The 1033427-nt window shown below is 44.6% G+C and overlaps 10 protein-coding genes, 3 long non-coding RNA genes, 1 other non-coding gene and 1 pseudogene across 52 annotated transcripts; 8 read left to right on the plus strand and 7 right to left on the minus strand.

Moving 5' to 3' along the window:
- The first annotated feature begins 21330 nt into the window (after positions 1-21330).
- On the plus strand, positions 21331-43305 carry BATF (basic leucine zipper ATF-like transcription factor). Its single transcript, XM_061429502.1, has 3 exons — positions 21331-21651; positions 23954-24058; positions 42750-43305. The coding sequence occupies exons 1-3, from the start codon at positions 21589-21591 to the stop codon at positions 42957-42959; spliced, it is 378 nt and encodes a 125-aa protein (XP_061285486.1). The 5' UTR covers positions 21331-21588; the 3' UTR covers positions 42960-43305.
- Positions 43306-70688: 27383 nt separating this feature from the next.
- LOC133254991 (heme transporter FLVCR2) lies at positions 70689-127161 on the plus strand. Of its 4 annotated transcripts, none has more exons than XM_061429500.1 (10): positions 70689-70831; positions 99418-99559; positions 101995-102135; positions 112328-112395; positions 113627-113730; positions 119387-119497; positions 120280-120385; positions 120534-120645; positions 121306-121361; positions 125295-127161. In XM_061429500.1, exons 1-10 carry the CDS (start codon positions 70781-70783, stop codon positions 125370-125372), a joined length of 969 nt encoding a protein of 322 aa, XP_061285484.1. In that variant the 5' UTR covers positions 70689-70780; the 3' UTR covers positions 125373-127161. The 4 variants fall into 4 exon arrangements, with proteins under 4 accessions (XP_061285484.1, XP_061285481.1, XP_061285482.1 ...); XM_061429497.1 differs by lacking the exon at positions 70689-70831 and adding an exon at positions 71369-72511; XM_061429498.1 differs by lacking the exon at positions 70689-70831 and adding an exon at positions 71389-72511 and having other exon boundaries at positions 99418-99523.
- Positions 127162-183770: 56609 nt separating this feature from the next.
- On the minus strand, positions 183771-184820 carry LOC133255446 (tRNA wybutosine-synthesizing protein 5-like; annotated as a pseudogene).
- A 10368-nt stretch (positions 184821-195188) lies between these two features.
- On the minus strand, positions 195189-245023 carry LOC133254993 (heme transporter FLVCR2-like). Its single transcript, XM_061429503.1, has 10 exons — positions 244446-245023; positions 222834-222975; positions 220258-220398; positions 209975-210042; positions 208644-208747; positions 202873-202983; positions 201985-202090; positions 201725-201836; positions 200989-201044; positions 195189-197056 (listed from the first exon to the last, which is right to left on the minus strand). The coding sequence occupies exons 1-10, from the start codon at positions 244998-245000 to the stop codon at positions 196979-196981; spliced, it is 1473 nt and encodes a 490-aa protein (XP_061285487.1). The 5' UTR covers positions 245001-245023; the 3' UTR covers positions 195189-196978.
- Positions 245024-272995: 27972 nt separating this feature from the next.
- On the plus strand, positions 272996-282601 carry LOC133255251 (ergosterol biosynthetic protein 28 homolog). The gene is made up of 5 exons (XM_061429771.1): positions 272996-273230; positions 275928-276092; positions 278413-278545; positions 282083-282201; positions 282327-282601. Exons 1-5 carry the CDS (start codon positions 272996-272998, stop codon positions 282404-282406), a joined length of 732 nt encoding a protein of 243 aa, XP_061285755.1. The 3' UTR covers positions 282407-282601.
- An 18132-nt stretch (positions 282602-300733) lies between these two features.
- Positions 300734-326039, plus strand: LOC133254998 (heme transporter FLVCR2-like). 2 transcript variants are annotated; one of them, XM_061429531.1, is made up of 11 exons: positions 300734-301347; positions 304452-304593; positions 307230-307370; positions 314278-314345; positions 315531-315634; positions 318829-318939; positions 320001-320106; positions 320256-320367; positions 320941-320983; positions 323802-323814; positions 324493-326039. In XM_061429531.1, exons 1-11 carry the CDS (start codon positions 300763-300765, stop codon positions 324568-324570), a joined length of 1503 nt encoding a protein of 500 aa, XP_061285515.1. In that variant the 5' UTR covers positions 300734-300762; the 3' UTR covers positions 324571-326039. The 2 variants fall into 2 exon arrangements, with proteins under 2 accessions (XP_061285515.1, XP_061285513.1); XM_061429529.1 differs by lacking the exon at positions 323802-323814 and adding an exon at positions 322712-322765 and having other exon boundaries at positions 300735-301347.
- A 2629-nt stretch (positions 326040-328668) lies between these two features.
- On the minus strand, positions 328669-339011 carry LOC133255001 (ergosterol biosynthetic protein 28 homolog). The gene is made up of 5 exons (XM_061429536.1): positions 338928-339011; positions 336460-336623; positions 333779-333869; positions 330754-330872; positions 328669-330627 (listed from the first exon to the last, which is right to left on the minus strand). The coding sequence occupies exons 2-5, from the start codon at positions 336590-336592 to the stop codon at positions 330548-330550; spliced, it is 423 nt and encodes a 140-aa protein (XP_061285520.1). The 5' UTR covers positions 336593-336623; positions 338928-339011; the 3' UTR covers positions 328669-330547.
- A 125-nt stretch (positions 339012-339136) lies between these two features.
- TTLL5 (tubulin tyrosine ligase like 5) lies at positions 339137-657968 on the plus strand. 24 transcript variants are annotated; one of them, XM_061429505.1, is made up of 35 exons: positions 339137-339225; positions 341159-341327; positions 347240-347346; positions 360570-360652; positions 361933-362039; positions 365476-365606; positions 370672-370754; positions 378146-378215; positions 378641-378725; positions 390087-390188; positions 391965-392056; positions 392742-392849; positions 404489-404570; positions 406119-406180; positions 407646-407740; positions 410237-410278; positions 419723-419836; positions 420091-420182; positions 434610-434672; positions 439701-439739; positions 445330-445487; positions 446422-446728; positions 451875-451995; positions 454590-454736; positions 455835-455938; positions 458493-458620; positions 461856-461939; positions 462515-462910; positions 469923-470110; positions 492943-493097; positions 554749-554944; positions 576258-576475; positions 602906-602988; positions 647302-647387; positions 657314-657968. In XM_061429505.1, exons 2-35 carry the CDS (start codon positions 341254-341256, stop codon positions 657482-657484), a joined length of 4173 nt encoding a protein of 1390 aa, XP_061285489.1. In that variant the 5' UTR covers positions 339137-339225; positions 341159-341253; the 3' UTR covers positions 657485-657968. The 24 variants fall into 24 exon arrangements, with proteins under 24 accessions (XP_061285489.1, XP_061285505.1, XP_061285490.1 ...); XM_061429506.1 differs by lacking the exon at positions 339137-339225 and adding an exon at positions 339300-339387; XM_061429504.1 differs by lacking the exon at positions 339137-339225 and adding an exon at positions 339452-339541.
- On the minus strand, positions 356964-384277 carry LOC133255002 (uncharacterized). 2 transcript variants are annotated; one of them, XR_009738827.1, is made up of 3 exons: positions 383675-384277; positions 378937-379027; positions 356964-358540 (listed from the first exon to the last, which is right to left on the minus strand). It is a non-coding gene; the product is annotated as an uncharacterized LOC133255002 (long non-coding RNA). The 2 variants fall into 2 exon arrangements; XR_009738826.1 differs by lacking the exon at positions 356964-358540 and adding an exon at positions 376604-377737.
- A 3146-nt stretch (positions 657969-661114) lies between the features above and the next one.
- TGFB3 (transforming growth factor beta 3) lies at positions 661115-694043 on the minus strand. Of its 2 annotated transcripts, none has more exons than XM_061429532.1 (8): positions 693953-694043; positions 684536-685748; positions 675453-675616; positions 674828-674957; positions 669039-669146; positions 666274-666439; positions 663544-663697; positions 661115-662368 (listed from the first exon to the last, which is right to left on the minus strand). In XM_061429532.1, exons 2-8 carry the CDS (start codon positions 685011-685013, stop codon positions 662210-662212), a joined length of 1359 nt encoding a protein of 452 aa, XP_061285516.1. In that variant the 5' UTR covers positions 685014-685748; positions 693953-694043; the 3' UTR covers positions 661115-662209. The 2 variants fall into 2 exon arrangements, with proteins under 2 accessions (XP_061285516.1, XP_061285517.1); XM_061429533.1 differs by having other exon boundaries at positions 684536-685365; positions 693953-694030.
- Positions 691048-848222, plus strand: IFT43 (intraflagellar transport 43). Of its 2 annotated transcripts, none has more exons than XM_061429535.1 (9): positions 691048-691152; positions 694026-694118; positions 735720-735784; positions 766070-766102; positions 766738-766784; positions 793350-793422; positions 793664-793739; positions 794218-794280; positions 848118-848222. In XM_061429535.1, the coding sequence occupies exons 1-9, from the start codon at positions 691099-691101 to the stop codon at positions 848205-848207; spliced, it is 594 nt and encodes a 197-aa protein (XP_061285519.1). In that variant the 5' UTR covers positions 691048-691098; the 3' UTR covers positions 848208-848222. The 2 variants fall into 2 exon arrangements, with proteins under 2 accessions (XP_061285519.1, XP_061285518.1); XM_061429534.1 differs by lacking the exon at positions 848118-848222 and adding an exon at positions 794410-794672.
- Positions 831291-840407, minus strand: LOC133254994 (uncharacterized). Of its 2 annotated transcripts, none has more exons than XR_009738825.1 (3): positions 839962-840407; positions 839767-839817; positions 831291-833875 (listed from the first exon to the last, which is right to left on the minus strand). It is a non-coding gene; the product is annotated as an uncharacterized LOC133254994 (long non-coding RNA). The 2 variants fall into 2 exon arrangements; XR_009738824.1 differs by lacking the exon at positions 831291-833875 and adding an exon at positions 834145-834488.
- Positions 840525-843606, plus strand: LOC133255447 (uncharacterized). Its single transcript, XR_009738944.1, has 3 exons — positions 840525-840855; positions 842229-842317; positions 843536-843606. It is a non-coding gene; the product is annotated as an uncharacterized LOC133255447 (long non-coding RNA).
- TRNAW-CCA (transfer RNA tryptophan (anticodon CCA)) lies at positions 842007-842079 on the minus strand. Its single transcript has one exon. It is a non-coding gene; the product is annotated as a tRNA-Trp (tRNA).
- A 34282-nt stretch (positions 848223-882504) lies between the features above and the next one.
- On the plus strand, positions 882505-943808 carry GPATCH2L (G-patch domain containing 2 like). Of its 8 annotated transcripts, XM_061429538.1 has the most exons (10): positions 882505-882611; positions 884770-885445; positions 900435-900499; positions 907247-907423; positions 909347-909426; positions 912119-912186; positions 913270-913309; positions 915294-915379; positions 932045-932139; positions 938396-943808. In XM_061429538.1, the coding sequence occupies exons 2-10, from the start codon at positions 884784-884786 to the stop codon at positions 938554-938556; spliced, it is 1434 nt and encodes a 477-aa protein (XP_061285522.1). In that variant the 5' UTR covers positions 882505-882611; positions 884770-884783; the 3' UTR covers positions 938557-943808. The 8 variants fall into 8 exon arrangements, 6 of the variants coding, with proteins under 6 accessions (XP_061285522.1, XP_061285525.1, XP_061285521.1 ...); XM_061429541.1 differs by lacking the exon at positions 932045-932139; XM_061429537.1 differs by lacking the exon at positions 913270-913309.
- Positions 943809-1033427: the final 89619 nt, after the last annotated feature.

Genomic DNA, 1033427 nt, shown 5'->3' on the forward strand with positions numbered 1-1033427 from the left:
GAAACTTGGTGTCTATAATTGCGTGAGTCAGTTTCCTAATAATAATTCTCTCTCCCAGATATATATATATATATAGGTTCTGTTCTGTTTCTTTGACTAATACATTGTCCTCTTCCTTAAAAAAGAAATACAGACTGGAAAAGTGGAGGTACTGGTACTAATCACAAGAAATGTAAATCTAACTTACAGTAACTGAGATTAAAAAGTGAAAATCACTGAGCATGCTGAGAGCAGCAAGTCTTTACCCAGTTAATGTAAATCAGTCCAGTGGATATTCCGTTATAAAGGGGGAAATACAAATAATTGAAGAATAGGATTGGAATGCTAGACATATAATGTTGAAGATATGCATAACAATCCAAAATTCTGTCAAGAATCAATGGATAAATAAATTAATGATATACATTCATTGGAATAGCAACATCAGTTAGAAGGATCAAACTACAACTACACTCAACAGACAAATAAACAGAGAAAATGAACAAAGAATAGAGAAAATCAATAAAGTTAAAAGATTATTCTTTTAAAAGACCAAATAGATCAACAAATAGGGACATCTATAGAGAAAGTAGACTAGCAGTTGCCTGGGCTTGAAGTGATGGAGGCATATGAGAGATTTGGGGAGTGATGGCTAAAGGGTACAAGGTTTCTTTTTGGAGTAAGGAAAATATTCTAAAATTTACTATGGTGGTGGATGCACAGCTCTGTGAGTACGGTAAACATAATTTACTGTGCATTTTAAATGGGTCGATTGTAGGTATGTAAAGTGAAACTGAAACTGGCTCAGTCATGTCTAACTCATTTCGACCCCATGGATTATACAGTCCATGGAATTTACCAGGCCAGAATACTGGAGTGGGTAGCCTTTCCCTTTTCCAGGGGATCTTCCCAATCCAGGGATCAAACCCAGGTCTCCCACATTGCAGGTGGATTCTTTACCAGTTGAGCCTCAAGGGGAGTCCAAGAATTCTGGAGTGGATAGCCTAGTCCTTCTCCATGGAATCTTCCTGACCCAGGAATTGAAACAGGGTGTCCTGCATTGCAGGCAGATTCTTTACCTACTAAGCTATCAGGGAATGTAAACTACATCTCAGTAAAGCAGTTAAAATATAATGGCAAAATTAAGAGAGTCACAGAAAAACAAACACTGACACAACTTATTATCGGCAGACCTAACCTATAGGAAATGCTAAAGTGAGTCCTTCAGGCTGAACTGAAAGGATGCGAGAGAGAGTGCCTGGAATCCACGTGAAGAAAACAAAGAACACTGGTAATGGTAACTACATAGGTTAAAAGAAAAAGGAAATTAAAATGGTATGTTAGAAAATATCTATTTAACCCCAAAGCAGGAAATAATAAAGGAATAGAGGCACAAAAAAGACAGAAGAACATAGGATATGTAGAAAACAAATAGCAAAATAGTAGACATAAATTCTGCTTTATTGGCAATTCCATTAAATGCAAATGGATTAAACACTGCGGTCAAAAGGTAGCAATCGGCAGAATTCATTTTTTTAAATGTGATCCAACTGCATGTGGTTTCTTAGAAATTCACTTTAGATTCAAAGAAATAAATAGATTGTATGTAAAAAGATGGGCAAACGCATGCCATGTAAACAATACCAAAAGAAAGCCAAAATCGTTGTGCTAATATCAGAAGGAAAAAAAAAAAAAAAAGAAGAACTTAAGACAAATATTAGCACAGGGGCAAACAAAGAAGGATATTTTACAATAATAATAGGATCAATCCCTCGAGAAGACAAGACAATTATAAACATATATGCACTAACAGCATGCTCCTTAAAATACATGAAGCAAAACTGACAGAATTGAAGGGAGAAATAGACAATTCAACAATAATAGTTGAAGACTTTAACACCCCACTTTCATTAATAGATAGACCAACTGGACATAAGATTAGCAAGGAAATAGAAAATCTGAATAACATTCTTTTTTTTTTTTTGAATAACATTCTAAACCAAGTAAACCAGACACTGACAGAAAATTCCACTCAAAAGCAGACGCACATTCTCTCAAGTATGTTCTCCAGGATAGATAATTTATTAGGCCATAAAACAAGTCTCCGTAAAGCTATAAGGACTGAAATCATACAAAGTATGTTCTCCAACCACAATGGATGAAATTAGAAATATGTAAAAGAAAAAAGGAAAATTCACATTCATGTTGATACTAAATAACACACTCCTAGAAGTGTTCAGATCAAAGAAGAAATCACAAGGGAAACTAAAGCTAATTTAAGATGAATGAGGGAGAAGGCGATGGCACCCACTCCAGTACTGTTGCCCGGAAATCCCATGGACGGAGGAGCCTGGTAGGCTGCAGTCCATGGCGTCGCTAAGAGTCAGACACGACTGAGCGACTTCACTTTCACTTTCCACTTTCATGCATTGGAGAAGGAAATGGCAACCCACTCCAGTGTTCTTGCCTGGAGAATCCCATGGATGGAGAAGCCTGGTGGGCTGCAGTCCATGGGGTCGCACAGAGTCGGACACGACTGGAGCGACGCAGCAGCAGCAGCCAGATGAATGAAAACAAAAACACAACATACCAAAACTTACTGGATGCAGCTAAATCATTACTTAGAGGGAATTTTCTAGCTGGATAATGTCTATATTGGGCTTCCCTGGTAGCTAGTCAAGAATCTATCCATCCCAGTATTCTTGGGCTTCCCTGGTGGCTCAGATGGTAAAGAATCTGCTTGCAATGCGGGAGACCTTGGTTCAATCCCTGGGCTAGGAAGATCCCCTGGAGGAGGGCATGGCAACCTACTTCAGTATTCTTGCCTGAAGAATCCCCATGGACAGAGAAGCCTGGCAGGCTACAGTCCATGGGTCACAAAGAGTCAGATAAAACTGAGCAATTAAGCACACGCAGTACAGAGTAGGAGGTCTCCAAAATGCTGCTGGAGAAGAGCAGAGAAATAGCTCCAGAAGGAATGAAGAGACTAAGCCAAAGTGGAAACAATGCCCAGTTGTGGATGTGACTGGTGGTGAAAGTAAAGTCCAATGCTGTAAAGAACCATATTGCATAGAAACCTGGAATATTAGGTCCATGAATCAAGGTAAATTGGGAGTGGTCAAACAGGAGATGGCAAGAGTGAACATTGATATTTTAGGAATCAGTGAACTAAAAATGGACAAGAATGGGCAAATATAATTCAGATGACCGTTGTATCTGCTACTGTGGGCAAGTAACAGTAGCTGGTAAGAACTAGACATGGAACAACAGACTGGTTCCAAATAGAAAAAGGAGTATGTCAAGGCTGTATATTGTCACCCTGCTTATTTAACTTATATGCAGAGTACATCATGTGAAATACCAGGCTGGATGAAGCACAAGCTGGAATCAAGATTGCTGGGAGAAATATCAGTAACCTCAGATATACAGATGACACCATCCTCATGACAGAAAGTGAAGAACTAAAGAGCCTCTTGATGAAAGTGAAAGAGGAGAGTGAAAAAGTTGGCTTAAGGTTCAACATTCAGAAAACGAAGATCATGGCATCTGATTCCATTGCTTCATGGCAAATAGATGGGGAAACAATGGAAACAGTGAGAGACTTTATTTTGGGGGGGGGGGCTCCAAAATCACTGCAGATGGTGACTGCAACCATGAAATTAAAAGACGCTTGCTCCTTGGAAGAAAAGCTATGACCAACCTAGACAGCATATTAAAAAGCAGAGACATTGCTTTGCTGACAAAGATCTGTCTCATCAAAGCTATGGTATTTCCAGTAGTCATGTACAGATGTGAGAGCTGGACACTAAAAAAGGTTGAGTGCCGAAGAATTGATGCCTTTGAACTGTGGTATTGGAGAAAACTCTTGAGAGCCCCTTGGACAGCAAGGATATCAAACCAGTCAATTGTAAAGGAAGTCAGTCCTGAATGTTCATTGGAAGGACTGATGCTGAAGCTGAAGTTCCAATACTTTGTCCACCTGATGCAAAGAGCCAACTCATTGGAAAAGACCCTGATGCTGGGAAAGATTGAAGGCAGGAGGAAATGGGGATGACAGAGGATGATATGGTTAGATGGCATCACCGACTCAATGGACATGAGTTTGAGTGGACTCTGGGAGGTGGTGAAGAACAGGGAAGCCTGGTGTGCTGCAGTCCATGGGGTTGCAAAGAGTCAGACATGACTGAGTGACTGAATAACCACAATAGAGCAGAAGTAAACTATACAGAGAATAGAAAATAATAGAAAAATTCAAGAAAGCAAAAGTTGGTCCTTTGAAAAGATCAGCATAGTTGCATAACTTTTAACTGGTCTGACCAAGAAAAAAGAGAGAGAAGACTCAAATTACTAAAATCAGAAGTGAAAGGGGCTTTACTATTGATCTTCAGTTCAGTTCTGTTCAGTTCAGCTGCTCAATCAGGTCCAGCTCTTTGCAACCCCATGGACTATAGCACGCCAGGCTTCCCTGTTCATCACCAACTCCCAGAGCTTGGTCAAACTCATGTTCATTGAGTTGGTGATGCCATCCAACTATCCAACTATTGATCTTACAAAAATAAAAAGGTTTAAAGAGAATACTAAAATACTTTTTATAAAAACAAATTGGATAATCTAGATAAAAAAGAAAATTCCTAGAAAGATACAAACTACTGAAACTTAATCAAGAAGAAATTTAAAAATCTGAATAGAAAGAAAGCAAATAGAGAGATTGAATTAGTAGTCAAGAACTTGCCACCAAGAAAAGCCTAGGAGTTAGGTTTCACTGGTGAATACAATACAATCAAATGTTTAAAGGGAATTAATATCAATCCTTTTCAAAACCTTCCAAAAATAGAACAACATATGAAAAGGATTATACACCATGACCAAGTGGAATTTAGTTCAGGAATGCAAGACTTGTTCAGCTTATAAAAATTAATCAATGTAACACATCATATTAGAATGTGGGCTTCCCTGGTGACTCAGTGGTAAAGAATGCCTACCAGTACAGGAGACGGGGGTTCAATCCCCAGATCGGGAAGATCCCTGGAGAAGGAAATGACACCCCACTCCAGTATTCTTGCCTGGGAATCCCGTAGACAAACGAACTTGGCTACGGTCTATGGGGTCGCTAAGTTGGATGCAACTTAGCAAACAGCACCAGCATGGTTATTAGAATAAAGAACAAAACCCAGAAGATCATCTCAGTAGATGCAGAGAAAGCATTTGAAGAAATCCAACAGCTTTCTATGATAAACTCAACAAGCTAAGAGTAGAACTTTCCCAACATGATAAAAGATATCTATTAAAAACCCATAGCTAATATTATGCTTAATAGTGAAAGACTGATGGAAGGCTTTCCCACTAAGATCAGGAACAAGAAAAAGACATCTACTCTCACCATTACTATTCAACATTGGAATTTCTAGCAGTCAAATTAGGCTCAAAAGAGAAATAAAGGATATCCAGATTGGAAGGAAAAACAAATGATATCTACAAAAGACATGATCATGTATATAGAAAATTCTAAGGCATTCACATACAGATACAAAATTGTTAGAGCTAATAAGTGAGTTCAGCAAGGCTGCAGGATACAAAATCAATTTATAAAAATCAGTTATATTGTTACACATCAGCAATGAATGATACAAAAATAAAATTAAGAAAATTCTACCTTTAGTTGCATCAAAGAGACATGTAAAAATTAACTCAAAATGGATCACAGACTTGAATGTAAGATCTACAACTATAAAACTCTTATAAGAAAATGTACGTGTAAATCTTTTTGACCTTGGTTTAGGCAATAGTTTCTTAGATATGACACCAAAAGCACAAGCAACTAAAAGGCAAAAAAAGGCAGGACTTGGACTTCATTAAAATTTTTGTTCTTAAAAAGACCCTATCAAGAAAGTAAAAGACATTAATTCAATAGAAAAGTAAGTCATCATCCAGGTTCAGCTTTAATGTCAACAAAAACGCAGTAGTAGTTATAATTAAATTTGGAAGACAAGTTCAATTTATCTTTCTACAGATATGTGAACAAAACCACTCATTCCAAATTATTCCATAATCTTGTCCCAGCTAACATAAAAGGATTATGTCCTATTCAAGAACTCCCCAAACCGCACTAAAAATCCAGTCTAGAGTAAAGAACATTAACTGGGCAGGTCTTCTATACCCAAATTTGTAAGAATATAACATGTAACATAAATTAAAAGAAGAAAATGAAAGACAACTCACAAAAATATTTGCAAATCACATACCTAAGAAAGATCTAGTACCTGGAATATATAAAGAAGTTTCACTTGTAAATATTTTTTTAATCCATTCCTTAAATGAGTAAAGGATTGGAATGGGCACTTCTCCAAAGAAAATATGTAAATATTCAGTAAGTATATGAAAAGAAGGTTGACATCATTAGTCACGGGCAAATACAAATCAAAACCACATTGAGACACCACTTCATACCCACTAGGATGACTATAATAAAGAAGATGATTAAACGAGTGTTGATGAAAATGTAGAGAAACTGAAGCCTTCATATGAGGCTGGAGAATGTAAAATGGGGAGCCGTTGTGGAAAACAGTATAACAGTTTCTCAAAAGTTAAAAGTAGCATATGGCTCAGCAATCCCCTTCCAAGAGACTTGAATATATATGTCCACACAAAAACGTGTACACAGATGTTCCTAGCCACATTGTTTATAAAAGCCAAAATACAGAAAAAATCCACTTGTCCATCAACATGAATGATGGACAAACAGCATGTAGCTTATCTACACAATGGGATTTTATTGGGTCGTAGAAAGGAATGGAATAGCAATACATGCTGCGACATGGATGAACCTTGAAGAGATTATGCCAAGTGAAAGAAGCCAGTCATAAAGGCTGCATATTGTACAACTCCATCTATATAAAATGTCCAGTGCAGGCAAATCCACAGAGATAGAAAGTGTATTAGTGATTGCCAGAAAACGGGGGGAGGAGGGAATGGACAGTGACTACTAACAGGTACAGAGTTTCTTTTTGAGGTGAGGAAAATGTTCTGCAATTAGATAGTGGTAATAGTTGCACGACTCTATGAATACAATGAATTTTGCACTTTAAAAGGGTAAATTTCATGCTGTGTGAATTATATCTCAATTTTAAAAAATGCTAAGGAAATTCCCTGGCAGTCCAGTGCTTAAGACTCTACCCTCCAATGCAGGAGGTGCAAGTTCAATCCCTGGTCAGGGAACTAAGATCCCACATGCACAGGGTGTGGTCAAAAAGTTAAAATAAATAAATAGATATGCTAAGAAGTATGAGCAAATAAAGTATATCCCAGGAATGCAAGGTTGGCTTAACATTCAAAAAATCAATTAATATAAATATTATAAAATGAAATAATGGGGACAGATCATGGAATTATATCAATAGATTAAGAAAAAGCAAAATTCAAGAAACAAAAATTCAAGATGAAGGCTCTCAACAGGCTAGAAATAGAAGAGAATTTCCTCAACCTGATAGAAGAAAATCTATAAAATATAAAACCCTATAGCTTACTTGATGATAATAGATGTTTATCTCTTCAGATTAGAAACAAGGCAAGGATGTCAACTCTCAGTACTTTTATTTTACACAAAAACACTTGCATAAGGCAAAACAAAAAAAAAAGCAAATGGGTTGGAAAGGAAAATGTAAAACTATATTCACAAAAATCATAATCATCAAAGAAAAGCCTAAGAAATCTACATAAAATCTACTTGAATGAATAAGTGACTATAGCAAGGTTTCAGATATCCTCATCTATGTAGTCACCCAAGAAAAATGAAAGTATACACCCACCATTCATATGTGTATTAATATGCAGAAACAGTTTACTCAATAGTCAAAACTTGAGGACAGCTCAAATGTCCAACAGCAGGTGAATAAATAACAAACTGCCCGTGGAGGAGATATCTTTGTTCAGGGGCCAGTGGCTACTGAACCTTTGCCCTATGGATCCAGGAGAGAGTGGAGAGGAAGACGACGGGGCAAAAAGGTAAGTGATTCTGACCTGGCCTGGAGATACCTAGTCCAGGATCAAAGAACACTTGGTTGGGAGGTAGAGAGGAGAGTTGCTTAGCAAGAGAAGAGTGAAGGTCACAGAAAGCATGTGAGATTTGAGTAGAAACCTCAGAAAAGAAAGGTGAGCCTGGCACAGTAGCTTTGAGGAGGGTGACTTTGGGGAGAAACTGTGTCAAGAAGACTTCAGAAAGCTGACCCGTGATGTGCTTCCCTCTTCTTAATGCTTCTTCTGGATGAGACTGTTCCAAAATAAGACCAGATCTACTGGGGGCTATATAAAATGAGTATAACAACAGTACTAGCACAAAAGGCTTACTAGGCACAATCACTGTGCCAAGTTATTTAAATATGTTCACTATTATGTGAAAGTCATTCATTCAGTCATGTCCAGCTCTTTATAGTCCATGGAATTCTCTGGGCCAGAATACTGGAGTGGGTAGCTATTTCCTTCTCCAGGGGTGTGCCCTTCTCCAGGGGATCTTCCCAACCCAGGAATCGAGCTCTGGTCTCCTGCATTGCAGGCAGATTCTTTACTATCTGAGCCACCAGGGAAGCCCATTAAGAGGCAGGTACTGTAATTCCCATTACGTAGATGAGGAAACCGAGGCACAGAGTTTTAAGTGCTCTGCCCAAGATCACATGGTTACTAAGCAACAGAGTCAGAGCATTTGATTGTGTATTCAAATTCAAAGCTAAGTAGCGTTTCCCTTTTCTCATCTTCTTCCAAGGAACTCTCTCCACATCCTTTCAGGATTCGGTGGATGAGGCGGGTGGTGCTGAAAAATGATTTGATAGGTCTCTCGTTCTCAAAGCACCTTATGTCCAAGTGAACTCGTATATCCAGACAGAAAGACTCAGCCAGGCCAGAGAACAAGGGATCCACCCATTGTTGAAGTTACTTTCCACTGTCTGTCGGTACCACCTCCAGGGAGCCATGAACCAATAGTGTATAAACTCCATAATTATCTGATTTTAGTGCAAACATGCTGCTTTAAAAATACAGCATTATTGGGACTTCCCTGGTGGTTAAGAGTCTGCCTTGCAGTGCATTGGGTGCAGGTTTGATCCCTGCTCAGGGAACTATGCGCTTCCCTGGCGGCTCAGACAGTAAAGCGTCTGAGCAACGTGGGGGACCTGGGTTCGATCCCTGGGTTGGGAAGATCCCCTGGAAAAGGAAATGGCAACTCACTCCAGTACTCTTGTCTGGAAAATCCCATGGACGGAGGAGCCTAGCAGGCTACAGTCCATGGGGTCGCAAAGAGTCGGACACAACTGAGCGACTTCATTTTCTTTCTTTCTTTCAGGGAACTAAGATCCCACATGCCACAGAGCAACTAAGTTTGTGCACTTTGGAGTCCACGTGCCACAACTGGAGAGTCCGTGGGTCACACTGAAAGATTTTGCAGCCAAACAAAATTTTTTTTTTTTAAGCAACACCGTATTTGTTATCTTATCCTGATATAGCTGCATTTTTAAATATAGTCACCAACTAAAAACTGGAGTGGCCTCTCTCTTGACCTTGAGAGGCCATGCTCCTTTTTCACTGGTCTGCAAGGGGCAGGAAAGAAGGGAGCCTACCTGGAGCAGCTCTGATGCTCAGCTGCTCAAGGCTCTGAAGTCAGTACAGCTACACCCACTGGCTGAAGGAGGTCCAAAACCTGGGGACTGAGAAGTCGAATGGAATAGAGCAGATCTGTCTAGAGGTTTCCTGAACTTTGAAGGGTTTTTAAGGAAGTCTTCAGGTCCAGACTGATGGGGGGATCATTGCCACGTGAAGGTGCACGGTCTTTAATTCAGTGGTTCTTATCAGTGGGGCAATTTTGATCCTCCTCCCAGGGGACATCTGGCAAGGTCTAGAAACTTTAAAAAATTTTTTATTTTATTGAGGGAATTCCCTGGCACTCTAGAGATTAGGATTCTGAACTCTCACGCCCAGGTTTAATCCCTGTTGGGGAACTAAAAATCCCATAAGTTAATTAGCAAGGACAAAAAACATTGTTTTAAAATTTTATTTTATTGAAGTATAGTTGATTTACAATGTGTTAATTTCTGCTGTATAGCAAAGTGATTCAGTTATACATTTATGTACATACTTTTTCATAGTCTTTTCTGTTGTGGTTTTCACAGAAAATTGAATATAGTTCCCTATGCTATTCAGTAAGACCTTGTTATATATCCATTCTGTATATGCTGTTAATAAGCTAGTGGATGCAATGGAATTCCAGTAGAGCTATTCAAAACCCTAAAGGATGATGTTATCAAAGTGTTGCACTCAATAGATCAGCAAATCTGGAAGACCCCAGCAGTGGCCACAGGACTAGAAAAGGTCAATCCTCATCCCAATTCCCAAGAATGGTAGTACTACAGAATGTTCTAACCACTGGACAATTGCACTCATCTCCCATGCTAGTAAGATCATGCTTAAAATCTTGTATGATAGGTTTCAGCATTATGCAAACGAAGAACTTCCAGAAATCCAAGCTGGGTTTAGAAAGGGCAGAGGAACCAGAGATCAAATTGCCAACATTTGTTGGATCATAGAGAAGGCAAGGGAATTCCAAAAAAAATCTATCTCTGTTTCATCGACTACACTAAAGCCTTTGACTGTGTGGATCATAACAAACTGTGGAAAGCTCTTAAAGAGTTAGGAATACCAGACCATCTTACCTGTCCCCTGAGAAACCTGTAGGCGGGCCAACAAGCAACAGTTAGAATAAGAACAGTTAGAACAGTATGAAACAACTGATTGGTTCAGGACTGAGAAAGGAGTATGACAGAGCTGTCTGCTGTCACCCTGTTTATTTAGCCTATACGCTGAGCACATCATGAGAAATACAGGACTGGATGAGTTACAAGCTGGAATCAAGATAGGCAGGAGAAACATCAACAATCTCAGATATGCGGATGTGAAGTGAAGTGAAAGTTGCTCAGTCATGCCAGTACTCTTTTCGATCCCATGAACTGTATATAGTCCATGGAATTCTCCAGGCCAGAATATTGGAGTGGGTAGCCTCTCCCTTCTCCAGGGGATCTTTCCAACCCAGGGATCGAACCCAGGTCCCCTTTATTGCAGGCGGATTCTTTACCAGCTGAGCCACAAGGGAAGCCCCAGATATGCGAATGATACCACTCTAATGGCAGAAAGTGAAGAGGAACTAAAGAGTCTCTTGATGAGGGTGAAGGAGGAGAGTGAAAGAGCCAGCTTAAAACTAAATATTAAAAAATCTAAGATCATGGCATCCAGTCCCATTACTTCATGACAAATAAAAGGAGAAAAGGTGGAAGTAGTGACAGATTTCCTCTTCTTGGGCTCTGAAATCACTGCAGATGATGACTACAGTGAAATGAGAAGATTATTGCTTCTTGGCAGGAAAGTTGTAACAAACCTAGACAAATGTGTTGAAAAGCAAAGACATTACTCTGCCAACAAAGGTCCATATAGTCCAGGCTATGGTCTTCCCAGTGGTCACATACGGTTGTGAGAGCTGGACCATAAAGAAGGCAGAGCGCCAAAAAACTGATGCCTTCGAACTGTGCTGGAGAGGACTCCTGAGAGTCCCTTGGCTAGCAAGGAGCTCAAACAAGTCAATCTTAAGGGAAATCAACCCTGAACACTCATTGGAATGACTGATGCTGAAGCTCCAGTATTTTGGTTACCTGATGCAAACAGCTGACTCATTGGAAAAGTCCCTGATGCTGGGAAAGGTAGAGGGCAGAAGGAGAAGAGGGTGTCAAAGGATGAGATGGCTGGATGGAATCACCGATGCAATGGACATGAACCTGGGCAAACTTCAGGAGATGGTGAGGGACAGGGAGGCCTCGCATGCTGCAGTCCATGGGGTCGAAAAGAGTCAGAAAGGACTGGGCGACTGAACATATAATAGTTTACATCTGCTTAGCAAGATCTGCCAGCAAATTTGGAAAACTCAGCAGTAGCCACAGGACTGGAAAAGGTCAGTTTTCATTCCAATTCCAAAGAAAGGTAATGTCAAAGAATGCTCAAACTACTGCACAATTGTACTCATCTCACACGCTCGTAAAGTAATGCTCAAAATTCTCCAAGCCAGGCTTCAGTAATATGTGAACCGTGAACTTCCAGATGTTCAAGCTAGTTTTAGAAAAGGCAGAAGAACCAGAGGTCAAATTGCCAACATCTGCTGGATCATCGAAAAAGCAAGAGAGTTCCAAAAAAACATCTATTTTTGATTTATTGACTATGCCAAAGCCTTTGTGTGGATCACAATAAACTGTGGAAAATTCTGAAAGAGATGGGAATACCAGACCACCTGACTTGCCTCTTGAGAAACCTGTATGCAGGTCAGGAAGAAACAGTTAGAACTGGACATGGAGCAATAGACTGGTTCCAAATAGGAAAAGGAGTACATCAAAGCTGTATATTGTCACCCTGCTTATTTAACTTATATGCAGAGTACATCATGAGAAACCCTGGGCTGGAAGAAGCACAAGCTGGAATCAAGATGGCCAGGAGAAATATCAATAACCTCAGATATACAGATGACACCACCCTTATGGCAGAAAGTGAAGAAGAACTAAAGAGCCTCTTGATGAAAGTGAAAGTGGAGAGTGAAAAAGTTGGCTTAAAACTCAACATTCAGAAAACGAAGATCATGGCATCCGGTCCCATCACTTAATGGGAAATAGATGGGGAAACAGTGGAAACAGTGTCAGACTTTATTTTTGGGCTCCAAAATCACTGCAGATGGTGATTGCAGTCATGAAATTAAAAGGCACTTACTCCTTGGAAGGAAAGTTATGACCAACTTAGATAGCATATTCAAAAGCAGAGACATTACTTTGCCAACAAAGGTCCATCTAGTCAAGGCTATGGTTTTTCCAGTAGTCATGTATGGATGTGAGAGTTGGACTATAAAGAAAATTGAGCACTGAAGAATTGATGCTTTTGAACTGTGGTGTTGGAAAAGACTTGAGAGTCCCTTGGACTGCAAGGAGATCCAACCAGTCCATCGTGAAGGAGATCAGTTCTGGGTGTTCATTGGACGGATTGATGTTGAAGGTGAAACTCCAATACTTTGGCCACCTGATGTGGAGAGCTGACTCATTTGAAAAGACCCTGATGCTGGGAAAGATTGAGGGCAGGAGAAGGGGATGACAGAAGATGAGATGGTTGGATGGCATCACCTACACAATGGACATGGGTTTGGGTGGAGTCCAGGAGTTGGTGATGGACAGGGAGGCCTGGCGTGCTGTGGTTCATGGGGTCGCAAAGAGTTGGACACAACTGAGCGACTGAACTGAACTGAACTGAACTGAAGCAAGATCTGGAAACATTTTCAGTTTTCATAACTGGGGAATTTTACTGGCATCTAATGCATAGGGATCAGAGATACAGCTATACAGCCTACAATAGCCCCCCACAGAAAAGATTAATCTGTCCAAATGGCAAAATGTGAGTTAAGAAATCTGATTTAACCCTTTGGGGCCGACATATTCAGGGCGGCCACTGCCTCCTAAGAGGCTTCCTACAAAACCTATCTCGGCTTAAAGCTTAAAGCCCAGATAAGAAGAGGGTTGGACTACAGGCCCTGCCCATGCCTTCAGGGGGAATTTCCCTACCATCACCTGGCCACCCACTCTGGCCCCTTTGTTGGAGTGCTCTGCCTTCAGGTAAATATTTTCCCTGCTTGTTTGGGAAACTTTGAGAAAAATCCCCTTTAGCCATCTTGTAAGCATTGAAGATGTGCCATACTGTGCTTTGTGCCTTACCACCAAAAAAAATTTTTTTTTTAATAAGGCAGCTAGGGGATTTTTATTATTTTTACTCAAATAGCTAACAAGCAGCAGTCAGCTCTTAAGATTTCAAAGGTGGTACATCCAGCAAAGTGCTCAGAGAGAGCTCGGAAAAAAGAGTGGGTTTTTGGTGTCAGTGTGTTCCTGGTCTAGATGGGAGGGGTGACAACCCAGGAATTCTGACCTGGGTGGGGGTGGCCTGCAAGGGTGGGCAGCAGCTGACGAGAAGGCCTCCCGCCTAATCGCCACCAGTGAGGAGCCCTTGGGGGCCTGGGGGACATTTGCCTGCACTTGCAGAAGAGTCTTCTCTCCTCTTCCTGGGTTTCGTCTTTACTAACTAGACAGGGGGCTATCAGGGAACGTGAGGCAGAGAGCTCTAGGAACGTGAAAAGGAAAAGGCCTTTCCTTTTCTCAGAGGAAAAGGCTCAGGGGCCTGAAAGTGCAGCCAGTGGTCCCAGCTGCTCGATGATGCCCCTCGAGTGCCTGCTAGGGGAGGGAGCTCCCCTAACCATCCCTGACTCTCATCCCCGTCCAGGGCCCACGACGCCCGCCGCCCCGCCCCCAACCCTTCTGCCTAATCTGCTTCGTGGACTGGACCCTGGGGCTCACACATACAGGCCCTGAGTCAGCTCAAATCAGGTGAGGAAAGTGGATTTGGAGCCGGTTAACCCCAGGGCGTGGAGGCCTTTGTGTCCAGGGCCGGTGAGAGAGGATGAATAGAGATGAAAGAACTGGGCGGAGAAGCTTAACTGGACTCTGAGGCCATGATGGAACCCCTCCTGGAGAAATGGGCTCCACAATTTCCCCTCCATCCAATGGCTTCATGTTAGAACCACGTGGGGAGCTTTTTAAAAAATACCCGAGCTGAGACCGGTTATATCAGAATAACTGAGGGGGGGGTCCCAAGCAAGTATTTCCTTCCTTTTTTTCGACTTTGGGAGATTTTGTACCTCCTCCCAGGTAGGGAAGCTTGATTTCTGAAATGACTATCCTGAAGGAAAAGTACCTAGTTGTTTGTTCAGCCCCCGACTCCCACCCCCAACCCCTGGGGGCACACCACTGACAATCAGGAAGGTTCTGCTTTGCTAGGTTCCACAGTTTCAACCCATTTTCTCAACAATTTGGTCAGAGCATCTCAGCTTTTGTAAAACAGGGGTCTTGGAAATGAACTGATTCAGTAGGAGTTGGGCTGAAGTCTATATTCTTGCTGGCACTGGAAACAGCAAAGGAATAGGAGAACTAGACTGGTGTGAATATAGCAAGCTTATGGTACTTAAAAAATATCTATTTTCAATTACCATAAGAAGCCCATTTGCTTACAACATATCCTGCTAATTTTAAACAAGGCTCATCCGATAGGCACATGTGTTATGATTCTAGTTATTTACACACTGAAATAAATACATATTGGCAAATGGCTGCTGCCCTAAATTCTCAGAGTTGCCTTTCTTTCCGCTTCTCCCATCCTCTCCCTCAGCACCACCCCCTCTCCCACCTCTGTGATCCCACTACTCAAAAGTTATTTGCTTTCAAAAATTACACTACTTTATAGTATCCAGTACTCTTGCCTGGAAAATCCCATGGACGGAGGAGCCTGGTGGGCTGCAGTCCATGGGGTCGCTAAGAGTCGGACACGACTGAGCGACTTCACTTTCACTTTTCACTTTCACGCATTGGAGAAGGAAATGGCAACCCACTCCAGTGTTCTTGCCTGGAGAATCCCAGGGACGGGGGAGCCTGGTGGGCTGCTGTCTATGGGGTGGCACAGAGTCGGACACGACTGAAGTGACTTAGCAGCAGCAGCATAGTATGCCTCTCTCTCTGAAGTAACTGGAGAAGTGGCCAATCAGCCTATCAACATAGGTTTAAAAAAGTAACAGTGTTTCTCATACTGCATTATAAATATGACTGTAATACAGTATACCTTAAAAATTTTGTAACAGTTCACTCACTCATTAGAGTATAAGCTGCTGCTGCTGCTGCTGCTGCTAAGTCGCTTCAGTCGTGTCCGACTCTGTGCGGCCCCATAGACAGCAGCCCACCAGGCCCTGCCGTCCCTGGGATTCTCCAGGCAAGAACACTGGAGTGGGTTGCCACTTTCTCCTCCAATGCATGAAAGTGAAAAGTGAAAGTGAAGTCGCTCAGTCGTGTCCGACTCTTAGCAACCCCATGGACTGCAGCCTACCAGGCTCCTCCGTCCATGGGATTTTCCAGGCAAGAGTACTGGAGTGGGGTGCCATTGCCTTCTCCCAGAGTATAAGCTAGGTTACCATAAAACAGTCATATTGCTTGCTTGTTCGTTATCTGTACATGAATCATTATACCTGTAATAAATATGAATTTTTCACATGGTCTTTCCATTTTTGATGTCCAGTATTAGTTACATGTATAACATCTTTGTATCACATAAAGCAATATTGAGGTAGGTACTGACAGACGATTCATCTTATAAACATATGATGTAAACTTACAGTATTGATAAATGAAATACAGTCCTGTAAATACATTTTCTCTTCCTTATGATTTTCTTAATAACATTTTCTTTCTTCTAGCTTACTTTATTATAAGAATACAGTATATAACACATATTACATACAAAATATGTGTTAATCATCTGTTTAGGTTATCAGTAAGTTTTCCAGTCAACAGTAGGCTATTAAGTCAAAGATTTTGGAGAGCTGAAAGTTATATGCGGCACCCCTAACCCCTGAGTTGTTCAAAGGTCAACTCTACTTAGCTTCTGTGTCTGTTGTGAGGATTAAATGAGTCATTTTATGTGCCTAACACATAGGAAGTGAGACACGGCAAGGTACTGGACTGTTTACTGCACAAGAGCCCTGACGGTAAGTCAGATAGGGGTTCACCAGTCCATGCCTTTTGGCCTGGGATTGCCTACCAAGAGGTGGCACTGTTTTCTAATTTGTACCAGGACCATGAAAGAACCAGCAAATGTTCTGACTGACAGATGTTAGTTGTCAACATAAGGGATTTAAGTGTCTTGCAAATGCTTTGTTGTTGTTCAGTCACTAAGTCATGTCCAACTCTTTTGTGACCCCATGGACTGTAGCCTACCAGGCCTCTCTGTCCATAGGATTTCTCAGGCAAAATACTGGAGTGGGTTGCCATTTCCTTCTTCAGTGGATCATCCCAACCCAGGGATTGAACCTGCGTCTCCTGCATTGCAGGCAGATTCTTTACCACTGAGCCAGCAAGAAAGCTACCTTTTAGCATTATCCTTAGGCTGGGCTGATGTTGACTGAGCTGTTTTACATCAGTCACTTGGTGGCTTTGTAGTGTTCTCCAGAATAACCTCCGTGGGAATGCCAGTATTCCAAGTCTTGCCGTGACCATTCAGATACTGTGCAGAATAACCTCAGTGGGAATGCCAATATTCCAAGTCTTGCTGTGACCATTCAGATACTGTGTAATAAAAACTAGAAATTAAATGTAAAAATATTGACAATGTAAGAAGTTAAAAATAATGCATGGCAGCACCATGTATTACTTAGGTATACATACAGATATGGTTCAAATAAAGAGAAACATGTAAGAATGATAAGAACAACATTCTGAATAACCATTATCTGGGTGGAGAGGGAACAGGATTAGGGAAGAATTTATAGGGGCCTTCAGTTCTATTCATCTTATTTATTATTAAGCTTAATGGTAGATATCAAGTGTTTATTATTCTTTCATCTTAAATATTTAAAAATAATTGATAATCATTACTATTGAAGGAGACCATCTTTCTTAATGAGAGCTAATTTTTCATTTCTGTCATCATTAGTCTCTGTTGAATATTAAAGCAGTATATTGATTTGGAACCACAGAATAAAGCAGTCATTCACATAACAAGTGTTTAAAACACTGTTGAATGGTAGAAAGTTTAAAGAGTTAAGAACTTTACCTGAACATTATTACAATTATTACATTATTATTATACTTCTGATAGCCTTTCTGGTTATTGGACTTCTTTCCCTTCTTACTATGGGGCTGGGGGGTCTCTGCCTTACTCAGACTTCCAATTTCTGCCATATGATAGGCATTGCGTGTGTGCTAGTCACTCAGTCATGTCTGACTCTGCGACCCCATGGACTGTAGTCCACCAGGCTGCTCTATCAGTGGGGATTCTCCATGCAAGAATACTGGAGTGGGTTGCTGTGCCTTCTTCCAGGGGATCTTCTAAACCCAGGGATAGAACCCTGGTCTCCTGCACTGCAGGCGGAGTCTACCATCTGAGTCACCAGGGAAGCCCCACAAGCAGCATTAATCATTGTTAAATTAAACTGAGTGAAACACAAACATGCCAGCTTTTATCCTTACAGAGCTTTCAGTACACTAACAGTGAGAAAAGATACAGGACAAGGTGGTCATGATAAGAGCCATAAGTTATAGGCAAAGTTCTTTGGGAATTTATTCAGACATTAATTTCATTGACAGCTATTTCTTAGGCATCTACTACGCCCTGGGTGTGGGCTTCCCAGTTGGCGCAGTGGTAAAGAATCCATTTGCCAATGCAGGAGACGCGGGTTCAATCCCTGAGTCGGGAAGATCCCCTGGAGAAGGAAATGGCAACCCACTCCTGTATTCTTGCTGGGAAATCCCATGGACAGAGGAGCCTGGTGGGCTACAGTCCACGGGGTCACGAAAGAGTTGGACAAGACTGATTGACCCAGTAACACCCTGGGTATATAATTGTAAATAAGAGAGACACAGTCCTCCGTTATCACATGGCCCACTTCTCACCACCTTCATCACTACTTCACTGGTCACTGTCACCAATATTTTTTATTTGGATTCTTGCACTAATCCAATGCTGGAATCCTACCTGGCCTCCCTACTTCCGTCTGTTCCTCTACACTACACTAAATCTCAACTGCTTCCAGAGAAATCCTGTTAAAACTCAAATTAGGGACTTTCCTGGTGGTTCAGTGGTTAAGAATCCATCTGCTAATGCAGGGGTCACAGGTTCAATCCCTGGTCTGGGACGATCCCACAGGCCTCGGGGCAACTAATCCCGTGTCCCACATCTACTAAGCCTGCACTCTACAGCCCATGAGCTACAACTAGAGGAAGCCTGTGCATAGCAATGAAGACCCAGTGCAGCCAAAACTAAATAAATAGATTAAAAAAAAACTAAAAACCCTAAATTAGAGCTCATCACTCCTGCTCTAAAACCTCATCTGTGGGAGACCACAGACATGGCCACAATTCTTTAAATTCTTCCCATCAAGAGATGAAGTCTCTTTCTCAACCCAGAGCATCTGACCTGGCCTTGTAACGGTCTTTGTCCAATAGAATGTGGCAGAAGGACCGTGGTGGGAAATCTGGGCCCCAGGAGGCTTTGAATGCTTCTAGCTTTCCTCTTGGAATCTGAATGGCTATGTTAACAAGCCTGGGAGAGCCTGTTGAGGGATGAGAAGCCATGTGAAGCAGAACTGTCCTGGACAAGTTTGTCCTAGACCAGCCGATGATCAGCCAACCTACTGGGTATATGAGGGCACAGGACGTGGAACTGTCCTGGGCAAGATGGTCCTAGACCAGCCGATGATCAACCAACCTACAGGTATATGAGGACACATGATGAGGTCCTGCTGAGACCCCCCAGCTCCCGGGGGGAATATTCCAGATGATCCTCTCACTGAAAGCTGACTAAATGGCTGTTGTTTTAAGCCACTGAGATTTCTTTCTTTCTTTCTTTTTTTTTTTTTGTGGTTTGTCATGCAGCAAAACAAACGGATTCACCTCTCATTCAGAGAAACAGTCAAAATACTAACTATATCCTTACTTAGAACTGGGGACAGCGTAGGTGCTCAATAAACACTTGTTGAATGAAACTCACAAATGGCGCTCACCTTCCAAAGAGGGAACACCCGGAGAAAACAAAGTAAATCATTACTAAGTCAGATGAGGGCTGGGAACAGACAGTGGCTGAGGTAGAGAATCACAGCGTCCAAGTGGGAGGGCAGGTCCTCTGGGAGCTCCCCATCTCTTTCAGAACAAAAGCCAAAATCCTAACAGTGGCCTCCGAGGCCGATGTAAATGCTTGCTACGTCACTGACTTCACCTCCTACCACTCACAGCTCTTCACTCCAGCTCCCCTGGCCTTCCTGCTGTTCCTCTCCCACCTCAGGTCCTTGCTGGAATGTTCTTCCCCTAGACACCCACACCATTCACTCCCTCCTTCCCTTCAGGGCTCTGCTCACTTGTCTCCCTTTCAGGAAGGCCTTTTCCAACCACCCTGCAGAAACAGCAACCCACTGACCCCCCTGAATTCCCCACCCCATACCTGCTTTATTTTCTTCCATGCCCCTTGTCACCTTCTGCTGTGCTAAATGTTAACTGCTCTGTTTACAGTCTGCTTCCCCCACTCAAATACAACTTCCATGGGGGAAGGGATTTTGTTTTGCTCAATTTACCTCTAGGACAGTTTTGTCTTAGGGCAGAAATTCAGCCAGTGGACACAGCATCCCTCAGGGGCCATACTTCCTTTCAGTGAGGACTAAGCAAGGCAAATACTTAGCTTAGAGCCGTATGGAGAATAAGACAAGACATTTTTTGAAAGCTCGAATGCCTAGGTGGGGGATTCGGGGGGGATTGCTTATTGAGAACTTATCAAACATGTATGTAACAGGTCAAGTGGCGCTTCAACCAATTGTCTTCATGGCATAGTTTACAGTCTGCTGGGGCTTTGTAATCCATTTTTATTTGCTTCTTGAAACAGCCCTGAGAGGTAGGCAGAGAAGATTTTATCACCCTTCATTTACAGATAAATGAGTAAGCTATCCAAGGCCACAGACATACTAAGGGATAGAGGGAGATTTCAAATCCTGATTATTTCAACTCCAAGTACAGTGCTCATTTCTGTGGCTGTGTGTGTGTTCAGCTGTTCCTACACTCTGGGCTCTGACCTTGGGACCTTCATGAATCACTAAGATTCCAGGCTGACCCGGATCCCCTGAAAGACCTTCAACACAGGAAGCATCTTTCCTCTAGAGAGAGCACCTGCCAAGAGGCATAGGCGATGAATAAATGCTTAGAACATCGATTCCAGGCTAGCCCCTGTGGCTTTCAGACCTACCACCACCGCTTCTGTCTGTCTGGAAAGGTCTGAGCCCTTGGGTCCCTTCACCCCAGCCCACCCCAAGGCAGGAGAGACAGAGAAGGCCCCCCCGCAAGACAGGACAGGCAGCCACTTTGCTGAAAAACCAGAAAGAAATCCCAGCCCGTTGCTTTCATTTCAGTTTAAAAATCAAGTCGGGTGACAGTGGAAACTCTTTCCTTGCTGTCCTCTCCTTTCTGCCCATGTTGACAGAAGACGGACTTGCTAATTCTGGCTGGGGTTTTTCCCTCCCTGGGCTGTTTTTCTCTTTTTATCTTCATCAATTGAAGTGAGCTGTTCTGCCTTTCAAACTGTCGGAAGGCATCTGGGGTTTTGTGTATCTTTTTTTTTTTTTTGTCTTTTCTTTCTTTCAAATAATTCTGTGGGTCTTTTCCCAGATATGTATTTTCTCTCAATTTAACTTCTAACTTAAGTTTCCGCCCATGTGACTTTCAGCGCGTTACCAGAAACCACAAGAGAGAGGGCGCGAGCCCCAGGGCAAGCGACATGTCCCTGTGGGGAGCAGAGCCTCTGCACCCCGGAGCGAGGAGGACGCAGGGGTCAGGGGCAGCGGCAAGGCGGGCAGAGGAGGGCCCTGCGGAGGGGGGTGGGCTGCTGGCCTGGGGGGAGCAGTCAGGAAGGGAGGCCAGCTGGTGACAGGAGAGCCCCGAGGCGCCTGGGGCTGTGTGGAGAGCCCGGAAGACTGCGGCCATGCCTCACAGCTCCGACAGCAGCGACTCCAGCTTCAGCCGCTCTCCACCCCCCGGCAAACAGGTAGAGTCCTGCCTTTCCCTCCTCCTCCCTCCTGATTCTCCGGGGCAGCAGGAAGAGGGCCAGGCTTCCTGGGCCTCTGCCCAGGGACGCTGAGGGGCCAGGAGATGGTCGGAGCATCCTGTTAGACTCAAGGGCTGCAGGGAAGCCGTGCGTCTCAGGCGGAGACCCTCATCCTTCCGCCCCTCCTGCCAGAGGATGCTCTCCGTGTCCCCTAATGGTACCCATCGCCTTCACCTCACCTGGGGTCCCATCCCAGGAAGCTTTCTAGGAAGCCGAGGGGAATGGGCACCAAAGAACTCTGGTCTCTCAGAAGAGAGAGTCTACCTCTCTCCAAGGCTGTAGCAGAGTGAGTGGGGTGGAGCGCTGATGCGGGCTGAGGGCACGCACACCCTGAAAGCTAGATGGTTGCCCAGGAGACAGCCAGCAGAAGAGGAGAGGAAAGGGATGGGGTTGGGGGAGGCAAGTTAGGAGGAGGACCCCAGGCCAGCTCGGAAGGATCTATCTTACCTCCTAGCACAGAACCTGTTGCTGGCACAGGAGGGGGGAAGGGGGGCTGGAGGAGGAAAGAAATGAATCAGGAGATGGTTCTGGGCACTTGAAATTATTCCCTTGCAGCTCAGCTCTGGGGAAACTAGAGAGGTGAGGGTGGAGATTCTGGGTGTCTAAGATTGTAACTTCCAACTCAAAAATTTTCAACTTGAGGGTTGCTCAAAGAAAAGAAAAAAAAACAAAACACCACGAGCATACTGGCTGCTTCGCATCTCCCGGGGCTTTCTCCTCATCACATTCCTTGACAGCCCTCTCCCCAGGAAGCCCTCTCCCTGATCATCCAGTACAACGGTGGAGGACAATGTCTTCTCCAATTCGGGGTTTAAAAACTGCCTTCTTTCCTTCGCACGGGTGTCCGAGAGGGCCTTGAAAATGCTGCAGCCCGAATAAAAGTATACAAACTTATACCACAGCTTCTGTCATCAGTACTTGACAGAAGAGAGGCAGGTAGGAAGGAGCCCTCGTGGAGACCTCTAGAGGACAGACAAGCCAGTCCTCGGCTCGAGACCGAATCGAGCTGTTCAGACCGCCTGGAAGTCTGTGCTCTTCTTAGGAAGGAAATTACTCACGGCTTTCATGGTAACCCGGCTCCCCAAACCCCTGAGAGGAAGCGCACTTCCTTCCTATCTAACCCACTGCCCTCTGACTGCAATGGCCTGGAAGTACTGGGCCCGTTGGTGAGACATATGCTTGGGAGGGCAGACTCTTGTCCTGGGAACTGTGTCCTGCTAGCCTGCAGGGATGTGAGATGGCACAGAACTGGGGGTGCAGGAGGGCTTCGGTCAAACTTCTACACTTACCCTGTAGCGTCTGGGCAAAGCTAGAGCTAACCTTTCTGCCCAAGTAGAGCACACGCCCATCTGTGGGAGGCACTCAGATGACACCAAAGGTCCCGGGTCCTTCTAAGCACCCGTCTCCTACCTGCCAGGGCCAGGTCATCTCCATCATTAAAACTGTTCCTGGTCTCCAATTTGTACTAGGGCTTGTGCTCAGGGCACCCTGGGGGATGTCAGGGACACTGAGTGTAAGGAAGGGAATGCAGGGGACAAAGAGGCAGATCTGGGATGGGGACCTCATACTGGGGCGGGGGTGGGGGTGTAGGAAACAGAAGCCCCAAGGGGTCACACCAGGGAAGAAGTAGTTGGTAGTGGGTGAGGGAGTGGCTTGGAGAGGCATCAGACTCAGCACTCGAGGATGCAACTTGCCAGAGTACTGTGAGCTCCTGGGCAAGCTCTTTGAGCCTTCGCTCCCCCATGTAAGATGCAAATACTCACATCAACTTCACCAAATCAGGGGGTTCAACAAGAGCACCTCAGGGAAAAACACTTGCACAGAAGCAAGCACATAGTGAGTGCTCAACAACATTTTAGAAAAAAAAAACAAAAACAAAAACAAGAGGGTTCTAGGCCAGAAGTAACAGAGTAAGGGTGGAGCAGCCCTGAACAGGAGAGGTGATGAAACATACTTCATCGCCTTAACCATCTTTTTCCAAATACAGCCCTCCTGAGGCCTCAAGCTCTTTTGCCCTCTTCCTGTATCTTCTGGCCAAAGCTACAGAGACACAAGAGAGTTTCACAGAGTGTGGGGAAGAGTTCCCTTTTGGGTTCAGCGTTTTGGTCACCAGGGTGTGGACAGGCAAATAACGATGAAGAAATGGAAGGGTGGACGGCAGGATACCAAACACCATGAGAGGTGGCTTCAGCTCAGAAGAGAGGTGTGGACTCCCCTAATTTTCATCATCTCTGCTCCCCAGGACTCATCTGATGATGTGAGAAAGGTTCAGAGAAGGGAGAAAAATCGCATCGCCGCCCAGAAGAGCCGGCAGAGGCAGACACAGAAAGCCGACACCCTCCACCTGGTGAGTGTTCAGACCTCTTTTCATCCTCTCGGGCTGTAGGCTTTGCTCCCCACCAACCTGGGGACACTGGGACGGAGCCTTGAGTCTGCCTGTGTGGAGATGTACATGTGGGGTGTCAGTGGAGGGGTGAGGGATGCAGGTGGAGTGATTCTGTCGCAGGAAATGGGCCAGGAGGCTGAAACAGAAATGAGCCCCAGGATGGCATGTGGAGGAAAGGGGCTGAGTGTGGCAGCCCAGAGGCTGGTGGAAGGCAGATCCACCTGCTCAGGGATGGGACACCCTCAGAGAGCTCCATTCTGCGTGGACCCAGGCAGCAGAAGTCACGACTGCTTTGGGGAGCAGTTCAGAAGGTGTTATGTGCTTTGGGAGGGTCTGTCATCTCACAGTGCTAGGAACACATGTATATAGTCCCATCCCCTGGGAGGCCAGCGGGGTGGCCACTCCGGGCCCTGCATTTGGGACAATGAGGTCCACAGGGTGCTGCACCCCACAACTTCTTTTCTGAACATTATTAAGGTTTGATTTCAAAATTTCTGTTTTGCTGGTATCCCAAGATGTCCTGTGAATGATAACAGTTGCAAGTGCACGTATCTGGCACAGTTACCATCCTGATTGAGTTGCCTGCAGTCTTGCACTTTCTAGGGAAGCCCTGACCCCTGGCTTGAGCAGGGGACTTGGGTGATCAGAACTGCATTTCTTTCAGCAGCACAAGATTCTGGTCAGTGTTTACAAATCGTGGCTGTGTGCTTCTTACAGAAAAGTCTTCTCCTCATCTCCCTCACCTTACCACCTTGCCTCTCTTCACCCTGCCCTTTAATTTGCTCCTTTTCAATCAACCCTTATTCCACTAGCTCCTTTCTCTTCTATCCCGTCAGCCCTTCCTCTAGCAACACTGTCCTTTCTCATCCTTCCCCGTGCTTCCGCTGACCCCACACCATTCCCAGACCCCTAGCATCCTGGGAATTCATTCCAATGATAAAAAGGGGAATTGGCATCAAAAATGAATATGCTTATGTTTACTTGAAAGATTAGCCTGGTAACTGGTCAGTTAAAGAATAACTGTGTTAATCCCATCAAGGAAAAGTAAGGTGCAGTTTTAGGTTAAAAGACACCCTTTTTAACTTTGTAAGGAAGCAGAGAGCAGGTAGTGTGAAGATCTCTGATTGGTTGCTCGTGTTTTATTTGAAACGTATTCAACATGTCTTCCAATGCATACTAACGTAGTTTTATACTCATGAATAATTGTTGAAAGAAAGAATGAATGAACACTAAGCCTGTTCTCTTTGGTAATTGTGATCAGTAGTCTAAATGTTAAGCTGGTGGTGGCCCTGCTGCTGATATGTTCTCCATGATTTCACCATGGCTTAGGGGCTCATGACACTCCAATTTACTCTTTTAGGCTTGAAAAATCTATGATTGCTCACTTTGCCTCCATCAGCATCTGATTCTTATTCAGTATTCTTTAGAACAAGCAAATGAACAAATAAATAAAATTAGTAAGGATAAAGTCTATCTTTTGGTATAAGTAGACAATGTTCTGAAACTGGAAATCTGCTATAGGCTTTATAAGTTTGAAATATTTTTTAAAAAGGAAATTATGTATTGCTCAGCAGTGCCGCCGTCATAAGGACATGGTGTGAGTCCCAGTTCTGCCATTCACTGTCTGTATGACCCACCTTAGACTGCAGAGATGTCCTTTACTTCCCTTAGTTGCGGTTCCCTTATCAGGAAAATGGGACAATGACTACCTCATAGATGGAGTGCATATAATATAACAGCTCAAGCTCAGTCCTCCTAGGCATATCATAACTATTCAAAAATTTTAAGTATAATAAGAGTAATATTAATGATAGTTATCATTATAAGAAATAAGATGACTACAGCTAAAGTTTTATGCATCTGAACTTATATTTATATATAAACCACAGGATCTCAGGGCTGAAAGATTTCTTAAAGGCTGGAAAGTTCAGACATACTTTTGATGCTCAAGAATCTCTACAACACCCTCTGGACATGATCCCCAAAGTATGCCTGTCACGCCTAGTGATGGAGAGCCCTCTACCTCCCGATAGGAGCAGAGGAGTCTTCCCTAACTCGAGCTGTGCCACTGTCTCCCTGGGAACTCAACCCCCTGGTCTTTTTTCAACTCGTTGGGGACATATCAGTGAGGGTGATATGCATGCTTCCTTGCTATGGCAAGGTTTTCAACACTGACTCTGCTGCCTCTCTTTTCAAGAAAAGAGTTTGAGCCAGAAGATATATAGCCCATCTGATTATACTAGTCAAGACTATACCAAGATACGCTCTGGGGTTTGGGGGTCCATGGAGACCCAAGTCATGTAGTCACCATGTCCACACTCAAAACCCTGGCCTCAGTCTCTAGAATGTTCTCATCTTTGCCATACCTGGACACAGACTCCTCCCCACTCCTTTCTTCTGAGCACCATGGCATTCACCTTCACTTTTTGACCAGTGAGTAGAACACCTCAGAGTTTATACAGCAAGCCTGAGTGTTGCAACCAGTGTGACTTATGTTTCTTGACTTTGGGCAGAAACTTTTGGTAGCAACATATAAATCTGCCACCATCAAGCAGAGGGTTTGGCTGTGATCTGAAATTTGGCAGCAACATACAAATCTGCCACCGTCAAACAGAGAGCTTGATTGTGATCTGAAATGTTCATTTCCTCTCAGACAATAATCACCCATCTTCTGCATCCATTATCCTCTTAATCATGTTTGTGATTCAGGTAGAAAGCCTTCTATTTATCACCAGCATTCTTAGGGTTGGGTGGGTGGTTTGTCCTTGATTCCTTTCCATGCTTGTCTCCACATGTTGAGGCTCTGGAACCATTCTCTGGCCGGAAGACACAGCCATAGGACTCACCTAACAAGATGTAAAAGACCAGGGTTTAGAAAGTACTGTGGTCTTAAATAAGGACCGCCTTTGTATTAGTATGCTAGCCTTTTAGATGCTGGGGTAACAACTGATTTCTTGGTTTCAACTTTGTCACTATTATTTCTCTTAAAATAGCAAAAAAATTATTCTGTTTCTCCAGTGAGAGAGAGGAATACCTATTATTTAGCATTTTCAGTATCTATCCTATAAGTGGTTCGCATCAACACTCTGTGTGTAGATTGCTTTTAAAATAGCGGAGTAGGGAAGCTGATGCTTTCAACAAGCGGTTTAACCTCATGCCAATGTGATAACATCTCTGGCCTTGACTACCACTCACATAAGCCAGATCAGGAGGAGCTCCTTTTCATAAGCGTAATATCAACAGTATCCGCGTTCTGTCTTTTTGTTTGTTTTGCTGCATCTCGTGGCGTGTGGGATTCTAGTTCCCTGACCAGGGATTGAACCTGTGCCCCCTGCAGTGGAAGCTCAGAGTTCTAACCCCTGGACCACCAAGGAATTCCCCCACATTCTGTTTTAATTCTCATTTGGTTGGTGTCTCACACAGCACTCCGCACACTCAGTTCATTTTCTCCTGTGGTCAAGTATAGAGTCCGTTAGGCATAGAATAGGTATTGATTAAAAAGGAGAAAGTCATATCTTGAGCCATTCACTTTCAAAAGTAATAAGTGAATCTAAGATAATCAGCTAAAAACTATTAAAAATAACAAGAACCCAGTCAGCTTTCAAAGTTAACACAAAAAGTAATAACTTTTCTTATGCAAATTAGATTAAAAAATTTAATAGAAAGAAAGATTCTATTTACAATACCAAGAACAGCAAATGGAAAGAAGGAATAAATTTAACAAAAAAATTTGAAGCTTAATTTTTTTAAGCTTCAAAATTATTCTAGGTGATTTTTAAAATTTCAAATAATTGAAAAAATATGTCTTATATAAAGATAGCAATTTTCCTTAAGTTAATTTAGAAATTTATCTAATTTAATGTGATCTCAATAAAATAGGATTTTCTGAGTATTTGAGGATATTAAATTAGATATTGTAAATACCTTGTGAAAAATAACCATGTGAGAATTTCTAGGAAAATTCTAAAAAAAGAGGGTAATTAGAGACAATTAGCTGAATAAAATATTAAAGTGAATTATAAATATAGAAATCAAAACAATGTGGAAAAGATAGAATATTGGACAGAATAGAACATAGAAGTAGACCTCCAAACAAACTCAAATTTGAGACCCAAATACAAATAGACTCAAAGACAAATAGACTCAAATTTGTGTTAGTTCCTAAGACACAAGTAAAAATGCAAAATGTCTAAGATGGCACTTGAAACAAGAGAAAAATGAAGTACTCAATAAATTGTGTTGGGAAAACTGGTTGGTCATCTGAGAAAAAAAAAAAAAGCTAGAGTCTTCACTTCTTTTACAATGCATATAGATTAAATATAGAAAAAGTTAAAGAAATTTGAAGAATTAGCATTAAAAACATTTATCTTGGAATTAAGTCTTCCAGGTAAAATGAAAAACCCTGAAGCCATAAAGGGAAAGATTGATACACATTTATCAATAAAAAGCGTATTTTATACATAAGTGAAAATGTCTATACAGTTCAAAGTACCTAATATGCAAAATCAAAAGCAAGTGAAGACTGAGAAAAATACCTGCAACACATATGACCAAAAAAGGGCATATTTGCTTAATATACGAGAGCCCTTATGAATAAGAAAATGATCTACAAACAAAAGAAAAAATGAATAATAAGAAGAATAGGCAATTTATAGAAAGAGAAAAATAAATGGCAAATAAATACGGAAAAGCTGCTAGACCTCAGTTAGGAAAACAACAGTTAAAGCAACAGTTACATTCTCTGCCAGACTGACAAAGACAGAAAATGTTGCTAAAAGACCATGTTGCCAAGATGATGGTGAAGCAGGTATTGGAAGCATAAGTTGGTGCAACTCCATTAGGGAGCAATTTGACCATGTCCAAAGTTACTAGTGTGCACACACGGTAACTTGGCGATTTTACATCTAGGAATCTGTTTACAAACATATTCACGGATTACACAATTATGTACATGTAGATATAATCCTCGCTGCATTGCTTGTCATAGCAAAGACAGGAAACAAGCTAAATGGTCAGTAAGAGACTCATTCAATAGACTAGAGTTGGTTTATTCGGTGGAATACCACGAAGGTATTAAAATAACAAGTTAAATCTGAATGTGCTACTCTGAAAAGATTATCAAGCTTCTATACTCTTAAGTGAATAAGTATGAGTCTGGAGTATAGTTTTCTTCTATGCATATTTTTAACGAAAATAAAAACATATATGTGCATATGCGTATAAGCTTAAAATTTTTCAAGTAGGTTTTCCCCCAAAATTGCTAATGATACATATTTCTGAAAGTAGGACAAAAGGTCTAAAGCAGAAGAGAGATACTTTGTGTTTTTCTACTTTTTTATATAGTTTGGATGTTTTTATTATGTGCTTTTATTTATATAATATAGATATTAAATTCCCAATATAGATCATTATTACATGTGCATTAGAATGATTTCTTTTCTAATTTGATCTCAAACATTGAATAGTCTTCCACTGTGATGTTTTATCCCTGAACATTGTGCATAAATATCTCAGTTCTTCGGGACAACAGTCAATTGGGATTTCTAATGAGTAATCTTAAGGTCTCTAGCACTAAACAAGCCACTGTAAGGGACAGCGAATCAGTTTCATTTGTGTGGTTATCTTGGTAATTGTCGGATACTCTGGCCTTGTAGCAGGAAGGATTTTGAGTCTGTGTCCCAGGTCAGTGGGAAAGAGAATTGAGATCAGTTGAGAAGCTGTGTTCATGAAAAGGCTCAAAGTAGAGGAGGCGATGGAGAGGCAGTAGTATTAGCCCAGAGCTATGATGTTGACAAGTCAGATCTGGCCTTGAGGATGGAAATGGAAGCAAAGCAGAGTTACAGGGTCAGATCTGGAAGCTGGAACTTCAGATACTTAGATTGGAGGAGGGATAGGTGTTTGCCTGGGGCAGCCTCTAGTGTGGAAGATCTCATACTAGTTTAAAAAAAAGAGAGAAAGATTTACAGGCCCAGGGTAGATCTTTAATGTCACATATAGCAAATATCAGGAGGGTAAATTATGTCTGAAATTAAGCTGATGCTGTGAGAAATAAAGTTTTTATAATTGGAGGAAAATTAAGTAATGGAAGAAGCAAAGCTCAGCAAAGATGCTCACTTCCCAGGCCTCCTTAGGAGGAGAGTGTTGTTCTTGGTCTTCTGGTAAGGGCCATGCAAGAAGGCTGTTTATGGTTCTTTTTCATTCTATCAGTTTTTTTTTCCTCCCTCTAGGAGATTATACCATAAGTTTTATTGGTATAGAGAAGTCATAGGTTAAAAAAAAAATAAAGCAAAATGAAAACCACAGAAAGAATGTTCTTGCTGGTTCCAGCCTAAAGAAGTTCAGTGTAAAATCAGTGAACTATCCATGGAAAGGACATTTCTCTTATGCCTTTACTGCTCTGAACTTCTTTTTATTAAAAACATATTAATTGAACACACAACTATATACCAGGCACTGTGCATTATGTGCTCTACCTGCAGTTGTCTCGTTTAATCTGCACAAAAACCTTATTTTGTCATTCCTATATTAGGTTAAGTAACTTGTCCAAGGTCGCACATTTTGTAACTAGGTCTGTCTGACTTCAGAACCCATCTTCCTAACCACTAGGCAACACAGCCTCTTCCTTTGGACTCTTGTGAAGACTGATCCTCCTTGAACCCCTTCCTGAATTTTATTCTTTTGTTCTTTAAGCAGCATCCTCCAAAGTTGACACTTTTTCTCCTCCACCATTAGGCCTAGCTGAGAAAGTAAGCACTAGATCAGAGCCATTGAGACCGTTTTTAAAGAAAGCGGTGTAGCAATAAATATTAACATCCTGCTCTTTGGTGGAGCAATTCCACTTACAGGAGTTTGAAGAAACAATGATGCACAAAGATGGCCAATTCATCATTATTTGTGAACAGTATACACTTTATCACCCACTCCAGTGTTCTTGCCTGGAGAATCCCAGGGACGGGGGAGCCTGGTGGGCTGCCGTCTCTGGGGTCGCACAGAGTCAGACACGACTGGAGAGACTTAGCAGCAGCAGCAGCATACACTTTATCAATACTCTAAAATTGGACATATGCCCAGCTATGGAGATAAGTATATTATGACCATTCATACACTAGAATTCTATGCTAGCACTCAAAGTGACTAAGTGAATCTGTATTTATCAACACAGAAAGATGTTAATGACATGGCATTGAGTGACAAAGCAAGTGACAAAGAATATGCAGAGTATAATCCTCTTGATGTAAAAGTTGTGGTTTGGGGGCACGTTTGCATGCATAAAGAGATGTCTGGAAGAACAGTCTTCAAAATGCTAACCGTGGATTCTTCTATGTGGTTGAGATTTGAATAAGTCACCTTACTCCTGGTACTTTTCTGTAGTTCTTTTTATTATAATAAATGTGTACTGTTTTAAAAATCTGTAATAAAAATTTGACGATTCTCATTTGGGAAGGAAAAACACACAGAGGAACTCACACCCCGCTAACTTCTTGTCCTACTAATAAGCGGTCAGTGTGGTTATGGTCAGCAGGCGTATTCGGCAGTATAAGGAATTTCTGTCTGAAAGCGATTACATGTCCCGGTCAGAAATTGGTGGCACCCACTCAGCTGAAGTCTTCATGAAGCTGTTTTCAGTGGCTACCAAACTACTTTCTCTTGGAAAGGATGAGGGAGTCTCACCAAACCCCAAGCTGCTCTGGGGTTTTCTCCATTTCCTCTGTAGGACTCAGTCAGGCCCCCTGAGTCCTAGAGGGATTCCATAGATTGGTTCCACAAGACAAAGTCCCCTTCAGAATGCGGAGTACCTGTAGGGGACCCTGCCATGGGTCCATACGGGAATTCGTAGAGGGACTAACCATAACTGTGGTCATGCCCCCTTCTTGATGGAATCGCAGAATTAAAAAGGAACTCAGAGTTGCTCCAGGTCACCCTGCTGTATGTATTACTGTTGAGGACGCTGCTGTCTTCCTCAAGGACACCCAAGAAACGAAACCTCTTGCCTTCCCCCCACTTGCTTTTGTTTTTGTGCCACTTTGCTGAGCAGGACTTTGCTCTGCAGATGGTGTTGCTCTCACACGTCCTTTTGCAAAGGGTGAGTTAAGAAGTAGGCCATTAACCGGGACATGTGAACAGTCCAGACACTGTTCAGCAACAGAGCCCAACCACATAGTAAGAGACCAGAAAGGCAGAGAGTCCCAGGTTAAAAGGGGCTAAATTGAAAAGTTCCCTTATTTTATTTATGTATTTGGCTGTGCTGGGTCTGAGGGATCTAGTTCCCTGACCAGGGGACTGGACACGGGTCTCCTGCATTGGGAGCTCAGAGTCTTAGCCACTCGACCACAAGGGAAGTCAAAGTTCATTTATTTTAAAAAAGATCTTAAAGGTGTAATCCGAAATCAAAAGGACAATGACATACTAGGGGAATATTTCTGTCAAATTAAATAAATTCAGATTTAATACTTACAGTATAGAAAGAACAGCCTTTTTAAGAAAAACCTCAAGATGCCAGTAGGTAAGTGGGTAAAGGCTATGAACAGAAAGCTTACGTAATGCTTTTTCCTACTGAAATGAACATAGCCCAATTTTCTATTCTGATTGTGAAAACAATACACACCATGGGTTTCCCAGCCTCGGCAATATTGACGTTTTGAGTTGGACAATTCTTTGTTGTGTGTGTGGGAGGGGGTTGGTCTCCAGCACTGTAAAATCTAAAACCTACCCACTAGATGCCAGTAGCACCACCTCATCCCTCTGGTTATGAAAATCAGAAATATTTCTAAATCTTCCCAAATGTTCCCTGGGGGGACAAAATTTTCCTTGGTTGAGAATGCTATACTAGGGAATACATATATAGAAATTTATTTCTTCTTAGTAATCAATAACTTGTAACATTATAATGAAATTAAGAAACTTTCCAAAAGTTTGTTAGCAAAATAAATTATTTAAAATTACAACACTTGGGACTTTCTCGGTAGTCCAGTGGTTAAGACTCTGAACTTTCACTGCAGGGGGCATGGGTTTGATCCCTGATTGGGGAACTAAGGTCCCCAGTGCCACGCAGAAAGGCCAAAAAAAAAAAAAAAATCACCTAAAATTACAACACCTAAATCCTGACAATGTCGTTGTAATAATTAATATATACATTCAAGGCCGATGACACTGTATATCTTACACAACCTTTTATAAAAATACTAACCAAGGACTGCAAGATGTTCACTACACCATTATTTACAACAGCAACCAAAATCTCCAGCATTAGAAAACCACATAAGGTAAACTGTGGACCATCTGTTTGTTGATGTAGCCATTAAAATAATAATTATGGTGATTTTGTAAGTATACTCTAAGTATATATACAAATTTGTCTTTTCTTTTCTGTCATAATAATTTTGTCACACTTACAAAAATGCTGGACATTTTGGCTGCTATTATTTGTTAAAAAGGACAAGATGGCACCATGTACAAATGAAAAGGGTTGTGTTTAGAGGACTAGAATCATGGGTGGGTATACTTTTTAAAAATATATCTTTAATATATTTATATTGTATGTTTTTTATTAAAAAACATAAGAAAATGATCAAATAGACCCTGAGTGAATTCTGGTGGACAGAGGATGAGAACAGTGAGGGTATCCCTGAGTTAGAATTTAGGAGAAAGCCTTTGGCAGAAGATCTCATAATTTATCTTCCAAACAGGGACATTTTTGAGAGTGAAAAGAGCCACTAGTGAAAAATTACACGAGGACAATACTATGAACTGGGAGTGTCCCAGTAAACATCTGGTCACACTAGATTGAGGGGAACCAAGGAGGAGACCTAAGGCGCTTAGGAAATTCACGAGTAAAGATTAAGTTCAGAGCCAACTAGAGGGGGCTAGATTCCTGGTGCTAGAAGGCAATTTCCTGCACGAGATGACCCTGTTACTAAAATATTTTCCAGTTACTCAGCTGACACAAAAATATGCCTATTGCTAAGAGGGTGCAGTAGTCCAGAAAATGACAAAAACAAAGGCCATATTCCTAGTACTGGAGCTCATGTTGACAGAAATGATTCTTTCTGCTGTATAAGTATATATGAAATGCCTCCTATGGGCATTTTTTTTTTTTTTTTCCTAGGTGATGAGAGTTCAGCAGGGACAAGACAAAGTCCCTGATTTCAGGGACCTTACATTCAATCAGAAGTCACACTGGAAAATCAACTGACCAATTGTTATTTACTATCTCACTAATCACACAAAGTGAGGAGGGCTTCAAAGGAAAGCAAATGGTGCAGTGTTAACAGTGACTTAAGGACAGGGCTGGGAATGGTGTCAAGGAAGGTCCTTCTGAGGGCCTGACATCTGAAATCAAATATGAGTCATGGGAAGGAGCCTGGGAAGATCTCAGGAGAGAGTGCTATCTGCAGAGCCTTCAGGCCAAACTCTGTGGGGCCTGTCAAGGGTCAGAAAGATGCCTTGTGGGGCCCAGGACTGTGAGCTCAAGAAGAGGAACTCAGGAAAAAAGGCCATTGTGCCCCAGGAAGCAGGAACCAGATGGGGTGGGGGTGGGGTCCTCAGTAAAATGACTTCAAATCCAGTAGGGACAGGGAGAGGGCAGATATATCTGAACCTAATTTCTAATCCACAAAATGTAAAGCAATTACATCTCACTGGGCTGTTTGAGAAATAATGTGAGAGCAAATGTTAAAAGAAAGCAATAGCGCATTTGTCAGTTTTGCATTGGAGAGAAGATTTTATTTGTTTAATGCAGAGAGGCCAGTATTTTCCTATAAATCAATCACATGAAGATATCAGAAGTAGATCATATATGAAAACATATGCCCTTCTTTCCAGTTGGTTATACAAACTTTAAGAATGCTGTTTCCTTGGCTGGCTTTTTCACTACAGTTGGTCAGGTCTCCTTTGCTTCGTTTAGTTGGGACAGGTCAAGTTGAGGCCAGGGAAATTGCAGGCAGGGTTCTGACAGTGCTGTAATTCAGCTGCCTCCACTCCACAGCTTCAGTCTGGGGAACAACAATGTTGCTAAGCAGGCCTTAAAAAAAAAAAAAAGAATCTGCTTCCCTGATGGCTCAGTTGATAAAGAATCCACCTGCAATGCAGGATACCAGAGTTCGATCCCTGGGTTGGGAAGATTCCCTGGAGAAGGAAACAGCAATCCACTCCAGCATTCTTGCCTGGGAAATCCAATGGACAGAGGAGCCTGGCGGGCTACAGTCCATGGGGTCACAGGAGTCAGAAATAACTTACCGGTTAAACCACCACCCAACACTCATTTGTAACTCTTCTAGAGTTAAATGCAGAAGCAATAAAAGTACTTAAATGCTTGGTTAAACACTCCCTGGGAAATTTCATGGATATCACAAATTTAGCAGACTCTTCAAATGCAGGTTTCAGATTTTGGTAAATTCTTACAGACTCCAAGTTGGCAATCAAGAAACATGATTTTACTGATCACTTCACTGTGTGCCAGGCACAGTCCCAGGACAAAACACTGTCTTTCACTCCAGACCGTGTTTTGTCCTTCACTGAGGATAAAACAGTGAAGACAAGGATGGCTCCTGTCCTCACCGAGCTTAACAATCCATAGGACAAATAATTTGATGAAGTTATCATTAATGAGATTCCAATAAGTCCTCTACCTCTTGCCTTTCTATAAGAGTGAACTATTCTGGGCCACTTGAAATTTTCACCAACTATAAGACTCTTCGCCTTAAATAGCCATTTACTTTTAGAAAAAATTTTGACTTAGAAATATCCTCTTCCTTCTTTAAAGTTCTTTATATTATTTATACTATGTTACACAATAAATACATTTAATAAAACAAAATATAAGTAAATATATAAATATGATATCATAAATTTAACAACATAAACTGTATATATTTATATTGTTTTATTATTTTCAAGAAGAATCTACTATGAACGTACGTCTCAAGCTGGTTGTTCATTAAGCTCACCTGGCAAGTACTTCTTTAATCTTGACGCCTGAACCCAGTCTGGAACAACTAAATTAGAACCTCTCAGTGGTAAAATCCAGGAATCAAGATTTTTTTTAAAAAAAAAAAAAGCTCTCCAGGAAACTGCAGTGTGCAGCCAGGGCTGAGAATCAGGGAGTGGTGACATTTAGAAGCCTGTCTGATGCATGTGGTAGAATGTGTGGAGTGAATCTGGGGCAATTTGTGAGTAGATACCCAGACACTCTGTCCCAGAGACCTGGAGCTTAAAACAAAACCAAAGAAAACAGTTCAGACCTTGATGTTCATGGAAATTATTAGTTTGTTTTTCAAAACTGGACGATATCCTTTCTAACTTGAGGTATCAGTCAGGAGTTACAGAAAAACTATCCAGCAGAGGCATCAACAAGTCATTTGTATTTTAGATTTTTCTCAAATAAGAAGTTCAGAAGTAGACAGACCAGGGATAGTACAAGAATGTCATCAAAGAACCAACCTCCTTCTCTCTCTTGGGCAGTCATTCTCAGGATGGGGGGGTCTCATCCTCAAGGCTGCAAGATGGCTCCTGAATCTCCAGGCATCAATCTGTGTCCAGAGAGGTTAGCGTTTTTCTGGTGAGGCTTTCCCTTTTATCCCCGGGGAAGCGAAGCTTCATCCTCTCCCTCCCTGTATTTCTGCTTATGTCTCATTGGTCAGAATCTGTCACATGGTCCTATCTAGCTGCAGGGGAAGCTGGGTAATTGAGGAATTCTTTTCCTAGCCTCTCTAGAGGAAAGCAGGGGTAAGGAGTTTGGATAGACGTTGAGTGAGCCATCTTACAGTGTTTCTCATATATGAGATCAATGAAGTCATGGTCCTGAAAGCCAAGGAACAGAAGAGAGGGCAGGGCCCTGAGGGGCGTGGCTGATGTGGTTAAGTATCAGTGGATGACCAGGTGCTGACAGTCCTAGAGCTTCAACTTTAAGGCTCAAAAGTATAGATTTCTCCAGAATTCAGTGCAAAGACCTGTGGTTTAGTGATTCTTCTCTCCTCCTCAGGTGAGGAACAGGAGTGGGGCTATTTCCCCAGGATTGGTGGGAGACATAGCACAGATCCCACTATGGCTTGGGACGTGCCCTATCTCTCCGTTCATGGACTTCTCCAGGAATGGTGGGCTCCAGCCTAGTTCTGCCTGGGAGGGCGGGGGGGTTGCAGACTGCTGGGGATTGAACCAAGAGCTGGGTGTGAGCTTCACACACCACTCTCGTATTGAAGTGTGGGTGGGAGCTGAAAGGTCACCCTACCAATAACTGTAGGTTCTGTTGAGGAGAAAAACACAGGGACTATTTTCACCCTTCTGGAAAGTGTGATTAGAAAACTCAAGGAGAAGGTCAAGGCACTAAACCAGACCTGGCAGGAAGACGCTCCAAGCCCTGCAAAGGAGGCCTGGAGAGTCCCCGCTAGAGCCTTGGGTTAGAGTTAGTCCTTAGCCTCAGTCCCAACTGGCTTCCCTGTGGGGAAGGGACCTGCCTGGGGATTCCCCATCATTGATGCACTCTACAGTGACCCCCTGCTTGGCCCCTCCACTAGGGAATTTCCCAGAATGTTCCCACACCCCCAAGAAGCCTCCTCCTTAGCCACCCCCAAACTGCTTGTGGTTCATGGTAAGGGCGGCACCAAGTAACCTCACAGGTGAGGGTGAATTGTGAACATTAGCATCTCAATTTGCATGAGGCGGGAAGAGAGGGAAGATGAAATAGGAAAGTCAACCAGGCTGAGGCCTCACAGGAGATAATTACCAGATATCATAAGATTTAAACAGACTTCAAAGGCAACAGGGGATGGTGGGCACAGGCTCTGAAGGCAGACAGTCTCAGTTCAAGTACTGGTGCTATAGCTGACAAGCTGTGTGACCTTGAACAAGTTACTAAACTTCTCTCTACCTTAGATTTCCCTCTTCTGTGCAATGTGGCTAGTAACATTATCTACCACATAGGGTTGTTGCAAAGATTAAATGTAATGGTAACTGTAATGTACTTGGCACATGGTATCGCCCAAAAAATGTTAGTCATTATTAATTCAAACTGGATTAGTCTTTAAAATTTTTGGTTTCTACTACCTATCTCATATACATTGAGCCTACATACCTCTGGTTCCAACACACAACTACTCTTTCCAAACAGTTAGAGGCTCTAGTTGGCTAATACACAGGTAGTCAATTTAAAATCTGAAATATTTGAAAGTTAGAGAGGGCTTGGGCTTCTAATCCTGTGGTTTTCAACATTCACTGCACATTAGACTCCCCTGGGGAGCCCTTAACAACTCAATGCCCAGGTGCACCCCAGCCTGATTAAATCAGAATCAGGCATCAGTAAAACTTTCCAGGGATCCCACTGATCCTAGTGTGTGACCAAGATTGAGAATCACTGTGTTGGCCCAGTCTTCCTAGTTTAAAGTGAGGCAACTGCGGCTCAGAGAGGAAAGGATGTCACCGAGAGTCACCCAGCCAGAGCCAGGACCAAGACCCCTGTCCACTGTTACCTGATGGAGCCCCCCCACCCCCCGACCCCCGTTGCCATGTATTCCAGACCATGCTGTGGTCTGGGGATGGTCTGGCCCCAAGTCAACCCTCTCATAGAGTAGCCGCACATTAGACTCCATCCCAGCTCAGGGCAGGAGGTGATGATCAGCTCTGTGTTTGGAAGAGTATGACCGACTCAGGGTTCTTGTGTTGTCTTGAAGGATCACCAAACCAAGACCCAGTTTTCTCTTAGAAGGCTAGTGATCTTAGTGACTCCAGAGATCCTGAGTCGTCAAGTCTCTCAGGAGAAGCAGTGGGTGGGCTAAAAGGAGCACAGGACTGAAGATGGAGAAGCCGAGAGCCCAGCCCTGCTCTGTATCTGCCTGGTTCTGGGCCTTTGGATCAGTCACCCACTCAAACTTTCTGGACCTCCAAGAAAAATATGTCTTTTTATTTTTATTTTTTTACTTTTTATTTTGTATTGGACTAGAGCTGATAAATAATGTTTAGTTGATAGTTTCAGGTGGACAGCAAAGGGACTCAGCCATACATATACTTGTGTATATACTTGTATCCATTCTCCCCCAAACTCCCCTCCCATCCAGGCTGCCTCATAACACTGAGCAGAGTTCCTTGTGCTATATGGTAGGGCCTTGTTGGTTATCCATTTTAAATATAGCAGTGTGTACATGTCGATTATACGAATGAATTTATTTACAAAACATAAACGGATTCACAGACTTAGAGAACGAATTTATGGGGGTCGGGGGTCGGGGGTGGGGTGGGGGAAGGGATAGTTAGAAAATAAGTGTCTCTAGGTGAATCTATAGCTCTTTGTTTCAGCAGCTGCTGCCACCAGCCTGTACTCCTTTAGGGATGGGAGTAGGGGGTTTGCGCAATAGGTTTCTCCCAGAGTCTCAGTTGGCGTCATCTGTAAAATGGAGACAATGATAAGGGCTGGCCTTACAAAGCTACCTCAAAGGGTTATTGCAAGGAGCCTAAAGGATCTAAATGTATTCCCAAAAGTAAAAAGCAGGTTATGTGGAAGCCCAAGGGCAGCCCTGCCCCCCCACATTAGGAGAAGACACACACATTAGAAACTAAAATTTACTTTCTAAATGTTACTTTCCTTTTTCCCTTGCTGAGTTCTCGGTTTCCAGGCCCTGTTGGGAATTCAGGGGGAAGTTAGGGGGGCTGTGATCATGGTACTTCTGGGTGGAGAGCTGCTCCCAGGTGTCCCTCAGCCAGTGTCCCTGTGTGAACCCTTTGCAGGGCATGCTGGGACCCAGGGAGGGTCAAAGTGGACCTAGGCCGGGCAGGGGTAGGTGGGGATGAGAGCCCTAGATCAGCCGCTTGCTTCTGCGAGGGAAGCCAGGCTCTTCCTCTGAGAAGTGTCTGGCTGGCTGCAGGGCCCCTGGGCTGGCAGTGCAGGTTTCTCTGGGGCCCTGGCAGGAAACAGTCTTGCTTCCCAAGGTAAAGACGAGTTTCTTGTCGCAGCTGGTTGTTTTCTAGTTAGAGGCGATGGTGGTTTTGAACACTCCCCTAGAGCTCCGGGATCTCCCAGGGGACAGGGAGAAGGAAAGGACAAAGCTGGAGCTCAGCAGGGCTGGCTTAGGGAGGAAGAGCCCGCTGTCACTTCCCGAAAGCCGGCCGGCCTCTGGGCGGAGAGCAGGTCAGAGCGGTTGGTCCCTGCGGCCCGCCTACCCCGCCCCTCCCTTCTGCCTCGGGGTTTGCCCAGGCTCTTCGGAGCACAGAACTTACAGTAAATGTTGTCACCAGTGGAAACTCTCAGAGGGGGCGAGGAAAAGGGCTAGAGGAAGGGGCCAGGACTCCCGGCCCCCAGTTCCCGTCTTGCCAACGCCCCCCAGTCTCATGTGTTGCTTTATCTTACCTTTTGGTAAAGAGAGGGGATGCCCTCTCTCTGGGATGTGCCCGGAAATAACCAAATGGTGAGATGAATGAGCCGGTCACACCTTGCAGAAGCAGCAGCCAGTGCCCCTGTCTCTACCATCGTGGCTCTTGGTATCCCATCTCCCCACCCTGTTTTAGAGATGGGGTTTTCCTTTGTATCAACCTGGACACATTTTCTAGCCCCGGGCCACACACAGGAAATGCCAGGCTGAGGTTGAGCACGCTAGCGTCTGTCCTGTACAAACCGCCGGAAGCTGCCTTGATGGATAAGGCCACGTTCTCCTTACCACTTCAAAAGAACTCCCATTTGCAGGGCTTAGGGCAGTCGGCAGAGTAACTAACTCTCTCATTAACCTGAAGCTGGTTTTCTAAAGCAAATTTTAAATGTCAAGTTATCACACATCTGCTCACTGCCTACTGTAATTCTGAGTCAACTTCTGATCCATCGGTCGATGTCATCAGGCGGCCAATCTATAAGCACTTGAGTTCATACTCCATGCCAGGCACTTAATAAGTGCTTGGATAGTTAGAACACATTTATTATCACATTTAACATTACTAGCTATTGTTTTCAAACTTGTTTGGTGATTAGAATAATCTGGGGCATTTGTTAAAAATTCAGATTCCCAGAATTCAAACCCCAAATCCCAAACTCACTGAGTTCAAACCTCTAGATTTCAGGAAGTGCTTGGCACTATATTTTTATCAGGCCCTCAGATTAGTTCTAATGTCATGGCAAGCTTGGAAAACAAGCTAAGTGAAACAGAACAAGAAAAATAAGACCTAGAATCCAAATATTAGGTCACTTTTTGAACAGAAATGTAATTTATTTGCATCTCCAGTGCCATTTTTTCTTCCTCTGTGGGTACCAATGATTAGCAAAGACGATCTATCTGAGTCAAAGAATGTGAACATTAAAATCACATTGGAAATGCAATTCCCCTGGTTTTCTGAAGGTGGGATTGTTTTCCAGTAAATGCTAATTACCAGGGTGTAATTGTTGATTAATTAATGATGTGATCAGTAGTCAGAGCTCTTTACCCTGAGTCTTTCTTTTTAAAATTTCTGTGGCTGCGCTGAGTCTTTGTTTTGGCATATGTGGGCTTCTCTCTAGTTGCAGCGCACAGGCTTCTCTAGTTGCGGCATGCAGACTTAGGGGTTCTGCAGCATCTTAGTTTTCCAACCAGGGACTGAATTCACATTCCCTGTATTGGAGGGCGGATTCTTAACCACTGGACCACCAGGGTGTCCTGAGGTTTTCTGATTAGCATGTATCTGATGGTTCCCTGAAGCAAGGGGTAAAGATGTTTCTGGAAACAAAGCACAGGTGCTGGGTCACACCCAGAGTTCCACAGGACAAGCTGCCGGAGAGAGAACTCTGCTGGAGATTGACCATTTATCATTTAGAAGACCCCAAACGTTCTAGAATCTGGGTGAAGTAGACAGTTAACCAAGGACTCCATTCATAAGACTAAATGCAAATGCTGGGAACCTTAGGCAAACACACCAGTGTAACAGAGCAGAAAAGAGTGAAATTGGTATAAGTCAGTCTCACAAACTGTTTTCCATTTTTTCTAGCTCTAGCTGGTCATGCACTGGCCTGGACATGCACTTGCCACTCTCAACTCTCATATACACTTATGGAGACCTATGCATGTACCTGCACGCAAAGGAGCACACTAATGCAATTCACACATGCCTTCACACACACACACACACACACACACACACACACACACATATCTCTGTTAGTTGGGACCGAATGCAACTGCCATTTTCCGAGGTCAAAATAAATATCAGCAATTTCATATGGTTTGATCTAAACAGCTATGCATATACATGTACAAATATACATGTATTTATGCAGATGCATGGGCTTCCCTGGTGGCTCAGATGGTAAAGAATCTGCCTGCAACGCCGGAGACCTGGGTTCGATCCCTGGGTTGGGAAGATCCCCTGGAGCAGGGCATGGTAACCCACTCCAGTATTCTCTCCTGGAGAATCTCCATGGACAGAGGAGCCTGAGGGGCTGCAGTCCATGGGTCGCCAAGAGTCGGGTGCGACTGAGCACAGCACAGGACTAAGCACAGCACACAGCACCGCACCCATCCACACACATGACACGTGCAAATACACACGCACGCGTGCACACACTCGCATGTGCAGAAAAAGTCACCGATGCCCTGCCTGGCCGTACTAGTGGAAATCTAATGCGGAACTCCCATTGCCTCCTCCACGCCCCCCAATCTTCCCCTGCGCCCTGAGAGTAACCTGCAATGTCCATCCTTTCTGCTCACAGGAGAGTGAAGACTTGGAGAAGCAGAACGCGGCGCTGCGGAAGGAGATCAAGCAGCTCACGGAAGAGATGAAGTACTTCACGTCGGTGCTGAGCAGCCACGAGCCCCTGTGCTCTGTGCTGGCCCCCGGCGCGCCCTCGCCCCCCGAGGTGGTGTACAGCACCCACGCCTTCCACCAGCCTCACGTCAGCTCCCCGCGCTTCCAGCCCTGAGCTCCCCCAAGGGAGGGCGAGCAGAGAGCAGAGCCTGCGTCTCCAGCTGCTCCCGGGGTCTCGTGAGGAGCACACAGACAGCTGTCCTCCGTCAGCGCCCTCTCGCCGCCCAGAAAGCCAGAGGCCGAGGCCGGACCCCAGGATTGAGAGCCCGGGGACGGGAACGCGCGGCAACTGGATGTGTGTGCAGCGCCTGCAGCATGGCCACACGCCGCCAGGGGCCTGGACCTTCAACTGGCTGGGAGGCCCGACCCAGTGATGGGTCAAGCATGACGCCCAAGTCTCGTGATCCAGAGGGAGCAGGGTAGGGCAGGGTTATTTTTCTAAATAAATGTCTTAAAAGAAACCAATCTGGCAAGAGCTTGAAACCTAAAGTTCTGTCATTTTTTTGGTTCTTGGGCTCAGGAGCCCTTAAAGGTCTGGAGACTCTGCTCATTCGGCTCTTTCCCACGGCTTGTTCATCTACTTGGGAAGCTGGGTTTTCTCAAAGCATCTTCAATTTCCCCTCTAGGCATCTCCATCATTTCCCTCCCCAAATCGCCTCTATGTGATCTCCCACTTTCCATGCCTCATTGTATGATGCTTTCTAGATTGTCAGTTCTAAACGGTTCTAGGGTCATTTTCTGCAGGAGAGAAGGGCTGGTGCGGTGGAGTGGGATGGTCATTCAGGCTGGTACTCACCTCTCACAGGACTGCGCAGACTCAGCCCTGTCCATACAGCCAGCCCTGGGGACTGCTGCATGCCTGGCCCCACGCCAGGAGCACTAGTAACTCAAGGAGCACCTCACAGGAAGGCAAGGCTTTCCTCTCTGAGGGGCAACCCGTGGTTCAGAGACACAGGCACCAGTGTCCTGCTGAGGACTCCACCTCCCCTGGGAAGCTGGGATAGCGCACACACAGCTTTGCTGTCTCCTCAAGGCTCCACGGTTTGAGGGCAGCAGCGGCTCAGATTAGTTCAGTCACTCAGTCGTGTCTAACTCTTTGCGGCCCCATGGACTGCAGCACGCCAGGCCTCCCTGTCCATCACCAACTCCCAGAACTCACTCAAACTCATGTCCATCAAGTCGGTGGTGCCATCCAACCACCTCATCCTCTGTCATCCCCTTCTCCTCCTGCCTTCAATCTTTCCCAGCACTGGGGTCTTTTCCAATGAGTCGGTTGTTTGTATCAGTTGGCCAAAGTATTGGAGCTTCAGCTTCAGCATCAGTCCTGTTATGTGGCTCAGATAACATAGGATTATCTTCAGGGCTACGAACTCACAAATTTTGGCAGAGCTGAAACCAGTGTGCTCTGGTTTTCCTGCTCGGATGTCCACTTGCTCCTCAGAAATCCCCAGGCCAAGTGCCCTCTGGCCTTACCCATACCACTGCCCAAGAGCCATGGCAGGACCTGTCTCTACCGCCGCACCCCCCCCCCAACCCAGACACACACACATGGCCCCTGATGAGCCAGCTGGGGCCCAAAATGACAGGGACTGGCATGGAAGGTGTCAGATGCAGCCCCTTAGCAGCCTCCACAGCCCACCCCGTGGTCCTTCAGAGCCGCTGCCTGTGGCCTCCCTGCTGGTAGCTGTCTTGGGATGCAGCGAGCATGGGGGGAAGGGAGGAATAAGCTTGCTCCCCTGTGCCAGCATCTCGTGGGCCTGCCCGCTGACAGCTCTGGTTGACTTGAGGCAAGGTTTCAGGGACCTTCCCTGCCCGTCTTTCCTACCCTCTGGGATTATGCTAGTGTTGTACTAGTGTGACTACTAAACTCTGCAGAGGCCTGGAAGTGCTGCGTCCTAGCACATGGCCACTTGACCTCCCTGTGGCCTAACTATGGGAGACGTGCAGCCCAAGGGCCTCTGAAAGCGCATTGCCACCATTCAGCTCTCATCCCTGAAGTCGATTCCCCATGGAGGCCCGGCATGCGGGAAGGGGGCTTGGAGCTTGTTGGAGACAGGCCGGAAGACCTCTCCCAAGGATTAGCATTGCTTGCAGAATCCTGCATTCTAACCTTTGGTGTCCCAGCAGAACTTGGTAAATGAGCCTCCCCTTCCAGTGCACGAACTTGGTGTAGCCTGGGATGAGGGGCTATGGCAAGAAGGAACTCTCCTCCATTTCCTTCAGGGCTTGGTTTCTGGTAGCTCTGATGCTTTGGGTAGCTCCTTCCCACACCTGTGTTAACAGGCAAAGCAAAGCCGCCAATGGCCCCTTGAGATATGGCCTGCATTGACTAGAATTTGATTTTTCTCTCTCAGTCTCAGGAAGCAGAACTTTCCAGCTAGCCCTTCCTGGACCAGATCTCTCTTGGGCCTCCCTCCAATCAGAGATGTTGTCCCCACCCCTGCTCTAGCTCTGTGATTTCCCCCCAGAAACCCCCCGCAGGAGGCACATGACCAGTGCTGGGCACCTTCCGAATGACACTCAGAGCCATAACCAGAAATGCAGGGCTCACGTGTGCCGCTCCTGTCTCTCGGCAAGGACTTCTCTTCCCCTTTCATTCGCTACTTTCTAATGAGCCTGGGAAGTTCCACTTCTCCTTTCTGATCAGTCTGACAGAGACCACAGAAGGCTAGGGTGAGTGTCAAAGCTGACTTCATTGCCACACAGGGAAATTGGAGGGGCAGCTACAGAGAGGTCTCAACTTCCAGTGCCCTGACTTCGGATGTCCCACCATCCAGGCTCTGTCTCAGCCTCCTACCCATGACAGAGATAGTCCCTCAGGTGGGTGGACCAGTCACATATAAATCCCTCCAGGGCCCAGGGAGGCACTGTAAGTACATGAAACTCACTGGACGCAGGACAACTGGGAGTGGCTGGGAATGTGGCAGGCTGAACAATGAGCACTTACCTGCTGAAAGCAAACAGCTGCAAACAGCAAACCATTCCATGCTGCCCTGGAATTCAGGGCCAGTGTGGCCAGAGCTTCCAATTCTCCAAGAAAAGCCCCAAATCAGAATTTCTACATGAATTCCTCCAGTTTTTAAAACCCTCTGCCGATCAAACAAAATGTGTGTGTGGAGGAGGTTTGCCTCTCATATTTGCAGGGCTTGTAGCAAAAGTACAGAGGCCACGTACCCTATGGCTAAAGATTTACTGGTATCAAACTTATAAAATATGTTAACTGTGTTAGACAAAATACGCTCTTTTCTCTTGCCTTGATAAATGGACCTTCCTCACAACCTGGAAGATAGGGTTTGAATATAAAGGCCTGCGATGCTGCAGAACTTCGTATTAGCGCAAGGCAGCACAGGGAGAAACAGCCCTGAGGCTGCAACCAGTTCTCTTCTCATCCCTCCTCCGGCTCCTCCACAGAGGCCTCATGTGGATGGCGGTGGACATAACCAGCCTACGAGACCGGTCCACCCACACCCCTCCTCCATAGAAGCCATCCGTGGGCCACTCCCTCAGGTCCAGGGGGGCACCTACCAGGGTCTGATCTACTCTGGTGAAGAGTTATCCGGGGAAGAAGGTTACAGCTGCTGGAAGACAGCTAGGGACACTGACAGAGGATTCCAACGTGCTGAGAATATGGAGCATGGTCTAAAGGGACAGAGGGCTCTGGGTAGGCACATCCCTTCAGTCCTCAGGACTCAGGGCCCCATGAGAAGGGGTATAGCAGGAGGAGGGGAGTTCCCATAATGGGGCGAGTCCAGAGCAGGGACCTCTTTTGCCCAGGTCTGAGGGTGGCCCTGCAGAGGCCTGCCAATGTGTCAGTCTGATCTGGGTTAACCATGTCTCCGTGGAATGCCCCGGCGAGGTGAATGCCCTATGCAGCAAGAAATGGGCACATCGTCGTCTGTCGGTTTGACAGAGGGTTCCTGTTGTCCTCAGTGTTCGTCTCTTGCTTGCAGCGCTCTTCCCTGAGATCGTGTCAAAACAAATTACAGGAAAGCCAGAATTTTGGTCTTCGGGCTGAGAAGCGTGGGTGGGGAGAGAGAGGGAGGTAAAGTCAGCTCAGAGGTCACGGGGTTGCCATCTGCTGGACCCAAACTTCCCAGCAGTGTTTATTCATACCTCCAGTCAGTGTCCCAGCTGCAGCTGCAGCTTCGCATGCAGTTTCCCCAGCCGGCTGGGGACTCCATTTCTCTCTGGGACAGACAGGCCGGCTCTCTGTGCTGCCCTGGCCTCCTTCTGCCTCACGGGAGTCAGTGCTCCCAAGCGGCCCAGGAATTCTAAGGGGGAAAACGAAGGCTACGTGAACTAAGACCAACGCTAAGGTGGGACAGACGAAGTCATCTTTACCTCTGTCTCAGGGGATTAGCATTTTAAGAGGTATCCAAGGTTCCTAGGCTGAGGGAACGATGCCCAGTGGTGCATTTTAGACTTGGTAGCCAGTATGTATGTAATGGAATCCTCACCATGTGGATGACTGGCTACTATTGTGCATACCAGAGGACTGGAAAGGAATAGAGACATATTCCTCTTGAAAATCTTTTTTTAAAAACATTTTTTGATGTGGACTATTTTTAAAGTCTTTATTGAATTTGTTACTATATTGCTTCCGTTTTGTGTTTTGTTTTTTTGGCTGCAAGGCTTGTGGGATCTTAGCCCCTTGACCAGGGATTGAACCCTCACCCTCTGCGTTGGAAGGCAAAGTCTTAACCAATGGACTGCCAGAGAAGTCCCTTCCTCCTGAAAATGTTGTTTCTCAACTGCTTGATATGTGATTTGAGTTAATCTACTTCGAGGAAATGGAATAAAAAGTTGATTCTGGTTTAAAGAATCTACCAGCAGGCAGAGCTAAAGAGCCGCCTCTTAAGAGGAGAAATTTACAGAGACAAATTTCACTGATGCTTAGGAGGTTTGTCTGCTTCTTCTGGAGGATTCCTGATGAAAGACCAAGGTTAGGAACAGTGGCAGAGACTGATGATTGACCTCTCAAGGCCATTCTCCCCTCTCACCTAACTGCAGAACCCTCGCTTTGTCCAGGACGGCCTACTAACCCACCCTGACACTCCTGTCCACCTCTCGTCTCTTGGAAGCAAACCCTGTGGATCGGCCAGGCTGTTCACAGTCCTCGTTCATGTCCTTGTCCACATCTCAAACTTCCCTTTCATCAAGCCTTTGCTCATCTAGCTATTATCTCTTCAGTAAGTCTGGAAGTGGCACCCAGGAATCCTCATTTTTAATAAGATTCCCTATCCTTTCTGATTTAAGTAGCATGAGGTGAATCTGATCTAAGTGGCATAGATGCCTCACTTTATTATGCCACCTTAGCTTTTTAAAATTCTATCCATTTTTCAAAGTTCCACTCAATCGCCACAGTGCCTGCTTAGAATGCAGGATGATTTAGATGATACTCAAGTAAAACTTATTTAGTCAGTGTATATTTATTTCAATAAATTTAGTGGTTTTCCACTTTTTATGATGATATACATCTTCCTTTACAAAGTAATATACTTTCATAAAAAGTGAAATGATCTAAAGAAATATGCTAAAAACTACAGTCAATTAAGAAACACGACTCATTAATGTACATGTTGTGAAGTCGCTCAGTGGTGCCCGACTCTCTGTGACCCCATGGACTGTAGCCCACTAGGTTCCTCTGTCCATGGGATTTTCCAGGCAAAAGTACTGGAGTGGGTTGCCATTCCCTTCTCCAGGGGATCTTCCCAACCCAAGGATTGAACCCAGGTCTCCTGCACTGCAGGCAGACGCTTTATATCTGAGCCACCAGGAGGATAGTTAGGGTGTATTGTTATGTACGTGTTATGTATTAATAAATATTTGCTCTGTTTTCTATGTCGTTACTTTTTAATATGCATTGAACACAAGAATAAAGGGGTAAGAGAGAGATGAATAAAACTTCTGTGCTGGCCAAAACTGAATATATATATATTTATATAAAATCAATAGATTTAAAATTTCAAAACCAGCAAATATGTAGTATAAATACCAAAGTTTAGAAGCCCAGTAGCATCTCTGAAATTTTCCCTTTCTACTTTCTCTAGAGACGCATCCAATTCTGAAAAGTGAAAAGCAACATATCTCATTTCCCCATCTCGAGGCATTTTAAGATACTGACGCTAAACTTTCGGAACCATCTTGCTATGTGCAGTCAGTGATCAACTTTGGAGATCGGCTGTTCATAGCTGTGCTGTTGGAACAGTGAAATTAGGTTGTCTCATCAGCAGCAGGTCCTGCCCATCCCTATTGGTGCATCTTCTCTGAGTGAAGTCAGTATTATTCACATCAATTGCTTATCAACTGCCCGCTGGCACAGGGCATGATTAGAGGGTCAAAGTTATTCCAGATGACTATTAAAGTGAAGACTCAAATCTTTGATGGGATCCTGGACACCTTACATCCTCTACCCCTCAGCTCACACAGTGCCTGCCTTTTAGGACTGTATAATCCAAAACATTGAAGGTAGAAGGAGAAGGGGACGACAGAGGATGAGATGGTTGGATGGCATCACCAACTCGATGGACATGAGTTTGAGTAAGCTCCAGGAGTTGGTGATGGACAGGGAGGCCTAGTGTGTTGCAGTCCATGGGGTCACAAAGAGTTGGACACAACTGAGTGACTGCACTGTACTGAATCCAAGACAATTCTTATTCTGACAATAGAATGCAAGCAACAAAATTCCATTCAACTAACATATGGAGAGTGAGCACAAGTCAGATCTTTAAAGAAAAGGAATCAAGAGAAGGGACTCATTCCTGTAGAGTCGGTAGAAACTGGGGACAGGAGCCCCAGATGGGGCCACAGGAAGCATAGGTGAGCTCTGTCTCTTGAGGCACACCGCCGTCTAGCTCTCTGTCTTGTATTTAGATGTCATCCATCAGACAGAGCCAAAGACCAGGATCAAAGCAAAAGCAAGCTGGCCTCCTGAGCAGGACTCTCCAAAAGGACATTTGCCCTGTCAACCCTCCTCGGTTTCTGTTTTGCTCCTCAAAGTCCATGATAATATACAGGGGAAGTCGGCCTGCCTCCCTGCTCAGCTGGCTCTCCATCCCCTCATCCCTTACACAGACACACACAGACACACAGACACACATAGACACACACAGACAGACACACACACAGACACACACACACAGACACACACACACACACAGACACATACACACAGACACACACACAGACTTACACACACACAGACACACACACAGACACAGACACATACACACACACACACAGACACACACACAGACACACACACACAGACACACACACAGACACATACACACACAGACACACACACACAGACACACACACAGACACACACACAGACTTACACACACACAGACACACACACACACACACACACACAGACACACACACAGACACACAGATACACACACAGACACACACACACAGACACACTCACACATATACCCCCTCTCTATAAACCAGTCCTCTGACAGAAAGAAAGAGGACACATCCCCAGGCAGCATCTTCCACTGGAGGCTCAAACATGATAGCCACGTTGGTGTCTCCTGAGAGATAATGATGAAGACAAGTCCATATCATGGACAAAGCCACCAGTGGTGACTAATGGTGGACAGGCGAATGGCTGTCTACATAGGCCATTCAGAGCCCATAAGCAAAAGTAGAGACTGTCTCTATCTTAGTTTCTTCCATGTCCCTAGTACCCAGCACAGGAGACCCTTATTATTTGTTTGACAAATGAAGGAAGGGAAAAAGGAAGGAGGGAGGGAAGGAAGGAGTTCTGATAGTCTTAAAGTTTGTCTACTTCAGGTAAAAATTCCTTATGGCCCCCTCAGATGTTGGCCTATTGTTTATCCCCAGGGAGGTAGGAAGAACAAGGCTGTAGGAACCCAGGCTGACTGGCTTGATCTGGTGGCCTCTAGAAGTTTGAAGTACCATTAGTATGGGGATCTAGTTCTGCCTGGATCTAACCCCTGGGAGCTGAAGACAGGGTGTCACTTGAACTGTGACATAGGATTGAGAGGCAGGTGATTAGCAGGGTCATTTTTCACCACCCAGAATCCATGCCTCCTTCCTTTGGTAAATTACCCTAATTTCCTCTTAAAGCATTGCTTCTTTCCCACGTGTAGAGCTATCAATCAGGCGCCTTGCCTTATTTGGCCAGGTGCAATGGTGTGACCCAGGCTGGACCAATCAGACTGTGTCCTGGGAATGACTTTTGAGTAGAACAAAGGAAGACCCAAAAGACAGTGAGTGCTTAGCTCTCCACTTCCACTGTGAACCCTGACTAGAGAGTTCTGTGTTGGAGAACTGACCTGAATCCTGCCTTATTCTGAGTCTTTTCTTCAGCCTTCCTTTGGATTTTATGAGCCACACAATCTCCTTTCAACAAATTCACTTTCTCCTAAAAATCAACTAGTGCATGCATGCTAAGTCGCTTCAGTTGTGCCTGACTCTTTTGTGACCCTATGGACCGTGGCCCACCAGGCTCCTCTGTCTATGGGATTCTCCAGGCAAGAATACAGGAGTGGGTAGCCATAGCCTCCTCTAGGGAGTCTTTCCCACCTAGGAATCAAATGCGGGTCTCCTGAATTGCAGGTGAATTCTTTATCATCCAAGCCCCTAAATCAGCTAAAGTCAGCTTCTATTAAGGAACCGTAAACTCAGGAATGATGTCTCATACCTGGGTTTCCCAGGAAGGCAGCAAGTACTGGATCTTAATTCTCAGGGGCCAGTAGGAATAGATCATTTTCTGAGAGGGTTCTGGGATGCCCCGTGCTCCATGAGAAATGGGCGTTCAGCCAGCACTGCACCAGCTTCTGGTGTGCCTGACCTGAATTCAGACCCATCACTGCTTCTGGTGAGAACCCCAGTCTCTGATTTTAAAACTATGACCGGGATGGGACTTGGCAGCTCAGCCTCCAGGCTGCATTCTCCATCCTCCGTAGTTCATTCTGTGTGGAGTCCAACCAACCTGCTTAGGGGCAATATTCAAAATTCAGGCCAGGCACCGGCCAATCAGCATGGACATTGGTGCTGGAGCACAGTGGAGCCTTCTCTGCTCTGCAGCAAGGAACGGCACTAGGGCAGGGATTACTGACTTGCAACGATGTAAATATTTTAATAATTAGTTCAGCTGCGCTGGGTGCCCACCACTTAGGGATTGGTTCAGTGTCTACAGGACTGGGAACACTTCTGAAGGAGGACTCTGTCTTCAGTGTATATAATTCTGTTCCCATCCGGGACTTCCCTGGCGATCCAGTGGCTAGGACTCCATGCTTCCAAGGCAGCGGGATGTGGGTTTGATCCCCAGTCAGGGAACTAAGATCCTGCATGCTTTGAGAAGTAGTAAAAAAAAAAAAAATTGTCCTCTCTGCTCCCTTTGCACACCCCACCCCTACTGGTCCCAGCTAGCCCAGGGCTTTACAGTTGCCCAGAGCAAGCGGTTAACATACATTTGTAAAAATGTAAAATATAAAAATCCCAAGGTAGAAGAAAGATAATGAAGAGAAAGGGTAGAGGGAAGGAAGGGGGAAAGCTGAGTCTGTTCTAGGAAAGTCACAGTGGACCTTCCCCTGCCTTCCCCCAGCCCAGTGTTTACCTACATGCTCATTTGAAATAAGCATCAGGGGTGCTCTTGAAAGAGGGGGGAAAAGGCACAAAATAAGAGTGATAAAAGAATAAGGGAACTATGCTGTTTAATCTTCTCACCGAGGGCAGGGACATCAGTGTCTGCCACTTATCAAGCATTTACCTTATTGTAGGGACTATTATTATGGGTAAAGAAACAGACTCAAAAGAGCTTAAATGGTTTGCTCAAGGTCACACAGCTAAGGGCAGATATGGGACTCAAACCCGCCCTTGTTGCCTCCAAAGCTGGAGCTGTTTACCAAGCTTGAGTGCCCATGATGGAATTTCTCAAGTCCCAGGTTACAGGATCTGGACAGCAGTCCTGTGTTGGTGCTGCCACCTAGTGACAAGACGGAGAACTGTGGTGACAACCCCCCCCTTCCCCCCCACCCCCCTCCTCCGCCCCAGCCACCCGCCCCGCCTCCTTCCTTCCCTTTCCTGGATCCATCCCCACTTCCCAGCTTAGGACAGACCCAGACAGTTTGCATTCTACCTCTGGCAGCCAACCATTTCTGTGTTCCCAGGATATGCAGAAGTGACTTCTAGATGCAAGCCGGTGCCTCATTGGGCTTCAGCATAGCTCTGTGGAAACATCTGTAGAATAAATGGTTAGGGATGCAAATCTCTACAGATCAGGGGACCAACCTGGTTTCCATAAGACAAGCTATGAAGACACTTTCCTGTGAGGAACCAGGAGGATCATAGCCTGGTCTAAGGCCAAGACTTCTGCCTCAGTTTGAGTCCTGCACAATCCATCTCACTGAGCACCTTCCACTTCCTGGGAAGTTCATGCACCATGTCTTGCATTATCTAATTGCATCCGACAGCCAAGAGATCAACGTGGCAGGCCCACCCAAGATCACAGGGCAGGGGCTGGAGTCCAGGTCCTTGGACTCCAGGGGCAGTGCTTTCCTCTCCGCCACTCTGCCCTACCGCCCTGCTTCCCACCAATTCTACTCAGCCCCTGAAACCTTGTTTTTGTCAGCCTAGTCATCCAGACGTGATGACTCAAGAGCTGTGGGGTAGACTGCCAGGGAGAGGAGGCCTCTGTCAGCACAGCGGCTGTCCTGACCTTTAAGGTAGCGGGGAGTTACCTCAATTTGAAACGTGTGGCTGCTAAGCGATTTCGGTCTTAACCGTAGTAGGACATCTTAGCTGGCCAGGTAAGCAGGAGCAGTTCCCACTTTCTGCACTTCCCATGGCTCTTTCTGGGTCTTCTCCCAAACTCAAAGTCACCTGAAACATGGAAGCCAGAATCCACATTCTCCTTTTAGACCTGGTTCTTGGAATCTTGGTGCAAAGTAGAGCGGGAATAAAAGGGTCACCTTCCAGAAGGCAGGGATGGCTTCACAAAACACGTGCTTCTCTCTGCCCAGAATTAACCTAGCTTAGTCCTTCTCTGTTTAGTCCTCAAAGGTTACCTCCAAAGTGCATCATTTGTGTTAAGAAATTCACTTAATATTTGGGCTACATGATCCAGTTGCCCATAGCGACGAAAAAAACCTAACAGAAGGATGAGGCCCAAACACGGTGTATCTAGTGAGGGCAGATATTAGGTGGCATACTCAAAAGTTGACTGTTTTTGTTTTTTACCTGAAATATCTGAGTACCCATCTAAACTGATGATTTTGATCTCAGAGAGACAGCGGTGAACGGTCCTAAAGAGAGATCTTAGTTCCCTGCCCAGGAATTGAATCTGGGTCAGTCAGTTAGTTCAGTCACTCAGTCGTACCCGACTGTTTGCAACCCCATGGACTGCAGCACATCAGGCTTCCCTGTCCTTCACCAACTCCTGGAGCTTGCTCAAACTCATGTCCATCAAGTCGGTGTTATCCAACCATCTCATCCTGGACGATGGGAATGGCAAACCACTTCAGAATTCTTGCTTTGAGAACCCATGAACAGTATGAATCTGGGTAGCTTGGGTGAAAATCAGAAATCCTAGCTACTAGACCAGCAGGGGCTAGAATCTAGAAGCAAAGTTCCCATGACCCTTACCCCCACTGAAAGCAAGAATGTTTCAAGGAGGCAAACACTGTAAAAACAGATACAAAGTTTACTGTTAGAGATCCAGCATAACAGGTGGGAGAGCACACAGAGAAGCGGTTTGTTTATTTAAGACAGAAGCAAAGCAGAAATACACACCCTGAGAGCAAGGGTGTCCTCTCTAACAAGGAGGTGGGTAATAAAGAGGTGATTTAAATCACTTGTATAGGGCAGCTCTTCTGGGGCTTCATTTACCTTCGGCTAGTTATCTTATTTCTTTTTTCACTCCCGACTGTTCCTCGGGCCCTCCCCAAGATGCGTGTTCAACTTTTTGCCAAGATGGATCCCACCATTGAGGCCTGTGAGGGTGTGTCTGCACTTATTATGCCTTGGCACCCCTCCCTTTTTGACCCCCAAGGAGCCTTCTTGCACATGTGCAGACAGGGAAGTCTTCCTTGACCTCAGGAGTGGGCCCCTTACCTCTTTACTTCAACAGAGCTCAGCTTCTGCCACAAGCTTTGTCCTTGGAGTGTCTGGATGAGAACAAAGCTTCAGTTTTACTGCACTTGACAAACACCAGCTGTCCAGCCCACGGGCCCATCTGTCTCCTAATTTCTCACATTTGGTGGCCGTTGGATTTCTTTGCTCCCCTTTGTATTTATGTACTCACCAAATCTAGATTATATGATTTCTGGGGTTCACTGACTCTTGAAACCCATTTGTAGACCCTCTCCAAGGTAAAAACAGCTCATCAGTTGACATAGCAAGTACCCAAGCCTCAAGAAACGGCTGCTGGTAGACAGGGTGGTCAAGGGCAAGGAGCGCCCCACTGGCAGTCACAAGCTCTCATCAGTCATCACCATGTCGTGAGCCAGAACAGCCTCATCCTTGCAAGTCAACCAACTTGAAGTAAAGCAGAACGTTTGACTCAAGGGCCATTTTGACCTGGCAAGTCTGACACAGTGGATCATAAATGGACTGAAGGAAAGAATGGGGGATGAGGATGGGATGAGGTTCAAGGATGGATTGAAGATGCACATTGAGTTTGTAACTTGAGAATTTTAAAAGTTAGAAGCTTAATGGGTTTTAAAGTAATATATAAAAAAATATCCTTTTGGAAAAAAAAATATCCCTTTGACAAAATGCTCTTGTGCTTAAACAGTCAAGGATCTTCCAACTACGGTGAATGAAAGATTAGGACAACTTTTGTGAGACAGGTGGCTGTTGATAGAATATAATCACAAAGGCAGAAGAACACTAGACTTTGTTCTTGTGGCTTAAGGCATTTATTACATCCAAAGTACAAATGTTCCCAGTATGAGCAATACTTTGTCTTATCAGTCATTTACACTGTAGACAGAATTTTTGCCTCTTCCTTCTCTGAAGGTCTTTTTTGATTGACAAGAGGGTAGGGAGGGATAAGAATACTAGAGATTGGAGGACGGCAGGTCCTGCTGCTGCTGCTGCTGCTGCTGCTAAGTTGCTTCAGTCGTGTCCGACTCTGCGAAACCCCATAGATGGCAGCCCACCAGGCTCCCCCGTCCCTGGGATTCTCCAGGCAAGAACACTGGAGTGGGTTGCCATTTCCTTCTCCAATGCATGAAAGTGAAAGGAAAGTGAAGTCGCTCAGTCGTGTCCAACTCTTTGCGACCCCATGGACTGTAGCCTATCAGGCCCCTCTGTCATGGGATTTTCCAGGCAAGAGTGCTGGAGTGGATTGCCATTTCCTTCTCCAAGGGATCTTCCCGACCCAGGAATTGAACCCGGGTCTCCCGCATTGCAGGCAGACGCTTTACCATCTGAGCCACCAGGGAAGCCTAATGCATGAAAGTGAAAAGTAAAAGTAAAGTCACTCAGTCGTTTCTGACTCTCAGCGACCCCATGGACTGCAGCCTACCAGGCTCCTCCGCCCATGGTATTTTCCAGGCAAGAGTACTGGAGTGGGGTGCCATTGCCTTCTCCCATGGCAGGTGCTAGAGGTGTTGAAACTAAATTGAACATGCCATGCTACCTATCAGGATTGATTCTGGTTTCAACCGTTGCTCTGAAGATTGAGTTGATTGACTCATTTGCCTCAAGAGCAAACTGTGGCCATCTAAATATTAGTCTCTGTTTTTGCTTCAATTTGAGTAAATGTCCTGAGTGGAGATTTTATATTATCAATGTATCTTTAGGCTTCATAGCGAGAGACTCTGCTGTTACTGCTGTGTGTATGTGTGTGTGTCTATATGTTTGTGTGTGTATATATCTGCGTGTGTATATGTGTGTGTGTGGGGCTTGAGACACCCAAATAGCTGAAGACATGACTCTTCTGTGCTGAGTTACATTTTCACAGAGGGATCCCCCATTTTGACAGTTGGTGCCATGATCCACCCAGCCCGCCATCAATACCTCTTACCCCAGAGCATATATATCTACTTGCCTCATTTATCCCTTGCTAGCATTCTCCAGCTGCTCCCTTGCTTCTACGTTTGGTCCCCTGACTACTCAACACTGCAGCCAGAATGATCCTTTTACAGTGCAAGTCAACCACATCACTCCTTCACTTAAAACCCTCTCTAGCTTCTTACCTCAACCAAAGCCCAAGTCCTCACCAGAGCCCACAAGACTCCATGCAAAGCAGCCCCTGCCTACACAAACATCTGTCCCCGACTCCTCTTTCCTCTCTCTGCTTCAGCCACACGACCTCCTTGCTGTGCCTTGAATGTACCAACCAAGTTCCCACCACAGGGCCTTTGCACCTGACAATTCCTGTGTCTGAGTTTGCCTGATACACATATCGAGCTTGTGGCTTGTTTCCTCACTTCTGCTGAGACTTCCCCTCCGCAGCCAGGCCTTCCCTACCTGCTGCCTCACTCTGTCTTGCTGTCTTCCATGGTGTTATGCTCATTGTTTACTCACTGAGTGTCTTCCCCACAGGACTGTGAGCCTCAGCAGCTTGAAGACCTTGTCAGTGAGTTCACCATCTCTTCCTCAGTGCTTGGACCAGTGGCTCATAGTCAGGGTTCTAAATGCACTTGTTGAAGGAAGAAATGAGTGAGTGGATATCACCAGCCCCAGACCACCCTCCATCCCTGCCTCCTCCCACTTCTCACTGACTTTCATGAAGGAGAGGAAAAGATTGCTGGATCTCTAGACCCCACAGAGTCCTTGTGATGTCTCAAACTTTCCCAGGACCCTGGCTGGGTGCTGGGTTTTGATGACTGCGGAGATGCTGGGGACGTGTCAGATTCCAAGGGAGTGAGTGTCTGGGAGACAGAGGGCAGCAAGCTCTGTGACGGGGCTTGGGGCCAGGCTCTGCAGGGACGCTGAGTCCTGGCTCATGTACCATGAGGGCTGTGGGGATGGAAGCAGGGTGTGTCAGTCATTTCACGTGTGGTTACTGATTCACAGAGAGGAGGTGTGCCAACTCGGAAATGACACGGCATTGTCACTGTGTGCGTCCCCTGGATGCTTGCCATCTGAGTCTGTGCCCATTCCTCTCCCTCGGTATTCCCCACACTGCAGTCATCCAGGCACCACCACCGCCATGTCTGTAGCGTCCATGAGCTAGCTACTGGGAGGCGCTGGCAGTAAAGAACCTGCCTGCCAACGCGGGAGACAACATAAGAGATGCAGGTTCGATCCCTGGGTTAGGAAGGTCCTCTGGAGGAGGGCAAGGCAACCCACTCCAGTAGTCCTGCCTGGAGAATCCCATGGACAGAGGAGACTGGAAGGCTACAGTCCATAGTTCAGTTGGGTACAACTGAAACTACTTAGCATAGTTGATTTACAATGTTGTATTACTTTCTGCTGTACAGCAAACTGATTCAGTTTTGTGCGTGTATATATATATATATATATATGTATGTATATATATGTTCGTCTAAATAATTTTTCATTATGGTTTGTCACAGGATACTGGATATAGTTCTCGGTGCTGTGCAATAGGACCTTGCTGTTTATCTATTCTCTATATAATGCCTTACATCCGCTAGCCCCCGCCTCCCACTCCAGCCCTCCCCCAAACACCTCTCCTTCGGCAACCACAGGTCTATTCCCTATGAGACTCTTTCTGTTTCATAGATAGGTTTATTTGTATCATATTTTAGATTCCACATATAAGAGATACAATACGGTATTTGTCTTTTTCTGACTTACTTTACTCAGTATGATAATCTCTAGTTGCATCCACTAGATGCAACATTGCTGCAAATGGCATTGTTTCATTCATTCCATCACTGAGTGGTACTCCATTGCATGTGTGCACCGCGTCTTCTCTGTCCACTCTTCTGTTGATGGGCATTTAGGTGGTTCCCATGTCTTGGCTTCTGTGAATAGTGCTGCTCTGAACAGCACGGACCGCAAGGAGATCCAACCAGTCCATTCTGAAGGAGATCAGCCCTGGGGTTTCTTCGGAAAGAATGATGCTAAAGGTGAAACTCCAGTACTTTGGCCACCTCATGCGAAGAGTTGACTCATTGGAAAAGACTCTGATGCTGGGAGGGATTGGGGGCAGGAGGAGAAGGGGACGACAGAGGATGAGATGGCTGGATGGCATCACTGACTCGATGGACGTGAGTCTGAGTGAACTCCGGGAGTTGGTGATGGACAGGGAGGCCTGGCGTGCTGCGATTCATGGGGTCGCAAAGAGTCGGACACGAGTGAGCGACTGAACTGAACTGAACTGAACTGACTGAACAGCATGGATCTTTCTGAATTAGAGTGTAGTCTGGTTATATGCCCAGGGTAGAATTGCTGGGTCATATAGTAGTGGTTCTATTTGTAGTTTTCTGAGGAACCTCCATATTGCTTTCTGTAGCAGCTGCACTGATTTACACTCCCACCAACAGTGTTAAGAGAGTTCCTTTTTTTCCACATCGTCTTCAGCATTTGTTATTTGCAGACTTTTATGATCGCCATTCTGGTGTGAGGTGGTACCTTATTGCAGTTTTGATTTGCGTTTTTCTAATAATTAAGGATGTTGAGCATCTTTTCATGTACCTTTGTATTTCTTCTTTGGAGAAATGTTTAATTAGGTCTTCTGCTCATTTTTCAACTGGGTTGTCTGTTTTGTGTTGTTGTTGAGTCGTATAAGCTATTTGTATGTTTTGGAAATTGAGCCCATGTCTGTTAGACCGTTTGCAAATATTTTCTCCCATTCTGTAGGTTGTCTTTCCATTTTGGTCTATGATTTCCTTTATTGTGCAAAAGCTTGTATGTTTAATTGGGTCCCATTTGTTTATTTTTGTTTTAATTTCAATTGCCTTTGGAGACTCAGCTAAAAAAAAAAAAGTATGATTTATGTCATGGGAATTCCCAGGTTGCTCAATGGTAAAGAATTTGCCTGCCAATGAAGGAGATGTAGGAAATGCGGGTCTGATCCCTGGGGGGGTGGGGGGGGTGGCAGGGGAGACCCCCTTGAGGAGGAACTGGCAATGCACTCCAGTATTCTTGCCTGGAAAATTCCATGGACAGAAGAACCTGGTGGGCTCTTTATTGGTTTACATGCAGGTGTCCAGCTATCCCAAGACCACTTCCCGAAGAGACGGTGTGACTTCATTTTTAAAAACCCACTCGCTTTTCTTGAATCCATGGATCTGAAAAGGAAACTCACAGACAAGGGAGGCCAAACAGGAAAGGTGGGAGCAGCCTGCCGGCAGGAGGAGCTGTCTGCCCAGTGGAGGCAGAGGGGCCTAGTCAGGGCAGGCAGGGAGGGGCTGGGGGTGGGGGGCAGGTCCCAGGGGCTGATCAGAGCGGGGAGGAGGTGGAAGGGGAGGGGAGCCGGGGAGGGGCCCTGGACCCTGGGAGGAGGGGCAGGAGAGGGGGTGGCCTGGGACTGGGAGCTGGGCTGGGGAGGCCGCCGGGGAAGCTGAGGGACAGGGAGGTGGGGGCTGACATTGAGGTGCTGTGCTTGTGGGGTTGGGGGGTGAGATGTGAGTGAGAGACAGGGTGGAGGCTGCGGGGCGGGGGGGGGGGGGGCCTGGGCAGGGTGTTGGGGTGGGGGAGCCAGTGGGGGAGGCTGAGACAAGAGCAGGCAGAGGAAGGAGCAGTGGGGAGGGGGCACAGTGAGGGCGGCCCTAAGAGTTAAGGAAGGAACGCAGAGGAGCAAGCTGCCTATAAGAGATCCCGGTGGGGCGGGCCTGAAAAGGGGCTGGAGGAAAGGCAGTGATGGGGAGAAACGGGGCTGGGTGCCCCCTTCCTGATGGGCCTGGCTGTCCTCCTGGGACTGGACAGGGAGCGTGCTGGCCTCGACTGGGCAGCTGCCCTTGTGTTGCTCGTGTCTGAAATGAGCTCACTCACCCCTGGTACATGGCTCCTACTTGTCCCTTCCCTGGTGGCTCAGATGGTAAAGAATCTGCCTGCAATGTGGGACCTGGGTTCAATCCCTGGGTTGGGAAGATCCCCTGGAGAAGGAAATGGCAACACACTCCAGTAGTCTTGCCTGGAAAACCCCATGGACAGAGGAGCCTGGCAGGATACAGTCCACTGGGTTGCAAAGAGTCGGACACGACTGAGTGACTCTGCTTTTACTTGCATTCTAAAGGAGATCAGTCAGCGAGTTTGTGGGCCAGAAAGCCATTTGTGCTCTTCCTGCTGGGCAGGTTAAGGAGATTTTTCGTGCACTGGGGACTAAGAAGCACGTCAAGGAGTGAGAAAGGGGAGGGGGAGGGACCAGGAAGGTGAGTTGTCATGGGGACATCCGTAACAGCAGAGACTCGGGGCTGTACTTGGACTCTGGAGGCGTCTGCAGTATCCACAAGGTGTCGTGCATGAGAAATTGACACAGGCAGCCTGCAACGTGGGTGTGGTCCCAGTCATTACTCTGGAGTTTGTATTTAGTCAGAAGATCAGGGCAGCCTTTCTCAGGCAGCTGAAGAGGTTAAGGGGTGAAACAGCACAATGCAGAAAACTAGTCTTCAAGAAGAGAGACAGAGAAAGCCGACGTGCAGGATGCTGTGAACTTTGTGTCTCCCAAACGTACATGCTGAAACCTAAACCAGAATGTGATGGTGTTGGGGGCTGGGCCCTTTAGCGGGTAACTGTGACATGAGGGTGGCACCCCCAGTAATGGGATTAGTGCCCTTATTTGCAAAAAAAAAAAAAAAAAAAGACCCCAGAGACACAGCAAGAGAAGCCTTCTAGGAACAGGAATTAGGCCTCACCAGACATCGATTCTTCTGGCACCTAGAACCTGGGACCTCCCAGCCTGTAGAACTAACTGTGAGAAATAAGTTTCTGCCACGTGTAAGGTATTTAGGTTACAGCAGCTCAGAGGGACTGAGACATGGAGACGGAGAGAAGGAAAGAGTCCTGAGTGTGGTCCAGCTCTGGCTGGGGCAGTTCCCAGGGCATCAGCAGGTCTGACCTTTCTGCCACTTGCCTGGTCACCTCCTTCTTGAAGTCTGTGATCTCCCCTACTGCAGCTGAAACACATTCTCCCTGGGCCTAAACTGGTTCAAGTTGGGTGTTTGTCACGTGCAGTCAATGTAACAGTAAGAGAAAAAGGTGATTGGAAAAAGTGAGGTGCAGTCAGCATTCTTGGTCTCTGCGCTTGAAACACTGGGAGGCACTTTCAAGGCTGCTCGGAGCTCAGGTCAGCTGATGGCATCAACTGCAGGTACCTCACCCAGCTGTCGACTTGGGAGAACTGCGGGAATCCGTAAATCCCTGGGTTTCATCTTGGACTTGATTGTTTCTTTCTAATTATTCATTTACTCACAGAATTAAAGTGAACCTGAGCCAAGCGTCCCACCCTGAAGCCTTGAGGGCGTGTGACACTAAAGAGTGAAAAAGGAGAGGATTTACTTTCCATAAAATTTGATTATTGGCTTTTCATGGGGATTATACTCTGAACTTAGAGCAGCTGCAGAAAGGGGTGGGAGGCCCAGCAGGGAAGCAGGAGAAACAGGAGGCGGGCGGTATAATGCAGGCGCTTTAACTGTACAACTTGTCTCTGCAAGATTTCCAGGAGGAGGCCATTCCCCTGTCTCCAAGGGCATCATCCTGAGTCCTCCCTGTGCCTCCCCTTCCCCATCCAATCCCGTCCAGCCCTTGCTTTCACTGCCCACTGCTCCCCACCCTCCTGCCATTGCCTGTGCTCAGTTCACAAACTCCATTCTCACCTGGGTGACACAGCGGCCTCATGAGAGCTCTCTCTGTCTCTTTGCTCACCACCCTCCTCTCCAACTGGCTTCTCCAGGAAGCAGCCAGAGAAGCCTGTCCCAATGACAAATCTGACCCTCCTCTGCTTGAATCCTCTCGGTGGCTCCCCTCTGCTCTCAGGGTAAAATGAAAAGCCTGTGATGGCTCCTGCACCAGGAGCTGCTGCCTCTCTCTCCAGTCTTATCTTCACCCTCTCTCTGCTCCAGACACACAGACTTCGTGTAACTCCTTGAAAGGCCCTGCTCCTTCCTGCCTCAGGGCCTCTGCATGTACTGTTCCCTCTGCCTGGAATGCCTTTCCTCTCTCTCTTTCTCTTACTTAGTCCCCACTCTTTCTTAAGACCTGCTTTAAGATCTAGCTCATCCATTCTTTATAAATTCTTACAAATAACCCTCATAGTACTTATCCTAGTTTTACTTATAGGTGTGACTGTTTGACTGGTGGCTGTGCTCCCAACTAGACCGTCAACTCTGTGCAGGGAGGGAGGGAACACATGTGTTTTGCTCAGCACTGAACCCCAACTCTGCTACAGAGTCTGGCCAAGTCCTACCTGCCCCTCGAGATTCTGTTGGAACGTCTCTCCGAGAAGCCCCCTTCTGGCTCCCTGCTTTGTCAACTGTGAACCACACGTTCACTGCATTGCCCTGCAATGATGGGTTCACAGACGAGTCTCGCGAATCTGTGGATTCCCCAAGGGTAAGTACCACAGTCTTTTTGTTGTTGTTCATTTGTTTTGTTTTCGTTAAAGACTTTTTGTTGTTGTTGAGAACCATTTTTAAAGTCCTGTCCAACTCTTTGCAACCCCATGGACTGTATAGTCCATGGAGTTCTCCAGGCCAGAATACTGGAGGGGGTAGATCTCTCCCTTCTCCAGCAGACCTCCCCAACCCTGGAGAAGGGATAGGCTACCCACTCCAGTATTCTTGGGCTTCCCTTGTGGCTCAGCTGGTAAAGAATCCATCTGCAATGCAGGAGACCTGGGTTTGATCCCTGGGTTGGGAAGATCCCCTGGAGAAGGGAAAAGGCTATCCACGCTGGTATTCTGGCCTGGAGGGTCGCAAAGAGTCAGACACGACTGAGTGACGTAATCATCACTTTTAAAGTCTTTATTGAATTTATTACCGTATTGCTTCTGTTTTATGTTTTAGTTTCTTGGCTGCTAGGCATATGGGATCTTCAATCCCTGACCAGGGATTGAACCCGCACCATCTGCATTGGGAGGCGAAGTCTTAACCACTGGGCCCCCTGGAAAGTCCCCTAGAACCATGGTCTTTGTTGTGTCTGTTTCCCAGACACCCAGCACAGCACTGGGTCTGTGGTGATGACTGTGAAAATGAATGAATGACTGTGAAGACAGCTCCACAAGCCAGAGAGGATCTTTATACAGCACGGGGCTGGACCAGATGATTCTATCTCTTGTCTACACTGCGGTTCCAACATCACATAACCCTGCCGGGTCAGCACCCCTCTGCTTTGTCACCCATGGGCTGTTAACTGTTGCCCAGGCAGCAACAACTCTCACTGCTAATGCAGTTCCTCTATTTCAATATGCAAAGAAAGCCTCACACCTCTGGGCTTTCTATAGATTATGCAAAAAAAAAAAGCCATTTTAATATCTCCTTCCTCTTTGACTCGTGTTTTTTTTAGTTAGGGCTTTCCATGTTTATGGACTAACTTTTTTTTTATTTTCTAATTATTAAGAAGCACTCAAGACATAAAGAGGTATGAAGAACAACAGAGTGGATACCCATGGACACAACCCATTTGGTACAGCTGAAAATAAAATGGGCACAAGGGCCTTCCCTTAAAGAAGGGCTGGAACCATTTCCAGCCCCTCTAGTTGCAGTCTTGTGTTTCCAAGGAACTGAAAAATCGATTTCGAACCTTGAGCCCAGGGCAGAGCCTGGTATCTCCACATCCAAACACAAAGCTCTCATGCCACCCTCTTCTAAGGAGAAGGCATCTCCCTCCTGCCTTGGGCCTTGGCAGGCTCTGCCACACCCCCTTCGAGGACAGACTTGGAGACTCTCTGAAAGGAAGGAAGAGGGGAAGGAATTCAGGTTCCCCATCAGCGTAGGCGTGCCCCCTGATCATCCTGACCATGGGCTCCATGAGATTTTGGGTGAGGGGCGCAGGATGGAAAACACCCATGGGGGAAGTGCCTTAGGAAAGAAATGAGCAAATGAAGCGAACAAAGATGGGACGATTCAGAAACCACCTGGACCTGCTTTCATTCATGCCAAGGCCTCTGGAGGGGGATTTGTCAGGAATTGCCTGTCAGAAGTCACTTCAGTTATGTCGTCATGTCCCTTCTAGGTCAGGACAGCAAGCCAGAGGTTGCGGTTTGAACATGAATAGGCAAGATTCCTACTGAGGGATTTGAGGGACTCAAGTAAGTGGATGACTTACTGAAGAAAATAAACATTCATGCTACAGTAAGACAGGAGCTATCATAAAGGGGAACATATAGGATGTAAGGGAAGCCTCTGAATCACACTTGGGCGCTGAGGAAGGCTTCCTGGAGGAGGTGATGTTTGTCCTGCAGTGTGGCAAGTCACATGCTAGGCATGATGAGTTCATAATGCTCGCTGGGAGCTACAAGTGGGCCCACCCTCCCGGAGCGAAAGGTGGGAGTGGGCGGTGTTGGGGGAGGTGGCTAGAGTGATATCACAAAGACCTGTGCGCTAAGCCAAGGAGTGGGAACCTTCTGCAATCTAGCGGCAGCCACCAGAGTACTCAAGGCAGACCTGAGGCAGGGAAGAGTCCTGGAGAGAAGTGGAGAGCCCTGTGGAGCTGCGGGATGGGGACTGGGAGGCATAAGAACAATGAGGAGGGCATCACAGGACCGAGGTGAGAAGCCACGAGGATCTGAAGTAAGAAGGTGAGGAGGTCTGCACCCCGTGGACACAGTGATGGTGCCTCTCAGGGCTTGGGTTTGGCTGACTGTGAGCTGGCAGAGCTACTCACTGACACAAGAATTCAGGGGAGAAGCAGACCTGGGCTTGGCCTTTGGATGCTGGGGCAGCAGGTGAGTCACAAATATTATAGAAGGCATCAGACCCCCAGAGAGGCTACAAGCCTGAAAGCCACTAGAAGCAGACGGAAGGCCAGAGAAGGGTGAAGACTTGAGTGCAGGTAACAGGGCCTCTGAACGCACACCTGCTTTTCTGAGGAGACACCCTGCACAGGCTTCCCTGAGTCTCCAAGGCTGTAGCCTAGGTATTCATTTTAGCTCCAACATTGTAAAGCCCAGGATGGAACTGACATCACCCCTGGACACACCTGTGGGCCTCAGTGAAGCAGCTCAATCTCTATTTAATTTGGTTCTATTTTAAAATTCTGTAGTTTTTTAAAATATATATATATACATGGTTTAAAAATCAGTTATGTATCAAAAATATCACTGCTTACCCTGCTTTCCTGGTCCTCTGAGTCAACTATTTTCAGCCATTAGCAGATGATTTTTTTTGTTTGGTATTTACCTTCCTAGCTCTAAACAACATGGGTGTATAGATACTTGCTGGTTTTGTCCACATTAGGCATTATCCATTGACTTTCCAATACAGTGCACAGGGATTCAGCTCTGCTCACCCCACCCTCACCTCCACCACATACGTGTGCCCTCTTCCCGTTCCTCCATCCTCCCAATACAGTTGTCATATTTGGTTATATCAATTTTCAGTCTTTACATATTATGGTTGTGTTCATGCTGTTCACAACTGAGTCACTTCAAGTAACCATGATTTTATTCCCCTTTCCTCCATAGCTTTTTATATTCCACCAGAGTTCAAAATTGTGGCACTTAATTTGTGCTTATCACTACTCCAATCCCCCAGTTCTCTCCCAATTATGTAAACCATTCTCAGTATTTTCAGACACAGTCTTATCAATGTCATCTTTTGGACCAATCTTTCCTGGAGTCTTTGATCAGCTTCCATCAGAACAGGCCGTTTCTCTGACTGGCTCATAGCTGTCTACCCGGGATGTTCCTTTACCACGATCTTGGTGGATTCCATCACTTGCTGTCATGTCCCAGTTTCCTGGATCTTATGTCTTACTCTCTAGGTTTCCTCCCTTGTTTTGGTGGAGCACTTCCTTTAGCAGCTTCCTGAGAAAGAGGATATGAAACTACTTTTTAAAAAACTATTCATGTGTGAAAATGTTTGATTCTTTTCCAATACTTCTTTTTTGATAGTTTTGAGTATAGGATTCTAGGCAGGAAATGATTCTCCAGAAGGCATTGTTCTACTGACCTCTAGTTTTCCAGGCTTGAGAATAACCTGATGACATTCTATACCTGTTTTCTTTAAAATGTTTTAAGAAGCCTGTTCTTGCTCTGAAAACTCCTTGGATCTCCTCTTTGTCCCAGTTTTCTGCAATTCTGTGGTGATGTGGAATTGAGTTGAATTCCACACATAGATATCAAGACAGTCCTGTGCAGTGGAACTTCCCTCACTCAGGGTTTCAGGCTGAACAGAGACGTGCCCAAGATTTTAGAGCTGGAATATACGGGAACTGAGAGAGGGGTGTGGGTGAGTGTGCTGTGTTACACACGTACATTACTCATACAAGATGTGTAAGGGCAACATTTTTACAAATTCTATCTGTCAGTACTTTTTAAGGGAGACTCATCCAGGGTCGACTTTGCCCTTGTGGCACAGTGGTAAAAAATCTGCCTGCATGCAGGAGGCCTGGGTTCGATCCCTGGTTCAGGAAGATCACCTGGAAAAGGGCATGGCAACCCACTCTAGTATTCTTGTCTGTAGAATTCCATGGACACAGGAGCCTGGCAAACTACAGTCCATCGGGTTGCAGAGTAGGACATGACTGAGCTACTAACTTTCCCTTTCATCCAGGATCACAGCCGGATTCATTAGCCATTTAGTTTTCTCATGCCCTCTGCATGCTCCACGTTCCCACATCTACAGCTCCAGTGGAGATGCTGGTAAGCTATCAGAAAAGATGCCACAGCTTGACTTCAAGTCCAGGAGGAGCTGCTGGCCTCCACGGAGCAGGCTCCCCAGGTGGTGCTGGAGGTAAAGCACGTGTCTGCCAAAGACAAAGAGTTGCAGGTTTGATCCCTGGGTTGGAAGATCCCCTGGAGAAGGGCGTGGCAACCCACTCCACTATTCTTGCCTGGAGAATCCCATGGACACAGGATCCTGGTGGGCTACAGTCCATGGGGTTGCAAAGAGTTGGATATGACATGCAAAGAGCATGCACGCAGAGGGATCAGACATTGCTAATTTTCTGTAGAGAGCCAGGAAGGCTTGAGTTCCAGGTCAGTGGGTCCCAAAGCTCCCAGGGGTGACAGCTGAAATAGAACCAGGAACCAGGCCCCTTTTCAGGAAGTAATGCCTAAAATGTACTCACCCTGAAGGTGTACCTATTGATACTGATAGGTAGATATACTGATAACTAGATAGAATGTATGGTAAGCTGCTCAGTAAATGTCTCCCCAATGGATACACACAGAACAGTTCAATGTAAAATCTACCTGACATTTGTATACCTGTCCCCTCCCTGGTGGGAATCAGCCAAGAGACAGCACTACTCTGGAGGCTGCCATAATATCATTACTGAAAACTGTTGATACACTATCTTAATTAAATTTCATAACAACCTTATGAGGCAAGTAGTTTTAATCCTCATTTTACACATTCAGACACTTAAGGCTAAAGAGGTAAAATAACTTGCCCAGGATCCCAAAGCTCATTGTTGTTGTCATTCAGTCACTCAGTCGTGTCCAATTCTTTGTGACCCCAAAAGCTGTGGCACGACAGGCTTCCCTGTCCTTCACCATCTCCCAGAACTTGTTCAAATTCATGTCCATTGAGTTGGTGATGCTATCTAGCCATCTCGTGCTCTTGCTGTCCCCAGCTCCTCCTGCCTTCAGTCTTTCCCAGCATCAGGATCTTTTCTAATGAGTTGGCTCTTTGCATGTTTCGCTTCAGCATCAGTCCTTCCAATGAGTATTCAGGGTTGATTTCATTTTGGATTGACTGGTTTGATCTCCTTGCAGTCCAAGGGACTCTCAAGAGTAACTTGATAATAACAACTCTCAAGTTGTTACTCTCTAACACCACAGTTCAAAAGCATCGATTCTTCGATTCTTCGGCACTCAGACTTCTTTATGATCCAACACTCACATCCATGTGACTATTGGAAATAACATAGATTTGACTATACAGACCTTTATTGAAAAGTAATGTCTCTTGTTTTTAATATGTTGTCTAGGTTGGTTATAGCTTTTCTTCCAAGGAGCAAGCATCTTTTAAAGCTCATATGCAGAATAAAACTTGAGTACACTGAATCCAGAGCTCACAGTAGATCTGACTTCTTCCACACAAAAAGCAACCCCAAATATCACTTGAATCACAGGTGAGAGCCCCTGGGAATTCTCAGCAAACTGAAGCATTGCCCCAAGGAGCATGTGGGAGAGACATGTGGAAATGAACACAGGAAACCTATCTCATTATTACTGGTTCTGATGCTAATCAGCTGTGGGACTGTGACAACACTTTCTGACTCTGGGCTTCAGTTTCCAGATCTGTTAAATGAAGTCAAGAATGTATCTGTGGAGTTTGGGGAGAGGACCATGATAACCTAGGGCAAGGAACAGAGATGTCAGAAGGGTTTCTAAGAGAACAGAAGTTCTGTGTTCCCTGGAGAAAGATGGGAAACACTATTGGAAAACTGAGAATAGTGAAAGTGAATTTAATGTATTAATACAACTTCTTTAAATGGGTATGAGTTCTCCTTTCAAATACTCCATTGTAATCCAAGACTCCATGATTTCTACCCCCCAAATTGGGTGCCTCCAATGAGAACCAGTGGTTCTAAAGCCACAACAGTGCTCGAACTTGGCTGCACATTGAGATCACCTGGGCATCTTCAATCATATGGATGCTTAGGTTCCCTCTCACAGATCCTATGGAGAAAGAAATGGCAACCCACTCCAGTATTCTTGCCTAGAGAATCCCATGGACAGAGGAGCCTGGTGGCCTGCTGTCTGTAGGGTCGCACAGAGTCGGACATGACTGAAGCGACTTAGCATGCATGCATGCACTGGAGAAGGAAATGGCAACCCTCTCCAGTGTGCTTGCTTGCCTGGAGAATCCCAGGGATGGGGAGCCTGGTGGGCTGCTGTCTATGGAGCCACACAAAGTCGGACTGAAGTGAGTTAGAAGCAGCAGCAGCACAGATCCTAATCTGAGATATGGTTCAGGCTTTGGGAATGTGGAGAGTTCCCCATGGGATTTTAATGTGCAGACCAAGCTGAGAATCTCAGCCCCAGAGCTTTGAATTCTTCATTTTGGGGGTGAAGATTAAAAGAGAAAACAAGGAAGCACAGGCACCCAATGGCTTTTTAATGAGCAAACAAATCACCTAGATGTCTCTTAAAATGCAGCCTCTAGTTCAGTAGGTCCAGGGTGAGCCTGGGCTTTCAACAGGCTCCAGGGCTTGCCCACACACTGTCCCCAGACTCTGCCTGAGGAGCCAGGCTGCAGCTTGGATGAATATGAGATGAGACTTGTGGCTCTTTAGGTCAGCTGAGACTTTTCTTCTTTGAGGTCAGTTTTCTGATCTATAAAACGCAGACAAGCAGTAGCACTTACACCACAGAATTCTTGGATGCTTAAATGAGGTAACAGAGTATACATTTCTAGCACAATAGAAATGTTCAGTTTTTAATTGTTAGGATATCCGACACTCTGGGAAGGCTTATCATCTGCCAGGAATGTTTCAAGAGCTTTCAAGCCTTAATTTATCCAAGCCTCAAAACAACTCTGTGAGGTAGGTACTATTATTTCATCATCCCTGTTTTACTGATTTTCCAAGCTACTGAGGCACAGAGAGGTTGGGGTATCTTAGTTTACTAAGCAGGCCTGGGAGCAGCTAAATCGGTGTTTGAACCCAGGGAAGATCTGGGCCCTTATTCCTCCCTAGGGCTGCAATCACCGCAGGCCTGACCTTCCAGAGGCCCTGACTTGAGGGCTTCTCTGCAGAATGGGCTGTACACCAGCAGGGGGCAGCATAGGGCTGCATGCGTGCAGAGGCCACTTATCGCGCGCTGTGCTGGGCACCTCACCACAAAACCTGCGCTGGGTCTTCAGCGTCTTAGAACTCCCCTCTCTTTTCCGCCCTCAAGTTGTCGCCTAGGAGGCCGCCCGGGGATCCATGAAAAAAGAAGAGTCCTACTCAACAGGTTCAAATCTGAAGTTCCCCAATGTAAGACCAAGTTCGCAGGGAAAGCAAAGAGGGAAAGTGAGTTTGCGCTTCTCGCCTTTACCCCAGGAGCGCAACCAGCCCGGGAAATCTACAAATCTGTCTTTATTCCGAAAGTCCAACAAGGGCTGAGGAGCTCAGCCAAGTGGGCAAAAGTCGAGAATCCCTCTTGGATACCACAGAGCCGTTTGGAGGCGCCGGGCATCCGTGTGGGCGCGCAGGGAATGCGGACTGACAGGGAGGAGACTCTCTTTAGAGGATTACCTTCGCAAAAGCGAAGGGCATTTTCTTGCAGAGTGCCCCGGGAGGGGGCAAATGAATTTGAGAAAGCAGTGCCAGGGTGAGGGGGTTAACCGGGCGGTTTCCATGGTGCCTGGGGCGTGGGGGGGAGGAATGCACCCGCAAGCGGTGGCGAAACAACTGTACTGTCCGGCCAGCGGCTAGAGAAGGCTGGAGGCTGTGGGGGCGGGGTGGGGTGGGGTGGGGTGGGAGTGGGGGTGGGGGGTTCGTAGGGGGGTGGAAGCCGCGCACGGCGGGGGCGGGGCGGTCACGTGTGCGGAGGGGGCGAGGCCGCAAGCCGCCCGAGGAGCAATCCGAGTCGCAGCCGAGTGGCTGCGCCGCCGGGAGAAAACTGACCAGGACCGAGGGGCTGAAGGTGGCAGGACGCCTCCGAGGCACTCAAGGCACCAGCGGCCAGGACCTGGCTCAGGCCGGTGTGCAGCCGGTCTGGGGGACAGCTGTCAGGGACTGAGGACGCCAAGGGAAAGTGAGAGCCGAAGCTTGGGGCTGAGCGGAAGAGCCCCACTCGCTGGCTTTTACGCAGGCTGGGGACTCAGTTTATTCCTCCGGAGCAGGCTGGGCAAGTGCCACGTAAGCTCTAGCTGACCAGGCGACACCACTGTCCTTTAAGTCGACTCGAGTTGTCAGCACCTGCTTAGGGTGCCAGGAGAGGCTGCGGTCATGGTGAATGAAGACCCTAACCAACAGGACCACGATGGCACCCCTTCGCAAACTTCGGCGCTCCAGGAGCACCCCAATTTCTCAGTCCACCCCAGCGTCTCGATGCACCCCAGCGTCTCGGCCCACCCCAGCGTCTCGATCCACCCCAGCGTCTCGGCCCACCCCAGCGTCTCGATCCACCCCAGTGTCTCTGTATATCCTAGTATTTCGGCCCACCCAAGTACCTTGGCTCAACCCAGTGGCTTGATCCAACCCAGTAGCTCGGGCCCTGAAGATCTTAGCGTGATCAAGGTGAGCAAGCGCCGGTGGGCGGTGGTCCTGGTGTTCAGCTGCTACTCCATGTGCAACGCCTTCCAGTGGATCCAGTACGGCTCCATCAATAACATCTTCATGAACTTCTACGGGGTCAGTGCCTTTGCCATCGACTGGCTGTCCATGTGCTACATGCTGACCTACATCCCTCTGCTCCTGCCGGTGGCCTGGCTCTTAGAGAAATTTGGCCTGCGGACCATCGCCCTCACTGGCTCCGCTCTCAACTGCCTGGGAGCCTGGGTGAAGCTGGGCAGCTTGAAGCCGCATCTCTTCCCAGTCACGGTGCTGGGCCAGGTCATCTGCTCCGTGGCCCAGGTCTTCATCCTGGGTATGCCCTCCCGCATTGCTTCCGTCTGGTTCGGGGCTAATGAGGTGTCAACCGCCTGCTCCATAGCTGTCTTTGGCAATCAGGTGGGTAGAGGAGTGGGTGGCGTTCACTGCAGGACTGAGGGTGTTCATTGTACCAAACTGCTTCACTGTGTGAAGACTAGCTTTCCGACTTCAGCAGTGTTTGTGACTCTGGCTGACTGTGGCTGGGTGTGGCTGAGTGAGTGGATGATTGTGACCGAGCGAGTATGTAAGAGAAGTGGGGAAACGAAAGGAAGGGCCTTTGCTGTCACCGCAGTTTCTCTTCCTCCAGCAGAAACCGTGCTTCTGGAACACATGTTGTCTTTATGATCTCATTCCTGAACTTACTTCACCAGCTTGAACAGGATAGCTCTTCTTTCTCAGGAAATAGCCCCTGGCTGTCAGACTATTCTGTGTCATCGGAGGTTGGCCGGTGTTTTTTGCCTGTCCAACCAGCTTTCCCAGAGTGCAGCATCTCCTACACCGCGTGAAAAGGCAAGAGCAACGCTGGCGCTGCGCTCACCTTCTTTATACACAGCTGGAGCCAGGACAGTGGGAGCAGTGCTTGATGTCAAATGCCTACCCTGAGAGTTAGAGTCAAGTCCAGGAGGATGGAATCAAATTCTTGCTCTGAATTTCTAAGGCCTAGAAGCCATGGGAAGGCCTGGAAAGTTCATATCTTAATCCTTTGTCTTTCCTCCTTAGGGGAAGGAGAATATTAAATCCAGAAAGGTGGGCTTGTTGTGAGTCTGATCCCTGTGTCCGAAAGGCTGAGGCAGCTATTTACGGGGTCCTTCTTTATCTGGACCACTGCCTTGGTGGGGGGGGTGGGTCTCACTTCTTCCAAAGCGCATGCAGTTTTGGTGACACATCTAACAAATGACCAGGAACCCTTAGTTCTTGAAGGCTTGTTTTCTCTTCCTTGTTTATTACGTTTAGAACAGGGGTCTCAACTTTTGGGCCATGGACAGGTACCTCCTGTCGGATCAGCGGTGGCATTAGATGAGAAATGAAGTGTGCAGTAAATGTGATGAGCTTGAATCATCCCCAAACCATCCACCCTTCCCAGCCTGTGCCAAAATTGTCTTTCACGAAACCTGTCCTTGGTGCCAAAAGGTTGGGAACTGCTGATTTAGAACGATTAAGCTTTCATTTAGAAAGTTCTTCTTTGGGTCAGAAACTTCCAAACTTCTCTAAAGGTTAATTGTCATTCTGTTCATCTTTACCACCAGAAAGGTAACTTGAGCTAAATTTTTTCAGGCCAGTAAGTCCTGCCACTTGGGTAATAGTGTAAGCAGTCAGTGAAAGCAACAGACAGGCCTTCTCAGCACAAGCAGGCAACAGAAAAGCCTCTACCCAGTTTTCTTTAACCTGTGGGTTTGACCGTTCAGAAGATTGAATGGATTTAAGGGCTGGGGAAGAAACCAGTTGGATGTTTTTGTTCAGGACAATTAAAAAATAGGTACTGAGGGTGACATTTACAACACCCTATACTCGAAGGTCAGAGAAGGCAATGGCACCCCACTCCAGTACTCTTGCCTGGAAAATCCCATGGACGGGGAGCCTGGTAGGCTGCAGTTCATGGGGTCACTAAGAGTCGGGCACGACAGAGCGACTTCACTTTGACTTTTCACTTTCATGCATTGGAGAAGGAAATGGCAACCCACTCCAGTATTCTTGCCTGGAGAATCCCAGGGATGGGGGAGCCTGGTGGGCTGCCGTCTGTGGGGTCACACAGAGTCAGGCATAGCATAGCATACTCAAAGGTGGTGTGACCACAGATTTGAACATCTCCATTACAGCATTGTTGGTGGGGTTGACGTTACTGGATGTTTTCTTTATCCGAGGGTGAAGCTGAGGAGTCGGGGGGCAGGATCTTTCATGTCTCCAGAGGGTTAAAGCTGTCTATTTGTAGCCCCAACAGGATTCAGATAAGGTCACTGCAGTCCCAAACCCATTGTTTGGGCAGGGCAGGAGAGAGATGCACCCTCAGGTGGCCTGGTGAGATCAGAGAACCCAACGCTTTTTTTTTGTTAACCATGGAGCAAAAGCTAATTGCTTTTCAGACTTCTCCACACACACCTGTGAGGGAAGAGTTTAAGTGTTAGTCACTCAGTCGTGTCTGACTCTGTGCAACCCCATGGACTGTATCCCACCAGGCTCCTCTGTCCATGGGATTCTCTAGGCAAGAATACTGGAGTGGGTAGCCATTCCCTTCTCCAGGAGATCATCCAGACCCAGGGATCAAACCCAGGTCTCCTGCATTGCAGGCAGATTCTTTACCATCTGAGCCACCAGGGAAGCCCTAACTTAAAGCCAAATATATCTTTAAAATTTAGTATGAATAGTTAGCCATTTCCTATCCCTACTCCCCACCAAGGTCAGAAAATGCTAAGAATTTCACATTGAAAGACACCCTAATAGCATATATTCTTGTCATGGAGCCATCAATTTAGTGCGTTCTTTTAGGCTTAACCCACCGGGCTAAAAAATTATGAAAAGCTGAACTGCTTATGCTTCCTCATGTAGAGGTGACTTTGTTTGGCTCTTGGCATGTGTTTTAACCTTTTTTCCTAAGTAAAGCATGATGGAATGGTGGAGAAATATTAATAGACCACCTTGAGCTCTTTTTTTAGGGAAAAAAAAAAAAGATTCCATGAAGCTGTCTAAACAGACTATAAGCGTCTTTTCAGAGAGTTACTCTTCGTGGCCGCAGACTTCACACTGATCAGCCAAACTCCTGTTCCCTGGTAATTCTGACCTCATTCATTCCTTGACTCAATAGGCATTTACCCAGAACCTGCAGTGGCTCAGTTGGTAAAGAATTTGCCTGCAATGCACGAGACCTGCATTTGATCCCTGGGTGGGAAAGATCCCCTGGAGGAGGAAATGGCAACCCACTCCAGTATTCTTGCCTAGGAAATCCCATGGACAGAGGAGCCTGGTGGGCTACAGTCCCTGGGGTTGCAAGAGTTGGAAACGACTTAGCGACTAAACCACTACCACCACGGCTGGTGTATTAGAATGGAAATAGATGCCTTGGCCAGGTGCTGTGCTGGGGCTACACAGAGAATCCCTTGCCTTCAGAGATCTCCTCCCAGGCTTTTAAATTGTACCAGGCACCAACATCCAGATTTTTAAAAAAACACACAAGAAGCAACAAGATGAGAGTATAGAGGATTTGTTTTCAGTTCTTTGCAAGGTTTTTACTGTCTTCTTGTCATTGCTAAGGGAAGATTGAAGGAGAAAGAAGCTAATTTCTATCAAACACCTATGATAATACAAGGCACTTTTTTATCCATATGCTTTTTTTTTTTAGCCTCTGAGGTGGGTGGGATTGTCTCTGTTGTTACAGGTGAGAAACTTCAGATGCAGATAAATGGAGCAACCTTTTCCAGGGTCCTACAGGCCCTGAGTGATAAAAAGGAGGTTTGAAGCCAGTTCCACTTCCACAGGCCCTGTCAGTGGGCCATTATTGGGTCTTCATGGGGACAAAGCATATATTTAAAAATAAAAATGGCAAGATTCCGAGTTTCAAGTTTTGGCCCTCTGTCTCGAGGTTTGTTAGTGGTGACACAGTGTCTAGCAGTTTGTCTAGAATTTGTGAGCCAGCCCCTGCCTTCTGTTCTGACTTTCCAGGCATTAGCATTGCCTCCTCACCTGATGGATTTCCCAGGTGGCTCAGTGTAAAAGAAGCCGCCTGCCCATGCAGGAGACACAGGAGATGTGGGTTCAATCCCTGGGTTGGGAAGATCCCCTGGAAGAGGAAATGGCAACCCACTCCAGTATTCTTGCTTGGGAGATTGCATGGACAGAGGAGCCCAGCGGGCTGCAGTCTGTGGGGTCGAAGAGAGCTGGGCGTGACTAGCAGGCACACTTCACCTGCTGCCTGCAGAGGGGCTGTTCCTACCTCCCTGAGCCTGAGGAAGGTGGGGCCCAGGCTCCGGGGCGAAGAACCCAGTGGATCTGAGCTGGGGTGAGAGTGGACAGGGAGTCCTGTGACCCTCGCACAGGTGGTGGCAGTTCCGCAGTGTTGGCAACACTGGTTCCATTGTTTCCAGGGAGAACCATCTGTGTGGGGTTTGGAGGGATGTGGACACATTGTTATTGAGCCAGGCAGGGAGGAAAGCCTTGTGTGAGATCTGGTGACCCCTTGGTGGCATGGGAGTGAGGGAGATGTGGGAGCAGGATTAGATCTTCAAGGCAGCCCCAGCCCCAATGAGGAGCCTCCAGTGCTAAGACCAGAAGGGATTTCCTCCAGGGCCCCAGGGCAGCTCCCAGCATAGCGCCACCCAGAAAAAGACTAGAGAGAACCAGTTTGCTTTTCAACGTGAAGAAAATACAGTTACCTTAGAGTTCTACAGCAGCCTTGGCTGTGGCCTTTGGAGAACATTATATTCCAATAGAAATATAATGAAAGCCACAAACACAAGCCACATACATGACCAAATTTTCTAGGAGCCACATGAAAAACAGGTAAAATGTAAATTTGTTTACAAAAGTAAACAGAACAATGAAATTAGGTTTAGAACTATATTTTATTTAACTCGGTATATCCAACATAGTATTTTGACATGAAATCAATGTAATAAAATTACCGAGAGGCTGTTTTACATTCTTTTTCCATGGTGAGTCTTTAGAAGTTGGCATATATTTTATGCCTACTGACTAGCAACATTTTCCACTATGTCTGGAATGATGATGCTAATTGTAGTGGAGGAAAAAGTTTTCCTTGACTGTCTTAGAGTCCCCAGCTAAAAATTAAATGGACAAAGTCAGATTAATAAAAGCAAATTATACATAATTATTTACTATAAATATTAGGTGATACGGGAGTGTTTGTGAGGAAATGAAGCAATAGTTGGACCTATGCACTTCAAAAAAAAAAGATTTTATTTATTTTTGGTTGTGCTGGGTCTTCGTTGTTGCATGGACTTTTCTCTAGTTGCAGTAAGCAGGGGCTACTCTAGTTGTGTGCGGGCTTCTCATTGCAGAGGTTTCTCTTATTGCAGAGCACGTGCTCTAGGGTGGGTGGGCTTCAGCAGTTGTGGCTCCCAGGCTCTAGAGCACAGGCTCAGCAGTTGTGGTGCACAGGCTTGGTTGCTCTGCCGTATGTGGGATCTTCCTGCATCAGGGATTGAACTCGTGTCTCCTGCACTGGCAGGCTAATTCTTTACCACTGAGTCACCAGGAAGTCCAGACTTGTGCACTTCTGTGCCAGGTTTGATAAGAGTGAACACTCAGAGGATAGGTCTGAGATCATTGTAGATCGGGAGCACTGTCAAGGCCTATATGTCAGGATTCTTTTCTGCAGTGTCCTTTTATCTTCAGAGACAAGGATGCTCCCTTCCTCTGGGTGCCAGGAGGGTACCTCCCACAGGAGGGTTTTAAGGCTCGTTTTGGGGAAGAATGGGGAGGCGGGGGGAGGAGGTCAGAGTGACCTTTCTGCTTTGCAGTTCTCAAACTCCTTCAGCTTAAAATATTCACTATGCCAAGGTCCCATATTCGGGGGCATTGGGTCCTGAATCTCATCATATTTCAAGCATTTGGAAATCAGGCTCTCGTGGATAAATGCGGGCTCTAGGAAAGTGAGTCCCATCTTGAGGAGGTGGTGTTCACTGGGCTGGCTGGTCGTCTGTTGCCCAGGGAGACTGGGTGTTCCTGAGGCTGACTCAGGAATCAAGGTCAGGAGAGGTGGCTGGCCAGCCTCGTCTTGTTCCAGACTCCCAAGCACATGGGTGGGTCAAAGTTCAGACTGATCAATCTGGCTGTTGCCATGTCAGAGAAACTCTCAAGGTCTGAGTGATGTCTGGGGGTAGGAGAAGGCCAGCGCCTGTGTGCTTGTGTTTGTGGTCACTGTCAGGGCACGAAGCACCTGCCCCCATGGCTGGCTACTTGCTGACCTCCCCTTCTGGTTGGGAGAGAGGACCAGGCAGGGACTGGGAGGGCCAGGGCAAGGCTGGTGGAGACTGGCATGAGAAGGGGTGGGGCCAGGACCAACCCTCTAATGCTCATGGGGGCAGCCAGGTCGTGCAAGGAAAAGTGACACAGGAGGAGGGTCACGGCATCGTGAGAACACGCGTCCCAGCTGAACTGGCAGCTGCTTCAGCCTCCGCCAACCGTTCGTATACACAGCACGACCGTCTCATGTTATCAGACCATCTCATTTGTTGTTGCCTTTAAAGAAGCCAGAAACCAGATTTTTACTTAAAATTTTTTAATTGTGCTAAAATTATAACTTATTCATAATTTTAACCATTCATAAGTATACAGTTCAATGGCATTGAGTAGTTTCACAATGTTGTTTAAGAATTACCAGTATCTATACCCAAATATTTATTTTTATCATTCCCAACAACTCTGTACTCATTAAACAGGAACTCCTCTATAATCTCTATTCTATCGCTACTCTATTCTACTTTTTTTCTCCATTAATTTGCCTATTCTAGGTACTGCATAGAACCAAAATCATGCAATATTTTGTCTTTGGAGTCTGGCTTATGAAATCTGTTTTTGTTTTTTGTTAATTCTGATAAAACTCAAAAATTATGCTGTTGTTGTTACTGTCCATGTTTTGAGATTGTGGGTCATATAAGACTTCTTGGGTGAGACTTCTAGGGAAAGTAAAGGGGAACTGAATGCCAGTTCTGGTTTCTCCTTCATGCAAAGCCCTCACCAGAGATACAGGCAGGTGGGTGAGCTCAGAGGCTGGCCACTGGGGAAGGAAACTAGACCAGTGCTCCCTCAAATGGTGCCCATTTACCTCACCTGTGGGTCCAGGACAGACTACAGACTCCTGGGCCCTCACCTGGACTTCTAATCAGATCCTCCAGGGAAGAGGCCAGGCGCCTGTGTTTCCACCTGGCTTCCCAGGCGAGGTTTGTGATCAGATGTGAAATCATCAGGAGAGAGGAGCTCCGTGCCCTGGGAAGGCGCCCTCCTGCCTGGAGCCGGGTTCCTGTCAGGGCTGGCGTGTCTGTGCTGCTGTAGGAAGGGTCCAGTTCTCAGGGGGAGGAGCTGGGAGCTCAGTCACTCTCCAGATTGAGACGGGAGGGTGGGCTTGGGGCAGCACTTATAATTCTGATTCACTTGAGGTTCTGAAAATAAACAGAGCCCTGGGAGTTTGGGGGGGTTTGGTGGGGTGGGGAGGCCCTGCAGGCCTGTGAGGTGGAACCACAGCAGAAGCTCCTAACCCTGCTTCTTTGACCTTCAGCTCAGTGCTCTGCATGGGAGGAGGCTCTGTAGCCTGGCCTGGCTCCCGACTTGGCCGTGTTGCCTTGGCAGGCAGTCTTGAGGGCCTGATGATTCCGTGGAATCAAGGCTACGTCTTCTGTTTAGCATCCAGGGCCCCTCCTTCCTTGCCTTTCCCAGCCAGCCTGTCTCTTGTTCCCTCCCAGTGTTTCCCCTGCTCTGACCAGTCTGGCTTCTTACTTCTGTCCTTGAAGATACATTGCTTAGAGATTAAGCCTAGAGCCTTGGAGAGTGACATCGGTAGATGGTGGACCAGGAAGCTCCACACACTTCTTCTCCCACGGAAACATTAAATAAATGAGAAACTGGCTAAAATAACCTTCCCTATGGCATTTCTGTACATCAAAGATCTACAGCAAACAAGGAAACACCCAACTGAAGAGTCACATTCAAAATGGTAGAAAGTTTCATGGCCATTTTGCTCAAGTTTGCCCCTCCCCTCTCCCTTCTCCTGTGCCTCCCTGCAAACCTGAGAGCACAAAGCAGACCAAACTTGCAACATTTTACATGGATTGTTTCTATAATAACAATGAACAATCCCCAAAGGAAAGTAAGAAAACAACTCCAATTACAGTATCATTGAAGAAAACACTTGAGTCATTTAACCAGCAAAGTGAAAGACTTGTGCACTGAAACTGTAAAATGTTGCTGAAAAAAATTAAAGAAGTCATAAATAATTGTAAAAACATCCTGTGTTCATGGATTGGAAGACCTTAACATTGTTTAAGAGGAAAAGGACAGCCTTTTTTTTTTTTTTTAATAGACTGTTTTCTAGAGCAGTTCTAGGGTCACAGCAGAATCAAGAGGAAGGTAGAGATTTCCCATAGATTCCCCGAACCTGCTTCTTGTGTAGCCTCTCACATTGTCAGCAGCCCCCACTAGAGTGGTGCATGGGTTACAACCGATGAACCTACAAGGACACATGATGATCACCAGTCTTTTCAACAAATGGTATTGTGAGAAGCTATAAAACTCTTAGAAGAAAACGTAGGGGGAAATCTTCATGATACTGGATTTATAATGATGGCAGTGATTTCTTGGATGTGACACTAAAAACGTCTATAACAACAATAGCATAAACTGGACTACATCAAAATGGAAAACTTTCATGTAAAAAGGACTCTCAACAGAATGAAAAGGCAAGCTGTGGAATGGAAGAAACTATCTGCAAATCATATATCTGATATGAAGTTCATAGGCAGCATACATAAAGAACTCCTGCAGTTGAACAACATCGAACACACAACCCAATTTAAAAATGAGCCAAAGACTTGAATAGAAATTTCTCTCCCCCAAAAATGCGTGGATGGTCAATAAGTATATGAAAAAAGGCTCAACATTAGGGAAATACAAACCAAAACTGCAGTGAGATGCCACTTCATTACCCCTTACAATGACTGTCCAAAAGGAAGAAGTAATACATGTAGGAAAAAATGTGGAGAAATTGGAACCCTTGTGCATCGCTGATGGAAATGTAAAGTGGTGCAGTCACATGGAAGACAGTATGGCACTTCCTCAAAAAACTAAAAATAGAATTACCATAGCATTTAGCAATTCTACTTCCGGGTATATACCCAAAAGAATTCAGAGCAGGAACTTGAACACATATTTGTACCCATGTTTATGGCATGATTCGTCACAATCGCTAAAAGGTGGGAGCAACCCAAGTGTTCATCTATGGCTGATTGTTAAAATATGAAATATACACATGCTGGAATATTATTCATTCTTAAAGGAAATTCTGACATGCTACACATGGATGGACCTTAAAGACACTGTGGCTGAGTTGAATATGGTAGTCACAAAAATAGATATTCTGGAATTCTACTTATGTGACGTATTGAGCTGTCTTTTTTTCTGACACCAACCAATTCTGACTTTCTGTGATACCAACTGGGTGTTCCGCAATTCAGTTCAACTCGGACACTAACTACCTGGAGATAGTGCAGACCCCAGAAGTCAAGGGCTTGGACCCACAAGACTGTCTCCATTTGCAAGTCCTGCTGCTGCTGCTGCTAAGTCACTTCAGTCGTGTCCGACTCTGTGCGACCCCATAGATGGCAGCCCACCAGGCTCCCCCGTCCCTGGGATTCTCCAGGCAAGAACACTGAAGTGGGTTGCCATTTCCTTCTCCAATGCATGAAAGTGAAAAGTGAAAGTGAAGTCGCTCAGTCGTGTACGACTCTTAGCGACCCCATGGACTGCAGCCCACCAGGCTCCTCCGTCCATGGGATTTTCCAGGCAAGAGTACTGGAGTGGGGTGCCATTGCTTTCTCCGTTGCAAGTCCTAGGGACCTCCTATATTTCTGACTGACTAGCTATAAGGTGGGGTTGCTATGAGCCTTGCTCAGGATCTGTAATTTGCTAGAATGGTTCAGGGAACTCAGATAAACAGTTGACTTAACTGTTTTTCCCGGTTTATTATAAAGGGTACAAGTCAGGAAAAGCCAAGTGGAGGAGATTTCAGAGCCTCTGTGGGGTGCCGCCCTCTTAGCACTTTGATGTCACGTGTTTACCAGCCTCACGGAACTTTCCTGGTTCAAGAGTTTTTGTAGAGCTCAATTCCCAGCTGCCCTCCTATTCTCAAGGAGGGGGAGGGGGGTTTGCTGCTGCTGCTGCTACCACTGCTAAGTCACATCAGTCGTGTCCGACTCTGTGTGACCCTATAGACGGGGGCTCACCAGGCTCCCCCTTCCCTGGGATTCTCCAGGCAAGAATACTGGAGTGGTTTGTCATTTCCTTCTCGAGCGAGGAAAGTGAAAAGTGAAAGTGAAGTCACTCAGTCGTGGACTACAGCCTACCAGGTTCCTCCATCCATGGGATTTCCCAGGCAAGGGTACTGGAGTGGGCTGCCATTGCCTTCTCTGGGGGTTTGCTGAAAGTTCCCAAACTCTAATCACTTGAGCTTCTGGAGACCAGCTCCATCCCAGGGCTCTAGCAGGGCCCCAGTCTGAGTCACCTCATGGGATAAGTTCTGGTGTGATGGAAACAGGATCCTTATGAATCACAAAGGATACTCCTATCACTCAGAAAAGCCCAGGGTTTAGAGCTCTGTACCAGGAACCAGAGTAAAGACTAAATAAATTTTTATTATACCACAGATAATGAGAGTAATCAAATTCATAGAGGCAAAATGTAGAATGGTGGTTTTGAGGGGCTGGGGCAGGAGGGTGGCAGGAGCTCGTGTTTAATGGATACAGAGATTCAGTTTGGAAAGCGGAAAAGTATTGGCGATGGATGGAGGCGATGGTTGCACAGTAATATGAATGCACTTAATGCCACTGAACTGTACAGTTAGAAACAATGAAAATAGTAAAGGTTAGGCCACGTGTGTGTGTGTGTGTGTGTGTGTGTGTATTCTACTACCAAAGAAACAAGATACACACTACTTGGGAGGTGTTTCTTGTGGTTGAGTACCTGATACCTGCTCACCCTGCCATCACCTCGTCAGTCTCTGTGCCGGCAGAAGGTGGTCCTTGCCCTTCTGTGTAACTGCTGAGTTTCCATGGATACCGGCCTTTGTTTTCCCATGGTTCGTGTTTCCCTGCTTCCTTAACTTTTCTCTTGTCCTCTTCCCCTGTTCCCCCATCTCCTCTAAATGGGAAACTTGCCAAAGGACTGGAACCTTGACTAGTACATCTCTCCCATGTCTCAGGCCTCTGGGCATAACAGGCACTTATGAATGGTCAGACTTATTAGTAAACAAGTATTCCTTTCCTAAGGGGAAGTAAGGTGACCACTCAGGTAGCTGAGAGCTCAGGTGGTTGTCGAAAGGGACTGTCATGCCTGGATTGTCTTCCTGACATGACTCAATCTTACTCCTTCAGTGGAAAAATCTATTCAGTCCTTACAGGGCACCTTGAACTCTGCTGGGCCAACGATGGTTAGAACACCATCTTTAGCCCTGCTGTGTACTCTTGGACAAGGCCTTAACTTTTCTAACTTTTGGCATCTTCTTTTGTAAGATGGAGATAATATTGAAAGAAAACATTAGTTACTCAGTTGTATCCGACTCTTTGTTACTCCATGGACTGTAGCCCACCAAGCTCTGTCCATGGAATTCTCCAGGCAAGAATACAGGAGTGGGTTGCCATTCTCTTCTCTGGGGATCTCCCTGACCCAGGGGTCGAACCCAGGTCTCCTACATTGCAGGCAGGCTCTTTACCATCTGAGCCATCTGGGAGCCCACAGGAGATAATATTAGCTAATGGACATGAACTTGGGAAAACTTGGGGAGGTGGTAGGAACAGGGGAGGCCTGGAGTGCTGTAGTTCGTGGGGTCACAAAGAGTCAGACAGGACTGGGCAGCTGAACAGCAACTGCAAAAGGCGGCTGAGGGGAGGAATGAGTGCATTTAGTGAGCAGAGTTTATCTGCTGAATGAAGAACAGGTGCTGTCACTACTGTATCCTCAACACGGATAATTGGCTGCTGATCTGGAAAGAGACCAACACGAAATGCTCATTATAGCACTGTGTGGCAGGCTTAAGGGTCCGTGTGCACAGGACATTTAGGGCTCACTCTGTGGGAGGACATGCTCCAGAGTGAATGTCCGGGGACCCAGCTGGACAGCATCCCCAAGGGGGTGATGGTTATGAGCCAATTCTCCATGAATGAAGTGACCAGGAATTGGGTCAACAGGGAAGAGCGGGCCTTTCTAGAAGTTTCCAGGCAGTATCCTGATGGGGACTTGTTCCTCTTGAGAACTACTCAGACTAAAAGCTGTCTGGTGCTGGTTGATGGAACCTGGCATCTGTGTTGAAGATTTTAGGGTCTCGGGGATGATACAGGTACTGGGCCAGCTCTACACATCAGACCTCAGGCTTACAAACCTAAGACCCTACTGAAGGAGGGATGGCACCCAGGCTTATCAGGTGGACACAGCCCTTTTCCACTGCCTGATTCTTGATGTTTATCCAACAAAGCTGTTAACAGGATGTCCTTCCCTTGCCTTCACCTCCCCCCATCCCCCCACCTCCTCACCTCGCCCCCGACATCAAAGGGCCCTGTGTGAATTGGTTGGATCCCTATCAGAGATCCCTATCAGGGCTTTTTCCCCAGTGGCTCAGACAGTATCTGCCTGCAAAGCAGGAGACCCGGGTTCAATCTCTGGGTTGAGAAGACGCACCTGGAGAAGGAAATGAAAACCCACTCCAGTATTCTTGCCTGGAGAATTCCACAGAGAGAGGAGCCTGGTGGGCTATACAGTCCAGGGGGTTGCCAAGAGTCGGACACAACTCGGTGGCTAACACTATCAGAGATGATAAAGAGCTACAGGGTTAGGGTGTAAGTGGGGTTTGCTCTTCTTTCTTTCTTCTCTCTCTCTTGACTTCTGTCTAGCACCATCCCAAACTTAACCCAAGGGAGCATCTCCCTTCTCTTGGTTCTTCAGGACTATGGGCCTTTGTCTTTGCTGAGTTATTCAGGGGTGGGAGGTATCCTGCAGGTTCTGGAGGCCCATCCGGACTCCTCTGCCTCTTCCCCCTTTTGCAAGCATCTCTCCTTTTCTCTGCTGGTGAAATCTGTAGCTTGGCCTCTGAGCCCCACACGGTTGGAGATGAGGCCTTGCCCCAGCGTGAGGACAGAGAGGAGGGTATTGGGAGGTAGGGCTGGCTTTCCCTTGCTCATCAACTTCTCGGGATTAGACAGAGTGTCCCCGAACCACGAGTGGAGTGGTATTTGCTGTGGCTCCTGTCCGACTCTTTCTTTAGAGAGGAGGTGAACACAAATCCCTTTTGGTACCAGATCAGTCTTGATGGGACAACTCTGCTGACTCCAGGAAGGAAGGGGACAGGAGCTGGAGCAAGGTTGGGGGTTATTTTTCTTCCTCTTCCTCTCCCCTGGACATTCCTGATCTCTACCCCTACGTTGCTGTGTTGGCATGGCTGCGGCTGCCCAGCTGGCTCTGGACGCAGCTGTCTCTGCTCAGGGCCATTTGCTGTGTCCACCAACTCAGAAATGTAGGAAGTGGGGTGCCATGAGTTGTGGCCTTAAAGCAGGGTCCATTGCAACCAGCTGTTTGGGGTGGTGACTCCCCTTGAGCAGTCCTCGCCTCCTCAGACCTTTGACCTGGGCTTCCTGTTTGTGGAGCCCCTCAATGAACTCAGAGGCCCGTTTCTTCTCTGTCAAGGAGCTAGGCAGGAGCACGCCGGGGTCCCACCATCCACCCCTTCCTGGGACTCCAAGGGAGACAGCAGCTGAGAATTAGCTCTTGATTTCTGTCCTTGGGGGATGCTAAGTCACTTCAGTCATGTCCGACTCTGCAACCCTATGGGCCGTAGCCCATCAAGCTCCTCTGTCCATGGGATTTCCCAGGCAAGAATACAGGAGCGGGTTGCCATGCCCTTCTCCAGGAGATCTTCCTGACCCAAGGATCGAACCCTCGTCTCCTATGTCTCCTGTATTGGCAGGCAGGTTCTTTACCACTAGCACCACCTGGGGAGTCCTCGGGGCAGTGAAGGGCCATTGTTTCTAAGTGAGCTCCAGGAATCTCCAGCTTCAGCACCACCTGGGCAGGGGATGGGGAAAGGGGGAGTGTTGTTGTTAGATATGCAGATTGCCAGGCCTAGGGGGCCAGATCCAAGGAATTACCCTCTCCAGGGTGGGACTTTAGAATCTGTGGTTTTGATTCTCCACCAGGAACTGTGATACTGAAATTTGAGAAGTCCTGGTACGGGAGCCGTGGGACCCTGACCCGGCTCTGCCAGCCCCCGTCTTTGGGGCCTCCTGTTGGACACCTGCCCTCTTGGGGCATCAGCTTCCTTATCTGTAACAAGGAAGCCAGCCTCACAGGTGGACATCCATGTTAAACGATGTGTGAAAGCTCCTGAGCCCGGAGGAGCCTCCATAGACATTCACTGAGTGCACATCCGTCTTCTCCCTCCCACCAGACTCAGGTTCGCAGCACTCCTTCAGGTGCCTCTGGATCTAGGCCTTTCTTTCACCTCAGCTGCTGTCCCAGGAACACCACTCACTGACCCTCCTCCCTGACATCATAGGTCAGGAAGGAACTTAAGCAGACCTGCCTGTCCACTCCCTCCACCGATGCGTTAGGTTGGTGCTGGCATCGCCACCCTTCTAGAAATAGGTCACCCCCCATAAGACCTTGTTTATAGAAAACAGGCCAGAAGAGGCCCTGGTGGGCACATGGTGGGGACTAAGAAAGTGCTGATGGAAAGATGGACGACTGCTGTTCTGGTTTTACCCTTTATCTTTGGGGCATTATCTTCTCATTGCTGAAGGGAGATTCCAGAGCATATATTTGCCATGGAATGACATGTCACCCAGGGCCTCAGGAGCATGGGAGTGGTGGGTGGAGGAAAAATGCAGCTTGGCCCAGCCCTCCTACTAATCTTTTCCACTTTTTATGTGTCAGTGGGCCTCCTGAGAAAATCCCCTCCACCTGCTTCCTCAGCAGCCTTGGAAGCTGGTCCTGGGAAGAGTGGCAGGTGGGGAAGCTCCTCCTCCTTTGAGACTGGCTGACTTGAGGGGTGAGACCTGGGAAGACCTGGCTGCCAAGAGACATTCTCAGCCTCTAGCCTTGGGACAGGCATCTCGATAATGCCTTGCTTTATTTGTGGAGTAAAGACAGTCCTAGGGCTTCCCTGGTGTCTCAGTGGTAAAGAATCTGCTTGTCAAGCAGGAGATGCGGGTTTGATCCCTGGGTCAGGAAGATCCCCTGGAGCAGGGAATGGCAACCCATTCCAGTATTCTTGCCCAGAGAATTCCAGGGACAGAGGGGCCTGGCGGGTTACAGTCTATGGGATCGCAAAAGAGGCAGCCACTATACAACGATAATGACAGTCCTCCTTGGAAATGTTCGGTTCTCTCAAGGCTACTGTGAGGGAAGGAAGTTGTGTTTGCAGGGATCAGACCACCACTGTAATTTTGTTGAGAGACACCCAGAGATATTGACATTTTCTCCAGTTACTGTACTGCCTCTGACTCACTGTCCAGAAAGAACTTTAAGAAGAAAGTTATTTATTTACTTGGCTGTTTCGGGTCTTAGTTGGGGCATGTGGGATCTAGTTCCCTGACCAGGGATCGAACCCAGGCCCCCCTACATTGGAAACATGGGCTCTTAGCCACTGGACCACCAGGGACGCCCCTAGAAGGAACTTTGATAATAGGTCCAGAGTAATTGTTAGCCATTCTATAATGACCCAAACACATTCCTTAGTTATGTAGCAAACCCCATTGCAAAGGACCCCATTGGTCCCTGGCTCATCTTGGGTCTCAGACCACGTGTTCCTGGGCTGCTTGAAGCCTGGCTCAGTGAGGCTCTGTGGGAAGAGAGCAGGGCTGGGAGTGGACCCACAGAAGTCCTGATGTTACCTCACTACCGATCAGCTCTGTGACTTTAGCGAGTTGAGCCAACTCAGTTATGAAATGGAGAGAAGGACGGGCCCTCCCAGGGCTCTGTGTCTCATCTGTGCCATGGGCTTCCTGCTGTTCACCTCACTGGATGGTTTTGATGCTGTTTGCAAGCTGGATGTGCAGGTGCCTTGAAAACTGAAATTCTGTGCAAAAGGGCTTTTGAAAGTGAAAATGATAGTCGCTCAGTCGTGCCCAACTCTTTGTGATCCCAGGACTTATACAGTCCATGGAATTCTCCAGGCCAGAATACTGGAGGAGGTAGCCTTTCCCTTCTTGAGGGGATCTTCCCAACCTAGGGATCAAAACCAGGTCTCCCACATTGTAGGCGGGTTCTTTACCAATGGAGCCACAAGGGAAGCCCAGGAATACTGGAGTGGGTAGCCTACCCCTTCTCCAGGGATTGTTCCTGACCCAGGGATTGAACCGGCATCCCCTGTATTGTAGGTGGATTCTTTACCAACTGAGCTATCAGGGAAGCCCCTTACGTGCCCTGAAAAAAGTATCTGTAGACTTGCCCATGACACTCAGAAAGTAAAAGGCTTCCTGTATATAGATCAGGTCCTGGCCACCTGGTAAAGAGCCACCTTGGATTAGGGGCCACAGCCTTGGTTTACAGGGCTCACCATTCTTAATTTTAGAATCAGTTGCTGATTTTAGAAAAAGTTCTAGTTGTTCTGGTTGTTGGGGCCTCTCCCAGAGCTGCTGGGTTCCAGAGCATCCCTGCTGATTTGATCTTTTTGACTTGAGCCATGATGCAGCTCCTGAGGTCCTATGGACCATTCTAACTCCTTTTTGATTCCAAGAAGGGCCTTTTGCAAGGGGATGGCACAAAGCAGCTTTTCAATCTCTGTATGCCCTGGATGGCTCCTGTCTTCAATGTAGGCAGTAGCCTTGGTGTCAGAACACAGAACTGACTTAGTCCTCACTGTCAGGAGATGGGTCCCAGGAGTAAGAAGTCTTTCCTCAGGGCCTAGTAGTCCTGGTGTTACCACATTTTCTCCCAGGCCCCTTACAGTTGGGCTTTCCTGGTGGCTCAGTCGGTAAAGAATCTGCCTACAATGCAGGAGACCCGAGTTTGATCCCTGGGTCAGGAGGATCCCCTGGAAAAGAAAATGGCAACCTACTCTGGTATTCTTGCCCCGGAAATCCCATGGACAGAGCAGCCTGGTGGACTACAGTCCATGGGGTCGCAAAGAGTCGGACACGACTGAGCTACTAAACCAGCACCCCCAACCACCTAAGGGTGATGCTGACCCACGGTGACAAGCGGGGCTGGCGGGGCTCAGACCATCCACGTGAGTGTGATCACTGACTTTTCTCTCTCCAGAGTTCTTCTGTCTCTCCTTGGGGAAGAGAGGACCCCATTATCTGCCCCAGGAGTGCTTGCCTTGTATTCTCATGCTGCTCCACAAAAATCCGCATCCTTTACCAGGGTGTCCCCACTGCGGGCCGGATCTCTGTCCCTTGCAAGTACCCGACACAGGCCCCTGGCCATCAGTCTGTGTTTCTCTTTGAATTCTATTGATACTGGATTGCAACCATTCCAGCCAGCCTCTGGGTGTTTCCCCAGTTGACAGACCACTCGTAATGTGACAAATGAGAGCAGTAAATGAAGGCTCTAACCCCCTTGGCTGTCTATCTCATGTGGTAGAACCTTGGATTAAGGGTTTCGATGGCTGGTTGGTTTGTCGTTATGTCTGACTCTTTGTGACCCTATGGACTGTAGCGTGCCAGGCACCTCCATCCATGGAATTTCCCAAGCAGGAATACTAGAATGGGTTGCCGTTTCCTTCTCCAGGAAGTCTTCCCAACCCAGGGATTGGATCCAGCTTGGCAGGTGGCTTCTTTGCCCCTGAGCCACCTGGGAAGCCGTTAAGGCCTATGTGTATATGTGCTAAGTCCCTTCCGTGGAGTCTGACTCTTTGCAACCCTATGGATTGTAGCCCACCAGGCTCCTCTGTCTATGGGATTTCCAGGCAAGAACACTGGAGTGAACTACCATGCCTTCCTCCAGGGGATCTTCCTGACCCAGGGATTGAACCCACATCTTTTACATCTCCTGCATTAGCAGGCGGCTTACTTACCACTAGTGTAAACCCATTAAGGGCTATACTCTCCATTTATAGGGCCAAGCACTCTGACCTTTATGTCAGTTCTTGGGAGCTATGGTTTCTTTGAGACAATGCACCATAGCCATTATTTACTGACTGAACAAATATTTCTTGAATATCTACTCTGTGCCAACCCACATTCTGAGCTCTTAGGAAAGAGTTGTTTGGTCACTCAGTCATGTCCGACTCTTTGAGACCCCATGGACTTTAGCAATAGAAAAGAAAAGTTCCTGAATTCACATCTAAGAGAAGAGGGATTAGACTCTAAGGCTGATGGAGTGACTAGTGGTGGAAGTGTCGGGCCAGGTAGGAGGGGAGCTGACCTCAGGTAAGTAGGTCCTGGGTAACTCTCTAAATCCCAGGCCAGAGTTCATGGTATTACTCTCCGGGGATGGTGGTAGATATGGCTAATTAAAAGTTTTTCTGGTGCAAGGTTTATATTTTTTTTCCTTTCCAGATCTCTCTGGGACCATGAGGCAGGGCTAGTTACCTTATGAAGTTGGCATCTTAGGGAAAAACTACCTAAGGCCCCGCCTGTCTCTTTTTGGAGGCTCACCCTGAAGTGGGAGGAGCTGGGTCTGGCTCGTGGCAGCCTGTTAAGAAACCACTCTTCCAGGGCCTGCCTGTGAGTAAGCCCTCTGGTCTGAGTTTCACCTCTGAAAGTCAGAAGTGGGGGTCTTTCAACCAAGGAAGCCCAATCAGACTCAGATGAAAACTTGGGAGTATTAGAAGTGTGTATGGTCACATAAGGGGCTTCCTGATAGCTCAGCTGGTAAAGAATCTGTCTGCAATGCAGGGTTCAATCCCTGGGTTGGGAAGATCCCCTGGAGGAGGGCATGGCAACCCACTCCAGTATTCTTGCCAGGAGAATTCCATAGACAGAGGAGCCTGGCGGGCTAATGGGGTCACAGAGTCAGACACGACTGGCGACTAAGCGTGCACTCATGGTCACATGAACTGCTTTCAGGAATGACAGCATATGACATATCAGACAAAGGAAACAGTTCTTCTGCTTTGGGCTATTTCACCATCTGTCACCAGGCAGGGAGTGGTGAGGTTGAGCATGGGAACAGTACCCGAGATGTGTGAGTTCAACTGTTGGCTGCCGTGGGCTGGCATCTGATTGGGGGTTGGTGGAAGTGCCAAAGCTCCATCTCAATGGAGCTTTTTATTTTTTCCAAGAGTTGGAGAAAGTGAGGTCTGCATCTGCCCCTTTCCTGGCCTGGTGGTTAGAAAGATGTCCCTTTTCTTTCCTCTTCCCCGACTGAATCACTGGGGAAGTTCTAGGAGCCTGTGGCCACTGGCTGTCCGCTCTGTCATGCGAGGGACCTTTGGCCATGAGTCGGGCACTTGGGGAAAGGGGAGCAGAGGCTGGAAAGGGGGGTAAAGGCTGCTCTCACCTAGACCAGGACTGAGCCTTTGCTGATGTCACCACAAGCACAATTTCAGGAGCAACAGCTACCCTTAACAGGAGGCATGTGTGCATCAGGAGCCTCCTGAGGTGATGACTGAAAGCAGCACAAATATGAAGCTGAACTAAAAGAAAAAAAAAGCCCTTTGTCAAAAAAATTAATCAAAATTTCCCAGTAGAACTCAGGCCCCTTCCCTAAACTTAGCACCTTCTCTGTTTAGAGCCCAGGGTACCTCTGCTATCTGCACCCTCTCAATAATGAGGAGGAAACCCATCCCCAAGGCTGTAGGTCAAGTTCAAGGCGTGTTGGCTGCTTGGAAGCTTGGTAATGCCCTTTGTCTTGCATTTATCTCCTCCCCTACCTTTTAGTGTGGAGCTTCCTATCAGTGGGTGTTCAGTAAATCTTAAGTGTAGGTTTGAGGGTGGGTGGTTGATCAGCCTACATTCCAGTGACCCCCGTGTCTGATTTTGGGGAGCTCCAAATTGGGGGTCTTCCCTGCGTTATTCCACCTTGCATCTGCTTTCTTTTGGTGGTCAACTCTTGCAGTTCAGCAAATTGCTACTCTGCCCAGCTTCTTTGCTGTAGCAGAGACTGGCAATACTTGATTTAGGTTTGAGCTGTGGAGTTCTAAAAGTCTTCTCTGTTCAGAAGGTATTTCCTGAGCCTCATCTCTGTTCTTGGCAGAGTACTGGTGTGGCATGGGGAGGGGTCACACAAGGTAAGATTTATCAATGTCCCTCTCCTAAAGTCTAGCTGGAGAGATGACAAATAGCCTACATGGAAGACAATCAGAAGTCAAGCATGTAAGAACAGGAAAACCCATAGGGGTTGACTAAGTGGTCATCAGTCAGACTATAGCTGGAACCACATCTGCTGATTGCTTCCTCCAGTAGCTAGACTCATGGGAGGCGCTTGAATGATAGCATTGCACCTGTAAGCCTGGAGATGTTATCAGGTCTCTGAGGCAGTTACTTCCATGAAATATGCCCAGTTTGTCAAGGGACTTGGAATCTGTTTGCCAAGGGCTCGCGTCTCAGTTCTGCCATTAGAAGCTGGGTGACCTTGGGCAAAGTTATAGTTTTCTCTTCTGTAAAAACCAAACCAGAGATAATCTTGATGACTTCAGGGAGTTGTTGTGAGGAATTTAATGAAATAGCATGAAAAATCATTTAGCAACTGCCTAGCACACAGTGGGTGCTCATTATGTATTCATGTCCTTCCTTCTGCTTTGAATAACAGCTAGGACTGGAATGTTCAGCCAAATGGTTAAGGCTACGGACTCTAGTACCCATGGCCTGAACTTGAAGCCTAGCATAGAACACTTGCTGTTCTGTGACCTTGGACAAGCTACTTAAATGACTAGTTTTCTCAATTTTAAAATAGAGATTTGGGAACTTCCTTGGTGGTCGAGTGGTTAAGAATCCGCCTTCCAATGCAAGGAACACGTTCGACCCCTGGTCAGGGAACTAGGATCCCACATGCCATGGGGCAACCAAGCCTACACACCACAGTGAAAACCCAGCACCGCCAAAACAGCATAGAAAGCAAAACAACAACAAAAAATAGGGATTAAAGGAGGGTGTGTGTGCACGTAGGTACAGCATTTAGAAGCAGAGCCTGGTGGGCTGCCGTCTCTGGGGTCACACAGAGTTGGGCACAACTGAAGCGACTTAGCAGCACCAGCAGCAGCAGGCCGGCAGCTGTGGCGTGCGAGCACAGTGAGTCAGCCTTGATGGAGCTTCTGACCTTCCCTGGGAGGCAAGTCTTACAGGCCGTCCCGGTGTCCCTGGTGCTCCTCCTGCCTCCACCTCACCTCTTTCCTCAAGCGCCTGCTAAGTTGCTTCAGTCGTGTCTGACTCTTGGCCTGCTAGGCTCCTCTGTCCATGGGATTCTCCAGACTAGAATACTGGAGTAGGTTACTGTGCCCTCCTCCAGCGGATCTTCCTGACCCAGATATCAAACCCATATCTCTTTCGTGTCCTGCATTGGCAGGCGGGTTCTTTATCACTAGCGCCACCTGAAGGACTGAGGAAATCCAAGAGTGTCAAGGTTATGTAAGCCACCAGCGCAATCACAGATTTGAGGACAAACCCTGTGATTAGGGGAGGGGATCCTAAGGGACTCTAGAGTCTGACCAGCTGTGACACGGCTTCTCAAGTTCTTAGGGACCTAAGCTTAGCGTTTTAAATCCAAAAACCTCTTTCATGGGCGATTTGTCCCCAAATCAGAGATTGTTTTTGTTCCTGAAGGTCTGCTCCATCCTTAATCCTGAGTTGGCTTTTTCAGAAGAAGCCAGGGGCTTGGATTTGGGAATTTAACAAATACAGTCATGTGAGCAGGCTCTGCCTGCACATTATTGCTGACTGTGATGTGTTCCTAGGAGCTGCCAGGTGGTCCTGGGTGGCCCCTCCTCATGAGTAAACTGTTGATCGAGTTCAGTGTTGCTGTGCCCAGCAGCTGCCTCGCTCCTTTCTGGGGCATCCAAGACTCAGTCCCAGGACCGCCCTCTGAGCCTGGGCTTTCCTGCAGCGTGCCACGCCGCCCTGGGGGCCCAGAGGCTTTTCTGTGCGTCGTTTTGCCCAGATTAGTTATGCCTTGATCACTGAGGTGTGGCGTGTTCACTGAGGTGTAAGCAGTGGTCTGAGTGGCCCTGGCCAAGCGGGGAGAGCAGCGTAATAGGTGCGGAATTTTGTGTTGAGGTGCCCACTTGCCTCCGCAGCACCGCTTTGTGGTGTTCAAATGCACACAGCAGTGTGTAGGGATGGACCTTGAGTGCTGAAGTCACTTCTGGGTTTGTCCACAGGGTGTGGTGGCAGCCTCCCTGCGGGTGGCCCTGCTGTCCACGTCTGAGGGACCAGAGTCCAGACGTGAGCCCAGTAGTGGGTGGGTTTGTGTGTATGGGATGGAAAGTTGACATACTGCTTTTTGTAACACCTTTTGGTGCTTCCCTGGTGGCTCAGATGGTAAAGAATCTGCCTGCAGTGTGGGAGGCCCGGGTTCAATCCTTGGGTGAGGAACATTCCCTGGAGAAGGAAATGGCAGCCCATTCCAGTATTCTTGCCCAGAAAATTCCATGGAGAAAAGGAGCAGAGAAGGATGAGGAGGAGAACCAGGGTAGGTGGCTGAGCGGATGCATCGGTCAAACGAGCACGTCTTGTTTGTCCAGGTGGCCTGTCCTCCCAGGGTTGTCGCCCATGCTGTGGGAGGGCGTGGTGGGTGGGAAGGGAGTGAACCCTCCTGACATAGAGCATCCTGCTGTGAAGTCCATTCCGATGGGCCCACTAGTCCTCAGAGCAACCCCCTGAGCGGCAGTACAGTACCTTCCTGTGGGCTAGGAAACAGGCGAAATGAAGGGAAATAACATGTCAACGTCAGCCTTCTAGTGACTGGCAGCTGGCCTGTGAACTCAGACCTTTCTAACTGCGGAGCCTAAGCCCTTAACTACTGTATAGAGTGATGACAAGTCAGAGGGACACTGGGGTACAAAGGAGGAAGGGGGAGAGGTTTGCTTTGAAATGAACAATGTTCACTCTTAAAATGAACCTCATGGGTGTGAGCTCCTTGAGGAGCAAGGTGATTCCCAGTGAAGACATAAGGAGACCAAGTTGGAAGGGAGCCTTCAACCCCGGGGCTTCTGCTGCAGGGAAACTGCTGACTCACTAAGGGGACATTTCTGATCCTTGGTCCCAGGGAGCTAGCTCTTGGGAGCCCTGAAATCCAAGAGATATGTTATCCTGATCTGGTGACAATGGCCAAAGGGGAGGAGTGAGGCAGTGGGGGCCTAGCCGTGGGGCTGTGGGCCCGGCTTTCTCTGATCAGCCGGTCTGCCTGGGGGAGGAAAGGGCCGAGGAGGAATGAGATTCGGTGGGTGAGAACCTGCTTGCTGATATGGTTGCTTCCTATCAAGAGGAGCAGCAACCTCCTGGCCAATACCTGGGTCTGGAGGATGAGGTGCCTGCGACCCTGGCAGAGGGCTCAGATGGGGACCAGTGGTCTGTCCTGGTTCCGGTAGGACTGAGCCCTCACCATGGTGTTGACACAGAGCTCCCTGCCTTTTGCGAAAGCCCCAGGGTCTTCCTTAGATAGTCTGGGCGTGTTCATGATCAGGCAGCTTTGGGGAGACCCTGGATGGTCTGGGCATGTTCATGACCAGGCAGCTTTGGGGAGCAGCTTTGTGCCTGGGTTCTGATTCTGTCTGACTTGGGGCTTTTCTGGGTGACCCATGTGGATGGTGATGGGGACAGTGGTTCTGTGGGTCTCAGAGCAAATAAAACACATGTTGTGATGTGCTGTGTAGTGGTTAAGTGTGGACGTCTTACCCCAGATGCAGCCTCGTGATTTCTGGATTAATTTTTGCTCTGCCAAGTTCGTGAGCGAGAATGACAAGTGATGCATGACGCGAGTATGGCTTCCTCCTGTCACCCGAAGCCCTCAGGCTGCATAGGCGTGTTTTTAACTGGGACATTTGCTCTGCAAGTGCTCATGATCGCAGCTCTTGCAACAGGGTTTAGATGTCATCCTTGCGTTTGCAGAAAGGGTGAAATCAAATCAAAGATAAAAATAGAGTGTCTTCCCAGTCTGCATCTCCATCCTTCATTCACCCCGTTTGGATTAAACGTCTTCTTTAGGGGCAAAGTGCACCATTGTAATTAGGCTCCTAGGCTCTGAAGGCTGGAGACTGTGACTGGGTTTGTCTGTGAGTTGTGTACTTTGCCCATGACTATTTGAGGAGGATAAAACTAGAACAAATGCTGGGGCAAAGGGCAAGCCAGAACCAGTTAGCAGTGATTTTTTTTTTTTTAAGCAGTGATTTTTAAGCCTTTACATTCATGGTGTGGGTCCTTGCTTTTTTTGTGAGCATGGAAAAGATGAGGATCCTACCCTTGGGAGCAGCATTCTCTCAATTCTTCACATTTTTCTTGGCCTCACTTGGGCTGCAGGTCTCTGGTTTTCACCCTGGTGGGTGTCCTCTCAAGTGTGTGACAGAACTCAAAGGAGTGAAAATATAGGCTTCTAGGTTGACTGATATCACACCAGCACCGTTTCCTGGGAGGCAGGAGATGAGCTGGGGCCCAGAGTCAGACAGAACTGGTTTGGGAACCCAACTCTTATGCTACCAGCCAGTGTGATGCTGGCTGCGTACTGACCAGTTTTTCTCATTTTTGTCTTTGTTGTAAGAGTTCATGGACTAAGTGAAAAAGATAAGCTGTATTACATGCCCAGTGCCTAGCAGATGCTCAAAAGCTAGTCAGGATCCTACCCTCTTCCCACCCACAGCCCCACACTGATTTTCTTCCCTTACGACTGGAAATACAGCATGGTTTGTAGAAAGAACATGGTCATTAGTGGGCAGACCTGTGTGATTCTACCAGCTTTGTGTAGATAAGACCTTCTACCAATATCCATCTGTCCATCCACCCAGCCAGCCAACATGGCTGAGTTCCTGCTAAGGCACAGACTCGGGATCTAGGAGCTGGGTATAGGGCTCTGCACACTCACTGAGCATGGCTTTCAAGAAGCAGGAGAAATATATGCTCTGGAAAACAGAAGAGGCAGCAGCTGGCAGTGCAATCCCTGTGTTTGAATGTTCACACTGGGTATGAAAGTACTGCCAAAGCTGGCATCCTCCTGGAGAAAGGTCCCTGTGGGACAGCCTTGCCACCTGGCCAGGGCTGCCTCAGGCCCTTAAGCTGATTGCCCCATCCTGAGGCTGCAAAAGTACTCATTCAGGCTTAGAGTGTGGACGGAGTGTGGACAGAGGATGGAGGGGGGCCTCTGAGGGCTCAGGTGTGCAGCGTGGACCCAGCTGGGAGGACCTCCCTCTGAGGCAGAAGATCACTGGACATTAGGTCCCCCTCCATCAAGGTCCTTTTGAGAATGAGAGAATCCCAGGACCTTCAGTGAAGTCCCGTATCTTCCCTCATTCTTGCCAAAGGGACCCTCTGGCATCCTGTTTGACGCTAGATCTGCAACTTCAAAGCGCTTAGGAAACCAGAGAGGGCGTGCAGTGGCCCAGCTTCCCAGCTGTGAAGACTACATTTGCCCCTCTATCTTTGGCTGGTTTTTACCCTCAACATCTTGGAGACCAGCAGTTAAGAAGCGGGACTCAACTCTGATAGATTAATGTAAGTGAGGATCAGATAAAGCTCTAAGGACACGAAATACCTTCTCTCATGGAGGAGCCTGCTCGCTTGGACTTTTCTCATGACTTTAGCCCTGAAGAGCAATCTAGGCCCCATGAAGGAGGCACGTCTTCGAGATGCCAGGAGATCTGGTTTCTCAACTCTGTGTGACCCTGAACAAGTCACTAAACCTCTATTTGGCCCTCTAATAATGGGTGTATAACAGAGGATGATAAAGGAACTCTGGAACTATTGTTCAATCATTTCAACCCACAAGTACCTCCATTTGTGTTACCTTTTGTATCTTTCTTTTAATTCTCCCTGCCCCCACTAGATTATAAAGCTCCTTGAAGCAGTACTCTGCCATATATGTCTCTGTACTCCCTCAGAAATCTAGCAGAATACATTTCAAAAAGCAGGTGCTTAGAAGATCAGTTTGACTTGTTGATTGTATACAGTACGCACTGGAAGAATGCTACTCTGAACCTGTTGATGATGACTTTTGAGACTATTTCAGAGCTAAGAATCACTAGTGAGTACCTTGAGTGGCTATAATTGACAGGCTAGAAAACCGACTGGGACGATGAGTGCATTGGCAGTTAATGATGTTGTAATCGGCCTGAAAGCAAATAGCTTATCTCCCTGCAGTTGCTTTCAAATTCAATAAAGGAGAAGTGGTACCTTAACACAAAAGAGTTAGCGTCTCTCAATTCTAGAATTTGAATCTTGCATGAGTTTTCAGGCTGTGTTCCAATTTCCACCTTGGTATTTCATGTGGCAGAAGGGTTTGGGGCCTTGTATCTCAGCTGGTCACTCCTGAATCACGGTGTTTCTGCTGTCAGAAATACTCAACTGTTAGGTCCCTGAAGTTAGAACTGCAGTGCTGATATGAGATGTTTCAGTTTGTTGGGGTATGTGAGTATGTGTGTGTGTGTTTATAGCCAGTTTGCATGTTCCTATGTCCTGTGTATATAAATTTATGCAGTTCTGTGAATTCACACCACAGATGCTTTCTAAATGACAAGTTACAGAGTGAACTGAAACATTTACGTTTGTCAGTGTGGTCACAATGTTTGGCTTCCGTCTCTCACTGGATGCAAGTTCTTGGGGTTATAGTGTATAGAATTTATCCCTCAGGTGGTCTCTCAGCTACAGTTTAACAGATTCAGTGAAATCAAGAATTTAACTGGAATCAAAAGCAAAACTAGCGTTGTTTTACTTTACCACAGAGATGGGAGTATAAAAACTGTTCTTCATTAATTTGTTGTTAGAAAAAAAAATCGCCTGCAATGAGAACCCCAACTACAATCTTTTTCAGTGGTTCCCTCGTAGCTCAGTCAGTAAAGAATCTGCCTGCAAGGCAGGAGACCTGGGATCGATTCCTGGGTCGGAAGATCCCTTGGAGAAGGAAAAGGCAACCCACTCCAGTATTCTTGCCTGGAGAATCTCATGGACAGAGGAGCCTGGCAGGCTACAGTCCTAAACTGTACACTAAACCACCATTGATAGTGATGGTGGTCAAGAGGGTGTGTGGGTTGAGCTGTCAATCAAAAGAAAGATCTCTGGTGTCTTGAGTGGGAAACAACCCCTGTCTGGGTTTTAAGGACTGGAAGTTGAGGATTGTTTCTTATTAGGAGTCTCTTAAATGTGTGCCTCTTGGCTATTGATACTATAATTGATTGTCTCTGTCTTCTATAGCTTGGAATTGCCATTGGGTTCTTGGTCCCTCCCGTCTTGGTACCCAACATCAAAGACCAGGACAAGCTTGCCTACCACATCAGCATCATGTTCTACATAATAGCAGGTGTGGCCACTCTGCTTTTCATCCTTGTCATCATAGGTAAGGTCACTGATAGACCCATGGGGGGCGGGGAGACAAGGATGTCCTGCTGACCTGGGTGAGGACCTTGTGAATATGGCCCTAGAATACCATTCTGGGTATCATGTATTTTATAAAACATGTCTATAGAAACTGGAAGCCAAGCTTCCAATGGTCTTCAAATGTTTTAGCCAGAGTAGTTGCTTCCAATACAATATTAACTGGTCCTGTGTGCTTTGTTAGATGCTCAGTCAAGATTAGTTCTAATGACCAGTTCCTCCGTATGACCTTATTAGAATTAATGGGCAGCCTTGATCCCCTTGATGCAACTCTGCTGAGTACTTGTGACACCACAGGCCCTGTGCTGAGTGTACCTGTTCTCATTGACCCCTATGGGGCGGGGAGGGGGGCGGTCCTCGTATCAGTGTCTCTTAACCGAGAGAAAACCGTGACTTAAGAGGAGATAAGGAAATTATTCAAGATTAGATAGTAAGTGGCAGAGATTGAATTCTAGCCTAAGCTGCTGACTCCATAATCTACATTTCTGAAACAAAACAAGATTGACCCACAAACACTAAAGCTCTCATATAATCACCCGAGAATGCCTGGGGCCCACATTTTTTAAATACTTTGAAAAAATGTGTATAGGATAATGCTCATTATGAAAAAATCTAGAAGATACAAAAAAGCATACACAAAACAATGACCATTAACTTAGCCTAGAATTAGTTAATCCCAAACTCCAGCCCCAGAGAACTACTGTTACTCCATGTATACAGATTTAATCATTGAGATGTTTGGTTAGTATAATTTATATCATCTTTTATTATCTGAGTAATATCAGATGGGCTGTGATAAAGAGTGTAGAAGAAGTTTTCATTTTCAGTGAGTCAGTTTCTTTAAAGGTTAACGAGCTTTCATTTAATATTTGAAACTTCACCATACACGTTAAAGATTTCCTTCCTGCCTGCCGGCCTCACCTCCAGAGTCAAACATTATTATGATCATGGACTTCCGCTAGCTGATCTCACTGTGTCATTCCCTCCCTGGGGTCCACACTCAGAGGAAGGGCTTTTCAGAGTTTACAGAATCTCCTGGACGGAGAACCTGGAGTTCCTGGAAAGGTGAGAAAGGTGTTCCTTTGAAGCTGTGGTTGAGAACAGGAAAGAACATCCTCAGACAGCCTTGAAGTTTCGAATTGTAATGTGCTCAGCTCCAGATTCTTGTGTTGGTAGCAGGTGAGGGCCTGGTCCTTTGCAGAGATCCTGGAGTTGGGACCTTTCTTTGCTTTACATTATACTAACAAGCACTGACCACTGCTCACTGAGTAAGGAACTGAAAAATCTTATCCAAATTGTGGTTTGTGGTTGCCCAATCCTTGAGCAAACAGCTATTGTTGCCAAGATTAAAAAAAAAAAGTCTCTCGCCTTGATTTCTTTCCCCTGATAGAAGGGGAGGTGAACAGGTCAGACAATGATTGAGAGGTTCCCAGCGGGTGGGGGAAGTTGGCCAGGACTATTTCCGGAAAGGAAGAAGCAAGACTCTGAAGTCCGGACTGGAGATTTATCTGGGTGGAACGGGAAGACCTTTGATGTTCAAGAAAGTAAACCTCATTTCCAAAGCTTCCTCTAACTGGAAACCATCTCCTGACCTTTCAGGAGCATTCTCATGGAGGCTGGGGGTGAAGATGGTGCTTCAGCTGGGGGACCAGTTTAGGCAGACAGCTGGTTAAACTGATCTGGCCCCCAGAGAACTGGACAGCAGTCAGTGCAGTGAAATGGACTGTACCGGCTGTACTGAAACTAGAACCTACGGAGAATGGTTTTCCCCCTGTCCCTCCCAGGTCCTTCCTATCAGAGCCCCAGTCCTGCAGGAGCGTGTGTTAGTCCTCTGGTTTCCCAGGAGGCAGATGTCCGATTCACACTCTGAGAAACTAGGGAGGGACTCGAGGTCTCTGCAATAGGAGCAGCTCCTTCCCTCACTCAGGGAGTGTTTATTGGCAGCCGGTGCCAGGCTCTGTGCTCTCATGGGCAGCCCAGCCCTTTCCCCGGGAGGAGCTCTGGGGCTGAGTCCCTATCTGGGCCCACGAATCCCAGAGCCTCAGCTCTCACTTCCTTTCTGTCCACTGGTTACTATGGGATTCTTCAGTGCTCTGCCATTTGGTATTTGCCATTTATTACAGGACTCCTTTATCCTTGAGCACTGCCTGGAAAGTCCAATGATCGCAGCTGTCCAAAGGTCATTAAGAAAAAGAAGTCAAAGGACCAGCCCCTCAGCCACAGACAGCGAGATGCAGCTTCAAGAGAGGAGGCTCGAGAGGATTTAATCAAAGAATTAATATTTCCTTTTGGAGTCTGAGCCCCTTCTCAGATGAGGGAGCCAGCTCTTATCCGTGTGTCAGCTGTGCAGGAGTAGGACCAGGGGACTTGCAATGACCTCTGTTTGTTTCCTTTCAGTGTTCAAAGAGAAGCCTAAACATCCTCCAAGCAGGGCCCAGTCCCTGAGCTATGCCTTGGCGTCTACTGATGCTTCGTATTTAAGTTCCATCATCCGACTCTTCAAAAACCTCAACTTTGTGCTGCTAGTCATCACCTATGGTATGATACACGTGTGTCTGGGGTGTACTGGAGCTGGGCATGTGAGACAAGAGACCTGATGTTTCTGTGCGTCTTACAGTTTCCAGATCCCAAATGTATATGTAAAGTCGTCATTTAGGGTTAAGCAGAAGAGCCAGCTGTGCCTCAGAGTCTTCCCTGTTCCTTTAAGTTTAACCATCCCTTCCCCTGTCAAGTCACCCGGCAACATGCCTGCTGATCCTCCAAGTCTCATCCCAGTATGTCTGCTGTGAAGCAGTATTAGAAAGAAAGTGAAGTCGCTCAGTCATGTCCTACCAGGCTTAGCCTCAGTCATAGCCTAACAGGCTTCTCTGTCCATGGGATTTTCCAGGCAAGAGTGCTGGAGAGGGTTGCCATTTCCTTCTCCAGGGGATCTTCCCGACCCAGGGATCGAACCCGGGTCTCCTGCATTGCAGGCAGATGCTTTACCCTCTGAGCCACCAGGGAAGGCCTAAAGCAGTATTAGGTGACCGTTTATTGTGTTGTTCTTAGTACATCTTTTAGTAAGTGTTAGTTGCTCAGTTGTGCCCGACTCTTTGAGACCCCATGGACTGCAGCTCACCAGGCTTCTCTGTCCATGAGATTTTTCCAGGCAATGATACTGGAGTGGGTTGCCATTTCCTTCTCTAGGGGATCTTCCCAACCCAGAGATTGAACCCAGGTCTCCTGCACTGCAGGCAGATTCTTTACTGACTGAGCTACAAGGGAAGCTTGTAGCTTTTTTAGGGCTTCTCTGGTGGCTCAGAGGGTAAAGCATCTGCCTGCAATGTGGGAGACCCAGGTTCGATCTCTGGGTTGGGAAGGTCTCCTGGAGAAGGCAATGGCAACTCACTCCAGTACTCTTGCCTGGAGAATCCCATGGACAAAGGAGCCTAGTAGGCTACAGCCCATAGGGTCGCAAAGAGTAGGACATGACTGAGCGACTTCACCATACATCTTTAGAGAAGGAAATGGCAACTCACTCCAGTACTCTTGCCTGGAAAATCCCATGGTCGGAGGAGCCTGGTGGGCTATAGTCCATGGGGTCGCAAAGAGTCAGACAGGACAAGTCATTTCCAGATCTCTTTCCCCACACACTAGGAACTCCCTGAGAGTAGAGATTTATGTCTTTTTACCTGTATAGTTCATCAGCAGTAGGAGGACTTGTAGCCTGGAGCAGGTACTCCAGCAGTTGTTAGATGGGTGATTGAATGAATGTGTGGTTGGATGTTTACATGAGTCTCACTATGTGAATCACTCCCCAACCAATCCTTCATCTTCTAACTTGGCCTCTTTTCTACCTGAATGGAAGACAACATCCAAATTTCATGTAATTTTCTTGGCTTTGGTAAGATACATGTCAGTCTTTCTGCTGGCATATTGGCTTACCTTTCCAGCAAGGTGTTTGCAGCATCTTCTTTCTAATGATTAATGGTAATGTTGTCCTAGACCTGGGCAAGGACACAACCTCAGGGCATTCCATTAAAGGTGTCTTTACAGATCCACGCAAATCTACTGCTCTCCACTCTGCCCATTTACCCCTCCAGTTTGGTGTGATTACAATCCTGGAAGTATATCATGCTCAATAACCAGAAGAAAAAAGATGTGAGACTGGTTTGACATGACTTATTCTTAGTGAAATCCCAGTTGGCTATTGTTCAGTCGCTCAGTCGTGTCCAACTCTTTGCAACCCCATGGACTGCAGCATGCCAGCCTTCTCTGTCCTTCACTGTCTCCTGGAGCCTGCTCAAACTCATGTCCATCGAGTCAGTGATGCCATCCAACCATTTCATCCTCTGTCATCCCCTCCTCCTCCTCTTTCCCAGCATCAGGGTCTTTTACAATGACTTGGCTATACCCTTAGGTTTTCTCTAGGCTCCAAAACCATGTGTAATAACATTTGCTATGTGCCAAGATTTTTTATTTAACTCCCACCACACCAATGTGCGGTAAGTGGTATCATTTTCCCATTTTAACAGATGAGGAAACAAACTCAGAGAGATTAAGTAATACCTCAAGAATACACAGCTTTTAAAGGGCAGAGCCAAGATTCAAACACAGATTTGTCAGACTCCAAAGCCTGATCCATGATTGCCTGTGCTCCTTCCTTGAATTTTGGCAGGGAACGGCAACCCACTCCAGTACTCTTGCCTGGAAAATCCCATGGACAAAGGAGCCTGGTAGGCTGCAGTCCATGGGGTCTCAAAGAGTCAGGCAGGATTGAGCGACTTCACTTTCACTTTTCACTCTCGTGCATTGGAGAAGGAAATGGCAACCCACTCCAGTATTCTTGCCTGGAGAATCCCAGGGACAGAGGAGCCTGGTGGGCTGCTGTCTATGGGGTCGCACAAGGTCGGACACGACTGAAGCAATTTAGCAGTAGCAACTTAGCATTTTAAGCTTATCAATGCCCTTTACCTGAATTAAAGTGTTTGCCTGCTGAGGTGTTAGCTAAGAGGTGGTATCATCAGTAGAGAGGCACCCCTGGTTTTCAGGCATATGAATCGGTTAGGTGAATAGCACCAGGTATCCATGTCAGTCTTCAAGGTCTGTGGTCTCCAATCCTCCTCTGTCCACCTTCTCGGTTCTGAGTGTGTCTCTGCATTCATTCACAAAACAAAGTTTCTAATTCTCAGGGTGGCCAACTAAAGATAAAAATGGTGATAAAGTGGAGTTGCTCACCACTGAGAGATATTCAAGTGTAGGTGGAACCAGCCTACACTTTAGTGGGGATATTGTGGGGAATATCAGCCTATAGATGGATGGTGAATCATGATAGTGAAACTTTGGCCACCTGATGTGAAGAACTGCCTCATTAGAAAAGACCCTGATGCTGGGGGAGATTGAAGGCGGGAGGAGAAGGGGACGACAGAGGATGAGATGGCTGGATGGCGTCACGGATTCAATGGACATGGGTTTGGGTGAACTCTGGGAGTTGGTGATGGACAGGGAGGCCTGGCGTGCTGCAATTCATGGGGTCGCAAAGAGTCGGACACGACTGAGAGACTGAACTGAATTGAACTGAACTGAAATGTGATCTTTTGGTTCCTTTCCAGATTCAGGATTCCATGCTTCTAAGAACTTTCCCTTTTCCCTAGAATTAAACGTCTTGAGTGCATCAGCCCTTAACCGCTATAAACCTTATTGTGTCTGACAACAGGGCATTTGAGACCTACCATGGAATTCTAGGAGAAGGCAATGGCACCCCACTCCAGTACTCTTGCCTGGAAAATCCCATGGATGGAGGAGCCTGGTAGGCTGCAGTCCATGGGGTTGCTAAGAGTCGGACACGACTGAGCGACTTCACTTTCACTTTTCACTTTCATGCATTGGAGGAGGAAATGGCAACCCAGTCCAGTGTTCTTGCCTGGAGAATCCCAGGGACGGCAGGGCCTGGTGGTCTGCTGTCTATGGGGTCGCACAGAGTCGGACACGACTGAAGTGACTCAGCAGCAGCAGCAGCAGCAGTGGAATTCTAGGGCAGATAACTGCTTAATAAATATCTTCTGTGAGTGAGAATAGTGATGGTGGTATTAACCAGGCAGTGGCCTCATTCCGGAGGTTTCAGTCTTCAGTGCTAGAGGCTGTTGATGGCAGGGTCAGGTCACTGACCCATGAAAGTAAGAAATACCAAAATGTACGAGGAGCAGCACTGTTTGATATGGGCTGGGCTCTGGGTTCTGGATACTCTTCCTTATCTATCTGATTAAGTGATAACAGAGAATAAATGCGTAACACTTCTGGGATGGTGGAGTGAGGACAGTAGATCTTCTGATCCTCCATGAAAACAAAAACACTGGCAGACATTATCAGCATCAGTTATTTCAGGGTTCTTGACTAAAGGCTTAACCCAACGAGCATCTGTTCAAGGCAAATGGCTAAATAATGGTAAAGTAGCAAGCTTTGTGTCTTAACTTGTCCTATTCCAATCCTCCCCTCCAGACTCTGTGGTAGCCTTGAAAACTAGCTTCCCAGACATGATAGCTGTGAAAACTAGCAACCTCACAGCCACTGGAGGGGCCCAGACAATTTTGAACACCCCCCTGCCCCCCTCCCCAACAAAGTCCCATCCCTAGCTCACTGTTTATTTGACTTCCGTTTCCCTGGAAAGGCTCCATTCAGAGGATTTGCCTATATTTGACCTGACTCAGAGTTTTCTCAGTGGGAAAGCGCTATGTCCAGGGTATTTATTGAAAGCAGTCACTGTTTAACATCACAACTGTCTGAGGTTACAATACCAGTTGGGGTCATCAAGAGGCTGGCCAAAGATCTTGAAAGGAAAATCTGGAGAATGAGACAACCAGGGGGCTTTGGAAACCTCTGACATATTCTTAGCAGTCTAGAAATCTGCATGTCCAGAGCTGTGCACATGCCCAGGACAGACCCAGGGAAGTGCTAAAGTCTCACACTGGCTGAACGTGAAGCTCTGTGTAAGCGGAAAGTGAAGGCTAGGGCAGAGGTGGCACCACCCTGCTGAAGCATCACAGGCGAATCCCAGTGCATACATAGAGGTCCTCAGCAAAGTGGGAGACTTATGGGCTTACGGTATTTAAGGAAATCTCTGTCTAATCGTTAGCCCTAAACTAAGTTAGTAGCGCAGAAACCAGTGGCTGCACGTGACACAGGACACAGGTGTTACGAAATGAGTCCAAACTGCGGCAGCAAGGGTGGGGGAATGAGGAGAATCTCGTTTGTAGGGATGACATTATATTAAAAGTGTCCAGTTTCAAAAAAAAATAGAATTTCTTAACATTTTTCTCAAAAGCCTGGGGCAATCCCAGTGAGAAAGTGTTGAACTAATCTGGTTGTTTGCACACATTTCATTATGGTCAGAAAAACACAAGGCTTATTTTCTTGAGAGAGGGTTGGACTTGGTGACAGGGTCTTTGCCAACTAGGAAATGATTCTTAGGCTTGATCACAGATTTGGGAAAAAATGTTATCAAGCCGTTACTGTGTGTCAGGCGCTGTGTAAAGTGCTTTATATGCATTATCTCATTTAATCTTCTAAAGAAATCCATGACCTAGGTGCTTAACTGCTCCATTTCATACCTAAGGAAACTGAGGCTCTGATTTAATTCCTTGCCTGTGATTAAACAGTAGTAAGCAAGAGAGCTTAGTATAAACTGTCTGTCTGAGAACAAAGCCTGTCTTCCTAACCACACCACTTTGTCTCCCCATGCTGAAGGGAGCCTCTTGGAGACAGAACGGGGGTCTGTTTTCAGCCTCAGTTGCCTGAGTGGCCTCTGGATCTGTCTGGCAGGGGTGACAGTGATGGATTGTCCTTCCTCAGATTCAGTCCTCAGACCCTTTCCCTGGGGCTTGCTTTCCTTGAAGATGAGGCTCTGGAGTTCTGGGGGTTAGAAGCAGGACCTGCCTTCACTGACCAGCCGTCTTTGGGACATGGGCATGATGAGGTTTCAATCTTAATGTGTCTTTCTGAGGGTTACAGGTCCTGTAAAGGCACTGTTTGACACTCAATCTGCCTAAGAATCCCTGCTTTCTTCTCCTACAATCTTTGCTCCAAATTGAAAAGGCACACACAACCAAAAAAAAAAGGACCCTCTACAAATTCGACTAAATGCTGTGAGACCTCCCAGAATCCTGCAGGTTAAGCTTTGAAAAGGAACATGGTTCATACTTTAATTATATGTGTGTATAACCATTTCGTGTAGGGCTTCCCAGGTAGCTCAGTGGTGAAGAATCTGCCTGCCACTGTAGGAGATGCAGGAAACTCGGATTTGATCCCAGCGTCGGGAAGATCCCCTGGAGTACCCTGGGGTAAGAAATGGCAATGTACTCCAGTATTTTTGTCCAGAAAATTCCATGGACAGAGGAGCCTGGTGGGCTACAGTCCACGGGGTCGTAAAGAGTCGACACGACTGAGCGACGAGGACACACGTAACCGTATGATACACAATGTTTGTATTTTCCTCTGAATTATGAACTCCTAGGACCATGTCGTTGGGAATCAAGCAGTTGATAGAGTTTCATGGACAAATGTGCTGGATCTGGGTGCACATGTCTTGGAGTAATAGCTTTGATTGATGGGCCAGTGAATGCAGAGTTGGTACGTAAGGAACATAAGGTCTGAGTTTTTGGTCTCAGCTCTGCTAATGACTGAGTGTTCCACCTTCACCCATCCTGGGCTCCTCCTTTGTCTCTCTAAGAACCGGCCCCTCAGAAAAGAATAACAACCTTTGCTTCCCATTTGAGTTCCCTGGAACTCAAGCTATGCTTGTGAAGAATCTGCAGGGTTGGGCATCTGAACTCACAGCCTCAACCTGAGTCCGAGGACACCTGTCCTTGGGGCTCCCAAGGCCTTTACACCACCCTACATGGGCCTCGGAGGAGCTGTGTGACCCCTCAAGATGCTGTCAAGATGCAGGGTGTAGCACATCCTTCTGGGAGTCTCTGGAGCTTTGCTGAGGTCAGGCTGGCTCTTTAAACCAACAGTTTACTCCAGGTTCAGGAGGACAAAAGGGAAATGAGCACAGAGTTCCCAGAACCCAGACATGAGATCTGGGATCAGAGTTTCCCACTCTGGCCTGATAGTAGAGTCCCCTGGGTTGTGGGTGGTGTGTGCCTGGATTCCCTGCCTCTCTTCTGGAAAGTCAGATTCAGAGAGTCTGCGAGGGCCTGGGAATCTGCCTTTGCAAGCATTCCAGGAGATTCTAGCATGCAGCAGAGTTGAGAACCTCTAATGTGGGTGTGTAATGGGTGATTCTTGAAGCCCCTTCCCCTCCCAGCTGCTTCCATGGGAACCCTGGCCTCTCACAGCCTGGGCCTGCTGTGTGATCTTCTTGTGCCCAAGGCCATTTAGTCACCTTTTCAGTGAGTTTAAGAGATGCCCGGGGAGGGGGAGGGGAGGGGGGGTTTATTGTTGTTAAAATGCAGATTCCTAGCTTCATTCCAGGAGAATCAAATTAAGTAAGTCCTGGTAGAGCTCAGAAATCTGCATTTGAAAAATCTGAGGCCTTCTAATGCCAGTGATCTCTAGGCTGCCATTTGTATAATTTAGTCTTGACACAAGACAGAAACTCAGAGTCCCTTCTGCCTTTCTAAAGTCCACCCTCTCAGGGACCCAGACCTCTCCCACAGGTGGCTGATACAGGCATGACCTGGCCTTTCAGGGGCGATCACATTTCACTGACCTGGCAGGCTTACATTGTTGAGGGACAATCACACTCAAATATAACACAGTCACCTGCATTCCTGTGAGAGGTAGTCATGCACAGGACAGAGCATGAGTTTCATTCCTGCCCTTCAGTGTGGACGCCGGACCCCTTGGTTCGGTCAGTGGAGTGGAAAGAAAGTGAAGTTGCTCAGTCGTGTCCGACTCTTTGTGACCCCATGGATTGTAGCCTACCAGGCTTCTCCATCCATGGGATTTTCCAGGCAAGAGTACTGGAGTGGGTTGCCATTTCCTTCTCCAGGAGATCTTCCCGACCCAGGATCGAGCCCAGGGCCCCCGCATTGCAGGCAGAAGCTTTTACTGTCTGAGCCAGCAGGGAAGTCAGTGGAGTAGACTCTCGCCATTTAACTGTATCTGGCAACCTTTGGCAATATGGGGAGGGCCATCTTATTCAAAAGGGATTCGAAATTTCTAATTCCTTTAGGGTTGGAATGTAGAAAGAATTGAAAAGAATGGCAGCCTTCCAGGGGGAACCCCTGCCCCACTCCACACCCTCCCTGCCTTAGCCCTGACTCCATCTCCTGTCTGGCTGGGAGCCAGGGATGGTTACTGGTAGATAACACTAGTCTAGCCGAACCAGTGGGTCTCAAGCTTTATCAGGATTACCTCGAGGACTTGATAGCACAGACAAAAGCCCCACTCCCAGTTTCTACAGCAGGAGGTCTGGGTGGGGTCACGATTTGCATCTCTAACGAGCTCCCAGGGGTTGTTGATCTGGAAGAGATTTTCCTAAACCTTTGAGCCTCACAGAGCTGCTCGCCGTCCCTGATCAGCCCTCTCTGCACTGTTTCTTTCTCTGTTTTGGGGTCACAAAAGTGCTGGTGTTTAGAGTTTTTGCTCCCAGTTCTCTTGGATAATTTCTCAGTTACCTGGGGATTCTGCCCTCCTTGTTCAGCCCAGGTGGGCCCAAGCTGAACTTGACCTGGTGTGTGCTCTGCCCCCTGGCCTTGTTAAACTGAGGGGCAGGAAGGGGGCTGGTTTCATCCTCCTTGCACCGCCCCCCCCCCATTTCAGGAATGTGTCTCCTTGTGGGTTCTCTTGACCTGGGCATGGAATTTCCAAGTGGCTGGGAGTGGTAAGTGGTAAGAAGGTGAGGTGTAGCTATGCTTGTTATCTAAGAGGTTGCCGAGAGCCTGAGTGTGGCAGCTGTAGTGATATTTGATGGCACGTCTGGGGCACTGAGCTCAGCCTTGCTGCATCCCTGAGGTGACCTGCTCGGAGAGTCTGGGCATGAAACTACCAGTGAGCTGAGCTGGGGGAATCTTTGAGAATCAGTTCGTGAGGATATAAAATCGAGTGTTTAAGATGGAGGACCTGGCATCCTACAGTCTGGGTTCGATGCAGCCCTGCCTCTTACCACGCATGTGATGGTGTGGAGGGCAAACCAGACCCCCCACTTTGCAGGAGAATTTGACCTTGGCTTAATTTTGTATCTCATTCCTCTGGGAACCTGATCAAGAATGGAAGTCAACTGCGGTTAGACTTTACTTCTCACGAAAATAACTGCAGTGGGCTGGGCGATCTACTCACCCCTGTTGGGAAGCCATTCTTTGTGTTTCTCTGAGCACAGCGACTCTCTCCACGGGCCTGTCCTTTATGGGGATCCTGGCAACTAAGCCTGTGCTTGAGTTACAAACAATAGTGGCTCCTGGGAGGGGCTGAGGCAGGGTGGGGGCCACGCCCACATTTCCCTGCGCTGAGCCATCCGCTTGGGGGCGAAAGAGGATGGCTTCTGAGTGGCTCTGTGGCCTGGGGTCCTGTGGACTGGCTCCAGTGAAGAGGGGCGCCCGAGGCTGCCGTCCCTGGGCACCGTGTCCTGTCTTACGTCCTTCTAAGTGGACCTAATGCCAGGTGTGCCAGTGGCAGTCACGTGAGCCTCAAAATTAGCTGAAATTAAAAAGACCCCTGGTGGGCCTTCCAGAATGACCTCTGTATTTGTTTTTTAAATGTGTGTGCCTTTTCTTATCTATAAAATGGGAATGAGGATATGTTAGCTACTTTCTGGGATTGTTATGAGGACGGTAAGTTGTTTAGAAAAGCGCCTAGCACAGAAGAGCGTGCTCTTGCCATCACTACCACCACCATCACCATCAGCCATCACCACCGGTTCCTGAGGCTGCCCTGCCCGGGCACCGCATCCCGTCCACGTCCTCTCCAGTGGACCCAATGCCCGGTGTGTGTCGTGTGGGCCTCAGCACCATCAGCACCCCTGCCATCTCACCGTCGTCACCGCGTCCATCACCCTCACCGCGCTCCCAGCGTCTCACTGTCGTCATCACGACATCACCACCGTCACCACCACCATCGTCACCGTCATTGTTGTCGTGAAAGGAGGGCAGGAGGTCCGTCTCCTTTGGATTCATTTTTAGTCTCACATTAGCTACAAAGTCGCTGTATGGTTTGAACAAAATGACTTGGTCCTCTGAGGAAATTGATTCTTACAGAATGTTCTAAGTATTCCATTTATTGGTTGGATAAATTGACGAATTAGGAGAGTCATCTAAATGTTCTTCAGGGTCCTTTCTGGTTTCAAATATAAGACCTGTGTGGTGTTGAATCTGAGAAGAAAAGTTGGAGAGATGTGAAAACAGGTGAGAATGGGAGTGTTGTCAAGGGTCAGGGGTCAGAGGTCTGGAGCATTCTGGAGGGGGCATAGGTCATCAGGAGGAGGTGGAAAGGTGTCCAGTAGTTTCACTGAGCCCTTAGGCCAGGCCAGTGCTTAAGAGGGATGTAGATGGATCTGACCTAGGAGTAATGCGTACTTCCTGGAGCCTGTGTTTTTACGACAGGATAAAGGGATGAGAGGGCAATGGCATGTGGCTAAAAAAAGGTTACGATGGTTACCTTGGGTTGTTCTGGAGTATTTCTTCTTCTCTGAGGTCACCACCTTCAGTGACAACAAGCATGAGAATCTCCTTCCTCTCTCACCACTGGAGGGAGAGCCAGCAATGGCCCCACCAGGACAGGGACCCTAATGCTGTGTTTCCCCTCCTTCCTTCAGGTCTGAATGCTGGTGCTTTTTATGCCTTGTCCACTCTGCTGACTCGCATGGTGATCTTCCACTACCCGGTAAGGGCGTCCCCTAAGCTGACCAGTCCCAGAGAGAAGGAGATTTCTAGTGTCTGGGCAGGCGCTGGGGAGGCGGTGTGGTATGGTGTGTGCTCCAGGATTTGGAGGGAGGTGGCCCTGGGTCTCAGACCCAGGTCTGGTGGTTCTCAGTGGTGTGAGAGCTGGTTAGCATCGCTGAGCTCTCATTCTCTTTTCTGCAAAAGAAGTCTAGTTATTTATTGAAGGATTAATTTAATTTTATATTTTTAAAAGACTAATTTAGGATGAGTAAATTATAAGATTTATACGTGTAAAGTACACAGCAAGGTGCCTGACAACTTAGTAGGGAAACGTATATACACATAGAATCACCTATAAAGTCAATTACGTTGTGAAATGTGAGCAGGATTTAAAGTCTTAGCTGCTCAACAGAAAGCAGGTTGCAAATGTCTCCAGAACTAGCGAGGGTTAAATACTGGGAACTCGACACTGAGTATCCTGGAGTTGGGATGTCAGGCCCAACCCTCTTTCGGAAGGTCAAGGGTCTCAGCTTGGGAACTGTGGGCCACCATGGGGGAGTGAGTGTTCCAGTGTGGGAGGTTGACAGGTCTGAGTTCAAATCCTGCCTCTGCACTTAATAAAGGCCTCATGACCTTCAGCTAGTAGGCTAATTTCAGTGTGCCTTGATGTCTTCATCTGTAAAATGGGGAGTATTGATTCTTAACCTCCTGGTGGGCAGGCAGGAGAATTAAATGAGATGATGATATAAAATCCTCAGCATGGTATCTGGCTCTTAATAAACACACAAACATATGTAATGTCTTCCTACCTCAAACAGTGATAACTGGGGAAAAAAAAAGCCTAAGTATGAAATGTTTGGGTATACATATTTCAGTTTTTCATCTGTGAAATGAGAATAATGATAGAGGATTCCTGTGAGGATTATATTTTTGAAAAATCTACCTAAAACTGGTTTCTAAGGATAGAATTTGTTTTCCCCAGCATCCAGTATCATGCACCCACACCCAGGGTTATATTATATTATATTATATTGGGAGGAGCAATTATTCTAGGATTTCCTCCCCTAGAATTACTGGCAGCTTTTTACAGCTTGTCTTGTTCTGCTACTTCCTGAGAATTGGCTGCAGTGGCACCCCACTTACTTGCCTTACCCCTTTGCCTCCTGGTGAGTGAGCCCCATCAGATGTCTCGTTCCATCCTTGAGTGATCCTTGGAGCTATGGTTTCCCCAGGGGGAAGAAGTGAATGCTGGAAGAATCGGCCTGACCATCGTCCTTGCGGGAATGCTTGGGGCTGTGATCTCAGGCATCTGGCTGGATAGGACCAAAACCTACAAGTAAGTGACTCTTCCGCTTGGACTGAATTGGAGACCGTGTTTTGAAATGACATGTTCATTAGGAACATGGCTGCAAGGGTGTGATTGCCGCAGCTGGGGTCTGAGTGGTCAAGGAGGCAGTTCAGATGTGTCTTCTCTGGGATGAGGAGGTTCATTGCCAAATTCCCATGGCTTGCTCGTGGACCTCCTGGGGTTAACCAGGGTGCTCTGTGCTTCCACCAGTTTTCAGTGTATTACCTTGCAGTTGCTTCCACGTCATTGGTAAATACTGTAACGTGGTTTAGTCCTGAACACCCCGTGCATTTCTAAGAGCCAGTAAGGTTTTAGTGGATTGCAGGCTAATCCAGGATGCTTACTACAAATACAGACCCCTGGGCCCCACTCCTCATGGATGTCAACTCAGTAGGGGAGTCTGCATTTAGAAATCAACCCAGATGCCTTGATTCAGTAGCCAGCCTTGGAGAAAGTGCTCTGGAAACAGAGGCTCAACTTGTGTCTGTCCCGTGCTCCACATCCACTGGGTGCTCAGTTAATGCTGCTCAGTGGGGCAGCTGCCTGGGCTGTCCTGTGCTGGGCAGGGCAGTATTCTGGGCTGCTTTGTCAAGGCTTCCAAAGTTCCCAGTGTCTGGAGGCGACAGACAGCGGCAGACCTGTTCTCTGCACACAAACCCGCTTCTGTGAGGCTCTGGTCAGACCAGGGCTCCCTCTGGCTGCCCTCATCAAAGGCCAGTTGAGGCCCTCCCTGGGGATGTGGCTGCCTGGCTGGACACAAGGAGGAGCCCGGCTGGACCTAATTACTGCTGGTGGAGCTGGGCTACTGCCTCCTTTCTGCCATATGCCAATTGCTTGCTTCAGGTAGTGAGGACTGACCACCCTTGAACAAGGAATAGCAGCATTTCTCTTCCAGGCTTGCTCTGTGGCAACAAAAAGCAGGGATTGGAATGTTGGTGGGGCCGGGATGTGGGCAACCAGATGATTCAGATGAACCAGAAAAGACAGTGAAAAGACAGTGAAAGGCTGGGAGGACACTGCAGAGTCTAGCTGACACGGTTCCTAGTGGCATTTGATGTCTGCATCCTGCAATCAGCATGGACATTCTTCTTTCCGCTCCACTACCTGGGCAGAGAAAGGGTGGGGGAGCTCTGTCATCTGGGCATTTTGGTGCCTGTTCCTTCTCCCTGAGGCTCCCAGGTGTGTCCCCTTTGGTTTAGAGACGGAAATTGGATGGTCAGGTCCATTTATGTCTGGCTGAGGCTACGGATGGTTTTGCAGACAGGCTAGTGGTTTGAGAAGAAGCCGTGTGTAAAGAAATATGGCAAAAAGGTGAGCTTGTGTGGTCAGCAAGGGAGATGGGTGTCCATGGGGCTGGGTTGTGAGCGGGAGGGCCTGGATGCGGGGAGCAGGGCGAGAAGAGATGAAGGCCCTCTGACCTCAGCAGCTGCTCAAGACCCAGGAGGGAGGGGTGTCCTTCAGAGGCTGTTGCTCATTTCCGAGGATGTAGCCCCATCGTGTGTTAGTATTCCTGTGTGTGGGAGCGGAGAGCATGGGTTTCTAATCCTGCATTTACCTACTGGGTGACTTTGGACAAGTAACTTGGCTGGTCTGAGCTCAGTTTCCACATTTGTCGTATTGGAGATAGTCATATGCTTCTTTTTTCCTACCAGTTTTATTGAGATATAATGGACTTAAACTATCTATATACAGCACATGATTTAATTTACATACATCGTGAAATTGACATTGCAAATAGTTTAGTGAACCTCCATCATCATGTATGGATACAAAATTTAAAAAATAGAAAAAGTTTCATGATGAGGACCTTTAGGACTTATTTTCTTAACAACTTGTACACATAACATATACCATGTTGATCATATTTATCATGTTGTACATTACATACTTGTGTGTGTGTGCTGGTCGCTCAGCTGTGTCCGACTCTTTTGCGACTGGATGGTCTGTCCATGGAATTCCCCAGGCAAGAATACTGGAGTGGGTAGCCGTTCCCTTCTCCAGGGGATCTTCTTGACCCAGGGATGGAACCCTGGTCTACCCGGGTAGAATGTAGGGTAGCAGTGTAGGCTGGAACCCAGTCTACATTGCTGGCAGATTTTTTACTATCTGAGCTACCAGGGAAGCCCACATTACATACTTAGTCCTTACTTATTTTACACCTGGAAGTTTTTAACCTTATGATTGCCTTCTTCCTATTTTCCCTTCCCCTATCCCATCCTTACCTTTGGTACCCACGAATCTGATCTCTTTTTCTATGAGTTTGCATGCTTGTTTGGTTTTTGACATTATTGACCTACTACACTAGTAGCTTAGTTCCTTAACACAACTTAATGATTCAATATTTCTAGGAATTTCAGAATGAGCCCTAAGTTAAGTCTGGCTGTGGTCTGTTCCCATACCAGGATATTACTAGTCATGGAGTGTATTCCCCGCCCTGTGCATTTCAGCCCTTTGATTTATCTGTTTTCCAACTGTAAGTTTGTACCTCTAATCTCTCTCACCTGTTCCTTTCCTCTCCCCCCACCCTCTCCCTTCTGGCAGCCATCTGTGTGTTCTCTGTATCTATGAGTCTGTTTCTCACTTAACGTCTGTTCATTTGTTTTGTGTTTTAGACTCTACATAGCAATGAAATCATATAGTATTTGTATTTCTCTAACTTATTTCACTTAGCACAAGAGCATTTGGGTCCATACATGTCACTGGAAATGGCAAGAGTTCATTCCTTTTTATGGCTGAAATACGTATGTGTGCATGCCACATCTTTTTAATCCGTTTATCTATCGGTGGGCACTTAGATTGCCTCTGTATCTTGGCTTTTGTATGTAATGTTACAATGAACATAGGGGTACATTATAGTTTTGAATTAGTGTTTTCGTTTTCTTGGGATGAATGCTCAGGAGTGGAGTTGCTGGGTCATCCGAGTGTTCTGGTTTGTCATGTATATGCGTATGGTTTCATTTATTTCGGCTGAGCTGGATCTTTGTTGTTTTGCAGTCTGTTCTCTAGTGTGCATGGGCTTCTCACTGCCGTGGTTTCTCCTGTGGTGGAGCACAGTCTCTAGAGTGCCTGGGCTTCAGTGGTTGCTGGTCTAGAGTTCCATTGGTGTGGTGCACAGGCCTTCTTTCTCTGCCCCATGTGGGATATTCCCAGACCAGGGATCAACCCATGTCTCCTGCATTCGCACGTAGATTCTTTACCACTGGGCCAGCAGGGAAGCCCCTGGGTGTTCTATTTGGAACCTTTTTTTTAGAAATCTCCGTACTGTTTTCTATAGTGGCTGCACCAATTTGCAGCGCCCACCAGCAGTTCACAGGGCCCCTTTCCGCATGCTTCTCGGCCGTCTGTGTGTCTTCTGTGGAAGAATGTCCGCACGGATCCTATGCCCACTTTTCCCTTGGGTTTTTTTTTTCTTTTGATGTCGAGTTGTATTAAATCTCTGTATAGCTTGGATATTGACTCCTTACAGATACACCTTCTCCATGCAGTAGATGGCCTTTTGCCTTTGTTGGTAATCTCCTTTCCTGTGCTAAAGCTCTCCAGTTTGATGTAGTCCTGTTTGTTTGATTTCGCTTTTGGCTCCCTTGCCCGAGGAGACATTTCCCGCCCCGCACCCCCCGCCCTCGAAATTACTAAGACTGATGTCAGTGTACTGCCTATAAATTTATTCTAGAATTTTTGTGGTTTCAATCTTACATTTAAGTCTTTAATCCATTTTGAGTTTGTTTTTCTGCATAGCGTGAGAGAGCAGTTGATTTGATTCTTTTGTATATAGCTGTCCAATTTTCCAACAGCATCTGTTGAAGTCTGTCTTTCCCCACTGTATGTTCTTGCCTCTTTCATCATGGGCTCATGGTTCACATACATGTGGGTTCACTTCTGAGTCCCTATTCGGATCCATGGATCCAGGTGTCTGTTTATACCAGTACCATTCAGGCTGGATTACAGTAGCTTTGGAGGACAGTGTGAAATCTGGAAGAACTGATGCCTGTAGTTTTATACTTTCTCAAGACTGCTTTGGCTATATGGGGCCTTTTGTATTTCCATACAAATATTAGAATCATTTGTTCTAATTCTGCCAAGTTGCCATCACTGTTCTGACAGCAATTGCTTTGAATATGCCGACCGCCTTGGATCACACTGTTTAAAGATTTTCCTTGTGTCCTGAGACTCGCTTGTGTCACTAAAAATTTGCCTCTTGGAACTGCTTTTCCTGTACCCCGCAGAGTTTGTGTTGTGTTTTTTGTTAATTTGTTTCCAGATGTTCTTTTTTTTAAATTTCTACTTTGATTTCTTCAGTGACCTAGTGGTTGCTTGGGAGATAATTGTTTAGCCTCCATGTTTTTGTGTTTTTTGTAGTTTTTTTCTCATTGTTCATTTTTAAAAATATTTTAAAGTTCCTTTTTACATTAAAAAATTTGCTTGTTTTTTAATTGAAGGATAATTGCTTTACAGAATTTTGTTGTTTTCTTTCAAACATCAACATGAATCAGCCATTCTCATAGTTAATTTCTAACCTCAGTTTTGTGATTAGAAAAGATGCTTGATATGATTTCAGTTTTCTTAAATCAGTCATACTTTTCCTGCAGGGCCTTTGTAAGGGTTAAATGAAATACTAAATATATGTAAAGTGCATAAGAGAATCTCTGGTGTCCAATAAGTGCAGTATTAGTTTCACGTAAGCACAGTATGCACCTGCCAGCCCCACCATGTTTCTGGCTTCAGCAGAGATGAGGGAAGGCTCTGAGCTTCCGTGGTCTGAGTCCTGATGCTCGTGCAGAGTGCACAAGGAGCTGCCTTGTGAGTCCCTGACCTCAGTCAGGAGGACAGGGAGAGGGGGCCTGTCCCAGTGCAGGACTCAGGGCCACAGCGGTCCTGGGGGGCAAGCTGGCGGAGAGGTGCATGGAGGGGCTCAGGCAGGGTGAGCCTGAAACGGAAGCCAGCACAGAAGGGCCTTCTGAGGGACCAGCAGAGGGACACGCACCCAGGAGGGGGCGCAGCTTTCTCCCTTGGGCTTTGGAATCAGGGGCTAGTTCAGGGCTGGAGACTGTTCTCTCAGCTGCACTGTCAGGAGTGGAGGAGTTCAGATTCAGTGGGAAAAGCTGTGCTGCACGTGTGCAGGTGGCAAGAGGAAGGACTCAGAGACGACAGAGACTCTCACAGTCAGGTCCCTGCCCGGCACTGTCCGGGGGTCGGGGGGCGATGCAGACAAGCAGAATGGGCTTCTGGGTCCTGTGACCACTGCCACCTGACCACAGCTGGTGTGAGCCCCATGTTTTTTTTTCTGGTGGAAGGAGAAAAGGAAAGGGCTGTGTCGTGCCTGTGGATAGGAGGTGGCCAGTCCAGGTGCAGTGTTTACTCGCTGAGAGGTTTCTGCAGGAGAACACACGTGCTACAAGATGGCTTCGCACTGTCCTGGTCTGACCCTTTGTAGCTCTGAGCACAGTGTGACCATTGGTCTGGTGTCCATCAACCTCACGGACAGAAAATTCTATGAGAGTAAATAGCACACAGACGTGGGCTTGCTCAGCGCTCAGCAGTTGCCCAGAAGATAAGAAGTGGGGTGGAGGAAAAGAGGAAGGAAGAAGGGAAAATATCCTGTTAAAGTCTGCAGTTTATGACTCAACTTCATTGCCTCTACTTGTAGGGAGACCACTTTGGTGGTCTATGTCATGACTCTGGTGGGCATGGTGGTTTACACAAACACCTTGAACCTGGGACACCTGTGGGTAGTATTCATCACGGCTGGTGCAATGGGGTAAGTTGTACTTCGAACCTGCTTAACTGGAAAGCACCATCCATGGTTCTGAGACCTACTGACATCCTACGATGCGATAGAGATCTGCCGCCTCTCATGACTTCTGCACACGTGGAAATGGCCAGAGGTCATGTTCACTCATAAGACTTCAAAAGGCTGCCTCGGGCATCCAGGCCGTCCATGCTGTTGGAACGGACTATGTCCTTCATAAATCTCTGGGAGGCTAGGAAATGTTTAGCGTCTTTATGAGCTCTGCCTGGGACAACATGGGGTCACAGAAAGTACACAGGCCTGGGGATCAGAAAGGTGGGTCCTGAGCTCACTGTTGCCGACTGTTTGTTAGATCATAGGCACCTCCCTACTCACTCTGAGGCTCAGTATCTTCATCCGTAATTGCAGATGAGTGGCCTCCCTTGTGGAGTTGTTGGAAAGAAGGAGAGGATTAACAGACGTGAAAGCACCAGGAAGTGTGGTGCAGTTGTAAGGGACCAGAGCTGGAATTTTCTAGACCTCTTGTATGACAAAGTATAGGAAATGGCGCCTCTTCCACAGGGATCTCTGCTCAGCTTCACCTCTTGCTTATTTTCCTATGGACGATACACGTGACGGTGTGTGAGCGTGCGTGTGTATAATGACCACCTAGAGGGTGGCCTGATTTTCAAGGGCCTGGCATGTCTTGATGGGAAGAAACAGAAAAGGGAGTTGTAGGGCAGGAGCTGGGCACCCTTTTTTCCTTGCTCCGGAATTTCTCCATCACCTCGTTTCTGTGATCTGGCCTTCAGATTCTTTATGACTGGCTACCTCCCACTGGGGTTTGAGTTTGCCGTGGAGCTGACATACCCGGAATCAGAAGGCATGTCGTCTGGCCTCCTCAACGTGTCTGCCCAGGTAGGCCTCTCGTTGGGTGGTAGCACCGGAGCCGTGGGCCTGTGTTCCCTGCCGGGCTCAGCGGGTGCAGGCGATGCATAAGGCAGCTCAGCTCCCCATGGGCTGCGTGGCTGGGCCCCTGTCTCCCGTCTTCTCCGTGTCTTTGCAGGTATTCGGGATCATCTTCACCATCTCCCAGGGCCAGATTATCGACAACTATGGAACCATGCCTGGGAACATCTTCCTGTGTGTCTTCCTGACCCTTGGAGCGGTGCTCACTGGTGAGTCAGGGCCTCAGGACAAAGTGATGCTCTGACTGTGCCTGAGTTTATGCTGTTGGCAGTGTGGCACCCAATGTCTTCACTGATCATACAGCTAAGGGGCTCACGTGCAGCAGGGCAGACGAGAGGGTTCATGAGGAAGTATCTTTGGCAGGCAGTAGCATATTTTGTTGGAATGAGCTTCAGTTTTGGAAGCTTCAGTTTTTTGGAATGAGCTTCAGTTTTTTTGGAATGAAACTAATGAGCTTCAGTTTTTTGGAATGACTTTCCAAAAGACCCTTGTCGGAACCCTGCACTGTGACACTGACCTCCATAGCCCTTGACCTTGGGCAAGTGGACCATCCTCTGGGAGCCCCACTTTCCTAATCTGTAGAATGGAGATGGCTGTGAGGCTTGGAGCACTGTGTGCAAACTCCCTGCAAATATCAGGGGTCTATGCATGGAGGCCAGTGTTGTCACTGGCTTCTTCCTGTCTGGCACAGCAGTGGTTCCCAGGCTCTGTCAAGCTGGCTGGTGGAACCTCCAGATCCCTGGAAGGTCTGAAGGAGATGGGATACCCGTGATCCTTAGGGGAGTACGGGCTCCCTCTTGTGGTTAAACTTGACCATTGCTCTGCTTGATATGTTTCTGTTGCCCTTCTTCTGTGTCCTTGAACCTCAGCATTCATCAAGGCAGATCTCCGGAGGCAGGATGCAAACAAAGAAATTCCTGAGACTGTGAGTATGTGGGAGCTGCTGGGCTGAGATGTGGGCTCAGACTTTGCTGAGGCTGTGGCATTGGGGTGAATCAGGGGGTGGGGGTAGCACCAGGGGGACTGGTGGCTGTGAGAGCCACGCAGCGTCACACACATGGAGATAAAGGGTTTCCTCCGTGGGGCTCAGCCCCGCTTTTCTGCTGCCCTCTCCGGGTTTTTCTGCCACTTCCTTCTCTGCTCCTGGCCTCCCTGCTCTGGTCCCCAGAGCTGGTCCCTGTGTCACAGTCTGCTGAGCAACACCCACCCCGGGGTCCTGAGACAAGTCCTGACGCCCTGGCTCCTCTCCTTTCAGCCTGGGGTTCATGAACAGAGAGGAAATGTGGGGGGCTGGCTCCTTCATCCTGTCATAGCGGTGGTGGCCCCGAGGCAGTGGCTCTCCTGGCATGTGGCAGGGCCTCAGGAGGTGCCAGGGAGGGACCAGAGCCAATGGGTTGCCAGCAGGGCTCTAAAAGTACAAGTCAGGAAGCAGGAGTGGATCATGGTGGAAGGGGAGAGGACCAGGAAGTAGATCGAGAACAGAAGAGTATTTCCCATCTTTTCTAATTGGGAAAGATGGGAACTCTCTTAACCCTTGTGCTGTGCTGTGCTTAGTCACAGTGTCCGACTTTGTGACCAAGCACTTTGTGACTAAGTCACTTCAAAGTGTCTGACTCTTTATAACCCTATGGACTGTAGCCTGCCAGGCTCCTCTGTCCATGGGGATTCTCCAGGCAAGGATACTGGAGTGGGTTACCATGCCCTCCTCCAGGGGATCTTCCCAACGAAGGGATCGAACCCAGGTCTCCCGCATTGTGGGAGGATTCTTTACCATCTGAGCCACCAGGGAAGCCCAAGAATACTGGAGTGTGTAGCCTATCCCTTCTCCAGGGGATCTTCCTGACCCAGGAATCGAACTGGGGTCTCCTGCATTGCAGGTGGAGCTACCAGGGAATCCTTTAACCAATGTGTTAGATATCAAATCTGAATCAGGATGAAGGGAATTTCAGCTCTCAGGAGTCAGTGGGATATTGCTTAAAAAAAAAACAAAACACCCAAAACCTGTTACGGAGGTAATACACATACTTTGTGGAAAAAATTTAAAATATGGCAAAGTGTACAAATTTTTTAATCTTTTGTCTGTTTTAAAGTGTACAAAATTTGAAAGGCATCGTGTAATAGCATCACCTAGAGATGAGGTCCTGTATTTTTGCATTTACTCACACGTCTGTGTACACATATATATGTGTAGATATATGTATGTATTTTTTAAACCAAAGTAGAATCTCGCGCTTTTGTGGTTCTGCAAGCTTTCCTGTTCCACGTGCTTTCGTACTTTCTGCAAGCGCTTCGTCAGGTCATTAGTCTTTTACAACGTACTTGACATCACAGTGTTCTAATAACTGCACATGGATAGACATGATTTGATTGACAACTTTCCTGTCCAGGAACACTAAGAGTGTCTCTGGTTGTTGTTAGAAATGATATTGTGTTTACTGTTCTGGAGCGGACTCTTTGGGCATGTTCTTAAGCACTGTATTTTCTTGAGAAATGGATCAGTGGTTGTGCCTGTAGTTAAGACTTTGACATGTGTTACCAGACTGTCCTGTAGGAAGAAGGTACTATCAATACTACTAATGTACATTGCTCTAGCAGTGTATGGGGCCAACCCTGAGTATTTCTCATTTTGAAAATCTTTGCCAATTATCGAAGGCAAAAATGGTATCTGAGAGAGGTACGTTTAGTGCTTTAAGGCTGTGCGCTGAGAGACGTTTGTCCTCTGATCTCACGCCCTGGAGTTGGCAGGTGGCAGCAAGGAGCAGGTGAAGGGGGAGGCGCCTGGGACAGGACGTTCAGTGGGGCACAGGGAACGCCTGAGACAGGAGCGATCTTCTCAGGAGCCTGTGAGAAGCGCAGCAGCAGCCCCGCGGAGATGGGCTTGTCCCTGTGCCATAGACGAGGACACGTGATCTGGGACACTTGGGTGACTATAGTGTGAGCCTATGAAAAGGTGCCTATGATAACAGGATGGATTACTCATGAAAAGCTTTCAATTTGAAATGTGATGCATTGTGTCAAGCGATATGAGACTCTGCTGTATTTACTCTGTAATCAGTGTTTCCCTGGGCAAAAGCAAACAGAGGAAAGTAAAGGCTGCCCGTAGGCCTAGTGCCCAGAGATACCCTAGTGACACTTTAGTCATTTCCCAGTGTCTTCTGTGGATGCAGAAATGTGCTTGTGCACGCTGGATTTTCTACTCTGCTTGTTTCCTTAGGAGAGTCTGACAACCTTTCTACACCGCTGCCCCCAACCCCACGTCTCCATGTACACGTGTCCTTTTCCTCCTGTTTCCTACTTAGGTCGTCCCACATTTCCCTGTCTCACAGGCAGATCCTTGTCCCCGTGGGCCAGGTTTATTATCCAGCAGGCGGTGAGGGCTCAGTCCCGTGCGTGTGGACCGTGGGAAGCAGCGCGAGTCGGGCCAGGAGGCCAGTGGGTGCAGGCTCACGGTGCTGTCCTGGATACACCTGGGGGGCCTGGTGGGACGGGGGTCAGAGGCACGTGGGGCTGGTCCCAGGGAAGTCAGGGCTGTCAGAGGGCGTCGTGAAGGAGCCGTCATTTTCCCACCGAGGTGGCAGGTGTGGCAGGGACCTGCAGACCGTCCTAGGACTTCAGTCTCAGCGCCCGGGGACGACAGGGCAGGGAGCGCATCGGGCCAGAGCTGCACTTTCTGATCAGTGAGGTGGGTCACTGGCAGAAAGAGCCAGAACTTCCAGTGGGTCAGGAGTGACGCTGATGATGACACTCTGTGTTTGGGTTTCCATTTGTCTTCCAGTTGGTAGTTCTTGGCCCCAGAGACACTAAGCCCTATTTATCTGTGACTTCAAGGTGATGGTGCTGAAGGAGGCGGGTGTGTGTGCATGAGTGTGTCAGAGACAGGAGGTGGCATGAGTGGTTGAAGGCGGCTCCTGGCTCTTGAGTGAGGGCTTCTCAGAGATGAGGCCAAGCTGGTGCCGACAAGTTAGCAAGATGGAGAACCGGACGCTGGATCTCTGCTTTGCCTCCTCCACGGGCTGCCCTGGGCGTCGTGGCGGGTGAAGTGCCGTTTGTCCAGCTGATGTGGCCTGCATGTGCTCCGCCAGCCTCGATGGTCAGAGCTGTGTGGGGCTCGGCCTGTGCTCGAGGCCTTGTTGGGAGCAAGATGAGCCCCTGAGGGAAGAAGCAAAGTGTTCCTAAAATAGCAGACAAACGCCCAAGTTGGCAGTTAGTACTTAGGGGCCTCAGAGCATAATCTTCAGGGCATATTTAAATCCCACCCAGCTAATAAGCGTGACCCTGAATACCTCCTAATTCTGTGCCATCGTCCCCAAGAAATCTGATGACAAACAGCCAAAGTCTCTTCTTCTCTGTGGACGCTATATTAATATATACATACTTTGAGCCATACTGCATCCTGTCTTGGTAACAGTTCACTGTGCGTCTGTTCCACACACATGGTAACCGTGCTCCTCGCCTGGGGGCTGCCACTGACTGGGGGTAGTCAGCACTCCTGAGGAGGGGACAGACCTGGCCCATCCACAGCCACGTGGGGGTCCATCCAGGTGGGGCGAGGCTGTCAGAAGGGGAGGAGGGTGACCGGAGCTCAGTGGCACTCACAGTGAGGTGGTCCCTGGAGGCTGTGGTGTCCCGGAAGGCTGACCTTTTCGCTCCTCCTTTGCTCCTGTCGTGATGGTGTGTGTGTCTGGGGAGCACTGTGCGTGAACGGAGCCCCTGTCCTCGTCCTTGTTCAGTCGGGGATGATGAGTGCCTGGGACTCTGGTCTTCCCCCTGGATTCCAGACTTATGGGCAGGAAGATGCTCCAGCAGGGAGGAGTCCCTGCCTCTTCCCTCAATGGCTGTCCATTTGTCTGTCTTGTAGAAACCCCAGGAGGGGGAGGAGGAGGAGGACAGCAAGAGCAGCAAAGTCCCCACCACTGTGCAGGAGGAGCATTTCTGAGAGAGGGCAGAGGAGCGACTTGGGGGACTCGGACCGTCCCCACCTCTCCAGCCAGCACAGCTCTACCTGCCAGCCCCACGGCCTCCACCGAGCAGCTTCTGGGGGAACTGGGAGGAACATCTGTGTCTTGTAGGATAGTGCCTCTGCCTCCTGGAACCCACTCCAGAGCTTGCCCTGTCTCCGTGGGGGAGATGCCCTTTCCACCACACAGGTTGGGGCCCCACCCTCCCCTTGCAGGTTCTGGGAGCTGGGGAGGCAGAGAGAATCCTGGAGTCAGTCCTGGCTGCTGCCTCACCTTCCTGCTCCAGTCCATCCCTTGGGACAAAGCCTGCACATTATCCTGAAAGAAAGCTTATTCAGGAGATTAACGTTTTCTAGTGTCTGAAGACCCTTAGGAGCCCAGTTCTAAGGAGCAGCAGCTGCTCTGGATGAGGATCATTCTTGGGCCCCCAGACTGACCACTGACATTCTGTGGGAGAGCAAACACCCTCAGGACAAACCCTTCAGGACTCCGGGACCAGGTTCTTCTGGCTCATGTTGCGAATGTCTGCAAACCTCTCTCCTCAGAGCTGATCCAACCAAACATCAATAAACTTGATAAAAACATTGCTGTGACCTAGAAGACTAAGCCGATTTCAGACAGTTGACCTCCTCAGGATGTGATGGTGCTAAGAATCTGGGGGGTCTGGTAGCCTGATTCAGGAACAGAAAGGCTCTTTTCTGCAGAAGACGTCCCAGCCCAGGGCCTTGTGTGCGTCACTGCCACCTCCGTGCCTTCCTCCAGACGCCACTCAGGGGCTCGTGTTCTCCTGCCTGTGACCCTCACTGCAAACTCAGCTGGGTCCTCCCCGCCTGAGAACTCCAAAGGTCTCCTGAGAGATGAGGGGAAGGGGCAGAAGGACAGGCGGCCCGTGAATGGGACTCGGGTCTGCTGGGTTAGGTAAGCGCGTCCACCTCTGGTGGGGACAGTGTTTGCAGCCCCAGCCCCTCTCGCCACCCCCTTCTATAATAGTAATAATTCTTTCTCAGATATTCTGAATTTAAAGGGACTCCCTTTCGATCAGGGGCTTCTCAGGTATCGCCAGTGGTAAAGAATCTGCCTGCCAATGCAGGAGACTCAAGAGACACAGGTCCTATCGCTGGGTCAAGAAGATCTCCTGGAGCAGGAAATGGCATCTCACTCCAGTATTCTTGCCTGGGGAATCCCATGGACAGAGGAGCCTGGCAGGCTGTAGGCTATGGAGTCACAGAGTCAGACATGAGTGAGCGCACACACACACACATGTCCTTTCAACCAGCCCAAGCTGCCCTCTCCTGCCTCACCTGCTGTCTGGCTCTAATCACGGGCTTGGGGAGAATCTCCTCAAAATAAGACATTTTGGTTGTTTCTCACGTGCCTTGCGCTCTGTGATCACAACCTCTGTGCTGTTTTGTTGTGGCCACTGCCCCAGGCTCAGCATACTGGAGCTGCCTGCGTGGGAGCGGTGCTGGGTGCTTGGGCCACTGCCCGAGGGCAGCTGTTGTGTGTGTGTGTGTGTGTGTGTGTGTGTGTGTGTATACAGCACTCTGTACATAAAAGAAGAAGTACACACTTCTGGTGCAAGGACTGAGTTAAGGGTGGAAAGGAGGTGGAAAATGAAGGTGCCTTACTTTTTCATAAGGAGAAAGTGTTTACTCTTGAGTCTCTTAATTTTATAAACAAAATGTTTACTGAAACCATCGTTTTATTTGAAATCATAATTAGTATTTTCTATTTGTAAAACCAGATGTATTAAAGCAATAAAATATCCTCCATGTGGTCTGCCTTGTCACTGGTTGGGACAGAGATGGCTTTGGTGGTGGGAACAGGCTGGAGGGGTGGGGGCTCGGGGTAGAGGAGGCGGTCCTCCACACTGTGGAAGGTGGTCCTCTGTAGACAACGATGTTACCATGCCAGTGGGTTAGTTTTTAAAGACGAGGCTGCAGACGTTACTGTCTGTCCACGTGGAGACTGCAACTCAAGGCCGGATCAGTGGCTCCAGCAACTTTCAGTTCCAAGTGATCCTTTCACAGTGCATATCAACCACATCAGTCGACTTCAGACCCTCTCCTAGCTTCTTACCTCAACCACAGCCCAGACCTCACCAGAGCCCACAAGACCCCATGCACTGTGGCCCCCACCTTCCTATCTGACCGTCTGTCCTCCACGGTTCTGTTCAGTCTCTCTGCTCCAGCCACACGACCTCCCTGCCGTGCCTTGAATGTGCCAAGCATGTTCCCAGCGCAGGGCCATAGCACCTGCCAGTCCCTGTGTCTGGGGTGCACTGGCTGCAGATGTCCGTATGACTTGTTTCCTCACTTCAGCTCAAACATCCCCTCTCCAGAGAGGCCTCCCCTGCCTGCCACCTCACTCTGTCTTGCTGCCTTACACGATGTTGTGATTGTTGTTTATCCACCGACTGTCTTCCCCACAGGACTGTAAACTTCACTTTGGGGACCTTGTCACTGTGTTCACTGTTCCTTCCTCTGTGCTTGGACCAGTGCCAGGCATGTAGTCAGGGCTCTGGATGCACTGTTGAAGGAAGACCTGGAAGAGTGGGTACCATGCCCCTGAGACCGTCTCCACCCCTGCCTCCCCCTGCTTCTCAGTGACCTTCGCAGAAGGGAGGAAGGGATTGCACACTATGAACGAGAGCAGTTTCCGTGGACTCTGGACTTTGCCGTGGCCGAGGCAGCTGCAGGAAAGGGTGGGAGGCCCAGTAGGGAAGCAGGAGAGAGAACCAGGAGGCAGGGAGATAATTCAGGCACTTTTCCTGCACACCTTATCTCTGCAAGATTTCCAGGAGGAGGCTGAATTTTAAAAATAGATACACAAAAAGCAGCAAAGGTTAACTGTATAGCGGTGGGAACTACAGTCAATATCTTGTGATAACCTATAATGGGAGATAATCTGAAAATAATATTTGTACTATCTGTGTATGTGTATATGTAATTGAATCACCTTGCTGTGTGCCTGAAACACTGCAAGTCAATGATACGTCAATAAAATACATATATAAAGAAAAAAATTCCACGGACAGACGAACCTGGTGGGTTAACGTCCATAGCATCACAAAGAAGTGGACAAAACTGAGTGACTGAGCTTCATCATCACCCTACAAAGGACCATCCAGTGATCTCTCAAAATTGCTTGATTTGTACTAAAAATAACCCAAAGACTGCTATCAGATCTCCCCAGACAGGGACCCAACACAGGAGCCTGTGCCGAGGACTGACAAATAGACTTGACTTCAGTGCCTTGAGCCACAGGAAATTTCAGATTCCTGCTAGTACTGGTGGTCTTTTTCAGGACTGGTGGAGGCACCAGGACTGAAAAAGCCTCCAAAGTGGTGAAAGCCACGTTTAAGGAAAATTTCCCCCAATTTGGATAGTCTGCTGCTGCTGCTGCTGAATCGCTTCAGTCGTGTCTGACTCTGTGTGACCCCATAGACGGCAGCCCACCAGGCTCTGCTGTCCCTGGAATTCTCCAGGCAAGAACACCGGAGTGGGTTGCCATTTCCTTCTCCAATGCATGAAAGTGAAAAGTGAAAGTGAAGTCGCTCAGTCATGTCCGACTCTTCGAGACCCCATGGACTGCAGCCCACCAGGCTCCCCCATCCATGGGATTTTCCAGGTAAGAGTGCTAGAGTGGGTGCCATCGCCTTCTCCACTGGATAGTCTAGCACCCTTCAAAGTGATAATGGGCCTGCTGTTTTCTCTAGCATAACCCAATAGATGTCCAAACCACTGCAAATTAACGGAAAGCTATATTCATTCTGGAGTGCACATTCAATAGGAATAACAGAGAAAATGAATTCTACATTAAATAGCATTGCAAATATATGTTGAGTCTAATTTAACTTGGGGTTAGGGCTTGACAGTTGCCCCACTATGGATCAGAGTGGCTTCCAGAAGCAGGCTTAAAATTAGCCTCTTTTTATTGTATGGTAGGCCATTCCATGTGTCTGCCCATGAGGGACACTGTATAAATACTCCGGAAGATATAGCAGTTACCAATTATTCAAACTCTAGGCACAATACAAACCTCTGTTCATGAATTTGCTTCTAGCAAATCTTCCTTACATCCTTTCCAGCCTGGACGTTGCATCCTCTTAAAACGTGTGGAGGACAAGGGCCTGAGCACCAGCTGACTGCAAAGTGGACAGAACCACCTGTGGTATTACTCATCACACACTCATCTGTCAGGTTAGCTGGAGTAACTGGAGTAAAGCCACGGATACATCACAGTCAGGTCAAAGCAGCCTCACCGTCATCAGAAAATGACCCAACTCCTGAGTCCTAGAGAGCAGTGTGTTCGTGAACCCTTAGAAGACTTAAGGTTGCTCTTCAGAAAGGATAAGTATGGAGAATAAAATTTCCTTGCAGAAGGAATTTCATCAGGTTCAAATAGTCGCAGAGAATTGTTTTACTTACTAAAATTATTAAGGAGTATTCCTGACCCAAAGCTGATCAATTCCATTTCATGATCACCCCCTCATTGCCTCTGTTCAGCAGGAAGTAGCCAGAACAATCATCACCCCTTATTCCCACAAGATTGTGGAATGGACATTGATAGATAGGAATTGCAATAGGGTCGGGGCAAGCACATGGCTTTTAGTGAGTGGCAGTTAGAGGTCCCACTCAGCCATTGGTTAGAGTCAGAATGGCCCCCTACTTCCTCTGTTTAAAAGGAGCTGAATTCAGACTGAGGGAAGTTGGGTTTTGTTTTTTTTTTAATGAAACAAAGATAAATTTTTAATGATAAAAGGTACAATTCACTAAGAAGATAGACATCATAAACAAACAAAAAGCAAAAATCAGAAGAAATAGAAAAGAAAAAATATATAATCATAGTGAGACATATAAACATTTCTCTGAGAATATTTTATCAAGTGCAATGGCACCCCACTCCAGTACTCTTGCCTGGAAAATCCCATGGACAGAGGAGCCTGGTAGGCTGCAGTCCATGGGATCTCGAAGAGTCGGACATGACTCTTCTTCACTTTTCATTTTCATGCATTGGAGAAGGAAATGGCAACCCACTCCAGTGTTCTTGCCTGGAGAATCCCAGGCATGGGGAGCCTGGTGGGCTGCCGTCTGTGGGGTCGCACAGAGTTGGACACGACTGAAGCGACTTAGCAGCAGCATAAAAAATAAGAATAGGAGCATCTTGAAGGATGTCATTAATAATTTAAATATAGTAGATCTGTTTATATTAATTTATATTAACCTTATATACTACACAAATATACTTAAAATTTTATATCTCATAAGTTATTAGATGTCCACAGGGCATTTAGAAAAACTGACAAAAGATAAATATTATTGAATTTCAGAAAGTAGAATTCTTTTTTTGGTGATTCAGTTATACAAATAGATACGTTATTTTTGAAATTATTTTCCATCGTATGTTATTACAAGATATTGACTATCATTCTGTATGCTATACAGTAAACCTTTGTTGCTGTTGCATGTCTAATTTTTTAATTAGAAATCTATCATTCTATTCATGCTAAGAAACAAGTAGAATCAAAATGTCATAATTTTTTTCAGTTAGGCAAAAATTCATAAGGTTTCTAAAATGTATATATTATACATATTAATTATATATGTATAAAAGAGCTTTTCTACTACACTTGATAAAGAACATCAAAAAGAGAAAAAAAAGGAAGAGATGGAGAAACCAGAAAACATAAACCAAATGAAATGGGAACACTGAATATGAAATGGAAAAAGTGAAACAAACTAAATAAAAGTAAAAGATCATCATCCTGCTGCTGCTGCCAAGTCACTTCAGTCGTGTCCGACTCTGTGCGACCCCATAGATGGCAGCCCATCAGGCTCCCCCATCCCTGGGATTCTCCCGGCAAGAACACTGGAGTGGGTTGCCATTTCCTTCTCCAATGCATGAAAGTGAAAAGTGAAAGTAAAGTTGCTCAGTAGTGTCTGACTCTTCGAGACTCCATGGACTGCATCCCACCAGGCTCCTCCATCCGTGGGATTTTCCAGGCAAGAGTACTGGAGTGGGGTGCCATTGCCTTCTCCGAAAAGATCATCATAGAGTCCAGTTATTTTTAAACAGGGCTGCTCATTAGAAACATATCTGGAGCTCTGGTGGAAAAAAAGCAATACCTGGGCATTTGTATTTTTCAAAAAGCTCCAAGATAATTCTGATATGCATCTGGATTTAAAAAGTGATTACAGGTTTTTCTATTAAACGATAACATAGAATTCTGTTATTTTTTTGAAAACCAGTCATGATAAAATGGTATTAAGTGAGTAATAGTTTTATAATTGAAAGGTTGCAGCTGCAAGTCATGTGCTATGCTGGGATTCATGACCTCCAGCAGAGAGGATTTTGATCCAGGGACATTTTGTGTAGCAAAAAGTTTTGTTGTAGAAAGGGGGGAGCGGCCCTCCAGGGCCTCGAGAGAGGTCTCTTGTCTAACACTCATAAAAGAATAGTCTGAGGAGACACGTGCTGACAAAGCAAGAGATTGTATTGGGAAAGGAGCACCCGGGCGGAGAGCAGTAGGGTAAGGGAACCCAGGAGCACTGCTCTGCCGCGTGGCCCGCAGTCTCGGGTTTTACCAGATGAGATTAGTTTCGGGTGGTCTTTGGCCAATCATTCTGACTCAGAGTCCTTCCTGGTGGTGCACGCACCACTCAGCCAATATGGATGCCAGCGAGAGAGATTCTGGGAAGTGGGCGGACACGCGGTGTCCCCTTTTGACCTTTCCCAAACTCTTCCGGTTGATGGTGGCTTATTAGTTCCATATTCCTTATCAGGACCTCCTGTCCTAAAACAACTCATGCAAATGGTTACTAGAGAGCCTGGCCAGGGTGGGCGGTTTCAGTGAATGTGTTTCCCCTAACAGTTTTCTTCAAGTATAAAAGGGATAAAGAAAGCTTCTGACATAAACATCAGAAGGGGACAGAAAGAGTGCCCCCTTGCTAGAGTTTAGCAAGATGTTATATATCTGTTAGCAAGTTGCTAATCAGATAAAAGAAGCACATCAAAACTGAGAGAGTTGCACCAGGCCCCTCTCCTACCACGTGCATTTTTGATAGCACCAGCACAAGGTGAGTCATCCCAAGCCGTAAAACAATTGACATGAATCTTGAAAGAAGGCAGATTTCCAAGCAAATACATAGTTTCATTAGCATAGCTTAAGAAAACATTTCCATGAGTAAGATGTACTGGTTTGTTGAGCCATTATCAGTTCAAGCTTTGAGAAAAAGCTTAGTCTTAGGCAGAACCGATTTGAAGAAAGGCAGATTCCAAGTCAAATACATAGTTTCATTAACATAGCTTAAAAAGATTTCCATAAGAAAAACGCATTGGTTAGCTTAAGGTTTGAGAAAAGTTAAGTTCAGGCAGAACCAAGTGTCGTCATGACAACACAGGATTAGAAAAGAAAAAAAACATCTGCCACCTGCAGTTAATTTCCTCCTGCCTCTTGGGGACCCCTAGCCTTCCTACCTGTTACCCTTTCATAATCACAATAGTGAAAGATGTTTATCGATTTTCACAACCAATAGCCAGACAAAAAATAAAAGATAATGACAATTGCAAGCCCTAATGGGAACGTGATAACCTAATCCAGAGCAACGTTGGGCTGGTTAACAGCTGGATATGCTTTCATGTTGACACCTCTGGAGGGGGATACATTGGGAATTGCCTCTCTTCAATCACACTTTCCTGTCCCTTCTGGGGCCAGTCAGCAAGCTGAGAGGTCGGGGGTTTAATATGAAAGAAACGATTCATAACCTTGAAGAAACCACGGTGAATGGAGGACTTAAGCAAATAAACACTCATGCTACAGTGAGACAGAAGCTACCAGAAAGGTGGACAGGCAGGAAGTGAGGGGAGCCCCTGAATCACACTTGGGCTGTAAGGAAGGCTTCCTGGAGGAGGTGATGCTTGTCCTGCAGTGAGACAGGACACTAGGCATGATGTGCTCACAGTGCTGGCTGGGAGCCGCAGGTGGGTCCAGTAGGTGGAGGGAAAGCTGGGAGTGGGCGGTGATGGGAGAGGCAGCCAGAGCAGCATCACGACCTCCTGTGGGCTAAGCCAGGGAGTGAGAACCTTCTGGAAGGTAGGGGCAGGACAGAGGCCCGGACAGAAGCGAAGAGCCCTGTGGAGGGTGTGATGGGGAATAAGAGGCCTAAGAACAATGAAGGCGGCGTTGCGTGATCAAGGTAAGGAGCCATGAGAATCTGAACGAGAGTGGTGCCCATGGGGAAGGTGGTGAGGAGGTCTGCACCCAGTGGACACAGTGATGGTGCCTCTCAGGGCTTGGGTTTGGCTGACTGTGAGCTGGCAGAGCTACTCACTGACACAAGGATTCGGGGGAGAAGCAGAACTGGGCTTGGCCTTTGGATGCTGGGGCAGCAGATGAGCCACAAATAGAAAAGTTTAAACCTCCACAGAGTCTACAAGCCTGAAAGTCACTAGAAGCAGGTGGAAGGTCAGAAAGGGTGAAGACAGAGGTAACAGAGCCTCTGACCACATACCTGCTTTTCTGAGGAGACACCCAGCACGGCTTTGGAGGACACAGCTCAACTGAAGAAGCTTCCCGCGGCACCAGGGTTGGAGGTTTGGTGTTCAGTTTAGCTCCAACATTATAAAGTCCAGGATGGAATTGACCTCATCCCTGGACATCACCTGTGGGCCTCAGAGAAGCAGCACAATCTTCATTCAACTTGTTCCATTTTAAAATTTTACAGTTTTTTTTTTAAACCAAAGCTTTATATAGTTTAAAAAATCAAATAGTCATGTATCAAAAATGTCATTGCTTACCCTGCTTTCCTGGTCCTCTGAGGTAACTACTTTCAGTTACTAGTAGGTGATTTTTTGGTATTTATCTCCATAGCTCTAAATAACATGGGTATATAGATACTTCCATGCTTCCCTTGTGGCTCAGGTGGTAAAGAATCCGCCTGCAATGCAGCAGATCCTGGTTCAATTCCTGGGTTGGAAGATCCACTGGAGAAGGGATAGGCTACCCAGTCCAGTATTCTGGCCTGGAGAATTCCATGGACAGTTCATGGGGTCACAAAGTCATGGGGACATGACTGAGCAACTTTCACTTTCTCTATAGATACTTCCTGATTTTGTCCACATTAGGCATTGTCTGTTGATTTTCCAATATGGTAGACAAGGATTTAGCTCTGCTCACCCTACCCTCATCTCTACCTCATACATGTGCCCATTTTCCATTCCCGCATCCTCCCAATATAGTTATGCCATATTGGATTATATCAACTTTGTTTTCACAGTATTATGGTTGTGTTCACATTGTTCACAACTGAAGTCACTTAAAGTCACCATGGCTTTGTTCCCCTTTCCTCCATAGCTTTTTATATTCCACTGAAGTTTTAAATTGATGCCCTTCCCCATTTACTTGGTTATATTTGTGGTTTTTATCACAAGTCCAGCCCCTAATTCTCTCCAAGTTCTGTTTACCCCACTCTATATTTTCAAATACAACGCCCTCAGTGTCATCTTATTGATAGAATCTTTCCTGGAGTCTTTGATCAGCGTCCATCCGAACAGGCTGTTTTCCTGCCCGACTCATAGCTGTCCACCTGGGAATTTCCTTTTCCACAGTCTCAGTGATTCCCATCCCTGCCCTCATAACCCAGTTTCCTGAATCTCATCTCTCACTCTCTCTAGGTTGCCTCCCTTGTTTTGGTGGAGCATATCCTTTAGCAGCTTCTGGACATAGAGGGAGACAGTTCATTTTCAGTTTGGAAGTGTGAAGTTTGGAAGTGTGAAGACGTGTGACTCGCACTTTTCTTCGGTAGTTTGAGTGCAGGACTCTAGGCAGTTAAGGGTTCTCCTTCAGACGGCGCTGTTGTACTCAGCTCCAGCTTCCCAGCTTGAAGACAGCCTGCTGACATTCTGTGCCTGTTTTCTTCAAAGTGTTTTATGAACCTGTTCTTATCTCTCTGAAAACTCATTGGATCTCCTCTTTGTCCCAGTTTTCTGAAATTTCGTGGTGATGTGGAGTTCAACTCAACTCTATGGACAGGTATCCAGATAGACATGTGCAGTGAAACTTCTCTCGTTCAGGATTCCAGGCTGTACAGAGATGTTCACAAGAACTTGGAGCTAAAATATTAGGGAAATGAAGGAGGTGAAGCAGACAGGGTGTGGGCAAGTGTGCAGTATTACACATGTAAATGACAAATACAAGATGTCCAAGGGCACCATTTTTACAAATTCCAAGTGTCAATACTTCCTAAGAGGGACTCATACAGGGTCTCAACCTGGTGTGTTAGCCATTTAGCCTTCCCATTCCCTCCTCACTTCCACTGTATAATCATAAGGGATTTGATTTAGGTCATACCTGAATGGTCTAGTGGTTTTCCCTGCTTTCTTCAATTTCAGTCTGAATTTGGCAATAAAGAGTTCATGATCTGAGCCACAGTCAGCTCCCGGTCTTGTTTTTGTTGACTGTATAGAGCGTCTCCATCTTTGGCTGCAAAGAATATAATAAATCTGATTTCGGTGTTGACCATCTGGTGATGTCCATGTGTAGAGTCTTCTCTTGTGTTGTTGGAAGAGGGTGTTTGTTATGACCAGTGCATTTTCTTGGCAAAACTCTATTAGTCTTTGCCCTGCTTCATTCTGTATTCCAAGGCCAAATTTGCCTGTTACTCCAGGTGTTTCTTGATTTCCTACTTTAGCATTCCAGTCCCCAATAATGAAAAGGACATCTTTTTTGGGTGTTAGTTCTAAAAGGTCTTGTAGGTCTTCATAGAACCATTGAACTTCAGCTTCTTCAGCATTGCTGGTTGGGGCATAGACTTGGATTACCGTGATATTGAATGGTTTGCCTTGGAAACGAACAGAGATCATTCTGTTGTTTTTGAGACAGACTGGTTCCAAATAGGAAAAGGAGTACGTCAAGGCTGTATATTGTCACCCTGCTTATTTAACTTCTATGCAGAGTACATCATGAGAAACGCTGGGCTGGAAGAAACACAAGCTGGAATCAAGATTGCTGGGAGAAATATCAATAACCTCAGATATGCAGATGACACCACCCTTATGGCAGAAAGTGAAGAGGAACTAAAAAGCCTCTTGATGAAAGTGAAAGTGGAGAGTGAAGAAGTTGGCTTAAAGCTCAACATTCAGAAAATGAAGATCATGGCATCCGGTCCCATCACTTCATGGGAAATAGATGGGGAAACAGTGGACACAGTGTCAGACTTTACTTTTTTGGGCTCCAAAATCACTGCAGATGGTGACTGCAGCCATGAAATTAAAAGACGCTTACTCCTTGGAAGGAAAGTTATGACCAATCTAGATAGCATATCCAAAGGCAGAGACATTACTTTGCCAACAAAGGTCCATCTAGTCAAGGCTATGGTTTTTCCTGTGGTCATGTATGGATGTGAGAGTTGGACTGTGAAGAAGGCTGAGTGCTGAAGAATTGATGCTTTTGAACTGTGGTGTTGGAGAAGACTCTTGAGAGTCCCTTGGACTGCAGGGAGATCCAACCAGTCCATTCTGAAGGAGATCAGCCCTGGGATTTCTTTGGAAGGAATGATGCTAAAGCTGAAACTCCAGTACTTGGCCACCTCATGCGAAGAGTTGACTCATTGGAAAAGACTCTGATGCTGGAAGGAGTGGGGGCAGGAGGAGAAGGGGATGACAGAGGATGAGATGGCTGGATGGCCTCACTGACTCGATGGACGTGAGTCTGGGTGAACTCTGGGAGTTGGTGATGGACAGGGAGGCCTGGCATGCTGCAATTCATGAGTCGGACATGACTGAGCGACTGAACTGAGCTGATTCCCTCCTCAGGCTCCATGCTTCCACATCTACAGCCCCGGTGGAGGTGATGGTAAACCAGTGCATGACATTTGAACTTCAAGTTTAATTCCTATTGCCTTGAGTAGTTGTTGGCCTCTAGGGGGCAGACTGTGCTAGCTTTCTGTAGAAAACCAGGAGCTGGTTCTCTCCACAGGGATGCTCAAACCTGGCTGCAAGTTGACATCACCAGGGGAGTTTAAACATGCAGATTATGGGGCTACTCTCAGAGATCTTGACCCAATGTGGTTCAGGTTTTGGGAATGTGAAGAGTTCCCCAATGGGATTTTAATGTGCAGCTCAAGTTTAGAACCATAGCCCCAGAGCTTTGAATTCTTTATTTTGGGGGTGAAGATTAAAAAAGAAAGAAAGCAAGGAAGCACAGGCACCCAATGACTGTTTAATGTGCAAACCAACAAATCACCTAGATATGTTTTTAAATGCAGCCTCTAGTTCAGTAGGTCCAGGGTGAGCCTAGGCTTTTAATAGGCTCCAGGGCTTGCCTGTCCCCAGACTCTGCCTGAGGAGCCAGGCTGCAGCTTGGATGAATATGAGATGAGACTTGTGGCTCTTTAGCAGCTGAGACTTTATCTTAACGTCAATCTTGTTCACACTTGGAGGAACAGGCTTACATTTTTAAAGTTTTGGATGTTCGAAGGTCTTAAATCACCTAGGATATTGACTTGGTCCCAAGATGTCTCTCCATGGACATCTGCTAGATCTGCTCAGATCCCCAGGCTGTATTAAAGTATTCATGCTTTGCAATCCTAGTTTTGCATGACATTCTTTGCAATAGTAAATGTAAAAGGGCTCTTTTTCTATATTTTGGTGGGGATCCCAAATTATAAATTTATACCTATAGATGTGGAAGCCTGCACTTGGTATATAGGTTCTTTAGTCCTTACAAAGTATTTAATTCTGATTGTAAAAGCTGGATTTATATCCATTAAAAAGATCATCAACAAATGATTATACAGTGAGTGCTACAGTTCAGAGAAATACAACTCTGTGGGGTGCAGGAGCTGGGGAAGGCTCTAGGGAGGTGGTGAGATGAGCTGGACTATAGAGAGTGGGATTAGGTGAACAGAGAAAGTGGGGAAGGCATTTCCAGCACAGACATTGGGATGAATGAGGCTTAGAGGCTTTGAGTTATGTAGGCTGGATCCCAAGAGTGAATAATATCTATTCCTCATGAAACAACTGTTTAAAAACCAAAATGTTCTTAGGCTTTCAATAAAGTAAGCCATAAAACTAGTCTACTTTGGTTACTAATTTAACTTTTTTGTTCTTTCATGTCTGTAAAAGTGTAATTTCTTAATAAGTCCTGGTTTCTGGTGTAAATGAAAATTTAAAGTCCCAATTTTCAGTTTCCTAATCATTTTGATTAGCAGTGGCCACAGGACTGGAAAAGGTCAGTTTTGATTCCAATCCCAAAGAAAGGCAATGCCAAAGAATGCTCAAACTGTTGTAGCCAGGCGTTCCGGGAAACAAACTCACTCAGAAGGACAATGCAGATAGTGGAGTGCAGTTTATTACACCGGCGGGCCCAAGGCAGAGTCGCCTCTTAGCCAAGGACCCCGACCAGCATTTGTGAAAATCTTTTATACCCCGATGTGTACGTGTCTGAACCCACCACTCCAAATTCCTTGAGACTTACATCAACCAAGGAAAATACAATCCCAATAACCCCATCATTCACGTGCTATGTGCTCATGTGCTCAAACAGTCAAACAGTTAGCCAATAATCAATAAACCCGAGGTTACACTCCAATAGATACAGAAACATTTATGGCCTGTCTGGAGGAAGGGGTGATTAGTAAATGTTTTCTCTTAGGCAGTGAGTAACCTAGATACGATCTTCAAGGTTCCCCTGTCTGCAGGGGGTCTTATCCTTCTGTTGTTGTTTTCATAGGCACTAAACAGAGAGTTCAGAGTCCATTGGAAAGGTGGCCAAGCATGATCAGCATGAACAGGCCTAAGATGGAGTTCAGGCCCTATGAATTCCTTCTTCATTCCCCCCTCTTGATGCTCTTAAGTCATATTATGAGCATCATTCATAGGGATATATTGCACCCTGGCTCTCCAACTGCCAATTTGGGAGAATGACTACAACCTTCGGGTTACAAAGTTTATAATACATTGTAAAATTCAGGGTCCACAAAGCAGAAGTATCAAGGCAACTATAACAGTGGTAAATATAGTTTTCCACCAATCGCCCTTCACCCAAGATAGGACCGAAGTCCAGAAACGAATGTTTTCATTTGACATTGCTTTTACCTGGTTTTTCATGTCATCTAAAGCAGTCGATACATTACCAGATAAGTCAGGAATGTATACGCAACATTCAACCTTAATTATAGCACAGGTCCCTCCTTGAGCAGCTGTGAGTATGTCCAAAGCCATTCTATTATGAATTACTGCTTTTCTCATTTGGATTTGCTCTTCATTTAAGGCTTGGATGGCTTTTGTTCTATCTAGGAGGGCCTGTTTTGTGAAATTAGTAAGGTCTCTACTTTAATCATGATATCTGTTGTCCCTATAGAGGATACGAATAAGGCAGCAATATACTCATACCATTGAAACACGGATCTTGTCCACCTAGCACGTAAATAAGGTAGATTTACTGGGGCTACCGGGGTAGATTTACAACAAGTAGGTTAGGCTTTTGTTACACGGGCATTTATATCAAATGTAATCCCACGACCCGAGTCTACTGACTGTAGGTCTTACACCAAGAAAGCAAGGAGAGGTTATGATTGACAAGAGAGGAAAGTCTCTTTTTGTAATCCCAGCAAAGAGCAGAATGGTTTAAAATCTCCTTGGCAGAGCAGTGATACCTACCAAGGAAGTCCATCCATCACTGACAGAGGCATAGCCCCACATATCCAGCAGCTGGAGGTGTTTTGGAAGTCTGCATAGAAATGTGCCCATGAGATGAAAACATTGTCCTGAGTTGAAATGGAAGTTAAATTCAAAATCACGTTGATGAGGCCAAGCAGCAGGAGTTGATTGTGCGGCTTCATCCTGAAGGGGCTCATCCAGGATCTTTTTTCCTTCTTCTTAAGGATGGTCTTAGTCTCTCGAGGGTCAGCGGGGTCCCTCTGTGCAGCCCACTCAGCGTTTTTTGGGTCTGCGTGGTATGTTCTCGTCACCCTCGTATGATGGATCCAAGGGGCAATACCTGCAACTTTAACTGCAGTAGGGGTAGTTAGAATAACATAAGGGCCTTTCACCAAGGGGCTAGCAAATCATGTTTCCAATCTTTGACCCATACTTGGTCACCAAGTATAAACTCATGAATCTGTTCCCCAAGGGGGAACAGCACCCTTTCTTGTACAAACTTAGTTACCTGATTTATTACCATACCCAGTTCCATCTGCTGTGAAATCGTATTCCCCCTTACTGAGGCAAATTTCTTGACACCTGTTTTATTATGGGAGGGAGCCTCCCATTCACAATTTCGTATGGAGAATAGCCTTGGAACTGTGGGGTCATCCTGAGTCTGAGCAGAGCCGTCAGAAGCAAGTCCACCCAGGAGCAGTCAGTCTCTATGATCCACTTTATGATCTTTAATGTCCGGTTGGTTCATTCCACCATCTCAGAACTCTGGGCCTATATGCAGTGTGCAGTTTCCATTTGATGTTTAAAGTTTTGCTTACTTGTTGTACTAAATCAGCTACAAAAGCTGGGTCATTGTCTGAACCAATGCTGGTAGAAAGTCCAGATCTGGGAACTATTTCCCAAAGCAGGCACTGGGCTACTTCTGATGCTCTTTCAGTCCAGGTAGGAAAAGCTTCTACCCATCCCGAGAACGTACATACCATGACCAGCAGGTAACGGTAGTGTCGGTGAGGTTTCATTTCGGTGAAGTCCACTCCCAGGTGTTCAAAGGGCAGCGTGCCTTTCCGCTGAATACCCGGAGGTTTCTGTCTGATACCCAAGAGGCAGCATTAACCTGTGGGCAGGCAGCATGGCCTAGGTGGGTCGCTTGGTGTGTTTGGCTTACCAGATGGTGTGCCAGCTCCTCCGGTACCAATAATTTGCCAGTTGGCAATTCCCACCATCCCTTTTCAGTCTTGATGGCCCCTTCCACTTTGGCTAACCTGACAGCCGTTGTCCTTGTTTTATGAGGCTAGTGCCATCAGTATATAGGACCCAACTAGGGTCTGGACCCTTGTGTCCTTCTTTAAAACAAACCCCGGATACCTGACCTCCTCCTTGCAGATCTGGGCCTTCTTCTTCAACACCCGGTAACCTGCTTCCATCAGCAGCTGGAGCAGTGCTTTTGTTCCTTTCCAGCATTTTTCCTTGGTTTCGGCAGCCAGCAGCAGGTCATCCCCGTATTGTAGGAGCCAACATCCATACTCTTCCTGATGGAATGAGTTCGGGTCAGAAGCCACGGCTTCCCCAAAGATGGCTGGGGAGTTCTTAAACCCTTGTGGGGGAGTCCAGATGAGCTGTTGCTTGGTGCCCCTGACTGGATCTTCCCATTCGAAGGCAAAGATGGGCTGTGACGCTGGGGTGAGGCATACGCAGGAGAAGGCGTCCTTGAGGTCTAGGCGAGTATAAACTTCAGTCTTCAGCGGGAGGAGGCTAAGTAAAGTATAGGGCTTTGGAACAGTGGGGTGTAAAGTCACAGTAGCCTGGTTGACTAGCCTGAGATCCTGTACAGGCCTATAGTCCTGCCCTCCTTCCGTTTTGACTGGCAGGATCGGCATATTCCAAGCTGACTGGCACTCTACTAGAATGCCTGCTTGTTTCAATCTATTGATGTGGGGTGGTATGTCGGCCCAGGCCTCTGTCGGTAGTGGGTACTGGAGCTTTCTAACTGGGATGGTGCCTGGTTTGACTTCTGTTATCACTGGGGCTTGATGTTTAGCCAGCCTGGGGGGAGGAGGGGTGGTTGTCTTCCGCCCAGACCTCAAGGGATAATTGAGTTAGCTCACTCTCATGCTCTTCCAGCTCACCGGTTCTTCCTTTGGAGGCTCATGCAACCTCCATTCATCTTGGGGTGGTGTTGAGAGAAAGAGAGCAAATAAGTCATAGTGTCCATCCGGAAGGTGGGCCTCTCCTCAGGGGAGAAAGTCACTTGTACTCCTAGTTTGGAGAGCAAGTCTCTTCCCAACAGGGGTACTGGGCACTCAGGACTTGGTGCCCCCATCTGACATCTTCTGGGCTGGCAAAATGATTTAATCATCTCTTCTCCCGATACCCCAGTTACAGCGGTAGTCTTTTTGGACAGTGGTGCCACAGGTTTTGTTACTACCGAACTACAGGTTCTGCTCCAGTATCCACCATTAAGTCACTGTTTTGGTCCCCCACTTTTAAGGTTACCATGGGCTCTCGGGGACCTGATATCTCTGAGCCCCAGCAGCCCTATTTACTTTCCAAGTCGGCAAGCCCCACAACTGCAGGAGCTTCCTCTTCCTTCCTTGCCTTAGGGCATTCATTCTTCCAGTGGCCCAAATCTCGGCACCAGGCACACTGGTTTGGCTGTAACCGGGCCGGGGCCTCCGTGGGGACCGGTTGAAGGACTGTCCTGTCACTGGGGCAGAGGAGGTTTTCAGGAGGGCCCGAGATGGACTTTCCCAGAGCAGCAGCTAGCATTGCAAATCTCTTGTCTGTTCTCTTTCGTCCCCTCCAACTCTCTGGCAGAGCACAGTCTCTGCTTAATTCCAACGTCTCCCTCCCCTTCTTGACAGTACTCACCGGGAGAGGCGGGTATAGCTTGGGCAGTTCGGCTGGAGCCAGATCCTGGAAGTGTTGGCCAGAGGCTTCTGTCACTGGGATCGGAGCCTGCTGAAGTGGTGGCTCTACGATCTCAGGGAAAGCTGGCGGAGGAGCAGCGACTGCTGCAGGACTTCACCTGGCCCTGGATTGGGCATTAAGGTGGCCTCTGGTCATGGTGGAGCACTGGGAGGCAGGCATGTCATTATCCAGTATGGGGGAGGGGTCAGGTCGTCCCTGTCCAAATCCTGTAGAATTTCCTATTTTATCATCAGTCAATTTTTGTGCCATTAATATTTCCCCCTTTCCCTTCTGGATACAGAACCTTGTCCAAGTAGGAGGGTCTTGAGCTAACCCTAGCCATGAGTCAATATGTGGACATTGATCCAGGTGTCCTGGCTGTCCTGTGACTACTGTATAGCCTGCTTCCACTATTTTTAAGTTCATGGTGTTCTCTGGTGGCCATCCTACTCCCACAGGGGGCCATTCGACCTCACAGAGTATATGGAGGTGGTTAGGCTTCATCTTCACCCCAGAGTCTCCTCTTAATCCCTTCTTAAAAATTTTAATCACGCACTCCAATATGGTTGCCTTAGATTCACTTCCCCCCATCCTGCTTACCTTCTCGGACCTTCTTCTATTTTTCCTTTTCGTTCTGTCTATGAAGTTCTCAGTAGCCTATGTACTTCTGATATTTCCACTCAATGACACTTAAATTGCCATTCTGCCTCCTTCCTAATTGGGGTGAGAAGAGTCTTACCTGACAGATCCCAGAGGGAGAAGGGGGATCGGCGTGCCTTCACCTGCCGGTCAGCACAGCCGAACCAGAACACCACGTGGTCCAAGACTGTTTCTTCCTTAAAGTCCGTTCTGCTTTGGTGGGCTTGATCAGGTGCAGATGAAAACACAGATGGGTTAAATATCCCATGTCCTAGGCCATCTCTGGAAAAGCCAATTTGTACTCACTTATGTATTCCCCTCCTTCTAGCCTGACAATTCCAAGGGGGTCAAGAATTTCACAGCAGATGGGACACCTCCTGGGGGAGGGTAGAATATGAGCACACAAGGACCAAGTTTCTTCTCCTAAAAATCCCCTGGTGGTTGCTTGGTAATAATTTTCCCCAAGACGGCGTGGACACCACCTCCTAAATGACCTTCACAAATTTCTTTCCTAAGCCCTAACATGCTCGTTGACCTGTGTATCAAGCAATTGTCACCTGCCTATTCCAGGCTCCTGTGGGCCCCCGCTCCTTCTAGTCCCTCCCAGGGGGGTGATCAGGCCCCCTCTTCCACCCTGCCAGGTGGGTTCCTCCTCACCTGAGCGCTCAGTTCCCTTGCTGCCGTTCACTACCTGCCAAAGCAAAGAAACCGGGTGTTGAAAGGCTGAATTCTTCCAGAGGAGCGAGGTGCCTTCCTCCTCTAGGAGATTCAAGCCAAAAAGCCTCGGGGTGGCCTCAAATGAGACCTGTCTCCTCAAAGTGAGGAGGTTCCTGGCCAATGCACCAAATGTTGTAGCCAGGCATTCCGGGAAACAAACTCACTCAGAAGATAGTGCAGTGCAGTTTATTACACCGGCGGGCCCAAGGCAGAGTCGCCTCTTAGCCAAGGACCCCGACCAGCATTTGTGAAAATCTTTTATACCCCATGTGTACGTGTCTGAACCCACCACTCCAAATTCCTTGAGACTTACATCAACCAAAGAAAATACAATCCCAATAACCCCATCATTCACGTGCTATGTGCTCATGTGCTCAAACAGTCAAACAGCCAATAATCAATAAACCCGAGGTTACACTCCAATAGATATAGAAAAATATATGGCCTGTCTGGAGGAAGGGGTGATTAGTGAATGTTTTCTCTTAGGCGGTGAGTAACCTAGATACGATCTTCAAGGTTCCCCTGTCTGGAGGGGGTCTTATCCTTCTGTTGTTGTTTTCATAGGCACTAAACAGAGAGTTCAGAGTCCATTGGAAAGGTGGCCAAGCATGATCAGCATGAACAGGCCTAAGATGGAGTTCAGGCCCTTCCGTCTTCAAAACTACCGAGCAATTGCACTCATCTCACATACTAGTAAAGTAATGCTAAAATTCTCCACGCCAGGCTTCAGCAATACGTGAACTGTGAACTTCCAAATGTTCAAGCTGATTTTAGAAAAGGCAGAGGAACAAATTGCCAACATCCGCTGGATCATGGAAAAAGCAAGACAGTTCCAGAAAAACATCCTTTTCTTCTTTATTGACTATGCCAAAGCCTTTGACTGTGTGGATCACAATAAACTGTGGAAAATTCTGAAAGAGATGGGAATACCAGACCACCTGACCTGCCTCTTGAGAAACCTGTTTGCAGGTCAGGAAGCAACAGTTAGAACTGGACATGGAACCACAGACTAGTTCCAAATAGGAGAAGGAATACGTCAAGGCTGTATGTTGTCACCCTGCTTATTTAACTTCTATGCAGAGTACATCATGAGAATCGCTGGACTGGAAGAAGCACAAGGTGGAATCAAGATTGCTGGGAGAAATATCAATAACCTCAGATATGCAGATGACACCACCCTTATGGCAGAAAGTGAAGAGAAACTTAAAAAGCCTCTTGATGAAAGCAAAAGTGGAGACTGAAGAAGTTGGCTTAAAGCTCAACATTCAGAAAATGAAGATCATGGCATCCGGTCCCACCACTTCATGGGAAATAGATGGGGAAACAGTGGACACAGTGTCAGACTTTATTTTTCTGGGCTCCAAAATCACTGCAGATGGTGATTGCAGTCATGAAATTAAAAGACACTCCTTGGAAGGAAAGTTATGACCAACCTAGACAGTATATTAAAAAGCAGAGACATTACTTTGTCAACAATAGTCTGTCTAGTCAAGGCTACGGTTTTTCCAGGGGTCCTGTATGGATGTGAGAGTTGGACTATAAAGAAAGCTGAGCGATGAAGAATTGATGCTTTTGAACTGTGGTGTTGGAGAAGACTCTTGAGAGTCCCTTAGACAGCAAGGAGATCCAACCAATCCATCCTGAAGATGATCAGTCCTGGGTGTTCATTGGTGGGACTGATGTTGAAGCTGAAACTCCAATACTTTGGCCACCTGATGCGGAGAGCTGACTCATTTGAAAAGACCCTGATGCTGGGAAACATTAAGGGCAGGGAGAGAAGGTGATGACAGAGGATGAGATGGATGGATGGTGTCACCGACTCAATGGAGATGAGTTTGAGTAAACTCATCATGAGTTTGAGTAAGCTCCGGGAGTTGGTGATGGACAGGGAGGCCTGGTGTGCTGCAGTCTATAGGGTCGTTCAACTGAGCAAGTGAAGTGAAACTGAACTAAAATTTTATCAGCTTTGAGGATGATTTTAAAGAGTTAACTTTTTATTTTGCTTATTTTTGCTAGTGTTTTTCTATCTTGATATTTGTTGTTTAGTCACTAAGTCATGTCCAATTCCTTGCTACCCCATGGACTATAACATGCCAGCCTCCCCTGTCCTTCATTGTCTCCTAAGTTTGCTCAGATTGGTGTTTTTGAGTCATTGAGTTGGTCATGCTATTCAGCTGTCTTACCCTCTGCCACCCCCTTCTCTTTTCTGTTCAATCTTTCCCAACTTCAGGGTCTTTTTCTATCAATTGGCTCTTTCTATCAGATGGCCAAAGTATTGGAGCCTCAGTGTCAACATCAGTCCTTCCAATTAATATTCAGGGTTGATTTCCCTTATGATTGACTGGTTTGAATTTCTTGTAATCTGAGGGACTCTCAAAAGAGTCTTCTGCAGCACCACAATTCTAAAGCGTCAATTCTTTGACACTCAACCTTCTTTATGGTCCAAATCTCACATCCATACATGACTACTGGAAAAACTATAGCTTTGACTAGACGGACATTTGTTTGTAAAGTAATGTCTCTGCTTTTTAATATGCTGTCTAGGTTGGTCACAGCTTTTCATCCAAGGAACAAGCATCTTTTAATTTCATGGCTGCAGTCACCATCTACAGTGATTTTGGCTGCTGCTGCTGCTAAGTCATTTCAGTCATGTCCGACTCTATGGGACCCCAGAGACGGCAGCCTACCAGGCTTCTCTGTCCCTGGGATTCTCCAGGCAGGAACACTGGAGTGGGTTGCCATTTCCTTCTCCAATGCATCAGAGTGAAAAGTCAAAGTGAACTCGCTCAGTTGTGTTCAACTCTTCGAGATCCCATGGACTGTAGCCCACCAGGCTCCTCCATCCATGGGATATTCCAGGCAAGAGTACTGGAGTGGGGTGCCATTGCCTTCTCCGAAAGTGATTTTGGAGCCCCCCAGAATAAAGTCTCTCACTGTTTCCATTGTTTCCCCATCTATTTGCCATGAAGTGATGGACCAGATGCCATGGTCTTATTCTGCTGAGTCAAGGTTATAAATAGCTGGGGAGAGGGGAACCTTCCCTCCAAAGGCTCTCAAAAATTATTCTCCCTTGTTGAAAATCACAAACTATGATCCGAATATCAAATTGACATTAAAATTAGCCTATTGCTAATTAAAATACTTTAATAAAGAAACGGTACATTTCATTGTGTTTGAGGATGGACTAGAAATAATAGATAAGAAAATGTTTGAATGACCATAATTCTATTACTCAAAGATGAGCATTTGATCTTTCCAAATCTTATTTTTCTATGCATTAACATATGTGATAACGTAAATAGGGGGCGAAGAAAGGCAATTCCGACAAGGATCCCTACACATGTTCAGCGAAATGGGCAGTATGGAACAATCTCAAGGTTTTCTTCCGAGTATCCCCAACAGGATTTCTCAGAATTTCCCCCAAATGTTGGGAAGTCCCTTAAATTAATAAAAAGCAAACTAAACCTCCAAGCGAGGAAGGGATGCCAACCTGTGCTAGGCCGCGAGCTGGGCAGGAAGAAACACGGCGATCGGAAGATTGAGGACACTCGCCCGAGGAATGTCCTCACCCTAAGAGATCAGGCTCTCAGTGCCACCCATGGCTCACCCCCATCCCAGGGAGGTCCTCAGATGCTCCCCACGGAAAGGACGCGGGGAGCCGCAGCCGCTGAGATTCAGCTCAGCGCGCCCGCAAGCCAACAGCTGTTCCAAGACAAGGAGAGGCAAGTGCAGCGGCCGGCGCCCGCCGGGACTCGGGGCGCGCCTCTCCCGGGGAGGAGGGCTCGGGTGCAGGCGTTTACCTGTTTCATCTTCCCATCGCTCGGGGCGAGCAGGCGGGGATAGCGCTCTCCACCTCCGTCCCTCCTCCTTCACCGGCAGGTCTTCACAGGAGTCTTGAATTCTTTTATCCGCTCTTTTCCCCGCCGTCCCAAATACACTGACTCTGAACACGGAGTTGTTCTGCTGCACTCAACAGGAGTGTTCACTGCAAGGGCTGAGTACTGGGGTGGAGGCTTGGACAGCTGCAACCGCTGATTAGCAGTAAAGGGGTCCAAGACCCATGGCTTCCAGCAGAACGAAAACAGCCAATCAGAACGAGGACAGATAGGCTCCCAATCTGGGAGCCAGGCTAAGAGTGGGGGCGGGAACAAGGGCTCAGGTAGACTCAGGTCTGCAGCTGTGCTGGGGCAGTTTCTTTGCTGCTGCTGCCGCTGTGCTGAGAGTACTCTCAACAGGTAGGGTGTATGTAGAGGGGAGAAGCGGAGAAGGCAATGGCACCCCACTCCAGTACTCTTGCCTGGAAAATCCCATGGATGGAGGAGCCTGGTAGGCTGCAGTCCATGGGGTCGCTAAGAGTCGGACACGACTGAGCGACTTCACTTTCATGCATTGGAAAAGGAAATGGCAACCCACTCCAGTATTCTTGCTTGGAGAATCCCAGGGACGGTGGAGCCTGTTGGGCTGCCGTCTATGGGGTCGCACAGAGTCGGACACGACTGAAGCGACTTAGCAGCAGCAGCGAGGGGTGGGGGGGGGGGGTGGAGCGGGGAGTTGGGGGGAGAGGTGGGTATCTGTGTGGCTTCTAATGGAAAGGATCCGCACAGCCTGGAAAAATGGAGATGGGATAGAAGGAAGATACCCGGGAGGCAACCTTGTAGGGAGAAAAAGAGATTTCAGAGACGAAGAGAGGAGGGAGCTGGGAAAACGAAGAAAGCTTGGTAGGTACAGAACGAGTGAATCGATGAACGAATGAATGGCCCCTCTGAGCCTGGCACAATGCGAGGAAGTTTTACTTTCTAAAGTAATTCTTATAATAACCCTTGGAATAGGTAATTTTAATCTCCTTTTTGCAGGTAAGGAAACCTAAGCTGTAAAGTGTGAATTACTTGCCCATGGTCACACAGCTACTGAATAGTGAGACCAGGAAAGGAACCACTCACTCCCGACTCTACTAAACACCACACCTTTCCTGGCCTGGGTCAGGGCAAAATTGGGGAATACAGGTTTGATTCTCTCAGAGGCCCTCAAAAGCGTTGAGGAAGCTGTGCTGAGGGACTGGCAGAGCAATTTGGAAGAGTGCTCAGGCTCTGCCTTCACCAGCTATCTTCTGGGGTTTCTGAGAGCTTCTGTGAAACGGGCATAAGGAGGCCATCCATGCAGCTTTTCTGACCTTGAGAGCTTAAGTGTCCTACTGAGGGAGGGAGAGAAAACAAGGAGGAGGGGAGGGGAGTGTGTGTGTCTTGGCCCATGCTGGCACTGCTTGTGATTCCATTAGAGCTTCATTCTCTCTGGACTTTGACAGAGTCCGCTCCTGTGACCCATTTGCACTGAGCCTTTCATCCACTGACCCTTCTTCCTCTGGAACTTTATTTGTTTTTTGGTGTGTCCCACTGTTTTGAGCCATTACTGATGTTAGTATTTGTTTCAGCTGAGTAATGTGGGACTATAACACAAGGCCTACTGTCAAAGTGACAAAGGAAGATTGATAATTTATCGCCACTTCAGGCCAAAGAAATTAACCAGATGCTAGATAAACCATGGGTCACATACCAAAGATGGGAAGAATCAATTCCATGATTAGATTTCTATTACATGGTTTTTATTTAAACCAAGAGAATTTGAATTGGTGCTCAGCAAGGGTTGATCTAACATTTTGTTCTGTTTTTTAAATAAAAAGTATATACCCCGATGGTATTTTCTATACACTTGAAGACAGGTGGCTATGGTTTGCTTGACTCTCTCAAAAATGGAAACTGCACCAAAATATGCTCAGTGAGACCATCTTAGAGACCAATGGACCATGCTCTGTATCTCAACTCTTTCATCTCTTGCCTGTGTAACCTCAAGCAAGTCACTTAACACCTCTGTGCCAGCCCTCATCTGTAAAGTGGAAATATTAATGGTGTCTCCCGACCTTGTTTAAGTATTCAGTGAGATAATAGATAGGTTTTTGGCAAAGCACGTGGTGTATACAATCAATAACTGTAATTTCTTCTGCAGCCCAACACCAACATAGCTGTTTCCTTCTCCATCTAATTTTCTCACTGTTTCTCAAGTCACCACAATTTATTTATTTTTAACTTTTATATTGTTTTCCTAATTTATGGATCATGGAATCCCTGTGAACCAAAGTAGAGAAAACTTAAGGCATGTAAATATTTCCCTCAAACCATAGATGCCACTCAGACATGCAAGACTTCTCTGTGCTTGGAAGGATCGATCACCAGTAGACAGGAAGGTATCTGTTAGTAGATTTATAATTACCTTTGAGGTACTTGCAGTACAAAAGAATGATATGAAGCATCAGGTTAGATATAAAGATCCCAAGGCTCTGATTTCAGCCAAGAGAAGAGAGTTCTGATTTAGGCTAATATTTTGGAGAAATTCCTTAGCCGAAAATAAGCATGGTGCTACTTATTGCACAGTATGCTGTTGACTCACCACTGTTAGTATGATGAAATATTGAGACCAACTTCCATAAATCTTTCATTAGAGTCCATTTTATTTCTTTGTAGTGATGTTTGAACACCTCCCTCTCCTCTGTTCCTTTCTCCCCACTTTTTGCACAGGGTCTGTCATTTCCAGCCACTGCATTATTTAGCCCTTTTTTTATTACTCTTGTCAGCACACTTTGAGTGAAGGTAGGTATTCAAAGGCAAAGTGCCAACCCTATGAAGGGTGCCTGGGGATAGACGAGCCTCTGGTGCTTGGGAGAGGAGTTTATGAAATGACTGACGAAGTAAGATTAGTACAGCTCTCATGAATGGGACACAGGTTAACTGCAGAGCTTATGGTTGAAGCACATTAACCATCTGTTGTCTCCTGCCCTTTGCTTTTGTTTCCAGGACAAAAAGCCCTCTCAGGTTGGAGGGGAGCCATGAGCAGATTCCTCAACATGTTATGCAGCTGGCTGATGATGATATCCATCATAGCTGTGGGTCACTCGCTGCAGAGCTTCCAAGACCACACCTTTCTCTATGAAAATATCTACACCGGCAAACCAGACCTGGGTGAGAAAGCAAAGACCTGCATGCTTTGTGTAGGTGACTCTGATGCCTGATGAGGAAACCATGAAGAAGGTTTTCCTGTTGCTTCTTTCAGAAATCAGGTCATGGGCCATATGGTTTATACCCTACATTGCATATGGAGAATTACTCATCCAAGGTCTTCTCAAACCATGACACAGACCCTGAAAAGATATCCAAAATCCCTCCAGGTTGGTTTCCCACATGAACGTCTGCAGGCCCGCCATGGCTTTCCCGTGTCCTGAGCCTCTCTGCTGGAGAGTGGCTGCACATTTCTGCTTGTGCTTCCCTGCTTTGATACGTGGGGTGGCTTGAGCGGCAGCACCGTTTCATAGTAGCGACAATTCTATGTCACATTTATAGGTAACCTAGATTCAGGCTCTGACTTAGCTCACATTTTTGCAGCATCTGAGTATAAAATGAAAGTAAGAAGGCTAAGGCTCACTTTGAACAAAGCTTAGAGAACCTGGAAAAGTGGGTGGAACAATTCCACTTTTCACCCTCCAGTGCTGTCCTCCGATGGTCCAGGAACTCTGTATAGATTCACAGGTTTTTGAGGTCATCTGTCCTAGCCCTTTGAATTTAAAATGGAGACAGAAAAGTCCAGAGGTTATCTGATTTGTCGAAGGGCAATAGGTGAGCAGAACTGTGTGTGTGCGCCTGTGCAGGCCTGCATGCACACAGAGCTCGGAAATAGGTCCCTCATGACCTCCTGGTGCTTTGCTGGTGATAGCAGGACCCTGGAGCATCCAGTAGAAGAATTGTACCTGATGCCTACTCTGGTTAGCGTTACTGAAATATTCCATTTTTAGTTCTCACTCATAAAGAGATGTATAGAAATAGAAAAGAGAAATTTCCTGTCGTTTCATCAGAAGCACTATCAAAATGCTTTATAAAGAATGAAAAAAGAAAAAAAAAAGAATATAGCTCTCCAGAACTAACCGCTATATTTTAGTTTGGGATATGGGATTTCTTTCTCAAGATGACTTCCATCTAAAGATCTTTGGGGTTGTGAATTTAGTGTTGCTGTCTGGTTTTCCAAAGGCTGGAAAATCCTTAAAGGAGAATCCTGAAAATCACAAATTTCGGTTGTGAGTGTTGTCCCCTAAAATTTCTCTTGCTCAGGAGACCAGCAAAGGAAGTATCCTTGCTTTTCCCTATAGATCAATACCAGTACATTAAAATCAACAAGGCAAAAAAAAAAAACAAGGCAAGGCTTTCAAAAATACCAGGGATCTCCTGGGCCCACTTGCATGCTGCTGCTGCTGCTAAGTCGCTTTAGTCGTAACCGGCTCAGTGTGACTCCATAGACAGCAGCCCTCCAGGCTCCCCGTCCCTGGGATTCTCCAGGCAAGAACACTGGAGTGGGTTGCCATTTCCTTCTCCAATGCATGAAACTGAAAAGTGAAAGTGAAGTTGCTCAGTTGTGTCCGACTCTTAGCGACCCCATGGACTGCAGCCCACCAGGCTCCTCCATCCACGGGATTTTCCAGGCGAGAGTACTGGAGTGGGTCGCCATTGCCTTCTCCGGCCCACCTCCGTAGTATATGATTTAACTGATCTGGTATCCAGGTCTTGGTAATTTTATAAAATTTTGTCAGTTGAGTCTAATAAATGCCCAGGGTCAAGAAGCACTGTTATGATAGACTATGATTTAAACACTCTGGACAAGATATTTAGCACAGCAGTGCCAGAATGAAGCTGGCAAGAGCGGAGTGGTCCCAGCTAACACCGGAGCTTTGTTCCCTTCCCGCACACACAGGAAACCAGCCTCGTTAGGGCTTCATTCGCGTGATACAGATCTGAATTCAGGAGATCCAGGGACCTGGGTCTCTTAAAGACCAGGTGTGGGTGCAGGGCTCAGTATTTCTGTGTTCTATCCTGCATCAGCCTCACTGAAAGTCTGCTGACCTCCTAGGCATCTTGCATTGACAGACCGCTCTCCACCGTGTTCCTCCACACTTATCCTGATTCAGACTCACTGGGCTTCACCAAAACCAGAGCAGATTCCAGGGAGACCCATAAACCACTACCCCAAGAGTTACTGCCAAAGTAGGCTGTTTGTTGGGTTTCTACTCTTGGAACTCGCCCACCCAACTATAGGCATTTGAAGAGGTGCTGAACCAACTTTCCTTCTGGAATTCTTTCCATTCCTTCTAGTTCCCATGTGCAGCATCAGAGCCTGTACTTTGCCCAGCCAAGGGGATCTCAGGCTCAGCTCTCTGACTCCTCTAGTGAAGCTGGAGGAGTTTGGAGGGAACCCTGACGCACCCTTCTCAACACTCCTGCTTGTTTCTGCTGCACAGTGAATGGCCTCCAAGCTCGGACCTTTGGAGTCTGGACGCTGCTCTCATCACTGGTTCACTGCCTCTGCGCCATCGACATTCACAACAAAACTTATGTAAAGGAGGGAACAGCACCAGTCTCCCTGTGTTGGCAATGGGTGCTAAGCAGAGCCATTGTGTTCCTCCCTCAAGACTTGTTTATCATTAAAATTAACAAGGCAAGGCTTTAGAAAATACTAGGGGGGTCCTGGGTCCACCTCCAGAGGGTACGATTTAATTGTTCTGATATCCAGGTCTTGGTAATTTGGTAAAATTTCTTCAGTTGATTCTAATAAATGCCCAGAGTCAAGAAACACTTATATGATGGATTATGATTCCATCATATGGCCTATGATTTGATTCAGTAACCTAGGATGTGAACATTAAAGATTAGTTCAGTTCAGTCACTCAGTCATGTCCAACTCTTTGCGACCCTGTGATTTGCAGCACGCCAGGCCTCCCTGTCCATCACCAACTCCCAGAGTTCACTCAGACTCATGTCCATCGAGTCGGTGATGCCATCCAGCCATCTCATCCTCTATCATCCCCTTTTCCTCCTGCCCCCAATCACTCCCAGCATCAGAGTCTTTTCCAATGAGTCAACTCTTCTCATGAGGTGGCCAAAGTACTAGAGTTTCAGCTTTAGCATCAGTCCTTCCAAAGAACACCCAGGACTCCTTTAGAATGGACTGGTTGGATCTCCTTGCAGTCCAAGGGACTCTCAAGAGTCTTCTCCAACACCACAGTTCAAAAGCATCAATTCTTCGGCGTTCGGCTCTCTTCACAGTCCAACTCTCACATCCATACCTGACTACTGGAAAAACCATAGCCATGGCTAGATGGACCTTTGTTGACAAAGTAATGTTTCTGCTTTTTAATATGCTGTCTAGGTTGGTCATAACTTTCCTTCCAAGGAGTAAGCATCTTTTAATTTCATGGCTGCATCATCATCTTCAGTGATTTTGGAGCCAAATAAATAAAGTCTGACACTGTTTCCACTCTTTCCCCATCTACTTGCCATGAAGTGATGGGACCAGATGCCATGATCTTAGTTTTCTGAATGGTGAGCTTTAAACAGTTTTTTTACTCTCCTCTAACTTTCATCAAGAGGCTTTTTAGTTCCTCTTCACTTTCTGCCATAAGGGTGGTGTCATCTGCATATCTGAGGTTATTGATATTTCTCCCGGCAATCTTGATTCCAGCTTGTGCTTCTTCCAGCCCAGCTTTTCTCATGACGTACTCTGCATAGAAGTCAAATAAGCAGGGTGACAATATACAGCCTTGACGTACTCCTTTTCCTATTTGGAACCAGTCTGTTGTTCCAGGTCCAATTCTAACTGTTGCTTCCTGACCCGCATATAGGATTCTCAAGAGGCAGGTCAGGTGGTCTGGTATTCCCATCTCTTTCAGAATTTTCCACAGTTTATTGTGATCTACACAGTCAAAGGCTTTGGCATAGTCAATAAAGGAAATATGGATGTTTTTCTGGAACTGTCTTGCTTTTTCCATGATCCAGCAGATGTTGGCAATTTGATCCCTGGTTCCTCTGCCTTTTCTAAAACCAGCTTGAACATCTGGAAGTTCACGGTTCACGTATTGCTGAAGCCTGGCTTGGAGAATTTTGAGCATTACTTTACTAGCATGTGAGATGAGTGCAATTGTTCGGTAGTTTGAGCATTCTTTGGCATTGCCTTTCTTTGGAATTGGAATGAAGACTCACATTTTCCAGTCGTGTGGCCACTGCTGAGTTTTCCAAATTTGCTGGCATATTGAGTGTAGCACTTTCACAGCATCATCTTTCAGGATTTGAAATAGCTCAACTGGAATTCCATCACCTCCACTAGCTTTGTTCATAGTGATGCTTTCTAAGGCCCACTTGACTTCACATTCCAGGATGCCTGATCTAGGGGAGTGACCACACCATCGTGATTATCTTGGTTGTGAAGATCTTTTTGTACAGTTCTTCTGTGTGTTCTTGCCACCTCTTCTTAATGTCTTCTGCTTCTGTTAGGTCCATACCATTTCTGTCCTTTATCGAGCCCATCTTTGCATGACATGTTCCCTTGGTGTCTCTAATTTTCTTGAAGAGATCTCTAGTCTTTCTCATTCTGTTTTTTTCCTCTATTTCTTTGCATTGATTGCTGAGGAAGGCTCTCTTCTCTCTCCTTGCTATTCTTTAGAACTCTGCATTCAGATGCTTATATCTTTCCTTTTCTCCTTTGTTTTTCACTTCTCTTCTTTTCACAGCTATTTGTAAGGCCTCCCCAGACAGCCATTTTGCTTTTTTGCATTTCTTTTCCATGGGATGGTCTTGATCCCTGTCTCCTGTACAATGTCATGAACCTCATTCCATCAGGCACTCTATCTATCAGATCTAGTCCCTTAAATCTATTTCTCACTTCCACTGTATAATCATAAGGGATTTGATTTAGGTAATACCTGAATGGTCTAGTGATTTTCCCTACTTTCTTCAATTTAAGTCTGAATTTGGCAGTGAGGAGTTCATGATCTGAGCCACAGTCAGCTCCCGGTCTTGTTTTTGCTTCTCCATCTTTGGCTGCAAAGAATATAATCAGCCTGATCTCGGTGTTGACCATCTGGTGATGTCCATGTGTAGAGTCTTCTCTTGTGTTGTTGGAAGAGGGTGTTTTCTATGACCAGTGCATTTTCTTGGCAAAACTCTATTGGCCTTTGCCCTGCTTCATTCCGTACTCCAAGGCCAAAATAGCCTATTACTCCATGGGGTTTCTTGACTTCCTACTTTTGCATTCCAGCCCCCTAGAATGAAAAGGACATTTTTGGGGGGTGTTAGTTCTAAACGGTCTTGTAGGTCTTCATAGAACCGTTCAACTTTAGCTTCTTCAGTGTTACTTGTTGGGGCATAGACTTGGATTACTGTGATATTGAATGGTTTGCCTTGGAAAAGAACAGAGATCATTCTGTTGAGCAGTTACTAATTAGGAAAGTGGGGGAATGCAGAAACAAAGGGAAAGCAGTCAGAAACAGTGGCTGAGTCCTAGTTCCTTCCCAAGTTCCTCTCTTACAGGAATGTTGGTGATGTGTTATATGCAGACATGATTATCCCCAACAAGGTAAACCTGCCAGGCCAGGGCCATATTCCTGTGAGAAAATGTGATTACCCCTCAGAGGCTGCCCATTAGGTCATTCCTGGTATCAGCCATGTGGAAGAAGTGCAGGTGACTAAGGGGGTGGGCTTTAAAAAGGCAGAAGGGTCTTGTCATCACCTTTCTCTCCTGGTGAAAACCAGTTTCTTTAAACTGTGATCCAGAGACCACTGGCATTAAGAGGTCTTAGAGTCTACAACTGCATATTCTGAAGCTCTACCTTGGACCTGCTAAATCTGATTCTTCTGAAACAAGGCCAAGAATTCACATTTTAACAACAACCACCACACACACACACACACACACACACCCTTTGCATTTCTTAATACTTGGAATGAATGGCCATAGAAATACGGAGATCACTGAGCAAGCCCAGGCTCTGAGAGGCCAGGGTTAATGTGGAGGAAACTGAGATAGGAAAGGGCTTCAGGACCCTGAGAATCACCTACAACCCACCCGCATTAGAAGTTCTCAACTTTGCTGCAAGCTAGAATCTCCCAGAATGATTATGAAAGCAGATTCCCAGGCCCTTGCAGACTATCTGTATCTGACTTTCCAGAAGAGAGGCAGGGAATCCAGGCACACACCACCCACAACCCAGGGGACTCTACCATGAGGCCAGTGTGGGAAACTGGTCTCAGATCTCATCTCTGGGTTCTGGGTACTCTGTGCTATTTCACTTTTGTCCTTCCTGACCCAGGAGTAAACTCTTGATTTAAAAGGCCAGTCTGACCTCAGAAAACCTCCAGGGAATCCCAGAAGGATTTGCTGACCACCCTGAAGCCAGCATTTTGGGGGGACACAACCCCTCCAAGGCCTATATAGGGTGGTGTAAAGTCCTTATTGCCAAATTCAGACTTATATTGAAAAAAAGTAGGGAAAATGACTAGACCATTCAGGTATGACCTAAATGAAATCCCTTATGATTATACAGTGGAAGTGAGAAATAGATTTAAGGGCCTAGATCCGATAGAGTGGCTGATGAGCTATGGAATGAGGTTTGTGACATTGTACAGGAGACAGGGATCAAGACCATCCCCATGGAAAAGAAACGCAAAAAAAGCAAAATGGCTGTCTGGGGAGGCCTTACAAATAGCTGTGAAAAGAAGAGAAGCTAAAAGCAAAGGAGAAAAGGAAAGATATAAGCATCTGAATGCAGAGTTCCAAAGAATAGCAAGGAGAGATAAGAAAGCCTTCCTCAGTGATCAATGCAAAGAGATACAAGAAAACAACAGAATGGGAAAGACTAGAGATCTCTTCAAGAAAATTAGAGACACCAGTGGAACATTGCATGCAAAGATGGGCTCAATAAAGGACAGAAATGGTATGGACCTAACAGAAGCAGAAGATATTAAGAAGAGGTGGCAAGAATACACAGAAGAACTGTACAAAAAAGATCTTCACGACCCAGATAATCATGATGGTGTGATCACTGACCTAGAGCCAGACATCCTGGAATGTGAAGTCAAGTGGGCCTTAGAAAGGGTCACTAAGAACAAAGCTAGTGGAGGTGATGGAATTCCAGTGGAGCTATTTCAAATCCTGAAAGATGATGCTGTGAATTGCTGCACTCAGTATGCCAGCAAATCTGGAGAACTCAGCAGTGGCCACAGGACTGGAAAAGGTCAGTTTGCATTCTAATCCCAAAGAAAGGCAATGCCAAAGAATGCTCAAACTACCACACAAGTGCACTCATCTCACATGCTAGTAAAGTAATGCTCAAAATTCTCCAAGCCAGGCTTGAGCAATATGTGAACCATGAACTTCCTGATGTTCAAGCTGGTTTTAGAAAAGGCAGAGGAACCAGAGACCAAATTGCCAACATCTGCTGGATCATGGAAAAAGCAAGACAGTTCCAGAAAAACGTCTATTTCTTCTTTATTGACTATGCCAAAGCCTTTGACTGTGTAGATCACAATAAACTGTGGAGAATTCTGAAAGAGATGGGAATACCAGACCACCTGACCTGCCTCTTGAGAAATCTGTATGCAGGTCAGGAAGCAACAGTTAGAACTGGACATGGAACAACAGACTGGTTCCAAATAGGAAAAGGAGTACGTCAAGGCTGTATATTGTCACCCTGCTTATTTAACTCCTATGCAGAGTACATCATGAGAAACGCTGGGCTGGAGGAAGCACAAGCTGGAATCAAGACTGCTGGGAGAAACATCAATAACCTCAGATATGCAGATGACACCACCCTTATGGCAGAAAGTGAAGAGGAACTCAAAAGCCTCTTGATGAAAGTGAAAGTGGAGAGTGAAAAAGTTGGCTTAAGGCTCAACATTCAGAAAACGAAGATCGTGGCATCCAGTCCCACCACTTCATGGGAAATAGATGGGGAAACAGTGGACACAGTGTCAGACTTTATTTTTCTGGGCTCCAAAATCACTGCAGATGGTGACTGCAGCCATGAAATTAAAAGACACGTACTCCTTAGAAGGAAAGTTATGACCAACCTAGATAGCATATTCAAAAGCAGAGACACTACTTTGCCAACAAAGGTTCGTCTAGTCAAGGCTATGGTTTTTCTGTGGTCATGTATGGATGTGAGAGTTGGACTGTGAAGAAGGCTGAGTGCCAAAGAATTGATGCTTTTGAACTGTGGTGTTGGAGAAGACTCTTGAGAGTCCCTTGGACTGCAGGGAGATCCAACCAGTCCATTCTGAAGGAGATCAGCCCTGGGATTTCTTTGGAAGGAATGATGCTAAAGCTGGAACTCCAGTACTTTGGCCACCTCATGCGAAGAGTTGACTCATTGGAAAAGACTCTGATGCTGGGAGGGATTGGGGGCAGGAGGAGAAGGGGACGACAGAGGGTGAGATGGCTGGATGGCATCACTGACTCGATGGATGTGAGTCTGGGTGAACTCTGGGAGTTGGTGATAGACAGGGAGGCCTGGCATACTGGGATCCGTGGGGTCGCAAAGAGTCGGACACGACTTTCCCTACTTTCCTCAATTTCAGTCTGAATTTGGCAATAAGGAGTTCATGATCTGAGCCACCGTCAGCTCCCGGTCTTGTTTTTGTTGACTCTATAGAACTTCTCCATCTTTGGCTGCAAAGAATATAATGAATCTGATTTCGGTGTTGACCATCTGGTGATGTCCATGTGTAGAGTCTTCTCTTGTGTTGTTGGAAGAGGGTGTTTGTTATGACCAGTGCATTTTCTTGGCAAAACTCTATTAGTCTTTGCCCTGCTTCATTCTGTACTCCAAGGCCAAATTTGCCTGTTACTCCAGGTGTTTCTTGACGTCCTACTTTTGCATTCCAGTCCCCTATAATTAAAAGGACATCTTTTTTGGGTGTTAGTTCTAAAAGATCTTGTAGGTCTTCATAGAACCGTTGAACTTCAGCTTCTTCAGTGTTACTGGTTGGGGCATAGACTTGAATTACTGTGATTTTGAATGGTTTGCCTTGGAAACGAACAGAGATCATTCTGTCGTTTTTGAGATTGCATCCAAGTCTGCATTTCAGACTCTTTTGTTGACCATGATGGCTACTCCATTTCTTCTAAGGGATTCCTGCCCACAGTAGTAGATATAATGGTCATCTGAGTTAAATTCACCCATTTCAGTTCATTTGAGTTCACTGATTCCTAGAATGTTGACATTTACTCTTGCCATCTCATTTGACCACTTCCAATTTGACTTGATTCATGGACCTGACATTCCAGGTTCCTATGCAATATTGCTCTTCACAGCATCAGACTTTGCTTCTATCACCAGTCACATCCACAGCTGGGTACTGTTTTTGCCTTGGCTCCATCCCTTCATTCTTTCTGGAGTTATTTCTCCACTGATCTCCAGTAGCATATTGAGCACCTACTGAGCTGGGGAGTTCCTCTTTCAGTATTCTATCGTTTTGCCTTTTCATACTGTTCATGGGGTTCTCAAGGCAAGAATACAGAAGTGGTTTGCCATTCCCTTCTCCAGTGGACCACATTCTGTCAGATCTCTCCACCATGACCCGCCCGTCTTGGGTTACCCCACGGGCGTGGCTTAGTTTCATTGAGTTAGACAAGGCTGTGGTCCTAGTGTGATTAGAATGACTACTTTTCTGTGAGTATGGTTTCTGTGTGTGTGCCCTCTGATGCCCTCTTGCAACACCTACCGTCTTACTTGGGTTTCTCTTACCTTGGGCGTGGGGTGTCTCTTCACGGCTACTCCAGCAAAGCACAGCCAGTGCTACTTACCTTGGACGAGGGGTATCTCCTCACCACCGCCCTTCCTGACCTTCAACGTGGGATAGCTCCTCTAGGCCCTCCTGTGCCCGCGCAGCCAGGGCTCCTTGGACGTGGGGTTGGTCCTCCCGGCCGCCGCTCCTGGCCTCAGGCGTGGGGTTGCTCCTCCTGGCTGCCGCCCCTGACCTGGGACGCGGGGTAACTCCTCTCGTCACCGCCCCTGACCTCGGACGTGGGGTAGCTCCTCTCGGCGGTTCCTGCGCTATCGCAGTCTGGCACTCTAGGCCACTGCCCCTGACCACGGGCATGGGGTAACTCCTCTTGGCCGCCGCTCTTTGGGCATGGGGTCCTCCTGGCTTCTGCCCCTGACCTCAGATGTGGGGTAGCTCCCCTAGGACGCGCTTAGTGCACCGGTCACAGCTGCAATTCATGGGGTCGCAAAGAGTTGAACACGACTGAGCGACTGAAGTTAACTGAACTGAAGCTAACGCCAGATAATTAAGAGTCTTGGATGACAGTGAACACAGATTGTATTTGCAGATAAAGTAGGAGCAATGGCTGCTTTTGAGGAGCTGAAATTATTGTTTGAAGAAGATAAATCTGAGAGCAGAATAATTCATAATTGGCTGTGATAGAAATAACGTTGCATTGTTAGAGAGATTTCCTTGGTTATAATTTTCATTTTAGCACTCACTCACTATATAATGTTTAGATAGTTCACTTAACTTTTCTGGGCTTCAACAGAATCATCATCCATAAGATCTGTATAAAATTAGGTGGGAGGGTCTTTATTAAATAATTTTTTTCAGGTTTGCTTCCAGCTTAGCCTAACTGCTGCTGCTACTGCTAAGTCTCTTCAGTCATGGCTGACTCCAGTGAGTGAAAGTGAAGTCGCTCAGTCGTGTCCAACTCTAGGGACCCCATGGATTGTAGCCTATCAGGCTCCTCCATCCAGGCTCCTCCATCCAGGCAAGAATACTGGAGTGGGGTGCCATTGCCTTCTCCGTTAACCTAACTGCTGCTGCTCCTGCTAAGTCGCTTCAGTCGTGTCTGACTCCGTGCAACCCCATAGATGGCAGCCCACCAGGCTCCCCCATCCCTGGGATTCTCCAGGCAAGAACACTGGAGTGGGTTGCCATTTCCTTCTCCAGTGCGTGAAAGTGAAAAGTGAAAGTGAAGTCGCTTAGTCGTGTCCGACTCTTAGGAACCCCATGGACTGTAGCCTATCAGGTTCCTCCATCCATGGGATTTTCCAGGCAAGAACACTGGAGTAGGGTGCCACTGCCTTCTCCGTTAACCTAGCTAGGAAGACCAAATATAAAATTTACTCCTTATCCAAGTGTGAGGTAATAATAAGCCAGGGAAGTAAAAGGATATATAGGGAAAAGGAGGTATACGGGTCAGAGAAGGCTCTTTCGAATTGGTTGATTCTTAACAACAATGGTGTTATGTGTTAAGTTATGTTATGGTGTGAAAATGATTAGGAGAAATCCCTAACTCATACGTTGACTGTGATGTGACCTTAGGACAGCCAATTCTATCTGACCTAACGTGAAAGAGTAAATAGTTTTTATTAAGACCTTAAACAATGGGCTTCCCTGGTGGCTCAGATGGTAAAGTGTCTTCCTGCAATGTGGGAGACGTGGGTTTGATCCCTGGCTTAGGAAGATCCCCTGGAGGAGGAAATGGCAACCCACTCCAGTATTCTTGCCTAGAGATTTCCATGGATAGAGGAGCCTGGTAGGCTAAAGTGCATGGTGTTGCAAACAGTTGGATACGACTGAGCTACTTCACTTGACTTCATTTCACTTAAACAACTGAATTCCTTAAGTTATATTCTTTCCTATTCACTCCACTTTCCCTCACCCTAATAGCTAATCTTTTACCTAATTTTTTGTCTATCCTAGGTAAACACCTGTGTTCATCTAGTTCTCTCCACCCCTCTAGTTATCTGGATTACTGCTGCAACATTTGTGATTAATTGGCAAGGAAACTGAAGGATTAATTGGCAAGGAAACTGAAGGATTATAGAAACTGAAGTTAAGAAAATTAAGCTAGTTTAAGTCAAACTGTTTTCATAATATTTCAACAATTTAATATTCAAAATTACTTATGGAAACGGGAGAATAAGAGAATGATCCAGGCCATTGAGCATATTTAATGAATTAAAGAGGAGATACCATGTCCTAGATACTCTCACAGTTCTTTTCCACATATAATTTCATCAATAATAATATAAAAATTTGGTGATAAAAATGATAACTGCCATTTTCAGAATAAGAAACCTAGATTTAGAGAGAAATTAACGCACTAGCCCGGGTTGCACAGTTGACATAGTGCAGACGTGGGATCTGAATCTTGTTATTTCAGATTCCAACATCCACACACTTGTCAACACTTGAAACTACTACAGAAAGCAGCTGAAGATGGGAGACTGAATCTCAAATGAATGTTTGGGGTCTTAGTTGTATATTGAGGACTCTTTAGGTTAAGGTTGATAAATGATGATTTAAAACAGAGCTACTTCATTATGGAAAGAAGAATAGAGAGATTGCAGGAGAGGGCTGAGCAGTGTACCCCAACAGTTTCCACTGAACCAGGGGACTCTGAATTCTTAGTCTATTACATATAGTTACAATTCCTTGAACTATGCCTTTCATTTCCCATAAAACTTTCCAGAACGGCACACTTTTTCACAAGATCCTGTCACTTTTAAATTATGGTCAAGATAAACTCCAAATGAGCATCTTCTCTACTATTGCTGGTACTTCTGAGTGGCAATTTTCTTCTAGCATTAACAAGTCAAAATAACCACAGTTTCTATGTTTAGAAGAATATAATTCTAATCTCTATATTCTAGGTTCTTCTGTAAACTTATTCCATTCCCTTTCATGGAGATAGTATATTTGCTTCCTTGGAGGGGTGGTTTTAAAAACTGTAGGTGGATCTTCAAGTTTCTTGTCTGTCTTTCATAAACTCTTGTTTTACATTATTTTGCATTGCTGTTCATAAACCACTTTCATCATGTTCTAAATTTAGACTTTATGTATTGACTTTTGCCTGGAGATATCTGCACCCCAGGTACCACTGATGGGGTCTTTATTGCCATGCAAGTGATGGGTGAGCCACCTTCCAGATCGCTTAGTGTTTGCTGTTATGAAACATATCTGGCATAAACTGTCACAGGCTGGATTCCCTGGGAAGCAGACTCTGGTGAATTCTCTGGAGATGGACTTTCTCCTGCAGCCAACTTTGGTTGGCTGATTCCATCAGCTGCTGTTAGAGGTCTACTGACCATGAATCTGAGTTGTTCAATGACAGTCAGTTTGCTGTTCATCCCTGGAGCTACCCGTGATGGAAAGATCCAGGATGGAAATCTCAGCCAGCCAGCCAAGCGTTACTGGAAGTCCAAGTGTCTCAGATGAACACGATTATTTTAATGCACCTGTATGTGACATTTACTCCTCTTTACTCCTAGTGATCCATTGTCAGAGCACCGAGTCTACTTTACCTAGAGCTAAAAAGCAAAAAACAAGAAAACCTGCATCCTCTTCCCCCCACCAAGTCACAAGTGTTTATTGCAGAAATTTGAAAAAAAAAAAAAAGAAGAAATTTGGCTAAGGTTCTAGTTCCATGCCCCTGGCTGGAGGTTGACTCGGGCTGATCATGCCCGTTTCTAACACTTTCATGTGTATTGCCAGATTGGCCTGTAGAAAGGTACTGTCAATACTACCAATGGACATTGCTTCAGCAATGTATGAGGCCAATGCTGAGTATATATAATTTTGAAAATCCTTGACAATTTCCCCAAGCAAAAATGGTGTCTAAAAGAGGTATATTAAGGATATGTGCTGGCTCATGGGTGCTAATCTTTAGTTCCTTGTTTGTCCTCTGATCTTATGCTCTGGAGTTGGCAGGGAGCAGGTGGGGGGAGGCGCCTGGGACAGGACGTTCAGTGGGGACACAGGGAAAGCCTGAGACAGGAGCGGTCTTCTCAGGAGTCTGTGAGAACCCTGCCATCACCCCTGTGGAGATGGGCTTGTCTCTGAGCCACTGACGAGGAAACATGATTTGGGAACTTTGGTGACTATAGCCTGAACCTGGGATAAAGGTACTTGTGAAAAATCAGGATAGATTTCTCTTGAAAATATTTCAATTTGCAATGTGATGCATTGTGTCAAGTGATAACATTTTCCTATGTTTCATTTATAATCTGTGTTTTCCTGGGCAGATACAGGCAAAGAGACAAAAGTAAAGGTTGCCTATAGTCCTACTGCCCAGAGATAACCTAGTAACATTTTAGTCATTTCCCAGTGTTTTCTATGGATGTGCTTATGCCATTGAGTTTTTTATCTTTTTGGCCATACCACCCAGCATGCAAACTTCCCTGACTGGGGATAGAACCATGCCCCCTGCAGTGGAAGCACAGAATCTTAACCATTGAACTGCCCGGGCAGCCCTCTCTTGGGGCTTTCTACCCTGATTGTTTCCATAGGAGAGTCTGACAGCCTTTCCACACCACTGCGCCCCAACCCCACATCTCCATTTCCTCCTGTTTGCTGCTTAGGTCGTCCCACATTTCCCTGTCTCACAGGCAGATCCTTGTCCCCATGGGCCAGGTTTGTTATCCAGCAGGCGGTGAGGGCTCAGTCCCGTGCGTGTGGACCGTGGGAAGAAGCGCGAGTCGGGCCAGGAGGCCAGTGGGTTCAGGCTCACAGTGCTGTCCTGGATACACCTGGGGGGCCTGTTGGGACGGGGGTCAGAGTCACGGGGGGCTGGTTCCAGGGGAGTAGGGCTGTCAGAGGGCGTCCTGAAGGAGCCGTCTTTTCCCCACCAAGGTGGTGGGTGTGAGTGGGACCTGCAGACTGTCCCAGGACTTCAGTCTCGGCACCAGGGGATGACAGGGCAGGGAGCTCATCGGGCCAGAGCTGCGCTTTCTGATCAGTGTGGTGGGTCATTGGCAGAAAGCCAGAACTTCTGGCTGGGGGCTCATGAGTCACCTTTAGGAAGACAATCTGCATCTTCTTCCAGTTGGTAGTTCTCCGCCATAAGAGACATAAGCCTTGTTTGGTTGTGATTTCAAGGTGATGGCACTGGAGGAGGCAGGTGTGTGTGCATGAGTGTGTCAAAAAGAGGAGATGGACTGAACAGTTGAAATCGGTTGCTGGCTCCTGAACAAGGGCGTCTTGGGGTTCGGGCTGAGATTCTCAGCCCAAAAGGTAGCAAGACAGACAATTGGAAGCTGGATCTACTGCTGTAGCTTCTGGAGGGGCTGCCCTTAGAATGTTCTGGGAAAGAAAGTTTTTCCTTCAGCTGAAGTGGCCTGCATGTGCTCCACCAGCCTCGATGGTCATAGCTGTGTGGGGCTCGGCCTGTGCTCGAGGCCTTGTTGGGAGTGAGATGAGCCCCTGAGGGAAGAAGCAAAGTGTTCCTAAAACAGCAGACAAACGCCCAAGTTGGCAGTTAGTACTTAGGGGCCTCAGAGCATAATCTTCAGGGCATATTAATCCCACCCAGCTAACAAGTGTGACCCTGAAGAACTTCTAATTCTGAGCCATTGTCCCGCAAGAAATCTGATGACAAACAGACCCAAATCTCTTCTTCTATGGGGATGCTATACTAATATATACATACTTTGAGCCATACTGCATCCTGTCTTTATTTAATTTAATTTAATTTTTTAACTTTACAATATTGTATTCGTTTTGCCATATATCAAAATGAATCCGCCACAGGTATACATGTGTTCCCCATCCTGAACCCTCCTCCCACCTCCCTCCCCATACCATCCCTCTGGTTAATCCCAGTGCACCAGCCCCAAGCATCCAGTATCGTGCATCGGACCTGGACTGGCGACTCATTTCATATATGATATTATACATGTTTCAATGTCATTCTCCAAAATCATCCCACCCTCTTCCTCTCCCACAGAGTCCAAAAGACTGTTCTATACATCAGTGTCTCTTTTGCTGTCTCGTATACAGGGTTATTGTTACCATCTTTCTAAATTCCATATATATGTTAGTATACTGTATTGGTGTTTTTCTTTCTGGCTTACTTCACTCTGTATAATAGGCTCCAGTTTCATCCACCTCATTAGAGCATCCTGTCTTTATAACAGTTCACTGTGCGTCTGTTACACACACATGGTAACTGTATTCCTCACCTGGGGGCTGCCCCTGACCAGGGGTAGTCAGCACTCCTGAGGAGGGGGCAGACCTGGCCCTTCCACAGGCACATGGGGGTCCATCCAGGTGGGGCGAGGCCGTCAGAAGGGGAGGAGGGTGACCGGAGCTCAGTGGCACTCACAGTGAGGTGGTCCCTGGAGGCTGTGGTGTCCCGGAAGGCTGACCTTTTCGCTCCTCCTTTGCTCCTGTCATGATGGTGTGTGTGTCTGGGGAGCACTGTGCGTGACCAGAGTCCCTGTCCTCGTCCTTGTTCAGTCGGGGATGCTGAGTGCCTGGGAGTCTGGTCTTCTCCCCGGAGTCCAGATGTACGGGCAGGCAGATACTCAGCAGCGTGGAGTCCCTACCTCCTCACCCCAAGGGCTGTCCCCTTGTCTGTCTTGTAGAAACCCCAGGAGGGGGAGGTGGAGGAGGACAGCAAGAGCAGCAAAGCCCCCACCGCTGTCCAGGAGGAGCATTTCTGAGAGAGGGCAGAGGAGCGACTCGGGGGACTCAGACCGCCCCCACCTCTCCAGCCAGCACAGCTCTGCCTCCCAGCCCCACGGCCTTCACCGAGCAGCTTCTGGGGGAACTGGGAGGAACACCTGTGTCTTGGGGGACAGCGCTCTGCCTCCTGGAAGCTACTCCAGAGCTTGCCCTGTCTCTGTGGGGGAGATGCCCTTTCCACCACCCAGGTTGGGGTCCCGCCCTTCCCCTGCAGGTTCTGAGAGCTGGGGGGAGGGGGGCAGAGAGAATCCTGGAGTCAGTCCTGGCTGCTGCCTCACCTTCCTGCTCCAGCCCCTCTCTAGGGAGATGTTCTCCAGAGGAAGGGTGAGCCCAGCCCACTGTCTGTGCCCTTCATCACAAACTCACCTGGATCATTGCCCCCGAGAACTCCAAGGGTCTCCCGAGAGATGAAAGGGCAGAAGGAGAGGTGGCCCTTGAATGGGCCTTGGGTCTGCTGGCTTAGATGACCTCATCCATCTCTGGTGGGGACCGTGTTTGCAGCCCCAAACCCTCTCCCCACCCCTTCTCCAGCAACAATCCTTTCTCAGACACCCTGTATTTAAAGGGACTCCTTTCAACCAGCCCAAGCTGACCTCTCCTGCCTTGCCTGCATCTGGCTCTACTCAAGGCCTGGGGAGAATCGCCTCAAAATAAGACGTTTCTGCCAGTTCTCCTGTGCCCTGGGCTCTGTAATCAAGATGCCTGTGCTGTTCTGTTGTGCCCACTGCCTTGGCCGCAGCACCTTGGAGTGGCCTGCGTGGCAGCGGTGCTTGGGCCAGGACCCGAGGTGAGCCCGCGGTGTCTGTGTCTGTGTGCACAGATACTCTGTACAGAAGAGAAGCCAGACTTCTGGCAGGAGGACCGAGTTAGGGGTGGGAGGGAAGTGGACAGTGATGGTTTTCTACTTTTTGATGAGGCCCAAGTGTTTACTCTTCAGTCCCTTACAATGCATAAACAAAATGCTTACTGAAGCCATTTTTTAATTTTACAAACATAATTAGTTATTTTCTAGTTGTTAATATCAAATGTTTCAAGGCAGCAATAGATTCTCCTTATGGTCTGCCCTGTCATTTGTTGGAGCAGAGATGGCTTTGGGGGTGGGAATGGGAAGGAGGGGTGGGGGCTCCACAGCATGAGAGGTGGTCCCCTGCTGCATAGACGTTGCCATCGACTGGGTTATTTTTAAGATGAGGCTGCAGGGGTTACACCTGGCCTATTTGGGCACTGCAACTCAGTGCCTAACACGGGACTGGGACTGCTTTCCACACAGCGTCCACATGAGGACAGTGTGCCTGCTGCCAAGCGTGGACAGCGTCACCCGAGTGTGCCTGCTGCCAAGAGCCCACTGTGGTTTCTGGCTGTAACTCCCAGGGTGGCTGGCATGTCTGTTCTCCAAGCACAGCAGTCGTGCAGCAGACTGCTGGGCCGGAATCCAGTTTTGTTTTCTGCAGTTCTGGATTGTTCCCCTTCTGTCCCTCTTCCCTTCGTAATGCATTCACCTTATGTGCGTTACAGGAATGGGCTGCAGTCATCACTTTCCTGGACATTTCTTCTCTAGCGAGCTGACTGCGTCTGGGGCACTCTGGCTCCCTCTCTGTCAGCAATCCTTAGGCAGACAAACAACGTTAGGATTCCACTTTAAATCACCTGGGAAGGGAGCCAAGCCTGGGCTGTTTGAGAACCCTAATAGCCAGAGTAGCTGCCAAATACTCTATCATTTCTGTAGATCCTCTGGGATCTTGCCTTTATTTACTTGGAATCACATTTCCTTGAGGCACGCCTAGAAGACCCATATCGTCTTGTGCTTTCATTCATTCCTTTCTAAGCTGGGCTCCCTGCAGGCCTCCATCCGAACATTAACTCTCTGTAAGATCACTGCTTTTCTTACTGCCTCCTACAATAGCTGGTAAGGGAAAGATAGTTTGTACCACGGAGCTCTCTTTCTAGGTGGGGACACGAGGCCTGGAATTGCTACAACCCCTTTTGGTACCATGAACGAAGCCAGCCTGGGGATGAAGCCAACACAGGAGGGCAGAGTCAAAAGAACTCCAGAGAAATGCAACTGAGTCCTGATCAAACCATTCCTGAAGCCTATAATCCTCTTTCCAGTTTTGTCAGCCAATGTTATCTTTATCGCTTCAGCTAGTTTAAGGAAGATTTTGTTCCTTTCGCCTGAAGAGCCTTAACTGGTTGGGAATGCCCTTCACAAGCCCCCTGCTCCCTTTCCAGCTTCTACCTTTCACTTAGGAACGTCACCATTCTGTAGTTTAGTGACCTTAGTCCTTGAACAGACTAAGTGCTGCTAGGTCTGCCCTAGATACTGCCTCACATATGAAGACATATGACCTCTGTGATTCAACTCAGATCCCACCTCCTCAGAGAGGTTTTTCCCAGTGATGTCAGTTCTGTACCTCCCTCCTCGTCTGAATCACGGTACCTGGTTTCTAGAGTCTTAGCACTGTCTGGGGTTTTCTTTCAGGTGTGGGCTTGTTGACAGTCTGTTTCTTGACCCCAGGGACATTGCCTGGGTCATTCATTTTCCCTTCCCAAGTGTCTGGCATGGAGTAAGTGTTCAATAAACACTCGCTGAAGTGGCGAATGGGTTCTCACATCTATACACAGTGTGTGAGCGTCCAGCCACTGTGGAGGTGCTCAGGGCTGTGTTTGGACGGCAGCCGTCTGCTCCAGTGCCTTGTCTTTGGGCTCCAGTGCTCTTTTCATGCTCATACAGCTGTTTGCTGTATGTTGTCTGATTCTGCTTTCTCAGGAACCTGTTTCTTCTTTGTGAAGAAAACAAGAGGGTGTAATGGCTGTTCAGTTGTGTGCTCAGAATTCGGAAAGTGGGGATAGAGATGACGAAGATGACATCTTGAGAAATGAACAAGAGACTAAAGGCAGCCAGGTTTGCCTGGGTCTTGTGCTGTCCTACTCATTATGGTGTATTTGATCCACAGAAAGCTGAGATCTTCCTCTGCTGGGCCTCAGAGGAGGGCAGGGGCACTCTGGGCTTAGGGGAGGCCAAAGTACCAGGACAGATCAGAGCAGAAGGCTTCTCTATTTATTACAAATATCATTACACAAATACAGCTGACTGGAGAGTCTAAAAATAGCCCAGACCTTTCCACCCTGAGCCACCCATAGACTCAAGGACAGGGGCCAAGCTCACTGGCCGGGGAGACCTTCTTAGAACAACTTTTTGTCCCGTGGATGGTTCTGAGTCTTGGGTCCTGCAGCAGAGAGAAGCCCACCCTGGATGGACAACCCCTCATAGCAGCCCTTGGTGGCAATGCTCTGGGCAAGGCAGCAGCTTTACGTTTCACAGTTTGTGTCTTCCCACCACACAAGTCAAGTGGACAGTTAAAAATAAAAGGAAAAAGCAGAAGGCTGGAAAAGTGCTCCTGGAAGAGGCTGTGGGTTGAGGAAGGGTGCACAGTGGCCTTCGTATATACTGCCGGTTCCTCGATTTGGATGGAGGTACAGAGCACTCATTCTAAAATGATTCTTTACATACATTTAAATGGTACTGACTTTCTGTATGCATGTTATATCTTAAATTTTAAATTAAAGGAAAAAAAAAAAAACCCCAATGTGAAAGGCTGTAAGTGGGTGATGGAGCAGAAATGAAACTGAAGAGCATAGAGACAGAAGAGGCGAGCAAAGGCGGGAGACAACGTCTTGGACATGGGGATGTTGGCCTCAGTTTCTCTTCTTCTGTCTGGATCCTGGTTCTGCTTCTAGGTGCCGGAGCCCCACTAGCATGCCCAGGATTGAGATACCTTAAATACAGACAGACTAGGTTAGTGGCTGACATAAGCACCGTGCTTGCTTAGATTACTTGTATAAGGCTTGTCCTTAGGGCTGGGACGGCTCCTGTGGGAGTTCCAGGGTCACTCGATGCTTACTTGCCACCGTGAGGATTGCCAGGATGAAAATCATGGGAGCCACGGTCCCAAAAACAAACAACTCAAAGAGCAAGTGCCCCATGCCAATGAAGAAGGTCCAGAGCGTGATGTAGTAGAGCCTACAGGGGAACAGACAGAAATGGGACTGAAGGTTCAGCTTTTTCAGTGCAGAGGAAGTAGTCAGACTTGAAACACACAAATCAAAACCCAGGAAATGACTATGGCTAAAGAAAAAGGAGACTTGGTCCTGCAAAAGACCTGGCTGCTTGATCACATCAATTTTCCTCATGTCTAGGGCAAAACTGAAGCTTTCAACTGCTAAATCGAGAGGAGAATGACCCAGCAGAGTGCCTTTGCAAGTCTTAGCAAGGTGGTGAAACCAGTAACAGCAAAGCAGAGTCTGGGGTATGGCAATCCTACGTAGTGTAGATGATTTTGGACCAATCACATTTCCATATTCTACTTGCTCAAATTGTCTTTACTCTAGTCCAAGCCCGCTTTGCACCTGTCTCAGTGTTCTTGCCTGGAGAATCCCAGGGACTGGGGAGCCTGGTGGGCTGCCGTCTGTGGGATCGCACAGAGTCAAACACGGCTGAAGCGACTTAGCAGCAGCGGCAGCAACAGCCAGGGGCTGGTCAGTGCTCATCTGATGGATGCCACGGAATGAAGGACTTGAATGAGGAATGGGTAGCAAGGGACTTTCTGGGGCTTTTAGATGCTTTTGCAATATGGGCTTCATCTTAAGATATTTTGCATCTTAACCTAGCAAAATGGCCAGAGGGAGGACACAGTGATAACCTCACGGGAAGAGAATTTGTTCCTCAGTTTTGACAAGAAGATGGAGAAGACAGAAGTTATAGGAAGATGGACCACTTTGATACCTGGTGTCTTTCTTCTTTCTGAAATTTACAAATTATGAAATATTTCAAAAATACAAAAAATCATACATCATAGAATTTACCCCTATGCAACCAATACCCTACTCCATCAAATCTCATTTTCTTGACATTTTTGCTTCAGACACTTTTCCTAAGAAATAAAAATTACAGATTTCAGTTAAACCTTCCTGTGGATCCTTTTCCACCCTGATCCCATTCTCCTGCCTCCTTTCTCCCCAGAAGGAACTAACATCTTAAGATTGACTTTGATCATTCCTATGCATATTTTTACACACTTAGTAAACATGTATGTATTTTGATACATACATGATGTATGTATGTATCATTGGGTTGATGTCTTTTTTTTTTTAAGTGAAAGTAGGTTTCTTTAGAGAAATACACATTAAATGGGCAGAATGCAGACTGTCTCAGAAAGTAAGAACAGCTGGGAATTGATTTCAAGTTTCTGGTTAGGGAGGGGATAGAGTCAGAGAGCATATCAGAAGTACACGGACCAAACTCCCAGGCTCTTAAAAAAAGGTTGGAAATAGAAGTCAGCATTTCTGGCTGTCCTGTGTTGGGTGAAGGGGTAATGAATGGGTAAGAGAGGTAAAGATAAGTCTCAGCTGTCTCGGCTCATCCCCAAAGCACAACAAACAAAAGATACATCCCTTCTACTTGTCAGTAATTCTTCATCATGGTAAAGGTCGTTAAAATGATTATGCAGTCCTTACTCCCTCCCAGTCACCCTGAGAGGAAAAACAGATCCACGAGTCTCATTTTATATATGAAAGGACTGAGATGCAAAGAAGGTCTAATAAACTTGCTGCTTCAAAGCTAGTTACCAATAGAAATGAGACCAGAGCCTATTTTCCAGTTTTCATTCTTGGGCCTCACAGTGTTTTCACTAAACCATGCTACTTCCAAAAGTATATGTCAGTGTGGAACAAGTAAACCATAGTTTCAGGTTCAAAAAAAACGAAAAAATAAAGATGAATAGATCACAGTGCTAACAGCCCTCAAATCCCACTTGTCCTGGTCTTCCTCAGTTTAAATGAATCGAGTCTCTAATATGCAAATCTACAAAATCAGCAACAAAAATCACTGCTTCTCAGGGCTACTAGGAGGAGACTTCATCAATGTCATTGGAAGCACGTGGTATAATAAGAGGCTCAATAAATATCACCACCTCCTCTCTTGTCCAGGTGCCGAGAGTCCAGCTAACACAAAAAAATTTTAGTGTGAAGCTCTTTTGGTGGCCTCACTTGGGGACCTGACCAAAGTTTCCACCTTGATTGCGGTGATAATTGGTGTTGGGAAGAAAGCTCGAGCCCCCTCCAGGGGCCAGTTTAGATTACAACACGATCCAGCCCAGGGGCTGCGACAGCCAGCATTGTTCCACACTAGTCTGTATGAGGGCTTCCCAGATGGCAAAGAGATAAAGAATCTGCCTGCCAATGCAGGAACTCAAGAGATGCAGGTTTGATCCATCCCTGGGTCAGGAAGTTCCCCTGGAGTAGGAAATGGCAACCTGCTCCAGTGTTCTTGCCTGGAAAATACCATGGACAGAGGATCCTGGTGGGCTACAGTCCATGGGGTCGCAAAGAGTGGGACTTGAGTGTGCACGCACACATGCACGCAGTCTGTGTGAGTCCTCTGAAGAGGCAGAATACAGAGGTGTGCTCAGCTCTCTGTGACCCTCCCTTCACGACTCTGTGTAAACACACAACCATTCACTGGTGGGATCATGACATCATGGATCCTGATTTCCGTTCATCCCTGCCACTCAAGGAGGAATGTGAGGATAAGGTATGTCATGGCCTCTCTAAAAAGAGCAGGCATACTACCTCTTTAGTAGAAGAAAGGCTGACCCGTTAGTAAAGTAGAGGAATATGATGCAGGCCACTGGATCACACATAACCAGTTTGCTGTGTTTGTTTCAAAGACTTTTCAGCTTTAAAGACCTTGAGGCCTGTGATGTTTTCTGTCCCTGGAAGGAATGGTACCTAGGTGCGCTGGCTGCGTGGGCGCAGGAGGGCTGAGAGAAGCTACTCCATGTTCAAGTTCAGGTGGGGCGGCCATGAGGTGACACCCCTTGTCCAAGGTAAGGAGCAGCGGCTGCGCTTTACTGGAGCAGACATGAAGAGATACCCCACGTCCGAGGTAAGAGAAACCCAAGTAAGATGGTAGGTGTTGCAAGAGGGCATCAGAGGGCACACACACTGCAACCATAATCACAGAAAGCTCTCCGATCTAATCACATGGACCACAGCCTTGTCTAACTCAATGAAATTAAGCCATGCCGTGTGGGGCCACCCAGGACGGGAGGGTCATGGTGGAGAGGTCTGACTGAATGTGGTCCACTGGAGAAGGGAACGGCAAACCACTTCAATATTCTTGCCTTGAGAACCCCATGAACAGTATGAAAAGGCAAAATGATAGGATACTGAAAGAGGAACTCCCCAGGTCGGTAGGTGCCCAATATGCTACTGGAGATCAGTGGAGAAATAACTTCAGAAAGAAAGAAGGGATGGAGCCAAAGCAAAAACAATACCCAGTTGTGGATGTGACTGGTAATAGAAGCAAGGTCCGATGCTGTAAAGAGCAATATTGCATAGGAACCTGGAATGTTAGGTCCATGAATCAAGGCAAATTGGAAGTGGTCAAACAGGAGATGGCAAGAGTGAACGTCAACGTTCTAGGAATCAGCGAACTAAAATGGGCTGGAATGGGTGAATTTAACTCAGATGACCATTATATCTACTACCGTGGGCAGGACCCTTTAGAAGAAATGGAGTAGCCATCATGGTCAACAAGAGTCCAAAATGCAGTACTTGGATGCAGTCTCAAAAACGACAGAATGATCTCTGTTCGTTTCCAAGGCAAACCATTCAATATCACAGTAATCCAAGTCTATGCCCCAACCAGTAACACTGAAGAAGCTAAAGTTGAACGGTTCTATGAAGACCTACAAGACCGTTTAGAACTAACACCCCCCAAAAATGTCCTTTTCATTCTAGGGGGCTGGAATGCAAAAGTAGGAAGTCAAGAAACCCCATGGAGTAATAGGCTATTTTGGCCTTGGAGTACAGAATGAAGCAGGGCAAAGGCCAATAGAGTTTTGCCAAGAAAATGCACTGGTCATAGCAAACACCCTCTTCTAACAACACAAGAGAAGACTCTACACATGGACATCACCAGATGGTCAACACCGAAGTCAGATTGATTATATTCTTTGCAGGCAAAGATAGAGAAGCTCTATACAGTCAGCAAAAACAAGACCGGGAGCTGACTGTGGCTTATATCATGAACTCCTCATTGCCAAATTCAGACTTAAATTGAAGAAAGTAGGGAAAATCACTAGACCATTCAGGTATGACCTAAATATAATCCCTTAATTATACAGTGGAAGTGAGAAATAGATTTAAGGGCCTAGATCTGATAGATTGAGTGCCTGATGAACTATGGACGGGGGTTCATGACATTGTACAGGAGACAGGGATCAAGACCATCCCATGGAAAAGAAATGCCAAAAAGCAAAATGGCTGTCTGGGGAGGCCTTACAAATAGCTGTTAAAAGAAGAGAAGTGAAAAAACAAAGGAGAAAAGGAAAGATATAAGCATCTGAACGCAGAGTTCCAAAGAACAGCAAGGAGAGAGAAGAAAGCCTTCCTCAGCAATCAATGCAAAGAAATAGAGGAAAACAACAGAATGAGAAAAACTAGAGATCTCGTTAAGAAAATTAGAGACACCAAGGGAACATGTCATGCAAAGATGGGCTCGATAAAGGACAGAAATGGTATGGACCTAACAGAAGCAGAAGACATTAAGAAGAGGTGGCAAGAACACACAGAAGAACTGTACAAAAAGATCTTCACAACCAAGATAATCACGATGGTGTGGTCACTCCCCTAGATCAGGCATCCTGGAATGTGAAGTCAAGTGGGCCTTAGAAAGCATCACTACGAACAAAGCTAGTGGAGGTGATGGAATTCCAGTGGAGCTATTTCAAATCCTGAAAGATGACGCTGTGAAAGTGCTACACTCAATATACCAGCAAATTTGGAAAACTCAGCAGTGGCCACACGACTGGAAAATGTGAGTCTTCATTCCAATTCCAAAGAAAGGCAATGCCAAGGAATGCTCAAACTACCGAACAATTGCACTCATCTCACATGCTAGTAAAGTAATGCTCAAAATTCTCCAAGCCAGGCTTCAGCAATACGTGAACCATGAACTTCCAGATGTTCAAGCTGGTTTTAGACAGGGCAGAGGAACCAGAGATCAAATTCTCAACATCTGCTGGATCATGGAAAACGCAAAAGAGTTCCTGTAAAACATCTATTTCTGCTTTATTGACTATGCCAAAGCCTTTGACTGTCTGGATCACAATAAACTGTGGAAAATTCTGCAAGAGACGGGAGTACCAGACCACCAGATCTGCCTCTTGAGAATCCTATATGCGGGTCAGGAAGCAACAGTTAGAATTGGACCTGGAACAACAGACTGGTTCCAAATAGGAAAAGGAGTACGTCAAGGCTGTATATTGTCACCCTGCTTATTTGACTTCTATGCAGAGTACATCATGAGAAACACTGGGCTGGAAGAAGCACAAGCTGGAATCAAGATTGATGGGAGAAATATCAATAACCTCAGATATGCAGATGACACCACCCTTATGGCAGAAAGTGAAGAGGAACTAAAAAGCCTCTTGATGAAAGTTAGAGGAGAGTAAAAAAAAAACTGTTTAAAGCTCACCATTCAGAAAACTAAGATCATGGCATCTGGTCCCATCACTTCATGGCAAGTAGACGGGGAAAGAGTGGAAACAGTGTCAGACTTTATTTATTTGGCTCCAAAATCACTGAAGATGATGATGCAGTCATGAAATTAAAAGATGCTTACTCCTTGGAAGGAAAGTTATGACCAACCTAGACAGCATATTAAAAAGCAGAAACATTACTTTGTCAACAAAGGTCCATCTAGTCATGGCTATGGTTTTTCCAGTAGTCAGGTATGGATGTGAGAGTTGGACTGTGAAGAAAGCTGAGCGCCAAAGAATTGATGCTTTTGAACTGTGGTGTTGGAGAAGACTCTTGAGAGTCCCTTGGACTGCAAGGAGATCCAACCAGTCCATTCTAAAGGAGTCCCGGGTGTTCTTTGGAAGGACTGATGCTAAAGCTGAAACTCTAGTACTTTGGCCACTTCATGAGAAGAGCTGACTCATTGGAAAAAACTCTGATGCTGGGAGTGATTGGGGGCAGGAGGAAAAGGGGATGATAGAGGATGAGATGGCTGGATGGCATCACCGACTCGATGGACATGAGTTTGAGTGAACTCTGGGAGTTGGTGATGGACAGGGAGGCCTGGTGTGCTGCAAATCATGGGATCGCAAAGAGTTGGACACGACTGAGTGACTGAACTGAACTAATCTTTAATGTTCACATCCTAGGTTACTGAATCAAATCATAGGCCATATGATGGAATTATAGTCCATCATAATAGTGCTTCTTGACTCTGAGCACTTATTAGAATCAACTGAAGAAATTTTATCAAATTATCAAGACCTGGATATCAGAACAGTTAAATCACATACTATGGAGGTGGACCCAGGACACCCCTGGTATTTTCTAATCCTTGCCTTGTTGATTTTAATGATAAACAGGTCTCCGAGGGAGGACCACAATGGCTCTGCTCAGCACCCATTGCCAACAAGGGAGTCTGGTGCTGTTCCCTCCCTTACATACATTTTGTTGTGAATGTTGATGGTGCAGAGGCAGCGAACCACTGGTGAGAGCAGCGTCCAGACTCCAAAGGTCCGAGCTTGGAGGCCATTCACTGTGGAGCAGAAACAAGCAGGAGTGTTGAGAAGGGTGCGTCAGGGTTCCCTCCAAACTCCTCCAGCTTCACTAAAGGAGTCAGAGAGCTGAGCCTGTGATCCCCTTGGCTGGGCTCTGCCAGAGAGCCAGAGGGAATGAAAGAGAATAGACAAGAGATTTACAATGCTAGCTGCTGCTCTGGGAAAGTCTATCTCGGGCCCTCCTGAAAACCTCCTCTGCACCAGTGACAGGACAGTCCTTCAACCGGTCCCCACGGAGGCCCCGGCCCGGTTACAGCCAAACCAGTGTGCCTGGTGCCGAGATTTGGGCCACTGGAAGAATGAATGCCCTAAGGCAAGGAAGGAAGAGGAAGCTCCTGCAGTTGTGGGGCTTGCCGACTTGGAAAGTAAATAGGGCTGCTGGGGCTCAGAGATATCAGGTCCCCGAGAGCCCATGGTAACCTTAAAAGTGGGGGACCAAAACAGTGACTTCATGGTGGATACTGGAGCAGAACTGTAGTTCGGTAGTAACAAAACCTGTGGCACCACTGTCCAAAAAGACTACCGCTGTAACTGGGGTATCGGGAGAAGAGATGATTAAATCATTTTGCCAGCCCAGAAGATGTCAGATGGGGGCACCAAGTCCTGAGTGCCCAGTACCCCTGTTGGGAAGAGACTTGCTCTCCAAACTAGGAGCACAAGTGACTTTCTCCCCTGAGGAGAGGCCCACCTTCCGGATGGACACTATGACGTATTTGCTCTCTCTCTCAATACGACCCCAATATGAGTGGAGGTTGCATGAGCCTCCGAAGGAAGAACGGGTGAGCTGGAAGAGCATGAGAGCGAGCTAACTCAATTATCCCCTGAGGTCTGGGCGGAAGACAACCACCCCTCCTCCCCCCAGGCTGGCTAAACATCAAGCCCCAGTGATAACAGAAGTCAAACCAGGCACCATCCCAGTTAGAAAGCTCCAGTACCCACTACCGACAGAGGCCTGGGCCGACATACCACCCCATATCAATAGATTGAAACAAGCGGGCATTGTAGTAGAGTGCCAGTCGGCTTGGAATATGCCGATCCTGCCAGTCAAAACGGAAGGAGGGCAGGACTATAGGCCTGTACAGGATCTCAGGCTAGTCGACCAGGCTACTGTGACTTTACACCCCACTGTTCCAAAGCCCTATACCTTACTTAGCCTCCTCCTGCTGAAGACTAAAGTTTATACTCGCCTAGATCTCAAGGACGCCTTCTCCTGCGTATGCCTCACCCCAGCATCACAGCCCATCTTTGCCTTTGAATGGGAAAATCCAGTCAGGGGCACCAAGCAACAGCTCATCAGGACTCCCCCACAAGGGTTTAAGAACTCCCCAGCCATCTTTGGGGAAGCCGTGGCTTCTGACCTGAACTCATTCCATCAGGAAGAGTATGGATGTTGGCTCCTACAATACGGGGATGACCTGCTGCTGGCTGCCGAGACCAGGGGAAAATGCTGGAAAGGAACAAAAGGACTGCTCCAGCTGCTGATGGAAGCAGGTTACCGGGTGTTGAAGAAGAAGGCACAGATCTGCAAGGAGGAGGTAAGGTATCCGGGGTTTGTTTTAAAGAAGGACGCAAGGGTCCAGACCCTAGTTGGGTCCTATAAACTGATGGCACTAGCCTCATAAAACAAGGACAATGGCTGTCAGGTTAGCCAAAGCGGAAGGGGCCATCAAGACTGAAAAGGGATGGTGGGAATTGCCAAGTGGCAAATTATTGGTACCAGAGGAGCTGGCACACAATCTGGTAAGCCAAACACACCAAGTGACCCACCTAGGCATGCTGCCTGCCCACAGGTTAATGCTGCCTCTCGGGTATTCAGACAAAAACCTCCGGGTATTCAGCTGAAAGGCATGCTGCCCTTTGAACACCTGGGAGTGGACTTCACCGAAATGAAACCTCACCGACACTACCGTTACCTGCTGGTCATGGTATGTACGTTCTCAGGATGGGTAGAAGCTTTTCCTACCTGGACTGAAAGAGCATCAGAAGTAGCCCGGTGCCTGCTTAGGGATATAGTTCTCAGATTTGAACTTCCTACCAGCATTGGTTCAGACAATGACCCGGCTTTTGTAGCTGATTTAGTACAACAAGTAAGCAAAACTTTAAACATCAAATGGAAACTGCACACTGCATATAGGCCCAGCGTTCTGAGATGGTGGAATGAACCAACCGGACATTAAAGAGACTCTCCAAGTGGATCATAGAGACTGACTGCTCCTGGGTGGACTTGCTTCTGACGGCTCTGCTCAGACTCAGGATGACCCCACAGTTCCAAGGCTATTCTCCATACGAAATTGTGAATGGGAGGCTCCCTCCCATAATAAAACAGGTGTCAAGAAATTTGCCTCAGTAAGGGGGAATACGATTTCACAGCAGATGGAACTGGGTATGGTAATAAATCAGGTAACTAAGTTTGTACAAGAAAAGGTGCTGTTCCCCCTTGGGGAACAGATTCATGAGTTTATACTTGGTGACCAAGTATGGGTCAAAGATTGGAAACATGATTTGCTAGCCCCTTGGTGAAAGGCCCTTATGTTATTCTAACTACCCCTACTGCAGTTAAAGTTGCAGGTATTGCCCCTTGGATCCATCATATGAGGGTGATGAGAACATACCACGCAGACCCAAAAAACGCTGAGTGGGCTGCACAGAGGGACCCCGCTGACCCTCGAGAGACTAAGACCATCCTTAAGAAGAAGGAAAAAAGATCCTGGATGAGCCCCTTCAGGATGAGGCCGCACAATCAACTCCTGCTGCTTGGCCTCATCAACGCGATTTTGAATTTAACTTCCATTTCAACTCAGGACAATGTTTTCATCTCATGGGCACATTTCTATGCAGACTTCCAAAACACCTCCAGCTGCTGGATATGTGGGGCTATGCCCCTGTCAGTGATGGATGGACTTCCTTGGTAGGTATCACTGCTCTGCCAAGGAGATTTTAAACCACTCTGCTCTTTGCTGGGATGACAGAAAGAGACTTTCCTCTCTTGTCAATCACAACCTCTCCTTGCTCTCTTGGTCTAAGACCTACAGTCAGTAGACTCGGGTCGTGGGATTACATTTGATATAAATGCCCGTGTAACAAAAGCCTAACCTACTTGTTGTAAATCTACCCCGGTAGCCCCAGTAAATCTACCTTATTTACGTGCTAGGTGGACAAGATCCGTGTTTCAATGGTATGAGTATATTGCTGCCTTATTCGTATCCTCTATAGGGACAACAGATATCCTGATTAAAGTAGAGACCTTGACTGATTTCACAAAACAGGCCCTCCTAGATAGAACAAAAGCCATCCAAGCCTTAAATGAAGAGCAAATCCAAATGAGAAAAGCGATAATTCATAATAGAATGGCTTTGGACATACTCACAGCTGCTCAAGGAGGGACCTGTGCTATAATTAAGGTTGAATGTTGCATATACATTCCTGACTTATCTGGTAATGTATCAACTGCTTTAGACGACATGAAAAACCAGGTAAAAGCAATGTCAAATGAAAACATTCGTTTCTGGACTTCGGTCCTATCTTGGGTGAAGGGCGATTGGTGGAAAACTATATTTACCACTGTTATAGTTGCCTTGATAGTTCTGCTTTGTGGACCCTGAATTTTACAATGTATTATAAACTTTGTAACCCGAAGGTTGTAGTCATTCTCCCAAATTGGCAGTTGGAGAGCCAGGGTGCAATATATCCCTATGAATGATGCTCATAATATGAGTTAAGAGCATCAAGAGGGGGGAATGAAGAAGGAATTCATAGGGCCTGAACTCCATCTTAGGCCTGTTCATGCTGATCATGCTTGGCCACCTTTCCAATGGACTCTGAACTCTCTGTTTAGTGCCTATGAAAACAACAACAGAAGGATAAGACCCCCTGCAGACAGGGGAACCTTGAAGATCGTATCTAGGTTACTCACTGCCTAAGAGAAAACATTTACTAATCACCCCTTCCTCCAGACAGGCCATAAATGTTTCTGTATCTATTGGAGTGTAACCTCGGGTTTATTGATTATTGGCTAACTGTTTGACTGTTTGAGCACATGAGCACATAGCACGTGAATGATGGGGTTATTGGGATTGTATTTTCCTTGGTTGATGTAAGTCTCAAGGAATTTGGAGTGGTGGGTTCAGACACGTACACATGGGGTATAAAAGATTTTCACAAATGCTGGTCGGGGTCCTTGGCTAAGAGGCGACTCTGCCTTGGGCCCGCCGGTGTAGTAAACTGCACTCCACTATCTGCATTGTCCTTCTGAGTGAGTTTGTTTCCCGGAACGCCTGGCTACAACAGTTTGAGCATTCTTTGGCATTGCCTTTCTTTGGGATTGGAATCAAAACTGACCTTTTCCAGTCCTGTGGCTACTACTAATCAAAATGATTAGGAAACTGAAAATGGGACTTTAAATTTTCATTTACACCAGAAACCAGGACTTATTAAGAAATTACACTTTTACAGACATGAAAGAACAAAAAAGTTAGATTAGTAACCAAAGTAGACTAGTTTTATGGTTTACTTTATTGAAAACTTAAGAACATTTTGGCTTTTAAACAGTTGTTTCATGAGGAATAGATATTATTCACTCTTGGGATCCAGCCTACATAACTCAAAGCCTCTAAGCCTCATTCATCCCAATGTCTGTGCTGGAAATGCCTTCCCCACTTTCTCTGTTCACCTAATCCCACTCTCTATAGTCCAGCTCATCTCACCACCTCCCTGGAGCCTTCCTCAGCTCCTGCAGCCCACAGAGTTGTATTTCTCTGAACTGTAGCACTCGCTGTATAATCATTTGTTGATGATCTTTTTAATGGATATAAATCCAGCTTTTACAATCAGAATTAAATACTTTGTAAGGACTAAAGAACCTATATACCAAGTGCAGGCTTCCACATCTATATGTATAAATTTATAATTTGGGATCCCCACCAAAATATAGAAAAAGAGCCCTTTTACATTTACTATTGCAAAGAATGTCGTGCAAAACTAGGATTGCAAAGCATGAATACTTTAATACAGCCTGGGGATCTGAGCAGATCTAGCAGATGTCCATGGAGAGACATCTTGGGACCAAGTCAATATCCTAGGTGATTTAAGACCTTTGAACGTCCAAAACTTTAAAAATGTAAGCCTGTTCCTCCAAGTGTGAACAAGATTGATGTTAAGATAAAGTCTCAGCTGCTAAAGAGCCACAAGTCTCATCTCATATTCATCCAAGCTGCAGACTGGCTCCTCAGGCAGAGTCTGGGGACAGGCAAGCCCTGGAGCCTATTAAAAGCCTAGGCTCACCCTGGACCTACTGAACTAGAGGCTGCATTTAAAAACATATCTAGGTGATTTGTTGGTTTGCACATTAAACAGTCATTGGGTGCCTGTGCTTCCTTGCTTTCTTTCTTTTTTAATCTTCACCCCCAAAATGAAGAATTCAAAGCTCTGGGGCTATGGTTCTAAACTTGAGCTGCACATTATTATTATTATTTTTTTTTAATCTGTAAATCCGAGATTGATTTATCTTTCCTATTGTAACAAAGATTAAATCTTTAAAAAACTAATTTACATCTTGTTACACTTTTCCAATATTTGGGCTGAACTGTATTTAAAAGTTTATGCTCACTGCATTCATTTCATTATTCATTCAAAGTTTTTGCTATAGGCTTTGTCTTGAATGTGCAAGACCATTCACCGTGCATAGAAGTCCCTGTATTCCTCTGGTAATTCACCTAGTGTTTTTAAGGCTCTGTCCAAAATTTGTACAGCTCTTGATGCTGCTGTCAGATCTTTGTTTCCATAGGTATCCGTTTTATCATAGCATTCAGATGGAAGGTGCTTCCAAAAGACATTCACTCCCACTCCAAACTCTTCAGAAATTACATTATGGAACCATAAAGCAGGAATGAATAACACATCTCCAGCTTTAAGGGAACATTCATACCTTCTAGCCTTGGAAAACAGTGGATATTTCGCTAAGTCTGGGTTATCTATGTTCAGTACTTCTGATTTAGAACCTGATAAATATAAATATTGGGCATCTCGAGGACTGAACAGAACAACACGCTTTTTTCCTGTCACTTGTATTAAGACGTTATCCATTACATCATAGTGTGTCCAAAGTTGTAACCCTGGTGAGCTGATTCGAAAAACACTGGAAAAGAACTGCTCTTCTTTGAAGAATTTTGGAAACTTAATATCTCCTTCCAATAAAGGAAACTGCTTTCTGATATCTGCAACATCCTTTCTAGGGTCTTCTCCAAGTGATCAGAGGTAGTACTTCTCATCCTCTGAAATAAAGAATTCTGTATGCTTTTCTTCAGCTGCCCTTAGTACCAACTTGTCAAAAGGTAAAGTTCTCTTTCCTCCCTCCGACGTGGCTGAGGTAATCCACTGTCCATTTGCTTGTACATGCTCCCAAATCAATTCCTTCTAGCACTAGAGGTTTTCTCTGCGGATACAGGTGCTCTATGAACTGCTCCTGCGAAACACCCTCGAATCGGGGTACCGGGAAGCGGTGCCCGGCCATGGTTGTTCACGCCAATCCTCTTCCAAGTCCCGGGACCCTCTCTGAGCTGCACATTAAAATCCCATGGGGGAACTCTTCACATTCCCAAAACCTGAACCACATTTCAGGTCAAGATCTCTGAGAGTAGCCCCATAATCTGCATGTTTAAACTCCCCTGGTGATGTCAACTTGCAGCCAGGTTTGAGCATCCCTGTGGAGAGAAGCAGCTCCTGGTTTTCTACAGAAAGCTAGCACAGTCTGCCCCCTAGAGGCCAACAACTGCTCAAGGCAATAGGAATTAAACTTGAAGTCCAAATGTCATGCACTGGTTTACCATCACCTCCACCAGGGCTGTAGATGTGGAAGCATGGAGCCTGAGGAGGGAATCAGCTCAGTTCAGTCGTTCAGTCGTGTCTGACTCATGAATTGCAGCACGCCAGGCCTCCCTGTCCATCACCAACTCCCAGAGTTCACCCAGACTCACGTCCATTGAGTCAGTGATGCCATCCAGCCATCTCATCCTCTGTCGTCCCCTTCTCCTCCTGCCCCCAATCCTTCCAGCATCAGAGTCTTTTCCAATGAGTCAACTCTTCGCATGAGGTGGCCAAGTACTGGAATTTCAGCTTTAGCATCATTCCTTCCAAAGAAATCCCAGGGCTGATCTCCTTCAGAATGGACTGGTTGGATCTCCTTGCAGTCCAAGGGACTTTCAAGAGTCTTCTCCAACACCACAGTTCAAAAGCATCAATTCTTCGGTGCTCAGCCTTCTTCACAGTCCAACTCTCACATCCATACATGACTACAGGAAAAACCATAGCCTTGACTAGACGGACCTTTGTTGGCAAAGTAATGTCTCTGCTTTTGGATATGCTATCTAGGTTGGTCATAACTTTCCTTCCAAGGAGTAAGCGTCTTTTAATTTCATGGCTGCAGTCACCATCTGCAGTGATTTTGGAGCCCAAAAAAGTAAAGTCTGACACTGTGTCCACTGTTTCCCCATCTATTTCCCATGAAGTGATGGGACCGGATGCCATGATCTTCATTTTCTGAATGTTGAGCTTTAACCCAACTTCTTCACTCTCCACTTTCACTTTCATCAAGAGGCTTTTTAGTTCCTCTTCACTTTCTGCCATAAGGGTGGTGTCATCTGCATATCTGAGGTTATTGATATTTCTCCCGGCAATCTTGATTCCAGCTTGTGCTTCTTCCAGCCCAGCGTTTCTCATGATGTACTCTGCATAGAAGTTAAATAAGCAGGGTGACAATATACAGCCTTGACGTACTCCTTTTCCTATTTGGAACCAGTCTGTCTCAAAAACGACAGAATGATCTCTGTTCGTTTCCAAGGCAAACCATTCAATATCACGGTAATCCAAGTCTATGCCCCAACCAGCAATGCTGAAGAAGCTGAAGTTCAATGGTTCTATGAAGACCTACAAGACCTTTTAGAACTAACACCCAAAAAAGATGTCCTTTTCATTATTGGGGACTGGAATGCTAAAGTAGGAAATCAAGAAACACCTGGAGTAACAGGCAAATTTGGCCTTGGAATACGGAATGAAGCAGGGCAAAGACTAATAGAGTTTTGCCAAGAAAATGCACCGGTCATAACAAACACCCTCTTCCAACAACACAAGAGAAGACTCTACACATCGACATCACCAGATGGTCAACACCAAAATCAGATTGATTATATTCTTTGCAGCCAAAGATGGAGACGCTGTATACTGTCAACAAAAACAAGACTGGGAGCTGACTGTGGCTCAGATCATGAACTCCTTATTGCCAAATTCAGACTGAAATTGAAGAAAGTAGGGAAAACCACTAGACCATTCAGGTATGACCTAAATCAAATCCCTTATGATTATACAGTGGAAGTGAGGAGGGAATGGGAAGGCTAAATGGCTAACACATCAGGTTGAGACCCTGTATGAGTCCCTCTTAGGAAGTATTGACACTTGGAATTTGTAAAAATGGTGCCCTTGGACATCTTGTATTTGTCATTTACATGTGTAATACTGCACACTTGCCCACACCCTGTCTGCTTCACCTCCTTCATTTCCCTAATATTTTAGCTCCAAGTTCTTGTGAACATCTCTGTACAGCCTGGAATCCTGAACGAGAGAAGTTTCACTGCACATGTCTATCTGGATACCTGTCCATAGAGTTGAGTTGAACTCCACATCACCACGAAATTTCAGAAAACTGGGACAAAGAGGAGATCCAATGAGTTTTCAGAGAGATAAGAACAGGTTCATAAAACACTTTGAAGAAAACAGGCACAGAATGTCAGCAGGCTGTCTTCAAGCTGGGAAGCTGGAGCTGAGTACAACAGCGCCGTCTGAAGGAGAACCCTTAACTGCCTAGAGTCCTACACTCAAACTACCGAAGAAAAGTGCGAGTCACACGTCTTCACACTTCCAAACTTCACACTTCCAAACTGAAAATGAACTGTCTCCCTCTATGTCCAGAAGCTGCTAAAGGATGTGCTCCACCAAAACAAGGGAAGCAAGCTAGAGAGAGTGAGAGATGAGATTCAGGAAACTGGGTTATGAGGGCAGGGATGGGAATCACTGAGACTGTGGAAAAGCAAATTCCCAGGTGGACAGCTATGAGTCGGGCAGGAAAACAGCCTGTCCGGATGGACGCTGATCAAAGACTCCAGGAAAGATTCTATCAATAAGATGACACTGAGGGCGTTGTATTTGAAAATATAGAGTGGGGTAAACAGAACTTGGAGAGAATTAGGGGCTGGACTTGTGATAAAAAACCACAAATATAACCAAGTAAATGGGGAAGGGCGTCAATTTAAAACTTCAGTGGAATATAAAAAGCTATGGAAAAGGGGAACAAAGCCATGGTGACTTTAAGTGACTTCAGTTGTGAACAATGTGAACACAACCATAATACTGTGAAAACAAAGTTGATATAATCCAATATGGCATAACTATATTGGGAGGATGCGGGAATGGAAAGTGGGCACATGTATGAGGTAGAGATGAGGGTAGGGTGAGCAGAGCTAAATCCTTGTCTACCATATTGGAAAATCAACAGACAATGCCTAATGTGGACAAAATCAGGAAGTATCTATAGAGAAAGTGAAAGTTGCTCAGTCATGTCCCCATGACTTTGTGACCCCATGAACTGTCCATGGAATTCTCCAGGCCAGAATACTGGACTGGGTAGCCTATCCCTTCTCCAGTGGATCTTCCAACCCAGGAATTGAACCAGGATCTGCTGCATTGCAGGCGGATTCTTTACCACCTGAGCCACAAGGGAAGCATGGAAGTATCTATATACCCATGTTGTTTAGAGCTATGGAGATAAATACCAAAAAATCACCTACTAGTAACTGAAAGTAGTTACCTCAGAGGACCAGGAAAGCAGGGTAAGCAATGACATTTTTGATACATGACTATTTGATTTTTTAAACTATGTAAAGCTTTGGTTTAAAAAAAAAAACTGTAAAATTTTAAAATGGAACAAGTTGAATGAAGATTGTGCTGCTTCTCTGAGGCCCACAGGTGATGTCCAGGGATGAGGTCAATTCCATCCTGGACTTTATAATGTTGGAGCTAAACTGAACACCAAACCTCCAACCCTGGTGCCGCGGGAAGCTTCTTCAGTTGAGCTGTGTCCTCCAAAGCCGTGCTGGGTGTCTCCTCAGAAAAGCAGGTATGTGGTCAGAGGCTCTGTTACCTCTGTCTTCACCCTTTCTGACCTTCCACCTGCTTCTAGTGACTCTCAGGCTTGTAGACTCTGTGGAGGTTTAAACTTTTCTATTTGTGGCTCATCTGCTGCCCCAGCATCCAAAGGCCAAGCCCAGTTCTGCTTCTCCCCCGAATCCTTGTGTCAGTGAGTAGCTCTGCCAGCTCACAGTCAGCCAAACCCAAGCCCTGAGAGGCACCATCACTGTGTCCACTGGGTGCAGACCTCCTCACCACCTTCCCCATGGGCACCACTCTCGTTCAGATTCTCATGGCTCCTTACCTTGATCACGCAACGCCGCCTTCATTTTTCTTAGGCCTCTTATTCCCCATCACACCCTCCACAGGGCTCTTCGCTTCTGTCCGGGCCTCTGTCCTGCCCCTACCTTCCAGAAGGTTCTCACTCCCTGGCTTAGCCCACAGGAGGTCGTGATGCTGCTCTGGCTGCCTCTCCCATCACCGCCCACTCCCAGCTTTCCCTCCACCTACTGGACCCACCTGCGGCTCCCAGCCAGCACTGTGAGCACATCATGCCTAGTGTCCTGTCTCACTGCAGGACAAGCATCACCTCCTCCAGGAAGCCTTCCTTAGAGCCCAAGTGTGATTCAGGGGCTCCCCTCACTTCCTGCCTGTCCACCTTTCTGGTAGCTTCTGTCTCACTGTAGCATGAGTGTTTATTTGCTTAAGTCCTCCATTCACCGTGGTTTCTTCAAGGTTATGAATCATTTCTTTCATATTAAACCCCCGACCTCTCAGCTTGCTGACTGGCCCCAGAAGGGACAGGAAAGTGTGATTGAAGAGAGGCAATTCCCAATGTATCCCCCTCCAGAGGTGTCAACATGAAAGCATATCCGGCTGTTAACCAGCCCAACGTTGCTCTGGATTAGGTTATCATGTTCCCATTAGGGCTTGCAATTGTCATTATCTTTTATTTTTTGTCTGGCTATTGGTTGTGAAAATCGATAAACATCTTTCACTATTGTGATTATGAAAGGGTAACAGGTAGGAAGGCTAGGGGTCCCCAAGAGGCAGGAGGAAATTAACTGCAGGTGGCAGATGTTTTTTTTCTTTTCTAATCCTGTGTTGTCATGAGGACACTTGGTTCTGCCTGAACTTAACTTTTCTCAAACCTTAAGCTAACCAATGCGTTTTTCTTATGGAAATCTTTTTAAGCTATGTTAATGAAACTATGTATTTGACTTGGAATCTGCCTTTCTTCAAATCGGTTCTGCCTAAGACTAAGCTTTTTCTCAAAGCTTGAACTGATAATGGCTCAACAAACCAGTACATCTTACTCATGGAAATGTTTTCTTAAGCTATGCTAATGAAACTATGTATTTGCTTGGAAATCTGCCTTCTTTCAAGATTCATGTCAATTGTTTTATGGCTTGGGATGACTCACCTTGTGCCAGTGCTATCAAAAATGCACGTGGTAGGAGAGGGGCCTGGTGCAACTCTCTGTTTTGATGTGCTTCTTTTATCTGATTAGCAACTTGCTAACAGATATATAACATCTTGCTAAACACTAGCAAGGGGGCACTCTTTCTGTCCCCTTCTGATGTTTATGTCAGAAGCTTTCTTTATCCCTTTTATACTTGAAGAAAACTGTTAGGGGAAACACATTCACTGAAACCGCCCACCCTGGCCAGGCTCTCTAGTAACCATTTGCATGAGTTGTTTTAGGACAGGAGGTCCTGATAAGGAATATGGAACTAATAAGCCACCCCCAACCGGAAGAGTTTGGGAAAGGTCAAAAGGGGACACCGAGTGTCCGCCCACTTCCCAGAATCTCTCTCATTGTCATCCATATTGGCTGAGCAGTGCGTGCACCACCAGGAAGGACTCTGAGTCAGAATGATTGGCCAAAGACCACCCGAAACTAATCTCATCCCGTAAAACCCGAGACTTCGGGCCACTCGGCAGAGCAGTGCTCCTGGGTTCCCTTACCCTACTGCTCTCCGCCCGGGTGCTCCTTTCCCAATAAAATCTCTTGCTTTGTCAGCATGTGTCTCCTCAGACTATTCTTTTCTGAGTGTTAGACAAGAGACCTCTCTCGGGCCCTGGAGGGGGCACCCGCTTCCTACAACAAAACTTTTTGCTACACAAAATGTCCCTGGATCAAAATCCTCTCTGCTGGAGGTCATGAATCCCAGCATAGCACATGGCTTGCAGCTGCAATCTTTCAATTATAAAACTATTACTCACTTAATGTCATTTTATCATGATCGGTTTTCAGAAAAATAACAGAATTCTATGTTATCGTTTAATAGAAAAACCTGTAATCACTTTTTAAATCCAGATGCATATCAGAATTATCTTGGAGCTTTTTGAAAAATACAAATGCCCAGGTATTGCTTTTTTTTCACCAGAGCTCCAGATATGTTTCTAATGAGCAGCCCTGTTTAAAAATAACTGGACTCTATGATGATCTTTTCGGAGAAGGCAATGGCACCCCACTCCAGTACTCTTGCCTGGAAAATCCCATGGATGGAGGAGCCTGGTGGGATGCAGTCCACGGAGTCTCGAAGAGTCAGACACTACTGAGCAACTTTACTTTCACTTTTCACTTTCATGCATTGGAGAAGGAAATGGCAACCCACTCCAGTATTCTTGCCTGGAGAATCCCAGGGATGGGGGAGCCTGATGGGCTGCCATCTATGGGGTCGCACAGAGTCGGACATGACTGAAGTGACTTGGCAGCAGCAGCAGGATGATGATCTTTTACTTTTATTTAGTTTGTTTCACTTTTTCTATTTCATATTCAGTGCTCCCATTTCATTTGGTTTATGTTTTCTGGTTTCTCCATCACTTCTTTTTCTCTTTTTGATGTTCTTTATCAAGTGTAGTAGAAAAGCTCTTCTATACATATATAATTAATATGTATAATATATACATTTTAGAAACCTTATGAATTTTTGCCTAACTGAAAAAAATTATGACATTTTGATTCTACTTGTTTCTTAGCATGAATAGAATGATAGATTTCTAATTAAAAAATTAGACATGCAACAGCAACAAAGGTTTACTGTATAGCATACAGAATGATAGTCGATATCTTGTAATAACATACGATGGAAAATAATTTCAAAAATAACGTATCTATTTGTATAACTGAATCACCAAAAAAAGAATTCTACTTTCTGAAATTCAATAATATTTATCTTTTGTCAGTTTTTCTAAATGCCCTGTGGACATCTAATAACTTATGAGATATAAAATTTTAAGTATATTTGTGTAGTATATAAGGTTAATATAAATTAATATAAACAGATCTACTATATTTAAATTATTAATGACATCCTTCAAGATGCTCCTATTCTTATTTTTTATGCTGCTGCTAAGTGGCTTCAGTCGTGTCCAACTCTGTGCGACCCCACAGACGGCAGCCCACCAGGCTCCCCCATGCCTGGGATTCTCCAGGCAAGAACACTGGAGTGGGTTGCCATTTCCTTCTCCAATGCATGAAAATGAAAAGTGAAGAAGAGTCATGTCCGACTCTTCGAGATCCCATGGACTGCAGCCTACCAGGCTCCTCTGTCCATGGGATTTTCCAGGCAAGAGTACTGGAGTGGGGTGCCATTGCACTTGATAAAATATTCTCAGAGAAATGTTTATATGTCTCACTATGATTATGTATTTTTTCTTTTCTCTTATATTTCTTCTGATTTTTGCTTTTTGTTTGTTTATGATGTCTATCTTCTTAGTGAATTGTACCTTTTATCATTAAAAATTTATCTTTGTTTCATTAAAAAAAAACAAAACCCAACTTCCCTCAGTCTGAATTCAGCTCCTTTTAAACAGAGGAAGTAGGGGGCCATTCTGACTCTAACCAATGGCTGAGTGGGACCTCTAACTGCCACTCACTAAAAGCCATGTGCTTGCCCCGACCCTATTGCAATTCCTATCTATCAATGTCCATTCCACAATCTTGTGGGAATAAGGGGTGATGATTGTTCTGGCTACTTCCTGCTGAACAGAGGCAATGAGGGGGTGATCATGAAATGGAATTGATCAGCTTTGGGTCAGGAATACTCCTTAATAATTTTAGTAAGTAAAACAATTCTCTGCGACTATTTGAACCTGATGAAATTCCTTCTGCAAGGAAATTTTATTCTCCATACTTATCCTTTCTGAAGAGCAACCTTAAGTCTTCTAAGGGTTCACGAACACACTGCTCTCTAGGACTCAGGAGTTGGGTCATTTTCTGATGACGGTGAGGCTGCTTTGACCTGACTGTGATGTATCCGTGGCTTTACTCCAGTTACTCCAGCTAACCTGACAGATGAGTGTGTGATGAGTAATACCACAGGTGGTTCTGTCCACTTTGCAGTCAGCTGGTGCTCAGGCCCTTGTCCTCCACACGTTTTAAGAGGATGCAACGTCCAGGCTGGAAAGGATGTAAGGAAGATTTGCTAGAAGCAAATTCATGAACAGAGGTTTGTATTGTGCCTAGAGTTTGAATAATTGGTAACTGCTATATCTTCCGGAGTATTTATACAGTGTCCCTCATGGGCAGACACATGGAATGGCCTACCATACAATAAAAAGAGGCTAATTTTAAGCCTGATTCTGGAAGCCACTCTGATCCATAGTGGGGCAACTGTCAAGCCCTAACCCCAAGTTAAATTAGACTCAACATATATTTGCAATGCTATTTAATGTAGAATTCATTTTCTCTGTTATTCCTATTGAATGTGCACTCCAGAATGAATATAGCTTTCCGTTAATTTGCAGTGGTTTGGACATCTATTGGGTTATGCTAGAGAAAACAGCAGGCCCATTATCACTTTGAAGGGTGCTAGACTATCCAGTGGAGAAGGCGATGGCACCCACTCTAGCACTCTTACCTGGAAAATCCCATGGATGGGGGAGCCTGGTGGGCTGCAGTCCATGGGGTCTCGAAGAGTCGGACATGACTGAGCGACTTCACTTTCACTTTTCACTTTCATGCATTGGAGAAGGAAATGGCAACCCACTCCAGTGTTCTTGCCTGGAGAATTCCAGGGACAGCAGAGCCTGGTGGGCTGCCGTCTATGGGGTCGCACAGAGTCAGACACGACTGAAGCGATTCAGCAGCAGCAGCAGCAGACTATCCAAATTGGGGGAAATTTTCCTTAAACGTGGCTTTCACCACTTTGGAGGCTTTTTCAGTCCTGGTGCCTCCACCCGTCCTGAAAAAGACCACCAGTACTAGCAGGAATCTGAAATTTCCTGTGGCTCAAGGCACTGAAGTCAAGTCTATTTGTCAGTCCTCGGCACAGGCTCCTGTGTTGGGTCCTGTCTGGGGAGATCTGATAGCAGTCTTTGGGTTATTTTTAGTACAAATCAAGCAATTTTGAGAGATCACTGGATGGTCCTTTGTAGGGTGATGATGAAGCTCAGTCACTCAGTTTTGTCCACTTCTTTGTGATGCTATGGACGTTAACCCACCAGGTTCGTCTGTCCGTGGAATTTTTTTCTTTATATATGTATTTTATTGACGTATCATTGACTTGCAGTGTTTCAGGCACACAGCAAGGTGATTCAATTACATATACACATACACAGATAGTACAAATATTATTTTCAGATTATCTCCCATTATAGGTTATCACAAGATATTGACTGTAGTTCCCACCGCTATACAGTTAACCTTTGCTGCTTTTTGTGTATCTATTTTTAAAATTCAGCCTCCTCCTGGAAATCTTGCAGAGATAAGGTGTGCAGGAAAAGTGCCTGAATTATCTCCCTGCCTCCTGGTTCTCTCTCCTGCTTCCCTACTGGGCCTCCCACCCTTTCCTGCAGCTGCCTCGGCCACGGCAAAGTCCAGAGTCCACGGAAACTGCTCTCGTTCATAGTGTGCAATCCCTTCCTCCCTTCTGCGAAGGTCACTGAGAAGCAGGGGGAGGCAGGGGTGGAGACGGTCTCAGGGGCATGGTACCCACTCTTCCAGGTCTTCCTTCAACAGTGCATCCAGAGCCCTGACTACATGCCTGGCACTGGTCCAAGCACAGAGGAAGGAACAGTGAACACAGTGACAAGGTCCCCAAAGTGAAGTTTACAGTCCTGTGGGGAAGACAGTCGGTGGATAAACAACAATCACAACATCGTGTAAGGCAGCAAGACAGAGTGAGGTGGCAGGCAGGGGAGGCCTCTCTGGAGAGGGGATGTTTGAGCTGAAGTGAGGAAACAAGTCATACGGACATCTGCAGCCAGTGCACCCCAGACACAGGGACTGGCAGGTGCTATGGCCCTGCGCTGGGAACATGCTTGGCACATTCAAGGCACGGCAGGGAGGTCGTGTGGCTGGAGCAGAGAGACTGAACAGAACCGTGGAGGACAGATGGTCAGATAGGAAGGTGGGGGCCACAGTGCATGGGGTCTTGTGGGCTCTGGTGAGGTCTGGGCTGTGGTTGAGGTAAGAAGCTAGGAGAGGGTCTGAAGTCGACTGATGTGGTTGACATGCACTGTGAAAGGATCACTTGGAACTGAAAGTTGCTGGAGCCACTGATCCGGCCTTGAGTTGCAGTCTCCACGTGGACAGACAGTAACGTCTGCAGCCTCGTCTTTAAAAACTAACCCACTGGCATGGTAACATCGATGTCTACAGAGGACCACCTTCCACAGTGTGGAGGACCGCCTCCTCTACCCCGAGCCCCCACCCCTCCAGCCTGTTCCCACCACCAAAGCCATCTCTGTCCCAACCAGTGACAAGGCAGACCACATGGAGGATATTTTATTGCTTTAATACATCTGGTTTTACAAATAGAAAATACTAATTATGATTTCAAATAAAACGATGGTTTCAGTAAACATTTTGTTTATAAAATTAAGAGACTCAAGAGTAAACACTTTCTCCTTATGAAAAAGTAAGGCACCTTCATTTTCCACCTCCTTTCCACCCTTAACTCAGTCCTTGCACCAGAAGTGTGTACTTCTTCTTTTATGTACAGAGTGCTGTATACACACACACACACACACACACACACACACACACACAACAGCTGCCCTCGGGCAGTGGCCCAAGCACCCAGCACCGCTCCCACGCAGGCAGCTCCAGTATGCTGAGCCTGGGGCAGTGGCCACAACAAAACAGCACAGAGGTTGTGATCACAGAGCGCAAGGCACGTGAGAAACAACCAAAATGTCTTATTTTGAGGAGATTCTCCCCAAGCCCGTGATTAGAGCCAGACAGCAGGTGAGGCAGGAGAGGGCAGCTTGGGCTGGTTGAAAGGACATGTGTGTGTGTGTGCGCTCACTCATGTCTGACTCTGTGACTCCATAGCCTACAGCCTGCCAGGCTCCTCTGTCCATGGGATTCCCCAGGCAAGAATACTGGAGTGAGATGCCATTTCCTGCTCCAGGAGATCTTCCCGACCCAGAGATAGGACCTGTGTCTCTTGAGTCTCCTGCATTGGCAGGCAGATTCTTTACCACTGGCGATACCTGAGAAGCCCCTGATCGAAAGGGAGTCCCTTTAAATTCAGAATATCTGAGAAAGAATTATTACTATTATAGAAGGGGGTGGCGAGAGGGGCTGGGGCTGCAAACACTGTCCCCACCAGAGGTGGACCCGCTTACCTAACCCAGCAGACCCGAGTCCCATTCACGGGCCGCCTGTCCTTCTGCCCCTTCCCCTCATCTCTCAGGAGACCTTTGGAGTTCTCAGGCGGGGAGGACCCAGCTGAGTTTGCAGTGAGGGTCACAGGCAGGAGAACACGAGCCCCTGAGTGGCGTCTGGAGGAAGGCACGGAGGTGGCAGTGACGCACACAAGGCCCTGGGCTGGGACGTCTTCTGCAGAAAAGAGCCTTTCTGTTCCTGAATCAGGCTACCAGACCCCCCAGATTCTTAGCACCATCACATCCTGAGGAGGTCAACTGTCTGAAATCGGCTTAGTCTTCTAGGTCACAGCAATGTTTTTATCAAGTTTATTGATGTTTGGTTGGATCAGCTCTGAGGAGAGAGGTTTGCAGACATTCGCAACATGAGCCAGAAGAACCTGGTCCCGGGTCCTGAAGGGTTTGTCCTGAGGGTGTTTGCTCTCCCACAGAATGTCAGTGGTCAGTCTGGGGGCCCAAGAATGACCCTCATCCAGAGCAGCTGCTGCTCCTTAGAACTGGGCTCCTAAGGGTCTTCAGACACTAGAAAACGTTAATCTCCTGAATAAGCTTTCTTTCAGGATAATGTGCAGGCTTTGTCCCAAGGGATGGACTGGAGCAGGAAGGTGAGGCAGCAGCCAGGACTGACTCCAGGATTCTCTCTGCCTCCCCAGCTCCCAGAACCTGCAAGGGGAGGGTGGGGCCCCAACCTGTGTGGTGGAAAGGGCATCTCCCCCACGGAGACAGGGCAAGCTCTGGAGTGGGTTCCAGGAGGCAGAGGCACTATCCTACAAGACACAGATGTTCCTCCCAGTTCCCCCAGAAGCTGCTCGGTGGAGGCCGTGGGGCTGGCAGGTAGAGCTGTGCTGGCTGGAGAGGTGGGGACGGTCCGAGTCCCCCAAGTCGCTCCTCTGCCCTCTCTCAGAAATGCTCCTCCTGCACAGTGGTGGGGACTTTGCTGCTCTTGCTGTCCTCCTCCTCCTCCCCCTCCTGGGGTTTCTACAAGACAGACAAATGGACAGCCATTGAGGGAAGAGGCAGGGACTCCTCCCTGCTGGAGCATCTTCCTGCCCATAAGTCTGGAATCCAGGGGGAAGACCAGAGTCCCAGGCACTCATCATCCCCGACTGAACAAGGACGAGGACAGGGGCTCCGTTCACGCACAGTGCTCCCCAGACACACACACCATCACGACAGGAGCAAAGGAGGAGCGAAAAGGTCAGCCTTCCGGGACACCACAGCCTCCAGGGACCACCTCACTGTGAGTGCCACTGAGCTCCGGTCACCCTCCTCCCCTTCTGACAGCCTCGCCCCACCTGGATGGACCCCCACGTGGCTGTGGATGGGCCAGGTCTGTCCCCTCCTCAGGAGTGCTGACTACCCCCAGTCAGGGGCAGCCCCCAGGCGAGGAGCACGGTTACCATGTGTGTGGAACAGACGCACAGTGAACTGTTACCAAGACAGGATGCAGTATGGCTCAAAGTATGTATATATTAATATAGCGTCCACAGAGAAGAAGAGACTTTGGCTGTTTGTCATCAGATTTCTTGGGGACGATGGCACAGAATTAGGAGGTATTCAGGGTCACGCTTATTAGCTGGGTGGGATTTAAATATGCCCTGAAGATTATGCTCTGAGGCCCCTAAGTACTAACTGCCAACTTGGGCGTTTGTCTGCTATTTTAGGAACACTTTGCTTCTTCCCTCAGGGGCTCATCTTGCTCCCAACAAGGCCTCGAGCACAGGCCGAGCCCCACACAGCTCTGACCATCGAGGCTGGCGGAGCACATGCAGGCCACATCAGCTGGACAAACGGCACTTCACCCGCCACGACGCCCAGGGCAGCCCGTGGCGGAGGCAAAGCAGAGATCCAGCGTCCGGTTCTCCATCTTGCTAACTTGTCGGCACCAGCTTGGCCTCATCTCTGAGAAGCCCTCACTCAAGAGCCAGGAGCCGCCTTCAACCACTCATGCCACCTCCTGTCTCTGACACACTCATGCACACACACCCGCCTCCTTCAGCACCATCACCTTGAAGTCACAGATAAACAGGGCTTAGTGTCTCTGGGGCCAAGAACTACCAACTGGAAGACAAATGGAAACCCAAACACAGAGTGTCATCATCAGCGTCACTCCTGACCCACTGGAAGTTCTGGCTCTTTCTGCCAGTGACCCACCTCACTGATCAGAAAGCGCAGCTCTGGCCCGATGCGCTCCCTGCCCTGTCGTCCCCGGGCGCTGAGACTGAAGTCCTAGGACGGTCTGCAGGTCCCTGCCACACCTGCCACCTCGGTGGGAAAATGACGGCTCCTTCACGACGCCCTCTGACAGCCCTGACTTCCCTGGGACCAGCCCCACGTGCCTCTGACCCCCGTCCCACCAGGCCCCCCAGGTGTATCCAGGACAGCACCGTGAGCCTGCACCCACTGGCCTCCTGGCCCGACTCGCGCTGCTTCCCACGGTCCACACGCACGGGACTGAGCCCTCACCGCCTGCTGGATAATAAACCTGGCCCACGGGGACAAGGATCTGCCTGTGAGACAGGGAAATGTGGGACGACCTAAGTAGGAAACAGGAGGAAACGGACACGTGTACATGGAGACGTGGGGTTGGGGGCAGCGGTGTAGAAAGGTTGTCAGACTCTCCTAAGGAAACAAGCAGAGTAGAAAATCCAGCGTGCACAAGCACATTTCTGCATCCACGGAAGACGCTGGGAAATGACTAAAGTGTCACTAGGGTATCTCTGGGCACTAGGCCTACGGGCAGCCTTTACTTTCCTCTGTTTGCTTTTGCCCAGGGAAACACTGATTACAGAGTAAATACAGCAGAGTCTCATATCGCTTGACACAATGCATCACATTTCAAATTGAAAGCTTTTCATGAGTAATCCATCCTGTTATCATAGGCACCTTTTCATAGGCTCACACTATAGTCACCCAAGTGTCCCAGATCACGTGTCCTCGTCTATGGCACAGGGACAAGCCCATCTCCGCGGGGCTGCTGCTGCGCTTCTCACAGGCTCCTGAGAAGACCGCTCCTGTCTCAGGCGTTCCCTGTGCCCCACTGAACGTCCTGTCCCAGGCGCCTCCCCCTTCACCTGCTCCTTGCTGCCACCTGCCAACTCCAGGGCGTGAGATCAGAGGACAAACGTCTCTCAGCGCACAGCCTTAAAGCACTAAACGTACCTCTCTCAGATACCATTTTTGCCTTCGATAATTGGCAAAGATTTTCAAAATGAGAAATACTCAGGGTTGGCCCCATACACTGCTAGAGCAATGTACATTAGTAGTATTGATAGTACCTTCTTCCTACAGGACAGTCTGGTAACACATGTCAAAGTCTTAACTACAGGCACAACCACTGATCCATTTCTCAAGAAAATACAGTGCTTAAGAACATGCCCAAAGAGTCCGCTCCAGAACAGTAAACACAATATAATTTCTAACAACAACCAGAGACACTCTTAGTGTTCCTGGACAGGAAAGTTGTCAATCAAATCATGTCTATCCATGTGCAGTTATTAGAACACTGTGATGTCAAGTACGTTGTAAAAGACTAATGACCTGACGAAGCGCTTGCAGAAAGTACGAAAGCACGTGGGACAGGAAAGCTTGCAGAACCACAAAAGCGCGAGATTCTACTTTGGTTTAAAAAATACATACATATATCTACACATATATATGTGTACACAGACGTGTGAGTAAATGCAAAAATACAGGACCTCATCTCTAGGTGATGCTATTACACGATGCCTTTCAAATTTTGTACACTTTAAAACAGACAAAAGATTAAAAAATTTGTACACTTTGCCATATTTTAAATTTTTTCCACAAAGTATGTGTATTACCTCCGTAACAGGTTTTGGGTGATTTGTTTTTTTTTAAGCAATATCCCACTGACTCCTGAGAGCTGAAATTCCCTTCATCCTGATTCAGATTTGATATCTAACACATTGGTTAAAGGATTCCCTGGTAGCTCCACCTGCAAAGCAGGAGACCCCAGTTCGATTCCTGGGTCAGGAAGATCCCCTGGAGAAGGGATAGGCTACACACTCCAGTATTCTTGGGCTTCCCTGGTGGCTCAGATGGTAAAGAATCCTCCCACAATGCGGGAGACCTGGGTTCGATCCCTTCGTTGGGAAGATCCCCTGGAGGAGGGCATGGTAACCCACTCCAGTATCCTTGCCTGGAGAATCCCCATGGACAGAGGAGCCTGGCAGGCTACAGTCCATAGGGTTATAAAGAGTCAGACACTTTGAAGTGACTTAGTCACAAAGTGCTTGGTCACAAAGTCGGACACTGTGACTAAGCACAGCACAGCACGAGGGTTAAGAGAGTTCCCATCTTTCCCAATTAGAAAAGATGGGAAATACTCTTCTGTTCTCGATCTACTTCCTGGTCCTCTCCCCTTCCACCATGATCCACTCCTGCTTCCTGACTTGTACTTTTAGAGCCCTGCTGGCAACCCATTGGCTCTGGTCCCTCCCTGGCACCTCCTGAGGCCCTGCCACATGCCAGGAGAGCCACTGCCTCGGGGCCACCACCGCTATGACAGGATGAAGGAGCCAGCCCCCCACATTTCCTCTCTGTTCATGAACCCCAGGCTGAAAGGAGAGGAGCCAGGGCGTCAGGACTTGTCTCAGGACCCCGGGGTGGGTGTTGCTCAGCAGACTGTGACACAGGGACCAGCTCTGGAGACCAGAGCAGGGAGGCCAGGAGCAGAGAAGGAAGTGGCAGAAAAACCCGGAGAGGGCAGCAGAAAAGCGGGGCTGAGCCCCACGGAGGAAACCCTTTATCTCCATGTGTGTGACGCTGCGTGGCTCTCACAGCCACCAGTCCCCCTGGTGCTACCCCCACCCCCTGATTCACCCCAATGCCACAGCCTCAGCAAAGTCTGAGCCCACATCTCAGCCCAGCAGCTCCCACATACTCACAGTCTCAGGAATTTCTTTGTTTGCATCCTGCCTCCGGAGATCTGCCTTGATGAATGCTGAGGTTCAAGGACACAGAAGAAGGGCAACAGAAACATATCAAGCAGAGCAATGGTCAAGTTTAACCACAAGAGGGAGCCCGTACTCCCCTAAGGATCACGGGTATCCCATCTCCTTCAGACCCTCCAGGGATCTGGAGGTTCCACCAGCCAGCTTGACAGAGCCTGGGAACCACTGCTGTGCCAGACAGGAAGAAGCCAGTGACAACACTGGCCTCCATGCATAGACCCCTGATATTTGCAGGGAGTTTGCACACAGTGCTCCAAGCCTCACAGCCATCTCCATTCTACAGATTAGGAAAGTGGGGCTCCCAGAGGATGGTCCACTTGCCCAAGGTCAAGGGCTATGGAGGTCAGTGTCACAGTGCAGGGTTCCGACAAGGGTCTTTTGGAAAGTCATTCCAAAAAACTGAAGCTCATTAGTTTCATTCCAAAAAAACTGAAGCTCATTCCAAAAAATTGAAGCTCATTCCAAAAAACTGAAGCTTCCAAAACTGAAGCTCATTCCAACAAAATATGCTACTGCCTGCCAAAGATACTTCCTCATGAACCCTCTCGTCTGCCCTGCTGCACGTGAGCCCCTTAGCTGTATGATCAGTGAAGACATTGGGTGCCACACTGCCAACAGCATAAACTCAGGCACAGTCAGAGCATCACTTTGTCCTGAGGCCCTGACTCACCAGTGAGCACCGCTCCAAGGGTCAGGAAGACACACAGGAAGATGTTCCCAGGCATGGTTCCATAGTTGTCGATAATCTGGCCCTGGGAGATGGTGAAGATGATCCCGAATACCTGCAAAGACACGGAGAAGACGGGAGACAGGGGCCCAGCCACGCAGCCCATGGGGAGCTGAGCTGCCTTATGCATCGCCTGCACCCGCTGAGCCCGGCAGGGAACACAGGCCCACGGCTCCGGTGCTACCACCCAACGAGAGGCCTACCTGGGCAGACACGTTGAGGAGGCCAGACGACATGCCTTCTGATTCCGGGTATGTCAGCTCCACGGCAAACTCAAACCCCAGTGGGAGGTAGCCAGTCATAAAGAATCTGAAGGCCAGATCACAGAAACGAGGTGATGGAGAAATTCCGGAGCAAGGAAAAAAGGGTGCCCAGCTCCTGCCCTACAACTCCCTTTTCTGTTTCTTCCCATCAAGACATGCCAGGCCCTTGAAAATCAGGCCACCCTCTAGGTGGTCATTATACACACGCACGCTCACACACCGTCACGTGTATCGTCCATAGGAAAATAAGCAAGAGGTGAAGCTGAGCAGAGATCCCTGTGGAAGAGGCGCCATTTCCTATACTTTGTCATACAAGAGGTCTAGAAAATTCCAGCTCTGGTCCCTTACAACTGCACCACACTTCCTGGTGCTTTCACGTCTGTTAATCCTCTCCTTCTTTCCAACAACTCCACAAGGGAGGCCACTCATCTGCAATTACGGATGAAGATACTGAGCCTCAGAGTGAGTAGGGAGGTGCCTATGATCTAACAAACAGTCGGCAACAGTGAGCTCAGGACCCACCTTTCTGATCCCCAGGCCTGTGTACTTTCTGTGACCCCATGTTGTCCCAGGCAGAGCTCATAAAGACGCTAAACATTTCCTAGCCTCCCAGAGATTTATGAAGGACATAGTCCGTTCCAACAGCATGGACGGCCTGGATGCCCGAGGCAGCCTTTTGAAGTCTTATGAGTGAACATGACCTCTGGCCATTTACACGTGTGCAGAAGTCATGAGAGGCGGCAGATCTCTATCGCATCGTAGGATGTCAGTAGGTCTCAGAACCATGGATGGTGCTTTCCAGTTAAGCAGGTTCGAAGTACAACTTACCCCATTGCGCCAGCCGTGATGAATACTACCCACAGGTGTCCCAGGTTCAAGGTGTTTGTGTAAACCACCATGCCCACCAGAGTCATGACATAGACCACCAAAGTGGTCTCCCTACAAGTAGAGGCAATGAAGTTGAGTCATAAACTGCAGACTTTAACAGGATATTTTCCCTTCTTCCTTCCTCTTTTCCTCCACCCCACTTCTTATCTTCTGGGCAACTGCTGAGCGCTGAGCAAGCCCACGTCTGTGTGCTATTTACTCTCATAGAATTTTCTGTCCGTGAGGTTGATGGACACCAGACCAATGGTCACACTGTGCTCAGAGCTACAAAGGGTCAGACCAGGACAGTGCGAAGCCATCTTGTAGCACGTGTGTTCTCCTGCAGAAACCTCTCAGCGAGTAAACACTGCACCTGGACTGGCCACCTCCTATCCACAGGCACGACACAGCCCTTTCCTTTTCTCCTTCCACCAGGGAAAAAAAAAAAACAGGGGCTCACACCAGCTGTGGTCAGGTGGCAGTGGTCACAGGACCCAGAAGCCCATTCTGCTTGTCTGCATCGCCCCCCGACCCCCGGACAGTGCCGGGCAGGGACCTGACTGTGAGAGTCTCTGTCGTCTCCACGTCCTTCCTCTTGCCACCTGCACACGTGCAGCACAGCTTTTCCTGCTGAATCTGAACTCCTCCACTCCTGACAGTGCAGCTGAGAGAACAGTCTCCAGCCCTGAACTAGCCCCTGATTCCAAAGCCCAAGGGAGAAAGCTGCGCCCCCTCCTGGGTGCGTGTCCCTCTGCTGGTCCCTCAGAAGGCCCTTCTGTGCTGGCTTCCGTTTCAGGCTCACCCTGCCTGAGCCCCTCCATGCACCTCTCCGCCAGCTTGCCCCCCAGGACCGCTGTGGCCCTGAGTCCTGCACTGGGACAGGCCCCCTCTCCCTGTCCTCCTGACTGAGGTCAGGGACTCACAAGGCAGCTCCTTGTGCACTCTGCACGAGCATCAGGACTCAGACCACGGAAGCTCAGAGCCTTCCCTCATCTCTGCTGAAGCCAGAAACATGGTGGGGCTGGCAGGTGCATACTGTGCTTACGTGAAACTAATACTGCACTTATTGGACACCAGAGATTCTCTTATGCACTTTACATATATTTAGTATTTCATTTAACCCTTACAAAGGCCCTGCAGGAAAAGTATGACTGATTTAAGAAAACTGAAATCATATCAAGCATCTTTTCTAATCACAAAACTGAGGTTAGAAATTAACTATGAGAATGGCTGATTCATGTTGATGTTTGAAAGAAAACAACAAAATTCTGTAAAGCAATTATCCTTCAATTAAAAAACAAGCAAATTTTTTAATGTAAAAAGGAACTTTAAAATATTTTTAAAAATGAACAATGAGAAAAAAACTACAAAAAACACAAAAACATGGAGGCTAAACAATTATCTCCCAAGCAACCACTAGGTCACTGAAGAAATCAAAGTAGAAATTTAAAAAAAAGAACATCTGGAAACAAATTAACAAAAAACACAACACAAACTCTGCGGGGTACAGGAAAAGCAGTTCCAAGAGGCAAATTTTTAGTGACACAAGCGAGTCTCAGGACACAAGGAAAATCTTTAAACAGTGTGATCCAAGGCGGTCGGCATATTCAAAGCAATTGCTGTCAGAACAGTGATGGCAACTTGGCAGAATTAGAACAAATGATTCTAATATTTGTATGGAAATACAAAAGGCCCCATATAGCCAAAGCAGTCTTGAGAAAGTATAAAACTACAGGCATCAGTTCTTCCAGATTTCACACTGTCCTCCAAAGCTACTGTAATCCAGCCTGAATGGTACTGGTATAAACAGACACCTGGATCCATGGATCCGAATAGGGACTCAGAAGTGAACCCACATGTATGTGAACCATGAGCCCATGATGAAAGAGGCAAGAACATACAGTGGGGAAAGACAGACTTCAACAGATGCTGTTGGAAAATTGGACAGCTATATACAAAAGAATCAAATCAACTGCTCTCTCACGCTATGCAGAAAAACAAACTCAAAATGGATTAAAGACTTAAATGTAAGATTGAAACCACAAAAATTCTAGAATAAATTTATAGGCAGTACACTGACATCAGTCTTAGTAATTTCGAGGGCGGGGGGTGCGGGGCGGGAAATGTCTCCTCGGGCAAGGGAGCCAAAAGCGAAATCAAACAAACAGGACTACATCAAACTGGAGAGCTTTAGCACAGGAAAGGAGACTACCAACAAAGGCAAAAGGCCATCTACTGCATGGAGAAGGTGTATCTGTAAGGAGTCAATATCCAAGCTATACAGAGATTTAATACAACTCTACATCAAAAGAAAAAAAAAACCCAAGGGAAAAGTGGGCATAGGATCCGTGCGGACATTCTTCCACAGAAGACACACAGACGGCCGAGAAGCATGCGGAAAGGGGCCCTGTGAACTGCTGGTGGGCGCTGCAAATTGGTGCAGCCACTATAGAAAACAGTACGGAGATTTCTAAAAAAAAGGTTCCAAATAGAACACCCAGGGGCTTCCCTGCTGGCCCAGTGGTAAAGAATCTACGTGCGAATGCAGGAGACATGGGTTGATCCCTGGTCTGGGAATATCCCACGTGGGGCAGAGAAAGAAGGCCTGTGCACCACACCAATGGAACTCTAGACCAGCAACCACTGAAGCCCAGGCACTCTAGAGACTGTGCTCCACCACAGGAGAAACCACGGCAGTGAGAAGCCCATGCACACTAGAGAACAGACTGCAAAACAACAAAGATCCAGCTCAGCCGAAATAAATGAAACCATACGCATATACATGACAAACCAGAACACTCGGATGACCCAGCAACTCCACTCCTGAGCATTCATCCCAAGAAAACGAAAACACTAATTCAAAACTATAATGTACCCCTATGTTCATTGTAACATTACATACAGAAGCCAAGATACAGAGGCAATCTAAGTGCCCACCGATAGATAAACGGATTAAAAAGATGTGGCATGCACACATACGTATTTCAGCCATAAAAAGGAATGAACTCTTGCCATTTCCAGTGACATGTATGGACCCAAATGCTCTTGTGCTAAGTGAAATAAGTTAGAGAAATACAAATACTATATGATTTCATTGCTATGTAGAGTCTAAAACACAAAACAAATGAACAGACGTTAAGTGAGAAACAGACTCATAGATACAGAGAACACACAGATGGCTGCCAGAAGGGAGAGGGTGGGGGGAGAGGAAAGGAACAGGTGAGAGAGATTAGAGGTACAAACTTACAGTTGGAAAACAGATAAATCAAAGGGCTGAAATGCACAGGGCGGGGAATACACTCCATGACTAGTAATATCCTGGTATGGGAACAGACCACAGCCAGACTTAACTTAGGGCTCATTCTGAAATTCCTAGAAATATTGAATCATTAAGTTGTGTTAAGGAACTAAGCTACTAGTGTAGTAGGTCAATAATGTCAAAAACCAAACAAGCATGCAAACTCATAGAAAAAGAGATCAGATTCGTGGGTACCAAAGGTAAGGATGGGATAGGGGAAGGGAAAATAGGAAGAAGGCAATCATAAGGTTAAAAACTTCCAGGTGTAAAATAAGTAAGGACTAAGTATGTAATGTGGGCTTCCCTGGTAGCTCAGATAGTAAAAAATCTGCCGGCAATGTAGACTGGGTTCCAGCCTACACTGCTACCCTACATTCTACCCGGGTAGACCAGGGTTCCATCCCTGGGTCAAGAAGATCCCCTGGAGAAGGGAACGGCTACCCACTCCAGTATTCTTGCCTGGGGAATTCCATGGACAGACCATCCGGTCGCAAAAGAGTCGGACACAGCTGAGCGACCAGCACACACACCCAAGTATGTAATGTACAACATGATAAATATGATCAACATGGTGTATGTTATGTGTACAAGTTGTTAAGAAAATAAGTCCTAAAGGTCCTCATCATGAAACTTTTTCTATTTTTTAAATTTTGTATCCATACATGATGATGGAGGTTCACTAAACTATTTGCAATGTCAATTTCACGATGTATGTAAATTAAATCATGTGCTGTATATAGATAGTTTAAGTCCATTATATCTCAATAAAACTGGTAGGAAAAAAGAAGCATATGACTATCTCCAATACGACAAATGTGGAAACTGAGCTCAGACCAGCCAAGTTACTTGTCCAAAGTCACCCAGTAGGTAAATGCAGGATTAGAAACCCATGCTCTCCGCTCCCACACACAGGAATACTAACACACGATGGGGCTACATCCTCGGAAATGAGCAACAGCCTCTGAAGGACACCCCTCCCTCCTGGGTCTTGAGCAGCTGCTGAGGTCAGAGGGCCTTCATCTCTTCTCGCCCTGCTCCCCGCATCCAGGCCCTCCCGCTGCAGAACCCAATTCCATGGACACCCATCTCCCTTGCTGACCACACAAGCTCACCTTTTTGCCATATTTCTTTACACACGGCTTCTTCTCAAACCACTAGCCTGTCTGCAAAACCATCCGTAGCCTCAGCCAGACATAAATGGACCTGACCATCCAATTTCCGTCTCTAAACCAAAGGGGACACACCTGGGAGCCTCAGGGAGAAGGAACAGGCACCAAAATGCCCATATGACAGAGCTCCCCACCCTTTCTCTGCCCAGGTAGTGGAGCGGAAAGAAGAATGTCCATGCTGATTGCAGGATGCAGACATCAAATGCCACTAGGAACCGTGTCAGCTAGACTCTGCAGTGTCCTCCCAGCCTTTCACTGTCTTTTCACTGTCTTTTCTGGTTCATCTGAATCATCTGGTTGCCCACATCCCGGCCCCACCAACATTCCAATCCCTGCTTTTTGTTGCCACAGAGCAAGCCTGGAAGAGAAATGCTGCTATTCCTTGTTCAAGGGTGGTCAGTCCTCACTACCTGAAGCAAGCAATTGGCATATGGCAGAAAGGAGGCAGTAGCCCAGCTCCACCAGCAGTAATTAGGTCCAGCCGGGCTCCTCCTTGTGTCCAGCCAGGCAGCCACATCCCCAGGGAGGGCCTCAACTGGCCTTTGATGAGGGCAGCCAGAGGGAGCCCTGGTCTGACCAGAGCCTCACAGAAGCGGGTTTGTGTGCAGAGAACAGGTCTGCCGCTGTCTGTCGCCTCCAGACACTGGGAACTTTGGAAGCCTTGACAAAGCAGCCCAGAATACTGCCCTGCCCAGCACAGGACAGCCCAGGCAGCTGCCCCACTGAGCAGCATTAACTGAGCACCCAGTGGATGTGGAGCACGGGACAGACACAAGTTGAGCCTCTGTTTCCAGAGCACTTTCTCCAAGGCTGGCTACTGAATCAAGGCATCTGGGTTGATTTCTAAATGCAGACTCCCCTACTGAGTTGACATCCATGAGGAGTGGGGCCCAGGGGTCTGTATTTGTAGTAAGCATCCTGGATTAGCCTGCAATCCACTAAAACCTTACTGGCTCTTAGAAATGCACGGGGTGTTCAGGACTAAACCACGTTACAGTATTTACCAATGACGTGGAAGCAACTGCAAGGTAATACACTGAAAACTGGTGGAAGCACAGAGCACCCTGGTTAACCCCAGGAGGTCCACGAGCAAGCCATGGGAATTTGGCAATGAACCTCCTCATCCCAGAGAAGACACATCTGAACTGCCTCCTTGACCACTCAGACCCCAGCTGCGGCAATCACACCCTTGCAGCCGTGTTCCTAATGAACACGTCATTTCAAAACACGGTCTCCAATTCAGTCCAAGCGGAAGAGTCACTTACTTGTAGGTTTTGGTCCTATCCAGCCAGATGCCTGAGATCACAGCCCCAAGCATTCCCGCAAGGACGATGGTCAGGCCGATTCTTCCAGCATTCACTTCTTCCCCCTGGGGAAACCATAGCCCCAAGGATTACTCAAGGATGGAACAAGACATCTGATGGGGCTCACTCACCAGGAGGCAAAGGGGTAAGGCAAGTAAGTGGGGTGCCACTGCAGCCAATTCTCAGGAAGTAGCAGAACAAGACAAGCTGTAAAAAGCTGCCAGTAATTCTAGGGGAGGAAATCCTAGAATAATTGCTCCTCCCAATATAATATAATATAACCCTGGGTGTGGGTGCATGATACTGGATGCTGGGGGAAAACAAATTCTATCCTTAGAAACCAGTTTTAGGTAGATTTTTCAAAAATATAATCCTCACAGGAATCCTCTATCATTATTCTCATTTCACAGATGAAAAACTGAAATATGTATACCCAAACATTTCATACTTAGGCTTTTTTTTTCCCCAGTTATCACTGTTTGAGGTAGGAAGACATTACATATGTTTGTGTGTTTATTAAGAGCCAGATACCATGCTGAGGATTTTATATCATCATCTCATTTAATTCTCCTGCCTGCCCACCAGGAGGTTAAGAATCAATACTCCCCATTTTACAGATGAAGACATCAAGGCACACTGAAATTAGCCTACTAGCTGAAGGTCATGAGGCCTTTATTAAGTGCAGAGGCAGGATTTGAACTCAGACCTGTCAACCTCCCACACTGGAACACTCACTCCCCCATGGTGGCCCACAGTTCCCAAGCTGAGACCCTTGACCTTCCGAAAGAGGGTTGGGCCTGACATCCCAACTCCAGGATACTCAGTGTCGAGTTCCCAGTATTTAACCCTCGCTAGTTCTGGAGACATTTGCAACCTGCTTTCTGTTGAGCAGCTAAGACTTTAAATCCTGCTCACATTTCACAACGTAATTGACTTTATAGGTGATTCTATGTGTATATACGTTTCCCTACTAAGTTGTCAGGCACCTTGCTGTGTACTTTACACGTATAAATCTTATAATTTACTCATCCTAAATTAGTCTTTTAAAAATATAAAATTAAATTAATCCTTCAATAAAGAACTAGACTTCTTTTGCAGAAAAGAGAATGAGAGCTCAGCAATGCTAACCAGCTCTCACACCACTGAGAACCACCAGACCTGGGTCTGAGACCCAGGGCCACCTCCCTCCAAATCCTGGAGCACACACCATACCACACCGCCTCCCCAGCGCCTGCCCAGACACTAGAAATCTCCTTCTCTCTGGGACTGGTCAGCTTAGGGGACGCCCTTACCGGGTAGTGGAAGATCACCATGCGAGTCAGCAGAGTGGACAAGGCATAAAAAGCACCAGCATTCAGACCTGAAGGAAGGAGGGAAAACACAGCATTAGGGTCCCTGTCCTGGTGGGGCCATTGCTGGCTCTCCCTCCAGTGGTGAGAGAGGAAGGAGATTCTCATGCTTGTTGTCACTGAAGGTGGTGACCTCAGAGAAGAAGAAATACTCCAGAACAACCCAAGGTAACCATCGTAACCTTTTTTTAGCCACATGCCATTGCCCTCTCATCCCTTTATCCTGTCGTAAAAACACAGGCTCCAGGAAGTACGCATTACTCCTAGGTCAGATCCATCTACATCCCTCTTAAGCACTGGCCTGGCCTAAGGGCTCAGTGAAACTACTGGACACCTTTCCACCTCCTCCTGATGACCTATGCCCCCTCCAGAATGCTCCAGACCTCTGACCCCTGACCCTTGACAACACTCCCATTCTCACCTGTTTTCACATCTCTCCAACTTTTCTTCTCAGATTCAACACCACACAGGTCTTATATTTGAAACCAGAAAGGACCCTGAAGAACATTTAGATGACTCTCCTAATTCGTCAATTTATCCAACCAATAAATGGAATACTTAGAACATTCTGTAAGAATCAATTTCCTCAGAGGACCAAGTCATTTTGTTCAAACCATACAGCGACTTTGTAGCTAATGTGAGACTAAAAATGAATCCAAAGGAGACGGACCTCCTGCCCTCCTTTCACGACAACAATGACGGTGACGATGGTGGTGGTGACGGTGGTGATGTCGTGATGACGACAGTGAGACGCTGGGAGCGCGGTGAGGGTGATGGACGCGGTGACGACGGTGAGATGGCAGGGGTGCTGATGGTGCTGAGGCTCACATGACACACACCGGGCATTGGGTCCACTGGAAAGGACTAAGACGGGACACGGTGCCCGGGCAGGGCAGCCTCAGGAACCGGTGGTGATGGCTGATGGTGATGGTGGTGGTAGTGATGGCAAGAGCACGCTCTTCTGTGCTAGGCGCTTTTCTAAACAACTTACCGTCCTCATAACAATCCCAGAAAGTAGCTAACATATCCTCATTCCCATTTTATAGATAAGAAAAGGCACACACATTTAAAAAACAAATACAGAGGTCATTCTGGAAGGCCCACCAGGGGTCTTTTTAATTTCAGCTAATTTTGAGGCTCACGTGACTGCCACTGGCACACCTGGCATTAGGTCCACTTAGAAGGACGTAAGACAGGACACGGTGCCCAGGGACGGCAGCCTCGGGCGCCCCTCTTCACTGGAGCCAGTCCACAGGACCCCAGGCCACAGAGCCACTCAGAAGCCATCCTCTTTCGCCCCCAAGCAGATGGCTCAGCGCAGGGAAATGTGGGCGTGGCCCCCACCCTGCCTCAGCCCCCACCCTGCCTCAGCCCCTCCCAGGAGCCACTATTGTTTGTAACTCAAGCACAGGCTTAGTTGCCAGGATCCCCATAAAGGACAGGCCCGTGGAGAGAGTCGCTGTGCTCAGAGAAACACAAAGAATGGCTTCCCAACAGGGGTGAGTAGATCGCCCAGCCCACTGCAGTTATTTTCGTGAGAAGTAAAGTCTAACCGCAGTTGACTTCCATTCTTGATCAGGTTCCCAGAGGAATGAGATACAAAATTAAGCCAAGGTCAAATTCTCCTGCAAAGTGGGGGGTCTGGTTTGCCCTCCACACCATCACATGCGTGGTAAGAGGCAGGGCTGCATCGAACCCAGACTGTAGGATGCCAGGTCCTCCATCTTAAACACTCGATTTTATATCCTCACGAACTGATTCTCAAAGATTCCCCCAGCTCAGCTCACTGGTAGTTTCATGCCCAGACTCTCCGAGCAGGTCACCTCAGGGATGCAGCAAGGCTGAGCTCAGTGCCCCAGACGTGCCATCAAATATCACTACAGCTGCCACACTCAGGCTCTCGGCAACCTCTTAGATAACAAGCATAGCTACACCTCACCTTCTTACCACTTACCACTCCCAGCCACTTGGAAATTCCATGCCCAGGTCAAGAGAACCCACAAGGAGACACATTCCTGAAATGGGGGGGGGGGGGCGGTGCAAGGAGGATGAAACCAGCCCCCTTCCTGCCCCTCAGTTTAACAAGGCCAGGGGGCAGAGCACACACCAGGTCAAGTTCAGCTTGGGCCCACCTGGGCTGAACAAGGAGGGCAGAATCCCCAGGTAACTGAGAAATTATCCAAGAGAACTGGGAGCAAAAACTCTAAACACCAGCACTTTCGTGACCCCAAAACAGAGAAAGAAACAGTGCAGAGAGGGCTGATCAGGGACGGCGAGCAGCTCTGTGAGGCTCAAAGGTTTAGGAAAATCTCTTCCAGATCAACAACCCCTGGGAGCTCGTTAGAGATGCAAATCGTGACCCCACCCAGACCTCCTGCTGTAGAAACTGGGAGTGGGGCTTTTGTCTGTGCTATCAAGTCCTCGAGGTAATCCTGATAAAGCTTGAGACCCACTGGTTCGGCTAGACTAGTGTTATCTACCAGTAACCATCCCTGGCTCCCAGCCAGACAGGAGATGGAGTCAGGGCTAAGGCAGGGAGGGTGTGGAGTGGGGCAGGGGTTCCCCCTGGAAGGCTGCCATTCTTTTCAATTCTTTCTACATTCCAACCCTAAAGGAATTAGAAATTTCGAATCCCTTTTGAATAAGATGGCCCTCCCCATATTGCCAAAGGTTGCCAGATACAGTTAAATGGCGAGAGTCTACTCCACTGACTTCCCTGCTGGCTCAGACAGTAAAAGCTTCTGCCTGCAATGCGGGGGCCCTGGGCTCGATCCTGGGTCGGGAAGATCTCCTGGAGAAGGAAATGGCAACCCACTCCAGTACTCTTGCCTGGAAAATCCCATGGATGGAGAAGCCTGGTAGGCTACAATCCATGGGGTCACAAAGAGTCGGACACGACTGAGCAACTTCACTTTCTTTCCACTCCACTGACCGAACCAAGGGGTCCGGCGTCCACACTGAAGGGCAGGAATGAAACTCATGCTCTGTCCTGTGCATGACTACCTCTCACAGGAATGCAGGTGACTGTGTTATATTTGAGTGTGATTGTCCCTCAACAATGTAAGCCTGCCAGGTCAGTGAAATGTGATCGCCCCTGAAAGGCCAGGTCATGCCTGTATCAGCCACCTGTGGGAGAGGTCTGGGTCCCTGAGAGGGTGGACTTTAGAAAGGCAGAAGGGACTCTGAGTTTCTGTCTTGTGTCAAGACTAAATTATACAAATGGCAGCCTAGATATCACTGGCATTAGAAGGCCTCAGATTTTTTAAATGCAGATTTCTGAGCTCTACCAGGACTTACTTAATTTGATTCTCCTGGAATGAAGCTAGGAATCTGCATTTTAACAACAATAAACCCCCCCTCCCCTCCCCCTCCCCGGGCATCTCTTAAACTCACTGAAAAGGTGACTAAATGGCCTTGGGCACAAGAAGATCACAGAGCAGGCCCAGGCTGTGAGAGGCCGGGGTTCCCATGGAAGCAGCTGGGAGGGGAAGGGGCTTCAAGAATCACCCATTACACACCCACATTAGAGGTTCTCAACTCTGCTGCATGCTAGAATCTCCTGGAATGCTTGCAAAGGCAGATTCCCAGGCCCTCTCAGACTCTCTGAATCTGACTTTCCAGAAGAGAGGCAGGGAATCCAGGCACACACCACCCACAACCCAGGGGACTCTACTATCAGGCCAGAGTGGGAAACTCTGATCCCAGATCTCATGTCTGGGTTCTGGGAACTCTGTGCTCATTTCCCTTTTGTCCTCCTGAACCTGGAGTAAACTGTTGGTTTAAAGGGCCAGCCTGACCTCAGCAAAGCTCCAGGGACTCCCAGAACGATTTGCTACACCCCGCATCTTGCCAGCATCTTGAGGGGTCACACAGCTCCTCCGAGGCCCATGTAGGGTGGTGTAAAGGCCTTGGGAGCCCCAAGGACAGGTGTCCTCGGACTCAGGTTGAGGCTGTGAGTTCAGATGCCCAACGCTGCAGATTCTTCACAAGCATAGCTTGAGTTCCAGGGAACTCAAATGGGAAGCAAAGGTTGTTATTCTTTTCTGAGGGGCCGGTTCTTAGAGAGACAAAGGAGGAGCCCAGGATGGGTGAAGGTGGAACACTCAGTCATTAGCAGAGCTGAGACCAAAAACTCAGACCTTATGTTCCTTACGTACCAACTCTGCATTCACTGGCCCATCAATCAAGGCTATTACTCCAAGACATGTGCACCCAGATCCAGTACATTTGTCCATGAAACTCTATCAACTGCTTGATTCCCAACGACATGGTCCTAGGAGTTCATAATTCAGAGGAAAATACAAACATTGTGTATCATACGGTTACGTGTGTCCTCGTCGCTCAGTCGTGTCGACTCTTTACGACCCCATGGACTATAGCCCACCAGGCTCCTCTGTCCACGGAATTTTCTGGACAAAAATACTGGAGTACATTGCCATTTCTTACCCCAGGGTACTCCAGGGGATCTTCCCGACGCTGGGATCAAATCCGAGTTTCCTGCATCTCCTACAGTGGCAGGCAGATTCTTCACCACTGAGCTACCTGGGAAGCCCTACACGAAATGGTTATACACACATATAATTAAAGTATGAACCATGTTCCTTTTCAAAGCTTAACCTGCAGGATTCTGGGAGGTCTCACAGCATTTAGTCAAATTTGTAGAGGGTCTTTTTTTTTGGTTGTGTGTGCCTTTTCAATTTGGAGCAAAGATTGTAGGAGAAGAAAGCAGGGATTCTCAGGCAGATTGAGTGTCAAACAGTGCCTTTACAGGACCTGTAATCCTCAGAAAGACACATTAAGATTGAAACCTCATCATGCCCATGTCCCAAAGACGGCTGGTCAGTGAAGGCAGGTCCTGCTTCTAACCCCCAGAACTCCAGAGCCTCATCTTCAAGGAAAGCAAGCCCCAGGGAAAGGGTCTGAGGACTGAATCTGAGGAAGGACAATCCATCACTACCACCCCTGCCAGACAGATCCAGAGGCCACTCAGGCAACTGAGGCTGAAAACAGACCCCCGTTCTGTCTCCAAGAGGCTCCCTTCAGCATGGGGAGACAAAGTGGTGTGGTTAGGAAGACAGGCTTTGGTCTCAGACAGACAGTCTATACTAAGCTCTCTTGCTTACTACTGTTTAATCACAGGCAAGGAATTAAATCAGAGCCTCAGTTTCCTTAATATGAAATGGAGCAGTTAAGCACCTAGGTCATGGATTTCTTTAGAAGATTAAATGAGATAATGCATATAAAGCACTTTACACAGCGCCTGACACACAGTAACGGCTTGATAACATTTTTTCCCAAATCTGTGATCAAGCCCAAGAATCATTTCCTAGTTGGCAAAGACCCTGTCACCAAGTCCAACCCTCTCTCAAGAAAATAAGGCTTGTGTTTTTCTGACTATAATGAAATGTGTGCAAACAACCAGATTAGTTCAACACTTTCTCACTGGGATTGCCCCAGGCTTTTGAGAAAAATGTTAAGAAATTCTATTTTTTTTTTTTGAAACTGGACACTTTTAATATAATGTCATCCCTACAAACGAGATTCTCCTCATTCCCCCACCCTTGTTGCCACCGCAGTTTGGACTCATTTCGTAACACCTGTGTCCTGTGTCACGTGCAGCCACTGGTTTCTGCGCTACTAACTTAGTTTAGGGCTAACGATTAGACAGAGATTTCCTTAAATACCGTAAGCCCATAAGTCTCCCACTTTGCTGAGGACCTCTATGTATGCACTGGGATTCGCCTGTGATGCTTCAGCAGGGTGGTGCCACCTCTGCCCTAGCCTTCACTTTCCGCTTACACAGAGCTTCACGTTCAGCCAGTGTGAGACTTTAGCACTTCCCTGGGTCTGTCCTGGGCATGTGCACAGCTCTGGACATGCAGATTTCTAGACTGCTAAGAATATGTCAGAGGTTTCCCAAGCCCCCTGGTTGTCTCATTCTCCAGATTTTCCTTTCAAGATCTTTGGCCAGCCTCTTGATGACCCCAACTGGTATTGTAACCTCAGACAGTTGTGATGTTAAACAGTGACTGCTTTCAATAAATATCTGGACATAGCGCTTTCCCACTGAGAAAACTCTGAGTCAGGTCAAATATAGGCAAATCCTCTGAATGGAGCCTTTCCAGGGAAAGGAAGTCAGGGGGTGTCCAAAATTGTCTGGGCCCCTGCAGTGGCTGTGAGGTTGCTAGTTTTCACAGCTATCACGTCTGGGAAGCTAGTTTTCAAGGCTACCACAGAGTCTGGAGGGGAGGATTGGAATAGGACAAGTTAAGACACAAAGCTTGCTACTTTACCATTATTTAGCCATTTGCCTTGAACAGATGCTCGTTGGGTTAAGCCTTTAGTCAAGAACCCTGAAATAACTGATGCTGATAATGTCTGCCAGTGTTTTTGTTTTCATGGAGGATCAGAAGATCTACTGTCCTCACTCCACCATCCCAGAAGTGTTACGCATTTATTCTCTGTGTTATCACTTAACCAGATAGATAAGGAAGAGTATCCAGAACCCAGAGCCCAGCCCATATCAAACAGTGCTGCTCCTCGTACATTTTGGTATTTCTTACTTTCATGGGTCAGTGACCTGACCCTGCCATCAACAGCCTCTAGCACTGAAGACTGAAACCTCCGGAATGAGGCCACTGCCTGGTTAATACCACCATCACCATTCTCACTCACAGAAGATATTTATTAAGCAGTTATCTGCCCTAGAATTCCACTGCTGCTGCTGCTGCTGCTGAGTCACTTCAGTCGTGTCCGACTCTGTGCGACCCCATAGACGGCAAAAAGACCCCATAGACGGCAGACCACCAGGCCCTGCCGTCCCTGGGATTCTCCAGGCACTGGAGTGGGTTGCCATTTCCTCCTCCAATGCATGAAAGTGAAAAGTGAAAGTGAAGTCGCTCAGTCGTGTCCAACTCTTAGCGACCCCATGGACTGCAGCCTACCAGGCTCCTCCGTCCATGGGATTTTCCAGGCAAGAGTACTGGAGTGGGGTGCCATTGCCTTCTCCTAGAATTCCATGGTAGGTCTCAAATGCCCTGTTGTCAGACACAATAAGGTCTATAGCGGTCAAGGGCTGATGCACTCAAGACGTTTAATTCTAGGGAAAAGGGAAAGTTCTTAGAAGCATGGAATCCTTAGTCTGGAAGGGAACCAAAAGATCACATTTCAGTTCAGTTCAGTTCAGTTCAGTTCAGTCTCTCAGTCGTGTCCGACTCTTTGCGACCCCATGAATTGCAGCATGCCAGGCCTCCCTGTCTATCACCAACTCCCAGAGTTCACCCAAACCCATGTCCATTGAATCGGTGACGCCATCCAGCCATCTCATCCTCTGTCGTCCCTTTCTCCTCCCGCCTTCAATCTCCCCCAGCATCAGGGTCTTTTCTAATGAGGCAGTTCTTCACATCAGGTGGCCAAAGTTTCACAATCATGATTCACCATCCATCTATAGGCTGATATTCCCCACAATATCCCCACTAAAGTGTAGGCTGGTTCCACCTACACTTGAATATCTCTCAGTGGTGAGCAACTCCACTTTATCACCATTTTTATCACTTTATCGCCATTTTTATCTTTAGTTGGCCACCCTGAGAATTAGAAACTTTGTTTTGTGAATGAATGCAGAGACACACTCAGAACCGAGAAGGTCGAGAGAGGAGGACTGGAGACCACAGACCTTGAAGACTGACATGGATACCTGGTGCTATTCACCTAACCGATTGATACGCCTGAAAACCAGGGGTGCCTCTCTACTGATGATACCACCTCTTAGCTAACGCCTCAGCAGGCAAACACTTTAATTCAGGTAAAGGGCATTGATAAGCTTAAAATGCTAAGTTGCTACTGCTAAGTTGCTTCAGTCGTGTCCGACCTTGTGCGACCCCATAGATGGCAGCCCACCAGGCTCCTCTGTCCCTGGGATTCTCCAGGCAAGAATACTGGAGTGGGTTGCCATTTCCTTCTCCAATGCACGAGAGTGAAAAGTGAAAGTGAAGTCGCTCAGTCCTGCCTGACTCTTTGAGACCCCATGGACTGCAGCCTACCAGGCTCCTTTGTCCATGGGATTTTCCAGGCAAGAGTACTGGAGTGGGTTGCCGTTCCCTGCCAAAATTCAAGGAAGGAGCACAGGCAATCATGGATCAGGCTTTGGAGTCTGACAAATCTGTGTTTGAATCTTGGCTCTGCCCTTTAAAAGCTGTGTATTCTTGAGGTATTACTTAATCTCTCTGAGTTTGTTTCCTCCTCTGTTAAAATGGGGAAAATGATACCACTTACCGCACATTGGTGTGGTGGGAGTTAAATAAAAAATCTTGGCACATAGCAAATGTTATTACACATGGTTTTGGAGCCTAGAGAAAACCTAAGGGTATAGCCAAGTCATTGTAAAAGACCCTGATGCTGGGAAAGAGGAGGAGGAGGGGATGACAGAGGATGAAATGGTTGGATGGCATCACTGACTCGATGGACATGAGTTTGAGCAGGCTCCAGGAGACAGTGAAGGACAGAGAAGGCTGGCATGCTGCAGTCCATGGGGTTGCAAAGAGTTGGACACGACTGAGCGACTGAACAATAGCCAACTGGGATTTCACTAAGAATAAGTCATGTCAAACCAGTCTCACATCCTTTTTCTTCTGGTTATTGAGCATGATATACTTCCAGGATTGTAATCACACCAAACTGGAGGGGTAAATGGGCAGAGTGGAGAGCAGTAGATTTGCGTGGATCTGTAAAGACACCTTTAATGGAATGCCCTGAGGTTGTGTCCTTGCCCAGGTCTAGGACAACATTACCATTAATCATTAGAAAGAAGATGCTGCAAACACCTTGCTGGAAAGGTAAGCCAATATGCCAGCAGAAAGACTGACATGTATCTTACCAAAGCCAAGAAAATTACATGAAATTTGGATGTTGTCTTCCATTCAGGTAGAAAAGAGGCCAAGTTAGAAGATGAAGGATTGGTTGGGGAGTGATTCACATAGTGAGACTCATGTAAACATCCAACCACACATTCATTCAATCACCCATCTAACAACTTCTGGAGTACCTGCTCCAGGCTACAAGTCCTCCTACTGCTGATGAACTATACAGGTAAAAAGACATAAATCTCTACTCTCAGGGAGTTCCTAGTGTGTGGGGAAAGAGATCTGGAAATGACTTGTCCTGTCTGACTCTTTGCGACCCCATGGACTATAGCCCACCAGGCTCCTCCGACCATGGGATTTTCCAAGCAAGAGTACTGGAGTAAGTTGCCATTTCCTTCTCCAAAGATGTATGGTGAAGTCGATCAGTCATGTCCGACTTTTGCGACCCCATGGACTGTAGCCTACTAGGCTCCTCCATCCATGGGATTCTCCAGGCAAGAATACTGGAGTGGGTTGCTATTTCCTTCTCCAGGAGACCTTCCCAACCCAGAGATCGAACCTGGGTCTCCCACATTGCAGGCAGACGCTTTACCCTCTGAGCCACCAGAGAAGCCCTAAAAATGCTACAAGCTTCCCTTGTAGCTCAGTCAGTAAAGAATCTGCCTGCAGTGCAGGAGACCTGGGTTCAATCTCTGGGTTGGGAAGATCCCCTAGAGAAGGAAATGGCAACCCACTCCAATATCATTGCCTGGAAAAATCTCATGGACAGAGAAGCCTGGTGAGCTGCAGTCCATGGGGTCTCAAAGAGTCGGGCACAACTGAGCAATTAACACTTACTAAAAGATGTACTAAGAACAACACAATAAACGGTCACCTAATATGCTTTATGCCTTCCCTGGTGGCCCAGAGGGTAAAGCGTCTACCTGCAATGTAGAAGACCTGGGTTCGATCCCTGGGTTGGGAAGATCCCCTGGAGAAGGAAATGGCAACCCTCTCCAGCACTCTTGCCTGGAAAATCCCATGGACAGAGAAGCCTGTTAGGCTATGACTGAGGCTAAGCCTGGTAGGACATGACTGAGCGACTTCACTTTCTTTCTAATACTGCTTTGCGGCAGACATACTGGGATGAGACCTGGAGGATCAGCAGGCATGTTGCCGGGTGACTTGACAGGGGAAGGAATGGTTTCCCAGGTAAACTTAAAGGAACAGGGAAGACTCTGAGGCACAGCTGGCTCTTCTGCTTAACCCTAAATGACGACTTTACATATACATTTGGGATCTGGAAACTGTAAGACGCACAGAAACGTCAGGTCTCTCGTCTCACATGCCCAGCTCCAGTACACCCCGGACACACGTGCATCATACCATAGGTGATGACTAGCAGCACAAAGTTGAGGTTTTTGAAGAGTCGGATGATGGAACTTAAATACGAAGCATCAGTAGATGCCAAGGCATAGCTCAGGGACTGGGCCCTGCTTGGAGGATGTTTAGGCTTCTCTTTGAACACTGAAAGGAAACAAACAGAGGTCATTGCAAGTCCCCTGGTCCTACTCCTGCACAGCTGACACACGGATAAGAGCTGACTCCCTCATCTGAGAAGGGGCTCAGACTCCAAAAGGAAGTATTAACTCTTTGATTAAATCCTCTCGAGCCTCCTCTCTTGAAGCTGCATCTCACTGTCTGTGGCTGAGGGGCTGGTCCTTTGACTACTTTTTCTTAATGACCTTTGGACAGCTGCGATCATTGGACTTTCCAGGCAGTGCTCAAGGATAAAGGAGTCCTGTAATAAATGGCAAATACCAAATGGCAGAGCACTGAAGAATCCCATAGTAACCAGTGGACAGAAAGGAAGTGAGAGCTGAGGCTCTGGGATTCGTGGGCCCAGATGGGGACTCAGCCCCAGAGCTCCTCCCGGGGAAAGGGCTGGGCTGCCCATGAGAGCACAGAGCCTGGCACCTGCTGCCAATAAACGCTCCCTGAGTGAGGGAAGGAGCTGCTCCTATTGCAGAGACCTCGAGTCCCTCCCTAGTTTCTCAGAGTGTGAATCGGACATCTGCCTCCTGGGAAACCAGAGGACTAACACGCGCTCCTGCAGGACTGGGGCTCTGATAGGAAGGACCTGGGAGGGACAGGGGGAAAACCATTCTCCGTAGGTTCTAGTTTCAGTACAGCCGGTACAGTCCATTTCACTGCACTGACTGCTGTCCAGTTCTCTGGGGGCCAGATCAGTTTAACCAGCTGTCTGCCTAAACTGGTCCCCCAGCTGAAGCACCATCTTCACCCCCAGCCTCCATGAGAATGCTCCTGAAAGGTCAGGAGATGGTTTCCAGTTAGAGGAAGCTTTGGAAATGAGGTTTACTTTCTTGAACATCAAAGGTCTTCCCGTTCCACCCAGATAAATCTCCAGTCCGGACTTCAGAGTCTTGCTTCTTCCTTTCCGGAAATAGTCCTGGCCAACTTCCCCCACCCGCTGGGAACCTCTCAATCATTGTCTGACCTGTTCACCTCCCCTTCTATCAGGGGAAAGAAATCAAGGCGAGAGACTTTTTTTTTTTAATCTTGGCAACAATAGCTGTTTGCTCAAGGATTGGGCAACCACAAACCACAATTTGGATAAGATTTTTCAGTTCCTTACTCAGTGAGCAGTGGTCAATGCTTGCTAGTATAATGTAAAGCAAAGAAAGGTCCCAACTCCAGGATCTCTGCAAAGGACCAGGCCCTCACCTGCTACCAACACAAGAATCTGGAGCTGAGCACATTACAATTCGAAACTTCAAGGCTGTCTGAGGATGTTCTTTCCTGTTCTCAACCACAGCTTCAAAGGAATACCTTTCTCACGTTTCCAGGAACTCCAGGTTCTCCGTCCAGGAGATTCTGTGAACTCTGAAAAGCCCTTCCTCTCAGTGTGGACCCCAGGGAAGGAATGACACAGTGAGAACAGCTAGGGGAGGTCCATGATCATAATAGTGTTTGACTCCGGAGGTGAGGCCGGCAGGCAGGAAGGAAATCTTTAACGTGTATGGTGGACTTTCAAATATTAAATGAAAGCTCGTTAACCTTTAAAGAAACTGACTCACTGAAAATGAAAACTTCTTCTATACTCTTTATCACAGCCCATCTGATATTACTCAGATAATAAAAGATGATATAAATTATACTAACCAAACATCTCAATGATTAAATCTGTATACATGGAATATCAGTAGTTCTCTGGGGCTGGAGTTTGGGATTAACTAATTCTAGGCTATGTTAATGGTCATCGTTTTGTGTATGCTTTTTTGTATCTTCTAGATTTTTTCATAATGAGCATTATCCTATACACATTTTTTCAAAGTATTTAAAAAATGTGGGCCCCAGGCATTCTCAGGTGATTATATGAGAGCTTTAGTGTTTGTGGGTCAATCCTGTTTTATTTCAGAAATGTAGATTATGGAGTCAGCAGCTTAGGCTAGAATTCAATCTCTGCCACTTACTATCTAATCTTGAATAATTTCCTTATCTCCTCTTAAGTCACGGTTTTCTCTTGGTTAAGAGACACTGATACTAGGACCGCCCCCCTCCCCGCCCCATAGGGGTCAATGAGAACAGGTGCACTCAGCACAGGGCCTGTGGTGTCACAAGTACTCAGCAGAGTTGCATCAAGGGGATCAAGGCTGCCCATTAATTCTAATAAGGTCATACGGAGGAACTGGTCATTAGAACTAATCTTGATTCAGCATCTAACAAAGCACACAGGACCAGTTAATATTGTATTGGCAGCAACTACTCTGGCTAAAACATTTGAAGACCATTGGAAGCTTGGCTTCCAGTTTCTATAGACATGTTTTATAAAATACATGATACCTAGAATGGTGTTCTAGGGCCATATTCACAAGGTCCTCATCCAGGTCAGCAGGACATCCTTGTCTCCCCGCCCCCCATGGGTCTATCAGTGACCTTACCTATGATGACAAGGATGAAAAGCAGAGTGGCCACACCTGCTATTATGTAGAACATGATGCTGATGTGGTAGGCAAGCTTGTCCTGGTCTTTGATGTTGGGTACCAAGACGGGAGGGACCAAGAACCCAATGGCAATTCCAAGCTATAGAAGACAGAGACAATCAATTATAGTATCAATAGCCAAGAGGCACACATTTAAGAGACTCCTAATAAGAAACAATCCTCAACTTCCAGTCCTTAAAACCCAGACAGGGGTTGTTTCCCACTCAAGACACCAGAGATCTTTCTTTTGATTGACAGCTCAACCCACACACCCTCTTGACCACCATCACTATCAATGGTGGTTTAGTGTACAGTTTAGGACTGTAGCCTGCCAGGCTCCTCTGTCCATGAGATTCTCCAGGCAAGAATACTGGAGTGGGTTGCCTTTTCCTTCTCCAAGGGATCTTCCGACCCAGGAATCGATCCCAGGTCTCCTGCTTTGCAGGCAGATTCTTTACTGACTGAGCTACGAGGGAACCACTGAAAAAGATTGTAGTTGGGGTTCTCATTGCAGGCGATTTTTTTTTCTAACAACAAATTAATGAAGAACAGTTTTTATACTCCCATCTCTGTGGTAAAGTAAAACAACGCTAGTTTTGCTTTTGGTTCCAGTTAAATTCTTGATTTCACTGAATCTGTTAAACTGTAGCTGAGAGACCACCTGAGGGATAAATTCTATACACTATAACCCCAAGAACTTGCATCCAGTGAGAGACGGAAGCCAAACATTGTGACCACACTGACAAACGTAAATGTTTCAGTTCACTCTGTAACTTGTCATTTAGAAAGCATCTGTGGTGTGAATTCACAGAACTGCATAAATTTATATACACAGGACATAGGAACATGCAAACTGGCTATAAACACACACACACATACTCACATACCCCAACAAACTGAAACATCTCATATCAGCACTGCAGTTCTAACTTCAGGGACCTAACAGTTGAATATTTCTGACAGCAGAAACACCGTGATTCAGGAGTGACCAGCTGAGATACAAGGCCCCAAACCCTTCTGCCACATGAAATACCAAGGTGGAAATTGGAATACAGCCTGAAAACTCATGCAAGGTTCAAATTCTAGAATTGAGAGACGCTAACTCTTTTGTGTTAAGGTACCACTTCTCCTTTATTGAATTTGAAAGCAACTGCAGGGAGAGAAGCAATTTGCTTTCAGGCCGATTATAACATCATTAACTGCCAGTGCACTCATCGTGCCAGTCGGTTTTCTAGCCTGTCAATTATAGCCACTCAAGGTACTCACTAGTGATTCTTAGCTCTGAAATAGTCTCAAAAGTCATCATCAACAGGTTCAGAGCAGCATTCTTCCAGTGCGTACTGTATACAATCAACAAGTCAAACTGATCTTCTAAGCACCTGCTTTTTGAAATGTATTCTGCTAGATTTCTGAGGGAGTACAGAGACGTATATGGCAGAGTACTGCTTCAAGGAGCTTTATAATCTAGTGGGGGCAGGGAGAATTAAAAGAAAGATACAAAAGGTAGCACAAATGGAGGTACTTGTGGGTTGAAATGATTGAACAATAGTTCCAGAGTTCCTTTATCATCCTCTGTTATACACCCATTATTAGAGGGCCAAATAGAGGTTTAGTGACTTGTTCAGGGTCACACAGAGTTGAGAAACCAGACCTCCTGGCATCTCGAAGACGTGCCTCCTTCATGGGGCCTAGATTGCCCTTCAGGGCTAAAGTCATGAGAAAAGTCCAAGCGAGCAGGCTCCTCCATGAGAAGGTATTTCATGTCCTTAGAGGTTTATCTGATCCTCACTTACATTAATCTATCAGAGTTGAGTCCCGCTTCTTACCTGCTGGTCTCCAAGATGTTGAGGGTAAAAACCAGCCAAAGATAGAGGGGCAAATGTAGTCTTCACAGCTGGGAAGCTGGGCCACTGCACGCCCTCTCTGGTTTCCTAAGCACTTTGAAGTTGCAGATCTAGCGTCAAACAGGATGCCAGAGGGTCCCTTTGGCAAGAATGAGGGAAGATACGGGACTTCACTCAAGGTCCTGGGATTCTCTCATTCTCAAAAGGACCTTGATGGAGGGGGACCTAATGCCCAGTGATGTTCTGCCTCGAGAGGGAGGTCCTCCCAGCTGGGTCCACGCTGCACACCTGAGCCCTCAGAGGCCCCCCTCCATCCTCTGTCCACATTCCGTCCACACTCTAAGCCTGAATGAGTGCTTTTCCAGCCTCAGGATGGGGCAATCAGCTGAAGGGTCCGAGGCGGCCCTGGCCAGGTGGCAAGGCTGTCCCACAGGGACCTTTCTCCAGGAGGATGCCAGCTTTGGCAGTACTTTCATACCCAGTGTGAACATTCAAACACAGGGATCGCACTGCCAGCTGCTGCCTCTTCTGTTTTTCAGAGCATATATTTCTCCTGCTTCTTGAAAGCCGTGCTCAGTGAGTGTGCAGAGCCCTATACCCAGCTCCTAGATCCCGAGTCTGTGCCTTAGCAGGAACTCAGCCATGTTGGCTGGCTCGGTGGATAGACAGATGGATATTGGTAGAAGGTCTTATCTACACAAAGCTGGTAGAATCACACAGGTCTGCCCACTAATGACCATGTTCCTTCTACAAACCATGCTGTACTTCCAGTGGTAAGGGAAGAAAATGGGTGTGGGGGTGTGGGTGGGAAGAGGGTAGGATCCTAACTAGCTTTTGAGCATCTGCTAGGCACTGGGCATGTAATACAGCTTATCTTTTTCACTTAGTCCATGAACTCTTACAACAAAGACAAAAATGAGAAAAACTGGTCAGTACACAGCCAGCATCACACTGGCTGGTAGCATAAGAGTTGGGCTCCCAAACCACTTCTGTCCGACTCTGGGCCCCAGCTCACCTCCTGCCTCCCAGGAAATGGTGCTGGTGTGACATCAGTCAACCTAGAAGCCTATATTTTCACTCCTTTGAGTTCTGTCACACACTCGATAGGACACCCACCAGGGTGAAAATCAGAGACCTGCAGCCCAAGTGAGGCCAAGAAAAATGTGAAGAATTGAGAGAATGCTGCTCCCAAGGGTAGGATCCTCATCTTCTCCATGCTCACAAGAAAAAGCAAGGACCCACACCATGAATGTAAAGGATTAAAAATCACGGCTAACTGGTTCTGGCTTGCCCTTTGCCCCAGCATTTGTTCTAGTTTTATCCTCCTCAAATAGTCATGGGCAAAGTACACAACTCACAGACAAACCCAGTCACAGTCTCCAGCCTTCAGAGCCTAGGAGCCGAATTACGATGGTGCACTTTGCCCCAGAAGAAGACGTTTAATCCAAACGGGGTGAATGAAGGATGGAGATGCAGACTGGGAAGACACTCTATTTTTATCTTTGATTTGATTTCACCCTTTCTGCAAATGCAAGGATGACATCTAAACCCTGTTGCAAGAGCTGCGATCATGAGCACTCGCAGAGCAAATGTCCCAGTTAAAAACACACCTGTGCAGCCCGAAGGCTTCGGGTGACAGGAGGAAGCCATACTCGCGTCATGCATCACTTGTCATTCTCGCTCACGAACTTGGCAGAGCAAAAATTAACCCAGAAACCACGAGGCTGCATCTGGGGTAAGACGTCCACACTTAACCACTACACAGCACAGCACAACATGTGTTATGTTTGCTCTGAGACCCACAGAACCACTGTCCCCATCACCATCCACATGGGGCACCCAGAAAAGCCCCAAGTCAGACAGAATCAGAACCCAGGCACAAAGCTGCTCCCCAAAGCTGCCTGGTCATGAACATGCCCAGACCATCCAGGGTCTCCCCAAAGCTGCCTGGTCATGAACATGCCCAGACCATCCAGGGTCTCCCCAAAGCTGCCTGGTCATGAACATGCCCAGACTATCCGAGGAAGACCCTGGGGCTTTCGCAAAAGGCAGGGAGCTCTGTTTCAACACCATGGTGAGGGCTCAGTCTTACCGGAACCAGGACACTGGTCCCCATCTGAACCCTCTGCCAGGGTCGCAGGCTCCTCATCCTCCAGACCCAGGTATTGGCCAGGAGGGTGCCGCTCCTCTTGGTAGGAGGCAACCACATCAGCAAGCAGGTTCTCACCCACCGAACCTCATTCCTCCTCGGCCCTTTCCTCCCCCAGGCAGACCGGCTGATCAGAGAAAGCCGGGCCCACTCTCAGCCCCACGGCTAGGCCCCCACTGCCTCATTCCTCCCCTTTGGCCATAGTCACCAGGTCAGGATAACATATCTTTAGGATTTCAGGGCTCCCAAGAGCCAGCTCCCTGGGACCAAAGATCAGAAACGTCCCCTTACTGGGTCAGCAGTTTCCCTGCAGCAGAAGCCCCGGGGTTGAAGGCTCCCTTCCAACTTGGTCTCCTTATGTCTTCACCGGGAATCACCTTGCTCCTCAAGGAGCTCACACCCATGAGGTTCATTTTAAGAGTGAACATTGTTCATTTCAAAGCAAACCTCTCCCCCTTCCTCCTTTGTACCCCAATGTCCCTCTGACTTGTCATCACTCTATACAGCGGTTAAAGGCTTAGGCTCCGGGGTCAGAAAGGTCTGAGTTCACAGCCTAGCTCTGCCAGTCACTAGAAGCTGACATTGACATGTTATTTCTGTTCATTTCGCCTGTTTCCTAGCCCACAGGAAGGTACTGTACTGCCGCTCAGGGGGTTGCTCTGAGGCCTAGTGGGCCCATCGGAATGGACTTCCCAGCAGGATGCTCTATGTCAGGAGGGTTCACTCCCTTCCCACCCGCCACGCTCTCCCACAGCATGGGCGACAACCCTGGGAGGACAGGCCACCTGGACAAACAAGACGTGTTCGTTTGACCGATGCATCTGCTCAGCCACCTACCCTGGTTCTCCTTGTCATCTGTCTCTGCTCCTTCTCTCTGCCTCTCTCATCTCTCGGTTTCCCTGGCCTCTGCCTTCTCACATCCATGCTGTCTAGACCCTCCCCAGCCTCCCTGGGATGCCCACTTTGCCTCTGTGTCCCTTTCAGGTGATGTGACCTCTCCCCCACCACCTTGCACAGAGTGTTCAGAAGCACCTTCCTCAGCACTGTTCTGACCACGGGGTCCAGCTCAAGGACCCTCAAGGAGCCAGTCCTCTCCCAGGCAGGACCACGTCCACGCTCCTCAGCCTGATATTCCTGTCTTTCTTCACCTCCAGTCTCATCTCCATCTGCTTCTCTGGATGTCCCCGCATTGGGTGATTCACAAGTCCAACCCTTCATCATCTCTATCCCAGCAGGTTGACTACTTGCAAACCTCGAACCTTTTAGAGCCCAGCTCACCCTCAGTTCCTTCTCTGAGTCCTTGATTATTTCCGGGAGGCCTGGCTTCCTTGACCCAACCCCTTGAATCCTTTAAATTTCATCCTTTCTTCTGACATTAGTTTTCTGCCTGGTAAACAGGACAGGGGATTATTTGATAAATGGGCATTAAACGAAAGGGCTGCAGTTTACTGGCACGTCAGGAAACATCACTTCCCTTCCAGACTAGCTCTGAACCCAGACCTGGGGAATGATGTGGTTGGAAACTTAAAACTGTCTAGACAAGGCTCTTAGAGAAAGTGTGCTTTTTAAACCAACATAGTAAAGGTTCCTTTTAAATTAGCACCACATGAGAGATAAATCTGGGTTTAATCTAGATTTCCATACACCAAGTTTGCTTAAAGCTGATCAACCCCCACGAGCAATCTGGACAGCAGGGCCACCCGCAGGGAGGCTGCCACCACACCCTGTGGACAAACCCAGAAGTGACTTCAGCACTCAAGGTCCATCCCTACACACTGCTGTGTGCATTTGAACACCACAAAGCGGTGCTGCAGAGGCAAGTCGGCACGCTCAACACAAAATTCTGCTCCTATTAACGCCGCTCTCCCGGCTTGGCCAGGGCCACTCAGACCACTGCTTACACCTCAGTGAACACACCACACCTCAGTGATCAAGGCATAACTAATCTGGGCAAAACGACGCACAGAAAAGCCTCCGGGCCCCCAGGGCGGTGTGGCACGCTGCAGGAAAGCCCAGGCTCAGAGGGCGGTCCTGGGACTGAGTCTTGGATGCCCCGGAAAGAAGCGAGGCGGCTGCTGGGCACGGCAACACTGAACTCGATCAACGGTTTACTCATGAGGACGGGCCACCCAGGACCACCTGGCAGCTCCTAGGAACACATCACAGTCAGCAATAACGTGCAGGCAGAGCCTGCTCACATGACTGTATTTTTTAAATTCCCAAATCCAAGCCCCTGGCTTCTTCTGAAAAAGCCAACTCAGGATTAAGGATGGAGCAGACCTTCAGAAACAAAAACAATCTCATTGATTTGGGGACAAATCGCCCATGAAAGAGGTTTTTGGATTTAAAACGCTAAGCTTAGGTCCCTAAGAACTTGAGAAGCGGTGTCACAGCTGGTCAGACTCTAGACTTCCTTAGGATCCCCTCCCCTAATCACAGGATTTGTCCTCAAATCTGTGATTGCGCTGGTGGCTTACATAACCTTGACAGTCTTGGATTTCCTCAGTCCTTCAGGTGGCGCTAGTGATAAAGAACCCACCTGCCAATGCAGGACACGAAATGCGTTTGATATCTGGGTCAGGAAGATCCGCTGCAGGAGGGCACAGTAACCTACTCCAGTATTCTAGTCTGGAGAATCCCATGGACAGAGGAGCCTAGCAGGCCAAGAGTCAGACACGACTGAAGCAACTTAGCAGGCGCTTGAGGAAAGAGGTGAGGTGGAGGCAGGAGGAGCACCAGGGACACCGGGACGGCCTGTAAGACTTGCCTCCCAGGGAAGGTCAGAAGCTCCATCAAGGCTGCCGGCCTGCTGCTGCTGGTGCTGCTAAGTCGCTTCAGTCGTGCCCGACTCTGTGTGACCCCAGAGACGGCAGCCCACCAGGCTCTGCTTTTAAATGCTGTACCTACGTGCACACACACCCTCCTTTAATCCCTATTTTTTGTTGTTGTTTTGCTTTCTATGCTGTTTTGGCGGTGCTGGGTTTTCGTTGTAGCGTGTAGGCTTGATTGCCCCATGGCATGTGGGATCCTAGTTCCCTGACCAGGGGTCGAACGTGTTCCTTGCACTGGAAGGTGGATTCTTAACCACTCGACCACCAAGGAAGTCCCCAAATCTCTATTTTAAAATTGAGAAAACTAGCATTTGAGTAGCTTGTCCAAGGTCACAGAACAGCAAGTGTTCTATGCTAGGCTTCAAGTTCAGGCCATGGGTACTAGAGTCTGTAGCCTTAACCATTTGGCCAAACATTCCAGTCCTAGCTGTTATTCAAAGCAGAAGGAAGGACATGAATACATAATGAGCACCCACTGTGTGCCAGGCAGTTGCTAAATGATTTTTCACGCTATTTCATTAAATTCCTCACAACAACTCCCTAAAGTCAGCAAGATTATCTCTGGTTTGGTTTTTACAGAAGAGAAAACTATAACTTTGCCCAAGGTCACCCAGCTTCTAATGGCAGAACTGAGATGCGAGCCCTTGGCAAACAGATTCCAAGTCCCTTGACAAACTGGGCATATTTCATGGAAGTAACTGCCTCAGAGACCTGATAACATCTCCAGGCTTACAGGTGCAATGCTATCATTCAAGCGCCTCCCATGAGTCTAGCTACTGGAGGAAGCAATCAGCAGATGTGGTTCCAGCTATAGTCTGACTGTTGACCACTTAGTCAACCCCTATGGGGTTTCCTGTTCTTACATGCTTGACTTCTGATTGTCTTCCATGTAGGCTATTTGTCATCTCTCCAGCTAGATTTTAGCACCATGAGGACAGGGACATTGACAAATCTTTCTTTGTGTGACCCCTCCCCATGCCACACCAGTACTCTGCCAAGAACAGAGATGAGGCTCAGGAAATACCTTCTGAACAGAGAAGACTTTTAGAACTCCACAGCTCAAACCTAAATCAAGTATTGCCAGTCTCTGCTACGGCAAAGAAGCTGGGCAGAGTAGCAATTTGCTGAACTGCCAGAGTTGACCACCAAAAGAAAGCAGATGCAAGGTGGAATAACGCAGGGAAGACCCCCAATTTGGAGCTCCCCAAGATCAGACACGGGGAGTCACTGGAATGTAGGCTGATCAACCACCCACCCTCAAACCTACACTTAAGATTTACTGGACACCCACTGATATGAAGCACCACACTAAAAGGTAGAGGAGGAGATAAATGCAAGATGAAGAGCATTACCAAGCTTCCAAGGAGCCAACATGCCTTGATCTTGACCTACAGCCTTGGGGATGAGTTTCCTCATTATTGAGAAGGTGCAGATAGCAGAAGTACCCTGGGCTCTAAACAGAGAAGGTGCTAAGTTTAGGGAAGGGGCCTGAGTTCTACTGGGAAATTTTGATTAATTTTTTTGACAAAGGGCTTGCTTTTTTTTTTCTTTTAGTTGAGCTTCATATTTGTGCTGCTTTCAGTCATCACCTCAGGAGGCTCCTGATGCACACATGCCTCCTTTTAAGGGTAGCTGTTGCTCCTGAAATTGTGCTTGTGGTGACATCAGCAAAGGCTCAGTCCTGGTCTAGGTGAGAGCAGCCTTTACCCCCCTTTCCAGCCTCTGTTCCCCTTTCCCCAACTGCCCGACTCATGGCCGACTTCTCCACCCAAAGGTCCCCCTCATGACAGAGCGGACAGCCAGTGGCCACAGGCTCCTAGAACTTCCCCAGTGATTCAGTCAGGGAAGAGGAAAGAAAAGGGACATCTTTCTAACCACCAGGCCAGGAAAGGGGTGGATGCAGACCTCAGTTTCTCCAACTCTTGGAGAAAGTAAAAAGCTCCATTGAGATGCTTCGGCACTTCCACCAACCCCCAACCAGACGCCAGCCCACGGCAGCCAACAGTTGAACTCACACATCTCGGGTACTGTTCCCGTGCTCAACCTCACCACTCCCTGCCTGGTGACAGATGGTGAAATAGCCCAAAGCAGAAGAACTGTTTCCTTTGTCTGATATGTCACATGCTGTCATTCCTGAAAGCGGTTCACGTGACCATGAGTGCATGCTTAGTCGCTCAGTCGTGTCTGACTCTGTGACCCCATTAGCCTGCCAGGCTCCTCTGTTTATGGAATTCTCTTGGCAAGAATACTGGAGTGGGTTGCCATGCCCTCCTCCAGGGGATCTTCCCAACCCAGGGATTGAACCCTGCATTGCAGACAGATTCTTTACCAGCTGAGCTACCAGGAAGCCCCTTATGTGACCATACACGTTTCTAATACTCCCAAGTTTTCATCTGAGTCTGATTGGGCTTTCTTGGTTGAAAGACCCCCACTTCTGACTTTCAGAGGTGAAACTCAGACCAGAGGGCTTACTCACAGGCAGGCCCTGGAAAGTTCCTGAATTCCCATCTAAGAGAAGAGGGCTCTTAACAGGCTGCCACGAGCCAGACCCAGCTCCTCCCACTTCAGGATGAGCCTCCAAAAAGAGACAGGCAGGGCCCTAGGTAGTTTTTCCCTAAGATGCCAACTTCATAAGGTAACTAGCCCTGCCTCATGGTCCCAGAGAGATCTGGAAAGAAAAAGAAATCTAAACCTTGCACCAGAAAAACTATTAATTAGTCATATCTACCACCATCCCTGGAGAGTAATACCATGAACTCTGGCCTGGGATTTAGGGAGTTACCCAGGACCTACTTACCTAAGGTCAGCTCCCCTCCTACCTGGCCCGACACTTCCACCACTAGTCACTCCGTCAGCCTTAGAGTCTAATCCCTCTTCTCTTAGATGTGAATTCAGGAACTTTTCTTTTGTATTGCTAAAGTCCATGGGGTCTCAAAGAGTCGGACACGACTGATTGACTGAACAACTCCTTCCTCAGAGCTCAGAATGTGGGTTGGCACAGAGTAGATATTCAAGAAATATTTGTTCAGTCAGTAATCAAAGGCTGTGGTGCATTGTCTCAAGGAAACCATAGCTCCCAAGAACTGACATAGTCCTTAATGGGTTTCCTGGGTGGCGCTAGTGGTAAGGAATCCGCCTGCAAATGCAGGAGATGTAAGAGATGTGGGTTCGATCCCTGGGTCAGGAAGATCCCCTGGAAGAAGGCATGGCAGTTCACTCCAGTACTCTTGCCTGGAGAATCCCATAGACAGAGGAGCCTGGTGGGCTACGATCCATAGGGTTGCAAAGAGTCAGACACTATGGAAGGGACTTAGCACATATACACATAGGCCTTAACGGCTTCCCAGGTGGCTCAAGGGCAAAGAAGCCACCTGCCAAGCTGGATCCAATCCCTGGGTTGGGAAGAGCTCCTGGAGAAGGAAACGGTAACCCGTTCCAGTATTCCTGCTTGGGAAATTCCATGGATGGAGGTGCGGGTCACAAAGAGTCAGACATAACGACAAACCAACCAGCCGTCAAAACCCTTAATCCAAGGTTCTACCACATGAGATAGACAGCCAAGGGGGTTAGAGCCTTCATTCACTGCTCTCATTTGTCACATTACGTGTGGTCTGTCAACTGGGGAAACACCCAGAGGCTGGCTGGAATGGATGCAATCCAGTATCAATAGAATTCAAAGAGAAACAAAGGCTGATGGCCAGGGCCCTGTGTCGGGTACTTGCAAGGGACAGAGATCCGGCCCGCAGTGGGGACACCCTGGTAAAGGATGTGGATTTTTGTGGAGCAGCATGAGAATACAAGGCGAGCACTACTGGGGCAGATAATGGGGTCCTCTGTTCCCCAAGGAGAGACAGAAGAACTCTGGAGAGAGAAAAGTCAGTGATCACACTCACATGGATGGTCTGAGCCCCGCCAGCCCTGCTTGTCACCGTGGGTCAGCATCACCCTTAGGTGGTTGGGGGTGGTGGTAAACGTAGCTCAGTCGTGTCTGACTCTTTGCAACCCCATGGACTGTAGTCCACCAGGTTGCTCTGTCCATGGGATTTCCTGGGCAAGAATACCAGAGTAGGTTGCCATTTCCTTTTCCAGGGGATCCTCTTGACCCAGTGATCAAACTTGGGTCTTCTGCATTGCAGGCAGATTCTTTACCGACTGAGCCACCAGGAAAGCCCAACTGTAAGGGGCTTGGGAGAAAATGTGGTAACACCAGGACCACTAGGCCTTGAGGAGAAGACTTCTTACTCCTGGGACCCTTCTCCTGACAGTGAGAACTAAGTCAGTTCTGTGTTCTGCCACAAAGGCTACTGCCTACATCGAAGACAGGAGCCATCCAGGGCATACAGAGATTGAAAAGCTTTGTGCCAACCCCCGGCAAAAGGCCCTCCTTGGAATCAAAAAGGAGTTAGAATGGTCCATAGGACCTCAGGAGCTGCATCGTGGCTCAAGTCAAAAAGACCAAATTAGCAGGGATGTTCTGGAACCCAGCAGTTCTGGGAGAGGCCCCGACAACCAGAATGACTGGAACTTTTTCTGAAATCAACAGCTGACTCTAAAATCAAGAATGGTGAGCCCTGTAAACCAAGTGTGTGGCCCCTAATCAAAGGTGGCTCTTTACCAGATGGCCAGAACCTGATCTATATACAGGAAGCCTTTTACTTTCTGAGTATCATGGGCAAGTCTACAGACATGTTTTTAAGGGCACTTAAGGGGCTTCCCTGATAGCTCAGTTGGTAAAGAATCCGCCTACAATGCAGGGATGCCGGTCTGATCCCTGGGTCAGGAACATGCCCTGAGAAGGGATAGGCTACCCCCTCCAGTATTCTTGGGCTTCCCCTGTGGCTCAGTTGGTAAAGAATCCACCTACAATGTGGGAGACCTGGGTTTTATCCCTAGGTTGGGAAGATCCCCTGAAGAAGGGAAAGGCTACCCCCTTATGGACTGTATAAGTCTATGGGGTCACAAAGAATTGGGCATGACTGAGTGACTTTAATTTTCACTTTCAAAAGCCCACGTTTGCACAGAATTTCACAGTTTTCAAGGCACCTGCACATCCAGCATACAAACAGCATCAAAACCATCCAGTGAGGTGAACAGCAGGAAGCCCATGGCACAGATGAGACACCGAGCCCTGGGAGGGCCCGTCCTTCTCTCCATTTCATAACTGAGTTGGCTCAACTTGCTGAAGTCACAGAGCTGATCAGTAGTGAGGTAACATCAGGACTTCTGTGGGTCCACTCCCAGCCCTGCTCTCTTCCCACAGAGCCTTGCTGAGCCAGGCTTCAAGCAGCCACACAGCCCAGGAACACGTGGTCTGAGACCCAAGATGAGCCAGGGACCAATGGGGTCCTTTGCAATGGGGTTTGCTACATAACTAAGGAATGTGTTTGGGTCATTATAGAATGGCTAACAATTACTCTGGACCTATTATCAAAGTTCCTTCTAGGGGCGTCCCTGGTGGTCCAGTGGCTAAGAGCCCATGTTTCCAATGTAGGGGGGCCTGGGTTCGATCCCTGGTCAGGGAACTAGATCCCACATGCCCCAACTAAGACCCGAAACAGCCAAGTAAATAAATAACTTTCTTCTTAAAGTTCTTTCTGGACAGTGAGTCAGAGGCAGTACAGTAACTGGAGAAAATGTCAATATCTCTGGGTGTCTCTCAACAAAATTACAGTGGTGGTCTGATCCCTGCAAACACAACTTCCTTCCCTCACAGTAGCCTTGAGAGAACCGAACATTTCCAAGGAGGACTGTCATTATCGTTGTATAGTTGCTCCCTCTTTTTCGATCCCATAGACTGTAACCCGCCAGGCCCCTCTGTCCCTGGAATTCTTTGGGCAAGTATACTGGAGTGGGTTGCCATTCCCTGCTCCAGGGGATCTTCCTGACCCAGAGATCAAACCCACATCTCCTGCTTGGCAGGCAGATTCTTTACCACTGAGACACCAGGGAAGCCCTAGGACTGTCTTTACTCCACAAATAAAGCAAGGCATTATCGAGATGCCTGTCCCAAGGCTAGAGGCTGAGAATGTCTCTTGGCAGCCAGGTCTTCCCAGGCCTCACCCCCCAAGTCAGCCAGTCTCAAAGGAGGAGGAGCTTCCCCACCTGCCACTCTTCCCAGGACCAGCTTCCAAGGCTGCTGAGGAAGCAGGTGGAGGGGATTTTCTCAGGAGGCCCACTGACACATAAAAAGTGGAAAAGATTAATAGGAGTTCTGGGCCAAGCTGCATTTTTCCTCCACCCACCACTCCCATGCTCCTGAGGTCCTGGGTGACGTCATTCGATGGCAAAAATATGCTCTGGAATCTCCCTTCAGCAATGAGAAGACAATGCCCCAAAGATAAAGGGTAAAACCAGAACACCAGTTGTCCATCTTTCCATCTGCACGTTCTCAGTCCCCACCGTGTGCTCACCAGGGCCTCTTCTGGCCAGTTTTCTATAAACAAGGTCTTATGGGGGGTGACCTATTTCTAGAAGGGTGGCGATGCCAGCACCAACCTAACGCATCGGTGGAGGGAGTGGACAGGCAGATCTGCTTAAGTTCCTTCCTGACCTATGATGTCAGGGAGGAGGGTCAGTGAGTGGTGTTCCTGGGACAGCAGCTGAGGTGAAAGAAAGGCCTAGATCCAGAGGCACCTGAAGGAGTGCTGCGAACCTGAGTCTGGTGGGAGGGAGAAGACGGATGTGCACTCAGTGAATGTCTATGGAGGCTCCTCCGGGCTCAGGAGCTTTCACACATCGTTTAACATGGATGTCCACCTGTGAGGCTGGCTTCCTTGTTACAGATAAGGAAGCTGATGCCCCAAGAGGGCAGGTGTCCAACCAGAGGCCCCAAAGATGGGGGCTGGCAGAGCCGGGTCAGGGTCCCATGGCTCCCGTACCAGGACTTCTCAAATTTCAGTATCACAGTTCCTGGTGGAGAATCAAAACCACAGATTCTAAAGTCCCACCCTGGAGAGGGTAATTCCTTGGATCTGGCCCCCTAGGCCTGGCAATCTGCATATCTAACAACAACACTCCCCCTTTCCCCATCCCCTGCCCAGGTGGTGCTGATGCTGGATATTCCTGGAGCTCACTTAGAAACAATGGCCCTTCACTGCCCCGAGGACCCCCCAGGTGGCGCTAGTAGTAAAGAACCTGCCTGCCAATACAGGAGACAAAGGAGATGAGGGCTCAATCCCTGGGTCAGGAAGATCTCCTAGAGAAGGGCATGGCAACCCGCTCCTGTATTCTTGCCTGGGAAATCCCATGGACAGAGGAGCTTGATAGACTACGGCCCATAGAGTTGCACAGAGTCGGCCATGACTGAAGTGACTTAGCATCCCCCAAGAACAGAAATCAAGAGCTAATTCTCAGCTGCTGTCTCCCTTGGAGTCCCAGGCAGGGGTGGATGGTGGGACCCCGGCGTGCTCCTGCCTAGCTCCTTGACAGAGAAGAAACGGGCCTCTGAGTTCACTGAGGGGCTCCACAAACAGGAAGCTCAGGTCAAAGGTCTGAGGAGGTGAGGACTGCTCAAGCGGGAGCTGCCACCCCAAACAGCTGGTTGGGACGGACCCCACTTTAAGGCCACGACTCATGGCACCCCACTTCCTACATTTCTGAGTTGGTGGGCACAGCAAATGGCCCTGAACAGAGACAGCTGCGTCCAGAGCCAGCAGGGTGGACGCAGCCATGCCAACACAGCAACGTGGGGGTAGAGATCAGGAATGTCCAGGGGAGAGGAAGAGGAAGAAAAATAACCCCCAACCTTGCTCCAGCTCCTGTCCCCTTCCTTCCTGGAGTCAGCAGAGTTGTCCCATCAAGACTGATCTGGTACCAAAAGGGGTTTGTGTTCACCTCCTCTCTAAAGAAGGAGTCGGACAGGAGCCACAGCAAATACCACTCCACTCGTGGTTTGGGGACACTCTGTCTAATCCCGAGAAGTTGATGAGCAAGGGAAAGCCAGCCCTACCTCCCAATACCCTCCTCTCTGTCCTCACGCTGGGGCAAGGCCTCATCTCCAACCGTGTGGGGCTCAGAGGCCAAGCTACAGATTTCACCAGCAGAGAAAAGGAGAGATGCTTGCAAAAGGGGGAAGAGGCAGAGGAGTCCGGATGGGCCTCCAGAACCTGCAGGATACCTCCCACCCCTGAATAACTCAGCAAAGACAAAGGCCTGTAGTCCTGAAGAACCAAGAGAAGGGAGATGCTCCCTTGGGTTAAGTTTGGGATGGTGCTAGACAGAAGTCAAGAGATAGAGAAGAAAGAAAGAAGAGCAAACCCCACTTGCACCCTAACCCTGTAGCTCTTTATCATCTCTGATAGTGTTAGCCACCGAGTTGTGTCCGACTCTTGGTGACCCCCTGGACTGTATAGCCCACTAGGCTCCTCTCTCCGTGGAATTCTCCAGGCAAGAATACTGGAGTGGGTTTTCATTTCCTTCTCCAGGGGTGTCTTCCCAACCCAGAGATTGAACCCGGGTCTCCTGCTTTGCTGGCAGATACTGTCTGAGCCACTGGGGAAAAAGCCCTGATAGGAATCTCTGATAGGGATCCAACCAATTCACACAGGGCCCTTTGATGTCCGGGGGTGGAGGGAGGTGAAGGCAAAGGAAGGACATCCTGTTAACAGTTTTTTTGGATAAACATCAAGAATCAGGCAGTGGAAAATGGCTGTGTCCATCTGATAAGCCTGGGCACCATCCCTCCTTCAGTAGGGTCTTAGGTTTGTAAGCCTGAGGTCTGATGTGTAGGAGCCGGCCCAGTACCTGTATCATCCCCGAGACCCTAAAATCTTCAACACAGATGCCAGGTTCCATCAACCACACATTGGGAAGGTAACACCGTTTCCCAGCACCAGACAGCTTTTAGTCTGAGTAGTTCTCAAGAGGAACAAGTCCCCATCAGGATACTGCCTGGAAACTTCTAGAAAGGCCCGCTGTTCCCTGTTGACCCAATTCCTGGTCACTTCATTCATGGAGAATTGGCTCATAACCATCACCTCCTTGGGGATGCTGTCCGGCTGGGTCCCCCGACATTCACTCTGGAGCACGTCCTCCCACAGAGTGAGCCTGAATGTCCTGTACACACGGACCCTTAAGCCTACCACAGAGTGCTATAATGAGCATTTCGTGTTGGTCTCTCTTTCCTGATCAGCAGCCAATTATCCGTGTTGAGGATACAGTAGTGACAGCACCTGTTCTTCATTCAGCAGATAAACTCTGCTCACTAGATGCACTCATTCCTCCCCTCAGCCGCCTTTTGCAGTTGCTGTTCAGCTGCCCAGTCCTGTCTGACTCTTTGTGACCCCACGAACTACAGCACTCCAGGCCTCCCCTGTTCCTACCACCTCCCCAAGTTTTCCCAAGTTCATGTCCATTAGCTAATATTATCTCCTGTGGGCTCCCAGATGGCTCAGATGGTAAAGAGCCTGCCTGCAATGTAGGAGACCTGGGTTCGACCCCTGGGTCAGGGAGATCCCCAGAGAAGAGAATGGCAACCCACTCCTGTATTCTTGCCTGGAGAATTCCATGGACAGAGCTTGGTGGGCTACAGTCCACAGAGTAACAAAGAGTCGGATACAACTGAGTAACTAATGCTTTCTTTCAATATTATCTCCATCTTACAAAAGAAGATGCCAAAAGTTAGAAAAGTTAAGGCCTTGTCCAAGAGTACACAGCAGGGCTAAAGATGGTGTTCTAACCATCGTGGGCCCAGCAGAGTTCAAGGTGCCCTGTAAGGACTGAATAGAGTTTTCCACTGAAGGAATAAGATTGAGTCATGTCAGGAAGACAATCCAGGCAAAAGAGTCCCTTTCAAGAACCACCTGAGCTCTCAGCTACCTGAGTGGTCACCTTACTTCCCCTTAGGAAAGGAATACTTGTTTACTAATAAGTCTGACCATTCATAAGCACCTGTTATGCCCAGAGGCCTGAGACACGGGAGAGATGTATTAGTCAAGGTTCCAGTCCTTTGGCAAGTTTCCCATTTAGAGGAGTTGGAGGAACAGGGGAAGAGGACAGGAGAAAAGTTAAGGAAACAGGGAAACACGAACCATGGGGAAAAAAAGGCCAGTATCCATGGAAACTCAGCAGTTACACAGAAGGGCAAGGACCACCTTCTGCCGGCACAGAGATTGACAAGGTGACGGCAGGGTGAGCAGGTATCAGGTACCCAACCACAGGAAACACCTCCCAAGCAGTGTGTGTCTTGTTTCTTTGGTAGTAGAATACACACACACACACACATATATGGCCTAACCTTTACTATTTTCATTGTTTCTAACTGTACAGTTCAGCAGCATTAAGTGCATTCATATTACTGTGCAACCATCGCCTCCATCCATCGCCAATACTTTTCAGCTTTCCAAACTGAATCTCTGTATCCATTAAACACGAGCTCCTGCCACCCTCCTGCCCCAGCCCCTCAAAACCACCATTCTACATTTTGCCTCTATGAATTTGATTACTCGCAGTACCTGTGGTATAATAAAAATTTATTTAGTCTTTACTCTGGTTCCTGGTACAGAGCTCTAAACCCTGGGCTTTTCTGAGTGATAGGAGTATCCTTTGTGATTCATAAGGATCCTGTTTCCATCACATGGGAGCTTATGCTATGAGGTGACTCAGACTGGGACCCCTCTAGAGCTGTGGGATGGAGCTGGTCTCCAGAAGCTCAAGTGATTAGAGTTTGGGAACTTTCAGCAAACCCCCAGAGAAGGCAATGGCAGCCCACTCCAGTACTCTTGATTGGAAATCCCATGGACACAGAAACCTGGTAGGCTGCAGTTCATGGGTCGCAAAGAGTCGGACACAACTGAGCGACTTCACTTTCACTTTTCACTTTCGTGCACTGGAGAAGGAAATGACAAACCACTCCAGTATTCTTGCCTGGAGAATCCCAGGGATGGGGGAGCCTGGTGAGCCCCCGTCTATGGGGTCACACTGAGTCGGACACGACTGATGGGACTTAGCAGCAGCAGCAGCAAATCCCACTCCCCCTCCTTGAGATTAGGAGGGCAGCTAGAAATTGAGCTCTAGAAAAACTCTTGAACCAGGAAAGTTCCGTGAGGCTGGTAAACACGTGACATCAAAGTGCTAAGAGGGCGGCACCCCACAGAGGCTCTGAAATCTCCTCCACTTGGCTTTTCCTGACTTGTACCCTTTATAATAAACCAGGAAAAACAGGTAAGTCAACTGTTTATCTGAGTTCCCTGAACCATTCTAGCAAATTACAGATCCTAAGCAGGGCTCATAGGAACCCTGCCTTATAGCTAGTCAGTCAGAAATATAGGAGGTCCCTAGGACTTGCAACGGAGACAGTCTTGTGGGTCCAAGCCCTTAACTTCTGGGGTCTGCACTAACTCCAAGTAGTTAGTGTCCGAGTTGAGCGACTCGGACTGAGTAACTGGACTGAACTGAACTGATGTGAGGGTTTATTTCTGAACTCTGTACTCCTTTGGTCTGTAAGTCTGTCTTTACGCTGATTCCACACTGTCATGATTACTATAACTTTGTTATTAGTTTTGTTAGTTTTATTAGACACATTAGGAAGTGTCAGATCTCCAACTTTGGGATTCATTTCCAAGATTGCTTTGACTACTCAGTGTCCCTTAAACTTCCACATATGAATTTTAGGATGCATTTTTTTCCTTCATCTGTGAAAAAAATCAGGATTTTGATAGTGATTGTGCTGAATTTATAGATTTATACTACTGCTTTGTGTAGTGTTGACATCTTAACAACATTAAGGTCTTCCAATCCATGAACACAGCATGTTTTTACATTTATTTATAACTAATTTTTTTCAGTAACATTTTGCAGTTTTCAGTGCACAAGTCTTTCACTTTGCTGGTTAAATGACTCAAGTGTTTTCTTCAATGCTACTGTAATTGGAATTGTTTTCTTACTTCCCTTTGGGGATTGTTCATTGTTAGTGTATAGAAACAATCCATGTAAAATGTTGCAAGTTTGGTCTGCTTTGTGCTCTCAGGTTTGCAGGGAGGCACAGGAGAAGGGAGAGGGGAGGGGCAAACTTGAGCAAAATGGCCATGAAACTTTCTACCATTTTGAATGTGACTCTTTCTTCAGTTGGGTGTTTCCTTGTTTGCTGTAGATCTTTGATGTACAGAAATGCCATAGGGAAGGTTATTTTAGCCAGTTTCTCATTTATTTAATGTTTCCGTGGGAGAAGAAGTGTGTGGAGCTTCCTGGTCCACCATCTACCGATGTCACTCTCCAAGGCTCTAGGCTTAATCTCTAAGCAATGTATCTTCAAGGACAGAAGTAAGAAGCCAGACTGGTCAGAGCAGGGGAAACACTGGGAGGGAACAAGAGACAGGCTGGCTGGGAAAGGCAAGGAAGGAGGGGCCCTGGATGCTAAACAGAAGACGTAGCCTTGATTCCACGGAATCATCAGGCCCTCAAGACTGCCTGCCAAGGCAACACGGCCAAGTCGGGAGCCAGGCCAGGCTACAGAGCCTCCTCCCAAGCAGAGCACTGAGCTGAAGGTCAAAGAAGCAGGGTTAGGAGCTTCTGCTGTGGTTCCACCTCACAGGCCTGCAGGCCCTCCCCACCACCCCAAACCCCCCCAAACTCCCAGGGCTTTGTTTATTTTCAGAACCTCAAGTGAATCAGAATTATAAGTGCCGCCCCAAGCCCACCCTCCCGTCTCACTCTGGAGAGTGACTGAGCTCCCAGCTCCTCCACCTGGGAACTGGACCCTTCCTACAGCAGCACAGACACGCCAGCCCTGACAGGAACCCGGCTCCAGGCAGGAGGGCGCCTTCCCAGGGCACGGAGCTCCTCTCTCCTGGTGATTTCACGTCTGATCACAAACCTCGCCTGGGAAGCCAGGTGGAAACACAGGCGCCTGGCCTCTTCCCTGGAGGATCTGATTAGAAGTCCAGGTGAGGGCCCAGGCGTCTGTAGTCTGTCCTGGACCCACAGGTGAGGTAAATGGGCACCATTTGAGGGAGCACTGGTCTGGTTTCCTTCCCCAGTGGCCAGCCTCTGAGCTCACCCACCTGCCTGTATCTTTGGTGAGGGCTTTGCATGAAGGAGAAACCAGAACTGGCATTCAGTTCCCCTTTACCTTCCCTAGAAGTCTCACCCTAGAAGTCTTATATGACTTACAGTCTCAAAACATGGACAGTAACAACAGCAGCATAATTTTTGAGTTTTATCAGAATTAAAAAAAAAAACAAACAAAAAACAGATTTCATAAGCCAGACTCCAAAGACAAAATATTGCATGATTTTGGTTATATGCAGTACCTGCTGCTGCTGCTGCTAAGTCGCTTCAGTTGTGTTCGACTCTGTGCGACCCCATAGACGGCAGCCCACCAGGCTCCCCTGTCCCTGGGTTTCTCCAGGCAAGAATACTGGAGTGGGTTGCCATTTCCTTCTCCAATGCATGAAAGTGAAAAGTGAAAGTGAAGTCACTCAGTCATGTCTGACTCTTAGTGACCTCATGGACTGCAGCCTACCAGGCTCCTCTGTCCATGGGATTTTCCAGGCAAGAGTACCAGAGAGGGGTGCCATTGCCTTCCTAGAATAGGCAAATTAATGGAGACAGAAAGTAGAATAGAGTAGCGATAGAATAGAGATTATAGAGGAGTTCCTGTTTAATGAGTACAGAGTTGTTGGGAATGATAAAAAAATATTTGGGTATAGATACTGGTAATTCTTAAACAGCATTGTGAAACTACTTAATGCCATTGAACTGTATAATTATGAATGGTTGAAATTATGAATAAGTTATAATTTTAGCACAATTAAAAATAAATTTAAGTAAAAATCTGGTTCCTGGCTTCTTTAAAGGCAACAACAAATGAGACGGTCGTGCTGTGTATACGAACGGTTGGCGGAGGCTGAAGCAGCTGCCAGTTCAGCTGGGACGCGTGTTCTCATGATGCCGTGACCCTCCTCCTGTGTCACTTTTCCTTGCACGACCTGGCTGCCCCCATGAGCATTAGAGGGTTGGTCCTGGCCCCACCCCTTCTCATGCCAGTCTTCACCAGCCTTGCCCTGGCTCTCCCAGTCCCTACCTGGTCCTCTCTCCTAACCAGAAGGGGAGGTCAGCAAGTAGCCAGCCACAGGGGCATGTGCTTCATGTGCCCTGACAGTGACCACAAACACAAGCACACAGGTGCTGGCCTTCTCCTACTCCCAGACATCACTCAGACCTGAGTCGGATACGACTCAGCAACTTCACTTTCACTTTTCACTTTCATGCATTGGAGAAGGAAATAGCAACCCACTTCAGTGTTCTTGCCTGGAGAATCCCAGGGATGGATGGGCCTGGTGGGCTGCTGGGGTTGCACAGAGTCGGACACGAGGTGACTTAGCAGCAGCAGCAGCAGCAGGAGATGCTGCACTCTGGGAAAGCTGGTTGGACAGGCAAAAAACACCCGCCAACCTCCGATGACACAGAATAGTCTGACGGCCAGGGGCTATTCCCTGAGAAAGAAGGGCTCTCCTGTTCAAGCTGGTGAAGTTCAGTAAGTTCAGATAATAAAGACAACATGTGTTCCAGAAGCATGCTTTCTGCTGGAGGAAGAGAAACTGCGGTGACAGCAAAGGCCCTTCCTTTCGTTTCCCCACTTCTCTTACATACTCGCTCGGTCACAATCATCCACTCACTCAGTCACACCCAGCCACAGCCAGAGTCACGAACACTGCTGAAGTCGGAAAGCTAGTCTTCACACAGTGAAGCAGTTCGGTACAACGAACGCCCTCAGTCCACAGTGAACGCCACCCACTCCTCTACCCACCTGATTGCCAGAGACAGCTATGGAGCAGGCGGTTGACACCTCATTAGCCCCGAACCAGATGGAAGCAATGCGGGAGGGCATACCCAGGATGAAGACCTGGGCCACGGAGCAGACGACCTGGCCCAGCACCGTGACTGGGAAGAGATGTGGCTTCAGGCTGCCCAGCTTCACCCAGGCCCCCAGGCAGTTGAGAGCGGAGCCAATGAGGGCAGTGGTCCGCAGGCCAAATTTCTCTAAGAGCCAGGCCACCGGCAGAAGCAGAGGGATGTAGGTCAGCATGTAGCACGTGGACAGCCAGTCGATGGCAAAGGCACTGACCCCGTAGAAGTTCATGAAGATGTTATTGATGGAGCCGTACTGGATCCACTGGAAGGCGTTGCACATGGAGCAGCAGCTGAACACCAGGACCACCGCCCACCGGCGCTTGCTCACCTTGATCATGAACTCTCTGTCCAAGACTCTGAACAGGGTGTAGCCACAGGCTTCAGCCTCGAGTGGGGACATCTGAGAAGGAGTGCCATCATGCTCCTGTTGGTTCAGATCTTCATCCTCCATGACTCCAACCTCTACCGGAGCCCTGAGCATGTGCTAGGGACTCCAGCACTCTTAAGAGACAGTGCTTTGACCGGTTCTCTGAAGCCCTCAGGCCACTTGCCCCGCCTGTTGCAGAGTCCCAGAATAAAGGGAGGCCTGAGCCTACCGAAGAGCCCAGAGTGGGGCTCCCTGTGCTCCCCTCCCAGCTACTCCCACTTGGCCTTTACGTCCTGTGTCCCTGACTGCTATGCCCTAGGCTGGTGGAAAATGCCTCGAGCCAGTCCTGGCAACCTCCCAAGGCTTTCTGGCCAGTTCAGCCCATCAAAAACAGTTATCTCCTTGCACAAGAACTTTACAGGACTCTGATAGCTCTGGGGCGGGCACTGGGGCCTGGCTCCACCTCACTCCCCCACCCTAATTCCCAACCCTGTTTGCTAGACTTTCAGTATAAAGATAAATTTGTAGATTTCCCAGGCTGGTTGTGCTCTTGGGATAAAGTGAGTTATAGAAAACTTGTCTCCTATTTGCTTTCCCCCAGACCTGGTCTTTTGTTAGGGAACAAAGATTTGCAGCTAATTGCCAGGGTTCTTCTTTCCTTTGGATTCCCGGGGCCTCCTACACGTGGGGACCTGAGTGGGAGGGGAGAGGGGAGTTCTCAGACGCTGAAGACCCAGTGTCAGTTGAGTGAACTGCCTAGCACAGCACACACTGTTAAGTGGGCTCTGCAGCCAGCTAGCCCTAGACTGACCCCTGCTGGTCTGCAGCCCATCCCAGAAGGTAAATCCTCACGCCAAACACTGGAACACTCATTTATTTCAGCCCAGAGGGGAGATTAGAGGCCAGATCCTCCCTGGTTTCAAACATCAGCCCAGCTGCTCCTAGGTGTGTTCTGTAAACCAAGATTCTCCACATCTCTGTGTCTCAGTGTTTTTGAAAACCTGTGAAACAGGGATGATGAGATAATGGTACCTACCTCACAGTATTGTTTGGAGGTTTGAGTGGGTTAAGATTTGAAAGCACTTCGAAAATTCCTGGTGGGTAGTAAGCATTCCAGGAGTGTCAAGTATCCTAACAATTAAAAACACACAACTGTTTGAAGTGTGCTAAACCTGTTTAGTGTATTCGCTCATTTAAGCATCACAAGAACTCTGTGATGGAAGTGCTTTCACTAGTGTGCAGATTTTAGATTCGAAACCTGAGACACAAAGAAGAGAAGTAACTTCTTACTTGAGGTCTCAGCTGATGTAAAGAGGCATAATTCTCCTGCAAGTGTGTAGCCGTCATGATACACGCTGGCCACTCAGGCACAGTCTGGGGACAGCAGGGTTGGCATCCCCTTGGGTTTATTACAAAGGCCCCAACCTACTGAATCAGAGGCTGCATTTTGAAAGACCTCTAGGTGATCCATTTGTTAGCATATTGAAGTTCAAGTGCAAAAATAAAATAAAATAAAGTTCAAGTGCCACTGGGTGCTGTGCTTTCTTGTGTTCTTTAATTTTCACAGCAAAAAAGGAAGAATTTAAGGCTCTGCGGATGTGGTTCTAAACTTGTTCTGCACATTAAAATCACATGGGGAACTCCACATTCCCAAAGCCTCTGCCACACTCCAGATAAGGTCTCTGAGAGTGGATCCAGCCTTGGCATGTTTAAAGTTGCAGCCAGGTTTGAGCACCCTTGTGGTTTGAGAGCCACTGGTTTTCAGGAGTGGGAACACTGCTTGAAGGCATCCAATTTTTCAGTAGAAATCATGAAGTCTTGGATTATAGTAGAGTGTCTGAAGACAGAAATCATACCCATCTAAGAACTTCTACATTAATTACCCATCCTCTGTCTCAAAATTCCAAAGGTTTCCCCATCTTTCTCCAGGGAGCATGGAACTTCCATCTTCCATTCTCAGGAAGCTCTCTGAGAGGTCTCACTGTTTCTTTCCCTAGGTTATCATGGTTCTCTCCTAAAACTTTGCAGATACATTCTTAACTTCATTTTACAGATCTGGAAACTCAGGCCCAGAGAGTCAGAGGGCGTTGTCAGAGCCCCACAGCTGACTGGCATCAGAACAAGCAGACTGGTTTCCTGAGTCCCTTTCCACGAGTCTCTCCCATGTGGTCCTCTGGGGCAATGCTTCAGTTTAGTGACAATTCCCAAGTATCTAACCTGGGATTCAAGGGCTATTTGGAGTTGCCTTTTGTGTGGAGGGAGTCAGATCTACTGTGAGCCTTGGACTTAGTGTACTCAGGGTTCGTTCTACACTATGGGCTTTAGGATCCTGGGCAAGTTATTTTACCTCTTTAGTCTTCAGATTATGAATGTGTGAAATGAAGATTAAAACCAGATGTGTCATAGGGTTGCTGTGAGAATTATTAATAATTAAGATAATGTGTCAATTGTTTTCAAAAACAATATTCTGACAGCCACCAAGTACTGTAGAACTGTCTCTTGGCTGATTCCCACCAGGGAGAGGAAAGGTATAGAAATGTGGGTAGATTTACATTGAGAGAAATATTTTGTATTCAGGGAAGAAACACTCATTGAGCAGCTTACTATATGTTCTATTCATCAGCATGTTCTGTCTATAGACATCAATCAGTATACGCTGAAGCTGAAGGAAAAGTACATTTTAGTGGTTGCTTTTTAAAGGGATTCTGCTTCCTGGTTCTATTCCAATTGACTCCCCCAGGGAGCTAGAGAGAACCCCTGACTTTGAGTTCAAGTCTTCCTGGTTCTGCGCAGAAAGGTTAGAGGGTCTCCCCTGGAGGCCAGCACTACCACTGGCATTAGGAGCTGATCCTGAAGTCCAAAGCTGGTGGTACTTTTTCATTTTGTCTTAGTTTTCCTTTGGTTACATATCAAAGGCAAAGATGAGCTGGACTTAACGGTCAAAACAGATAGAGATGAGAAAGGAAGACACCATTTGGCTGGGGGTGTTGAGGGAGGTAGGCCCTCCCCAATCCCTCCACCCCAAAAACACATGTGGGGGTGGGCAGTCTCAGTCTTACCTCTCCCACCTCCCACAGCACCAAACAAAGGCCTCCAGCCCCAGGGGCTGCTCCCACCGCAACCTGGGCTGTACATGCAGCGGTTTCCAGCAGTCCCAAGGTCAGGGGGTGTGGCACCCTTTTGGATCGCTTACCACCACCTCCACGGGGGCTGTAGAGTGACAGCATGGAGGACGTGAAGGGCAGGCTAAATCGCTAGCGAAGCAGGTGAGGCCCTCGGTGAACCCCCCTTAAAAAGTACTGACACGTGGAGTTTGTATAAATGCTGCCCTTACGCATCCTGCATGTGCCGTTTCCATGTGCAATACTGCGCTCGCGACACCCTGTCTGCCTCAGCGTCCGCGCTTTCTGTGCATTCCAGCTGGAAACTCTGCTGCATGTCTCTGTTCAGCCTGGGACCCTGAGTGAGGGAAACTCCACTGACATGCCTGTCTCAATATCTGTGTGTAGAGTGGGCTGAATTTCTTATCACTACAGAATTTTGAAAACTGGAATGAAGAGGAAAGCCAATCAGTTTACACAGAGAGAAGAAAGGTTCTTAAAACATTTTCAAGAAAACAGGTGCAGAGTGTCATCAGGTTGTGGTCAAGCCTGGAACCTGGAGGTCAGTAGAACAATGTTTTCTGAGGGAGAATCATTTCCTGCCTAGACTCCTACACGGAGACCACCAAAGGGGGGGAAAAAAACTACTAGAAAAGAACCAACCACTTTCACACATGTAAAGTTTTTAAAGGCACTTCCTTCTCCTCCCAAGAAGCTGCTAAAGGATGTGCTTCACCAAAATGAGGGAGGAGACCGAGAGAGAGTAAGATGTAAGATCAAAGAAGCCAGGACACCACCCCCAGAAAAGGAAAGGGGACTCACCAAGACGACAGCAAAGGAACATCCCAGGGACAGCTATGAGCCAGGCAGAGAAACCGCCCATTCAGACTGAAGCCGATCAAAGACTCCAGGAAAGGTTGGTCAAGATGACCCTGAGAGGACTGTGTTTTAGAATATTGAAAGAGGTTTATAGACTGGGAGAGCATTAGGGATGGGACTCGTGATCAGTACCACAAATATAGCTAAATAAATGGGGAGGGGAGGCAATCTTAAATTCCAGTGAAATATAAAAAGCTATGGAGGAAAAGGGAACAAAGTCATGACTACCTTAAGAGACTCAGTTGTGAACAATGTGAGCACAATCATAATAATATGAACACTGAACTTGATATGACCAAATATGACAAGTGTATCGGGAGGATGGGGGAACAGGAAGTGGGTGCATGCATGTGGAGGAGATGAGGGTAGGGTGAGCAGAGCTGAATCCTTGATTGCAATATTGGAAAGTCAGCAGATAATGCCTAACATGGATAAAATCAGTAAGTATCTGCCTCAGAGAGAGATCAGAGATCAGTCACTCAGTCGTGTCCAACTCTTTGTGACCCCATGAATCGCAGCACGCCAGGCCTCCCTGTCCAACATCAACTCCTTGTGTTCACTGAGACTCACGTCCATTGAGTCAGTGATGTCATCCAGCCATCTCATCTTCTGTCATCCCCTTCTCCTGCTCCCCCCAATCCCTCCCAGCATCAGAGTCCTTTCCAATGAGTCAACTCTTTGCATGAGGTGGCCAAAGTACTGGAGTTTCAGCTTTAGCATCATTCCTTCCAAAGAAATCCCAGGGCTGATCCCCTTCAGAATGGACTGGTTGGATCTCCTTGCAGTCCAAGGGACTCTCAAGAGTCTTCTCCAACACCACAGTTCAAAAGCATCAATTCTTTGGCACTCAGCCTTCTTCACAGTCCAACTCTCACATCCATACATGACCACAGGAAAAACCATAGCCTTGACTAGACAGACCTTAGTTGGCAAAGTAATGTCTCTGCTTTTGACTATGCTGTCTAGGTTGGTCATAACTTTCCTTCCAAGAGTAAGCGTCGTTTCATTTCATGGCTGCAGTCACCATCTGCAGTATCTGCATACCCATGTTATTTAAAGTAAGGAAGTTAAATACCAAAGAATCATCCGCTAATGGCTGAATAGCTGCCTCAGAGGACCAGGAAAGCAAGGTAGGCAATGAAATGTTTGATAGATGATAATTTGAGTTTTTTAAACTATGGAGAAGTTTGGTTTAAAAAAAACCTCAAAATTTAAACATAGATCAATAATAGAGATTGAGCTGCTTCTCTGAGGCCCACAGGTGATGTTCGGGAGTGAGGTCAATTACATCCTGGACTTTATAACGTTGGGGACAGGGAGTAACAGGGAGGACTCAGGATGATGCCCTTGCAGGGAAGGGAACGGCCTCCTCCTGGAAATCTTGCAGAGACAAGTTGTAGAGGAAAAGCACCTGCATTATACACCCCCCCGCCTCCTGTTTCTCTCTCCTGCTTCTCTACTAAGCCTCCAACCCCTTCCTACAGCTGCCTCAGCCTCTGCAAGGTCCAGAGGCTCCAGAAGGGGGCTGAAATCAGAGTGTGATTTCCATAAAAATCCAATAATCAAATTTGAATGGAAAATAAATCCTCTCAGGTTTCACTCTTTGGCTTCAGGGTGGGACACTTGGCTCACCTTAATTCTGGGAGTAAATGAGTAATTAGAAAGAAACAAGCATCAAAATGAAGCCCAAGGATTTATGGATTCCCTGCAGTTTTTCAAAGTCCATAGCTGGGTGAGGTCCCTGCAGCTGAAGCCAGCAGCAGTCCTGAGCTCGAGCAGCCTTGAAAGTGCCTCCTAGTGTCTCAAATGGGGAAACCAAGAATGCTGGCTGCAGCCGAACTTTTTCAAGCATCTTTTCCTTTTACTGTTACACTGACTGCAGATGACAAATGCCCAACTTGAACCAGATTAGGCAGTCAGGGAGCTCAGACTTCAAGGAGGAGGTGGCCAGGCAAGTGGCAGAAAAGTCAGACCTGCTGATGCCCTGGGAACTGCCCCAGCCAGGGCTGGACGGCACTCAGGACCCTTTCCTTCTCTCTGTCTCCCTGTGTCTCAGTCCCTCTGAGCTGCTGTAACCAAAATACCTTACACATGGCAGAAACTTATTTCTTACAATTAGTTCTACAGGCTAGGAGGTCCCAGGTTCTAGGTGATGGCACATTCCATGTCTGGTGAGGTCCAATTCCTGATTCTAGGAAGCTTCTCTTGCTGTGTCTCCACATAGAGAAGGGGCGAGGGAGCTCTCTGGGGTCCTTTTTTATAAAGGCACTGATCCCATTGATGGGACTTCCACCCTTATGACCCAGTCACCTCGTACAGGACATGCCACCTAAAACCATCACATCTTGGAGGGGGGTGGTGATGAGTTTTCAGTATATAAATTTTGGAGACACAAACAGTTCATAGCATCCTGCGTGACAGCTTTCTTTGTCTCTTTCCTGAAGACTAGCTTTCTGCATGCTGAAGTTTCACTGTTTGACATCTTCAGCTGCCAGAGAAAGGCTGCCCTGATGTTCTGGCTAAATACAAACTCCTAGAATCCTAGCCTAGTCCTAGACTCATCAGCCATGCCCATGGGGGCAAGGCAGCCAATTCCATGGGTGCACATTGGACTGGAGGAGGGGCAGTTCCCATAAGGAGAGGGGCAATCAACCAGGAGATGAGTCCAGCAGCACGTGACAGTGAACTCATATGTCCTGAGAAGCAGGGGCCAGTAGAAGTGAGGGACCTGCTTCCCCTCTTCCTGGGGCTGGGGAGCATCCACATTTTCCTAATAAACACCACCACATTCTCCAGAGTAATGATCAGGACCACAGCCACATTGGAGGCTGCCTGTGTCAAATTTCTCATGCACAACAACTTGTGATACCGCAGACGCCTCCAGAGTCCAAGCACAGCCCCGTGTCTCTGCTGTTACAGATGTCCCTGTGACAACTCACCTTACTGGTCCCTCTCCCTCTCCTTTCTCACTCCTTGACGTGCTTCTCACTCCCCAGTGCTCCCAAGACCTCCTTTACCTGTGTAGGGGGAGAGCACAAACTCAATGACTGATCTCCTTTGGGGTAGGAGCTGTGTACCAGGGGTGAGTGAGCTCATTTCAGACACGAGCAGCACAAGGGGAGCCGCCCAGTCGAGGCCAGCATGCTCCCTGTCCAGTCCCAGGGGGACAGCCAGGCCCACTGGGAAGGGGACACCCAGCCCCGTCTCTCCCCATCACTGCCCTTCCTCCAGCCCCTTTTCAGGCCTGCCCTACCAGGATCTCTTAAAGGCAGCTTGCTCCTCTGCGTTCCTCCCTTAACTCTTAGGGCCACCCTCACTGTGCCCCCTCCCCCCAGCCCCGTCTTCTGCCTGCTCTTGTCTCAGCCTCCCCCACGGGCTCCCCCACCCTAACACCCTCCCCAGGCCCCTCCGCAGCCTCTATCCTGTCTCTCACTCACATCTCACCCCCCAACCCCACAAGCACAGCACCTCAATGTCAGCCCCCACCTCCCTGTCCCTCAGCTTTCCCCCAGCAGCCTCCCCAGCCCAGCTCCCAGTCCCAGGCCATCCCCTCTCCTGTCCCTCCTCCCAGGGTCCCGGGCCCCTCCCCTTCCACCTCCTCCCGCTCTGCTCAGCCCCTGGGACCTGCCCCCCCAGCCCCTCCCTGCCTACACTACCAAGGCCCCTCTGCCTCCACTGGGCAGACAGCTCCTCCTGCTGGCAGGCTGCTCCCACCTTTCCTGTTGGCCTCCCTTGTCTGCGAGTTTCCTTTTCAGATCCATGGATTCAAGAAAAGCAAGTGGGTTTAAAAAGGGAAGTCACAGTGCAGAGAGTTTACGGATGCTGCAGAAATGGGGTGCTGCTCATGGTGCCTGGGTGACTGCAGTGTGGGGAATACCGAGGGAGAGGAATGGGCACAGACTCAGATGGCAAGCATCCGGGGGACGCACACAGTGACAACGCCGTGTCGTTTCCTTGTTGGCACACCTCCTCTCTGTGAATCAGTAACCACATGTGAAATGACTGACACATGCTGCTTCCTTCATGGTACATGACACACCCCGCAGCCCTCATGGTACATGAGCCAGGACTCAGCGTCCCCGCAGAGACTGGCCCCAAGCCCATCACGGAGCTTGCTTCCCTCTGTCTCCCAGACACTCACTCCCTTTCAATCTGACACGTCCCTAGCATCTCCACAGTCATCAAAACCCAGCACTCAGCCAGAGTCCTGGGAAAGTCTGAGACATCACAAGGACTCTGTGGGGTCTAGAGATCCAGGAATTCTTTCCTCTCCTTCATGAAAGTCAGTGAGAGGTGGGAGGAGGCAGGGATGGAGGGTGGTCTGGGGCTGGTGATATCCACTCACTCATTTCTTCTTTCAACAAGTGCATTTAGAACCCTGACTATGAGCCACGCACTTGTCCAAGCACCGAGCAAGAGACGGTGAACACACTGACAAGGTCTTCAAGCTGCTGAGGCTCACAGTCCTGTGGGGAAGACACTCAGGGGACAAACAGTGAGTTTAACAGCATGGAAGACAGCAAGACAGAGTGAGCTGGCGGGTAGGGAAGGCCTGGCTGAGGAGGGGAAGTTTGAGCAGAAGTGAGAAGACAAGTCATAGGATAACTGGAGTATTTGAACCCCAGACACAGGGATTGGCAGGTGCAAAGGACCTGTGGTGGGAATATGCTTGGTATGTTCTACGCATGGCAGGGAGGTCATGTGGCTGGACCAGAGAGACTGAACAGAAGAGTAGAGAACAGATGATCAGATAAGTAGGTGGGGGCCACAGTGCATGGGGTCTTGTAGGCTCTGGTGAGGACTGGGCTTTGGTTGAGCTAAGAAGCTAGGCGAGGGTTGGAAGTGGAGGAGTGATGTGGTCAACTTGCGCTGTAAAATGATCGTGCTGTATGGAAAGTGGTTGGGGCCACTGATCGGGCCTTAAGCTGCAGCCTCCACATGGACAGACAGCAACGTCTGCAGCCTCATCTTTAAAAACTAACCCACTGGCACGGTAACATCTATGTCTGCAGAGGACCACCTTCCACAGTGCAGAGGACTGCCTCCTCTACCCTGAGCCCCCAACCCTCCAGCCTGTTCCCACCGCCAAAGCCGTCTCTGTCCCAACAAGAAACAAGCAGACCACACGGAGGATATTTTATTGCTTTAATAGATCTGGTGTATAAATAGAAAATACTAATTATGATTTCCAATACAGCAATGGTTTCAGTAAGCATTTTGTTTATACATTTAAGAGGCTCAAGAGTAAACACATTCTCCTTATGGGAAATTAAGGCACCATCATTTTCTACCTCCTTTGCACCCCTAACTCAGCTCTCACACCAGAAGTGTGAACTTCTTTTATATACAGAGTACTGTATACACATACACACCAGCTACCCTTGGGCAGAGGCCCAAGCACCCAGTGGTGCTTCCACGCAGGCAGCTCAAATATGCTGAGCCTGGGGGGCAGTGGTCACAACAAAACAGAACAGGGGTCATGGCACAGAGATCAAGGACATGAGAAGCAACCAGAATGTCTTATTTTGAGGAGATTTTCCCCAAGCACATGACTAGAGCAAGACAGCAGGTAAGGCAGAAGAGGTAAGCTTGGGTTGGTTGAAAGGGTGCGTGCGTGCGTGTGTGCTCAGTCATGTCTGATTCTGTGTGACCCCATGGACTGTAGCCCACCAGGCTCCTCTGTCCATCAGATTCCCCAAGCGAGAATACTGGAGTGAGTTGCTATTTCCTACTCCAGGGGATCTTCCTGACTGAGAGATCAAACCTGTGTCTCTTGCAGCTCCTGCATTGGCAGGCAGACTCTTTACCATTGGCAACACCTGAGGGCCCCTGGTTGAAAGGGAGTCCCTTTAAATTCAGGATATTTGAGAAAGGATTATTGCTGGAAGAGGGGTGGCTAGAGGGGCTGGGGCTGCAAACACTGTCCCCACCAGAGGTGGATGCGCTTACCTAACCCAGCAGACCCGAGTCCCATTCACGGGCCACCTCTCCTTCTGCCCCTTCCCCTCATCTCTCAGGAGACCTTTGGAGTTCTCAGGGGGGGAGGACACAGCTGAATTTGCAGTGAGGGTCACAGGCAGGAGAACACGAGCCCCTGAGTGGCGTCTGGAGGAAGGCACGGAGGTGGCAGTGACGCACACAAGGCCCTGGGCTGGGACGTCTTCTGCAGAAAAGAGCCTTTCTGTTCCCAAATCAGGCTACCAGACCCCCCAGATTCTTAGCACCATCACATCCCAAGGAGGTCAACTCTCTGAAATCGGCTTCTTGTTCTAGGCCACAGCAAAGGTTTTGTCGAGTTTATTGATGTTTGGTTTGATCTGCTCTGAGGAAAGAGGATTTGCAGACAGATGCCAACACGAGCCAGAAGAACCTGGTCCCGGAGTCCTGAGGGGTATGTCCTGAGGGTGTTTGCTCTCCCACAGAATGTCAGTGGTCAGTCTGGGGGCCCAAGAATGACCCTCACCCAGAGCAGCTGCTGCTGCTTAGAACTGGGCTCCTAATGGTCTTCAGACACTAGAAAAAGTTAATCTCCTGATAAGCTTTCTTTCGGGATAATGTGCAGGCTTTGTCCCAAGGGATAAGCTGGAGCAGGAAGGTGAGGCAGCAGCCAAGACTGACTCCAGGATTCTCTGCCTCCCCAGCTCCCAGAACCTGCAGGGGGAGGGCAGGGCCCCAATCTGTGTGGTGGAAAGTGCATCTCCCCCACAAAGATGCGGCAAGCTCTGGAGCGGGTTCCAGGAGGCAGACCTAGGAGAAGACGGAGGCGTGATCGGGGGATGTTAATCATCCCTTGTTGAGCTTGATTTCAATCATCTTGGTTCAAATAAAAACCATGTAGATAGAAATCTAATCATGGAATTGATTCTTCTCATCTTTGGTATGTGACCCACGGTTTATCTACTGTCTGGTTAATTTCTTCGGCCTGAAGTGGTGAAAAATTATCAGGCTTCCTTTGTCACTTTGACAGTAGGCCTTTTGGTTTGGTCCCACATTACTCAGCTGAAACAAATACTAACATCAGTAATGGCTCAAGACAGTGTGACACACCAAAAACCAAAGAAAGCTCCAGAGGAGGAAGGGTCAGTGGATGAAAGTCTCAGTGCAAATGGGTCACAAAAGCGGACTCTGACAAAGTCCAGAGAGAATGAAGCTCTAACGGAATCACAAGCAGTGCCAGCATGGGCCAAGACACACACACTCCCCTCCCCTCCCCTCCTCATTGTTTTCCCTCCCTCCCTCAGTAGGACACTTAAGCTCTCAGGGTCAGAAAAGCTGCATGGATGGCCTCCCTCTTTGACAGAACTTACGCCCGTTTCACAGAAGCTCTCAGAAACTCCAGAAGATAGCTGGTGAAGGCAGAGCCTGAGCACTCTTCCAAACTGCCCTGCCAGTCCCTCAGCACAGCTTCCTCAATGCTTTTGAGGACCTCTGAGAGAATCCAACCTGTATTCCCCAATTTTGCCCTGACCCAGGCCAAGAAAGGTGTGGTGTTTAGTAGAGTCAGGAGTGAGTGGTTCCTTTCCTGGTCTCACTATTCAGTAGCTGTGTGACCATGGGCAAGTAATTCATACTTTACAGCTTAGGTTTCCTTACCTGCAAAAAGGAGATTAAAATTACCTATTTCAAGGGTTATTATAAGAATTACTTTAGAAAGCAAAGGTACCTCTCATTGTGCCAGGCTCAGAGTGGCCTCTCATTCGTTCATTGATTCACTTGTTCTGTACCTACCAAGCTTTCTTCGTTTTCCCAGCTCCCTCTTCTTTTGGTCTCTGAAATCTCTTTTCTCCCTTCAAGGTTGCCTCCGGGTATCTTCCTTCTATCCCATCTCCATTGTTCCAGGCTGTGCGGATCCTCTCAATTAGAAGCCACACAGATACCTACCTCTTCTGCCTCCCACATACACCCTCCCTGGCGAGAGTACTCTCAGCACAGCAGTAGCAGCAGCAGCAGCAGCAAAGAATCTGCCTCAGCACAGCTGCAGACCTGAGTCTACCTGAGCCCCCACTGTCCCCGCCCCCACTCTCAGCCGGGCTCCGATTGGTTTGTTTCCATCAGTACTTGTTCTGATTGGCTGTTTTGATTCTGCTCGAGCAGGCGACCCATCACTGCCAATCTATGGTTGGCACTGCCCAAGCCCCTCCCCCCACCTCCGCCCCCATGCTGAAGCTGAAACTGCAATACTTTGGCCACCTGATGCAAAGGACTGACTCATTGGAAAAGACCCTGAAACTGGGAGAGATTGAAGGCGGGATGAGAAGTGGATGACAAAGGATGAGATGGTTGTGTTAGGTAGTTAGAATAGGAAAAAGGAGTCCAGAATGGTGGTGGCTAAAAGAGAAGGAAGTTAAAATAGAACAAAGGAAGGTCCGTGGGCCAGAGTGAAGACCTCAGGTAAGCCAAACAGCACTCCTGGCTAGACCAGTTTACATAGCACAGGCCCAGGGGGAGGAGAAAAAACATATAAAAAGAGGAGCCAAAATTGGGCCAGGGGCCTCTCTTCTCCTCGCGTCTTTTGGGTTGGCATGCCCTCACACCTCGAGGATGTATTTTCCTTTACTTTCTCAATAAAAAGAGCTGTAACACGGAGCTGTAACACTTTTCTATTCGAGGGCTGTAACACTGGTCTGTCCGAAGGCTGTGACAGTGGTCCGTCCGAGGGCTGTAATGGTGGTCCATTCATCGCTTCAAATTTTTGTTGCGATGAGACAGAACCGAGGAAATTACAAACTCCCCTGACATCTGTGCCGTGACTCAGATTTTACCTGTCTGAAACAACCTCGGCTCTTCTCCTTCAAGGAGGAGGCCAAGCATGGCAGGAGCCCAACTCAGCGAAAGCTCTCACCGTGGAAGCTCAAGGCGAAGAAATCCCAGCACAGGGGAAGTGACAGAAGCCCAGTGTACTGGAAACCGGGACAGCGAAAAACAAACTGCAGAAAACTCCCGCGGCTCAGTCTCAGATTGCAGAAGACCTCCAGTTAAGGTAGGAGGTCCTTGCTCCTATGGCTGGAAGGACATATGCCTAACAAAATCTTAATTTCTTTACAATCTCTCATTTCTTGTTTCCTCGAACCCCCTATGAACAGGTGAGTGGCAGTGGGTGCAATTGAGGGACCCTGGAAGGGGCTACTCCTCAGCGTGTCCCAAACGCTCCACGATCTGCTGGGCCCCAGTAGATGTTGCCCAAGCGGTTGGGCGTTCTTCTGTCCTTAATCTTCTTTGTGCCAAGGATCAGGTCAATGAAAACTGTGAGCACAGGTCAGGTATTTAGCAGATTTTCTGGCAGGTAATGAAGATTCCTTGGCACATTTTTCCCAGTGCTTTTTCCTCCTGTCCTTTGCTCCTCTCTCCTGGGACTTGAGCCCGGCCAAAACCCGTGGTGTCTGGCTTCAGGACCGAATGAAGCTCAGGCTCTGATGTTTCATTGCAAAAATTCAGTCAGAGACACAGCAATAGGTAAGAGGTGGATTTGTTCAGAGTCAGAGAAAAGCACATGCCACAGGGTGTGGGCCATCGCAGAGGAGACTGAGGTGGCCATGGAATGTGGTGTGGTTAGTTTTCCTGAGCTGAGAGATTCCATGTGGTAATGAGTGGGAGGCTCATCCCAACCATGGGGAAGCATCCACTCTCTGTCTTTTGACAGTGCCTTGGAACTGTCCTGCCACCTCTGGGTGTGTCATTTAGCTTACACATTGGGAATAAAGGTTTAGTTGAATTTGACTTGCCATCTCGGGCCCATTTGATATTAATCGGTTTATGTTATGGTCTTGCGCTATGTCATTCTTTCAAAAGTTGTGCCCTGCCCCCTTCCCTCCTGTTCCATGCTCTTTTCCTGAGGCCTGTCCAGGCTCACAATGTTGCCTCTACAATCTTCTGGAGGGACAGCCTGAAAATAGCTGGCCCTTGGGAGGGAAATACTGTATAATATCCAATCCCTCTGGATAGTCAGGCCTTAATCTTCCATGTTTCCTATAACATGTGCAACAACAGCATTTCTCAGTGAACCCACTAGGGTGGGTGACAGGCATGCAATGCCCACTAGAAGGCCATACGTTGGTGGCATCCCTTCAAGGGCAATAGGGCTTCCAGGGATAATGTTTGCCACTTTGGGAGTTAGCCCTGCAGGCCACTTGGGCCCAAATCCTTACCACCATTCTCGTAAAGTTACAAACATACCCCCAGATCAAATTTCAACTCCACCTTTATGGAACATCTGGTCTGTTACAACCCCTTAATCCTACCCAGCATGAGTCATGCTGGAGAACTTGGGGACATTCAACTCCAGTCCAGGGGTCCCAGGAGGCTGACCTGCCTTGACCTGCATAGGTATCTGTTCCTCAAAAGGTTGTCACACCTCAACCTGCTTGGAGATCCGCCAGTCCAGCGATCCCAGTAGGTCAACATGCCTTTCCAGCCCCAACCTGCCTGGGGATTCGATCTCCAGGAGGGTGCCATGCCTCAGCTTGCCTGGGGATCTGCACCCTGACCTGGGAATGGCTGGCTCTCAGGTTGCAACAGTACTGGGTAGGATAAGCTTCAAATGACTCACCCTTAAAGAAGTCCACCCATGGAAATTGGAGGAGGCCTATTAGATTTTTCTTTTTTCTTTTCCTCCCTGTCATCACTGTCTTTCAGATGGGAAAGAACCAATCCACTTCCCAACAGATGCCCTTGATAAGTGTAAGCTGTTCCATCCTCCAAGGAGAATTTGCTTAAAATTCTTTTGTGCCAGTGTGTGGCCACGGTATCCTCTAGGGGACAAGGAACACTGGCCTGAGGATGGAAGTTTAAATTACAGTGCCATTGTGCAGCTAGACTTATTCTGCAAAAGACAAGGGAAATGGACAAAGATCCCCTATGTCCAAATTTTCTTCCCACTAAGAGATATGAAGGAACTCTGTCTTAAGTATGGGATTGTTGTATGCCCTAAAAGTGAGCCTACTGTTTTAGCCATGTGCTCCGAGAAACAAGGTCACTCAGAAGGACAATGCAGATAATGGAGTGCAGTTTATTATACTGGTGGGCCCAAGGCAGAGTCTCCTCTTAGCCAAGGACCCCAACCAGTTTTTGTAAAAACCTTATATACCCTAAGTATACATGTTCAAACCCACCTCCCCAAATTCCTTGAACTAGTCTGGACAAAGTGAAAGAGAGATACAATCAAAGTTAACCCACGACTCATGTACCATAAGCCTAGGTAGTTAAACAGTGGACATTTTATCAATAGGCCTGTGGTCATAGCCCAATAAGCATAATAGAATTCATGACTCTGTTCTGTTACAGAGATAATTAGCATATTCTTTTAGGCGATGGAGAGTCTAGGTTGGTACAAGTCCTGAGGCTCTTTCATCCGGGGGGTCTGGTTTTCCATTGGTATGCTGTTTCTATAGACACTGGGCACAAATTTCAGAGTCCATTGGGAGGGTAACCATGCATGTAGCCAACATTCACAGTCTGGCCTAAGATGGGCTCCTGCTTTCAAGATGGAGCCTGTTCTGTCTGTTACCTCCTTCACTGCTAGGCAAATGTGCTAGGTACAGACCACCAAGAAAAGGAACCCCCCCTGTGAAGGCTCACCTCCCATGGTTCCCGAGTTGCCTGGTGCTCCTTCCTTGTATCCAAACGTGCCCCCATATCCGGGAGCACTCCCTCCACAAAAGGCAACTCGAGTATGTCCCTTAGTCAAAACTGGAGGAGAATTCACACCAACCTGGGCCCACAAGACTAAGAACTTCTTAGGACTAAGACGGATCAAACAAGACCTGGGAAGCTATACAGATGACCCAGGCAAATATACAGATACATTCCAACATATTACCTTGGTCTTTGACTTGGCAAGGAAGGACATCATGCTCATATTTAGTCAAACTTTATCTGACCCTGAACATCAGTTCAGTTCATTTCAGTTCAGTCGCTCAGTCGTGTCTGACTCTTTGCGACCCCATGAATTGCAGCATGCCAGGCCTCCCTGTCCATCACCAACTCCCAGAGTTCACCCAAACTCTTGGCCATCGAGTCGGTGATGGCATCCAGCCATCTCATCCTCTGTTGTCCCCTTCTCCTCCTGCCCCCAATCCCTCCCAGCATCAGAGTCTTTTCCAATGAGTCAACTCTTCGCATGAGGTGGCCAAAGTATTGGAGTTTCAGCTTTAGCATCAGTCCTTCCAAAGAACACCCAGGACTGATACTAGGGTTTTTAAGGGAGCCCAAAGGTATGCTATGTGGCTTCACATGTCAAGCAATAAATACCCAGTAGGGGAAACTGCGGTCCCCTCCTCAGATCCTAGTTGGAATTATAATGACCCTGAACACATCTGGGAAAGGGATCGTTTTCTGACCTATGTGAAGGCAGGACTGAAAGCAGCCCAGCAAAAAGTAATCAGCTATGCCTGAGTCTCAGCAATAACTCAGGAGCCCAACAAGAATCCCACTGCCTTTCTAAAAAGGCTAAAGAGACCCTCTAGAAGTTTACCAACATGGACTTAGACTCTTACAAGGGACAGGTGATTTTAAAGGACAAATTCCTGCCCCAGTGTGCATCAGACATCAGGATAAAGTTACAACAGCTATAGCAGCAGAACCCTGCTTCTTCTTTAGAAGAGATGGCCCAGACAGCCACCAATACCTTTTATAACAGAGAACAGGAGAGGGAGGCCAAGACTCGGGGCAGGGAGAAAAGGAAAGAGACAAGGCATGCCCGATGCTGGCTGCCTTCCAGGGAAGCCCTATGGCAAACCCCGAGTCCATGAAGGACAAGGCACAAGGCAAATGCCTAATCTGTAGACAGGTATGGCATTGGGCCAAAGACTGTCTAAACCATGACAAGTCTCCTAAAATGGCTTGCTACAAATGCATCACTTGGAAGGAGGGTGGCACTCTGCCCTCAGGACCCAAGAGCCTCAAGGTCAAGCACCAAGCCTTCCCTCACGACGGTTCAACAGGACTGAAGCGGCCTGCTCCAGCCAGCCCACCTGTCATAGATAACCATCATGGGGCTGGAGCCAAGGTTGGAACTGGATGTGGCAGGTAGGTTTGAGAATTTCTTGGTTGACACAGAGGCTACCTACTCTGTCCTGACCTCCTACTCCAGAGCCTTCTCCTCCCAAACCTGTACCATTTTGGGTGATACAGGAAAAACGATTACTAAAAGATTCACCCAAGCACTTCTCTGTTGCTGGGATGGACAAATATTTTCCCACCAGTTTCTGGTGGTTCCTGAGTGTCCTCCTCCCTTATTGGGAAGAGATCTTTCCCTGCCTTTGAAATCTTGCAGCTATTGCAATCCTGATAGAAGATGCTTTAAAACTCTCTCTTGGGGGCAAACTATTTTTTTCCAGCCACCAAGTGAAAAAACTCCTGAATGGGAGAGGCCATTTATGGATGTCTGATCAAAGATCCTCAGATATCAAGTAGTGCTGATGGAAAATTCAGGCCTGACTATATCCCCTTATAAGGTTCTTAACCCTGCCACCCTCCTGCCTACCCCTGAGGGCTCTCTCCTCTTTCACTCTTGACTAGAAACCTTTGACCACTGAACAAAACCCCCAGAGGGATTGTCAGAAGATCCTCTGACAAATCCTGAGGAAGTCTGGTACACTGATTGAGGCAGCTTTGTCTTGGATGGAAAAAGAAGAGTGGATGTGCAGTAGTCTCCAGTTTTGAGACCATAGAGGCTAAACTTTGCTACCAGGTACTTCAGCCGAATTTGCTGAGCTCATAGACCTGACTCGAGCTTTAGAGCTGTGAAAAGGAAAAAGAGTCGCCGTTTACACTGAGTCCAAGTGTGCCTTTCTGGTGCTACATGCTCATGCTGCTATTTGGAAAGAAAGGGGCCACTGACCACCTAAGGTTCCCCAGTCAAATATGGTGATCAATTCCTTAGGCTCTTGGAGGCAGTTCATCTGCCCACTAAGGTTTCAGTCTCCCACTGTAAAGGAACTCAAAAAGGGAGCACAGAAGTGGCACAAGGGAACCAAGCAGCCAATCAGGCAGCTAAGAGAGCAACATTACACAACAATGACCTAATACGGGTTGCCACCTTAGTTCCACAGACTAAAATGCCAGGAACTTCTTCATATACTGAAGGGAGACTCTTAAAGCTAAGACTGAGGGCTTTCAAGAAGATCATATGATGTGTTTCCAAAGGGGGGACTCCTTTTTCTGTCTGGTATCCTCCAATGGAAGTTCGTTAACTCCTTACATCCCACCACTCATTTAGGGGAGAAGGCACTCCAAAGACGACTAGAAAGTTCCTTCAGAGGGACAGGCCTCCAGACAACTATAAGGCAAGTGGTCGGTCTCCTCTTGTCCCACTTGCCAATTAAAAAATAACCCCCAAGGAACTCGAAGACCCTAGCTGGCCCAGTCCTTCCAGGGACATGGTACGTACTCAGGAGAGGTCTTGCAGATGGACTTCACCCAGATGTCAGTTTCTCAAGGGTATAAATACCTATTGGTCATGATAGATACAGTCACAAACTAGATTGAAGGCTTTCCCACACAGACTGAGAAGGTTGAGGAGATGGTTAAAAAAAAAAAAAAAAAACTGCTCCATGAAATCATTCCGGGATTTGGTCTGCCCAGGTCATTACAAAGTGACAGTGGGACATCATTTACTTCTAAGGTCACCCAAGGGTCTCTAAAGCATTGGGGATTATTTAGTATCTCCATTGTGCCTGGAGGCCTCAGTCTTCAGGGAAAGTAGAAAGAGCCAACCAATTCTTAAAATCAGTGATAAAAAAGCTAACCTAAAAGGCCTTCCTGGGATGGAAGGAGGCTTTACCAATAGCTCTCATCTGCACCCATATTGCCCCTAAGGAATAGGTTAGTCTTAGTCCTTAGAGGTGCTATATGGAGACCTTTTGTTTATGTCAATGACCTCATCCTAGATCCAGAGGCTCAGACCCTCTGGTTTATACCACGACCATTGGGCAATTCCAACAGGATATACGCTTGTGGGGTGTCAACCAGGACCCAAAAGATTCTAAAGAGTCACCACTATATGGGTGACTCAAGTCCTAAATAAAGGGACTTTAATTAGGGACTCAAGTCCTAATTAAAGTCTGGAAGGATGGGTCCCCAAGGCTCAACTCCAGCCCACATGGAAGGGCCCCTACCCTGTAATACTTTTTACCCTCACAGCAGTCAAGGTACCAGGACATGACTCCTGGATTCACTACACACAAGTCAAGCCATGGAAGAAAACAGAAGAGGATACTCAATACACCTGTGAGCCCCTGGGAGATCTCAGATACCTATTCAGAACTACAAATGAGTGCCATTCTAGTGAACACCCCCAAAATTAAGTTTCTGGGGATAAGATTCCTCTGGATAGCTCTAAAGAGTCAACACAGCTGGGAAGGTGTTGTACTCCAAAATAGACAGGAGATAGATCTCCTGATCCCTAAACAAGGAGGGACTTGAGCCATCTTGAATGAGAACTGTTGTTAGTCCTCAAGAAAAACATTCTAGATCCTACAGGACCTCAAAGAAAGAGCTGGAGAGTTCTTGGGGTGGCTATAATCTCTCTCTGGGGGATCCTCCTGGCTATGGGAAATTTGGAGTTGGCTAATGCCCCTACTATTCCCTGTCATCACCATATAGATGCTCCTTATGACTACTCCATGAATTATCAGTTGTCTAACCCATTTTGTCTCTGCCCAGGTCAACAAGCTACAACATGCAGTGCCAGTTCAACAAGGATATATAAAACTACAGCCAGCCACGGAAAATATCACTCACCCTTAGATGGACACCACTGTAAGGACTCTGAAGCCTGAGACTAGCAAGACGTGGAGGCCCTATGCTCCTCACCATCCCAGTTCAGCAGGAAGTAGCCAGAAAGCCCTCACACCCCTATTCCCAGGGAACTGGGCCTCCCATCTCTTGAGAAGGGAATGTTAGGGAGTTAGAATAGGAAAAAAGAGTCCAGAATGGCGGTGGCTAAAAGTCAAGGAAGGGAAAAGCCTGCAAAAATAGAACAAAGGAAGGTCGGAGAACCAGATGAGGACCTCAAGTAAAACAAACAGCACTCCTGGCTAGCCCAGTTTACATAGGGCAGGCCCAGAGGGAGGAGAAAAAACATGTAAAAAGAGGAGCCAAATTGGGCCGGGGGTGGGGCGGAGGGCGGGGAGCTCTCTTCTCTTCGTGTCTTATGGGTCGGCATACCCTCATGCCTCAAGGACGTGTTTTCCTTTACTTTCTGAATAAACTGAGCTGTAACACGGAGCTGTGACACTGGTCCATCCAAGGGCTGTAACGCTGGTCTGCCCATCACTTCAAATTTTTGCTGCGATGAGACAGGATTGAGGAAGTTACAAACTCCCTGGACAGTTGGATGACTTCACTGACTGGATGGACATGAGTTTGGGTAATCTCTGGGAGCTGGTGATGGACAGGGAGGCCTGGAGTGCTGCAGTCCATGGGGTTGCAAAGTCGGACATGACTGAGGGACTGAACTGACTGAAGCCTCACCCCCCCCAAGACAGCGCCCTTGCAGTGAACCCTCTTGTTGAGCGCAGCAGAACAACTCCTGGTTCCAAGTCAATCTTTCTGGGATGGAGGGGGAAAGAGCGGGGAAAAAGAAGTCAAGACTTCTGTGGAGCCTGGATGGGGAAGGAGGAGGGAGGTAGGCACAGAGTGCTGTCCCCGCCTGCCAGCCCGAGCTATGGGAAGGTTAAACAGGTAAAGGCCTGCGCCCACGCCCTCCTCCCAGGAGAGAGGGGCGCCCCTGAGTCCGGGTGGTGTCGGCAGCTGCACTTCCCTCTCCTTGTCCGGGAACAGCTGTTGACTTCTGGGCGCGCTGGGCTGAATCACAGTGGCTGCGGCTCTCTGCATCTTTTCTGTTGGGAGCATCTGAGAACCTTCCTGGGATGGGGTGAGCATCGGTGGGACTGAGAGCTTGATCCTTTTAGGGCAAGGATGCTCGTCGGGTGCGTGCCCTCAATCTGCTGATTGCCTTGTTTCTTCCTGCCCAGCTCTCAGCCTAGGACAGGTTGGCATCCCTTCATCGCCTGGAGGTTTAGTTTGTTTTTTATTAATTTAAGGGACTTCCCAACATTTTGGGAAATACTGAAAAATCCTGTTGGAGATACTCAGAAGAAAACCTTGAGATTGTACCATACTGCCCATTTCGCTGAACTTGTGTAGGGATTCTTGTGGGAATTGGCTTTCCTCGCCCCCTATTTACATTATCAGATATATTAATGCATAGAAAAATAAGGTTTGGAAAGATTGAATGGTAATCTTTGAATAAAAGGATTTATGGTCATTCAAACATTTTCTTATCTGTTATTTCTATTCCATCCTCAAACACACAATGAAATGTACCTTTTCTTTATTATTTTAATTAGCAATAGGCTAATTTTAATGCCTGTTTGATATTTGGATCATAGATTATGACTTTCAGTAAGGGAGAATAATTTTTCAGAGCATTTCAATGGACAGTCTTCTCCACCTCCCCCCCCCACCTCCCGCCCACCCCAGCTATTTATAGCCTTGATTCAGCAGAATATATTCATTTTTTGCTTGAATTTATTTCAGTGGAATCATGATCTTATTTTCCCTGTGCTTGTCATAAAGTCTAAAGAAATATTTGCTAGCATCTTAAAACTTGTGTTTTTCTTTTTAACTCATGTCAGGTTTTGCTAGCAAGGAACCTATGTTTTACGCCATCAGCTGTGTATCTCACATTTTCCTCAAAGTTAAGTAAGCCTATCCTTTTGCTGCACATTAGATTTAGTATGTAAAAGAAACACAGGAAACTTAATAGCCGCTCTTCAAATACACAGAGGACAGACAATATGTTTGACAAATAAAATCTTGATCTTTATGTCATATGTGAGGCACTGTGAAAAAAGCTAAGCTTATAGATGTTGGACAGTATTTAGGTAAATATCCATTTTCATTACATAGAAGATCACCAGCAATGATGAACAAAAAGATAGCTGCATTGCGTTTCAGATCATTTGTCTCTCTTGCAGGAATCTGTGCCACTCAAATTGTTTGACCCAGTGAATGTGCAAGGAAAGGTCTCTGAGGCCCCCGTCTGCTGGCTGCATGACAAACTCTAAAGCAAATGCAGGTCATGATGGCTCAGGACCCGGAAGAAACAGCATCATCCTCAGAGGATGAGGAGGTGGTAAGCTAGGAGTAAGTAATTGCAAGCCTGCTTTTGACCCTTTGCCTTCAGGTTGAAAGATAGTTCTCTTATTTTACTCCTCTCCTCTTTTACCAATATCCTTCCTTTGGTGTTATCTGACTCTGGTTTTAGTCTCCATACATGGTCTAATTTGGGATCTTTTACGGGGATGACCATAAGCTATCTGGCTTCCCTGGTGGCTCAGAGGTTAAAGCATCTGCCTCCAATGTGGGAGATCCAGGATTGATCCCTGGGTCGGGAAGATCCCCTGGAAAAGGAAATGGTAACCCACTCCAGTATTCTTGCCTGGAGAATCCCATGGACAGAGGAGCCTGGCAGGCTACAGTCCATGGGGTTGCAAAGAGTCAGACCACAACTGAGCGACTTCACTTCACTTCACTTCACTTAAGCTATCTGAAATGAGATAAGGCTCTGTTCTGGCCTCATGAGTGAACATCAGCCCTAAATGGTACAGGTAGTAGCTCTTAGTCAACTCTTGATCAGAGCTCCTAACATAGGAGTTTTTTAATTTTTTAGATATGGAAGAAAAGTAGGTCTCCCAACACTGTGACATTGTGACAAAGCCTTTAGGATGATAGAGTGATGATAATAATAAATTATTTGAGGAAGTGTGGGACAGGCCATTAGAATTCTGAGGCCTGTGCTGTCTATTGAGACACATGGCTTTCTCAAGTTCTTTTAGATAAGAGTCAAGTTTCTTCATTGCTGGATTCTCACAAGAATATAAATGAAGATAGTGGAAATGTAGCTGCTATAGGTGATGATAAGGGCTTTAACTGCCGTATCCCATTTAACAATAACATCTGAAGATGTTATTATTCCCACTTTACTAAGCTCAGCCCCACACATATCAAAGAACTTCCTTAGGGTCGCATGGAGATTAAGGGATAGATTGAGATTTAGACCTAGGTTCCAGGATTTTGAAGCTCTTAGATGTTTCGCCTCCTTTAATATTATTACATGACACAGAGAGCAAAGAGAGAATCTGGCTTAAAGATAAGATTCGTTTTTAAAGTTTTCTGTAAGTCCACTAGGATTCATGTGCTATGTCATCTGAAAAGTGGGGATAGTATCTCCCATGCTGAATATAATAGAATAATATGTATAAAATTACCTTTAAATGATAAAGTGCCATACAAATGTTAAGGCATTATTCTTGCCAGATTTAATATTGATTTTAAAGTATATTTCTTATAATACAGCAGAAGATTATATTATTTAATTAGAAAAAATTATTGAAAAATTAGTAAAGCTTTGGGGAGAGGCTTTTCATCATGTTATGTCATAGAAAATAATACAGATTTGTTATTATTAATGTATTTGGGTCATTCTCATTCAGGATAATTAAATGGATAATTTCCTCTGGGCACTTAGCCTTTTTGTGACTTTTTCTGTGTGCTGCCTCTTAGCCATTTCACCACATTTTTAACTTGTGCAGGCATCCGTCTTCCTGATTGAAGATCTTCTTTTACTTTATGGCTGTCTCTTTTATTAGTGGGCTTAGGGGTTGGGCTCACAAGTATTAGATTGAACTGTATGAAATTGCTATTTTGGTAAGTCAAAGACAGTCAAAATATTGAGAATTTTAGATGACTCTACATAATTTCATTTTATTTGAGATGATTCAAACTAATTTTATTTTAGTAAGTGCTCTATACATAATTGCTGCCCGAATGACTAACTTAATGAATGAATACATCTGGAATTTATTAATGTATAAAATAGCAAGATTATTCATTTAGAAGGTAAAACTTCAATTTTATTTTCTAAAGACAGCAACATGAAGACTATTTTTGCTTAGTCTGCATAAGCTCCCCATCCTTGGGTGGTCTCTGATTAACACTTGTAAGCGGAGAATACCAGGAACATCATAGATACCTGGACCACCACTGTGAGAGGTCACCAGTTGGTAACTGAATGATTGCTTGAGGGTAGAGGCTTGCCAAATTGTGGTCCATCCTCATCACACCAGATGAGAAGACTAATTACAGGTGATCTAGTAGCAATTTTAGTAACTGCTGTAACTTAGAAGTAGTGATAAATATCAATGTTATTTTGAGATGTCTGCAACAACTGTCATATGGTACAAAAAATCTGTCATTTCAGATGGAGTCGAAGGTGCAGGTAATGCTAATACTACTGTGACTTGTTGCCTATATTTGCAAATGAGAAATGCTAAATTTCTAGTAGAGCTAGTGAAAATACAGGTGTAATCCCACCCCACCTCACCCCAGTTCAAATTGATGGACATTTGCTCCTCTTACTTTTAAACTCCTACTGTTGAGTTTTGATTGTTAATGTTCCATCAGCTCATGTCTATGAAACACTTGTTTTATACTTTAGGAATCTTAAAGTCCATCTTGTTCACACTTGGAGGAACAGGCTTACATTTTTTAAGTTTTGGAAGTTCGAAGGTCTTAAATCACCTAGGGTGTTGACTTGGTCCCAAGATGTCTCTCCATGGACATCTGCTAGATCTGCTCAGATCCCCAGGCTGTATTAAAGTATTCATGCTTTGGAATCCTGGACATTAGAGCTAGAAACTGTCCAGGCATCCTCGTTTTGCACGACATTCTTTGCAATAGTAAATGTAAAGGGGCTCTTTTTCTATATTTTCCTTGGGGATCCCAAATTATAAATTTATACATATAGACGTGGAAATGTTCGCTTGGTATATACGTTCTTTAGTCCTTATAAAGTATTGAATTCTGATTGTAAAAGCTGGCTTTATATCCGTTAAAAAGATCATCAACAAATGATTATACAGCGAGTGCTACAGTTCAGAGAAATACAACTCTGTGGGTTACAGGAGCTGGGGAAGCCTCCAGGGAGATGCTGAGATGAGCTGGACTATAGAGAGTGGGATTAGGTGAACAGAGAAAGTGGGGAAGGCATTTCCAGCACAGACATTGGGATGAGTGAGGCTTAGAGGCTTTGAGTTATGTAGGCTGGATCCCAAGAGTGAATAATATCTATTCCTCATGAAATAACTGTTTAAAAACCAAAATGTTCTTAGGCTTTCAATAAAGTAAGCCATAAAACTAGTCTACTTTGGTTACTAATCTAACGTTTTTGTTCTTTCATGTCTGTAAAAGTGTAATTTCTTAATACGTCCTGGTTTCTGGTGTAAATGAAAATTTAAAGTCCCAATTTTCAGTTTCCTAATCATTTTGATTAGCAGTGGCCACAGGACTGGAAAAAGTCAGTTTTCATGCCAGTCCCAAAGAAAGGCAATGCAAAAGAATGCTGAAACTATTGTACAACTGCATTCATTCACACGCTTGTAAAGTAACGCTCAAAATTCTCCAAGCCAGGCTCCAACAGTACATGAACCATGATCTTCTAGATGTTCAGCTGGATTTAGAAAAGGCAGAGGAACCAGGGATCAAATTGCCAACATCTGCTGGATCATCGAAAAAGCAAGAGAGTTCCAGAAAAATGTCTACTTCTATTTTATTGACTACGCAAAAGCCATTGACTGTGTGGATCACAACAAACTGTGGAAAATTCTATAAGAGATGGGAATACCAGACCATCTGACCTGCCTCTTGAGAAATCTGTATGCAGGTCAGGAAGCAACGGTTAGATCTGGACATGGAACAACAGACTGCTTCCAAGTCAGGAAAGGAGTACATCAAGGCTATATATTGCCACCCTGTTTATTTAACTTATATGCAGAGTACATCATAAGAAATGCTGAGCTGGAGGAAGCACAAGCTGGATCAAGATTGCCAGGAGAAATATCAATAACCTCAGATATGCAGATGACACCACCCTTATGGCAGAAAGTGAAAAAGAACTAAGGATCCTCTTGATGAAAGTGAAAGAGAGTGAAAAAGTTGGCTTAAAACTCAACATTCAGAAAACTAAGATTATGGCATCCGGTCGGTCCCATCACTTCATGGCAAATAGATGGGGAAAATGTGGAAACAGTGGCTGACTTTATTTTTCTGAGCTCCAAAATCACCGCAGATGGTGACTGCAGCCATGAAATTAAAACATGCTTGCTCCTTGGGAGAAAAGTTATGACCAACCTAGGTAGCATATTAAAAAGCAGAGACATTACTTTGTCAACAAAGGTCCATCTAGTCAAAGCTATGGTTTTTCCAGTAGTCAGGTATGGATGTGAGAGTTGGACTATAAAGAAAGCTGAGCGATGAAGAATTGATGCTTTTGAACTGCAGTGGAGGAGAAGAATCTTGAGAGTCCCTTGGACAGCAAGGAGATCCAACCTGTTCATCCTAAAGGAAATCAGTCCTGAATATTCATTGGAAGGACTGATGCTGAAGCTGAAACTACAATAATTTGGCCACCTGATGTGAAGAATTGACTCATTTGAAAAGACCCTGATGCTGGGAAAGACGAAATGCGGGAGGAGAAGGGGACGACAGAGGATGAGATGGTTGGATGGTGTCACCGACTCAATGGAGATGAGTTTGAGTAAGCTCCGGGAGTTGGTGATGGACAGGGAGGACTGGCGTGCTGCAGTCCATGGGTCGCAAAGAGTCGGATACAACTGAGCAACTGAACTGAAACTGAACTAAAATTTTGTCAGCTTTGAGAATGATTGTAAAGAGTTAACTTTTAATTTTGCTTATTTTTGCTAGTGTTTTTCTATTCTTGATGTTTGTTGTTTAGTCACTAAGTCATGTCCAATTCCTTGCTACCCCGTGGACTATAACACGGCAGGCTCCCCTGTCCTTCACTGCCTCCTTGAGTTTGCTCAGATTGGTGTTTTTGAGTCATTGAGTTGGTCATGCTATTCAACCATCTTACCCTTTGCCACCCCCTTCTCTTTTCTGTTCAGTCTTTCCCAACTTCAGGGTCTTTTTCTATCAATCGGATCTTTCTATCAGATGGCCAAAGTATTGGAGCCTCAGTGTCAGCATCAGTCCTTCCAATGAATATTCAGGGTTGATTTCCCTTATGATTGACTGGTTTGAACTCCTTGTAGTCTGAGGGACTCTCAAAAGAGTCTTCTGCAGCACCACAATTCTAAAGCATCAATTCTTTGACACTCAATCTTCTTGATGGTCCAAATCTCACATCCATACATGACTACTGGAAAAACTATACCTTTGACTAGACACACCTTTGTTTGTAAAGTAATGTCTCTACTTTTTAATATGCTGTCTAGGTTGGTAATAGCTTTTCATCCAAGGAGCAAGCGTCTTTTAATATCATGGCTGCAGTCACCATCTACAGTGATTTTGGAGCCCCCCAAAATAAGGTCTCTCACTGTTTCCATTGTTTCCCCATCTATTTGCCATGAAGTGATGGACCAGATGCCATGGTCTTATTCTGCTGAATCAAGGTTATAAATAGCTGGGGCGGGGGGACTGTCCCTCCAAACGCTCTCAAAAATTATTCTTCCTTGTTGAAAATCACAAACTATGATCCAAATATCAAATTGACATTAAAATTAGACTATTTCTAATTAAAATACTTTAATAAAGAGAAGGTACATTTCATTGTGTTTGAGGATGGACTAGAAATAATAGATAAGAAAATGTTTGAATGACCATAATCCTATTACTCAAAGATAAGCAATCTTTCCAAACCTTATTTTCCTATGCATTAACATATGTGATAACATAAATAGGGGGCGAGGAAAGGCAATTCAGACAAGGATCCCTACACATGTTCAGCGAAATGGGCAGTATGGAACAATCTCAAGCTTTTCTTCCGAGTATCCCCTAAGGATTTCTCAGAATTTCCCAAAATGTTGGGAAGTCCCTTAAGTTAATAAAAAACAAACAACCTCCAAGCGACGAAGGGATGCCAACCTGTGCTAGGCTGCCAGCTGGGCAGGAAGAGACAGGGCGATCGGAAGATTGAGGACACTCGCCCGAGGAGTGTCCTCACCCTAAAAGGATCAGGGTCTCAGTCCCACCAATGGCTCACCCCCATCCCAGGGAGGTTCTCAGATGCTCCCAACGGAAATGACGCGGGGAGCCGCAGCCGCTACGATTCAGCCCAGCGCGCCCGGAAGCCAACAGCTGTTCCCGGACAAGGAGAGGCAAGTCCAGCGGCCGGCTCCCGCCCGGACTCGGGGCGCCCCTCTCTCCGGGGAGGAGGGCGCCGGCGCAGACGTTTACCTGTTTCATCTTCCGATCGCTCGGGGCGAGCAGGCGGGGACAGCGCTCTGCACCTCCCTCCCTCCTCCTTCACCGACCGGTCTTCACAGAAGTCTTGAATTCTTTTATCTGCTCTTTTCCCCGCCGTCCCAAAAAGATTGACTCCGAACCCGGAGTTGTTCTGCTGCACTCAACAGGAGTGTTCACTGCAAGGGCCCAGTGCTGGGGTTGAGGCTTGGGCAGCTTCAACCGCTGATTAGCAGTAAAGGGGTCCAAGACCCATGGCTTCCAGCAGAACGAAAACAGCCAATCAGAACGAGGACAGATAGAAACAACCCAATCTGGGAGCCAGGCTGAGAGTGGGGGCGGGAACGAGGGCTCAGGTAGACTCAGGTCTGCAGCTGTGCTGGGGCAGTTTCTTTGCTGCTGCTGTTGCTGTGCTGAGAGTACTCTAGCCAGGTAGGGTGTATGTAGCGGGGAGAAGTAGGTATCTGTGTGGCTTCTAGTGGAGAGGATCCGCACAGCCTGGGAAAAATGGAGATGGGATAGAAAAGATACCCAGGAGGCAACTTTGTAGGGAGAAAAGAGATTTCAGAGACCAAGAGAAGAGGGAGCTGGGAAAACGAAGAAAGCTTGGTAGGTACAGAACGAGTGAATCGATGAAAGAATGAGTGGCCACTCTGAGCCTGGCACAATGCGAGGAAGCTTTGCTTTCTAAAGTAATTCTTATAATAACCCTTGGAATAGGTATTTTTAATCTCCTTTTTGCAGGTAAGGAAACCTAAGCTGTAAAGTGTGAATTACTTGCCCATGGTCACACAGCTACTGAATAGTGAGATCAGGAAAGGAACCACTCACTCCCGACTCTACTAAACACCACACCTTTCCTGGCCTAAGTCAGGGCAAAATTGGGGAATACAGGTGGATTCTCTCAGAGGCCCTCAAAAGCATTGAGGAAGCCATGCTGAGGGACTGGCAGGGCAGTTTGGAAGAGTGCTCAGGCTCTACCTTACCAGCTATCTTCTGGAGTTTCTGATTTTCTGGAGTTTCTGAGAGTTTCTGTGAAACGGGCATAAGTCCTGTCAAAGAGGGAGGCCATCCATGCAGCTTTTCTGACCCTGATAGCTTAAGTGTCCTACTGAGGGAGGGAGAGAAAATGAGGAGGGGAGGGGAGGGGAGTGTGTGTATCTTGGCCCATGCTGACACTGCTTGTGATTCCGTTAGAGCTTCATTCTCTCTGGACTTTGACAGAGTCCGCTTTTGTGACCCATTTGCACTGAGCCTTTCATCCACTGACGCTTCTACCTCTGGAACTTTCTTTGGTTTATGGTGTGTCACACTGTCTTGAGCCATTACTGATGTTAGTATTTGTTTCAGCTGAGTAATGTGGGACTATAACACAAGGCCTACTGTCAAAGTGACAAAGGAAGCCTGATAATTTATCACCACTTTAGGCCAAAGAAATTAACCAGACAGTAGATAAACCGTGGGTCACATACCAAAGATGGGAAGCATCAATTCCATGATTAGATTTCTATTACATGGTTTTTATTTAAACCAAGAGAATTTGAATCGATGCTCAGCAAGGGTTGATCTAACATTTTGTTCTGTTTTTTAAATAAAAAGTATATACCCCAATGGTATTTTCTATACACTTGAAGACAGGTGGCTATGGTTTGCTTGACTCTCTCAAAAATGGAAACTGCATCAAAATATGCTCAGTGAGACCATCTTAGAGACCCATGGACCATGCTCTGTATCTCAGCTCTTTCATCTATTGACTGCGTAACCTCAAGCAAGTCACTTAACATCTCTGTGCCAGCCCTCATCTGTAAAGTGGAAATATTAATGGTGTCTCCCAACCTTGTTTAAGGTTCAGTGAGATAATAGATAGGTTTTTGGCACAGCAGGTGGTGTATACAAACAATCAATAACTGTAATGTCTTCCACAACCCAACACCAACATAGCTGTTTCCTTCTCCGTCTAATTTTCTCACTATTTCTCAAGTCACCACAATTTATTTATTTTTAACTTTTATATTGTTTTCCTAATTTATGGAACATGGAATGCCTGTGAACCAAAGTAGAGAAAACTTAAAGCATGTAAATATTTCCCTCAAACCATAGATGCCACTCAGACGTGCAAGACTTCTCTGTGCTTGGAAGGATTGATCACCAGTGGCCAGAAAGGTATCTGTTAGTAGATTTATAATTACCTTTGAGGTACTTGCAGTACAAAAGAATGACGTGAAGCATCAGGTTAGAAGTAAAGATCCCAGGGGTCTGATTTCAGCCAAGAGAAGAGCGTTCTGATTTAGGCTAATATTTTGGAGAAATTCCTTAGCCGAAAATAAGCATGGTGCTACTTATTGCACAGTATGCTGTTGACTCACCACTGTTAGTATGATGAAATATTGAGACCAACTTCCATAAATCTTTCATTAGAGTCCATTTTATTTCTTTGTAGTGATGTTTGAACACCTCCCTCTCCTCTCTTCCCTTTCTCCCCACTTTTTCCACAGGGTCTGTCATTTCCAGCCACTGCATTATTTAGCCTTTTTTTATTACTCTTGTCAGCACACTTTGAGCGAAGGTAGGTATTCAAAGGCAAAGTGCCAACCCTATGAAGGGTGCCTGGGAATAGACGAGCCTCTGGTGCTTGGGAGAGGAGTTTATGAAATGACTGACGAAGTAAGATTAGTACAGCTCTCATGAATGGGACACAGGTTAACTACAGAGCTTATGGTTGAAGCACATTAACCATCTGTTGTCTCCTGCCCTTTGCTTTTGTTTCCAGGGCAAAAAGCCCTTTCAGGTTGGAGGGGAGCCATGAGCAGATTCCTCAACGTGTTACGCAGCTGGCTGATGATGACATCCATCATAGCCGCGGGTCACTCGCTGCAGAGCTTCCGAGACCACACCTTTCTCTATGAAAATATCTACACCGGCAAACCAGACCTGGGTAAGAAAGCAAAGACCTGCATCCTTTGTGGGAGTGGCCTAAATGGTGGTCCCCAGACCTGGCTGTACATCAAAATAACTGCAAAAAACTAAAACCAAACAAAACATAAGTGGCCAATTCCCTCTCCAGACGTAATTACCAAATCTTTCACCCCCTGGATGTGTCACAGGAAGTTCTTTTTAGAAACTTCCCAGGTGATTCTGATTCTGCCTAAACTAGTGATCCTAAGCCACTAGAGCAACAGATGTGGTGGATAACAATTGTCCATTTTGCCTACAAGCTTCTCTGAATACCTTTCCCTTCATTTTACACTGCTCTTGGCAGCTGGTCTGTACAAATACCATTACAAGAAGAAGTGAGGAAACAGACTTCTGATGACTCTGATACCTGATAAGGAAACCATTAAGGTTTTCCTGTTGCTTCTTTCAGAAATCAGGTCATGGGCCGTATGGTTTATACCCTACATTGCATATGGAGAATTACTCATCCAAGGTCTTCTCAAACCATGACACAGACCCTGAAAAGATATCCAAAATCCCTCCAGGTTGGTTTCCCACATGAACGTCTGCAGGCCCGCCATGGCTTTCCCCAGCGTCCTGAGCCTCTCTGCTGGAGAGTGGTTGCACATTTCAGCTTGCGCTTCCCTGCTTTGATACGTGGGGTGGCTTGAGTGGCAGCACCGTTTCATAGTAGCGACAATTCTATGTCACATTTATAGGTAACCTAGATTCAGGCTCTGACTTAGCTCACATTTTTGCAGCATCTGAGTATAAAATGAAAGTAAGAAGGCTAAGGCTCACTTTGAACAAAGCTTAGAGAACCTGGAAAAGTGGGTGGAACAATTCCACTTTTCACCCTCCAGTGCTGTCCTCCGATGGTCCAGGAACTCTGTATAGATTCACAGTGTTTTTGAGGTCATCTCACCTAGCCCTTTGAATTTAAAATGGAGACAGAAAGGCTCAGAGGTTATCTGATTTGTCGAAGGGCAACAGGTGAGCAGAACTGTGTGTGTGCACCTGTGCAGGCCTGCATGCACACACAGCTCGGAAGTAGGTCCCTCATGACCTCCTGGTACTTTGCTGGTGATAGCACGACCCTGGAGCATCCAGTAGAAGAATTGTACCTGATGCCTACTCTGGTTAGGGTCACTGAGATATTCCATTTTTAGTTCTCACTCATAAAGAGATGTATAGAAATAGAAAAGAGAAATTTCCTGTCGTTTCATCAGAAGTGCTATCAAAATGCTTTATAAAGAATGAAAAAAGAAAAAAAAAAAAAAGAATATAGCTCTCCAGAACTAACCTCTATATTTTAGTTTGGGATATGGGATTTTTTTCTCAAAATGACTCCCATCTAAAGATCTTTGGGGTTGTGAGTTTAGTGTTGCTGTCTGGTTTTCCAAAGGCTGGAAAATCCTTGAAGGAAAATCCTGAAAGACATTTCGGTTGTGAGTCTTGTCCCTTAAAATTTCTCTAGCTCAGGAGACCAGCAAAGGAAGTATCCTTGCTTTTCACTGTAGATCAACACTGGTACATTAAAATCAACAAGGCAAGGCTTTCGAAAATAGCAGGGGTGTCCTGGGCCCACCTCCATAGTATATAATTTAACTGATCTGGTATCCAGGTCTTAGTAATTTTATAAAATTTCATCAGTTGAGTCTAATAAATGCCCAGGGTCAAGAAGCACTGTTATGATGGACTATGATTTAAACACTCTGGACAAGATATTTAGCACAGCAGTGCCAGAATGAAGCTAGCAAAAGGAGAGTGGTCCCAGCTAACACCGGAGCTTTGTTCCCTTCCCGCACGCACAGGAAACCAGCCTCGTTAGGGCTTCATTCCCGTGATATAGATCTGAATTCAGGAGATCCAGGGACCTGGGTCTCTTAAAGACCAGGTGTGGATGTCTAGACAGGGCTCAGTATTTCTGCGTTCTCTTCTGTATCAGCCTCACTGAAAGTCCGCTGACCTCCTAGGCATCTCTTATTGACAGACCGCTTGCCACCGTGTTCCCCACACTTATCCTGATTCAGACTCACTGGGCTTCACCAACACCAGAGCGGATTCCAGGCAGACCGGTAAACCACTAACCCAGGAATAACTGCCAAAGTGGGCTGTTTGTTAGGTTTCTACTCTTGGAATTCACCTATCGAACTGCAGGCGTTTGAAAAGGAGGTGAACCAGTTTTCCTTCTGGAATTCTTTCCATCCATCCTAGTTCCCAGGTGCAGCATCAGAGCCTGTACTTTGTCTAGCCAAGGGGATCTCAGGCTCAGCTTTCTGACTCCTCCAGTGAAGCTGGAGGAGTTTGGAGGGAACCCTGACGCACCCTTCTCAACACTCCTGCTTGTTTCTGCTGCACAGTGAATGGCCTCCAAGCTCGGACCTTTGGAGTCTGGACGCTGCTCTCACCAGTGGTTCGCTGCCTCTGCGCCATCGACATTCACAACAAAACGTATGTAAGGGAGGGAACAGCACCAGTCTCCCTGTGTTGGCAATGGGTGCTGAGCAGAGCCATTGTGGTCCTCCCTCAAGACTTGTTTATCATTAAAATTAACAAGGCAAGGCTTTAGAAAATACTAGGGGGGTCCTGGGTCCACCTCCAGAGGGTACGATTTAATTGTTCTGATATCCAGGTCTTGGTAATTTGGTAAAATTTCTTCAGTTGATTCTAATAAATGCCCAAAGTCAAGAAGCACTATTATGATGCACTATGATTCCATCATATGGCCTATGATTTGATATAGTAACCTAGGATGTGAATATAAAAGATTACCAGGTACCATTCCTTCCAGGGCTAGAAAACATCACAAGCCAGAAGGTTTTTAAGCTTAAAAATCTTTGAAATGGACACAGCAAACTGGTTGTTGTGATCCAGCGGCCTGCATCACATCCCTCTACTTCTTTACTAATGGGTCAGCCTTTCTTCTACTAAAGAGGTAGTGTGCTTGCTCCTTTTAGAGAGGCCATGACACCTATACTCACATTCCTCCCTGAGAGGCAGGGATGAAAAAAAATCACGATCTATGACATCATGATCCCACCAGTGAATGGTTGTGTGTTTACACAGAGTCATGAAGGGAGGGTCACAGAGAACCCAGCACACCTCTGTATTCTGCCTCTTCAGAGGGCTCACACAGACTGCGTGCATGTGTGTGTGCACACTCAAGTCCAACTCTTTGCGACCCCATGGACTGTAGCCCACCAGGCTCCTCTGTCCATGGTATTTTCCAGGCAAGAATACTGGAACAGGTTGCCATTTCCTACTCCAGGGGATCTTCCTGACCCAGGGATGGATCAAACCTGCATCTCTTGAGTTCCTGCATTGGCAGGCAGATTCTTTACCTCTTTGCCACCTGGGAAGCCCTCATACAGACTGCTGCTGCTAAGTCGCTTCAGTCGTGTCTGACTCTGTGCGACCCCATAGATGGCAGCCCACCAGGCTTCCCCGTCCCTGGGATTCTTCAGGCAAGAACACTGGAGTGGGTTGCCATTTCCTTGTCCAATGCATGAAAGTGAAAAGTGAAAAGTGAAAGTGAAGTCGTTCAGTCGTATCCGACTCTTAGCGACTCCATGGACTGCAGCCTACCAGGCTCCTCTGTCCATGGGATTTTCCAGGCAAAAGTACTGGAGTGGGGGTGCCATTGCCTTTTAGTGTGGAACAATAGCCAGCAATCACAGCCTCTGGGCTAGATAGTGTTGTAATCTGAACTGGCCACTGGAGGGGGCTCGAGCTTTCTTTCCAACAGCAATCATCACCCCAATCAAGATGGAAACTTTGCTCAGGTCCCCAAGTGAGGCCACCAAAAGAGCGTCATACTAAAATTTTTTTGTGTTAGCCAGACTCTCAGCACTGGGGCAAGAGAGGAGATGGTGATGTTTATTGAGCCTCTTATTACACCACATGCTTCCACATGACATTGATTAAGTCTTCCTCGTAGCCCTGGGAAGCAGTGATTTTTGTTGCTGATTCTGCAGATCTGCATATTAGAGACTCAGTTCATTTAAACTGAGGAAGACTAGGACAAGTGGGATTTGAGGGCTGTTAGCACTGTGATCTCTTCAACTTTATTTTTTCCTATTTTTGAACCTGAAACTATGGTTTACTTGTTCTAGATTGACATATATTTTTGGAAGTTAGCATGGTTTAGTGGAAACACTCTGAGGCCCAAGAATGAAAACTGGAAAATAGGCTCTGGTCTCATTTCTATTGGTAACTAGCTTTGAAGCAGCAGGTTTATTATAGACCTTCTCTGCATCTCAGTCCCTTCATGTATAAAATGAGACTCGTGTGTCTTCTCAGGATGACTGGGAGGGAGTAAGGACTGCATAATCATTTTAACGACCTTTACCATGATGAAGAATTACTGACAAGTAGAAGAGGTGTATCTTTTGTATGTTGTGCTTTGGGGATGAGCCGAGACAGCTGAGACTTATCTTTACCTCTCTCACCCATTCATTTCCCCTTCACCCAACACAGGCCAGCCAGAAATGCTGACTTCTAGTTCCAACTTTCTTTTTAAAGCCTGGGAATTTGGTCCATGTGCTTCTGATATGCTCTCTGACTCTATCCCCTCCCTAACCAGAAACTTGAAACAACTCCCAGCTGTTCTTACTTTCTGAGACAGTCTGCATTCTGCCCATTTAATGTGTATTTTTCTAAAAAAAAAAAAAAAAAACTACTTTCAATTAAAAAAAAATAACTCTTACATACATGTTTTCTAAGTGTGTAAAAATATGCACAGGAATGATAAAAATCAACTTTAAGATATTAGTTCCTTCTGGGAAGAAGGGAGGCAGGAGAATGGGATCAGGGTGGAAAAAGGATCCAGAGGAAGCTTTAACTGAATTCTGTAATATTTTCTTAGGAAAAATGTATCTGAAGCAAGAATGTCAAGATACTGAGTTTTGATAAGTAGGGTATTGGTTGCATAGGGATAAATTCTATTATGTATGATTTTTTGTATGTTTGAAGTACTTCATAATTTTTAAATTTATGATTAAATAAATTTTATTAATTAAATAAATTAATTATTAAATAGTTTTAAAAAAAGATACCAGCAATCTAAGTGCTCCATCATCCTATAACTTCTGTCTTCTCCACCTCCTTGTCAAAACTGAGGAACAAGTTCTCTTCCTGTGAGGTTATCACTGTGTTCTCCATCTGACCATTTTGCTAGGTTAAAATGCAAAATATCTTAAGATTCAGCCCATGTTGCAAAAGCACCTAAAAGCCCCAGAAATGCCCTTACCACCCATTCCTCATTCATGCCCTTCATTCGGTGGCATCCATGAGATGAGCACTGACCAGCCCCTGGCCAGCTATGTACAAAGCGGGCTTGGACTAGAGTCAAGACAATTTGAGTAAATAGAATACATAAGTGTGATTGATCCAAAATTGTCTACACTACATAGGACTGCCATACTGGAGACTCTGCTTTGCTATCACTGGCTTCACCACCTTGCTAAGACTTGCAAAGCCATTCTGGATGGCTGGTTCATTCTCCTCTCGATTTAGCAGTTGAAGGCTTCAGTTTTGCCCTACTGCTACTGCTACTGCTAAGTCGCTTCAGTCGTGTCTGACTCTGTGACCCCATAGACGGCAGCCTACCAGGCTCCCCCGTCCCCGGGATTCTCCAGGCAAGAACACTGGAGTGGGTTGCCATTTCCTTCTCCAATGTGTGAAAGTGAAGTTGCTCAGTCGTGTCCGACTCTTTGCAACCCCATAGACTGCAGCTCACCAGGCTCCTCCGTCCATGGGATTCTCCAGGCAAGAGTACTAGAGTGGGGTGCCATTTCCTTCTCCAAGTTTTGCCTTAGTCGTGAATAAAATTTATGTGATCAAGTAGCCAGGTCTTTCACAGGGCCAAGTCTCCTTTTTCTTTAGCCATTGTCATTTCCTGGGTTTTGATTTGTGTGTTTCAAGTCTGACTACTTCCTCTGCACTGAATAAGCTGTACCTTCAGTCCCATTTCTGTCTGTTCCCCTGTAGGCTCTACTACATCACACTCTGGACCTTCTTCATCACCACAGGGCACATACTGTTTGAGTTGTTTGTATTTGGGACTGCAGCTCCCACAACTGGCATCATGGCACCCCTCATGGTGGCAAGTAAGCATTCAATGGCCCTGGAACTCCCACAGGAGCCGTCCCTGGCATAGGACCAGCCTTATACAAGCAATCTAAGAAAGCACGGTGCTTATGTCAGCCACTGACCTTGTCTGTCTGTATTTAAGGTGTCTCAATCCTGGGCATGCTAGTGGGGCTCCAGCACCTAGAAGCAGAACCAGGATCCAGACAGAAGAAGAGAAACTGAGGCCAACATCCCATGTCCAAGATGTCATCCCCCGCCTTTGCTCGCCTCTTCCTTCTCTATGCTCTTCAGTTTCATTTCTGCTCCATCATCCACTTATAGCCTTTCACATTTGGGTTTTTTTTTTTTTTCCTTTAATTAAAAATCTTTTAAGATATTACATGCATACAGAAAGTCAGTGCCATTTAAATGTATGTAAAGAATCATTTTAGAATGAGTGCTCTGTACCTCCATCCAAATCAAGAAACTGCAAGGATATCCGAAGTCCACTGTGTGCCCTTCTCCCACACAGAGCCTCTTCCAGGACCACTTTTCCAGCCTTCTGCTTTTTGCTTTTATTTTTAACTGTCCTCTTGACTTGTGTGGTGGGAACACACAAACTGTGAAACCTGAAGCTGCCGCCTTGCCCAGAGCATTACCACCAAGGGCTGCCTTGAGGGGCTGTCCATCCAGGTTGGGCTTCTCTCTGCAGCAGGACCCAAGACTCTGAACCATCTGTGGTACAAGCAGTTCTTCTAAGAAAGGCTCCCCAGCCAGTGAGCATGGCCCCTGTCCTTGTGCCTATGGGTGGATCAGGGTTGGAAGGGTCTAGGTTATTTTTAGACTCTCCAGTCAGCTACATTTGTGTAACGAGATTTGTGATAAATAGAGAAGCCTTCTGCTCTGATCTGTCCTGGTACTGTGGCCTCCCCTAAGCCCAGAGTGCCCCTGCCCTCCTCTGAGGCTCAGCAGAGGAAGATCCAAGCTTCCTGCAGATCAAATACACCATAATGAGTAGGACAGCACAAGACCCAGGTAAACCTGGCTGCCTTTAGTCTCTTGTTCATTTCTCATGAAGTCAAATCCTCCTCTATCCCCACCTTCCAAATTCTGAGCACACAACTGAACAGCCAGAACCCTCTCTAGTTTCCTTCGCAAAGAAGAAACAGGTTCTTGAGAAAGCAGAATCAGACAACATACAGGAAACAGCTGTATGAGCATGAAAAGAACAGTGGAGCCCAAGGACAAGACACTGGAGCAGATGGCTGCCGTCCAAATACAGCCCTGAGCACCTCCACAGTGGCTGGACCCTCACACACAGTGTATAGATGTGAGAACCCATTCGCTACTTCAGCCAGTGTTTATTGAACACTTACTCCATGCCAGACACTTGGGAAGGGAAAATGAATGACCCAGGCAATGTCCCTGGGGTCAAGAAACAGACTGTCAACAAGCACACACCTGAAAGAAAACCCCAGACAGTGCTAAGACTCTAGTAAACCAGGTACTGTGATTCGGACAAGGAGGGAGGTACAGAACTCAGATCACTGGGAAAAGCCTCTCTGAGGAGGTGGGATCTGAGTTGAATCACAGAGGTCATATGTCTTCATATGTGAGGCAGTGTCTAGGGCAGACCTAGCAGCACTTAGTCTGTTCAAGGACTAAGGTCACTAAACTACAGAATGGTGACGTTCCTAAGTGAAAGGGAGGAGTTGGAAAGGGAGCAGGGGGCTTGTGAAGGGCATTCCCAACCAGTTAAGGCTCTTTAGGTGAAAGGAACAAAATCTTCCTTAAACTAGCTGAAGCCATAAAGATAACATTGGCTGACAAAACTGGAAAGAGGATTATAGGCTTCAGGAATGGTTTGATCAGGACTCAGTTGCATTTCTCTGGAGTTCTTTTGACCCTGCCCTCCTGTGTTGGCTTCATCCATAGGCTGGCTTCGTTCATGGTACCAAAAGTATTGTAGCAATTCCAGGCCTCATGTCCCCACCTAGAAAGAGAGCTCCGTGGTACAAACTATCTTTCCCTTACCAGCTATTGTAGGAGGCAGTAAGAAAAGCAGTGATCTTACAGAGAGTTAATGTTCAGGTGGAGGTCTGCAGGGAGCCCAGCTTAGAAAGGAATGAATGAAAGCACAAGACGATATGGGTCTTCTAGGCGTGCCTCAAGGAAATGTGATTCCAAGTAAATAAAGGCAAGATCCCAGAGGATCTACAGAAATGATAGAGTATTTGGCAGAGACTCTGGCTATTAGGGTTCTCAAACAGCCCAGGCTTGGCTCCCTTCCCAGGTGATTTCAAGTGGAATCCTAACGTTGTTTGTCTGCCTAAGGATTGCTGACAGAGAGGGAGCCAGAGTGCCCCAGACGCAGTCAGCTCGCTAGAGAAGAAACGTCCAGGAAAGTGATGACTGCAGCCCATTCCTGTAACACACATAAGGTGAATGCATTACGAAGGGAAGAGGGACAGAAGGGGAACAATCCAGAACTGCAGAAAACAAAACTGGATTCCGGCCCAGCAGTCTGCTGCACGACTGCTGTGCTTGGAGAACAGACATGCCAGCCACCCTGGGAGATTCAGCCAGAAACCACAGTGGGCTCTTGGCAGCAGGCACACTCGGGTGACGCTGTCCACGCTTGGCAGCAGGCACACTGTCCTCGTGTGGACGCTGTGTGGAAAGGAGTCCCAGTCCCGTGTTAGGCACCGAGTTGCAGTCCCCAGATAGGCCAGGTGTAACCCCTGCAGCCTCATCTTAAAAATAACCCAGTTGATGGCAACGTCTATGCAGCAGCGGACCACCTCTCATGCTTTGGGCCCCCACCCCTCCTTCCCATTCCCACCCCCAAAGCCATCTCTGCCCCAACAAATGACAAGGCAGACCATATGGAGAATCTATCGCTGCCTTGATCATCTGATATTAACAAGTAGAAAATAACTAATTACGTTTTTAAAATAAAACAATGGTTTTGGTAAGCATTTTGTTTATGCATTTTAAGGGACTGAAGAGTAAACACTTGGGCCTCATCAAAAAGTAGAAAACCATCACTGTCCACTTCCCTCCCACCCCTAACTCGGTCCTCCTGCCAGAAGTTTGGCTTCTCTTATGTGCAGAGTATCTACGCACACAGTCACAGACACCGCAGGCTCACCTTAGGTCCTGGCCCAAGGACCGCTGCCACGCAGGCCACTTCAAGGTGCTGTGGCCAAGGCAGTGGGCACAACAGAACAGCACAGGCATCTTGATTACAGAGCTCAGGGCACAGGAGAACTGGCAGAAATGACTTATTCTGAGGCGATTCTCCCCAAGCCCTTGAGTACAGCCAGATGCAGGCAAGGCAGGAGAGGTCAGTTTGGGCTGGTTGAAAGGAGTCCCTTTAAATTCAGGGTGTCTGAGAAAGGATTGTTGCTGGAAGAAGGAGGAGGAGAGGCTGCAAACACTGTCCCCACCAGAGGTGGACGAGGTCCTCTAAGCCAGCAGACCCAAGGCCCATCAAGGCCCCCCATTCCTTCTGCCCTTTCATCTCTCAGGAGACCCTTGGAGTTCTCGGGGGCAATGATCCAGGTGAGTTTGCAGGGAAGCACACAGACAGTGGGCTGGGCTCGCCCTTCCTGTGGAGAACATCTCCCTAGAGAGGGGCTGGAGCAGGAAGCTGAGGCAGCAGCCAGGACTGACTCCAGGATTCTCTCTGCGCCCTCCCACCCCGCCAGCTCCCAGAACCTGCAGGGGAAGGGCGGGGCCCCAACCTGTGTGGTGGAAAGGGCATCTCCCCCACGGAGACAGGGCAAGCTCTGGAGTGGCTTCCAGGAGGCAGAGCGGTGTCCTCCAAGACACAGATGTTTCTCCCAGTTCCCCCAGAAACTGCTCGGTGAAGGCCGTGGGGCTGGCAGGCAGAGCTGTGCTGGCTGGAGAGGTGGGGGCGGTCCGAGTCCCCCGAGTCACTCCTCTGCCCTCTCTCAGAAATGCTCCTCCTGGACAGTGGTGGGGGCTTTGCTGCTCTTGCTGTCCTCCTCCACCTCCCCCTCCTGGGGTTTCTACAAGACAGACAAGGGGACAGCCCTTGGGGTGAGGAGGTAGGGACTCCACCCTGCTGAGTATCTGCCTGCTCGTACGTCTGGAATCCAGGGGGAAGACGCGAGTCCCAGGCACTCAGCATCCCCGACTGAACAAGGATGAGGACAGGGGCTCCGGTCATGCACAGTGCTCCCCAGACACACACACCATCACAACAGGAGCAAAGGAAGAGCAAAAGGTCAGCCTTCCGGGACACCACAGCCTCCAGGGACCATCTCACTGTGAGTGCCACTGAGCTTCGGTCACCCTCCTCCCTTTCTGACAGCCTTGCCCCACCTGGATGGACCCCCACGTGGCTGTGGATGGGCCAGGTCTTCCCCCTCCTCAGGAGTGCTGACTACCCCCAGTCAGGGGCAGCGCGCAGGTGAGGAACATGGTTACTATGTGTGTGGAACAGACGCATAGTGAACTGTTACAATGACAGGATGCATTATGTCTCAAAGTGTGTATATATTAATATAGTGTCCCCATAGAAGAAAAGACTTGGGTCTGTTTGTCATCAGATTTCTTGCGGGACAATGGCTCAGAATGAGAAGTTCTTCAGGGTCACACTTATTAGCTGGGTGGGATTAATATGCCCTGAAGATTATGCTCTGAGGTCCCTAAGTACTAACTGCCAACTTGGGCATTTGTCTGCTGTTTTAGGAATACTTTGCTTCTTCCCTCGGGGGCTCATCTTGTTCCCAACAAGGTCTCGAGCACAGGCTGAGCCCCACACAGCTCTGACCATTGAGGCTGGCGGAGCACATGCAGGCCACGTCAGCAGGAGGAAAAACTTTCTTCCCCAGAACATTCTAAGGGCAGCCCCTCCAGAGGCTACAGCAGTAGATCCAGCTTCCAATTGTCTATCTTGTTACCTTTTTGGCTGAGAATCTCAGCCCGAACCCCAAGACACCCTCGTTCAGGAGCCAGCAGCTGATTTCAACTGTTCAGTCCATCTCCTCTCTTTGACACACTCATGCACACACACCTGCCTCCTCCAGTGCCATCACCTTGAAATCACAACCAAATAAGGCTTATGTCTCTTATGGCAGAGAACTACCAACTGGAAGAAGATGCAGATTGTCTTCCTCAAGGTGACTCATGAGCCGCCAGCCAGAAGTTCTGGCTCTTTCTGCCAATGACCCACCTCACTGATCAGAAAACGCAGCTCTGGCCCAATGTGCTCCCTGCCCTGTCGTCCCCTGGCGCTGAGACTGAAGTCCTGGGACAGTCTGCAGGTCCCACTCACACCCACCACCTCGGTGGGGAAAAGACGGCTCCTTCAGGACGCCCTCTGACAGCCCTGACTCCCCTGGGACCAGCCCCGTGTGCCTCTGACCCCCATCCCACCCGGTGCCCCAGGTGTATCCAGGACAGCACCGTGAGCCTGCACCCACTGGCCTCCTGGCCCAATTCGCGCTGCTTCCCACAGTCCACATGCACAGGACTGAGCCCTCACCACCTGCTGGATAACAAACCTGGCCCACGGGGACAAGGATCTGCCTGCGAGACAGGGAAATGTGACGACCTAAGTAGCAAAGAGGAGGAAACTCTTTGACTGTGTGGATCAAACGTGGGGTTGGGGGCAGTGGTGTGGAAAGGCTGTCAGACTCTCCTACAGAAACAAGCAGGGTAGAAAGCCCCAAGAGAGGTCTGCCCAGGCAGTTCAATGGTTAAGATTCTGTGCTTCCACTGCAGGGGGCATGGTTCTATCTCTGGTCAGGGAAGTTTGCATGCTAGGTGGTATGGCCAAAAAGATAAAAAACTCGATGGCATAAGCACATCCATAGAAAACACTGGGAAATGACTAAAATGTTACTAGGTTATCTCTGGGCAGTAGGACTATCAGATCAGATCAGTCGCTCAGTCATGTATGACTCTGCGACCCCATGAATCACAGCACGGCAGGCCTCCCTGTCCATCACCAACTCCTGGAGTTCACTCAAACTCACGTCCATCGAGTCAGTGATGCCATCCAGCCATCTCATCCTCTGTCGTCCCCTTCTCCTCTTGCCCCCACTCCCTCCGAGCATCAGAGTCTTTTCCAATGAGTCAACTCTTCGCATGAGGTGCCCAAAGTACTGGAGTTTCAGCTTTAGCATCATTCCTTCCAAAGAAATTCCACGGCTGATCTCCTTCAGAATGGATTGGTTGGATCTCCTTGCAGTCCAAGGGACTCTCAAGAGTCTTCTCCAACACCACAGTTCAAAAGCATCAATTCTTCGGCGCTCAGCCTTCTTCACAGTCCAACTCTCACATCCATACATGACCACAGGAAAAACCATAGCCTTGACTAGACGAACCTTTGTTGGCAAAGTAGTCTCTACTCTTGAATATGCTATCTAGGTTGGTCAAAACTTTCCTTCCAAGGACTAAGCGTCTTTTAATTTCATGGCTGCAGTCACCATCTGCAGTGATTTTGGAGCCCAGAAAAATAAAGTCTGACACTGTTTCCACTGTTTCCCCATCTATTTCCCATGAAGTGATGGGGCCAGATGTCATGATTTTCGTTTTCTGAATGTTGAGCTTTAAGCCAACTTTTTCACTCTCCACTTTCACCTTCATCAAGAGGCTTTTGAGTTCCTCTTCACTTTCTGCCATAAGGGTGGTGTCATCTGCATATCTGAGGTTATTGATATTTCTCCCGGCAATCTTGATTCCAGCTTGTGTTTCTTCCAGCCCAGCGTTTCTCATGATGTACTCTGCATAGAAGTTAAATAACCAGGGTGACAATATACAGCCTTGACGTACTCCTTTTCCTATTTGGAACCAGTCTGTTGGTCCATGTCCAGTTCTAATTGTTGCTTTCTGACCTGTATAAAAATTTCTCAAGAGGCAGATCAGGTGGTCTGGTATTCCCAGCTCTTTCAGAATTTTCCACAGTTTATTGTGATCCACACAGTCAAAGGCTTTGGCATAGTCAGTAAAGCAGAAATAGATGTTTTTCTGGAACTCTCTTGCTTTTTCCATGATCCAGCAGATGTTAACAATTTGATCTTTGGTTCCTCTGCCTTTTCTAAAACCAGCTTGAACATCAGGAAGTTCACGGTCCACATATTGCTGAAGCCTGGCTTGGAGAATTTTAAGCATACTTTACTAGCGTGTGAGATGAGTGCAATTGTGCGGTAGGTTGAGCATTCTTTGGCATTGCCTTTCTTTGGGATTGGAATGAAAACTGACCTTTTCCAGTCCTGTGGCCACTGCTGAGTTTTCCAAATTTGCTGGCATATTGAGTGCAGCAGTTTCAGAGAATCATCTTTCAGGATTTGAAAGAGCTCAACTGGAATTCCATCACCTCCACTAGCTTTGTTCGTAGCGATGCTTTCTAAGGCCCACTTGACTTCACATTCCAGGATGTCTGGCTCTAGGTCAGTGATCACACCATCGTGATTATCTGGGTCGTGAAGATCTTTTTGTACAGTTCTTCTGTGTATTCTTGCCACCTCTTCTTAATATCTTCTGCTTCTGTTAGGTCCATACAATTTCTGTCCTTTATCGAGCCCATCTTTACATGAAATGTTCCTTTGGTATCTCTGATTTTCTTGAAGAGATCTCTAGTCTTTCCCATTCTGTTGTTTTCCTCTATTTCTTTGCATTGATCACTGAAGAAGGCTTTCTTATCTCTTCTTGCTATTCTTTGGAACTCTGCATTCAGATGCTTATATCTTTCCTTTTCTCCTTTGCTTTTTGCTTCTCTTCTTTTCACAGCTATTTGTAAGGCCTCCCCAGACAGCCATTTTGCTTTTTTGCATTTCTTTTCCATGGGGATGGTCTTGATCCCTGTCTCCTGTACAATGTCACGAACCTCATTCCATAGCTCATCAGGCACTCAATCTATCAGATCTAGGCCCTTAAATCTATTTCTCACTTCCACTGTATAATCATAAGGGATTTGATTTAGGTCATAACTGAATAGTCTAGTGGTTTTCCCTACTTTCTTCAATTTAAGTCTGAATTTGGCAATGAGGAGTTCATGGTCTGAGCCACAGTCAGCTCCTGGTCTTGTTTTTGCTGACTGTATAGAACTTCTCTATCTTTGGCTGCAAAGAATATAATCAGTCTGATTTCGGTGTTGATCATTTGGTGATGCCCATGTATAGAGTCTTCTCTTGTGTTGTTGGAAGAGGGTGTTTGTTATGACCAGTGCATTTTCTTGGCAAAACTCTATTAGTCTTTGCCCTGCTTCATTCCGTATTCCAAGGCCAAATTTGCCTGTTACTCCAGGTATTTCTTCACTTCCTACTTTTGCATTCCAGTCCCCTATAATGTAAGGGACATCTTTTTTGGGTGTTAGTTCTAAAAGGTCTTGTAGGTCTTCATAGAACCGTTCAACTTCAGCTTCTTCAGCATTACTGGTTGGGGCATAGACTTGGATTACCGTGATACTGAATGGTTTGCCTTGGAAACGAACAGAGATCATTGTGTCGTTTTTGAGATTGTATCCAAGTACTGCATTTCAAACTCTTTTGTTGACCATGATGGCTACTCCATTTCTTCTGAGGGATTCCTGCCCGCAGTAGTAGATATAATGGTCATCTGAGTTAAATTCACCCATTCCAGTCCATTTCAGTTCGCTGATTCCTAGAATGTCGACATTCACTCTTGCCATCTATTGTTTGATCACTTCCAATTTGCCTTGATTCATGGACCTGACATTCCAGGTTCCTATGCAATATTGCTCTTTACAGCATTGGACCTTGCTTCTATCACCAGTCACATCCACAGCTGGGTATTCTTTTTGCTTTGGCTCCATCCCTTCATTCTTTCTGGAGTTATTTCTCCACTGATCTCCAGTAGCACCTACTGACCTGGGGAGTTTCTCTTTCAGTATCCTATCATTTTGCCTTTTCATACTGTTCATGGGGTTCTCAAGGCAAGAATACTGAAGTGGTCTGCCATTCCCTTCTCCAGTGGACCACATTCTATCAGATCTCTCCACCATGACCCACCCATCTTGGGTCGCCCCACGGGCATGGCTTAGTTTCATTGAGTTAGACAAGGATGTGGTCCTAGTGTGATTAGATTGACTAGTTTTCTGTGAGTATGGTTTCAATGTGTGTGCCCTCTGATGCCCTCTTGCAACACCTACCATCTTACTTGGGTTTCTCTTACCTTGGGCATGGGGTATCTCTTCACGGCTGCTCCAGCAAAGTGCAGCCAATGCTCCTTACCTTGGACGAGGGGTATCTCCTCACCGGCGCCCTTCCTGACCTTCAACGTGGGATAGGTCCTCTAGGCCCTCCTGTGCTCCTGCAGCCAGGGTGTGGGGTTGGTCCTCCCGGCCACCGCCCCTGGTCTCGGGCATGGGGTAGCTCCTCCCGGCCACCGCCCCTGGTCTCGGGCATGGGGTAGCTCCTCCCGCCCACCGCCCCTGACCTCGGACGCCGGGTAACTCCTCTCATCACGGCCCCTGACCTCAGACGTGGGGTAGCTTCTCGGCCGCGCTTTAGCGCGCCCGTCGCAGCCGCCTGCGCTTTAGCGCGCCCGTCGCAGCCGCCTGCGCTTTAGCGCGCCCGTCGCAGCCGCCTGCGCTTTAGCGCGCCCGTCGCAGCCGCCTGCGCTCGCAGCCGCCTTAGCGCGCCCGTCGCAGCCGCCTGCGCTTTAGCGCGCCCGTCGCAGCCGCCTGCGCTTTAGCGCGCCCGTCGCAGCCGCCTGCGCTTTAGCGCGCCCGTCGCAGCCGCCTGCGCTTCAGCGCGCCCGTCGCAGCCGCCTGCGCTTTAGCGCGCCCGTCGCAGCCGCCTGCGCTTTAGCGCGCCCGTCGCAGCCGCCTGCGCTTTAGCGCGCCCGTCGCAGCCGCCTGCGCTTTAGCGCGCCCGTCGCAGCCGCCTGCGCTTTAGCGCGCCCGTCGCAGCCGCCTGCGCTTTAGCGCGCCCGTCGCAGCCGCCTGCGCTTTAGCGTATTAGCATAGCTTAAGACAAATATTTGCATAAGAAAAGGCATTGGTTATCTCTAGGTTTGAGAATGGCATCCGGTCCCATCACTTCATGGGAAATAGATGGGGAAACAGTGGAAACAGTGTCAGACTTTATTTTTCTGGGCTCCAAAATCACTGCAGATGGTGACTGCAGCCATGAAATGAAAAGACACTTACTCCTTGGAAGCAAAGTTATGACCAACCTAGATAGCATATTCAAAAGCAGAGACATTACTTTGCCAACAAAGGTTTGTCCAGTCAAGGCTATGGTTTTTCCTGTAGTCATGTATGGATGTGAGAGTTGGACTGTGAAGAAGGCTGAGCGCTGAAGAACTGATGCTTTTGAACTGTGGTGTTGGAGAAGACTCTTGAGAGTCCCTTGGACTGCAAGGAGATCCAACCAGTCCATTCTGAAGGAGATCAGCCCTGGGATTTCTTTGGAAGGAATGATGTTAAAGCTGAAACTCCAGTACTTTGGGCACCTCATGCGAAGAGTTGACTCATTGGAAAAGACTCTGATGCTGGGAGGGATTGGGGCAGGAGGAGAAGGGGACGACAGAGGATGAGATGGCTGGATGGCATCACTGACTCGATGGACGTGAATCTGGGTGAACTCCAGGAGTTGGTGATGGACAGGGAGGCCTGCCGTGCTGCGATTCATGGGGTTGCAAAGAATCGGACACGACTGAGCGACTGAACTGAACTGAACTGAGGTTTGAGAATAGTTAACTTCAGGTGAAACCAGGTGTCATTATGGCAACACAGTATTTTAAGAGAAAACTCTTTTTAAATTTGTGTAGAGAAGGAAAAAATATCGCTAGTTTGTTTCTTCCTGCCACTTAAGAGAGATAAAAACGTCTGACACTTGCAGGCTATTTCCTCTGTTTGGAGACCCCTGGCCTTTTTGCCTGTTACCCTCTCAAGGGTCCCACCAGAGCATGTTGTACGCCTACATGGCATTCATGGACATCTCAGAAAAGGAGTCAGAACTCTCGTCTCCCAGCACCTCTCCTCCCAGGCCTACAGAAAGGTAAGGCTGGGAGTGCAGGCTGATGGCATCCCTGCTGCTGCTGCTGCTGCTAAGTCACTTCAGTCGTGTCTGACTCTGTGCGACCCCATAGACGGCAGCCCACCAGGCTCCCCCGTCCCTGGGATTCTCCAGGCAAGAACACTGGAGTGGGTTGCCATTTCCTTCTCCAATGCATGGAAGTGAAAAGTGAAAGTGAATTTGCTCAGTCGTGTCCGACTTAGCGACCCCATGGACTGCAGCCTACCAGGCTCCTCCATCCATGGGGTTTTCCAGGTAAGAGTACTGGAGTGGGGTGCCATTGCCTTCTCCAGATGGCACTCCAGGATAGGGCAAAAACACAAGGCTAATACAAACCCCATTCAAAAGGGATCCTGGGACACCTAATACCCCCTTAAGCAAGAAACCCACAAGGGAATTCAGCCAATTCTCTAAGGTTTTTGAAAACAGGACTGATTACACTTTGTCTGTCCCCATATAACACCCCTATCTTCCCAGTCAAAAAGTCAAACTCTAGTAGAGTATTGCTTTGTCTAAGACTTGAGGGCTAGTAATGAAATAGTCTAAGATTTGCACCTGTGGTAGCTACTTACAACTATCCTCTCTGCTTTCAACTATTCTAGGAGAATTAAAACTGGTTGTCAGTTTTGGACTTGAAAGATGCTTTTTTTCTGCATCCCTATCACAGAAGAATCATAGCAGCTGTTTGTTTTTGAATGATAGCCCACAAGAACAGATAGTCCAACAGTATAGTTGGACAGTCCTGCCTCAAGGATTTAAGAATACCCCTACCTTGGAGGCTTCCCTGATGGTCCGTGGTTAAGACTCCATGCCTCTACTGCACTGCAGGGGTCACAGGTTCTATCCCTGTTTGGGGAACTAAGATCCCATATGCTGCATGTGGTACAGTGGAGAAAAATTCCCCTTACCTTTTTGGGAAATGTTAGTGTTGGCTAGGGACCTTAGAAACTTAAAATTGGATGAAGGACTCTTCCTCCAATATGTGGACAATTTGATTATAGAAGCCCTACACATAATAGTGAAAGTTTTAGTCACTCAGTCATGTCCCACTCTTTGCAGCCCCGTGGACTGCAGCCCACCAGGCTCCTCTGTGCATGGAATTGTCCAGGCAAGAATACTGGGTTGGGTTGCCATTTCCTTCTCCAGGGATCGAACCCAGGTCTCCTGCTTGGCACGCAGATTCTTTAGCTCTGAGCCACCAGGGAAGCCCCTGGTTTTAATTACCATGCAGTCATCGGTCAAGTTAGCTGGAGTAAAGCCATGGAAACGTCACATTCAGGTCAAAGCAGCCCCACTGTCATCAGAAAAATGACCCAATTCCTGAGAGGCCTAGAGAGCAAGAGGTTTGTGAGCCCTTAGAAGCCTTAAGGTTGCTCTTCAAAAAAGACAAGTGTTGAGATTAAAATTTCCTTGTAGAAGAAATTTCATCAGGTTCAAATAGTTGTAGTATTATTTACTAAAATTTTTAAATATTCCTAGCCCAAAGCTGATCAGTTCCATTTCACAACCTGGCCCTCATCATCTCTGTTTAGCAGGAAGTGGCTAGAAAGATTATCACCCCTTATTCCCACTAGATTGTATCTAGACTAATAAATGGGAATTGTAATAGGGGTGGGACAGGCATGTTAGCCAGAGACTGACAGAGGTCCCTCTCAGCCATCGGTTGCCATCACAGTGGCCGCTCACTTCCTCTATTGTGGAGAGTTGTAAGTATAAAAGGAGACCATTTCAGACTGAGGGAAGATAGGTTTCTTGAGACAGTAGTCTGTCAAATTCTTGGTCTGCTAGCTTCCTGATTAAAGTCATTATTCATTGTCCCCAGCAACTCATCTCCCATTTACTGCCCTGTTGTGTGGCGAGCAGAGCAAGCTTGGGCTGGGTAACAGCTGGACACGCTTTCATTCATGTTGAGATCTCTGGAGGGGCACCCAGGAATTGCCTCAGTTATACCTTCATGTCCCTTCTGGGGCCAGTTAGCAGGCTTAGGGGTTCAGGATTGACTATGAAAGGAATGATTCATAACCTCAAAGAACCCATGGAAAATAGAGGACTTAAAGAGGAAAACAAGCGTTCATGCTACCATTAGAAAGGAGCTACCAGAAAGGTGAGCAGGTGAACTCTGACTCAGACTTGGGTGCTAAGGAAGGCTTCCTGGAGGATGTGATGCTTGTTCTGCAGTGAAGCATGGCGCACTCTAGGCAGGATGTGTTCCTAGTGCTGCCTGGGAGCTGCAGGCAGGTCCAGCACGTGGAGGGAAAGGTGGGAGTGAGCAGTGGTGGGAGCGGTGGCCAGGGCGACATCACAACCTCCTGTGCACAAGTCAGGGAGTGAGAACCTTCTGGAAGTGAGGGGTGGCTACTGGAGTGTTCAAGGCAGGGCAGAGGCTGGGACGGAAGGGAAATGCCCTGTGGAACTAAGTGATGTGAATAAGACGTGTAAGAACGATGAAGATGGCGTCACAGAATCAAGGTGAGAAGCCATGAGAATCTGAAGTAAGAAGGTGAGGAGGTCTGCACCCCATGGACACAGTGATGGTGCCTCTCAGGGCTTGGGTTTGGCTGACTGCGAGCTGACAGAGCTACTCACTGACACAAGGATTCAGGGGAGAAGCAGACCTGGGTTGGCCCTTGGATGCTGGGGCAGCAGGTGATTCACAAATATTATAGAAGGCATCAGACCCCCAGAGAGGCTACAAGCCTGAAAGCCACTAGAAGCAGACGGAAGGCCAGAGAAGGATGAAGACTTGAGTGCAGGTAACAGGGCCTCTGAACACACATCTGCTTTTCTGAGGAGGCACCCAGCACAGCTTTGGAGGACACAGCTCAACTGAAGAGGCTTCCCTGCGGCTCCAGGGTTGGAGACTTGGTGTTCATTTTAGCTCCAACATTATAAAGTCCAGGATGGAATTGACCTCACCCCTGGACATCACCTGTGGGCCTCAGAGAAGCAGCTCAATCTCTATTATTGATCTATGTTTAAATTTTGAGGTTTTTTTTAAACCAAACTTTGCATAGTTTAAAAATCTCAAATTACCATCTGTCAAACATATCATTGCCTACCTTGCCTTCATGGTCCTCTGAGGCAAATATTTCAGCCATTAGCAGATGATTCTTTGGTATTTACCTTCCTCACTAAATAACATGGGTATACATATACTTACTGATTTTATCCATGTTAGGCATTATCTGCTGACTTTCCAATATGGCAGTCAAGGATTCAGCTCTGCTCACCCCGCCCTCATCTCCACCACAGGCATGCACCCACTTCCTGTTCCCCCATCCTCCTGATACACTTTGATCATTTTGGTCAAATGTGATCACTTCAAGTTCAGTGTTCATATTATCATGACTGTGCTCACGTTGTTCACAACTGAGTCTCTTAAGGTAATCATGACTTTGCTCTCTTTTCCTCCATAACTTTTTATATTTCACTGGAATTTAAGATTGCCTCCCCTCCCCATTTATTTAGCTATATTTGTGGTACTGATCACGAGTCCCATCCCTAATTCTCTCCCTGTCTGCAAACCTCTTTCTTTTCTTTTTTTTTTTAATTTTATTTTTAAACTTTACAATATTGTATTAGTTTTGCCAAATATCGAAATGAATCCACCACAGGTATACCCGCGTTCCCCATCCTGAACCCTCCTCCCTCCATGCAAACCTCTTTCAATATTCCAAAACACAGTCTTCTCAGGGTCATCTTGACCAACCTTTCCTGGAGTCTTTGATCGGCTTCAGTCTGAACCAGCAGTTTCTCTGCCTGGCCCATAGCTGTCCCTGGGATGTTCCTTTGCTGTCGTCTTGGTGAGTCCCCTTTCCTTTCCTGGGTTGGCGTCCTGGCTTCTTCAATCTTACATCTTACTCTCTCTCTGTCTCCTCCCTCATTTTGGTGAAGCACATCCTTTAGCAGCTTCTTGGGAGGAGAAGGAAGTGCCTTTAAAAACTTTACATGTGTGAAAGTGTTTGGTTCTTTTCTAGTAGTTTTTTTTTTTTTTCTTCGGTGGTCTCCGTGTAGGAGTCTAGGCAGGAAATGATTCTCCTTCAGAAAACATTGTTCTACTGACCTCCAGGTTCCAGGCTTGACGACAACCTGATGACATTCTGCACCTGTTTTCTTGAAAATGTTTTAAGAACCTTTCTTCTCTCTGTGTAAACTGATTGGCTCTCCTCTTCATTTCAGTTTTCAAAATTCCGTAGTGATAAGAAATTCAGCCCACTCTACACACAGATATTGAGACAGGCATGTCAGTGGAGCTTCCCTCACTCAGGGTCCCAGGCTGAACAGAGACATGCAGCAGAGTTTCCAGCTGGAATACGTGGGAAGCGCGGACGCTGAGGCAGACAGGGTGTCGCGAGCGCAGTATTGCACATGGAAACGGCACATGCAGGATGCGTAAGGGCAGCATTTATACAAACTCCACGTGTCAGTACTTTTTAGGGGGGTTCACCGAGGGCCTCACCTGATTCGCTAGCGATTTAGCCTGCCCTTCACGTCCTCCATGCTGTCACTCTACAGCCCCCGTGGAGGTGGTGGTAAGCGATCCAAAAGGGTGCCACACCCCCTGACCTTGGGACTGCTGGAAACCGCTGCATGTACAGCCCAGGTTGCGGTGGGAGCAGCCCCTGGGGTAGGAGGCCTTTGGTGCTGTGGGAGGTGGGAGAGGTAAGACTGAGACTGCCCACCCCCACATGTGTTTTTGGGGTGGAGGGATTGGGGAGGGCCTACCTCCCTCAACACCCCCAGCCAAATGGTGTCTTCCTTTCTCATCTCTATCTGTTTTGACCGTTAAGTCCAGCTCATCTTTGCCTTTGATACGTAACCAAAGGAAAACTAAGACAAAATGAAAAAGTACCACCAGCTTTGGACTTCAGGATCAGCTCCTAATGCCAGTGGTAGTGCTGGCCTCCAGGGGAGACCCTCTAACCTTTCTGCGTAGAACCAGGAAGACTTGAACTCAAAGTCAGGGGTTCTCTCTAGCTCCCTGGGGGAGTCAATTGGAATAGAACCAAGAAGCAGAGTCCCTTTAAAAAGCAACCACTAAAATGTACTTTTCCTTCAGCTTCAGTGTATACTGATTGATGTCTATAGACAGAACATGCTGATGAATAGAACATATAGTAAGCTGCTCAATGAGTGTTTCTTCCGGGAATACAAAATATTTCTCTCAATGTAAATCTACTCCACGTTTGTATACCTTTCCTCTCCCTGGTGGGAATCAGCCAAGAGATAGTACTACAGTACTTGGTGGCTGTCAGAATATTGTTTTTGAAAACAATTGACACATTATCTTAATTATTAATAATTCTCACAGCAACCCTATGACACTGTAGTTTTAATCTTCATTTCACACATTCATAAATTGAAGACTAAAGAGGTAAAATAACTTGCCCAGGATCCCAAAGCCCATAGTGTAGAACGAACCCTGAGTACACTAAGTCCAAGGCTCACAGTAGATCTGACTCCCTCCACACAAAAGGCAACTCCAAATAGCCCTTGAATCCCAGGTTAGATACTTGGGAATTGTCACTAAACTGAAGCATTGCCCCAGAGAAGCACTTAGGAGAGACTTGTGGAAAGGGACTCTGGAAACCGGTCTGCTTGTTCTGATGCCAGTCAGCTGTGGGGCTCTGATAACACCCTCTGACTCTCTGGGCCTCAGTTTCCAGATCTGTAAAATGAAGTTAAGAATGTATCTGCAAGGTTTTAGTAAAGAACCATGATAACCTAGGGAAAGAAACAATGAGACCTCTCAGAGAGTTTCCCGAGAAAGGAAGTTCCATGCTCCCTGGAGAAGATTGGGAAAACATAGGAATATTGAGACAGGGGATGGGAAATTAATGTAGAAGTTCTTATATGGGTATGAGTTCCCTCTTCAGACACTCTACTATAATCCAAGACTTCATGATTTCTACTGAAAAATTGGATGCCTTCAATCAGTGTTCCCACTCCTGGAAACCAGTGGCTCTCAAACCACAAGGGTGCTCAAACCTGGCTGCAACTTTAAACATGCCAAGGCTGGATCCATTCTCAGAGACCTGATCTGGAGTGTGGCAGAGCCTTTGGGAATGTGGAGTTCCCCATGTGATTTTAATGTGCAGAACAAGTTTAGAACCACATCCGCAGAGCCTTAAATTCTTCCTTTTTTGCTGTGAAAATTAAAGAACACAAGAAAGCACTGCACCCAGTGGCACTTGAACTAACATATGCTAACAAATAAATCACCTAGAGGTCTTTCAAAATGCAGCCGCTGATTCAGTAGGTTGGGGTGAAGCTGGGCTCCTGCCTTTGTAATAAACCCAAGGGGATGCCAACACTGCTGTCCCCAGACTGTGCCTGAGTAGCTGGCATGTATCACGACAGATACACACTTGCAGGAGAATTACGCCTCTCTTTGCATCAGCTGAGACCTCAAGTAAGAAGTTACTTCCCTTCTTTGTGTCTCAGGTTTCGAATCTAAAAACTGCACACTAGTGAAAGCACTTCCATCACAGAATTCTTGTGATGCTTAAATGAGCGAATACACTAGACAGATTTAGCACACCTCAAACAGTTGTGTGTTTTTAATTGTTAGGATACCTGACACTCCTGGAATGTTTACTACCCGCCAGGAATTTTCCAAGTGCTTTCAAATCTTAACCCACTCAAGCCTCCAAACAATACTGTGAGGTAGGTCCCATTATCTCATCATCCCTGTTTCACAGATTTTCCAAAACACTGAGACACAGAGATGTGGAGAATCTTAGTTTACAGAACACACCTAGGAGCAGCTGGGCTGGTGTTTGAAACCAGGGAGGATCTGGCCTCTAATCTCCCCTCTGGGCTGAAATAAATGTGTGTTCCAGGCTTTGACTTGAGGTTTTACCTGGCTGCAGACCAGCAGGGGGCAGTCTAGGGCTAGCTGGCCGCAGAGCCCACTTAACAGTGTGTGCTGTGCTAGGCAGTTCACTCAACTGACACTGCGTCTTCAGCATCTGAGAACTCCCCTCTCCCCTCCCACTCAGGTCCCCACGTGTAGGAGGCCCCAGGAATCCAAAGGAAAGAAGAACCCTGCCAATTAGCTGCAAATCTGAGTTCCCTAACAAAAGACCAGGACTGGGGGAAAGCAAATAGGAGACAAGTTTTCTATAACTCACTTTATCCCAAGAGCACAACCAGCCTGGGAAATCTACAAATTTATCTTTATACTGAAAGTCTAGCAAACAGGGTTGGGAATTAGGGTGGGGGAGTGAGGTGGAGCCAGGCCCCAGTCCCCGCCCCAGAGCTATCACAGTCCTGTAAAGTTCTTGTGCAAGGAGATAACTGTTTTTGATGGGCTGAACTGGCCAGAAAGCCTTGGGAGGTTGCCAGGACTGGCTCGAGGCATTTTCCACCAGCCTAGGGCATAGCAGTCAGGGACAGAGACATAAAGGCCAATTGGGAGCAGTCGCTGGGAGGGGAGCACAGGGAGCCCCACTCTGGGCTCTTCGGTAGGCTCAGGCCTCCCTTTATTCTGGGACTCTGCAACAGGCGGGGCAAGTGGCCTGAGGGCTTCAGAGAACCGGTCAAAGCGCTGTCTCTTAAGACTGCTGGAGTCCCTAGCACATGCTCAGGGCTCCGGTACAGGTTGGAGTCATGGAGGATGAAGATCTGAACCAACAGGAGCATGATGGCACCCCTTCGCAGATGTCCCCACTCGAGGCGGAAGCCCGTGGCTACACCCTATTCAGAATCTTGGACAGAGAGTTCACGATCAAGGTGAGCAAGCGCCGGTGGGCAGTCGTCCTGGTGTTCAGCTGCTACTCCATGTGCAATGCCTTCCAGTGGATCCAGTACGCCGCCATCAATAACATCTTCATGTACTTCTATGGGGTCAGTTCCTTTGCCATCAACTGGCTGTCCATGTGCTACATGCTGGCCTACATTCCTCTGCTCCTGCCGGTGGCCTGGCTCTTGGAGAAGTTCGGCCTGCGGACCATCGCCCTCGCTGGCTCTGCTCTCAACTGCCTGGGGGCCTGGGTGAAGCTGGGCAGCCTGCAGCCGCATCTCTTCCCAGTCACGGTGCTGGGCCAGGTCGTCTGCTCCGTGGCCCAGGTCTTCATCCTGGGTATGCCCTCCCACATTGCTTCCGTCTGGTTCGGAGATGATGAGGTGTCAACAGCCTGCTCCATAGCTGTCCTCGGCAATCAGGTGGGTGGAGGAGTGGGTGTTCACTGGGGACTGAGTGTTCATTGTACCGAACTGCCTCACTGGGTGAAGGCTGTGTTTTCCGACTGCAACAGTGTTTGCGACCCTAGGTGAAGTGTGGCTGAGTCTGACTAAGTGTGACTGAGTGACTGTGTGAGAAAAGTGGGGAGACAGAAGGATGGGCCTTTCCTGTCACCCACGGTGTCTCCTCTGCAGGCAGAAAGCCTGCTGTCGCCATCTTTATGATCTCATTCCTCAACTTACTTCACCAGCTTGAACCTGTGAGTTCTGTGCTGCTGTTCTTCCTCGGGGAGCAGTCCCTGCGCGTCAGACTATTCTGTGTCTTAAGCTTGGCAGATGTTTTTTGCCCGTCCAACCAGCTTTCCTCAAGCGCAGCATCTCCCATACCCCGTGGAAAGCAGAGCGGGGCCCTGGTGGCCCTGCTGTTGCTCTCACCTTCCTTACACACAGCTGAGGCCAGGACAGCGGGTCAGAGCCCGGGGCCCAACTCCTTCCCTGGAGGTTAGAGTTGAGTGCAGGAGGATAGAGTAGAACTGCTGCTCTGATTTCCAAGGCCTGCAAATCACGGGAAGTCCTGGGAAGCCTTTGTTTTTCCTTCATTCTGAAAGGAGAGTCTTAAATTCTTTGCATCTCCATGAGTTTATGGGCCAGAAAGTTGGGCGTGTTATGAACCTGATTTTTTAAATTGTGTTGAAATTGACATATTTGTAATTTTACCCAGTCATACATGTACAATTCAATGGCATTATTTTCACAAGGTTGTATAAGAATTACTAATATATGTACCCAAAACTTTTTTTCTTCATCCCCAACAACTCTGTACCCGTTAAATAACAACCTGTCCTTTCCCCTCCTCCTGCCTCTAGTAAGCTCTTCTACTTTCTATGAATTTGCATGTTCTAGATAATTCATATAACCAAAATCAAATAATCAATATTTATATCAATAAATCAATAAATAAATCAATATCAATAAAAATGTTTTGAGATTGTGGGTCATATAAGACTTCTAGGGTGAGACTTCAATAATATTTGTCTTTCATGCAAAGCCCTCACCAAAGATACAGGCAGGTGAGTCTAGCTTACAAACTCTTTTTTTATATGCTGATAAAACTCAAAAACTTATTATAATTATTGTTATTTTAAAAGTTTTGAAATTGTGGGTTATATTAGACTTCTAGGGAAGGTAAAGGGGAACTGAATGCCAGTTCTGGTTTCTCCTTCATGCAAAGTCCTCACCAAAGATACAGGCAGGTGGGTGAGCTCAGAGGCTGGCCACTGGGGAAGGAAACTAGACCAGTGCGCCCTCAAATGGTGCCCATTTACCTCACTTGTGGGCCCAGGACAGACTACAGACGCCTGGGCCCTCACCTGGACTTCTAATCAGATCCTCCAGGGAAGAGGCCAGGCGCCTGTGTTTCCACCTGGCTTCCCAGGCGAGGTTTGTGATCAGACGTGAAATCACCAGGAGAGAGGAGCTCCGTGCCCTGGGAAGGCGCCCTCCTGCCTGGAGCCGGGTTCCTGTCGGGGCTGGCGTGTCTGTGCTGCTGTAGGAAGGGTCCAGTTCCCAGGGGGAGGAGCTGGGAGCTCAGTCGCTCTCCAGAGTGAGATGGGAGGGTGGGCTTGGGGCGGCGCTTATAATTCTGATTCACTTGAGGTTCTGAAAATATCCTGGACCCCTGGGGCGTGCGGGGCAGGGTGGTAGAGGCCCTGCAGGCCTGTGAGGTGGAACCACAGCAGAGTAACTGCTAACCCTGCTTCTTTGACCTTCAGCTCAGTGCACTGCTTGGGAGGAGGCTCTGGTAGCCTGGCCTGGCTTCTGTCTTGGCCGTGTTGCCTTGGCAGGCAGTCTTGAGGGCCTGATGATTCCGTGGAATCAAGTCTATGTCTTCTGTTTCCTTCTCGCTTGACCTTCCCACCCAGCCTGTCCCTTAGTAGATTGTGGACCAGGAAGCTCCACACCCTTGTACCTCCCACAGATACATGAAGTAAACTGTATATCTGAGGTTGTTGCTATTTCTCCCAGCATTCTTGATTCCAGCTTGTGATTCATCCAACTCAGCATTTCACATGATAAAGTCTGCATATGGGTTTCCCAGGTGACTCAGTAGTAAAGAATCTGCCTGCAATGCAGGAGACATGGCTTCGATCCCTGGGTTGTGAAGTTCCCCTAGAGAAGGAAATGGCAACCCACTCCAGTATTCTTGCCTGGAGAATCGCATGGAGAGAAGAGACTGGCAGGCAAAGAATTGGACATGACTTAGCGACTAAACAACAGCAACTCTGCATACAAGTTAAAATAAGCAGGGATACTGCTTTGTCATACTCCTTTCCCAATTTTGAGCCAGTCAGTTGTTCTATGTAATGATCTAACTGTTGGATTCTTGACCCAGATACAGAATTCTCAGGAGCCAGGTAAAGTGTTCTGGTACTCCCATCTCTTTAAGAATTTTCCACAGTTTGTTGTGATCCACACAGTCAAAGCTTTTCATGTAGTCAATGAAGCAAAAGAAGATTTTTTTCTGAAACTCCCATGTTTTCTGCATGATCCAACAAATGTTGGCAACGTGATCTCTGAATCCTCTGCCTCTTCGAAACCCAGCTTGTACATCTGGAAGTTCTTGGTTCTTATACTGCTGAACCTAGCTTGAAGGATTTTGAGCATTCCACATTTAAGAGATATCATAACGATATTTGTTTTTCTCTGTCTAACTTATTTTACTCAGTATGAGAATCTCTACGTCCATCAGTGTTACTGCAAATGGCATGATTTCATTCTACCTTAGCGATGGGAGTATAGGAACATTGTTCAGTAGTTTGCAGCTAGAGAAGAGCCAGCTTGCATTGAGAACTCCAACTATAATTTTTTCAATAGGATTGATACCGAGGGGTGTCATAAATGTACGTAAGTTGAATTGTGAAGCAAAAGAAAGATCTCTGTGGTGTCTTAAGAGGGAAAACAATCCCTGTTTGTGTTCTAAGAGAGAACGGAAGTTGGGGATTATGATTCTTATTAGGAGTGGGTTAAGTGTGTACTGTCCCCTCTTGAACACTTATACTACTATTGATTCTCTCTGTCTTCTATAGCTTGGAATTGCCCTTGGGTTCTTGGTCCCTGCTGTCTCGGTACCCAACATCGACAACCCTGATGAGCTTGCCTACTATATCAGCATCATGTTCTACGTAACAGCAGGTGTGGCCACTCTGCTTTTCATCCTTGTCATCATCGGTAAGGTCATTAGCAGATTTAAGGGGTGGGTGGGGACGGAGGGAGGTCCTGCTGACTTGGGTGAGGACCTTATGAACATGACCCTAGAACACCATTCTAGGTACCATGTATTCTATAAAATATATCTACAGAAACTGGAGGCTGGGCTTCTAATGGTCTTTAAGCCTTATAGCCTGAGTAGTTGCTGCTCATACAGTGCTAGCTGGTCCTGTGTACTTTGTTAGCTGCTCAGTAAAGTTTAGCTGTAATTCACCAGTTTCCTAGCGTGACCTCATTAGAATTAATGGGCAGCCTGCTGATTTCCTTGATGAAACCCCGGTGAGCATTTATGATGTCACAGGCCCTGTGCTGAGTGTGCCTGATCTCATTGACTCTTCAAGGGCCCTATAGAGGGGATCCCACTCTCAGTTCACTTAACTAAGGGGAAACTGATACTTGAGGAGAGTGAAGGTATTCAAGATCAGATAGTAAGTGGCAGAGATTGGATTCAAGCCTAAATTGTTTAACTCCATACTCTAAAGTTCTGGAACAAAACAGGATTGACCTACAAACACTAGTCCTCTCATACATTCACCTGAAAATACCTGGGGGCCACATTTCTAAAATACTTTTTAAAAAAGGTATATAAGATAGGCTTATTATGGAAAAATCTAGAAAATACACAAAAAAAAGCATAAAGAAAAGGATCACCATTGTACCAGCTAACCCCAACCAGAAACCTCAAATAACTACTATTAATTTTATATGAATATATATCTGAGCATTGAGATATTTGGTTAATACGATTTATATCCTCTTTTATCATCTGAGTGATATCACACAGGCTGTGATAAATTCAGAAAGAGTGCAGAAGAAGTGTTCATTTTCAGTGAGTCATTTGTCTTTAAAGATTAACCAGCTGTCTCTTAATATCTGAAAATTCCACCACACACGTTTAAGTTTTCCTTCCTTCCTGCCGGCCTCACCTCCAGAGTCAAACAATTTTATGATCACGCACCTCATCCAGCTGTTCTTACTGTCATTCCCTCACCGGGTCCAAGCGAGGAGGGGCTGCCTGATGGCTTTTCAAAGCTCACAGGATCCCTTGGATGGAGTTCCTTCTTGCTCCTGGAAAGGTGGGATCTGTGAAGCTGTGGCTGAAAACAATCTCAGCCAGAACTGAAGTTTCAAACTGTAATGTACCTAGTTGTCAATCCTTGTGTTTGTAGCAAATGAGGGCCTGGTCCTTTGCAGTTGAGATCTGAAGGTAGGACATTTCTACAGCGTGACATTTTACTATTAAACACACACAGTCCTTGAGTAAAAAGAACTGAAAAATCTTATCTGAATTGTGGTTTGCAGTTGGCAAGTCCCTGAGCAAACCCTGCCATTACAGATATTAAAAAACAAAACACTTCTTTCCTTGATTTCTTTCCGCTAATAGAAAACTTGGGACCAATTTGTTAGCTCAGCTGGTCAAGAATCTGCCTGCAATGCAGGAAACCCTGGTCTGATTCCTGGGTTGGGAAGATCCCCTGAAGAAGGGATAGGCTATCCACTCCAGTATTTTTGCCTGGAGAATCCCCATGGACAGAGAAGCCTGGTGAGCTGTAGTCCAGGGCACTGCGAAGAGTCAGACACGACTAAGCACAGCACATACACATAATAGAAACGGAGGTGAACAGGCCAGACAATGGATGAGAGGTTCCTAAAGGTGGTAGGTTGTTCAAGACTATTTCCAGAGAAGGAAGAAGCAGGGCCCTGTAGTCTGGGCTGGAGGGTTGTCTGAGCGGGGGGATCATTTGATCTTCAAGTGATTAAATCTCATTTCCAGAGCTTCCTCTAAATGGAGACAGTCTCCTGACCTTTCACAAGTGTTCTTATGGAGTCTGCGGATGAAGATGGTGCTTCAGCTGGGGGACCAATTTAGGCAGACAGCTGGTTAAACTGATCTGGCCCCCAGAGAACTGGACAGCAGTCAGTGCAGTGAAATGGATTGTACCGGCTGTACTGAAACTAGAACGTACGGAGAATGGTTTTCCCACTGTCCCTCCCAGGTCCTTCCTATCAGAGCCCCAGTCCTGCAGGAGCGCGTGTTAGTCCTCTGGTTTCCCAGGAGGCATACTCTGAGAAACTAGGGAGGGACTCGAGGTCTCTGCAATAGGAGCAGCTCCTTCCCTCACTCAGGGAGCGTTTATTGGCAGCAGGTGCCAGGCTCTGTGCTCTCATGGGCAGCCCAGCCCTTTCCCCGGGAGGAGCTCTGGGGCTGAGTCCCCATCTGGGCCCACGAATCCCAGAGCCTCAGCTCTCACTTCCTTTCTGTCCACTGGTTACTATGGGATTTTTCAGTGCTCTGCCATTTGGTATTTGCCATTTATTACAGGACTCCTTTATCCTCGAGCACTGCCTGGAAAGTCCAATGATCGCAGCTGTCCAAAGGTCATTAAGAAAAAGTAGTCAAAGGACCAGCCCCTCAGCCACAGACAGTGAGATGCAGCTTCAACAGAGGAGGCTCGAGAGGATTTAATCAAAGAGTTAATACTTCCTTTTGGAGTCTGAGCCCCTTCTCAGATGAGGGAGCCAGCTCTTATCCGTGTGTCAGCTGTGCAGGAGTAGGACCAGGGGACTTGCAATGACCTCTGTTTGTTTCCTTTCAGTGTTCAAAGAGAAGCCTAAACATCCCCCCAGCAGGACCCAGTGCCTGAGCTATGCCTTGGCGTCTACTGATGCTTCATACTTAAGTTCCATCATCCAACTCTTCAAAAACCTCAACTTTGTGCTGCTAGTCATCACCTATGGTATGATGCACGTGTGTCCGGGGTGTACTGGGGCTGGGCATGTGAGACAAGAGACCTGACGTTTCTGTGTATCTTACTGTTTCCAGATCCCAAATGTATATGTAAAGTCGTCATTTAGGATTAAGCAGAAGAGCCAGCTGTGCTTCAGAGTCTTCCCTGTTCCTTTAAGTTTACCTGGGAAACCATTCCTTCCCCTGTCAAGTCACCTGGCAACATGTCTGCTGACCCTCCAAGTCTCATCCCAGTATGTCTGCTGTGAAGCAGTATTAGGTGACCATTTATTGTGCTGTTCTTAGTACATCTTTGGAGAAGGAAATGGCAACCCACTCCAGTACTCTTGCCTGGAAAATTCCATGGATGGAGGAGCCTGGTGGGCTACAGTCCATGGGGTCACAAAGAGTCAGACACGACAAGTCATTTCCAGGTCTGTTTTCCCACAAACTAGGAACTCCCTGAGAGTAGGGATTTATGTCTATTAACCTATATATTTCCTCAGCAGTAGGAGAAATTATAGCCTGGAGCAGGTACTCCAAGCTGACAATTGTTAAATGGGTGATTGAATGAATGTATGGATGGATGTTTACATGAGTCTTACTATGTGAATCATTCCCCAACCAATCCTTCATCTGCTCACTTGGCTCCTTTTTTTACCTGAATGCAAGACAACATCAGGTATGGTAAGAAGCAGATGTGTCCAGGCGTGTACTTCAACTAGAAATGTGAAAGAAGAGACCTGATGTATCTGGATTTGGGGCATTTTTATACTAAAAAATTATTTTCCTGAAAGTCAAGTCTAACTGGGTGTACTGCATTGTTGTTTTTATGTTTTTTGTTTATTAGTTTGGCCACACAGCATGTGGGATTTTAGTTCTCTGCCCAGGGATCGAACCCACATCCCTCTTACATTGGAAGGCAGATTTTAACCACTGGACCACCAGGGAAGTCCCTGTTGGGAGTTTTTAAGTCACTGTTTTAATTTCACTATTTGCAATTGGTCTGTTCATATTTTCTACTTCTTTCTGGTTCAGTTTTAGAAGGCTGTGTCTTTCTAAGAATTTGTCCATTTCTTCAAGGTTGTCCGTTTATTGGCCTATCGTTTTTTATAGTAGTCGCCCTTTGTATTTATGTGGTGTCAGTTTTAACGTCTCCTCTTTCCTTTCTAATTTATGATTTTGTGTTCTTTCCCTTTTTTTCATGATGAATCTAGCTAAAGGTTTATCAATATTGCTTATCTTTTCAAAGAACCAGCTTATAAGTCCCTACTATTATTGTGTTACTGTTGATTTCTCCTTGTATGGCTGTTAGCATTTGCCTTATATATGTGGGTGCTTCTATGTTGAGTGCATATATATATATATAATTTTTATATATCCCTTGATCATTATGTAGTGTCCCTCTTTGCATCTTGTAATATTATTTATTTTAAAGTCTATTTTGTCTGATATGAGTATTGCTCTAGCTTTCTCTTGATTTCCATTTGCATGGAATATTTTTTATTTCATTCTGTCCCTTTCAGTCGGTGTGTGTTCCTAGATCTGAAGTGGGTTTCTTATAGACAGCATATATATGGGTCTTGTTTTTGTATCCATTCAGTCAGTCTATGTCTTTTGGTGGGAGCATTTAATCTATTTACATTTAAGGTAATTAACAATGTGAATGTTCTTATTGCCATTTTGTTAATTGTTTAGGATTTGTTTTTGAGAGTCTTTTTTCTTCCCTTCCTCTTTTATTCTCTTCTCTTGTGATTGGATGTCTATCTATAGTGATATGTTTGGGTTGCTGTTTTTGTTCTTGTGTATCTATTATAGGTTTTTGGTTTGTGGTTTTCATAGCTTTTGATAAAACAGTCTCTCTATATATAAGGTTGTTTTAAGTTGCTGATCTTCTGATTTCAAGTGCATTTCCAATGTCCTGCATTTGTTCACTCCTCATGATTGCTGGTTTTGATATCCTATGTGTGTGTGGATTATTTTCTACCTTATGTTAGTCTTTACTAGTGAGCTTCCCCATTTGCAATTTTCTTGATTGTAGTTGCCTTTTCTTTTTTTTTCCCTGCCTAGAGAATTCCTTTAGGATTTGTTATAACACTGGTTTGGTGGTGCTGAATTCTTTTAGCTTTTGCTTATCTGTAAAGCTTAATTTCTCCGTCAAATCTGAATGACCTGTCTAGGTAGAGTATTCTTAGTTGTAGGTTATACCTTTTCATTACTTCAAATATATCTTGCCATTCCCTTCTGGCCAGCAAAGTTTCTGCTGAAAAATCAGCTGATAACCTTATGGGAAAGATTGAGGGCAGGGGAGAAGGGGCAACAGAGGATGAGAGGTTAGATGGCATCACCAACTCAATGGACATGAGTCTGAGCAAACTCCAGGAGACAGTGTAGGACAGGGAAGCCTGGTGTGCTGTAGTCCATGGGGGTCACAAACAGCCGGATATGACTTAGCACCTGAACAATGACAAGCTTATGGGAGTTCCATTGTATGTTATTTGTTGCTTCTCCTTGGTTGCTTTTAATAGTTTTTCTTTGTCTTTAATTTTGTCAGTTTGATTAATACGTGTCTCTGCATGTTCTCCTTGGGTTTATCTTGTATGGGAGTCTCTCTGCTTCCTGGACTTGAGTGAGTGTTTACTTTCTCATATTAGGAAATTTTTGACTATAATCTCTTCAAATATTTTCTCATGCCCTCTATTCTCCTCTTGGACCCCTATAATGCAAGTGTTGGAGAAGGCAATGGCACCCCACTCCAGTACTCTCACCTGGAAAATCCCATGGATGGAGGAGCCTGGTAGGCTGCAGTCCATAGGGTTGCTGAGGGTCAGACACGACTGAGCGACTTCACTTTCACTTTTCACTTTCATGCATTGGAGAAGGAAATGGCAACCCACTGCAGTGTTCTTGCCTGGAGAATCCCAGGGACTGGGGAGCCTGGTGGGCTGCTGTCTATGGGGCTGCACAGAGCCAGACACGACTGAAGTGACTTAGCAGCAGCAGCAATGCAAGTGTTGGTATGTTTAGTGTTGTCCCAGAAGTCTCTGAGACAGCCTTCATTTCTTGTCATTCTTTTGTCTTTATTCTGTCCCACAGCAGTGATTTCCATCATTCAGCCTCCCACCTCATTTATTTGCTCTTCTGCCTCAGTTATTCTGCTATCGATTCCTCCTAGCGTGTTTTTTATAGCAGTTACTGTATTGTTCACCTCTGTTTGTTCTTTATATTTCCTAGCTCTTTGTTGAACATCTCTTGTAACTTCTCAGTCTGTGCCTTCACTCTTTTTCCAGGTTTGGCATTTTTGCAAGAGGAGGTGAGCTCAAGTCCTTCTCCTCCACTCTCTTTTGGAATCGAGAGGCTGCTTTTAGTTTAGATGCTTGCTGCCTCTTCCCTCAATGTGTGCTGGCTGTTATCCTGGTGATATGGGGTGTGCACTTACAGCAGGCCTTGCGTGCCCCCAGGACAGTGGGCACAGGGCCTGGCGCCTACTCATGGGTCTCCTGGTGGCAATCTGTGCCTGCCCCTCGAGCCCACCAGGACAGTGGTGACTTGTGCTGTCCTTGGACCTCCTGTAAGTGGTGTCCTGTTTCCTGGGCATGCTCACAGGGAAAGAAGCTCTCATGGTGGTCCTGCCCCTCCCCTCATGTGCCCCCAATAATGGCACCTTGCCTCTCTGGCAGGCCCAAGCATCTTCTAAGTACACCCTTTGTTGCCGCAGTCACCTATTTAGGCTATTTTCACACAGCCAACCCTGGTCCTCTCCCTGGGTCTGACCTCTGAAGCCTGAGCTTCATCATCCAGTCCCCGCCTGGACCGATGGAGGAGTATCTCAGGCTGGGAGGTGCCGGGAGACGGTGCTGGCCTTCTGTGCAGGTCATTCTCCTTTTTGCCTTTGACAAACCAGCTGCTGTGCCCTCCTCCTGGGCTCAGAAGCTCTTCCTCATCCAGTCTTATCCCCTTCCTGGTGAGGAGGCTTCCCCAGGTGCGGGAACCTTCCCTCCTTCACAGCTCCCTCCTGGGGCAGAGGCCCCACCCTGATTCCTTCTTTGTGGAGGTTTTCTCGTCTTTATGGAAGTCTGGGGGCTTCTGTCAGTGTTCGGTAGCTGTTCTGTGTGATTTGTTCCATTGCAGGTGTGTTTCTAATGTTTTGGTGGGAGAAGATGAGCTCCACGTCCCACTCCTCTACCAGCTTGGTCCCCCTCCTGGGCCATCTTCTCACCCCTGTTGGGAAGCCCTTCATTGTCCTTCTCTGAGCACAGCAGCTCTCTCCACGGGCCTGTCCTTTATGGGGATCCTGGCAACTAAGCCTGTGCATGAGTTACAAACAATAGTGGCTCCTGGGAGGGATTGAGGCAGGGTGGGGGCCACACCCACGTTTCCCTGTGCTGAGCCATCTGCTTGGGGGTGAGAGAGAATGGCTTCTGAGTGGCTCTGTGGCCTGGGGTCCTGTGGATTGGCTCCAGTGAAGAGGGGTGCCTGAGGCTGCCATCCCTGGGCACCGTGTCCTGTCTTATGTCCTTCTAAGTGGACCTAATGCCAGGTGTGCCAGTGGCAGTCACGTGAGCCTCAAAATTAGCTGAAATTAAAAAGACCCCTGGTGAGTCTTCCAGACTGACCTCTGTATAATTGTTTTTCAAATCTGAGTGTACCTTTCACATCTATAAAATTGGAAGGAATATGACCTACTTTATCTTATTAGGACTGTAAGGTGTTTAGAGAAGTGTCTAGTACATAAGGACGTGCTACTGCCCTCACCACCAGCATCACCACCACGACCACCAGCATCATGACCACCACCACCACCATCACCACCAGCGTAACCACCACCATCACCACCATCACCCCCACCACCACCACCATCACCACCTCAAGCACCCCCATCACCCCCACCCCCATCACCATCACCACCACCACCACCATCACCACCAGCATCACCATCACCACCAGCATCACCACCACCCTCACCACCAGCGTAACCACCACCATCATCACCCACCACCACCACCATCACCACCACCATCACCTCCACCACCACCAGCATCACGACCACCACCACCACCACCACCACCATCACCACTACCATCACCCCCATTGCCAGCCCCACCATCACCACCACCAGCACCACCACCAGCGTCACCACCAGCATCACCACCACCATCACCACCAGCGTCACCAACACCACCACCACCACCACCATCATCACCACCACCAGCATCACCACCCCCACAACCACCACCATCACCCTCACCCCCACCACCCCCATCACCACCACTACCACCACCACCCCCATTGCCAGCCCCACCATCACCACCACCACCACCACCATCACCCCCATTGCCAGCCCCACCATCACCACCACCATCACCCCCATTGCCAGCCCCACCATCACCACCACCACCACCATCACTATCACCACCAGCGTCACCACCATCATCACCACCATCACCATCACCACCAGCACCACCACCACCACTACCACCGCCACCAGCATCACCACCACCACCATCACCCCCATTGCCAGCCCCACCATCACCACCACCATCACCCCCATTGCCAGCCCCACCATCACCACCACCACCACCATCACTATCACCACCAGCGTCACCACCATCATCACCACCATCACCATCACCACCAGCACCACCACCACCACTACCACCGCCACCAGCATCACCACCACCACCATCACCCCCATTGCCAGCCCCACCATCACTACCACCATCGCCATCACCATCACCACTAGTGTCACCATCAGCGTCACCACCACCACCACCATCACCATCACCACTGTCACCACCACCACCACCACCACCACTACCACCACCACCATCACCACCACCACCATCACCACCAGCATCACCATCACTACCACCACCAGCATCACCACCAGCATCACCATCACTACCACCACCACCATCACCATCACCACCACCAGCATCACCACCACCATCACCACCACCACCAGCATCACCAGCACCACCAACATTACCACCACCACCTGTCACCACCACCATCACCACCACCACCATCACCATCAGCATCACCACCATCACCACCACCACCATCACTACAGTCACCACTATCACCACCACCACCATCACCATCAGCCATTACCATCAGTTCCTGAGGCTGCCCTGCCTGGGCACCGGATCCTGTCTTACATCTTTCTAAGTGGACCCAATGCCAAGTGTGCCAGTGGTAGTTGTGTGAGCATCACCACAATCATAACCATTATTATGAAGGGAGGGTAGGAGACCCTTTTCTTTGGATCAGTTTTAGTCTCATCTTAGTTACACAGTCACTATATGGTTTTGGACAAATGGCCTCATTCTCTAATGACACCGATTACTAAAATATATTCTAGGTGCTCCATTTACTTGATGGATGAATCAATGAATCAGGAGCATCAACTAGATGTTCTTTAGGGTCCTTTCTGGTTTCAAATATAGGATTTTGGGTGATATGGAATCTGAGAAGATAGTTGAAAGAGGGATGTTGAAAAGAGGTGACAGTCTACCTACAGAGGGAGTGTTGTCAGGGGTCAGAGGTCTGGAGCATTCTTTAGGGGGCATAGGTCATCAGGAGGAGGTGGAAACGTGTCCAGTAGTTTCACTGAACCCTTAGGTCAGGCCAACCCTTAAGAGGGATGTAGACAGTTCTGACTGGGAGTAATATGTACTTTCTGGAACCTGCGTTTCCAGGACAGAGCTAAAGGGATGAGTCGGCAATGCTGTGTGGTTAAGAAGAGATTCAAGTGATTACTTTCGTTTGTTTTGGCACATTTCTTCTTCTCTGAGGGCACCACTCTCACTGCAAGGAGGTGAGCGTTTCTGACCTCTCACCTCTGGGGGCAGAAGTCAGCGATGGCCCCAGCAGGAGAATATCCCTAATGCTGTGTTTCTCCCTGCCTCCTTCAGGTCTGAATGCTGGTGCTTTTTATGCCTTGTGCACCCTGCTGAATCGCATGGTGATCTTCCACTACCTGGTAAGGGTGTCCCCCAAAACTGCTGGATCCTGAGAGAAGGCCATCTCTAGTCTGGGCAGGAGCTGGGGAGGCAGCATGCTATGGTGTGAGCTCCAGGATTTGGAGGGAGGCGGCTCTGGGTCTCACCCCCACCACCAATAGAACTCAGATGTGTGATACACTGGTTTACCGTCTCTTAGCTCTCATTTTCTTTTCTCAGAAGAAGCCTAATTACTTATTGAAAGATTAGTTGAGGCTTAGAAAGTAAATGCTAAGATATACATGTGTAAAGTATATAATGTGGTGCCGGACAACATAGTAGGCAAACACATACACACAGACTCGCAGCTGATACATCTCAGTTGTGAAATGGGGACAAGGTTTGATTTTAAACGCTTAGTGACTCAACAGAAAGCCTGTTGTAAATGTTTCCAGAACCAGGGAGGGTTGGGAATGGGACTCTGAGTATTTACAATCAAGAATCCAAGGCCCAGGCCTCCTTTTAAAAATCAAGGGTCTCATGCTTGTGGGAGCATGGGCCACTGTGCGTTGAGTGTTCCAGTGTTGGAGGGTGACAGCTCTGAGTTCAAATCCTACCTCTGCACTTAATAAAGGCCCCATGACCTTGGGCTAGTGGGCTAATCTCACTGTGCCTCAGTGTCTTCATATGAGTATATGGGGATTATTGATTCCTAACCTTATGGTAGGGAATTTGAAGAATTAAATGAGATGATGATATAAAAATCCCCAGCATGCTGTCTGGCTTCTAAAAACACTTTAAATATATATAATTATTATCTTTCTATCCCTTTAGCACTGATAGCTGGAAAAAAATCTAAGTGTGGAATCTTTGGATATATATACAGTTTTTCCATCTTAGAGATGGGAATAATGACAAAGGTTTCCTATAAAGATTATATTTTTAAAAATCTATCTAAAAGTGGTTCTAGGATAGAATTTATTTTCCTCCAGGATTCAGTATGATCCACACACATCCAGGGTTATATTATGTTGGGAGGAGCAATTATTCTAGGATTCTATTCCCACTGGCAGCTTCTTACAGGTCATCTTGTTCTAATACTTCCTGAGAACTGGCTCTAATGGCACGCCAGTTACTTGTCTTTACCCCCTTTGCCTGCTGGTGACTGCACCCATCAGATGTCTTGTTCCATCCTTGAGTGATCCTTGGGGCTGTGGTTTTTCCAGGGGGAAGGTGTGATAGTTGGAAGAATCGGCCTGACCATCGCTGTTGCAGGAATGCTTGGGGCTGTGATCTCAGGCATCTGGCTGGATAGGACCAAAACCTACAAGTAAGTGACTCTTCCGCTTGGACTGAATTGGAGACCATGTTATGAAATGACATGTTCATTAGGAACATGGCTCCGAGGATGTGATTGCAGCAGCTGGGGTCTGAGTGGTCAAGGAGGCAGTTCAGATGTATCTTCTTGGAGGCTCGGTTTCCTCATTTATAAAATGAGGGAAGCAGTGCCTTCCCTGTGGGGACCATAGGAAGATTAGAGATAGAGAACGTCAGGCCTTTCCGAGTTCCATCCAAGTAGATCATGGAAGGAGCAGAGGAAGGAGAAAAGAAACATAGAAAAGGATCAGCAGTTGGATGTATGTGGAAACGCCAAAGAGTGGGGATGAGAAGGTGGTTCCATTGCCAGGTTTCCATGGCTCCTTCATGGACCCCATGGGGTTAACCAGGGTGCTCTGTGCTTCCAACAATTCTCAGTGTATTACCTTGCAGTTGCTTCCACGTCATTGGTAAATACCGTGATATGGTTTAGACCTGATTACCCAGTGCATTTCTAAGAGCCACTAAAATTTTAGTGGATTGCAGGCTAATCAGAGAAGGCAATGGCACCCCACTCCAGTACTCTTGCCTGGAAAATCCCATGGGCGGAGGAGCCTGGTAAGCTGCAGTCCATGGGCTCACTAAGAGTCGGACACTATTGAGCGACTTCACTTTCACTTTTCACTTTCACGCATTGGAGAAGGAAATGGCAACCCACTCCAGTGTTCTTTCCTGGAGAATCCCAGGGACAGGGGAGCCTGGTAAGCTGCCATCTATTGGGTCGCACAGAGTCGGACACAACTGAAGCGACTTAGCAGCAGCAGCGGCCAGGATGCTTACTAAAAACACAGATCCCCGGGTTCCACCCTCATGGATGTCAACTCAGTAGGGGAGTCTGCATTTAGAAATCAACCCAGATGCCTTGATTCAGTAGCCAGCCTTGGAGAAAGTGCTCTGGAAACAGAGGCTCAACTTGTGTCTGTCTCTGCATCCACTGGGTGCTCAGTTAATGCTGCTCAGTGGGGCAGCTGCCTGGGCTGTCCTGTGCTGAGCAGGGCAGTATTCTGGGCTGCTTTGTCAAGGCCTCCAAAGTTCCCAGTGTCTGGAGGCAACAGATAGCGGCAGACCTGTTCTCTGCACACAAACCCACTTCTGTGAGGCTCTGGTCAGACCAGGGCTCCCTCTGGCTGCTCTCGGCAAAGGCCAACTGAGGCCCTCCCTGGGGATGTGGCTGCCTGGCTGGACACAAGGAGGAGCCCAGCTGGACCTAATTACTGCTGGCAGAGCTGGGCTACTGCCTCGTTTCTGCCATATGCTGGTTGCTGGTTTCAGGTAGTGAGGACTGGCCGCCCTTGAACCGGGGAATAGCAGCATTTCTCTTTCAGGCTTGCTCTGTGGCAACAGAAAGGAGGGATTGGAATGTTGGTGGGGCCGGGATGTGGGCAACCAGATGATTCAGATGAACCAGAAAAGACAGTGAAAAGACAGTGAAAGGCTGGGAGGACACTGCAGAGTCTAGCTGACACGGTTCCTAGTGGCATTTGATGTCTGCATCCTGCAATCAGCATGGACATTCTTCTTTCCGCTCCACTACTTGGGCAGAGAAAGGGTGGGGGAGCTCTGTCATCTGGGCATTTTGGTGCCTGTTCCTTCTCCCTGAGGCTCCCACGTGGGTCTCCTTTGGTTTGGAGACAGAAATTGGATGGTCAGGTCCATTTATGTCTGGCTGAGGCTACAGATGGTTTTGTAGACAGGCTAGTGGTTTGAGAAGAAGCCGTGTGTAAAGAAATATGGCAAAAGGTGAGCTTGTGTGGTCAGCAAGGGAGATGGGTGTCCATGGGGCTGGGTTGTGAGCGGGAGGGCCTGGATGCGGGGAGCAGAGCGAGAAGAGATGAAGGCCCTCTGACCTCAGCAGCTGCTCAAGACCCAGGAAGGAGGGGTGTCCTTCAGAGGCTGTTGCTCTTTTCCAAAGACTAACCGGGTGTTAGTATTCCTGTGTGGGGGAGTAGAAAGAGCACAGATTTCCAATCCCAGCTCTGGGTTCAAACCTTAGCTATGCGGTTACTGCGTGCATGACTTTGGACACATAACCTGAGGCTCATGTTTCCTTTTTGGTCACATTCAGGGTAGTTGTACAGACTTTTCTTGCACACCTTTTGTAAGAGTTGAATGAAATACTAACTGCATGTAAAGTGCTTAAGAGAATCTCTGGCGTCCAACAAGTGCAGTATTAGTTTGATGTAAGCACAGTATACACCTGCCAGCCACCCCACCGTGTTTCTGGCTTCAGCAGAGATGAGGGAAGGCTCTGAGCTTTCGTGGTCTGAGTCCTGATGCTCGTGCAGAGTGCACAAGGAGGTGCCTTGTGAGTCCCTGACCTCAGTCAGGAGGACAGGGAGAGGGGGCCGGTCCCAGTGCAGGACTCAGGGCCACAGCGGTCCTGAGGGGCAACCTGGGTGGAGGGGCACAGGCAGGGTGAGCCTGAAACGGAAGCCAGCACAGATGGGCCTTCTGAGGGACCAGCAGAGGGACACGCACCCAGGAGGGGGCGCAGCTTTCTGCCTTGGGCTTTGGAATCAGGGGCTAGTTCAGGGCTGGAGACTGTTCTCTCAGCTGCACTGTCAGGAGTGGAGGAGTTCAGATTCAGCAGGAAAAGCTGTGCTGCACGTGTGCAGGTGGCAAGAGGAAGGATGTGGAGACAACAGAGACTCTCACAGTCAGGTCCCTGCCCGGCACTGTCTGGGGGCCGGGGGGCAATGCAGACAAGCAGAATGGGCTTCTTGGTCCTGTGACCACTGCCACCTGACCACAGCTGGTGTGAGTCCCATTTTTTTTTTTTTTTGTGAAGGAGGAGACGAAAGAGCTGTGCCCTTCTTTCATGTAGGTAGGATGTGTCAAGTCCAGGTGCAGAGTGATCTGGTTGAGAGGGGTCTACAGCAGAACAAACATGCCTCAAGATGGCTTCGCACTGTCCTGGTCTGACCCTTGGTAGCTCTGAGCACAAGAACTATTTGTGTGATTATGGGTCTTCTGTCCACTAACCACATGGACACCGTGTCCATATGAGTAGATGTCCCAGCACACAGCAGATGACTTGACATATAGTAGGTGCCCGAAGGATGGGAGGGAGGGAGTGTGGGAGGGGGGAAGGAAAGATCCTGGTGAAGTCTGCGGGCCGTCACTTAGAGCCTTCGCCTCTCTTTGTAGGCAGACCTCCCTGGTACTCTACATCATGACTCTGGTGGGCATGGCGGGGTACACAGGGACCTTGAACCTGGGACACCTGTGGATAGTATACATCACTGCTGGGATAATTGGGTAAGTTTCACCTCTCACCTGCTTAACTGGAAAGTACCACCGCATGGCTCCTAGAGCTCTGACCTCCTAGAAGCAATAGGAATCCCTCTGCAGCCTCTCATTGACCTCCAGAAAGATGCAAATGGTGGCCAGAGGTCATGTTCACCTGTCAGATTTCAGAAGGCTCCCTGGGGGCTTCCAGGCCCATCTATGCTGATGAGATGGACCGTGTCCTTCACAAATCTCTAGGAGGCTAGGAAATATCCTGTCTTTATGAACTCTGCCTGGGACAACAAGGGGCCACAGAAAGCACACGGGTCTGGGAATCAGAAAGGGTGGGTCATAATGTCACTTATGCCGGGGACTATCTGAAACCCCAGGCATGTCACATAACTGCTCTGAGACCCAGAAAATAAGAGTGGTCTGCCATATGTATGCAGGTGTTAGAAGCCATGAGAGTGATTACAGATGTGAAAGCAGCAGAAGGTGTGGTGCAGATGTCAGATCACAGAACTGGAATTTTCTAGACCTGTTATATGAGAAAGAACCTGTCCACAGGGACCTCTGCTCATTGTCACCTCCCAATTATTTTTCTGTGGGCTGTACATGACTGTGTGTATGTGTGAGAGAGAGATTGAGTCTGCTTTGCTGGCACCTCTCTGGAGGACACTCAAGACTCCGAGCCCCTACCCTTGAGTCCCAGAGAGCCATGGAGAGGCTGGTCAATATCCAGGGACTTCCCCTGCCAGCCCAGGGCCGTGTTACCCATCACACAGCAGTTCTCAGCTGAGGGCTGAACACTCCAGGCATCCCAACCCCTCCTGTAAATTCTGGCCCTGTCTAATTGATGGTCAGATGCAGAAGGAACAGGGATCCCCAAAGGGCCAGCTGAGAAAATAGCCTCGGCTCCTTTCTGGCCTGCAAGGGTCCCTGTTTTCTTGGCCTGGCCTGATTTTCAAGGGCCTGGAATGTCTTGATGGGAAGAAAGCCAACAGGCAAAGTCGTTGTACGGAGGAGATGGGCTCCTGTCCTCCTTGTTCCGGAAGTCCTCCATCACCTTGTTTCTGTGATCTGGTCGTCAGCTTCTCCATAACTGGCTATCTCACTCTGGGGTTTGAATTTGCCATGGAGCTGACATACCTGGAATCAGAAGGCATGTCGTCTGGCCTCCTCAATGTGTCTGCCCAGGTAGGCCTCTCGTTGGGTGGTGGCACCGGAGCCGTGGGCCTGTGTTCCCTGCTGGGCTCGGCAGGTGAGGCGCTGCATAAGGCAGCTCTCAGCTCCCCGTGGGCTGCGTGGCTGGGCCCCTGTCTCCCGTCTTCTCCGTGTCTTTGCAGGTATTCGGGATCATCTTCACCATCTCCCAGGGCCAGATTATCGACAACTATGGAACCATGCCTGGGAACATCTTCCTGTGTGTCTTCCTGACCCTCGGAGCAGTGCTCACTGGTGAGTCAGGGCCTCAGGACAAAGTGATGCTCTGACTGCACCTGAGTTTACGCTGTTGGCAGATTCAGACCCCAGTGTCCTGACTGATCACGCAGATCCGGGACACTGGTGCAGAGGTGCAAAGCGGAGGGCTCATGAGGAAGTATCTTTGGGAAGCATGAGCATGGGCTTTGCCCCCACCCTACCCCCAATAGACCCTTGTCGGAACCCTGTACTGTGACACTGACCTCCATAGCCCTTGACCATGGGCAAGGGGACCAGCCTCTGTGAGCCCCACTTTCCTAATCTGTAGAATGGAGATGGCTGTGAGGCTTGGAGCACTGTGTGCAAACTCCCTGCAAATATCAGGGGTCTATGCATGGAGGCCAGTGTCGTCACTGGCTTCTTCCTGTCTGTACAGCAGTGGTTCCCAGGCTCTGTCAGGCTGGCTGGTGGAACCTCCAGATCCCTGGAAGGTCTGAAGGAGGTGGGATACCCGTGACCCTTAGGAGAGTTAAGGGCTCCCTCTCACGGATGAGCTTGACCATTGCTCTGCTTGATAACTTGCCCTTCTTTGTCATCCCTTGATCTTAGCATTCATTAAGGCAGATCTCCGGAGGCAGAGGATCCTGAGAATGTGAGTATGTGGGAGCTGCTTGGCTGAGATGTGGGCACAGACTTTGCTGAGGCTGTGGCATTGGGGGGAAGTGGAGGGAGCGCCCGGGGGACTGGTGGCTGTGAGAGCAGCTCAGCGTCACACACGTGGAGACAAAGGGTTTCCTCTGTGGGGCTCAGCCCCGCTTTTCTGCTGCCCTCTCCGGGTTTTTCTGCCACTTCCTTCCCTGCTCCTGGCCTCCCTGCTCTGGTCCCCAGAGCTGGCCCCTGTGTCACAGTCTGCCGAGCAACACCCACCCCGGGGTCCTGAGACAAGTCCTGAGGCCCTGACTTCTCTCCTCTCAGCCTTGATCGGTGACTGTGGAGGAAGGCTGGGGGCTGGCTCCATCGCTCCGTCATGGTGGTGGTGGTCTCCAGGCAGTGGCTCTCCTGGCATGTGACTGCCCCCCAGGCAGTGCCAGGGGATGGAGAGACCAGTAGGTTGCCAGCAGGGCTCTAAAAGGACAAGTCAGGAAGCAGGCATTGGTGGTGAAAGGGGAGAGGACCAGGAGTTTGATCTAGAACAGAAAAGTGCTTCCCAATTGCTCTAATGGGCTATGGAGTATTTTAATCAAACTGTTAGGTTTCAAGTCTGAGCCAGGATGAAAGGAATTTTCAGCTTTAAGAAGGAGCATAGTAGGATATATTCCTTTAAAAACAGAAGAAAAGACCTAAAGCTTATTACAGAGGTAATACATGTTTCTTTGTAAAATAACTAAAAAATATGGAAAAGTGTAAAAATTTAATGGTCACCTGTAATAGCATCAGCTAGAGATGAGGTGGTGGTATTTTTGCATTTCTTACATATGTCCATGTCCACATATAATAGTGTACATAGATGTATTTTTTAATAGAAATGGAATCTTGTTCTGTGTGCTTTTTTTTTTTACTTGTTGCCAGCGCTTTATCAGTTTGTTAGTTTCTTACAATACACTTTTCCCCCCACTTGCAGCATACCTTTAATGACTGCACAATGCCCTAAGAACTGAACATGGATAAACACGATTTAACAGTTTTCTTGTCCAGGAACATTAAGGTTGTTTCTGAATTTTGTTTTTAAACAATACTGTGATCAGTGTCCCAGAAGCTGGATCTTCGGGCCTGTTCTTTAGCAAAGTATTTCCTTGAGTAACGGGTCAGTGGCCATGCCCATGTTTAAGACCTTGATGTGTATTACTCACCTGTCCTCTAGAAAGGTGCTGTCAACGCTACTTGTTTACCCTGCTCTCAGAGTATGTAAGGTCCAAACTGACGTATTTACCAGTTTGAAAAATCTTTGCCAATTTCCACAAGAAAAATTGAATCTGAAACAGGTATATTTAGTCCTTTTGATGATCGGATGCTAATCTTTAGGTCTTTGTCCTCTGATCTCAAGCTCTGGAGTTGGCAGCGGGCAGCAGGGAGCATGTTGGGGGAGGCGCCTGGGACAGGACATTCAGTGGGGCACAGGGAATGCCTGAGACAGGAGTGGTCTCCTCAGGAGCCTGCGAGAACCCTGGCATCAGCCCTGTGGAGATGGTCTGGGCCCTGTGCCACAGACGAGGACATGTGATTTGGGACACTTTGGTGAATAGATTGTGAGCCTGGGTAAAAGATGCCTGTGATAACAGGATGGATTCTAGTAAAAATGTTTCAGTTTGAAATGTGACCCATTGTGTGAAGTGATACAAATTTTGCTATGTTTACTTTATAATCTGTGTTTCCCTTTCAGATTTAGGGAAATGGAAGTCCTGGGCTGATGTTTGCAGCAACCAGAGATAATTTAGTAAGTAACATTTTACTCATTTCCCTGTGTGTTTCCTGTGGATACACTGTGCATTGGGCTTTCTACCCTGCTCCTTTCCTTAGGAGAATCTGTCAGCCATTCTACACTGCTGCCCCCAACCCCACGTCTCCATGTACACATGTCCGTTTCCTCCTGTTTCCTACTTAGGTCGTCCCACATTTCCCTGTCTCGCAGGCAGATCCTTGTCCCTGTGGGCCAGGTTTGTTATGCAGCAGGCGGTGAGGGCTCAGTCCCGTGCATGTGGACCATGGGAAGCAGCGCGAGCTGGGCCAGGAGGCCAGTGGGTGCAGGCTAACGGTGCTGTCCTGGATACACCTGGGGGGCCTGGCGGGCGGGGGTCAGAGTCACATGCGGCTTGTCCCAGGGGAGTCAGGGCTGTCAGAGGACGTTGTAAAGGAGCCATCAATTCCCCACCGAGGTGGCGGGTGTGAGTGGGACCTGCAGACTGTCCCAGGACTTCAGTCTCAGCGCCAGGGGACGACAGGGCAGGGAGCGCATCCGGCCAGAGCTGCGCTTCCTGATCAGTGAGGTGGGTCATTGGCAGAAAGAGCCAGAACTTCCAGTGGGTCAGGAGTGACACTGATGATGACAATCTGTGTTTGGGTTTCCATTTGTCTTCCAGTTGGTAGTTCTTGGCCCTAGAGACACTAAGCCCTATTTATCTGTGACTTCAAGGTGATGGTGTTGAGGGAGGCGGGTGTGTGTGCATGAGTGTGTCAGAGACAGGAGGTGGCATGAGTGGTTGAAGTCTGCTGCTGGCTCCTGAGTGAGGGCTTCTCAGAGATGAGACTGAGCTGGTGCCGACAAGTTAGCAAGATGGAGAACTGGACGCTGGATCTCCCGCTTTGCCTCCGCCACGGGCTGCCCTGGGTGTCGTGGAGGGTGAAGTGCCGTTTTTCCAGCTGACGTGGCCTGCGTGTGCTCCGCCAGCCTCGATGGTCAGAGCTGTGTGGGGCTCGGCCTGTGCTTGAGGCCTTGTTGGGAGCAAGATGAGCCCCTGAGGGATGAAGCAAAGTATTCCTAAAACAGCAGACAAACGCCCAAGTTGGCAGTTAGTACTTAGGGGCCTCAGAGCATAATCTTCAGGGCATATTAATCCCACCCAGCTAACAAGTGTGACCCTGAAGAACTTCTAATTCTGAGCCATTGTCCCGCAAGAAATCTGATGACAAACAGACCCAAGTCTCTTCTTCTATGGGGACGCTATATTAATATATACATACTTTGAGCCATACTGCATCCTGTCTTGGTAACAGTTCACTGTGCGTCTGTTCCACACACATGGTAACCGTGCTCCTCATCCTGGGGGCTGCCCCTGACTGGGGGTAGTCAGCACTCCTGAGAGGGGTGCAGACCTGGCCCATCCACAGCCACGTGGGGGTCCATCCAGGTGGGGCGAGGCTGTCAGAAGGGGAGGAGGGTGACCGGAGCTCAGTGGCACTCACACTGAGGTGGTCCCTGGAGGCTGTGGTGTCCCGGAAGGCTGACCTTTTGCTCCTCCTTTGCTCCTGTCGTGATGGTGTGTGTGTCTGGGGAGCACTATGTGTGACTGGAGTCCCTGTCCTCGTCCTTGTTCAGTCGGGGATGCTGAGTGCCTGGGACTCGCGTCTTCCCCCCGGATTCCAGATGTACGGGCAGGCAGATACTCAGCAGGGTGGAGTCCCTACCTCCTCACCCCAAGGGCTGTCCACTTGTCTGTCTTGTAGAAACCCCAGGAGGGGGAGGAGGAGGAGGACAGCAAGAGCAGCAAAGCCCCCACCACTGTCCAGAAGGAGCATTTCTGAGAGAGGGCAGAGGAGCGACTCGGGGGACTCAGACCACCCCCACCTCTCCAGCCAGCACAGCTCTGCCTGCCAGCCCCACGGCCTTCACCGAGCAGCTTCTGGGGGAAACAGGAGGAACATCTGTGTCTTGGAGGACAGCGCTCTGCCTCTTGGAAGCCACTCCAGAGCTTGCCCTGTCTCTATGGGGGAAATGCCCTTTCCACTACACGTGTTGGGCCCCTGCCCTCCCCCTGCAGGTTCTGGGAGCTGGGAGTGGGGCGGGCAGAGAGAGTCCTGGAGTCAGTCCTGGCTGCTGCCTCACCTTCCTGCTCCAGTCCCTCTCTAGGGAGATGTTCTCCAGAGGAAGGGCGAGCCCAGCCCACTGTCTGTGCCCTTCATCACAAACTCACCTGGATCATTGCCCCCGAGAACTCCAAGGGTCTCCCGAGAGATGAAAGGGCAGAAGGAGAGGTGGCCCTTGAATGGGCCTTGGGTCTGCTGGCTTAGATGACCTCGTCCATCTCTGGTGGGGACAGTGTTTGCAGCCTCTCCTCATCCCTCTTCCAGCAACAATCCTTTCTCAGACACCCTGAATTTAAAGGGACTCCTTTCAACCAGCCCAAGCTGACCTCTCCTGCCTTGCCTGCATCTGGCTCTACTCAAGGCTTGGGGAGAATCACCTCAGAATAAGACGTTTCCGCCAGTTCTCCTGTGCCCTGAGCTCTGTAATCAAGACGCCTGTGCTGTTCTGTTGTGCCCACTGCCTTGGCCACAGCACCTTGGAGTGGCCTGCGTGGCAGCGGTGCTTGGGCCAGGACCCGAGGTGAGCCCGCGGTGTCTGTGTGCACAGATACTCTGCACAGAAGAGAAGCCAGACTTCTGGCAGGAGGACCGAGTTAGGGGTGGGAGGGAAGTGGACAGTGATGGTTTTTTCCTTTCGATAAGGCCAAAGTGTTTACTCTTCAGTGGCTTAAAATGCATAAACAAAATGCTTACTGAAACTACTGCTTTATTTTTAATATATAAATAGTTATTATGGCTTGCCTTGTCATTTTTTGGGGCAGAGACAGCTTTGAGGGTGGGAATGGGAAGGAGGGGTGGGGGCTCCATACCATGAGAGGTGGTCCTCTGCTGCATAGATGTTGCCATCTAGTGGGTTATTATTTTTTTTAATTTTTATTGAAGGATAATTGCTTTACAGAATTTTGTTGTTTTCTGTCAAGCTTCAACATGAATCAGCCATAGGCATACATACATCACATCCCTTTTGAAACTCCCCCCATCCCACCCCTCTAGGTTGATACAGAGCCTCTGTTTGAGTTTCCTGGGCCATATAGCAAATTCTCGTTGGCTATCTATTTTACATATGGTAATGTAAGTTTCCATGTTACTCTTTCCATACATCTCACCTGCTCCTCCCCTCTCCCCATGCCCATAAGCTCTATGTCTGTTTCTCCACTGCCGCCCTGTAAATAAATTCTTCAGTACCATTTTTCTAGGTTCCATATATGTGGACTAGAATACAGTATTTCTCTTTCTCTTTCTGACTCACTTCACTCTGTATAATAGGTTCTATGTTCATCTACCTCATCAGAACTGACTCAAATGTGTTCCTTTTTATGGCTGAGTAATATTCCACTCTGTATATGTAACAGTTCTTTATCCATTCATCTGTTGATGCACATCTAGGCTGCTTCCATGTTCTAGCTATTGTAAATAGTGCTCCAATGAACAATGGGATACATGTGTCTTTTTCAACCCTGGCTTCCTCACGGTATATGCCTAGGACTGGGATTGCTTGGTCATATGGTGGTTTTATTCCTAGTTTTTTAAGGAATCTCCATACCATCTTCCATAGTGGCTTTATCAATTTACATTCCCACCTACAGTGCAAGAGTTCCCTTTTCTCCACACCCTCTCCAGCATTTATTGTTTGTAGACATTTTAATGATGGCCATTCTGACCAGTGTGAGGTAATATCTCATTGTGGTTTTGATTTGCATTTCTCTAATAATCAGTGATGTTGAGTATATTTTCATGTGTCGGTTAGACATCTGTATGTCTTCTTCAGAGAAATGTCTGTTTAGGTCTTTTCCCCCTTGTGGGTTATTTTTAAGATGAGGCTGCAGAGGTTACACCTGGGCTATTTGGGGACTGCAACTCAGTGCCTAACACGGGACTGGGACTGCTTTCCACACAGCGTCCACATGAGGACAGTGTGCCTGCTGCCAAGCGTGGACAGCGTCACCCGAGTGTGCCTGCTGCCAAGAGCCCACTGTGGTTTCTGCCTGTAACTCCCAGGGTGGCTGGCATGTCTGTTCTCCAAGCACAGCAGTCATGCAGCAGACTGACTGGGCCGGAATCCAGTTTTGTTTTCTGCAGTTCTGGATTGTTCCCCTTCCTGTCCCTCTTCCCTCTGTAATGCATTCACCTTCTGTGCGTTACAGGAATGGGCTGCAGTCATCACTTTCCTGGACATTTCTTCTCTATCGAGCTGACTGCGTCTGGGGCACTCTGGCTCCCTCTCTGTCAGCAATCCTTAGGCAGACAACAACGTTAGGATTCCACTTTAAATCACCTGGGAAGGGAGCCAAGCCTGGGCTCTGTGAGAACCCTAATAGCCAGAGTCTCTGCCAAATACTCTGTATCATTTCTGTAGATCCTCTGGGATCTTGCCTTTATTTACTTGGAATCACATTTCCTTGAGGCACGCCTAGAAGACCCATATCGTCTTGTGCTTTCATTCATTCCTTTCTAAGCTGGGCTCCCTGCAGACCTCCACCCAAAAATTAACTGTGTGTGAGATCACTGCTTTTCTTAACTGCCTCCTACAACAGCTGGTAAGGGAAAGATAGTTTGTACCACGGAGCTCTTTTTCTAGGTGGGAACATGAGGCCTGAATTGCTACAAACACTTTTGGTACCATGAACGAAGCCAGCCTGTGGATGAAGCCAACACAGGAGGGCAGAGTCAAAAGAACTCCAGAGAAATGGAACTGAGTCCTGATCAAACAATTCCTGAAGCCTATAATCCTCTTTCCAGTTTTGTCAGCCAATGTTATCTTTATGGCTTCAGCTAGTTTAAGGAAGATTTTGTTCCTTTCACCTGAAGAGCCTTAACTGGTTGGGAATGCCCTTCACAAGCCCCCTGCTCCCTTTCCAGCTTCTACCTTTCACTTAGGAACGTCACCATTCTGTAGTTTAGTGACCTTAGTCCTTGAACAGACTAAGTGCTGACTCTTTGTGACCCCATGGACTGCAGCCCACCAGGTTCCTCCGTCCATGGGATTTTCCAGGCAAGAGTACTGGAGTGGGTTGCTATTTCCTTCTCCAGGGGATCTTCCTGACCCAGGGATCGAACCTGGGTCTCCCACATTGTAGGCAGACGCTTTTACCGTCTGATCCACCAGGGAAGCCCAAATACTGCCTCACACATATTCAACTCAGATCCCACCTCCTCAGAGAGGCTTTTCCCAGTGATCTGAGTTCTGTACCTCCCTCCTCGTCCGAATCACAGTACCTGGTTTTCTAGAGTCTTAGCACTGTCGGGTTGTGCTTTCAGGTGTGGGCTTGTTGACAGTCTGTTTCTTGACCCCAGGGACATTGCCTGGTCATTCATTTTCCCTTCCCAAGTCTCTGGCATGGAGTAAGTGTTCAATAAACACTCGCTGAAGTAGCGAATGGGTTCTTACATCTATACACTGTGTGTGAGGGTCCAGCCACTGTGGAGGTGCTCAGGGCTGTGTTTGGACGGCAGCCGTCTGCTCCAGTGCCTTGTCCTTGGGCTCCAGTGCTCTTTTCATGCTCATACAGCTGTTTCTTCCATGTTGTCTGATTATGCTTTCTCAGGAACCTGATTCTTCTTTGTGAAGAAAACAAGAGAGGGTTCTGGCTGTTCAGCTGTGTGCTCAGAATTTTGAAGGTGGGGACAGAGAGGAGGAAGATTTGACTTCATGAGAAATGAACAAGAGACTAAAGGCAGCCAGGTTTGCCTGGGTCTTGGGCTGTCCTACTCATTATGGTGTATTTGATCCGCAGAAAGCTGGGATCTTCCTCTGCTGGGCCTCAGAGGAGGGCAGGGGCACTCTGGGATTAGAGGAGGCCAAAGTACCAGGATGGATCACAGCAGAAGGTTTCTCTATTTATTACAAGTCTCATTACAGAAATATAGCTGACTGGAAGGTCTAAAGACCCTTCCAACCCTGATCCACCTGTAGGCACAAGGACAGGGGCCACACTCACTGGCCGGCCAGCCCTTCTTAAAAGAACTGCTTGTCCCCCAGGTGGTTCAGAGTCTTGGGTCAAGCAGCAGAGAGGAACCCAACCTGGATGGACAACCCCTCAAAGCAGTCCTTGGTGGCAATGCTCTGGGCAAAGTAGCAGCTTGAAGTTTCAGTTTGTGTCTTCCAACCATATCAGTCAACAGTTAAAAATAAAATGCAAAAAGGAGAAGGCTGGAAAAGTAGTGCTGGAAGAGGACGTGGGTGCGGGAAGAGCACACGGTGGGCTTCAGATATATTGGCAATTCCTTGATTTGGACAGATGAACGTCATTCTAAAATGATTCTTTCCGTTTAGTTCAGTTCAGTCGCTCAGTCATGTCCAACTCTTTGTGACCCCATGAACCACAGCACGCCAGGCCTCCCTGTCCATCAACAACTCCCAGAGTCCACTCAAACCCATGTCCGTTGTGTCTGTGATGCCATCCAACCATCTCATCTTCTGTCGTCCCCTTCTCCTCCTGCCCCCAATCTTTCCCAGCATCTGGGTCTTTTCAAATGTGTCAGCTCTTCACATCAGGTGGCTAAAGTCTTGGAGTTTCAGCTTCAACATCAATCCTTCCAATGAACACCCAGGACTGATCTCCTTTAGGATGGACTGGTTGGATATCCTTGCAGTCCAAGGGACTCTCAAGAGTCTTCTCCAACACCACAGTTCAAAAGCATCAATTCTTCAGCGCTCAGCTTTCTTCACACTCCAACTCTCACATCCATACATGACCACTGGAAAAACCATAGCCTTGACTAGACGTACTTTGGTGACAAAGTAATGTCTCTGCTTTTGAATATGCTGTCTAGGTTGGTCATCACTTTCCTTCCAAAGAGTAAGCATCTTTTAATTTCATGGCTGCAATCACCATCTGCAGTGATTTTGGAGCCCAGAAAGCTAAAGTCAGCCACTGTTTCCCCATCTATTTGCCATGAAGTGATGGGACCAGATGCCATAATCTTAGTTTTCTGAATATTGAGTCTTCAGCCAACTTTTTCACTTTCCTCTTTCACTTGCATCAAGAGGCTCTTTAGTTCTTCACTTTCTGCCATAAGGGTGGTGTCATCTGCATATCTGAGGTTATTAATATTTCTCCTGGCAATTTTGATTCCAGCTTGTGCTTCATCCAGCCCAGTGTTTCTCATGATGTACTCTGCATATAAGCTAAATAAGCAGGGTGACAATATACAGCCTTGATGTACTCCTTTTCCTATTTGGAACCAGTCTGTTGTTCCATGTCCAGTTCTAACTGTTGCTTCCTGACCTGCATATAGGTTTCTCAAGAGGCAGGTCAGGTGGTCTGGTATTCCCATCTCTTTCAGAATTTTCCACAATTTATTGTGAACCACACACTCAAAGGCTTTGGCATAGTCAATAAAGCAGAAATAGATGTTTTTCTGGAACTCTCTTGCTTTTTCCATGACCCAGCGGATGTTGGCAATTTGATCTCTGCTTCCTCTGCCTTTTCTAAAACCAGCTTGAACATCAGGAAGTTCACAGTTCACGTATTGCTGAAGCCTGGCTTGGAGAATTTCATTCTTTACATACATTTAAATGGCACTGACTTTCTGTATGCATGTAATATCTTAAAAAAATTTTAATTGAAGAAAAAAAACCCCAAATGTGAAAGGCTGTAAGTGGATGATGGAGCAGAAATGAAACTGAAGAGCATAGAGACAGAAGAGGCGAGCAAAGGCGGGAGATGACATCTTGGACATGGGGATGTTGGCCTCAGTTTCTCTTCTTCTGTCTGGATCCTGGTTCTGCTTCTAGGTGCCGGAGCCCCACTAGCATGCCCAGGATTGAGATACCTTAAATACAGACAGACAAGGTTAGTGGCTGACATAAGCACCGTGCTTGCTTAGATTACTTGTATAAGGCTTCTCCTTAGGGCTGGGACGGCTCCTGTGGGAGTTCCAGGGTCACTCGATGCTTACTTGCCACCATGAGGGGTGCCATGACGCCAATCGTGGGAGCCGCGGTCCCAAATACAAACAACTCACAGAGGAAGTGCCCTAATGCGAGGAAGAAGGTCCAGAGCGTGATGTAGTAGAGCCTACAGGGGAACAGACAGAAATGGGATTGTAGGTACAGTTTGTTCAGTGTGGAGGAAGTAGTCAGACTTGAAACACACAAATTAAAACCCAGGAAATGACTACGGCTAAAGAAAAAGGAGACTTGGTCCCGTGAAAGACCTGGCTGCTGCTGCTATTGCTGCTAAGTCACATCAGTCGTGTCCAGCTCTGTGCGACACCACAGATGGCAGTTGCTAGATCACATCAATTTTATTCACCTCTAGGGCAAAACTGAAGCCTTCAACTGCTAAATTGAGAGGAGAATGACCCAGCCATCCAGAGTGGCTTTGCAAGTCTTAGCAAGGTGGTGAAGCCAGTGATAGCAGAGTCTGGACTATGGCAATCCTAGATAGTGTAGACAATTTTGGATCAATCACACTTATGTATTCTACTTATTCAAACTGGCTTGACTCTAGTCCAAGCCTGCTTTTCAAGTGTCTGGCCAGGGGCTGGTCAGTGCTCATCTGATGGATGCCACTGAATGAAGGGCATGAATGAGGAATGGGTAGCAAGCGCCTTTCTGGGACTTTTAGATGATTTTGCAACATTGGCTGTATCTTAAGATACTCTGCATCTTAACCTAGCAAAATGGTCAGATGGAGGACACAATGACAACCTCACGGGAAGATAACTTGTTCCTCAGTTTTGACAAGGAGGTGGAGAAGACAGAAGTTATAGGAAGATGGACCACTTTGATAGCTGGTATCTTTCTTCTTTAATTACGAAATTTAAAAATTATGAAATACTTCAAACATACAAAAAATCATTCATAATAGAATTTACCCCTATACAACCAATACCCTACTCCATCAAATCTCACTATCTTGACATTTTTGCTTCAGATACCTTTTTCCTAAGAAATAAAATATTACAGATTTCAGTTAAAACTTCCTGAATGTCTTTTTTCTTTCAAGTGAAAGTTGGCTTATTTAGAGAAATACCTATTAAATAGGAAAAATGCAGACTGTTTCAGAAAGTGAGAACAGCTGGGAATTGACTTCAGGTTTCTGGTTAGGGAGGGAATATGATCAGAGAGCATATCAGAAGCACAGGGACAAAAAATCCAGGCTTTACAAAAAAGTTGGAAATGGAAGTCAGCATTTCTGGCTGTCCTGTGTTGGGTGGAGGGGAAATGAATGGGTAAGAGACCTAAAGTTAAGTCTCAGCTGTCTCTGTTCATCCCCAAAGCACAACAAAGAAAAGATATACCCCTTCTACTTGTCAGTAATTCTTCATCATGGTAAAGGTCGTTAAAATGATTATGCAGTCCTTACTCCCTCCCAGTCACCCTGAGAGGAAAAACAGATCCACGAGTCTCATTTTATACATGAAGGGACTGAGATGCAGAGAAGGTCTATAATAAACTTGCTGTTTCAAAGCTATTACCAACAGAAATGAGACCAGAGCCTATTTTCTAATTTTCATTCTTGGGCCTCAGAGTGTTTCCACTAAACCTTGCTGCTTCCAAAAATACATATCAATCTAGAACAAGTAGACCATTGTTTCAGGTTCAAAAGTATGAAAAAATAAAGCTGGAGAGATCACAGTGCTAACAGCCCTCAAATTCCACTTGTCCTAGTCTTCTCAGTTTAAATGAACTGAGTCTCTAATATGCAGATCTATAGAATCAGCAACAAAAATCACTGCTTCCCAGGGCTACTAGGAGGAGACTTCATCAAAGTCATGTGGAAGCATCTGGTATAATAAGAGGGGCTCAATAAGTATCACCATCTCCTCTCTTGCCCAGATGCTGAGAGTCTGGCTAACACACAAGTATTTTGGTATGAAGTTCTTTTGGTGGCCTCACTTGGGGACCTGAGCAAACTTTCCACCTCAGTTGCGGTGATGATTGGTGTTGTAAAGACAGCTCGAGCCCCATCCAGCGGCCAGTTCAGATTACAACACTGTCTAGCCCAGGGGCTGCGACCGCCTGCACCTGTTCCACACTAGTTGTATGACGGAGAATGAAATGGCAACCCACTCCAGCATTCTTGCATAGAGAATCCCGTGGACAGAAGGGCCTGGTGGGCTGCTGTTCATAGGGTCCCACAGAGTCAGACACAACTGAAGCGACTTAGCATGCATGCATTGGATAAGGAAATGGCAACCCACTCCAGTATTCTTGCCTGGTGGGCTACGGTCCATGCGGTCACAAAGAGCTGGACATGAGTGTGCACGCACACATGCACGCAGTCTGTGTGAGCCCTATGAAGAGGCAGAATACAGAGGAGTCCTCGGTTCTCTGTGACCCTCACTTCATGACTCTGTGTAAACAAACAGCTGTTTACTGGTGGGCTCTTGACATCATGGATCCTGATTTCTGTTCATCCCTGCCTCTCAAGGAGGAATGTGAGTATAGGTGCCATGGCCTCTCTAAAAAGAGCAAGCACACTACCTCTTTAGTAGAAGAAAGGCTGACCCGTTAGTACAGAAGTAGAGGGATGTGATGCAGGCTGCTGGATCACACATAACCAGTTTGCTGTGTCCATTTCAAAGAATTGTTAAGCTTTAAAGACCTTCAGGCCTGTTCTGTTTTATAGCCCTGGAAGGAATGGTACCTAGTAATCTTTTATCTTCACATCTTAGGTTACTGTATCAAATCATAGACCATATGATGGAATCATAGTCCATCATAACTGCCTCTTGGCCCTGGGCATTTATTAGAATCAACTGAAGAAATTTCATCAAATTGCCCAGACCTGGATACCATATCAGTTAAATCATACACTCTGGAGACGGGCCCAGGAACCCCTGGTATTTTCTAAAGCCTTGCCTTGTTGATTTTCATGTACTGGCATTGATAAATAAGTCTCCGAGGGAGGACCACAATGGCTCTGCTTAGCACCCATTGCCAACACAGGGAGATGCTGTTCCCTCCTTTACATACGTTTTGTTGTGAATGTCAATGGCGCAGAGGCAGCGAACCACTGATGAGAGCAGTGTCCAGATTCCATAGGTCCGAGCTTGGAGGCCATTCACTGTGCAGCAGAAACAAGCAGGAGTGTTGAGAAGGGTGCGTCAGGGTTCCCTCCAAACTCCTCCAACTTCACTGGAGGAGTCAGAGAGCTGAGCCTGCGATCCCCTTGGCTGGGCAAAGTACAGGCTCTGATGCTGTACGTGCAAACTAGAAGGGATGCAAAGAATTCCGGAAAGAGAACTGGTTCAGCTTCTCTTCCAACGCCTACAGTTGGGCGGGCGAGTTCCAAGAGTAGAAACCCAACAAACAGCCCACTTAGACAGTAACTCCTGGGTTAATGGTTTATGGCTCTGCCTGGAAGCCGCTCTAGTATTGGTGAAGCAAGCGAGTCTGAATCAGGATAAGTGTGGAGGAACACGGTGGTGAGCGGTCTGTCAATACAAGATGCCTAGGAGGTCAGCAGACTTTCAGTGAGGCTGATGCGGGACAGAACACAAAAATACTGAGCAATACTGAGCCTTGTCTAGAGAGTCACACCTGGTCTTTAAGAGACCCAGGTCCCTGGATCTCCTGAATTCAGATCTATATTATGTGAATGAAGCCCTAATGAGGCTAGTTTCCTGTGCGTGTGGGAAGGGAACAAAGTTCCTGTGTTTGCTAGGGCCACTCTGCTCTTGCTAGTTTCATTCTGGCATTGCTGTGACAATATCTTCTCCAGAGAGTATGAATCATAGTCCATCATAACAGTGCTTATTGACCCTGGGCATATATTAGAATCAACTGAAGAAATTTTATCAAATTACCAAGACCCGGATACCAGATCAGTGAAATCGTATACTCTGGAGGTAGGCTGAAACCCCCCTGGTATTTTCTAAAGCCTTGCCTTGTTGATTTTAATGTACTGGCATTGATCTACGGTGAAAAGCAAAGATACTTCCTTTGCTGGTCTCCTGAGCAAGAGAAATTTTAAGGGACAAGACTCACAACCGAAATGTCTTTCAGGATTTTCCTTTAAGGATTTTTGAGCCTTTGGAAAACCAGACAGAAACACCAAATTCATAACCCCAAAGATCTTTAGATGGTAGTCATTTTCAGAAAAATATCCCATATCCCAAACTAATATTTAACGGTTAGTCCTGAAGTGAAGTCGCTCAGTTGTGTCCGCCTCTTTGTGACCTCATGGACTGTAGCCTACTAGGCTCTTTGGTCCATGGGATTTTTGAGGCAAGAATGTTGGAGTGGGTTGCCATTTCCTTCTCCAGGGGATCTTCCCGACCCAGTGATGGAACCCAGGTCTCCTGCATGGTAGGCAGATGCTTTACCATCTGAGCCACCAGGGAAGTCAGTCCTGGAGACCTATATATATTTTTTCTTTTTACACTCTTTATAAAGCATTTTGATAGCTCTTCTGATGGAAAGATAGGAAATTTCTCTATTCTACTTCTATATATCTCACTAAGGGTGAGATATACAAATGGAGTATCTCAGTAATCCTAACCAGAGTAGGCATCAGGTAAAATTCTTCTACTGGATGCTCCAGGGTCCTGGTATCACCAGCAAAGTACCAGGAGGTCCCGAGGGACCTATTTCCGGGCTGTGTGTGCATGCATGCATGCACAAACTAACAAACACACTTCTGCTCAGCTATATGCCCTTCGACAAATCACATAACCCCTGGACTTTTCTGTCTCAACTTTAAATTCAAAGGGCTAGGTGAGATGACCTCTAAAAGCCTGTGAATCTATACAGAGTTGCTGGTCCACTGGAGGACAGCACTGGAGGGTGAAAAGTGGAATTGTTCCACCCACTTTTCCAGGTTCTCTAAGCCTATTATACTTGAGCTTTGTTCAAAGTGAGGCTTAGCCTATTTACTTTCATTTTATACCCAGATGTTGCAGAAAAATGAGCTAGGTCAGAGCCTGAATCTAGGTTACCTATAAATGTGACATAGAATTGTCGCTACTATGAAACGGTGCTGCAGCTCAAGCCACCCCACGTATCAAAGCAGGGAAGTGCAAGCTGAAATGTGCAGCCACTCTCCAGCAGAGAGGCTCAGGACGCTGGGGAAAGCCATCGTGGGCCTGTGGAAGTTCATGTGGGAAACCAACCTGGAGGGATTTTGGATATCTAGTCAGGGTCTGTGTCATGGTTTGAGAAGACCTTGGATGAGTAATTCTCCATATGCAATGTAGGGTATAAACCATACGGCCCATGACCTGATTTCTGAAAGAAGCAACAGGAAAACCTTCATGGTTTCCTCATCAGGTATCAGAGTCATCAGAAGTCTGTCTCCTCACTTGTTCTTGTAATGGTATTTGTATAGACCAGCTGCCAAGGGCAGTGTAAAATGAAGGGAAAGGTATTCAGAGAAGCTTGTGGGCAAAATGGACAATTGTTATCCACCACATCTGTTACTCTAGTAGCTTAGGATCACTAGCTTAGGCAAAATCAGAATCACCTGCCAAGTTTCTAAAAAGAACTTCCTATGACACATCCAGGGGGTGAAAGATTCAATAATTAGGTCTGGAGAGGGAATTGGCCACCTGTGCTTTGTTTGATTTTAGTTTTTCACAGTTATTGTGATGTACAGCCAGGTCTGGGGACCACCATTTAAGCCACTACCACAAAGGATGAGGTGTTTGCTTTCTTACCCAGGTCTGGCTTGCCGGTATAGAGCTTTTCATAGAGAAAGGTGTGGTCTCGGAAGCTCTGTAGTGAGTTCCCTGCAGCTACGATGGATACCATCACCAGCCAGCTTCGTAACATGTTTAGGAATCGGCTCATGGCTCCCCTCCAACCTGAGAGGGCTTTTTGCCTTGGAAACAAAAGCAAAGGGCAGGAGACAATAGATGGTTAATGTGCTTCTACCATAAGCTCTGTAGTTAACCTGTGTCCCATTCATGAGAGCTGTACTAATCCTACTTTGTCAGTGATTTCATAAACTTCTCTCCCAAGTGCCGGAGAATTGTCTATCCCCAGGCACCCTTTATAGGGTTGGCACACTGCCTTTAAATATCTACCTTAAATCAAAGTGTGCTGACCAGAGTAAAAAGACTAAATAATGCAGTGGGTGGAAATGACAAACCCAGTGGGAAAAATGGAAAGAAAGAAACAGAAGATAGGGAGGTGTCCAAACGTCACTACAAAGAAATAAAATGGAATTTAGTGTAAGACTCACAGAAATTGGTCTCAATATTTCATCATACTAATAGTGGTGAGTCAACAGTATACTCTGAAATAAGTAGCACCATGCTTATGTTTGTCTAAGGAATTTCTCCAAAATATTAGCCTAAATCAGTACTCTCTTCTCTTGGCTAGAATTAGTCCCCTGGGATCTTTACTTGTAACCTGGTGTTTCATGTCAACCTTTTGTACTGCAAGTAGCTCAAAGGTGATTGCCTGGCTACTGGTGAGCGATCCTTCCAAGGACAGACAAGCCTTCTATGTCTGAGTGGCATGTATGATTTGAGGGCATTATTAACATGCTTTAACTTTTCTATACTTTGGTTTTCAGGGACATCATGCTTCATAAATTAGGAGAACAATATAAAAGTTACAAATTAATAAATTGTTGTGAGTTCACAAATAGTAAGAAAATTAGATGGAGAAGGAAACAGCAATGTTGGTGTTGGGTTGCAGAAGAATCTACAGTTATTGAGGACTTGTATATGCCATGCACTGTGCCAAGCACCTATCATATATTATCTCATTTAATCCTTAAACAAAGTTGGTAGACACTATTAATATTTCCACTTTATAGATGAGGGATGGCATAGAGATGTTTAGTGACTTGCTTAAGGTTACACAGTCTATAGATGAAAGAGCTCAGATAAAAACCATGGTCTATTGGTCTCTAAGATGTGTCACTGAGCATATTTTGATGAAGTTTCCATTTCTGTGAGAGACAAGTGAGCCATAGCCACCTGTCTTCAAGTGGTATAGAAAATACCATCAGGCTATGTATTTTTTATTTAAAAAACAGAACAAAATGTTCGATCAACCATGGCTGAGCACAGATTTCAATCATCTTGGTTTAAATAAAAACCATGTAGATAAAAATCAAATCATGGAAGTGCTTCTTCTCATCTTTGGTATGTGACCCATGGTTTATCTATTGTCTGGTTAATTTTTTGAACCTTAAGTGGCGATAAATTATCAGGCTTCCTTTGTCACTTTGACAGTAGGCCTTTTGGAATGGTCCTACATTACTCAGCTGAAACAAATATTAAAGTCAGTAATGGCAGAAGTGTGATGCACCAAAAAACACAGCAAGTTCCAGAGATAGAAGGGTCAGTGGATGAACCCCTCAGTGCAAATGGATCACAAAGCTGGATGTTAAAGTCCAGAGAGAATGAAGCTCTAATGGAATCACAAGCAGTTTCAGCATGGGCCAAGACATACACACTCCACTCCCCCCAACATATTGTTTTCTCACCGTGCCTCACCAGGAGCCTTAAGCTCTCAGAGTCAGAAAAGCTGTATGGATGACCTCTCTCTTTGACAGAACTTATGCCCATTTCACAGAAATTCTCAGAAACTCCAGAAGGTAGATGATGAAGACAGAGCCTGAGCACTCTTCCAAACTGCTCTGCCAGTCCCTCAGCACGACTGCCTCAAAGCTTTTGAGGGCCTGTTAGAGTATCCAACGTCTATTCTCAAAATTTACCCAGGCACAAGCCAGCAAAGGTAAGGTGGTTTACTAGAGTCAGGTGAGAGTTTCCTTTTCTGGGCTCACTTTTCAGTAGCTGTGTGACTGTGGGGAAGTAATTTACACTTTACAGCTTAGATTTCCTTACCTGCAAAATGGAGATTAAAATTACCTATTCCAAGAGTTATTATAAGAATTACTTTAGAAAGCAAAGGTTCCTAGTATTGTGCCAGGCTCAGAGTGGCCACTCATTTGTTCATCGATTCACTCGTTCTGTACCTACCAAGCTTCCTTCATTTTCCCAGCTTCGTCTTCTCTTGGTCTCTGAAATCTCTTTTCCCCCTACAAGGTTGCCTCCCGGGTATCTTTCTTCTGTCCCACCTCCACTGCTTCAGGCTGTGCGGATCCTCTCCATTAGAAGCCACACAGACACCCACCTCTCCCCCCCACCCCGCCCAACATTCACCCTACCTGGCGACAGTACTCTCAGCACAGCAGCAGTAGTAGCAGCAGCAAAGGAACTGCCCTAGCACAGCTCCAGACCTGAGTCTACCTGAGCCACTTGTCCCCGCCCCGACTCTCAGCCCGGCTCCGGCATTGGTTTGTTGCGATCAGCCCTCGTTCTGATTGGCTGTTTAGGTTATGCTCGAGCAGGCGATGGGGCGTGAACCGCTTTACTGCCAATCAGCGGTTGCCGATCCGCAAACCTCACTCCCAGCACGCCGCCCTTGCAGTGAACCCTGCTGTTGAGCGCAGCGAAACACTCCAGGTTCGGAGTCAATCTTTTGGGGGCGGAGGGGGAAAGAGCAAGAAAAGTAAGTCAAGACTTCTGTGGGGAGCGGAGCCCTGTGCCCGCTCGGCGCGGCGGTGACGACAATTGTACGCGCCTGAAGCTAAGCGTCCTCCGCGCCGGGGCGCAGGCGCCTGCGCAGTGAGTCCGAGCGGGCGGTTGCTGGTTGGTTGTTGTAGTAACGGGGGAAGCCGCCTTCGGCTGCGGCCTTGAGCCCGGCTGGGGAAGGAGGAGGGAGGTAGGCGCAGAGCGCTGTCCCTGCCTGCCCGCCCCGAGCGATGGGAAGATGAAACAGGTAAACGCCTGCGCCCGCGCTCTCCTCCCCGAAGAGAGGGGCGCCCCGAGTCCGGGCGGGCGCCGACCGCTGCACTTCCCTCTCCCTGTCCGGGACAGCTGTTGGCTTCCGGGCGCGCTGGGCTGAATCGCAGCGGCTGCGGCTCCCCGTGTCCTTTCCGTGGGGAGCATCTGAGGACCTCCCTGGGAAGGGTTGAGCCATGGGTGTATCTGAGAGCCTTATCCCTTTAGGGAGAGGTCACTACTCGGGCAAGTGCCCTCAGTCTTCCGATCGCCCTGTCTGTTACTGCCCAGCTCGCAGCCTAGGACAGGTTGGCATCCCTTCGTCGCTTAGAGGTTTAGTTTCTTTTGTATGAATTTAAGGGACTTCCCAACATTTTGGGAAATACTGAGAAATCCTGTTGGGGATACTCGGTAGAAAGCCTTGAGATTGTTCCATACTGCCCATTTCGCTGAACATGTGTAGGGAATCCTTGTCGGAACTGGCTTTCCTCGCCCCCTGTTTAGATTATCCCATATATTAATGCGGAGAAGGCAATGGCACCCCACTCCAGTACTCTTGCCTGGAAAATCCCATGGACGGAGGAGCCTGGTGGGCTGCAGTCCATGGGGTCGCTAAGAGTCGGACACGACTGAGCGATTTCACTTTCACTTTTCACTTTCATGCATTGGAGAAGGCAACGGCAACCCACTCCAGTGTTCTTACCTTGAGAATCCCAGGGATGGGGGAGCCTGGTGGGCTGTCGTCTATGGGGTCGCACAGAGTCAGAGCGGACACGACTGAAGCAGCTTAGCAACATAGCAACAACATATATTAATGCATAGAAAAATAAGGTTTGGAAAGATTCAATGGTAATCTTTGAGTAATAGGATTATGGTCATTCAAACATTTTCTTATCTGTTATTTCTAGTCCATCCTCAAACATACTATGAAATGTACCTTTTCTCTATTAAAGTATTATAATTAGAAATGGGCTAATTTTAATGTCTATTCGATATTCGGATAATAGTTTGTGGTTTTCAGTAAGGGAGAATAATTTTTGAGAGCGTTTGTAAGGACAGACCCCTCTCCCCTCCGCCCGCCCCCGCTGCTATTTACAACCTTGATTCAGCAGAATATATTCATTTTTTGCTTGTATTTATTTCAGTGGAATCATGATCGTATTTTATCTATACTCCAAAGAAATATTTGGAAGGATCTTAAAAGTTGTGTTTTTCATTTTAGCTCATGTCGGGTTTTGCTATCAAGGAACCTACGTTTTAGGTAATCAGCCGCATACCTCAGATTTTCCTAAAAGTTAAGTAACCCTATCATTTTGGTGCACATTAGATTTAGTATGTAACTACTACATACTACATAGTATGTAACTTTCTTACATACTACATTTAATATGTAAGAAACACAGGAAACTTAATAGCCTCTCTTCAAATACACAGAGGACAGACAAAAAAAAATCTTGATCATTGTGCCATATGTGAGGCACTGTGAAAAAAGGTAAGTTTCTAGAGGCTGGACCCTATTTACATAAATATCTGTTTTAGTTACATAAAAGATCGCCGTTAATAATGAACATAAAGACAGCTGGGTTATGTTTCAGATCCTTTGTCTCTCTTGCAGGAATCTGTGCCACCCAAATTGTTTGATCCAGTGAATGTGCAAGGAAAGGTCTCTGAGGCCCCCGTCTGCTGACTGCATGACAAACTCTAAAGGAAATGCCAGTTGTGATGGCCCGGGACCTGGAGGAAACAGCATCATCCTCAGAGGATGAGGAGGTGGTAAGCCAGGAGTAAGTAATAGCAAGCCTGCTTTTGACCCTTTGCCTTCAGGTTGGAAGATAGTTCTCTTTTATTTTACTCCTCTCCTCTTTTACCAATATCCTTCCTTTGGTGTTATCTGACTCTGGTTTTAGTCTCCATACATGGTCTAGTTTGGGATCTTTTTGTGGGGACCATCAGCTATCTGAAATGAGATAAGGCTCTGTTTCTGGCGTCATGAGTGAACATCAGCCCTAGATGGTACAGGTAATAGCTCTTAATCAACTCTTGATCAGAGCTCCTTACATAGGAGATTTTGAAATTTTTAGATACCTAAGAAAAATAGGTCTCCCAGCACTGTGACATTGGTTATTTTCTCCAAAGCCTTTAGGATGATAGAGTGATGATAATAAGTTATTTGAATAAGTGTGGGACAGGCCATTAGAATTCTGAGGCCTGCACTGTCCATGGCTTTCTCAAGTTCTTTTAGATAAGAGTTAAGTTTCTTCATTGCTGGGTTCTCACAAGAATATAAATGAAGACAGTGCTAAGTGTAGCTGCTATAGGTGATGGTAAGGGCTTTAACTGCTGTATCCCATTTAACAATAACATCTGAAGATTTTATTATTCCCATTTAACTAAGCTCAGCCCCATACATGTCAAAGAACTTCCTTAGGGATGCATAGAGATTAAGTGATAGGTTGAGATTTAGACCTAGATTTCCATGATTTTGCAACTCTTAGATATTTTGCCTCCTTTAATATTATTACATGACATAGACAGCAAAGAGAGAATCTGGCTTAAAGATAAGGTTAGTTTTTAAGATTCTGTGTAAGTCCACTAGGATTCATGTGCTATGTCATTTGAAAAGTGGAGATAATTTCTGCCAGGCTAAATCGAGTAGAATGGTTAGTTCAGTCGCTCAGTCGTGTCCGACTCTTTGTGACCCCATGAATGGCAGCATGCCAGGCCTCCTTGTCCATCACCAGCTCCCCCAGTTCACCTAAACTCATGTCCATCGAGTTGGTGATGCCATCCAACCATGTCATCCTCTGTCATCCCCTTCTCCTGCCCCCGATCTCTCCCAGCATCAGAGTCTTTTCCAATGAGTCAACTCTTTGCATGAGGTGGCCAAAGTACTGGAGTTTCAGCTTTAGCATCAGTCCTTCCAAAGAACACCCAGGACTGATCTCCTTTAGAATGCACTGGTTGGATCTCCTTGCAGTCCAAGGGACTCTCAAGAGTCTTCTCCAACACAGTTCAAAAGCATCAATTCTTCGGCGCTCAGCTTTCTTCACAGTCCAACTCTCACAGCCATACCTGACCACTGGAAAAACCATAGCCTTGACTAAACGGACCTTTGTTGGAAAATCAAAGTACCTTTAAATTATAAAGTGCCATACAAGTGATAAAGCATTATTCCTGCTGGATTTAATATTGATTTTAAAGTATATTTCTTATAATCCAGCAGAAGGTTATATTATTTAATTAGAAAAAAATTATTGAAGCATTAGTAAAGCTTTGGGGAAAGGCTTTTCATCACTGTTAGGTCATAGAAAATAATAAGAGATTTGTTATTATTAATGTATTTGGGTCATTCTCATTCAGGATAATTAAATGGATAATTTCCTCTGGGCACTTTGCCATCTTGTGACTTTTTCTGTGTGCTGCCTCTTAGCCGTTTCTCCACATTTTTAACTTCTTCTGCAGGCATCCGTCTTTCTGATTCAAGATCTTCTTTTAACTTTTACTTCATGACTGTCCTTTTTATTAGTGGGCTTATAGGTTGGGCCCAACAAGTATCAGATTGGATTGTATAAAATTGCTATTTAGGTAAGTCAAACACAGTCAGAATATTGAGAGCTTTAGATGCTCAACATGATTTCAGTTTATTTTAGATGACTCAGACTAATTTTATTCTAGTAGGTGCTCAATAAATATTTGCTGCCCGAATGACTAACTTAATGAATGAATATATGGCATGTTTGTTAATGTATTTAGCAAGATCATTCATTTAGAAGGTAAAACCTAAATTTTGCTTTCTAAAGACAGCGACATGAGGACTGTTTTTAGTTTGCATAAGCTCCCTGTCCTTGGGTTGTGTCTGATTAACACTTGTAAGTGGAGGATACAAAGGGATATCATAGATACCTAGACCACCACTGGGAGCCTTCACCATTTGGTAACTGAATGACTGCTTGAGGGTAGAAGCTTGCCAGATGTGGTCCATCCTCATTATACCAGATGAAAAGACTGTAATCACAGGGGATCTAGTGGCAGTTTTAGTAACTGCCATAACTTGGAAGTAGTGATAAATGTCAATGTTATTTTGAGATGTCTGCAACAAATGTCATATGGTACAAAAAAGCTATCATTTCAGATGGAGTCGAAGGGGCAGGTAATGCTAGTAGTACTGTGGTTTGTTGCCTATATTCACAATTGAGAAATGCTAAATTTCTAGTAGAAGTTAGTGAAAATACAGGTGTAATCCCACCCCACCTCACCCCAGTTCAAATTGATGGACATTTGCTCCTCTTACTTTTAAACTCCTACTGTTGAGTTTTGATTATTAATGTTCCATCAGCTCATGTCTATGAAACACTTGTTTTATACTTTAGGAATCTTAAAGTCAATCTTGTTCACACTTGGAGGAACATGCTTACATTTCTAAAGTTTTGCAAGTTCAAAGGTCTTAAATCATCTAGGATGTTGGCTTGATCCCAAGATGTCTCTCCATGGACATCTGCTAGATCTGCTCAGATCCCCAGGCTGTATTAAAGTATTCATGCTTTGCAATCCTGGACATTAGAGCTAGAAACTGTCCAGGCATCCTTGTTTTGGACGACATTCTTTGCAATAGTAAATGTAAAGGGGCTCTTTTTCTATATTTTCCTTGGGGATCCCAAATTATAAATTTATACATATAAATGTGGAAATGTTCATTTGGTATATAGGTTCTTTAGTCCTTAAAAAATATCTAATTCTGATTGTAAAAGCTGGCTTTACATCAGTTAAAAAGATCTTCAACAAATGATGGGCTTCCCTCATAGCTCAGTTGGTAAAGAATCTGCCTGCAATGCGGGAAATCTGGATTTGATTCCTGGATTGGGAAGATCCCATGGAGAAGGGAAAGGCTACACACTCCAATATTCTGGCCTGGAGAATTCCATAGACTGTATAGTCCTTGAGGTCGCAAAGATTCAGACATGACTGAGCAGCTTTCATTTTCAACAAATGATTATACAGCGAGTGCTACAGTTCAGAGAAATACATCTCTGTGGGCTGCAGGAGCTGGGGAAGGCTCCAGGGAGATGCTGAGATGAGCTGGGCTATAGAGAGTGGGATTAGGTGAACAGAGAAAGTGGGGAAGGCATTTCCAGCACAGACATTGGGATGAATGAGGCTTAGAGGCTTTGAGTTATGTAGGCTGGATCCCAAGAGTGAATAATATCTATTCCTCATGAAATAACTGTTTAAAAACCAAAATGTTCTTAGGCTTTCAATAAAGTAAGCCATAAAACTAGTCTACTTTGGTTACTAATCCAAGTTTTTTGTTCTTTCATGTGTGTAAAAGTGTAATTTCTTAATATGTCCTGGTTTCTGGTGTAAATGAATATTTAAAGTCCCAATTTTCAGTTTCCTGATCACTTTGAATCTTTTCCCTTTAGCGCCAACTGGTGGGAACGTGCTTTTAGTGACAGTGCAGCGCCTGCCTTAAGTATTTTTAGTTTGACCTTCCTGAATTAACAATTCATCTGCTACCTGTTTTCTCTTTTCAGAGGTTGTAAATGAAAAGATTCTCTGTCAGGGATGTGACTTTCTACAGACAGTATGATTCAGGCCTTGGCTCTTGTTAGCTGTGTGTGCTTATTGTGTTCCTGACTCTTGTCAAACATTTTTACCTTTTATCAGTAATGCATCATTTGTAGGTGCTAAGGCAGATTGGTGCCAGTTTGCAGTTAGAGGTGGATTGACAAGGAAGTTTAGTCCATTTCCAAAGTTTCTTCTAAAGCTTGATAGCTCAACCTGCTTATTTTTACCTCTGTCCTCTGACTTAGATGTGTAGCGGGAGAAAAAAAAAAAAAACATTGAAAGGGATCATAGGAATTATCTGGTCCCTTTTACAGGTGTTTAAGATGGTACTGTGCTTAGTCGCTGAGTCGTGTCTTACTCTTCGTGACCCTATGGACTGTAGTACAGCAAATTCCTCTGTCCGTGGGATTCTCCAGACAAGAATATTGGGGTGGGTTGCCATTTCCTCCTCCAGGGGATCTTCCCAACCCAGGGATCAAACTCAGGTCTCCCACATTGCATGCGGACTCTTTACCATCTGAGCCACCAGGGATGTTGATTAAGATGGAAAAGAAAGCAAATCACACACACAGATACACACACAAATCCTTCTTGCACCCTGTAAACACCATTTCTCTCAAATGGTCACTGTCACCCAAGTCAAATTGCAGCAACATTAAACATGCACTTTCCATTTCTAGAAAACAGGGAATGAACTAGGTGTAGCAGTCTCTGCTTTCTTCACTAAATCTCTTGGCAACTCATCCTAAGTGTAAAGCTGCCTCACTTCTGAGAATGGTAGCCTGGCAGCCTATACATTCAAAGCGTGGATCTGTTTCAACCTGTGTTGGGAGTGTCTAACTTGGCCCTGAGGTTTGTGGTATGGCTTTTTTAAGGGGTGTGGTCATGTGAGTTTTTGAGAGCAGCCTGAATCTTTGGATTAATGATAATAATAATAATAAATGGATCTTATTCCATACAAGATACTGATTAATTTCAATTCCTCAGGGGTTCAGTTTAAGATGTCTATGCAAAATATCACTGAAATGGGATTATGGAGATGGAAGAGTGGAAAGAACACAGACACTTGGGTCAGATGCCTGTTCCCTTGCACAACCAGCTGTATGACTCTGAGGAAATTACATAACCTCTCGGAGACACCTTTTCTTCGATTCTAAGTACTGGCAAGAGGATTACATGAGATAATTTGATAGCTCTTAGTGTAATTCTTGACACATAAGAGGGATCCAGGCCATTTCTTTCCTTTCCTGCCTCCCTGCACTAAGGCAGTTGAAGATTTTTCTAATCTGTGAATAAATACACATTTGAGATTGATTTAACAGAGATTTCTGGAAGGTAAGAGAAAGTTAGAGGTCCTCTTCTGGAAGAAAATATTGTTCCATTTAGTATAGGCTTGCTTTCAAACATATAGTCTTAATTGGAATACTTGTATTTCTTTAGGTTTCCTAGCTCAGACTGTTAGGATGGGTCCTCAAATTGGCTTAAAAAGGGGCTATACGGTGTAAAAGGGGTATGTCAGTTATTGTGATTATTTTAGTTTTTAGTTAGGATTCTTATCTGTCCTGGGGACTAAGACATAAATTGTCCTAAATAATAAATGGAGTGTGTTAACTCATATTTAGGAAGGACTTGATTCTGTACCTGCACGTTTGCCACGCAGGGTCTCATCTCTCTCATTCAGCCAGGCTCCCCCTGACTTTCTCCTTTGCTCACAGTGACAACTGCACTTCCAGACCTCATTCTCTGACACCATCAAGGGGAGGAGGCCATCTCTCTACAGCTGCTGCAGAAGGGGAAGAAAGCATCGCTCTCCTAGAGGGCCATACTGTCTCCTAACACACTGTCTCCAGCTGTTTCATGTCCTCATCCCTGAACCAGTAACTGTAACTAGGGTGTGGAAAACCCTGATTGGCTGACGTCAATCAAGGCCTGTCCCTGCCCCAGGGATGGAGTTCATCTGGAACAGACCACGTGATTGAGAATGGGAGAGAACTGGTTTCCCGTAGCGCTTTTGGAATGCTTGTTCCAGAAGAAGGGGAAAGTTGCTAAGCAGCCAACCCCGGTGATCTGCTTCAATTGTCAATTCAGATTTTGAGCTGTGAATTAATAAAGCCTTCTGTTACGGTTGTAGAGATCATCCATGCATCATGTGGACTGGAGGCTGCAGGAGAATTCCAGTTTTGGTATTCCATGCTGAGGCTATTCTGACAAAGGACAACAATATTCGAGTAATTGGAGGTAGGTATGATTTTCCCCAGAGAGGGCAGGGCTGGTCATGGCCCTGATAACCTCGCCTTGGAGAAAGTGATAACCACATTAAGGGAAAGGGCCTTGGTCAGGAGAAGACTCTCATGATGTTTTATACTTGAAAGGATTATTTATGATTCCTTAAATTGTTTTCTGCATATTAAATTTTTTTCCTTGTTTTTTGTTTTTAGAGTTATGTGTACAAGTGTTTATTTATGTTTTTTTTTCTTTAGAGATCATTGACATACAGCACTGTAGAAAGTTTAAGGTGTGTGGCATGGTGGTTTAACTTACATGTATCGTGAAATGATTATCACACAAAGTTTAGTGATAATTGTTTTCTTCAATTATGGTAAAATACACATAACAAAATTATTGTTTTCATCGTTTCAGTGGACAACTCAGCGGCATTTGGTACATTCGTAGTATTGTGCTGCCATCATCATTTACTAATTCTAGAACATTTTCATCTAAAAGTAAACTCAGTGTCCATTGAACAGTCATTGCACAACCCCCTCATCCCAGCTCCTGGAAACCACTGGTTTTTCTGCCTCCATGCTGTTACCTAGTCTGGATATTTCTTATAAATGGTCCCACACAACATGTAGCCTCTTGTGTATGGCATCTTACACTTAGCATAATATTTTCAGGGTTCATCCATGTTGTAGCATATATCAGTACTTCATTCTTTTTGTGGCTGAATGATATTCCATTGTACAGACATGCCAGATTTTGTTTATCCATTCATCAGTTGATGGATAAACATGAAAGTAAAAGTCGCTCAGTTGTGTCCAACTCTTTGCAACCCTGTGGACTGTACGGTCCATGGAATTCTCCAGACCAGAATACTAGCATGGGTAACCTTTCCCTTCTCCAGGGGATCTTCCCAACCCAGGGATCAAACCCCGGTCTTCTGCATTGCAAGTGGATTCTTTACCAGCTGAGCCACAAGTGAAGCCCAAATAATATTCCGTTGTGCAGATACACCACATTTTGTTTATCCGTTCATCAGTTGACGGATAAATGTTTCCATCTTTTGACTCTTGTAAATAGTGCTACTGTGAACATTCATGTACAATCTTTTGTTTGTTTTCAGTTCTCTTGGGTATATACCTAGGAATGGAATTGCTAGGTTGGATGGTAATTCTGTGATTAACTTATTAAAGAACTGCCAAAGGATTTTTCACAGTGACTGTACAATTTTACATTCCCACCAGCAATGGTGTGAAATGGTATCTTATTGTGGTTATGATTTGCATTTCCCTATTACTGTCATTGAGCATCTTTTCATGTCCCCTTTGGCCATTTACATGTGTTCTTTGGAGAAATGTCTATCAAGGTTTTTGCCTATTTTCTAATTGGGTTGCTTGTCTTTTTGTTGTTTAGTTGTAAGAGTTCTTTACACATTCCGGATACTAGAACCTTATCAGAAAAATGATTTCCAAATATTTTTTCCTGTTCTGTAGTTTGTCTTTTCATGCTCTTGATAGTTTTCTTTCGTGGCAAAAGTTTTTCATTTTGATGATGTTCCGTTTATCTACTTTTTCTTTGATTGCTTATACTTTTGGTGTCGTATCTAAGAAATCATCGCCTAACCCAAAGTCATGATCCCTATGTTTTCTTCTAAGAGTTTTATAGTTTAAGCTCTTACATTTAGAGCTAAGCAGTCTTTTGATGCATTTTGAGTTAACTTTTTTGCATACTGTGAGATAAGGGTCCAACCTTCATTCTTTTATGTGTGGATAATCCCCCACATGGGTAGTTGAAGAGACTGTTCTTTCCTTGTTGAATAATCTTGGGACTATTGTTGAAAATCAATTGACTATTGAACGTATGGGTTTATTTCTGGACTCTTAATATTCTGTCATTCTGTATGTTTATCCTTATACCAGTGCCATGTTATTTTTCTGACTGTATCTTTGAGCTAAGTTTTGAAACTGGGAAATGTGAGTCCTCTAAGTTTGTTCTTCTTTTTTAAGTTTTGTGTTTTTTTTTGCTACTCAGGGTCCATTGCAATTCCATGATTTTGGGACCAGCTTTTTCATTTCTGCAAGAAAGGCTGTTTAGATTTTGGTAGGGAGTACATTGAATCTGTAAATTGCTGTTGGAAGTGTTGCCATCTTACGTTTAAGTCTTCTAGTCCATGAGCATGGGATGTCTTCCTATTTATTTAGGTCTTCTTTAGTTTCTTTAGCAATGTTTTACAGTTTTTAGTGTGCACGTCTTATAGCTCCTTGGTAAACATTATTCCTCAGTATTTTATTCCTTCTGATGCTCTTATAAATGGAATTGTTTTCTTAATTTCATTTTTGAGTTGTTCATTGTCAGTGTATAAAATACTATGAATTTTTGTATACTGATCTTATGCTGAACTCATTTATTAGCTCTGATACTGTGTGTGTGTGTATTCTTTAGGATTATTTCTGTGTAAGATCATGTGATCAGTAAATGGAGATTTATCAATCCCTCCGTCCCTCCCTCCTTCCCTTCCTTCCTTACCTGGCTAGAACTTCCAGTACAGTGTTGAATAGAAGTCATGAAAATGGGCATCTTTGTCTTATTCCTAATCTTACAGGGAAAGCTTTCAGTCTTTTACCATTCAGTTTGATGTTAGCTCCAGGGTTTCATAAATGCCCTCTATCATGTTGAAGAAGTTCCCTTCTATTCCTTAGTTGAGTGTTGTCTTCATACAACACTATTGGATTTTGTCAAATGCCTTTTCTACATCAATCAAGATGATTCTATGTCTTTTTTCCTTCATTTTATGAATGTGGTATGTTATGTTGATTGACTTTTGTATACCGAACCAGCCTTGCATTCCTAAGCTAAATCTCACTTGGGCATAGTATATAGTCCTTTTAATATGCTGCTGGATTTGGTTTGCTAGTATTTTATTGAGGATGTTTGCATCTATATTCATAAGGAATATTGTTTTCTGGTTTTCTCTTAATGCCTTTATCTAGCTTTGGTATCAGGGTAATGCTGGGCTCACAGAATGGGCTCCTTCCTCTTTGAAAGAGTTTGAAAAAGATTGGCTTTAAATGGTCATGCCTCATTGGTAAAGAGTTCCAGTTGGTAAATAATCTACCTGCAATGAAGGAGACCTGGGTTCAATTCCTGGGTCAGGAAGATCCCCTGGAGAAGGAAATGGCAACCCACTCCATTATTCTTGCCTGGAGAATCCCATGGACAAAGGAGCCTGGCAGTCTACAGTCCGTGGGGTTGAAAGAGTTGGACACTACTTAGTGACTAAATCACCACCACAGTTCTTTAAATGTTTGATAGAATTCACCAGTGAAGCATTTAGTCCTGGGCTTTTCTTTGTTGACAGGTTTTTGATCACTGGTTCAACCTCTACTTGTCTGTTCTGTTTCTTATTGAGTCTGTTTTGGTAATCTGTGTGTTTCTCTGGGCTTTTTGCACATTTTATTTAGTTTATGTAATTTTGTTTGCATATAGTTGTTTTAGTGTTCTTTTGTAATCCTTTTTGTTTCTGTTATACAGTAGTAATATCCACCCTTCATTTCTGATTTTAGTGATTTGAATCTTTTCTTTTACGTCATTCTAACTAAAAGTTTGTCCACTTGGAGAATCATTTTAAAGAGTTAGCTTTTTATTTTGCTTATTTTTGCTATTGTTTTTCTATTATTGTTTGTTGCTTAGTCACTAAGTCATATCTGACTCTTTGCTACCCCATGGACTATAACACGCCAGGCTCCCCGTCCTTCACTGTCTCCTGGAGTTTGCTCAGATTCATGTTCAATGAATCATTGAGTCAGTGATGCTATTTAACCATCTTATCCTCTGCCACCCCCTCTCCTTTTGCATTCAATCTTTCCCAACTTCAGGGTCTTTTCCAGTCAATCAGCTTTTTGTATCAGGCAGCCAAAGTATTGGAGCTTCAGCTTCAGCATCAGTCCTTCCAATGAATATCAGTCCTTCCTTTATGATCGACTGGTTTGATCTCCTTGTAGTCCGAGGGACTCTCAAAAGAGTCTACTCCAGCAGCACAATTAGAAAGCATCAGTTCTTTGGCACTCAACCTTCTTTATGGTTGAACTCTCACATCCATACATGACTACTAGAAAAACCATAGTCTTTATTTCATTTACCTTCACTCATCTTTGATTTTAAGCAGTGCTCTGAATCCTGGTCTTAGCCTGTAGCTGTCTGCAAAGGTCACATCCCACACATCTGAACTTTTGTTGTGTGATATAGTGGAAAGCATCTTTACATGGGTTCTGAGTCAATACTTCAGATCCCAGCTTTGGCATTTACTAGTTGTGAATCTTGTGCAATCACTTACAGTCTCTCAATCCATTTCATTATTAGTGAAATGGAGATAATAGCTACCTTGCAGGCATTGTGAGAATGCGATCACGTTATGTTTAGCACATAGTAGGCACTCAAAATCTGTGCTGCTTACTCTATTTGTTGAACAAGATCTCCTCTACTGTGAGTGACTCTAACGTCTGTCCTTGCCCCACAGTAAGCCAGAGTTCAGAGGAGGATTAGCACCTGCTTCTGGGATTTGAATTTTCCTCCCTCCCCAAGGGTCCTGGCATTCTAATCCCTTCAGCGAGTTGCTAGGTTACCACTTAAAGGCACGTGATTCATTCATGTTCACAGAAGTTGAAGTCACTGAAGATTTACTAACGTTTGTTGAGAATCTCCCTCTAAATATGGTTAGAGTCAAAACATCAAAGGTAGGTTAAAAACAGCAGAAGTAAATAATCCTTCCCTCAAACATGTTTCTTTTTGGTTTGCTTGTCACACAAATGAATCCATGTATTCTGTAGCAATAGTCAGACCCTTCTTTTCTAGAATACCTAACATTTATTGGACATTAGCATCCATTGATGTAATCATGCCATTATTCAAGCAGTCACAATTTTCTAGAACCTATAAGTTTTTAGATTTTTTTCCTATGTTTTAAAAAAAGCCACTAAACTTGTTTTGTCAAACATTGTTTTTGAATTTTGTATATATTCCTAATTCCTTGAGGTTTAATAATTTTCTTCACCTTCCTTTATGAAAAGACCAATTTGAATGAGTTTTATTAGTTGCTTCCTGAGATTTCTGGGTTGCTAAACACTCTTGGTCTGTTGGTGTTTTTTTTTTTTCCCTCTGTCTTAAAATATAGCTGACATAGATCTGCTCAAATAGTAATCCTGGGTTAAATCCCCTTGAGAAGTGTATCTGGGGCATTAGTTATCTCCTGTTGATCTTAGAGTGTGAGATTCCAACCTTGTTTTTTTCTGTTATTAAATGTTTCATTGAATTCACTGTTAATATTTTTCATACAATAAGATTTCATATGCTTTATTTGTGAAATATTCCAGGAATATGTTTTTACTCACCATATCCATGTTTTTCCCAAAATTACATGCTTTGAATATTTAAGTGGAATTGCATTTTAGAGGCAACAGATATTTTCCCTTTAAAGTAATCTTTTCCTGGAATGAAGCATTTTGTGTTCTGTCCCTGAATGTGTCATTTTCATCAGTTTGCATTTGTGTAGACTAGCACTGTCCAACAGAAATGTGGTGTAATTCTTCAGTAGCTTTATTAAAAAAAAAAAAAAAGGCAGAAACAGGTGGAATTAACTTTAATAACGTATTTTATTTAATCTGAAATATCATTTTCACATTTGCTCAGTATAAGAAAATTGTGACGATATTTCACATCCAGGGTGTATTTTGCACTTTTAGTACATCGCCATGTGGTACAGTTTTCACTGGAAGCATTTGGTCTGTGTTTAGATTTCATAAATGTTATAGTTTGAAATTATAGTAAATTCCTATGCTCAAGTTGTTCCAAATAAGTTTTCCAACTTGTACTGAGACCAAATTGAGTATGAGTTTTAAAATTAAAAATTAATTAAAGTTAAATAAGATGAAAAATTCAATTCCTGTGTCACACTAGTCACCCTTGCGGTGCTCAAGTTACATGTGGCTAGTGACTGCCAGAGTCAACAGTCCAGGTAAGGACCTAGTCTTCTGACAGGGAGGCAAAAATACACTGTGTTGCCATTGAAAGGGTTATTCTTGAATTCTAAAGTAATTTTTAAAAATGTTAGTTTTATCTTCCTTCTAGTTCCACAAACTCCTTAGGGCACGTCACTAGGTGCTTCTGAGCCGGCAGTTAGATTATAGGTTCCTTGTTTGTCTTTGCTGTGCTGCAGTTCGTTCTGGGACTTGCCGGTTGTCCTAGTCCTTCAGATTGTCTTTTGGGATGCATGTGAGTGGTTGACGAGACAGTTCTACAGTCTCATAGTAGAATTGATGCGATGTGTGTTAGAGTCTTAGGTGTTGGACATTTGGCAGTTTGCTCGCCCTGCCTCTTGTTTTTATATGGAAGAAAACATGGCTGAGGTCGTTGTGACTTGAGCAGTTGGTAGATTCAGTTTAGAGTTGCAGTTCTCCACTGGATTCTGTCTGGGGAGAGGGAGCCCAGGCTTATCAGGTATTGCTCTTTTATTTATTTATTTTTGGCTGCACTGGGTGTTCATTGCTGCTTGCTGCTGCTGCTAAGTCACTTCAGTCGTGTCCAACTCTGTGTGACCCCATAGACAGCAGCCCACCAGGCTCCCCCGTCCTTGGGATTCTCCAGGTGAGAACACTGGACTGGGTTGCCATTTCCTTCTCCAAAGCATGAAAGTGAAAAGTGAAAGTGAAGTTGCTCAGTCGTGTCTGACTCTTAGCGACCCCATGGACTGCAGCCTACTAGGCTCCTCAGTCCATGGGATTTTCCAGGCAAGAGTACTGGAGTGGGTTGCCGTTGCCTTCTCCCATTGCTGCTTGGGCTTTCTCTAGTTTCGGTGAGTGGGGGCTGCTCTCTAGTTGCGGTGTGCGGGCTTCTCATTGTGGTGGCTTCTAGTTGCAGAGCACGGGCCCTAGGGGATGGGCTTCAGTAGTTGTGATTCATGGGTTTAGTTGTTCTGTGGCCTGTGGGATCTTCCTGGACCAGGGATCAAACTGATGTCCCCTGCATTGCAAGGCAGACTCTTAACTATTGGGCCACCAAGGAAGCCCCAGATATTTCAGAAGAAGCCCAAGTGTATAATTTACTATGTATTCTGTGTATCAGTATATATATTTGTAGCTATTTTGCAGTGTGGTTTTTCTTTTTTCCACTATACAAAATTTTTTCCTATGTATCAGCAAACTTTTTTCTTTTTCTTTTTTTGGCTACACCTTGTGGTTTGTGGGATCTTAGTTTCCCATCCAGGGATTGAACACAGAGTGAAAGCCTCAAGTTCTAGCCACTGGACTGTCAGGAAATTCCCTTATCAGCAAGCTTTCTTATTCTAAAAGCTCAACATGTATTAACTGATTCAATGCTTTTAGCTACCCTGTGAGATAAGTTCCTTTGTTATCAACCTCATTTTATAGGTGAGGAAATTGAGCATAGTGAAATTACATAACTTATTTAAGATGACAGGCAGGAAGTAGCAGAGCCAGAAGTTGAACCTTGGCAGTTGACTCCAGAGATACTGTTTTTCCAAACACCTTACTGATCATCTTCCCTGTGGCCTGGGGCAGGCACTGTAGAGCAGGCGAGAATCAAGTGCAGTCCTGGTCCCCAGCAGTTGATGTGTGCTTAGTCACTCAGTCGTGTCCAGCTCTTGCGACCCAATGGACTGTAGCCTGCCAGGCTCCTCTGTCCATGGGGATTTTCCAGGCCAGAATACTGGAGTGGGTAGCCTTTCCCTTCTCCAGGAGATCTTCCCATTTTCCCAACCCAGGGATCGAACCCGAGTCTCCCACATTGCAGGAGATTCTTTACCATCTGAACCACTGGAGAAGCCCAAGAATACTGCAGTGGGTAGCCTAACCCTTCTCCAGGGGATCTTCCCGACCCAGGAATCGAACCAGGGTCTTTTGCATTGCAGGCAGATTCTGAGGCTTGGGCTTTTTACATGTAAAACTGGGCATGTCAGTGATCAGTTACTATAATGAAAAAGACCTGGTTTTCTTTCATTTTTCTGAACATTTTATTTAAAAAAATAAAACCTCCCACGTTATGAGAATAGTACAGTGAATTCATGTATACTGTTTCCCTAGTTTCATAATTATTAACATTATTATTAGCATTTTGTCATGTTTGCTTCTCTCTCTCTTTCTGCCTCTGAACCATTTGAGAATTAGTTCAAGTACATCACACCTAAATACCTTATTCAACATGTTTATCCTCAGAACAAGGGATCCTCTCTATAACCAGAGTACATTGATAACCCTCAGGAAATCTGCCATTGCTGAAACTCTCTTATCTAATATATAGTCTCCACCCAGATTTTCTTATTGTTCCAATTTTGTCCTTTATCTTGCCCCCCCCCCCCCCGCCTCCCAATTGAGTATCCAATCAGAGGTTGCATATTGTTGTCATATTTCTTGAGTCTCCTTTATTATCTACATCCATTTAGTGGATTTTTTTTTTTTTTGTCTTTCATAGCATGGACATTTGTAAAGATTCCAGACTAGTTGCTTTGTGGATGTCCTTAAGTTTGGGCTTGTCAGATTGATTTCACATATTTAGATTCAGGTTAAAAAAGTTGAAAAAAAATTTTCAGGACTATCACTTAGTGAAGTCATGTGGCACTCAGTGTATCACATTAGGAAGCATATAGCATCATTTTATTGCATGATTAGTGATGACAAGTTAAATTGTTTGGTTAGATAGTGTTTACCAGATTGCTTCATTCTAAAGGTGCTCTTGCCTCTTGTTATAAGCATTCTCTGTAGTGATGTACTGAGATGTCTGAATAACCTATTCTCCACTAGCCTCTCACTCATTGGTGTTCATTGATTTTTGTCTGAATCACTTACTATCACAGTTTTTGTAAAATAGTGATTTTATATTTCAGTTTGTCCTGCTATATTTATTAGGTGGCTTTTCTGTAAAGAAGAGCTTTCCCTTATATGTAGACAGAATAATAATCTTCCAAAGATGTCTACTTCTTAATCCCCAGAACCTGTGAAAATGTTACCTGACTTAGCAAAGGGGAATTGAGGTCATAGATGGAATTAAAGTTGCTAATCAGCTAACCCTTAAGATAAGGAGATTCTTTAAGTGGGCCCGATGTAATTACAAGATAGGCGTGGAATATACTGCTTTATCAGAAAGAGGACAGTCACTAAGGAGACGGAAGAAGCGTCACCCTGATGCAGTGTGAGAAGGACTAGGCCTGCCATTGGTGGCCTTGAAGACAGAAGAAAGGGACAACCAGCTAGGGAATGGGGGCAGTCTCCAGAAGCTGGAAGAGGAAAGGAAACGGATCCTACCTGGAGCCAGTAGAAAGGAACACAGCCCTGCCCATGCCTTGATGACGCTTGTATTGGATTTCCGCCCTAGACAACTAGTATAGCTTTCTCACCTTCTGATCAGTGTGGATTCATGGGTGGTTTTCTTTTTTATAAGTGAGTTAAAAATCTATTTCTGTCAGCATTCATTCTTACATTCCAATTGCCTCAAATTTGGCTTTGGGGAGCCCCTTCAGGACCCTGTGGCGTGTTCTCAGCCCTGTGACCGCCCTCTTTCTTGGCATAGCAGTGTATTCCACGCTTACCTCGTGCTTTCCTTCCCCAACTTGAAACCAGGACACAAACTCCAAAAAACCTTTTAAATTTATTGTGATCATTGTATCTCCAGAAACTGAATATGTGCCCTGGATTAAGCTATGTCACAATCTTAATGAATATACAAAATTGAGAAAAACAGTATGAGTAAATTAAAACTTCAGTAAGTAATCAACATAAAAGTAGAAAAAATAGAAATCCATTTCTTAATATATGAATTGTGCATTTACAAAATTAGTTGGATCGTTTATCCATAGTTGAATATTACTTATTGCTAGAGTGAAACAGTTCAGCTAATTCCTCTTCGTATTGATCGTTTTTATAGAGATAAGCTCTAGGAAACTTTAGAACACACACTCTTGAGCATTGTACTGCGCTGTTTCTTATATTATACTTCCCACTGCTTTTCTTGTAACAATATTGTAAAGACAATATAACAGTGATTGACCATTAGGAAGACTCCGTACCTGGGCTTTACAAGTTTGCTGTGGGAATGAGAGTATGGAGTGTCTGGCCTTATGGTTCCAGTCCTCCTGTGTCTGCTTGGCACGGTGTTCTGCTAGGGCTGGGCAAGTGGCAGCAGGGATTTATGAATGTTTTCACATAAAGTTATAAAAAGAAATGCTTATCTTTGACTCTTGAGGCTGAATTTTGTTCCAGAGCCTGTTCATATGTTTCTGTATTATACTCACTCAGAAATTGTTCAGTGTGCAGTCCTTTAAAAAAAATTCATTCTGCCAAATTCTTCAGTTCAGTTCAGTTGCTCAGTCGTGTCCGACTCTTTGCGACCCCATGAACTGCAGCATGCCAGGCCTCCCTGTCTATCACCAACTCCCGGACTTCATGCAAACTCTTGTCCATCAAGTTGGGGATGCCATCCAGCCATCTCATCCTCTGTCATCCCCTTCTCCTCCTGCCCCCAATCCCTCCCAACATCAGAGTCTTTTCCAATGAGTCAACTCTTTGCATGAGGTGGTCAAAGTATTGGAGTTTCAGGTTTGGCATCAGACCTTCCAAAGAAATCCCAGGACTGATCTCCTTTAGGATGGACTGGTTGGATCTCCTTGAAGTCCAAGGGACTCTCAAGAGTCTTCTCCAACACCACAGTTCAAAAGCATCAATTCTTCGGCACTCAGCCTTCTTCACAGTCCAACTCTCACATCCATACATGACCACTGGAAAAACCATAGCCTTGACTAGATGGACCTTTGTTGGCAAAGTAATGTCTCTGCTTTTGGATATGCTATCTAGGTTGGTCATAACTTTCCTTCCAAGGAGTAAGCGTCTTTTAATTTCATGGCTGCAGTCACCATCTGCAGTGATTTTGGAGCCCAGAAAAATAAAGTCTGACACTGTTTCCACTGTTTCCCCATCTATTTGCCATGAAGTGATGGAACCAGATGCCATGATCTTCGTTTTCTGAATGTTGAGCTTTAAGCCAACTTTTTCACTCTCCTCTTTCACTTTCATCAAGAGGCTCTTTAGTTCCTCTTCACTTTCTGCCATAAGGGTGGTGTCATCTGCATATCTGAGGTTATTGATATTTCTCCCAGCAATCTTGATTCCAGCTTGTGCTTCTTCCAGACCAGCATTTCTCATGATGTAGTCTGCGTATAAATTAAATAAGCAGGGTGACAATATACAGCCTTGACGTACTCCTTTTCCTATTTGGAACCAGTCTGTTGTTCCATGTCCAGTTCTAACTGTTGCTTCCTGACCTGCATACATGTTTCTCAAGAGGCAGGTCAGGTGGTCTGGTATTCCCATCTCTCTTAGCTAACAATTTATAGTGATGTGTAGAAAGAGATTCAATATAATGGGCCAGGGAAAATGTTAGTCTTTCGAGGTATATAGAAGCCTCACATGATTACAGACATTCTTCTTAGCCAGGAGTCACAAGCGCAGAGTGCTCTCTGGGGCCTGGCAGGAAATGGGTTTGGTAGGCCAAGTGGTGAAGGTGCTGAACCCCGGACAGTGAGCGTCTGTACTGACAGAAGCATGTGCACGTCTCTGCTTGACTGTTGCCTTGCCAAAGGGAGAGCCCAGGGTCGCCAGGGTTTTCAAGAGAAGTCCAGAAATCTATATTTTTATATGAATTCCTCCAATTGAAAAAGATTAGAAATTTAATTTAATTTTTTTTTAATTTTTAAAAAATATTTTTAATTCATTTATTTGGCTGCACGGGGTCTTAGTTGTGGCACACGGAATCTTCAATCTTTGTTGTGGCATGCGGTATCTATTATAGCTCCCTGGCTAGGGGTCAAACCCGGGCCTCCTGCATTGGTGGTGTGGAGTCTTACCCACTCGATCACTGGGGAAGTCCCTCAATTTTATTTATTTATTTTAACACATAAAAATTTTTTTTTTTTTTTTTGGCTGTGCTGAGTCTTCCTTGCTGCACAGGTTTTCCTCTAGCTGGGGTGAGTGGAGGCTACTCTCTAATGGCAGTGTGCAGGCTTCTGATTGGGGTGAATTCTCTTGTTGCTGAGCATGAGCTCTGGGCCATGAGGGTTTCAGTAGCTGCGGCACAAGAGGCTCAGTGGTTGAGCCTCCCAGGCTCTAGAGTACAGGCTTCATAATTGTGACACACCGGCTTAGTGGCTCTGTGGTGGCATGTGGGACCTTCCTGGATCAGGGGTGGAACCTGGGTCTTCTGCATTGGCAGGCAGATCCTTTATCCCTGAGCCACCAGGGAAGCCCCCCTCAATTTTTTTTTTTAAAGCACAATGAGAACAAAGAAGCCAGGTCTGCAGATTGGTTTCGATCCGCACATCACCAGTTTATCATGTCTCTGGTCTAAGATATGCTGGTGATCAGAATTGTTGCACATGGGGCTATCTAGAACAGGGCTTCCTAGCCTTTTTTGGTGTAGTGAATGGTGTTGGCAGTATGGGGAAGCCTGTGGGTCTCTTCTCAGACTAATGTTTTTTAGGTGTATTTTAAAGATACACAAGACTACAAAGAAAATAAATTGTATTGAAATATAGTCTCAGAATATTTTTCAAAACCAAGTTTGTGATATGTATGCTTTTTATTAGTGTGCTAAATAACATGACTTAGTTGTGGGTCTGTTAACTCTATTAATTTTTAAATACTGTGAGAATAAGTGATTTTTTTGGGGGGCTGTGCCTTGCCGCTTGCAAGTATCTCAGTTCTCCAACCAGGGACTGATCCCAGGCCACCGCAGTGAAAAACCTAGAGTCCTAACCACTAGGCCACCAAGGAACTCCTGAGAATAAGGGGTTTTTTAAGATAACTGAACAACTGTAGAAGAATCTTAGAGTACTTGCTGTCTCTGGGTGGCAGGGTCACAGGCACTGCTAGTACCATTCCGCTTTGTTGCTTACATTCCTGATTGAAGGTACTGTTAAATTGCAACTAGAAATTACTGAAAACAAGGATGTCATTTCTCCCCCCACCTCCACCCCATGTTTTGTGAAGCCCCATGGACCTCAGGTTCTCTGGTTAAGATCCCCTTGTTCCAAAATAATCCACTTATTAGTAGCATAAGGATAGCAGTATAATGTTATTTTGTGTAATTACGATACGGCGGCCACCATATTACTGTTTATCTCTTTTATTCCTTTCTCCACAGTTAACTTTCCTGTTATTGAACTTGATTCTGTTTTTCTTTAGAACGTTATCACTTGTCTTACAAGATTGTACGAACAGACAGTCGCCTGGTACGCAGCATTCTGACAGCCCATGGATTTCATGAAGTAAGCTCATTTTCATTACCTTACCTGATTTGCTCAAAAGCTGAAAGTCCCAGCTACCTAACTGACTATGATCTAACAAGGCTAGCTCTAGAAAGTACATGGGACCCCTACTTAGAGATGATGCAGAATTTGCATTGACTTTCTGAGTGGCTTTACCATGAAATACATGGAAAACATTTCCACAAGATTGTGTGGGTTTTTTTTTTTTTTTTTTTTTAATTTTTTTCCTTGCTATGTTTTTAGGCATGGGATAGAGGCAGAGATGTCCATAAGGAATTGTCTAATACTCAGTTAGAGCTCTTTGATTATAAGCAACAGAAACAGACTCTGCCTAACTTAAACCAAAAAGGAAAAGGAATTTGTAGTAAAGATGTGCATAAAGTGGCTAGCAGAATCAGAGGAACAGCTGAAAAAGCAGGCCTTTGAAAGGGAGACTGCAATAGCCCTAGGGATCTGGCAACAGAAGTCTTCAGGACTACCTTTGCTGCTGTGGAATTAATTGACTCTATTCATTGTCCTTATGCCTTTCTCCACTCAAGAGCTGTATTCTGGAGATGAAATGATTGGACTAGCTTGAGTCAAGGGTCCACTCCTTGGGGGAAAGGAGGGGTGGGCGATTGGCAGATCCTTTAAAAGAAAATTGGGAAAATGGGGATGTTGGTATCAATAGGGACAGGTAAAAATGCTGGTCAGACTTTCATTGTAGATATTTTGAGACAATTGATAAAAGTCTAGTTGTTCACTTCTTATCTTACATTGAGATGTGAAATAGACATTTTGAGGAAGTTCTGATACCAGTTTATATCCTGTCTTTGTTGATTTTTATCTACAGGGTTTAAAGTGGTACCTGCTACATCAGAGGCAGAGGATACATAATTGTTGAGTGAATGAACAAATGAGTTCTAGTGAATGAATGCATTCTGAGTTGGTATAAGGTTTTAGATCTGATATCACTTTATACTCAGCATCTGCAAGGACAGTCTGATAAGGGAGTCCTCATCTCTTACTTTGATATGTAATAATATTAAGAGGTATCATGGACTTCTATAAAAGAGTTAATTCTACTCTTTGTAGGTAGTACTTGCCCAACTCTCACAGTTCTTTAAACTTGCTTATGCCCGTGTTCTTACACTCAGCTTTTTTGTCTTACTAGGCTCAGATCCTAATGGGCCCACCCCCATGAGTGCTCTGTGGGTGAATAATCTCTATGGCTTTTTCTTCCATTTTTCTTCCAGGGGCTGTCTCTGGTGGTTCTTATCTTGTCTTTTTATCTGCCTTAGGTTCATCCGAGCAGCACTGACTATAACCTAATGTGGACAGGATCCCACTTGAAGCCCTTCTTACTTCGTACCCTCTCTGAAGCACAAAAGGTTAATCACTTTCCCAGGTAATGCTCTTGCAGCTACTTTGCTCCATTTAAAGGTACCTGACATCGAGGCATGTAGCCAGCAGAGCTAATTAACATCTTTTAAAAAAAAGGAAATCTGTGATATAGGGCAGCTGTGTATAAATCAAACTGAGGTGTTCACCTTCTTGGATGTAGTTGAAAACTTTGTGAGGGCTCTGTAGGATGGATGGTTTTAAAATACACTACTCTGGATTGCAAATCCCATAGATTCTCTTTCCTCAAATCGAGCTGCATGTGAGCCCCTCAATGTGGCTAGAGTCTCACCTCTCACCTCCTTTTTCATTTACTGTTTTTCCCCTTTATAAAAGAATAGCCCACCTAGATTCTTAATATGTATATTATGCAGAGATGTAAAACTTTCCAGAGTTCCAAACATGGAATGAAAAAAATTGATGTTTACTCCAGATAATAGTATAATGAATCTTTTAGCCTGTTAGTGATTTCCATTTCTTTGCTTTTTAACAGAGTTAAAGAAGGACATGATCAAGTTGTCAGCTGATAAATCATTAAATATAAATTTTAATGATAGGTCGTCTTTTGGCTTTTGACTTATAATTAGTAAATAGTTCAAAGAATTGAGGATCATTGCTGTATTAAACTTCTTCCAGTCAGTTAGGTTAATGTCAGCCTCGAGAGGCAATCCTGCTTGGTAGCTAGAAGCAGGAGCTCTGTAGCCAGGGTACCTGGGCCCCGATCTCAGCTCTGCTGACTGATCTTGGGCAGGTGAGCTTTCTGAGCTTCGGCTTCCTCATTTGTAAAAAGAAGATACTAATAACACACACTTTGTAGGACTATAGTGAGGATTTTAGATATCAAGATCTGAAGTGCTTAGAACGTCACATGCCTGCCTCATAGTAAACACTGTATATAAGTGTTAGCTATTCTGTTTCTCAGTGTTTACATCTGTGAAAAAGCAAACAGGAATAGAATTGATGCTGAATCCCCTGCTTTATTCTAGCAGTGAGTAATATTCAACGACAGAGAGATACATGGCCTGCTGGGGAAGAGGGCAGGTAATCTCATCTATCTAATGAAGAGATGCAGATCTAATAAAAATTGTGTTAATTGCTCAGTGGTTATGTTATATTTTATTTCCAGGACTTATGCCCCAGTTACTCACTCAAGAAGTTTTCTTTTCAATCACTTCATGTATTTTACTCCTCATTTTTATGAAATGAAGTTTTCTTCTTGATTATTCAGTTCTACTGTCTCATATTTAGTTAATGTGTATAAATACCCAGCTTATGCTGTCTCCAACATCAAATAATTTCTTCATCATCTTAGATAAATGTGTATTTTAAATCTTTTCAACAGGTTCCAGTTTTATTTTATATTTGAGCTTCATGGGCAGAAAATAGTTTAAACCTTAGTTTCTTCCTTAATGTCTGGAAGATGTGACTGGTTTTCTAAATGGGTGACTGGGTAGTTGAAGTAAATCAGATGCAGCTATTTTAAAGAAATATTTAAACAGTCTTAAAATAGCCCACAGTAGAGACTGCATTCCTAATGCCTGTTAGTAATATATTATTTATTTCAATAGCTTTTGAAATACGCTGTAGGTATATAGGAATTCCATCTCAATTTGAACTCAGTATTCATAAATTCTAACCTATGTTTTCTTGACTCCTGTTTGAATTGTAGGAGCTCAGCTGACTCATGAACAAGAAGAATGCAAACACTTAAAATGTTTCCAATATTATTGTGTTCTTTTTTAATGTAACTTTTTATTCTAAATGTAGACTTTTAGAAAAGTTGCAGAAATAATACAGAATTCCTTTGTTTTCTTTACCTGGTTTTCCTTTTGTTAACATCAGTTATAACCATAGTGTAATTATCAAAATGGAGAAATTGATTTTTGTTTGATATATATTATAATCAAAAGTTACAGTCTTTATGGTGTTTTGATGAATTGTGTACTGTGTTCCTGTAATGATAGGTCAATGTATGGATAACAGACACAGCCTTATGATCACAGGAAATTAAAAAGTATTAAATATAATTTGTATGCACATTTTTCTTATAGAAAAGGTATAATATAATGTAAAAGACACAAGTATTGAATCTGTTATGGTAGGCTAAGCTGTTTGTGGGAAACGTAATGGAAGAAGTAAACGGAAGGACAAAAGTGGGGAGTCATGTCTGGGTGGGAGTATGAGGGTGGCTTTTGGGGTGCTGGGAATGTTCTGTGCTCAGTGGTGGTCACACAGACTGAAGTTTATCATGCTCTGCATTTGTGACTTGTTTATTTTCCTGTTTTTATGTTAATTTCAGTAAAAAATGTAATATTTTAAAAAAGTGAAATATTTACTGATGAGGAGAGCCTTTCTTTTATAATACTTAGAAAATGCACAGTGGCTAATGAATCCTATTGTTATTGAGGTTCCCTTGCATGTACTTAAAAGAATACTGTTATAGTTTTATTTTAAAACTATATTTGCCATTCGTTAGATCCTTTGGAACAATTTAAGTTTATGATGAAAAATCTTACATGTCAACTAAAAAGATATGTGGTTTCCCAAAATTTGTATCAGGAGTACCAAGCAAAAATGTTTGGAGACCACTAATACTGGGTAGCTGTACGAGAATGTGTTGTTTTTCTTATCCTCTGGTTTATTGTTTCTAATTGCTTAATGATAAGCGTCACTGGGGGTACATTACAGTCACAGGTCTTAATTGCAGATTCAAGGAATCACCATTTCCAGAGAAGGTATATATTTAAAAAGCACCTTCCAGGTGCTTAATCTTTCTAGGTAAATATATTCCTAGAAAGTTACATATTTTAAAAGCAGTGAGTGATCCATATCTCAGTCAAGTTCAGAAATCACTGATTTAGACCAAATCAGTTTTTTGGACCATCTGTAGCAAAATCACCTGGAGTGCATGTTTAAATGCAGAATCCTAGACTTCATCCCCCAATTTTGGGAGACGTGATCTTGGAACATTCATTTTTAAGGAACTTTATGAGTGATTCTTATGCACACTCAAATTTGAGGACCTCTGCTCTAGATCCAAGGAGGACAGTGGGTAAGGAAGAAGTGTTGGTGATACCTAGATCTTGCAAAGAAACCTTTGATTTTAAGAAATCAAAGTGAAAATTTTGAACTGAGCAACAGATGGAATGTGTTTTTAATGGTTACAGCAAAGATTCTTGGTTGGTCTTTAAATAGTACAACAAACCAGAGACTCATGAGTGCGGTCATGGCTAACTGAAGCCCATCTTTGTAGTTTGCCAGATTCCAGTCCCTGATGGGTAGCAGTGATTGCCCTGGTTTTAAGGTGATCATTTCCTTGACAAAGTGATAGATTTGGGGTATAAGACTGTCCTCAGTAACTGCTCATAAACTGGGAACTCTTTAACATAGGAAAACCTCTGAGTCATAGTTTACTGAAACGGCAATGCTTTTATGAAACTTAGGTCATATGAACTAACCCGGAAGGACCGACTGTACAAAAACATCATTCGAATGCAGCATACACATGGATTCAAGGCTTTTCACATCCTCCCCCAGACCTTCCTGCTGCCAGCTGAGTATGCGGAATTCTGTAGTAAGTGCTTGACTCCTGGTGCCCCATCCCTCATCCCCATTCCCAGCAACTGAACTTGGAGCAGAGTTATTTACTCCCAAGGGCTTTTCAAATGCTTAAAAAGTTGTTTCTTGAGTAAAACAGCTGCAGAGATAACTTTAACACTGTTTTATGCTGAGTATGTCTGTGTGTGTTTATTCTTAGTAAGCTTGTCAGTGTCAGGTATGTAAGGACACACTGGGGTGTCATATAAATGTGCTCCTGTCTAGCACGGAAAGTCCTTCTTCACTGGTGAGTTAGTGCCCATGTAAGGAAGATTGTACTTCTGCGTATGAACCACAGAGGCACCCTTTTTGGTATCTCTCTTCCTCTTGTCATTTAAGGAATGTTTGTCACCTCAACTTTTGGACGTGTGTGACTTATGTTCTTCGGGGGTACAAGTATCACGCATCTTTTAGTGATAGGGTTTAGAGGTGCCAGTTCGTCACCCTGTTTCCTTGGAGTTTAGACTAATTGAAATATATTCATGGGAGTGAGATAGCAATGCGGATGTCTGCTGTCTTGCTGGTTAAGCTAGATAGGAATGTGTGGCCTGCATACAGGTGTCATTGTTTCTTTTGCCTTAAAGTGAACTTAGACCTCTTTATGTCCAGACAGAGGGGACAGGCTATTTCAGGTTTTGCTCCTTGGTGTGCAGAGCCTGTCTCTGCACAGGCTTAGTGCACAGAAGAGGCATAAGTACAGAGAAGGAGTGAGGCAGGTCTTTTGGGAGAGTCTAAATAGAAGCGAAGAGCTGACTCATTTGAAAAGACCCTGTGCTGGGAAAGATTGAAGGCGGGAGGAGAAGGGGACGACAGAGGATGAGATGGCTGGGTGGCATCACTGACTCAAGGGACATGAGTTTGAATAGACTCTGGGAGTTGGTGATGGACAGGGAGGCCTGGCGTGCCGCAGTCCATGGGGTCGCAAAGAGTCAGACACGACTGAGCGACTGAGCTGAACTGAAGTAGAAGCAGTGATAATAGCTGATGAACATTTTCCTTCTGTTAAGCCCTCTTCTAAGTGGTGCCTTACTCTGAGGTAGGAACTGTTACTACTCCCAGCTTTGTAGGTGAGAAGACTAAGGTACAGAGAGGTTAAGTATCTTTCTGTAGATTATACAGCTGTTTGGTTCCAGAAGCCAAGCTCCTCACCACTGTGCCTTGTAACTAAAGACACTGGGCATGTGCACACAATGACCATCTCTCAATACCTCCCTTGAGAGAAGCCACTTCTGTGAGGGAGATCAGATTTGACACAGGATAGACGGATAGTTTTCTTCTCACTAAGTCCGAGAGAGAGACTCTTCCTCTATTATGAGGAAGCATGGAAAGAGGAAGAGAAAGTTTGCTCTAGACTTCCTGCTTTGATTCTGTTAGTCTGTTGGACTTTGAGTCTGGTCTGGTCGCCCAGTGGGGTGTTCATCCTCTGGGACTCGCGTCAGGGGTGGTCACAGGCCTCCTCCTTCACCTCGGAGAGGCCGTTCCTCTGAGAGCACCTGTTGCCCGTGCTGGGACTAGTGGCTCAGTGTTGGGCCACAGCAGGCTCTGGAACGGGTCAGAACAGAGAATTCAGTACATGAATTAAGTTAACTTCAGAGCGACAGTGTACTCAGAGCTGAACGTTTGCAGTTAGGGATTTTTGTTAGGGGGTTTAGCCACGATACCAGAACCTCCTGTGTCTTACCTTTCTCCTCTGTTCAGTGGGACTGTTACCTGTATGAATGTTATAGTGCTGGGATGTTTAAGTAGCTTGATACATGGAAAGCACTTGGAGTGGGGCCTGATAGGTACATAACACATGTTCAATAATATTTCCTACTTCAAGTTATGTTGAGATGCATTGTTACATAAAAAAAGTAAAAAAATTATGTAGGAAGCCAACATGATAGCCTAAAAATGCCTCAGCTACCATGTCAGCAATGTAAAAGGGTTCCTGACAGTGAACACCTCCTGCTGTTGAATCCCTAATGAGAAATCAAAGTCTAGAATAATTCTGTATTAAACACTAAAGGGATATTAAGTTGAAAATTCCCTTTTCCCTCTCCACTAGTTCCTATTCTGTGGTTCTTCCCCACCCTTTGGAGGCCGGTTTGAGGGCTGAATGCTCATTCAGAAGGTTGGATAGAGTTAGAGTGCCCCCATCTGTTCAAGCCTGACCTGTTCTTCAGTGGGATTGCTACTGCGTAATATTCTTCAAATTGTAATGGGTTCTGCATTCTAGAAGGGCAAGAGGAGTGTCACGTTTGGACCTGGTGTGGGTTTGAGGTGCCTGCCGGCTTCCACGTGGTGATGTTTTACAGGCAGTTGTAAGGGGAGTTTTGAATTTTTGCCAGGGATATAGATTCTTGAAGTTGTAGATGTGGAGGTGGATATGATTACCATGGACGAGAAAAAGAGAGAGAGGAAGAACCACAGAGAAATCAGAGGGGAGAGAGAGGTTGAAGATACGAGCAAAGGAATGAGATCCCAGACGAGGCAGGAGAGAGTTTGATCAAGAGCGCGAGTAGAAGGGTGAGTCTCTCCTCTAAAAGGTGGAAGGAAGGAAGCTAAGTGGTCATCGAGATAGCACTTTTCAATGGGAGGGAAGCAGGTGAGTGGGTTTATGTTACAAATCACCAGCCTTCTTGGTGAGGAGGGCGATGAGGACACATACCAGGAATGAGGGGCCTAGGGATGGGTTTGGGTGTTTGAGGGGCAGAAAGACGCGTGAATAGCCTGCAGTGGGCCTTTGGAAGAGAACTGGTGAGGAACATGAGGGCTGCCTGAAGATGCTAGAGATACCAGTCAAGGCGGGTCTCATGAATTTGTAGCTTTCTGTTCTTATAAGGGAAAACCTGAAATGCATCTTTGCAGAGCCCAAGCCCACAGACCAAACACTGCCTCAGAAGATGAAAAAGCCTGGATATTGCCAAACTGTTTCCAGTAATTAGAATGTGAGGCTTGGAATATACGGACCAGATCTTGCTAGATTCCCAGTGCCACTGCTGCTAGTGTAACGGTGTGTGGTACAGTTGGAGGTCCGTAGGCAGACAGGGTGGCGCCAATATCAGAAAGGCAGAGACCTTACCCTACAGCCCAGCAGATTCCTGGTTACTCCTCACGGGCCAGAATTGTGTCCTCTGGCTATCTTTAGATGTAAGAGAGGCAGAAATAATTCAAAGGAATGAGCAAAACTTTGATGCCAGCCAGTTAATTGCAGATGACTGGATTTCATAGCAATCAGTAAACTTATAGAATCCTAATAGTAGGATTATGAGAGATCTCATAATTTGAATTTAAAGCCTGCATTTTAAAGATGAGACTGGGTAATTAGAGCTCAGATCTTCCTACTCCTGGTTCAGTGCTTTTTCCGTTAGACAAGCATGCTGCCACTCTAGGAGCTAGAAGGCACTGGAAAGAATTGCAGGCCCCTGGTCTAGTATATTTCGTCCTGACAGACTGCCCAGCTCTTTGCCCTGCCTCTGCTTCTGATGCACATTTTTGGAACCTGTGAAAGAAATCAGTCCTTGTTCTGAAATACAACAAATCAAGGAGAAACACCTAGCATAAAGGACAAATTTTTGGTATTTAAGATTTTGAGAATATGATAAAAGTGAAGCACCAATAGAAGCAGCAACTTCTGATAAGGCCCATCCACAAAGTAAGGTTTGTTAAAAGTGTTAGATGGCAGAAGTTGCATTTAGCTAGATTTTCCCTGTTCTGAAAACAAGCTTTTTCTTCATTCATTTGTTCCCAGAGGGTTCTGTCTCCAGTGAGGTGTGGTCATTTTCTGTGGCATTCCTGTGGCCCCCTCCCTCCTCTTTGTGAATGTCTGATTTCTTGCTTAGTGTCTGCCTTTCTGCTGGGCTAATCTCTGTGAAGGTGAAGACTATCTGCATTCCACACACTCGAGAACTGCTTGACATGTGTTGGGTACTTAGAAGTACTGAATGAATGAAGTTTAAAAAATCTTTTTGTTTTCTTTTAATAGTTCCTTTTGTTTTCAATCTATTGTAATCTCAGAATTTGGGGATAATGGCAAAATTTGGGGATACATATACATATATTCAGTGGCTTCACTTTATAGAGATTAATAAAGGTTAATTTGTCTTATAACTGTAAATATGCCATCCATTACAAGACTCTAAAATTACATAAATTATATTTTTTGAAAGGTAATATAGTCATGGCACAAGAGAAGTACAAAACGATAATCAGTGAAAAGCCTTTTTCCTCCTCTCTTTCTCAGTCATCTAGTTCTCCCCAGAAGTGATCAGTATAGTATTTATACATATCCTTCTAAAGATATTCTGAGTGCTTACTAGCACATGAATTGAGTGTGTTTGTGACCAGATGGAGTGTATGATAACCAGTGCCTTGCACTTGACTTCTTTTCACTCAGCAGCCTGTCTTTGAGCTCATTGCCTCTCATTAATAACATTCTCATTTGTGTGTCTGCTTAGTATTTCATTATGTAGAACAGGTGTCTGGAAACTCCAGCTTTTGTGTCAAATCTGGTCCCATGAACTAAAAAAATGGTTTTTACATTTTTAAATGGTTGGGGAAAAACAAATCAAAGATGAATAAAATTTTGTGGCATGTGGAAATCATAGGAAATTTGGTGTCCATCCATAAAGTTTTGGGGGACCCAGCCATGCCCCTTTGTTTACATAGTCTTTCTGGTGGCTTTTGAGCTACAGTGACAGAATTGAGTAGTTGTAATAGAGATTGCATGGCCTGCAAGATTCTTGAAGGTGGTTTGTGACAGTAATAGACTAACATCTGAATATGTGCCTTATTTTGTCTTCATCCTCTCATTCAAGAAGGGAAATGATGTAATTTTGCTGTCTCCTTTTTTCTCCTTATCTCTTTCCCTTCTCTCTCTATCTTCTCATTTTTAAGGCTAGTCCAAAAATACAGGTTATTTTAGCTGCTGTCCTTCACTTGGAAATTTGGAAAATTCTTTGGGTACCTGAGTAGATAACCATGTTGAAATTTGAGATAATAAACTCATGTCCTTTCTTTCTCCCCCCCTTTTTTTTTTTGTCTTCCAATATTTTGAGCAGATTCATATTCAAAGGACCGGGGACCTTGGATCGTAAAACCAGTGGCCTCTTCCAGGGGGCGGGGCGTCTACCTGATCAACAACGTGAGTTTGTAACGGGGGCACACTTGACTCTGTTTGTTCTTCCCTTTGTGTTAGCTAAGTGTGCGTTCAGAAGTGTACTTTGAGGGAGGGCATGAGTCTACTGTTCACCTTACTGGCAGTAACCTCCTCCCGTGCCAGCAGTTACTCTACAGCTAATGTCCACTTGATTGAATTTGGGGGGAGGGCAGCCTTTACTGTCAACAGAAAAGAAGTACTTTTTCTGCTTTCAGCATTCTGTCTTGCAAATTCCTCCACACTAAGCATTAGCTGGTAGCACGTACATTTAATTTCTATCGTGGGGAGAACTGTGGGTTCCTACCCTCAAGATCATCAAGCAAATTAACCTTAATTTAATTCGGCATGGCATCCTTGTTGCTCCTGCCAGCCCCCCTTCTTCCTCCTCATCCGCTTCTTTTTTCAGAAGTCATCAGTATCTTGATTCTTTGCCAGATCCTCATTAAAAGTTGTTTTTCAGTTGGACAGATATACAGAGTAAATAAAGTCTTAACCCCAGTCTCACTCATTAGACTTTTAACAGTAGTTAGTAACTCAGTACAGTTGATTTGTGTTTTATCTTTTCTCAACTTTACATTTTGTTTCTTAATTCTCAGTTTGATATTCACTGCACGCATATCGCCTCCTATCCTCCCTTCCACATTCCATCTCTAAGTTCAATTACTTTTTTATTGTTTTTATATTTTAAAGGTTTATCATGTTTACATTCTCTTCAATAACTGTGATTCAGTTTCTCTGCTTTATAAGTTGAGTAAAAAATTTAAACTTACGGAAATTTTACAGATGGGAATTCTGGAATTTAATCAATATTTCTGTCTGGGTCTTTGTTCATACTTCCTTCTGCACATTTGGTCAGCCCTTTCAGTTTAGAAACTAGTGATTTTTCTTTATTTCAGGGAAAATCATTCATTTTTGTCTTGTTCTCCTTCTGAAACTCCTTTTTGAAGCATTTTGGGTCTTCATGTCAACTTTTTTCCATTTTAAACTCTCTGTCTTTTCCCATCATTATCTTCTGGATCACCAGTTTGAGTGCAATCCATTTTATCATTCATTCCATCTACTGTATTTCTATATTGGCTCTCATAACGTACAAAAACTCTTATTTTCCGATTTGCCTTTTTTTTTTTTTTTCTGGATAACATCTTGTTATTGCTTAATAGATGCAGTTTACCAGCTGGTCTTTCTGACCATACGAATTGAAAGCTTTTTAAAGTTCTCTTTTGTTCCATGACTTTTCTTGGGCCCTTTTTTTTTTTTCTCTTGAAATTGTGTTCTCTCAATTTTAGTGACCTTCAGTGTTGAGTCATACTAATGAACGGAAGAGTAGACTGATTGAAATTGACGGCCGGCCTGGGTTTCCCCTGCCATTGTATAGGACCGATTCCCTGGACAGGAGGGCGGACTGAGCCTTGTGGCAGGGGCAAGGCCTGTTGACTGTCAGTCCGCACCGTAGGTTGCTGTGGGTGAGGATCGTTGCCTCTTCCCTCTCCCTTGCCAAAACAGGACTGGTCTGATTGTGGATTTAAAGGAAGTAAAAGAGGAAACAGACAGAACAGGCTCCATCTTGAAAGCAGGACTCCATCTTGGGCTGGACTGTGGACTTTGAGCTCTATGCCCAGTATCTATGGAAATGACATACCAACTGGAAAACCAGACCCCCTGGATGGAAGAGCCCCAGGGCTCCTACCTAGACTCTCCCTCGCCTAAACAAATACCCTAATTATCTGTGTAACCGAATAGAATCATAAATTCTATTATGCTTATTGGGGTATGACCACAGGCCTATTGATAATTGTCCACGGTTAACTACCTAGGCTTAAGGCATACGAATCACGAGTTTAAGGCATATGAATCATGGGTTAACTTTGATTGTTGCTTTCTTTTCCTTTGTTCATACTAGTTTCAGGGAACTTGGGGAGGTAGGTTTGAGTAAGTACACTTAGGATTTATAAGGTTTTCACAAAAATTGGTCGGGTTCCCTGCACTCCACTATCTGCATTGCCCTTCTGGGTGAGTTTGTTTCCCGGAACGCAAGGCTATAACAGAGGAGTTTGGCGATCTCCCTCTGGGGCGGCGCTGCCCTTCCCCTGTTTTCCCTTTTGTGTCTGCCACGGGGTTGCAGAGTTCCCCTCCTCTGTCAGATCCCTGCGCCCACGCACACAGACGTCCTCCCGTTAGGTTTCATTCTGAGGGCTAAGCTGTGGCTGTTGAAGGCCTGTTGGCCGCAGTGTTTTAAACACCATTTGTTAATTAATTATCCTATTCTTGTCCCTTGGCTCCCTCCTGCTCTCCATATGCGTGTTCACTGCCAGCTTGGAACATCTCAGATGCCTTCTTGGGAAGATCACTCTCCCCTCTGTGATATGTGGGGCTGGGTCTTCCTCTGCTGTTTTCTCAACCTGTTCCCATCTGCTTTCCGTCTTTCAGGATTTCCTTAAACCTTTGGTCTTTTGTTGGTTCCTTTAACTGTTTCTAGCTTTGTTATTTATCATTTCATTCTTTTAAAAATATCTTCTCTGTCCTTTGAGTGGGACCCTGGAAGGAAGGAGAGCTGGAGATGGATGTTGTGTGTGCAGTTGGTACACCGTCTCAAGTTTCCCAATTCTCTTTCTCTGCACACGATCTGAGCTACTTTCTATATGTGCAGAAACTGATTTTCTGAGGGGTCTTTCACATGGGAAAATCCTCAAATTCGGTCTGGACTAAAAACTGTACAGTAAACACTGATAGCCAGACCTTTTATGCTGGAGCAATACCGGATGTGGTTCTGATGCAGTAACTGTGCAGCCCCAGGCCCAGGCTGCAAGGCCTGCTCCTTGCCCTTGGGTCACTCCGGAGGGCTTCTGCCCCGGGTCTTTTGTGGACAGCAGGCCCTGGTCATATGCCGCAGAGCTCTCTTTTCTTGTTTCTGTTCTGACCTTGGTGTGACGGCTCCTGTCCAACAGCTTTTCCTCCAGCTCCGCGCCAGGAGCTCCAGTGTTGTTTGAATCTCATAGACGGCCCTCGTTTGGGTTTGGGTTTGAGCTGCCAAATGGAATTGCTATTGAAAGTCAACTGTGGTACAAGTTTGCTTTTTATTTTCTTAGACATGAGTCAAAAAGAATAGGATCTATTCCCAGCTCATCTGGGACGTTTTTCTCTTGGAATGCTCTTTTGCCCTAGTGATTTGTTATTTTAAAATCAACATCATAAAGAATAGAAAAGTTAAACTTTCCTTGGTGGGGCTGAGAACCCCGTGCCCTGACTCTTCCCTGTCTCATAAAGGGGGTGACAAGTCTTTAGAGAATGCGCGTTTGGCAGACTCTCCTCCTGCCTCCCACCTCTCCCTGGACTAACTCCCTGGAGACCCCCTGCAGAGATCAAAGTACTTGGCGGGACCCTTTGCCTGCCCCCTCTCCCTCAGTGAAGCTTTGGAATGAGTCTGATTCTTTGAGGTCTTTGGTGGAGGTGCCAGACAGAAGCCTGGGGAGATGCCAGCAAGCACCAGGGGAGCTGGCAGCATGTGGATGTAATGGGAAAATATTCCCAATTTTTCTCCAGATCTGGAATTTTATCACATCTTACCCAGACCTACAAACCATACAGTTAATACGCTCCTCTCCCTCCCTGCACACACACACACACACACACACACACACACACACACACACGGCCTCACCATCTCCTCTGTTCCATACCTGGATCCTTTCCCATGGAATATGTGACCCATTAGCCAACTGGATGAAGTAACTCTTTCCAAGGCTGCTGCCTGCTTTCCTTTTAGACTCGAGGGGAATGGAGAGGGAGGGCTCTGCTGGAGGGTCTGTGAGCCCCACTAGTGTGAGTGGGTGAGGCGTGCGGGGTAGGGCAGAGTTAGGTGTGAGGGCCAAGTAAAAACACCTTCCCCTGTCTTCCCACTGGAGCAAGAAGGGCCTCTCATTAAAAGTTCCCCATAATAGTCATAACCTTTTGGAAAATATCTGCAAATAGCCACTTTTGCCATTACGAGAATAGGACAAAGGATAGGAAAAGCATTCCTTGCATGTAACACTGAAGAGAGAGGAGTGTGAGCTCCTACAGGTGGGAGCATCTTGGCTGGTCTCTGTGCTGGGCTCTTTAACTCTGGAAACACAGCATAAAGGAGCAGAGTCGAGTTTGCTCCAGCTCCTTCAGTAACCGTGACTAAATGCCATATTTTCCCAATTTAGTATATTCAAATCAAGGAGGGAAAAGATCTGGTGTTTTCCGATTAAGGTATGGATTTGATTATGGAAATCAAGTTTAGTCATCCTTGTCTCACACATTATCCTTGGTAAATACGATACGCATATCTTCTCTGAAATTTTGAAGTATCAGGAGAGTTATGGTTAGGAGAGTATTTAGGTCACTGTTCACCCCTCTGTTTGTGAATATAATTCTCCACAGCTCTCTTGTTTCTGTCTGCTCATACATTCTCCATACGCTCGTAGGTCTCACTGTTCAACAGATATTTAGGACGTCCCTGCTGCCTGCCAGGTGCCAGCCTGCCTGAGGAGTAGGATCATCTCCTAATTCTTATGACTCTTTATTGTAGGAATAGGGATTGTATCCTAATTCTTACGTCTCTTCATTATAACTGAGTGCACTGAATCATATGAGTGGTATATGGCATGCTATGAGGCATGCTATTGAATTGTGGTACTCAGTAAATGGAACTACACAGATACTGTTGAGTTTGCAGTACTAATAATAACTGATATTCCTTGAGCATTTACTATGTGCCTACCACTGTATCTCCCAAATACAATCTCACTTAGTCTTTTTTATGAGAATCCTAAAAGGTCGTTACTATTCCTTCCTTAGTAAGTGAAGATTTTAACTCAGGCCTGCCTGGTTCCAGAGCATACCCTCTTGACCGCTGTACCGTTCTATCTTACAATAACTTAACAGATACCATGAGCTTTAAAGTCAAATTAGAAAAATGGATGTGTTTCCCGACAATTCAGATTCTTGCTTTAGCATACTTAGGAGGGCAACTTGAGCTTAGAATTTACATCATTTAAAATGAGTTAATTGGGGATGGATGAAAATATCAAGAAGATATTTGGATGAAAATATGAAAAAGGCTTGAAGATGTTAGAGATTTCATTAGTTGCTTATCTGTATATTATAGTATACAAAAAAAAAAAAACTGTATTCAAAACCATTCTTGTGTGAACTTACAGTTTAATTCCTGATGCAGACAGAAATGAGAGGTATAGACCATTGAACAAGTTATCTGAACAGTGTAAGAGATTATGTTCTGCATAACTCAAAGGACAAATGTATATAATGAGGAAGGAAAGAGAGGAAATGAGTGTGGACGTTAGCTAGAGTGTCATGGAGTGAAGACCATTACCAGTGTCCTCTCTGGTTCCGAGGAAAGCTAGGTGGTCAGATTGGGTGGTCAAGTATCCATTGTAGCCTGTAGGTGTTACTTAGTAGAAAAAGAGCTGCAATTGTTTATTTACTTTTAGGTTTGGAACACAGCCTGTAGCTTGCTGCTTTGTACTGTGATTGCATCAGTTCTTACACCCTAAGCTGACTCAAAATAGAGATAGTCTGTGTGAGAAACTGATCAGGAAATGGTGTGGGTGACCAGAGCCAAAGCATGAATCAGTAGTGATGTTGTAGTGTCCGTATGATGCATAGAAATGGCTTGTGAAGTTGTGTTCTGAGTGAGATGGCAGCAGTGGGAAATGAGAGGGAAATCTTATCATCTTCACCCCGGGGTCACAAAATTATCCTTTTAAAAAAAAACAAAAAAATGTAGTACTTAGGATAACAAATACATTTTTATAAAGACAACTTTTGAATTGGGGGGGACAGTTTTTTAGGTCAGAACTTGGGAGAAAAGTTGAAAATAGTGCTTAAGAACTGAGTTTCTGAGGCCGACTGGGTTCAAATGGTGCTCTATCACTTCTTAGCTGTGTGACTTTGAGCAGTTTCCTAACCCTCTCTGACTCGTTCCTCATCCATAATATTTGGATGGTGTTAGACCTACCATGTGGGTGTTAGATGATGATTAAATGAAATAATACTTGTGAAGGATAAGAGCAATGTTGGCACATAGCAGACGTTCGGTACGCTGGTAATTTTTTTTCCTGCTAATGTTAATAGTGTGTCTGTTGCTGCTACTATAGTTGTTATTTTCACAATTATCATCAGAGACGCTTTCCTTTTCGAGTCCTTTTGTCCCGTACGGATTGTGGTGACTGACAGCTGATTTTTCTGTCTTCATCTCACTTGGAGTTGTTCTGTTCCAGATCTTTAATCAAGAATCTACAGTAATTTCCTGTTTCCCACTATGTTCAATCTAAATTCCTCTTACCAGGGGTTTAAATCCCTTTGCCAGTGGGGTCTTCCTTTCTAATTATCTAACCATATTTTTCATTATTTCCCAATTGAATCTTTTAGCCCCAGGTCACTGAATCTGCCCACTCTCCTTTCTACCTGGGCTTTGTCTTTACACACCGGCCTCCTTTCCTTTCCACCGTGTGCTTGCTAGCTTTCAACACTCCCTTCTGAACCTACTCATCCTGAACCAGCCTTCCCTGACTGGTCCTCCTGGCAGGTCTGCATTTCCACTGGGCAACCTCATATCTCACACCTGTAGACATGCTGCTTTGTGTTCTTTTAAATTCTGTATTTTGCTCTCCCTCTCCCCAGTCATCAGACTCTTTGGGAGTAGAGCTTGGGCTCCGTGAGGGCAGGGATCTCATCTGTTTCCTTCATCACTGTATCCCCAGTGCCTTATGCAGCACCCATCAATACTCATCATTATTTATTGTATAGGCAATTCTTTTTCATTGAAAAAAATCTTTAAGAGATCTAGTTCAATCTTTACCTACAGTGGCACAGTAAGCACTATTAAGTGAATCAATGAAACATCCATCCCATTTCACGGGGAAAATGCCAGAATCCTTTGTAGAAAGATCTGTAAATTTCTGAGTAACTTGATGAAAGCCTTCCTGTAAGAATAATGGTGGTATTTTAAAATATCCAATGTGCTTTATTTACATCTGGGAGAATGCAAGTTTTTATTTATTTTTTTTAAGCAACTTTTATTTTCTTGGTATGTAAGTATTTAATATCATGTATAAAAATCTTTAGAGCTGTTTAGATTCTGTTTATTATGGGAGAGGTGCTGTGTAAATCCCTCCCCCCGCCCCCCCCCGCCCCAATAACTGGATTCTCACAATGTTTATGGAAGTGGTATATTATATGGCCAACTAATGTATGGGTAGCTTAGAGGAAAACTTTTCTTCAAGTTTTAGTTTTCCATATTATCATTTCTCAAAGGTTAAGAACTTTGCTTCTTTACAGTAAGCTAGGTTTCCTTTGCATTTTGACCTTTCAGTTTTCTCTTTGCTCAACAGCCAAACCAGATTTCCCTGGAAGAGAACATCCTGGTCTCCCGTTATATTAACAACCCCCTGCTCATAGATGGTGAGTTGTGATTAAGCCTTTGACTGGATTGGGCTAGATCTCACCAAATTTTTTTTTTTTTTAACATTTTTATAGTCTTCTCTAGTAAGTGGTTATTAAGCTAGTGTGAAATGCTTGGCAACTGTGACTCCAGAGATGAAGCTGGTTTCTTACCTACCTCATGGGATTACTTTGAAGATGATTTTGAGATAATAAAAAACAGTGTGTTCTCTTGTTATAATAGTAACAGATATGTATGGAAACTATATATGTTTATGTGGTATAATCATTATTTATCCTCAAAGGTAAGGTGTGTGCACAGTGTTTGTTTCCTGGGGGAGAGGACTGTTTTTTCTTTCACGTTTCTCTGTTACAGTTGTCCTGTTCAGTTCTGTAACAAAACCAAGAGCTTAGTTTTTCCCTTTGCACCCTGTTTTTTTTTCTAGATTTCAAATTTGATGTGCGCCTCTATGTGCTCGTGACTTCCTATGACCCTCTTGTCATCTATCTCTATGAAGAAGGACTAGCTCGGTGAGAGACCCTCGGGTGTAGGGTGTTGCTAATGTGAGTTGACCCACTGAAGAGTGTGTTAAGGTCAGGTCATCGTTCCTGTTGTATTCAACTCAGGAAAACAGGAGTGTCCCCAGAGGAGCTTCAGATTACAGAAATCAGTCTTAGTTTCATTCACAGTCTCACCCGCATATCCATGCACGTGAATAAGCCTGTATATGTACACGCTTACCTTTCCCAGCTGGGATCCAGGATCATATTGTGCTCTCATGCAGCGGTGATAAGGTAGGAAAATTCTCGGGCCACTATGCTTCACAAATGTTCTAGAAAGGAAAAAAAAATATCCCACATGTATATAGCTGTTATATACCGGACATTTATTGTAATGCTCACAACAACCTTAAAGTTGAGGTAATTTTGTAGTTGAAGGAACTGAGGCTTAGAGAGTTAAGGAAACTTGAAGTCACTTCCCTGACGTCTCCAACTGATTGACAGTGGAGAGGGCATTTAAATCCCTGGATCTGACTCCAGAGCTGAAGGCTTGAGCTGTTTCATGACCTCTTGTATTTAAGAGAGGGGCATTAGCCACTTTTTTTTTTTTTTTAATTTACAAGTCTTTAATATATTTTTAGGGATTTTATACACACACACACACATACATATATTTTTGTTTTTCTTGAGGTACTTTGTAGGTTTTAAGGTAGTGTGACTTACAAAATAAAGTTCAACTTAATTTGAAGTTTCACTTCCTGTATCCATAAAATTTTACAGCTGACAGTGTTATTTTAGACCCCTTAAATCGTTTAAAATAAGGATAAATTTGGTGTGTTTGTGTTCTTTTCATATATATATATATATAAGCGAAGTCGCTTCAGTCGTGTCCGACTCTGTGTGACCCCGTAGATGGCAGCCCACCAAACTCCCCCGTCCCTGGGATTCTCCAGGCAAGAACACTGGAGTGACTTGCCATTTCCTTCTCCAGTGCATGGAAGTGAAAACTGAAAGTGAAATCGCTCAGTCGTGTCCAACTCTTAGTGACCCAATGGACTGCAGCCTACCAGGCTTCTCCATCCATGGGATTTTCCAGGCAAGAGTACTGGAGTGGGGTGCCATCGCCTTCTCCGACAAGTAGCTTGCTCTGAAGTTCCTTATGTAGTGTAGTACTTTAGGAGGTGGTTTGCATCTGTAAAAAGCATGGCCTATACGTGTTTCTGTGTTTTAGAAAATGTACTTCAAAGATGAGAAATACCATGAATAAAAGAAGGCTATCCATATAATTATTGGTGTTTTGACATATATTATTATATTCTGGTAACTGTTCTTTTAGAATCATATTTTAATTATTTTTTAGACTTAGACGTTTTTGATACATCCTGTGACTAGGGTCCGAGGGCGAGAACATTCAACTGGATTCTAACTGCTTGAGCCATGTCTTCCCTTTACCTCTAGGTGGCACTGACAGCATTTATAAGCCCGGTCATATTCTTTACTAAGATTTTTGAGTTTAAATCCTGGGAACACTGATGGCCACTGAAGCACCCTAGTTCTGATCTCTGGTTCCTTGAAAATTGAGGGGGAGAAAAACGAAAACATTTCTCAGTGTTTAGATAAAGGGCTGAACCAGGTATCTGGGCACAAACTACTAACTCTAATCATATTTTCCTGGAAAAGTTTTCTGTAGTGTTTTGAGACACTTGTGCTCTCAGATTTTGATGTATAGGGATAAAAGCTGAGTATATTACCTAGAATGAGAAGACAGTGAAATGGGCCCCTGACTTCTGCTCAGGTGTATAAAGTGCTGAGGGTCCCTTTTGTAATCTGAGATGTCTGAGCTTCCCTACTGTGTGTGTCATGAACTTCTTCACCTCCACTCATCCTCATTCAACTTGTCTCCTGTACCCTTCTCAGGAACTGATTATGTCCTGCCATAAACTGGACTTCTTCTTTTTTTTTTTTTTTTAACTTTTTATTTTGTATTGGAGTATAGCTGTTCAACACCCCACTCCAGTACTCTTGCCTGGAAAATCCCATGGACGGAGGAGCCTGGTAGGCTGCAGTCCATGGGGTCGCTGAGGGTCAGACACGACTGAGCGACTTCACTTTCACTTTTCACTTTCCTGCATTGGAGAAGGAAATGGCAAGCCACTCCAGTGTTCTTGCCTGGAGAATGCCAGGGACGGGGGAGCCTGGTGGGCTGCCGTCTGTGGGGTCGCACAGAGTCGGACACAACTGAAGCGACTTAGCAGCAGCAGCAGCATAGCTGTTTAACAACGTTGTGATAATTGCAGGTGAACAGCAAAGGAACTCATTCTCCCCCGAACTCGCCTCCCATCCAGGCTGTCACCTAATGTTGAGCAGAGTTTCGTGTCCTATAGTAGGTCCTTGTTGGTTATTCACTTTAAATACAGTCGCATGTATATGTCCATCCCAAACTCCCTAGCTGTCTTTCCTCCTGCAATTGTAAGTTCTAAACTGGACTCCTTTTATTTTTAAAATTTATTTACTTTTAATTGAAGGATAATTGCTTTATAGTCCTGTGTGAGTTTCTGCCAAACATCAGCATGAATCAGCCATAGGTATACACATGTCCGCTCCCTCCTGCGCCTACCTCCCACCTCCCTCCCCATCTCACCCTTGTAGTTTGTTACAGAGCCCCAGCTTGAGTTCCCTGAGTCATACTGAAAATTCCCATTGGCCATCTATTTGATGTATGGTAATGTACTAAACTGGACCTCTTTTTTTTTTTTTTTTAAGAGGGTTCATGAGAGCCTATATTTGTAAATTTTAAACCAGCTGTGACTGTCCATCATCATATTTCTATTAAATGTCATTTACTGTGCTTGTTGCAGAATTAGGATGAGATGACCTGGGTAGACACCCGTGGCCACACAAAACAATCTTCGTGTTCTGACATTCTTGTTCTTTGGTAGTTGGGGGAGGAGTCACATAGAGCATGAGGAGCAGCACTGAATATTTAGTCTAGACTGGGCTTCTTGAATGGGGAGAAGGCCTCAAGGTTATGCTCACTGTTTCTCCAGGATCTCATCGCGCTGTGTTTTGCATATTATTCCAAAGGTATTTCACCCACAATATTAACACCCTCTCTATTGGTAAAATTTGGTGTCGTTTTAAGCCTCAGTCATTCAGATATGAAATGAGAGCAGTACTGATATTTATTATAGAGTTTACTACAGACGTGCAAGTGCTTTGGCTGTCGGGTGTGCGTTGGAAGTCAGAAACCACTGACCTGAGTAACTCTTGTCTCTTGCCTCCAGCTGGAACTGAGTATATATATGTATATTTAAAAAGTGGATGCTCTTCCTCAGAATAATTTGGAAAACAATTTGTAAAAATTTGGATTAAATTGAACAAAAAAAAATATGAATTTTCAAGGCTTTGGCTTATTTTACCTGAAAGTATGCTGCTGCTACTGGTGCTAAGTCACTTCAGTTGTGTCCGACTCTGTGCGACCCCATAGACGGCAGCCCACCAGGCTCCCCCGTCCCTGGGATTCTCCAGGCAAGAACACTGGAGTGGGTTGCCATTTCCCTCTCCAATGCGTGAAAGTGAAAAGTGAAAGGGAAGTCGCTCCGTCGTGTCCGACTCTTCTCGACCCCATGGACTGCAGCCCACCAGGCTCCTCCGTCCATGGGATTTGCCAGGCAAGAGTACTGGAGTGGGGTGCCATCGCCTTAGGTGAATGTGAAATCCTTACAATGGTTCATTATGATAGGCTATTAGTCCTGGGAGGGTGCATATGCTCTGCACAATAGCTTCCATGTGCCTAAGTCCCTGTGTCTTAACCACTGTGTATCTTGGCATTCATCTGTTGCTTTTTAATCCTCAGAAGCCGTTTGACTGTGTCATTACATTCAACAATAGTCTACAGCATCTCCAGCTCTGCAGCCTCTAGTAATCTTGGGTCACGTGTGTTTTAAATAGACATTACTGAAGATAATCAGTTCGGGATGAGATCACTAGACCATTTTACTTTGAGGCTCAGCAAGAAAAACCATAATCTTTCCTAAAGAGACAGAACCAGTGGCAATGTAATTGGTTTCCTTCTTTAGAAAAGAATGATTTTATCCCTTATCACTTCCATTTGGGGCCTCAAAATTCATGTTTAAGTGACAGAAAGATTAAGTTCTTTTTGCAAGACAGTTCTGTGAAAAAAGAATTTTGTGTAAATTCTTTACATTCTTAAATTTGCTGAAGAAAAAGACCCAAAGTAGGTTCTTTCTAGGTAAATCATTTGATTTGTCCTTGCTTTGTTTACATAGGAAGTAGAAAAACTCTCATCATTTTCTTATATGTGAGCCAATTATTGAGACTTTAAAAAAAAACTGTGTTAGTGGTATCTGAGTCCAGCATTTTGCCCCGTCCTAGTTGTGAGTTTCACGTGTGTGTTGCTGCTGTTTTGCACCAGCAGGGGACACTCAAGTTTCCAGAGAGGGGTGCAGTTCTCTACCGAAATGCTGTAGGTTCTTTTTCCTGTCAGAGGTGGAATCCAAAAAGCCTTTGTCCTGGATTTTACAGTTTTAGGTGGATCCAGTATGTGGTCTAAATGATTGGACGAGGCCCTTTTGGAGACAAAACTAATAGCCAAATTTTCACTGAAACAGGAAAAATAAAAAGTTAGAAAAAAAAAAAAAACCTTAAAACCAAATTGAGTTGAAAACCAAATGTGCTATCCGGTGACCCAAAGATAGGTAGCGCTGGCCACTGGGGGGAAATGAAAGTGTCCATCCAGGGAACCAGGAAAGTTCCACCCACGCTCTGGCCTGGGAGGAGGGGACCCTGACAAGGCCCAAGTCGGGGACCGCCCCTCTTCTTCCTCGGCCATATTGTTCAGTGGAAATTGAGAAAAGATCCCAAAGCATTTGAGATGCCTCTCCCTTCCTCCCCCACCCCCAGTTCCTTCTTCAGTAGCCTTCCTTGCTAATTAACACTGGCTCCGCTGGGATATTTACCTTTTCTCTGCTGGATTCCTGTGGTTTTGAAAGAATTCAGGTACTTGCCGGTTGCCAAGGAATTCAGATTACCTCACAGGCTGCACACTGTCCAGAATCTGCCACCGCAGTGAGAGGGGGGGAGAGACACCAACCAGGGGGAGAAAACCCTCTCCAGTGCTCATTGTCACCCTCCCTGGCAGGCCCCGGCTGTTTGTGAAGTTTGAGTCATTTCTGGCTCCGAAGAGCAGAGGATCAGGCTGGTAATCCCCTCCCAGACGGCTCCGCAGGGCGCTGCCTAGTCATCGCAGCACTTTGGCAGTCTCCGGCCGCAGCTGGTTGACAGCAGATCAGAGAGCTGGTGGGCCTCTCGTTCTCTTCCATGAGATTTTTCTGGGTCAGGCCGGGATGAAACCCAGTGGCTTCTGGCAAGACTGCCCGAGGTGCCGTCTCTTCATCCTCCAGGCCTTTCTGGCTCTGAACGGGTTCCACCTGCTGAAAGATAACACGTGTGCCACAGCCAGGGTCTCCTGAGAGCTGGCCTCCTCTTACTTTGTGCAGTGGTGGTGAATGTTTGTTAGAATATGTAGCTATCAAAGCGGGGTCGGGGGTGCGGTTTTAACTGTCCTCCATCTGGATTCCCTGTGACTCTGACTACGGTGTCATATTCATAGAAGAACAAAGTAGTTTTTGAACGAGGGAAGAGAGTTTGCAAAAGACCCCACTAACTCTGATTTCTTTTCCTGTTTGAGTCCCATGTTGGTCAAGTTCCCAAAGGAGCAACTCCAAGTGTAGCTTTAGTTAGTGCTCATCAGGTACCTGCTATATGTCTAATGCCGAAACCCTTTCCTTCACATTCACACTCAGGAGTTTGAGACAAATTATTATCATTGTCTTGATTCTTACTGAGAAACATTAGAAAGCAAAAAGGAAATGTTTTTGATTTAAGAATGCATTGTCAGAATAAAGATTATATATGTTTTAGTGTCACAAAATAAAAAAAAGAGAAAAGGGCATATAGTTCTCTATTCATCTGTAGGTTGTGAAATAGTACCAGGGTTTCAGATTTGGCAAAGAAAGCAGACATCCCCCTACCCCACTGCCTCCTTTTTTGTTTTCTCCTCTTTCTTTATTTTGGTTTAAAGGTCAAGGCTATGGAATTCTGTCTTGAGGTGGTGGTTTAGTTGCTAAGTCATATCTGACTCTTGCAGCCCCATGGACTGTAGCCTGCAAGGCTCCTCTCTCTGTCCATGGGATTCTGCAGGCAAGAATACTGGAGTGGGGTTGCCATTTCCTTCTCCAGGTTCTGTCTTGAGAACTGTTCCTAAATCTTGATTTCATTAAGAGGGAGGTTCAAGACTTAATTCATGATGTAAATTTCAGTATGTGTTAGGAGAGAAGTATTTATAAAGTTGTTGTTTATTTGCTAAGCCATGTCCAACTCTTTGCCAGGCTCCTCTGTCCATGGGATTTCCCAAGCAAGAATCCTGGAGTGGGTTGCCATTTCCTTCTCCAGGGGATCTTCCGAACTCAGGGATCAAACCTGCGTCTCCTATGACTCCTGCATTGCCAGGAGGATTCTGAGCCACCAGGGAAGCCTATCTAGTAGGGTAGTTTAATTCTAGTAAAGAAACTTGTTGAAGCTTTCAGACCTAAATAGAGTGAAGTTTGATATGTAAGAATCTAAATCACAAGTCACAAACCAGAATGCTTACAAGGACATTCACTGAGTAAGTTGGCTGGTTGGAGACTGGAGAACGGTAGATCACATGTCCCACCCGAAGGGCCTTTACTGTTTGTTCATTGGCAGTAAGTAACTGATGTGCAGTAATGCTGGTACTACGGTCTGAATGTGATCTCCCAAGTTCATATGTTGAAATCCTAACCCCTCCCCTCCAAGGTATTAGGAGGTGGGGGCTTTGGGGGGATTAGGTCATGAGGGTGAAGCCCTCACGAATATGATTAGTGCCCTTTTATGAAAAAGGTCCTGGAGAGATTCTTTACCCCTTCCACCTTGTGAGGATACAACAGGAAGGTGCTCTCTGTCTGCCTGCATCTGGACCCTGGACTTCCAGCCAATGGAAATAAACTTCTGTTGTTTATAAGCTTCACAGTTTATGGTATTTTGTTATGGCAGCCTGAATGGACTAGAACAGGTGGTATTGCCAAATCTTCTGGCTGTTTTAAGGGAGGCTGAAAAAAATCTAGATTTTATTATTAATTATTAAAAATAAGAGAAACTTATTTTTGTTGATAAAAGTTTTTAGACTTTTAATTTTGAAGCCATTTTGATGTTATAGAAAAGCTGTAAAAATAGTATGAAGAACTGCCTTTTCCCTTTCGTCTGAGAACCTCATTCAAATTTGGCCAACTGTCCTGATAGTTTTCTTTATAATACAAGGGTCCAAATTCAGGATCACACATTATATTTAGCTATCACGTCCCTTTAGTCTTTTTTGATCTGGAGTGTTTACTCTGCCTTTCCTTGACTTTCATGACTAGCATTTTTGAAGATTTAGGCTGATCGTTTTGTAGAATGGCCTTCAATTTGGGTTTGTCTCTTATTTTTTCATAATTAGACTCAGCTTATATATTTTTGGCCAGAATGTCACAGAAGTGATGCCGTGTTCTCACACATTAAATCTGATGGTATATGACAATTATTTAGTGGTGTTTGACACTTAGGACAACATCTGGCAGATTTCTCCACTGTAAAATTGCTTTGTTTTCCCCCTGTAATTGATACACATTATTATCTTATGAAGAGATACTTTGAGACCATGTAGGATGTCATTCCTCATCACATTTTCACCCAATTTTAATATTCATTGATGTTTCTTGCTTGAATGAATGATTACTATGATGGTTGTCCAGTGATGAATTTCTAATCCCATCATACTTTTACTTTTATTATTTGGCATTTTAGCCCCAGAAAGAGTTTTCTCTCCATCCCATTCATGTATTCATTTGTTTATATACACCAATGTGCACTTAAGGATTCCTATGTTACTTAATGGGTTATAATCCTTTACTCTCTTGATTTATTCTGATGCTGAAATTGCCCCAGATTTGGCCAGTGGGAGCTCCTGTAAGCTGACTTTGGTGTTCTTTTGACGTGTCCCTTCATTCTTTAAGCACAAGATATTTCAGGCTCATCTTCTTTCTCTGCCCAGCCCTGAATCAACCATTATCTCCAAGGAGCAATGATTGCTTTTAATTGAGGATCAGGTGTGTGCATGCTCAGTCATGTCTGACTCTTTGAGACCCCATGTACTGTAGCCCACCTGGGGCCTCTATCCATGGGATTATCCTTGCACGAATATTGGAGTGGGTTGCTATTTTCCTCCTCCACGGGGTCTTCCCTACCCAGTCATGTCTAACTACGACTCCTGCATCAGCAGGCAGATTCTTTACCACTGAACCATCTGCTGCTGCTGCTGCTGCTAAGTCACTTCAGTCATATCTGACTCTGTGCGACCCCAAAGATGGCAGCCCATCAGGCTCCCCTGTCCCTGGGATTCTCCAGGCAAGAACACTGCAGTGGGTTGCCATTTCCTTCTCCGATTCATGAAAGTGAAAAGTAAAAGTGAAGTCGCTCAGTCGTGTCCGACCCTCAGCGACCCCATGGACTGCAGCCTACCAGGGTCCTCCATCCATGGGATTTTCCAGGCAAGAGTACTGGAGTGGGGTGCCATTGCCTTCTCCGACTGAGCCATCTGAGAAGCCCCTTAATGGAGGATAGTATTTGGAAATCCAGATACAGGTGCTAGATATGCTCATAGTTCTCAGCTATGTCTACTCTTAGGTTTGTGCAATGGACAGACCTAGGAAATATGTGTATAGATATACCTACATGTACAAATACATAGACATTTACATCTTTATTTTTTTCTGTATCTCTGTATTGAAAAGCAAGAGTTCAGGTGAACACCTCCAATTTTACCTCAAAACTACCGGATTCGTGCTCATTTTTCCTTTCCATATTTTTTGCCTTTTTTTCCAACAGCGAGGAATCTGACTTCTGTTATCTTCAACACACGTATTTACTCAGTTCCCTCGTATGTAGCCAGTCTCCAACCTTCCTGTTACCACTCCATTCAGATGCCCTCCTTGAGTGAACTTTGACCCCTGTGGGGCCACCACCCTGCTTAGATAACCTCCTCCTTGTATTGCCTCTGGGCTGCCTTCCCGTCCTGTCCACCATCTTCGTCACGTGGGCCCTGCCTGCCACTGGACTTGAGGAAGAAAGGTCTCAATTTTAAATGATGGCCAAGTTATTCAAGTTTTAAAACAAAAAACAATCTGTGTAGGTTGATCAGAACTTGGTTAGTAGGCCAGATCTGAAGTTAGTAGGACCTTTGGTCTAGAAATAAGAAGAAAATGTGGGAAAGTGGTTATCAGAGATGAATAGGGTCTGTTCCATCCTGCTTCAGTGAGGACCTTAAGAACCTCCTGGGACGGGAGGACAGAGGTCACGTGCGCCTGCCTTTCCTCTCCGTGGTCTTCTCCTTTTCTTGTTCTGCTGACTGAAATAAACAAAGTAGCACTTTGGCCCTTTTGGGTAACTTCCACTGGGTTCAGGTTTTTCGTTTTTGTTTTCTCTTATTCTTACTTCTGCTTATGCTCTGTAGAACTGTAAATAATCTTGTCCTTGCTGAGTTTTAGAACATAAATGCTCCAGCAAAAAGGAAGACTAGGAAGAAGAAAACTTTTTTTTTTTTTTTTGTTTTAGAGATGTAGTCCTACTGAAAAAAGGAGTGTAGGGACGACAGATATGTTGGGTACCAGTTTACGGTTGACTGCCAGGCCTTTGCCAATCTTTTCACATTGTTGACCAAATTAGATCAGATACTTGAATTTAGAAGAGGTGAAAAACCTCTTTCTCTGAAGCAGAACTTTTTTTCCTCCTTCTAAATCATTATTTTGGGGGAGAGATGGCAGGAGGTATGTCTCTGTGAGGTAATGTCTGGTTGAGGCAGGCTGCCTCTGCAGGGCCTGCATGGGCCCCCCTCACATTGCACAAGAATTCAGAGAATGACTGGTTCCCTCTTCATTGAAGAATCTCTGAAGAAGAAAGGCGGGGATATATAGGTAAGGTTTACTCACCATAGAATGACGTGGCTGAAGTTAAGTGATAACTACCGGAAGTTTCTGGAAAATCTGAAGTCCTTCTCACACAGTCAAACTCTTGTCCCTTAGCTGTGCATGCCTGGTCAACATTTTCTCTTTGTCCACATCCTTCTTCCTGGCCTCATGTTTGTTTATTTTAGTTTTGAGGGTTTGTCCTTTTTCCACTCTTCTTTTTTGGCTCTTGTATATTTCCAGTACGGGGAATTAAGGAACAGAGATAGTGGGTGAGTGAGAAGAAATAGAGGAAAGGAGAAATTTTAAATGTTGCCCTTTAATGTGGTAAAAATTCATGTTGACTTCATAGTCTGAGTAAGCACATGTAAATAATTTGCAAATCATATGAAAATAAACTTGTGGCCTTCCAGGATTTTTTTTCACACGCTTGGCTGTGCCTCTTGGGACAACTGCTTTAGTGAAGGGGGTGATACGGTTAGAGTGGTATGTAAACAGGGAATGATATATTTACCATAACCATTCAACTCGAGTGTCCTTTTGTTGATGTTGAGCATCACTGGAAAGTTTTCTCTCTCCTTGGCTACTTCCTTCAGAGGCACATATATTTTATACTTCAGTCTTCTTTTGACAACAGTCCAGAATATCAGATTGCTGCTCTGTTTTCAGTGGACTCCGTGTTTAATCCCTCTTTTTGCCTTCATTCCAAATTCAGGAATTAATCCACTCTATGCTTACATTTATGCCATTCTGTAGACCTAGCCTTTGTATGCTATTAATGCTGCCATTATTTTCTTAATTTTATAGATCAGTTTGTTTTTTTTCCTGTGGCTCTGAGTTCTAAGTCTATATATTATTATGCATCCTTTTTTCCTTTTGGCATGTTTTCCAAAGAATGCCTTAGAACCAGGTACTATTGTATAGACACTCAAGTGTTTCTTGACCAGCTAATGTGCCCTCATCTGTAGCATCCTATACAGTTTCCCTGATTGTGAATAAATTTGTTTTCATTTTAATCCTTCCTATCAGACTAAGATTTTATATCAGAAAACATCCATGGTTAAGAACATGGATTTTGGAGTCAGTGTGATTTGGGGCAAGTTACTTAATCTTCCAAGTCATATTTTAATGTTCATATCAAAAAAATTAGACATACCAGTCCCTACTTCAAAGAATCACTTTAATGGTTGAATTAAATGTGATGTTATACATGAAACACTTAGCGCGGGAGTTGGCACTTAATAAGCACTCAGGGTTTGAGCAGATGCCACCCTCTCTTTATTAATATCTCATTGACCCTATGTTTTATTGAAGCCCTATTGTGATATTTAACCTCTGTCTCTTTTATCAGGTTTGCAACTGTGCGATATGACCAAGGAGCCAAGAACATTCGGAACCAGTTCATGCACCTGACCAATTACAGTGTGAATAAGAAGAGTGGAGACTATGTCAGGTACTGACTGTGCCTGAGCTAGGAGCCAGGGAGGTCAGCCTCAGAGGCAGATGCTGAAGTGCACTGGAGGAAAACTTGACTTTTATATACTTGTGACTTAGAGTAGAGCTGTTAGAGTTGTTTCGTGTAGTTTTGAGGCTCACCTGCTATGGCTTCTCTATTGATTGCCCAGCCACAGTGTCCCGTTTCTCCACCAAAATATGCCTGCCTTCCCAAGTTTTGTCTTCCTCATTGTTAAGTTCCCTCACTTGACTTAGGGGTGGGAATTTTCTAGGCATATGGAACTTTTTAGAAGCCAAGAAGTTAGGTCATTTCAGCACTTGGCAAAATGTATCAAAAGCTTCAAAAATACTGTGCCCTTTGACCCAGCAATTGTATTTCTAGGAACTTAACCTTAAGAAATAACAAAGGGCATGCACACAGGTTCAGAGACAAGAATGTTCATCCCTGTACATTGTCTGGGGGAAGAAGCAGGTTACTATACAGTGCACGCAATTTCACTTCTTTTTTGAATACACAGGATAACTAAAGCTGATTTTTTTCCCACTTGAGGGAGTGTGGGGGAGAGAAGAAAACTAGAAGGATAGATTTTAAAATGTCAATAGTCCTTAACTATAATGGATGGGATTATGGGTGGAGGATATCTGTCGTCTTCTCTGTGCTTTTATGTATTTCCTAAGTTTTTCTAAAACATTTTTATGATCAGGGGAAAAATGTTAGGAATAAATTAAATAAGAAAAGAAATGAGGCCATCTCAGAAAAAGATTCAGTGGAACAGAGTACCAGCCCAGCTGTGTGGAAATATTCTTTCTGCTCTGTTTTCTTTCATCCTGATAATTTTGCCAGAAAGTGGAAAAATAAAAAAGAAACCCAAACAGTTACTTTCTACTGAGACTAAAAATAGGTCCCTAGAAGGTCCAAGGAAAGAAAGAAAGGAATCTGGAAGTGATGGCATAGTTGCCAGAGCTGTATAGATTTCATTGAGTGTCCTGTGACCGGTGTTTGGAATTGGTGGAAGGTACAGTATCCTGGACTTTGGAAGATGGGCAAAGATGCAACTGGTAGGTTGAGGGCTGGTGGTGGGGAATAAGGGGGCAGCTGTAAAATACAGGTTTCAGATTGCAAAACCCTTCCAGCAGTCTGGGAATGTACCCTGTTTGTGGCTGTAATAGTGGTGTACTTCATTGCTTCAGGTGTCGCTCTGGAGAGTTTTCCCTTGGGTGATACCTCAAAAGGTATCCCCAAAAAAGCCATGTCTACCACTTGACAGAAGGGAGCTTGCTTCAGATGCCAACACGGTTCTGTTCAGGGTTAGCTCATTAAAATGCTGCACAAGATTAGCTCACTAGCCAAGAGACTCAGTTCTGGTCTGAAAATGGCATGAGAGGTGGTTTTGTGGGCACGTGTGACATTTACCTCAAAGGCCAGTTAGTATCCCAAACCATTTCAGTCTATCAATGCATTGTGACCATTCTTAAATTTGTTCACAGTCGCAAATTTGTTCTACTCATTCATGATGCATCATGTTTAGTTAAGGAGGATTTTGCCTTCTTTTTCCCCAACCTCCTTCATTAAGGTGAGCTGTTAATATATGCATTTTCATTTCGATAAAAGAAACTGGTACAAAGGCAGATATGACAAAAAAGCACCAAGAAAAAAAAAATGGGTGAATGGAAGTCAGCAAAGGGAAGATTTCTCTAAAGACTATTTGGAAACTCTTATTTCTAGAGGCAGGCCTAGTTGCCTCTGTGACCTTGATCCATGAATCTGTTTTAGCTGTGATGACCCGGAAGTGGAGGATTATGGGAACAAGTGGAGCATGAGCGCTATGCTCCGGTATCTGAAACAAGAAGGCAGAGACACAACTGGTGAGTGCCGGGCCTGTTCCTTCCTGACTTCGCTTCTTGCGTCACGGCACTATTGCCTCTTACCAGGAGTCTTTCTCTCTACTTCTGAAAGTGTCGCTGAGATGTCTAATGGGATCATGGTTCTTAGTGCTAATTTTTCCTGCCCTTTACAAGACAGAGAACAACGGGCTTACTTATCGTGGCTCCCCAAATCCCTTTCCTTGTTTCTAGTTTGGAAGACAACTTTTTCCTTAGTCTTTAGTGAGTTTGTCCTTCTTGACTATCAAAGTGCTCTCACTAAACTACGGTCAGCTTTTTAGATTGATATAACAAATTGTCTTACCTCTGCATTGGCCCTGAGTTCAGATTTTCCTCAGGCAGTCTCTCTCATTCATGTTGTTGAATTAGTGAATGGACGGGGTCAAGTTTGAGTACAAGGGCTCTGAATCAAAGTGGACACTATCACTGAGCCTTGAGCAGAATGAGAACCACTTGAGTGCGTCCCCCAGGACCTCCATTCTTGCCTGCATCCCTCTGTTCACATACATGCCTTGTCCTGGAGCACCATTCACATGGAGCACCATTCACATGCCACGTGAAGACTTCTTTGAATGAGCACGTGTGCTTTTATAATTATACTGTGTTCTGGAATCCAGTCCTAATCCATGCATTATAGTGTTTTTTTTTTTTTTTTTTTCCTCTGTAGCACTGATGGCCCATGTAGAGGACCTGATCATTAAGACTATAATCTCTGCTGAACTAGCTATTGCCACAGCCTGTAAAACCTTTGTTCCTCATCGGAGCAGTTGTTTTGGTAAGAAGACTCAAGAAGCTTAACGTATTTTGTGAAAAGGGGCTCGGGAAGTTGGGATGGGATCCTGGGGTAGAGAGGCTTAGTGATTCTACAGGAGTCAAAGGTATGTGGTGGACTTTTGTTTCTTTTCTAAACTCACGTAGCATATGAAGAGGCCGGTGGTGAGCTTAGTTGGAGGTCCCCTGAGGACTAACCAGCTTTCTGTGTGGGAAGCGGGGATTGGAACTAAGAGTGTGGGTCTCTTTGTCAGAGTGCAATCAGAAAAAGTCTGCAACGGACTGTACAGGAATCCAGCTCTAACAAATATATTCCAGAGCTCTTTGGCAGCCAGACTGGGAACTGTTCCAAGAAGCTCTGGCTGGTACCAGTATGTACTTTCTCCCATTTTCCAATGACTCCTCCTCTTTGTTTCAGTCTTCTTTCTAGTGAGTTCCCCCCCACCCCACCCCACCCCACCTCTTCTTTCTTCCCTTTCTCCTCCTCCACCCCTCCCCTCCCATCCTTAATTCCCCGATTGCACAGAGAAGGAGCAGGAAGCAGTTCACAACTGCCAGACGGGGAGCCTGCTGCCCACTGACCCTCTAGCTGTGACTGTGGCACTGCGGGTACCTGCACCCATTTGCTGTCTGTGCGGCTGTGACTCCTTGGTGAAGGCTGGTACGAGTGTCTGTGCAGTCACACAGACTTTCAGCAGGTGGCAGGCTGCGTTAGTGAAACACAGGAGGCTCATTGATGGGGCGGATAATTAAAGGAATACAGTAGTAAGACTGTGAGAGCCCCAGCTTGCTCCAGAGGCAGGATACCAGAGAACTAAAGAACACGCGTGTTAGAGCCTGACAAACTGAGTTTGAGACTCATCTACACTCCTGATTTTCAGCAAATTACTCTAATCCTGTTTCCTCGACTGTAAAACGGCAATAATGAGGGTACCTACCTTCTGAGAGTACCCTGAGATCGAATGAGATGACATGTGCCAAGCACTTGGCACTTATCAGCCCTTAATTTGTACTCCATAAAAATGTTTTTTTGTTATTTTTATAGTTAGGCATTATAATTCTTGATCTCTTTAATATTAGATTATCATAGCAGTCTGTACTTGAGGGGCATTCAACAAAGGGAATACAAATTGAGACTCTGAATAGAAGATGGTGGATAAACTAGGACCTAAAATTATATAGGAAAAGAAGAGGTTACGATGTCTGTGTATCTCTTTTAAAATGCAAATATGTTCGTGTCTCCTAAAATCCTTTAGCGGCTCCCTAGACAATGGCAGCCCACTTCAGTACTCTTGCCTGGAAAATCCCATGGACAGAGGAGCCTGGTGGGCTGCAGTCCTTGGGGTTGCTAAGAGTCAGACATGACTGAGCGACTTCACTTTTACTTTTCACTTTCATGCATTGGAGAAGGAAATGGCGACCCACTCCAGTGTTCTTGCCTGGAGAATCCCAGGAACGGGGGAGCCTGGTGGGCTGCCGTCTATGGGGTCGCACAGAGTCGGACACGACTGAAGCGACTTAGCAGCAGCAGCAGACCTAACTTACAAATAGAAACTTAGTAGGGCTTTGAAGTCTCTAAGGATCTGACTCCAGCCGACTTTTCTGGAGTATCATTTCCCCTGCTTACACCTCAGAAGCCAATGGGGTCCCCGCGTACTCCGTTCCCTTGGGCCTCTGCGTAACTGCCACTGTCCAGCTAGAAGATGCCCCTCCTGTTGGCCCTGCACACTCCTGTTTGTATCTTGAGACTCGACTTGACGTGCTCCCTCCAGAAATCCTGGCCCAGCCAAGCGCCCTCCCTGCTCATGCTGCTCTGTATGTGTTCCTCTGTGTTCTCTTCCTATCAGTAGCTGCCGAGCTTAGCGTCTTAGTAGTCCCCATGTCTCCCCTTCCCCTCCGTCTCCGCTTCTGCTGAACCAAATCTTTTACCATCTCCCTGGCCTTTGTGGCTCCTCTCCTCACCCTCTGCCTTGCACCTGCTTTTATCCTATGCCGGAAATATCTTTCTCCTGTTACTTTACCTGAAAGATGACAAAAGATGAAATGAATGATGAAAGATGAAATATCTTTCTCTTGTTACTTTACCTGACTTCTTTCAAGATGAAGTCAAGTATCACTTCTTTGGTGATGTTTTCCTAAGTCTTCCCACCACAATTAGCCTCCCTGACCCCAGTCTTCTGTTCAGTCTTCAGGAGCCCCTTCATGTCCTCTGCTTCTCCTTTATGTGTCTGTCTCCCTGAAGATGGCAAGAATGTCTCCCTTGCTGTTGCTCCTTTTGTGCACAGCAGCATTTTTTTGCTATTGGAGGATGTCTGGAAAATGTTTGTTGAATGAATGATTGGTTCTTTGCTTTAATTGCCTTGTGGTGGCCCAATGGATCTGATGTAGTCAGGACTTAGAGCTCCTAGAAATTATTGCATTCTTTTTGAGGAGGGGGCATGGGAAATATAATTCCAACTGCAAACACCTTATTAGATTAAAAAAATAAGTATTTCTTTTCCATATCTATGTGGCTTTTCTATAAGAGTAAATTTCTAGTAGCTCTTATTGTGAAAATCTTGGTTCTAGAAATCATCAAAAGCTCTTCTGAATGTTTTCTATTTTATTTCATTACCTGATTGCCTTTTGGAAGCTTAAGAATTTCTTGATTTTAATGGCATTAGAAGTTCTGATGAGAAATGAGCAGTGACTTTCTCTGACTCAGTGAAATACCCTGTAAGACTATTTCATCAGCCATGGGTCTCCTTCCTGGCTCCCTGCTTGTGTTCAGTTTTAATAAACTGGGTGCATCTGGAGTTTTTTAAACTGTTGACTGTCTTCTTGGCTTTTGTGGTTCTAATTCCACTTCCTGTCAGTCCTGGGATTTTGTGTGCCTTATTAACCTCCCCCCATCAGAAGTGATTTTGTATACGTGTGTGTATTTGTGTGAATCTCTTTGCCTCCCACTGGTTCCCAACCTCCCCTGGGGTTTAAGTTACAAGGAATAATCTGGGTTTTTTTTTTTCTCCTTCTCTTTTTCATTTGTTTTAGAGTAAACAGGAATTGAGAGCTTCCCAGAAGAATTTGGCTTGAACAGGGCATTGGTGTTTTAGAGGAAGCCAATAGTCGGGTGATGGGGTTCACTATATTCTTTGGGTGGTTGTTTCTGCCCTTCCGCATTATGTGATTCCTTGCCAAGAGCACTCCATTAGTATCTAAGTGTCTCTGGCCTATGACTGTAGTGTACAACAATGTTTCCAGGTATCTTCAATATTCCCGTTCCTTTGTTTTCTTATGCTGGTAACTTTTCTCAGTTCCTGCTGTGTTCAAGGTGTAGATGATAAGGTGGTGGTTTAATCAAACCAAATTTTACATGAGACAACATACACAAATACCTGCATTGTGTTAATAGTATTTAAAAGTAGACCTAGGAACCTTCATAAGCTCCCAGAAACTTAGCCACTTGGTGCCTTTTAATAAATTTGTACATCTGGAAAGGACCTCAGAGAATAATTAGTCTGAATAAAGAAATTGGGGCCTTGAGAAATTAAGTCCCTTCTCCCTGGAGCTAGTGAATTGGAGAACTCAAATGAAAGAGACAGCTTAAGAGAAAAGGGGTCAGAAGAGGAGTTTTGGCAATCAAGTCATCTTGGTCATAGGGCTAATGGTCAATAGGATTTTTGATGCCTCTCCCAATAAAACAAACTTTTGACAGTCTTAATAGTTGCTGCATTTAAGATTTTGAAAATGTGGTACCATGTGAAATATATGCTACAAACAACAACCCTTTAAATATGCTTAGGAAATTGGCAATGTGAGATAACTGGCTATGAGAACAGCTTTTTTTTTTAAAATTTTTTTTTGAGCAGTTGGAGAAAAGCAGCCAAGAACAACAGGATGTTAGCTATCCTTTAAAGATGCTGCTGCTGACAGTGGTTTCATCTGTGTGTATGAGGATGGCTGAAGCAATGACCCCGGTCCTCTCTAGCCCAAGAGCGTATGAACCAGCTGTTCTGCCACTTGTGAAATTGATCAGACTGGCCTCATTTAGGTCAGAGACTGGTGATTTCCTTGTTCAGGACTAACTGTGCTCAATATAAGGACTTCCCTCATAGCTCAGTCGGTAAAGAATCTGCCTGCAATGCAGGAGACCTGAGTTCAGTTCCTGAGTGGGGAAGATCCTCTGGAGAAGGAAATGGCAACCCACTGCAGTATTCTCTCCTGGAGAATCCCATGGACAGAGGAAGCTGGCAGGCTACAATCCATGGTATCACAAGAGTCAGACATGACTTAGTGACTAAACCACCACCGCCATGTTCAATATACCCTATTTTGTGGAATGTATGCTGGTTTGGCCTTTTATTGATATTGTTTAAGACTATTTCACAGGGTAATTATGCTGACCTTCTTTTTTTTTTTCTTTTCCAAAATTTATTTATTTTTTGGCTGCACTGGGTCTTCATTGCTGCTCGGGCTTTCTCTAGTTGCAGTGGGTGGGCTTCTCTTGTTGCTGAGCATAGGCTCTAGATGGGCAGGCTCAGTAGTTGTGACTCACAGACTTAAGTTACTCTGTGGCATGTGGGATCTTCCCGGACCAGGGATCAAACCCATGTCCCCTGCATTGCAAGGCAGATTTTTTTAACCACTGGACCACCAGGGAAACCCCTAAACTGACATTCTTAAAGTAGGGCTGTTCATAAATATTTGCTGAAGGACTGACAGTGGGCAGCATACATTTTATAATGTAAACTACTTGACCAATAAAAAAAATAATGAAAGTCATCAAACAGTTCACTTTTTGAGATAATTTTCTTTTCTGGCTAATTGAATGCTTCTGTTTAGATGGGAAGGGAAGTTTACTGTAGAAGGAACTTAAAAGAAAGTACCTACTGTTTGTCAGGCACACTTCGTTGGCTATTTCCTTTAGTCCTCATAACAGTTTTGTTGGTATTTATTACTCATGTTTTATAGACAAGGAAAAAAGATTCAGAGAGGTTAAATAATTTGTCCCAGGTCATGCTGTTAATAAATGGCAAAGCCAAGTTTGAAAGCCAGGTCTCTCTGGCTCACTCTCCACCCACATAAATACAAGTTCTGGTGCGTCCAGCCATTTTTGGCACGCCTCATATCCTGGATTCTCCCTCTGCTCTCCTGTAACGAGATCTCAGGAAAAATGATATCATCCTTTTTAGCAGATCAGGCCTAAAAAAGGCCTCTTTCTGTTCTAATCAGCAGTGCGTGTGTACGTGCGTGCGTGCCCAGTCGCGTCCAGCTGTTTGTGACCCTGTGGACTGTTGCCCGCCAGGCTTCTTTGTCCATGGAATTTTCCAGGCAAGAATACTGGAATGGGCTGCCATTCCTACTCCAGGGGATCTTCCCAACCCAGGGATCAAACCCGCATCTCTTGCATCTCCTACATTGGCAGGCAGATTCTTTACCACTACACCACCTTCTAGATACTCCCTTCAAGTCCACCTTTACATATGGTAGCCAGATACCATGTTGATTTATTGGACTAGGTAACAAATTGGCTCTGGGCTTTTTCTTTTATTTAGTTCATTTTTCTGTGGGATTTTCGTATGTCTTTTTTTTTTCCCCAAATTTTCCTGCTGGACCCCAGATAGAGTCTTCCTTCTTAGATTTTTAATTCCAATCCAAAGCAAGGTGAAAAGAATTTCCATTATACAATAGCATTTGACTGACAGCGAGCACTGGCTAATGTCAGCACTTTCCAATTTCAAAGATTACAACTTCAGCTAGGACTTTTTTTCTGGGGAGTGTTCGTAGGTTGATTTCCAGAACTAATGGTATGACATGTTTAGTAATCTTCTTAGGACTTGGATGCACTGTTATTTTCTCTGTTAAATCTTTTTTTTCCTCCTCCCATTCTATGCCTCTTTTTATTAAATTTCTCCTTAATATGTAAAAATCTTAATTAGAATTTCTCCTATTTCTTTGTAATTGGTGACTTTATTATGAGTATTAAGTCTTCTGGTTAGGGTTATTTTTAGGAAGTAGCTGCAAATTATTTTGTCTTTCTCAAAAATTGTAGTGTTTTACATTAAAAAAATTTTTTTTTCTTCTTTTTTTTAAATCATTATTTCTTGATTGCTTCCTGTGTGCTTTGTATAGTACAGGCTGTTTGATATAGAGCAGTGAATGAGACATGACCTCTGCCCTCAAGTGGTGGAGATAAGCAGAAATGAAATGACACATTTCAGGGCAAGTAGTAGAGTGACTCAGGTGCCCTTGGAATATCCAAGGAGTTACCAGCTCTGTGCCTCGGGGAGCCAGAGAAGGCCATCCCTAGCAGAGGGAATATGACATGCAAAATGCAGTGTCATGACAGGAAGTGGCATGTTTTGAAATGAAAAGTTCAGTGTGACTAGATGTAGCCTGAGTTGGATTAGGTGGTGAGAGACAAGGTTGTAGAAGTAGTTTAGGGCCCCTTTGTGAAGCACTGCGCTCAGTCACTCAGTCCTGTCCGACTCTTTGCGACCCCATGGACTGTAGCCCTCCAGGCCTCTCTGTCCATGGCATTATCCTGGCAAGAATATTGGAGTGGGTTGCCATTTCCTGCTCCTTATAAAGCACTGGCATGTATAAATTCATCCTGTAGACAATAGACAGCTATGGAGTTTTTTGAGCAGTGGAAAAACAGGATTACTATTTTTCCTTTAACTTTTATTATGACTTGACCTATAGCTTTGTATGACAGAATTATAACGGAGGGAATACTGTATAACATTCTTGTGTTGTAGTTCAGTGGCTCCAGTCATGTTCGACTCTTTGCGACCCTGTGGACTGTAGCCCGCCAGGCTCCTTTGTCCTTGGGGTTCTCCAGGCAGGAATACTCGAGTGGGTTGCCATGCCGTCCTCCAGGGGATCTTCCCAACGCAGGGATTGAACCAGTGTCTCCTGGATCCTCCTGCACTGTAGATGGATTCTTTACTGCTGAGCCGCCCAGAAAGCCCCATGAAATGACTATAGTCCTCCAGGAACCAGCCTGACATTAGAGTCTGTTGCTGGGCCGATTCCCTGCCTGTCTTTCCATCTGACTGTTAGATTTGTGTCTTAGAACATAATTCTGATGGCCATGTGGAGAATAGACTACAATAGGGAGAGACTAGTGCTAGGGAAATGATGGGCAGTAGGAGGAACACAGTGACAGTATACACTTAGCCACATGACCCAGCACTCCCATTCCTAGGTATCTACCCAAGAAAAATGAAACCATATGTTCATGCAAATAGCTTTACACGAATGTGCGTAGCAGTTTTATTTATAATCGCCCAAAATTGGAAGCAGCCCAGATGTCTATCAGCCGTTGAATAGATAAACAAATTGTGGTCTATAAAATGGAATACTACTGAGCAGTAAAAGGAATGAATTACAGTATTGACATGTGTGATGATGTAGATAAATCTCACACGCCCAGTGCTAAGTGAAAGAAGCCACTCTCAGAAGGCCACGTACTTTGTGATTCCGTTTATTTGACTTTTGGAAAAGGCAGAAATCAGATCATGATTGCCAGTGGACCAGGAGAGAGCATTGACTGCAAAGGGACAAAGGGAACATTTGTGATAGAATTGTTCTACATGTTGGTGATGGCGAGTGACCATACATTTGTCAAAATTCATCAAACTGTAATTCAGAAGGGTGAACTTTATTGTGTGTAAATTACACCTCAGTAAACCTGTCTTCAAATAAGAAATAATGATAGATGGATGAACCTCAAAAGCATACTAAATGAGAAAAGTCAGACTCAAAAGAGTGTATCCTGTATGCATCCATTTGTATGAGACTCCAGATTAGGCAAAACTGATCTCTGGTATAACAAATAAGAATAATAGTTTCTGGTGGTGTGGTGACAGGGACCAGGGTATTTACCAGGAAGGGGAATGAGGGATCTTTCTGGGGTGATGGAAGTGTTCTGTGTGTTGATACGAATGTGGGTTTTATGGATGTATCAAGACTCATCAGATAGCACACTTAAGATCTGTCCATTTCATTAAATATGTAAATTTTACCTCAAAGGGGAATATAGAAAATAGACTAAAGAGAAACAGAGAAAGAGATATGATAATGTGTTGTATTTGGCAGGTGGTGAACAGTGTCTCTAGCACAGGTGACTAGTGTGTGGGGTTTTCCAAGGTGAAGAACAGTGGGAAGACAAACAAAGTTTTGGGAGAAGATATCGAGCTATGTTTCGTTGAGCGTCGAGTACCTGTGGGATATCCTAGTGAAGTTGTCTGGATGGCATTTGGATTTACGGATTTGGTGTCCGGGAGACACCTGACTAAAGACAGAGATTGGAATGTCATCATCATAATATTAATTGCAGATACGAGAATACATGAGAGCAGCCAAGAAGAGCTAGAACTTAGAAGGGAAGAGACCTGAGGATGCTACCCTGAGCAAACCTACCAGTAACTAGCTGGGCAGAAGAGAAGGGACGAAAGACAGAGAGAAAGGACAGTCAGACGAGAGCAGTGTCCTGGAACCAAGGGCGAGGAAAGTTCCAATAAGTAAGGGGTGGTCAGCAGTTTTCAGGTGCTTGGGCTGAAAGCAGCAAGGCAGTCTTTGGGATCATAGCGAGAACAGTCGGTTATTAAAGAATGGCAACAGAAGCAAATTGCTCTGGGCGGGAGAGTCAACAGGCATTAAGAAACGAATGCGGCTAAGTGTAGATTGCTTTCTAAGAAACTGCTTGGAAGAAACAGGGGGATAAGGGCGCTAATGTAAAATGTGATCTGGAGTCAGGCTGCTTCTTACCATGCACCAGTTAGATTTGCAAGTTTGTTTTGTTTTGGCTGGGGTTGAAGGAACTGTATCTCTCCAAGGAAAATTTTCTTGGGGAAACATTGTTGAGTAAGGTGGTAGCAACAGTCCTTTGAAGATACTTGTTTTTCGGTCACGATGGAGACAACACAGAGGAACCAAGAAAGTTAGCTCTCAGAACTGGAGAAGCCTAGTTTGCCTGCACCTTTTAATGACAGGAGCACTGGTGTATGTCATCATGGATAACTGAATTTTTGAAATTGTAGACACTGCTGCTAAAACATACATCGAAAGGTGAGGAAGTTTAATATTCTCCGTGCAACTTATTGATGCTTTTTACCTTTTAAAATCTGTAATGTCCAGAGAAAAGACTAAGCCTAAGTTAAAAGATTTGCTCTAAGGACTCTTGTAGCCTGCCAAGTAACCAAATGGTTTTGATTAAGCCGAGTTGATCGTTGTAAGAGATAAGCCTGATATGAGTGCTCTCTTTGTCACCCCGGTCCTCTCCTCCAGTTCCAGCCTCTCAGGTGACCTGGGCTTTGCAGTGTGCTACGATGCTGTCACACATCTGTACATCTGTGTGTACAGATGTTGGTTAGGTTCAGAGTTGATTCTGAGATCATTTGGCCCTGGTGGACTTTATTCACCTGAGTTGGCGATGGACAGGGAGGCCTGGAGTGCTGCAGTCCACGGGGTCGCAGAGAGTCGGACAAACTGAGCAACTGAACGGAACTGATAAAGGCTGTTGTCTCTCTTTGGGTTTTTTGTTTTTTTTTTCTTTTCTCTTACTTTCCACATTACTGGTTTCTCAGCCTTTCAACTGAGAGTCTTGGACTTTGCCTCTAAATTTGAGAGAGAGTTAAGTAAATATGTCGGCTGCTTATTGTGAGGTGTTTAAATGACGGGTCTTACTGCTTGTTTTTCTGAGTTCAATTTGTGTTCATTTGTGGCTGATTCTGCAAATCTGATCGATATGTGCATCAGTCATTATTCTTGTCCTGTTCCTTAAGCTATTATTATTGTTAATTTTACCAGTTTATGAAATAGTTGAATCCTGTGCTTCAGCTTTCAAAAACTGAAGAGAAGGTTTTTCTTGAATCAGACTCCTATTGTACTTTTCTCTGCTTGTGTAATGTTAACATGGATTTGTAGTTTTTGTAGTTTTTTCCTCTTAAATGCCTTTACTAGTGCTGTATCACAGAAAGATTTTTCTCAAATTAAAGCGGGAATATTCTATTAAATGATTGAAGATTGGATAAAATAGTCAGAAGAATGTACTGGCCATAAAAGCTATGAGTATGCTACCAAAAAAAAAAAAGATAGGTAAAGGAGCTTCCTTTTCTTTACACCTTTAAAGTTTTGATAATATATGATTTTGGTGTAGTTACATGAGGGTGAATCCTGTCTCAGACTCTCTTATAATTTGTGATTATTTTTGTAAATTAAATGGAATCCTAAATAAGTACTATGGAAACCAACTCCTTCCTGAAAAACTTTTCCTGAGAGAGAATTTAAAAATGCATATCTACCTGAATCTATGTTGCGTAAGTAGGAATTCTGTTTATACATTAACTGAGCATACAGATATCGACAAATGGTGATTGATAGAGGATAAGGGAAGCCAGAGTGTGCTAATAAATATGAGGGAGAGAGATGATCCTCTCAGGCTCCATAGGGAGTGAAGGGCAGGGTGGTGAGGAGGGCCTGGGTCCCTGGATTCCCATTGCACCACACTTCCATGTTCCAGAAGGAGTCTTTGGCATCATCTTTTTAGAAATTCCCATTTGTTCTTCTGTGTGTCTGAGAGGATTGAGAAATGGAGAAGTTCTTGAAGTAAAGAAATCTGCCTCAAAATGAATTTCTGGAAAATACCTGGTTGTATTCCGTGGGTGTGAGCTGTGTGGCCTGTGACCTCTGGTCTAATTGTCAGGAAGCTAGTCTTTTCTCTTGCAGAGAAGGTGTGTGCAAACAGTTTATTTGAGGGACACAGAGTGGGATGTTGGAGAATGAGTGGGACTTCGGAAAGTCTGATGCATTTGATGTGTGTGTACTGAGGAGGACTGTGGAGAGGGCCTCGTTAATGATGATAATGAGAGTAAAGGTTGCCAGCTAAGGTTCCAAGTTAGCCTCTCATCCCTGCATTCCGGGAGAAGAGCCAGCTCCTGGTTCTGGCTTTGTAACAGTTGGGGACTTAAGGGACAAGAATTAGCAAAGGAAATTTGATCCTTGGCTCCTTCCCTTCTTGTGACCTGTCGTAGTCCTGCTTGGCTGCCATTAGCCCCCTCCTTTCTCTTCTGTCTTTCTATGTTGGGCTGGTATATTTTATTTTCTATCTTCAAAGGGGAATTGGAACCTTAGAGGGGAAAGAACAAATAGATTTCTGCCTTTTGTGTATGTGTGTGCTTTTTTTTTTTTTTTTTTTGACCTAGGTTGTGAAAGCAAGGTCTTGGTTTAAAAAAGTGTGATGGGAAGATCCTAGGGAGATGCCTTCAGTAGATTTTCCTGTTTTCAGAGTGTGGTGGAGAAGAACAACCCAAAACAAGCCCAGCAGCATTGATATTAGATGCACTTGCTGCATTCCTTTTCCTGACATTTTTTTAGCCTTCTGCACAGCACCAGAATCATGCTTGCTAACTTTTAGAGTCAGGTAACTTTCTGTATAGAACTCAGAAATGTCGAGTGGATAATAGAAACCATGGAGCATTATTATCTCTAGAACTTGATTAATTTCTCTTGGATTTGAAAGTTTTCTGCATCTACTGTCTCTGGATACTCAGCAAGTTTCTAGGCCATTGATGGAAGTTGACTGGATTGACTTCCAGATCTTTGTTTGGTTGTGACATGGAAAATGATTTTGTGTATTGTGTTATGTTGTGTTTCTAGAACTTTATGGCTTTGACGTGCTCATAGATTCTACCCTGAAGCCATGGTTGTTGGAAGTGAATCTCTCTCCTTCTTTGGCCTGGTAAGTAGTCTGTTCCACCAACTAGCAAAGGACAAACCTTCAATAAGCGACACTAAAACACTTTTTTTTTGGTCATTTCTCTTGGCACTAGGAGATTTTTTTTCCCCCCTTCTTTATTAGATTGAGATGATTAGAATTTCTAAATTTGGGGGATTTGTGGTATATTATCAGAGTCCGTATTGCAACCATGGACCTCTGTCTTACTAGTCAATTTGCAGTCTCTGTTTACTGTCTTATTGGGCTTCTAGGGATGCTTCTTTCATTTTTATCTCCACTGCATTCCCTCTCACACTTTTTTTAAGCTTTTAGGTGTTCAGCTAAGGGTAAAGAAATACACGAGATATATTTTCTTTGTTACCGAAAGTTTATACATGCTCTAACCCACACATATCATAAAGGTATAGAGCTGGGCCTAGGAGTGTGTAAATAATATCTGGTCCTTTTACGCTGTCCATGTCCTGGTGTTATCTATCCAAGATTAAAGTCTAAAATCTTCAGACGTTTTAAAAAATTATTTTTAACCTGTCGTTTAGAAGAAGGAAAGAAACTTATTTTCCAATACCAGAGAAGACTCTGCTTCTATCTGTGGCTACAACCAGAGTTTCTGTTAGTTATATGCTTCTCTAAACAGCTAGAAAACCCTAGAGATTTATGCCAGAGACCACCCAGCTGCTGCATTTTTAACAATGAAAAATGTTGGCAAAATGCCAAGTAATCAAATAAAGACAGACTGACTACTTGGTTGGATGGGAGTTTGGCTTCACCCCAATTATAAGCTGTAGAGCTGGATAATACAGATGCTTCAGATGTTGTCCTACACTTAGGTTAAGTCAGTGTTTTGTAGATTTCCTGGCAGTGCACATCATACAGTATTAGAGAGCCCCAGGGTAAGGGGTTAGAGGAGTCTGGTTTCTGGGGGAACACCTCAACCCCAAAGCCAGCATCTCATCATCACCACAGGGAGGCCCCACGCTTTCAGGCTTTCTTGTTTCTGTTTCCATGTGGGTTCCTGCTGCATCGTCTGGTGGTACTTTGCTACAGTTTTTTTTTTTTTTTTGCTTTAATTTGCAAGCACACAATCTTAAGAAGGTCAGTTTAGAATGGAAAATGAAGTCTTAAAAAAGTACAAAGATAGCCCAAGTTCCTTCTCTTGCACATGAATGTGATTTGATGATCACAGCAGTAAAAAATAATTTGGATGATGGGCATGCTCATAAAAGAGCATATTAAAAATCTGAACCTCTAAAATCCACAGTGATAATACAGCAGTGTTCATGACCCTGTGCAAACAAGACCTTCTGGAATAAAAAGGTTGAGTGTCAGTGGGTCAGCGCCTTACAGCTGGGCCTGCCTTACAGAGGATGAGCTTGACACCAGGCTTTTATGTCTAGAATTTTTGCCCAGATTTTTCCCCCCATGGATTTGATGTACTTTAGTGTTGCTCCTCACTGACATTTGGTAGCTCTTTTATATTGAGGGCTGTTAAGGGCAGCTATTCTCTTAACCTATAAAATTATCAATTGCTCTTTTCTTTCTTTATTCTGTTAGTGATGCACCTCTGGACCTAAAAATTAAAGCCAGTATGATCTCAGATATGTTCACTGTTGTAGGTGAGTAGTATTCTTTTCTGAAGACTCATAAATGTGAAGTAGAGCATCCATTTTGTCAGACTCTATATGTGTTGCCAACTGGCAGTTCCTCAGCCATACTGAATGTTTTGTACTCAAAAATTATATTTTCAGGGAAGTGTTTATATGTTTCTACACCCCCTGGCTCCTCCTTCCTGAGGCTGAACCACAGCTAGGGCTGAGACCTAATTCCTGGAGCACAGGAGTCATGAGCTGAGGAAGAGAATTAAGCGAAGATCTGGAGAAAATAAATTTTGCCCTGAGATGATATAGTGAAACCCACTGAAGAGGCTTTGTTACCAAGGAGACTGGCTATGTTTCTGCTATGCAGTCTTTACTGGTGTCAACACAGTCTTTTCTATAGTAGTTATAACTGAAGCAAGCCAAGGAAAAAATCCCTTTGTGAGTAGATAAAACAAAACTTTGAGATGGAGATGGGCTGCCAAGTGGGTATGTTGTGGGTTTAGGGTTGTTGTTGTTGTTTTAAGTACCCCCAAAAAACACATAATAAGACGCACTTGAACTAGCACTTGATGTACCAGCAAATGCTGTAAAACTTTGCTCCCCCTTTCTCCTTGGATGAGAATCTGCTTCTTTTTAGGAAATAAGTGAGATTAGCCGAAGCCTAATTTCTTAAGCCCTGGAGAATCTACAACGTGTATTTTGGAACTTGCCAGTAGTAGACCACTTTCTTTTTTTTTTTCTTTTTATTATTATTATTATTATTTTATATATTTTATTTTATTTTTTAACTTTGCAATATTGTATTGGTTTTGCCATATATCAAAATGAGTCCACCACAGGTATACATGTGTTCCCCATCCTGAACCCTCCTCCCTCCTCCCTCCCCATACCATCCCTCTGGGTCGTCCCAGTGCACCAGCCCCAAGCATCCAGTATCGTGCATCGAACCTGGACTGGCGACTCGTTTCATACATGATATTATACATGTTTCAATGCCCTTCTCCCAAATCATCCCACCCTCTCCCTCTCCCTTTTAGACGTTCCAGAAGTGGATCCTATAACAGGACAAGACCCCTCACTTGCTTCTGGATTCTCCTGGTAAAAACCAACACTGTTATTTTCCAGTCACCATCCAGGAAGCCACTTTAAAATAATTTGTCTTTATTATTTTTTTTTTAAGTGAACTTTTACTCTGAATGTCATCGAAAGTCTCCATCTCTTTGTCCATCAGAATCACATTTCGGTTCCCAACAGGGAAGGCTGACTGATCTGCATATTTTCCTTTCTTGTTCACTCCAGTCGTGGTAGTTCAAAGTTCAAGTGGAGGATGTGTATGGGAGAGTCATGCCTAAACCTCTTCAGGATGGAGCTCTATCAGATTTATGGCAGTGAAACTGAGCTTGTCCATCGAAAGGAAACGTGCAGCTAAACCTTCTAATTTCTTAGCAAATGGCAGTTTTAATGTTTCCCGTTCCCCATTCAGGGTTTGTGTGTCAAGATCCTGCCCAGCGGACATCAACCCGGCCAATTTACCCCACGTTTGACTCTTCCAGGCGAAACCCTTTCCAGAAACCTCAGGTAAGCAGTTCCAGCAACAGAAAGCCCCAAGGAAGCTTATTGTAAAGTCGCAGCTGTTGTCAGTAAGTGAGCTGAAGCACTATGATTAGAAGGTCACTTACAGCAGGAGAATTGGGGGACCATTCTAGACAGGAGGCAGTTATATTCAGCCATGGCGAATAGCTTACGCTTTTAATGCTTTCAAACCATGTTACTTTCTGCTTTTTGTCTTTCTTTTCTTTTGGCTTCCTTTTTCATTATCTTTCTTTTTTCTTTCTCTCTCTTTTGAAAAATTGCTCCCAGTCTTTCACATTGATATGCTCATAAATGAGGCACAGAGAGGGATTCTGCAAATTTCTCGTCAGTACTCTGCTGCATTCTTTATGATCTTCAGGCTAGCTTTGCAGAGAAGATGCTCAATTGAAATAATATCTTCTCTACATGCGATTCTCTTCACAAGGACCCTCAGTAATCATGAGGTGCTGATTGAATTTAAATGAGCTAAATGTCTGCAGAGAGCTTGGCGGGCATGTCTGAAACCTCATTTGACCCAGTGTTGCTCCAGTCTTTGTGTACTCTGCATTTTTGTTCCAGGTAAACCAGTCAGCTGTCTGATGGTTTATCCATTCCATCATCTGATCAGTCCCTGCCCGTGTAGACCCGGCTAGTTTCCACTTTTGTTTCTTTGCCTTTAACCTTTCGTCTTATCCAAAAGGTCCCCTTTCCTCCTCTCTTCCTATCTGGACTGATTACCTTACCTGCTCAGAAGTTTGGAGACCCTTTCTTACTAAACCCATTCCACTCTGTCATGGCCTTTTCTTTTCATTACAACATTATTTACTGGTTCTCAACCGCATTGTTTTGCCTTCGTTGATTTGTTGCCTTTAAATTGTCCAGTACTCCTCTGTGAGACTGTAAGCTCTTTGAAGGCAGAAACAGCTGCTATTTCTCCCCATTCCTCCTCTTTCCCTTATTTTTTCCCTACTGCGTTCATCCCACTTCCACTTTAGCCCTCCATCTCTCCCTTTTCCCCTGCCACTCCTCTTCCTTTTGTTTGCTGGTCTCATTTAGAGTACTGCTACTTCTGTTTGCTAAGCTTACATGCATTATTTATTCAGATAGCTTTTCATTAGAACAGGGTTTGAAACCTCAAAATGCGTCTGAGGATTGCAGAGTAAACAGGGCCAGGTATGATACACGAGTGCCGTGACTGCAGCCGAGTGGGTAGTGCATGCTTCACATTAACAGGGCAACTCTTACTTCTGTGCTTTAGCTGATCACTGCTGTGAGTTGTCAGATGTTCTTACTTTCTAGAGAAATCAGGAATCTTATTTTAAAATACTGACAACAAGTTCAATTAAAAAAATAATACTTTGCAGATGAAACATAGTATGTCGGTGAGGTGGATTTAGTTTGCAGGCTGCCTGTGACCTCTTGCTTTCAAATTATTCCCTATTAGTATCAGTGCTGTAGTATAGAACAAGGTGAACTCTATTTTAAGGGGTATTAGATTAGAAGTGAAATCATGCAGCAATGTTGTACTTGATCAGTTGTATGTGTGTGTGTGTGTGCGTGTGTGTGCTCAGTCGCTTCAGTCGTGTCCAACTCTTTGCAACCCCATGGACGGTAGCCCGCCAGGCTCCTCTGTCCATGGGATTGCATTGTCCATGGGATTCTCCAGGCAAGAAAACCGGAGTGGGTTGCCATGCCCTCCTCCAGGGGATCCTCCTGACCCAGGGATCAAACCCTCACCTCCAGTGTCTCCTGCAGTGCAGGTGAATTCTTTACCGCTGAGCCACTGGGGAAGTCCTGATCAGTAGTACGTTACAGGTCAAAGGGTTTTCTTTAACTTTTAACAGAAAAGTAGAGGGTTTAACCTAGGTGTACTAGGAGAACTGAATTGAGGCAATCACGCATGTTCCTTTAAATTGTTTTCTGCAGTATCTGTGAGTCATAGGATTGTGTATAAAATATTACGAATGTTTCTCTGCGGCTTTAACAGAGTTTCTGCAAGTTCCACTCTAGGAGTAGCTGTATGTCAGTCTTGAATGAATTGACCCCTTTTCTTAGCTTGCCTGTCAGCTTTTTTTGGTGACTTTGCAAATAGTGAAGAACCTACTCGCTGTGTGCTCTGCTAACTGGTAGGTAACAGCGTGACTTTATCCATGAGCAGTCCACAGGGTAATTACTTAAAGGCTTAAGAAGCTGTAGATTAGTTCCATGTACTGTGTGAGACCATTTTACCAGGTGGACTAATACCTTCAGGATCTTCAGTACGTTACAGTGGGATTGAGTTCTCAGTGGTGAGAAGGTGAAGCTGGAATGATTATACCACAGGAGAATGCGGTGTGAAAAATAATAAATGCTCTAATCTTTCAAGTGCAAAATATAGGGCTTTGGCTTTTGTTCTCTGCTTGGAGATTATTTTTTTCTTTTTTATATTAAGATGTAGGAGTTGGAAAATACAGGCATGTTAGGAGAAGATAAGGCTTTATTCCATTTTTCTGTCTTTTATAGCGTCCAGTATCTGCACAGTTTCAGTCATCAACCGTCAAGCAGGTAAGTTCTGGATCATGTGGAGAGTTCATTCAAACTTTTATCTCCATTCCCCAAATGGAAAGCCTTTTAGCTTCACCGTTTCACAGTATATATTTCATGCACCTGCTCCTTGAATAGTTTAACAATGTAAAATAGAATAAGTGAAAATGAATGCTGAGATCTTTTCAGATGTAGTATATAAAAGAGGTTGCAGGGATTTCTGAATCCTCTTTTTCTGATAGTGATCATGCTGTGATGGAGGCAGCTGAATCCAGATGATGAACACAGTTTAGAGGCATATCTATGGCTTTGACTAAAATATTCCAGAAAGGAAATATCATCGTTCACAAGTCACCTTTCATTTGTTCAGGGGTCTTATGAAACATACCCTTGTCAGGAGCTTAATGTTGGAAATGTTTTCACATTGGATATTGGGCTATATTTGTTTGTTTGTTTGTTTTTTAACAGAAGCCTTTTCTTAAATGTAGTGATATGTAGTCATGAATCTTAGAAACGCTGCCATCATTACTATCTTAGTTACTAACTATAGAATAAAGACAGAATATTTGATCTCAGTCTCTGAATGATCAGCATGTGTCTTCCTTCTGTTCTTGTTAGCAGTATGTGAGATACACTGTCGCTTTCCTCTATGCAAATTTTTTTTAGCATCTTTTTGAAGTGATAGGATAGTAGTGAGGGGACTGCTCCTGCTATTTGATGCGTTGATGTGAAGGATGTAGATGTTCCCATTCATAAATGCGTCACTTGCAATTATTAATCCTTCAGTAAAAGGCTCCCGTATATATTTATTTTGGCGTTTGTACTCTGATACAGATTCTTTCAAGCTTGGAAGCTTGAATTGTAAGTTTCTAGCTATTATTTTTGATAAAGTGATTTACATGGTATATATGAATTCAAGAAATGGAAAAAAAAAAAAGATCTGCTGTGTTGTCTAATACTTGGTAACTGATTAGCATAGTTTTGTAATACAAGTTTTGTTGTTTAACTGGTGGAATTCAAAACTCTGTAATGGTGTTTTGTATTTAGCAGGTACCTAAGTGTGCAAGCTCCTCTCCATGGCAAACAAAAACACAGACAAAACCCAAGGCTGTTGCTTTCAAAGACCTTATACTCTACCTATCTCTTGACCTAATCTCTTTAAGGAGAACATTAAAGTACTGTTTCATAGCTTCTGAACTTGACTCCAAAGAAGTGTCTTTGATATGGAATTCTAATCTTAATGTCCCATTACCCGTTTTAATTCTGTTCTACCTCTCTTGCTTGAATAGTCATAAGTTGCAAACAACCTATGGACAAGCAAGGTCTCACTGTAGTGGTTAGGTATTTCAGCACAGCTCACATGATACAAAGGCTTGTGACTTTACTGGGGCAGTCTTAAATGTATTGAATTCTTAACTCTTATTGTCCTTTGCAATGTTCTCCTGTGTCCCTGTCTTTCTGTTAATGAAACACTTTCAAGTCTACAATAGTTTCATCAGAGCTAAGTGAAAAAAGAAAAGAAACTTAGCTCTGGCCATTTAGACTGTAAACATTTCTTTTTTTGGTGCTGTCAGATTGTTGAAGATACATTTTTTTACTTGTTGTCTGATAATTCCTTTTTAATCCATTATCTTTTTCTACATTTCTCCCTTCTCTTGAAGGCCTATGGTTTAATATTTTTCACTCAACAGAAATTATATTTTAGTGTTCCAAGGCAGGCAGTATTGTTTTGTGGAAGGAACAGGGACTTTGAGGTCAGATAGACCTGGGTTCGAATTTGAACTCTGCCAGTCACTAACTCTTAGACCTTCAGCAAGTTCGTTTATGTCTCAGGCTCACTTCCCTCATCCATCAAATGAGGGTGTGTATTCAGTCGCTAAATTGTGTCTGACTCTTTGAGACCCCATGGACTGCAGCATACCAGGCTTACATGTCCTTCACTATCTCCCAGAGTTTGCTGAGATTCATGTCCACTGAGTCAGTGATGCTATCAAACCATCTCATCCTCTGCCACCCTTTTCTCCTTCTGCCTTCAGTCTTTCCCAGCATCAGGGTCTTTTTCAATGAGTTAGTTCTTTGCATCAGGTGGCCAAAGTATTGGAGCTTCCACTTCAGCATCAGTCCTTCCAATGAATATTCAGGGTTGATTTCCTTAAGAATTGACTGGTTTAATCTTGCAGTCCAAGGGACTCTCAAGAGGCTTCTCCCACTCCTTTCTTACCATAATTCCATTTGTGTTTTACACAAATTACATTACAAATGAGGGTAGTAATACACAAATGGAGTTATGCTGACAAAGGAATGATCAAACATAGGGAAAATACTTGGGATAGTTTTGGACACACAGATAACCCTCAGAAGATTTAGTCCCCTTCACACTTTCAAGTCCTATTTTGATTTTTCCTTTTTCCATTGTCAGTATCTGGTGTTATTTTGATATTCACTTATTTGTAGTCATGTCTTTTCACATTTACTATCGTCAAGAAATGCAAATCAACCCAATTAATTTATTATTCATCCTCCCAGACACCAATACATATTCTAAATTCAATTCTTAATCAGTACCCAGTCACCTCCTAATTTGGTTCACCTCTACTTATCTTACCTTATAGTTGTCTTTTAACTGTGTTCAGCTTTTATTGGTGTATTTTATTTATTATATCATGATACTGAGTCCTGATTGGAAATAAAACTAAAAGTAAAAATTCTATGAAATTTTCACAGATGCTTCTCTAACATCCAGAGACATTAAATATTTTTGTGCTTTTCCTCCTTTTTGTTATTTTGTCCAAAAATCAAAATTTTAAAGCATGTTTTAAAATAAAGCAGTCTCTGTACTGCTATTCTTTATGAACCCATTAAACTCTAAATGTTTATGGATTTTTTTCTTTTAATATTTGTTCCATTATTTTACTAGGGATTCAAGTTAGACTTACCAGGCGGTAATCACCAGGAGCATACTTCTTACATTTTTGAAGATTGGTACCTCATTTGTTTTTTTCTAATCCTCTGGTACCTCCTCAGTTCTCCATGATTTTTCAAACATAATTGTAAGTGGTTTTGGTAAGTTTTTTTGTTTTTAAAGCCAGTTCTGTTAATAACAAGATGCATGTCTCTCAGACCTGCTGACTTAGGTTTATTACACATTTTCAGATGCTACATGTCTCTTTCTTTTACTGTAACACACACCTGCTTACTTGCTTTCTTCCCTGCACCCCCCCCCCCCCCCCCCCCCCCCGTAATTTCTCAGTAGTGTACTTCCCGTTATCATTATATTTAAGACTTCTCTGTTAGCCATTTTTGGTCTATTTCCACCCAGATTTGTTCACATGTGGTCTTTTTTTGTTCATTTTCTTTCATTTGATATCAGTGATTCATTTCACTTCTTAAACTTGTCCTTCTTATTTTCTGGGTGGCAAGATGCATCACATATAAATTGATCTATTTCTAATCCATGTGTTTTTAACACAGAATTCCAAACTTTGTAAAATTGCGTTGGGAGATTTTTTTTTTTCTCTGCATGTGTTCTCTTTCAAACAGATTTTTTTTTTAACCCCTCAATTTTGATATCTTTGAGGATGCCTCACCATTTTTTTATTTTCTGCGTTCGTCCAGTTTTCTCCTAACTGGTACTTTTCAGTTCTTCCCCAGCAACAAAAGTTAGCTGTGTACGTGTTTCTTCCCTGGGTGTAGTTCTGTATCCTGAGTTGTACTAATGATATTTTAACAACTTAGATGCGTGTTGCATGGCAGAATTCTTACTGCGGCAGTTAAGTGTGTCTGAGAACCCAGTAGTTTAAATCTTGCGTCATCTAGCCAGAGGCAGTGGTTCTTTTTACGTTCAGAGGAGCCTTATTTCCTTAGTGTAGTCAGTCAATTCATTGCAGTATGTGGATTTATTCTATCTACTACCCGGAGAATGAAGCTGAGCTTTTGTGTCCAAAGTCAAAACCACAGAATGGCTTGCATTTAAACTATTTTGCTCTTATTTTTGACAATCCTGATGGCCTTTCAAGTCAGCCTTATTTCTTTTTTCTTTGCTTTTAATTTCTAAGTATCTCCTTGGTACTCATAAGCATTTTTCTTCTTTCTTTTTTTCTTTATTATCCTTTCTTCTCCCCTTTTTCTCTTACCTGTGTCTGTAATTCATTTGTTAAGGCTTCATTTCGTTAATAAGTATTTGTAGGTCTAGAATAGTAATGCTTTGCTGTTCCTGTATAAATACATTTCTCTATGAACCAGCACAACAGATATTATGTAGATTAAAAAATTGCTCTCTAATTTCAAATTTATTGAAAAGCTGAGGTTGGCAAAATATTTTTGACTTTCTAATTTGATTATTTTCCACTGGCTTCTCCAAAGACATAGGACACCTGGGTGGATGTTAGAGAAGCATCTGAGATACCTAGATTTCAGGAGCTATATCTTTTCACATTTCTCCCCCTCAGCCTTCTTCTTCTTCTTTTGTTTTGTTTTTAATATTTATTTGGTTGTGCTGGGTCTTAATTGTGGCATGTGGGATATTTCCCAACCAGGGATCGAACCCAGGTCCCCTGCGTTGGGAGCACAAAGTATTAGCCACTGGACCACCAGGGAAGCCCCCCTCAGCCTTCTTAATAGTTGACACTGAGATAAATGGGTGAAGAGATTAAAGGAGTTTCCAGCCACGTTTTTTTTTTCCTCTTGAAGTAGCATTGACCTTTTCTTTGTAGCCTTGTGGTATTTGTGGCAGTAAAAGAATAAAGACCTTGGTTCATGGAAGTTAACAGCTGGAGCATTCATCTAACAAGCACCATTACCCCCTCCTTTTTCTAACCTCCCGAGTACCCCGACCAGGAGCACCTGCTTGAATTCCTACACACCCCACTCAAATAACACTCACACAGGCATGCAGTGGCTTGAGTTAGGATTGTGTACTGTGAGTATTGTGAATGTGGGTCGGTGACAACTCTGAAAATGACTGGGAATGTTTTGAGGTGCTCATTCTTTGTGGGAGCAGGCTTAGATGAGTAGAGGAAGATTGCAGCAGCATCATAATAATCTCAATCTTTGGAAGCCAGCAGTATCACTCTTATCAGGAAGCAGTTCTACAAAAATGAAAATTAGGTCCTAGGAAAGCAAAAAAAAAAAAAGTTTAAAAAGATAAAAAAAGAAAAATAAACAACAAACAAGCAAAAAACCCCTAATAAAGACAAGAGGTTGAACAACAAAAACAAAAAAAGACAAAAAAGCAGAAAAAAAATTTTTTTTAATTGGTGGTGCTCATCAGATGAGTGACTTGATCAGTAGTGACTTGATCCATGTTCTTATAAATATGACGATTCCTTAAAACTATTCTGATAGGCAATAACTATTTCTTAAAATACTTCTATCAGTGACCTTGTAATACAGTTAATCAGCATTTTAAAGTAGCATTCTTTCTATTCTAAAATGCTTAATCTTTATTTTTATTTATATCATTAAAATGAATGCTTACTTCACATTCTCTTCTTTCATAATTTCAGAGGACTTTAAGATATCTTTAACTAGTGTGAGGTGATAAGGCAACTTGACTTTGGAGGTTTTACTGCCAGTGGCTTTCTGATCAAAGTCATGTTGTGACATGTGAGGTAGATAAGTCTTTTTGCTGCTGCTGCTGCTGCTGCTAAGTTGCTTCAGTCGTGTCTGACTCTGTGCGACCCCGTAGACGGCAGCCCAGCAGGCTCCCTCGTCCCTGGGATTCTCCAGGCAAGAACACTGGAGTGGGTTGCCATTTCCTCCTCCAATGCATGAGAATGAAAAGTGAAAGTGAAGTCGCTGAGTCGTGTCCGACTCTAGCGACCCCATGGACTGCAGCCTACCAGGCTCCTCCGTCCATGGGATTTTCCAGGCAAGAGTACTGGAGTGGGGTGCCATTGCCTTCTCCATAAGTCTTTTTAGGAAACAGTAAATAATGTGTGAAAATGACAGACATCCTCAAGACACCCATTTAATATTTTGGCTTTTCCAAATTATATGCTAAATAAGAACTCACACTTTAAAGATTTTTAAAAATGATTATATTGATTCCCTTCCTAAATTTTTAAACTTTCTTCTTAATTGCCCTGTAATCCCAACATGTGCTGTGTAATTCCAGGGATTAGAAGGGAGTTGAATTTTTTTCCCAAAATCCTCTGCAAATTTTAATTCTAACCATGGTTGATCTGTGTGTCAGCGCATTATTTATTTGTTCAGAAAATATTTATTGATCTCCTGCTCCATGCCAAGTAGTGTTCTAGATGCTAAAGATACCGCAGGAAAAGCGAAAGAGAGAAAAGTTCCTGCCTTCACTCATTGCTTGTATCTGCTGATTTAATGATTTTTCTTTCATGGATTTGCTTATCAGAAAATCTGTGTTTTATAACTCCATGCTGGTTTTGAAGATTAGTATATATTGGTCTCCCCTGTATCCAAAGATAAATCCAATCATGGTTATTTATATACAGGTAGACATTAGTCTGTATGCTACCATAACAAAATACCATAGACTGGGTGACTTAAACCACAGAAATCTATTTCTCACAGTTCTGAAGGCTGGGAAGTTCTAGGTCAATGTGCTGGCAAGATAGGTTTTGTTCTGAGGCCTCTTCTCTTGGCTTTAGATGGTCATCATCTTGCACTGTGCTCTTTGTGTATTTTCAGGCAGAGAGAGAGAGAGAACAAGCTCCCTGGTGACTCTTGTTTACAAGGCATTTATCTCATTAGACCAGTGCCTCATTCTCATGTCCTCACCTACTTACCTCCGAAAAGCCCTGTCTCCAAATACCATCACATTGTGTGGGTTAGAGCTTCAGCATGAATTTTGGGGCAACACAAACATTTAGTTCAACAATGAGTATTGTTGAGGAGCTTCTCTTGTAACTCAGTTGGTAAAGGATCTGCCTGCTGTGCAGGAGACCTGGGTTCAATTCCTGAGTCAAGAAGATCCCCTGGAAAAGGAAATGGCAGCCCACTTTAGTATTCTTGGTTGGAGAATTCCATGGCAAAGGAGCCTGGCAGGATATAGTCCGTGGGGTTGTGAGTTGGACACGACTTAGCAACTAAACCACTGCCGTTGAGTGTAGCTAAAAATGTCAAGAGTGAGTTGTCAAAAAGCCTTTCCATAGATGTACACAAAGAGGAAAATAAACAATAGTTTCTGACAGTAAAATTTCTCCTCTGGTCAGAGTTACTTCTTGGACTCTTAGAGAGACAAATTGCACCCCCATTTCTTGGATTATTCATTCCTTATTCCCACTTGGCTGATTTAACTTGGCTGATTTAGTTATCAGCCAAGTTATCAGTTTTTTTTAAATAATAGTTTATTTTCATGTTTCATACATCTGCCTTCCTTTGTTGCCTTTATATTTCTCTGCTCTCATAACATCACAATCACTTAAAACTTTCATTCTGCGACAACCTTCCTGATCATCATTCAGAAGCTGAAGTCACCCTGCTCATCTTTGGGGATCTCATAAGGAGCATGACTGACTGGGGTGCCTCCTTGGAGTACCCAAGGCAGTCATCCTAGATACAAGTCTCTTGAAGTCCAGCAGCTACAGTGTTTCTCACGTCATAGCCTTGCTCGCATTTCTTTTCTGCATCACTGATAACTCTCATCTCAATATTTACCCCTCAAGTTCTGAAACATCCTACTGTCCAACTTTGTCATCGGTGACATAGCAGATTGCTTATTGTTTTTCTGTCTTATGTCTCACTTTTCCTAGCTCTCCTTCCCGAGTGTTAAAAGAATATAGTGACTTCCTGAAATAAACACATATCTAATCTTCAGTTCAGTTCAGTCACTCAGTCGTGTCCAACTCTTTGTGACCCCATGGATCGCAGCACGCCATGCCTTCCTGTCCATCACCAACTCCTGGAGTTTACCCAAACGCATGTGCATCAAGTCAGTGATGCCATCCAGCCATCTCATCCTCTGTCGTCCTCTTCTCCTCCTGCCCCCCAATCCCTCCCAGCATCAGGGTCTTTTCCAATGAGTCAGCTCTTCGCATGAGGTGACCAAAGTATTGGAGTTTCAACTTTAGCATCAGTCCTTCCAGTGAACACCCAGGACTGGTCTCCTTTAGGATGGACTGGTTGGATCTCCTTGCAGTCCAAGGGACTCGCAAGAGTCTTCTCCAGCACCACAGTTTAAAAGCATCAATTCTTTGGCACTCAGTTTTCTTCACAGTCCAACTCTCACATCCATACATGACCACTGGAAAAACCATAGCCTTGACTAGACGGACCTTTGTTGGCAAAATGATATCTCTGCTTTTTAATATGCTGTCTAGGTTGGTCATAACTTTCCTTCCAAGGAGTAAGCGTATTTTAATTTCATGGCTGCAGTCACCATCTGCAGTGATTTTTGGAGCCCCCAAAATTAAAGTCTGACACTGTTTCCACTGTTTCCCCATCTATTTCTCATGAAGTGATGGGACCAGATGTCATGATCTTCGTTTTCTGAATGTTGAGCTTTAAGCCAACTTTTTCACTCTCCACTTTCACTTTCATCAAGAGGCTTTTTAGTTCCTCTTCACTTTCTGCCATAAAGGTGGTGTCATCTGCATATCTGAGGCTATTGATATTTCTCACGGCAATCTTAATTCCAGCTTGTGCTTCTTCCAGCCCAGCGTTTCTCATGATGTACTCTGCATAGAAGTTAAATAAGCAGGGTGACAATACACAGCCTTGACGTACTCCTTTTCCTATTTGGAACCAGTCTGTTGTTCCATGTCCAGTTCTAACTGTTGCTTCCTGACCTGCAAATAGGTTTCTCAAGAGGCAGGTCGGGTGGTCTGGTATTCCCATCTTTTGAAGAGTTTTCCACAGTTTATTGTGATCCACACACTCAAAGGCTTTGGCATAGTCAATAAAGCAGAAATTAGATGTTTTTCTGGAACTCTCTTGCTTTTTCCCTGATCCAGCGGATGTTGGCAATTTGATCTCTGGTTCCTCTGCCTTTCCTAAAACCAGCTTGAACATCAGGAAGTTCATGGTTCACGTATTGCTGAAGCCTGGCTTGGGGAATTTTGAGCATTACTTTACTAGCGTGTGAGATGAGTGCAGTTGTGCGGTAGTTTGAGCATTCTTTGGCATTGCCTTTCTAACCTTACATTGAAGTTATTTTCAGATTTTTTCCCCCATATTTTTCAAACTGTTAGATTTATGTTAAAACGAAGATTAGGAGTAAGTACTAGCTTAGGAAGCCATGTGGGTATCTTTCTTTTTTTTGTTTGTGTCTGTTTCAACCCATAGTGTTTTCGTTCTGTCCTTTTTTCTCTTCTTTGAATTTACTAGCTTTCATCTGTTTGCCAGGATTTCAGGCTAAGAGATGTATTACAGAAAGTGGGCTTTGGATTTGAGCTTATACATGTTATGAAACATAATGGTATTGAGGGACTGACTAGAGGGAAGTGAAGAAAGACGATGGCAATACATTTTCTTTTTCTTTTTTCTTCTCCCTAGCGTTCCCGTCCACTCTCCGCCAGTGATGCGGAAATGAAAAACCTTGTGGGCTCAGCACGGGAGAAGGTGCCGGGGAAGTTAGGCGGTTCTGTGCTTGGTCTGTCAATGGAGGAGGTAAAGATGACTCCATCTCAGGCCTTTGTGGGTTAACATAGGGTTCAGTGAAAACTAGTGATTCATAATATTCACGACAGTCCTGTCTTACACGGAACATGGGAGATATAGCCTCTCAAAAACAGCGTCTTAAATGGAATTAATTTCTTCCTTCATGCTTCTTGCATATTCTTGGGTCATAACTCTGTCCTGTAACCACATGGATTACATTTATCAAAATAGGTGCTCATTTTATTTTCTCTTCCTCCATGTAGATCAAAGTTTTACGGAGGGTGAAGGAAGAGAATGATCGGAGAGGTGGATTTATTCGCATATTCCCCACATCAGAGACATGGGAAATATATGGGTGAGGTGACTACCTTTTTTTTTTTTTTAATCTGTACTTCAGGTCCAGAGAATTGAATTAATTGTGATATAGTATCATCAGTGCTCTCCACTTGCTGCTTTTCTTATCTTAATTATTTGTAACAATAATGAATATTACTCCACCAGAGAACTAAAGCTTTAATGATAATTTAATCTACTTGTGCATCATTCCTCCCTTTTTGCTAGTTCCCTGCTTCCTTCCTTACTAGCCCTCTAACCTAGAATTAGATACTGTCCTAAATTTTGTGGTTGTTATTACCTTGATTTGAAAAAATTTTTTTTTACCTTCTGTAAGTGTACTTAAACAATATACTGTTTATTTTTAATCATTGTTGAGATCAAGTTTTCATGCAATAAAATGCATCCATTTTATTTTGTTTGGTGATGAATTTTGACTAATATAGCTATCAATTTCATCACCACAATCAAGATATAGAACATTACGTTACCTCCAGATGGCCTCTCATGGCCCTTTACAGTCAGTGCCTCTCATTACCCTGAGCCTCCAATAGCTACTGATTTGCTTTTTATAGCACTATAGTTTTTCTAGAATTTTATACAAATAGAATCATACAGTATATATTTTTCGATGTCTGCATTCTTTTGTTTGGCATAATTTTGAGAATTGTCCATGTTGTGTGAAACAGTGGTAGTTCCTCCCTTATCATTATTACATACCATTTCATTGTATGAATATAGCACAGTTTGTTTATCTCCTCACCTTTGTGGAACACTTGAATTGTGTCCAGTTTGGGGCTGTTGTGAAGAAAGCTGCTGTTTCGAACATTCATGCACAAGTCTCTGTGTGGATACATGATTTTGTGTTTCTTGAATAAATACCTACGGGTGGAGTAAGTGGGTCATATGACAAGGGATAAGAGAAAGAACCATTTTACATTTACCAGTGATGCACTGGCAACCCACTCCAGTACTCTTACCTGGAAAATCCCGTGGACGGAGGAGCCTGGTAGGCTGCAGTCCATGGGGTCGCTAAGAGTTGGACACAACTGAGCGACTTCACTTTCACAGATTGGAGAAGGAAATGGCAACCCACTCCAGTGTTCTTGCCTGGAGAATCCCAGGGGTGGGGGAGCCTGGTGGGCTGCCGTCTATGGGGTTGCACAGAGTCGGACACGACTGATGCGACTTAGCAGCAGCAGCAGCATGGGAGTTCCACTGGCTTCCTGTCCTTGCTAGCAGCTGGTATTGTCAAGCTTTTTTAATTTTAGTCATTCTAGTGTGTGTGTGTAGTGTTTCTTTGTAGTTTTAATTTGTTTTTGTCTGATGAACAATGATATTGAGCATTCATGTGCTATTGGCCATTTTTGTATCTTTCTTTTTTCATTTTAAATTTTAAGATTTTTATTTTTTTATTTCTGTGTTATAGAGGACCCTTGATATAAGTCCTTTCCCAGATATTTTCATTGTGAATATTTTCTCCAAGTCTGTGGCTAGCCTTTTTGTTTATAACAGTGGCTTTCAAAATACAGAAGTTTTACATGTTAGTGAAATCCAATTAACTAATTCTTTTTTAAGATTTTTGCATTTTGTGTTTTCTAAGGCTTTACCAACCCCAAGTTCACAAAGCCTTTTCTCTTTTGTTTTTTTCTAGAAGTTTTATAATTTTGGCTTTTATATTTAGGTCTATGATATGTATTGATTCAATTTTAGTGTATGGTGTGAGGTAAGGGTTGAAATTCCTTCCATATGGATGTCCATTTGTTCCAGCACCATTTTTTGAAATTACCTTATTGAATTTAACTTGGCATCTTTGTTGAAAATTAATTGAAATATATATGTATCTATTTCTAGACTTTATTCTGTTTCACTGATCTATGTTTTTGTCTTACTATCTGTAGCTTTATACTAAGTCTTGAAATTAGGTAGTGTAAGTCTTCCAACTTTGTTCTTTTTCACAAGTATTTTGACTATTTTGTGTCCTTTGTATTTCCAAAGAAAGTTTAGAATTTTTTTGTCAGTTTCTATGCTGACTTTTGGTTGGCATTACCTTGAACATATAGATTAATATTGGGAACGTGGATATTTTAACAGTTACTGAATTTTCCAAATCCATAAACATGATATATCTCATTTCCCTATTTGTTTAGGACCTCTTTGCTTTCTTTCTCTTAGCAGTGTTTTATGGTTTTCAGTGTAAATCTTGAACACATTAAACTTATTGCTTAGTATTTCATGTACATGTTATTTTTAACAGCTTTGTTGAATTATAATCGATATACAATAAGATTTGCATATTCAAAGTGTACTATTTCATAAGGTAACATATGTATGTATAAATGCCTGAAACTACCCACCACAGTCAACACAGTGAACATATACATCACTCCCAACTGTTTCTTTGTCCCCCTTGGTAATTCCTCTCTCCTGTTCTTCCTTTCCCTGCCCTACCTATTCCTGTCCCAGGTAGCTACCGATCTGCTTTCTGTCAATAAAGAGATATTTCCTTTTCCTAGGATTTCATATATGGAATTCTGTTGGTTGTCCTCTTACTTACTGATCTTTCTTTTTATCTGGCAAGATTATTTTTTGATCCATACATGTTATAGTATGTATCGGTGGTTTGATTTCCTTTTATTGTCGAGTGGCATTTTGTTAACAGGCATATATCAGAATTTGTTTATCCTCTCCTCTGTGGATTAACGTTTAGGTTCCTCCCAGTTTTTTGGTTATTGTAAAGAAAGGCTCTGTGAGCATCTGTATAGAAATTTTTGTATAAACGTGTTTTCGTTTCTCTTAGGTAAATGCTTACTTGTGGAATGACTGGATCATATCATTGCACATGTTTAACTTTTTTAAGAAACTGCCTTGTGGTTTTACCATTTTGCATTCCTATCATAAATGTATGAGAGCTTCAGTCTGTCCACATCCTCATCACCAGTTGGTATGGCCAGTTTAATTTTAGCTCCTCTAAGAAAGGTGTAGTGATATCTCATGGTTTCACGTGCATTTTCCTAATGATTAGTGATGTTGAGCATGTCTTCATGTACTTATTTGCCATTTGATGACTAGATATTTTGCCCATTTTTAAAATGACTTTGTTTTCTTTTAATTGAGCTATGAGAGTTCTTTTTTTTTTGGATACAATTCCTTTATCAGATGTGTGCTTTGAGAAGATTTCCACCACCCCTCCCTCCACCTCCTCCACCCCCCACCCCCGATACGTTGCTTGTCTTCTCAATCCTTTAAATAGTAGCTTTTGAGGAGTAGAGATTTTTAATTTTAAGTCCAATTTTTTTGTTTTAATTACTGTGCTTGGGCATCTAAGAAATTTTTGCCTATCTCAAGTTTTCTTCTAGATATAGTTTTAAGTTTTACATTTAAGTCTGTTCCATTTTGAGTTAATTTTTGTATATGGTACAAAAATTATGTACCATGTATATAAATGGATCATAGTTCTTTCTTCTTCCAGATGGATATCCAATAGTTTTTGCACCACTTTTTGAAAAGACTACCTTTTGTCCGTTGAACTGTCTTCTCACTTTTGTGGAAAACTACTGTTTATTCTATTCCACTGATCTTTTTGTCTTTGTGCCAATACAGTACCACACTGTCTTGATTACTGTAGCTTTGTAAAAAATCTTGTTCTAACTTTGCTCTTTTTCCAGGTTGTTTTGGCTATTCTAGGTCATTTGCACTTCCATTTGGATTTTAGAATTAGTTTGTCAGTTTCTACGAAAAAGCCTGCTTGGGATTTTGATTGGCATTGTATTGGCTCTCTAGATCAGTTTGAAGAGAATTGACATCTTAACAATATTGAGTCTTCCAGCCCATGAACAAGGTATATTTGTCCATTTATTTAGGTCATCTTTAATTTTTCTCAGCAGTGTTTTGTGGTGTTCAGTGTTCAGATCTTTTACATTTTTTTTGTCAGATCTATTCCTAAGTATTTAATATGTTTTGATTCGATTATAACTGATTTTGTTTTTTTAATTTCAATGTCTGATTGTTTGTTGTTAGTATATAGGAATATAGTTGACTTTTCCATATTGACTGGGGCTTCCCTGATAGCTCAGCTGGTAAAGAATCTGCCTGCAGTGCAGGAGACCCTGGTTCGATTCCTGGGTCTGGAAGATCCGCAGGAAAAGGGATAGTCTACCCACTCCAGTATTCTTGAGGTTCCCTTGTGGCTCAGCTTGGGAAGATCCCCTGGAGAATGGAAAAGCTACCCACTCCAGTATTCTGGCCTGGAGAATCGCATGGACTGTGTAGTCCATGGGGTCGCAAAGAGCTGGACACGGCTGAACGACTTTCACTTTCACGTGTGTCCTGTAATCTTGCACTGCCCGGGGCTTCCCAGGTGGCGCTAGTGGTAAAGGACCTGCCTGTCAGTGTAGGAGATGTGAGAGATGAGGGTTTGATCCCTGGTTCGGAAAGCTCCCCTGGAGAAGGGCAATGGCAACCCACTCCAGTATTCTTGCCTGGAGAATCCCCTGGACAGAGGAGCCTGGCGGGCTACAGTCCATAGGCTACAGCCCATAGTCCATTGCACAGAGTCGGACACACGTGAAGCAGCTTAGCACGCACACACACAATCTTGCTAGACTCACTTGTCATTTATTGAAGGTTTTTGGAGATTCCATAGGATCTCCTACCTAGTTGAAAATATTGTCTGCGAATAAAGACAGTTTTCCTTCTTTCTTTCCAATCTGGATATGTTTTATTGCTTTATTCTTGCTTGATTACATTGGCAAGAACCTCCAGCACAGTGTTGAGCAGGACCAGTGAGAGCAGACATCCCAGTCTGGTTTCTCTTCTTAGGGTAAGCATTCAGCCTTTCATTATTAAGTATGATGTTGCTGCTGCTAAGTCACTTCAGTCGTGTCCGACTCTGTGCGACCCCATAGACGGCAGCCCACCAGGCTCCCCTGTCCCTGGGATTCTCCAGGCAAGAACACCGGAGTGGGTAAGTATGATGTTAGTGTTAGGTTTTTCGTAGATGCGCTTCATCAGATTGAAGGAGTTCCCTTCTATTTCTCTTTTGCTAAGAGTTTTTATCAGAAATGGATGTTCAGTTCAGCTCACTTGACTTCAGTCGCTCAGTCGTGTCCGACTCTTTGTGACCCCATGAATCACAACACGCCAGGCCTCCCTATCCATCACCAACTCCCGGAGTTCACTCAGACTCACGTCCATCGCGTCAGTGATGCCGTCCAGCCATCTCATCCTCTGTCGTCCCCTTCTCCTCTTGCCCCCAATCCCTCCTAGCATCAGAGTCTTTTCCAATGAGTCAGCTCTTCGCATGAGGTGGCCAAAGTACTGGAGTTTCAGCTTTAGCATCATTCCTTCTAAAGAAATCCCAGGGCTGATCTCCTTCAGAATGGACTGGTTGGACCTCCTTGCAGTCCAAGGGACTCTCAAGAGTCTTCTCCAACACCACAGTTCAAAAGCATCAATTCTTTGGGCCTCAGCCTTCTTCACAGTCCAACTCTCACATCCATACATGACCACAGGAAAAACCATAGCCTTGACTAGATGAACCTTTGTTGGCAAAGTAATGTCTCTGCTTTTCAATATGCTGTCTAGTTGGTCACAACTTTCCATCCAAGGAGTAATCGTCTTTTATTTTCATGGTTGCAGTCACCATCTGCAGTGATTTTGGAGCCCCCAAAAATAAAGTCTGACACTGTTTCCACTGTTTCCCCATCTATTTCCCATGAAGTGATGGGACCAGATGCCATGATCTTTGTTTTCTGAATGTTGAGCTTTAAGCCACCTTTTTCACTCTCCACTTTCACTTTCATCAAGAGGCTTTTTAGTTCCTCTTCACTTTCTGCCATAAGGGTGGTGTCATCTGCCTATCTGAGGTTATTGATATTTCTCCCGGCAATCTTGATTCCAGCTTGTGTTTCTTCCAGCCCAGCGTTTCTCATGATGTACTCTGCATAGAAGTTAAATAAGCAGGGTGACAATATACAGCCTTGATGTACTCCCTTTCCTATTTGGAACCAGTCTGTTGTTCCACGTCCAGTTCTAACTGTTGCTTCCTGACCTGCATACAAATTTCTCAAGAGGCAGATCAGGTGGTCTGGTATTCCCATCTCTTTCATAATTTTCCACAGTTGATTATGATCCACACAGTCAAAGGCTTTGGCATAGTCAATAAAGCAGAAATAGATGATTTTCTGGAACTCTCTTGCTTTTTCCATGATCCAGTGGATGTTGGAAATTTGATCTCTGGTTCCTCTGCCTTTTCTAAAACCAGCTTGAACATCAGGAATTTCACGGTTGACATATTGCTGAAGCCTGGCTTGGAGAATTTTGAGCATTACTTTACTAGTGTGTGAGATGAGTGCAATTATGTGGTAATTTGAGCATTCTTTGGCATTGCCTTTCTTTGGGATTGGAATGAAAACTGACCTTTTCCAGTCCTGTGGCCACTGCTGAGTTTTCCAAATTTGCTGGCATATTGAGTGCAGCACTTTCATAGTACCATCTTTCAGGATTTGAAATAGTTCAACTGGAATTCCATCACCTCCACTAGCTTTGTTCGTAGTGATGCTTTCTAAGGCCCACTTGACTTCACATTCCAGGATGTCTGGCTCTAGGTCAGTGATCACATCATCGTGATTATCTGGGTCGTGAAGATCTTTTTTGTATAGTTCTTCTGTGTATTCTTGCCACCTCTTCTTAATATCTTCTGCTTCTGTTAGGTCCATACCATTTCTGTCCTTTATCAAGCCCATCTTTGCATGAAATGTTCCCTTGGTATCTCTAATTTTCTTGAAAAGATCTCTAGTCTTTCCCATTCTGTTGTTTTCCTCTATTTCTTTGCATTGATCGCTGAAGAAGGCTTTCTTATCTCTTCTTGCTATTCTTTGGAACTCTGCATTCAAATGCTTATGTTTTTCCTTTTTTCCTTTGCTTTTCGCTTCTCTTCTTTTCACAGCTATTTGTAAAGCCTCCCCAGACAGCCATTTTGCTTTTCTGCATTTCTTTTCCATGGGGATGGTCTTGATCCCTGTCTCCTGTACACAATGTCATGAACCTCATTCCATAGTTCATCAGGCATTCTATCTATCAGATCTAGGCCCTTAAATCTATTTCTCACTTCCACTGTATAATCATAAGGGATTTGATTTAGGTCATACCTGAATGGTCTAGTGGTTTTCCCTACTTTCTTCAATTTCAGTCTGAATTTGGCAATAAGGAGTTCATGATCTGAGCCACAGTCAACTCCTGGTCTTGTTTTTGCTGACTGTATAGAGCTTCTCCACCTTTGGCTGCAAAGAATATAATCAATCTGATTTCAGTGTTGACCATCTGGTGATGTCCATGTATAGAGTCTTTTCTTGTGTTGTTGGAAGAGGGTGTTTGCTATGACCAGTGCATTTTCTTGCAAAACTCTATTAGTCTTTGCCCTGCTTCATTCCGTATTCCAAGGCCAAATTTGCCTGTTACTCCAGGTGTTTCTTGACTTCCTACTTTTGTATTCCAGTCCCCTATAATGAAAAGGACATCTTTTTTGGGTGTTAGTTCTAAAAGGTCTTGTAGGTCTTCATAGAACCATTCAACTTCAGCTTCTTCAGCATTACTGGTTGGGGCATAGACTTGGATGACTGTGATATTGAATGGTTTGCCTTGGAAACGAACAGAGATCATTCTGTCTTTTTTGAGATTGCATCCAGGTACTGCATTTCGGACTCTTTTGTTGACCATGATGGCTACTCCATTTCTTCTGAGGGATTCCTGCCCGCAGTAGTAGATATAATGGTCATCTGAGTTAAATTTACCCATTCCAGTCCATTTCAGTTCGCTGATTCCTAGAATGTCGACATTCACTCTTGCCATCTCTTGTTTGACCTCTTCCAATTTGCCTTGATTCATGGACCTGACATTCCAGGTTCCTATGCAATATTGCTCTTTACAGCATCGCACCTTGCTTCTATCACCAGTCACATCCACAGCTGGATATTGTTTTTTCTTTGGCTCTATCCCTTCATTTTTTCTGGAGTTATTTCTCCACTGATCTCCAGTATATATTGGCCACCTACTGACCTGGGGAGTTTCTCTTTCAGTATCCTATCATTTTGCCTTTTCATACTGTTCATGGGGTTCTCAAGGCAAGAATACTGAAGTGGTTTGCCATTCCCTTCTCCAGTGGACCACATTCTGTCAGCTCTCTCTACCATGACCCGCCCATCTTGGGTTGCCCCACGGGCATGGCTTAGTTTCATTGAGTTAGACAAGGCTGTGGCAGACACACTGAAATGGATGTTAATTTTGCCAGTTACTTTTTCTGCATCTCTTGACATAATAATATGTTTTTTCTCTTTTGGTTTTTTGATATAGTGAATTACATCCATTTTTTAATGTTAAACTCAGCATTGCTTTCCTGAAATAAACTCCATTTGGTCTGACATGTATCCTTTTTACAGACTATTGAATTTGATTTACTAAAATGAGATTTTTACATCTTTGTTCATAAGAGATACTGATCTGTGGTTTTATTATAATATATTTTGTTTCAGTATGAGGATAATGCTGGCCTCATAGAATAAGTTGGAGAGTGTTCTCATCTCTTCAATTTTCTGGAAGAATTTATGGAGAATTGGTATTTTTTATTTCTTGAATGTTTGGTAGAATTCACTAGTGGAGCTATCTGGACCAGAAGTTCAATTTCAGTTTCTTTAACACATGCAGGGCTATTCAGATTATCTCTTTCTAGTTGAATGACCTTTGGTAGTTGGTATCTTTTTAAGCATTTGTCCATTTTATATATGTTGTGTTGGTAAGCACAAAATTATTCCTAATATTCACCTATCCTTTTAATATTGGTAGAATCTGCAGTGATGTTACTTCTCTCATTTCTGATATTGGTAATTTAATTCTTCTCTCTTTTTATCATATTCAGTCTGGCTAGAGGTTTATCAATTTCACTGATCTTCTACGGGACCCAGTTTTTAGTTTCATTGTTTTCTATTTCTTATACATTGACTTCCTTCTAATATTGTTTCCTTTCTTTAACTTACTAGGGGACTTCATTTGCTTTTTTTCCCCCCTAGTTTCTCTAGATAGAACCTGATGTCATTGATTTGAGACCTTTCTTCTTTTCTGTATGTGTTTAAGCGCTATAAATTTCCTACCAAGTACTGTTTTTGCAGAGTCCCATATATTTTGATTGTTGTATTTTTTGTTTTTATTCTGTCTTTGGCCTATGGACTATTTAGAAATGCGTTATTTAGTTTTCAGATATTTGGATTTTTTTCTAGAGATTTTTCTGTTAATGATTTCCAATTTACTTCTTTTGTACTCAGAAAATGTATTTTGTGTAAGCTGAATCTTTTAAAATGTACTGAGACTTGTTTTATGGTTCAGGGTATGACTTGTCCTAGAGTCGGACATGACTGTAGCGACTTAGCAGCAGCAGCAGCAGCAGCAGCAGCAAACGTAACATGTCCATTGAAAAGAATATACATCCTGCTATTTATTGTTGGGTGGGGTGTTCTATAAATGTCTGTTAGTCAAAGTATTGGACAGTTCATATGTTCTCTATTTTACTAATTTTATCAGTCATCAAGAGTGTATGTTGAAATCTCCCATTGTAATTGAGACCTTGTCAGTTTCTCCTTTTGGTTCTGTCAGTTTTGCTTCTCATGGATTTTGGAACTCTGTCATTAGGTCCCTCTGCAATAGATTGGTTATGTCTTCTTCATAAATTGACTTATTTACTGCCATGAAATGTCCCTGTTTATCTTTGATAATGCTGTTTGTCCACAAGTCTGTTTGTCTGCTTAATATACTTGCTTTAGCTTTCTTTTTTTTTTAAGTTGTGTAGTATAATGATTTGACTTACATCATGGAATGATTATCACAGTAAGTTTAATGAACATCCATCAGCTCATAGCACACAAAGTTAAACAGAGAAGAACTAAAAGTAAAACTAAAGAACTCTTAGGATTTAGTCTCTTAACAATTTTTATCTATAGCATATAGAAGTATTAATTCTTTTTTACATGTTGTACATTATAACCCTAGTACTTCCTTATCTTGTAACTGGAAACTTGTACCTTTTGACTGTCTTCACCAGTTTCTCCTCCCCTCACCTTTACCCATTCCAACTTTCTTACGACTAGTGTTTGCATGCCGTATCTTTTTTGTGTGTGTGTGTGTTACTTTTAATCTCTCTGCGTCTTTATAGTTAAAGTAGATTACTGTCAAAAAAAGGAAGTCCTGCCATTGTGGCAACCTGGATTAACCTTAAGGAATAATGCTAGCTGAAATAAACCAGAACAGCAGATATTGTATAATCTCACTCATATGTGGAATCTTGATTGGAAAAAAAAAAGTAGAACTGATAGAAACAAAGAGTAGACTGATAGTTGCCATGGACTGGTATGGGGAAATGGGAAATGTTGATCAAAGGGTACAAATCAGTGTTAAGATGAATAGACTCTGGGAATCTAATGTACAGCATGATGATGTGATTGAATTTAATGTGCCACGTTACTGTCTGTTTTCTTTTTGTCTAATGTGTTCTTTATTCCCTTTTTTTTTCCTCCTGTCTTTTTTAGATTAATTCATTCCTCCTGCTTCTTTGTTGTGCTTTTTAAAAGTGTGGTTGCTCTAGGGTGACAATATACATCTTTTACTTACCACAGGGCACCTTGAAATAATGTTATATTATTTCATGTATAATTTAGGGATTTTACAACCTGTATACCTCCATTCTTCCCTCCTGTCCTTTGGGCTGTGGTTGTCATGCATTTTATTTCTATTTAAGTTTTAAATACCATAGTGCTTTGGTTATTTTTGCTTTGAACAGTTTAAGGAAATATAAATAGGAGGGAAAGTCTCATAATTATGCATTTACTATCGTTTCCATTGCTCTTCTTTCTTTTATGTTGATCATGTTTTTATCTGACATTTTCTTCCATCTGAAGAACTTTTAGGCTTTATTTTAGTGCAATCAATTCTCTCAAGTGTTGTTTATCTGAAAGTCTATCTTATATTTTCAATTTTGAAAGATTTTTTTCATTGGTTTTAGAGTTCTGGGCTGGCACTTATCCCCTGATACTTTAAAAGTGTTGTTCTGTTGTCTTTTGGCTTGCAGTTTTCTGATTAGAAGCATGCAGTAATTTTTTCCTTGTTCTTTGGTGCATAATGTGGCTCTTTTTCTCAGCCTGCTTTTTAGATTATCTCTTGATAACTGATTCTCAACAATGTGATTATGATATATGCCTTGGTGTCATTTTCTTCATGCTTCTTCTGCTTTAGATTCATTGAGTTTCTTGGTCTATGGAGTTATATATAGTTTTCTTCAAATTCGAAAAACTTTTGGCAGTTATTTCCTCAAATTTTTTGTTTGTTTATTTGCTTTTTCCATTTCCCTCCTCTCCTTTCAGTACTATTGTTACATGGCTCTGTTCATTTTTTTATATTCTTTTTCTTTCTTCATTTTGGATGGTTGGTTCTCATTTTATTCATCTTTGAAGGAATTAAATCATCTGCAGTGTTAAATCTTCTATTAATTCTAATCAATGAAGTGTTCATTTCACGTATTTTATTTTTACCTTTAGGACCACCATCTGTTTCTCTTTATATCTTCTTTTTCTCTTTTGAAAAATTATTTTCATGATTTCCTTTAGACTCATGTGCATATATTATGTTTATAATAGCTGTTGTAAAATCTTGTTCTATTATCTCTGTCATTTCTGAGTCTGTTTCTATTGACTGATTTTCCTTTTGTCAATGAGTTGTATTTTTTCTGTTTCTGCGGATATACAGTGATTCTTTTAAAACTGAATGTTGTAATTGCACATTGTAAATGTTGTATGGTTGTGTTTGGATTTTATTGCTTCTTTAAAGCCTGTTGAAAGTTTTTTTTAGGCTAGAGACTTAAGTTACTTGTAGATCAGCTTAATCTTTTTCAGGCTCATTTAAACGTGTTTTTATGGTTTGTTTAGAATAGCTTTTTGTCTAGGTCTAGGATAATTCCACTACTGAAGACTCTTTGGGGGTGTCTGTTAAATGACCCCCATGTTCAGTGAGATCTCTCCATTCTGGCTGGTGGGAACTCAGATCAATTGGCAGCCTTGTATGTGCAAAGTATTCAGCTTACACTTTCTCCTTAATTTCTTTACTCTGACAGTTGCTCCTTGCACAGCCTGTGCACTTTTTCACCCTGTGCCTGAGTAGATCTGAATTCATCCAAAGATTCAAAGGGTCCTTTGTGATGATTTTTTGGTTTGTTTTGATTTCTTCTTATGTATAGCTTCTTCCTTTCCAGGACATTGCTCTGAAAATTCTAGCACTTCTAGAACTATGATCTCTGTCTTGTCAACACAGAGACTCTTGGATTTTCCTTGAATTCCTTCTCTTTGCGCGTTGTCTGGAATTGCCTCTGGTAGAAAGGTGGCACAGTCGGGGGCTCCCTTCATCTATCTCCCCTTTCAGGTATCACAGTCCTGCGCTGCCTATTGTTTCATATGTGCAAACAGCTGTTTCATGTATTTATGCACTTTTCTAGCTGTTAATGGTGAAAGAGCAAGTCTTACGGCAGTTATCATCTTATATGTAGAAACAGAATTCTGTTGTTTAGTTTGTATTGCTTTTGAACTTTTTCTTTTAAAAATGGCATGCTTTATGTATTCTTCCTTTTTTCATTCAATATTATATTATTAAGTTTTATTTTGTTACATGTAGCTTTTGAATTCATTTATTGTTTTTCAGTGCTTTATTATATTCTTCTATGACTTTATATTGCTGTTAAATTTCCCATTCTCTTTTTGATGGTATTTGACAACTTCCTGGTCTTTTTGCTGTTAAAGACAGCTGTGCTGTAAATATTATAATGTGTGTTTCCTGGGTATATCTATGAATGGAATGTATCTAGAGCAATAAGATAAGTGAATGTTCAACTTTAAAAGATAATGCTAAAAAAAGAAGGTAATGCTCAACTGTTTTCTGAGAAAAGTGAAAGAGAGCACCAAGAATTTTAAACTAATTGAGTTACCTTCATGTAGCATGGAAAAGATGCACTTATCTGCTAACAAATATTCCTTTTTTATTAATGTATGCTTATTGAATATCAACAAGTATTTAGCAGTATGCTTGGTGCTTTGAGTGTGAAACACGTGTTAGTTGGGATCTCTGTTCTTTGAGAGTTAGCAGCATGATTAGAGAGAATTTATTTATACATGTAATAGAAATAGCTCATATTTGTATTGCTCCTTGTAATTATAATGTACTTTATACACATCTTCCTGGTGGCTCAGATAGTAAAGAATCTGCCTGCAATGCAGGAGACCCAGGTTCAATCCCTGGGTCAGGAAGATCCCCTGGAGAAGAAAATGGCAACCCACTCCAGTACTCTTGCCTGGAGAACACCATGGACAGAAGAGCCTAGCGGGCTACAGTCCATGGGGTCTTAAAGATTCAGACACGACTGAGTGACTAACAGTCACTCACTTATACACATCATTGTTATTCCCATTTTAATGATAAGGAAAATAAGGCTCAGTAAAGTAATGTGACTTGTCCACTATCACACAGTGAGACTTGATGCAGGTGTTTTGACTCCAGATCCTAGTTTTCCCTGCTGCATCATGCTGCTTTCCAAGAAGAGAAAGTTATTCTACGAGACAGCATATGACAGGTCCCTCTGGCATGCAGTGAAGGCGAAGGAAGAAGGCCAGAACAAGGGAACCTCTGTAGACTTGCAGCAGTCCTCTCAGGGAAGGCTTCTTGTAGCATAGTGGACTTGAGCTGCTTCTTGAAGGGTGGATTATGGATAAGTAAAGAGGGTGTGAGGAGAAGGTGTCCAGACAGAGGCAAAAGTGTCAGTGGGAGGTGTGGTATGAGAGGGTTATAGGAGACCTGTCTGGACTTTAGGACCCCTGTTGGGGAACTGTAAGGAGAAAGGGTGAATGAACGGATGGTATAGATGACCCAGGTTTTGAAATCTTGAAAGAGAAAGTGTATGCCTCTTGCAGTTGGCATCACGGAGCCATTGAAGCCTCTGGAGAAATAAGATGATGGAAACAATCTGTCAGTATTTTCATGCCCTTTATGCATCTTCCATTCCAGCTTCATTTGACCTCTTTTCTAGCTATCTGTGATTTTTGGTGGTGGTTTCATTTTTGTTTTCCGGTTTTATTTTCTGAATTTAGTATACAAGCTTTTATTAATCCAAGAAATCCTGCCTTTTCTTCCTTTTTATTTTCGTATTATTAAGTCATCTATATTCTTTTCTTTTATTGTATTTTCTGCTATTCTAGTTTTTTTATCATTTTAGTTTGAGCAAATAGCTCCTCCTTTGTCACGTTAGAGACTATATATATATTTTTAGAAAACCTGTCACTTTTGTGCTTGACTTGTGTTTTATTTCTATATTTTTCCTCTTCAGTTAAGCTTTAAGAAATAACCAGTTCCTATCTTTGTCTTTTAGGTCCTACCTTGAACACAAGACCTCCATGAACTATATGCTGGCCACACGTCTCTTTCAAGACAGGTGGAGATTTGCTAATCTTATAAATTTAGTAGGACTAGATCATAAAATTAACAGAAAGTAAATGCAAACAAAGAAAAGAGGTTTTATGAAACTCTTCAGGAATATTTGATACAAAGAGCTTTATGGAAAACACAACATAAAACCTCATTTTTTTTAGAACTCATTAACTCTCAGCACTTTGTAATATTTCTAGACGCTACAGATTAAACCGTAAAGACCTTAACACATATCCTAAAATTTTTCCTCCTTAAAGGAAGGCCCTTTCTCAGTGCCTTTTTGCTTTAGACACACTTATCACAGACATGATTATCTGTCTTTCTAGACTAGACGAGACTAAAAGGATCAGATTAGAAAAGCTACAGGAGAGGTAATTCACAAAATAAATACAGTGAGAGTTGTAAGAAATGACAACTGATAACCTCAGTACAAGGGGAAATAGGGCAGAAATGATGGAAAACAGACGCCGGAATTCAAATAGCACAGCAGTCAGGGACTCCTTAGTCCCACATACTTCTGTTGCCCCCGAGACATAAACTGCATTGCAGTACAGTTCAGTAATTGACCAACAAGGAACCTTAGGTATTTAAAGAAGTCTGTATTATTTTCAAGGTATGTGTGCTTTTTATGTGGAATTCTTAAAAAGAGATATCCCGATTTCAGCCACTTCTTGTGATTTCATTATCCATCATCAGAAACTGTATGGGATTTCCAGTTTCTCTCTGTAAATTTGTGGTTATTACCATTGATTAAGTAATTACACTGTGTAGCTTCCAGTGAAAAAGATATTGAGATTTACTTGGACTATGTAGAAACTCAGTTCTTTATATATAACCTGCTCCCAGTTCCCTACCTGCTACCTCCTCCCTGGAAATTTTTACAAGCCTTCTTTATTGTTCCGGTTCAGACACTATACTAAGATTTGTTCTGGTGTGTTACTTTTCAGTATTTTGCTTTTGCAGTGGATGAATCCTTTCAGTCTGAAGGTTTCAGTCTCTTCAACTGTGGGAAATATTCCCCGTATCCTGTCTTTCCTGGGGACCTTCTGTTAGATGAAATTTGGATCTTGTGCTATATCCTCCATATTTCTTTACTTTTTTCTCATAATTTTGGTCTCATGGTCTCTTAGCCTTAAATTCTTGGAGCTTTTTTGAACTTTGTCTTCTAAAAATTCTAAATTGATCTTTAGCCTTACCTATCTTGTTACTCAGTACCAGCACTGCAAGAGGATTGTTTGATCTACTTCTTTTTATTTTGGCAGGTACGATTTTAACATCCAACAACTGCTTTTGCTTTCTGACTAGTTTTCATAGTTTATGGATGTAATATTAAATTGGTTGTGGTACCAGTTCCAATGTGGAGGAGGTAGGAGTTTCCCCTATAGCACCAGGCAATTGCAACATGTTCAGTTCTGACACTATCTACCTGGAAATCAGTGTCAGATTCCAGGTTAATGGTCCAGTCCTACAAGAGTCTACCCCGCCCACCACAATCCCCCCACCTTACTTTAGATGCTAATCACAGCCCAGGTTGTTACCTTTATTTCTGACCTACTGGCTGCATATAAGAGATTTCCATGACCCCTTCTGTGGGGGGGATATTCAGAAGAATATTCAACTCATTGGATCACCAGTTTATTATAAAAAGGTGTATATAACTCATGATGGGAAAGCCAGATGGGAAAGATGGGAAAGACACTTAGGGCCCTCTCCAGGCGCACCATTCTCCCCACTTCTCCACAAGCTCAGCAACTTGGAAGCTCTCTGAACCCCATACTTCCAGGTTTTTATGGGGGCCGCATGACATAAGTGTGATTGGTTAAATCATCGACTATTGGTAATTGAACTCTATCTCTAGCCCCTCTCCCCTCCCAGAAAGTCAGGGGGATGAGACTGAAAGCTTCAACCCTCTCATCACAGGGTTGATTCCTCTGGTGACCAGCCCCCATCCTGAAGTGATCCAAGGACTTTCTAAAAGTCACCTCATTAGCATGACAAACGATGCCTTTACCACTCATCACTTAGACATTTTAAGGGTTTTAGGAGCTCTGTGCCAGAAACAGGGATGAAAACCAAGTAAGTATATATATTTCTCACTATAAATCACAGTGTTACAAATATTTTTTTTTAATCTCTCTAGCATAATTATTGAAAGTTCTTTTCTGTTTTTTGCACTATTTTGAATTCTTCTGGATTATTTCTCCTTGTTTATCTCATTCTTTCTAGTTTATGCTCTTATATTTCCTGCAACATCTGGTGATTTCTAATTGTCCAGTCATATTTATAAGTAATGGACTGTTTGTTTAGGATTGGTAATTTGCCTGAGTTTCCTTAAAGGTTGTGTCAGTCTGTTTGTGAACTGACATAGAGTCTATGCTTGAGGCTTGATTGCTTTGTAATTGAGCTTCTTATGAGGGAGAAGAAAGGTAGAACAGGCAATCTGGAAGCCACTACCAAAATTAGGAAGCATTCTTTCTGGGGCAAGCAAAACAGTGAAAACACTTGAGATATAATAACATATGTGCTTTTTTCATTAACACATTCAATAATGTGTTAATAGTAGTAGGCCTAGCAGTGGGACTAATAACCACCATAGTTTAAAAAGTGTGGGAAGTTTTGGCAATATTTTGAGACCCCTGGAACAACTCTAAAGTAACATGAAAAAATTGTGTTATTTCTTTTGGTAACAAAATTGCACTTACACAACTACGGATGATCCCCTACATGTATATGATGCTGAATTTCTTTTAGAGGATTAATTTTGTTTTTTTTCCCATCCAAATTGATATCTTCCTTGACTTCTTTCTTTAGGCTCTAGTAGCAACTCCTGCTTATAAAGCATTCTAAAAACTGTGATTCAAAAAACATGAATTTCTGTTTAGCAAAGAAAGGCCCTTATGATTTACTCTTCCTACCTTTTTAGCCTAATCTCCGCTTTTCAGTACCAACCCATGGCCAATTAGACCATATCTACTGCTCTTTCATGCCTCCTTATCCTTACATTCCATTGGAATTCCCATACATTCCCTTGGAGTGGCCTTCAGTTTACCCTGAATTCTTTTTCTAGCTATGTCATTCATCCTCTTACCCAGGCTAGAAGGAAGTTCTCCCAGCCTTTCTTATCCCTCCATCGGATTTAGATCGCCATATTGTACATATTGTATTATAATTGCCAGTTAGTACTAACTACTCTTGTCTACTTTTAAGTTGGCCTTTAAGAGTAGATACTTGGTTATATTCCTCTTTAACGGTATCAAAACCTATCATGAAGCAGGCACACACACAAACATGAGTTAAAAAAATTAAATTATGTTTGTTGCAAGCCTTACATCTTCCATGAAATCTGTTCTCTTCAATCTGAATTCATGTTTTCTCTTTTGCAAATCCTACTGTATTATTGTCAGAACTACTTTCAAACTAATTCTCTAACCATTTCATTTCATAATTGGTTCATTTTGCATGCCTTCCCTGCCCTCCCCCTTCATGCTCCACTCACCCATCCTGCCCTGGCAAACAGTGTCTTACCTGCTGTCTCATGGCACGACAGTAGTTTTAACTCTGGCTGTATTTTAGCAACATCATATTTGTGCTACATGTGTGTGCTAGTCCGTTTCAGTCGTGTCCGACTCTTTGCAACCCCATGGACTGTAGCCCACCAAGCTCCTCTGTCCCTCGGATTCTCCAGGCAAGAATACTGGAATGGGTTGCCATGCCCTTTTCCAGGGGATCTTCCTGACTCAGGGATTGAACCTGTGTCTCCTACAGCTCCTGCATTGCAGATGGACTGCTGAGCCACGGAGGGAAGCCCATTTGTGCCCTAGCCAATCCCAAACTGAAGTCTGTACTTATTAAAAAGCCACCCCGGTGACTGTCATGTGAATGCACGATTGCAAATTACAAAGAAAAACCATTATCTGATTTTAAAAAGTTAAAATAATTTTGAGACTTTCTGATAATAAGTTGACAGTATTAGGACACTGGCACAAATAGAAGACATGGGGAGGAAAGGATAAAATGTTTTGGTGGAGACAGATTTTTCAGATGATTTTTTTCTGTAGATAGAGTATCTTGATATTGATTGCATCTGTCTCTTTTTTAAAAGATCAATACCATAGGTTACATGTTGTATGATTGCATTTATATAACCATTGTGAAATAATACAATTTTAGCATGGAGAACAGATGAAGCCAGAAGTTAGGTAAAAAGTGTGTGCTTATAAAACGGCAACATACGGGATCCAGTGGTGATGGGGTTGTTCAGTATCTTGTCTGTGGATACATGAACCTACACAGTGATAAAATTGTACCAAACTAAATATACACATTCATAAATGAGTACAAGTAAAGCTGGGGAAATTTTTTTAAAAGTGTGTCAAGTGAAAGGAAATTGAATGACAAACAGAAGCCAGTTTAAATGTGAATGGTACTTCCTGTGGTTAGAGCCCAACTCTAGTTTAGAAACAATGAGGAACATCTCTTTTTTTAAGGAGATTTTTTTTTTAATTGTGGAAAATCTATTTATCATGAGCATCTTTTTTGAACCCCCATGAGAACTGAGATGGACTTCCTTCCCTAATGTAGTTCAGTGTAAGTAGAAAGAGTCCTGAAGTCTGAGACCAAAGTTGTGGGCTCAGATTTAAACTGTTTAAAGCTCTGACGTTGAGCTTGTCACCAAATGGTCTTATCCTGCTCATTTTTATAAACAGGGCTCATATTATTATTGTGAACAGTAAGTGTGATTAGATTTGTGGCTATATGTACAAATGCAAGTAATTGTTAGAATTTTTCTCTATAATTCATTTGTCCTCTATCTTTTGTTTTTTTATTGATCTTCCCTAAAGGTGATGGTACTCTGTTCTTTTCTGAGCATGTTCTCGATTCATCTCTCTGCTTCTACCCCAAGATGCCTTCCCTGGCATAATTCCATGTTGAAGCTCTGTAGTATAAATCTCAGGAGTGTGTGTGTGTGTGTGAATTCAGGAGAGAGTATCTGTGTAGTGCTCTAACCCACTTGTCCTTTCTACTCCTGTAGGGGAAACCCAAGAAGAAGCTTATTGACAGGAAGAACACGGTAACTGATTTTTAAAAGTTGAGAAATTCTTTCCCTGTGCATAATATGTGGCCATGCACAGACTAAGCATGATACTTTACATAACCATTTTCAGTATTGAAGCACTATTCTGTGGCAAACTTTTTACAAACTAAGTTTGGGATTTATATTTTTTAACTACAAATATATCATTTCAATGATAGTAGTTGTGTTTGGCTATGTGAGAGAGCCCAAAGTCTTCGTGAGATTTCAAGATCAATCTCAGGCTAAATTCAAAGACAAGGTTATGTTTTGGCCTTGGCATACCTGGGGCATACAGGTATGGGACTTTGTACCATATAGCACTGAGCAGAACTACTTGCAGTTTACCTTGGAACTAGAAGTGTGCAAAATATCTGTGGCTCTTAATTTTGGCAGAAGAGAGGAAGGTCTTAGAAGAATGACTGGGGTGGCCTTGCCCAACTGAAAACTGCAGCCAGAATAAGAACTCTTAACCCTAAATACATACCTTTCAGTTTGAGAGATTGCATACATCCCCTTTGTGCTGTTTCTCTTCAAAAAACACAGTGATAATAAGAAAGAAACTCCTATATTTAGCTTTTTCTTTTGCATTTAAGAATTTAAGATAAATTTGGTTTTCTCATCCAAATCTTTTGAAGCATAAATCTGATTTTTCTTTAAAGGAGGAAAATATGATAGCCATTTAATTTAGGGAAAACTGAGAAAAATAAACTTTTATAGTTTGTTTCTAAATGAAAGTCATGCTTAGCTTATAAATTTTCTCCAGTTATTAGTCAAGGAATACATTTCATAGATATACTACTGTCAATTTAGAAATTAGGGGAAAAAACTTCAACAACAAGAATATTTATTTAAACGTTGGTGGGTTTTGTTCTTTAGGACATTTTATGTGTCATCAGAACTGGTTTTCTGGTGGTATATAAGCAAATAAAAGGTAGCCTATGAAAACCTTATGCTGAAGCATGAAACAAATCTTAATTCATTAAAAAATTAAAATTATTAAGAGTATGTTCTTTGACTGCAATGAAGTTAGAAATCAATAACAATAGAAAATATCCAGATATTTTGGAATTAAACAACACATTTCTAACTAATCAATGGCTCAAAGAAGAACTCATGAGGAAAATTCAAAACGATCATGAAAATAGAACATTAAAATGTGTGAGGTGCAGCCAAAGTACTGTTTGCTTGTGTGTGTTTGGGGTGGGGGATGGGGGGCGGGGGCGTGTGATTTATAACTTTAATACTTGTACTAGGAAACAGGACTAGATCACTGATCTAACGTTTACTTTTATGAAACTAGGAAATGAAGAGTGACCAAAAGTAAGTTGAAGAAAGAAAATGATAAAGGGCAGACCAATTAAATACAAGACAAACAATAAAGAAAATTAATAAAAATCCAATAGCAGAATTGATAAACTCTTAAGTAGATTTATCTAGAAAAAAGAGAAAACACTGATTACCAATGTCAGATAGTAAAGTGGGGCTATCACTATGGATCCTACAGACATAAAAAGAATATTATGGGAATATTATTATTATTAACAACCTGGTTTCACTATTTTGACAACCTGAATGAAATGTCTGAATTCCCTGTGGGGAGAGAACTCTCAGTAAAACTGATATAAACTGAAATAGAAATTTTGAATAGCCCTATGCTTAATCAGAATATTGAATTTATAAAAAAAAAAAAAAAAAAAACTTTCCTACAAAGCACACTGCAAGTCATTTCACTGGTGAATTGTATCAATATTTGAGGAGAACATATACCAGTCTTAAAGAAATTCTTTCCAAAAAAATAGGCAAGGGTTCTTCCCAATTCATTTTATGATACCAGAAGTGTATGGCATGAAAACTTGACAAAAACATTTTAAAAAATTATAGGCTTATATCTACATGAACATAGACACAAATTTCTTAAAAGAATAATAGCAAATAGAGTTGATTAGTATATGAAAAGGATAATACAGATGGCTAAAGTGAGATTTTCCCCAGTAAGGCACAGTTGGTTTAAGGTTTGAGAATTAGTCAATTTAATTTCCTATATATTAAATAAAGGGGAAAAAAACCCAATGATCATTTTATTAGCTGCAAAAAGACCCCAAACAACCCACATATGTTGAATTGATAAAATTAAATACATGTTATGAGAAAAATTCTTAGTAAATCAGGCATAGAAGAGAACTTCAATCTGATAAAGGCCTTCTATGAAAAACCTAATTCTAATGTCAAACTGAAATATTGAAGGCTTTACCCCTATGATTAGTAATTAGGCAAGATGTCTGCTCTTACCACTTGTATTTCCTTTATGGTAGAGTTCCTAAACAGTACAGTAAAACGAGGGATAGAAAAAGAAATAAGAGGTATACAGATTAGAAACGAAGAGGTTAAAATCTTTCCTCTTAGATGACATGATCAGGTTAGTAGAAAATTCTAAGGCATATACAGAATGATTATAAGAACTTACAAGTGTTCTTAGCAAGGTCTTGGCATATAAGGTCAAAATTCTTAGGGATAAATTTTACAACTATGCTTACTATCTATATATTAAAAACTCCGGAATGTTACTTAAAGAGACTAAAGAAGATCTAAATAAGTACAGTGATATGTCATGTTCATGGTTTAGAAAACTTAATATTGTAAGCATTCATTCTCCACAAAATGATCTAAAGAATATTGTAGTAATTTTTTGGTGGAAATTGACCAACTGTTTTTTTTTTTTTTTCAGTGTATTTAAAAATGCAGAGGAATTAGAATATCCAAAGTAATCTTGAAAAAGACCTAAAGTACCTGACTTAAAGGAATATTATGCTGTAGTAATGAAAACTTACAAATTTATCAGTGAAACAGAATAAAAAGCCCAGAAATGGGCCCTTATGACTTTAAACAAGAGGCCTAACATAATCCAATGGGGAAAGGAAACTTGGAAACTTTTTAACAGATGGGGGTGAAACTGGATATTGTATTTTAAAAAATGAACCTCAACCTCTATTGCCCACAAAAATTATAGGTGATTCATAGACATAGACATAAAAAATATTGCTATAAAACTTTGTGAGTGAAATTATCTTTGTAACTTTGGGCTTGGCAGAAGTTTTTAGATATGACACAGAAAGCAGTAAGCAAAAAGGAAAAAAATGATAAGTTAAATTTCCTCAATATTAAAAATTTTGTTTATTAAAAACACTTTTAAGAAAATTATTAGGCAAGCCATAGTTTTGATCCATCTCAAAAATATGCTAATAAATGAGTTCATACTATATTATTCTATTTTTATGAAGTTGTAGGACAGGTAAATCCAAAATGTGATGAAAAAATTCAGAACAGTTTCCTTGAGGAGTATGAGGGAGGGGTTTACTAGGAAGGGATGTGAGGACTTTCTGAGGAGGTAGAATGTTAGAATTTGGGTTGCATAGCTCTAGGTCTTATCAAATGGACATATGGACATTTAATATTTGGGTATTTCACTGTATATTATTTTTAGGTTACAGAAAAGAGAAGGGAAAAAAGTTCAAAGCCCTATAAAGCAAATATTGACCTCTAGATCCCAATAATTTCATCAGTTAAGTGTTTAGGAGTGAAGTGCATTGATGTCTTTGTGCAACTTTGAAATGCTTAAAAAATTAAGTGGATTGGTATTTGGATAGAAAAAGAGAAGATTAAATATATATGTGATGAAATAAATATAGTAAAATATTCATTGTAGAAACTGGCCAGTGGGTATACGGATGTTCACTGTATAATTCTATTTAAATATTTCATAAAATGTTAGAAAGATAAAAGGAAATAGATGTAGATAAAAGCTATTACAATTTATTTATAAGGAGTTCAATTGTTTATTAAATCAGAAGTATTTATAGTATGTTGGGTGTATGCTGAGCAGTCTCAGAAGTGTCACTGACCAGTGAGAAAAGACAAGCGCGGGCCTTGCCCTCAGAGAACTATACACACAGTTCTGTCTCCTCCCCCAGCGCTCCCTACTGCCATGCCTTGTAATAGTGGTGAGTTGTATGTCTGTTCAGGGTTCCTTAGAAGCTTATAGTTGTTATTTTAAACATCAGATTTGTTTTATTTTCTTTATTATTTAATTATCTAAAACCATTTTCACAACTGTGTGTGGGGGGCTAACATTCAGTTGTTGAGATTATGATAAACTGGGGTTGAACAATTTTTAAAAGTTTATTAATTTGCTTCCCTTTTCTGCCCCCGGTGTCAGGACATTTCCAGTTCTTAGCTCAATTTCCTGCTCTAGAGAGGAGGCCTTCAAAATATTTGTGTCCAGACTATCCAACCAGAAATCCCTAGAAGTCTTAAATAGACCAGAAGACACAGCCTTTCTATCATACTCAGGGACTGAAAACTCCTAGGGGAATGACGATGAATTATGACCTCAAAGTGGTCCTCAACCTTTTGGTACCGGGGCGGGTTTTGGGGAAGGTGATTTTTCCGTAGGTGGGGTCGAGGGGATTGTTTGGGGATGATTCTGGTGCATTGCATTGATTGTGCACTTTGTTTCTATTGTTATTATGTGGGCCCCACCCCAGATCATCAGGCATTAGATCCCCGAGATTGGAGAGCCCCGTTCTAAAGAGTTCACAAGAGAGAGAGTTCAGAGCCAACCAGTTAGATCTTGAGTTCTGGGTGCACAGCATTGGCTGCCTGCTTTCCAACACTAATGTGGATACATCTTTTCTGACTTGGTGACCCAAGAACCCTGTCTCTCTTTGGTGACCTGGATTTCTCTGCCTGTCCTATACTCTGCCCAGTCCTTGTGTGGAGGGCTGATGATGCCTGTCACTTCCCTAATTTTACGATTTTTCTGATGCCTAGTGTAGCTGTGGCTGTCCCTCTCCCCATCCGTGACCTGATTGAATTTGGCATTGTCCCCCATCTGTTGCCTTCCCTTGTCTGTGCCTCTCACCCTAACTCCTGACCTGTGCTCAACATCGGGGGAGTCCCTGCCACCTCTCCCCAGCTCCTCCTCTTAACTCAGTGTGCTCCGAGGGAGACGTCCCTCCTGTTGGAGTGCTTGAGACTTAACGCGTCCCAAGATCATAGTGACTTTTCACAAGGACGCTCTCTGCCCGTGAGTCTCATTCAGGTCTGTCCTGCTCTCATCACAGATTATCAGCTCTTTCCTCAACAGCTGCTAAATCTGTATTCATTAAATACTGCCTACTTCAAAAGAATGTTTGTATCATTCTAAGTTATAATGAATAAATAATAAGTACACCTCTGGCCGTCCCTCAGCTTAAGAACTGAAGTGTTGCCAGTATCTCAAGTCATTCTAGGCTTGGGAGTTGGTAGCACTTTATGGTCTCTGCACTGAATAGTCAGCCCGTATTGTTGGATAGATAAAAATGCTTAACCATTGTCTTCAGACATATTTTTGTTCACAACATTTAACAAATTCAGAAAGGCCATTAGTGAAATTTTAACGTAGATTCCAATATTCCCATTTATTGGCCAGACATTTCAGAACTCACGAGAGTAACCATGCCTGGTCTGACATCATGACAGAGTTCTATCAAGCTTAGTCTTGAATAAAAGAACTTCTGAAAGTTCTAGCTGCCATGTTTTTTCCTCACAGGATGGCGATTGATGGAGCACCAGAACTGAAGGTAGAGAGTATGAATTCAAGGGCCAAGCTGCACGCTGCTCTCTATGAGAGGAAGCTCCTGTCTCTGGAGGTGCGAAAACGTAGACGACGGAGTGGCAGATTAAGGGCAATGAGGCCAAAATACCCAGGTACCTGCCGGGGAGCCTTCACCAAGCTCCAATATCTGTGTCCTGTCAGACTGATGTAATCAGCTTCTTAACTAGTACTTAATGAATCAGGACTTCCCTGATCACATACGCTTACTTTTTTTTTTTTGATATATATACTCTTTTCCTCTGAAACTCATTTCAAAAAAATCATTCTTCCATTCTATAATATTTGTGTTGAAGACTATCTGAAGCACACACATGTGGGCTTTTGCTCTTATTCCAGCATCATTTTGCTACCTGATACTTAGCTTAAGTTCAGTGGAATCCCCGAGCATTCTTATTTGGAGTTTTCATGATTAGGTATGAAGTCCAATTTATCCTTTGGCATTTGCTGAATGGTGTAAGTATTTTAAACACAAACAGAAAAGGGGGAATTTCTTTCTCTCCCAGAATCTCCCATGTTATAGATCTATTTGTCACTGACAAATTGACTTCTCTTTCTCCCTCCTCCTTTTGTTTGTTGAGTGCCTGTGTCAGCCACATTAGTCACTGCAGTTTTACTGACAGATAAAAAAAGCCGTGGCCCTTGTCTTCAAAGACCTGCCAAAGCCGTGAAGGAGAAGGAGAATGGATAAACAAAGGGTGGAAAGATATCCCCCTGCTCTGTGTACCTCCATGAAAAGCATCCCTCTAGAAACTTTTAACACACTGTTGGGATCGCTAAAAAGTTTTCTGCCTAGAGATGTGAGACAGCCATTGGTATTGTGATGAGAAGCATCGTCTCTAATGAAGATCATTAGTAGGTTTTTAGAAGGTATAAGATTGGAGAGGGGCGTGTGTGTGCTGTTAACATGGTGCATTATTTGCCATCCGATTTAGAAATGGGTTTTTACTAAAAGGATAAAAGGAAGGTATTGGGAGAGAGGAAAATTTAATCCTTTTTTCAGCAACATTAGTGATTCTTCGCATTTAGTGATTACCCAACCAGCTGAAATGAATGTTAAAACTGAGACAGAGAGTGAAGAAGAGGAAGAAGTTGCATTAGACAATGAAGATGAAGAACAGGAAGCTTACCAGGAGGAGTCTGCAGGGTCCCTTGGAGAAAATCAAGCCAAATACACACCCTCACTGACTGTTATGATAGAAAATTCACCCAAAGAAAATGCCATGAAGGTTCCTGAGTGGAATAACAAAGGTGAACAATGCTGCAAAATTGAAACTCAGGAGCCAGAGCCTAAATTTAACCTGATGCAGATCCTGCAAGATAATGGCAATCTTAGGTATGTATCTTTCCTAATTATTCTGGTAAAACCGAAAGCAGGTCATTTGTACTGTGCACCAGGGTATTGTGCTAGTGGCTTTATAGCCATTTTTCATTTTTTATGCACAGGATTCCTGTGAATTAATGAATGTGATTTGATATTATTGTTATCAAGGAAACTGGGCCTTAGAGAAGTTGCTTGTCCAAGGTCTGGAGCTATGAGTTAAACCCAGGTCTTACTAGCTTAACAAATATTTTGGGGGTTTTAGTGTCAATGACTTAGAAGTACAAGGTGACCCAAGACAAGGAGCTCAAATCAGCTCATGGCTTAGTGTGGGGACACTTAAAGAGAGGGGGCTCTGACCAGTATGGACAAAGGGCTCTTTAGGACCCAGGAAAGGGAGTGACTGGTCTTGCCTGGGAGGGCTAGGGAGAGGTTAGGGAGGAGACAAAGATCTGAACCAGGACTTGACGGATGAGTAGGCTTTCAGGATTTGGGAGATGACAGCTAAGTGTGGGAGTGCTAGTAGAGGGAATAAAGGCGCAGAGGGTGATGGTACAGTCGTTCATTCAGTCCCTTGACAAATATTTACTGAGTACCTGCTCTATATCAGGAATTGTGCCAGACTGTGTAATGTTACAGTAGAGACCAAGACAGGCTCGTGAAAGTCACAGGTTAGGGGGGAAGGCTGACAGTAAACGAAGAAACAAGGAAATTTCAGGCAATAAGAAGTGCTGTGTAGACAATAAAATAGGGTGTGGTATTAGACTGCAATAGGGCAGAAATTTCTTTAGATTATGGTGCTTCAGACATGGAGAGGTAACCTTTAGGGTGAGACCTGAATGATGAGGAGGAGTAAATCATGTGAATATTAGGTGGCAGAATATTCCAGGCAGAGCAGCAAGTATAAAAACTCTGCAATTGAAATGAGCTTGGCAAGTCTGAGGAATATAGATTAGTGGTGTGGAGTTATGTGGAGAAAACGGTGTGATAAGAAGTGAGACTAAAAAATTGGATGTCATTTGATCATAAAGGGCCATAGAGGAGCCTGGACTTTTTTCTAGATAATTTTTAAGCAGATGAGTGATATGGTCAGATCTTGATTTAGGAAGTAAATTCTGGTCGCATTGTGGGATAGTGATTGATAAGAGGAGAAGTAAGGGTAAAGATCGAAGGCAGGAGGAGAAGGGGATGACAGAGGATGAGATGGTTGGATGGCATCACCAGCTCAATAGACATAAGTTTCAGCAAGCTCTGGGAGATGATGAAGGACAGGGAAGCCTGGTGTGCTGCAGTCCATGGGGTCGGAAAGAGTCAGACACGACTGAACAGCGACAAAGGGTAGAGCACTGAGTTAGGGGCTGTTCAAGTAGCCCAGAGCCGGGAAGATGAAGGCCCTATCAGAGCAATGGCTATAGGAGTGAAGAGGATGGGATGGAGTTAATGAAATTTGCAAGTTAAAGTTGCTAGGGCTTGGTCTTTGTGGATGTAAGAACCCCACAGAGCCTATATTTTTGCAAATTTGGTCACGTGATATTGCAGCCAGTCAATATAAGGAGCACAGGAGTTTGTTTCATGATAAAAATAATGTGTTTTGTTTGGGACACAGTGAGGTGGAAGAGCTCCAGGGTGAAAATGTTCAGTAGATAGGTGAAAATACAGCTTTGTAAGTCGGAGTTGAATAGGACTGTACAGCTTCAGAGTGGATGAACTTGTTTATTTCAGTTTAGTTCGGTAAACATGGACAATGAGAAAAGGAAGAGAATTGAGGCCTGGAGAAAACCAACATTCTATAGTAAGAGATCAGGAAATAGCAGTTAGAGAGATGGCTATAAAAGTGGGAGGAGACAGGGTGGTAAGCTACAAGAAGAGAGTTTCAAGCTAAAGAGTGAGTGCCTCGGGCAGCCCAGTTTAGAATGAGGCCTCTGAACAGTCTCTTGCATTTATGACATGGGTGTGGACTTTGTGGATAGAAGAGAAACTGAGCTGAGTAAATAGGAAAGCAAGTGTGAAATGGCTTTTTCAGAGGGTTTGACAATGAATGAAAGGAAGGTGAGAACTCATCAGAGAGCAGGCTAAGAGAAAAAAGATTTCTTAAGATAGGGATTCTGGAGCTGATTTATAGATTAAGGGGAGGATTTGATGGTAAAAGAATGAAAGATACATACAGGAATGGATATATTGTCGTATAGGAAGGTAGAAAGAGGCCAGTGGAGGGGTGCCTCGCCATCTTAAGTCAGAAAGAAAGTACTAGGCGTGCGACCATGCCCAGTCATGTCCAACTCTTTGTGACCCCGTGGACTGCAGCCCACCAGGCTCCTTTGTCCATGGAATTGTACAGGCAAAAATACTGGAGTGGGTTGCCATTTCCTACCCCAGGGGATCTTCCTGATCCAGGGATTGAACCCCCGTCTCTAATGTCCTTTGCACTGGGAGGCAGATTCTTTACCACTGAGCTGCCTGGGAAGCCCCTAAAGCACTGTGGGTTGAATGCAATGATTAGAAGTTAAAGAGTCAGGAAGTGTAAGTGTTCACGCACAATGGCCTTTATTTTCTAAGCTAGAGGTCACTTCTTAAAGCGCAAGGCTGGAGGGTGCTGTTGGTGTTTAGGGGGTTGGAGGGTAGGTTGAGGTTTGGAGTGGTGCGTGGAGAATGAGCATGGCTCCATTAGTGGAGAGCACACTGAGCTCTGTCAGAAGACTTGGCTGTGACTTTTCATTGCTTACCAGCTGACTGTGATCACGGGCAAGTCAGCATGTCTCAGTTTTCTTTTCCATTAGGCCAAGTGATCAGGTTAGACATGGACAGGTTTTTCAGACTGGGCTCTCTAGAGGGGAAAGAAGAATCCACTGAATGAAATGGAACATTTCAAAACCACTGAATTATATTCTAAGGTCCTTTTCAGCAGTAACATTCTACTTAGATGTTGTAGAAATAAATTAGTTACTCCTAAATCTCACACATCTCACTTTCAATGAGTAAGCTGTTATAATTGCAGGGTGTGTTCGTATAAATCAGTGGTTTTCAAATTCTGTTCCCCTGAGCTGCCTCTCATTGTATGGGATATCTCAGCGGCTACTGAGGGATCTGAGGGGTGGTCCGTGACAAGGCTTTAAGACTCCAAGCCCCAGCCCACTAGTTGTATATTTTGTATCCTGAGGATCTACAAAGGCTTTTATGTTTTAAAAATAGATTTCTCCAGTGTAAATCATTCTAGCATTTTGGCTTGTTTGTTGCAGATTTCTAGCTGACCAGTATCTCCAACACCTTAGGGCACAACCTCAGGATTAACATCTCACAGATCTCTGTAGTAAGGTTTGTTGTTGTTGTTTAGCTACGAAGTCATCACCAACTCTTTTGTGACCCCATGGAAGTTCTCTTAGTGAGGTTTTTAGAAATGGAAAACTCAATACTTGTTCGTTTGATTTACAACAATGATATGCCACAAAATAATGATTGAAATCTCAACTTCCAAGCAATAATTCCTTTATCCAAAGACTTCTGTATTTTAATATTAGAGGAATAATCGATAAAATTGGGTATGCTGCTACATTTGCAGGTATCTGAAACATGACACTTGTAGCTCATTATATTGCAAGTGAATTTGTTGGCCAACGTGGAGAGGTTTTTTATTTTTGTTTTTTTTTTTCCCCTTCACTTTGACTTGAAAATAATTTGTTGGAGGGAAAGCTTATGGGAATGGTTGAGAGGAAAGTGATATATGGTCTCCAGAACAAGGATTTAAGTGTGGCCTTGATGAGAAACGTTTGAAAATACACATTTCAAAATCATATTGTGCTCCCCTACGCTGCTCTTACTAGTGACAAAGGTGCAGCTTTGTGTTTCACAAACACAAAATCTGCTTGAAAGGCAGATCTACCTCTGTCCCTTCTGACACACACACAGAAGCTAGACAGAGACCCTCTAGGATTTCCAGTTTACTCTGGACCAGTCCTTCGTCCTGACCTTGGGGAACAGTGAGTAGAGAGCATTCAGTGACGGCATGTGTGAAAAGTGTAAACAGAGCTTGTGTTGGGCTCTAATCCTCACTGACGTACTTTTGGCTAGTATGTCAGAAGGCCGAGCAGCTGAAGTAACCAAAAGCTCTCCTGAAGGAAAACAGATCTCCCGCAGTTCGCAGCTGAAGTGAAAGTCACCAGTGGTTTCTTGGTACTTCTGTCCGCTGAAGGCTAGCTTGGTCAGATTCCCTTGTTGCCTGCCTAGGGCCCCAGCGGAAGTCAGCGGGGTTCTTCAGCGTTGTCGCTGAGGTGCTCTGTACTGAATGCACACGTGTCTTTTTCCCACCAAACATCTGGGCTCGTCCTAGCCTGTCAGTGCCTCTGCGCCAGACTCTGTTGGATCTCGCTCATTTGTTCTGGGCTCCAGCCACTCCCGTCTTGCAGTTGAGAAAAAAGCCTGACCTTAAAATTTGGTCTCAAAAGTTCCTTCGTAAGATTTATCTCTTTGCAGCTTTGGAGGATTTTGCACACCCAGAATCAGTTGCCATAACAAAAGCCATCCTTTTGTAGTAACTGAACTGAACTGAACTGAAAGGGTCCATGGCACTAGTGGTAAAGAAGCCGCCTGCCAGTGCATGATACGTAAGAGACGCAGGTTGGATCCCTGGGTTGGGAAGACCCCCTGGAGGAGGGCGTGGCAACCCACTCCAGTGTTCTTGTCTGGAGAATCCCATGAACAGAGGAGCCTGGCGGGCTACAGCCCATGGGGTCACATAGAGTCGGACATGACAAAAGTGACGGGACACACATAAGCACAGAGGCAGAAAAGCCTTTCTGTATCAATACAAAGGTTCTTACGAAAAGTCAGTACTTTCCTGTCCATTTCCTCAAGAAAGTTGTTTAAAAGTTCAAAGAGATAAGAGTAGAAAAGATGAATCTCTTTTCTTGTTTGATTTTTTTTTCCCCCATGTGGCAATAATGAGAAAATAAGTAGAATTCTTCATCTCTCATTCTTTAAATAGAAAAAGCAGAAATCTCATGTGCTGGGTAGAAGGAATCTTTATTCAGTGACTGTATGATGGGCTTCATTTTTCGTAGCCATCCTAATAGAAGGATCCTCAAAGGCCACATTGAGAAAGGCAAGCACGCATTTGGTTGGTGCACCATTCTGTCTCATAACGGTGTGTTGTTTTGGATTTCTGTAGCAAAGTGCAGGCCCGAATAGCATTCTCTGCCTATCTCCAGCATGTTCAAATCCGCCTGATGAAAGACAGTGGAAGTCAAACGTTCAGTGCCAGCTGGGCTGCCAAAGAGGATGAACAGATGGTGAGGTTCTTCTTGTTGGAACCTTTTTAGTTTCCCCTTTTTTCTTTCTCTCTATTCCTTCCCTCTCTTTCTCCCTTACCTCCCTCTTTCTTTCTTTATTCCTTTCTTTCTTGGTTCCCTATACTAAGGTACAGAACAGTATACTTCTGGAGAAGGAATCCTTCCACGGTGTAGCTTATAGATTTCTCTTACTTTACTATGAATTAAATCTTGAATCTGGAGCCACGCTTGAATCTGGAGCAATATGTGTTGAGGTGTCCGTTTTCTTCATTCTGAAAATGGAAACTGAGTCCTCATTAGACGTCAGGCCTATGCAAAGCCCTAGAAGAGGATAACAATTTTCAGGGTCCTTTCCCAAGCAGCTTCACATTGTATTAACTCTTTAAGATAGACACTGTCATCCCCATTTTGCGGATGAGGAAACAAAGACCTAGAGAAGGGGGGCCTGCCTGTTGTCCTGTAGCTCGTATGTGGTGAACCTGGAACTTAGACTCAGGTGTTACAGTTGTGCATGATTTCCTTTTGTCCTGTAGCTCGTATGTGGTGAACCTGGAACTTAGACTCAGGTGTTACAGTTGTGCATGATTTCCTTTTGCACTGTTTCCATGGATCGGAAGGCATTTGATTTCTACCCTAAGGGGTGGAGTTACCTCTTTCAAAGTCAACACTTTATCACAGGCCCTCTGAGAATGTACCATCCTCCAGTTAAACTTTTTTTTTCTTTACTAGTTGTTACTTTATAAAGTTCTTAGATTACTGAAAACAAACTTGTGTAATGATTTTTACTATACATAAGTCATTCGAACCTGCCTAAAATTTAATATTCTAGCAAGGTTTTCCTTTTTGGATCAGAATGACAGGAAGCCTCAAGCTCTTTGGAAAGGTCAGTGCTTATAGAAGAAGCCACAGCCATTCTTTACTTTTTTACCATAGAGATCTGTCACTGAAAGGAGAGGGACCTCTAAGTCTGAGAAAGCTGCCTCCTTTGGCCAGCTCACGGTGACCCTACTGTAATTTTCAGTTCTCCGCATATGAGAGGCATACAGTATGCTGGGCTTATTATAAAAACATGATGGATATCCCAGAAAACAACTCGTGAATTTAAAGTAGCCAATGCAACCCAGAGATAAAACTTTGTGTGTTGTGAATAATTCTTCAACCATCAGTGGAAAATGTTAGCTCTGCTCTTTCCAAGTGGAAAATTGAAACTGCCTTTTTGAGAGTCAGTTTGTCTGCTCCACTGTGAAAAAATAATGTTTTAGTATAGCAGCTTAAACCACCCTATAGTAAAGACAGCAGAGTGGAACTATGAAATCCAACCCTCTGGTAATGAGACTATTTCTTTATGTTGGAGTAAATTGGCACGAAAGAACAATGAACCAAAATCAAATTCAAGAAGAAAAGAAAAATAGCTCAGAAGAGAATAACCATTGCAGCTGCTGGCTTAGAATTCACCCAGGATTTCAATGGGGCTTTTAATAGGAATATTTAGGATTATCACTGCAGAACTTAGTATCAATTCTGTGCATTCCCAAATGAAAATCTATCTAGACAGCAAAACCTCACCCATTACCTGGTGATTGTGGCAGTGGTCTTGTTTATGAGGAAGGTGGTACACCCACCTTCTCTGATCCAATTGCCTTCTCTGATCCAAGTTGAATGATCTGATTGCTATTCAGATTTCAAAATCCTTTGCCCCATCTCAGATGAGATGTATCTCTTCTACCCCTTAATGACTTTTCACTGTGCTCCCCTTGCCAACACACAACTCTAAAAGCATGCTTATTCTTGGGGAAGAAAAAATAAATAAAAAGCTATTGCCTTTCAAGCTTAGTAACAATTCTTTCAGTTTGTCACTAAACGTTTTAAGTCAGGAGTTTCTCCTCTTCACGTTTATCCTTCATTATCCATTCATTCCTTAACCTCTTTGTTCCATTCCCTTTACTGTGCTGAAAGTAGTTGTGGTCATTTCTCAACTCAGCCTCTTGGAAGCTTGTGACATGGGTACCTTCCTGCCTTGGCTTCCATGACACTGTTTTCTCCTGGATTTCTTCGTGCATTTCTAATACTTCTGTCATGGTTTGTTGTTGCTGATTGTTTGTTTTCTGATTCTTCCTCCTCTTTCCTACCTCGAAGTGTCAGTATTTCTGTATTCCTTCTCTCCCTTCTCGTCTTTGATGACTTCCTGTGCTTCCAAGGTTTTAGTTTCTGCTACCTTTGTCTTTTCCTAAGCACTTTTCTCTGATCACCCTATTAGAAGTGATGGCTGCGGTTTGGATTATTGTAGTACTATGTATATATGAGTAGTGGTACTTTTACAGCTATTACTTTATTACATAGATATTTGCATACAGACTTGATTTCTATTTTCTTATTGTCAGCTTATTAAGGGAAGATGCTACATTTGTTTTGTTTTGTTTTGTTCTTGTCTGGCTGTATTCTTATTATACCTAATATGTTTGCTCTGGGTCTTATTTGTTGAAGAGTGTAGTGTACCTCTTCTTAGCTCTCGATTGTATAATCCCCTTGTAGCTTGTCTTCTGTTGCTTAGCACAATCTCTTCTTTTTCTCCCCAATGACTCTCTAATTTATAGGAGCTAGTGGTTCGTTTCCTCAAGCGAGCATCAAGTAACCTCCAGCACTCACTGAGGATGGTATTACCCAGTCGGAGACTGGCACTTCTGGAACGCAGAAGAATCCTGGCCCACCAGCTGGGTGACTTTATCTCTGTGTACAACAAGGTAGGTGGTTCATCCGTTAGTCCTGTGCTTTGGATCACCACCCACTGTCAGAAACAGGCTAGAAGCCTCTGTCCAGCTGGGTGAAGAGGATCTTTTTCCCTTGTAGCATCATCGTGTGCTGTGTATGACGGTTATGGGGAGTTAGACCTCACTCCTTAACTCAGCTCGTCTGAAAAGCTACTTATTACTTGTGAAGGCCCAGAGGCCATAGTTCACTCTCATGCAGAAGCATATTCCTTTTGAGTGCTGTTGTATCTGAGATGAATCCTGGGCTGTGTGAATTTGCATTGTCATTACTGTGCCTGGAGACAGTGGTGAACTGACTATATGAGAACAAATTTGAACTGTGGATTTAATGGAATGACACAGTCTTGTTTCCTGAGAGAGTTATACTTTGTTCTCTAGAACATTTTAGATAGTGACTTCGTTTTACAACCAAGCCCAGAAAATTGACTATTTAGTGAAACTAGTTGGCAAAGCATCTTTTATCCAAGGGTCTTAGAATACTTTAGAAATGTCATTTTGGAGTGGGAGGAGCTGGGAGTGTGCCCATTTTCCAGAGAGGAAATCTGAGTCCTGGAAATGTAAATAGCTTTTGTGGAATGTGTGGAATGGTCAGTACAAGATCAACACAACAAATCCATAGCTGCATAGCTACTCTAGCTCTGTTGAGAATTTTGTCTTATGTAAGTGAAGAATTTATGCAATTTGGATGCTGCTATAGAAGTGTCTTCCAAGTCTGAGCTTTCCTCCTCCTAATTGTAACAAAATAACAGTGTCTCTATTGTCATGCTTCAAGTGTGACCACAGACATCAACAAGGTCTTTTTTTTTCACAGGGCTACCTGAGTATATAAGTAAAAACATGATAAAAATTTATGTTTATTCTGCAACTCTGAGTTGGAAACTTTAAAATGTTTCATGAAATGATGGCAGAAAATAATATACCAAGTTTATAGGTGGCCAAAGGACATTGAAGAAGTGGATGTCTTTTCTATAAAGACAAATTGACCCAGTGATAATGAAACCAGATGATGAATTATACATTTATCAGGAGTCAGTTTTATCTTGTTTTTCTTTGGGATTGGGGACTGGATAGGAAACAGAACAAATGGCTGAAAAGAAATCAAAGAAGAAACTTGAGGAAGAAGAGGAAGATGGGGTGAATGCGGAAAACTTTCAGGAGTTCATCAGACAAGCAAGGTAGAAGACATTCTTCACTAATAAACTAGAATCTTATTCTGTCTTCCACACTGCCCCATTGAATTCCCAATATTCTCTTGTTTCTAACGTGGATGTGAGTACAGTCACTTATAAGAAGAGAAAAAGGTTTCATAGTCTTTGTGTCTCCATATCTCAGCCAGTTATTGGCAGTTGTCATGGTTTCAGTTATCAAAACACTGCTGCTGGGCATCTGGGCTATATTTCTAGACAGCCTTCAAAGTACACACCAGTTAAAGTGCTGAGGGAGCACTTTGGAAATTTGAAGTTAGAGGCTTCTAGTGTTTACTGGATCTGAATTTATTCCTGCCCTACTGATGCAGTGGAGATGACCACATTTTGCCTACATTGAGTGGGTTGAGGAGTTGGCAGTTGTTCAGTACTATGAGGGTTATGCCTAATTTATATAAAATAAAACAAGTCCTTCATGCTTAAGGTTAGCCTTTAGGGATGGAAAATATCAACATTCAGCTCTCTATCTTAATACAAATTAGCCAGGCCACTTTGTCCATTTACAGTGTGTTTGCAAAGGAAGAAGTAATAAAGGCATTTAATTTTTAATTTTATAAGACCTGTCCTGGAGAGCTTTTTTCTTAAGTAGAGGGCTGGACAAAACTACTAAAATAAAGCATAAAACATGTGTAAATCTGCCTTAGTTAGTCTTCAGTCATCAAAGTCCCAGTGGGAAGAAAAGCAGTAGAAAATCAACTCTTTGTTGATTTGTGACGTTAAGTCAGGTGGTGATTTATCAACCACCAACATAGTGTGATCTGTGTGTAATACTCTGTATGCAGCTAATTATAGCCCCAGGATCATGTGCTTAAACGTACAACAAACAAACACATCATTTTGTAGGAGTTCATAATTGTGTAATGTTATTTTGTTGACATTCTTAGGTCTTGAGGAGCACGGTTGATAAAGCAAGTATAGAAACAAAGCAAGAAGTAGTTTCTTACCTCAACATTGTGCAAATAGCAAAGAAGAAAGGCTGGATTGTGTTCAGAAAGTGGCGCTCCTTTTAAAGTTAAAACATTAATTTCTAGTTCTTCCTAGACATCTTCAAAATCTCTGAAATATAAAAAAAAGAAACTAAAAAGCAACCTTTTAAGAAGTGAAGAGTGTTTCCCCTACCAGGCCTATTTGGCTGCTAAAAATTAATTATATGTACTGTTAACCAGTGATGTGGACTTGGAGATAAAGTATTTTAGAACATATTTACTACTGATGGTGGGTTGTGCTGATGGTTGGAAATATGCAGTAGCATCAGTTCTTTTATTACATTTGAGGTGGGACATGGATACCTGTGTGTGTCAGCGTTGGCAAATTCAGTTTACCCGCAGGAGTCAGGCGGGAAAACATATGTTATAAAATGAGCAGAGAGTAAGACAGGAGGTAGAGAGCAGTTGGTGTCTTGGCCCACCTCGGTCTTTCCCTGTTCTGGGAAGGGCCAAATGAAACACACTGACAGGCAGAGGCGCTCGTCTGTTTGCGCCCTCAGCTTTAGATCTTTGTGGTTTCTCGAGTTGCTTTCTGGTGGCTCTTTGCTGCTTTGGAGACCTTGGAGTTTACCCTGAGATTCACAGAAGCAGTTTCTGGGATTGTCACTGCAGTGTATTCTGAAGCTGGGATATAGGTTCTTTGTAATGATGCAGGAGTATTTTGCTTATTTGATGGTCACTTATCTGGAACGTTGACAGGCTCTGTGAAAAAAATGCAAAGGCCATTGAGGAGCTGCTACAGGTGTTAAAAAACCCAGACATGATATGTTTACTGCAAGAGTTCTAGTAAACAGGCCCTCTTCTATTTCCTTATGCTTTTCATTTTGTGGGTGTTCATAAAAAATGCATATAATTTCTATATTTGAAGTTACCTAGAGACTGTTTCAATCTCCATTGTATAGATGGTAAGGGAAATCTTCCCTGGATACCCTAGTGAATCTCCTTATTTATGACAAAGTGACTCCTTTAGTGAATATACTCCAATTATCTAGAAGTGGTAGGTGGACAAACTGTCAAGCTCCACATAATAAATATTTCAGACTTAGTGAACTCCACGTGGTCTTTATAGCATAGTCTTCTTTAAAAAATGTATAAACCATTCTTAGCTGGGAGCCATGCAGGAACAGACTGCTGATCAGTTGTGGCCCACAGTCGGTTCCTGGTTGACCCCTGATTTAGAACGTAGAACTTTCTGTATTGTAGCTACTGACTACTTGAAATGTGGCTATGTAACCAAGGAAATGGATCTTTAATTTTAATTCATTTAAATATAAATAGTCACATGTGACTAGTGGCTACCGTATTGGACAGTGCAGATCTAGAAAATTCACTGTGGAATAAATAAAACCTTGTTGTGCTTTAAAATTTTCTGACTACTTCATTTATTTTCCGTTTTAACTACCTATTAATAGGGAGTTTTCAGCTTGTGCTTTTCATTTCCCCCTTCTTCAGCTTACTCCATTTCCATAATAAAGTCTGGTGGAAAGATTTTCCAGAAGAGCTTCCTGTTCTGACCATCCTTTTTCTCCCCATTTCAGTGAGGCTGAACTGGAGGAGGTGTTGACTTTTTATACCCAAAAAAACAAGTCTGCGAGTGTCTTCCTGGGGACGCACTCAAAAAGTTCCAAAAACAGCAACAGTTTTTCTGATAGCGGGGCAAAGGGTGGTAAGTATGTTGGTTAATTAATGAAAAATAAGAAGAACAAGTGAAAAAGTGAGACGTGCAGAGGAGAACCAAAAATAATATGTTGCTAAGCACTAATAGACTCCAAGGTGGTGGAATTTTGTAGTTGTGGGGGTGGGAGAGTGAGGAAGCCGTGTGTTTTTGTCCTAAAAGTGGAAGAGGGTTATGTTCAAACTTTTTTTTTTCCTATGAAAATTAACAGTAGAGAGTTCAAGACAAGCTAATAACAGCTAACATTTTGTGAGAACTCATGTTACTGTCTATTGGACATGATCTTATTTTTTATGGAGTAGGTGCTATTATAAAACTTCTCTACGGATGAGGAAACAGAGCTGAAAGAGGTGGAGTGACTTGCTCAGGGGCGCCCAGCACTGTCCAGTGGAGCAGGAATCCAAACTTTAGTCTTCCTGACTCAGAGCTTGTGCTCTTAATCTCCGTTCTTCTGCTTCTCCTGATGATTACTTCTCACTCTCCTTACGTTTCTTTTGCTTCCTCCAGCTTATCACCATTTGCATTTGGGGTATGAGAATTCTTTGTTGTGCGGGATTATTCCCACATACCTGGTGGGATGTCTCATATCCTTAGTCACAAGCCCTAAATGCTACTGTCTTCCTTCAGTCATTGTGATAACCCAGTGTTCCCACAACATTTCAAAAATTTCTCACTGCTGGGGAACTCCAGGATTGGGGATTTTGAAACTGACGTGGACCAAACTATCCAGCCCATGTCATATGATCTAAAAAAAAATAACAGCAACACTCAGTTATAAACAAAGCTTGTGCTTCAAGTATAAGATGCATTTAAAATCTAGATGGGAGCATAAGACACAGATAATCAATATACTAATTTTGTAGTATGCTAACCACTAGATTCAGAGATGTAGACTTCTTTGCTACTCTTAAGGTGATCATAGCCTAATGTGGAAAGAGCCAAGACAATTGATCATCTAAAATGTAGGGTACGTTTTCCTGAGGAAGCAGTGTTAATGTTTTCAAAACTGATTAGCTGCAGGGGCTAGTCTAAAAGCCTGTCTAGCTCACTGTATAATTGAAGTATTATATTAGCAAAAATCCTTCTGAGTCCACCCTCTTCTTTGAGCTTTCCTAAATCTAAGTTCTAAAGCTAGTTTATTCATGTTTTCATTCATTCCTTTTACATATTTTTAAATAGACACCTATTAAGTGTCAGACGTTATGATAATAGTAGTTGCTAGAGAGAGCGGGAACCAGGACCGTCACAGTTCTTGACTTTATAATATTTATTGTCTGCTTGATGAAGTTGTATGAGTAAATTCAGGAAGAAGGTTGATAGAATCTCTGAAAAGATCCTATGACAGTGTTAGGAAAGGGAGACTGTGGAGTTTTTGTAATGGAAGGGGAACTGTGTACTAACCTAGGGAGGTGAGGTCCTAGCTTGGCATTCAGATAGTAACTTCTCCCCTGGCACTGTTGGGGAAGCCCTGACAACAGATACTAGCAGCACCTGTTTGTACAGGTGGATCCTCAGAGATTCTGGGGTTCATGTGTTAAGGACTACCTTTATGTAATACAGTAAGTCCCCTACATAACAAATGAATTCCATTCTGAGAGCGTGTTCATAAGTCCAATTTTATTTGTAAGTCCAACAAAGTTAGCCTAGGTTCCCAACTAAGTACCATAATAGGTTTATAATACTTTTCACACAAATAACACATAGAAAACAAACATAAAAAATAAAGCATTTCTAATCTTATAGTTCAGTGCCTTGAAAAAGCACAGTACTGTACAACAGGGCTTCCTTGGTGACTCAGTGGTAAAGAGTCCGCTTGACAATGCAGGAAATGCAGGCTGGATCTCTGGGTCGGGAAGATCCCCTGGAATAGGAAATGGCAAACCACTCCAGGACTCTTGCCAGGGAAATCTCATGGACAGAGGAGCCTGGCAGACTACAGGCCATGGGGTCTTGAAAGAGTTGGCCATGACTTAGCAACTAAAGCATGTACAGCAGCTGGCATACAGGGGCATGTTCGCATCTTTGAAAGTTTGCAACTTGAAGGTTTGTCTGTAGGAGACTTACTGTAACATTTATACCTAGCAATTCCAATGAAGATTAACTCTGGGCAGGCAGTAGGAAGGCCTCAATCAAGGGAACAACATTATGACATTTGATAGTATTTGTTCTTGTTTCAAACATGAGCCAACAAGTGTGTGACAGTATTACCACTGCTGATAGTGGTGGAAAGAAGAGAATTCATATGTCCTTATTCTTTCATTCTGAAAGATGATCTGTAAAATGGCCTTTCTTAAGTGTTTGTATGAACTTGGCCCTGAGAAAAGATTTTGGGACTATTTCTCTAAGTATATATGATTAGCTCTGGCTGTTCTGTTGCAAAATTCTGTAGTAGGAAAAGAAAACCTGATTTATTACAGTGGAAATTTATGTTACTAGAATGACTTTCTTATTGAATATGCTGATTAATAAGCAAATTCACTCAACTTATTCAAGGAAAACTGAGATTAAGATACAGAGCTGTTGTGATATTCAGATATCATGCCAACAAATACTGGGGCTGTTATTTTCATCTCTTGGCAGTTCCCTGTCCGTATGTGTTGTGACTTGTTTGCTCCAGTGTGTACCACCAACCAGTTTAGTCTCTTAGTTCTGCAAATTTGAATTCTTGACAGAGGCATCTTACTGCCCTGGCATTCGTGCTAACTCGTTTCAGTTGTGTCTGACTCTTTGTGACCCTATGGACCATAATCCGCCAGGCTCCTCTGTCCATGGGATTCTCCAGGCAAGAATACTGGAGTGGATTGCCATGCCCTCATCCAGGAAATCTTGCAAACCAGTGTCTCTTACATGGCCCGCGTTAGCAGGCGGGTTCTTGGCCACTAGCGCCACCTGGGGGAGCCCCTTTACCGCCCTCACTGTCTTTCCCAGGCAGGTCCTAGTTTGTTGGCAGTCCATGGATCGCTGCCCTGGCTTTCCATATCTTTCCCTGGTTTGGTCAGCTGGAGCTGGGCTTTGGGCTAGCTAGGCTAGTTTGGAATCATTTGCTTGGTGTCCCACTCAACAGGGATATGGACATGGCCATCCTTGGAAAAGTGCAGTGAGAAATGCAATAGTTCTTGGCACTGATTACTAGTTGCGTTATATTCTAGAAACAAAATTATGTGTAGAGTGGTGCTCTAGTGTTTGATTAGTGACAGAACCTCAGCTCAGTATTTATTTTTTTCAGATCATCCTGAAACGATGGAAGAAGTGAAAATAAAGCAGCCCAAACAGCAACAGACAACAGAAATTCACTCTGATAAATTATCTCGTGAGTGACTTCAAACCTGCATAAATTTGTTACTCTCAGATAAATCTCTTAATAAAAAAGAAAACTCATCAGATATTAAATGATTTTAGGGCATGCAGCGTTACTCCAGAAAGCTCATTTTTCTTTGTTTTTCCTTCTCTGTTAGAATTTCCTTTTATCTACCAATAACCTATTAACATCTTTCCAAGGAATTTTTTACTTACTTAATGTTTCAAATTCTGAGCACTTGTTTCTAGAAGGGTGAAAATCAGAGGGAGAGGAGTTAGCTCTCATTACCAGAAACTTTGTCCTGATGCCCTTACGTTTATAAAACATCCGTTCTGGTTGATGGAGGTAGTCGCAAAGCCAGCTTTTAACAAGGACTAGAAATGAACTATTTCTAATGCCAGATTGTCTCAGTGGGCAAAATTCATTAAGTTCATGATGACTGCTCATTAAAATATGTATTTTTCATGGTATCTGTTTCATGCTAAGGTTAGTTTGGTGTTTAAAAATGTTCATGTTTACATATAGAGACTATGTGTTAGCTTTTCCTAACATGATCTGTTTTTGTTTGTTTGTTTTTATTTTAATAGGATTTACCACTTCAGCAGAAAAAGAGGCTAAATTAATCTATACCAATTCTTCTACTTCTTTCTCTGGTCCTGCTGCTACCCTTCTGCAGAAAATTCCCAACACCCACTTGTCATCTATTGTTACCACCCCTGACCTCTCACCAGGGCCAGGCCACCATTGTCTATCTCAGATCCCTCCAGCTATCCCCAGCATGCCTCACCAGCCAGCAGTTTTACTGAGCACAGTCCCTGAGAGTGCTCCTCTCTCCATGCATCCTGGGACACAGAACGTACCAAGCCCCGCTGGCCTGCCACGCTGTCGATCAGGCAGTTACACCATTGGCCCCTTTTCCTCTTTCCAAAGTGCTGCACACATCTATAGCCAGAAACTGTCTCGTCCCTCTTCAGCAAAGGCAGGTGAGTGAGAAAATGAAAGGGAGTCCACAATGTCAGCTCCTCCCCAGCCCCAATAAACACAGAATGTCATCTCTTCCCTTTGCTTTTTCTTTTGGAAGATAAAGGGATGCAGGCTGTGACTAAGGAAAAGTCTTGCATTTGGTCCAGTGACATTCATTTACTGATAAGAAAATGCAGCGCTTTTTTTTAGGTACTGAAGATAAAGAGATGAATAAAATAGGGCTTCTGTTTCCTGGGAGCTTACAGCGTGGTCAAGAGATAATTGTGATATCTGTCTTTTTGTTGTTGAGTTGTAAGTGTTCTTTATATATTCTGGGTACAAGTCCCTTGCCAGATGCTTGATTTAGAAGTGTTTTCTCTCATTCTGTTGTTTGTCATTTCATTTTCTTGATGCACAAAAGTTTTTAATCTTGATGAAATCTAATTTATATTCTCTTTTGTTGCTTGTGCATTTGATATCATATCTGAAAAACTATTGCCTAACCCAAGGTCACAAAGATGTCTGTTTTTTCTAAGAGTTTTATAGTTTAGGTCTTTTATCCATTTTGATAGAATTTTTTATATGGTGTGGCATAAAGGTCTTAACATCATTCTTTTGCGTGTGAATATTTAGTTGTCCCAGCACTGTGTGTTGAAAGAGTATTATTTCCCTGTTGAATTGTCATGGCACTCTTGTGAAAAATCATTTAATCTCAAATGTAAGCGTTTACTTCTGGAATCTCAGTTCTGCTCCACTGATCTATGTATCTGTACTTATGCCAGTACCATGTTGTCTTCATTACTGTGGCATTAGAAATAGCCAATATATACTTCTATTTTCCTTTATTTAATTTTTATTGGAATATAGTTGCTTTACAATGTTGTATTAGTTTCTGCTGTGCAGCAAAGTGAATCAGTCATATATATACATATATCCACTCTCTTTTAAAAAGATTCCCTTCTAACGTAGGTCATCAGAGAGCATTAGGTAGAGCTCCCTGTGCTGTACACTAGGTTCTAGTTAGTTATCTGTTTTATACATAGCAGTGTATATATGTCAATCCCAATCTCCCAATTTATCCCATCCCCTCTTCCCCACTTTGATGTCCAAACATTTCTTCTCTACATCTGTTTCCCTGCTTCTGTTTTTCAAATAAGATCATCCATACCATTTTTCTAGATTCCACATATATGTGTTAATATATGATATATATTTGTTTTTCTCTTTCTGACTTAACTTCGCTCTGTATGACAATCTCTAGGTCCATCCACATCTCTACAAATGACCCAATTTTCTTCTTCTTTATGCCTGAGTAATATTCCATTGTATATTTGTACCACATCTTCTTTATCCATTCCTCTGTTGGTAGAGATTTAAGTTGCTCCCATGTCCTGAATAAGTAGCCAGCATATATTTAATTGGTATCCGATTTCAAATGAAATGGATATTATAATATGAAATTTGAATCAGAGATACTAAATGGTCTATTTTAATGTCATAAATATAAATATGTACAAATATGTGTATTTCTGCTAATTCTGAGTGATTATTCTTATGGTTTAATCTTCTAAAATCAATATAATAATAATCAATTATGTTCTGATTTTCTCCTGTGTGAAAGAAATTCAGTAAGGTCAATGCATCTAATACCTTGTGTTATCATTAGAACTTCTTTTTTAAACCTTTCTTTTTCATACATTTCCCAGAGAATGGTAAGGAACGGAAGAAGCTAGTCAGTTTGAAAATATTTCCTAATTTCCATTGTGATTTTTCTTGACCCATGGATTGTTTTTATTGTTTAATTTCACATAGTTGGCATTTTCTGTTTTTTGTAATTGCCTTTTAGCTTATTTCCACTGTGGTCAGAAACCATACTCTGAATGGCTTAAATAGTAGTGGACAATAATATATAGATAATAATATATAGTTGACTACAATAATAGCCTATAGGTGATTGGAGTCAAATTTTTCTGTAGTGATTGAATAGTTTGGCAATGAGGTTAAAATATTATTTAGACTTTTTCATGATATATATGCTGTATCATGTTTCAGGGGTCACCACTGAAAAAATTAAAATATGAAAACTTAAACATTTGGGAAGACAAAGAATTGGGCCTGGGGAAAAACCTATAGACATAGAAGCACAGAAAACACAGAGCTTAGCAAATGCAAGAAATGGAAGCTTGAAGATGGTAAACCAAGTCCTAATATATGAAGAGTCAAATGAATATAAATGGACTGAACTTGTTAGTGTCAGACTGATTTTTTTTTTAATCCAACTATATGTTGTTTAGCAAAGAAAGACGCTTGTAAAAATAAGGACATCGAATGGTTGAAAGTAAAAGGATGAAGAAAGAAATGCCAAAAAGTCTAAGTTTAAATAATATCTTAACCTCATTCCCAAACTGTATTCATCATTTCAGTAGATGCAGAAAAAGAATTTGATAAAATTCTGTACTCATTCATGATAATAATTCTCAGAACACCAACCAGAAAAAAGTGGTATAGCTATATTAATATATGCTGTTTACTTAGCGTGAAAGTGACCGTTGCTCAGTCATGTCTGACTCTTTGCGACCCCATGAACTATACAGTCATGGAATTCTCCAGACCAGAATACTGGAGTCCTTCTCCAGGGGATCTTCCCAACCCAGGGATCAAACCCAGGTCTCCTGCATTGCAGCTGGATTCTTTTTTTTTTTTTTTTTTGCAGCTGGATTCTTTACCAGCTGAGCCACAAGGGAAGCCCTAACTTAGTATACATTAACTTATATTAGGCTTTAAGAGATAAAATTTTCTTCACAGATACAGAGAGTAATTACATAAAACAGAAAGTCTGGTTCAGCAGAAAGATAATAGTTCTAACTGCACCTGACAAAATAACGTCCAAATAAGTAAAACAAAAATTGATACACCTGCATGAGGAATCTGTAAATCCACTATGTTAGTGGGAGATTTCCAATGATTTCTGTTACTAATAGATAAAGAAATTTTATAAGTCAGCAAAGAAAGAGGGTTTGAAGATATCATAGTGGAAATAAATGTAAAAGTTTTAGAGTTGAAAGATAATGAAAAAACTTCCATATTTAAATGTGTGGAGGGCAATGAAAAACAGTATTTGGAGGGACATTTACTACCTAAAATACTTATTTTTGAAAAGGAAGGCTAAATATCTGATCCCAGATGTTATAAAAACATCAATATTATAAATCTAAATAAAGGAGAAAGAGAAAAGATATATTAAACAGCAAAGACAAAAGTAAAAATTACAGATTTTAAAAATAAAGTGGAGAAAATATCAAAGCCAAAAATTCTTTGAAAAGCCTAAGGTGGTGGAGCAACCTTTGGTGAGATTGATCAGGAAAAGAGAGAAGACATGGATAAATGATATGAAGAATGAAAAGCACACAGAAAATACAAATTAGTTTGGGTGAAAAAAATATTAGAATACTGTTAACTACTGTGTTCCAATAAAATTGAAAATCTACACGAAATGGATAATGCCACCAAAAGTATACCATAAGAAAAATTGGCTCAAGAAGCAAAGAAAGCCTGAATGATATTGTAACTATTAACATAACTTATACAATAATTTTCACAAGGAAAACTTGAGCCCCAGATGATTTTATAGATGAATGTTGACAGTCTTTCAAGGGAGTGATAATTCCAATCTTAAACTTGTCATAGAACATGGAAAAGAAATAATTATCCTTAAATCATTCTGTATGGCTAGTTTAATCTTGATAACAAAACCAGTTATGGACAGTATCAGGGAAGTTACAGACTAGAATCATTTATGAACACAAATGCAAAAATTCTAATCAAAATATGAGCCAACCACATCCTGCAACAAGTGAAAAAGATAAGGTCCCATGAACAAGTTTATCCTGGGAATACTAGAGGGTTTAAAACAGTAGAAAATCTATAAATGTCATTTGTCACATCAGCAGATTAAAGGAGAAAAACTGTATTCATCATTTTAGTAGATGTAGAAAAAGAATTTGGTAAAATTCTATACTCATTCATGATAATAACTCTCAGCATACTAGGAAGAGAAGGAAATCCTCATTAAAAAGGGTATCCACCAAATCTCACCATAGATGTTAATGTAAATGGGGAGATACTGAACGCATTCCCTTTAAGAGAGAGAAGAGAATGCCTACTAGCTTTGCTTCTATTCAGTGTTTTACTGGAGGTCAGGATCCAGCGTAACAGACAAGAAATTAAAAACATAAGCATCAAAAGGCAGGAATTAAAATTTACTTATTTATTTACAGATTATATGTTATCTACATAGAAAACTGAAAATAAGCTATCGATACATTAGAAATAATTATTTTAGCAGTATAGGTGGCTCTAAGATCAATATTAAAAATCTGTTAGCTGACTTTTTAGAAAAGACTCTGATGCTGAGAAAGACTGAAAGCAGGAGGAGAAGGGGATGACAGAGGGCAAGATGTTTGGGTGGCATAGCTGCCTCAGTGGACACGAGTTTGAGTAAGCTCCAGGAGATGGTGAAGGACACGGATGCCTGGCGTGCTGCAGTCCATGGGGTCGCAAAGAGCTAGACATGACTGAGTGACTGAACAACAACAGAGACATACATAATATAAAATTTACCATTTTGTCTATGTTTCAGTGTACAGGAGCATTAAGTACATTCACACTGCTGTACAACCATATCACCACAAAAACGAAGTTTTTAAAAAATCATTTACATGAAGACTATAAGCTGTTTAGGCATAAATTTAGGAAAGACTTATAAAGAAGTTTTGTAAGACTTTGTTGAGAGACAGAGAAAACATAAATAAATATATAAATAGACTGTGCATGGATGGAAAGACTTAATATCATAAATGTTTTCATCAAATTCGTCTCTGAATTCAATACAATCCCAACCAAAATCTCAACAGCTGCGCTGTACTTGACAAGGCTCATCTAAAACGATACTGGAAAGGCAAAAGACCAAGGGTAGTGAGAACCTACTGAAGAAGGAAAAATGGTGGACGGATATCTTGATAAGAATATGAAGATATGATTAAGAAAATGCAGTATTGGAAAAGGTGCAGAGTGACCAGTGAAGCAGAATAGAAAGTTGGAAACAATCACAGATAGATGAAACTTGGATATATGACAGACGGAAAAGGATGCATTTTTCAATAAATGGTGCTGGGACAACTGGTTATCCAAACAGGAACAAAAGTGAAATTACATCCCTGCCTCATACAATCCATATAATTAATCTCAGATGCAAACTTTAGACTCTAGAATAGATTAGACCATCTTTAATAACTTATGGTAGGAAACGAAAGTAAAAACATAAGCAAGCCTCCTTCAGAAAGAAAAAAAGACAACCCAATAATGGTATCGCAAAAGAGATAATGTGCTCAACATCGTTATTAATCAGATGAATATAAGTGAAAGCTACAGTGAGACCTTCCACCCTCTTAAAAGAGGGAAGAATTAAGATATTTGACAATACTAAGTGTTGGAGGGGATACTGATCAGCAGGAAGCCTTGTATTTTGTTTTTGGTAGTGTAAAATATACCGTTTGTTATTATCACATGAATTTTTAAATTCTTATACTCTCTGACTCAACTTCTAGCCACATACAGAAGAGAAGTTCTTCTACACATGCCCTAGGACATGTATGCAAGAGTGTTCACAACTGAACTGTTTACAATAGCAATAAGCTTGCAGTAACCAAAATAACCATCAATGAGGAAATAGAAAAATAAGTTGTAGTGTATTTCCAAAATGGAATACCAAGCACCATGTAAAGTTAATGAATTTCACCTGTACTGAGAAAGGATAAATATTAGAAGTATGGTATTAACAAAAACAAGTCCCAGGAAACTACTACAGTAAGATACCATTTTTATAGAGCTCAAAAACAAGCAAAATTAACTGTATTTTAAGTATGCCTACACACACAGAAATGAAGAATAAAACTATTTAAAAAAAGAAGGGGATGAATGATAAGGGGAGATTAAGAATGAGAAGGAACCCATGGGTTGATGCATGTTAATATGACTTAGGTAGTCAGTTCATTATATGTTTTATAACTTCTACATCTATTGTAGATAGTATTTTATATGTGTCAAATAATATAATAAAGCAGTGTCATCAAATTGTATATACAAGGATGATCATGGTTATATAAGCACTAATAAGACAGAAAGGAAACACATTAGTGTTTCCACTTTTCTGACTTTTTAATTTTTTTCTAATGGATTGTGTGACTTACCATAGAACAAATATGAACCTTGATTTTTAATTAAATAATTTCTTTTTGCCAAAATTTCAGTGCTCAAAAACAATAGATTTCTCTGATATTATAGTTGAAAGAAGAAACTGAAATCTGAAAGAGAAATCAATTGAAATTTGATGATATAGGATTATTACTGTTTTTCTAAATAAATTCAGTTTTGTTTTTATCCTTCTTTTCCTTTTTGAGCTTTGTAAGGAGGATTGTGGGGCTTCCCAGGTGGTGCTGGTGGTAAAGACCCACCTACCAGTGTAAGATATGCAGGTTCAGTGCCTGGGGTGGGAAGCTCCCCTGGCGGAGGCCGTGGCAGCCCGTTCCAGTATTCTTGCCTGGAGAATCCCTTGGACAGAGGAGCCTGGTGGGCTGCGGTGTGGATGATTTGACAGTGGGCTCAACAGACTACTGACAAGTACTGTCACATAACAAGAAAAGCAAGAATCACAACGATTTTCAAGGCTGCACTTTTTATATTCATTCATTTTAGGATCAATTATTCCCCACTACATATGATGAAAATCCTTTTTTTGTGAAGGATTCATATTATGCAAAAACATAGTTATGGATGCTTGTAACAAATTGGTGATAGGAAGAGATCCTCGGGTATAATAAGGGTATGTGTTTACTTTTGTGAACTTTTGAAGATAGTTCCTTGCTCCTCTTGTTGTCAAAGATCCCTGGGATTCAGTGAACTACCTATTGGTTGTCATCATCCTAAGTTTTTCTAATCTTTTTTTCCTAAGTGGATGAAAGCTTTTCTCTTTAGCAGGTTCATGCCATCCAAACAAGCAGCATTCAGGAGTGGCCAGAACCCAAAAGGAGGGAGAAGATGGCTCTTCATACAGCAAACGATACAACCCAAGTATGGTTACGGCCGAACTTCAGCGGCTGGCCGAGAAGCAGGCAGCCAGGCAGTATTCTCCATCCACTCACATCAGCCTCCTCACCCAGCAGGTATGGCAGTTTGGGGTGTCATGGAGCTTTTAACCAGTGGATAGGGTTAACTCCATGGGTCTCTGCCATTCCTGTCTTTACTAATGCCCATATGCTGATGCTTATTGAATGAATGTTCACTGGTTTTTTGAGCTAAAGAATGTTAGCTAAAAGTGTTCCTCTTCGGCTTTAAAGGAAGGATTTCTGTCACAGGTATTGCAAAGTTAAGTCTGCTGCTAGCTGTGATGTACCTATTTCGTGGACAAATAAACTCGAATGTTCAGTTGTAAATACACTTTTAAACGATCTTTAAAAATAACTTATTTCATTGGTAAAAATTGCCAAAGAGTTGTAGTCTTAGAAATCTTTTTACCAGAATTCCATAACATTACCTTTTACTTTTTTAACTGTACTACCTTTCATCTCTTGATGTCAGGATGTTTTCTGGGCACTGATTAATGAGTTATTTCAAACCATATCATTCTCCCCATTTTACAGATGGGGGAAACTGAGGCTAAAAGAGTGATATAATCAAGGTCATCCAGCAAGCTTGATGGATACTGGGATTTTGACTTTTACGTTGTATGTATGTTGACTAGCTTTACAACACAGTAAAGTTAAGAACTATAGGATTCTTTTGGCCCTTCTTGCTGATTATCTCTATGGTATTTAACTGGAAGCAGAAGCCATATTTTTTCCTTTTTCTTAATATAAAATGGCATCAAAATCCTCCAAAGGAATTATTGTAATTCAAGTCCAAAGTTATAGTTTTCTGTATCTTCATAGTGTCATATTCTTTAATTGGTGACAGCTCTCTGTGCTGTGTGCTGTGCTGTGCTAAGTTACTTCAGTCATGTCTCACTCTTTGCGACCCCGTTGTAATCTGTCTGCCAGGCTCCTCTGTCCATGGGATTCCCCAGGCAAGAATACTGGAGTCCGTTGCCATGCTCTCCTCCAGGGGATCGAATCCACGTCTCTTACGTCTCTTGCACTGGCAGGCAGGTTCTTTACCACTAGCATGACCTGGAAAGCCTGACAATCCTCTACTGATAATCAAATCTAGGAAAAAAGTGAAGCCATAGACTACTTCAAGTGCATGTTAAAAGCAGGCAACACACTGCTCCCTGGTGGTGCCCTACTTCTCTGTGTAAAATTATGGGCCATAATTCAAGCTTTACTTCCGCCTCATCCCAGAGTGTGTGAGGTTGTAATGAATTTTCTTTTTCAAATCTCTAATAGTTGAAAGGGAGTAGGTAAAAAGCCTAATGTGAATTAGAAAGTGAAGAATCTTGTACAGGCAGTGTTGAGACTTGAAAGTAATTAATAGTTAGATTTTAGTGACAGGATGATGTGAAAAGAAAAGAGAATGAGAAGGAACTGTGAAATGTGCAGAGGCTATGAGGAGGGGAAGGACCGGTGACCCGCGACACTGCTCTCACTGGGTCACGGCCTGGAGCATGTTTCTAATTTTAATGAGCAGCTAGACGCGCCAGACCTCAGTTGCGACCTAAATCAAAGTCCTTACGATTATACAGTGGGAGTGAGAAACAGATCGATGGGCCTAGATCTGATAGACAGAGTGCCTGATGAACTATATGGACGGAGGTTCATTACATCGTACAGGAGACAGGGAGCAAGACCACCCCCAAGAAAAAGAAATGCAAAAAAGCAAAATGGCTGTCTGAGGAGGCCTTACAAATAGCTGTGAAAAGAAGAGACGCTAAAAGCAAAGGAGAAAAGGAAAGATATACCCATTTGAATGCAGAATTCCAAAGAATAGCAAGGAGAGATAAGAAAGCCCTCCTCAGTGATCACTGCAAAGAAATAGAGGAAAACAATAGAATGGGAAAGACTAGAGATCTCTTCAAGAAAATTAGACATACCAAGGGAACATTTCATGAAAGATGGGCTCGATAAAGGACAGAAATGGTGTGGACCTAACAGAAGCAGAAGATGTTAAGAAGAGGTGGCAAGAATACGCAGAAGAACTGTGCAAAAAAGATCTTCACGACCCAGCTAATCATGATGGTGTGATCAGTCACCTAGAGCCAGACATCCTGGAGTCCAAAGTCCAGTGGGCCTTAGAAAGCATCACTATGAACAAAGCTAGTGGAGGTGATGAAATTCCAGTGGACCTGTTTCAAATTCTAAAAGATGATGCTGTGAAAGTGCCGCACTCAATATGCCAGCAAATTTGGAAAACTCAGCAGTGGCCACAGGACTGGAAAAGGTCAGTTTTCATTCCAATCCCAAAGAAAGGCAATGCCAAAGAATGCTCAAACTACCACACAATTGTATTCATCTCACACGTTAGTAAGGTAATGCTCAAAATTCTCTAAGCCCGTCTTCAGCAATACATGAACCTTGAACTTCCAGATGTTCAAGCTGGTTTTAGACAAGGCAGAGGAACCAGAGATCAAATTGCCAACATCCGCTGGATCATCGAAAAAGCATGAGAGTTCCAGAAAAACATCTATTTCTGTTTTATTGACTATGCCAAAGCCTTTGACTGTGTGGATCACAATCAACTGTGGAAAATTCTGAAAGAGATAGGAATACCAGACCACCTGACCTGTCTCTTGAGAAATCTGTATGCAGGTCAGGAAGCAACAGTTAGAACTGGACATGGAACAACAGACTGATTCCAAATAGGAAAAGGAGTATGTCAAGGCTGTATATTGTCACCCTGCTTATTTAACTTCTATGCAGAGTACATCATGAGAAATGCTGGGCTAGAAGAAGCACAAGCTGGAATCAAGATTGCCGGGAGAAATATCAATAACCTCAGATATGCAGATGACACCACCCTTATGGCAGAAAGTGAAGAGGAACTAAAAAGCCTCTTGATGAAAGTGAAAGAGGAGAGTGAAAAAGTTGGCTTAAAGCTTCACATTCAGAAAACTAAGATCATGGCATCTGGTCCCATCACTTCATGGCAAATAGATGGGGAAACAGTGGCTGACTTTTTTTTGCCTTCTTCTACTAGCTGTGTGATCTTGGGCAATTTACTCAAATTCTGTACACCTCACGGTCTTTATTTGTTGATGGGGAAAATACAACAAGGTCATGAAGGCAGTATGCAAAAACCTTTCTGTAAAGTCTAAATGCTGTATGCTTGGAAAGGATCGCTCTTTCAAAACTGTAGAAGGCTCTTAATAACTAAAGGTTTGTGATTTGATTTGAAGTCAGTTTTTGGATAAAACATTGTGTTACCAAAATGAATGTTGCTGTTGAAAAGTTCAAGTTATATGTTATTTGTGTTATTTCTCCTCAGAGAAAGTAATTCCTTAATTTGGAATTTGGGGAATTCTTCTATTGTTCTTTTTCTGGTAAATAATAACATGTTGTAATGACTTAATATGAGCCCTGGAACATCTGTTTACTAGCCATTTCCTTTTGCTCCTAGCTGTGTTTGAAACAAAGTGCCTTGGTTGCTTATTCACTGAGGCAAGTGATAAGATGTCTGTGGTTCTGGTGAGAGGCGCGCCTCCAGTCAGAATGTGCTGAAAGGTCCACTCTCCTCTCCGGACTTGGGGTGTGAACCTTTAGCTCAGCTCACCAGAAGCAACTCTATGTACAGTAATTCCTTCAAATGTTTCTGATTTCCTCTTATCTGTCATTAGTTTCTTACTTTCAATTCCTGTTTTGCGTCTGTGCTTTTTTTCATGAATATTTTCTTTGCTCCATCCCTGTTCTATAGGATATATTCTTTCTGTTATAGTTTTTTAATTGGTTATCTTCTTGTTTTATCTTTGCTAACTTCCTTCTGCATTCTATAGTTTTTGGTATTTCCTCCCAATTTCTTGAATTGAGTACTTCCCTTATTTTCACTCATTTCCTCTCCTTTTTTTTTTTTAATTTAAAGCTGTGGATTTTCCTGTGGGTCTTGCTTGAATTATATGCCATGTTGTTGCTCAGTTGCTAAGTCGTGTCCTACTCTTTGTAACCCCGTGAACTGCAGCACACAGGCTCCCCCGTCCTTCACTATCTCCTAGAGTTTGCTCAAACTCAAGTCCATTGAGTCGATGATGCTATCTAACCATCTCATCCTCTGTTGCCCCCCTCCTCCTGTTGCCATCAATCTTTCCCAGCATCTGCCTTCAGTCTTTCCCAGCATCAGGGTCTTTTCCATTGAGTCAGCTCTTTGCATCAGGTGGCCAAAGTATTATATTCCATAAGCCCTGATATATATCTCTATATTACTTTTCTTGGCAAAGCGTCAAGAGATCTTCCACTAAGTAAGGTATGCTGATTTTAAATTTTCATGCTATTTTGGAAGATGAGTATTTAAAAAATTGAAATTTGGGGCTTGCCTGGCAGTCCAGCAGTTGAGACTGTACTTCTGTCACAGGGAGCATGGATTCATTCCCTGGTCAGGTAACTAAGATCCTGCATGCTATGTGGCATGGCTCCCCTCCCCCGAAAAATTAAAATTTGAGGGAATTTCTGTAAAAGAGTTCCTTTATTTTGTCTATGATTTCAGCTACTTGCCCATTAAAGTTTTTAGTTGCATTTTCCATAAAACTTTTTATTCAAATGCATTCTTTTAACTCATTCTTTCAAAAACATTTTGTTACACTCTTAGGAGTGTTCCAAACCTTAATGCTAAGCCATAGGGATGATACAAGACAATAGATCTCAGTGTGAAGTAACTCAGAGTGTGGAATGGGAAACAGCCACATAATACATGATAGAATGTGTTATGGAATGTACTGCATGGGATATGCACCGAGGTTTCTAGGGAATAACAAAGCCACCAGAGGGTACCTAACCCAGCATGTGGGTGGGAGTGGGAGTGCCAAAGCCGCCTTCTTGGAAGAGATTACCCCTACACTGAATCTTAAGGGTAGACAGGTGGGTGGCAGAAGAAGGGTGGGGCAGGCTCCAAAAGAAAAGCTTGCATGTGTGTACTGGAGAACCAGGAAGCTGGTGGTTAGCAATGTTGGAGCATAGGGAGTCAGCAGAAAGCAGCTGAAACGGACGCCGGAGGAGAAGACAAGGGCTGATTCAAGGAGCGCTTTGAATGACCTGTGAAGGAACTCGGCTCTTTATCTCAACAATGACCAGGAGCCACAGAGACAAATGGGCCTTGCCTTTTAACTGTCTCACTTAGTGCGGGGAGCCGGTGAGGCATTCCACTCGTGACAAAGGTCATGAGGAAGGAGGCTCGGCATACGCAAAGGCGGGATCGAGCCTCAGGAGTCCCCCGGATATTCTCGAGCATTTTCCCCCAAAAAACCACACAAATTTGATTATAAAACTTTGAGTTGCCCATCATTTCCATTAGAGGCTAGATTCTTAACAAATTTATTTGTCTAAAAACAGGACTTCATTTATCTTGTAACTACTTTTACTATTTCTGCTATGATTTAAGCTAATTTATAGCCTAGAGCATACAAGAATATTGAATTTGCCCTGCCACCATGAAGTGGCCACCGTGGCCACTTTGGAAGTGTTTGCATATGCTTGGAAACTAGAGTTACATATTCTGCATCTAGGATTATTCAGCCTAACAAATCTGAGCAGAGAGAAGGTCAGATTTAGTTCTTTCCCTTGACACGTGAGAAGCTGGTTATCTTTGGGGGCTGGGATCCTTTGGAAATGAGTGCGTACATCCCTGAAAGCAGGGTGCTCTAAAAGCATCTTTCGCTGGTTGGGGAGAGAGCCCTGTGGTAGGTAGCTGATAGCGTGACGCTGGAGTAGCAGCTTGACTATGAGATCTCACTGTCTTTTCCTCACCCCCGTGCCAGGAGAGGTGTGCTTTACAACTGCAGCCCTCTGCACACACAGAAGCAGCCCTCTGTGGTTACCACTGTCAGTGAACAGAAGAATGTGGCAAAGGAGCCCAGCTCTGCAGTGAGGAGAGGGAGGCTGGGAGACAGAGGGAGCACTGGCCTCTCTGTGCGGGCCAGTGTGAGATTGCAGGACCAGCTATCACTAGGAGCAGCTCCAGCTCTTCCAGCCTGGGAGTTTAATCAAAGGAATAACAGCCGACCACCCAGGCGAGGCTCCGGTGCTAGCGAATGTGCTGTGTCAGGCTCTGTTCCCGGCCAGCCAGTGCCCGGGCTGTGGCCAGGCCTCCTGGAAATATGCTGACAGATACATGGGAGGGAGGAGATGCTTTTTACTTCTCCATTTTTCATTTAGATGGAGAGGAGAAACGAAAAAGCATTCAATGTCTTTTTACTTTCATTCCTCACCCTGCCCCTTTCCCGCCTAGTCCTAGAGAAGGGTGTCCGCCCAGGTCGAGAACGTTGGCTCACACCGCTTACCCATCCATTTGCACTCAAGGAGTTCTTTGATCATTTCTTCTGCTTCAGCAGTTTCCATTGTGATCCTGCTCATTTCTTCAGGGTCCAGGGTGGACCTGGAGTAGATCTCAATTTCAGAAATTGCTATTTGAAGGTGAAGCTGGCAGAGAGGAAGCACAATTTTTTGACGTGGTTACAGGTGTTTTCCAGGATTGACGCCAGCGGCCCCCAGTTATCACACGCTTGGGCATTCAGTACCGGAAATGCTCTTCCTGCCTCCTGACCGTATCTGACACGTTCGAACTATTGTCCATTTGTGTTCTGATTTTGTAATTTTTTTCCCCTAAGTGTAGCTTCTTTGGGTCTGTATTTTTCTGGGTAGAAAAGTTGTGCTTCTTTGTGTCATATACTTCCCTTTTCTCCATTTCTAGAAACCGAAAAGGGTACATGGAAAAAACAGAAGCCCTTGGGTCAGTGAGACTTTGGACAAGTTATTTAAATTCCCTGTGCCTTAATTTTCTTCTGTGTCAAGTGGAGTAATTACAGTGTCAAGACGAAGTCTCCTGGACCCTTGTGCCTCCCTGCTCTGAGTCATAGTACCAGTTGATCCTATCATTTCCCCAGCTCTTCTGTGTCTCTTCAGGCTTTAAACCCCAGATTTTCCTTAGGTCGTTGACCTACTGATGGTCCCTTGTTCTCAAATAACCTTTTTTTGTATCTCTTACCATTTTGACTCTTTCTCAGAGGCCTTCCCAGGTGGCTCAGTGGCAAAGAATCCACCTGCCATTGCAAAAGACATGGGTTCAATCCCTGGGTTGGGAAGATTCCCTGGAGAAGGAAACGGCAACCCACTCCAATATTCTTGCCTGGGAAATCCCAAGGACAGAGGAGCCTGGCAGGCTACAGTCCATGGGGGTCGCAAAAGAGTCAGACATGACTGACCGACTAAACAAAACAGTAACTCTCAAAGGTCACTGATGACCTTGGAATTGCCAGCTTCAGTCACCTGTTATTAATCCTCATTCTCTTTTAGTACATGGCACTATTATTGACTGCCTCCTTCCTGAAAACTCCCCTTAGCTTCTCCAGCCCTTGGGTAATTCCTTTGAGATCTGATCCTATACGTCCCCCCAAAAAACTAGACTCCACTTTCCACATTTTTAAAAACCCACTGGTATTTAGGCCTGAAATGTGTAAACTGACAACAGCAGAGTCTTTCTGATTAAAGAAGGGGGTGCGGCCTCGGCATCTGTTTCCCCCTGTTCTCACAGGTATCCTTCAACATGCATCTGAATTCCAGAGCTCACCTGAACTTTATGCCTCTCTGTAGTGCCTCCCCTTGGGTAGATTTCCTCTTCGCATAGCTTCATCTAGTACTGGTCTGCAGATTGCTCCCAAATATATGTCTTTAGTTTGAACCTGTTTTCTGAGTGTCATGTCCAGATTTCCAACTGCCTGCTAGACATCTCCATCCAACTGTATTGCAAGAACCCAGAATATTCAATGTACTTTTTAAGCATGTTTTGAAAATACTCAGAAAATGTTCAGTATATCTAATACTTATCTGTTCTTCTCCCCTTTTCCCCTCTGTATCAGTGACACTGCACTTCTCCTAGGGGCTTCGGTACAGAGCCTTTAGTTTATCAGCTTTTCTGTTTCCTCATTCTATGTCAGGGCAGTTGTTGCCAGTTCTTGTTGAGTCTGACTCTATAATTTCTCTGATATGTATCTTCTCTGTTTCACATCTACTGTTCTGCTTAAGGACTTAATTATCTCTGGACTGGATCACTACAGTTACCTCCTAAATGGTCTCCCAGCCATTCTCCTCTATTCACCCTAGTCTTTGTTCTAAAGGAATCTTTCTAAACCACCAGTCTGATAATGATACTCCTTTGCTCAAGAATCTTGAATGGAATCCTGTTATCTTCAAAGGGAAGCCCCAGCTATTAAATGTTATTCAAAGCCTTTATGTAGAATCTGGCTCCAGATTACTTCTCCAACCTGTCTCCTTCCCATGACAGAGGTTTTTGTGCAGTTCATCCAGAATTTTCTTAGTCTCTGTTCCTTAATTTATGCTATCTTCTCTTGGGAAACGTTCCCCAGTCAACAGGACATGAACCGAGAACTTTCAGATGTACAAGCTAGATTTAGAAAAGGCAGAGGACCAGAGATCAAATTGCCAATATCCGTTGGATCATAGAAAAAACAAGGGAATTTCAGAAAAGCATCTACTTCTGCTTCATTGACTATGCTAAAGCCTTTGACTGTGTGGATCACAACAAACTGAGGAAAATTCTTAAAGAGATGGAAATACCAGACCACCTTACCTGCTTCCTGAGAAACCTGTATGCAGCTCAAGAAGCAACAGTTGGGACCGGACATGGAACAATGGACTGGTTCAAAATTGGGAACTGAATATGTCGAGGCTCTATTTTGTCACCTGCTTTTTTAACTTATATGCAGAGTACATCATATGAAATGATGGGCTGGCTGTAGCACAAGCTGGAATCAAGATTGCCTGGAGAAATATAAACTTCAGATATGCAGATCATACCACCCTTATGGCAGAAAGCAATGAGGAACTAAAGATCCTCTTGATGAAGGTGAAAGAGGAGAGTGAAAAAACTGGCTTAAAACTCAACATTCAAAAAACTAAGATGGTATCTGGTCCCATCGTTTCATGGCAAATGGATGGGGAAAACGTGGAAACAGTGGCAGATTTTTTTTCATGGGCTCCGAAATCACTGCAGATGGTGACTGCAGCCGTGAAATTAAAAGACACTTGCTCCTTAGAAGAAAAACTATGGCAAAGCTCGTCAGTGCATTAAAAAGCAGAGACATCTCTTTGCTGGCAAAGATCCGTCTAGTCAAAGCTATGGCTCTACCAGTAGTCGTGTATGGATTTGGGAGTTGGACCTCTCACAGGCTGAGCACCAAAGAATTGATGCTTTCGAATTGTGAAGCTGGAGAAGACTCTTGATAGTCCCTTGGACAGCAAAGAGATCAAACCAGTCAATCCTTAAGGAAGTCAATCCTGAATATTCATTGGAAGGAGTGATGATGAAGCTGAAGCTCCAGTACTTTGGCCACCTGATGCAAAGACCCAACTCATTGGAAAAGATCCTGATGCTGGGAAAGATTAAGGAAGGGAGAGGGTGGCAACAGAGGATGAGATGGTTGGATGGCATCACTGACTCCATGGACATGAATTTGAGCAAACTGGGAGATAGGGAAGCCTGGCCTGCTGCAGTCCAGGGGATCACAAAGAGTTGGACACGACTTACTGACTGAACAACAACAACACTATATGTAACTATATACGTTTGTCCAGGCTCAGTGTAAATGCCACTTCTCTCAGAGGCATGCCATTTCATTCGCCACACAGTTATTTGTGTTTGATAGCTCTCTCCTTTAATGAACAGTGAGCTCTTTGGAGGCAGTATCCTTTGCTGCCTCAGAACCTAACTCATGGGTAGTACTCAGTAAATGTGCTAATTCTACTGAACTATAAGGTACCTGGTTAAGGTGGAAAGTGACCATGTCCATTTTTTCACCAGTTTTCCCAACCTGGGTATATAGTATGGATTTGATACTTATTTTTAAAATAAATGAATGAATAATCCCCTGCCACCCCATCCAGACGTCATCTTTCCATTGTCTATATCTGTAGCCCTTCATTAGTCATTCCCTATAACAAAATATGTTATAGTTTTGCATCTCTTATTTTCTATTGAATTATAAACTATGTGATGGTATTCTTTCTAATCCATCACCCAGCACTTGGTATGCACTTATTACATGCTTGCTAAATTAAAAAAAAATTTCTCTTCTGTGTTATATTGGTTTTTACATTTGTTTTAAAAAACTATTCCTCTTCCATTTTTTTTTTTTTCAATACACCTGCCCTTTATAATAAAGTAGGTGACATTAGTTGAATGTCTGCTTTGCCCTGGACACTGTGGTAAGTACTTTATATGCATTATTGTCTCTGTAACCTTATGAAGTAGAGACTTTTTTTAACAGATGAAGAAAATAGCTGAAAGCATAGGCCACTCTGCTGAGGTCACACAAATGGCAGGTGACGGCACCAGGACGCAAACCCAGATCTCTCTGACTTTATACTCTTTCTCTCGGTGTTTTTCTGCCTCTTCTCATTCCACACAGGACTCTCACCTCTCCTTAGACTCTAGGGACTGAGCTTAAGGCCTCTGTAGAGTTGTAGCCAAGCCATCAGATTGTTTGGTAGTGAATTCAGGTTCATCACTGAGCAGCCTTCTTAATCCCTGGAGATGCAGTGAGAGTATATCTGTTTATCGTGGTGGCGATGGCCCCCATCAACTCAAAGACTGAATAATGAATTAGAAGTACAAGAAACGGATCTGGCCATCTTGTAAGGTTTTCCAGGAATGTCTTTGGCAATTCTTGATCTGGAACTCTTTGTAGATTTTGGAACACCAAGTGTCTGTGTGTGTATGTATGTCGTGTAAGTGACAGTGTTTATGAGAGAAGACATGGCAAGAGAACTGAGTTCTAATGCAACAGAGCTGCAGAGGTTCCTTGCCTTGCCTAACCCCTTTGAAAGTGAGATTAACACTGGAACTCTTATCTCCTGCTGATTAGAATATAAATTTCTTGAGATTCATTTTATCAGTATCCAGGAACAGGAGACAAGGGTCATGCCTTAAAACATGTTTGTGGTCATGGCTAATGATTTAATACCTGCTCAGGAAGTGCCCTTGGAAGAATGGTTTAAAAGTAGCTGTTTAAGGATGATTCTTTTCTTGTTTCTTAATTGAATATATTCTCTAGTATTTATTCAGTGATGCAAATCATGTAATTAAGTACAGATCCAGCACTTTGTGTTTTCATTTATCTTGAGTGAAATAGATCTTGGTCCAGTGATTTTTTTTTTTTATTCAAGGATTGCCTTTTGTTCCAGCGATATATGGTAAAACAAGTCAGCTAGGACTCACCACTACATTTCTCTATTCCAATTCAGGGCCCCATGGTCAGGGGAATGAAGGGTCCATGACAGACTGAGTTGATCCCATCGTATTCTGATGAGCCTTTGTATGTGAAGGACACAGAGAACGTTGTTCTCAAGATGCTGCTGTGTAGTTCAGAGTACAGTGTGAATACAGCTTTAGAAAAACTAATCTTTGTAGCAGTGATATGAAGTGAGTCTTAACCTTTTTGGAGTGAGAGATTCCTTTGAGAATTGAATGTAAGTTACAGTTTTTGTCCTAAAAAAAATGTGCACTCAAACTTAGAAATGTACATTAATTTTAGAGGGTTCATAAACATTTCCTCCCCCTCTAGCTTAACTCCTTCATGATGCCTGGTGGACCCAAGGTCTCCAAGTTGAGAACTCCTGAAAACTTGTAGGTAGTATATGGTCATTAATATCAGTAATTTGGCCAAAAGTGATTGCTCTAAATTTGTGATTATCTTACCTTCAGACATTCTTTGTATATTTCAGTGATACAACACCCCCCCGCCCCCCAGGCCATAATCTTCATGAAGGCAAGAATTTTTTTAATTAAAAAAAAAAAAGATTGTTCATCTTCAGTGCTCAAAAGAATGCCACAGAGTGTCTGATAAACATTTGTTGGATTAATTAAATAATCTTGTGGAACCCCATCTCTAGACCTCATTAGATGACTTAGTTAAGATTTTACGGACCATGCTATAATGAGGAGACTGACCTATGCCAAGATTATAAGCTGCGTTGGGAATGCTCTGCCACTGATTTGTTCTTATGTTAAGCTATTACCAAGTCTTTGATGTTGAATTTCCATCTCCATTTTGATAAATAAGATACCTGAAATTTGCAGACAACCTTAGTGAACCTGAGGTTGCTTGAGTGAATCTCAAATGGAGTGTTAGCTGTTTGCTGTTTCAGTGTCGTGAAAAGCGTATATAGTATATTCATCGACAAGGAATAAAATCTGTATGTCTAAGCTATTATTCGACCCATTTGAGAACTTTGCCCACAACTTCAAGAGTGGGCAGAAATCACGTCTAAAATTATGCAGGTTGATAATAGCAAGAGCAACACTTATCTCTCACTCTAGTCACTGAGTATTTCATTTCCCCTTATTCCAAAGCAGTCCTTCCCTTATGGTATTTTTAAAGAGACGTAATTTGGAACCTTTAATTTCCTTGCAAGCCTTCCAGTGACATGAATCACTTTTTAACTCACTGGAGAAACTAGCTGCTAGTAGGAGATTGAGGTGTCTTTGTGAGGGTTATTTGAGACTAGATGAGACCCACTTCATTTATATAAATACTTTTGTGCCTACTGGGTAAACTCTAGGGATACAAAAGGGAATAAGATGCAGTCCTTGTCCTAAGGGAGCATGTAATTTGTGGGGCAAGATAAGTGAATAAACCTATAATTAGAATACAATGCAAAACATGGCATGAAGCTCTTCAACTCTACCATTATGCTCTTGAAACAGTGTAATGGTAAGGATCCTTTATAGCTGAGGGAACTCTTCTGTGAAAAATAAATCTAACATTGGAAAGTAAAGCGCAAGGTACTAGCAACAAGATTTCAGGATCCAGCTCTACTTATGTGGTGTGAAGGACCTTCCTAGGGCTAATGGCGAAGCCCAAAATAGCCTCTGATTTTTCAGTTTCCAGGTTGGGGATAACTCCTGCCTGTCCTGGCACAGCTGTATCTGTCCTTGCTGCTTGTGTTTTCCCAGGCACAATGAGACACCTAGGTACTGCGTTAAGGTGAAAGTCTTGTGAAAACCCACAAGCCCCAGTGAGAGAAGGGTTTTTGCCACTACGTTTGTAGACAAGCCATATCAGTAGAAATGTAGAACCCAGGGGCCTGCTGTAAGTTGAGAGTGTCTCATTCTTGAGGGATTGATGGCACATGCATGCACAGTGGTTCAGTTCGGTTCAGCTGTTCAGTCATATCTGACTCTCTGGGACCCCATGGACTGCAGTACACCAGGCCTCCCTGTCCATCACCAAATCCTGGAGCTTACTCATCATGTCCATTGAGTTGGTGATGCCATCCAACCGTCTCATCCTCTGTCATCCCCTTCTCCTCCCATCTTCAGTCTTTCCCAGCATCGGAGTCTTTTCCAGTGAGTTGGTTCTTCACATCAGGTGGCCAAAGTATTGGAGTTTCAGCTTCAGCATAAGTCCTTCCAATGAATATTCAGGACTGATTTCCTTTGGGATGGACAGGTTAGATCTCCTTGCTGTCTAAGAGACTCTCCAACACCACAGTTCAAAAGCATCAATTCTTCGGCCCTCAGCTTTCTTTGTACTCCAACTCTCACATCCATACATGACTACTGGAAAAACCATAGCTTTGACTAGACAGATCTTTGTTGGCAAAGTAATGTCTCTGCTTTTTAATATGCTGTCTAGGTTGTTCATAGCTTTTCTCTTTTTAAAAGTCTGTTTCCCAGTCCTGTGTTAAGTTCTGGTGGCTCTGTGGTGGGGTTAATGGCGACCTCCTCCAAGAGGGCTAATGCCATACCCAGGTCTACCTCACCCAGAGCCCCTGCCCCCGCAGCAGTCCGCTGCTGACCCGTACCTCCACAGGAGACACTCAGACACAGTTCTTTCTCAGTCTCTGTGGGGTCTCTGGGTCCTGGTGCGCACAAGGTTTGTTTGAGCCCTCTGAGCATCTGTGGTGGCACATGCATGCACAGAAGTGCTGCTGCTGCTGCTAAGTCCCTTCAGTCATGTCCGACTCTGTGTGACACCATAGACGGCAGCCCACCAGGCTTCCCCGTCCCTGAGATTCTCCAGGCAAGAACACTGGAGTGGGTTGCCATTTCCTTCTCCAAGGCATGAAAGTGAAAAGTGAAAGTGAAGTCGCTCAGTCATGTCCGACTCTTAGCGACCCCATGGACTGCAGCCTACCAGGCTCCGTCACCCATGGGATTTTCCAGGCAAGAGTACTGGAGTGGGCTGCCATTGCCTTCTCCAAAATGCACAGAAGTAGATGCTAGTTAATGTTGATATGGTAGGGGATTCAATGTCGCAGTAGACACTGGCAACTTGTTTTTTTTCCATTAACCTGTTTTGTCTTTTCAAATATTTGCCTAAACCTCACTATCCTTAAATGTCAGTTTGTTTGTTTTTGTTGTTCCATGGTGGATCTAGAAGTTATTGGTCATTAAACACTGACTGCAAGAGAACTATGGCTGGAATCCAGATTCCATAGCAGCTAACTTAAGAGTCAAGATTCCCAGAGACGATCTCCCAGGCCAAAGCATCTCTTAATCACTACAAGATTTTTGGCTCCAGTCTCCTGAGTAGGAATCCTAGCTTTGGTGACATGGGCTGGATGAGCCAATGTCTTCTTTTGCCTCCAGGTCTCAGGCCTAGACAGAAGCCATCTAGTCTGCCTCCTAGGCACGTCGCTCCTGGCCCACCTCCTTGTCTTGATCCTCAAATCATTTTCCTGTTGGGGGGGGGAGGGGCATGGAATGATAAATCTAAGGAAAGGCGCATTTTCCCATGAGGCCCTAGAACAAAGCTGGCCTAAGATGCCCACTCTTGGACCTTCCCTTCTTAAAGGGTGGGCAGTGCCAACTTGCCTTGCCAGCTGTTTGGGAGGATGCAATCCAAAAGAGGGCTGATTCAAAAGAAAATGTGAACACATGAACTTGAGAGCTTTTATCATCTTACTACAAATGCCGCTCTCCAGTCCAAGGCCCAGCACTCTCCTTCAGCCTTGGGGCGGGGTGGGAGGGGGGATGAGGAGAGACCAGCAAAGCATGTCCTGCATCCCATCCTTATTATGTCTCGCCTGACCGTTCTGACTCTCAGCCAGATTTCCCTGCTTCCCCACAGTCCTGGCATAGCCCTACTCTGTCAGAATCTGCGAGCATCTTACTGCTGTCTACTAGATGAAGAGAGTAGAATTCAGGGACCTCCCCAAGGTGTTGTCCTATTGGTTTCCATCTTCCATTGCTCTAAGCTTTAGCCGAATTAGAGTGTCTTTCTGTTTCTCAGAGACTCTTCTTGCTTATCTGTCTCTGCATTTTTAATCCTGCCTTATCTTTTCTCCTTGGAGCCACCACCATTCCACCAGCCCCAAACCAGTCCTCCTACAGATCATTTTAGGACCAGTTCAACTGCCTTCTTTGAATTTCCTTAATGCCTTTATTACAGCAATTACCATATCCTGGAGGCCTTTAATATTGCTATTTGTCTGGATGTTTTTCTCACTAGATTACCAACTCCTTCATGGCTTAAGGGCAGAGGCCACATTTTAAGAGTATGGCCACCCATACTCTTAAGACATTACCCAAGGCTTTGCAGCAACAGAGTAAATGTTTATGAACTTAAATCTTTGAGTTTTGGACTTCTTTTGAGCATTCAGGACTGTAGCATTTCTCGAGCATGCCTGCAGAGCAACAGTGATCTAGTTAGGCCTGGCCCCAGATCCTTTTTGGATACCAAAAGGTTATGTGTCTGAGTGGGTGGTAGGTATATTCTGGGAAGCCATCAGGGCAATGCCATCATATTTTAATTACAGCACTGGCTGTAGCGCTACTTTGAGCAAACAGCAGTAACAAGCAGTAACACTTGGGCGGGCCAGCCACCGGAAATTGGCCTCCCTCTCTGTTGCTGCTACCCCTTTTCTCAATCCATCACCTGTATTTATTCCCGCAGTAATTTAAACACCTGTCTAGATGGAATGCGTGCAATGTGTCCCTACCCCACACATTCAGATATTTGCTCACCTGCCTTATTCGGAAGGTTGGCTCTAAAATAAACAAGAGTTTTGGTACTGAAAGAAAAAACACCCTGAGGTCAGCGTGGCAACGGACATGAGGAAGGGAACAGGAGTGGAACTTCTGCAGAAGCCTCTCCGAGAGAGTGGGAGCAGAGGAAAAGGAGGGGGAGGAGGAGAGCAAGGGGTGAAACATCTGCCAGCGGACCCTAAGGCTCAGGTGGGCCTTGGCACGCACGCACGCACAAGCTCGAGACTGGATTCTCCTACAGGCTGTCCTTCACTTAGAGAAAGGCAGGGGTGGAAGAATATTTAACAAGCTGATTGTTATGAGGATTAAATATCTTGGTTTGTTTTTTATACATAATTTTACTTAGTTGATTGGGCTTTTCTCTGGTTATGGCGATGGGGCCACTCTGGCGTTGGGGCATGTGGGCTTCTCATTGCAGTGGTTTCTCTTTGTGTGGAGCACAGGCTCTAGGGCATGCGGGCTTCAGTAGTTGAGGCACATGGGCTCTGTGCTCCGAGGCATATGGGATCTTCCTGGATCAGGGATCAAACCCGGCTCCTCCATTGGCAGGCGGATTCTTTATCATTGAGCCACCAGGGAAGCCCTTGTCTTGATTTATTTTTCATGACCACCGTTTTTCATGGCAGCATGATAAGCTAGATTTGAAGTTCCCTGAAGCTTGTTCCAAACTGTTTCATCCACTTTTGCATCCTCGGCATACTTGACATTATGCATGTTCATGTTTGAGCATCCAAATGACAATGAGACATAGTAAAGCCGCAGAGTTCTTGATAGAATTGTTTTCTCTCCTCCTTCCCTTTGGTTGTTTTGTATGTTGTTCCCCACTCCATTAGGGCATTTCTGCTGGTTTTTGGACGATCCCCTGAGCTTTATGGAGGACTAGATTTGAAAGGTTCCTCTTCCCTGTTCTTTCCTTTCCCACCATGCCCTGTAGCAAGTGCTTCTCAAGCTTAAAGATGCACGTGAATTATCTGTGGCTCTTGTCAAATACAGATTTCTGTTCACTGGGGCTGAGATTGGGCTGAGTCTGCATTTTTAACAAACTCCTGGATAATGCAAATGCCAGTCCACAGACATAATAGTAAGTTCAGGTTGAAAGTTATAAGGCGGTGGGAATAACTCAGTGGTTAAAACTGCAAAATCAGGAGATTTTGTATCAGGGAAAACAGGAATTGAAACTAGGGGCTTATAGATAACAATTATTTGTTCTTGAGCAAATTATTTTACCTCTTAATCTCAGTTTCCCCATCTATAAATGAGGGCAATAATTGTACCTAACAGATGTGTCTTGAAGATTGAGTTAATTGTCTAGAACAATGCCTGGCAAAAACAAAATACTGATTAAAGTTAGCCATCATTAGCGCTAATCCAACTTTGTTGTTATTACTGTTATTGTAAAGGAACCTGAAAGATTTCGTATTTGCTTAAAAACTAACTGTGGCAAAACATTTTAGAGATCCACACATAGACTTGTAAAGTTCTTATAAGCGACATAAAGATGTTGATATCCTTTATCAATAAGACATGTTCTTTAACTATCCTGTCTTCTAGACCCCATGCAACTCGTGGCATAAATTCGTGAGTTGACCAGCCTAGGTTTAGTAGCATAGTCTCTGATTATTAGCCCAGAGAAGCCGGCTGGCCCAATGGCGACTATGCTGTGCAAAGTCACTTCAGTTGTGTCCGATTCTGTGCGACCCCATGGACTATAGCCTGCCAGGCTCCTCTGTCCATGGGATTCTCCAGGCCAGAATACTGGAGTGGGTTGCCAGACCACCTCTACCTTAATCGCCTGATCCTCCTCTCTCAAATGATGAACCTCTGTTTTGTGACTGGTGCTGTGTCTTTATGTGCTGTGAGCCTTGTCATTAAAAAAAAAAAATTCTTTAGTAGTGACATGTTACCCATTTGTTGCAAATCAGGTGTAATTAAATGCCATTTTCCACTTTCTCTTCATTTTATCAAAGCTGGTTTTGTTATGTTAGCTGGAGAAATGTAGATGGACAGGGAAGCAAAGGGAGCCTGTGACAGGAATAGTCATCATCATTCTGTCCCTTTAAGGAAGAAACTGCCAGGTGTGAACTCTAATTGGCTTATAGAGTTTCTTAAGACCTGCCCTGCCCTTTGGTCAGCCCTATCCTTAGTCAAGACAAGGTGTAGCAAGGGCCACCAGAGTTGATGCGTGGGTCTGTTTTAGTTCAAGGAATTCTTCTGCCTATTCTAGAAAAAACCGAGAAGCTAAAAGAAAGAACTAGAGACATTCAAAACTCATTTAATCTGGAGATACTTTGCTTAGACTGAACTTAGGCAGGCATAAATCTGTACTCATAGGATTCAGCCAGATCTGGTCAAGGCTCTAGAGCTGTGCTGTCTGATAAGATGGCCACGGCCTTCATGTGGCTTTTAAAATGTAAGTTAAATACAGTTTACAATCCAGTTCCTCAGTCACACTGGTCATATTTCAAGTGCACAATGATCATCTGTGGCCGCTGACTGCTGTATTGAACTGTGCAGTTTATAGAACATGTCCATCACAATGTGTTCTATTGGATAGTCCTGTTCTAGAACAAGGGTTGAAAATAGTTGTCTCCCCTGTCAGTTCTGATTAACTGGAGACAGCTGCCTGGAGGACTGTGTAAAGAAGACTCTGAGGCCATAGCTAAGTGAGCCCCAAATTATTGTATTACTCATTAGCAATGTATGTCCTGGGAAGACGGAGCTGGGTGGTATGGAGGTAACTATGGCCTTGGATACTGAATGTCTTCTAGACAAAAATCACAGAAGTAAGAGTTGAATATTTAGAGGGGCAAGTTGTTATTATTTAATAGAGATAGACTCCTTTTTTTTTTTTTAAGCGGGAATCCTTTGCATAGAAAGATGAGAACCTTCAAAACTTTTCTTATTCCTTACATACTCTCACATTTAAGCAGTGGTCTTTTTTTTGCTATCTTTCTCAAAATAAATTAAGGATGCTTTGCTTTTATGTAGAAGGAAATAATAATGGCTATCAATTCTTGATTTATCCATGAAATGCAGAGTGGATGTTACATGAAAAAATAAAATTCACTACGAGTCCAAAATTAGTTTTATGTTTGTACCATCTCTTACTTTATCTGCCAAGAAACAAAACTGATTGAGGATGGTTTTGTTTGGGGCTTTTTGTTAGTCTGTTTCTCTAATCTGCTGTGGTGAAGGGTGACAAGTGGGAAATAAATTTAAGGAAAAGGAGAAAAAGCTGGAATAGTTAGGTATAATCAATTCCTGTATAATCACTATTTTCAGAATTTGAGGTCTGTATCCGATTATATTTTCAAAACTTTCTAGTAATTAAGGACAACTAAGACTGTTTCCCTATTTGTTTCAAAACTGGAAAATGGCTTTTAAAACAAGAGTACCAGTTCTGCAACTGTTATGTGGCCTTGAACCAATGACTTACCATAACTTCTCTGACCCTTAGTTTCTCCATGTCTGAGAAGGGAGTATTCAGGGAATTTCCTAACAGTTCAGTGGTTAAGACACCCGTCTCCCACTAACAAGGGGCTGAGTTCAGTGCCTGGTATAGGAACTAAAATCCCAGAAAACCACATGGAGTGACCAAAAAACAGAGAGAGAGAGAGAGAGAGAAAAGAGTATCACAATATCTATCTCTGTGAGTAATGGAGGGAGATAAAAACCTCACTTATAAGTAGCTGGCACTTCTCCTGCAAGAACTCAGATGTTAAGCCATAGGATTAGGATAAAGTATACCACATGCATTTGGAAGAGGACTTTCTCTCTTTTCCTCTTGGCCCTGCCATCTAGTCGATGTGTTACCTTTATCTAATTATTTGCCTCTTAAGACTTCAGTTGCCTCTTCTGTAAAATGGGAGTAACAATAGACATTTCTTGAAAGGTTACAGGGTTAACCTGTAACTCAGGGTTAACCCTGGCTCAGGGTTAAGTGAAATTGTGCACATCAAGATGATGCAAGGGCATCTCAGCTGCGGGTCCCCAACTCCTGGGCCACAGACCTGTAGCAGTCCATGGCCGTTGGACCGGGGCTGCCCAGCAGGAGTGAGTGGAGGGTGAAGTTTCATCTGTGTGTACAGCCGCTTCCCATGGCTTGCCCTACTGCCTGAGCTCAGCCTTCTTTCACATCAGCAGCATCAGATTCTCATAGGCATGAATCCTAACCCTAAAGTCAAGGCCGAATATTCTGAGATTGCCACAAAATAAAGTGCACAATAAATGTAATGCGTTTGAATCACCCCCAAAACCCATCCACCCCTCCCCCAGTCCAAGGAAAAATTATCTTCCACGAAACCGGTCCCTGGTGCCCAAAAGGCTGAGGACTGCTGAGCTAAGCCCATGGCACGTGGTAAGCATTCAGTAAATGTTAGCGATTATGATGAAAATGATGGCTCAGTCACTAAGTTGGGTCTGACTCTTTCAACCCCATGGACTGTAGCCCCCCAGGCTCCTCTATCCATGGAATTTCCCAGGCAAGAATACTGGAAGGGGTTGCCATTTTCTTCTCTATGGATCGTCCTGATCCACGCAGTCTCCTGCATTGCAGACAGATTCTTTACTGGCTAAGCCACCAGGGAAGCCCACGATGAAGACAATGATGTTTCAGTTAAAGGCAGTCTGGCCAAAAGAGAGAAAATGTACCAAGTCTAATATCTCTTCTCCTTCCCATTCACTCATGTCCAAGCCAGAAAGTTTATACTAACCATGGTAAAGTATGTCCATTTTGTTTATTTTATTGCTGTCCCACTATAAATTATTAATAAGCCTTTTTTATTAGGTTTTTGGCACAACCGACTAAGACAGTAATTGGAGAAGCTGTTAGTTATCAGAAAGACCTTTCTACTTGGTAACGTCTTTGTAAGCTGTAAGCTCATGTCTAATTTGAAAAGCCTAATCTTTAGGGCCAGGGGTCTAATTTGAGAAGCCTAATCTTTAGGGCCAAGGGGGTTAGTGTTGGGGCAAGGGTGAGCTGAGTCCTGCGGGAGCCCGATTGCCTGAGCACCTTTGTTGCCTCTCGGTAGGGTGCAGGAAGAGGGTCAAGGCCCTTCGGGGGGCCAGAGGGCACTGCCGTCACCTGCTCGCTGCCTTCCCCCTTTTGTCAGCGTGGGCTTTCTTCTCCCCTGGTAGCGGCAGAAAGGGGCCAAAAATACTTGAGTCTTTGGTGGGAAGACACAGGCCTGGGCAGTTGTCGCTTACTGAATTCTATAACTAGGAATGAAGCACTAAAGTGCTAAAAATGACTTATTTTCTTTCAGATTAAAAAAAATCCTATTTGTGTCAAAATTGTTAGCTTCCTGGGACACTTTTCTTGGACTTTAAATCTCCTCACGTCACTCTTCCCTGTGTCTCCCCCTCAGCACCCTGCCTTCAGCCTTGAGTCCCCTACCCCTTTTCAGCACCCTCTGTGCATCTTATTTGAAATGCTTCTCGAAGCCTCCTTTTCTGATTCCACTCTCCCCATCCAGGTTTTAAGCTTATCAGCTCACACCTGTATTTTTCATAATAATGTACATTTTTTTCCTTCTGGATTATAAAAGTAACATATCCCTTTTAGGAATGTGTATCCGCATATGTGTGCATTTAAGGAAATTTAAATCTGCTCTCTGTATAGTTTCATATTGTGATTTCTTTTTTTTAATTCAAGACGTCGGCATGTTCCTAAACCATTAAGTATTCTGCAAAAAATTCTGGTGGATACATAACATTCCCTTATATGTTTAGAGCAAAATTTATTTAACATGTTTATTTAACATAGTTTATTTAAATACTATTAGCCATTTAAATCTTTCCTTTTTCAATATTAAAAAGGATGCTTGTTCTCAGTTTCTGTTCACAGTATAGTGTAGTGAGGAAGAACAGGGAATTTGGAGTTTCAGACTATGGTCAGATTGTAGTTCTGCCATTTATTCCTGTTTCCTTCTTTGTAAAGTGGGGATTATAATAGTACTTGCAAATAGAATTATGAATGAGATGTATGTAATATACTTGTTTACTCAGAGCTTGGCACATTTTAAGTTCTGCTAAATAGTAACTACTATTATAATACCTCATTAATGATCTGCAGTTGTTTTTTTGCATAGTTCCTATAACTTAGACTGTAGCGTCAAAGTGTACAAAAATTTTGATACTTTTAATAATATGTTGGCAAATTTACTTGTAGAAAGAGTCTACCAATGAAAGATGTGTACTTACACTACACATCTAATATCACCCTTGGCATTGTTAGGTACTATATTTTTTATTAGTATATGTCAGTGTAACACATAAAAGTGTTATCTTGTAATTTACATTTCTTTGACAATAGAACTGAATAGTTTTAATTGTTTAATTGGCTAATTATATTCAATTTTTGTAAATCACTTATTGAAGTCAGTGCCCATTTTTCTATTGCCTGGGCAACTTTTTTCTAAATCAGTGACTTTATCTAATTATTATTTATAACTAAACTTTATTGAGCATTTAGAACTTTCGTATGAGGACACAAGGGTCAGAAAGGCTAAGCACTCTGCCTGATTCTTAGAACCTTGCATGACACAGTAAATACTTGGTAAATACTCACCCTCTTTGTTATTAATCTTTTTATTTTACTGCACCTAGCGTAGTATGGTGCTTTGCATGTAGTACGTGGAATACATACTTGTTAACTTATATTGACACTCGGGACCCTCACCTCTGCTCTTGGATGTGCACCGAGGTCACACTTTAACGCGTGCCTTTGTCACAACCACTGTGTCAGCCCAGATGAGCCAGCATCGCCTGAACCTCTACATGATTTCCCCAATATGTTCTTAATGATGCTTTTCTAAAACTCTATAAAGTCAGTCTATTTCCCTCACTTCATTTCTAGGTCACAAACCTGAACTTGGCAAGCAGCGTCATAAACAGAAGCAGTGCTTCAACTCCCCCCACACTTCGGCCTGTCATCAGTCCCGCTGGCCCAACATGGTCGATACAGTCAGACCCCCAAGCTCCTGAGAGCCACTCCACCCCTCCTGGAAGCAGGTATGTAAGGGGCGTGGAGCCAGCCTGTGGGTCACACACAGGCAGCCTGTCCTACGAAAGTCATTCCCACTTTGAGTTGCCTGCACAGACACCAGGAAGACGGACACCTCTCTCCATGTGTCCTAATCCTCTGATGCTTCGATATAGGGCCTCGTTTTACTTGTAAGACAGTTTTTGGCCAAATCAAATGAAAAGGAAATTTCTGATACAGTTTAGCAAGTTTACTTCCAGGCTGAAGGAGCAAGACTTTTTACTGTGTTGTTTTTGTTTTGTTCTTAATTGAAGGGTAATTGCTTTACAATGTTATGTTGGTTTGTGCCTATACAACCACACATGAATCAGCCATAAGTATACATATGTCCCTTCCCTCCTGAATCTCCCTCCCACCTCCCACCCCTCTAGGTTGTCACCGAGCGCTGTGTTATACAGCGACTTCTCACTAGCTATGTGTATTACATATGGTAATGTATGTTTCAGTGTTACTCTCAATTCACGCCATCCTCCCTTCCCCTCGCTGTGTCTGCAAGTCTGTTCCCTGTGTCTGCGTATTTATTCCTGAGCTGCAAATATGTTCATCTGTACCATTTTTCTAAATTTCATATATGCATTAAGATATACTTATTTTTCTCTGACTTGCTTCACTCTGTATAACAGGCTCTAGGTTTCTCCACCTCACTGGAACTGACTCAGATTCATTCCTTTTTATGGTTGAGTGATATTCCACTCATATATGTACCACGACTTCTTTATCCATTTATCTGTCAGTGGAGATCTTGGTTACTTCCATGTCCTAGCTATTGTAATAGTAGTGCAGTGAACTTTCGGGGTGTATGTGTCCTTTTTGAATTATGGTTTTCTCAGGGTATGTGGGCTTCCTAGGTGGTGCTAGTGGTAAAGAATCTACCTGCCAGTGTAGGAGACACAAGAGACATGGGTTTGATCCCTGGGTTGAGAAGATTCCTGGAGCAGGAAGTGGCAACCCACTCCCGTATTCTTGCCTGGAAAATTCCATGGACAGAGGAGCCTGGTGGGATACAGTCCGTGGGGGTCACAAAGAGTTGGATGTGACTGAGCACACACACTCAGGTTATGTGCCCAGTAGTGGGATTGCTGGGTCATATAGCAGTTTTATCCTAGTTTTTTAAGAAGTCTGTGTACTGTCCTCCATAGTGGCTGTATCAGTTTTCATCCCCACCAGCTGTGCACAAGGGCTCCCTCTTCTCCACATCCTCTCCAGCACTTTTTGTTTGTAGATTTTTTGATGACGGTGGCCTTTCTGACCAGTGTGAGGCGATGCCTTCTTGTAGTTTTGATTTGCATTTCTCTAATAATGAGCAGTGCTGAGCATTTTTTCATGTGTGTATTAGCCATCTGCTTTGGAGAAACGTCTGTTTAGGTCTTCTGTCCATTGTTTTGATTGGGTTGTTTTTCTGATATTGAGCTGCATGAGCTGCTTGTATATTTTGGACTAATCCTTTGTCAGTTGCTTCATTTGCAGTTATTTTCTCCCATTCTGAAGGCTGTCTTTTCACCTTGTTTTTAGTTTCCTTTGCAAAAGCTTTTAAGTTCAGCAGGTCCCGTTTGTTTTGATTTCCGTTACTCTTAGAGGTGGGTCTCGGAGGATTTTGCTGCAATGTATGTCAAAGAGTGTTCTGCCTATGTGTTCATCCAAGTTTTATAGTTTCTGGTCTTACATTTAGGTTTTTAATCCATTTTGAGTTTATTTTTGTGTGTGGTGGTGGGAAATGTTCTATATTCATTCTTTTATACATAACTGTCCAGTTTTCCCAGCACCACTTATTGAAGAGACTGTCCTTTTTCCATTGCATATTCTTGCCTCCTTTGTCAAAAATAGGGTGCCCATAGATGTGTGGGTGTATCTCTGGGCTTTCATCTTGTTCCATTGATCTATATAATTTGTTTTTGTGCCAGTACCATACTGCCTTGATGACTGTAATTTTGTAGTATAGTCTGAAGTCAAGAAGGTTGATTTCTCTAGCTCCATTTTTCTTAACAAGATTGCTTTGGCTATTCGGGTTCTTAGAAATTGTGAAATATTTTGTTCTAGTTCTGTGAAAAATACTATTGGCAATTTGATAGGGATTGCATTGAATCTGTAGATTGCTTGGGTAGTAGAGTCATTTTCATAATTTTGATTCTTTGAATCCAAGAACATGCTGTATCTCTTTGTCTGTTTGTGTCATCTTTGATTTCTTTCATGAGTGTCTTATAGTTTTCTGTATACAGGTCCTTTATCTCTTTAGGTAGGTTTATTCCTAGGTATTTTATTCTTTTGGTTGCAATGGTGAATGGGATTGAGTCCTTAATTTCTCTTTCTGATCTTTTGTTGTTAGTGTATAGGAATACAGAGGATTTCTGTATGTTGATTTTGTATCATGTGACTTTACTAAATTCATTGATTAGCTCTAGTAATTTTCTGATAGGATCTTTACTATCTTTCTATGTATAGTATCATATTATCTGCAGGCAATGAGTGTTTTACTTCTTTTTTTCCAATCTGGATTCATTTTATTTCTTTTTCTTCAGTGACTGCCATGGCTAGGACTTCCAAAACTGTTGAATAATAGTGGTGAGACTGGGCACCCTTGTCTTGTTCCTGATCTTGGAGGATGTGCTTTCAGTTTTTTTACCATTGAGGATAATGTTTGCTGTGGATTTGTCATATATGGCCTTTATTATGTTGAGGTAGGTTCCTTCTATGCCAGTTTTCTGAAGAGTTTTTATCATAAAAGGGTGTTGAATTTTGTCCAGAGCTTTTTCTGCATCTGTTGAGATTATCATATGATTTTTATCTTTTAATTGGTTAATATGGTGATCACATTGATTGATTTGCATATATTGAAGAATCTTTGCATCTTTGGGATAAACCCCACTTGATCATGGTGTATGATGCTTTCAATGTGTTGTTGGATTCTCTTTGCTAGAATTTTGTAGGACTTTTGCATTTATGTTCATCAGTGATACTGGCCTATAATTTTCTTTTTTTGTGATGTCCCCTTGTCAGATTTTGGTATCAGGGTGATGGTGGCCTCCTAGAGTGAGTGTTCCTCACTGTGCAGTTTTCTGGAAGAGTTTGAGAAGGTTAGACATTAGCTGTTCTCTAAACGTTTGACTGGCTTCCCAAGTGGTGCTTGTGGTAAAGAACCTGCCTGCCAATGCAGGAAACATAAGAGATGCGGTTTGATCTCTGGGTTGGGAAGATCCCCTGGAGAAGGGAATGGCAACCCACTCCAGTATTCTTGCCTGGAGAATCACCATTGACAGAGGAGCCTGGTGGGCTACAGTCCATAGGGTCGCAAAAAGTCAGACACAACTAAAGCAACTGAGCATGCAATCATTTGATAGAATTCACCTGTGAAGCCATCTGGCCCTGGAATTTTGTTTTTTGGGAGATTTTTGATCACAGTTTTGATTTCAGTGTTTCTGATTGATCTGTTCATAATTTCTATTTTTTCCTGGTTCAGCCTTGGAAGGTTGAACTTTTCCAAGAATTTGTCCATTTCTTGTAGGTTGTCTGTTTTATTGGCATATCAGTTCAGTTCAGTTGGTCAGTCATGTCCGACTCTTTCTGACCCCATGGACTGCAGCATGCCAGGCTTCCCTGTCCATCACCAACTCCCAGAGCCTACTCAAACTCATGTCCATAGCATCGGTGATGCCATCCAAACATCTTATCCTCTTCCTCTGTCATGCCCTTCTCCTCCCATCTTCAATCTTTCCCAGCATCAGGGTCTTTTCAAATGAGTCAGGTCTTCACCTCAGGTGGCCAAAGTATTGGAGTTTCAGCTTTAGCATCAGTCCTTCCAATGAACACTCAGGACTGATCTCCTTTAGGATGGACTGGTTGGATTTCCTTGCAGTCCAAGGGACTCTCAAGAGTCTTCTCCAACACCACAGTTCAAAAGCATCAATTCTTTGGCGCTCAGCTTTCTTCACAGTCCAACTCTCACATTCATACATGACTACTGGAAAAACCATAGCTTTGACTAGACAGACCTTTGTTGGCAAAGTAGTGTCTCTGTTTTTTAATATGCTGTCTAGGTTTGTCATAGTTTTTCTTCCAAGGAGCAAGTGTCTTTTAATTTCACAGATGGAGTCACCATCTGCAGTGATTTTGGAGCCCCCCAAAATGAAGTCTGTCATTGTCTCCATTGTTTCCCCATCTATTTGCCATGAAGTGATGGGACTGGCAGGTCAGGTCAGGTGGTCTGGTATTCCCATCTCTTTCAGAATTTTCCACAGTTTATTGTGATCCACACAGTCAAAGACTTTGGCATAGTCAATAAAGCAAGGGAACATTTCATGCAAAGATGGGCTTGATAAAGGACAGAAATGGTATGGACCTAACAGAAGCAGAAGATATTAAGAAAAGATGGCAAGAATACACAGAAGAACTGTTCAAAAAATATCTTCATGACCAAGATAATCACGATGGTGTGATCAGTCACCTAGAGCCAGACATCCTGGAATGTGAAGGCAAGTGGGCCTTAGAAAGCACCACTACGAACAAAGCTAGTGGGTGATAGTATTCCAGTGGAGCTATTTCAAAGATGATGCTGTGAAAGTGCTGCACTCAATATGCCAGCAAATTTGGAAAACTCAGCAGTGGCCACAGGACTGGAAAAGGTCACTTTTCATTCCAATCCCAAAGAAAGGCAATGTCAAAGAATGCTCAAACTACTGCACAATTGTACTCATCTTACATGCTAGTAAAGTAATGCTCAAAATTCTCCAAGCCAGGCTTCAGCAGTACGTGAACCGTGAACTTGCAGATGTTCAAGCTGGTTTTAGAAAAGGCAGAGGAACCAGAGATCAAATTGCCAACATCCGCTGGATCATGGAAAAAGCAAGAGAGTTCCAGAAAAACATCTACTTCTGCTTATTTAACTTATATGCAGAATACATCATGAGAAATGCTGGGCTGGAAGAAGCACAATCTGGAATCAAGATTGCCGGGAGAAATATCAATAACCTCAGATATGCAGATGACACCACCCTTATGGCAGAAAGTGAAGAGGAACTAAAAAGCCTCTTGATGAAAGTGAAAGTGGAGAGTGAAAATGTTGACTTAAAACTCAACATTCAGAAAACCAAGATCATGGCATCCTGTCCCATCACTTCATGTATGGATGTGAGAGTTGGACTGTGAAGAAAGCTGAGCGCCGAAGAATTGATGCTTTTGAACTGTGGTGTTGGAGAAGACTCTTGAGAGTCCCTTGGACTGCAAGGAGATCCAACCAGTCCATCCTTAAAGGAGATCAGTCCTGAGTGTTCATTGGAAGGACTGAGGCTAAAGCTGAAACTCCAATACTTTGGCCACCTCATGCGAAGAGTTGACTCACTGGAAAAGACTCTGATGCTGGGAGGGATTAGGGGCAGGAGGAGAAGTGGATGACAGAGAATGAGATGGCTGGATGGCATCACCGACTCAATGGACGTGAGTTTGAGTAAGCTCCAGGAGTTGGTGATGGACAGGGAGGCCTGGCGTGCTGCAGTTCATGAGGTCACAAAGAATCTGACACAACTGAGCGACTGAACTGACTGAACTGAACTGATGGGACTAGATGCCAAAATCTTAGTTTTCTGAACGTTGAGTTTTAAGCCAGCTTTTTCACTCTCCTCTTTCACTTTCATCAAGAGGCTCTTTAGTTCTTCACTTTCTGCCATAGTATTTCTACATTGCCTGTTGTCACTTCTTCTTTTATCACTTCTAATTTTGTTGATTTGATTCTCCTCCCTTTTTTCTTAATGAGTCTGGCTAATGTTTTGCCAATTTTGTTTATCTTCTCAAAGAACTGGCTTTTAGTTTTATTAATCTTTGCTGTTGTTTCCTTCATTTATTTTCATTTATTTGTGCTCTGATGTTTATGATTTCTTTTCTTCTACTAACTTTGGGGTCTGTTTGTTTGGTTTGTTTTTTTTTGGGGGGGGGGTTCGTCTTTTTCTAATTGCTTTAGGTGTAAGGTTAGGTTGTCTATTGGATGTCTTTCTTGTTTCTTAAGGTAAGATTGTATTGCTATACACTTCCCTCTTAGAACTGCTTTTATTGCATCCCATAGGTTTTGGGTCATCATGTCTCCGTTGTCATGTGTTTCAAGGTCTTTTTTGATTTCTCTAATAACCTATTGGTTATTTAGAAGTGTACTGTTTAACCTTTGTGTATTTGTGTTTTTCACAGTTTTTTTTTCCTGTAATTTACATCTAGTTTCATGGTGTTGTGGTCAGAAAAGATGCCTGATACATTTCAGTTTTCTTAAATTTACCGAGGCTTGATTTGTGGCACAATATATGATCTGTCCTGGAGAATGTTTGCTCCTTGTGCACTTGGGTGCAATGTCCTGAAGATGTCAGTTAGGTACATTTGGTCTAATGTATCATTTAAGGCTTGTGTTTCCTTAATTTTCTGTCTGGATGATTTGTCTATTTGTATAAGTGAAGTGTTAAAGTCCCCTAATATTATTGTGTCACTGTCGATTTCCCCTTTTATGTCTGTCGTGTTTGCCTTATGTATTGAGGTGCTCCTTTGTTGGGTGCATAAATATTTACAATTGTTATGTTTCCTTGATCCCTTGATCGTTATGTAATGTCCTTCCTTATCTCTTGTAATATTCTTTATTTTAAAATCTGTTTTGTCTGATATGAGAATTGCTACTCTGGCTTTTTAAAATTTCCATTTGCATGGAATATCTTTTTCTATCCTCTCATTTTCAGTCTATATGTGTCCTAGGTCTGAGGTGGGTCTCTTGTAGACGGCATGTATATGGGTCTTATTTTTGTATTCATTCAGCTACTCCGTATCTTTTGGTTGGAGTGTTTGATTCATTTATATTTAAAGTAACTATTGGTATATATGTTCCTATTGGTATTTTCTTAATTGTTTTGGGTTTGTTTTTGTAAGCCTTTTCCTTCTCTTGTGTTTCCTGCCTATAGAATTTCTATTAACATTTGTTGTAAAGCTTTTTTGGTGGTGCTAAATTCTCTTAACTTTTGCTTGTCTATAAATCTTATGATTTCTCCATCAATCTTGAATGAGATCTGTACTGAGAAATCTTAGTTGTAGATTTTTCAGTTTCATTACTTTAAATATATATTGTCATTCCTGTCTGGCCTACAGAGTTTCTACTGAAAGATCAACTGTTAACCTTATGGGATTTCTCTTATATGTTACTTGTTGTCTTTGCCTTGCTGCTTTTAATATTTTTTCTTTTTGTTTAATTTGTGTTAGTTTGATAAATATGTGTCTTGGCATGTTTCTTCTTGGGTTTATCCTGTATGGGACTCTGCATTTCTTGGACTTCATTATTTCCTTTCCCATGTTAGGGAAGTTTTCAAATATAATCTCTTCAAAAATGTTGTCAATCCTTTCTTTTTCTGTTCTTCTCCCTATAATTCAAATGTTGGTGCATTTAATATTGTCCCAGAAGTCTCTGAGACTATTCTTTTCATTCTTTTTTTCTTTATTCTTCTCTTAAGTAATGATTCCTACCATTATACCTTCCAGCTCACTTATTATTCTCCCTCAATTATTCTGCTATCGATTCCTTCTAGAGTATTTTTAATTTCAGTAATTGTGTTATTACTGTTTACTAATTTTTTTTCTTCTAGTTCCTTGTGAAATGTGTTAAATGATTCTTGCATTTTCTCCATTCTATTTTCAAGATTTTGGATCATCTTTGAAAGGTGAATGTCATGAAGCTCAGTTGTGTCCAACTCTTTGCAACCCCATGGACTGTACAGTCTTTCTTCAGACCAGAATACTGGAGTGGGAAGCCTTTCCCTTTTCCAGGGGATCTTCCCAACCCAGGGATCGAACCCAGGTCTCCCGCATTGCAGGTGGATTCTTTACCTGCTGAGCCACCAGGAAGCCCAAGGATACTGGAGTGGGTAGCCTATCTCTTCTCTAGCAGATCTTCCTCCCAGGAATCAAATCGAGGTCTCCTGCTTTGCAGGTTGATTCTTTACCAACTGAGCTACCAGGATCATCTTTACTGTCATTATTCTGAATTCTTTTTCAAGTAGTTTGCCTATTTCCTCTTTGTTTATTTGGTCTTGTTCCTTCATCTTTGTTCCTTCGTCTGCACAATATTTCTCTGTCTTTTCATTTTGTGTAAAATACTGTGTTTGAGGTCTGCCTTTCCCTAGGCTATAGGGTCCTAGTTCCTCTTGCTTTTTGTCTCATGGATGAGGTTGGTCCAGTTCCTGGTGTAGGCTTCATGTATGAAGGCACTTGTGCCTGAATTCTGGTGGGAGGAAGTGAGTTTTTTTCCTTTTGATGGGCAGGGCCATGTGAGGTGGTGTATTTTGGGGTGTCTGTGGGAAGCCTGTCTGCTGATGATTGGGTTGTGCTTTTGTTTTGCTTGTTGCTGGGTAAGGTATCCTGTGCTAGGTGCTGCAGGCAGTCAGGTGGTGCTGAATCTTGATACAGGTGGAGGCCTCTGTGGGAGTTCTCACTGATTAATACTCCCTGGGGCCAAGAGTTCTCTAGTGTCCTGTACTCAACACTCCCACTCCAGAGGCTCAGGCCTTACTTCTGGTCGGGCAACCGAGATCTCACAAGCTGCTTGTTATGGCATTGCTGCTACTGCTGCTGCTAAGTTGCTCCAGGCGTGTCTGACTCAGTGCGACCCAATAGACAGCAGCCAGGCTCCTCTGTCCCTGGGATTCTCCAGGCAAGAATACTGTAATAAAAGGGATTAAAACAAACAATAAACAAACAAACAAAAACCCAAGAGACTAACAATGAACCCCAGACAAATGGTAAAAGCAAAATTAGACAAATAAAAACAAAAACAAAGGAACATACACACACACAACACATACCGCACACACGAAACCAAAGCTTATCAAAGAAAAGAAAGTTCAAGAGGCGAACAAAGGAAACCAAATAATATCAACCAATTAAAACAAAACCAACTAAAACACAAAGCAGAAAACAAGACCAAAGCAGAGTGTCAACTGCGGAATAAAGCAAAGAAAACAAAAGAAACAAACATGGTGAAAAAAGAAAAACAAATAGAAAAGCAAAGTTACGTCAAAATATATAAAGAAGATACATGCATATTAAAGTAAAACTTCAACAAGAAAAACAGCAACAACAACAAAACACAAAAAGCTAAAATAGAAATATAGAAAAGAAATAAAAAGTATATTCAAAAAGAGATAATAATAATCACCACAGCAACAGAAAAAAAAAAAAGAATATTCAGAACCAACTATAGAAGGAATAAAAATCATAAGAATAATAATAAATGTTTTTCTCAGGTCTCAGCTGTCAGCATTCTCACCCCCCACGCCCACCTTCGCCTTCTTAGGAGGCCCTTCGGTACTCAGGAGGACTGGTCTCTGGACCTTCTTTGGGGACAGTTCAGATTCTAATCTGGCCCTACTCCCACATGTGCTTGCCTCCAATGTCCAGAGCTGCCAGAGCTAGAGAATTTTCTTTTGTAGGAGTACTCATTATCCTTTTGTATGTCCATAGACAGAGAGTCTACCTAGTTGCTCTTGTGGGTTTAATTTACAGCTTATACAGCTTTTAGAAAGTTTTTTGATCCTCTTCCTTAGTCACTCCATCCCTGGAGCTTAAGTGTGGTTTTATCCCCCCTCTGCATGTGGGTCATCCACAGGAGTTTGCTTCTGAGGCTTCCCTGGAGGCCTTGAGTCTGCCCCAGTGAGGACCAGGCCTGGAGGTGGGACAGCTGCTTGGATCGCATGGACCCCGGCAGGACCAGGTGTGCAGGGAAGCCAGTGCCCATGGGTGCAGGAGATATGGTGCCATTGGGATTGTTTTCTAGCCTCCAGCGGCTCTGCCCCAGTGAGGGCCGAGCATGGAGGTAGTGCAGCGGCTTGGATCGCGGGAACCCCAAAGGCATATACTGTGTTTAATCCTTTGCTCATAGTCAACATTTTCATGTATTGACATTTGATATTTTCTCCTTGTCTCATAATTCTTTTTTATACCTTGTATTAACTTTGGACTCTTTTTTCTTTTGAAGCATATATTTGTTTTATGTATTTTTATGTAGGTTGTCTAATTAGACTCTCTGGACAGTGTTCATTTGGAAAGTGGGAAGGAAATTCCTTCTATGTAGTTGAGCAAAATGGGGGAGGATAAAATGCAAATAAATTCTGGCCATAAAGTCAGCAACTTCTACTTTAAAAAAGAAACCACTCTATTGAAATCTAGTCTCTGTCTGTATTTTAAGTCTCCCTGTATAAAAAAAAAGAAGAAACAGATTCCCAGTACATCTTGGCTCTAATGGCTATTAAATATGGGTTTAATTGTATCTGTCCCTGAGTCAGATGAACTAGAGAGTAATGTGACTGTTACGATGAAGTATTCCAACCAGCTGAAAGATATTGTTCCCTCCAAATAAAGAGGCTCTACCACACGTGTCCCACCGGGTCCCCACCCCCAGGCCTCTGCCAGCCAGCCACCACTCTGGATGCTCCCCTGCCCTGAGGAGGGGTGACCGAAGGCTCAGGCACGGAGGAAATACCTAATTGTTGTCCAGGTAGTTGTTGCCATTAGAATGATGACTTAAGGAACTAATTTGGGAAGCAGAGCCTCTGCCCAGGAAGCAAGATAAACATAAGCACATTACATCATGCTCGGGTACAGTGTCTTTCATAACCAGTGATCGTTGTGGTCAAGGGTGAAAAGAACCATCTCGGTTCAGAATTAGGAAGTGTTGAAGACCACGAGGCAGGACTTTTGAAGATAGGCCATCCTCCCACATGCTTCTCTTCACAGGAGAAGTCTGTCCTTTGGTGATTTACAGTTACAGAGTAACCGCATTCCTAAAACATAAGTCGTAAAAAAGAAATTCTGTTTATGCCACAGAGCTTTATTTTCCATATAAAATATTTCCAAATATTCCGTTTTCATTTTACAATCCAAACCTTGTTTCTACGGAAAACACTTTCTCCACAGTCTTGGATATATTGCCTTTATCCAGGACTGCAGTTGTTTTCCATGTGATAAACAATGTCAGGACTGTACGTTTTGGACAGACACAGCATGCAGGATCAGCTCCTCAACCAGGGATTGGGAATTCCACGCCCCTTGCAGTGGGAGCACAGATTCTTAACCACTGGACTTCCAAGGGAAGTCCTGAGTTTTCGTATTTTTTATAGTTTGTATTTGGAGTAAAAATTATGGCTGGGCTTAGAGCCTTCTCTTGGTGACACCTGTTAATGCTGAGACACAGAACAATGGAGGGATCCGTCCAGGTCAGAGGCAGGACCTAGGGCCCAGCGCTGTGAATGGCCTGCTCCCAGCTAGGCTCTGCTCGTGGGCTGTGGTAGAAACGGCACATGATACAATCAACGTCACAACCACTGGCGCCAGAAAGCAACCCCTGCAAAGTTCCCTGGTCTTTCCCTTTGGGGGTTAGTTGCACCATAACATCCCTCCCTTCACCTCTTCTTCAAGTTCAAGGTCAGTTTCTAGGCCCCATTCTAGTCCAAGGTAGCCCTAGAAAATCTTCCCCTACCCGCAAACAACCTCTGGTTGCCAGGACAGCCTGGAAGCTCAGCTTGTGAGTTCTAATTCCATGGGGAATTCCCAGAGATACCCACCCACAAGCAGCCCTAAGTGAATTCTCAAGTGGTCCTTCCAGAACTGGCGATGACATGGGCCCCAGCCAGACCTCCCTCAAGCATTCTGCTCTGTTCCAGGCCTCAGTTTCTTTATTTACCTGTAAGTCACTGTTTTGTGAATATTTATTTAGTCTCTTGTTGTTCCTTCCTTAGTAGTAAGGGTGACTAAGTTTAATGAGGAAGGGCTTAGTAGCTTAGAGTTGTGAGTTTTATTACTGGTTTTAACACTAAGTGACCCTAAACTATTCATTTAATCTTTTTACTGGATAAGCATACTTACACATAAACTGGCCTGTTTTGAGAGCTTTTAGGTTGTCCTTAAAGCACTTTGATCTCCCTGGAAGTGGGTGCTGAGTAAATAAAAGGTACTCTTACGTGTACATCCACAAAAGCATCAGTGGATTCCAGTGCTGATAAACTCTCATAATTCACTCGACCAGGGGCTGCCCTGTAAACAGTGAAAAGATGTAAAGAGAATCCACTGCTGGCTGTACTTTTCATCTGCATATTGGAGGATTCAGTGACTTGGTAGCCACAGGAATGAAAACTAGTGACTCACAAGAGCTCTGCAAATAGTGTTATTTTTCATTTCCCTGTGGTGTTGCTATTGTTCTCAATTTTATGGATCACACAAGTTTTCACCAGACAACCTTGTTCTTCCCCCGCTGTTTTGAAACCATCCCAAGTGTAGCCCAGGGCTGTCGTCTCCCATTGGGTCAGTGTGAGCTCAGCCCAGCTCCTCAAATCCCTCGGTTCCTCTGGTCTGTCTGGAGTCCCTGTTGGAGCTTTGTTGTGGGAGAGGAAGGCAGAGAGCCCACGCCTTGCCCAGACAGTCTGAGGCCTGGCCGTGGAGCTTGCAGTTCCCTAGACACTCAGAGTTGGACTTGGCCAGCCATTCCTCTGTTGTTACTTTTCAGAGGTAATAAGTGAGATTAATTGCAGGCCAATCTCCAGAAGAGAAGGTAGTCAGGGCCAAATGCAGTCACATGTTTAGAAACCTGAGGTGTGCCTCTGAACAAGGCCGACTGAGAATGATACAATCCACGATGCAGGTACCAAGTGTTCGCAACCTCTTTTTTTCTTAAAGGGGTTGTATTTGACTCTTATAATACTGATGATGTTGTTGTTATTTAGTAGCTCAGTCATGTCCGAATATTTTACGACCTCATGGACTGCAGCCCACCAGGCTCTTCTGTCTGTGGGATTCTCCAGGCAAGAATTACTGGAGTGGGTTGCCATTCCCTTCTCCACAGGATCCTTCTGACCCAAGGATCGAACCTGCGTCTCCTGTTGCAGACAGATTCTTTACCACTGAGCCACCTGGGAAACGCACCCCCCGCCCCCGCCCAGATGCTGATACCTGGCTATTAAGCTTTTCTTTAGCCAGTGAAATGGCTAGGGTTTTTCAAGCTACCTTTTAATTATCCATTTTTCTGGGCACTCGGGGAGTTATTCAGAGCTGAGAATTGATGTCGAGAGGCACCTCCTCGTTACTGCCAGCCTTGCACGGAACTGGACCACGTCAGGGAGGAGCATTTTCTAGGTGAGGAGTGCATCTTTCTTTGGGAGACCTGGAAGGGTTACTGTAAAGTTTTGGCTGCTGCTTGGAATGATTTGGGAAGAACAGGGCCTCAGACAGCTTGGCAGGAGCCTGAAGCTCTGTTTTTTTCCAGTCCAGCCCTTCCTTGTGGATCGAGCTGTCAGGGAATCCCACGAATGTCTGGCTTCTGCCCCTTTGTATGTTTTTCCAGCATTTGTCATTGAATTATTTTTATCCATCTCTGGCTTTTTCACACACACAACCTGGGGATTTGTCTGTTCCTCGATGTTAAAGGTGCGGGGGAGGTTGAAGGCACAGCCCTGAGTCTGTTCCTCCTTTTTGTGACATCTTGGACCTAGACTGCTTGGCTGGGTGGCTTCCACTCTGGAAAACAATTGTATTTTAGAATTTTAAATTCAGTCCTGGGGAATGGGGTACAATGAAGCCACAAATCTTGGAAATTTGGGTGCTATTTCACATTACCTTGTTCTTCTGCCCGCTTACATTTAAATAATAAATTATAGTCTGGGCCCTTTCTTTTACCTAATTTTTTGGGACCAATTTCCAGAGGTTTTGATACCAGTTCAGCTAATACTTTTCTCCCTTCTTTTAGATTATTTTTTTATGAATGTTGGTAGAGACTCAGGACTCTGACTTCCCACCTTTTCATTTTTAGTCAGTCTTCAGAAATACTGTTTATTTTCTTTAAAAATAAACCCTCTAATCATTTTCTGTGTATTAGGCATTGTGTTAGCACACACAACCTGGAGATCTGTCTGTTCCTCGATGTTACAGGTATGGGGGAGGTTGAAGGCACAGCCCTAAGTCTGTTCCTCCTTTTTGTGACATCGTGGACCTAGGCTGCTTGGCCAGGTGGCTTCCACTCTGGAAAACAACTGTATTTTAGAGCTTTACAATTTAGAGTTCTAAAACTATATTTTAGAACTTTAAAGCTGCTGTGGAGCACTGACAAGTAAGACAGAATTGCCCTGCCCCCGGAGCCCGCCAGCCAGGGGCTGTCTGACTTTAGCCTAGCACACCCCACTTCGTTGTTGTTTCTGTTGTTTAGTCTCCACGTCGCGCTCGATCCTTTTGTGAGCCCATGGACTGTAGCCTGCCAGGCTCCTCTTCCCAGGCAAGAATACTGGAGTGGGGTGCCATTCCCTTTCCAGGGGATCTTCCTGACCTAGGGATTGAAGCGGGTCTCCTGCACTGCAGCTAGATTCTTTACCACTGAGCCACCAGGGAAGCTCTGCAGGGCACTGGGTAGGGTCTAAAAGACTTTCAAGACCTGTTGTTGGATGACTAAAAGGCTACCATCCAGCGGCAAGAAGGAACCACATCCACGTGGAACAGTTAGGAAGCCGCGTTGGGCAGCATATGACAAAGATTTAAGTTTGTGACACAAGCAAGTGAAAGAAGGGGAATGCAGAAGAGGATGTAAAGGTTGACCCTGTCACACGCTAGAATGTGGCTGAACCTGAGGACATTGTGCTGCATGAAATGAGCCAGTCACAAAAAGACAAACACTGTAGGATTCCGCTCCTATGAAGTATCTAAACTTGTCTAAATTGTAGAAACAGGAAGTAGAAAGGTGATTGCCAAGGGCTGGGGGAACTGAACATGGGGGATTAGTGTTTAATGACTATAGAGTTTCAGTTTTGCAAGATGAAAAAGTTAGATTTTTTGCATAGCAGTGTAACCATACTTAACACTACTGTACTCATAAAAATGGTTAAGACAGCAAATTTAAAGTCATACATTTCTTTAAACCATGATAAAGAGACTAGGAGGAGGAAGATATTAGGTTTTAAAAGAGAGTCCCGTAGTTAGGCAAAAAAAATTACCAGAATGCTAAGGCTTTGCTTCCATTCTCTCCCTTTGTTTAGGGAAATTATTCTGGAACCAGTCCTTTAAATGCTTCTATTGATATATTCTTTAAAAGCATGTTAACTTTATAGGAAAGGGGTCCATCAACCCCTATTAGCAAGATGGCATGGTGTAGTGAAAAGAGAAGGGACTTTAGGATTTGCCTTACTGAGTATGTGACCTCGGGCAAGTTAACCTAGCTTCTCTGAGCCACAGTTTCCCTGTGCAGATGATAATACCTACCTCATTAAGTTGTTTCAAGATTTAGTTGAGTTGTGCATGTCAAAGTAGCCAATGGAGTGCTTGGTTTGGGTGTAGGTTCTTGATACCATTTACTTCCCTTCCTGTGGAAAAAAAAAAAGGAGAAGCTTAAAAATTGGACTTGCCTGGGATCTGGGATTCCTGCACTCCTTGTTTTAGTATCTAGTTTAGAGGAAACTGGCCGTGAGCCACAGGCAGTGCCCTGTGGGGCGGTGTTGCAGAGATGCGGCCGTTGCAGCTGAGGAGTGGAGGGTATCAAAGTGGGGCCAACAGGAGAGACTCTTTCTTTTCTTTGACCCCTCTGTTGAAGGGTGACTTCTTTCTACTCAACAGGCCCTTCCTCTCTGCTATCTTCTCCCCAATGTTGAAATTTCCATTGCGGCTCAGTGTTCCAGCCAGTAAACACTCATATTTTCCATCCATCCTGGGGGTCGAGCTTTGGGAGAGCTTTTCTCTGGAGGAGTTTGGAGCTTATAATTTTGTACTTTATCCTGTTATATAAACAACACTCTGTAGCCAAAGAGCACAATCACAAAAAGAAACCACTTTGGGGGTGGTGGTGGTGGGGGGCGGAGTGCGGCCTAAAAGCCAGAAGGAAACTCTCGCTTGTTCAGAGTGCTGCCGAAGTGATAGTTCTCTCCTTGTCCTCCTTCCCTTCCCAGAAAATGAGGTTTACCTGACCGCCTTCCTCCTGAGTTTTAGCTTTTGCCACTCCGTCGCCTCGAGTCTCGCACGCCTCTGGCACACGCGTGATCAAGGCGCGGAGTCCTCTCTGCTGCTTTTCTCGCTCAGCCAGACACGCAGCCTCTCAGGCGTTAGCTCCGTGTCAGTTCAGGCCCCGGGATGGTCTCCAGTTTCTCCTGCACCCAGAGAGCCGAGCTCCATAGGCGTCTGTGCCAAGGCCAGCATGACTGGACTTCTGCCTCTTTGAAGGAATGTTGGTAAAAACTTTGGAAGTGTGTCAAAGCTCGCTGGCTGGACCTCATACCGGGGCCTAGGCAAAGGAAGTTCGGGAATGTTTGGGCCCAGACTCAGGCGTGAAAGGCGGGGGATCTTTTCTTATCTACAAGTCAGGATAAAACGCAGCTCGCTTTGTGGTTTGCCAGTGTAGCATGTTTCCAATTTAGGTTGCTTCCCGCCCCCACCCCCCCCAAGCATCTAAGGTAAACCACCTTACGTACAGTTCCTCAGGATTAACGCGCACACCTGCACACTCAGACACATACAGAGTCATTGTTAGAGGCAAGACCCTTTCCTTTTTAGCCACTCGCTTTGTAATTTGATATCCATCCACAATTGATGATTATTTTGGTTTTAAGAGGACTGAATGACAAAAGTCCATGTACAAGGAGAATGAGACTCCTTTCCTAGAATTAGGAAGTTTTATCAAAGTTACTTAATTCATGTTTCAGTTTAATTCTCATGCAGTTTTTCTATCATCTTTCCCATGGAACTGGTTACCAGCCCTGACAGAGTTGCAAAGATGCACAGTGGTGAAGAAACACTGTATCTTTCTTTCTGACTGCTGTAGAGAAACACTGATGATCCCTGTTAGAGCTTACTTAATGTTGACTCCACAGTTAGGACAACCAGCTGGCTTCCTTGGAACCTTTAGCTAATAAAGACCTCAACCTACCCTCCTGCTGGTCTTATTGCTAAAAAACTCTCAGCATGTTACTGACCAAATACAAAGAAAATATCAATTCTTTAGAGTCGGACACGACTGAGCGACTGAACTGAACTGAACTGACTGAGGGTTTAAAAGGCTGAAAGGAAAAAAATCCCTCTTGACTCTATATTTTAATAAAATCATAGACTTGTAGTATCGAATCCCAGGAATGGAGGAGCCTGGTGGGCTGCCATCAGTGGGGTCACACAGAGTCGGCCACGACTGAAGCGACTTAGCAGCAGCAGCAGTAAAGATTCTCTCATCCCTGCAGCCATTTTTCAGAGCAAAAGTTTGGTGTAAGTTCTGGTTTGGGTGTAGGTTCTTGGTATCGGTTCTTTTTCCAGAAAAGAGAGTAACACAGAATTAGACTTGCCTGAGATACAGTATTGCTACAGGGCTGAGTTTAGATGCCGCTGGCCACCGCACATGTGAAGTGTCGTATTGTATCACAGTAGACAAAGCAGTTATACCTAATCTCTGCGGTTTACCTTACTTGATTTTATTGTGAAGTGAGGCTCCATATATTAAAATTTTGATTACAAACTATTAAAATGCTTGTAAGGAAAAATAGAGAAGCTCCACTTAAAAGGTAACATTTTAATATGGAACCAAGTGTTCTTTGGGAGATGAGAGTAGGGCTGGAGGTGAGAGAGGCAGTATATGAGAGTTTAGGAATTCAGAGTGTCACAAGGCAGGCCCAGGTGTTCGTAATAAGTAACAGTAGACCTCTTGTCCTAATGGGACCATTCTTATGCTTTAGAGGCAATAAAGGGATGTTTTTTAGCTTTCATGAATTATCAAGCTAAGACTTGTATTAATTTGGCTTCAAAGCCAATAATTAATACCGTGTTTGCCTGGTTTTGTAAAAGAAGTTTTACTGTCTTTATGTGATGAAAGTGAAATATGGATGCATCTCAGTAATGTGACGATAATCTAGAAATCTTTGGATGAGAAAATCGGGCTTTCTGGTACCACAGGTAAGGAAGCCGCAGGGGAGTGGTAGTAATAAGTAGGTTGTACTTAAAGGCTACAGGAAATAAAATTATGTTCTTGTGTAGTTGGGTTGCACCAAGGAAAATTGAGTAGATGAAAAAATCTGCCTGTTATTAGTGTTCTCAAATATCTTGCTAGCTGCTTGAACCCAATACTGACATTTGAAATACAAGACCCTAAGAGAAGAGTTTTGTTACCTTCTTCACCAAATATTTAGTATATTGAAATGCTTGAAAAGAAAGGTGAAACTGGTAATAAGTAATGTTCCAGCTGGGAAATGGCTTCATCTGGTAGTTGTTAAAACAATGTTATCCTTAAAAAGTTAACATGTTACCGAATATCTCCTAAATGCAAGGCAGGGGGCTGACTCTGAAGGAAGTAATAGAGGGGGTCTCTCTGTCCACAAGGAGGAAATTTGATAGTCATTTAAGTTATTAATACAAGCAGTGTAAGGCAGTATGTACTTAATTGTAGACAACGAGGACTATGCTGTGAGCGGTACACCTTCAGAGGAGAAAGAGGTCACTCTGACTGGAGAAAGTGGCCAAAGCTTCATGGTAAAGACGTGTGAGGTGACTCTGAAAGGGCAGCTAAGGCTTGGGTAAGCAGAGAGGCCAAAGTTAATTAAGAGAGAATTGCACGCTTACTTTGTGCTTGACTCTATGTGAGCATCTATGAGATCAAGAAATGTGTGGCATACTCACGTACGTTTGAGCTGACACTCAGCAGGACGGTCTGGAGAATACTTGCCTGGGAGTTTAATTATTTTTGGCACATGAAACACAGAGCAAGTGATTAAAGTGGAGGGTATGTGGGATCAGTGTGTGCGTGTGCTAAGTTGCTTCAGTCGTGTCCGACTCTTTGCGACCCCGTGGATTGTAGCCCACCAGGCTCCTCTGTCCACGGGATTCTTCAGGCAAGAATACTGGAGTGGGTTGCCATGCCTTCCTCCAGGGGATCTTCCTTGACCCAGGGGTAAAACCCACGTTTCTTACATCTCCTGCATTGGCAGGCAGGTTCTTTACCACTAGCCCCACCTGGGAAGCCCTTTTATGGGCTCAGAGGAGCTTGCAACTCAGGAAAGGCCCTAGAGATGGGTGGAAAGATCAGGCTCTGCAGAGGAAGGGTTTAAATACAGTCCTAGATTATGTATAGGCTACAGACTGGTGCAGGAAAGGGGAGGGAGAAAAAGAGAGGAAACGTACAAGGGGTTTCAGGCATTTTCAAGGGGCAATCAGGAGGAACCAGTCTGGCTGATAAAATGTATTAGTTTAAAGTGATAGAAACGAAAATCAAGCTGGGTCCTAACTGTAAGAGAATTTTCAGTTCATTCAACTATAAAAGTCTAGAAATTGATGTTGGGGCTTATGAAGCATCAACTATACTTTCTGATTCCTCCAGGTCACAAGTAAGTAAGAAATTATAGAAAACAAAATCAAAGCTAGCAAAATACTGATTTATTACTTATAAAGATAAGCTGGAGATTATGTCTTGAAAATACGGTATAAATGCGCTTCTACTTTTCAAGGGTAAGCTTTTCTAATTTGTCTTATTTATTTTAAAGATTTTCTTTCTATTTTTTTAATTCTGATAATGATAACAAAAATTTTAAGGAAGAAATAAAAGGACCTTCCAATGTACCACAAACACAAAAAGAAAAACAAAACAAAAAATAATTTTCAAAGTGAATACCTGTATCTGGCCCCAGTCTACCTTTCCAGTTTTATTCTTCACATATTTAGTTCCAGCCAGATGCAATGGATCAAAATGGTACATTTTCCTATCCTTATACCGTTCTATGATGCTTATCCTGTTAGTTTCCTGTGATTACTTCATGAAAGTGTAAGCTGTCTTATTCATTGTTGTATCCCAGTGCCTTGGTAAACAGTAGGCACTTAAACACGAAGAACAAATATTAAGTAAAAGAAAGAATGGATGAATGAACAGACTCCCTGCTCTCACCTGTGTCTTTCCTCCTACAGGGCTCAGCTCAGCGTAGGCTTTCTGCAACCTTCCCTGATGACATCCCAAGAAAATATCATTAGACTTTCTCTTCCTTGTATTCCTCATCCACCAAACGCATGTTCCTAAAAGATATAATTCAGAGGAAGCTCTGGCTTAGTGTCCAATTTTAATTACCCAAGAACTGATCTTTGTGGCTCTTCCTAGCCTGATGATCTGAACACTAGGGAAGGAAGCCCTGTTTCTTCTCCATTGAGTTCAGAGCTCACACAACCACCTTCCCAAGTCACCAGGTCCTCTTCAGTTCTTTCCAGTTATCTAAGATCAAAAGTGCCCTACAATCAAAAGGCCCTCTGCCTTGGGAGGGAGGGGGCGGGGAGAGGTGCTCTTGGAAGAGGCAGGGTGTGAAAGAAGAGGAAAAGGCAGAAACCCTTATTTTTACCAACATCCACCCCACCCCACCAGACCCACGGAATCTTGAGAGCCATTCCTAGAAGGTACTTAGGAGTGAAAGGGTATCAGGCATCTTTGACAGCCCAGTATAGGATGGCTGTCTCTTTACTTTCAGCCTTTTCACACTGGTTGACTAATAAGTTGGGATGTTTACTGAATATGTGTATGTGTGTAATGTTTCAGATTTTTGGTGTTCTTAGGAGTAGTTCCTCTCTTCTCCCTGTCCTCTATATGATAGACTTGTATTCGGCCCTCCGTATCCACAGGTCTGCATCCATGGATTGAAGTATTTAGGAAAAAAAAAAAAATTCAGGAAGTTCCAAAAAGCAAAACTTGAATTCTCTGTAGTCCAGTAACTGTTTACACAACATTCACATTTTATTAGGTTTTAGAAGTGACCTGGACTTCCCAGGTGGCGCTAGTGGTAAGGAGCCTGCTTGCCAATGCAGGAGACTTAAGAGACGTGAGTTCAATCTCTGGGTCGGGAAGATCCCCTGGAGAAGGGCCTGGCAATACACCCCAGTATTCTTGCCTAGAGAATCTGTCTGTTTACCTCTGCTATCACACACACCACTCCTCCTTGTATTATAGTTATCTGTATACTTGTCTCACCTCCTGTATTGGAGTTTAAGCTTTTGAGGGGCAGAGACTGAGTCTTGCAAATCTTTACATCCTTACACTTTGCTGTAAAAAGTGTTCAGTAAATGTTTGGTGAATAAGTGGCTAGATCAGTGCTATCCAATATGGTAGCCGCAAGCCACATGTGGATTTAAAAATGTTTAAATTAATTAAAACTAAGTAAAATGAAAAATTCAGTTCCTCATCATACTAGCCACATTGCAAGTACTCAAAAGCCACAAGTGGCTCATCGTTACCATACTGGGCAGCACAGGACAAGATGGTTGACCCAGAAGGTTCAAATATGTGATAAAGACCCAAACTTGTCAGCAGAAAGAAAAAAAAAAAAAGTACAAAGAAAGGCATATTCTTGATTAGGCTCTTTTGTTTAGATCTAGACATTTACCACAGATGCTGTTCTTGAACTAATTTGTGGTACTGGAAGGGGCATATTTTAATACCTTGGGAATCTCAAAAGCTCAGAGCTTCTGAATTACTAGTGTTTAACCAATTACTAGTGTTTAACCAAGAGCTGGGCTGGCTGAGAGGAAGGGACTTTTTAAGCAGATCCTAACATTATCATTTTATTTTCTGGGATATGCCCATGACTAGATGGTGGGGAGAGGTCTTGCTTCCCTCCACTTACCCAGCCCCCAGTCCCCCACCTGCTTGGCTGGCAGTTCTGACTTGGCTTATAGAGTAGCTATAGCCCGGGGAACAGAGCCAAACATGCGGAAGTGGTTACGTGTACCAGCTCCCAGGGAAGCTGTGGCTAGCAGAGGGAGTGGGTGGGGTCCTGCCTGATGGCTTTTCAAAGAAGCCAAATCTTTGAAGTTTTGTTTTAGCAGCTGCCAGGTATGCTGTTTCAGCACTTCACAGATTCCCTCACTATGTTCCCATATCACATTTTTTTCTTTACTATGTGTGCATAGAATACACAATGGAACTTGCGTGTTGGGAGGGTAAATATAAAATTGTGGAGTAAGGTGCTAAGCATACCCACCCCACTCCCCACTTTTTTCCCCTTTTTTCTGTGACTGCTGTGAAATAGCCCTCTTCCATTTTCAGCTCTAATCTTTTCTGATCACTGCCAAAGGAGAGGCAAACAAGAGTCTTCTTCCATTTTGGAAAAATAGTAAGTTTTGAAAAGTTGGAGTTCCTCCATTTCTCTGAGGATTTAGAGCATCACTCTGACAGTAGAACATCTCCCTTTTCCAAAAGAACGCGTGACACCCCACCCGACCCCCCAGCATGCAATCCTGACAGCTTTTGGACTCAGAGTAAATTTCCTGAATGTAGATCTTGTTCACCAAGACAAAACAATACCTGGTTTTACAGGTATTTGTTTTCAGTTTTGTTAAAGGGTTGCACTTGCCTCTGCTGTGCTGGTCGGGGGCAAGGACTGGGTAGGCAGAGCCGCCCTCTGAAGCCCACTCTGAGGTTTTTCTGCCTCCTTGCCCCTTTGCTTAAGTCATCCTTTCTCCTGTCCAGTCTGCAGTTACCCCAGACTTTTCCTGCTGGCCCCAGATTTGCTCCTTCCCCTGAACTCCACTCTTGTGGCGCACAGCGTCTTCTCCCTGTGTCCGTATCTTCTCTGCCTTTGCTCTTGCTCTCCTGGACTGTAAGCACTGTAAATAAACTGTAACTGAATGAAAGGCACAGGGTATGTTTTATTCCTACACAAAAGAATCCTGGACCAGGACAAGAAGCCCCGTGTGCCAATTTCAGGCCCACTTGGCACTTCTGAGCTGGAGGTAAATCACTTGACTGAACTTCAGCCTCATGTTGCCAGGTGAGAAGCAAAGATGCTCAGATTGTCTTGGGGGTTCAGTGAGATGACCCTTGTGAACATGCTTTGGAAATTACGGAGCACGACACACGACTGGGTCTTTTCAGTATTAATAATACTTCTTATTGCTGTAAAACTGTAATGTTTGCTCATGCTGCTGACGATGCAGGGTCTATTCTCTCCCAGAGCTGAGGTACATCCCCAGTTGAAGCCCACATTACTCAGCTTGGCACAGGTTTAAAGCGTTAAATGGCGCATCCCAGGCACACTCTGTCATCACCTCTCTTTTCAGTCTGCACGTTCTTCCTTTCAGACCTGTGGGGTCATTGTTTTTCTTACTAGTCTCTCCCTTTTGCTCCTCTCAGGCTCAGGCTGAGCTGTCTCTTTTAACCCCCCTCAGTTCTTCGAGAAACACAGTCATCCCAACCCCTTTCCCTTTGGGCTGGAATTTCCATGCTGGTGGATCCTCCTCTCAGCATGGCGACCTGCCTCCCGCCACTCTGCCCATTGACAGCACTGGGCCCCGTCCTCATCCTCCCCTGTCCAGCCCCCCATCTTCATTCTCAGCTTGGCTCAGGGTCCCTTCCTGTTTTCTTCTCTCTTCCCCTTGCCTTTCTGCCAGGCTGTATCCCTTTAATCCTCCCTTTCCATTTCATCTCATCTTGCATTTTCTTTTCTCTAGGCTCAGACCTTTCATCCAGAAAGGATGGCCCCCCTTTCAAGACTCTGTTTGGTGCATTTCCACATACCTGTCACCTTCTCCATATCACCTTAAGGCGTCTCCCTCCCAGAAAAAAGTAAATTAAAAGAACATTGCCATTTATTACTACTGTCATATGGCTTCAGAAAGTCCAAACCCTTTTATTTTAGAATATCTGTGCTCTTCCATTTAAACGTTATGACCTAGTGTTTGAGAGCAGGTGTTCTACGGAGGCAGACCCATTTGGATCCCTCCCCTTTTTAGCCAGATAATGTTACCAGCTATGTCACTTTGGGCAGATTCTTTGAAACTATTGTACTTATCTTTAAATGAGGATAAAATGCTGAAAATTCCTAGGTATGTCCTAAGGAGCAACGGAAAATTAAATGATATAGGAAAGCATTTTTACAGGGCCTGCCAGAGAGTAAGTGCTCCATAAATGAGAATTAACTGTAAACATATCCACACATTCTATCCATACCCTGTTTTAAAGGTATTAAAAATTGAGGCCCAGAGAAATTAAGTGGATTGTGCAAATTCTCCTGCCTACCTGGTGGTGAAATCAGGACTAGAACCCATTCTAATTCTCACCCAGTGACGTTTCCATTTGATTCCACTGAGTCCTCAAAGGGTAATTCTAGTTTCCTTTCTTTGGGTGGAACATGGGACTCGTCCAGAGAGAGGAATGTTCATAGTTTCATGCATTTGTTCATTCAGCAAACACTGCATGACTGTGACACTGCCAGGCTTTGAGTGGACAAAGACCAGAATGATGACTAGCTTTAAATGGTCGGTCCAGTGAATGAGAAATAGTCATTGTGAAGAACAGTCACAGTACCAAAACTTGCCAATGAAAGGCATCCTGGCATTTCAAGGAATAAGCTTTGTCAGAGGAAGACCCCAGTCGATTGTACAGAGAATGGATTATTGTTTTTCAGCTAAGTGAGACTCCCGAGCCTGTGTGAAGGCAGGGAGGAATGGACGAGCATGCCTGAGGGCAGTGTCGCGGGAGTGTGGTATGCACGTGCGGCGGTGTTGAGGGTGAGATGGAAGAGTTCAAGAACCTGATACACCATGCTAAGGGGGTTTTATCCCATTATCTGCCCTTTTTATTAATGTCAGCTGAAGAAGTGAGCTGAGTTTTGGAAGTTTGTTTTTCCTTTAATGTTTCTGGGGTTTTATATGTAATATTTCCTCTGTCTTTGCTTTCCTTCATTCATATCTGGCAAATTCTTGCCATCGTTCTGGATAACCCTTATTCTCTGCACCTTCTACTGTCGTCCTGCACAGAGGCCACCTGCTTGCCCAGAGCTCTCATTTACATTGTGTTACAGGTTTTCCAAATAAGTCCAGACTTACTCATCTTTATACTTCTTGCTCTTAATGTGGCATCTGTTGTGTGTGTGCTCAATTGCTCAGTTGTGTCTGACTCAGTTGCGACCCCATGGACTGTACCCCACCAGTCTCCTCCGTCCATGGAATTTTCCAGGCAAGAATACTGGAGAGGGTTGCCATTTCCTACCCCAGGGTTCTGACACATAGTATCCACTAGTTTAACATATGCCAAATAACTTTAAATATCTAGGTTCATAATCACAGACCAGACTTCCACCTAAGCAGCTCTTCCCCTAATACTGTCTTTGGTACCACAAAAATTTAGGTGAATTAGGTTAAGACTTTCTCCTTTAACCAGCCACAGCTCAACATGCTTGCCATCTTTAGGATTTGCGCTTTGAGTTTCTCTAGACAAGAACCAACCCACTCCAGTTTTCTTGCCTGGGAAATGCCACGGACAGGGGAGCCCAGAGGGCTGCAGTCCATGGGGTGGCAAAGAGTCAGATACGACTGAGCACACACAGACAGAGAGAGGAAAAACACTAAGCTGATTAAAAACCTGCTGGGAGAGTGGTTGTCACTTGTTTTGCATTTGCAGCACACATCCATATGCTAGGATTTTCCTCAACACGCTTGAAGGAGTTAAAAGACTCAAAAAACAATTCTCAAACCAGGTGAATTCCACGTGGTGGAATCGGTTTTAAAGTAGAGCAGTGTCTCGCGGTGTCCGTGAAAGTGCTGCGGTTTCACTCCTTTCCTGGTCATTTCTCAGGGCTGTGTGGAGGGGCGAGTGGTATGATTTATTGACTGCCCTGTCTATACTTGAATATACTCATGAGGAAAAGTCACGGTAAAGACTCTGCCTGCAATGCAGGAGACCCGGGTTCAATCCCTGGATGGGGAAGACCCCCCGGAGGAGGGCACAGCAACCCACTCCCATATTCTTGCCTGGAGAATCCCATGGACAGAGGAGCCTGGTGCTCACAGTCCGTGGGGTCACAAAGAGTTGGACAGGACTGAGCGACTACCACTACTACTACTACTGATAGATTTGAAAATACTTAGGAGGAAAAGTCTCCTAAGAACACACACAGTATCTGTATTTGGCACCAGCTTGATGTTACATCTCTCCTCTTACCGCACATATACCTTGCACTACGCCATGCCACCAGCTGCAGCCAGCTCAGGACTCATCTGCCAAACCCGGCTGTTAACACCGTGCTAACATATGTCATTAAATTTACTTTACTACTGGTCACACGCTACATACTTGTGAAGTTTTCTCGGTACCGAGTAGTTGAGCATCTCCCTCGTAAGGCGTCAATGAAGAGATGCCTCGAATGCAGCAGCCCAGCATCGTGGTCATGCCCTGACACACACTTTGCTAGGACGGCAGGCTACCCTGATAGGATAACATGTTAAAGCAAATTTCTCTTTTCCTTTTCAAATGTATCTAAGTAGTTGCAGAACTGATCTATTGCTGCGTAATAAATTACCTCAACCTTGTAGCAGCCGAACAGTAAACGTGTCTTTTCTCAGTTTCTGTGGGTCAGGGACTGAGGGGCAGCTTAACTGTGTGGTTCTGGCTCCGGCGCTTTTCACAAGGAGGCAGTTTAGAAGTCAGCCAGGAGGGCTGCTGTCGGGGAGGGCTTGCCTGGGGCCAAGGATCCCCTTCTGTGATGCTGATCCTCACGTGGATGATGAGCTCAGGCTGGCTGCTGGCAGGAGGCCCCAGTTCTGCAGCAGATGGACTTCTCCACAGGGCTGCCTGTGTGTCCTCATGACATGGCAGCCGGCTTCCCCTGGAGTGAGTGACCTCAGAGAAAGACAAAAGCCACGTGTCTTTTATGACCCTACACAGTCATTTTTAAAAAATTTTTTCATCATGGACAAATATACATAAAAGTTACCATTTTTAAGTGTGCAGTTCAGTAGCATTAACTCCATTGCATTATTGTGCAGCTATCCCCACCATCTACTTCAGGATCTCTTTTCATCTTGCAAAACTGAAACTCTGTGCCAATTAAAAAATAACTCCCCATCCTCCTTCCGTCAGCCTGTAGCAAGCATCCTTCCACTTTCTGGCTCTGTTAAGTTTTGACTGCTCTAGGTACCTCGTGTGAGTGGAATTTATACAGTATGTATCCTTTTGTGTCTGGCTTATTTCATTTAGCACAGTGTCCTCAGAGTTCCTCCACGTTGTGACATGTGTCAGAATTTCCTTCCTTTTAAGGCTGAATAATGTCCGTCATATGTATATCCCACAGGTTGTTTATCCGTTTATCCGTCGATGGACTCTTGGGTTGCTTCTGCCTTTTGGCTGTTGTGAATAATGCTGCTGTTGTCATGGATGTACAGATAGTTGCTCATGGCCCTGCTTTCATCTTCTGGGTATATGCAGGTAGAATTGCTGAGTCATATGATAATTCTTTTTTTTTTTCCCAAGCGTAACTAATTCACTTTATCTTTCTTGTATAAAAACTCTACATGCTGACCATGGCTGGGCTTGGGTCTTCTTCACAGAGACTCTGACATAGCTCTTAGGTCAGTGAGTTCCTGAGAGGGAGACTTAGTGAACATGATCTCTTTCTAGATGTCAAGAGGAGTAGCTGTAGCTGAGATGGCATCAAAGGTAGATGTGGTGAAGTTGCTGAGGGGGCCAATGCAGCCCCCCAGGCAAGGTATAGTAGTGATTGACACTTGGCATCAGTTTCTTGGACACAAGAGCCCGGAGGCTGCCAGTGGTTTTGGTGTTTGGGTGAGATACAACAGCACAGACCGCAGTGGCTTGTCACTTTGCAAAGGACAGTGTGGGGCTTGCTGATCTTGCTTGCTGAGTAGCCTTACTGCACAGCAACAATGGAGAGCTTGGCCAGGACAGTGGCTCTGGGGATGGCAGTGGCTGCCTTCTTGGACTGCTTACCCAGATTGACACATAGTCAGTCCTCAGTGGCAAGGGATGTCTTGAACCTGGTCTGCTGGCCAGCGTGGGTCTGCTTTTGTGCGGGTGTCCGAAATCGGATTGACTATATTCTTTGCAGCCAAAGATGGAGAAGCTCTATACAGTCAGCAAAAACAAGACTGGGAGCTGACTGTGGCTCAGATCATGAACTCCTTATTGCCAAATTCAGACTTAAATTGAAAAAAGTAGGGAAAACCACTAGACCATTCAGGTATGACCTAAGTCAAATCCCTTATGATTATACAGTGGAAGTAAGAAATAGATTTAAGGGAGTAGATTTGATAGACAGAATGCCTGATGAACTATGGACGGAGGTTCGTGACATTGTGTACAGAAGACAGGGATCAAAACCATCCCCATGGAAAAGAAATGTAAAAAAGCAAAGTGGCTGTCTGGGGAGGCCTTACAAATGGCTTGGGGCTGGTGCACTAGGATGACCCAGAGGGACGGTATGGGGAGGGAGGAGGAAGGAGGGTTCAGGATGAGGAACACATGTATACCTGGGGTGGATTCATTTCGATATTTGGCAAAACTAATACAATACTGTAAAGTTTAAAAATAAAATAAAATTAAAAAATAAATAAAATGAAAAAAAAAAAAGAAAAGTGAAAAGCAAAGGAGAAAAGGAAAGATATAAGCATCTGAATGCAGAGTTTCAAAGAATAGCAGGGAGAGATAAGAAAGCCTTCTTCAGTGATCAATGCAAAGAAATAGAGGAAAACAACAGATTGGGAAAGACTAGAGATCTCTTCAAGAAAATTAGGGATACCAAGGGAACATTTCATGCAAAAATGGGCTCTATAAAGGACAGAAATGATATGGACCTAACAGAAGCAGAAGATATTAAGAAGAGGTGGCAAGAATACACAGAAGAACTGTACAAAAAAGATCTTCACGACCCAGCTAATCATGATGGCGTGATCACTGACCTAGAGCCAGACATCTTGGAATGTGAAGTCAAGTGGGCCTTAGAAAGCATCACTACAAACAAAGCTAGTGGAGGTGATGGAATTCCAGTGGAGCTATTTCAAATCCCGAAAGATGATGCTGTGAAAGTGCTGCACTCAATATGCCAGCAAATTTGGAAAACTCAGCAGTGGCCACAGGACTGGAAGAGGTCAGTTTTCATTCCAGTCCCAAAGAAAGGGAATGCCAAAGAATGCTCAAATTACCACACAATTGCACTCATCTCACACGCTAGTAAAGTAATGCTCAAAATTCTCCAAGCCAGGCTTCAGCAATACGTGAACCGTGAACTTCCAGATGTTCAAGCTGGTTTTAGAGAAGGCAAAGAAACCAGAGATGAAATTGCCAGCATCTGCTGGGTCATGGAAAAAGCAAGAGAGTTCCAGAAAAACATCTATTTCTGCTTTATTGACTATGCCAAAGCCTTTGACTGTGTAGATCACAATAAACTATGGAAAATTCTGAAAGAGATGGGAATACCAGACCACCTGATCTGCCTCTTGAGAAATTTGTATGCAGGTCAGGAAGCAACAGTTAGAACTGGACATGGAACAACAGACTGGTTCCAAATAGGAAAGGAGTACATCAAGGCTGTATATTGTCACCCCGCTTATTTAACTTCTATGCAGAGTACATCATGAGAAACGCTGGACTGGAAGAAGCACAAGCTGGAATCAAGATTGCCGGGCGAAGTATCAATAACCTCAGATATGCAGATGATACCACCCTTATGGCAGAAAGTGAAGAGGAACTAAAAAGCCTCTTGAGGAGAGTGAAAGAGGAGAGTGAAAAAGTTGGCTTAAAGCTTCACATTCAGAAAACTAAGATCATGGCATCTGGTCCCATCACTTCATGGGAAATAGATGGGGAAACAGTGGAAACAGTGTCAGACTTTATTTTTGGGGCTCCAAAATCATATGGTGATTGCAGCCATGAAATTAAAAGACACTTGCTCCTTGGAAGAAAAGCTATGACCAACCTAGACAGCATATTAAAAAGCAGAGACATTACATTGCCAACAAAGGTCCGTCTAGTCAAGGCTACGGTTTTTCTAGTGCTCATTTATGGATGTGAGAGCTGGACTGTGAAGAAAGCTAAATGCCGAAGAATTGATGCTTTTGAACTGTGGTGTTGGAGAAGACTCTTGAGAGTCCCTTGGACTGCAAGAAGATTCAATCAGTCCATCCTAAAGAAGATCAGTCCCAGGTGTTCGTTGGAAGGACTGATGCTGAAGCTCAAACTCCAATACTTTGGTCACCTCATGCGAAGAGTTGACTCATTGGAAAAGACCTGATGCTGGGAGGGATTGGGGGCAGGAGGCGAGGGGGACGACAGGATGAGATGGCTGGATGGCATCACCGACTTAATGGACATGAGTTTGGGTGAATTCCAGGAGTTGGTGATGGATAGGGAGGCCTGGTGTGCTGCAATTCATGGGGTCACAAAGAGTCGGACACGACTGAGTGACTGAACTGAACTGAATCTTCAAGCTCACCCTTTAGGGTCGTTTTTTCTAGGAAAAAAATCCATGGTTTCAGAGTCCTTGATGAACAAGGAGAAGAGATATATTTCCTGCAGGGATTTGATCTTCTTGTCCGTGACCCAGCAGCCTGGCCTGTTGACAAGGAGCCACTCCTTATCCTCAGCCTCCCCTTAGTGAGCTCTGTGGCCTTGGCTCCGATCTGAGCATAGCTGCCACTGTGGAAGTTGCTGTGGTCACCTCCTGGCCTCCTAGAACACCAGCACCATCCACCATTTAGTGTTTCCTTGGAGTAGAAAAGCAGTTCTATTTTTAATTTATTCTTTATTTATTTGGCTCCCTCAGGTCTTAGTCGTGGCACTGGGTCTCTGCTGCGTTGCGGAGCCTCTCTCGTTGTGGTGTGTGGGCTCAGCAGTTGGCAGAGCACCAGCTGAGTTGCTCCCCAACATATGGCATCTTAGTTCCCCGACAAGGGACTGAACTCTCATCCCCTGCATTGCAAGGTGGGTTCTCAACCACTTGACCACCAGGGGAGTCCCTATTTTTAACTTTTTGAGAAACTTCCAGACTTTTCCAGCGCAACTGCACCATTTCAAATTTCCACCCACAGTGCACAGGCGTTTCAGTTTCTCTACATCTTGGCCAACATCTTTTGTTTTTCAATAGTGGCCATCCTGATGCGTGTGAGGTGGTATATCATTGTGGGTTTTGATTTATGTTTCCTGAATGGTTAGTGATGCTGAGCATCTCTGCATATACTTCTTGGTCATTTGTGTAGCTTTTTATAGAAAAAAATGTCTATTCAGGTCCTTTGCCCATTTTTAAATTGAGTTTGCCTCTTTTGTTGTTGAGTTTTAGGAGTTCTGTATATATTTTGGATATATTTGGATTATCAGATATATGATTTGAAAATTTAGAATATTCTCCCATTCTGTGGATTGCATTTTTACTCTCTTGATAGTATCCTTTGATGCACAAAAGTTTTTAATTGTGATGAAGTATGTTGTTGTTGTTTTTTTTTAATTTTTTCTTCTTTGTCTGTGCCTTTGGCATGTATCCAAGAAATCATTGTCAAATCCAGTGTCCTGAAGCTTTTGCCCTTTGTTCATTGAAGTGTTTTATAGTTTCAGCTCTTATGTTTAGATTTTTCAAATACACTATTATTTTTGCAATATCCTACTGTTTACACAAGCCAGCTCCATTCATTGTGGGAGAGGATTACCCAGGATATGAATACCAGGATGTGGGGAGCATTGGGGGCCATCTTGGAACTGGTTCCTACAATAATTCAAGTATATAGTTTTAAAAGTTTAGCAATTCTATAAAGTTTATAATGAAAATGGGAATCCCCTACCCCTCTTCTCCCATTGCTACCCAACCTTAATTTCCACACTCCAGAGATAACTGCTTTCAACTTTTTTTTTTTTTTAGCTATTTCTTCTGTTATTTACTTTCATATTTCTAAATCATGTTTATCTGCCATCTGAGGGCTTTTTATTTTATATATTAGTTATAAATTCATATCTGAAGATGAAAGTTTAACATTCTTGTTCTACTTTGTCCTGCCCCAACCCCAACCACACACACACACACACACACACACACACACACACACACACACAATTCCCTTCTTCCATCCTTGCGGTAAACGCATCATATGGTTTGACCAGTGTTTGCTGTTTGCGTTATCACAACTCTGCCCTTGGAAACTTTGGGACCTTTTAGAATCATCATCGGAGAAGGCAACGACACCCCACTCCAGTACTCCTGCCTGGAAAATCCCATGGACGGAGGAGCCTGGTAGGCTGCAGTCCATGGGGTCGCTGAGGGTTGGACACGACTGAGCGACTTCACTTTCACTTTTCACTTTCATGCATTGGAGAAGGAAATGGCAACCCACTCCAGTGTTCTTGCCTGGAGAATCCCAGGGACGGCGGAGCCTGGTGGGCTGACGTCTATGGGGTTGCACAGAGTCGGACACGACTTAAGTGACTTAGCAGCAGCAGAATCATCATGTCTTTTTTCCCGTTGATCCATTTCTCTGTCATTTTGTCTGTCTTGGTACATATTGTGAAGTTAAGAAATTTTCCGAGTTTCAGATTTCTTCCAGGTTAAGACTGTTTACATAGGGCTTTGTGGGGTTGGGGAGGACATTCACACACCCACACATACACACATATACACACACATATACACACACATATACACACATACACACCTACATGTATATATTATATATGTTCCTATTTTCTATTGACTGAAATATTTATGTTAATACTTTATAAAAATTAACTGTAAAAATAATACATGTAGCCACATCATAAAATAATCTAACAGAAATATATATAGATTATGAAGCGATAAAGTCACCTCCTCAGAGGTAGCCACAGTTAAAATGTTGATTTGTGTATTTTTCTATATGTTGTTCTGTGACTTTTCTTCCTCCATAGTGTCGCCATGTTTCTCCAGTTTGTTTGTATAAGCTTATCTTTTTATTTGGCCCTGCAGGGCAGCCTGGGGGATCTCAGTTCCCTACCCATGGATCAGACTGGTGGCCCCTGCAGCGGAGGCACAGAGTCGTAACCTCTGGACCGCCAGGGAGGCCCTGTATTAGCTTATCTGAATATTCTTAACCACTATGTAGTCTTCCAAAAGATGACTGTACCGTAATTTATTTTGCGACTCTCCTGTTAAAGAACGCTAAGTTGCATTCAATGTAGGCGTCTTCAGTGAATGCTTCATACGTATCTTCGTACACACCTGCAAGTGTTTCTATCAAATACATTCCAAGAAGTGGAATGTGTTGGATCGAATGAGATGTGCGCTTTGAATGTGTATAGATACTATAAAATTGGCCTCAAGAAGGACTCTCAAATGGCTGTGCCACTGCCCCCTCCAACCCGCAGTGTGCTCTTTCTCCCCACACTTGCCAGCATCTGTTCCTTGGACTATCACTTCTTCCTTTTCTGTAAATTCTCTGCTCTTTTTCTGCGGATGAAATTAGGCAAAGACCTATCTTCAGATATATTATCTTAGAGATGCTTTGTTTTGGGGCAAGAATATAGCTGAGATGGGACTGAGAAGCAGGAGGCTAAAAGAGTTCTGTCAGTGGGCTGTCTGTCAGTATCAGTTAAGACCAGGAAGAATCCCTGTGCCTTAGCTTCTTTCCCGAACCCTGCACTGCTGAAGTGCTTTTCCCTCCTGCTTTTGTCTTTGACTGATTCCATCCAAGGAGGCTTACCCTTTCCCCTCCCTCAGTCCTGGATAACCAGAAAAGTCACAGAAGCCGGCAAACTGAGTGGAGGGAAGCTTAAGGAAAATATGAAAAAGGAAGAAAAGTGTTTGATGTACTTTTAATATAAAATGTGGAAAAAGGAGAAGCAGGGTGGGGGGGTGGGGAGAGAGGGCGGAGAGAGATTATTCACGGTAATGGGAACCAAATGTTGGCTGGGAAAGCTGCAGCATTCTCACACTCTTCCTGTAAACCCACAGCTTTTCAAAGTGATAATAACCGAGGGCCAACAGCACAGGACACGCCTTAACCCTTCCATACCTGGACAGCCCCCTGCTCAGCTGTTCAGAGGCCGTGTGTGCTTTGAAGCCCTGGCACATGGCTGATGACCGTGTTCCTCCTGCTGTCAGACAAAAAGAAGGAAGGTGGAGGCGAGTAACAAGACAGTGAGGGAGCACCCGCTGGCTGCTCCTCACAGTGGGCCCCAGCACTCTTTCTGCAGGTTAGGCTTTACTAAGCAGCAGCTTGCTTGACCAGTAGCTCGCCGGTTTTGGGTGATGATGTTTTCTCCCATTGCCGGCCAGAGCTAATGAGAACCCCCATGGACAGACAGGCAGTCTCCATCGGTAATGATCCCACGACATGAATGGCCTCCGTGGAGTCCAGAGTCCACCCAGTAGCCCATGTGGAAGTCCGGGCGCTTGTCTGGAGGCCCCGACCTCTGTTTCTCTTGAAAGTCCGTGCCTGCCACTGTGGAATTGAGATATAAAGACTGTCTGCAGCTGAAGGGCACTCCCTGACCATGCGGCCTGCAGATTGGCAAGGATAGGCATTTGCCCCTCGGCCTGGCCATTGGTCTAGGGACGGTGAGTGAAAAGGGGTGACAGGAATGTGTTCCCTGGTCCACCTGGCTGTTACTTCCGTCTTGACTTGAACTTTGTCCAGGTGCCTGTAAAAGTCTGATGTGTCCAAGAAATGTCTTTTTTTTTTCTGTCAAATAGTCACCATTTCAAAGGTGAGACAGTGGCAGCAGCAGGCAGTCGGCATCACAGGGCAGACAGGTGTTGGGCTCTGCTGGTAACTGGGCAGCTCCCCACCTCTCCAGCAGCAGTTGTCGCGGCTACAGCACGAAGCGCAGTCAGTCTCTGCCTCCTGGCATGTGAAAGGTTTCAGTGAGGTGTAAGGCACAGGGAACATTTAGCACCCTGCCTGGCACCTACTATTGTCTGTCTTCGTTGGTATCCTCATATTACCCACAGCTAAAACTGAAACATCTCTTTTTTTGCAAATGTTTTCCCAGAATCATCCTTGGGATGATTTTGTAGTTTTATGTTTTAAATTTAAGTAAATGTTTTGAATGATCCATTTTGAATTAATTTTTAAGTCTGAGGCTTAGGTTGAGGTCCTTTTTTTTTTTTTTTTGCCTGTGAATGTACAACAATGCTCCAGCACCATTTGTTAACAGATGGCTTTAAACAGATTATCCTTCCTCCATTGTATTGACTTTTCTTATTTTGTCACATCAGTTGAGCATTTTATTGTGGGTCTTGGATGATTTTCAGTCAGTTCAGTTCAGTTCAGTCGTTCAGTCGTGTCCAACTCTTTGCGACCCCGTGAATTGCAGCACGCCAGGCCTCCCTGTCCATCACCAACTCCTGGAGTTCACCCAAACTCATGTCCATCTAGTCGGTGATGCCATCCAACCATCTCATCCTCTGTCGTCCCCTTCTCTTCCTGCCCCCAATCCCTCCCAGCATCAGAGCCTTTTCCAATGAGTCAACTCTTCGCATGAGGTGGTCAAAGTATTGGAGTTTGAGCTTCAGCATCAGTCCTTCCAAAGAACACCCAGGACTGATCTCCTTTAGAATGGACTGGTTGGATCTCCTTGCAGTCCAAAGGACTCTCAAGAGTCTTCTCCAACACCACAGTTCAAAAGCGTCAATTCTTCAGCACTCAGCTTTCTTTACAGTCCAACTCTCACATCCATACATGACCACTGGAAAAACCGTAGCCTTGACTAGACGGACCTTTGTTGGCAAAGTAATGTCTCTGCTTTTGATGATTTTAGTATTCCTAAAACAAAGGTCTATGGGCTTTCCTGCTGACTCAGATGGTGAAGAATCTGCCTTTGAGACCTGGGTTCAATTCCTGGGTTGGGAAGACCACCTGGTGAAGGAAACAGCTACCCACTCCAGTATTCTTGCCTGGAGAATTCCATGGACAGAGGAGCCTGGCAGGCTACAGTCCATGGGGTCGCAAAGAGTTGGTCATGAGTGAGCACCTTTCACTTTCACTTTTCCAGTATTCTTGCCTGGGAAATCCCGTGGACAGAAGAGCCTGGCGGGCTATAGTCTATGGGGTTACAAAAGAGTCAGACACGACTTAGTGACTAAACAACAAGAAAAACAAAACAAAGGTGTGTAACAATAATAATTTATTATAAAATCTTTAGCGAAGACTATTCTGGGCTTTCCTGGTGGCTTAGAGGGTAACGCATCCTCCTGCAATGCAGAAGACCCGGGTTCAATCCCTGAGTCGGGAAGATCCCTTGGAGAAGGAAATGGCACCCCATTCCAGTACTCTTGTCTGGAAAATCCCATGGACGGAGGAGCCTGGGAGGCTGCAGTCCATGGGGTCGCAAAGATTCAGACACGACTGAGTGACTTCACTTTGACTTTGATTTTAGGTTCCAGTTTTCTGTTCTTCATTGTACCTTTGTAATCATACAGATTTAGATTCAAAAATGGCTCTTTAACTTACTATGAGAGAAGTTAAACCTGAGTCATTTAACCTAAACTTCAGTTTTCTAATCTCTAAAATGGAATAGTAATAATACCTTTCTCAATGGATTGCTCTGAAGACCAACTCAAACAAGGCATATAAAGGGCTGGGCTTGACATTAGGCATTTGGAAAGCCCTTAGGCTGATGTTGGGCCTCCCAGGTGGCACTAGTGGTAAGGAACCTGCCTGGCAATACAGGAGATATAAGAGATGCCAGTTCAATGCCTGGGTCGGGAAGATGCCGTGGAGGAAGGCATGGCAGCCTACTCCAGTATTCTTGCCTAGAGAATCCCATGGACACAGGAGCCTGGCGGGCTACAGTCCATGGGGTCACAAAGAGTCAGACACAAGTGGCTTCACATAAGCTAACCTTGGTAATAGTAACGAGACTTGGCTGTCTCTGTGTTTGGCCGTCTTCAGCCATACTCACTCATGCCCCTTGCCTTCCCCAAACCTTAACTTGTATCCTTTTCATTATATTGCTTATATTTCATTATAAGTAGCTTCATCATGAACACGAGTGATTCCAGTTAAAGCTACTGTGCTGCGCTTTGCTTAGATGGCAGTTTTGACCAACTAGCGTTTATGTTTCTGAATAAACAAGAGTTCTGTCTTACCAGCCTTAACTGCAGGGTCTCTTTGCTCTCCACCATCCCCACTGTTGAGCCACGCTGGGTTTCCTCTTCTTTGCTGCTCTTTCACATCCTCTTTTCTTCTACCTGCAGCGTCTTCTAGTTGTCAAAGTGCTGGCCATCTTCTGAGACCATTTCTAGTTTGACATCTTCCTTGATTTCCCCTGTGGGAAGCAGCTCCCTCCTCTTGTCTTCTAAAGCCAGTGTCCTATTCGCAGCACAGTGGCATACAGAGTATAGGGAGAGGCGGGAGTGTTTTTCCTAATTAAAAAAAAAAATCACATGTTTTAAGTGCATAAGTAAAATATATCCAGCGTGTTGGCATTAACATTAAATGATAAAAACGGGATAGTATAATCACAGCGTACTGGAAGAAGACTGGCATGAGACATGCCAGAGTGCTCACCCCGTGAAATGGGACTATGGGTGACATTTTTTTCTCCTCCTTTACTCTTGTCAGTACATACATATTTTTATGATCGGCATGTATTAATTTTTCAATTGATCTTTTAAATTTTTTATTTATTTTATTTTTGGCTGTGCTGGGTCTCCATCACTACGTGTGGGCTTTCTCTAGTTGGTGGCGAGCGGGGCGTATTCTTGGTCGCCGTGTGCTGGCTTCTCATTGCTGTGGCCTCTCTTGTTGCAGAGCACAGGCTTTAGGCGCGTGGACTCAGTAGTCGTGGCTCTAGAGCAGCGGTCCCCAACCTTTCTGGCATCAGGGACGGGTTTCATGGAAGACAACTTTTCCGCGAATGTCGGGAGGTGGGTCTTGTTGAGGCGATACTGTGAGGGATGAGGAGTGATGGGGCGCCGCTCGCCTCCTGCTGTGTGGCCTAGTTCCTAGCAGGCTGTGGACTGCTACCGGTCCAAGGCCTGGGGGTTGGGGACGCCTGCTTTAGAGCCTTCCGGCTTTAGTAGTTGTGGCGCACAGGGCTTAACTGCCCTGAAGCATGTAGGATCCTCCTGGTCCAGGATCAAACCCGTGTCCCTTGCATTAGCAGAACTCTTTACCACTGGCCACCAGGGAAGTCCTTAAATTGATTTTTATATTGCTTAAATCACCCTACAACGTGCTATCAATTCAGAAATATTTCTTCCTTATTCTGAAACATTGAGATTCTGTTCTACCATTTTTTTTTAATTTTATTTTATTTTTAAACTTTACAATATTGTATTAGTTTTGCCAAATATTGAAATGAATCCGCCACAGATATACATGTGTTCCCCATCCTGAACCCTCCTCCCTCCTCCCTCCCCATACCCTCCCCCTGGGTCGTCCCAGTGCACCAGCCCCAAGCATCCAGTATCGTGCATCGAACCTGGACTGGCAACTCGTTTCATACATGATATTATACATGTTTCATTGCCATTCTCCCAAATCTTCCCACCCTCTCCCTCTCCCACAGAGTCCATAAGACTGTTCTATACATCAGTGTCTCTTTTGCTGTCTCATACATAGAAGAACAAAAGCAAGGGAAGGAGAAAGGGACTAATATTCACTGAGTGCCCAGCTCGTGCTAGATCCTGTGCTTTGTATGATTTACCCTGTTTACTCCTGAAAACGTGGCTGTAACATGGGTATTGTCAGCCTCAAGTTCAGATAATGACATAGCCTTAGAAATGTAAACATGTGCGTTCAGCTCTTTCTCTTTTCTAAAAACAGTTTTCTTTTTATATATTTTTGGCCGTGCTGAGTCTTTGTTGCTTCGCAGGCTTTTCTCTAGTTGGGGTGAGTGGGGGCTACTCTCTAGTTATCATGTGCAGGCTTCTCATTTCAGTGGCTTCTTTTGAGCACAGGCTCTGGGGTGCAGGCTTCGGTGGTTTCGACACATGGGCTCAGTAGTTCCGACTCCTGGGCTCCAGCACACAGGCTTAGTTGCTCCTTGGCATGTGAGATCTTCCCAGGTCAGGGATCAAGTCCATGTCTCCTACATTGTCAGACGGATTCTTTACCACTGAGCCACGTGGGAAGCCTGAATTCAGCTCTTTCTGATGTGAAAGTTTATGTTCTTTTCATTGCTTGACCTTCCCTACTTGTGGGAAGAGGAAAATCAATACCAGTCTTTTCACAGTGGCATTTCAGGCTGGTCTAGACCCATTTATTAGTGATGATAAGGTGCGAAGGAGAGGTGGAAATATTTCTGAAAATAAACTATCATTGATGAAATGTAAGAAACAGTATTCCTGTGGACAGACGTGAAGACAAATGTAGTAGCTGGAATGTTACAGTTCAGCATTACAGATACCTTTACCATTGTCTGTGAGTCTGTACTCTTTTTTACTTTTATCAGACACTAATGTCATGCTTTGTATGTGGGCTGCTGCTGCTGCTGCTGCTAAGTCGCTTCAGTTGTGTCCGACTCTGTGCGACCCCATAGACGGCAGCCCACCAGGCTCATCCCTGGGATTCTCCAGGCAAGAACACTGGAGTGGGTTGCCATTTCCTTGTCCAATGCATGAAAGTGAAAAGTGAAAGTGAAGTCGTTCAGTCGTGTCTAACTCTAGTGACCCCATGGACTGCAGCCTACCAGGCTCCTCCGTCCATGGGATTTTCCAGGCAAAATTACAGGAGTGGGGTGCCATTGTATGTGGGCAGAAAGCATCAATAGACTAAAGAAGCTAACTCTAAGTATATGGCATTTATAATTTGGATTACATTTTTGTTTGCTTTGTATGCTTATTCTTCTGGATATAACTTAATTTCTGTCACAGATTAGAACCAGTAGCTCAGACAGATTAAGATGGCTGGTTTTAATGGTGGGTAATTCATACAAGGGAAATGTCATGACTCTAGGGAATGGAAGTTGTAGATTTTTTTGGTCTTCTTGGTTTCTCACAATGGCCTGATCACACAGGTGCTGCTCAACACATCTTATAAATGTGATTTGCCATTTTAGCTACGGTTTAACCAACACATGTTTAACAGCTACGGTATTTTAGAAGAGAACCATCACTTCTTGGACTTTTGGCTAAGATCAAACGCAGAGGGGAAAAAACCATAGTATCATGAAGAGGATGTAGAGAAGAAGTAGAGATAAAGAAACGTGTCCCTTTTAGCCTCCAGACCATTTATGGACTCAGTGTGTGGGGAATGTGGCCATAGACAGACACAGAAATGAATCATACATTTCTTCATCAGCAAGTGTAATGTCTGGAATTTGAGTTCTAAAGAGTTTTGATTCACCCCTAAAATACAAATTCTGTATTCCTGGTTTTATCATTTTCATACTACAAGTGATTAGCTTCTCTATAACAAGAGGATGCAATTTATCATGTAGGAACATGGCCTGCCTGTTGATTTGTGAGAAATCCAGGTTACATCCCATTGAATCTCAACAATAAGATGATATACAAGAAATAAGAGTAGCAAATGGTAACTTGTAGTACTTATGAATTGCCAGGCCCTACATGCTCTATGTACTTTAACTTATTTAATAGCTAACTTTTATCCTGTGCCAGCAACTGTTCTCAGAGCTTCACACATAGTAACTGATTTAGTGCTCACAGATCCCCAGTGAGATAAGTCATTATCATTTCCGTCTTACAGATGAAGAGACTAAGCACAGAACAATGAAGTGACTTGCCCTTAAATGGCACCTTGGTGACTGGCAGTCAGGATTCAAACCCCAAGTGGTATCAGAGTCTATGCTCCTAACCTCTGGACCAGAATCCCTTGAATGGCTTGTTAAAACAGAGATTGCTGGGCCCAGCCTCAGAGTTTCTGGTTTCCGTCAGCCTGGGCTGAAGTTCTGCTATTTTCTCTTTGAACAAGTTCCCAGGTGATGCTGTGCTGTTGGTCCAAGGACCACACTTTGAGAACCACTGCCGTATGCTATTGCTGCCTCCCATGGGGCTGGTAAGAAATTAGTGTTCAGTGTAAGCAGCTGAGGACTAGGATAGTGAGTTTTAATGATTTGGTCTTCTTGGAGGTAGGTGCCTGCATTTCATGGCAGCGGTAACCTTGAACGAAACCCCCCTAGTAAATCTTGAGGACAGCAAATTTCAGTAGACTTGTCGTGACACAACAGAAGCAGGTACTGTTGTAGCCTTGCCACGGACTTGATGAATAAGAGACCAGTTCCTGTTGCAGTGAAGAGTTGTTTCCATAGTTTGGTAGGTAGCTTGAGAATGGGCTCTTCAGATGCAGTGTACACACACACACACACACACACACACACACACTGCAGCAAGAAGTCTTGACTGTTACACACATTTTATTTTCCCCTCTTTGGCCCTATGGCTTGAAAAGAAAATCTCCTTCCTTGTGATTTCCCCAGCATTCTCCCTATTTTATAAAAATATCATTATTTATAAAGAAAGGAAAAGAACAGGTAGAGAAGGTTTAAAACAAAAACAGGATGATGAAAAAGAAGAGGATAGGAAGGAAGGAAGGTGGAGTTCTGGAACCATCTCCCGTTTCCCTTGGCCAATTGAGAAAGGGGGCAGAGACAGGTTACTGAAGCCAGAAAAACTGTGGACGTGACTGTTCCAAGCTGCCTGCTGTTTTGCTTCCCAGGAAAAAGAGGAGAAACGAAAGGAGCCCTAACTGATGTGATGGGGCAGGAATTCTAAATGTGTGACACTTTGTAAGCTGTTTGTGTGCACTATGTTTGAACCCAGCTACAATTCAATGTAGAAGTTCTTGGAAATTGGCGTGTCAGTTGCCCTAGACAATCTGCACATTAGCTTTCACTTGAAAACTTTTCCTGGCTTGTCTCTGCAGGCTGTGAAAGCTAGGTGATGGTGGTCCAAGTTTACAAGGGCCAGCTGTGCTCGTGTGTACCTGTATTGTCACAAAGGCATCAGACTTTTCCCTTTATTTGATAAAAATCCTTCTGAGCTGGGTTCAGTCTTCCTTGTTGAATGAACTGGTGTCAGGGAGTTCTCTTTTGGCTTTCGTAAAGGTCACCCTTTGCTCACTTCTTTTTTAGTTCACAGCTCCGTTTTTCAGGCTTCATGTGGTATGCTGGTTATGCCAAAGTAAAGAGCTGGATCAAAGACATTTCTTGTTAATCAGGCTAAGCATCCATCTGTCTTTGCAGATCCAGACTGGTAACAGATACAGGACTAAGGAGTCACCATCGACATAACCGGCTGATTCCCAGAATTCTAAGTTGTCTTCTAGAACAGTGCTGTGAACTTAACCTTTTAAAAGGGTTGGTTTTGTATCCAGTCTTGTGTTCCATAAAACTTGCCCCCAGATTTTCTGCCAGATGTACTGAGAAATCCAACGTTGTCCTAATTTCCTCCTCCTGGGGATCGTTCCATCAATCATGGAGTGGTACGAGTGTGGAGACAGCAGAAGTCTGGTTCACATTCTAAATCCATTGTCAAGTCCAGCTGGCTGGGATCTCACTGTACTTTAAAAGGGCCAAAATATCAGCTCTTAGCTTTTTGACTGGATACTTCTTCCCACATGTATGTCATGGTCACACAGTATTAATAAAACCAGAGTTAAAGTTAGCCAGAATAACCCCCCTAGACATTTTTCAGACATCACTACTGTTTCCTTTTCCTTTTCTATATATCTGCTTATTGAATGAATGATCAGAAACCTCCCTGCTCAATTGCTTATAATTCTGTATTTCAAAGTATGTATCTTACTTGGATCCTGCTCATGTTCTTAATCTCTTTGAGTCTTGCTTGTTTTTTTTTTCTTTTCTTGTGATTGATTTTGAGCCAACTTATTTTAATATGTTGTCCTGCTTCCACTTTGAGCATGTGTAGTAAACAGTGCAACTCTTTGTGACCCCATGGACTACACACTCAATAGAATTCTCTAGGCCAGAATACTGGAGTGGGTAGCCTTTCCCTTCTCCAAGGGACCTTTCCAACCCAGGGATCGAACCCAGGTCTCCCACATTGCAGGCGGATTCTTTACCAAATGAACTATCGGGGAAGCCTATAGTAAGCAATAGATAATAGATACATTTTTAGGGTGTCAATTGATATTATATTGATATGCGTAACCCTTATCTTCTTTTCAGGGCATATCTTATCCTATCCAAATCCTTTATTCCTCAAAGAAAATGAAATTCACAAGGGTCAAGCTATTGAATCAATCTTATTTTCTGTACTTAATAATTGAATTACTTTGTCCAAAGAGGAGCAGTTCTTATGATTACTCATATGTGATTTACAGTTCTAGTCCTGTGATTATGATTCAGCATATTATTTCATGTGCAATGAAAGAGCTCATACTCTGGGAACAGAAGGGAAGAGATATAAATAAATTAGATGCTGAATATATAAACTGGTAATTGAGATGTCAGTTTCAGGCCAAAATCTGACAGATTAGCAAACCAGTGATTTGGCAGCCCTTAAAGAAGGAGAGGGCTTCCCAGGTGGCTCAGCAGTAGAGAATCCACCTGCCAGTGCAGGAAGTGCAGGAGGATCAGGTTCGATCCTTGGGTTGGGAAGATCCCCTGGAGGAGGAAGTGACAGCCCACTCCAGTATTCTTGCCTGGAAAATTCCATGGACAGAGGAGCGTGGCGGGCTACAGTCCAAGGGGCTGCAAAGAGTCTGACAAACTGAGCACACACGCATGAAAAGAAGGAAAAGGGAATCACTGAAGTCTAGCACTGATTCATGAAGAAAATTAGTCATGCTAGACTAACCTTATTTTCCTTCATGATGGAATTACTTTAGAAAGAGAAGATTGGGAGGCAAAAAAAAAAAAAAGAATTACCGTAACCGGGTTTCAACAAGGCATAATGAAATCTTGTGAGCACAAAAGAGAAATGTGAACATGATAATACTATCATTAGGAATCCCTGGTAAATAAGCAGCTATACCAAACAGCAGATTAGTTTGAGAACCAAGTCTCTGAGGACAACAAATCTCTGTGATTGGCTCACTAGGCCACCATTATTAATCAATGAATTAATTTGTCAATTTATATTTATTTAGGTGCCTACTAGGCACTTATATATCTAGAAGACATACTAAGCTTACTTTCAGATGACATGAAGTACAGTGGGATACTGAATACTTTGGATGAAGATCAGAATTCACAATGATTTAAACAGGTTAGAATGATGAGTTTAATTCATGGAATTTAATAAGAAAAAACATAAAGCTGTACACATGGTTTTAGAAATTCAAGTGAAGAAGGCTTAAGGGTTTAAATTGACTTTAAGTGTAATAGAAGTTAACCATTGAGTAAGAACTGCCAAAACCAGAACTATCATGTGGGAAGGTTTTCACAACCTATTGCCAGATTGAAAGAGCAGATTATGAAGCAGATACTACAGAATCACTCTGTGTGGGGAAATACAAAGGAATTGTGTATATCAGAATGTTGACGAAATGTTTCTAGTAGCTGTCTTTGGTTGTTGGAGTGCAGATAGGTGACTTTTGTCGTTTGCTTTTCTTTTTGTGTTTTTCAGGTTTATGACATTTGTGAGTATATTGCTTTTGGTCCTTAAAAAAAAAAAATGCTTTTGCAAAAGGCACTATATATAGCCAGTGCTGATAGCTTAGGCTTTTATTAACAGAAGTGGGGGAGGGGAAGGAGAGTGGTGATAATCTCCATCATCCGTCAGTGCCTGAACAGCTGTCCTCCCGTAACAGCATTATTAGTAAACACCCACTTCCCCGCAGGGGCGGCACCCTGCCTGTGGTCATAGCATTCTCCCACTGGCTTGGTTTCGAGCAGCAAGGTCTCCATCATGAGGAAGCGACGTCAGGTAGGGGCTGCCATGCAGCGGCTGTCTGTAGCTGGGGAGACCCAGCTCGAAAGCACTGAGGACTCCTGAGTCCTTTTTTTTTTTTTTCAGATCCACTAGGTTGACTCCCCCGTTTATCACCCAGGTTAAGCCATGTGGACACAGTACTCAGTCAGGAGGTTACAAATACTTCTTTGCTCCTTTTCCTTCTGAGAAGTAATAGAATCGCTCACACCTTAGCATCCTGATTGCTTATTTTCGCAAAGGTTTGGGTTGATTTTTCCACAGAAAGAATGTTAATAACAGCAGCTCACATTTATTGAGCACTTATTGTGTGTGCCAGATATTTGTGCAATGCTTTTAGACAGATTATTACATTTAATTCTTGAACCAGCCCTGTGAGAGGTGAGGTTGAGTTTTACTCCCATTTCACAGCCCAGGAAACCAAGGCACGGAGAGGTGTTGAGCATGTTGCTTTAAGTGGTAACGCCAGGATTTGAACGTAGCAGTCTTGTTCAGGAGCCCGGCTCTTCGTCACCAAGCTGTGCTGCGCCTGTCCTGAGGGTCGTCCACTTGGGAACCTGTGGGGCGGATCCAGGGGCACAGGGACTCTGCTCTCCCTCTAGAATTCTCTCACCCACCCAGCTCTTGCATTGGTTTTTGATTCCTTTCCAGCATCCAAAGCCTTTTATTTCTTCTTGCCTTCTTTCTTGGATTATTTCTTTAATCCTTTCCCAAGAGCCTTTCATCCTCTCAAATAAACAAAATATTTAAAGGTTTTTAAGCTTTTCATCCTGTTCTCAAGCAGGAAGATCAGCCTGCATTTATAATTTCATATAGTTCTGTGCTTTTTGACCTAGCATATAGGTCATCAAAAGTTCACATAGTTCTTCCAGATAGTTTCTGAGCTTTTCTGTACCTCTCATACTGCCTTTATTGTACTACAGCTCTTTCTGCATAAGAACCATCTCAATACAACTCCATAGATTCAAAACAGGAAAAAAAAGTGTTTAGTCTTATCTCAGGCAGCAAACTCAAAGGTAAAAAAATAAAATTTTAGCCTTCAGCACTTGCATTTTTAGAGATCTTTTAAAATAATTTTCCAAAACAAAAATTCTCTAAGTAAGGCACCTGTCACCGTGAATATAAAATCTCAAATTCATTCCACTTAAGTAATTTGAGGCACAAATTTCATGTGGCCAGCTGTTACTGTTCCTAGTCAGCAGTGACTAACAACAAGCCTTAAGACTTACTAGACAGTTTCTGTATTATTTATTAAATTGATATCTACATGCAATTCAACTTTTATTCTTTCACTAATGAAAGTAGCTCTCAGTCATTCAATGGAAGCCTTTTGTAAGCAGACTTTTTCTTGGAGACTACACTATGTCATTTTAGTGTTAAACTTAATTATCACTGACCTCTTGACTATATATAACTTTTAATTTCGTAGTATATCTTCCGGTGTAAGCTTCCAGGGCCCATGAGTTTTTCTGCCTTTCAACCATTTACCATCATTACTGTCACTCTGCTTATGTATCTCTCACTTCTTCAGAAGTTCTCACCCGTTTATTTGATCCTTCAGGGGCTAAAGTACCTGTTCTCACTGTCAGCGTCATGTTGGCCAGCTCCCCTTGAGTCACTGTCAGGGCTGTTCCTCCGATGCTTTGAACCTCTCTGGAAGCACCACCTATTCCATAGTTCTGCCATTCCAGACTTCCCTTCACTTCCTCATCTTCCCTGGAAAGTGAGAAGAAAGTGTTAGTCACTCACATGTGTCTGACTCTTTGCGACCCCCTGGACTGCAGCATGCCAGGCTTCTCTGTCCTTCACCATCTTCAAGAGCTTTCTTAAACTCACGTGCTTTGAGTCAGTGATGCCATCCAACATCTCGTCCTCTGCTGTCCTCTTGTCCTGCTGCCTTCAATCTTTGCTAACATCAGAGTCTTTTCTGAGTCAACTGTTCATATCAGGTGGCCAAAGTTTTGGAACTTTCAGCTTCAGAATCAGTCCTTCCAATGAATATTCAGGATTGATTTTCTTCAGGATTGACTGGTTTGATCTCCTTGCAGTCCAAGGGACTCTGAAGAGTCTTCTCTAACACCACAGTTCAAAAGCATCAATTATTCAATGTTCAGCTTTCTTTATAGTCCAACTCTTACATCCATACATGACTACTGGAAAAACCATAGCTTTGACTACACGGACCTTTGTCGGCAAAGTAGTGTCTCTGCTTTTTAATATGCTGTCTAGATTGGTCACAGCTTTTCTTCCAAGGAGCAAGCGTCTTTTGATTTCATGGCTGCAGTCACCATCTACAGTGATTTGGGAGCCCATGAAAATAAAGTCTGTCACTGTTTGCACTGTTTCCCCATCTCTTCACCTTGTAGTAATGGGACCAGATGCCATGATCTTAGTTTCTTGAATGTTGAGGTTAGTCTAGCATGACTTATTTTTTCATGAATCAATCCTGGTCTTAAGTGATTCCCTTTTTTCTTTGTGTGCATGCATTCTCAGTTGTGTCCAACTCTTTGCAACCCCAGTCCTTAGAAGCCTCCGATGACAGAATTAACAGACAAAGATTTTAAAGTGGCCAATGTAACTATGAACAAGGGTATAAAGAAAAGTAGGCTTTAATGAATAAAAGAAAATTTCAAGACAAATTTATAGATGGAAATTGTGAACTGAGAAAAACTAATGTCTGTAATCCAGAATAAACATATTAGCAGTGTTGAATTTTCCAATCAGTCAGGAATATGGGATATCTTTATATTTACTTAGGTTTTGTGTAAGATTTCTCATTAATGTTCATAAAATCAATGTATATACCTTATACATTTTCCAGTATCTTTATTTTGAGATATTTGGTATATTTTTATGAATTTTTAAATTATATTGCTTTTTAAAGTTTCATTTTCAATTAATAATTACATTGAAATTTTAATTGTGTATGACTAGCATATAAAAATATGATTGTATTTTGTTAATGGACCATATATATATATATATTTATATATAGTTGGACTATAAAGAAAGCTGAGTGCTGAAGAATTGATGCTTTTGAACTGTGGTGTTGGAGAAGACTCTTGAGAGTCCCTTGGACTACAAGGAGATCCAACCAGTCCATCCTAAAGGAGATCAGTCCTGGGTTTTCATTGGAAGGACTGATGTTGAAGCTGAAACTCCAATACTTTGGCCACCTGATGCGAAGAATTGACTCACTGGAAAAGACCCTGATGCTGGGAGGGATTGAGGGCAGGAGGAGAAGGGGACAACAGAGGATGAGATGGCTGGATGGCATCACCGACTCAATGGACATGGGTTTGGGTGGACTCCAGGAGTTGGTGATGGACAGGGAGGCCTGGCGTGCTGCGGTTCATGGGGTCACAAAGAGTTGGACACAACTGGGCGACTGAACTGAACTGAGCTGAATGGACCTTAGTTTCTGCTGCTTTGCTCCATTTATTAGTTCTTCCAGTGCAGTGTTTTTATTAAAAGTTGTAGAGTTTTTGGTGTAAGAAAATATATCTATAAATAATGGCATTTTTATTTTTTCTTATGACACTGACTGGGTCTTATATTACTAATTTTAAGAACAAATGTTTTTCCTTTATTCCTGATCTAGGAGAAAAAATGCTCAGTGCTTCACCAATAAGTCTCATGTTTGCCATAGGTTTTTCATAAACATCCTTTATTAGATTGAGCAACTTTTTTCTGTTCCTAGTTTATTGAGAGTTTCTGTCATGAATAGACGTGAATAAATTTTGTCCAGTGTATTTTGACATCTTATCATATGATTTTTCTTCATTTTCTTAATGTGATAAATTACGTGATTGATTTTTTTTAACCTTAAATCACTCTTGTGGTAAATACCACTTGATCATAATATATATCCTATATATGAGACAGATAGATTGATTATAATTGCTAATATTTTATTAAAACTGTGTGTGTGTTCAGGCATATAGGTCTGTAATTTTCTTTTCTTGTTTTTGTCAAGTTTTTTTTTTTTTTTCTTTTATTTCAGAGGGAGGTTCACATCATAAAATGTGTTGGAAAGTTTTCCCTTGTCTTCACTGACAGATTTTGTGAAAGACTGAAATTATTTCTTCTTTAAATGTTTGATAGAATTCATTGAAACCATCTGGACTTGAAGCTTTCTTTGTTAAGGTTTTTGACTACAAGTCAAATTTATATATTTAGATTTTCTCTCATCATGTCCCTTTCAAAAAGGATTTCTTTCCAAGGGTTTTTTCAGTTTATCTTAAGTTGTTGAGTATTTGACAGAGTTGTTCATAATATCGCCTTATACTTTTGATATCTGTATTCTCTCTATGATGTTCCCCTTCTTCATTCCTGATATTAATAATGTACATATTTTTCCCTTATGATTAGTTTGCTTGAATATCAATTTTCAATTCTTTTCATATAGGCAACTTTTGCTTTTGTTGGTATTTCCTATTTGCCCATTTTCTATTTCATTGTATTAAAAGGTTAACTAAAGTACATTATTAATAAATTTTCAAAGAGTTCATTTGAACAAATGTTGAATTTAATTGGGTAGCACCAAACTAAGTGGACTTCCCTGGTGGCTCAAGTGGTGAAGAATCTGCCTAGAATTCAGGAGACCTCAGTTTGATCTCTGGCTTGGAAAGATCCCCTGGAGAAAGGCATGGCAGCCCACTCCAGTACTCTTGCCTGGAGAACCTCATGGACAGAGGAGCCTGGCGGGCTACAGTCCATGGGGTCGCGAAGAGTCAGACACGACTGCTACTAACATACTTTCACTCAAATTGAAAATGGTTTGGAGTGCTCCACTGGCAGAGACTAAGGGGAAAGCTTTTTTTTTTTTTTTAAACAGAGCAGACTCTTAAGCAGAGTAAGCAAATTATTTGGCTATAGCTTAAGGGGTTGCCTTACTTGGAAAAGACTACTTGGCTGTTTATGATTCGTTGTTCTTAAATGCATTTTCTCAAATGTCAGTGCATTGACTCCAGTGTGGGTTTTGGTTTGCTTATGTTGACTGCCAAGGCATTAATGCCCCCTCAGTCTAATGGCTTCCTTGTTTAATTACTTTATTAGCTTCTGCTCTTATTATTTTATTTTTTATTCTTTTACTTTGTGTTTAACTTGCTTTATTTTTCTAGCTTCTTAAAGTGGCAGCTTAGGACATTGATTTTGCATTACACATCAATGTGTAAAATCAGTATAGTATTCAGTTCAGTTCAGTCGCTCAGTCGTGTCCGACTCCTTGTGACCCCATGAATCGCAGCACGCCAGGCCTCCCTGTCCATCAAAAACTCACGGAATTCACTAAAACTCAAGTCCGTCGAGTTGGTGATGCCATCCAGCCATCTCATCCTCTGTCGTCCCCTTCTCCTCCTGCCCCCAATCCCTCCCAGCATCAGAGTCTTCTCCAGTGAGTCAACTCTTCACATGAGGTGGCCAGAGTACTGGAGTTTCAGCTTAAGCATCATTCCTTCCAAGGAACACCCAGGACTGATCTCCTTTAGGATGGACTGGTTGGATCTCCTTGCAGTCCAAGGGACTCTCAAGAGTCTTCTCCAACACCACAGTTCAAAAACATCAATTCTCTGGCGCTTGGCTTTCTTCACAGTCCAACTCTCACATCCATTCACGACCATAGGAAAAACCATAGCCTTGACTAGACGGACCCTTGTTGGCAAAGTAATGTCTCTGCTTTTGAATATGCTATCTAGGTTGGTCATAACTTTCCTTTCAAGGAGTAAGCGTCTTTTAATTTCATGGCTGCAATCACCATCTGCAATGATTTTGGAGCCCCCCAAAATAAAGTCTGACACTGTTTCCACTGTTTCCCCATCTATTTCCCATGAAGTGATGGGACCAGATGCCATGATCTTAGTTTTCTGAATGTTGAGCTTTAAGCCAACTTTTCACTCTCCTCTTTCACTTTCATCAAGAGGCTTTTGAGTTCCTCTTCCCTTTCTGCCATAAGGGTGGTGTCATCTGCATATCTGAGGTTATTGATATTTCTCCCGGCAATCTTGATTCCAGCTTGTGCTTCTTCCAGCCCAGCATTTCTCATGATGTACTCTGCATAGAAGTTAAATAAGCAGGGTGATAATATACAGCCTCGACGTACTCCTTTTCCTATTTGGAACCAGTCTGTTGTTCCATGTCCAGTTCTAACTGTTGCTTCCTGACCTGCATACAAATTTCTCAAGAGGCAGGTCAGGTGGTCTGGTATTCCCATCTCTTTCAGAATTTTCCACAGTTGATTGTGATCCACACAGTCAAAGGCTTTGGCATAGTCAATAAAGCAGAAATAGATGTTTTTCTGGAACTCTCTTGCTTTTTCCATGATCCAGCGGATGTTGGCAATTTGATCTCCGGTTCCTCTGCCTTTTCTAAAACCAGCTTGAACATTTGGAAGTTCACAGTTCATGTATTGCTGAAGACTGGCTTGGAGAATTTTGAGCATTACTTTACTAGCATGTGAGATGAGTGCAATTGTGTGGTAATTTGAGCATTCTTTGGCATTGCCTTTCCTTGGGATTGGAATAAAAACTGACCTTTTCAAGCCCTGTGGCCACTGCTGAGTTTTCCAAATTTGCTGGCATATTGAGTGAAGCACTTTCACAGCATCATCTTTCAAGATTTGAAATCACTCCACTGGAATTCCATCACCTCCACTAGCTTTGTTCGTAGTGGTGCTTTCTAAGGCCCACTTGACTTCACATTCCAGGATGTCTGGCTCTAGGTGAGTGATCACATCATTGTGATTATCTTGGTTGTGAAGATCTCTTTTGTACAGTTCTTCTGTGTATTCTTGCCACCTCTCCTTAATATCTTCTGCTTCTGTTAGGTGCATACCATTTCTGTCCTTTTTTGAGCCCATCTTTGCATGAAATGTTCCCTTGGTATCTCTAATTTTCTTGAAGAGACCTGTAGTCTTTCCCATTCTGTTGTTTCCCTCTATTTCTTTGCATTGATCGCTGAAGAAGGCTTTCTTATCTCTCCTTGCTATTCTTTGGAACTCTGCATTCAGATGCTTATGTCTTTCCTTTGCTCCTTTGCTTTTCACTTCTCTTCTTTTCACAGCTATTTGTAAGGCCTCCCCAGACAGCCATTTTGCTTTTTTACATTTCTTTTCCATGGGGATGGTCTTGATCCCTGTCTCCTGTACAATGTCATGAACCTCCATCCATAGTTCGTCAGGCACTCTGTCTATCAGATCTAGTCCCTTAAATCTATTTCTCACTTCCACTGTATAATCATAAGGGATTTGATTTAGGTCATACCTGAATGGTCTAGTGGTTTTCCCTACTTTCTTCAATTTAAGTCTGAATTTGGCAATAAGGAATTCATGATCTGAGCCACAGTTAGCTCCTGGTCTTGTTTTTGCTGACTGTATAGAGCTTCTCCATCTTTGGCTGCAAAGAATATAATCAATATGATTTCAGTGTTGACCATCTGGTGATGTCCATGTGTAGAGTCTTCTCTTGTGTTGTTGGAAGAGGGTGTTTTCTATGACCAGTGCATTCTCTTGGCAAAACTCTAATAGCCTTTGCCCCGCTTCATTCTGTATCCCAAGGCCAAATTTGCCTGTTACTCCAGATGTTTCTTGACTTGCTACTTTTGCATTCCAGTCCCCTATAATGAAAAGGACATCTTTTTTGGGTGTTAGTTCTAAAAGGTCTTGTAGGTCTTCATAGAACCATTCAGCTTCAGCTTCTTCAGTGTTACTGGTTGGGGCATAGACTTGGATTACTGTGATATTGAATGATTTGCCTTGGAAACAAACAGAGATCATTCTGTCGTTTTTGAGATTGCATCCCAGTACTGCATTTTGGACTCTTTTGTTGACCATGATGGCTATTCCATTTCTTCTAAGGGATTCCTGCCCACAGTGGTAGGTCATCTGAGTTAAATTCACCCATTCCAGTCCATTTGAGTTCGCTGATTCCTAGAATGTCAACATTCACTCTTGCCATCTCCTGTTTGACCACTTCCAATTTGCCTTGATTCACGGACCTGACATTCCAGGTTCCTATGCAATATTGCTCTTTACAGCATTGGACCTTGCTTCTATCACCAGTCACATCCACAGCTGGGTATTGTTTTTGCTTTGGCTCCATCCCTTCATTCTTTCTGGAGTTATCTCTCCACTGATCTCCAGTAACATATTGGGTATCTACCGTCCTGGCGAGTTCCTCTTTCAGTATCTTATCATTTTGCCTTTCATACTGTTCATGGGGTTCTCGAGGCAAGAATACTGAAGCGATTTGCCATTCCCTTCTCCAGTGGACCACATTCTGTCAGACCTCTCCACCATGACCTGCCCACACGGCATGGCTTAGTTTCATTGAGTTAGACAAGGCTGTGGTCTGTGTGATTAGATTGACTAGTTTTCTGTGATTATGGTTTCAGTGTGTCTGCCCTCTGATGCCCTCTCACAACACCTACCATCTTACTTGGGTTTCTCTTACCTTGGACGTGGGGTATCTCTTCACAGCTGCTCCAGCAAAGCATGGCTGCTGCTCCTTACCTTGGACAAGGGGTATCTCCTCACCGCCACCCCTCCTGACCTTGAATGTGGAGTAGCTCCTCTTGGTCCTCCTGCGCCCACACAGCCACCGCTCCTTGGACGTGAGGTTGCTCCTCTTGGCCACTGCCCCTGACCATATAGTATTAATGCTATATGTTTCTATCTAAGGACTCTTCCCTGAAATTCAAATTTTGTTTGGTTGTGTTTTCATTACTATTCAGTTTGATGCATTTTCTAGTTTCTCTTGTGATTTCTTCTTTGATCTATAGGTTATTTAAAGTATGCTATTTAATTTCCAAATATTTGGGAATTTTCTAGGTATCATTTTGCTAATTGATTCTTAATTTAATAGCATTCTGGTTAGAGTATACTCTATGTGATTTGATCTTTTCATTTTTATTCAGATTTGTTTTATGACCCAGCATTTAGGCTGTCTTGTGTATGTTCCCCATGTACTTGAATACACATTCTAAAGTTGTTGGGTTAGTTTTCCATAATTATCAAATAGACTGAATTGATTGAGGGTGTTTTATAAATGTTTAAGTCTAGGTTGGCACTTTGTAATTTTTGTTTCCCTTTCACCACTTTAAAGATAACTAAATATTTCTGGCTGTCATTTTTTAATAAATCATCAAATCATTTGCACTGTTGTTCCCTTGTATGTAAAAATACTACTACCACCAAGCACCTCGCCACCTTGGCTGCTTTTAAGATTTGTTTCAGCAATTTGACTATGATCTGCCTGGGTATGGGCTTCTTTGTATGTATTCTGCTTGGGGTTTTGTTCAACTCCTTAGGTCTGTAGGTTAATGTTTACCATCAGTTTTGGAAATTCCCAGCCCTAATCTCTTTAAATATTTGTACTGTCCCATCCTCTATCCTCAACTACTGGGATTTCAATTTTGTACATATTAGATATTCTACTGTGTCCAGTCTGCTGTTAAACATTCCAAATGCACTCCTCATCTCTGATTTTATATTTTTTTCATTTCTAGGATTCTTGTTCAGTTCTTTGTTTAATAGATTTCATCTCTCTATTGAAATTCTCCATCTGTTTATAGGTGTTGCCCATCTTTTACCCAATACTCTTGGGTACCCAATAATTTATAACTGTTATTTTGAAGTCCACGTTTGCTAAGTCCAACATCTGTACCGCCTCTCTGTGTCCTTCCACTGACTTTCTCTCACAGGTCATGTTTTCTTGCTTCTACATGCCTTTTATAATGATTAATTGTGCTGGACATTTTAGGTAAAACCATAGGTGTAAGTAAATAATATTTACACCTCACCCCCCCAAAAAAAAGTTCATCTTTTTCTCAGGTTTCCAGTATATGGAAAGGAGGCAGAGGGAGAAGGGGTTAGCCAATTTGATAATTAAGCTGGGTCTAGACTTTGTTGTAACTTTAGATTTGTTTCACCTCTGGCTGCTTTGGGGGGCAGAATGGAATCACCAGTAAGATCTTTTTGTGCAAAGAATTCTGAAAAACTGATATTGACCACTATGAATATGACACCTTCCTAATACTTAAAGACTGTTTTTTGGTGAGATTAGAGTGATGGATACTAACAAATACAGTTTTTTAATATTGTGTAATGAAATATGTCTACATTTGGAAGGTCTGCATAACTCAGTGAACCAATATTTCTAAAGATTAATGCTGTATATTATAAAAATCTTGTATGGATAAAAAATCCATTCAAAATGCTAGATAGATCAACAGAGTATGAAAAGCTCATTGATTTGGTCTCGGATTTTACATTACTAACTTTTAGACTGTACTACTTGTTGCGTTTTGGTCAAGGTCAAAGAATAATATCCATCATTTCTCTGAAAGGGACTTTAATCAGTCCTTGCACACAGCACCACCCCTCCCAAGCCTTCTGTGTCCCCATGAAGTTGATGGAAGAGTTGATGGGTGGGTACAGACTTATTCTGTTGCTAGGGCTTCTAAAATAACCTGCCACGTCCAGGTGTTACAAGCTTGTCAGAAGTTGAGCTGGTAGATCCCAAAGGGGAGATCTTAGGCCCCATCTTTGACACTTTCCATTCCTCCTCGTCCCAGGGACCATCCGAAGAGCTTGTCACTTCCTGTGGTTATATTCATTTAGCATTTTGTTCCTCAGCATTCTGTTGGTTTTGAAATAAGTATAATTTAGCAGTGTATTCAGCTTACTATTTTCATTAAGGTATAAGTAACTTTCTACTTGCTCAGAAGCAGAGGTCCATCAGAAACTCTTAAATGTTTTCTGGTTTTTTTTTTTACCTTTCGTTTATTTACAAGAGAGGTTATATTCAAGATGCTGAATGCACGAGCTATAATAAAATAGAGAGCTATTTCATTGTTTCTGAAAGTGGAGGGTAGGACTCCCCTTTGGGATCATGAGTTTTAAGGAGCCCCAGAGGCCTCTCCAGTTCACTCTTGCTCTCCCTTGACCACTGTCTAGAGTAGAAAAAGGAAGCCATTATATTTACATGGATGGAAACCATGTTAGAAAACTGGGGAGAATGTTAGGACAGAAACAGGCAGTATAAACAGAAAGTCCTCTGTTTGAGATCACCAGTGAAGAGTGGAGGAAGGTAGACTCATGGCTGCTTATAGATCACACGTTCAGCCTCTGAGATGATTGGCTTTGATGTAGGATCGGAAAGTAGGTTTGAGCAAAAAACTGACTACCTGACAGGGTAGATTATATAGGTACCCCCTTCACTATTTTTTTAAAAGTATTTTTTTTTTATTTATTGGCTGCACTGGGTTTTAGTTTTATAGCATGTGGGATCCAGTTCCCTGACGAGGGATTGAACCCAGTCCCGCTGCATCAGGAGCATGCAGTCCTAGCCACTGGACCACCAGGCAAGTTTCCCACCTTCACTATTTAGTGGATTGAAGAGGAGATGGATCCATCCCTCCCCAAATAACTTGTCTCAGTCCATAAGTAACTCATAAGTACTCATTCCTCAGTAACATAAGGAATTGCAATACAATTATAATAACCCTTTGGATTCACTGTACATCAAGGCTTTCCTTTTTGGTATTAATAACTTGGAGCACTTTTGACCTTACAATGAATACTCATAACTAGATTGTGCTAACTTTGTAACATAGAATCCTCTGGTGGAAAATGATCAAATTTATGTTTCTATATACTATAATACCTCAAAGAACTATAGGGCCGCAGGGAAATGGAATTGTTTAGGAGGGAGAAGAATAATTATAACGGTAGTAGTTGTAGTGGTGATATATTTTTGTAACTCTTCCTGTGTGCCTGTACTTTGACTTGTGTTCACTCTTCAGTCTGCATGATAACCCTATGAAGTGTTGATCGGTACTATTATCATATCCCTATTTTACAGGTGAAAGTTTAAGAATAATAAAGCATAGAGAAGTTGGATGTAAGAAAAGCCAGAGTAGTGTGCCCTGTCTTCTCTTCTTATCCATTTGGTCTTTGTGAATATGACCCAACCCCAGCTGCCCTGGGAGGGATCAAGAATGGGACACACAACATTCCATGCAGAATCACACCAATTTTGCCCTTGAAAATAACCCCCATGGCAAAGGGGGTTCCCCAGCACTATTTGTAATGCCTCTCTGAGCATGTAGCATCCGTATTCTGTCCAGCACCGCTTTGTTTTCTAATTATTCATTTTAATATATTTACTTACTTGGCTGCAGCAGTCTTAGTTGGGACACATAGGATCTTTAATTGGAGCGTGTGAACTCTTAGTTGCAGCATGTGGGATCTATTCCCCTGATCAGGGATTGAACCTGGGCCCCCAGCATTGGGAGTGCAGAGTCTTAGTCACTGGACCACTAGGGAAGTCCCTGGCCAGCACCGCTTTGGACAGCTTGTGGGAGCTCTTCCCTCATTCGTAGGATTTTTGGCACTTGCAGCGCCTTTCCAGCACTTACTGTGTGCCACGACTACTTTGTTTGAGATTAAAAATTTATAGGCAAAGAGAATGGAGCCTCTGCTGTCCATGAATATCTGTAGATTCCATAGATAGACATTCCACTGTCTGCAGTGGGTGTAGTGTCATGGAAGTGGGTAGATACTCTTTCTTGTGAAGAAGTAGTAAGATTCTTTCCAAAAAGCACCTCCCTCAGTCTTCACATTGTTTCTCATTAGAAGCATCAGTGGCATAGTTTCCCAGCACAAGGCTGACTCTTCCTGGTATTTTTGGGCATTTAGCACCTCTACCTATTAAATGTCAGTAATCCCACAGCCCCACTATCAGGACCGATGAAAGCACGCTTGCCAGCACCCTCAAGCGGGCAGAGGCATCCTTGTACGTGATTGCTCGGGTTTTGCTTGGATGGGGTTGAAGGAACTGGGGAAATGGACTGCGGAATCACACTGCACAACTGTCGAGTTCCTCCATTTCATCGCTACCCTGTATACTCTTTTGAGACATCATATTACTCTTGGGAAATCATGACACTGAAGGCATATCTTTATGAAGAGGGCAACAGCCTGCTCAGGAGATTTTGCTTTGCTAAAGACCTATGTATTTTACCACTTTCCTCCGAGTTCCTGACAACCAGCATCCATTTGATGGAACAGATACTAAACCAGTGGGAAAGATACAGCCCTGTTGACCAGAAGTTGGAGGGGTGGGACATGTTGCAGGAAGAGCAGTGATGGTGAGAACATTTAGTCCTGCAGTGCTGTGGTGTATTAAAGAAAGGAGGAACGACAGCCTTCCAAATGACGAAGCTAGTAAAAGAAAGAATGGTTTAGAGAAGTTTGCGGTATTGTTGGCTGTTAGCTACATAGGTAGTCAGGGCAAAATACACCATAGTTCGCTTTGAATCTCTGAATTCGAATCGAATATTCAACAGAGCATTCTCACAGCTAACTCTTTTAACTCTGTTTATCCTACTCTATAAATAACATAAAAGTATAAGGAAGTTATTTATAGGGAATGTATATAATATTATATTTTAGTATTGAGCAAAGAATAACATAAAAACTGAACTTTACAGAGAGTAACAGAATCTCAAAATTTTGGTGGAAGTAGGAAATGTATTTGAGAAACTTGTAGCTGCCATGGAAAGGACTATGTAGATATATAATCTCACTTGGGGCAAACCCCAGTGACAGTGTAGCTGGCATCCTCCATGGCAGTGATGACAATACGTGCATATCGCAAACCCCAAAGTCTTGTGCTTTGACTGTGAAACACCGAGGTCTGAGTAGCACCCACTGGAATTCAAAGCAAGCAGGTTCCTCATGGCCCTTACCACATGGCCTTACACCGCGGAGCACTCGTGCACGTACCTACTGTTGCACTGCAAAAATTCCTTCCTCTTTGCTAAAAACCTCTACTTACTAAAGAAACTTCTTTTTGTGAGTTGGAGACTGCTTTTGTTATTGATGAGATTAAAAACAGCCTTCACTTTAAAAATTAATCTTGTTGCAGCCTGTCCAATGTGTATGCAGTCGGATGGATAAGCCTTCTCTTATCCAAAGGCCCTCATTTGATCTTCTCTTACTACTGTCCTGCCCCGTATACATGGACAGACCCTTGCTTCATGTCCATACCCCTGAGACTCTGTCCCTGGTCATCTCCTAATAAGACTCTCTGGTTACAAGAAGACATTAAAGTCAATGTCTGCTAGGAATATTTGTTATTAAATCAGTTTTTGTAATAGTAACAGCACTGGTTCCAGGCATAACCGGCTGTTACCGATTTTTTAAAATATTTTATTTATCTGTTTATTTATCTGGCTGCACCAGGTCTTAGTTGCGGCATGAAGGGTCTTCGATCTTCATTGTGACGTATAGAATCTTAATTGTGGCGTGCCAACTCTTAGTTGTGGCATGTGGGATCTACCTCCCTGACCAGGAATTGAACCCTGGGAGCACGGAGTCTTAGCCACTGGACCACCAGAGAAGACCCTAAAACAGTTTTTAGAAAATAAAACCAATTTAGCTAGCCCATAAGTTGAATTCTGAAATACAATCTATATTGTTATATAAACCCTTTAGTATTGAATCCCTGAGTCTGGACTGCTTCTTGTGGCTAGAACCTTCTGTAACCAGCAGAACAGGAATGGAAGCAGAATCACAACTGATGAATTGTCTGACCTTTGGTCCAATTATCATAAGTGATAATTTCATTCTAGATTCAAATTCCTGCCTTAATTGGCATGGAGATCTCAGAGTTATTCAGCAGGCAGTTCCTGCAGTATCATGTCTCTTCCCCTGTGTTCATTGGATTGGCTTGCTCCTGCTTTTCATTGTACCTGGATGCCTTGCTCCATTGCCCTCCCTTCCACTCAGAGCTCCCTCAGTTCCTTTCTCTATTTGTTGTATCTTTGTTAGTAAGCTTTTCTCTTCCCTCACTAATGAGAAGAGAGATAGTTGTTTCCTCTAGCCCCTCACTCCTGAACTCTGGAACTCCTGTTTGACTCCCACTCAACACTTTGCTTTGTGAATAACATTAACATTTTATCCATATACTGGAGTTTATATTTATGCACGATCATTGATCTCCACATTTCTCCACATCTCCAGAAGCCCCTTGGGAAAGATTATGTCTAGCAACTGGTACCTTGAGGTAATTCAGGAGGGATCAGGAAGATCAAATGTCCAAAAAAAAAGAAAGAAAGAAAGCTAATAATAAGTAAGCTCTGAGCTTTCTGGTGCTGTTCTCCAGGAAGATTAGCCGAAAGTGCGTAATTGTGCAACTGCACTGTGGGAGCCCAACTGTGGGAGGAGGTGTGCAAGGGATGTGACATAGCAAAGGTGAGATCACGCGAGTAGAAAACCTTTCATCCATGGACTTCAGAGTACACTACACAGACTTTCCCTTAACAAGGTGTCTGGAATGTCTTTGAGAGGGGTAGGGAAACCAAAGCAGAGACCCGAATGACCACGCTGAGAGAGAGGAGGTCCCCGGCAAGAGAGGAGTGTGGGCTTCTGGCCTCGGCAGACGACCCACTTTGCTCCCCACACCACTCCCCACCCCCCCAGAGCTCTTCTGGGGTCACCAAGACCCAGACTGTTAATAACCAGGCGGCCGGTAGGTCAGGACTCAGGAAGGTCTGTGTCAGCTCACCCCAGTCTTGTTGCATCTCTGCCACTGAAATGACCATTAACACCAAAGGATATTTACAAAGGAAAGAACAACATGATGATTTAAATCACTATGAATAGGTTTCTTGAATTAGGCACTGTTTTATTTCTCTAAGCCCCATTCACCAAGGTTTGGGGATAAGGTAGTTCACCATGAGGCTCTTCATGTTTCTTCTGTGTACAATTTTCTGGTCACTATAATTCTGAAAGGAAAAGAAAAAAAAAATACTAGGTAGTTAAAGAAGGTTCAGAGTTGAATAGCCAAAACTGTTAAGGAGATGGAAGGATTTACAAATAAGATTGTTCTAAAAATAAATAGAGATCTTAAAAAAAAAAACCAACTGTGACAAAATAATACATATAATAAAATTTGCTACTTTTAAGTGTCAGTTCAGTGGCATTTAGTACATTTGTAATGTTGTGCTTCCCTGGTGGCTCAGGTAAAGAATCCGCCTGCAATGCAGGAGACCCAGTTTCGATCCCTGGGTCGAGACGATCCCCTGGAGAAGGAGATGGCAACGCACTCCAGTATCCTGGCCTGGAGAATAGCATGGAGAGAGGAGAGTGGCAGGCTACAGTCCATGGGGTAGCAGAGTCAGACAGGACTGAGCGACTAGCACTTCCACACTTTCACTTTTTCACAACGTTGTGCAACCATCACTGCCATCCACCTCCAAAGCTTTGTCATTGTTTATTGCTAAAACACAATACGCATTAAACAATATCTTCCCCATCCCTGTCTCCCCAGCCCCACACAACCACTATTCAACTTTCTGTCTGCATGAATTTGACTGTTGTATGACAGATCATGCAATATTTGTCCTCTTCTGGCTGGCTTATTTCAGCTAGCAGTAATGTCTTAAATGTGCGCAAGCTAAATGTCAACGTGGCCGGAACCCAAATGAGATTAATTCAGAATAAGAAAAAAATGTGTCTTCTCACACCAGTTATGCTGTCCCATGATATGAGATATTAGCAGATACTTCACAATAGGTGGCTAAGGAAAACCAAAAATCCTGTATCATTCACCCATATGCTTTTGAAGTCGCTGTTAGTATGATTGTGCTTCTGTTGTCACCTTAAAGTAACTAGCCCTCCTGCATTTGAAGCTCTCAAGGCTCCGCTTGGGGGGTCCTTTTGGCCATTAGAAGTGAAGTTGTTCAGTCGTGTCCGACTCTTTGCGACCCCATGGACCGTAGTCTACAAGGCTCCTCTGTCCATGGAATTTTCCAGGCAAGAGTACTGGAGCGGATTGCCATTTTAAAGGGGAGAGAAAATGGCTATTTAAATTATTTAACAGTCTGTGCCAAGGCTTAGGACAAGTGCTGCGAATAGAATGGAAAGCAGAGCCACCCACCTTTGTCTTCGTGGGGCTGCGGTTTAGTAGGTAAATCAGATTTGTAATTCCAGACTGTGTTCAGTTCTATCAAGGAAAAATAACAGAGGTGTTTCTCTCCTTGCCTTCATTGTGCATATAACCATTCTAAAAAATCTGCTTTCTTTTCTCTTCAGGAGCCTCCAGACAGGTGGCTTTGCCTGGGAGGGAGAGGTAGAGAACAACGCATATAGCAAGGCTACAGGGGTGGCCCCCCAGCACAAGTACCACCCCACAGCAGGCAGCTACCAACTCCATTTTGCCCTACAACAACTAGAACAGCAAAAACTTCAGTCCCGGCAGCTTCTGGACCAGAGTCGAGCTCGGCACCAGGTAATTCAAAATCAGGCTTTTCCATGTGCTAGTATCTTCCTTCTGTTAAAAAAAAATTTTTTTTTTTCCTTTCATGAGAAGTGTGGAAATAGTCTCTCAAAAGTTTACCAGTGCCACCATGGCTTGAATGGTTGGTTCGTGGGGAAATCTACAAACAAGTCATGTTCTGAAGCCATCCATTGGCTTTGTTGAAAGGTGATGCTGAACCAGTTTTAACATCCTTTCTTTCATTTCAGAGTTTCAGCACAAAAATCTCTTTTGTAATATTTACCCTTTCTGTTGCCTGATCTTATTCAATGATTTCTCAAAGGTTCTAATTCCCAGATACCTAAAAGCCAGCGTTTTAAAATATTTTTTTTGGTCTATAAAAGTGAAAGTGAAGTCGCTCAATCGTGTCTGACTCTTTGCAACCCCATGGACCATAACCTACCAGGCTCCTCCATCCACAGGATTTTCCAGGCAAGAGTACTGGAGTGGGTTGCCATTTCCTTCTCCAGGGGATCTTCCCGACCCAGGGATTGAACCCAGGCCTCCTGCATTGCAGACAGACGCTTTACTGTCTGAGCCACCAGGGAAGTTCACAGAGAAAGGATGACTTCACACACAAAAAAAATCAGGTCATGAAGACTTAAATTTTTCTTGATGATTTGGGGTTATCATTAGAATCAGTTACCATGTTCTTCCCTGCTATCATGGGCTACCCTTGTGGCTCAGCTGATAAAGAATCCTCCTACAAAGCAGGAGAGCCTGGTTCAATCCATGGGTTGGGAAGATCCCCTGGATAAGAGAGTAGCTACCCACTCTAGTATTCTGGCCTAAAGAATTCAAGAGTCAGACACGACTGAGTGACTTTCACTTTTCTTCACCACGTTTTTCATGTTCTGCTTGTATGAATCCATACTGGTTCTGTGAGCTTCCCTGAAATTTATGTGAAGAAATATATTGGTTAATCTCTTGTCATTTGCTCTTATAAAAATGTAGTATGTAGTGTACACTAATTTGTGCAAAATTAGTATTCACTCAAAGGTAACATTCCCAAAGGGTTTTTTTTTTCCTTCTAATAAAGCAATTATCATTGTGCTCTCTATTATCTTTTCAACTACCATCCAGGTCCATAGGAATTTTTATTTTTTTCAGTATCATTCATCACTTGAAAATCTTTATCTGTGGTAGTATAATCTGTATATTATATTGTGTTTAGTCACTCAGTCATGTCCAGCTCTTTGCTGGACTGTAGCCCACCAGGCTCCACTGTCCATGGGGATTCTCCAGGCAAGAATACTGGAGCGGGTTGCCATGCCCTCCTCCGGGGGATCTTCGCAACCCAGGAATTGAACCCAGGTCGCCCACATTGCAAGTGGATTCTTTGCTGTCTGAGCCACCAGGGAAGCCCGTATATTATGTTGATTCTTTGTAAGAAATCATAAATGCCGGCATTTGTGAAGTCTTTTTTTACTGGAGAAAAATTCTGACTTCTTTTTTTTTTTTTTTTGCTTTTTCCCCCCACTTTTATTCAAATAAATACAAAACCTGTATACAACTTGATTAATCACACCATCTCTCTTTCTCAGACTGGTGCACTTAGATTTTAGACAGGCACTGCTGTGGTCACAGCATGGCTGTGCAGGATTTATTCTCTAATCTGAAATGATCATTTCAGATGCACAGGCCAAGAGCCACTTGTCAAATGAGCCATGGTGGCACCTGTCCATTTGAGATCGACAAACATAAGGATAAATATCTTTTTAGGTATAAAATACATATCTTTATAATGTACCTTTGGATAAATGTAATTGTTTTCTCCCTGTCTTTCCCAGATCGGGCACTTGAAAATGAAAAATTTCAGGAATGGGCAAACCAATTCACTAAAATTCACTGGATTTGATTTCCTAAAAATTCAAACAGTATGGCATTTGCCACTAGAGTTAGTAAGACCAATAATGACAGACATTTTTGATGTGCTAGAGTTGATTCAGAAATGTACAAGTTGGAGAAATTTCATTTCTTGTAAATTAGTTACTCTCTCTGAAATTCTGTCTTTAAGATTAAGTAGTAGCTTTAGTTTGAAACTGGTTTAATATCACTTTTATTGGGAAAAAAAGAGAGGCTTGGCCTCTTGTGCCCCACATATTCACTTAAATATTATTTAATGGCTTTGATTACTGATAGTTTGGTTTATAAGGAACTAAATAATTTAGGCAATTACTTCCTCTTATCTAAAACCTGTAGGGTGAATGCAACGTACAATCATAAATGCCGGCATTTGTGAAGTCTTTTTTTACTGGAGAAAAATTCTGACTTCTTATCTGTAAAGCTGGAATACAACATCATCCCACTACCCTCTGTCACGTAGAAATTTCTTTATTTAAGCAGTCTTTGTGGAGGATTTCTCTGGTGGTCCAGCAGTGAAAAATGCACTTTCCATTGTCGGGGATGTGGATTTGATCCCTGGTCAGGGAACTAAGATCCTACCTCCTCTGGAGCAGCTAAGCCTGCACACCACAACTAGAGAGCCCTGTGCCACAACTAGAGAGCCTAGTCAGCGCAACAAAAGAAGCCTGTGTGATGCAACGAGGACCCACTACAGCCAAAATTAATACATAAAAATAATATTTGGGATAGCAGAGACATTTAGGCCAGTTTTTGAACTTTTTTTTTTTTTTTTCATTTTGGCTGCACTGCCTGGTTTGTTGGGGATCTTAGTTCCCTGATCAGAGATGGTAGTGAAAGCAGGGAGTCTCAAGCACTGGACACCCCACCCACCCAGGGAATTCCCTAGAGCTCTATTCAGGGTCTTAAGAATTCCAGTTGAGGAGACAGATTTGGGTAATACCAAAAGATTATTCCCAGGAAGAGAAAGAGTCAGGGGCTCAAGGCCAATGCCACAGGGTTAGAGTTGTTCTGTGCAACCCTGACACACGGAAGGAAATGTTTGTCCTTAAAGGATAGGTGGTTATGAGTCATTTTAGGGTAAAGGACCAATAAATAAATAGACTGTCACAAGTTATCTTAGAGGATAAGGGTCCCCTAAGCATCCTGAGTTTCTGGAACACTGGGCAGATGTTCTGGATGCCTGTGTTAAGACAAGGAGCGGTTGAGGTTCAAATTCCGTTCCTGCTGAGATGTGCAGAAGCCACACGTCCTCAGTGGCCTCCTGGCTCCATTTTAGAGAATGCTCTTAGCAGCAACTCCATTTTTATTTTTTCCCACAGTATATCTTAGGTGGTTGTTTTTTTTTTTTAATCTTTGTAAATTTCTTAAAACTTTTAAAACTTCTGAACCCCATGCAGTTTGGATTACTTAAGAATGCCAATTTAATCAGATGCTGGATAGTGGAAATATACATAGCCGTATTTCCCTTATTTGACTAGAATCTAGACAGTTGGTCCCTTTTAATGCTCCCATACCCTGAAATGGTGGATGATTAAAAAAAAAAAAAAAAAAAAAGGAGGTGATTGCAGAGCACTGAAAGTTTTGAGGGAAAAGGCAGTTTTGCTGATTTTCACTTTTAGAAACTGCTTCATTTCTAAGTCCTTCTCATTCTTTTGATTAGCTTCCAGCAACTCACATTCCTTTGAAAACTCAGAGTACTGCTATTCTTGTGTGGATTTTCTTTTTTTTCACTGAGGATTATACTGACCTAGTTTCACTGAACTATGAAGTATATGGAAAATATGTTTTTTAGAATCTGTCAGAATACCTGTTTTAGGGAGAAGTCAGAACTCCCAAGAAGGGAGTTAATCTCGTGTCTCCTGGAGAGGGAACAGAACATCATTTATCATAATTTTATATATGTTTATAACATCATTTTATTTTTTCCCCCTGTTCTTCTAATCCACAGTTGATTTAGGTAAAAATGAGTAGGGGTGAAGTTTGGGACTGTGGGAGAGAGTGAAAGAAACTACATTCTATTAGCTTGAAGAGTTTATAACTACTAAAATAGCAAATAAGTTATTAAATGTTATAACATGAAGATATTTAGTAACTTAGAGCACTTTATTTCAGAGGATTTTTAGAAATACTCCACAGAAAGAGCAAAGCCCTATTAGATTTTTAAGCCTCTACTTTTAGCTCAGCTTGTGATTATACCTTTATAAATTACAACCAAATGATTGCCTGAAACAGGGTTTGCCTTCTCTGTGTGGCCTATATGTCTGTCCTTGGGTTACCCCTTTAGATAGAGATGATTTCTCTGATGAACTTCTTATGCTTTGGATTCAAGTTGCTAAAGTGTAGACAGCCATTGATATAAGTAACAGTTTGGTTAATTGCCTGTTTGAGAGCTGCTGCTGCTGCTGCTGCTGCTGTTGCTAAGTTGCTTCAGTCGTGTCTGACTCTGTGCGACCCCATAGATGGCAGCCCACCAGGCTCCCCCGTCCCTGGGATTCTCCAGGAAAGACCACTGGATTGGGTTGCCATTTCCTGCTCCTGTTTGAGAGCAGTGGATAGAATTGAAATCTGATTTACCTAGTACTCATTCACAAGAGAAACATGTTTATGGACTAGGACATTAAAAGGGACCTTATACAGTATTGTGGGGCTTCCTTGGTGGCTCAGACAATAAAGAATCTGCCTCCAGTGCAGGAGACCCTGGTTCGATCCCTGGGTAAGGAAGATGCCCTGGAGAATGGAATGGCAACCCACTCCAGTATTCTGGCCTGGAGAATTCCATGGACACAGCAGCCTGGCAGGCTACAGTCCATGGTGTCTCAAAGAGTTTGTCACGACTGAGTGACTAATACATACACATACTATATTGTATTCTAGTCTACTGTTATACATGGACCGTGTCTTTCATAGTGATCTCCTAAAAATATTGTTGGAAAAGCATGCAGCCTTTCTTGCATTGCATTCAAAGGAAGTTGTCTATCCCTTTTGCACTTAGCTTTTTGAAGCTTTCAGGAAGGAAAACTGATTCAGGATATGAGTTTGGAAATGGGCATCTCTAACCATTCATGCAGTGTAAGCTTTGATCCTCATCTCTGTCTAGAATTTCAATCATAAGTCTAGAAGTTGCCATGTTACTGACTCACTCATACAAAAGACTGGTCCTATAATATGGACCTGGGAGAGGAAACTCACCTGGAGCCATTGGCAGAGGCTTCCAGGGCCAGAGGCACAAGGAAATAGGTATGATCCGGTCATTTGATAGAGAACATGATAAACAAAACAAGATAAAATTGAAACTGTGAGCAGTTTATAAAAACATGGTTCTAAATCAGAGCAGAGGTCAGCAAGCTTTTCCTGTAAATGGCCATAAAGTAAATATTTTAGGCCCTGCAAGCTGTACATAGGGTCTGTGGTAACTACTCAGCTCTGCCAAGGAAAATAGCCATAGACCATGTAAATGAATGAGTATGGCTGTTTTCCACTAAAACTTTCTTTACAAAAACAGATGGCAGGGGGCTTCCCTGGTAGCTCAGTGGTAAAGACTCCATCTGCCAGTGCAGGAGACACAGGTTCCCTCTCTGACCCGGGAAGAGGGCTCATGCTGCAGAACTAACTAAGCCCGTGCACCACAACTGCTGAGCCTGTGTTCTAGAGCCCAGGAGTCACAACTACTGAGCCCACGTGCCACAACTGCTAACGCCCATGTGCTCTAGAGCCCTGCTCCACAGCAAGAGAAGCCACCACAGTAAGCCTGCACACCGCAACTAGGGGGTAGCTCGTGTGCAGCCACAAAGACCTAGCACAGCCAAAACAGAATGAATAAATAAATAAATAAAACAGTTTTAAAAATGAAAAACATGGCAGGCTGGATTTGGCCTGCAAGCCCTGGTTTGCAAACCCTTGGTTTTGAGCACCAGAACTCCTTGAAGGGTCTGTTAAAACATCAGTTGCTTCTCTGACACCATTTCTGATTCAGTAGGTTTGGAATCAGTTCAGTTCAGTTCAGTCACTCAGTCGTGTCCAACTCTTTGCGACCCCATGAACCGCAGCACACCAGGCCTCCCTGTCCATCACCAACTCCTGGAGTCCACCCAAACCCATGTCCATTGAGTCGGTGATGCCATCCAACCATCTCATCCTCTGTCATCCCCTTCTCTTCCTGCCCTCAATCTTTCCCAGCATCAGGGTCTTCTCAGAGAAGTCAGCTCTTCACATCAGGTGGCCAAAGTATTAGAGTTTCAGCTTCAACATCAGTCCCACCAATGAACATCCAGGACTGATCTCCTTTAGGATAGACTGGTTGGATCTCCTTGCAGTCCAAGGGACTCTCAAGAGTCTTCTCCAACATCACAGTTCAAAAGCATCAATTCTTCAGTGCTCATTTTTCTTTATAGTTTAAGGTTTGGGATGGGTGTCAATAATTTCCATTTCTAAGTTCCCAGATGATGCCAAGACTTCTGAGAACCACTGAGCTAGAGAGAAAGAGATTAGAAGTATCTCCTTTTCATTATTTGTCCTGTGTCTTTTGGAAGGGAGGCTGGTTTTGTTAAACTTAGTGTTGCCCTTATAAAACTTGAGGCATTTTTTTTTAATAGGAACTTTGTTTCCATCTTTTTCACTTCATCTACCACAGCTTCCTTATGAATAAGTTTTCCAAACTTGAAAACTTCCTGTTCATTCCTCTTATCAGGGTACATTTTGCCCAGCAACCACTGCTCTCAGGATTCCAGTTTTATGAGGGACGAGAGATAAGTAACGGCGCAGATTCCTCCCTCTTGGTTTAAGTAAGAATGGCCAACACATAATAAGCACATATGGTGGTCCAAGCAGTATTCTATGTGCTTTAAGTTATATTTATTCATTTAAAATGGGTTGCAGGATGGCTGAGGAAGTCGCGGGATCTTGGCCGTCTAAGGGTGGTTCAGTGAATCTACGTCTTGATGTATCCCAGGGTGTCTTCTCTCTGGTTTCTCTCACTGCTTCCCACTTCCTTCTCAGACTGGCTTCCTGCCCTCGAAGAAGAAGGATTTAAAAAACAAAACTTCTCTGTCAGCTGAGCGGGGGGACCTTCTTGGGCAGCGGTGACTGCTGGTGACATCAGCCTGAGTGGCCCTCCCTGCTGGGGTCTGCAAGGAGGGCTGCGCCAGCTGTGAGGCCGACTGACCTGATTCTAATTGCCAACATGGAGCTGATGTTATTCTTGGCCCAGGGCAGAACGATTACTCAGTAGTTTCTGTTAAAGTGATTCTTTGTTAAAGCTCTGCTCCCAGCCCCCATCCTCTTGCCCTCCCACCCTCTCTCTACCTACTCCAGTCTGGAAAAAAAAAAAAAAAAAGCCCCAAAAGCCAAAAAATTAAGGATATTTTGATGGTGGAGGCAGAACTGCTGATATTTCTTTTAACAACAGAGGGAGAGAGGATTTTAAGTACACCTTAATTTTTCACTGGTTTCCAAAGCCCTTCAATTTTTAGTAGATGTAATTTTTAACTTTGCAAAGGAACTCAGGGTAGGAGAAAACCTTGCATCCTCAGTTCCTCTGGTTCTTCCTCTCTGTCTGCCTTCCTTCCTCATCCTAAATCCCCAATTTCACCTCAGCTAGGTTCGGTGAGGGCCAATAGAGACTAACGTCCCGAGACACGCAGGGCGAGGGGCAGCTCAGTGTCCACTTGAAGGGGTCTTTCAGTACGATAGCAACATCTTGGGTGCCGTGTGTAAGGAGCTTTTTGCTAACGGCGTGTGTGTATATAAGCACAGCCTCACAGGTGTGGGAAGGATTCCCATATAAACCCAGCCAAGTCTTGTTATTCTGCTCCTAAAAGTTCATGCATGTGTCTAGAAAAATTGTGCATACACACCGCCCGCCCTCCCCCCGCAACCCCACTTCAGCAGTGAGCACTTCAGCCTTCTCCGCTGTGTTTGTGTTGTGGGGGAGGGAGAGGCAGCAGGCACCCGGGCTTTTCCAGGCAGCCAGCAATAACATGCTAGCTCCTCAGCCTGACCCAGGGAGAGCCAGCAAGCAGACCAGCTCTGCAGGGGGAGTCTTTCTAGGTCTTTCCAACAAGAGTATCTGGGAGGACGGTTGGGCATGGGGATTAGGGGGGTGGTCTGGGCACAACCTCAGGCCAGTGCTTAAGTTCCTGGAGCGGGCTGATTTGAACTTCTAACCTCCTGCTGCTCTGTTTTGTTTTGTGTTGTTTTCATTTGGTTTGGGGATCTTTTGTTCAATTTTATACTTCCTTCTGACCTTTATTGGGAATTCATCTAGCTTGTTTATAATTATGATTGTCTTAGAGCCATTCGATTTAGCAGATTTTGCCCAAACTAACCTCTTCTTCCATAATGACATGCCATTCAAAATATGTGATAATACACCTAAAACCGCATTCAGCTGTTCAGAAACAGAACTGTGGACAGGCTGTGGAGTCAGATAATCCCGTTTCAACCTGAGCCCATGACCTGTGCCAAGCTCTTTAAACCTCCTTGAACCTCGGTTTCTTCATCTCTAACGTGGGGATAATAATGTGTATCTGTGGGTTTTCGTGAGGATCATATTCCTCAGGATGTTTCCATGTGCCCAAGCACTAAACCTGCAGTGGTATTTGTATAATCACAGTGAATCTTCACAACTGCCCTCTTATGAAAACTGAGCATCACGTATGTGGCTTTCCCAGGCTCAAAAAAGTGACAAATAAATGGAGGAGCTGGGGTTTTTGAATCCAGGCAGGTCAGCCTCCAGCATCCAAGCTCTTGGCTATCATGCTCTGTTACATCTCTGACAATATTCAGGCATGCAATAAGTAATAGATGTATTATCACGCTTCTCAGTGGCACACCTTAGAAAAGCTGTTCCAGGGCTTAAAACTCTTAGAAATGGCCACACTCTACCTTCCGTTGTACTTTTATTTATTTAGGAACAATGTCAGGGACCACTGAGTTATTTGGGTTTTTTATTGGAGTATAATCACTTTACAATGTTGTGTTGGGTTCTGCTGTACAACAGCGTGAATCAGCTATGTGTACACATATCGCCCCTCCCCCTTTCGCCTCCCTCCCATCCCCCTCTCCCACTCCTCTAGGTCGTCACAAAGCACCAGGCTGAGCCCCTGTGCTGTGCAGCGACTCCCCACTGGCTGGTGTTTTACATGTGGCGGTGTGTATATGTCAGTACTCCTGCGTCAATTTGTCCCACCCTCTCCTTCCTCCACTGTTTCACAAGTCCATTCTCTACATCTGGGTCTCTAATCCTGCCTTGCAGATAGGCTCATTGGTACCATTTTTCTAGATTTCATATGTATACATTAATATACTGTATTTGTTTTTTTTTTTTTTAATTTTATTTTATTTTTAAACTTTACATAATTGTGTTAGTTTTGCCAAATATCAAAATGAATCCGCCACAGGTATACATGTGTTCCCATCCTGAACCCTCCTCCCTCCTCCCTCCCCATACCATCCCTCTGGGTCGTCCCAGTGCACCAGCCCCAAGCATCCAGTATTGTGCATCGAACCTGGACTGGCATCTCGTTTCATACATGATATTTTACATGTTTCAATGCCATTCTCCCAAATCTTCCCACCCTCTCCCTCTCCCATAGAGTCCATAAGACTGTTCTATACATCAGTGTCTCTTTTGCTGTCTCGTACACAGGGTTATTGTTACCATCTTTCTAAATTCCATATATATGCGTTATTATACTGTATTGGTGTTTTTCCTTCTGGCTTACTTCACTCTGTATAATAGGCTCCAGTTTCATCCACCTCATTAGAACTGATTCAAATGTTTTCTTTTTAATGGCTGAGTAATACTCCATTGTGTATATGTACCATAGCTTTCTTATTCATTCATATGCTGATGGACATCTAGGTTGCTTCCATGTCCTGGCTATTATAAACAGTGCTGTGATGAACATTGGGGTACACGTGTCTCTTTCCCTTCTGGTTTCCTCAGTGTGTATGCCCAGCAGTGGGATTGCTGGATCATAAGGCAGTTCTATTTCCAGTTTTTTAAGGAATCTCCACACTGTTCTCCATAGTGGCTGTACTAGTTTGCATTCCCACCAACAGTGTAAGAGGGTTCCCTTTTCTCCACACCCTCTCCAGCATTTATTGCTTGTAGACTTTTGGATCGCAGCCATTCTGACTGGCGTGAAATGGTACCTCAAAGTGGTTTTGACTTGCATTTCTCTGATAATGAGTGATGTTGAGCATCTTTTCATGTGTTTGTTAACCATCTGTATGTCTTCTTTGGAGAAATGTCTATTTAGTTCTTTGGCCCATTTTTTGATTGGGTCATTTATTTTTCTGGAGTTGAGCTGTAGGAGTTGCTTGTATATTTTTGAGATTAGTTGTTTGTCAGTACAACTTATTTCACTCTGTATGATACGCTCTAGATTCATCTACATCACTACACGTGACTCAATTTTGTTCCTTTTTATGGCTGAGTAGTATTCCATTGTATGTATATACCACATGTTTATCCATTCATATGTCAATGGACATCTAGGTTGCTTCCATGTCCTGGCTTTTGTAAATAGTGCTGCAGTGAACGTTGAGGCCTATATGTGTCTTTTTGAGTTATGGTCTTCTCAGGGTATATGCCCAGTAGTGGGATTGTTCTTGCAGCATCCTGAAATATGTTCTATGAGTTTGAAGATTCAATGTGTGGGTTGTTAATAACATAGGAATTATCTCTTCAGTGATCAATTCGTCCTTTCAACCCTGTTTTTGTTATTGGTTATATTTTTAAAATTTTATTTCTATGCTGGTATTTTTGAGAAGGCTATCAGGAAACACGACAGGTGTCTGCAGATGTTAATGCCACAGATGACACTTTTGCATGATTGTATCATGCTTGCTTTCTCAATAGATTTCATAGAAATCTGATTCTTAATGCACTGTTACAATACAGACATCAGTTCATTATGCTGATTCATTACTACTAGTAATAGAAATCCCCTGGTTATTACCAGAGTGTTTTCTAAGCTGTTGCTTGGAAGGAGGAAGGTGAGAGCAAGGAAATAGGTGTATAGTGAGTGCCTTTTGTATGCTAGATGTAGTATTATCTCTGTTCCACTAATGAGGAAATTGATGCTCAAAAACTTTAAGTAACTTCCACAAGGTTGTACAGCTAGCTTTATTGCAGTTATAATAGACAAGCCAGGTCAGAGGGTTCTAAAGCCCTTTTCCACTCTCCCTCCCTCCCCCATGAGTGACACTTCATTTTCTCCTTGTTTTATACATTTATTATCAGTCAGATAAGGCATTCGAGTTTTATTCTTTCTGCTGCTATACATCCATACACACAAATATGAAAGAAAAGGTCAATACAATGAATCAAAACTCAAACCCCCACTTGGTCTAGTTGTGCTCAGAGACAGCTCTTCACCTACCAGCTGCTTGGGATTGGCCTTGTTTGCCACATACCCTTAAAATGTGGGTTCTGCTGCAGTTGCCTGGTGGCCAGTTTCCTTCCCTCCCCTCACTCTCTGACCTCTGGCTTTTCTCTGTTTTTCTGTGGGCATATGAGGGACTCACAGCAGTAACTTTGTGTGAAATGATGAAAGACTTCGTCTTTAAACATAAAGAACCCCATCCATCCATGATGGATGCAGCCACAGGAAAAAAACTTAATAGCTCTATGACAGCAAAGTTTATATAAGATAAACAGTAGGTCAATGTGTGATATTCTGAGCCAAATAAAATAAACTATACATTTGAAGACAAAGGCAAGTTATTTAGAAACTGAATTTAAAGTTGTAAAGGAACATAGAGATTACTTTGTCTAATTATTTCATTTACTCATCAGAAGATATGAGGCAAACACATTATTAGGAGAACAAGGGCACTGATATAGAAATAATTCCCTAAAACTACTAGTAAATAAAAGATAAAAGAGACAATTGAAAGTAAGGCTATGAGTTATTTTTTTAACCAATTGAACTCTCAGTCTGGGGTCATGGGTGATCTTTTGAGGTTACCTTTATTTATTATACATGCACACACTCATATTCTTGCACACTTTAACTTTCCAAGTAAGTAACAAAGGTTTGCTTATGCACAAATTTTTTTCAACCGTTTTTTCTTGGAATAAATTAAGTGAAATCTCTGTCTTTTAAATGCATCTGGTAAAAGTTGAACACATTGCTAGGTTTGCTTTAATTTTGCTTTGGAAGGGAGATGGATTTAACTTCAGTGGAGTTGATGTAAAAAGGGGGTGCTGCTGCTGCTAAGTCTCTTCAGTTGTGTCCGACTCTGTGCGACCCCATAGACAGCAGCCCACCAGGCTCCCCCGTCCCTGGGATTCTCCAGGCAAGAACACTGGAGTGGGTTGCCATTTCCTTCTCCAATGCGTGAAAGTGAAAAGTGAAAGTGAAGGTGCTCAGTCGTGTCCGACTCTTCGAGACCCCATGGACTGCAGCCTCCCAGGCTCCTCCGCCCATGGGATTTTCCAGGCAAGAGTACTGGAGTGGGGTGCCATTGCCTAAACGAGGAAGGCAGTGTAGTGCAGTGGGGCCATGGAATAAGACTCCTCCCAGGACTTGCCATCATGGACAGACCATGGAAGCTTTTTGTGCTCTGATTTCTTCTGTAGATGGAAGTGATGATGGGACCCGCCATAAATGGTTGGGAACGTTCTATGATACAATATGTAAAGCACTTAGAGCAATGCTGACCATGCTAAAAGCTCCATAAAAATGTGTTGCTCTTACTGTTATGTATTACTTTGTTTTTCATTGTGGTAAGAAACACATAGCATAAATTTGCCCTCTCAGAGATTTTCGTTTATTGTGCAGTATTTTTAACTGTTCACGTGGTTGTACAGCAGATTACTAAACGTTTTCATCTTGTGTAACTGAAACTCCGCACACGTGGAGCAGCTCCAGCCCCCGCCCAGCCTCTGACAATCACGACTTCACTTTGTGTTCCTGTGAATGTGATTACTTTGGATTCCTCTTATCACTTAAATCATGTCATATTATTTTTTAGTGACTGGTTTATTTCATTTACCATAATATCCTGAAGGTTCACCTATTGTAGTTTAGGGCAGGATTTCTTTATTTTTTAAGGCTTAATGATACTCTGTCATATGTATATACATTTATCCATTCATCAGTCTATAGGCATTTAGATTGCTTCCACATCTTAGCTACTGCAAATAAGACTTCAATGAACCTGAAGATGCAGACATATCTTCTGTTGTATATTACTTTTAACCTTAAATGTACCTATCTGTGGGGCTTCCCAGGTGGCTCAGTGGTAAAGAATTCACCTGCCAACGCAGAGACTCAAGAGATGCGGGTTCAGTCCTTGGGTCGGGTATATTGCCTGGAGAAGGAAATGGCAACCCACTCCAGTATTCTTGCCCAGAAAATCCCATGGACAGAGTAGCCTGGTGGGCCACAGTCCATGGTGTTGCAAAACTGGACATGATGGAGCGGCTGAGCATACATGCGCATGTCCATAGCATTATAGCTCAACTTGGGGTTTTAGTCAAACCCCTCATGCCAGAAGGAGAAATTGGTTTGAATGATATTTAAGAAGGTGGTTTAGAAGTTCAAGGCTCATAAAATACTAATTAGCTACATTTTTAAAAACTAATATTTACTTATTTGGACAGCAGGAAATTATATGCAAATTATTGCTAGAGAGAGACGTGAAGAGAAAGAGTAAAAAGAGTGATGAATAGTACCATGGTAAAATGGTTAAAAAAATATGTTTGTCCAAAAGCATAAATGTCTTATAAACATTAGAGAAAAAGAGAAACAGCATTAGCAACAAGTCAGGAGCCAGCTTTCCATAGGACATGTTGTGTTTACTTACAATAATCAAGGAAAGGTAAGGCAGATATTCTTCCAAACATACTGATGGAAATATAATTGGTACAACCTTTACAGAGGGCAATTTGAGAATATGTATTAAAAAAGATGTAGAAGCAGCAGCAGCCTTCTGCTCTTAGCTATTCTGTTTCAAGGAAATTATTTTAAGGAAATGATCCAGCATATATCAAAAGGTAGAAATAACATGTTTATCACAACACTGTTCTTAAATAGAGAATTAACCTGGCGAAAACTTCTGTATGTGTGTGTGTGTGGTTTCAAAATGAAAGGATAAAATTTTAGGGGGCCTACTTTTTCCTACTTAAAAATGTATTGGAAACTTAGTTCCTTAATTGCGTATATAGATCTACTGTGTTCATTTATAGTATTCTACTGTTGGTGACTTAAATTATGATAAACTGTAATACAAAATGTTATTTAGTTGCTAAGTCATATATGACTTCTTTTGTGATCCCATGGACTGTAGCCTGACTCGCTTCTCTGTCCATGCAATTTCCCCGGCAAGAATACCAGAGTGGATTGCCATTTCCTTCTCCAGGGGATCTTCCCAACCCAGGGATCGAACCCATGTCTCCTGCATTAGCAAGTAGATTCTTTAACCACTGAGCCACCAGGGAAGCCCAGTAGAAAATAGATAGCCATTAAAAACAGTGATCTAGATCTACCCTTATAGGTATGGAACCAAATGCTCAAGATCGATATTTGAATGAAAAAAAAAAAGTCTCAAAAAAATCAGATATCATATACCAATTTTTGTAAGCCCACAGAAATACTGTATAATATGCATAGAAAATAGGTGATTATACACAGAAAAAAGTCTAAATATTACTAGAGGTTATCACAGAACAGAATTCGAAATGACTTTTAAAACAGCTTTCCTTTTTTTTAGTGAACGTGTTTCAAAAAAACCATTAGTCTGCCAAATATTTCTGAGCATTGAGGGAGGAAAACATAGAAAGCACTGCAGAGTCTACAGTCATTGGAGTCCAAATTCGCCCTCAGAATATAAGCCTCTCCCAATGTACGACTGTCATTTGGTTGGGTGATGGGGCTGCTAGTGAGGGAATGTCTTGAATGTGATGTCTGAGGGCTGGGCAGCTTTGTGACTATGGGCTGCAGCCCTGGCCTTAGCCAGCTGCCTCCTAGTAGGACTTTGTAACACACACCTAGCCCAAGATCTGTTCAAGTGTCTCAATACTACTGATAAATCAACCGAGAGACACTGTTGGTATCTTTGTATGCTTAGTTGCAGGAAGTCTGGAGCCTGTAAGTATATTTGGATATCTTTTTCATGGCCTGCATTGTTGCTCAAATGTTGTTAGGTACAACTGATTTAGGGGCTGCCTGAAGCACAGTGTTTTCAGTTGGTTGGTGAATAATACTCTCTTCTCAATTGTTCTGTCCCAGTAAGCACCTGTATTCACATCCTTTAGAAGAGGTCACTGAAACTACTAAGAGCTTTCTTTCCTCGTTGCTAAAGGAGAAAAAATTCTTAACTGGTTTTAGAAATGGGAGGGAATGCCAGAAGACTTCCAGATCTCTTTGGCATCTCAAAGTCCTGTCTCAGTGCCCAGGTCATCCATCTCTGTCTGTATGAACCAGAGCATCTTCAGGGTTTCTGCGCCATCCCTGTTGAGGTCCTGGCATTATCCACTGCTGGTTGCAGTACCAGAAGTTGTACTCTTTATCTTGCTCAGCTTTCAGACTTGCCCCAGCTGACAAACACTGTGAAATGAAGACAGCGAAGAACTACGTATAGGATGGGATGAAGACCTTTTGGAAGCTTGATTTTGCCAAAATAGATATAGCTACCCTTACCCTCTCCCTGGCTTCCCTGGTTCTTTACCTTAGACGGTAAAGAATCCACCTGCAGTGCGGGAGACCTGGGTTCGATCCCTGGGTTGGGAAGATCCCCTGGAGGAGGGCATGGCAACCCACTTCAGTATTCTTGCCTGGAGAATCTCCATGGACAGAGGAGCCTGGCAGGCTACACAGTCCACAGGGTCACAGAGTCAGACACAAGTGAGCGGCTAAGCACAGCACTATCCCCCTGCCTTTCTCTACAGTATTGTATGGTTGCACGTAATGTGTTCTTTGCATTGAGCAACTCTCAGCCTGGTTGTAGTAAAGATGAGTGATTAGCATCTTACCTTCTCAGGCAGATAAACCATCCAGTACTTGAGTTGCCAGAACTAGAAGCTATGTTATGGGAACTTTATCCAAGTTAGGATAAAATCTCACATGGGGAGAATGATGCCTAAAATATTTGCCGTTCTGATAGCAGAGAAAAAGGGATACAAAGTGACGTTAACCCACTCAAATAGAGATTCTTATTTGCCTGTTTCATCTACCTTAATTTTTAGAAAATGAATTTAGAGAGTTATTTCACTGCAGGGAGGCATCCAGTTATACTCCATCACCAAGAAGGCTGAGTCAGGACTGAAAGGGGTGTTTCTCTGGAAGGCATTAAAACACACACATACACCACACAACCTCCCAGAATTTAATCTCTGAACGGTATTATCTTTCAAGTAAGAGAACCCAGATCTTGCTTCCCTGTGACCTTCCAAGTTGCAGTCTGTGTTCTGTCTATCACAGATTCCTCCTTCCCACCCATGATTACCCTTCTGTTGTGGGAGAAGGAGGGCCTTTCCACTCTTTTGTCTGGGGCCAAGCCAAGCCTCCAACTGTGGTTTTCTCTGAGTGTCCTTGCCGAAGCATCGCTGTTTCCCACACCCAATAAAGAAGCAAAGGCCTGTGTTTGTTGACCAGGTCTTGAGTGGAGGCTGGTGCTGATACAGCTTTCACGTTCCCAGGACAGTGACTGATGACAGCGCAGGCCCCACCCCTGGGTTAGCCCACAAGTGCAGAGTGCTAACACTCTGTCCAGACCTCACAGTTCTTAGGAATTACATGGCGAGAACTTTATATAATGCTCCTGTTTATTTATGAATGAATACCAGGACAAAACAGTTCACATAATCTGTCATAGTGGTAGACTTGTAGGATTAGGGTCAATACAGGCAGTGGTTGGGGAGGTGGTGGGTGGGGGTTGGGGAGGCTGATTTCTGCCAATATTCTACACACATCTATATGTCTTCTTTTATCTTTGCCTGAGTACTTTCTGGTTTTCTTCTCATCAGTTTTGATTACTTTAATCTCATTCCACTTAGCCTTGGCTTTGGTGCAGCACTTGGGAACTTGTCTGACACATTACTGACTTTGGGGAATTTTGGATGGCATAGAATTACAATAATTTCATTATCCATTCAGTTTATGAGTATATGATCCCCAAATGACAAATGAGAACCTAGAAGCTTTTTACTGTATTTGGGAAGACTCTCTGCTATTTTTGAGATGCAGTTATATTTTTATTATATTGAAGCTGAAACAAGCTTGACTCTTTGGTAGATTGAGAATTGTATCTCAACTCAGTTAGGATTCCATTTGGCTGCATATAATAGAACACTTCCCACCCATGGCTGTTTAAACAAGTTAAAGATTTATTTTCTTTCCCTTGTATAACCAGGTATCTAGAGATAGAGGTGCTCCTAAAGTCCGTGGTGCGGTCAGGAACCCATGCTCCTCCTGTCTTTATCCTCTGCGATCCTTAGCAAGGGACTTCCACCTTGGCTGCTTCTAAGTAGAGGGCCATGTTCTGGGTGAAGAACAACAGTAAAGGGCAACAGCTGTGCACCGGGCAGCCCAGCCTGCCCCCTTTGAAGAGTTTTCCCAGAACTGCACCTGGAAACTTCTCTATTTACCATTCAGAACCAGGTCACAGGGTTATCTCAAGGTACAGGAGGGACTGGGAAATAGAATGTTCTAGGTGGGCACATGTTTTTACCCAAAAAAAAAAAACCAGGATAGTTTTGGAGGGAAGAAAAGAAGAATTATTAGTATCCAGGCAAGTGAGTCTCCTAAACAATAAATTCTCCTGGTTTATTTTGTGGTTTTGAGGTAAAGAGTCATCTTATTACTATGGAACAAGTGTCTGAGGTCCTGCCACAGTATGTGCATCTAGGAAGGTGAATTTATTTTCATTTGGAATCTGAAGAAGGGCTTAACTTATGTATTGTGGCTGAGTGTAAGCTGAAGGCACTTTCACTATTCAAACTCCAGAGAATGGTCCTACTACGAGATTGCATCTCTATGTAAACACAAACTTGTCTATTTTCTTGTGTAGGAATTTAGTAGTTGGTATAATATGAGGTGTTTTTTTCTTCACTTGTGGAGTAAATGTTTATTAAGCACCATTTGTACACAAGCCAGTCTTCTTGACACTGTTAGTGAAACAAAAATTAATCTGGTACAAAGGCAGGCATTTCCAGTATGTATTGTCCAGACACAGAAAAAAGTATGTGTATAAATGGCTGTGATACAAGGTAATTGTGCTAAATGTGATAAGACAGATACGAATGCAGTTTTATAAGCGTTTAGAAGAGAAAAAGGCTGTTCTGCCAGAAAGAATTGCGTAAACATGATCTGGGGAACCTACACATGTGCTTTCAGTTTATGAGTTTGCTTTTGCAGCTAGTGAGCATCGTCATAAGACTGGAAAAATATGCTGGAAAACACGGAACCAACCACCATTCACAAGTCACTGCAGATAAGCAGACTTGCATGTCAGCCACCGCTTGGTTCCTCAGTAAACTGAGGTGGTAGTTTGGGAAGGAAGGGAGCATTTCAGTTTCTGCTGTGTGCCTGGGGCTTTGATTTATTTCAGGAAACCTTTACTGAGTGCCTGGGCTACGTTTACTTACTGATCTTCATCTAATCCCCCACAGTCCAGCCGAGTGATTATAATTGCTGATGAGAAAGCTAAAGCTCAGAGAGGTTAAGTAACTTGAAAGGTCACCCAACTTATAAGTGACAGAGCCTACATTTGAGTCCAGGCACACCTGACTATGGGCTTCCCTGGTGGCTGAGATGGTAGAGACTCTTCCTGCCATGAGGGAGACCTGGGTTCCATCCCTGGGTTGGGAAGATCCCCTGGAGAAGGGAATGGCTACCCACTCCAGTGTTCTTGCTGGAGAATTCTACGGACAGAGGAGCCTTGCAGGGTACAGTCCATGGGGTCGCAAAGAGTTAGACACGACTGAGCATGTCTGACTTATCACGCCTTAACCACTTGTCACACCTGACTGTAGAGCCATGTTCCTTTCCACTTCCGTGAGCCTTTGCCTATCGCTGATGACCTGATCTGGTCTTGAAGCCGTAGTAAGTGTTGAACAGTCAATTCCTTCTTCAACACAGTCTAATGGCGAGTCCTTGAACCAGCTGGGCTTCATTTGATATTTTGATTTATACTTAGAAAGTTAATCTGCTGCCTGCTCACATCTTATTAGAACTTGACTTACTTTTGACTTTTCAATAATTTATTTTTAGAATAAATAACTACATTTAGATGGTATAAAATTCAAAAAGACACAAACGATATATAGTCAAAAATTAGTTTCCCTTTTCCCCTGACTCCTAGCTAACCAGTTCTTTTCCATGGAGGCTGCTAGTTTTTGTTTTTAATCCTTTCAGAACTGTTCTGTGCAGATACCAACATGGTATATATCTTTGTGTGTGTGTATTGGCATATAAAGATATGTTTATTTTTATATATAAAGATATATTTATTGTCACCACGGCAACATGTATTGAATAGATGTTCTTCCTGATGGCAGTTCCGTCACTGTGTGAAAACCTAACTCAATAAAGAGTGTTTTTATTTCCACGAGTTCTTCACTAACAGTGGTTTTCCTCCTCTGCTTCTCATCCAGTGAATGTGTTTATAGAGGGCCAGCGTAGACCTCGTCAGCCCTCATGGTCAGTTCCGGCTTCCTCCCCACCCTGAGTGAGGCATCTTGCAAGCACTCTTCAGTCTAAGCTCATTTATTGGGAGGTCGTGGGGTCACCCCTTCCTGCCACCCTCCTTCCTTCCAATTGAATCTCTCCCACAGATTTTTTAGGCCCTTAGATATGGTGCTTGAAAGGAGTGGATTTCTTTTTGAGCCAGTTCCGCAAGCTGGCCTCTGCTGTGCGCCTTGGTTACAGATGGCCCACGCCCTTGCTCCCACTGCCCACGTCCCCGTGTGCAGCCCCGTGTACACGCTCTGCAGCCCTGCACGCTAGGCTTTGTCCTGGACTCAGGTCTTCCTTGGCGCCCCTCCTCTGCTCAGAGGTAGAGGCGAGTGAGCCACTCTTTCATTCCCTCTCTGGTGGCTTCCAGAGATGAGGACCATTTCAGTCCAGTTGGTCTGTAAGAAACTGCCTTGAGCGTCCACCTCTGAAATCGCTTTGCTCTTTGTCAAGCCTCTCAACCACACACATTCCCTCCACACAAGACTGCCGACTACCCCTTTTGCCCCATGTCTGCCCAACCAGGGACCTTTGGGCACATTTTCCTGAAATGGGATATTCCAAGGCATTAGTGTAGAAGGATTGGTTAACACTTCTTTACTAAAGCTACTCAGTTCATCTTTTATATCTCAAAAACTAAAATTCGTAAAGGACAGAAATACTGCCAGTGTAGTTTACCTAGAAGGTGAATGTCTCCTGAGAACATTTGATATTCCTTCAGGCCTTGCCACGAGAAAATGACATTTCTCCCATTGCCTCTTGAAATGTAGTGCCTATAGGTAGAAATCAATTGCCAGAAATCCTTTTAATAAAAAGTCCTATGTATTTTTTCACTTATATTTTCTTCCTAATATCCTTTTATATTTAAAGCTTTCATGCCTACTGAAAGCAGTGTTAACGTATTTCAAGAATCAGTAACAAAATTTGTAACACACACAAAAAAAACTATTTATAATGAGGCAAATAAGTTGCAAGAGTTGTTTTAAGCCTCTCTCTGAGGAAGTGTACAATTAAATTAAGTGTACATCCTTCCTACAGGTATGTGTTGGTATTTGTGATGTCTGGATGGTGATTTTGGGATCTTTATTTAGTATCTGTTGGCTTACCTTCTAAGCGAAAATACCCTTGTTGTGATCTTGTATTCATGTATAATAACCAGTATTCATGTTGTAATTTTACTTTGAAAGTGTTTCCAAGTGTAGGTCTTATGTTAATCTTTAGGTCATCAAGATGTTACTACTCCACACTGGATCCTTCTGTTTCCTCAAAGGTGCAAACCTTCCAGAGGAGTTCAGAGTTCTGAGTGGGCTGGAACTGAGCCAGGTTCAAGTCACTTTTGTTCTCTGCCGTATTTTTAGTACTTGACATCCGACAAGAGGCGTTCATTAAATTCCTGTTGAATTTAACAATGAAGGGAAAGACTAAGACAAGGAGAGACCAAATGCTTCTCTAGTTCATGTCTATGGACAGTTCATAGTACCCAGCTGCCCTGAGTCCTAGCCCAGGGCACTTTCAACAAGACCATCTCCACTCTCTGCTAAAAGAGGTTTCCCTTCTGTGAATCTACACCTGCACTGGCATTATTGGAGGAGGTGTTTTTTCTTTAAAGTTGCTTCATTTGAATGGTTTCCCTTTTCCTTTTGTCCTCCCCTCAGGATTGCAAACCTGCTATTCACTTACAGCAAACAGACTGTGAAGGATATCTCCATCAATCTTCGGTTTTTCTTTTTCTCTAGGCGATCTTTGGCAGCCAGACACTACCTAACTCCAATTTATGGACAATAAATAATGGTGCAGCTTGCAGAATTCCAAGCGCCACAGCCAGTGGCCAGAAGCCAACGACTCTGCCACAAAAAGTGGTGCCACCTCCAAGTTCTTCCTCCTCCCTGGTCCCCAAACCCCCATCCAGTCACAAACAAGTCCTCAGAAAGGCAGCATCCCAAAGGGCTTCCAAGTAAGTTTTCAGAATTCTTCTGTTCAGCTCCTTCTGAGTTGTATCAATTCTGTGCTGACGATGCTCTTTATTTATGGAGGCTCAGACAATGTGTACTGCAGTGTTGAAAAGAACACCTGATGGGGAATAAAGGCCAACTGTTTTCTCAGCCCTGGCTGTAAGCTAGAATCACCAGGGGAGCTCTTACAGCATGGCCAGTGTCGAGGCTGTCCCCCTGTGAGAGGGGCAGAGGCTGCTCTTCTAAGTTTGCCAAGGGTGATGGCGAGCACCGCGGCTGGCAGGTTCAGGGTCGTTGGCAGCTGCCGCTTGTGGCCTCTGGCAGGAGCCTCAACCAGACGCAACAGCTGGTAACGGCGCTGAACTGTGGACTTGGAGGAGGGAACTTCCTCCGGGATGTAGTCTTCCTTCAGTCGTTCTACAGAGCTAGATCTTTCCAATTTCATGTAAAATGCAACACTCTTCCCTCACTCCACCCTTGTTTATTTGTTTTTAGGCATTTGAAAAGGAAGACATAGGATTGAGATTTCATAAGATGAATTAACTTCATTGACATTAGTCATCAGGCTCTGTGGAGCAACGATGTTTCTAATACCTTTTGTCATCTTTCTGTCTTACCTGAAAAAAAAGACATCTCTGTACCTGCATCACATACACGTTTTAGGTCACATTCTTCACACTACCCCCAGCCATTTCCCCTAGAAAACTAGAAATGGACTGATTTAAAAAAAAAGAGTGTTGGTTTTAAGAGCTCCTGTCCATTTAAAACTGGGGGACTTACCAAAGCTGTCCAAAGCTGTCGGACTTACCAAAGCTGTCCGGAGGAGGAGGCAATCCCTGATGGATGAACACCTAGAAGAGATTTGTGTATTTCTCTTGCTGTCCTTGGGGTTCCCCATTCATTTGTCCTTCACAAAACCAACTCGAGTTATAAAAAGGAATCCTAGGGCACAGAAAAAACAGTTCGTGTTTTTGCCCCCTTGGATAATGAATCAAATTTGGGTTGAAAAGCAATCCCTTGTGGTTGTTTTAATTATACTGCTGCCAGATTCGTTTATTCAGCAAATATTTATTCAGTGCCTACTAAGTGCCAAGCACTCTTCTAGGAATAACTGGCATCGTAATAACTTTAGAGAACTCTCTGGAGCAGTAGACAGTTCAGTTTGTGGTTGAGAGCCGATGGCACGACAAGAAGGATGTGTGGCCCCTCTCGGTTCCTTAAGGGCACAGCCCCCGGGGCCTGACTGTCTGTGTCAGACCCCTCTTCACACTTTATTGATGCGAGATCTTTAACAAGTTGCAATTTACTTAAACTCTTGGCTTCAATTTCCTTACTTGGGGGCTTCCTTGGTGGTCCAGTGGTTAAGAATCCACCTGCCAACGCAGGGGACTCGGGTCCGATCCCGGGTCTGGGAACTAAGATCCCACTTGCTGTGGGACAGCTTAACCTGTAAGACATGACTACTGAAGCCTGCATGCTTAGAGCCCGTGCTCGGTAACAAGAGAAGCCACCCCAGTGAGAAGTCCACTTGCGGCAACTAGAGAGCGCCTAAGACAGCAATGAAGAGCTAACACAACCCCCTACAGTTATTTTTTCCCTTGTTTTTGGAGATAATATCTGTTTCATAGGACAGTTGATAAAGATGAGCAGACTTAAAATATGTAAAGTACATAGAACAATATCTGGCACACTTCAGACCTCTGTAAGTCTTAGTAACCATCATAAGCGTTCCAAAAGCACACACTCCTTCCCAGGTTTGAAAAGCCCACAGTTAGGCGGGGAAATGAATGTTGAATTGACGAGTGTGCTGTTTGCCGTGGTCTTTCCAGTTATTGCTGAGATGGCCTGTGGTGGCCGATGAAGTTCGTGTGCTGGTGGAGAGGGGGCCTCTTTTGGCAGGAGTGAGGCCAGACATTGGAGGACCCCACTCACTGCCCTGAACTCACTACTGGCAGGAGAGCTCTTCAGACTTCTCAGATGGAATTGCAGCTCTATGGACAGGCTTTGCTCTGCTGCATTTTTGTGGTTTCTTGTCTCTGACAGGCAGGAGTGTGGGAAAACCGGAAGCAGCTCAGCACCAAAAAAGCACAAAAGAGGGGGGGAAAACAGGATTTCTTTAGAATTTAAAAAGTATAATCCAAGTATCAAAAGGCATGCTGTTGAGGCGTTGTTCCAGGAAATAGTTTCCAATTTGCCTTTAAAACTCTAGCACAAGTCTGTGAAGCTAAATAAGTTAGCGCTAGTGGAGACCTGAACATCCTCTCCTTTACATGAAAAATGCAGGGCTTGAGGCCCCCCCTGTTTTCAACCTGCTCTCAGGCTTTTAGGAAGAAGAATAGCACTATTTTTCTCTGAACTGACTCAGTGAAAAGTTCTCCCTAGGAAGCATCCAGATAAAGTTTTTTGAAATAATCTTTTCATGTAAGAATTATTTTAGATTTATGGAAAAGTTGTAAAGATAGTACACATAAAGATACGTACACCCAGTTTTCCCCATGTTAACATCCTATATTGCCATGGTACATTTGAAGATACTGCAATACGACGAGACTGTCGCCCATACATTACAATCAACTAAACGCCATACTTCATTTGGATTGCTGAAGTTATTTTTAATCTAGAGAAACCTTTCATGGCTTCTGAAATCAGGATCCTAAGTATCAGGTGACATATTCTTATTATTGTTCCAAAGTACTTGTTCCTAGCCAGCATAGCAAGTTCCTTGACATCTATGTGATTCAGTTTCCTGTTTAAAATAGAAATGATAATAGTACCTGCCTCATGGGGTTATTCAGAGAAGTAAACGTATTGATGAATGTCAAGCACAAATACAGTGCCTGGTACGTGGTAAATACTGAAGGAGTTTTAGGTGTTGTGGTTAATACTAAGACGATACTCCAAGAAATTTTCACGTAATTTTTTGCTTTCTTCCTACAAAATGTGTTGCTTCATTTGCTTGAGCTTATTGCCACCCTGATGCGGGCTTGGTTCATATTAATCAGGAACTGACTCGATGGACGTGAGTCTGAGTGAACTCCGGGAGTTGGTGATGGACAGGGAGGCATGGCGTGCTGCGATTCATGGGGTCGCAAAGAGTCGGACACGACTGAGCGACTGAACTGACTGACTAACTGATCAGTTATGACTGGCGATACTGAGTCACACTCAGGAATGCCATAGTTGTCCCAAGAGACACAACTAATGAGAAGTTGTAATGAGCTTTTGACCGTGCCAAGCCCTGTGTTTTTGGGTTGAACTTCAAACCTCTCCTAGCGCAGAAGTTGGCACTGGACGAATATAGAAGCAATTTCCAAGAGCATCAAAGTTTCCACATCCTAGAGGGTTGAATTTAGAAAACAATAGAACATAAAAGATGGAATGTCTTTTGAATTTTGGTGCAAAGGGAGTTGAGAATCGGAACAGTGGGGTCCTATTTCTTTATGATAATAGTCTAGTCACTTTCCCTCTAAAGGTTTCAATTTCCTAACTGTAAAACAAAACTCACTGTCCCCACTGAATAATTAACCAAAATAACTTGTTTTCAGTCTGTTCTGTTGAAAGCTTTTTTATGAGCACGTTTGTTTTTTAATCCTGAACTCTTTACAGCCATTTTCCCCATCCTTTCTTGGCCCAGCAGTTCTTTGTTATAGTTCTTAGATTCATAGACTTATATTTCCTTTAGCTAAATCTCACTTGTCAATTCTGTGAAGAGAATGATTTAGATTTTTTTTTTTTGCCTTTTCCACAGTGCCAATACCCTTTTTTGATTTTCCTCTCTAATGTTTGTAACACTTCATAATTTAGTACCAACTCCAGATCCTCCTTTCAAAACTATTTGTGGTATTTCTTCCAAGCAGGCAGCTTAACTAGGAAGGATGACAGCCGCTGAACAACTACATGCATATGAACTATCTCTTCTTGTAAAAGACTCTTTTTTCAGAGCCAGAATCATACTCTCCAGGAAATATACAGAAAGAAATCTGAGAAGATCAGTGTTTGCCAGGGATGTGGGCAAAACTCAGAGACTAGAGATGAATTTGAAAAGGCAGGGTCAAAGCTGTTTACCTTGGGACTTTCCTGAGAAAAGAAAACTGCACGAGAAACACCAGACTCAACGAAAGGGCTTTTCTTTAAATAGCTGGAGTTACCTTTCCTTGCCAGGTTTTAGTATATTCTGCATCAGAGTGACCTCAGTAGAATTCGAAGCCAACTGCTATTCTGTGTCAGCACCCAGGACAGTGGTGTTTTGCTAAAGGCTGCTAGGGATTAGGAGGCAGGAAAGCTGTCCCAAACCCAGGAGCATGTTAATCCAAACACCAATTAATGTGACCTCAACATTTGGTCAGCAGTGTGATGGAGATGCTCACATTAATGTCAGAAAAATATAAAAATAAAGGATCAAGAAAAAAATATGTTGTATCTTTTTAACAAATGAGTCGTGAACAGGAGGCAAAGTAATCAGGAGTTAAAATGGTCCAAAAGTAGGGTCTTGAGGTAAGCATTGAAGATGTCATGTTGTAGGCTATTAACCATCTTTATCAGCTTTTCAGTCTTATTATGTGTAGCTTTGAGAAATATGATTGAAGCTGTAGTGTATCCATCCTTAAATATGAGATTTCTAATTTATGCACTTCCCAAATAATATAGTCATAGACTCTTAGTGCTGAAAGATAAAAACCTGGAGGAAGGCGCCGTGCACGGCTTTGGGTATAGCAAGGTACACAGATGGACAGTGGCAGAACCAAAGCCAGAATTCACATCCCCTACTGTGCTAACCCCATACTCATCCCAGTAGACCGCTGATTTCAGAGACCCCCCACCAATCAATTCACATCCATTCTGTGCAGCAAGGGACAGATTAATCATCCTAAAATACTGCCTTTGGGAAAATGCAGTGTCAGCACTTAGAAACTTCCTTTCCACACTAGTTTTGCCACTTAAATGGCCAATGAAATGCTCAAAAGTAGGAATAGTTAGTGCCACCCTCATAGTGAGGTGTTGGGGAAATGTCTGTTAGGTGCAGCACAAGAAGGATTGAAGAACCTCATTGAGGGCTTTATATACTGCCTGCCTATGGGAGCGCAGTGTAGGAAAACACTGGCAGCCCTGGAACACACCAGACAGAGCCCTCTCACTCTAAGCGGGCAGGCCTGGAGACAGAAAGAGCTGGGGGCCAGGTGACGAGTCACCACTCAGACTCTCTTTCCTTTACTAGCTCTCAGCATTTGGACCTCAGTGGTAGCCTTAGAAGATCTTAGGATTTGCTTTGGCCATGATGACAATGACATCAGTCTGAAAATAGGTACTCTAAATCACATCTAACCAGTTGTTATCATTGGAATTATGTATGGTCCCATGGGGTGAGAAATACATGAGACTCATAGAATGATGAATCTTCCTTTGGTGATTTTATACTTAGATAATTTAAATTAAAATCTTACTTTTCATTCATCCTTGCTGAGATGTTAAAATGGTAATGTGACTGTTGGGTATTTCCCATCTCTCACTTCCCTTCTATCTTATCTGATTATGAAAAAAATCCCTTTTAAAAAGATTTGAATAGGGACTTCCCTGGTGCTCCAGTGGTTAAGAATCTGCCTTCCAGTCCCTGATCCCATATGTGTGGGGCAGCTAAGCCCAACGCTGCTATTGCTGAGCCCGCGAGCTCTGGAGCCCACACGCCACGACTAGAGAGAAGCCCGTCTTAGGACAACTAAGACCTGATGCAGCCAAATAGATAAATTAAAAAAAATTTTTTTAAAGATTTGGATAGAAATTTAAAATAGCCTTTGATAGAATTCATATCAGTTCCTCTGTGATCCTCAGTCCTTATTGGCAAACTTAGACTTTCTTCTCTGAGGATGAGCAAATACTTTAGAATCTCAGGGCCTGGAAATAGATAGTATAGCTTTAAAGAAAGATCCATGGAGAAGATTCAGAGGAGCTGTCAACCTCCAAAGTAAGTTTAATCAAGAAAGAAAACATTTCAGAAAAATCCCTAGTGTGCATTGGTTGTGTAGAGCTCAAAAAAGCTATCTGAGAGCAAGTAGTCTGGGGTCAGGAAGGATTGAATGGAAACAAGAACACCTGAGTGAAAAATTGGATTAAACATGGTGAATAGAGATTGGGTGCTGTAGAAAATGGAATTAGTGAAATTCAGGACAGACTGTTAAAATTCTGCCAAAATTCTGAAGAAAAAAGTGTACAAAGGTAAAAATGATGAGAGAAAAGATAGATTCCACCTAAAATAATGAATTCCAAAAGGAAAATAGAATAGTCACTATTACAGGCAAAACAGATCTAACCTAAGGACATAAAGGGTTTTGAACAGTATAATTAATGAGATTAAATTAATAACATGCAATTTTATGCCCTGCAGAGCTCCCATGGAATATTTTTCAAAACTATTTTAGTATAAATCCTCAAAAAACAGAAATTATGCAGTCTCCATTCTCTGACCACTTTATAATAAAATGAGATTTTAAAATCTGGAAGTCACTCAGTCGTGTCCGACTCGTCGCGACCCCATGGACTGTAGCCCACCAGGCTCCTCCGTCCATGGGATTCTCCAGGCAAGAATACTGGAGTGGGTTGCCATTTCCTTCTCCAGGGGAATCTTCCCTACCCAGGGATCGAACCCTGGTCTCCCACATTGCAGGCAGACGCTTTAACGTCTGAGCCACCAGGGAAGCTCCTTAAAATCTGGACAAATGCCTAAATAAATTTAGAATGTTAAAATACTCTTTTAAGTAGTTTAGATCAAAATTATTTTGGAAACTATGTTAAAAATAAGAATTGTACATATCAAAACAAGACAGAAAAGCCCATTCTAGACACTGAAGTTTTCCAAGAGAGTAGAACTTAAATGTTCTCACCAAAAAGAAGAAAGAGAAAGGGAAAGAAAAAGGTAAATATGTAAGGTGATGTGTGTGTACTAAGTCACTTCACTTGTGTCTGACTCTTTGGAACCCTATGGACTGTAGCCCGCCAGGCTCCTCTGTCCATGGGATTCTCCAGGCAAGAATACTGGACCAGGTTGTCATGCTCTCCTCTAGGGAATCTTCCCGACCCAGGGATCAAACCCACCCCTTACGTCTCCTGCATTGGCAGACGGGTTCTTTACTGCTAGCATCACCTGGGAAGCCCTACGTGAGGTGATACATGTGTTAAATAACTAGATGGGGGAATCCTTCTGCAGTATATATGCCGAATCACCTCAATGTACTTTGAATAACTTATAATTTTGTCAAGTCAATAAAGCTGAAATAACTTTTAAAGGTAAAAAATGAATTACATATATCAAACTTACGTTTGAAATGTAGGCAACAGTGTGCTTAAAGCTAAACTCATAATTATTTTGTGTTAAATATGGAAAGATTGTAAAGGTATTAACCAAGATACAAATGGCAAATTAGCTTCAACCAATAAACTGGTTTCAACTCATTACAGCAGTGTCATGTTAAAGAGAATTGAGGACTTCTCTGAGCTCAGCAGGAAAGAGTGCTGTGATGGATTAGTAATGTCTGATGTTGAGAGTGGTGACTATGCAAGCCACATATTTGTCATACCTAAACTAAGCTTCCATCTCTAAAAGCTAGAAAAGGGTCAATAAAACAAAGCTAAGAAAAACAGATCAAAGGAAATCAAGAAGAAAGCAATATAAACTGAAAACAAGCAGCAAAATTAGCTAAACCCAAAACATTTTTTAGTTCAGGGTAGGGGGACAGGAAAGCAGAAAATAATTTTCACACAGTTCTGCCAGAAAGATAAGATAATTAATAAAAGTTTAAAGAAGTAGATATAGGGGAGATGGAAAAATCAGGAGAACACTGCACATAGTTATAGGCTACTAAATTTTCAAAACTGGATGAAAGATAATATTTTGAAAAATGGGGACTCTCAAAATTGGTTCTTGAATAAAAAGAAAACCCAAGTGGAACACAGTAGAAGTTTTTAAACTATCCAAATAGGTACTTCAAGAAATAGGGTACACGCATAGGCCTAGGAAGCAATTTTAAAATATCGTCTCTAAAGTAGTTCTTTGAACCTTTCTTCTGCACTCTCTGGAGGCTTCCAGTTGCCTGCAAGATAAAGTTGAGAGTCCTTACTCTGGACATTGAAGCCCTCTACGGTATATTCTCCATCCTGTCTCTAGTCTGCTCGGCTCCATTCATTGCTCCTACCTGCCCGTGTCATGCGCCCTGCACAGAATGCCCTTCTCCATCTTCAGTCGAAGTCCTGCCTTTTATTCAAGATCAGGTTCTAGTTTATCCCCTTGATGTAGCTTGACCAACTGCCCCATTGTCAACTCCTCAGCTGGCTCTGCTATCTGCGTCCTTGTCTTATTTTTCCTTTTCCTATGTGTTCTGCTTTCTATTAGGGACAAATGTCTTGTCTTTGTCCTTTTATCATATAAATATTGAATGTCCATTGCTATGCATTGCTCTGGATGCTGGTGATAACACCGGTGGACAAGACAGACATGAGCCCTGTATTCGTGAAGATCGATTTTGAGAGGAGAGAATTTCGGTCCCCAGCCCCTGATAGAACTTATATTCATGATAAGTTCTCAGGAAATGGTAGTGGAGGAGGTGGTGGTGAAGGTGGAGATAGTGGCGACTTAGTATTTTCCATCAGGGTGAATGCATCAGGGACCACTAAGTAACTAAGATCTCTTCATTAATTATTTAGACCACGGAGAGTATGGGAGGCTGTGGAGTACAACTGCTAATAGCCCAAGATTTGAAATTAGATTTGAATCCTGGCTCCTTCACTTAATTGACTGTTATTTAGAGATATCTCTAAGCTTCTGTTTTGTTATCTGTAAGATATTATCTACATCATGGAGTTGTTCTTGGGTTTAAAGGAGATCATGTGTTTCCCTGACATATAGTAAGTGTCCGTTGCATGCTGGTTGGTGTGGTTTGTAATTTCTGCTGCTATTACTATTCCCTGTTAAATCTCATTTTTGTTGTTACTAAACTGATGTTCATAAGTGTGATATGGCTCTAGCTAACCAGGCTATGGAAAGTCACACACATTCTGATTTCCTGAACACTAATAACTCTGATGACTATTGAAGGTGAAGGTTTAGTTTCAAACAAAACTAATGATTAGATTTGGACTTGCTGACTTCCAGTTAAGTTGGCTCCATAAGTTTATGCTTAGTATTCCCCCTCTGCTTCAAACACAGCAGTGATAGATAAACAGCTTAAAGAAGAAAAAAGAAACAAGGGAAGCATCTCCATGGCCCCCAAGTGTACTTGCAACAAATAGCAATCAGTGAATGAGGCTGAAGCAACAAGCTTTGTGAGCCCTGCTGTGGAAGCAGGCAGTGGCAGCCTGGACCTCAGCTCCCGTGGCATATTGGGGCCTGAGAGTGCCCTACCCAAGAGGCGAGACTCATTCATAGAACACAAAAGAGCGAGTTTTTCAGTTGGAGATGATACTGCCCCCAGAGGGCATTTGGCAGTGTTGGAGTCATTGGTTGTGAGTTGGGGGAGGGGTGTTGCTGCTGGCATGTACTGAGTAGAGTCTAGCGGTGGTACTAAAAAAACTAAAAAAGGTATCCTGCGAAGCGTAGGACAGTTTCCCATAGTGAAGAATTATCTGGTCCAAAATGTCAGTATACCACACTTGGAAAATCCTGAGCTAAAGAATGCTATGGGCCCCGTCTGTAGGAGACTGATAAAGCAGACATGGACCCACTGGCTGAGGCTCCGTCTTTACATGAGGCCATGAGCCTACAGAGTTAGAAAGATAATGAAATGCCTTCTGAATTTCTATTCATCTCTGTGGCAGAGGCACCAAAGTACCACTGTAAAGTCTGGTTCTAGATTGGAGTCAGGGGGACTGGGTGGAGGCAACTGTGAAGTCTTCCGACAGGGAGGGATGAACAAGTGGAGAGACAAAGGGGGAAAGTGATTCCTATTCAAACTGAGCCTGCAAACCAGAACTGTAGAACACAGGAATAAATCTAATATTAAGAAAGATTGCCTGCAGAATCAAACCTGAACCATGAATTCCTCACAGATGAAATTAATGTTTTGAATGGTGAGACATATTTGATCATGTATCTAGCCATATCTTATGGAATATGACATGTGAGTCTAATAGGAATATCAGAAGAGAGAGCCAAAGGATAGGTGAACAAGCAATACTTTAAAAAATAATAACAGAATTCTCAGCTAAAGATATGGGTCTTCACCTAAAAAAATCATTCTTTGCACCAAAATAAATGTACCTCTAGCGACATCATAGTGTGTCTGCATAGAAAGTGCAGACCATCAAGCATAAGTGGGTAGTCTAATGTATTACCTGAAAGAAACCTACTTTTAACTACAAAGAAAAAGAGAATAGCAGCAACCTTCTCTTCAGAAGTAATAAGTGGCAGAAGACAAGAGCTAATAGCTTTAAAGTGTTGAGGTAAAGTAACTTGCAGTCTAGAATTCTATATATAGCTAAATTATCATTCAAGAAAGAAGGCAAAAATAATAATTTGAGATATTCGAAGTCTAAGAGTATACCCATGGCCCTCACTGAAAAAATTAGTGAAGATAAATGTGAACACAGAATAACATGAAATAATGAAGTACAAAAACTGTAAAATGTCTGTACACATTAACAACTATAAAAATAATTGTTGGTTTTCTTAAAAGGATTAAACACGTTTATGACAACAACAGGATTCGAGGACAAGAGTATTCAGTGGACAGTAAATGTGTGAACACATCTGTGTCAAGTTCAAGGGCAAGATGGAAATACTGAATAGCTTTAGACTTTCTTAGAAAATAGGAGCTAAGTAATACATATACAGTCTGCTGCTTTCAAACCAACAGAGGGGGAGAGAGGGTAATGTAGAAACTTTATGAATCCAGTGGGAGGCAGGAAATGGGGAAAAAAGCAAAGGAAAAAGATAATAAGTGGAAAATTAAAACTAAGATAAAATAAAACACATGAGTAATCCCAATGAATGTTAACAGATTATACTCTTCTATTAAAAGATATATTATCTAATTCTGATTTTTAAAACATGCAGTTATAGGCTGCTTAAAAGATATATCGAAAGGAAAGTCTCAGAAAGGTAAAAGATTGGAAAGAGATAAGCCATGCAGTACTAATTAGAATGAGAACTGTCTGCTGTGGCTCAGTTGCCAAGTCTGTCCAGCTTTGCCGCCCCGTGGACTCCAGCCGGGCCTCCCTGTCCTTCACTATCCCCTGGAGTTTGCTCAGGTTCATGTCCATTTAGTCAGTGATGCTATCTGATATCTCATCCTCTCCCGCTGCCTTCTCCTTTCGCATTCAGTCTTTCCTAGCATCAGGGTCTTTTCCAATGAGTCATCTCTTCTCATCAGATGTCAAGTACTGGAGCTTCCACGTCAGCATCAGTCCTTCCGATGACTGTCGACGGTTGATTTCCTTTAAGACTGACTGGTTTGATCTCTTGGTAGTCCAAGGGACTCTTAAGAGTCTTCTCCAGCACAATTCAAAAGCATCAATTCTTCGGCGCTCAGCCTTCTTTATGGTCTTTATGGTCTCACATACATATATTACTACTGGAAAAACCATAGCTTTGACTATGTGGACCTGTGTCAGAAAAGTGATGTCTCTGCTTTTTAATATACTATCTAGGTTTGTCATGGTTTTCCTTACAAAGAGCAAGCATCTTTTAATTTCACGGCTGTAGTCACCACTGTGATTTTGGAGCCCAAGAAAATAAAATCTGTCACTGCTTCCACTTTTTCCCCTTCTATTTGCCATGAAGTGATGGGACCAGAGGTATGATCTTAGTTTTTTGAACGTTGAGTTTTAAGCCAGCTTTTTCACTCTTCTCTTTCGCCCTCATCAAGAGGCTGTTTAGTTTCCCTTCGCTTTCTGCCGTTAGACTGGTGTCATCTGCATATCTCAGGTTGATGTTTCTCCTGGCAGTCTTGATTCCCGCTTGTGCTTCATTCAGTATGGCATTTCACATTATGTACTCTGCACTTAAGTTAAATACACAGGGTGACAGTATACAGCCTTGGCGTACTCCTTTCCCAATTTTGTACCGTCAGTTGTTCCCATGTAAGGTTCTGACTGTTTCTTCTTGACCCACATCCAGGTTTCTCAGGAGGCAGGTACGGTGGTCTGGTATTCCCATCTCTTTAAGAATTTTCTACAGTTTGTTGTGATCCACAGACAAAGGCTGTTGAGTAGTCAAGCAGAAGTAGATGTTGTTTCTGAAATTCCTTGGATAGCCATAGGAAAAGGAAATTAAACAAAAAGCACTGGTAGGGATAAAGAAAAGCACTTGTATGCACTTAACATAACTTCAAAGTGTATAAATCAAAAAATATAAATAAAAAGCTAGCAAATTATCTAAGAGAAATTCACAAATTATCATAGTGAGTGATTTATTTAAATATACTTCTATTGGTAACTGATAAGTAACTCAAAAATTTCTGAGGATTTTGAATACTTGAAATACAGAATTAACTGTTTGCTTTAATAAGTGGCTTTTAATCTTTTTGACAACCACTCATAATTTACAAATACATTTTATATGCAACCCAGTAAAAATATCTATATATGTATGAAGTTGAAGTTTCACATAATACTTTTAAAAATGCTGATTGTGTCCCCTAAATTAATTTTACAAACACCCCTTATGAGTCACTACTCATGGGAAAATATGAATAGCTATGCATCGTCTCTTGGGCCCAAAAGGGATAATATACGTTCTTTTAAAGTACGTGTGGAGGACTTCCCCGGTGGTCCAGTGGCTAAGACTCTGTGCTCCCAGTGCAAGCAGCCCAGGTTCAATCCCTGGTCGGGGAACTAGACACCACAAGCTGCACCGAGAGTCTCCTGTTGCAACTAAAAATTCTGCTTGCTGCAACTAAGACCTGGTGCAGCCAAATAAATAGATATTTTAAAAAATAAGTAAAGTATACGTGGAATATTTATGAAATTTCAGTACATACTGTGTCATAAATGAAGGCTCCACCTATTTCAAAATAGCAGTATCACACTTTATAATCTCTCTGTCTCTCTCTCTCTGTTCAGTCGCTAAGTCGTGTTCAACTCTTTTGCAACTCCTCCCAGGGACTGTAGTCCACCAGGCTTCTCTGTCTGTGGGGTTCTCAGGCAAGAATACTGGAGTGGGTTGCAATTTCCTTCTCCAGGGGATCTTCCCAGACCAGGTATCGAACCCGCGTCTTCTACATTGGCAGGCGGATTCTTTACCACTGAGCCACTTTAGAAGAATTACATATATAATTTATAATTATACTTAATTTAGAAATAATAGTTTTTTTAAAGGCCCATGTGTTTACAAGTTTTTTAAAATAAAGTATATAATAGTTATTAAAGAGGTAATCATAACAAAAATAATAATCATTAGAACTGAATGGCCATGAAAGTATGACATATCAGATTTGTGGGATAGTCAAAACTGCACTCTAAAGTAAGCTTATAACCTTAAATACATTTATTCCAAAGATATGAAAGCTTGAAAATCAATGAGTTAGTCATTTAACTTGAAACGCTATAAATGAAACAACAGTAAATTAACCAAAATCAAATAATAAAAATACAGAAATCACTTAGAACAACCTGGCATGTGGGAGAACAGTGCCTCAATCAGTGCCTGGCACATATTAGGTGTTCATTAAAAATTTGGTGAAGCAATGAAGGAAACAGCAAACAAAAACTCTCCAATGATTAATAATTTTTTAAGTGAAAAGATACACATAAATAATATTAGGAATGAAAAGAAATGTGACAAGAAATAAAAGTAAATTTGTAAAATGTGTTCTGTGCACCAATAATACACAAATTGACTTCACTAAATGTTTCTTGAATTGGTTTTGGAACCAGAGTCACATTAATAATGTTCTAATTGTTATTTGCTAAGGATTGGAATGTTGGTGTCTGTTTGTGAAATGTGTATATCATTCCTGGACAGGATTACACATACACCTATCTGCACATAGATATGTTGTATGGAGAATTAGAAGATAACTAATCTGTGTGAAATGTTTGCTAAGCAAAGTTGAAGTCTTTTGGCGGGAGGTGGGAGAGGTGGAATTCAATTCTTTAACCTAATTTGCATCTTAGGATTTCTTCTGTCCTTTGAGAATTGAAAGTGTTGGTCACCAATATTTTATAAAATTTATCAAGTTTGAGGATGTTTCTTTTCAGGACCTTGATAAATGCCACCACAGCTGTTTGCCACAGCCCTGGCAAGATCAGCATTTCTAACTCTACTCTTTCTGTAAAATCTTGAGCGTTTTCCTTTTGTGGGTCCTCCCTTCTATGGAAAGGTCATTCCTGACATGGTGGCTTGAATCCAAGATAGACTTTCACTAAACCATTGAAATAGAAAACTAGTACCTCTACGTTAGAGATGTGGAAAGTCTTGAAATATAGCACCAGACCACAGTCAACCTTGTGAAGTAATGATCAAAACAGATCTTAAAGAAAGAATATCACTTTCAGGAAAAGTTTCCACCGATCAAAATAATGGTCGGAGGCAGGGAGAGGAAACCACAAATAAAGGAAATACAGAGTCACCCTCACCAGCAAAATGGATAATGGGGATTTTACCCATTATAACCCTCCTTGGTGATGGCATGTTACGTAGGCCTGCTATATGATGTGATCTTAATGGTGGTGGAACTCCTAGCCACCCATTTAATCATCTTCTATTCCCTAAATGGGCTTCCCTGGTGGCTCAGAGGGTAAAGAGTCTGCCTGCAATGCAGAGACCTGGGTTCGATCCCTGGGTTGGAAGGATCCCCTGGAGAAGGAAATGGCAACCCACTCCAGTATTCTTGCCTGGAAAATTCCATGGACTGAGGAGCCTGGTAGGCTACAGTCCTTGGAGTCGTGAAGAGTCGGACACTACTGAACAACTTCGCTATTCCCTAAGTAGAGACTTGCCCTAGAAGAAATCTCTCAAAATAATAAATGCAGACATATTTCCACTTACAGAGACACTGTTTGTTTGCAATGTATTATTGAACAGCGTCTTTGAAAGGCCTGTTCCCCTCAGTGCCAGGATCTTTCTTAGACCTCAGGAAAATGGAAGAGGCAAAAAGAGTAGAAAGAAATGGAGCAAGTGAATCGAATTCTGGGTTAGGAAGTATGTATCTAATATTTGAGGAACTCTTAGGTACTAACTTTGAATATGTCCCAAGGAAAGTTCCTTTCTATGTTGAGATGTCACCGTTAATAGAGTTCTTCTAATTCATCATTGCTACTAACGTAGGCACCTATCTTATTTCGCTTTTTTGAGGTGGTTCAGTTCATCAGGAATCCTGCCCTTCAGCAGTTTTTGATAATTATAGACAGTTCATCTGCAGAGAAGGGTCTGAACTAGGCCAGTTACTGCAGCTGAGATTGTAGTAAGCCCACGTCTAACTCTTCTTCCATCTCCAGAACTTTCACCATTTCCAGGAATAACAGTTGAGGAACACTGCAGAATCAGTCGTCCCTCACACTCTCCTTGGTTTCAACTATAGCGTTTGTGATTCATCCAGCCCAGCATTTCGCATGATGTACTCTGCATATAAGCTAAATGAACAGGGTGACAATATACAGCCTTGTTATACTCCTTTCTCAATTTTGAACCAGTCTGTTGTTCTGTGTCCAGTTCTAACCATTGTTTCTTGACCTACATACAGGTTTCTCAGGAGATTGGGAAGTCCTATGTTCGATTTATTGAGACTGCTTCTCAGTCTCAAATGAGACCTGTCTTCCAAAGAGAGTTTGAAAGTAATTTTGACTAATTTTAATTTCTGCCTCATAAGTTACCAACAATTACCTTTTGACTTTAATAGTGAATTGCTGTTAAGTTGCAGGTTCTGAACATCTCATGGTCATTCTTCTACAGTTTAGCACTAATAATCCATGCTGAATTAGAATCAGTGAGTCATCCAACTTAATATTTCTTCATGTAGGGGACTTCCCTGGTGATCCAGTGGTTAAAAATCTGCCTTTAAATGCAGGGTGGGATCCCTGATGGGGAACTAAGATCCACATGTTGTGAGGCAACTAAGCCCTCATACCACAACTACCGAGCCTGTAATCTGGAGTGCACATGCTCGATGGAGGTTCCCCATGCCATACCTGAGACATGACAGCCAAATGAATCATATTTTTTAAATGCTTCTTCATATGGATAGGCCCATAGTAAATGCAAAGACTGTTGATATTCCTGTGGTTCTTCAGTCCCTGAGTTAACTCTGACTCTTTGTGACCCCATGGACTACAGCACACCAGGCTTCCCTGTCTTTTAATGTCTGCTGGAGTTTGCTCAAATTCATGTCCGTTGTGTCCGTGATGCTGTCTAACCATCTTATCCTCTGCTGCCCCCTTCTCCTTTTGCCTTCAATCTTTCCTACCCGCAGAGTCTTTTCCAATGAGTCATTTCTTCTATTCAGATGGCCAAAGTATTGGAGCTTCAGCTTCAGCACCAGTCCTTCCAATGAATATTCAGGGTTAATTTCCTTAAAGATTGACTGGTTTGATCTCCTTGTGGTCCAAGGGACTCTCAAGAGTCTTCTCCAACACCACAGTTCAAAAGCATCAATTCTTCAACACTCAGCCTTCTTTATGGTCCAACTCTCACATCCACATAGGACTACTAGAAAGACCGTAGCTTTGGCTATGCCAACCTTTGTCAGCAAAGTGACGCCTCTGCTTTTTAATATGCTCTTTATGTTTGTCATAGCTTTCCTTTCAAGAAGCAAGTGTCTTTTAATTTCATGGCTGTAGCCACCATCTGTAGTGATTTTGGAACCCAAGAAAATAAAATCTGTCACTGCTTTCACTTTTTCCCCTTCTACTTGCCATGAAATTATGGGACTGGATGCCATGATCTTAGTTTTTGAATGTTGAGTTTTAAGCCAACTTTTCACTCTCCTCTTTCACCCTCATCAAGAGGCCCTTTAGTTCCTGTTCACTTTCTCTCATTAGACAGGTATCATCTGCATATCTCAGGTTGCTGATATTTCTCCCAGCAGTCTTGATTCCAACTGTGATTCCTCTAGCCCAGCATTTTGTATTATATACTCTGCATAGAAGTTAAATAAGTAGGGTGAACAGCCTTGGCATACTCTTTTCCCAATTTAGAACCAGTCTGTTGTTCCATGTCCAGCTCTAACTGGACCTCCCGTACAGGTTTCTCAGGAGCCAAGTAAGGTGGTCTGGTATTCTCATCTCTTTAAGAATTTTCTACAGTTTGTTGTAGTCCACATAGTCAAAGGCTTTAGCATAGTCAGTGAAACAGAAGTAGATGTTTTTCTGGAATTCTCTTGCTTTCCATATGATCCAACAAATGTTGGCAATTTGATCTCTGGTTCCTATGCCTTTCCTAAACCCAGCTTGGCCATCTGGAACTTCTTGGTTCATGTACTGCTGAAGCCTAACTTGAAGGATTTGAGCATTACCTTACCAGCATGTGAAATGAGCACAATTTTACAGTAGTTTGAAGATTCTTTGGCATTGCTCCTCTGGGGTTGGAATGAAAACTGACCTTTCCGGTCCTGTGGCCACTGCTGAGTTTTCTAAATTTGCTGACATACCGAGTGCAGCACTTTAACAGCATCATCTTTTAGGATTTGAAATAATTCATCTGGAATTCCATTACATCCACTAGCTGCTTCCTAATGCCCACTGACTTCACACTCCAGGATGTCTGACATTAGGGGAGTGACCACACCATCATGGTAATCTGGGTCATTAAGACTTTTTTTGTATTGTTCTTCTGCGTATTCTTGCCACCTCTTCTTAATCTCTTCTGCTTCTGTTAGGTCCTTATCATTTCTGTCCTTTATTGTGACCATCCTTGTATGAAATGTTCCTTGATATATTCAGTTTTCTTGAAGAGATTTCTGTCTTTCCCATTCTGTTGTTTTCCTCTATTTCTTTGCATTGTTCACTTAAGAAGGCTTTCTTATCTCTCCTTGCTGTTCTCTGAAACTCTGCATTCAGTTGGGTGTATCTTTCCCTTTCTTCCTTGCCTTTCTCTTCTTTTCTCAGACATCTGTAAAGCCTGTTCAGACAACCACTTTACCTCCTTACATTCTTTTCTTTTTCTTTGCGATTATTTTGGTCATTGCGTCTTGTACAATGGTACGAACCTCCACCCACAGTTCTTCAGGCACTCTGTCTGGCAGATCTAATCCCTTTAATCTATTCATCACCGCCACTGTATAATCATAAGGAATTTGGTTTAGGTCTTTTTTCCCCTACTTTCCCTACTTCCTTCAATCTAAGCCTGAATTTTGCAATAAGAAGCTCAAGATCTAAGTCTTCATAGAACCAGTCAACTTCAGCTTCTTCAGCATTAGAGGATGGAACATAGACAGTGGATTACTGTCAGGCTGAAAGGTTTGTCTTGGAACTGAAGCAAGAACCTTCTGTTGTTTTTGAGATTGCATCCAAGTACTGCATTTCAGATGTTTTTGTTGACTATGAGGGCTACTCCATTTCTTCTAAGGAATTCTTGCCCACAGTAGTAAGATATAATGGTCATTTGAATTAAATTCGCCCATTCCTGTCTATTTTAGTTCACTGATTCCTAAGACGTCGATGTTCACTCTTGCCATCTCCTGCTTGACCACTTGGAATTTATGATTCATGAACCTAACATTCCAGGTTCCTATGCAATATTGTTTTTTACAGCACTGGACTTTACTTTTATCACCAAACACATCCACCACTGAGCATCATTTCTGCTTTGGCTCAGCCTCTTCGTTCTTCCTGGAGCTATTAGTAATTGCTATCCACTCTTCCCCAGTAGCATATTGTACACCTTCCCACCTGGAGGGCTTATCTTTCAGTGTCATAATTTTTTGCGTCTTCCTACCGTTCATGGGGTTCTCACAGCAAGAATACTGGAGTGGTTTGCCATTCTCTCCTCCAGTGGACCACATTTTGTCAGAACTCTCCACCATGACCCATGTCTTGGGTATCTCTACATGGCATGGCTTACAGCTTCATTGAGTTACACAAGCCCCTTCACCATGACAAGGCTGTGATCCATGTATTCCTAAGTAAAAATAATGCTACTATATTAATAATTAATGTTTATTTAGCCCTAAGTGTGATGCCTGACACTGTACTAAGATGTACTTTACATCCACCATCTTATTTAATTCTTAACAACATTAGGAGGTAGGTCCTGTTATCTTAATGTTAAAGCCCAGTGATTAACTTAGAAAGATCGGAGGGAACATATACTTACCTTCCTATGTAAATATTTCCTAAAATACAAGTACTCCCTATGAAAACAGCAAAGAATCATCAGATCAGCAAGTGCAAGTTAACATGCAGGCTCTAGACAAGCAGTGTTTGTCTCATTTAGGAGTGGGTTGTCCAGAAGTTGAAATGTATTTTCCAAGGAAGTGATATTATAATCACAACAAAAGCCTATTTACCCCTCATGTGCCTAAAGTTGTGATAACATAAACCCAAACCATTTTGTATACAGCGTTTCCATGGGAAAACTTACTCTATGCTTCCGCTTGGGTGTCTGTGGACATATTTCTCCTCCAGTGGGGAGAAGGGGACCTCATGTGACAAACAGTAGTTGTTTAGTTGCTAAGTCGTGTCTGAAACTCTTTGTGACCCTATGGACTGTAGCCCTCCAGGCTCCTCTGTTCATGGGATTTCTCAGGCAAGAATACCGGAGTGGGTTGCCATTTCCTTCTCCTGGGGATCTTCCTGACCCAGGGATCGAACCTGTGTCTCCTACACTGACAGGCAGTTCTTTACCACAGAGCCACCAGGGAAGCCTGGCTGAACTTTAGAAATATTCTCCTGACGCCTGTGGTGGGGGGCTGATGGAAGGAGGAGGATGGAAAGGTGGGTGGAACTGGGTACAGAGGGGACAGGGGCAGAGATCTTGGGTGAGGCCAGCAGGCAGCCTATAAAGATGAAGTGTAGGGTAGAAATTGCAGAGAGGAGCAGAGAAAGAGAACGCACTAGCCCTAAACCCCAGGGAGTCGTCTCCCGAGTAGCCCTCTGTCCCCTGCTTTGTTTCTCTTACTGCCTCCACGTTTCTGCCTGCCCACTTGCCTTTCTACTGCGACACTCAGGGCTTCCTCCATGACACTGGGATCAGCCCCTTAACTTTTCTTGACTCAGTGGCTCCTAACGCAAATGAACAGGCCTTTATTTTTTTTTTTTTTCTAATTTTATTTTATTTTTAAACTTTATTAGTTTTGCCAAATATCAAAATGAATCCACCACAGGTATACATGTGTTCCCCATCCCGAACCCTCCTCCCTCCTCCCTCCCCATACCATCCCTTCTGGGCCGTCCCAGTGCACCAGCCCCAAGCATCCAGCATCGTGCATCGAACCTGGACTGGCAACTCGTTTCATACATGATATTTTACATGTTTCATTGCCATTCTCCCAAATCTTCCCACCCTCTCCCTCTCCCACAGAGTCCATAAGACTGTTCTATACATCAGTGTCTCTTTTGCTGTCTCGTACACCGGGTTATTGTTACCATCTTTCTAAATTCCATATATATGCATTAGTATACTGTATTTATGTTTTTCCTTCTGGCTTACTTCACTCTGTATAATAGGCTCCAGTTTCATCCACCTCATTAGAACTGATTCAAATGTATTCTTTTGAATGGCTGAGTAATACTCCATTGTGTATATGTACCACAGCTTTCTTATCCATTCATCTGCTGATGGGCATCTAGGTTGCTTCCATGTCTTGGCTATTATAAACAGTGCTGCGATGAACATTGGGGTACACGTGTCTCTTTCAATTCTGGTTTCCTCAGTGTGTATGCCCAACAGTGGGGTTGCTGGATCATAAGGCAGTTCTATTTCCAGTTTTTTAAGGAATCTCCATACTGTTCTCCATAGTGGCTGTACTAGTTTGCATTCCCACCAACAGTGTAGGAGGGTTCCCTTTTCTCCACACCCTCTCCAGCATTTATTATTTGTAGACTTTTGGATCGCAGCCATTCTGACTGGTGTGAAATGGTACCTCAAAGTGGTTTTGATTTGCATTTCTCTGATAATGAGTGATGTTGAGCATCTTTTCATGTGTTTGTTAGCCATCTGTATGTCTTCTTTGGAGAAATGTCTATTTAGTTCTTTGGCCCATTTTTTGATTGGGTCGTTTATTTTTCTGGAGTTGAGCTGTAGGAGTTGCTTGTATATTTTTGAGATTAGTTGTTTGTCGGTTGCTTCATTTGCTATTATTTTCTCCCATTCTGAAGGCTGTCTTTTCACCTTGCTAATAGTTTCCTTTGAAGTGCAGAAGCTTTTAAGGTTAATTAGGTCCCATTTGTTTATTTTTGCTTTTATTTCCAATATTCTGGGAGGTGGGTCATAGAGGATCCTGCTGTGATGTATGTCGGAGAGTGTTTTGCCTATGTTCTCCTCTAGGAGTTTTATAGTTTCTGGTCTTATGTTTAGATCTTTAATCCATTTTGAGTTTATTTTTGTGTATGGTGTTAGAAAGTGGTCCAGTTTCATTCTTTTACAAGTGGTTGACCAGATTTTTAACATTTTTTAAAGGGAAGAGCCCATCCCAGACCCTCCAAAACTTTTTGTTTCTCACTTGGACCTAGAAGAGCAAGTATCAGCCTTACAGGTGCTTTGGATGGCTTTGAGGAGTCCATGAGGGACTGAAATAAAATGCACCAGCATTCCAGATGTAGGTCTCCAAGGCGAAGGCTTGGAAAAGCGAAAGCCCTCTGCTCCTTCCTCTCCTCCTTGCATCTGTGCTTCCCCTGTCCTCAGAAGTGGAGAGGGGTGGGCAGGGCCCAGGTCGCAGCTCACTGCAGGGGAAGGGCTGTAAGACAGCATGATCCTGGAGTGTGATTTCAAGTGGCCTGTCTCCACTGGGGGTGTTGGGACCACCTGGCACCTAAGCCTCTACCAGGCGCTCCCAGAGCTCCTTATACCACCTTGCTCTGTACCCACCAGTCAGTGTTTCCCTGACTTCTCTGGTGGTACCAATCACCTAGGCCCCTGGGGGCTGTAAAAAAAAACCTAAGTTTTCAAGGCCTGTCTCAGACCACTGAATCAGAATCTCCAAGGGAATGGTCTGGAAAGCTGTGTGGTTAACAAGTGACCACAGGTGATTCCTGTCAAGGATGTTTGGTGAGCCCTGCTGGTCTTTAAAGGCTCCTAGGATTAGGATATTGGAGAAGGCAATGGCAACCCACTCCAGTACTCTTGCCTGGAAAATCCCATGGACAGAGGAGCCTAGTGGGCTGCAGTCCATGGGGTCGCTAAGAGTCGGACAGGACTGAGCGACTTCACTTTCACTTTTCACTTTCATGCATTGGAGAAGGAAATGGCAACCCACTCCAGTGCTCTTGCCTGGAGAATCCTAGGGACGGGGAGCCTGGTGGGCTGCTGTCTATGGGGTTGCACAGTGTCGGACACGACTGAAGCGACTTAGCAGCAGCAGTAGCAGCAGGATTAGGATATTCGAAGACCCTTTCTTCCTCAGAATCATTACATAGCCGTTTCTTTTCTGCCAAAAACTCTTTCCTGTTCCCTACTCTGGGTTCATGCCCACTTCTCCTGTCTTCATGACTTGGTTAAAGTATGATTTCCTGAGAAAGGCCATCCTGGACCACTGTGCTCACCATCTCAATCAGGTTCCCCATCGTATTCTCTCATAACGCCTTGTGCTTTTCCTTCTTAGCGTTTATCACAGTTTGTATCCTATGTATTTGCCTGGTGTCTACCTTCTCACTGACACTGAGCATAGAGAATGCTTAGTAGGTAATTTTTGCATGAGTGAATAAGTGGAAAAATAGTGTTGGGTGAAGATGCTAAAGCTTGGGTTGTATGCTGCTCAACAGATAAAAAACTGAGTATACACGAACTTAACTCTCCCATGTCAGTTCAGTCACTCAGTCGTGTCCGATTCCATGACCCCATAGACTGCAGCACACTGGGCTTCCCTTTCCATCACCAACTCCCAGAGCTTGCTCAAACTCATGTCCATCGAGTTGGTGATCTATCCAACCATCTCTGTATACTGTCACCCTGCTTATTTAACTTATATGCAAAGTACATCATGCGAAATGCTGGGCTGGATGAAGCATAAGCTGGAATCAAGATTGCCGGGAAAAATACAGTTTGTACAATCTGTCATCCCCTTCATCTCCTGCCTTCAGTCTTTCCCAGCACCAGGGTATTTTCCAATGAGTCAGTTCTTCACATCAGGTGGCCAAAGTATTGGAGCTGCAGCTTCAGCAGCAATCCTTCCAATGAATATTCAGGACTGATTTCCTTTAGGATTGACTGGTTTTATCTTCTTGCAGTCCAAGGGACTCTCAAGAGTCTTCTCCAACACCACAGTTCAAAAGCATCAATTCTTCAACGTTCAGCCTTCTTTATGGTCTAACACTCACATCCATACATGACTACTGGAAAAATCATAGCTTTGACTAGACAGACCTTTGTTGGCAAAGTAACATCTCTGCTTTTTAATATGATGTCTAGGTTGGTCATAACTTTTCTTCCAAGAGCAAGTGTCTTAATTTTATGGCTACAATCATGATCTGCAGTGATTTTGGAGCCCCCCAAAATTAAGTCTGTCACTGTTTCTACTGTTTTCCCATCTATTTGCCATGAAGTGATGAGACTGGATGTCATGATTTTCATTTTTGAATGTTGAGTTTTAAGCCAGCACTTTCACTCTCCTCTTTCGTTTCCATCAAGAGGCTCTTTGATTCATCTTTGCTTTCTGCCACAAGGGTGATGTCTCTGCATATCTGAGGTTGTTGATATTCCTCCTGGCAATCTTGATTCTAGCTTATGCGCCCAGAATTTCACATGATTGCATATAAGTACTTTGCATATAAGTTAAATAAGCAGTGTGACAGTATACAGACTTGACGTATTCTTTTCTCGGTTTGGAACCAGTCTGTTGTTTCATGTCCAGCTCTAACTGTTGCTTCCTGACCTGCATACAGATTTCTCAGGAAGCAGGTGAAGTGGTCTGGTATTCCCATCTCTTGAAGAATTTTCCACAGTTTGTTGTGATCCACACAGTCCAAGGCTTTAATTAACATAGTCAATGAATCAGATGTTTTTCTTGAATTCTCTTGCTTTCTATATGATCCAATGGATGTTGGCGATTTGATCTCTGGTTCCTCCGCCTTTTCTAAACCCAGCTTGTACATCTGGAAGTTCTTGGTTCATGTACTGTTGAAGCCTGGCTTGGAGAATTTTGAGCATTACTCTGCTAGCATGTGAAATGAGTGCAATTGTGCGATAGTCTGAACATTCTTTGGCATTGCCTTTCTTTGGGATTGGAATGAAAGCTGACCTTTTCCGGACCTGTGGCCACTTCTGAGTTTTTCAAATTTTCTGGCATGTTGAATGCAGCACTTTCACAGCATCATCTTTTAGGATTTGAAATAGCTCAACTGGAATTCCATCACCTCCACTGGCTTTGATGCTTCCTAAGACCCACTTGACTTTGCACTCCAGGATGTCTGGCTCTAGATGAGTGATCACACCATCAAGATTATCTGGGTATGAAGATCTTTTTTGTATAGTTCTGTGTATTCTTGCCTCCTCTTCTTAATATCTTCTGCTTCTGTTAGATCCATAACATTTCTGTCCTTTATTGTGCCCATCTTTGCATGAAATGTTCCCTTGGTATCTCTAATTTTCTTGAAGAGATCTGTAGTCTTTCCCATTCTTTTGTTTCCCTCTATTTCTTTGCATTGATCACTTAGGGAGGCTTTCGAATCTCTCCTTGCTATTCTTTGAAACTCTGCATTCAAATGGATGTATCTTTCCTTTTCTTCTTTACCTTTCACTTCTCTTCTTTTCTCAGCTATCTGTAAGGCTCCTCAGACAACCATTTTGCCTTTTTGCATTTCTTTTTCTTGGGGGTGGTCTTGATCACTGCCTCCTGTACAATGTCATGAACCTGCATCCATACTTCTTCAGGCACTCTGTCTATCAGATCTAATCCCTTGAACCTATTTCTCACTTCCACTGTATAATCGTAAGGGATTTGATTTAGGTCACACCTGAATGGTCTAGTAGTTTTCCCCACTTTCTTCAATTTAAGTCTAAATTTGGCAATAAGGAGTTCATGATCTGAGCCACAGTCAGCTCCTGGTGTTGTTTTTGCTGACTGTGTAGAGCTGCAAAGAATATAATCAATCTGATTTCAGTATTGACCATTTGGTGATGTCCATGTATAGAGTCTTCTGTTGTGTTGTTGGAAGAGGGTGTTTACTGACTCTCCCAGGTAAAATTTTTACATGTCAACTGAAATCAAGGTAGACAGGCCCAACAAATAAGTGTATTTATGGGGTAATGGGTCAGATTACTTCCAGAAATTTTAAGTGTATAACAGTGACTGAAGAAATCTCTGTCTTCATGGAGCTCACATTCTAGCAAGGATGACAGATGTTAAGCTCACAGCTACCCCATAGTCCCATGGTTTTGGCAGGGGCTTTCCTGATGGTCCAGTGGCTAAGCCTTCATGCTTCCACTGCAGGGCATGCAGGTTTGACCCCTCAGAAGTTCTGCATGCCATGAGATGCAGTCAAGGAAAAAAATTTAAAAAGAAAAAAATATATAATTTTGGTAAATGCAATGAAAGAATGACAGAGCTGTAAGAGCCTGTGGCAGGAGGACCTGGCATAGTCTATAAGGCGTCAAGCCAGTGAAAGAACTTCTAAAGCAGGCGGCTGGGGAACCTGTGCTGGAGAATCTAAAATACTCTGTCCTATCTCTTGTCAAAACTTGGTGTGAGGGGAGCTACCTCTATATGTGGTTTCTCAACCTTGGCACAGCTGACATCTTGGACTAGAATACTCTTTGGGGGCACTTTCCAGGGGCACTGTGGGAAAGGCTTAGCACCATTCCCGGCCTCTACCCACTAGATGCCAGCAGGCCCCGCAGTTGTGACAACCACAAATATCTCAGCATCACCAAATGTCCCTTACTGGAGGGTGGGGATAGAGGCCTAAATCCGCCCCTCCTTCCTCCCCCAGTTGAGAACCACTGTTGCACATAAAACTTTTTTTTTTTTTTTTGACGTCTTTACTTATGATTAGTCTAAGTCAATACCAGGAACTTAATTTACTCATTCAGTAAACAAGTTATCTGTTGAGTGCTTATTAGGTGCAGGCGTTGTGATAGGTAGTGGGGGGCGGGGGACACAGTCATGATCCAAGCCTATATTTTCTTGAAGCTGTATTCTAGTGGGGAGAAATGGACAATTTTAAAACATGTAACACTTCAGAAGAAGGGGATAGGTTGATAGTAGAAGTCCTTTCTGATAAGATGACATCTGTACTTGAAAGAAGTCTTAAAAGAAGCCGGGGAGGGGGGCAACCCCAGAAGCAAGAGGCAGTGCCCCTGAAGGGCTGTAGTTGACCTCGCCTTTCTGTCTTCAGGTCTAACCAAGCCGCTTGTGTTTCAGAGGGGCCTCCGCAGAAGGGCAGCTGAACGGACTCCAGAGCAGCCTTAACTCTGCAGCCTTTGTGCCCATCACCAGCTCCACAGGTTAGTCTGGGCAGGGCATTGGGGAGGGACTGGGCCCACCCTTCTCTCCTCTGCCTCTGAGGAGAGCTCCAGTTCAGAGAACGAAGCCTCCCAGGCTTCTGAAGCGTTGGCAAATGGGCATGTAGTTGCTGTCTTCTTTCAGATGATACATTTTAGGATAAAGTGGTTTTTCTGAGCTTAGTTTGGGGTAGGTGAAATTTCCCAGTCTGGCAGAGTGTTATCAGATTTGTAGCATTTAGTAAAAACTGCCTGTATTTGAAAAAACTTGCCAGTGTTTTACCATTTATATGGTGTTTCCACACATAGTATTAGCATCTTACGTTAAATCCTCACCGCAGCCCTGTGAGGTGTACCCTGTCCCCTCCATGTGAGCAAACAGAGGCTCAGGAAGTGGAGAGCCTGTGGGAGCTGACCCGTGGGTGCAGATCCGGAGCTGCTCTCCACTGCTTAGAAAGTGGAGAGCCTGTGGGAGCTGACCCGTGGGTGCAGATCTGGAGCTGCGGTCCGGGCTGTGTCCTGCCTGCTAACACCACGGTCTTGCCAGGTAGTAGCTGAGGGCCTCAAGCCTCTCAATGTATGAGGCAGCACTGGCCCGGGGATAGTTTCCTGTGAGTAGCAGTTCCTGCACTCATAAGTAGTCAGAAAATTGAAAGGAAATCCACTATTCGATTCAACAAGTATTTATTTTTGAACACCTCCTGTGGAGAAAGTAGCATGCTGGGCAGTGAGACACATGAAGAGTGAACTAGGCCTTCCCTGCGGTCAAGAAGCTTAGAGGCTCAGGGAGAGAGAGGTTGACGGGATGTGGATGCGGGAGGGAGTGCCAGGCACTGGGGACACAGGGAATAATAGAAGACAGTGTTGCTGTGTGTCAGGCACACCTCTGGATGCTTCACATGCCATAATTCATCTGTTCACAAAGCACACGTGCCATATGGGGGCTGTATTCCCTGTTTTACAACTGAAGAAATACAGGCACAGACGGATTATGAACCATAATCCAAATTGCCACAGTTGGTCAGTGGTGGAGCAGTATTTGAACCCAAGCAACTTGGCCCAGGCTCTTTAGGGATAGAAGAGGGCTTCCTAGAGGAAGACACGTCTAAACTGGGGTCTGACTCTGACAGATCAGCCGGGAGCGGGGAGGCCTGGGGTGGAAGGAGGTCCAGGAAGAGAGACCAGTGTGGGCAAAGGCCAGTGAGGGAAGGGGGCTGGTGGTGAAATGGTGTTGTGTTCTGGGAGCCCCCCTGTATCAGTGTGGCTGGGAACTAGGGCCTCTGAGCAGAGGGCTTAAGGGCAGGGTGCAAGAGTGTGTGTGTGTGATACAATGCACCTTAAAATGATGACAAGATTGTTAAGGAATCTGGTTCGTTTGCCTGTATCATGGGGATAATTATTAATACATATACCTCATAGGCTTACTGTATATAGAGGAAGGCTCTGTAACTGCACCCAAGTCAGATAATAATATGAAAGAGTATAGATTTTGTTTTCCACTTAAACTCTTCAAACCTAAATTCAAGAAATAGTTGATGGGTATATAACTACCCCTCCCCTTTCCCCCTAAAAAGAACTCCTAGAACATGATAGTTATTTTTAAGGAGGTTAAATTTTCACCTGGAACTCTTATGGCCTGAGTAGTGGGAGGTGAAAAGAACCATGGCCTACCTGGAATGATTTCCATGAGATAGAGCTCTTAGAGCCTCGGCAGCTCTTCAGATTTGCTGAGGTTGGAGAGGTTTACAAAGCTTAGGAGATCCAAGAAACCTGCCTATTTCATTTGCATGTCTCCTTGATACATTAAGTATGAAACTGAACTCTTTGCATGCACTCTGGCCGAGGAAGTTGGAAATTTGAGCGACCAGGCAGGTCACACTTCCAGCATCTTGATCATGAAGTAGTGTTGACTGACTGTTGACGGTACTTAGAAGTTTCTGTAACAGTTGTACTGAATTTGGTATCGCTGTAAAACCACAGGACAAGGGGAAGTTGCACTCCTGGTTCTCCTAAGCTTCTCTTATCTATGAATACGTCTCTCCATGCTTCTAACTGAAGATGAGCGCGTTGTCTTCCCGTTTTTTTTACACGGGATTCTGCGGACTGCTTTTGTCTCCAAATGACTCTGGGCCTCCAAAGTCCTTTGAATTTGTTCTCTTCCATGACTCGCTTGGGGTTCTTGATCCTTAGAGAAATGCGGATGAATGTGCGGTAACTAAGGTTCAGGCATTTTCCAGACTTCCCAATAAATGTTTTACCTTAGCAATATAATAATAACTAAATAACTACCTGGCACTTCAGTGTTTCACCCACAAATTATCTATTTTTCTGTGTTACACATAGATTTAAAGGCATTATTCTGGGGGTTCAGAAGCACATCCTATAAAAAGGAGGACGTTAGGCTGCTATTAAAAGCATTTTCCTTTAAACCCACAAGAAGGGAGAACAAGTCAGAAGGTTTGCACATCTCTTTGAGAGTTGGGAAGTTTTCCTGTACAGGGCTCACTAAACTGCCTGAGAAAGGTGTTTTAGCTCCTGTCTGGTCCAGTTAACTCAGTGATTGAGTCCATGAATGTAGCAGAAGTCTGCTTCCTGACCTCTTGCCCCCCTCCCCAAGTCTAGCCAACCAGGCCTTTAAGCTGTGAGACCCTGCTCGTCAGGCCGTCTGAACAAGATACAGTTCATCCCAGGGTGCTGTTGAAAAACCACTCAAAAGTCCTTTCCCGCTGACGGTGGCATAGTGACATTCTTTTTGTTATGAACGTTAAATGAGGTAGTGAACGGGAACGCTCTTAGCAGAGTGCCTGGAATGCACCGTGAATGTTACTTTTCCTTGACTTCCCTACCTCCAGCTATATTCTGTGTGTGCTATAGAAGGGAAGGTGTAGAGTCAGCAGATTTGGAAATTTGAGAAGGAAGCCGGAATGAGGGCCTTTGGCTTAAAGCCAAAGCCACTGGCCCTCCTCCTTTGTAAGCATGGTGTTCTTCTTGAGTTCCGAAGTGGTAACGGTGAACGAAAATAGCAGAGCGCGGCAGATTAGATAACTGGCATTTCTCTCGTGCTGATTTGATGGTGTAAACCACCATTGTTGTAGGGCCTGAAGCCACACCAGCTGCCCTCATCCCTGTCCCTCTGCTTCCTCCTAAGCTTTTCCTGTCCTGGAGCCCAGCCTCCATATACACTCCCCCAGGCTTTTTTTTTTTTTTTAAAGCTATTGTAGATCTACAGTCAGAGAAAGGGACCTTACCTGGCCCTTCGAACACCAGTGTGGGTTTCATTTACAAGTAGTGAGAAGCAGTGTCCTCTGCTAAGCTTTGGCCATGTGGGCCCTGGTAAAATTCTGTGCTGCTTTGTGCTTTTCGCATGGGGACATGGCAGCAGCACCTCAGTGGGCCTCTGCCCGCCTGCTTTGTTGTCTCTGGGACAACAAGGGAAAGGAACTTATTTCAATACAAAGTAAAGCCAGTGGAAGTCAAACCCTAAGGATCTAGAAATCACTTTGACTTTCAAATGAAATTATTTGCCTGGCTGCTCTTGGCAGGATGACCTATTTTTCACTCTCAGATTCTTATTCTTTTCACATGCATGGTACAGTTGGAGATCCGGGGTGGCTTTGGAATATAATAAATTAGTAAAAATAAACAAACCCTTGAGATTCTTGCCCTAGTGTCTTATACACTTCACTGCTCCCAAAACGTTGTTCTCTCCCCAGAGCCAGAGGGACAAGAATTTGGGTTTATTACCCACTCTTAACATGGTTAGAAAGCAAGAGAGAGAGGATAGATTCGATGCTTGGCAGGAAATGGGGCGCCAGCATCAGGGTGAACAATGATCCCCTAAAGCCTAGTTTTAGATTTGACCTCTTGTCCTTTCAGCCAAGATTAAATAAAGTGTTAAGTGGGGGTTTTTCTTACATTTTTCAGGATCTTTGGAAGCTCCCCAGGTTATTTTCGCCAGATCCAAACCCTTGCCCACACAATCTGGAGCCCTTGCTACAGTTATAGGACACAGAAAACCAAAGTCGGTGAAGTCAGGGCCAATTTAAGGTAACAGTAAGAAATAAGAGCTTATTTTTTTTTTATTATAACTTGCTGACTTTATGCCACAGCAAGAGTATTAATAGCTATCAAGAGAAGTGATAGTTTCTCAAAATGACAAGGAAATTGGCATTTTATAAAAACCGAAGCTCAGAAGGACTCTCCAAAATTGTGGGTCCAAGTTAAGCTACCGCTATCTTGCGTCTGTGTTGACCTACCAGTAGGTGGCGCTGTGGCAGTAAGAAATCTCCTTAACTCTTATGGAGGCTTTTGGTTAAAAGTATGGGGACGTTAAGGCCAATCAAAGAAGAAACTAAAACCGTAATTGAGTTATTCACAAATAAAATGTAACAGGATATGTTGAAAAGCATGATATTTGAAGACCAAATTGCAGTAGCATCTAAAGAAGATGAATATTTATTATTAAAGAAGACTTTTAGACTACAGTTGAGTAATTTGTGAATTGGACTTTGAGATAATAGGAGATAGGCAAAGAAAAAAAATTATTTTTTAATTTTTTGGCGAGATTGATTAATTATGCTTCTTTCTGAGTTAAGATAAACATATACTATAACTGGAAGAAAAACAAAACTATAACTCCATCCTACCACTTGTCCCAAAAAAAGCTCCTTCATTGAAGGAATGCCCTGACTTGATCTTGTGAGGTTATACCCACACTTCACCAGTGCTACCCGCCCCCAGTATTTTGTTCCCCGCTCTCACTTCCAGAAAATTCTATGAAACCACAAAATTTTGATGATTCCTTTCCTCTTTGCTCTACCCTACACACTAAAGCATTAATGGCACACCTGCTATGAGCTTAATACTCCTCTTACCTCTAGTGGAATATTTATAAACTTATTTGAGAAGCATTATTCATCAAACTACCCCAGGAGAGGCAAAGGAGGGAGGAAAATTATTTACCCACCACAGGATTCATTTACATTGGATCAGAAAGCTTCAAATATCTTTCCCCAGCCCATCTCAACTCTTTCCAAAAAGGAATGAGAAGAGAGGAGGGAACACCAAATCCACGGCTTGGTCATCTACCAAAATGTACCAGAGAAACCGAAACCAACCAGAGTGCTGTTGGTAATGCTTACCAGTGTCCTGCAGTTCTGATACTAAGCAGCCTATCCAGTGAGGAGCAACGCATAAAATATAGAAAACTAAAGCGAGAAGGTCAATATTTCCTTCAGGAGACTGGCAGCCAGGAGAATGAATGTGACATCAAGCTCCAAACCAAACCAGCGGCCTGCCAAGAAGTACTAATGTCCCTCCGTTTCCAGGACTGTGAGACTTGGACTTGCCTCGGTTGTAATATCACTTTCCTTGAACCTATTTCATTAGTAGCCCTTACAGTCCACCCAGAAGATACATTGGCAACATAGGCTCATCAGCAAAGAAGCCCCGGGAAAGAGCTTGTCTCTCAACACTTAAATCTCCGTTGGAGACACAGATCCCGCTGAGCCTGAGCTGTACATAAGCTAGGGGTGGGAGGTGGGGGTGAGACCACACGCCAAGTGTGTATGGGCCCAGAAGACAGTGGGTGCAGTATAACTGCGGGGAGGCCCCGGGGGCAGGCCGCCAGCGCAGCAGATGGCAGTGGGCTGCCTCTCCTTGAGCAGAGGAGTTAGGTAGTTTACAAAGTAAGGAGGCAGAACCCCAGGAGTCCACAGCCCATCACCCAGATGTGTGCTTTATTCCCATTTAAATGCAGTGTAGACAGAATCACTGCTTGGGCAGAGGTCTCTTTAGCCACAGTCATGAAGGAAGATCATCACCAGCTCTCCATATATGGGTTTAGAGAGACAGTCAAGTTAAATTCAAGGATTTTGTTACGTGTTTGCATAGCATGTTATATAAGACTGAAAAAATACCAGTTCTTATCAAAAAATGAGAAAGATGTGCTGAAGGATACTGGGGACTCAAGACAGTTTAAGATCCTCAAATACTGCCCCAGGCAAGTGGCATATTTAAAAACATGCACTGTTCTGTGTCTTCGTAGATTCTTTATTGTCAACTTGCATCCATTCATCTCAGAGTCAATTATGTCAACTCTATTTTCTTGATGCTTTGGCATTTGGGGACCTTACAGACTGCCCCTGCCAGGCAAGCTAGTGCCTAAAGATAATGACAACTTGCCCACGTATGTCCCTTTCATATACAAACCAGCCAATCCCAAGTTTATATCCCCGACTACCTCCTTATCTAATTCTTCCATGGCAAGTCAAAATTTCCCTTGCCCTAAGTCACTCTGGGACCAGGGACCAAGCAAGTAGATACCACCCCTATAGCCCAAAGCCCTCCAGAATTATTTAAACTAGCCCATTTTAAGCTGTTTACCCTGCCCCGCCTCACCTTTCCCAAGGAAACTCCAAATAAGGCTCTGGCCTAGCCTTTCCCCTCACCTCTGTCTTCTGAGTACACTGACGTTTGCCCCTGGATGGCGGACATGACCCCCTGTCTGGGACCTACGACCAAAATCAACTTCATCCTGCCAGGCCTTGTTCATACCCGCCCCTTAACCGTGCTGACTTCAGCACACCATACCCAACATGTACTTTCTTAGAACAGACATCAATAGGAAGAATAGCTTTGATTTGTTGTACAAGGAACCAGGAAAAAATCTGAATCAATTAGGTTTGTATCACCCAGTTCTAAGCAACTGGTCTTAGTACTTCATTACAGGCTGTATTGCACAAGTGATGTTTGAACAGTAGGTGTTTTCTAGTCTCAATCTGGCTGCAGCCACACAAGAAGGATGTGGGTCCCTCTACATGGCAACATCGCCTGGCTGCCAGCCATTGAAATTTCATGCTTTCCTGTCCCGAGGCCTCTTTCATTTCATGTAGTAACTCTTTCTACATTCAGCAACAAAACTCAGGCATAGCTGAACAACCTGGGTGGAAATAGGGGGTAGGAAACAGCCCGTCTTTCAGTTTAAGGGGAAATGGTGGGGGGGTGCTTCTAAGAACCCACCCAAAGGGGGTTCATTTGCCTTAAAGAAAATCAGGGAACTCTGCTTCTGAAAGGGATTAAGAAATGGACTACTGAGATAACATCTGAAAATGGATATTGTCTCTTGCTGAGCTGGCAAAGTCCCAAGAGAGGAGCGATGATTCTTCAATTGTTAACAATTACTACTTTGTTATAAACAGAGGAGGGAAGTGCGGTGGCTCCTTTCTCAACTTACATTTGTATTAAGGAAGCACAATCACCTTCTGGAAAAAATTTGCCTGGCACCCTGGACTGTTAGAGCTCTACCTACCACTGCATCTTGTAGCAGGTTTGTGCTGTCCTGTGTGGTATCCATTCACTTTGGGTGGAAAAAGATCCTGTTTATTCTTGCAGTCCTGAATTGGGCAGGCAACCAGCATAAAGTTACCTTACCCTGGGAGCCTTTATACTTTATCGCTATAAGTCATCAATCTATACTCCGTGGTTATTCCTCCAGTGAACCCACACACCATGCTTCTGGATTCAATGAGATGCTTGTTATAGGCACATACCTTTGCTCTGCCATCCTTTTATCCTTAGGACATAATTGCTCCTAAATGTTCTAAAGAAAGAAAACGGCATGCTAAGCCATGCCTGTCTTTGGAAAAAGCAAGTTTTGCCCGTGGAAATATTTACAGCTCTGCTTGCCCTACCTGTAGAATTTGAACTGGGTCCCAAAGAGTGTGTAGGTAGGTAACGCAAGGTATGGAGAATGGTGAGTTGAACTATATTGCCCTGTGGGCATGATTCACATTTATATTTATTCTGTATTCTTTCAAGTTAGGATTATAAGGCAAAAGACTCAGATTCTCTTAAGTCCCCAGAATGAAGATCATCACTAGTAAAGCAGTGGTCTCTTACAGTTCTCTGATCGCACCTTTTGGACATGCAATATGTCCATTTGGGGCTTCTGTAAGTATCAGCGAGCCCTCTTCTCTTGAAACCTATACCCAGGTTAACTGGTTATGTGATACCAAAGGGGAGCAGCTTGAATGTGTGGAATGTCCCTTCAGCTTCATCAAGAAAACATAGCACGTGTCCCCAGTATAAAATGGGGATATACCTGAGAAATCCAACCTGGTTGTCAGGGTGTGAAGGAGAAAGTCAGCTGGGTAGAAGCTGCTGTTTCAGTGTTGCCTGTTTGTTGGTGGCTTCTGTTGTTGGGCAGAAGAATCACTCTTTTTCTTTTTTTGGATCAGTTGGATTAAAAAGTCACTTTCCTCCCTGCCATTCACTTCTGGTTTGCTTCCCAGGGAAATTAAGATATGTGACAAGACATTTGATGAGTTATTTTTTAATTTTTTATGGCTGAGCTTCAAGTCTTAGTAAATAATGAATCATTCATAGTTAATCTGCAGACATTAAAATATGCAATTTCTAGAAATGTGACTTCTCTCAGGCCTTGTATTTTCTATTTACTCATCCTTTCTACTGTTCTCCACTGCAAATCGCCATTATTCCTGGTACCTATCCTTACCCTCCTCTTTTCATGCCGAGGATTTAGGTTGTCTACAGTAGCCTTTTGATTATCGAGGTGAGAGAGGCCCTCAGTTTACCTCTGGTACAGAAAGTTATTCAGAGAAGGAAATGGCAACCCACTCCAGTGTTCTTGCCTGGAGAATCCCAGGGACTGTGGAGCCTGGTGGGCTGCTGTGTATGGGGTCGCACAGAGTCAGACACAACTGAAGTGACTTAGCAGCAGCAGAAAGTTATTGTACATAAGCTCAGGGGAGAGACAGTCTCAAAAGTCAGAGCTCATGAAAACCTGCAGCCTTATCTGGGACAGTTAGCAACTATGGTGGCTAAATGATGAGTCTGTTAGGCCATCCCTATGACCAGGTCATCTATTGTCTCCTCAGCAACTAGCTTTCATTGTTCTCGGGTGAACAGCTCGTGACCCTTACTTGTGGCTCGACCTCTCTGTGTGATTCTTTCTCTCCCCACTTGCTGCGTTCAGCTTTAAAAGACAGAATCAGAATATTTTCCATTCACTCATCTAGCAAAGTGTCACTGGTGTGCAGAACTAAAGTTAGGTAGCTGCTGCCTTTCAGATGTCAGGCTGCTTCTAGTGTTAGCCTGATTATGTGATTAAAAAGTTTCCAGTCTATGCACGGCTGGCAATTTTCGTCAGCTGAGATTGTAGCTAGGCAGATACAGCATAGACGTCTCATCTCTAGCAGAGTCTTAAAAAATATAATACCATGTGCAATAAAATAATAAAATATAAAGAGAAAATCAAGGCCAAGAAGTATATATTTCAAATTTTTCAAATATCAGACCAAGTAAAATTACTATAACTGAGGCTGAATCTGGTTCTGAATCTCCTAACAACCAGGACAAAATGGGAAGTGTGATGAATAAAAGTATATAATTCTCATTACCAAAAAGGGAGAAATACCCTGGGGGGAAATTAAGCTTCTTCCTAGCTCTTACTCCAAAACCTGTGTTTTCCTACTTTACACAGAGGACACTGAGCGCCCCTGAATGAATGATAGTGCCCTCAGCACCCTAACACAACAGAAGTAGGTCACACTGCTTGGCGTGACCAACAACGAAGGCAAAGTATTTCAGTGCATGTCAACGAAGACAGTTTTGTGAAGGACAGAACTAATATAATCTAAGTTTCTTTGTGGTCCGACAAAGTCCAAGTGTAAAGGATTGGTTATTTAGAGGACTGGATGGATAGCATATGCCACAGACAATCTGAAAATACAACTTCTTACAATATTGATTGCTTAGTAAGAGCTAGTTGTACTCTTAGGCTAAAGTCCAGACACCTGGTCTTCCACATTGCTGGTTGAAGATGCCTCTGTATGCTTTGGAAAACAGGTGGCGCAGGTAACATTTTGTGAGCACTGTGGAGGCTAAGTGATATTCTCACCCCATCATACGGCATATTTCTTCTCTGTGCCTTTATTTGTATGTAGTTCCCTCTGCTTGTGCACCATCCACCTCCTCTTGCCCTTTTGCATGCCCGATCTGATTTAGATGCTTTCTGACTATGCTTGAGTGGAACCCTGTGATTACCTCTACTAGAATATGACACTTGCAACATTCTAATATCCTCAGGGATCACTTGACTGGTTCCCCCATTGGACTATAATTCCCTGGAAGGCAAGGATCAGCTGTGATTTGATGCTGAAACCCCAAGGCTTAGCACAATGACCAGCCAGCAGTAGGGACTTAAAAAATTCAGATTGAATAGACGAATGAGTGGAATTTCATGTTTCTGTCTGTGTGTATTCTTTTGCCAACATCTGGAGTACCTATTCACCTGTACAAATGTTTCTTATCCTTTAAGGATCCAGTTAAGTTTTTTCCCCTCCAATAATGCTTATTCATGTAATTAAATTTATCTTGCCATTTTTTAAAATCCCTAGAGCACTTATATTTTATACCACGAAGTTCAATGCTTCAAGTACTTTGTCATCTTTTATCATTACTTACTTCTGGAGCAAATTGCCTCTTTCAGTAGGACCAGAAATCCTTGAGGGCAGGATTATGTTCTGTAAATTTCTTAAACTTCTAGCAATATCCAAAATGCATTACCTTGTAGTATCAGCCCTTAAGAAAAAAAAATACTTAACACACATAAAATTCTTCTGGAAAATAGTTTATGCCCTTTATTCTCCTCACTTTAAAGTAAAATGCCTAAAAAAAAAAAAAAAATAAAGTAAAATGCCTAATCTCAGAAGATTACAATGAAAATTTTATAAATAAAGCATTTTACTATTAAATAGTCTTCAAAACTAAAATCACCTACTTATAAATTACCTAGTGTTTTAACCTATTTCTTGCAGTATTTTAAAACTACTTCCTACAAAATAAAGAATGACTAATCATTACTTTTCAGATAACAACCTCATACACATTCATAACGTTGCCATATTCAATTACAGTGCAGAATTCAGGATAAAGATGTTCTGTTTTAGACACATCAAGGATCTCTTTATAACAATTAAAATGAGGTATAGTTTTTCAAAAATATTATCCTTCAGCTTTTTTTCCTTCTGTACTAACTAATTGGAGCTCTTTAACTTTATCACATAGATCAGGTTTTGCTTCTCAACACTGAAGTGTCTTTTTTATTCTCTTCTGGACTCTCCATGAATTCTTTTTTTTTTTTTTTTTAATTTGGCTGCTCTGGGTCTTCTTTGATGCATGAGCTGGGTACTCTGTAGTTGCAGTGTGCAGGCTTCTCATTGCAGTAGCTTTCTCTCGTTGCAAAGCACATGCTCTAGAGCATGCGGACTCAGCAGTTGTGGTGCATGAGCTCAGTTGCCCCACATCATGTGGGATCTTCCAGACCAGGATCGAACCCATGTTTCTTGCATTGGTAGGTGAATTCTTAACCACTGGACCACCAGGGAAGTTCTCCATGAATTCTTTAGGCTCCTCTTAAATTGTATAATACCTGACATTGGATACTGTAATATTAGTGCTCTGCTTAGTATTGATTATATTTTAAAATTTGTCATTATGGTTCTCAAGTCATATGTTACAGTTTTTATTTATATTTATATAGTATTCTCAAAACCAAAACTTAAAGTTCTCTCAGCCCTTATTACCTCTTACGTTCCCTGCTTCCTCTTCCTTCAAGTTCAGTGCCATATGCCAATATCACTGGCATCATCAACAATAATACCTAACTTTTGTAAGAATTCCAATGTAAACTGAAAAGAGCATAACTCTGAAGTTAGAGTGACCTTTCTGGGCTCTGCCACTTCCCACTTGGCAACCATGGGCTAAATCACATAACCTCTTTGAATCAGTTTTTTCATCTGTACTTTGAGCAAAAAAGCATCAACCTTAGGAATTCCCCGGTGGTCCACTGGTGAGGACTCCATGCTTCCACTGCATAGGGGACAGGTTCGATCCCTGGTTGGGGCACTAAGGACCCACATGCCCATGTGACCAAAAAAAAAAAAAAAATCTATCTTGCAGGATTGATGGAAAGATTACAGATTGTGTCAACAACAAAAACTAATCAACATGATTTATAAAGGAGCAAAGGACTGGAAATAGGCATTTCTCCAAGGGAGATATGCAAAGGGCCAATAAGCACATGAAAATATGCTCAACATCACTAATCATAAAGGAAATACAAAGCAAAATCATAATGAGATATTACCTTATACTCATTAGGATGGCAACTATTTACAAAAATATATATAGAAAATAACTAGTTTTGGCAAGGAAATTAGAGAAATGGAAATCTTGTGTATACCATTGGTGAGAATGTAAAATGGTGCAGCCTCATATGGTGCTTCCTTAAAAAATTAAAAACAGAATGACCGTATAATTCAGCAGTTTTACTTTTGTGTATATATCCAAAAGAACTGAAGGCAGAGTCTTGAACATGTGTTTGTATGCCCATATTCATAGCAGCATTATTCCCAATAGCTACAGGGTAGAAACAACCCAGGTGTCTATCAATGGATCACAGATAAACAAAATGTAGTTATACATATACAATGAAATGTTATTATTTAAGGCTTAAGAAGGAAAGAATTTCTGCATTGCAGCGTGAATGAACCTTGAGGACATTATGCTGAGTTAATTAAGCCAGTCAGAAAATGACAAATACTGTATCATTCCACTTATGTGTGAGACCTAGAGTTGTCAAATTCACAGAGACAGAAAGTATGGTTGCCAGCTTTTTTCTGGTGATTAGTGATGTTCCACATTTTCTCAGATAGCTATTGTCCATTTGTATATATCCTTTGGAAAAAGTGTTTATTCAGAAAACCCTGAAGACTACACCAGAAAATTATTAGAGCTAATTAATGAATATAGTAAAGTTGCAGAATATAAAATCAACACACAGAAATCCCTTGCATTCCTATATACTAACAGTGAGAAAACAGAAAGAGAAATTAAGGAAACAATTCCATTCACCATTGCAACGAAAAGAATAAAATACTTAGGAATATATCTACCTAAAGAAACAAAAGACCTATATATAGAAAACTATAAAACACTGGCAAAAGAAATCAAAGAGGACACAAATAGATGGAGAAATATACCGTGGTCATGGATTGGAAGAATCAATATAGTGAAAATGAGTATACTACCCAAAGCAATCTATAGATTCATTCAATGCAATCCCTATCAAGCTACCGATGGTATTTTTCACAGAACTAGATCAAATAATTTCACAATTTGTATGGAAATACAGAAAACCTCGAATAGCCAAAGCAATCTTGAGAAAGAAGAATGGAACTGGAGGAATCAACCTGCCTGATTTCAGGCTCTACTACAGAGCCACAGTCATCCAGACAGTATGGTACTGGCACAAAGACAGAAATATAGATCAATGGAACAAAATAGAAAGCCCAGAGATAAATCCACACACTTATGGTCACCTTATCTTCGACAAAGGAGGCAAGAATATACAACAGAGAAAAGACAATCTCTTTAACAAGTGGTGCTGGGAAAACTGGTCAACCACTTGTAAAAAAATGAAACTAGAACACTTTCTAATACCATACACAAAAATAAACTCAAAATGGATTAAAGATCTAAACATTAAGACCAGAAACTATAAAACTCCTAGAGGAAGACATAGGCAAAACACTCTCTAACATAAATCACAGCAGGATCCTCTATGACCCACCTCCCAGAATATTGGAAATAAAAGCAAAAATAAACAAATGGGACCTAATTAAAATTAAAAGCTTTTGCACAACAAAGAAAACTATAAGCGAGGTGAAAAGACAGCCTTCAGAATGGGAGAAAATAATAGCAAATGAAGCAACTGACAAACAACTAATATACAAAATATACAAGCAACTCCTGCAGCTCAATTCCAGAAAAATAAACGACCCAATCAAAAAATGGGCCAAAGAACTAAACAGACATTTCTCCAAAGAAGACATGCAGATGGCTAACAAATACATGAAAAAATGCTCAACATCTCTCATTATTAGAGAAATGCAAATCAAAACCACAATGAGGTACCATTTCACGCCAGTCAGAATGGCTGCTATCCAAAAGTCTACAAGCAATAAATGCTGGAGAGGGTGTGGAGAAAAGGGAACCCTCTTACACTGTTGGTGGGAATGCAAACTAGTACAGCCACTATGGAGAACAGTATGGAGATTCCTTAAAAAACTGGAAATAGAACTGCCATATGACCCAGCAAACCCACTGCTGGGCATACACACCAAGGAAATCAGAACTGAAAGAGACACGTGTACCCCAATGTTCATCGCAGCACTGTTTATAATAGCCAGGACATGAAAGCAACCTAGATGTCCATCAACAGATGAATGGCTAAGAAAGCTGTGGTACATACACACAATGGAATATTACTCAGCCATTAAAAAGAATACATTTGAATCTGTTCTAATGAGGTGGATGAAACTGGAGCCTTTTATACAGAGTGAAGTAAGCCAGAAAACACCAATATAGTACACTAACACATATATATGGAATTTAGAAAGATGGTAATGATAACCCTGTATGGGAGACAGCAAAAGAGACACAGATGTATAGAACAGTCTTTTGGACTCTGTGGGAGAGGGCAAGGGTGGGATGGTTTGGGAGAATGGCATTGAAACATGTATATCATCATATGTGAAACGGATCGCCAGTCCAGGTTCAATGCATGATACAGGGTGCTTGGGGCTGGTGCACTGGGATGACCCAGAGGGAGGGGATGGGGAGGGAGGTAGGAGGGGGTTCAGGATGGGGAACACATGTACACTCATGGCAGATTCAAGTCAATGTATAGCAAAACCAGTACAATATTGTAAAGTAATTAGCCTCCAAAAAATAAATAAATAAAAAATTTTAAAAGGTGTCTATTCAGATTATCTGCCCGTTTTTAACTAGATTGTTTCATTTTACTGCTATTGAGTGGTATGCGGTTATATATATATATATGTATATGAAAGTTTTGGATATTAACTGCTTATCAGATATATGATGTACAAATATTTTCTCCCACTCCATAAGTTGCCTTCATTTTGTTGATTATTTCTTTTGCTGTGTGGAAGTTTTTTAGTTTAATGTAGTCTTACTTGTTTATTTTTGCTTTTGTTGCCTTTGGTGTCAAATCCAAAAAATCATCTCCAAGATTGATGTCACTTCATGGCAAATAGATGGGGAAAGGTGGAAATAGTGACAGAGTTTATTTTCTTGGGCTCCAAAATCACTGGGGACGATGACTGCAGCCATGAAATTAAAAGGTGCTTGCTATTTGGAAGGAAAGCTATGACAAATGTAGATTGTGTATTAAAAAGCAGAGACATCACTTTGCTGACAGAGGTCCGTATAATCAAAGCTATGGTTTTTCCAGTAGTCATGTATGGATGTGAGAGTTGGACCATAAAGTAGGCTGAGTGCCAAAGAATTGATGCTTTTGAACTGTGGTGCTGCAGAAGACTCTTGAGAGTCCCTTTGACAGCAAGGATATCAAACCACTCAATCCTTAAGGAAATCAACACTGAATAGTCATTGAAAGGACTGATGTTGAAGCTGAAACTTCAATACTTTGGCCATCTGATGTGAAGAGCTGACTCACTGGAAAAGATTGTGATACTGGGAAATATTGAAGGCAGGAAGAGAAGGGAGCGACAGGAGGATGAGATGGTTGGATGGTATTACTGACTCAATGGACATGAGTTTGAGCTAACTCTGGGAGATAGTGAAGGACAGGGAAGCCTGGTGTGCTGTAGTCCATTGGGTTGCAAAGACTGCTTTGGGTAATATGAGCATTTTAACAGTATTAATTCTTTCAGTCCATGCACAGAATCTCCATTCATTTATGTCTTCTTCAGTTTCTTTCATCAACATGTTATAGCTTTCATTGTACAGGTCTTTCATCTTCTTGGCTTATTCCTACGTAGTTTATTCTTTTTGATGCAGTTATAAATTGGATTGTTTTCTTAATTTCTCTTTCTGTTGGTTCATTGTTAGTGTATAGTAATTCAGCTGATTTTTGTATGCTGATTTTGTATCCTTAAATTTTATGGAATTTGTTCTAATAGTTTTTGGTGAAATCTTTGGGGTTCTCTATATACTTTATTTTTGGGGGCTCCAAAATCACTGCAGATGGTGACTGCAGCCATGAAATTAAAAGACGCTTACTCCTTGGAAGGAAAGTTATGACCAACCTAGATAGCATATTCAAAAGCAGAGACAATACTTTGCCAACAAAGGTCTGTCTAGTCAAGGCTATGGTTTTTCCAGTGGTCATGTATGGATGTGAGAGTTGGACTGTGAAGAAAGCTAAGCGCCGAAGAATTGATGCTTTTGAACTGTGGTGCTGGAGAAGACTCTTGCGAGTCCCTTGGACTGCAAGGAGATCCAACCAGTCCATTCTGAAGGAGATCAGCCCTGGGATTTCTTTGGAAGAAATGATGCTAAAGCTGAAACTCCAGTACTTTGGCCACCTCATGTGAAGAGATGACTCATTGGAAAAGACTCTGATGCTGGGAGGGATTGGGGGCAGGAGGAGAAGGGGACAACAGAGGATGAGATGGCTGGATGGCATCACCGACTTGATGGATGTGAGTCTGGGTGAACTCCGGGAGATGGTGTTGGACAGGGAGGCCTGGCATGCTGCGGTTCATGGGGTCGCAAAGAGTCGGACACGACTGAGCGACTGAACTGACTGATATACAATATGTCATCTGCAAACTGTGATGGTTTCATTCTTGCTTTTTGATTTGGATGGCTTTTATTTTTTTCTTGTCTAACTCTTCTGGCAGGGATGGTATTGTATCACATAAAAGTGAACATCTTTGTCTTGTTCCTGATTTTAGAGGAAAAGCTGTCATTATTTTTTTGCTTTTCACTATTGAGTATGATATTAGTATGATATTAACATGGGCTTGGCATAGTAGTGTTAGTTGCTCAGTCATGTCCGACTCTTTGCCATCCCATGGACTGTAGCCCACCAGGCTCCTCTGTCCATGGGGATTCTTCTGGCAAGAATACTGGAGTGGGTTGTCATTCCCTTCTCCAGAGGATCTTCCTGACCCAGGGATCAAACCCAGGTTTTCTACATTGCAGGCAGATTCTTTATCATCTGAGCTACAGGGAAGCCCAAGAATACTGGAGTGGGTAGCCTATCCCTTCTCCAGCAGATCTTCCCAACCCAGGAATCAAACTGGAGTCTCCTGCTATAGCCTTTATTATACTGAGGTATATTCCCTCTGTAGTCACTTTATTGAGAGTTTTTAAGTTGGATGGATGCTAGTTTTGCTAAATGCTTTTTCTGCATCAGTTGCAATGGTTGTATCATTTTTATCCTTCATTTTGTAAGTGTGATATAGACACTGATTTGTGAGTGTTAAACTGTCCTTGCATTCCTGAAGTAAATTCCACTTGATCATGGTGTATGATCCTTTTTATATATTATTGGATTCTGTTTGCTAATATTTTGTTGAGGACCGTTTTTTCATCTGTTCGTCAGGCCTATGATTTTTGTTTTCTGTGGCATCCTTATGTGGCTTTGGTATTGAAGTATTGCTACCCTTGTAAAGTGAGTTTGGAAGTGTTCCTCTTCTGTTTTTTGGAAGAATTCTGAAGGATTGGTGTTCTTGTTTCATAGACTCAGTGAAGCTACCTGGTCCTGGACTTTTGTTTGTTGAGAGGTTTTTGATTATTGATCCAATCTCATTTTATGTTATGAGTATTTTACTCCACATTACAGAAAACTATAGAGTCTGTATACAGTGCACCTCGTAGTGTTTGGTACATGATAGGCTCTTGATAAATGGTAGTTCTTACTGTGGTGTCACCATTCAAGGCACGTGGCTTCATTATGATCCTTGAAGTCATATTACTGTTAAATAATATTTAAAAAGTTAGATTCCTTAGAAAGCAAACTCTTTAAGATGTACATTAGCGTGCAGGAAGTTTATTAAGGAGTGCTCTTGGGATCAGCACCTATAGAAGAGAAGGGAATGGAAAGAAGCAGGATTGGACAGTGGGAGAAAGTACACTGTGATGCAGTGACAAAGGAGGCCTCAGCTGGCCCCCAAGGATGCTATAGAACTGAAATGACCTTTCAGATTTGTGAGTCATGGTGGGGGGGCTAGGGCACAGTTTACATACTTCCTCTCTGCCAGCCTGTCCTTGGATATGGGCTGCCTGGGACAAGAATGTAACCTTGAGTAATGGGGCTGTCGCTAGAAAGGGCTGAGGGTAGCAGTGGAGGTGGGGAATGTCTTTCATTCCTGCAGAGGAGGGGAGTGAACATGCATTACTATAGCAAAAATTTACAAGTAAAACTCAGGTTTTACTGCCTCCGAGTCCATTCAGGCTCATTTCTAGTCCTCTGTATTCATGAGTAAAATTCCCATGTTATATCTTTCACATCGTTAAAGCAATAACTAGGGAACTTTCCATTGAGTATAGCATTTCTTTTCAAATCCTTGGTGGTTAAGAACTAGTTATTTTCCTTTTTAAGTCCTACATGGACTGTTACTTTAATAAAATACATACACAAAAAAATTTACTGGATAAATAAGAAATCATATAACAGATATGCTCAGATTTATTATCAACAGATTCATCAGACGTAAAATTGCTGTGACAATTTGCTATAAAGGTTTTAACTGCCCACTTTCAATTTCTAAACTTATCTCATTGTAACCTAGTAACAAAGAGTTCTCAAAACTGGTACCAATCTGGGACTCCACTCTAAATAATTCTGGGTTACAGGATTCTTACAAATGATTGTTGCTACTGCTGCTGTTTAACCACTGAGTTGTATCCAACTTTTTGCAGTTCTGTGGACTGAAGCCCATCAGGCTCTTCTGTTCATGGGATTTCCTAAGCAAGAATACTGGAGTGGATTGCCATTTCCTTCTCCAGGGGCTTTTCCTGACCCAGGAGTTGAACCCGCATCTCCTGCTTGGCAGGCAGATTCTTTACCACTAAGCCATGCTGATGTCCTTCTAAATTGACATTGGCAATATATGGGTTAAGTGAGTGTTATTCTTCAATCTAGAGATCTGATCTTTTGCTATTCTTGAGGAATCCATAGTTCTCTTCAAGCCTGGCCTGAATCTAGGAACACCATCAGCATCACAGGTTTCAGGTACAAGTAGTTCTAAGGCCATTACCTACCCAAGGATCTAGCGGATGAAAGAAACAAAGACTGTTTCTTGTTTAACAAGGTAAGAGTCATCAGGCATCTTCTATTCCTGGAACTAGGAAAACTGACTCATCTCCTGTGATCCTCCTGGGACATTTGATGTAAGGGTAGGGAGGTAAGAGGACAGGGAAAGGAGGTCTGACAAACAGGGCATGTCCTTCAGGAAAGAAGTAGAAGTAAAACAAAGGGGTCGTGATACATTCAAAGGGTTTATAAAGCTTTCTTGTCTAATTTGGGGCGTATGACCCAAGTACAAGCCATGGTTATAACTTCAGTTGATCTGTGAATCCCCTGAAATTGTATACAGAATATCAGGTGTGCTGCGTTTGTGTCTTTTGGATAGTGTTCTCAGAATAACCCCAAAACTCATAATCATTGACTTAACTCCCTAGCTTGAAACATGGGTTAGATTTCCCCACGTGCAAGGATTCAAAGTCAAGTCACCAAACATTCTCACTTGGATCTACTGTACTGCTTTCTTAGTCCATCCACCCTTGCCATCTCTCTTCTTCCTCCTTTCCATTCTCACATCATTGTGAGCATTTCAAGATGCAAACTGTTTCTGACATACACATACACGTACTACCTGAAGCCCTTCAAAAAAAAAACAAAGCTTACCACTGTTCTTGGGATCAAAACAAAACAGGATAAAAAGTCTTACATGACCTGTCTACCTTCCATTCTTAGCCCCTACACCACCTTTCTCACATGCTTTCTCCTCACTAACCATCCTGGTCTTCTCTGAACTCCCCACACTTCCTCAGTCCACAGAGCCTTTGAGGATTCTGTTCCACCTGAATGTTCTTTCCTTACCCTCAGGTGAATTTCTTTTCTCTGGTCTCTCTGATTAGGGCATGTCCCCCTTTTACAGCAACTGTATAGCTTCTCCTTTGTAGCATTTGTTACAGTTCCTTTGTGATCTCCTCTTAGTGTTTGTCTTTCTCACTAGACTCTGAGTTCCTTGGGGACAAGGACTGTGCTGTTCACCCTTACATGCCCAGGGTTGAGCAGAGAAACTATAGAGAAAGCTTGCCATGGTGTTTATGAGTGGCTTAGCAATTTCTTCTTCACTTAACAGAGAAAATTAAGGTGTAGACACTAGGAAACAGCCAAGTTCACATAACTGACTGATGACAAATCTAGGCTTTGAGCTGAGATTTGACTTCTAAGCCCTTGCTCTTAACTACTGTAATCACAGTACAGCTGCTTTAAAAAGTGAGAGAGGTTATTAATGACCCCTGTCTCACTTAAAGAAAAGTTTATATGTTTCAGGAGGATATTATACTCATTAATATATATGCACCCAGTTCAGGAGTACTTACTTCAATATGTAAAGCAGATACTTAACAAATAGTACAATATTAAGGAACTTTAATACCCCACTTTTATCGATGAACAGATCATCCAGACTGAAAATCAGTAAGGTAATAGTGGTCTTAAATGATACAACAGACCAACTGGACTAAATAAATATGTACAGGACATTATATCAAAAACACAGAATACACATTCTTTTCAAGTGCGCATGGAGCATTCTCCAGGATAGGTCACACACTGGGCCACAAAACAAGTTTCAGCAAATTTAAGAACACAGAAATTATATCAAGCATTTTTTTCTGACCACAGTGTTATAAAACAAGAAACCAATTGCAGAAAGAAAAATGGGAAAAGAACAAACATGGAGACAAAACAACATGCTACTAAAAAAACCAATGGGTCAATGAGGAAATCAAAGAAGAAATCAGAATTTACCTCAAGACAAATGAAACTGGAAACACAACACTCCAAAATCTATGGATACAGCAAAAGCAGTTCTAAGAGGGAAGTTTATAGTGATACAGACCTTCCTCAATAAATAAGAAAAATCTCAAATAAACAATCTAACCCACCACCTAAAGGAATTAGAAAAAGAAGAACAAACAAGTCCCTAAGTCAGCAGAAGAAAGGAAATAATAAAGATCAGAAAGGAAATAAGTAAAATAGAGACCAAAAAAACAGAAGCAATGGAAAACAATGAAATCATGAACTGATTTTTAAAAAAGATAAATGAAACTGATACTCCATTAGCCAGGTTCACCAAGAAGAAAAGAGGATCCAAATAAAATAAGAAATGAAGAGAAATAACTGATACCACAGAGATATAAAAAATCATAAGAGAATACTATGAACAGTTATGTGGCAACAATTGGACAACTCAGAAGAAATGACAAGTTTCTAGAAACAAAGAACATGTCAAGACTGAATCAAGAAGAAATGGTCAGTTTGAACAGTTACTAGTAGTGGTATTGAATTTGTAATTAAAAAAAAAAACAAAAAACTCCTGGCAAATAAAAGTCTAGAACTGGATGACTTCACAATAAAATTCCACCAAACACATAAAGAAGAGCTAATACCTATTGTTCTTAAACAATTCCAAAAAATTGAAGAGGACAGACCATCCCCAAATTCATTCTACTAAGCCACATTACCTTGATACCAAAACCAGACAAAGACATTTAAAAAAAGAAAAGAAAATTACAGGTCAATATCTTTGATGGATATAGATGCAAAAACCTCAACAAAATATTAACAAATCAAATCCAACAGTATATAAAAATGATCGTACAACATGATCAAGCTATATTTATTTCAGGCACACAAGGATGGTTCAACAGTTGCAAATCAATCAGTGTGATACAATTCTTGTCACTTCTGTTTATCATAGTTTTGGAAATCCTAGCCACAGCAGTCAGACAAGAGAAAGAAAGAAAAGTCATCCAAATTTGACAGGGAAGGAGTAAAACTGTCACTATTTGCAGATGACGTGCTTTTATATATAAACCCTAAAGTCTCCACCCAAAAAACTATTAGAACTAATATATGAATTCAGTAAAAATTGCAGGATATAAAATAATATACATAATTCTGTTTTTTTCTAATATACTAATAACTATTAGAAGGAGAAAAGTTTAAAAAATCCCATTTAAAATTGCATCAAAAAGAACAGAAATAAACTTAACCAAGGAAGTGAAAGACCTACTCTTAACACTATAAAACATTGATGAAGGAAATTGAAGGTGATAGAAAGAGATGGAAAGATATCCATTGCTCTTGGGTTGGAAGAATTAATATTGTTAAAAGGCCATACTACTCACAGAAATCTACAGATTTAATGAAATCCCTAGCAAATTACCCATGACATTTTTCAAAGAACTAATAAACTAAATAATCCCTAAAATTTATATGGAGCCATAGAAGAGCCTGAATTGCTGAAGCAATCTTGAGAGAAAAGAACGAAGTTGGAGGTATTGTCCTTCCAGACTTCAGACTATACTTGCAAAGCCACAGTAATCAAAACAGCATGGTACTGGCACAAATCGATGGAACAGAATAGAGAGCCCAAAAATAAACCCATGCACCTATGGTCATTAATCTACAACCAAGGAGACAAGAATATACAGTGGAGAAAAGATTATCCCTTCAGTAAGTCCTGGGAAAACTGGACAAGTACATGTAAAACAGTGAGATTAGGATATTTCCTCACTATTCAAAAGTCAACTCAAAATTAAAGACCTAAATGTAAGACTGGAAACCATAGGACTCCTAGAAGAATACATAGGCAGAATACTGTTTGACATAAATCATGTAGTATTTTTTGGATCTGTTGTCCCCTAAGGATAAAGAAAGAAATGCACAAATAAACAAATGGAACCTAATTAAACTTAAAAGCTTTTGCATAGCAAAGGGAACCATTGACAAAATGAAAAGACAACCTACTGAATAGGAGAAGATACTTGCAAATGTTATGACCAACAAGTGGTTAATATCCAAAATATATAAACAATCCATACAACCAAAAAGACAAATAGCCCAATTAAAAGAAAAAATGGGCAGAAGATTTGAATAAACATTTTTCCAAAGACATACAGATGGTCCACAGGCACATATAAAGATCTAAATATTGCTAATTATAAAGAAATACAAATAAAAATAACAAAGAGATATCACATCACACCTGTCAAAATGGGTGTCATCAAAGAGAACACTAATAATAAATGTTGGCGAGGATGAGGAGAAAAGGGAACCCCTCATACACTTGCTGGTGGGAATATAATTTGCTGTAGCCACTATGGAAAACAGTATGGAGATGCCTCAAAATCTAAAAATAGAAATACCATATGATCCAGCAATTCTACTCCTGGGTATATATCCATAAAAACTGAAAACACTAATTGGAAAAGATACAAGCAGCCCACCGTTCATAGCAGCACTATTTAAAGTAGCCAAGATATGGAAACAACCCAATTTTTCATCAACAAATGAGTGGATAAAGAAGCTGTAGAGTGTGTGTGTGTGTATTACTCAGTCATAAATATATATGCCATAATATGTATATAAATATACTCATAATTTATATTTCCACAATCATATGAGATTATAAGAATATAATATCATAATCATATGAGATTTATCTCATAAATCATATGATTTGTGACTCATAATCATAAAGTCATACGTATATATATATTGGTCATAAAAATAATGAAATCCTGTCACTTGCAGCAATGTGGATGGACCTAGAGAATATTATGCTGAGTGGAATAAGTCAGACAGAAAAAGATCAATACCATATGATATCACTTATATGTGGAATCTAAAAATAAGCAAATGTATATAGCAAAGCTAAACAGAATCACAGATACAGAAAATAAGCTAGTGGTTCCAGTGGAGAGACAGAGGGGGAGGGGCCAGATAGTGGTTTGGGATTAAGAGATACAAACTAGTATGTATAAACTAGATAAGCAACAAGGGTATATTTTTCAACACAGGAAATTAGAGCTATTATTTTGTAATAACTTTTAATAGAGTATAATCTATGGAAATAACAAATCGCTGTGCTGTACACTTGAAACTAACGTAATATTATAAATCAACTATACTTCAATTTGAAAAAAAAAGAATTGAATGAAGGTGAAAAAATATATATGCTTCGAAAGACACCATAAAGAAAGTGAAAAGAGCCCACAGAATGGAAGAAAGCATTTGTAGATCATATATCTGGCAAGTAAACTCTATTCAGATTACATATGGATCTCTTAGATCTCAACAATAAAAAGACAGATAACCCAATCTTTAAACTGAACAATGAATTTGAATTTTTACAAATGGCCAATAAGCACATGAAAAGATGCGTGGTTAGTCATTAGAGAAGTGCAAGTCAAAACTACAAAAAGAGACCACTTCACACCCAATAAAAAGTCAGGTAATAAGTGTTGGTGAGGATACGGAGAAATTAGAACCCTAGAGTCTTGCTGGTGGGAATGTAAAACACAACTGCTTTGGGAATAGTTTCTTGATTCCTCAAACAGTTAAGCACAGCGTTACCACGTGACCCAGCAGTTCTCCTCCTAAGTATTAATATATATCCAGGAGAAATGAAAATGTATGTTTATATAAAATCTGTACCTGAGTGTCCATAGCAGCCTTACTCAGTAACCAACATGTAGGAACAACCTGAACGTCTATCAGATAATGAATGAGTAAACAGGGTGGTGTGTGTGCAATGGAACATTACTCAGCCATAAAAAGAATGAAGTCCTGGGACATGCCTACCACATGGGTGAACCTGGAAAATGTAATGCTAAGTAAAGGACTACATACTGTAGATTCTATGATGTGCAATGTCTGGAACAAGTCTGTAGAGACAGAAAGTAGATCAGTAGGTCCCTGGACTAGAATAGGGGAAGGGGGACTGAGGAATGACTGCCAGTAGTCATAGGGTTTTGTTTTTCGGGGTGGTTGTTTTTGAATAATAAAAATATGCTAAAAGTAGGTGGGGTGATGGTTACACTACACCCTGGGATACACTTTAAATGGGTGAATTTTATTAGTGTGTGAAATAGATCTCAGACCTTTAAAAAGTTAGTAGTTGATACCTAAAAAGTAAAAAACAGAACAAAAAGCCTTCAGTGTAAGCAAATTGTATTGACTTCTTACTAAAGAATTTAACAAAATTCTTTAATTAAACCTTGTACACAAAGTATTTATTCGTGTTCATTAATTCAGCAATTAATTGGCTGCCTTCCTTGCCCTAGGTGTGCTCTCGAGGTCCTAGGGAGAAAGATGCCCGGGCTTAGCTTTGTCTCCTCGTTTTCAGGCTTCCGAGGAAGGTGGTGTGCCTGGGGACAACAGCTGTCTCTGGCCTGGCCTCACTTGCTTTTTCCCCGTTTGGAAAGGTGTCGGGTATTTCCGTTGCCTTAGTCAGCACGGAGCAAGGAGGACCCTGATTATAGTTTCAGAGCCTTAAGCTTCACCTCATGCTCCAAATCCAAGACAGAGCAGCTGAGAATGGGGCTAGCCGTGCCACCAATTGCTTCTCCCCCATTGTTAATCCCTTTAATTCTGCCGTCCGCAGGCACCCCTCCCTTCACACTGTCCTGTTGCCCACTTGTGATATGATTGAGCAAGTGGTTTTGGCTTTGAAAGGTGATTCTTAGAGACACCTCAAGTGACCCAGCCCTCTGGCTTGCGGGGATGCTCTTGATGTTCATTGCCATGGGGCACCAGAGATCTTCTGTGGGCAGATACCACTTGCAGTCAAGCCTGGTCTGAGAGAAGGTAGCTGCCGCTGACTCGCCTATGGTCCTGGCCTCAGTGCTGGGGTCACGAGAGGGAGCAGCCTATCAGTGAGAAGTGTAAACAGTGAGAAGCCGCCAGTCTCTTGGTTCTTACAGAAGAGTTTATGATACTTGAGTTCCAAATCACTTTAAGCATGGAACAACTGGCTTTGTGATGATTATATACGTACGTGTGTGTGTGTGTGTTATCTGCTTTATTCCTGCTTTGCTGTGTCATTCCCTGGTCAAGACATTATAGTTTATTTTAAAGTTTGTCTATCTCTTTCACAAACCTTGAGTCCAGGAGTTCGTGATGGACAGGGAGGCCTGGCGTGCTGCAGTCCACGGGGTTGCAAAGAGTCAGACACGACTGAGCGACTGAACTGCACAGAACTGAACTGAGTCTTTACGACCAAAAGGGGGGGAAAAAATGAGTCACTTTTCAGTCTATATGTCCTTTTTTCACAGAGCCCTAGAATTAAGCTAATTCTAATTTCTCCCTCTTCTCAAACTGGTGAGTTTATCAGCATCGTAAGATGTTTATTACATTTGCAAAAGAATGCTTCCTAATGGCTTCTGGAAGGAGAAATCCAGCTGGGTTTTGTGGGGGTAAGAGCTGGTGCTGGGCCTTACCCAGCCATTGCTGTCATGCGTGCCTCTCTAACCCCCACCCTCGTGCTCCTGGTGCCTGCAGAGCCTAAGGAAAGCCTCTCCACCCCTCCCGGGTTCTCCCCTCACTGCAGTCGGAAGGGGAGTAGCAGGAAATGGAATCTGCCCCGGTCATGGGATTTTTTTTGAAAGAAACAAAGCACTATCTGATGAAGAGCAGGTTAATCCTGCTATTTCATTTCCCTTTCAGAAAGGGTGGGGGCAGGATTGTGATATGAAGTATTTGGTTTCACATCTGTTCCAGGAATTATCCCCGGCATAAATCCACTTTTCTTCTAAGCATCCTAAAGCATCCCAGGGAGCTCCTCCTCCCAGAACACCCTCCCCGCCTCTAGAGTTTATTTCACAGCCACAGAGCAGCTGACAGGCTCCCCAAGAAATCATCCTGTCATGGCTAGAGCAGGAGGGCATCTCTGAGGGCATTCTGAAGTCAGAATGTCTGTGGATCAGCGGTACCAGTTCTGTGCTGTGCTCTCCAGGAAGTGTTTAGGAGGAAAAGTGCGGAGCACACCAGCAGTGTGGTACAATATAGGAAGAGGACCCAATTTAAAAATCAAAGGAACTAGCTGTCATCTCACCTTGGCTACTATTTGTGTGATCTTGAGCAAGTCACTAAACCTCGTCAGGCTCAAAGCCCCCGTCTGTGGAATTAGGGCAATGTCTCCTAGCGTGTGCTCTGCAAAATGCAGGTCGTCACGGTCAAACAAATTTGAGAAATGCCATTTATTCTATGCCATTTCTTAAAGAGGCATAATATGTATTAGTCTGTTTAAAGGCTGTGAGGAATCTTTCAGTAAAGAAACTTGTTTGTTTGTTTTTTCCCAGCATTTCTCAAATTTATCTGACCTGAAGTTGTTTTTTCCTAGGATGCTGATTACTATCTTGACACTGAAAAATGAAGTTCAACTCCAAAATGCTTCAAGTCTGTATAATCTGTAACATGTTATGCTTAAAAACCTCAATAAAATAACTTTTCAACTTTCAAGTCTTATTCATGGGAAAAGGAAAAACAATTTCACATGTGGCAAGGTGACTTCTAGTTTTAAAAACTGAACTTAAGGGCCAAAGCAATTACTCAAAGAAACACAGGCTTGTAAATAGAGTTTTGAAAACCTTTTCTGGAACTGCTGTTTTCTCTTTCTACCTTTGAGATGTTTAGCATTCTAATGTGGCCTTCGAGTGTGTGATGGGAACTTTCTATGAATAATTACGTTCAACACTCTAGTAAGTACATGTAAGGAGTAACAAAGTGAAACACAAGATTCCCAACCTTGATTCAGACTAAATATATACACAAGGAAAAACAACTTCAGAGTGAAGCAAAATACAAATTCATATTTTGACAAATGTTAATATACACAGATGGTCCCCAACTTTAGATCATGGAACTCACAGTTTTTTCCTTTTACGATGGTCTGAAAGCAATACACATTTGGTAGAAACCATACTTTAAATTTTGAATTTTGGTATTTTCCTAGGCTAGGTATTATCCTCTCTCGTGATGCTCGGCAGTGAACACAGCCCCCAGTCAGTCAGGTGATCATGTGGATCGACAGCTGGTATACTTCCAACCATTCTGAACCTAGACAAACAGTCTGTTGTACTGTACTTTAAGTACAGTTAGTCAACAAATTACATGAGATATTGTTGTTTAGTTGCTAAGTCATGTCCAACTCTTTTGTGACCCCATGGACTGTAGCCCAACAGGCTCCTCTGTCCATGGGATTTACCTCTCAAGAATACTGGAGTGGGTTGTCATTTCCTTCTTCAGAGGATCTTCCTGACCCAGAGATCGAACCCGCATCTCCTGCACTGGCAGGTGGATTCTTTACCACTAAGCCACCAGGGAAGCCCCAAGATATTCAATACTATATTCCAAAACAGGCTTTGTTTTCACCAATTTTGCCTGATTGCAGGCTAATGTAAATGTTCTGAGCATGTTTAAGGTAGGCCAGGCCAAGCTATGATGTTCAGTAGGTTAGATGTATTAAGATGTATTAATGTAAATAAAACATGAAACCCAAAATTCAAGGAATAACTGGATCAAGGGTGAAATGGAAGATATATGAAGGAGAAATGTGAAAATAGGATCAAGCAAAGCAGTAGTTTTAGTAACTTAAGAAAGTAGTGACTTCACCTAATATAAAATTATTCACCTGAGACTGAAATAAGGTCTGACTAAGATCAACTATAGCCAGACAATACTAACATCATTTAAAACAAAAAAAAAAGCTAATAATAAACCTTGTAAGGAATGAATAAGAATGGTTTACTTAATCATTCAGTTTGAAGAAATAGCCACATCTTTAAAGTGTTCATCTTTAATGAGTTTTAGATAATGTTGGCTTTCCTCTTTCTCATCTCTCTGAAAACTTCTTAGTCACTTTTATAAAGCTCTTTATCCTTTGCTTACTTGTGGATTTTCATTCTTTAGAATCCTGCCTTTGAGGGAGGTTTATTACAGGGCCAAGCAAGGAGAATGGGTGGCTTATGCTCAAAACGCCTATGGTTTGGGGGGAAAGTTTTTATTGGCAAAGTTTGGGGTGAGAGCTGCAGGGTATATGACTTTCTTCTGATTGGTTGGTGGTGAGGTAGCACGGTGGTACTCCAGGAATCTTGTGCTCAGCCTGAGCTTACCATCCACCACCTGGATGTGGGCCTTAGTTCTTTCCCGTAATTTTGGCTGACCTCCATTTGACAGTTCCAAACCTGTACCTCCAGCCAGGGCCTTCATGTATGGCCTCACAGATGAGTTGTGCAGTGCATAATTCTGGAAATGCCATATGCATAAAGCATGTATGTTGCAGCCCTTCTCCAGCCCAAACTTCTCTCTGGATGTCTATATCCCAGATACCTCTACATTTCTCTCCTGATTGTCTCACAGTCATCGCAGACCCACCACATCCAAAACTGTGCTCATCATCTTCTTGGCCACACTCCCCTTATGGCCCCTCCCTATTTACCTTCATTAAATGAAGCCAGAAACCCAAGAACCATTCCAGCTACTCCCATCAACCCACACATCCCACTGGTTATCAATTATTATACTTTTCCCTTTAAATACCTCTCAGATCTTATGTCTAATCTCATTCATTTTCTCAGACTTAATGTATCACTTTTTGTTTGAATTACTGTGGTGTTTTCCATACAGGTCTCTTTGCCCTCAACCCCATTCTGCTTTTATCCTCCGCACTGTTCTTAGTGGTCTTTTAAAAACAATTATAATTATGATACTTCCCCACTAAAAGTTTTTCAAAAGCTTTCCTACAAGTGCAGAATCCTTCAGTGGGTAACCAAAGCCCTTTGTGGTCTTCTCTCTTCTCTATCCATGTTTTCCACTACTCTCCCAGTACCTGTAAATCCCAGTCATTCTAAACTATTTGCTGCACACTTCCATGCCATTGCACAAGCTGTTTCCTCTTTGCAGAAACCCAGTCTCACCTTGGCTAACTGCAGCCACGCTTCCACTCCCAGATCTTGTCATCTCTTCCAGAGTCCTTCACTGACCACAGGACCCACTTCCTCCTCTAACCATCAACTCCTGTAATACCCTTTGCCTTCCTCTGTAATGGAATTTTCTAAAATATGTTATTTTATTTTACTCATTGACTTCTATCACTAGATTGTAAACCTGAGAATTAAAAATTATATCATTCACCTCTATATCACCAATACTTTTCATAGTGCTGGGCACTTAGCAGGTATTCAGTAAGTGAATTTGGGACAAATGGTCAGTTTCTGTTACTATTAAAAAATGTAACATTCACCAAATAAGTCTCTGGACAATGTTAGATCAACTATACAGTGTTCACATTTTGTAAATTTGGAACATTTTAGTAACTATTTCTATCCTTCTTTCTGTCCATTGGACTTCTTGAGAGGAAGAGAAAAGACTTCATGAAACTTCACCAGCTTCAACCAGCTTTTTCCTGGTGTTCAAGGGCTATGTTCTTTCCTTCACCCAGAAAACCATATGGGGAATAGAACAGACATACAGTAGAGTACCTATCTTTAATAGGTTTAAGATATTAAATCCACTACTTGTTAACTCTAAAAAGATGAGATTTAATTACAGTATGTAAAATAGATAGCCAATAGGAATTTGCTGTATGTCTCAGGAAATTTGAACAGGGGCTCTGTATCAACCTAGAGGGCTGGGATGGGGAGGGAGAGGGGAAGGAGATTTAAAAGGGAGGGGATATATGTATACCTATGGCTGATTCATGTTGAAGTTTGACAGAAAGCAACAAAATTCTGTAAAGCAATTATCCTTCAATTAAAAAATTAATTTAAGAAAGATAAAGTGAAGTCACTCAGTCATGTCCAACTGTTTGCGACCCCATGGACTGTAGCCTAGCAGGCTCCTCTGTCCATGGAATTTTCCAGGCAAGAATACTGGAGTGGGTTGCCATTTTCTTCCCCAGGGGATCTTTCCCACCCAGGAATCAAACCCAGGTCTCCCGCATTGCAGGCAGACGTTTTACCATCTGAGCCACCAAGGAAGTCAGATTTAAATACAAATCTTCTAAGATTGACCCAGTAGCAAACTACAGGGGCGTATGTGCCCGTACCTTAGGCACTAATCATTTCCAGAATGTAGCTACTCACTTACACCTACACAGCCCCCAGAGGGGTGAAATGTAAAGTGTCAGTTAGCTGAAATTCTTATTTTTTTAATTTTTTTACCCATAACTTCAAGGAGGAAAGATGCAGATAGCAAATATGTCAGGTGACTGTAGTAGGAAATCCTGGACTTGGATTCTATTACCATACTTACCACTTAGTAACTGTGCAATCTGAAACAAGTTAGTTAACTCCTACAGGCTCAGTTTCATCATCTGTAAAATGGAAATACATTCATTTAGAGGTAGTTTTTGAATGCCTACTGTGTATCAGGTGCTTTGCTTGGCACCTGAATTACAACAGCTGCAGCATCTTCTTCATGGGCTCACTGTGAAAACTAGCTGAGATATTGCTTGTGAAAATATTGTTTTGTTTTGTTTCTTATCAAGCAACAAATAGAACAGTTTCAGTCTTCAGAGACTGGGGCAGAAAAGTAGACTGATTCATTTGCAGCAAGGTTTGAAGCAAAGAAAAATTGGGCCTTAACCCCATTTAACAAAGACGTTCAAGTAGCCTAAATATTCTTTGCCCAAGCAACCCAGCTAAGACTGGTTTTTCTTTGTTGGTACGTGAGGTTATTGTTATTTTTATCTATTGCCGCATAACAAATTTTACCCCAGAATCATGGCTTAAAAGAACAGGCATTTATTGTCTCCGTTTCTATGAGTCAGGCTTCCTAGCTTAGCAGGGAACCTGTGGCCTGAGGTTGCTTGTCAGGTGGGAGCTGTGATCTCATCTGAAGGCTTAGCTGGGGGATCTGCTTCCAGGCACACTCACATGGTAATGGGCAAGCCTCTTTCCATTCAGTCCTCTCTGAAGGACCTCTGCATGAACTGAAATGTGACCCCATTACAGGTTTGTATGTGAAATTTTAACTCCCCCCAGAACCTCAGAATGCGACTATATTTGGAGATAGGGCCTCCACAGGGGTTGTTAAAAGGAGACTCTTGGGGTGGGCCCTAATCCAGCCCAACTGGTTTCTTTATAAGAGGGAATTTGGACATGCAGTGAATCATCAGGGACCCTTTGAGGACCCAGGGAGAAGGTGGCTATGTGCAAGTCGAGGGAGAGGCCTCAGAAACAAAAAGACCACACTTTGATCTAAACTGCCAGCCTCCTGAACTGTGCGAAAATAAATTTCTGTTGTTTAAGCCAACCGTTCTGTGGTTATGGCAGCCTGGGCAGACTAATACATGGCAACTCGCCTCCTGTGACCAAGCAACACGGGAAAGAGTAAGAAAGCACCCAAGGCAGAAGCCACTGTCTTTTTATAACTTAACCTTGGAAGTGACATCCCACAACTTTTGCTGAATTCTCTTTGTAAGAAATGGGTCAGTAAGTCTGGTCTGTACTCTGGAAAGGAAATTACGTAAGGGCATGAGTACCAGCAGGCAGGCATCACACAAGGCCGCTGTAAAGACTGCCTACCACACCAGTTTTGTTTTGTCTTTAGTAAAGGAAAAATAAAAAGTCAGGAGATGGACAAATTGGCAGTTTTTACATGGCAGATTCAGCTTCATCAACTACATGAACACTCCGTTACTGATGCAGTCTTTAGGCCATACTACCATTCTGTGGATGATGCTGTGAAAGTGCTGCACTCAATATGCCAGCAAATTTGGAAGACTCAGCGGTGGCCACAGGACTGGAAAAGGTCAGTTTTCATTCCAATCCCAAAGAAAGGCAATGCCAAAGAATGCTCAAACTACCGCACAATTGCACTCATCTCACACGCTAGTAAAGTAATGCTCAAAATTCTCCAAGCCAGGCTTCAGCAATATGTCAACCGTGAACTTCCTGATGTTCAAGCTGGTTTTAGAAAAGGCAGAGGAACCAGAGATGAAATTGCCAACATCCACTGGATCATGGAAAAAGCAAGAGAGTTCCAGAAAAACATCTATTTCTGCTTTATTGACTATGCCAAAACCTTTGACTGTGTGGATCACAAGAAACTGTGGAAAATTCTGAAAGAGATGGGAATACCAGACCACCTGATCTGCCTCTTAAGAAATTTGTATGCAGGTCAGGAAGCAACAGTTAGAACTGGACATGGAACAACAGACTGGTTCCAAATAGGAAAAGGAGTACGTCAAGGCTGTATATTGTCACCCTGTTTATTTAACTTATATGCAGAGTACATCATGAGAAACGCTGGACTGGAAGAAACACAAGCTGGAATCAAGATTGCCGGGAGAAATATCAATAACCTCAGATCTGCAGATGACACCACCCTTATGGCAGAAAGTGAAGAGGAACTCAAAAGCCTCTTCATGAAAGTGAAAGTGGAGAGTGAAAAAGTTGGCTTTAAGCTCAACATTCAGAAAACGAAGATCATGGCATCAGGTCCCATCACTTCATGGGAAATAGATGGGGAAACAGTGTCAGACTTTGTTTTTCTGGGCTCCAAAATCACTGCAGATGGTGACTGCAGCCATGAAATTAAAAAACACTTACTCCTTAGAAGGAAAGTTATGACCAACTTAGATAGCATATTCAAAAGCAGAGACATTACTTTGCCAACAAAGGTTCATCTAGTCAAGGCTATGGTTTTTCCTGTGGTCATGTATGGATGTGAGAGTTGGACTGTGAAGAAGGCTGAGCACCAAAGAATTGATGCTTTTGAACTGTGGTGTTGGAGAAGACTCTTGAGAGTCCCTTGGACTGCAAGAAGATCCAACCAGTCCATTCTAAAGGAGATCAGCCCTGGGATTTCTTTGGAAGGAATGATGCTAAAGCTGAAACTCCAGTACCTTGGCCACCTCATGCGAAGAGTTGACTCATTGGAAAAGACTCTGATGCTGGGAGGGATTGGGGGCAAGAGGAGAAGGGGACGACAGAGGATGAGATGGCTGGATGGCATCACTGACTCGATGGACGTGAGTCTGGGTGAACTCTGGGAGTTGGTGATGGACAGGGAGGCCTGGCGTGCTGCAATTCATGGGGTTGCAAAGAGTTGGACACAACTGAGCGACCGATCTGATCTGATCTGATCTGACCATCCTGTGAAGCTAAGATAGTTCTGATCTGGCTGATAGAAATTTTTGACACTTAGGACAAGTTTTTCTGGGAGTGAAGAAGAGCACTTATGGAGTTGATTGAAGAGAAATGGTGCAGTGGAGCCTGAAGTCTATGTCTAATACAGTGCTTCTCAACCAGCAGTGCAGAGCAGTGGGGAAAGAGGAGGGTAGCGACCATAAGTTTTAAAAAGCATGTCAAGCTATAATATAATTTTATGTATGGAGAGTGATAGGAAATTTATGGCTTTCATAAAACAAACTGCAGAAAGTAAAATCTTTTTGGCTGGCAGAGCATAGGTTATAAAAGGTCGAGAAACTGCTGTAATCACTCTTTTATTGTTAATAGACAAAAAAGAGGGATACAAGATAGTGGCTTAGAAGTGGGCATGCAGTGAACCATAAAACCCAGAAAGAGGATACAGTTTAGAAAATGCAGTGAAAAGTAATAAAAATGATTAGTGGGAGGTACGGATTAGTTTGGAAGATAAATATAAAGTAACAGACATATTCAGGAGCCTTTGGAGAACGAATAGGAAGATCTTTACAAGAGAAGGATGGATGATAGTTAAAACTCGAGCTTTAGTTCAAAGGATGCAAGGGACATCTGCTTTGTGGTGATAGTGAGTTGACATCTGAATCCTCAGAAACTACACTGAGTTTCCAGTAGCTTTAGCCTCTAAAATTAGTAGCATTGTCAGCTTGGTTGTCTCATGTTTGTCTAACCATCAGCATCTAGGTGGCAAAGCTGTCATTATTCCCACCCACAGGCAAACCTCTCTTCACCTGCAGCCCTCTTTTTGGTCTCTAAAATTATGCTAATGTGAGGCTAAACTCTCCCTTTACCTCCCAGAGGACTCTAAGAGTTATCACTTGTAATAACGTCTCCAAATATTAAGCTCTGGTAATCTGGCTCCTGCTTTGCTGGAACTCCCCTGTGGGTGGCCCTTTGTTTTAAGAGAGGAAGAGGCTGTTTCCTGTTATCTCCTGGTTGCACCATAACAAGATGACAGACTGGTTCTAGGGTCCATTTCAGTTTTCCTTATAAAAAACTGTGGAAGCAGACAGTGGGAAGATCTCACAAGATGACCCATGCTGAAATGGTGTCTTGGAATTTCAGTAATATTTCTATGGGTTACCTAAAGAGTTCTCCTAAAGTAGATGTTTATGATGATATGGAACAATTTCAGAAATGTATTGTCAAGTGAAAAACTTTTTCAAATTCTACTGTGGGTTATGCTCCCATTTGTGTAAAAAGGGGAGAAGGAATATATGTTTATCATGTATTTGTTTGTATGAAAGTGAAAGTCGCTCAGTCGTGTCCGACTCTTTGTGACCCCATGGACTGCAGCCTGCCAGGCTCCTCTGTCCATGGGATTCTCCAGGCCAGAATACTGGGGTGAGTAACTGTTCCCTTCTCCAGGGAATCTTCCCAACCCAGGGATTGAACCCAGGTCTCCCACATTGCAGGCAGATTCCCTGCCGTTTGAGCCACCCGGGAAGCCCCTCATTTGTTTGTGTGGGCATAGACTATTCTGAGAAGGATATAGACATACATAGCAATAACGGAGTCTAGGGGAGAAGAGACACTTTTAACTCTATACCCTTTTGTACTGTTTGGTTGTTTGTTTTTTTCAAACCTGTGCACAGATTACTTTTTAAAAGCACAAATAAAAGGAGTGTTTTAAAGAGAAAGACCCTGGGGAATTCTCTGGTGGTTCACTGGTTAGGACCCCAGCTTTCAGTGCCACGGGCTCAGGTTCAATCCCTGGTCAGGGAACTAAGATCCCACAGGCCATATGATGTACCCTCAAAGGGGGAAAAGAAGACCTTGAAGAAATGAAATTTAAGTTTTTATATAAAAGCCTTCAAATTCAGTCATGTCCAACTCTTTGCGACCCCATGGACTATACAGTCTCCAGGCCAGAATACTAGAGTGGGTAGCCTTTCCCTTCTCCAGGAGTTCTTCCCAACCCAGGGATCGAACCCAAGTCTCCCGCATTATAGGTGGATTCTTTACCAGCTGAGTTATAAAGGAAGCCCAAGAATACTGGAGTGGGTAGCCTATCCCTTCTCCAGGGGAGCTTCCTGACCCAGGATTCAAACTGGGGTCTCCTCCATTGCAGGCAGATTCTTTACCAACTGAGCTGTCAGGGAAGCCCAGTGTAAGCCATTTTAAATTGAACCTTGATAACTGAGATAATATAAGTGCCATTGAAAGAAATGAGAGCACCCAGCATTGTGGATGAGTGGGGCAGATAATACTATTCATATTTTATTTTTATGAATTTCATATTTAGATTTTTTCTCCCCGTTTTATTGAGATATAGTTAACATACAGCATTGGACAAGTTTAAGGTATATGGCATAATGATTTTATGAAGCTCCAATACTTTGGCCACCTGATGCAAAGAACTGACTTAAAAGAAAAAAAAAAAAAAGAACTGACTTATTGGAAAAGACCCTGATGCTGGGAAAGATTGAAGGCAGGAGGAGAAGGGGACGACAGAGGATGAAATGGTTGGATAGCATCACCGACTCAATGGACATGAGTTTGAGCAAGCTCCAGGAATTGGTGATGGACAGGGAAGCCTGGTGTGCTGCAGTCCATGGGGTCTCAAAGAGTTGGACACAGCTGAGCGACTGAACTGAACTGAAAATGATTTTACTTACACACATCATGAAATGATATCATAATAAGTTTAGGGAATATTTATCGCCTCATATAGAAATGAAAGAGAGAACATTTCCTCCTTGTGATGAGAACTCCTAGGATTTCCTCTCTTAACAACTTTTATATGCAACATCCAGCAGTGTTAATTGTATTTACCATTTGTGTGTTACATCCCTAGTTCTTATCTTATAACTGGAAGTTTGTACCTTTTGCCCACCCTCATCTAATTCCCCTTCCCTCCACCCCCTGCATCTGATGACCACAAATCTGATCTCTTTTTCTGTGTGTGTGTTTGTTTTTGAAGTATATCTGACCTACAACACTATGTTAGCTCCTGTTACACAAAATAGTGATTTTGGTATTTCTTTACATTTCAAAATGATCGCCATAATAAGTCTAGTTACGTCTCCATGCAAAGATATTGCATAGTTATTTGCTTCATTCCCCACACAGTACGTGTTTTGACTCCCCCACCCTCGCATTTACCGGTTTTATGGTGGGAAAGATTGAAGGCAGCAAAAGGAGAAGGGGGCGGCAGAGAATGAGATGGTTAGCATCATGCATGACTCAATAGACATGAAGATGAGCAGGGGAGCTTGGCGTGCTGCAGTCCACAGGGTCGCAATAGTCGGACATGACAACTTAGCAACTGAACAACACATCACATTATACATCTTTTTGCTTTGTGTATCCCTTAACAACTTATTGTGGCTATAGATGATTTTACTACTTTTGTCTTTTAACCTTCCTACTAGCTTCATGAGCTTCCCTAAGTGGCTCAGATGGTGAAGAATCCGCCTGTAATGTGGGAGACCTGGGTTTGATCCCTGGGTTGGGAAAATCCCCTGGAGGAGGGCACGGCAACGCACTCCAGTATTCTTGCCTGGAGAATCCCCACAGACAGAGGACCTCGTGGGCTACAGTCCCTGGGGTCACAAAGAGTCAGACGAGACTGAAGCAACTAAGCAAGCACAGCACTAGCTTTATACACAGCTGATTTACTACCTTTCCTGTATATTTGCCTTTACCAATGAGATTTTTCCTTTCATAATTTTCATGTTCCTAGTTGTAGCCTCTTCTTTTTCACTAGAGAAGTCCTTTCTTGTGAAGCTGGTTTGGTGGTACTAAGCTTTTTCGTGGTGGTTATCTGTAAAGCTTTTGATCTCTCCGTCATATCTAAATGAACGTCTCTCCAGGTACTCTTGGTTGCAGGGTTTTCCCTTTCATCACTTGAAAGTTTCTGCTGAAAAGTCAGCTGATAGTGTTACGGAGTTCTTCTGGATGTAACTTGTTGCCTCTCCCTTGCTGCTTTTAATATTCTCTATCTTTAATGTTTTCCATTTTAATTATAGTGTGTCTTGGTGTGACCTTCTTTGGATTGATTCTGTTTGGGAGAGTCTGTGCTTCCTGGATAGTATTTTAGAAGTCAGATTCAGATGATGGCTGAACATTAAATTCAGAAAAGTCTTCTCAAAAGCCAGGGAGAAGTCAAAACTGGATGTAGAGTTTAGCAGTGGTCCTAGAGCTACCTGTCAGTGGACAAATTCTCCTGAGGGAAAGGAGCAACAAAGTGCGAAGGAGAAAAGGAGCCAGTGGAGGAGTCCAAGGAACCAGCCTCGAGAGGAGGCACCTGGATATTTCATAATCTCAGAAAACCACGTAGGAGAGGTCAAGAAGGTGGGCATGATCGATGAACTCAGATGCTAAGACAGGTGATATTTAATTCCCTGTGAATAAGATTTTGTTAAATGTGGTCATTTTCATATGAATACTGTCCTGTAGATCCCTTTACAATTTTCAGAATGTCTTCATGTGAATTATCCTATAAGAATCCACTGAAGTACACAATTTCTATCTAACAGTAAAGAAAAGAAAACTCAGAGAGATGGTAATTTTCCTAAGGTTACTGCTGGTACCACTTACTTTCTCCACATGATCAGTCTTGGGGAAGCTGAAGGCTGGTTCAGAGATGCCCGGGGTGGGAGGTTGTTCCCCTCTGGCGCCCAGGAGGCTTGTCATCCCAGCGCCTGTGCGCTCATTCAGTACCTCCTGGGAACAGTATTTGCTGGCCTCTCTCAGCTTCCTGTGAACTGCTGAGGAATTTGATTGTCTAGACTCTAGAGCAGTGGTTTTTAAACTGTGGGTCATGACCTACGAGTGGGTCATCAAATCAATTTAGTGGGTCACAGCCGGACTCACAAGAGCCCGCGGTGCCTGCCTCTTCTTAGTCCTGCCTTCGGTGACTTCACGTTGCTTACTTGAACTCAGCTGTGGTGGAAAACAGCCAGCAACACGAAGTCGGGGCTTTTGTTTGCTTATTTTACTGCAAAGGGCCAGTTGTTAAACATTTACTAGCATACCACTGGTTGTAATGGTCAATTCTTCCTCCCTCCCCCCACAATGGAACAGAATAGGGTAGAAAGAAAAAACACCCAGTTCCATCTATGGTAAAAGTAAGAATTGTTCTGTGAGACTTTAAGTCATAAAGCTACTTATGGGTGTGTTCACATGAGATGTAGTTTTTATACTATGCGTTGCAATTTTTAAAAAGCTTGAAAGTCACTGGTTTGGGGTCCCTTCATTTACTTTCCTCAGGTAATTGAACATCTGCTCTTCTCCTGATCCTTGGTATCCAGTAGCTTTTTTGAAGTAATGCTGCATTTACTATAGGAGGAATGAGATTGAAGTTTTATCAGGCTAAAAATAATTGTTCTAGAATAGGAAAGATCCCTCTATACATCAGTGCTTTTGAACTCAAAGCTATATAAAAATTTCTTCTTAAACCTAAGATTTTTTACAGTGATCATGAATTTTTCTTATAGTCAGAAAACAATAATCATTAAATTCCAAAGATTAGAAGGTTAGTAAATAGAAGAAATCAGATTAAAGTTCATAGCATTGTGTTACTCTGCCACTCTTCATTTCTAGAACTCTCTATAAAGAAATTAAATCCTTTTTTAACTTTTTATTGTTACTGTATTTTTTCTTAATTTTATTGAAGTATAGTGATTTACAGTGTTGTATTAATTTCTGCTGTACAGCAGTGATTCCCTTACCCACATGTATACTTTTTTATATTCTTTTCCATTTTGGTTTATTATACTACACTGAAGGTGGTTCCCTGTGCTATACAGTAGGGCCTTTTTGTTTATCCATCCTATGCATACCACTTGGCCTCTACTGATTCCAAACTCCCAGTCCGGTCCTTCTCCCCTTCCCTCTGCCCCCTGCCAACCACAGGTCTGTTCCCGTATGTCTGTGAGTCTGCTTCTGTTTTGTAGGTAAGTTAATTTGTGTCACATTATAGATCCACATACAAGTTATAATCATGTGGTGTTTGTCTTTTTCTGTCTTCACTTAGTGTGATCATCTCTAGGTGCATCCATGTTGCTGTAGACGTCATTATTCCACTCTTTGTATGGCTGAGTAATATTCCATTGTGTGTGTATATACAGTATCTTCTTCATGCACTCATCTGTCAGTGGACATTTAGGTTATTTCCATGTCTTGGCTGTAAATAGTAATACTGTGAACATTGAAGTACATATATCTTTTCAAATTATACTTTTGTCTCAGTATATGCCCAGGAGTAGGATGGCTGGATCATATGGCAGTTTTGGGGGGCTTTTCTGGTAGCTCAGCTGGTAAAGAATCCACCTGCAGTGCAGGAGACACTGGTTCGATTGCCAGGTCATGAAGATCTGCTGGAGAAAGGATAGGCTACCCACTCTAGTATTCTTGGGCTTCCCTGGTGGCTCAGATGGTAAAGAATCCACCTCCAATGCAGGAGACCTGGGTTCAATCCCTAGGTTGGGATGATCCCCTGGAAAACGGAATGGCTACCCATTCCAGTATTCTTGCCTGGAGAATTCATGGACAGAGGAGCCTGGTAGGCTACAGTACATGGGGTTGCAAAGAATTGGACATGACTGAGCAACTTTCACTTTTTGTGGCCACTCTAGTTTTTTAGCGTACCTCCACACTGTTCTCCATAGTGGCTGCACCAGTTTACATCCCTACCAGCAGTGTAAGGGGGTCCCTTTTCTCCATATCCTCTCCAACTTTTATTATTAGCAGGCTTTCAAAACTACAAGGAGGTAATACCACCTCACACCAGTCAGAATGACCATCATTAAAAAGTCTACTTAATTAATTAATTTCTTATGCAATTAATTACTCTTATGCAAATCAAAACTACAATGAGGTACCACCTCACACCAGTCAGAATGGCCATCCTTAAATTTGCATAAGAAATCAATTATTTTCAAGGTAAAAACTTTCTTTGAAACAAATCATTTCCCTTTTAATAACTTAGTGGTCTATTTTATAAATCCAAACTTATTTACAGGTATATTATATATAAACATTTTACATATAGATATTATATATGTCCATCAGCAGCCAAATGAATAAGAAAGCTGTGGTACATATACACAATGGAGTATTAGCCATTAAAAAGAATACAAATCAGTTCTAATGAGGTGGGTGAAACTGGAGCCTATTATACAGAGTGAAGTAAGCCAGAAAGAAAAACACCAATACAGTATACTAATGCATATATATGGAATTTAGAAAGATGGTAATGATAACCCTGTATGCGAGACAGCAACAAGAGACACAGATGTATAGAACAGTCTTTTGGACTCTTTGGGAGAGGGCAAGGGTGGGATGATTTGGGAGAATGGCATTGAAACATGTATAATATCATATGTGAAACGAATCGCCAGTCCAGGTTCAATGCATGATACAGGGTGCTCGGGGCTGGTGCACTGGGATAACCCAGAGGGATGGTATGCAGAGGGAGGTGGGAGGGGGGGTCAGGATGGGGAACACGTGTACACCCATGGCAGATTCATGTTGATGTATGGCAAAACCAATACAATATTGTAAAGTAATTAGCCTCCAATTAAAATAAATAAATTTATATTAAAAAATAAAATTTTAAAAAACATATAAAAATATCTAAACATATATAAATATATATATATATCTCAGATATACTTAAGTGAATTATGCTTCACAGCTAGATAGTTGTAGATAGATCGTAGAATTTTTAATAGATCCCAAGCAGTTTTATTTAGATCAGCCTTGCAATTTTTAAATTTTCAAAAAAAAAGGAAATTATTAAATGTTCATGCCAAAAAAGGGCTTCCCTGGTGGCTCAGACAGTAAAGAATCTGCCTGCAATGAGGGAGACCCTGGTTCGAAATCTGGGTCAGGAAGATCCCCTGGAGAAGGGACAGGCTACCCACTCTAGTATTCTGGCCTGGAGAATTCCATGGACAAGAGGAGCGTGGTGGACTCTAGTCGATAGAGTCGCAAAGAATCAGAACACAACTGAAGCCAAAGAGCAAGCAGCACGAGCATGCCAAAAAAAAAACCTCTATGCAAGTATGTTAAATAGTCTGCCCTTAGTATACTCGCTATCTGAGCTAGCAAAGAAGCCGCCTGCAGTGCAGGAGACCTGGGTTCGATCCCTGGGTTTGGAAGATCCCCTGGAGAAGGGAAAGGCTACCCACTCTAGTATTCTGGCCTGGAGAATTCCATGGACTGTATAGTCCATGGGTTCGCAAAGAGTCTGACAGGACTGAGCAACTTTCACTTTCACTTGAATGTAGCTAAAAAAAGAAACACTTCTGACTGAGTGACATCTGAAAGTCATTCTCATAGATTTGTATCTTTCTGTTCCATGCTGTAACTTTATCACACTCATCTTAGGGTTTATTGTAGTAAGAAAATGAACCCGAATAAGCGTAATATGGTTTTTACAGGTCTGTAAGAATGAAATATACGTTCAGAGTTTCATTGAGTACAATTTTCTGAGAAGAATTAGGCTTATTGTCTATGTGACTTTAGTTCTTTACAGGAGAATTCCTTTAAACGGCAATTAAAACTATTCAATGCTCATTTGCAAGTAGGAAGTACATCTGCCCCCATGGATGGTCTCTTGAGCCCATGTTGGTGTTGGCATCAGAGAGTTACACCAGGTGCCTGTATTTTTTAGAAAGGCAGGAGCGTTTCTGGGAGGACGTGAGAGTCCGATGGTGCTGCTGTGGTCGGGCAGCTCCCTTCTCCAGCGTGACTGCTTTTCAGCGTCACTCGGGGGCTCTTTGCTCTGAACAAACCCCTCGCAGCTGTGCCTGGTGCGCCTGTGTGTCACCCGGGCAGGGCTTCCTGAAATGGATCTTTGCTTTTGCGCCTGTGTTGTTCACTCCTGCATACTCGAGCTGTGCCCAGGAAGGTAGGGGGGAGGCCAGCAGGTTGGCCCTCACTCCCCAGCTGTCTCCTTTCCCCTGTGTCACTCAGGATAAAAATAAAGTGATTCATTCACTCTCTTTCTTACCAAACCAGAATGCTGCCAGGGTACTACCAGGGCGACTCAGATCAGTTGGAAAGGCCTTAGGGGCAAATCTAAGGCACAACTTTAAAAACTTTGTGCATTTAGGTAATTTTAAAAATTAATTTTCTCTTACTCACTTCAGACCTTGCGGGGAGAAAGATCACTCTAGTTATATCATGGTGGTTGAGGTCTGGGCTGTCTTTATTGGAATAGAAGTCCTGATGATGTTCTGTCTTTTCTCAGTTAGAAAAGCTGTTGATGATCAGAGGATCTCACTGGAAATCTGCACCCCTTTCCTTGAGACAGCTGACGCGTGGTAGAGCGCTGGTCTGGAGTGTGATTGCTGCTTGTCACACCAGGCCTTTTGCCGCTTGAAGAAGCACAGTCTGTATTGTCAGTTGGGAGCCTTTTGCTTCCCACTGGGAACTGTGCTACTGATCATTTCCACAGCAGTCAGCAGGGCGTTTACCATGCGGTCCCCCTGTAAATACTCGCACACCAAAATACTAGGAGCTCGGGCCACATAAAGATTTGTAAGACACGGTCTCTGCCCTTAAAAGAGCGTCGCAGGGGAAGTGAGGGAGGGACATGTACAAGACACAGTCCCCTCCCCCTACCCACCCCCCAGAAAAGGTGCAAGAAACTGTTTGGGGCAATTTAGGGAAGTCTGTCAAGCATTCTGCTCGGGGAACGTGTGCTTCTAAAGTGAGCGCGGAGGGTGGATCTGCTGGGCCACCTCTCCTCCCAGGTGCCTCCAATGGCGTGGTTCACCTTCGCAAATGTTGCCCCATGTTTAAAAGTATTTTTATTCACTGTATTAAAGTAACAGAAGGCAGTTACTTTAATCTGGTGCTAGGCTGGAAGAAAAATTGGGTTTGCTGGACTCTGATAGTTGCCAAACCAGTATAATGTAGTTTACAGGTGCTTTATGATTTTCAAAAGTAACTCTGATGTTCTGCCGGTGTTGCTTCTTGACTTTAGAACTAACCTAATAAGATGTAACTTTATTTGATAAAAGCCAAGTGTATAAATAGATAGTATGATCCATAGACATTTGACCAAAAAACACTAAAGCATTTCCACACTAGGACATCAAAGCGAAAAAGAAGATGGGATAACTTCAATAGCTGTTTTTTTTTTTTTTTAAGTCTTACAAAAAAGCACTGGGCTGTGATCATGACCACAGAGGCAGGGAGGGGAAAAATGCAGTAACATTATCATTCTATACCCTTCCTGCCCCAATTATCCAGCACCAGTTCATCAGGCAGGAGAAGGGATGGAAGCAGCTCTCGACCAGAATTATGGCAGATGTAAGGGACAACAGGCCAGTCTCAAGGTGAGAGTCTAACTGGAGACCTTTCACATAAAGATGGGACCCCACGGGGCTATCTCCTCCTTGGAAAGTTTAACCAGAAATAAACGACCCCCCCACACACCTGACCTCCGCTGCTCAGGCACTGAAAGAAATTGCCTGTCTTAAACCTTGGTGGGGAGTGAGATGGAGTAGGGGACTCTCCCCTGTCCATTTACAACCCTATTCCCTAGGTGCTCCAAAAAACTTCAAACTGAGAATTTCGTTTAAGTAGTCCTAAGCTAGTAGTGGCCCAAGGCACCCAGTAGAATTAAATACTTTTTTTTTGTTTTCTGGAGAAATCATCCTTCAATTCAAATCTCAAATAATTCCCACAGGTAACGTTTTAAGAACCATGGTATCACAGTTTAGCAAAGAGGGAAGCATGGCGCCATAAGTAAAAGTCAGCAAAAGTAACAGCTAACAACATCAGACCTGTAAAAACTAAGATATTGAAATAACTAGACGTACAATTAAAAAATATTTCTCAAAGACAAATATTGTATATTAATGTATATTTGTGAAATCTAGAAAGATGGTACTGATAAACCTATTTGCAGGGCAGCAGCAGAGACGCAGACATAGAGAACAGACTTATGGACATAGGCAGGCAGGGGGTGGGGATGAATGGAGAGAGTAGCATGAAAACATATGCACTAACGTGTAAAACAGCCAGTGGGGATTTGCTGTATGACTCAGGGAACTCAAACCAGGGATCGGTGACATCCTAGAGGGGTGGCATAGGGTGGGAGGTGGGAGGGAGGCTCAAGAGAAAAGGGACATACATATATACCTATGGCTGATCCATGCTGATGTGACAGAAACCACCACAATATTATAATTATCCTTCAATTAAAAATAAATAGATTTTTTTAAAAATAGCTAAAAACAAACACACAAACTTGCTCATATGTTTAGGGAAATTAAAAGAGGGAGTGAAACTATGAGTAAAACCAAGAGATTAAAATTATGACCAAATAGATTTGAAAAAGAACTAAGTAGCACTTTCAGAATTGAAAACAATATAGTAATTAAAGTTTAAAAATCAACAGATGGGCTTCAGTACAGATTAGATCCAGCTGAAGAGAGATTCAATGAGCTGAAGTTGTTTTTAAAGAAACTATCTGAAATGTAGTACAGAAAAAAATAATAAAATGGTGGAAAACCAAGCGAGAAGCCCTAATAGATATCTAATTGGAGTTCTGGAAAGAAAAATGGGACAGGGGCAATATTTGAAGAGTTAATGGCTAAAAGCTTTCCAAAGCTGATGAAAGATACACAAATTGCAGCGAATCGCAAGAAATCCACACCTAGACACACCATACTTAAACTTTAGAATAACAGAGACAAAGGAAAGGTGTTAAAAGCAGCTAGAGAAAAAAGAAGCCTTACCAAAGGATGCCAGCGTACTTCTCAACAGAGATAGTGGAAACCTTACCATTGATGACAAGAAAGAATTACCAAACCTAAAGCATGTTTAAAGCATTTCACAGATGAGAATTTAAAAAAAGACACTTTTTAACATACAAAATCCTGAAGAATTTGCCCCTAACAAACCGCCACAAAAGGAAAGAACCTAAAGAATGTATTTCAAATAGAGAAAGATGATACCAGAAAAAGGTTTGAGATGCAAGGAGGAATTATGAGCAAAGACTGTGTAAAAATATGGACAAATATAAACATAATGACCAGTGAAGTAATAATGATGTTCTTGTGAGGTTAAAAGGGAGAGGAAGGGAATGAAAATATCCAACATCAATATCATATAAATCAAGAGAGAAGGTATGATCAGAGTCAGAGGCATCTAACCCGACATGGTACAATGAAAAGATGAAGATATTGATTAACTTCAGCCATACATACTTTATACAAATGCAGAAGTGAGTAGAGTAATTACTAAAAGATTACAAATGTGAAACTTCCAAAATAGTAGAGAGGAAATGAGATGATAAAAATGATAAATCCGTAAGAAAACACAGAAAAGGTGGAACAAATAGCACGATTTAAGAAATAAATAAAAATATTAGTAATTACGGAAATGTGAATGAACTAAATGTTCCAGTGAAAGTCAGAGACTGATTCATTGGACACATATTTACTGAGCATCCACTATGTGAAAATTCCGTGGACAAAGGCGCCTGGCTGTCTGCAATTTGTGGGGTCGCCAAAGGCTCAAACACAACTTAGCACAAAACCACACTGTGTGCCACACACGGGGGTCAGCACTGGCACACAGCTCAGAGCAGTGGACAAAAGGACCAAGAGTCCCCAGTGGGAGAGAGACAGGAAACCAAATAAGGAACACAAATAGTACGTTAGATAGTGGTGAGTGTTCCAGAGAAAAGTGAAGCCGTGAACGCGAACAGGGAATGAGGAGAAGCACTATTCTGAACAGTAGTCAGGAGGGGTGGCGTTTGAGTGAAGACCTGAAGGGGGTGAGGGCCTGAACTGGTGGTGATGAGGGAAGGGAATTCCAAGCAGAGGGAACAGCGCGAGCGCCTGCCTTGAAAGGGATCGTGGCTGCCGCGTTTGGGAAAGATAAGCAGGCCAGTAGGGAGCAAGGAAGAGTGGGCACAGATGGGCCTCAGAGATGGTGAGGGGTCAGATCCCGAAGACCCCACAAGCTAAGGAAAGGACCTGTACTTTCCTTTTGAGGGAAGTGCGAGCCGTCAGAGCGTTCGGGGTAGAGGCGTGCAGGAGCTGACTTTGGATCTAATATCATCTCTGTGGCTGCTGCATCAGACAGGGCAAGATAGTAGCAGGGGAGGTGGGGAGAAGTGTTCAACCAGAAGAGGATATATTGTCAGCCTCAATTTTAAGCAGCCACTTGTAGACTGTTTAAAAGTAGAGATACATCTCAATCATAAGTATATAAAAAAGCATGAAAGGAAAAGTTGGAAAAAGATATACTAGGAGGGTGCATTATAGTCATCAGACAAAATAGATTTTAAGGCAAAAAGTATATTGAAAAATAAAAGGGATCACTACATTTTGGCAAAAAGTTCGAAAGATTCACCAGGAAAGTAACCTTTCCTTGTGGGCTTATTTTAACTAGCATATTGACTGATTTTTAAAATTAAATAAAATGAATAGTTATAAAAATATATATACATTGGGCAAAACTTAACAGAACCACAAAGAGAAACAGACAAATCCATCTTCGTTATGGAATGTTTTAATGTGACTCAGTAATTGCTAGATCAAGCAGTCTGAAAACCTTGAAAACATTTTAGGAAGTTTGAACTACTCAGTTAACAGACTTGACATAATAGATATTTGTAGAGCATCATGCTGTGTAAGTGCATAATAAACATTAGTATCTGTAGAGACTATGTAGTAGGCTTTAAATCAAAGACCATCTTCCTTGATCACAGTCCAATAACAGAAGGATAAGTGGAAGAGTCTCATGTGTTTAGAAATTAAGAAAGAGTTAATTCATCAAAAAAATCGTAGTTAGGAAACACTGTTTATCAAAACCTGAGGAATATTAAAGGCAAATTTATTCTAGGGAAAGGGGAGAGGCTGAAAGTTAATGTGCTAAGTGTCTGACTTAAGAAGTTAAAAAAAGAACAACAATATAAATCCAAAGATGATAAAGATAAAAGAGGAAATTAACAAAATAGAAAATAAACATGGGGTTGTGAGGAACAAATAAAGACATTATACATCCTTCAGAGATAAAACAGATGGTAGGAAGATACTATGAATAACCTTGTTTTGATACATTTTTAAAACTTTGTTGAGTTGGATGTGTGTGCTTAGTCACTCAGTGGCGTCCAACTCTTTGTGACCCCGTGGACTGTAGCCCACCAGGCTCCTCTGTCCATGGGAATTCTCCAGGCAAGAATACTGCAGTGGGTTGCCATGCCCTTCTCCAGGGGACCCTCCCAACCCAGGGATTGAACCCAGGTCTCCCACATTGCAGGCTGATTCTTTACCATCTGAGCCACCGGGGAAGCCCAGGAATACTGGAGGGTAGCCTGTCCCTTCTCCAGGGGATCGAACTGGCATCTCCTACATTCCAGGAAGCTTCTTTACCAGATGAGCTACCAGGGGTGGATACAATTTTAGTTATTTAGCTTACAAAAATTTACTAAATATAAAGCCCAAATATTCTTTTACTTATTAGAAAACTGAGTCAAGAACAAGTCTTCTCCGAAGCTCAACCCTAGGCTTTTATAGTTTTACTGGACATTCAAGAACCACATATACGAATCTTCTATGAACTGTTCCAGAGTCAAGGAAAAGGGGGAACACCCTAACTCTTATCATCTTAATATCAAGACCTAACAAAGACAGTCTACCCCAAAAGTTCTGAAATTATAATTTCTTAATTGTGGATATAAATGCAAAAAAATCTGGCTACAGCATTAGCGAACTGAGCCCAACAATATTAAAAAAAATCATGATCAAGTTAGGGCCACCCAGAGCTTCAAGGATTATGTCATATTTAAAAATTGACTCGTAATTTTCTGCAGTAACAGATCAAAGGGGAAAAAAAATCATATGCTCCTCTCAATGGATACAGAATGAGCATTTGATAAATTCAGTACTTTCATGACTTAAATAAAAAAAATTCCTAGCTAACTCAGAAAAGAACCTAATAATAGAATATCTCTACAAAAAGTCAACAGTAACTATCATACTATTAGTTGGGAAACCTTGAAAATATTTCCTTTAAGGTGCAGAACAGGACAAGGGAACCCATCACTTCTATTGAGTGTTGTACTGAAAGTCCTGGTCAATAAAGTAGCACAAGGGAAAAAGTGAAGAAAGGACTGAAGAAAATCTGTCATTATTCTCACATAATGCATCTGTCTGATTGGAAACCCAAAACAAGTGTTCAAGTAAATTTTTAGCTTTATAAGTATTTTCCAAAATCGATTACAGATTATAGAAAAGATAGCCTTTCTATCGGGCTCCCAGGTGGTGGTAGTGGTAAAGAGCCCGCCTGCCAGTGCAGGAGACATAAAAGACGTGGGTTCCATCCCCAGGTTGGGAAGATCCCCTGGAGGAGGGCTTGGCAATCCACTCACGTATTCTTGTCTGGAGAATCCCATGGACAGAGGAGCCTGGCGGGCTACCTGGCGGGCTCATGACAAAGAGTCAGACACAACCGAAGCTACTTAGCACAGACCCTTTGTATCAAAGTTATAATCATGAAAACATATAATACACATAGGGAAGAATCTAACAAAAATAGTTAAAACCTAGTGTTTAAAAAGTTACAAAGCCCTATGTAGAGTCACTTAGAAGAAAGAAAAAAAAAAAACAGTGAAGAGAGATACATGTTCATAGATTAAAAATCAGTTTGGTAAGATGTCAGTTCACTCCAAAATTGATCTGTAGACTGGAGAAGAGGATATTAGTTGTTCATTTTTTAAAAACTTAAATTGATTCTGAAATTTACCTAGAAAAGAAAAAGGCCAAGTAATAACCCTTCCACTCTTACGAAATAGTAATGAGAGATAGGGGCCACATGTGACTTGTCTTACACATAAGCAGAATTATTATCAAGGTAAAGAAATTAAGAAAATGTGGTATTGGCACAGTAAACTGTGTTTCTTCTACATGGAAACAGTGTATGGTAGAGAAATACTGCAGTTAAAGGAGGAAAGGGTAGATTTTTCAATAAATAATGCTAGGAAAATTTGTTATTGTGTGATAAAAACTGAAAGTAGATATGTGCTTGATACTGTACACAATTTTAGTTTGGATTAAAATACTTAAATACAGAAGCAAAAGTGTCCGTATTTTATAAGACAGTATATGACAATATATAATGTAAGGAAATGCTTTCTCAAGTCAGATCCCCAAAGTGCAAACTAGAAAGGTGAAAACTGATCAAGTTGACTTTGTTCAAATTAAGAACTTCTAAGACACCCTAACTATGTTGGGCGGTGGGGGGGGGGGGTTGATTTGTTTTCCTTTTATCCTTGAGTCCTTATCTACATGAAATACATGCTAAAGTATTTATGGGTAAAATGATGTGTTATCTTGGGTTTTCTATGAAGTATTCCAGAAGAAAAAGCATGCACGGGGAGAGAGAGAAATGAAATAATTGTAGGATGCTGATGGTGATCAAAGCTAGAGGATGGGAACAGGAAAGTGTCTGATACTCTACTAGTTTGTGTGCATGTTTGAAATTTTTAATTTAAAGAAGAATTTTAAAGAAATTATCTGTTTTTTATGGTGACTGCCCTGGATATTCTAGAAGTCTTAACATTTGAAACGAAGTCATTTTCTGGAAAGGTCGCTTGTTAAGTGTATATCTGAAAATACAACCTAATTTTTATCTCGGAATAGGACTTTACTTATACATTAATAAATCATGAAACAAGCTCTATAAAAAAAAAGATACTCTAAAGAGATTGAAGAAACAAGTCACAAACTCAGTGAGGGTGTTTGTAACATACCTTCAAAAACTTACTGTCCAGGTATTAAGCAAAGAACTTTAAAACTCAGTAAGTGGTTTCTTAGATATGACGTCAAAAGCATAAGCAACAAAGAGAAAAGAGACAAACTGGGCAGCAGCAAAGTTTTTACATTTTGTGCTTCAGAGGACACCATCAGAATGAAATGGCAAACCACAGACTGGGAGAAAATATTTGCAATTGTATATATAATAAGGGACTTATATCTAGAATATGTAGAGAAGTCTTACAACTCATTAATTGAAAAGACAACTCAGTTTTTTAAATGGGCAATGGTCTGAACAAGACATTTCTTCACAGAAGATATACATGCAAATAGCATATGAAAACATTCTCAACAGCATTAGTTTCTAGGTAAATGCAAATCAGAACCACATCAGAATATCATTTCATACCCACCAGGATGGCGATATTCAAAAAAAGACAATAACAAGTGTTGATGAGGATGTGAAGAAGTTAGAAGCTTTATACTCTGCTTGTGGAAATCCAAAATGGTGCACCTACTTTGGAAAACAATCTGGCAGGTCCTCAAACCATTAAACATAGAATTACCATTATAACCCAGCAATTCTACTCTTATGTATGTAACCCAAATGAAGACATATGTCCAAACAAAAACTTGAACTTGAATGTTTCACTTCAGTTCAGTTCAATCGCTCAGTCGTGTCCGACTCTTCGCAACCCCATGAATTGCAGCACGCCAGGCCTCCCTGTCCATCACCAACTCCCGGAGTTCACTCAAACTCATGTCCATCGAGTCGTGATGCCATCCAGCCATCTCATCGTCTGTCGTCCCCTTCTCCTCCTGCCCCCAATCCCTCCCAGCATCAGAGTCTTTTCCAATGAGTCACCTCTTCGCATGAAGTGGCCAAAGTACTGGAGTTTCAGCTTTAGCATCATTCCTTCCAAAGAACACCCAGGACTGTTCTCTTTTAGATGGACTGGTTGGATCTCCTTGCAGTCCAAGGGACTCTCAAGAGTCTTCTCCAACACCACAGTTCAAAAGCATCAATTCTTTGGCACTCAGCTTTCTTCACAGTCCAACTTTCACATCCATACATGACCACTGGAAAAACCATAGCCTTGACTAGACGGACCTTTGTTGGCAAAGTAATGTCTCTGCTTTTGAATATGCTGTCTAGGTTGGTCATAACCCTCTGTGTTTATAGCAGCATTATTAATAATATCCTAGAGGTGGAAACAGCCCAAACATCCAGCAACTAGTGAGTGAGTAAATATAGTATATATACACAAGAGAGTATTACTCAGCCATTTCAGGAATAGAATACTGATACATTCTTCAGTGTGAACAACCCCTGAAAACATTATGGTAAGTGAAAGAAACCAGACACAAAGGACTACATATTAAAGGATTCCACTTAATATGCAATGTCCAGAATGGGCTTCTCTGATGGCTCAGCGGTAAAGAATCTGCCTGCAAGGCAGGAGCTGCAGAAGATGCAGGTTCAACCCCTGGGTTGGGAAGATCCCCTGTAGAGGGACATGGCAACCCATTCCAGTGTTCTTGCCTGGAGAATCCCATGGACAGAGGAGCCTGGCAGACTACAGTCCGTGGAGTCCTAAAGAGTCAGACACGACTGAGGCAACTGAGCACACAGAGAGGCAATATTAGATAGATAATAATAGACAGAAGAGCCTGGAGTGCTGCAGTCCAAGGGGCTGCAAAGAGTCCGACACAACTTAGAGACTGCACAGCAACAACAGAACAGGCAAACCTACAGAGACAGAAAGTAGCTTCATGGTCACCTAGGGGTAGGGGATGAGGTGTATGGGGGTGACGGCTAAGAGATGTGGGTTTTCATTTCCTTTCAGTGAAAATGTTCTAGACTTGATTGTGGTGATGGGTGTACTCTGAATATACTAAAAGCCACTGAATTTTACACCTTAAATGGATGAATTGAATGGTATGGAATTATATCCCAATAGAGCTATTTAAAAACACTAAAAAGCAATAACTCAATTGGAAAATAAGCAAAAGGCATGTCCTGGAATTTTGTTGAAGTGTATGTGTAATACTAGATAAACTTGAAAAAATGCTCAACCTCATTCCTAATCAGGCAGATGCCACAGTAGGATACCATCGTATCTCAATTGATTCACAAAAATTTTATACTCAGGCAATACCACTTTTCCACATGTAGAGAAGGCCAGGGAGTGGGGGAAGCTCTTACCCTGTCAGAGGGGGTGTGAATTGGTACAACTGCATTCAAAAATAATCTGGCATTATTTTTAGAGGGTTGGAGATGCAAGTATTTATGACCCAACAATTCCACTCCTAAGTATCTATCTAAAGAAATTCTTCCAGTTGTGTGCTGAGATCACATGTAAGAATAGCCACATAACAAAATAGCATTGTAAAATTCAAACCTACATAAAGCTGAAATATAATGTTTAGGATATGAGTATATATAGTAACCAAACCTGTTTTTTTTTTTAAAGCAAACAAGGGAAAGATAAACCCAAAATTCAGGGTAGTGGGGATGGGAAAGAATTAAGAAAGTCTCACTGGAGAAGGAAATGGCAACCCCCTCCAATACTCTTGCCTAGAGAATCCCATGGACAGAGGGGCCTGGTGGGCTGCTGTCCATGGGGTCGGACAGAGTCAGACACGACTGAAGCGACTTAGCATGCGTGCATGCACTGGAGAAGGAATGGCACCCCACTCCAGTGTTCTTGCCTGGAGAATCCCAGGGACAGAGGAGCCTGGTGGGCTGCCGTCTGTGGGGTCGCACAGAGTTGGACATGACTGAAGCGACTTAGCAGCAGCACGGGGGATTTGAGGTAGTTCTTTTCCTAAACTGGATGGAGGAGTGTAGGGATATTGGGGGCTAGCGCAGGGGATACAAGGCCAAGTGTTACCTGATAACCCCACATGGAAAGAAGATTTAGACAAACTGGAGCATACATAGAATAGTTTTTCCACGCAGTTCAATATCGAATGCTAAAAATGCTGACTCTGAGGTTCGAGAAAAGGGTAACTTGTATTGAAGAAGCAAAAGGGATAAATGTTGTTGTGGGGGAAGAAACTAAGAGGACTACACAAAAAAACAGCAGCAGCAAAATGAGAGTGTTTTAGAACAGGTGTTTCTGTTTCTGTTCTGAGAGTGTTTCTGTTTCCAACAAAAGTAGTTAAAAAGAGCTCAACCCGGTGCTCGGTGACAGCCTAGAAGGGTGGAAGGAAGGTTCAAGAGTTGGGGGACACGTGTATACTTATGGCCGATTCATAGTGTTGTATGGCAGAAACCCACACAACATTGTAAAGCAGTTATCCTCCGATTAAAAAATAAACTTAAAAAATTATTAACTGAATAGTTTTCTACTTCCAATGACCTTCATTTATCTGGGCCACAGCTACTTTATTCTTCAGTAACTCTAACTTATCCAAACATTGCCAGAGATTAGTACAAGCCCACGTGGTCATGTCCGATACTCAGTGGTTGACTTCCTCTCTTCCAGATCCCATTCACACTAAAAGATGAAGCACAGACCCGAGGAGGAGGAACCTGCTCACTGCTCCACTACCCCTGGGTGCCTGACTCCAGTGAAGCACTCACCAGTGCTGCAAGGGGTCCAGAGTATTTTTTTGCTGCTTCAGTCCCCAATGCCTTCCAGCAGAAGTGGCAGTAGACTGTTGCCCATCAGCCAGTCCAGGCTTGTTCTGAGATGACAGGGAAACGTATCAGCTGGGTTTCGATGGAACTTGGCAGTGGGGACCTTCAGCGGATGCGATATATACCCCATCTGAGCACACGTGTATCTTTTCCCTCTTTCCCCCCCCCGTTCCCCCACCTGCTTAGGTCTTCTCTGCCCCTCTCCTGCTACCACACAGATGATATAAAAGAGGCTCTTTGGCTATTTGCATTTTGCTTCCTCTTCTTTTCCAGACTTTGCAGTATTAAGCTTTACCTCCTACAAACCTAGAATCCCAACAACGTTATCTACCAAAGCTGTTCTTCCCTTTCCGGAGGGTTTGGGAGAAAGGGGGGGCTTGCATCACAAGTTTCCCGGGGCGTAAAGACAAAGTCGGTGTGCCGCTGACCACATGAGCCACGGTAAATGCACCCTTTGGAATTAACTGATTTCTAAAATTAATAAAGTAAGTCTATTTTTATTTTTTTTCCATTTACTAATTTCCCAACAATCAGTATTCACAAACAAGACTGAAATGGGATCAACTTCTCATTTTATTTCATTGCTGGGCAATTTTTTAAACTTTGGTTAAGAAATGTGAGCTCTAAAAGAGATGCTTCATTCTTACATTTGGTTTCAGCAGATGGTGGGTCCAGGCTCTTCCCCAAGGGAAGTTCCAGCACCTGGGGTGCTGGTGCGTGTGCACGTCTCCATTACCAGACCGCAGCAGACGGGTCCTCCCATGGCGTGTGGATTTGTATCCAGTCGCACAGTGTTTATCTAAACAGTTCTCAGGATGATACAGCTCAGCCCTGCTTCCTGCTTAGCCTCTGCTTTCATGCTTCCTCATCCATCCTAGGTGGACCCTATCCAGGTCTTCTCTCTGGCTTCCACTGGAGAAAAGGTTAAAAGGTAACTGCAGAGCCCACTAAAGGTTGACTTAGCTACCGCAGGAAGCTATTGGAGGAGAATCCAGCATCTGGGGTTTCTACAACAGGGTGGTAGAGATTCAGCACTGAAATCCTAAAAAAAAAAAGGACACCCAGAAAGGCGGAGAGAAGAGGGGCTCTGTTGCCTTCTTGGTGAATGAAAACAGGTCTGAGCACATGGAAGCCTTCTCTTTCTTCATGAGGGATGAAGTCTGTCAGTTGCAGGAGAGAAGAGAAGAATGCATTCAGATGTTCCTGAGACTTCTGAGTAGTTTGAGGACCATCTTTGCTAATTTGGTTATGAATTGATTAGTAGACAAATTAGAATTCCCCCATAGCCCCCTGCTGATGTGTAGAACTGGGAAATAAGGTGTTTGGGGAGACATACCATACAGTTCTTACAAAAGAGCATAGGAAGGTATGAGTCCAGTAAAAGAACTTCTCGACCAATTAGAGTGTTTAGAATTGCCCTAGATAACCATCAGAACTGACTCCTCAGGCTAATTGCTTATTGCATTCACCACGTGCTGATCAAGTGTAAGACCAGAACTCCAGAACTCCAGGTCTCTTCCTTCATTTACCCAAGTATTTTAACGTCCTTATTATTGGTACTGGACTTCTCTTGGTAACAAACTGAGCAAATCATATGATCCTCCCTCTTTACCCTTAAAGAACAGAGCCCCTCTTTACCCTTCCCCTAAAGAGGCACATATTTTAAAAGATGGACAGAAAAATGGTTTGGGTTTCTGTAGTCCTGTAAGTGACATGTGGAACAGGGAGGCTGGGCTTCAGACCCCTGCCCATATTTGTATCAGCTAAGATAAGAATAGAGCCCTAACACAGAAAGAAGATTTGGAATCACAGCAGGGCTGTTTTTCTTGGGATCCTTCAGGAAACACTGCTCATGGCCTTAGTTTATTGGTGTGAACACAGAGGCCAGTGTTCTAGTGACGTCTAATGAGGTTGGATAAAAAGGAGGGTTTAGAACTTCCCTGGTGGTCCAGTGATTAAGAGATTGAGACTCCATGCTTCCACTGCAGGGGGCTTGAGTTTGATCCCTGGTTGGGGAACTAAGATCCCACATGCCGTGGTTCGGCCAATAAATAGCCAGGGATGGGTCGGGGGTGGGGGGGCAGTATTCTAGGGCCTGTAAGATTACTTCCCTCTTCTCAGTTAAGCCTCAAGGACCAACAATATCATCTATAAGGCACCACTTCTTAAAATACAGTTTCTAGGTAGGCTGGACCTAACCCAGCCATAACAACATCTCTAAAGCTGCAGCCTGAAATTACATGTTTTAAATAAGCACTTGGGTGATTCTTTCACCCACTGAAATTTGAGAAGGACTGCCATCAATGAACAGACTGAAAATCTGGGCTGGCTGTAGCCATGGCTGATGAGCTAAGCATGCTGTATCTCCTCTCCAGACCCACAGGCTCCCCTTGGTAAGACAGGACAATCCCACCAGCGCTGATTTTACAGCCAGGACATAGTTCCTGAAATAAGAGTGGAAGTAAATGGGTGTCACATGGGATGGAGTGTGAGAGAGGAGCCCTCAGAATTGGCTGGGCGTAGACAAAGCAGGGGAGAAGGCAATGGCAACCCACTCCAGTACTCTTGCCTGGAAAGTCTCATGGATGGAGGAGCCTGGTGGGCTGCAGTCCATGGGGTCGTGAAGAGTCGTACACGACTGAGCGACTTCACTTTCACTTTTCACTTTCCTGCATTGGAGAAAGAAATGGCAACCCACTCCAGTGTTCTTGCCTGGAGAATCCCAGGGGCAGGGGAGCCTGGTGGGCTGCCGTCTATGGGGTCGCACAGAGTCGGACACGACTGAAGCGACTTAGCAGCAGCAGCAGCAGTAGACAAAGCAGAAGAGTCTTAGTGACCAAATTCATGAGTTTAATTTGGGACAACTCAAGAAGGAGCAAGGTGAACACACAGAGACAGACACATACATACAGGCACTAACATATTGTACACATCCTACACCCTCAAATTTTAGCTTCAGAAAGTCTTCTTTTTTTAACCAGTGGTAATTTCAGTAGAGGAACATGCTAGATGGTTCCTCACTTATTGTAGTTGATTGCTTCAGGTGGACATGAAACCACAGTAGAATTGTGCATTGCTCAGGCACCTGTGACCTCACATGAGAGATTGAACGTGGGGCTGTGCTTTCCTTGGCCTCTTCCATTCCAAAACTCCCTGACAAGAGGCCCATCCTCTGAAAAGGAGTCCCCGGTGAGCTCTTCTAGGGTCCGCCTGAGGACAGAATCAGCCTCATATTTGTGGGCCATTTGCCACAGACAGTTTCTCTCATTCTCACCTGAATTTATAGTGAATACACAAGCCAACACATTTCCATATGCAAAAATCACACCGGGTGATTTTTGCCCACAGTTAAATGGAGGTCAAATGGAGATGATTTCTGCCCAAATCTCAGCCACCGCCTCTGTGTGTCTGAGGATAATTGCTGCGAGAAGGAACAAAACACAGACTGAAGTACAGCCCCCCTCCCCCCACCGTGAACTCCCTGAACAGGGCAGAGGGCGGGCAGAGAGCAGCGCAGTGCACACTGTCCAGGGAATTCACAGTCAGCAGTGCCTCAGTGTTTGAGAGTCTCGGCCTTCAGATTCCAGTTCCCTCTGATCATTAGATGTGGGCATGGCATTAAGAAGGATACCTCACGAGTCAAGACTTACACCTTAGAATAAGGCTTTTATTGTTTAGAAACAATCTTCCAGAAGATGAAACGATCCAAGATTCCCCAAAAATTTTATACAAAGATTTTGAGAGTAATATTTGTATTTGTCTTTATACCTCAGTCTATGCGTCTGGGGCCAAGTCATTGTGTGGCACGTGTGCAACTTCCCTGCATGCCTCTCACGTCGTAGCACCTGCTTCCAGGAACACCAGATGAACACGGGGTCTCGGGGTGGGGGGGTGGGGGTCAGGAGGGGAAACCCATGATGCCCCAAGGCTGCAGAGACCCAAACTCCAGTCGTGTGCGCCCTGACCTGGAAGGTGTCTAGCCAAATGTCCAAGGAGAAATAACGATCAAGGAAGAAGGCGAGAGGAGGAACCCAAGGAGCAGACCAGAGAGGGTCAGTTCCCACTCTCTACCTCGGAGTTCTGCATATCCATTGGGCCCAATATAGTTGATGACCCCCAGGACCTGCGTTACCTAGATCTTCTCCCGGAACAACCCTCAATGCCGATTGACGTCCAGGGGACAATTTGCAAAACTAACAGACTTGTCCTTAATCCCAGGTAAGTACGAGATACAATTCCGGGACTTTTGTCTTGGGAACCTGCCTAAAGAAAGATGCTTGCCTGGCATAACATGATCCAGATGCCCCTCGAGCAGACGTGGGTCAGGGATGGATGAGCAATCTGACCTCAGCGCCAAGGGTCTTCCAGTCTGGTCCTGTCCAGGCCATTCTCCACCCCACCTTCCCCCGTAGGGTGTCCCGAATCCCGTGAACCCTGCGATGTGTCGACTCAACCACCCCTCTTCCTCCATCCCCACCACCTCTGACATGGAAAATCCATGTCTCCTGAAGAAATCGACCTTCCCCTAACCAAACCCACACTTGCTTTACTACAGTGATTCTCAGACCCAGCAAGAAGAAGAAATGTTCCAGAAGGGGAACCCCCGTCTCAGCCATCATCTGCCTGGAGCCGGAGGTCGCGGGCCCCAGGCCTCGCAGTGAGGTCCGTCGCTGCTGTGTTTCCCGAGGGGCAGGCAGGCAGGCAGTGGTAATCCCTCCTCTCTCCCTGTGGAGGTCGGGCCTCAGCTGCACTTGCAGGACTTCACCACCATGTTAGACAGCTGCTCCACTTTGGGGGTCCTCCCGACATAGTACAGGATGGTCAGGGGCTCCAAGTCCTGGGGTACACAGCAAGGGGAGGCTGAGGCTTCAGGGTTCAGAGTGTTGTACAGGCCCAGCACCTGGGGAGAGAGGCATCACTAAGAGGCTGGGAAAACCGAGCTTCAAGCCGGGGTCCCAGGGACTCTACAAGGTCTTGGGGCTGCTCCATAGTCTGCGTGCTTAGTCGCCCAGTTGTGTCTGATTCTGAGACCCCAAGGACGGTAGCCTGCCAGGCTCCTCTGTCCATGGAGTTCTCCAGGCAACAGTACTGGAGTGGGTTGACATTCCCTTCTCCAGGGGGATCTTCCTGACCCAGGGATCAAATCCGGGTCTCCTGCATTGCCAGCAAATTCTTTACTGTCTGAGCCACCAAAATAGGCCACTGATGTTATTTCAGAGGACCTGGCGGAACCCAGTTTGGGTGAGTGGCAGGTTGCTGCTCACAGGGAATGCAACATACGGCACTGGTCTGAGCATTACTGGTTTAAGCATGACCCCCACAACCAAGGGACTTGGAACTGATCATGAAATTCTCTTGGCTGGGAAGAAACATGCCTATGTTGGTTCCTCCTAGCTGTAACTGGTCACTTTGGTGAGGAGCTATGAGGAAATATGCTTCACAAGTTACGGCCCTCTCTCGGATTCCCCTGGAGAGAAAGACAAGCTAGCTTCAGACGTCAACTTCCCTCTCTCTCGTCTCTTCCCTTTGTTTCATGTTGGCTTCTTCTGTGTGTTTTACGTTATCTTTTAAAATAACTTCTACTTTCAAGAGAAAAGAATTATTAGAGTTCTTTATCTGATCGTAGATGGAGAGGGAAATGGCAACCCACTCCAGTATTCTTGCCTGGAGAATCCCAGGGACAGAGGAGCCTGGTGGGCTGCCTTCTATGGGGTTGCACAGAGTCGGACACAACTGAAGCGATTTAGCAGCAGCAGCAGCATCTGATCATAGAAGTCTTTTGGCCCCCAAACTCTCTGACATATGGAGTGGCATGTGACAGCTAAGTAATTCCCATAGAACAAGAGCAAATAAACAACTTAAAAGTCTGGTTGAAACTATGCAAGAAAGTTATAAAGGGTAGAATGTCACCCACTGGAGTTGGGCCCAAATCAGAACCTTCAACATAAGGGATTTTACACCCCAGATCATCATCCATCCACTCATTTAACATGCAGCCCATCATGCATCCTTTTTAAACAAGTGGCCTGGTCAGCTCAGCCCCAGCACCCCATAAGGCATGACCCTGTACCATACCGTGCTGTGGGTTGTGTCTGAGCTGCGGAGGTATGGGCATGGGCCTGAGCAGAAGTTGGCATAGTAGCCCTTAGGTTCATGGACCCATTTCCAGCCCAGATCCTGTCGGAAGTCAATGTAGAGAGGACGCACACAGCAGTTCTCCTCCAAATTGCTGCAACAATAGAAAAATAAATTACTAAAAAAAGAAAAAAAAAACTGACAAGGAAATCACTAACATAAAAACTCCACAAGTGGCCCTCATCTGGGCACCTGGAGTCCTTCCTGGTCATCATAAGAGGTGGCTCTGGTCAGTGGGACCCCAGGTTCAAGTGCACTGAGCTGTATTAACCATAAAAGCATTTTCCTCTGTTGAAGACCAGAATCCCAAGGACATAGAAGGTATAGATACAAACATAAATAATATATGATGGAGAGAAAAAAGGCAAAAGTGGTCCTGTCCCTTTTACATCATGAATCAAAATAAAGAAGTGTTCCACCTAAAACCAAGCCCTAAGTGTTATTAGCCAACTCAACTTTGTTGAGCTGGTTTTACTGTTACCTCCCTAATGTGCACGCAACCAGAAATGAACTCTAAGCTCAGGCACTTACACGCTATAGTAAATGACTGCTCAGTCCAATTCTAGAGTCTATTGAATCAAAATGAGACACATCCTTCCATTAGACTCATGATTCCTAGATTACCCCCAGTGTGACTCTCAGGCCACTTTAGTTCTGTTGCCTGCAGGATTCCATTTGGCAACACCCCTTGCCAAGTGGGCATCTAGCCTGTGCTGAGACCTAGAAACTTGCTACTTCCAAAGGCAGCTATTGGCCAAAATCTGACTTCTTGTGGGTTCCCTGGTGAACCATGGTAGACATTCTTGTTTTTATACTCAAGAGCCGTTCCTACTCCTCTTCTCTCTTACCACCTCCCATTACAGTCTGGAACACCAGATATTTGTTTTCCTGGCCTCCCTTGCAGGTAGAGATTGTCATACAACCCTGCATAGATCAATCAGACAGAAGCAGAAGTATGTAGTGGGCAAGGGCAAGTTCTGGCAGATATTTGATTCTTTATAAAAGTCAAAGATGAGGGACCTCCTTCGTGGTTCAGTGGCTAAGACTCCACACTCCCAATGCAGGGGACACAGGTTCAATCCCTGGTAAGGGAACTAAATCCCACATGCCACAACTAAAGATCTCACATGGTGCAAGGAAGATCAAAGATCCCGTGTGCTGCAACTAAGACCTGGTATAGCCAAATAAATATATATTTTTTAAAAAGTCACAGATGGAAAAGGAAAGCTGCTGGTTCTACTACTTCCCTCCTCCTCTTGTCTTGAGCACGGACAAGATGCCGAGAGCTCTAGCAGTCTTGCTTATGCTTATGTGACCATAACCAAGGGGGTGACAAGCCAACGTACTTGGCATGGTAGACTGGAAAGAGAGAAAGCCTGTGTCCTCAACAGCATTAAGCAAGCAGCAACCCTGGGGCTGCTCCTACATACTTCTTATGAACGGGAAATCCCCCGTGGCTTAAGCCACTGGCCCTTGCAGCCAAGATCATCCATTCCTATCTGATAGGAGAGCCACACAGAACAAATGGACATGCCAGCCTTCAGACAGTTGGAGGCAACCACTCTGCCTTCCCTATACACTCCGTTCCTCACTCAACATCCCCAGTTCATTCTGTTGTTCCACAATAGGCCTGGTTTTAGATTTTAAAATCTCCCAATTCATTCTCCCCCGTTCCATTCAGGCGTCCTCCTCTCCAGCCAAAATGACCCATTCATGCACCTTCCTTTATCGGAAGTGCTTCCTCCTCCCATAACCCTACATACCCAAGCCTCACTCATCCCTGAAGACCCAGCTCCAGTTCCACACCCTTCTGAAGCCTTCCCTGCATCCACAGATGAGCTCCTTGTCCCAAATTCTTTTCTAAGATTATTTTTTTTAATGTGGACCACTTCTAAAGCCTTTATTGAATTTGTTACAATACTTGTTATTTCTGTTTTGGTTTTATGGCTGAGAGGCACATGGGATTTAGCTCTCCGACCAGGGATTGAACCCACACCCCCTACACTGGAAGGTGAAGTCTTAACCACTGGACCACCAGGGAAGTCCCATGTCCCAGCTTCTTAAAGCATTTTATCCTTCAGACCTTCCCATGGATGTGGTCATTGTCTAAGTAATCACTGTCTGTGCTTTTTTACCCTCCTTCCTTATAAATGAGAAACTACTCTAAAATAAGAGAAAATGGATGCTCTTTTTTTAATCTCTTTACAATGGCCGTCCAACTATTTCCAAATTCATAAATTCTCTAGCTCACCTTCCCCATTGCAAATGTAAACTTGTCTTATTTTCGCTCATCCAGTAGCATCCTTGGACCCTTCCTAGGCAACTGAGCCTTTAATGGAAAACTCTGCATTAATCTCCCTGCCACACAAGCAGACCTTAAGAGTATTTTAAAGCATGAAAACCATGGAGAAACCAAGCCTCTAATCCAAGTCATCTCAGCAACACTCTCGTCCTCCTTTAGTTCGTCCAGGCCTTTACAGGACTGTGCTGCAGAAAAACAGTGGGGCTCCCAGAAAAACAGATTTGTAAGAGGTTCTAAATCTCCATTCCCCAAGGTGTGTGTGAAAAGCATCGAGGGCCCTCAGTTGCACAAGGCTTAGGTGTGGGGCAACAGGCGAGCGGTCAATGTTGTTTCAGGAATTCACGGGTCCTGAGAGCGCCCAGGCTTACCGGAAGCAGTAATTGGTGTCCAGGGCCCGCTTCTTCCTCTGACTGTGGCCTGGGCTGTCTAGCCGGTTTGGGGGAATCATCATGAGGATTAGATGAGGGATGTGTTCCTTCTTCTTCTTAAGTCGCCCCAGATCTCCGCGGCCCGGATCATCATCGCTGTCCACACCTGCAGAAGGAAGGAAGGTGATGGTCTCCTGTCTGGGAGGGCAGGGTGGATGCTACTTTCTCATCCCATCCCCACCCTGTTCAGGAGGTGGGACGGTGGGGTATTCGAGGAAGGCATGGGTAAGACACAGCTTCATGCTACTGTCCAGCTGCAGGAACGGGAAGACCCAATGGAAGAACTGGTATCAAGGGACCTGCAAGACGCCTGTGCTCAGATGCCCTTGTGACTCCTGAGGGTAATCCTCCAGAGGGCACAGCCCCTCCTGGGATGCTTCCTAGAGAATTTACAGAGATTCCTGAAGCATCCTTGTCACTACAAGGCTCTAACACATTCCTTTGAGTTGTCGGTTTAGATCCTGAAACTTAGAGCTTGAGGTGTGAGTCTCCTCTCATAATCTGAACTGGTCAAGATGGCATTAAGTCCCCCTATGCTTTCCAGATGTCACAATTTAAGACAGTTTGAATGGGAGCCAGAGGAACAAGAATCAACAATTGCTAACGTTCGCATCAGGCCTTCCCTGGTGGCCCAGACAGTAAAGAATCCACCTGCAACAAGGGAGACCTGTATTCGATCCCTGGGTTGGAAAGATCTCTAGAGAAGGGAATGGCAACCCTCTCCAGTATTCTTCCCCCCAAAACCCCATAGACAGAGGAGCCTGGCGGGTTGCAGTCCATGGGGTCACAAAGAGTTGGTCACGACTGAGGGACTAACACACACACACAACATTCACACTGCACTTATAGTTTCAAAATGTTTTCTCTATAAAACTCAGATAGGATCACGAGGTGTATGAAAACAGCAGAGAAACTCCAAAGGAAACCTGCTAGTTCATCTGCAAAGCCTGAAAACTGAATTTGAGTCTCAACTACAAGAAGATCTATTTTGACGGCCAGCTGCTGGCGGCTGTCCATCTCCACCAGGGACAGGAATGGGAGAAGTGAGATTTGCGTGGTAACAGGATGGACAGGGAGGCCTGGCGTGTTGCAGTCCATGGGGTAGCAAAGAGTCGGACACGAGTGAGCGGCTGAACTGAACTGAGGAGGGACACGGGCCTCACGCATACATACTAGGACTGGGAGATCGAAGGCAAGCTGGGTCGCAAGTTTCTGTTTCTGAACATCTTTATGAACAAGATAACTATTGACTGAAGTGGGAGGATTTCATCCCAATTCAGAATGTAGGTAAGGACTTCAAAGGTCTTTTGAGCTGTGACGTTCTGTGATTAGGATGTCAAATGATTTGCTTTAAAAAAAAAAAAAAAGCTCTGTTGCACATGGCAATACTGAGCCAGCACACTCTAGAACCCAACCCATGCTCTGCAACAAGAAAAGCCTGCACCTCAGTGAGAAGCCCTTGCATCACAACTAAAGAAGACCCCACATGCCACAAGTAGAGAAAGCCCGAGTGCAACAGCAAAGACTCAGTTCAGTTCAGTTGCTCAGTCGTGTCCGACTCTTTGCGACCCCATGAATTGCAGCACGCCAGGCCTCCCTGTCCATCACCAACTCCCAGAGTCCACCCAAACCCATGTCCATCGAGTCGGTGATGCCATCCAACCATCTCATCCTCTGTCTTCCCCTTCTCCTCCTGCCCTCAATCTTTCCCAGCATCACAGTCTTTTCAAATGAGTCAGCTCTTCGCATCAGGTAGCCAAAGTGTTGGAGTTTCAGCTTCAGCATCAGTCCTTCCAGTGAACACCCAGGACTGATCTCCTTTAGGATGGACTGGTTGGATCTCCTTGCAGTCCAAGGGACCCTCAGTACAGCCAAAAAAAAAAAAAATTTGGTTCAGAAATAAAGTTCATGAAGGACTTCCCAGGGCTGGGGGTCAAGAGAGGCCCTGAAATGGGTACCTTTTTCCAGATACATCTCTGACCTTAGGTTTTAAATTGGTTAGTTTGACTTTGACAAACCACTTGGCCTCAGGAGTGCCTCTGTGAACCCACAACAGGGCTCCACAAAGAAAACATAATTTCTCTGAAATTCAGAGACTGTCTAGGCTCAGCACCTTGAAAACATACTGGAAAACCAGAAATGTCTCTCAACTATTTTGCCCTCTCCATGCAAGCACCCTGAGGTCCGAAGCAGCTCAAACCCAGATGACACGCCTTGGGTGGGCTCTGCAACATCTGGAAAGCCCAGCAGTCAGAGAGCTCATGCTCATGGCCACCAAAGTTCATTTCTTTTAGGGGAAGTGAAGACAACTCTCATTTGCTGAGTATCCAAGCACTCTATTTCACATATGTAAGCTCATATAATTTCATGACAGCCCTATGAAAGAGGTACTCTCACCCCCGGTTTGCTGACTGAGTACAGAGAAGTAGACCAGCTTGCCTATATGATTTCAGAGGTCTTATCAGCACAATACTGTCTTCCAGATGCTCATGCACTCTCTACAGAATAGGGAGTTCTTGCTTTGAGGACAAAACAGAATATGGAAAAAACCCAAAAGAACTTTCTGGCCAACCCGATACAAAACAGTCAGCCATCTCTGTGAGGGAGCTTGCTTCCTCTTCTCAGGGTCTGGCCAGGGGTCTCCTGTTTTATCTAGCTTTATTAACTCCCCCCACCCATCCTACCATAAACATCCCTTTTGTTACCTTTGAATTTGATTTCCATCAGCTCTTGAATGTTTTCCAGGATATCCCCATTGGGCTGAAAGGTGTGACAGGGACAGTGGATGCTGATTTCCAGACCTAAGTTGGATTCTGCAAAATAAGACACAGAGCTGGTGAGAAAAGCAGTCTGCGTGATGAAGCTCGCAGCCCACATACCCACGTAGCTGTCTACCCACAGCCACACACGCACGAGCCAAGGTCTCTCCTGCCACACACAGTCATGGGGCCAGAGTGGACTGAGGGTCACAGGAGACAGAAAGTGCTCCCAGAGCTATCGAGGACCTTTATGAGCATGTTGCCTCGTATTTCTGTTGTGTTATATGTCACCAAATGGAGACATAAACTAGTGGGCCTCATGCAAGAGAATTTTAATAGTCATCTATTTTTCCAAGGATGGTATTAGGGAAAAGCTGTCACCAGCCTAGTAGGGCGAAAGAATGAGGGTGCAGGAAAGGAGGAGGGAAACAGTCACCCCCCGCTCCCCGACGTGTCAGCTGGGACAGGAGACTTTCAACCAACCCGCTGAGAAAGGATGGAGCAGAGAGGAAGAGGAACAAGAGGTGACAAGTGTGAGGAAGCCTGGACTGCCAGGGTTTGGTGACTCATATTCTGGGGCTAAAAGGCCAGCTCTGGCCCTTTCTCCTATTGGCTGTGGGATTAGGTATTTTGGTAACTAAAAGTGGAAAAGCAAGGAAATTACTAAAAGGGGTTGAATATAAACTGGAAGGAAGAAAGGGAGAAAAATAAATGAAAAATTTGAACTGAATCCAGTAGTTTTGTACAGGGAAACCAGGTTGAGTCTAGGATCGTGCCAATTCTGGTGGGTAAGAACCAGGGAAGCTCTCTTGATCCAGGGCAGTGCCCAGGTATGGGAGGACATGGGCGATGACCTCTGAGCTCAGGGTCAGCCTGAGTTCAGAGATGCACTGCTGTCTGAGATCACCCTAGTTCTATGTGAGCATCCAGCCCTGGGGCCAACCTGGAGTCTTCCCGAAATCTGATGTCATCAGGGAAAACCCCAAAGAGTCCAGCCCAGCTCAGCATCCTTCTCATGGGCAGAATGGCCCAACCCCAGAGACCGCAGGCAGCGTTGGGCAGACCTGGATGTCCCAGTTCTACTGGTTAAAAACCAGCTCAAGGGGCTTCCCCAGTGGCTCAATGGGAAAGAATCCGCCTGCCAATGCAGGAGATATGGGTTCCATCCCTGATCTGGGAAGATCCCACATGCTGCAGAGCAACTAAGCGCGTGGGCCACAACTCCTGAGCCTGTGCTCCAGAGCCCGGGACCACAACTGCTGAGCCCACTTGCCTAGACTACTGAAGCCCGTGCCCCCTGGATCCCATGCTCTGCAACGAGAGAAGCCACCGCAATGAGAAGCCTGTGCACTGCAACTAGAGAGTAGCCCCTGCTGTCCACAATTACAGGAAGCCCACACTCAGCAACAAAGATGAGCACAGTCATAAATAATCAAAAAAAAAAAAAAAAAAACCAGCTCAGTCCCTTCTTCCATAAACTCCAGATCCCAGCTTTATCTATCCCACCCTAGTCATGGCAGCATCTGGGACACATTGACACCTGCTGAGCCTTCTGTTCCAGGTGAGCTCTGGTAGGGAGGGGAGGAGTCAACATAAGAAGGATGCTGAGCCCGAGATGGAGAACTAGAAGTGAACAGAGAGGGAGGCATAAGGAGTGTACTCTTTCTGGTTTAAGGCAGGTAGTAGGAGCTGGAGTAGCTGAAACGGGCTACATAAAACATAAAAACATAAAACTACATAAAAAATAGTACACTTCTATTACCCAGAAGAATTTTCAGTCCAGGAGAGACTGAAAGTCCCATGGGTCTGTGAGTTAGAAGGGTGAGATGCAGACGTGTTGGGGACAGTTAGGGTTAGGGTACAGGTGGTGAATGTGAGATGGTGCCTGGCTTAGCTAACAGGCTCCGTCTAGGTAGGAGGCTCACAGAATGATGGGGACAATCACCAACGTTTGTTGAGCGCTGCTGCCTACATGCTCTAAGACTCTGCATGCCTTAACTCATGTATGCTGCTGCTGCTAAGTCGCTTCAGTCATGTCCCACTCTGTGTGACCCCATAGATGGCAGCCCACCAGGCTTCTCCGTCCATGGGATTCTCCAGGCAAGAACACTGGAGTGGGTTGCCATTTCCTTCTCCAATGCATGAAAGTGGAAAGTGAAAGTGAAGTCGCTCAGTTGTGTCCAACTCTTAGTGACCCCATGGACTACAGCCTACCAGGCTCCTCCATCCATGGGATTTTCCAGGCAACAGTACTGGAGTGGGGTGCCATTGCCTTCTCCCTAACTCATGTATATAATCATACTAATCCTACAGAGCAGGGACTGTTATTTCTCCCCAACCATTATCCACATGAGGACACTGAGGCTCAGGGAAAATTAAATGGCTTGATGGGGGTGTCCAGTAAGTGGTAGAACCAAGATTAAAACACAGGCAACCTGACATCACAGCCACACTCATGACTGTTCGAAACAAAGAGGAACAAAGAGGGCCCAGCAGGGACCACCAAGGAAGATGCCCACCCAGTCACTGAGACACAAAACAGTTGTGTTTTCCCAGTGTGCCCCTGTCCTGAGCCGAGGCACTTGGCGTGCTCCCCACCCGCCCTGCTCGGGGAGGCCTGGCTCTGCACACAGAGCCAACACATTGGACCAATTGCACAAGAGGGTGGGGACTGGGCCCCCAACCCTGGAGAGAGCTCCAGCTGGCTCTTAGCCCAGAAGGGAACTGGTGCAGAGCAGGCTCTCTGATGTTTGCTGAACTAATACAAGACTGGACCTGTGACTCAGTTTCCTCACAGTCCACACCGCCGACTCCTCCATTTGCAGTCCATTTACCACTTTGGGGCCAAGAACCCTCAAGAGACTCAGAAACTCTGCAGAGTAAAGGTCTGTGTCTGACTCCCCCGAACACGGGGTGGGCAGCATCTGCTGGAGTGGGAACGGAAGGTTCCAGGGAAGAACTAACCTCAGAATTGGCAGCGGTGTGGATGGTGGGTGGGACACCCATAGGTTTTATTACGAAATTATCTTTTTTGATGTCTCAAGGAGGATGGAAATCATTCTCAATGCAAACTTCTCATTGAGTTCTGCAGCTGTGAAAATAAGAACTCTAAGTGCCGAGGGCTTCAAAGAAATCCAGGTGGAGCCGATCAGAATCAGACAGGGAAGCTAAGAGATTAATTTCCCCGCCTCTCTTCTTTGTAGCCATGTTGAGTTCTAGGCAGTGTGCTGGCTGAGTCAGATTTCCCACGGTGCTGCCGTCAGCTGATGCGCCTGGGTTCTCCGAGGTTTCCTCCTTTCGTGTGCAGCTGGGGAGATCCGATGGGGTTCCCAGTACCCTTGGAGCTGAGGCAGGACCTCCAGCCCACCATCTGTCAGCTCAGCCACCAGGTTATGCCCCTCAGATGGGAGCCTGCACACTCAGATGCCGAGAGAGCCCAGCAGGTTATGTGAGCAAAGTGAGCCAGTGCATCATGCTGAACTGGGGCTACCAGCCTCACTCATGGAGAACACTGGGGAATGGTGGGGCATGAAGACCACATGCCCCACCTTCAAGAGGTGGTCCTACTCATCTCTGATGGATCGTTACCCATTTGTCAAGAAAAGTCGAGTGTCTAGGTTTTATGTGAAATCTCCGGACATTAATTAAAACTGTTATGCTATGCTAAGTCACTTCAGTCGTGTCTGACTCTCTGCGACCCCACAGACGGCAGCCCACCAGGCTCCCGCATCCCTGGGATTCTCCAGGCAAGAACACTGGAGTGGGTTGCCATTTCCTTCTCCAATGCATGAAAGTAAAAAGTGAAAGTGAAGTCACTCAGTCGTGTCCGACTCTTCGAGACCCCATGGACTGCAGCCTACCAGGCTCCTCCGTCCATGGGGTTTTCCAGGCAAGAGTACTGGAGTGGGGTGCCATTGCCTTCTCCGTAAAAACTGTTAACCGCTAGTTAAATTGAAAACAATACATAGGCCAACGTGTTTGTGATCTCCGCCTTCGAGCATTAACCCTTAACTTCCTAAACCATCGAGGAGGACAAGGAAGGCCCCACCTGTCCCAGGGACTCTGGGTATCCATATGTGGGTGGACTGTGGAGCCACGGCAGCTGATGAAGGCAGAAAATTCTTCGCAAGGGGGATACAAGGAACAGACAGGACTGCCTTAGGTGCCCTCACCCCACTGAGCACAGACCAGGAAGTGCCACCAAGTAAAGAAGAGGAGAAATAGTGGAGTGTGATGTCCTGAGTCCCCAAGACTGTTAGTCAGGAAGTTCAAGTTCTAATCCAGGCTCAAAGACTGGTCGAGCCACTTAACTTCTCTGGGCATCCATTTCCTCACCTGACCTAATAGAAGCTCACTCTCCCATAACGGGCTTCCCAGGTGGCGCAGTGGTAAAGAATCCATCTGCCAATGCAGGAGGCATAAGACGGTTCAACTGCTGGTTTGAGAAGATCCCCTGGAGTAGGAAATGACAACCTATTCCAGTATTCTTGCCCAGAAAATTCCCTGGACAGAGGAGCCTGGAGGGCTACAGTCCACAGGGTCGCAGAGTCGACACAACTGAGTGGCCACACACAGCACTCACATAATGAGCCGAAAACTTGGAGGTTCTCTGAAATACAATGGATCTTTAAAATGGCTCTGTGAGGCATGCAGGGAAGGTGAGGAAGCAGAACCAGTGGAGGAGAGATTTGGACCATAGGAAGTCTGATATGCGTACTAGACAGCCCTATTTGTATGACTGACTACCAGGCCTTTCAAACTTAATCAACAAAATAGAACCTACCTCCAAACCTGCTCGTCTCCCAGGCCTCCTTATTTCAGTAAGAGTTACCATCTGGGTATTCAGTCCCAAATCTTCAGAGTCATCTAGACTCCTCTTCTGTCCTCTCACCCCACACCTAATCAGCCCAATCAATCCTATTGGCTCCGCCTCCAAAATACAGAACCAACCCAAAATACAGAGCAAACTGCCCCAGCCAAAGCCCACAGTGCTCTCACGTGGGTTGCTGCAGTGGCCCCTAACCTCTTCCCTTGACCTCGTGACAACCAGAGGATCTTAAACCAAATCACCTCACCCTACATTCCCAGCCCTGCTTGTAACCCTCCTAGGACATCTCTTCACACTTGGAATAAGTTCTAATGCCTGACCACGGCCTGGCGGGTCCTATATTTTGGCTCCTGGTCCTCTCTGAGCCCCGCAGCTCCAGTCACACCAGGCAGTCTGCTGCTGCCAGAACAAACTGAGCCTGGGTCTCATTGCTTTTGCTTTAGCACATCCTTTATCCTGACCTTCACAGACTGGCTCTTTCTCATCCCTCAGACCTCAGTGCACCAGCTCCTTCTTCACAGAGACTCCCGCTGAGCATCTGATGACGGGCCCCACCCAGGCACTAGCACTGCGCCCTCTTTCTGTTCTTCCTGGTACTCATCACTGTTGGAAAGTCTTATTCCTCAGCATTTATTTGTTCACTATGTGTCTCTCCCACCAGAACAAAAGCCCCATGAGACCTGGGACCCTGCCTGTCTGGTTCACTGCTGAATCCCCAAGGGCCTGGCTTGGAGCATTTACTCAGTGTCAGTTGAATGAAAGAATGATGGACACACAGCAAGTTAATGGCTAAGCTGGGCTTTGAACCCAGATCTGTTGTCTCCCCTAGTGCCATCCCCTTCCCTGTGTCATGAAGAAAGAAGGGACCAGAGGTTCCTTCCAAAATGTTCATCCTGAGTCAACCTACCTCTCCGCAAGAGCCATTCACGCACAGTGTCTGTGACGTCGAAAGACAGCCACTCGCCAGTGCCCCGCGTGGGCAGGTTCTTGCCATCGATATACCGCTGCTTGGCTATGTGCTCACCCGGCTGGAGGATCTACGGGGCAGAGGAAGGAGTAAGTCCTGAGGCCAGGACAGGGCACCTGAGCATCACGGTGCAGCAGGATGGGGAGGGGAACAGGAGCCAACTAAGACTTCTGAAATGCTCTTTCGAGCTCCTCAGTTAAGTCTTAATCCTCTTAAGCAGCAGTCCCCAAACTCTGACACCGGGGACCAGTTTCATGGAAGATAACTTTTCCATGGATCGAAAAGGAGCGGGGTGGTCTCGGGATGTTTCGAGTGCATCACCTTTATCGTGCACTTTATTTCTAATCTAATGCCGCCAGCCGCTGATCTGACAGGAGGTACCGGTCCGTGGCCCAGAGGTTAGGGACCCCTGTTCTTAATGACAGACACAGGTATAGAAACTAAGGCTCAGAGAAGGCAGGATTCACACCCAGGCCTGCTGCACTCCGAGCAGAGCGCAGGCTCAATCTGGCAAAGGAACTGACTTCTACCCCCCACGTGGTGTCTGTCCTGGGAAGAGGTTCACCTGGAAGAGCTCAATCCTCTGCTCGCTGCGCTTGGAGGCAGGGTTGGGCATCCGAAAGACCCGGAATTCTGCTCGGAACAGGTTGGTTTCGTTTTTCTCCACTGAGGACACGTTGAAGCGGAAAATCTTGGAGGTGATGCCTTTCGGGCAGACGGTCAGGTCATCTAGGAGGCAGAGCATTGGGGGAGGGGGGAAGCACAGTGTGAGCGACACCCATGGGGACAGTGTGCTGTCAGCGGACACTCATCAAGGGGCTGGGGGGCCCACCTGTGACCTCGCTAGAGCCTTGAGGCCTCAGACCTACAGGTAAGAAATGGGAGGGAAATTCTCAGTGGCCCGGAACCATACACAGGCCTGATGGAGAAGCAAGGCATGGCACCCCACCCAGGACATGGCACTGACAACTGGCCCCTCCAACCCCTTTCTCATTATCTCCACTCTGGCAGGCTGTCCAACCTGCTTTCCTACTCCTTTAAAAAATACAGATTCTCCAACAGCATCAGCAATTTCCCCTAGGAGTTTAATCACTGCATAGCTAGCTGATTCATTCACACCTTTTTTCATTCAAGCATTTATTCATTCATCAGACGTGCATTGAGCAAATGCTACATGCCAAGCACAGGCTAACGCTGGGAAGCAAAAATGAATAGACAAGGGAAATCCCTGGTGGGCCAGTGGTAAAGGTCCACTGTCTACTAAGGCAGGGGACATGGATTCAACCCCTAGTCAGGGAATTGAGATCTCAGGTGTCTGGGGAGAAAGAAACTAAGCCCAAGCTCTGCAACTATTGAGCCCACGTGCCACAACCAGAGAGCCCACGCGCCACAGCGAAAGATCCCACACGAAGCGATGAAGATTCTGTGTGCAGAAACAAAAACCCGACACAGTCAAATAAATAACATTTAAAAAAAAATGGACAGTCAGGGGCCCTGCCTTCAGGGAGATTAACATTCAGAGGTGGGGCTATTAACAGAGGTTGTTTAGTGTGTGGACCAAACAACAGGACCAGAGAGAGAGCAGTAAGGGTCTTTGGAGACGCTTGGAAGTCGCTGTTAACAGGTCAGAGGAGGGAGAGAGTGACAGAAGGAGAGGAAAATGCAAGTGAGTAAGAGGGACCTGAAGCAGCCAGGCTGGAGCCCATGAGACAAGGTCAAGACAGTTGATTGGGATCTACCTGTGGGGAGGCTGAAACGTCAGACCAAGGGGTTGATTTTATATCATCAACAGTAGGGAGTCATGGAAAGTGACACTTTATCTCTAATAAGATAGCACAGGAGTGGCAAAGAGCCCATATCTAGAGCCTGGCAGACCCCCAGATGCTTCTTCACTGCGTGTAAGCGGGTCCATCACCATTGGCTGCTAAGGATTATTTTCCCTGACTGCACACGCTATGCCAGCCTCTGCACCCTGCTGGCTCCTGCACCTCTGTCCACAGACAGAAGACAGCACATGCTCTTTCCCACTCCTATCAGAGCGAGACAAGGGAGACAAAAAGATCCTGCCTTTTCTTTACAACCCCAAGGTCTGAGCAGCATTAACACCCCAGAGGAACACTTTCTACACAAAGGGTAACAACAGCCAGAACTTGAAATTCAAGCTCAGAGACCCAGATTCCACACATAATGAACATGGCTGGAACAAGCCCATAATCACCCCAGGGGTGGTTTAGGAAGTCATGGACAGGGCGGGAGGATCAGAGGCCTGGACACAAGCACACGCGCTACTGAGCTTTAGGAAAGGATGAGTGAGTGTTTCTGGAAACTGCCATCTGGTGGGTCTGACACTGGCTCTTAGAAAATTAATGGAACAGATGTTGGGAAAACAAATGTGTGAATGCCAGTTAATGAAGCCCTGATTAATAACTGGCTCTGAAAGAATGAACACTGCCAACGATTCCCCTAAACCATTTCAGATAGAACCAGAAAGAGGGATCATGATGGCAGTTCAGTTTCTGAGTTTGAAAGTCTGTAATCCCCTGGATATAAGTAAGCTCCTCACAGATGTGAGCGTTGGACCATAAAGAAGGCTAAGCACTGAAGAATTGATGCTTTAGAACTGTGGTGCTGGAGAAGACTCTTGAGAGTCCCTTAGACAGCAAGGAGATCCAACCAGTCCACCCTAAAGGAAATCAGTCCTGAATATTCATTGGAAGGACTGATGCTGAAGCTGAAACTCCAATCCTTTGGCCACTTGATGTGAAGAGCTGACTCATCTGAAAAGACCCTGATGCTGGGAAAGACTGAAGGCGGGAAGAGAAGGGGATGACAGAGGATGAGATTGGTTGGATGGCATCACCAACTCAATGGACATGAGTTTGAGCAAACTCCGGGAGATGGTAAAGAACAGGGAAGCCTGGCAGTCTGTAGTCCACGGGGTTGCAGAGTGGGACACAACTGAGCGACTGAACAGCAAAGCAACAAGACTAGTACCTCCAGTAACTGTTGCAAGAGGGGATAAAAGGTATCTCAGCGCAGTGTGCACATTGCTATAAAAAGGAAAAGAGAAACAAGATAGCCTGAGCCAGTGAGGTGAGTCAGAGTGGGGACAAAATAGTGGGGAGCCAGGAGATGGGGGAATGAGAAGCCAAGAGGATCTTCAGGACACCCTAGTCACCTCTCTTTCTTTGTTTCTTCCAGTTCATCCATCAGTTACTGTTCCCCAAGATAGACTCCTCTTGGCGGGAATTTCAGGGAGATTTCAAGGAAGTGGGAAAAGTCATTTTTAACTCCTTAGGATCTACAGATTTCTAAAAGACTCAGAAGGAATGTTAGGGGTCCTCTAGTTCCTCAGGGAACTAGGAACCGGGCTTCACAGCAGGAGGTGAGCAGCAGGGTGAGCTAGTGAAGTTTCATCAGTTTTTACTGCCGCTCCTCATCACTCCCATTACTGCCTGAGCTCCACCTCACTCCCATCACTCCCTGTCCGTGGAAAAATCATCTTCCATGAAACTGGTCCCTGGTGCCAAAAAGGCTGGGGATGGCTGATCTAGTACAACCCACTTCAGATGAAGAAATTCATGCCCAGAGGGGTCTTGGCCAGGGTGACACATAAATTAGTTGACACATGCAAACTGACACTAGCAAGCAAAGCTCAGACACAATCATTAGTGGGAGAGAAAATAAAATGTAAACACAAACTCCTTGACCATTAAATCCACTGAATACTAACAATGCCTTAAATATTCCATGGAATGAGCCAGAGTATAAATAAATAAAATGTAATAACACTCTCTTACATTTCATAGAACGTCTATTAACTCACCTGACCCTCTAATGATCCTTGAGGAGAATAAGTAAAATTTACCATTTTAAAAAGAGAAGCATGAACATCAGGAACGTTAAATCACTTTTTCAAGATCACTCAGCTGAGGGCTTCCCTGGTGACCCAGTGGTATAGAATCCGCCTGCCAATTCAGGAGACACGGGTTCGATCCCCGGTTCGGAAAGACCTCATATGCCATGGAGCAACAAAGCCTGTGTGCTACAACTCCTGAGCCTGCGCTGCAGAGCCCAGGCACCGCAACTCCTGAGCCTGCGCTGCAGAGCCCAGGCACCGCAACTACTGAGCCCACGCGTTACAACTACTGAAACCCATGCACTCCAGAGCCTGTGCTCTGAGACAAGCCCGCACACCAACACGAGAGAGCAGCCCACACTCATTGCAACTAGAGAAAACCCCGCACAGCAATGAAGCCCCAGTATGGCCAAAAATCAACAAATAAATAAAGATTTTTTAAAAAATCATTCGGCTAGTAGGTGGCGGAGGTGGATTTGAACCCAGGTCTCTGACCTCATTTACTGAAACAGAGAATCTGGAAGTTCGAGGGCACCTCAGAGATCATCTACTGGAGGGATGGTTTCACCAACAAAGCGTAGCAGGATTCCATGAAATGGGCCTAGAGTACCAACTTAAGCCTCAGACAAAAGCCAGTTCCCAGTCAGTTTGGTGATTAAGCCCTGCTTCTGCAGAACACTAGTATTATTGAAAGCTGGATGAGGGGGTCCACCTTGACAAATTAAATTATGACCAACTTTTTCCATTGCACACACAGTATATGTATTAATGGGTGCCATTTTCTCCTTTTTTGCTATAGGGAAAGAAAAATAAACAAAGAATATTCATGCAGAGTATTCATGGAAAAGCCTGGAAACAGCTGACCCTGTTTAGACCGTGCATTTTATTTTTTTTTTTAATGTTTCAGACACCTGGGCTCCTAGATATGCCTCTGCGGTGTCCATCATTTCTGCTAGTAAAACTGCTGCCGGCTCCAATGATGGGACCACATACATCAGTGTGGCGGTGTTCCTCCACCCCAGCTGTTCCCGAGAATCACCTGGAGAGTTTTAAAAACAGATGATGCCTGGACCTGCTCTCCAGAGATTCTGATGACCTCGTTGGAGTGAGGGTGGGTCCAGAGCTTCTTTTTTTTTTTAAAAAAAGACTTCCAGATGATCCTAAGATGTAGCCAGGATTGAGAACCATGGTATATAGTGCTCTGCAAAGGGTACTGTGGCATCCAGATGCCCTGCAAGTTTGATAAACCACAACTTTAAGGATTTACCCTTTAAATGTTAACCCATTAAAATACTGTTTGGCCAATGCATCATTTTATAAAATTTTGAATTAGAAGCCACAAATGTTTTAAGCCCAGGTAGGTTAAAAACTTGGAGAAGGAAATGGCAACCCACTCCAGTGTTCTTGCCTGGAGAATCCCATGGACGGAGAAGCCTGGTAGGCTGCAGTCCATGGGGTCGCACAGAGTCGGACATGACTGAAGCGACTTAGCAGCAGCAGGTTAAAAACTGGGAAACTTCACGGAAAGATTCAGATTTTCTGCTCTTCTGGGAAGCAGTTAAGATCTAGTCGAATTGGACCCACATTCCCAAATTCAAAAATCTGCAGGAGCTGAGCAGTAGGTCCCATCTTTTCATGGGATTTTCCAGGCCCCTCTCCCACCAGCCTCCTCTATACAGTCTGTTCTCTCTGTAACCCTGAGGCCAAGTGTCCTGTGAAGTTTGTTGTGGTCCCTGTGCTGCAGCTTTTCCTCCAGATTATCTGCATCAGCTGCCTGGCTTCTGTAGGCACTTGTGTTTGCAGCCCCTCTAAGGAAGGGTTTTGTCCTCTTTCATTGAGTCTTAAGCATCAGTGCACTTACAAATCAATAAGGAGTGTGTTAAAAATACAGATTCTCCAAGATGACACTGCCCCCCTCCCCCAGAGACTCTGACTCTGTAAGGGGGGATTGGGGCCTGGGAATGGACATTTTCCACATTTACCTAACCTCTGGTCCACACTTAGAGAAACACTGACCTAGCGTGCCAAGGGCACTGGCATTTAGAACGAATGGGTTCTTTCAATAGGAAATATCTTTTAATTTTCAGAATGAACATGATCTAAAAGTAGCATCCAGAAAAGAGATGCTAAAATATCAAGTTCTCTCTTTGCTCATGAATTCTGGTTTGGCTGGTTGTCTCAGCGCCAGACCTTGGATAAAAACAAGAGTCTCTTGCCAGACACAGATAATTACAAGCCAGAAGTTAAAACAACACCTACACTGGTAAATCTTGATAACAAGGATGACAAAAGAACTGAAAAAGATGTGTGGATCCCCACCACGTGGGTCAGAGAAAGCCTCCACCCACCTCCCATAGCAAAATCCTGGGGAATATAAAGGAATAAAATATATATGAGTCTTGTCTTCACTCCCCAGGAGAGATCTGCTGAATCATCCCAGACGTATATATACTGGGTAGGCCAAAAGTTCATCTGTAACATCTTCTGGAAACACCCGAATGAAATTTTTGGCCAACCCAATAGAATTGTTTCAGCTGAAAGGGAGTTTAGAGGTTAACTTTACTGATGAAGAAACTGAGGGTCAGAGAGGTGATTTGCTCACTTCCACACAGTGTAGCTGCTTAACCTGCTTGGGATTCTTCAGCAGATAAAGAAAACACTTCCAGGAGAATGTCGTGGCTATATGAATCTCCCAGTCATAAAAATAGGCAGAGCTAAGAAAGAAAACACCCAGTGATCCCTCTATGCAATGTGTCACCAGGGTTATAAGTTCCTATGCCTACCTGCTTGGTCCAATATGTGATTCATTCATGTGTGTGTGTGTGTGTGTGTGTGTGTGGTAGTCACTCAATTATGTCCAATTCTTTGTGATCCATGGACTGTAGCCCACCAGGCTCCTCTGTCCATGGGATTTCCCAGGCAAGAATACTGGAGTGGGTTGCCATTTCCTTTTCCGGGGATCTTTCCGACCCAGGGATGGAACCTGGGTCTCCTGCCTTGCAGGCAGATTCTTTACTGTCTGAGCCTCCAGGGAAGCCCAATTCATTCATATTATAAACCAAACTTCTCTTGGAGCCTAAAGGTTAAAGGTAGGACTTTATATGTATTTTTACAGTTTGCATTAGTGCTTAACAGCATGCATTCTGTAGACAGAATGTCTAGGTTACAGCCCTGGTTCTTTAGGGCTGTAGCACTTAACTGAGGCACGTTATAGTCTTCTCATCTGGAAAACAGGGAAATCAAGGTACCCATCTGACAGGCAGAGCCAGAGAACGGTCTTATCCTCTTTGCTCTCACCTTGGTGCCCTTTCTGTGCCTCTGGTGGTTACTCCTTCTTCCACTTTGCCCTCCAGGCACCTCTGTCTGCTTGCCCCAACTCCTGATGCCACGTTCCTCTGAGAGCCTGTCCCACTGGGTACCGGAAGGGGCTGGGAATGATGAGATGTGGAAGGGATGGAATCCCATCAGTCCAGCAGCCAGGGCTCTGGCACTCAGACCCCAGCCCACCCTCATGAGTTCTAGACACGCTTCCCTCTCCCCAGGCCTTGGAGGGTGGCTCTGCTCCCTCTTGGCATCTGTTAGACGTTTGCATCTGCCCACTGCCTTCTTTATAATTAGCGTGCGTTGCGCGTCTGCCTCTCTGGGGCTGGCTCAGCACCTGACCAGCTGCAGGGCGGGCCGGGCCTGCGTCTGCTCAGCCTCTGTGTCACCTCCACCAGCTGCACAGTCTGGACCTGCTTCCTGTTTGCACCTGCAAGCCTCGCTGGCATTGCTCGGGTCCCATGGGGCCCCAGATCCTCCATGATATCCCAAGTAGTCTCCTGCTCACTGTGCCAGGTTTCCTCCCGGCCTGATCACAGCTCCGTGGCCCCAGGGCCAGGGCCACCCTCACCTACTACAGTTTCAAGGAAGGTCCTGCTGCTGCAGCCCAGAGCTGCCCAGCATCCTGTGCCACCCTGTCCTGGAGGATCCCAGGGCTGTCCACTAATTGTGCTCTGAGTCTTTGCACACACGTTCACCGGCACCTGTGTGCCCTTGCGTCTCTCTGGCTCATTCGTTCTCAGCTTGGGATTCCAGGCTGGGAGGGCCCGGGTGACTCAGAATTCCTCCTCCCTGGGACTCCTCCTCCTGACCCGGATCCTTAAGGTCCCAGTCCTTCTCTCCCGCCCTGGACTTTCCTCACACCTCTCCTGCAGGTCTCAGCTTTCCACCCTCCTCCCACGTTTGGCCACCACCTCCTGCCTTTGTGGGTGCCCAGGGTGCTGGGGGTTTATCCAGGCATTCAGCTGCTGGTACTGCTGGGAACCACAAGGCCCTGGGAGACCAGGAGTCAGCCCGGCCTGGAGGACCCCGGGCAGGGAGCACCTCCTTCTCCGGCCTCAGCCCCACACGGGAGCTACCTCCCAAGGCAGCCACAGGAAACTGGAGTGGGAGCCCCTCGCCAGTAACCACAGGCTCCTGGGCCTGGCATGGGCAAGCTCCCAGCGAGGCCTTCCACACCTTCTTCCAGAGCTGGTGCACCCCTGGGTTGCCCACTCCTCCTTCTTTCTATCCAAGTGCCCCAGCGGACCACCCTCACCTGGCCGCACCATCCCACTCTCCCACCCCCACTCCCGACATGGCCCCCTCCCAGGTGAGCCTCGGCTACCTCGAGGTAGCCTGGCCGTCGAGGACACCTGCTGGTAGGAAAAGCAAACAGACCTGCTCCAGAGCCCCCAGGCCTGTGAGTGGACTCACATTCCTCCTTCCCGGGCTGTCAGTTTCTCAGCATCTGCCAAATCTCTCTCTCTTGTATTGAGGTTTTTTAAATCCCCGTTCAGTAAACACACATGACTTCCACACGTGTACAAACACACACACAGACGGCTCACCCAGGAGCCTCCCGGCTTCTCGGCACAGACAGGAGCCTCCTGGGAAGACACGCTCCCAGACACATGTCCTCTGTGCACCCACGGCCACACCTCCCACCCTCTCTTCCCCTGACACGCAGACACAAAAGGGCTGCCAGCAGCCATCTACATGTCCGGAGCCATATCCTCGCTTTCCCCCACGTCCACGGGCCCGGAGGATGCCCATGTTGTGCACACGAGTCCGTCTATGGGACAAAACCGGACGATGCATCGCTGTCAAGCACACAGCCGTGTGAACATAGGTGTGTCCCCCATCCCCCCACGCACACAGCTCACGTGGTCGCATGCGTGGCGTGGACCGAGGGCCTAAGCAATCAGAGGCTGCCTCTTGCTTGGGCTTCAAGAAGCTGGACAAGACATGAACTGGGGGCAGGTATATGCTTCTTTCCCAGAACTGGAAAAATGGAACGTGAGACGTGTCACAATGAGGTGTATACAGCAGGGAGGAGACCAAGGTTTCTAGCCTCTTGGAACCCTGCGGGCTCTCTTAGAAGAGCACCCAGCCCTGCCCCTCTACAGCTCCGCGCGCTTCCAGTTACCTGTCTGACCACACGTGCCACAGCACAAAAACGGGACAGTGTCACTCCAAATTAAAATCCCTCAGCGATGTGATGTGAGTTTCGCTATGCCGCTCAACTCCAGGGCTCCTGGCCTCCCAGCGGCACTGGGCTCTGAGCAGAATGGCTCTGTCTCCCCCTCCTCACCCACCCAACCCCAACTGCGCATTGCACCTCGTGTGTCCCCCAATCCCTGGTGCGGGGCATAGCTGGGGCACCCTGCCCTGTGGTCATCGCTAGGCAACCCCCGTCCTCTGTGGAGCTCCCCACCCCAGCTCAGACCCTCCAGAGCAGACACCCCCAGCGGGGAATCTGGACTTACTGTGCTCCTCCAGCCCCTGGATCATGTCGAATTTATAGATTTCTTTGGCATAATACTCCGACTCGGTGTTTGCTTGCGTGCAGACGTCTCCCCTCTCCCCATGCACCTCCTCCAGTAGCTCTCGGGTGCTGTTGTAAAGATCCAGGACCTGGATGGGGACACTGGCCAACCCGGATGGATCGGGGGGACTGGTGAGCCTGAGTTTGCTCAAGATCTGTCCCCTAATGGCTTCCACCCGCTTCCTCTTGATGTGGTTGAAGTCCAAGGTGGTGCAAGTGGACATGGAGAGGCTGACCGTGGCAAAGTTCAGCAGGGCCAGGACCACCAGAGCCCTCTGCAAGTGCATCTTCAGGCGGGGGCCGGGGAGAAAGGCCGTAAGGCCTGGCAGGAGGAGACCCCGGCAGTCGTGCAGAAGGAGGGAGGAAAACCAGGCGGCCTCCCTAGATCCCGAAGACTGAGGCTTGGCAAGAAGGTGCATGAACTCACTGCACTGCGAGAGCTTCAGGACTTCCAGGAAGCGCTGGCAACCCTGAGCGCGAAGAAGCCGACTGTGTGCCGTGAAGCTCTGGGTTTCTTCTCCATGTGTCTAAACAGGTTCTGCTGGGCTCTGACTTCTAGCAGGCCAGGTGGAGGGCAAAGCAGAGGGCTGGGAGGGGTGGCAAGGCAGCTGGGAGTGGGAAGGGAGCTGGAGTTTTTCCTTAGGTAAAAATAAATAGAGCGGATATCTGATATTGCCAAACGCCGCTTGGCGATGGGGAGAAAGTGGGTAATTTTAAAGAAGGAGCAGAAGGACCATGGCTGGGTCCCCAAATCAAAATCCTTGCCTTGCCCTGAAGGAGAGTAAGAAAAGAGGATGGAAAAGAAAAGAGAAAAAAATTATTAAAAAATAAAAATCACCAGTGAGTAGGTGGGGAGAGGCAGGGCTAGGCGGCTGCTGGCCCAGCTCAAGGTGGGGCGCAGCGCAACACACACTTGTCTCTCAGGCACACCATTCATGCTTTCTCTTTTGTTTACACTTCCTCGGGGGGGCTTTCTAAATGACTTTGTTCACGCTGCCTCTCATCTTCATTGGCTGGGATGTGGGCTTATGTTTGCAATTGGAAGGCAGGGGGGGTACAGCCCCCTGGAGAGCATCCCCAGTTAATCCACTTGGACGCCCAGGTCACCAGCACCTCGTCTTCTCCCTCGGCCTCTGCTTCTGTTCCCTGATTCTCTTTAAAAAAATAAAAAAAAAAGAAAAGACAAATAAAATAGAAGCCAGTTCACTGCACGCCTCCTCCGGAAAGCTGTTATTCCTTCTTTCTCAGGCTTCTTCCCCTATCTCTCGCCTCTCTTGTTCATGCCCTTGGACTTGGCTTTCGGATTCCCTCCCTTTCTCTCCCTCCAGCTTCTCTCTGCCTCTCCCTCTCGCTCAAGCTCCTCTCCCCCTCTCTCTCTCTCGCACACACTCACATGCACACACACTGCTTTCTCTATTTCTCTCTGCTGAAATTTTATACCTCCCTCCCATGACGTTTCTGGCCCCGGGGCGGGGGGCGGGGGTGGGTGGTGAGCGGCGAGGAGGGGGCGAAGAGAGGTGGAGAGTGGAGTGGGTGGGGGGAGGGACCCGAGCACCACGCAGGCTCCTTTGCTGCACGATTTTAATGTTTTAAACAGGCACAGGAAAAGCCGAGCCCATTTGAAAAATACTTTGCGAGTCCCTCTCGATCGACGTGGTAACTGAACTTTTTCTCTCCTCCCCCCTACCCCCCCCCCCCCCCGCCCCTTGGAGTCACTCCGGCTACACGTTGACTGTTTTTCTGGAAAGTTACGGCCGATGAATCCCCTCCCCTCCTTCTCCCCCAACTCCTTCGCCCTCTCGCCAGCTGTCAGTCGGTCCTCTCCTCAGCGGGTCTCTTGCTCCCTCCTAGACGCTCCCCCCTACCCCAGTCCCCCGTCCCCCGGCCTGGCAGGACCCTGGGCATGGGCCTGGGCACGGCTGCCGTGCCCACCCCTCGGGGCTGGGGTGGGAGAGGTTGACGCCCGGCCTCGGAGCGGGATTGGAGTTAGGTTCAGCCCCGCAGCTATCCTGGCCCCGACTCTTCATTGACAAGACTGTGGAGTCGGGTGGCTCCCGGAAGCTTGGAGATGCTCCAGGGGCCTTGAAAAAGGGGTGGCGTTTTCCGGCAGACCGAGGGTGCCCCCTGGCGAGGCGAGACCGCCAGTGACAGAGGCTCGGTGGGTCGGAGCCGCGAAGGTCTGGAGGGCTGGATGGGGGGAGGCTGGATGCGGGGAGGCTGGATGGGAGGGACCTTGAGGGGGGAGGGGAGGGAGGAGCTGGAGGGCTGGGGGGGTGCGGAGGGGAGCTGGAGGGCGGGGGCAGCTGAAGAGAGGGCTGGTGGGGGGGTGGTTAGGGGCTGGTTGAGGGGAGTCTGCGGGGGTGGTTGGGGAGGTGTGTCATGCCGGGAACCTGGGGAGAAGGGCTCGAAAGAGGGCGAGGAGAAACAAGACGGGGTGCCCTGGGGAACAGCCTCTCTCTCTCTCTCCGGGCCCCACGTGCGCACACGGGCACCTCTCCCTTCCCCGAGCCCCGCTCCGCCGTCGCTCTCGCAGAAATGTCCTCCAGATGTGCGCGGCCTCCCTCCCCGGCCGAGGGTTCCGCGGGGAGCTGCGCCAGCCAGCGCGGAGTCAGCAGTTGGCCCGAGCCCATTTCCCAGATGGGTGAGGGGAGGGTTTTTTTGTTTTTTTTTTTTCCTCCGCCTTCGTTCCTTCTCTCAGCCTAAGTTTCTAGGTCTTTTCTCACCAAAAGTTTCGGGAGGGCAAACCACAATGCCAGCGCCCTTTCCACCCCACTGCCCGCTCACCCCCGACCACCCCAGCCCGCTCCGACACGGGATAATCTCCGAATTGATGGCTTTCCAGGGAATCGGTGCTGCTCTCCGCCATCCCATCCCACTCCGCCCCAGCCTGCCTGACCCTGGATCCTAGGACATTAACGGAAAGAACGTTCTCTGCATCCCCAGGGCTGTGGTTGATCAGCTTAAGTTGAGGAAATGAAGACACAGACCTGTTTAAGAGGCTTCACTGCTTGTGAGTGGTGGAGGTGATATTTAACACGGGCTCTCTGGTTTGGGAAGACATTATTTTTATTTGCATAAGAAATGAGGGATCCTAGGTGTATGGCACCCCACTCCAGTATTCTTGCCTGGAAAATCCCATGGACGGAGGAGCCTGGTAGGCTGCAGTCCATGGGGTCGTGAAGAGTCGGACACGACTGAGCGACTTCACTTTCACTTTTCACTTTCCTGCATTGGAGAAGGAAATGGCAACCCACTCCAGTGTTCTTGCTTGGAGAATCCCAGGGACGGGGGAGCCTGATGGGCTGCCGAGTCCGACACGACTGAAGCAACTTAGCAGCAGCAGCAGCAGGTGTAAAAAGGTTAAAGTAACTTGCGTTTGAATTACTTTTAGGTCATATAATCAGGGGGAGTCAACACTGAGATTGGGACACAGGAAGTCTGTTGCCAGCATCTATTCACTTAAATGTGCTGTGCTTAGTCGCTCAGTCCTTTCCAACTCCTTGTGACCCCGTGGACTGTAGCCCACCAGGCTCCTCTGTCTATGGGGATTCTCCAGGCAAGAATACTGGAGTGGGCTGCCATGCCCTCCTCCAGTGCACTTAAATATTATGCTCTATTTCCTCTGGAATTCAGCTATCATTTGAAAAATATTTTTGACACTTACTATATGCCAGGCACTGTTCTAGGCTCTGTGGAGGCAGCAGTGAAAAAAACCAACCAAATCATTCCCTTAAGGACTTTACATTCTAGAAGTGGAGGTAGAACCATGGGGAAGGCAATAACTGATTTAACATATGTAAATAATGTGGTTTGATAAAAGGTAAGTGCCATGGTGGAAAATAAACCAGAGAAGACAGAGTGCCCAGGTTAAGGGGCTGTTGCAATTTAAAATCAGAGAAGGCCTTACTGAGACCTTTAAGTAAATACTTGCAAAATGGGAGGGAAAATTATTAAAGTTATATCCTTCTGGATACCACCTCTACCAATCAGAGTCCACAGGGCAGGGCTCTGACACGTGTATTTTCAACACACTTCACTGGTGATTCAGGTGCTCAGCAAGGTTTGGAAGCCACTATTCCAGGGCTTTTTTCTGCCCAGAGTGAGCATCTTTTGCTTTCAGGAATTTGGGGAAGAAGTGGGAGTGAAGGTTTGGAAACTGGTGGTGGTGATGTGGCTATAAAAAGTGGAAAGAAAATAGAAATGGAGTCAGTATTGCTAAAAGAGCTCTCTAAAATGGAACCAGAAGGCCATTAAGGAAGTATGAATTATGCGAGTCTCAGCCTGAGTAAAACCTAACCTTCTGTCCACTCACTGTCCTAATGAAGGCATCCAGAAGATCTGCCAGAAATTCAAGATACTTATCAGACCCCTATCTTATAATAACTTGTGACAGCCTGTTTACTTATCACTTGTTTTTTGGTTGCTCAGTTCTGTCCGACTCTTTGCGACCCCATGGACTAAAGCACACCAGGCTTCCCTGTCCTTCACTATCTCCTGGAGCTTGCTCAAACTCATGTCTATTGAGTCGGTAATGCCATCCAACCATCTCAACCTCTGTTGGCCCCTTTTCCTCCTGCCCTCAATCTTTCCCAGCATCAGGGTCTTTTCCAATGAATCGGTTCTTTGCATCAGACCCTTACTCTAAAACAATTCTTGATTCCTTAAAGACAAATATTTCCTTTCTAGCATCAGAGAACAGCGTCATGGCCTTTGCCTTTGTAATCTCCTTTCCCTTCCTCTTTCCTGGAACAGTCTTGATTTTACCAGAATCTGTGTCTCCCGAATTGCAATTTTCAGACCCCTACCCCCTCAATAAAGCTCTTTATATTTGCAGCCTCCATATTGATTACTGTTTGACAGCAATTAAAAGAAATGGGAAAATCCTAAGATTAATCCCTTCTTCCTCATCTAGCACCAAGGAAGAAGGGAACAAGGGCTTCGCTGGAGCCTATATTTCATCCATCTTAGATCTTTGGCAGTGAATGTTTATTCAGGTTAAAATCTAACAGGGTATTACCCTCACTGAGAATCAGAACTCATGAGTAAAAGGTTTTAGGGGTAATCTCTAAGAGTCACTACAAGGGAGGAAGCTGAGAAAGTTCTGCAGGGCTACACAGGTAGTATCTGCCAAGCTAGGATGAGGTTTCAACTCTTCTGACATCCAGGCAGTACTGTTGTTGTCACGGGCATGCTAGCACATAGCCCTACCCAGTAAACGTGTGGATAAATGGTTGGACCTAATCATTTATTAGGGATTGAAGAAATCCTACATTCCAGTTTTAGGGTTGGTAATCCCTCTTACACATCTTTGCTTTTGAGAAGCCATCTAAAGCCTTACCCCTAGGATGATGCTGGGGACACTTCACTTTCAGGGCCATGAACTCAAGCTCTGGGGTCCCAGCTGGGAGTCCCCAGTACCAAGGATTGGTCAGTGTTATTGACTTAGGGAACCTTACATGTAGAGTCAATGAAGACTTGATAGTCCCATTAGGCTGGGAATTTGGGGACCATCTTCCTCTACTGGCCCAGGAGACTGGCTGGCACCCAGTCAGTCTCAATACACGCCAGAGAAAAACACCAGTAAGACCTGGTGTCAGAAAAGCATGTGGCTCTGCTGCTTAATACTCAGGTGATTTTCCTCAAGGTACTGTTCTGTACCTCACTGTCTTCAATTGTTGGATAGAAATACTACTTTTGCTCACTTCATGGGGGCTTGGAGGGGTTATCTGTACTTTTGAAAGTTATATTTGATGTGTTGGTTCAACTGCTCTGTCAACTTCTTGAAGGCAGAAATTAAGTATATTGCACTTTGCATCGTAAACCATTTATTAGCACCTGACCCTCAGGGTGTCCATCCAATGGAGACAGTATAACTTATCTTGTCTCCTACAAAGTTGTTATGCATTTTCCATGCGCTAATAACTGTGAAGTTCCTCTGTACATTGACAAGAGCTATACACATGAAAAGGATGAGAATAGTTACTACTATTAATAATAGTGCTTTGCACTTTACAACTTACCTATTTGAACAGATCTACACAGATGTAGGCCCTGATGCTGGGAAAGATTGAAGGCGGGAGGAGAAGGGGACGACAGAGGATGAGATGGTTGGATGGAATCACCGACTCAGTGGACATGAGTCTGAGTAAACTCTGGGAGTTGGTGATGGACAGGGAGGCCTGGTGTGCTGTGCAGTCCATGGGGTTGCAAAGAGTAGGACATGACTGAATGACTGAACTGAACAGAGGTAGGCAGTTTCTAAAGACTAAAACTTTTCACTGTCCCACAGGAGCACCCTCATCAGGATTTAATATGTGGAGATTCCTTCCAAATGTCAGAAAAGGTAGGTTTAGGAAAGATTTGGTTTAAATTTGAGGATGGCACATACACTCCAGGAAACACTGAAGCGGACCCTTTAAGTCCTAGAATGAAAGGGCGGAGCCGTCGTCAGGGACGCGACTGAGCGTCTGGGTTTCCAGGAAGTGACGTCAGGCAGCCGCAGAGATGGAGGACTTGCTGGATCTAGGCGAGGAGCGGCGTCGCGGCCCGGCCACCTCCGTGAGGACCGACTCGGGGCGGGGATCGGGGCCAAGAATTAGCGGGTGGGGAGGGGCGACCCCGCCGGCCCTGGCTTTCCTGAGCCGCCTCGGCCCAGCCTGTCCCTGGCGCCAGGAGCCAGCAGGCTCTGAGCCTTGCGGGGGTGAGGCCGGCGAGGAGGCGGCCTTCCTCGCTCCGCCCCTGGGGCAGCGGTGAGCTCCAATGCTGGCCTAGGGTTTGCTTTCTTCAAAATTCTCAAAGACTGGAAAACAGATCCTTCCCCTGCCGGCCTGTGAGAACGGTGGGAAATTTCCCAGTTTCTCTCCGCTTTCTGGAGCTCCAACTTGCCAACTTCCCAAGGATGGACAGATAGATCTGAGAGTGACTGGAGGGGCCCTGGCGAGGGTCACACTTGCACTCATGCTAGAGATTTTTCCCTTGACCATGTCATGCCTGGAGTTGAAGTAAAAAACGTACTGTTTTCAGAGTGGAAGGAGGGAAAGGAGTTAGGGAGGGCCTTTCTTTCAACTCATCCCCAGGGGAGGTGGGCGTTACCTCATTTTTAAAGATCGAGGGCGTGGTCGGAAGCGAGATGGGGAGCCCAGAGGTCAGAGGGAGTGTAAAGCTGTTTGCATGGGTTGCATCGATTTCCTTATCTCTAGAATGGAGATTTATGTCTCCTTCAAGGAGGTGAAGATGAAATGAGATGTGCCTGGAAAGCATTTAACACAGTAACTGGCATATGCTGAGTTATTAGAAGAGGTTAGCGGCTGTTGCTTCTGAGGTCGTGATTTACCCAAGGTTATAGCCCGGTGTCGGGAAGATCCCCTGGAGGAGGGCATGGCAACCCACTCCAGAATTCTTGCCTGGAGAATCCCATGGACAGAGGAGCCTGAATGGCTACAGTCCATAGGGTCTCAAAGAGTCTGACACAACTGAAGCGGCTTAGCACGTGTATATATATAGATAACTGAGCTAGATTCAAGACCCAAGTTCAGTGTGTGTGTGTCTTAATTCCATCATGGGCTCACCAAGCCTTTTTACCTTTAAAATTACTGAAGATCAGAGTCACTAAAAGATTGGCCCACAAGTCTTTAGTTTCTGCTGTGGAATCTCTACATGTCTTGAAGTGCCCTAATAACATCAGATAGCCTCCAAATTGCCAGAGAGGAGATATGAGGAATGGGAGCAAATTGTTCTAGAAAGAAGCAGGTTGCTTGACTGACCAAGGAGAATATTATGTCATCAGGCCTTTCTTGATATGTGTATTTTTTAGTGCCGGGAGAAAATGAGTGTAGTTACTCATTTATTCTTTCAACAAATATTTACTGAGCTCCTTCTGTGTATCAGGCATTGATTGTCCTAGGTGTTAGAAATATAACAGTGAAAAGAAAAACTAAGTCCCTGCCCTCATGGGGCTTATGTTTCAGTGGAGGAAGATGGGCAATAAAGAGACCATACATTTAAAATATATAAAACCAGGTAGTAATGTAGTTTCCCTACCAGTCATTCCTATGGATTTATACAGGGTCTTCCAAAAGTTTAAAACCTTAAAATCCTTGCCAAATATACTAGAGAAACCATCTATAAACAGTAGAGACAAGATCCTTGAAGTTTTGTTTGACCACAATCACTCCGTGTAATATGCCATATTCAGATACCCAATACATGGAAAAGGGCAGCCACAGGTGAAGGAGTAGAATTGTCTACCTTGGGAAGAAAATGAGCTGCTTATTGTCCAAAATATTGTTTCTGTCATTCCTGAAATCTAAATGATTGATTAGAATTTCATGTGTAAACACTACATGAGGGTTTTTATGCAGCTCTCATGTAACTTCTCTCAATTTATTGATGCAGTCAGTTCTTAGAACATCTTAGAACTGAAATTCCAGCAGGGCACAGAAAAAGCCTTCAGAATTTGAAGGCAGAAGATTTTGCTCTTATGTTTATCTGCCACTTTATTGCTTTCCCGGGTCTCAATTACACCATTTGTAAAATGGCCTCAGTCCCAGTCCCTATTATTGTGAAATCAAATGAAGCTACATCAGATGAGATCTAAAAATGCTTACAGTAATGCTGTATTTTTTTAAAGAGCAAAAAAAGAAAAATATAAACATTTCAACACCCTCCAGTCTGCCCAAATAATGTTTGTATGTGCTGCGAGGCATTGGAGACACAGATGGAGCCCTCCACCCTAGGAGGGCTTTGGGAAACACCTGCAAATGGTTCCTTTGATGACTCAGAATTTGAAGTGTTCTGATTCCCAAAGCTGATGTCTCAAAAAATTCTTGTAAGAGCTTTCCTTTAATGTCTGTAAGTACAAATCCAATTAGCATATACGTCAAAGGAAATGCTATCTGTATTTCTCTGGTTTCAGTTTCCATGGAATTTCTTCCCCCACCAAGCCTTTTTGATAACTATTTTCATGCCAAGCTGCAGCTTTGAAATTAGGCCCTCCTGAAATCCCACATCGGGACGTGGGAGCCTTGACCATACTCTGCCTGAGCTGTGGCATGAGCTGCCTGTCCATTCTAGAGGAAGTTCTAGGTGCATTTCTTTGGGTAGAATAGTTCTATGGCCATTAAAAGAAAACATTGTGATCAACGCATGAATTTCCTATTACCATATAGAACTGACTTTGGGCACTTTGTTTGAAGGGTTTGGAGTATTTTCTAAGTGATCAACACATGGGTTTCTTGCCCTACCACATAGAACTGACTTTGGGCACTTTTGTTTGAAGGGTTTGGAACATTTTCTAAGTATGTTCGAGTTGCTCAAATCCCATCCACCCCATGTCATCAGAAACCCAGTCCTTGCTTACCTTGGCAGAAATGTCTTCCTCATAGTGGCTCAGAGACGTTTGAGTCAGCAGCACCTCTCATCTCTCCTTACAGGGGGCCAAGATGGGGCGCCGAGCTCAACAGGAGTCCACCCAAGCCGAGAATCATCTCAGTGGCAAGAATTCCTCTTTGACTCTGACTGCAGAGGTGGGTGCTAAAAAGTTTTCAGCTCTTAACAGTTGGCAGTTACTCAGTGAGCAAGGATTTGGCCTTTCATATTATTATTTTCTTTTTCTTTAATGTCAGCCTTCCTCCTATATTGATTTGGGAATTCCCTTCCCCAGCCTTTGTCCTATTAGCAAGAAATGAAAGAGTAGCTGTTTTCTTTTGATGCCAGACTAGTTTCTCTGCATTGCTTTATATCCCCAGTGAAGAAGTTTTGTACGTTAACTGAAGCAAGGGACTGGGAGCTTTCAAAATCCAGCCAAAATCCGGGTTTTTATTCCTGCCAGATAAAAGCCAGTGAGGCATGCTGGTGACGTAAAGTTGAATTACACAAGTGGACGTTTTGTTCTCAGTGGTGACCTGCGCTTTCTACAGTTTTCAGGCGGGAAGGGAACCCGTACTGGTACTGGCCTTGCTTTCTTGGAAGCTTTTCCAAGTGGCCTGGAATCGTGGGAATTTATCCAGCTTCTCCGCGGAGGGTGGGTAATCTTGATGAGCAATACTTTTGATGCCAGAGCACTATTTTTGGCAGTTTACTCAGGACTTCTTTTCACCCTCCTCTGCCCTGTGTGAAGAAACTTCTGCCCTTTTCTAAGAGCTGGCTTCAGGGTAATTCTCACTGTCAGCTTTTCCTCACTTCTCCAGGCTGACTTAGGGCTCGTACTTCTCAATTGCCATGGTACCTGTTTCAGGCCCTCGTTTTCTGTTTATGCGTCTGGCCCACTAGAGAGTGAGTTTCTGGGCAACGTGCAACATGGCTACTCAGTTGCCCAGCTCATTAGCCTACAGTGGGTTTATGAGGGCAGCTCTGCTGGGAGGCCTGATGGACCGGGTAGGTAGGTGAGCACAGCATGCTGGGGACAAGACAGACACACTTGACTTACATATCACATAAGTAGGAATATCCTTCACTTTCATCAGAAATAAGTTCTCTACCATGCTTTCAAGCACTCCACATGGGCCTTTCAGTTTCTCTTCTATTTTCTCACTGATTATAGAAATACGGGTACAGAGAAGCAGTTTCCCTCTCAGATAACAATTTTTTATTGTTGTTTAGTTGCTAGATTGTGTCCAACTCTTTGCAGTCCCACGGACTGTAGCCCACCAGGCTCTTCTGTCCGTGGTGTTTCCCAGGCAAGAATACTGAAGTGGGTCGCCATTTCCTTCTCCAAGGGATGTTCTCAACCCAGGGATTGAACCAGCCTCTCCTACATTGGCAGGCAAATTCTATACCACTGAGCCACCCAGGTGACCCCAGATAACAACCATGCCAACACAGAAAAACTGGCGGCTGACTCTTGGCCTCATGGTCTGAAGTCAGTAGGGAGAGGTCGGGGAGGGACTGTGGAGGCCACAGGTAACCACACTTGGAGTAACCACTTCCTGGTCACAGCCGCTGATGTCTGGAAAGTATAGGTCCTGTACTGCCAGCTCTTCTGATTTTCCAAGAGACTCTGGCAGTCTGAAATTTTATGTAAAAGCAACACATTTTTAGAGATCAGTGACTAATTATAATAATTAAATCACTATATGGGCTCTATTAGGCCTGAAGGTTGTCAGTTTGTGACTTTGACCATAGTGCCTCCTTTATAGAGCTTGTTAGATTAGCCAGAAAGTTCATTCGGATTTTTCCATAAGAGTGCATGGAAAAACTCAAACGAACTTTTTGGCCAACCCACTGTATTGTATTCTAATTGTTTATCTTCTTGGCTCCCTCAGAAGATGTTCCCTTTTGGAAGGCGAGGGGTGTTTAAAAAAAAACAAAACAATTTTTTTTTTTTTTTTTTGGCCATGCTGCATTGGCATTTGGGATTTTAGTTCCCAGACCAGGGATCGAACCTGTGCCTCCTGCAGTGGAGTCGCAGAATCCAGTCACCACTGGACCGCCAAGGAAGTCCCTATCCCCTTTGTTTATCACAGTGCCTGGCACAGAGCAGGCATGCAGAGGGTGAGTGGGGTGAAGTTCATAGTGTGTGATGAGGGCCCTTGGAAGCTGAGGAAGAGTGTTACAGGGTTGGGGTGGCAGGTAGTGGGACATTGGAGGCATAGTGAAAAGGGTACAGTGGAGGGGAGACAGTGAAAGAAGAGCTACCAGACCCAAGCCTGGATCTCAAGAAGCTTGAACTGCAGTGGTGTATGTCTGTGAAGAGAAGATGAGCCAGCCAGTGACCAGGGTAACGGACATCTGTTCTTGCCCTTTGGCCACTTCAGCCTGTGGGCCAGGGAAGATCCATCCCACACCCAGATCATCAATTCATTTATTTAACAAGTATTTATTGATGCTTACTGTGTGCCAGGCACTGTTTTAGGGGCTTGGCATATTTCAGTGAACAAGAGACAAATCCCATACAGTAATGGAACTTACATTTGCATGCTCGCTGGCAGTCACGAAGGCTAATTACAAGCCAACCCCATTGTGGAGGAGGTTATAAGGAGGAGCCACCTTAAGTGGCGAGGTGAGTGAGCCCAAGATGGGCCGAGGTGTCCTGATGGGAAGTCCTTTGTGGCCCCACCCCGGATCAGCTTCCGGGCTGGGGTCACTAGGCAGGTTTGCCCACTTGCCTTCCCCTGAGCTCAGGTGAGAGTCAGGGCTGTGAGCACCTAAGTCCAGAATAATGCACCTATCAGCATGTCAGCCTTTTTGGAATACCTACTTATTTCCACTGAGCCATGTACTCTTTTTAAAAAAAAAAACAACTCTGGGCCTTAGTATTTTTTCTGGGAAAACATGATGAAAAGTCATTCTGTTCTTTACCTACCTGGTGCCTCTGACAGCAAAATGCCAGTAAGAATTCCAGGATTCCTTCTCTCCCTGAGTTAATTGAGGTTTAAAGCAGTGTGGGCAGCCTCCCTCAGGCCAGATGCACACTGTGCTGTGTGGGACTTTTTGACTGATTCTTTCTAAAATTAGATTTCTAAGACTTGTGTGTGTGCCCATTTACATTCCAGTTCTGAATATATTACTTGATATATTTATTTTTGTCCTCTCACTGAGTATATTCTAGGATGAAGCTATTCATGAAAACATAAATATGGTACCTGGGGGCTGTCAGACATACTGCAATTACTTTTTAAAAAAATTTTTTAATTTTATTTTTGGCTGCACTGGGTCTTTGCTGCCGCACACGGGCATTCTCTAGTTGCAGCGAGCAAGGGGCTGCTCTCTGGCTGTAATGTGCGGGCTTCTCATTGCAGTGACTTCTCCTGTTGCGGAGCACGGTCTCTGGAGCGACATGTAGGCTCAGTAGTTGTGATCCATGCGCTTAGTTGCCCCGTGGCATGTGGAATCTTCCTGGAGCAGGGATTGAATTCCTGTCCCCTGCATTAGCAGGCAGATTCTTAACCACTGGACTACCAGGGAAGTCCTGGAGTTACTTTGGATCCATGTAGTAATTAGTTCCAGAGAAGGCAATGGCACCCCACTCCAGTACTCTTGCCTGGAAGATTGCATGGATGGAGGAGCCTGGTGGGCTACAGTCCATGGGGTCGCTAAGAGTCGGACACGGCGGAGTGACTTCACTTTCACTTTTCACTTTCATGCATTGGAGAAGGAAATGGCAGCCCACTCCAGTGTTGTTGCCTGGAGAATCCCAGGGACGGGGGAGCCTGGTGGGCTGCCGTCTATGGGGTCGCACAGAGTCGGACATGACTGAAGTGACTTAGCAGCAGTAATTAGTTCAAACAAATGATGATTTTTTTACTTTATTAATTTTTCAAAATATTATTTATTTTGTTGCGCCTGGTCTTAGCTGCAATCTTTTAGTTATGGCAAGCAAACTTTCAGCTGGGGCATGCAAGGTGTAGTTCCCTGTCCAGGGCTCACATTGGGAGTGTGAAGTCTTAGACACTGGGCCATATGAGAAATCCCAAATGATGACTTTAAAGTGAGGTGGCAGGCGGGGAACTCATACAGGAAGTCTGGCAGCAGTCTGCTGAAATAGAGGGAACACAGGCTTGGCATCAGAAAGACCAGGGCTCGAGCCTGGACTCTGCTAATTGCCTGGATCTTGAACAAACCCACTAAGCTCTCTAATCCTCCATTTCATTATCTGTCAAACAATGGTAACAACACCACCAGGTTGATGTGAGGATTAAGTGAGATATGCGTTTAAAAGCACTTTAATAAACTTAAAGGCACAGAACAAATGTTCATTCATTCAGTGAGTGGTGAATAAGAATATTTGGACAGAGCTTTGCTCTTGTTATTGAAGGGCTGCAGAGAAGGAGGATGTGAGCCTGGTCTCTTTTAGAACTGGAAGTCTTTCCAAGGGTTGCTACTCATTTATCCACAGGCTGACGAGTAACAATATGAAGCAGGTTTTTTGCTTTCTAGATGCAGTGGGCATTCCTCCCAAAGGGTGGACAAGGACACAGGCCTCAGGGTCGGACAGCCATGGGCTGGAATCCTGTCTGTGCCACAGGTTAGCTCAGTGGCTCAGCAAGTTTCTTAACCTTTTCAAACCTCAGTTTCCTCATTGGTAAAATGTTGTCATTCATTCGCCAAGTTGTGTCTGACTCTTTGACCCCATGGATTGTAGCACACCAGGCTTCTCTGTCCTTCACCATCTCCCAGATCTTGCTCAAACTCATGTCCATAGAGTCGGTGATGCCATCCAACCATCTCATCCTCTGCCACCCTCTTTTCCTCCTGTCTTCAACCTTTCCCAGCATTAGGGTCTTTTCCAGTGAGTTGACTCTTTGCATCAGCTGCAGCATCAGTCCTTCCAATGAATATTCAGGGTTCATTTCCTTTAGGATTGACTGGTTTGATCTGCTTGCTGTGCATGGGACTCTCAAGAGTTTACTCCAGCACCATAATTCAAAAGCATCAATTCTTTGGCACTCAGCCTTCTTTATGGCCCAATTCTCACATCTGTACATTACTTGAAAAATCATATCTTTGACTATACAGACCTTTGTCGGCAAAGTGATGTCTCTGCTTTTTAATATGCTGTCTGGGTTTGTCATAGCTTTTCTTCCAAGGAGCAAGTGTGTTTTAATTTTGTGGCTGCAGTCACCATCCCCAGTGATTTTGGAGCCCAAGAAAATAAAATTTGTCTCTGATTCCACTTTTGCCCCTTCTATTTGCCATGAAGTGATGGGATCAGATGCCATAATCTTAGTTTTTTAAATGTTGAGTTTTAAGCCAGCTTTTTTACTCTCCTCTTTCACCCTCATCAAGAGGCTCTTTAGTTCCTCTTCACTTTCTGCCATTAGGGTGGTATCATCTGCATATCTGAGATTGTTGATATTTCTCCTGGCAATCTTGATTCCAGCTTGTGATTTATCCAGCCCCGCATTGCACATGATGTATTCTGCATATAAGTTAAATAAGGAAGGTGACAATATACAGCATTGACATACTCCTTTCCCAATTTTTAACCAGTTTGTTGTTTCATGTCCGGTTATAACTGTTGCTTCTTGACCTGAAAACAGGTTTCTCAGGAGGCAGATAAGGTGGTCTGCTATTCCCATCTCTTTAAGAATTTTCCACAGTTTGTTGTGATCCACACAGTCAAAGGCTTTAGTGTAGTCAATGAAGCAGGAGAAGATTTTCTTTGGAATTCTCTTGCTTTTTCTGTGATCCAACAGATGTTGGCAATTTGATCTCTGGTTCCTCTGCCTTTTCTAAATCCTGCTTGAACATCTGGAAGTTCTTGGTTCGTGTGTTGCTGAAGCCTAGTGTGATGGATTTTGAGCATTACATTGCTAGCATGTGGGCTTCCCTGATAGCTCAGTTGGTAAAGAATCCACCTGCAATGCAGGAGACTCTGGTTCAGTTCCTAGGTTGGGAAGATCCGCTGGAGAAGAGATAGGCTACCAACTCCAGTATTCTGGCCTGGAGAATTCCAAGGACTACAGTCCATGGGGCCGCAAAGAGTCCGACTTGACTTGCTAGCATGTGAAATGAGTGCAATTATGTGGTAGTTTGAACATTCTTTGGCATCGCCTTTCTTTGGGATTGAATAGGATGGCCAGAAAGAAAAAACAAGATAAGCATGTGTAAAGTAAGCCCTTAACCCAGTCTGACACATAAGTGCTCATTATATTATTATCTCTCCAGAGCTGGGGTATTCTATTATTGTGCCTTAACCCTCTCTACTGAGGTTGAAAGCTGGTGGCCTTCAGGCTAGTCTTAGCCTATAGTCAAGTCTTCTTTGATCCAGACAGAGTTAAGCACTTTTTAAACTTGGGTGTTATCTTTTGTAAATTAGGAAACTTTATGTGAAAATCCAGATTTGGGGCTCCTCTTTGAAACCAGGCTGGCATTCCCCCTGGCAGCAGTTGGCCTGAGCTGATTAAGGTGCTTGCTTCCACACGGCCTGCCCTCTCCAGCTCACGCTTTCTTACTTGAATACACCTGGTCAGATTTACTCACATCTGATGTGCCTGACTCCTGTTTCCATTTGAGTTTAAAACTCCTGCTCTTTTAGGATGGATTGATTTTCCAGGTATCCTTATGTATCTATGGGTATTAAATGTGACTGCACGCATCAGAAACTCAGCCGCAGGGCTTGGAGCAGATGGGAGTGGTTTTCCTCACAGCAAGAAGCCCAGTGGCGGGCAGGGCAGGTGCGGTCACGGGGGAGGGCCCTGGGTCGCCCTCGCCCCTTCTGGATGCCCGCTCTGCCCTCTGGAGCTTGTAATGCGTTCTCGTGATTGTTCACATCATAGTCGGTCATTCCCCACAGATGTGATCTGTATTCTAGGTGAGGAGAGAGGGAAGGGGAGAAGAGTCCAGGGTCCTACCAAGAAACTCTGTGCCTTCTTGACAGGAAGGTGATAGCCAGAGACTTCACCAAGTAGACTTTCCTAGTTACATGTCATCGGTCAGAACTAGGTCTTAAAACCACTTTAAATTTCAAAGGAGTTTTTCAGCTGGGCACGTTGCCATACCCATCACATTGGGGTTTGGGGGGTTAGGGAGAAGAGGAATCACTGAGTAGGCAATTTATGACATATCAATTACAAAAAGATGTATGCAAAGATTTTTTTCTCCTAGGCTTGGGTATAAAAGGAAAGAATTATTTTTAGTAGCCAAAAAAAGAAAAAATAATCCACATTCCTCTCCAGTTTTCTAATTTGGGGTTGTATAGAGTTCAGAGAAAATCTGTATGCCCCGAAGTTCCAAGATACTCGATGCACTTGCCAGTGTTGTCCCTTCTCCACCTTTTCCTTCTTCCTGTTTTATCTGTAACCATTCAGGATTTTCTACCTGTAGAGTACCTGTGACTCAGCCCAGGTAATTAGACTCTTCCTCCCTCTCTGAAAGAAGAGGAAGGGTCTCTTTAGTTGCTTGCTGCTGCTGCTGCTGCTAAGTCGATTTAGTCATGTCCGACTCTGTGCGACCCCATAGACGGCAGCCCACCAGGCTCCCCTGTCCCTGGGATTCCCCAGGCAAGAACACCGGAGTGTGTTGCCATTTCCTTCTCCAATGCATGAACGTGAAAAGTGAAAGTGAAGTTGCTCAGTCATGTCCAACTCTTCGTGACTCCGTGGACTGCAGCCCATCAGGCCCTCTGTCCATGGGATTTTCCAGGCAAGAGTACTGGAGTGGGGTGCCATTGCCTTAGTTGCTTGGTCAATCTGCTGCTGCTGCTGCTAAGTCGCTTCAGTCGTGTCCGACTCTGTGCGACCCCATAGACAGCAGCCCACCAGGCTCCCCCATCCCTGGGATTCTCCAGGCAAGAACACTGGAGTGAGTTGCCATTTCCTTCTCCAGTGCATGAAAGTGAAAAGTGAAAGGGAAGTCGCTCAGTCGTGTCCGACTCTAGTGACCCCATGGACTGCAGCCAACCATATAAATTTTTAAAAAATTTTAAAGAATTTACCTGTCTAATCATACTGATGAACCAGAAAGATGAGCTCTTTCAGTAGTTTTACTAGCTCGGAGTTGACTATAGAGTCCTGTTGGATTAGGTAATGCACATAAAGGTCCCTGCACAAAGGCATCTCTCAAGAAGTTGTAAGTACTTAGAAGGTTTATGACTGCACCCCTAGTGTGTGTGTGTGTGTGTGTGTGTGTGTTTGCCACTTGTCACCAATCAGGCTTAGATCACTAGATGCATGGTTCAGTTAGCAATTCAGGTTGGTGTTACAACTGTGGACACTTTAACTGGTGCCCTGATAAGCATCTCCACATCTGTAGTGAATAACTTTCTCTGGAAGAGCAGCCCTGGGCATTAAACTGGATTTATGTTCCTGAATTTCACCGTGCGTCAGTTCAAATGATACTGCGCCTACTCAGCCTCAAGAAAAGACCTGGACACTTTCTCCTGGGAAGTGACACTGCCGTACACTGAGGTTGGAGAAGAGGAATCTCGTGGCAGAACCTCTCAGGACTGGCCTGTTTTTTGTTTGGGGGGATTTTTTTTTTTTTTTTGGCTGCCTGGTGAGGCCTGTGGGATTTTAGTTCCCCAACCAGGGATTGAATGTGGGCCCTCAGCAGTGAGAACACAGAGTCCTAACCACTGGACTTCCAGGGGATTCCCTTGCCTGTTTTCTCAATGAGTATTTCTCAGCTGGGTCTAGACCAGTTTGTAGCTTAGCTTCCATTTTGCAGATTGTCCTTGTAATAATAATAATGATAGCTGACACTGGAGCAGCTGCCAGTTACACACACTGTCCTATTTAAGCCTTGTGGTCACTCCTGAAGTAGGTCTCATTTTAGCTCCGAGGACACCGAGCCTTCAAGGCGTCGAGTGACCTATCCACAGTCCTTCAGCTAACATATGACTCTCCTCTCTCTCCCTCCAGGCAGGTGCTTAATCACCACTTCTCCTACCTCCCGGATGGTTAGATGCACAGACGTCCCAGTATAGAGAAAGACTTTTGGAGGGAGCTGACAGACTTTTGGGTTTTCCTCTTGGAATCCTTTTGGCGAGGATGTGAGTTCTCACTTGATCATCCTTATTCGTCCACTTGTCTGGAAAAGCGTTTGAGACACAGCTGTTCTCTTTTCTCTTCCTCCTCCAGGGCCCCCCTCCCCGCCCCCCTGCGGCCACCATCCCTCTGGTGCTCCTCTCAGGACGCAGAACTGAAATTCAGCCAGATTCTCTTGCAGGAATCTGAGCAATGCTGCTGGGCTCATGTTCCCAAATTAGGCCAGTTTCCTCATCCCCCAGCAGCTCCTCTCAGCTGGAGCTCCCCTGGCAAATTGTATTACGTCTCTTGCCCTCCGCCTATTCCTCACTGGTCTGCCAGCAGGCAGTTATTTTCAGCCCAGCTAGGGTTATCTGCTGACCCTTTTTGGTGACATTTTTTCTTCTTTCTCACAAAAATAACTTTCCTAGATTAGTCACATTTTTCAGCCTTTTTCGTAGTCCCTCTCCAACAGGCTGGGTTGAATGATGCTTCTGACAACGTCGTTCAGAGAGGAATACAGGGGAATCCACCGTGGACCCGTTCACAAGGAATGTGTTTTCCACTCTTGTCTTCAGGTCACGTTCCGTATGCCCAACTTTTGAACTCTCCCTCAGAGATGGGCCCGTGTGCTTCACCGACCCATCCCTGGGGCTGCTCACTGTGTAGGCGGGAACGTCATCCCCGGGGGTAGGGTTGGGAACAGCATTCACGATTCCCCTACAGCGCTTCCCCGGGCTCTGTCAGTGCCCCAGGGCACTGCCGCACGCCTCCTGCTTAGTTCAGTCCAGTCGCGGAGTCGTGTCCGACTCTGCAAACTCATGGACTGCAGCACGCCAGGCTTCCCTGTCCCTCACCAACTCCTGGAGCTTGCTCAAACTCAAGTCCATCGAGTCGGTGACGCCATCCAACCATCTCATCCTCTGTCATCCCCTTCTCCTCCCGCCTTCAATCTTTCTCAGCATCAGGGTCTTTTCTAATGAGTCAGTTCTTCACATCAGGTGGCAAAAGTATTGGAGTTTCAGCTTCAGCATCAGTCCTTCCAATGAATATTCAGGACTGATTTCCTTTAGGATGGACTGGTTGGATCTTGCAGTCCAAGGGACTCTCAAGAATCTTATCCAACACCACAGTTCAAAAGTATCAGTTTTTTGGTGCTCATCTTTCTTTATGGTCCAACTCTCACAGCCATACATGACTCCTGGGAAAACCATAGCTTTGACTAGATGGACCTTTGTCACCAAAGTAATGTCTCTGCTTTTAAATATGCTGTCTAGGTTGGTCATAGCTTTTCTTCCAAGAAACAAGCGTCTTTTTTTTTTTTTTTTAAACTTTACATAATTGTATTAGTTTTGCCAAATATCAAAATGAATCCGCCACAGGTATACATGTGTTCCCCATCCTGAACCCTCCTCCCTCCTCCCTCCCCATACCATCCCTCTGGGTCGTCCCAGTGCACTAGCCCCAAGCATCCAGGAACGAGCGTCTTTTAATTTCATGGCTGCAGTCACCATCTGCAGTGATTTTGGAGCCCAAGAAAATAAAGTCTCTCACTGTTTCCATTGTTTCCCTGTCTATTTGTGATGAAGTGATGGGACTGAATGCCATGATCTTGGTGTTTTGAATGTACAGTTTTAAGCCAGCTTTTTCACTCTCCTCTTTCACTTTCATCAAGAGGCTCTTTAGTTCTTCTTCGCTTTCTGCCATAAGGATGGTGTCATCTGCATATCTGAGGTTATTGATATTTCTCTCAGCAGTCTTGATTCCAGCCTGTGCTTCATCCAGCCCAGCATTTCACATGATGTACTCTGCATAGAAGTTAAATAAGCAGGGTGACAATATGCAGTCTTGGCGTACTCCTTTCCTAATATGAAACCAATCCATTGTTCCATGTCCAGTTCTAACTGTTGCTTCTTGACCTGTATACAGATTTCTCAGGAGGCAGGTAAGGTGGTCTGGTATTACCATCTCTTTAGGAATTTTCCACAGTTTGTTGTGAACCACACAGTCAAAGGCTTTGGTGTAGTAAATAAAGCAGAAGTAGATGTTTCCTTCAACTATGTGTAAAACTGGCTTCGTACAGAAAGGTGGTGCTTGAAGAGCACCTAAAATTCCTTCCCTTTCCTATGGGGAGGGTTAAGTCAGAACTACATGGGAGAGTTTATTTAGCTCAGTGCTCCAATAAGTTAGCTATTGTTACTATCTGTACAACCTGAGAAGTAGAAACAATGATCATTTTATCTTTAATCTCAGCTCTGCCAATTCCTCAGTGTCTATCCTGGACAATTTGCTTAACCACTCTGAGCCTGTTCCTCATCTGCTGAATGGAGCTGATAGTAATAACTATCTTCTATGGTTGCTGGTAGATTAAATAAGAGAATGTAAAAAGCTCTTAGGACAGTGCTTGCCACATGCTAACTATTATTGTCATTATTTGTGTCATATTAAGAAGCAGAGACATTACTTTGCCAACAAAGGTCCATCTAGTCAAGGGTATGGTTTTTCCTTTCTAGTCAAGGCTATGGATTTGAGAGTTGGACTATAAAGAAAGCTGAGCCCCAAGGAATTGATGCTTTTGAACTGTGGTCTTGGAGAAGACTCTTGAAAATTCCTTGGACAGCAAGGAGATCCAACCAGTCAATCCTAAAGTTAGGAGATCAGTCCTGGGTGTTCATTGGAAGGACTGATGTTGAAGCTGAAACTCCAATACTTTGGCTACCTGATGTGAAGAGCTGACTCATTTGAAAAGACCCTGATGCTGGGAAAGATTGAGGGCAGGAGGAGAAGGGGATGACAGAGGATGAGATGGCTGGATGGCATTACCAACTCAATGGACATGAGTTTGGGTAAACTCTGGGAGTTGGTGATGGACAGGGAGGCCTGGTTCATGGGGTCGCAAAGAGTTGGACACAACTGAGTGACTGAACTGAACTGATGAGAATTCAAAAGTATTCTCAGCTTATCCTCAGATGCAGTTCTGTTCATGATACAGAGATTTTCTTATTTGCTAATACCTTTTCATCTTCTTTTCACAACCCGGGCCTCTAAAGGTTGGCTGTCTTTTCAAAGAATGATCCTTAATTGCTGACTTAACATCATTTTGTTGTTCTGGGGCACATGGGTTGAAAATGATGAGGGCAGGAATGACCTTGGTGATCTCAGTGACCTTGGAGTAGAGGGTGACATCCATTCATTTCTTCATTCATTCACTTATGAAACTTGATTGAGAGCTTTCTGTGTGCCAGGCTTGAAGCTGGCAGTATGGTGATAAACCAGACATGCTCCCAGTCCACTTAGAACCTTCCTCTCAGAGCTGCAGAGAACTAACTGACAGGTTGGGGTGAACACAGAAGGATATGGGAATGCTATCACTGAACGCTTTTACTCTTAGGGACGTCTGGAAAGGTGGTCTAGGAAAAAATCGTGTTTGAGTTGAGACTTGAAGGATGAGTAGAAGTTAGCCAAGGGAAGGGGTGGGCCAGAGTGGGCCAAGGAAGGGAGAATCCTTCAAGTAGAGGCATGAGCACATGCCAGGTTTTGGAGACGAGGGAGAGCATGGCACATCAGATTTGTTAGTGGAGCAGTTGACCATTCAGGCGATGGAGTGGTGGTCCTCAGTGACTTTTGCAAGCAATGTCACGTTTTTCCAGTATTCAAAAAATAGCCCCCTTGCCTTTTTTGAAAATGAACCATATAAGGCCAGCATTTCTTGTTTGACACTGAAATAATTGGCAATATCATGAGATTTAGATTCTGACATTTCAATATTTTTCAATGTTTCTTGTTCATTGATGCATCTTCAATGTAGCCATTGCACTTCTCTCCCTATGCATGTATGTTGTCTGAACTTTTGAGATGTGCTTAAGTATAGTATTGATGGCTTGGAAACTCTTCTGGCTCATTCTTTATAAGGAAGGGCTTAGTGCCTGTGACCTCTTACTACTTTGTTGCCTCAAGAAAGATGAGAACCCTTGTCTTTTTCTTCTCAGCATTCCTAATTTGCATATACATGATTGTCAAACATAGGTCGAATCAACTTAAAAAATAGTCGCAACCTAAAAGTTCAGTCACAACCTAAAAAGTTATAGTTTGTTTGGCAGGAATTTTTAGGGCTTAAGCCTGGGAGGCAGCATTTAAGTAGCCCTGAGACAGGACTCCAAGGAGCCAAGTGGAGGAGCCAGGTTATATAGAAGTTTTGCAACAAAGGGCAGGGAATCTGAACATCAAAAATTTTTATTAATCAAAACCAGATAACCCAAGTTAAGGAATTTAGTGCTTTTCTATGTATGGGAAGATGCAAGAGTCTGGGCTCACTGAAATCATTCCTTTCATATGCATCTCAGCTATCTGGGGCCAGCATCCTGTGTTTTTTGATATCTGGAGCTTCCTCACCGTAGGGAGTGGCTGCAGTCTGATGGCTGCTACGTCGCAGGTGTTCTTCTTGAGTGCCTTTAGGGCTCACCAGCTCATATTCAGTCAGTTCAGTTCAGTCGCTCAGTCGCATCTGACTCTGCAACCCCGTGGACTGCAGCACGCCAGGCCTCCCTGTCCATCACCAGCTCCCGGAGTTCACTCAGACTCATGTCCATGGAGTTTGTGATGCCATCGAGCCATCTCATCCTCTGTCGTCCCCTTCCCCTCCCGCCTTCAGTATTGGAGGGTTGCGCAGTTATCATTGATGACTGTGACATCCTGTTTACTGATGTGGCAGGAAATAATCCATTTCTCAGTCATATCTGACCTGTTTGCTGTGGGTCTCACTCTACTGTAATATTGGAATTTGGTTTGACTCCTTGAAGGAGTAGACTACTGACTTATGTTAAGAGATTTTCTTTTTCTTTTTTTTTTTTTGTACATGAAAATTTTCATGGTAATAATACTTTTGTTGTAATGAAAATTGACTTAATATTTCAAGCAAAGTTCCCAGAGCAGACTTCTGAGAATCTTTGAGTGTACTTAGCATTCTGGTAGGAAAAAATAAATTGAGAAGTAAAGAAATGGGTTCTGTTCAGTTGCTCAGTCATGTTCAACTCTTTGCAACCCCATGGACCGCAGCATGCCAGGCTTCCCTGTCCATTACCAACTCCTGGAGCTTGCTCAAACTTAAGCCACTATAAACTCTCCTGGACTGAGTCATTTGCCTCATGACTGGTCTCTCCTTTTAGGGTTAAAGGATGCAATGGTTAGATGGCATCAGCGACTCAATGGACATGAGTTTGAGTAAACTCTGGGAGTTGGTGATGGACAGGGAGGCCTAGTGTGCTGCAGTCCATGAGGTCGCAAAGTCAGACACGTCTTAGCAACTGAACTGAACTTTCTTGTTCTCCTGTAGGTCAGCTGCAGTGGTCTTATAAAAAGTACATAATTCATTTCATACTCAGAGCCATTTCAAGGACACCCATTGCCCTCAGGGCGAACAATCCCAAATGCTTTGCCCCTTTGTGATTTGGGCCTTCCTGTGTCTCTACCCCCATCTCACACCTGCTTCCTTGTGGCAGTCACAGGGAGTCTTTACTTTGCTATATGATTCTAGTTCCCTAGAGTACTGTAATTCCATAGGATAGAATTCTCTGGAATACTTATCTAGACTCTTTGCTGGGCTGACTCTGAAACAATTTGGTGGTGTTTGCGAGGTTCCAAAGAGCTCCAGTACCGTAGTCCTTCATGTCTCAGAGAAGAATTCAGCAAGAGCAAAGTGGTGGATAATAAGTAATTTATTAGGCTAGGACACTTGAGAGACTTACAGGCGGGCTGGTGAGAGGATGCTGTGCCCTGAGAATCATACTGGGCTACAATTCAGTCAAACAAAAAGTGGGGAGAGGGAAAAGAACGTCTTTGTCATTCCTGAGTAGATGTCCTGCTTCCCTTATCAGCTCCTCCTCCAGGTCGAGCAGGGGGCTTTGTTGGCCCCTACACAGTCAAGCAGGGTCCACAAAGTGCTGTTTTTCATGTTTGCAGAGAGCATGTCCTAGGGATCATTAACTCACTGAGCTTACTGGGCAGAAAGTGGGTTTCATGCCATTGTTTTATTGTTTTGGAGCATGTCCCGTGCTTCGGCTGCATGGTTTTGTGCTTAAGCAAACCTGTTCTTCTGAGTCATCATTAACTTGCTGGGGTCTCCTGTTTTTTTTGCCTTTTTTTTTTTTTAATTTATAATCTCCTAGTGGGATTAACTAATCACCTACATTGTCCCTCCACTCTGTCCCTATCAACTCCAAGGTCTTCAAAGGGTTCAGCTTGAATATCCTCTTATTTAAATGAGAATATTCTTATTTAAATTAGCGCCCTGTATTGTACTCTCTCATAGTACTTTTTTTTTTTTAGTTTCCTACATTTCCTCTATCACCTCACCTGCAGCTTGTCACTGTATGTCTTTGTCATTGTTCAGGTGCGTCTCCCTCACTACCTGCTCTTTCCAGGAGTTCCTGTTCTGCTCCCATGAGCTGCACCTTGTAGGTCCCCAGTCCAGTGAATGGGGCCCAGGTGTGTGTGGGGGGGTGATGCGTTCAGTTCAGGGATAAAGTTAGTTTGAGGGGCCTGTGAGACCACTAGCTGGAGGTCAGTCAGGAGGCTTTGACTATGGTACCTGTGCTTTGGACTGGGCTCCGACCTGGAGCCAAAGGTTTGGGAGTCGTTGCTATTAAGGTGGTAAATGAGAACCCAACTCTAGTTAAAGGGGAGTCAGTAGAACCCGAGGAACACCCACATTTAAGCCACACATAGCCAAAGAAAAGCTCACAAGAGGAGACCGAGGAGGATGGCCAGAGGGGAGAGGGCAACAGCAGGTCCCTTTGGCGTCCAGAACCAAGATAAGAGAGAGGGTCAAGGACTCAGGGGTCAAGAGCGATTCATGCCCCTAAGAGGGTCCAGGAAGACCAGACCCTCCCTCTGGAGCAGGATCTATTTGATTGAGCAACTGAGGCTTCCCTGTACTCACAGGGAAGCAGTCAGAGAGGGGCGGCGTGCACCTGATGCAGTCCCACACGCCCCACACCAGGTAGGTTCTCAAATATTGTTGAAAGAATTGCATGAATAATTATGACACTCCCCATCTCCTTCCCAGATCTTTTTTCTCCTTTTCTTCTGTTATTGAGCATTCCTCTGCTTCTCCCTTTTTCCCTCTTCTTTCTCTTTTTCCTGTCTCTTCCTGTTTTTCATTCTTTACCAGTGATAACAGAGAACTCCATCCCCTATACCACCACCTTTTGCCCATCCATTCTTACATATTTTTATTGATGTATTTATAAGAGCACTTTATCCTTTCATTCATTTATTCACTTATTATTTGTACATTTCATATACACTTTCCAATGCAAAAATGAGTATGATAACTCCATATCTAGTTATATAGACCACAAACTTTTGTTCAGTTGCTCAGTTGTGTCTGACTCTTTGCAACCTCGTGGACTGTAGCACACCAGACTTCCTTGTCCTTCACTATCTCCCAGATTTTGCTCAAACTCATGTCCATTGAGTTGATGATGCCATCCAACCATTTCATCCTCTGTCACCCCCTTCTCCTACCCTCAGTCTTTCCCAGCATCAGGGTCTTTTCCAGTGAGTCAACTCTTTACATCACATGGCCAAAGTACTAGAGCTTCAGCATCAATCCTTCCAATGAATATTCAGGGTTGCTTTCCTTTAGGATTGACTGGTTTGATCTCCTTGTGGTCCAAGGGACTCTCAAGAGTCTTCTCCAACACCACAGTTCAGAAGCATCAGTTCTTCGGTGCTCGGCTTTCTTTATGGTCCAACTCTCACATCCATACATGACTACTGGAAAAACCATAGCTTTGACTATATGGATCTTTGTCAGCAAAGTGATATATCTGCTTTTTAATATACTGTCTAGGTTTGTCATAGCTTTTCTTCCAAGGAGCAAGTGTCTTTTAATTTCATGGCTGCAGTCACCATCTGCAGTGATTTTGGAGCTCAAGAAAATAAAGTCTCTCACTGTTTCCGTTGTTTCCCCATCTATTTGTGATGAAGTGATGGGACTGGATGCCATGATCTTAGTTTTCTGAATGTTGAGCTTTAAGCCAACTTTTTCACTCTCCTCTTTCACCTTCATCAAGAGGCTCTTTAGTTCCTCTTTGCTTTGTGCCATTAGGGAGGTGTCATCTGAATATCTGAGCTTATTGATATTTCTCCCTGCAATCTTGATTCTAGCTTGAGCCTCATCCAGTCTGGTATTTTGCATGATGTACTGTGCATAGAAATTAAGAAAACAGGTGACAATATGCAGCCTTGACGTACTCCTTTCCCAATTTTGAACCAGTTTGTTGTTCCATGTCCAGTTTTAACTTGCTTCTTGACCTGCATACAGATTTCTCAGAAGACAGGTAAGGTGGTCTGGTATTCCCATTTCTTTAAGAAAAGTCTATATACTTGGCTGTGATCCACATAGTCCAAGGCTTTAATGTGATCAATGAAACAGAAGTAGATGTTTTTCTGGACATCCCTTGCTTTTTCTATGATCCAATGGATGTTTGCAATTTGATCTCTGGTTTTTCTGCAGACAAAAGAATTATAACATAGTTAAGTGGCATCAGTGGGAGCATGGAAGGAACAACTGACCTTGCCTGGGACTTAGGAAAGGTGTCCCGAAGGAGGTGACCTGGGAGGTGGGTTGCAGTAAATGAGGAGAGATTTTTCCAGTGAGAAAGAAGGGCAGCAGAAAAAGCTATACCAAGACCCGTGTCTCTCAGGGGCCTGGTGTTTCCAACACACAGCGAACAACTCAGTGTCTTAGGAATGAAGGCCTGGCATTCCAAGTGGAGGGGTTTGGTTTGTTTTGTATGTTGTGGGGATTCCACAAAGATTTTTAAAGCAGGAAATGATGTTGCTGACTTCGTTTTCTAGGAAGGTGAGTCTGGCAGCTACGTGGAGGATAGTTTAGAGGGGGAGGGCTTGTTGGCAGGGAGTCTGGTGGGAGGGAGGCAGTTGGAGCATCTCCTCCTGAGATGATGAGCCATGAAGCAGGCAGGGTTCCCAAACTTCAGGCATTCCCAGACTGTTCTGGTAGTTTGGGTATTCACATACCACTAGCATGAGTGTTAACAATTTTCTTTAAATCAGCTCCCTGTTTATATTTAAAGACATTTATTTTTGAACGGAAAGTGCCGTTTGTGAAAGCTATATTTTTTTCCAATATGTATTAAAATGCACACATGGCTGTGTGTTTCGTTGTTGTTTTTCGGCTATGCCGGGTCTTCACTGTGGTGCACAGGCTCTCTCTAGCTGCGGCACAGGCTTCCATAGTTGTAGTGTGTGGACTCTAGTTGCAGTGTGTGAGCTTAGTTGCCCCCCCAGCATGTAGGATCTTAGTTCCCTGACTAGGGATCGAACCCACGTCCCCTACATTGGAAGGCCGATTCTTTACCACAGGACCACCAGGGAAGTTCCACACGTGGCAGTTTTTAAGAGGCACGTCTGTGTACCACCCCCAATCATCTTGCTTACACCATTGGCATGTGTACCCTACTCTGGGAAACAAAAATTAAAGACTGGCAGAGAGGTGAATAGGCCAGGACAGTGCTCAGAGGCATTTTTCAAGGAAGATGGGTAAGAGGTGGTAACAGATTGGCTGTTGGAGGTAGGAGGGGAAGGCAGGTCTTGTGTGGACTCCATGTGTAGCTCAGAAGGCTGAATGGATAATGATCTTTCTGAGACCGAGAATTTAAGTCTCAGCAGTAGGGGGAGCAAAAAGAGATGATTATTTTAATTTTGGGCCTGTTGAATGTGAATCGCCTTCAGGATTTTCAAAGAGAGCTGCTGAGTAAACAGTTGAAAATTTGGTCTGGAACTTAAGGGAGAAAGTTGGAAATGAGTGTTAATAGGTGTGGGAGTGACCAGCATATATTAATATCATACATTCTGGAGTCTCTAAGAGGAGCATATAGAAAGAGCTTCTGATTCTTTTCTATGGCACAGGGACCCTTCATTATTTCTAGGTGCAAATGTGTGATCTGAAGCTGAGAAGAGATACAATCAGATTTGCATTTTAGAAAGAGTACACTGACAATAATTGGTCAAGGATGGATCCAGGTTTTGTAGTCCTGAGACTTAGACAATTTAGAGACGTTCTTTAAGAAATATAATTGAAAATTATGAATTCAAAATAGATAGGAAAGTGAATACTTCCTTGTAGTGAGAATTCACAGCCAAGTTACTAGGCCTTGGATTTTCAGATTTCTTTCTTGGAGTTCTTATCAGGCAGTGTATCTGAAATGCTTGTGTAGATTCGGCTCCTGATTGAGAGCTAGCTTCTCATCTTCATCTGGAACTCTCTGGAACTCCTAGGGACCTGTGCATAGGTGGAGTATATAGATTAGAGAAAGGAGAGACTGGAGGCAGGGAGCCCAGGTGGGACCCATCTGAGAGAAGGCAGAGTTTGAGCTTCTGAAGCCTTTGTTTGCACGGTTGTGCCCGTCCCTCCAATACCCCCCAGCACAGTATTGACACAGTGAAGGCAGAGTGTTGGCTTGATCCAGGTTTGGGGCAGTTCTAGGGGACATGGAGGCCATGAACACCATCAGGACCATGGCAGTGAGCTGGGTTGATGGGGAAGGGAGAGAAACCAAGAAGGAAGTTCCTAGATCCAGAGGGAGGAGAAGGCTAGATATTTCACATTGGAGCAGTTTCAGGTGATAACGAATTTGGGAAAGTAGCAAGGTCATTGGCGTTTAAAGGGTCCAGGAACTGTGAAGCCAAGCATTAGATGTTGCTAATTAGATTGTTGCACATTAGATTGTTGCTAATTAGATGTTGCACATTAGATTGTTCATGTGAGCATTGACTTTACATCTGAACATCAGTGGGGCTGGTTGTGGCCCAGGAACGCCTACATTTTTGCTCAATGTGCTCTCAGGCAATTATTAGTGACAGGAATGAAGAAGGGAAGAGAAGTGATATAGTTGAACAATATGAGTTTCAAAGGAAATGTTCCGTAGTAATTTGAAAGAGCAATGGTCTAGAGGAACTTTGGGGAGTGAGATGGGAGGGTTATCTTGGGACCCTGAGGGGGTTTTGAAGAATGAGCTGGCCCTACCTGAAAGAGCTGCAAGAGTAATGAAGTCTATGGGGGAAAGCCAGGATTTAAGAGAGGCAAAGAGATGGAAAGGCTGGGCTGTGAATATGGAACGTCTGATCTGCTCGGGAACCATAGGATTGTGGTCGGAAAGCCTCATTGAAATCATTAGCTAGGCTAGATTTCTTCTCATTATGTAGCATGTCAATAATTACTGAAAAGGAGCAGGATGGTCATAAAATATTCTTTTAATAATGATACTTTACAGGAAAAGGGTTCTGCCTAATGTTGAATGTCACTGGCGATAGACTGAAACATTTCTGGTCACATGCCTTTACCCAGTGTAATAGAGAATTATGTCACTGTATTTGGCTGATTGCTTTTATATTCCATTTTAATCTCTCCGTTGGCTTTTCAGGTATAGCTTTTTGAACTATTTTTTTAGTGGTTGCTCTAGGGATTAGACTATGCATCCTTATCACTGGCTAGATAGTATTATATCACTTCACATGACATGCGAGACCCTTGTGACAGAATAAATCCATTTGTCCCTTTATTCTCTGTACTAGTAATGTCATACTTTAAAAAAATTGCGTACTTTATAAACCCTGCAATACAGTTGCCATTTGACACAGTTGCCACTTAGAGAAATTAAGGAAAAAAGGTAGTCTTTTATATTCACCCACATGGCCTTCCCAGGTGGCACTAGCGGTAAAGAGTCCAAGATGCTTTCCCTAGGTCGAGAAGATCCCCTGGAGGAGGAAATAACGCCTCACTCCAGTATTCTTGCCTGGAAAATTCCATGAACAGAGGAGCCTGGCAGGCTACATAGTCCCTAGGGCTGCAAAGAGCTGGACTTGACTGAGCACCAATATATATATAATAAATCCTTACCTTTATAATTGTTCATTTCCTCCTGTAGATGCAGATTTCCATCTAAGTGTTGATACGACCAAAACCTTGGCTTTCTCTGCCCACCAAAGCTGAATTAAAAAATACAGAGACAGGGTTTGGAGGAAATAGAAAGATGGCTTTAATCCACAGCCGGTGGCGGGGAGAACACTGCAGGCTAGTGCCTCACGATCTGTGCCCCCCGCCCCCCACTGCCCTCCCCCTCCCCATAGGTAGGGCTCACAGTCTGGGCTAAGGGATAAGAGACAAAGTAGTAAGAATCTAACATTCTTCTTCTTGCCTTGCTGTAGAACAGCCGTAGCTGGCGTCAGGTTGCCCGGTAATTGGGTCTGGCAATCCTGGAAATGGGTCCGTTTGTCTCCGGTTTATTCCACTGCAGCCTCCTTTCTGAAACGCAAAGAGCTACAAGGGGTGGTCTGAAGGGAACCGGATGAAGGCACAGGATGTAATTAGCAGGAGTTAAAGGTGCGGGGTGTAGCTTACCTAGTCAGGTAGTTGTGAAGTAAACAAATTTAGTTACCAACTAAAGATTAGAAATAGCTAGAGTAAAAATTAGAAGTGATGAGGCCTATTCGGTGTTCTTTTTATCTATGTTCTCAGGAAAGGGAAAGAAAAGAAAGAAAAACTGGTTCTTCTTTTTCCCTTTTCACTGCAACAGTGTCATTCTGTTTAGCCTGAAGAACTTCTCTTAGTACGGGTTTGCCAAGAACAACTTCTCTATTTGCTCTACTAAAAATATTTTTATCTTACCCTCATTTTTGAAGGATCTTTTTTATCAGTACAGAATTCTGAATTGAGAATTGTTTTTGCTTTCAACACTAAAGGTTGTCATTCCTTTGCCTTCATTGTTTCTGATGATTGTTCTCCATTATGTAAGTCTTTTCTCCTCCCTCTGATTGTATTAAAGGCTTTCTTTTTATCTTTGGATTCCATAGTTTGACTTTGATGTGCCTAGGCAATTGGCTTTGTATTTATTCTGCTTGAAATTTGCTGCAGTTTGTAGAGTTAGTAAATCAGTATGTCTCACCAGGTTGGAGAATTTTAGACCATTACTATTTCCAATATCTTTTCTGCCCCATTTCCTCTCTCCTTGCTGGGACTCCAGTTGCCTGTTTGTTAAACTGCTTGCTATTGTCCCATAGGTTTGTCCTGTGTTTTTTGTCCCTGAAGCATGGTTTATTTTCCTCTTTCCTTTATCTTTTTGTTTTTCAAATTGGGTATTTTCTGTTGATCTGTCTTCAAGTTCACTGATTATTTCTTCTGCTGTCTCCAATTTGAACTTTTCATGTCAGATACTGAACTTTTAAATTCCACATTTCCATATTTTTTTTTTCCATAGCTTCTGTTTCTTTATTAGATTCCCATTCGTTCATTCATTAAAGCATCTTTTAAATCCTTGAACATATTTATTATAATAGCTGTTTTAAAACTGTTGTCTGTTAATTCCAGTATCTGGGTCATCTTGGGGTCAGTTTTTATTGTTTTTACTTTTGGCTATAGGTCATGTTTTCATGTTTCTTCACATGTCAAGTAGTTTTTTTGGTATGCAGGATGTCGTGGATAATAAAGCCTAGAAACTCTGGGTTATGTTATCTTTCTTTGGAAAGTTTTGATTTTTGTTTGAGCAGGCAGTTTAATTATTTGCAGATCACCTTGAATTTATGAAGACTGGTTTTAGGCTTTGCTAGGTCAGGTCTATTTTGGTTTTGGCCTTAATCCCAAAGCAAATACCATAGACCCAGGACATAGAGTTTACTCCTAAGGCGCGGTTTTTCTGGAGTATCAGTGGGAAACCCCGAGGTGTGTACCAAATACCTTTAACTTGAAACTCGTATTCCAATCTCTGTCTTGCCTACAGGCTGCAGCAGCTGAAATATTACCTCCATTCGTTTTTTTAAAAGCCCTACTGCAATTGCTTTTCACCGAGTTTCTTGGAGTCTTCTCCATGGATGTGTAGTTCAGGTATTGACTGAAGGATTTTAGGGGAGTTCATATGCAGATTTGGGGCTCCCTCCTTCCCAGGATTTCTCCTGGTCTATTTTTAGTGACTCTGGCAGCCCCAAATTTGTCCTCAAACCAATAAAACTACATCTTTCTGCTTGAATTCTAGGTGCTCAGTCACTGCCCAGACCGGAGAGTGCACTTTCAAAGTCCATTTAAACACGGATTTTTTTTTTTTTTTTTAACCCAGTGCAGTTCTTGTCTTTCAAGGGTCAGATCCCTTCCAGTTTCCCCTACAGCTTTTGTTTGCCCTCCAGGACCTTCAAATAGTTGTTTCATATATTTTGTCCAGAGTTTATATTTGATATCTATGTGAAGGTTAGTTGAACACAAACTGCTCCTGCATTATTGGATCCAGAAGCTGCAAATTGCTTTGAGATTGCTTCAGAAAACACTGTGGTTGTTTTTGAGTGGTACTGTTGGCAAGAAAAGAATGAGAGTGGTTGTTGCAGAAACAGATTTTGTCTGTTTTCTCTTGAGATAACTGACATGGGCATTCAGGTATGTTAGCTATTGGGACAGGAAGTATTCTGATATCAGTGGTGAATTGGTAGTGATGATCAGAAACATTGGTAGAAAAGAGGCCCAGAGACCTGGGATTCCGTCACCTGGATGGAAGCGCTCATCCTTGCATGTTCTGTCCTGAGCACTCTGAAAAGTCAGTCTGGAAGGGACTCTGGAGTTATAGATCCAGAGAACAGGAGATGTTTGTCTGAGGGGAGAGAGCCAGGCAAGGAAATAAATAGGCGAGGGAGATTAAAAGCTACCGACTTCCAGCTGCAAAATACATGAGTCGTGGGGATGAAACGTACAGCGTGAGGAGTATAGTCAATAACCATAAGACCTTTGTATGATGACAGATGATAACTAGACTCATTGTGATGATCATTTTGAAATGTATACAAATATCAAATCACTATGTTGTGTAACAGGAACTAACATAGGTCAGTTTATACTTCAAAAAACAAACTGTTGGAAATGGAGATCAGATTTGTGATTACCAGAGGTGGGAGTGGGAGAGGGAGTTGGAAAAAGGCAATCAAAAGGTACAAACTTCCAGTTATAAGATAAATAAGTACTAGGGATTTAACATGAAAAGTGCAAGTGAAAGTTGCTCAGTCATGTCTGACTCTTTGCAACCCCATGGACTATACAGTCTATGGAATTCTCTAGGCCAGAATACTGGAGTGGGTAGCCTTTCCCTTCTCCAGGGTATCTTCCCAATCCAGGGATCGAACCCAGGTCTCCCACATTGCAGGCAGATTCTTTACCAGCTGAGCCACCGGGAAGCCCAAGAATACTGGAGTGGGTAGCCTATCCCTTCTCCAGCAGATCTTCCTGACCCAGGAATCAAACTGGGGTCTCCTGCATTGCAGGTGGATTCTTTACCAACTGAGCTATCACATAGAACATGATAAATATAATGAACAGTGCTGTATGTTACATATGAAAGTTGTTAAGCAAGTAAATCCTGAGAGCTGTCATCACAGGAAGAAAATTTCTATTTCTTTAATTGTGTATCTGTATGAGATGACAGATATTCATTAAACTTGCAGCGATAATCACTCCATGATATATGAAAATCAGATCATTATTCTGTACACCTTCAACTTATATGGTGCTGTACATCAATTAAATCTCAACAAAACTGGAAGGAAAAAAAAGGAAGGCCTCTAGAGTTGGAGAGGTTGACAGGATGCTATATCAAGGGCAGGGGTTCTTCATGTAAAGCCTCAAACCAAGTAGGAAGATTTATGGGGTAAGTGAACCCAGGCCGTGCCTTTTGCGTCAGGCTGCTGTCATCTGGGAGCAGTCAAACAGATGGCTTTCAGCCTTTCTTGTGAGAGAAAGGGTGGGAAGGGAGCCTGAGAAGTCATCCTCGGGCTTGGCCTGAAAAGCTGAAGAAGAGAAAGAGTATAGGACTCCTTAACACTGGTCTATAGGAGGACTTTTTTTTTTTTTCCTAAAATGAGCAAACCAAGAACAATGTAGCATGTTTTTCATAAACTGAATTTATTCAGCTTAAAGGATTATTATTTATTCTGGTTTATGTCCTTCCTAATTTGGGGAGCTTGAAAAGCTCCCTTCTTTAATGAAATAGTGGTGAGATGAAATGGTGTGTGTGTGTGTTTTAAGATTCTCAACAAAATTAAAAACTGTAAACTCAGTGACATCTCTCAGTCTTGTCCGACTCTTTGTGACCCCATGGACTATAGCCTACCAGGCTCCTCCGTCCATGGGATTTTCCAGTCAGGAATAATGGAGTGGGCTACCATTTCCTTCTCCAGGGGATCTTCCCAACCCAGGGATCCAACCCCGGGTCTCCTGCATTGCAGACAGGCGCTTTACCATCTGAGCCACCAGGTACCACCAACCATATCTGCCCCCGCTTGCCCCCCCTCCCCAAATAAAATTTGTCATTTGAAGTATTGGCTGTCCATGAAATCTAAAAGTTTAGGAAACACAGTCCTAGAAGGTTACAACAACTTTTTAGGATTGCCAGAGTCACTTGCCATGTCGCGGGGCTGGGGGTTGTAGGGCTAACTTGCCAGCCATGACCTTGCACTCACCCAGATTATCTCCTCCTCTCACCTTCGGGACCACAGCAGGATAAAGAACTGTAAGGCGAGGCCTGTGATGTCTGTGGTCCCAAGGTACTGAATAGAGTAGGGGCTGCAGACGGGCATTCCTCTCTGCCTCTCACAGTAAGGGGAATATTCCCAACTATCCCAGCATACCCTACCATAAGAAGATCCAAGCCTCGTATCTCAGTGCTCATCCTCAAACTGCCCACTTCCGACGACTCACGGGTTAACACTTGCTCCTCGCTCCCCCCAACTTCTTTTCCATCATCGCCCTTGAGGGGTCATGAGAGATCAGGTTTCCTAAAGCAGAGAGGTTACCATTTCCTCCTCTGCTCTCCACTTGTTCCAGGTCATCCCAGTCTGGATTTCGTTGAGGGAGCGAGTCTGGATGGTGCTTATCCAAAGTCACGGGTGCTGGGAGGGGTCGCTTCCTGGAGGGCTGGGCACTTCCACCCACAACGCTGTGCATCTTTCCGGTTACATACATGCCGGATGGGTTTTAACAAACTGACAGGCGTTAAGGGAATGACACAGACATACAGGTCTTGATTTATGATAAAAGTTAAAAGGAATGTTTATTCTGGCTGAACGGAAGAAAGTCTGGGGGAAACAAGGGCGTTTCTTGACAAGTGTATGGAAGGCACAGACCTGAGAAAGCTGATTTCGAATGACCAGAAGGGGTATAATTGAGATTAAGAGTATGCCACCCAAATTAGGAACATCCAGGATGAATTTCAAGAACGATTTGCGGGCTGAAATCTGTTCTCTTTGGATCAGCCTCTCCAACAAATGGCTGGCGGCCCTGTTGCATGAGTCATTTGAAGTGGGCAGTTTGATGACTGTGTTGAGATATGGGATTTGGGCCTTTTTACGATAGGGCGTGTGGGAATATTGGGGGAAGTATGACACCACGAGAGTCATCGCCAGACACTGTGGTTGTCTGAACATCGCACGGATCTCCCAGTGCACAGAGGAACTGTGGCTTCCTCCTCTTGGTTCAGGCAACTTTAAAGCATTTCTCTCTGTTCAGAGAAAGTGGACTAAAGTAGGAGTTGGATCCCTGGCGTGAACTTGTGCACGGCAGTCCCAAATAAGAGACGCTACTGTGTTTACCTCCCTCAGACTCCCCGTTGTCTCAATCCTGGGCATTAATGAAGTGTCTTTTGTTCGTTTGTGTGTTTCCTCCAGAGGCTGCATGTGTGCAGTCATGTCTGACTCTTTGGGACCCCATGGACTGTGGCCTGCCAGGCTCCAGTGTCCATAGGACTCTCCAGGCAAGAATACTGGAGTGGGTTGCCATTTCCTCCTCCAGGGGATCTTCCCAACATAGGGATTGAAGCCGTGTCTTCTGCATTGCAGGCAGATTTTTTACCATCTGAGCCACCCGGAAAGCCCCCAAAGATTGCATTTCATTGCTTTTATTTTTTTCTGATAAATAATATAGCATTTATGCCCAAGTTTGTCTCCCATGTTTACAGCGGGTCCCTAGAAGAGCACAGACCGCTTTCGTTCTGTGCAGAGGAAAAAGAGACTTAGTGAAGGTGTGACTAGCCCAAGGCTTCCGTAGCTAGAAAGGATTCTAGAATCTGAGCCCAGGAGCACCCCTCCTTTCCCTCCTTTCTCACTCCTCCCTCCCCTCCCCCTTAACCTAACCCTTTGAAATTATAGCTTTGCCTCTTTATTTCTTTCTGCCAAACTCTTGTCTTCCACCTAGTCACTCATTCTTCAAAGCTACTGCTCTGTTGGGGGGTTTCCCAGGTGGTGCTAGTGATAAAGAGCCCTCCTGCCGATGCAGGTTAGATGTAAGATACGCCGGTTCGATCCCTGGGTCAGGAAGATCCCCTGGAGAAGGGAATGGCAATCCACTGTAGTATTCTTGCCTAGAGAATCCCATGGACCGAGGAGCCTGATGGGCTACAGTTCATAGGATCGCAGAGTGGGACAGAACTGAAGCGACTTAGCACTGGACTGTTGGTATGTGCAGGATATCTGTGATGTGCAGTAAAGAGACAGCTACTTTCTCAGTACAGAGATTTATATTGAATTCAGCCTTAATCAAGCTGAATGCAAGCTGTTGTAGTTTATTTTGGGTTTTAATCCTGACTTTACCCTTAACGCTTCCCTCAGCTTGCCTCACTAAAGAGGTAAGGGTCAGACCAAGCCTCTTTGTCTTACTGAACATATTTGTATTATCAGTAGGTACAGATTTGGTTCCAAGACACCCCTCTTCCACTGATGGATATCCAGATCCACAGATGTCAAGTCCCATAGTCGGCCCTCCGTATCCATGGCTCCTCATCCATGGAATCAAGCAACCACGGATTGTGTTGCTCTGTATTTATTGAAAAAAAAAATCTGCAAATCAGTAGACCCACACAATTCAGACCAGTATAGTTCAACGGTCAATTGTACTTTGTGCCTGGAAGATATATGAAGGAGATGTTCCTTTTGGTTTAGACTTCCCAGGTCTTACCCTTGTCATTGATCTAGTCTCTCTTGTACTTGGGCACTTTGTTGCAGCCCAGACAAATTCTTTTCTGTAGCCGCTGTGTTCTTTCAAGCCTGTGCTAGCTGGCACGCACTGAGCATCTAGGGAGTCAGATACCATCTGGTTTAGTGCGAAGCTTTGGTGTCAGAAAGCAAATTGGATTTGAACTTTTGCTCCATTTTGTACCGCTCAAATGATTTTAGGTGAGTTAATGTTATCTAAGCCTCAGTTTTCCTCTTGAGTAAATTTGTTATGAGGTGATGGACAGTTCAGTGGGTCACAGGGATTCTGCAAAGTAATCCTACTAAAGCTTTGGCATAGAGTAAACCCTCAGTAGGTGTTGGCCATCATTATAATTATTTGTTGTTCTGTTGCTCAGTCATATCCGACTCTTTGCGACCCCATGGACTGTAGCATGCAGGCTTCCCCATCCTTCACTATCTTCTGAGCTTCCTCAAACTCATGTCCATTGAGTCAGTGATGCCATCCAACCGTCTCATCCTCTGTCACCCTCTTCTCCTGCCTTCAGTCTTTTCCAGCATCAGGGTCTTTTCCAATGAGTCTAACTCTTTGTGTCAGATGGCCAAAGTGTTAGAGCTTCTGCTTCAGCATCAGTCCTTCCAATGAGTACTCAGGGTTGATTTCCTTTAGGATTGACTAGTTTGATCTCCTTCCTGTCCAAATCAAATGATAATTATTAGCTATAGATTAACGTGTTGCTTCTCATTGCTTCAGTTGTCTCACCGCTGATGAAGTCTTTGTGCGTACGTAGTCTCGTTTCTCTCTGTAACCTTGTGTTCTTTGTTTTATGTCCCCTTCTGCTTAATACAAGTTCAAATTGATGGTAAACATTTCATGTCATCATTTACATCTTTTTGCCTAGATACCCTTTCCCCAAATTGAAAAATAACAATTTCACAGATTCAAAGAATCACAGAATTATAGAACTGGGAATCACCTCTATTATGAATTAAAATCCAGGATCATGAAACTAGTTAGTGGCAGCGTCAGAAACAGAACCCAGATTAGAAGCAGTCTAGCCTAGTATACTTTCTACCACATTTTTGTTTCCTTAACCAAATTTCATGTATGCATGTATACACAATTAAAAGATGGTAGACTGAGGGGTGAGGGTAGGAGGCATGGGGAGGCACTTTTATTTATAAATGCATTCTCCCATCACATCTAGCACTGGCAGGGATCTGACCCGATCTTTTGGGTGTAGAGTTATATTCTGGCCTTCAGGATGCTGATGTTAGGAGTTTCCAGCTCCAAAGTGGAGAAGGTCTCTGTTCCTATTTGGCACAGGTCTTCCTTGAGCAGATCTACCCATGAACAACCCTCATACTGGAACTCTCCTCCTCACCGCCTGCCTTTTTTCCCTTTTGTTAGCCTAAACTTCATGCATCCAGTTTTTCTGTTTTAGCTTTTACTTTTCATTAAAATTTGAAACATCTAGAAAAGTAGAAATGATAGTACCGTGGAAAACATACACCCACCACCTAGGTTCAGCTGTTTTCAACATTTTCCATATTGGAAAGGTATTAGGTATTTAAACCATATTATACCATATTAGGTATTTAAAAAATACCTAAAAATATGTATTTACACGTTTTACATGTAACTTTTTGCTGAACTATTTGAGAGCCACCATCATAAAATGCCACTTAAGTAATTTAAGTGCACAGCTCTGAGAAATAGGGACATTTTCCTCGAAATCCACAACTCCACACCTAACAATATTAGCAATTCCCTAGTGCCATCTATTACCCAGACCATGTTCATTTCCCCCACTTGTCTCCGAAACAATCTATTACAGTTAATTTTTTTCAAACTAGGGTCCAATCAAGAACCACTCCACTAAGTTTCTCTCTCTCTTAAGTCTCTTTTGTTTTGGAATAGTCTCCTATTTCACCCCCTCTTTTTAATGGTGTTGACTTTTTGAAGAGTTGGAGCCCCTTATTTTCCCTCGTGCTGGATTTTTCTGGTTCTTTCTTCCTTGGTGTCACTAAACTTCCTCCTGTCTCACCTGACCTGCAGCAAGCAGGTTAGAAGTAATCAGATTAGAAGGCTTAATTGCATTCCCAGTGAAGGCTCTGTGGCAACAGTTTTTTCTGGGTGGCACCATGTGCCTCTAGCAGCAGTACATTGGTCCTCACCATTCACAGGCTAAGTTTGATCCCTGAGTTATGATGCCAATAGATATCTCTTGTTAAGGAACATTTTTCTCCCTCGCACCTGGCACACACTTGGGGGTGATTCTTTGGCACCAGGAGAATGTACGATTCCCTGTTAATCAATCAGTTAGTGGCTTTAGCATCTCTTGGTGGTCAGGTTTCTGTCTCATGCTTAAAATAGATCTTGCATTTTGTTAGGTCCGTTACAGCCTGAAAGAGCTACATTTCCTCATAAGGGTTCAGTTATAAGCTCGGATGGCCCATTACCTGCCATGACCTTAAACCCACGAGGGGAAAACTCAAGTCTGTGGTGAATTAGTTGTCAGACCCAGTGTGAGGCTAGAGGGAGAAATTGGCAGAGATGAAACTGTGGAGGACTTCCCTGGGGGTCCACTGGTTAAGACTTCACCTTCCAGCGCAGGAGGTGTGGGTTTGATCCCTGGTCGGGGCGCTAAGCTCCTACATGCCTTGTGGCCAAAAAACCAAAACATGAAACAGAAACCATATTGTAACAAGTTCAATAAAGACTTTTAAAATGGTCCACATCAAAAAAAATTTTTTTTAAAAGAGATGGAACTGTGCATGTGGACAGATTTGAAGAACACACACCGCCTCTACAGCGTATGCACATATTAATAAGGGTTAATCTTCTCTTTTATGAAGCACATAAGCTTTCCTGCATCTTTTCTCAGGTTGCTGGAGAAAGGAAAGGAAGTTTGTTTCTAGCTAGGGTTGAACATGGGAGGTGTATGGCCCCTAGAAGCTGGAAGATGGGAGATGTGAGGTGTGGAGTGGATCCTTGCTGAACAGAATGTCTTTTCTGTTGGGAATTCACGCATACGTTTGGACTGGCTTTTTTGAAATAGGATGCAGTTTGGAGTTTGGACTGCTTCGCACTGTGGGGTTTCTCCAGGACTTCTGAGAGTGTGTGAGAAGTTTCTAAACTCGAAAGGCTCCTTTTTTGGCACTGCAGTGTCTTTTCTGTTTCGGCATCTTAAGAATCTGGGGGAACCATATAAAGATCAGAAACAAGTCTAGCCCTCGAGGCTCCCTGTGACTTGGTAATTCCAGTTAGTTGAATCCTTGCCCATTCGGATGAGACCATATAAAGTGGCCGTTTCCTGAATTTCCTGCTCTCTGCCTCCTTTTTGTCGAAAGCTGGTATTTCAGGACCGCAACCACTGGTCACGTGCTTCCAACCCTTTACTCGCAGTCATTCCTGCGCCTGTTTATTTTTGGAGAGAGCACATTTTTGCTTCTCTCCAGGAGCTATGCGGGGTCCTGGCCCCTCCGTTCATCAGGCGGCAGCCCCGGCAGGCTGTGCCGCTTTCCCACACTCGAGATATGACTCCAGCTTTTAGGAGAGAACGCGAGGGATGTACTGCCTCAGGGCTACCGTCACCCACTCCTATTTTGTCCCTACTGGTGTTGCACATTTTAAGACTTTCTTTTTTTAAAAAAAAAAAATAAGTTTGGGTAACATTACCTGGCACTAAATCTGCCAAAATTGGAAATCGTTTGCCCAGCAGATGTCTTGGGGCTGTGCCTCTGAATTTCAGAAGTGGAGCAATGTGAAGAATAAACCAGGGCTTTTGAATTCTAGGTCTGGGTCCTCTCTTCATTTTTAAGATCCATTTGAGCCCTACTCTGTCTCACCTATCCAGGGTTTTAGGTTTTTTTCCCCCTCTTTCCTAACACAGGGCTAGGAAACAGATTTCTCCCAGAGCCATGCTTCATACAGATTGGTAGTGTCTCCCCAAGTGCTTGGTCAAGGAGGATTGCGGTGTTTGTGGGCTCCGTGAAAAAGGTCACCACTGTCTTAGACTGAGTTTCTAGTTTCAAGGATGGGGCAAGAGTCAATTCCTTTTTCTTTAAATGCCTAGGCCTTTGCACCGAGACCTCAGACACACACGATTTGAGAAATAATAAATTACACATTCATGTCTCCTCTTGTCTTACCCACACCTGGTGGGCAGGACCTCCCCTGGTCCGAATGGAGGGCTCTGTAATGAAGGGTGACGGTTTCTCAGAGCTCCCTGTGAGGACTGGGCTCTGACCGTGCGCTGGGGAGAGCATTCCAGCTCCCAGAGTGCCCCCAGCATCTTCTCTGTCACCGCGGCTGGGAGAATGTAGCAGTCCTGGCAGCTGATTCTAAAAGGAGCAACGGTAGCATCTCGGTTTAGAGTGTGTCCCGTGTTTCAGATTGTCCTGGAGAGACAGCTCAGGGCTCTTTCTGAAACAGTGCTAACAGGTGTCTCCATGACATCGTCATAGCTTTTACGGAGAGGAGCCAGGCTTTCAGGGGCTAGACTGTCTGCACAGAAGAACCCACCAGACCTTTTAAATCATACTGTGAAAAGCCAGTCATTGCTTACATTTTCAAACAGATCGTTTGCACCTGATTTTAAACTACTCCATTATGATCAAGTCGCATCAGCTTTCACTTCCAGCCAGCACTGTATATAACGGCTGCTGAGGACCTTGGCTCCCCACCAGGACGATGATTGGGGAGCAGCATCTGCTACAGCCCCTGTGTTATGTGCTGTCCTGGTAGCATGGCACCTTTTGGAGTTGCTTCTGGATTGCTTTTCCTTTTCATTTCTGCTCATCTCCCCAGTGCAGGGTAAGCCCCACTTACCCCGTAAAGCTTCTGTCAGTCTCCTCGTCCCCAGCACTGCCCATCTGCTACGGTTCTGTGTAGCCTTCAGGTCTGTCTTGCAAGCTTATGCGTGCTGCTCAGAGCACTGCCTGAATGATGCCCCAGGAGAGTGTGGCCCAGTAAAAACCACCCCTGCTGCTGCTGCTGCTAAGTCCCTTCAGTCGTGTCCGACTCTGTGCGACCCCATAGACAGCAGCCCACCAGGCTCCCCCATCCCTGGGATTCTCCAGGCAAGAACACTAGAGTGGGTTGCCATTTCCTTCTCCAGTGCATGAAAGTGAAAAGTCAAAGTGAAGTCGCTCAGTCATGTCCAACTCTTAGCGACCCCATGGACTGCAGCCTACCAGGCTCCTCCGTCCATGGGATTTTCCAGGCAAGAGTACTGGAGTGGGGTGCCATTGCCTTCTCCAAAAAACCACCACAGGTGATGAGAAAACGGCAAAATTCAGTGGAACCGCCCCATGGCCGAGGGCTTCCTCCTCAGCTGCACCTTTGGACTCTGGATGAAGCCTCTCCCTGGAAGGACGCCCCAGTTCCTCCATCCCTGATGCCTGCGTCCCCTCTCTAGTGTGGCCTTTGTAGTTTCAGATAAAGCCGGATGTCCACCATGTAGATTTCTCAAAGACCTGATACACCCTGAGTTCTGCATCTTCCTGGCCTCACTGGACTGGGGTCTCATTTGAGAACAGGGATGACTTCTGCTTTCTCTGACTCACCTGGTGTGTGTAGGGCAGCACTCAGCTCTCCACAGAGGAGCAAAGTTGAATTCTGGGAAGGAGCCTTTATCACTGGATCATGTACGGATGTGAGGGATGGACCATAAAGAAGGCTGAGCACCCAAAAATTGATGCTTTTGAACTGTGGTGCTGGAGAAGACTCTTGAGAGTCTCTTGGACAGCAAGGAGATCAAACCAGTCAATCTTAAACTCAGGGAAATCAACCCTGAATATTCACTGGAAGGACTGATGCTGAAGCTGAAGCTCTAGTACTTTGACCACCTGATGCAAAGAGCTGACTCACTGGAAAAGACCCTGATGCTGGGAAAGTTTGAGGGCAGGAGGAGAAGGGGACGACAGAGGATGAGATGGTTGGGTGGCATCACTGACTCAAAGGACATGAGTTTGAGCAAGCTTCAGGAGATAGTGAAGGATGGGGAAGCCTGACGTGCTGCAGTCCATGGGGTCACAAAGAGTCAGACATGACTGAGTGACTAAACTGACTGCTGCTAAGTTGCTTCAGTCGTGTCCAACTCTGTGCAACCCCACAGTCGGAAGCCCACCAGGCTCTCCCGTCCCTGGGATTCTCCAGGCAAGAAGACTGGAGTGGGTTGCCATTTCCTCCTCCAATGCAGGAAAGTGAAAAGTGAAAGGGAAGTCCCTCAGTCGTGTCCGACTCTTAGCGACCCCATGTACTACAGCCTACCAGGCTCCTTCATCCATGGGATTTTCCAGGCAAGAGTACTGGAGTGGGGTGCCATTGCCTTCTGAGTAGAGGTTAATTACATTTGTCTCATGCAGATAGGGTATTTGTGGGTGGCCATAATAAGACTCATTAGGAAGATTTACAAAACAATGTTTTTTCTTACCCTTGGACTCAGGGTACTAAATCATGAGCTTAGGGATTCCCCATCAGAAAAGACAACCCCCCACTAAACACCCAAGCCCTACCTTGCAGAGAGCTGAGTTCTACCTACCCCCATCTCCCAGCCACTTCAGTGCTGTCTCCCAAGTGTAGCCAAGACTCCTGGTGGGGAGCAGGGAAGGCCGCTAAACCCTGCCCATTTGGTGTAGAGAAGGTCTTTGTAACTCTTAGTGATCTCGAGGAAAAGCAGCCTGTGCAGTTTTTACAGCATTTTGTCAGCTCCTGAAGTCTTCAGTTATTAGTGCACAAGTCCCTTTGATTTGGGGACGAGGTGTTAAGGTCTTCTGGCTGTGGAGGAGTGACTTGGATGGTGGTCTTTCTGTTTGGAAGCTGCTGGGTTAGCAGTTGCCACGGTTTCAGAATGGAAAGATGAGAGGAACCGTGTCTTTGTGTGACCTCTGGGCGGAAAGGATTCTCACTCATCCTCCCAATGGCTGTGACTTTCTGAGGTTTGTAGTTGAAGAGGATAAAGCAGATCATTTTGGGTTTGGGAATCTTGTGAAAGTGAAAGTCACTCAGTTGTGTCCGACTCTTTGCGACCCCAAGGACTGTACAGTCCATGGAATTCTCCAGGCCACAGTACTGCAGTGGGTAGCCTTTCCCTTCTCTAGGGGATCTTCCTAAGCCAGAGATCGAACCCTGGTCTCCCGCATCACAGGCAGATTCTTTACCAGCTGAGTCACCAGGGAAACCCTGGGAATCTTAGGGAACTTTATGAACCATATGATGGATTAATCATCAAAATGACAGCTCAGGCCAGGCTCAGAGGAATCTTGCCCCCAGATGGTGTAGTGTATTTTATTACACGTGGTCTAACCTTTCCTATATTGACATTAGTGATGCTGCTGCTGCTGCTGCTAACAGTAAAGATCCAGCACTTACTATGTGCCAGGCCCTGCTCTGAGCACTTACCACGTAGTCACTCGTTTAATCCCTCAACAGGTTAGTGGTTTCTCAAGTGAGTGCATCTTAACCTCATTTGATATCACTTATACCCCTTTTCCCTGCTGCCTAGTCTCTCACAATCCTTCCCCAGTTTGGTGTCTGCATTTCCTGCCCCCTTGTCACCCACACCCCATGGCAGAAAATGGAGGCGGGGCCGTGACACACAGGTTGAGGAACCTTGCCGAGGCAGCAGGATCCCTCTCTTCTTGCAGGCTCTCGGTGGAAAAGCGCCAGGTAGATCTGGGCCTCCTGACCCTGTGGGCACCATGGATTTCACATGGGTTCCTCCTGTCCTTCCAACACCCGGAAGCCCCAGGGGCAGGCAGGGCGCCTGGGGAAGTGAAGCAGGCCTAGGGTTAGGCACAGGCACACCTGCGGTCTGCACGCTGATGCGGTAAAGAGATCCCACTTCCAACCAAGAAGTATATGCTCATTCCCGTTTTTGTCAAAACACTGGACACAGCTTTCATTTTCCCACTTCCTGTTGTCATAGGAACCGGAGGGAATGCTGTACTGGAAGAGAAGTAGCAGCATGATCGCCATCGTAATAGATGTCCACTGGCACTTAATGGGGCAGAAAGGAGCCAGGCCGGGTGGGTGGGGACTGTGGCAAACTGGAACACACATGTCTAGTCACCGGAAGGCGGCTGCTGCTCAGCCCCAGAGCCACTAGAGCTTCCAGTTTTCCAAGAGAAGTCAGAAACTGATGTTTTGTGGGGAAATCTTGCAGTTTTTAAAATAGTAATTTAAATTTAGAAACAGACAAAAGCCACTGTATGGCCAGACCAAACTTGTGGTTCCTAGTTTGTGACCTCCAAATTCAGTAATGCCCCTTGTCGCAAGATGGTCCTACCCTTAGGGTAAAGGAGAGTGGGATGTTATCTGCAAAAGCATAGGGAAGAAAGCTGTGAGCCAGATTGGTTTAAAACCTCCTGGAGGCACCTGATACGGTTCAGTTCCAATCTCTTTAACCTTTGCAAGCACAGTAAGAGCTGACCAAGACAAGGTTCCCGATCTCTGCTTATACACAACTTTGGCTTGTGTCCATTTGGCTTTATTCTGATTCTAGCTGGTCCTTACAGTTCCAGCACTTGGTGCGGTCCGAGCAGCCTAACCTCTGAGCTTCAATTCCAGATTTCTGGGACCAAGAACTGGATTGTTTCTGACTGGGTCTGACTAGTGCATTGCTAGTTCACTCAGCTGTGTCTTAGGAAGGAGGGGTCTTGGGATGAAAGGCTTCTCCTTGGGACAGGTGAGTGTGGGTGGCAGAGACACCAAAAAAGGATGTGTGGACTGGGAATTGACGGTGGGATCTCTTCCTTCATCTTCTGTGGGTTCCCTGCTGAGAACCTAAGCACTAGTTCACTTTCTACTCCCACATTTTTGTCATTTCTGAGAGTACAAAGCGCCATTACCCAAGATTGTTTTCTCTAAAGTACTGCCTAGGTTTCTCGGGAGTTATGTCTTTTGGATGTAGGCTTTCCAAGTCTTGGCTTCTCCTCCATCAGGCCTTTCCAGCAGGTTCTTCCTCTCCCGACAGAAAGGCCCAGTCTCCCGATGGCGCTCATCCTTGGCAGGCTATGGGAGAACCAGGAAAGGGAGTGCATCTTGGTGTAAAATAAAAACATCAGAAGTTAAATGTATTTCAGCACATTGAAGGAATGTTTTCTTAAAAAGCTGCAAGTTAGTTGCAATGGTGAATGGGATTGTTTCCTTAATTTCTCTTTCTGTTTTCTCATTGTTAATGTATAGGAATGCTAGGGATTTCTATGTATGAATTTTGTATCCTGCAACTTAACTATATTCATTGATTAGCTCTAGTAATTTTCCGGTGATGTCCTTGGGGTTTTCTGTCTAGAGCATCATGTCATCTGCAAACAGTTTTACTTCTTTTCCAATCTGGATTCCTTTTATTTCTTTTTCTTCTCTGATTTCTGTGGCTAGGACTTCCAAAACTATGTTGAATAGTAGTGGTGAGAGTGGGCACCCTTGTCTTGTTTCTGATTTTAGAGGAAATGCTTTCAATTTTTGCCATTGAGGATAATGTTTGCTGTGGGTTTGTTGTATATAGCTTTTATTATGTTGAGGTATGTTCCTTCTATGCCTGCTTTCTGGAGAGTTTTTATCATAAATGGGTGTTGAATTTTGTCAAAGGCTTTCTCTGTATCTATTGAGATAATCATATGGATTTTATCTTTCAATTTGTTAATATGTTGTATCAGATTGATTGATTTGCACATATTGAAAAATCCTTGGATCCCTGGGATAAAGCCCACTTGGTCATGATGTATGATCTTTTTAATATATTGTGGATTCTGTTTGCTAGAATTTTGTTGAGGATTTCTGCATCTATGTTCATCAGTGATATTGGCCTGTAGTTTTCTTTTTTTGTGGCATCTTTGTCTGGTTTTGGGATTAGGGTGATGGTGGCCTCGTGGAATGAGTTTGGGAGTTTACCTTCCTCTGCAGTTTTCTGGAAGAGTTTGAGTTGGATAGGTGTTAGCTCTTGTCTAACTTTTTGGTAGAATTCAGCTGTGAAGCCCTCTGGTCCTGGGCCTTTGTTTGTTGGAAGATTTTTGATTACAGCTTCAATTTCCATGCTTGTGATGGATCTGTTAAGATTTTCTATTTCTTCCTGGTTCAGTTTTGAAAGGTTATCCTTTTCTAAGAATTTGTCCATTTCTTCCAAGTTGTCCATTTTATTGGCATATAGTTGCTCATAGTAGTCTCTTATGAGCTTTTGTATTTCTGTGATGTCTGTTGTGATTTCTCCATTTTCATTTCTAATTTTATTGATTTGATTCTTCTCTCTTTTTTTCTAGATGAGTCTGGCTAATGGTTTGTCTATTTTATTTATTTTCTCAAAGAACCAGCTTTTAGTTTTGTTGATTTTTGCTATAGTCTCCTTCAATGAAAAGAATAAAATACTTAGGAATCGATTTACCTAAAGAAACAAAAGGCCTATATATAAAAAACTATAAAATACTGATGAAAGAAATCAAAGATGACACAATTAGATGGAGAAATATACCATATTCATGGATTGGAAGAATCAATATAATGAAAATGAGTATACCACCCAAAGCAATCTATAGATTCAATGCAATCCCTATCAAGCTACCAATGGTATTTTTCACAGAACTAGAACAAATAATTTCATAATTTATATGGAAACACATAAAATCTTGACTATCCAAAGCAATCTTGAGAAAAAAGAATGGAACTGGAGGAATCAACCTGCCTGACTTTGGACTATACTACAAAGCTACAGTCATCAAGACAGTATACAGCACAAAGACAGAAATACAGATCAATGGAACAAAATATAAAGCCCAGAGATAAATCCACACACCTATGGACACCTTATCTTTGACAAAGGAGGCAAAAATATACAATGGAGAAAAGACCATCTCTTTAACAAGTGTTACTGGGAAAACTGGCCAACCACCTGTAAAAGAATGAAACTAGAACACTTTCTAATACCATACATAAAAAGAAACTCAAAATGGATTAAAGATCTAAATGTAAGACCAGAAACTATAAAACTCTTAGAGGAAAATATAGGCAGAACACTCTCTGACATAAATCATAGCAAGATCCTCTATGACCCACCTCCCAGAGTAATGGAAATAAAAACAAAAATAAACAGATGGGACCTAATTAAACTTAAAAGCTTTTGCACAATGAAAGAAACTCTAAGGAAGGTGAAAAGGCAGCCATCAGAATGGGAGATAATAATAGCAAATGAAACTGACAAAGAATTAATCTCCAAAAATATGCAAGCAGCTCATGCAGCTCAATACCAGGAAAATAAATGATCCAATCAAAAATGGGCCAAAGAACTGAACAGACATTTCTCCAAAGACATACAGATGGTTAACAAACACATGAAAAGATGCTTAATGTCACTCATTGTCAGAGAAATGCAAATCAAAACCACAGTGAGGTACCATCTCATGCCAGTTAGAATGGCTGCCATCAAAAAGTCTACAAACAGTAAATGCTGGAGATGGTGTGGAGAAAAGGGAACCCTCTTACACTGGTGGTGGGAATGCACACTAGTACATCCACTATGGAGAACAGTGTAGAGATTCCTTAAAAAACTGGAAACAGAACTGCCATACGACCCAGCAATCCCACTGCTGGGCATACATACCAAGGAAAGCAGAATTGAAAGAGACACGTGTACCCCAATGTTCATTGCAGCACTGTTTACAATAGCTAGAGCATGAAAGCAAACTAGATGTCCATTAGCAGACGAGTGGATAAGAAAGCTGTGGTACATATACACAATGGAATATTAGTCAGCTATAAAAAAGAATGCATTTGAGTCCATTCTAATGAGGTACAGAGTGAAGTAAGTCAGAAAGAGAAACACCAATACAGTATATTAATGCATATATATGGAATTTAGAAAGACGGTAATGACAACCGTATATGCAAGACAGCAAAAGAGACACAGATGTAAAGAACAGACTTTTGGACCATGTGGGAGAAGGTGAGGGTGGGACAATATGAGAGAATAGCACTGAAACATGTATTTTACCATAATAAAATAGATGACCAGTGCAAGTTCAGTACACAAAGCAGGGCACAAAATACACGAAGCAGGGCACTCAAAGCTGGTGCTCTGGGACAACCCAGAGTGGTGGGGTGGGGAGGGAGGTGGGAGGGGGTTCAGGATGGGGGAGGACACATGTACACCCGTGGCTGATTCATGTCGAAGTATGGCAAAAACCACCACAATATTGTATACTAATTAGCCTCCAATTAAAATAAATAAATGAAAATTTTTTTCCAAGCTGCAAGTTAGGTTTTAAGCAACAAATTGAAAGGATATTGCAGTGATTTTAGCACCAGAGACTGCAGACTACATACTTCCCGCAAAATTTGGCCCACTTCTTGTTTCTGGAGAAGGAAATGGCAATCCACTCCAGTGTTCTTGCTGGGAAAATCCCATGGACAGGGGAGCCTAGCAGGCTACAGTCCATGGAGTCTCCAAAGGGTCGGACACAGAGCCTTTGCAACCCATAAAATCAAAAATATTTCCCACCTAGCCCTTTTAGAAAAAGTTTGTCAATCACCATTTTAGTCCACTTATCTAAAAATCTCCTCAGACTGAGAACAGCAGTTATGATTATGTGAGGTTCTTAGAAAACAGAAAATTGGTAACTCAGCAGTCCTAGATGAGTCCTGGGTCATTCAAAATAGGAAAGGCTTTTGCTCTTTTGTCCAGTGTATTTCAGTAGATTGGTCAATTCCCACCTTGGTATTTTTAGTTGAAATAGTTAGACAAGAATTCCTGGACTTGGGTTTCTGAATGTATCTATTGCAAGTGAATGCTTCTTGCCCAAATAACTTAAGTAGATTTTTAACCCACCGATTGAGTTTTATATCTTTGAAGCAAGCCTGTCTCATACTTTTCTGTTTGTAAAAGTGGTATAAGTTGACTGGTAAAAAAAAAAGAATTAGAAAATGTACACATAAGAAAAAAGAAAAATTGCCTTAATTCTATCACTGGATTTCCTCTCAATCATGTATGGTATTATGTATATGATTTTCTTTCACAAAGTCAGAAGCATGTACCTACTGTTTTGCAATATGTTTCAAAAAGTTAACATTTATATCATAATGTAACATTATATAACATTTATATCATTAACTCATATCATTATTCTTTTTAACAGTTTCTCATTATTGTATAGTATTTTCACGTGTATTTCGTGATTTACTTAATTCCTTGTCGATGTCCATTTTGATTGTTTCTGAGGGCTTCCCTGGTGGCTCAGACGGTAAAGAATCTGTCCACAATGCAGGAGACCTGGGTTCAATCCCTGGTCGGAAAGATCCCTTGGAGAAGGAAATAGCAACCCACTCCAATATTCTTGCCTGGAGAATCCCATGGGCAGAGGAACCTGGTGGGCTGCAGTCCATGGGGTCACAAAGAGTCAGAATGACTGAGCGACTAACCCCCTTGATTGTTTCCAGTTATTCCCTATTTTTAAAAATGACATTACATTTCTCTCTGATTATTTCCTTGCGATAAATTCCTGGGGTTAGAATTGTTGGCTCAGAAAGTGCGAGCATTTCTAGGGCTTTCAGTTGACAGTGCCAGACTGCCCTCCTGGTATGAAAGGTCTGAAAGCACGCAGGTTTCATAGTATTGTGTTTTTATTCAGAAGCTTTTGGTAGGTTGAAGGAGGGTTTAGGTGACCTTAACCTCAGCCCCAGTTTGCTGGAACGGTGATGCTGAGTGACTGTTTTGTGGCTTCTGTCCCTTGCAGGTTCCCCCTCCCAAGCCACCCCGCCGGCAAGGACGCTGGGCAGAGGCCTCCGTGAAGGTTTCCAAGTGAGTGCCAGCATCTCAGGGTTGGGGTGGAACAGGAAATGCTGTGCTTCTGTGTCGTTCTTCTGTTTTCTTATAACAGCTCTGTTGAGATGTAATTCCTATACCTGACAATTCACCCATTGGAAATGTACAGTTGAGTCGTTCTTAGTGTATTCAGAGTTGTACTGTCATCACCACAATCACTTTTAGACCATATTTATCACCACCTCTTCTTACCCCATACCCATTAGCAATCACTGCCCTTTTCCCCGCAAGCTCCCCTGCCCTAGACAACTACCAACCTGTTTTCTGACTCTGATTTGCCGTTTTTGGGCATTTCGTGTAAATGGAATCACGTGCCATAAGTCCACTGCATGCAGGCGAGTTCCATTCTGAGAGCTTGTTCAGAAGTCCAACAGAGTTAGCCTAGGTACGCGCCTAACACACTCAGCTGCATAGTACTGTACTGTAACAGGTTTATAACACTTCTTACACAAACAATACATACATAAAAAAACAAACAAAAAATAAGACATTTTTAATCTTATAATGTAGTACCTTGAAAAGCACAGTAGTGCAGTTCAGCAGCTGGCACACAGGGACTGGCACACACGTCTGCATCTTTGAAAGTCTGCAACTTGAAGGTTTTATGTTGGGGACTTACTGTATTATGTGGTCTTTTATGAGTGGCTTCTTCCACTTGGCGTAATGTTTTAAAAGTTCGTCCATATTTTGACATTCGGTGTTCTTCTTTAAGTTACTTTTCTAAACAGATTGGAATTGCCTGTTAGTTACTGCTGGATTACAAATCATTTTGGCCTTCAGTTCCCTTGTACTAAGTCTTAGATGAATGGTCAACCAATACACATATATATGTATATATATTTGCTGCACTTGGCCAACAATATAGTTTAACTAAAGATAAACTCAGGAGAGGAATTTCCTTTTCTCAAAGAATAGGTATTACTTTTGTTCTGAATTTCTTTCAGCAATTGTTGCCTTGAAAATAGCATTATCAAAAATATTTTTTTCCAGTGTTCCCCTCTTCCTCCTCTGTTCCTCTCCCCACCTCTAAATATAGACACACACCACACATATGCTTTCTTCTCTCCTGAAGCATTTGAAAACAAGATGCAATCATCATGATATTTGGTCTCTGAATACTCTAGCATGAATCTCTAAAGACTGACATTCTCCAAATAATCACCGTATAATTGTCACATCTAAGAACTTTCATAATGATTTAATAATATTTAAAATATAGTCTGAATTTCCCCAGTTGTCTCCACAATGTCCTTTATAGTTCCAGGAGCCAATCCGAGTTCATATATTGTGTTGGTAGTTCTATCTCTTTTTAGAATCTTTTACACTTTAAAATATTTCCAGCTCCCCTTCCCCACTACCATAACTTCACCCAATGTATTGACTTTTTTGAGGAATCCAGGTCAATTGTAGAATGTCTCACATTCTGGATTTTGCTGATTGATTCCTCATGATTAGATTCAAATTAAGGGTTTTTGGCAAGAACAAATGATACTGTATACTTTTTATTGTCTCCAAATGATATAGAAAAATATACTCAGAGATATCCTACTCCCATCTTTATTCTTTTCACCTCATTTCTATTCATCTCCTATGGGTAACTTTTTTATTAGTTTCTGGTTTACCCTTCCTATACTTCTTTTTGCAAAATAAATAAGTGTATGTATAAAATTTTTAATGTATCCTTATTTGTTTATATATACTAAGACTTAGCAAACTGTGGCCCACAGGCCAGTCCTCTGCTTTTTATGCAGTTTTTAAAGGTTCCATTGTAATCATTATAGAATATTGGCTATCTGCCCCTGTGTTGTGTGATACATCCTTGAACCTTACACCCAGCAGTTTGACCTCCCACTCCCCTTCGCTGTGTTGCCCTTCCTCACCACCATTCCCCACTGGGAACCACTGGTTTGTTCCCTGTGAGTCTGCTGCTTTTTTGATATATTCACTAGTTTGTTGTATTTTTTTAGAATCCACAGATAAGTGAAATCACACAGTATTTGTCTTTCTCTGCCTGACTTCTTTCACTTAGTATAATGCCCTACGAGTCCATCTCTGTCACTACAAATGACAAAATTTTGCTCTTTTTGTGACTGAGTAGTATTCCATTCTGTGTGTGTGTGTGTGTGTGTGTGTGTGTGTGTACACCATTTCTTCTTAATCCAGTCACTTTGTTGATGGACATTTAGGTTGCTTCCATATTTTGGCAATTGTAAATAATGCTGCTTTGAACATTGGGGTGCATGTATCTTTTCAAATTGGTGTTTTTGCTTTTTGAGTGTATACCCAGGAGTGTAGTCGCTGGGTCATATGGTAGTTCCATTTTTAGTTTTTTTTAAGAAACCTTCAGTTTCCCACAGCGCCTGCACTGATTTATATTCCCACCAGCAGTGTGTAGGGTTTCCTTTTCTCCACATCCTTACGAACATTTATTGTTTGTGTGCCTTTTTTTTTGATGATAGCCATTCTGACAGGTATGACAGGTATCTCATTGTGGTTTTGATTTGCATTTCCCTGATGGTTAGTGATATCTAGCATCTTTTGATGTGCCTGTTGGCCATCTGCATTTTCTCTTTGAAAAAAGTGTCTGTTCAGTTCTTCCACCCATTTTTTAATTGAGTTGTTTGGTGTTTTTTTTTTTTTAATGTTGAATCTTATGAGCTGTTTATATGTGTTGTATATTAACTGCTTATTGGTCCTGTCATTTACAAATATTTCCTCCCATTCAGTTTGTTGTCTTTTCATTTTGTTTATGGTCTCCTTTTCTGTGCAAGAACTTTAAAGTTTAATTAGGTCCCATTTTGTTTATTTTTGCTTTTATTTCCTTTGCTTTAGGAGATCCAAAAAAAAAGCATTGCTGCAATTTTGTGTCAGAGTGTTCCGCCTATGTTTTCCTCAGTGAGTTTTATAGTATCCGGTCTTACATTCCTGCCTTTAATCCATTTTGACTTTATTTTTGTATATGGTATTAGAGAATGTTGTAATTTCATTCTTTCACATGTAGCTATCGAGTTTTCCCATCACCCCTTGTTAAAGAAATCGGCTTTTCTCCGTTGTATATTCGTGCATCCCTCGCCAAAGGTCAGTTGACCATAAGTGCACAGCCACCTGTTTTTATAGCTCATGCTTTCTTGGAACATGACCATGTTATAAACCTACATTTTATTTATTTGTTTTTAATTGAAGTATAGTTGATTTACAGCTGTGTTAATTACTGCTGTACAGCAAAGCGCCTCAGTTTTACATAGATACACACTTCTTTCTCATGCTCTTTTTCATTATAATTTATCCCGGGATATTGAATATAGTTCCCTGTGCTGTGCAGTAGGACCTTGTTGTATATCCATTGCGTGTACCCGTCTGATAATCCCAAACTCCCACTGCGCCTCTCTCCCACCCCCTGCCCACTTGGCAACTACCATTTTAGTTTTTATGTCCCTGATTCTCTTTCCACTTCATAGATGGGTTCATTTGAGTCATATTTTAGATTCCGCATGTAAGTGATACCACGTGATACTTGTCTTTCTTTTTCTAACTTCACTTCGTACGATCATCTCCAGTTACAGCCATGTTGCTACAAATGGCGTTATTTCATTCTTTTTGTGGCTGAGTAATTTTCCATCGTATGTAAGTGCCACATCTTCTTTATCCACTCCTCTGTTGATGGACAGAGGTTGTTTCCCTGTCTTGGCTATTGTGAATAGCGCTGCGATGCATCTTTCTGAATTACAGTTTTGTCTGTGAATCTGCCCAGGGGTAGGATTGCCGGATCACGTGGCCATTCTGTTTTTGGTTTTCTGAGGCGCCTCCATACTGTATTCTGCATTCCCATCAACAGTGTCAAAGAGCTCCCTATCCCCACAGCCTTTCCAGCACTTACTGTGTGTAGACTTTTTAATGATGGCCATTCTCACCATCTGGCATAAGGTGGTACCTCCTTGTAGTTTTGATTTGCTTTTCTCTAATAATTAGTGATGTTGAGCATCTTTTCATGTGCCTACTGGCCATCTGTTTGTCTTCTTTGGAGAAATGTCTATTTAGGTCTTCTGCCCACTTTTTTGATTGGGTTGTTTGTTTTTTTGTTGTTGAGTTATATGAGCTGTTTGTGTATTTTGGAAATTAAGCCCATGTCGGTCACATTGTTTGCAAATACCTTCTTCCATTTGTGGGCTGTCTTTTCATTTTGGTTATAGTTTCCTTTGCTGTGCAAAAGCTTGTAAGTTTGATTAAGTCCCATTTGTTGTTGTTGTTGTTGTTTTCAATTGCATTGGGAGACTGACATAAGAGAACATTGGTATGTAAATCTACATTTTAAAAATTAGATCTCTCATCCATGTGAAATTAATTCTGGTGTATGATATGAGGTGTGGATCCAGTTTTATTTCTTTTTCCTAAGTGACGTTTGTCCCAGCATCATTTATTTGAACATTCATCCTTCCCCACCTTCTCCATAGCCGACTTCTGTTCATGTGCCTGGGTCTGTTTCTGGACTCATGATTCTGTTCCAGTGGTCTTTCTGTTCATATATCGTTAAGTACCACACTGCTCCTTGCCGAACATAACACTCATTTTTTCATGTTGCTGCTACTGCTGAGTCGCTTTAGTCGTGTCCGACTCTGTGCGACCCCATAGACAGCAGCCCACCAGACTCCCCCGTCCCTGGGATTCCCCAGGCAAAAACACTGGAGTGGGTTGCCATTTCCTTCTCCAATGCATGAAAGTGTAAAGTGAAAATGAAGTCACTCAGTCGTATCCGACTCTTAGTGACCCCATGGACTGCAGCCTACCAGGCTCCTCCATCCATGGGATTCACCAGGCAAGAGTTCTGGAATGAGGTGCCATTGCCTTCTCCGTTTTTCATGTTAACCAAGTACAAGAAGAGGAGTGAGAAGTTCTAGTGAAAAGCTACTAAGTTATTAGAGGATTCTTGTGTTTGTATTATCTGGAATTTGTTTTGAAATATGGAAATGAGACAAATCCTATATCTGCTTCTTAGAAGGGGGGAAAAAAAAGGGAATCTCATATTAAGTCCTCAATGAATATATTAAAGATTTTTCCAGATCAGATCAGCTTCTCCTGGGAGGAAGGCACTTTTCCATTTCCCGTGTTACTTTTCAAAGGATTTCCTTGTTCAGCTTCCTTGGTCCATGACCCAGTCCTGACCACTCAATGGCAGTGTGCCCAGGGCTTATCCACCAGCCTCCTCTTCTCTGTCAGCGCTCACTCTTGGCATAATCTCCGTTCAGTCCTGGGTGTTCTCCCATCACCTGCACACTGATGACCCTTGCACAGAGTTTGTATCTCTATCCCAATCCTTCCACTAGCATCTAGCCATCCACACCTCCTTTCTACTTGAATGTGCAACTCAATCCTAACGTATCCAAATTTGTCTTCTTAATTTCTGCCCCTTCTGCCCCTTCCACCCTGTCCCCTAGTCTGCACCTCCCCAAGCCTCCTCAGGTCTCCGTAAATGGACTCCACCTTCCCTTTCACTCAGACTCTGAACTTTGGGATCACGCTGGACCCTTCTGTCTCCACTCAGGTTCAGTCCATCAGAAAACCATGTTCATTCTAAACTTCAAGCACACCTGTTGTCTGCACTGCCAGCATCATTCCTGGCGCTCACTCGAGCCAGGCCCTCCTCCCTGCCTCCCTCTGCCTCCTTCAGTCTCAACTGCAGGAGCCAGAATGACCTCTTTACAGCATAGGTGAGGTCATTTCACTTAACAGCTCAGAACCCCCCAGAGGCATCTCCCCGCAAAAGTATACCACACAGTCTTTCCCATGGCTTCCCAGGCTCCACGTGACCTCACTGTCTGTAGCACCCTTCATCACTGTTCCCCACCTCCTGCTGGGAGAGTCACCGCCTGACATACGTCCATATACATGTGTATGGTGTGTGTGTGTGTTAGTTACTCAGTCGCGTGTTGCTCAGACTCTTTGCTACCCCGTGGACTGTAGCCTGCCAGGTTCTTCTGTCCATGAAATTCTCCAGGCACAAATGGAGTGCATAGCCATTCCCCTCTCCAGGGTATCTTCCCAACCCAGGGATAGAATCCAGATCTCCTGCCTTGCAGCAGATTCATTACCATCTGAGCCACCAGGGAAGCCCACACATGTGCATACACATATACACATATTGTCTTTTTCTCTCTACTGTCTTATTAGCTCTGTGGGAGGAGACATACACTTGTTCACATGCCCCCAGGTCCCTCAAACAGTGCCAGTCCACAATAAGCTCTCAGTGACTATTTATTGAACACATGAATGATGAGATCAGTAGCTCTGAGGGGTCACTTACTGTGTCAGTGTGGGACCTGAACTCGAGGCTGGCAGCTCTACTGGGGAGGTGATGCTCTGTATGAAGAGCCTGAACCAAGGCAGTGCTATGAGCGTGGACAGAAAGGAGATTTGGAGACATTTTGGAGAAAGAGTTAACAGACGTGCCATTGGTTGGGTACAGGGCAGAGGGCAGAGTTTAAGGTCATTGCAAGGTGCCTGATCTCGCTGCCTGGTTGGGTAGTGGTGTCATCAGATGAGGAAGGCAGAAAGAGAGACTTGACTTGGGAGCCGGTGGCAGCGAATATAGATCATTTCCTCAGTGTAGGAGTCTAGGGGAGAGGTTGAAAAGCAGTTGCAATTTGAGCCATCTGTACAAATAGAAGACAAGGACAGAGCCTTGGATTTGGCTGTTTGGAGATTACTAGGGGCCTTTGAGAAAGTGATTATAGTGATTTGTGTTGGGGCCAGAGTCAGTTACAGCATGTGGAAGAGGAAGGTGGAAGTGAGGGGGTTGGGAACAGTGGTACAGGCTACTCTGAGAAGGTGCGGACACAGGTGGGACAGTATTTGGAAGGAGGAATCTGTGTTGAGCCTCATGTGTGTAATACCTGGCAAAGAGTGATTACAGATGAAAGGGAGGTGGTGTAAAGAAGTAGGATCCTGAGGGATGGGATAAAACCTTCCAAGAAAGGCTAACTAACCTTGGACAGGAAGAGGCAGGGACATTTTTTTCCTTCAGGACAAGAAGGGGTTTGGAAAGGCCTGTAAGTTATCAAGAAAGGCTGAGGGAAGTAGGGAATTGGGGGCTACTTCATTTTTAACTGACCTCTTTTTTTCCCCTTCTTATTTTCAAAGTGGGAGGGCAAACTTGAGTGTTAAACTTGTTCAAGCAAAGGAGAGCTGGCATCTGGAGCCTAGTAGAACAGATTGGAAGCAGAAAGAGGAAAGGGGATCAGCTAGCCATAAGAGAGGCAGTTGCTGGGCTGCATTGAGGGCCTGCCCCATGAAGCTGGAAACATGAACTCCTGCTATTTGCAGGCGCCTCAGGGAGTCCAGAGTATCAGTAGGCTTTCTGCCCCGCAAGAACTTGGGTCCAGTTGAGGAGATGAGGCATTTTCATGTGCAAAAATCAGGATCACCTAGAGCACATCATAAGTGAGAAACTAATGGAGTGGCCCAACCTCTATGATGTGACGTCAGAGGAGAGTAATCACGGTGTCAAGGAATCCCTTGAAGAGGAGCTGGGGGTCAAGCTGGGGGAATTCTGGTGGGCAAAGAGGATCATGGGAAAGGATTAGTGTAGGTGTAAGTCTTGGGGGTGGGAGCAGTTACCATATTGTCAATCTGGTTAGAGCAGAGAAGTCACACTAAAAATAGTGTGCCCTTAAATTCTTTGGGGATGTGCTAGTCACTTGTCTCAGTCAGTTCAGGCTTCTACAACAGTCTCATAATCAGGGTGGTTTAAACAGCAAACATTGGTTTCTCACAGTGCTGGAGGTTAGAATTTTGAGATCTGGATGCTAGCATGGCTGGGTTCACATGGCCTTCCTTGGTGCGTGCGCGCACAGAGATCTCATGTCTCTTCCTTATTTTATGAGGGCACTAATCCCATCATGGGGGCTCTACCCTCATGATCTCATCTAACCCCAATTAGTTCCCAAAGGCCCCACCTTCAAACACCATTGAATTGGGGATTAGGGTATCAACGTTTGAATTTGGGGGGCCATAAACTTTCAGTCCATAGCTGCACCTTACCTGTGCATTACACCAACCATATTGGGTAGATTCTAGTTTTTAAGGTATCCCAGTACAGGGCAGGGAGAAGGAAGATGAGGCTTAGAGAGGCCTGTGTTGTCCCCAGTGGGAAATAGGGAAGAGGCTGTTTACTGAGAGGCTCACAGCCCACAGCCACAGGGGTGTGAATTTCTGGGATAACTTTGTTTTGTTTGCATAAACCTGTCCAAGCTAGAAAGCAGGCATATGTTGCCCACCTCCCTGGCCAGAGCTGTTGGCTGCTAGAACCCAAATACTCACCCCTGAGCCACTTAGGGAAGGGCTGTATTCAGGAATGGCCCGAGACCTGGAATCACTGCCTGTTCCCTCTCCCGACACCCCAGACATAGCTATGCCAAAGAATCCATCTTGGAGCCAGGCTGGCCTTGGCTCTGAAGTTGTCCGAGGTGGGGTACTTGTACCCAGTGGGGAATAGAGCTGAACAAGAGTCAGCTAGACTTGGGAAAGAGAGGAAGGAAAGGTAGTCTGATTAAGTTTTGTCTCAAAGTGTCTGTTTTTGGGTTTGTCCCTGCATTGATCTGCAAGGGAATGAGGCAAGTAATGGCCCCTCGGGGACTTTCAGGACTTTGCTCTCAATGTCAGCCGTCATTTTCAATCACCCTCTCCCTCCCAGCCATTAATTTTGGCCCAGGATCATGGGGACTTGTCCATCTATCACTCCTAATTGACACTAAATGATCTGTCAGTTTATTGATGAACGGCAGGAGTGGAATTGTCACAATATATTTTACTTTCTAACAACTCCTCCTGACAATTTTACCTTGTCCATCTCACTCTCCTCACATAAATCTCCATTGGCCGCTCGTTCCTTCTCATGGGCCGTTCTGGTGCCAGCCACTTCCACAGCATCTGCACGCGTCAAGGACATCAAGATGGCGGTAGAACAGCCCGTGTGCTGGTCCTGAGGTTGCCCCCTTCCCTCCTCCTTCTCTCTTTCCCTCTTGCTTTTTTCTTTTTTTTTTTTTAATGGCAGAGATGTTCCAAGAATACTAAAGGGCTTCTGTCCTCTCCCTCGGTGTCATTGCCATACCAGAGTCTCTTTACCTTCTTGTTAGCAGCGAGTAGTTAATTCTTATTAGGCTACCAAAGTGTGAAAGGCAAAAAATTCAGAGCCGCCAGGCTCCTAGATCTGTGAGCACAGTTGCAGACCTGTGTTCTGTCCTCTTTAAAGCAGCTCTGTTCCAAGCTGGCCATCCCCATAGAAGTCAGTTTCTTAGAAAGATGTCGCCGAAGGTGGGTTAGCTGGAGCCTGCCCACTGGTGTGCTGTGTGCAGGATATAGGTGGGCCTTTGGGGCCCGGCTTAGAGCTGCCAAGGACCCTGAGCTGTCACCAGCGGCCACAAGCAGTCTCATCTGTCCAACCTCAGTTTTCTATTCAGCTTTTATTAAGTGCCCCCAAGTCTTGAAAGAGATGGGGAGGTGCTGGGCTAGATATATATAATGGTATATAGTTACTGTGGGTATGAAAAATCCTTTATCCTTTATGAGGCCAAGGATGAGCAGAGGCGCTCGACAACATATTAAAATGTCATTGCCCTCCTCCCTCCTTCCATTCCTGTTGAAGATAATTTTTGTTAACTGATAGGGACTGTTTTTGTTTATTAACCATCCTTCCATTATCATGCCTATCAAAATTAATAATGGTTCCTTAATGTCATCTGATAGCTAGAGTATATTCATGAGCACTTCCATTGTCTTGATGTCTTTTTATGGTTGATTGTATAACAAAAAGGGCAAATCAAGGTCCTCACCTGTACATAGTCATTAGATGTCTTTAGTCTCTTTCATTCTGAGCCATCCCCACCCCACACCCGCCTCTTTTTTTCTCCCACGCCATTGATTTTTTTTTTTTCCTTTGAGAAACTTGTCCTACAGGGTGGCTCACATTCTGGATCTGGCCTGTTGATTCCTAGTCGTGCTGTCTGACTTGCTCCTCTGGCCCCCATGTCCCAGTGAGGCTGGAAGTTAGATCTAGGTCAGCTGATGGTTAGACACAGACTCACCATCTGGCAGAAGCGCTTCCCAGGTCGTGTTGTGCACATTCCACTGCATCTCATCCGTAGGCACAGGTGTCCCGGCTCCCACTGCCAGTGAAGCTGTGATGGGTCCTTGGAGTCAGGGGTGTGGCCTCCATGTTACATGGCCCACCAGACGCCCACCTACTGGTCAGAGTACCCACTGATGACTTGAGCTGTGATTTCATTAACAGGTGTCATATGGTAATTTTCTAATTTTCACTCATAGAAAATTAGAAATTCTTCCATAAAATACTTCCTCTCCAACTGTTTGGTTGCCTGAAATACAATTCATTATACCTTTCATCCTGCCTTTTCCCCTACTCCATCCAGTCTTTTTAGTTTGAAAATTTTCAAATCTATAGAAAAGTTGCAAGAATAGCACAACAAAACATCCTTCCCATTGCTGATGTTTTACCGAATGTGGCTCTTTCCTCATTTTCTTTTTTTTTCTTTTTCTGAACTGTTTGAGAGTGGCAGCTGCGTTTGCATTTGCATTACTTACCACTTGACATATACAGGTTCTCAGTACATACGTGATCACTGAGTCTTTTGGACATTTCTTACAGAGCTCCAGTAATTAAAAAGGGACCAGATATCCTTGAGCCCTTGACTTTTCAGAATTTTCATCAATAGATACGATTTTGTTTAGCAGTATGGAGAATTTCTTTTCCACATGCTGCCCTGAGCCGTGTGTTGCCCTGGGATCCCAGAATTGGCATGACCTGGCAATGTCTTCAGGCGTCCTGAGCACCATGAGTGAACATTTATTTAGCTCTCAGCGAGGTTGATCAAGTATCAGAGATGAGTGTCCAGTGTTGGATGAAATCAGATGAGGCCATTACACAAGAGATGGTTGAGAAGGGAAGTCTTGATAGGTTATTGTGCATCCGTTTCCAAAAGCTGTGCTCAGGGCTTGGGCGCCATGGCCCTGTTACTGAGGATTTCGGAGATGCCCATGTGAGCCCCCTGCTTGAACCTCTGTCTTGTCTTTGTCTTTACTGCTCCTGCCTGCACATGTGCTTTTCCTCCACGTGGCTTCTGAGATGCGACAGATTAAAAAAAGGTGGCTTCAGGACCAAGCAACAACATACCTTTTTAACGTACACCTTCCATTTGTTCGATCTGTGTGGGCTCCCAAAAAAGGAATTTCTTGCCTTGCTCTCAAGCTATTCAGAACCTGGATGGAAAGATGATAAAGGACAATCTAGATAACTTTTTTACTTGAATCAACTTAGAGAATTCACAGGGATTTTTTCGGCTTGTTGATTTATTTATGTAGACCATTGAGAATTTCATTGTGTTGTTTATCGCTGTAAATCATTTATGTTCAGTCGAACCTGAAGATGAAATAGATACCAAAGCTGCATCCATTAACATAACGAGTGAAAAAATGTGTCCTTACCCTCTCTTGTCTTCAAACACTTGTACTGTGTTGGTGGCTGGTAGGTAGTGGGCATGAAGGGAGGACTCTGCTGAACTGTCCTCTCCGACTGAGCCCCGAAGTGCACACAGCTGTGAGGTACTCACTGCAGGTCACTCTCCATGGGCAGAGGCGAAGGTGAGCGTTGGTTCATGCTGCAGACACAGGGACAGACTGCTGTGCCTCAGCCAGCACATGCCGCCAGGTCTAACTCTGGTCGACAGAACCCCTTTTCATAGTGATGACATTCTGCCTCTTTGTGGAGTAAGGTCTGTTTGACCTTAAAACTCAAATGTAGCAAAGTTGGGAAAGGTGGCTCACTTTGTGAAGACAACTGTGACAGAGAGAAAGAGTAGGATGCAGAGGCAGTGCAGATCCTTACGCTGTAGACACTATCACTGCACCCTGTCTTTTGAGACATCAGAACTCTGAGTGTTTAACTTTATTTATTTTAAATACATTTTATTTTTCAACTCTTATTTTTATTATTAGAGTATAATTGCTTTGCGATGTTATGTTAGTTTCTGCTGTACAACAAAGTGAATCAACTATATATATAGGTATCCCCTCTCTCTTGAGCTTCCCTTCCACATCCCCCATCCCACCCCTCTAGGTCATCACAGAGCACCGAGCTCAGCTCCCTGTACTATGCAGTAGCTTCCTGCTAGCTGTTTTACACATGATAATGTATTTATATGTCAGAGCTACTCTCCCAGTTCGTCCCACCCTCCCTGTTCCCCGTCCTGTGTCCACAAGTCCATTCTGTACATCTGTGTCTCTATTCCTGCCCTGCAAATAGGTTCATCTGTACCATTTTTCTAGATTCCCTGTATTTAAAAAATCATGGTATAGAATTCAAAAGATTAAAGAGACTGGGATCATGAAATTTGCTAAGACAGTAGATCTTAAATATTCCCACTCTGCATGCACACAAATGGTAACTGTGTGAGATGATATATGTATTAAGTTGATTGTGGTAAACGTTGTACACCTTAAATATATATAATCTCTGTCCGTTATGCCTCATTAAAGCTTAAAAAAAAAAGGCTGGGATATAAAAGGAAAGTTTCTTTCTCTATTTTTTGTGCCCCCCCCGCCCCCGCCAGATACTCAGATTCCCCTTCCTGTGTCAACCACTGTTCACTAGTTTTATTGAGTTTCCTGCCAAAGATACTCTGTGCATTTTACAAAAAAATAAGTTAATGTGCTCTATAACTACGCCCCCCCATAAACGGTAGCCCATCTATTCTGCATTTTTCTTTTATCATATAAGAGTATTTCTTGGTGATCTTTCTGAATCTCAATACAGAGTAGACCTGCATCATTTTTAAGGGCTGCATAGTACTCCAAAATTTCCTGTCTCGATAGAAGTAGTCATGAGCAGACAATAGACATGATATTCTCCCAGGCTGTAAAAGGAGACTTGTATTTTTTATTCATGTAGTTGCCATAACATGACTCTGTAGAAAATACCAAAGGCTTATATGTACTGTAAGGAGTACATATAAATTCCATAGGCTGGAGAACGAATAGGAAGCATATATCGTTTTTTTCATTGAAGATTGAGAGAGGCGCATTTTCATGCGTTCCCATCTGGATCGATGAAAGTGATGTTCTGTGTTCTGTTCATTGCAGTTTAGGGGCCTGGATAGCTCGTCTAGTGTCACAGAAGCAGTTTACTTATGCAAATGACTAAATATGAAATAATTGGAATCTTGCAATTCTGTCAAGTGCCTCCCAGTTGAAGGTGATAGCAGTCTGTTCCCGTAAGCCCCACGTGGAGTAGCATTTGGATACTTCCCTTCCCGCTCTGAAAGGTGGAGCAGTCTTCAGACTACTGGGCTGCTACTAAGGCTGTCTGGACAGCCCTGCGCAGGCCCTCCCTGGAGCAGAGGTGAGTGCCTGGTGCTCAGGGAGGTGGGGAGGGTGTATGCAGTGACTGGAGATGGGCCTGCCGCCTGTGTGTGTGCACCCGGGAGGGGACGGCTGAGGCCGGAGGCTACACGGTGCCCAGGAGCCGCGTTTCTAGAGCCCACGTCAGCAGCCCTGCTTCCCAGGTGCCTGCGGGGAGGCCTGTTGGAAGGGCTGCCTAAGACTGCAAAGTAACAGGCTGAGATCCATCCCTACCCTGCCCAGAGCCTGCGCCCAGCTTCCCTCATGCCTGCAGCTTTTCTTGACTAGTTAAACTACCCTTGAGTTTTATCTTTATGACTGAAAGCCAGGAGCAATTCTAGAATAGGTTCTTGGCATGTCCTGTGAAGGCTTTGACTTTTGGTACTTTGCAGTTTCTAGTTTTGCAGAGGTGCAAATTCTTGTGTGACTGGAGCTGGGAACCAGGGGTAGGATCATAAAAGAGGGAGTCTCTGAGGTTTGGGAAGGGATTGACAGGCCCACAGAGGGGTCCCTTAATTTATAGTAGCTGAGAAAGCACAGCGTCCTATGGAATGCTCCTGTGCCTCTCTGGATTATCACTTAGTGCAGAGATCTTGAAACTAGAAAGTGAAAGTGAAGTCGCTCAGCCGTGTCTGGCTCTTTGAGACCCCATGGACTGTAGCCCACCAGGCTCCTCTGTCCATGGACTTTTCCAGGCAAGAGTACTGGAGTGGGTTGCCATTTCCTTCTCCAGGGGATCTTCCCAACCCAGGGATCGAACCCAGGTCTTCTGCATTGTAGACAGACGCTTTACTGTCTGAGCCACCAGGGAAGTGAAATTAGAAGGTTCTGTCCAAATCCTTTCAGATTCTGGTGCCTTTACAGTGCTGCCCTCGGTTTGCCTGAACTCCTTCCACTGCTAGGGGATTCAATGGAGACATGTATATTTTTTTTAAGTCTTTTGTAGTTATATAAGCAAACCAAGGACACTTTAATGATATAAAAATTCAAACAAGACATGAAGCTAAATTTGCCTGAAACTATCATTTCCTCCGATCCTAGTCATCTCTCTAGAAGTGGCTACTCATAACAGTTCATTGGTATCTTTTACCAACAATAGATATATTATATAGTTTTGCACAATAGATACACTTTCAGAAGTATATATATGTAGTTGTCCCTCGGGATCCAAGGGGGACTGCTTCCAGGACACCCATAGGTATGAAAATCATCAGTGTTTAAATCCCTTCTATCACATGGCATGGTATTTGCATATAACTTAGACACATCCTCCCATGTACTTTAAATCATCTCTGCATTACTTACGATTCTTAATACGATGTAAATGCTATGTAAATAGTTGTAAATGCAATGCAAATGCTATGTAAAGAGTTGGCAGGGTGTGGCAAGTTAAAGTTTTGCTTTTTGAGATTTTTTTTTTCCTTCAGATATTTTCAATCCGTGGTTGGTTGAATCCGCAGATGCAAAACCCATGGATATGGAGGGAGGACTCTGTGTGTGTGTGTGTGTGTGTGTGTGTGAGTACACATATATTACACATAAATACACATATATACAAACACACAATATCCCCCCCACCCCCGCCATGTTTTTTTAAACAGCTCCTCTTTAGGAAATTTGCAGCTCCATCCTCTGACCCAGATTCCACCTTCTGGGGCCACACTGCAGAACCGCGTGTAGACAACCCACACGTCACGCCCAGCCCTCTTGTTGTATGGATGGGAAAACACACAGACACACGGTACTTATTGTGGCTTTGGCGCTGGCTGCTGTGCTAAGCACAGTTGTCTTAATTCATCCTCAAAGTACCCTCCCCACCCCATTAGGTAGGTTCTCTTATTATCCCCACTAAAAGACAAGGAAACAAAACTTCAGAAAGGCTGACTAACCTACTCATGGTCACACAGCCAGTAAGAGCCCGGCAGGATTTGAACTGGGTGAGTCTGACCGTGGGTCTTGCTCTTCTTCTCTGCGCCTTGACACCTTCTGTTTCGTGCCCTTGACCCCTGGTGTTGTGTGTGTGCACTGGCGGGAGTCTCAGCGGGTGTCCCCTGAGGGCAGAGCAGCACACGGTGAACGCGTGACCCCCGGCTTCCCTGGCTGCCTGCCCGCAGAGATGGTGAGCACAAAGGATGCGGTCCACACAGGCCAAGGCCACGCCACTCACACGGTCAACAGACCCAGCTGGGCTCGTGGTTCAGTTCAGTTAGGCATCAGAAACGTTCGTTCCTTCTAAGCCTGCTGTGCCCTCCAAGAACTGGATCCGTCCCCAGGCAGCCAGCTCGGAAGCCGGTTCTAGTTACAGGTTTCGGCCGTGACTCCTGCCAAGGCCGAGGGCAGAGTGGTCTATGGGCTCTCAGCCCAGAGCAGGCACTCCAAGCATTCATGAAATGAAGGCAGGCATCTGCCTGGGAGGTATTTCCCCTGTCCATCTCCCCCATACATCCCCCCCACTATCCCCCTCCTTCCAAGGGTCACTCCTTCCACCCCGCGCCCCCCACCCCTCCCCGTGCCTGCTGGAAGTTGAAACATCTGCCTGTGGTCTAGTCCCATCGCCATGTCTGTCACCCACTCCCCTGTCACCGTGGTGCAGGCGGGTCATGTGGACTCTTTGGGCTGAGGCTCCTAAGGGCTTTGGACTAGGTGATCTCGAAGCTCCCCATTTCAGCTGTAGGATGTCACAATCCTGGGAAATCCCAGATGTTCAAGCCCTGTGGCCCCGGGATTTCTTTCCACCGAGCTCTGTCTGGGAGAAAGCGGGGCAGTCCAGCTTCTCCTGATGCCCCCAGCTTCACACCCTTGGGCTCTGTCTCTTCAGCATTAGAGCTGAATGGTCTCTAAGGCCCTGCACAACTCGGAAAGAGTGTCTGCCCGTCTGAACTGTGTTTTCTGGACAGCCACTTGAGACAAATCATCTGGGTGCATAAACCATGGAACAGTTGACAGACCCCGAGACGCCGCATGCCTCCCAGGCACAGGGGCCAGTGGAGGAGGCCTGGGTGTGCCCCAGTGTACTTGGAGTAGGCAGAGCCCGGGGGAGATGGAAGCCCATGGTCTGCCTGGAGAAGTGAAGGAAGTCAGTGGACAAGGCAGAGAAGGACCTGCATGCAGGGCTGTGAGTTGCAGGCATGTGCTTTACCAGGAGCCTTGGATGTGTTGACAGCTGCGACCGGTGGTGCAAGGGACACACAATTACACCTCTCTTGAATGCTTTTCTGATGTGGCACCATCTTGGGGAATTTGCAGATGTAAAAAGACGCCTGTTTCTCCCATAGAGGCCTCCTCTTAAGGGCTGCCCCAGCTCCACTCTGTATAGTGAGTGCTTCTCTCTCTAGGCTGGATGGAGTTGCGGAGAGGCCTGCTCAGCTTTTCCCTTGAGTTTGACATCCCTTTTTTTTCTGGCAGATTTTGGTGATGTGACTCATCCATTTCCTGTGAATTGTGTCCCCCTGTGTCCATTTCAAATCATTGCTTTCTCTTATGAGACTGTTTATTAAGGTTACCTAATTATGATTTCATGAGGGTGGTTTTTCCATAGGATATGTGTTCTTCCTCACCTGGAATGACTTCTCATTTGCCACTAGTTTTGTTGTATTAGTGAGGTTGAATTCATCTGCAGGCAGCAGCATACGTGTGTGCTCCGTCACTCTGTTGTGTCCCTCATGGACTCTAGCCCACCAGGCTTTTCTGTCCATGGTGTTATTGTGGCAAGAATACTGGAGTGGATTGCCATTTCCTCCTCCAGGGGATCTTCCCAGCCCAGGGATTGAAATCCTGTCTCCTGAGGCTCCTGCACTGGCAAGCAGCAGAGAACCATATTAGTAGAGCTCTAAATGGAAAGAGGTTTATGTCAGAAAATAGGAGGTCCAGAACTTTGTGGTCCAGGGCTGATGTGGCAGCTCCGTGGTGACAGCAGGGATGGAACTCTTTCCATCTTCCTGCCCACCATCCTTTGCATGTGGGCCTTTGTCATCATGCTATGCCTCATAGTGGTATAATGGCTGCTGTACCTCCAGACCTCACCTCTGTTTTCCAGGCAAGAAGAATGGTGGATGATATGGAGGAGAAGAAAAAGGGTTCTTTATTAGTAAGAATTTGTTTTTTGGAGGTGAGGGGGTAGAATATGCTTTCCACGGACTGCTACACCTTTCTCATTGATCAGGAATGTATATGCTCACCCCTCAGTGCAAAAGAGGCTGAAGAGTGGAATATTTTTAGTTAGGCTCATTACCAACTAAAGCAGAATTAGGGTTTGAGTTGCGAGGACGAGGACAGGAGTTCTGAGTAGGCACCATGCTGTTTTCTGTGGTCGACTCCATCAGGCCGAGAGACAGAAACCACTGGTTGGGGTTCTTTCTGAGACTGTGTCATGTGATGTAGAGAGTCGGGTGTGCTAAGGAGCGTAAAAACAGTCTCATCTAATGCTGGGAGCTTCTTAGAAGTAGGGAATCATTGGGAAAGGCCTCAAAAGGCAGAAAAAGTTGCTTTTGAGACAGGGATAAACAAAAGTGGCTGAAGTGAAGGAAGGGAGCCAAGTGGCCAAGTGGCAGAGGAAGTGGAAAGCAGGAGACGGACAGCGTGAGAAGGGTGTGCACCGAGAAGGCTGAGGATGAACCTGGAGACCGAGTCAGCATCGGGGGAGAGTTAGCATCGGGGAAGCGGCGGGCGGCTGGCGTGAGGACTTGGGGGGTGTAGGTGGCGGGTGGCTGGCCAAGTGGGGAGAGTGGGTGTGTCTCATTCCCCGACAGTTTCAGCCAGAGGCAGCAGTAACCTGGGAAGCAGGGGAGCGAGGGGGTTAGAAGCAGAAAGTATGGAGCAATGGCTGTGCACACCTAGCCAGCACCCATCTCTGGGCAAGGGTTCCACTATAGGATTGAGGAGGAGAAAGACAGTGTCTTGAGCACAGGGAGTGGAGACTGGAGTTAAAAGCATCCTCATTATCATCGTAATGGAAGTAGCAACGGCTGTTCCCCGTCTCATCCTGTGTGCCAAGTACTGTGCTAAATACTTGATGTAAATTAACTCACTTGATTCTAATGACAACCCCGTGAAGCGAAATGTGGTACTATCACCAGTTTTGCAGGGTTTAAGTGACTTGCCCAAGAGCACACAGCCAGTGAATGGTGATGCTCGGCTTTGAGCCCTCTGAGCCCCGGGGCCTCCAGCCCTCTGGGAGCGGGAGAGCAGAGGGTTGACTTCTGAGGTGCCCTGTTGGGAGGTCCAGAGGGTCAGCAGGTCCTTCTCTCCAGCTGCTTAGAGGGAAAGAAAGCAGAAAGGAGTCATAATCAGGAGGAAGTGAGCCACCGAGGCGCTTAGCAGAGGAGTGGGAAGGGGAGGTACAGGCTCCCGGTGAAGCTGGGAGAGTGTGGCAGGTTTTGACAACACCTAAGAAAAGAGGCTTCCCTGGAGGCTCAGATGGGAAAGAATCTGCCTACAATGCGGGAGACCTGGGTTTGATCCCTGGGTCAGGAAGATCCCCTGGAGAAGGAAACGACAACCCACTGCAGTACTCTTGCCTGGAAAATTCCATGGACAGAGGAGCCTGGTGGGCTACAGTCCATGGGGTCACAAAGAGGCGGACATGACTGAGCAACTTCACTTCTTCAAGGAAAGAGGGCTTCCCGGGTGGGTTCAGTGGGTAAAGAACACACCGGCAATGCCGGAGACGCAGGAGATGCGAGTTCAGTCCCTGGGCTGGGAAGATCCCCTAGAGGAGGGCATGGCCACCCACTCCAGTATTCTTGCCTGGGGGCATCCCACCGACAGAGGAGCCGGGTGGGGTACGGTCCCTAGGGTTGCAAAGAGTCAGACACGGCTGAAGCGACTGAGCACACAGGGAAAGGGAAGGGGGGACCAAGGAGGAAAATGTCTTCAGGTCTTCAGTAGGAAGAGAGTCTGTGTGAACTTTGTTGTCTCTAGGAATGACTGCATAAGGGAGAAGGGTCCCCCAATTCCTTTCCCCGCTGTTCCTGTCCTGTTTCCCTGCCCTTCTGCTCCCTCCCCACTTTCCTCTTTGGTTTTGTTTTCCCCACACATTGACTTTGGGAATCTCCAAACCAGCACATGACAGTGATTGAAATATTAGGGCTGGATTAAACCAGCTGTGGGGATCAGGAAGATTCCCCTGGAGAAGGGCATGGCAACCCACTCCAGTGTTCTTACCTGGAGAATCCCGTGGACAGAGGAGCCTGGTGGGCTACAGTCCATGGGGTCGCAAAGAGTCGGGCACGACTTAGCGACTGAGCACACAGACCAGGTGTGGGAAAGGGGCGGCTTGGGAGGTTGTCAGAGTAGGAAATAGTTTTCATGGGAACAGACTCGGGGGGTGGGCGGTGGGGGCCAGTAGAGGCAGGGTCAGCGTCATTCACAGAGCTGAGGAAGGACCCGAGAGGTCACGAGGTGGCCCCTTCGGTTTGGAGGTGGAGGAAATGAGGCCTGGGGCGGTTAAGTGGCTCAGGGGTGGAATCTTAAGACTTAGAAAAGCCGGCAGATGTCACCTTGCCCCGCTGCCCAAGGTCGTCCCGCTAATTAGTGTAATAGAATGTGCCTCTCGTTCTGCAGCCATGCCATCCTCAAACCTGGAGAGCGGCAGGCATTCATCTCAAGTTCATGAAAAGGCCGTGCACTACGCTATTTGTGCAACAGCGCGTCTGTGAGAATAAAACCCGTCTTTACTGCGGTCCTCCGGGACCCTCGCAGAAATGAGATGTTGATCATATGAAGCAATCTTACTGAACAAAACACAAAAAAAAAAAACTTTCAAGGAAAAGAAGTTGTGTCCCCTGAGCCAGCCCGTCTGCTAAAGGGGGATGCACTGCTTTGCAGAGTGAGCCGGCTGAAAGCCAGCAGGGAGCGACGGGGGCGCCTGCCATTGGTTAGAATTCTCCCGGCATACGTGATCTCCTTGTTCTCTCTTTGATGGATTCAGTCTCTCAAAAATAAAATGCATCTGTGAACATCATACCTGCCTTTTCCCTTCTCTTTTTAGTCCTTTATTGAGAAGTAACTGAAAGCCGTTTTCGTTGTCGAAGCCACAGCCCGGGCAGACGTAGGTATAATTTATGCACACGAAATAGAACCCCTTTTGTATAAGCTCGGTTCTTTTCTGGTCTGGTGGGTCTGCTGGTGGTTTTACTTTTTGTCCCGTCTTCCCTCACCACCGCTGGTTACTGGGGGCTAGGCCTCTTTCTCCTGGTTTCACAGCGGTCATCGCACAAGAGGCCATAGTGAGAAGTGCCAGAGTGTCCTCGGTTCTGTACCAGGGAGTCACTGGGTTGGATCCGGAGCCTTCCAGAAGGCTGCCCCACACAGTACCCTGCCAGGCCCCGGGAGGGCCTCGCACGTCGGCAGTGGAGGGGGCCACCTCTAGCGGCAGGTACCACTGCACCACCTTCCCTGTGGGTAGCTTCTCACTTGGGTGAGTCCCAGCGTGATTGCGGGCCTGTGGGGGACCACAGGATGCGACGGAAAGGCAGAGAGAACAACTAGTGAGTGACCAGAAGGAAGTCTCCACCGGTTTCTTTATTATGGAGAAGAAAATTCTAGGAGAAGTAAAAGACCCGGATCATTCAGTGTAAATCATCTCTAGTTTTTTTAAAAATGGACTGAAATAAAGGTTTTTAGAAGCACTGATGAAAGTTTGCCCCCTGACTTTGCCAACCAAGGTCCATATAATCAAAGCTATGGTTTTTCCAGTAGTCATGTATGGATGTGAGAATTGGACCATAAGGAAGGCTGAGCACCAAAGAATTGATGCTTTTTCAACTGTGGTGCTGGAAAAGACTCTTGAGAGTCCCTTGGACTGCAGTGAGATCAAACCAGTCAATTCTAAAGGAAATCAACCCTGAAGATTCATTGGAAGGACTGATCCTGAAGCTGAAACTCCAGTACTTTGGCCAACTGATGCAAAGAGCCGACTCACTGGGAAAGACCCTGATGCTGGAAAAGATAGAAGGCAGGAGAAGGGATGACAGAGGACAAGATGGTTGTATGGCATCACTGACACAATGGACATGAGTTTGGGCAAGCTCGGGGAGATGGTGAAGGACAGGGAGGCCTGGCATGCTGCAGTCCATGGAGTCACAAAGAGTCGGACATGACTGAGCAACTGAACAACAGCAAAAACTGACTTGTGGAGCCGTGATTTCCACTTACTTTGGTTACCACGTCCTGTGTCATTTCACTTTTCGTCCTTGTGGCTACATTTCCCAGAGACCAGCCCTAAGTCTTAAAGTTACTGTCTTTCCCATCGGCTTTCAGCCCCCTCCAATTGTATCAATGGGAAAGTCGCAGTTTGCACCTAGTATTTCCTTAATACCTTTCTAACCTTGCTAATCTACCTTTTTAACAAAGGAGGAATATGCCATAAGCTCAGACTTTGGCAAATAGCAATATGTAGCTATAATAAATTTTGTGTTTTGTTTAAGCTGTATTTTTTTTTTGTAACTACTTTCTCTATGGTTGGTAATGCAGAATTTCCATTGAGAATGTAAAGTTTTCTTTTAAGTAAATTAAAAGTAAGGAGTCAACGTATAAAGTAGTTGCAGGAAGTCCACTTACAGCAAACTGCGTGAGGGTGGCATCTGAGCGTGGCGGATTTTTCGGCAGCACTTCTTCCCGGAGATTTTTCCTCCCCATCCTTCTCCAGCAGGAAGGATGACCGAGTGTCGTCCACTTAACCCTTCGTGCTGCTTTTGTGTTGCCAGATATGTGGTAGGTGGCCTACTGTTCATTGTACCCCCTCTCAATCGTCTTAGTAACTTGAAGGGGAAAAAAGGAGCCCAGCGAAAATGTGTAGCCCGCGCCCCCCCACCCCGTTCCATCCCTGAGTGGTATCAGCTTCTGTGTTTCTGGGGTTGATACCTACGTGGAAGAGCATCTTGTTCCAGTCTGTCAGCACGTCCAGCCAGTTCCTCTGCCCTTCTCATTCTCAGCCACCACCCTTTGTATTTCAGTCGCACCAGCTCCCCTGCTCTTTTCTGAGTACACCTGGCCCTTTTGTGGCCCCTGCCTTTATTCAGGTTTTTCTCCTCCTGTGACTTTCCTGCCAGTCTCAAGCACGTTTTCTAGGGAGTCTCTCCAGCGTCACCCAACCAGAAAGATTAGTTCTGTCTTTAGTGCTGCCATGATTTTTTGCTCTGACCTCACTTGTTCTTCTGGGCTTCCCTGGTGGCTCAGACGGTAAAGAATCTGCCTGCAGTGTGGGAGACCCAGGTTCAATCCCTGGGTTGGGAAGATCCCCTGGAGAAGGGAATGGCTGTGCACTCCAGTATTCTTGCCTGGAGAATCCCATGGACAGAGGAGCCTGGCAGGCTACAGTCCATGAGGTCACAAGAGTCAGATATAATTGAGTGATCAACACACTTGTTCTGTTAAATCTGGGCCGTAATAGAAGCAGCAGTAGATGAGGGAATGTTGGTTTCTAGTTCCAGCTGTGTGTCCAGCTCGCCTTGGGTCTGTAATGAAGTCGTTTTGCATCTCCTGGTCTCTTTATTTCCTCACCTATAAGATGCGCAGGTGGGATGGTAGCCACAGTCTTTCAGGCACTGCGGTGGGTAAGACTTCTGGAGGCATTACTGCCATCTCTATAATGTTCTTTTTCTGAAGCCAAATTGTAAAATCCTGAGCAAAAGATCCACAAATCCCAACACCCACCATTTGTTCTAAACAAAATAGTGTTCATTCAAGGTACCTAAGTTCTAGAGGTGTGAACTCTTCAACTTTTTACTTTATTCATATAAGGCATATACATACATATTATATGTTCCAATAATTATTTTTAGCTACTAAGACTGTTTCTGTATATTTCAATCTTTTTTTTCCCTCCTGATAAATAAATGCTTCTCTTGAGTTTGAATCGGAACAAAGATGTTGTTTTGAATCTGACCAGCAGGGGGCAAACTTCACCCAGGAATTGCCTTGTAATTCCCTATCCCTTCCACTTGGTATGGCTTGGGAGTCTACAGACAGGATTTGGAGATTGTTCTTTCGTCTTTCTACTAGACACCTTATTTGCTGATAATGCCAGTAAGCGCTAACTGTACTCTAAGGTGATCTAAAACTACAAAGTGCCAGAATTTGGGTGCTGGGGAGTTCTCGTTTGTTTTTAAAAAGAAAGGAAAACGAACAATACCTAGAAAAATATTCTAGACACTAAATGCATGAATGACAAGAATTAGGAACCCAGGGGGAAAGAGGGGGTTTCAACTTTCAGGAGAGATTTTCAATGAAGAGAAATCTTTGAGCCAAGGAAAACTTCAGTTCATGAGAACTATCTGGTTGTTAATCAGTATTGTAGGTATGGGGACACTTGGAGCAGCGGGACCCCAGTTTAGTGGTCCCCTGCCTGATGCTGAATGGACCTGGTAGCTGAGATTACAATGGAAGATTTCTCGTCTGCTCAGATTCGGATTTTTGCTGTGAAGGCTCATTTGCTGGGTCATACAATTTATAAAGTAGAGCCTCGATGTTGGATGTCCTGGTGATGTGTTATATGACCTGGGACAAATGACCTCCCCTCTCTCACATCTTGGTAAAACTGACCTCAGCGAGGCTTGTGAGATTTTTATTGGACATTTAAGAATTATGAGAGTTGAAAACCTCGCAAGAAAGTGGTATTTTGCCTGCTTTTCCTCCAGAGGAGTGATATGTTTTGAAAATAATAAGGTAGCTTTAGCTTCACTTCAGCTGGTCTCTCACTCCCGCTCTTGCCCTTGCTAAGTATTTATGAATTTGGTCCCTGGCTGCAGAGTTTCTTCTTTTTATCATGGGAGCCCTGTAAGCCCCTTACAGTGGCTTTAGCGCTTCTCTCATGGGCCACAAGTTGTACTAGTAACCACTTGTCCAAACCCTTCACATCCCTCGCCGTTTAGAGACCGTGGCCCAGGCAGGGTGGGCTGGTAGAGTGTCTTCCACTGGGCGCTTCCATGTCCAGCACTTTGATCTATTTTAAGCCTGTGCTGTCTTGCAGCAGGGAGGTGAGTCTAGGGTCCAATATGTGCTGTGGATATTAAGAGACTTCAAGGACACTTCCCCCCATTTATCCCAGTTATGTCCCCTGCTAAAATAGGTTAACGGTGTCTAATTAACCACTGAACATTGTCATGCCGCATAAAGATAGCATCCTGGCTGTTCTCTGAGCCGTGGTGCTTTATCTCCATTTAGATCTCTGCGGTATTCCATTAAACTCGAGAGCAACATTTTAACTGAGATGATGTCTACATTAGAGCCGCCTTTCACCCTTCAGCACGTGACCCGTGTAGGCAGCAGCTGAGGCCTTCTGCCTGACGCAGGAGGGCAGGCAGAGGAGATGGGCCGCACAGGCCGGGAGGGTTTTCACACTGAGGTCCTTTTCTGCCGCTGAGCCCCAGGGTGAAACCAAGCATCCGAGATCGGGCTGTGGTTCTGTGTTGCTGCAGGGGAGATGTGCTGGAAGCCGGCAAGCTTGTCCTCCGCTGACCAAAATCATGCCCAGTGCATGTCAGCGTGGTCTCTAAATGTCAAAAGAAAGGAACTGCATCTGAACAGAGGAAGTTTGGGAAGGCGAGGACATGGAGCGAAGGGTGACCTGGCTAGATGAGGTCTCCTCTCTGCCATTACACGAGCTGTGAGGTTGTAAATAAAAATTCACGAACAGTGACGCAGAACAATTAAGCCAACATTAACTACCCCCTGGTACAAAGCTGTCGTGCTCCTCTACGTCAGAAGTCTTACAGTCTATATCCTCATCTCATCGTGGAAAATATGAATTGAATTTCAAGCAGAATGTAGAATGAGCCCTTCCCCTGGTCAGCAGAGCTGCCTGCGTGCCTGTATCACGTAGGGGTTAAGAACTGGAATTTGTATTCTGGCCCGATCACTTTCTAGCTGGGTGACTTTAGTCAGATTAACTTTACTTCTCTGAGCTCCAGGTTCCTCATCTATAAAAGGGAGCACGTGAAAGAAGATAATGTGATAAATAAACAAGGAAATATGTAATGCTTATATAGTGTTATATAACAGGGATATATGAATAAGAGTGCCTAGCACCCAGGGACGGCGGAGCCTGGTGGGCTGCCGTCTATGGGGTCACACAGAGTCGGACACAACTGAAGTGACTTCGCAGCAGCAGCAGCAGCACCCAGCAAGCTCTATAAATGGTAACTGTTGCTGTCATCAGTCATCAGCTTTACAGGTCTGTGTGGGCGAGGGCCTGGGAAGGGTCTTTTCCCTGAGAATTGAGGGTGGATGTGTGGAGCTGAGGAGGAAACACCCAGTGTGTGGATGGTAGAGAAGTGGGGGTGAACACCAGGAGGAGACTGATTGAATGTGGAGCTGAAGGACTGGGCTTTAAAGAAAAGTAAGGAAAAACCAAGGGACTTTTCTGTTGGTTCAGTGGTTAAGACTTCTCTCTTCCAATGCAGCGGACACAGGTTCGATCCCTACTCAGGGAACTAAGATCCCACATGCTGTGTGGCACAGCCAAAAGATAAAAACAAATAAAAATAATTTAAAAATAAACAAAATAAAAATAAAATAGGGAAAATCAGACCATGCCCCTAACCTTGAAGTCTCCACCTGGGAACTCAGTGTTTAAAGAACAGACAGCTTCTCATGAAGCTGAGCGATCTTAGTGACTTGAAAAGCTCCCCACAGAGAGGGCCATGGTTTCCCTTCTTGGCAAGTTACCTACCAGGTCCAGCCATCCCTCGCTGCAAAGCAGGAGACCAGGGTGCCCTTACTCCCGTCACCCTGTCTCCCCAAGGTGAGAGGTGAGGGAGAACATGTACTCTCATTGTCCGGAGTTAAAGCTTCATTCTGCAAAATGGCCAAAGCAATCAGCAAGTGATGGAGTAGCTCTTAAAAAGAAACCTGGCATTTAATTAACTTTTCAAAGTGCTGGTTCAGCAACCTCTGTGTTTTACATTTTGAATATTGAACAAGCATCTCTAATCGGACCTGAATTGCTTCTGGGCCTCCCCGGGTGGAGGGCGCCTGCTGAGCTTTTATGAACACTGGGGAATCCCAGCTGAGTCTGGGGAACGCCAGTTCAGGGTCACTCGGGAATGGAACCTTCAGTCCATAAGGCCGTTTCCTTCCTCCCCTCAGCCTGTCACTTGTGTTAGGAGAAAGGGCTTCCTTGGTGGCTCAGGTGGTAAAAATCTGCCTGCAATGCAGGAGACCCAGGTTCGATCCCTGGGTTGGGAAGAACTCCTGGAGAAGGGAATGGCTACCCACTCCAGGATTCTTGCCTGGAGAATTCCATGGACAGAGCAGCGTGGTGGGCTACAGTCCATGGGGTCGCAAAGAGTTGGACGCGACTGAGCGACTAACACACAGGGGAGAAAGTAGGCAACTCGGAAGGACGAGGCAAAGAGGCTTACCTCCTGCTGCTTAGCAACTAGTGAGTTCAGCCTGCTCTCTGACATAAGGTTTCAAGTGGTGATTCTCACATCCATGACTAGGTTCCTTTTCTAGAAATTACTCGCTTGTGGGGCCTGGGGTGGACACCGCAAAAGCTTCCCAGGGGTGATTCTCTTGTGGTCCACTGGTTAAGAACTCCTCGTGTAAAGGATTCTGTCAAGCTTTCAATGAGCTGTCTGTTGTCTCCTGTAAGTATGGAAAACATGCGAGCCCAGTAAATCCAAGCAGTGTTCAGGGAGCCCAGGGGACAGCTAAGAATCAGCGGGTACCTGCTTTTGCAAGGGCTCAGGGCAGCGCATTTGGAATCGGGGGTGCAAGGTGGGCGATGGGGAGTCTCGTTTCAGCCTCGCCACCGACCGGCTCTGTGGCGTGGACAGAAGTGCACAGCACGGCACCCACGGTCCCAGTCTGTGTGTGACACGATGCTCCCGGAGCCTGCGGCTGCCTCCTTTCCAGAATGACTGCTGATATGCACGAGAGTCTCTGAAAATCCCAAAGCGTGCTGTGTCTCTATACAGTGGGCTCCCCAATATGATAACTGCCAGGCTCCCAAACCCTCTCACAGCACTTCTGGGGGAGCCCTGGGCGGAGCTGGCCGCCACTCTGCAGTCCTCCTGCCTCAGGCTTGGCCCAGCTCACACCGTGTCCCCGGAAATGTGTCTGTGAGGACGAGATGACCCAGAACCCGCTGTCCCCTCTGTCAGCCTCCACCCACCCACACAGCCTGGGAGAGACGGGACTGCAGCCCCACGTCCTTCCTTCTTGGGTTACCTGCTGGGCGGTGATAGAACACCACGTGTTTTTTTTTTTTTTAACCTGTCTCCAGCAATTTTAAAAATGCACTCTCCATCATGACTGGGTATATCCGTATATAAACCTAAAAAAAAACTTACATAATATTTATCTTTACGATTTGCAATATACCCTCTTCACTATTCTTTGCTATTGAAAAAAAAAGAAAGATTAAAAAAGACAGGCTGCTGGTGATCCTCTAAATGGGTTTCACGGCTCACTAATGGGTCACGACCTGTGGTTTGAAAATCCTTGTGCTAGACTTCATGTCACTGCATGGCCTGAGGTGCCTTTGGGTACTGACTGGTCAGGTATAGTAACTCTGTGAAGTGGGGATCGTTTCAGAATAGCCGCTTGACTTATATCACCGAGGAACAGAAGTTACTTGCATAATCACGGTTCTGTGAAGAAATGTACCCTCTGCCTGCTCTCCTGAAGCATGCTTCCCACTGCCTTTTGCTTTCTCACTTTTGGTAGCTGCACAGCTACGGGAAATGCTTCACTTGCTTCCTCAAGCCGGCACCACAGGCTCAGTGATAAAGAGCTAGTTCAGTTCAGTTCAGTCGCTCATTCGTGTCCAACTCTTTGCGACCCCATGGACTGCACAGCACTCCAGGCCTCCCTGTCCATCACCAACTCCCGGAGTTTACTCAGACTCATGTCTGTTGAGTTGGTGATGCCATCCAACCATCTCATCTTCTGTTGTCCCCTTCTCCTCCTGCCTTCGATCTTTCCCAGCCTCAGCTAGTAGGGACCCCCAGTTCTAGGAGGGCAGAGCTCAGGCTTGCAGTGGGGAGGGCGCTGGGCACAGCCCAGCTTCCCCGAGTTTTCCTTAAGGGAATGTAAGTGCAGTGTTGCCAGTGTTCATATTTGAAGAATTCAGAAATCCAGATTTTTTTTTTTGTACAAAATAAACCAATTTGGACACCAAATTCATGTTAAAACAGAACAAAATGAAACCAAACCAAAATAATCAGTGGTGTGGCGCAGCCCAAACTTACCTGAAGCTTGGTATGGCCTGACAGTGGCCCACTGTTCTACAGGCAGGGTTTCATGCCATTTCTCTGGGGCCCCACACAGGTTCCCACTAGGCTTTCCATGTCCCGAGCAGAAGGCTCGCCCAGAACCTGCTGTTTCTGGCAGGAGAGATGGAGAGACAGACAGACAGACAGAATGCCACCTGAGGACATCCCCACCCTCCATCCCTGGGGGCCATGGTCTGTAGTTCCAACCCCTTCCCTGCGGGATGCAACGAGATGCGGGAAGATACTGGGCTACCCTGAGAGTGGGGTGGAGCAGGACGTGGGTTCAGCAGCAATTACACCGATTCAGATGATGAGTGAATAAATGGCAATTAATCAGCCTTCCCCCGAAGAGTAGCCTTATCATTATGGTTTCCTTCCGACCGAGTCACTGCTGCTGCTTCCCCTGGCACAGGGCTTCAGAAAGAACGATTCTGTTAAGACTCCTGAGGGTAACCAGAGATGGCACTGCCCCTTCTGTAGAGCAGGAAGGTGCAGGCCTGGGCGACCACCTTCCTGAAGCCTGTTCCTCTCCTCTGATCCCGGTTTCCATACAAGCCTTCCTGCTGCTGGTGACAGAGGACCGGCTCCTTCGGACAGCAGGTTTATAGCGTTCAGCTTCACCACGACAGTCAGAGGCAGTGGTCCCAGGGTTTACTTTACCTTTCCCCTCTCGGGGAGAATTATTTGCATTTTTGCAGAAGGTGCCGGTTGGTCCCGAGGTCACTTTTCCTGGGGAGGGACTTCTCAGGCATCCTGCCTTCCAGCCATTAAGGCATCGCCATCACCCTGTGCCCGCATGGATCATGGTGATTGATTTCTGACTTAAAAGATTTCATAAAGAGAACAAATACTCTCATCACAGAGATTGTCACACATACAGAAAAGTAATCTCGGTGTAATGCACGCTCAAATTCCCAGGAATTCTAATCCAAGCAGGTCACTACTGAGCCTCTGAGAAACTCTGGTCTTAAGTCTTCTAAGTAAGATTGGCTAAAGGGTGACGACTGTTAAAGTTAAGATGTATTCCCCCTCCCCTAGACAGCCGATCCAGAAATCTCTCACTGCTGGGCCCAGCGATCTGCATGTCTGACAAGCTTCCCAGATGGTCTGTACACACGTTCAGGTTGGAGAACCCAGGCCTCACATAAGCATGTGAACAGGCCACCATCACTCACAGGGCCTTGCGGTCCTTCCCGTGGGGGAGGCAAGAAGTCAGGCCTGAACTGCACGGCTGGTTCATCCCCTTCTGCTCACGGGGAACTACGTGTGTTAGCACAACAGCTCCAAACGAGACCCACGGCCTCCATCCTAAGAGCATGCTCCTGTAAACTGATCAGTTAATTGTTGAAAGAAAAAGAAGGCACGGTATCATCCACACCGCTTTTGAGTTTTGAGCTTCTCCTTCAATTTAAGCACTCGAGCTCAACAGCTTAATGTGGCGACATGCTGAGAAAAGGGCGTAAGAAGGCATCACCATCACTCTCTCGTCGGTTGTGGGCCTTGGTCTATAAAGAGGAATCCAGACAGATAGATCACTTGAGTTATTCTCATTTTACCCCACTTTTGAAACACCCCTCCAGTGTCCCACCCAGTGCAGAGACTAGCAGTTTCTCATGAACTTTGTCTCTCTCTCTTTCAGGTCACAAAGGAGGGCTTCTGAAGAAATACAAGAGTATGTTTCAAGTATTCTCACGGCATCCTGTGTGACCCTAGTCCGCCATGTGGTCTGTGTGGTCCTCATCAGCTCAGCCTTTGTTGAACGCAGCATTCGAACATAGACAGCAGGGAGCGGGCTGGGCTCGGGCTGGAGATCAGAGTGATAGTCAGGGGCTCAGCGAATGCTGCTTCTGCAGCTGAAGGGCTGGACTCTGGCATGGATGGCCATGTCCTGTCTCCCATGCCCTGGGTCTTAGATTGTACGTTCAGGTGTCAACAGGACTGACCCTTAGGTTCTGCTTTATTGATGAAGATGGGCAGAAGGAACACCAGCCTTCTAATCCTAGCCTCCTCCCCAGACATATCAAAGAGAAAGAAGGCAGGTTTCTGGGTCAAGACGGAGTGTGCAGGTAGGCGGGAGGAGCATCCTTTCGCAGTCCGTGTGATGCTGCTGGTGGGATGGTACAGCTTGTGCGCCTTGCACAGCAGACCAAACTGACGAAGCAGGCCTGACCAAGCTGGTGGAGGAAGGTGGGTCCAGAGACATTTTCACCTAGGAAAAGCAATGGAAGCCATCAAAATATAATAGGTTGTTCCTTCCTGTGTTTCAAACTCACTTCCTCCTTTCTTTTCCTCTTTTTTTGGTGACAGCCACCGCCTCAGACAGCAGAGCCTGGATAGATCAGATGACGGAGGAGGTAAGATGCCCGTGGACGAAGTCAGAAGGGCTTCCAGAGACGTCCCAGAGCATCTCCTGGGCTACAGCCAAGGTGCCACTTGCTGCAGGCCTTACTGGCCACATCCCTGTGGCCTCGTCCTGGCCTGTGGGTTGTGTCTCTGTGCCTGGCCGAGTGCTGCTGCCCCTGCCTGGGGTTCCTCCCGACTTCCTTATCCATTAATCCTCCTTGTCCTTCAGCACTCGGCCAGAAGCATCACTTCCTCTGAACTGTCTTCCCTTGCCATCCCACCCGCCGTCTCTGACTCAGGTGTTGTTTCTCCCTGTGCCCACAACCTCCTGGGCAAACATCCATTGTAATGACCACCCCCCACAGCAATAATAGCTGGTACTTATTGGTTCTTTATTATTAGTCTCAGGCACAGTTCTCCCAATTTATAGATGCTGAAGCATTTCATTTTCACAGCAGCCCTACGAGGTAGTACTGTTATTATCCCACTTTTATTTTTGAGGAAACTAAAGTACAGAGCGATGAAGTTGCCTGTGGTCACAGGGCTGAGTGACCGTCATGCTTTAACGCTTTATTGGCTCAGTTGTTCTTCCCACCAGGCTCTAAGCTCCTTGATAGTGGACACCTTGTCTTGTTTATCTTTGCATCTCTAGTGCATGGCACATAGTCGGTTAAAGGCTGATGCTGTAAATAAGGGAGAAACAGTGCTTCAGCGGCTAGCAGCCGTGTCACAGCTGAAGCCCGTGTTCAGAACTCGAAAAGACATAAAGTTTGTGTGTACCTTTTGCAGGAAACCTACTAGAGGGGAGGTTATCTTTAGGACCTGAATGATCAAAGCCTCTTTTTTAACTCACATATTTACCATTTCCTCAGTCTGTTCCTTTGTGTAGAACTCAATTTCCATCTAGTATCATTTTCCTTGTGCCTGAAGCGCTTCATGTAATGTTTTATTTTTTTGTAGAGCGGGTCCTCTGGCAAGAAATTCTCTCAGTCTTGTTCGTCTGAAAAATGTCTTTACTTTTCACCAGATAAAGGATTCTGGGCTGACGCCTCGGTTTTCCCTTTTAGTCTTTGAGGTACTTGGTTCGTCGTCCGTTGGCTTGCTTGTCTGCCGAGAAGCCAGTGGTCCTCCTTATCTCTGCTCACCTGTATGCACTGTCTTTTTGTCCTGCTTTTAAGACTTATTTTCCCTTATCTGTTATTCTCAGCAATTTGGTCGCGATGTGCCTTGTTGTGGGTTACTTTGTGTTTATCCTACTTGAACATCTTGAGTCTGTGGATTTGTGGTTTTCATCAGATTCAGATCATTGTGGCCGTTGTTTCTTTGGGTTTCAGTGAAGTGGTTGATGGGCCGTGTTATGCTGGTGTCAGGTGTGCCACGTATTGATTTGACGTTTGCACCCATTAATGAGCTCATGATAAATGTGTCCCCACGCAAGTTACTACGATTTTATTGACCATACTCCTCATGCTGTATGTAACTTCCCAGCGGTTTATGTACGTTATCCCCGGAAGTTTGTGCCTCTTCCTGCTGTTGCCCGAGTTCACCCCACCCCCTGCTCTGGCGGCCACCTGCTTGTCCTCTGTGTGTTGAAGTCTGTTCCTGTATTGTGTTTGTCTTGTGGTTTAGATTCCACACATACGTGAGGTCATATGGTGTTTGTCGTCCTCTGTCTGGTTGATTTCACTTAAGCCTAATACCCTCCAGGTCCATCCCTGTTGTCACAAGCAGCAAGATTTCATTTTCTCATGGCTGAGCGACGCTCCACTGTGCATGTGTATATATACACATATACATGTTTGTGTGTATATGTATTCTGTGCTGAGTCCCTTCAGGCGTGCCCAACTCTTTGCAACTCCATGGACTATAGTCCACCAAGCTCCTCTGTCCATGGGATTTTCCAGGCAAGAATCCTGGAGTGGGTTGCCATTTCCTTCTCCAGGGGATCTTCCCAACCCAGGGATTGGAGCTGGGTCTCCTGCATCTCCTGCATTGGCAGACAGGTTCTTTACCACTAGCACCGCCTGGGAAGCCCTACATATGTATATATATACACGTAAGCGACTTAGCACACAGCGTGAGCACATGCATATATATATATACACACACACACACATGCACATGCATATATATATGCATACATATATATATATATATATGTATGTGTGTGCTGTGCACTAAGATACTTCAGTCATGTCTGACTCTGCGACCCTTTGACTGTAGCCCACCCAGCTTCTCTGTCCATGGGATTCTCCAGGCAAGAATACTGGAATGGGTTGCCATTTCCTCCTCCAGGGGATCTTCCTGACCCAGGGATCAAACCCTGTGTCTCTTAAGTCTCCTGCATTGGCAGATGGGTTCTTTACCACTAGCGCCACCTGGGAAGCCTTGTGTGTGTGTGTGTGTGTGTGTGTGTGTGTGTGTGTCTGTGTGTCTGTATACACACACACACGTATATATACACACCATGTCTTCTGTATCCATTCATCTATCAGTGGACACTTAGGTTGTTTCTCAAATCCCAGCCACCTAAACTTTGACCTGTGTCTCCTCAACCCTCCAGACTGCCTGTGCCTGACTCGGGGTTCCCTACCCTGTACCAGTGCCCGAGAAGCACCTCTAAGCGGAAGCTAGGGTGACTACAGGGCCCACTCCATTCATTTCCTGCCCTCAGGGGTCCTGGTTCTGTGTTACCTCTTTCCACTGTGTGAAAGCAGCTGTTTCTCGTATTTTTTTTCTAGTTTTCTGATTGTTTATAACAGGAAGGCAAGTCTGGTACCAGTTACTCTCTCATGGCCAGAAGTGGAGTTCCAAAGCCTTCTATTAACTAACCTTTGCATGTGACTAAGGTGAAGGAGAGAATTGAATCTGGGGAACATAGATGATTCTCTGTGCCATAGCTACCACACAGGATCAGGGTGAGAGTCATACAGGACAATTGTGAAATATGCTAGGAGGGTGATTAAAATACAGATTCACAGAGTTGGGGATGGATGTGTGCACATTGCTGTATTTAAAATGAGTAAACAACAAGGGCTTACTGCATAGCACAGGGAACTCTGCTCAATGTTAAGTGCTGGCCTGGGTGGGAGGGGGCTTCTGGGGGAGAATGTGCTTAGTGCTTAGTTGTTCACTCGTGTCCAGCTCTTTGTGACCCCATGAACTGTAGCCCACCAGGCTCCTCTGTCCATGGAATTCTCCAGCCCAGAGTACTGGAGTGGGTAGCTGTTCCCTTCTCCAGGGGATCTTCCCCAACCAGGGATCGAATCCAGGTCTCCCACATTACAGGCAGATTTTTTACCATCTCAACCTGGGGAAGCCCTGGGGGAGAATGGATACATGCATATGTATGGCTGAGTCCCTTTGCTGTTCACCTGAAACCCATCCCGACATTGTCAATTGGCTACACCCCAGAACAAAATAAAAAGTTTAAAAATACAGATTCCCAGGCCACTGGCAAAGTAGAAGCTGGGATTGGGGCCCAGGGAATCTGCATTAATTTAAGTAAGCTCCCCAGATAAATATTTTGCACACTGACATTTGACAGCCCTGCTGTGATGCCTCCAAAGCCAGGACTGAGGACTGGAGAGGGAGTCGTGTGCACAAGTACTTCCGTTTCATCTCATCCCAAAGGGGTATGAAGGTAGAAAGGTAGTCACTAGAGGTCAGGAATTGAGTCTGCACTCGCTCTAAGGGTTAGTAAGAGCCCCTGAGTCTCCTTCTATCATTCTTTAGCCCTTTGATTGCTTTTCCATTCTCTCTCATCAACAAGGTCATTTATTTTTGCTAGATATTCCGCCTCAGCTCTTCTCACTCAGTTGGTCTCAGCTGCCAAGCTACTCCACCCGCTATTAATTCCCATTGGCGCTGGTCAACAAGGTACCCTGCGCTTCTGTCCCCAGAAGTCTGTCTTCCCAGACGTGTTCCTGGGACCTCTGCCGCTGCTACGGTGACAGCTGTGATGCTCACTGATTGGTGGCTTCTACCACACTTTGGGTCGGCCTGGCCTCAGAGGCTCTGTTGCTTCAGCCGTTGGTTACACAGGGCCGCAGAGCAACCAGGAGGATGTGCCAATGGGCTCAAGGAGGCAGGATCCCTACTAGGTGGTCAAGGTACAGTGTGCTTGGAAACTGTGATGCTGATGACACTGGGGTGCTCGGTGAATCCCTGATCTGCAGAGGGTTTACTCAACTGGAACTCTTCACACCTCTTCCCACCCTAGCTTGGACTTCTTTACAACTCCCCTCAAAGGACTTCTGAAATCCTACCTTCTCCATTTTTTTTCAATTGGGAGAAAAAGAAAGTGTTAGTCACTCAGTCGTATCCGACTCTTTGCAGACCCATGGACTGTAGCCCGCCAGGCTCCTCTGTCCATGGAATTCTCCAGGCAAGAATACTGGAGTGGGTTGCCATTCCCTTCTCCAAAGGATCTTCCCAACCCCAGGGGTCGAACCCGGGTCTCCTGCATTGCTGGCTGATTCTTGATGGTCTGAGCCACCAGGGAAGCCCTCAGTTGTGTGAAAATGCTCCATTTCAAGGAGTAACTATATCACAGCAAAAGCCTCTGAATACTGAAGTTTACATACACCACACATGCATCGTTAGAAGGCGATGCTGGTTGCAGTTGTAGCGTCATCGCGTTAGAATCAAGTTGTTGCAGCTTTTGGCGTCTCTATACGCCATGTCGCCCAGGCCTGCTGTTTGACGTGTTGAGAGGTTGAGGCCTAAGCATTATTGTACAGCATCATCGGGCTGAACAGGGACTCAGGTCCTCTGACCCCAGGGGCGCTCTCTGTCCTCGTGCCGCGGCCTCCGCCAGCCCCACTGCCCTCACCAGCATTACCAAACATTTCCATGTGCCAGCTATCAAGCCTGGTGTTGCACATTTTTTTCTCATCTAATTCTCAAAACAAATCTGTGGGAGAGGTTTTTTTTTTTAATATCAGTTTTATTGAGGTCTGATTTGCATATGATAGACTGCATTCATTCAAAGTGCACAGTGTGAATTTTTACAGCTGTGTATACCCAGTGAAACCTCCACCACCATCAATGTGCAGAACGTGCCCATCACGCCCGAAAGTTGCTCTCACTCTCTTCAGTCCATCCTCCCTCTGCCCCTGTCTCTAGGCAACTGTGATCTCTTTTTTTTTTTTTTGTCATGATAGAGTGGTTTGTAGTTTCTAGAATTTTAGACACTGAATCATACATATGTATGCTTTTGCGTTTGACTCTTTTCACTCATTAGAATGATTTCGAGATCCATCCAGCTGGTTGCATGTATCATTAGCCAGTTCATTTTTATTGATAATATTCCATTGCGTGGGTACATAGCACATTTTTGGTTATCTTGGTTATCTATTCACTTGTTAAGGGACATTTTAATTGGTCATCATCCCCATTTTAAGGATGGGGAGGCTAGGGCAAAGAAAGGCAACTTTGCCGAAGGTCACACAACTAGTAAGTGCCAACACCAGGGTTTGGAAGGCAGCTGTGTTCACCATGTGTTACTAGCACAACGCAGCCCAGCACCAGGATTTGAACACATATCTTGGCCCCAGAGTCCTTGCTCTTGGCCCCTGGGCTGTAACAAATAGCACGACCCTCTCCTGTGTTGGCATCTCCTTGCACAGGTCGGTTGTGTAAGTGTCAGCTCCCCAGTGTGTAAGACACAGTGCTGGCATGATTGATAGGATGCCTGATGCAATTCCATTAAGGAAGGAGAGAAGAGAGTTGCTGTTTTCGGAGAATACCTCTGGTGTTCTTTTCCCTTTCATAAACTTGGAATGTGAAATTTGTGATTTGACCTTTATTTTGGCTCCAGGACTTTGAAGCAAAAAAAGCCTTTCTTGTCAGAGTACACTTGATGTTACCTTCTAGGAGGTATGTCTCTGCCCTGGCATAAATCTGTTTTCCATGTGGTTATCCCTGAGTCCTTTAATGGAAAATCAGTTCATATGTTACACTTCACACTCGACTTAGTCCATTTCACCGTATGTGAATGTTTAGAATCCATTTTGCCATAGGAATCATATGTTACATATAACTAGTCTCTAGAATTATCTTTGCTCAGAGAATTACTTGGTTGGCTAGTTCAGCCTGCTCCTTTGAACTTAGAATAACCAGTGGGTGGGGAAACTCCATGAATGATTGCCCTGAACCTGGACATGGACATGGACGCTCATTCAACAATGACGTTAAATAGATCTCTGGGCACCTGTGAGGAAACCTACTGGTTCCCTTAATAAAATCACATCTGGGGGCTTCTCTGGTGGCTCAGTGTTCAAGAATCTGCCTGCCAATGCAGGAGACCTGGATTCGATCCCTGATTTGGGAAGATCCCACATGCCTCAGAGCAGCTAAGGCCATGTGCCTGTGCTCTAGAGTCTAGGAGTTGCAACCTTGGATCCCACGTGCTGCCACTGCTGAAGCCTGCACACCCTCGCCCCCGTGCGCCACAGCAGGAGAAGCCACCACAGTGAGAACGCTGCACACAGCAACCAGAGAACAGCCCCCGCTCCCCGCAACTAAAGAAAAGCCCACGCAGCAGCCAAGACCCAGCACAGCCAAATAAATAAATACATTTTTTTTAATTAAAATAATCACATCCAGGTTCTTTGAGGTCATCAGTGAGGTGTATTCTCACCTTGGAAGGGGCTACTCCTCTTCTGGTACTTGGTAGGGCTGTGTGATTGACGAGCCATCTCGAAGGAGAAGATGAATTACCAGGAATAGAAGTGAGGAGCCAAGGTCCAGGGCCTCCTCTGAGCATCTTGGAGATGAACCTTCACCGAGGAAAGCCAGGAGGTCTTCATGAAACGTCTCCTGTGTGCTGCTCCAGGTCTCGGAAATGGTGGTGAGTGAGACAGTCCCTGCCCTCCAGGTTTCTTTGGTCTGGTGAGACAAGCCCGGCCTTCTTTCCTCCTCTTCTTTTATGTAGACTTTGAGGAGCCATGTCTCTTGAGATATATTTCTCATCATTCAGCCTCCCTAGATCACTCTTCAAAAGATGTTTCTGCTTTTATTTTTTTTGGCTATACTGAGCAGCATGTGGGATCTTACTTTCCAGTGAAGCGTCAGTCATGTCCAACTCTTTGCGACCCCACAGAGCCCACTAGGCTTCTCAGTCCACGGAATGTTCCAGGCAAGAGTACTGGAGTGGGTTGCCATTTCTTTCTCCAGGGGATCTTCCCAACCCAGGGATTGAACCTGGGTCTCTCGCATTGCAGGCAGACGCTCTACCGTCTGAGCCACCAGGGAAGCCTCATATACCCTAAGTGTACTTGCTCAAACCCACCTCCCCAGATTCCTTGAAACTAGTCTGGACAAGGTAAAAGAGAGATAGGATCAAAGTTAACGCATGATTCATGTGTCACAAGACTAGATAAACAGTGGATATTTATCAATAGGCCTGGGGTCATATCCTCATAAACATAATGGAATTTACCACTTTGTTACAGAGATAATTAGCATATTCTTTTAGGCAAGGGAGAGTCCAAGTACAAGTCCTGAGGCGCTTTCATCCAGGGGTCTGGTTTTCCATGGGTATGCCATTCCTACAGACACCAGGCACAAAGTTCAGAGTCCACTGGGAGGGTGACCATGCCTGTAGCCTAACGTTCGCAGCCTGGCCTAAGATGGAGTCCAGCTCTGTCTGTTTCCTCCTTCATTCCCTCCTCTTGATGCTCTTAACTCACTTCCTTTCCAGACCAGGGATTAAACCTGCATCCGCTGTATTGGAAGCATGGAGTTTTGACCACTGGAGCGCCAGGGAAGTCCTGGATCTCTCTTGATACCTGGTGCTGCTCCTCCTTCCCTGGGGAAGAAGCTGAGGGAGAGAAGAGAAACACATCCTCTTGTTTATTGATGTTTCCCTCAGGCTTCTGAGGGAAGAGAACAGAAAAACAGAGAAAGGAAGGAGCTGTTGGGATGAGACATGTTTTTTAAATGAGAAGCAGAGAGTAAGTGCTGTGCAGAGGTGGTGTGGGGTTCTGTTGGTTAACCAGAGTGTACTGCAGAGGGACTGTTTGCAAGACCAAGGCAGGTTGTGAACTCAAATGTTTCTAGGGGCTCGGCAGATAATATAAACACTTGAAACAGCAGGCGTGTTTGACCATAAACAATGGTGAGGCCTGTGGTGAGCTTGGAGGGGAGATGGCATGACGTGAAAGTTGTCAAATTCATATTTTAAATAATGACAAGTTTTAAACATCACTTTACGAACAGAACAAAATGCATCTTCGAATTGGAGTAGGCCTTTAGGAAGCGATTTGTAAATCCTTCGTAAGACCTTGCCAACATCCACTGGATCATAGAAAAGCAAGGGAATTCCAGAGAAACATCTGTTCTGCTTCATTGACTACACTAAAGCCTTTGACTGTGTGGACCACAACAAACTGTGGAAGACTCATAAAGAGTTGGGAATAGCAGATCACCTTACCTGTTTCCTCAGAAACCTGTATGCAGGTCAAGAGGCAACAGTTATAACTGGACATGGAACAATGGACTGGTTCAAAATTGGGAAAGGAGTATGTCAAGGCTGTATATTGTCACCATGCTTATTTAACTTATATGTAGAATACATCATGTGAAATGCCAAGCTGGATAAATCACAAGCTGGAATCAAGGTTCCTGGGAGAAATATCAACAACCTCAGATATGCAGATGATACCACCCTAATGGCAGAAAGCAAAGAGGAATTAAAGAGCCTCTTGATGAAAGTAAAAGAGGAGAGTGAAAAAACTGTCTTAAAACTCAACATTCAAAAAACTAAGATCATGACACATTCAGTCCCATCACTTCATGGCAAATAGATGGGGGAAGAGAGGAAACCGTGACTGATTTTATTTTCTTGAGCTTCAGAATCACTGTGGACAGTGACTGCAGCCATGAAATTAAAAGATGCTCACTCCTTGGAAGAAGAGCTCTGACAAACCTAGACAGTGTATTAAAAAGCAGAGATACCACTTTGCTGACAAAGGTCTGTATAGTCAAAGCTATGATTTTTCTAGTAGTCATGTATGGATGTGAGATTTGGACCATAAAGAAGGCTGAGCACCTAAGAATTGATGCTTTTGAATTGTGGTGATGGAGAAGACTCTTGAGAGGCCCTTGGACAACAAGGAAATCAAACCAATCAATCCTAAAGGAAATCAACCTTGAATATTCTTTGGAAGGACTGATGCTGAAGCTCCAATACTTTGGCCACCTGATGCAACAAGCCGACTCACTAGAAAAGACCCTCGTGCTGGGAAAGATTGAGAGCAGGAGGAGAAGTGGGTGACAGAGGATGAGACGGTTGGATGGCATCACCAACTCAATGGACATGAGTTTGAGCAAGCTTCAGGAGATAGTGAAGGACGGGGAAGCCTGGCGCGCTGCAGTCCATGGGGTCGCCAAGTGTCATGACACAGCTGAGCAACTGAACGACAGCAAACAACAACATAAGACCTTGGAGGGCTCTGCTCTAAAGGGACACTGAACTTTTTTAAGGAGACAAAACATGAAAAATGAAAATCCAGACAAGGATTAAGTAACTAAAGTAGCAGTGTAGTGAGTGGCAGAGTTAACAAGTGGTTATTGTTATATTAGTGATTTCCTTGCTAAGTGCTTTGAAGCATGGGCTGCCGGCCCTTCAGGAAGAAAGTAGAACTTGCTTGGGTCCTGTAGACTAGATAGGATTAGGTTAGGCAGAGAAACGGGCACAGCCTTCCACGGTAAGCCACCTGGCATCAGGAGTGACTCTGCTTAGAGGATGAATGAGGAGTTCACCGTCACCAGGAGAGAAGCTGGTTCTGCAGATCTAAGCCCTGATTCTGGGCCATTCTCAACTACTCGTATTCGACATCCTTATGTAAACCACCTTTCATGAAGTTTGAAGATTGCCAGTCATCTAATTTGCTGATTCTGGGTAGGCTCGCAGCTAGAACCGATAAAGTGCTTCAGGGAAGGTAGGATTCGTGGTTGTGGAGACCATAGTAGACAGCTCTGTGCTCAGTTGCTCAGTCATGTCCAGCTCTTTGTGACCCTGTGGACTATAGCCCACCAGGCATCTCTGTCCATGGGATGTTCCCAGCAAGAATACTGAAGTGGGTTACCATGCCCTCCTCCAGGGGATCTTCCTGACCCAGGGATAGAGCCTGTGTCTCCTGCATTGCAATTGGGTTCTTTACTGCTGAGCCATGGGGAAAGCCCTGTAATGGACAGCCAGAGCCCCCAAATGATCTCAGGGTCTCCAAATTGTAGGATGGCTGACCTTCCTTTTAGTGGCTTAATTATCCATCCCTATTCTTAGAATCAACTTTTTAGTTTGCCTCACATCTGGAATAGAGTTGGATCCAGTCTCTACAGGTGATACTGGGCAGGTAATTCATTTATTCATTTCTTTAACCACCATTTGTTGAATACCTTCTATGCACGATGCTTGGGGCTGGCACTGGGGGCATGATGGTGTACAAGAAGACATTCTCAGTCCTTACCCTCATGCAGCTTACAGTCTAGTCGGGGAAGGGGATACTAAGCCAATAATCACGCATTAAATGAGTATGGACAGATTGTAGTCTAGTCTGCTGAAGGAAGAGTCGGGTGCCATGAAAGAGAATGATGGGGAGACCTGATTTGGGTTGGGTGAGGAGGGAGGACCTCTCTGAAGAAATGGCTTTCAAATGTCAAAACTTAGGGGACATGCAGAAGTTGCCAGCAAAAGCGGGGTGGGTGCTGGGGGCTAGGGGAACCCTGGTAGAGGAGCCAGCAGGCGCAGAGTCCAGTCACCTCTCTGACACCAGAAGCATCAGAGAATAGAATTCCCAGGGCTGTTCAAGCTCTAAAATCCAGCTCTCAGAAACTGAACTCCGAGGAATAGTAAAACTTGAAACATTGAGCAGCACACAAATGGGAGAGAAGAACTCTTTGTCTTTAGAAAAGATGAACAGTCTTCAGATTGAGAGAATCTCTGAAAACACAATTAGATATGGACTCAACTTTCAAAAAGCTTATCTCCCAGGTAAATTCAAATTAGGAAAGAACTTGGTTTAAAAAGTGGAAAGTCTCTGAAAACAGGAGCTCTGAAAAAAAGAATTAGCTCTTTTGGATGTAACCATCGCATCTTGGCGTCATCCAGGACTGCAGGTGGAATTTTCAATAACTCTTCCTGGCAGCTCCCACGCCTCTGGGGCACGCTGCCTTCTCACTGGAGAGGGTGGCGCTCTTTGTGTCCTGGGGTCCAGTTTTGACAGAATCAAATACCTCAAAACCTCAGGAATAATAAATCCCATGGCCAACCCAAAAGTGTGTAATTCCTAAAGGACAGGCGGAGTTGAGCCACTTTTAGCCAGGGGCAATTGGGGACTTAATTCTGCGAGTGTAACAATCTGGATGATCTGAGAGCTCTGAGTTTAAGGGTAATTGCTCAATTTTCTATCCATGTCAACAGGGAAAATAGGTAAAAGTGGCTGAACACATCCCAGCAATGAGGTTGGATGAGATGTGAGATGCCAGACTGTCAGCAGAATTAGAAAAACGCTATCTGCAGTAGGCTATTGCTCTGTTGCCCCTCTCCCTGTTCATCTCTGTCCCCAGGCTTTCTGTGGCTCATTTGGGCTCTTTCTCATTCCTTGCTTAATTCTGCCACCATATCTTTCATCCATTCTCCTGAAAACAACAGTCAGTCTTAGCCCAAGCAGTTTTCATGCAGAGAAAGAGAGAGTGGGAAGAATTCTTTTAATGTGGATAAATTGGAACCCTGATGTCTCAATTCTTTTCTCTTGCTTAGTCAGAATGTTCCATTATATTGGCATTCACTCCTTAAGCTTAATACAGCGCATCGGACTTCTTAGGTGGTACCCAAACCTAGTCCCTTTGCCTCCCTAATTTTATTTATTTATTTTATTTAATTTTGGGCTGCACTGGGGCTTTGTTGCTGCTTGCGGGCTTCCTCTCATTGCGGTACGCAGGCTTCTCATCACTGTGGCTTCTCTTGTTGCAGCAAACAGGCTCCAGAGCATTTGGGCTTCTGTAGCTGTGGCACATGGGCTTCGTTGCCCCATGGCCTGCGGGATTGTCCTGGACCAGGGGTCAAACCTGTGTGCCCTGCATTGGCAGGTGGATTCTTAATCACTGGACCACCTGGGAAGTCCTGCCTCCCTGATTTTTTTTTTAAATCTATTCTAACCCGGGTTCCTTTTAGCTAAACATAGAGCAGGAAAGAGGGCAGGGGTGGAGTGGGGTGGGATTCATTAATCCCAGGAGTTACTGTCCTGTCTGCTGTCTGTGCCTTGTTAAACTTGCTGTTGTTTATAGTATAGTAGGTGTGAGATTGGAAAAAGAAGTCCTTCTTACAGGAAAATGGGATTCATAATTAATGTGTGTGTTTGCCGAGAGCCAGGCTTTGTGCTGTTTTCCCTGCAATGCTAGTCAGTCCTCAGCATTTCTACGAGGAGACACTGTGATCGTTACCCTTTTCCAGGGAAAGAAATTGAAGCCTTGGGAAGTTAAATAGCTAACAGAGGTCACATAACTAATAAACAGAGATGTACTTATTTAACAACCAGCTCTCCGGGGTGGGGAGGGGGCAAAGTCCTCATTGGGTTCCTAGGTGGCGCAGTGGTAAAGAATCCGCCTGCCAATGCAGGAGACCCAAGAGACTAGGGTCCGATCCCTGAGTCAGGAAGATTCCTTGGAGGAGGAAATGGCTACCCACTCCAGTATTCTTGCTAAGAAAATTCCATGGACAGAGGATCCTGGTGGGCTACAGTGATTGAACACACACATACTCCTACCATGGCTGGTTTCAAGCTCCCAGCATGACACCGGTGACCACAAAACTGGGAAGAGGTGAACAGTAGCACACCAGCATATCATGTTTCCATCACACCAGTCCTTTGGATGGAGGAGGAAATGGCAACCCACTCTAATATTCTTGCCTGGAGAATTCCATGGACAGATGAGCCTGGCGGGCTCCATAGGGGAAAGTTAAGTCCATGGGGTCGCAAAGAGTCGGACACGACTGAGTGACTAAACTCACAGTCCATTGGATGTAAATAAGTTCATAAGCATAGGTAAAGTAAAATGCAATAAAACTTAGAAAGTGGCAAATTTTGAGTATTACCTTTGTTTTTAATATAATTTGTTTAATTACGCTGTGTTGTGTTGTGCTTAGTCGCTCAGTCATGTCCGACTTTTTGCGACCTGTTGGACAGTAGCCCCCAGGCTCCTCTGTCCATGGGATTTTTCAGGCACGAATACTGGAGTGGGTTGCAGTTTCCTCCTCTAGGGGATCTTTCCAACCCAGGGGTCACACCCGCGTCTCCCATGTCTCCTGCACTGCAGGCAAATTCTTTACCTGTTGAGCCATCAGGGAAGCCCTATTTAATTAACTCCAGGAGATAGTGAAAGACAGGGAAGCCTGGCATGCTGCAGTCCATGGGGTCACAACAACAATATATAATTTAATCTTTAATAATGTTTCTGCGTAACAACCTGCATGCGAAATTCCCAAACATTTTAGACAGCCCGAACTGCTCCAGAACATCACCTCTAGTAAATGACAGAGCTGTAGCTGGGACGTGGCCTTCAAGACTCCTGATCACCTGCTCTCAGCGCCTTCCTCCTTACCGTCAAAGCGCTAGGTTCGTTTCTCCAGCCTGCTTATCCAGAAAGCTGGCCTCCACTCATCTTCCCAGCGCCCTGATGCAGCTTTGCTCTCCTTTCCTGGTTCTCAGATTACCCTGCTGGCCCTGTCCTTGGCTCTGCTGATCCTCTCTCTCTGAAGTCTTGTCAGCAGCACCCAGGCTGAGTAGAGAAAAGCCAGAGAAGTTAGGTCTTTAAAGCTGTGTGGCATGAACAGAACCTTCAGGTTGGACCATTCCTCCCCCATCTTATGTTTTATTTTCTATCAGATCCATTGGGATTGCTTTTTTATTATTACATTTTAAAATATTCACCTGTTCATTCAATCTTTGTTGCAGTGAGATCTTTAGCTGTGGCATGTGGGATCTAGTTCCCTGACCAGAGATCAAACCCAGGCTCCCTGGATTGGGAGCAGAGTCTTAGCCACTGGACCACCAAGAAGTCGTGAGATTGCTTTTAAATAAGGAATTCTTGCGCCTCTGCTAGGTCTTTCAGAGAGGAGCTCCTGTTTTAGGGTGAGAGGAAAGAGAGTCTTATGAGGGTGGCAGTGTGAGCACCAGGGAGTGTGGAACACTTAGAAGAACAGAGACCCCACAGGGTGCTCCCTGGGCCGTGGAGGGCTCTGGTTGGAGCTCTCCCACCAGCGTCATCCTTGAGACGCAGCTGAGGGTGAGCAAATTGACGTCACGGAGACTTGGGACATCTCAGACGCTGTATGGGACGTCAAAGATTCCCCAGTCAGGGGTGTCGGATTATAAGGTGCGAATACGGAGCTGAGTTCGCTGTGGGCCACAGGAGGGATCTGTGTAGGCTCATTGCATTAGAGAAAATGAACTTTCCATACAGCGATTCTCCTTTCTTAGTATTTATTTTAGCTACATGAGGCCTTAGTTGCAGCATGAGGGATCTTACATTGGCCTTCAATATTTCATGGCATGTGGGATTTTAGTTTCCCGAACAGGGATTGAACCCGGGTCCTCTACCCTGGAGGGTGGATTCCTAACCACTAGACTACCAGGGCAGTCCCCTATACAGTGATTCTCTAAACAAAAGACCCAGCTTGCCTTACAGACACGTAGGTGGTATATCTAGCTGGAATATTGGGGAAGACTGCTCCACAGGCCAATGTGACAGGTGTTTTTTAAAAATTATACCATGATATATATTCCAGTGGACACCCCAGAGATAAGGATGTCTTCGAGATAGAAGGCACCTCATTTTGGTGATAAGGAAACTTGGGAGCAGAGCTGACAAATAGCTGCACTAAGTCAGCAGGTCAGGGGCAGAGCTGGGACCCAGCTTTCCTGACTCCTGATTGGGTCTGCCCTCTGGTTCAGCTCTGCACAGCGAGAGTCTGGATTTGGTTCTTCCATGATAGACAGTGAAAGCCACACTCCTTGTGGGGAAATGAACTCTAGTAGATGGAAACTCTTGAGGCCCCAGTGGCCGACTTCACGGCTCCCCATTGTGGGTTTGGCCAGGGCTGGTCCCCAGAGCCAATGAGACACCAGAGAAGTTACAGGGAATTGGCCTGAAGTTTCATTAATGCGGCAAGAGAAATTGTTTTAACTTGGTTTTGTGTTCAAGGTCCCATGATCCCACCATGGGAAAAACATATGCCATCACAGAGTAGGTATCTGGGAGCTGATGGACTGTCTTGACTCAGCAAGCTTAGTAGAGACTGGTTTGGCTCTGTTCTCCTTGCCTCTCAAAAAGGCAGTGTCAGGGCAGGTTTTGGAAACAGAGTTAAGCTTGGACCAGACTTCGGTTGTTCTGCTTTGTCCCCTCAGTTGTCCCCTACCTCCCCTGGTCCAGCTGCCCAGCACAGCCTGGAGCGTTGACCAGACCTCCCGCTCACTGGCAGAGCCGAACAGCGTCCTCTAGGCCCCTTGGCGGTCCCCTCCCATGTCTGGGTCACACCAGCCTTCCCAAACTCTCCATCACGAACATCTCTACCCAAAAGGCAGTTGCCAGTGACCAGTGTCTAGGGCTCCAGTTTCCTTGTTCATGTGAGCAGCTTTCTGGGATGTCCCTGTCTGAAGAGGTGGGATGGGGAGGATGAAGCAAGCCTTGGACCACACATGCACAACCGTTGTAAACGAAGCAGTCTGTATTGACCTTCCTCCAGGAACACAGGGAAGGCTCCGTCAGCATCCCACGGTGCCGTAGTCTGTTTGGAGGAATGTGATTAATAATAAATCTTCCAACATTAGGCACTGACAAAAGCAAAAGAGAGCTCACCCTCCCTGAAATAGCTATGGAGACCTGGGTGTTTATTCTGTAACTCCTTGGGTTCTTTCCCTATCGAATACAGAAAAGAGGATTGGGATAGGACAAAGCTAATCCCACTTAGCTTTGTGAGACAGTCCTAGGTGTGACTGTGGGCCACGGTCCTGCTTTGGGGAGAAGCACAGGTCCTTCTCCACACAGCTGTGAAAGGAATGATGGATGAAGGAAGAGAGGAGACGAAGCCAGTTTGGTGAGAACCACTGCCCAGGGACATCTTAGGCTCCTTAGATTTTTATGTGATTAGAAAGAAATAGAGGCTCGATGCCATAGGATGTCTGTTTCAAGCGATGGGGACTGTATAGAGAAGAGGCATGGTGTTCTCTGCAACTAAAAGAGACAGATGGATTTGTAGGAGTTGCTCCAAATAGTCTGTAACTAAAGCCACGTCAGCTGTGGCCTGGGGACTGCATTCTCCAAGCAGGTGGCCGTGGTGCCCTTACTCGTCTTGAAGTCTGACAGTCAGACAACACTTAGGTGAGACGGGAAGGAACAGGCTTGATTGTGCATCTGAGGTTGGGACTCAGCATATCACTTGGGCCTCAGTGTGAGAAGTCTTCCCTTCTAATACCTGCAGATAAGCAAAGCCTAGGTATAGCAAAAATCCAGGGAAGCGGTGATAGGGGACCCTCTTACCTTAGCGAGATGTGAACTTGGTATGGCCAACCGGTAGGGTCTTCCTTTCCAGTTTCAGGTCCTCCCAGCTTTCTAAACATGCCCAGATGTCTGCCATGTGTGTGGGTATACTCGCCTATACGTATGCACACGCAGGAGGGCAGATATTGGGAAAAATGATTCCTGAGTCCATAAGTGTGGTTGACGGACTGGGTTTACCTAAAAGACCCTTTAAGAGAAAGCTCTTGAAAGATGATTACAGAATTGAGACACCATCATTTAAAAGTGCCCGAGGCAAACGCCTTTGAAAATTGCAGCAGCGGAGGGACGGAGAGAGAACCAGGCAGCCCTTGATTGTTGGGCTGTTCCCTCAGGACCCGTCGCCCCCCCTCCCCCTCTGTTTCGCATCTGATAAGAGAGAGAGCAGCGGTAAGACTCCTCATCTATCTTATGAAAATCCGATTCGGAATGGCTGTGATCAAAACCAGCTGGCTGTCACCAGCAGTGGCCTTGCACGGAGGAAACCGCTCAGAAGCCGTTCCGTATGTGGGGGTGTCACGGGTGGCACCGATCAAAGGAGCATTTTTTTAATAAATATATATAAGGAAAAACACAAAACCTAAGGATTTAGAATAAAAGCAGTGTAGTTTGTCTTGTTTTTTTTTTGTTTTTTTTTTCTTCAGCATAACACGAAGAGGATGAAATAGAATCAGATATGCCTGGTTTCTAACACTTCTAGTGGCGGCTCTGAGAAGGCCACTCTCTGTCACATTCAGTCTGTATTTGCTGTGTCTTGGGCCTTGTTGAAGAGAGCGGAGAGGTCCTCCCTTTTCCGTCCCTTCCAGCCGCTTCATCCTTTGTCACCTTTAAAGGCCCTTAGCCCTCGTCATCCTTAACACGTCTCTCCAGATCAAAGCTGGAACTGCCGTGAAGTGCCGAGAGCTGCTGGCAGTAACTGGGAGCCTCCCTGTTCATTGTTTTAATTTCCTTCAAGTAGTAACCAGTGTATCAAAAAAGTGAAGTCGCTCAGTCGTGTCCGATTCTCTGCGACCCCATGGACTGTAGTCTACCAGGCTCCTCCATCCATGAGATTTTCCAGGCAAGAATACTGGAGTGGGTTGCCACTGCCTTCTCCAGGGGGATCTTCCTGACCCAGGGATCAAACCTGGGTCTTCCGCACTGTAGGCAGACGCTTTACAACCTGAGCCACCAGGGAAGTCGTTCGCTAGAGGTCACCCCTCTAAGGTGACACTGGGCTCCTTCCCCGTGTTAGGCCCCTGGGCAGAACGGGGCGTTTCCCTGTGGAGAACCATCATTGGGTCTGCTTTGTCTGTCAGGAGCACCACCTTTAATTGCTGCAAAGGGTCAGTCCTGGTTAACGACCCTTCGCGTGGTCCACAGGGACTCTCCCGTAGCCCATGGTGGACTGGCTGCGATGACTGGGCAAGTCTCCTGGGGTGTCGCATTCCAGGCTCCTTCTGGAATGTGCTACTGTCCCCCCCGCAGGCGATACGATGAGGCCGGGCCTGCATGCCTGAGGCAGGCCACAAGCTGAGTCAGCATTCAGCACAGCCTCCCGTCTGCCCACCTTCCAGCCAGCACCACACCCGCTGAGACCCGGCTGGTCTCAGACACAGACTCAGTCCCAGCCCTGCTCTCACGGCCCAGCGTCAGCCAGGACGGTTGCCACAGTGTGGGGGCTGGACGGAGCAACCGGCTCTATTTTCTTTTTTTTTTTTTAGTCTTTATTGGACTGTAATTGCTTTACAGTGTTGTGTTAGTTTCTGCTATACAACGAAATGAATCCGCCGGATGTATACATCTATCCCCTCCTTTTTGGATTTCCTTCCCGTTTAGGTCACCACAGACGGTTGACTAGAGCTCTCTGTGCTATACAGCAGGTTCCCATTACTTATCTATTCTTTGCACAGTAACGTGCTGATATATATGTCAGTGCCAACCTCCCAGCCCATCCTACCCTGCTCCCCCGTTGGCGTCTGTACGTCTCTTCTCTACGTCCCTGTCTCTATTTCTGCTTTGCACGTAGGTTCAACACCAGCTGTTTTGATGTTCATCTTGAAGTCAGTGATCTCCTTCCCCAGCAGCACGAGGAAGGGGGTCGGTTGGGTAGAAGCACGGAGACTTCTCAGCATATATGGGATATGGATGAAGCCCCCCACAGCCCCCGCCAGCCAGCCCCTCAGGAGACGGGCATCTTCTTTCTGTCCCTGGCACTGATTTCCTCAGGGACCTGCTTGTGCTCCTTTTGCTCATAGTCAGAACCTGTTTCTCAGCCCCGGCAGTGGGCACTCTGGCCAATGGTGTCACAATGTTCAGCCTGTCTTCTCTGAGGGCCACCCGTCTCCTCCCGGCCGAGCGGCCCAGCTGGGTCAGGGGGACTCACCAGGGACCGGTCTTCATGAAGCAGACCTGCCCGGGATCCGCAGGTGCCTTTTTGCCCGGGAACCCGAGTCCACCCAGGGACTGCAGGGGCCCAGAGCTCCTCTGAGAGCATCCTTTCCCCTTGTTCCTTCGGGTGTTTGAAGCCTGTTGCCTATTGCTTTCCCCTTTTCTTTTCCCTTAAAAAAAAATGCTCCATTTTTTCACTTAGAAAAAAAATTATTTATACGATTGAGATCCACTAATTAAAGCCATTTTCTGGTATTTGGTTACTGGAGCGTTTGATGTCTCTCTGACAAGACCATGAAATGCACGGAGTGTCCACGGGGACAGAATTTGCTGAACACGGCTCTTTGTAAATGAGGGGACACAGTGTCGCAGCAGCTCATGAATATGAAACGCCCATGATGCCACCTCAGTGGACTTGGGAACACAGATGAATCCTGTCATGTGCTAAATGAGACCAATTTCTTTCACTTAACTTCATCTTCAATCAGACCTTCTTCCATTTGCCTGTTTAAAATTCCCCATACGTGATGCAGAAGGTAACAGCATTCAGTAAAACAAAGTTTTGCAGCTGCAGAGAAAAATGATAATGATCTCAGGCTTAAAGTTGCCATCTCCTAGAAACATGGACATTCTTTCAAAAGCTCTTGAGCTCTGTTGAAGGTCTGTTGACTTTGAACACACCATTGGGGGTTGTCTCAACTGCTCTTCTTGGGGTGTCCCCCCTGCAGGGTGTCAGGTCCCTTTCAGGTGGGTTGGTTGTTGAACATGGCTGTGCCTTATAAAGGGTGGATGTGAGCCCTTGGCAGCCCACAAGTGCTCTGCAGTGGCCGGGGTACTGCTGGAGAAGCAGTTGTGTGGGGCTTTGTGGGTCCTCTACCCTCCGGAGCCGGGGTGAGGTTAGTGAGTGAAGCGAGAGGGACAGATGTCATCAGTCAGCATCTAGAAGGACCAGGCCAGGTAGGCCGACCCTAGTACCATTTACTAAGGCATCAGGATCAGAATGTGCTGAAGTTTAGAAGAGACTTCATGTAGCTCTCTAGAAACCCTTCTGGCCACGACTACAGAATCCCATTCAGAAATCCCCAACCAAGAACCATCAGCACAGAGTAGAAGCTAAAGAAATGCAGAGAGAAGCAGCTCCCTGCCTGGACCATCCTTGCCTGGATGGGACCAGGGCCCGGGTCAGGGTGTCTCCTTTGTTCTCTCCCTCCTCTGCAGGAAGATTTATGCTCCAGGGAAAGAGCCTGAGTGATGCTCAGGGTGCCCTCATCACAGGTGGAGTCCAGTCCAAGAAATCACCTTCTGTTCTTGTACCAAAACAAGCAGACGACAGCCAGGTGTGAAGGCAGGCTCATCGCAGTGACCTGGGGCCAGGGTTTTTGCAAGAGGCAGGCAGGCTTCTTGCTGTCAAGCCACAGGGGCTAAAAGGGATCCCACTGGGACTTCCTGGGTACTTAGCATTTTAGTGCAACGGTGTGATGGTATTATTCATAATGAATGGATTTCAGGGCAAATGGCAGCTTCTCACATCTTTGAAATCAGTTGTAATTGATCCTGCTGGTGTTCCCACATTTCTATTATTTATTTAAGCACCCCTCATTTATTTCTGTGGTTTCATCTGGTGGTTGGTTGGTTGGTAGGCCTGTTGGCAGACTGATGTACTGGTATCAATGAGTTTTCCATTTGGCAACCTCTCCCTTTGGAATTAGTTCCTACTGTTGTTGCTATACATCAACAAGCCTTTACTGGGACTCCCAGAAAGTGGAGTGAAAAGACTGGGGCACACCAGAGATCGAGAGGAAGCTCAGGGAGATTGGTGAAGGACAGTGTGACCCAGCCTCAGGATGGAAGCCGAGGGGTCCGTACGGACCATATTTGAGTGACTCTTCCTCTGTAACTTTGTCCCCACTGCTCCATCGTTTCTTGTATATGCACAGGCCCTTCCCAGCAGGCCTTGCAGCTCTCAAGTAGGGCAAAGCCTTTGCTATGATGCCATCAAACCCAGGAAGTGTCTAAGGATGGCTCTTGGTTGTTCTTGTGAAATGAACCCTGCTTAAGCAGCTCGGAGACTCAATAGCACTTATACTACAACCGGAAGGATCTAGAGAAAATAAACATGGCATCCTTCTACGGGTGTGGCTTTCAGATTTGAGAGACGTTTATTGATATAAGTTCTGTTCGATTGTCCTTTAGTCTGCCCATCTTTGGAAATCAGAAGTGACTGAGACACAGTCTTCACCCTCAAATAGGAGGTAGGCCGAGGGAAAATTTCACTTACTCCACCTACAGCAAGGTGATCAGGTCCATCTCATGGCCTTGAATAAAGTATCATGGAAAGACAGAGGAAGCTCTGAATTCTGCTTTTGGCTTCCCAGATGATCTACAAAGGAAGGGATGTGCATTTTACTTATTCTGTTCATTTGTCATCATTTTGTAAGTGTATAGGCCCTCCTACTGCAACTTGTTCATGCTTATTCAGTCCGTCTTGGTTTGCCCCTAACGTGCCTCTGGAGGGGTCTTGCCTGTAGCAGGCACCCATTAGGCGCGTGTCTCCTGGCTGGTCGATGCAGGTTCTTCCCCACCTGGCACCTGATGCCCTCTCTCCTGCCTTACTCTGTGCGGCTCTCCCGAGCCCTCCACGTCAGGCACACCAGCCTTCCTCGGAGAGTTGCTCCTTGTCTCCTGGTGCCTTTGAGCACGCTGTCCCCTGCCTGGCTTAGTGCTGTTTGTCCTCCAGCTGCTCTGTCCAAGTTCTGAGACCTCCCCTCACCCCTCACACCACCCCTCAAAATCCCAAGTTAGATTCTCTCTGGATGGAATTAAGTGCATTATGCAGCATCCATTCAGTAGAGTACTAGCCTGCCAGGCTCCTCTGTCCATGGAATTCTCCATGCAACTATACTGGAGTGGGTAGCCATTCTTTTCTCCAGGGGCTCTTCCCAACCCAGGGATTGAACCCCGGTCTCCCACATTGCAGGCAGATTCTTTACCGTCTAAGCCATTAGGGAAACCCATAGAATACTAGATGGCCATTTAAAAGAATAAGATGAATCTGTACACTGAAAAGGAAAGATAAAAATCAATCATAGGATGTTGGATATGTAACATGCCACTTGCGAACATTTTTAAAAGGACAAACGTGCTGTATATGCAGAAATTCCCTTCAGTAACCATATATGAGAAATGATTAATAGCAGTCACCTCTAGGGAGATGACTGGGGTTCATATAAGGAAAGGATGTCTTCCGTCTTAAACTTTCGAATTTGTAGCATTTGAATTTGTTACCACATATGATGTTACTTTTACCTGGTGGCTCAGATGGTAAAGAATCCGCCTGCAATGCGGGAGACCTGGGTTCGATCCCTGGGTCAGGAAGATCCCCTGGAGAAGGGAACAGCTACCCACTCCAGTACTCTGGCCTGGAGAATTCCATGGACCATACAGTCCATGGAGTCACACAAATGCAGTTTCCCCACTGTGTGGCTAATTGGGCACCACGTGGGGCCCAGAAGCAGGTGAACAGCAAGTGAGACGGCTGACCTGAGAGGCCCAGAGCAAAAGCCCAGCAGGGAAGGCCCGTGTTATTAAGGAGCCCAAGTGGAAGAGAGTGGCAGGTGACCTGTGCGGGGGGCGCCCTCTTTGGGGACCAAGATCAAGGATGAGGGCTCCGCTCCCAGGGTGCTGGCGTGTCAACCCTCTTGCCTCGCCAGCCCCTTTCCTGGGGGTGTCTGAGGTATCTCAGCCACCTCCTCCTCGTCACAGCTGGTTTAACGCCACACGACCAGCAGGGGAGGGAGTCTCTGGGCTCTCGCGTGTTGGTCCATTTTCCTTTCTGTTCCAATGGCCTTGTTGTAGGCAATGGTGAGGGAGAGACTTAGCTTAGTTATAGTTCCTGGAGACAGAGGAATAACCGAAAACAGAGGACCCTGAGTCTCCAGGCAAAACAGTTTGTCCCAACTCTAGGCGGTCGTCTCACCCCTCCACTAGCCAAAGCGGCTTGAAGTCACTGCACCTTTGCAAAGAAAGCCTGAGGGCGGCACAGGCTGGGAGTCGGGGGTGGTTGCAGTTGAACTGGAGTGGGAAGCCTGCTCTGTCTGTTCCTAATGCCTCACTCCACGCAAACTGCTCCATCTTGCTGAGCCTCAGTGTCCTCTGGAAAATGAGGCAAATGGGCAGGATTAAATGCGAAAATGAGGATAAAGCCGTATAGCTTCTTTCCATGCTCAGTGTTTTATCTGTCAGAAAAGTAAGAATAGTACAGAATATTTATTAGGTGCCCAGCGTAGCGCTTAGTGTTTTATAAAAAGTGTCCCATGTATACCTTACAGCAACATATGAAATGGGTGTAGTTATGCTCCCCATTTTACAGCCATAGAAACTGAGGCATCCAGAGGGTAAAGTCACACAGCTAGTCCGTGGGGGAGCCAGGCTGTGAATGCCTCCAGTGCCTGCACTCTTAACCACCAGACAGGAGTCCTGCCCACATGCTTAACAAGGCCATTGTTTCTGTTAACATTCTTATTGTTAGCAGCATGGAAGAAAATGAGACTAAAGTCAGTAGAATGAACTTTCACTGGTGCTGGAGCAGAGTCCTTTATTCCTCTTATCATCGTTATTAAAGGTATATCGTCGCATACACCTTGGGATGTTAAACTTGACACCCTGAATCAGACCGGGTCTCCGGACCAGGCCTACAGGTGACGTAGCCGTCGCTGACTGCAGACACGGCTGCATCGTTCCGTGCAGGTCATTTTGTAAGGAAGCGGATTGATTTCTCAAGCCCATTTTCTTTTTCTAGGTTGGTTCCTCATGATATGTGTGTGTGAGAGAGGGGAGCGGGACGAGGGGGAGAGAAAGAGGCCAAGAGGACAGAAACTGTTGGGAACGTGTCACGTATTCATAAGCAAGCCCTTGTTTGTGACTGTACATCAGAAACTGTAAAATGAGGAAGTTCTTTGAAATTTGCCCAAGACCTGCTCCACGGCCACATGTTCCTCCGGGGCCGGGAGTTGGATGGCCAGGCTCTGCAGTGACGAGCTCAAGCTGTCGCTGCACCGGAATGCTCCAGCTTGCCTCGGCCTGGCTGTCATCACTGGCTCCATCCCACTCCGGTGCTTCACTGGGCTCTGTCGGGCACCAGGCTTCCAATTAGAGAGAGACCCCACTGTGTGGCCAGCGCCACCCGCGTCCCTCCAAGCGGCCCCTTTGCCAAGGCCCACGCTGACCTCCGCTCTGGCGCAGATGGGGCCAGCCCCACTCGCTTTCCTGTGCATTTGGAGGAAGGAGGTAGGGATGAACGGGGAAGCCCTTGGGGACCCGGAGCAGACTGCGGGCCAAAGCACAGCTACTTGGTGCTGGGAGAAGCTGGGCAGGGTTGACAGGGCCCAGAGGCTGACATTGCAGAGCAAGGGAGGACTGGGGAAGACCCGATCCTGAGCCTGAAGCTCAGCAAAGGGGGGGCATTTTCTTACCAGCTTCTGAATATTCATCTCAGGCTGGGCCCCACGCCGAGCAGAGCCAAGAGTAGCCTGCTGTCTCACACCAGACCTGTCACAGTGCTGATGGCGCATGGCTTGGCCAGCTTCCTCCCTGCCTGGCTGCAGGGCCCACGTGGTCTCACCAGCCTGGGAGGCCCCTCGCCCCAGACTCAGGGACGGTGCCATCAGCCAGCAGTGGACTGGATCCGCTCAGAGCAAGCTGAATTTCTATTAGCATAAAAAATAGAAAATTAGAGAATTCCGTATCCAATTCTCTAGCAGGATAGAGAGATACCATCTAACCTCTGAACAGCTTCGTTCTGGATAGAGGACTTGCTGAGTGTGATTCATTATTTCTGGGCTGGTGTGTGCGTCTTCTTTATTTCCCTTTTATCAGCCATTTCTTTTTATTTTCATCCTCTAACTCTCTGTCTTTCTCTGCCTGTCTCTTTCTCTCTCGTCTTATTTTCTGTGTCTCCGTCTCTCCCTCGCATGTTCTCTCTCTCTCTTTCCAGGTACAACATCTATAACTCTGCCATCGGAAGCAGTAATAAAGACACCAGTCTGAGAACTGACATTTATATATACTCAGGCTAAGCTTGACTAGAACCATTGCAAAGTCTAAATAATGAATAGCCTGAAAGTGGGAAGGGTCCTTTTCAGCTGCTCTTGGAATGATTCTGTATCTCTTAAAAAAAAAAAAATTTAGTCCATAGAAGCAAAAAGGAAGGGTGTCTTCACTATTCTTGCCTCTCTGGAATTTTTAATATTCGTAGTTGGTTTGGGACTTCCAGGACTGTCTCTCCCTGCTTCACCTTTTTATTTTCCCTGCCCCATCTCTTTTTATCTCTGTGCAGACTGATTAAAGCAAAGAAACCCCCTCTGCCAGTCAGTGATACTCCCTGAGAGAAGGCAGTCTTTCTCTGGGGTGTTCGAGAAGATGCTGGTTTTTCTGCCGTAAGCAAGTTGCCGTTGTTAAGTGATGCGCCGTCTCTGTTTCTCCCTTTGCATGAGCTCGTTAGATTGACGAAAGGAATGGCCTCGTGTCTCCTGTGTCTGTATGTCCGTCTCATACAGAGAATTCAGAAAAGAAGAATCTCCAGGAGACAGCAAGGGAAGTGTCATCTTTAGAATCAGCATTGTTTAGGATATTAGACCTGGCCAATGGAGACTCGGGCTTCCCTCGTAGCTCAGTTGATAAAGAATCTGCCTGCAATGCAGGAGACCCGGGTTTGATTCCTAGGTCGGGAAGATCCCCTGGAGAAGGGATAGACTACCCACTCTAGTATTCTTGGGCTTCCCTTGTCGTTCAGCTGGTAAAGAATCCACCTGCAATGTGGGAGACCTGGGTTTGATCCCTGGGTTGGGAAGATCCCCTGGAGAAGGGAATGGCTACCCACTCCAGTATTCTGGCCTGGAGAATTCCATGGACTGTACAGCCCATGGGGTCGCAAAGAGTCGGACACGACTGAGCGACCTTCACTTTCACTTTGAATGGAGACTCTGACCCTGGATGCTGCCGGGAAGCCAGGTCACATCATTAGGTGGAAAGTGACTTTGCAGATACAGGCTCGGGGCTGTGACGGTTGTGAAGACTAGGACGAGCTGATGCACACATGGGCCTCGGGCATGAGGAGGTGCGCTCGTGGAGACGTCCGCCTGGTGACACAGCGTGTCCCCCACTCCTCTGTCTCTGACCGTGCCACACTCACTCAGCTCCTCTTTTCCTTCCTCTCCTCTAAGTGCTTCCCCCCAGGGCTGTCCAGGACTTCTCATTTCTTTACATTTCTCCTTGGAGAGCTACTCCCATGGCTCCTAACATGGACCAAATGTCAGGACCAGCCAAGAAATCTTAGGGAAAAATTCAGCCTCCCAGGCCCCACCCAGGAAACTTTTAATTCCCGCAGGTTCTGGGGTAGTAAAACCTGAGATTTGGAAATTGTTGAAGTTCTGCCTTCGATTCTCATGCACACCTCAAGTTCAGTTCCACCAGCCTGAATGGGGGAGTGGGGGTGCTGGAGGCCAGAGACCATCCGAGTGTCCATTCTACCCAAAGCCTGTAGCCCTCACGGTGGCCAGGGTATTGAAGCTGCTGAGTCATCAGTGGGGAAGTGGGCTAGATCCCCACTCATGCTGCTGACAGTTTCGCCTACCCTCTGGTTGCAGATATCCCTGTTATTCCGGACCTGGAGGAGGTACAGGAGGAAGACTTCGTCTTGCAGGTGGCAGCCCCTCCCAGGTATGTTATATTCGCCTGAAGCTGGAGGGAGGCTGGGGACCGTGCCAGGCGCCATCAGCAGTGATGCTGCCCCCTTGGGGAGATCCACACGTCTCTAGTGACGGGCCCAATCCCAGGGTTCCTATTTATTGCACACTTTTTCCCCATTCTGGTCCTTCCCAGCTGCCCAGGAGGCTCTGGGGATAGTGGCCTGACACCGTTGCTGGCGTCGGTTCCTGCCCACATTCTGTCTTTCCCACAGCATCCAGGTGAACCGAGTGATGACCTACCGTGACCTGGACAATGACCTCATGAAGTACTCAGCCTTTCAGACCTTGGTGAGTGGACAGCTGCTACACAGAGGGGCAGGCGCCCATCGACATCCGCGGGGATTTCTCAGTTTCTCCCAGGCCTTGCAGACCCTTCTCCGTGAAGCTCTGAGGCTGCCAGGCGACAATCCCTTTGCCAGAGACATCCTCCTCGGGTATAGAGCATCCCTGGACCCAGCCTATCCCAGTGCTCTCAGGGCCAGTCTCCCCCATGCTCCCGCCTGCCCTCTTGGCATCAGTAGATGTGCTGCGCCATGCCTGCCCCTCCCTGGTGTTCACTTCGCCCCAAGGAGTGCCCAGCCATAGGACATCGTGGTGTCCGCCCCAGCTCTCAGCGGCCGTGTGGTCCACCCACAGGTTTGCTGTTTCACAAGGTGTTCCTGCAGGGCTGGGTTTGGAGAGTTCTACCCCACTCAACTTGGTCCCCAGAGGTCATTGTCCAAAAGCCCCACGGTACACATACCCCCTCCTGCCCTGACATTCACAGGATGGAGAGATTGACCTGAAGCTCCTCACCAAAGTCCTGGCGCCGGAGCACGAGGTTCGAGAGGTACGTGGCAGCAGCAGGTCCTGCCCCTTGGCCATGACCAGCGGGCCCCAAGGCTGACCTTGGTGGGAGGCTGGCCATGCCCGAGGGGAGGGCCTCCCCCGTCTCACCCCAGGATGCCGCTCCCCGCAGGACGACGTCAGCTGGGACTGGGACCATCTGTACACGGAGGTGTCCTCCGAGCTCCTCAGCGAGTGGGACGCACTGCAGACAGAAAAGGAGGGCCCCGTGGGGCAGCCCGCACACACCTGAGCCGGGGGATTGCTCTCCCTGCACACGCACACCTCCGCTCTGGACTTGAGGAAAAGGCCATAAACCTATCCAAGCCTCGCAAGAGGCTCTGGATTTTTATATATGGACTATTTCGTAATAAAAATATTTTCTCTTGTAAGAAATTGCATTGTTCTGTGGCAAGAAATTGCGTTTGCTCTGTTGCCCTCTCTTCCATTCGTTTGCACCGCCCTCTTGGAAAAATCCATCAAGGCTGAAGGAAGGCATCTTTTGAGCCACTGATGGGAACTCGCCCCATCGCTGAAGAGCATGAGGGAAAGCTAGGTGGGGGAAGGGAGGGCTTTGTGCGCCTGGAAACCATTCCGTTCACAGAGGCCACAGCAGCTCCAGGGAGCATCTCCTGCTGGGGTCCTGGGGAGGGCCTGGCTAGACACCTTTCTCCCTTTGGATGGTCAGTGACATTGGTGACATTGCACTGTCTCCTTTGTGCTTTCAGGGCCACTTAGCTGAGAAGACAGCATACAGAACATGTGATAAGGTGACCCCATTGCCCATGTCAGGGTTTGGTGGCTCTTCTGATAGCGTGCCCCTTCCCTCCTGCTTCCTGCAACCCAGGCCTGGAGCTCCCAAAGCACGTGTTTCCCTTTGTCCCCCCAGGTTCCCAGGGCCCTGTTTCTCGTTCTCATTAGCAGAGGGCAGCTCGGCAGCCCTGAGTTGTCCGCAAAAACTCTCAGGGAACCCCAGGCCTCTCCCCCGATTACCCCCAACCTTTCAGACGCAGAGCTGTTTATCTCCACTGCTCTCCCCCACTCCAAGCATCATCACCGCCTATTTCCAACGTATGCTAAGATCTGGAGCAGAGCCCAGCGCTTGTTCGAAACAGAGGCATCTTTTGTTTTTGTTTTTCTCTTTCTCCCCAAGACATCCCATCCGAGGACAGGACGTCTCCCGCCCGCTTCTAGGTGCTACTTCGGATCAGGCCTGTGCAGGCTGGCGGCCGCTAGCCAAGGTCCACTCCAGGCTGTGGGGAGCCCTGAGTGCTGCTCTCATCCTGCCTGGAAAGCCCTTCATTAAAATTCAGGAAAACAGAGGCTCAACACTTCAAAAACCCACTAGGGGGTGATTTTGTCTGACTACGGTGCCCTTCCCCCGGTGAACCACCGGGCTCGGCTCAGAGCAGGCAGAGAACACGTGTCTGTTAATTATAAACTCAGGGATTCAGGGGCTTTGGGGTCCTGTCTCCTCCTTTTCCAGAGTCACACTTTTAGCCCAGACGGCCCCTCTTTGGAATAATTCCTGTGGTCACTGAGAAGTTTCCGTCCAGGCTGGTTTTTCTTGAGCCTGCAAGATTCTGAAACCCAAAGGAGGAAAGGCTGTCTATTTCTAGTACCTTAACCCCTGGCGAGTTCAAGTACCTCAGGACCCTGGTAACCTTGGAGGTCTTCGGCCAGCAGCTCGCGCGGGGGCTGGGTTTTGACTCCCTCCGTTTACTTCTCAGACACCTTCTTTATATGCCAGCCAGCCCACCCAAGACTTCAAGGGCCTCCCAAGAAGATGATGCAAGAGGCCCGATAGACTGGACAAGCTTCGACAGGTACCCAAGCGTGGTTTTCTGCAGACATGGTGGGGTCGGGGGGTGGGGGGCGGCGAGGAGGCATGGAGTGGGCCTCCTTCATGTGGTGGATTGATGGGTTCCTTTCTGGTTTCTCCCAGACTGGCTCATGTCAGAGAAGCCCCAGCCGGTACCTGGCTAAATTTGGTGTGGGTGGTAGCCACAGAGCTGCAGTTCATAGGCTGGGCCCTGGTGGGAAAGTTCATTCATGAGATTCTGGTAGAGACTATGTAGTAATACATGCCAGGTGCTGTTTCAGACTCTACAGACAGGGAACTGGACAAGCAAAATTATCTTCCCTCAAAGTGCTTCTGTTCCAGTGGGGGAGATGGACCAGTAAGTAAGAGAGGATGTCAGCTGGTCATCTGGTGCTGGGGAGAGGAACTCAGCAGGCCGGGGAAGGGGGTGCTGGGCTCAGGGGATGCAGGGTTAGGTGGGGCCATTAGGGGAGGCCTCACTGAGAAGGTGACATGCGGGCAAAGATTTGAAGAAGGTATAGGAAGGAGTGGGACTGGTACCTGGGGAAGAGTGTTCCAAGGAGAGAGAGCAGTATTTGCAAAAGCATGTAGTGCAGTGGAGGCCTGGCTGCTTTGAGTAGCAGCAGGAGGCAGTGTGCCTGGTGGGGAGGGGGCCAGCGGAGAGGAGATGCTGTGTCTTGCTGGGGGGCCAGGCTCATCACAGAAAAGGCCTCTGCACATGTGTGGTCCGCTCCCTCCAGTGACACGAACACCCTCAGGCCTCCATGAGCTCACCAGGCAGCCTTTGGAAAAAGTTTCCTCAAATGCCTGCAGGACCCCTTATGCCTCGGCCTGGAGAGAAGGGTTAATGCCACATCGAGGGAGAGAGGAACCATGAGCTCTTCAGACACGGAATAGAGGTCCAGAGGCTGTGGTCAGCTCCCCCAGGCCGGGGCCTGCTGTGTGCAGGGCAGATGGCAGCCCTGTGAGACCCCTGCATGGGACGCTCCCTGGAAACCTGTAGCTCTGATGAGAAGCAAGGCCAGCCTGTGGCTGAACCTGAGGTCGTCTCTACCTCTTTGCTAAACCCGATGGCACTCCACTCCAGTACTCTTGCCTGGCAAATCCCATGGACGGAGGAGCCTGGTGGGCTGCAGTCTATGGGGTCACTAAGAGTTGGACATGACTGAGTGACTTCACTTTCACTGTTCAGTTTCATGCATTGGAGAAGGAAATGGCAACCCACTCCAGTGTTCTTGCCTGGAGAGTCCCAGGGACGGGGGAGCCTGGTGGGCTGCCGTCTATGGGGTCACACAGAGTCGGACACGACTGAATTGACTTAGCAGCAGCAGTACACCCCCCAGACAGGCTTCTGGAACTACAGGCTCCACATGGAAACCGCTGCTAGTGCCAGTCCAGGGCTGCCAGACCATGGGGCGCTGCTGCTCACGGAAGTCAAGGCCTTTGTGAGGGTGGCTCCTGGGAGCATGGCTGCAGGAGGCTTGAATGAAAGGATTTTCGAGATAAGGAAGCTTTAGCATCCTTGCTCTGCTTCTCCAAGCAGTGCTATGCTTCCCCCTACCCGGGGTGGGGGGATGGTGGGGGGAGGCAAAGAGTCAATGGGCAAGGAGATGCATGGAAGGGGGAGGGAAGGGAGCAGCGTCCAAGAACACAGCTTCTGGAGTCAGGCAGTCCTAGGGTCCAGGCCCAGTTCTGCCACTTAGTCGCTGTGGGTCCTTAAGCAAGCTCCTTTCCCCTTCTGACCCTGTTTTCTCATCTCTAAAATGGGGATAATCTTAGGATTGTGATGCCCAGTGAAAGCTGATGGCTGTTAGAGTTTGGAAATGAACGGGGTAGGAAATGAACCTCGGGAAAGTCACATTGGGTATTTTACTGCGACAACAAGCACCTGCATCTCGCGAGGGGCTCCCACCCTCCCTTCCCCCGCCGGCATCATCTCTCAGCCGTGGCTAGATAATGGTTTGGCACTGGGGTTGTTCTGTTTTTATAACAACTTTATTGAGGTATAATATGCAGGCCTTAAAATTTACCCCCTGAAAGTATGCCATTCAGTGATTTTAGTGAATTGATGGAGTTATGCAACCATCACCATAATTCTGTCTCCGGAACATTTTCATCATCCGCTAAGGCTCCCTTGTGTCCGTTTACAGTTAGCCTCCTCTTCCACGCCCAGCCCCAGGCAACCACTCATCTGCTTGCTCACTCTCAAATGGTCTTTTCTGGGAATTTTATATCAGTGGAACTCATATTACATGTGGTCTTTTGAGTCTGGCTGTTTCCACTTACCATATTTTCAAGGTCCCTCCGTGTCATACCATGCGCCAGCGGTTCATCCTTTGGATTACTGAACGTTCTTCTCTTAATATGGACACATACTATGTTATGCTTAACGTTCCACGGCTCTCGAACATTTGAGTCATTTCTAGTTTGGACTTAAGAATAAAACCCCTGTGGACATCCATGTCCATGTCTTTGTGTGGACAGATGATTTTCATTTCTCCAAGGTAGATTCCTAGGAGTGAAATTGTTGGGTCATATGGTATATTTAGGGTTTCCCTAGTAGCTCAGATGGTAAAGAAACTGCCTGGAATTCAGGAGATACAGGTTTGGTCCTTGGGTAGGAAAGATCCCCTGGAGAAGGAAATGGCTACCCACTCCGGTATTCTATGGTATATTTCTGTTTAACTTTTAACTGCCAAACTTTTCCAGGGCATCAGTTTTATTTGTTTGGTTTTTCAGTGCTTTATCGTATCAGGATTAATTCAGTAAAAATTAAGATTTTTTCCTTATCTCCTTCCCGTAAGTTTTTTCAAAGGTCACTGCCAAGTTTATAGGAGGCACAATCTCCTGGTTCCTCCCTCCTCGCCTTCTTCTTGTCAGTTCTCTGCTGAGAACACAGAGCTCATCTGTCCACTCTCCCCACCAGCCTATAAGCTTCTCCAGGATAAGACCAGGTGTTGTTTGAGTTTCTTTCCAGGCTTTTGCATATTCCAGGAGTTCAAAGTCAAATAAGACACGGCCCTAAAGACACAAGATTCCTCTGTGTTCTCAAAGCATTGGTTTTGAAAAACACAGAGGCTTTCCAGACCAGTGCAGGAACCCAAATAATGCACTGTAAAGTGCAAATGAAGGAAGAGAGAGGGAGCTTGGTTTGTCCACCAAGAAATGCAGAAGGGGGTTGGTGTGCTTAGAGGGGTCAGCGTACTGCAGCCTGTGGCCCAAATCCAGCCCGCCACCTGCCTGTGTAAAGTTTATTGGAACATGGCCACGTACCTTCATTTACATACTGCCTATGGCTACCTTGGGGCTACAGGAGCAGAACTCAGTTGTGACAGAGACCACGTGGCCTGCAAAGCCTGAATTATTTACTCTCTAGCCCTTTACAGAAAAAGTTTGCCAATCCCTCCTTAGACAAAAGAGAAATAACAAGAGCCGCAGGCTTCCCAAGTTCAGCTGCTTGTCGCCATTCAGAAAAGCAATCACAGCAAGAGTGAGCTGAGTTAGATGGAAAGAAAGGCTGGAAGGATGGGGTGATTCTGGGCTCCTAAGAGAGAGAGACAAACTTCCCTTAAGAAAAGGAAAAAACAAGCAAAAAAATCCCCTCATCATTTCCAGTTGGGACAGAATCTATCAGGAAGCAAAAAGCTGGAGAGACCAATTAGGCTCTTAGCCTTTGGTCCTGTTTAAGGCAGGAGCGGGGTCGAGGGGGGCAGACTCCAGGACTCAGATACCTTGGGCAGCAGGCTCAGAGTACTGGTGAGAAAGCCCAGTGGCAGGAGGTTAGGAGCAAGGGAGGAAGGGAAAGCCTGATTGTTTTTTCCTTTGGTGAAGCAGACATCTGAGAGGAGGGGTGTTGGGAGCAAGTGGAGGAAGAGGCTGCCCCTCTCGTGGCTGAGTTGGAGTGAATTAATTCCCGGCATATGTTCCCAGCATCTGTCATGGTGACCTGGACCGGAGGGGTCAGCAAGAGAGGGGACCGTGCCAGGGCTGAGCATTAGCCCTGAATTCCCCGGGGCTGCAGAGGCTCCTGGCTTCCACAGAACGAGGGCTGGCCAACTCAGCCCGGCAGCATCTGCCGCAGCTGCAGCATACAGCACTTTGCGGGGGAAGTGGTCCCCCGCCAGAGAACACCTGCTGGGGAGGGGCTGGGCGAAGACCAGCAAGAGCCCTGCAGAAGGCTGTCTCTTCCAGAACTCTCTCTCGGGCTGCAGGAGACGCCACCCACCAGCCACAGGTCCTGCCCGCAGATGGGATGGTGCTGGGAGGGGCGGTGCACAGGGATGGGGCGCCCTCCTAAGTACCAGTCCCAGCATCTGCACCCCCCTACCTCCTGAGTACTCTTCAGCCTGCTTGGTGCTTAACTGTCCCTTGGGAGTCAGAAGTCAGCATGGAGGGAGCAAGGCAGGAGGGCACAGAGGCTGAGAATGGAGACGATCCCAGGTTCAAATCCCTGCGCTTTCCTGTCACAGCCTCAAGGGCTCAGGCGGATTCCCTGCCTCCCTGTGCCTCGGTTTTCTCATCTGTAGAAAACAATTCCTGTCTCAAAGCGTTATTCTGTTGTTTTAACCATGTACAGTGTCTGGCACATGAAGCCAGCACTCAATGGAGCTGAGCTCTGATCACGCTGGTTGGACAGACAATGCCCCCTCACCCGGATGGCTGCATATTCGGCACTGATTACACATGGGCATCTACCCCAAGGTCATGAGCGGGAGGCCCACAGGCTGATTTTGACCCACGGGACATGTTTGATTTGGCTAACGCAAGATTTTTTTCATTGTTCGGTTAATTATCAACATTTAAAATGGAAAGGTTTTATTTTAAACCTGGATTTCCAGCTTCTCTTATGAAATTGGGAGATCTGTCTACCAGGCCACAGTCCCTGAGGCAGAGACTGCCATGAGCAGAGAGGCCAGAACTCCGTTGAATAGGGGCAGGTCAACACACCCCACTCCGCCCTCACTTACATTTCTGACCACACTCTCCAGGCACTGACTGCAAGACCCTGCCCCATCTCCTCATTTTGCCAATGAGTATGAGAGTGGGACCATAAAGAAGGCTGAGTGATGAAAAGTTGATGCTTTTGAACTGTGGTGTTGGAGAAGACTCTTGAGAGTCCCTTGGACTCAAGGAGATCCAACCAGTCCATCCTAAAGGAAATCAACCCTGAATATTCATTGGAAGGATTGATGCTGAAGCTAAAGTTCCAATACTTTGGCCACCTGATGCAAAGAGCCAACTCATTGGAAAAGACCAGGATGCTGGGAAAGATTGAAGGCAGAAGGAGAAGGGGACCACAGAAGATGAGATGGTGAAGGACAGGGAAGCCTGGAGTGCTGCAGTCCTTGGGGTTGGCAAAGAGTCAGACACGACTGAGTGGCTGAACAACAATAAATCCTGGTCCCCAAGGGCATTCATCCAAGGTCATGGGTATTGGAACTTGAGTCCTGACTTGCAGAGCAGTGTCCTTTAGTCAGTAAGCAGGCCCCTGCCTGATGGACACGCTAAAACCACATGAGCTCTGGAGGAGGTCCAGTGTTACCTACTCTGGGGTTATCCCCCTCTGATCAGAAATCTAACCTGGTGTCCAGTATGGGTTTGACGAGAGTTTGAGCAGAGTTCTGGGATATTTCCAGGGCCAATAACTGGACCCTCAGTCATTTGCCCTCCATTGAACCATTTAAACTCTGCCCTGCAGCTGATGGCATCTGCGCCTGATAAAGGCCCAGCTCAGCAGGAGAACATTAGCAGGTTTGCCTTCTTTCTGTGGCTGCCACCAGTGCCTCAGTCATGCTGCAGAGGTGTGATGGAGATGAGGCTGCCGGGGATGCGTCTGGCTTCCAGGCCTTCGGGGCAGGAGAGCCCACCCCGGCTGCCAGCCGCCAGGGTCTCCATGCCGAGTTCAGGAGGACAGACAGTGATGGTTGCACCCTTTGGGAAATTTGCCCGAGAAGTGACGTGCCTTTGGGATCTGCTTCCAGGTCCAGGCTGTGAGCTTCCCAGACCGTCGCTGAACCTGATGTGGTTCGGGGCTCGCCAGTCCAGGCCAGCACAGGACTAGTCTAGAGCAGTCTTCCCACCAGACCTCCTCCTGGGGCTGGCGGCAGCTTTGTCAGAGCTGCACGGCAGTCTGAGATCCTTGCTATCCCATCCTCCTTCCTCTCCTCTCTGTCCACAGCTGTCAGCCCTTCATCCCCGCCTGAAGCCTCTTCCTGTCGCGTCCTGCATCTTTCCCTCTTTATCTTTCAGTCTGGGTGTCTGCTTCCCTCAGGGCCCAAACTGTGGGCCTGGGGTGGTCCAGCTAGATGTGGTGGTCCAGCCGAGACTCTGGAGCAGGGCTGAGAGGAGGCAGCTGGTTAGAGGAGTGGGCAACGGCTTCTCCAAAATCCAGATGCCTCCCAGACCCCCGTGGCCTGGCTGGGGTGCAGTGGGTTTGGGATTCCTGGAGAGGGACGGGGGGAGGTTGGCCAGAGCTCAGTCCCTCTCACTCATTTAAGTGCCACCATAGAACCTAATCCAACCGAGGAGGAACTGAAACCCCCCAGCAGGTATTTGATGAAAGAATCTGGTGTCCTCTCAGCCCGAGGAGAAAACAGCTCCTTCTTTTTTGCTGAGGTCAGGCCTAAAGACTCTATTGGTGGCTTTATGGGCAGAGAACAGCGGGTGTTGCGGATACCAGGCCTGCCAGGAGACTGGGTGTGCCCTCCTTCGGAGTCTGAGGGGGGTGGTCATTGATGAAGGTGGGAGAAGAAATGCCACTTAGACGACTGTGCCCCAGACCTCTCCGGGGCAGGGGCCCGGTAGACACGCCACCCTTGCACACAGCTGTTGAGATGGCGTGCTCTCCCTCAGCAGAGGGGAGGCTGCTGGAGGCTTTGTGAAGGGCCAGGCTTGTTCTGACGGAAGCCCAGTGGGCAGTCCTACACTGTACCTGAGATGCATGCTCTCCGGGGTGCTCATGCAACTTTAAGGACAAAGACGGTGGAACCAAGACTGAACAAGAAAGCCACCTCCTAGGGTGTAGTTGGAGGAGAGAGCACTGGCAGGGGAAGCTGAAGCAAAGAGAAAAAATTAGTATAGCCTTTGGGCTTCCCTTGTGGCTCAGCTGGTAAAGAATTGCCTGCAATGCGTGAGACTTGGGTTCGATCCCTGGGTTGAGAAGATCCCCTGGAGAAGGAAATGGCAACCCACTCCAGTATCCTTGCCTGGGAAATCTCATGGACAGGGGAGCCTAGTGGGCTGCAGTCCATGGGGTCGCAAAGAGCTGGGCATGACTGAGCGACTAACACTTACTTCTTTAACTAGAAAACAAAATAAATAAATAAAACCCAAACCTAGGTGAGACAGGAGAGGGCAGGAGGGGGATGCTACATGGAGGTGGGAGGGAACATTCTAGGGGGATGGAAATGTTCCATAATTTGATTGTGCAATTGGTTACATGTCTGTTTATAAAACTCATCAAAGGATTCACTTAAAAAAGGGTGATTTTATGGTATGTCGATTGTACATCGGTGAACTTGATTCTCACCGTTGTCCCCTCCCCCTTCAGGTAGAGGAGGCGGCCGAGTTTCTGCAGCATCATACAGTGTTTTCAACGTCCCTTGTGCCCTGGCACCCAGCAGCCTGGCCGCCCCTGAGAACCGGTTCAGGAAGCAAAGAGGCCCTGTGGAAAGGCCACCTCAGCCCCCGCCCCTCAGACTAGGAGTCTACTCAGACTCCAGAGCTGGCTTCACAGTCTTTTCTGCAGTTTAGTCTTCCATGAGTTTCCATGGAAAGAAAAGCCAGCAAGTCTGACTACCACGGGTAGTCCGATGTGAAGTAAAGCACAGGCATTTGGGACTCATGTTTGACTTTCTAATGGAAGCCCAGGTCCACTGAGCCTGGAGTAAGGGAGGACACAGGGAACCTTGAAGACCCAAGACCGATTAAAACAGATGTGACCCCAGAGAGAACAGGGTATGCCATCTTTTGCATTGCAGTAAATCTTTTGACCTGGGGGATGAGCAGGGATATAGGAACTTTGGATGCCAGCTCTTTAAAATAAAAAAATTTCTTTTTTTAAAAGCTCGCAAATCCCATTTTTAAAATATGATCTTTAACTTGCACATATTCATGAAATTATATACATAGATACATAATCACTACATTTAAAACTGTATATCTAAATATAGTGAATATCCTGCCCCCTTCCATTCCACAGCCCTCCCCAGAGGTGACTGTGATATCATTCCAGAGATTTCTGCGCACTTACATATACATGGACATACAAATAGAGATCCAGAGCTTAGTTTTATTTAGGTAGTAGGGACCATTCTGCAAGGATGGCCTGGATTTTGCTTTCTCTGCTCTACAGCACATCTTGCAGAACCTTCCTTTCGGTACCTCTCTCCGGCCTCCTTTTCAATGATGGGCGTTATTCTGTAGATTCTCTTGCTCACAGTTCCATCCCCTCGTCAGCCCTTCTACGCAATGATCATTCAGACGGAGCCGACTTCCTTCCGCCCTGACTGCTCTGAGGGACCTGCTGCCTTCCAGCACTGGCTCACCTCTAGTTCCTTCTGCCAGACTCCCATCAAGCCCCTGAAAAGACAGGCAGCTCTTCTGTTCATTCCAGCCACCCGCCAGGTAAGAAATGGCAGAGGGAATAGCAGTCCCCTGGGATGGCTGGTCCAGGACAAAGGGGGCCTTAGGAGAGTGATTGTGAGGCCACAGGGAGAAGGCGCTGGTGGAAACAGGGAAGTCCAGTCCGTGTGGGGGAGGGTGAGGCTGGGCCTGTCCTAATCAGTCCCACAGTGGGAATTCCCTGTTGGCCTCTCGATCGTGTGTCTAACTCACTGGTGAGCACTCTGGGGCCAGGCAGTGTCAGGCGCTGTCCCCTGAGATAGCTTTATCCCTGGCTAAGACTAAGAGCTAAGTGCCCCCTGTGTCCCTGTTAGCATGTGTCCTGGTTCATGTTTATGTCCAGCCGTGGCTATCATTTATTAAAAAAACAAAGATTATGGCCTCCAGTCCCATCACTTCAACGCAAATAGGTTGAGAAAAAATGGAAGCAGTGATAGACCTTATTTTCTTAGGCTCCAAAATCACTGCAGATGGTGACCACAGCCATGAAATTACAAGACTCTTGCTCCTTGGAAGGAAAGCTATGACAAACCTAGACAGCATATTAAAAAGCAGAGACGTCACTTTGCCGACAAAGGTCTGTATCGTCAAAGTCGTGGTTTTTCCAGTAGTCATGAATGGATGTGAGAGTTGGTCCATAAAAAAAAAAAAAAAAATGAAGAAGAAGGCTGAGTGCCGAAGAATGGATGCTTTCGAACTGTGGTCCTGGAGAAGACTCTTGAGAGTCCCTTGGACCACAAGGAGGACAAACAAGTTAATCCTAAAGGAAATCAACCCTGAATATTCATTGGAAAGATTGTTAAAGCTGAAGTTCCAGTACTTTGGCCACCTGATGTGAAGAGCCGACTTATTGGAAAAGACCCTGATGCTGGGAAAGATTGAGGGCAGGAGGAGAAGGGGGTGACAGGGTGAGATGGTTGGATGGCATCACTGACTCGATGGACATGAATCTGAGCAAACTCTAGGAGACAGGGAGGGACAGGGGAGCTTGGCAGGCTGTAGTCCATGGGGTTGCAAAGAGTGAAGACACAAGTTAGTGACTGAACAACAACAATAATAGCTATCATTTATGAAGCCCTTACCAGGTTTCAGGCAAACGATGCAATGCTCTCTGTAGGGTATCTCACTCAACCATCTCAACTCAACAAGGCAGTACTGCGATTGTGCCCATTTTACAGGTAAGAGAAAGTAAGGCTTAACCCAGGGCTTTCTCATTTCATCTTCATCAAACACTGGATGAGTGGGGGAAGTGTCCATTCCTGTTCGGGGTACATCCAGTGTTCTGTTGGTTCCTTCTCCTGACTGGGGCTGCAGCAAGGTTCTGACCCCACACGGGGGTCTCCTCCGTGAGGGGCAGTTTTTGTACCGCGGCAATTCCAGAGCCTTGAAGCTCTGCCCATCACTCAGCAGGACAGGAGCACTGGGCACAGGACGACAAGGACGTCAGGTTTTCTGTCTGCCCACCTTTCAGTGGGCTGTTTAAAGTGTTACCCTAGAGTCTAGAGGCAAAACGACAATACTTGCAAGCCAGGGCTTCTCAGAGGCGGCTGCCTGGCACGGCCCGCCTGCCTCTGAGGACTCCGCAGACCTTACCCAACAAACAGGTTCCCAAGCCTGACCTGCAAGATTAGAGACCTGGCAGGGGGCACCTGAGTATATGCACTTTAAACTATCACCTTGCCCACTTCCGACCCTGTTCAAGAACCATGCAAACTGTCATCTCACAGACTGCAGTCTGCACTCACAGTGTATTGGCTGAAACAGTTTAACAGTTTTCTTGACATTTATGTCTTACCTGACAGCATATAAAAATCAGGAGCATCACAGGAAAAAGCAAACAGACCTCCGCTTCTTGCAAAGATCCGGTAGTACCAAACCCGCCTTCCTGTACTGCGCACCCTGGAGGCGCCCCCAGGCCTGCTTCTTCTTTGCTTCCGTGGACACTGTGAGTTTGTGACCCCTGGCCAAAGGAGATAGCAGTGCTTGTATCTGTCAGTGCCAATGCCAGGGCGTGACAGCATGGCCAAAGCTGGTGCAACTTCCTCCCTGGATGTAGGCCTGCCTTTGTCCCGCTTTGCAGAGCTCACATGGAAGGCATCAATTCACCCCTCCCCACCCCTCTTCTCTCTCTCCTTTGGCAGCAGCTGCCAGATGTGTTTTCAGAATGATCCAAACATGACATGTACCCCCTGCTCCAGGTAGATACCATCCCTGGCATATACGATCAGTGTTTCTAAAAGCAAAGTTCACGGACCACCACAACAGATCCTCCTGGGAAGGCATCCAAAATGCTGATGCCTGGCCTTCACCTTAGACCTGGGGGATCAGCACCTCTGGAGTCGGGCCTGGGAATCTGCATTTTCAATGTGGTACCCCCAGGTGATCCTGATGCATTGCACGGCTTTAAGATCTGCAGTCATCTAGAGGGAGGAGAGTGAATATAGCTTTAACTGGGCCCTGGGTCCGATCGGCCTCCTGGGTCTTTGGCCTCCTTGAAGGAAGACTGTCCTTCCCCCAGCCCCGAGCCTCCACCACAAACCCTGCTCCCCATCCCCAGGGCATCAGGCCCCCAGGGCTCATCTCTCTATCAGATCCCATCTCCTGTCACTTTCAGAACCAGTTCATTATTCCTTTATTATTCTTGTTCTCCAGCTTATCATTATTAATAATCATTCTAGACAGGCCAGGGTGCTGACAACTCCCCCTTTGTCCATTCTTTCTGTCTGTTTTAATCCTGCCTGCTTATCTGGCATTAACCTGATCTTTTCCCCTGTTTAATTAAGCCACGTTGGGCAGCCCACTACTGCCCACGTGGAAATGGGCATGATCAGTTCTCCTGATAGGCAGGGGATGGATGGGCTCGGTGGCCTGGACATTCCACTTTCCCAGAGGGGCCTGAGGGCAGGGGCACACGTCCCAGGCAGGGCCACACTGGGCCTGGAAGGCTGGGGAGGCATGGCTGGTTGATGACCAATGCTCATCAAAAGCAGTGCTTCTCAGAACGAACTTATGGTTGCCAGGGGCGAGGATGAGCGGAAGAGGTAGTTAGGGAGTTTGGGATCGACATGTACTCACTGTTATATTTAAACTGGATAACCAACAACCCTACTGTATAGCATAGGGAACGCTGCTCAGTGTTATTACATATGTAGCAGCCTGGAAAGGAAGGGAGTTTGAGGGAGAGTGAATACGTGTATCTATCTGTATGGCTGAGTTCCTTTGCTGTTGACCTGAAACTAGCACAACATTGCTGATTGAATATGTTATTCTTGTTGTTTAATCGCTAAGTTATGTCTGACTCTTTTGCAACCCCATGGACTGTAGCCCACCAGGCTCCTGACCGGCTGTACTTCAATATAAAATAAAAAGGTTGTTTTTCTGGTTTTTTTTTTTTTTTTTTTTTTTAGAGCAGTGCTTCTCAAACCTTTTAAAGCACTTCAGATCAGTGCTTCTCAAATCCACCTGCAACGCAGGAGACCCCAGTTCGAGTCCTGGGTTGGGAAGATCCGCTGGAGGAGGGATAGGCTACCCATCCAGTATTCATGGGCTTCCCTTGTGGCTCAGCTGGTAAAGAATCCGCCTGCAATGTGGGAGACCTGGGTTGGGAAAATCCCCTGGAGAAGGGAAAGGCTACCCACTCCCGTATTCTGGCCTGGAAAATTCCATGGACTGTATAGTCTATGGGGTCACAAAGAATTGGACACGACTGAGTGACTTTCATGTTCGCTTTTCTCAAACCTTTGCCTCAGAATCACTGGGAGGTCCTGTTGAAAAGCAGATTCCTGGACCCCATCAGATCAGATCAGATCAGTTGCTCAGTCGTGTCGGACTCTTTGCGACCCCATGAATCGCAGCACGCCAGGCCTCCCTGTCCATCACCAACTCCCGGAGTTCACTCACACTCACGTCCATCGAGTCAGTGATGCCATTCAGCCATCTCATCCTCTGTTGTCCCCTTCTCCTCCTGCCCCCAATCCCTCCCAGCATCAGAGTCTTTTCCAATGAGTCAACTCTTCGCATGAGGTGGCCAAAGTACTGGAGTTTCAGCTTTAGCATCATTCCTTCCAAAGAAATCCCAGGGCTGATCTCCTTCAGAATGGACTGGTTGGATCTCCTTGCAGTCCAAGGGACTCTCAAGAGTCTTCTCCAATACCACAGTTCAAAAGCATCAATTCTTTGGTGCTCAGCCTTCTTCACAGTCCAACTCTCACATCCATACATGACCACAGGAAAAACCATAGCCTTGATTGACGAACCTTTGTTGGCAAAGTAATGTCTCTGCTTTTGAATATGCTATCTAGGTTGATCGTAACTTTCCTTCCAAGGAGTAAGTGTCTTTTAATTTCATGGCTGCAGTCACCATCTGCAGTGATTTTGGAGCCCAGAAAAATAAAGTCTGACACTGTTTCCACTGTTTCCCCATCTATTTCCCATGAAGTGGTGGGACTAGATGCCATGATCTTCGTTTTCTGAATGTTGAGCTTTAAGCCAACTTTTTCACTCTCCTCTTTCACTTTCATCAAGAGGCTTTTGAGTTCCTCTTCACTTTCTGCCATAAGGGTGGTGTCATCTGCATATCTGAGGTTATTGATATTTCTCCCGACAATCTTGATTCCAGCTTGTGTTTCTTCCAGTCCAGCGTTTCTCATGATGTACTCTGCATATAAGTTAAATAAACAGGGTGACAATATACAGCCTTGACGTACTCCTTTTCCTATTTGGAACCAGTCTGTTGTTCCATATACAGTTCTAATTGTTGCTTCCTGACCTGCATACAAATTTCTCAAGAGGCAGATCAGGTGGCCTGGTATTCCCATCTCTTGAAGAATTTTCCACAGTTTATTGTGATCCACACAGTCAAAGGCTTTGGCATAGTTAATAAAGCAGAAATAGATGTTTTTCTGGAACTCTCTTGCTTTTTTCATGATCCAGCGGATGTTGGCTATTTGATCTCTGGTTCCTCTGCCTTTTCTAAAACCAGCTTGAACATCAGGAAGTTCACGGTTCACTTACTGCTGAAGCCTGGCTTGGAGAATTTTGAGCATTACTTTACTAGCGTGTGAGATGAGTGCAATTGTGTGGCAGTTTGACCATTGTTTGGCATTGCTTTTCTTTGGGATTGGAATGAAAACGGACCTTTTCCAGTCCTGTGACCACTGCTGAGTTTTCCAAATTTGCTGGCATATTGAGCGCAGCACTTTCACAGCATCATCTTTCAGGATTTGGAATAGTTCAACTGGAATTCCATCACCTCCACTAGCTTTGTTCGTAGTGATGCTTTCTAAGGCCCACTTGATTTCACATTCCAGGATGTCTGGCTCTAGGTCAGTGATCACACCATCATGATTATCTGGGTCGTGAAGATCTTTTTTGTACAGTTCTTCTGTGTATTCTTGCCATCTCTTCTTAATATCTTCTGCTTCTGTTAGGTCCATACCATTTCTGTCCTTTATTGAGCCCATCTTTGCATGAAATGTTCCTTTGGTATCTCTGATTTTCTTGAAGAGATCCCTAGTCTTTCCCATTCTGTTGTTTTCCTCTATTTCTTTGCATTGATCGCTGAAGAAGGCTTTCTTATCTCTTCTTGCTATTCTTTGGAACTCTGTGTTCAGATGTTTATACCTTTCCTATTCTCCTTTGCTTTTCACTTCTCTTCTTTTCACAGCTATTTGTAAGGCCTCCCCAGACAGCCATTTTGCTTTTTTGCATTTCTTTTCTATGGGGATGGTCTTGGTCCCTATCTCCTGTACAATGTCACGAACCTCATTCCATAGTTCATCAGGCACTCTATCTATCAGATCTAGGCCCTTAAATCTATTTCTCACTTCCATTGTATAATCATAAGGGATTTGATTTAGGCCACTGAATGGTCTAGTGGTTTTCCCTACTTTCTTCAATTTAAGTCTGAATTTGGCAATAAGGAGTTCATGGTCTGAGCCACAGTTGGCTCCTGGTCTTGTTTTTGTTGACTCTATAGAGCTTCTCCATCTTTGGCTGCAAAGAATATAATCAATCTGATTTCAGTGTTGACCATCTGGTGATGTCCATGTATAGAGTCTTCTCTTGTGTTGTTGGAAGAGGGTGTTTGTTATGACCAGTGCATTTTCTTGGCAAAACTCTATTAGTCTTTGCCCTGCTTCATTGCGTATCCCAAGGCCAAATTTGCCTGTTACTCCAGGGGTTTCTTGACTTCCTACTTTTGCATTCCAGTCCCCTATAATGAAAAGGACATCTTTTTTGGGTGTTAGTTCTAAAAGGTCTTGGAGGTGTGCATAGAACCATTCAACTTCAGCTTCTTCAGTGTTACTGGTTGGGGCATAGACTTGGATTACTGTGATATTGAATGGTTTGCCTTGGAAACGAACAGAGATCATTCTGTCATTTTTGAGATTGCATCCAAGTACTGCATTTTGGACTCTTTTGTTGACCATGATGGCTACTCCATTTCTTCTGAGGGATTCCTGCCCGCAGTAGTAGATATAATGGTCATCTGAGTTAAATTCACCCATTCCAGTCCATTTCAGTTCGCTGATTCCTAGAATGTCAACATTCACTCTTGCCATCTCTCGTTTGACCACTTCCAATTTGCCTTGATCCATGGACCTGACATTCCAGGTTCCTATGCAATATTGCTCTTTACAGCATCGCACCTTGCTTCTATCACCAGTCACATCCACAGCTGGGTATTCTTTTTGCTTTGGCTCCATCCCTTCATTCTTTCTGGAGTTATTTCTCCACTGATCTCCAGTAGCATATTGGGCACCTACTGACCTGGGGAGTTCCTCTTTCAGTATCCTATCATTTTGCCTTTTCATACTGTTCATGGGGTTCTCAAGGCAAGAATACTGAAGTGGTTTGCCATTCCCTTCTCCAGTGGACCACATTCTGTCAGATCTCTCCACCATGACCCGCCCATCTTGGGTTGCCCCAGGGGCATAGCTTAGTTTCACTGAGTTAGACAAGGCTGTGGTCCTAGTGTGATTAGATTGACTAGTTTTCTGTGAGTATGGTTTCAGTGTGTTTGCCCTCTGATGCCCACTTGCGACACCTACCATCTTACTTGGGTTTCTCCTACCTTGGGCATGGGGTATCTCTTCAGGGCTGCTCCAGCAAAGCGCAGCCATTGCTCCTTACCTTGGACGAGGCGTATCTCCTCACCGCACCCCTTCCTGACCTTCAACGTTGGATAGCTCCTCTAGGCTCTCCTGCGCCCGGGCAGCCACGGCTCCTTGGACGTGGGGTTGCTCCTCCCGGCTGCCACCCCTGGCCTCGGGCGTGGGGGTGTGGGGTAGCTCCTCCCGCCTGCCGCCCCTGACCTCGGACGCAGGGTAACTCCTCTCATCACCGCCCCTGACCTCGGACACTGGTATCTCCTCTCGGCCGCCCCCCTGACCTCGGACGCAGGGTAGCTCCTCTCGGCCGTTCCTGCGCCGTCACAGGCTGGTACTCTCGGCCGCTGCCCCTGACCTCGGACGTGGGGTGGCTCCTCTCGGCCGCGCTTAGCATGCCGGTCGGTCGCGGCCGCCTGGGATTCTAATTTGGTAGGCAGCCATGAATCTGAATTCCTCCTAGTAAGCCCCCACGTGGTGCTGTTGCGGCAGGTGTCAGGACCACACTTTCGAGTAGCCCCGCACCAGCGGGCTGACCTCAGCTGAGTGACAGACCCCGGCCAGGCCCAAGTGTGCCTTGATGGGCATGGACTGAAGAGGAAGAGACTTGAGCAGGGGGAAATCCCTGCAGTTCCCACATGTGCGGTGGGGAGGGCCTGAGCTGAGGGGAGCTCAGACTGAAAGGAAAGGGATGAACGTGGATTCGACACCTGGCCTAGAGCAGCAGCAGGGTCTCAGTGACAGAAGGGGCAGTGAAGGAGAGACGTGAAGATTCCTCCATGATTTTGAGTAACTGGCAGCACCGTGGTACTTGACAGAAATAAGTACAAAGGGAACACGTGAGGGTGCGGTGGGGATATGCCGAGGTCAAGACAAGCTACAGAGCTTGCAGCACCTAGTGAAAAGTGAAAATGCGGGGCCTATTATTCAAAAATTCAGAATTTCAAAGTGAGGACCACAGAGCATTAGCCCAGTGTTGGGACCTTTTTAAAGTGCAGGGTTGCTAAGATGGATAACTAACGTGAACCTGCCGTAGAGCACCGGGAACTCTACTCAAGTGCCCTGCGGTGACCCACGTGGAAGGAAACCCAAAAGAGAGGGCATATATGTAAACATGGAGTTGATTCACTTTGCTTACAGCAGAAACTGACACAACACTGCAGAACAACTATACGCCGATAAAAATACTAAAAATAAAGTGCAGAGCTCTGTGGCACTACACGAGCACACGCCAGGAAGCCGCCTGTCTGCGGTTCCCCACAGCAGCATCACAGCCACATAGAACCGCCACCATCCTGGGGCCTGTCGGTCACTGCCAGTCTCTTCAGTGATGGAAACGTCCACTCCCGATGCCACAGAGACCAAATGAGAGGTCACGGGGCCCCAGAATCGCAACTGAGCCTCTTATGAGGAGAAAGGCCCAACCAGGAAAACACGCTAGGGTCATAATACCTCAAAGAAGTTGCTCGTAAGATGCAGGGAAGGGTGCCATGGCCAGTATTTATGCAAAGTCACCACCTTGAGAACTTGAGGTCTGTGGATGCCTTTACCTTTCCAGGCATTGCACAGAGAGTCCTTTCCTGTATTACTTTATCCTTGCAACTGCCCCATAAAGTGTGTGTTATTGCCTGTCTCTTACAGATGAGGAAACTGAGGTGCAGAGAGGTACAGTCACTTGCCTAGTGAGGGAGGGAGCCAGCTGCTGGAGCCTGAGTGTGCGTCTGGGGCTGGGAGTGGCTCAGTGCAAACAACCAGAGAACTAGGGGGCTGATGCCGGTTGGGGTGGCGGAGGGGGGACTGCCAGGGGACAGAACCACGCATGTGCCTGGGTGTCACAGGGAAATGCATAGATACCCAAGTGCCCACCAGAGATAGAAGGATTTAGAGCAATTAAAATGTTTTGCCTGGGAGCTGTTTGGAGCCTTTTTTTTTTTTTTTTTTTGAACTGAGAGTTTTCTGACTTCAAGGTGTTAACAGGCTCTCTAAATGGTTTTGTTTTTTAATTGCAGCAAATGACTGTGGAGCCATTAGATTTTTGCCTCTCTGCAGTTGTTTCTGAGCCCTTTCAGTCCTCCTCCTTCTATTTATTCTGTTTAATTCAGTCAGGTAGCTCCGGGGCAATGGAGATCAATACTCCTCTTTGATAGAAAAAGAGTCAGGTTTGAAACCTAGAGATAAAACTGACACATTTTGTATAAATTTAATTAAAAATGCACCTTCAGTGGCTTGTTGCAGGCACAAAGCCTAGTGTCTCTCTCTCCGACCCCCTCACTCTCCCCCTCTCTTTCTCCCTCACTTCCTTTGCCTGTCTCCCTCTCTTTCCTTTCTTGTTCCTAACAGGGAAATCTCTAAATCTGCCTCACCGCAGCCCCTTTTCATGGTTTTGGACTTGAAACTTCCGTGCTGAGGGACGATAAGGCAATGGGGTAAAATTGGAAGCTGATCAGCCCGGCCTCCTTTTCCCAGAGTAGGCTGGGGAGCGAGATTCTGCCAGGAAAGGACTGGGGAGCCCTGGACCCCAAGATGGGTTTGCTTTTCTATTTAAAACCTTTTTTTTTTTTTTTGTACCATGACCTGCAGACTCAGAGGCTCCATCAGTCCAGAGCCTGCAGCCCCTACTCCTGCATCTCTGTCTGTGACTATGTCTCTCTCCCTCTCTAGATGGTTTTGACCTGCCTGCCATTGCAGCTACTGGCACCTCCCTAGGCCCCCATGGGTCCCCGAGAGAGCGGGGAAGGTGTAGAAGGCCCCCGTCTCCAGCAACCCCAAGGCCACAGCACCCATTTGTCTTGTGTTTTACAATCCACCCCTTCACCTCCTTCTCGCCGGCTCTCCCCCTATCGCTCTCTCAATCCCATTTGGCTCTCCTCATTTTTCACTTGAGTGGGTTTCCTATCCCCGACTCGGCTCTGGCCTCACTCTGCTCAACACCAATAAAACACACTCAACACAGGTGGAACAAGGTGCCCGAGCCCCTGTGACAGATGGCTCGCCAGCCATCTAAGCGCAGCTATAAATCGGCCTTCCCATGACTGGGCAGGCCCGGTCCCCGCAGCCGGGCAGTAGGGATGGGCGGCCAGCGGACCAGCACTTGGCCAGCACCCCCAGGCCTTCCCAGGATCACAGGCGTCCGGGAGGGGGCAGGGTGGCCGGTGGGAGGGCAGGGACCCCTGACATGTTTACACCTGTGGCTTTGGCTGGAGCCACTCAGACTTCCACTGGTTTTGGGCTAGAGATCCACTGGCGCTCTTCATGCTTCCACGTGCCAGGCACCACGCTGAGGCTCGCCATCATATTGTCTTTAATCCTCCCCAAAACTCTATAGGGTGCAGTTACCATGACCGTCCCTATCTCTCACAGATGAAAACCCTGATGTCGGTCTAGCAAGGTCACAGAGTTTGCCCAAGGTCATCTGGCTTGTAAATGGCAAGCCGGGAGGGCGGACTTCCGGGACTCAGGGCTCTTCAGGGACCGCGACTCAGGAATTGGGGCTCTTCATCACCATGTCCTGTGTGCGTGGCCCAGGGCTGGGCATGTCCGGGAGCAAGATGTAATCCTCCTCCGGGGTTTCTGATGCCGCGCTGGGGGCACTGTGGGTCCTGCTGGAAGATAATGGATTCACCACTGGTTTCCTTCTCTGCTTCCTGAGGGTCCTCCTGCCGGCACCACCAGCCTTGTACAGGGGAGCTGTGTTGCATCTTCACCCCAGAACCAATGATGAGAGGTGGGGAAGCCTCCTCCATCCGGGAGTATTGAGGTTGCCATCAGCACGGAGGAGCACAGGGAGCAGTAAGGGAAGCCCCCAGGAAGGCTGCTCCAGCCCCTTCTCCTGCCCGGGGAGCCACTGGGGCTTGTGGGTCTGTAACCTCACACCCAGGGCATCGGGTACTGCGGGGATGCGACTTGTTTCAGCCGGTCTCCTCTTTGGCTTTAGGTGCCTTTAATTGCCGCAAATGCAAGTTCAGACGGGAGAGGCAGGCATCACCCTTCTGAGCCACCGGACCTTCCGCTCTCGCCTCCTTCGTCGCTGGCCGATCACAAACACCGGGCGCTTTGTGTCTAAAATAGCCGAGATAATTGAAACGGAATTCGGAATCAGGGCCCTGCAGGCAGCACTTGTTGAAAAAAGAAATAAAGATCGCGTGGGTCACGTCTTTTGTAATTTGCGTTTAATAATCGTACCAGAAGGTGCCGGCATCACGGGGAGAGGCGGCGCGTGAGGCAGCTCCCAGCCCCCCAGCCGCCCTCCCTCTACCCCCGCGCCATCCCTCAACCCCGCGCCATCCCCCCCCCCCGCGCCGCACCCCCCCCCCCCCGCGCCGCACCGCCCCCCCCCCCCCGCCCCCGTTCCCCGGCCGAGCGGGGAAAAGTTCAAGAAGGAAGCTCACAAGTTGGAGAAAGTTTTCTCCAAGGGGCGGTGGCGGGAGAGAGGGCACGGCTTGGGGCGGGCCTGAGAGGCTGAGGTGAAGGCCATGCCAGTGTGCTGGGTGCCCTCTCTTCCCACCCTGCTGCACCCTCCGCCCACTGGAGGGCGAGGTGGGCGGAGCTCAGGGGAGCCATGGAGTGATTTTGAACCGGCAGCAGTGGGGCTCGCTTTGATCTGGGCTGCTCCTCGGTTTGCTACTCGGTTTTGCCAGCCATACGTGGAGCTGGGGCCGGTGCTGCCCTTCAAGGGGCCGATGCTGCCTCCAGGCTGTGGGTCTGCATGCGTCAAGAGTGTCTTTCCTTTGGGAGCCCGCCAACCCATTAGTCCCTGGAATCACAGACGGTCATGTTAGTCTGTTGAAGCCACGCGACCCGGGAAACAACTCACTCAGAAGGACAATGCAGATAGTGGAGTGCAGTTTATTACACCCGCGGGCCCAAGGCAGAGCCTCCTCTTAGCCAAGGACCCTGACCAGTTTTTGTGAAAACCTTTTATACCCTAAGTGTATGTGCCCAAACCCACCTCCCCAAATTCCCTGAAACTAGTCCGAACAAAGGAAAAGAAAGATACAATCAAAGTTAACCGGTGATTCATATGCCTTAAGCCTAGGTAGTTAACAGTGGACAATTATTAATAGGCCTGTGGTCATACCCCAATAAGCATAATAGACTTTATGATTCTATTCAGTTACATAGATAATTAGGGTATTCTTTTAGGCCACGGAGAGTCTAGATTCGAGCCCTGGGGCTCTTCCATCCAGAGGGTCTGGTTTTCCAGTTGGTATGTTGTTTCCATAGATACTGGGCATATAGCTCAAAGTCCACAGTCCAGCCCAAGATGGAGTCCTGCTTTCAAGATGGAGGAGCCTGTTCTGTCTGTTTCCTCCTTCAGGTCCTCAAGGAATGTGCCACTTCTACACGAATACGACCGCCTTTCCTACCCACTTCACGTGCTGTTCATTCCTACCTCCACCGCCACCTCCAAAAACATTTACCCCATCCCTTGTAAGGCTGCCCTTTCCTGTCTGCAAGAACCTGAGGGCTGGGGACCTCAAGGGCTCCCCCACTGCCCACGTCATCATGGGCTGGGGGAGGCTTTGAGGAGATCAGGCTTGGAGGTGGAGAGGCAGTGCTCTGAGCTGAACTGGGGCCTCGCAAAATTCCTATGTTGGGGTCCTGACCCCCAGTACCACAGACTGTGACCGTGTGTGAAGATGGGGATCTTTGAGAGGCAGTTAAGGTAATGGGAAGTCCAATAAGGGGACCCTAAGCCCAAATGACTGGTGTCCCTAGAAGAAGATAGCAGGGATGCTCGTACAGAGGAAGGCCATGTGAGGTCACAGGGTGGCCATCTGCAAGCCAGAGAGGGAGGGCTTAGGAGAAACCAACCTGTCAGCACCTTGATCTGGGACGTCCAGCCTTCTAAACTGTGAGAAAGTAAATTCCGGTTGCTTAAGCCAGCCAGTCAGTGTGGTACATTGGTCTGGCAGCCCTAGCAAGCTAACACAGAGGGTGAGATGCAGGGGGAACCTTGCCTGTGATGCTCCTCGCCCTGGGTCCCCTCCCTCCCTGGCCCAGACATACATAATGTGGGCTTGAAAGTACCAAAGACGGAAACTCTAGCCGCTTCCCTTTCCCGATGGGGCAGAATCTAGATGACACGTGACTGCAAGAAGGGACTCTGCATGCCAGCCTTTGCCCAGGTCCTTCCTCCAAGGCTCAGTGCTGCCCACTCTCAGGCCCTGGGGATGGGATGCTTACAGATCTATGAGGTCCAGCTTCCATCCCTTGCTCCTGCTCTTAGGCCTCATCCCTTTTTGCCATTCCTCAGAAAACAGTATCCCATGTTGGTGACACAAGGGCATTTGCAGAAGCCAGATTCCTGGTATAACTAGAATCACCCAGTCAGTAAAGTTCCACGGCAAAGAGTTTAAAAAAAAAAAAAAAAAAGGAGGCATGAATAAAGAGCTTTCCAAGGTCTGAATGTCTGATATGAGCAATGTGTGTGAATACTCCCAAGGACCCTGACACAATGGACACTGCCCTCTCAGGGAAGGCCTGTGGCCACAGGCTTCATGGAGGCCAGCAGAGCACGCTCTGACCCTGGGCTTTCTGTGACATATGGCTTGGACCTTCAGAGGAGCAGGCACTGGGCAGCTGAGGTGACCCAGGGCTAGGGGTGGAGGAAGAGGTGGCAGCAAAGGATGGAAAGGGACCAGCCGTGTCCTCAACTTTTCAGCTTGGAAGAGCTTTAGGGGGATAAATCATGGACCTGCTGACATTCCGGAGGACCACCTCTGCTGCCAAGACCTGACTGTATGCTCTCGAATCTTCTCATTTTAGTCCAAGCTGGGGGTGGGGTGGGTCAACGGTGGTATCTCCATTGTATGTAGGAGGTATCAGGTTCAGAGAAGTTACGTGCTTGCTCGTGATGGCACAGCTGAGAATGGCAGACCTGCCATTCAAACCCAGGACTCCTAGTCTCCTCATCCAGGCTCTTCTAGAGCAGGAGTTGGCAAACTGCCACCTGCCACCCATTTTCATGTGGCCTGTGAACTAAGAGAGGTTTTTGCATTTTTAAATGGTTAGGGGAAATGAAAAGAAAAAAAACAGTACTTAAGGACAAGTGAAAATGATATAAAATTCAACTCCCTAATATTCATAGTTTTATTGGAAGACAGCCACACCCAGCTGTTTACATACTGTCTGCTGCTTTCGCCCTTCACTGGCAAAGTTTGTTGGTTGTGACACAGACTGTATGGTCTTCAAAGCCTCAAGTATTTACTTTCTGGGTCTTTACAGAAATGGGCTTCCCAGGTGGCGGAACGGGTAAGGAATCTGCCTGCCAGTGCAGGAGATGGAAGAGACATGGGTTCGATCCCTGGGTCAGAAAGATCCCCTGGAGAAGGAAATGGCAACCACTCCAGTAGGCTTGCCTGGAGAATCCCACGGACAGAGGAGCCTGACTGGTTATGGTCCATGGAGTCGCAAAGAGTCAGACACAACTGAAGTGACTTAGCATGAGCACAACCAGTATTCCTGCCTGGGAAATCCCATGGACAGAGGAGTCTGATGGGCTATAGTCCGTGGGGTCACAGAGAGTCAGACATGCATATACCACAGATATATTTGCCAGCTTCTGTTGCAGAGTCATGCGACTTGGGAGATGAAAGAGATCTTAGAAACTACAGTCAAAAACTTTGACTCTCTCTTATTCTATCCACCATTTTCCAAATACGCAGGACAATGCCTATTGCATCTGAGCAGCTGTTCCAGGCTGCCCTCGGGGGTGGGTCTCCCACCAGGCTCACAACCACCTATACCCTGCAAAGAAGGACCCTGCTCCATTGTTGTCTGTGCCTGATGCTTTCCTGGGGCTCCTTAGGCACCAAGTTAGCTGTGTCCCCAGGCTCGGGACCTTAGCCTCTGGGCACCAACTTCTGGGGTCCAGATGTGACCATCACCTGGCTGATGAGGAGGGGCACATGGTGAAACTTGGGGTACACGTGGGGCAACAGTGTTGTTGTGCATGCAGGGTCAGGTCAAGTCCTGGCTCTATAACTGTGACTTTGGGCAAGTCATTTCAACACTCCGCACCTCCGTTTCCTCACTTGGAAAATGGAGGAAATAATAGTATTTACCCTATGGGGTTGTATGAAAATTAAATGAATCAGTGCATATAAAAGGCTTGGAATGGGGACTTCCCTGATGGTCCAGTGGTTAAGAATCCACCTGCCAATGCAGAGGACATGGGTTCGATCCCTGGTCTGGGAAAGTTCCACATGTTGTGGAGCAACTGAGGCCGCACACCTGGAGCCCACGTTCTGCAACAAGAAAAGACACCACAGTGAGAAGCCCACGCACTGCAGTAGAGTAGTCCTCGCTCACCGCAACTAGAGAAAGCCCTCGCGCTGCAACAAAGACACAGTGCAGTGGGAAGTAAATACATTAAACGTTTTGAACAAGTGCTGGAGTGGCGCTTGGCACACTGTGTCGTGCTGGGTGATGGTGGGGCTGCTGGTAGTTAGCAGCCCTGTTCAGCCAGCTCATCCTTCCAGCCCTACTAGGCACTGCTGGTGTTCAGTCGCTCAGTTGTATCTGACTCTTTGTGACCCCACAGACTGCAGCACGCCAGCCTTCCCTGTCCTTCACGATCTCCTGGCACTTGCTCAAACTCCAACCATCTCATCTTCCATCTCCCCCTTCTCCTCCTGCCCTCAGTCTTTCCCAGTAACAAGAAAAGACACGGCAATGAGAAGCCCATTCTCCCCCAAACCCCACTCCTCATCCAGGCCGCCATATAACATTGAGCAGAGTTCCCTGTGCTATATATACAGTAGGTCCTTGTTAGTTAAACATGTTAAATATCGCAGTGTATACTTGTCTTTTTGTGTTATTCTTGATACATTTGTGTAGGTCTCAAGTATTTTATGACATATATATATATATTTAATGTAGGCAAGGCTGATTTTGCAAAACCCAGTAGAATTTTGGAGGCTGTAAAATGTACCAAGAAGCCCCATGGATGGATGAATAGGGACAGATGCATTGGGTGGACAGCGTGCTCTCGTGGTGTGTGGGCACGCCTCTGACGCTCTGCCCCTTCCTCCCTGCCCACTGGTGTGCATCCCCAGCCCCTCTCCTGGCATCTTCGCCTGTGCCTAGCAGCCCTTCCCCATCTGCTGGCTGTGTCGTTCCTTGCCTGGCCATGTGTCCTCTCTGGGCTGGGGAGGCGGCAGAGGCTCTGGCCCCCCTCCCTGGTGAGGCAGAGGGGCTTTGGAACATGTGTTTCTGGGAGGCAGACACCAGCTGGCTGGGGAGACATTTGCATATTCAACAGAGCCCCCCAGAGCCAAGCCAGGATTGTGAAGAGGAGGCTGTGGCAGGACAGAGGGAGAAGGAAGGCTCTGGTCAGCTAGGGGTCAGGCAGAACAGATTTCAGATTGGAGACACAGATGGTTAAACCGGAAAAAGGGGGAGGGAGCAAATCCCAACTCACACACAGAGAGGCATTCGAGACCCCTGAAACATCTTACGTCTTCACAGGGCTTTGTGGGTTTTGAAGCATTTTCATCTCTTTCATTTGATTCCTCATTGCCGTCCTGCAGAAGAGGCATCACTGTCATCCCCATTTTACAGATGAGGAAACTGAGGCTTAGAAAAGTTAGACCCCTGGTTGAAGACCACAGGCCCAGTCCTTGGGGAATCCTGGGATTCCTGGTCTTCCTCCATCACAGAGCCAACTGAGTTTGCCATCTCCACTTGCTCACCTTACATTCTTCTCTCAACCTCTCCAGTGGGGTTTCTGACCCCTCCACCGCATTGAAGCTGTTCTTCTCTAGATCAACAGCAACCCCTCTTGATACCAAATTATGGTCACTTCTCTGTGTTCAATTCACTTGGCCTCTCCACAGTGTATTACACAGGTACCACTGAATTCACTCTTCTTTCTGAGACAGCCTCCTCCTTGGTTGCCATGACAACACAGGCCCCAGTTTCCCTCCCGCTTCCTTGGCTGCTCCATCTCTGTTCCCTGTTCTCTGCTCCACCTCCTAAGGTTGGAGGGCTCCTATCGGCACTCTTCTCTTTCTTTCCTCTCTCTCGACTTGACCCTGAGCCACCTAGGGCAGCCCTGCCACTTTAAGTGTCATCCATGTCTGAGGCTCTCACGTCTATTTCTGCAGCGTTGCCCTTGCCTCAGGCTGCCTTGCATGGTGGTCAAGAGGACAGACTCCGCAGTCAGACTGCCTGGAATTGGGTCTCAACTTAGCCATTTATTAGACTTCCCAGGTGGCTCGGATGGTAAAACATCTGTCTATAATTTAGGAGACCTGGGTTCAATCCCTGGGTCGGGAAGATCCCCTGGAGAAGGAAACGGCACCCCACTCCAGTACTATTGCCTGGAAAAACCCATGGACGGAGGAGCCTGGTAGGCTACACTCCATGGGGTAGCAAAAAGTCAGACACGACTGAGCGACTTTACTTTTCACTTTAGCCATTTATTCATTATGAGACCTTGGGTGACCTTTGTATGTGTCAGGCTTGCCATCTTTGAAAAGGCAGTGTTGAAGTCCTTTATCCCGTAGGGCGATTGTGAGAATTAAATGAAATGTAAATGTCTTAGAACATTGCCTCACACTTAATAAGTGCTCGATAAAAGGCAAGACATTGTTACTTGGCATCTCTTCCTCCAACAGGCCAAGCATCTTCCCACTCCAGAGCCTTTGCACTAGCCCATCACTCTATCCAGAAGGTTCTTCCCTAGATTTTCCTAAGGTTGACTCCTTTAAAAAATTTTTTTTAATTTATTTTTGGTTGCACTGGGTCTTCATTGGTGCATGTGGGCCTTTCTCTAGTTGCAGAAAACGAGGGCTACTTTCTGGTTGCGGTGCTCAGGTTCCCATTGCAGTGACTTCTCCTGTTGTGGAGCATGGGTTCTGGGGCGCTGGGGCTTCAGTAATTATGGTGCTAGAGATTAGTTGCTCCGCAGCATGTGGGATCTTCCCAGACCAGGAATTGAACCCATGTCCCCTGCACTGGCAGGTAGCTTCTTAACCACCAGACCCCAGGGACATCCAAGGCTGACTCCTTTTAATTCAGATTCCCCAGCCACCCAGGCTGAAGTAGTCTTCTATCACCTCACCCCATTTAAATTTTTTGCCTGGCATGTATTTGCTATTGGATATTTTCTTGTTCATCTTTATTCATTGTTTTCCCCATTAGAACACAGTCCTCAAAAGAATGGAGATTCTATTTTGTGCGCTCCATCTCTCCAGTTCCTAGAAGGGGCACATAGTAGCTCGTTGACTTGTTACATGAATGAAATCACATGAGGTCTATTCCAGCCTGAGAACGGCCCGACGTGGCTGTCATGCACTGCCATTCCTTGTGATGGGCAAATGGGGAAGAAGACGTTTCCACCTGAGAAGTGGGTGGGAAGACCTTTGCTTATGTCTCCAAGCCCCAGAAATGTTGGAGGCCTCATACTGTCCCCCAGCCCTTCCCAAAACACCATCACAGCAACCACACTCTCCCTGTTTTGACCCAGCCCTGCAAATCCTCTCCATCCCTCCCCTGGGGCTGGAAGGCTGGTTCTAGTGTGCTCAATGCTGTGAGAGGCCCCAGGGAGCTGTTGAGATTTGGTCCCCACTCCTGAAGACCCTATGAACCAGAACCTGAGTTAGGGTGAGGCAAAGATCAGGGCCAACCTTGGAGAGGATATTCAGGGCTGTGGGACTCAGAAGGCAGGGGCAGGAGTGCAGAGGGCAGGGCCTGGGTCCCTTCCAGGGTCCAAAATCCCCCTCAGGACGCCACCTCCCAGCACTGGGTATAAGGATTGCCGACAGACTGCTTCCTCCAGGTCCCAAGGTACTTGACCTCAGACTTTGCCTTCTCTTTTCTCTTCTCTTCTTTTCTCCAGGACGAAGAACAATAAGTGGACAGTGGTGATGCTGGGCCGCCTACATTTGGGCTGTGCAACTGACCCTTTAAGGGTGATTCTCCTCACTTAGGAGCCAGGACCATGCTCATGGTTTTTTTTTGTGTGTGTGTGTGTTCAATCAAGACCCAGCACCCTTCGTAGGCAAAACATTTTCCAGATTTTTCCAGAAAGCAGAGGTGGCAAATCCCTGGTCTCATTAACTGAGCCATTCCAGCCAGGCTGGTCAGGTGTGGGTGCTGACTTTTGATCTAGAAACTCTGGTTGTGGACATCGAAGGGATCTAGTGTTCTTGGGCACCATGGGAAGAAAGTGTCTACAGAGAATGGTAATGCAGAAGGCAGTGACCCTGGAATGTATACCAAGTCTGGGAGCTCAGAGATCCAGGTGGATGGCTGTGAGGGAAGATGGGCTAGATGGAGGGAGCAGAGATTGTCCCCCATACCATATAAACCTAAACATACAGAGGCAGGACAGCAAGAGCCTTCTGGGGAAAAATCAGTGCGTTCATTTTTACATTTTTAAATATGTTACAGCCTGTTCACTTCATCGTTACAAGATAGCTGCAGCAGCTCCAGATTTTCAGTTCAATTCAATCGCTCAGTTGTGTCCAACTCTGCAACCCCATGAACCGCAGCACGCCAGGCCTCCCTGTCCATCACCAACTCCCAGAGTTTACCCAAACGCATGTCCATTGAGTTGGTGATGCCATCCAACCAGCTCATTCTCTGTTGTCCCCTTCTCCTCCCGCCCTTAATCTTTCCCAGCATCAGGGTCTTTTCAAATGAGTCAGCTCTTCGCATCAGGTGGCCAAAATATTGGAATTTCAGCTTCAACATCAGTCCTTCCAATGAGCACCCAGGCCTGATCTCCTTTAGGATAGACTAGTTGGGTCTTCTTGCAGTCCAAGGGACTCTCAAGAGTCTCAATAAAGGACAGAAATGGTATGGACCTAACAGAAGCAGAAGATATTAAGAAGAGACGGCAAGAATACACAGAAGAACTGTACAAAAAAGATCTTCATGACCCAGATAATCACAATGGTGTGATCACTCACCTAGAGCCAGACATCCTGGAATGTGAAGTCAAGTGGGCCTTAGGAAGCATCACTACGAATAAAGCTAGTGGAGGTGATGGAATGCCAGTTGAGCTATTTCAAATCCTGAAAGATGATGCTGTGAAAGTGCTGCGCTCAATATGCCAGCAAATTTGGAAAACTTAGCAGTGGCCACAGGATTGGAAAAGGTCAATTTTCATTCCAATCCCAAAGAAAGGCAATGCCAAAGAATGTTCAAACTGCCGCATAATTGCACTCATCTCACACGCTAGGTCCTCAGATCTATCTAGAGGAGCCTCTTTTCAGATTCCCCGAAATAATAGACTCGTTGTGTCCCATTGGCTTTGACTGAGGCAGGTCCCTGTTTATAAATCAGCTGGGGGAACAGGATGACAGAAGCTGGAATTGGCTCTGGACTAGATTACCAGCTCTGAGTTGGGGCTGCAGAGGGCTGAGACTGGAGGAGAAACAGTTCCTCAGAAGGGAACTGGGATACAGGTGTCAAGTTGGAAGAAAAAAATTTTCCTTTTAAAAAAAATTTTCTATCACTCACACAATGGCTTCTTTTCCACTCTGAGTATCTGGTCACTTCACATAAGGACAATTCAAGAACTTATTCCCATGGACTTGCTTGGTGATCCAGTGGTGAAGAATCTGCCTTCCAGTGCAAGGAACGTGAGTTCAGTCCCTGCTTGGGGAACTAAGACCCCACATGCTGCAGGGCACCGTGCCGTAACAAAGAACCTGAGCACAGCAACGAAGACCCAGTGCAGCCAAAACAAAGCAAACAAAAAGGATTTATTCCCCAACAGGAAGGTGAGCCAGAGCTCTGAGGCCTCCAAGTTCTCTGTAAATATTTATTGAATTGAAGGTATGTTCTAGGGCCCAGTGGTTGATGGCAGGGAGACGGGGTGGGGAAAATAAGGCGATGGTATGTTTCTCTCTTCTTCTCGTCTACCTTCTGGTTTCATTAAGCAACTATATATTGACTAAATATATGGGTTTTTGTTGATAGCTCTAGGATGGCTGTTGAATCAACATAAACAAGAAACTATACTATTTCTGCTCTTTCTAAACTGATTGATTCCGATCTTTCCTCCTATTTTGTAGGAACGTACAGCATATATAGTAAAATTGGGTTATGTTCATGGGTTTTTTTCTTGCCCAAGCTTCTTTACCATAAAGAGTCCTTTTCACATACAGTTTCCCAACGTGTTTGACTTGCTTCTGAAGAGACAAGTTGTCAGGAGGCGGCCAGAGTGGGAGAGAAGCTAGACAATTAGAAATGCTCAAAGGAACCCAGACTATTTTTCTTGCAGAAGAGAATCGTCTTCATTTCTTCTCCATGTTTTCATTTTTATTTTATTTATTAAACTTTAGTTGATTTACAATGCTGTGCTAGTTTCAGGAGTACCACTTCAGGTTCTTTTCCATTATAGGTTATTAAAAGATATTAAATGTACTTCTGTGTGCTATACAGTAGATCCCTGTTGTTTATTTTATATATAGTAGTATATATCTGTTAATCAGAATTTGTCAATCCTAATTTATCTCCCCTCTTTCCCGTTTCATAACCATTCGTTTGTTTTCTGTGACAGTGAATCTATTTCTATTTTATAAAGAAGTTCACTTGTATAATGTTTTTAGATCCCACATATAAGTGATATATGGCCTTTATCTTTGACTTACTTGGTATGATAATCTCTAGGTTCATCCATGCTGCTGCAAATGGCATTATTTCACTCTTTCCTGTGGCTGAGTAGTATTCCATTGTATGTATATGCCACATCTTCTTTATCCACTCATCTATCAATGGATAGATATCATGTCCGACTCTGCAACCCCATGGACTGTAGCCTACCAGCCTCCTGTGTCCATGGGATTTTCCAGGCAAGAGTACTGGAATGGGTTGCCATTTCCTTCCCAACCCAGGGAACAAACCAGAGTCCCCTGCGTTGCAGGCAGATGCTTTACCATCTGAGCCACCAGGGAAGCCATCAGTGGGTATTTAGGTTGTTTCCATGTCTTAGTTATTGTACATGGTGCTACTCTGAACACTGGGGTTCATGTATCTTTTTGAATTGGTGGTCAGGTCTTTTCTGCATATATATCTCAGGAGTGGAATTGCTGGATCATACAGTAACCCTATTTGTAGTTTTTTAAGGAACCTCCATACTATTCTCCATAGTGGCAGCACCAATTTACATTCCCAATAGTGTAGGAGAGTTCCCTTTTCACCACACCCTCTCCAGCATTAATTATTTGCAGACTTTTGGATGATGGCCATTTTAACTGGTGTGAGGTGACCCCTTATTGTGTTTTTTTTTTATTGGAGTATAATTCTCATTGTAATTTTTATTTGCATTTCTCTTATAATTAGCAATATGGAACATCTTTTCATGTGTCTGTTGGCCATCTGTATGTCTTCTTTGGAGAAATGTCTATTTAGATCTTCCCTGCAGAAGAGTTTAATTTTTTAACTTTTTATTTTATATTGGAACAGTTTATTAATAATGTTGTGTTAGTTTCAGGTGTACCACAAAGTGATTCGGTTATTCATATACATGTATCTCTTCTTTTTCAGTTTTTTTTTTTTTTTTCAAATCCAGGGGCTCTTATATAGGGCACTAACTGCATTCCTGAGGGCTCCATCCTCATGATCTAATCACCCTAGAGACCCCACCACCTAAGATCATAGTAATATGCCCATCTCTGGAACTGAGGGATGGTCATGGTCACCTGAAACAAAAGGACAAAATTCAGTTCATCCACGAGAAACCCAAGGCTTGGAGGGTTTCAGTGATTTGCCTGAGTTTAACCAGCTTACAAGAGAGGGAGCCAGATTCTCAAACAGTCTGACTCCAGAGCCTGCCCTCTTTAAAAAAAAAAGTATTTTAAAAGGAATATATACACACAGTAAAAATTCCAAGCCTCGGAAGAAATATAGGCTGTGCTGCTCATAATTTTTGGAGGCTTTGTGAGGTGGACAAAGCCAAAAAAAAAAAAAAAAAATTCCAAACAGTGAAAAAAGGTGTGTAGTGAACAGGAAGATATACTTCAAGCCCTGACCCTGGTCTTCAACTCCCCTTTTCTTCCCTGCAATCATTCATCCAGGAGGTGTCATCACTTCTGTGCTTTATTATGCTGATCCAGAATAGTCTGTCATCTAGATCTAACATGTCCCCACTTCCAGGGATTTTACCCCACGCCCAGTTTATTATGAGGTCTTTCCATTGGGGCTGGCAGGAACACAAACTAGTTCCAGTTGGGTGTGAAGTTGAGAAGCTGTTGGACTTACTGCTTTGCAGTGGTTCTTTCTCAACCTCTAGTAGCTTCTCACACATGTTCTGACCAGTTCTCATGCAATAACCAGAGGGAATCCCTCTGCAAGTTGCAGGAGCTCTCTTAGAAGAGTTTTTAATCATCAAAGATATCGTAAGAAGGCTCCATGGAGTTATCTCATATGACTCTAGGAAGAAAGCCAGACTTGATAGTTCAAAGTTCATTGGAGGCAGATGACAGCTTAGCATAAAGAGGAATTTTCTGTGACTAATGGATGCTACAGATTGGAATGGGATATGGTGATGGAGGCAGTGGGTCTCTGCCATTGGAGGCATCCCTCCTGAAGCTGGATGTTGTAGAGAAGACTCAGACATCAGGACCTTTGAGGGTCTTCCTGTCAAGTTCTTCAACTGTGTGGATGGAAATGCAAATGAACAGGAAGACACAATAGAGGGGAGCCTCAGAGTCTACCTCCCACCCCTGCCCTCAATCCTGAGATGGGGGTTTCAGCTAGTTCCTGGGTAAGAATAAAAGGAGGATGCGTGGTAGACCTGGGAAGGCCCAGGGCTTGCTGGACAAGCCATCTCCTGCACACACAGCCTGCACACATGCGTGGACCCTGAATACACAGGGGTCCTGCACCCACAAGTACCCTGCCCACACGGGCTTCCTGCTCATGCACACTGACTTGTCTCTGCCTCCCATACTATGCAGCCCCAGATGGGTGCCCAGAGGGCTGACCATGCCCCGGAGCTCACCAGTGTCCTGAGAAGTCCCCTGGTGAGGTCCAGGCTGAGGGAGGGTGAGGCACAATAGAAAGGGGTGGGCTTTGGATGACACTGATCTTGACTTGAATCTTGGCTCTGGTACTTTCCCCATATGTGCCTCCATGTCTTCATCTCTAAAATGAAGAGACCAATACCTACTGTAGAGTCTTAATAGGAGACTCATGGGAATCTTGGACAGCCTAGAAGGGGAAACCGAGGCTGGGGGACTTTCAGACCCCTAGGTCACCCAGCCTTGGGTTCTGTTTAGGGCTCCCTAGCCCAGCTGAGTGCCCTGGCCAGCACGCGAGGCTGTTTCTCACCCCTCAGAGAACAGCCTGTGCTCTGGGTCTGCAGTTGCCCTGGCTTCCTTGGTTCCCACGAAGTCTTGCCCCACCTTTGCCCACTCTGGGCTCTGAAGCAGGGCCTGGTGGCAGCCAGCTGGGCACCTGAGCTCTCTGCCAGGCATCCATCACTAGAGGTCACTCTTCCTCTGTGTGTGTAGACTGGAGGGCAGAAATAGGGCTGCTGAGTGGGTGCCCAGGCGTCTCCTGGGAGGATTCATCCAGGTCCACCTGGCCAGGAGTGAGCACACCAGCCCTTCCCATTGTCTGGGCCTGAGAGGTCATGAGCTGTTCCCCTCCTATGAGCCAGGCCAACTGAGTGCCTGAGCTTGCCCAGGTGAGGTGGGAAGGCTTCTCTGATCCCAGGGCAGTCTAGCTAGCTGCCTAACCACTTCTGGTTCCCCTGGGGCAGCTACAAGGCAAGGACAGGTCTGAGGGGAGAAATCACAAAGCAGGATAAACACTGTCACACCCAGGAATTATTAACTGGAGCTGTAAGCTAACTTTTTTCAGAGAGGTAGTGGGGGACAGCCCCCCGTAAAGTCAGAGGTGTAGGTGAAAGCACAAAGCAGAAAGTAGGCAGACTCTGGTTTTGGGGGTATATGCTCGAGAATTTCCAGGGGGATTCCTGAAGCTCGATCCCGCCTTTGCGTATGCCGAGCCTCCTTCCTCATGACCTTTGTCATGGGCGGAGTTCCTCACGCTGGCTACCAGCAGTGATAGAATTTTCAGTTGAGCTATTCCAGATCCTGAAAAGTGCTGCACTCAATATGCAATATGCACTCAATATGCAATATGCCGGCTCCCGGCATCTGGACTTCCACCTACTAGTCCCTAGGCCTTGTTCATTGTGGCCTGCATTGGAGCTCACTTTTCTCCCAGGGCTGGCCTCACTGAGTACTTTGTCTTCTCCCAGAACACTGCCCCAGTGCCTGCCAGCCTGACAAGCCCTTTTCTACCACAGGGCCTTTGCACTTCCCTCAGTCTGAATGCACTGCCCCAGGTCTTCACATGCACTTTTGTCTGAGATCAAATGCCACCTCCTCAGAGAGACATTCTCTGATCTCCTAGTCTAAATAGCCGTCTCCCAGCCTCACCTTGTTACCCTTTATCTCACCATCCTGATTGCCTCTTTCATGGCACTTACCTCCACGGTAAGCACCTCCTTGGTGCCCTTGGTTACTGTCCACTCCCTCCCACCCCCACCAACTGCTGCACCTGCTCAATAAATATTTGTTGGAGGAATGAACTGAAGTCTTAGAAAGCAGACAGTTATTATTGTCCTATCTTATGGATAAGGAAGTTAGTAAGAATAAGAGATTTATCAAGACCACATAGATAGGAAATCATTGAGCCAGGAACTCCGTCCCAGGTCTTTGAACTTGAAAATTATCCCATTCCCCCTGTCCCCCAACTCCCAGTCTCTGTGAAGTTTCATGATCTGAGGCCATACACCCCATAGGTATACCCCAGCGGAGGGTCAGCGGGCCCAGGCTCATTCTTCTCCACCCCACCCTTGACTATCTGGGCTGAGAGTGGGTGCAAAACGATGAGGCAGAGGAAAATGAGTTATGGGTTGAAGGTCGTGGAGTGGCTCAGTGACAGCACACAGTCTCTCAGGGGATCTGGGAACCCCTGAGCCCCCATGTTGTATTTTTCTTAGGAGAAAATAAAAGGCATATATGAGGCGGCACAAACCTATTTTAAGATGAAAAGTACAGAAGTGGCCACATTTCAGTACTTAGAGTTGCTTTGCTGCACTGGCTGTGGCGAGCACTCAGCCCTGCCTGAAGACAGCCTCAGGACCTCTGTGGGCCTCCACGGTTTCCTGGGGCCCTGGGAATATTTGAGAATGTGGACTGTGTAACCAGATTTTCCTATTTCTATTGGCCTTTTCTAGTTGGGATTTCATAGCTAGGCAGTAAAATAAGAGTTTGATTAGACTAATTTTTTCATCTCCTCAATTTCCCAAAAATGACTGGACAAGTCTTCCTGCCTCCAAACTCCTGCCCTGACTTCCCACAGAAAAACCTACCTAGTCTCAGATACACCCCTCACTTGCGAGTTCCCCATCACCCTTAAATTTGAATCCTGGCACGTGTTGTCTGCCAGGCTTGGAGTGAAAGTGAAAAGTGAAAGTCGCTTGTGTCAGACTCTTTGTGACCCCATGGACTGTATCCATGGAATTCTCCAGGCCAGAACACTGGAGTGGGTAGCCTTTCCCTTCTCCAGTGGATCTTCCCAACCCAGGGATCAAACTCAGGTCTCCTGCATTGCAGGTGGATTCTTTACCAGCTGAGCCACAAGGGAAGCCCAAGAATACTGGAGTAGGTAGCCTATCCCTTCTCCAGGAGATCTTCCAACCTAGGAATCAAACCAGGGTCTCCTACATTGCAGGCAGATTCTTTACCAACTGAGCTATGAGGGAAGCCCCAGGCTTGGAGAGGTGGGCCTAAATATTATTAGGGAGACTGCTGGTGGCAGGGGCTGATGGAGTCTCCCTTTTCCCAGCAGATGGCAGAGAAAGAAAGTTGGTTAGCTCTGGGGCTGACAGCAGCATCATAGTGGTAGGAGAGCGGAGTTGGACCCTTGCAGACCTAATGTGAGACTTCCAAGGGCAGAGGACCCCGTCCACTGAGGGAAGCCCAGCCCAAACCAACAAGCCTGAAGTTCATGGGACCAGCCTGCCCTGGCTCTGCTTTGGCCTGAGCCTGATCAGAAGGGCCCTGGCCTAGGAGCCCAAACACCTGGGCACTAACCTCAGTCCTCCCCTGTAACTAACTGTGGCCTCAAGGGTTATAGGCTCAACTGCTCTGAAAGCTAAGAGAAATGATGTAACCTGTAACAAATGGGAGAAGGGCATGGCAACCCACTCCAATGTTCTTGCCTGGAGAATTCCATGGACAGGGAAGCCTGGCGGGCTACAGTCCATGGGATTGCACAGAGTCAGACACAGCTGAGCAACTAACACACACACACACTTACACACACACAACATAACAAATAATATACATGTATAAATAATTCTGCTGCAGTAAGAATCATTGATGCAATAACGCATGTGACTAAACTTTGGCAAAGACTAAGTGCCATGGAAACAGATGGCAGGCCCAGGCACTCACCTCGTGCTTTCCTTCGTGTCTTCTGGGCTGCAGCCAGTGGGTCAGGCGTCAGAGGCAGGGGCTGGGCTTTCAGCCTCAGTGCCGTCCAGGGGGAATGCCCAGACGGTTCCCCCGTATCCCACTCCTCTCTCTCTCCCCTGGCACACGTGGCAGGGGGTGGTTACTTCTCCCCATCCTCTCAAAGCTGGGCAGGGTGCTAGCTAGCATTAGTTCTGGCCAGTGGGTTGTGGGCAGGAGTGCTCTGTGTCGCTTTCAGGCTTGAGCACTTGTCCGCTGGACCCCCCAGCTGTGCTCCTCACCGCAATCACAGAAATCTGGTCTAGACGAGTTTCCTCAGATGGGTTTCTGAATAACCTCAGTGAAAGAAACCTCCAGCCAGCTAGCTTTGGGCATGGAGATGCAAGAAATGAATTGTTATAGTATTAAGCCCCTGAGGGTGTGGGGGTTGTTTGTTACAACAGCACCATCCGGCCTAACCTACTGATAAGAGGCTCCATCAACCAAGTTGCTCAACGTTGGGATCCGGGGACCTATGGCCTCAGAATCACATGGAGCAGCTCTGTTAAAAAATGCAGGTTCTCAGGCTCTGCCCCAGATACCCGGAGTCAGAAAGCCCAGGGATGAGGCCCCCAGATTACAGTGACTTCATCTCCAAGGGCAGCAAGTGTACATCCCATGCCTGGGGAGTGTTAGGGAAGCCCTCTGCTCCTGCTGGGGGCTTCGCTGGTGGCTCAGATGGTAAAGAGTCTGCCTGCAATGCAGGAGACTCAGGTTCAATCCCTGGATCAGGAAGATCCCCTGAAGGAAGGCATAGCAACCCACTCCAGTATTCTGGCCTGGAGAATCCCCATGGACAGAGGAGCCTGGCTGGCTACAGTCCATGGGGTTGCAGAGTCGGACACGACTGAGCAACTAACCCCTCTGTTCCCGCCACCTCATTTGTTTCCTCTGGGTCTGAAGCAGGTGTGCTCTCTGGTCGGGGCTGGGTTCTCCAGGTACTACCAGGCTCAGGGCCTGAGAGGTCCCTGCCCTGGGCTTCCTGCCACCTCTCTCCTCCCACCTGGCAGTGAAGCAACTCCCCTGGGCCAGGCGCTGGGGGAAGGGCTCACAGAGGGAGAGCGATAGAAACCCTCCGTGATGGATTGAAGGAGACGAGACCATTCCCGGCTGGCGGAGGAGTTGCGGCTGCAGTGACAGGTGGCGATGTTTGTGCTCTGAACCTGCAATCTCAGCTAATGGGAGAGATTGAGGAGTTTGGAATGAGACACGGCGTGGGCCACAGCCCCACAGGCCAAGATGCTGCTGGCATAGGCCGCGTGGCTTCGTGGGGTTCCCGAAGGAGGGAGTGGGCGCCACATTCCTGGGCAGGGGAGAGAATGTCTTTGGCTGCCTATGAGTGTCAGGAGGACCAAGCTGGAGCAGCAGGTGAGAGAGCATCCTTGTTTCCCTCTGAGCACTGCCCTCCCAAGTGCCTCCCTCAAGGGGCTGCTGTGCCCAAGTTCAGGGAAGCCCCACTTGGGGTGCAGGAGAAAGGGGCAAGGCTGAGGTCCAGAGCAGGCCTCGAGTAACTCCTCCTGCTTGCAGGGAGCCTCCTGTGTCCTTCTGGGGGGCAGCCTGGTTAAAAGACAAGAATCAAAAGCCCAAAATCAGAGAACGGCTCATAAACTTCCCTTTGCCTCTTTCATAGGTTTGAAGTCACATTGTCCACAGGGTCAGATTCCAACTCTTTCCTCCTCTTGTCCCTGGACAATGAAATTCACCCCCCTGGGCTTCAGTTCCCTCATCTGTAAAATCTGAACAGAAAAAACATAATTTCTTGGGAACATGGCACTAAGGACTGAATAAGACAAGGTGTGAGGCAGTGCCTGTGAATCACCTGAGGACCTTGTGAAAAATGGAGATTCTAACTCAGCAAGGCTTGGGTAGGGCCTGAGTGCCTTTATTTGTAATTAGCTTCCAGGTGATTTTAGTAACAAGGATGCAGACGATCAGAGCAAGTGCCTGGTTCATGGTGGGTACGCAAACAGTGGTGCTTTGGTTATTATTGTCATCACTGCCAGTAGTGATGTCATCACTGCCAATGGTGATGTCATCACTGCCAATGGTGTTGTCATCACTGCCAATGGTGATGTCATCACTGCCAACACAAATCAGGTGAGACTGCCCCTTCTGCACCACGCCCTTCTTCACAGCTTCCTGTTCCATTTAAGGTTTCCCTTGAGAACACCTGGACACAAATTTTGGAGGGGCCCAAAGTGGGGTTTATTGAACGCCTCACCTGCAGGGCCCCACCACGGGTGGCCCAGTGGCCAGCCTGTTCATTAGACGTCTTTAGACCCAGAGTCTGATGAGCTTAGTCACTGGAGGCCTCGACAGTGGGTGTTGCCCAGCCACTTTCTCACTCCTGTCATCACAGCTGCCCAAAGGCATGACGGAAGTCATTACAGTCCCTATCCTTCATCCCAAGAGAAGGCACTTGCCATCCTCTTTCCTCATGGGAGGGGAAGAGGTGTCTGGATTCCACCAGAAGCAGCATAGCTCAGTGATTAAAAGCTTGGGACCTTGGGCAATTTGTATAATCACGCAGAGCTTCAGTTTCCTCATCTGTAAAATGGGCTCACACTACCACCATAGCTTTGTGGTGAACATGAAAGGAAACAATGATTGTGAAACCCTTTTCACATGGTGTGCACCAAAGGCATGTCATTTTATGATCATTAAATTCTAGACCCTGCCTCCTCTTCACCCACCATCAAAAGCTGGTCCTAGAACCACCTGAACTGTGGTGGTAAATGCAGTTTTGAACTGGCTCTGCTTTAACTTGGTGGTTCCCATCAGTTCAGTTCAGTTCAGTCACTCAGTCGTGTCCAACTCTTTGTGACCCCGTGGACTGCAACACACCAGGCCTCCCTGTCCATTACCAACTCCCAGAATTTACCCAAACTTTTGTCCATTGAGTCAGTGATGCCATCCAACCATCTCATCCTCTGTCGTCCCCTTCTCCTCCTGCCTTCAGTCTTTCCCAGCATCAAGGTATTTTCCAGTGAGTCAATTCTTCCCATCAGGTGGCCAAAGTATTGGAGTTTCAGCTTCAGCATCGGTCCATCCAATGAATATTTAGGGAAATCCTGATTTTCTTTAAGATTAACTCGTTGGGTCTCCTTGCAGTCTCAGGGACCATCAAGAGTCTTCTCCAACACCACAGTTCAAAAGTGTCAATTCTTTGGTGCTCAGCTTTCTTTATAGTCCAACTCTCACATCCATACATGCTGTTGCTGCTAAGTCGCTTCAGTCGTGTCCGACCTGTGTGACCCCATAGACGTCAGCCCACCAGGCTCCCCCATCCTTGGGATTCTCCAGGCAAGAATACTGGAGTGGGTTGCCTTTTCCTTCTCCAACACATGAGAGTGAAAGTGAAGTCACTCAGTCGTGTCCGACTCTTTTCAACCCCATGGACTGCAGCCTACCAGGCTCCTCCGTCCATGGGATTTGCCAGGCAAGAGTATTGGAGTGGGTTGCCATTGCCTTCTCCCATCCATACATGACCACTGGAAAAACCATAGCTTTGACTGGATGGACCTTTGTTGGTAATGTCTCTGCTTTTTAATATGCTGTCTAGGTTGGTCATAGCTTTTCTTCCAAGGAGCAAGCGTCTTTTAATTTCATGGCTGCAGTCACCATCTGCAGTGATTTGGGAGTCCCCCAAAATAAAGCCTCTCACTGTTTCCATTGTTTTCCCATCTATTGCCATGAAGTGATGGGACCTGATGCCATGATCTTAGTTTTCTGGATGTTGAGTTTTAAGCCACATTTTTCACTCTCCTCTTTCACTGTGGTTCCCATAGTTGGAGCCAAGTTAAGCACAGTGGAAACATGGAACCAGAGGAACCAGAGGAGCATCCCAGCTGTTTGTAGCTGTGGCTCAGGTCAGGAGGGCAAACCATGGGGAGGGGGAGAAGGGAAAAGAGGAGGAGGAAAAGGGGAGCAAGGGGTTAATTTTTGGAGAGGTTGCTGCAGGGCCACCCTCAGCTGAAGACTGACCTGTTCAACATCTGGGGAGTGTGGGAAGGCTCAAGATGGGTGGTGGTACCAGGAGGACCTGGAGAAGGCAATGGCACCCCACTCCAGTACTCTTGCCTGGAAAATCCCATGGACAGAGGAGCCTGGTAGGCTGCAGTCCATGGAATCGCTAGGAGTCGGACACGGCTGAGCGACTTCGCTTTGACTTTTCACCTTTATGCACTGGAGAAGGAAATGGCAACCCACTCCAGTGTTCTTGCCTGGAGAATCCCAGGGACGGGGGAGCCTGGTGGGCTGCCGTCTATGGGGTTGCACAGAGTCGGACACGACTGAGGCGACTTAGCAGCAGCAGCAGCAGTAGCAGCAGGAGGACCAGAGACGGATGCTGAAGGCTTGACACCTAGATCCCCTGCAGCCCTCTCCGAGGACACTTTCTGCTAGCCTAGCTCTTCCAAACCCTTCATTCCATTTGTATTTGTGGGAAAATACACATCTTAACCATTTTAACCACTTTCTTTTTTTTTCTTCTTTTTCTTTACTGAGGTATAATTGACATACAATTTTATATTAGTTTCAGATGCACAGCATAATGATTTAATATTTGTATGTGCTGTGAAATGATCACGACAATCAAGTTTAGTTAATTTCCATATCATACACAGTTACAGATTTTCTTCTTGTGCTGAGATATTTTAAGATTCACTCTCTTTGCAACTTGCAAATGTATAATACAGTATTATTTACTATAGTCGCTCGGCTGTATATCAACCTCCCCACGACTTGTTTTCTAACTGGAAGTTTATACATTTTGACTCCTTTTGCCCCTTTCATGCTCCCCCACCTCTGACAACCACCAGTCTGTTCTCTGCATCTATGAGCTTGGTTTTTTCTTTTGGATTCCACATATAATTGAGAGTGTATTGTCTTTGTCTGACTCACTTTCCTTATCATAATGCCATCAGGGTCCATCCTGTTGTTGCAAATGTTAACATTTCATTCTTCTTATGGCTGAATAATATTCATAAGAATATTAATAATGTGTGTACATATGTTGGACCATCTTTGTATTCCTGGAATAAATGTCATTTGATTGAGGTGATGATCCTTAAAATATATTGTTGAATTAGGTTTGCTAATATTTTATTGAGAATTTTTCCATCTTTATTCATCAGGGACTGTTGTTTAGTTGCTAAGTCATGTCTGACATTTTTGTGGCCCCAGGGACTGCAGCCTGCCAGGCTCCTCTGTCCATGGGATTCTCTGGGCAAGAATACTGAAGTTGGTTGCCATTTCCTTCTCCAGGGGGTCTTCCCAACCCAGGGATCAAATTTGTGTCTCTCACATTGGCAGGTGGATTTTTTATCATTGAGTCACCTGGGAAGCCTATTCATCAAGGATGTTGGCCTGTGACTTTCTTTTCTTGTGGTATCCTTTTCTGGTTTCTGCATCTGGATAATGCTGGCCTCATAAAATGATTGGTAAGTGTTCCTTCTTGTTCTATCTTTTGGAAGAGTTTGACAAGGATTGGCATTAATTCTTCTCGACTCTTTGATGGAATTCACCACAAAGCTGCCTGGTTCTGGACTTCTGTTTATTGGGAGGATTTTGATTACTGAGTCAATCTTCATGCCAGTAGTTTGTTTATTCAGATTTCCTATTTCTTGATTCAGTCTTGGAAGGCTTTATGTTTCTAAGAATGTATCCATTTCTTCTAGGTCATCCAATCTGTTGGCATAAAATTGCTTGCAGATCATCATCTATGTCTGTGGTAACAATTGTAATGTTACCTCTTTCATTTCTGGTTTTGAGTCCTTTCTCTTTTTTTCTGAGTGAGTCTAAAGTTTTGTCAATTTTATTGAACTTTTTAAAGAAACAGCTCTTAGTTTTATTGATGTTATATTTTTCCTCTTTATTCTTTTTTATTTCTGCTCTGATCTTGTTTATTTACTCTACTAACTTAGGGCTTCATTTGTTCTTTTTCTGGTTCCTTGTATAAAGTTAGGTTGTTTGAGATTTTTCTTGTTTCAAGTAAGCATTTTTATTTCTATTAACTTTCCTCTTATAACTGCATTCCATAAGTTTTGGTAGGTTGTATTTCTGTTTTCATTTGCCTCAAGGTATTTTTTAATTTCTTTATTGACCCATTAAGGGCTTTCCTTGTGGCTTAGTCGGTAAAGAGTCTGCCTGCAAAGAGGGAGAGCCAGGTTCAATCCCTGAGTCGGAACGATCCCCTGGAGAAGGAAATGGTAACCCATTAGTCATTCACTAGCATGTGTTTAATCTCCACATGTGTGTGGCTTTTCTAGTTTCCTCCTTACCATCGATTTCTAGTTTCGCACAGTTGTGATCAGAAAAGGTGCTGCAGTGTTTTCTGTTTGTGACTCGTTTATTTCACTTGGTCTAATGTTCCCAAGGGTCACCCGTGATTGTATGTATTGTTTTTAAGTCCAGGTTTAGTAGTTATTCTTGGAAGCTGGAGTTGGCCAGATACAAGCTAGTCGTCCAAATCCAGAAGCAGTGAACTCCCGTGGCTATAAGGTGTAGGAACAGCTCCCCTACAGCAGCCACGATCACCTGTAGGAGGCTAGTGTGAGAGGCTGCCTCCCACCTAGCATCTCATTTGTGAGGAATCGCTTCCAAGAAGCTGGAAAATGCTGAGGGTTGCAGTGTTGGTTCCTGAGGTCAAGTTCACGTACTTGCTACCTTCAAAGGCAGTGCTGTACACTGATGGAGAACCTGAGTTCTGGGACCAGGCAGCCTGGGAGTGAATCCTGCTACTGTTACTTCCTATCTACTTGTTCCTTTATGAAGTGGAGATGATGACAGGGTTGATGTGGGAATTAGATGAGATGGCCTCTCTAAAGTGCACAGCCAGGCCTGGCCCAGAGGAAATGCTTGGTAGAAGCCGGAAATGACTGATTTTATCAGCATCTCATGGGTTAAAGCTTCATCTCCATGGCTTCTGAGGTCCAGCTTGAACTGCGATAAGCAAGATACAGTTGTTCCCAGGCTAGTTTGGTGGTTTTCAATTTCTGTATATTTGTAAAGAACGGAGCCCTTTGGGCAAATTCTTTTGTGTAGCCTCATACTAGGATGGAAAAGGAGATTCGCTCCTCCTGGGGAGTAGAAATTCTGGCCCTCCTCGAGCACGCACACCTACCTACAGACACGTGCCTTCCCTGCCTCACTCTGTCCCTCCATCTCTCTCTCTCTCTCAGTTTCCCCACGGCCTCCTCCAGTGGAACCCCTGCAAAGGCCGGGGAGGAATGGAGTTGGAAACCACTACCTTGTGGGAGGCTTCCCTTACGGCTCAGCTGGCAAAGAATCCGCCTGCGATGCGGGAGACCTGGGTTCGATCCCTGGGTTGGGAAGATCCCCTGGAGAAGGGAAAGGCTACCCACTCCAGTATTCTGGCCTGGAGAATTCCATGGACTATACAGTTGGACTTGACTGAGTGACTTTCACACACACACTCACTCACTCACCTTGTGGGAAGACCCCTCCTTGTGGAGAGTCCTGGAGGGGCGTCTAGGTCCCTGTAAAAACAGGGCAACACGGCTCAGTGGAAGGAAGGGCGAGGCCTCTGCTTGATGGGGCTTCAGTTGCATCACGGGCAGGCTGGGCTGAACTGGGGGCTGCAAGGAAGGAATGCTGTGGGTCCCCAAGTCCCTTTGTCTCACCTTCTCTTGGGTCTTCACAGAACACCTTTCTCTCACTTCTCAAAAGGAAAATATCTTAAAAAGCAGAGTCTCTCATGGTGGGTCTGAGGTCACCTTCCTGAGCTGACTGTGTGTTTCTAGCACTGACTGATGTTTCTAGCACTGGTTGAGCCAAAAAAAGGGGCGTGTCAGATATGAGTTGTGAACGTGTGTGTGTCTGCAGGTGTGTGCATGTGTGACTGTATGTTCCCGTGTGTGTGTCCATCTACATGTGTATGTGTCTGTGTGCCTCTGTGTGTGTGTCTGTGCCTGAGTGTGTGTTCACATGTGCGTCTGTGTACATGTGCCCAGAAAAGTCCTCACGCTCATCACATTCCCTGCAGAACTTGTGTTTACTTCACTAATTCACTCACTCGTCCAGTCACACATTCCTTTAGCACTCTTAAGTAACGAATCTTAAAATGGTCAATTCTAATTCTGTTAAGTGCCTCCCGTGGTGCCATAAGAGCACATGCCCATGTTACTGTGATGTCATAGGCCCGGAGTTCTCTGTAGATCTCTCTGATCCCGAGCATTGCCAAGCAGCTTACCACCTGGTTCCTGCACCCCTTGAAGTTCTGTGGGTGATCCCTGAGCTTTATTTATTTGCAGAGCCCTATTTCTCACCCTGGAGGAGGGCATGGCCATCCACTCCAGTATTCTTGCCTGGAGACTCCCCATGGACAGAGGAGCCTGCCAGGGCTGTGGTCCGTGGGGTTGCAAAGACTTGTGCATAACTGAGCGACTAAGCACAGCGCGCATTTCTCACCCATCCCTGAGGTATCGGGCCACCCCTGAGAACACGGCCGTCCCTCTTGCTGCCTTTTACCATGTGGGCACACAGATCCCATCAAAGTGTTCCTGTGTCAACTCCAGGTGTGTGCATGTGACTCTGGATAGGTGTGTCTTTATACCCCTGGACGTGGAAAGGTGGGCTTTTGGGTGTGAGGTCTGTGTGGGGTATCTCCAAATGTGTGATTGTAACTCTAAGCTGAGTCTAGGCCTGGACCCACTCCCACCCTGCCCCCAGAAGCCCCCACTGTGTTGTCCTGCCAGTAATTACAGCAGATAAACTGCTCCAGTTGAGGGCTGCCATCCCCGGCTGGCTGCCAGCCGTGCAGCCCCAGGCTGCGCTGTGGGAGTCCATTCATTTTAATAAGAGGTACACCCTGTGTTATTAAGAAGAGTGTTTATTACTGTCGCCGCGCACTGACAGCAGCTTCCATCATCGTTAAACAGCAGATGGGGGGAGGGCAGGGGTGCTGTGCACTGAGGCTCTTCCAAGGTACCCGCCCAGCTGGGGAGGCTAGGGAGGGTCTTCTCTCCCCTCCCTTGCCCCAGGACTGCATGGCAGTGCCCTTTCTAGCAAGAACGAAGCCATTCAGCTGAGCCTCACTCTGGCAGTGGGGGCTGGCGGAGGTGGGGATGGGGGAACAAGGCTTAGCATCCAGATGCTGCCCCAGAGGAAAAGAGGGCTGCGGTTTGGGTTTGTCTCTAGGGCCAGACAGGGCGACCCATTGGCCCACCTGCCAGGCTCCTGGTTTTACCTGGAACGCCCCCACCCAGGGCTTTTTTCAGTCACTGAGTAAATGAAGCCTTGCCAAACTCTTTACCCTTCCTGCTGTCTTTCAGGATGTTTGAGGTGGACAAGTATTAGGCGCAATCATGAGAAATGTAATGAAATAGAAGGAACAAAGTTTCCTAAACATTCTTGGTTCACTATACTCTTAGGGTCTCGATCTTTTTTTTTTTTTTTGGCGATACCCCTGGGTCAAAAGAAATACCTAAAAGTTGTTTTTCTTAAGTAGTTAGGTCTAAATAGCTGAAACATTTGTGTTTTCACAACTGATTAGCCATTTGGGAAAAAAAAAAAAAGGCACACACAAACTTAAATGTTAAAAGTTATTGTAATTTATTTGGCTGAGCCTGGTCTTAGCTGTGGCATGTGGGGTCTTCCATCTGCATTGTAGTATGTAGGATCTTTAGCTGTGCCATGCTGACTCTTAGTTGAGGCACATGGAATCTAGTTCCCTGACCAGGGATCGAACCTGGGCCCCCTGCATTGGAAGCCTAGAGTCTTAGCCGCTGGACCACCAGGGAAGTCCTGACATAAATGTAAACTTAAAAAGATTTTATTTCATTGTTAACTGTAATCACATACTGATGGGATATATGTGCCTGTTGGACACCGCACATCTTCTCAGACTTTGGAATAAGATTGACCAGTTCTGCTTTGACTTTTATTGTAGCAACCACTGAAAATCCAGCTTCTTGAACCTCTTGCGACCACTGTAAAGAATGTAGTATGAGCCAGCGCTGAAGATGTGAACTACCTCAGGTTGGTCATTCACGTCGTGTTTGGCAGATAGCAAGCATTTCCTCCACACCGGCAGATGCTGACAGTTTGCTGGGAAGGTTTATAGCATCCTGATGCCCCTGTGCGTGTGGCTTCAGTGTGGAAACACAGTTTGAAAACCATGGTACTAGAAGACCTGGGTGCAAGTCCCAGTTGTTTGTTTGTTCATTTACACATCTATTTATTTAGCGCAGTTTCAAGTACTGACTCTGTACGTCTAAGAGCTTTATAAGTATTAACTCATTTAATCATCATAACAACCTTATGGGATAGATGCTACTGTGTGATGATTGATTTATGTGCCAACTTGGTGAGGCTCTGGCAGCCAGTTGTTTGGGTAAGTACCAGTCTAGATGTTGCTGTGAAGGTATTTTTTTAAGATATAATTAGCACTTAGACTTTGAGTAAAGCAGATTACCCTCTACGATGTGGATGGGCCACATCTAATCAGTTGAACATCTCAAGACCGAAATTTCCTGAAGGAATTCTCAAGACTGCAACATAGAGATCCTGCCTGAATTTCCAGCCTGCTGCCCTCCTTAAAAGCCGGAATTCAAAACTGCAACATCAACTCTTAGCTGAATTTCCAGGCTGCTGGCCTGCCCTATAGATTTCAGACTGTCAACTCTCAGAATTACACGAGCCTAACTCTCTCTCTCTTTGAGAGAGAGTCTAGCCTTGACTAAAACATTATTATCCTCATTTATGTATAAAAACACTGTTCAGCTACTAAGTAGTTACTAACTAGCTGTGTGACCTTGGACAAGTCTGTTTCTCTTTGGGCCTCTGTTTTATCGTAGCCAGATGAAGTTGGACAAGACGAATTGAAGGTTACTTCCAGTGCTAACGTATGGTCTAGGGGGTGCTGTGCCGTGCTTAGTTGCTCAGTCGTGTCTGACTCTTTGTGACCCCATGGACTGCAGCCCTGCAGGCTCCTCTGTCCATGGGGATTCTCAAGGCAAGAACACTGGAATGGGTTGCCATGCCCTCCTCCAGGGGCTCTGGGGTGTTGTGGTGGATAAATAGGGCTACCATCCTGCTTAGAAAGTCATGGTAGGCCTTGTTTATTGGCTACCCAGCAGCCATTCCTAACCCACTTATCCCTTGCCATCACTCTCTGTACAATATAGATACTCCAGTTCCTAGCCTTACTTGTAGCTAGGGAAAACCATGTAACTAATATATTTTATTACCCCATAGGAAAAGGAAGAGAATCTACTGTCTTTGTGCCTCTTTGAAGGCCATGATATCTGGAGCTTCAGCTGCTGCTGGTAAGTCACTTCAGTCATGTCCGACTCTGTGCGACCCCATAGATGGCAGCCCACCAGGCTCCCCTGTCCCTGGGATTCTCAAGGCAAGAACACTGGAGTGGGTTGCCATTTCCTTCTCCAATGCATGAAAGTGAAAGTGAAGTCGCTCAGTCGTGTCCGACTCTTAGCGACCCCATGGATTGCAGCCCACCAGGCTCCTCTGTCCATGGGATTCTCCATGCAAGAGTACTGGAGTGGGGTGCCATTGCCTTCTAACTATGAGGCATCAAAAGCTAAGGATGGCAGAACTGAACAGAGAGCGTCTGGGTTGTCAATACATGGTTAACCAATGCTCAACCAGTCCTGAGACCTGCCACCTCTGAACTTCTTGGTTAGACCAATCCTTACGATCAAGCTGTGGTGTCTGTGTGTTCTGTTACTTGCAGGTCACAGCATTTTTAACTGATCCAAGTACCTTCCTTTATTGCTTAGCTTGGTTTGGTGAGTGATCAAGGGCAGGGTCCTGACTTTGGGGATTGTTTTTTCGGGTCTCAAGGAAACTGAATTTACTCTTCTTGATTGAGTATAACTTTGACTCCAAGCACAGAGACACTAATACCATGTTGTCCAAAATTTCCAATAGGTGGTACCACACATTCTTGATCAGAAAGATTGATAGTCCCCAGTTTTAGAACACTACACTTATCAAGTAGATGGATTTGGAGCTCATAGAAAGGAATGTGGGTCACAAGGGGTCATCATTGTTTATACCAGCCAAACCTCACTTTCTGTGTTTTATAATACCGATGAGGGGAAAGGCAGAGATATCATTCTTGTATGTCAAGGCATTTGATAAAACCTATCACAAGAGGCGTGGGGCCTGGTACAGAAAATGGGGGTTGAATAATAGCACAGCTCTAGTTCATATCTCTTGATTAATCAAGGCCAAGCTGTCTGTTTAGCCAACACCTTCATATTACTCACCATGTGCTAGGTCCTGTTCTAAGGGCTTTACAAATATTAGCTCATTTAATCATCATGACAATCTTTTGAGATTGGTTCTATTGTTAGTCTCACTGAAGAGCTCTAATCATTGAACTGATCAGGCTGGATGAAGTCTCTAGAGGGAGGCCATAGGGCTGTGCTCTCAATCCTGTCCTACTAAGCTTTATATGACAGGGACTAGAATAAAAAAACGTATGACCAGAGTTTCAGACTGCCAGAACTAACTTTTGTTAAATGATTCCAATGAACTGCAATGATGAGGCTGAAATGATTAAGCTTAATTGAATAGTGTTCAGTTCAGTTCAGTTCAGTCGCTCAGTCGTGTCTGACTCTTTGCGACCCCATGAATCGCAGCACGCCAGGCCTCTCTACCATCACCAACTCCCAGAGTTCACCGAGACTCACGTCCATCGAGTCAGTGATGCCACCCAGCCATTGCATTCTCTGTCGTCCCCTTCTCCTCCTGCCCCCAATCCCTCCTAGCATCAGACTCTTTTCCAATGAGTCAACTCTTCACATGAGGTGGCCAAAGTACTGGAGTTTCAGCTTTAGCATCATTCCTTCCAAAGAAATCCCAAGGCTGATCTCCTTCAGAATGGACTGGTTGGATCTCCTTGCAGTCCAAGGGACTCTCAAGAATCTTCTCCAACACCACAGTTCAAAAGCATCCATTCTTTGGTGCTCAACCTTCTTCACAGTCCAACTCTCACATTCATACATGACCACAGGAAAAACCATAACCTTGACTAGACGGACCTTTGTTGGCAAAGTAATGTCTCTGCTTTTGAATATGCTATCTAGGTTGGTCATAACTTTCCTTCCAAGGAGTAAGCGTCTTTTAATTTCATGGCTGCAGTCACCATCTGCAGTGATTTTGGAGCCCAGAAAAATAAAGTCTGACACTGTTTCCACTGTTTCCCCATCTATTTGCCATGAAGTGATGGGACCAGATGCCATGATCTTCGTTTTCTGAATGTTGAGCTTTAAGCCAACTTTTTCACTCTCCTCTTTCACTTTCATCAAGAGGCTTTTGAGTTCCTCTTCACTTTCTGCCATAAGGGTGGTGTCATCTGCACATCTGAGGTTATTGATATTTCTCCCGGCAATCTTGATTCCAGCTTGTATTTCTTTCAGTCCAGCGTTTCTCATGATGTACTCTGCATAGAAGTTAAATAAACAGGGTGACAATATACAGCCTTGATGTACTCCTTTTCCTATTTGGAACCAGTCTGTTGTTCCATGTCCACTTCTAACTGTTGCTTCCTGACCTGCATACAAATTTCTCAAGAGGCAGATCAGGTGATCTGGTATTCCCATCTCTTTCAGAATTTTCCACAGTTTATTGTGATCCACACAGTCAAAGGCTTTGGCATAGTCAATAAAGCAGAAATAGATGTTTTTCTGGAACTCTCTTGCTTTTTCCATGATCCAGCAGATATTGGCAATTTGATCTCTGGTTCCTCTGCCTTTTCTAAAACCAGCTTGAACATCAGGAAGTTCACAGTTTACATATTGCTGAAGCCTGGCTTGGAGAATTTTGAGCATTACTTTACTAGCGTGTGAGATGAGTGCAATTGTGCAGTAGTTTGAACATTCTTTGGCATTGCCTTTCTTTGGGATTGGAATGAAAACTGACCTTTTCCAGTCCTGTGGCCACTGCTGAGTTTTCCAAATTTGCTGGCATATTGAGTGCAGCACTTTCATGGCATCATCTTTCAGAATTTGAAATAGCTCAACTGGAATTCCATCACCTCCACTAGCTTTGTTCATAGTGATGCTTCCTAAGGCCCACTTGACTTCACATTCCAGGATGTCTGGCTCTAGGTGAGTGAGCACACCATCATGATTATCTGGGTCGTGAAGATCTTTTTTGTACAGTTCTTCTGTGTATTCTTGCCGTCTCTTCTTAATATCTTCTGCTTCTGTTAGGTCCATACCATTTCTGTCCTTTATTGTGCCCATCTTTGCATGAAATGTTCCCTTGGTATCTCTAATTTTCTTGAAGAGATCTCTAGCCTTTCCCATTCTGTTATTTTCCTCTATTTCTTTGCATTGATCGCTGAAGAAGGCTTTCTAATCTCTTCTTGCTACTCTTTGGAACTCTACATTTAGATGCTTATATCTTTCTTTTGCTCCTTTGCTTTTCGCTTCTCTTCTTTTCACAGCTATTTGTAAGGCCTCCCCAGACAGCCATTTTGCTTTTTTGCATTTCTTTTCCACGAGGATGGTCTTGATCCCTGTTTCCTGTACAATGTCACGAACCTCATTCCATAGTTCATCAGGCACTCTATCTATCAGATCTAGGCCCTTAAATCTATTTCTCACTTCCATTGTTTAATCATAAGGGATTTGATTTAGGCCATACCTGAATGGTCTAGTGGTTTTCCCTACTTTCTTCAATTTAAGTCTGAATTTGGCAATAAGGAGTTCATGGTCTGAGCCACAGTTGGCTCCTGGTCTTGTTTTTGCTGACTGTATAGAGCTTCTCCATCTTTGGCTGCAAAGAATATAATCAATCTGATTTTGGTGTTGACCATCCGGTGATGTCCATGTGTAGAGTCTTCTCTTGTGTTGTTGGAAGAGGGTGTTTGTTATGACCAGTGCATTTTCTTGGCAAAACTCTATTAGTCTTTGCCCTGCTTCATTGCGTATCCCAAGGCCAAATTTGCCTGTTACTCCAGGTGTTTCTTGACTTCCTACTTTTGCATTCCAGTCCCCTATAATGAAAAGGACATCTTCTTTGGGTGTTAGTTCTAAAAGATCTTGTGGGTCTTCATAGAACTTCGGCTTCTTCAGCGTTACTGGTTGGGGCATAGACTTGGATTACTGTGATATTGAACGGTTTGCCTTGAATGGTGTTACTCCTTTGTTTTTAAAATCCTCATTGTGATAACCAAGAGGTGGAGGTTGGCGGACAAAGGGCAGTACAAGACCGGGGTGTGTTAGTTGCCTGCAGGCGCAGGGGACCAGAACAGCAGTGTGGTCCCGAATGAGACCCTGCATGTCTGATAGAAGTGGAGTGTCCAGGAGTCAGGTAGGACACATTTGGAACCCACTTTTCACAGATGATACCACCTGTGGGAGACTCAGTTCTACTCTCTGAACTACACCCCACAAGGAAAGAAACATACCAGAGAACGCACAGAGAGAGAATGAGCAGGATGGCTAGGCCTTGAAACCATGACTACTACAGGGGGCCAATCTCCATCTTCCCATGTTCTGTAAAGTGCTCCATGATTTTCCTTCAGGGACTCCCCCCAACTCACTAGGCATGTCATATAGGTGGGGCCAATCCCCGGAGGTGGGTGTATGGCCTGGGCCTGACCATTCAGAGATCTCCATCTTCCTGGACACAGGGACTGGTTAATGGGTGGACATGTGACCCAAGCTCGGTCAGAGACAGTCCTACCCATGGCTTTTTCTGGAATTCTTGGGAAAGGGGAACTCTTTTTCATGGCATTTACTGAGTTCGTGGGATTTAGGCTGAGTCTACCCAGATGCCTCCATATCAGGAGCACTTACCTGAGAACGATGTCAGTGTAGAGGAAGGCAGAGCTGAGAAATGGGGACAGGCACCTCAAAACACTGTTTGTACCCTTGGGTCCCCTAATGCCTAATCCTGGATTGTGCCGGTTTCATGAATGAATAAATTCCCTTTAGGGTCAGTATTTTGTCACTTGTGATCCTGACCAATACAGCAACTGAGCCTGTTGAACCTGACAAAGGGTCTTCAAATCCTTCAAATGAGAGGGCCACTTCCATGTGGATACTGAGAGCAGCAGAAGAGTCCATGGTGGTGGTAAGAGGACCTCACATATTTGGGCTCCAGGAAGATGAGAAAGAGTTTTCTAAAGGCAAATACACTCCACAAGGATGGAATAAACCATCCCTCTGAGATGGTGAGTCCCTTGGCCCCAGAAGGTGTCAGCAGGGGCTGTGGGACTCTCTGTGTTGGAGTTATCATGAAGGCTGTTTGTGCATAAAGGTAGAGAATTGGACCCAATAGCCCTTGCACTCTGAGATATGATGATCCAACTATAAATGTGTAGTTGAGTGTGGTGGGGGCAACAATTCATTAGAATTATGGTCTGGTGTACTTTGCCAACAAAGGTCCATCTAGTGAAAGCTATGGTTTTTCCAGTAGTCATGTATAGATGTGAGAGTTGGACCATAAAGGAAGCTGAACGCTAAAGAATTGATGTTTTGAATTGTGGTGTTAGAGAAGACTCTTGAGAGTCCCTTGGACTGCAAGGAGATCAAACCAGTCAATCCTAAAGGAAATCAATCCTAATATTCATTGCAAGGTGAATAATATTCATGCTAATAATATTCATGCTGAAGCCAAAGCTTCAATACTTTGGCCACCTAATGCGAAGAACTGACTCTTTAGAAAAGACCCTGATGCTGGGAAAGATTGAAGTCAGGAGGAGAAGGACAACAGAGGATGAGATGGTTGGATGGTATCACTGACCCGATGGACATGAGTTTGAGCAAGCTCCAGGAGCTGACGATGGACATGGAAGCCTGGTGTACTGAAGTCCATAGGGTCACCAAGAGTCGGACACAACTGAGAGGCTGAACTAAACTGAACTGATGGTCTGGTGGAAAAAAAGACATCTGAAATCAAAATCTCTGGGTCCTCCTCTGTCTTTCATTGACCAGTTGTGTGGCCTAAAGCAAGCCAGTTACTCTTCTTACTCATGTTCTCCAGCTGTCCAAATGGGGATGATGCCATTTGACATCTCAGGAAGTTATTCTGAGTCTCAAATGCAGTAAAAGCTATAGAAGGTTCAAGGAAGTTAATGTGCTCTCCAGACAGATGTAGGAGGTGAGGCAGAAACTGTCCTCAAGAAGGATGGAGGGTCTGAGTGGGACCACCTAGGAATCAGGCCTGGGCTTCAGGGGGTTCCTTGGGGTCAAACTATCTATAGGGAAGAGGCAGGTGATGTAGATGACTGGAACCATGATTAAGTGTGATGGCAGGTGTCTGTGAAGTGTGGACTGGAATGAGCCAGTACTGTCTGAAGAACTGCAAATTCTAATTTGATAAAACAACTCCAGACTAAACAAAAGACACCCATGGGCCCTAGCTTGCAGCCCCACAGCTAAATGAACAGGTAAAGAAAGACTTGAGAGGCAGCTGGTGTCGTAATGAATGAGTGAGTTTCAGAATCAGCAACTCATCCCCACTCGAGGGTTTGCCTGTGGGAGGGGGATATTCCTGCCCAGCTCAGGGTTCCAGGCCATTGGGTACCCATTCCTTCTCAGATGCCTTAGTGAGAACAGGTTCTCTCATGCTAATTAGTGAAGCTTGAAAGGATCCCGATGAATCCTGCACACAATCCGCCAAGTCACCTCCTCAATGTTCTCTGTCCAGGGAACCTCTTACCAGGTAAGGGGCACCACTCCGGGCTCTCTCTAGAGAGCGAGCTCCAGGCCTGCGGATGCTCCTGCCCTCTCCCCTTCCTGGAAGAAGCTCCTGACCAAGCTTAGGGACCACCACCCAAGGAGCAGCCAGGCCAGGGGCTGCTTGGCTTGAGGTGGGTTCCCTTCCTCCTCTCCACTTGCAGGCTTCCCTTGTAGCCCAGTCAGTAAAGAGTCTGACTGCAATGCAGGAGACCTGGGTTCAATCCTCGGGTCAGGAAGATCCCCTGGAGAAGGAAATGGCAACCCACTCCAGTATTCTTGCCTGGAGAATCCCCTGGACAGAGGAGCCTGGCAGGCTACAGGCTATGGGTCACAAGAGTCGGACACGACTGAGCAACTAAGCACTCCTCCACTTGCAGATGCAATAAACCAGCCTGGGAGCCAGCTGCCCTCCCCTGTCCTGCCCGCTCCGGGGACATCAGGGTGGATGTGACATTGGGGCTCCTGTAGAGGCTGCTGGCTTTGGCAAGGTTGATTGGGACCCACACGTCAGCCGGGGCCACTTCCTCATCACCGAAACTCTGCGCCGAATAACAAGACCACGGAAGTCTGCTAGCGAGGGCTTGGGGAGCGCACTCCATTACTCTCCTTTATTCACCAGGGAGATTTATGTGGCCTATCTCCCTTCCCTTTGTCCACCTGCGAGGCCCTATAAGTCATGTCCCTGGGCTGACAGGTCACAGGGCCCGTGCTGCTGCTCTGTCAGAGTGAGTGATGCTGGGGGGTGATTAAAAGAGAGGAAGGGTGAAAGGTCAGCAGCAGACGGCATGATGGGAGTTGGGGATGTAATTATTACTCCCGTGACATACTGCTGGCTTGTTCTCCCCCTTCTTGTAATAGACACACACACTTGGGTGCAGCTCAGAGAGAGGGGGAGGGCGAGACGCTAAGAGGCACTGGCAGGGCCTGCCGGAAGGGGTCTTGGATAATGGGCCTCGCACCTGGGCTTAGAGCACAGGAGATGGAGGAGCATCAGTGGGCTCCCCCACCCCCTCAGACAGCAGCTCCCTCCACGCAGTGCGGCAGTTCCCCAAGACCACAACACAAAGGCTGGGACAGAGAAGCAGTACTTGCCGTGTGGTAGTGATTGCTGTTAGCTCTGAAGGAAATGATTAAGGAAAGGCACCCAGAGAACAAGCTGAGAAGGTAATGAACAGAAAACTCCCCTGAATGGCCTGGACTGAGGGGGCTCTAATTTTCCAGACAAATGGGCAATTCCCATTGGCATATAGTCAGTCAGGGACACAGGCAACCAGGAGATACCACACCCCCACCTGCTCGGGAACCTCTCCTGCACCCACTTGCTGAAGTGCCTGGAGTTTTACCAAGGAACTTGGTGGCTCATATGGTAAAAAGTTCTCCTGCAATGCAGGAGACCTGGGTTCGATCCCTGGATAGGGAAAATTCCCCTGGAGAAGGGAATGGCTACCCACTCCAGTATTCTTGCCTGGAGAATCCCAAGGACAGAGGAGCCTGGCATGCTACTCTATGGGGTTGCATAGAGTCGGACATGACTGAGCAACTAACACTTTCACTCACTGCTCCAGAAGACTGCTGTGGCCTCCTGGGAGGTGGGAGGGCCAGGCCCAGGACTGCCCGGGGCTTATTCACACACAGCATGACATGTCAGCACAGGTCAGTAGGGCACGTCAATCCCGAGAGTAAGTTTTCATGGGGGTAGGAAAGGGATATTCCAGCGGGTGAATTTAGGGGGAGGGGTGGTCCTGGGGAGACCAGGCCTTACCCAGAGTAAAGTAAGTGTGTCCTGGGGTGGGGCTATAGAAGGCTTCAGAGGAAACCCTCAGCTGCACAGCTCTGTCACCCAGGCTCAACCACTCCCTGACTACAGGACAGTCACAGCTTCCAGATGGTGCCTTGCTGGGTGGGGTACTGAGCCTCTCTGATAGACATTCCTGTGTAGTTCCCTGTCATACTGAACCTGGGCTGGTCCATGACTGGTGGCCAAAGGAAGGTTGTACAAGTTCTAGGCTCAGGTCCAAAGAGGCCCTTGAGAGCATCTACTTTCACTGTCTTGGAGTTCTGAGCCACAGGGTAAAAACTGTTTAGGTCATACTGTTAGAACAGTCACATGCAAAGAAGGGTCTAGAAGATGAAAAATTAGGAGTAAAGAAAAGTTGCAGTGTCCCAGCCATCTCCACTGAAGGGCCAGGCATGAGAGGAAGGCTTTGTATCTTTCAGCCCAAATTCCAGCCACAGACCAAGCCCAGGTGAACCACATGGAGCAGAGATAAGCCATCCCAGCTGAGCCCTGCCCAACCAGCCCACAGTATCATAATCATTAACACGGTGCTTGTTTTAAGCCATGTTGCTTTGAAATGGTTTGTTATGCAGCAAGAATCACATGGGCTGAGGAACCTGGTAGGCTGCAGTCCATGGGGTCACCAAGAGTCTGACACAACTGAGTGACTTCACTTTCACTTTTCACTTTCATGCATTGGAGAAGGAAATGGCAACCCACTCCAGTGTTCTTGCCTGGAGAATCCCAGGGATGGGGGAGCCTGGTGGGCTGCTGTCTATGGGGTTTCACAGAGTCAAACACGACTGAAGTGACTTAGCAGCAGCAGCAGCAAAGGGCTCTCGTCTGTGGTCCATAGAGTCATGCTCCCTTGGCTCCTTGCCTCTTGCTACCCTCCCCCAAAGAAGTCCAGGTGAAGACTCATTATTGGAGCAGATGCTCCTGCACCAAGTAGAATTCCTGCCCAGTGTTGTACCAAGGGCTGGGTAGGGAGCTGGTTCACCCTGAGTGCAGGCATTTAGAACTTAAATCAACAAAAGTGTTTTTTTTTTTTTTCCCCCAAGGAGGAGTATTTTATCACTGCTGCTGCTGCTAAATCACTTCAGTCGTGTCTGACTCTGTGTGATCCCACAGACAGCAGCCCACCAGGCTCCCCCATCCCTGGGATTCTCCAGGCAAGAACACTGGAGTGGGTTGCCATTTCCTTCTCCAATGCATGAAAGTGAAAAGTGAAAGTGAAGTCACTCAGTCGTGTCCGACTCTTAGCGACCCCACAGACTGCAGCCTACCAGGCTCCTCCGCCCATGGGATTTTCCAGGCAAGAGTATTGGAGTGGGTTGCCATTGCCTTCTCTGATTTTATCACTGGTATAGTTTAAAATCACTAGAGCATGTTAATAATAAAAAGCAGGCTGACTTTCAATGATGTGTCTTTAAATTCTTTATGAAAATGCAGCCCTTTACTGCGGTACCTGGAGCAGACTGTGCTCAGCACCCCATCCCTGGAATGTCGCTGGTCCACCCTCATGATGATGTGAGAGAATTAGGAAGAGGTTGAATAGAGAAATGGCCCTAAAGCCCCAGGAAGGAAGGACAATGAGGTTTTCTTGGGCCTCTGTCAGACTCAGGGCTTTTGTGGGTATTATTGCTTTTAATCCTCAGGGGAAGTCTGCTGGCATTTTGTCTCCTGGACTGGCAGATGGGTTCTGTACTGCTAGTGCCACCTAGGAAGCCTGTTCAGATGGCACTTTGACATAGGAATACAGAAGGCTCTCCAGGTGGGCGGTTCGCCCGAGCTCAGAGAGCGAGGAAGTGCTGGGGCTGCGTGTGGACACAGGTTTTGGACTCTGGACCAGAACTAGTCCGGATGGAGGGAAGAGTGCTCCCCTGGACGAGGCTGCGGTGTCCTCTGATGGAGGCTGCGGTGGCCTCTTCCTCAACACTTCAGAGTTTTCCTCCACTTTTCACAGCTCCCACAAAAAGAAAAATCTGCCTCTTTCCTTTCCCAGCATTGACATACAGTGCAGTGGTTAAGTGGTGCTGGAAATCTGGGTTCAAATCCTAGCTCTGCCCTATGTGACCTTGGACCAATTTCTCAACCTCTCTGCCCTTGAAACAAGATTAACAATTGTCTTTGCCTCATTAAAACTGATGGGAGACTGAAATGAATCAATACATATAAAAAAATGTAGACTCTAATGTTAGTAATCCAGTGGATAACTATCCATTTTTAGTTATCCAATGACCACTTATACAGCGTGATGGGCGGGCATGTTAAGAACTTGACAAATGTTAACTCATTTAATTCTTCTTACAACCCTGTAATGTGGGTACCATTATTTCCCCCATTTAACAGATAGGGAGGCCCAAGACCAAGAAAGGCTAAGTGACTCCCTTGAGATCACACAGCTAGCATGGGGCTTTCCCGGGATTCAAACTCAGATGTGTCTGCCTCCCAGGTATGGATTTAGCATGTACACAGAGCTGTGTTTAATAATGTCAGCTATTATAATTTCACTAGGTTTCCCTGAATATACTCTGGGATTCCTCTTTCTCTCTACTTTTCTTGCACAGAAATTATAGTAGGAACCTTTTGGTATAAGTAATCCTGTGAAAAAAAAAAAGCAGGTACCATTTCCTACCCTTCAAATAGGTAAATATTTTCAAGTGTAATGATATCAAGTATTGGGGCTTCCCAGGTGTCCTAGTGGTAAAGAACTCACCTACCAATGCAGGAGACATAAGAGACATGGGTTCAATTTCTGGATCTGGAAGATCCCATTAAGGTAAGGCATGGCAACCCACTCCAGTATTCTTGCCTGGAGAGTCCCATGAACAGAGGAGCCTGGTGGGCTACAGTCCACAGAGTCGCAAAGAGTCAGATACAACTGAAGCGACTTAGCACGCACGCTTGCAATATCAAGGATTATCAGAAATTCGGGCATACATACTGCTGGAGGGAGAATAAGTTGTAAAGCCTCTTGGAAAGGACTGTTTGGGAGAGACAATTAAAACCCTGCATTCCTTGTGACCCACGGAGCCACGTCTATTCTAGAGAAACCTGTGCACGTGTGCACCAGCTGAGAAGTGCACACTGTCCACTGCTGCACCAGATAGTGATGAACCAGGAACAACCACAGTGTCCACCAACAGGGCATTGCCACACGGAGGACAGAACCACATCCTGCCCCGCCCACCTCGGAGTGCCAGGAGGCGGTGAATAGAATGCCGTAGCTCCAGAGCCTTCACATGGGAGGCTTTCTAAGGTTCCATGATTTTTTACCCATTTATCCAACCAACAAATGTTTACTGAGCACCAAGTATGTGCCAGGCACGCTTCTAGATCCTGGGGATGCAACTGTGACCATGGAAGTTCAAGATCAAGGGCAAAATCCCTGAGTTTGTAGGGCTTCTGTAGAAAGGTTTTCTGTAAAGATAAAGTCACACCACAAAACAATGATATATATTTTCTATGGATATTTATATATGGATGTAAGTACATAGAAAAAGAACTGAAAGTTTATACACCAAACTGCTAATGGCAATACCTCTGAAGGATCAAGAAGATATCAAGACTTAAGCTTGGGCAAACATTAGCAGCAATATATATTTTTTACAATGATAATTTATTACTGTATTACTTTTATAATTAAACGTTAATACTAAAATGGGGGGACTCTATCGGGGAGTGGGGCTTTCTTGTTTATTTATTATTAATTGATTTATTCATGGCTGTGCTGGGTCTTCCTTGAGGTGCACAGGCTTCTCGTTGCTGCACGTGGGCTTTCTCTAGTTGTGGCGAGTGGGAGCTACTCTGCAGCTGTGGTGCGTGGGCTTCTCATTGCAGTGGCTTCTTTTGTTTTGGAGCACAGGTTCTAGGGCATTTAGGCTCAGGAGCTGTGGTACATGGGCTTAACTGCCCCACAGCATGTGGGATCTAAGTTCCCAGACCAGGGATCAAACCCATGTTCCCATCTTTGGCAGGCAGATTCTTAACCACTGGACCACCAGGGAAGTCCTGGGAGTATGGCTTTCTATGATGTAGACCTTAATGTCTTGGTTTGCTCAGGTTGCAGTAACAGAATACAGTGGCCTGGGTGGCTTAAACAACAGACATTTCTTTCTCATTGCCCTGGAAGCTGGGAAATTCAAGATCAAGATGCTAACTGATTCAGTTCCTAGTGGCAACCCAATTCCTGGCTTGTAGAGAGCCACTTTCTCTTCACAAGGGAGAGAGCTCTCTGGCTTATCTTTCTCTTCTTATAAGGACACTAATCCCATCATGGGGTGGACCCAACCCTCATGACTTCATCAAAATCTAAACCCAAAGTCTCCACATTCAAATACCATTACACTGGGGGTTACGACTTCAACATATGAATTTTGGAGAGTCACAAATATAACACCTGAGTTAGAATCCCAGCCATTTACTATGTGGCTTTGGCAAATTATTATTCACTCTCAAACTCTGTCTCCTCAGCTGTAAAAATGGGGCTTGCATCCCTCACTTCTCTGGAGTGTGGAGAGCTTTGAAACACCCATATGAGAAATGGAAGACTTGCACATTTTTCATTTTCCTTCTGACTTGAACCCTGCTCCCTGCTGACCCAGCACATAACATACTCCTGCCAACTTGCCTCACTCACGCACATCACTTTCCGTCCTTGGGCCTCTGCATCAAGGTTTGTGAATGGGGGAAATACAAAGTGTGTGCCAACGTCCCCCAGCCAAAGCCCTCAGGAATGTACCTGCAGTTGAGCAAAGTTGGACATACTAACTTGTTGCCATGATGCAGAGTGCACACCATGGCGCACTGTAGGATGTCTGGATAAGGAGGTGTTAGAAATAAACTATTAGAGGATTTGGACTCAGGCTAGGTGATACAGGGGAAGCTTCAAGGAATTGGGACTGTGCTCTGGGTTAGTTGCTGACAGGAAGATGGGCTAATTCTATGATTGGGGTATTTTTATGAATCTTATCCAGAAGACAAGACTAGACCTAGGCTAAAGCTATGATTGGTAAAGAAGCAGCAGTCATCCTGTTGGCTAGGTTAGAGAGGCGGCTGGTCATTTTGTGCTTTGGATAAGGTTCTTGTTTTTATCTATGTTCAGGCGTGATCTTGAAGTGGTCTTGTTTTCACCCTGGTTCACCGTGGCCAGGGAGTGGCTTTGTCTGACGTTGGTGTTCTGTGAAATTGTTTGCAATCCCCAGGAAAGCGCCATGGTCTAGCTGTGAGCGCCAGGCCGGCTCTTTGATGTCATAAGTATGATGCCAGCAGATAAGGACGGCATCCAGAGGCTGGGGTTACCAGGAAAGAGAGAAGATGAGGAGGTGAAAGAACCAAAAAGCCTCTCAGGCTTCGCGGGGTAGACAGGGGATATGGGCCGTCCGGGGGTCAGACTCCAGGAAGGTCCCGGGCTTGGAGGAAACCCTTGGGAGGGCAGAGGGTGGAAAGGAGTCAGGCGGGAGTCGGCGGATCCGGATCGCGCCAGCGGGCCGGGAGGTGGGTGGGCACGGCGGGAGCCAGTGCGCTCACCTCGGAGGAGGGCCGGGCGGGCCGGGGAGAAGAGGAGGGGGAAGACAGCGTGACTGCGTCTGATCTACAGTGACGAGTACCAATGTTAACTGTCACCTCTCATCTCCAAACTAAATCACACCTGGAATTGGAGGCGCCGAGGAGCTGATAGAGTCAGCCTCACAGAGGCGACAAGTCAATCAGCGCGGAGATGCGCGCGGAGACACCGGCTCCCCGAGGCCGGGCGCCTTCATTCATTCTGGGATTTACACTTGTCAGGCTGCCGCCTGAGGGTGGGCAGGAGGAGGGGTGGGCAGCAGGCTGGTCTCACTTCAGCTCCACTTACTTAAGACGGGATGACTCGTGGCTTTGGCGGCTTTTCACCTGGGGAGCCGGGCAGACTGAGTCCACTGGCTCTTGCTGACTTTCCACTTCACCCTCTGGGTCATTCCCCTGGGGGTCAGTGGACTTCAGGCTCAAGGAGTGAGTGGGAAGAAGCCCAACGGTGGGAAGATTAGGGCAGATGGACCCCACTGGGGCAGGCATAGTGGTTGCCCAAGGGACTCTGTCAGGCTGAGAGCATCTGAGGGCAAAAAAAGAATTCTGTCCTGGGCACCAGGTTATGTGTTTGGGAGGGAGCCGCGTGGCCTTGTGGGGAATAGATTTAAATTGACTACTTTGGAGCAATTCTGTCTGTGGTCAAATGAAATGGAAAAGATCTTTAGTTTCCCTTTCATTCGTTCTTTTGCTCATTTAATAAGTGATATTCAGTCAGGCTCTGTGTGAAATGCTGGGAAATCAAAAACACAGAGCCCCTAGATCCTATGGGAAAGGGGAAAATTAAAGTGCTAAGAACTTCTCCGGTTGCCACTTCTGTCTTAGTCAGGGAACCTATAGTTCCCCTCTGTCACTGACCACACCCTGCCCACCTCAGTGTGGTCCTTTATAGAGTGCTTTTTTTTTCACATATAAGCATAACTATGTCAAGTGCTGTGCCAAGGAAAATACCTGGAGATATAAATTCCAGCTGGAGAGAAAAACACTGCGTTTCCATTGCTGTTTAAACATCTACTCTATTTCTGTCACTGTGAAAATAATGTAACTTCATTACAGAACATGTGGAGCAATAGAGAGAGGAAAAAAAAATCACTCAAAAACAAACATTTTGGTGTGCTTCCTTCTAGTCTTTTTTAAAAAATGTTTTATTTTATATTGGAGGATAGTTGGTGTACAACATTGTATTATTTTCAGGTGTACAGCCAAGTGATTCCGTTATACCTATAGCTCTTCTTTTTCAGATTCTTTTCCATTATAGGTTGTTACAGAATATTGAGTGGAGTTCCTTGTGCTATATAATAGGTCCTTGTTGATTATCTATTTTATGTATAGTAGTGTGTGGTTCTTTCTAGTCTTTTTTCTTATATATCTTGAACTTTTTTCCCCTCAAAAGTGCCTAGCACAGGGCATGGCCTATCTCACTGAATGTGCAGGTAAGTTGGAAGCTTTATTTTCTCCTCTGACCCCCGTTCAGAGAGTGCCTGAGGACAAGACTTCATTCTGCCTGGTGCCCGGGCACAGAAATGGTGATACAAGCATTCGGCAGGCTGATCTCTTAATCCAGATTGGTGTAGTCATTTGAAACTGAAAGCAGCTCCTTTTTATGTCGCCTGCTTCTCAGCATTAACTTCTCTTTGATGTAATTTTTGCTTCCGATGCTCTCTCCCTTCATGGGTTAGATTAGTGTGAAATTGGCCTGGCTCCTCCAGAGACTGCAGTGCTAAGCTTCAAATACTTGGTCCTTATTGGAAATCCTTAACCCACATCAGGGGAGAAAAGTGGCAGCATTACTTGGGAGTGTGTGAGTGGGAGGATGGGGAAGAGGACTGGGTGTAGGGCAAGAGGGAGAGAAATGCATGTTGGCAAGGGGAGGACAGGGAAGTTGAGATTCTTCTCCATTTATGATTGCTGAAGAACCGATCACCTTAATCTTGGGGAAAGGGAGAAGGAATAGATCTCGCATACCTGCTCCGTTGCCAAGTCATGTCCAACTCTTTTGGACCTCATGGACTGTAGCCCACCACGTTCCTCTGTCTATGGGATTTCCCAGGCAAGAATACTGGAGTGGGTTGCCATTTCCTTTTCCAGGGGATCTTCCTGACCCAGGGATTGAACCCTCATCTCCTGCATCTCCTGCATTGTCAGGCAGATTCTTTACCACTGAGCCACCTGGAAAACCTGGAACAGATTTTCGGTAACTTGAAAATGAGTTAATATAGGGGGCAGAAAGCCTGTTTGGTAACCTGAATGTCTGCCTGGAGCTGTCCAAAAGGCTTGGTGCTGAAAGGATGAAAGAAAGTTGATAATGTTTGGGAATATTACAGGGCAATGTTACTAGACCCTGGGATTATGTTCCTAGACCTTTTCTAGATCCCTGGGATTATGTCTGCTCCTATGGGTATTTCACTTGGCTCAGATGAAGCATGTGCAAGTTGGTAACACCCAGTTACAAACATTCCATGAGGACTGGCAGGACTGGGTCTTTTCACCAGTTCTCCCCTGCTCTCTTGCCTACCTCCCAAGTTACAGAGAAGAATGGCATCTTGTAATTGGGCCAGACTGCTCCAGGGAGGTACTCAACTGCAAGGGAGACTCAGCTGAACACCTGACCCGGGGGAGGATTTCCCCCGACTTTTAAGACAGAAGTGAAGGCGGGGGGTGTGTGGGTGTGAGGGGCTTTTGCTGTGATTTGGACACATCCAGACCAAAGAGCAATGGCATCCTACTCCAGTACTCTTGCCTGGAAAATCCTATGGACAGAGGAGCCTGGAAGGCTGCAGTCCCTCAGACCATGGGGTCGCTGAGGGTCGGACACGACTGAGTGGCTTCACTTTCACTTTTCACTTTCATGCATTGGAGAAGGAAATGGCAACCCACTCCAGTGTTCTTGCCTGGAGAATCCCGGGGATGGGGGAGCCTGGTGGGCTGCTATCTATGGCGTCGCACAGAGTTGGACACGACTGAAGTGACTTAGCAGCAGCAGCAGACCGAAGAGATGCTCTGAAGAGATGCACCTCCAACTTACTCCTCTTTAACAACGACCTCAGACCCTCTGTCCCCAAATTCAGATTGCCACCTAAGGATATCACTGGAGAACAGAAACTGCCAAAGATGATTCTGATGGCCAGGCTGGCCCACGCTGCCCATAGAGGAAGCAATCACTCAACATCAGGGTGGTCTTCAGACTCTCCCTTCAAAGACAGTTTAGCTCCAGATAGTTCAAGTTTGTCATCAGCCAAAACACTTTCCCCCCTGCCGTTATCATCTGGCTTTCCGTGCCAGACTAGCCTTGACTTCTACTTGTCCTCCACTTTCTGTTTTCTTCTCACAATGCTTCATGCCCAAGCCTCCACCCAGTATGTCTGAGACCTTTCTTTTCCTTGGCCTGATCTCTGGTCCTTCCCCTTATTCCTAGTGGATCCTTCCAGCCACCTTCCCACTGACCTGGGCCCTGACTTTGCTCTCTCCTTCCCCTAGCTTGGTACGCTTTTCCCACTCAGCGGCCCTACCTGGTCTGTGCAGAGTGGAAGGGCCTTGGCCCACTTTGGTTTAGCCTTGTGCCTCCTTGTACATGGGCCCTCCTCTCCCCTTCTTGAGTCTGCAAATCACTCCTTCCAGTGTCAGCCGGCAAATTGGTTTATCCTCCCCCCAACCCGGCTTTCATTACCTTGCCGAAATGAAGCGATATCTCCTCGGCGGAGGCTTCCCGTCCGGGCGGCCGCTGGCATAATAAATGAAGACAAAGTGCCGGCGGCATAGACCATCTCTCCCACCGCACCACCAGCCGCTGCCAGCTTCATTATTCGCTTAAGTTGCCAGAGAGAATTACTTAACCCTGACCCGTGTATTAGGGGCCTGTATTAATGCCGCGACAGGCGCTTCTTACGGCAGAGAACAATTTATTAGTGCCGAAACAGGCTGCTTTTCTCTGTCATTTTTCCAATCTGAGCTTTGAACACACATCATTAAACTTGTCTGACTCTCTCCCCTTCTCCATCATTCCTTTTTCATTTTTTTTTTTAACAGAAAGCACCGTAGAGAATGGAGATTGTTCTGAAAATCTCCAAGTGCCTGGCCCTCTTGCTTCTCCCCTACTTTTCACCCTTTTCTGCTTTTCATCTTTCCAGTTCTTTCCTTGGCCTCTTTTTGGTCTTGATCTCTTTGCTGGTGGATTTTAGAGTCAGAATACGATGGAAGAGAACATTTGGTTCCTGGAAGAGAATCCAAATGTTCTTTGGATGTGGAGGCTGGGAGCAGAACCACCACAGCTGTCTGACCCTCCAGTTGTCTCTTCCTGAGATTCCTTGGCCAGAGGCAGCCTCTGCCTGTCTCTACCTCCAGCTGGGACCATCTTACTGTGAAAACAGGCATTGGCGTTGATTCTGGGAGGTAAAGTGCCGCGGTGTGAGGAAGGATGGGCAGGTTTCCTATTTGTCATGGGGACTTTGTCATGTCCACATTTGGAAGGGAGGTTTGGGAGGGGTTGGGAAGCACCTAGAGCTGGTCACACAGGGTCTGAAAGCATGCTGAGCCCTGGTGCAGTGGCTGGCCACAGCCTGGGAGGTTGGCCACTGGGCTGTGCTGCCATGGGGCTGCATACATGGCTCTTTCTGACCAGACTGTCAGTTTCCAGGTGCTCCCATCTTTGTGTCCCCATGTGGCTTTGTCTCAGTGCCTGAGCACAGTGTACAGCTTCTTCGTCCTCCTTGGCTCCTGGTCTTCTGGCCTCACACACACACACTTGTCTTTAATACCACTGCTGCCCAGAGCCACGCGGAGCCATCACTGATGGGGCACTTGCCACTTCTCCCTGGTGATCATCTCCTGTCCTTCGAACTGGGGACACACATGGCCACCATCTTTGTTTGTGTTCCCCTGAAAGCAGAGCTTGGGTAGACTTGGGAATAGATAGTTTTAGAAATGACGTCAGGAAGCAGGAGTGAAGGGTGAAGAAAACGAGAGTGATAAAGAGGAAACTGAAAGGGTGATTATTGAGAGGGCTGTTATGAGGAGTGGGGTTCAGCTCCATCAGGCACTCTGTACTGGGTTCAGAATGCCTCCCAGAATTGTGCTTCTGGAAAGGCTAGGGTATTTGTCCACAAGCCTCTGTGCCCCATTGGCTAAGGGTTGGCCCTGGGGCTATATACTCTTCCACGCTTTAAAAAAAAAAATTTTTTTTTTTAATTGAAGTATGGTTGATTGACAATGTTAATTTCTGCTCTACAGCAAAGTGACTCAGTCATTCACAGGTATACGCTTAAACTCTCCCCTGCTTCTCCACCATGCTTCTGTGTTAATGATGGGTACTGCTAAGCACCTTCTTCCTGGAGAAGTCCCTAAGACATGAAACTGGAGAGAAATGTGAGGCTCTGGCTGGAGGTAGGTTTGGTTGGGGTGGGTTCACATGTATCTGGTGAGCACAGCTATGGCTGAAACCAGAGGGGGTGGGCAGGAGAATGGGAGGTGACACCAATGGCATCTACCCCTGCCACCCTTTCACATGCCCACCTCTTCTCAACAGCCCCCCTCTCTCAATCCCCACTTCCCTGGGCCTCCAGTGGGACAGAAATGCTGTCACAGACTAGCAGGGAACAAGTGAGGGATGTAAACAAATGAGGCAGAATGGGAGCAATAAACAGGAACCGGTGGGGACTGGCATCAGAGAGTAGAGGCAATCTTGTAAAGATAACAACATAATTTTTAAACCACAGGCCACTAGACAAACCTGTAATGGGCTGCACAATTTGACCTGTGGACTACCAGTCTAGCATCGGAATGCATGAGTCTTTGGAGAAGGTGTGTCTTTTGCAAAGTTTTCACTCACCGTTTTGCAATTTTCCCAACTCTGGCTGATGGCTTTGGGAACCATTTGGAAGTGAGTACAGGGAAGAGGGGAAGAGGGGGCAGAAGAGCAGGAAAGCCCATCTAAAAGGCCAGTGGCTTTCCTCCTCACATCCCAGTTCTTCCCAAATTCCCTCGGCCTCCAGATCCCTGCCACCCTCCCTCCCACTTAGCTCAATAGCTCTTGAAAGTTCTCTAATCACCTCTTTGCTTCCTGCATTAATGAGCCTCTCATCTCACTGATGGCAATCAGAATATTTGCTTATGAAAGGGACACGGTTAATAACACGATTGCTCCCCTCCGCCTTCTTCCTTCCTCTCCTTTCCCCTCCCCTTCCCTCGCCCTCCACACAATTCTCTCAATTAACGATAGGCAGAAATTAATTTTTTCCCTCAATCGAAACAATTGCAGGGAAGGCGGATTGCCAGCGTCACTTCAGATAGGGACTGCTCCCAGCAGAGTGTAGAGAAAGGAGGGGAGATGGAGGAGATAGGCATGGCCCTATCTGCAGGCACAGGACAGAGTAATACAAATGTTATCCTTAGAAATGTACTTAAAGAGGATATGTTTATAATTCGGAGGGGATTTTCAGGGGCTCTCCTGCCCTCCCTCCCTCTCCATTCCGTGCACTTTGGAATAGCAGAAACCAGAGTTTGTTGGGGATTTTGCCCTGCCGCCTCTGTGAGCAGAGCGGGCCTGGGATGAGCAAGATCAGGTTAGCTGGGGCCGGTATCGGTATGGTCCACGGGACCCGGGCTTCGGGCATCACAGATATCACTGACTTAGTGGCCAAACGCCAAACACCAAGTGTCAAATCTGGCTGTGGTGTCGACTTTCCAGGTGAAGGCTTGCTAATTTACCACCTTTACCCATCCCTTCTGTGCCTGCCTGGACTTTTGGCTTAGGCCTCCCTCCCATCCAGCTAGAGAGGCAGGCATCTCCATGGAAGCCAAGATCATATTCTGGCAAGGTGGTTTTAAGAGCACAGAGTCTGGAGCAAGGCAGCCTATGTTTGAATCCCAACTCTGCTGAACAGCTCTGTGACCATAATACTGTTGGTCAGTTGTGTTCCACTCTTTGCGACCCATGGACTGTAGCCTGCCAGGCTTCTCTGTCCATGGGATTTCTCATGGATGAATGCTGAAGTGGATTGCCGGTTTCCTCCTCCAGGGGATCTTCCCAATTTAGGAATCAAACTCATGTCTCCTGCGTCTCCTGCATTGCAGGCAGAGTCTTTACTGTTGAGCCACCGGGGAAGTCTCTGTGATCATAGGCAAGTTACTTAATCTCTCTGTGCTTTGGTTTTCTCATATGTAAAATGCAGATCACACCTACCTCCTAGGGCTGTATGAGGATTAAATGACTGAATGTCATTTAATGACGTTTTAATTTAATATAGTTTACTTGGAATAGTACCTGAGAGGTAGCAGGTACTATTTATATGTTTGGAAAGATATTCCCATTTGAATGCAGAGTTCCAAAGAATAGCAAGGAGAGATAAGAAAGCCTTCCTCAGTGATCAATGCAAAGAAATAGAGGAAAACAATAGAATGAGAAAGACTAGAGATCTCTTCAAGAAAATTAGAGATACCAAGGGAACATTTCATGCAAAGATGGGCTCGATAAAGGACAGAAATGGTATGGACCTAACAGAAGCAGAAGATACCAAGAAGAGGTGGCAAGAATACACAGAAGAACTGTACAAAAAGATCTTCACAACCCAGATAATCACGATGGTGTGATCACTCACCTAGAGCCAGATATCCTGGAATGTGAAGTCAAGTGGGCCTTAGAAAGCATCACTACGAACAAAGCTAGTGGAGGTGATGGAATTCCAGTTGAGCCATTCCAAATCCTGAAAGATGATGCTGTGAAAGTGCTGCGCTCAATATGCCAGCAAATTTGGAAAACTCAGCAGTGGCCACAGGACTGGAAAAGGTCCGTTTTCATTCCAATCCCAAAGAAAGGCAATGCCAAAGAATGCTCAAACTACCGTACAATTGCACTCATCTCACACACTAGTAAAGTAATGCTCAAAATTCTCCAAGCCAGGCTTCAGCAATACGTGAACCATGAACTTCCAGATGTTCAAGCTGGTTTTAGAAAAGGCAGAGGAACCAGAGATCAAATTGCCAACATCCGCTGGATCATGGAAAAAGCAAGAGAGTTCCAGGAAAACATTTATTTCTTCTTTATTAACTATGCCAAAGTCTTTGACTGTGTGGATCACTTTAAACCATGGAAAATTCTTCAAGAGATGGGACTATCAGACCACTGACCTGCCTCTTGAGAAACACATATGCAGGTCAGGAAGCAACAGTTAGAAGTGGACATGGAACAACAGACTGGTTGTATATTGTCACCCTGCTTATTTAACTTCTATGCAGAATACATCATGAGAAACGCTGGGCTGGAGGAAGCACAAACTGGAATCAAGATTGCCGGGAGAAATATCAATAACCTCAGATATGCAGATGACACCACCCTTATGGCAGAAAGTGAAGAGGAACTCAAAAGCCTTCTTGATGAAAGTGAAAGAGGAGAGTGAAAAGTTTGGCTTAAAGCTCAACATTCAGAAAACGAAGATCATGGCATCTGGTCCCATCACTTCATGGCAAATAGATGGGGAAACAGTGGAAACAGTGTCAGACTTTATTTTTCTGGGCTCCAAAATCACAGCAGATGGTGATTGCAGCCATGAAATTAAAAGACGCTTACTCCTTAGAAGGAAAGTTATGACCAACCTAGATAGTATATTCAAAAGCAGAGACATTACTTTGCCAACAAAGGTCCATCTAGTCAAGGCTATGGTTTTTCCTGTGGTCATGTATGGATGTGAGAGTTGGACTGTGAAGAAAGCTGAGCACCGAAGAATTGATGCTTTTGAACTGCGGTGTTGGAGAAGACTCTTGAGAGTCCCTTGGATTGCAAGGAGATCCAACCAGTCCATCCTAAAGGAAATCAGTCCTGAGTGTTCATTGGAAGGACTGGTGCTGAAGCTGAAACTCCAATACTCTGGCCACCTCGTGGGAAGAGTTGACTCATTGGAAAAGACCCTGATGCTGGGAAGGATTGGGGGTAGGAGGAGAAGGGGATGACAGAGGATGAGATGGCTGGATCGCATCACTGACTTGATGGATGTGAGTCTGAGTGAACTCCGGGAGTTGGTGATGGACAGGGAGGCTTGGTGTGCTGTGGTTCATGGCGTCGCAGAGTCGGACACGACTGAGCGACTGAACTGAACTGGACTGAACTGAAGGAAGTAAAAACACACACACAGGAGACAAACCTGTGCTCTGGTGGCAGTCAGGAATTTGCTATTCCTGACTATTCATTCAACAAACATTTACTGCATGCTGATCCTATGGAGGATATAGACATTTTAAAGATTTGGTGACCCCTACACTTGAGTCGTGAACAACCAGAAGGTGGGCAGAATTCACCATATAAAATTGGTGTCCCGAGTGCTATGAGATTTCAGAAGGCGGAGGGAGGGAAATTCTGGCAGGACGGGGCAATCAAGGTGCGCGTCATACAGGCGGTGGCAGCCGACCTGACTTTGGAGAGTAAGTTGAATTTCTATAGGTTGAGAAAGGTTGCTGCGGAGTCGAGCCGGGGTGGGCGCCAAAGAATGCGAGTATCCAGTTCTAAGGCCTAGGAGTCGGACAGGAAAGTTGGGAAATCGGGTGTGTGGGGAGGATTCGAGGAGAGTAGTCCCTTCTGTCATCTCCGCCCTTCTATGGTCATTCACCCCAGCTCCATCCTGTCCCAACTCTCCTCTTTCTCTCAACATCCCAGAAAGATTAACTTCTCTCCGTGCGAGAGAGGAAGTTATCACCGCAGAGAAATTAAGAGCGGTTAATGATGCATCCCTCCCCCCGCCCCTCCCACCCTGCAGGCCTTATCTGGTGGCGGAGCCGGACAATGCGGCCGGTGGGGAAGGGGAAGAAAAGGAGAGGGAGAAACGGAAAACAATAAATATTAAGTGCAAGAAAAAGAGAGAGAGAGCGCGCCGCGCTGATCCCACTTGTTAGATTGAAGGCGCCTCTCCAGAGGGGGGAAGGATCCAAATTGCTAATTAGCGCCTCTGAAAAGGCCCGGCTCTGATATGCGCGCCGCTGAAAGGCCGCCGTTAATGAAGCCGCGGCGAGCCCGCTTCCCTTTGACCAGCCTTCATCCCTCCTCCGAGCCCCGGGCCGCCGGAACAATGAGGCGGGGAGCGCCGGCTCCCCCAGGCCTCGCCGGGACGGCCCGGGCAGCGCGCGCGGGGAGCTGCGCGGCGCCCGCGAAATGTGGAGGGGGGAGATAAGGCCGAGCCGAGGGAAGAGGCTCACTCCCAGGGGCCCGGGGAGAATTTGCAGTTATTATGAAGGAGATGAGACAGATTAAAAGCCCTTGTGTTCGCCGCTTTTGCCCCTTTATTTAGTGGCTTCATCTAGGAGATGAAAGAAGTTGGAAATGACTTTCTCTGCTTTGCGCCGCCACCGCCGCCGCAAGAAGCTTCATGGCACATTTCTTGACTTTATTCCTTCTTTTGTTTCCCTCTTCCTTGCCTTTAACCCCTGAAATACTTCACCGTGCTGCCACAGGCACGGGGTGGGGTGGGGGGGCAGGAAGCAGGGACTGGTCGGGGCCAACCTCATGGACCACTGCTGGCCAGACCTTGTGACTTCCGGCTGACCTCTGGGGAGGCAGTGGCTTCCATCTGTCTCTGGAAGGCCCCAAGAGGAGGCTAGATGACCCGTTATCCAAGTGGGGGTGGGGGGTGCGCAGAGACCCCACATAATGCCTGTTCTCAGAAGGCAGTTCAGCATTGTGTACACTGAAGTCCACAGCCAGATTACCTGGGTTCAAACCCAAGCTCCGCCACACATGACCTGAGACCTTAGGCAAGTCATTTAACATCTCTATGCCTCGGTTTCCTATCTGTAAAATGCAAAATGCGGACGCTGCTAAGACTTAGGGGTAGGAGAGCTCATTGCATTACTATCCTGGTGTTTCATGCTTCCCTTTGTTAATGCCTTTCCATGCTGACTCTGGGCTTAGCCACATCACTAGCTTTGGCCAATGTTTCAATTATAAGCTTGACTGGAGTAGAGTCATCACTGCATGTTTCTATCTTAGAATGTGTAGTTTCGTGCATACCTCTCTTAGAACACTACCACCATCATGAGGATATGGGCTTCCCTGGTGTAAAGAACAGGTTCCCAGACTGTAAAGAACGCTTCTGCATGCAATTCAGGAGACCTGGGTTCAATCCCTGGGTCAGGAAGATCCTCTGGAGAAGGGAATGGCTATCCACTCCAGTATTCTTGCTGGCAGAATTCCATGGACAGAGAAGCCTGGTGACCTACAGTCCATGAAGTTGCAAACAGTCAGACATGACTTAGCAACACACATGAGAATATACCAGGGCTAGACTCTGGTCATGAGAACATGACTGTGCTTGAGGCATGTGGAAGACAGTCAAGTTGTCCCAGATGAAGATTTACTAGAGCAACCGTCTCCCTGCTGATTGCAGGTACATGAACAATCCCAGACTAGATCTGCCAATTCTCCCCAGATGGGCAATCCTAATCAGTCAGCCTATAGACTTGTGAGAAATAATAAGTGGATGTTGTTTTAAGCAACCAAATTTTGGAGTGACTTGTTATGCAGTATTATTCTGAAGTGGATAACTGATACATAAATTGGTACTTAGAAGTTTGATGCTGCCAAAAACAAAAATAAAACCCAAGGCAAAGATACAAACACTGGCTTTGGGATGGGAAAGCAAGTAGGTAGGCTGGGAAAGATGATAAAGATACTGCTATAGCAGGAAAAAAGGTAGCCCATATTATGTATAGTTAAACAATTAGTAAAACTTGTCTGAGGTAATTTGGACAGTAGAAAAATTACTTAATCAACTTACGGATTTGAGTAGTGAAATTTCCAGGTAGAGTATTGAAATGATCAGCTGGCTCTTTCTAAGAAAGAGGTGGACTACAAAAGGAAACAACTAGCTTGTCAACAGAATTTAGAGGGAATAGGAGCAACCCCACACCCGAGGCCAGGGGTGGTGGCCGGGAGGACCAACCCCACGTCCAAGGAGCCGTGGCTGCATGGGGGCGCAGGAGGGCCTAGAGGAGCTATCCCACGTTGAAGGTCAGGAAGGGCGGCGGTGAGGAAATACCCCTTGTCCAAGGTAAGGAGCAATGGCTGCGCTTTGCTGGAGCAGCCGTGAAGAGATACCCCACGCCCAAGGTAAGAGAAACCCAAGTAAGATGGTAGGTGATGCAAGAGGGCATCAGAGGGCAAACACACTGAAACCATACTCACAGAAAACTAGTCAATCTAATCATACTAGGACCACAGCCTTGTCTAACTCAATGAAACTAAGCCATGCCCATGGGGAAACCCAAGATGGGCGGGTCATGGTGGAGAGATCTGACAGAATGTGGTCCACTGGAGAAGGGAATGGCAAACCACTTCAGTATTCTTGCCTTGAGAACCCCATGAACAGTATGAAAAGGCAAAATGATAGGATACTGAAAGAGGAACTCCCCAGGTCAGTAGGTGCCCAATATGCTACTGGAGATCAGTGGAGAAATAACTCCAGAAAGAATGAAGGGATGGAGCCAAAGCAAAAAGAATACCCAGCTGTGGATGTGACTGGTGATAAAAGCAAGGTCTGATGCTGTAAAGAGCAATATTGCATAGGAACCTGGAATGTCAGGTCCATGAATCAAGGCAAATTGGAAGTGGTCAAACAAGAGATGGCAAGAGTGAATGTCGACATTCTAGGACTCAGCGAACTAAAATGGACTGGAATGGGTGAATTTAACTCAGATGACCATTATATCTACTACTGCGGGCAGGAATCCCTCAGAAGAAATGGAGTAGCCAACATGGTCAACAAAAGAGTCCAAAATGCAGTACTTGGATGCAATCTCAAAAACGACAGAATGATCTCTGTTCGTTTCCAAGGCAAACCATTCAATATCACAGTAATCCAAGTCTATGCCCCAACCAGTAATGCTGAAGAAGCTTAAGTTGAACGGTTCTATGAAGACCTCCAAGACCTTTTAGAACTAACACCCAAAAAAGATGTCCTTTTCATTATAGGGGACTGGAATGCAAAAGTAGGAAGTCAAGAAACCCCTGGAGTAACAGGCAAATTTGGCCTTGGAATATGGAATGAAGCAGGGCAAAGACTAATAGAGTTTTGCCAAGAAAATGCACTGGTCATAACAAACACCCTCTTCCAACAACACAAGAGAAGACTCTATACATGGACATCACCAGATGGTCAACACCGAAATTAGACTGATTATATTCTTTGCAGCCAAAGATGGAGAAGCTCTATACAGTCAGCAAAAACAAGACCAGGAGCCAACTGTGGCTCAGACCATGAACTCCTTATTGCCAAATTCAGACTTAAATTGAAGAAAGTAGGGAAAACCACTAGACCATTCAGGTATGGCCTAAATGAAATCCCTTATGATTATACAGTGGAAGTGAGAAATAGATTTAAGGGCCTAGATCTGATAGATAGAGTGCCTGATGAACTATGGAATGAGGTTCGTGACATTGTACAGGAGATAGGGATCAAGACCATCCCCATAGAAAAGAAATGCAAAAAAGCAAAATGGCTGTCTGGGGAGGCCTTACAAATAGCTGTGAAAAGAAGAGAAGCGAAAAGCAAAGGAGAAAAGGAAAGATATAAACATCTGAATGCAGAGTTCCAAAGAATAGCAAGAAGAGATAAGAAAGCCTTCTTCAGCGATCAATGCAAAGAAATAGAGGAAAACAACAGAATGGGAAAGACTAGGGATCTCTTCAAGAAAATCAGAGATACCAAAGGAACATTTCATGCAAAGATGGGCTCGATAAAGGACAGAAATGGTATGGACCTAACAGAAGCAGAAGATATTAAGAAGAGATGGCAAGAATACACAGAAGAACTGTACAAAAAAGATCTTCATGACCCAGATAATCACAATGGTGTGATCACTCACCTAGAGCCAGATATCCTGGAATGTGAAGTCAAGTGGGCCTTAGAAAGCATCACTACGAACAAAGCTAGTGGAGGTGATGGAATTCCAGTTGAGCCGTTCCAAATCCTGAAAGATGATGCTGTGAAAGTGCTGCGCTCAATATGCCAGCAAATTTGGAAAACTCAGCAGTGGCCACAGGACTGAAAAAGGTCCGTTTTCATTCCAATCCCAAAGAAAGGCAATGCCAAAGAATGCTCAAACTACCGCACAATTGCACTCATCTCACACACTAGTAAAGTAATGCTCAAAATTCTCCAAGCCAGGCTTCAGCAATATGTCAACCGTGAACTTCCAGATGTTCAAGCTGGTTTTAGAAAAGGCAGAGGAACCAGAGATCAAATTGCCAACATCCGCTGGATCATGGAAAAAGCAAGAGAGTTCCAGAAAAACATCTATTTCTGCTTTATTGACTATGCCAAAGCCTTTGACTGTGTGGATCACAATAAACTGTGGAAAATTCTTCAAGAGATGGGAATACCAGACCACCTGATCTGCCTCTTGAGAAACATGCATGCAGGTCAGGAAGCAACAGTTAGAAGTGGACATGGAACAACAGACTGGTTCCAAATAGGAAAAGGAGTACGTCAAGGCTGTATATTGTCACATTGTTTATTTAACTTATATGCAGAGTACATCATGAGAAACGCTGGACTGGAAGAAACACAAGCTGGAATCAAGACTGCCGGGAGAAATATCAATAACCTCAGATATGCAGATGACACCACCCTTATGGCAGAAAGTGAAGAGGAACTCAAAAGCCTCTTGATGAAAGTGAAAGTGGAGAGTGAAAAAGTTGGCTTACAGCTCAACATTCAGAAAACGAAGATCATGGCATCTGGTCCCATCACTTCATGGGAAATAGATGGGGAAACAGTGGAAACAGTGTCAGACTTTATTTTTCTGGGCTCCAAAATCACAGCAGATGGTGACTGCAGCCATGAAATTAAAAGACGCTTACTCTTTGGAAGGAAAGTTATGACCAACCTAGATAGCATATTCAAAAACAGAGCCATTACTTTGCCAACAAAGTTCCATGTAGTCAAGGCTATGGTTTTTCCTGTGGTCATGTATGGATGCAAGAGTTGGACTGTGAAGAAAGCTGAGCACCAAAGAATTGATGCTTTTGAACTGTGGTGTTGGAGAAGACTCTTGAGAGTCCCTTGGACTGCAAGGAGATCCAACCAGTCCATCCTAAAGGAGATCAGTCCTGGGTGTTCTTTGGAAGGAATGATGCTAAAGCTGAAACTCCAGTACTTTGGCCACCTCAAGTGAAGAGTTGACTCATTGGAAAAGACTCTGATGCTGGGAGGGATTGGGAGCAGGAGAAGGGGATGACAGAGGATGACATGGCTGGATGGCATCACCGACTCGATGGACCTGAGTCTCAGTGAACTCCGGGAGTTGGTGATGGACAGGGAGGCCTGGCGTGCTGTGATTCATGGGTTCACGAAGAGTCGGACACGACTGAGCGACTGATCTGATCTGATCTGATCTGAGAGCTTTCTGAATTGAAAAATAATCTCTAGTCTCCCAAGCCAGTAAAATATTTTCAATGTAATACAGGGCCTGGGACTTCTTTTTCTGGCATTAATGGAGTATATGCTTGTGCATGTGAGTGTGCTCAGGTGTGTCTGACTCTTTGAGACCCCTTGGACTGTAGCCCACCAGGCTTCTCTGTCCATGGAGTTTTCCAGGCAAGAATACTTAAGTGGGTTGCTATTTCCTATTCCATGGGATCTTCCCGACTCAGGGATCACATCTGCATCTCTTGCATTGTCAGGCGGATTCTTTACCACTGTACCAGCTAGGGACTGTATTTACTCCCACCTTAAATAATTAAAGGAATACAAAATTTTCCAGTATACAACAAAGTAAAATTAGTTATGTCTGGAAAGCAATTTAAAAAATTACCAGGCACAAAGAAGCAGGAAAATACAATTGTAATGTAAAGAAAAAACAGTCAGTAAAAACAGACTCAGAATTACACAGATGACAGAACTATTAGATGAGGATCTTAAACAGCTTTTATAATTATATTTGATGTTTAACGAGGTAGAAAAAATATAAGCATATTAAGGAAAAACATGGAAGATTTTTTAAAGCCCCAAATCTAAGTTCTAAAAATACACAATGTCTGAGATGAAAAATGTATTGGGTGAGAGTCACAATAGATTAGATGATATAGAAGAAACTATTGTGACTCTGAAGACAGCAATATAAACTATCCAAAATAAAGCACACGGCGGGGGCGGGGGCAGGGCGGGTGGTGGTGGAGAACAGAACACAACAATAACAAAAAAGAAAGAACGAAAGAACAACTTGAAGCAATCTAAAGTATGTGTAACTGGAGTCCCAGAAGTAGAGAGCAAGAGAGGGGAGAAAAATAATATTTGAAGAAATAATAGCCAAAAACTTTCCAAATTGAATGAAAATTATAAGCCCATAGATCCAAAAAAGTCAATGAATCCCAAGGACAATAGACATGATGCAAAGAATACTAAGACACATCATAGTCAACTTGCTTAAAACTAGAGATACAGAGAAAAACGTAGCAGCAACAGTATAAAGGTGTTTTCTGTAAAAGGCACAAAGATAAGAGTAACAGCAGACTTTATCCTGGAAATAACACAAGCCAGAAGACAATGGGGCAGTATCCTTAAAGTACTGAAAGCACCATCAGCCTAAGATTCGATACTTGGCAAACCATCTTTCAAAAATGAAGATGATATAAAGCTTTAAAAAATTTTTTTCAGACAAACCTGAAGGAATCATCAATAACATACCAGAACTACAAGAAATGTTAAGGGAAAATACTTTAGGTAGAAGGAAAATTTATACTACATAAAAATCTGGATCTACACAAAGAAATGAAAAGCACCAAAAATGGCATTTGTGAAATTATAATTCTCTTACCTAATTAAAAAAAAAATCTCTAAATGATAACTGACTGTTTAAGGCAAACAAGTAAGAGTGTATTGTGGGGAACTTCCCTGGTGGTACAGTGGATAAGAATCCACCTGCCAATGCTGGGGACATGGGTTTGATCCCTGGTACGGGTAGACTGCACATGCCATGGAGCAGCTAAGTCCATGCACCACAACTACGAAACCTGTGCTCTAGAGCCCTCCAGCCACAATTACTGAGCCCACGTGCTGGAACCGAGCCCAGGCATCTACTGGCAGCCTGTGCACCTAGAGCTCGTACTTCACAGCAAGAGAAGCCACTGCAACGGCCCACGCACCACAACAAAGAGTAGCCACACTCGCTGCAACCACAGAAAGCCCACTTGTAGCAACAAAGACCCAGTGCAACCAAAACCAGTTCATTAATTTTTTAAAAAGAATGTTTTTGGGGATTTCTGCTATATTTAGAAGTAAAATGTGTGATAACAGTAGCACAAAGGCTAGGACAGAGGAAATGGAGGGGTATTGTTGTATACAAGGTATAAAGTGTTACAATATTACTTGAAGGCAGAGTAAAATAAGTTAATAAGTTAATAATCCTAAAGCAGCCACTAAAAACATAAAAGAGGTATAACCAATAAACTAACAAAGAATATAAAATGAAATAATAAAAAGCACTTAATCCAAAAGAAGGAAGAAAAAGAGGGAAAAAGAACAAAGAACAGATGGGACAAATTGAAAATATATAGCATGATAATAGACTTAAATCTGTTATGGACTGTATCCCCAGGTTCATACGTTGATGTATTAACTCCTGGTACCTCAGAATTTGACTATATTTGGTAATAGGATCTTTAAATAGATAATTAAGTTAAAATGAGACTGTCAGTGTGAGCCCTAATCCAATGACTGGTGCCCTTATAAGAAGTGGAACTTGAGACAGGGACATACTTGGAGGGAAGACACTGTGAAGATAAGAGTGAATACAGCCTATCTATAAGCCAAGGAGAGAGGGCTCAGAAGAAACCAAACCTCCTCACATCTTGATCTTAGACTTCAAGCTTCCAGAATTGGGAGAAAATACATGACTGTTGTTTATGGCACCCAGTCTGTGGTACTTTGTTATGACAGCCCTGGCAAACAAATATACTTTGCAGGTATGATTAAAGTTAAGGATCTTGAGATGGAATGATTATCCTGAATTATTCATGTGGGTGCACATGGGTTCCTAAAAACAGAAAACCTCTCCCAGCTGTGGTCAGAGACAGACATGGTGGCAGGAGGATCAGAGAGATTTGACATTGCTGGCTTTGAAGATGGTGGGAGGGCACAAGCTGAGGAATTCGGCAGGCCTGGCAAAGCTAGAAAAAGCCAAGAAATGTGCTCTCCCCTAGAGGCTTCAGAAAGAAACAAGCCATGATTTTAGCACCTTGATTTTAGCCTAGTGAGATCCATGTGGAACTTCTGACCTACTTACGGAATTGTAAGATAATAAATTTGTGTTGTTTGGAGTCACCATGTAGTGATTTGTTTTAGCAGCAACAGGAAATTAATACACACACCAACATCAAAAAGGATAGTGAGAAGATGAAATAATGAATTTAAAGTCTTCAGCACAATGCCTGGCCCATAGGAAGCCTTTGATAAATGCTACCTTGACAACCTCCCAAATTCAATGTTGTTGAGGAGGGTGAGTGAGAGAGTAAGAGAGCTGGGCCATAGATAGAATTTGACAAGCCTCTGCCATCTGCCACCTGCCACAGAGAAGGTGTCAGAAGGGCTGGGGCCAGGGAGGAGGGCAAGTTTCAGGGAGGCACCCATTTTTCAGGTAAATGCAAACACTTCCTGTCCTCCCTGGTGGACACTGCTTCTATTAGTATTAACAACATCCCTTCAGTGGCTATTGGAATAGTTGGGGGAAAGATTCAGAATGTCTTGGATCAGTTTAGAGAAGCTCTGAACAAGGAGACGAATTGTTCAGTTCAGTCGCTCAGTTATGTCCAACTCTTTGCGACCTCATGGACTGCAGCACACCAGGCCTCCCTGTCCATCACCAACTCCCAGAGTTTACTCAAACTCATGTCCATTGAGTCGGTAATGCCATCCAACCATTTCATTCTCTGTCGTCCCCTTCTCCTCCAGCCTTCAATCTTTCCCAGCATCAGGGTCTTTTCAAATGAGTCCGTTCTTCACAGCAGGTGGCCAAAGGATTGGCGTTTCAGTTTCAGCATCAGTCCTTCCAATGAATATTCAGGACTGATTTTCTTTAGGATGGACTGGTTGGATCTCCTTGCTGTCCAAGGGACTCTCAAGAGTCTTCTCCAATACCCACAGTTCAAAAGCATCAATTCTTCAGTGCTCAGCTTTCTTTATAGTCCAACTCCCACATCCATACATCATGCATGCATGCTAAGTCGCTAACTAATCCCGTACGATGAGTTCTAAAAGCATGCTGCTGCTGCTGCTGAGTCGCTTCAATTATGTCCGACTCTGTGCGACTCCATAGACAGCAGCCCACCAGGCTCCTCCGTCCACAGGACTCTCTAGGCAAGAATACTGGAGTGGGTTGCCATTTCCTTCTCCAACACCCATACATGACTACTGGAAAAACCATAGCTTTGATGAGATGACTTGTGAAGGAACACAAAAGCATAAGAAAAGACAATCTCCTTGTTCTTATGGTATTTATAGTGTAGTGGGATGTGACAGAGCATAAACAAATACACACAAAATAAGGTTAATGTTGGATTATGAAATAGGCCATAAGTGAAATAAAGAAGACGATGAGATAGAAAATGGCTTTAGGGGAGGAGGATTTCTTAAGATGGTATTAGAAAAGGCTTGTTTGTGGAAGTGACACTTTAGCCAAAACTTCAAAGATGAGGATATTCCATGACCCTCACCTGCAAAGCCCTAAAAGACAGATATTCTTGGTTTCAGGAAAGTATATGCCAAGGCCCTGGGGTGGGAGTGGGGAGGCATGGAGGGAGAGTTTATGGGCTGGTACTAGGAGTATGGGACAGGGACTATATCCTAGGTTGTGCAGGCATGCAGAGGACTTTCAGGTTATTATAACTACATGGAATCTGATGAATCAGCCAGTGGAGGTACTTGTTTTTTCCTCTGTGGGAAACAAAGAAGGAAGAAGCCTGTTGTTCCTTACTGGGTGCAGATCTTTTCAGCTGGTGATTTGCTCATTCAACTTGAAGTTCCATCCTGATGGTCAGTTAAGGGAAACTTTTTGACTTCCTCTACTCCATAATTCGGAGAAGGCAATGGCACCCCACTCCAGTACTCTTGCCTGGAAAATCCCATGGACGGAGGACCCTGGTGGGCTGCAGTCCATGGAATCGCTAAGAGTCAGACACGACTGAGCGACTTCACTTTCACTTTTATGCACTGGAGAAGGATATGGCAACCCACTCCAGTGTTCTTGCCTGGAGAATCCCAGGAACGGGGGAGCCTGGTGGGCTGCCTTCTATGGGGTCACACAGAGTTGGACACGACTGAAGCGACTTAGCAGCAGCAGCAGCAGCTACTCCATAATTACTAACATTTTTAGAGTGCTTAATTTGTGTTGGGCTCTAAATGAAACATTTTGCATTATTTAACCTCCACCCAAGAGATGAGTATGTTTTGTTGTTGTCTCTTGTGACAGACAGATGAGGAAGTTAAGCCATCAGGGCAGGACACAGCTTATCATGTACGGAGCTTCACTCTTGGTTTCTCTCCTGCCTCCACTTTACCTGCTCCAAGTCTCCATAAACCCTATAATCAGTGCTTGCTTCACTTAGCAAGTGTGATGGCCTTTCCCGACACCTGTTTCTAATTGTCCTCTTGGTGTCTTTTTGTAAATGTCATCCTTCTCTGGCTTCTACACCCTGATTCTTTTCCACTGCTCTCTGTCCTTTGACTGCTTTGCCCTCCATGGGTTTCTTCTCTTGTATCCTCTTTCCTTGAGTGGCCCTACCCATGGCTCCCACCGTCACTAGCTTTCATTTAAATTTTCTCTTAAGATTGAGACAAGCAATTCTAATTTCCTGTTCCGGCATAGTAAACAAATATTTACTTTTATCAACTGACAGTAGTTAGGGAGCACCTACCAAGTACAAAGGACTGTGCCTGGAATTGGTGGGACTACAATGGCTAGGAGACTCTCTGGGGCAGTGCAGTAGGCTTCATTTTTGCTCACCCAGCTATATCTCCAGAGCTTAGCGTAGGGCCACATGTGTGATAGGTACTCAGTGAGTATTTGTTGTAAGAGTAATTTAGCTGGGGAGGCAAACTTGCACAGAATTGTCTCAGATTCAAGGCTGAGTGAAGAAATATTGTAATAAAGATACCAGTAAAGAAAAAAAAAAAAAGATGCCAGCAAGTTCTGAGAGATCCCAAAGAGTAGGCAAGCACGGTGAAGACGTCATGGAGGCGACACTGACACTGAGCCTTTAAATCCCCTCAAACCCCAGGGGTGTTCAAGAAAAAGCAAGCGGTCTGGTGTGCCCAGCATGACACAGGAGATAGTGGAAGATGAAGTGAAATGGTGTTTCAGGAATCTCACTCTGGTGCCGGTGTAGAGAATGACTTTTGGGGGAGAGAATGGAGGTGGCAAGACCAGTAAGGAGGCTGCTATGCCACCCACAAGAGAGGCTGCCTACCCAGATATGCCCAATGGCAGACAGAAAGCAAAAGGGGGAGGGGAGATGCAAGAATACTATCAAAGTAGAATCCTTGAAGCTTGGCATTTATTTAGATGAAGAAGTATTAAGGGGGAAAAAAAGGGGCTAATGGCTAATTTACCTGGGTAACTGCATGATGGTGGTGACATTTCCCAAACTGGGAACAGTGGGGGAAGGACAAATATGATAGGGATTACGGAAGAAACTAAGATTTGTTTTGACATCTTAACCTGGAGGTGCTGGTTGAGAAAATAAGTGGAAATTATCTAGCATAAATCTGAAACCAAAAGCTGGATTTCAAGAAATGTAGGAGCATTCATTGCTGATGGAGGGAAGTGACACTATGGGAGCTGATATGATTTATGGGAGAGAACTTCACTTAAGCAGAAAAGAGGCTGATGGCTGCGGACACCTCTTGAACATTTCCATCTTTTTGTCCTGTGGGAGTCACAAATTCAGCATGTCCAAAGTGGAATTAATCATCTTTCTACCAAACTTTTTTCTCTCCTTGACTTCTCTAGTTGTGCAAAAGGCACCAACCCCTCTGTTAGCCCAGTACTCTTGGGCTTCCCTGGTGGCTCAGCTGGTAAGGAATCCGCCTGCAATGTGGGAGACTTGGGTTCAATCCCTGGGTTGGGAAGATCCTCTGGAGAAGGGAATGGCTACCCACTCGAGTATTCTTGCCCGGAGAATTCCATAGACAGAGGAGCCTGGCAGGCTACAGTCCATGGGGCTACAGTCCATGGGGTTGCAAAGAGTTGGACACAACTGATTTTCACTTCACTCTGTTAGTCACTCTGGCTCAAAGTCATCTTTGTCTACTCCCTTCATTCTTTATACAATGTTTCACCTATAGAAAATTCTGAAAACCCATAAAAACAACATGTAGGAGATACAATAACTTATAATGGAACTATTTTGGATGATAAGCAATGTATTATTCTGGTCATATTCCTATGCAAGTATAGATTTAATTTCCTTTATGCATGAATAGTCTCATACTCTACAGTTTTAAAGAAACTTTCCCCGCAACCGCCCCCCCACCCCGCCCCGGCCCGCCCACTTTCTTCTTTAAAGGAATGTTTTAAAGTATAACCATTGTACAGAAATGTACACAATCAGAAATTGATGACTTTCTGTGAAATTAAATATTCTTCTATAATCACTGTCAAAAGGCTGCAAGGTATTCCATCCCATAGACATACAGTAGTTTAGATAAGTAACCCCTGTTGTAGGATTTCTGGCTTTTTTCTAGTAGTCTCATGCCTACCTCCCACAATGCTCCTGTCAACTACAAATTGCCACTTGCCATCTACCTCTACAAGGATTAAATCATGCTGACTTTCAACAATCCCTGAAAGGAATTCAGGGTGGAGGGCAGAAAAGAGGCACTCTGTGCTTTGGGAAAAACTGGCAGAACAAGTCTTCAGATGGTTAAATAATTTCACAGTTGACTTTATGAGCCCAGTTCTTGTATCTCCTTATATCCAGAGAAGTCCTAAAGTCCTTCATGGTGATGACTGCTTCTGGTGACTAGGAGAAACATTCTGCCAAACAAAAGAAAACGTGCTTGATTGCATGTGCTCCCCCTTTACCAAAACCACATATACACTGACCTTCCCCTCTACCTCTTTGGAGCAGTTTCTCAGAGCTATCTGAGATGCTATCTCCTGGGCTATAGCCCTCATTTTGCCCCAATAAAACTTAACTCACAACTCTTACGTTAGGCTTTTTTTTTTAAGTTGGCACTACAAGGATTAATTACCTGTACTTTACATTGTCCATTTCTAATTTTTTCTTTAGACAAAATTCATAGAGGCAGAATTTTCAGGGTCAAAGTTATTTAAAGATAAACTTAATTTCACAATAGCTTTAGGTTTCCAGGAAAATTCAGAGGTACTACTGTTCCCACAACCCCACCCTCAGGTCCTCCATTATTAACATCTCACATTAGTAAACATTTGTCACAATTAATGAACTAATGTTGCTGCTGCTGCTAAGTCGCTTCAGTCGTGTCCGACTCTGTGCGACCCCATAGGCAGCAGCCCATCAGGATCCACCGTCCCTGGGATTCTCCAGGCAAGAACACTGGAGCGGGTTGCCATTTCCTTCTCCAATGCATGAAAGTGAAAAGTTAGAGCGAAATCACTTAGTCGTGTCCGACTCTTAGCAACCCCATGGACCGCAGCCTACCAGGGTCCTCCGTCCACGGGATTTTCCAGGCAAGAGTACTGGAGTGGGGTGCCATTGCCTTCTCCGAACCAATGTTGGGACATTATTATTAACTAAAACCCATAATTTATCCACATTTCTTTAGTTTTTACCAAATATCCTTTTTCTAATCCAGTGTCACATCAGGATACAATATTACATTTACTTGGTATGTGTCCATAAGCTCCTCTTGGCTGTGGCAGTTTCTCAGACTTTGTCTTTGAAAATCTTGAGAGTTTTGAGGAATATTGGTCAGACATTTTGTAGAATGTCCCTCATGTGGGGGCTGCCCACTTCTTCCCTTTTATTGAGACTGGGATTATGAGTTTTAGAAGGAAAGGCCATTTTTGTCATATCCTCGCTAGTGCACATACTATCAACATGATTAATCACTGTTAATATTAACCTCGATCACCTGACTGAGGCAGTGCTTGTTTAGTTTCTCCACTATAGAAGTTACTCTCCTCCCCCCACTTTTCACATGGTACTCTTCAGAAGGAAGTCACGGCACAGGCCACATTTAGAATGAGGAGTGAGGCCTCATGGTGGAGTATCTATAAAAACTGTTTAGAATTCTGCACCAAAGACATCACTCCTTCCCCATTTATACATTTATTTGTATAAGTGATTGATTTACCCCAGTTTGACTATGGCTGCTACCTTTCAGTTCAGTCGCTCAGTTGCATCTGACTCTGCGACCCCATGGACCACAGCATGCCAAGCCTCCCTGTCCATCACCAACTCCCAGAGTTTACTCAAACTCATGTCCATTGAGTTGGTGATGCCATCCAACCATCTCATCCTGTCTTCCCCTTCTCCTCTCGCCTTCAATCTTTCCCAGCATCAGGGAAATTTTCCAATGAGTCAGTTCTTTGCATCAGGTGGCCGAAGTATTGGAGTTTCAGCTTCAGCATCAGTTCTTCCAATGAATATTCTAAACTGATTTCCTTTAGGATGGACTGGATGGATCTCCTTGCAGTCCAAGTGACCCTCAAGAGTCTTCTCCAACACCACAGTTCAAAAGCATCAATTCTATACTTCAAGTTATAATCCTGTACTACTTGTTACTCAAGGCAAAGTGCATCTTTAATAGTCTAACTCACTACGACGCTATCCTGCCAAAGGCTATACAACTCTCATAGTTAGGAAATGAAGATTCATTTCCCTAACTTCCACGCGCTTGTATAAAGCCGGTCAGCAAGCAAGGACAAGGCCCACGCCCCTCGCTAGGGCCCAATATCCTGACGTCTCCAAGGCAGACGAGGCCTGCACGGGGTAGGCTCTTCCCCAAGATGGGCACCTCAACGCCACGGTCCTGTCAGCCCCGGTCCTTCGTCTGCCCCAAAACACCACCGCTCCTGGCCCCCTTGCCTTCCTTCTGGGTTCTCGTGGCCCCCAGCGTCCCACGGGACGGAAGTGGGAGGGGCTGCTGGCAGGAAGCGCCGTGCTGGGGCGGGGCCTCCCGCGCCGCCAAGTTCCTCCCATCTCGCCGCCGCCCCACCCCTCCGGCCCAGACCGGAAATGAGGTCAGAGAGGAAAGCTCCGGCCGGGAGACTCGGCCCCGCAAGCGGCGGCCTTCGGAGGTGGCTGCGGCAGCGGGTGAGGGGGACTGGAAATGAGAGGGTCGGGGTCCGGGGGGGTCGGCGCCAGTGGGGATCCGGGCTCTGGGTCGCGGCGGACAGACCGGGGGGCGTCAGGGGGCCGGCAAAGGCTGGCGGGAGCGGGTGAGGGTGGCGGGCCTTGTTTTTCAGGACCCATCTCCCCCCGAATCCGTGGGGGATGAGGGTTTCGGGCCATCTGCCAGGTGACAGTCACTTTTTGTCTTCTCTACTTTCTGATTCTTTAGGGAGTGGCGACAGCGTAAGGGCTTGGTATCCCAAGCTGTGGTCGCCCTCGTCCTCGGGGATGGGCCCCGGGTCGTGGTGGGGAGAGCCCTTCGAAACACACTTTTTTTCCCCAACAGATGTGGTCACATTGCGACCCCTGGCACGGAGGGAGTTTAGATCACCAGGGCTTGCATCTTGGCAGTTTCTGCCCTGGAAGAGCTGACTCCCTGCTCCTAGGTCGCCCCAACTGGGAAGTTCCCTCCTGTCTTCCCGCAACGTCTCCCCTCCCAACCCGGTCTGCACCTACACGACCCTGCGCCTGCCTGCATCTTTCTTTTTACTTCTACTGGTTTCTGGTCCCATCCTTTGCGCAACTCGGACAGCCTTTGCTTGCCTGGCCCCGGATCCTCTCGGACGGTGCATCCAGGGAGGGTAGGAGTTCCAGGGTTCTTCTGTCACCTGCTGTTCCAATTTTTGCAGTCTTTGAAAGGCTTGCATTCAACTGCACAGGCAAGGCATTCAGCTTCTAGTTGTTCCGTGTTAAAGTTTGTACAGTTTTGCCCGAGTTTTTAAAGCAGTAGTTAAGCATAGAGATGAGGGAAGTAGATTTAGATTCACCTATTTGGTTTCTAGGGACAGTTGTCTCCCCAAACCCCAGTCATGGCATTTTAAATAGCTTATTGCTTAAGTGAGTGTGGCTTTTGACACTTTGAGAAGTTTTGTTTGGTTGGTAGTTTTGGAACAAGGTGTCAACTATTGCTCCTCCTGACTTTGAGTTGGTTGGCATGGAGATCGCATGAAAATAGGTTTTTAGAAAGTCCTTTGCAAAATATAAACTGGGTGAACGGAAATATGGTCTGAGAGTGGCACCATAGAGTTTTAAGCTCTAATTATGGTCTTGAAATAGGTTGAACTTAAGAGCTAGGGAAAAAGTGCTAGTTTAACATGTATTTAATTAGGTGTACGAAGTATATTACACATTTCCCTTTTAAAAAAGGCATTTTGAAAATTGTTCCTCCTGCTCTCTGCCTCTGGAAGGTTTGCCTCCGAAGTGATCCCTGAAGTATGATGGTTTGACAATAATGAGTTGAAAAATAGGAAATTTTGGAAAGCTGTTACCTAGAAATCTTAGAGACTCCACATATTGTCATTTCAGCCTCAGTTATATCCTGTTTCTGTGTGATTGTCTGGCACCGAAGCACAGAATTTGGATGCTCACTTTATTTTCTGAAGGAGAGTGAAGAAGAACTTAAAAGTTGCTAATTATTCACAAGTTTATGACATACTCTTTAAAGCTCTTTGCTTCATAGCCTCTGGGTGGTAGCTGGAACCAGAGTGGGTGCAAACTGTCCTTTTTTTTCCCGGGCACAGCACAAACCTGCATCACTACAAATTCCCGGATCACCAGAGCTGCAGGCAGCCCTCTGTAAGGGCGTCACTAGGTTGTTTTTCTGTTCCTGCCAGAACACTTCTTCTTAGTGACCCAAGACTGTAGAACAGTCTTTTTCATCTGTGATTTTGAAGTGGAGTGTTTTTCTGCTCCTGTCTAAAGAGACATTGTCTAAACCTTTTAGATCTCATCATCAGGTAATTTTGTTGAGCAAGTTTAATTGGGAAAAGGGAGCGATAACTCCCCTGAGTTTGCTTATTTTTACTAATAACCCATTTGTCATCTGGTGAGTATTTTGAGTTTTTGTGCTCAAGAACATGACGGCTATAGGCATTTGACAAGGGCCAGACACCTATTTTTAGTGACTTAACAGTGCATGGATGATAGGAATAGAATCTTAAGTGTAGCCAGGTGAACGCAGGTGAATTTTCTGTAGATGGAGTGGACTCTGCAGTGCCACGATCTATTTAAAAAATTATCCTAAAGCAACAGATCCTATTGAGTCTTTCTCTTGTTTTCTTTTCTTCTGAACCTCCTTTAGGTAGATGTGGCCTCATGGATGAGCTGGTTCATGACTTAGCCTCAGCCTTGGAGCAGACATCTGAGCAGAATAAGCTTGGTGAGCTCTGGGAGGAGATGGCCCTGAGCCCGCGGCAGCAGAGGCGGCAGCTTCGCAAACGGAGAGGCCGGAAACGCCGTTCAGACTTCACTCACCTGGCAGAGCATACCTGCTGCTACAGTGAGGCCTCTGAGTCCAGTCTGGATGAGGCTCTCAAGGACTGTCGAGAAATGGCCCCGGTCACCAATTTCAGTGACTCTGATGACACAATGGTAGTCAAACGGCACCCAGCTCTCAACGCCATTGTTAAGAGTAAGCAGCATTCTTGGCATGAATCTGACTCCTTTACTGAAAATGCACCCTGTCGACCGCTCAGGCGCCGGCGTAAGGTGAAGCGAGTGACGTCAGAGGTGGCCGCCAGCCTTCAGCAGAAGCTCAAGGTGTCAGATTGGAGCTACGAGAGAGGCTGCAGGTTCAAGTCGGCCAAGAAGCAGCGTCTGTCCCGCTGGAAGGAGAATACTCCCTGGACCTCATCAGGTCACGGGTTGTGTGAATCAGCAGAAAACAGGACTTTCCTAAGCAAAACGGGAAGGAAAGAAAGGATGGAGTGTGAAGCAGATGAACAAAAACAGGGCTCTGATGAGAACATGTCAGAATGGTGAGATGTCCCATTCTATTTCCATTCTACTCCCATTCTATTCTATTTTGATCTTACTAAGTCAAAAGATTTTCCTGGTTAATTTTACAAATTAAGCACAAATCCACAGTCTTGATGATTTCAACTTTCTTTCAAACCAGCCTCTGATACACTGACTTTGTAGCTTTCTTTTAACCAGTCAGGTTGTGTTTATCTCTGGCTTAATGATCCTGTCACCCTATATCAAGAAGGCTATATTTATAGCAACACATTTGTTTTCTGAAAGTCATTTAAAATGTGTACCTCAAATGCATAACCGAGAGTTTTATTTTAAAAACATTTTGCTGCTCTTTATGCCACACAGTTCATACATACATAACTATTCTTTAGAACCAGGGCCTCAGCAGAGATTTGTGTGTGTGTGTGTGTGTGTGTGTGTGCGTGTGTGCGTGTGTGCACATGCGCGCGTGGGAGAGAAAATGCTGGTGCCAGGCATATGGAATTTGTAAATGTTCTTGGTAAGCTGCCTTTACCCATTAAGAATCCTGGCTTGAGATAGTAATATTTCTGGGCTCTATTTGTGTTTTCTACTTCTTTCAGTTTAACTGTATTGAGTTTATTTTATTGGCTGACATTCAAGTTGTCAGAACACATGGTAGACTTTGAAAATAACAGTACTGAATCCCATTAGTCTTACACCAGATGTCATTGAGCCAGCAAAATTTGTTTCTGATGGGTGCATGCTTAAAATGTCAGTGTAGTTTTGGGTGACTTTAAAATTTTTTACATCTCAAATAGATAGTCCTAGAAACATCAATACTCCCCAGCTTGATGCTTTAATATTGTTATGAATATTAATGTGTGGTGTCTGTTTCTCCATGCTGATGCTGTTGGTGTTTTGGGTGAGGCAGCTCTTTGTGAAGAGGGATGTCCCATGTTTGGCATCCTACACAGTTCCCACCACCCTTCATAGTATCAAAACAAATGCCTTCATGGGTGCTCCCTCGTAGGGTTGAGTACTCCCAACTGAGGACCACTGTATTATTGTTACTATTGTGGTTTAGTTGCTAAGTTGTGTCCTACTCTTGTGATCCCATGGACTGTAGTCCGCCAGGCTGCTCTGTCCATGGGATTCTCCAGGCGAGAATACTGGAGTGGGTTGCCATTTCCTTCTCCAGAGGATCTTCCCGACCCAGGAATCGAACCCGGGTCTCCTGCATTGCAGGCAGATTCTTTACCAACTGAGCTATGAGGGAATCCCTTAACAGTGTTAGCATTTATTAAGCACTAACTGTGTGCCAGGCCCTGTACTATTGTGCAGAACGTATATTCTTTTTGAATGTTCACAACTCCCCTCTCTGGTAGGGGCCACTGTTTGTATTTTATAGACGAGGAAATAGAGCTTATGGGTGTGGAGATAATTTGCCCAAGGTCATCTAGTAGCAAAACTGGGAATCAAACCTAATTCCATAGCTCATAGGTAACCACTGCGTTTGATTGCTTTTTGAGCTTGCTTTTCCCATGGCACTTTTCTGTCTCAGCTTAACTTTTACAACTAATAGAACAGATGATCTTTCTTAGGGTTTTGCTTCTTCTGAGATTTGTCTGAAAAACAAAAGCGTAAATCTTAGGAACTTCAAGGTGAGACTTTGTCAGGAATAGGAAAAGCTGTTCAGGTCTGTATGCCTGTACCTTTCATGGGTGGTTTTTAATCTAGCTTTAAAATTTTTTCTTACTAACTTTATGTTTGCCAGGCTGTGCAACTAGGTGGGACTTCCCAGGTGGCTCAGTGGTAAAGAACACCCCTGCCACTGCAGGAGATGCAGGAGACACGGGTTTGATCCCTGGGTCGGGAGGATCCCCTGAAGAAGGGAATGGCAACCTGCTCCAGTACTCTTGCTAGAAAATCCCATGGACAGAGGAACCTGGTAGGCTATAGTCCTTGGGGTTGCAGAGAGTCAGACTTGGCAGGCTTATAATTTGGCTTTCCTGATTTTCCTCTGCTGTATATTCTAGGGCCTTTTAACCCAATTTAAATGTATGATTTTGGATTATAAACCCTTTTGTTTTTCCTCTCATCATGCTATATTTAATCAGACAAGAAATGCTTAACTTGTATCCTTTCATAATGGTGAAACCCTCAATTGAGGTGTTCAAGTTTGTTTCAATATCAAGCTTACATACCAAATAATAATCATCTTCCTATTAAGAATGACAATTTTTTTTAAAAAAAACTGCTTTTTGGAATGATATTTTTGGGTATATGTATTTCTTCCCCAGAATTTCTTGTTAAACTGTGACTTAATTGTATGTGTGTGTGACTGTTAACTCTGTCTTCTCTAAGATCACAGCCCAAGTATGGTTGCAGATACAGAGCCTGTAACTTAGCAGTGAGGCACTTGAATCTTTCCAGGTCCTTCTTACCCCAGATACATCTGTCATACATTATAGTCAGATTGTGATAATACATATCTAGTTATATGAAAGCTTGGGTAAATTGAAGTAGGCAGCGGTTCTTAGGAAATTCTTCTCTTTTCAAATTGAGGAGACCTGTTCCCACATTGGGGCTGTCTTCCTGGCCCATAACTTCAGAGTTCTTTCAAAGAACAAGAGTTTTTTGGTGGACACCAAAATCCTTGTAGCTAAGGGAATATTGGGTGGAGAAGTAGCAGACATAGAATGAGAAAAATTCTTCAGAGTGTATTTAGGAGTCTTCAGCTCACCTCGACTGATGCTGATTCATCTTAGTTACAAGCACATGTGCTTTGTATTTTTTCCCCCTAAATATACTCTATGAGGAAGGAGGGTGATTCTTTTTATTTGGGGGGATGGGGGGCAATGCCGTGTGACATGTGGGATCTTAGTTCCTTGAACAGGATCCTGTGTCCCCTGCAGTGAAAGTGCAGAGTCTTAACTACTGAACCACCAGGAAAGTCTCATGGTGATTCTTAGTTATTCCTTGACTGCACGTTATGTTTTGCCTGTCAATAGTAAATTGGAACCAAAATCTCTACCTTAGATTATTAAATATACCCTATAAACAGGACTAACATTAGCATATGTTTTAAGTAGGCAGGAGTTCATGATTTAGATGTTATACTGTCTTGATGAGTTGATTCTGTCAAAATTTTTCAACCTTTTTTCTGCGTTAAAAGAAATCCTTTTAAGAATTCTCTTGGTTATTACTCTTTCATAAATCTGCTTGGATGTGCCACTTTGCATACAGATCAAAGTGTAGAACTTGGTATTAGTGTTTTTGAGGGTTGGCAGAATATATGATCCAGTTTGTAAAATTATTAGGATGAAGTTGATCATTAAGCTGTACTTTGCTTAGTAAATAGTTCTTTCCAAAAGCATATATTAGGTGTTTTCGGTTTGAAAATCTATGTCTCAATCAGAGAACTTTATTTCTACTTTCCTTAAAATTTATTCTGCTTACAAACATAGAGTAGTTTTAAATTTAACCTATAATTCTTTTTGTTTTTCTGTTTCTGTTCTTCCTTCAATTCTGTACCAACCAATCCCTCAAGAGTTCTGAGGGACTGAAAGTGGTTATGATGTAAAAAGCTCAATTATTATTTTAATATTTTTCTATCCATGTGTGTTCCATTCTAGAATAGATCAACTCTTTTGTAAAATTACTTTCTACTGATCTTTATTCAAATTGTCTGTACAGTGACTATTAATTAGGTGAGTCATAGTCCAATTTTGCTTTATTCTTCACTAACATCATTCATTTGTTCCCCTTGAATATAATTTAGCTTCTTGTCTTTCGTAAGTGAATTGGTTTGGTGGTGGCCTGAAGTTGCAGTCAGGAGCCTTCCTAAGGTGATGTATTAGAAGCCAATCTCACAGGAAAGAAAATATTCTCTTCTCTTGGAAGCCAAATGACAGAGATAGAGTGCTAAACCTCCCCCCTCCTTCTCTAGCCCAAGCTGACCTTCTGCGGCCCCTTGGTGCCTCTTGTTTTCTTATTTTTATAGAAAATCAATATCCCTTCTGACACAAATAATAGCTCAGAAGCAAGAATAAGTGGTGGAAAGCTGAGATCTCTGTCCATCACCTCTCGCTTTAACTCTCCCAAACTCTTTTTAATTATGAGCATGCTTTGCTCCAGGTGTTTGCAACAGTGAAATTGCTAAATGAGGACCATTTTAACCAAAGATGGGTGATCAATAACACTCTATAGCAGTAGCTTGTTGGATCAATAGCATTCATTATTTCATGGTTAAGGTAAGTAGCCTCCTTTGCAAGTGGAGGTCATTAATCAGGGGTTTACTGGAGCTGTGGAAAAAACTGTATGTGGTAGGTTGAGGATGTTCTGTTTTCCATTCTGTAAATAAGGATGCTGACCAAGAGGGTATTTACCACTGTTGCGGTTATACCGTCGTATTTGAGGGTATTGCATAGCTGGCACAGTGTGCTTATATAGATTTATTCAAAGCTCTGCTGCTATATGCTAAGGAATAACTGGAAAAAAAACAACTTGGGAGGTGGATTTAATGTTACATTATTGTATTTGAAGATCTGTCTCTTAAATGTTTTGATTATTCTGTGACTCTAGAGGAAGGAACTAGAATCCATAGATACAAAGTGCAGAGTGTGAAGTGTTGCCTCAGTATAAAATACAGCATTCTGAAAATTAAATCTCCATAAAAATTGAGTTGTTTTACCAGGTAGATCACTTCAAGCCTGGGCTTGATGACCTCTTACTGAATTGTAGAGTTGGAGAGGCTGAACTGAATGATCTGTAAGGTCCCTTGTAACACTGAGATTCTGTAATTGTTTTGTCACAGTCTCCTTCACATCATTATAACTTCACATCTTAAAAAGCATCTGATAAGTAACCTCAGCCACCCCCTAAAATATTTACGAAGATGTGAAACATTGCAAAGTCACATTGCCAGAGACCAGGACTTAAAGCTGACTTATTGCCAAGATTTTGTCAAACTGCAAGGCTGATAGACCTGCTCTGGAGAGTGCAGTAGGAAGCCCGCAGCCATGCTGAGCCCGCCCTGACTGTCGGTAGTGAGGCCCTGCATTCTCTCCCTATAGTCTGCCCTTGGTTCAGAAAGGCAGGGTTCAGTTCAGTCAGGAAGTTGGGCAGCTGTAGTTTTAGCTCGAGTGTTGTTGCACCGTTAACTTCCCAGTCAGTATTCTTGATTTTCTGTCTGGAGGTTGTAACTCCCAGAATGTACTCGGATAGGGAATTGTAGTGTTTTCTGTGTGTATATATGTTTGGGAGTAGGAGGCAGTCATAGCATATTGAGTCCTGGGAAATAAGAGTCTCCAAGAGTAGTTTACTGTTGGCGTAGACAGAGAAGGAAAAAGCACTCGTAGTAGCAGTGCGTTCTGGAGACTGTAGTGTTTATATACCTTCATTTATTGCAGACTCCTGGAATGGGGTCAGAATCAGGCAGTGAGGATCAGAAGAAGATCCCATCTCAATCTCCCGCGTAGCTGTATGAGATAAAAATCTATGGGTGAATTAGGCCAGGGGCTCTATCTTCCTGGCTTGTTGTAGATGTGAAAAGAGTGTGTTACCGGTATCCAAGGGAGTAGAGAATGGGACCAGGAGTAATTTAGCTACCCCTTCTGTTGGCAGATACCAAAATGTAGGTAAACTAATTCTCAGCAAGGGGCTTTTGAGCAGGTTCTGCAGAATAAAAAGAAGGGCACACCCTCCTGAGTGTTCAGAGGAAGAACACATCTTTGAAAATGACAGCTAGTGAAAACCGGAAGAACATTTTAGAAAATCTTCATAAGGATGCAAGGAAGTCTAATCACTTTGAAACAGGAGCAGAAAGTCATAAGGACAGAAAGATAGCTGTTTGACAACCCAGAAGTGTGGGAGGAAAGAGTGTAGGGAGATTTGAAATGTAATGTTACAATGAAGGACAATTCATTCTGCAGAAAATTGAGTTGATGATGTGGAAAACTTTGGAAGCCCTCCCAAAATGCACAGAGGAGATAAAAATGAGAGAGAAGGTGATAGATCTGGAGCACAGGAATGGAGGCCTAGTCTGCAGGTATGTGATTACTCCCAAGGAAGAAACCAAACCATTGGGATAGAAGAATGATTTAAAAAATCTAACTGAAGAGAGAGCATGTTCCTGGGTTGAACAACTAAGCGTATAGATTAAAAGGGAAAGCTAATGAAAAGAGACCTCTAGTCATATCCTAGCAACATTTTTGCATTTTGCTTTGGTGGTGGGAGTGGAACAGTTGCAAAGAAAATCTTCAAAGGGATGAAAATAAGGTTGGTGTCCATCCCTAGAGTACTCTATGCCAGGGGCTAATAGACTTGCCTGTAGAATTTTGAGGGGGAAAGGTTGCTCCCCTCCTTCTCTCCCCTCCCTACCCTGAATTTTATGTATAGCTAAGATAGTGGGAAGGCACCAGAAAGACATTCTCAGGTATTCCAAGTCTCAAAATACATGCTCTTTAAAAACTTACTCTGAAAAGGCATCTCGTCTTGCTGAGGATGAATCTGTTAACTAAGCCTTAAAAGGAGGGGGTGGACTTCTCTAAGTCACTGCCATAGCTCAGTAGCAAAATCCTGACAGAAATCATTATCTCCACGAAGTATACCTGATTGCAGTGGCCGTGTTAATTGACCTGTGAAACTGGAGAGGTTGCTGCCTTCTTTCTTGGTGCCATCTGAAGAAACTGAAAAAATAACCTCCTTCATTACACATTCTCATAACTAACTGTGGGAATAATTTTGCAGTTGGTGGGAGATACTTCTCTGAAAAACCTGTCCTTCAGTCATGAGTGCTTCCATAATCAGAACTCTGATTACATATGATTACAAATACACCACTTCAAGGAAGAGAAATCCAGGGAAGGTGTTTCAGGTGATAGATCTAGGAGTGACCTTTCTGTTTTTGTAAATTCTAAGACAATTAAAATTTTTTTTAATGTATTTTTTATTATTTAATAAAAATTAAAATGAAGCCCCTTATTTTTTAGCATGATACTGTAAGCCATTAACTCCATCCTGCTTATTTCTTTTAAAGTTAGTTGTAAAAGATACATCTTACTTAAGCTACTTGGTTAATAATTTAAATGGGTGAGAAACCGAGGTGGTAAAGTTGCTGATACAACTTTTGAGTATAACTGATAGCACTAATTCTGTACCTCCTTACTGTAATGGTGACAGGTATAAAGAACTCTTATTCAGGTCTAAATTTACAGTTTTCTGTGGTCAGGAATATGATAGAATTAGCAAGCTCTCAGGTCAGAGGCTTCCCTGGTGGGTCAGACGGTAAAGAATCTGTCTGCAGTGCAGGAGACCTGGGTTTGATCCCTGGGTTGGGAAGATCCCGTGGAGGAGGGCATGTCAGTCCACTCCAGTGTTCTTGCCTGGAGAATCCCCATGGACAGAGGAACCTGGAGGGCTACAGTCCATGGGGTCACAACTGAGTGACTAAACAGCACAGGTCAGAGAACAAGCTCTTAGTTGTGGGAATTCAGAGATTTGACTTCTCGAAGTTAGAAGCTTCTCATTAGGGCTAGAAAGCAAGGAGAATTCATAAAGATGCTGTGTTTATTGCTACAGAAAAAGTTGCCCTAGAACTTAGTAGCTTTATAAAACATCAGCTTCAAGTGCAGTTTCTGAAGTCAGGAATCTAGGAGCAGCTTAGCTGTGTGATTCTGGTTCAGAGTCTCTTCTGCAGTTTCACTGTTGGTAAGGGCTCTCGTCGTCTCAAGGGTCAGCTGGGGCTGAGGAATCCACTTCCATGCTCACTCACAGGGCTGTTGGTAGATCTCATTTCCTAATAGTCTGCTGGATTGAGAGTCTCAATTCCTTTTCTTGGGCCCCTCTTACAGGGCTGTTAGCATCCTTGAGAAATGGTTGTTGGCCTCCCATAGAGCAGATGGTCTGACAGAGAAGGAGGAGAGAGAGAGAGCAGGAGAGAGGGAGAGAGCAGGCTCTCCCTTAAGCACCCAAATCTCAGACAGGAGATTTGCCTGTGCTGTTGGCTACACAGGCCAGCCAGGGTGTGAAATACCAGAAGGCTGGCATCATCGGGACTCACGCGGGAGTCTGGTTACCACAGGTGGCTACTGGTCTTCGGAAAATTTTCGTTACTTAGCATGAAGCTAAATTCGGGAATGATATTCTCAGAGTAATTATTTCCCCAGAACTTACTAAGAGAATGTTTTTACTTTGATTTCAAAGAAAGGACATTCAGGAACTATAAAGGCAAGCAAGATGTAGATTCCTGAGAATACATTGTTATATTTTCAGTATACTGAAAATGGTTGTTTATGTTTTAAATTTTAAGATGTAGCAAAAGGGAGAGAGGATCTTTTCTGAATTGAGTTTGTAATTCATTTTCATGCTATTCAGCATGTATGATGCATTTTTAGCTTATAAGCTGTAGTCATCAAAATATAGGTAGAATTTCAGCTGTATCTGAATGTTCTAAGTAGCAAAAAGCAAAGAGTAAACTCTTTCCCTAGTTCAGTCAGTCTGTTTGCATTTTCAGGTAAATGAAAATGAGAAGTGCTGAAATTCATAATTACGTTCTGAATAAACCTGAATTGACTTTCAGTAAATGAGATGACTCTACATCACCTGTATTTTAGTGGCCATTCAGTGAGTGGGCTGTGGAGATACACTGCTACTGCTAAGTTGCTTCAGTCGTGTCCGACTCTGTGCGACCCCAGAGACAGCACCCCACGAGGCTCCCCCGTCCCTGGGATTCTCCAGGCAAGAACACTGGAGTGGGTTGCCATTTCCTTCTCCAATGCATGAAAGTGAAAAGTGAAGGTGAAGTCGCTCAGTGGTGTCCGAATCCTAGCAACCCCATGGACTGCAACCTACCAGGCTCCTCCGTCCATGGGATTTGCCAGGCAAGAGTACTGGAGTGGAGATACACTAGCCTGGTTCTAATGCTTGTTGTGCAGTGTGGGATGAGTTGCTCAATCTTTCCAAGCCACATTCCTTCATCTGTACTATGAGGTTGACATAGTTATCCCATAGACTTTTAGGGTAAAAGAAATGAAATAATGAATATAAAGCACTTAGTACTTTGTTGGTTCTATAGTAGAACACAGTAAATGATGTTATTGCTATCAATAAGTAATAGTAACCTTTTTTATAATTAGATTTGTTTATTTTTAGTTGAAGGATAATCGCTTTACTATATTGTGTTGGTTTCTGCCAAACATCAACATGAATCAGCCATAGGTATCTATGTCCCCTCCCTCTTGAACCTCCCTACTATGTCCCTCCCCAGCCCACCCCTCTAGGTAGTTACAGAGCCCCAGTTTGAGTTCCCTGAGTCATACAGAATAGTAGCTTTCTGTATTAATAGTCTTCCTAATAATTCAAGTGCCAAACCTCTTCTTGGGATACTTGTCTAATATCTGCTGAGAGCAGTGTCTCCCTCTCTTGGGTGAAACCCAGTGTGGGGAAAATGCTAGGTTTCATAGGTCACATATTAATTTTCCATTCAAAGTGAAAATAGATTTGAGTCCTACAGAATTTTTAGATTGAGGTATAATTGAGAGTCCCATTGAATTTAGATGACTATTTTAATAAGAATACCAGTGAGGAAATTACTACTACTATTAGCCTCTAAAATAATATTATTGGGAAACATACAAAAATTATCACCCTAGAAGTAGCCTTTGAGTCTTTCATCCTTTGCCTTTGTATAATAGCTCTAGACTCCGCAGATACATCCTAGACTCCATACATGATAACGTACGTGATACATCCTCGTAGCACACCCTCAGAACAGTCCATCCACATTTTAACGTGCATGGAAATAGGATTAGAGAGGTGCAGTGACATGACACAAAAGCCATACAAGGAGAGGCAACAGAGCTGATTTGAATGAGTTCATTTCATTTGCGCAACATTTACTGAATGCCTGTTGTGTGCCAGGTGCTGTATTAGGCATTGGGGACATTGAGGTAAGCGAGGTATTTCCTTCTTTCCCAGCCTGGATCTTTCTTGTCCATGGCTGTAGGATATTCTTTCTGTCTGGGCTAAGCTGGGAAGGTGACCTGTACAACTTGTGAGGAGTTCAGTTCTTCAGACCAGTTAGCCTGAAGGTCCAGCTACCTGCTCATTGTGGGATCTGCTAGACCTCAGACTGAGGCCCTCACCCAGTCCTGGCAACAGAATGACATTGTTTCTTCTATAAGATGTTGACCTCTGCCCCTCCTCCGAAGTGGTTTCCCTCCTAAACTGTGATGTCCCATCCCCTTCATCCCTCCACTTTATTCATTTCTCTAGATGCGGGTTCTCACCTCTGATGCTGCCGACAGTCCTAGGCCAGATGACCCTCTGTTGTGAGGGCTGTCTTGTGCGTTGTAGGATGTTAGTGGCATCCTGGCCTCTGCTTGGTAAATGCCAGTAGAATACCAGCTCCTTCTACCTGCCTCCAAGTCCTGACAAAAAAGCTTTTCCCAAATATTGTCCAGTGATCCCAAGGGCTGGGGTGGGGCGGGAAGATAGGAGAAGGGGGACAAAATTACCTCCAGTTGAGAACCACTGCTCTCAGTGTTTCTGGTACTGAGACGGAGTTTGTACTTCATTGACGCTGCTTTTACCAACAAGCATGACTTTCATAGTAGAAAACTCAGTAAGACCAAAACGTTGATTTCTTCTATAGAATAAAAATATTGTGATTTAAAAATGGAGAGTTTTTCCTAATTTGAAAACCATACTTTTAAAAATTGTTCCTGAAAAGGACAGGCAATTCATTTTCAGAACTTGGAAAGAGGAGCAGTTCAGATGAAAGCATTTAAAAACTTGTACCAAAATTTACAATGTTTAGCTAACTCTACCCTGGAATTAACAATTTAAGTGGATGAGAAATATCAACAGTATTTTATTAGGCTGGATTCCTGTAATAATCTACCCCTTTGAAAATGGGTGGCATGCCCAGTCATCTGGTTTACCCAGAGTGCCTTGAATTACCAAGATGATTGGGTAAGGATAGGCGGACAGATGTGTGACAAGACAAAAAAACCAAAATGTTAATTGCAATATCTAGATGATAGAGTGTGAGTGGTAACTGCTTTCAGTTTTTTTGTTTGCTTGGACGTCTTCATAATAAAATGCTGAGAGAGGAAAGCCTTTGGAACTGCTGGTTAGGTTGACTTTCTTTACATTTATGTTATTTCAGTTGGATATGGTTCAGTTGTTCTTCTAACAATTTTATAAAAAGTAGGTAATATTAATACAATTAATTGGTCGTCCAAAAATCTAGGCTTTAATTTTTTTTTTTTGGTCTTATTTTAAATAGTGGCTATGCTGCTGAATTGTGGATTTTTTTTTTTTTTTCAGTGAAAACCAGAGAAGTATGAGGTATTACTACTATTTTTACTCACATATGAATATTTTTGAGATACTTTCTGGCTTCTAATATGAGGTGATTTTCTCAGTATTATAAGGTTAAACTCTCAGCTTGCACCACCCTCACTGGAGAATTTTCTTCACTGGAAAGCACTCTTCTTTCTGTGTTTTCACACTCTTCTTCCATAGACTAGGCTAAGTTTTTTTTTTTCTCAATAAAATACATGGATTTAAATTGTGGTTGGCCTGCTTCCTTGTTAGTGTTAGTGCTGGTTATAGCAGGGCCTGGTATAAAGTAAAACTTAATAAATGCTTACTAAGTGAATGAGTGACAGTTTAGGGGAAATAGTGGGGGAAATCCTTCCTCCTCTTTCTTCTGTTAGAGACTTTTTATTGCCCCAGTTTACAATAGAATATTTTTGAATAAGGTATTGTAGGATTGATACATTTCTGCCCCAAAATATTTTCAAAATATTCAATGAAAACTTTGATATGCAAACTCTCTATAGATTAGAATCATGTGAGACAAGGAGTACAGAACAGCTCCCAAGGCAAAGGCAGGAGGCGTGGTGCCTCTAGGAGTTGCTGTCATTTTAGGAAAAGACAAGGTTTTTACTGCCTGGCATCTTTGTGGGCTTTATCTTGTTACTTTTTCTGATGATTAATCAAGGCTGAGTTTCTGTCTTCCTGACTAAGCTTCAGAGAACTATAGTGAAGTGGATAACAGAGGTAGTATCTCATTTTCTTTTTCTTATAAAAATGAGGAACAGAGCTATTTTCCTTGCCTAGTAAAATTGCCCATAGCAAAAAAAGGTATAAACTCTTTTCACGGTTTTGTAATAGGAAAAATGTGTAGTAGTCTACCACCTTTGAACTTTTTGACCTTGTGATCTATAAAGGTACTAAAAGACAGTTGTTTTTATTGGAAGATAAGTGCTTATTTTTAACAGAATATTAAACATTCTGTTTAATTAGCTGAATTAACATTTTACAGTTGACTGAATCATTATTAAAATCCTACTAATCTGATTTTTTTTTAAATGGTAATCTCTGATTCAGAAGTGAATGAAGGCCACTGGACTTTGGCCTATAAATTGGAAAAGGAAAAATTTGCTTCTATTTCATAGCTAGCCCTACATTTTTATATGCTGTATCATAGTGTTTATGTGCAGATAATGCCATGAAGTTCCCTTCTTTGTCCTCAGTAAATTATGCAAACAGTTTTTTTTTACATGTGGTTAGATTTTCACAATGCAAGTTCTTCTGGAGACATAGATAGTATTAAAAGATGCTATCAGATGAAATAATCATTTCCAGATATTGGTGGAATGATGATACTTTTATGTAATAAGTGTTCTGTAAGGCACACATTATTTTCTTAATGAAGAAAATACATATCTCCCTAGAACACAGTCTTAAAATCCTGGTGGTATTTCTATGACATCATTGCCGTTACTCTAATTAACTATATATAGAAAACTTACAGACAAGTTTAGTGCAAGCTCTTTCAAGAACAGTGAGTCTCTTTAAATACTGTTGACAGAAATAGAAAATATACAAGACAGGGAGGTTTTAGGTTACCCATACCTTCCTGGATCCTGCAGATCACTCCCTTTATTTAGAGTCTGAGGAGATAATGGAATCCATGCAAAAAAGGATGAAAGAAACATGGTATCTTGTAGTGCTTACAGGTGGCCGGAGATAAATGGGGGCAGAATCCACAGACTTTGTAATAAGGCCTTAGTTTTAATTTCTTAATTGGAAATATTCAAATAGAGGAGCCCATAGACATTGCAGGGTAGAACTTGAAACACCCATAGAGCAGGAAACAGCAAATTTCCTTGGTAAAAAGCCAGCTAGCAAGTATTTGAGGGCTTCGTGGGTAATATATGTTCTCTATTGCAACTCCTCAACTCTGCAGTTGAGTGTGAAAGAAGCCAAAATCTGTAATAGTCAACGAATGAGCAAAACTGTATAGGAACTTTTTGTTCCAATAAAACTATTTATGGACACCGAAATTTGAATTTTGTGTCATGTCTGTATGTCACCAAATAGTCTCCTTTTGATCTGCCCCTCTACCTGGTGATTTAAAACTGTAAAAACCATTCTTAGCTCACAGCCTACACAAAAATAGTTGACAGGCTGTTGTTTGATGACCCTTACATCTCAGTGATATGCTAACCAAGAATGCATATAACACAGTCGTGGAGGAGAATGTTTGTTTTATGGTCTGATGTGCTTTTTAAGCCCTGCTTAACATGTAGAGGAGCTAAAAAATAAATAAAATATGGTTTACCTTTGAGGTAAGATGATAGTAATAAAATAGTTGATATGAGAGGATGTGTAGTAAGACTCAGTGGACTTAGAGTATACCACTAATGCTCTCAGGAACTTGCTAAAAACAAAAACAGCACCATAAATTTAGCAGGCACCGTTCCTTAAACTCAGAAGTAGGAAGAATGCAGTACCCTGTGAGGATGTCTTCTGGATTTAACTGCAGAGCGCTTTGAAGAATCTAAATCCATCAGAATCCAGTGGTGCTAAGTTTTGTTAGACATTTCTCATAATGACACCGGAGAATGTTCCCATTTATAAATGCAGAGGAAAATGAAAGAAATTTTAAAGAAATCAGGTATGTTTTATTGGCTCTCACTGCAACAGATTTCCTGGATCTGTTACCCAGAGACAAGCTTAAGTGAGGAAACACTGCTACATAATTTAACTGGCATTTTTAGGATTTAGTGCTGGCAAGACATTTGGAAATGTTGCAAAATACAAAATATTTTCAGAGTTTGGATCCAGAAATGCAGACTGGGGTTTTGCCAAGCCTGTTCTTTAGGCAGCAGGGTGAGGATGCTTCTTCTGTCTTCTAGAGCACGTGAACGAACTTGACTAGCTTGGAAGGAAACATCCCCATCAAGGAAATGGCTAGTATTGTAAAGAATAGAGAAATTTTTCTTGCGCCACATAAATCGAATTTGATGATTAGGTGGGAGAAACGCAGCATCCGAAGAGGCAGAATCAGTTGTTGGAAGTAGCTCAGGATGAAGCTGACTTGGACAGCATTCTGTGGAGCCAGAGTTTTTATTTTGGTGAATTCAAATGGAATTTGTTTTTACGTTTTCATTTTTAACCTTATTTTTAAAGTGAATTTTGTTGTATCCACTTGATATCAAGAGACATTAAATTTAGAAAATATAATTTTTGTCATACTGATTTTTTTTTTCTGGATTTTTGTTTGCTGCTTTGTAAATGGGAAAACTTGAAACATGTTGGATATCTTTTAAGTTGCACGGCTTCATTTGAAACTGATGGTTGACAATATTTAAAAATAAAATTGGTTGATAAATTTGTGTTGTTTAATATACCAAAGCAGGTTGAAATTTACTTCCATGAGCATCTATAAATAACTTCCTCTTGGTAAACTAACAAAGTGACTTGCAATCTTTTGAAAATACTATAAAATATAAGTAAAAGTTTACAATTCTCCTCTTCTTACATTTCTTTTTTTGGGGGGAAAATGAATTTACCCCTATACTTAACTGTGAAATTTGTATTTCTGATTGGCTAATGAGTTAGAATGAAATGAGGGAAACTTGGGATCTTTCGACTTGAAAACCAGCAGATGAATGGACAGCTTCGTGTTGACTGGACCTGATGTGTTCTCTTGTGTTTTACTCTTTTTTTCAGTGAAACCAGCAGTGTGTGTAGCAGCAGCGACACGGGGCTCTTTACCAACGATGAAGGCCGGCAAGGTAATCATGATCCTAGCTTTGGGACGTTGGTTCAGCGTTTCTGGGAGGATTTGGATGGTTCTAGGAGTACCTTACTGGGAGTATGATGGTTGTCTGTGAAAGTGGTTCTCAAACTTTAGGGCATAAAAACCATGTGGGGAACTGTTAAAACTGCAAGTTCCTGAGCTCCTCAGATTGGTCTGAAGTTAGCCCCTGGAGTCTGCATTTTCCATAAGTACCTGTGGTGATTTTTTTTTTAATGCAGGTAGTTCAGAATTTGAGGATCATTGATCCAGGGGTGTTACAGTATCAAGGATAGAACTTTGGAAAGTTGCTTTTTATTAAAACCAAAAAATAACAATAAGGTTATTTTGTAACATTGTATTACTGGATGGTAAGACATTCTTATTTTCACATGGAGAGAATATACTTTTCTAACCTTATTTATAAGTGACCATTTATATAGTTCATGAGGTTCTCGTGACAAGTATACTGGGGTGGTTTGCTGTTCTCTCCTCCAGTGGATCACGTTTTGTCAGAACTCTGCTATGACTCATACATCTTGGGTGGCCCTGCACGACATGACTCACAGCTTCATTGAGTTATGCAAGCCCCCTTGCCATGACAGGGCGGTGATCCATGAAGGGGGCATCACTGATACAATAAACAGGAGCCTGGGCAGACTCCAGGGGATGGGGAGGGACAGGGAGGCCTGGCGTGCTGCAGTCTGTGGGGTTGCAAAGAGTCGGACTTGATGGGTGAGTAAACAGCAACAATAGATGATTGTAGTGTTCTGGGTGAAGAGACGATAGAAAAGATCTTGTTTTCTGAAGTTTAGTAGAAACTTCTTGTGAGGAAGGCTTGTGTGTGTTAATTATCAGTTCTTTATTTTTTACTATTTAAACAGTAGTTTGATCTTGTCCTATACACTTTTGTGCTACACTAAGTGTGTAACAGTAAGAATTTTTTATAGCTCCCTTAGATTGTGGTTTTCTTTTTTTTTTAATCTTTTCCAGAAGTCAGGTATAAGGCAATTTATTTATTTGTTTACATATATTAAGTTTTTAATTCTAAACAAATATCAATCGTATGGAAAGTAAACAAAATACAGTAATGAACCTCATGAGCCAGTCAGATAGTTTCAGCACTTACCAGCTTTCTGCTGTTATTTCATTTGTTTCCACCCACACTCCACCCCACATTCCATTTATTATTTTTATCATTTTTTTGTTATAATTTATATGAATTGAAATGTGCGTATCTTAGCTACATGATTTTGACAAACAAATGAAGTCTTGTAACTTCCCAACTCATAGAACATTGCTATCTATCCAGGGATTTCTTTTGTGTTCCTTCTTTGTCATTCCCTGCCCTGGCGATTAATGTTCTGATTTTATTTTCCACTTTAGATTAGTTTTGCCAGTTGGAGAACTTCATAAATGGAATTACAGAATGTTCATTTCTTTGTGTTTGGCTTCTTTTCCTCCTCATCTAAAGTATGTAAGATTTATCTGTGATATTTTCATTTATGAGTAACTTGTTCCCTTTTATTGCTAGTTCAGTTCAGTTGCTCAGTCGTGTCCGACTCTTTGCAACCCCATGGACTGCAGGATGCCAGGCTTCCCTGTCCTCCACTCTCTCCCGGAGTTTGCTCAAATTCATGTCCATTGAGTCGGTGATGATATCTAACCATCTCATCCTTTGCTGCTCCCTTCTCCTTTTTGCCTTCAATCTTTCCCAGCATCAGAGTCTTCCAGTGAATAGACTCTTCGTATCAGGTGGCCCAGCTTCAGCATCAGTTCTTCCAATGAATATTTCAGGTTGATTTCCTTTAGGATTGACTGGTTTGAGAATGTAATTTTATAAAGGGTAGACTGTGGTTTTCTTAATCTAAGTGAGTGATTTGTAGATGTCTAAAATCCCTTCTGAAATTCAGTGATTTTTCTCCAAGGATTAAGTGATTGAAGGCTAGAAGCATGGTGGCTATATGTCTAGGTGATCCATATTGGCTCCTTAGTAACTGAAGGGATCCCAGGACTGTGAGACTTAGGTTCCAAATCCTAATTTTGTAAAGAGACCACGGGGAGGTGTCTCACCCATGCCTCAGAGTTGTGGGTACAAGTGGAGTTGTTGAGCTTCCCACGCTAATGGAGGCTGCTGTGAATGCGTTCCTATCCCTTTCTGGTTCTGAGGGAGCTAGGTGTCATTAGAGACTGTGTGTATATACTCCTGCATTGTCTGTAGCTAGGGTTTTGATTCTCTTATCTCATACCAGGAAAGTTTGGTCTTTCATGAATGAACTGGAGCATACATTCAGAATTACTAATATTAATATTTGCTCTTTTTCTTTGCTTTTACTATAGTATCATAATGCATCTTTCAAAGGTTATGCTGTGTATACAGAGGTGTAAGAAATTGTGGAGTTACTACAACAGATTGAGTTTTGAGCCTTTGGAAAGCCTTCCAATGACAAGAAATCCTTGGTATATTATGGAAGGACATAGAATATTTTATAGCCCCAGCCTTGCCCTTTGTCTCTGCATCAACTTTGCACATTCTGGTGATATTTAATTGCTTAGAGTTCTCAGCACAAAGGTATGTTTCTTCCTGCTTCTGCGTCTTTCCTTATGTTGGTCTCTCTGCCTTAAATCTCATCTTTCAGTTCAGTTCAGTTCAGTTCAGTCGGTCAGTCACGTCCGACTCTTTGTGACCCCATGAATTGCACGCCAGACCTCCCTGTCCATCACCAACTCCCAGAGTTCACCCAAACTCATGTCCATCAAGTCGATGATGCCATCCAGCCATCTCATCCTCTGTTGTCCCCCTCTCCTCCTGCCCCCAATCCCTCCCAGCATCAGAGTCTTTTCCAATGAGTCAACTCTTCGCATGAGGTGGCCAAAGTATTGGAGTTGCAGCTTCAGCATCATTCTTTCCAAAGAACACCCAGGACTGATCTCCTTTAGAATGGACTGGTTGTATCTCCTTGCAGTCCAAGGGACTCTCAAGAGTCTTCTCCAGCATCACAGTTCAAAAGCATAAATTCTTCGGTGCTCAGCTTTCTTCACAGTCCAACTCTCACACCCATACATGACCACTGGAAAAACCATAGCCTTGACAAGACGGACCTTTGTTGGCAAAGTAATGTCTCTGCTTTTCAATATACTATCTAGGTTGGTCATAACTTTCCTTCCAAGGAGTAAGCGTCTTTTAATTTCATGGCTGCAGTCACCATCTGCAGTGATTTTGGAGCCCAGAAAAATAAAGTCTGACACTGTTTGCATTGTTTCCCCAGCTAATTCCCATGAAGTGATGGGACCAGATGCCATGATCTTTGTTTTCTGAATGTTGAGCTTTAAGCCAACTTTTTCACTCTCCTCTTTCACTTTCATCAAGAGGCTTTTGAGTTCCTCTTCACTTTCTGCCATAAGGGTGGTGTCATCTGCATATCTGAGGTTATTGATATTTCTCCCGGCAATCTTGATTCCAGCTTGTGCTTCTTCCAGCCCAGCGTTTCTCATGATGTAGTCTGCATATAAGTTAAATAAGCAGGGTGACAGTATACAGCCTTGACGTACTCCTTTTCCTATTTGGAACCAGTCTGTTGTTTCATGTCTAGTTCTAACTGTTGCTTCCTGACCTGCATACAGGTTTCTCAAAAGGCAGGTCAGGTGGTCTGGTATTCCCATCTCTTTCAGAATTTCTCATCTTTACCTTTCCTTGAACGGCTGGTCATCCTCCAAGACTGTGCTCATTTTGCTCCTCTGGGGCATATTTATGGACTACATCCATGGGTTTTTTTGCTCTCAACTTCTGGTTGGGTTTGGCTGTTTAGGAGGCAGCAGTGGAAGTGTGTGTGGCAGGGGAGGTGAATGAGATTGGTTGTATCAAGTTTTTATTATGATAATACTGTTTAGCAGCCCTAGGTTTCAGTGGTTTATTGTTGGGTTGGCCACGGTCCGTTCAGGTTTTGCTGTAAGATGCTATGGGAAAACTCAAACAAACTGTGTGGTCAATCCAGTACATTAATTTCTTGCTGTGGGGCTGGGGCTTGGCTGTGGTTCAGCTGCTCTTGCCTGGGCTCAGCCTGTCTCCAAGCTTCAAGTTAGGTTTGTATCTACTCATTTTTTTCTTATTCTGGGACCTAGGCTAAAGGAGCAATGGCTCTGCATTTCATGGACTTCTCAGGGCAGAGGACGTGAATGCCAAGTGACCAAGCCAGAACATATATGAATATTTAAAGCTTTTGCTTGAATCACATCTGCTAATGTTCTACCTGAAGCCAGTCAGATGACTAAACCCCATGTCTGTGGGATGAAAAAGTGTGCTCTTCCTCAAGGGGTAGGCTCTGTGGAATCCCAGGGCAAAGGGCAAAGGGTGTGAATGTATCATTCTGTTATGGGGAGGCAGTGAAGAGATGGAAACAATAACGCAGGGTACCGCATTGGATTAGAACCGTCCCTGACTCCCTTCTCCTGGTTGCTCCTGTTTGTGCTCTTCTGCTGAAGGCTACCACCCCTGTTTGGACCCTTCTCCTATAACCACAGTTCTCCACGTTCTGGTAAGCATTATTTCCCCTTGCTTCTTCAGGTCTAGGAATGGTAAAGACTCACTGCTCTGCTGGCTCCAGGATGCTTCAGCATCCCTTTGGCTTTTCTTAATACTGCTTACATGTTTGTAAATAATCACTGAAGTCTCAAATACCCCATTTAAATGTACATATTTCCTAAAGGGATTCTAATACAATCAGTGTACACATCATCTCCTAGAACCCTTAACTCTTTTTCTTTCCCTGAACTTACTGTTTTATTTACTGACCATATTACTTTATTGGTAACAGATGCATGCCTTTTCCATGGAAGCTTTTCAGAGGCAGGAGTTTTTTGTTGTTGTTTTTTATTTTTTACCACAGTAGTAACACATTATCTGGCATATAATAAGCTCTTAATAATTATTGGGGAACACAGATAAGGGGGAAATTCTCCTTTCTCTTCCTGAAACAAAATTGTACACAGAACCTCAAATTATAAAACAACTAAACTCACTCTGGTTAAAGCAAGCTCCTAGAGGAGCAGGAGGTCAGAGCCTGACGCACTCAGCCTCTCCCTTATTCTCTGGCAGCCCTCTTTTGAGGAGCTCCTGCATCAGGCATCCTAGTGAACCAGGGTTGAAAACTACTGGTCTAAATGATGTCACAAGGGTCCTTCCAGTTCAGTGAGTCCTTTCTTGTATTATCGAAAATCTGGAGTCAATGCTTGAGAACCAAAACAAACAAAAAAATTCCCTTATAGTCTGCCATTTGTTATTAGAAAATTATGATATACTAATTAATAAAGGGCCCAAGGAATGCTTATGAATAGGAAGGAATCACTGTATTGACTTGGAGTGAAACTAATCATCGTTAATTCTGATGCCTATCTTTTATTCATTCTTATACCTGGTTAGGTTAGATGCTTTTAGAGTAATGGTTCTCCAAATGTGGTCTCCAGACCAGTTTAGCTTCACCAGGGGACTTGTTAGAAATGTGCGTTCTTGGTCCTGTTTAGGCCAGAAGCAGAAGTTTGGGCAGTGCAGCCTAGCAGTGTGTGTTCTGGTAGTCCTTCCCCATCCTTCTGAAGCACACTAAAGGTTGAGAACCACTGTTCTGAAAGACAGCTGTTGATGTTGTGTTAAGAGAATATTTGGAGCAGCTTCTTTAGTGGCTTCTTTTTCCTTTTAAAGATCTCTGCAGTGATTTAAGAGTTATCCTTAGTGATCCATGAATCTGATACTTCTTGTGATTAACAGGTCTGAGCAGCTTCCCTGAGATCCAGTACCCATCAGAATGAATGCAATGTGAACTCTTTAGATGTTCTAGTAAAAATTTCCTTCATCCTTGCTGTTTTGAAAAGGGTGAGAGGTAGCAGACAGAAAGTTATCCATCTTACTCTTTGTGGGCAGGAATAAGCTCTTCTGGAAATTGAGATGCTATTATAGTAGCTGGTAGAAAGAAGTTTGAACCAAGAGTCTGGCTGTATGGTTCGAGTCTTGACTTTGTCAGTAATTGAGTACGGCCTCGGGCAAATGCTGTAGCTTCTCCACAAGCCTTGGGGTTACCTTGTCTTTGTGGTTAGTTTTTTTTCTGGTAGCTTGGGTTGCTACTGTCAAGATGATTTTCTGTCCCATCAATGACATATCAAGGAAGAAACAAGGGACGAGTATACATTCTCTACTCACCTAGTACAAGAAATAACAGCAAGAAATCCTGCAAAAATAGCCAGTTTCGAATTGAGTAGTATTTGTGTGTTTAACCTCCAAGTTCACCTATGCCGCTTAGAATGGTACATGAGCGGCGGTTCTTTTTATGTGAAAGGCTTTGGGGTCATTCAGGCGTACCGTGGCTTCACCGTTACTAATTCTATCTTGATTTTTCTGGGCTTTAGTTGCCTAATTGATAAGTTGAAGTTCGTGTAATGTTTGGAAGAGATAACAAATTTACAGAATTTTTTAGCATGGGTTCTGGTAGGTGGACGGGACTTACAAGTGGTAACTTTGTTAGTTTTGACTATCGAAAGCTTCCCAGTTTCAGTGTGACATTTATGTGGAACTAGTCTGATGTCCCGGTTTTTGTCATAATATGGATCAAGAAGTAGCAAACATTTTTTTTTTTTGTACTTTGACTTTATTTAAAAAAATATAATCAGACCCATAGCACTGAGACATCATCTTCCCACTTGGCTTCTCTTAGAGCACGTTAAAAATTCTAGCCATGACAGAATCTCTTTCCTTTAGGGGACGATGAGCAGAGTGATTGGTTCTATGAAGGAGAATGCGTCCCAGGATTCACTGTCCCTAATCTGCTGCCCAAGTGGGCTCCTGACCACTGCTCCGAGGTAGAGAGAATGGATTCTGGACTGGATAAACTTTCCGATTCCACATTCCTTTTACCTTCTCGACCAGCTCAAAGAGGTGAGTTCCGAGGAAACCAAAACATACTTCATACTTTTATGTTCTCTCTGGGGGGGAGACCGCCCATGGCCAGCCTACTCATGCCTGTAAGCATGCATTGACTGTCTGAATTTTAGAACTAGGCCAGGGAGTTGTCCAGAAGGTTCAACGGTCAGTCTCAAAGCTTGAGGTTTTCTCCATTCTTACCTGAATCAGTCCACGGAGACTCTCGGGATTTATATTAGCAGGGCATCCCTTCAGCTTGCAGTTGCCATCTGTGCCAGATCGAAGAAGCCCAGCAGTGTGTCACTGCTGCCTATCCTGTGAAACCGATGGGCTCCTGAGTGCCCAGTGGAAACCTGAAGTAGTGGATCTTGGAAGAGAACAGATTTCAGTAACAACATTCATAACAACAACAGGCATAATGACATTTTTAAATGGGTGATTTTAAAATATTAAAAAAAATTTTTATTTTAGTAATTCTGTTATTGTGGGCTTTAACACAAATGTGTATTCTTTCCCTGTGCTTTTCCACTGACTATGATGTAACAAAGTGGAGTGAGTGGAGCCTAGGACGGGGGAAGGAAATGTGGGAATACTCTCTGGTGCTGTCTTCCTAGCTCTGTGACTGGTAGTTACTTCATTTCCTTGGGGCATCAGAGTGATGACTTAGGATATTGTGACATTGAACAATGTTGTTTCAGAGGTTTCTTTTAGCTCTGTAAATTTGTGATGAAAAGATCCCCAGAAACCAAAAATCATCCAGTTTCCAAGTGTATGTTGAGCATCTGTGGGTGCAGCATTGCACTAAGAGTTGTGAATTCCTGTCCTGCAGTGTTTCATTATGAATTTGGGTGATTGAAACGCCTTCTCAAAGCAGTCTGTTCTTGGTAAGGATGCCTGGCCGAGGCACGTCATTTGATACCTTAATAGTTTTCATAAACACATCAATGACCATTTCTAAAAGTTCTTTATGCACCACTTAAAGTACATACAAATAAGCAAGACTAGAAAGAAGAAACTTTACATGGCCTGTAATCCCACACCCAGAGTTGCTGATAATATTTTCATGTGGATTCTTCCAGTAGTCTCCTCTGTGTATAGAACATATACTGCAATTAGAAAAATGGGATTATATTATACATGCTATTTTTTTTAACCTGTTTCGTGAATTAGAATGTCTTTAAAAATTTTTTTTTAATACTTTTGTTTGTTTATTTCTTGGCTGCGCTGGGTCTTCCTTGCTGTGCGGGCTTTTCTCTAGTTGCGGTGAGCAAGGGCTACTCTTCATTGTAGCGCACAGACTTCTCATTGCTGTGGCTTCTCTTGTCCTGTTGCAGAACATGGGCTTTAGGGCACGCCGGCCTCAGTTGTTGCGGCACGTGGGCTCAGTATTTGCAGATCGTGGGCTCTCGAGCTCAGGTTCAGTAGTTGTGACACATAGGCTCAGTTGCTGCGCAGCCCATGGGATCTTCCTGGACCAGGGATTGAACCCGTGTCTCTTGCACCGGCACGCGATTTCTTTTACCACTGAGCCACCAGGGAAGCCCCTGAGTTAGAATGTTTTTGAGATGATAGCTAACGTTTAATTTGTAATTAGAAATTGCTGATGATACCTTATGTTTGTGTAGTGTTTTCAGTTTATAAAGTACCTTCCACGTGCTGTTTCATGGAGTCTTGAAGTCCTGTAAAAGCGGACTGAACAAACGATTGTTCCCTTTTTAAACAAGGATGCCTAGGTCACAGGTAAATGACATGCCTAAGATCATACCACTGGTGACAAAGACAAAGGAATAGTAAATCCTTGGCAAATAGCCTAATGATACTGGTTTAAGGATCAATCTAGTAAGATCCCAGGTGGAAGGCCTTTGTGTACTAAAAGCACATCACTGCTAATGAATCTTGTGCATTCAGTTACTGAGGTCTGTTTTCTTTTTTATTTAGGGTACCACGCTCGCTTTAATCGTCTGCCTGGAGCTGCAGCTCGATGCCTCAGAAAAGGGCGAAGAAGGCTTGTGGGGAAGGTGATAGCTCTCACTGTTTCCTAGGCTCCCTGGGAGGATAATTTATTCCCCAAGAGATTTGTATCCTATTGGTAATCAAAGGTGCTGAAGAACTCCCTGGGGTTAATTAAACCAGATGTATTTTGCACGTTCACAAGAGTGAACATTATATAGGACATGAGTGGATACATACATGAAAGCTGAAGCTTGATTCATACAGAAGTTCTGACAAAGCAAACACTGTCATGACAGTGTTGGTGGTCTGTAAACCTAGAGGCCCGCTCTCTGTCCCTTCTACTCTTTTGATTATATTATTATTGTATAAGTTGAAATGCTCTTGGCTTCTTTATGACTCCTCTTGAATTCACGAATGCTTCTTTTGTTCTAACTTTGGTCTTTTATTCTAATTCATAAAAAAAAAAATGGGAAGCAAGACCTGTTATCAAATTCCAAAAGTCCCTCCTTGGCCATAGGAGAGGACTGTCTACCATTTACTCAGTTCTGCCTTCGCCAGGGACTCTGCTAGGTACTCAGTTCATTTATTCCTCCCAAAACTCTTGTTAAAAAGGTGATATTTTCTTTAAAGGATGAGGAAAATGGGTTCAAAGGTGTTAACGAATGTCTGATGTTATCCAGATAGAAGTGGCACAACACAGAGAATTGAACCCAGGTCTACTTCTCTTTTATCTTTTTAAAATTTAAATTTAATTAATTACTTATTTTTCACTCTGGCTTTGAGATTGAAAATAAGGCTGAGGCTCAATACCAGTCAGAGAAGATTGTGGTGGAGAAAGAATAAGGGTGGGAGAGGCATTTTTAGAGCATTAATATGTTTGTTCACTCAGTAAGTATCTAGACTGCCTGAGTGTGGCAGGCCCTGTGCCCGGCAGGTATGCAGTGATCAGAGCCACAGTCTTCCTGCCTTAAGGGAGCTGCAAAAGAAATGAGTCTGTTTATTTTGAGATGAATTCATATTTTTATCTGTCTTTAAATTCTATTTCATATCTCTAATTAGAAAAATATTTGATTATTGGAAGAATACCTTTTCTTCTGGATTACTCATTTTATAGGCAACACAGTGCTGCATTTTCTATTGTGGGAGCTTATTCTAACAGGACAGCTAGCAGGTAGGAATACATGGAGTGGAGGGAGGCCCCAGGATGTTGGGAGTGGGGAAGAGAGCAATGGTTTGACTTTTCTTCTTTATTGGTTAGGCTTGACACATGGTGTTCTCCCTAACACCTACCTTATTTTGTTTCAGCTCCTATAGAATAAGAGCCTTCCACGCCCATGGAAGTAAATAATTTCATCCTGGAGAACCCCCTTTAGCTTGCCTGGAAGGAAAGCCGGGCCTGTTGGATGTGTCTGTAATGATTTCAAATGAATAGGATAATATTTACTTGGTTAATTCATCTTCATCACCTTAAAGGGATATTTGTCATTTCTAGCAGAGGTCACTGTTCTGCCCCCCTTCTTCTCCCTCCCCTATCTCTCTCCTCTTTTTCTAAATTGTAATCATAAATAATGAGTTTCATTCACAGCTCCCTGCCAGCAAGCTGCTAATTACGCAAAGTACTGCTTGTAATTTACACAGTAATAAACTGTAAATTTAAACATTACGGCACTTTAAGTTAATAATTTTTCTGCTGTAACAAATAGCTCATTTTTCACCTATCTTTTCTCGTGGCCCCATTGCCATGGTTGTGTCTGTGACCAAGAGGCGTAGGTGTAAGGAGTGAAAAATAGGAAGAATACAGTATGGGAAGCCTTTTCATTTAGCTCCACTCCCACCCAAAATCTGACCTCCAAGTTAATTTTTCTACAGTCAGTTCTGCTAAAATGTGTACCCTCATGTTTAGGCTAATCCACACACAGATGAGTACAGATAATAGTGTTTGCCCAGAAACAAATGTGTTTGAGTAACAGGCTTGACATTTTTGACATTCATGCCCATGACTTATGCTCTTTCATCTTAAGACGTCCTCACACGCGTGTAACTCTTGCTCATGTACTGTCAATACGCTTGCCCAAGTTCTGTGATAGATACTCACTGTAAGTGTACTCAAGTTAAATGAAGGGTGAGTGCCTTCTGCCATTTTCCAGTTTTTTTGAGATTAGTTTCTGAATTGCTTGTGGTGGTATGGGTATGATTTTGTATTACAATCTTGAGAACCACTAATTTAAGAACCAGTTTATACAACTTGTATTTTTACTTTAGGAGATGATGTTTAACAGACAAAATACAGGGTGACAATTTTTGTAAGTTACAAAAATCTTTTGACCTGTATACATTTAGTCAGTAGATACTTAGGTGTTCCTAGTGAGGACTTCACAAATGTCGCATTATGAAGGCTGTTGAGGCTATAAGTGAATGACTCTAGGGATTTGGTGTGCTGGCCTGTTAAAAATTGGCTGCTGTTGGATTTTTTTAAAAACTGTTTCTATTTTGACATTTTTTAGTAAGTCCAGGAGATATATTAAAATACTATATGTAGTTTAAAAAAAAGACTTTTTCTGAGCACTAAAGAAAACTAAGTCTAGAATACCATGCAATACTTTTACAATAGAGTTCCACAAAAAGCTGTCTAGTTGCTATTGGATTTTAAGATTGACATCTGACATGTGCTTTGGGGTTGCTGGTATAATCATGGGAAAGGGTGAGTTTGGTGACAGATCATACTTAATGATTGTTTTACCTTCTTTGCCTTTTCAGGAGTCCAGCATAAGTAATCTGGGTACTGAGAGGATAGGCCACCTCATTAGTGACCCTCGGCAGAAAGAGTAAGTGCTTCTGTATTTACCGGTGCTCTCCTAGCCTGTTCCTTGGAGGAGAGCGCAGAAGAACATTTTATGAAGAAACCTGGAAATTCTGTTGTAGAGCTGAATGAGGTCATCTTAAAGATTGGTACTTTATAACATGGCTAACATGCTGAGTTCATGAGAGTGATTAGTTTTTCCTTTCTAGACTAGTTTTTATTTCTTTGCATTTTATGTCTCTAGGTGCTACATTGTAAAAGTAGCCTCTAATGAGAATGTTGTATTTTAAATCACTTCTTCCATCTCTTAAAATTTTTTTGTTCAAAATGTGTGATTGCTTCTGTATTCTCTTCTGTATGCACTTCCCATGTTTAGGCATCTAGACAAAGAAATATCTTTTTGTTCTAACTACTGTGATAAGTGCTACTGGAGAGCCTGTGTGTAGCATTCTGCCTTTTCTTGTGACAGCCTTGCCCCCTAACACAGTTGGCTCTTTGGTGTCTCTAGTTTGTGTCATGGTCAGTGTCCAATTGTGATCCTGTATCGTTCCAGCCTGGTTGTTTGTTATAAAATTGACAAGCTGTGGTCTGTGCCCTTGTTGAACTGGGATCCTGTTCTCACCGCACAGCTGAGAGTGCATTGGTTTCACACCATCGCCTTGAGTTGTTTTAGTGTCCAGTCTTCTGTATCCTGACTTTTTACTTTGAAGAGTCATTTTCTGCAAAAAAAAAAAAAAAAAGTTCATACACATTTAACGTCTCCTTTTCTCCTCTGATTCCTTTTTTCCCCCTCATTTCTTTTTTCTTCACTTCATTAATCCAATATCTTTTTTATCTTCTCGTCTCTAATAATGTTCGTACCACTTCTCTGACTTCCCTGGTGGCATCTGCCTACAGTGCGGGAGACCCGGGTTCGATCCCTGGGTCGGGAAGATCCCCTGGAGAAGGAAATGGCAACCCGCTCCAGTATTCTTGCCTGGAAAATCCCATGGACAGAGGAGCCTGGTTGGCTACTGTCCATGGGGTCGCAGAGTCGGACACGACTGAGCAACTTCACTCACCACTTCTTTTATTGTTTTCTTTCCTCTTATTCTCTCCCTCTCTGTAGTTTCTGGTTACCATCAGCTGGGAAAAGAGAACGAAATCAGGTAAGATTATTTTTCTTTGTCATCATTTGATTTCCTTTTCTTTAGAAAAAAGCCTTGGCTTCTGGTTTTCCTCACATTTCTGCTTGTGCACATGAGGTAAGGCTCGTGTTCCGTATGTTATTCTGATTTTCTTGGAGAACTGTTTTCCACAAGTATCTTAGTATCCACTAGTAGGAACAAGAGTCCCTTCACCTTTTTAGGTTCAGCTGTGGTCTTCCGTTTATTATATGTGACATATTTCATAGGAATCCAGTTTTTATTCTGGTTTTGAACTTTGCAGTAAAAAATCAGAATGAACTTCATTTGCCTATTTTTTAGTTCAGTATTAGCATCCCATGCTGAGAAATGCAATGTTGAATCCTAAACACTTGAAGCAGAGGAAGGTAGAGCTGCTTTGGCTGAAATGGGGTTGAGGCCTTAGAGCCTCTTACTCTTTTCTCTGGCTACCCCTGAGGGGCCCTCGGCGTATCTAGGCCTTTATAAGGGTCCTGATTTTAAAATTGCTGACAGTGGCTCTCAGTGTGTTCCTTTAATGTCCTAGCTTTATGTGTTTTGTTGCGAGAGAGTTTGTTTCATCTTGATGATTAGTTGTAAAATAGACGAATACTGATAGGTTTTTTGGTTTTTCTGCTTATTATCTTGTTAATAAGTTGGTAATACTTTTTAGACTTGGCATTTTCGCCTTGAAGTTACTATTTCAAAATGAACTAGAACAGTGTTAGACCTAACTGGTATGAATTTATATGATTTTAGATGGCATGTGGATACACAGTTTTTACTTTAGTTACAATAATTTATATTAGAAAAATGTAATCATTTTATCAAACTTGTTATTTCACAGAAATATAGTGATGACAATGCTGAGTAAAGCTTAATATGCAGGAAAATATGAAATAAGTAGTAGAGCAGGTGATTGGTAGATAGTCATTAAGGTGGAATGTGAGAGACTACAGTTTGGGAACTGCTACGCTAGAGTATTAATTGTGTTTGCATCAGAATCTAAAGGCAGAGAGACCTATGATGATCATCTCATCCAGATCTGTTAATTACAGATGAGATGGATTATGTACAAACGAGGTTTAAACCGTTTGCCCAAAGTCATACAGCACTGGAACTGGAACCTCTGACAGACAGTTGCTTAATTTGTGTACTTTTTAAGTTCTTTTGAGATGATTAACACCATTCACTGTTCTTCTGGTATTCATATATATTTATTTCTGAAATGTGGGGGCGGGGGGAGTATTTACTGTAGAAAAAAATCCAAAGAAGGCTAGCCAACATAAAGTGACGTACTTTTATATAGTTCCCAGTTGATCCTTACAACCCCCTTTTGAGGTGAATAGGTGTTTTACAGATGAGAAACTGAAATTACTTTAAACCAAAAGTAATATTTTATGTAGCCCTCACAGTAATCCCATGAAATAGGTAAGACAGATAGTGATACATCTGTTTTACAGATGAGGATGGTAAAGCCCAAAGAGATTTTGTAGTTTTTAGTATATGACAACTCAGTGGCAGGCTGGAACTAAACGCTGGATATTCTAATTCTTAATCTAGTTCTGTTTCCACTACACTGCTGCTGGTTTGTGCTAACCAGTTATTCACTGGAAACCTCTGCCAGGATAAGGACAAGGTAATTTCATGCTAGTATTCTTGGGAACAAGGGCTGCAAATCAGTAGGCATAAGTTCCCTTTATGTCAGTTAGAAAGTACTGTATTCTGCCGCTTAAGTAATTATTATGTATCAGAAGTTTTTGAAAAATTGCTGCTTACCAAGGACTAGCCTGTTTTTGAGGCTGGCTAGATTAGTTACGCTACATTTGTGGGTACACTGTTGACTGTGCACAGATTGATTGAACGGTGTCTGTGGTGTGACAGGAGAGTTGAATAATCAAAGGGGAAAAGTAAGCAAGTAGCAGGTAGCCCTTTAGGATCAGGTCTGTTTCATGTAAGCCTTACTGAAATAATCTCATTTATTCTGCAGTTTAATCCTCTCTCTCCCCTTTACTCCCTGGATGTTCTTGCTGACGCTTCTCACCGAAGGTGTTCACCAGCGCACTGCTCTGCCAGGTAATTGTGTCCTAGTGACTGTCTTTTCTAGATGATACTATTGTCCTTTTATAAGCCTTTTCAGGTTAAAGTATGTTAGTGTATACTGTCCACTTTGATCTCTCAACAACTTTTTGAGGTCAGGAGTTGTTCTAGAGAGGCAGAAACTGAGGCAGAGTGTTGAAGTTATCTTTCCTGTGGTCCCATGGCTTACTGTATGATTTAAAACCTCAGCTTTGACCTAAGTTCTGACTCATCTTCTGTGATCTGACTCCTGCCTTCTTGTCCAGCCTCCTTTCATAGACTGCTTCCTCCTCACTGAGAGAGAGATCCAGCTGTGCCTGGGAGCTCTGTTTTATTCTTCAGATTCACAACTCTTTCCTGCCGCTGAACCTTCGACACGTGTTCCCTCTGCTGGACTACCGTCTTAGAGCTTTTCCTGTGGTTGGCTCTTTCTCACCCCAGCTGGGGCCGCCTCCTCTGGGAGGACCCCCTCCGGCTATCCTGTGTAAAAGTGCCTGCCTGCACCTCTCACCGCTCGTTCTCTCTTTGCTTTAGAGCTTTAATTACAGTCTCTAATGACTTTATTGTTGTTTTGTTTTTCTTCTTACTTTTCCCCTTGTCTCTCACTAGACTATAAGCTTCAGAGCGCTGGGACCTTGTCTTGTTCCCTGATACGTCCGTCCCCCACGCCTAACACAGTGTCTGGCGCTTACGGGGCATTCAGTATGAATTTGTCAGGATAAATCCTGCACTTGCATAGCAGAATGAGATCAGTGCCTCTGAATATACATTCTCTCAAGTTGGGTGAATGCAGAGTAAATATGGTTTCTATGATGGCATGCCCTAGTGGGTTATTGTGCATAAGGAGCAGCTAATAGGCTGAACCATAGAACTTTTATTATTTCTCGTGGCACAAAGAATTTCTTTACAAGGTTCCAATGATTTTTTTTTCTTTATTCTTCCTAACACATTGTTAAGTGGATATATTCATAGATTTGGGGGGCAGGCTGCACAAAGAAATGATTTTTTTCATGGATATAGTTAGGATATTTGCTATGGCCTATAATAATGAACTCTGCACTATAACCGCCTGCCTGACCTTCTACTGGAAAAGTAGTATTTCAGTAGGAAAAATCTTTTGAAAAAAGAGACTATCACGCATGGTGTTAAGTAAGAGCTTGGAAAATTAGGGGATATTAGTAAACTACTGTAAGGCCTTTTCTTAGTCGCATGCTATTTAGCCATCATTCATTCATTCATTTGCTGAGTCCTTACTATGTGCCTTCCTGGGAAGCCTTCCTTGGAAGCTTTCCTTGGTGGGTCAGATGGTAAAGAATCTGCCTGCAATGCAGGAGATCCGGGTTCCATCCCTGGGTGGGACAGATTCCCTGGAGAAGGGAATGGCAACCCACTCCAGTATCCTTGCCTGGAAAATCCCATGGACAAAGGAGCCTGGTGGGCTACAGTCCCTGGGGTCGCAAAGAGTCAGTCACAACTGAGTGACTAACACTTTCACTTCCTTACACTTTATTATGTGCCAGGCACTTTGTTTAAATATTTAATACTATCCTAAATGAGCTTATATCCTCATGGGAGGGTCAGGTGTAGAAATGGACAACTACAGTTAGGAATGACAGGTATTGTGTGCACCAGAGTGATAGCAACTCAGAAGAGCAGCTCCTCACTCAGGCTCAGGGAGCTTTTCTTAGAGGTGGTAGTGCTCAGGCTGTCTTGGAAGATGAAATTTCAGTCCATAGGAAAGCAGCCCTCCAGCTACTTGTTTTAATACCAAATAAAATAATGTCCACGTGTGCTCTTCAGGAAGACTCTGTGAGTAAAACCATGTCATGTCAGATACTGAAAGTGGACTATTTGTCCTCCTCCCCCGACTTCTGCTGCCTTGAGCTGTGCTGAGATTGGTGTATCCATGCCTTTGTCAGGCCTCCTATTGCCTCTAAGGCCTCATCCTGGTTGGAGTGGGTGTGAGCTTCGTGTTTCTTTGTGCGTCTCATTATCCACATCATTATCTTTGTTCTCTTACCGGCCGTGCTTGTGGTTCTCTTCCAAGCCGTGCAGACTTGGAAACATAAGGAAGCCGAGGCTGTGTTTCTGGTGCACTCAGCTCTGTGGAAATAGTGCTTATTGCTTCAGACTATTGCTGAAAGCAGGATGAGAGAGTGTGGACACTTACAGCTCATGCTTGTCCTGCCTGGCATCATTCCTGGGTCAGTGGATACAAAGTGGGGTTGCAAACATGAAGGTTCTTTGGGGCATGGGAAGAACATTTTTAAACTTACATTTATTTATTATCTTATGCTTTAAAAATTTTTTTAAGTTATACATACATTAGTCTAGCAGCACATATTTTTATGTGTATGTATTACATATATAAGGAGTGTTCAGATTTTTTTTACTGAGGGCGCACGAGCAATAAAGTTTGGGAACCCCCGATCTGTGGGAAATGGTCAGCACAAGTGACCTCCACAGGTTTTAGGAAATGTGGGTGATGAGTCACTTCCCACGGGGCTCCCTGTTTTCCTTAATAGCGAGGTCCCTGCCTGGCAAGGGGTCAGCAGAGAAGGAGCAGCCTAGCTCCAGTGTGGCTGACGGGTGCTATCAGATTCAGAAATGGATGGTGGGCTTTGCAAAGAGTGGACCATTTAACAAAACCTGGCACCTAGGGAAGGATGTTAAAGAGCAGTGGTGGCAGGAAAGAGGCAGGTGAGTGACCACATTAAAAATTGTTTCGAATGGAAATTTTGTCTTTTTCTTGTTTCATCTTATTTGCTGTAAAGATTCCTTTCAAAGCATCTGGGCAGCATTGGGAATTTCACACCCATCATTAGAACGATTTGTGCGTGTGTGTGTGGTGACTATGTTATCATTAGCGGTATAATTTTATTTTGCGAAGAGAGAAGTGTTTCCTGTTTTATCACAGCTTTCCCCGAGGAGGCCTGGTGTATTAATTTGCTGTATTGCCTCCTGGCTGTTCCCAGGCTGTTTTTCCTCTTCATCATGGAATTTTTAATGGCCCTACTGCCTCTTGGGAAGCATGTGAGGAAGAGTTCCTCGGGGAGTGCTTCCCTTTTTTCACATGCCTATAATTACTCTCCTGTAAGAGCACAAAGAGTTTGATGATCATGCCTGAACTGTGCAGGTTTCCTCCTGTCGGGTTACTGAGCTGAGGCTGCTTCCTGCCTGGATGGGACCAGTTCAACTCCCCCCCCCAAACACTCAGCTGCGAGAGAGGGAGGGTTCCTCAAGCACCTCCTCACTGCTAGAGCCTTCTCCAAGTGAGGCTTGGGGGCTGCTGGGGGGCAGTGAGTGACCTCAAGGTACTCTCTTGTTAGCTTTCCATTGCCATAAACAAGACATAATGGGGACGTGATTTTAAGAGAAATGTGATCAATGTGTCATTTTAATACCACCCAGATGGCGGGTGCAGTGAGAGCGAACCTGTGTGGTCTTTGTACCACTGATTCATTTGTGGGCTAAGAGGTTTTCAGAAATACCGCCCTAGAAATACTGAAGTTTTCTGGTGTTCAGCCCTGGCTGTACTTTTGAATTACCTGAGAAGCTTAAAAAAAAAAGTCTATCTAGGCTGGTCCCCACTTGGCACGATCCTGATCCAATTGGCCTGGGATGAGGCCCGGGCACTGGCAGTGCTTTGGAGCTCCCAGGTGTCTCTAACATGCAGCCAGGCTTGGGAACTGTTGCCCGAGATGCATATGGTTTTACGACCGATGCTTTGTAATTTACTTAACAGGAAAGCCCATTTCATAATTGTCCTGTGCTTGGGTGTTGTGAGCACAGTTCTGTACGGAAGGGACAATGCTGGGCTTCTCTTAGCATTGGAGAACTGCTGCAGGTGAGGAGGAGAGCAGTAGGGTCCAGCACTTAGTGGTGGGCAAATGGGCAGAGTTGATGGGTGAGTGTGTGGGTAGCTGGATCGTGGGCAGGGTGTATATAGATAAAATTCGTAAGCCAGCTGTTTGGGTTTGGTTGCTGGTATTGGGCTGTTGCTATTAAAGTAGTAAGACCGGGGGCCGGTGCTAAGAATTGCTGCTGCTCAAACAGCAGATGGTGTGATTGGTGTTCTGGTAGAAGCGCTGGTTTTGCTGTCAAGGACACAGTCCCAGAATGGTAATAAGGAACTAGTGCTGTAGGCAGCTTTTTCCAAAATGAGAGATTTATTGATTGAAAGGTAGTTTTTTTTTTTTTAAACCATTATTGTCTTAGAGAACCATAACTGGAACTTATAAATTGCTACATCTCTTTGTATGATGCACAAGTCGCCGGTTGTAGTTTTTGAATATCTTGAGGCAGTTTTGAGTTTCTTCGACTTTCCTGATCTTTCCTCTATTTTGGGTGATCACTTTGTAGTGTATCACCATTTCTTTTATTCTTTCTTTTAAGTTTTTAATCTCATATTAGTTTAAGGCAGACTCAGATAGGAGTCTTGGCTTTTACCTGGACAAAAGAATTAACCTCCCCATACTTCAATTTCCTCACCTTGAAAATGAAAATATCAATATTTTGGGGGCTGGTCGGGATCAAAATGAAATAATATACTTGAATATTTAGCATACTGGTAGCTAATACTTATTTTTGTTATATAGTTAACTACACTACCCTGTTCTAAGGATAACTGCAGTTTTACAAACCTTGAGTTGGCTTCCAGAGTCATTTGCTAATGAATATTTAGTATAGATTCTTGAGGTGTTTAAAATGACCCCAAGTGGACTATAAGAGAAGGCATTTGGACAGTGCTTGGGTGAAAGAGAGAGAGACCTTCCTGTTAGTTGAAATATGATAGTCTGCACTCATTGTAATTCATTTTATCTGTTCACAAACGCTATGATCTGCATATCAGAGTTGTGTGCCCAGCTGGCTGTGCCACTTGACAAGGAGTTTCAAAGAGCAAAAAGAAGACTCAATTCATGCTATTAATTTTGACCTTTGGAGCCATAGTAAACAGCCTCAGGTTTTACCTCGGGGCTTAGGGGAAAGAACCTTTTATTAGTCCTCTCTCTGCTGGGGATGCTGTGGTGCACAGTAGCTCTCGCTCACCTCTTCAGCGCTTGGTTTCAGTCCTGTGTTAGGAAGTGTTTGTGCTGTGACGTTGTCCACACGGCTGCCCGCTCCTACCGGGACTTCGCATTCTGTAGTGCACACTTCTGGAATCTTTTGTCCTCTGTTGGACTGTCTTGTTTATAGCAGCTCTCAGCCAGCTGGCATCTTACTGCCAGGTATGGAATGATGAAAGCATTTTCTCTCTCTCTTGTTTTGCTACTGTAATATACCCATCCTTCCAACGGATATGGAACTGTTCTACTCCTGTGGGTGGCATGAGATGCCAGCCTTCGCCCAGCAAAGGGAAGTAAGTAGATTACAGAGAATGTTCAGGTGCTGGCGAGCAGTTTGTCACAAACTGCTGAGGGTTTGGTTTGAGTGAAAACACGAGTGGGATTGCCAGAATCTCTTCCTAAAACCTCCTTTGTGTCCTCTGATCGGGAGGTGGTTTTCTCTCCTCACTGCGACACTCCTGTTTCTAGTGTCATAGGCCTGGGTCCTGTCAAATGTGCAAGTCTGTGAAGATATATTTCCCCGACTGGGTGTCTAATAAATGTCACGTAACCCTGAAGGTAAAATCACATGTGAGGAGGGGTCTGTACTCCTGAGGTTTCCTCCTCTTCTCCCTCATTCTCCCCTCTCACTTTCCTTGCTCCTTGATTACAGCTCAGTGTCTCGTATCGCCTTATGCGTCGGCCTCCCTCCCTCTGCTGTGAGCTCCTGGTGGACGGGCCCTTGGCTCAGTCATTTTGTGTGTAACCTCTGTACCCAGCACAGTGTAGGCCTTCATAAATTTTTGTTAAAAATAATTGAGGTGAATAGATTAGTAATTGAGGAGAGTAATTGGAATATATGATGTATATGACCTTTGGTCCTTAGAAATATCAATAGTTTTTTCCTGATGTTACTTATTTGTGTGTTTTTAAAGGAGAAGTACAGCAAATAAATATCTTTTTAAAATAAATTTTATTTTTATTTCATACCAAAACGTGAACTTTTCAGTGAGTTTTTAAAATGAGTGCTTTTTGAAGGTGAACCATTCCTTAAAAATTAGCTTGCTGTTGACAGAAGACTGTTCTCTTTCCTTAGGAATGACTTTAAACCTCTTTGTTCTAAATCTAAAGCAGTCACTTCAGTTATTTATTTATTTTTTGCCAACATTGGTTCTATTAAACATGCATGTATTTCTCAAAGTAAGTTTTTCTTCCCCTAAAAGTACATTCCTGCCCCAAGGACATAGTGACCTGCCCAGTTTCCTAAGTAACACTGCAGTTTTAACAACTCACCTGATCTTTTCAGTTACCTGCAGTAAAAAATAAAATAGACGTGTTGTGTTTACGTGTGAATATACAGAATACTCTTTCAATTAATTTTTAATCTTCAGCATTCACCTTCACAGTTACAATGTGAATTTAGTGATTTTTTTTCCTGAAGTAAGAATTTTTAAAGAGTGCATTTAATGTTTTTAATGTTCGTTCCACCCACACCACCCCCAGAGCTTTTCAGCAAATGCTGCTGAATGTGATGCTTTTAGGAGAAGTTCTGACCCAGCACTCATGCTGTGAAAGAAGCAGTGCCCGGAACACTGAGGCCCAGATCAGACGAATAGAGCGAACGTGGCCTGTCTTTCCTCTGGGTTAATTGCTTGCATACTGGGGAATAATAAATATATTTTTCATCTACATTTATATTCATTTAATCACTCTCTTATTCTTTAAGTTAAATATTTAGATCTATTTTATGGACTAGCTTGGCCTTGGGAGGTTTGTTTTTTTTTTTAGCTCAGTAATTTTCACAGTAGGTAGAAGCTTATCAGAATTACCTGAGGTAGAATTTCAAAATAAACATATTACAGATTCTTCTTCCATCCCTGCGTGGTGGGAGATGTGTATTTTGTAAAAGCTTCTTACATAACCATATATCACTTCAGTTGAGAAGGGAGTTTTAACTTGGTGGTGGCTTTAGCTTAACTAGTACTTAGCCTTTTTTTGCCTCTGCGTAATTGAAAGATTCCCTCCCTCCTTGCACAGGACATGGTTCACCATACAAGAGCAACTTGCACTGCTCTTTAAAAGGAAAAAAAAGAGTTAAAATTAAAAAAAGAAATGTAGTTAAATTTTCTGCCACTCAGTGGATAAGGATCGGGGTCTGCGTGCCAGGAGAAGGGGAAGCCCCCGCCGCTCCCTGGCCCTCTGTGATGCCTCCTCACCTGAGTGTTGGCCCTCTTCAGTCCCTGTTTTGGGAGACAGCGACGTTGTCAGAGTGAAAACAACACAATTTTTGTTGTTGTTACTCAGCCCTAAGTTGTGAAGTTATTCTGCCTCTTATGAAATGACTCTCCCACCTGGAAATGGCCTTAAGAGAAATGTTTTAAGAGGGAAGGAGCACTAACCTGAATTTTAGGAGTGAGCGTGACGTCTCTTTAGGGCTGCCTCAGTTCCTTTCTATACAGGTTCTGTAACTGGGAAAGCTGTGGCTTCTGGAAGTGGGCCCAGGCTATAAAGTCCATTAGGGAAGAGACTGTTTCATTCACCACCATATCATCTCCCCCACCAGGTAGAAACTCAGTGAACAGTGAAAGGAGCAAAACTCCCCTCCTGAGTAGAAAGGAAACAGTCCACACAGAACTACATACTTTTATGACAAAATAAGTTGTGTTGTCTGGTTTCAGAAAGCCTCCAGTTCTTTCCTAAGAGGAATTTATGAATTTTGAAGGTATAACAATTAGGAATGGGAATGAGATGGTAGAAGTAGACCGTTTACTGCAGAGAAGTGACAGGCTGAAGGCTTTAGCAGTCGGAAGTCATTTAACTAACGTAGGGACAGTTAACCCCGAAGCCCTCAACATCGCTGAGCAGAGACCAGTGGGGGATCCAGGAAGCAAGGCCCAGGGGGCAGGTGTTGCAAGGACCACCTTGAGCACACAGCGGCCTCCTCAGGATGTTGCACTATATACTGCAGGGGATAACTATGTGTAGAACAGTAGGCTGCTGCTGCTGCTAAGTCGCTTCAGTCGTGTCCAACTCTATGCGACCCCATAGACAGCAGCCCGCCAGGCTCTCCCGTCCCTGGGATTCTCTAGGCAAGAACACTGGAGTGGGTTGCCATTTCCTTCTCCAATGCATGAAAGTGAAAAGTGAAAGTGAAGTCGCTCAGTCGTGTCCGACTCTTAGCCACCCCATGGACTGCAGCCTACCAGGCTCTCCATCCATAGGATTCTCCAGGCAAGAGTACTGGAGTAGGGTGCCATTGCCTTCTCCGGAACAGTAGGCAAGTAATACTTATTTTCATTTTTACTAAAATAAGCATTTAAAAAACCATTGCATTTCCATTTAAAATGGTTTAAAATGTAAAGAATTTTATTCCAAAATGTGTCATTCCTTGAAAATATGGGATAAATGTTACTGACTAGGCCCATAAAGAGTGATAATACGTGCCCTCAGCCATCTTCTTGACATGTATCAAGCACACAGAGCTGTGAAATGATGGACGGTGTGTAAATAAAAGGCAGTATTTGCTTTGTTTAGCTCAAGTTGATACTTTGAGAATTACTACCTTAAAACCCTTTTGAGTGTTTTTCTTATCATTGTTATTTTGTATCTGTCAAAACTTAGCATTTCATAAACATTGACCTTGAAGAAGCAATAGTTTTTAATTTAAAAAAGTTTAATTAAAAAAGTTTTTATTGAAGGATAATATACGTACAGAGAAGTGTACGAAGAAATACACACCTGATGAATTTTCATGAAGCCACATCCAAGTAACCCAGCATCTAGATCCAGAAATGGAACATTCCCAGAAAGAATCCCGCAAGTTGCCTGAGCCTTTTCTAGTGGCTGTCCCTCTTCCACTAGCCACAGCTCAAGGGTAGCCACTGTCTTGATGTCTAATAACATTGTTTAGTTTGAAGAAATGGGGTTAATGTTTAATCTAAAACATTTTAGTGAGTCCTTCAGTGAGCTTAAGGTAAAGAAGAAAGGAGCATGGCTGTAAACTGTTTCCCTTTGCTTGACTTTTCCCTTTCTCTGGCTCTTCAGGAGAAGCACAATTGAGCTGGGCTTCGCCGGTGGCTCGGCTAGTAAAGAATCTGCCTGCAATGTGGGAGACTTGGGTTCGATCCCTGGGTTGGGAACATCCCCTGGAGAAGGGAACGGCTACCCTCTCCAGTATTCTGGCCTGGAGAAGTCCACGGGCTATCCGTGGGGTTGCAAAGAGTCAGATAAGACTGAGCGACTTTCGCTTTCACTTTTGATTGAACTAGAACAAAGGGCTTGGATAGTATTTACTCAAGCACCTTGCTTGTGGGAAAAATAGAAGCTCTGTTCTGTACACTTCTCTGTTTTGAGGAGAAACAAAATTTGTAGTGTCACTTTCTTTTCTGCCTGTGTCTTTGACTTCAAAGGCAATTGATATGTCTACATTTAGACCTGTCTACCTCTGACATTCTGTCTTATGTGTTTCTTATTATTAAATCGGCATGCTGATTTAGACTTATTCCCAGAACTCCATAAGGTATAAAAAATGGATCATTTCTGCTATTTTACACATTTATACTTTCCTTTCACTTGGGGTTTCAGGATTAATTATTCATGGAGTACCTAACTTACAGTCTTTTGCCATATAGATGCGAATGATCAATAAAAGGTGACTTAGGTGGAATTTTTTGGACCATAGGCTTTATATTGCAAATATCTGCCTTTTGTAGAGTTCTTTGCATTCTAAAATATTTCTTATGGTTTCAGTCAAATTCTTATTTTTTCTTGTTTATAAGTTGAATTGACTCTTAAGCTTTTGCTGTTTTAAAGAGAGAGAGTATACATGTGTGTGTGAGGGCGAGAGGGAAGCATGTGGGTGCACATGCCCATATGTTTTTAAACTGTGGAAGTTGCCAGATTGGGGACCTCTGGATAGGAAAATTTGCCTATTCAACAGTAGTCTTGTTGCCTTGCTAACTAGATTCTCTTAGATTTGAGTGAGGTTTCATTTTTAAGGCTGTTAAGCCATGAGACTTGATTCCCCAGCTAGGACTACAAATTAGGAGTTCATCTGATATAATTTTATTGGAGTCTTTTGTATATGCTTTGTACTCTGGCTGTGTTTTTTAAAGTTGTATTAAAATATCATAACATAAAATTTGCCATTTTAGGGAATACCTGGTGGTCCAGTGGTTAGGACTCAGTGCTTCCACTGCCATAGCCCAGAGTTTGGTCCCTGGTCAGGGGACTAAGATCCTGCAAACTGTGCGGCATGGCTAAAAAAAATTACTGTTTGAATCCCCCATAAGTGTACAATTGAGAAGTTTTGTTTTTAAAACTTTTATTCATTCATATCTGTTTTAGTCAACAGATACTTAGTGGGGGTCAGCTGTGTGCCTTGTGCTGAAGTTGGTAGGTCACTGGAAAATTATGAAATAAATGTAAACATGGTCCCTGTTCCCAAGGATGTTAGCCTCCTTAGAGAAACCAGATACCTATACACCAGTTAAATAATGATTCGTGCTGATGAGGCCTAGAGTGTTCAAGGAAAGCTGTGTGCAGATGTGAGACTGACTCAGCTTGGTCCTTTAATCAGGGATAGGATCTGTCTAGGTTGAGAGGAAGGTGGAAGCAGGGAAATGAAATAGCATACCAGCCTCCTAGCCATGGCAATCAGAGAAGAAAAAGTAATAAAAGGAATCCAAATTGGAAATGACATACACTATACATAGAAAATTCTAAAGAGGCTACCAGGAAACTACTAGAGCTCATCAGGGAATTCAGTAAAGTTGCAGGATACAAAATTAATACACAGAAATCTCTTGAATTTCTATATACTAACAACAGAAGACTAGAAAGAGAAATTAAGGAAACAATCCTATTTACCATCACATCAAAAAGAAAATACTTCTGAATAAACCTACCTAAGGAGACAAAAGACCTGTACTCTGAAAACTATAAGATACTGATGAAAGAAATCAAAGATGACACACAACAAATGGAAAGATATGCCATGTTCTTAAGAAGCAATATTGTCAAAGTACTGTATACCCAAAGCAGTGTATAGATTCAGTGCAATCCCTATCAAATTACCAATGGCATTTTTGCAGAACTAGAACAAAAAATTTTAATTTGTATGGAATTACAGAAGACCCCCAAGTAGCCAAAGCAATCCTGAAAAAGATAAAGAGTGCTGAAGGAAGTGGGTTCCTTGACTTCAGACTATACTACAAAACTACACTCATCAAAACGGTATTGGTACTGGCACAAAAACAGAAATCAGATCAGTGGAACAGGATAAAAAGCCCAGAAACAAATCCACACATCTGTGATCAACCTGTGATAAAAGGAGGCAGGAATATACGATGGAGAAAAGACAGTCTCTTCCATAAGTTGTGTGGGGAAAGCTAGGCAACTACGTGTACAGTTAGAACATCCTCTAACACCATACACAAAAATAAACTCAGAATGGATTATAAACCTAAATGTAAGATATTGATGCTCTAAAACTCTGAGGAAAACATAGAAAACTCTGACTTAAATCACAGCAATATATTTTTGGGTCCACCTCCTTGAATAATGAAAATAAAACCAAAAATAAACAAGTGGAACCTAATTCAACTTAAAACCTTTTGCATACCATAGAGAACCATAAACAAAATGAAAGGACAGCCCATAGAACAGGAGAAAATATTTGCAAGTGAAGTGACCAACAAGCAATTAATCTCCAAAATATACAAACAGCTCATGCAGCTCAATATCAAAAAAATAAACAACCCAGTCAAAAAATCAGAAGATCTAAATAAATATTTTTCTGAAGAAGACATACAGATGGCCAAAAAGCATATGAAAAGATGCTCAACATCACTAATAATTAGAGAAATGCAAATTGAAAGTACAGTGAAGTACCACCTCACACCAGTCAGAATGCCCATCATTAGAAAGTCTACAGATAACAGATGCTGGAGAGGGTATGCAGAAAAGGGAAACTTCTTAACACTGTTGGTGGGAATGTAACTTATTGCAGCCACTGAAAAAGAGTATGGAGGTTTCTCAGAAAACTAAAAATAGAATTACCATATGGTCCAGCAATCCCATTCCTGGACAGAAAACCATAATTTGAAAAGATATGCACCCCAGTGTTCATTGCAGCACTATTTACAATAACCAAGACATGGAGGCAACCTCAATGTATATCAATAGAGGAATGGATAAAGAAGGTGCATGTGTACTGTGCGCATGTGCACACACACACACACACATTGAGTATTACTGAGCCATAAAAAATGAAATAATGCCATTTGTAGCAACATGGATAGGCCTAGAGATTATCATACTGAGTCAAGTAAGTCAGAGAAAGACAAATATATGATATCACTTATATGTGGACTCTAAAGTACGATGGAAATGAACTATACTTATACAACAGAAACAGACTCACAGACATAGAAAACAAACTTACGGTTACCAAAGGGGAAAGGTTGGGGGGAGGGATAAATTAAGAGTTAGGGATTAACATATAAACACTGCTGTATATAAAATAATCAACAAGGATCTACTGTATAGCACAGAGAATTCAATATTCTATAATAAGCCATATGGAAAAAATCTGAAAAAGAATGCATACATGTATATGTATAACTGAATCACTTTGCTGTACACCTGAAATTAACACAATATTGTAAATCAACTATTTCTTGTTCAGTGACTCAGTCGTGTCCAACTTTTTGCAACCCCATGGACTGCAGCACACCAGGCTACCCTGTCCTTCACCATCGCCCGGAGCTTGCTCAAACTCACATCCATTGAGTCGGTGATGCTATCCCATCTCATCCTCTGTCATCCCCTTCTCCTCCTGCCTTCAGTCTTTCCCATCATCAGGGTCTTTTCAAATGAGTCTGCTCTTTGCATCAGGTGGCCAAATTATTGGAACTTCAGCCTTAGTCCTTCCAATGAATATTCAGGGTTGATTTCCTTTAGGATTGACTGGTTTGATATCCTTGCAGTCCAAGGACTCTGAAGAGTCTTCTCCAACACCTCAGCTTAAAAGCATCAATTCTTGGGCGCTCAGCCTTCTTTGTGGTCTAACTCTCACATCCATACATGACTACTGGAAAAACCATAGCTTTGGCTGTATGGACCTTTATTGGCTAAGTGTAGTGCCTTTGCTTTTTAATACAGTGTCTAGGTTTGTCGTTGCTTTTCTTCCAGGAAGCAAGTGTCTTTTTATTTCATGGCTGCAGTCACCATCTGCAGTGATCTTGCAGCCCCAGAAAATGAAGTCTGTCACTGTTTCCATTATTCCCCCATCTATTTGCCATGAAGTGATGGGACCGGATGCCGTGATCTTCGTTCTTTGAGTGTTGAGTTTTAAGCTTTTTCACACTCCTCTTTCACCCTCATCAAGAGGCTCCTTAGTTCTTCTCTGTCTGCTATAAGGGTGGTGTCATATGCATATCTGAGGTTATTGATATTTCTCCTGGCAGTCTTGGTTCCAGCTTGTGCTTCATCCAGCCAACCATTTTGCATGATGTACTCTGCATCGAAGTTAAATAAGCAGGGTGACAATATACAGCCTTGACGTACTCCTATTCCCAATTTGGAACCAGTCTGTTGTTCCATATCCAGTTCCAACTGTTGCTTCTTGACCTGCATACAGGTTTCTCAAGAGGCAGGTAGGGTGGTCTGGTAATCCCATCTCTTTAAGAATTTTCCACAGTTTGTTATGATCCACAAAGTCAAAGGCTTTAGCGTAGTCAGTGAAGCAGATGTTTTTCTGGAATTCTCTTGCTTTTTCTATGATCCAGCAGATGTCAGCAGTTTGATCTCTGGTTCCACTGCCTTTTCTAAAACTAGGTTGACCATCTCAAAGTTCTTAGTTCACAGACTGTTGAAGCCTGGCTTGGAGAATTTGAGCATTACCTTGCTAGCATGTGAAAAGAGTGCAATTGTTTGGTAGCTTGAACATTCTTTGGCATTGCCGTTCTTTGGGATTGGAATGAAAACTGACCTTTTGCAGACCTGTGGCCACTGCTGAGTTTTCCAGATTTGCTGGCCTATTGAGTGCAACACTTTCACAGCGTCATCTTTTAGGATTTGAAATAGCTCAAGCTGGAATCCCATCACCTCCACTAGCTTTGTTCATCATGATGCTTCCTAAGGCCCACTTGACTTCACACTCCAGAATGTCTGGCTCTAGGTGAGTGGTCACACCGTCATGGTTATCTGGTTCATTAAGATCTTTTTTTAAATAGTCCTTCTATGTATTATTGCTACCTCTTTTTAATATTTTCTGCTTCTGTTAGATCCATTCCATTTCAGTTCTTTATTGTGCCCATCTTTGCATGAAATGTTCCCTTAGTATGTCTAATTTTCTTGAAAAGATCTCTAGTCTTTCCCATTCTATTGTTTTCCTCTATCTCTTTGCATTGATCACTTAGGAAGGCTTTCTTATCTCTCCTTGCTGTTCTTTGGAACTCTGCATTTAGATGGGTATATCTTTCCTTTTCTCCTTTGCCTTTTGCTTCTCTTCTTTTCTCAGCTATTTGTAAGCCCTCCTCAGACAGCCATTTTGCCTGTTTGTGTTTCTTGTTCTTGGGGATGGTTTTGATCACCGCCTCCTGTACAATGTCATTTACCTCTGTTCATAGTTCTTCAGGCACTCTGTCTATCAGATCTACTCCTTTGAATCTATTTGTCACTTCTACTGTATAATCGTAAGGGATTTGATTTAGGTCGTACCTTAATGGCTTAGTGGTTTTCCCTTCTTTCTTCAATTTAAGTCTGAATTTTGCAATAAGGAGTTCATGATCTTAGCCACAGTCAGCTCCCAGTCTTGATTTTGCTGACTGTATAGAGCTTCTCCATCTTTGGCTGCAAAGAATATATTCAGTCTGATTTCAGTATTGACCATCTGGTGATGTCCATGTGTAGAGTCATCTCTTGTATTGTTGTAAGAGGATGTTTGCTATAACCAGGGCATAATCTTGGCAAAACTGTTAGCCTTTGCCCTGCTTTATTTTGTACTCCAAAACCAAACTTGCTTGATACTCCAGGTATCTCTTGACTTCCAAATTTTGCGTGATGAAAAAGGACATCTTTGGTGTTAGTTCTAGAAAGTCTTGTAGGTCTTCACAGAACTGTTCAACTTCAGCTTCTTTGGCATTAGTGGTCGGGGCATAAACTTGAATTACTGTGATATTGAATGGTTTGCCTTGGAAACAAATAGAGATCATTCTGTCGTTTTTGAGATTACATCCAAGTATTGTAGTTCGGGCTCTTTTGTTGACTATGAGAGCTACTCTATTTTTTCTAAGGGATTCTTGCCCACAGTAGTGGATATAATGGTCATTTGAATTAAATTTGCCCGTTCTGGTCCATTTTAGTTCAGATTCCTAAAATGTCAATGTTCTCTCTTGCCATCTCCTGTTTGACTACTTCCAATTTACCTTGATGCATGGACCTGACATTCCAGCTTCCTATGCAGTATTGCTCTTCACAGCATTGGACTTTACTTTCACCACCATGCATATCCACAGTTGGGCATTGTTTTTGCTTTGGCTCAGCCTCTTCATTCCTTCTGGAGCTATCTCTCTGCTCTTCTCTAGCAGCATATTGAGCATCTATTGACCTGGGGAGTTCATCTTTCAGTGTCATCTTTTTGCCTTTGCATACTGTTCATGGGGTTCTCAAGGCAAGAATGCTGAAGTGGTTGCCATTCCCTTCTCCAGTGGGCCACGTTTTGTCAGACCTCTCCACCATGACCCGTCTGTCTTGGGTGGCCCTACACAGCATGGCTCATAGTTTCATTGAGTTAGACAAGGTTGTGATCCATATGATCAGTTTGATTAGTTTTCTGTGATTGTGATTTTCATTCTGTATGCCCTCTGATGGATGAGGGTAAGAGGCTTGTAGACACTTCCTGGTGGGAGGGACTGGCTGTGAGTAAAACTGGGTCTTGCTCTGGTGGGCGCCATCTTGACAGATATTAAATCAACTATACTCCAATATAAAATAAAAATTATATAAAATAACCTGCCAAAAATTTCAGTGTTAAGTCCACTGCCTTTCAGAGAATCTTTTGCTTTTCTAGCTTTGAAGTTCTTACTGTTTTCTTTTTTAAACAAGCTGAATATTTATTTCAGGGAACCTATTATTAGCACATAAATTATTATTTTTAAAAATCACAGAAACTAATTTTGTGATACAGTCACTATTAGAAATCCAGATTTATACTGATAGAAGGGTTAAACCTGCTATTGAAATTCTATGCAAATATCTGTGTTCATGCAGCATTAAACTTTTCAATATATTACCACTTGGGAGTAAGTATTTCATTAACAAGTTTAGAACAATTGTGGTTTTTATGAAAAATAATTGTACAAAACCAGCATGTAATGAAGCACATATTTATTGAAATTAATCTTGAATGTCTGTTCTGAATTCAGGTAATAAGTTTAAAATGGGTATATATTGTGTGTAAAGAATAAGTTAGGATTAATTCTGAATCTTGTACTGACACTTGATGGCAAAGGGTGGTGCCCATTTTGTTAGTGTATGTGTGTAGTGGGTGAGGGGTTTCATCTGGGCTGAACATAATGTCTTAAGCAGTATTTTTTCTTCCTCGTATCTGCAGACAGGCAAACATACACCTGGGGCCCCCATGTTCACGTGACATCAAGAGGAAACGGAAACCTGTGGCCACGGCATCGCTGTCCAGCCCAAATGCCGGTAATTAGATATGTAGTTATCCTTCATTGACCACCTGCTGTGTGTCAGGCACTAAATTATATGTTCTATACACCTTCTCATGTCACCTTTATGAGAAAGTAGGTCATTTTATTCCCATTTTCTATGGGAAAACTGAGAATGTGAAAAGTAATTTGCTTGAAGTCTCTCTGACCCTAAAGTCTGTTCTTTTTCACTGTCTTCTGCTTTCTTGAGTTTGAATGCCTGTGTTTCACCGTCGGCAATCTGGAGTCATCTGCACTTCTGCTGCAGCACAGACAGGAAGTTAGATGTGTGGTAATGAAAACCCTGGCAGGGTGGCAGCTTAATCAGTAGTAAAGGAGCCGCACGGGTTTTTTACTTTCATGTTTGTGTACAGTACAATACGTATCACTGTTCTAATGTCTAGTAGAGTGCTCGTATTTTTCTAGTCATGAAATTCCTAATTAAGTTTTCAAGTTAAAACTTAAAAGTTTTCTGGGCAAAACTAGTTATAGAAACCAAAATAGTAGTTACGGTCAGTGTAGGGTAGGGACCAGAGGATGACATAAAAAAATTTTTTGCAATGCTGGAAATGCTTTATACCATGAACTTGGTGGGGATTACATGAGTATATGCACATATAAAGATTCATTGATTTAGGTGCTCTGTATGTATGTTATCCTTAGATGAAAAAAGGGAGATGATTATATATTTATATCATCATTTATATCATCAAGAATATTGGGTGTCTGTAGATATTTTTCTTTGGAGTTAAGATAATTAAATGTAATTAGTAATCATTGGAAATACTTTATACATTGTAATACATTTTAGGATAAATTACTCTGGTTAAAAAGAGCGTATCTGCTTGTAGGACCTATCAGAAGTACTTATGGTTATTTTCTTGCTGGTGGTGAATTCACTCTGAGGGAATTGAGTATATCATAAATTATTTTATTCTCTTCAGAAAATAGATATTGGGTTGGCCAAAAAGTTCATTCCAATTTTTCCATTATCGCTTAAGGGAAAACCCGAGCGAACTTTTTGTCCAGCCCAATAATATATAGATCAGAGCACTTGATACCTGAGTAAAAGAGTAGACCTCAGACAGATAGAAACTGCTCTCTCTCTAACTTAGTAAGTTTCAGCATACTCTGAAACTGACCTGTGTGAGCTTCTGTTTGGATGGCTACTTGATAGTGGTTCATACTGAATAGTCTCAATCACAGTTCTGATGGTTGTAGGAAGATTTTTTTTAAGTGAGTTTTCACATGGCCATGCCATGAACTGAACATTTTGTCTGAATTATTTCACTTAATCTTTGCAACAACTTAATAAGGGAGATGCTGTTTTTTATTCCCAATTTACACACGGGAAAATTGAGGCTTAGAGAGGTTAAAATAGTCACTGAGGTTACATGGTTCATAAATTGTAGACCAAGATTCAGTCCAGTTTCCCTATGACTCTCAAGCTGCCATCTTAAACACTGCAGGTGTTTGGTCTTATATATGACAGGATTGCTTCCAAACCATGACTCCACATCAAAACCCAGGTCTTCATCCAGTCTGTGGAATTAGTAGAGACAGTGAAATGTAGTCTCCCCTCTTTTTTGTTCTTTTTTTTGTTGTTGCTCTTTTTTTCCCCCTTAATGTCTAGCTTATGTTTTTAACTTTTAATTGCTGATAAGAGCAGAACTGCTGAGAAGAGTTCACAATCCGTACTCCATATTCAAATCAGGAAAGTACTGGGAGGTATTAAAAAGACTTGAGCCTTAAACATTTCCCCTGCTAAGCCCAGCTCCTCTCACTTGTTGACTAAGGCCTGCTTCACTGAATATTTTCTTTTTTTTTTTCCTATCCACAACCTGAGTGCCCCATGGAGGTGAAGGACATAGCCCAAGCCCGCGCCATCAGTCAGTAGAACAAATGGGCTTGCTCTGCCTAACATCGGGCCATCTCGGATTCCACCTCTTTTATAGAAATGAGTGATGAAGAGAGGTGCGTTCCGCTTTGCCGCTGTATTAATACACATCAGGGGCCAGCTCCTGGCACTAAATCACGCTCCTGCATACATCTGTTATCGGACTCTTCACCAGTGTGATGAACAAGACTGCAGATAGAGGCTTCCTTGTGTCATTCTTTATAGGATTTTCCTAAAAGAATAAATAGCTCAGATCTCTGCCAACACTCTCCCCTGTCACCGTGATGAATTCAGCTTCTTTCTTAAACATGCAGCCACAAATCTTTTCCTTTTCCCCCTCCCCCATTAGTGGAAAGTTTTGAGTTGAAATTGACTGGATTTAAAGATATTAATAAGACTAGAAAGGTGAAGAACAAAAAGGAAAAACGTGCCTTCCTGTCTTTTTGTATTAATATTAACAAAGACCAGGGAGAAGGACCTTGTCATGGGGTCGTTGGTTAGATCCATTTCCACTCCCCTTCCCTCTGTGGCTTTAAAACATGCTTGTGCTTAGTGCACAGGGATCCACCCTGGATCCTAGTGAGTAAGAGTATTAACCTGCTTTTAAGGTTGATACACCAGAACAGGGACTTCTAGTACTGTCTACCCCATGCTGAAGTGAACCAGGTATTGTGTATGTTCTTAAAGAATGCAACTGGAAAAGAAAAAAGGGTTATTTTCTTGAAAATTTGAGAGACTAAGTAGTTATAAGAAGCATAAGGAACTTAGATGGAAACAAGACTTCTTTTTCTTGTGATGATTTTCTTTGTTAGAGTGGCAAATCAGAGCTTTGGGTGTGCAAATTCCTTTTTTTTTTTTTTTTTTTTCAAAAAGTAAACATATAGCTTTAGGTAAAGGAGAATTGGGATGACAAGATGTTCTGTTGAGAGTCCTGACTTATTTTTTTGTGGGGGTGGGGGGAGGGGTGGGATCTTAATTTCCCAACTGTGCTCCCTGCAGTGGAAGTGCAGAGTCCTAACCACTGGACTGCCAGGGAAGTCCCTAAAGCCCTGACTATATTGGCCCTTCCAAGAGCCTTTTTTGACCTTCTTGGGATAGGATATGTGTCCTTGAAAGGGTACCCAACAGTTAACCTGTTAATTAGTTGTCTAAGATTTCAGATACCAGGCCAGCCATGCCAGCAGTGCATTCACCAGGGCAGGAAGTTTCACCTGTCTTACTCACTGCTGTACCCCCAGCATCTAAAAAACAGCACTCCACACATAGAACAATCTCATTAGATATTTAATGTATGAATTAAGTGAATAGAATCTTTAAAACAGAGTTATTCTCAATATTATTCTAACCCTGGAATTGGATTCAGTACTTCCATTTTAGATTGGCCCTTGTCTCAGGAGTCATGGGGCAGATTCTTATTGCCTACTATGCCTTTTAATTAGGTTTAAATATTTTTTAAAGTTAAAAATGTTTTTGAAGATAAATATTGAATGTCCGCAAAAGAACGCTTATAGAATATATACGTGGTGTAAAGAAAAACAATACAACAAGTATCCATGTACCCACCATCTACTTTACAAAAAAGAGCATCAGGACTTCTCTGGTGGTCCAGTGGCTGAGACTCCACCTGGATTCAGTCCTTGGTCAGGGAACCAGATCTTTTATGCCACAACTGCAAGAGTTCGCATGCTGCAACTAAAGATCTCACATGCTGCAACTAAGATACTGCATGCTGCAACAAAGACCCAGGATCCCAAGTACCATAACCAAGACCTGGCGCAGTCAAGTAAATAAATATTCCAACAGGAAGATTCCCTTAGGAAAAAAAAAGAATGTCTTTTTAAAAAATTTTCTTCCCACTCTATGAAGGAGAGTGGGAATATATTTTCCTAATATATATTTTTGGTTAATTATTTGTCATTCTTTGTTGTTTTCAAATAGTTTGGACAACAGATACATGTATCTCTAAGCAGTATATTGTCTAGTTTTACATGTTTTTGAAGCTTCTGTAAGTGGAATGTCATATTTTATAAGTTACAAGTTTCACCTAGTTCTTGATTCCATTCACATTTTATCCTACCAGAATCCATTCATTATTGCCATATGTATAGTATTCCATTTCTGAGCATGATGAATATATTACAGTTAGTCATTCTTGATAAACATTTCAATCATATTCTTACGATAATCGTAATCAGATTCTTATTCTCATGCTGGTTTGTGCTATTGGGGAAAGTATTGCACCATTCTGTGGGCGAACATACGCAAAAGTTTTTCTTGGCCATTTCTCAGTTCTTATGATGGCTGTATCAAAACAAGCAAACAAAGACAAAAAACAGCATGCGTTGTTTGAAGAATGTGGAGGAATTGGAAAGCTTGTGTATTGCTGGCGGGAATATAAATAGTGCAGCCACTGTAAAGATCTCGTGGTTCCTCAAAAGTTTAGACATAAAACTACCCTGTGATCCAGCAGTTCTGTTTCTGGATATACATCACCCAAAAGAATTGAAAGCAAGGATTTAAATAGGTATTTGTACACCTGTGTTCATAGCAACATTGTTCCTAGCAACGTTACTCACAGCAGCCCAAAAGTAGAAGCAACCCAAATGTTCATCCCCGGATGAGTGGACAACCAAGATGTGATCTGTACATTCAACAAGTTATTATTCAACCTGGAAACTTTCATTATCAGAATAAAATTATGACACACATTATAATATGAATGAAGGCAGTGTGTTAAGGAAAATAAGCCAGACACAAAAGGATGAATACGATTTGATTCTGCTTATAAGGGGTATCTAAAACAAATCAAATTCTTAGAAATTAAAGCAAATGGTGGTTGCCAAGGGCTGGGGGAGGAGGAGAATGGGGAGTTATTGTTCAATGAGTAGAGAATTTCCATTTGGGATAAAGAAAAAGTTCTGGACATGGGTGGTGGTGATGGTTGTGCAACAGTGTGGATGTACTGAATGCTACTGGGGAGTATGCTTAGAAATTATTAGAATGGTATATTTTGTGTGTATTTTGCCATAATAAAAAAATATATATGTAGCCAACACAAAAAGTTTTTCTCAGATAGTTTTTCCCCTGTGGTTGATGACCTTGGGGTAATGGTAGGTACAGTTTTTATGAAATTTATTTTCACTTAAATAAGAGTGAATGAGCATGCGTACTTGTGTGTGAAAAAGAGAGATTTGGGTTGTGATGTCATATGTATTTCTTGCTCCTGGGGTTGAGGTTCTGAAATGTTTGAAAACTACTGCCCTCTAAAAAACTTGTATATGTGCCATAGAGTAATAGCTTTCGATTTTTTTTCTTGGTAACTCACAGTAAGAAATTTGTTTGAATATATATTGGGTGTACCTGTAAAATCTGAAATAAACCTTTGGGTTCCCTCTGATATTTTCTGTTCTTTTTCATTAAGGGGGGAAAAAAAAGTATTTGTCATGACCTACTACATTGGTTTTGTGACCCATAATTTGAAAATTACTTTTCTAGATTATATTCCTGGGAGTAGAATTATTGTGACAGGATAAAAATGAAAATTTTTAATATTTTGCTTTATTTTAGTGTATATTTGTTTTCAGTAGAGTAATGGTGGTTTGTACTCCTCTGCTCAGGGGGCATTTGCAAATGTGGGGGCAGTGTTGGGTTGTCACAGTGACTGGGAATGCTTTGAGCATTCAAGGACAGGGTCCGGAAGGGTAGGTGTCCTAAAAGAAATAGGACAGCCCTGCACAAGCAGTGTCATCCTGTCCAGAATGTCTTAATGTCCGTGCTGAAAACAGGGCCCGGCTGTGTAATTTTTCTACCATTTGCCTTACTGTTCAGTGTTCATTGGTGACTCTGTCATATTGGAGGCATGGAACATTATAAAAAGAGCAGAGGGCTTGGAGTCTAGTATATGAGTTTGAGTCTTGCTACTTAAACAGCCGTGTCTCTGAATGAATTATCTGCTTTCTCTATGCCTCAGTTTTCTGACCCAAAAAATGGAAATGGCAATACCTATTTCTAAGAGTTTGCATTAAGAAATAAGATTGTAAGTATACAGTATTTATATAGTATACTTCCTGGCATATAAATGCTTCATAAGTGGTTATTAGTACATTAAGAATTTGTACTCCTGAATTTATTCATTTGTTCAGTTAAACCTATTTCTTGATGTGGAGAAATACTTATCATACTTAAATCTTGCCTTTAGTTTTTGGTTAAAAAAAAAAAAAAGAAACCCTATGTAGCTGCTTGGTTTCATAGGACATAAAATATGAGGATTACGAAAGTTTTGTGTTGACATGCCTCTTGTTCTAATTTGTCTCTCTGACTTTTTTCCTCCTTACTTTAACCGTAACACCCTTACCAGTTCACATGGATGCAGTGGAGTCAGCTACAGCAGCGTCACAGGCCCCCAGACCTCCAGACTCGGAGTGGCTGGTCAGGACCTCTGCGGCAGAGAAAGCCACTGACTCAGCTGCAGCTACGTCTTTTAAAATGCCACAGGAAAAGAGCCCTGGATACAGCTAGAACGCAGTATTTCACCCACCAGGAGCTGACTGGATGTTGTTGAAACAAATATCAGACTTTGTATTATATTGTCTTGCATATCTTAATTGACATTCCCAGCCCTTTCACCATCGGACTGACTCCTCTTCAAACAAAGAAGTGAACTCTTTCTCTTAGAAAATCATGTTGTGCAAATCTTTTTTTTTTATTATTATTATAAAGGATTGAGACAGCAGTTTTTTAAAAGGCCATCCAGTGCTGTATATGTTAAATTGCTGTTGTTGTCCCAACAGTTACCTACAGCTCTGTTTACAGAGCTGTTGATTTTTTGCAGATATGTCCTGTTTTTCTTGAAAAACCAGTACCTGCTTTTGCGTATTTTTTGTGTAGTGCTTTTAATACCATTTGAGGAAGTTCTAAATTTGCAGTCAGTTCCAAACACAGAGTTAAGACCTGTGTGTGGAATTAATTTGCAGGAGATAAGGCTTGCCTTTGAGCTTGGTCTTTATTCAAGCAGAGTGCCAATAAGATAAATCCAGAAAGTTCTTAACTTGAAGCCTCAGAAGAGCCACCAGCAGCACGGGCCTTGGGAACTTACTCCGTTTTTCTAGATGGCCTGTTGGCATCGCCAGCAGCTGCACTGTATGTTGCCTCATCTCCAAAGTCTGTGTTCTACCCTAAGAGGACCTCTATACATATACATACAGATGGGTGTAATGAAGAAGGTCCTTTAGGTGTACAGCGAATTTAAAATAGTCAGTGGATTGTGTCTAAATACTTCATGTCATGGTGTAAGCCTTTATGTACTAAACGAGACTTTTACTGTTAGTATTATAGGTCAATAACCTGTAGCAGAAATTCATACTCTATTATAATAATGGCTTCTTGGGCCCATACTTTGGGGAGGAAAAATGTCTTTTCAACATGACTTTATACTTGGCGTGTTTATGACGGCTTAGCTGCCTGTGGAGTTATATATACAGCCATGCCTGAAGTTGGATGATCCTTTGTCAAAATGAGGAATACGTGACTGCCTACAGCTACTGGAGAAAAGCCACCCTTTCTAAAAAAGTATCATCAAGAGTGTCTGTCATCCTGGGACCTGGTTGGCAGAAGGGCTCTTTTTCGGTACAAATTGAGTGCTTTTACTCTGCAGTACGCAGGAGCCGTTCTCAAGTGCCCACTGCTCTGGTGGCGCTCTGGAGCAGCGCGCACTCCGGCACCTGGCGGGACAGAGCCTCCTCTCCCGGAAGCGCCATTGTGCCTCTTCTCACACAGAACGTAAGGGTGGGCCGCGCTCTCGTAGTCCTTTGAAAACTGTCATCCTCACCAGTGGTAGCTACAGAATGGCCATATCAGTGTGGTGGGTGTGAATCTGGTGGGAAAGGGGGACCGGAAGCTGGTTACGCAGCACTTTATCGAAGACTGAGAACCTGGCCGTTGTCCATAACAAGGGATCCTGCGGAGCGAGGGGCAGGTGGAGACTGGAGTGAGGAGTAGTGCTCAAGCCAGCCCGGCTTCCCTGGGAGCCGCCCAGGTGCCCTTGTGGTGGCGCGTGTACTTCCTTGCCATTAGGCTGCACCCATCAGTATAGGGAACAATGTCTGTTGACTATAAAGTGGTTCTACTCTGTTGTTTCAGTGATGAAGGTAGCTTTTTGTTGTCATATGTGCATTCTTACTTAGTCCCAGTAGTGTCCTGAGGCACACATCTCTAATGGAATTTGTTGGATTTTGGGGAGAAATCCACGAACATAATACTTGTATTTTCTTTGCAGTAAGCTCCATGGCTCATGCAGAGATCAGTCTTGCGATAATGGCCTATTGAGACCTCTGTAGTTTGGGTAGCATCTTTTTCTTCATGACACATAACCTAATAATTCTCCTTTTTACCTATGATTAAAAGTAATTTATATGAACAGCTTTACTTACATTTTAAATATTTCTGTGACGAAAAGGTAGGTGATTACTACTTTTACATTTTATAGGGTTAAGAATAGTCACAGAACTTCGTGACTTGCCCCAAATCACATAATCAAGCCAAGACTAAAATCCCAGACTTTCAGACTTTCTTAGTCCTGGGTTTTAATCTTTTGTTTTTCATTAATAGAACTGAGTCACTCTGAGACTCATATTTTTGAAACAGTATGCCAGACAAGCTGTATATCCTCTTTCTTGATCAATCTTTCCTGAATATTTTGAATACTTTCAGCAGGGAGCACCCCAAAATGCCATGCTGTGCTGTGCTTAGCTGCTCAGTCATGTCCAACTCTTTGCAACCCCATGGATTGTAGCCCACCAGGCTCCTCTGTCCATGGGGATACTCCAGGCCAGAATACTGGAGTGGGTTGCTATGCCTTCTTCTAGGGGATCTTCCTAACCCAGGGATCGAACCCAGGTCTCCCACATTGTGGCCGAATTCTTTACTGTCTGAGCCACCAGGGAAGCCCATGAATACTAGAGTGGGTAGCCTATCCCTTCTCCAGGGGATCTTCCCGACTTAGGAATTGAACCGGGGGTCTCTTGCATTGCAGGCAGATTCTTTACCAGCTGATCTACCAGGAAGTCCCAAAATGCCATATCTACCTGTATGTAATAAGCAGAAAAGAAAATTAATTGCCTAAGAGAATAGCCATTAAGCACACAAATACATTTCCAACACAGGGTTGTAAATTGTGCTCCTTCTTTAAAGCTGCTGCATGAGCATGCTTATAGAAGACTCACTGACTTACTCTGCTTGTTTTTTGTATGAGTCCGTTCCAGAGGACTAACCTTAGAATCAAGTGTATTTTGAATCTTAAGCTTTGAATTTCCTTTTTATACAACAAAGTGTGTAATGTTACAAATTAAGAAAAATCTGTTACCTTTCAACAAAAAAATAATTTCAAAATCAAGTTTTGTAATCTGTTGGAAGAAAACCAGATAATAGCTTGACTTCCTTTGAGGATAATTTTTGAGCCCACATACGTATGATCTGCTTAAAAGTAATAACTGAAGCAGAGTTCCCCAGTTCCTCCTTATTTCAGGTTTCAGATTTATCCCAGCATGCTATAGTCTGCCTGTCTAGGTCCTAGTCTTGGGTATTTTTCACAATGGACGAAAGTCAAGACATTGTCTACTTGCCTGAGCATCTTTCATAAAGGATAGTTCTGCTTACAGGTTCAAGGGAATTGAAGATTATATTTCAGATTCAGTGTTTTAAAGGAAACAACTTCATTTGCATCCGAAGTTTTGTTGCATTTTGATAACTATTCAGAAGAAATTAGTAGCTGGTTTTTGGTGCCAAATTTGGAGGAGCAGAGTATGATCTTTGTTGAGTGGTGTGTTCTTGATAAATAGGCCTTGAATTCTATAGAAATCAAGCATAATTGGAAATTTCAGGTGACATTGTTTTGCTGGGCTGTACAGACAGGCTGCAAAAAAGACCTGTTTTGGCAACAAAATGACCAAAAGCTGAAATAAAGATTCTTAATCGGTGATGTTTATGGCATCCTTTGCTAAGTGCAGCTCAACACCTTGGACAGGTAATTAAACTATTTCTGAATCCCAAATGGATGAATCTGAGATATCGCTGCATTTTGGAACCAGAAGTACAGTCTAGACCACAGCACAGCAAGTTTTGATGCTCCAAGTACAGGAGCAGAGTTATCACAGAAGTCGTCTAGAGTCGAACAAATCACAGTGTTGAGCAAGGAAGCCAGGTGAGCACTGTCATGGCTGGTGTGATGGGTTCCCCACTTTGGCTTAAGGCAAAGTCTCCTGGTGATGCATGATTCGTGTCAAGTCTTTGCTTTATTTTGGCTTTTACTACATGATTCTGAGCCACAAGCTTTTGTTTCCTGGGGATCAGGCTAGGTAAAAATCTCAGTGTTAGAATCCGTATTCAGCATTCTATATTTGGTGAACCTTACCTTGAGCTGGGATGAGAGCAGAGTGATGTTCTCCGGCAACTGTGGCTACATTCTATTTGGGGCGTAGTTTATAGACTGTATCATGGTCCGTATGATGGTGGGAGGGGTGGTGGAAGCAGATTGCTCTTACTGTCAGCTGCTTCCTTGGTTACTGCCCATTTTAGTTGTCAGTATTTCCTTATCTCCTGATCTCCCACTCTAGTCGTGACAGTGAGTGGAGTGACCAACATGACAGCATTCGGGTTGGGTTTCTACCCCATTAGAAAACTGGCACAGAGTGGGAAGGTGAGGAAGTTGGTGGATTCTGCTGTTAGCACTTGGAGAAGGCAGGGGCCACCCACTCCAGTACTGTTGCCTGGAAAATCCCATGGATGGAGGAGCCTGGTGGGCTGCAGTCCATGGGGTCACAAAGAGTCAGACACGACTGAGCGACTTCACTTTCACTTTTCCCTTTCATGCATTGGAGAAGGAAATGGCAACCCACTCCAGTGTTCTTGCCTGGAGAATCCCAGGGATGGCGGAGCCTGGTGGGCTGCTGTCTGTGGGGTCGCACAGTCGGACACGACTGAAGTGACTCAGCAGCAGCAGCAGCTGTTAGCACTGAACACAAGTGGTCCAGTGATGCCTTCATCTATGTTGAGGTCACAAAACATGAACATCAAATGCCTACAGATAGCAACGTTGAAAAGAAACAAGGATATCGAATAATCTTGGCTGAAGAGTGTGGATTATCAAGTTTGTAAGAAGCTCAGCAAAACAAACTCAATGGCCCGAAGAAGACATTTTCCTGCCACTGCACTAGGTAAAACTGCCAAATGTGAGGAATACATTTTTTAAGCACAGTATTTGAAGAGTGGGGCAGGTCCTGAAGATGTTCACCAAGGAAAAGGATATTGGCAAGATCCAGAGTGAGAAGGTGAGGAGAAGAGAAGGAGACGCATGGGGTAAGCGGACTAGGACCCTGAGACCAACAGCACCCACACATTCTCTGCCAACCAGATCGGCTGAATCAGAAGCTGAGGGTGAGGCCCAACACTCTTCCAAGCCCTCCAGGGGATTCCACATGACGTGTTAGAACTGCAGGCTTTGCCGTAGTTGGAAAGAAGTGTTTTAATATACTGGTATCCCCCCTAAGCTCTGAGGTGCTCTTATACTTTCCTCCATAAGTATAGAAATGTTTTGTGTATGGTTCTTTGCAGAAACTATTAAATGTCTTTATTTACCATACTTTTCCCCTCAAGGTCCTAAAAGATCTGGAAATACTGAGATAGGATGATGTGGAGAAAAATGCCATTGAGGTCGTTTTTAGATGGATGGAAAACAGCTCTTTTAAAAAGTGGATTAAAATACAACTGGATTTTTAGTCTGTGAGTGATAAGTTGTTTTTCGCCATTGACAGTAAAACATTTGTGTAAGATAGTGCCACCCATGATTTTATGATACCTGTTCATTACATCTTGGTTTCATGGGAAAATGTCATGTATTTTCCAGCATCATAATGAAGAAGCCTTTAAAGTGTGGCTCACAAAAATGAAAAAAAAGGGGGGGATCCACCTCTAATACATAGCTATTGTGTAATAAATACCTGTTGGGTTATTGGTTGTCTTTTGCTGGGAATTAATCTCAGTACTTCAGAGCATGTAAAAATCAATTTTCAGTGATCTCAGTTAATCACACTCTGTTGTCTTTGTTTTACATTTCATCTAGTGATTCCACAGGGCTTGGGGACCAGTAGGAACAGCGTGTTATATGTTTTCTTTGGCTGACTTCTAGTCAGTGTTTCCGAAGATGGTAATCTTAAAGCTTTGAAATGAAATCATGGCCATTTTTTCTTTAGATTTTATTTCTTTGAATTGGCCTTGGTCTGACTTTTATTACTAAAGCCTGTGAACCAGAGTTCTTTCTGGGAAGATGTGTAGCTATGGAGGAGTTCTCTATTTCCTCTGATGCTCCTGTTTTGTGCCTGGATCTTTATAAATGCAACTGAGTGATGACATGGAGAGAGGTCAGTGCCACTGAAAGAAAAGTCTAATGTTAGTTTCCCTAGAAACAAGAGGCATGGTTTGCCAGGCAGGGCCACACCAAAACTTCTGACCAAGTTTGGGTCAGAAGCAGAGGATGGGAGCAAGTGATAGTTTTAGGCCAGGGCCTTGATGGGGGTTTTCTTGGGAAAGGCAAAGCAGGGCAGGGAGAACAGTTTAGGAATGGCTAGTGAATAATTCCCAATAATTCCCCGTCCTTAAGGCTACATTGTAGGCTCCAGTTGCTGGATGCCTGGCCTGGGATGATTGCAGCCTGAAATGTGCAGGTCAAAGGGAGGAGGTATGTCTCCATGGACCTGGTTAGTTTGCACATCAGACGCATGCTGAGTCCCTTGCTGGGTCTAAGAACTGGCCAGCCCTGGGAGGGGCAGTCTCCCCATCCAGAAACCTTGTTTAAGATGTCAAAACATCATAATACATAGAAAATAAAAAACACGATTAATACACATGCATAATAGACTGTTTAGCTCGCCTTTCAATTTTTGTAGTGTTTTAAAGCATCACATAATTTTTCTTTTCCATCTTGAAAACTAGTTAAAAAGCACCTCTGGCTAAACATGGTAGCTTTACTAGATTTTATCAAGGTATTGGAGTATAAAAATTTTTAAAGACATAAAAAGTTATGAAAATCAATGTTTTCTTTCCCTAGAAGTGAGTTCTGACCCTTGCAGATCCCTCATGCAAATGTTTAATTGAAAAAGGAAAGGAATTATCCAAGAACTTACCAGCGGCCTTGATGACGTAAGTCAACTCATTTCCCTGGGTTCTACACCTTGCTCCCTGCACCTCCCCTCCCCCCCCCCCCACCACTGCCCACAGTAGGCCATGTATTTCTCCATGAAACATCTGTCACCGCCAAATCATGGTGACAACTTGAACTGCTCTAAATATTTGTCTTACTCAGTCTCCCACCTGTTGTCACTAGCTCTCACAAACTGACCATTTTAAACCCTTTGAGTTCCCACCTTTCACTCCCAGCTGGGAATCTCACCTTCCCCTAAGAGATAGTAGAGCATTAGAGGGGGAAAGGCCACTTACACACCTTCGCATACACCCTTCCTCACCTCCTCTTTGTCTTGGAAATGTCTGTCCTGCCCCTAAGAATCCCTTCTCCTACACTCAGGGCCTCTCCCTAGATCAAATGCCTTGCTCAGTACAACTTCTCACTCCTGACACGTACAGCTTTGCATTTAAACACCTTCAAAGACTTCCCCTTCAAACAAAAATACCTTTCCTCAACTCTTTGAACTTCTTGACTAGCACTAAAAGTACTGCCCTTTCCTGCACTTTCTGTTAATTCTCAATCCACTGAAGCAGTAGTTTTTAACCCTGGCTGCACACTGGGATCATCTGGGGAGATTAAAAAAAAAAAAAAAAAACCCTAATTCCCTCAACTGAAACACAGGCCAGTTACACAGGAATGGGGTGGTGGTGGGACAGTCTTTTTAAAACAAGGTTGTGCTGCCAACGTGCCCCTGGGGCTAAGAGCAAACATGTTAAAACCTGGCTGCCACCCTCACCAGTTGAACAGTTCTAATTGTTCTTGCCTGGTTCACCAATGACCTCTAGTTGCCAAAATTTAGTCCTTAGGTTGATCTTTGGGCTTCCCGAGTGGTGCTAGTGGTTAAGAACCCGCCTGCCAATGCAGGGGACATAAGAGACGCTTTTTTAAAAACAATTTTAATTGGAGGACAATCACTTCACGTGACTCAGGTGGCCCCTGCCACTCATCAACACGACTCAGCCACGGGAGTACCCGCACCCCCTCCCCCATCCCAAACACCCCCTCCCACTTCCCTCCCCACCGCATCCCTCTAGGTTGTCCCAGAGCACCAGCTTTGAGTGTTCAGCTTCATGCATCAAACTTGGGCTGTCCATCTGTTTTACATATGGTAGAATACATGTTTCAACGCTGTTCTCTCATATCAGCCCACCCTTGCCTTCTTCCGCATAGTCCAATAATAGCCTGTTCTTTACATCTGTGTCTCTTTCGCTGCCTTGCATATGGAATCCTTGTTACCATCTTTCTAAATTCCATATGCATATGTGTGTTACTATACCGTACTGGTGTTTCTCTTTCTGACTTACTTCACTCTGTATAGTATAGCTGAGTAATATCCCATTGTGTGTATGTACCACAACTTGCTTATCCATTCATCTGCTGATGGACATCTAGGTTGCTTCCATGTCCTAGCTATTGGACACAGTGTTGTAATGAACGCTGGGGTACATGTGAAGAGACATTCTTGATGTCTTGATACCACGTAACTGCTTCCTTTCTGGAATTCTGCCTTTTCTGACCCTGCTCTCCTGATCTTTCTCCTACTTCTGTACTGTCTCAGCCTCCACAGACGGGCAGACTGGTCGGTAGGTCAATCCAACACAGACTCAAAGTCTGCCTCTGCCCTCACCTCCTTTACTTGAGGAATAGTCATGTGCTGATGACTTCCTTTGCCAAGCCACCTTAATATGCTGGCTTAAAGCACTGATAGGAGGGACGCACTTTCTTTCATTGATAATTATCATCCATAAGGAAAGCCATCTCAAGGTGTCTATTTTTACTGCTGCTGTTGGTAAGATTTTAGTTTGAGTTTCAGGGATGAGACAGACTCATTTCGTCACCTCTTTTTGACCTTGGGTGCCTTGTTGGAGCTTCCTTTCTCAGAGAACAACTTTTTGGAGTCTCAGGCATTATCCTTACTAATGAGGAAGTGGAACTTGATTTTCCACATCACTGCGTGATGCCTCTGGATCTCTGTGCAGGGGTTCCACCCTCACCAGAAGGGACTCTGTATGTTTCTGGCTTCTTCATATCACTAGCTTCTGATTTAAAGTCTGGGACAGGTAGGTCTGATGAGTCGCCAGGTGCCTGTGTCCTGACTGCAGGAAGGGAGAATGAAATTATCTGGAATGTTTAGCTTTTGTTGAGTATGAATGAATCCCCCAAACACAGGAGGGCAGGTTAGATACCGAACAGCTGGTAGGAATGACAGAGGCCCACTAGAATCATTGCCCTGTTCTCTGATAGAACAGATCATTACTGAGAACTCACTAAGCCTGCTTCGTCAGGGACTTCTTGGAGAAGAGGGTGGCTGCCACAAAGCAGGACATTCTGGGTCCCTTGGACACTCTGCTGGAAACCAGTAGACTACTATTCAGAGCCCATTGTCCCCCTCCTCCTAATAATGGTGACTGTTTACTGAGTATTATGTGCTATTTGTAAACAGCATCTTCCTTAATCCTCAGCAACTCTAAGACAGGGACTTTTATCTCTGTTTTAAAGCAGCAAAATACACTTACAGTTCTAATTAACTTACTCAGTCACATGACTGGTAAGTATCAGCCAGAATTCAAATTTAAGTCTGTTTGTGCTAGAGGTTCTATTCCCAACCAATACCCTATGCTGCCCCTTTTTTCAATACCAATGAACTGTGGGCATGTACATCTGAAATAAACTTTGTGCCTCTGGGCCCAGGGCTGGGTGTCTGGTGAGATTCCTTTACTTCACTTATGTGTTGCTTCTGGTGGGCTGTTCCTCTGTGAGAGCAACTGTACACGAGCTGGTCTAATCTCTGTGCTTATGACCCTGAAAGAAGACAGCCAGCTTCTGTGGCACCTCCTACACTGACCTACTTTTGTTTTTGAAAGTGACAGAAGCACAAGTCAATAAAACCTAACAAACCAATGGCTATAAAAAGGTACTGTCCCGTGTGTGCCAGAGCGAAACTGATCCCTAAGCCAGGAGAGCACAGCTTTGAGTTGTTAAAGGCAGTGGGGGACTGTAACATCTTGCTAACCTTATGGAACTGCTGGTCAAATAGCTGTCTTTAAAGTCTTGGCCTTCATACATGTCCTTTCAATCAGTAGATGTGTATTCCTGCCTGCTGCCTGCTGAGTCGCTTCAGTCATGTCTGACTCTGCAACCCTATGGACTATAGCCCACCAGGCTCCTTTGTCCACGGGATTCTCCAGCAAGAATACAGGAGTGGGTTGCCATGCCCTCTTCCAGGGGATCTTCCTGACCCAGGGATCGAACCCTTGTCTCTTACGTCTCCTGCATTGGCAGGTGGGTTCTTTACCACTAAGGCCCACCTGGGAAGCCCCATAGATGTGTATAGAACACATTGTATGCCAACCATTCTGCTGGGAGCAAAGAGGGAAGGCATTTCTGCTGTTACAAAGTTCGTGGTCTTCTGAAAAAGAGACAAGGAAAGCAAATACTACAATGTGGAGTGACTTTGAGATAAGAATATTAAGGTATTTTGGCAGCAAGGAGCAAGTGACTCAACTCAAAATGAACAGAGGGACGATTAAAAAAATACTGTAACAGATCTTGAAGGATAAGGAAGTGTTAAGAGAGGATGAGGCCATCCAAAGGTAGAGAGCACTGCAAGTATTTTGGCAAGGCTGACATATAAAGCATACAGAGGAGCAGGGAATGGTAGGCAGGAGACAGAAAAGCAAGCTCTGTGGACACGGGCTTGCTTGTTGATTTGGAGAGCTGTGATAGTCCTCTGTGCAGTCATGGAAACCCTGCAGCAACGGGCCCACTGTGTGAGCAAAGCACTGGAACTGAGATACAAACTGCTTTGCACCTCCTTAATTAATCTTCTGGGAAATATATTCAGGTCCCCCTATTTGTAAGAGCTACTGACATACTTAGGACATACACTGAACCTAATTGGAAATACCAATTTATACCATGGCTGTCCAGTTCCCTTACTTGTTCTGTTGGTGATACCGGTCCGAAGTTATTCAACTTGAGTCAACTTAAATTTTATCTTGGTAGAATTTAAAGCACAATGTGATGGTCTTAATTCCTAGTACTGTTCCTCAGTAAGAGTCGTTGCTGTCAACCACCAGTTATGCATTTGAGGCTTTATTTCTCAGTAGTGACAGTAAATGTGTTGATCCTTTCCCACTTTTTAGATCAGGGGCCTTCACAATCTTTGCAGTTTCAAGGCTGTAGAAAACATCCACAGGATGAAACAACACATCTGGCCCACACTTAAGTGCTGATCTGTAATTTTCATCTTACTGATAGCATGCTATAAGCAAATAAAGGGAGCTGAACCCTTTGGAATTGTGTAAAGCAAAGCCAGTTAAGTGCTTCTGGCCAACAGTGGTGGCCAGTGGCCCTTTTTCTAGTGTGCCACATTACTGTGATTCAGTCTTCTCTATATTCTTGGGTCCGGGATTCAAAACCTTAAAAAACACACGTTTTATTTTTAAATAATTTGGGACTGAAGGAAAATTGCAAGAATAGGACAAAGAATTGACGTATGCCCTTCTCCCAGTTTCTAATGTTACGTAGGCAAGATACGAGTATCAAAACCAGGGAATGAACATCGACACAACCCTATTAACTAAGCAGCATACTTCATTTGAATTTCACCACTTTTCCCAATAGCGTTCTTTCTCTGGTTAAGGGTTCAGCCCGGGATCTGCATGCATCTGTGTCTCTTTCTGAACTTTCTCTTCTGTTCCACTGGTCTGTTTGTCCGCAGTCCCACACTGTTTCAATTATGGAAAACTTACAGCACAGGGAGAGCTAGTCCCGTCATAATTTTTCAGTGTTTTCCTAATCTTACATGTTTGTTTTTCTATATAAACTTTAGTATCAACCCATGTAACGCCATAAAAATAATGTGTTGATATTTTTTATATCATGTTACATTTATTAACTAGGGAAAACTGACATCTTTACAATGTTGAATCATCTTATCCAAGAACAGGGGGTGTATTTCTACTCTTCGAGTCTATCTGTGTGCCTTTTAAGGACGGCTTTAAAATTTTCCGTGAATAGCTCAGTGTGCTTCTTGTTAAGGTTATTCCCTACATATTTAATCTTTGTTGCTAGTAAGTGGGGTTCTCTCTGCCATTATGTCTTCTACTTGGTTATTGTTCTTATATATGAAGGCTGTTGATTCTTATATGCTAATTTTTTATCCTGCTAACTTACCTAGTACTTTTGGGGTTAGCTTTATCATTGAGGGTCAAAAATAGCTTTCTACATGCACAGAGCAGAGGCAAGAAACGAAAGACTCTGTAGAGCTCAAAAGGGATGTGAAAGCTCAGAACTTGGGAGTCAAGTAAAACAGAAGCCATCTTCCACCCTGCAGGTGTCTGCTGAGACTTGGTCTCCTTGAGTCTCTTTCTTGATGACTCTGATGAGTGCAGGAGGTAGAGTAGGGCCTGCTCAAGGCAGAAAGATCTGAGATCTCCCAGAGTGAGGACCTTGGAAGTGCTACACTTGCAGTGTAAGGGTGAATACCAAATAAATACACCAAGCAGAAATAACAGCAAGGGAACATACCTTTCTTGGCCTTAGCCCTGGATGGAGGAAGGACTTTTAATTTAACCTAAAAATATTTAACAAGTTGTCCCTTATAGAGGTTTCTGGCCCAAATTTATACTACTTGGGTGGTCCAAAATACTGCAAGTAGGAATTTAATTTACAGTGGACCAAGGTAGGTGGTGACCCCAGATGACTGGCAGAAGCAAACACACACTCTTCTGGAAGAGTGAAACTCCAATCTAGGTACCAAAAGAATTTCCACAGATAAAATCACAAAGATTATGGGTAGCTCACACTTAAAAACCACAAACCCAAGAGGGAAATAAGATATCGTGAGATCAAATCATCAGAAACAGTATACAGGAGAATCATACTCACAAACAACCTAGATATTTACTGGCATGAAATATAAACATGTTAAACATGTTTTAAATATATTTCAGGAAGTCAAAGAGAGGCTTCAAAACACCAGGTAACAAAAGCATATACTTTTGAAAGGAGTTGATGAGAGGTAACATGTCGTACTGCCCTTGAATTGTTCAAGAGGGGACTAAAGAGTCTTATTAATTTGGGACTTTAGTAAGTAGATATGTTAAAATATTTGGAGTAACTATTAAAAGAATAAATATAAAGAATATAGCATTTAAACTAATAATGGATAAAAGGTAAAACAAGAAAATAGAAAGTTAAGAAAAATAAAAAGTATACAAGATGGTAAAAGGATTCAAATATAGTAGTAAATATACCAGTAAAGTGTAAATTATTTATAATTGCCAAGATAAGGATGCAGCCTAAGTGTTTATCAGTAGATAAATGGATAAAGAAGATGTGGTATATATACACAGTGAACTATTACTACTGCTCAGTCATAAAAAAAGAGTGACATTTTTCTATTTGCAATTATGATAAGTGAACTAAGTCACAGACAAATACTATATTTGTGGAACTAAAAAAATATAACATCAAGTAAATATAACGAAAAAGAAAGACTCACAGATAATAGAGAACAAACTAGTGGTTGGGACTTCCCTGGTAGTCCAGTGGTCAAGAATCCATCTGCCAATGCAGAGGACTCAGGTTCGATCCCTGGTCCAGGAAAATCCCACATGCTGTGGGGCAACCAAGCCTGTGCGCCACAGCTACTGAAGCCTAGGCAGCCAAGCGCCCATGCTCTGCAACAAGGGAAGCCACCACAATGAGAAGCCCGCACACTGAACTAGAGAGGATCTCCCACTCGCTGCAAACTGGGGAAAGCCGCATGCAGGGACAGAGCCAGGACAATCAAAAGTAAATATAAAATTATTAAAAAAACAACTGGTGGTTACCGGTGGGGAGATAGAAAGGAGGAGGGGCAAGTTAGGGACAAGAGATGAAGAGATACCAAGTATTCTATATAAAATAAATAAGCTACAAGGATATATTATACAACATGGGGAATATATTTTATAATAACTATAAGTGGATTATAACCTTTAGAAATTGTGAATGTACTATACACTTGCAACTTAATATTGTACATCTACAATGCCTCAATTGAAAAAAACAGTATGGAGGTTCCTCTAAAAACTAAAAATACAACTACCATATGGTTCAGCAGTTCCACTCCTGGGTATTTATTGAAAACAAATAAAACCCCAAAATACTAATTTGAAATGATACTTGCATTATTTACAATAGCCAAGATATGGAAGCAATCCAAGCATCCATCAGCAGATGAATGGATAAAGATGTGTTGCATATCTGTATCTATCTGCTGCATCACTTCAGTCGTGTCCAACTCTGTGCGACCCCATAGACGGCAGCCTACCAGACTCCCCCGTCCCTGGGACTCTCCAGGCAAGAACACTGGAGTGGGTTGCCATTTCCTTCTCCAATGCATGAAAGTGAAAAGTGAAAGTGAAGTCACTCAGTCGTGTCCAACTCTTAGGGACCCCATGGACTGCAGCCTACCAGGCTCCTCCGTCCATGGGATTTTCCAGGCAAGAGTACTGGAGTGGGGTGCCATTGCCTTCTCCGTCTATATCTATAGCTCTCTCTATGTGTAGCTCTCTCTATGTATACAATGGAGTATTGCTCAGCCTATACTAAAGCCTTTGACTGTGTGGATCACAACAAACTGGAAAATTCTTAAAGAGATGGGACTAGCAGATCACCTTACCTGCCTCCTGAGAAACCTGTACACAGGTCAAGAAGCAGCAGTTAGAACCGACATGGAACAATGAACTGGTTCAAAATTGGGAAAGGAGTACATCAAGGCTATATATTGTCACCCTGCTTATTTAACTTATATGCAGAGTACATCATGCAAAATGCTGGGCTGGATGGAGCACAAGCTGGAATCAAGATTGCCAGGAGAATCTTGAGATTCAATAAGCTCAGATATGCAGATGACACCACCCTTACGGCAGAAAGTGAAGAGGAACTAAAGAGCCTGTTGATGAAGGTGAAAGTGGAGAATGAAAAATCTAACTTAAAACTCAACATTCAAAAACGGAAGATCATGGCATCTGGTCCCATCACTTCATGGCAAATAGATGGGGAAAAAAATGGAAACAGTGACAGACTTTATTTTCTTGGGCTCCAAACTCACTGTGAATGGTGACTGCAGCCATGAAGTAAAAAGACACTTGCTCCTTGGAAGAAAGTGAAAGTGCAAGTCACTCAGTCATGTCCTACTCTTTGCAACCCTGTGACTATACAGTCTGTGGAATCCTCCAGGCCAGAATACTGAAGTGGGTAGCCTTTCCCTTCTCCAGCAGATCTTCCTGACCCAGGAATCAAACCGGTATGTCCTGCATTGCAGGTGGATTCTTTACCAACTGAGCTATCAGGGAAGCCTTGGGGGAAAAGCTATGAACAAAACTAGACAGAGTATTAAACAGCAGAGACATCACTTTGCCAGCAAAGGTCTATATAGTCAAAGCTATGGTTTTTCTAGTAGTCATATATGGATGTGAGAGTTGGACCATAAAGAAGGCTGGGACCCTAAGAATTGATGCTTTCTAATTGTGGTCCTGAGGAAGACTCTTGAAAGTCCTCTGGACTGCAAGGAGATCAAACCAGTCAACCCTAAAGGAAATCAACCCTGAATACTTGTTGGAAGGACTGATGCTGAAGCTCCAATACTTTGGCCATCTGATGCAAAGAACTGACTCATTGGAAAAGACCCTGATGCTGCGAAAGATTGAAGGCGGGAGGAGAAGGTGGCGACAGAGGATGAGATGGTTGGATGGCATCACTGAGCCAATGGACATGAGTTTGAGCAAACTCCGGGAGATAGTGAAGAATAGGGAAGCCTGGTGTGCTGTAGTCCATGGGGTTGCAAAGAGTCAGACACGACCAACCAACTGAAAAACAACAAGAAAATTATTCAGCCATAAAAAGGAATGAAATTCTGCCATTTGCAACAATGTGGATGGACCTAGAAAATATTATACTTATTGAAATGTTATCACTTATATGTGGAATCTAAAAAAAATGTATATAACAAAACAGACTCACAGATATAGAAAACAAACTATTTAATACCAGTGGAGAGAGAGAAGAGGGAAGGAGCTCAAAACAGATGGGATTAAAAGATACAAATTACTATGTATTGAATAGATAAGCAACAAGGATATATTGTTCAGAACAGGAAAGTGTAGCCCTTATTTTGTAACAATTTTAAATGGAATATAATCTATAAAAATATTGAATCACTGTGCTGTACACTGGAATATAATTTTGTAAGTCAACTATACTTATTTTTTTATACAATAAAAAAGAAAATAAAAGGTGGTACCTTAAGTCAGTGGGGAGGAAAGATGAACTATAGAAATGAAAGGTATTGGCATAACTCAATAGTCATATGAAAATGAAAATTGATCTATTTCTCATACTATGTGCCAGAATAATTTTGAAATTGATCAGAGATTCAGTTGTACAATATTAAGACATACTGGAAAAAATAAGATGAATTTCTCAGTAGACAGGCCGGTCCAAATCTGCGAGACTATTTTTGGACTGTTGAAAGCTAAGTAAGAATTTTTTTTTTTTTTCACTTTTGAAGGGTTTAATGAGGAGAAGGAAAAATACATGAATATATCTGGTTGTAAACTCTAAAATATTTACTTAAATATTTTTTAAAAGTTGTCATCCCTGCTCTATAACCTGGGAGTGAGGAAACTTTCCGAACAGTATTGATTAGTTATTGCATAATAACACTACATGTCTTTCAGTCTCCTTGGACCAGTAGGAAAATATTCTCCACCCATCTGGTGGAAGGAATTGTAAATTCACATGGTAAAGCATGGGGATACAGATAAAGGGTGAAGAATTGGGGCTACTGTATCCTCCAGACTAAGGATAACTTAAAAATCTAGATACAACAGAGATATATTTGGCTATGCTAAAAAACAAAAACAAAAATATTCCTTTTGCATCTCAAATATACCAAAGTAAAATAAACTACAAGTGATAACTAGGAAAACATCATCAATTTATTTCACAGATTAAGGGCTGCTGCTACTGCTAAGTCACTTCAGTTGTGTCCAACTCTGTGCGACCCCATGGACTGCAGCCTACTAGGCTCCTCCGTCCATGGGATTGTCCAGGCAAGAGTACTGGAGTGGGTTACCATTGCCTTCTCCTTGATTAAGATTAAGGGCTAGTCTCTAATTTATAGCTAAACTGACGCTCAGTCCTGTCTGACTCTTTGCAATCCCATGGACAATACAGTCCATGGAATTCTCCAGGCCAGAATTCTTGATTGGGTAGCTGTTCCCTTCTCCAGGGGATCTTCCCAACCTAGGGATTGAACCAGGTCTTCCTCATTGCAGGCAGATTCTTTACCAGAGCCACTAGGGAAACCCCTCTAATTTATAAAGAGCTTCTAAAAATAGAGGAGATCCTATGGAAAAATACAGAAAGGGTATGAACAGTTCACAGAAAAAAATGCAAATGCCCCTTAAGCACTTGAAAAAATGCTCAACTTGCCATAGTTATTTGAGTTTCATAGCAACATAGTGAGTGAAGTGGATATTCTTAACATCCGTACTTTACAGACAATAAAACTGAGTCAAAAAGAGATCAAATGTCCTAATAAATGCTCAACTTACCAATAATGGTGGTAGAATTTGAACCCAATCAAGCTGGCTCTAGCCAGGAGTAGTTCACCATGACAAAATGAGGCTTATTTCAGGAAAACAAGGCTCATTTAATATTAAGACTAACTGAGTGTTTCCTTAATATGATAAAATATATTTATCTCAACCCAAAGCCAGCATCATGCTTAAATGAGAATTAGAGAACCAATTTCATTAAAGTCAGAAATAAGACAAAGACATTTACTAATCATTACCATCATTTAAAATTGTTCTCTAGGACTTAGACAAAACAATTAGACCAAAGAAGTTAAAGGTATAGAAATTAGAAAGGAAGAGAGGACAGGCTTGTAATTTGTAGATGATATGCCTGGGTTGTTTACTTAGGAACTAAAGGAAGACCAACCAAAAACAAATCAGAATTTAATAAATTAAATTGATACAAAATTAATTTTCAGTAAATAGCCTTTGTATGAACAATGTCCAATTACATTCTCTAAGGAAAGAAAAGGTCATTTTATAATAGCCAAAAACATAAGATATAAAATACTTGGGAATAAACTTAAGAAACATTACTTTATAGGAAACTTTAAAATGCTAATGAGGGACATAAAACAAGACCTGAATAAATGGAAAGACATCCCATGTTCTTGAGTAGGAACAGTCAGTATCATAAAGATGTCACCTCTTTTTAATCTACGTGATACCCAATAGCAATACCAACAGGATTAAAAAGAAAAAGATTTACACAGGCTGATTCTCAGATTCATATGGAAAAACAAGCAAGAATATATAAGAAAGAGGGATGGTGATAGAGGGAGATTAACTCCATAGATGTTTTAAAACTTGTAAATTTTACAGCAGTTAAAACAGTGTGGTCATACTTTAGATCAGCAAAACAAAACAGTTCAGAAATAGGAGTTGAGTATATGATTAGGGCAGCTTTTCATTCAGTGGGGAAAATATTCAAGAAGTGGGGACCACTGAATGGTATTCTGGAAAAAAATTACAGCCATGCTTCTTTCCTAACATACAACTGTGTATGTGTTTTCACATACATAACTCCTGACTGCTGGTCATTAGAATTCACTAGAGGTGTGTCAGGCTCAGTGCACGCGCAAGGGGGAGGAGATTATACAAGGGCTCGAATGACAAGAGGTGAAGATCATTTGGAATCGTCTTAAAGAAACTACTTACTACGTGGAAAAACATTTTAAAAACCTAACTGTATACTGCTTTCAAGAGAGACACTTTTAAGTGTAAAGACAAAGATTGAAAGCAAAGCAATGAAAAAATACACCCAGCAAAGACTAACCCAAAGGAGATGTAGCCATACAAAGAGCAGTCAAGGTAAATGTAAGTCAAGAAGTATTACTAAAGATAGAAGATCAGTTCATAAAGATAAGTCTATCAGGAAGATATAATAATTTTGTATTTTGATGCACTTAATTCAGTTTTAAAAGCACAATCACAGAACTATAGGGAACTGATGGAATAAAGAGTGAAAAAAAAAAAGAAGATGGGAGAGAGGCACCTGGCGGGCTACAGTCCATGGGGTCACAAAAAATCAGCCATGACTGAGCAACTGAGTGCACACGCAGGAGATTGCAACTACGTGAGTAATAAATTAAATCTAATTGACACACATACCATACTACAGTCAACCTTATCTGAGTATGTATTCTTGCTAAGTAATTGTGGGACATTTACCATGCTGGTAAGTTCTAACAAGTTCCAAAAGGTAAAACCGTCCAAAATACATTCTTTGACCAAAGTGGGATTGAGGTAGTAATCAATAACATAAAGGTAACTAGAAAACCCTCACATATTTGGAAATCAAGCAATATATTTCTAAATAATAATTCAAAAGAAATTACAATGAATATTAGTATTTTGAGCTAAATAACAATAAAATGTGTATAAAAATTTAAAGAACAAAACTAAAGCTGTACTTATAGGGAAATTTGTTTCTTTAAAATTTCATATAATAAAAGATAATAAAGGTTAAAAATCAAGCTAAGTGTCCATCTCAGAAAGTAGAAAAATAATAGTACATTAAATCCAAAGATAGAAGAGTGGAGGAAAAAACTGAAGATATGAAAATACTAGCAGAAAGTAATGAAACAGAAAAATAGGTAAAAGGAAGTCGACAAATCCAGAGGTGGGTTCTTTGAGAAGACCAATATTATTAATAACTGCTAACAAGGGGAAACTGCCAGATGAAGAAAATAAAGAAGAAGAAAGAAGGTATAAGTTATCAGTGTCGTAAGTAGATACTACAAAGAACTTCATGCCTATAAATTGAAAATCTACATGAAATTTCTAGGAAAACACAACCAACTGAAGAGGAAAAAGAAAATCTAAATGTTTTATGTTTGTTTAAGAAGTTGAATCTGTAACTGAAACTAGCAATTTTGTCTAAATATTTAAAGAAATGTCCATAATCTTACACAAACTTCCAAATAATAGAAAAATAAGAGACAATTTCCAACTCATAATTTTAATACCAAAGGGTGACTAGTATGCTATAATAAGCAGAATTATAGACTAATATTTCTCATGAACATATTTACAACTATACTAAACAAAATTAGCAAGTAGTGTCCAATTATATGATTTATTTTAGGGATGCAGGCTTGGCTTAGCATTACAAAATCAAACTGTTTTCACGAAATGGTGCTGGCACAACTGGATAGCCACATGTTAAAAAAAAAAAAGTTGGATCTCCATATACCATATGTAAAAATTAACTCAAAATGGATCAAAAATCTAAACGTAAGAGCTGAAACATAAAACTCTTAGAAGAAAATACAAGTGTAAATCTTCATGACATTGTTAGGCAATGGTTCCTTAGATATGACACCAAAAGCACAAGCGAGCAAAAGATGAAAAAAGATAAACTGAGCTTCATCAAAAGTTTAGAGTTTTGTCCTCCAAAATAAAGAACATGAAGAGATAACCCACAAAGCAGGAGAAAATATTTGCAATTCATATATCAGATAAGGGTCTAAATTCAGAATATTTAAGTTTTTCTTACAACTAAACAACAAAAAGACATACAACCCAACTTTAAAAAAAAATGGCAAAGGACTTGAGTACACATTTCTCTAAAGAAAATATACAAATGGCCAACAAGCCAGGAAAAGATGCTCAACATTATTAGTCGTTATGGAAATGTAAGTCAAAATCACAATGATACATTACTTCACACCCATGAAGAAGACCGTATTAATATATATATATATATATATATATATAGAGAGAGAGAGAGAGAGAGAGAGAGAGAGAGAGAGAGAGAGAGAGAGGCAATAATGAGTAAGGCAAGGATGTGAAGAAATTGGAACTCTCACAAATTGCTGTGGGAATGTAAAGTGGTATAAGCCACCCTGGAAAAGAGCTGGACAGTTCCTCAAAAGGTTAATCACAGGTTACCGTATGACCCAGCAGCTTTACTCCTAGCTGTTTACTCAAGAACTAAAAACCTATGAACCTGTGTCCCGTGTGCATAGCAGCATGATTAATAATAGGAGTGGAGACCATCTAGATGCCCACTGACTAATGAATGGACAAACAAAAGGTGCTCCATCCGTATGATGGAATATTATTCAGCCACGAAAGGGGATGAAGTACTGACTCATAATACAACATGAGTGAACCTTGATAACACTGTGCTAAGTGAAAGAAGTCAGACACAAAAGGCCACATATGACTCTCCTTATATGAAGTGTCCAGAAAAGGCAAATCTACAGAGACGGAAAGTAGGTTAGTGGCTACGACAGTCTGGGAGGGAGAAGTTAATGAGGAATGATTGCTGATGGGTAGGGAGTTTCTTTCTGGGGGTGGTTGAAATGTCCTGGAATTAGATACTGGTGATGCTTGTACAACTTTATAAACATCCTGAAAGACCACAGAACTGTACACTTTAAAAGGATCACTATTGTAGTAAATGAATTATATCTCAATTTAAAAATGAGTCTGTTTAACCAAATTAACATAAAAACATAGAAAAAGGATAAGATCATCTCAGTAGAATGAAATATGTAAGTATGTGCTTGGTCGTGTTGGACTCTTTGAGGCCCCATGGACTGTAGCCCACCAGGTTCCTCTGTCCTTGGAATTCTCCAGGCAAGAATACTAGAGTGGGTGCCATTTCTTACTCCAGGGGATCTTCCCGATCCAGGGATTGAATCCGTGTCTCTTGCATCTCCCGCATTGGCAGGTGGGTTCTTTACCACTAGTGCCACCTGGGAAGCCCCAAATGATATAGATAGATATAGAAAAAGCATTTAATAAAATCAAATACTTTTCATGACAAATACTCTTAATACACTAAGAATAGAAGGAAACTCCACTAAGCTGGTAAAGATCATCTGTAAAAATCTTAGAGAGTATCATAGTTAATAGATACTGAATGCCTTCACCCTGAAATTAGGAATACCTCTTAATATTCCTTCTATTCAATATTGTACTAGGTTAGGAATTCCAGTGATTCTAACCATTATAACAAGAGAAAAAAGAATTAGTGAGTCTAACCATTGTAACAAGAAAAAAAGTTATAAAAACCAGAAGTGAAAGTCGCTCAGTCACGTCCAACTCTTTGGGACCCCCTGAGTATACAGCCCATGTAATTCTCCAGGCCAGAGTACTGGAGTGGGTAGCCTTTCCCTTCTCCAAGGGATCTTCCCAACCCAGGGATCAAACCCAGGTCTCCCGCATTGCAGGTGGATTCTTTACCAGCTGAGCCACCAGGGAAGCCTAAGAATACCGGAGTGGGTAGCCTATCCCTTTTCCAGCAGATCTTCCTGACCCAGGGATTGAACCCAGGTCTCCTGCATTGCAGGTGGATTCTAGAAAAACTAGAAAGGAAGAAATTAAACTGTCCTTATTCACGGATAAAAGTATTGCTTAAGGTAGAAAATTCTAAGGAATCTATAGCTAGAATTATTAAAAATGAATACAGAAAGATCTCTGGATTAAAGAAATACATGTTTCTATATACCTATAATAAACTGAAAATGAAAATTTAAAAACTTTATAACAGTATCAAAGATACAAAATACCTGGAAATATATCTAATGAAAGATATACAAGACCTTTACAGAGAAAACATTGAAAGATTAAAAAGACCTTATGGAGAAAGCCGCTGTGTTCATGAATTGAAGGCTCAAATATCTGTTTTTAGAAGGAGTGCAATCCAGTCAAAATCAGCTTTTGCGGGGGCGGGGGTGGGGTGGGGAGGGTGTTGGGAGGGGGAAATTAACAAGCTAATTTTAATATTTATATGAAAATGTTAAGGACCAAGAATAGAGAAGATAGTCTTGAAGGAACAAAGCTGGAAGACTTACACTGCCAGATATCAAGACTTCTTATAAAGCTATAGTGCTATGCGGTATTGATGTACACATAGACAAGTAGACCAATGGCATAGAATAGAGATAAGAAGTGACCCATATACATACAATCCCTTGCTAAGGACAAAGATGATTATGTAGTGTAGTGAGGAATGGATGATCTTTCATAAAGGTGCTCATTCAGCTGAATATTTACTTGCAATATAAATCTTGACCCTATCTTTGCTGCTGCTGCTGCTAAGTCACTTCAGTCGTGTCTGACTCTGTGTGACCCCATAGACAGCATACCACCAGGTTCCCCCATCCCTGGGATTCTCCAGGCAAGAACACTGGAGTGGGTTGCCATTTCCTTCTCCAATGCAGGAAAGTGAAAAGTGAAAATGAAGTCGCTCAGTTGTGTCTGACTCTTCTCGACCCCATGGACTGCAGCCCACCAGGCTCCTCCATCCATGGGATTTTCCAGCCAAGAGTACTGGAGTGGGGTGCCATTGCCTTCTCTGGACCCTATCTTTACCAATTAAACAAAACCAGTTCCATAAAAAATTGTATTATAAAGGTGAAAGCATAAAACAATAAGGCTTCCAAAAGAAAAACAAAAGTAAAACCAGGAAAATGTCTTCATTACCTTGAAGTAGGTAAATATTTCTTATGCAAAATAACAAGTACTACCCAGCAAGATAAAGACTGATGTATCAGGTTAAATTAAAATTTTTCTATTTGAAGAACTCAATTAAGGGTAAAAAAAAAGTCAGCCACAGGGTAGGAGATTATACTTGCAATACAAATACTTGAGAAAAGGCTTGCATCCAGAGTCTATTTTAGAAACGGCTACAGATCAATTAAATAAGTAGATAATCCAACACCAGGCAAATGACTTGTAGAAAACATCACAAAAAAGGATATCCAAATGGTCAGTAAGTGTATGAAAGAGGTTTGTTAAACATCATTAGTCATTCATGAAATGTTAATTAAAACCACGAAACCATACACTCTCAACAGAATGGCTAAAATGAAAAAGACTGACAGTACTGACAATGAGTGCTGGTAAGGATGCGGAACAACAGACAATCCCCTAAACTGCCAGCAAGGGTGTATACTGGTCTAGCCACCTAGATGGTTATTTGACAATATCCACTAAAGCTAAAGTGAAGAAGAACTAAAAAGCCTCTTGATGAAAGTGAAAGTGGAGAGTGAAAAAGTTGGCTTACAGCTCAACATTCAGAAAACGAAGATCATGGCATCTGGTCCCATCACTTCATGGGAAATAGATGGGGAAACAGTGGAAACAGTGTCAGACTTTATTTTTCTGGGCTCCAAAATCACTGCAGATGGTGACTGCAGCCATGAAATTAAAAGACGCTTAACTCCTTGGAAGGAAAGTTTTGACCAACCTGGATAGCATATTCAAAAGCAGAGACATTACTTTGCCAACAAAGGTTCGTCTAGTCAAGGCTATGGTTTTTCCTGTGATCATGTGATGTGAGAGTTGGACTGTGAAGAAGGCTGAGCACCAAAGAATTGATGCTTTTGAACTGTGGTGTTGGAGAAGACTCTTGAAAGTCCCTTGGACTGCAAGGAGAGCCAACCAGTCCATTCTGAAGGAGATCAGCCCTGGGATTTCTTTGGAAGGAATGATGCTAAAGCTGAAACTCCAGTACTCTGGCCACCTCAAGTGAAGAGTTGACTCATTGGAAAAGACTGATGCTGGGAAGGATTGGGGGCAGGAGGAGAAGGGGACGACAGAGGATGAGATGGCTGGATGGCATCACTGACTCGATGGACGTGAGTCTGAGTGAACTCTGGGGGTTGGTGATGGACAGGGAGGCCTGGCGTGCTGCGATTCATGGGGTTGCAAAGAGTCAGACACGACTGAGCGACTGAACTGAACTGAACTAAAGCTAAACATATGCAAACCTAGCCACACAGGAATACCATTCTTAGCTATATATGAAATACAAACGTGTACACATGTGCCCCAAACCACAGGGACATAGCCGCCCTATACATAGTCACCCAAACTTAAAATGATACAAAAATCCATCAACAGAATGAATTCATATATTGTGATATAGTCATACAGTGGAATAATATTAATACATATAAAGATTAATAAACGACATGAAGCAACATGAATACAGCTCAGAAACGTGATGTGCATTTTTCTGGAGATATGTTATAGTCAATAAAAACAACACAAACAAAAAATGTCTGTGAGCAGGGGTATAGGGGGATGTCTGAGAGCCAGGGCATTATAGACCTCACCTCCCCTTGACACTCAGGAAATGGGCAGGAAGTACTGCTCAGAGGCCCTCCTGGACCACCTTGAGGGGTCCTCCCCCCTGACATTTGGGGATCCTTGAGGGGCTCTGGCATTTCCTTTTAGAATACGTCATGGGGCCATATGTAATTCTCCATGCTGTTTGAAAAAGGTCTTCCACAGTGAAGGCCATGCTGGGACTCAGCACCCCAGGCTTCTGGCCAGCATCTTTCTCTAGAATAATTGCTTTCCCTATAGAATTATCGCTGGTAGTGGTGGTGTTTGGTCACTAAGTCATGTCTAACTCTTTGCGACCCCATGGACTGCTGCACACCAGGCTTCCCTGTCCTTCGCTATCTCCCGGAGTTTGCCAAAACTCATGTCCATTGAGTCAGTAATGCCATCTCACTATCTCATCCTCTGTCACTCCCTTCTCCTCCTGCCCTCAATCTTTTCCCAGAATCAGGGTCTTTCCAGTGAGTTGGCTCTTCACAAGTAGCCAAAGTATTATCTCTGGTGTTGGCCTAAGCAATTGCTCATGGAGGTCTTTAGCTCCTCCTCTCCCCAACTTCAAAGTGCCTATCTGGCCATTCTGGAGTAGAGGGGAAATCACCTAGGCAATAGGGAAGCGAGACTAATGGAGCCCCAAAGCCCAGGGGAGAAGGACTCAGGCAGAAGTTACTGTGACCAGCTGACGAGGTTAGAACCCAAGGCATGAATGAACTTGACCCACTGTGGGGAGTTGTATCCAGGAACATGTGGAGACATGGCCTCAAGACCATTCTAGGATATTCATGATCCACAGCCTCTCTGGTGGCATCGCTTGCAAGTCATTTGTGAATTGAGTAACATAAAATGAATCATGCTCCTGCTAGGGACACATGCTTTCTCTAAGTTATTTAAAAGTAGCTCGTGTTTGTAACACAGATATGATCCTATACATGTAGTACTGGGAAGAGTACTGCCTGTAACCAGTGGAACTGGTATCCACATGTGTAGGTATGTAAAACATGGGCTACTCAATTCTACCTACAAGCAGAGAACAGCCTCCTAATCCTGGCCACTCTGGCCATCACCACAGAGACCCTACGTAGAGGCTGAGAGTTGGAAAGTTCATTGGAGGTCACCTGGTCCAGCCTCCCCCAACCAGAGGGCTTGGTCCATGATTCCTGGACCTAGGACATAAAGTAAGTGGAGTTAAAATGTCTATTCAGTTCTCCTGGGTCAATTCCTACATGAAAGGGGAAAATAGCAGTAGATAATCCTGTAGCTTTCCAGAAGCAACACGGCCTTATGGGTCTCTGTGGCTTCAACTCTGGGGAGGTTAAATGCTAATAAAAAGCCCTGTCTGGAACTAGAGGGTAAGTATAAGCTCTAGGTATCAGGATATTTCTGGTTTGCATCTCTACTTAAAAAGACAGTAAGGTAGTGTTGCGTTCTCTTCCCCCAGACCCCACAGGGAAGATCCCAGAATCTCAAGCATTTTGTTTCAAAATGTTGAGTTCCTTTTGCGGAGGGAGGAACATAAACAGTTTTGGTGTTTGATTTGTGTGTGTGTGTGTGTGTGTACACAAAGAAAGGTTGCTCCTTCCCTCTCACCTCCCCACATTACAAGTCTCTGCCTCTTTCTCTGAACTTGTAACTTTCAGCATTGTGCCAGGGGGCATGCAGTTTCTAGGTTGTCAGTTTTCCAAGGTCATCCTTTGAGACTAGCTGACTGCCGGATGCATCAGTAATAAGTCAGACAAGGGTTTCTTCGGCTGACTTATTTGGCTCTTCCCCTCTGATCTGAACCTGCTGAGGAAGTTTCCGTGTATCCTGTAGCCTGTTTAGTGACTGTGAATCCCGAAAAGAAAATGAAAGCTGAGTTTAATAATTCCCGGTGCCCGTTCCTTATCTGCTCTCCCCTTCCTCCCTGTCCTTTGATGAGTGTGAAAGGACATGACAGTGTCTGGAGGAGTTGGTGGAGAAAAACAGTGGCCTGTGGGTTGGAACTCAGAGAAAGAGGTTATCCTAGGATGAAATACAAACCATATCACATTGATTTTCCCTTTGGGGGCCCGGATATCACATCCTTCCATTTCCCTCTAGTCCCTGCCCGCCATCGACAGGGAAGCATTAACAGGGAATAATCAATGGCGCTCTGTCCTGAAAATAAAAGGCTTGTCATGTCTCTCCGTTTGGTGGAATGGATGTGGGACCAGAGGTCATGTGGCCAGCTTCCATCTGTCTCCTGACACAGGCACTGACTCAGACATGCTTTCCATCCAGAGGGCTGCAGCCCGCAGCCAGGTGATTGCAAACTCTCTACGGGCATCAAGAGAAAACATGACTTCAATTTCTTTGAACTCTTGGCTTAGGAGCTCAGCTAACTATCAAACATGGCAGCTTAGGAGTGGCTTTACTGAACTTTAATTTCTGGGTTACATAATGGATTGATGTCCCTTAATATGATAGATGCTATGCTTGCTGTCAGAACAAGGCTGTGTATTCATGGTTTCATGATAGAATCACAGAAATTCAGAATTGACAGGGACTTAAATCTGTGGCCCGGCCCTATTCCCCATCCGATTTATGAAATTTATATAATTTACCCCATCAGGTAAACCCAATGGTTTCCTGAATACTACTGCCTCACAGTGTTGCTCATCCATTGTCAGAAAACTCAACTCTTAGAAAGTATGTTCTCACACTAGCCCAAATCTGTTCTATGCTGCTCGTGGACATCACTCATAATTTCCTCTTCAAATGCCCCTCCACTTTCACTTAGATCCTATTTGCACTTGGTTCCCAACCTCTTCTGATTCTTTCCCACTCATAATCCTGTTAAGTTCCTTTAGATTTAACCCTTATATTTGGTTACTCATCAAAGAGTCTGGTTTGGAAGCATACCCCTGGTCCTTCTCCTTTCAAATTCCTTGAGTAGCCTTCCTGCTCCTGCCTAATCCCCCATCATCAGCCCAGAGGTAAGTGAGAGGCATCCCCTTCCATTTTCTGTACTGGTGGTCAGTAAGCGGGCTTTGGAAGACATCCTTTGGATTAGTTTTAAAACAGTTCTAATCTAAAATCTCTTTGCATTTCTAATACATGCTGCAAAGCTGTTTGTCTACCCTGTGCTCATATGATTTGATTATATTTGGATCTACATGAAGAACAGTACAATTACTATTACTATTCCATTTTGTCTTGTTAGATTGGTTTGTGGATCCACCTTTTTAAGATCCTGAATATCCTGCCATTGCAAGCGTGTACCTTCATCTGCAGCTTTGGTTTTCCTGCACTTTGATAAGCATACATTTTTCTGTCTTGCTCTCCATCACTGGCAAAAATGAGAGGATGGCATCCAGGACAGGGTCCTTGAATAACCTTTAAAAACTTCCTTTAGTTAATATCTCTGAGGCAATCCCACTGGGTATGGTAGTTACTGACTCCCCTAATTAAACTAGCAGCTGTGCTATATTTTTAATTTTTATTTGTTTAAACTGAAGTATAGTTGATTTACAATGCTGTGTTAATTACAGCTGTTCAGCAAAGTGATTCAGTTGCACATGTATATACATTCTTTTTAAAAAAATATTTTCCATTATGGTTTATCATGGAATATTGACTACAGTCAGAGAAGGCAATGACACCCCACTCCAGTACTCTTGCTTGGAAAATCCCATGGATGGAGGAGCCTGGTAGGCTGCAGTCCATGGGGTCGCTAAGAATTGGATACAACTGAGCGGCTTCACTTTCACTTTTCACTTTCCTGCATTGGAGAAGGAAATGACAACCCACTCCAGTGTTCTTGCCTGGAGAATCCCAAGGATGGGGGAGCCTGGTGGGCTGCCGTCTATGGGGTCACACAGAGTCGGACATGACTGAAGCGACTTAGCATATTGACTATAGTTATTTGTGTTATACTTTAGTACCTTGAAACCCCTCCTTTCCCCAACCCCCTGCCCACTGGCAACACTTAGTCTGTTCTCTATGTCCCTGATTCTGTTTCTGTTTCATTTGTGTCACATATTTTGTGGAACATTTTAGATTCCACATAAGTGATATCATATGGCATTTCTCTTTCTGACTGACTTCACTTAGTGTGATAATCTCTAGTTGCATATGCTGTTTTCTTAATAATGATGATTACTTTACTGAGCCTTACTATGTGCCAGACTTGTCTCATTTAATCTGCATAATAACCAGTGGAGTTGGTACTGTCACTATTCCCATTAAACAGATAAGACACAAAGAGGTTAATTAAGTTGCCTGAGACCACCGAGCAGAGCCAAAATTTGACCCCAAGTGTTCTGATGGAGTCTGTGCTGTTGCCCACTCTTATGTCGGTATCTCATCCACTGCACTGTGAAATTCCATGTCATGTGTGGGTACTCTGGGACCTTGAGCAGCTGCAGGCTTATGCAAGCCAGTGTGAGAGCTAGATCAAAGTCACTGTGAGCATGGAGCCCCACCCTGGGGACCCGTTCCAGCTTGCCTTCCACCCGCTGCCTTCACTGTGGCTTGCTCCCCTGATTTCCCTGAGATTGGGTTTGATGGGGCTGGAAGTGGATGGTTGAGATCCACTTTCCTTCCCAACTTGAGGACCAAATGAGAGACAGACCCAGTTATCAGAGAGACGGAGACCAAGATGCCGGCTTAGCCCATCCCACCCTGTTACTACCTAACAGAGCGGCGACTCCCACTGGGCAGGCAGGCTTCACGAGAACCCAGGGGGGGCTGATGGACACTCTCTGCTCCTTCTCAAAGTGCGCCAGAGAAGTTTCGCTCCTTCTGTCCAATTAATAATACTAAGCCTTTTGTGGCACCTTTCCATTTGTGAGTCACTTTGCTGTGCATTCTCTCATTCAGTCCTATCTCAACTCTCTCACGGGTAAAGGAGTGTTTTCTCGCTAAAATACTCCACATATAAGCACAGGCCCAGAAGGCAGATTACCCCAGGGGTCCAAACGTAGTTCATTCACCTTATTTCCAGCAACATTTCTGTTCTTTGGGGATCTGTCCTCCTCTGCTCTCACTTCATGAAGTTTAGATGAAATGTCTCCTCCCCTTCTCCAGGCTCAAGGGGTGGGCCCACTAAATGGAAGGTTGGGACAGTGAGTTCCACTGCTAGCCATCTTGAGTCACGAAATAAGGACAGTGTCCCCTCCGCCAGAGACAACAGCACATCCACGCGTTCCAGCGGGAGTGCCTGACCAGACAGCTCTAGCCAGTTGAGTCCTGCTCATCCTTGCCCGGCCTCTCCACCTTCCTACTAATTCCACAAGTTCTCCCAGACTTACCATACTTCTTCCACTTTCCCCTTAAAATTATGAGAGAGTCTATTGCTTGTTGCAATATAACTAAAAAGAATAAAGTACAGGTTTTGGTTGTTACCAGGTTCTGACCTAGGTTTCTTTGATTCAGCTTTAGGTCCCCATTAACACAACTTTCCAGGTTTCCTGGGTGATGCCTCTGACACATATCCACATCCATAAGGACAGTCAGCCTTGTGCCTGGAGGAAGGGGATCAGGAAATCCCTTTGTTGAATTATAGATATGCCATATCAGAGAGCCTAACAATCACGACAAAGACAGAAATGATGTCAATCTGATGTTTCGTGGGTATGTTTATACATGAATCCATACAGCATCCTGAGGTTCACCATTTTGTATTCTAGTGCTTGGAGCTTACTTGGAATTTGATACTCTTGTTTGGGTGGCAGTAATAAGCTCCTTTATTTGCAAAGTAAACTAGCAGTGGGACATTTAGCAGGTCTGTTAGAACCTCAGCCTCCTCATCTGTAAGATGAATGGAACAGTTAAATCCCTCCCACTTACACTTTCAAGCTTCTGTATGCAGCTTTATCATTTAGCATTTATTCTCACTTGATCCAACTATACTTGTTTGCTGCAAAGAACAGGCAAGAATCTGTATGAAGATACTTAGTGAAACATAATGCATTAGATCTACGCTACCCTTGTTACAAAAGCCCCAACCTGCATCTTCTAGAATCTTCTGTTCTTCCAGTTATATCCAAGATCCTTGACAATAATTTAGCAATCCCATTTGCTAGAGTTATCAGCATCTAGGAGAATAATTCATTGAGGTAAGCGACTTTAATTCATTAGAGTAGCTGGAAAACAGGTGCACTTTTTATAATCTCTTCACTCAGGGCTTTGATTCCCTCTTATCAACATTTGTGTTACACATTTCATGGTAAAAGATTTTATTGGACAGTAAAGAGGGAAGCAAATTAGGGGATGTAGAAGTTCTGCCTTATTTCTGATAAAAATCTCCATCATTCCACAACAGTGCCCATGGCATCTTTTTCCCCTTATTGCTGGCTTCAGCCATCTGACCCTTTAACCGCAACTCATCTTGTTCATTAAAGTTTTTATTCACATTCAGCTCTGCTAAGATTTTGAAGAACAGAAGCCCCTGAGAATACAGGCAGTGTTTGGGAAAGTGTTTTGAGTACTGTGTCAACTCAAGGCCCCATTGCTTCACCTAAGGACTGAAGGCTCTGCTGTTAGTGTTAATCTGGAAGTGATCCGAAGGGTTTACCAGGGCACAGCCCCCATTATAGACACACATCACCTTGTCATCACAGACTTCTCTTCTGTAGCACTGCCTGTCACTGTTAGCAGAGTTATGTAGGTCCCTTGTTTCGTGTTTCTTCCCTCTACCCTTTATATTTGTGCTTGTCAGAGTTCCTCTTGCAGCTGCTTAGATTTCCTTACAGTCCGTCTTCCTTTCTTTCCTTTTGGTGACATTTTTAGTTTTATAGTCAGGTTTGAGCTTTTGAGAGTTTCCCAGTCACGAGCTACCTTATGCTATGGAATCATTGCCAGAACTGAGGGATTAAACACACATTTCTGATTATCAAAGTAAGTTATACTTATTGGCGTACTATGGGCCATTTAAGTTTAGAGAAGTAGAAAAATCTCCAACACCACAGTTCAAAAGCATCAATTGTTCAGAGAAGTAGAAAAAACAAAATCACAATCTTACTAGCCCATAACAGCTACCCATTGGCATTTTGGTATACTTCATGTACACATTATTCTACCTGTATTTCAAAATCTTACATGTGTGTAGTAAACATACCATAAATCAAACTTTTAGTTTGGGACATGTAACATACCCTCCCTCTTAGTAACACAAATTCTTTATGATTGCTACATTTAATATCTGCATAATATTGCATAAGTCTGTTCCATTATGGAACACTGAAGTCATACCTGGGAAATTTTTTTTTAATAGATAACCCCATGTGAGGTTAGAGGGGGCACAATCCACAAGACTGCCTTAACTTCTGACACTAACTGCAAAGTTAGGGAACAGTTCACATGACCACCCTCACTTGTGACACCCTTGTAAATTTAGGGGTCCTCAAGACCACCTTGAGTTTCCATAATTCACTGTAGGACTCACAGAACTCACTGATGGCTGTTATACTTGTGGCCATGGTTTATCACAGCTCAAAATAAAGATGAAAATCAGCCAGAGGAAGAGCTTCCAGCAGTCTTCTTCCCATGGAGTCACAGACAGTGTTACTTTTCCGGCAACGGTGTGTAACATGTATCAGTACTGCCAACCAAGGAAGCTCACCTGAGCCTTGATGTCCAGAGATTACACGTAAACCATATCCAGAGGCTCCCTGGGAGAATGCCCCTTTAGTCTCCAGTCCTTCCAGACACAGAGTGGACACCAGTTAGCCCAACAAAAAATGTGAAAGCCACTCAGTTGTGTCCGACTCTTTGTGACCCCATGGACTACACAGTCCATGGACTCCTCCAGGCCAGAACCCTGGAGTGGGTAGCCATTCCCTTCTCCAGGAGATCTTCCCAGCCCTGGGATCAAACCCAGGTCTCCCGCATTGCAGGGGGATTCTTCACCAGCTGAGCCACCAGGGAAGCCCCTACTTGGCCCAAAGCACCCATCATAAATCACAGCGTTAGACTTTTCAGTGGCCAGGGCTGGACTGCTCTTTGGTATACGTCTTGTAGTGACTATCTTTGTGCATAAGTTTTGTCCATTTTGAGGGCTATTCCTTTAGGGTAAATTCCTAGAAATGGAATTATTGGATCAACGGATATTGAACATTTAAGACTCTTGATACATATTATCAAGATGATTTCTTACACTCCACCCCCTCTCCATCCCCACCCAGCAGCACATCGAGCCCCTGTTTCATCACATCCTCATTTCGCAATGGGTACTGTCACGTAAAAAAATTTCTGGCAATTTGATAGACACAAAGTGATCTAACATGGTTTTTGCTTGTCTGTGATTACTAATGGGGCTTCTCTGGTGGCTCAGATGGTAAAGGATCTGCCTGCAATGCAGGAGACCTGGGTTCGAGCTCTGGGTAGGGAAGATACCCTGGAAATGACTAATAATGATTACCAGTAAGGGTATATACTCATGCTTATTTTTAAGCTTTTATTATACAGGATCTTGAGTATCTATGAAAGCTTAGTAACTTAATGAACTCCCGTGTGCCCATCATCCCAGCCCCACATCATCCTTTGGGGCTCCTACCTCATTCATAGCTCTACCTTCTCTTATTCCCATAGCTTTGTAAAGAAAAATCTCTTAGCATATCATTTTATCTTTTATATTTCAGATGAATTTCTAGAAGGTAAGGGCTCTTTAGAAGTCCACAAATATAATTTCAAAAAGTAATAATTTCTTAATGTCTTCAAATATCCAATTGATATTCAAGTTTCCAATTGTTTCATAATCAACAGGTTTTTTAAACATTAAAAACATCAGGATCCAAATGCAGTCCAGATACTGAGGTTTGCAGGTATAGTTTTAAATCTCACACGTTCTTTAATTTCCAGACTCTCTCACCCTCCTGCTTCTCTGCCTCCCTCTTAGAGGTAACTTTGTTCTCGCCTCCCTCTAAGACACGGCTTGTTCACGGCTGTCCTCCCTATGTTTATACCTTTGTGTAACCCCCTCCCCTTGACTGACTTCCTTCTACAAATACAATACGGTAAAGGCAATGGCTGTGGCACCCATGATTATGCTATGTGAGACACCATCTTGCTGGCCACCTTTCTCTTCCTCGGTCTCCCTCTCCTTGCCACCCCACCCTCTCTCTGTTGCTGGCTTTGGAGAAGCTAGCTGCAGGAAGCAAGCAGATCAGGTGACAAGGGACAGTGCTCAGTCGCTAGGAGATGAGGGTAGATTCCAGCAAGAAACTAAAACCCACACTCTGGAAACTACAAGGACATGATATCCACTAATAATCTGAAGGAGCCTGGCAGCAGGTCCCTTGGTTGAGCCTCTGAAGAGAGCACAGCCCTAAGTGACACCTGAGGCCCTTCAGCAAAGAACTCAGACTGTGTGCAGACTTCTGACCCACAGAGACCATACAGCGTGAATGTGTCTTTAAAGATGCTACTGAAAGTTGCTCAGTCACGGCCAACTCTCTGTGAGCCCGTGGACTATAGCCCACCAGGTTCCTCCATCCATGGGATTTCCCAGGCAAGAACACTGGAGTGGAGTGCCATTTCCTTCTCCAGGGGATCTTCCTGAACCAGGAATCGAACCCGTGTCTCCTGCATTACGGGCAGACTCTTCACCATCTGAGCCCCCATATGCTAAGTTTGTGGTAGTTAGTTAAATGGCATAGAAAATGAATATGGTGGATGTTTGCTAAGCCTCAGTTTAATACTGAAGGCTAGTTAAGAACTGGTCAGATACTCTGCCTCTAGCTGAATGAGTCTTGCAGCCTTTGACCAGATGGTCAAATGTCACCATCACCACCATATTGCCTTGGAGGTGGTAGTGTGACCCCTTATGGGCACTGGTTGAGTTGGCCAGATCCTCCTCCTAGCCAGGAGGACTGTGGTATACTCCACCCAACTTGCCTTCCCTGCTGCTTCCCCCATGATCTCCTCTTGGCCTGCTTCCCCTGACCTTAGGATGAGCTTCTGGAGGGTAAGCCTCATGAGAACTCTAAGGATTTCCACCTTCTCAATATGCCCGTGCTTCCTTCTGTTGTGGACGACACTGAGTGTGTGGTTTTTGGGTGTCTACCTTGCACTTTATTCACACTGTGACTATCTCTGCCTTTGATATAATTTGTCTTCTCCTCTCTACACAGCTCCCCTAGTCTGATTTCTGGATGGTTGTGAACTGCTCCCAACAAAAAGCTTTTGAGGGGGACATAAGCCTGCGTCCTTGAGCTGACCCCATGTGCTCACCACGCGTACAGGCCACCCTGGGAATCTTCCTTGCCTCCCACCTGCAGGGGCAGCTCTACTCTTCGTCTCCAGGTCCCTGGGCTTCACAAACCCTCTGTTCCTAGTGCTCTTTCCACCACCTCCCCTATTCCATCCAGCCTGGTGTTTAAAAACAAGCCTTGTCAGAATATGCCATTCAATTGGTTTTCTTTTTTTTTCTTGTAAAATGAGGAAGTGAGGACTAGCCATAAGACCGCAGGTGAATAATGAAAGAATTCCTCCCAGCTGTTCAGGGATATATATTTTCCTGCAGTGGAGCGAGACGGATTCCCATCGCGGCTCAGGGACCTGTTCCATGAAGCCTGTCATCTGTCATGCCCCTGGGGGAAGGGGAAGGTGCAGAGGTGTCATTATGGATGTAACTGGTCTCAGAAGGGACTGATCAAGGTTGACGCTGCAGTTCTGATGGAGCTGTGGATGGAAATTTTCCTGGCTGGGGGAGGGGGCCGCTCCACACAACCCCCACCACCCTGTTCCATGGCTGACTCCTGAGTCCTTTCCAGTCAGCCTGCCTTGAAGCTGAAATAAGTCCCTCCAAGACAGCTACCCAGGGAAGATACCCTTGACCTGTTCCAAACTAGATAGGAAATCAAAGCAATATTCTTTCAGTTTTGCAATAAGCCTGAACCAGAGGCCTTTAATTGTCTATGCTTCCCTGTCCTGAAGCCAGCCCGTCTCCCTGGGAACTCTGAGCCAAGTGGAAGCAGGGTGGTCTGTCCCTGTAGCTGGTTCGTTACACTCAAAGGGAGAAAGGCTTGGGTCCAGAAGGTAGGCCAGTTTTGTGTGGATGCCGACTTAGTCTTTAGACAAAGGAAGACAAAAGTAGGTCCATTTCATGAGATGGAGAAGCTAGAACCCAATTTCCTCTCCGCCTCCCCCTTTCTCAACTCTGAAAACCAACTTGCACAAAGCTTTTCTGCCACTAACAGCTGTCTTTCCCTGTGTTTGCTCTTGCTTTTTCGAAGGCTGATCTGGATTGCTATGCCCTCGGCCACCACTGCTGGAGGGGGTCAGGGAAGTTCCCGCTGGACCGGTGGCTTGTCACCCTTCTGCTCCTCCCAGGTTTTCAGTTTGCTTGGGAAAAGAATCCCTCCACCTTTTGAATTCATATCGCCAGTCTTGTTCCTAAAAGGATTAGAGATGTCTGACAAAACTACGAACAAGGCAGCAAGGTAGTCGGTCAGGGAGCAACATCAGGCAGGGGAAATAGAGGTAGGAAAACAAGACAGCCACACGAGGCTGTTCTACCAAAGGCCGATTGATGTGCACTTGCTAATTTGATTCTGAGTTTTCCAGAAGAAGGAAGCATAATTGACAATTCCCTTCTCAGTGTCTAGGAGATAAAAGCAAATGAGTTGTTTGGGAGAAAGTTCTGAAGCACCAGACACATCTCTGGTGGGATGTTTGTTCCCTCGAAGATGTGAACAACGCCCTCAGTAATGCTGAGTGTCGTGGGGCATAGGATTGTTGAAAATGTTTAACTTTAAGGCTGTCTTGAAGATCACTGGTGTTTGAATTCTCTGATTGTCTTAAGAATTGATGTCTTAGGGAACCAGGACTGAAATACATGATTTTTCTTTCCTCCTCCCTCTCCTTTTCTTCTGTGCCTCCCTCACACCGCCTTATTCTTCTTAAAAGACTAGACATTTTCCACTTTCTGGAAATCAAGGAACCTAGGCTCTGCTGCTAATTCTAAGCAGTTATCTGACTACAAGCCACACGCCCTGATCTCTGTGTGTTTCTACCATTGTTTGTGCACAAACAAGAGTAAATGAAACGTATCCAGTCCAGTTACTTAACCAAGTGATTATCAATTACATGCTGTAAGTTGAGGGTAGGATTTTTCTAAAGCTTGAACAAATATCAGAATCTCCTAAAATGCTTAAGACACAAATGGCCAGGCTCCACCTCCAGAGTTTGACTCAGTAGGTCCAGGTGGATCTGAGACTTTGCATTCCTCCTAAGTTTCTAATAGTGCTGTTGCTCTTTGTCCACGGATCAAGCTTTGAGAACCCCTATTCTAGAAAACAGAGAAGACAATGGCAACCCACTCCAATACTCTTGCCTGGAAAATCCCATGGACGGAAGAGCCTGGTAGGCTGCAGTCCATGGGGTCACTAAGAGTCGGACACGCCTGAGCGACTTCACTTTCACTTTTCACTTTCATACACTGGAGAAGGAAATGGCAGCCCACTCCAGTGTTCTTGCCTGGAGAATCCCAGGGACGGGAGAGCCTGGTGGGCTGCCGTCTATGGGGTCACACAGAGTCGGACACGAGTGAAGCGACTTAGCAGCAGCAGCAGCAGCAGCATTCTAGAAAAACTTCCTTTTCCCTAAGCCATCCTAAGCTGGGCAGCCAGTTAATGTACATCTGGGAGTTCCCATCCCATTTTTTTCATGTTCAAAATGAAAAAGGGAAAACCAGCCAAAAATAGCCTCCGTCTTCCGGCTTTATTCTTAACCCAAACTAGGGCTCTGTCTGGACACAGTTTAGAGTAGGTCCCTGTGGAGTCGCAGGGGCACAGATTTAGAACTTGTGAGCATACATACTCTATACAGACTAGTGCTGGATTTTTCCACAGTTCTCATTGGGCAAAAAGCCATGAGATAATGCTTAGATGCTAGAGAAAGTTCTCAAAATGAGAGAAACATTATCCACATGTGTGGAAAACATGTCAATACAGGTGGCGGGCTAAAAGATTTAATTTGCTGAGGAAAGATCCAGGCTCTATTCCCAATACTGTCATCTGAAACTAAAAGAACTTGCTAGTCAGCATTCATTTTGGCCAGAGTCTGGCCAGTTTCATCAACTGAAGAGGGCTTAGAGAGGACAAAGAGCATGTAGGGACATGATTTTTTAGCCACCTAACACCTTGCATTCCTAGGGCAGTTGGCCACTCTGGCTGTTGTGTGTGTGTTCAGTTATATCCAACTCTTTGCAACCCCTTGGACTGTAGCCAACCAGGCTCCTCCATCCATGGGATTTTCCCAGCAAGAATTCTGGAGTGGGTTGCCATTTACTTCTCCATGGGATCTCACCAATCCAAGGATCAAACCTGTGTCTCCTCTGTCTTCTGATTCTTTACCTCTGAGCCACCTGGGAAGATGTTATTAAGAGTCTGATTTTCTTCTGTTAATCAGTCTCATGTCAGTTTAATTCTTAGATCAGCCAGAAGAATCTAGAAGGGTAGAGGAAAATTTCTTCCTCTCCAACATGGCATGTCTTTCCAGTTCACGTCATTGTGTTTCTCTGTTTTAGATCTTTTATAGGAGTATATGAAGTTTTGGTAATCTTATTCCTAAGTATTTTACCATTTCTGTTGCTATTGTTAGTTTTCCCCTCTCTTCCCCCACCCCCCACTTTATATCTTTATATGTAGTCTCATTTTTATTGATGAAAATACAGATTTCTAAATAAATGCATGCCCACTGTACCAAAAAACAGTATGGTACTGCGTAAAGTCAGATACATAGGTCAATGGAACAGAATTGAGAGTCCAGAAATAAACTCAAGCATATACAGTCAACACATTTTTGACAAGGGCACCGAGAATACACAATGGTAGAAGGATAATGTCTTCAATAAATGATGCTGGGAACATGATATTTACATACAAGAGAGTTAAATCAGACTCATCTTACATCATAAACAAGAATCAACTTAAAAATGGATTAAAGACCTGAAATGAATATAAGACCTGAAACCATAAAAACTCCTAGAAGGAAATATATGGGAAAAGCTTCTTGATGTTGCCCTGGTGATGATTTTTGAATACAACATCAAAAGCAAATATAAACAAGTAAGACTATATCGGACTAAAAAACATCCACACAGGATTTTCCTCGTGGTCCATTGGTTAAGAAATCCACCTGCCAATGCAAAGGACATGGGTTCAGTCCCTGGTCTGGGAAGATTCCACACGCCACAGGGCAACTAAGCCCGCGCACCACGACTCCGGCACCCCTGCCCTAGAGCCTGCGCTCTGCAACAAGAGAAGCCACCACCACGAGACGGCTGTGCACTGCAGCTAGAGAAGCCTGTATCAGCAACGAAGACCCAGCGCAGCCAAACATAAGTAATAAATAGAAATATATTTAAAAAAGCATCTACAACCAACACGGTGAAAAAGCAAGCAATCACCACAGTGAAAAAGCAACCTATGGACCGAGAGAAATATTTGCAAACCATGTATCCAATGAACCGCCGATATCCAAAAAATATAAAGGAACTCATACAACTCAACAGCGAAAAAAGCTAAACGATCCGATCTAAAAAAAAAAAAAAAGAAAAAGATCAAAGGACCTGTTGGGCTGCACCTGCAGGCCTGCAAGCTTTGTAGGAAAACAACGGCATCTCACTGCAGACCCAGCCATCAGACTCATTTCATAGTGAGGCCACCATTGTCACCCAGTCTGCAAACAGATTTCCCTCTACTCAGACTAGGGGTAAAATGGAAGATGTTTAACAGGCATAATACAAGGGAGACCATGATCATTAAGCAGAATACAAGCCATGGCAGCACTCTGAGGTAACACCGCTCCAACCTGAGGTCTCTGTCCTGGCCAGCCCTTTCAGTCCCCACAGTTGATGCCAAGTACTGGAGAGGTGGATTAACAGCAGAGCACAGGGTTAATATGATGGTGCCTAGCCTCCTGAGTGGTCTTGAGTGGGGCAGGTAGAAGATGAAATCTAAGTTCTCTTCTACTCCTGTTCCCCACGGGGTGCAAACCCAAACCACCAGGGACCTATCCTCCTGTCCCACGGCTTTTTATAATGTAATCCCCCAGGTGGGTCCTGTGGCAAGAGGAAACCTGAGTCACTGTCCTGACCGATAGTTGGCAGGGGTCCCTCAGTGGTCAGGGGTTGAACTCGGATGGTGTTGACTAGTTGCCTCTGTGGGTTAACACAGCACGGCACCAGGATGACTGCTCCTGGGATGTTCAGTTACAGCAGTAGGGCTCCAGTCAGCCCTCTGCTCCTTGTGTTAGGAGAGCAGGTTTCCCATCTCAACTCTTGTTTAGGTAGTTTGTTCATCTTTCCAATTAGCCAGACAGCGGTGGGGCTGTGGACAGGTGGAAGTGCCAGTGTTTGTCATTTTTATCAGCCCATTTCTGAACTTCATGGCTGTTAAAGAGGATTCCTGGGTTGCTATCCAATGGAGTGGGGGGGAGGCAGCCCTTACATTATACACAGCTGTTTCAGACCCTGAATAATGATTTTCTGCATTACTTGATGACCCAGGTAGACCATTAGTAAGGTCTTCCACCTGCTATAATGCTCTGTAGATGCACAGGGCTGGTACCCATCACACTCTATGACAGCTCTGCCTACATCTGTAGCTGCCCCAGAGGCCCAAGGATGCTCTTACTACTTTGCTCTTGCCACAGGACCCAAGCAAACCCTTCTAGGTAACTGGCCATGTCCAACTCACAAGTCTGTCCCTGAATCAATATCCCTACAGCCTGTGTCCATAACTATTTAGGGGTCAGATAACACCTAAGTATTTGACAGATAATCTCAGTCCTTGAGATTTTGTCTGTGTTCACCAGCCACCCCCGTGGAGTCAGACGAGCCAGGACCTTGGGGCTGCTACTTTTAAGCTAGAAAGAGACTCTGAGGTTTAACAGGACGCCACCAATATAATAGAAGAGAAAGATGTCTCTCGTAGTGGTCAGCTGCCACAGGGCCCTGTATGCTGGTGGACGGCCACCTCGGGATTACCCCTGCAATCTTCCATTCCCTTCCATATTTCTTGACATCTCAGTGCTCATGGGAGTTACCTTGGCCTCCTGACTGGCTCTTCAGTGGTTGGGCTGCACCCTACAGGCCAACAAACCTTGTAGTTGCCCAGCCTGGGGACTGAAGACAGAGCCCGCAGTCGGTGAAAGAGACATCAATGGATTATTGGATGGGGATCTTACCGGCCTGTACCAAAAGCTCCTGGAGTGACACTCACTGTGTACGGTGGCCAGCAAACGGACCATGGCGGCCGCTGTTGCTTCTTGGTGGGGAAAGAGGCTGCTGCTGCTAAGTCACTTCAGTCGTGTCTGACTCTGTGCGATCCCATAGACGGCAGCCCACCAGGCTCCCCCACCCCTGGGATTCTCCAGGCAAGAACACCGGAGTGGGTTGCCATTTCCTTCTCCAATGCATGAAAGTGAAAAGTGAGAGTGAAGTTGCTCAGTCATGTCTGACTCTTCGCGACCCCATGGACTGCAGCCTACCAGGCTCCTCTGTCCGTGGGATTCTCCAGGCAAGAGTACTGCAGTGGGGTGCCATTGCCTTCTCCAGGAAAAGAGGCTACTAACATTTATAGGGGGAATTAACATCAGGTTGGCTCATCAGTTGCCAGGGAAACCAGCAACTGGGGCACGTTTTTCAGCCCCTCAGATGAATGACCCTCAAGAGGTCAGATAGTTCCCTTTAGTAAACTAGCAGGTGCAGCCATTCTGGCCTGAGGATTAGAACAGTCACTAGCTGGGGGGAGAGGGCAAGCGTGCTTATGCGAGTAGAGTGTAGGTGAAGCTGGGACTAGCCAAGCAGGCAGCGTACAAAGAGCAAGAGGACAGCCCTCTTGAGTGGTCTGACCACACAGAAACTTGATAGACACTTTTCCCAGAGAAGATCTGCAGATGGCCACCATGAAAAGTTGTTCCACATCACTAATCATTAGGGAAATGCAAATCAGAGCCGCAGTGAACTATCACCTCACCTGTACGGGTGGCTATTATCAAAAGATAAAAGATAAGTGTTAGGCTGTGAAGGAAAGGAAACCCTGGTACACTGTTGATGGGAATATAAATTGGTATAGTCATTATGGCAAACAGTACAGAAGTTCCTCAGAAAATTAAAACTTACCAGATGACCCAGAAATCCCTCTTCTGGGTATATGCCAAAAGGAAATGAAATCAGTATTTTGACGAGATGTCTGTGTCCATTGCAGCATTATTCACAGTAGTCAAGATATGGAAGCAACTTAAGTGTCCATCAGCTGATGAGTGGACAAAGGAATGTACTGAATTATATCTATGTATCCGTTTCCTACATCATAAGTGAAACTGGAGGACATCGTACGAGTGGAATAAGCCAGAAACAGGAAGAAAAAGACAGTATGATCTCACGTATATAGGGGATCTTAAAAAGTTGAATACATAGAAGCCAAAAGTAGAACCAGGGAGGGAAGGCCAGGCAAAAACAGAGATATTGGTCAAAGGGTCCAAAGTTGCATTTATGTAAGCTGAATAGTCTAGAGAGCTAACGTACAGAATGATGATTAAAGTTAATAATAATGTATTGTATACCGAAAATTTGGTAAGAGAATAGATCTCAGGTGCTTTTGCCATATACAAAAAAATGGTAACCTTGTAAACAGAAATGTAATTAGCTTGACTCTAGTATGAAATTAAAAGATGTTTACTCCTTGGAAGGAAAGTTATGACCAACCTAGATAGCATATTCAAAAGCAGAGACATTACTTTGCTAACAAAGGTTCGTTTAGTCAAGGCTATGGTTCTTCCTATGGTTATGTATGGATGTGAGAGTTGGACTGTGAAGAAGGCTGAGCGCCGAAGAATTGATGCTTTTGAACTGTGGTGTTGGAGAAGACTCTTGAGAGTCCCTTGGACTGCAAGGAGATCCAACTAGTCCATTCTGAAGGAGATCAGCCCTGGGATTTCTTTGGAAGATCATATCAGATCAGTCACTCAGTCGTGTCTGACTCTTTGCGACCCCATGAATCAGAGCACGCCAGGCCTCCCTGTCCATCACCAACTCCCGGAGTTCACCGAAACTCACGTCCATCGAGTCAATGATGCCATCCAGCCATCTCATCCTCTGGCGTCCCCTTCTCCTCTTGCCCCCAATCCCTCCCAGCATCAGAGTCTTTTCCAATGAGTCAACTCTTCACATGAGGTGGCCAAAGTACTGGAGTTTCAGCTTTAGCATCATTCCTTCTAAAGAAATCCCAGGGCTGATCTCCTTCAGAATGGACTAGTTAGATCTCCTTGCAGTCCAAGGGACTTTCAAGAGTCTTCTCCAACACCACAGTTCAAAAGCATCAATTCTTTGGCGCTCAGCCTTCTTCACAGTCCAACTCTCACATCCATACATGACCACAAGAAAAACCATAGCCTTGACTAGACGGACCTTTGTTGGCAAAGTAATGTCTCTGCTTTTGAATATGCTATCTAGGTTGGTCATAACTTTCCTTCCAAGGAGTAAGCATCTTTTAATTTCATGGCTGCAATCACCATCTGCAGTGATTTTGGAGCCCAAAAAATAAAGTCTGACACTGTTTCCACTGTTTCCCCATCTATTTCCCATGAAGTGATGGGACTGGATGCCATGGTCTTCGTTTTCTGAATGTTGAGCTTTAAGCCAACTTTTTCACTCTTCACTTTCACTTTCATCAAGAGGCTTTTGAGTTCCTCTTCCCTTTCTGCCATAAGGGTGGTGTCATCTGCATATCTGAGGTTATTGATATTTCTCCCGGCAATCTTGATTCCAGCTTGTGTTTCTTCCAGCCCAGCGTTTCTCATGATGTACTCTACATAGAAGTTAAATAAGCAGGGTGACAATATACAGCCTTGACGTACTCCTTTTCCTATTTGGAACCAGTCTGTTGTTCCATGTCCAGTTCTAACTGTTGCTTCCTGACCTGCATACATGTTTCTCAAGAGGCAGGTCAGGTGGTCTGGTATTCCCATCTCTTTCAGAATTTTCCACAGTTTATTGTGATCCACACAGTCAAAGGCTTTGGCATAGTCAATAAAGCAGAAATAGATGTTTTTCTGGAACTCTCTTGCTTTTTCCATGATCCAGTGGACGTTGGCAATTTGATCTCTGGTTCCTCTGCCTTTTCTAAAACCAGCTTGAACATCAGGAAGTTCATGGTGCACATATTGCTGAAACCTGGCTTGGAGAATTTTGAGCATTACTTTACTAGCGTGTGAGATGAGTGCAATTGTGCAGTAGTTTGAGCATTCTTTGGCATTGCCTTTCTTTGGGATTGGAATGAAAAGTGACCTTTTCCAGTCCTGTGGCCACTGCTGAGTTTTCCAAATTCGCTGGCATATTGAGTGCAGCACTTTCACAGCATCCTCTTTCAGGATTTGGAATAGCTCAACTGGAATTCCATCACCTCCACTAGCTTTGTTCGTAGTGATGCTTTCCAAGGCCCACTTGACTTCACATTCCAGGATGTCTGGCTCTAGGTGAGTGATCACACCATTGTGATTATCTGAGTCGTGAAAATCTTTTTTGTACAGTTCTTCTGTGTATTCTTGCCACCTCTTCTTAATATCTTCTGCTTCTGTTAGGTCCATACCATTTCTGTCCTTTATCAAGCCCATCTTTGCATGAAATGTTCCCTTGGTATCTCTGATTTTCTTGAAGGAATGATGCTAAAGCTGAAACTCCAGTACTTTGGCCACCTCATGCAAAGAGTTGACTCATTGGAAAAGACTCTGATGCTGGGAGGGATGGGGAGCAGGAGGAGAAGGGGATGACAGAGGATGAGATGGCTGGATGGCATCACTGACTCAATGGACGTGAGTCTGAGTGAACTCTGAGAGTTGGTGATGGACAGGGAGGCTGGCGTGCTGCGATTCATGGGGTCACAAAGAGTCAGACACGACTGATCGACTGAACTGAACTGAGTAAGAACGCCTTGTACGTGTGCTGTGCTCAGTCATGTCCAACTCTTGGTGACCCTTTGGACTATTAGCCAATCAGGCTCTTCCTTCCATGGGATTATTCAGGCAAGAATACCAGAGTGGGTTGCCATTTCCTCCTGCAGGGGATCTTCCCGACCCAGGAATCAAACTCATGTCTCCTGTGTCTCCTGCGTTGCAGGCATACTCTTTACCACTGAGCCATAGTAGCCTTAGTCATGTGGGAAAAAAAAAAGTCTTTGTAATTGTTCGTTATTTGCCCTGAGAAGAACCAAGAAAGAACTTGTGCTAGTCCTTGACCCAAAGGGAACCCTACACAATGCAGCAGTTGGATGTAGACCTTCTGAGAATCAGAGTCCTATATTGTTATAGAAATGAGTGGAAGCCCCAGTCCTCTTTGCGCAGAAGTTTAAATGGAATAGGTTACAAGACATGCCCTAAAAGAGCATGGAGTACAGTGCTAGCTATATCTACACAGAAACCCAATATCAGCAGCTAAGTGAGTTTGGTTGAGACTTGGGTGTGAGGTGATCAATTATCATGCATGTTATAGGGGGGTGAGTGTGGGTGTTGAGGGTAGCCTAGGTTGGGAGAGGCCAGGTCAGCACATTGACTGATTATTTCTAGTCTTCTCTCTAGGTGATTTTCAATCACCTGTCATAGCTCATATATACACTTAATTATCAAATAATTTCCTTAAAAGGCAATCAGTAACCCGGGAATTGATTTACAGATGAAGCCAGTTTCCATGTTATTTGGTTCCAAATATATATTTCAAAGCTCTACATGATATACAGAACCATACAGAGATCAGAAAATATACAAAGATCAGATCTTGTCATTTGTGAATTTGGTGAATTATACTATTTGAATCACCACTTGAAGGTGTATTATCTTACAAGTCTTATGTATTCTCAAAATAAAGGAGGCCTTCAGATACCCAGGTGTCCAATTTCTCTCTTTTTTAGCTACCTAATATATTTTGCATTAATCTCCACCTTGCCTTTCTTAGTCCTCAACCACTAAGCATTACTCTAACCAGATTCCCAGTTGATTATTTTTTAAACGAGTGTGCTTGTGAAGGTTGCTTATAAAGATAGTTGCACATCCTGAGCTCCTGCAGGAAATCAAAAGACAGAATTAGACATGAGCCTCCCCCTCTGTGCTCACCATGAAAATATTAAATAGGCTAGAGGCATGAGGAAGGCATAAGAACACACACCTTTGTAGTTGGGCTTTTCCGCTAGAACCTGCAGATCCGTCTACATTTTGTGGAATATTTTTACAAATGTGTTTATTGACTGAGTTTTAGAAAGGTAGGTGCACCTGTGGTTTATCCTATGTTAGCTACCAGTAGGCTTAGGATTTCCTGCCTCATGTGTTAACTAGATGTCAGGGACCTGTCATGCTAGTAAGTGATGGAAGGCCACCGGGACCTGAGGAAGTGCCTAGTGTGTGGACAGCTCTGTAATTGACTTGTCGACATATCTAGTTTGGTCTCAGAACAAAAATAGACAAATTTAGAAAGTCTGCTTTATTTCTGTGGTTGGTATGTTTTTATTCTTTACTCTGAAGTGCTAAAGAATATTCTCCCAAACTGCAAATTTTAGCATTCCAACCTGTTGTAACTGCATTAGAAGTTGTCAAATACAATTAATTCTTTCTACCCCTAGGAACAGAACTTTTACACAGAGCCACTTCCTATACTGGCAGGGGGAAATATGAACTTTGCTATAATTGCCACTTAAATGTCTTGTACCCTTCCAAATGCTTGGGGTCTCCCAAAGCTTGATTGGAAGATGACTGGTGAGGTGTGAAAGTCTACTGGAGAGTGGCAGGCAGGAATGAGAATGTGTGGAGTTGGAGAGAGAAGCATAGAATTGAGTAGAGGATGAAGCTGTTCTGATGATGGAGTCAAATCCTTGGAAAAGTGGAGAAAGCCTGTAGCTCAGAGAACCAGCACCAATGTACCGACACACCTGGAGGTAGAGCGGATTCTGGGATCAAGAGTCCTTGGTAAAAAAAACTTCCTCTTCACGTGTGTGTCCACTTTTCACATACTCAATGGCAAGGGTGCCTTTACAGTCTAGGGAAAGGACAGCGCATCTAGCAATTAGAGTCACTATCTCTTCTTCCAAAAGGACTTCTCTACCTGAAGGAAGATGGTCAGCTTGATGTCTCTTGGCACTTACTGCTCAGAGTTATAGCCAGAGAAAGGGAACTATTCACTCTAAAAGTCCGAACACTATCTCTATTCCCATCATCTGAGTGGCTTCTTTTTTTTTTTGTAAAGGATGTTTCATGGAAGGTCTTTATCTTCTTGCTTCTTGCAGATAAAGCTTTCCACTTGTTTCTAACCACACTTCAGTGGCAAAGAATCCAAGAAAGATGATGAATTAATTAGTGTTATTGACTTCCTAAAAGGGTGAGTGGTTCATCTCACAGAGTCCAGTAATTTTCCAGAGAGAAAAGGGTTTGTGCATGTAGACACGTGCATATGTAATGAACTTTCTAATATATAGAATGTACCACACACTGGGACCATGCTTAAAAAATTAAACAGATTCTCATTTAGTTTCGTCACATATCCAATCAAGCCTGGAAAATGGCTAACAACTCTGGTCAGTTAAGCAGACACTAATATGAGTGCCAGAGCTAGTGTGACAGTGGGCTTCTCATGTGTATGAGACAAACACCCCAACAACACGCATCATTTTGGTCCATAGATTAAAGCTCTTCTTCTCCATCCAGCCTCACTGCTCCAAGCAACGTCTCTTAACTTTTAATTCAAGTCACTAGCAATACAACCAAAACAGTTTGGCCTCATTTCCTCTTTTTCTCTCTCTTCTTTCTTTCTTTCTCCTTTTGCACACCTGGACCCTGTGGCATACAGGATCTTAGTTCCCCGACCAGAGAGGTACACCCTAACCCCTGCTGTGGGAGCACATTGTCTTAACCACTGGACCGCCAGGGAAGTTCCATTTCTGTCTATTCTTAAATTGATATTCTGGGGAGTCAATGAACAATCAAAAGCAAAGCATCATGAGCAGTTTTCAGAAAAGCAGAGCTCCTTGGACACCCATGGGCTTCCCTGTGGCTCAGACAGTAAAGAATCTGCCTGCAGTGCAGGAGACCTGGGTTCAAGCCCTGGGTTGGGAAGATCCCCTGGAGAAGGGAATGGCAACCCACTCCAGCATTCTTGCCTGGAAAAGTTCAAGGACAGAGGAGCTTGCTGGGCTAGAGTCCACGGGGTCGCAAAGAGTCAGACCCGACAGAGTGACTAACACTTTGACTATAGAGTAGGAGCGCTTTCTGTATCTAGATTAGTTATATGTACTTAGGAACTAGGGGACAAATCCCCCCATTCTCTCCCTCTCCTTTCTCCCCCAAAACCCAACCCCACTCCCCCAACCATGTGCCTAGACATATCCAGCATCACTCACCCTAAAGCTGGGAATTAGAGCAACGAGGGGAGAGTCCATCTGCCCTCATTACCAGTTTTGACCTTGTTTGCTGGCCATGTGTGTGTTAGCGTGTGGGCGTCTGCACGTGCGGATTTCTTTATTCTCTTTGCATGTACCTCTAATTGATCTTGAAAAGAAGGGACAGTTAAAGAAGACGTTAAGGTGAAATGAAGCCATAACTGCAGCTGGAGACTTTTATTAAGTGTGGCAAAGTTCCCTGGGCTGCGCTGAAATTGTTTATTGATTTTGGTATGGCTGGGTGCTCGGGAGTAATCGCCCAGAATGCCGCTAGAGAGAGCGTCTTGTTAGCTCACGCTCCGCGTCTCCTCAGCACAGCGCGCACTCTGGAGCTGGCCTCTTTAACCTGTAAATAAATACCCCTGGTTAACTCCTGAGGTGCCTCGGCCTGGGACCAGAGCTGCTTCGGTTCTGAAGTTGCGATCCCCAGCAGTGTTCAAAGACTGTAATGGGGCTTAAGTTCCTCGCTTGGAAAAGGTGGTCTTGAGCGGGAAAGAAAACAGGGCTAGATTTGACATTAAAGACATTTCTTAGTGTGTTTGTCAGTTTCATGGGCTTTGCCCATGCCTGGGCCTTCCTGGTTTTCCCATCGTTCTCTCTAGACTTGCTCTGGAGTATCAATAGGGCTGCTCTCCCACAAACAGTTCTAGGTAGGGAAGCTGTATGGCAAGAACAGGATGTGTACGTGGTCATATGGTCCACGCCCTGCAGCTAGTGTGGAGGTGGGAAGAAAAGGCCGGTCCAAGAATATGTGAGGGAGGGATCCAACTGTGGAATGAGAACTAGGATGTCTGGGGCAGCTGGAAAAGGGCAAGCTTAACCCTGGAGCATCCCTTCTCCAAAGATCGGTAAGGTTAGTGTCTCTCAGGGGTCCCCAGGTTGACTTTGAATAGAAGTACATTCCTGAAGGTACTTTGCTTCAGAATTAGGGTTGGCAGTGATGGGGAACTGCCCTCAATTGCACTGATGGATTTTATTCTACATCATCCAATAAAATACCCCCATGGTTTTTCTTTCCTTTCCTTTGAGATCCTTCCATAATTCCCAGGTATCTTTTTTTTTTTTTTTTTGCAAACTCCATACTCACAGCACTGGACAAATGGTTCCAAAAGAGCTACAGGGCACAGGGGACCAGGGGTTTACCTTAATGTCCTTTGGATCTATTAAAAAATCACATTCTATGAATTATTTCTTCTCAGTTATTCCTAAATAATCTCTCTCAAGATGCTGATGTCATGTCATGTCCTTTGAGAATCTCTCTGTACTTGCCTTTTCTTCCTCACTTAATACTTTTTTTTCCCAAACAGTAGCATATTTCCTCATTCCATTCTGACCACAATGAGGGTTTTTTTTCTCCCACTTTGAGTTATCAGTCATCAGTTCCTATGAGGTATCCTATCTGTTCCTATCAGTTATCTGAGAGAATCAGAGATTCTTTGGAAAGTGTTGCATTCTGAAAAAGTTCTGCAATTTTCTACCTCCTCCCTCCTGAATATCATGACAGCTATGCCCGGTGTCTGACGGGATGACTCTTCTGCCAGGGGAGGGAGTGAAGATGAAAGACGAACACAGAGAAGACTTGAGCTGTGCCTAAATCACTACTGATTATGCCTTGTCGCTGCCTTTTCATGCCCCTACTTAGCCTCCTTCAAGAGGGGATTCATATTTGTCCCCCCATCTTACTGGTTAGTATTGGTCAAGATTAAGGAGGAACGTAGAGCTAATTAAGATGAAATGGACCATAAGTTAACTCAATGACAAATACCATTACCCTGAAATCTCAGCATAATCAAAAGATTTCTAAACCTAAAGAAATCTTCCTTAACCTCAAAAACCACTCAATTGAAAGAGTGGGGTTTAAGCAGTCCTTGGGCCAAATTTGACTTGTAGAGTTGTGATTTGTGTAGATATTTGCCTTAAATAAATAGCATTGTTAAGATTGAACATAATATCTTCTTCTTTGGAAAATGGCACATATTTATAGGAACTTTTTTTGCATCAAGCAGACTTGTATTCAAATCCCAGGACTACCCTTAAATCTGATCTTGAATAAGTTATTTAACTCATGAGTTAAAGTTTTCTTATGTAAAATGGAGATGTGGCAATTAACCAATATCCTATAGATGTTTTCTGCAACAGGCCAGATGGTAAATATTTAAGGCTTTGCAGACCATATGGTCTTAGAGTTGATACTCAACTCGATTAGTAGTAAAATAGCCATAGACAATATATAAATGAATGAACATGACTGTGGTCCAAGAAAACTTTATTTACAAAAACAGCCAGTGGTTGGATTTGGTCATATTTTGCTGACTGATACTATAGATGAAGTATTTGGCAGATGATCTGGTATTCATAAATATGAAATGTCTTCCCTTTCATTGACCATAGAATAGTTGGCTAATACTTGGACTATATTCAGCAAACTGGTGTGTCCAGTATGAAAAACTAATTAAAAAAAAACTTCTCAAATCTTGTACTGAGTATCGATCCTAAGTTGTAAATCCATTCTATCTTCCTAGTTAATTTTGTCTTTTCTCCCTAAGCCTGAATGTCACAGACCTCATTCCGACTCCCTCACCCACCCATTTGGCAGTGGGTTACCTTGGTCTTCCATTACTTCCACAGGCCACACCTTTTAGAGAATTCAGAATTCCTGTTAGAATTCCCCAGTCTGTTGCCTCCATTGGAAAGAGTTATTTTTGACCTGCCCTGACCCCGTCTTGAACAACAATAAAATGGGGATTGGGAGAAATGTGACACAAATCAATAGGTTATCCCAACAGACGTGATCTCTGAAGCTGTTTTTTCTCGGACAGTTGCAGCAGTAACAAAGATAAATAGCAACTCCCTCACATGGCCGTCTGAGCAGTAGGTGGCTCCGTGGATCACGATGTGACCTCTAGTCTGGGTGAGCAGCAGGTTTGAGCAGGATGAGGGACAGGGAAGAGCAAAGATTCTGGCCACAAGGAGGGAAAGGGAGGTGGCCAAAGGATGTCCGACATCTGTTCCTAGTCACAGTTGTTGGTACACGTGGGTTTCCTGCCTGCTCTTCAGCTTGCTTTGCTCACTCACTCACCCGCTTTCCCCTTTCATGCTCCTCCCCTTATTTTACAGTCCTTCAATATACATTTCTTGAGCACCTGCTGTGCGCAGGGCACGGGCAGGATGGCTCAAGCATTGGTAGTGACTCTGGCGTTCCTCTGCCTGATCCTGAGGCAAGTGAGGTTGAGAATTGCTTGCCGTGGCTGATTCCAAGACCTTGCAGACAGGGCAGGGGAATATAATGCTGTGCCTTTCTCTTCCACCTTCCTGAATACCGGAGTTAGTAGCTATTCCCTTCTCCAGGGGCTTTTCCAGACCTGGGAATCCAACCCATGTCTCCTGCATTGGAGGCAGATACATTCTTTACCATCTGAGCCACCAGGGAAGCCATCTGGGTACCAAAGCTGGCTGAAGAGTGATCAAGAGCAGACAGAAGAGATTAACAAAACTCTACTGCCTTTTGTGTGGGTTGTGTGCTCCTTTTTTAAGCTCCTGTGGTATAGTGAAAGTGAAACTAGTAGTGATGATAATTGAAAAAAAAAAAGTGGAAATGTTAGTCGTTCAGTCGAGTCCAACCCTTTTCAACCCCATGAACTATAGCCCACCAGTCTCCCCTGTCCATGAAAGTCTCCAGGCAAGAATACGGAAGTGGCTGCCATTCCCTTCTCCAGAGGATCTTCCCGACCAAGGGATTGAACCCAGGTCTCCTGCATTGCAGGCAGATTGTTTACCATCTGAGCCATCAGGAAAGCCCAATGATGATAAAAGTTAACAGGAATATCAATCATTTACTGTATACAAGGTATATTCTAGCCGTATTACCTATTATTTACTCATTTAAACAACCCCATGAGGCGAGCATAATAATCATTCCCATTTAAACAAGAGGAAAAGACCAGCAGAGGCTAATTCACTTGTCATCACATGACTCGGATGTGGCAAAGCTGGGAGGGGAGGCCAGGCCTGGCTCATCAGGACATTTATCTCACTGTGTTATAAGTGTCTGATTACATTTCTGCTTTCCCAGCTCGATTGTGAATTTGTTGGCTGTATAAACATTCAGTTAAAAAAACAATTTATAAAATATAGCACATATACAGAGAATTGCGCAAAACATAAAGGATAAAATGCAATGAATTATTGTAAAACAAAATTCTGTGTTCACTGCCCAGACATTGCCAGCAACCCAGAAAATTCCCTCCATTCCCTCTCAATCCTTACCCCTCCTTTCCTCTGCAAGCAACAATTCCCTTGACCTCTAACACGACTGTTAGTCTGGTCTATTTCTGAACCAGAGCAACTTGGGATCATAACATAAATTCTCTTTTGTGCCTTGTCTCTTTTGCTCAGCTCAGTTTTGTTACGGTTAGCTGTAATTAATTTATTTTCACCTGGGTATGTACTCTATTGTAGGAACTTGCCCAACAGTTTATCTAAACTATTGTTGATGGATATTTGAGCAGTTTTTAGCTTTTGAATATTATGAAAAGGCTTGCTATAAACTATAAACATTTGTGTCCACGTCTTCGGTGTTCCTGTGCACACATTTTTCTTAGCTGTGGATCCAAGAGAGGACTTTCTGAATCAAAGTGTTCACTTTGTTTTTACAAGTTTCCCTCCCCCAGCATTGCATGGAAGTCCCTGTTGTTTCACATTTCTCTAGAACAAAGACGTCAGGTTTTTTTAAATAGATGGAGGTAACTCATTCCAGCCTTAATTTGCATCTCCCAGATTTGTAATGAGGTCAACATTTTCATCTTTACTGGCTCACTGGAATACTCTTTCTGAATTGCCTGTTCAAGTATCTTGCCCATTTTTCTTTTTTGTGTGTTTGGCTTTTAAAATAAGTGATATGAGGGAGTTATATGTCTGAATGTAAGTCCTATGCTGGTTATATGGTTGATTCCTGGTAAGAATCTTCTCTTGCCACGTTGCTTGCTTTTCACTGTCTCGATGGGGTCTTTGATCAAAGTTAGAGAACAGTTCCATCAAAGTTGGAGAACAGTTTCTTAATTTTAACAAAGTTAAATATACTGATCTCTTTCTCTATAGGCAGTGCTGTTTTCTTACATACTATCCTAAAAGTTTTGCTGTTCTGTTTTCGTTACAGTCCATTTGGAGTTGATTCTTGTGTATGATAAGAGGTATGGGTGGTCTTAATTTTCTTTTTATTTTCCTTACTGAAATTGATTGGACCCAGCACCATTTATTCAAAAGACCATCTTTTCCCCACTGATCTGCAATACCACTTTTGTTGTAAATCAAATGACCCTATAAATACGGGTCTGTTTTTGGACCCTATTTAGTTCCACTGGCCCATTTGCCCATCTTTGAGCCAATTCTATAAAATCTTAATTATGATGGCTTTGTAATGTCTTATTTGCAGTGGATGAACTCCCACCCAGATCTTACCTGAATCCTGTATTTCAGTGCCCAACGCCTATCACAGGGCTTGGCATGTTGTAGATATACAGCAAGTATTTGTTGAGTGAAAGGGCCCTGGCGCTGGTTTCTGCGGAGTTGCCACGGTGGAAGGCTATGGGAAGAGGACGGTTTCACCCCTCTTCCAGGTTGGAGGCTGGATCTAGAGGGTGTTTTGGACCCAGGGGAGTTTTGTTGGGGTAGTAAAGCTTTATTGTCTATATTAGGCATACGCACAAAGGCCATGGGCGTTAGTGGAACTGGGAAGCTCTGACAGTGACTGGCATTAAGGGTGGGGCAGAAATGGTGGGGGAGTTAGCTGCGTGCCCTTGGCAGTGACAATGGCCTCCAGCTGTGCCCCTGAGGGGAGGCAAGTGTAGAAGTGTAGAGAGCATTTGCAGACTGAAGCTTTCACTGAGTCTAACCCCAGAGCTTTCCAGGCGACTCACAGGAGCTCCTTAGCCTGGAACTGGGCCTTGTCTCAAGCAAACTCATGGGTTGCCTCCTTCTCTCTCCATCCCCCAGTGAGATTCTGGGAGCGATCCTTATTTCAGTCACGACTTCCCTGACTCTGGTCTCTCCCTGTCCCTGACACCACCTTCAAACTGTCCCTCCTCTACCCCAACCCTTGTCATCTACAACATACATTCCAAACTCCTTAGACGGGACTTTAAACCGTTCCCTAATCTAACCCCTAAATACCCACTTTTCCTTTTCTCTCCCAGCTATTCTCTGGTCAGTTTGCTTGCATGTGTGCCAAGTCGCTTCAGTCATGTTTGACTCTTTGCGACGCTATGGACGATAGCCCGCCAGGCTCCTCTGTCCATTGGATTCTCCAGGCAAGAATACTGGAGTGTGTTGCCATGCCCTCTTCCAGGGGATCTTTCTGACCCAGGGATCAAACCCTTGTCTCTTTTGTCTCCTGCACTGGCAGGCAGATTCTTTACCACTAGCACCACCCGGGAAGCCCTGGCTAGTTTACTTATCTACTATACATAAAATGCTCACTTCCAACCCCAGTTTCATCTTTCCCCCAACCCAAGTCCTTTCTGACTATTTCAGCACCCTGTTCCCCCTCATTTCTGAAGCTCTTCCTGTATTTTTATCCAGTATTGAAAAGCTGCTTTTTATGGTTCTTCCCATAGATTGAGCAAAAGGAAAACCAAGATTCTTTTGGTAGCTGTATTAGTTTGCTAGGATGAAATGGTTAGATAGCATCACTGACTCAATGGACATGAATTTGAGCAAACTCCAGGACATACTGGAGGACAGAGGAGCCTGGAGTTCTGCAGTCCACGGGGTCCCAGAGTGACTGGACAACAACTGTATTAGTCAGGGTTCTCCAGAGAAACAGAACAAATAGGATGGATGCATAGATAGACTGATAAATAAGAGGAGATTTATTAGCTGGCTCAGGCTGTTATGGAGCTGAGAAGTCCTACACTCTGCCATCTGCAAGCCAGAACCAGGAAAACTGGGGGTGTAACTCCAGTTCTAGGTCCTGGAATCTGAAGGTCTGAGAACCAGGAACTACGATGTCTATGGCAGAAAACAATGGACATTCTTCTTTCAGGAAGAGAGAGAATTCACCTTCCTTGAACTTTTTGTTCCATTCAGGCCCCCAACAGATTCCCAGGTGGCGCTAGTGGTAAAGAACCCGCCTGCCAATGCAGGAGACATAAGAGACACTGGTTTGATCCCTGGGTCAGGAAGATCCCCTGGAGGAGGAAATGGCAACCCACTCCAGTATTCTTACCTGGAGAATCCCATGGACAGAGGAGCCTGGCAGGCTATAGTCCACGGGGTCACAAAGAGTCAGACACGAATGACTGAGCGACTAATTACACACGCACCCTGGAGAGAGTGAATCGCTTTACTGTTTTCTGAATCGAATGCTAATCTCTTCCAGAAACACCCTCCCAGACACACCCAGAAATCCTGCTATCTGGGCATCCCCTTAGGACTGTCAGATTGACACAAAGAAGTAATCATCATGGCGGCAACAACGAAATACTGCTGACTTACACAACAGACATTTATTTCTCATAGTTTTGGAGGCTAGAATTCTAAGATCAAGGTGTCAGCAGTCTGGTTTCTTCTGAGGCCTCTATGCTTGGCTTGCCGATGGCTACCTACACACTGCATCCTCCCAGGGCCTTTTCCTCGTTTGCCTGAGGCTGTGGGACCTCTCTGTACATGCAATTTCCTCCTCTTATAAGGATACTAGTCAGAGTGGGTTAGGGCCCACCCTCACAGCTACATTTCAACTTATCACCTCTCTCTAAAAGTCCGTATCTCCAAATCCAGCCACATTCTAAAGTACTGGGGGTTAGGGCTGAAACCTATGAATTTAGGGGGGACACGTTTTAGCCCATAATAGTGATCAGCCAACTGGGGTTACCCTGATACGATAAAGAATCTGCCTGCAATGCAGTAGACTTGGGTTCTATCCTTGGGTTGGGAAGATCCCCTAGAGATGGGCATGGCAAACCACTCCAATATTCTTGCCTGGAAAAGTTCAAGGACAGAGGAGCCTGGTGGGCTATAGTCCATGGGGTCACAAAGAGTCAGATAAGACTGAGTGACTAAGCACAGCACAGTGGCCAACTCACAGTGGATAAAGCCAAAGAGAGAAGTATCACCCCTAGTATCTGAAAAGTTGTGGTTGATCAAATTGTTAGAACTAGGTCCAGGCACCCCATGTTATCTAGAACCTTGTGCCTTCCCTTCCTCATCTCCATGTCTTCCGTGCTGACATCATTCCTTTCCTTGGTGGCAAGATAGCTGTCATAGCTCTTGGCTTGTCTTCTGCCCACTCAGCAACTCTAGGAACAAGAAATCTTCTATCTCAGAGGTACCAGGAGAAATCCCAGGACCAGTTCTCATTGGCGCTGACTACGTACCCCTCTCTTCACCAATCACTAAGATTCTGATTAGCCTGACCTTGGCATCCCCCACACACCCCCTACTCCATTCAGTTCAATTCAGTTGCCTTGGGCAAGTTATTTAACCTCTCTGGGCTTCTATTTCTTTCTGTATAAGATGAGGAGAGAAAGAGGGTGACCTTACAGAGCTAAGCTGCTAAACCTTCTCAGCACAGGGTTCCACTCACTGTGTGTGCTCAGAAATAAACAGGCCAGGTGTGACTGACTCAGCCAGAGAAGCCTGGCTGGGCAGAGGCTGCCCAGCCCAGAGCAAAGACCCTGGTGAGCAAAGGTGAGCAGGCTCCTTGTTCAGAGTGTTCCTGCAAGCCCAGCTCAGCATTTCTGCCTCCTTTTGGGGAGAGCTTACTGGCAGGTGGTCAGGATTATGTCTGAGTTTATTTTCCTTGAAGAGGACTTAGAATAGGCTTCTCAGAAGAAGTGAGTCATAGAGAATGATCTGAAGAAAGGAAAGTTGTTGATTAATAGGGTGGCATGATACTTCAGAAGCTGACCTCCTTAAAAATTTAACTCGTAAAAACAATTTTACACCCCCTCCCCCGCAATATTAATTAAGTTCCAAGGCTCCTCTGCCTTGGAAGTCTATATCCACTGATAATCCCAAAAGCACCTTTGATTTCTGAATGCACATGTATGTATATATATATTTGGCAGTAGATTTACTTCCGAATCATGTTTGCAGTTTAAATAAATATGGAAATTAACCCTGAAACCTCAGACCAAAGCCCCAGGTTTTACAGATCTTGAACTATTCTAAAATAAATGTTGAAAATGCGAACTGCATAAAAAATAAAAGCTGATAGTTTTAATTTAATTTCATCTCCATTAAAAATATCACAAGTGATTTATTGAGCTTTTCAGAGTGAAAGGCATATGCTCTGTTATGAGCACGTGCCGCTTACAGATGCAGGTTGTTAGAATGAAAAATGGTGCTTTTGCCAGATGCCAGTTTACGGCTGGATCCCAACCAGGAATAAAGTTTTGTGGGTTTCACTTTAATGATAGTCTCCATGAACACATATCTTCGTGCAGAAACATCTCGTATCTTTTGCCATGTGTAGCTGCATACCGAGTTTCGTCACGTTCCAGATTCTGGAGAGAATACGTTTCAAACCATCTTTTAGCATGGATCTGAGTTTCTTCACTCACAATATGTACTGAACACTCACTACGTGCCCTGCTCTGTGTTATGTGTTTACTGGAAGGGTGGATAAAGAGAGCAGATGTAGTCTCTGCCTTCATGAAAATAGTAGCCTGGGGACAAGGGAGATATGAGCCCAGATGAATATGTAATAATAATTTGGAATAAGTGCTCGAGAGAGAATTTGGGAGGGGGGTTTAATTTGGTTTGCAAGAGGCCCAAGAAGCCATCACTGAGGAACTGACCTTCAGCCTGAGATGCAAAGAAGGGGGAGGACTTTGCCTGTTCATGTACACAGGTTACCTCTGCACATGTGTGTTACTGCGTGTCTGCAGGAAGGTTGCAACGATCCTCATATGCCATGTGCTTAGCTCAGGTGAGGGGATGAGGCTTTATGGGTAGGATTCTAAGCGTGCGTCATTCCCAGCTCAGAGACTGTCACCTGCTCCCAGTCACACTCCTGATAAGTGGCACAGCTGGGGTTTGAACCCCTGTCCCTGCCTCAGAGTGCATGCTCTTTCTCTCATACCACAAAGCCTCTCAGAAAAGAGGCGTTTTCTCCCCCACTTCTATTTCCAACACTTCATCGAGGGCCCGGACAGGCGGTTGGAATTTCATCTGCCTTCTTCAGTTTGCGTTGAGACAATGGGTCTTTCTCTTTCCCCAAGGAATACTTTGGACCACAGGACCCAAGCTATCTCTTCCCCCTCTGAGGCTGTCTGTCCACGAGGCAGCTCACATGGACGGGCAGCTTACAGAGGGCAGTTGTAACCAAAGCTGCGGAGTTCCTTTGGATGTTGAGAGGTTTCTTTATAGTGTCTTTCTTCCCAGCTAGAATCCTGTGGAGATAATTCCATCACCAGCTGGGGGAAGGAGCGATAAGACTGGAGGCTGAGGATAAGTGGACCCGCCTGGGGGCCAGAGAGCAGGTCGGGAAGTGCCAAGTGTCAGTAGGATGGCCACACCTGTGGGGTGGGGGGGAGAAGTGGCCTTCTGAGCCCCAGGGAAGAGCAGCTTCTGGCCTTTATTCTTTTTTTCTTTTTAACTGACATTAGAAAAAACAATTCAAGTATAATTTACGTATAATAAAGTGAGTAGCTCTTAAGCTCAGCTCCATGGATTATGACCATGTTTTTCCAGTAGTCATGTATGGATGTGAGAGTTGGACCATAAAGAATGTTGAGTGTCAAAGAATTGACACTTTCCAACTGTGGTGCTGGAGAAGACTCTTGAGAGTCCCTTGGATGGCAAGATCAAAGCAGTCAGTCCTATAGGAAATCAACCCTGAATATTCATTGGAAGGACTGTTGCTGAAGCTGAAGCTCCAATTCTTTGGTCACCTGATGCGAAGAGCTAACTCATTGGAAAAGACCCTGATGCTAGGAAAGATTGAGGGCAAGAGGAGAAGGGGGCAACAGAGGATGAGATGGCTGGATGACATTACCAACTCAATGGACATGGGTTTGAGCAAACTCAGGGAGATAGTGAAGGACAGAGAAGCCTGGTGTGCTGCAGTCCATGGGGTCACAAAGAGTCGGACCCAACTTAGCAACTGAACAACAACACCTATGAAATTGATATGATATAGAACAGTTCCTTTATTCCAGAAAGTTCTCTTATTCCCCTGCCCCCACCCCACCATAGAAAAACCGATGTTCTGACTTCAATCATCACAGGTTAGTATCGTTGCCATAGGTTAGTCACCATAGGTTGTATTTCAGTTACATGAAATCACGCTCTATGAAGTCTTTTGCATTTGGCTGCTATCATTCACTGAACAGAATCACTATCATTCACTATCATCCACTCTGTGAATGTATATAATTTGTTTATTCTGTTTTAGTTGGTGGACCTTGGGTTGTTTCCAGTTTGGGATTGTTAAGAGCAAACTGCTATGAATATGTGTCAAAATCTTTTTATAGATCTGTGTTTTCTTTTGGGTAATTATCTAGGAGTGGAAGTGCTGGGTCATAGGGAAATTCATGTACTTTTACTCTGGCTTCTAGTGAAAGAGAAGCAGCGGGGAGATGGACTCTCACCCGCTCATGGCTTTGCTGTCTTTTCTGATAAACTTCAGTGGGTGTAGTGTATTTAGGTCCTGCCCCCACTCTGGTGGTGCTGATCAGACAGCCCTGAACAAATGCTTGTGGACATTGCTCAGTAGGGTGCCTCTGACTAGAAGGGCTGGCTCTTACCCTAAAATCGTCTTTCCTTGGCTTCATTTCCTATCCGTTCTTTTTTTTCCTTTTGGCCACACTGCAGCACGTGGGGTCATAATTCCCAGACAAAGGATGGAACCTGTACTCTCTGCACTGGAAGGACAGACTTTTAACCACTGGATCACCAGGGAAATCTCTTTCTGTCCAGTTCTCTAACTGGATGGTTAGGTTAGGTCCATCTCTGATGCAGCAGGCAGTGGGTGTTGTGTAATTGGCAAGCTTTGGAGTCAAGCAGATTTGGTCTGTCTCTGGCTCTGCCACTTACTAGTGAAACGAGCAATTGCTTAACATCTCTGAGCCTTGGTTTCCCAGAAACTGTTGATAACATTGAGGGGTAGTTACAGAAATTACAGCAAGGCAGGCAGGTATGACTATGCAAGTTGCTCAAACCCAAAGGGACCAGCCCACTCTATGCCCCACTCTATGCTGTGTCACCATGGAGGAAGGGGCATTTCAAGTCCCCCCCCCCACCCCACCCGCCACCATAGGGGGTATCTTGTAATTCATACAAAGGTAGCTGTAGTCAAACTGCAAACTGTACAATGTTTCACATTCAGAAGGTGCTGAATGAATGATCGCTCTTATAATGCAAATTGTGTCAGGGAAGGTTCTTGGTTGCAACCAACGGAAATTGGCTGTGGTTCTCTAATGGGTAAAAGGGAATTTTCTAAAGGGATATCAAGGGCTCACAAATTTTTTAGGAGCCAGGAGAGCCAGGGACTGTGCAGCAGGAACTCCGACCAAGCCCACCTGAGCAGGAACTGGCAGGTCTGGGCCCTAAAGTGACTGCTGAGATAAACACAGCCTCCAGCTGCCCCACACACTTGAATCACTTGCTCCAGGGAAAGAGGGTCCCATTGGCCAAATTTGAACTCACCCATCTTCGCCCATCTTTGAGGATGGGTCAAAAGAGTCAAGATTGAGCTTCCTTAATGATGGACATGAGTTTGAGCAAACTTCTGGAGATAGTGAAAGTCAGGGAAACCTGGCATGCTGTAGTGTATGGGGTCGCAAAGAGTTGGACACAGCTTACTGACTGAACAACAACAAACAATGATGGACAGGTCCTCCTCTACCCCTAGGATGTCACCCTGTGGGCGATTCCCCATTTTGATGGGCAGGAGTTCTCTTTCCCAAGAAGACATCCAATGTGAATTTTCCTTATTGGGATAATAGCAGGAAGGGGGATTATATGCTGGACAGCCAATAAAATGACAAATTCCCTATTTAGGTCTGTTTTGAGCAATGGAAGGTGTTCAAATTTATTGCCAGGAGTCCTCATCACTTGGTAAACGAAGCCTAAAAAATGCAGGAGTCTGTTAAGCCAAGTCTTCTCCTAAATTGATAGAGGGACAAAAGCCCTCAGACAGAGCAGGGCACAGTGTCTCAGTATTTTCCACTTTGATATTTGGAAAAACATTCATTTAAAAACATTCATTATTTTAAAAATGCAGAATCACCTGAAGAGATGCCATTTGAGTTCTTGGAGGGCTGCCTGCTGACTTTCAGAAGATTTGTTTGTCATATTAATGACTGCTATCATAGCAGAGTGAAATGTGCCTGAGCAAACTGTGAAAATAGTAATGATCATGGTGGTGGTCAAGGCTGACTAGAGGATGCTGTTGGGGAGAGTTGAAGTTTTGATTTATAGTTTTCAGTTCAGTTCAGTTCAGTTCAGTTGCTCAGTAGTGTCCAACTCTTTGAGACCCCATAGACTACAGCAAGCCAGGCTCCCCTATCCATCACCAACTTCCAGACCTTGCTCAAACTCATATCCATGGAGTCGATGATGCCATCCGTCCATCTCATCCTCCGTCATCCCCTTCTCCTCCCACCCTCAATCTTTCCCAGCATCAGGGTCTTTTCAAATGAGTCAGTTCTTCACATCAGGTGGCCAAAGCATTGGAGTTTCAGCTTCAGTATCAGTCCTTCCAATGAATATTCAGGGTTGATTTCTTACAGGGTCGACTGCTTTGGTCTCCTTGCTATCCAAGGGACTCTCAAGTGTCTTCTCCAGCACCACGGTTCAAAAGCATCAATTCTTCGGTGCTCAGCCTTCTTTATGGTTCAACTCTCACATCCATACATGACTACTGGAAAAACCATAGCTTTGACCATATGGACCTTTGTTGGTAAAGTAATGTCTCTGCTTTTTAATATGCTGTCTAGGTTTGTCATAGCTTTTCTTCCAAGGAGCAAGTTTCTTTTAATTTCATGGCTGCAGTCACCATCTGCAGCGATTTCGGAGCCCAAGAAAATAAAGCCTCTCACTGTTTCCATTGTTTGTCCATCTATTTGCCATGAAGTGATGGGACCAGATGCCATGATCTTAGTTTTTGAATGTTGAGTTTTAAGCCAGCTTTTTCACTCTCTTCTTTCACTTTCATCAAGAGACTCTTTAGTTCTTCTTCACTTTCTGCCATAAGTGTGGTATTATCTGCATATCTGAGGTTATTTATATTTCTCCTGGCAATCTTGATTCCAGCCTGTGCTCATCACCCAGCATTTTGCATGATGTACTCTGCATATAAATTTTATAGCTTTTGCATCAAGGAGTCACAGGCATCTCTGTTTCAGACTGTATTGGCACCTGATACTAACCATTGGGGTGGGTTACAGAAGGATTCAAGACTAAGTTCTGGGAGGGGTACAGATGCCAAGAATGCATTATATTTTGTGTGGTGCAGTGACAGTGTGGTAGGGTTGGAGATAAGTGTAGGGTGAGCACTAGGATTCCGTTTCCTAAAGAAAGAAGGTCAGTCTTATGCGGCAAGGGAGGGAAGGTTCTAACGATGACTCTTCATGTCTTGGGTCTTTCCAGATGGCCCTAGTGGTAAGAATCTGCCTGCCAGTTCAGGACCATAAGAAACTCGGGTTCAATCCCTGGGTCATGAAGATCCCCTGGAGAAAGGAATGGCACCCCATTCCAATATTTTTTCCTGGAAAATTCCATGGACAAGAGGAGCCTGGTGGTCTACAGTCCATGGGGCCGCAAAGAGTTGAACACGACTGAGCAACAGTGTCATCAATGTGTCCCAGCTGCCCTTAGGGCTCAAGTTCTCAGGGAAGATCTTTCCTGATGGCAGGAGAGGGCACAGAGCCTCATCTCAACCACACTGATGGCCGCACCCTATGCGGATGGTGCAGGAGAGGAGAAGCGGAAAGCAGGAGGACGGGTGAGAACTGATTGGTACTTAAGCCACCGAGGCCCCTTTCTCTAAGCAAGCAGCCCCAGCAGAGTCGCAGAGAGGCCTGAATTCTGTGGTGGCCTTGGCTGCACTCCTGTCTTCACCCTGGGGGTCTGTGAACAGAAGTGGCTTCTCCCTCCAACCCTGGTTTCCCATGTTTTTTGTGTTCTGAAGAGACACCCCATCCCCAACTAACTGGAGCATGACCATGATTATTATTCTTGCCTGGAGAATCCCATGGACAGAGCAGCCTGGCAGGCTGCAGTCCATGGGGTCGCAAGAGTTGGACACGACTTAGCGACTAAATCAACCAACCGGCCACCTCCTATGTTGGACTTCCTTAAACTTGCCTCACTGAAGCCATCCACACAGTCATTCATTCCCTCACCCAATGCTTCATCCCACAAATATTTATTGAACACTGCCATATGCCAGGTACTATGCGGTCCCCATGGGTTTGGCAAGCAGTCCTTGCCCTCAAGAAACTTACAGTCTGGTGGGGAAGCCAAATCACTCTCTTCTATAGCTCCCCCAACCCACAGACATCCATGCTATTCTCTCTCACCACCCGTCCCCCAGTGCCTGCAGCAGGAGCCCCTGAATCCTCCCCGCAGGCCAGATACCACGATGACAAATGCTGGGCTGCTCATCAAAGACTTCATTGAGAGCTGGTCCCTGCAGGCAGAAAGCAGCAGTGTTAGTCCTGAACCTGACCTGGGGAGCACGTCTTATTGTCAGCATTATTTTGACAGTGCTTGACAGCTGATATCTGTCAGCTCTCCATTCCTCCCTCCACTCCCACCCCCAACATGCACACACAACCTCCCAGTGTCACTTCAGTTTGGAAAGCATGGAGGGAGGGAGGTGGGGGAGAGGAGCCAGGCATCAGGCTGCCGGTTTACCAGCGATGGGGGTCAGGTGTGGCCAGAGGACACGGGCAGCTGTGCTAAAACAGCCCAGGGGTGTGTAGCTGCCCCCGCCCTTGAGGATGAAGGGAGTGGGGGTCACAGGTCCCTCATCTGCAGCACTTCTCTCTGCCCATGCTGTATCCTTTTTGGGGGGCTGCACTGGGTCTTCATTGCTGCTTGTGGGCTTTCTCTAATTGCAGTGAGCAGGGGTTACTCTCTGGTTGCATTGTGCGGGCTTCTCATTGCAATGACTTCTCTTGTTGCAGAGCACGAGCTCCAGAGTGCGCGGGCTTCGGTAGTTGTGGCCTGAGGGCTCAGTCATTGTGGAACACGAGCCCAGCTGCCCCTCTGCAGGTGGGATCCTCCCAGACCAGGGATCGAACCTGCATCCCTTGCATTGGTGGGCAGATTCTCACCTATTGGACCTCAGCCACAGGAAAGTCCTTTCTGCCTGTGCTTTTAAAGAGAGTCGTTTTCTTTCCTAGACCTACCATCAGAATATGTCTTCTCAATGTCTCGCCCAGCAGAAACCATAGCTCCCACTGTAGGAGTAAGGTGATGAGAGGAAGGGGATGCCCTGGTTAAGGGTGTGAACTGCCAGAGACTGATTTTCAGGGAGGAGAAACAGACGAGCATAGGGTGGCGAGTTAAAGCTTTGGGGTCAAACACACCTGGATCTGAAATCCAAATATGATCCAGTGATTCCATTCCTAGATGTCTTCCGAAGGGAAATGAAAATATCTGTCATGTATGCAAATGTCCATAGTAGCATTATGCATAATAGCAAAAACTGGAAACAATTCAAATGACTCTCAACTGATGAATGGACAGACGAAATCTAATGTATCAATACGGTAGACTACAATTCAACAACATGCAGGAGTAGAGTGCTGGCACGTGCTACAACATGGATGAACATGAGAGCATTAGCTGAGTGAAGGAAGCCAGATGCACAAGCTCCCATGCTGCATGATTTCATTTATCTCAAAGGTCCGGAAAAGGCAAATGTCTGGATACAGAAAGTAGATGAGGGGTTGCCTGGGGCCAGGACAAGGGGTGGGGGTGGACAGGGAGTGACTGCAAGGCGGGACAAAGGTGATCTTCTTAAGGAGGTGGAAAATGTTCTAAAGCTAAGCAGTGAGGGCTGCACAGCTTCATAAACTTACTAGAAATTGTTAGATTGTGCACTCACAGTGGGTAAGTTTATGGCAGGTAAATTATACCTCAGTAAAGCAGCTTCAGAAATCCTAATTATTCCACTCACTAGCTGACAGATCTTGACAAGTTACTTTATGACTGAGTATCCCCTTCTGTAAAATGGGGATAATGATACCAACCCCATAGTGTCATTGTGAAAGTCAAGGGGCCTGATTTATAATGAGCATTCAGGGCCTTCCCTGGTGACCCAGAGGTTAAGAATCCACCTTTCATTGCAGGAGACGTGGGTTCGATCCCTGGTCATGCAACTAAGATTCCCACAAGCAGTGGGGCAGTTCTCAGCTAGAGAAAGCCTGGGCTTCACCACTAGAGAAAGCTTGCGTGTGCCACAGTGAAGACCCAGCATGGCTAAAAAAAAAAAAAAAAGATAGCAGCTCTTGCTACTACTCCATTTTTAAAAATGACTTGAATTATAAAAATGTAGAGACAGATACCAGGAATCACAGGTGCTAGTGAATTACAGACTTTGAGGACTTGAGATGTTACCTTCTCTCCCTGTACTAGGTAGATTTTTTTTTTTTTAATGGTCTGTCTCCATGTACATTCCTGAATGTTTCTCTGAATACCAAGGCGGCTGGTTTAAAAAAAACCAACTCACACCAGCCAAAAGCATAATGGAGTTGCAGGTCTTATACCAATATTGACAGCAAAGGGGGTTAATTATGCTGAAGGGAAAGCAAAGGAAACCCTTGGGGTCCAGGTGGTGACTAGTGGCCCCTTCTGTTCCAGCTCTTCATTCTTATTTGTGAATCCAGGAATGTCTTTGAAGTTTACTATGAGCCACAGGTGGGCCGAAAGGTCTTTCTGTGAGCCAAGACCCTCCTCATTGTGAGAGCAGAAACAAAATGGAGACTGGCAAAGACAAAAAAAAAAAAAAAGAAAAAGGAAATATAGCTCCCAGATCCTGAGATAGAGTGGAATTTAAGTTTGTCTGGATCTGGGGTCTCCAGTGAAGTTGGTCCTGGGCCCTATACCTCTTAGCTTGGCTTTCCTCTTGCGTTAGTTTTATTTGCAGGAAACTTGCCCCTCTCATGGTGACAGCAGGGTTTTCAGCAATCCCAAGGCCATAATCATTCAGCTTAACAACCCCTGGGGAACTATAATTCTTCCCCAGTAGTTTCAGCAAAAGCCCCGGGTCCACTCTCCTTTGGTGTACCTAGACTTCATGTGCATCCTGAACCATCCCTGTGGCCTGGAGAACGCAGCGTGCTGATTGCTCAGACTGGGGTCACACGTCTGTGGGTAGGTGAAGTCAGCCCCACTTCACACGCATTGATGGAAAGGGAAGGAGGGGAGCTCCCTCAAAGGAAAACAAAGAAATTCTTACCCGGGGAAAGAAGAACCAACAGGCAGAGAACACACAGATGTCCACTCTGACCGTCCACCTTGGGCCTCTACCTTCCTCGTGCAGGTCTTGGAGAAATTTCAAAACTCTTATTTGGGGAACTCCTTGGCCGCTGTATCTCCTTGGTTTGATAGATCTCCTTAGTCTGCTGTTTTCCCCAAAGCTATCCTCCTATTCAAGCCTCAGTACTGGTTAGCAACTGTATCTTTCTAAGAGAATGTTAATCCTACTTCTCATCAGGCTCATTTTCAAAGTGTATGTTTCAGCACTTCACTGGAAACACAGTATCTGCATGATACATTCTTAATAAGGAATATAATCCCAAAGATTTAACTGGCCAACTCTGATAAAAAAAATTTTTATTTCAAAATGTAATTCATATGGAGACTGTCTGGAGCACTTAGAGTGTGATCGCTTCCCTGGATATTCCAGACTGCAACCCTGGGCCTAGCCAGAACTACCCGAGAACCATACGGCTACTTCAATTGTATGGTTTTGGCTCCCTGTACAACCATCTCTTGGGAACATGCTGTTGGCTTTTGCTGAAGTGTGCTATAAAAAGCTGTTGTATTAGTCAGGATATCCCAGGCCAAGATGCAACAACAAATAAACCCTGAGTCCTCAGGGGTTTAGAACAATAAAGGTTGACTTTGTGTTCACCTTGCAGTCAGATGTGGGTCAGGCGATCCTTCTCCCAGAGAGACTCAGGAATCTAAACTGCTTCTACCTGGCGCCTCAGCTGTCTCTGATTTCTTTTCTTTCATTCTTAAGGATGAAGAGGCTGAAAGGAATGAAAACAGTGAGTAGAATTCACTGACACATTTTTTTCCTGAAAATTCAGCTGCATGATCCCAAACTAAAAGGGAGTCTGGGAAATGTCATCTCCCCGAGTGCCCTGAAGAACACAGGTTGGTGAGCCTAGAGCACTCTCTGTCACATTCAGCTTCAGTTCAGTTGCTCAGTCGTGTCCGACTCTTTGCGACCCCATGGACTGCAACACGCCAGGCTTCCCTGTCCTTCACCAACTCCCAGAGCTTGCTCAAACTCATGTCCATTGAGTCAGTGATGCCATCCAGCCATCTTATCTTCTGTCCTCCCCTTCTCCTGCCTTCAATCTTTCCCAGCATCAGGGTCTTTTCCAATGAGTCAGTTCTTCGCATCAGGTGGCCAGAGTATTGGAGTTTCAGCTTCAGCTGTCACATTAGGTGTAGGAAAAGCACAAGCCTATTCGTTATAAAAAGGCTGTTGAGACATCAGATTAAGTATAACAGATAGAAACACGTGCATTTATTGTTAGTCCTTCCCCAAACCCAGCTCAAAGTACGGTAAATGGATTTTCAAAAGCTATGAACCCTTAAGGACAAAGAGAATGAGAAACAGACAATAGCAATTAGATTTTGGAGGCTGGAAATGAACAAACAAGTGGTTACTGGCTACTGCTGGGAAAGCTGAAGCCTAGGTCAGGAGTGGGAGTAGAGGTAGAAGACTGACAGAGGAGCCCAGAGGCAGGTTAAGCCCAATTCCAGAAAGGCTTAGGTGCTAGGGGCACAAGGTAGTATTTGGACAGTGAGCAGACAGATGGTGCTAAAGACAGAAGGACGGGTTTGCATGTGAAGAAGTACCCTCCCTGACACGTGGGCAACCGATTTCTCTACCCCACCCCAACAAAAGAAGAGAGGTTTATCTTCTAGAGAAACTGAGCCAGAAAGGCTCTGGACTTCTGCCTCTGGACACCCCTTAGGGCAGGGGTCCCCGTGGACAACAGAAGCACTAAGTACAAATTGGCACACTGAGGGTTAACCCCCTCTAGGCCCTTCCCAACAGGATCCCAGAGCTCCAGCAGTCAGGTTTGTTATATAAACCAAGCTGGAGAGCGACAGTGTCCTCTCTGAGGAAACCCATGAAACCAACAGACCGCCAGGAGCTTGCTGTTTCCTTTATGGCAAGGTGCCCTCTCTCAGACCTTAGTTGAGCTTCTGCTGAACAGCCCAGAACACCATCTTACTAACACTGTGAATCTTGTAACGAAGGGAACGTCCTCCTTTGCTTTGTCTCTGGAATATATAACTCCAAATATTCTGCCTAGCTCAAGAAATTGTGTGGAGCACTCTGGCATGTATCTCTGGACACTAAATTCCTCCCTGAGTTCATGTCTGCCAGGTGGTGCTTGAGGTCAAGAATCGACCTGCCAGTGCATGAGACACAGAGTTGGGGGTTCAATCCTTGGGTCAGGAAGATCCCCTGGAGTAGGAAATGGTAACCCCCTCCAGAATTCTTGCCTGGAAAATCCCATGGACTGTGTAGCCTGGCAAGCTGCGGTCCTTGGGGCTGCAAAGAGTCGGACATGACTGAGTGACTGAGCACATTATTTCAGTATCACCCTGGTTTCCACCCATTGATCCACTCAGTCATTCTTTCAGCAAACGTAGGTGGACTGAAGGCACTTTGCATACCAGACGGTGGAATCAGTGTCGGGGTCCTGGACTTCCTCCTCTTGTCCCTACACTCTGGCACTGTGTGCATTCTGGTAGGCAAACTGAAACATGTTTTGAAAGTATATGCAGGTGTACAGTTGATAGAAATGAACATGTACAAAGATTAGAGCCGATTATCCCACTGTGATGCTGGAGAATGGACCTCATTGCGGGGGCTAAATTCTAGTGATGTCTTAGTACACCTGCCACCATGGATGGTTAGGCTGGGGGTGGGATGCGGGTGCACGGTGTAGGGAGGGGTGGGTTAGAGAAATGTGTGCCTTCTCCTAGAGGGACCTCATACCTTAAGGAATTTAAATAGGAGAGAGACAAAGGAATGGGCTCACAGTCTTCCTTCTCAGGTATCTCTCAGGAGAGTCTTTCCTCTGAATCTAGGCTCCTAGGTGCCTGAGTTACCCTGCAAGACCAGGGTGTTACAGAAAATTGCCAGCCCGTTTCAGGAGTGACAATTTAGATCCAGATACTGTTTCTCTCAATGGCTGATAGTTGTTGTGAAAGGGGGTCTCACCGCCCAGATCCACCCTCTACCCCACCACCCCTTGGTGGCTGGGTGAGGCTGGGGTGTGCGGTTCACAGAGACAACGTGCCTCTGGGATGTATAAATACATGCTCTGTCCAGGTGGGGCTGAGGGCCTGGCTCACCTCTGGGCAATGCTAGCAGGGTGGCCCCCATGTGTGTGCACGCATGCACAGGCTCACACGTGTGCACACCCTACGGGGAGGTTAATAGAGATCTACAGCCCTCGTTCCCATTTGCTTTCATAAATAAATATATTAAATAGGGAAGCCAAATTTATTTCCAGCAACAGCTTGCTGGCTACACCTCCCCCTCTTATTCACAGTTCTCACAGTAACCCCAGCCTCTTCCACCACCACCCCGCTAGGCATGATTTTCTCTCTTAAAATTTTATTTTTAATTTGTTGTGATGAATGAGTGACACCTCTGACAGCCGATTCGCGGAGATTAATAGAAACGACACAATATTTACGTCGGCGCTACGAACAATTATCCTGCCATCTATCTCTGAGATTATCTTCCTGATTGAAAACTACTCATCCATGTAATCGGAATTATTTGGAATTAGAAGGGAATTTATAGCCCCCCTGAAGCACACTCTCTCCCCTGGCGTCTACACCCCGGGGCTCCATCATTCTCTCGTCCCTCCTCGGGGCCTTGGCCTTCTCTTCCGTCTTGGCAATGAGCAGCGAAAATTCTCCTCTCTTCCAGGAGGCCCTCTTGTCAGGGCGGTGGGCCTCTCTCTGGTGTGGCTCGGGGGCTGTGTGATGAGGGGTTTGGATGTGGTGCTCGGTGGGAGGGAGCCTCTCGGTGATGTTGGAAGAATCAGGGGTCAGCAAGGGCAGCTTGTGAGCTCAAGACAGATGAACACAGTCTGGAGAAAGAGGTTAGCGTGAGGGTGGAGAAGAAAGGTGACTTTGGGAGGTGCACAGAGTCAGGTTGTGCCAACTGTGAGGAAGCCCAAGAAGCAGACTAGGGCTCTAAGAATGATGCTGAGATTCTGGTGGAGGGGCCCCTTAGGGAGGCTGAGTCGGGGGGTCCAGAGCTAGACCCTACTAAGGACCACATTTACGTTGCAGGGGTTGGGGTGGGGGGGCGGCATCACAGCTTGTGCAGATCTTGGGAGGCCAGGGAGTGGGATTCCAGGTATGAGATCAGAGATGCTGCCGCTGTGTTCTTTGTTCTCTGCCCGCCCCTGCCTGCTCGCCCAGTGGCTACTGAATCAGACAGACCTCGATCCGACTCCTCGCACTGCCACTTTGAAGCTGTGTGACCCCAGGCAAGTTTCTGAACCTCTCTGGACTTTAATTTTCAACCTCTAAATTTACAATCCTCCCGCTAAGAGTGTGCATGATCTGTAAATGGAGGAGAGGACCAGTACCTGCCTCACAGGTGTGTTATGAAGATTAAATGAGATAAGGCATGCAGAACACTGGACGTAGTCTCCTGTATACAGGAAAGACCCAATGTATGTGGATGCTACATAGGAGATAAACATAAGCCCTGGACCCGTTTAGGAGATAAAGACCTGGGCTCCAGGAATAGCCCTGCTTGCCAGGTTCCTTTCGCCACCCTTGGCATCCTCATCCTGCTGACCTGCAGCCTCCTGTTCCCCTCCCCCTCTCTAGTATGTCCTGGTACCTCCAGCTGCAGAAAGCAGACAGATGCCTGATTTGATGGGTGCATGTTACTAGCTCAGATCCACTTTCTGGTAGTTCTGTCTTCTAATCCTTGTAACTGCTCATGTGTATTGAACATACACTTCCCAGCCACTGTTTTAGGTTCTTCACCAGTATTTCATCCATGTAATATCTCCATAGGCTGAAAAAGTGGAATGTTAGTTGCTCAGTCATGTCTGACTCTTTGTGACCTCACAGACTGCAGCCCACCAGGCTCCTCTGTCCATGGACTTCTCCAGGCAAGAATACTGGAATGCGTAGCCATTCCTTTCTCTAGGGGATCTTCCTGACCCAAGGATCGGACCCGGAACTCCTGCATTGCAGGCAGGTTCTTTTTTTTTTTAATTAATTAATTTTTAATTGAAGGATAATTGCTTTACAGAATTTTGTTGTTTTCTGTCAGACCTCAACATGAATCAGCCTGTAGGCAGGTTCTTTTACCATCTGAGCCACCAGGGAAACTTTACCCCACAGGCTATGTGCTATTAATTAGTAACATACCCATTTTACAGATGAGGAACCTGAGGCCCTGGGAGGTTAGATAACTTGCCAAAGCCACATGGCTAATGTGGTGGGCAGCCTCGAGGATGCCCTCATTGGTCTCTGCCTCAGGCATTCACACCGATCCTCTGGCCTTGGATGAGGGCTGGACCTGTTCATTCTTGCTTCTAGTGAACAGAGTAAGACAAAGTGATGGATGCCACTTTAGAGATTAGGTCCTAGAAGACTCTGACAACTGTTCAGTCTCTTCCTAGCTTCGCTCTGGTCCCTTGCCCTGGGGAAGCCAGCTGCTGGGCTGTGAGCTGCTGTCTGGAGAGGCTTCAGGGCATTGAGGGCAGCCTCTGGTTAACAGCTCATGCGGAGCCAAAAGCTGCCAACAATGCTGGGAGTTGGTTTGGATGCAGATCATCCCCAGCGGGGCCCTCAGGCGTCTGCAGCACCTAGTCAGACACACTTTGAAGGTCACCTTGTGAGAGATGCTGAGTCAGAGGACCCAGCCAGGAAGGTCCAGGCCCCCAAAACCAATAAGATAATACATGTTTTAAGCTGCCGACTTCGGGGAGAATTTGTCACACAGCAGTAAAGAACCCACACAGCTCATAATAGCTGAGTCCGTATTTGGACCTGGGCAACCTGACTCCAGAGCCTACGCTCTTGACCACTTTGCTCCCTGGGCCCTGAGGAGTCCTCTGGAGCTCAGCCGCTCAGTTCTTCAGTCCTGTCTGAGATGGGCAAGCAAGCTCACATGGCTTTTCATGTTATCACAGATTCAGACTGCTCTTAAAGAAATATCCTGGTTTGAGAGAATAGCACTGAAACATGTATATTTCCATATGTGAAATAGAGGACCAGTGCAAGTTCGATGCGTGAAACAGGGCACTCAAAGCCAGCGCACTGGGACAACCCTGAGGGATGGGATGGGGAGGGAAGTGGGAGGGGGGGTTTAGGATGGGGGGACACATGTACACCCATGGCTGATTCTTCTCAGTGTATGGCAAAAACCACCACAATATTGTAAAGTAATTAGCCTCCAATTAAAATAGATAAATAAAAAGAAATGTCCTGCTGAGAAGTAACTTGCAACCACCACCTGGACAATGTCTCTTCTCCCATAGCCCCTTAGGGTTAATTTAACCCTGTCCAAGAGAAAGAGGAGAAATACGTATTGTTTAGGTCTCAGTTCAGTTCAGTTCAGTCGCTCAGTCATGTCCAACTCTCTGCGACCCCATGAATTGCAGCACGCCAGGCCTCCCTGTCCATCACCAACTCCCGGAGTTTACCCAAACTCATGTCCATTGAGTTGGTGATGCCATCCAGCCATCTCATCCTCTGTTGTCCTCTTCTCCTCCTGTCCCCAATCCCTCCCAGTATCAGGTTCTTTTCCAGTGAGTCAACTCTTTGCATGAGGTGGCCAAAGTACTGGAGTTTCAGCTTAAGCATCATTCCTTCCAAGGAACACCCAGGACTGATCTCCTTTAGGATGGACTGGTTGGATCTCCTTGCAGTCCAAGGGACTCTCAAGAGTCTTCTCCAACACCACAGTTCAAAAACATCAATTCTCTGGCGCTTGGCTTTCTTCACAGTCCAACTCTCACATCCATACACGACCACAGGAAAAACCATAACCTTGACTAGACGGACCTTTGTTGGCAAAGTAATGTCTCTGCTTTTGAATATGCTATCTAGGTTGGTCATAACTTTCCTTCCAAGGAGTAAGCGTCTTTTAATTTCATGGCTGCAATCACCATCTGCAGTGATTTTGGAGCCCCCCAAAATAAAGTCTGACACTTTTTCCACTGGTTCCCCATGTATTTGCCATGAAGTGATGGGACCGGATGCCATGATCTTCGTTTTCTGAATGTTGAGCTTTAAGCCAACTTTTTCACTCTCCTCTTTCACTTTCATCAAGAGGCTTTTTTAGTTCCTCTTCCCTTTCTGCCGTAAGGGTGGTGTCATCTGCATATCTGAGGTTATTGATATTTCTCCCGGCAATCTTGATTCCAGCTTGTGCTTCTTCCAGCCCAGCGTTTCTCATGATGTACTCTGCATATAAGTTAAATAAGCAGGGTGACAATATACAGCCTTGACATACTCCTTTTCCTATTTGGAACCAGTCTGTTGTTCCATGTCCAGTTCTAACTGTTGCTTCCTGACCTGCATACATGTTTCTCAAGAGGCAGGTCAGGTGGTCTGATATTCCCATCTCTTTCAGAATTTTCCACAGTTTATAGTGATCCACACAGTCAAAGGCTTTGGCATAGTCAATAAAGCAGAAGTAGATGTTTTTCTGGAACTCTCTTTCTTTTTCCATGATCCAGCGGATGTTGGCAATTTGATCTCTGGTTCCTCTTCCTTTTCTAAAACCAGCTTGAACATCTGGAAGTTCACGGTTCACGTATTGCTGAAGTCTGGCTTGGAGAAGTTTGAGCATTACTTTACTAGCATGTGAGATGAGTGCAATTGTGCAGTAGTTTGAGCATTCTTTGGCATTGCCTTTCTTTGGGATTGGAATGAAAACGGACCTTTTCCAGTCCTGTGGCCACTGCTGAGTTTTCCAAATTCGCTGGCATATTGAGTGCAGCACTTTCACAGCACCATCTTTCAGGATTTGAAATAGCTCCACTGGAATTCCATCACCTCCACTGGCTTTGTTCGTAGTGATGCTTCCTAAGGCCCACTTGACTTCACAGTCCAGGATGTCTGGCTCTAGGTTTAGGTCTAGAGAAGCTTTCTTCTTTAGGCAGCTGATAAGCAAGGAAAGGGGCTTCCCAAGTGACGCTACTGGTAAGGAACCCACCTGTCAATGCAGGAGTCACAGAGAAACGGGTTCGATCCCTGGGTCAGGAAGATCCCCTGGAGGAAGGCATGGCAACCCACTTCAGTATTCTTGCCTGGAAAGTCCCCTGTACAGAGGAGCCTGGTGGGCTACAGTCCACAGTGTCGCAAAGAGTCGGACATGACTGAAACGACTTAGCACACACACAGGGAAGGAAAGAGCTCGCCTTTGTGAAAAAGATGGTGTCATCAGGGGGCCCTGCTGAGAGGAATCTCTGATAGCATCCTCAAGAATGCTTCCAAGCCAAGGCAGCCTCCTATGGTCTATATAAGCACTCAAGGGCTGGCAGCGGGGAAACGGTCCTTTACCTCTCTCACGTTGGAGCCCAAGCTTACCCCACAGACATGAGCTCATCACCTCTGTGTCATGGAGAGCCTCCTTCCCGTCAAGGACTCCCACACCCAGTCCCTTTCCCCCTGCCTGTGTTCAGTGTGTGTCCTGGAGACCTAACAGGACCAGGCAGAAGAGACGAGGGAGGAAGCAAACGTAAAACCATGGGTACGGTTACCCTTTCTCAGGAACCACTTCAGATGCAAAGCAACGATTCTGCAGAGGACCAGGGCAGGGCCCAGGGACAGATGCTGAGTCTTATTTAAAAACGACAGTGAGATGTCTGTATTTGTTTGGCAGTGTGGATCGTGGGGGCAGGGGGCGCTGTGGTGGGGCCGTCGGGGTCTCAGCCACCCCAAGCCGAGACCCCAAGCCAATCGGCGTGAACTCTCTTCTCCTTGGGCAGCACCTGGCGCTGGAACAAAATCAGCCCAGAGCAAGTCCTCAGAGAGCAGGCTGCCTCTTCTTGAGAGGGGCCACGGGGAGGGGGGTGCAGGCAGGAAAGTCATCAGGGTAACCAGCCTTAATAAAGGTAGAAGATGAAAGGCCAGAGGGGTGAGCTGGAACAGGGGGAGTCGGGGCGGGGGTGGGGGCGGGAAGGAAATGATTGCCGGAGAAACAGATGCGATTGAACAAGACTCCTGGAGATGGATTTCCCTGCCTTGGTCCAAACTCAAATCCCTGTGCTCAGATTAATTAGCAAGGAAATATTTTCCTGTCTGCAGAAAAAGGCTGCTGGATTGCCAGTGGGACACGAGGGTGGGCAGTCTATCAACTAACTACTAATTAGGTTACTTCCCACTGCTGTTGACATGCTGGGGACACGTTCCTGGGCCAAAATAAAGGAGGAGGGAGGAGGGGAGAGAAACAGAGAGAGAGAGAGAGGTACAGGCCAGGATCCTCTCCGCTCATTGTAGGAAGCTATTGGCTGAAATTAGAAAGGAGACCTGGGTCCAAAACCCAAAGGGGAGCTGACAGAAGAGAAGCAGTGCTCTGATTAGCACACAGCACTTGGCCAAGAACTGCACTTGGGTTTGCAATGTGCGAGGCTTTCTAACTCTCAAAGTATGCATAGAATGGCGAGCCACTGGGAAGCTCTAGGTGGGAATTTGAATGAGGACAATAATGACAATGGGTGCTTTTTGAGTGTTTACTACCTCCCTGTAGCACTTCATTCATTCAAGTATGAAATGATGGATGGGGAAAGGATGAGAGATTGACATTCATTTTCCTCCTCGTTTCTTGCAACTAGGGAGAAAGGATTTTAGCCCCTTTTATAGATGAGGAAATTGGAGCTCCGAGAGGTGAAGTAACTTGTCTGTAGTCACACAGCAAATAAGAAGTAGTGAAACTGAATTTCGAACCTCAGGTGGTCTTGATTCCAGTCCTGCCTGCCCTTCATCACTGTTCAATGGATAATGCATATTCAATAAAGACCTTGTCTTCCTTTGCTCAAGTTCCCTAATTCTGTCCTCAAGTTCTCGAGGCATGTTTTTCAGTATGTCACATGCGGGAACTTTAAATGTCCTCCAGGAGGGCAACCACCGTGTTTCCCAAGGCCTGAAGCCACCATCCAGCGCCCTATGTTACAGAACTGAACAGGAGGGTTCAGTTCCACTGGCAGCGCCCTCAGGTCATCTACATTGTGCACATGAGGAGTTCGCCTGTTTCCTGACATTCTCTCATTGCAGACAGGGCAGCGAGTGAATCAGCTGCTGTGCAAAGTAGCTCATGGCTACGTCCTCTCCTGGGCCGGTCCATCCTCCACCCTGCACCCTTTCCCTGTGAGCAGTGTGGGACCACAGGGTGCCACCCTTCTGCTCTCTGGTTCGATCTCCTGCCTGGTGAGTTCCGGTTGTTTCTTTAAGCTCCTCCTGCTATAAAAGTAGCTCTTTGTGGTCTGGCGCGCTGTGGTCCATGGGGTCGCAAAGAGCCAGACCCGACTTAGGAACTGAACAACAACAATTGCAGCCTGTGGACAAGCTGGTAAGTTTCTTGAGGCCAGAGACTCTGTCCTGTTCACTTTTGTGTTCCCTGAATGTCATATTGTCCCAGGAACCTCATGGTGAGTGTTCCATGAATGTTTGTCAAATGAGGGGGGTAAATGCCTGGATGACTCTTATTTGGCTCACATCCAGCCTGCCTCCAAATGTCTCCCTAATTTGTAGTATTGCACCAGACACCAGTACTGGAGCGTCTTAAGAATTCTCTGCTAAGTAAGTGTGGCAGGAAGATGACAGCGCCCCCAAGATGCCATTTTACCTGTGCGCATCCAAGTTCCCTCTTAACGTTGGATGAGTAGGGACTTTGGAACAGAGGAGTTGCTACTGCTGCAGACGGTGACTAGAGTTCAGGCACTACTGGGCTTTTGAAGTAGATCCAGACCTGAAGGCCGGGCATGGGAAGGCTGATGGCTGGAGTGGCTGGGAACAAAAGAGTGTCCGGAAGACCTGCTTCCTCGGAGCGAGTCGTGTGTGAGCAGAAGGAATCTATCCACAGAGGGGTGAGGTTGCAGAGCAAGTGGGTTACCTAAAAATAGCAGCGTTGGTTTCCCACATTTGGAGGTGGGTCTTCTGTGCATCATCTTGCCTGGTTTGTGCACATTTGCTTATTTATTGAGGGTCAGAGAAAAGAATCAAATCATTCACCTGAAGACAGAAATCTACAACTCCTTCTACAATGAGCGACCAGACAGAGCAGCTGAGCTCAAGTCTTATGAAAGCCAGAGGCCTGGGGCTGGCTGGGGGCAGGCAGGCAGGCCTAGGAACTTCTCCTCCTGCCTCTACGGCACAGGTGATGGAGGGCAGAACCTCACTCCAGTCACGGGAGAGTTCAGTGGAAAGGGCATATATATACAAACAAGTACCCATAGATCTGTAAGAATATGTGTCTCTCTGATGGAAAGGGGTATATAAATGACCTCACCCAGCACCAGGCACCCATAGTAGATGCGTAATACATGTTAACTAAGGAGTCAATTGGGTGGGAGTGAAATCAGGGTGGGAAGAGGCAGGGAGTGAGAAATATAAAATAAAGCAGCCATTCATGTTTTTTAAGAAAGAAGATGGATTTTTGGAGTTAGGAAGCCTGGGGTTCACATCCTAACTCAGCTGTTTGCTAACACTGTAACCTCAGGTAAATCACTTGTCAGAATCACTGTCTTCTATAAATTTTTAAATGTATTTTTTATTGGAAAATAATTGCTTTACAATACTGTGTTGGTTTCTGCCATACATCAACATGAATCAGCCATAAGTACACAAACATCTCCTCCCTCAGGAGCCTCTATAAAAATTTTTAAATGTTTATTTTCATTTATTTATTTGGCTGCACCAAGTCTTATTTGTGGCATGCAAGATCTTCCATCTGTGTTGTGGCATGCGAGTTTGTTTTTTTTAGTTGCAGCATGTGGAATCTAGTTTCCTGGCCATGGATTGAGCCCCCCTGCACTGGGGGCTCTTAGACACAATGGAGTCTTAGACACTGGACCACTAAGGAAATCCCTATAACAATTTTTAAAATGGGGGTAATAATACCTATCTCATAAAATTGTTGGGATTATTAAGTAAAATTATACATAGAGAGTACCTGTACAAGGCTAAGTGAATTCGCTCAGTCGTGTCCAACTCTTTGCAACCCCATGGACAGTAGCCAACTAGGCTCCTCCTTCCATGGGATTTTCCAGGCAAGAATACTGGAGTGGGTTGCCATTTCCTTCTCCAGGGAATCCTCCCAACCCAGGGATCGAACCCAGGTCTCCCGCATTGCAGGCAGACGCTTTACCATCTGAGCCATCTTGAGTCTGTACAAGGCTAAGCTCAGTGAACTAGAGCTATGTTTTTAATTATCATTTGTTTTGAACAGCGTCAACAGGGAGGACCTTCAGATTACTAACAGAATATTACTTTAAAAAAGAACTCAAATTAAAGATGCTAATTTTCCCAAAATTGATCTGTAGATTTAATGAAATCCCAAACTACCATTTTTTTAAAAAAAATAGAAATTGATGAGCATATTCCAAAATGTATATAGAAATCCAAAGTCCTCATAATAAACCAAAGATGAAAGAGCTGTACTACTAGATTTCAAGACTTAAAAGTTACAGCAGTAAAGTACTGGTGGAAGGATAGACCTATTAATGAATGAATTAGAATGGAGAGTTCAAATGTAGACCTATAGATATTTTAGGGTGATTTTCTACATAAGGGCCAAGATTTTCAGTGGGGAAAGGAAAGTCTTTTCAACAGATCATGCTAGAATGGCTGAATATCCATTTGGAAAAACTACAAAACCTCAATTCTTCTTACCTTATACCATATACAGAAATTAACTCAAAATGGACTATAGATTCATGATGGCTAATTTTATGTGTCAGCTTTACTGGGCTGCCCAGATATTTGGTCAACCAGTATCCTGCATGTTTCTCTGAGGATGTTTTGGATATGATTAACATTAAAATCAGCAAACTGAGTAAAGCAGTTCATCCAATCAGTTGAAAGCCCGAATACAACAAATATCTTATACTCCCTTGAGTGAGAAAGGATTCCTTCTATTTCCTGCCTTTGAGCTGAGACATTGACTTTGTCTTGCCCTTGGACTTGAATGAAACATCAGTTCTTCCTGGGTCTCCAGCTTGCCAATTCACTCTGAAGATCCTGAGACTTGTCAACTTCCATGTTTCCAAGAGCCAATTCCTTATAATAAATCTCTTTCCATAAAGATGCAGCTATATCTCCTATTGGTTCTGTTTCTCTGGAGAACCCTAATATGGAAAAAAACAAAACAAAACAATTTTTCTTCATTGAAAGACACAGTGCTAGACTGAATGTTGGCCTCCCCAAAATGTCCATGTCTGAATCTTGGAACTGGTGAATATGTTACCTTACATGGTAACAGAGACTTTACAGATGAGATTTCATTACGAATCCTGAGATATGGATATGTTCTTGGGGTATCCAGTGGGCCTCATATGATTGCAAAGGCCCTTTTAAGAGGGAGGCAGGAGAGTCAGAGACAAAGAGGAGATGTGATGATGGAACCAGAGGTTGCAATGATGCAGGGCCACCAGCCAGAGAGTGTATGCAGCTGCTAGAAACTAGAAAATCAGTTCTTTTCAAACCTCCAGGAGGAATGCTGCCCTGCCAACACCTTGATTTTAGACCTGTGGAATTGATCTCCAAAACTATAAAGCAATAAATCTGAGTTGTTATTAGCCACTAGGTTTGTGATAACTAGTTACAACATCAATAGAAAACTAATACAGATACCATTGAGAAAACACGCACACATAGGATTTGGACCAAGAATACATAAGGTTTTATAGCTCAATAATAAGATAAACAATCCAATTTAAAAATCGACAAAAGATTCAAACAGACAAAAGAAGATATACAAAAGGCCAATAAGCACACAAATAGATGCATAATATCATTAATTATCAGGAAAATGCAAATTAAAACCATAAGATACTCTCTCATGATCATTACAATGGCTAAAATTGAAAAGATTGCCAATACCAAGAGTTAATGAGAAGGTGAACCAATCAGGACACTCATTTATTACTGGTGGGAATACAAAATGTTCAACCACTTTGGAAAATAGCTAGTTCCTTATAAAGTTAAACAGAGATTTACTATACCATTGAGAATTAGACTTTGGTAAATATTGCTGTTTACCTATTTTGTGTATAGTTGTGTGTATCTGTTAATCCTGAACACCTAATTTGCTCTCATCCCCCACCCGCTCCTGTTCCCTCTTTGGTAACCATAAGTTTGTTTTCTATGTCTGTGAGTCTATTTCTACTTTGCAAATAAGCTCATCTGTATCACTTTTTTAGATTCCACATATAAGTGATATCATATGAGACTTACCTCTGACTTACTTCACTTAGTATGATCATCTCTGGGTCCATCCATGATGCTGCAAATGGCATTATTTCATTCTTCTTCTGGCTAAATAATACTCATATAGGTACAGCATCTTCTTTATCCATTCATCTGTTGATGGACATTTAGTTTGCTTCCTTTATTGTAAACAGTGCTTCTTAACATTGTAAGTGTAAATACATGTTCCTTAACATTGAGGTGCAGGTATCTTTTCAAATTAGTGTATTTGTCTTTCCCAAATAAATGCCCAGGAGTTGAATTGCTGGATCATATGGTATCTCTGTTTTTAGTTTTTTTAAGAACCCTCCATCCTGTTTTCCACAGTGGCTGCACCAATTAATTTACATTCCCACCAAGAGTGTAGGAAGGTTTCCTTTTCTCTATACCCTCTCCAGCAGTTATTATTTGTAGACTTTTTGATGATGGCCATTCTAATCAGCATGAGACTTTATGCTCTCTGAATGGTGTCTTTTCATGAACAGAGCTCTTGATTTTAATGCAGTCCAACTTATCAATATTTTCCTCTATCGTTGGTGCTTCCTATGACCTGTTTGAGGCATCTTTACCTACTCCTCCAAGGTTATAAAGATATTGCCCTGTTTTCTTCAAAGAGCCTTATTAATGTATCTTTCACTTTTAGTTGTTAAATCTGGAAATGGCTTCTGTGAATGGATATCCAAGTGACCCAATCCTGTGTGTTGAAAAGGCAACAGTTTCCTACTTCACTGCAGCTATATCATCGTCATAAATCAGTAACCCATGTGTGGATCTATTCTGTTCCGTTGGTCTCATTTTCTGTCTTTGTATCAATCCTATATTGTCCTTTTCTTATAATGTCGTTGTTTGGTTTTGATATTAGGGCAAAGCTGGCCTCATAGAATGCATTACGATAAATTCCCTTTTCTTCTATCTTCTGAAAGAGACTGTAGTGAGTTGGTATAATTTCCCTCAAATGTTAGGTAGAATTCACTGTAATTCATCTGGACCTGGTGCTTTATGTCTTAGAAGGTTATTAATTATTGATTAATTTTCTTTAATAGTATGCTGCTGCTGCTAAGTTGCTTCAGTCGTGTCCGACTCTCTGCGACCCCATAGACGGCAGCCCACCAGGCTCCCCCGTCCCTGGGATTCTCCAGGCAAGAGTACTGGAGTGGGGTGCCATCGCCTTCTCTGTCTTTAATAGTATAGGCCTATTAAGATTGTATATTTCTTCTTGTGTGAGTTTTAGCAGATTTTGTCTTTCAAAGAACTGGTCCATTTCATATAGGTTATCAAAGTTGTGAGTATAGAGTTGTTCATAGTATTCCTTGATTAACATTTTAATGTCCATTAGGTCTGTATGATATATTCTTTTTCATTTCTGATATTAGTAATTTGTGCCCTGTCTTTTTTTTCTTAGTTTCTTTTTTTTCTGGCTAGAGGCTTATTGATTTTATCGATCTTATCAGAGAACAGCTTTGGTTTCACTGATTTTTCTCTATCGATTTTCTGTTTTCAATTTCATTGATTTCTACTCAAACTTTTATTATTTCTTTTATTCTGCTTGCTTTGGATTTAATTTCTTTTTCTTTTTCTAATTTTCCAAAATGGAAGCTTAGATAAATGATTTTAGATCTTTTCTAACATATGGATTCAATACTATAAATTGCCCTCTAAGCACTATTTTTACTGTATCCCACAGATTTTGATAAGTTATGTATTCATTTTCATTTCATTCAAAATGTTTTAAATTTCTCTTGAGATTCCTTCTTTGACCCATGTGTTATTTAGAAGTGTGCCTACTATCTTAATTAGTGGAATTTTGTAAAAATTCTTCATATCTTTTAATAAGTCCTCAAATTTTGTTTTCCTTCAACATTAGGGGATTCTTTTGAGCCTTTGCATTTTCATATAAATTTTAGAATCAGCTTGTCAATTTCTTAAAAAAACTGTTTGGGATCTGATTGGGATGACACTGAATATATACATCAATCAATGAACAATTACCCTGTTTATAATTCATGAATATTTCTTATCCCTCCATTTATTTGTATTTCACTTTCTCTCAATAACTTGGTAATTTTTTATGTAAAAAATTTTTGAATATCTTTCATTATATTTACTTTCAAGTATCTGATTTTTAAAATGCTATTGTGTATGTGTGTTTGTGTGTGTTAGTCGCTCGGTCATGTCCAACTCTTTGTGACCCCATGGACTATATAGCCTACCAGGCTCCTCTATTCATGGAATTCTTCAGGCCAGAATGCTGGTGGGCAGCCATTCCCTTCTCCAGGAGATCTTCCCAACCCAGGGATCGAGTCTGGGTCTCCTGCATTGCAGACAGATTTTCTACCATCTGAGCCACCAGGGAAAATCCTATTGTAATTGATATATATGTTTAAATTATTTATTTATTCATTTTTGGCTCCACTGGATTTTCATCACAGCTCAGACTTTCCCTAGTTGTGGTGAGCTGATGCTACTCTAGTTGTGGGGCACAGGCTTCTCATTCCAGTGGCTTCTCTTGTTGCAGATCAGAGACTCTAGGCACACGAGCTTCAGTAGCTGTGGCACGTGGGCTCCGTGGTTAGCAGCATGCAGGCTGTGCAGCGCTGGCTCAGTAGTTGTGGCACATGGGCTTCGTTGCTCTGCAGCATGTGAAATCTTCCCGGACTGGGGATCGAACCCATGTCCGCTGAGTTGGTAGGTGGATTCTTATCCACTGTACCACCAGGGAAGTCCGTAAATGATATCTTTTTAAACTATGCTTTCTAATTGTTTGGTTCTAGTATACAGAGGCAAAATTAGCTCTCATGGATTGGCCATATCCAAAGACCTTGCCAAATTCACTTATTCTGATAGTTTATCTGTATTGTATTTGTATTTTCTGCATAATCATATTACCTGCAAATAGTGACATTCTTATTTTGCTTCCAATTCTTATATTTCATTTCTTTGCCTTACTGCTCTATTATCCCAGCACAATACTAAACAAGTAATTTTAGTGGAATCCTACCTCACTGTCAATTTCATAGAGGGAGGAAGGGTCTTAATAATTTATGATTAAGCATAAGGTTTTTTGTAAACTTTAGATGGATACCCATTTACATAGTAAGGAAGCTCTCATTTATTCTCAGTTTGTTTTAAAACCTATGTCTAATAATGTTAATATCTGGCTCATCTGTGGATCTGCTTCTATTTGTCCTTTTCTTTTTTCAAAATATATTTTGATGTGGACCATTTTTAAAGTAGTTATTGAATTTGTTACAGTATAGGTTCTAAGTTCTGGTTTTTTGACCATGAGGCATGTGGGCTCTTAGGTGACCAGGGACCGAACCCACACCCTCTGCATTGGAAGGTGACGTCTTAACCACTGGCTGCCAGGGAAGTGCCCTGTCCTCTTCGTTTGTGTGCCAGGAAAATTTTATTCAATACCAGATTTGTATAAGAACAATCATGGAGGCTCTGGGCAGAGTTAACTTCCTACAGAAAGGGTTAACTCTATCATCCGGAAGGCAGCTAAGGCAGGCAGATTACCTCAATTCAATTAGAGACTGAGATGACACAAAGCTGGATTTAGACTTTTAAAGTTTTGTTCTACCTCTAATGCTTCTTACTCTTAGGGTGTAGCCCTTCAAAGGTTCTAACTGGGAGTTCAGGATGTTTCAAGGCCCCTCCCTAATGCCCAACTGTTTCGGAAGCTCTCCAATACACTCAAATAGAATTTTGTATTTTATCCAGCTTTTCTATTTGTTCTTGGTGGGGACACTGGTCTAATACAAGCCACTGCATCCTAGTGAGAAGCAAAATATAGAAAATATTCTTTTTATAATCTCTAGAACTACATTTAGGCTCTGATCCATGACTAGAATTCATACATTTTCTGAACAATATTTATCAAGTTTCTACTTATAATTTTAGGCACTGTTTTTTTGCTTGTTTGTTTGTTTGTTTTTTGCTGGAGTTACAGCAGGAAATAAAGGGCAAAAATCATTGTACAAGTGTACCTTGGAGATACAGTGGGTTTAGTTCCAGACCACCACAAGAAAGCTAATGTTACAGTAAGTAGAGTCACAAAGTTTTTCGTTTCCTAGTGCATGTAAAAATCACTATATTGTAGTCTATGCCATAGCATTATGTCTAAAAAAAATGTGCATATCTCAAATTAAAAATGCTTTATTGCTAAAAAATGCTATCTTTTGGCTGATGGAGGGTCTTGCTATGATACTGACGGCTGCTGACTGATCAATGCTGAAGGCTGGGGTGGCTGCAGCACTTTCTTAAAATAAGACGACAGTCAAGTTTGCTGCATTGATTGACTCTTCCTTTCATGAATGATTTCTCTGTGGCAGACAATGCTCTTTGATAGCATTTTACCCACAGTAGAGCCTCCTTCAAAATTGGCATTAGTTCTCTCAAATCTTGCCATTGCTCTGTCAACCAGGTTTATGTCACATTCCAAATTCTTTGTTGTCATTTCACCTGTCTTCACAATATCTTCACCAGGAGTAGATTCTATCCTAAGAAGCCACATTCTTTGCTCATCCGTAAGAAACAACTCCTCATCTGTTGAAAATTTATCATGAGATTGTAACGAAGTTGTGGTGCATATATACAATAGACCATTAGCCACAAAAAGGAATGAATTTGAGTTAGTTGTAGTGAGGCAGATGAACCTAGAGCCTGTTACACGAGTAAAGTAAGTCAGAAAGAGAAAAACAGTTTATATATATATATTAATGCATATATATGGAATCTAGAACAATAGCACTGATGAACCTACTTATAGAGAAGAAATGGAGACCGGATGTAGAGGACAGACTGGTGGGCACAGCGGGGGAAGGAGAGGGTGGGACCAATGGAGAGAGTGGCCTTGGCATATATACACCATCATGTGTAAATGATAACAAGGCAACTCGCCGCAGTCGCTGTATAACACAGGGATCCCAGCTGATACTCTGCGATGGCCTAGAAGGGTGGGATGGGGGAGGGAGCCTCTGGAGGGAGGGGATGTGTATATATATATAATTATGACTGACTTGTGTTGATATACGGCAAAGACCACCACAAAATTGTAAAGCAATTATCTTCCAATAAAAAAATCAAAATGGCAAATGTTAAACACATTAAAAAACCAAAACATACTAATTTTCAAAAAAGATTATCATGAGATTGAAGCAGTACAGTCACATCTTCAAGCTTCACTTCTAATCCTACTTTTCTTCCTATTCCCACCACATCTGCAGTTACTTCCTCCACTGAAGTCTTTAACTCCTTAAAGTCATCCATGTGGGTTGAAATTAGCTTTTTGCAAACTCCTGTTAATGTTGGTATCTGGACCCCTTCCGATGAGTCACAAACGTTCTCATTGGCTTCTAGAATGGTGAGTATTTTCCAGAAGGTTTTCAACTTAGTTTGTCCAGATCCATCAGGAGAATCACAGCCTATGGCAGCTAAAGCCTTACTAAATATGTTCTTATATAGTAAGACTTGAAAATCGAAATTACTCCTTGATCCATGATTGCAGCATAGATGTTATTTTAGTAGACATGAAAATATTCATCTATTTGTACATCCATCAGCGCTCTTGGGTGACCAGGTCCATTGTCAGTGAGCCATAATATTTTGAAAATAATCTTTTTTTTTTTTTGAGCAATAAGTCTCAACACTGGGCTTAAAATATTCAATAAAATGTTGTAAACAGATGTGCTGTCATTCCATTCAATCCATTTATAGAGCAGAATAGATTTAGTATAAGTTTAAGGGCCCTAGGATATGGGGAATAGTAAGGGAGCATTGCCTTCAATTCAGAGTCACCAGGTCCATTAGCTCCTAATTGGAGAATCAGTCTATTTGAAGCTTTGAAGGCAGTTACTGACTTCTCCTCTCTAGCTATGGAAGCCCTAGACAGCATCTTCCTCCACTATGAGGCTGTCTTGTCTACAGTGAAAATCTGTTGTGTAGTGTTGCCACCTTCATTCATTCAGTTCAGTTCAGTTCAGTCACTCAGTCGTGTTCGACTCTTTGGGACCCCATGAATCGCAGCACGCCAGGCCTCCCTGTCCATCACCAACGCCCGGAGTTCACTCAGACTCACGTCCATCGAGTCAGTGATGCCATCCAGCCATCTCATCCTCTGGCGTCCCAGTCAACTGTTTGCATGAGGTGGCCAAAGTATTGGAGTTTCAGCTTCAGCATCACTCCTTCCAAAGAACACCCAGGACTGATCTCCTTCAGAATGGACTGGTTGGATCTCCTTGCAGTCCAAGGGACTCTCAAGAGTCTTCTCCAACACCACAGTTCAAAAGCATCAATTCTTCGGCACTCAGCTTTCTTCACAGGCCAACTCTCACATCCATACATGACCACAGGAAAAACCATAGCCTTGACTAGATGGACCTTTGTTGGCAAAGTAATGTCTCCGCTTTTCAATATACTATCTAGGTTGGTCATAACTTTCCTTCCAAGGAGTAAGCGTCTTTTAATTTCATGGCTGCAGTCACCATCTGCAGTGATTTTGGAGCCCAAAAATAAAGTCTGACACTGTTTCCACTGTTTCCCCATCTATTTGCCATGAAGTGATGGGACCAGATGCCATGATCATCGTTTTCTGAATGTTGAGCTTTAAGCCAACTTTTTCACTCTCCTCTTTCACTTTCATCAAGAGCTTTTTAGCTCCTCTTCACTTTCTGCCATAAGGGTGGTGTCATCTGCATATCTGAGGTTATTGATGTTTCTCCTGGCAATTCCAGCTTGTGCTTCCTCCAGCCCCGCGTTTCTCATTCATCCATTCATTAGCTAGATCTGGATAACTTGCGGTAGCTTCTACATCAGCACTTACTGCCTCCGCTTGCACTTCTGTGTTATAAAGACAGCTTCTTTCCTTCAACTTCATGAACCGACCTCTGCTACCTTCAAACTTTTCTTCTGTAGCTTCTCCACCTCTCTCAGCCTTCATAGAATTGAAGAGAGTCAGGGCCTTGCTCTGGATTAGGTTTTGGCTTTAAGGGAATTCTGTAACTGGTATGATCTATTAACCAGACCACTACAACTTCCTCCCAGTGAGCAATAAAGCTGTTTCTCTTTCTTATCATTAGTGTGTTCACGGGAGTGGCAGTTTCAATTTCCTTCAAGATCTTTTCCTTTGCATTGGAAACTTCTCTAACTGTTGGGGGCAAGAGGCCTAATTTTTGGCCTGTCTAGCCTTTCAATATCCTTCCTCATTAAGCTTAATCATTTTTAACTTTTGGTTTAAAGTAGATTAATCGACTCTTCCTTTTGCTTGAATATTTAGAGGCCGCTGTAGGCTTGTTACGGAGAAGGCAATGGCACCCCACTCCAGTACTTTTGCCTGGAGGGTCCCATGGACAGAGGAGCCTGGTAGGCTGCAGTCCATGGGGTCGCTAGAGTCGGACATGACTGAGCGACTTCACTTTCACTTTTCACTTTCATGCATTGGAGAAGGAAATGGCAACCCACTCCAGTGTTCTCGCCTGGAGAATCCCAGGGACGGGGAGCCTGGTGGGCTGCCATCTATGGGGTCGCACAGAGTCGGACACGACTAAAGCGATGCAGCAGCAGCAGTAGGCTTGTTAATTGGCCTAATTGTAATTTTGTTGTGTCTCAGTGAATATGGGGGCCCAAGGAGAAGGGGAGAGACAGCAAACGTCCAGACTTTGGTGCAGTCAGAACTCATACAACATTTATCAACCAAGTTCACTGTCTTATATTAGTGGGGTTCTTGGTGCTCCAACTACAGCAATAACACTAAAGCTCACAGACCAGCATAACAAATAGACCAATAAAGGGAAAGTTTGAAATATTGTAAGAATTAATAAAATGTGATGCAGAGACCCAAAGCAAACAAATACTGTTAGAAAAATGGTGCCAATAGACTTGCTTGATGCGTGGTAGCCACAAACCTCCAATCTGTTAAAAAAAAATTCATAATAATAATGAAATATCTGCAAAGTGTGAGAAAGTGAAGCACAATAAAATGAGGTATCCTATACATGTGGTGCTTGTATTTTAGTGGGAAAGACAGAAAGTTGGTGAAGTTATTAAGTAAAATATATAGGGACTTCCCTGGTGGTCCAGTGGTTAAGAATTGACTTTCCAATGCAGGAGTCATGGGTTCGATCCCTGATGGGGGAACTAAGATTCCACATGCCACAGGGAAACTAAGTCCATGAGCTGCAACTAGAGAGAAGCCCACATGCTGTAACTCCTGAGCCTGGGTGCCCCAGAGCCCATGCTCCAAGATCTGAACATTCCTTCCTAGTCTCCTTTGCTGGTTTTTCAGCAAAGGAGGTAAGGACCTTGGCTTTACTGTAAATAAGTTGGGAAGCCATAGGAGAGTTTTAAGCATAAACATGAGATGACTGATTTATGATCGGACAGGTTCACTCTGGTTACTCTGTAGTGAAAAGATAGAAGGGAGACAAAGGAAGCAAGGAGCCTTGTCAGAAGGCAATAATCTAAGTAGAAAAGGTCTTGGCTCAGGATGTAAAGAAGTACGAAAACAGAGCCCACAGGATGAGATCTGGGATGAGAAAGAGGCGGGTGAAAGACAGCCAAGATTTTTGGCCTGAGCAATTGACAGAATGGGAAAACGATATACCAACATGAGAAGAACAGGTTTGCAGAGGCCAGAGGGGAGATTGCTGAAGCTCAGCTTTGAATGATGATTGGAAATGTCTGTTAGATATTCAAATGGAATCAGATGGTTGAATACAAAAATATTCATGTTCAGGGGAGAGGGCTGGGCTGGAAATGTAAGTTTAGGAGGCATCCGCACATAGCTAGTAATGAAAGCTATGAGACTGGAGAATGTCTCAAGACAGATACAGGTAGGAAAGAGGTAAAGACTGATCCCTAGACTCCTCCAACAGTTAGAAGTCCAGGAGATGTGGAAAAATCAGCAAAGGAGACTCGGAAGGAACGTTCAGAGACATATTGCTGCTGCTGCTGCTGCTGCTGCTAAGTCACTTCAGTCGTGTCCAACTCTGTGTGACCCCATAGACGGCAGCCCATCAGGCTCCCCCGTCCCTGGGATTCTCCAGGCAAGAAGACTGGAGTGGATTGCCATTTCCTTCTCCAATGCATGAAAGTGAAAAGTGAAAGTGAAGTCGTTCAGTCGTGTCCGACTCTTCGCGACCCCACGGACTGCAGCCCACCAGGTTCCTCCATCCATGGGAGTTTCCAGGCAAGAGTACTGGAGTGGGATACCATTGCCTTCTCTGTCAGAGACATATTAGGGAAATGAAAAGACATATTTGGAGAATGATGTCCAGGAGGAGTGACCAACTATGTCACCAAGGCCCAATTAGATGAGAATGGGCCACTGATGACTGGATTCAGTGACCTGGAAGCAATCGGTGATCCTGGTAAGGGCCTTTTGCTGTCACAGTAGGAAGGAAAGCCTCTTTTTTTTTCTTCAGGGGCTCCACTTTTTTTTAATTAATTAATTTTTTATTGAAGGATAATTGCTTTACAGAATTTTGCTGTTTTAGGGGCTCCACTTTTAATGGCTTCCGTGGTGGCTCAGATGGTAAAGAATCTGCCTGCAATGCAGGAGACCTGGGTCAGGAAGATCAAGAGGGAAATGGCAATCCATTCCAGTATTCTTCCCCGGGGAATCCCATGGACAGACGAATCTGGTGGGCTGAAGTTATGGGGCTGCAAAGAGTCGGACACTAACAAATGAGTGACTAACAGAGTCACTAACAGAGTGACTAACAGTAACTAAACAGAGTGACTAACAAATGCACTTTTAATAAGCAATTAAGCAATGCAGAGAGATTAAGAATCTATTAACTAAGAGAGAACTTCATGAACTTGCCCTTCAACTCATCATTCCTTCACTACCCATTTCTCTTTAATTTTTTTAACACCAAAAGCATTTTGTCTTGGGGAGTAGCCGATTCACAGTGTGTGGTACTTTCAGGTGAACAGTGAAGAGACTCAGCCATGCATACATGTATGTATCCATTTTGCCCCCAACCCCCCTCCCATCCAGAGGAAAGCCTCTTATATATGGGTTCAAGAGAGATTACAGAAGAGAAATTGTAGACAGTAAGTATGGGCACCTCTTCAGGAACTTTGCAATAAAGCAGGAGAAAGAAGAAGGGCAGAAGCTGCACTGGAGAGAGATTAGAGAGAGTTTTTTCAAATTAGAGTAAAAAATGGCATGTTTGCTATGCTGGTTGGAATGGTCTAGTGGAAGGGGAAATTGATGATGCAGGAGAAAGAGGGCAGAATTAGTAGCAATGTCTTTGAAAGGGGGCCGGGAACTGTGCACCGGTGGGCTGTCTCAGAAAGGAACACAGACATTTCAGCAATAGTTACATGGCGGAAACCAAAGGCTGCTTTAGCCCACGGATATCCAAGAAGAATAAGGTTTCTGATGTGATCATCCTACGACCTCTATATTTCACTTGCATTTCAATGCTAAATAGTTGGCTCCTCCAGCAAAGAGTCAACAAAAGGGGGGGGGGGGACTGGTGCCAAGGGAAGGTGGCACCTTCATAAACAGAAGAAGCAGGTTCCTTCTCCCCTGCCCATGTCCTTTGGTTCAGGCTATTTCCCGGGAACTGCAGGGCAACCTGAGGTGAGACCCAAGTCTGCGGTTATGACTCAGCCCTGAAGGTCAGGCCATCACAGAGGACGGAGTGCACCCATCTCAGCCTTGGCTCAGGTGGTCACCACCCACCAGGGTCCCAGGCCAGGACTTTCACAGCTACCTTGCCTCTTCCCTCAGCCACCTCCAGCAACCGATCAGTGATCAAATCTGTTTCAGGGATGTTTACTCCAAATCCTCATTCCTCTCCACTCCCTCAGCACTGCCTAAATCCACACCCACGTCTTCCTCCTCTTTGTCTGTCTCAAGACCTCCCTCCCCTCTTCCCTCTGCTCCTCCATTATTAAAGGACCACTAGAGTTATCCTCTAAAAAACAAAGCTGGATTTGTCACATATCTGTTTAAAAGCCTTTTCTGGCTTGTGCATGGCTAGAAGGAGGAAATTGGAACCTAGGACCTACACAATCCCTGAAATCTCAGGGATTGTCATTGTGCGTGTATTTTTTTTTCTCTAAGCATTGGCACATAGCTTTGTTCAGATTTTTGGAGGTGTCCTTTACCTCCACAGTCTAAGAATCATAGGCTTGAAGGGTAACATGCCATCTCCTTTCTTTAGAATATAAGGTCCACTGTTATTTGACTTCAGGTGTACCTGCTGTCGGGGGAGCCTGGTGGGCTTCCATCTATGGGGTCGCACAGAGTCAGACACGACAGAGCGACTTAGCAGCAGCAGCACCTGCTGTTATGCCTCAACATTTAACAGGACATCTTTTGAGCCAGGACTTATTGTGCTACTCCGTGCTGGGCATTGTTGTGTGTGCTGGAGAAAATGGGGATAAACAGACAGAACTCACCTTTCATTAAGGGCTGAGAGAGGATATGGAAACAGAAAGCAAGAGATACATAAAGAGAATAATATATTTTTTAAAAACCAGTAAGTGCCACTTGGGAAATGGAAGTAAGATTATATGAATGGTAGTGAGAGGTTACTTTAGGTGGTATTGTAAACTGATCTAGGTCAGCTGGTCAGTGATAACTCTTAGGTTATTTTTAACGGGAGAGGCTAAAGAAGCTTGAAGAGGATGAGTGTTAGGTATCCCCCATGATTTCACAACATGTTATAAGATTAGCCACACCCTGATAAAGACATTCATGAACTAAACTTCTACCAGGAGTGAAGCACAAAATGTCATATACCTATTTTGTAGGCTCAAAGAAATCTCAGCTCTCTGTCATTTTAAGTGCTCCCCAAAATACCAAGATTCCAGAGTCAGGATTCTTGCTATCCTGAAAGCCCAATAGCAACCAGAATCTTCCACAATTCACAGCTGGCTAATGGTAGAATACCTTGGAGTTTGACTTAGAGAGTCTCCTCAATGGGTAAAACCCACAGACGCCACTGGTCTTGTGTCCTCTGAACATGCATGTGAAGTAATGTTTTCATACATGTTAGCTAGCACAGGTGTTGTCTTATTTGGGGTTCTCCCAGAAACAGACCCTAAGACAAAACCGCGGGTACAGGTATGTTATTTCTAAGATGATTTCAGGAAGCACAAGTAAGGTAGTAGGGAAAGAGGAAGAGGGAAGAGAGGAGAGACGGCAAAGATTTTGGTAGGGAGAGAGTTATTGCTGTGAGTATTGTTGTTCAGTCGCTAAGTCGCGTCTGACTCTTTGCGACCCCGTGGACTGCAGCATGCCAATCTCCCTGTCCCTTACTATTTTCTGGAGTTTGCCCTAGTTCATGTCCATTGCTGTGAGTGGTTGGAACTTAACCCATCGGGGACCCTTTGGGACATCACAAAGAGCAAACTTCAGAATCTTTCCACCAAAGGACGGACAGACTCGGGTATTTATCCAACAACTCCCATCCCCTATCAGTTGAAGATTGCCTCTGGGGACACTGACTCTTCTGCCTGAACCTGCTTTTAGCAGAGCAAGCTCTAGGGGCGGCAGACGAGAGTCAAGCAGAAAAAAAGATACAATGGCTTCAGGTGGGAGGTGACCAAGCTGTTGGACATTTAAATGCAGGTGAACCCAAATGGGCAGAAGGGTGATGGGGAAGGGTACCCTCTCACAGGGATCTTGAAAATTTCACAGCAGAACTTATTTCTAGTTTACTAATAAAATCCCATTTCTGACACTGTGCTACTTAGCCAAGTGTTTCTTGTTGATCTAGACATAAATACCAGGTGCTCTCACCATGGGCTTCCCAGCGAACTGGCAAGCCTCATCCCGTACTGTGCATTCTTGATCGAAATGCTAGCCAGTCCCTAGGTCTTAACCCAAGTCTCACACACATAATACCATAGTTTCATGCTGGGGTCTTCAGTTACCTTACACACTCTCCAACAGGTGTGTAGCTTGGGAAGGTGTCTTGGAGGAGGTAACCACGAAGCGGAGATCTAAATGACAAGGAGGAGCCTGCCGGGCAAAGCTGAATGTTTTAGGCACAGGGACCAATTCCTGCCACTCCCTTCCCCTCCCTACTCCTTCTTCCTGGGCAAGCCAGAGCTTTTTATGCTTTTGTTTCTCTGGACCTGGAAAACAGCTCTCACCCCCCTATATGCTCGAAATGTCCTCTATAGACTTCAAAGCCCAGCTCAAATAGTAGATGCTCAACATTTGTCCCAGGAGAAGCATCAGTAAGTTGGGCAGGTGGCCAGGATAAGAAGCCAGGGTTGGCTCCTCTTCCTGAGCCATTGCCATCAAGTCCTCACACCCCGCCACCCAGCTCCTCATCTCCAGGAGTACCAGGAAGGGAAATGGTACAAGTGCCTGGAAAGGGAGAGACTTTCTTCTGCGTGCTGAGCACAAAAGCGGGACTTTGGGGATACACTGTGGCGGAGGTTTAGCCTCTCCCATTCCATGGTTTAATGTATAACTGGTCACCTTTCCTGAATGTCCGTTTCTTTTATTTGCCAGTAACACGTTCACCTTGTTCGGTCTCCTTGGTTACAATGCACAGTTCCAGATCCCCTGCAGATACTTTACCAGCCTGGCCACCTAGGCGTCATTTTGATTGACAGGGACTTTGACACCTTGTCTCCAGCCCCAGGAGCCTGACCAAGGCTAGATTTCCAAATCCCCCAGATACGCCCCCCCAAACCACCCTCACCCAGGGGCCAGCTTCTAAGAGCCTTGGATATTCTTTGAGGGTAAAAGCCTTGGGAGCAGGGCCTACGTCTCATACATTGGAGGTGCTCAAAGAATGCCGGCAGAGTTAAACCAAATTGCTGTCCCTTCTTCTGCTAAGTTTCCTTCGTTCGAAGATGGTTTCTGTCTCCTAGGAAAGATTACACTAACCGAGAAGCTTGCCCACCTTTCCTTCC

The sequence above is a fragment of the Bos javanicus genome, chromosome 10, assembly GCF_032452875.1.
Source record: "Bos javanicus breed banteng chromosome 10, ARS-OSU_banteng_1.0, whole genome shotgun sequence".
NCBI lineage: Eukaryota > Metazoa > Chordata > Mammalia > Artiodactyla > Bovidae > Bos > Bos javanicus.

Excerpts from the sequence above, each read along its gene's own strand:
- BATF (XM_061429502.1), top strand. The coding sequence starts at position 21,589 with ATGCCTCACAGCTCCGACAGCAGCGACTCCAGCTTCAGCCGCTCTCCA. Across the intron at positions 21,652-23,953 it reads CTCCACCCCCCGGCAAACAG|GACTCATCTGATGATGTGAG; the intron begins GTAGAGTCCTGC and ends TCTGCTCCCCAG. Across the intron at positions 24,059-42,749 it reads AAGCCGACACCCTCCACCTG|GAGAGTGAAGACTTGGAGAA; the intron begins GTGAGTGTTCAG and ends TTCTGCTCACAG.
- LOC133254991 (XM_061429497.1), top strand. The coding sequence starts at position 71,789 with ATGGTGAATGAAGACCCTAACCAACAGGACCACGATGGCACCCCTTCG. Across the intron at positions 120,646-121,305 it reads CCTTGGAGCGGTGCTCACTG|CATTCATCAAGGCAGATCTC; the intron begins GTGAGTCAGGGC and ends CTTGAACCTCAG. Across the intron at positions 121,362-125,294 it reads ACAAAGAAATTCCTGAGACT|AAACCCCAGGAGGGGGAGGA; the intron begins GTGAGTATGTGG and ends TCTGTCTTGTAG.
- LOC133254993 (XM_061429503.1), bottom strand. The coding sequence starts at position 245,000 with ATGGAGGATGAAGATCTGAACCAACAGGAGCATGATGGCACTCCTTCT. Across the intron at positions 222,976-244,445 it reads TAGCTGTCTCTGGCAATCAG|CTTGGAATTGCCATTGGGTT; the intron begins GTGGGTAGAGGA and ends TGTCTTCTATAG. Across the intron at positions 197,057-200,988 it reads ACAAAGAAATTCCTGAGACT|AAACCCCAGGAGGGGGAGGA; the intron begins GTGAGTATGTGG and ends TCTGTCTTGTAG.
- LOC133255251 (XM_061429771.1), top strand. The coding sequence starts at position 272,996 with ATGACGCGGGGAGCCGCAGCCGCTACGATTCAGCCCAGCGCGCCCGGA. Across the intron at positions 273,231-275,927 it reads CCCTCCTCCTTCACCGACCG|GGCAAAAAGCCCTTTCAGGT; the intron begins GTCTTCACAGAA and ends TTTTGTTTCCAG. Across the intron at positions 276,093-278,412 it reads CACCGGCAAACCAGACCTGG|GACGCACCCTTCTCAACACT; the intron begins GTAAGAAAGCAA and ends GGAGGGAACCCT.
- LOC133254998 (XM_061429531.1), top strand. The coding sequence starts at position 300,763 with ATGCTCAGGGCTCCGGTACAGGTTGGAGTCATGGAGGATGAAGATCTG. Across the intron at positions 301,348-304,451 it reads TAGCTGTCCTCGGCAATCAG|CTTGGAATTGCCCTTGGGTT; the intron begins GTGGGTGGAGGA and ends TGTCTTCTATAG. Across the intron at positions 307,371-314,277 it reads GCTGCTAGTCATCACCTATG|GTCTGAATGCTGGTGCTTTT; the intron begins GTATGATGCACG and ends TGCCTCCTTCAG.
- LOC133255001 (XM_061429536.1), bottom strand. The coding sequence starts at position 336,592 with ATGAGCCGATTCCTAAACATGTTACGAAGCTGGCTGGTGATGGTATCC. Across the intron at positions 333,870-336,459 it reads TACCGGCAAGCCAGACCTGG|TGAATGGCCTCCAAGCTCGG; the intron begins GTAAGAAAGCAA and ends TCTGCTGCACAG. Across the intron at positions 330,873-333,778 it reads ATTGACATTCACAACAAAAC|GCTCTACTACATCACGCTCT; the intron begins GTATGTAAAGGA and ends GTTCCCCTGTAG.
- TTLL5 (XM_061429505.1), top strand. The coding sequence starts at position 341,254 with ATGCCAGTTGTGATGGCCCGGGACCTGGAGGAAACAGCATCATCCTCA. Across the intron at positions 378,216-378,640 it reads CAACCCCCTGCTCATAGATG|ATTTCAAATTTGATGTGCGC; the intron begins GTGAGTTGTGAT and ends TTTTTTTTCTAG. Across the intron at positions 576,476-602,905 it reads GCATCCCAAAGGGCTTCCAA|AGGGGCCTCCGCAGAAGGGC; the intron begins GTAAGTTTTCAG and ends CTTGTGTTTCAG.
- TGFB3 (XM_061429532.1), bottom strand. The coding sequence starts at position 685,013 with ATGCACCTTCTTGCCAAGCCTCAGTCTTCGGGATCTAGGGAGGCCGCC. Across the intron at positions 666,440-669,038 it reads GATGGAAATCAAATTCAAAG|GTGTGGACAGCGATGATGAT; the intron begins GTAACAAAAGGG and ends TTCCTTCTGCAG. Across the intron at positions 663,698-666,273 it reads GACACCAATTACTGCTTCCG|CAATTTGGAGGAGAACTGCT; the intron begins GTAAGCCTGGGC and ends CTATTGTTGCAG.
- IFT43 (XM_061429534.1), top strand. The coding sequence starts at position 691,099 with ATGGAGGACTTGCTGGATCTAGGCGAGGAGCGGCGTCGCGGCCCGGCC. Across the intron at positions 694,119-735,719 it reads CTTTGACTCTGACTGCAGAG|GTTCCCCCTCCCAAGCCACC; the intron begins GTGGGTGCTAAA and ends TGTCCCTTGCAG. Across the intron at positions 793,423-793,663 it reads CAGGTGGCAGCCCCTCCCAG|CATCCAGGTGAACCGAGTGA; the intron begins GTATGTTATATT and ends TCTTTCCCACAG.
- GPATCH2L (XM_061429537.1), top strand. The coding sequence starts at position 884,784 with ATGGATGAGCTGGTTCATGACTTAGCCTCAGCCTTGGAGCAGACATCT. Across the intron at positions 909,427-912,118 it reads GAAGAAGGCTTGTGGGGAAG|GAGTCCAGCATAAGTAATCT; the intron begins GTGATAGCTCTC and ends TTGCCTTTTCAG. Across the intron at positions 912,187-915,293 it reads AGTGACCCTCGGCAGAAAGA|TTTAATCCTCTCTCTCCCCT; the intron begins GTAAGTGCTTCT and ends TTTATTCTGCAG.